The following is a 1,153,433-nucleotide window of genomic DNA, read 5'->3' as shown; positions in this document are numbered from 1 at the left end:
ACCTGGAGCATAGTGGAAACCTAAAAACTGACAACTGTTTTATTGTTGTGTCTCTAATGATATTACTTAAACCTCACCATGGAAGCACAGCTAGAAAGGTAGGAGTTCAGCAATTATTTGTAAAGAAAGTACATTGCAAATTTGCTTACTAATTATATAACAGAATTATCTAACAGATACGTGTGTGCTCTTTAATCTGGCTACAAATAAAATTGTGAAAATGCCTCCTCTTTCCAAAAAGCATACGAATCTAATTAACATGCCACAGTAGTCAATCAACAGTGTAGAATTTAACTGTGGGTGTTTGCATTTATTGCAGTCAGCCATGGATGAGGGAAGCAGCCTGCAAGGTCCAGCAACATAGGGAAGCAATATACTTTCTTTACAGATTCTCTACATGAACCAGGTCAGGTCTTGAAAAATAAATAATTTCAAAACCATTCTAATCAAGCTTTTAGGCTGAAGTTGAAATAATGTTAGTAATGGTGATGATGGTCATAACAATAGTTCATATATAACTGCTAAACTCCAACCTTCCTAGCCATGCGTCCATGGTGAGGTTGCTGCTTTTCAGGTTTCCACAATGCTCCAGGCACTGTGTTAAACTCAACATACACACTGTCACTAATTCTTTTGTTTTCATTTTTATTGGAGCTCCCTGGCAAGTAGGCTGACTGCTGAGGGAGAACGCACTGTGTGATTGAATGCATGGTCCCAGCCTGATCACAGGAAGGATTAAATGTTTGCACTATTTTTCTTGAGATTTAACAAGACAAACTAGAGCTAATTATGATCACTCTTATTAAATTTCTGCCCTGCAAATTCGGAAACTGTGATAATGCAGACTTGGTGTATGTGAAAGACAATTAAGATATATGATTCAGTGCCGTCAAGTGGAAATTCTCTATTAACAGTGCACCGTTGGATGATACAGACCAATCATTTGTGTGTTTATTATTTAGTTGCTAAATTGTATCTGACTCTTTTGCAACCCCATGGACTGTAATCTGACAGGCTCCTCTGCCCACGGGATTTCCCAGGCAAGAATTCTTTACCACTAAGCTACCAGGAAAGCCCCTTATGTGAGTTTATCATCTCTCAATTTTGTGCACTTAGTTTTTAGATTTTCTTTTTTTGGTATGGCTCATTGGTAAAGAATCCATCTGCCAATGCAGGAGACTTGGGTTCAATCCCTGGGTTGGGAAGAACCCCTGGAGAAGAGAACTGCAACCTACTCCAGTACTCTTGGCTGGGAAATTCCATGGACAGAGGAGTCTGGCGGGCTACAGATCAAGGGGTCGCAAGAGTCAGGATACAACTTATCAACTAAAACGGACAACCACCATTTTTGAAGTCTTCATTAGATTTGTTACAACACTGCTTCTGCTTTGTGTTTTGACTTTTTGGCCACGAGACATGTGGGATCTTAGCTCCCTGAACAGGGATCGAGCCTGAACCTCCTGCAGTGGAAGCTGAAGTCTTAACCACTGGACCACCAGGGAAGTCCCTGTGCACTTATTTTTGACTCCTAGTGCCATCTGCTTCAGTGTTATCAAGGTTCACCTCAGGCTGAAGGAATAATACTCATGTGTCACAAAGCATCTGCGTGGTTTTAAGATGGAGAGAGGTTCATGAGCGCACAAGCAAGGATGCAGCAGGGGTGGCTTACAGAAGGGGTGTCAGTCTGTGCTGCACTCATCAGTCTTGGGAAGATGACCAAAATTTCAGAGCAGAGAGCTGAGCTGAAGAGTCCCCCTGTGGGGATGATGTGGAAGCAACTCTCAGAAGCATGGCTCTAGGGTGCATCTGGATGGCCAGGGTTTAAGTATATACACACTACTATGTATAAAATAGAGGGTGGCTCAGCTGGGAAAGAATCTGCCTGCAATGCAGGAGACCCAGGTTCCATCTCTGGGTCAGGAAAATCCCCTGGAGAAGGAAATGGCAATCCACTCCACATCCTTGCCTGGGAAAGCCCATGAACAGAGGAGCCTGGTGGGCTATAGTGCATTGGGTTGCAAGAATTGGACACAACTAAAGTGACTGAACACCATATAAAATAGGTAACAAATGAGATAACTTGCTGTACAGCTCAGGGAACTCTACTCAATGCTCTGTAGTGAACTAAATGTTAAGGAAATTCACAAAAAGGCATATATATATATATACACATACATACACATATACATATATGGGCCTCCCTGGTGGCTCACACAGTAAAGAGTCTGCCTGCAATTCAGGAGACTGAGGTTCGACTCTTGGATTGGGAAGATGCCCTGGAGAAGGAAATGGCAACCCACTCAAGTATTCTTGCCTGGAGAATCACATGAACGAAGGAGCCTGACGTCCATGGGGTCGCAGAGTCAGACACGAATGAGCCACTAACACTTTCACGTATGTATAGGTATAGGTGATTCATTTTGTTGCACAACAGAAACTAGCCCAACACTGTAAAGCAACTGTGCTCCAATAAAAATTAATTTTTAAAACTGTGAAGAAAACAAAAATAAAAACAAAAAACAAAGCACCTGTTGAGCTCACTGGGGCCCTGAGAGTATTGCCTGCCTGTGACCTCGCAGGGCAGTGGTTTTAGTGCAGCATAGAGAAAGCCTCTGTTCCTCCTTGTTGGTTTAACTGTACGATACACAATCCCATAAACAAATTAATTTCCCTGGGGACTTGTGAAAGCATCCTAACTGTATTATCATTTTTCTGCACAAAGGAAGCTTAGCAAGAAAACAATTATGGAATGGACTTGAAATGATCTCCAAATGGCCATCAAATAAGAGATGGCAGTCCACAGACATGCTGGGGAAAAAAAAAGTTTCTCTTGTTAAATCCAATTTGTTTATTCTGAAAGCTTGGTTGACTCTCTCCTGTTCTTTTTTCCCTTTGGGCAGAAATTCTTTGGCACCAGCGTTTAAAAAAATTTAAATGTCTATAGCCTTTGTGCTCTGTCCCCTCACTCCAACCTATTATCAAGGCCAAGGAATTCTCAAATTTGGCCTGTTCTGCAATGAGCTGACCAGGCTGGGGCGGGGAGGATGAGTGGACAAGCCACTGCAGTATTCTTGCCTGGAGAATCCCGTGGACACAGGAGCCTGGTGGGCTACAGTCTATGGGTCTGCAAGGAGTCAGATACTGACTGAGCAACTGAGCACACATACACACACATCAACAAAAATAATGTTAAACCTCAATTAACTAGAACTTTTATTCAAAACAGTGTCTTTGGCAACCCATTCCAGTATTCTTGCCTGTAGAATCTCTTGGACAGAGGAGCCTGGTGGGCCACAGTCCATGGGGTCACAAAGACTCAGACACAACTGAGCAGCAAACACTTTTAGAAAAAAAAGACAAGTAACAAAAAATAAAAGGATAATATTTATTTATTTATAATTCCAGGGGATGTCCCATATCAGTAAACTGTTCCATTTCTTGTCCCTTCTATGACTACTTTCAGTTACAATCGTTCAGTGTAACACATCTGAAGCAACTGAAATACTTCAAGCGTCAAAAAACATTAACTTACCTCTGGCATACTGTATTTTTTAAGGCAGAAGTATTTTCTGCAGTCGTACTTTCCAGCAAAACTAAAGAGTGTTTGCTGGTTAATCTTCAGTTTACCAGACCACACATTTCAGAGTTATTCCAGTTAACTGAGGTTTACAGTCTTAAGATCATATTACCAGAGAGGGAAAAATTTCCCTTTTCCTCTAGCCATTTAAAGAGACCTCTGCCACCAACACACCTCCCTATCTTCATGAAAATATCCAGTGAAATACTACTTTAGATGGAAATTTTTTTATCCTAATTACCATTTAGAAAAAATTCTTTTTAAGTTGATACTAAAGAGAATTGTGATTTCTGCACATCTTCCACAACTATTTGATAGAGCTTAATTATACATACATTTTAAATGAGATAATCATTTTCAAGGGAAAGAAAAAGAAAGTTATTTATATAAAAATTTTGCTTTATAAAAGTGTATAAATATCATCCTGCCAATATACTTTCCATTCCCTCCTAAGGCAGCTGCACCTGTGACAGTGAGGTCGTAAATATTAAATCTTATTTCTTGGATAGAACTGTGTAGGTGTTCAGAAAGTATATTTTCCAGCAGGTGTGATTCTGTTGGATATCAAAGCAGTCGTTAGAGATGTTAGTATTTCATTCCATTTCTTCCTTTATGAGATTATCACCAAATGTTGAATTGATGATGTCTGTTTAGCCAGGCACCACCACCATCACCATCATCACTTCAATTTTGGGAATTCTCAACAGCATGCCTCATTCAGAGAGATGGGTATAGTTTATATATACTATAAACTTTAAGTGATAAAGATTACGTGATAAAGAATCCAGTCTTAAAGTACACCTTTAGATCCTCTGTTCATAACAGATTACTGTGAATTTGTACAAATTCAATTTATCGTTTAAAATTGTACTATGTAATATATTACTAGATTATTATGAAATATTTTTCCTATAAATGCACTCAAAATTTTCTGAGGCATTTGTTAAGCCTATTTCTAGCAATATGCCAAATGCTAACAACCAGATATTTAAAAACTCCAAGGATGAAGTCAGCTTTCTTCATTTTCTGAAAATTAACTTGAGTTAGTAGGAATTCTGTGGAAATACTGACCTACTTCATCTTATGTAACCTTCAAAATAGTTCAAACAGAAACAAACAAAAAACACAAACAAGCTACATAAAACAAGAATCTTTCAATTATAAAACTGTTGAAATATCATGAGTCAGCTGATCTAAGAAATTATACAAGATAAAGCTGAAATAGCTGTTTTTTTAAAAACAATTAAACCCATTCTTTTTTCCCTTAAGGTTACAAGAAAATGGAAATCACCCATTAAATCATGCAGAGATTTAAGTCAACATTTATTTACCTAAGAAACCAAAATGTCTCTTATCTTACAGTTATAAATATTCATAACACGCCAACTCTTTTTTTGTGACCAGTTCTTTATGCCGTTGAGACTAGACTGCATGGTACTGCTTAGCCGGGGTGTATGATAATGCTGAATTAGGTACTGTTCAGCTGGATGTTATAAAGCTGAATTATGTATAAAATATTATTTCTGGTATTTGCCCATCTTCTATTGAAGTGCCATTATTATTGCCAGGAGAACTAAAAAAGAAAAAGACAGTCTTGCTAGCAGTAGGTGTTTCGTGCACCACCTTCTTCAGTCCTTTTGTACCATAGTGGGAATCTGGACCCTAAATGAGAGCAAACGGTTCATTAGTCATTTTCATTTAATAAGCACTCAACTGGACATGGCATTTCAATTAGATTAACGATCTACTTTATTTCTTTATAGCTCTTGTATAACAATTTATGCCAAGTCATTTACTGAAAAATGTAGTTTCTGCTACAAGCTAATTAATGACTAAAAATACTGAACGTAGAGCTCGGGTATTAGAGAACAGTGAAATGGTTTTAAAAAAAAAACAAAACTGTTTTATCTTCTATTAAACTTGCAATCTCCTGATCAAACAAAGGGCTACTAGATTCTTGTGGAGAACTAACAGCTCTCCCGAGCAGAGCTGTGCTGAGAGGCACTGCTTTTCTCAAAGCCGTGGTACAATTTAGCTCCCAGCTTCCTGCCTTCCCTGCTTCCGCCAAGGATTTATTGTGAGTGATTCTCAGCTGCTATTGAAACACGTGCTCTGCAACATGCAGGAGGAAACCCCAGGCCCTGCAGCTCACCAGGTAGAACACTCGGGAAGACTCTTACTTTGAGTGTTGCGCATGCCATGTAGCACAAGTTGGGCAGGATCTCTATGGGTTCTTTGAACATGACCCTGAATGTGTTAGCAGTTCCGTCACAACTGAATCCAGTATCATTCTGTCCCAGTGTTTGTTTTTTTTCATATTCTATGATCTGTAATTTTTAAAAGAAAAGTTAAATTTAAGTTACATCAACTGAAATAAAGTTTCCTAGAAAAGAATATGAAGCCCTTAGGAACAGCACAGCAGGCTTCTACTTTCTGTTGTCATTTTTCTCTGCCATCTCTAACCACCAAAGATGGCTTGAAACACGCTGTCAGAAAACGCATTCACCGGCCTTGGCTGTAGAAGAGGAGCTTCTATAAAGGACACATGGCTTGGGAACTGGTGTTAAAGAACGTGTGGATTTTAGAAACCTGAGGGAAATGAGCCTTTACTCTTTGCTAGCCTCTGTCTTTGGAGAAGGCAATGGCACCCTACTCCAGTACTCTTGCCTGGAAAATCCCATGGATGGAGAAGCCTAGTGGGCTGCAGTCCATGGGGTCGCTAAGAGTTGGGCATGACTGAGCGACTTCACTTTCACTTTTCACTTTCATGCATTGGAGAAGGAAATGGCAACCCAATCCAGTGTTCTTGCCTACAGAATCCCAGGGACGGCGGAGCCTGGTGGGCTGCTGTCTATGGGGTCACACAGAGTTGGACACGACTGAAGCAACTTAGCAGCAGCAGCAGCAGCAGAAGCCTCTGTCTTGTTGATGGGAAATTCCTGTAATATCCTATGTGGATATTTAAAATATGATAATTCTGTCTGTCCCATAACCTGTGCCAGGCACTGAGACACCCTCAAGGAGCTTCTAGTCATGAGAAGACAAGTAAACAGGGACAATTCAGAACAGCACCTGCAGTAGGAGAGTTGTGCTTGAGATGAAGTGGAGGAGGACAGGAAACACTGATTTTATCAGGAAGTGGTGAGGCTCCACAGAAGAGTTTTAAAAGCTCAAGCCAGAGGTCCAGGTTATAAGAGAAAAGTCTTCATGTAAAGACAGTATGTGTGGAAGCCAAGGCTCACAAAACCATCTTTTTGCATATTTCAGATAAAGAGAGTAATAGCAACACAGGCTGAACCAGTACATGCAGTGGAAGATTGGGACAGTGGCTACCTTGCGGGGAGAGACCAGAAAAGATCACGCAGGATGTCTGGGGTGCTGTATTGCACTGTTCCTTCATCAGGCCACTGGTTACACAAGCAAGTCCACAGTAAATGGAAAGGAAGTCACACACTTATAACTATGTGTACTTTTCTGTATATACAATTGGCCCCTGTGGACGTGAAGGGCTTACTGTATGACATCATTTTATATAAGGGGCTTCAGTATCTATGGGTTCTTGTAACCATGTGGGGTCCTGGAACCAACCGCTCAAGGATACGGAGGGACCACACTGTATCACAGCTCAGTAAAAAATTTAAAAGAAACAAAAGACATGCTGGCACCCGGGAATAAAGTAGCTGAGACACAAAATTTGGCTGTGGCAATGCAACCTACAGCAAGCCACTCAGTTTTACCTTTTAATTTGGGAAAAAATTTGTTTGCCTTCCTCCTAAGGCTATTGTGAGAATCAAATTATAAAACTAGAGCAACAATGATAGCAACAGACTCTGTTTCAAACACTTTACAGGCATCGTCTCAACTGGTCCTCAGAACATTATAATGGAGGTACTATGCCTATCAATGGCACCCCACTCCAGTACTCTTGCCTGGAATTCCAAATCCCATGGATGGAGGAGCCTGGAGGGCTGCAGTCCATGGGGTCGCTGAGGGTCAGACACGACTGAGCGACTGCACTTTCACTTTTCACTTTCATGCATTGGAGAAGGAAATGGCAACCCACTCCAGTGTTCTTGCCTGGAGAATCCCAGGGACGGGGAAGCCTGGTGGGCTGCCGTCTATGGGGTCGCACAGAGTCGGACATGACTGAAGCGACTTGGCATAGCATAGCATGCCTATCAAAGTAAACAAGGAAACTGAGGCTTACAGGGGTCACACAATCTGCCCACAGTCACACGGTGGAGATAGCAGAGTTGAAATTCAAACCCAGGGAGATCTATCTGGTAATGTATCTAGAGGGTGCATAAGACCAGTCACTCAGTGGAAGAACATAAAGAGAAGTCCTATTTCTATTCATTTTCTATTTTATCAGCTAAGTACACCTATAACCCTGATGCCCTCCCTCAGTTTGTCAAGGGCTCTGGAGTTTCATGTAACATGTGACGGGCACTGAAGGAAGAGAGGGCTCTTCAGCCATAGAGAATGATCGTCAGGCCCTCGCTCTTCCAGGCCTGCAGATTACACAGCCTGCCTAAGTGGGTTTACGGATCCTATTAGATAGGATCTCAACAATATATAGGAGAAGGCAATGGCACCCCACTCCAGTACTCTTGCCTGGAAAATCCCATGGATGGAGGAGCCTGGTGGGCTGCAGTCCATGGGGTTGCTAAGAGTCGGACTCGACCAAGCGACTTCACTTTCACTTTTCACTTTCATGCATTGGAGAAGGAAATGGCAACCCACTCCACTGTTCTTGCCTGGAGACTCCCAGGGATGGGGGAGCCTGGTGGGCTGCCGTCTATGGGGTTGCAGAGTCGGACACGACTGAAGAGACTTAGCAGTTAGCAGCAACAATATATACAGTAAAACCAGGAGTGATCATGAAAATCTTTATACCCCTCAGAGTTCTGTGATTTTTTTATTTTCTAACCTTTAAAATCTCTCAGATAAACAAATTTCAGTGGCTTTTGAACCTATTTGTTAAAAATATTAAAACTGTAACTTTCTGATTTATAAGAGCAACGAATTAATATGAACAATATAAATTTATAGCTGAATTTCACTAGATTTTAGTGGACAGGATTTTAAAATGAGCATGATTTCATTAGCCCAGCCAATAAAGCAATTCTTCCATTTGGAATGAGGTATCTTTGTGAGGGGGCTTCCCTGATAGCTGAGTTGGTAAAGAATCCGCCTGCAATGCAGAAGACCCCAGATTGATTCCTGGGCGGGGAAGATCCGCTGGAGAAGGGATAAGCTACGCACTCCAGTATTCTTGGGCTTCCCCTGTGGCCCAGCTGGTAAAGAATCTGCCTGCAATGCGGGAGACCTGGGTTTGATCCCTGGGTTGGGAAGATCCCCTGGAGAACAGAAAGGCTACCCATTCCAGTATCCTGGCCTGGAGAATTCCATGGACTGTATAGTCCATAGGCTCACAAAGAGTTGGACATGACTGGGCTACTTTGTGAGTGTTTGTGAAGAAGTGAAGTATCTTTTTTGGGTGTCATCAGACAAGGTCTTTGAATTGTCGTGTGGTCCTAAAGACTAATGATGCATTTTGATCACAAAGTTCACTCACGTTTTCACTATTAAAAATAGAATATTAATAACATTTTAGAGGGCAGTATTTTCTGTTTATGGAAGTCTGAAATATTGTTTACTTCCTTTTTTCCTTTGTGTGTTTATTTATGTATAAAATTAGTATAGTACTGCATAGGTGTATGTGTATAGTAGATAAAAGTACAATGTAGATGTGTTTCAAAAGTAATTTTACTAACTAGGGCATGCAATGGAAAGTGTGGAGAACACTGGTGGACTGGGAGGGAAGGAGAGAAGAGCTTCACTTTCTTCAAGGGTAAATGATCATGCCTTATCGGAAAAAACTGAGGTGGAGCAGACCTAAGAATGGGGCAGGGCACAGACAGACCATCAGAGATCGGAGATGTCACCAGGAGTTATAGGGAATTAGGCAGTTTCAAGCTCTAGAATTCAAGTATCAGGAAGAAAGCAGGTGGGGGTTTGCAGATAGCCAGTGCAGCTAGGAAGGGCTAACAGAAGGGCTTCCCGGACAAAGGAGAGCTCCTTATAGTGAATGCTTCTGTTAAGAGCCCCAGGATCCCAATTTTCTGAAACCACACACTTTAGATCAATTGTAAAAAGGAACCCTCTAGGCTTAAAATGCTACTAGTAGGCTTTCTGATGCCTTTGATGAAACTTGGATTTCATCAAAACAGTACCTTACTGCAAAATTACACTTGTTATATATTTCAGATGGTATAGAGTGGGTGAAAAAAGTGTACCTGTATATTCACTTGATAATCCGTGGGACCATGAATAGAGCCATATAAACCAAATCCAACTATAGAGATTCTTCTGTTAACTGTGAACCTAAGGGAATGAGGCCAAATATCAAATAACATACAAAATTCAATAAGCATTCATGTTCTAAAGGCTTATACATTTTTTAAGTGTTACTCAGCACATCTAACTTTGCTCATAATAAAGAAAACTATTAAAAATTAAACATCCTGAGAAATGTCTTCTGCTTACCCAAAACCTCTAGCTAGAGTAACTTAACAGGAACTTAACTAGAATCTGTTGCCTGTACTGTACACCTTTGAGTCAAGCATTTCAGCCTACATGCCCACTTCTTTTGTCATCATTTTAGTCCACATCTGCCTGTACATCTCCTTCCTGAACACAGATGTGTCAACCAGCAGCATCCCAAACTGACAATTCCTCGGCTGGATGACTACTTCAGTTCAGTTCAATTCAGTCGCTCAGTCGTGTCCAACTCTTTGTGACCCCATGTATCGCAGCATGCCAGGCCTCCCTGTCCATCACCAACTCCCGGAGTTCACTCAAACTCACGTCCATCGAGTCGGTGATGCCATCCAGCCATCTCATCCTCTGTCATCCCCTTCTCCTCCTGCCCCCAATCCCTCCCAGCATCAGAGTCTTTTCCAATGAGTCAACTCTTCACATGAGGTGGCCAAAGTATTGGAGTTTCAGCTTTAGCATCAGTCCTTCCAATGAACACCCAGGACTGATCTCCTTTAGAATGGACTGGTTGGATCTCCTTGCAGTCCAAGGGACTCTCAAGAGTCTTCTCCAACACCACAGTTCAAAAGCATCAATTCTTTGGCGCTCAGCTTTCTTCACAGTCCAACTCTCACATCCATACATGACCACTGGAAAAACCATAGCCTTGACTAGACGAACCTTTGTTGGCAAAGTAACGTCTCTGCTTTTGAATATGCTACCTAGGTTGGTCTACTGAGGGCCTATTAGATGGAGGCACTGCGCCTGGCCCTGTGGAAATAATGGTCAACAAGACAGTCTCTGGCCCTACTGCACTTATGTCGAGGACACTGATTATAGATAAGTAAACAAAGAGTTAATCATTAATTATAAACTGTGTTAAGAACTGTGAAGGAAGCAGGCTGCTGTAACAGAATAGGTGGTGGAGGACTTGGGCATAGGACCTGAGTTACACCAGTGGATCAGAATGGGATTCCACACTAGAACAACGAGCAGGTCCAGTCTGGTTACTATAGTTAAGAAACAGACTCACCTTACTCCATTTATAAACGTATGAAAACTAGCATCAAGCACAAATGGCACAAATAACTGTATAATAATAAAGAATCTATAACATAAAGGAGTTATCCTCAACATTTCATGTTTCAAGAATTGAAGTCACAAGTTTAATTTTACTATTACTACTACCACACCATTACCACTTTATGAGCATTTCCTGTGTTAGGCACTGAGCCCAGTTCTTTATATGAAATATTTCCTTTAGTCATAATAGTTCTATATACTAAGTAACAGTATTATTTTTATCATCCTCAGTTTTTATAGTTGAAGAAACTGAGGTTTAGAGAAATCAATCTGCCTGGATTAAAACTGCATACCTGAGCTGGGACACAACCCCAGGGCTGCATGAATCAAAAGGTCATGCTCTTAAACATCATGCTAAAACTCCCAGTATGAGACTCTCCTTAAAATTTAAAAAATTTATAATGTAGTTTTTATTATAGAAAAGCAATATACTATTTTAAAAAGTTAGAAAATGTAGCTAAACAAATAAGAGGAAAAATTTAAAGCATCTCTAAATATACTATCTAGAGATAACTTCATTTTTAATTTGGTGCATTTCCCTTTCAGACTTTTACTTCTATTTTTAAAGAACAGAAAAATAGACTTTTTTCTGTGAATATACATGCGCTATTTAAAAAACCATGCCAGTATATATTTTTATAACTTCATATAAAAAGGCGAAAGATTACCGATTCATTATATTTAATTCCTATATGTTAGATAATCTAGGTTGTTTGCAATATTTGTTGTTATATAACAATGCCACAATGAACAACCTTATAGCTAACTCATATCACAATGCCTTGACTATTTCCTAGAATAAATTCCTGTAAGGAGATTTTCTGGGGGAAAAAAAAGGTATAGTCTTAAGGTATTAGATGAACTTTATCAAACTGCTCTCTGGGCAGATTATAAAACTTCACACCCAAGAAGGAATGAAAATCACTGCTATCTCACTCTCAACTACAAGTATCATCTTTTTACTGTTGAGAAACTGATGACTGACAAATTCTATTTATATTTGATTATGAATGAGTTTGGGCTTCCCTCTTAGCTCAGTCAGCAGAGAATCTGTCTGCAATGCAGGAGCCTTGGGTTTGGTTCCTGGATCAGGAAGATCCCCTGGAGAAGGAAATGGCTAACCACTCTAGTACTCTTGCCTAGAGAATCCCATGGACAGAGGAACCTGGTAGGCCACAGTCCATGGTGTCCCAACAGTTGGACACGACTTAGTGACTAAACCACCACCACCACCATTAATGAGTCAGCACATTTGCTTATATGCATACTGTCTACTGGATTTTCTCTTTTAATGAAAATCCCACCCATGTTCTTTCCCCTATTTCTCGGCTGAGTGTCTTTTTCATGTGGATTTGAAAGCTCATGCTTTGTCAGTAATATCCATTTCAGAAAGTTTCATTTGTCATTTATCTTTCAATTTTATGGTTTTGGATGTAAACATTTGACTTATTTGTAGTCCAGTTATGACCTATGCCAAGTTTAGAAAGGCCTATCTCATCCTTATAATAAACATTCTGTTCCAACACTTTCTCAGTTTCATTTTTTTAATGTTAAAATTTTAATTTATGCAAATGCTGGAAGATGGCATCAGTAAAGACTGAACTTTATTTTCCCAGTGGTTAATTCTTGCCTCACATTCTGAATGTTCATTTACATTAGATTGGTTTCTGAACTCTTTATATATACTACCTTATTATAGCTTTACAATATTTTTCATATTAATACCACTCTCTTAAAAGAAATATTTATTTTTGCAGATTAATTTTGGAATAGTTTTGCCAACCCACCCCTCCCTACCAAAAACATGCGACCTCTATAAGGAACTGCATAACACAGAGGTTAGTTTGGAAAGATACTGTCTGAATTCAGTCAAAGTTCTCCAGTTCTTTAGGTGGTATACCACACTGTACATTTCCTATAGGATTTAATTCTGCTACTTTGTTACTATTGCAGGTGGGTCTGTTTTTACTATTATAAATGAAAATTCAAACATTAAATTTTTTTTTTTTTGGCTGTGCTGTGTGGCTGGCAGGATCTCAGTTTCCCTGACCGAGGACTGAACTTGGGCCTCTGCAGTGAAAGTGCTAAGTTCTAACCACTGGACTGCCAGGAATTCCCTAAAAATTTTTACTGTGACAAAATATATAACAAAATGTACAATCTTAAGTATTTTAAAGTCTCTAGTTCAGTGGTATTAAGCACATTCAGACTGCTGCTAACCACCAGCACCATCCATCCCTGTAATGGAATTTTAATGACATGAGAACATCACTGGCTTTTGTAAATACATTTTGTAACTGACCACTATTCTTTTTTATTGGTTCTAACAGATTTTTACTGATCCTGAAGCTGTCTGGGTTAAATACTTGTTCTCAAAAGGCTTCCTACCCCTACGAGGTATGCTGTTTCCATGAGGACTACGAAGCACCACTAGCAGGCAGCCAGGGGCACCAGGTTTGCTGCAGTGCTTGGGACAGGCTCCCAAAACAAAGAACCCCTATCAGTTCAAGTGTCCGGTCAGAATTCATGCAGATAAAACACCTGTTTTTAACTATGAGCCTTGAACCTAATCAAGACTTATTTATAGAGCAAAGATTTTTACGGCAATTTTAATATTCACTGACTTTTACAAGAGGTGATTACAATTCAAATCAAGGAAGTAGAATTTTGGTCAATTCTCATTGTTTATGGTAGTTATATTTTATAGTTTTCACAAACACAGAATCAGCAAATACTAAACCACTGTACTGCTCTTGGGGGAATATGTATGCACACCCGAGGCTTCCCTGGAGGCTCCTGCCAATGCAGGAAATGAGGGTTCAATCCCTGGTTGAGAACACCCTCTGGAGAAGGAAATGGCAACCCACTCCAGTATTCTTGTCTGGGAAATCCCATGGACAAAGAAGCATGGAGGGCCACGGTCTATGGGGTCACAAAAGAGTCAGACATGACTTCGCGACTAAACAACAACACACACACCCGACTTATGTGGAGTATAATCTTAAATTCTAAGAATGATTCAGATGTTTCCTGGGAATGACTGAGAACGCGCTACTGGTGTTGATTTGGGGGTCACAAATAAATTCTAGTGAGTAGATGAGTTCTCAAATATGGAAAAATAGGATGGACTGTAATGTGCTTTGCTTGAAAACCTTTAAAGAAAACGACAAAATTGGCAGCAGCACTCCACACCCTGTTCTCTGCACCTGCAGCTGTCTCGGCGTGCTGGTGTGCACAGGTACTATGTCTGATTGCTTCTTGTCTTTTGTTGCTGCCCAAGTGCCTACATGTTGAGGTATGCATTTTATTTTACTATCAGTTACATTTATTTTCCTTTACATTACAACTAAGCCATTATACCACTTAAAAAGAAAGAAACACAGGCTTCCCTGGTGGCTCAGTGATAAAGAATCCGCAGGTGACACACGTTCAATCCCTGATCCAGAAAGATTTCACATGTGCAGAGCAACTAAGGCCGTGCACCACAACTACTAAGCCTGTGCTCTGCAACAAGAGAAGCCACTGCAATAAGCCCAGGCACTGCAACTAGAGAATAGCTCCTGCTCAATGCGACTAGAGAAAAAGCTAAAACTAAATAATTATACAAGAAAAAGTTACTCTTAAAAGAGAAAAAGAAACACATTATAAATTTCACTTCAGGTTACTAAAGGGGGGAATACAAAATATTTATTATAAAAGAGGGAGACCTAGATCTGATGGACTGCAGAACTACTAACATAGATGTTATCTGCAAAAAATGAAAAAGACTCTTCCTTTCCAATATTTATTTATATTGAAGTATACTTGATTTACAGCGCTGTGCTAATTACTATGTTTCTTTATCCTTTATGCCTACATCAATCAGTGTTAAAAGAATACTGCTGAAATCAGCAAGGTTACCAGGCACCCCTATCTTGAGGGTTCAATAGTCTATTGTATTAAAATAAGTATTCCTCTAGACCTAGCCTATTAATAGTTATACCTGGATTGAGGGTGAAATTTTATCAAAAGTTTTTGACATCTCTCCAAATACATTGTTTATTTTTCTTTGATCTGCTACCATGGTGAGTTAAAGTAACACTAGTATTGAGCCATTCTTTCAAACTTCAAACAAACTTTCCCTTTTATCGTTTCTTTGCACTCCTTTTCCATTGATGGACTTTATTAGGAATAGTCCTACAAAACTCACTGTTGGATGGATGCTGCTTTAAAAGATGTTCAATGCATCACTCAGTGTCCTCTTTTTAAGAAACCACAGGAGGAACTTAAGTCTCTGTATCTGAAATGGCCACACTTCTCCTGAGCAATATGTGTGCCTTTCATGTTATAAACACTTCAATTTCTGTAACTTTACAGCTTCAGAACCAAACTTAAGATGTCAGAACTTGGATCTTGCATATTTATCTCCACTGGATGTATTTTTCCAACTCTGATTTATCTTTTTTTAAATTGGAGTATAGTTGATGTACACCTATTTCTGATTTACACCTACTTGCTTTTATAGTATTATCCTTGTGAGGTACTGCCAGACTCAATAAGCTATTTTTGGTAGGATGTCTTTTCTATATCAGTGAGCTTGTTAGATTCCTGTATAAGGGTTAGGCTTCCTTCAATAATTAACCAAGAAGTATTTTCTTCTTTGAATGTTCAAGGAAACAATTTGTTCCCTGAAGGTCTGATCAAACTCACCTGTCAAAACCACCTTGTGAAGGGACAGTTCTTTGATAACTTTTAATTTCTTCCATGGTAACTGGTCTAGTCAGGCTTTCTTCTTCAGTCAATTTTGATTATTTATATTTGCCTATAAAATGATCCATTCCATGAAGATGTTCAATTTATTAGCACAGAGTAAACCCAGAATTAAAATAAAAACGTCCTCAGTATATGATTATATTCCATTATTTGTAGATGTAGTTTATTACCTTTGCTAGAGATTTACTTTATTGGTCTTTTTCAGGAACCAGCTTATGGATTTAGCAATTCTACTATTTTTAATTCATTAATTTCTATTTTTATCTATTTCTTTTCTTTTTTCATATGGTTTTTTGCTGTTCATTTTCTAGCTTCATGGGTGAAATGGTTAAATCATTTATTTCTACTCTATTTAGTAAAAGTAGTTAATTATTGCTAATTCTCTCTGTGATGCTTTGGCCTCATCCCCTAAGTTTTCATATATAGTATTCTCACTGTGTGAATTACTACTAAATAGGCCACAAATGCATTTTTATTTCTATTTTAACCCAATAATTATAGGAGTCCTCTCCCCCTTGGGAGTTCTAGTTTTAAACAAACTTGCTGTTAGTTTCTAGTTTTACACCAAAGTGCTATTAACATTCAATAAGTGAAAAATCCAAAAGGTAGGTTTTATGAAAACAGATACATATCCTATTTTCACATTTAGCCTAAGAAACACGGTAGGGCAAATATAAATTCCAAAAGGGTTATATGCATACATCTTTTAAGATTAAAAAATTTTTTCCCATTCAAAATTGTTATAAATGTATACTGAGGTATTTTCCATGTAACACCTATGCAAAGAAAAAACTTACATTAAACTGAGTTAATGTTCAATGTATTAAACTGTAGCCCTAAGACTGTTAAAACAGTGTTTGGTCAATTAAGGTCTAGACTTCAGCTCCCCACCAGTGACAATCCTTACAAAACTCATAGCCCCATTCAATCCTTCCTTACTTTACCTGTTTCCTGAAAGGTTCCCTCGCTCATAATTCAGTAAGGAGACCAGTAAGCCTCCCTTGTTGCTGTATCAAGTTAGACATGTATTAAACAAAGTATAAAATAAAATGTAGTAAATCATCTCCCAGGATATGAACAGAGAGTCAAAGGCTAACCCCTGTTCTGCCCACTCCTGAGACTCCAATGTGGCAGATACCTGATCCGGTCACTCGTGCCACTGTAGCCCCACCGGCTCTCTACTTGCTGGAACCTATTGATGCAGCACTCCTTTCCTCTGAGGCAGCATCTCGGTCGATCAATGTATTCAACACGGGGTTTAGGATTGACAGTGAAATGAAGAAAGAGATTGACCACCTCCCGATCTGACAGAATTCCAGACTGAGCAGGACCTGTAGAAATAAAAGCATAAACCTCAGTAAAACTAACTTCACTACAATTCCTAACTGTGTAATAGTCCACATAATAAGGTGAATTCAAATGGGAAAGATGTAAAGCAAAAATGAGGTAAAAAAATCTTAGCATATGTTCAGTTCAGTTCTGTTGCTCAGTTGTGCCCAACTCTTTGAGACCCCATGGACTGCAGCACGCCAAGCTTCCCTGTCCATCACCAACTCCAGGAACTTACTCAATATGTAATTTTGTAATTACATATTATAATATGTAATTTTAGCATATATTTAAAACTTTTACTAAATTCATCTGAGGTTAACCTAATATATAAGTGTGCAAATCACTGATAAATCAAAGCTTAGGTGAAACCTTGAGCTCAGAGAAAGATCTCTGGACTTTGCTATCCATTCACCCTCTCTGAGGATTCTGTTTATCAGAAAGGAAAAGTGAAGAAATGCTTACAGTGGTAGACAAGACTTATTCTGACCTTTCCATTCCTCACCTGTCTGAGGCTATAATTGAACAATGGAATATATACAGGTGGAAATAGATGGCACAGTGCTCTTTCACTGTGAGATTTTGAAATTAGCAGAGGGCAGGAGTTAAGACTTGAAGAGTTGGGAAAGCAGCATCTCACATGCTATACTTCTCTCACTCACTGCTTCTGAGAAAACTCCAAACTGCTTAAATTTACCCAGGAATAAATGCTATTCCTCATAAAAGATGCCAGGAGATCTCTTCCAAGGCTGGAAAAACAATTTAAATAAGAGATTGCAATACACTAGAAATTTGGTTTCAGTTCAGTTCAGTTCAGTTGCATCCGACTCTTTGTGACCCCATGAACCGCAGCACGCCAGGCCTCCCTGTCCATCACCAATTCTCGGAGTTTACCCAATCTCATGTGCATCGAGTCGGTGATGCGATCCAGCCGTCTCATCTTCTGTCGTCCCCTTCTCCTCCTGCCCTCAATCCCTCCCAGCATCAGGGTCTTTTCCAATGAATTAACTCTTCACATGAGACGGCCAAAGTATTGGAGTTTCAGCTTCAGCATCAGTCCTTCCAATGAACACCCAGGACTGATCTCCTTTAGAATGGACTGGCTGGATCTCCTTGCAGTCCAAGGGATGCTCAAGAGTCTTCTCCAACACCACAGTTCAAAAGCATCAATTCTTCGGCACTCAGCTTTCTTCACAGTCCAACTCTCACATCCATACATGACTGCTGGAAAGACCATAGCTTTGACCAGACAGACCTTTGTTGGCAAAGTAATGTCTCTGCTTTTGAATATGCTATCTAGGTTGGTCATAACTTTCCTTCCAAGGAGTAAGCGTCTTTTAATTTCATGGCTGCAATCACCATCTGCAGTGAAATTTGGTTTAGGAAGCTATAAATCATATTTTAACAGAAAACACCCTAATTTTTAATAAAATATTTTAAAATATCACACACAAAATATGTGTGTGCCCTATGGTTCATTTGGAATCTCTGGATAGAGAATAGTCTGAATAGAGACTGTAAAGAAGAAAAAATACAATTACAAACTTAAAACATGCATTTTAGAGGGGGAAAAAAACAATAGAACTGGAACTGCATAAGATCAGAAGAGAGATGGAGGTGAAAACTCATGTAACTTTCTGAGAATAACAAGAGGTAAGACAAAAGAATTAAAATGTTAAACGTTATTAAAATGGATGATAAAAAGCAGAGTTCAACATATAGTAACTAGCATTCCTAAGAACTAACAAAAATAGGATGATGCAGTAATTCAAGGTACTGGTACATCTCGCTTTATTATGTTTCGCAGATATATTTTTATTTTTTCCCACAAATTAAAGGTTTGTGGCACCAAACAAGTCTATTGCCGTCATTTTTCCAACAGCGTTTGTTCACTTTGTGCCTCTGTGTCACATTTTGGTAATTCTTACAACAGTTCAAACTTTTCCATTGTATTTGTTATGATGATCTGTGATCAGTTACCTTTGATGTTACTACTGTAATAGTTTTGAACCACACCCATAATAAGACTGTGAACTTGATGGATAAATGTGTGTGTTCTGACTGCTCCATTGATCAGCCATTCCCATCTCCTCCTGAGATACAACAATAATGAAATAAGGCCAATTAACAACCCTACAGTGTCCTCCTGTGTTTCAAAAAAAAGCAACAGTCACACATGTCTCCTTTAAATCAAAAGCTAGAAATGATTAAGCTGAATGAGGAAGGCATGTCAAAAGCTAGATCTCTGGCACCAAACATTAGCCAGGCTATGGATGCAAAGGAAAAATTCCTGAAGAAAATTAGGTGCTTCTCCACTGAACACATAAATAATAAGAAAGCGATATAGCCTTAAAGCTGATGTGGAGGAAGTTTGAGTGGTTTGGACAGATCAAACCAGGCACAACAGTCCCTTAAGCCAGAGTCTAATCCAGAGCAAGGCCTAACTCTCCTCAAGTCTGTGAAGGCTGAGAAGAGTGAGGAGGCTGCAGAAGAAACATCTGAAGCCAGCAGAGGTTAGTTCAGGAGGTGTAAGGAAAGAAGTTGCCCCCTGACATAGAAGGGCAAGGTGAAGTAGCTGATATAGAAGATGAAATGACTTATTTAGAAGATCTAATTAAGATAATTAATGAAGGTGACTACACAAAACAACAGATTTTCAATGTAGACAAACAGCCTTCCATCGGAAGAAGATGTCATCTAGGACTTTGACAGCTAGAGAGGAGAAGTCAATGCCTGCCTTCAAAGGACAGGTTGACTCTCTTGCTAGGGATTAATACAGCTGGTGACATTCAGCTGAACTCAAGGCTCATTCACCAATCTGAAAATCCTAGGGTCCTTAAGAATTATGCTAAATCTGGATCAAAGAGTGTAGAGTTTCAAGCCTTATTATTTAAGAAGTACATTTTGTAAAGCTACAGATTCCTCTGATGCATCTGGGCAAAGTAAACTGAAAATCTGGAAAGGAGTCACCATTTTAAATGCCACTAAGAACATTTATGATTCATGGGAAGAGGTCAAAATATCAAAGCCAAACAAAGTTTAGAGGAAGTAAATTGCACCCCTCATGCGTAACATTGAGAGGTTCAAAGACTTCAGTGGAGAAAGTAACCGCAGATGTGGTACAAACAGGAAGACAACTAGAATTAGAAGTGGAGCCTGAAAATGTGACTAAACTGCTACACTTTCATGGTAAAACTTGAACACATAAGGAGCTGCTTCTACAGATGAGAAAAGAGGTTTCTTGAGACGGAATGTCCTCCTGGTGAATATGCTGTGAGGACTGTTGTCACGACAACAAAGGATTTACAGTATTACATAAACGTGGTTGATAAAGCAATGGCAGAGTGTGAGAGGGTTGTCTCCAATTTTGAAAGAAGTTCTACTGTGGGTAAAATGCTATTCAACAGCATTGCCTACCACAGAGAAATCACTTGTGAAAGGAAACAATTTGTAAAAGGAATCAATGTGGCAGATTTCACTGTTGTCTTATTTCAAGAAATTGCCAAGGCCACCTTGATCTTCAGCAACCACCACCCTGATTAGTAAGCATCCACTAACATCAAGGCAAGATCCTCCACCAGCAAAAAAATTATGACTTGCTAAAGGCTCTAGTGTTCTTTAGCAACAGTCTTTTTAAATGTAGTTATGCACTTTGTTTTTTAAGACATAATACTACTGCACACTTAATAGACAACAATATAGTGTAAATATAACTTTTATATGCACTGGGAAACCAAACAATTTGTGTGACTCACTCTACTGTGATATTCCATTTATTGCGGTGGTCTGGAATCTAACCCACACTATCTCCAAGGAATGCCTGTATAATAAAATTTCCTTAGTTGAAAAAAGAAGTCTTCAGATCATGAAAAACACTTTCAGATACATACCACATACCTGTCTAAAGAAAGTAATCAGGAATACACTCGGGATGAGCACTAAAACCAATACAACCTATAGTTAAGTCTAAGAGAGTTGTATTTTTGCAGCATGTTGTGTGGGTGTACAATCTACCTAAAGTAGTCAAAAGGTGGAAGGATGAAACACCATACTAACATTCATATCTGAAATAGAAAGGCCAATAAATACTGTTTTATTATGAAATGGAGAATTAAGAAAATTGAAAGGGAAAAAATTAAATGCAAATTTATTATTTCCTAATCTCTAGAAGGAAAAAAAAGTGTTAAACACACACAGTAGCAAAAAAGAGAATACAAAGGGAATTCTCCCCAAAACATTTTTGAAAAATATAATACAGAATAATATGCACAACAGAAAACAGCATGCACAACAGCAAAAGAAGAAATGTTATTTGACTACACAAAAATATTAAGAAGTCTGTGGGATGGAACAGCCTACGTTTGAGAACAACTATGGGCTTCCCTGGTGGCTCAGATGGTAAAGAATCCGACTGCAATGCAGGAGACCCAGGTTCGATCCCTGGGTCGGGAAGATCCCCTGGAGAGGGGAATGGCTACCCACTCCGGTATTCTTGCCTGGAGAACCATAGATGAAACAGTACATAAAACAGTTATTTCACATTAACAGTGAACAACTGAGACAGTGTTTCAGAAGCAAAGTGTACTGAGATTAAGCCCTATATTTGTCATCACTTTCCCCTTGGAATACTTGCTGATCTGCTTCACAGAGCTTTAAGGTCACACAGAAACGGGCAATCTAGAAACTGTAGTCCTCACTCAACTGAAGAGACAAAAAGCCACCAAGGCAGCCAGACAATGATCTGGAGGAGAATACTTAATAGACAAACAAGATCAACATCTTGTGCATGACTTCTCCTTGAAGTATTGGTCAATTCCTAAGCTATGCACAAGAAAGAGAAAACCATGACACCAAGAAACCAAGCAGAAAGGAGCTGCTAAGAGATAAACAGTTAAAGAGAAATTTCTGTCTTAATGTTGGGAAGAAAAATGCCCAAATATTTGAAAATTAAGCTATGTATTTATAGCCCTTGGATCAAAAAAAAATTACCATGAAAATAATTTGTATTGAATGGCAATGAAAATACAACATATCAAAATTTCTGGGGGAAAAATGGATGTTTAGACAGAAAACTAGACATGAAAAGAATAAAGTTGAAAGCCACTGTTTTGGGTATATCTCAAAAAGTCATAATGACTAAGTAAATAATCCCCAGCAAATTAAAATTACAGGAAATAATAAAGAAAAAAGCAGAAATCAGTGAAATGGAAAACATATATAAAGAAATTAATAAAGCCAGAACTCAGTTCTTGGAAAAAACTAACAAAATGGATAAACTCCTAGGCAAGGCTGATTAAAGGCACAATAAATCACTATCAGAAATGAAATAGGGGACATAATTTAGATTTCACAGAGATAATAAAAGGATATTATGAAATTCACATTAATAAATTAAAGGTCTAGATGAAACTGTTACAAAAAGAGGAAACCTGAAAAGTCTTACTCTACTCAAGAAATTGTATCTCTAATTAAAATACTTCCACAAAGAAAACACTAGATCCAGATAGCTTCACTGATGAGTTGCCCTAAACATTTAAGGAAAAATAGCACCAATTTTATATAAACTCTTGAATACTGAAAAAAGAAATATTCCTTAGTTTTGTATGAGTCCAGCATAAACTTGATAATCAAAAATCTGATAATTTCATTACAAGAAAGGAAAATTATAGACTAATTTCACTCATGAAGCAGTCCTTAAAATATTTTTTAAATTTGGTAAAGAGGATCTAGTAATATATAAAAAGAATAATGCATGACAACCAAGTCTGGTTTATGTAAGGAATCCAAAGGTTTAACTTGGAAAATCAAACAATTCATATTAAGAAAATTAAAGGGGAAAACTGCATCACTATCTCAACAGAGGAGAAACATTTGATAAAATTCACAATAAAACTCTTAGCAGAGTAGTAATAGAAGGAAACTTTCTTAATCCAATAAAAGCTATCTACAAAAAATTTACAGCAAGCATAAATTCCTCTGTTGGGAAATACTGAAAACTTTCTGCCTAAGATGAAATAATACAAGATATCCACTTATCCATACCTCTTAGCACGCTCAAGCTTCTAAGTCATACAGTAAGGCAAGAAAAAGAAATGTCTTAAGGATTAGAAGGAAAGAACAGAATTATCATTGTTTGCAGATCACCTAACTGTACATGTAGACTATGCACAATGAACTACAAATGAATTATTAGAATTTGTGATTTTAGCAAGGTCACTAGATACAAAGTCAATACAGGAAAACCAACTGCACTTCTACTGGCAAACAATTAATTAGGACATGAAAATTAAAAAAACAATCACTGTAATAACATTTAGCAAGCCAAATATGTACAGAATAAACCTACCAAAAAATATGCAAGACGGCTACCAGAAAACTCAAATATTAATACTACTAAGAGAAATGTTTAAAGACTTAAATCAAAGTTTATGGATTAGAAAATAGAGTATCATAAAAATATCAATTATTCCCACACCAATCAATGGATTCTATGCAATTCCAATCAGAAACCCATGACTTTTTTTTGGGGTGGAAACTAAAAAGCTGCTTAAATTGTTTATATGAAAATACTTAAGACCAAGAATAGCCAAGATAATACAGAAGAACAAAGCTAGAGGATTTTCACTATCAGATTTCAAAATTCACTTTAAAACTACAGAAATGAAAACTCCACAGATTGGTTCAAGTATAAATAATACAACAGCAGAGTCAAATAAATATTACAGAAATAGATTCATTCATATATAGTGAGTTGATTTACAAAAGTTAGCACTGCTGTAGCTCAGTTGCTAAAGAATCCGCCTGCAAGGCAGGAGACCCCGGATTGATTCCTGGGTAGGGAATATCCGCTGGAGAAGGGATAGGCTACCCACTCCAGTATTCTTGGGCTTCCCTTGTGGTTCAGCTGATAAAGAATCCACCTGCAATGCAGGAGACCTGGGTTCGATCTCTGGTTTGGGAAGACCCCCTGAAGAAGGGAAAGGCTGCCCAGTCCAGTATTCTGGCCTGGAGAATTAGTCCATGGGGTCACAAAGAGTCCGACACTGAGCAAGTTTCACTCTCACTATCATTGTCGCTGGCTCAGACAGCAAAGCAGCAGCCTGCAATGTGGGAGTCGTAGGTTCAATCCCTGGGTCATGAAGATCCCCTGGAGGAGGAAATGGCAACCCACTCCAGTATTCTTGCCTGGAAAATTCCATGGACAGAGGAACCTGGAGGGCTTAAAGTCCATGGGGTTGCAAAGAGTCACTTTAGCACTGCTGGGCATGGAGGCAAGGGTAGTTTTTAATACATAGTCGCATGGGGAAAAAATGAATCTTGACCCCTAACCTCACACCACACACGTGTGTGGGGGAAAAAACCACAAAAAACAAAAACCCAATTGGATTACAGACTGAAAAGTTAAATGAAAAACAATAAACTTCCTAGACGAAAACTTAAGAGAATATCTTTTATCACCTTGAGGCAGGTAAAATTTCTTAAGGAAGACAAAAAAAGCCTTCACCTTAAACAAAAAGATTGATAAATTAATTCATTAAAATTAAGATCTTCTATTTATAAAAAGACAGCATTAAGATAATGAAAAGACAATTCACAGACTGGGGGATATTAACTGTATATACACACATTATATATGTGTCTAACATATTCTGGATACAAGTCTTCTGTCAGATTATATACACTGAACAAAGCCAGTGGAGGTAATGGAATTCCAGTTGAGCTATTTCAAATCCTGAAAGATGATGCTGTGAAAGTGCTGCACTCAACATGCCAGCAAATTTGGAAAACTGAGCAGTGGCCACAGGACTGGAAAAGGTCAGTTTTCATTCTAATCCCAAAGAAAGGCAATGCCAAAGAATGCTCAAACTACCACACAATTGCACTCATCTCACACGCTGGTAAAGTAATGCTCAAAATTTTCCAAGCCAGGCTTCAGCAATACGTGAACCGTGAACTTCCAGATGTTCAAGCTGGTTTTAGAAAAGGCAGAGGAACCAGAGATCAAATTGCCAACATCCGCTGGATCGTCGAAAAAGCAAGAGAGTTCCAGAAGAACATCTATTTCTGCTTTATTGACTATGCCAAAGCCTTTGACTGTGTGGATCACAAGAAACTGTGGAAAATTCTTTAAGAGATAGGCATACCAGACCACCTGACTTGCCTCTTGAGAAACCTATATGCAGGTCAGGAAGCAACAGTTAGAACTGGACAGGGAACAACAGACTGGTTCTAGATAGGAAAAGGAGTATGTCAAGGCTGTATATTGTCACCCTGCTTATTTAACTTATATGCAGAGTACATCATGAGAAACGCTGGGTTGGAAGAAGCACGAGCTGGAATCAAGACTGCCGGGAGAAATATCAATAACCTCAGATATGCAGATGACACCACCCTTATGGCAGAAATTGAAGGGGAACTCAAAAGCCTGTTGATGAAAGTGAAAGAGGAGAGTGAAAAAGTTGGCTTAAAGCTCAACATTCAGAAAACTAAGATCATGGCATCCGGTCCCATCACTTCATGGCAAATAGATGGGGAAACAGTGTCAGACTTTAATTTTCTGGGCTCCAAAATCACTGCAGATGGTGACTGCAGCCATGAAATTAAAAGACGCTTACTCCTTGAAAGGAAAGTTATCACCAACCTAGATAGCATATTAAAAAGCAGAGATATTACTTTGCCAACAAAGGTCCATCTAGTCAAGGCTATGGTCTTTCCAGTGGTCATGTATGGATGTGAGAATTGGACTGTGAAGAAAGCTGAGTGCCAAAGAACTGATGCTTTTCAACTGTGGTGCTGGAGAAGGCTCTTGAGAGTCCTTGGACTGCAAGGAGATCCAACTAGTCCATCCTAAAGAAGATCAGTCCTTGGTGTTCACTGGAAGGACTGATACTGAGGCTGAAACTCCAATACTTTGGCCACCTCATGGGAAGAGTTGACTCATTGGAAAACACCCTGATGCTGGGAGGGATTGGGGGCAGGAGGACAAGGGGACAACAGAGGATGAGACGGCTGGATGGCATCACCGACTCGATGCACATGAGTTTGGGTGAACTCTGGGAGTTGGTGATAGACAGGGAGGCCTGGCGTGCTGCGATTCATGGGGTCGCAAAGAGTTGGACACGACTGAGTGACTGAACTGAATGGAGAGGATATGAGGCAACTGGAATGAACACTTGACTAAGTTTGGTATTTGGCTGTGAACTGTTACAACTACTTTGGGCCACTGTTTGGTAGGATCTACCAATGCTAACATATGTACACTCTGCAACTTTGCAATTATACTGCTCCCACTCATAGAAATGTTCACATATAGACACCAAGCCACAGGTATAAGAATGTTCTCAATGGTCCCATATAGAAACAACACAAACGTCCAACAGTAAAGTGGATAAATAAATCATGGTTCATCCATACAGACTATGCAGCAATGAAAAAGTGTGTGGTTGTGCCACACACAGCCACGTAGATGAATCTAACAGACATAATGTCAAGAGAAAGAAGCCACACACAAAAGAATACATGCTGAATGCATGGCTTCCTTTATAATAAGTTTAAAAACAGACAAAACTCATTTATAGAAGCCAGAAAGTAGTCACCTTTGGGAGGGAGATGAAAGACTAGGAGAGACATGCATGAAGGAGACTGGAGGGATATGATAATGTACTATAAAGTGGTATGTGTGGTTACATAGGTGTGTTCACAGTATTTATCCACTTTACTAGGTAGATGTTATAAACAATTTACAGAAAGAAAAAAATGATTCCAACCAGCAACAACAACTTGGGAGAATACTGGAACATAATAAGAAAAATTTGAATACCTCAACAGAATAAAAGTCATGAATGTTAAGAAAAAAATGCAAATGGCCAATAAACATAAAGAAGTATAACTGTAAACAATTATGAGATTTTTTTCTTTTAAATCAATCTGGCCATGACTTAGAAGCAGAATATACCCAGTGTTGATATGGGAAATAAGAACTGGTCATAGAACTAAGAAGCATCAACCCTAAGGGTCAGAAAGATCTGTCACTGTAACTCTGGGTAAGGTGCTTAACCCCTCCCAGGTTCCATTCTTAAACCTATAAGATACCGTATAACTTCTATGTATTCATAATATTTTTAAAAGATATATAACCTACAATATATCTTCAAGGGCTATCAGGAGAACTGGAGGACATTACACACACAAATGTATATACATGAATAGCTTCTTTTTCTCTCTCGCAGAGGGAGACTGACTGCCCATTGCAATAGTTTCAAGTAGATTTTGGACAAGTTACAGCCTTACCTGCCGCAAACTCCTCAATGGTCATCAATGGGAAGCGGATCAAGGCCAGTGCTTTCCCCAGAACTTTCTGCTTGTTTCCAAAGGTCATAGGCAATTGTTGTCTTTGACATTCTGCTTCTGCCCATCGTACAACAGCTCCAAAAAGTCGACATTCTCTAATACTTAGAGTGTCTCTTTCTAGAACTGCACAGAGTGTGTCTACAAGTAATTTACAAAAATAAGTCAAATTAGGAATATTTTGCTATTTAACAAAATACTGACAAATATGCTTATATTAAAATTTCAACTCTCAATAAAAAATAGGTTATTTAAAGCTATAGATTCTACATTTAAAAATATTAAAGAATTAAAGGAACTGCAAAGAATTCTTTAAAAAATTACCAGAAAGTTAATATTGAACTTATTATCATATCTATGTATGTAGATACAGTATCTCCTCATATATTTCATGCCATTTACAAGCATACTTAAATATCCAGGATAAGAATAATAAGTCAGAGTAAAAGGCTCCCAATCAGTAATGAACAAATTCATAGAGTCTACAGATTACAGTTAATTCATTCATTCAGCAAATATTTCTGATTAACCACTCACAATGTGTCAGGTACTATTTTAGACACCAAGGATACATCATTAAACAAAAAGGTTTAAAAATTCTTTCCTTCATGGAGCTTACATTCTAATGGGAGAAACATTAAATACACATAAGTAAGTTATAATGTGTCAAATAAGAAATGTAGGAAAAAATAGCAGGGTAAGTGGAATAATCAGAAATGGAGCTTAAAACAGGATGGTTTGGATTGGCCTCATGTGAGCTAAGATCTGAAGGAGGCTTTGGGTCAGGGTTGGTAGGCCAGATAGACATCTCAAGAGAAGCAGCACTCCAGGACCAGCCAGTGTGAAGGGTCTCTTATGAGGGCGTGCCTGGCGTGTCGGAGGAAGAACCAGGAGGCCAGTGTGGTGGGGAGTGAGCAAGAGGGGAAAGTAGGAGGTGAGGAAGCTAGAACACGGGGGAAGCAGGATGCATTCATAAGGCATCCTGCAGATCATTTGGCTTTTGAGTGAAAAAGGAACCTCTCTGGAGGGTATTGGGCTGTGACATTTTATGCTCTACAAGGACCACTCTGGAAGCTGTGATGAGAAGAGATGGTAACAGAGGCAAAAGTGGAAACACTATCAGTAGGGAGCTTCTTGTGGGGTTCCAGGTGAGAGGTGATGGTGGCTTGGACCAGACAGAAGTGGTGAAAAATGATAGGATTCACGGTATATTCTGAAAGGAGACAGGAGACTTCCTAACAGATTGGATAAAGGGGTGACAGGAAGCCTAAGTCCAGGGTAACTTTCAGGTTGATGGTAAGCAATGGCGGGCTGACAGTGGCACCAACTGAGATGAGAGCAACTATGCAGAAGTAGGGTGGGGAGAGGAAGTGGGGAGAAGCTGAAGTTTAATTTTGGACGTACTAAGTCTGAAGTCCTATTTGACATCTGAGTATAAATGTCATGACCGTAACTCAGGCCCTCACTCAGAATCCTTTCCTCTTATCATGGGCAAAATTAAAATAGGCTGAGTTATTTTTAAGCTACAGTAGACCAGAAGCAGTAAGTTCAGAGAAAAGGGCTTTAGAGGGTAACTCATTAACACGAGATGACATGCTGCAATCTAACAGGGACAAGAAGAGAGGAAAACTCTGAAAAGTAGACAGAAGTACTTGAAAAGGACGGTGTGGAGTCTTCTACACAAAGAGAGAGAGATGTTAAAAGAACTTCAGAGACCTGACGGCTTCAGTTTACAATAACTGATACTGATAATAATGACTACTAATAACCAGAAGAATCTTAAATTATAGTCAATATGTATTGTTTAATAAGGACAAGCAAAGTAAAACATTTTTTAGGTATCTTTCTCAAATGGCCAAAATGAAAGCTTTGTTTCTTTAAAAAAAAAAAAAAAGAGATTGTTCAAGATTTTCTAAAGACCCTCAATACAGTAGGCACTATTACAAAATATCTAACAATTGTATTTTAAGTTTAAATAAAAATGAGGATGCTATATTGTAGAAATCAATGAAAACATTAAAATACAGTTAAATTGCCCAGAAACACACACCTCAGAAAAATTTGTTAAAAACAAAATTTTATTCTGCAGTGGCCTACACATTCATACCAGAACCAAATATAGATTTAATAACAAACACAGGTATCATTCCAGCGAAGACGTCACAGTCCCTAGAACACAGAAGGGGCTCAAGAGTATGTTAAAAATGAAAAGGTTAAACATAACCCTTTGATTTTCATAAACTCAAGCTTTTTTCTTCTCTAACAGCTGAGTAGATGTGTATAAACTAAGGCCCCAGGAAAACCCAGAAAATGAATGTAAATCAGTATACCTCAATAGTTGTAGAATTAGGAAAACATCATTACCATAATATTTAATCATTCAATAGAAAAATAGACAACTTCCAACTTACATTGTATGCTACCTTGTATGCTAGTAACTGCAGAAAAGATAAACACAGAAACTTAAAGACTTAAAAAAATAAAAAGGCACATTATACTGCCCCTGGCATAATGTAAATTGATTCTGTTCTTTCAAAGGATATATTATCTTTTTCCTTTGACAGAATGCTGCAAGAGAAACAGTATCTCACTACTTGTAAAAAGGTAAGCATATCCCTCTAGAGCACATATTCAAACGCCAGAGGAGAAAAAGCACCCCCAGAATGTAAAACAGCTATTGAAAAAAAGCTCCTGAAGCCAGGGCTTGCTTCCTCTCAGCTCCTAGACTGCTCTTTCATTCCCAAGTCTTAACAAGTACACTTCAGACAAACTAGACTATGAGGTGAGAACACACAGGTCTTCTATTGATGGATGTGTTATAATAAGAAATGACAGCTGAGAGCCTAATAAAGATCATGAAAGCACATAAGATTATATTTATATACATAATACAATACTGGGTTTAATATAAACCACTGCCGAGTCAAATTCAATCAACAAATATTTATGGGGTTTTCATCCTGTGCAAGGAGCTACTTCAAGACTTCCAGGACCCAATGGCACGACTAATGTAGAAGCTATTTACAAAACAGCTTCTTGGAGTGAGTCACCCTGATGCCAGCAGCATTATTTCACATGAGTGGACTGAAGTGGAGCACCTGATGCCCCTTCAAAGGAAAGAAACAGGGACTGAGTCATGCTTCCTTGCCAACAGGTGGAGTGTTCAGGGCTCTCAAACATCCAGTAACTCAACAAAAACTCAAGAGCACACAATGTGCAGGTGCTGGGGAGGAACCTAATGTAGTGCCTGCCCTTCAGGATAATGCAGGAAGAGTATAAATCCTTCCCACGATAATACGCAATAGACAGGCAAACCAAGACAGAGATGTTACTGTAAACAGGAATATATTAAATTTCATGGAAGGGGGAGGGTTGCAGCTTTTAAGAAAGGAGTCTCTGCAGAGTTATAATCTGAGCCAAGACATGAAGACTGAGTAAGAACCAGCCAAGATGGGAAGGAAAGGCAACATTCTAGACACAGCCAATCAGTCTAACAAATATTAACTGAACACGTATTGTGTTCTACTGCTTTCAGTGTTGAAGGTATAGTGGTAAACAAGACAAAGGAGTTTAGAGTTTAAGAAGTTTACAATCTAGAAGGGGAAGGTCGACAATCAACATATACATAAACAAAGACCCAGACAAGATATTCAGAGAGTGATACATATTAAGAGAAAAATAAATCTGAATAATGGAACAGGGATTGTTTAGGGGAATGTGGTATCTACTTTAAGTAGGTGTGAGATGGCGCATCTCAGGTCTCCTTTAACCTAAGATCTGAATGATCAGAAAGAGGTAGCCATACAAAGAAGCTCCAATACTTTGGTCATCTGATGCAAAGAGCCAACTCATTGGAAAAGACCCTAAAGCTGGGAAAAATTGTGGGCATGAGGAGAAGGGGGCAACAGAGGATGAGATGGTTGGATGGCATCACTTACTCAGTGGACATGAGTCTGAGCAAACTTTGGGAAATGGTGAAGGACAGGGAGGCCCAGCATGCTGCAGTCCATGGGGTTGCAGAGTAAGACACGACTGAGTGACTGAACAACAATAATACAAAGATTTAGAGTGGGGAAAAGGATTCCAATCAAAAGGAATAACAAATACAAAGGCTCAAAAAATCAAAATAACTGTGGCCAGTGTATATGGAACACAGCGAATGAGGAAAAGAATGGCAGGGGACAGGTGAGAGAGAGAGAGGGTAAGTAATGACTGCCAGCTCTTTACAAAACTTCTGTTTTCTCTTCTTCCTGGGATGTGAATCATGTGCATCTCCTCACCTCCCCTGAAGTGAGGAGAGGTCTGGTGACTGAATTCTGTCCAGTGAAGTAAGAGCCAAAACGAGGGTGCCATTTCAAGGCCAAAGCTCATAAAACATGGGTGTTTTCCCATCTGTCAGCAAGGTACAGATAATAACTCAGCCACAGGAAGTAGCAGAAAGCTAATCACCGGCCAGGGATACTGCCTCGGACTGCTGTGTGAGTGTGAAATCAATTTCTTTGTGTTGGAAACAGTATGCATTTGGGGGGTTTATCTGTGCAAATGTGTTGAGCTTGCATTTTGGGGTATATCTGTTATGAACACCATGCCCAAGCGTGGCCTACCCTAATAAAAGGCCTAATCATGCAGGATCTTGTAAGTTTTGTAAGCGATTTGAATCTTACTCTAATTGCAGTGGGAAGACACTGGAAGCCGAGGTGATATAATTTGCTGCTGTGTAGAGAATGGACAGGATGAAAGCAGGAGTGAGTGGACAAGATGAGAAGACAACCCTCAGGTTGGGAGAAAATAACTGCAAATGAAGCAACAGACAGAGGATTAGTCCCCAAAATTTAAGCAGCTCTTGCAGCTCAATATCAGAAACACAAACAACCCAATCAAAAAATGGGCAGAAGACTTCAACAGACATTTCTCCAAAGAAGACATACAGATGGCCAACACACACACAAAAAGATGCTCAACATTGCTCGCTATTAGACAAATGCAAATCAAAACCACAAAAAGGTATCATCTCATACCAGTCAGAATGACCATCATCAAAAAATCGACAAACAATAAATGCTGGAGAGGGTGTGGAGAAAAGGGAACACTCTTGCATTGTTGGTGGGAATGTAAATTGATACAGCCACTATGGAGAACAGTATGGAGATTCCTTTAAAAACTAGGAATAAAACTACCATATGACCCAGCTGGAGAAGACTCTGTAGTCCCTTGAATAGCAAGGAGATCAAACCAGTCAATCCTAAAGAAAATCAACCCTGCATATTCAACCCTGGAAGAACTGATGCTGAAGCTCCAATACTTTGGCCACTTGATGTGAAGAGCCAACTCACTGGAAAAGACCCTGATGCTGGGAGAGACTGAGGGCAGGAGGAAAAGGGGGTGACAGAGGACGAGATGGTTGGATGGCATCACTGACTCAATGGACATGAGTCTGAGCAAACTCCAAGAGACAGAGAAGGACAGGAAGCCTAGTGTGCTGCAGTTCATGGGGTCACAGTTGGACACAACTGAGCGACGAAACAACTTGACCCAGCAATCCCACTACTGGGCATATACCATAAGAAAACTGTAATTCAGAAATACTCCTGTACCTCAATGTTCACTGCAGCACTATTTATAATAGCCAGGACACGGATGCAACATAGATGTCCACCAACAGATGAATGGATAAAGAAGTTGCAGTACACATATACAATGGAATATTGCTCAGCCATAAAAAGGAAGAAACTTGAGTCAGTTGATCTGAGGTGGATGAACCTAGAGACTGTTATACAGAGTGAAATGCAAGAAAGAGAAAAATAAATATTCATACATTAATGCATATATATGGACTCTAGAAAAATGGTATTGATGAACCTATCTGCAGGGCAGGAATAGACACAGATGTGTCTGTGGGAATTGTGGACACAATAGGGGAAGGAGAGGGTGGGACGGGTTGAAAGAGTAGCACTGAAACATACACCTCATCGTATGCAAACAGATAGCCAGTGGGAAGATGCTGTATCGCACAGGGAGCACAGCTAGGTGCTCTGTGATGACCTAAAGGGGTGGGAGGGAGGCACAAGAGGGAGGGTACACACACACACTGATAGCTAATTCACAATGTCATATGGTAGAAACCAATACAACATTGTAAAGCATTATACTCCAATAAAAAATAAAAATAAAGTAAAAAAAAGAGTGAGTGGCAGCAGGGAGACAACAGGAGAGCACAGAGCTTATCCAGGTGAATGAGAACAGTGACTTAGACCAGGTAGGAGCAACAGACAAAGTAAGACATAGTCAGAACTCAGGATACTATTTTTTAGGGGGTGGGATGTGGGCTGCACCATACAGCTTGTCATATTTTAGTTCTCCGACCAGGGACTGAACCGGGGCCCAGCATTGAAAGCACCAACTCCTAGCCACTGGATCACCAGGAATTTCCTCAGCATACATTTTGACTGGAGAGCAGAGAACATGTGCTGATAAACTGCATGTGGGGTATGAAAGAGAGTAGTTAAAAATAACTTCTAGGTTTTTAGTTATGCATGGTGGTGCCATTAAGGAAGAGTTAAAACAACAACAACAACAACAACACTGGAAAGGAACAGAAAAGACAACAGGGAGTATGGGACAATCAATGGCTTTCTTTTAGCTGTGCTATTGGAAATGCCTATAAAAGCTCCAAATGAAGATGTAAAGTAAATAGTTGGCTACACAAATTTGGAGCCCAGTATAAGATAAAAGATATTTTGAGCTCATTAGATGATGATGATATTTAGAGTTATAGGCTGGATCCGCTCTTTCTGCTACCCTACATGACAAAATTCAAACTCCTGGGCCTGTGACTACATGGCCCCCACACCCTGGATTTCACTTGCCCTGCACTGCCCATCCTCTACACACGCTTACTTCATGTGGTTCTACCTGCCTCTAATGCCCTCCCCTCTTCATTACCCAAATACTATCCATTCCCTAAGGCCCATGTCAGAACTTCCTGTGCCAAGATTCTCCTAACATCCCATTATGAGGAGCTCTCTTCACATTTTGGATTTGCATAGTAATTATTTTCTATGTATCTAGTTCCGAAAAGGAAAAAAGACATTTTGCCATATGTCATCTTTTCTATGTAATGTCTTAATCTTAATTTTCACATATTTCTTCCCTGATTCTCCAAATAGATGAGTTTCCTAAAGAAAAAAAAATAAAAATCTTACCCATCTTTGTATTTCTTATAGGGCCCTGATATAATGCTATGCATATGGTGAGCATGAAAATTTGTTTGATCTGATATCTTTTAAAAGGCAATGAGGTAGTTAAGACTTTTAGGACTATTTCAGAAAAATAAAGAAAGCAAAACTCTTAAAGAGGCTAACTTAAAAATCACTTGGAAAAACCACTGATTTAAAAACAGCTCCTCTGCCAACAAGGCTCACTAGTAACGCATTACTGTACTTAAAAGGTTAACATTTTAATTCACAGTGAACTTACCTATGTCAATATCAGTAAACCCTTCTGCACTTATTGCATCCATTGTGTTTTTGTCTATTGTGTCTAGACAAAGACTAGCAAGCTGAGGTTCATCAAATAAACGAGCCTAAACATATAAAAAGATAGTTATTTTCACAGTTATTCTAACTTCAGACTGTCCATATTCAACGGTAATACTGTAAACAGTTATAACTGCCAATTATATAAAAACTCATACTTAAAAAACAATTATAATATGCTTAAAACTTTCATTTCAAAATCGAAATAAAAGCGAAAAGCACAAATGTCCAAAAGATAACAATTCAATTACCATTAACAACTGTTATTTTTATTTTTATATGTATATATATGCACTTATATATTACATATTTTGATCCTTAGTGAAACACTCTAGGGTAGATAAGGCAGACATCTTCCCATTATACACATGAGAAAAGAGAGGCTCAGAGAGGTGCACTGACTCTAGCCAGCTATGTTCCAAAGTGAAAGTGAAAATCGCTCAGTTGTGCCTGACTCTTTACGACCCATAGACTATACAGTCCATGGAATTCTCCAGGCCAGAATACTGGAGTGGGTAGCCTTTCCCTTCTCCAGGGTATCTTCCCAACCCAGGGATTGAATCCAGGTCGCCTGGATTGCAGGCGGATTCTTAACCAGCTGAGCCACAGGAGAAGCCAGCCCTTAAAGCCCAGTCTTAGGATCTTTTCACTAAATGATAACATCAATTGTCAAGCATACCAGTACAAACAGATTTTTTCCACCATTTCCTGTTTGATTGGGGGGAAGAGAATAAAGTACAAAAATTTTAGAGCATTAAAGTTCTGGGAACCTAAGCAAAAACGAGGCCTAACAAACAGCAAAGCAAATAAGTAAATTCACATGATAGGATATTATACAATGAGAATGAACGATCTACAACTACACACAGCAATAGGAATGAATCCCACAAACTTAATGGTAAGCATAACGAAGTAATGTATATGTTGAGCAAAAGAGTATACAGCTGACCCTTGAACAACTTGCAGGTTGGGGGCACTGATCTCTGTGTAGTTGAAAATCCACACAGAACTTACAGTTGGACCTTTGCATCTGAGGTTCTTCCATATCCGTGAATTCAATCAACCACAAATCATGCACTATTTACTAGTTTTTACCACTTAGTGGTAAAATTTACATGTGTAATTTTTTACCACTAAGTTCAAGGCCATGTTGGTCAAGAGTCAACTGCTATATGATTTCTGCAAAGCTGAGCTTTAAGAAGTCAGAAGTCAAACTTATAATATGTGCTTTACCTGGATGTACATTATAATTCAAAAAAACAAGTTTAAAAGTAAGTAAAATTCTAATGTTGGCAGATATTCTAGCTGGCCAACTCAGTGTTTATAGTTGAGTTAGTATTTATGCAGAAAAATGGATTATTTTACTTTTAGGAAAAATAATTTTTGGTAAAAGTTATTTTATTCAGAGTAGCAATATTTTCAGTCTTTCAATACGATGTCATATTTGCCTGGGAATCTACTGCTGCTACTTTGGAGTAAAACTAGTTTTCTCTAAATTTGAGTGTGGCACTATTTTTAATGACTGTATTGCCCCAGAGTGTATTCCCTATGTAATCCACGCTGGGACAGCACACTGGTTCTTTGTTTTAGAGGGATGCTGGCATAGGTCCTCTCAAGTAAATGAACATGCTCAGTTCAAATGATTCACTTGGCAGGAACAAGACATTCACATGACAATTCATGGGCTAATTCACATGACCCCACCAAAGAAAAATCTGGAGTAATGTTGAGTTCTAAGACCAACAAAGCACTGAAAAGTTCCTTTCTTCCTCAGTGACATATGTTAAGCCTTGCTACTCAAAATGAGGTTCAGAAGCACCAGCATCATCTGAAAGTCTGTTAGAAATGCAGACTTTCAGGCCCATATTGCTGTGTGTAGATCTATAACAACAGGAATGAATCCCAGAAACTTAATGGTAAGCAAAAGAAAGTAAGATACATGTTGAGCAAAAGTATACAGCTGACTTTGGCTTACTGAACTAGAAAGTGGATTTTCATTGTCAAAGTTTAATTTATTGGCTTCTAATTTTTCTTTTTATGGTCACATAGTGTAGCACATGGGATCCTAGTTTCCCAGCCAGGGATCCATCTGACCCAAGCCCTCTGCAGTGGAAGCTCGGAGCCTTAACCACTGGACAGCCAGGAAAGTCCTACTGGTTTCTAAATTTTATGACTGAATTAAAAAAAATGAAAGTAGTTAAGTGACCCTCTTCACACACAATAAAATTCTTCAGACAACAAAGAATCATGATGATCAACTTCTTCATTAGATTTTCATCACAAGTTCAGAAAAGGAAAAAAAAAATGCAAGTGGTAAAGAATCCACCTGCCAATGCAGGAGATGCAAGTGATTCCCCGGTCAGGAAGATGCCCTGGAGAAGGAAATGGCAACCCACTCCAGTATTTTTGCCTGGGAAATCCCACGGACAGAGGAGCCTGGCGGGCTTCATTCCATGGGGTCGGTCGCAAAAGAGTCGGATGAGACTTAGCAACTGAACAACAGATATCACTTGTTAGTTATATAATTTTTATTGAGTTATTTCACCTCTCTGTGCTTCTATATAAAAAGGGGATGATAAGAAAATCTTCACCGAGGATAGCTACAACTCCTAAAGTTATTGTAAACATTAAATGAATTAATGCATACAAAGTATTTAGAATGGGACCTGGCACACACTAAGTCACTCAATACATCTTGTAGTTATTATCAACATCACCATACTCTACTGGTTTAAGGTTGAGACCTTTTACCACTTGCTATCTTACCTTACGTTAGACATTTACCTCTTTAAGCTTCTATTTCATCTTTGAAAGGGGGATAATAATAATAATAAATAACATCACAGCTTAAAGAAGGAGTAAATGTGATAATATATACAAATGGAATAACCTGTGTCTGGTGTACAATACACACAGACATGGAGTTCTGTGATTATGTCCAAGAAGAGGTGACATCAGCATGTTCTTTCTTCTGTAACTATAAATACTCAATGACCAAAGATTTACAAAAAGAAGTATCATCATTTGTGATGTGACAGAATGCATGCACAATGGGAAACAAGTCTGACTCCACCCAGCCTGTTGTGAGACTCTGGGCAGGTAGTTAACTAGTCAGGTTTTAGTTTTTTCATGTGGAAAATGAGAGGGTTAAGTTAAGGAATATCTGTGATTATTTCCACTACTAATATTCAGCAGGATTACATATTATCAACTTAGACATCCCCCCCACCCCCCTCATTTTAACTCTCTCACCTCTGTAAAGACCCTATCTCCAAGTAAGGTCACATTCTGAGGGTCCTGGGGATTAAAATTTCAACATGTGAATTCTGAGGACACAATTCACCACCTGGCACTGAGTTACAGACTAGCTTAGGATTTTTGTAAACAATTCGTAAAAGGGTATCATTACCTTATCTAAGAAAAAAAAAATCGATTTACTTATATCTCAAGTATGAAGCTCAGATTATAGGCATTTAACAAGTGCTAGATAGTGTATGTTGAGGATTGGTTAATGGTTCCATAAATGTGTTCAGTATGTAAATATTCAGACTATACACGTATCATGATGTGTGCACTTTTCTGTATTTAAAGTATACTCGTTGAAAATTTTCATAAGTGTCAAAGAAAGAATATTCTTAAATTTTAACTTCTCCAAAATATCATATGACATCCCTTACATGTAGAATGAAAACAGAAATGATACAAATGAACTTACTTTCAAAACAGAAAGAGACTCACAGAAAGATTTAGAAAATGAACTCATGGTTGCCAGGGGGAAGGTACAGTTGAGGACTCTGGAAAAGTCATGTACACATTGCTATATTAAAAATGGATAACCAACAAAAACCTATTATATAGCACATGGAACTCTGCTCAATGTTTTGTCCCAGTGTGGATGGGAGGGGAGTCTGAGGGAGGATGGATACATGTATATCTATGGCTGAGCCCTTTGCTGTTCAACTGAAAGTATCCCAACATTGTTAATTGGCTATACCCCAATACAAAATGTTTTTGGTGTTCAAAAATAAAAATAAATTCTAAACCCTCCAGAAGTGGGTCACCAAGCTGACAGAATACAGTAAATCTTACAACTGCTCTGGACTTGAAATACTCAATGTTAATTTCAGACCCAACAAAAATAGAGCACTAAGGTCCAGAAAGCTTCATACTCTCCTACTCTCAATCACAGCAGAAACAACACTGGACACTACTCTCAACTCCAACCCTAAACAGCTATGTAACTTTACAGAGATGAAACACCCTATTTACATTAAGGCTTGGCTCAGACGGTAAAGAACCTGCTTGCGATGCCTGCAATGCAGGAAACCTGGGTTTGATCCTTGGGTCAGGAAGATCCCTTGCAGAAGGGAATGGCAACCCACTCCAGTATCCTTGCCTGGAGAATTCCACGGACAGATGAGCCTGATGGGCTACAGTCTGTGGGGTCTCAAAGAGTTGGACACAACTGAGTGACTAACACTTTCTTCAGTTTCTTCACCTATATGATACATTAACTCTTTGTTTTTCTATTCTAAAATCACATGAACCTGATATATTTCCCTCAATGAAATCAGAAGACTTCATATGCTTTAAAAATGATGATCTCAGACTAATTCTCCAGGAAATATTAAACATTCACATACAGTTAAACACAATTTTTAAAGTTAAAAGATACATACCTTAGCTACATCAACTTACCTGCGTAAGTAACATGAAGGCATTATCTGCCCTGAGATGTTTGGTGAGAAATTCCACACAATGAGCTTCCAAGGCTGGGACTGCATACTTCTTAGCCGTATAAAGAGTCGTCATAACTGTTTCTGGGCCAATTTGAACTTCATCTGAATACAGAAATCTGGGAAGCAAGTGGAAATTGCAGAGACAGTCAGGAGGGTTTTAGACAAGCAATCCATTGGAGTTAAGTCTCTGAGGAATATTTGAAAAGATAATGAGCAAAGTGAAAAATAACTTGAAAAGCACATCAGACTTTCCAGGGTTATTTGCACATATATCACCTCATTTTACTCTGACTCAATCCTGAGGGGTAGGCAGTCTCCATTTATAGAGACTAAAGTTAAGTCTTCAAGCCAAATTTTTAAAGGCCTTTTAGCACTCCAGAGCAGCTTTCTCTCTTCTTCATCAAAAAATGTTCACTTAAACAAACTTACAGATAGCTTAAGTTCACATCTCTAAATGTCAAAACATCCATTTATTTCCTGATGATGGTATCTTCTTATTCTGGGCATCTTTTAACCTTTCCTTATTATCCCAGAATTAGTATTATGACCAAAGACTAGAGTACAGGGGTTCAGAAGAATAAAACAGTTTAATGATATCTTAAATAACCCCATACTGCTATGTGCTTTTGGGTATATAAGTCCAATTTTCTCCTGAAATACTACCAAACCAATACCACCTTACCCACCGCCTCAGGAGCTGATTCTACCTGTTACTAGATAAATCAGATTCCTAGAAGTACACATAGAGGATAAGAATCTCAGAGAAGGCCTGGGCAGTTCCTGCTGAATTATACTGAAGCTACTGCATATTCATTTTAGTTCTTCTGCCGTTCCTCAGAGACCCTTGAGCTTACTGCCCAATTCTCAGTTACACTCAGAGCAGCTGAGGGTGCTGGAGAAATAAGGCATTGAGAACAAGTATTTTATTTTAGCAATACGTATTAAGACTTAGAACCATGAATATCTTTCAGAACACTATACAGTAGAGTGAGTGAGGAAAGGAGGTTCTAGTTCATGTCCCTTTTCTTTGCTTTTCAATTTCTCTATTCTGGTGGCCAGAATCACTGCCCAAGATCAAATTCTAGCTGGTTACATCCCCCAACTTCCCACTTTAACCAAATGCTGGCATCCCTCCAATAAGATCATTATCCTTACAACTACTTCCAATGGAAGCTGTTCACTCCCATCCTTCCCTGGTGGTTCAGATGGTAAAGAATCTCCCTGCAATGCAGGAGACCCGGGTTTGATCCCTGGGTAGGGAAGATCCCCTGGAGAAGGGTATGGCTACCCACTCCAGTATTCTTGCCTGGAGAATCCCATGAACAGAGGAGCCTGGCTCACAAAGAGTCGGACACAACTGAGTGACTCCCTTACAACTCAGGTGCAAAAGTAAAGGTTGCTGTTTTTCAAGATTACATTGTTTTCAAACATTTTTCCAAAACCCTTCAAGCCATCCATCTGTACCACCCTCATAATACTCACTTAATGACACATGTCATTTAGTGATGAGTGCACGGAATTAAAAAAAACCTTAAGTCTCTTATAGTTAGGGGTAGGGGGATGAATAAAAAGAGGAGGGAAAATTAGCATTTGTTGAGTCTCTATCATGTGACAGATGCCAATTCATTTAATCCTCTCACAAAGAAGGGAGGTGCTGCTACCTGCATTTTAAAGATGGGTTAACAGGCTGAGGAAACACAAGAGCTGTCTACCATAACACACCATCTCTGGGCTCTGACTGCTTTCAGTGTTAGACTCTCAGGCCAGTCAGGTGGGAGCCCTCTTAATTTGCCTGGACTCAAGAAGAGATTGCTTGAGTTTGAATCTATCACTTCCTAGCTACATGACTTTAAATAAGTTATCACTGTGCTCCTCTCTGTTAAAGAGATTTGTACAACAGTATCTTCTTCATAATGCTCTGGTGAGGATTAGTATCAGTTAAAATACACACAAATACTTAGTAAACATTAGCTATTTATTTTTTATACTGCTTCATTTTTTATCTCTATTTTCCTCTATATTTCACAAGATTTCAAGTGTTCCAGCCCTTCTATTTTTCCCCTAGCAATCATACAGTTAAATTTCTAAGCATTCTTGCCTCTTGAGTACTTTTTTTTAACTCCACAGTACCATGTCTCATTTTTATGGATGTGAAAAATGTTCTCAGTCTCCAAGTTTTAAAAGTTCCTTTCTGTTCCCTGAATTACCTATTTCCTTGAGGACCAGCTGTTCTTGGTCTTTATCATTCATTCATATTCTGATTGTCCTTATACGTCAAAGTTTAATGATTATCTCCAGTGACCATTCCAGTAGCTGGTGTGTTTTCTTTGCTGTTGTGTAAGCAGGACTGCTTTCCAGCTAAAACCTTCTCCAAGATGGAGAGGTGGGTGGGGAGCTGTGTATGTGGGAGGCTCGTCTGACACCTTACCTGAGAGTGGGAAAGCAGCCTTTAGGTCAGATACCACACCTCCTCCACCCCCTTTCAATGCCATCACCCTGAATTCCCTAAGATAAGCCAGCAGCCTCGTTCTCCCCAGGTGGTTTGTCTAGTTTCTGTCAAGAGGAGACTGTCAGCTATTGCGGAGGGGGGCGGGGGCAGGGGCGGGGGTGGGGGTGGCGAGCAATGGTTAGCATACAAGAGCTGGTTGAGGGGATGACCTTCTCATTTCACCTTGCTCACCACCAGCTCTCAACCTAGAGCCATGCTGGGGCTCAGCCAGGAAAGACAGCCCCCACCTCCACCACAGCTCTTCCTTCTCTGGATTCTGGGCTCCAGCCACTCCACTTCATTATCAACACACTTCCAACTGCCTTGTCCCTTTTCTACACTGCCTTCCAACCTCTCTCCCTTTTTGTCTTCACTGTAATGGGTTTATTTCTTTTGTATTTCTCTATATAGTCATTTTAACTGGAACAGACAGAAGGCTAACAACATGCTCAATTCCCTTCTTAAATGAGAAACCGATTAAGTTTTTAAGGGACAGATAGGAAGAAGTCTTCATATTTGTCTTAGTTTGTTTTCAGGCAAAAATTACTAGAGTTATAAACTATAGAGCTGAGATGCAGGGCCTTTATTACCATTGTTTGAATAGATTCAAGCTTAAGGAAACCAGTTCCACAAAACTGAAGTACATGGTTCTGTAACAATCTATAATTGGGGTCCCTGACAAAAAGAGCTGGAAAAGGTTCCCACAAGAACTTCTACTTAAGATCCAAAACATGAAAAGAGGGTAGGAAGAACATTCCAGGAACCAAAGAATTGTGTTTTCAGACTATACTATATGGCCCACAGGGCTTCCCTGGTGGCTCAGTGGTAAAGAACCTGCTTGCAATGCAGGAGATGTGGGTTTGATCCGGAGGTCGGGAAGATTTCCTGGAGAAGGGAATGGCAAGGCACTTCAGTATTCTTGTCTGGAAAATCCAATAGACAGAAGAGCCTGGTGGGCTGCAGTCCACAGGGTCGCACAGAGTCGGACACGACTGAGTCACTAACATATGGCCCACAACTCCATTCAAGTTGCCTTTCATGACCCAGATAACCACAATGGTATGATCACTCGTCTAAAGGCAGACATCCTGGAATGCAAAGTCAAGTGGGCCTTTGGAACCATCACTATGAACAAAGCTAGAGAAGGTGATGGAATTCCAGTTGAGCTACCTCAAATCCTAAAAGATGATGCTGTGAAAGTGCTGCACTCAATATGCCAAATTTGGAAAACTCAGCACTGGCCACAGGACTAGAAAAGGTCTGTTTTCATTCCAATTCCAAAGAAAGGCAATGCCAAAGAATGCTCACATTACTGCACAATTGCACTCATCTCATACGCTAGCAAAGTAATGCTCAATATTCTCCAAGCCAGGCTTCAGCAGTACGTGAACCATGAACTGAACTTCCAGATGTTCAAGCTGGATTTAGAAAAGGCAGAGGAACCAGAGATCAAATTGCCAACATCCACTGGATCATCGAAAAAGCAAGAGAGTTCCAGAAAAGCATCTACTTTTGCTTTATTGACTCTGCCAAAGCCTCTGACTATGTGGATCACAAGGAAGTGTGGAAAATTCTTCAAGAGATGGGAATACCAGACCACCTTACTTGCCTCCTGAGAAATCTTTATGTAGGTCAAGAAGCAACGGTTAGAACTGGACATGGAACAACAGACTGGTTCCAAATCGGGAAAGGAGTATGTCAAGGCTGTATACCGTCACTCTGTTTATTTCACTTATATGCAGAATACATCATGCAAAATGACAGGCTGGATGAAGCACAAGCTGGAATCAAGAATGCCGGGAGAAATATCAATAACCTCAGATAAGCAGATGACACCACCCTTACGGAAGAAAGCAAAAAACTAAAGAGCTTGATGAAAGTGAAAGAGCAGAGTGGAAAAGTTGGCTTAAACTTCAACATTCAGAAAACTAAAATCATGGCATCTGGTCCCATCACTTCATGGGAAATAGGGAAATAGTGAGAGACTTTTATTTTGGGGGGCTTCAAAATCACTGCAGATGGTGACTGCAGGCATGAAATTAAAAGATGCTTGCTCCTTGGAAGAAAAGCTATGACCAACCTAGAGAGAATATTAAAAAGCAGAGACATTACTTTGCTAACAAAGGTCCGTAGAGTCAAAGCCATGGTTTTTCTAGTAGTCATGTATGGATGTGAGAGTTGGACTATAAAGAAAGCTGAGCGCCAAAGAATTGATGCTTTTGAACTGGGGTGTCGGAGAAGACTCTTGAGAGTCCCTTGAACTGCAAGGAGATCCAACCAGTCCATCCTAAAGGAGATCAGTCCTGACTATTCATTGGAAGGACTGATGCTGAAGCTGAAGCTCCAATACTTTGGCCACCTGATGCAAAGAACTGACTCACTGGAAAAGACCTTGATGCTGGGAAAGATTGAGGGCAAGAGGAGAAGGGGACGACAGAGGATGAGATGGTTGGATGGCATCACCGACTCAATGGACATGAGTTTGGGTAAACTCCGGGAGTTGGTGATGGACAGGGAAGCCTCGTGTGCTTCAGTCCATGGGGTCGCAAAGAGTCAGACGTGACTGAGTGACTGAACTGAACTGAAACTATACCTTGGTAATATATCTTTGGCTTGAATATATTTAAGAAACATCTATATTTATATCTAAAGATGTAGGTTAAGGACACTATTCATCTCAGTAATGCCTTCTTTATGATGGGACAGCATCAGGAATTGCGGTGGCCGGGAAGACCAACCCCACGCCGTGGCTGCACGGGCACAGGAGGGCCTAGAGGAGCTATCCCACGTTGAAGGTCAGGAAGGGTGGTGGTGAGGAGATACCCCTTGTCCAAGGTAAGGAGCATTGGCTGCGCTTTGCTGGAGCAGCCGTGAAGAGATACCCCACGCCTGAGGTAAGAGAAACCCAAGTAAGACGGAAGGTGTTGCAGAGGGCATCAGAGGGCAGACACACTGAAACCATACTCACAGAAAACTAGTCAATCTAATCACACTAGGACCACAGCCTTGTCTAACTCAATGAAACTAAGCCATGCCCGTGGGGCAACCCAAGATGGGCGGGTCATGGTGGAGAGATCTGACAGAATGTGGTCCACTGGAGAAGGGAATGGCAAACCACTTCAGTATTCTTGCCTTGAGAACCCCATGAACAGTAGGAAAAGGCAAAATGATAGGATACTGAAAGAGAAACTCCCCAGGTCAGTAGGTGCTCAATATGCTACTGGAGATCAGTGGAGAAATAACTCCAAAAAGAATGAAGGGATGGAGCCAAAGCAAAAACAATACCCAGCTGTGGATGTGACTGGTGATAGAAGCAAGGTCCAATGCTGTAAAGAGCAATACTGCATAGGAACCTGGAATGTCAGGTCCATGAATCAAGGCAAATTGGAAGTGGTCAAACAAGAGATGGCAAGAGTGAATGTCGACATTCTAGGAATCAGCAAACTGAAATGGACTGGAATGGGTGAATTTAACTCAGATGACCATTATATCTACTACTGCAGGCAGGAATCCCTCAGAAGAAAAGGAGTGGCCATCATGGTCAGCAAAAGATTCTGAAATGCAGTACTTGGATGCAATCTCAAAAACAAAAGAATGATCTCTGTTCGTTTCCAAGGCAAACCATTCAATATCACAGTAATCCAAGTTTATGCCCCAACCAGTAACGCTGAAGAACCTGAAGTTGAATGGTTCTATGAAGACCTCCAAGACCTTTTAGAACTAACACCCAAAAAAGATGAATGTTCTTTTCATTATAGGGGACTGGAATGCAAAAGTAGGAAGTCAAGAAACACCTGAAGTAACAGGCAAATTTGGCCTCGGAATACGGAATGAAGCAGGGCAAAGACTAATAGAGTTTTGCCAAGAAAATGCACTGGTCATAACACCCTCTTCCAACAACACAAGAAAAGACTCTACACATGGACATCACCAGATGGTCAACACTGAAATCAGATTGATTATATTCTTTGCAGCCAAAGATGGAGAAGCTCTATACAGTCAGCAAAAACAAGATCAGGAGCTGACTGTGGCTCAGATCATGAACTCCTTATTGCCAAATTCAGACTTAAATTGAACAAAGTAGGGAAAACCACTAGACCATTCAGGTATGACCTAAATCAAATCCCTTATGATTATACAGTGGAAGTGAGAAATAGATTTAAGGGCCTAGATCTGATAGATAGAGTGCCTGATGAGCTATGGAATGAGGTTTGTGACATTGTACAGGAACAGGGATCAAGACCATCCCCATGGAAAAGAAATGCAAAAAGCAAAATGGCTGTCTGGGGAGGCCTTACAAATAGCTGTGAAAAGAAGAGAAGCGAAAAGCAAAGGAGAAAAGGAAAGATACAAACATCTGAATGCAGAGTTCCAAAGAATAGCAAGAAGAGATATGAAAGCCTTCTTCAGCGATCAATGCAAAGAAATAGAGGAAAACAACAGAATGGGAAAGACTAGGGATCTCTTCAAGAAAATCAGAGATACCAAAGAAACATTTCATGCAAAGATGGGCTCGAAAAAGGACAGAAATGGTATGGACCTAACAGAAGCAGAAGATATTAAGAAGAGATGGCAAGAATACACAGAAGTGTACAAAAAAGATCTTCACGACCCAGATAATCACGATGGTGTGATCACTGACCTAGAGCCAGACATCCTGGAATGTGAAGTCAAGTGGGCCTTAGAAAGCATCACTACGAACAAAGCTAGTGGAGGTGATGGAACTCCAGTTGGGCTATTTCAAATCCTGAAAGATGATGCTGTGAAAGTGCTGCACTCGATATGCCAGCACATTTGGAAAACTCAGCAGTGGCCACAGGACTGGAAGAGGTCAGTTTTCATTCCAATCCCAAAGAAAGGCAATGCCAAAGAATGCTCAAACTACCGCACAAATGCACTCATCTCACATGCTAGTAAAGTAATGCTCAAAATTCTCTAAGTCAGGCTTCAGCAACACGTGAACCGTGAACCTCCTGATGTTCAAGCTGGTTTTAGAAAAGGCAGAGGAACCAGAGATCAAATTGCCAACATCCACTGGATCATCGAAAAAGCAAGAGAGTTCCAGAAAAACATCTATTTCTGCTTTATTGACTATGCCAAAGCCTTTGACTGTGTGGATCACAATAAACTGTGGAAAATGCTGAAAGAGATGGGAATACCAGACCACCTGATCTGCCTCTTGAGAAATTTGTATGCAGGTCAGGAAGCAACAGTTAGAACTGGACATGGAACAACAGACTGGTTCCAAATAGGAAAAGGAGTACGTCAAGGCTGTATATTGTCACCCTGTTTATTTAACTTATATGCAGAGTACATCATGAGAAACGCTGGACTGGAAGAAACACAAGCTGGAATCAAGATTGCCGGGAGAAATATCAATAACCTCAGATATGCAGATGACACTACCCTTATGGCAGAAAGTGAAGAGGAACTCAAAAGCCTCTTGATGAAAGTAAAAGTGGAGAGTGAAAAAGTTGGCTTAAAGCTCAACATTCAGAAAACGAAGATCATGGCATCCGGTCCCACCACTTCATGGGAAATAGATGGGGAAACAGTGGAAACAGTGTAGACTTTATTTTTCTGGGCTTCAAAATCACTGCAGATGGTGACTGCAGCCATGAAATTAAAAGACGCTTACTCCTTGGAAGGAAAGTTATGACCAACCTAGATAGCACATTCAAAAGCAGAGACATTACTTTGCCAACAAAGGTTCGTCTAGTCAAGGCTATGGTTTTTCCTGTGGTAATGTATGGATGTGAGAGTTGGACTGTGAAGAAGGCTGAGCGCTGAAGAATTGATGCTTTTGAACTGTGGTGTTGGAGAAGACTCTTGAGAGTCCCTTGGACTGCAAGGAGATCCAACCAGTCCATTCTGATGGAGATCAGCCCTGGGATTTCTTTGGAAGGAATGATGCTAAAGCTGAAACTCCAGTACTTTGGCCATCTCATGCAAAGAGTTGACTCATTGCAAAAGACTCTGATGCTGGGAGGGACTGGGGGCAGGAGAGGGGACGACAGAGGATGAGATGGCTGGATGGCATCACTGACTCGATGGACTTGAGTCTGAGTGAACTCCGGAGTTGGTGATGGACAGGGAGGCCTGGCGTGCTTCGATTCATGGGGTCGCAAAGAGTCGGACATGACTGAGTGACTGATCTGATCTGATCTGATCTATTATCAGATAAAGTTGTGCATCCCTTAAGCAGTTGGCCTGTTTTTAATCTGACAAACACTGTGAACTGTAACTGACTGGCCAGCTTTCCCTTTTCGTAATAGTTGCTAAAATGATCAACATTAAGTCTGTAGAGTGTGTATAGCATGTATTTTTATATTAGCAGCATCTTGACAATTTATTTCTTACCTCTGTGTTTCTTGGTAGACATTTTAAATTGTTTTTGGAGCAATGCAAGTTATAAATAAATACAAGACTATAAACTGTAAGAAAGGGAACTCTGTGTTTCTATATTTTTTCACTTATCTTTCCTACAGCACCAGGCTCAGTTTTGGCACCTGGCAAAGATTTAATAAATACATGTTAGTCAACTACACAGCTCAGTACAAGTTTCTAGCTATTGATAGGGAAATCATTTTCATTTCTAGTAAGAAAAAAGGCTACTTAAAAATCCAAGAATCACCCCGATTCATACTTTACATACATGTTTTTCTTACATCTTATTTAATTACTAACAGTGCTGCAATTAAAAAAAACTCTGTAAGCCAATATTTACAAATTATAACTTAAAATTAAACATAATATTACCACAGTACATTGCATTTTAAAATTAACATTCCTAATACACTACCTCTAAGAACAAGAGCACAGAGAAATAATTACAGGTCATCAAACTATTTCTGGTTTTTTCCTGAAGATGAATGCCTTTCCAAAATTTAAAACTTAGGTTACATTTAATCCAATTTAAAAATTAAACGACTAAGGTACAAACTTCATTGTAAAATAGAAAAATCGTAAGATTATGTACAAGAAACTGTGTCACTACTGATTCATTCATTTTCCTCAAAAGCATTTACTGAGGACTATATAATAATAGACAGGTCCCAGAAATACAAACACAGACAACACTGTGCACAAAAAGCTCATGGTTTGGTAATAAAATGATTAAAAATTAATGTCATAATTATAACAGCATTATACATTAGGCATGATTTGATAAATAATCTCTAAAGATGGCCCCAATTAATCATGCTTTCTATGATCCAGACCTTTACACAGAGCTGTCCCATAATGATTCTGGGCTCGTCCTGATTGATTCCCTTTAATCAACAGAACGTGGCACAAGTAACACTATGCCAGCCTGGGGCCTAAACTCTGAGGATGCAGAAGCTCCTACTTTTGTGCTTTCAGGAGCCATGGCCTGCTGCTCGCCAGGAAGTCAGGCTAACCTTGCAAAGATCAGCTGCAGGAGCCACGGAGAGAGAGAAAGGCTCAGCCAAACCATAATGTGAATCAAACCTCCAGATGACCCTTGCCTCAACAGCTATCAGACTCTGACTGCATGGGAGACCTGAAGAATATGCTAGAAGAACCTCTCACACAGCTGTGAAAGATAATAAGACTATGTTTAAGCCACTAAGTGTTGGAGTGGCTTGTTCTACAGCAACAGATAAAAAACTCAATACAAGACATTACATGAGGCAGAGCGCAAATCTGCCAGCAGCGACGTTTCATAAAGAGATAAAGCCTCAAGTATATCTGAAGGGTAATAATTAAGTGTGTAAACCTTCTAGGCAGACAAAGAAGTACAAAGGCAAGGAGGCATTAGAAGGCAAGTATTAAAATAAGAAAAAGACCATCAGCAGGACTGGGGTACTCAGTAGACGGAGAGGAAGAGATATCAAATCATAAAGGTCTTGCATATCGGCTAAAATGTTTAAATGCATCCCATACGCAAAAAGAAGTCATTAAGAGAGTCAGGGGAGTACTGTGATAATGTCTAGATATCAGAGAGATAACTTTGTTAACAGCGTGAAGAATGAAGTGAGCTGAGTCTAAAGGCAGTGTGATCTGTTTGCTATGGTATGCTATACTATGCTAAGTCACTTCAGTCGTGTCCGACTCTGTGTGACTCCACAGACGGCAGCCTACCAGGCTCCCCTGTCCCTGGGATTCTCCAGGCAAGAACACTGGAGTGGGTTGCCATTTCCTTCTCCAATGCATGAAAGTGAAAAGTGAAAGTGAAGTTGCTCAGTCGTGTCCGACTCTGTGCGACCCCATGGACTGCAGCCTACCAGGCTCCTCCATCCATGGGATTTTCCAGGTAAAAGTACTGGAGCGGAGTGCCATTGCCTTCTCCGTGATCTGTTTGAAGCAATGCCCCCCCAAAAAAATCAAGAGAATTGAGTAGAACCTTCAAGACTGGTCCAGACAGGATGAGAAACAAATGGAACATAATGGAACCAAACTACAACCTGGAGCCAAGCCCACCTGAGACATCCCCAACTGACCCACATAACAAGAATATTCAGAGGAAGAATACACGATTGTTTTTCTAAGCCCTCAATTTCTGGGGTGCTTTATAGCATTATTATGACAAAAGCTGCCTGAGACAGGACATATGAAGTATGCCTGCCTCAAAGACTGTTCTGAAATTTGGGTTCACACAAGGTGCTCAGGAACAACAGTAAGCAGAACATGGCAAGCACTCATTAAGTGTTAAGATATTTTTATTGTTGACAGTCCATCTGCATGTGTACTAAATAGACACTCATTTGTGACTGTCCAGTTGGAAACTCGGTTTGGGTTGAGTAGACGTTTCACAGTACCGCTGGGGTAGTATGTAGCGCCATAGGCTAATGGGAGAAAGGAAGACAACAGCTAAAGACAGAACCTGTGGAACAGCTGTCACCTGCTCCTTTTACTCCTTCCACAGTCTAATCTCCAAACAACTGCTAGGAGTTTTTAAACCAGATCATAGCAACCCCTGATTCCATGGACAGACAAGCCTGGCGGGCTATGCAGTCCTGGTGGGGCCACAAAGAATGGGACACTCCTGGGTGACTAACACTTTCACGTTTCCTATCAACTCCCTGTTCAAAACCTTTCAAAGGATTCCCACCATAGACAGGGGGAATCCAAGTCCTTCCATGGGCTCTGCAGCTGTGCACAGTCCTGGCCAGCCTATCTTGTTGACCTCATCTTCTACCACTTTCCCCCTTATTCTATCTGTTCAGATCACACTGGTTTACTCTTGCAGTTTGTCTAACAGGAGAAATTTTGGGGCTTAAACATGTTTTTCCTTGCAATGAATGGTCCTTCTCCCACAGGTTGATCATCTTTCCTTAAAACACTTTTTTGTACTTGACATTTTGTCTTTGTTTCTCCCTACTAGATGATTAACTCTGAGAGGGCAGGGACTTCCTATTGTTCACTGCTGTATCCACTATCTAAAACAGTACAAGGAAGGCAGTGTTTTTCAAATGAACAACTAAGAACATCACTTAAAGGTCTGGCAGATCAAAATGAGCAGTTACTTAAAGTGCTTCAAACTCAAGTTCAAAAGCCTTTAAGTAATGTTTAATTCAAGCTGTAAACATAAAAGTATGCCCAAGCTAACCTGCTTTTCAACCTCAGTAAGTACCATGAGACATTTTTTTGTCACACAATAATACGTTAAGTACAGCATCTCTGCTTCACAACCAGCCAATAACCTAAGTTTAAAAATTAGTCCAGAGATCACTTTCAGAATAAAACAATGACTAGAGCCTGAAGAAGTATAAGTACCCATGACCACACTGAAACTAGAAAAATTTCAAGGACTCAGATGAATTCACTTATTTTCTATTCGTGGGAAACAACGGACTGATTAACAGTTTCAGTGAAAATACGAAACCAGTATTTTCTCTCTACATTCTTATGGTAGCAATCTCTGTATTTTTTAAAAGAAAAACCTACCCAACGATATTTAGATCAGTGGCTCTCAAACACAGCCAATATCAGATTCAGGGAGAGTATTAAATATGCTCTCAAGGTCCCACTGGCAAACATTACAATATTGTAAGGAGGGAGGAAGCGAATTAAGAATTTAACAGGTGATTACAATGAAGGTGAACCAACAATTCATTAAAAAGTACTTCCAATTTAGAAAATCTAAAGAAGCAGAACCAATGCTCCCAGTCAACTTCAAACCAAATCCCAAAATGATCTAGATATTAGCTTTTGAGCTGTTGTTGTTTTTCCTTTTATAAATGTAACTGAACTAAATTACAAAACATATGAGAAACAAATAAAAAACAAGTCAACACCATCTTGCCACTCCAACACAACTTTGGTTAGCATTTCAGTATAGTTCCTCTCTCCCTTTCTCTAAGCATATCTTTGCTGTTTCTTTTCTCAGTTTTTAATTACTGTGAGCACTGTTTCAAATGCTAATTATACACATTTTTGTCCCTACAATAATCTAGTCTTCTTATTATCTAGTCTTCATGACTATCCTACTTGGTAGATACATTCCTGCTAAGTCACTTCAGTCAACTCTCTGCAACCCTATGGACCACAGCCCGCCAAACTCCTCTGTCCATGGGATTCTCCAGGCAAGAATACTGGTGTGGGTTTCGGTGCTCTGCTTAGCAGCTGCACCACATGCCATCAGATGGACCTACCACTGTTAAAACCATTCCCTCTGCTACACTACTTCCTCACTACTATAAATAGTCCTGCTTAAATATTTTTGTGTGGAACATTTTCAGTACTTGACTACTTCCTACCTGTGGGGAAAATAATCTACAATGCCAAACTGTTTTCCTACCACCTTTGTCGGAAAGGTCTTGCCAGATGTTATCTTCACACACACACACACAAAATAACACAAAAAAACTGGAGGGTTTGTAAGAAGAGGAAAAGTACTGTACTTTTAATTTGCACTTCTTTAATTGTTAATGAGGTTAAACACTGGCTGCTAATTATATTTTTTTCCCTAAATGATCTATCCTGTCCTTTATTCATTTTTTAATGGGATTTTGGTATTACTTTCTACCTGTGTTAACTTTGTATTCCATTTCCTACTGATCTTCCTCAGTGAGCTGTGAGCCTTTGTGGAGAACTTATCTGTTCCCTGACCTATCTGTTATGCCTCAGTACCGTCCAAGCCTGTTGTTTTAACAATACATTCTATTCAGGCAGCTAAAACCATCTCATAATGAAACCCAATGGTCTCTGGTATGGGCTGGCTCTGTTACCTCCGTCAAGTTACTTGACTTCTTTGGGGCTCAGTCTCATTAATAAAACTGTATAAAACAATACTTCAGTTCAGTTCAGTTCAGTTCAGTCGCTCAGTCGTTCAGTTCAGTCGCTCTTTGCGACCCCATGAATCACAGCACGCCAGGCCTCCCTGTCCATCACCAACTCCCGGAGTTCACCCAAACTCACGTCCATCGAGTCGGTGATGCCATCCAGCCATCTCATCCTCTGTCGTCCCCTTTTCTTCCTGCCCCCAATCCCTCCCAGCATTAGGGTCTTTTCCAATGAGTCAACTCTTCGCATAAGGTGGCCAAAGTATTGGAGTTTCAGCTTTAGCATCATTCCTTCCAAGGAACACCCAGGACTGATCTTTAGAATGGACTGGTTGGATCTCCTTGCAGTTCAAGGGACTCTCAAGAGTCTCCTCCAACACCACAGTTCAAAAGCATCAATTCTTCGGCGCTCAGCTTTCTTTACAATACTTACACCTTCCTAAATGGACTTTTGTGAATAACAGCTAATAATGCCAGACTATTAGCTCCCTCCATTAAATAATATTAATCAGAAGTCAATCTTCTATCCTCACATAATCAAAAAGCCAATTCTAACACTGATAGGAAGATTGTGTTTTTTTAGCAAACATAATCTTGTCTGCAGGAATGCAAGCTAGCTAGAACCAAACTTACTTGTTTAGGTGTTCACTTTCCTGGATCATGACAACTAATATTAATGAAAAAGGAGTAAGAATTACAAAAAAATAAAATTAAAACGTCATCGGTCTTCCAAGACTCCGCAACTACCCGTCTCCCCCCAAAACCTAAAACATCGCAAATAGGCCATCAGGGCGACTTGACCCAAACTCTGTTCTCATCACGTCTCTAATTCCCTAAAAACCCCGCTACTGGAAACGGGAAAACGCACGCTCCTGGGCCCCAGACACTAGTATTTACCCTAACGACAAGGCGGGCAGCCGTCCCGGCTAACGATTGTGTTTCGACCTCCCCGAGCATCACCGACGCGGGAGGAAACTGAGGCCGGGGGGTAAGCAGAGCCTCGCCCAAAGTCACGGCTCGGCGGCCGTCCTCACCTCAGCAGCGCCAGAAAGGCGGCGGGCTCCACGTCGGGCAGCTCGATCTCGGCCGACGTCGTGGCCATACCGCCGTTGAACATGGCGTCGAAGACGGCGCTGCCGGCCGCCAGCACGAAGCGGTGGGCCGGGATGCGCTGCGGGCCCCCGGCAGCGCCGCCGCCGCCGCGGCCCTTGCCCAGCACGAAGCGCACATCGCTCAGGAGCTCCGAGTTGAAGAGGAAGGCGAAACGCTCCTTCAGCGACGCCTTGGTCGCCTGCCAGTTGTACAGCGGCTCCCGCTTCAGGGGGAGCAGGGGCCCCAGAGAGGAAGTCGACGGCGGCGGCGGCCCCGCGGCGCCCGGCTCCGCTTCAGCCCCCGGGACCTGCTCGCCCGTAACTGCTGGTCCGAGCGAGGCCATCCTCCAGCGGCGCGGCTCCGCAGGCTAGAGAGAGCGGTGCGGCCGCCCAACCGCCATCGCCGAGGCCGGCGCCGCCTCCCTACCTTCCGGGAAAGGCGCTTCCGGAGGCCGCGCGCCTCCGCCGGCCCCTCCCCGAGCTGTCCGGCGCGCGTCCCCGCCGCAGGGCTGGGAGGCGGAGGCGCGTCCCCGCCGCGGGGCCGCCCCAGCTAGGCCTGGCGGGGGCGGTACCCTTTGCGAGGTGCCCAGCGCTCCCGGAGGTGGGAGTTCTACCGGGGCTAAAAGGCTGGCCCCTTCCTTCCCTTAGGCCCCTCCTCACCAACTGCAGCGCCTCCCACTTGTATCCAGGACGAGTTCCTAGGCTCTCCTTCTGCGAGTTTCACGTCTGGAAGAGGAGGGGGCGGAGGGCATGACCAAGAAAGGTCGTGAGAGGGGAGAAGGTGATTTCACGTGGCCCCCTGCTCTAGGAATCCTCGAAGTCACCTCTCCAGAGGGGCACTGTTCCTGTGGTAATACTGGGAGCAAGCGTGGAGCCCTTCTACATGTAACAGCCTCCCCCTTTCCTCCTCCCTCTTCTGCCTCTATTTTTGGTATCTATATAGATCAGGGATTCTTTTTTCTTTCCTTTTCTTCTTCTTTTTAAAATGTGTTTGAATTACCAAAAATTGACCGTATTCTAAATCTCAAAAAACAAACAAAACCCCTCAAAGGTACCAAAGTAAATTAGGGCAGCCCTGGGATTTCTTTGGAAGGAACGATGCTAAAGCTCAAACTCCAGTACTTTGGCCACCTCATGCGAAGAGTTGACTCATTGGAAAAGACTGATGCTGGGAGGGATTGGGGGCAGGAGGAGAAGGGGACGACAGAGGATGAGATGGCTGGATGGCATCACTGACTCGATGGACGTGAGTCTGGGTGAACTCCGGGAGTTGGTGATGGACAGGGAGGCCTGGCGTGCTGTGATTCATGGGGTCACAAAGAGTCGGACAGGACTGAGCGACTGAACTGAACTGAACTGGTGGCTCGTGGTAAAGAATCTGCAATCCAGAAGACCCAGGTTCCATCCCTGGGTCGGGAAGATCCCTTGAAGAAGGGAATGCAAGTATTCTTGCCTGGGAAATGCCATGGACAGAGGAGTCTGGCAGGGCTACAGTCCACAGGGTCTCAAAGAGTCAGGACTGAGCAACTAACACTTGTATCTGGTAAGGGACAATAAAATCATAATAGAAAAAATGAAGACACTGAATTATCAAAGCCTGTGGAATGTGGTAAAAATTGAGTGCAAAGAATAGCCAAAAAAAAAAAAAAAAAAGCACTTCTTGGCCAAACTGAAAATAAAAATAAGTGAATTCAAGGATTCTGGGAAGATAGCAGAGTTTGGATCACCAGGAGTCTGTCTTCCCACGTAAACAATTTCACTAGCAGAATCTGTTTGCTGTACTTATTTTAGAACTATGGACTCTGTTGAAGGCTGGTAAATTCTAGGGGAAGACTTGGACAGCAAATTGCTGTTGATTTTGATCAACTTCAGCTCTTTGCACAGTAGCAGCTACACGTCTTCCACCACCAGCCACGTGGTAGTACACAGCTCTGTCGCCTACAAATGGCACTTGCCATCTACCTCTGCAAGGATCAAGTTGTGAGCCACTGCAGCTGCTGATGTTCAACACCCCTGAAAGGAGTTCGGGGTGGAGATCAGGAAAGAGGCCCTCTGTGCTCTGGGAGAAACTGGCCGAAAAGGTCTTCAGATAGATATTTTCAGGAGATGATTTTATGAGACCAATCCTTGCCTTTCCTTGTATCTAGAAAACCACTAAAATCCTTCATGGTGACGTCTGCTCTTCGTGACTAACAGTAACCTTCTGCAAGATATATGTCCTTGATTGTGTGTATTCCTCCCTTCACCAAAATCACATCTATATTGACAGTCCCTCCACCGCCCCCCCACCCCCCACCATGCCTCTTTGGAGCAGTTTCTCAAAGCTCTCTGAAATGCTGTCTCCCAGGCTGTAGCCCTCATTTTGCCCCAAATAAAACAACTCACAACTCTCACACTGTGGATTTTTTTTTTCAGTCGACAGCTTGTAGGAGCCAGGGAGGGCAAAAAGGTACCTATCCTCCAAATATTGGGGATCTGTACTCAAGAGGATTTCTGCTTCTGAACACAAAGGCACAGACAAAGAGGGGGAGCTACTGTTGTTGGGGTACCTCTCTCTACTGCTGCAGGATGCTTTAGCTGAAGTGACTTCCAGGGGTTTTAAAGGACCAGCACCCTTCCCTACCCCTCCTTCATTTTCACTTTTTCCCTTTTGTGGAACCAGGTATTAAAGACTAGTGTATTAAAAAGCAACTGTACACATGGGAAAAATTAGAGTGACCATTCATGCCCAGGGAACAGCAGAGAAAATGCCTTAGAAGACCTTAAGTTTACACTTCAGGCAGGTCCTTGGCAAAGAGAGAGATTTTAAAACAATCAATGCAAGAGACACAGGTTTGATCCCTGCTCTGAAAAGATTCCACATGCCGCAGGGAAGTTAGGCCCAGGTGTGACAACTGCTGAAGCCCAAGTATCTAGAGCCCAGGCTCCACAACAATAGAAACCACGGCAATGAGAAGCAAGCCTGCGCACCGCAACTAGAGAGTAGCCCCTACTTGTCTCAGCTAGAGAAAGACTGCTTGCAGCAACAAAGAAAAGACCCAGTGCAGGCAAAAATAAAATCAATCAATCAAATTAATAAAAAGTTACTTTAAAAAATAGAAAACCCTGGGGAAAAGGAGAATCTGATTTCCAAAGTTACCACATTACTAGACTCAAATGTCCAATGTTCAACAACAACAAAATCACAAGTCATACAAAGAAATAAATGTTTGTTTGACCCATGCAAACAAACAAAAAAATAAATTAGTAGAAAGAAACCACTTCTACAGAAGACCTAATGGCAAATATACTGTAATTGTAACTGTAACTGTAAGTCACTTCAGTTACAGTTCGTGTCCGACTCTGTATGACCCCATAGACGGCAGCCCAATAGGCTCCCCCATCCCTGGGATTCTCAAGGCAAGAACACTGGAGTGGGTTGCCATTTCCTTCTCCAATGCATGAAAGTGAAAAGTCAAAGTGAAGTTGCTCAGTCGTATCTGACTCTTAGCGACCCCATGGACTGCAGCCCACTAGGCCCTTCCATCCATGGGATTTTCCAGGCAAAAGTACTGGAGTGGGGTGCCATTGCCTTCTCCAGGCAAATATACTAGACAGACTTTAAAACAACTATTTTAAAGATGGTCAAAGAACTTAAGAAAATATGGATAAAATCAAGAAAATGATGTGTGAACAAAATGGAAGTATCAATAAAGAGATATGAAACCTTAAAAGAAACCAAAAAGAAATTCCAGAGCAGAAAAGTACAACAACTCAAATGAAAAATTCACTAAAAGAATTTAAAGGTACATTTGACCAAGCAGAAAAAAAAAAAATAAATAAAAAATCAGCAAACTTCAAGATAAGACAACAGAAATTATCAAGTAGAGAACAGGAAGCAAAAAGCTTGAAGAAAAGCAGAGAAAAGAAAAGCAAACAGCCTAAGGGAACTAGGGATTTGCCTGGCAGCTCAGATGGTAAAGAATCTGCCTGCAATGCAGGACACCTTGGTTTGATCCCTGGGTTGGGAAGATCCCCTGGAGAAGGAAATGGCAACCCACTCCAGTATCCTTGCCTGGAGAGACCCATGGACAGAGGAGCCTGGAGGGCTACAGTCCATGGGGTCGCAAAAAGTCAGACACCACTGAGCGACTAACACTTTCACTTTAAGAGGATTATGGCCCCTCATCGACTTCCCTGGTGGCTCAGTCGGTAAAGCGTCTGCTACAGTGTGGGAGACCTGGGTTCAATCCCTGGGTTGGGAAGATCCCCTGGAGAAGGAAATGGCAACTGACTCCAGTACTCTTGCCTGGAAAATTCCATGGACTGAGGAGCCTGGTAGGCTACAGTCCATGGGATCACAAAAAGAGTCAGACACCACTGAGCGACTTCACTTTCACTTTCATGGCCCCTTGTTAAACAGACAGTGTTGTAGGAATCCTAAAGGGAGACAAGAGAGCAAAAGGGGCAGAGAGAACACTTGAAGAAATAATGGCTGAAAACTTATGAAGCAAAAACTGACAGAATTGAAGGGAGAAATAGATGGCTTTACAGTAATAGTTGGAGCCATCAATATCCCACTCACAGTAATGGACAGAGCAACCAGACAGAAGATAAGTAAGGAAATAGAGGACTTAACGTAATAAACCAACTAGATCTGACAGACATATACAGAACACTTCATTCAACAACAGCAGCACGCACAATCTTCCCAGGTGCTCGTGGACTGTCTTCTCTGACCACAGACAGATGCAGTTAGAAGTTAAAAACAAAGGGAAAACTGGGAAACTCATAAAATTGTGGAAATTAAGCAACATACTTTTAAAATATTTATTTTTATTTTTTAAATTTACTTGGCTGCACAGGGTCTTAGTTGCAGCATTCGGGATCTAGTTCCCTGACCAGGAATCAAACCCAGGCCCCTTGCATTGGAGTTCAGAGTCTTTGCCACTGGACCACCAGGGAAGTCCCAGACATTCTTATTAAGTTGTTTATAATTTAGAGAATTCTTGCTAAGACTGAGTTTGGCATGTGAAAGACAGGCCTGGGACCACAGCTGAGGCACAGTTGAGAAGAAGGCTCAGAGGAGCCTGACTGAGTTTTGGTCAAGGAGACTTTGTCAGCAGTAAATAATAAATATTGCAGATAAGACTTGAGGGACTAGGGTCCTAAAGAGAAGGGAAGCACATGAGATTTACTCCTGCTTTTTCCCTGAGGGTATTTTCTAATTTATTGCTTGTTTCTTAAGCAGAAACATCTTTCCCAGTGACTCAGACAGTAAAGAATCTGCCTGCAATGTTGGAGACCCAGGTTCAATCCCTGGATCGAAAAGATCTCCTGGAGAAGGAAATGGCAACCCACTCCAGTATTCTTGCCTGCAGAATTCCATGGACAGAGGAGCTTGGAGGGCTGTAGTCCATGGCGTTGCAAAGAGTTAGACACACTGAGCGACTAACACTTTCACTTTCTTAAGCAGAAAGAATTCAAGACAGACTATGAAACTGCCAAGGTTGGAGCTGAGTCCTCAAAAAGAGGGAACTATGAAGATTTTCCCTTCCTAAAAGGAAACCCCAAAATCATCATATAAATTAACTTCATGCTATTGGATAATTTCTAAGTTGTGCATGTACAAAGAGAAACAATAGCAGCTGAGAGAATAGAGATAAGTAGAGACTTCACATGTGCTACAGTATAAAAGAGTCTTAGTAATTAGATTGAGATCTCATAAGGACATGCCCTAGAAGAAAGGGTTACATGCTAGTAAAATGAAAAAAATTAGCTAGTGTAAAACCAGTCTTTTGACAGGGTCAAGGTGATATGTAGGAGCTGCTACAAGGAAATTCAATCCTATTTGAAGAAAGATATACTATCCAGAGACTCAACATTTTTTTTTCTACAGTGTTGTCAGGAAAAAAAAAAGGAAAATTATGAGGCATGTTAAAAAAGAGAGAGAAGGAGAAAGAAGAGACAATAGAAATCAGTTTTATGGATGATTAAGTTCTATGGACAACAGAATCAGTTCTATGGATAAATCCAATCAGTTCTATTGGATTTATCAGACAAGGACTGTGAAATAGCTATGATTAATATGATGAGGAAAAAGGAAGATGGAGAAGAATTTCACCAGAAAGTTAGAATCCATGAAAAAAGAGTCAGAGATTCTTGACTGGAAAAGCACTATAACAAATTGTGTTTAACAGCAAATTAGACACAGCAAAACAGATGACTAGTATAACTAGAAGGCAAGTCAGTAGAAGATGTACAAATTGAAACAGAGAGAAAAAAGGACAGAAAATACAGAAAAGAGTATGTATCTATTAATCATCTGAGACAGAATGAAAAAATGGACTATTACAAGGAGAATGAGAATGAGGCAGAACAGTATTTAGAGAAATTCTGGCTGGAAATTTTCCAGAGGTACTGTCCCAAGAAAACCAGGTGGAGATGCATAATTTTTTTAGACCTAGCCTCAAAAGTCATGCAAATGCAGGGCCATTTCCATTATATTCAGCTGATTACAAATGAGTCACTAAGACCAGTCCTTTATGGAGTAGTATCAAAGAATTCATGGGCATATTTTAAAACCACCACCCTACTAATGGACCTATTTGTAGGGCAGGAATAGTGATGCAAACGTAGGGAATGGACATGTGGACACAGCAGGGGAAGGACAGGGTGGGACAAACTGAGAGACTAGCATTGACATATACCCACAACTATGTGTACTGGGGCTTCCTGGGCAGCTCAATGGCTAACAATCTGTCTGCCAACGCAGGAGACGCAAGAGATGTGAGTCCGATCCCCTGGACCAGGAAGCAGCACCCCAGTCCACTATTCTTGCCTGGAAAATTCCATGGACAAAGGAGCCTGCTGGGGTACAGTCCCTGGAGCTGCAAAGAGTCGGACATGACTGAGCACACTGAGAAGCTGCTGCATAGCACACGGAGCTCAGCTTGGTGCTCTGTGATGACCTAGAGGGGTGGGATGGGGGGATGGGGGAAGGGACTCAAGAGGGAGGGGCTATATGTATACTTACAGCTGATTCACACTGCTGTACAGCAGAAACTATCACCACGTTGTAAAGCAATTACACTTCAATTAAAAAATAAATAAAACCACCACCCTACTAAAACTAAACATACCTATATCCTGTGACTTAGCCATTCCACTCCTAGGTGTATATCCAACAGAAACTAGTACTTATGCCTACCAGAAGAAGTACATGGATATGCATAGACAGCAAAAGAGACACTGATGTATAGAACAGTCTTTTGGACTCTGTGGGAGAGGGAGAGGGTGGGATGATTTGGGAGAATGGCATTGAAACATGTATAATATCATATATGAAACGAGTCGCCAGTCCAGGTTCGATGCACGATACTGGATGCTTGGGGCTGGTGCACTGGGACGACCCAGAGGGATGGTACGGGGAGGGAGGAGGGAGGAGGGTTCAGGATTGGGAACACATGTATACCTGTGGCAGATTCATTTTGATATATGGCAAAACCAATACAATATTGTAAAGTTAAATAAAATAAAATTTAAAAAATAAATAAATGAACAAATGATGACCACTACTAGAATGGATAAATGGTGGTATATTTCTACAATGGATGAAAAAGAACAAACCCAAATACTGAAATAATATGAATTAATTTCATGCTGAACAGAGGAAGCCAGACACAAAGAATATATCATGACTCAATTTATATCAAACTTCATCATAGCAAAACTAACTTGGTGCTACCAGTCAGAATAGCACTTAGCTTTTGGAGGGTTGTTGAATGGAAGGGTGCATGAGGGAGCCTTCTAGGGTAACAGAAATGTTATGTATATAGTGGTAGTTACATGGGTGTTGTTCTGGCTCTTTATTGCTGTGTAACAAACCTGTCCCAAACCTAGTGGCTTAAAACAACAATTATTGGGGTCTTCCCTGGTGACTCAGTGGTAAAGAGTCTACCTGCCAATGCAGGAGACAAGGGTTTGATCCCTTGTCTGGGAAGATCCCATATGCCATGGAGCAACTAAGCCCATGTATCACAACTGTGGAGCCTCTGCTCTAGAGCCTGGAAGCCACAACGACTGAGCCCATATGCTGCAACTACTGAAGCCTGTGTGCCCTAAAGCCCATGCTCTTCAATAAGAGGAGCCACCGCAATGAGAAGCCTGTGTACCTCAACCAGAGAAAAGCCCACGCGGCAATGAAGAGCCAGCACAGCCTCCAAAATTTAAAAACAAATAACATTTTAAAAAAAATGAGTTATGAAGATGAAATAATACAAAATCTAGTAGGCACTATAGTATATAGCAATAAGACAATGTGACAGTGTATTGTCCAACTGTTGGCCTTGACCTCTCTCTACTTTAGTCTCCTTTCAGTTCAGTTCAGTTTAGTTCAGTTGCTCAGTCGTGTCCAACTCTGCAACCCCATGAATCACAGCACCCTAGGCCTCCCTGTCCATCACCAACTCCTGGCGTTTACTCAAACTCATGTCCATTGAGTCGGTGATGCCATCCAGCCATTTCATCCTCTGTCGTCCCTTCTCCTTCTGCTCCCAATCACTCCCAGCATCAGGGACTTTTCCAATGAGTCACTCCTTGCATGAAGTGGCCAAAGTATTGGAGTTTCAGCTTTAGCATCAGTTCTTCCAAAGAACACCCAGGACTGATCTCCTTTAGAATGGACTGGTTGGATCTCCTTGCAGTCCAAGGACTCTCAAGAGTCTTCTCCAACACCACAGTTCAAAAGCATAAATTCTTCAGTGCTCAGCTTTCTTCGCAGTCCAACTCTCACATCCATACTTGACCACTGGAAAACCATAGCCTTGACTAGATGGACCATTGTTGGCAAAGTAATGTTTCTGCTTTTAATTTGCTATCTAGGTTGGTGATAACTTTCCTTCCAAGGAGTAAGTGTCTTTTAATTTCATGACTGCAGTCACCATCTGCAGTGATTTTGGAGCCCCCCAAAATAAAGTCTGACACTGTTTCCACTGTTTCCCCATCTATTTCCCATGAAGTGATGGGACCAGATGCCATGATCTTAGTTTTCTGAATGTTGAGCTTTAAGACAACTTTTTCACTTTTCTCTTTCACCTTCATCAAGAGGCTCTTTAGTTCCTCTTCACTTTCTGCCATAAGGGTGGTGTCATCTGCATATCTGAGGTTATTGATATTTCTCCCGGCAATCTTGATTCCAGCTTGTGGCTTCCTCCAGCCCAGCATTTCTCATGATGTACTGTGCATTTAAGTTAAATAAGCAGGGTGAAAATATACAGCCTTGATGTACTCCTTTTCCTATTTGGAACCAGTCTGTTGTTCCATGTCCAGTTCTAACTGTTGCTTCCTGATCTGCATACAGGTTTCTCAAGAGGCAGGTCAGGTGGTCTGGTACTCCCATCTCTTTCAGAATTTTTCACAGTTTTTTGTGATCCACACAGTGAAAGGCTTTGGCATAGTCAATAAAAGCAGAAATAGATGTTTTTCTGGAACTCTCTTGCTTTTTCCATGATCCAGCGGATGTTAGCAATTTGATCTCTGGTTCCTCTGCCTTTTCTAAAACCAGCTTGAACATCTGGAAGTTCAAGGTTCATGTATTGCTGAAGTCTGGCTTGGAGAATTTTGAGCATTACTTTACTAGCGTGTGAGATGAGTGCATTTGTGCGGTAGTTTGAGCATTCTTTGGCATTGCCTTTCTTTGGGACTGGAATGAAAACTGACCTCTTCCAGTCCTGTGGCCACTGCTGAGTTTTCCAAATGTGCTGGCATATCGAGTGCAGCACTTTCACAGCATCATCTTTCAGGATTTGAAATAGCTCAACTGGAATGCCATCACCTCCACTAACTTTGTTCATGGTGATGCTTCCTAAGGCCCACTTGACTTCACATTCCTGGATGTCTGGCTCTAGGTCAGTGATCATACCATTGTGATTATCTTGGTCGTGAAGACCTTTTTTGTACAGTTCTGTGTAGTCTTGCCACCTCTTCTTAATATCTTCTGCTTCTGTTAGGTCCATACCATTTCTGTCCTTTATTGAGCCCATCTTTGCATGAAATGTTCCCTTGGTATCTCTAATTTTCTTGAAGAGATCTCTAGTCTATCGCATTCTGTTGTTTTCCTCTATTTCTTTGCATTGATCACTGAGGAAGGCTTTCATATCTCTCCTTGCTATTCTTTGGAACTCTTCATTCAGATGCTTATATCTTTCTTTTTCTCCTTTGCTTTTCGCTTCTCTTCTTTTCACAGCTATTTGTAAGGCCTCCTCAGACAGCCATTTTGCTTTTTTGCATTTCTTTTTCTTGGGGATGGTCTGGATCCCTGTCTCCTGTACGATGTCACGAACCTCCGTCCATAGTTCATCAGGCACTCTGTCTATCAGATCTAGTCCCTTAAATCTATTTCCCACTTCCACTGTATAATCATAAGGGATTTGATTTAGGTCATACCTGAATGGTCTAGTAGTTTTCCCCACTTTCTTCAATTTAAGTCTAAATTTGGCAATAAGGAGTTCATGATCTGAGCCACAGTCAGCTCCCAGTCTTGTTTTTGCTGACTGTATAGAGCTTCTCCATCTTTGGCTGCAAAGAATGTAATCAATCTGATTTTGGTGTTAACCATCTGCTGATGTCCATGTGTAGAGTCTTCTCTTGTGTTGTTGGAAGAGGGTGTTTGCTATGACCAGTGCGTTCTCTTGGCAAAACTCTATTAGCCTTTGCCCTGCTTCATTCCGTACTCCAAGTCAAATTTGCCTGTTACTCCAGGTATTTCTTGACTTCCTACTTTTGCATTCCAGTCCCCTATAATGAAAAGAACATTCATCTTTTTTGGGTGTTAGTTCTAAAAGGTCTTGTAGGTCTTCATAGAGCCATTCAACTTCAGTTTCTTCAGCATTACTGGTTGGGGCATAGGCTTGGAATACCGTGATACTGAATGGTTTGCCTTGTAAATGAACAGAGATCATTATGTCGTTTTTGAGATTGCATCCAAGTACTGCATTACGGACTCTTTTGTTGACCATGATGGCTACTCCATTTCTTCTAAGGGATTCCTACCCACAGTAGTAGATATAATGGTCATCTGAGTTAAATTCACCCATTCCAGTCCATTTTAGTTCGCTGATTCCTAGAATGTCAATGTTCACCCTTGCCATCTCTTGTTTGACCACTTCTAATTTGCCTTGATTCATGGACCTAACATTCCAGGTTCCTATGCAATATTGCTCTTTGCAGCATCGGACTTTGCTTCTATCACCAGTCACATCCACAACTGGGTATTGTTTTTCTTTGGCTCCATCCTTTCATTCTTTCTGGAGTTATTTCTCCAATGATCTCCAGTAGCCAGGCCCCCCTGTCCATCACCAATTCCAGGAGTTCACCCAAACCCACGTCCATCAAGTTGGTGATTCCATACAACCATCTCATCCTCTGTCGTCCCCTTCTCCTCCTGCCCTTAATCTTTCCCAGCATCAGGGTCTTTTCAAATGAGTCAGCTCTTCGCATCAGGTGGTCAAAATACTGGAGTTTCAGCTTCAACATTAGTCCTTCCAATGAACACCCAGGACTGATCTCCTTTAAAATAGACTGGTTGGATCTCCTTGCAGTCCAAGGGACTCTCAAGAGTCTTCATCATCACAGTTCAAAAGCATCAATTCTTTGGTGCTCAGCTTTCTTCACAGTCCAACTCTCACATCCATACTTGACCACTGGAAAAACCACAGCCTTGACTAGATGGACCTTTGTTGGCAAAGTAATGTCTCTGCTTTTGAATATGCTATCTAGGTTGATCATAACTTTCCTTCCAAGGAGTAAGCGTCTTTTAATTTCATGACTGCAGTCACCATCTGCAGTGATTTTGGAGCCCAAAAAAATACAGTCAGTCACTTTTTCCACTGTTTCCCCATCTATTTGCCATGAAGTGATGGGACCGGATGCCACGATCTTCGTTTTCTGAATGTTGAGCTTTAAGCCAACTTTTTCACTCTCCTCTTTCACTTTGATCGAGACTTTTTAGTTCCTCTTCACTTTCTGGCATAAGGGTAGTGTCATCTGCATATCTGAGGTTATTGATATTTCTCCCGGCAATCTTGATTCTAGCTTGCGCTTCTGCCAGCCCAGCGTTTCTCTTGATGTGCTCTGCATATAAGTTAAATAAGCAGAGTGACAATATACAGCCTTGACGTAATCCTTTTCCTATTTGGAACCAGTCTGTTGTTTCATGTCCAGTTCTAACTGTTGCTTTCTGACCTGCATACAGGTTTCTCAAGAGGCCTGTTTAGACAAGATTTTGCATTTTCAGAACTTGTTGCTAATAACAAGCCTATTTTAAGCATTATTGTGAAACCTTGGAACCTATCTCTAATGTTTCCCTTCAGTCTGAAGTGTAATAGACATTTACAGTACTGCTAGAGGTCTGTGCCCTGTTGCTGCTGCTGCTGCTAAGTCGCTTCAATGGTTTCTGACTCTGTGCGATCCCATAGACGGCAGCCCACCAGGCTCCCCTGTCCCTGAGATTCTCCAGGCAAGAACACTGGAGTTGGTGAGGTCTGTGCCCAACAAACGGGAATTCTGATAAACTATATTTTGTGTAATTCCTGTCACAAAAGGCTATGATTAACTATCATTGTAACCAATGAATTATCAAGAATATTCCCCCTACCAAAGAGAGGACTTCTTTTTTGACCGGATGTTGATAAAAAGCAAACCTTCCTCCATTTACAATTTTACATTTTGATAGATGGAACAATTTCCCATAGAAATCTGTTGTTATTTATTTTTAACCTTGTTTTTTTCCACTGCCCACATCCCGCTGGGGCTGGGTCCCAGAGGATCCATTTATGTGGTAATAAGAGTGCTGGCTTGTACCTTTGTGTCATGATGCCAGGTAAGTTGCCACAAAGGCAGTAGAAGTATTCCTGGAAGCTGTTCCTACAGGGGGCATCCAGCAAAAGTGACTGATGAGCACATAAGGCTATCCTACTAAACCTAACCAAATGTGTCCCTGACTCAGCTTCTCCTTAAGGCCAGAGGCCATTCCAGTGCCTCCCAGTGACATAGGAAATTGTGATGGAAGATTCATCAGAACCTCTAGTCTTAACCAACCATAATTAAAATACTTTGTTTTGCAAATTTTACAAAAACATAACATAATGTGAATAACTAGGGCCCCTCCCAGACTCTTGGATGAAGTCTGTGCAAGTGAGGGACCCTTAAGCTTAAACTTCATTAGTTTCATGATAATTTTGCTGCTGCATAGAGTTGCTGTAAGGCTTAACTAAATTAATATATGTAAGCATTTAGAATAGCCCCATTAAGTGCTCAATAAATATATTTATTATACATTACTGATATGGAAATAGATAAATACAGCAGACTAGCCAATCTAGAAAGTGACTCAATTACATATACACATTTATTTATTGGAGGTAGATTATATTGCACTCTCCAAAATATATACCTGAAACAATAAATCTATGTAGTAAAGAAGACAATGATAACAAAGGAGAAAAGAAGAACAATAAGAAGACAAAATAACCAAAATAAAGTGCAAGTGAAATGATCTGGTTTTGAGGTGGGGAATTTCTTTCTAAACATAACACTAAGATTAAATCCATAAAATAAAAATACTAGCAGATTTGACTACAAAAAATGTTAACTTCTGTCCATCTACAAATAAAGTATATTAATATTAAAAGTTAAGAGACAGGGACTTCTCTGGTTGTCCAGGGGCGAAAACTCTGTGCTCCCATTTCCGGGGGCCTGGGCTTGATTCCTGGTCAGGGAACTAGATCCTGCGTGCTGCAACTAAAGATCCCACATGCCACAATGAAGACTGCAGTTCCCATGTGTTGCAACTAAGACCTGGTGCAGGCAAATGAATAAGTAAATAAAAATAAATATGTTTTAAAAAGTAAAGAGACAAACTAGAAAAAATGTTTGTGTATCTTTTATGACAAAAGAACAACATCCTTAATATGTAAAGAGCCCTTGTAAATCAGTAAGATAAATACCCACTTACACCCTTTTTACATGGACACAGGACATGAACAGGGAATGCATAGAAGTATAACCTTTCTGATGAGTGACTCAGAAATGTGTGTCCCACAGTTAAAAATGTATGTATCTTTTCTCCCAGCAATTCAACCTATGGTAATTTATCCTGAGAAAAAAAGATCAAAGTATAGAATAAAATCGGAGAAGGAAATCCACTCTAGTATTCTTGCTTGGGAAATCCCATGGACAGAGGAGCCTGCTGGCTAAGGCCATAGGGTTGCAAAGAGTTGGACATGACTGAAGTGATTTAACATGCATAGAATAAAACCACCACCACCACAGATATCAAAGCATGATAATAAGTTTAAAAAATGGAAACAGCCTAGACAGATGATTGGTTAAGTAAATTATGGTACAACCAATCATATGCCAGAACAATAAATACCTACTGAGGAATGTTTATTGGTATAAGAATGTGTTCTCAACTCATAAAGCTGAGTGAAAGAGGAGGCTACAGAACAAAATATAGAGCATACCATTCTTTCCTACGGACTCAAGAGGACACCATTTTGTTTTAAATGTCTATAGTATATGTATAAAAAAGATGAAGTTTATAACCACTGTTGTTAATTTGCTATATTGCAGGATGATGGGATTGTGAGTGATTGCAGTCACTTTATAGTACTCTCGTCATTTGAGGTTAAGAGGTAGGGGACGTCCCTGGTGGTCCAATGGTTAAGACTTACCTTCCAATGCAGGGAGTGCAGGTTAGATCCCTGGTTGGGCAGCTAAGATCCCACATGCATCATAGCCATAATACCAAAACGTAAAAAAAAAGAAGATGAAGAAATATTGTAACAAATTCAATAAAGGCTTTAAAAATGGTCCACATCAAAACAACCTTTTAAAAAATTATATTAAAAAATAAAAAGGTAAAAATATTGTGAGATTTGACTACAACTGACTACAATACAATAATTGAATTGGCTAACTGGTAAGTAAGCAAGGACACCTGCATGTCTGTCACAGGATGTGGTTTATTTCTTTGTCTTCCCCTGAAATGCTGTGAGCTATCACCTCTCATTTCACAAAATACAATTTAATTCAGTTCAACACTCATTTCCTACTCCTAGTGCAAGGCACTGGAGATGACATTACAAAGATGACTAGAACATACTGCTACTGCTGCTGCTGCTGCTAAGCCGCCTCAGTTGCGTCCAACTCTGTGCGACCCCAAAGACGGCAGCCCACCAGGCTCCCCCGTCCCTGGGATTCTCCAGGCAAGAACACTGGAGTGGGTTGCCATTTCCTTCGCCAATGCGTGAAAGTGAAGTCACTCAGTCGTGTCCGACTCTTAGCGATCCCATGGACTGCAGCCTAACAGGCTCCTCCGTCCATGGGATTTTCCAGGCAAGAGTACTGGAGTGGGGTGCCATTGCCTTCTCCGATACTACTTTCCTCAAAGAACCTAATAATTTAGTAGGGGGGGAAACCCGCTGGGACCTGCTTCAGCTAGAAATAAAATTTCTTTTTGGATTAAAAAAAAAAAAACCAGCAGCAAAGGCAATTTGCCATCCTCTAAATTCAGCTTACTTATGGAGCTCTTCTTTCTCTGCTTGTCATCGCTTTCTGGAATTCAGCCTAGGAAAGTAATATATGTCACCATGTGTGCTAGTTTATAATTAGAACAAATGTGAGGATTTATAAGAAAAAGACCTATTGGCAGAAAAAACATCTAGTAAAACTCTAGAAAAGGCAGTCAGGAGAATGAGGAAAACATCTATTTTGGAAATTAATGTTAAAGAAAGAAAAGACATTTGAAAAATATAAAATGCACTTACTATGTCCTTATGATTTATCTCTTTTTTTTTTTTAACTTAATGCAAGTTTGTACTTAGGTTTTTTAAAAAAACAATAAACCTATAATTCATTTGCAGCAAAATTAAACTTTTACAGAAAGACAGTATAACAATACAGTTAAGTTGGGGCAATAGCATCGTGAATTTATCCATAATTTCACCACATTAATAACTTTTATGCTTTCCATTATGATGTTTTCCTGTGTAGTTTAACAAGGTTGTATTTATATTTTGTAATCTATATGCAATTTTTGTATCCTGCTTTTAACATTTAACATTATATACTAAAATTTTTCCAAGGTCACTACACAGTTTTGTAATTGTCATTCTCATGATTGCATTCTCACACTGCATCAAGTGTACAAAACCTTAATGTATTTCTTTGTTGCTGGAAATTTCCACTGCTTCCAGCTTTGGTGATTACAATACTGCTGCAGTGAAGAGCTGACTGCTTCTGTCTTTAGGATTTTTATGTTTCAGGAGCGTGTGATAAAGTAGCTGCTATTGGATTACCCTCTATTTGAAAGGATGAGTATTGTGGGTATAAATAGAAACTAAGGTCAAGAAGCTAAAGGCAGAAAAAGACTCACGTGTCCAGCAGAAACTGATAAGCATGTGAAATAATATCCTTGACTCATAAGGCTGCAATTATGCCTGTGACCTGAGTTTGAGCTCCAGGGAAGAGGTGAGGGGTGAAAGTCAGAATGGCCCAAGATTGCCCTTATAAATCTTTTAAACCACTCCAAGTCTTCACCAGACTTCACTACGATAATATTAATACACAGCAGAGGCTTATTCCTAAGACCTCTGAGCCTATAGAGTAATTTTCTCTCCACACTTCACCTGTTTACAAGTGAGCATAAACACTTTTTGGAAATATGCAGCAGATGTTAGCCCTAAAAACCATCATCTCCTTCCTCTTTAAGGTCAAGAGTTTCTGAGAAGGCTTTCCTAGAGGCATGGCCCCAGGAATTTAAAAGCAAGCAGGTGAAGGGTCACGCTAGTCTGAAGCAGCTTGATTTCCCACCATCTCTCCATCTCCCTACTGACCTCCTTGGTGTCAGAATTCCACTTTCTGCTTTCCTGCTCCAGACAGAACAGCTCAGCTTCCATCCTTCTCTAGTGTTCTGTCAGCTTCCATGACTGCTCAGGCTGTTGTAGGGCATGTTTCCCTGAACATTTCCCCACCTCCTCCTGCCTTGACTGTCCCCTCCCTTTTCTTGGGCTCTTGTCCCAGCTGCCCAAGCTGGACTCGTTCACCAAGGGCCCTACCACTGTGCTCCACTGTGAATGGTTGCCAGGGTCTCTGCTGAGTGGTGGTGGATTACCTGGATGCTCAGTGAATCAGCTGCCTCTTCTTGGTCCTTTTCTGAGAGGTCTCTTCTCTTCACTTGACTCCCATCCCTTGAGGCTCTTCATGAGCAGGGAGACAATCTAGTTTCATCCAATATGCTGCAAATACCATTACTTCATTCTTTTTAATGGCTGAGAAATATTCCACTGTATGTATGTACCACATCTTTTTTATCCATTCCTCTGTCAGTGGACATTTAGGTTGCTTCCATGTCCTGGCTATTGTCAGTACTGCTGCAATAAACACTGGGGTACGTGTATCCTTTTGGGCCATGTCTTACTGAGTGAAGTAAGTCAGACAGAGAAAGAGAAACATCCTATGACATTCTTAATATGCAGAATCTAAAAAGAAATGATATAAATAAGCTTATTTATAAAACAGATACAGACTCACAGACTTAGAGAAGGAACTTATGGTTGCCAGGGGGAAGGATGGTGGAATGGGAGAGTTAGGGAGTTTGGGATGGACAGGTACACACTTCTATATTTAAAATGGATAACCAACAAGGACCTACTGTCTAGCACAGGTAACTCTGCTCAATATTATGTGGCAGGCTGGATGGGAAGGGAGTTTGGGGAAGAATGGATACATGTTTATGTATGGCTGGGTGCTCTGCTGTCCACCTGAAACTACCACAACATTGTTAATTGGCTATACCCCAATAAAAAATAAAAAGTTAAAAAAAAACAAGGGAGAGGATGGCTTTTTATTTTACCAAGTCAGCTCAAACTCTCTAAGTCCCCAGCTCTGAGAGAGATGGACATGCCTCATCTCCATGAGGAATATCTCTCTTCTGGTTTCACCCAGGAGCCATTCTTACTGACTTTAATGAGAATGTAATGGCTGAAACACAATTTTAGTCTGCGACCCACCTGAGGGATGGGGGGACATGTCTACCCATCCCAAAGAGATTCGTGGCATCTTTTTTCTGAGGTGCTGGGACTTGTGCGTGGGAAGAGGAGGTATTTATTGTCTGTGTCCTTTATCTTTAGAGCTCTATTTCTTAAGTTCCCTCAGGCAATAACATTCCTCCTGATCTAGCTTTCTGGGAGATGAATAAGGGAAAGTCGAGGTTTGTAATTTCAAATAGCCCTGGTTTCTTAACCCAAACACTTGTCCACTGGCAGGCCCTGGGGCCCTATGTGTGGTTTATTGCCTTCTCACTATTTTTCTTCCAAATACCAGATACCATAAAATTCTCACGGAGTCCCAGAATCTGTCATCTTCTGTCAAAATTTCACCTCCTGGGGTTTCCCTGTTGGTCCAGTGGCTAAGACCCCACACTCTCAGTACAGGGAACCCAGGTTCTATTCCTGGTCCGCAAACTAGATCCCACATGCTGCAACTAAGACCTAGCTCAGCAAAATAAATAATTTTTAAAATACATCTCCTTTTTCTGATCCCATAAGAGCACATATTATCATGGGCCAGGACAACTGACACATGGGTTTTTAGTTAATTAAATTTACCTAAAGAGGAGTGTGTAGAGAAACTAGACTTGTCAAGCAAGTAGAAGTCAGGGCACTCTGAGGATAGTTTACTCAGATGCCACAACGATACCAATAAGCATGTTATTGTTTTTGGTAATCACTTTTCTCCTTCTTCCCTCCCTCTCCTTCTGACACTGAGATATAGGTCTGCGACATGGGATCTTCTGCTGCAATGTTTGCACCTGGACACACCTCTCCATGAGCAACAAAATATGAAGAAACCGTATGGGACTAAAAATAAGTGTATACATGCAGTAGTTGGGGCAAATTCTGGACCCAAAAGATAAAAAGAGACTCCAAAATCCAACTGCCACTTCTGAAGAGCTTGGAGCAAAAACAGGGGTTTGAGAGACAATTGTGCATGTACCCTGCACACAGCACCACTTAGGGGTGGGCAAACCACCTAAGCCGTCCCTCCAGCCTGACCCCTGGACACATCCGTTCAGTTCAGTTCGGCTGCTCAGTCTTGTCTGACTCTTTGTGACCCCATGGACTGCAGCACGCCAGGCTTCCCTGTCCATCACCAACTCCCAGAGCTTACTGAAACTCATGTCCATTGAGTCGGTGATGCCATTCAACCATCTCATTCTCTGTCAGTCCCTTCTCCTCCCGCCTTCAATCTTTCCCAGCATCAGGGTCTTTTTCAGTGAGTCAGTTCTTTACATCAGGTGGCCAAAGTATTGGAGTTTCAGTTTCAGCATCAGTCCTTTCAATGAATATTCAGGACTGATTTCCTTTAGGATGGACTGGTTGGATCTCCTTGCAATCCAAGGGACTCCCAAGAGTCTTCTCCAACACCACAGTTGAAAAGCATCAATTCTTCAGCACTCAGCTTTCTTTATAGTCCAACGCTCACATCCATACATGACTCCTGGAAAAACCATAGCTTTGACTAGAGATAACTTTGTTGGCAAAGTAATGTCTCTGCACACCCGTAAACCCACCCCAAATAAGGAGCAAGCTTGCCCCCCTTCCCTGGGGAGCAAGTAAGGGAACCTGTTGCTTGTTCTTGCTCCCTGATACTGCAGCAGGGACCCCAATAAAGCCTTGCCCGAATCTCATGTCTGGCCTCTGATCAACTTCTGTTGATTGGGGAAAGCCAAGAATCCTGGTCAGTACACAACACCATCTCATCACTTATTTTTAACAATTTTCTTGTTCAAAAATTCCATTTCTAATTCACCCTGGTTGCACCCAATAATTTGAAGTTGAATAGCACAAAGTATCAGAGAAGGCAATGGCACCCCACTCCAGTACTCTTGCCTGGAAAATCCCATGGATGGAGGAGCCTGGTAGGCTGCAGTCCATGGGATCGCTAAGAGTGGGACACGACTGAGCGTCTTCACTTTCATTTTTCACTTTCATGCATTGGAGAAGGAAATGGCAACCCACTCCAGTGTTCTTGCCTGGAGAATCCCAGGGACAGGGGAGCCTCGTGGGCTGCTGTCTATGGGGTCACACAGAATTGAACACGACTGAAGCGACTTAGCAGCAGCAGCAGCACAAAGTGTCATATGGTAAAGAATCTGCCTGCAGTGTGTGAGACCCAGGTTTGATCCCTGGGTCAGGAAGATCCCCTGGAGAAGGGAATGGCAACCCACTCCAATATTCTTGCCTGGAGAACCCCATGGATGAAGGAGCCTGGGGGGCTACAGTCCATGGGGTCACAAAGAGTCAGACACAACTGAGTGACTGACACTACACTAGCTCAAAGTGTAGAGCACACAGTCTAGAGCCACACTGTCTGGGTTTGAGCTCTGGTTCTGCCCCTCACTGATTGTTCAACCTGTGGTAAGTTGCTTACTGTCTATATACCTCAGTCTCCTTATCTATAAACTGGGGATCATGACACCTACAGCGTTGCCATGAAGATAATGTAATAAAGCCTGACATGATAGAATATTGCCTGACATGTGGTAAGAGCTATATTTAAGTGTTTTAAAATAAATATATGTCTTTGAGCAAATTAGGCACTATAAGCATTTGATTACTAAGATTTTTAAAAGCAGAGATACCACTTTGCTGATGAAGGTCTGTATAGTCAAAGCTATATTTTTTCCAGCAGTCATGCATGGATGCGAGAGTTGGACCATAAAGAAGGCTGAGTGCCAGAGAACTGCTGCTTTTGAACTGTGGTGTTGGAGAGTATTCTTGAGAGCCCCTTGGACTGCACGGAGACCAAACCAGTCACTCCTACCAGAAATCAACCTGAATATTCATTAGAAGGGCTGATGCTGAAGCTCCAATGATTTGGCCACCTGATGTGAAGAGCCAACTCACTGGAAAAGACCTTGATGCTTGGAACAATTGAGGGCAGGAGGAGAAGAGGGAGGTAGAGGATGAGATGGTTGGATGGCATCATTGACTCAATGGACATGAGTTTGAGCAAACTCCAGGAGATGGTGAAAGACAGGGAAGCCTGTTATGCTGCAGTCTATGGGGTCACAAAGAGTTGGGCGCGACTTAGCGACTGAACAATAACAACAACAACAGAAAGTACCCAAGTGTTGATCTTTACCAGATACAGATGTAAATTGTCTCATATTATCACAGTGGAAATCTACACAAAATGAACTGATATAATAGCATAGATGAATCATTCTCCAACCTAATATTGAATAAAAGGAGTCTGACCCAAGAGTATGTGATTCTGCTTATGTAAAGTTCAAAAACAAGAAACCGATCTGTGGTGCCATGTCAAGACGTGGAAATGACAGGAGGCATGCTTCTGGGTGCCGTTAATGTTCTGTTTCTAGATCTGGGTGCTGTAGAAGTGTAGACTGACTTCTGAAAATTCACTGAAGAGATAAGAAAGCCTTCCTCAGCAATCAATGCAAAGAAATAGAGGAAAACAACAGAATGCGAAAGACTAGAGATCTCTTTAAGAAAATTAGAGATACCAAGGGAACATTTCATGCAAAGATGGGCTCAATAAAGGACAGAAATGGTATGGACCTAACAGAAGCAGAAGATATTAAGAAGAGGTGGCAAGAATACACAGAAGAACTGTACAAAAAAGATCTTCACGACCCAGATAATCACGATGGTGTGATCACTGACCTAGAGCCAGACATCCTGGAATGTGAAGTCAAGTGGGCCTTAGGAAGCATCACTATGAACAAAGCTAGTGGAGGTGATGGAATTCCAGTTGGGCTATTTCAAATCCTGAAAGATGGTGCTGTGAAAGTGCTGCACTCGATATGCCAGCAAATTTGGAAAACTCAGCAGTGGCCACAGGACTGGAAGAGGTCAGTTTTCATTCCAATCCCAAAGAAAGGCAATGCCAAAGAAGGCTCAAACTACCGCACAAATGCACTCGTCTCACATGCTAGTAAAGTAATGCTCAAAATTCTCCAAGCCAGGCTTCAGCAATACGTGAACCTTGAACTTCCAGATGTTCAAGCTGGTTTTAGAAAAGGCAGAGGAACCAGAGATCAAATTGCCAACATCCACTGGATCATCGAAAAAGCAAGAGAGTTCCAGAAAAACATCTATTTCTGCTTTATTGACTATGCCAAAGCCTTTCACTGTGTGGATCACAAGAAACTGTGAAAAATTCTGAAAGAGATGGGCATACCAGACCACCTGACCTGCCTCTTGAGAAACCTGTATATAGGTCAGGAAGCAACAGTTAGAACTGGACATGGAAGAACAGACTGGTTCCAAATAGGAAAAGGAGTACGTCAAGGCTGTATATTTTCACCCTGCTTATTTAACTTATATGCAGAATACATCATGAGAAACGCTGGGCTGGAGGAAGCAAAAGCTGGAACCAAGATTGCCGGGAGAAATATCAATAACTTCAGATATGCAGATGACACTACCCTTATGCCAGAAAGTGAAGAAGAACTAAAGAGCCTCTTGATGAAGGTGAAAGAGGAGAGTGAAAAAATTGGCCTAAAGCTCAACATTCAGAAAACTTAGATCATGACATCCGGTCCTATCACTTCATGGTAAATAGATGGGGAAACAGTGGAAACAGTGGCTGACTATTTTTCTGGGCTCCAAAATCACTGCAGATGGTGACTGCAGCCATGAAATTAAAGAATGCTTCCTCCTTGGAAGGAAAGTTATGACCAACCTAGATAGCATATTAAAAAGTAGAGACATTACTTTGCCAACAAAGGTTCGTCTAGTCAAGGCTATGGTTTTTCCAGTGGTCATGTATGGATGTGAGAGTTGAACTATAAAGAAGGCTGAGCGCCGAAGAGTTGATGCTTTTGAACTGTGGTGCTGGAGAAGACTCTTGAGAGTCCCTTGAACTGCAAGGAGATCCAGCCAGTCCATCCTAAAGGAGATCAGTCCTGGGTGTTCATTGGAAGGACTGATGTTGAAGCTGAAAGTCCAATACTTTGGCCATCTGATGCGAAGAACTGACTCATTGGAAAAGACCCTGATGCTGGGAGGGACTGGGGGCAGGAGGAGAAGGGGACAACAGAGAATGAAATGGTTGGATGGCATCACCGACTAAATGGACATGGGTTTGGGTGGACTCTGGGAGTTGGTGATGGACAGGGAGGCCTGGCTTGCTGCGGTTTATGGGGTTGCAAAGAGTCGGACACGACTGAGCGACTGAACTGAACTGAATACTCTTAGGATTTGTGCACCTTTTGGGGTGTGTGTTAAACTTATATTAGAATTGCCAAAAAAAAAAAAAAGAATTGCCAGAAAAATGTTGAAGATTTTTTCTCCAAATTCTTACATTTCTTCTGGATGATTTAGTAGAGAAGTTTTCCTTAAGCTATTACTGCGTTTTTACATCATCATCCTTAGATTACTTTTTGCTTGCTTTAAGTATTGGTAACAATATTTTTGCACACAATAAACAGATGTATTTTATTTCCTTCTTAAGAACTGTTCCTGTGCAGCCTTCCCTAAGACAGGAGGCTTATCTTCCCAGAAGAGGAAAGAGTGAATTTTTGGCCTCCTTCTTAAGGGGATCGGACTAAAATTAGGGTGGCCAGGGAAAAGACGCAGTGTTCATTCCTGAGCCTTTTTTTGCCTCCCCACCCCTCACACACAGTTAATTGCTCAGTTGTGTTCGACTCTTTTTCGACTCCATGGACTGTAGCCCGCCAGGCTCCCCTATCCATAGAATTCTCCAGGCAAGAACACTGGAGTGGGTAGCGGTTCCCTTCTCTAGGCAATCTCCCCAACCTATGGATCAAACCCAGGTTTCCTGCACTGTAGGCAGGTTCTTTACTGTCTGAGCCACCAGAGAAGCCCCCTTTAGCCCCTAGGAGAGTAGAATTGAGAATCATGATCTGCTGGGGGGGAGTGAGGCAAACCCACTGCCTGGACCTCCTGTTCAGGGGCAGATTGACAATGTGGTAGCGATTCAGTGGAGCCCAAGGATCACTGCAAGCTACAGTGAGGACATGCCAGCTGGAGCACAGTCCTCAAGCTCTGACCAAGACAAAACTGGGTTGCAGGTTAGAGCAGCTGCAGGGTCAGCTGTGGACACTAGAAGCCAGGCCAAGACAAGCTGAGTCTCAGTGGTCACCAGCTCCCACAGAGCAGAGGACCAGCATGAGACCAGGGTATCTTGAGGTCACCAGGGTCCCTTTCCTGTACCCAAATGCTTACCTTGTAGATAAGCTGGAGGAAGAAAGTGGAATCGGACAGACTGAGTCGTTTTGCCCCTGCAGCAATCTTACTAAAAGGGACTGGTCTCATTCCTTACTTGGATTAACTGTAATCAAATGGATTAAAATACATTTCCATGTCACTTAATCAGTGGGGCCCAGTAAGGTCAGATTGTGGTGTAGCCCACCAGGCTCCTCCGTCCATGGGATTTTCCAGGCAAGAATACTGGAGTGGGTTAGCATTTCCTTCTCCAGGGATCTTCCCGACTCAGGGATCGAACCCACATCTCCTGCACTGGCAGGGGGATTCTTTACCAACTGAACTATCAGGGGTATGGTGTAACTAACTTCGAAGCTATCTTTCTTTGGTTTATTTTTCCTTGATTTTACCAACTTGTAAACTTTTGTTGCTGAAAACTGTTCATTTTAGGAATTTTTCTGAATAGAAAGCTCCTGGCATCGCTACTGTCCACAATCATCCCTTTATGAGTAAAACAATTTTATAGTTTTATAGTTTCTCTAACTTTTCCATTCTGTTCATCATCCAACCATCTATATACCCACCCAAACAGTAACCATCTCTTTGGAGTCATGTACCAGGAATTGAGCTAGAAGGTTTGATGATAGTCCTTGACACTGAGACTTCCCTGGAAGTCCAGCAGTTAAGACTCTGTGCTTCCAATGCAGAGGGGGGAGAGTTCAATCCCTGGTTGGGATAAAGGATCCCACATGCCATGGGGCATGGTCAAAAAAACTAAGTAAATGAAAAGTTTTGAATACAGACGGTGAACAGATAACCAACACTGTTCTAGCTTCACCTTTCCAAACATCCACAGAGGCTTGCTTTCACTTTTCGCGTCTAGGCATATTAATTGCCAAGTTTTGCTAAGAGTACTGGGTTTCTGAGCCTTACGACCTGATGGCAATAATCCTTAAGAGTTCCCTGCTTTGTAGTATGTCAAGCTGCATGTCTGCTGTCCTAGACCTGGAATTAGCCATTTCTCTAAGGAGCCTCAATTCTCTTTAATAGGAAATACATTTAGAAACCAAAATGTGGCCTCTAACGAAGCTCATTTCTTCTGGCTTGGTCATGATTTCTAGTTCTTTTCAATGGACAGAGATGAGAGAAAGGATATTAGGGGACGAATAGATTTTAGAGGATGAAGGAAGACATGTTTCTCATTTTTCTATTATGAGTTATAGATTAATTTTGACTGTAAATACATAAATCCAAGTACTTTTATTTTTAGTTTTTTTCCCCCCGCTTTTAGGATTTCCCCCCCTTTTTGAATCCGTTCATTTAGGATAAATTACCCTTGTTGGTTTATTACATTAGGACAAGGGCAGGAACACTCAAGCGTCTTTTTTTTTTTTAGAATATATATAGATACAAAATTTTAACTTTGGCTGCACTGGGTCTTCGTTGCCATGTAGTGAGCGAGTGCTACTCTCTAGCTGTGCTCAGGCTTCTCATTGTGGTGGCTTCTGTTGTTGCAGAGCACGGACTCTAGAGTGAGTGGGCTTCACTATTTGCGGTGGGTGGGCTTAGTTGCTCCACGGTAAGTGGGATCTTCCTGGACCAGGGATCAAACGGATGTTCCCTGAGTTGCAAGGCAGATTTCTTAACCAATGGACCACGAGGGAAATCTCACTCAAATGTCTTGATTATTCCCTAAGTCTGTATACAGTCTTAATTATTTCCTGACCAGCTACTTAAAATGAACATGGGGGCTCTGGTTCAAACAGCAGTATACAAATTCCACTAAGATACTAAAATAAAAAACTTTTTTCTTTTTTCACTTTCTCTCCCTCTCTACTCCTCCCCCTCCACCTGTCCTGGTGTTTCTTATTTGCTATTATTAAATAGCAATGTCAAATTCCCCTGGGTACAGAGATGCTGGCAGGCTGAGTGCAGACTCACAGGCCCCTAGGGGTCAGTCCCCTGGTGTCAGGCAAGCACTGGGCTCAATAGCTGCTGGGTTCCCTTCTCTGGCCAGACCAGAGCTGTCCTCCTCCCATAGGCCAGTTGCTCCGACTCACGGGAATGGGTAAACCTCAAAGGTATCACAACCTTTGTGCCAGGACGTGGTAAGTATCTAGATTTGGGGACAGGTGAGAGGTGTGCCCTGAGGTCAGGGTATTTCTACTCTGGAGTGAAATCAGCTGCCTGAGTCACCACCGAACGAATGGTGCTCAACTCTGATCCTTCCCCTGCCCCAGCCAAGGCGCCCACCAGGAATGAGGGTGCCTGTGTGTGCTGGGCAGGAAGGCAGGCCAGGTGGAGGCTCAGGCTACCCTGGGTGGGGTGGGTGGCTTAAGCTGGTCCCTGGGAGGCAGGGAAGCAGCAGAAGTGAGGGCCAGTGCATGAGCCAAGGCTCCAGGCCCTGGGTGCCTGCTCCATTGTCCCACTGGACTTCACTGACAAAGTGAAAGTGTGAAAGTGTTAGTCCCTCAGTAATGTCTGACTCTTTGCAACCCTATGGACTGCCAGGCTCCTCTGTCCATGGGATTCTCTAGGCAAGAATACTGGACTGGGTTGCCTTTCCTTTCTCCAGGGGAATCTTCCCAACCCAGGGATTGAACCCTCGTCTCCTGCATCACAGGCAGATTCTTTACTGTCTAAGCCACCTTACAAAACAATCGTTCAAGTATTAGATTCTTAAGAATTTTAAGATGGGGACTACAGAGCATTAAACCGCAAACGTGAGGCTTGTCAGAGCACAGGGCTCTGTGTGCCTACATGGTCCTGTGTCCACAAAGCTGCCCCTCTCTGTTTTCAGCCACAGTTTTATAAATGTGCCTAGGGCCTCTGGGGTTCTTAGAGACCCTTTCAGGGGGTCTGTGAGGTCAAAACTATTTTCATAATAACAATGAAGACAGTATTTGCCTCTTTCATTCTCTTAGGCGTGTACAGTGATGTTTTTCCCAAGGTTACCCGACAGTGTGATATTGTAACAGGTTTAATTCAGAAGCAGGAAATTCAGCTGTCTTCTAATAAGCCAGATATTAAAAAGATTTTAAAAAAATATAAAACAATACTATTCTTCTATTTACTGTTGTGGAAAATACGGTTATTTTTTAATAAAAATATGTTTTTTTGTCATCATTTTAAATTTTTAATATTTATCTCTCTCTATTTTTTCATGGTTATTTTTAGGTGAATAAAGATAAATTTTTAACACAAGAAATGTTGATAAATAAACCCACATAAACAAAAGTTCTTGGGGTCCTCAGTGCTTTATTTTATGAATAAATTTTAAAAGTTGAGGTAAAATTCATATGACATAAAATTAAATATTTAGGGACTTCCCCAGTGGTCCAGTGCCTAAGACTCTGTGCTTCCTATGTAGGGTGCCCTGGTTCAAACCCTGGTCAGGGAACTAGATCCTACATATTGCAGCTAAGAACCTGAGCATCCAACTAAGACCGGGTGCAGCCAAATAAATAGATAAATATTTTTGAAATTATTAGAAAATAAAGGTTAAAATGTTAATGTATTTGTAAAATATTAAATATTTTAAATCAAAATATTAGCGATATTTAAATTAAAACTTGAAAATGTTTTTAAGCTAAAAATATGAAAATGTTTTAAAATTAAAAATATGAACAAATTTTTAGTAAAATATTGTATTATTTTTTAATTAAATATATTTAGTTTTTTAATTAAAATGTTAAAAAAAGGTAACATTAAAACAGTGTCTGATGTGGAGTACATGATCAATAAATGTTGGCAGCTATTCAAAGGACTGAACCAATTTCAGTGCTCACTGGCAGTCTCTATTTTTCTAAAGTCTACCCCACATAGATTTAATAATTTGACTTTGCTTTTGATCATGAATACCTGGTGCCTCATTTTTCAAATTTACATTTCAGTAACTACTGTGGAAGCTGAATAGTTTTCACATTTTTGTCACAGCTGTGACTTTTCCCTTTTTCAATCTATTTTAAATCTCATTGTACTGATGCAATCATGTATAAAATAAATAACTAAAATTAGTCTAGTTTACACCACATTATCAAGGCTGTTGTCATGCTCATAAAAATAATATTAGGGCTCCAAGGGCATTGAAGAGCTGGAATTATCTGTCCCACATATTTTGAATCTTTGAAATGAGCCACAGAGACCAAGCAGAGCTGCTGTGATTCTGCCGCAGTGATATAAATATGACCTTCCACGAAAAGGCGTGTCATGGCCAGCAGTGAAATTCAAAGCCGCAGGCTGGGTTTCAGAGTCCACATCATTAGGACATGTTGCCCCTCTGGTTACAGCAAAGTAAATATAGACCAGGCTGATTATGTGAACACATTGCATTTAACTTTGCCTGTCTCTATTGATTTCCCACTTCATTTCAACAGCAACTGGATCAACCTGGTGATAAGTACTTCTTCCCATCTGCCTCAGATACTTATTTCCTTTCTTTCCAAGACTAAGTTTTCCACCTTCTATCTTCATTTCATTTCCTTACCATCTTGCTGCTCTGTCTCTTGCTTTTCTTCCTGGTGACTTCAAACTCTCCTTTTTTCCACTGGCATCTTTTCCTGGTATTCACAAATATTCAAGAAGATGTTATGGAAAAACCTGAACAAACTTTTTGACCAACCCAATATGTAACTATTTCCCCTAACAGGAAAACGTTCCTCAACCTTGTGTTAGCCTCTAAGTGTCCCCTTTTTCATCTTCCTTCCTATCACAGTATTCACTCTGCATCCTCATCTCCTGCCAGTCCTCAAGCAATGACAGGATGCCTCTGGCTCGATGAGCACCTCGAAGGCTGCTGGGGGTCTCCTAACCAGCAAAGCTGTTGTTTCATTTTCATTGGGTGTGATGGTTGACTACTTACTCTTTGACTCTATGATTACATTTACTCTCCTTGCCTGGGTTTATGATAAGTTTTTATAATTTTTCAAGGCTTTAACTTTTTTTTTTTTTTTTGGCCAAGTGGCATGTGGAATCTTGGTTCCTCAATCAGAGATTGAGCACAAGCCCCTGCACTGGACAGCACAGAGCCTTAACCACTGGACCACCTGGGAAGCCCCACGTCTCTTACTTTTTGTTTTCCGTTTCCTACACGACAAGCTCCTCGTCTGTTCCCAGCCTTATCCGTTGGTTTACTCAGGATTCCATCCTTGGTGCCCTTGTTTTTTCCCCTTCTATCACGTTTTTCTGTGTGATCTCTTCTATTCCCATGATTTCAGCTAAAGCTGGTGATTCCCAAATCTGTATCTTCATCTCTGATCATTCTTATGAGCATAATACTTGTTTTTACTTTTTTATTTTTATTTATGTATTTATTTTATTTTGGCTGCTCTGGGTTTTCCTTGGTGCATGGGCTCCTTAGTTGTGGCATGTGGGCTTAGTTGACCTGAAATATGTAGGATCTTAATTCCCCAGCCAGGGATTGAACTTGTGTCCCCAGTGTTGGAAGGCAGATTCTTAACCACTGGACCACCAGGGAAGTCCCATGATACTTGCTTTATTAACAGATATTCAAACACCTACAAGCAATCTTCCGGAGCTCCACAAACACATCAAGCTGAGTTGACATCTTTCCTGGAAGCTCCTTCAGCTCCTTATGAGGTAAATTGCTGCTACCTTAAAAAAACCTAGCTGAGATCCTGGCACTCAGATGGAAAGAATGTCTTGCTCTCTGATTTCAGCCTCTGGTTTCAACAGATCACAAAGAGTATGCAACAATCATGTTCAGTCTTCACTAGTTTATAAAAGTTGATTTTATTTGGGCAACCACAAGCACAAGGAAGGAAGCTCTGTCTCCAGAGTTCTGAGAAAAACCACAGTTTGGGGACTTCCCTGGTGGTTCAGAGGCTAAGACTCCGAGCTTCCAATGCAGGGGACCAGGGTTTGTTTCTTGGTCAGAGAACTAGATCCCAACTAAAAGTTCACATGTTGCAGTGAAGACCTGGTGCAGCCAAATAAAGAAATATTAAAATGAAAGATCACAATAGGTTTCCATAAATTTCAGTGTATCTTTGTCCCCTTGGTTCCCTTTCCTTCTCCCCAGAAAGCTGCCACTACTAAGTTCTTCATGCCTCTCACATCCAATTCATCACCAAGATCTGTATATTCTATTCCTAAGTAGCGTCTCCTTTCTACCCTCACTGAAGCTGCCCTGGTGTAAGATGCCTTCATTCTTCTTGCTTGGATTACTGCTCCTCTCAACCTTTTGCCTCCTGTCTCATTCCCTTTCACCTCAAAGTCAGCCCACCTATTAGAATAATCTATAATGGTCAACCTAAAAGTGCCCCTCTCCATTTTAAAAATTTCACTAGTTCCTCTACCCCAGTGTTGGCTGGCAGTTCCCAGACTGTGCTATGGTATTTCTGCTTCCATTTCATTCTGGTGGCTCAGATGGTTAAAGAATCTGCCTGCAATCCAGGAGACCCGGATTTGATCCCTGGTTTGGGAAGATCCCCTGGAGAAAGGAATGGTTACTCACTCCAGTATTCTTGCCTAGAAAATCCTATGAACAGAGGAGCCTGGCAGGGTACAGTCCATGGGGTCACAGAGTTGGACACGACTGAGCAACTAACACTTCATTCCATACGTTGTAGATAACTTCTTTCTGAAATGCCCTCTCTGGGTTAGTCCTTCAGGGGTTACTTCCTCTGAGAAGAGCTGGCTGAATTAATCATTCTCTCCCCTGGGACCTCCCTGATGGTGCAGTGGCTAAGATTTCACTCTTTGAATGTAAGGGGGCACAGGCTCTATCTCTGGTCGGGGAACTAGCTCCCACATGCTGCAACTAAGAATTCAAAAGCCACAACTAAAGATCCTGCATACTTCAGCTAAGACTCAGTGCAGCCAAATAAATAAATATTTAAAAAAACCATTCCCTCCCCATGTACCTTTAATCTGTATGATTATTGTCCTTCTCAAGTACACCTGTCATCTTTGTTTTTACAGATCTGAGTCCGCTGCAGATTGTGAAGGGGTCAGTCACTTTTTCACACTTTCCTTTTTTATAACCACAGTGCCTAGTTGAGCATGTGGCATATTGTGGCACACTCAATAAATAAACGTGTAGTGAATGAATGTTTTAAACGTGATTGTTTAGACAGTGATTCAGTGAGCGCTCCAGCACCCAGAGGCTGGTTATAAAGTATATTGTGTACTGAGTCCTCATTCTGCATCTCCTTCCCACTTCTCCTTTCTGCTTCCTGCCTTTATGCCATTTCCCTTCTGCACCAGACATCTAGCAGGTGCGGAACCACTGAGTGAGGAGTGAATGTAGCAGTTGGGACAGACAGTTTTACCATAAACAAAATTCTTACTGTCTGAATATTTATTAGTCAAGACCCCACAGTTTGGGACTTCCCTGGTGGTCCAGGGGTTAAGATTCCATGCTGCCACCACGCCAGTTTGGTTGGGAAACTAAGATCCTGCATGCCTCACGACAGGGCCAAAAGGTCTCTCTTGGTAAATGTCACACTGCACGTCAAAATACATGGGTTATTTTCAAATATCTTGTGATACTGATTTCTAACACCATTCCACCATGATAAGAGAACAGACTATGTATGATTTCAATATCTTTAGACAATGAAATTTTTGCACCTTGTTTTATTGGTTCACCAGGCTTTTCAGGTCTACTATATATCCTTCTATCTTTCTATTCATTCTATTAATTTTGGAGAGTTTGATATTGAAACTCCAGCTAAAAACCTTAATTTTTCTACTTAAAAAAATTGTAATATATAGTGGAACTAAGTGTGAGCTTCCCAGGTGTCGCTTGTGGTAAAGAACCCATCTGCCAATGCAGCAGATGTTAAGAGAAGCAGGCTCTCTCTCTGGGTCAGGAAGATCCCCTGGAGGAGGGCATGTCAACCCACTCCAGTATTCTTGTCTGGAGAATCCCATGGACAAAGGAGCCTGGCAGGCTATAGTCCATGGGGTCGCAAAGAGTCAGACACAACTGAAGCAACTTAGCACGGCAGACCTATACGTATCTTTGTTCTGTATTATCCAAGTTTCCTATTAATGTTATCATACTTTCATATTTAAAAAAGAAAAAAAATGAAAAAAAGTTCAAAAAAAATCCCATAATTGGAGTTTATGTAAAGTAGCAGAAGTCAACAACCCTCCAACGTGTTCAGTAACAAACCAGTCAGTTACGAAATCCGTCCCCACTGGATCAGCCACAGTTCACCTCTGCAATTGAGCAAATGACATTTTTGGATTAGTCAGTTGGTCTCTTCAGGATTGTGCAATTGCAGAATTTCAACTTGAGGTTAGTTAACCTGATGTTGGAGAATGGCTTATTCAGAAATGAAAATTTGATTATGAAACCAGTTCACAAATGAAGAAGATAAGCAATAGGGATTATAATGTGATAAGTGCTTCAAAGACAGTGGTTTGTACATCAAAGGATTAAGAACTGCCTTTGAAAAACTGACTAATTGCTTGAATGCAAAGACACCTGTCTTGGATCTTGCTGCAAAACTCAAAAATGATACGAATGTTGTGTATTATGCCATCATCCTTATTTTATTAACTTATTTATTTTTGTTCAAGTTATACATCTATTGGAGAAGGCAATGGCACCCCACTCCAGTACTCTTGCTTGGTAAATCCCATGGACGGAGGAGCCCGGTAGGCTACAGTCCGTGGGGATGCGAAGAGTCAGACACGACTTAGCAACTTCACTTTCACTTTTCAATTTCATGCATTGGAGAAGGAAATGACAACCCACTCCAGTGTTCTTGCCTGGAGAATCCCAGGGATGGGGAAGCCTGGTGGGCTGCCGTCTATGGGGTTGCACAGAGTCGGACATGACTGAAGTGACTTAGCAGCAGCAGCATACATCTATTTAATAAAAGTAGATTTCTGTGGCTGAAATAAAAACTAGAATCCTTTGTTCTACTTTTCCCCATCCCTGAATTCTGCCCTGCAAAGAAGTGTCTCCTAATGCCTGCTTTGGTGCCGTATTTCTAAATAACATGTTTATATTGGATTTCTTGATTTTTTTCAGGATGTTATCTATTAACTTTCTACTATAGAAGATGAGGCCATTTGCTTAGTTTTCTATTTCCTCTCACTATTTAGCCTCAGGGTCTCTGGAATTTTTCATATCTTGATACCTTCAAACATACTAGGTAACCTAGCAATTACATCTTTTTCTAGAGACAGTTCTCCTGGGGTTGCCTCTCTCTTGCCCTAAGCTAGATTTCTTGTTCTCCAGACTGGCTCCTGAAAAGCTGTCCCCTTATTCTCCTGGGGGACCTCTCAGTCGTGTTCACAGACTGGAGGTCCTGTTTCCCAAATCCCACATCACCTTCGACATTGTATACTGCCTTGTTTTGGTGGAGCATGTCCTCCAGTAGTTTCCTGAGAAAAGGCTCAAGGGAGGTAGATTTTTTGAGACTGCGCATTTCTGAAAATGCCCTTTTATTTTCACCTCTCACGTAGAGCTTCATTTTTTCGCGTTAAAGTCCTGAAAACCTGGACTAGATAATCTGAAAACTCTACCGCTTCAAACAACTAAATGCTGAGTACAAGATAACAGGATCACTTAAATACATAGCTTAGACTGCAATAAAGTTAAGTGAAATTCCCAGAGGCTAAAACTAAAGACTGGTGCCTGGAGTTTGTGAGCAATGCAGTGCCCACAGCTCCAGGGAGGCTGTTGTTTCAGTAAGTTGGAAACTTGGTTTTTATGTCTACATTAGGCTAGGAGACCTGGCTTTGAGTTCGCTGGATGCAGAACATTGAAACTGACATTCTGCAGACGGTTGGGGCCTTGCAAGGAGACACACACCAGTGATGAAAGGGCAAACTAGCAAAAAAAAAAAAAAAAAAAAAAATTCCCACTGCACAAGGAGCTAAAAACAAAGATCATATGTCATGTTCTGAGCTCAGAGTAGGGGAGGAACTCTCCCTTGTAAAACTGTAGCCTGAAATCTGAATCAGGCTGAATCTGAATCTGAAAACTGTAGCTTGAAATCATTGTCTGAAATGTGAATTTCTGCTACCAGCGTAACCTTCCCCATCTGATTCTTCATAGGATCAACTGCATCTTTTCCTGATGTGTGATATAGGCTTGAAGATTATATCTGTCTCCAGCCATGGATTAGGACCGTGGTTCTCAGAGGGTAGACTGGAGACACCTTTGAGAACTTCTTGATTAAGCCAAGCTAACTGACTCTTGGGAAGGACTCTTTGCTTTTAAAGCTCATCAGGTGAGTGAAGAAACTTGCAGGAAGCTGGCCTGGACTAAACAAATGTAAAGCACCAAACCACGTGCACAACTTGCCTGCTATTCTGTGTTTAGACACTGTCACCTGGAGAACTCTTGTCGTGTGCACAGGAGAGAATTATAGGATGTTCACTACAATGCTATTTATAGAAGTAAAAAGTTAACCAACTCTGAGATCTATTAGTAGAGGAATGAAAAATAAATCGTAGTATGGTCATATGGTAGAATGCTCTAGCAGTGAAAATGAATGAATAAGTGTATAGAAATCAGTGGATTTCAAAAAGTCCATGTTAAGTAAAAAAATATATGAGGATATTATAATTTATGTAAATTTTACAAAATAACTACATATTGTTTCTTGTTGTTGTTGTCCAGTTGCTAAGTCGTGTCCAACTCTTTTTGCAACCCTGTGGACTATAGTCTTCTAGGCTCCTCCATCCATGGGGATTTCCAGGCAAGAATATTAGAGTGGTTGCCATTCCCAGACCAGGGGCTTGTCTCCTGCATTGGCAGGCAAATTCTTTACTGCTGAGTGACTAGGGAAGTCCCATATTTTGTTTATATGTATATAAATGTATATAAATATGGACTGGGTATGCCCCCAGTTTCAAGGTAGTGATTGCTTCTAGAGACAAAGGGAGAGGAATGGGACTGAGTAGGGGATTTCGATTTCAATTTTCTTTGAAAAAAAGAATTTGAAACACTTTCTTCTCTGTCAATACCCCTTAATTTTTGCAGTTATGATCCTTACAGGGTATGTGTTTATAATATTTACATTTTGTTTTGTAACTCTGTTTTCCACATTTTGCCTACAGTTGTCTTGAAAATAGAAAAAAAAAGGGTTTTTTTTCACCGTGCAATTTGGCATGAGGTAACTTAGGTCCCTGACCAGGGACTGAACCCATGCCTTCTGCAATGGAAGAACAGAGTTGTAGTCACTGAACCACCAGAAAAGTCCCTATGTTAACTATTTTTATGTTAATTCTTTAGTCAGAGGATGGCAAGGTATCTTGAGAGGAAAAGTAAATGTCAAGGAAGTCCCTCAATCTTCTTTCCAATTAGCTCTTTCTGACCTACACCCTGACATGTGAGGTCTTCTGTTATACCTGGGAGGCAGTCTGAACAAGGCAGCAATCTTGGGTTTGACTGTCCCATGCTCATCCTTCTCATGAAAAATGTCAAACTACCCTCCATGTGTTTGCCTGTCAAACCATAATGCTCTGTCCTTACTAATCCACTTAGAATGCTTCCTCTCTCGCCAGTCACTATAATTTCAAACTCTCCATTAACTCATTTGTATGAAAATGTTGTTACATGGAATTAATACTCACAGAACATTGCCTGAAGGATAATCATGAATACCATTTGATCAGAGCTGGCAGATTGATTTCAGCTGGCAGGAGAGAAGAAGCCTATTGGTGATGTCCAGTCTCCACAGGAGAGAGTTTCAGTGATCACTGGTGATACCTGCTCGGGGCTTAAACTGGAAGGGACAGTGTGCTTGCCAGGAAGGTATTTCCACTCCTGCTCCCACATACTGTAAAATGTATCACTGAACCAAGCCAAGCCTTCTGAGAGTTGCTTATCTGCAAGGAATGATTTTTGGCTCCTTCGCAGTGAGTGGCTCTTGGCAGTATGCCAGCCACCTGCACTGAAGATGTACTGAGAGACAACTGCGTGGAATTAGATTCTATATTTATTGTAGGAATGCTGCTGAGGGCATACTATTTAACACGCTGTTTCCTTTAAGAGGAGCCATGCGAGAGTTCTTTGGAACAAGTGATCTGTTTTTACCTTATGGACACTGTGAATGTTATAAGGTTTCCTTCTTTGCTTTGGTTGCTAGGAAACTCAGGGCAATGGTGCAGATCTCATCTAGCAGGAGACTTTTGGACAAACATTGTACATACTAACTTTACCTCTCCCTTCAGTTAGTATTTATTCAGCACCTGCTTTACGCCTGTTAGGGCCCCAAAATATCCACGTAGGGACTTCTCTGGTGGTACAGTGGCTTAGACTCTGCACTCCCTATGCAGAGGTCAGGAGGTTTAACCCCTGGTCGGGGAACTAGATCCCACATGCAACTAAGAGTTTCCATGCTGCGCTAAGACCCATGGAGTCAAATAAATAATAAATAAAAAATTTTTTAAATATATCAATGTTAATCACTGTAGCATATTAAAGAAATCATGAGAGCACTTAAGGCTGAAGACAAACACAAGGTTTAAGGTGACTTCAGGGCTTGTTGTTGCTGTTGTTGTTTAGTCACTAAGCCATGTCCAACTCTTTGCGACCCCATGGATGTTCATGGAATCTCTGAGGCAAGAATACTGGAGTGGGTTGCCATTTCCTCTTCCAGGGGATCTTTCTGATCCAGGGATTGAACCCATGTCTCCTGCATTGGCAGGTGGATTCTTTACCAGTGAACCACCTGAGAAGCCCATCCCAACTCAGTGTTGAGGATCATTTTAATGTTTGTTTGAGTGGACTCTCAGGTCATTTTATTCTGTCTCTATATAACCCACAGAGCAATCTGTTTGATTGCCCCTTGCACATTCATCTAGAGTGTTCAGGCTTTCCAAAGATCACAGTCATAACTTTCATCAGAAGGATAAAAAATGAAAAAAAGAAGGATAAAAAATGGAAGAAAAGGGAATAGGAAGAATGGGAGGGACAAATTAGAGGTATGGCATTAATAGATAAAACTACCATATAAAATAGATAAGCAACAAGGGTACACTGTATAGCACAGGGAATTATACCCAGCACCTTGTAATAACCTATAACAGCATATAATCTGCAGAAAGTATTGAATCCCTATGCTGTACACCTGAAAGTAACACGATGTTGTATTTAAATCAAATATACATCAATAAGAAAAAAAAAGAAAAGGAAGAAAGGAGGAAAAAAGTGGAAAACTGAACAAGGGGAAGAGGCGCTGGGACTGGGAGCTAAAGCATGGACACAGGGCTGACTCTTTGCTCCCTCAGTCCCTGGCCAGCAGCTTTCTCCCTCGTTTCTCCTTACGTGACCAAGTCCTCTAATGTGCTGCTCTCACTTTCCTCCATGGCAGAAGCAAGCATGGTCAGGGGCTCTTCAGTGTCATTCCTGATTAGTCAATTATTTTGAATCAACACACACAAAACTGTCTTTCTCATCAGGGAATGGGCAGAGGACAGACCTTAGTGTGTCTATTTTTGCTTGCAGAAAGCTTGGAGTCCAATTTCACGGCTACAATATCAGCCTTCATGGCTTGCAAGATGGATGGTCCTAAAAAACAAACAAACAAACTGAATATCAAAAACTAAACAACTTTATTGTTTGAATGTCTTTTAAGTCATATCCAATCATTTTTCAAGAGAAGGGCTACTTCGTGGTGGTCGAGTGGTTAAGATTCCACCTTCCTAAGCAGAGAGTGTGGGCCTCATACTTGGTTTGGAAACCAAGATCCCACATGCCACAGGGTGCAGCCAACAATTTAAAAATGAAGAAATAAGTTGTTAAAAAAGACATCTGCATGAAAACAATATTGTATTTATTTGTATGATATTTGCTTAATTTTTAAATATTTGCTTTATCTTTAAAATTTTATTTATTTACTTTTGCCTGCACTGGGTCTTTGTTGCTGCTCTCTGGCTTTCTCTAGCTACAGCGAGCAGGTGCTACTCTTCGTTCTTCCTTCTCGTTGCCAACACTTTGGTTCAGATCTTCAGCATCTCTTGCTAGAATAAGCCTCTGAAGTGGACTTCCTGCCTCCTACGTCTCCTCTTTCTAAACCCTGTTCCACATCAGCTGCCAGGCAGAGCTTTAAAGATGTTACTCTGGGAGATTTCCAGGACGTCCAGTGGTTAGGACTCTGTACTTTCACTGTCTTGGCCCCAGGTGGAAAAAAAAGTAAAAGTTATTCTGATGAAGTCAGCCTCTCCTCCTACTCAAATCTTTTTTTTTTTTTAATATTTATTTATCTGGCGGTGTTGGGTCTTTAAATTTTTTTTTTTTTACTTTATTTTTAATTGGAGGATAATTGCTTTACAATTATTGCATTGGTTTCTGCCATATCTCTGTGCTGGGTCCGAGCTGCACATTTTTGGGATGTTTATTGCAGCATTCAGGACCCAGTCATAAATCTTATATGCTCCCTGCCCTTAAGGTTTTCTAAGACTGAACCTCTGATCAGCTCTCCATCTTCACTTCCTACAAGCCCCATCTCATGCACGAGTACCTCCCACCAGAACAAACAGCTTGAAGCTCATCGAGTGACATGGTCTCTCATACATTTCTGCCTTTAACGTCTGTTATTTCCCTTTCCTGGAAAACCCCATTATTCCTCGTCAGATTGGCCAGCTTCTACTTGTTTAGCAAGGCTGGTCTAAAGGAGGTGAGGCTTTAGAGCTTTAGAGGCTTTAGGAGCTCTTCTTAACCCCTCTAGAGAGACTGGTGATGCCTACAGCAATTTGTACATGAATCTTTTGTGTGCTACTTGTTTACATGTGCTTTTCTCACACTAGACTATGGTCTTCTTGGGCAAGATGTATTTATAATTCATCTTTGTGTGACCATTTCTTACAATAATGCTGGAAACATGGTAGACTCTCTGAAGATGCTTGAATAAGTTTATTAGGGATTTAATTTTCATATCTATTCTTTTTTTAATATAAATTTATTTATTTTAATTGGAGGCTAATTACTTTACAATATTGTATTGGTTTTGCCATACATCAACATGAATCTGCCATGGGTATATACGTGTTCCCCATCCTGAACCCCTCCTCCCACCTCCTTTTCATATCTATTCTTAAAGAAACAGAGAGCATAATTGAAGTCAGCTTGATCTGATAGGAGGAACAAGTCTAGAGCTATGAAGTTCAATACAGAAACACTGGCCACATGTGACTATTGAACACCTGAAATGTGACTAGCCTGAAATGAGATATATTCTAAGTACAAAATACATACACAATTTCAAAGACTTAGTATTAAAAAAAGAATGTAGTGGTACCCCATTGGCTAAGAATCCCCCTGCCAATGCAGGGGGCGCAATTTTGGTTCAGTCTCTGGTCTGAGAAGATCCCACATGTGGCAGGGCGACGAAACCTATGCACCACAACTACAGATCCCAAGCTCTAGAGCCTGTGCTCTGCAACCAGAGAAGCCATTGCAATGAGAAGCCCGTGTACTGTAACTAGAGAAAGCCCACAGGCAGCCAAACAAAGATCCAACGCAGCCAAAAATAAATAAATACATAATTTTTAAGTTCTTGTTAAAAAAAAGAAATGTAAAATTTCCCATTGATAGTTTTTACATTGATGACCATTTAAACAATAATTTTTTGGATGTATCATGTTAGATAAAATATGTTATTAGAACTAATTTCACCTCTGTCTTTTACTTTTCTAATGTGGCTATGAGAAAATTTAAAACTACACGTAAAGTTTACATTTGTGGCTTGTGTTATAGTTCTGTCAGAAAATGATGTTCCAGAATGTTCATTCTGTGAACAAATATCTCTTGAGCACCAGCTCCAGACAGCTGTTAGTCCAAGTGATGGGAACAGAATAGTAAAGAAAGTAGATAACGTTCCTGACCACAGGGCGCTTACATCATCATGGAGAGAGGGACACAGAACAGGAGGCAGATGTGTAAACAAGATGGTTTTGGATGGCATAAATAAAGCACTATGAAGAAAGCAAAGAGGGTGGGAGGGCGGTCTTTCAGAGCAGGTGAGGACAGAGGAGGGAGATGAGGCAGGAGGCTGGAACCTGGATGATGGTAGAGACCTGCAATGCGACAGCAATGGCATGTATGCTAAATCACTTCAGTCGTGTCCGACTCTGTGCAACCCCATAGACGGCAGCCCACCAGGCTCCCCCGTCCCTGGGATTCTCCAGGCAAGAACACTGGAGGGTAGGGAGGTGCAAACAGACTTGAGAGATATTTGGAAAGTAACATTAGGAGGACTGTGGTAAGCATGGATATTTGGGATTGGTACTCTTGCCTGGAAACTCCCATGGACGGAGGAGCCTGGTGGGCTGCAATCCATGGGGTCTAGAAGAGTCGGACACGACTTCACTTTCACTTTCACTTTTCACTTTCATGCATTGGAGAAGGAAATGGCAACTCACTCCAGTGTTCTTGCCTGGAGAATCCCAGGGATGGTGGAGCCTGGTGGGCTGCTGTCCATGGGGTCGCACAGAGTCAGGGAGGACTGAAGCAACTTAGCAGCAGCAGCAGCAGCAGAGCAGATGTGGATTCCCAGGATTCTGGATGACCAGGTGAATGGTGGCACCACTGGATGAGATAAGGCTGGAGTGGACTTGAGGCAGATGGGGAATTCCAGTTTGGCCATGTTGAGCATGAGGTGCCTGTGGAAGGCCAGAGGGCAGTGCTGAGGGGAGACGTCAGTGCTAGGAATGATCATTTGGGATCTACTACCACACAGTCGTTAAAACCCAGCACGGATGGGAAAGGAAAGAGAGAAGATGGCGAATGAAGACGACACACAGGTCCAGGTTTTACCGACCAGGGTTCTTCGCCTTGCCTATTCAATAGAAATCGACTAGAGGCCAGACACTCCAGTATTCTTGCCTGGAGAATTCCTTGGACAGAGGAGCCTGACATGCTATAGTCCACAGGGTTGCAAAGAGTCAGACACGACTGAGCGACTAACAACACACCAACAAGAGGCCAAACATTCACTGGGATCTCTCTGCAGCTAGGAGGAGTGGAAACAAACACGGGTTCCCCTTCTTGATCCCTGAGGTGGGGGCTGAGCTTGTTTCTTCTATGGGTAAGGGTAGCAGTATGTCCATGGCTTGGGCCAGAGCTGCGGCTTGGGTGTTTTGCCCACCCCTTAGGTGGTGTATGTGAAAGGGGCATGCATAGTATCCTATTTTGCTCCTGACACCCTGTTTTTGTTCCGGGCACTTCAAAAGTGGCAGATGGGCTTTTCAGACTTTGTATCTTTTGGGTCCAGAATTTGCTCCAACTGCTCATGGTCACAGTTATTTTTAGTCCTATACGGCTTCCCTATATTTTGTTGCTGGAAGAGAGGTGTGTCCAGGTGCAAGCACTGTAGTAGCAGAGGGTCCCAGGTCGTAGCCTGTCACCGAGGGACCACTTTCTAAACTGACTCATACATGAATGCAGGGGGAGGACCCAGGGTAGCTAGAGGGGTTCACGGTACAAGAGAGAAGGCAAGACTGATTCGGCGAGGTTTGGGTAGTGATGGAGGGGCTGGGCTGGCCTGGGAGACTGGCTGGAGGAAAGAAGGGGTCTCGGAGGAGATATTTGGTGTTGGGGAGGAGGAAGGAGGCTAAACAGCTGGTAAAGGAGTTATTGTGGAAGATGGTGATGTCCAGGTCACAGGTAAGGACATCGCTTGGGGAAGCTCTGGATATGTTACAGTTTGGGCCAAGGCTTTATCACGATGACCTCAGAGTTTGAGAAGGCCTCCAAGAAGCAGTGGACGAGGGGATAGGGAGAGCTGGCTTTTGGAAACTTGAGTGGCCCTGGCTCTGAGCCTCTTTGCCACTCTCTTCTCTCCTCTTTAAAGTGAGCCTCTTCCACACACTGCGGTTGTTATAAGGTCACTAAGTACAGGTGCCTCCCTTGGCTGCCTGAGCTGTTCTCTGAAGCACACTTACCTTCCATTTCCCGTAGCAGAGGAATCCAGGCTCCGTCCCAGGGGGTGCTTTCTGAGGCCGTTCCCTAACACAGTCAAGCAGCCAGGGCAGACTAGGCACAAGGTATTCTCTATAGTGGGCGTCTGTGGGGAAGCCAGTTGTGCACGCTGGCTGGTGGTAAGCCGGCTTCCAGGAACGCGACCTGGAATAAAAATAAATAGGCCTTCTAGTCTCTTCAATCATCGTATTCTTCCGAGTCTCAGTTCCAATTTAAAAATGGGCATTGCAGGTGATAGCAGGGGACTGAGAAGTACTGGGCAAGCACTTTGTGTCCATTAACTCCGTGAATCCCACAATCACATTGACGCGGGTGACCTCCGTTTGGTAGAGAAGGGGAAAGACAGAGGTTAAGTTACTTGATCAAGGTCAACAGCCAGCGAGTGCGTAGCCGGGGTTTAAACCTGGATTCAGACTCGGGGTTCAAATGGGACTCGCTGCCGGGTGCCGGTGGAGAGGTTCCAAGGTTTCGGGATCATTTATCCCTTCCTATCCCGGCCCGAGGGTTCCCCGCGTGGACGATCTCGCGGGCTCTTCCCGCTCCGACACCCCCGGGTGTGGCTCCACCCTACGCTGGCCCACAGCTCGGCCCAGAACCGCTCCGGGTCGTCGATGACAAGCTCCCGGCGGCGCCCCGAGCCCGCCTCTCGGGCCGCCACCTTCCCGCGGAGCGCGCGCCTCGGGGGACACCTGTCCCCGGGCAGGGGGCTTTGGCCACTGCTCGGCGCCGCCCCGCGCTCGCGGTGGAGCCCCAGCGCCGCTGGGCGGGAGGACGGCAGGGCGCCTCCCTGGATTGCGCCGCGGCCCTGCGCACCGGGCGGCTGCGGGCGGGCGCGCAGAGGGGGCGCTGCTGAGGGCGCGGCACGGGGGGCGCGCGGGCGGGGCGGGCGCGGCGCGGCGCGGGGCGCCTGGAAGGGCACCCGCGAGGGGCGCGGGCGCAGCCGGAAGCTGGGGCGGGGCGCCCGCGCGGGATGCGGTGAAGGGCGAGCGGCGCGGCAGCGGCGATGAGTGCCTCGGCGGCCACGGGGGTCTTCGTGCTGTCCCTCTCGGCCATCCCAGTCACCTACGTCTTCAACCACCTGGCTGCCCAACACGAGTGAGTGGGCGCGCGCAAGCGGCGGGGGTCGGCGCGGCGGGCGCCCTAGCAACTTTTCGGAGGGGGCTGAACCGCCGGGCAGGGCAGAGGCTCGCCGGCCGCCAGGGCTCCCCGCGGCCGGCCGGAGCAGGGGAGGCTCCCGGAGTCCCGCGGGCTGGGGTCTTCGCTCGGGCTGGCATCTTTGACACTCGGGCGCAGTTCTGGGGTCGAGTGCTGAGTGTCATTCCAGGTATCGCGCTGCTGGTATCCCAGCCAGGTGTCCAGGGTTACAGGGGTCATTAAGGCAATGCCCCTGCCCTTGAAGAGCCCAGGGACAGGGGTGGGGCTGTTCACACACCAACAGCTAGGAGCCCGGCCGCGCCTCGTTCCTTTCGCATTTCACAGGAACGTTTCCATGTATGGACACACACATACTTTTCATTTCATATTAATTTTAGAAACTGTTGTGAATGACTAGCAGAAATAGCGCGGAATGAACAGGCAAAGGCCTGGGTTCTAGGCCTGGCTTTGGCACTAGGCCTGGCCTCAGTTTTCCGGTCTGTCAAATGGCCTGTATTTGCATCCTATTGTCAGGATGCCATAAGGGCGCCTGTGGAGTATAGGATGGGAAGCCGGGCGAGCAGCAGGGCAGTTCCGTGCTAGAGAAATGGGTGGGGCTGAAGGAGGCCGCAGATGGACTTGGTTCAAAGCCCTGTCTCTCCTGTGAGGGCTCTCTGGCCAAGTAGCCGGCAGCCGCCGGCCTGCTCCAGCGGCGGGAAAGGCGCCAGGCCTCTGAGCCTGCCGATGTTCGTGCTGTCAGCCGAGAGGAGGAAGTAACCTGCGCTGTTTCCCATAGCAGCTGGTGCTAAGGAAATTGCATCAGTGTGTGTGCTGCACCCCCTCTCCAGACCTTCAAGCTGCGGAGAAGTGTCTGCCCACGGGGCGGTGACTTCCTCCTCACTCGTTCCGGGGGGCTGAGGGCCTTATCCAGACTGCACCCATCTACGGGGGTGCTCTCTGGGCATGGGGAGTGACTGCCTTTGGTCTGACCCAGTCTTGGGGCACGACTCCTGGAAGAAGCATCTCTGGGCAGGGGATGTCAGATCTGTCAATACAGTGCATGGGGGACTCTGCCCTCCTGAAATGGCATTATGGGCAGCTCAACAAAAATTTATTGAGGACACACTGTATGCTTGGCACAGTCCCAGGTGCTGGGGAACTAGCTATCAAGAAACCACAAGAGATCTGGGAGGTTGTTGTTGAGACAGGAATCAACACATAAAATGGGGCGATTTGAGAGAGTGACTGGGGGACTGGGGATCAGGGAAGCCTTCTTGGAGGAGGTGACATGAGCTGCAGGAGATGGCTCCAGGAAGATCTAGGGACAGAGCCTTCCAGGTAGGGGATCAGGGAGCAGTGTAGGGAGAGGGACGCGGCTTGGGGAGGGGATCTTTGGGAGGGAGGGTCACGCAGCTTATGGAAGGATCATGTGGCATGGAGAGGATCTGAGGGTGACTCTGAGATTTTGATCTCAGCTCCTGGGAAGGGGGTGGTTGCTTTACTGGGCACATCCTGAACTGTGTGCTGCTGTGTGTTGTTGAGCACATTGCTGAGCCCTGTGGGGGTTCTGAAAAACTGGTTCCAGCCATTCTTCCTGTCCTGCAGATTAAAATCCCAGTAGCCTTTGACTCCTCCCTCTTCTTCCTCCACTCCTTCCGTCCCACCCTCCCACTCTCCTTCCCCATCAGTCCTGAGGCTGGGCTACCATCTGTTTCCTCTTTCCTGTTCCCCCCACCCCACCAGCGGTACTGGCCCTCTCTCGCAAAGCCTCCCAGGGAGTTTCCTTCTCCACTGCCCTGTGCATGTCTGCCTCAGTCCTCCAGCCCAGCCCAGTCAGCCGTGCTGGTGCTTCAGCCGCACTGGACTGTTCTGTGCCCCTGCGCTAAGTGCCTTCAGTTGTGTCTGACTCTTTGAGACCCCATGGGCTGTAGCCAGCCAGGGTCCTCTGTCCATGGGATATTCCAGGCAAGAATACTGCAGTGGGTTGCTGTGCCCTCCTCCAGGTGATCTTCCTGACCCAGAGATCAAACTGAGTCTCATTGCATTGACAGGTGGGTTCTTTACCACTAGCGCCACCTGGTTCTGAGCCCCGGATACTCCTTAATCCCCCACCTCCTTGCTGCTGCTCACACTGTTCACTGGGACTGGGACGCCTTCCTTCCGGTTGCTGATGGTTGAAGCCACACCGGGACTTTATAACCTGGAGTAAAATGCCACCTCCACCTCTTCCAGATTCCCCCCCAAGCAAGGGAGTCTCTGTTCCGTCTCTCCCTCCTCTGAACCCCTGTTGGGTTGGTTGTGCTTTTTCCACAAGAGTTACTTCCCTGTGGTCAGAATTTACCTTCTCAGGCCATGGCTCCCCTTAGCATTGTCCTGCCCAGTGCAGGGCGGAGAGGGGTGGGGGTGGGGGGCTTGTGCCTAGCAGGCATCCCATTCAGTTTGCATTAGTTGAATTAGCTGAAGCTTCTTTCCCACCAGACTTTTTACAAAAGCCTGAAGAATAGAAAAAGCCACTTAAGTCGAGGCATCAGGAAAAGACTTGAGTTCTCTCTCTGTATCTCATAGACACACATACATACACAATTCATACTCACCCACACATGATCCCTTTCAGTAGCCATCTATTCATGTAAGGGCATCAGAAACTCTCCCCTTGCTCCCTAGCCTCATCCCCAAACACACACATTGCAATACTAACAGCTTTCCCCCCCTCATATTAGTGGCAGCCCTTACCCCTCCCCCCACCTCCAGGTCCCTGCTGGACCCATTTCTCCCTGTTCTGAGCAGGTCCTGCACTTGGCTGTCACTGGGAGATGCAGATGCTCTGTTGCCCCAGTTACTCTTCATCCTTTGCTCCTCCCCTAGAGGTGGAGAGTGGGAGCAGACACCATGAAGCAGTTTATACTGTTCTCTAGTCCAGAAGAGCACCAGCTGTGTGATGGTGCTGGCTGTGAGCCGGGTCCTTGATGGGAACAGGGATGGGAGCTGTCTCCTGGTCCCTGCCACAGTCAGGCTGTGATGAAAACTTCTGTTAGCCTACACGTGCGTGTGTGCGTGTGTGCTAAGTTGCTTCAGTAGTGTTCGACTCTTTGTGACCCCATGGATTGTAGCCTGTCAGGGCCTCTGTCCAAGGAATTCTCAGGCAAGAATACTGCAATGGGTAGCCATTCCCTTTTCCAGGGGATCTTCCTGACCCTTCAGCCTACACAGCACCTTAACCTCTTCTCTGTTCACAGGATGCTTCTGCCCAGCAGTGTGTTCCTGACTCATATTAGTTCCCTCTTTCATCGTCTCCTCCTTTGGCTTATCCTACAGGAGGAGCCTGGAGCATCCATTGATGTGTGGCACTAGAAACCTCCTATTTCAGTCTCTGAAATAGGAGGACACCGACATAGTCGTCTTCATTTTTATCATAGAACTATGTCCTCCATTCACCATGCATCCTTCTATTCATCTACCCACAATCTATGTATTCACTATCCACTATCCATTATCTAACCATCCATCTGTCATCCATTCATCTATCATTCTTCATCCATCCATTAATTCACCGTCCACCACCAATCATCTATCATGCATGCATCTATCCATCCAAACATCCATTCATTCCTCCACCCATCCATCCATCATTCACCATCCATCCATCCATAATCCATTCATTCATCTTCCACTATCCATTACCTAACCATCCATCTGTCATCCATCCATTCATCCACCATCAATCATCTGTCATCCATCCATCTATCCATCCATCATTCATCATCTATCCATTCATCTGTCCATTCATCCACTATCCAACATGTCATCCATCCATCTATCCATCCAAACATCCATTCATCCATCATCCATGCATTTCTCCTTCCTTTCTTTCTCTCCCTTTCCTTCCCTCCCTCACTTATCTATCAGTTCCTGAAAATCTTAAAAGAGGTCCCCAGGCAGACTTTCTATGCATACTCACCCAGGCATCTTGAAAAAATTAACCTATTCCCATACCCCACACCTGAAGTATTCTGAATCTGTAGGTCTGAGGTGGCATTTGAAAGTCTGGGTGCTGCTGATTCCCAGAAACCACTCCTTGACTCTTAAGTGGGGCCTGGGGCCAGGTGCACAGGATACAGCCTGGGCCACTCTCCTTGGGGTTCATCTGCCTGCACACAGATGGGTCACTGCCTCTCTGACATTAGGAGCAGATTTCTGACTGCTGCCTGCACCCATTCCAACTGTAGAGTGTGGAGTGAACTTCAGCATGAGTTTTTCCTTCAGCTATTAGTAGGTGTTGTTGGGCTGTGAAGGGTACATTCCAGAAGTCCCGGGGACATACAGCAAAGGTTATCCAGACATCCTCTGTGATGGTGTGGAAGGGTCTTGGCTAAGGGGTGGTTCTAGAGCAGTTCTTGAGGATTACGGAGGAGGCCCTAGTGTAAGCAGGCCCTGGGAATGGCTGGGCAGTGCTTCGTCTAGAACTGGATGCCCTGTTGGTGTGGAGGTATGAGAGAGAAAATACCTCTTAGGACTGGAGATGACCTCTGGGTTAGAGAGCTTAGCCCACTGAGATAGGTCCTCCTGTGTAGACAAGGGTCTCTCTATTTCATCCACAGTGACTGGCTTATAGGGATATGCAATGCATTTTTCCTTAATATGTTTTCTTTTAAAGATTTTTTGATGTGGACCATTTTAAAAGACTTTATTGAATTTGTTACAATATTGCTTCTGTTTTATGTTTTGATTGTTTGGCCTCTAGGCATGTGGGAATCTTAGCTCCCCAATCAGGGATTGAACCAACACCCCTTGCATTGGAAAGCGAAGTCCCAACCACTGAACCACCAGGGAAGTCCCTCAGTGTGTCTTAATTAACTAAAAAACAGATGATGCAATGACATGACTTTCCTAAGGCCCACAGGCAGGGGCAGAGTAGGTACCAGCTTCCTGGTCCCTCGACTGCTCACTGCAGCAAGCCTTGTGCCCTTGTTCTGTCCTGTCGAGGAGCAGCTTTGTTCGTTCCCTGTCCCCCTGGGCCATGCCTTTTCCCAGGAGGAAGTCCAGGGCTATGCCCAGCCTAGCTCACCTTGGCTTCCTGGGTGTGGGGGTGCTGGCTTCATTCAGGCCTTGGGCCCAGCCCCAGCTCTTCTCCCCTTGGGTTGGCCTGGTCCTCTGGTCCCTTTGATTATACACACAGCCTGGGGCCCTTCTTCCTTAGAAGGTGATGTAATTGTTGTGACTCCTGCATGCTCCCTGGAGCTCAGTGTGAAGGTTTCCAGCCAGCCCTGTGGAAGGAGGCAGATTCAGTGGTTAGGGCTGTCGGACATCAGGCACGGGGCTTGGAGAAGCAGGTGGACAATGGCAGATGGACAGTGGTAGAGGGCACTCAGACACGTCATTCACCCAGGTGGGTGGGATGACCAGAGAGTGAGGGCCTGGTAGCTCTGGTCCTGGTCCCTGAAAGTCACAGGTGGCCCAGAGGGGCCCAAGCTCCGTGGACAGACTTCGTGAACACCACAGTGCCTGGGCTGTAGGCAGAAGCTGCACTGGGAGAGAATGCATTCAATAGCCAGGAAATTCCATGCACCCGTGTGTTTATATTGATAAGTGACCACCTCCCTGTTCTGGTCATTGCAGTTCCTGGACGATTGTAGGGGCTGCTGCTGTTGTCCTGCTCCTGGTGGCCCTGCTGGCTCGTGTCCTGGTCAAAAGAAAACCCCCTCGGGACCCACTGTTCTATGGTATGTCTCTGTGGGAGGGGGCCCTTTGTGTCCACCTCAGAGCACAACATGTGAGCCTCTGTCTGTTTTCCATTGTGGCTGTGAATACTCTGAGCCAACTGGTAAGGTGATGCGAAGTGCAAGAGTATTTCCATAAGACACAGCCCTGCCTCCCTCTAAGTGAAGGACTCTGACTAGCAGTGGACCCCACCCTGTCCCAGCTGGGACCCAGGCAGGACACCCCTCTGTTCCTCGCCTCTGCCTGGAGCCATGCTCTGACCTCTGACCCCGGCTCCTGTACCAGCTCCTTCGTGGCTTTCAGCCTTCAGCCAGCTATTTGCAGCCCCTTCCATTTGGCTTTGAGCTTAGCTGTCCGGTGCCTCAGTATGCACATTTGTACAATGAGGAAAATAATAGTACTTGCTGTGGAGGGTTGGTACAAACATTACATAAGATACTGTTTGTAAAGTACTTGAACCACTGGCTGGCAAATACACATGTATCTTCAATGAAAACACCACTGATTGAGCACCTGTGGTGTGCCTAGTATGACTCTGAGCACATTAGCAGTATCATTTTAGTTAATCCTCACAACAAACAGGGCTTTCCTAGTGGCTCGTATGGTAAAGAATCTGCCTGCAATGCAGGAGACCTGGGTTTGATCCCTGGATCGGGAAGATCCTCTGGAGAAAGGAATGGCTATCTACTCCAGTATGCTGGCCTGGAGAATTCCATGGACAGAGGAGCCTGGCAGATACAGTCCATGAGATCACAAAGAGTCAGACACTGAGCGACTGACACTTTCACTTTCTTTCTTTCACAACAATATCCTCCCTGCACACATGAAGAATCTGGCTCAGAGGTGCTTAGAAATGGGGTCAAGGTTACAGCCAATGAGACAGCATTGATGACCCAGATTTCTCCCAGTTTGCATATAAAAAATTCTGAAGCTTAGAGAAATGAAACTTACCTAAGCCCTGACAGCCAGTCAGCCGATGAGCTGGGCCTGTCTGAATCCACATCCTCTTTCTGCCTCCAGTCCCCCTGCCGCTGGTCTGGCCTCTGCCCACGTTTGCAGACTGGCCTCCTGCTGCCGGCTTCCTTCCCCTTCCTCCGTGCTCCGTGGAGCCCTCGCTCAGCTGCACTCGTGCTTCTCCAGGCTCCTCAGGGCTGAGTACCCTCCTCTCCCTCAGCCCTCTGTCCTCATGTCAGTCAGTGCAGCCCCGACTGGAGGGCAGGGACTATCCTTGTCATCAGTGACCCAGAGCCTGACCCTGCTGTTGGCATCAGCGATTGTCGGTAGAACAGCCGAATGATCAGTCGCTGAAGGCTTCCTCTTCCGGGAGACACGCAACGGCTGATCACCTAATGGCTCATCACTGTCAGCGAGATCTGGACCAAAGGCCTACACAGAGGCATGGGGAGGCAGGGCACGTGTGGGCCTCCTGCTCTTCCGGGGAAAGTGTAGACACTGCACTCCTGGTTGCCGACTTGGGGCAAGGCCGACTTCCCTGCTCTGTGAGTTAACCTTGCCCACCTTCCTGGGCATTTTCTTGTTTCACACCTGTTTTTATGTTCACCATTAAAGTTTTTTAAAAAAATTTCTTTCTTTTGGGGTGTGCCATGCAGCATGTGGGATCTTAGTTCCTCGACCAGAGATGGAACCCATGGCTCCTGCATTGGGAGCACAGAGTCTTAACCACTGGACCACCAGGGAAGTCCCACCAGCAGATTTTTTTACCATCCATGCCCATCACACAGTTTGATGCTGACTTGTTATGATTTGAACAGAGAGCTTTATTGACAAACCGCCACATGGTAAATTTGATCGCTCACTGTTTAAAAAGTATTATTCCTTAGCTGGCAGTTTTCAGCTGGTAGTTGTTGCTGGTAGTTTTCAGCCCACTGAGGAGCTTCTCACAGCCTTAGTGAGATTCTCTAAGATGCTGTGGCTTTCCCTCTTTAATATTCAATCGTTCCACCTCACATCCAGTTTTCTAAAAATCACTAGCCTTCCTTCCTAAAACAACCGTTACTTTCACATCAGTCACTGTTTGTCTGTAGGATCTCCAGTGTGGGGTAAGGCAAGCACGTTGGATACACTATGAGTCGGGCCACCTGGTAACCATTGATGTGAATGATCTCTTTTGAGTCAATGGTCACCTCTGTGCTTCCTGGGCCACAGGGGAATGGTTTCCTTCCTGCTGCCCAGCTGGAATGCAGATGTGGCCTTGGCAGCCACATGTAGGAAGTGGAGGAGGGGAGTCAGGCAGCCTAGTAGAATCCCCTGGGACCTTGTTATGCGCTCCTCCCAGTGGGTGTCCTGTTGCAGGTTCATGACACTGGCGGGCGGCTCCAGCTATGTGCACGGGAGGTACGTTCTGTGAATCCGTGTTGACAGCATCTATAGAGTCTTCTGGAAAACATGACAAGAAATCATTACTGGGGACTTCCCCAGTGGTCCAGTGGCTAACACTCTGAGTTCCCACTTCAGGGGTCCCGGGGTTCAATCCCTGGCTGGGGAACTAGAATCTCACATGCCTCAGCTAAGACCTAGCACAGCCGAATAAATAAAATTAAAAGTAAAAAAGAAATCATTACTGGTGGACGCCAAGCTCTTAGGCTTTGCCCCATGAGCTGCGGCTTTCTGAACTGTTGCTTTCTCTGCTCTAGTGTACGCTGTGTTCGGATTTACCAGCGTCGTAAACCTCATCATAGGACTGGAACAAGATGGGATCATCGACGGGTTCATGACGCACTACCTGAGAGAGGTACGGGGGCGCTTAGCCATCACGCGCACAGAAGGGTCGGCGACTCAACAGTATTGCTCTAGCTGGAAATCCTTTCGTGTCATGTAAGAAGGCACGACACGTGGTATTTCATTGACTGCCGTGGACGCAGGACACTCAGTTATGTGGAAAGTGAAGCGGAAAGTTAGGACTAGATTGTGGGAGGCAGCTGTCCTCAGTGTTGGGTCTTACAACTCTATCTTCACACCGGACTCACCACCTTCCTCCTCTACTTGTGTTTAAAATAAGTGGGGTACTTTGAGGCTTCTCAGGTGGCGCTAGTGGTAAAAAATCCAGCTGCCAACGCAGAAGATGTAAAAGACGAGGGTTCAATGCCTGAGTGGGGAAGATCCCCTGGCAGAGTAAATGGCAACCCACTCCAGTATTCTTACCTGGAGAATCCCATGGACAGAGAAGCCTACAGTCCATGAGGTTGCAAAGAGTCGGACACAACTGAAGTGACTTAGTACCAGCAGCAGCAGAGGTCTTTAAATGAATTCAGTATCTGCGTATCTGTTGTTATCAATGCATTACTCCTTAAGAAAGCCCAAGTCAGTCAGTCTTAAATGTGTAAACTGCCAAGCACGGAGTCAGTTAATAAAGCCATTTGATTGTGATGATGAATACACGCTCTGCCCCTCATCACAGCATTATCAATCTACCTGGCACTTGGCAGAGCTGGTCCTCTTTCCTTATTTGATGGTGTGATAAATCTAGCCCCAGAGAGGTTAAGTAACATACTCCAGGTCACACAGGAAATAAGGAGCAGTGTAGTCATCATTCATGTGTCAGGTAATGGGGAGCTTTGAATGCAAGCCAAGGGAGTTTGGGTTTTGTCCCTTGTGTGAGGGAAGATGTTAAGTAAGGGGACAATGCAATCAGCTCAGAGAAGGATGGGCTTGAACGGAAGGGTCAATGCTGTGAGCTAGGACACCAGCCAGGAGGTGTCCTGCAGGGCCAGTGAGGGCATGAAGGTGACCCAGATGGAGGCCAAGCATGAACTACCGTAGAGAGGAGGGATGAACTTCAGAGAATTTGAGCGGCTGGAATGAGTAGGTCTCAGGGATGAGCTGGGGGCAATGGGGAAAATAAGGGCTAAGATGTTATCCTGACTCTGGGAGCACTTAAGGGGGCCCTCCGTGATGCTTCCCTAGCTTAAAAAATTTTTTTAATTTAATTTTGGTTGTGCTGGGTCTTCTTTGCTGCACAGGCTTTTCTCTAGTTGCAGAGAGCTGGGGCTGCTCTCTAGTTGTGGCAGCACCTGGGCGTCTCATTACGGGGTCTTCTCTTGTTGTGGAGCATGGCCTCTAGGGCTTCAGTTGTTGCAGCTCCCGGGCTCCAGAGCACAGGCTCAGTAGTTGTGGCGCACAGGCTTAGCTGTCCCTTGGCATGTGGGATCTTCCTGGACCAGGGATGGAACCGTGTCTCCTGCATTGGCAGGTGGCTTTTTTTTTTTTTTTTACTACTGAGCCATGAGGGAAGCCCTGCCCTAGTCTTTTTAAAAAATGGCAATGGCAGTGGATGACACACGTTTTCCAGATAGACTTGGGGGTGGAGAGACTCCAAGGAGAACAGACAGTGTGGGCAGAGGCTTTGAGATGAGAAACAGCACGGGGCTCCCCACTGCCAGGCAGGGATGATGCTGAGTTCATCTGGGGATGTGAGGAGTTTCAGGTGGGTAAAGGACATCCTGGCAGGTGGCCCAGCAGGCAAGGCTTTGTAGGTGTTGAGCTCGGGGAAGAGATACAGGGACCATCTCAGGACAGTTGGCACCTGAAGGTCTGAGAAGAGAGGAGAAGGTAGAGAGGAGGGCCGAGGGTGGAACTTTGGAGACCCTGGCCAGAAGATCAGGAGCCTCTGAAGTGGCGTGGGAGGGGGCAGGCACAAACACAGGAGGGCTTCCCAGGTAGTCCAGTGGTCAAGAATCTGACTACCAATGCAGGGGATGCAGGTTTGATCCCTGGTCTGGAAAGATTCCACATGCCGTGGGGCAACAAAGCCCGTGCGCCACTACTGAGCCCGTGCTCTAGAACCTGCGGGGTATAACTACTGACTCCTTGTGCTCGAACTACTGAGCCTGCATGCCCTAGAACCTGTGCTCCACAGCAAGAGAAGCCACCACAAAGAGAAGGGGTGTGGGGAATCGGCAGGAGAGGAGAAAGGTGGGACGACCATGTAGGAAAGGTCCAGTGAGGGCTGCCGAGGGCTCGAATGAAGCTGTGATGAGAAGGAGTACTGCCTGGGGTTGACATCATAGAGACAGATCAATGGGACCTGCCAGCAGACTGCGTAAGAGAAGGAGGAGTGAACAATGACCCTGTGGTTCTGACCTGGGCAAGCTGAGTGGCGTCTCCATGAACATAAGCCAAGTGGGACTTGGTTGAGGGGAGAAGGTGATGAGTTAAAGGAGGTGAGGTGGGCTTGAAGGGTCCCTGGACCCATCCAGTGGAAGATGCTCAGCAAGCCAACAGGTGAGGCCAGCATGGCTGAGAGAACCAGATGTGTAGGCATGCATGATGAAAACCATGAACTTGGATGGACTTCCCTGGCGGTCCTGTGGCTAAGACTCCATGCTTTCACTGCCAGGGGCCCAGGTTCCATCCCTGGTAGGGGAACTAAGATCCCACTTGCCACGTGGGATGGCCAAAACCCACCCCCCCCCCCCCCCGCCAAAACAACATGACCTTGGATGGTATTATTCAATCAAAGCACGTCAGAGAGAAAAGATGTGGGCTGGGTGTGAGTATTAAAGTCTGACTTGTATGTTGTTTCCTCCCTCCCCCCGCCCCACCCCCTGCCCTGTGATGATCACATGATTTGCGTGAGGCAAGATGACAGGCAGTCCTTGCCCCAGGGAAGCACAGAAAACCCCCTGCTTGGTTGGCTGATTGACGGGCTGGTTGATCTGCACTCTTCCTTGTTGTGGAAAGGTCTTAAGGCATCTTAGGAAGACATCTGAAACAAGGCAGGAGAGCACAGATGTGGGAGAAGGGAAGACAGGAGAGTGGGGAGGAGCCAGAATGACACGAAACACCCAGGCAGGTTCGACAGTGACTTTCTAGTAGTGGCCTGCAAACGTAAAGGACCTGGGACAAGGAAATGTATTAATGGCTCATCGTATAACCTGTGTTTATAAAACAAAAAATTTCTTGGAAGTATATTTCTTCTTCTTTCTGTTGTTTAGTTGCCCAGTCATATCCAACTCTTTTGTGACTCCCATGGACTGTAGCCCACCAGGTTCCTCTGTCCATGAAATTCTCTAGGCAAGACTACTAAAGTGGATTTCCATTCCCTTCTCAGGGAATCTTCCTGACCCAGGGATCTAACCTGTATCTCCTGCATTGGCAGGTGGATTCTTTACCCATGAGGCACCTGGGAAGCCCACAGCTCTTTTTGGTAGTACGGTTTCTTCTAGGAATTAGCCATGTGACCTTAGGCAGGTCAGGTAACCTCTTGGAACCTCTGTTTGCTCATCTAAAAATGGGGTCACTTGTATCTATCCCGTGGTGCTGCTCGGAAGGTTGAATGAGGGGCAGGGTGTGAAGCCCGTCCATGCCTGCATAGGGGATAGTGGCGGGGGAAAGCCCTGCCTTCCTTACACACAGCCCAGCACGCCTCTGGGTCAGCATGAATTTTGAAGGTCAGCCAAGTGACTCTGGTCAGCAGGGTCTCCCCTGGCCACCCTGCCTGGCCAGAGATAAACACCTTTAGTTACAGACTGGACTTGGCCTCAGTGAGTTCACCACAAGGGCAGGACTGCTTGTGATACCATTTGTTTTGCATCACTGTACACACCTGTGTGGGCTTCCCAGATGGCAGTAGAGAATCCACCTGTCAGTGCAGGAGATGTGGGTTCGATCGCTGGGTCAGGAACATCTCCTAGAGAGGGGGATAGCTACTCACTCCAGTATTCTTGCCTGGAGAACCCCATGGACGGAGGAGCCTGGTAGGCTACAGTCCATGGGGTCACAAAGAGTCAGACATGACTTAGTGACTGAACAACAATACACCTATGTAGACAGGCACAGACTCATTCCACCTGCTGTGGCAGACCCTAGTTTCGGCGGCTCCAGGGTACTTGTATATTTTCATGGTTGTTGTTCAGTCACTAAGTCATGTCTGACTCTTTGTGACCCAGTGGACTACAGCCCGCCAGGCTTCCCTGTCCTGTATATTTGTATACATATATATGTATATAAAACATGTATATTTTCATGTTCCTACCAGTTTTGTAATTGTCTCGGATTCCGAATAGTTTCACTTCAGCGGACGAACACGTGAGTTCTGCTGTTTTAGTTTACATGCAATACTGGTCTGGTATTTTGCTTTGAAATGTTTGAGTTTTATTTACAGTGGACTTCTTATGCTTTCCTCAGGGTGAACCGTATCTGAACACGGCCTATGGACATATGATCTGCTACTGGGATGGCTCTGCTCATTATCTGATGTATCTGGTGATGGTGGCAGCCATAGCCTGGGAGTAAGTCAGCTAACCTGGTGGGTGTGCCTGGGTCACCTTAGCAACTGATAGGCAAGTGTGTAAGGAACAGGGATGTACAGAGGCAGATACATAGAGAGAGGCAGATACATAGAGGGGGGCACACAGACATGAGTACAGGCTCTGTGGACCCAAGTGAGACATGGCTGTTTTTCTTTGTATCACTTACTCCCTTTTGAACATACGCCTTTGGACTGCCCCTCTGGCTTCCCTGGTCGCTCAAATGATAAAGGATTTACCTGCAATGCAGGAGACCCATGTTCGATCCCTGGGTCAGGAAGATCCCCTGGAGGAGGGAATAGCTTCCCACTCCAGTATTCTTGCCTGGGACATTCCATGGACAGAGGAGCCTGGTAGGCTACAATCCGTGGGGTTGCAAGGAGTCGGATATGACTGGGTAACTAACACACTTTTTTTTGCCACGGTGGACAGCTCCGCAGACCCCTTAATGTTTTCGTTTCCAGGAATAAAAGCCCATTGTAATTCAAAACTTCAGACTGCTTTCCGTTCAGATCTCTCTCCCTCCAGCTCAGGTTTAACCCTGAGACTGAGCGGTCTGCACTGAGGCTGGGGTACATGGTCAGTCCTTTTATTACTTCTCAGCTCACTCCTCTGGGAGCATGTGTCTGTATGTGGAATTAAGGAAGAGGAGCACAGTCTTACATGACCGGTGCTATTTTCTGGGTATTGGGAACCAGGTGGTATGCTGGCTCTGCCTTGTGTGGTGCATGTGTGGGGTCTTTGGAGACCCCTGCCATAGGAACCGGGCTTCCCAGGTGGCACTAGTGGTAAAGAACCCACCTGCCAATGCAGGAGACATAAGAGACATGGGTTCGATCCCTGGGTTGGGAAGATCCCCTAGAGGAGGGCATGGCAACCCACTCCAGTATTCTTGCCTGGGAAATCTCATGGACAGAGGAGCCTGGTGGGGTACAGTCCATAGGGTTGCAAAGAGTTGGACACGACTGAAGTGACTTAACACACACACACGCACCATAGGTACCTCTGCACTACCCTGATCCCTGACATGAGCAATGCTCTTGTGGACTGAAATTGTGCGACTCTTCTGCCCATGGGGTACACCCACAGCTTCTTTCTGCTGGAACCCCTATAACCCAGAAGGTATACCCTTGGGGTGGAGTCCTTTAAAGATGTCTCAAGTCCACCTACCTTCCCAGGCCTCCCTTTGGCTCCAGGTTAAAGTCTCACATCCTTGCTCCTCACAAGGTTGAAATTCAGCTTGACCAACTGTCCTGTGCCCCTCCCTAGCCCCCAGTTGTCCACTCCAAGACAGTCCCAGCTAATTTTTGGACTTTTCTAGGCTCTCACCCATCTCTTCATGAATGTTCCCAAGCTCCACGGAACACAGCAGGTGTTTCTGAGAATGCTCAGGCTCTGCCTCCTGCCAGGAGTGGGCCAGCATTTCTGTGGTCCTGTTGGGGAAGAAGATTCTGATTTGCCCCCTGTTGACAGTCCCAGTCACTGTGAATGAGCCTCCTAGGATCTGATACATTGGGCTTGGGGGGTAGGGCAGGGCAGAAAGCACACAGTATTCTTCACTTCTCTTTCCCAATAGAGAATCCCTTTTTTAATTTCTCTGAGTCCCTTATGGAGGTGGGCTGTCACTTGTTATTCAGTCGCTAAGTCATGTCCGACTCTGTGACGCCACGGACTGCAGCACTCCAGGCTTCCTTGGCCTTCACCATCTCCCGGAGTTTGCTCAAACTCATATCTATTGAGTCCGTGATGCGATCTAACCATCTTGGGTTGTCAGTTATCGATTGCAGAAACTTTTTGCCAGCATCACCTGCTAAGATTAGAGGTATGTGTCTAGCAGCTCCTTCTGAACATGGGTTATGTGTCACTTATTGTATTTATCTTTGGGACTTTGACTGAAATTCTGTGATACCTGGGAAAGTCCATTTAATAGCATCCTGCTACTCATACTTAAAATGATTTTAAAAATGGATCCAATTTTCTTCTTTGAACCTTCTTTTCCCTGTCATGCTGTGAGTTTCATAAATAATAGTGAAATGCAGGCCTCCTTCAAAAGTGATGACCATAGTGTGGTTGAACAGGAGATTGGTGTAGCAATCATAATTTCCTATGCAAAAGGACATAAAGAGGATTCTATAGCTCATCACATAGGGAAATGCAATTTGATCAATCACCACGGTTCCTTGTACTGGATTTATTACTCTTGATTCAGTATATTTTTGATTCACATACTTTACTGGTTACAACAGAGATCAATTGTGGAGCATCTTATACTAATAGTATTCTAAAACAACTGTGCTAAGTCAGGCTTTTTTTCATTACAGGGAAAGTTATAGAACCATTGGCCTATATTGGGTCGGATCTATTATTATGAGCATTGTTGTTTTTGTGCCAGGAAACATTGTAGGTAAGAAACTTTATCTTAAAATTCACTTTCCTTTTCTGAAACAATGGGAATAATTTTTAAATAGGGAAGCTATTTTGGTTGTGATAGAACCAAGAAATTCCAAGTTTACCAGAGAGCTGTTTTGCAGTTACTTCTTTTCCCTTCCAACTGTCCTTTTAAGAAATGCTGTTGAGCAATTTTCAAAAGTGTACACTGAACAACTAGACTAATATCAGTGATTCATGACTTCTAGAAAGATCTAGTAGGGTAAATATTGGGTTTGTCACTACATTCAGTATGAAAATATTTCTTACATCTCTTTGTATTATATATAACTCAACACACAGTGGACACATGATAAATATACTTGAAAATTAAGATTCTTGAAAGCTGATATATAAAAGTTATTTATGTGTGCCAGAAATCAGGATATTATATTAAGTCTACTTTTAAAGTACTATAAATAAGGCATACCTATTAATAAATACCTAATAGTTTTAAATTAACCTATGCTTCTGGTCTCATTTAAAATACTGTCTGGTCCATATCAGGATTTTCGATGACTTGAGATGGGGAGGGATCCTACATGTTACTTGTATGTGGATATACTTTTGACTTTTTCTTTTTCTTTCTTTTAAATAGGGAAGTATGGAACACGTATTTGCCCTGCTTTTTTCTTAAGCATACCATATACTTGTCTTCCTGTCTGGGCTGGTTTCAGAATCTATAAACAGCCATCAGAAAATTATAATTACCCCTCAAAGGTGATTTTATTAATTTAAATGTAAACCTGTTCTCAAACTCAGAGGTCACTTGTATCCACCAGCTATTGGACTGGACCAGGCCTCCAGGGACTGTAGCCTTTGGTGCAGTCGGTCAGCGTGACTGTGTTGATTCTGCAGCAGTGGTTCACACCTTATTATGGCAGCCAGAATGGTCTGCTTCTGTGTGATTAGATCTGCTTTGATTGGCTGGGCCATGCTTTTTGGAACTTTGGGTGCCACAGGTTACACTGGCTCTTCCCATTAGATTTCGCATTATTGCCCAGCGTGTGAGGTTTATCTGGGGGGTGCTAATGGCCCGGAGTTTGAGCACCTGGGCACCTCTTTCAGAGCAATCTATGCACTACTGCCCCAGAGGGAGGCTGGAGAGACACTGCTGTTCCAGGTAGCACACAGTCAGAGAGTCTGATTACCAGGAGATCCAGGCACATGGAGACTGGCTGCAGGACATCTTCTGAGATACCTCCCTTCCAGTCACAGCCATGGTGGTCAAGGTGAAACAATACTGGCCCAGCAGGTACTCTGTTAAGGTCTTCAGTTCTAAGCTAGTGACATCTTTCTAAGTTCCTCTTCCTTTCATAGGTATTAGATCCTTAAGCAAAAATTGATACATGAAAATATGAGTTACTAGAGATAATCAGAACATGATTCTTCATTTTATAAAAAGACTTAACAATAGAATTCATTAAAATACATTTTAATTTACAAACACTTCATTTGTGAATGTTTGGACACATGCTATGTAAACTCAGCTTGGCACCTTGATAACTGGTGCCCCTTACACCCTTTTGAGGAATGAGGTGGTTGTTAAAAAACAAGCAGACAGTAACCATATCCTTAAGGGCTTCCCCAGTGGCTCAGTGGCAAAGACTCTGCCTACAATGCAGGAGATGTAGGTTTGATTCTTGGGCCGGGGAAATTCCTTGGAGGAGGAAATGGCAACCCACTCCAGTATTCTTGCCTGGAGAATCCCGTGGACAGAGGAGCCTAGTGGGCTACAGTCCATGGGGTCACAAAGAGTCAGACACGACTTAGTGACTAAACAACAACAAACCATAGCCTTCCTCCTTGCTTCACTGACTCTGATGGCTCCAGGCTAGCATATCTGTACTGTTCATGTTGTAAGACACACAATTAATTTTTTTAAAAAAATGTTAAAACACAGTGATGGCCAGGGAGAAATAGGCAGTCATACAGTGCTGATACGAATACAAATTCAGAGTCACTCTGCAAAGCCACGTGGCAATGTTATCAACATTAGGAAATTTAACTTTTTAACCTTAGTAATTTTACTTTGAGGCTTTGAGGGATGTATCCTAAGAAAATCATCAGAGATTCTGTCAAAGATTTATGTACAAAGTTGCTCATCATTGCATTAAGTATAAACAGTGAAAATGCTTAAACATCCAACAATGGCACTACCATATGTTAGTAAATTTTAGAAAAACTTTTAACAATGTGGTTAAGCACTTATAGGTAGTGAGAGGCAAAAAACAAATGCAAAGCTGTTTATACATTAAGTCCTAACTTTGTGAAAAAATAAATGTAGATTATGTATTATACTTACACATGTATTATATATATATATATATATATATATGCATATATATATGCACACACACATAAAACTATGTATTTGTGACTGGAAGTGTTAATAATAGTATGTCGGGTTACTGGTTTAAAGATGAGTATATTTTACACTTATGATCATAAAAATGCTATTTAAAAAAATATGGCCTCATAGAGCCAGAAGGGCCCTTCAAGATCACTAGGCCCCAATCTCCTCATTTCACTGATGAGGAACTGAGACTTGGGGAGAGGAATTATTTTCCTAAATTACCTTTTTAGTGGTTTTGAGTCTTGGAAATTCTCTTATCACGGTATCTTTGTTTCAGTAGATCTCAGATTATTCTTTGGCACCTCATCAGTTACCAACTCTATTTTAGGTCATTCAAGAGGTCCAAGCAAAAGACCTGCTGAGAAGACCTTTTGATTTAATGTTGGTTTTATGTCTCCTTCTGGCGACTGGATTTTGCGTGTTTAGAGGCTTGGTAAGCATAAGGGACCACAATAACAAAAAAAAAAAAACTTTTTAATCAGATTTTCCACGGCACTAACAAAACATACTTCCTATTAGAGCCTAGTGGAGAAGAAAATGACAACCTAGTCCAGTATTCTTGCCTGGGAAATCCCATGGACAGAGGAGCCTGGAGGGCTACAGTCCATGGGGTTGCAAAACTGTCAGACACGACTGAGCAACTAAACAACAAATTAGAGCCTAGAGGCCTGGACCTGCTTCCTGCTACCCTCCTACCCTCACTCCAAACCTCTCCTCCCAAAGGGTGGTCCCTTCTGGGCTGTTTCATGCCATCTTCTTGAGGTCCTCAGATCAAGCTCTCCACCAATTAATCTTTAAGACTCCTGAAAAATTAGCCATTCCTCTCATTCTTTTCATTTGTTTGATGTTTCTGATTGAAATCTGTTAAGGGTGGTGACTTAAGACTCTAATCAAGCTGGCACAGAGCATCCATGTGTTCTCAGGAGCAGGGAGATGGGATTGAGGACAGGGTATCAGAGTAAACTGTCCGACTCCTGGCTGTTTCCTAGCTGTGTGGTCTCGGAAACATCACTTAACCTCTCTGATCCTCAGTTTCTTCCTCTATAAAATAAGAGAACCTACCTTAGAGTATTGTTTGAAGATTAAATGATAAGACACATCAGACACTTGGAGAGGACCTTATACCTACAAAGTACTCAGTAAGTGACTGCTCTAATTTTATTAATCAAGGGTCCTTCAGAGTATCCGTTTCATGGTTTATCCTCAGTAGCAATAAAGTTGAGCAGCCAGAATTATATGGTTAATTATACTCAGCTGCAATGACAATTACTGTTTAAGCCTGATGGCATTGAACAGCAGTTGGGGGGCAGAATGGTAAATGTAAGCTGATGCAGCTGATTCATTGTTTGGGGTCCTTGGGCTGTAAGGGGCCTGTACAACTGGTAGGTCAGGGTGAGTAGTCCTCAGCGCTGTCTCCCTCTGTGGATCGTCAAAAACTTCCTGGAACAGAGTCAGCTGGTAGGAGTGGCCTGGGGAAAGGATGTAAAGGAGGAAGCAGGGCAGAGGCTTTGCTCAGACCAGAGCACTGATACCATATCTGGTTGGTTGCTGTAATTCCTCAAGTCAAAAGAAGAAAAAACAGCAACAATAAAAATGAGCTGCAACTCTCCATGCCCCTGTGCACACGAGAAAAACATGGGTAAAGTGTGTACCCTTGGAAGATGGGGCTTTAAGGTTGGGATCCATTTTAATCAATTCTGCCACTGACGTGTTCACATGTGTTACTTAGGTGGGACAACATTTATGGCTAAGGACACCAGGAGTGGTGCCTCAGGGAGGTAAGTTAGAGAGGACTCAGCATAGTTAAGATGAATCTGGTATAGAAATGTACTATTCTTCCTGCAGGGACTACTTGGCTAGTTATTCCCGGGAAAAGGGAAGCTGATGATTTAAAGCAAGTTGTGCTTTGGTTAGCCAAACCTAGATGTTTAAACTGAACACGAGAAAGATCCCCAGGTACAGAGAATGAGTTTCCATTTCCTTCTCCACTGTTACCCGCTACTTGATCTCTTTAATCTGTATTTATTTTCTCTCCCTTTTACTGATGAGCTTTCTGAAGTAGCTTTTGTTATGTAGAAAGCAGCTTGTGACTAAACTTGGCACATTTAGCCTTATCAGCAAACCTAAGGACCAGATGTGACTGTCTCTTATAATGAACTCATTTTTGTTCTTAGATTGCCTTGGATTGCCCAGCTGAGCTCTGCCGATTATATACGCAATTTCAGGAGCCGTACCTAAAGGATCCTGCTGCTTATCCTAAAATCCAGGTCAGGTGGTTGTGAAGCCTAAGGTTTTTCTAAAACTAATTTTCTTTAAGAATAGGAAAATGTGATACCATGTAGGAAAGAGGAGTTAACATTTTCTCAGCTGAAAGTGTTAATTGTGTGTGTGTGTGTGCTTTTCATTAGGCTAACTGCCATTTACTGATGGCATTATTTCTCTGTTCTGTGCAGATGCTGGCGTATCTGTTCTATTCCGTCCCTTACTTTGTGATTGCACTTTATGGCTTGGTGGTTCCTGGATGCTTCTGGATGCCCGATATAACCCTGATACATGCTGGAGGTCTAGCTCAGGTACTGAGAATATGCTGTTTACTGGAGAGTTGGCTGTCATTGTTGGGCATCTAAAAAAAAATACCTCTGCCCTGTGCGTTAGAGAAGGAAATAGTTATTAGATATGTCGACCTCTTTGCTTGACAGTTCTTTAGAAGATGTTTCTGCATAATTTAAATCTCAAAATTAACTATCTGGTAGGTGCGCCATCCAGTCATACAGATGAGGAAACTGAGCGAGCAGGATTAAATGATTTGTCCAAGGTCACGTACCCAGCAAGTGGCACTGCCATTTTCTACTGCTGTTTCACAGTCTCTGAGCACCACAGTTACTAAAAGAACTGAGAGCTGTTATCTTTAAGATGTCTGTCTGAATTTAAGGTTTCGGAAGTCCACTATTTTATCCTACACAGGACCAGGGAAACTGGTTTTTAACAAAGTTCAGCTCCTGGAAAACAGGGCCTGTCATTCCACTCCTCCCTTCTGCTACTCAGCCAGGCCTCTGGCCTAGAGTAGGTGTTCAGTGAACACTCACTTCATGGAACTGGAAGTGAAATTATTGACGGAAGCATCATACAAAGCATAGTTTTATAAGATAACCTATTAAACCAACTGATGTTAGAAACAAGGAAGAAAATTACTTTTTTTCCTACTATAAATAAAAAAACCAGGCTTCCCAGGTGGCGCTAGTGGTAAGGAACCTGCTTGCCAGTGCAGGAGGTATAGGAGATGCTGGTTTGATCTCTGGATTGGGAATATCCCCTGGAGGAGGGCATGGCAAACCACTCCAGTATTCTTTGCCTGGAGAATCCCATGGACAGAGGAGCCTGGAGGGCTACAGTCCATTGGGTTGCAGAGTTGGACATTACTGAAGGAACTTGGCATGAATGCATAAATAAAAAAACCCCAGATGAACTCATCTTTTAGATTCATTATCTTTGTCTTGCTCTTGTCAAGCAGGCCTAATAATGAGGTTTATCTGGAAGCTCTCAGCATATACGGTTAATGATATCCATGGTATAATAATTCTGCTGGCAAAAAGACACACTGGAATTTACAGAGTTTAAAAATGGTAATGGCATTTATAGGTTAATACATTGGGCTCAATCTTTCCAATCTGATGTGCTCCTTAATTACAGAATTACAGCTTAAATAGGTTGATGCAGTATCCAGTCATGGTTCCTGTCTTTTCCTTGGAGGACACAAGGAAAGAGAACTAGTATTTGCCCTCCTTGCAGACCTCTGAATTACTCTATTTCTCAGGCCTTGGTTTTTGGGTCTTTATTTCCTTATCTTTTAATACGCACTATAAGGTGATGGCTTTCACATTTCTATCTTTAGCTCAGACTGTTTTGATTCCTGTATTTAATTCTTGAGTCTCTGACATCTCAGATTTATGTCTAAGATAGGACTCCTGATCCTGCCCACCACTTTTCTTCCACTTCCCCCATCTCTGTAAATAGTCTTTCGTGGCATCTAGCAGCTCAGGTTAAACACTTGAAGTAATTCTTCACACTTCCCACTCCTTCATCCTCTATCTGTAGCCCATTACTAGGTCTAGTTAGTTCCTCGGAGAAGGCAATGGCACCCCATTCCAGTACTCTTGCCTGGAAAATCCCATGGACGGAGGAGCCTGCTGGGCTGCAGTCCATGGGGTCGCTAAGAGTTGGACATGACTGAGCGACTTCACTTTCACTTCTCACTTTCATGCATTGGAGAAGGAAATGGCAACCCACTCCAGCGTTCTTGCCTGGAGAATCCCAGGGACGGGGGAGCCTGGTGGGCTGCCGTCTATGGGGTCGCACAGAGTCGGACACGACTGAAGTGACTTAGCAACACCAGCAGCAGTTAGTTCCCACTCCAGAGTAATTCTCAAACCCACGTTTTTTCCTTTTGGCCATGCAGCATGTGGGGTCTTAGTTCCCCGATCAGGGATCAAACCTGTGCTCCCTGCATTGGAAGCACAGAGTCTTAACCATAGACTTTGACTTCTAGGGAAGTCTACAAATCTGCCATTTTTTTTTTTTTTTAACAGCTCCCTTGTAGTCTGGGCTCTCATTACCTTGCTTCATTTAAGGCAAGCCACACTAAGTGGTCTACTCACCTACTTGTGCAAAGGCAGGTTGTGTGCTCTGCTGGAGGAGCAACTACTCAAGTTTTATTTATGCTTCTGCAAAGATCAGGTGCGATGTTTTCAAAAGTCAGGCCTGGCATGGACCCAGCTGCAAAAGAAGCTGATAAATGTGGTCTCCCTATGTGCTTCAGAGGAAGAAACTGTGTGCTGAACACAAAGCATTGTCTCGGCAAGTTTTTTTTTTTTTTTAAAGCCTCACTTAAAGATAAGCAAGTGGAACTCAGGCTAGTTGTTTACTTGCCTAAGGTCACAACATTACTAAGTGGCAGAGGAGGAATTCAGAATCCCATGTGGCCCCAGAGCCCATATTCTTCCCCACTGTGCTGTCCCTCTCCTCTTGCAAACAGTGAATTAAGCTCCAGTGTCCTACAGCATAGAGTAGAGCTTTGTACATGGCATGGACGAGGCAGAGGACCTGCTGGGAGTAGAAGGCAGTGACACCTAAGCCCTGGGCTTTGTGGGCTGAATAGATTTGAAAAGACTGACGAAGCCTTTAAATGCTGGAGCGTGCAGCAGTTAGAGGGCACAGAGGGCCTCCCCCAGCTCTTACTGGTCCCTTGATTAGATTGTTCAGGGTGTAGCATCTACTCACTGCCTGTGTGCTTTGCCTGCCCAGGCTGGCTTCCTCTGCATGCTGTGTCCCCTGGTCTGCCCCACACCAGGCCCTGATGCAGGAACACTGAGTGTCACCAGCCAGGAGGCTGGTAGGAGTGAGGCCAAGTCCTGGACCTGGTGAGGTCTCAGGAGACTACCAGAGAACTAGGCAGGAAGCCTCGGCCAAGGCCTAGTCATGCATGGGGTCAGCAGTCAGGAGGCTTAGGATGGACAGAACTTGGGGTGAACAGGTGCTTCAATCTGTAACAGTTAAGACCAGCACCACACTGTACCTGCTAGCTAGGCTGAACTGGCAGACATGCACCTGGGACCCTAGCACGTGGTGGTGGTGGTTTAGTCACTAAGTCATGTCCGAGTCATTGTGAACCCATGGACTATAGCCCACCAGGTTCCTCTGTCCATGGATTTCCCAGGCAAGAATACTGGAGTGGGTTGCCATTCCCTTCTCCAGGGGATCTTCCTGACCCAGGGATCAAACCCAGGTCTCCTGCACTGCAGGCATATTCTTTACCGACTGAGCCACCAGGGAAGCCCAACTCTAGCAGAAGTCCTGGGAAAGGCAGTGTGGAGCACAGAGCAAATGGCAGCAGCAGTGGTGGTTTCAGCCATACACCAGGCCTTGCAGAAATCTTTGGGCTCATCCCTCACCAACGGATTTGTAAAGGTAGCCTGAGGCTGTGGACTGGATCCTGTAGGTGTCAGAAGGATGTTTCTCCCAACCAGCAGAACAGGGGTAGCCTGAGAATCATGTGTCTGACATACCCGTAGCTCCTAGCTGGGCTGTAACATCTACCTGTTCAGAGCATTTGGCCTCAGAAAGAAAGACCTAGAAATCACACTGCAACAAGACAGTGCAGACAACGAGAATGCTGAATTACCATTGTGTGATTTGTTTTCTGCTTGGCAAATACTTGTTTATGAAATGAATTCTCATTGTGAAAGGACATTTGGCACTCTTCATAGAAGCACTCTCCATAGGCTTGACTGGCACCCCTAGCTTGCAAAAACTACCACTCCTGATTTAGAAGCTTTATGGATTCATGATCCCACTGCGTTTATAAACATCTGCTTTTACTGGAAGATCTAGTGAACTCCCAAGAACCTGCGACTTAAGAAAAAAATCTTTGAAAAGCTTCTAGGTCAGTACAAGTCAACAGAAGACATGGCTAGTAGTTATGAGGGCCCTCGTTTCAGACCATTTAGGAATCTGCCAAGCCTGCCGCCTTCAGAAATCAGATAAATCAAGAGTTGAAGTAAAATACAGTAAAACCAGGACACATTTGGCACCAAAGAATCCCACTGGGGACTTATTCATAACCCAAGTCTCTTTCCATGTAAAATTAAAGTTTCAAGTCTAATTTGAAAAGTATTGAGTTGGCCAAAAAGTTCGCTTGGGTTTTCCTTTAAGATATTTTGGAAACCCAATGAACTTTATTACAGGCTGCTTAGATCTACTCATTAGCAATCTCTATCAGTGGAAGAATTTTTTTCTTCTAAAATATCACTGAAAAGATGTAGTTAATATGGTTAAGAACGTGAGCTCTGGAAGCAGACTGGTTCAGCTCTCGGTCTGTCACTGATTAGTTCAGTAACCTTGGTTACTTAACCTCTTTGTTTCCTCTTCTGTTAAGTAATAGTACCTTCCTCATGGAGTTGCTGCAAGGATTACTTACATGAAGTAATCTCTGCAGAGGGTGTAGAGCAGTGCCTAGCACATCAAAAGCTGTGGGCCTCTCTGTTGCATTCATTAATGCTGTTGTTAGAAGATCCCCAGTGAAAGTTTCGAGAAATGCCTTGTGTTTCTCAGAAGATATGTGATCTGTAGCTCTGTATGTTGTGTATAGTTACATAAACATCAGAGAAACTGGAAGCAGCTGTGGGACATATTCACAGTGGGTGTGGCTGGGAGCCTGCCGTGCCATTCAGCAAGCAGGCCGCAGCCATAGAGGCAATGCATGACCCTTCCCACTGGGTTCAGACTCCCTCGCCCCCCATCTATTCAGGTGCCACGTACTGTCTCACAAAAGGGTCTGGAGGCTTATCTGTGGGTAACTTGGTTGTCCAGAGTCGACTAGACTGGGAGGCAAATTCGTGAAGTTTTTTTTCTTTATGGAAACCTTTAAGAAACATCTGAGACTAAAGGTTTAGAAAGAACACGAGTAATTGGCATACTAATTACAAATCTCATTTTAATCATTAGCTTCTGATGTTAATTCACCTCTAAACATCTTCATTTAGTTTTAAAACTAGAGTTTGGGTTTATTGTCTTTATAAGCTTCTTATCCTTTGGTGGAGACACACAGTCTTGGCATTGTCAAAAGACCAGCAAGGGAATCTAAAAACAATGCGCCTGGGTTTTCAACCAAGTAGGGTGCCAGCTCATGAACAAGCGTTTCAGCTGGGTTTTGTGTCTGTCTGTGGAAGAACTCCATGTGCTTGGCACTGTCCTAAGCACCTGACAAGAGATCAAGCCATTGAACCTGTGTAACAATCCTATGAGGCGGGCTCCATTATTACCTTGCTTTTCAGGCAAGGAGCCAGAAGTAGTTACATACCTAACACAAGGTCACACTGTTGGTTTTGGGTGGAATTGGGATTTGAAGCTTTCAGTCTGTTTCCAGATTCAGTGTTCTTAACCCAAGACTATGGTGTTCAGAAAACCCTAAGAAACAGTAACATGGTTCTCGATTAGCTACCGTATCAGCCAAATAGCCTGGCTGTTGTCCCCACGTTCACATTGGTTTTTGCCTACATTTACACAGACACACAAAACTCAGTTCTCTTTTCTGGAACTAAGATTGGGATTTTTATTCAAATTCTTTCCAGGCTGTCTCTGTAAGAAAACAAGAGCTATTAAAATTAAGCACCCCCCCCCCCTTTTTTTTTGCCTTTATTGCCTCATTTTCCATCCCAACCATTCATTCTTTAAAAATCATAATCTCTTAAGGTAAAAAATGATTAGAATGAAGTTTAGGGAAAATGATGAGGTGCTCAAACTCACATCACTGAATTCTGGAGGAATTTCTGGGACCCGTAACTTGTACCTGTGATCCTGGCCATGAGTCAGTTCAGTAGCAATAAGGTCACTGGGTCACCAGATGCTAGCAGGATGCTCGGTTGAGCTCTCCAGGCCCTGTTCTAAGGAGGTCTTGTGTGCTGGTGGGAACATCACCAGGAAGCTCAGTGCAGCCCCTTCTCAGCTGTGTACTTAGAAGGGAACCCTTCTCAAGTGAGACTGAGGGTCTTTTGAAACTTCAGCATCCCGGAAACCAGACACCATATACTTTGGGAGGAAGCTGTGGTTGGGTTGCTCACTCAGATATAGGTGAGGCCACTCTAAATACCCCGTCAGAACTATGAGCAGTACCAGAAACTGCAGAAGACCGGCCTCAGGCCTTCTCTCTCAATTACATACCTGTTTTAACTAGAAATGCAATCATCTTGGGCTTTCCTGGTGGCTTAGACGGTAAAGGATCTGCCTACAGGAGACCTGGGTTCCATCACCTCTGCCCCTTATTCAGTGATTCTGAAGCAAAAGGCTTACTAAAATAGGTATAAAAATAGAGTAATGCCTTATAGAAGCTTTTTGTATTTTGACAGTCACAAGACCATTACTATTGAACATTTATTGAGCTCTAACAATGTGAGAGGTGCCACACAAAAATTCAGACACAGTACCTGCCCGATGGGCTTACAGTCTAAAGGACATGATCATTTTTTAATGTTCCCATGAGTTTGCTGTTTGTGAAAATGAGGTATTAACTGCACTGGTCAGTGCAGGAAAAGAGCCTATGATATTAGACTTTTTAAGCAGGTTCCCTATTCAAGTAGGCATGACTATTCATATTATTCTCTTAAACTGTGGTTTGCATTTCCCCAAATTTTATTTCTGAGACATATGTAAGTCTGAAAAGATAGATACCAAATGCACATTTCTGAAAATCAGGGGTCAAATCTGGAACCTAGTCCAGAAGAAAAGTCTGGTTATATATTCAGAAAAATATTTTTATTCAAAATTGGCCCTGGGGAAAAAAAATAGTGACGGGGGGACCAAGATCCTGTTGGGGGTTCTTAGAATGTCCACAAGAGCAGGTCCTCAGGGCAGCCTCTCAAAGGCCCTTAACTCTTTCGTAAGCATTCGGTGGGTTGTGTTTGGGCATTGGCCCTGGGGGTGGTGTGTTTGAGGATAAAGCCCTCTCAGTGGCTCACAGATCACCGGGCAGATGATTCCTGCCTTGGCACTGCCCTTTGTCCTTGGCAACACACCACTCACGCTAATTTAATGCCTATCTCCAGAGAAGAACAAGACTACCAGACACCCCCAGGATGTATCAGGAATTTTGTAAAAATGTAACCTGTTAAAATGCCCGTTGCTGATACCATCCGTATACATACTGCTTTATAAAAACTTGTCCTTTTCTTGTCATAAAGTCAAGTGCGAAGTAACATTTTTGTTGTGTTAACCACTTAGCAGGATAAACTGATTTTATATGGAAGGAAATGTAAGATAACTTATACGTATTTAAAGCAAGTTATTTCATTTTCATTCTCATGATTTCTGTCATCTTTTGTCTCTTTGCTCTGATCCTGATAAACTAATAAGTCACCACTCACTACATTCAAATTCCCAATCCTTTATTCATGTATATCTTGAGTTTCAGTTATGATATGAAATAGACTCCAGGGCTGCATTTTGTAATGATACAAGGATCCTGAGGAAATACTTTCACAGAAGCCTTTTTCTAATACAATTTTCACCTGTGCTTATGAAAAGTATTGAAAAAGGCCAACTGGCACGTTCTGGAATGTATGTTCTGAGCAGGTATCTAAATACAAGTGGGAAGTGCTTGCCTTTCTGTTTTGTAAATTCAGCTTATGCCGACAAGCTGGACGTCTCAATAATTTGATGTGAAAAAGTTGCCTGTGTGTACATTTGCCATTTTATAAAAGAGCGAACAAATCCATACCCCCACTTTATCTTACAAAACAACCCTTAGTATTTTTTAAGTTGCATGAAAAACAAATATACAAGTAAAAAAACAAGCAAAATGCATAATGAAGGGCTTTGAGCTCTTGCTCCAAGGAGTAGGTGAAAGAATTGATATAAATGAAGCTGAGGTTTTCAGAGCTTCTCTTTAAATAGCTATGCTAAAAATATTTCAGCTGTCTAATCTCTGTACTTGCTTCATTTTTACTAGAACACATTGTGTGAGCCGCAGCTGAGTTCCTATATAGGATATCTCCAGAATGCAAATCAGAACAAGGCAGATTTTATTCAGATTTTTCTTTTGTAAATTGAGCCACTACTGTTGGGTATGGGGTTGGGCCGGGTGGGCACTAGATGAGTTAAAAATCAGTTAGCCTGATAAAGACATGCTAAAGAAGGCTTACTTTATTTGAATGGTTATATCAAGACTGACCCCAAGTTCAATGAGATATTGAGGATTCTGGATTGTTTGAAAATCTGGTTTTGAGGGCACAGGAGCGTGGTCTGAATGGACCATTAGGAATGCATTTGAACACAGAATTTATGCTTACCTCACCACCCTCCCCCCCTTTTTTTTTTAACATGACAGGCTCAGTTTTCTCACATCGGTGCTTCTCTTCATGCTAGAACTGCTTATGTCTACAGAGTCCCTGAAGAAGCGAAAATCATTTTTTTAGCCTTAAACATAGCATATGGAGTTCTTCCCCAGCTCCTGGCCTATCGCTGTATCTACAGACCCGAATTCTTCATAAAAACAAAGGCAGATGAAAAAGTTGAATGAAAACATTGTTTTATGTTCTTTCTCTCCAGATGACTGACTTTTGCTATCTTGGTACCCATATCTGGCCCCATTCCACTCTCTTCTTGCACAGGAACATTTGCGAATACATCAGTTCTTGCTCTATACTCTGTATCGTAGGAATTATGTGGGTAAATCTTTTTTTGAAGGAAAGTTGAAGTTATTCAGAAAGTCTGTTTAAAGAAATACATTTCAGGGTATTTGTGAATAAACAACCACCTATCTCAATATTCTGTTTGTATATATTAAGTATAAGTGTGAAAAATTACAATTTAGCTTCTATAATAATGAACATGAAAAGGAAACTATTCGAAAGTGAAAATGGCCTATGCATATTAAAAATTTCAAACTAGCAAATACAGATTGGAGGAATATTTTTGCATATAAGATGTATATGCTTTATGATCAACCTCAATATAAAGGACAAATTATCAGAACATTTAAAAATGTTGTTTGAAAAGTGTTTTCCCAAGGAAAGTGAACTATTCACTGGGGTTTCAAAAACTGCTTTCACTGAAATTTTTTATTGCGTCTAAACAGTTAAGAAGGGATCTATAACTTTATTATTACCTTTATTTTACTGGTGACTGGAAATATTTCTATTGTGTTTCTGTGTATATTTTTAATAAATTATTTTTGGCCTCTTATGAAGACAAATCTTATTAAATTTGAAACATTTTGTGTATTTTCTTTTTCAAAAAAGTTCTGTGGTCTTTAGCTTTTTTGTTTTAAAAATCTGTCAGTTATACGTTCCAATTTGAAATGTCATCTACATTCTCCTTATGTTTTAGTGTGAGCGATGAAGAGGACTTTTGATGAATTAATTAAATTTCCTTGATTTTAAATTAAAATATTCAAAATTAAAAAGTACCTTGTAAGGACAAAGAACTGGATTGGCATTCCTACTGTCTTTTAAATGAACTGTTCATCATGTGGAAGCGTGAGTCGAGTATAATAGAGGAAAATCAGTATTTGCTAAATTAGAGAAACAAACCCAAAACATAGCCGCCTCCTCAGTGCCCAGGAGTGGTAAGTGGATCTGTACTCTTATGCCCTCAGGTGCCATCATCACCACTCCCATCATCACCAGCATCATCACTAATGGCCCTACGCTTTCAGAGCTACTCACATTTTTTCCTTCATGCTATTTACTAGCTCGTCACCAAAATAAGAAAACCTAAAAGAAAATGGTGTCCAGATCAGTGCATGGATAATGTCCAGTGTGAATTTAGGGGTCCACTGAACTGGTAAGTAACACAGATATGCAAGCAGTCATGTAGCCAGTTCCTCTCCCTACCCCCCAGTGTTTAAAAAAAAAAAAAACAAAAAACACAAGTCCTAAAACCCAGAGTGTTTAAAAAAAGAAAAGAAAAAGCCTCACCTGCACTTGATTCTCTTATCAGCTTGCTGTTAACAATTTTTGCTTTAATATATGAATTACATTAATACCTCACATTACATATATGAAGCCAAATTACACTAACTTAGTTGTTTACAACCTCAACTCTTACTCCCAGTACACATTCCAATAAATTTATTCTGTAAAAACAATACATTTTTTTGTTTTTGATTTTTTTTTTACAGTAAACTTTTCAACTACAAACCTCGAATACGCGAAAGATGTTCCAAGGACAAGCATAACAGGATTGATAAAACCCAAACTGACTAAATGTGTTCTCACAATATAAGTTGGCATAAAAATAAATAAAATTTTCTATTATCACAATTGCAACAATAATGTACACATAATAATGGTTTGTGGATGAGTATTAACTATTCTAATTCTAGTTCCAAAAGAAAACAACAGATCGTTTAAAAGTCTATATTTAAAAGTCAATGCTTTGTCTTACTTCCCATAGGGCTACTGCTGAGTCCAGCTTTAAAATGTAAAGTATCCAGCTTGAGTGATTAGCTCAAATTGTATTGGCATTGGGAGAAAATAAATCATTGCCTTTATCTTGGAGTAACACAAAAGACTCACTTAACTTCACATATAGAAACTGAGTTTGTGTACGTAACAACATGAGTTTTGAGAAGTATAAGTTGTCAACTAGCTATTTCTAATACGGAAAAGGTATATTACAATATGATTCAACTTTACACATGGCCTCAAAACTGAAGGACAATTTTAAGTTCACCTTCAATATGCCAACATTATGTATCTAGGAATTGGTTCCTGGGTTCTGTCACAGAGAAGAAATCCCTTAAGCATTATGTTGAGTGGTCCTTTTAAAAAAAATGCTAATTTATATTTAACTGAGTGTTTGGTGATGGTGGAGTAAAAGGCAGAAGAGTGATGAACATAACTGCCTTGATAAAGGATCCTAGACTTGTATGAGCTTGTGCAAAAATCTTGATAATCCTTAGTGGTTAAGGGCAACTTCATGCAACCAAATAACATGAAATTAAGTCAATAACCTTAAAAAAGGCTAAAATGTCTTTTTTTCCCCCAAACACATCAGAGAGGAATGTGAATAATGTACATACAAACTGGGATTCTGTCAATGACAACAAGGACTATGTGTTGGTTCATATCAAATCCAAGAATATTGGACAACCAAACGTATAACTTTCTTGTGGTTTTCTTAGTATGCAGCATTCATTATGGTAGTTAGGTCTGGAAAAAAACACAAAGAAAACAAGCCTTTAGATGATTTTGGATATTAACAATATAAGCTACCCACATCTTTATACTATATACCTGGATTTTTTGAGATTCCAATCTGCACTGCAGCATTAACAATACTTATCAAGAATAGTCTCTGAGGGTTTGCTTTATACTATCAGTGCAAAAACCTAAAGGAAAAACTAGGGCATTTTAGTGTAAACTTTGTCTATTGTCTGGCAGGACACAGTGAAGAAGCGTGCACTCTGTAAAACTCTAGGATAATGCATTGCTGGGATACATAAAGTTAAGGGGAAAACAGAGATAATCCATCTTTGTGAAGATTCTGGTATCACAAAGAAAGGTAAATTTCTTAAAATTTTAAAAGTATTTGCAGAATTGCAAATTATTCTGTATAATATTTATAATTTAATTACTTGTGACAGTATGGCTCAATGAAATACAAGAGTTAATAATATTAAGTCAAGATATACAAAGAGAAAGGAAGCCTAGATTTTTGTAAAGTTTAGATTGCTTCCATTTGACAAAGATAAAATACTTCCATTTCCTAAAAGGATTGTGTTTTAGTTTGGGTCCCACTTTTAATTGTGTCAGGTTACATTTCCCCACTGGGATGCTATTTTTGTTTTCTTCATCATTAACCCAAATACATTAACCCCCTTAGTACTGCTCTTGTGGTATAAATTAAAGAGGGAATTCAGGCCCCCAATACTTTTTCTGAAAACAGCCTCCTTCAGCTCTACACTTCACTAAGTGAATGAACTTGTTTGTAGGATGCATGTCATCATTCATGGGTATGGTTTTCACTTATGTAGCTGAACTCTACCCTGCACCATATATAATATACAGCTAATTCCAGAACCTTCAAAGAGGAAAGTTTCTAAACCTACTATCCCCTCAAGATAGCAGAAATACATTTCTTAGTCTTCTTTGTTCTTACCAAAATGAGAAAGCCAATCTTAAAAAAAAAAAACATTACATTTAAAATCTATGAACTTGCAAGATACAGTGCCTGGTGACTCCTCGTTATTTATTAACAAAGAAAAGCGCTAGAAATAAGATCATACTCACAGGCTTTAGAGGATTTTCCTCCCTTGTGAAGGAGGAAAACACCCATTAAAACAATGAGAAATTGTTAATCAACCAAAGAAACTTCTTTAACAATGTCTTTTTATTAATATTAATGTGAAAGGCAATACATTCTATGTTTACATCAGTAGAAAACTCATAGTAACAACTACTCAGTCCATGTTGAAGAATATTTTTAAAACACATGGTCTGATGGTAGTCTCAGAGTATTATTAGTGCCCCCAGCAAAGTGAGAGTGGTAGCGGAATGTGACTATAACTTTAAGGACATGCTTTTTGGGTGGAAGTACTATTAAATGGGTGCTTATATTAATAAAGTCAAATTACAAATTAATTTTTAACTTCTCATACCATAATCACTCTATCTGCATATGAAAAAAATACCCTGCTCATTCACACTGGTGGATATTCTGAACAGTGTTCTGCAGATCTACTCCACATAAACAGCTAGAACTTGTGCCTTTATGCACTGGCTGCCATGCTCAGCGCCACACCAGTTTCATACTGCACAATGGCTGGCTAATCCACTGGATTCTCTCTTGAGGCATTTCAATGTGAGGTACACTAACAGGCTGAAGGATACCCGAACACAGTAAGCAGAAGTTACAGGCTGGAGAAGTCATAGGGTCTTTTTATGGAGCACCAATTTTTCTTGGAAGTATGGCAGATAAACTATGGTTACTCAGACTTGGGTATTTGGCATTTTGTCAAAAATAAATGAAACGAGCCTATTACTTCATGGAAAATGACTGATAGTATTCATTGCCAATGATAAAATTTGGGCTTTTGAGTGAAGATTAGGATTCTAGAAAACTTAAATCCTCTCTAAAAAAGCTTCCCAAAATGTAAAGTTGTTTTTTTTTTTTAGGGGACAAGATAGTGATATTTAAAATGTGATTAAAAAGATTTCATAGTGAAATATTTGGAAAACTTAAGTAACTCAGGGAACAAATATTTTCCAAATGTGAAAAGAGATTCATAGTGCCAGATGGTCCAATGGATTTTAACCAGACAGAATATAAGAGGTTCAGATTCGACACTGCAACTAACCTCCAAGAAATGACCACTTACAGAATTGGTGTAATATCAAAGAATACACACAATGACCTGAATAGACGATTAAAATATTCCTATCTCCATCTTCAACTACATGTCTATGGAAGACTACATTTTCTTCTTATATTTCAACCAAAATAACATATCACAACAGTCTGAATACAGAAGCAGATTTGACAATATGGCCTGAGAGTTTCTATTAAAGCAGACATTAAAGATATGCATTTTTTTTTAATGTAAAAAAGTGTATAATTTTTCTCAAGAACTTTTTTTTGGGAAGATATTTATTTTTCACAAAAATGTGTTATTTTGTTAAGTAATGGGTTTACTATTAAAGTAAATAAATATCCTTAAAATTTTATTTTTAATTCTAATTAAGTAAATATCAATAGCTATAACAAAAACTCTTTGTCTAAGAGTAGTAAAGGGGTCCTGAGACCAAAAACCTTGATAAACCACTGGCTTGGCATAAATGAGAGTGAATGGTGAAAAGTGAGGCTAAAGTGAGGCTAAAAAGATAAACTAAGGTGAGAGTGATAAGGCCATTTTATGCAGAAATCAGGAGATGGGCCTGATGTGGAGGGCACCAGCAGCACCAGATTGTAGGAAGAACAACAGGTCCCGAGCCAGAATAAATGTATGAATACTGGTTAGTGGCGACAGTGAACCCTCCGGCTGTCCGCCCCACATTTATTCTGTCCTTTGCTCCTCCCCACAACTATGTGACATCCTTGTGATTTGGGGACTTGACTCCAGTGTCAGGGATGGGCAGAACCTGACTGGTCTAAGCCAGTTATCTCCTTGTTGTCAGTGTTTGGTTCAGGGTAGGGCAGCTTTCTGACATGGATCTCAGTGATACCTGCCTCCTTAAATTCATACCCTTGTGTAACACCCTACCTTTTAGAGTAGGCTAGATCTTGTGACATTTGTCTAATAAACTGAATGAGACAAAAGTGATGGGATATTGTGTCTGAGATCAGAGAACAAAAGGTTCACTTCCATGTTGCTTCCACCCTCTCTCTTGCTAATGAAGCCAGCTGCCATGCTGAAGCCACCTTATGGACTCATGTGGCAGGAAACCAAGGGAGGCCTTTGGCCAACAGTCAGTGAAGCACTGAAGCCCTTGATCTAATAACTATGAGTGATCAAATCCTGCCAACAACTTCCTGAAAGGAAGGTCCTTCCAAAAGGACCAAGCCCCAAGCCAAGCCTCAACTCAAAAATGATTTGAGCTCCTGCTAATACATTAATTGCAGCTTTGGAAAGATGTGGAGATAGAGGTATCAACAAGTTACATCTATTTTGGTTCCTGACCCATAGAAAATGCTATTTTAAGCCACTGAGTCTTAGAGTTATTTGTTCACGACAAGAGGTATTAACACAGCAGGTGTATTATCCGCATGGTGTCCTGGCCACAAAGTCACCTCCACTTCGGTGAGTTAAGAAGGGAGCTCTACGTGCTCTGCAGCCTGCCCCTTTCTGCTCGTGCTTCTGCTAGAGGAGTGAGGATGAAGGCAGAGCACCCAGACATAAAGGGAGTCTTGGAATTCTATGGGCTCCTTGTAAGAACCTCTTCTTCCTTCACCAATATATGTAACTTCCATCCCACCCTATGCCCTGAGACAATAATCCTTTTGGGGGCTCCTCTGGCTCAGACAGTAAAGAATCTGCTTGTAATGCAGGAGACTCAGGTTCAATCCCTGGGTCAGGAAGATCCCCCGGAGAAGGAAATGGCTCCCACTCCAATACCACCCTCTGCCCCGAGCGATCAATCCTTCTTCCTGACGCAAGATGGGCTCCAGAGCATCTATCACATCCTGGACTCTCATCCCTGACACTTTGTTGTGTTCATTTACAACCTCATCTCTTAAATGCCAGCCTCCCCCCTGCTCCCCAATTCCTTAGTCTCTTCCACTGGGTCCCTTGGATATTACAGTCAGTTCAGTTCAGTTGCTCAGCTGTGTCTGATTCTTTATGCTGATGGACTGCAGCATGCCAGGCTTCCCTGTCATCACCCTCTCCCAGAGCTTGCTCAAACTCATGTCCTTTGAGTTGGTGATGCCATCCAACCATCTTATCCTCTGTCATCTCCTTCTTCTCCTGCCTTTAATCTTTCCCAGAATCAGGGTCTTTCCACTCAGTTCTTTGCATCAGGTGGCCAAAGTACTGGAGTTTCAGCTTCAGCATCAGTGCTTCTAGTTAATATTCAGGACTGATTTCCTTTAGGATTGACTGGTTTGCTCTCCTTGCAGTCCAAGCAACTCTCAAGAGTCTTCTCCAACACCACAGTTCAAAAGCATCAATTCTTCAGCGCTCAGCTTTCTTTACAGTCCCAACTCACACATCCATACATGACTACCAGAAAAACCTTAGCTTTGACGAGATGGATCATTTTTGGCAAAGTAATGTCTCTGCTTTTTAATATGCTGTCTAGATTTGCCATAGCTTTTCTTCCAAGGAATGTCTTTTATTTCATGGCTGCAGTCACCATCTGCAGTGATTTTGGAGCCCAGAAAAATAAAAGTCTCTCACTGTTTCCCCATCTATTTGCCATGAAGTGATGGGACCAGATGCCATGATCTTAGTTTTCTGAATGTTGAGTTTTAAACCAGCTTTTTCACTCTCCTCTTTCACTTTCATCAAGAGGCTCTTTACTACTTCTTCGCTTTCTGCCATAAGGGTGCTGTCATCTGCATATCTGAGGTTATTGATATTTCTCCCAGCAATCTTGATTCCAGCTTGTGCTTCATCCAGCCCAGCATTTTTCATGATGTACTCTGCATATAAATTAAATAAGCAGGGTGACAATATATAGCCTTTACGTACTCCTTTCCCTATTTGGAACCAGTCTGTTCTTCCATTTCCAGTTCCAACCGTTGCTTCTGGACCTGCATAATTTCTCAGGAGGCAAGTAAGGTCGTCTAGTATTCTCATCTCTTGAAGAATTTTCCACACTTTGTTGTGATCCACACAGTCAAAGCCTTCGGCACAGTCAATAAACCAGAAGTAGATGCTTTTCTGGAACTCTCTTGCTTTTTTGATGATCCAACGAATGTTGGCAATTTGATCTCTGGTTCCTCTGCCTCTTCTAAAACCAGCTTGAACATCTGGAATCTCACGGTTTATGTACCGTTGAAGCCTGGCTTGGAGAATTTTGAATACTTTGCTAGTGTGTGAGATGAGTGCAATTGTGCAGTAGTTTGAACATTCTTTGGCATTGCCTTCTTTTGGGATTGGAATGAAAATTGACTGTTTCCAGTCCTGTGGCCACTGCTGAGTTTTCCAGATTTGCTGACATATTGAGTGCAGCACTTTCACAGCATCACCTTTTTGGATTTGAAATAGCTCAACTGGAATTCCATCACCTCCACTAGCTTTGTTTGTAATTATGCTTCCTAAGGCCCACTTGACTTTGCATTCCAGGATGTCTGGCTCTAGGTGAGTGAACATACTGTTGTGGTTATCTGGGTCATGAAGATCTTTTTTGTATAGTTCTTTTGTGTATTCTTGCCATCTCTTCTTAATATGTTCTGCTTCTGTTAGTTCCATACCATTTCTGTCCTCTATTGAGCCCATCTTTGCATGAAATGTTCCCTCGGTATCTCTAATTTTCTTGAAGAGATCTCTAGTCTTTTCCATTCTATTGTTTTCCTCTATTTCTTTGCATTGATTACTGAGGAAGGCTTTCTTTTCTCTCTTTGCTATTCTTTGGAACTCTGCATTCAGATGGGTATATCCTTCCTTTTCTCCTTTGCCTTTAGCTTCCCTTGGAAATTAGTCAGCCATCAGCAAACCTTCTTCATTCCCAAGATACTTTATTCATCAATTTGTTCTAACTGCTATCTAGCTTCACCCTGGAGATCCTGCTGCTGCTTTCTCTGCAACCCCCAGGTGGTAACCTCCTCTGCCGCAGCTCTCATACTACAGGCCCTGGAAGTGGGGAAGGTGACCTTGACCTTACTACTATTTCTAGCTATTCTTCCTCTGTGCTTCCCCCCAGGAAAAAAATCCTTCTGGACTTTAGTCTCAATGCTGTAAGATGCCAGCCCTTCCCTACTGCAGTCTTCTCCAAGACTCCCCATCACTATCCCTGACTCCTTGAAGATGTCAGCTGTGGCTCACTGTCATTCAGCATCCTAACTGCTGGATGTCAACATGCACAGAGATTGTCTTTGCAACACTCTAACCTCTTAGTTCCTGGGCTTCCTCTTCCCTAAAAATATTGTCTGCTACCTTACCTTAGCTGCTCATTTCCATGGTTATTTCTTAAACAAGCAATTTTCAACCACTGAGAGCATTTGCAAATACTAGGTCACTGTTTTTTGGGGGGGAATTATGCTTCTCTGATGGCTCAGAGGATAAAGCATCTGCCTGCAATGCAGGAGACCCGGGTTCGATCCCTGGGTTGGGAAGATCCCCTGGAGAAGGAAATGGCAACCCACTCCAGTATTTTTTTTTAAACCCACTCCAGTATTCTTGCCTGGAGAATTCCATGGACAGAGGAACCTGGCAGGCTACAGTCCACAGGGTTGCAAAGAGTTGGACACGACTGAGTGACTTCACTTTCACTTTTCACTTTCATGGGAACATTGTAGGTTGGAGTTTTCAATGGCATTTAATGAGCAGGGGCCAAGGGTACTGCGATGTTCTGCGATGTGAACAGAGCTCACACAATGAAAACCTGTCTTACTGAAGACACCAAAAGCACCTGCCCTGTTGCCTGCTTCCATAATTCCATCTAGACATCTGACTATTTCATTTCTACTTGTCTTTCTAGTCCCTTCCCTTTACCTAGTACTCCAACTCCAAGAACTCTTTGATACTCAAAATCTGTTGATCCTGTCCCTTCCTCACATCCGTGTTTCCCTCTGAACATGTTTTGGATTCCATGTGTCCATCATTATAATTAATCTCTTCCTCACATACGCCCTCAACTCCCTTGCCTCAAACTTCCTTTACTTTGCTCTCTGGGCAAACTCCAATTCTGGATAAGCTCGGTTCTCTACTTTTCTGTGATCGCACAATTGAATACACCTGGAGAAAAACACACAGCCATCTGAATGTTCTTAAATTAATGACCACTAACCTCGAGTGGGCCCTTCCTGCTGTTCCAAAGTCCAGTCACTTTTGTATTCTAACTATTTTATCCCTTTTCCTCCTCTCGAAATTTCAACACTTCTTCCTGCTCTTACTCTCAATTGTTGACCTTCCTTCCTAAGGAGACAGAAGCAATCAGATGAGAACTTTTATAAGCTCTCACTGCAGGTACCCACTTACCTGCCCCCGCACCCAACAGGAGGAAAACAGAGTGTTGAGCGCAGAGGCAGGTAAGTTCCTCGTGTTTCAGTGCATGAACTAAGGCACCCCTCCAGATGTGCAGTGGATTTTATGCCTGTTTGCCTTCTGAAGAGCCCTACTTTGGCAATTCTTTCCTACATTATTATTTTGTGATCACTGCACATTTGAATTATTCTTATCAGTCTGCTGCTGCTGCTGCTGCTAAGTTGCTTCAGTCTGTGCGACCCCATAGATGGCAGCCCACCAGGCTCCCCCGTCCCTGGGGTCCTCCAGGCAAGAACACTGGAGTGGGTTGCCATTTCCTTTTCCAATGCATGCAAGTGAAAATGAAGTCGCTCAGTCATGTCCGACTCTTCACGACCCCACGGGCTGCAGCCTACCAGGCTCCTCCGTCCATGGGATTTTCCAGGCAAGAGTACTGGAGTGGGGTGCCATTGCCTTCTCCGTCTTATCAGCCTATGTGCTGCACATTCTCCCATCAAGAAAAAAAGCCCCTCTTGACCTTCTATCCTAGACTGTGTCTAAAAAATATCTGAGGGAAAAAAATTAGGCTGCCTGTGTGTATGCTCAGTCATGTCCAACTTTTTGCAACATGGAGTGTAGCCCACCAGGCTCCTCTGTCCATGGGATTTCCCAGGCAAGAATACTGGAGTGGGTAGCCATTTCCTTCTCCAGGGGATCTTTCGACCCAGGAATTGAACCTGTCTCTTGTGTCTTCTGCATTGACAGGCAGATTCTTTACTACTGTACCACCTAGAAAACCCCCCAAATTAGGCTACTTGCCCTATAAGATATCAGGACACATTATAAAGCTACTGTAATTAAGAAACTGTAGTACTGACCAAAGGAACAGAATAGAGAACCCAGAGAGACCCATGGCTACATAACAGATGACACTGCATTTCAGAGACGAATAGAGAGACTGTTTAATACATGGTGCTGGTTAAATGGTTATGCTGTGGGGAAAATGCAGTGGGATCCTATCTCGAACCCTATACAAAGATCAATTCTAGATGGATTAAACACTAAAATGTTAAAAACTAAAGTTTACAATTTTAAAATGAAATACAGGAGAATATCTTTCTGACTTTGGGATAGGAATGGATTTCTCAAACAATACAGAAAAATGATAACCATAACAAGAAAATTTTGATGCATCTGACTACAATAAAATGAAGAATGTTTATTCACAACAGGTATCATTAAGAAATTGAACAGAAAAGCCACAAACTTGGAGAAGATGTCTGTAATGCACATGACCACCCATGTTTGTTAGAATCCAGAATATGTAAAGGAGTCCTTTACATATCAGTAGGAAAATAAATTCAATAAGAAAATGGGCAAAATTCGCAAATCAAGCACTGCACAAAAGAGGAAGCACAGGTGGTCAAACAGGTAAAAAGAGGCTCAACTTTATTACTGACCAAAGAATCGCAAATTAAGACTAGAATTTTCACCCACTATATTGGGAAGAATTTTAAAGTCTGACAATGACAAGTGAGTCACAGGGAACTCATACATGGATGGTGGGATATAAGCTGGTCCAACAACTTATAGGGACGTAATTTGGCAGTATCTTATAAACACCATAAAAATAGTTGTGACTCAGCCTGTCCAGTCTGAGTTTACATACCCTTAAAGAAACCCTTGCATGCGTACACTAGGAGACAATATGGAAATATTCACAGCAACACAGTTCCTAACTGCAAAAAGCTGGAAATTACCAAAATGCTTGTCAACAGAAGGCTGGATAAAGAAGTTGTGATGTACTCATAGAATTGAGTATTATAAGGTAATGAGAAATGAGTAAACTACACATAACCCCATGAAGGAATCTTGGAAGCACAGTAGTGAGTATATCATTTTTAAAAAAGCTCAAAAAGGAGCAAAATTTAATGATTGTTTAAGTATATACCTGTATGTTACGCATGGGCTAAGTTTTAAAAATGGAAGGAAATGGTAAATACAACACTAGTGGTTATCTCTGGGTAGGAAGATGGGTTGGAAAAGAACATTGTAAATGGATACAAGTTATTGTTATATTCTACTTTTGGGGTTGAGTGGTAGGGTCTCTGGTATTGCTTACTACTTGATATTATGTATATCCTTTTGTATATAAAATTATATTATTAGACACAGGGTAGAAATAAAAAGATCTTAGGCCCTTGCTTCTACAGGCCCTGATGAGCCGTGTGACCCTGCCCATCCTTTCAGCTTCAGCTTACTCAGCTACAAAGTGCAGAGCACCTGGCACCTGCCTCCTGGGATCTGCGTGAGGACTAAGTGCAGGGACAGCACTGAGCACAGTACAGGTACACAGTGTCAGCCGCTATCGCTGCTGCTCTTGCTACTTCTGGTGGCAACTATCTTCTGAGTGGCTTTCAAGATATTAAAGTAGAGATGGCTTCATTAACAGAAAAATGAATCTACAATGCAAGAGATATAGAATGGGAAGCCATCAGTCATATATGACAGTTGAAGCCATGAGAGTGCCTAAGATGGACAGAGGAGAAACTTTCAGACTAGAAGGGTGCCAAGACAGCCTGGAGGAAAATGCTCTAGAAAGAGACTGAGAAGAAACTGGGAGAAGCAGAAGAGACTAGTGAACTGGAGGCACAGTCAGAAGGAGAAAGTGGTCAATGGTACTAAATGCTGCAGACTGAGACTAAAGCAGACACTGGGTTTGGCAATGGGAGGATCACTAGGGACCTTTACAAGAGCAGTTTCAATGAAATAGCAAAGGAAAAACAAGAGTGTTGGGGGTTAAGTCATGAGTGGGTGAGACAATGGACACTGGGAGGAAAAAACAACTTAAGAAATTAGAGATGAAGAGAAAGGTGGAAAGAGTAGGACATATAGTAGAAGGGAAGTATCTATAATGGTAAAGTGAAAGTGAAAGTTGCTCAGTCCTATTTGACCCTTTGCGATCTAGAATTCTCTAGGCCAGAATATTGGAGTGGGTAGCCTTTCCCTTTTCCAGGGGATCTTCCCAACCCAGTGATTGAACCCACGTCTCCTGCATTGCAGGTGGATTCTTTACCAGCTGACCCACAAGCTGCTGCTAAGTCGCTTCAGTTGTGTCCGAATCTGTGAGACCCCATAGACAGCAGCCCACCAGGCTCCCCCGTCCCTGGGATTCTCCAGGCAAGAACACTGGAGTGGGTTGCCATTTCCTTCTCCAATGCATGAAAGTGAAAAGTGAAAGTGAAGTTGCTCAGTCGTGTCCGACTTTTCGAGACCCCATGGACTGCAGCCTACCAGGCTCCTCTGTCCATGGGATTTTGCAGGCAAGAGTACTGGAGTGGGGCGCCATTGCCTTCTCCGTGACCCACAAGGGAAGCTCCTATAAGGGTAAGGGAGACCTAATACCATTTAGAGGCAGAGAGTAAGGAGCAGTGGGAAAGAAAGGAAAGGCACAGGAGAGGGGGGGACAAGCGATGGGGGTGAGGCGGTAACCTTGGAGAAGGTAGGAGGACATGATATTCTGGACTCTGACGATAGAAAGGTAGAGCTTAGTGCTTCTCAAACTGTCATGTGTGGATGAATAACTTGGGAGTTTAGTTAACATGCAGATTCTGGTTTGGTAGGTCTAGATTTGAGCCTGGATTCTGCATTTCTAACAAGCCTCCAGATGATGTTGATGTTACTGGTCTGCAGGCTGCACATGGAGTAGTAAGGGTGTAGACTGCCGCCTTCTCTGTCACAGGAAGTGCAGCCAGACATGAAGTTGGTGGTAAAGGGGAGACATGTGGTGGGAGTTTTTGCTATATGCATATTAAAGATACCTAGGGTGAAGGTAGCAGGTGAGACAAAAAGAAAACCAAATCTAAGTCAGGTACTCAAGCCTTTGGTGACTGTTAGCAGCTCAGTGTCCCTGGGAGGGCTATGTGTGTAGGTAATGGGAGGGGTCTATTTACTGGAGAGGTTGAGAGAAGGCAGGCAGGCAGAGGACACAGTGAAGCTGCGCTGTGTAAGAGGAACAATGTAGTAGTTAGAATTGTCATAACTTGGGAATAAACATGGGTTACTGGAAGCAGGAGACAGTGGAGAGGTAAACAGCACTGACAAAAGCAGACCAGAAATGAAATCAGAACTAAAGAGTAATAACTTGTTTTATGGATACTGTTTTAAAATGATTTGCTGCTGTCCAGTTAGTCTTCATAAAGATCCATGGAAAATGACCACGGGCAAATCTGCCTTCACTAAAACTTTTACAGATGTTGACTTGCCTGTGACCTTGAAGTTATTGACAGAGGTTAACACTAGTGAACAAGATTCAAAGTGGACAACTTTCCCCCTTGGTTACTTTAAACATTTACATTCACATATAGTTTGAATATTTAAATATTTAAAGTCCCCTAGGTAAATTAAATTACATACTGCTTCTAGGAAAGAAGGAGCAGTATAAAATACCCTATTTTGAACATGCCATTCATTTTATAATAAAAGAATACAACTGTCAAATTCTGAGGTGGCATTTCATCATTTCATACTTCATGCCTAACTTTTCAAAAACTCGCAAGCTGCTGAAGTTAGTTTAAAAGAGAATGAACCTGTTTGAGTTCCAAACTGATGGGCAGGTATAATTCCCACCTGGCTGTCTTTTGTTCTCAGACTGTGAGCAGCTCATCACTAATTCAGGAGCAGAGAATGAATGTATAAGTCCAGCTGAGCACGTTCTCCATCACCAAGGCCACATTTACTAACACTGAGATATGAACCCTGTTCTGAGGCAGAGTGCCTTCCAGGTGAACAGGAAGGCAGGAGACGTTACAGGCATATTCTTACCCCTTCACTGGTTTTTTGCAAGTCTGAAGTTGTGTTTCTTGTGTCATTGCCGGCATCTCCACCCTCAGAGCTGCTTTTATTTTCTTCTTCTTTGCAGTCTTTGTCATCTTCGTCTCCTGGAGATTTCCGGGACTGTTTAGAGGATTTCTAAAGGTTTAGACAAGTTAAAAATTATAGTCAAAAGTAGAGCCCTGATTGCACAAATTTAAGTGAGAAATGTAGGAACAGCTGGCTTATATCCAGTTTGTGTGGCCTGATACAGGATATAGCATGATACAACATGCAGGTACTAAGACTGAGCTAGATAACCCTGGACAAGTCATCTCACCTCCCTGGGCCTCAGTTTAACCAGCTGGAAAGGAAGTAGAGGTGGACTAGATAACCTTTTAGTTCTTCCGGCAGTGTGATATGAAGGGCAGACAATGAAGAGTCACACACCTGGAACACTATCAACGAATAAATACAGTTGATGGAGACCACTCTAGGAAGGCTACAGAGCTATGAGGCACCCTAAAGGTCACCTGTCCTTCCCCATCATTTCACAGCAGAGCGTAAGGTCCAGAGAAGCAAGATCAACACTCGAGGATCATACATGGACACCCACGTCAGAGCACGTATGGATGCTGTCAGGTCAATGGCATATACGGCATGATCTTGGCAAAACTTGTACATCACCATGTGATCTGAATTAACTTTAATTTTTTAAATTATGGAGAATTATTTAAGAACTGAAGGCCATACTGGTGAACTAGCTCCTTTTTTATCATCTTGCTTCTGAAACCAAGATGAACTCTGCAGTGAGGATGAAAATACAATTAGAGTTCACAGCCAGAGCTGCTTTGCAGAACAGCATTAAAATGATCAAAAGCTGGCTCCACTGTGCACTTTTAAGAAAATAAAATGTAGCATTTTACTTACACTTCCTTTCTGAAAAATTTTATGAATCTTTAAGCACATGGCAAATAACAGCTAAGAAAACTCATTAAGCCAAGTCACTTTTGGTCTTAACAAAAATGAAGTTAGCAAATTTGAGCTTCCTCAGACAATCCGTATTTTAAAATGCAACTTTTAAAGAGAAAATACCTTTTAGCTATGTGACAGAATCTATAATTACATTGCTTCTATTTTATTTAACTGAAACGACCAACCAAGCCTCAAATGTCCCTTTAAAATGACTTCATTTTCCTTCATAGAAGGAAAGCAGATTTAATAATCTGAATGTGGAGTGCCTAGAGTTTAAGTTTAAATCAAGTGTGATGATATAAAAGGTGAAATACTTTTGTTCTCCTAGTAAATACAGTATAATAATAAAAATGGAGTAACTGCTTTACATAGTAATCCTCAAATAACAGTTCCTGACTTGGAATTCTTATGGAAAATAAGGCACAGCTCCCTAAAATTTATAGTGCCTACAAAGGATACAGACAAGTAACCCTGTAAGTGATTTTTTAAGTTTTATAGTTTTTCAAGTTTTTATAATTTTTTAAGACTAGAAATAGGGTGTTACTACAGTTTTGCTAATGAGTCATATTCAGTATTCAACTGAGAAATCTGGCTGCCACGCTATATGTTATAACCTTAGGAAGCTCTCACTGGGTGTATGCAGATCCTCACAATCCCTGGAATTTTGGGGAAGGACCCACCCTTCACCAGTTTCATCAACGTGGCCTTAAACTGGTTGTGTATCCACCTGTTGCTGTCTTTGGTTTTTAACTAGGATTGCTAATGGTTTACTATCAGCATCAGTTCAGTCTGTTGTGAGGTTCTCTTGATTAGCCCTCCTTTTTACAGCAAATAACTACTATGCAAAGTATGTTTTGCTAACGATTTTCCAGTATCTGTTATGGCTCCAATATGAATCATACATATACTTACTGCTCAAGTGATTATATATATATATATATCCTCCCTCAAGTGTGCTTCTACTATGGCTTTTTGTTATGATTACTGAACTTTTTTTCCCCACAGAAAAACAGAATTGGGTGAGGTAGAGGGGATGTGGGACTCTTCCCTCAACCTAACTTGGATGCAGTCAGAAAAGTTTGTGAGCCACTTGTTTTCAGTGACAAAGGAAGATCATTCAACTTTAATAAACAGATGTAGGGGGAAAAAAAATCACCACACACAACCAAAAGGAAATATTTGGAAAGCCAAAGAGAGCACTGAGGTTACCCCAGGTATGTGGTTCCCAGACTGGCAACCTCAGCTCACGGATATTTAAGGTCCTACCCTAGACCAACTAATTTGGGGTTGGGGTGGCGCTGGGCAATATATTTTAACAACCCCGTTTCCAGGTGATTCTGGTGCATGTGAAAGTTTGAGAACCATTGTGCTAGCTTATACAGCTGACGCTGAAAATAAATCATGGTTCTCAAATGATCACAAAAGTTGTGTTCTTGAAGGAAGCAAAGGGAATGATTCTTTAATTTAAAAATAGATAAGCCTTAGTAAGTATAGTATGCCTTTCCCTCTTCATTGCTTTACACTGTAAGTCTACCCCAGGCAGAGTTCCATTACTTCTGGTTTTCACAAGAGAAATGAAATAAGAATGTTTAAAAGTCACATATACACACTATTAAATATCTCGGCTACCTTAGAAAGCTTAGGTAATTTAGGGTAGCACAACACATTTCATAGAAGCTCAGCAGACAATCATGAATTAAATAAAATAAATTCAGTTGGGTGTGTAAGTGAAGTCCAAAATGCTAAAAGAAATTCAGCTTAAAAAATAATCCCTAAAAAAAAAAAAAAATCCCTGTGGGAGATCCAGTCTTCCACAGGGGTTATTTTTCTAACTATTTTGCTGTCATTTGCAAACTTTATCCTCATTTAAGGCAGATACCATGTTCTTCATGAGGTGTACAGGAAGTAGTATGTATTCATACAATTGTATCTGTATGGCAGTTGGGTGGGTTTTACAGACTGTAAAATAAAATGCTGACAGTCTAATAAACCCGTGATACTTGTTTTTAAGGAGTTTCCTAAGTATATCCAGTCACTAAATACCACAGTCTAAACAGAAGTAATTTCTCTAAGGATTCATTCACCTTTGTGACAGACCAATTACAGCAAAACTTGTACCAATTTTTATCTTCAAAGATCCATTTATCCTGCTTAAAGTTTCTATAAAGTGAACAAACTTCCACAATATCAGTTTTTTCAACTGCATTTCTGAATTACTGTATGAAAAACCTAAACTTTTGATTTGTAAATCAAGGATCATGTCATGTCTCCAACAAATCATTGTTACATTTGGAATAAAATTCAAACTCCTTAACACATTATTGATCACAGGCAGAAACTATAACTGTGGCCAGTGGTTTGTTATGTATGTGAATACTGAAACGTCTCTGGTCAATACCGTTCAGATAATCAAAGACATATTTAATACATCTCTGGTCAGTAAGCTGTCAGCATGGCATACCAGTCTCCATTGTTTAGCCTTTGCTGGTCTCTCCTTCCTGATCCTGATGCCTGTCTTGTTGCAATTCAGGAACATGTCAAACCCTCCCCACCTTCAGAGTCTGCCACACACAGCTCTTCCTTCCAGATTCTTTCAGGTCTCAGCATAAACTTAGTCTTTTCAGGAAGGCCTGGCCACTCTATCTCAATGGATGTACTCTGTCATTCCCTGCTCCCATTCATTTCCTTCATAGCCCTTCCAGAATTTATATTCATTATTGGTTTTTACTCTGTGTTTCCACCCCCAACCCACTGGATGATAAGTTATAGGAGGGTAGGACTGGAGTTGGATTTGCTCACTAGTATCTACCTAGTACAGTGTCTGACATAGAACAGGTGATCAGGAAATAGGACTGAACAAATAAAGCGACAAAATACAGTCTTTAAAGAAAAAAGACAAGAGTCTGAGTCTATCTCTATGCTTCCATAAACAGTAACAGACATAGTCCTAAATCGTACTGAAGTCTCCTACATTCTTAAATTCTTCAGAGCTCATCTGGGGACAGTTATCAGAGGGATACCTACTCTTACACCCTTGATTGAAGAACACTCCTCCTCCAACTGAGAAGGCGGTATTTCAGGGTCAAATAGCCCTTACGTGAGTCCATAGCAGCTACCCTCACGTCTAAGATTACCTGCCTATTCCCTTCAGATGTATTACTGTCTCTAAAGGAAGAGGCTCAAGAGTTGATATATTTCTATATGTATTAACAAGGGGAAAGGTTTCTTAGTAACCTTTGAAGTGTATGACTTTTTCCTCTTTGAGCCTGCTTTTTCACTCTTTCTTTTGCCTTTTCCATCTTCCTCTACTCTGTCGCCTTCTTCCTCACTGCTTGCATCAGCGGTATTCCCGCCTTCTCCCTCGGTTTCTGAAGAGCTCTGCTGCTGAATTGCCTAAGAAAAAAATAAAATATTAGCTAATTACATTTTGAAAAATAGCAAAGATCGTAGACTGCAAAAACAATCATTCTATTTTAATTAGAAAAAGTTCAGCTTACTCTAGATTTTCAAAATAAAGGGCTATCAACTTCAATTTTCCAGTGACCACTTGACATGAACCCTCTTAGAGTAACAGAATTACAGGCATACCTGGGAGATATTTTAGGTTCAGTTCCAGACCACCACAATAAAGCAAACATCACAAAAAGGCAAGTCACATGAATTTTTTGGTTCCTCAATGCATATAAAAATTAGTAGCATTATGTCTAAAAAAACTATGTATATACCTTAAAGATATTTTACTGCTAAAAAATGCTAATCATCATCTGAGCCTTCAGTGGGTCCTAACCTTTTCGCTGATGGAGGGTCAGTCACGTAGATGGCTACTGACTGATCAGTGTGGTGGTTGAAGGTTGGAGTGGCTCTGGCAACTTAAAGACAACGACATGGCAGTATCAGGTGACTCTGCCTCTTACGAATGAGTTCTCTGTAGCAGGCAACACTGTTTGACAGCATTTTAGCCACCACAGAATTTTTTTCAAAACTGGAGTCAATCCTCTCAAACCTTGTCACTGCTCTATCAACTAAGTTTATGTAATATTCTGAATCCTTTGTTGTCACATCAACAGCCTTCACAACATCTTTACCAGGAATAGCTTTCATCTCAAGAAACGACACTCTGTTCATCTGTAACAAGCAATTCCTTATCCATTCAAGTATTAACAGCAGACTGCAACAGTGAAATTGTATCTCCAGGCTCTGCTTCTAACTCTAATTCTCTTGCCATTTCCACCACATCTGCAGTTACTTCCTCCAGTGAAGTCTTGAAGCCCTCTAAGTCATCCATGAGGGTTGGAATCCACTTCTTTCAGATTCCTCTTAATGTTGATATTCTGACCTCTTCCTTTGAATCATAAATGTTGTTAATGGCATTTAGAATGGTGAATCCTTTCTAGAAGGTTTTCAATCAACTTTTCCCCATATCTGTAAGAGGAGTCACCAACTATGGCCACTATAGCTTTATAAGATGTATTTCTTAGATAATAAGACTTTAAAGTCTAAATTCCTCCTTGATCCATGGACTGCAGATGGATATGGTGTTAGCAGGCAGGAAAACAACACTAATCTCATGGTACATCTCTATCAGAGCTTGTGGGTAGCCTGATGCACTGTCAATAAGCAGGAATATTTTCAAAGGAATCTTTTTTTCTGAGCAGTAGTTCTCAAGAGTGGCCTTAAAAATATTCAGTAAAGCATGTGGTCAGTACATGGTGCTGTCATCTAGGTTTCGGTGTTCCATTTATAAAACACAGGCAGAGTAGATTCAGCACGATCTTTAAAGACTCTAGGATTTCCAGAATGGTCAATGAGCACTGGCTTCAACTTAAAGCCACCAGTTGAATTAGCCTCTAACAAGAGTCAGGCTATCTTTTGAAGCTAAGTCAGCAGAAGAAGTCTCTTCTCTAGCTATGGAAGTCCTAGGGGGCACCTTCCAATAGAAGGCTGTGTCATTTACACCAAAAAATCTGTTGTTTAGTGTAGCCACCTTCATGACGCACCTTAGCCAGAGCTTCTGGATCACCTGCTGCAGCTTCTGTATCAGCTCTTGCTGCTTCACTTTGCACTTTATGTTATAGAAACAGCTTTTTCCTTAAGCCTCTGGCACCAACCTCTACTAGCTTCACACTTTTCATCTACAGCCTCCTCACCCCTCTCAGCCTTCACAGAATTGAAGAGAGTTAGGCCTTGCTCTGGATTAGGCTCTGGCTGAAGGGAATCTTGTGACTGGTTTCATCTTCAATCCAGACCACTCAAACCTTCTCCATAGCAGCAATAAGGATGTTTCACTTTCTTATTATTCATGCATTCACCAGAGTGGTACTCTTAATTTCTTTCAAGAACATTTTCTTTGCATTCACAACTTGGCTAACTGTTTGGCTCCAAGAGGCCTAGCTTTAGGCCCATGCCAGTTTCCCACATGACTTCCTTAGTTTCTAAGGTGAATCATTTCTAGCTTTTGATTAAAAGTGAGAGACTTGACTCTTCCTTTCACCTGAATACTTAGATGCCACTGCAGGGTCATTAACTGGCCTAACTTCAATATTGTGTCTCACAGGGTGGCTGAAGGAGAGGGAGGGAGACAGGGGAACGGCTCATCAGTGGAGCACTCAGAACACACACAACATGAACACATACACATCAGTTAAGTTCATCGTCTTATATGGGTGGGGTTTGTGACATCCCAAAACAATTATAATGGTAATATCAAAGATCATTGGATACTATTAACAAATAGAAGAATAATGAAAAAGTTTGAAATACTGAGAGAATTACCAAAATAAGAAGCCAAGACACAAGGTGAGCAAGGGCTGGTGGAAAAACAAGGTCAACAGACTTGCTCAAAGCAGGGTTGCCACAAACCTTCGATTTGTAAAAAATGCACTATCTGTGAAGTGCAACATAGCAACGTATGCCTGAACATTTAATCCAAAGTGCGACTGGAGCAAGACAGAATTCTGACTTCAGATCGGTGGTGGGTAATTGTTAATACAAAGGACACACAAGAAAGATTGAAAAAAGAGTTAAAATTAAAAAATGAGATACAGCAAGTGATAATGAAGTAAACTGTCACCTGGTATCCAGTAAACTTTACTCCTGGGTTATTTTCTATTTCCCACAATCCTTCATTAAATCCTTTCCGTTTGTTTGATTTTCCAAACTTGTCTTTGTATTCCTTGTAAGGGAAGAGGTCTTTGGGACCTAGAAAAGCACTGCAGAGACACATCAGAAAGAGATTTGACATCTGACCTTCAAATGTAAGGTATTTTTAATATCAACTCAGGTGTCAGAGCATATCTTAGTATATAAATTGTAAGTATGTATAAACTCTCTGAGTTAGGCACATATCACAAGATGTTTTGCACACATAATTCAAGGTAGAAAAAAATGGACAGCTAGGTATACAGGCCAGCAACACTGACTGTGTTGCTTTGATTTTAAATTACTAATTTCTTTTTTGTTTTGAAATTGATTTTTAGTTAAACAAGTAGTTTTAAAGATGTCTACTTTGACCACTTAAATCATCTTACACTAAGACTTATATATGCTAATCTTTCATAGGTAAGGGGTGTAAAAACATAAACAGTGGAGTAAAAAATGATTCTATCTCTATATGCCACATTAGTATATTTATTATTTCTATAAATTAAAAAATCATTAGTGTTTAATGAGGCATTAGACAAGAAAAAAATTAGAAGTGGCAAACTAGATAGAATCATCCAATTTAAACCTAATCTTAAATTAGTTATAATTATGAAAAGAAAATGAGAATAAATCCTGAGGCTGGCCTAGAGATCCAAGCATTTAAACTAAAGTCTTCAGCATTACTGTCTATGACATTAATCTGGCAGATGACACAGTGGGGCCCACAGCCTGGCTGAGATGCATTTCAAACTGAGACTCATTTATTCACATTTTACTGAACATCTCTAAAGTGTCAGCTGTTCTAGAGGCGCTCGGCGTTCTTCAGGGAACAAAAAGATGAACATCTCTGCCCTCATAGAGCATACATTCTAGTAGCAAGGGTAGGAATCTAGACAACAGAAAAGATAAATAAAATATAGTACCATGTGCTAAAAATAAATAAATCTATTGATGACGCAGAAAAAGGGGATAGTAAGGACTGGGGTGGATTTTAACAGTTTTAGAAATACAGATCAAGAGGGAAGGCCTCACTGAAAAGGGAACATCCAAGAACTGAAGAGGGTGAAGAAGGGACCCATGTGGTTATTTGGGGAAGAGGAGAGCAAGTTGAAGGAAGAGCAAGTATAAAAGGCCCTGAGGTGGAAGAATGCCTAATGTATCTGGAGTGAAATGAGTGAAGAGAGAGTTGTGAGACGAGGTCAGAAAGGTACCAGTATGGGCGCACGATCGTGTTGGGGCTTTGAGGCCACTATAAAGGCTTTGAGTCAGATGGGAAGCCATTAACGGTTCTGAGTGTGACAATCTGTGTTTTAAAAGGGTCACTCTGGCTGTGCTGAAAACACACTGAAGGTCTGGGTACTAGGGCAGAAGTGGAGAGACTAATTAGAGGCTACTGAAGTAACAATGGTGACTAGGACCAGGGTGTTGGTGAGAGGTGGCTGGATTCTGAATTCACTCTCCAGAAAGAGCCAAGGTGATTTGCTGATGAGTCGCATATGGCATGTGAGAGGGTGGAACTGAGGCTATCTCCAATGATATGGGCTTCCCAGGTGGCTCAGTGGTAAGAATCCACCTGCCAATGCAGGAGATGCCGGGTCGATCTCTGGGTCGGGAAGATCTCCTGGCGAAGGAAATGGCAACCCAGTCCAGTATTCTTGCCTGGGAAATCTCAGGGACAGAGAAACATGGTGTGCTACAGTCCATGGGCTCAAAGAGTCGGACATGACTGAGCACGCACACACACCTGCCAAGGATACAGACTGAGAAATTAGAAGAATGGACTTAATATACTGAAACGCAAGATTTTTGAGAGAACAAGATTTGAAGGTGACACGTTCAGTTCTGGATGTTAAATCTGAAAACCTAGTTAGATATCCCAGTGAAGATGTCAAGTAGGCAACTGGGCAAGTGATCTGGAATTTAGGGAAAACGTCTGTGCTAGAGGTGTGTATTTAGAATTTATCAGCAGAAGTGATATTGAAAACTTTGAGACAATGGGTTAACAGTTAACTGTTGATTTTATAAATTCCATTTTCTGACTGGATCTTAGTACTGGTCCCTTCCTTACACTGCCCAGCTGATCAAGAATTCAAGTTGATAAAATCACCCAAGCATGCTTTCTGACCCCAATCACCACATCTTCTTTGGTTGTTCAACTTTAACTGTTCAGCATGATTGCATTTCACTGCATCCAGAGATAGTTTATTAGGTTACTGGACATTTTAATCAAACTGAGCATGAGAAGGACATGTGACTTTGGGTCTGGTGATTTCACTTGCAGAGCAATTTGACATGAATTATTAGACTACAGCTTTTGACCTTTCTCCAGTCGTCCTTGACTCTAGGTATAGGAATTAACTGTGGGCTAAGCTGCCTGAGGTTCATGTCAGCTACTGATGCTAACCAGAGCCTGTCTGTACTTTATGCCACAGGAGCCAGGGTTAATGATTCAACTGGCCATGTGAGCTATTGCCAGAAAGAGGGACATTGATTGAATGAGCTATTCTAAAACAAATTCTTATTTTTGATAGATGATCTCGGGTTTTTCTGGTTTACAGATAATTCCACAAATCAAATCTCCTTTCAATTGGTTAACTTTGCTGTATGTTTTATAAATTTTAAAGGGTAGACCAGAAAATAAAATTGTTCAAAGTAATATGCTCTAAGAATGTTATTTTTTTTTCCTGGCAAAGGCTGCCTTAAGAATTATCCAGACTAAAACTACAGGGGTAGAGTTATATGTGGCAGAATAAATTTGGGCTCCAATCTCCTGTCTGTCTGAGCAACAGATTCACAGCCATGTTCCAAGAATTCTGGCTCTGCCTGGGGGGTGCTCCTGCTGATAGTTTTCTTGTTAAATTCCTCGCTTTTCACATACTTTCCCCCCACTGCATTTATTTCATTGAATCAGTTTCAATTCATTCAATGGCTATTTTTGAAAACACCTGCCATAAGCCAGGCACTGTGCACAGCACTGTGTATACAGGGCTTAGCAACATTCACATAATCTCTGCCTTCATAGACAGACTGAGTATTAGGCACTTGCCAGGGCATATAATCTCAGGTTCAAGGACACCCAATACCTAGTAAATGATCAGCTGAAACAATCTTGTAACAATTTTTCTGAAGTTCACTGTCCTCTAGATGTTTTAAAATCTACTCCTGGATGATCAAACCAGCAGAAAATTCACAAATGGACCGTAACACACTGCTCCTTGGTAGAAATTCTTTTACTGAATTGAGACTTGGAATTATGCCACTGACTTATATTAAGGATGCTACAAGAAAGAGCTCCATATAATCCTTCATACTGTTCCCTGGAATGATTCTGTTACATTTATTAGCAATATACCAGGAGGCAAGCTCTTAAAGGGCAATTTTTATTTCAAGTGCCTCAAAGAATACCCAGAAAATATTTACTAAGTGAATGAAAGTCATCACATAATATGAGTAAATGGGTGACTTTGGTGTATATAGTGGGAATGTAACAATCTTGCTTATTAAATTGTCTTGTTCTAGATATACAATCAGATCACTTAGAATTAAGTCCTAAAGGAAAAGCAAAATAATGTATGGACACAAAACAGAGTTAGGAATGAGGGAAATACAAAAATAGGTATCACAAAGCCCTGAGCACTTATTACTTTGGTAAAACATTTATTTCTAAGCCTCTAGCAACCTCTTCAAGGAGAAAAACGTGTTAAGTTGCATTGTCCACAAGTGTCTATTAGATAAAAACAAAACAAAGAAAAGAAAAGAAAACTAACCTCTTGAAAGAAAACATAAATGTTTCTCAGATGAAGACAAGCAAGAACCAGGACTTAAAGGGCCCTCTCCTGGCTAACTCTCTTTCGTAGGAGAATAAGGAAGATGTAAGGGTGCGAGAAACAGCAAAGTAAGGAGAAGTTCACGCCTGGCTCTGCTAGCATTCACATAAACATAGGGACGGCCCTGACTTTGAAGACTTCCAAGATTTCATCATAGTTTTTAGCTTTTGCTCCCATTTGCAACTCCTATTCCATTTGTGTCCTTGTTGTAAACAACCATATGTGTTCTCAGTGTGTCAAGGTTGCCTACTGTTCCCTAGTACCCATGACCATCTTCTTCCTTTTAATGGATTACTCCTCCCAATTTGTTTCCCAACAGGGCTGCCTGGCTAGAGACCATGTTTCCAGCTTCCTTACAGCTTGATATGGCCTGATGACTGACCAAGTTCTTGTCACTGGAATAAACAAAAGTATAAGTGACATATCTGGAAGATGCATGGGGGCTGCTGAGCCAGTTTTTGCTTTTTTGTTCATTTTTCAAAATAAGCAGACAAGACCAATACCCCCATGGAATGGCAGAACAACACAATAGAAGAAACCTGGGTCCCTGGAACAGAGCTGACTACCCACCTTGATGTATCTGCCTCTCTCTGGTTGTTTAAAAAAAAAAAATAGTAAACTCCTATATTATTTGAGACACTGTATTTTCAGTTTCCTTTATTCAACAGTTTAACCTGTACTAAGTGACCAACAGAATTATGAAAACTTACAAAGGTGGTATGTTTCCTTCAGAGACTGACAAACTGTGAAGAGGCCCGAGAGACTGTGAAATATGAATGGAAGACATATGTTTCTAGCAGGGAAACATATACGAGCTACAAGAGAAATGACTGGAAATGCTAAGGAAGCCACCCTAGGACTGAGAAGTATCCTAAAAGAAACTTCTGGGTCATGCCCAACATTTAAGCAGAAACAAATGACATTAAAAAGCAAAATAAATGAAAAATCTTGAGATTAAGAAAAGATAGATTACCTTTGTAATTTTATATAAGTGGTTATAATGATTTTAAAAGCATATAAAATAATATAAAGTGATTGTTAACAACATATGTCATCTAGCAGAATCAAATCAGAACTGTTGAAAATTTATGTTGTTTTGTTGACTTACGTTTCGTGGGTGCCAAAAAAGAAGATAGGGTATTTATTGGCTGGAGGCTTCACAGCTCCCTCTGGGAGTTCATCGATCTGTTAAAAATAAAATCAGGTTAAATAGCATAAACACGAACAAACACTGTCATGATAATTTATTGCTATTTTCAAAATAAAATTACTCTAATAAAAATCCCAGTCATTTTTCTTTTCCCTGAACCTTATTAAAATGATTCTAGAGGTCATATTGACACATCATATGGAGAGTAACTCTGTGAACTGATGGTAACCATTATGGCAACACATAATCAGGAGCCAAAACTACTCACCTCCTTCAGCTCAATAGAATTACACTTGGGAATCTGTCCTGGTGAAGTAATACAAGAGAATAACAAAGAAACAAAAAAGATGCACTTTGGGGGGATAGCAGCAAATTTTTACACATACACACACACTCCCTAGAAACATAAGCATTACAAAATATGATAATTATGGAAAATTAACAAAATATTATATAGTGGCTAAAAGGTATCTCTTGCCTGGACTACTACAAGTAGTAGTAGTCTTGTAGTCTACTACAAGACTCTCCCCACAAGGTGAAGTTGGAACCATGTTTTTAAAAGCATATTCAATTGCGTCAAATCCTTTAACAGCTTCTCAGAGCTGTGCACCTGAAACCTCTGAGACTTTTTAAAGGTAAACATCATCAGTCTTCCCCAGATCCATCAGTTCTTACATAACAGCTGAGTTTGAGAACTTCCAAACTCTTTAGAATGCTACATATAGACCCATTATTTCCTAGAATGTTTCAAGAAGTGGTCCTTGACTTCTAAATCTCCGTCTGCAACCCCCGCCTTTCTTTTGAACTCCAGGCTTGAATTTATAAATACCTTCAAACCATTTTCATTTATAGGTCCTGCAAGCAGCTTAAAATTAAGACAAGGCTATGAATAGGAGAAGAGACATACTTGTAGTTTATAGAGCAAGGAAGTGTCTGGTATCCAGTGTCTTGAAGAAATCTAAGGCCTTCTTAACTAACATATGGCAACAGCCTGATGATTACTAAATATCACAACTTCATCTCTGAACTGAATGAACCATGTGTCACAGAACAGATGTTCTGGCATACTGAGAGAAGATGGACTTTGAGTCTAGAAACGTGTAATTAAGTCTGCCTTCTGACTTAAACTGATATAGAAAACATCACTTAATATTAGACTTTCACATCTGCAAAATGAGATGGTTGTACTAGGTAACCTCTAGGTTTCCTTCAAGTCCTGAGATCCCATGCCTTGTCTAGAACTGAACTAATTTTCTCTGAATTTGTTTTGTTTCCTGTCTCATGGATTGGCACACTCAGTTACCAAGAAAGAAACCTTTATCTTTTTATTATTTCCTCAAGCACTATGTTCAGTTTTTCATCAACTTCTCCAATTTGGCTCCTGAAATGTCTCCAAATTGAATACCATTCCCATCACTAAATTTAGTTCCCTAAAAAAGTTCTCATGATCTTTTGACAAGGCCATAGCAGCCTTTCAAATTATCTCCTTGTCTCTTAGGCTTGCCCGTTACCTACTATACAGTGTTGGTCACTAAACTGTGTCCGACTCTTTGTGACCCTATGGACTGTAGCCCGCCAGGCTCCTCTGTCTATAGAGTTCTCCAGGGAAGAATACTGGAGTAGGTTGCCATTCCCTTCTCCAGGGGATCTGCCTGACCTAGGGGTTGAATCTGGGTCTCCTGCATCACTGGCAGATTCTTTACCATCTGAGCCACTAAGGAAGGAAGCCCACTTACTATACAACTTCTGTGTAAACCTTGTATATGTTACATTTCAATACACTACCCTGTAAGGACAATTTAAAATGAATAATTTCATTCTGAATAAAACTCAATATATTTTCAGTTTTATATATATACACACACATATATTATTGTGGTAAAAAAGACCTAACATAAAATTTTCCATATTACCCATTTTTAAACGTATAGTTCAGTAACGTTAAGACTATTCACACTGCTATGATACAGATCTCCAGAAAGTGAACATATTTTAAAGAACAAAAAACAGAAATATGGAAATGCATATGTTTATGTATGTGGGGGCACTGAATTGCTAGCTGACAAAACAGTATCACATCAGGTTTTTTTTCCACTCCTGTGAGAAAACTGAAAGTGAATCTTTTTAAAAAATCTTTTAAAACTTTTCTTTCACATAAGACATAACTTGTGATTGAACTCTTCCTCTGCTGTAATGTTATGTAACTAACATCTACTGTAGAAGCTACAAACTGATAGCTCTTAGGCCCATGTCCAGCCTGAAGAAATGCTTTGTTTGGCTCATACAGTGTTTTAAAAATACTGAATTAGTTGTCAACAGTTTAATACTGGAAGATTCATTACTAAAATCCAAAGTAATAGCTTCTGTGGAAAAAATACTGAAGACAGGGCTGAGCGACACTAAGCCTGATTCCCACAAGGCAACAATCAGTTGAAGATGATCGAGCTGCCTGCAGACAAGGTCTGCTCTCTCAGGTGTAACCTGTCTACCTTTCTCCAGGTGATCCTTTAGGTGCCTGCTTCCCTTATTTATATGACTTGCTTGGCCTCTGAATATCTGAGTTCATGCCTCCTGTGATAAACAGTGTCAAGACAGAGGCTTTACCATCACTCTGGTTCCCTCAAAAAGGTGTTAAAAGTTGACATGCACTCACTGTATTTTATTGAGAGTCTCTGTTCTGAAAATTACGCATTGACAGTTTTGGAATTATACCGAGCTGTTCAAGTGGATATACCTTCTTGATCTAATTAAAGAGTGCACCTCTGAGGCACTGGTTTTTGTGTTTGTTTTGGCTTCTAGAGTGAATACTTATCTTCAGTTGTTGTTGTTCAGTCACTAAGTTGTGTCTGACTCTTTGCAACCCCACGGACATAGCACGCCAGGCTTCCTTGTCCTTCACCATCTCCTGGAGTTTACTCAAACTCATGTCCATTGAGTCAGTGATGCCATCCACCTGTCTCGTCCTCTGTCGCCCCCTTCTCCTCCTGCCCTCAGTCTTACCCAGCATCAGGGTTTTTCTCAATGAGTTGGCTCTTCACATTAGGTGGCCAAAGTACCGGAGCTTCTGTTTTTCTACTGTTTCTGCTTTCCTGAATTTTATTTTCACTTTTATTTCTGGTTCTTGGCTATGTTCAGTTCTGATTCTGGTTTGCACATAGCCAGTGTTATTCCCCCATAATAGGAGGCTGGGGATCTAGTTTCTTTTTGGTATGACAGGGCAAATAATCTGGTACAACAGTCTTCTGGTTGTAGAAGAATAAGTCCTGCTTTTACTGGAAAGAAGAAAAGCCCTTTGAGATCCAGATCAGTTAAGTGTATGAATTTAGTGCGTCCTTTAACCTGCAGCTGAAGCTGTAGACCTGAAGCTGAGGCCTCTGTGTGTGTCTATACTCGAAAGAGTCTTTACCCTTCCTTGCATGAGTTTGAAAGATTTTCCTTTTTCTAGGAAGGGTATTAACAAATTAGATATAAATTTCTTAAAACGAAAGAGTTTTGTTTTTATTGAGTTATAGATACTAATAAGATTACAAAAATCTAATATAAAGGAACATAACAATCCTCAAGAAATTAAAAAAGTGAACGCAGAGTACTTCTTGTTATTGTTCTTTGTTTGTCTGCTCTGCTCGCTGAAGAGACACTTCGGGGAGGTCAGGCAGAAACTGAGACTGTCCCTTGGGCCCGAGGAGGTGGGGCCTGGAGGGAGGGGCCTCATGTTTCCTAGGAAACTTGTTCTCCGAGTCTCATCTCTGGGCCCTCGCCATCAATACCACCTGAGGACTCAGGAGAAATGTGACTTCTCAGTCCACAACCCAGGCCAACTGACTCAGACACCTTGCGGGTTAGGCCCAAGAATCAGTGTTTTAAGAACCTCCAGCTACGCACACTTGGGTGCATGCGTTCTTTCAGACTACATTTTTCTCTGGAATATATGCCCAAGAGTGGGACTAGGGTCACATGGCAGCTCTATGTTTAGACCTTTAAGGAGCCTTCATACTGTTCTCCAGAGGGGCTGCACCAAATCATATTCCCACCAAAAATGTAGAGGGGCTCCCTAGCTGTTTCAGAGGTTAATGATAAGACATTCCACCCTCCTGCTGGGAGTCCTCAAGATGAGCCACCTTTGTTTCCTATGATTAACTAAGTTTGCTTAAATCTGCAGCAGTTTTGCACTGAGACTGCAAAATTGCATCAGTGCACATTTATTTGCCTAATACTTTAAAAAAAGTATAAAATGTACATAAAATTCTCAATCTTTTAAAGGAGTGCTGCTGCTGCTGCTAAGTCACTTCAGTCATGTCCGACTCTGTGCAACCCCAGAGACGACACCCCACCAGGCTCCCCCGTCCCTGGGATTCTCCAGGCAAGAACACTGGAGTGGGTTGCCATTTCCTTCTCCACTATATTAAATGTGGTGGCCTCTTAAGGGAAAACACCCTTCTCACAAGAATATTTTTATACATGAATCCAAATTTAAGTAATCAAAGTGAATCTTTGAACAAATCAGACTGGTTTACAATTCTGGTTTAAAAACAACTATTTGTCTTTATCTGGATTTAATCATTGCAGAGTGTAACATAAGTAAATAAAAAAATAATAAAATTGGGGTTTCTCATGAAGATACTAATTTACATCTGAACTTAAAAGAGTCTACTGATAAGCTAGTATTACTTCCATATAATGTTTAGGAGTAAGGAAAATGTAAACTTAAATTACAATTCTGACAAACTTTCCTGTATCAACAGTAATTATATTCTGTGGGATGTTAAGATCAAACACAGTTTCCAATGGTAAACTTTAAGACCTCGGACTAATAACTAAATTAATTAAAAGATAATCTCTGCATCTTTGAATAATTCCTAAGATAGAATGCTGAAACGACTGGTCAGCAAGTATGACCAGCAACTGCATGCTCAGTTGCTCAGCCACGTCTGACTTTGTGACCCCATGGGCTGTGGCATACCAGGCTTCTCTGTACATGGGGTTCTCCAATCAAGAATACTGAAGTGGGTTGCCATGCCCTCCTTCAGGGGATCTGCCCAACCCAGGGATCGAACCCATACCTCTTATGTCTCCTGAATTGGCAGGCAGGTTCTAGTGCCACATGGGAAACCTTCAGCAAGTGTAGTTTTAACAAATATATGACTTTTAACTTTTAAATGTACTGGAAAGGATATATGTATTATGTGTATCCATGAGCTTTTCTGGTTTGTTAAAACACTTGTATGTGACAAATTTCTCAGCTTCTCTGTGAAATAGGAGTTACTGTGGTTAAATTATAATATGGAGATTGAGACTATACTAAGAGCAACAGTGACAAGAAGTAGAACCATGTATGCAAAGGTAATGAATGGCATAAGCTCTTGTTTATTAATGGGAAAAGTTAGTCCTGTACTTGAAGTTAAGTGTGAAAGAGGACAAATCTGGATACTGAAAGCTGTAGATTTGTAAAAAGGGAAATTTACTTGCCCTGGACAACAATAACTGCGAATACTAGTCTAAAAATATGCAATGAAATGTTAAAATTTTGCCAAAGCTGGCTCAGTTTTGATGGATTTACTTGTAATATTAAAAAGTGAAAGCTTATAAATCCATTAATGTCAAGTACTTATTAATATAAAACCAGAATTTGGTTCTCTCTGTTAAAATAACAAATTGGTCTTGGAATACTCTGTTTGTAACAAAATATGGCAAAACCTGAATACTCTGCATAGACAGTCATATTTCACTAGAGTAACTTCCTGGACTTTGTGCTCTTTCCTACCCTTAAATTTTGCTTAAAAAAACAAAACAAAACAATAGAAGTTCCTTGCTAAAGAGTTAAAGTTCTTTAAAAAAAAAAAAAAAAGGAGGGTCATAATCTTCAATGCTAATTTATTTAAAACATTATGTTGTTACTATGACTAAGTCATTATTCATTACCCTCAGATATCTAAGCTCCAGTCTTAATCAAGCTATGAAGTTTGATAATTCTGTGATGCTACTGAGTTCATAGCACTCACTGGGAAACAAATAATTTGGTTCAGACTGTGGTATAAGACTGCAAATTCAATACTATGTGCTGCCTCAACATTCTGTAACACTGGGATGGTTCTGAATGGCCTACCCACAACTTCTCTTCCTCATTCTGCTCTGTGGACAAGGTCCCTTGGTCAAAAAATCCTCCTCATCAGAGGGACCAAGCACAGTTTCTTTCTATCCCTAATTAGCAGGTTTTGGTTCCCTTGTAGCCTCCGAATTTTTCAAACAAGACAATCACACCCTCCTGTGGGAACCCCACTCTCTTGATACTACAAAACCTGCCTCCCATTGCCCCAGCTGCTTCTGAGGGAACCTCTAGGACACCTTGCATGGCATGCAGTGTCTTCCTCCTCTGGGAGTGAATTTACGGAATTAATAAATAGTTGGCTATCTTACCTTTCTAGAGTTTTGTGTGAGCCATTACCAAAAACATATGTGGGGAACTGTCTGTCATCAATAGATTGAATAGGAAGTGATCCAAATACAAATAGGCACCAACATCAGGGGAATCTCATCAGAATGCTGGAGTAAGAGGTTCCACACAGTGGTACCTTAGAGGTTTCAGGTACTATAGCAGTCCAGATGGTAGCTGGGGGTGGGGTTGAATGGAAGATGAGAAGTCTTGAGGTCCAGAGGGCTAGGCAAAGACACCAAGGTCCCTCCCTTGGCAGTGTCTCTTCTCTCAGAAAAGCTCATGATCCATTCATAAACTTACTTTGTTCAAATGTCTACTCATGTAGCACTGCATCAGAAGATTTTCCCCTTACAACCCAACTTAAAATAGTACCTCTTACCCTGTCATTCTCTATTCTTTTATTCTGCTTTATTTTTATTTTAAGAATTCCCCTGACATTGAGTATATGTTGTATCTTCACATTAGAATATAATCTCTGTGAGAGGGAAACTTGGTTTTGTTCACCACAATAGCTCTACTGCCTAAAGCAGCACCTGACGCTGGGTGGGAGCATAATAAATATTCCTCGAGGACCAAGGTTTCCTTACTCACTCAGGATCTGAGGAAGCCCTACCTACACTTGCACATAGAGAGAATCAGTAACCCTGGCTGTGAAGGAGAAGAGAACTGTACATCACAGAACACTTTCAATAACATTACTAAGAAAAACTATTTTAAGGTTACAGTATAACTAAGGAATCTCTATGCTTAAGAAAAGAAAATGAGTACAAACATCTTGTCTCTTTGAATATGTCAGTAAGAAGAACTGTGGGGGCCAGCTGACTAAGAATGTGGAGAAATAAAAAGCCCATTTTACCTATCAAAGTTTATGAAGTGAGTTTAAATTACAGAGGGGAAAAAAAGCTTGTGATCTTATTATAAAATGGTTTCAGGTCAAGAGAAGTCTACAAACAAGTCAACAAATTCACTGTAGGGGAAGAAAGCACAGTATGGAAAAAGGAAATGTGTACAAGAGGACAGGAAGAGAATTTTAAAAATTTGAGTATATTTGAATTAACAAACAGGTAATTGATCATCTTAATATCTGAAAATAATACTTTCTTAGAAGGACCCCAAGCATGATAAGGAAATAACTTGCAATATAACAGTTCAAAAAATCTGTTGAAAACCAGTCCCTAATTATCTTCAAGAATATAAAACCATTACTTGTTAGTTGACAGAGTGATCTCACACTAAAAGACAATTTGCTTTTCACTCCATAAAACTTTGAAAAACCTTGCCATTTTCATCTTTTAAAAATTTCAAGTAATTCTGAGAGGTCACAGTATACTTAGAATGCAGTGCTTTTACTGTAGGCTTTATGTAGGGGGCAGGCCAGATGACTTATTGAGGTGCCATGTTGGTATGTGACATTGCGGATTCTGAAGGAGCATACAGGGGGCATTAATACATTTCACAGTGCACCTGCAGAGAGCCAGCTGGACAACTGGAAGAACTCAGGCTGAACAATAAAGAGCGAGGGATGTGGCTTATGATCTTCATATAAGATCTTTATCTGTAGTGCCAGATCCTTTTTAAGAAAAATTATAGCAATCATATTTTAAATGAAATGTCTGGCCCATTTCCCCCAACTTACCCTCAGTTTTTTAAGCAACTGTCCACATAGGTTCAATTTTGAAGAGGTATAAAATACTCTTTTAGGGTTTACTTTCACTTTTATTGGAATAAAATTAATATATAGTGAAATATACTGATTCTAAATGTAAATCTAATGAGATTCTGATACATGCGTATGCCCATATAAGCAGCCCCTAATCAAGTATGGAACATTTAAGTTGTCTCAGAACGTTTTCTCAGCTTCTCTACCAGTTACTTTCTGTCTACCAAGACAACTATTTTCCTGATTTCTGTCATCATAGACCAATTTCGCCTGTTTCTGAACTTATAAGTTTTAAAAAAACAATAGCAAGAAGTCTTTGGTCATTGGCTTCTTTTCTCAATGTCTTTTTGAGATGAATTCATATTATATTAGTAATATCATTCCTACATCATTCTTTTATATTCCCAAGTAGTATTCTACAGCATCTGTTCTCCAATGTAATGATGGACATTTGTACTGTTTCCAGTTCTGACTACTGTGAATGAAACTGCTATAATTATTCTTGTGACTTTTTGAGGGTAATATATGCTTTTCATTTTTCTGGATCCTAGGAGAAGGATTATTGGGCAATAGTACAGGTGTATGTTTAACAACCTAAGAAACTTCCACACTGTTTCCCAAAGTGGTTATACTATTTTATAACCCCTTGAACAATACGTGAGTTCCAGCTGCTCTGCACCCTAACTCACATTTAGTGTGGCCAGTCTTTTTAATTTTAGGCATTCTGATAGATATGAAGTGGTATTTACCTTTTAACACATCAAATGGTCACAGTGCTTTACACATTTACCCAAGAGAAATGAAAGTGAAATGAAAGAGAAAGAGCAATGCAAGTTCACACAAAGATTTGTATAAGGATCTATATGGCAGCTTTACTCAGAATAGTGAAAATCTGGAATAGCGCAGATATCCATCAACATGAGAATGGTTTAACAAACTGTAGTAATATTCTTACAAGCGAATATTATTCTGTAATAAAAAGTACTAATCACATAGTAACATGGATGAAACTCAAAAACATTATGGTAAATGACAGAAATGTACATAAGAGAATAATACTGGAATACAGCATAAATAGAATATTACATGATTCCATTTACATGAATTTTCAGAAAAGAAAAAGCTAGTTTATGATAAAAAAAAAAAAAAACAAAACCCTGAACAGTGATTACCTCTGGGGGAAGGTGGGAGTGGTGTGACTGATGGAAACAGGCATAAGAGAATTTTCTGGGGGGATGGTGTATTTCATATCTTGATAGGGGTTTGGGTTTTACAGGTGTATAAATTTGTCGTAATGCATCAAATGGAACACTTAAGATTTATGCATTTCACTGTAAGTGACTTTTTACCTCAAAAATGTAAATAAACATTAAATCCTACTTAATTATATGCATGCTGAAGTATTTAGGAATAAAACATCATAATGTACACAAATTAATTTAAAATATATAAAAATAAGATAAACGGGTGATGGATGGATAGAAATGTTTTAGAATAAAATAAAATGTTATAAAATAAAATGTTAAATGTAGATTCCAGGTGGTGGGGGTATGATGCCCACTTTTATATCAACTTTCTTTATATTTCAAAAATTTTGTAATAATATTTTGGTAAAAAGAGGCGGAGAGAGGAGAGAGGATAGTGAAGGTATAAGAAGTTGGTTAAAACCTTGTTTTTAAAATATGATCAACTAATATTGTTTGGACAATAAATCAATATGAGACAGGAAACTGCTATACTTTCTTATATGCCAAGGGTTTTAAAACTGTGTACGCACTTTAGCTAAAAACAACTGAATTTAAAGAAGAAGTTTTAATCAAATAATGCCGTTTGCAGCTACATGGATGGACCTAGAGATTATCATACTAAGTGAAATAAGTCAGGCAGAGAAAGATATCACATGGTATCTCTTATATGTGGAATCTATAAAACAAAGATAATTTGAGTTTTTAAAAAAAATTTACAAAACAGAAAAAGACTACAGACATTGAAAACAAATTTATGGTTACCAAAGGGAGAAAGGTAGGGGAGAGAGAAATTAGAATTAGCGATTAACAGATACGCACTACTATATAGAAAATGGATAAATAATAAGGATCTCTGGTATAGCACAGGGAATGATAGTATCCTGTAACCACCTATAATGGAAAAGAATTTGGGAAAGTATATATATCCGAATCATTTTGCTGTATACCTGAAATTAACACAATATCAACTATAATCAACTATATTCCAATTAAAATATTTTTTAAAAGTTTTAAAAACCACCAAATTGTCAATTAGAGATTGCACTTCCACCAATAATGTGTCTCTAAATCCCTGCATCTTTACTAATAATGGAGAAGATCTATTTATCTTATCTAATCTTCCATGTGAAAAATGGGGTTTTAATTTGTACTTTCTTAATTACAGATGATGCTCAGTATCCTTTCATATGCTAAAAGTTATTTGTATTATATTTCTATAAACTCCTTATTCATACCCATTTTTCTACTGGGTTGTTGTCTACTTTTGTTATTGATCATTAAAAGCTCATTTTGTCTATCTATCTGGTAGTCCTTTTCCTACCATTTGTTACATGTATTCTACCCATTTATCATATGTCTTGATTTCATCTGCAACATTTTTTTGCTAGCAGAAATTCTTAATTTTTATATAGTAAAAACTATTAATCATTTCCTTTGTGACTTATGGGTTTGTATTATGCTTAAAAGGTCTTTGCTATTCCATGATTACCCCAAAATTCTCCCATATTTCTTTTGTGACTTCACTCATTGCAAAAGGGTTCCATGATTTTTTTTTGTAAGCTAGAAATGTGCCTAACAATGAGTGTAGGGAAGTGAACACCCACCCCACATAAACAAGTACTAGGACTATAAACTGCTACAAACATTTAAGAAGCTGATATGATTGCATATGTTATAAAATGAAAACATACATACCACACGGCCTAACAATTTCACTTTTAGGAACCAATCTATCCTACAGAAATAAGAACACGAGTGAGTATACAAAGTTAAACAAACCAACATGTTCACTGAGGTTCTCCTGCCAAAGAAGAAATAATTAGCAGGCCATCAATCAGTATGCTGCTGCTGCTGCTGCTAAGTCGCTTCAGTCATGTCCAACTCTGTGCGACCCCATAGATGGCAGCCCACCAGGCTTCCCCGTCCCTGGGATTCTCCTGGCAAGAACACTGGAGTGGGTTGCCATTTCCTTCTCCAATGCATGAAAGTGAAAAGTGAAAGTGAAGTCGCTCAGTCGTGTCCGACTCCTAACGACCCCATGGACTGCAGCCTACCAGGCTCCTCTGTCCATGGGATTTTCCAGGCAAGAGTACTGGAGTGGGGTGCCATTGCCTCCTCTGATCAATCAGTATAGGAATGGTTAAGTCAGTTACGGTGCAGTCAGGCTCTGGCACATCCATAGCCAAGATCATATGTGTTAACATGGAAAGCTAGCAGTATATCAAGGACAAGAGCAAGGAGCATGATGCAGAATAAAAATGGTAACTACATAAACCATGCATGCATGTGAATGTGTATACAAGTGGAGTAAAACATGAGGAAGGGTGCATACCAAACTATCAGTACTAGTTACCTCAATGGAATAGGCATGGTAGTGCTATAAAACTAGATTTCTTCTGTAATTAGAAATAAACAAAAATATTTTTTAAGAGTAATTCAATAAAAATATTGATGCTCAGAGCATGCATGATCAAGTCTGATTTAAAAAAAAAAATTGCAGAATGGAATTTCTATTAGGTAAAGAGCAAATGGACAATTAAACTTCCAGACTCTGCTGAGGACGAGTTTTTCTTTAAACAGTCAGCCTCTCTGGACCAATGATAATCTTGTGTGTGTGTTCAGTCGTGTCAGACTGTTTGTGACCCCATGAACTGTAGCCCACCAGGTTTCTCTGTCCATAGGATTTCCCAGGCAAGAATACTGGGGTGGGTTGCCATTTCCTTCTCCAAGGGATCTTCCTGACCCAGGGATTAAACCCGGGTCTCTTTTGTCTCTGCATTGGCAGGTGGGTTCTTTACTACTAGCACTGCCTGGGAAGCCCCAATGAGAACTTTCTCTCATTAGATACAGAGGCACCCTTTCCCACTGCAAGGGGGGTCTGGAGTGAGTCTCCAGTTTTGAACCTGGTCTGAATTTCAAAGGATACTATAACTGTAGAATTTCAGCCTTTCCTTTCCCATTCCCCTAGAACAGAGTCTTAGCTGGTCTTCCTCTAGCTAAGTTCCCTTAATTATAAGCAAAATTTCCTACAGAACATTTTAATGGGGAGAGAATTCCCTGTTTTACTCATATCCTCCAAACCCTGTCTTCTCCATCAAAAAAATAAAAGAAAATCATTTTAAACTAAATACAGATACCTATGAATCCAATTCACAGTATCTGTACCAATTTGGGCACATCTTTTATTTTTTGTGTCAATTCACTAAGGTTTATGTTGTCAACAAAATGATATATAATATCTGCTTTTCTCCCTTAAATTCTATTTTATATGATACAAATCACTGCCACTTCTTGCTTTATTCAAACATGATATCTTCTCAATTTGGGGCTAATTACTGTCTTCTACTATTTTGTGTTAGACTGGTCTCTTATAAACATTGCATTACTTTATTGATACAAATGGAGACCATTTATGTTTGTAATATAATGTCTGGCTTTTTATGCTTCTGTTTTCTCTCTTCAAGTTTACTTTTATTACATGAATTATAACTCAAATACCTAATTTTTAATTTAAAAAGTACTTCTGATATTTCAAGAACACTATTAAAATAATATTTAACCAATAATATTAAGATGATACTTATCTATTTTAATTTGAAAAAAAAAAAAAAGGTATTTAGTGTTCTCTTGTCTCTTCTTCCCTTTCCCAATCTTTATTAATCTTTCCTCCGTCTTTTCTCTATTATGTTTTACTGTCTGGTCTACTAAATTAGCTGCTAATCACTTTTCTTGTTATAATGACTGTAACTGTCCAAGGCAGACACCTTCAGTGAAGGAGTAGGAAGAAGGCAAATCACATATCAAACAGGATATACGCTACCCGAGTGTCAGTTTCAGTTGAAGATGCAAGACATAGATAATACATTCAAAATGAGGTGAGTAATCACCATGCCAGACTCACAAAGAATGTGGGCAAAGAACCTTGTAAACTTTAGCTTCAGCACAGTAAGAAAACAAAACAAAACAAAGAAAGGCTGGAGAAGTCAAGAGAAGAGGTAGAGATTAGGAGAGGATTTTTGGAAAAAGCTTTTTTACCCCAAGTGCCTTGACCTAGGGAAAGAAGTTTCAACAAGACCCTTGGAGATCTTAAGATAAATCTTCTAGAGCTTGGGTGTCACAGGAGACTGGTGTTTGACTCAAGTTTGAGAAAGCCTGAGGAAGACTATAGAACTTCCTGGCGAGCCCCTCTGATGGCAGAATGAAATGGTTGATGACTGCACTGAGACTGGTGTGCACTCCAAGAGTTCCTTGTGGTAAGAATGCAGGTCTTCCATGGACCATTAGGTAGAGACAGTATGAGAGATGTCTTAAATCCTATCCAAGAGGGCCATCTGGAGGTGAGGGGACCACAGCAGGAAGAAGGTGGAAATGTACTGTGACAAACCCAGGGCGGAGGGACTGGACTAAGTGACTGTTCACAGGAGGTATTAATACATTTGCCTGTATCAAGAGACGTGAAGATGAGATAATCCCAGGATTACTGGTGGTAGGCTGCTTCTTAATCAGTTCCTAGTAATCCCCATTTCCTGGTATTCATAGCCCTGTATAATCCCCTTTTTGATTATGGGCTAGATCTAGTTACTTAGTTCCAATGAATGGAACATGGCACAAGAGATGGGACGTCATTTCCAAGACCGTGTTACAAAAGTCAATCACTTCCAGCTTGCTGACTCTTGCCCTCTTGGTTTCTAGCTCTGAGGAAGCTGGCTGCTGTATCTTGAGTTGCTCTCTGGAGAAGCCCATGTGGCAAGGAATCTAGGGATGGCTCTGGCCAACAGCTCATGAAGAAATAAGGCCAATAACTCCCAAGGAACTGAAGCCTGCCAACAACTACTGGAATGAGCTTGGAAGCACATCCACTCCCTAGACAAGCCTACTGACTGTGATAGATACAAAGGCAGAGGGTCCAGGTAAGTCACACCTAGATTCCTGATCCACAGAAATTTTAATGTTCACTGTTTTAAACCAGTAAGTTTTTGAGTAATTTGTTATGTAGCCAAAGGTAAAACAGAATAGCTCTGAAGAAAGCACAAAAGAATTCATGAACAAAAAGAATCAGCTCTAAAATGTTATCCAGGCCAGAAAGCACCAACACCAGCTCATAATAATAAGAACTGTCCTATCACCTTCTATCCCATTTCAATCCTAGAGGGCTGAAGAATGTTAGATAAGCAGTCAATATACTAGGTAAGGTCAACAAAATTAGTTGACCCCTCCTCTTACTAGAGTACACCAACCTTTAGGAGGCACAAGCTTCTTTGGAAGGAAGAAAATTTGGCTTTTTTTTTTTTTATCTTTAAAAGCCCTGTTAATTTTTTTTTTAATTTTATTTTATTTTTAAACTTTATAATATTGTATTGGTTTTGCCAAATTTGGCTTTAAATAACGTTTGAAGTTTCAAATAATTATACAGAATTGACCACATTAATTCTTGTATTTAGTCTGCTTCTGTACTAGGACTGCTTTGAGAACTTCTCATTAGCAGAGAGTGTCATCTAAAGGGACAGGAGCGATGTGAGTATAACAGAATGGGTATGGACAGAGTAGAGGTAAAACAGTTTCAAAAAAGTGAAATGAGGACCAAAAGAAGAGTAGCTTAATCATAGGGAGAAACAACAAAAGTGGGGGCAGGTCAAGATGAGTAATAAATCTAGAAAAATGGTATAGATGATCTTATCTGCATAGCAAAAAGAGACACAGACATAGAGAACAAACATGGACCAAGCAGGAAAGGGGGGAAGTGAGATGAATCGGGAGAGTGGGATTGACATATACACACTATTATGTATATAACAGATAACTACTGAGAACCTCCTGTATAGCACAGGGAACTCTACTAGTGCTCTGAGGTGACCTAAACGGGAAGGAAATTTAAAAAAGCAGAGATATATGTACATATATAGCTGATTCATTTTGCTGTACAGCAGAAACTGACACAGCAGTGTCAAGCAATTATACTCCAATAAAAATAAAACAATACATTTTAAAAAGAGGAAAAAAAGATGAGAACTAAGTAATGCATGAAGACGAGACAAAAGAAAACCAGCCAGGCCAGAATCCAACATTTTGTAAATGACAGTTTCCAAACCCACAGGTCTCCACAGTGCTCTGAGAAGTTTGCATTACTAATGAGAGTCATGATATCTGCTTCAATTTTAAAAATCAACAGATATAATAATTTAAATACTTTCTGTCTACAACTGAACAGTATAAGAGTCCCTCCATATATACTGAGCGAGTATGTGTAGCAAAAGTAGACAAGAGTGTTCATGATTCAAACATTCAGTTAGGTTTACCCTTCAACTGAACACAGCTAGCTGCTTCTGGATTTGATCACTGACCTGTTCAAATTTTGAGTATCATATTATTTAGTTTATTCCCCAAAAATGGTTGGTTAAGACAGCAAAAGAAATATGGATGTTGAAGCAGAATTTAGTGAACAGCACAAAGTGATAATAATCTTATGTTTATTTCAAAATTATCTTTATTCTATCTGAAAACTGAATTTATCTGATCAATATCAAGGTTCTCCATCTGAACCAGCATCGAAGAGGGAAAAAAAATGATGGCAAGTACATTCTAGTTCAGCATTTTATTTTTTAAAAATAATTACATTTTAGATGATCATTTTGGTGACTATCTTTTCATGTCTTTTATATTCATACACACATATTTTGGGCTCCCCTGGTGGCTCAGATGGTAAAGAATCTGCCTGCAATGCAGGGCAGACCCAGGGTTGATCCTTCGGTCGGGAAGATCCCCTGGAGAAGGGAATGGCTACCCATTCCAGTATTCTTGCCTGGAAAATCCCAGGAGGAGCCTGGCGGGCTACCGTCCATGTGTTCGCAAATAGTTGGACATGACTGAGTGACTAACACTTTCACTTTTCACATATATTTTACATAAATGGGATATGTCACAAAAGCCGTTTTATCATGGAGATCCTTTTTTTCTTTTAAATAGAGATGTGTATGTGTGTGTTAGTTTATTGAGTGGTAGGTAAGAAGAAGTTTACCTCTACAACTACCTCAGATCTATTTATCCCCAGGTCATAATTACAGTTGGAACCTCCATGTCCACGGTTCCTCATCTGCTGATTCAGTCAACCAAGGAATGAAAATTATTTGAGAAAAAAAAAATCCAGAAAATTCCAAAAAGTAAAACCTGAATTTGCAAAATGCTGGTAATTATACAACATTTACATTGTATCAGGTATTGCTAGTAAGCTAGAGATGATTTAAAATGTATGGGAGGGTGTGTGTGGGTTTTATATAAAGGACTTGGGTGTCCACAGATTTTGGTATCTTTGGGTATACTGGAACCAATCCCCCTGAGAGTCTTGAGGCATGGTTACTCATAGCAAAGTATGCCTTTCTCCATGTTCATATACAAATATTTTATACACAGAGAGAAGTTTTTTTTTGGGGGGGGGCCTGCTATGTTTCACATACACATGCACACCAAATGAATATTTTATCAAATTCTCTGCATTATTAAAAGTCCTTGAAGTCAACTGGCATTGATTTGACTCATTTATTTTTAATGACTGCATAATAATCCAGTGATTGGATAACCTATAATTTATCCAACTTTTCCCTGAGGAATGGGTATTTACCTTATTTTTAGTGTTTCTACCCTTAAAAAAAGCTAGAGTAAACATACTTAAGATTTTTATGCACTGGTGCTTCTATTTCCATGAGACAGATTTCCAGAAAAGAGACTGCTGGATCATATAGTAGAGGTATTTTTCATTTTAATAGATATTGCCAGACTGTTTTCAAAGAGGGCTATAATAATTTACATTTCCACCAACATATAAAAACGACCTCCCTTCCAATCTTTGACAGCATTAGGTACTATTGCTCTTTTAAATTTGCATTTCCCTGATTAATGGTAAGGTTAAGCATCTTTTCATAGGTTTACCGGCTATTAGGATTTGCCCTTCAGTGATCTGCCTCTTCATATCATTTTTGCATTTCTCTATAGGGTTCTGTCTTTTTACTATTCATCTGTAATATATTAACCTGATATCTGTAATTTCTACTGCAAATATATTTCTCCATTATAGAACACATTTATTGAAATGTTTTCTTCTCTTCTCAGGACACTACACTCTCCTGGTATTTTTTTCCTCTCTCACCATCCACTTCTTTTCACAGCTCCTCTTCTCTACCTACACTTACTCCCTTGGTGATTTCATCCAATTCCATGAATGCCATTGATACACTGATGAGTCTCATATTTCTAACCCCAAACTCCAGACCTCCCTTTTGAGTGTCAGACTCACATACTCCAGTGTCTCACAGGCATTTCAAATTTAATAGGTCTAAAAACAAACTTTTAATCTTATGGCCCAACCCATTTATCTTTCAGTATGCTCAATGCAAGTAAATGACATCTCTGTTCAACCAGCTGCTCCTATTAGGAAACTGCAAGTCATTATTGATTTACTTCTCTCCCATTCAGATATATCTCATTAAACACTAATTCCTTTCCATTATACCCCCTCAAATATATCACCAAACTTACCATTTCTTCCTGTATTCACTTCTGTCCCCTCTGGTCTACTCTACTATCATCTAATGCCTACACTTCTACACAAGGCTCCTAACTGGGCCCTTTGCATCCACCTCCTACCCCCCACCTCTGCTCCCAACAGTGGATCCTGAATGTAAGTCAGATCATGTTATTCTGCTCAAAACACTCCAATGACTTTCACTATTTTTAAAAATTCTAAACTCATTGCTAAAGCTCTAAGAACCCTGGTATGAATTTTGTCAACCTTCTTGAACTCATCTCCTGCGTTTTTGCCCCTGGTCCTAGCTCATTCCTTATTAGCTCTTCCCTGAACATGCCAAGTGTATTCCAACTTCTACCCCCAGAGAGCTGTACGACTTCCTCCTCTAGAAATTCTGACTCTGCTCAAATGTCACATTTTCAGAAAACCCTTCCTTGATTGTGCAGAAACACACACCCACACGGCAGCACATCATATGCTCTCCTCTTTCCTTGCTTCATCTTTTTCCGTATCTCTTACAGTTACATTAAACTACAGACTGCTGTGCTTGCTTGCTTGTTCGTTGTCTGTTCAGCTCTAAACTAAAACGTAAGTTTTATGAGGACAGAAAACGCATCCATCCTCGTTCACTACTAAATCCCTGGCTCCCAAAACATTGCCTGGCACACAGCAGGAATTCAGTAAAAATTTTTTTCCACAAATGGGTAAATGTTGCTTACCCAAAAAATAAAATTGCTTTATTATTTTTGACACTGATAATTACAAAGCTAGCCTAATTACATTGAAAGGAACCAATATATAGCTATAGTTGATTTATTTTTAATACTTAATATTTTTACATCAATATACCACAATTTAATTTTCCATTCTCTATCAAGGACATCAGGGTTACTTCCAAGTTTTTTTGCTATTATGAATCAGGCTGGTGTGAATATTCTTCTACACATCTTCTAGTATACATATGTGAATTTCTGTAGGGTTACAGATAACTGAGTCAGAAAGTTGCAAGATTCAACTTCACAACATTAAGCTAATTTGTTTTCCAAAGTGATTGATGAATTTATACTCTAGTGGTGTATCAGAATTCCTATTGGGATAAACAAGGTCTTACTGCATAGCACAGGGAACTACATCCAATCTTCTGGGAATAAACCATATGGAAAAGAATTTTTAAAAAGAACATGTATATGTGTATAACAGAGTCACTTTGCTGCACAGCAGAGATTGGACAACTTTGTAAACCAACCATACTTCAAAAAATATATTAAAAAAAAAAGTCATGGAGTCTAAAAAAACACAGATAACGACCAAAAAAAAAAAAAAAAAGAATTCCTGTTGATCCACACTCTCTCCAATATATGATGTTGGAAAATCTCTTTAATTTTTGGCATACATTATTATCTTGCCTAATTAGTAAAAAGGTTGAGCATCTTTTATGATATTTACAAGGCCTTATATATGTATTTCTTTTATGAAATGGCTATTCATGTCTTTTTGCCTATTTTTCTATCCAGCTATTTGTCTTTTTCTTATTGATTCATTCTGTACACTAAAGCTTTTTTGGTTCTCTGTGTAGCAAGCAACTTCCTCCAGGTTGCGGCTTCAAGTTCATTAAAGGATTTTTGAATTGAACAGAAGCAGTTGATTTTAATGTACTAAAATTTATCAATTTTTCCTTCCAAGGCTAGTTTTTTCTATGTTGTCACAGAAAATTCTTCCCTATCCCAGGGATATAAAAACTGTATATTCCTCTCATATACTCTAAAAGCATTTTCACACTTCTATCTATGTGGAAATGATTTTTGTACACAGTGTGAAATAGGGACCCAACTTCACATGGATCCTGTATAATTAACTCATGTGGATAACTAATGTTAGCATTGTTTAAAAATACTCTCCATGTTCCCCCTTCTGCATCTGCAATGCCACCCTTGTCACAGCATGATTCCATATATCTGGACCAGTTTCTGGGTAACCATTCTGTTCTACTAGTCAATACAGCTCTCACTGAGGCAAAAACACTGTCTTAACTTAGTATTAATTACTATTTGAGCAAATCTACAGTTTGATATTTGATAGGACAAGTTCCACCATCTTATTTTTACTGTTCAGAAATGTCTGTCTTGTCAGAAATATCTGCCCTTCCTCATACATTTTAAAGGACAACAAAAAAATGAAAACATAATTTAAAAACAAACACTCATTTACAATAGCAACAAAAAGTGTAAGTTACCTCAGTGAATTATAAAATAATTTTAAAACACTTAAGAAAGCCCAAATAAATGAAGAAATAGACCACATTTATGTATTGCTGCTGCTGCTGCTGCTGCTGCTAAGTCGCTTCAGTCGTGGCCGACTCTGTGCAACCCCAGAGACAGCAGCCCACCAGGCTCTGCCGTCCCTGGGATTCTCCAGGCAAGAACACTGGAGTGGGCTGCCATTTCCTTCTCCAATACATTTATGTATTAGAAACCTTAATATTATAAGATGCAGATTTTTCCCATATTAGACCATAAATACAATTCAAATTCAATAAAGATCCCATCATAGTTTATTGTGTATCATGACAAGCTAATATACTTTTTGCCCCTCACTCCTTGATAGGAAGCATACAGAATTATAAATTTAATAGAAGTTATAAAACTTTTACCCAAAATATGTAGTATAATCTAAAATGCAATCAGCCTTATCTATTTTCAGTGTTAGGTCTTTCTTAATTAAAATCTAGAAATTTTCCTTTATTATACTTTGGATAATTAATTTTGAACTACCTGTCCTGTCTTCTAGGGTTCATGTTGTTGGCAAGCTGATGCTCTCTGAAACATACTTGTGCTTATCATAATCCCTTCCCTTCCATTTGTCTCTAAACACTTATTTTGCATTCTAGATGTGCTCTTCAAAGACTCTCTTCTATTTGACTAATTAATGGATGCTACTTGTTATCTGAGATGTTTATTCTCTACTGTGGTCATTCTTATTTAACACAGTCAATGTTTACATCCTTGTCTTGTCAGGATGTTCTTTACTGAAAAAAAAACGTTTAAAGAACACAGAGGTGTTTTAGCGCCATAAAGAAAATCTTTGGATAATCATAAAGCATAGCATAAAAGGACTTTTAAAAAGCCAGGGAGAAAGGGAAGAAACAGCATAAAGGCTGGAAAAAGGAAATACTCTTTGCATACTTTCAAATTTAGGATAGCAGTAATTATCCCAAATGGCTCTGAAGACAAGGACCTATGCCCCAGACTGCTGATATCAGACAAAAGGTGAACATCACAGAAGCAAAATACAAGTATGATAATCCATGAAGTGCCCCAGAAATTTAACCTATAAGCAGTATTAATAATATTCTAAGGATTTAGAACCATCTGCTAAATGCATCCAATTATAATTCATCTCTTTTTAAGGATAAAGATATGAAATTAGTTCTTTCTGCCAAAAGCATCAATCTACCAAAAAGAAAAACTAAAAACTTGTAATGAGTATGTTCCTGACAGGGTTGCTAAACAAATATTTAATAATATAAAGTAGACACTAGGAAGAAAACACCAAAAATTCCACAGGATAATTTTCTCAGAGATTCCTTCCTTTAGTTTATGTCTCAGGGATGAAATTCATCACTTGAAAATTCGAGTAGTTCTATACATCAAACAAAATTAAATCTTAAATGCTGCCTGTTTTTGACAAATAAAGGTGGGAGCTTAGCCAAACCACCCTGACTGTCTCATCTATGCAAAATATTTAAACATTTAAATAATCAGTCACAGGCATCTTCCCAATACGACATTTCACTTCCTTGTTTTCAGTTACACCCAGCTCCTCATGTAAGGCTTGGCCTGGGCAAACTCGTGCTCTGCCTTCATTCTCACCTTGCCATCTTTCTGATATGATCTCAGGGACCCCAGGACCTCGTATTTCACTGCTCCTGTCCTCCCCAATATGCTGCATACGGATGTCTATAAACATTCACTGTCCCAGGACGATCTGTTCAGAGTCCTTTTCTTTGCTTTATTTTAAATAAATTACACCAAATGCAATGATCAACAGAGTGAAAAGAGAGTCCACATCACGGGAAAAAATATTTGCAAATCATGTATCTGATAAGGAGTTAATAATATTTAGAATATATAAAGAACTCTTACAACTTGATAACAAAAAACCCACAAATAACCCAATTTAAAAATGGGCAAATGACTGTGAGAAATATTTCTCCAAAGATACACAAATTGCCAATAAAGCACAAGAAAATATTCTCAATCTGACTAATCATTTAAAGAAATACAAATTGAAACCACAATGAGATGTCACTTCATATCCATTAGGATGCCTACTTTCAAAAAACAAAAACAAAAAACCCCCCAAACCTAGAAAATAAAGTGTTGGCAAAGATACAGAGAAACTGGAACCCCTGTGCACTGTTGGTGGAAATGTAAAATGATGCATTCCCTATGGAAAACAATATGGTGTTTCCTAAAAACATTTTTAAAAAGGATTATCATATGATCCAACAATTCTACTTTTGAGTATACACCCAAAAGAATTAAAAGCAGGGTCTCCAAAAGATACATGTACCCACATGTTTATAGCAGCATCATTCACGATAGCTAAAAGGTGAAAGCTTTCTAGGTTTTCATTAATGAATGAATGAAGAAACAAAATATACATACAATAAAACATTATTTAGCCTCAAAAAGGAAGAAATTCTAACACATGCTACAACGTGGATGAACTCTAAGGACATTATGCTAAGAGAAATAATCCAGTCACAAAAAAGACATATATTATAGGATTCCACTTGTACGAGGTACACAGAAGTCAAATTCAAAGACAGAAAGTAAAATGGTGGCTGATAAGAGGTGTGGGTGTAGAAGAGAATGGGGAGTTACTGTTTAATGGGTACAGTTTCAGTTTTCCAATATTTAAAAGTTCTGAAGATGGATGATGGTGATGGTTACACAACAGTGTGAATGTACTTAATACCACTGAATTGTACACTTAAAATCAGTAAATTTTGTTATGTGTATTTTAACACAATTAAAAAAGAAGAAACTACAATTAGCACATAAATGGCAACCCACTCCAGTATTCTTGCCTGGAGAATCCCATGGATGGAGGAGCCTGGTAGTTTACAGTCCACAGGGTCACAAAGAGTTGGACACAACTGAGAGACTTCACTTTCACTTTCAGCTCATCCCAAGACTGGTTTAAACCCTTTTCTTACTGGTGTCTTAAATTTTCTAAATCACATAAGGGTTTCTGAATAACTCTCAAAATGCTTAGAGTGAATTCTGTATTTTCTTTCACTTCTCTCTCACATCCTATTTGGGTGAGTAAAGAGGGCAATGAACTGTACTGCAGTTCTTTCTATTAACCTGCTCTGTAACTCTGAGCAAGTCACTTGGTCCAAACTTGAAGGCATTTTAATTTTCTCATCCAATCCCTCAAAATAACAACACTGGAAGTCATCTTAAATTGCACATCTCAGAAGGTACTATCACTTTTCATTAAAGATTTAAAAACTGACTGCAGAGAGGCAGGAAACAGTAACACCAAATGTAAAGGAAGGTCCATCCAACTTGGCCTAGGATTGGGGGTGAGGCAAGATATATTGGAGAGAAGTAAATAAAGTAGAGATCTATTTTAGATAAGGAAGATCCATTCAAGATGCAGTGTTTTCTCGCTCTATAAGAGTTAGACTGTTCTATTCTAAGACTGTTCTAAGTTCTATTGCAAATAATAGGACAATAAATATTTAGAATAAATAAAAACTATTTAGAATAAATAATTCTAAAAACAACATTTCAATGTCCTGTGACAGAAAAAGGGGGCTGAAACCCAGGAAATGTCAACAAAAGTGTCTCCATCCATTCCCTTTTTCATGTTCCTTCTGGGTTGGTCAGTTTTATTACTTGTTCATTTAGTCTAGCTGCCTTGTTGACAGGAAAATCTTCTCATCCCTCTCTACACACATCTCATTCTTTTCCTTTATAAATCTATGGTTCTCTTCCTTAACCCATCTCAAGCCCTTTAAAGGTAAGGTTACATCTGACTCCTTTTCATAAAGCTAAGTCATCAAGTGTGTCAGGGAGACTAACCCAGAGTTAACACCCAGATAAAATCTTGAGGAAGACTGCCAACAAAGAGGAGGAATAAGGGGAAATTCCCCAGGGGTGGTCAAAAAACAGTAAGATACATATATACTGTTTATACAATTTACATCTTAAAGCAGGAAAGAAAAGTTATGAGTTGGATGAAGCCACAACAGCCAGGAACTTCCCTAGTAGTCCAGTTGTTAAGACTGCATTTCCACTCCCACTGCAGGGCGCATGGGTTGTATCTTTGGTTGGGGAACTAAGATCTGTGAAGCGCACGACCTCCCAAAATAAAAAGATACAACAGCCAAATACATACCAAAAATAAAGCAGGTTACAGGTACTATAACTTATGAGGTTAAAAAAAAAAAGTATGAAATAGTAGAGAGTGGATCTTTATGTTTTGAGGAAGGTACACTACCCTGGAGTTATAAGTCATAAACATTTTTGTGCCAAGTGAGGCTCTGAAATTTATTAAATAGTCAAAAATGCTGTGAGAGATATGTAGAAATATAGTAGATATGGTAGCTATACCTCTGCATCTCTAAATATTGGCTCCTACAGAACTCCTCTTTGTAGGAATATGAAGAACATTTTTGAAAAGTTGATCATAAATTAAAAGAAAACTCAAACCAAAAAATAGTTTAAAAGACTACATACTCTGATAACAGGGTAAGTATATTAAACAATTTTAAACATTGTACAAAAACTTGTAACCAATGATAATTTCTAAAATTATCTCCTAAAACATCTCTTAGGTCAAAAAAGAAAGTCATAATTAAAATCTACTCTGAAAATGATTATAAAATACCAATTATCCAAATCTAAATGTTGAAGCCAAAACTGACCTTAGAAAAACTCCTAGCTTTGAAATTTTCATTTTCAAAAAAAATTTCAAAAAAATATAAGAATTTATTTCATTAAATTTGAAAGGAAAATATACTTGGGAAAGGTAGTGAAGATGGAATCAGAAATTCCATCATGAAATTTTTCATGATATAGGGAAAAAAATAGGAAAACTGATTAACCCAAATAAGGAGGGGATAAACACCAAGAGTTCAAGTTCTGGTTAAAAAAAATGACAATAAGGCTGACACATCTTTGACAAATCTAATTAAATACAAACTTTTAAAAATATAAAATTAGTAATGAGATGTAACTAGTGACTGACTTTAAAAATTATAACAGGATGGTGTATGTGAGTATGTGTGTGTATATAGTATGAAAATAGACACTATTCTAGGGAAATAAAAATGGCTAGAATTTACTCAAGAAGAATGGAACATGTGACTAAAGCAACAACCATGAACTTATTTAAAAGATGCCCGAAAAAAATCCTCAAAAAGTCTCCAGCCCTGAAGTAGTTTTAAGATTTTTTAAATCATTGATAACTGCTTGCTAAATAGAAATTATTTTAGAGCATCTAAAAATTGAAGAGCTTACCACACATTTTACCAAATCAGCAAAGCTACAAAAGAAATCAGACAAAAGACTTATTATAACAGAACGGAAAGGAGAATAGAGAATTCAACAATAATAGATGGAGACTTTAAAACTTCGCTTTAAATAATGGATAGAACAATTAAACTCGACAGAAGATTAAAAAGGAAACAGAAGACAGTATAAACCAACTAGACCTAACAGACATCTACAGAACACTCCACTCAATAGCAACAGAATACACATTCTTCTCAAGTGTACATGAATATTCTACAGAATAGAACACACATTAGGTCATAAAACATGCTTCAAAGAACTTAAGAGCACTTAAGTCATAGTGTAATGAAATTGAACATCACTATTTGAATGAAATTTGGAAAATTCACAAATATGTAGAAATTAGACAACATGCTCCTAGATAACCAATTGGCAAAGGAGAGTAAAGTAAAATCAAATCACAAGTAAAATTAAAAATACTTGTAGATAAATGAAAACACAAGCAAAATATACAAAAACTTATGGGACGCACTGAAAGCAATGCTTAGAGAGAAATTAGTAACCGTGTTCAGTTCAGTTCAGTTCAGTTGCTCAGTCGTGTCCGACTCTTTGTGACCCCATGAATCGCAGCACACCAGGCCTTCCTGTCCATCACCAACTCCCGGAGTTCACTCAGACTCATGTCCATCGAGTCGGTGATGCCTTCCAGCCATCTCATCCTCTGTCGTCCCCTTCTCCTCCTGCCCCCAATCCCTCCCAGCATCAGAGTCTTTTCCAATGAGTCAACTCTTCGCATGAGGTGGCCAAAGTACTGGAGTTTCAGCCTTAGCATCATTCCTGCCAAAGAAATCCCAGGGCTGATCTAGATACAAATCAAGAGCCTAATCTTCTACCTTAAGAAACTGGAAAAAGAATAGCATACTAACTCAAAGTAAATAAAAGACCAGAGTGAAAATAAGCAAAATAGACAACAGAAAAATACAGGAAATCAATAAAACCAAAAGTTTATTCTTTGAAAAGATCAATAAAACTGATAAACCTTATACAAGATTGACTAAAAAAAAAAAAAAAGATTCAAATTACTAAAATCAGGAACAAAAAAAGAACATTACTACTGACCTTAAAGAAATAAGGCTTTCCTTGTGGCTCAGACCTGGAGAAGGAAATGGCACCCCACTCCAGTAATTTTGCCTGGAAAATCCCATGGACAGAGGAGCCTGATGGGCTGCAGTCCATAGGGTTGCAAAGAGTTGGACACGACTGAGCAACTTCAGTTTCAGTTTTCAGTTAGAGAAATAAAAAAGACTATTAGGGAATAGTATGGATAACTGTATACCAACAAATCAGATAACCTACATAAAATGAACAAATCCTAGAAAGGCACAAACTACTGAAACTCACTGAAGAAGAAATAGGAAATTTGAGTAGAACTAAATAAGAGATTGAATTAGTAATAAAAACATTACCAGAAGTAATAATAAAAAAGAAAACTACCACAAAGAATCTAAAAAAACCCAACTCACAGACACAAGAGTAGAATGATGGCTGCCAGGGACTGGAGGGGGAGAAATTGGTAGATGTTGGTCAAAGGACACAAACTTCCAGCTGTAAGATAAGCGAGTTCTGGGGATCTAACGTACAGCATGGTGACTATAGTTAACAATACTGTACAGACTTGAAAGTAGCTGAGAGGAAATCTTAAATATTCTCACTACAAAAAGAAATGGTAATTATGTAGGTGACAGAAGGGCTAATCAACACTATTGGGGCAATCACTTAATAATATGTAAGTGAATCAACTCAATACTGTATGCCTTAAATTTACACAGTTTTATGTCAGTAACACCTTAATAAAGCTGTTTTCAAAAAAACACTACCCACAAAGGAAAATTCAAGTCCAGAAAACTTCACTGGTTAAAAACCTACCAACACTGAAAGAATACTAATCCTTCTCAAACTCTTTCAAAGAAGAAGAGGAGGGAACACTCCCCAGTTCATTTTTTAAGGACTGTTAATCGTGATATCAAGATCCCAGAAATAAACATTACAAGAAAATAGAAATATAGTCCAACAGCATGTATGACTATAGATGCAAACTTCTACAACAAAAATAGACCTTTCTCAACTTATGATGGGGTTACATCCCAATAAACCCATCATAAACTGAAATTAGCGTTAAGACAGAACTGCATTTAATACACCTAACGAACATTTCAAATATCATAGCTTAGCCTATCCTCTTTAAATGTGCTCAGAACACTAACATTAGCCTATCGTTGGGCAAAAAGCCTACTTTATAATAAAATGCTGAGTATCATGTAATTTATGGAATACCATTCTGAAAGTGAAATACAACATGGTTGTATGGGTACAGAACGTTTCTAAGTATACTGGTTGGTTACCTTCATGACAGTGTGGCTGCCTGGGAGCTACAGCTCACTGCCACTGCCCAGCATCACGAGAAGTATCTTACTGCCTACCGCAGCCTTAGAAAAGATCAAAATTCAAATCAAGTGTCATTTCTACTGAATATGTATCACTTTTGTACTGTCATGAAGTCAAAAATTGTAAGTTCAATCACTGTGTGTCAGGGCTACTGTTTTGTGTTAGCAAACAGGATCCAGCAACATATAAAAGAGTTATGCACCATGACCAAGAAATTTTATCCCAAGAACGTGAAGTTTAACATAGAGAAATCAATCAATATAATACACTATATCAATAAAACAAAAGATAAAACACATGATTATATCAATAGATGTGGGGAAAGCATTTGTCAAAATCCAACATCCTTCCATGATAAAAACATTCAACAAACTAGGAGTAGAAGGAAATACCCTGAACCTGATAAAGGGCTCTATGAAAAACTCACAGCTAACATCATACTTAATGGTAAGAAACTGAAAGTTGCCTGTGTGAGATCAGGAACAAGATAATGGATGCCCATGTTGACTACTTCCATCAGCATTAGGCTGTATGGAATGTAAAATGGCACAATGGCTGTGAAAACTCTAGAAATTTCACAAAGGGTTAAACCAAGAGTTACCATTCAGTTCAGTTCAGTTCAGTCGCTCAGTCGTGTCCGACTCTTTGCGACCCCATGAATCGCAGCACGCCAGGCCTCCCTGTCCATCACCAACTCCCGGAGTTCACTCAGACTCACGTCCATCGAGTCAGTGATGCCATCCAGCCATCTCATCCTCTGGCGTCCCCTTCTCCTCCTGCCCCCAATCCCTCCCAGCGTCAGAGTCTTTTCCAATGAGTCAGCTCTTCACATGAGGTGGCCAAAGTACTGGAGTTTCAGCTTCAGCATCATTCCCTCCAAAGAAATCCCAGGGCTGATCTCCTTCAGAATGGACTGGTTGGATCTCCTTGCAGTCCAAGGGACTCTCAAGAGTCTTTTCCAACATCACAGCTCAAAAGCATCAATTCTTCGGTGCTCAGCCTTCTTCACAGTCCAACTCTCACATCCATACATGACCAAAGGAAAAACCATAGCCTTGACTAGACGGACCTTTGTTGGCAAAGTAATGTCTCTGCTTTTTAATAGCTATCTAGGTTGGTCATAACTTTCCTTCCAAGGAGGAAGCGTCTTTTAATTTCATGGCTGCAGTCACCATCTGCAGTGATTTTGGAGCCCCCAAAAATAAAGTCTGACACTGTTTCCACTGTTTCCCCATCTATTTCCGATGAAGTGATGGGACCAGATGCCATGATCTTCGTTTTCTGAATGTTGAGCTTTAAGCCATCTTTTTCACTCTCCTCTTTCACTTTCATCAAGAGGCTTTTGAGTTCCTCTTCACTTTCTGCTATAAGGGTGGTGTCATCTGCATATCTGAGGTTATTGATATTTCTCCTGGCAATCTTGATTCCAGCTTGTGTTTCTTCCAGTCCAGCCTTTCTCATGATGTAAGAGTTACCATATGACTTATCAATTCCATTCCTAAAGTATATACTCAAGAGACTGAAAACATTAAATCCACATTAAAAAGCTGTACACATATGTTCATTGCAGCATTATTTATTTATAACAGCCCAAAGTGGAAGTGACCCAAATAACCATTAATTGATGAAGAAATAAACAAAATGTGGGATACCCAAGGAATGTTACTCAGCCATTGAAAGGAACAAAAGTACTGGTAAATGCTATAACACGGATGAACTTTGAAAACATTATGTTAAATTAAAGAAGTCAGATATAATTGGTCATATATTCTATGATATTTTCTAATGAAATATCCAGAATAGGTAAACTCCTAGAGACAGAATAAATTATTGATTGACATGGATTGGGTTAAGCATGAATAAGGACTGACTGCTTAGTGGATATGTGTTTTCTCTGAGGGTGATAAAAATGTTCTAGAATTAGTAATGGTTGCATAACACTGTGAATATAATAAACACTGAATTGTATAATTTAAATGGGTGAATTTTATGTTACCTAAATTATTTCTCAACAAAAAAAGATGTATGTACAGTAGTTCCTCATTATCTGCAGTTTCATTTTCTGTGGTTTTGGTTACCCTGTGGTCAACCAAGATCTAAAAATATTTAATGGAAAATTTCAGAAGTAAACAATTCATAAGTTTTAAACTGCATGCCATTTTGAGTAGCATGATGAAATCTCAAGCTGTCCTCGAATAGGACATAAATCATCCTTTTGTCCAGCATACCCTATCTGTTAACAATTTAGTAGCTGTCTCAGTTATCAGATCAATTGTTGCAGTACTGCAGTGTTTCTTTCAAGTAGTCTATATTTTACCTAATAATGGCCCCAAAACATAAGGGTATTGATGCTGGCAATTTGCATGTGATAAAGGAAAGCAGTGATGTTTCCATTAACTAAGTGAAAAGGTGAAAGTTTTCAATTTAATAAGGAAAGAAAAAACATCATTTGCTGAGATTTGCTGTATGAACGAATTGTCTATCCATGAAATTGTGAAGGAAAAAGAAATGCATGCTACTTTGCTATTGCACTCCAAACTGCAAAAGTTATGGCCACAGTGCATGATAAGTGCTCTGTTAAGACGAAAGGGCATTAATTTATACAAAGGCATTTAAATTTATTACAGTGTATTGAGACAAACTTTTATTTTATTATTAGCCGTTGTTAATATTTTACTGTGCCTAATTTGTAAATGAAACTCTATCATAGGTATGCAGGTATAGGAAAAAACATGGTATATATAGGGCTCAGTATTATTTGCAATTTCAGACATTCACTGGGGGTACTGTAATGTATTCCCTGTGGATAAGGGGAGACTACAGTACTGAGAAAAGGTAAGGAGTTTTTCAGGTATACAAGTACACTGAATAGTTAAAGTATATAACAAAAAGACCAAATGAGAAAACTTACAAGATTATAATCTGACAAAATTTAACTTCTCTTCCCAATAAAAATTCTTAGAAAAACAAGAATTAAAAGAATAGATCAATGGAAAATAGTACAGAATTTAGTTCCTCAAAAAACTAAACAAAGAGTTGGCATATGACCCTGCAATCCCACTCTTGGGCACATATCTGGAGAACACTTTAATTTAAAAAGACAGGTGCACACTGATGTTCATTGCAGCACTATTTATGACAGCCTCGACATGGAAACAACCTAGCTCAGTTCAGTTCAGTCGCTCAGTCGTGTCCGACTCTTTGCGACCCCAGGAATCGCAGCACTTCAGGCCTCCCTGTCCATCACCAACTCCCAGAGTTCACCCAAACTCATGTCCATCAAGTCGGTGATGCCATCCAGCCATCTCATCCTCTGGTGTCCCCTTCTCCTCCTGCCCCCAATCCCTCCCAGCATCAGAGTCTTCCAATGAGTCAACTCTTCGCATGAGGTGGCCAAAGTATTGGAGTTTCAGCTTCACCATCAGTCCTTCCAAAGAAATCCCAGGGCTGATCTCCTTCAGAATGGACTGGTTGGGTCTCCTTGCAGTCCAAGGGACTCTCAAGAGTCTTTTCCAACACCACAGCTCAAAAGCATCAATTCTTCGGCGCTCAGCCTTCTTCACAGTCCAACTCTCACATCCATACATGACCACTGGAAAGACCATAGCCTTAACTAGATGGACCTTTGTTGGCAAAGTAATGTCTCTGCTTTTGAATATGCTGTCTAGGTTGGTCATAACTTTCCTTCCAAGGAGTAAGCGTCTTTTAATTTCATGGCTGCAATCACCATCTGCAGTGATTTTGGAGCCCCAAAAATAAAGTCTGACACTGTTTCCACTGTTTCCCCATCTATTTCCGATGAAGTGATGGGACCAGATGCCATGATCCTAAGTTTTCTGAATGTTGAGCTTTAAGCCAACTTTTTCACTCTCCTGTTTCACTTTAACCAAGAGGCTGTTTAGTTCCTCTTCACTTTCTGCCATAAGGGTGGTGTCATCTGCATATCTGAGGTTATTGATATTTCTCCCGGCAATCTTGATTCCAGCTTGTGTTTCTTCCAGTCCAGCGTTTCTCATGATGTACTCTGCATAAAAGTTAAATAAGCAGGGTGACAATATACAGCCTCGATGTACTCCTTTTCCTATTTGGAACCAGTCTGTTCTTCCATGTCCAGTTTTAACTGTTGCTTCCTGACCTGCGTATAGGTTTCTCAAGAGGCAGGTCAGGTGGTCTGGTATTTCCATCTCTTGAAGAATTTTCCACAGTTTCTTGTGATCCACACAGTCAAAGGCTTTGGCATAGTCAATAAAGTAGAAATAGATGTTTTTCTCTTGCTTTTCCATGATCCAGCGGATGTTGGCAATTTGATCTCTGGTTCCTCTGCCTTTTGTAAAACCAGCTTGAACTTCTGGAAGTTCACGGTTCACATATTGCTGAAGCCTGGCTTGGACAGTTTTGAGCATCACTTTACCAGTATGTGAGATGAGTGCAATTGTGTGGTAGTTTGATCATTTTTTGGCATTGCCTTTCTTTGGGATTGGAATGAAAACTGACCTTTTCCAGTCCTGTGGCCACTGCTGAGTTTTCCAAATTTGCTCATATATTGAGTGCAGCACTTTCACAGCATCATCTTCCAGGATTTGAAATCACTCAACTGGAATTTCATCACCTCCACTAGCTTTGTTCGTGATGCTTCCAAAGGCCCACTTGACTTCACATTCCAGGATGTCTGGCCCAAGGTGAGTGATCACACCTTCGTGATTATCTGGGTTGTGAAGATCTTTTTTGTACAGTTCTTCTGTGTATTCTTGCCACCTCTTCTTAATATCTTCTGCTTCTGTTAGGTCCCTACCTTTTCTGTCCTTTATCGAGCCCATCTTTGCATGAAATGTTCCCTTGGTGTCTCTAATTTTCTTGAAGAGATCTCTAGTCAACCTAAATGCTCATCAAAAGATGAACTGATAAAGATGTGGTACATATAGAATGAAATACTACACACTCATAAAAAAGAATGAAATAATGCCATTTGCAACAACATGCTCCCAGATAGCATTAATGGTAAAGAACCTGCCTGCCAATGCTGGAGATATAAGAAACATGGGTTTGATTCCTGGGTCTGAAAGATCCCCTGGAGGAGGGCATGGCAACCCACTCCAGTATTCTTGCCTGGAGAATCCCATGGACAGAAGAGCCTGGTGGGCTATAGTCCACAGGATCGCAAAGAATCAGACTCGACTGAAGTAACTTAGCATGCATGAACACAGCAACACGGATGGACCTACAGATTATCATACTAAGTCAGAAAGAGAAAGACAAATACCATATGGTATCACTTATATGTGTAATCTAAAATATAACACATATTAACTTATCTATGAAACAGAAACAGACTCAGAGTCCTAGAAAACAGACTTGTGGTTGCCAAGGGGATAGGCAATGGGGAGGGATGGACTGGGAGTTTGGGGTTAGTAGATGCAAACTATCATACATAGAATGGATTAATAACTGGGAACTATATCCAATATCCTGTGATAAACCATAATGGAAAAGCATGTGTATATATACATGTATAAATGAATCACTGCTGTATAACACAACATTGTAAATCAATTATACTTCAATAAATTAAAAAACAGTATGCCAACATGATGTGGATCCTAAACTGTTATCAAATTTCATCATAATGTTCTGAAATGTGTACAAATATAATAGCAGTACTATTATAACGATACACTATAAAACCAAAATACATTTATGTAGTAACTAGAAATAAAATGACACCAAAAAACCCAATTAATAATTTAATGTCATACTGTTTTTCTGAAATTACATCCTGTCTACAACATGAATATGCCTCGGGTTCTTTTGTGTTTAACACTCTTACATTGCCCTGGGCTGTATAATGAATCAAATTTCACACAGTTTTTCTCTATTAGAACTACCACCAGACCTCCATTTGTATAGCCCATCTTGATATCATTAGGTGATCAATAAGATGGAGGCAAACAAAAAGAGCATAATTTGAGGTCTTTATTTTTTAGGATGACTCACTAGATAGTAATCTCTAACTAAAACAGGAATACTTGGGTTGGGAGGGGTGGCTAGATTAGTTTTGATGATGAACTTGTGGTGTGTGTGTGTGTGTGTGTGTGTGTGTGTGTGTGTGTGTGTGTGTGTTAGTCGCTCAGCTCTGTCCGACTCTTTGTGACCCCATGGACTGTAGCCTGCCAGGCTTCTCCGCCCATGGGATTTTCCAGGCAAGAATACTGGAGTGGGTTGCCATCTCCTCTTGGAGTGGGTTGCCATCTCCTCTTCCATGTGGTACCTGAGGGACAGCTAGATGGAGCTGTCTAGTCAGTAAATGGATGTCTGGATTTGACGCTCACAATAGTGAATATGGGCCTGAAATCAAGGTTTAGAAGATAGTAGTCTCAAGAATGCTGGCTTGAAGCCAAAGACAGATCTATAAAAGTATGGTTAGAGAAGCAGAAGAATCTTTCATGAAGAAAAACACATAAGGTAAGCCAAGGGAAGACAGTCTTTTAAAGGCAGTGTTAATTTCCACAGAGGCAACCATCAGGATTAAAGGAGTTCTGTTATTTGGCAGGAGATGGTGACTTTTGGTTGAGGGGTGAGAAAGAGACAGAAAGGACAGTTATTTAAAGAAGCCTGGACCACCAACGAAGGCAGATAGAGAAAGACAGAAGAGATTATTGTTTCTAGTCTGAAAAGAGAGAGTTAGTGGAGGGGAAGAGACTAATGACTTCAAGTCTATGAGAGCAAAACTTTGTTTAGGTCACTTCTCTAATCCCTAGTATCTTTAGGGCACCTGGGACATAGCAGGCATTCAAAACTATTTGCTGAATGTTGAATGAAGAAAGGAAACGAGTGGGGTCAAGCAAAAGGGGAGGGTCATAGTAAACAGGATGGGGAAGAGGTGATGGCGAGAGAGAGAAATATTTTTCGATCATTTGTTAAACTTCAGACTCCTTATGTTCAAAATTCCTGAAATAACCCTCAAAAGTAGGCATTACTGTCTCCATTTTACAGTCCATAGAGGCTAAGAGATTAGGTACCCAAGGTCATTCATCTGTTGATGGACAGAGACAGGAAGCAGACATGGCTTCACCTGTGCGAGAAGCTCCTACTCTTCCACGGCACCTTGAAAATGAACATATAAAATATGAAAATAAAATAATTTGCTGAAAAGAAGGGGGAAAGAAGTTGAGCTGGAAAAGGGCAGCAGAAGTATCTACTACCACCTGAGGAGGATGGACACGGAGCTGACCAGGTCAAGTAAAAGGAATGATGAGCAGAGTTGAGGTCCTAACTGAAATTAACCCTGGAGCAGTACCATCTGCATGTCTTTGTGATTATGTCTAGCTGGTCTTAGTAGGAGTTTGGAGGTTGAGTGCATGAAAATGTGCAAAGGGTGAGAAATAATCACGTAGGAACAATTTTGCTAAGAAAGGGGTGAAGCCAGGAGGTAGTTGTGATACCACAAGGAAATGGAGAGGACAAGGGCTGAGTTTTCAGAGTTTACAATAATACTGAATGAGAAGCAATTCTAGCGGCGTGGAGGCTTCAGTCACCATCATCTCCCCTTCATCAACAAACTTCTCTAACTGTCCACTCTTGCTGAGCTACCCTACTGCTGTAATTTGCTTTTACAACTAAAAAACAAGGGACACATTTGTTCTGGGTTATCTGATCCCTTGTAGTTAAATAAATCTTTGCCCCAGACAAGGAGCTTAGTAAAAATGAACAGTGGAGATCGTCAAATTTCATAACTCCATCAAATGCTTTGTCCTGCCCCTGCGACCCCACATGGCACAAGGCAGGGCCAGTAAACAACAGCAGTGACAAAAGGCTAAGCGGAGAGCCACCAGAGTTCTCAAATACCTGGCTTAACACAAAGATTAACGCAATGTTATCCCTTTTGTTTCCAGATATTTCCACTTAGTATAGCTGGGCTATTTTCCAATAGAAAAGTACTTATTTTCTGAGTCATCAGCCAGATGTGAGATATAAAACTGCTTCCCATAACTTTTTGGAAATTATAATTTTTGGAAATTGAAGAGTGTCTTACTATCATCAGCATGAGATTTCTCTTCTGAGATTGCTGTATGTAATAGTAGCAAATCTCTTTTTGATTGGACAAAAATGATGTAAAGAAAATACAGAATCATTAGAAATGTGTTAGACCCACGACTTTACATATACCTCAGAGGGTACCATAAACCTACCCCACCTATAAATCTTCTGGAGTTAAGAAAAGCCCACCAACCCCAGTCACAGATAGCTTGATACCTCCAACAGTCTAGTCTCACAAACCCAAGAAAACCCCAGATCCTCAATATTATCAGCCAGGGAACACTAGGTGTCAAACAATGTTTATAATTGACTAGTTAGCAAATGTATGAAGCTTATTACCCTCAAGAAGTCACATGTATGAAACTACAATTAGCTTCAACTCAGTTATAGGTATATTTACAGTTCAAAGATTAGAAGGAAAATGAAACTAGAAATATTTGACCTGTATACTTTTGGAGATCAAGGAAAACACTGGCCAGGATGGTTAAATGACCTAACATAAAGTAACTTTCATTTCTTATGTTCATGTGACCTTCATGTCAGACTATGGCTACAGCACAACAGAAAACTCAAGACTACTAACTCATCTCAAAAATTCAACTACTCAGTTCAGTTCAGTTCAGTTGCTCAGTTATGTCCAACTCTTGCAACCCCATGGACTGCAGCACGCCAGGCCTCCTTGTCCATCACCAACTCCTGGATTTCACCCAAACTCATGTCCAGTGAGTTGGTGATGCCATCCAACCATCTCATCCTCTGTCGTTCTTCTCCTCCTGCCTTCAATCTTTCCCAACATCAGGGTCTTTTCAAATGAGTCAGCTCTTCGCATCAGGTGGCCAAAGTACTAGAGTTTAAGCTTCAACATCAGTCCTTCCAATGAATATTCAGAACTGATTTCCTTTAGGACGGACTGGTTTGATCTCCTTGCAGTCCAAGGGACTCTCAAGAGTCTTCTCCAACATCACAGTTCAAAAATATCAATTCTTTGGCACTCAGCTTTCTTTGTAGTCCAACTCTCACATCCATACATGACCAATGGAAAAACCATAGCCTTGACTAGACGGACCTTTGTTGGCAAAGTAATGTCTCTGCTTTTAATACACTGTCTAGGTTGGTCATAACTTTTCTTCCAAGGAGTAAGCATCTTTTAATTTTATGGCTGCAGTCACCATCTGCAGTGATTTTGGAGCCCAGAAAATTAAAGTCTGACACTGTTTCCACTGTTTTCCCATCTATTTGCCAAGAAGTGATGGGACCGGATGCCATGATCTTAGTTTTACGAATGTTGAGCTTTAAGCCAACTTTTTCACTCTCCTCTTTCATTTTCATCAAGAGGCTCTTTAGTTCCTCTTCACTTTCTGCCATAAGGGTGGTGTCATCTGCATATCTGAGGTTATTGATATTTCTCCCAATCTTGACTCCAGCTTGTGCTTCTTCCACCCCAGCATTTCTCATGAGGTACTCTGCATATACGTTAAATAAGCAGGGTGACAATATACAGCCTTGACGTATTCCTTTTCCTATTTGGAACCAGTCTGTTGTTCCATGTCCAGTTCCAACTGTTGCTTCCTGACCTGCATATAGGTTTCTCAAGAGGCAGGTCAGGTGGTCTGGTATTCCCATCTCTTGAAGAATTTTCCAGTTTCTTGTGATCCACATGGTCAAAGGCTTTGGCATAGTCAATAAAGCAGAAATAGATGTTTTTCTGGAACTCTCTTGCTTTTTCCATGATCCAGTGGATGTCGGCAATTTGATCTCTGGTTCCTCTGCCTTTTCTAAAACCACCTTGAACATCTGGAAGTTCACAGCTCATGTACTGTTGAAGGCTGGCTTGTAGAATTTTGAGCATTACTTTACTAGCGTGTGAGATGAGTGCAACTGTCTGTGCGGTAGTTTGAGCATTCTTTGGCACTGCCTTTCTTTGGGATTGGAATGAAAACTGCCTTTTCCAGTCCTGTGGCCACTGCTGAGTTTTCCAAATTTGGCATATTGACTGCAGCACTTTCACAGCATCATTTTTCAGGATTTCAAAAAGCTCAACTGGAATTCCATCACCTCCACTAGCTTTGTTCGTGATGCTTCCAAAGGCCCACTTGACTTCACATTCCAGGATGTCTGGCCCAAGGTGAGTGATCACACCTTCGTGATTATCTGGGTTGTAAAGATCTTGTTTGTACAGTTCTTCCGTGTGTTCTTGCCACCTCTTCTTAATATCTTCTGCTTCTGTTAGTTCCATACCATTTCTGTCTTTTATTGTGCCCATCTTTGCATGAAATGTTCCCTTGGTATCTCTAATTTTTTTGAAGAGATCTCTAGTCTTTCCCATTCTACTGTTTTCCTCTATTTCTTTGCACTGATCACTGAGGAAGGCTTTCTTATCTCTCCTTGCTATTCTTTAGAACTCTGCATTCAAATAGGTATATCTTTCCTTTTTTCCTTTGCTTTTTGCTTTTCTTCTTTTCACAGCCATTTGTAAGCTATTCAACTACTACTGTTCTATATAAATATACCACCCACATAGATTAATTTCCCTTTGGCCTAAGAGACCAGACCAGTGCTTTTTAAGCTGTAGGTAGTGAAACTGATTTTGTGGGTTACAATCTGATTTTAAACAAGATGAAATATAAAAATATCAGGATGCATCCATTTAGTATGATTTGTGAAAAACTTTTTCTAGTGTGTGTGTATGAAATTAATAATTATTAATATTTATTATAAATTAATATTTACTGTCAGTTATAACCAAAAAGTTTGAAAGCCACTAGACTGCTACAGAATCAATCAGCAACAATGACTCATTTCCAAAGTCTAAATACTTTTTCAAAATTATTGACTCAATCCTCATGAAGCAGTCCAGCGAAGGAGATAAGAACAGTTATGCCTGTTTGAAAATAACTGGTCTCATTTGGAAAGTCAAACAGAAGTCTAAAGGGAATTAATTTTCAATCCATTTAACATATGCTAACTTTGAAAAAACTGAACTGAGATTGTATAATACTGCTCCCTCTAAATATGCATTTCCTCCAAAATTAAAGATGTCATTAGAACAAAAGTTCTACTTCAGTTAACAAAAAGGAAAAAAGAGATCTAAAGCTATGAGTTTATTTTTTGACGGTTTTCCCTACATAAAAGTTTTTTGATCTTCTGTGAAACTCATTTATATATTTGCTAACGACTACTGAACCTAACTGAACCTATCACTTACAACAGTTCTCATGTTAATAAACATAGAAGTTACTAGACATTACTAGATAGAAACCAGGAAGTTACTACTGTGTTAGTAAGAATTACCTAGTCCGTTTTGAAATGGTACCTCCACTTTGGGGAAGACTTAGAGACTATAATCAAGCTTAGAGAATCCAGTCAGATCTTGAGTCCCAGTGATCAACTGGGAAGAGTGGCTGATTCATAGACCCTTTTTATCTGCCAGTACAGTCCAGGTTAGTTTGTCCCCAATGTAAACCTGGTGGGCTGCTGTCTCTGGGGCTGCACAGAGTCGGACACGACTGAAGCGACTTAGCAGCAGCAACCTAAAGCTATGCGGAATCTATAGAGATGGCTCATCACACTCAGAAATCTGAAGGAGGGGTAATAATGGGAAGTCCTCACAACTCCCAGAGCCTAGAGCCAACCCACCACGATAAAGTCACAAGGAAATGGCTGAAACACTTGCCAAACCACAAAAGTACTTACTGAGACTTTACTAGGCTCCTATTCTGGTGTTTCTAGGAGGTAATTATTAGGTACTTAATTAGCAAACAGTTCCTTCAAGTATAGTTTCACATTTGATTACTAGGGAAAAGGATGAGAGTAAGAATTAGCACTCTCCCTGTTTTATAAAGAGGTTATAATGAAAAACCTAACAAACCAAGACAGTGGTAGAATGAAGTGCTTATCTTTGAATTCCTGGTCTAGTTGTCTTTCCATACATGGCAGGAAGTCTTAATCAGAAATCTGGAGGATGTCATTCTAAAGGTTTGAGCTCACCCATCTTTGGATTATTTCACTCTTTTTACCTCTATGTGGCTCTCTGTAACCAAACGGATATTACTTACCTGACAACAGCAAATTTTGATCAAGAGAGATAAAAGAAAAACTCAATTCCTACCTCTATTTTAATCAGCTGAAAGGAGATTATGTATACAAACGGCAGGAAATGCACATAGGAAAACACTGGTATGCGGTCTAGGAATGCAGTAAACTGGCAAGAAGCTGCACAAGCTAGTAGTAGTTCTTATGATGTAGTTTTTAGGCTCTACTTAACAGTAACTTTCCGGAGAAGGCGATGGCACGCCACTCCAGTACTCTTGCCTGGAAACTCCCATGGATGGAGGAGCCTGGTAGGCTGCAGTCCATGGGGTCGCTGAGGGTCGGACACGACTGAGCGACTTCACTTTCACTTTTCACTTTCATGCATTGGAGGAGATGGCAACCCACTCCAGACTTCTTGCCTGGAGAATCCCTGCTGTCTATGGGGTCGCACAGAGTCCGACACGACTGAAGTGACTTAGCAGCAGCAGCAGCAACAGTAACTTTCATGACTACCCTACTTGATGGTCAAAGCAGATAGGTTCTCTCACACATAAAGGTTTTGGAAACTACACCAAGTCAACACCATGCTATTCATTCAGAATTGATTTTAATGAGTCTCAGCTTTCTTTAAATGTACAACTAATACTTATTTTTATACTGCCTTGTGTCAAAGGGCTTTCAAAGAGATATGGACTAAAGATAGTATAATAAATGTTATAATAGTAAATCTCTGAAGAGTTCTAGCTTCACAGCAACTCATGAGCCTACAAACACACATGTATCAGTATGTATGGCCATGTTGTTTAGCTGCCAAGTCGTGTCTGACTCTTTTGCCATTTTATGGACTGTAGCCCACCAGGCTCCTCTATCCATGGAGTTTCCCAGGCAAGAATACTAGAAGAGGTTGCCATTTCCTTCTCAAGGGGATCTTTCCAACCCAGGGATCAAACTCGCATCTCCTGCATTGGCAGGCAGATGCTTTACCACTGAGCCACTAGGGAAACCCCCAACATAATGCAAAATGCTTCTTCAGTCCTTAACCCAATTTGGTATCATTTTTCTTATGTTCTGTGGCATTCTTAATAGTCTAGAATTAAGACTTAAGTGTCTTTAGGTGAAAGTCCTTGTTCTCTAATGGGGATATCGATCTCATAGTAGTGTTATATATTCTCATTCTAACTTGATAACAAGATGAGTTCAGTTCAGTCGTTCAGTCGTGTCCGACTCTTTTCGACCCCATGAATCGCAGCATGCCAGGACTCCCTGTCCATCACCAACTCCCGAAGTCCACCCAAACTCATGTCCATCGAGTCAGTGATGCCATCCAGCCATCTCATCCTCTGTTGTCCCCTTCTCCTCCTGCCCCCAATCCCTCCCAGCATCAGGGTCTTGTCCAATGAGTAAACTCCTCGCATGAGGTGGCCAAAGTATTGGAGTTTCAGCTTCAGCATCAGTCCATCCAATGATATACATTATTGATATAAATACATATATTTTGCCTAATAACCAAAATTAATTCAATCAAATATTCGTTAAATTGGGAGACTGGGGAACTGAGAGCTAGCTAGTGGGAACCTGCTGTATAGCACAGGGAGCTCAGCTCAGTGCTCTGTGATGACCTAGAGGGGTGGGATGGGGGTGGGAGGGAGGTTCAAGAGCAAAAGGATATATTTAAACACATAGCTGATTCACTTCATTGTATGGCAAAAACTAATGCAACATGGTAAAGCCATTATATTGCAATAAAAATAATTGTGCTTATTAAATTAACAAAGGCTATCAAAAGTTTGAATCATCTAACTTTTAATGAATATGTGAGAAGACAAGTGTTCTCTTATTCTGGTTGTGGTTAAGACAGTGAAAGTTTATAATACAAAGCTTAAAAATATGCATATGCCCCTAGACTCAGAGAGATAATTTCCAGAGACTTGTCCTAAGGAAATAATTAATGATTTAGCCAAAAGAATGTTTCTCACAGTATTCTTTTATAGTATAAAACTAGTAATAAACTAAAAGTCCTATAATAGGTAGTTAAAATTTATAAAAATAGTCCATGCCATAAATTATCAGATGGCTGTTACAAACAATGTTACAGAAACATATTCACTGCCACTGAAAGTCTTCTAAAGATATAGTGTTTAGTGGGGGAAAAGATGCAAAACTGTATATATTACAAAAATTATGTACCTACAGTTATAGGTACATATTCATGATGCTTACATGTATGTCTAGGGAAATTAATCTTTCTAGGATGAACATTCTAGTGTAATAAAATTTTGTTACACAGGTGGAATTAATATATAACATGAAGGTCAGTCCATTCTCTTTTTAAATAAAGATAGTTTAAGCAGTTTACAGTATGAGCAAAGTGTTTTCGGTGCAAGGAACACTGTTGACTTTTAATGGTAATCTACAGTCAGGACTTCTACTCTGTGGTGAAGGAGCAATTTTTAAAAAAAAATTCTAATTAGTTACAGACATTTTAGTAAAATACATTAAAGATGAATTATTAGAAAAATAAAATAAAAGACATACAAATACAAACCTCATTTTAAAATCAGATTCACAAACAAAAGGTTACTTTATCAAATAGCTAAAAAAGATTCTAAACTCTTGCTCTCAATTTCTGTACCTATCTTGTCACTGATAGGTAGCAATCCACAGACCATGCTTTCAGTAGTACTGCTTGAAATGATTAAGAAGCCTATTCGCAGTGGACTAATAACTGTATTGAGTGGGCTATATTTTGATCAAACATCTGGAGACTCTTCTGCAATAGAAAATCTTTCTCCAACAAATAGGAAGATTTGGGCTCTTCCTTTGTTATGCCTACTATACTTATTAAGTCTGTAATGTTTTTCTAAGGCTAAAAGACATTTTCAACAAAGTCATATATCATTTTAAACCATCATTTTCCAAAAGAATCAAACACGATCTCATATAATGAAGCTAAGAGAATTAATATTTTTCTAATCATGGAGCAACAAGTAGTCATTCAATTCAGTCAGTCAGTTCAGTCACTCAGTCATGTCCAACACTTTGTGACCCCATGAATTGCAGCACGCCAGTACTCTTGTCTGGAAAATCTCATGGACGGAGGAGCCTGGTGCGCTGCAGTCCATGGGGTCGCTAAGAGTTGGACACGACTGAACGACTTCACTTTCACTTTTCACTTTCACGTACTGGAGAAGGAAAGGGCAACCCACGAGAATCCCAGGGACGGGGGAGCCTGGTGGGCTGCATAGTCCAGTCTGTGGGGTCACATTGAGTTGGACACGACTGAAGCGACTTAGCAGCAACAGCAGCAGCAGGCCTCCCTGTAGTCATTAGGGCATTCCAAAGGCGATATGACAGAAACAGATTCACCTGGTTGAAAAGGAAACAATGGAAAACGTTGGTAGTGAGAATTTAAGTTATTGATCTGCTCCCAGGGTTGAACAGAAGAAAATGAGACAGTGTGCCAATTCCTTGGCGATGCGAATACAGTCTCTCAGGGAAAGGCTGCATGAGCCTGTGGCCACTCTACATAAGGAATGAACCAATGATGGACCTCCATGAACTCAGGACAAAAGTAATAAAGATTATAAACACCTTACTTTATGTTGAGATTAAGAATAATTTAAGGCTCAACTGATTCTCTGAAAACATGTAGTCTGGTCTCTAGAAATAAACCTGCTAGGTTCATAACCTAGCAGTCTATTGTCGAAGGAAAAACAAAGAAACCAGCAAAGTGCTGAGTTAGAAACTGAAAATTCCCAACCAGTATGCACATTAATAGAAGTTATGGTACCACTTCCCAGGTGGCACTAGTGGTAAAGAACCCATCTGCCAGCGAAGGAGACCTAAGAGACCTGGGTTCGATCCCTGGGTAGGCAAGATCCCCTGGAGTAGGATACGGCAACCCACTCCAGTCTTCTTGCTTGGAGAATCCCATGGACAGAGGAGCCTGGTAGGCTACAGTCCATAAGGTCACAAAGAGTTGGACATCTGATGGAAGCAACTTGGCATGCATGGTATATCACTTTAATCATTCAATTATAGTATTTTTAAATTGCTGCAAGTTTAACCTGTTGGTATAAAAATGAAAAAATATACCTAGTACAGCGCCTTACATAGAGTAGGTGCTCAAAAAAAGTACAGCTCTTTGAACTGTTGTAGATGGTAAGTCAAATGCTTTATTCTTGTATTCTTGAGTTTTAACAGGTGAGAGGTTGATCACTAGATCAAAAATATGAAGAGGAATTAACTACGAAAGGAACAGAAAGACTCTAGTGCAGTTAAACAAAAGACAGACGAAGAATACAGGACTAAAAAGAAGCCTCAAGAGAAAGTTATGAAGTAATAAATGAAGTTTCTCAAATAGTCAAAAGGGAATAGGAAGATGTAATATTGTAGGACTGAAGCCTTAAAGGAAAACATTTCTTATTGAAAGCTAAGAAGGGCGAAATTTAATCCATGAAAAAGCTTGAAGTATTACATTTTTCTTTTCCTCACCTCATACAAAGTGCATGTTTTCTCTTTTTTAATTGAGACATTATATACGTGAAAGTTGCTGAGTCGTGTCCAATTCTTCGAGACCTCATGGACCATAGAGTCCATGGGATTCTCCAGGCCAGAATACTGGAGTGGGTAGCCATTCCCTTCTCCAAGGGATCTTCCCAACCCAGGGATCGAACCCAGGTCTCCTGCATTGCAGGCAGATTCTTTACCAGCTGAGCTACCAGAGAAGCCCCATTATACATGCAGTAGTGCAAAAACCCCAAATGTGCAAGTTTGATAAATTTTTACATATGTACAAACCCAGATCAAGGTATGGAACATTTCCAGTGCCTTCTCCCAGTCAACAGTGACAGAGGATGAGATGGTTGGATGGCATTACTGACTTAATGGACATTTAAGAGTTTGAGACCCCAGGAGATAGTGAAGGACAGGAAATGGTGTGCTGCAATCCATGGGGTCACAGAGTTGGACACAACTTAGCAACTGAACAACAACAACCAGTCAGTAACCTACCATCACCTCCACCTACCACAGACTGATGACCACTGATCAGTTTTGCCTGTTTTTGAATATCATGGGATCATTCAGAATGTACTCTCTTGTATCTATCTGGCTGTTTTCACTCAATCTTGTATTTTTGAGATTCATCCATATTCTTGTGGGCATTAGTAGTTTGTTCCTCTTTATGGCTGAGTAGTACTTCACTGTACAAATATACTACAAATTTGCTTAACTGTTCTTGTGTTGATGGGCATCTGGGTTGTTTTCAACCTTCTGCTTTTATGGATAAAGCTGCTATTATGAGTATTGCTGTAGAAGTCTTTTGGTGGACATAAACACTCATTTCTCTTGGATATATTCCTACAACAGACTGTTAGGTCACAAGGTTGGCATATGTCACAAGGTTGCCATAGATCAGGGCAGTTTTCTAAAGTGATTGTATCAGTTTACTCTATTAACAATGTTTGAGAATTTTCACATAAAGTTTAATTTTAAAAAGCTCTTTAGTTGAAACACAAGAGCTTTAAGACATTTTTTGGTATTGCTTCTTTTAGGGGAGCAACATAAGCAGATTTCTCACACCTCAGGAAACACACAAGATGATTTTAATAGGTATGAGAAGAAAATAGTACAATTCCTATTCTAGTTTCTTATTCTTTTGCCCCAAAAGTAAACTTTACTAGTATTTAATATATAAATTAACATTAGTGTGTTTATTTAGATGGTTATGTTTACTTATCGTCATTTGTGTGTGCCTGGCTGAGCACAATTATGGGACATCTACTACTAACAGAATTCTCCCTAAATGAACAGGCTAGCTAAAGGAGTCCTGCAAAAGCTCTCAGTCACTCAGTGATATCTGACTCTGCGACACCAGGGACTGCAGCCCACCATGTTCCTCTGTCCATGGGATTCTCCAGGCAAGAATACTGTACGGTGTTGCCATTCCCTTCTCCAGGGGATCATCCCAACTCAGGAATCGAACCTGCGTCTCTTGCATTGTAGGCAGATTCTTTGCCATCTGAGCCACAAGGGAAACCCCTACACTGGTCCTACAAAGATGACATGAATAATATAAGCACAAGCAAGCAAGGAAATGGCCAACCTGACAATTCTTTATTTCTTTAGAAGATTAAAAACTCTGACATTCTAATCAGATTTCATAAGAAGTAGGGAAAAAAATTACAACTTTTAAAAATATAAACTTAATTTAGTACTATTAATGACATTTTGCCAATAAGAATTTTAAAACACAAAATATCCTCTAAATCATGTCATCCCTATTAGTTTCTTTTTGCATTTATTTTACAATGTAGATAATAGTGCAAAGAATATGTATATATAATTTTAAAATAAATGTACACATATTAGAGGTGACCGTGCTCAATTTTTTTTTAACCAATAATGTACATAATCAAAAAGATTCAGAAACTCATTTTAGCACAACTGTTTTTTAGTATTAATTTAGTTTATCTTCAGGCATAAATGAACTTCTAATTTTTAAAGTTATATACGGTGGCTCAGACAGTAAAGAATCTGCCCCCAATGCAGGAGACCCAGATTTGATCCCTGGGTCGGGAAGATACCCTGAAGAAGGAAATGGCAATCCACTCCAATATTCTTGCCTGGAGAATTCCATGGACAGAGGAGCCTGGTGGGCTACAGTCCACAGGGTTGCAGAGTCGGACATGACTGAGCGACTAACATGTTCACTTCACTTTCACAAGTATTCCCATCAGAAACAGCCAGCTGCTATTTAATGTTAAAACAATACATCTGAAAAGGCAGGAGGACAAGAACCGCCTGGGGAAAGGCACGAGGGAACTTTCCTGGGTAGTGGTACTGTTCTGTGCCAGTAGCGGCTTGCCTTCCACCAGTGTACCCATTTGTCAAACTCCCTGAATGGTACATTTACAGTAAGTGTGTTTCAGTCTACATAAATTTTACCTCAAAAGGAAAAAGGGGATCTATTACAAATATTGACCTCTAGTTAAAGACTTGGTGGACATGACTTTGAGCAAGCTTCTGAAGTTGGTGATGGACAGGGAAGCCTGGCATGCCGCAGTCCATGGGGTCGCAAAGAGTTGGACATGACTGAGCGGCTGAACTGACTGTACTGAGTTAACGATACACATGCTCAACTGTGTAGGAGTAAATTCTAATGATGGCTGCAACTTACTGTGAGGTGCATTAAAATAAGATGGACTGCTATACACCTAGAGGGATGGATATATAAACAAATAGAGCAAGTATAGGAAAATGTTAAGTGTGGAAATCTAGGCGGTAAGATATATGGCTGTTCACTGTACGATTTTTTTAAACTTTTCCATAGATTTGAAAATTTTCATGATAAAATGTTGGACAAGAAACAAATTTACCTGGAGAATCCCAGGGACAGGGAGCCTGATGGGCTGCCGTCTATGGGGTCGCACAAAGTCAAACACAACTGAAGCGACTTAGCAGCAGCAGCAGTGATATAGGGGAAAAGTTAGAAATTCAAAAAGGAAAAAAGGAAGGAACATTCAATACCACTGCTTAGTGTTTTTACATACACTATACCTTTGAGGTGAGAATTATCCCTATTTTACAGACTAGTAAACAGAAACTTGGAAAGACTACAAAACACGCCCCAGGACACAGTGTGAAGCCCAGCCAAAAGCTGAAACCAACCCGATCAAATTTACCAGAGGTCTGAATTCTCTTGGCTCACATTCCTCATAAGGGGATTCCTAGAACTAAAACAAATGTCTTCTCTACAGCAGAGGAGTCACTTCTCCATTCCACGTGGATCAGCTCCATTAGAAAGCTCCTCCCCATAGCCTGAAAAAAACTGTTTCCCCCATGTTCTTCCTGTGTTTGATTCCTTGTGGCCATACAGAATTCCAGCAGGGCTGGCCTTCATATCAAGCAACAGTATTGAAATCTGAATAATTAGGATTTTTTCCCTGTAAGTATTTTATAATAACATCATCTACAAAGCTATAGCTAGATGTAAAGTGGGGATACTATCTCCTAGAATTGGGAAGAAAATAAAATGAGAACACTGACACATTCAACTGTAACTAAAGAAGAGCAGACACTCAAATAGCTCCTTCTTCTATTTCTAACCTTTACCTTTATTTGGAAATTACAGCATGCCACTCACCATAAAATATTTTAGAAAATTAGGGAGACTTAGGTCCTTTCCTTGAGGAACTCATTGTTAAATGTGAACAGACACAGGTTTTCCCCCTGTATTTACTGCATCTTATCTAACAATGTAATTGACTTTACTCCCTCATTTTACTTTCCATTTTCCCTTGGTATGGAGTTAAAACTCCTAGGAATTTTATGTACAATTAAATATACAACTAGGACCACTTCTGCAGCACTTGTTTCAAAATCACTACAGGTGGCCAACCTATGCAAGCAACATGTTAATAAAATTTTAAGTCTATTTTCTTTCTGACTCTCAGGAAATCTTTTTCAAAGGTAAGATTAAAGAAAGCCATTGTTACAAGAAAATGACCCACTGGTTATGATAACTTTTAATTTACTTTGACTATGCCCAAACATATATGCCCTTAACTGTTTATTTCTTACTTAAAAGAGTATATTCAAGGGATTCTCCAAAGAACTCCTAAAGTAACAAATCGTGCCCTATATATATATATACATATATATATATGAAAAATAACCTATTATTCTACCATGAACTTTGCCTTATTTAAGGACAACCTACAGTTCAGATACGAATAAAAGTTACTTGCACAGCCTCATAGAATCTGAATGAGACTGTTTTTTTCCCCTTGAAATCCGAGGTTGTTAGTGTTGGAAGAAATCCTAGAGATGATCATTTTATAGTTGCAGAAATGGATATTCAGACAGTTAAGATGATCAGCCCATAACAGAGCCCAGACCAGATGCCAGGGTCCCCCAATTCCTGACCCAGTGTTCTTCCTATTTTACAATCATGAGAAACTTTAAAAAAAAAAAAAAAAAGGATTATGTCCGTCCATTACTTCAACTTCACTAAATTTCAGTCTGGCCACCCATGATATCACTTCTTTTTGTGAATGGGTGTATTTGGGGGTGGGGGGAGGAGTCTTGGGTATCTTCACTTGCATATAATACAAATTTTTAGAGTTTTCATTCATATTTATGCTACCACTATTTTCCATGTCTACTTCTATTCCTCAAGGATACCAATTCAGACTTGAACATGCCTTGACCCTCCTTTCCACTACATTTCTTATATCAAGAAATTAACTACCAACTATTATAAAAGTAAAAGGGATTGATTTTAGAACACAAAGCACACATGCTAGTAAAGGGCCTGGTAAAAAAATTTAATGTTATGTATTACATGTAGATGCTTTCTAGAGAAAGAGCACAGCGACAACCCTGCTTATGAGAATAGAGAGCTATTGTGGACTGAGGTGGGGGGCCAAGGATGAGGTCTGGAATCCGACCTAAAACAAATATGGAGGTGAAAAGGCATGAGGAGCTTCCGGGACCCACTAACCAGTGCCAAGCTGCCAGCTCCCAACTATTCGGTGTCGGTTTAAAAGAAGCAGAGGTACCAGGGATGCTCGTACCCCAGGACAATGATAGAGCAGGCGGGGCACCCAGAATCGCGCTCAGGGAAAACTCAACAAGTCTAGATGGCGAAGGATGCCCTGAGAGATGGATGAACGACTGCCAAGAGGCTGCCGCTGGCTCGGAATGACCACTGCCCCTTTCCAGGATCGACGCCGCGGGCGCCCGCCGGCTCGCGGACAGCCATTTGCACTACGCTCCCCTACGTGCCCCGACGTTCGCCCCGAGACCGCCGAGTCCGCCAACCACCCTGCCCCGGGCGATGCCTCTGCTCCAGGCCCGCTTCCCGGCGAAGGGTTCCCAGTCACTGCCGGCTTTCCGGGAGGAAGGCAGCAGCTGGCCTGCAGGGGCCGGAGCCGCCTTCGAAAGTGGGCGGAAGGATGGCCGCCCTCGCGGGGTGCGGGCGCGGCCCGCGGGAACCCTCGCCTCCGGCGCGGCCGAGTTCTCTCTGCGCAGCGCCGCCCGAGCCCTCAGCCCCGGCCGCAGTCGGCCGCTCGCGGCGGGCTCCGCGCTCCGGGCTGAGGCGATGGGGAAAGGGGGCGGACGCGCCATCATGAAGGGGAAAATGGTGGGCGGGCGGGCCCGCGCGCCGCCGCCGTACTCACCCGGGCGGGCCAGTGCGGGTAGCCCTTCATCTTGGCGAAGACCAGGTCGCCCGCCTTGTACTCGCGGGGCCGCGGACGCGCCATCCCTGCCGCTCCCCTTCCTGGTCGTCCTTGGGCGCCGCGAAGATGCCGGGAGGCCGCCCCCCCGCGGGCCGACGGACTGCGCCGCGCTCCCCGCGGGCCTCGAGCCGGGCGGGCGGGCGGACTAGCGGCCGCTCCGACGAGGGAAAGCGTCGAGGCGGCGGCTGAGGCGAGGGAGTGGGCGGGGGGCTCAGCAGGCCCGGCAAATCACCGCCCGGCAGCGGGGGAGGGGAGCCCCCGGCCGCTCGGCTCTTGCCCGCGCCGAGGTCCCCGCCGCCGCCGCGCGCTGCTCACAGGCGCCGCGTCGCCTGCCTCATGCCGCCGCCGCCGGCCTCCTTCCCGGGCTCCCGGGCTCCCGGGCGCGGCGCGAGCACCGGGCCTCGCGCCTCCTCTGAATTCCTCCTCGGGCAGCGACCGCAAACACGATCTTATTATTGTTCTCGCGCGCGCTCAGCATCCCCCCCCCCCCCACACCCCACTTCCCGCTCCCCACCCCTCCCCTCTAGCGCCGGCCGGTTAATTCCTAGGTACACGGCCGGCTTTCGCGCAGAAACCGAGCGCGCCAGCCCGGCTGCTCGGCGGGCGGGCGGGCGGGTGGAAGGTACGTCCTCCCCCAGCACCGAAGCCCGCGCCGGGCGGGCAGCAGCGCCTACTCCGGAGGCCGCCCGCCGCCCGCTCTCTTTTGTTCTTGGCCGGGAACTGCCAGCCGCAGCCCAGCCAATCACCACCTGGCCGCCCCCCTCCCCACAGGTCCGCGCCACCTCGGGGGCGCTCCCACCAGCCCCCCAGTCCCACGCCCACCTCCCGCTGACAGATCTCCCGCCCAGCTCCCCCGCCCCCCCGCGCGGGCCGCTTCTACGAGTGCACTCGGGTGAGGGGGGCACAAAGGCGCCCCAGGCCGGGGGCCGGCCGCGCGAGGGGACCCGCCGCCCAGAGCATCAGGCTGATGGAAGAAGCACCGGTCTGGGGTCAGCGACCTTGTGGAGGGGCGTCTCACCCTAGGTCTGCCCTTCACAATGCGGTGTGACCCTTCCAGGGCAAGCCATTTAACTGAAGTCACCGAAGGTTTTCTAATTCGCCGAGCCGGACAGTCGGGATTCGAACTCGGATCTCCGTAACTTCAGAGTCCGTCAGCGGTTATGCCTTTCAGTGCGTCCGCCGTCCAGGCCTGGAGTTTTGTGAAAGGGACTTTTGGCAGGTCACTCGTTTCCAATCCTGGCAACATTTTGGACAGAGTTTTTGTTTTTTAATCTGCCCAAAGAACGAATGAACGAATGCTGCTTCTTTCATCATCCTGAAGCTCACCTTTAAGAAGTCGGCTGCCGCGGCTCCTGAGTGTAATGGACTTTGGTCCTCAGCTTCTTGCCTTGCTTGTGTCTGTCCCTCTCCCAGGCTTTCCTACAGTTTCTCCCAGCATCGGCTTTCCTCACTCGCCTTGTAGAACCGTGTGTGTGTGTGTGTGTGTGTGTGTGTGTGTGTGTGTGTGTTTTAACCCCTTTAACCCCTGTTCTTTTATCCAGGGCTCCGGATAATGGGGCGTTAAATTCTCTAGACTTCCTGTGGATTGTTTACTTTAGTAGTGCTTGACTTTATCTGCTAACGGCATTCCCTTACTCCTTGTATCTGGTGATTTTTCCTTTTGAAATATTTACCCTTCCTCAATAGTCCTATATTTTCCTCTTTTCTAGCTGTAGACTAAGTCCTTTTGCCTCTGTTGCCTGTGTCAGTCCCTTAGAGCTGCTATAACAAAGTATCATAATTACTATAGGCTGGGTGACTTTCAAACAAACCTCAGAAATTTATTTCTCACAGTCCTAGAGGCTGGGAGGTCCAAGATCAAGGCATAGCAATTCAGTTGTCTCCCGAGGGCCTGCTTCCTGTTTCACAAAAAATAGTCTTTTCTTCGTGTTACTACATGGGTTGAGGGGTAAAGGGGAGAAGGGTGAAACTCTCTGGGATCTCTTAATCTCATTGATGAGGCCTCCGTCTTCATGGGGATTCCCACTTGGCGGTAGTGGTAAAGAATCTGCCTGCCAATGCAGGTGATGCAAGAGATGCAGGTTTGATCCCTGGATCGGGAAGATCCCCTGGAGTAGGAAATGGATCCCACTCCAGTATTCTTGCCTGGAAAATTCAACGGGCACAGGAGCCTGGTGGGCAGAGGAACCTGGCGGGCTACAGTTCATGAAGCCACAAAAGACTCAGCCACGACTGAGCGCGCGCACGCACACACACACACACACACACACACACACACACAACCATCCTCATGACCTAATCACCTCCCAAAGGTCCCACTTCCAAATACATTGGGCATTAGGTTTTAACATGAATTTTGGGAGGATACATTAAGTCTACAGCAGCCTGCTCATGTGTATCCCACTTGTAGGACTGTCATGTGTAACTGTCATCGTGTCATTATGTCATGCCCTGCCTTTGAACCTGTGAATGGTTCCTATATCGTCTTATGCCAAACTCAAATCCCTCTGACCAGCTGCCAAAGCCCTGACTGTTGGCTGCTATCCCCAAATGGTCCTCCCTCCTTGTGGGCACAGACTGGAACTAAGGCAGAGAAATGAGAGGGGGAAAGGTTGTCAGTTGGAAGCCATGGGAGGACTTTAAATAGGAGAGGGACACGGTCATAGTTTGGGTTTAGACAGATTTCTCTGCTGGCCTGTGTGGAGGTAGATTTGAGGGTGAGAGCCTGGAGGCAGGAGCTAAGTTGAGGGGACCTCTCTCCAAGACAGAGAAGACAAGGGCTGAAACAGGGCTTGCTGACTCACTGGGCGGCCAGTAGCTAGGAAGAAGTAGGAGTCAAAAACTATTTTCTGGTTTCTGGCTTTAGCAATGGGATGATTAATTTTGACATTCACTGAGATGAGGAAATCCATGAAGAATGGGCAGTTTGGGGGATGAGATCATGAGTGGTTTTGTGTGTTGAGATTTCACAGGGCATCCAGAGAGAGATGTTTTAGTGGAGAGATGAATATATAGCTCAGGGGAAGTAGTCAAGGTAGAACACAGAGATGGGAGTCATTTCAATAGGTAGGTTGTGGCTGAAACCATGAGAGGGGTTCTAGAAGACCATGCAGAATGAGAAAAGCAGTGGCAAGGATGGAGCCTGGTAACACCAACATCTAAGGCTCAGGCAGAAAAAGAGGAGATCCTGTGTGGTCCTGTGGTGGAGATGGTAGTTTAGTTGCTGAGTCGTGCGACCCCATGGACTGTAGCCTGCCAGGCTCCTCTGTCTATGGCATTTTCCAGAGAAGAATACTGGAGTGGGTTGCCATATCCTTAGGAACCAAAGAATTAAAGAATTTTCAGAAGGAAGGAGATGTCCAAATATATGCCACAGGGAGGTCAAGATAAGGCGGGAGATGGTGCCGTTTAATCTGATGATTAAGTACTTGGTGTCCTTGTTGGGAACTGTCTCACTGAAATGGTGATAAGAAGAAACCAGAGAGCAGTTGCTTGAGATATGAGTGAAAGGTGAAAATGTGAAGGCAAGAAGTGTAGACAGCTCATTCCCAGCAGTGGAGAAGGAGTAGCTGAAAGTATGGAGAAGAGTTATTCTGTGCGATTGTTTGGCTGGTTTTAAAGATTGGAGAAATTTGAGTTTGTTATTAGAAGAAGCCAGTAGAGTGGTTAAGACAGAATCCAAGAAAAGGAAACTTAATGGAGGGAGTTGGTTAAATCAATAACGTGGAGACTTCTCCCAGTCTAGGCTTTGGTTTTAGGTATTTTTTGTTTTATTTTTTTAACATTAAACAAATACTTTTTAATTGATTTTGAAGATTGACATATAGGCATATACTTATTGCTGTCTTTTTTTGAGACAACAATCAAAATGGCCACTGAATCCAAGGTAGAATTATTACTGCATTTACCTCAATTGATAGACCAGTGCGTTTTCTTATAGAGTGTCTTAAATGTTAAACCACAAAGGATAACATATATATATATTTTTTTAAGTTCAAAAAAGGCAAACAATTTATTTAAACGGATACATACACGTAGGGTAAGACTATTAAAGCACACACACCGGCAGACACATATACAAGTGAGTGTTTAACCCAAAACTCAGAAGAGTGGTTACCTTTGAAAGTGGGGGGAGGGGTATGAAGAGGGAGGGGCACATGAGGCTCTAATGTGTTTTAAGCTGGCTGATAATAGGTACATTGGTGGGTTTTCTTTTGGCGGGGGGTTCCTACCAATTTATTTATTTATTTATTTTTATTTAATTGAGCCTTGGCCTGGCTGCTCAGCACACACTTTTGCCTGCCTCTTGTGCCCTGTGAAGTCAGATTAATGACGTACGCACATGGGATCCCCTATAGGCTCCCTCTGACTGGTCATTGGGAATCTCCTCATGTGCTTGGCTGGGAGCCCGGGTGTTTTGCACCCAGGTTTGAAGCAGACCACCTTGTAAACACAGTTTTGCCAGGAATGAAGCATTGCTGTATGGTTCTCACCGCAGACAGAGCTTTCAGACTGGTTCCTCCGCTTTTCTGCAAAGGATTGTTCCTGTGGCTATTCCAGAACAATGCTCTATTCAAATATTTAACAGATAATAAGTAACCCTTTAGAGATACCACTAAAACCATTAAAAGAGTCTGATATATTTTATTTTACTCAGTGTGGCCTCAAGAGCTGGTCTATTTGCCGTGTCAAAACAGAACATATTAATTTTACTTGAAACTTGGAAAGATCTCTATTCACAGCTTTCTGTGATCTCTTGATTTCAGCATCCTCAAATCCCAATGGGCTCCTGCATCTCCCTGTGCTTAGCTACCTGATCTGTCTTTTGCCACTCCTCTTTTCACTCACCTGGCTTCCCAGGTGGCTCAGTGGTAAAAAATCTACCTGCCAGAGAAGCAGGTTTGATCCCTAGATCAGGAAGATCCCCTGGAGAAGGAAATGGCAACTCTTTCCAGTATTCTTGCCTGGAAAATCCCATGGACAGAGGAGCCTGGCAGGCTACAGTCCATGGGGTTGCAAAGAGTTGGACACTACTGAGCATCTGAGGGTATTATCTGAGCATATCTTCACGCACACCTCCACACATTTTTGTCAACTCCGTCCTGTTTTTACCTTCTTTCATATCTTGGCTCATCTTCCTGATAAAATTCTTTTAACAGTTCCTTCAAATCCTATCCACCAATCCATCCATTCCATGTTGCTTCAATTACCTATAATCTACTCCTCCACCCAAAGTTTTATATGAAATGATATATCTAAAGCAGTTGAAACAGTGCCTGGCACATAGTGAGTACTCATTAAATTTTAGTTTCTATTGTTGTCTTTGTTGTTATTGTTGACATGGTGTGGTGAAAATAACTGTGGAAACCAAGTTGGGAAATTTTTGTGTTACACACACACTCAGTATGTCAGAACTGAGCTCCCTGGACTTTTCATCAGAGTTCGTTTCTACTACTTTTGCCACTAGAGGTATCTCTCCGATGTCCTCTGACCCAATCCCAGAAGAACTACTCTCACATTCTTTGAAAGAGAAAGGGTCGGGATCTCCCTGGTGAGCCAGTGGCTTAGACTCCACGCTCCCAATGCAGGGGGCCTGGGATCCACCCCTGATTGGGGACCTAGATTCTGCATGCCACAACTAAAGATCCTGTGTGCCCCAACTAAGATGCACCCACACAGACAAATTAATTAATTAAATATTTAAAAGAAAAAAGAAAGAAAAAGGGTCATAAGGTGACAGTCGATCATGGAAAAAGCAAGAGAGTTCCAGAAAAACATCTATTTCTGCTTTATTGACTATGCCAAAGCCTTTGACTGTGTGGATCACAAGAAACTGTGGAAAATTCTTCAAGAGATGGGAATACCAGACCACCTGACCTGCCTCTTGAGAAATCTGTATGCAGGTCAGGAAGCAACAGTTGGAACTGGACATGGAACAACAGACTGGTTCCAAACAGGAAAAGGAATACGTCAAGGCTGTACATTGTCACCCTGTTTATTTAACTTATATGCAGAGTACATCATGAGAAACGCTGGACTGAAAGAAACACAAGCTGGAATCAAGACTGCCGGGAGAAATATCAATAACCTCAGATATGCAGATGACACCACCCTTATGGCAGAAAGTGAAGAGGAACTAAAAAGCCTCTTGATGAAGGTGAAAGAGGAGAGTGAAAAAGTTGGCTTAAAGCTCAACATTCAGAAAACTAAGATCATGGCATCCGGTCCCATCACTTCATGGGAAATAGATGGGGAAACAGTGGAAACAGTGTCAGACTTTAATTTTCTGGGCTCCAAAATCACTGCAGATGGTGACTGCAGCCATGAAATTAAAAGATGCTTACTCCTTGGAAGGAAAGTTATGACCAACTTAGATAGCATATTCAAAAGCAGAGACATTACTTTGCCAACAAAGGTCCGTCTAGTCAAGGCTATGGTTTTTCCTTTGGTCATGTATGGATGTGAGAGTTGGACTGTGAAGAAGGGTGAGCGCCGAAGAATTGATGCTTTTGAACTGTGGTGTTGGAGAAGACTCTTGAGAGTCCCTTGGACTGCAAGGAGATCCAACCAGTCCGTTCTGAAGGAGATCAGCCCTGGGATTTCTTTGGAAGGAATGATGCTAAAGCTGAAACTCCATTACTTTGGCCACCTCATGCGAAGAGTTGACTCACTGGAAAAGACTCTGATGCTGGGAGGGATTGGGGGCAGGAGGAGAAGGGGACGCCAGAGGATGAGATGGCTGGATGGCATCACTGACTCGATGGATGTGAGTCTGAGTGAACTCCGGGAGTTGGTGATGGACAGGGAGGCCTGGCGTGCTGCGATTCCTGGGGTCGCAAAGAGTCGGACACGACCGCTCAACTTAACTGAATATGCTATTTGTGGTGAGCACCAGGGAGTTCTAAGTCAGCAGAAGGCACCATAATCAGCATGAGCCAGGATGGGAGAGGGTAGGGGTCAAAGGTTGGGGTCAGTATTGCTGGAGTGAGGGTGGGTAGCAGCAGCAACTGCACTCAGGTCACAAGTACAGAAACACAGAGCTCCCCAATAATGAGCGAAGATACAGGTTAATGGTCTGTGTAGACACACTTGAGTTACCTGGGATCTTAGTTGGGGAAGGAAAGGGATAGTGTTTAGGTCCTGGGAATTTTTCTCTCTAATAATCAGAATTCAAAGACTATTTCTATTAAGACTGTTCTGGAGACTTCCTGGCAGTCTAGTGGTTAAGACTGAGCTTCCAATGCAGGAAGTGGGTTTGATCCCTGGTCATGGAACTGAGATCCCACATGTTTCAAGGTATGGTAAAAATGAATAAATTCTCCTTCCTTCACTGTCCTGTCTCAGGCTGAGAAACAAACTGGAGAATTTCAGTGAGTTACCAGCTATTTGGGAGAGGAGGTGATTCAGTATGTAGAAAGTATTAAAAACAAAGGATTTGCAAATTTAGCTACCACTTTGGCTGCTATTGTTCCTCTATTTGCATATGTGATGCTAAAGAGAGCCTTGGATCAACAGCATCCATTTCTTCATTGATTTATTGGACAACTATCTATTGTGTACTGCTTCGTGTCAGTCATTGTTCTAGGTCTAGGACTCATGGAGAACAAGGAGGATGGTGAGGGAATCAGAAACATGTTGGATGGAGTAGTGTTGCAGGAGTTCTGAGAGTCCATCTGAAGGGCTGCTCTGTGGAGTGAAGGATGTGGGAGAAGTGATGCTTTGCTAGCTCTAGGCCTACCTAGCCATTGAGAGGAGTGGCAGCTTCCATTTTCACCCTCCTGGAGGCCTGACCCCTGGGTCAGTAATTATAAATATCCTGCTGGTATGAAAGGGGAGGGGAAAATGGAGGCCGACAGGCCCTGGAGAATGAAAGACTACACACAGAGAGAGAAACCCAGCCAGCCCCCAACTCCTCTGACCCTTCTAGTTGAGGTGCCACACATGTGAACAAAGCCGTCTTGGGTCCTCCAACCCCAGTAAGCTACCCTCGCCAGACACGGAGACAGGCTGTGTGTAATGAGCCTGGCTCAAGTTGCAGAATCATGGACAAGTAAATGGTGGCAATTGTTTAAAACCACCCAGTTTGGGATGGGTTGTTATGCAGCAACAGATATCTGAATCATGATTTCATAGCAGATTAGATACAGCTAAAGAGAGCTTGTGATCTGGACGATAGGTCAAAAGGAAAAATATTCAGACTTAGGCCCAGAGATATAAATGGAAGGAAAAAACAGAAAAGAATGTAGTCTAGCTACACAAGCTTTCTATTGGTTAGTATTTCTAAGGTATTTTCTATCTGTGAGATAAGGTGAGAAAACCTAATATGAAGTCTCAGTGTTAAGGAAAGAGAGAAAATGGGATAGAAGCAGTATTTGAAGCCATGCTGGCCAAGAATTTTCTAAAGCTGATTAAAGCTATCAAGCTGTGGATTAAAACATACTTTGAATTACTTGGGTTATATGTATGGAGAAATAAAAATAAAATTCACAAAAAGTGAGATGAGGTAAATGGAATGAAAAGGCCCCAGATCCTAAGATAGTATAGAAAGTAGCTAAAGCACTAACATATTACATTTTAATAAGTTAAAGATTCATGTCATGATCTATCAGTTCCTGATAGAAGAAACGAACAAAAAAAGTATGTGATTTAAGTAATGTAAGTAATAAGCCAACAAAGGTCTGTATAGTCAAAGCTATGGTTTTTTCCAGTAGTCCAGTACAGATGTGAGAGCTAGACAATAAAAAAAATTGAATGCCAAAGAATTGATGCCTTCGAACTGTGGTGTTGGAGAAGACTCATGAGAGTCACTTGGACTACAAGGAGACCAAAGCAGTCAATCCTAAAGGAAATCAAACTTGTGTATTCATGGGAAGGACTGATGCTAAAGCTGAAGCTTCAGTACTTTGGCCACCTGATGTGAAGAGCTGACTCACTGGAAAAGACCTTGATTCTGGGAAAGATTGAAGGCAGGAAAAGAAGAGGATGAGATGGTTGGATGGCATCACCAATTCAATGGACATGAATTTGAACAAACGCCAGGAAATAGTGAAGGACAGGAAAGTCTGGCATTCTTCAGTCCATGGGGTCACAAAGAGTCGGACACGACTGAGCTACTGAACAACAACAATTAATAAACACAATCTTATTGGTAGGTTTAGAACACAGTACCAAATATCAATAGAATACACATTATTTTCAAATATATGGAACATTTACCAAAATTGACCATATGCTGATTTTCAGAGTTAATCTCAACAGCTTCCAAAGGATAAAATTAGGCATGGTGTATCTGTGGTGTTGGAGAAGACTCTTGAGTCACTTGGACTGCAAGGAGATCCAACCAGTCCATCCTAAAGGAGATCAGTCCTGGGTGTTCATTGGAAGGACTGATGCTTAAGCTGAAACTCCAATATTTGGGCCACCTGATGCAAAGAACTGACTCATTTGAAAAAACTGTGATGCTGGGAAAGATTGAGGGCAGGAGGAGAAGGGGACGACAGAGGATGAGATGGTTGGATGGCATCACCGACTTGATGGACATGGGTTTGGGTAGACTCTGGGAGTTGGGTAGACTCTGGGAGGCCTGGAGTGCTGCAGTTTATGGGGTCACAAAGAGTCGGACACGACTGAGCGACTGAACTGAACTGATTCTCTGACCATAGTGGAGTTAAGTTCTGAAGTCACTGACGAAAAAGAAACTAGGAAATTCCCAAATATTTGGAGATTAAATAATACTTTTATTGTCTAATTTTTAATATCCATGTGTCAAGAAATTACAGTGGAACTCAAAATACACTTAGAAGTGAATAATATTGGAAACATCATGTATTTAAACTTGTAAGAAGAAGTTAAAACTGTGTAGAGAGTCTTAAATGCATATATTAGGAATAAAAGGATTAAAAGTAGTGATCTCAAGCATTTATATCAAGAACTTAGGAAAAGGGGCTTCCCTGTTGTTCAGTGGTAAAGAATCACCTGCCAATGCAGGAGACGTGGATTCAATTCCTGATCTGGGAAGATCTCACATGCCTCAGAGCAGCTAAGCCCACGAGCCACAACTGTTGAGCCTGGCTCTAGAATCTGGAAGCCACAACTACTGTGCCCATGTGCCACTGCTCCTGAAGCCCACGCACCCTAGAGCCCATGCTCCACTACATGAGAAGCCACTGCAACGAGAAACCTGCGCACTGCAGCTAGAGAGTGGCCCAAACAGCAGCAAGGACGCAGCATAGCCAAAATGAAATAGATAAAATAAATAAAAATATTTTCAAAGAACTTAGGAAAAGAACATAAATTTACACCCAAAAAAGGAGAAGAAAGGAAATAACAAAAAGCAGAAATAAATAAAACCATAAAAAATAGGATAAACAAAGCTGGTTTTCTAAAGGACTAATAAAATTGTCAAGGCTTTCTCTTAATCAAAAGAAATAGAGAAACAACAAATAATATATGAGAAATGAAAAGGGGGGACATCATTTCAAATTCTATAGACATTTAAAATAATAAAAAGGCATTGTGGACAACTTTATGCTGTTATATTTAGAAATTTAGATGAAACTGACAACATTCTAGGAAAACATATCTTACCAAAATTCACACAAGGAGAAACACAGATGTGAATAGTCCTAAATCTACTATAGAAAGAAATTCCATCTGTATGTGAAAAAATGAAAAAATGTTAGTCACTCAGTTCTGAGTTCTTTGCGACCCCATGGACAGTCGTCCCCCAGGTTTCTCTGTCCATGGAATTCTCCAGGCAAGCATACTGGAGTGGGTAGCCATTCCCTTCTCCAGGGGCTCTTCCCCACCCAGGGATCAAACCCAGGTCTCCTGCATTGCAGGAGGATTCTTTACTGTCTGAGCCACCAGGCTGCTGCTGCTGCTAAGTCGCTTCAGTCGTGTCCAACTCTGTGCGACCCCATAGATGGCAGCCCACCAGGCTTCCCCATCCCTGGGATTTTCCAGGCAAGAACAGTGGAGTGGGGTGCCATTGCCTTCTCCAGAGCCACCAGGAAGCCCCAGTAAAGGGAAATCTGCCCCCAAAGAAAATTCCAGGCCCAGATGGGTTCACTGGTATATCACAGCAAATATTTTAGGAAGAAATAGTGCCAACTCACACAAACTCTTTCAGAGAATACAAAAAGAAAGAGGACTGGGAAGTTGTTTTATAAGGCCAGCACAATCTTAATATCAAAACTTGACAAGTATAACACAGAAAAGCAAAACTATATACCAACGGCTTTCATAATAAAACTTAAAAAAAAAAAAAAACTGAACCAAAATATCAACAAACCAAATCCTGGTATACATAGAAAGAATAATATAACACGATAAATTTGAATCTAATCCAGACTGCAGGTTGCTTAACACTAAAAATTAATATCACTCACAATGTTAATATATTAAAGGAGAAAAATCACATGATCATTTTAAGAAACTCAGGAAAAGTTATTTCAGCACATGTATTTTTTTCAGTGCAGTCGCTCAGTCGTGTCCAACTCTTTACGACCCCATGAACCGCAGCATGCCAGGTTCCCTGTCCATCACCAGCTCCTGGAGTTTACTCAAACTCATGTCCATCGAGTCGGTGATGCCATCCAGCCATCTTCATCCTCTGTCGTCCCCTTCTTCTCCTGCCCCCAATCCTTCCCAGCATCAGGGTCTTTTCCAATGAGTCAACTCTTCGCATGAGGTGGCCAAAGTATTGGAGTTTCAGCTTTAGCATCCGTCCTTCCAATGAACACCCAGGACTGATCTCCTTTAGAATGGACTGGTTGGATCTCCTTGCAGTCCAAGGGACTCTCAAGAGTCTTCTCCAACACCACAGTTCAAAAGCATAAATTCTTCGGCACTCAGCTTTCTTCGCAGTCCAACTCTCACATCCATACATGACCACTGGAAAAACCATAGCCTTGACTAGACGGACCTTTGTTGGCAAAGTAATGTCTCTGCTTTTGAATATGCTATCTAGGTTGGTCATAATTTTCCTTCCAAAGAGTATTTTTTTAAGCAATAGCAAACTAGGGATAGGTACTTTCTTAACATAATGAAGGGTATATACAAAAATCTATAACAGATATCATATATAATAGTGAAATACTGAAAATTTTCCCTGTGATTGTGAACAAGGTAAAGATTTCTGCTATAACCATTTATATTCAAGATTATACTAGATTTTTAGCTTATGAATTCAGGTAAAGAAAAAAAAAGTATGAGGACTGGAAAAGAATAAATGTACTGTTACTTGCAGATGACATAATTATGTGTGTACTAAGTCCAAAAATAATCTATTAGAATTAATAAGTGAATTCAACAATCAGTTCAGTTCAGTTCAGTCACTCAGTCGTGTCCGACTCTTTGCGACCCCATGAATCGCAGCACGCCAGGCCTCCCTGTCCATCACAAACTCCCAGACTTCACTCAGACTCATGTCCATCGAGTCAGTGATGCCATCCAGCCATCTCATCCTCTGGCGTCCCCTTCTCCTCCTGCCCCCAATCCCTCCCAGCATCAGAGTCTTTTCCAGTGAGTCAACTCTTCGCATGAGGTGGCCAAAGTACTGGAGTTTCAGCTTTAGCATCATTCCTTCCAAAGAAATCCCAGGGCCGATCTCCTTCAGAATGGACTGGTTGGATCTCCTTGCAGTCCAAGGGACTCTCAAGAGTCTTCTCCAATACCACAGTTCAAACAATATCACCAAACAAAAGGTCAATATAGAAAAACAGTTGCATTTCCATACACCAGCAATAAAGAATTAGAAAATGAAATTTTAGAAATGCTATCATTTGTAATAGCATCAAAAAAATCAACTACTTAGGAATAAATTTAATTAAAGAATCATTAGAACTTTGCACAGGAACTATAAAATATTATTTAGAGAATTTATAGAAGAATTAAATAAATGAAGAGATAGACCATTTTTACGGATTGAAAGACTCAATATAATAAATGTGTTATTCCTTCCCAAACTGATGTCTAGAAACAAATTAAATCAAATTAAAATCCCAACAATTTTTTTGGGGGCAGGATGTGGAAATTGACAGGCTGATTTTAAAATTTGTATAAAATGCAAGGAGGCAACAATAGCCAAGACAGCACTAAAGAAGTGAAGGACTCCCCTGGAGGTCCAGTGGTTAAGACTCTGTGCTTCCACTTCAGGGGGCTTGGGTTCAATCCCTGGTTGGGGAACTAAGATCCTGTATGCGTGTGGCAATGCCAAAAAAAGAAAAAGGGGGAAAATAGGGTACAAAAATGGATAAAAAGACAAACCATAGACTGTAAGAAAATATTTGCAAGACATGTAATCAACAAGGGGCTTGTATTCAGAATATATTAATACCAAAAGAAAAAACCTCCTATAAATCAATAAGTAAAAGCAACAATCCAAAAGCAAGATGGTTAGAAACTTGAACAAGAACTTCACAAAAGATGTTAGGCATGTGAAAAAAAATGAATGAAAAGCTTCTCAAATCATTAGCTATCAGAGAAACGCAAATTAGACTAATAATGAAATACTACTACCTTCCTAAGAGAATGGCTAAAACTAAAAGTACTAACAATCCCATGTGTTGGCAAGAAATGTGGAGTAACTGAAACTCTCAAAGACGGCTGGAAGAAGTGTAAGTTGGTATACCAATTTGGAAAATAATTTATCACTAAACATGTAATAAATACAGATTCATCTAAAAATGTTGAGCAAAAGTAGCCAGGCACATGAAAGAATAAATACTATGAGATTCCATCACAAAAAGTTCAGAAGTTATCTATATAGTATGAGAAGTCCTCGATAGGTGCTGGTGCTCAGTCATGGCTGACTCTTTGTGATCCCATGGACTGTAGCTTGCCAGGCTTCTCTGTCCATGGGATTTCCCAGGCAAGAATACTGGAGTGGGTTGCCTTTTCCTTCTCCAGCAGTCAGGAGAGTGACTATCGTTAGGAAGTAAGATGGAGATAATAATTGTGAATGAGCACAGGGGACTTTTGGGTGCCTGGGGGATGTTTACACAGATGTGTTCACTTTATGATAATCATGTTGTACACGTGCTTTTTTTTTCACATCTTTATAATTGTTATACTTGAATAAAGTTTATTTCAAAATAAAAATAAATGTTGGTGTACCATGGTTTAAAAATTCTGAAATCAACTCCATTTATGTGCTTTTGTGTCTAAATGTTTGGTTTTCTTGACAAATCCCTAAAGGATGAAGGGGATTTCTTACTTTCCAAGTGACTTCAGGAATGGGAGATAATTCTTAGAAAGTACACAGAATCCTTTCTAGATAGTTAAAGACCTCTTACCAAGAAAATTTGAACTTTTCAAGGGGGAGGGATTATTTCATCTACATCTGTATGCCCATCACCTATTCCAAGATCTGACCTACCTCTAGGCCAGGGATGGCAAATAGATTTCACTAACTGTGCCAACTCCAAATTATCAATAATGGCTTTACCTGGAACGCCATATAGGAAAATGCATTTTGAACCTGCATCCAGAACCAGTGGGAAAGATTCTGTGTTCAGTTTGCAATGTCTACCATGCATACTAAATACAAAAGAGTAGCACAGGGATTTCCCTGGTGGGCCAGTGGTTAAGACATCAAACTTCCACTGCAGGGGGCACAGGGTTCAACCCTTGGTCAGGGAACTAAGATCCTGCATGTTGCATAGGGCGGCCAAGAACTAGAAATGAAACAAAACAAAATGATGGCACATACAACACATAACCTGTCCTTTGGGGCTTAAGGATGCCACAACCATGAGATCTTGGCTGGTGATGCAGAGCACTGAATTAAGAGCATTGTTTGCCCAGAAAAGTCAATGATTCAAATGTAGAACTAATTACTGTGAAGGAAGTTTTGATGGAAAGAAAAATAATAGTAAAGGATGATAGCGGTAAGTCAAAGGGAATGGAAGGGGAATCAGAAATAGTACTTACTGAAACACAGCAGGACCCTATGCGCCTTCCCCCCAACCCCCCCACCACCCCATGTCCTCTGCCTGCCTTCTGTCTGTGGAAAACTTTGGTCAAAGAATAAGTTTAATCAGAGAAATGAGACATGCAGAAACAAAGGAAAACAGTCAAATGAGACCAAATAATAATAACGTAGTCATTAAGCATAGTCAAGGACCTTTCTTCTCAAGGGCTATAGATAATATTCTGAGCCATCTCCTGTGAACTGCCTTACAGATACTACGCCAGGCAGAAGAAGTTAACTACATGATGACCAGACTATACTCATTACATAAACTGCTACAATTCTAAGAATTGGCCTCAAAGAAATGGAAACAAATGGACCCTGGAACTGAAGATTAACTGTACCTGAAACAATCAAGATGATGCTGGTCAGATCACCAATGATGGATTTGAAGATGACTGTCAGGGATAACTGTGCTGTTTCTGCGTGTAGCTCCCACAACCCCCAACGTCTGTCTGCAAAAAAGTTCTTGCCCCACTGGTTGTCGGGTGGCAGGAGTTGGCCTTTGGACAGACTTCCACCGCCCCCCTCACCAGCTGCCAGAATCTAAAATAAAGCAAACTTTCCTTTCCTCCAACCTGGACTGTTTATTGGTTTTTTGAACCGCGAGCGGCCGGACTCCACACTTTTTTGGTAACATTATGACCTCTGATGTCTATACATCAACTTTTCCCAAACAAATACTGCTTTTTAGGATATTCATAAGCAGATTTCCTAATACTTGTGAGACCCAGGTCAATGGTATATATTGAAACCATGTATCATACAAGAATGGGCTTCCCTGATGGCTCAGTGGTAAAGAATCTGCCTGCCAATGCAGGAGATGCAGGTTTGATCCCTGGGTGAGGAAGATCCCCAGGAGAAGAAAATGGCAACCCCTCCAGTATTCTTTCCTGGAAAATTTCATGGACATTGGAGCCTGGCAGGCTTTAGTTCACAGGGTTGCAAAGAGTTGGACACGACTTAGTGACTAAACTACAACAACATCATACAAAAGTACTTAAAAGTTATAAATAAGGCTAACATACTGTTAGACAAAATATGTTCTGCTCACTTACTTTGGCAAGTGTTCTTTCAAAATGATAAAACTGAAAAACGTGTAAGCAGCTAGAATCTTTATGTGATTATTATCGTGCATGTCTGCCTTGTTGTGTTGATGGTCCAGTGATATTTGGGTGAGTAATAAATTAAAGGTACACATGGTTAATCAATTGTTTTTATGTGCATCACATAACATTCATTTTCCTGCCCTCATTTCAGCAAAATCAATATTTCTATAACATGCATTTTATTGATAATGATGTCAATTAGACATTAATAATGTCTGTAATATACCACTGTAGTTCTTGGATGATTTAAAAAAAATTTTAATTATTACAATTTGGAAAAATGTTGCTCTCATAGAACAGTAACAACTGTAATTGCTAATATTCTCAAAGTAATACCTACATTCAGAAAGAAACCAAGAATTTTACTTATTTTATTTATCATGGATATCATGATATGCAACAATGGGGTTGAATATATAAAATTATTATTAATACAGAATTATACAAATTTTAAAATTTCATCATAAATCTGTATGCAGGTTAGGAAGCAACAGTTAGAACTGGACATGGAACAACAGACTGGTTCCAAACAGGAAAAGGAGTACGTCAAGGCTGTATATTGTCACCCTGCTTATTTAACTTATATGCAGAGTACATCATGAGAAACGCTGGACTGGAAGAAACACAAGCTGGAATCAAGATTGCCGGGAGAAATATCAATAACCTCAGATATGCAGATGACACCACCCTTATGGCAGAAAGTGAAGAGGAACTAAAAAGCCTCTTGATGAAGGTGAAAGAGGAGAGTGAAAAAGTTGGCTTAAAGCTCAACATTCAGAAAACTAAGATCATGGCATCCGGTCCCATTACTTCATGGGAAATAGACGGGGAAACAGTGGAAACAGTGTCAGACTTTATTTTTTTGGGCTCCAAAATCACTGCAGATGGTGACTGCAGCCATGAAATTAAAAGACGCTTACTCCTTGGAAGGAAAGTTATGACCAACCTAGATAGCATAATCAAAAGCAGAGACGTTACTTTGCCAACAAAGGTCCGTCTAGTCAAGGCTATGGTTTTTCCTGTGGTCATGTATGGATGTGAGAGTTGGACTGTGAAGAAAGCTGAGTGCCGAAGAATTGATGCTTTTGAACTGTGGTGTTGGAGAAGACTCTTGAGAGTCCCTTGGACTGCAAGGAGATCCAACCAGTCCGTTCTGAAGGAGATCAGCCCTGGGATTTCTTTGGAGGGAATGATGCTGAAGCTGAAACTCCAGTAACTTTGGCCACCTCATGTGAAGAGTTGACTCATTGGAAAAGACTCTGACGCTGGGAGGGATTGGGGGCAGGAGGAGAAGGGGACGCCAGAGGATGAGATGGCTGGATGGCATCACTGACTCGATGGACATGAGTCTGAGTGAACTCCGGGAGTTGGTGATGGACAGGGAGGCCTGGCGTGCTGCGATTCACGGGGTCGCAAAGAGTTGGACACGACTGAGCGACTGAACTGAACTGAACTGATGAAATCACATTATTATAAAATATTATATTACAAAATATTTTAATTTCATCATTTAATGTTAATATTTATCATGATTTTTATCATCTTATAAAGGAATATCTGTATACATACAGTATTTATTCAGCTATTTTCAAATTATTTCAGTGTTGAAATATTCTGTAGAAAACCAAAATAGCAGTATCTTTCTTGATTGATGCAAATTTCTCTTTAAACAAGACTACCTCTTGATTTGGGCTTCCCTGGTGACTCAGTGGTAAAGAACTCAGCTGCAATGCGGGAAATGCAAGTTCGATCCTTGGATCAGGCAGATCCCCTGGAGAAGGAAATGGTAACTCACTCCAGTATTCTTGCCTGGGAAATCCCATGGACAGAGGAGACTGGCGGACTACAGTCCATGGGGTCACAAAGAATCAGACATGACTTAGTGACTAAACAACAACCTCTTGATTTAATTTGACCAGAAAAGAGTCTTCATAGAATTAGTTTTAGGATCATTAGTAAATAAGTCTTCTCCTTCAGAATCAAACAAATTATTCTGTTTCCATGTTCTGGTATCCTAATATTTTATTGGACTATCACCTTTGTTGCATATTTCATTTGTAGCTTCTTTAGATTTAGAAAAACATGTTCTCTAAAATTAAAAAAATGAATCGTTTTGAAAGAAGGATTTTTTGAAATTTTGAAAGAATTAAAAAAAATAAAATTCTGCTAATATTCTTAGTAGCAAGCAACAGTTTATATCAAATAATTGCAAATAATGAAAATTCAAGAGTATTTTAATTTTCCAGCAAATACCATGATTCATTTTTCATTTGAGGATTTTCTGTAGTTTCAGTGAACTCTTTCTCGGCATTTCACATCTGTCTAAAATAAATCAAATAGCCTCAACAACATTCAGGTGGACTATAATAAGTGTCTTAGAATGGTTGTTATTTTATATATATTTTCATCAATATTGTTCTATCTTAGGGCAGAACTACAAAAATTGTAGGGGAGGAAAAAACTTTATCTTTTAAAATTCTATGACTGGGGCCTGAGAATTAAACTGACAAAGAGATTAACAAGAGGAAAGGCACACAAATTTTATGTAATGTTAATACAAATTTAAATTTTTACATGCATGGAGGCCTTTATAGAAAAGCAATTAGGACCCCAAACAAACAGTTAGACCTGGGAGCTTGTATACATTTTAACAAAGGACGATCAATATGGAAAAATGACAAGACAAAAAGGAAAAGGGGTTTGGGCTTCTGTTGTTTTGTTGTTGTTCAGTTGTTAAGTCATATCTGACTCTTTGCCACCCCATGGACTGTAGCATGCCAGGCTTCCCTGTCCTTTACTGTCTCCCAGAGTTTGCTCAAATTCATGTCCACTGAGTCGGTGATGCTATCTAAACCGTCTTATCCTCTGTCGTCTCCTTCCTGCTCCTCCTGCCTGCAATCTTTCCTAGCATCAGGGTGTTTTCTAATGCGTCAGTTCTTCGCATCAGGTAGCCAAAGTATTCGATCTTCAGTTTCAGCATCAGTCCTTCCCATGAATATTCGGGGTTGATTTCCTTTAGGATTGACTGGTTTGATCCTGCTGTCCAAGGGACTCTCTAGAGTTTTCTCCAGCACCACAATTTGAAAGCATAAATTCTTTGGCCCTCAGCCTCCTTTACAGTACAGCTTTCACATCTGTATATGACTACTGGAAAAATCATAGCTTTGACTGTACGGATATATGTCGGCAAAGTGATGTCTCTGCTTTTTAATACGTTACCTAGGTTTGTGGTAACTTTCCTTCCAAAGGGCAAGCGTTTTTTAATGTCATGGCCTTAGTCACCCTCTGCAGTGATTTTTGGATTCTAGGGGTGGTAAATTGTGGGAAGGGAAGAAACGAATGGAAGGTAATGGTTATTTTAGTAAGATTTGTTTGTGCAAATCCATCTTGGTGCTGACTTTCTGTCTCCAGTATTAAGAATTGTTTTTGTCCTGGTATAGGAGAGGGAGGGGGAACACTTTCACTAAGGAAAACTTATGACCTGCTTTTGCGGAAAGAGCTTTTTTTTTTTTCATTGGCAGCTTAATTGCCTTCAGCTCAAAATAATCCTTATGCCAAAGAGGCATACTTTCAGGTGGCATATTCTCATCTTCTGATCTCCTACAATATCATATATAACCTCTGAACTATTTCTCTTATCAGAACAGATAAGGCCATATCTTTTAATACTAAATTCAAACAATCTGCTATAGTTGGCACAAAGAATACTTCTACTTCTGGGCCAAGATTCTGGCTTATACACCTTTCTCCTTATTAACTGTTAGTACCCTTGACAGATTTTTTTCCCCCAACTTTATTGAGATATAACATTGTGTATATTTAGGTTCATAATGTGATGATTTAGTATACATGTATATAGTGAAATGGTGTTTCCCTGGTAGCTCAGTGGTAAAGAATCCATCTGCCAATGCAAAAGATCTGGGTTTGGTTCCTGGGTCTGGAAGATCCCCTGGAGAAAGAAATGGCAACCCACTTCAGTATGAATTCCAAGGACAGAGGATCCTGGGGGACTATAGTCCATGGGATAGCAAACAGTTGGAGACGACTGAGTGACTGAGCGCACACACACACACAGTGAAATGATTACCATGATAAGGTTGGTTAACACACCCATCACTCATGGATTACTATTTTTCTGTGTGGTAAGAATTTTTAAGATTTACTCTCTGGATTTTCCTGGCGATCCAGTGGTTAAGACACCAGGCTCCCAGTGCAGGGAGCCACAGGTTCAATTCCTGTTCAAGGAACTAAGATCCTGTATGTTGCTTGGTTCAGCCAAAAAACAAATAAATACAAGAAGTTACAAAATATTTAGTCTCAGCAATTTGCTAGTAGATGATTCAGTATTGTTAATTTTAGTCATCACACTATGCATCAGGTTCCCTAGAATTTACCCATCTTATAACTGGAAATTTGTATCCGTTGATCACCATCATCCATTTCCCATGCTCTGGTGACCACCAATCTACTTTCTGATTTTATAAGTTCTGCTTTTCTAGTTTCCATGTATGAGATCAGACAGCACAATGGACCCTAGAACAATGCAGGAGTTAGAAATGCTGACCTTCCCCTGCATATAACTTATAGCTGGCCCTTTGCATATGCAATTCTTCCATATCTACAGTTATGAATCTGCAGATTCAACCTAACTCAGACTGTGGAGTACCACAGTATTTACTATTGGAAAAAGTCTGAGTATAAATGGACCCATGCTGTTCAAGCTCATGTTTTCACTTAGCATAAAACCTTCATGTTTCATCCATGTTACTGCAAATGCAGAACTTCTTTCTTTTTTATGGCTGAATTATATTCCATACATATATGTATGTAGCCTGCCAGGCTCCTGTGTCCATGGGATTCTCCAGGTAAGAATGCTGGAGTGGGTTGCCATTTCCTTCTCCAGGGGATCTTCCTGACCCAGAGATCGAACCCACATCTCTTAAGTCTCTTGCATTGGAAGGGAGGTTCTTTACCACTAGTGCCACCTGGGAATCCCATGTATATATATATATGGGATATATATATATATATATATATATACACACACACACATATATATATACATATGTATGTATACATATATATATATGTATACAAAAGAAGAGCAGAGAATTCCTTGGCAGTCCAGTGGTTAAGATTCTGCACTTCCATTGCAGGGGGCATCAATTCGATCCTGCAAGCCTCACAGTATGGCCAAAAAAAAAAAAAAAGGAAGAAGAGCAGAATGTTTTGCCCACCATCCAATTTACAAAGATTAACCCACTGTAGTTGCCGACTGGCAGCGCACTCTGTGCTTCAGACGGAGAAATTAAGGTGATAACAGGATGAAGCACCCTGTGGTTCAGACAGAGGAAATTAAAGGTGATAAGAGGATGCTCTCTGCTTTGTGTTGTGGACAACAGGCCCCTTAGATAGTTAGATGTATGTCAGGAAGAATTTTAATGAACCCAGTTTCTTTCATCTTCCCATACCTAGAGAAGCATTAAAATCATTAACTTGTGATATTTGTTCTTTGGGGCTAGTGGCAATTTTCTACAAAGATGCATACTTGACTGAGTATATTCTCCAGCAAAAAAAAAAGTCATATATATATATATATATATATATATATATAAAGTCATATATAAACTAGCCTTCTCCCACCTCTTCAGAACAGTTCCTCAGAATCCTTTTCAGGTCTCCCAGGCTACCGTCCTCAGCAAGCTTAACTCACAGCTCTTGCATTGTGCATTTTTCTTTTGGTCAACTACACACCACACCCCCCCACATTTTCTTTATCCATCCATCCACTGATAGATGGGCTTGGCCGCTGTGAATAATGCTGCAATGAATACATGAGTTCATCTATGAGAGTCACTTTATTTCCTTTAGATATAATACCCAGAAATGGGATTACTGTTCATATGGCAGTTCTAGTTGGAATTCTTGGAGGGAACTTCATGCTGTTTTTCATAGTGGCGGCACAAATTTACATTCCTACCAACAGTGCATAAGGTTTCCTTTTCCCCACATCCTTGCCAACACTTCTTATCTCTTGTCTTTTTGATAATAGCCATTCTCACAGGTATGAGGTGATATCTCACTGTGGTTTTAATTTGCATTTCCTTGATGACTAGTGATATGGAATATTTTTCATATACCTGTTGGCCATCTCTGTATATCTTCTTTGGAAAAATAGCCCTCAACAATTTTTGACACTACTTACATAATTTATATAAAACCAAAATGTTTTAATTTTAACTTTAAACTTTACAAAATATTTTCATGAAAATAAAAAAAAAGCATTTGCCATTTGAGCATAAAATGGATATTTTATGCCAAGGTAAAGAATCAGTATTGTACAATATATGATACATCTATATATATATTTATCTATATAAAATATAAAATATTTATATATATATATGGGCTTCCCTTGTGGCTCAGCTGGTAAAGAATCCATCTGCAATGCGGGAGACATGAGTTTGATCCCTGGGTTGGGAAGATCCCATGGAGAAGGGAAAGGCTACCCACTTCAGTATTCTGGCCTAGCGAATTCCACAGACTGTATAGTCCATGGGGTTGCAAAGAGTTGGACACGACTGAGCAACTTTCACTTTCACTTTCATATATATATGTGTGTGTGTGCGTGCCAAGTCACTTCACTCATATCCAACTCTTTGTGATCCTATGGACTGTAGCCTTCCAGGCTTCTCTGTCCATGGGATTCTCCAGGCAAGATTACTGGAATGGGTTGCCATTTCCTTTTTCAGGGGATTTTCTCAACCCAGGGATAGAACCTGTGTTTCTCACATATCTTGAATTTGCAGGCGGGTTCTTTATCACTAGCACCATCTGAGTAGCCCGTGTGTGTATATATATGTATACACATTTAAAATTAGTTCTAATTGTTTAGTATTGCAACATATTCTCTTCCCTGTGCAGTTGTCCGTTGAAACCAAAATAGTAAATTGAAATACAAAGAAAGGAAAAGAAGGAAACAGTCCTACCTGGAGAAGATGTTTTGTTATGGAAAAATGTATTACATTCATGCTGTCAGAGAAGGATTTGACACATTAATTTTTCTTTGCTCTCACTCAAGAGCTTCTCCCTCTCAGAACTTCTCCAGAGTCCCATCTGGTGTTGATCATTCATGCTGGCAGCAGAGCCACCCACAAGTCTTCGCTGTGTTTTGACCCAGTCACCTTTGGTTTTGAGAAGGAAGGGACAGTAATGCAGAGAAGCTTTTCTGTGGGTCCTGAACAGTGTTTGTAATATGCAGGGCCCAGGACAAGAATTCCTCTTGCCTGGATCTGTGTCTGGTATAGTAATAAGTGTAGGGCAGAAAGAATTATGTAGTCCCATTAGTTAGGCAAATGCTAAGTTAAAGCACAATTAAGCCATCTTTACTATGGGGATTCTTAGAGACTTTAATATGTTGTTTTTTTGTTGCTAAGTCATGTTGGACTCTTTGTGACCCCATAAACTGTAGCCTGCCAGGCTCCTTTGTCCATGGGATTTCCAAAGCAAGAATACTGGTGACAGATACATGATACTTATTTGGCTTTGTTCTGCTCAGCAATTAAACATGATTTAGACATGTGAATGGATGATCTGATGACCTTTATTAGATTATGTAATTGAAGGCATCATTAACACATTGGAACAAAATTAAAAAGAGATTTTAAAATTTAGTTAAAAATATAAAGTAATATCTGTTTGTTACTAATAACACAGAGAGAAATAAGTAAAGATTCCCCCCCGACCCCATTCTACTAGTCTTCACCCAATTTCACTCTCTAGTGACAGCCACTATTATCGTCTACTACTTACAAAAATCCTGAATAGTATTCTCCTAAACATACTGATCTATAACTTGCTTGTTTTATTTAGCAATCAACGGCAGGTATCTTTCCACATCAGGAGATAAAGATATCTTTGGGTTGTTTCCAATTTCTCTCTACTATTTGCAAGGCTGCAGTGAATATCCTTGCATGTATACTTTTCCATAATGGTTGAAGGTGAGAGCTTTCGAACAAAATTTCTAAAAACGAATTCTCTGGGTTGCAGGTATGTGCATTCATCAATGTTGCCTCCAAAAATTTACTAGTGGACATTTACAACTACACACATATATTTTTCAACATGCTTATCAATTATCCTCTTTAAGTCTTTTCCAGGTTTTAAGGTAGTTCAGTTCAGTTCAGTCGCTCAGTTCTGTCTGACTCTTTGCGACCCCATGAACCACAGCACGCCAGGCCTCCCTGTCCATTACCAACTCCCGGAGTCCACCCAAACCCATGTCCATTGAGCCGGTGATGCCATCCAACCATCTCATCCTCTGTCATCCCCTTCTCCTCCTGCCTTCAATCTTTCCCAGTATCAAGGGTCTTTTCAAATGAGTCAGCTCTTCATATCAGGTGGCCAAAGTATTGGAGTTTCAGCTTCAACATCAGTCCTTCCAATGAACACCCAGGACTGATCTCCTTTAGGATGGACTGGTTGGATCTCCTTGCAGTCCAAGGGACTCTCAAGAGTCTTCTCCAACACCACAGTTCAAAAGCATCAATTCTTCGGCGCTCAGCTTTCTTCGAAGTCCAACTCTCACATCCATACATGACCACTGGAAAAACAATAGCCTTGACTAGACGGACCTTTATTGGCAAAGTAATGTCTCTGCTTTTGAATATGCTATCTAGGTTGGTCATAACTTTCCTTCCAAGGAGTAAGCGTCTTTTAATTTCATGGCTGCAGTCACCATCTGCAGTGATTTTGGAGCCCAGAAAAATAACAAGCCTATTGCTTGTGGTAGCCACACCTTGAGATGGCCTCCAATGATCACAGCTCCCTGTTATGTCCACCTCTGAGTTTCGTCTCACACTGAGTCAGAGCTGTCTGTGTGACTGTGAACAGCTACATAATTTTCAAGGCTCACTGAAAAATGAAAATTTGAGACCTCTTGTTAAAAAAAAGCAGGAAAAAGTGCCAATAAAGGTACTATACACAAAGCTTTTCCTTTTCTTTGGCAGTCTACCAACTCATCGTGATGCTTTTTATTTGCTTTTTAATATGTTAACTAAAGAAAAATTGAAATATCAGTACAAACTTTACTGTTCATCTTTATTTGTGCAATGCCAGTTTGCACAATAAATATAAGAGCACTTAACTCATAGGCAGAAATGGCCAAAATCACACAATTCAAATTTCACAGCTAATACATAGTTTTTTTTCTAACCAGAACAGTGGAAGTGACCACAAAATTAACTCTTTATTTCATTTATTTATTTTGGGATTTCGCTAGTGGTCCGGTGGCTAAGACACCAAGCTCCCCATGCAGGGGGCCTGCGTTCCATCCCTAGTCAGGAAACTGGATCCCACATACTACAACTAACAGTTCACATGTCACAGTGATGATTCAAGATCCCAAGTGCTGCAACTAAGATCCAGCACAACCACATAAATAAACATTAAAAGAAAGATACGTGCCCATTCTCCCAATACTCCGAAAACTGGAGGCTTTCAATACATGCTGATGTTTTCCTTGCTTTGGGTCTCATTGACTTCTCACCAGAATTCTGTGTGGTGCTAATTCTACAGGTATAGGGGTGGTGAGGAATAGCAGTGAACACACATGTGGCAACCATCTTCTCTGCTCACCGGTGTACTCCCTGGTTCCTGTTCACGTCACTTATGAAAGTCCAAAGATTAAATGATCAAGAAAATCAATATGGCAACACCAGGACTTTAAACCAAGAGCAGGGCTCTTCCGAATGTAGGGTGCTGTGTGACTGCCCAGATGACATGCCCACAAGGCTGTCCCTGTGTGACCAATGGAGTGTGGTGGAAGTGACATGCATGACTGCCAAGGCTAGGTCACAAGTCACTGTAGCTCCTGCTTCGCTATCTCGGATCACTTGCCCTGTGGAAGTGTCTCAAATAGCACTCAGACAGCGGTGTGGAAATACCTGCTTGGGGAGGATCTGAAGGTTTTGTCAAGAGACAACACAAGTTGGCAAGTTTGCCAGCCATGTGAATAAACCACCTTGGACATGGATCCTCTGGTTCCATTCACACCCTAAGATGACTACAGCCCCAGTGAGCATCTTGACTGTAACCTCATGAAAGAACTCAAGCTAGAATTTCCCAGTTAGGTCCCTTCTGAATTCCCATATGCAATAACTATTAGAGATAATTGATATTTATTGTTTTTAAATTTTTATTTATTTGGTTGCTCCAGCTCTTAGTTGTGGATGTGGGATCTAGTTCCCTGACCAGGGATCAATCCCAGGCCCCCTGCATTGGGAGCCTGGACTCTTAGCCACTGGACCACCAGGGAAATCCATTTATTGCTGTTTTGAGTCACTTATCTTTTTTGGGGGGAGGGATTTGTCCCACAGCAATAGATAACTAAATTGATGCTTTAATTCACATTGTCTTTAATTTAAACAACATATGGCATCTTTTTGTCTGCATAATGGCTTATTTTCTCTTTTCTTTGAATTGCTCTCTTGTTTATTTTTATTGGGTTATTTATCTTGATCTTACTGATATATAGAGGGCTAACCCAGAAAATCAGCGCTTTATTGGTCATATGTATGGCATGTGTTTTTCATTGCTCATAGTTTGTTTTTGGAATATTTTTTCATTACAGAAGTTTTAAATTTCTATTGTGGTTTAACTGACCAATCTTTCCCATTGTGCCTTTTAGATTTTGCTTCAAACTTACTAGTGGTTTTCTCATTCCACAGTTATAAAAGCATTTATCAATGTTGGTTTCAGTTCTTAATGGTTTCATTTACATTGTATGATTGTACATGCTCGGTCGTGTCCAACTCTTTGGGACCTCATGGACTGTAGCCCCCCAGGCTCTTCTGTCCATGGGATTCTTCAGGCAAGAATACTGGAGTGGGTTGCCATGCCCTCCTCCAGGGGATCTTCCTGACCCAGGGATCGAACCTATGTCTCTTCCATCTCCTGCATTGGCAGGCAGATTCTTTACCGCTGTGCGATTTGGGAAGCTCTCATTAACATTGAAATTTTTTATTGTTGCAGAATTTTTTTTGGGGGGTGGTGATAACAGAGAGAAAGTGAGAGAGAATTATAACTCCACAATAGAGAGGTCATTATACAATTTCAGGTGTTAATTCATCCTCTTCACTGATCTAAAATACCATCTTCATCAGATCCCAGATGCCTGCTTATTTTGGGGTTGTACTTCTGTACTCTTGATTCTCTTCTGTTGATTTGTATGCTCCTGTGCCAATGTTACTCTTCTATTTCTGTATATCTTGGATATTTTCTTTTATCTATAATAATTGGGAATCATTTTCAACCTCAAATAATTATCTGAATCAATATCCCTTGGTATTTTTATTGCACCAGATTTATGAAATTGAGCATTTCCATGGAAGAGTAAAGTTTGTCTTTCCATAGGTTCACATCTATTTTCTGTTTTCTTTTTGGTAGACTTTTAAGATTTTCTTCAGTTAGGTCCTATGTGTTTCTTATGAAGTTTATTCCTGGGACTTTAAATAAATTGAGGTTATAACTGGTATGCAGTAAACTGCACATATTTAAGGTGTACAACTGGGTAAGTGTTGACAAAAGTATATAATCAGGAAAGCATCAATTCAGTCAAGACAATGATCATATCCCCAGAAGTTTCCTGGTGACCCTTTGTGATCATCATTTCTTCAAGCTACCACTGATCTGCTTTCTGTCACTATAGATGAGTTTGCTTTTTCTAGAATTTCATGTAAATGCAATCATGCAATCTGTGCTCTTTTTTTTCACAGCTTTCACTGTACTCTTCTTTTTGTTGTGGTTGTTTAGTCACTAAGTTGTGTCTGACTCTTTGCAACCCCAGGGACTGCAGCATGCCAGGCTTCCCTGTCCTTCACTATCTCCCTGAGTTTCCTCAAATTCATGTCCATTGAGTCAATAATGCCATCCTACCATCTCATCCAATGACTCAGCTCTTTGCATCAGGTGGCTGAAGTATTGGAGCTTCAGCTTCAGCATCAGGCCTTCCAATGAATATTCATGGTCGATTTCCTTTAGGATTGATTGGTTTGATCACCTTGTTGTCCAAGGGACTCTCAAGAGTCTTCTCCAGCAATACAGTTTGAAAGCATCAATTCTTCCGTGCTCCGCTTTCTTTATGGTCCAACTCAGGGATGCTCACTTTTCTTTGATTCAGCATAATTATTTTGAGATGCATCCGTGTTGTTCCCTGTATCCATGGTTCAGTTTTTTTCATTTCTGAGTGCCATTCCATTGTATGAATATAAGTTGTTTATCCATCCAGCTGTGGAGGAATAGTGGGTGTTTCCAGAATTTGGCTATTACAAATAAAGCTGCTATGAATACTTATGTACAAGTTTTTATGTAGACATGTGTGTTCTTTTTTTTTTTTTTCCCTTTGGTAAGTACCTAGGAATGAGAAGTTTGGGTCACATGATAGGTGTAAGTTTGACACATTCGGTTCAGTTCAGTCACTCGTGTCCAACTCTTTGCGACCCCATGAATCCCAGCACGCCAGGCCTCCCTGTCCAACACCAACTCCTGGAATTTACTCAAATTCATGTCCATCGAGTCGGTGATGCTGTCCAGCCATCTCATCCTCTGTCGTCCCCTTCTCTTCCTGCCCCCAATCCCTCCCAGCATCAGGGTCTTTTCCAATGGGTCAACTCTTCACATGAGGTGGCCAAAGTATTGGAGTTTCATCTTAAGCATCAGTCCTTCCAGTGAACACCCAGGACTGATCTCCTTTAGGATGGACTGGTTGGATCTCCTTGCAGTCCAAGGGACTCTCAAGAGTCTTCTCCAACACCACAGTTCAAAAGCATCAATTCTTCTGTGCTCAGCTTTCTTCACAGTCCAACTCTCACATCCATACATGACCACTGGAAAAACCATAGCCTTGACTAGATGGACCTTTGACATATTAAGAAACTGCTAAACTATACTGTAACGGGGCTGTACCATTTGACAGTCCCAAGAGTGATGCATGAGAGTGTTTTAGATCCTATTTGTGTTATTAATTTCTGGTTTGGGGACTTCCCTGATGGTCCAATGTTTAGGACTTGCTTTCCAATGCAAGGGGTATATTGGTTTGATCCCTGGATGGGAGGTAAGATCTCACATGCCTCGTGGCCAAAAAACTAAAACATAATATAGAAGCAATATTGTAGCCAATTCAATGAAGACTTTCAAAATGGTCCACATCAAAAAAATTTCTAGGTTTAATGCATTATTAGAACACAATGGAGTCTGATTTTATCCTACTTTTTGGAATTTATGGGGTTTTCTTTTTGGCCTTACAAAAGATTGATTTTTATAAAGGTTGTATTGGTACTTGAGGAGAATGTATTCATCATGCTTGGGTATAGAATCCAATCTTATTGATTATACAATTCAGAGCCTTTATAGGCCTACTTATTTTTTATCTATTGTAACTGTCATGTACTCATAGAAATGAATTACAGTCTTCTAATGCTATTATGTTTTTGCTAATTTCTTATTTTCTGAAGTTTTTGTCTTATGAATTTTATTTATTGCGAAAAGATTCACGACTGCTATAACTTCATTGTGGATTGTTCCCTTTAACATTATAAAGTCTCTCTTTGTTCTGTAAACCACTTTTCCATTTAATTTAACCTTGCTCAATTTTAAATTATTAGCTTGTATAATTCTTTTTGCTGAATCTTCAAAGCTTTTGTTATGGAAATTTTCAAACATGTGCTAAAGTATGAAAAAAAACTCAGTATAATGAACCTACATTGTATCTATTGTCCAGTTCAACAATTATCAACTGATGGCCAATCTTGCTTATACTCTGAACACTATCTCAAACCTGGATTATTTTGAGACAAATATCTGATATTATATAATTTCATCTATAAACATTTCAATGTGTGTCTCTAAAAGTTAAGGACTCCTAAAATTGACAGTAATTCCCTAATATCATCCAATATTATAGTCTGCATTCAAATTTGAAATCAATGGTTTCATAATTTCATTTTTTAATTTTCTTGCCCCAAATATGGAATCAGTACTTTCTCCCAGAAGCCCTGCTTCTTTTTAGTGAGTAAAGGTATTTCTAGATCATAACCTAGATGTTAAGGACTACATTCTTTATGTTTTCATATGGTCTGTGTCTATGCCCATACTTTGATTTTAAGTCTTTCAGAATCATTTTATTTTAGATTCATGAGTTGGGTTTTGTTCATTGGTACATTCTGAGGTTAGCAGAATAAACTGGGTTATTTCCACAGTTCTTGAATGTTTAACTGAAATAGACCTATTCAGCAACTTTAAGAATTCCTACACTGATTTCTTGATCTATTGAATGAGGACTATTGCAATAGGAAGAGTAAAATAGAAGACTTTGAGATGTTTCTCCCCTGCCAGGATATAAATCAGAAGTGTATCTGGAGGGTTTTCAGAGGTCACTGTTACTGTCACAGATTTAAAAGATACAAGGATGTTGATTCTACTGTGTGTCAATTTATCTTCTGTTTGGGCTGCACAGAAGGTGGCTGGAACTTTAAGAATGACATTTGATTATCTTTTTTTTTTTTTTTGGCCATGCTGGGTCTTCACTGCAGCATGTGGGATGTTAATTGTGACATGTGGGATCTAGTTCCCTGACCAGGGATTGAACCTGGGCCCCCTGCATTGGGAGCTCAGAGTCTTAGCCACTGGGCCACCAGGGAAGTCCCGACAGCTCATTATCCTTAATCAGGTGACGATGCCAATTGCAATGGCTTTTGAAGATGTAACATCTTTTCTGGAGCAAATCTTAGTACACAGCTATAGATGCAACAAATGATTTTTTTTTTTCCTATGTCAGTTTTCAGGGTTTCCTGAAGCAGTTTGCTTCCACCTAGCAGCGATAATAATACACTTTCACTTGTCTTAGGGCCATGTCAACTCTCCTGTTCTCTACCAAAATCTATTGGCTGAAACATTGGTTGTCTTGAGATAGAAAATGAAAATAGCTCACTACATTCATGATATAACGATGCTTGGTTCTGATGAGCAGGAAGTGCGTGTGTGCATGCTCAGTTGTGTCTGACTCTCTGTGACCCCATGGACTACTGCCCACCAGACTCCTCCATCCATGGGATTTCCCATGCAAAAATAATGGAGTGGGCTGCCATTACCTTCTCCAGGGAATCTTCCAAACCCAGGGATTGAACCCGTGTCTCTTGCATCTCCTGCATTGGCAGGCGCATTCTTTACCACTTATGCCATCTGGGAAGCCCTGAGCAAGAGGTAGAAGGTATCTTAGATGTCTTATTAAGATACATGTGTGCCAGAAGGTGGGAGATAATAGTCAGAGAGTTTCAGGGGTTTATCTCAAAAAGGTTTTTAGAAGTCCATGGGTCTAAAGCATGCTGGGATATCCCTTCTAAAGGAATTCACACACTATCTTGCATTGCCAACCATTAAAGAGGCGAAGTGCTTGATTTTCCTCTTGGAAGAAGTATAGGCTATATTTGATTGTGTTCCAGCTCATTTATAGGGCACCATGTCAGCTTTGAGAGGGGCTCCAATGAGAAAAGGCTCTGAAGCAGGTCTCTGCTTTGCTGCTTGGTTCCTATGACCCAGATGTACTTGAAAAGACTATAGGACAAAGTGAATGGGCCCCTGGAAAGCCCTATAGGAGAATAACAAGTAAGGTCTCACTTGAGGAGCAAAGTCATGACCCATTCTCCAGCTGAAAACTGGCTCCTACTTGTTTCTGGAAGAGCTAGAATGTTTAACCACGGGATATCAAATGGCTATGTAATTTGAGTTTCTCATCATAAACTAGGAGTTATCTGGCTCGTTAAGCCATAAAGCTGAGCATGCATAGCCGCAATTCATGATTAAATAGACATTGTTTAATAGAGTTCAAAATTAAGCAAATTCTGAAGGCATAAATTAATTACATGAGCAGTTGTCTCAGACTCATATGATGCCTACTACTCCTGCTTAATTTCGTCTTCTCTCCCTTCTATACTTGCACTTTATTGGTGAATTCCTTACTACCAATCAGCTAAGGAAGAAAAAGCTCAGGCCTAATGATACTTCACAAGACCCTGACACCCTCAGGAAGTGACCTACTGTGGGTAGTATTACAACCTTAATTAGAAGCATTCATGAAAGACATTATTGGAGAAAAATTCCCTCTCCTAGCACAACTTCAAGTGGTCCATTTCACTGACAATTCATTCAACATGTAATACCTAGAGATGAGAATCTATGTTTATCTCTTGGAAGAGGTTTATTAATTCATTTATTTTTAAGATATTTCTTTATTTGGCTGCATCAGGTTTTAGTTGCGGCATGAGGGATCTTTAACTGTGGCATGTGAACTCTTGGCTATAGAGCAACATGTGGGATCTAGCTCCCAGACCAGGGGTCAAACCCAGGGCCCCTGCATTGGGAGCTTGGAGCCTTAGTCATAGGACCACCAGGGAAGTCCCTTGGTAGAGGTTTATAAGTTGGCCAGTTGGTCAGGGACTTGGAAGGAACAATATTGTAGTGATAAGGAGATCTATGGGCTTCCCAGTTGGTGCTAATGGTAAACAATCTGCCTGCCAATGCAGGAAAAATAAGACAACTTGAATTCAATCCCTGGGTCAGGAAGATTCCCTGGAGGAGGGCACAGCAACCCACTCCAGTATTCTTGCCTGGAAAATCCCATGGACAGAGGAGCCTGGCAGGGTACAGCCCTCAGGGTTGCAAAAAGTCACACACGACTGAAATGACTTAGTACACACCCAGCAAGGAGATCTAGGGAACAGGTATGAAGATGGACCTCCTTGAAAGGGCACAGAGTATAGGGACATTTATGTGGGTGCTCACCAAAGGGCACCTGCCATCAAATAATAAAGCAGATAAGAAGACACGATCTGAGGAGGTCAATAAGTCTCTTTTCCCATCCACCTTAGTGCTTACTGAATGCTCTGTATTCAAAGTGGCCATGATGGCAGCAATGGGCCCCACATGTAGACCTCCTCATCATCAGGGCTGATGTAGCAGCTGACCCCCTTCTTTGCCTGTTAATTGAGTGGCACATTAAAGTCCAAATTGGCCAATGGTAGTCTCAACTTATAATTCAAGGATGTTAATCAATTAAGATCCCTAGTGGAAACATTCTTCCCTTAGAAACTGAGACCTCTAAACTAGAAGAAACCTGTCACATTTGGAAGCACATGCTTTGTGAGTGGGTTAATAGAAACACTCCAACTTCCACCCCTTGATCCCTAAATCTGAGTATTCTGGTTGTGGAAACCTATTACAGTCCAGTCCAGTACTATATAGCCAATTGTGTTAGCTGGATACCCAGGCTAAATTTGTTGCACTTACAAACAAATTGGACTTACTAAAATCCCATGGACAGAGGAGCCTGGTAGGCTGCAGTCCATGGGGTCGCAAAGAGTCGGACATGACTGAGTGACTTCACTTTGACTTTTCACTTTCATGCATCGGAGAAGAAAATGGCAACCCACTCCAGTGTTTTTGCCTGGAGAACCCCAGGGACAGCAGAGCCTGGTGGGCTGCCGTCTGTGGGGTCACACAGAGTCAGACACGACTGGAGCAACTTAGCAGCAATGTGCTCTTTGAACAGAAGTTGTCCACAGGTAGGAGACTTACTGCAATGAGCAGAGTTCCCTAAGTTATACAGTAGGTCCTTGTTGGTTATCTATTTCAATTAATTTCTTTTTTAAATTAACTTTTTTATTAGAGTATAGTTGATTTACAATGTTGTGTTAGTTTCTGCGGTACAGCAAGGTGAGTCGGTTATACATATATCCACATTTTTAGATTCTATTCCCATATAGCTTCATTACAGAGTATTGCAGTCTGTTCTCTGAGAATGCTTTTCTAAAGGTCCTAGATGTGATAATGCTGTGCTGTGCTTAGTTGCTCAGTTGTGTCTGACTCTTCCACCCCATGGACTGTAAACCGCCAGGCTCCTGTATCCATGGGATTCTCCAGGCAAGAATACTGGAATGGGTTGCCATTCCCTTCTCCAGGGATCTTACTGATCCAGGGATCAAACCCAGGTCTCCTGCACTGCAGGTGGATTCTTTACTGTCTGAGCCACCAGGGAAGCCCAGATATGATTATCAGTTCAGTTCAGTTGCTCAGTTATGTCTGACTCTTTGTGACCCCATGGACCGCAGCATGCCAGGCCTCCCTGTCCATCACCAACTCCCGGAGTTTACTCAAACTCATGTCCATTGAGTCGGTGATGCCATCCAGCCATCTCATCCTCTGTCATCCCCTTATCCTCCTGCCTTCAATCTTTCCCAGTATTAGGGTCTTTTCAAATGAGTCAGCTCTTCACATCAGGTGGCTAAAGTATTGGAGTTTCAGCTTCAACATCAGTCCTTCCAATGAACATTCATTTCCTTTAGGTTTGATTGATTTCCTTTAGGTTGGACTGGTTGGATCTCCTTGCAGTCCAAGGGACTCTCAAGAGTCTTCTCCAACACCACAGTTCAAAAGCATCAATTCTTTGGTGCTCTGCTTTCTTTATAGTCCAACTCTCACATCCATACTTGACTACTAGAAAAACCATAGCCTTGACTAGATTGACCTTTTTGGGCAAAGTAATGTCTCTGCTTTTTAATATGCTGTCTAGGTTGGTCATAACTTTTCTTCCAAGGAGTACTAGTCCTTAAATTCATTCTCATGAAGAAGTTACCTAGGTACTTGTATTTAGTTAGGGTTCTCCAAATAAACAGAATCAATAGGGTGTGTGTGTGTGTGTGTGGGTGGGTGGGTGTATCTGATGGGGTAGACTGGCAGGCTGGAGACTTAGGGAAGAGTTATAATTTGAGTCCAAAGGCAGTTGGCTGGCAGAATTTTCTCTTTCAGGGGAGGCCAGTCTTTGTTCTATAAGTCTTTCAACTGATTGAATAAGGCCCGCCCACGTTATAGGGCTTCCCTCATGGCTCAGACAGTAAAGAATCTGCCTTCAATATAGGAGACCTGGTTCAATCCCAGGGTCAGGAAGATCCCCTTGAGAAGGGAATGGCTATCCACTCCAGTATTCTTGCCTGGAGAATCCCCTGGACAGAGGAGCCTGGTAGGCTATACTCCATTGGATCACAAAGAACTGGACACGACTGAGCGACTAACACTTTTACTTCATTATGAGAGGTTATCTGCTTGACTCAGAGTCCACCAGTTTAAATGTTAATATTATCCAAAATACACCTTCATGGAAATATCCAGAATAATGTTTGACTAAATAATTGGACACCGTGGCCTAGCCAAGTTGACAGAAAATTCAGCATCACAGGACTAGTATTTTTTGAATGGTGATAGCAAGAAAGCAAGAATACTGAAGTGGTTTGCCATTCCTTTCTCCAGTGGACCACATTTTGTCAGAATTCTCCACCATGACCATCTTGGGTGGCCCTACATGGCATGGATCATAATTTCATGGAGTTAGATAAGGCTGTGATCAGACAAGGTCTGTGTGATCAGTTTGATTAGTTTTCTGTGATTGTGGTTTTCATTCTGTCTGCCCTCTGAGAGGATTATGGAAGCTTCCTGATGGGAGAGACTGATTGTGGGGGAAACTGGGTCTTGTTCTGATGGGCAGGGCCACGCTCAGTAAATCTTTAATCCAATTTTCTGTTGGTGGGCGGGGCTGTGTTCCCTCCCTATTGTTTGACCTGAGACCAAACTATGGTTGAGGTAATGAAGATAATGACCTTAAGGTGGCTCCGAGGTTAAACCATCTGCCTGCAATGTGGGAGACCTGAGTTCAATCCCTGGGTCGGGAAGATCCCCTGGAGAAGGAAATGGCAACCTACTCCAGTATTCTTGCCTGGGGAATCCCATGGATGGAGGAGCCTGGTGGGCTACAGTCCACGGGGTCGCAAAGAGTCGGACACGACTGAGCGACTTAACTTTCAACTTTCAATGCTGAAGAAGCTGAAGTTGAAGGGTTCTATGAAGACCTACAAGACCTTCTAGAACTAACACCCAAAAAAGATGTCCTTTTCATTATAGGGGACTGGAATGCAAAAGTAGGAAGTCAAGAGATACTTGGAGTAACAGGCAAATTTGGCTTTGGAGTACAAAATGCAGCAGGGCAAAGGCTAACAGAGTCTTGCCAAGAGAACGCCCTGGTCATAGCAAACACCCTCTTCCAACAACACAAGAGAAGACTCTACACATGGAAATCACCAGATGGCCAATACCGAAATCAGATTGATTATATTCTTTGAAGCTGAAGATGGAGAAAGTCTATACAGTCAACAAAAACAAGACTGGGAGCTGACAGTGGCTCAGATCATGAACTCCTTATTGCCAAATTCAGACTTAAATTGAAGAAAGTAGGGAAAACCACTAAACTATTCAGGTATGACCTAAATCAAATCCCTTATGATTATACAGTGGAAGTGACAAATAGATTTAAGGGATTAGCTCTGATAGACAGAGTGCCTGAAGAACTATGGATGGAGGTTCATGACATAGTACAGGAGGCAGTGATCAAGCCCATCCCCAAGAAAAAGAAATGCAAAAAGGCAAAATGGTTGTCTGAGGAGGCCTTACAAATAGCTGAGGAAAAAGAAAAGCTAAATGCAAAGGTGAAAAGGAAAGATATACCCATTTGAATGCAGAGTTACAAAGAATAGCAAAGACAGAAAAGTAAGAAAGTCTTCCTCAGCAATCAATGCAAAGAAATAGAGGAAAACAATAGAATGGGAAAGACTAGAGATCTCTTCAAGAAAATTAGAGATACCAAGGGACCATTTCATGCAAAGATGGGCTCAATAAAGGACAGAAATGGTATGGAACTAACAGAAGCAGAAGATATTAAGAAGAGGTGGCAAGAATACACAGAAGAACTGTACAAAAAAGATCTTCACGACCAAGATAATCATGATGGTGTGATCATTTACTTAGAGCCAGACATACTGGAATGTGAAGTCAAGGGGCCTTAGGAAGCATCACTATGCACAAAGCTAGCAGAGGTGATGGAATTCCAGTTGAGCTATTTCAAATTCTGAAAGACGATGCTGTGAAAGTGCTGCACTCAATATGCCAGCAAATTTGGAAAACTCAGCAGTGGCCACAGGATTGGAAAAGGTCAGTTTTCATTCCAGTCCCAAAGAAAAGCAATGACGAAGAATGTTCAAACTACTGTACAACTGCACTCATCTCACATGCTAGCAAAGTAATGCTCAAAATTCTCCAAGCCAGGCTTCAGCAGTACATGAACTGTGAACTTCCAGATGGTCAAGCTGGTTTTAGAAAAGGCAGAGGAACCAGAGATCAAATTGTCAACATCCACTGGATCATGGAAAAAGCAAGAGAATTCCAGAAAAACATCTATTTCTGCTTTATGGACTATGCCAAAGCCTTTGGCTGTGTGGATCACAATAAACTGTGGAAAATTCTTCAAGAGATGGGCATACCAGACCACCTGACCTGCCTCTTGAGAAACCTATATGCAGGTCAGGAAGCAACAGTTAGAACTAGATAGGGAAAAACAGACTGGTTACAAACTGGGAAAGGAGTACATCAAGGCTGTATATTGTCACCCTGCTTATTTAACTGATATGCAGAGTACATCATGTGAAATGCCAGGCTGGATGAAGCACAAGCTGGAATCAGGATTGCTGGGAGAAATATCAATAACCTCATATATGCAGATGATACCACCTTTATGGCAGAAAGTGAAGAGGAACTAAAAAGCCTCTTGATGAAAGTGAAAGAGGAGAGTGAAAAAGTTGGCTTAGAACTCAACATTCAGAAAACTAAGATCATGGTATCTGGTCCCTTTACTTCATGGCAAATAGGTGGTGAAACAATGGAAACAGTGACAGACTTTTATTTTCTTGGTCTCCAAAATCACTGCAGATGGTGATTTCAGCCATGAAATTAAAAGATGCTTGCTCCTTGGAAGAAAAGTTATGGCTAACCTAGACAGCATAATAAAAAGCAGAGACATTACTTCGCCAACAAAGGTCTGTCTAGTCAAAGCTAAGGTTTTTCCAGTAGTCATGTATGGATGTGAAAGTTGGACTATAAAGAAAGCTGAGTGCTGAAGTATTGATGCTTTTGAACTGTGGTGTTGGAGAAGACTCTTGAGAGTCCTTTGGACTGCAAGGAGATCCAACCAGTCCATCCTAAAGGAAATCGGTCCTGAATATTGATTGGAAGGACTGATGTTGAATCTGAAACTCCAATACTTTGGCAATCTGATGTGAAGAACTGACTCATTGGAAAAGACCCTGATGCTGGAAAGGACTGAAGGCAGGAGGAGAAGGGATCGACAGAGGACGAGATGATAGGATGGCATCACCAACTCAATGCACATGAGTTTGAGCAAGCTCTGGGAGTTGGTGATGGACAGGGAAGCCTGGCATGCTGCAGTCTATGGGGTTCCAAAGAGGTGGACATGACTGAGTGACTGAATTGAACAGATCAAGAAAGCAGCTGGGTAAACAGAAAAGGACAAATTATCTTCAGACATGTAGAATAGATTTCATCAGCCAGCCAAACATTAGAGAAGCCCAAAGTTTCTGTGGTAAATAGCTATCCTCCTTAATAAAGGGTAGGGACTTCCCTGGTGGTCCAGTGGCTAGGACTCTGTGCTCCCAGTGCAGGGAGCCTGGATTCCATCCCTGGTCAGGGGAATAGATTCTACAAGCCACAACTAAGAGGTCATCTGCCTCAACTAAAGATCCTGCATGCCAGAACTAAGAGCTGGTGCAGCCAAATAAATAATAATTTTTTTTTTAAAGGCTAACCCATTATGTAGCATTTTACTCATTCAAGGAGAAGGCAAAGAAAATTAGAGGTGATGAATCAATAAGCGTAACCACAGCTTTGGGAAGACCAAAATGTCTTCCAGGTTATCAAAGAAAGAAGGTAATTTGCATAAGCTAGTGATGAAAGCATCACGGTCCCTCATACAGACCACAACATATGCCCCAGGTACTACCTATGCTCATCTTCCCCTTTTCCCAACTTCTGTTTGGTTAAGTGCTCCCACCCTTTGGGGCCCAATTCTGTTCATCTCCTGCACCAAAACTCCCCTGTATGATTTAGACTTCTGTCAAAGGCTAATGCCTTTGGTATCTGTACTAGGCATTTATTGATCATTTATCTTACATATCCATCCTTCTGATGCACAAGACTGCACGTTTCTCAAGGAACTGTGTCTTCTCTGGAGTCTAGCACACAGGGTGGGCAGTTAATGAGCTGATGACATCTACTAAAAATGACACTATGTGGACTTCCCTGGTGTTCCAGGGGCTAAGACCCTCAGATCCCAATGCAGGGGTCGCAGGTTCCATCCTTGGTCAGGGAATTAGATCCCACATGCTGCAGCTAAGATCTGAAGAAGCCAAATATATAAATAAATAAATATTAAAAAAAGAATGACACTATGTACTCTTTCTTAACATTGGAATTTACATGGTACTGTACTGTAAAAGTGTGATATCTTTATATAAGATTTCAGGGTTAAATGGTGAGTTGAGTAAAGCAACCTACTCCTTTTATCTTGATCCCAATGGAAATGAACAAGCAAAAAAAAAAAAAAAAACTAGAAAATGTCCTAGCTCTTTTCTACAGAGGAGGACCATCGCATGATAGAAAATTAATTTCTGGAAGTCACAAACATGATCAAGGAGAGTTCTGTGGTTGTTGTTTAGTTGCTCAGTTGTGTCTAACTCTTTGTCAACCCCATAGACTGTAGCCCAGCAGGCTCCTCTGTCCATGGGATTCTCCAGGCAAGAATACTGGAGTGGGTTGCCATTTCCTCCTCCAGGGGATCTTCCCACCTAGGGATCCTACCTGAGTCTCTTAAGTTTCCTGCTTTGGCAGGCTGGTTCTTTACTGCTGAGCCACCTGGGAAACCCTCAAGAATACCAAGTATTAATTTTCAATTCTACTGCCAAGAAGGCAGTTGAACTGGTGGATTCTTAAATCTAAGAATTCCTAGTTTTTTTGTTTTTTGTTTTTTTTAAGATGGGAGGGAACTCTGAGAGTGGCACTCAGCTAGTATCTTTTGGTCTATCAGTGACATGTGAGGGCCTGGTTCTGGCACAGAATCTCTATCAGACATAGAGAAGAAACTATGTACAGACCTTGGGCCCCAACCCTAGCTTCCTCCCTCTTCTCTTTGAGAGGCTTGATCACTGAACTGTAACAAGTTCTTTACCATAGGATATGCTGCAAGAATGCCATCAGCACCTGAGTCATGCATGAGGTGATCTAAGAAGAATGTTGGGGGCAAACGCAAGGCATGGATGGAACTCTGAGCATCCAAATCCGAATAAACGCATGCGTACACAAAGAAGCTCTATTCGGTGACTTGAAAGGTGGCTTGTCAAGTTCTCATGAGTCAGAAGAATATGCATTCAGAGGAGGCATTTTGTTTTGGGTTCTCAAAATTCAGGAGAACTTCCAGGTAGCTCTGATGATGGTGGTCACCTAAATTTGTGACTTTCCACACTTTCTCCAAAGATGATACAGACTGACAGGAAAAACAAGGGAAACCACCACTAACCTGTACCTAGAAGGAACTTCCCTGGTGGTCCAGTGGTTAAGACACTGCACCCTCCATGCAGGGCACACAGGTTCAATGCCTGGTTGGGGGAAGTAAGATCCTGAATGCTGTCTGGTGTGGAAAAAAAGTATTAGAAGACAGAGAACACTACAAAATTCAAATTCATTTGTATATGTAACTTTAGCTCTAAAGCAAAAGAGGGTCAAGGGTGGAAGAATAATATGTTTTGGGGATGACAGAATTAAGTTCATGGATTGTTGTTTAGGCAACAGGTGGCAGTCACTGGATACTTTTCATAATTAACAAACCCAATGTATAAAAATAAATATTTATTGTTAGATTTATATATAAATAAAATATTAAAAATAATTATAAAAGGTCTAAAAATAAGGATAACAGCTAAACAAATATTCTGTGACTTGGCAAACTTCTCTAAATACCAAAAGATAATTTAAAAATTAGAACAAAGAGAATACATCCAATAGAGAAAGAAATACCACTAGGAGTACAAGCAATGGCACCCCACTCCAGTACTCTTGCCTGGAAAATCCCATGGATGGAGGAGCCTGGTAGGCTGCAGTCCATGGGGTCACTAAGAGTTAGACATGACTGAGCGACTTCACTTTCACTTTTCACTTTCATGCATTGGAGAAGGAAATGGTAACCCACTCCAGTGTTCTTGCCTGGAGAATCCCAGGGGCGGGACAGCCCGGTGGGCTAACATCTATGGGGTTGCAGAGAGTCGGACACAACTGAAGTGACTTAGCAGCAGCAGTAGCAGCAGGAGTACAAGACAGATCAAATGGTCACAGTCAGCAGGCATAATGAAGACAAACAACATAACCAATAGGGCAGATTTTATGCATGTGTAAAACTTTTACACCCTGACTGCAGGAAGTACACCTTCTTAAGCACACATAAAATCATTAGGAAAAACTGATCATGTATAAAGTCATAAAGGAAATATTAAATTTCATAAAGTAGAAAATATTACAGTAATACTTTCTGATAACTTAGAATAAAACTAGAAATTACAAAGTATTGTTAATGGTCCACCTAGAAATTTAAAACTCTTCTATTAGGTCTAATTTTTCCAATGTTTATGGAACATCTACAAAAATTGTGTATTAGGCTACACAGAAAACCTCAATTAATTCCTCAAAGCTGAAAATGAATAGGTCACACCACATCTTATTGTGATGCAACAAAACCATAAAGTAATAACCCAAGGTTAAACAAAGAAAGAAAGAGTCTTGTAGTACTTGGAAATAAAAATATGAATTTATTATATCTTGGATCAAAGAAGATATAAAAGTTAAAATTACACTATATAGAAAGTAATAATAATATAATATTTTAAAACCTCCATAATAAGAATTAAATTCTTAGCAGCAAATTCTTATACTAGAGTAAGAATAAATGATTGAGTATTCAACTTATGAAAACAGAAAATAAATGGAAGAAAACCAGGAGTAAGGAATTAATAAGGATAAAAGTAGTATATTCATAAGTAGAAAAGTGAACTAGTGTTATTGATAAACAAATTGAAGGAAAAAGAATAACACAGACTTATGACTGGATTGATTTAGAAAGGAGAAAGAAAATACATGTTTAAATTACCCAAATTGGAAAACTACTATTAAAATTGGCAAAGTAAAGGCATTTCTTTTTCTTCCCCTATTCCCCACCTCAAAGCTCATCAAAAGCAACCATCAAAGAGAATGCATTCTACATTCTGCAATGGCCATAACACTTTCTATGTTTCAAAAGAGAGCCCAGGACTTCCCTGGTGGTCCAGTGGTTAAGAATTCGCCTGCCAACTCGGGAACATGGCTTCGATCCCTAGTCCGGGAAGATCCCATGTGCTACAGGACAGCTAAGCCCGTGTGCCACAACCACTGAAGCTCAAGTGCCTAGAGCACGTGCTCTGCACAGGAGAAACCACTGCAGTGAGAAGCCTGAGCACCACAACCAGCAGGGAGCCCCTGCGCTCTGAAACTAGAAAAAAGCCTGAGCAGCAGCAAAGACCCAGCAAAGTCAAAAAGAAATAAATATTCAGAAAAAAAGAGAAAATCCACTTATTAAAAAAAAAAAAAAGAGAGCGTGCGAAAGAGAGCCTGGGAGGAAGCAGGCACTTTGTGGATTCCTGGCCTTGGGTGCAGTGTGGCAGAATTTCAGGGCATCCAGAACCAGTGACTGAGGTCCCAGCTGGTATGTGGTCTGCAGTGGTAGAAGAGAGGTCTCTGCTGGGTGAGTCACCCGTGTGGATAGGCAAGCATTGCTCCTGGCTGCAGAGCCTCCAAACCTGACTTGCTGTCTGGTTCCCCTAAAGGTTTTGTGAGCCACTTAACATCTTCTGATAAATTCCTTTTCCAGGTACAATAGCTTGAGTGAGTTATGTAGTTAATGACCAAGAACCCTCCTGATCTGAGAAGGATCAGAGACCTCAAAGTTCATTGCAAGGGGCAGTCTTTTCCATTTTTTCTTCTTTTGGCTGCGCTGGGTCTTCGTTTTGGGGAGCTGGCTTTCTCTAGTTGCAGCAAGAAGGGTCTACTCTTCATTCTGGCGCACTGGCTTCCCATTGCAGTGGCTTCTCTTGTTGCGGAGCATAGGCTCTAGGTGCACGAGCTTCAGTAGTTGTGGCATGGGCTTAGTTGCTCCATGGCATGGGGAATCCTCCCTGATCAGGGATTGAACTGGTGTCCCTTGCATTGGCAATGGATTCTTATCCACTGGGCCACCAGGGAAGTCCTTCTCCAAACATTTGTGATGGCGAAACCACTACCAGAATAAAATAGATACACTGCAAACCCAACACATATTTATTACCTGTGATTTATATACAAATATTGGTATGGTCATGAATGATAAAACAGATTAAAGGAGAAAATTTAAATTGATGAGACTTAATTGGACTAAATAATATTTAAAGACAGATCATTTTAATTTTATTTATTAACAGTACGTATTGACTCATATAAGAATCCATGCATCAGATACTTTTTTAAAAAATAAAATTTGGCTTTTTCTTTTTCAGTATATCTGATTAGGTTGTTGTTTTTACTCTGGAATATGGCTGATGAAAAGTTCATTTCTAATAGTAAAAGGGGTGTTATGTTGGCCATTTTTGTATTTTGCCATCTTTTCTCATATTCTTTTCCATTATAGGTTATTATAAAGTACTCAATGTAGTTCCCTGTGCTATACAATAGGTCCTTGTTTATCTCTTTTATGTACAGTGGTGTGTATCTGTTAATTCCAGTTTCTTAATTTATTCCTCCTACCCCCTTTCCATAAGCTTGTTTTCTATCTGTGAGTCTGTTCTTGAAACTACTGCTACTTGACTAACTCCATAGGAAGTTTCAAACTCCTTCTTTGTTGCCACTTCCCCTATATTGTTGTTGTTTAGTTGCTAAGTTGTGTCTGAGACTATTTGCAACCCCATGGACTGTAGCCTGCCAGTCTCCTCTGTTCATAGAATTTCCCAGGCAAGAATACTGGAGTGGGTTGTCATTTCCTTCTCCAGGGGATATTCCCTATCCAGGGATCAAACCCACATCTCCTACATTGGCAGGTGAATTCTTTACTACTGACTATAGAGGAAGTGGAAGTGTTAGGTCGATCAGTTCCGTCCGACTCTTTGTAACCCTATGGACTGTTACCCACCAGGCTCCTCTGTCCGTGGAATTCTCCAGGCAAGGATACTGGAGTGGGTTGCCACTCCCTTCTCCAGGGGATCTTCAAGACCCAGGGATTGAACCTGGGTCTCCAGCATTGCAGGCAGATTCTTTATGAGCCACCAGGGAAGCCTGGCTATAGAAGAAAGGAGAACTAAATATTTGCTTTCCCTGCTTCCCTTGCTGCTAAGTATGGCTATATGACATGGTTCTGGTTAATGATCCATAAGCAGACATCTACCAGGGCCTTCTGGGGAAACTTTTGTTTTTCTTGATGATACAGAAAAACATACTTTGTGTCACTCCTGTACCCCTTCCTCCTACCTTCAGTTCAGGTGTGGAGGCTGGAGCCAGAGCAGCCTCTTTGTCCCTCTGAAGGAACAATGGAGGAAAGGTCAAGAGAATTGCATTGCTGCTGGCTCTGGCCAGGCTAGGCCACTAGAAAACCCCCGGAAGTTACTTAAGCTTGAATTTCTTGATATTTGAAATAAATTGTCTGTTTGACACTGATTTTTTTGAATTTTCTCATGTAGGGTTCAAAGCATTCCTAAGTGCTACAAAGACACCTTGTTATAGATTAACAGTATAGAACATTTCATGCACGCACATAGAGCATGTCTCTCCATTTCCTCCCTCCTCTTAGCCACTCATCCTCACTCTATTCTTTAGCAAGTAACCAGCCCCATTCAAAGGTGAAAAGTCATCAGAAAGAACAGTGCATAGCAATAGCAAAAGCAAAGTGGGAAAGGAACATAGGCAGTTGAAAACCACGCATCCCAAGAAAAATTACTCCTTTGGAACAAGGAGCTCTTAGAAATAAATAAATATAAATATCTATGAGAATATAAACATAATAGCCAGAATAAATGTTACTTAGATAAAAATGAAAAGTAAATGATTAAACAGATATTATTTTTCTTTTAACAAAAGAAAGGAAAAAGATGGAAGAATGTTGGCAGGGTGGGATTTTTTAACTTGTATCTTTTTCTGTGTTTTCATCTACCTTCAGCATCCCGCACCTGATGAGTTTCATTATTTTGCATTCAGAAAAACCCCCAATATTTAAGAAACACTACCACTTTATTATGGGCTTCCCAGGTGGTAGAGTGGTAAAGAAACCACCTGCAGTGCAGGAAATGTGGGTTCGATCCTTGGGTCAGGAAGATCCCGTGGAGAAGGAAATGGCAACCCATTCTAATAGTCTTGCCTTGGAAATCCCATGGACAGAGGAGCCTGGCGAGCTACAGTCCATGGCGTTGCAAAGAATTGGACCCAACTTAGCAACTAAACAACAACAACCACAACAACTACTTTATTATATTCTCATGTCTGTACTCTGGTGGCTTGGATTTTAGGTCTGAGAGACCCCTTTCTTTACAGAAAGGCATGCTGTCCTGATTATGTTTATTTTTTTACCCAAGGATTGTGCAACAGCTTTCCTCTTCTGTCCTTCAGGAAGGTGTGTGGGCACGTCCTACCTTGGATCCTGACCTCAAGCCATCCTTGTCAGCAGCCAGCACAGCCCTCACCTGAGAAGCTCTGGGAGATCCAAGTGGGGTCTGAACTGTGGGCAACAGAGTTAACACCATTCCTATAAAAATTCCAATGACATTTTTTCATAGAAATAGGAAAACAATCCTAAAATTCATATGGAACTATAAAAGACCCAGAATAGCTAAAGTAATCTTGAGCAAGAAGAAAACTAGAGGCATCATATTTCCTCACTTCAAACTGTGTTACAAAGCTATAATCACCAAAACCATATGGTCCTGGCATAAAAATAGACACATAGACCAGTGGAACAGAAAGCCCAGAAATAGACCCATGCATATACAGTCAACTAGTATTTGACAAACACCAATAATATACAGTGGGGGAAAGAACAGTCTCTTCAATAAATGGTGTGGGAAAGCTGGACAACTACATGCAAACGAATAAAACTAGACTCGTACCATAAAAAAAAAAGACTCAGAATGGATTATATTCTTAAAAGTAACACCTGAAATTGTTAAACTCCTAGAAGAAAACAAGGGAGAAGCTCCCTGATGCTAGTCTTGGCAATGATTCTTTGGAATTGATATTAAAAATAGAACTACCATATGATCTAGCAATCCCTGCTCTGGGTGTATGTCCAAAAGAAATAAAATCACTATCTTGAGGCAATATCTGCATTCCTATGTGTGTTGTAGCATTCTTCACAGTAGCCACGACATAGAAACAACCTAAGTGGATTAACAAGATGCATGCGTGTCTGCTAAGTCCCTTCAGTTGTGTTTGACTCTGTAGCCCGCCAGGCTCCTCTGCCCATGGAATTCTCTAGGCAAGAATAGCAGAGTGGGCTGCCGTTCCCTCCTCCAGGGGATCTTCCTGGCCCAGGGATGGAACTCACATCTCTTATGTCTCCTGCATTGGCAGGCAGGTTCTCTACCACTAGTGCAACCTGGGAAGCCCCAAAGAAGGTGTGTGTGTGTGTGTGTGTGTGTGTGTGTGTATGTTGTTGTTTAGCCCAACTCTTCTGCCTGTCTGACTCTTTTGTGACCCCATAGACTGTAGCTGCCAGGTTTCTCGGTCTATGGGATTTCCCAGGCAAGAACACTGGGGTGGGTTGCCATTTCCTTCTCTAGGGGATCTTTCTGACCCAGGGATTAAACCTGTGTCTCCTGCATTGGCAGGAAGATTCTTTACCATGGGGTTGCAAAGAGTCAGACATGACTTAGCAATTGAGTACACAGCACATACTCTCATACACACACCCATATATATGCTTTTTTTTTTTTTTTTTAGCAGAACACAAAACATTAAAATCTAGTATATGAGAACAGAGAGAAGGGGAGTGAACGCTGTGGTCGTTGCCCACCTGGTTACTCCTCATAACCCCTTTGGCTTGTGGGGGCCCCTTGAAGATCCTAGAGCACTCTGAAATACAATATGAAACTGCCATGTGATAGACGGAGAAATGAGGCCCCCAGGCGTGAGAGATGTTTAAGCCCCCACAGTTAGGGAGGGGCAGAGGTAGAAGTTGAAGCCAGGAGCCTGCAGGCCCCAAACGTCATTTCCACCACATCATTCCTCCACATGTAGGCTGACTGGAGAGCAGGTGGGCCTCTGGTTTCACCTTCCTTTTAAAAAAATTTTTTATTTTAAATCATTTATTTATTTGGGTCTTAGTTGCAACATGTGGGATCTAGTTCCCTGACCAGGGATCAAACCTGGGCCCCCTGGATTGAGAGCTCAGAGTCTAAGTCATTTGGTTTTACTTTAGGTTCTAAGGAAGGCATGTTCCAAACTGGGGAGTGACAGAAGGAAGCCTGTGTGAACTTTACCCTGAAACCAGTGCCCTAGGTGGAGGCACTCAACTCTAGGAAGCGGGTTTAAGAACATTCAGGAAGCATGTCTTCTTTTCAGCTGGCCTTGGCATTGGAGGTATGCAGATCAGGAAGCAAGTTAGAATTGGACATGGAACAACAGATAGGTTCCAAATGGGGAAAGAAGTACGTCAAGGCTGTATATTGTCACCCTGATTGTTTAACTTCTATGCGGAGTACATCATGAGAAATGCTGGGCTGGATGAAGCACAAGCTGGAGTCAAGATTGCTGGGAGAAATATCAATAACCTTAGATATGTAGATGACACCACCCTTATGGCAGAAAGCGAAGAAGAACTAAAGAGGCTCTTGTTGAAAGTGAAAGAGGAGAGTGAAAAAGTTGACTTAAAACTCAATATTAAGAAAACTAAGATTATAGCATCTGGTCTTATTACTTCATGGTAAATAGATGGGGAAACAGTGGAAACAGTGGCAGATTTAATTTTTTTAGGCTCCAAAATCACTGCAGATGGTGACTGAAGCCATGAAATTAAAAGGTGCTTGCTCCCTGGAAGAAAAGTTATGACCAACCTAGACAGCATATTAAAAAGCAGAGGTATTACTTTGCCAACAGAGGTCCATCTAGTCGAAGCTAAGGGGTTTTTCCAGTCGTCATGTATGGGTGTGAGAATTGGACCATAAAGAAAGCTGAGCGCTGAAAAATTGATGCTTTTGAACTGTGGTGTTGGAGAAGACTCTTGAGAGTCCCTTGGACTGCAAGGAGATCCAACCAGTCCAACCTAAAGGAAATCAGTCTTGAATATTCACTGGAAGGATTGATGTTGAAGCTGAAACTCCAATACTCTGGCGATCTGATGTGAAGAACTGACTCATTGGAAAAGACCCTGATGCTGGGAAAGATTGAAGGCAGGAGGAGAAGGGAATGAGGAGAAGGACAAAGGATGAGATGGTTGGATGGCATCACCAACTCAATGGATGTGAGTTTGAATAAACTCCAGGAGTTGGTGATGGACAGGGAAGCCTGGCGTGCTGCAGTCCATGGGGTCGCAAAGAGTCGGACATGACTGAGCAACTGAACTGAACTGAACTGGCGTTGGAGGACAAGAGGGGAATTTCCAAACACATTTCCCAGATCAGACAGGACTCCAGTAGCGCACAATGCCAAGTGCAAAACCAAGAAATTCCAGCAGAGGGCACTATTCACCAACAATCTGAAAGGTGGCTGCGCATCAAAGATTGGCAACCCAAACAGCTCTTAAAAAAAAAAAAGTTTGTTTTTTTCTTAGTATTCCCAGACCTCTGCAATACAGACCAATTAAGAATCAATCACAGGTTTCTAGGCTGTAGCTTTAAAAGCCTCAGGTGACCAATAGGCATTCAGTACTTTATACACTTTTTCTGAAGCTACTTTTTTTTTTTTGCAAGCCTACTAGTTTTTATTTATTTTTTATTAATTTATTTTAATGGGAAGCTAATTACTTTACAATATTGTGGTTTTTGCCATACACTGACATGAATCAGCCACAGGTGTACATGTGAAGCCACTTTAAAAGTTTCTTGAAAAATACAGTTTTAATGAATAGCCAAGAGTAGACCTTGCAAAGGAGTTGTGGGTGAGGAGGGAGGGTGACAGGGGCTGGACAGCTTGTCAGGCAGAGATTCAGAGACTTCTTTTTTTTTTTTCCTTTTTAAATTAATTTGGCTGTGTTGGGTCTTAGTTGTGGCTCGCAGGCTCCTCCTGTGTCATGTGAGATCCTTTGCTGCAGTGCACAGGCTCTCTGGTTGAGGCACTTGGGCTTAGCTGCTAGTCGCTCTGGGGCATGGAGGATCCTAGCTCCCTGTCCAGGGATTGAACCCGTGTCCCCTGTTGCAAGGCTGACTCTCAACCACTGGACCAGCAGGGAAGTGCCCAGACATTTCTCTTGCACCCTGGCAAAGCCATTTCCTCATTAGTAAATCAGGGTTCAAAGATGTTGCTCCAGGGCATCTCAGGCTCCTTTGTAGATGCCCCTCCCAGGATCTGAGTGTGTGGGAGGGGAGGCTGAGAGAGGCTGCCTGAGCCAGAGGTCAAGTCTATTCTCCCCAAGAATGGGATGACTCACAGGACTGTCCCTTTTAGGAATGGTCTAGATCAGTGGCTCTCACCTGGGGACTATTTTGTCACCTACTCCCACCAGGGGTCATTTGGCAATACCTGGAGAAATCTTCAGTCATCAAAATTTTGGGGGTGTCACTGGCATCTCGTGGGTAGACACCAGAGAAGCAGGTGAACATCCTGCAGGGCACAGGGCAGCCCCCTACAGATAATAAAGAATTCTCTGGCCCCAAATGTCAAGAGTGCCCAGACTGAGAAACCCTAGTCTGGAGACAAAGGATTCTCAAAGCGTGGTCCCCAGTCCAAGTACGTCAGCATCTCCTACTTAACTGTAGATTCTCTGGCTGTGTCTCAGACCTGTGAGATCAGGAGCTCAGAGAACCACTCATGCTTCATTCAGTGAGCCCTTGAAATGATATAATGCATGTCAGGGGTTTCCCTGGTAGCTCAGTGGTAAAGAATCTGCCTGCAGTGCAGGAGACACGGGTTTGATCCCTGGGTCAGGAAGATCCTCTGGAGAAGGGAATGGTTACCCACTCTAGTATTCTTGCCTGAGAAATCTCTTGGATAGAGGAGGCTGGCGGGCTATAGTTCATGAGGTTGCAGAGTCAGACACGACTGAGCAACTAAACAACAATTCATGTCTCATTTGAGAAACACTTGTCCAAGGGTGATCCTGCTTGAGATTTAGAAGTCTAAGTGTGCTTCTAAGATATGTCTGTGCTTACAATCCCTGTGAAATTGTTGAAGTGCACATTCTGGTTTAGCAGTCTGGGAATTTGCATTTCTTACAAGCTCCAGCTGATGCTGATGTGGCTGGTCGAGCCCCACACTTTGGAAGCAAGGATACGGCTTCCAAAACCTGCCAGGTCATGAGGGAGACCTGAAGTGTGTGTGTCGAAACTTCAGATTCTCAGGCTCCCCCTCAGGCCCACTAATCAAGCCATCTCCAGAGAATGGGCCTGGGAATCAGTATTTTTTAAAGTGTCTCAGAAACTTCTCATGATCAAGCAGGTCTGAAAGCACTGACTTCTGACAGCAGGTTCAGGAGTTATCAGTTAACGATGTCATCTCTGAGTCCTCTTTGTTTATACTGGAAGTTCTCAACCAGGGCTGAGGAGAATCATCTGGGGAGCCTCAGAATCCTCCTAGCAAAGGCCAAAAAGCAGACTGATTACATCAGAACCTCGGAGGATGGGACCTAGGAAGTGGTACTTAAAAAAAAAACAATTATTTTTTAAAATTAATTAATTTATTTTAATTGGAGGCTAATTACTTTACAATATTGTAGTGGTTTTTGCCATACATTGACATGAATCAGCCACGGGTACACATGTGTTCCCAATCCAGAACCCCCTCCCACCTCCCTCCCCATCCCATCCCCCAGGGTCATCCCAGTGCACCAGCCCTGAGCACCCTGTCTCATGCATCGAACCTGGACCAGGAATCTGCTTCACATATGATAATATATATGTTTCAATGCTATCCTCTCAAATCATCCCACCCTTACCTTCTCCCACAGAGTCCAAAAGACTGTTCTTTACATCGTGTCTCTTTTGCTGTCTTGCATATAGGGTCATCGATACCATCTTTCTAAATTCCATATATATGCATTAGTATACTGTATTGATGTTAAAAAATAATTATTTTTAATTGCAGGATAATTGCTTTTCAATGTTGTGTTGGTTTCTGCCATACGAAAATGTGAATCAGCCATAAGTACACGTATGTCCCCTCCCTCTTGAACCTCCATCCCACCCCTCTAGGTTGTCACAGAGCCCTGGTTTGAGTTCCCCGAGTCCACACAGCTAATGCCCACTGGCTATCTGGTATGGTAGTGTATATGTTTCCACGCAACTCTCTCCATTTGCCCCAGCCTCTCCTTCCCCCACGGTGTCTACAAGTCTGTTCTGTGTCTCTAGTCCTGCCCTGCAAATAGGTTCATCTGTACCATTTTTCTAGATTCCATAAATGTGCATTAATATATGATTTTATTTTTCTTATGGGCTTCCCTGGTTGGCTCAGACAGTAAAGAATCTGTCTGTAATGCAGGAGACCCGGGTTCGATCCCTGGGTTGGGAAGATCCCCTGAAGAAGAGAATGGTTACCCACTCCAGTATTCTTGCCTGGGAAATCCCATGGACAGAGGAACTGCTGGGCTACAGTCCATGGAGTCGCAAAGAGTCAGACATGATGGAGTGACTAACATTTTCCCTTTCTGATCTAGGAAGTGGTACTGTTAAAAGATGCCCAGATGATTTCAACATGCAACTACATTTAAGAATCACTGCTAAAAAAAAAAAAAAAAATCACTGCTTTATCTATGGGAATCCCAGGTGACACAGTAGTAATGAATCTGACTGCCAATGCAGGGGACATAGGAGACACAGCTTCGATTTCTGGGTCTGGAAGATTCCCTGGAGGAGGAAATGGCAACTCACTCCAGTATTCTTGTGGGGAAAAATCTCAAGGACAGAGGAACCCGGCGGGCTACAGTTCGTGGGGTTGAAAAAAGAGTCAGACATGGTGGAGCACACACACATGGCCTTATCTATAGCAATTATAATGTTAAAAAAAAGAGAGAAATGGAGAATGAATCTATGACACTTAAGAAACATGCTGCTGAAACTAACACAACATTGTAGATCAACCCTACTCCAATAAAAAAAAAAAATCTCTACACAATCCAAGCAATATGCGTGCATGCTGAGTCGGTCACGAGTCTCACTCTTTGCAACCCCTTGGACTGTAGCCTGCCAGGCTCCCCTGTCCATGGCATTTTCCAGGCAAAAATACTGGAGTGGACTGTCATTTCCTCCAAGAGATCTTACTCACCCAGGGATTGAACCCACATCTGCATTGGCAGGTGGATTCTTTACTGCTGAGCCACCTGGGAAGCCCCTCCAAGGAAAATATTTTGTATTAAAAATGTGGTATTAATTGAAATATGATGAGATATTTAGATAAAAATAAACTTAACCTATTAAGAATTCCCATAGAATTTTAAAATTATCAAAGAAATCCATAAAAACATATATGTGAAATGATATGTATATATAATAAACTACATTTATAAATAAAAATTTTAAAGTCTGAAACACTAAAAAAAAAGAAACACGTTACACAATCACAGTGCACAGCCTCTGCTTAGATCCTAATTCAGTAAACAAAGAGTAGAAATTAAAAAAAGAACCAATGATATTAGAAAATAGTCCCCATAATACCTCAAAAAGTTAAACACATAGTTTTGATATGACCCAACAATTCTACTCCTAGGTACTACCCAAGTGAACTGAAAATGAAAGTTTACACAAAAAGTTGTATATGGATATTCATAGCAGCATTGTTCAGAGTAGCCCCAAAGTGGAAACAGTCCATCTGTGCACCAACTGACGAGTGGAAAAACAAATTAAAATAGTTATGGCATATCCATATAATGGAATATTACCTAGCCGTTAGAAGGAAGGACATGTTACAACATGTATGAACTTTGAAAACATTAGTCAGTGAAAACAGCCAGATGCAAAAGACTATATTTTATGACGATATTGTATGATTCCCTTTATATGACACATCCAGAATGAGCAAATTCATAGAGGTAGAAAGCAGATTAATGGTTTCCAGGGGCTCGTGTGAGGGGTGAAGCAGACTGATTGTTAATGGGTACAGTGTTGTGTTTGGGGGTGATGAAAGTGTTTTGGAACTAGATAGAGGTGGCAGTTGCAAATATTGTAAATATACTAAATGCCACTGAATTGTTCACTTTAAAATAGCTAAAATGGTAAATTTTATGTTATGTGAATTTTATCTCAGTTAAAGAAAAAAAAAAATCAGTGACCTACACAATTTCCTGATAGAGTCGAAGAAGTCCGGAAAATCTGGATGTGAGGGGAATTCGTTCATTCAGAATAAGCTCTAAGATGGGTCATATTTACCCTCGCCATGGTCTAATTTTTGGGGGGGGAGTTCTTTTTTAAATGCAGGACAATTGCTTTACAATGTTGTGTTGGTTTCTGCTGCACAACAATGTGAATCAGCTGTATTACTACTACTACTACTACTACTAAGTCGCTTCAGTCGTGTTCGACTCTGTGCGACCCCATAGACGGCAGTCCATGAGGCTGCCCCGTCCCTGGGATTCTCCAGGCAAGAACACTGGAGTGGGTTGCCATTTCCTTCTCCAATGCATGGAAGTGAAAAGTGAAAGTGAAGTCACTCAGTCGTGTCTGACTCTTAGCGACCCCATGGACTGCAGCCCACTAGGCTCCTCCATCCATGGGATTTTCCAGGCAAGAGTGCTGGAGTGGGGTGCCGTTGCCTTCTCTGTAAGTATACATTTATCCCCTCCCCCTTTCCCACTATCCCACCTGTCTAAACCATCACAGAGCACCGAGATGAGCTCCGTGTGTTATACAGCAGCTTCCCACTAGCTATCTACTTTATACATGGTAGTGTACATATGTCAAAAGCTACTCTCTCAATTCATCCCACCCTTTTCTTCCCCTACTGTGTCCACAAGTCCATTCTCTATGACTCCCAGTGGTCTTTGACCCTCTGCTAGAGGAGAGAGTGAATGGTTTTTGGAAGCTTGATTGCAGGAGTAGATATGATCAGATCCCTATGACCAAGGGCAAAGAAGCTAGTTTTCATCTGTCAGTTGAAGTTGTATTGATTTGAGTTTGCTCGCAGAACGTGGGAAGCTCATGCTGTTTTCACTTTCATGCATTGGAGAAGGAAATGGCAACCCACTCCAGTGTCCTTGCCTGGAGAATCCCAGGGACGGAGGAGCCTGGTGGGCTGCCGTCTATGGGGTCGCACAGAGTCGGACACGACTGAAGTGATGCAGCAGCAGCAGCATGCTGTTTTTACATTCAAAGGCTGATGCAGAAATTGACTGCTGAGAGATGAGTTCTCTTTAAGTGTGGGACTTCTTAAATGTGAATATAAACAGAAGGGTGATCCACACAGCTGCAGGTTTAGGGATGTGCAGCAAATTGACAGTTTGTACACTGATGTAGCCACATGTCCGGGAGAGGAGACAGAGCACCCAACCTCCAGAAGGGGAGGTCACGGGGAGGTCATGACCCCATGCCTTCAGTCAGATGGACCCAGCAGGGAGGGCTGCTAGGGAGAGAAGTCGTACAGAGACCTCTTTTCTGGAAATTCCGCTTGTATAATTTTTTTTTTTTTTTTGGTTTATTGTCTGTCTTCCTTGTTGTTGTTCAGCTAAGTCGTGTCTGACTCTTTGCAACCCCAAGGACTGCAGCATTCCAAGCTTCCTTGTCCTTCACCAACTCCTGGAGTTTGCGCAAACTCGTGTCCACTGAATTGGTGATGATATCCAACCATCTCCTCCTCTGTCGTCCCCTTCTCCTCCTGCCTTCAATCTTTCCCAGCATTAGAGTCTTTTCTAATGAGTCAGCTCTTTGCATCATGTGGCCAAAATATTGGAGTTTCAGCTTCAACATCAGTCCTTCCAATGAACATTCAGGGTTGATTTCCTTTAGGATTGACTGGTTTGATCTCCATGCAGTCCAAGGGACTCTCAAGAGTCTTCTAGTTTAAAAGCATCAATTCTTCAGCGCTCAGCCTTCTTTATGGTCCAACTCTCACATCCATACATGACTACTGGAAAAACCATCGTGACCTTTGTCAGCTCAGTGATGGCTCTGTTTTTTAATACGCTATCTTGGTTTGTCATAGCTTTTCTTCCAAGGAGCAAGCATCTTTTAATTTCAGGGCTCCAGTCACCATCCACAGTGATTTTGGAGCCCAAGAAAAAAAAGTCTGTCATTGTTTCCATTGTTTCCCCATCTACTTGCCATGAAGTGATGGGACCGGATGCCATGATCCTAGTTTTTTGAATGTTGAATTTTAAGCCAGTTTTTTCACTCTCCTCTTTCACCTTCATCAAGATGCTCTTTAATTCCTCTTTGCTTTCTGTCATAAGGGTGGAAAGTGAAAGTGAAATTGCTCAGTTGTGTCGGACTCTTTGCGACCCCATGAACCAGGCTCCTCCGTCCATGGAATTTTTCAGGCAAGAATACTGGAGTGGGTTGCCATTTCCTTCTCCAGGGGATCTTCCCGACCCAGGGATCGAACCTGGGTCTCCCACACTGCAGGCAGATGCTTTACCATCTGAGCCACCACGGAAGCCCATTAGGGTGGTATCATTTGCATACCTGAGGGTACTGATATTTCTCCCAGTAATCTTGATTCCAGCTTGGAATTCACAGCCCAGTATTTCGCATGATATACTCTGCATGTATGTTAAATAAGCAGGGTGAGAATATTCCAGCCTTGATATATTCTTTCCCAATTTTGAACCAGTCTGTTTTTCCATGTATAGTTCTAACTGTAGCTTCTTGACCTGCATACAGGTTTCTCAGGAGACAGGTAAGGTGGTCTGGTATTCCCATCTCTTTAAGAATTTTCCACAGTCTGTCTTCCTTGCTGGGCTTTAAATTCCACAAAAGCAGGGACTATGTCTATTGCATTTGGAGTTCTCTGCTGATTGAGAGCCAGAGGCCACAAATAAAGCCCTTGGTGAGGAGTGAATGTTGACAGCAGAACTGCCCAGTGAGGGTCTGGGGGCAGGGGAAGGCAAGCCAGTGAGTAAACCTACTACCCATGGGTGCCTAGAACCGGCTCTCTTCACTCAACACCAAGAGGGAGGCAGAGGGAGGTTGCCAGGGGCTTCTGAAAGTGATGACACCTGAGCTCAGTCTCCAAGGAGGACCAAGGGTTAGTGGGTCAGAGACTGGAAAGCAGTTTCTGCAAAGAAAGCAGCAGTTGCAGGGCGTTCAGGACCTGACCAGCCCGGGGATGGTGAAGCAACTGCAGGGGTGTCTGCCTGGTTGAAGACAGGCTCCAGGGGAAGCACCTGGAGGGGTCACACCATCAGACCTTGGACTGCTGTCTGGAGGATGGTCTTGAGAGAGAAATAAAAGGAGGAGGCTGCTGAAAGACTCTCAGAGAAGGGAGTGGAGGATCTCTTTGATGAACTGACATTGATGGTGAACAGGAAAAACAGGGAGGATGTGAGAGCGTTTTTTAGAAAAACTTTTGGCCGTGCCAGGTCTCCATGGTGGTGCAAAGGCTCAGTAGTTGAGGTGCGCAGGTTTAGTTTCCCTGAGGCACATGAGACCTTAGTTCCCGCACCAGGGACTGAAACTGTGTCCCCTGCTTTGGAAGGTGGATTCTTTATTTTTTAAATTATATTTATTTTTAATTGGAGGATAATTGCTTTACAATATCCATTGATATGAATCAGTCATAGGTATATGTCCCCTCCCTCTTAAACCTCCCTCCCACCTCCCACGCCATCCCACTCCTTGAGGTTGTCACAGAGCACCGGGTTTGAGCTCCCTGCATTTGCTCCCAGCAAATGCCCACTGCTTTCCTATTTAACATGTGGTCACATCTAGGTCTTCATGCTACTTTCTCCGTTCCTCTCATCCTCTCCTTCCCCCACCACGTCCACAAGTCTGTTCTCTCTGTCTGTGTCTCCACTGCTGCCCTGAAAATACGTTCATTAGTACTATCTGTCTAGATTCCATATATATGCATTAATAATTATTGTTTTTCTCTTTCTTACTTCACTCTGTGTAATAGGCTCTAGGTTCATCCACCTCATTAGAACTGACTTAAATGTGTTCCTTATATGGCTGAGTAGTATTCCACTGTGTATATGTGTACCACAGCTTCTTCATCCATTCATCTGTTGATGGACATTTAGGTTGCCGGAAGGCAGATTCTTAACCACTGGAGCACCAGGGAACATCCATATTGGAATATTGTTGCGTTACCATGTTGCGTTAGTTTCTGCTGTACAGCAAAGGGGATCAGCTATATGTTACATACTTCCCCTCTTTTCTGGATTTCCTCCCCATTTAGTGTAAGTGTTTTTTTAGGTGTATGTGTTGAGATTTGGTGACTGAGTGCTGCTGTTGAGAGCGAGATGTAAAGAAAAGTCTAAAACAGGAATGATGTTATTGATGAAGACAATGCTTACGGCTAACGTTAGATGAGTGTGTACGTGCCAGGCACTGTGCTAAGTGCTTTGTGTGACCATGTCATTTGAGTCTCATCACGAGCCACTGAAGCAGGGATTATTTTTGTACCCATTATACAGATGAGGAAACCGAGACCCAGGGAAGCTGTTACCTGGCCAAGGTCAGTCAGAACTAAAGAGCTATGCTTGTAACCACACTCATGACAGTCCCCAGCATTTTAGTTTGGTTTGGTCAGGCACCACTCCCTCAATTTGAGGAAATTGAAAGAAAATGGTTGGTGGGGAAACAACTGAGTGGAGGACAAGTTGAGCTGGAGATGCTGTGGATTATTCTGGGGTAACCAATAGTCAAGAGAGTAGCTCTAGAGGGATCCTGCTGGGGGTGCTGATTAAAGAGGCATCAGCCTGCAGAGAGCAAGTAGTCTGAGTCATGGAGATAAAGGAGCCAACTAAGCAGGAGAGTGAGGAACAGATCAGGGTACAGCAAGGAACCAGATGTATCCTATAAACATGACCATCTGGGAGTCACTGGCAGCAACAAGTGTGCAGTGACAGGAGAGCAGCAAAATCCACTATTATGGGACTTTCCTGGCAGTCTAGTGGCTAAGATTCCGTGTTCCCAAGCAGAGAGCCCGGGTTCAATCCCTGGTCAGGGAACTAGATCCCTTATGCTGCAACTGAAAGTTTGCAAGCCACAAAGTTTGCATTCTTTGCATGCCTTAAAGAGACCACAGGACACAACAAAGATTGATGACCCCATATGCCACAGCTAAGATCCAGCACAGCCAAAATAAATAAATATTTTAAAAAATCTACTAAAGTTCTTGGCTGCACAAGGAGGAAGAAAGAAGAGTCACCAGAAGGGATTGGGAAGGGGGGACAGAGAGTAATTTTTTCTTTCTTTTAATCATTATGATGAGAGAGATTTGCAAATGTTGCAGGCTAGAGAGACAGAACCCTTAGAAAGATGAATCTGATAATCGATGGGAGAGAGGAGTGACAGAGTGACATCCTTGAGGCAGCTGGAGGGATGAGGTGGGAGCATCCGTCTTCAAAAAGAAAATGAACACTTGAGTTCAGAGAAAAATACAGGTTTGACTCTATCTTGAACAGGCCCTGGGAGCCCAGAAAGGGCTGGCCAAGGGCTCCAGCCACCGGGATCTATGTCCATTGCTGCGCTTCCCATGGGCTGCTTGCAGCCAATGATGAAGCACGACAGGGACCCGATTTTCAGGGAACCCACCTTGGGAGGTAGGAGACTGCTCAGACGGTTCATCTGGGCTCAAGGACTTGCCAAAGGCCTGGCCGAATCTTCCTCAGGTACAAGGCAGGCTCACATATTTTCACCCAACCTTCCCTCCTTCACTTGGGGTCAGACCTGCCTTGTTTGCCAGCTCCTCCAGCTTTTTCCAGCTCCCTTCCTATTTTTCTCTCAAGTGTCTCTTAATATAATCTGTGTGTATCTACTGTGTACATTTAGATCTACTGGCATCTGCTGCTTGGAGGACCCAGACTAACACAGCCACCCACAGGCACACAGGGGTAAAATCAGGAAGGCTGAAGGACTTTCCTGGTGGTCCATTGGTGAAGACTGCGTGCTCCCAAAGCAGGGGCCCCCGGTTTGATCCCTGGTTGGGAAACTAGATCCTGCAGCCCGCAGGTAAGCATTTGTGTGTTCCAACTCAAAGAGTTTGCATGTAGGGACTTCCTTGGCAGTCCAGTGATTAGGACTCTGCCTTCCAGTGCAGGGGGTCAGGATTCGATCCCTAGTCAGGGAGCTGAGATTCAACATGACTTGGGGCCAAGAGCAAACAAACAAAACCCCACCAAAACATGAAAGAGAAGCAATATTGTAATGAATTCAATAAAGGCTTTGAAAATGGTCCACATCAAAAAAAAAAAAAAAAAAAACTTAAAAAAAAGCTTGCATGCTGCAATGAAGATAGAAGATCCCAAGTCCTGCAACTAAAACCCAGCACAGTCAAATAAATAAATAAATAAATAATATTACAAAAAGAATTCCCTCTGATGAGGGGCTTCCCTGGGTGGCTCAGCAGGTGAAGAATCCACCTGCAATGCAGAAGACCTGGGTTCGATCCCTGGGTCAGGAAGATCCCCTGGAGAAGGGAATGGCAACCCACTCCAGTATTCTTGCCTGGGAAATCCCATGAACAGAGGAGCCTAGCGGGCTACAGTCCATGGAGTTGCAAACAGTCAGACATGACTTAGTGACTAAATCACCACCAACATATAATGGAAAGGTAGAAAAAAGACGTGAAGAAGTTGAAAGATAATAAAAACTTCAAAAAACTGAATATTTAAGAAAGAGGCGGCTTAGCTCTAATTGCATTTCATTTTAAGCATTGGCCATAAGGCTTATCTTTGACAGCACAGTATTTTTTAAAATCCCAGTATTTTCCTTGATATTTGATAACCAAGCCCCTCCTCCCAGGGAAGTAACCACTTAATTTCTTTGGAACTCATGAACCGCTGCAGTTCCTGTGTGGATGTGGTGTGCATGTGCATGCTTAGTCACTTCAGTCACAGCAATTACTGATTCCTGTCCACTAGACCTCCCCTGAGTGGTGGGATCTGTCAGATGCACAGTGTGTGTGTATGATGACCACATGCACTCATACGATAGGCAGGATGTGTGACAAAACTGCTCTGACAAATGTTTGCCTTTTTAAACAAAAAGTGTGCCATATATTTTTATTAAATCATAGAAAACTCATTTGTATACAAATTTTTCCATTCTGGGGACACTGGAATATGAAACACCTGTGTAACAAAACATTTCAAAGATACATCTCACTTTAAGCAGAGACAAAGTTTAAGTTGTCACATTTATTTTTTTTTTTAAATGTTGAAATAATCATTAACACATTATTGGCTTTTTTTCACCTTTGGGCCAGAGGAATAGTATCTCTTGACTCCCCAATTCTCATTACTCAAACCAACCATGAGTTTAAAAAGTGATTAACTTGAAAGTTTAATACAAAATCAATTTCTTTTTTGCAACCATGGGCTTTTAGGGCAAATGCCGAATTTCAGGAGATGGTCTCCTTTCACAGGACCTGTGAAGCTTCTTTTCTACAACAGCAAACATGTATAATGGTACAGAATATATTTCAGAATAAGTTAAATATTAAGACATACAGTATGGCAATAATGTCCTACTTTTCTTTCTACCACGTAAATTTGAAAGTTCATCCTAATCTTACACATCTGTAAAAGGGTGAAGACTGAGGGATCCAGTGATACTGAAAATACACAACAACTGTCAGAACCACATTCTCTAAATGCTTTGGCTGATTATATACAAATGGTCCTGCCAGCATCATGCCTGCATTCGTTCCACGGGGGCTCTAAATGAAGATTCCGGAGTTCACCAAGCAAAAACAGGCAGTGATTTGAATTTTAGGCTGTCACTCTCTCTGCTTCGGAGCAGAGACTCAAAGGTCACACTGTGACATGTCTGCACTCATCCCAAATACTCATATAACATAAACACAAATTAAATACTATCAAACTTATTTTAAATTAAATTGAAGACCACTATTTTTAAGTGCATGAAGTACTCCCCGCTAGCTTCCTGAACGTGTGTTATGGAGCAAGAACTAATATCCCAGGGAACATCCATGTTCCTACATGTTAAGAGGCCAACCCTCTTTCTCTGAGAACTCCCTGGAGTAACACGTGAGACCTATAGGGGGAAGAAAGTAATTCTCCAATCTAAATGGAGGGAGTCTCAGTCATTTTCCCAAACTCCAGTTTGGATTTCAGACTCATTAAGGCAGGAACTCAAAAAATGTGATCTTTGGGACTGGCTCCTGGTGTCACCTGTGGTGACAGTCTGTGTCCTCAGGACACTTCATTGACCCTTAATACTACAACCTCCCTTCCAGCTCCCCTCCGGGTCCTGGGCCCCTGTGGTCAAGACACAGACCTGGCACTCTCCCAGGTGATGTGTAAACAAATCTGGGAAAACCGCATTTCTGCAAGTGTTTGCTGTCAGCGAAAAACTTCTTGGGCTGAGAAAGATAACAGGAAACACTGCCCCTATGACAGCTTCTCACAAGGCCTCTCTTCTGCTCATCCTGCTCTTGAAGACTATGAAGTCGACCCACACACTCTTTGCCTTGCTTGCCCCAAATGGTATTAAACAGAGTGAGAAACTTTCCTTTGGACTACCTTATTCCTGAATTCCGACCAGTGCTTATTCAAGCCAAGTGGTCTGCCGTCTTGTTACCGCAGGTGACTAGGAGAGGAGGTGAGGCTTCTGTGCAGGTTGGGGTTCTGGCTGTGTCTGTTCCTACTGCGGACAGATGAGAACATGGTGTTGCAGCCGGGGACCTTGCATTTGTGCAGCTGGCGGAGGTGCACGGTCTTGTAGTGGGCCCGGAAGGTCCCCTTATTGCTGTATGTCTTCTGACAGAGGTGACACGTCAGGGGCAGCCCGGAAGGTAAGCTGGCGAGGCTCTGGTCAGCCTTCCCCATCAGGACGCAGAGTGGGTAGTCCTCCCCAGGCACCAGGCCTGGCCCATCACAGGTCCCGTCGCAGTCCTCCGTGAGCACAGCGCCCTCCTCGCTGGCCCCGTCTGAGTCCCAGGAGGAGTGGCTGCTGCTCTCCGACTTCACGCTCGAGGTAGTGCTCAGATCCAAGACAGTGCCCTCGCTAGGCAGACCAGAGGCATAGCTCTGTAGGCCGGCACTGCGGACCTGGGCTAGTGGGTACACCAGACTGCCCATCCGGCTCATCCCTTTGAAGATGACAGACGTCTGGGAGGCTTGCGGTGTGAAGGCTGCCTCCTGGTACGCCTCCTGGGCTGTATCTTTCAGGAGGTAAGCTGCCCGGAAGGGGTCTTCACCGCTCTCCAGCGCTTCTTGGGGCAATACTTTCTGGTGGAGGTTTAGGTTTGAACTGTGTCTACAAGAGTGAAAAGGTGGTTAGCAATGGGTAGGGCTGTCATCTTTGTTGTTTTAAAGACAGTCTTCGTTCTGAGTAGAGACACTAGGCAGACACCGGGAAAACTTGTGGCGTGAGGGAAGTGATGCTAAGGGGCTCAGGATGCAGGGCCTGTGTGGTAGACACTGCCCGCTGCCGTCCATCGCTTGTCCCAAGTCAGCATCTGACAAGGGGAGTTGACAGAATGGGTAGTTCTCTTCAGCTTGCACAGTTTGACTGACATGTAAGTTCCTGTACCTCATCTTTAGAGAATGGCTCGACTGCTTCAGTTAGGCCCATTCAACTGGTACACTGGAACCAGGAGATCCCAGAAGAAAACTGGTTACAAACAGTAAAGAACTAAGCAGAGGACTTTATTTCAATGAAACCAGGAGACACGCTCTTCTAGAGCTGTACTGTCCCAAATAACGGCTACTCATAAGCAGCTACTGAGCACCTGAAAGGTGGCTAATGTCATATATTGAAATGATAATATTTTGAATAGACTGAATGACAGGAAATACATTACTAAATTTACTTGTTTCTTTTCACTTTTTTAATGTGGCTATCATAAAATATAAGATTTCCTATGTGGCCTGCATTGTGGACTAGAGCATCTGAACGAAACATCACCACACGGACGTTCTACAGGTGAGAGGCTAGAAGTGGTATATATGTGTGTGAGTGTGCGTGTGTGTGAAATTTAGTTCATATTTGCAACATTTCACTATATACCAGACAGGAATTTTGCAAGTGCAGCACTGTGAGCACACTGCCAATCACCCACCCAATGGTTAGTCCTGAAGGGCAGATAATGAGTATCCATTATGACACATGCCTTTTACTCATAATATATCATTTGGATGTAACTTGTCAATCAATGCTGGCCTTGCTCAGAGATCCCCTAACTTCTGACGAGCAAAAATACTCCTTACTATAGGGCATAGTCTCAAAGGTGACTGGAGAATTATTCTGAGCAGGGAACATACCTCCCCCAGTACAGATCAGGATGCGTGCCAGGGTCAAACTGGGGAAAATATCCTCACCAAAATAACAAGAAATCAGATTTTCTCTTCTAAATCTCCAAAGATGTCTTCAGTGGGGGGCGGGGTGGGGGGATGTTACTCAAAGTGCAAGAAATTTGTTACTCAACTTCTTTTTAATCCTTGTACACTTTCTTTTTTGGGGACATAATCAGAATTATACTCCCAGATCACCCACTTTGCAAGCAGCTCTTCTCCACTGCAACTCTGCCCTGTGATTATGTCAGCGTCCTGGGTTGAAGGGGCAGGTATGTCTCGGCAAAAAACCAGACACTGGATTGACATATAGATTCCAGGATATACAAGTGGTCAAAAAAAGGTCAGACAAACACATTTACTGGAACCCCGTATAGATGTAACAGAGGGATGTAACAGAGGGATGTGATGTAACAGAGGGAACCTCTGGGTCCTGTGCTCAACTCCTGAGGATTCTATGAACGCCAAAAGCTAACATGTGGGCAGCACTCTCTCCTTCTTAACCATCCTGAGGGTTAGACGTACTTTCCAAGGTGCCATGTCCCCTAAGGCCAGTGACAACCACATCTGCAAAACCCTGGGACCATGTGCTGGGCTTTCTGCTTCCAGGACTTTGCTAACACTGTGCCTCCTGCCCAGGTCTGCATTTCTTCACTTCAACCTCAACCTCACACTCCAACTCTCCCCTCCCCTGCTCCTGACTATGTAGATTAGCTGATACCAGTGGGTTTCAAAGTGTGATCTGGGTACCCTGAGTGGTCCCTGAGATCTTTTCAGGATGTCCCTCAAGTCAGACTTGTCTCATAACAATACTAAGACATGATTTTCCCTTTCAGCCTCATTCTCTCACTGGCGTGCACGTGTGTGTGCTAAGTCACTTTAGTCAGGTCTGACTCTTTGCAACCCCATGGACTGTAGTCCATCCACCAGGCTCCTCTGTCCATATGATTCTCCAGGCAAGAATACTGGAGTGGGCTGCTGTGCTGCTACTCCAGGGGATCTTTCCCACCCAGGGATCAAACCCCATGACTCTCAAGTCTCCTGCACCGGCAGGCGGGTTCTTTACCACTAGCGCCGCCTGGAGTGCTATTCCAGAGGCCACATGACATGTGATATTTCAACAGACTGAATGCAGAAGCTGACATGAGAATCCAGTCATCTTCTACTAAAGATACTAGCAAAGTGTAAAACAAAGCCACTTCTCACTAAAGTTCTTGATCCAGAAAATGTAATTTTTCATAAAATTGTAATAAACTAATTTATTAAGTGATGTGATGTACATATTAATTTTTTTCAGTTTTAATTTCTAACACAGTAAATATTGATAGATATACACCCAAACAGACATAAGTTCTTGAGGTTTTAAGAATTCATAAAGGGGTTGTGACATGAAAACTTTTCCAAGTGGTTGGTTTAGATGTAATGCCACATAAAGATGGTTTCTAGGAAACCATCCCTAACTTCTCGAAGAATTTGGTGAGATGCCCTTCCAAGTGCCCATTACAGTCTGTATCCCCCCAGTTAAAGCAGCCACCACAGTCAATTGTAATCGCCCGTGTACTACTGCCTCCCCACTGGCCTTTGTGGGCAGGGACTGTGTCCAGAGCACCTAACACAGAAGGTGATTAAACACTTGCGGGCTAAGTACCCACAGTGCTGTGGCAGTCCCCTTGATGGGTCCTAGGAAGTGCTGTGGGCAGTAACCGTGGCTTGAAGACAGGAAGGCAGCTTCCCTCACAGCAACGCAATTCTCATCTCTGACTCAGAAAAATGGTGGTGGACCTGGGACTGCTAGCCAAGTCCTGTTCAAGATGGTATCGTTTTAATCACAGATCCCAGGGAAAACGCAGTGCCAGTTCTAGATTACTAGAATTAGTGGTTTACATTTAGCATGCGAGATGCTTTACTGTGGTGTGGGGAGGAGGCTCGCATCTCAGATCCAAAAACAGGAAAATATTAAATATGTGAAAAATAAATATGAATAGTATCTTAAATTCAATATGCCTTCTAACTTAGCAGGTGATGTGGGTCAGAACAGTATCATAAATAACAAGGATAATCTGACTGACAGGACTATCCCTTCTTTATAACAACAGCTTATTCGTGAACAAATTCTTCTCTCGGAGGCTGGAGGAGGAGGACCAGCTCACTAATTAGGTGTCCTGGAGGTTGGGTGCAACACCCAGCAACGGAAACAGGAATTTGAACAAATATCACTCCTGCCCTATCCTCTCTGCTCGAGACAATGAGTGTGTTCTTAGGAGCCCTGTCCAGGAATGTGTGTGGGAGTCTATACCTTTTCGCCCTGTTAATAAATTAGGGGCTACAATTTGGACTAAGGCAATGGGGGTGTTGAGCTGCTTGAAATAAAGCTTGTTTGGACAAATGTAACATTTTAATGTTCTGTGAACCATTTAGCATCTCTAATGCTGCAGCTGAGGGCTGGTTTCATCAGAGGGCTGGTTCTCTCCCTAAAACCTCCTGGGATCATCTTTCGGTAAGCATCTTCTTCCTTTTACAGGCTGGGGAGGTAGGCGACCTGAAGCATGTTTCTGTGACCCAAGTTCATCAAGAAAAACAAGACAGGAATGCCAGTGCTGTGTGACCACAGTGATGAGGGGTACTCTAACCCCTGGCAGTTGGCAAGCAGTCTGAATGAAAACCCAGCACCGACAGACCTCTCATCTTTCAACTACATGTCACAGACATGGAAATAACCTGTTAATTGCCTTTACTCTTTGATAACTCAGTATTTCAGACATCTTCAATCAGGCAGTTATTATTCTTTTCAGATAGAGCAATTAAGTAGAAATCAGAGAAAATGCTTCATTCTGTGGACTTCAGTTTGAAATGAAAGTAAGACAAGTTTTGGGAAGCTACGATCCTAACGTGAAAAGCTCCCTGCTTCCCTTGCTCCTCTAATGCGTGACCTAGTTCATAGTTCCTGATATCCCAAATCACTGGGACCAGATGTGTTTCTGAATCCAGAATTCCTCAGGCTTTAGAAAGGCAGAGTGATGCATACACTGTGATATCACGGTAATGTCCCCATAAGAAATCCATTAACATTTCTGTACTGAATATATACAAAACCCCACACAAAGGGAGACTCTAAAAGATCAGATGGCCTCATGTAATTTCACGTCAGGTCTTGTGACTAAATAAGTTTAAACACTGAAGCTGAAAACACAGGGACCTGGATCTATAGGACACTCTTCCTCAGACCGTGGCCCCTGGAATAGCTCAGTGTCCCCTGGGAACTTAGCAATGCAAACCCTCACATCTGGTCCCAGACCTGCAGTGACGGAAAGAGTAGGAGTGGGGCTCCGAAGTCTGCTTTAATGACCCTCCCGGTGACTCAAGTGCACATTAAAGGTTAAGACCCACTGCCCTGGAAGCAAAGATCGCCAGCAGGCGTCTTACCTGTCCCTGCTCCTGCGGGACGGGAAGCTGGCCTTGCAGCCCTCCACTGTGCACGTGTGCATCTCCCGGGAGTGCATGTTCTTCTGATGCATCTTCACGCCGCAAGCGTTTTTAAAGGTCTTCTTGCAGATGTCACATTGGAAGCGATTCTCCTCCTTTGACCTCACTGATGCTGGCTGACCCAAGTGCTCCGGCTCTTTGGAATCTTCAAAACAAGGAAAAGCCATTCCTTGGGTGGACAAGGCACCAAAGAGCCCCCCGGCCAGCAGGTGCTGCTGCAGTTTGATATAGTCGGGAAAAGGCATGCAGGGCTCCACCCTGGTTGTGAGGTGAGGTTCACGGCCATCCTCCTCTGCGTCCCGTGGCACGGTGTTCAACACTGACTTCTGCCCAGTCTCCCTCTCTGAGTTGTGCATGGCCTGCTCAGGAGTCTGGCGGATGGCTCCACTGGACTCACCTCCTGGCCCGAGATAGCAGGGCCTCTCTTCCTCAAGGCGAGGCCTCTCGGAGCTTCCTGCTGGCGTGTGCAGCTCCTCTGGGGCTCCGTCTGACCGGGGGCTGCAGGTCTCCAGCTCGTCTTCGCTGACCACCTGCAGGGGCATGTCTTCGTCAGAGCTCAGAGGCTGCCTCTTCTCATCTGCTGTCTCCATGGTCTCCTTCTCTATTTTGATGGGCATACTGGACTTGCGGGATTTCTTCTTGGGCATGGTATCAAACGGCATTTCGTTCGAAGCCAGCTGTTCCGGGATGGATGAGGACAGCAGAGGGAGGGAGGGCAGCATCCCAGGGGTGTTGGCCAGCTCGGCAGGAGTGGCTGGGCTGCGGTAGAAAGGCAGGACTGGCTGGACAGTCTTCAGGTTGGGGAAGAGCACCCCGTTGTGGCTGAGGCTCGGGAAGGTTGGCTGGCTCCGGGAGTCTTCCACTGCCCCAGCGTAGCCAGGGAGAGGCCGGCAGTCTGGAGGAGTCACCCTGAGGCCTGGGCGCTTGGCGCTCTCCGAGGCAGCCAGTGTCAGGCCGCTCCTCAGGTCTTTGTCCCTGTTGTTTCTGTTCATGGGCATGTGCAGCCGGGGGTTGGGGTTGGCGCTGTGGCGGTTGCGGCTCCTCAGGGAGCTGAACACCATGTTGCAGCCTTCGATGGTGCACTTGTGCTTGATCTTCAGATGGACGGCGTTGTAGTGGATCTTCAGCGTGCCCTTGTCGTAGAAGGTCTTCTCACATGCTGTACAGAACACCCGGCCCTTCTTTGCGCCCAGGCTGTTCCTCTCGGGCTTCACTTTGGCCTCTGGGGACAGCTGTGTCCTTTCGAGCTTCGTGACGATGCTGTATGAGCTGGAGTCGCTGAAGTGGGTGCTGTCTTCCTTTTTGGTGACAGCATTGGGACAGTTGAGACACGGATCTTTTTCAACCTGAAATGGGGTAGAACTGGAAGTGAGGAAGCTGCTGTCAGGGAAGGCTCCATGGACTTCCTGTTTGGGGTCCTGGCTTTGGTCTTGACTCTGCTCCAGCACATAGGGGTCGGGCAGTGACCCTATCAGTGCTGGGGGCAAGGGGTTGAAGAACTGGAAAGGCAGCATGAAGGTCATGTTGTTTATGAGGTTCTCGAAGGGGTGCACGCTGCTGGGGTTTCCTTTGTCCACGGGAGTGGGGAGGCTGGCACTCCGATGGCTGCAGCTCTCGATGAAAGCCCTGATGTCAACGTTGGCCGTGGAAGGTGGGATGACAACAGACTGCTCTTCTTTCTCCTGAATTGCCATGAGCTCAACTATGGACTTGGTCTCTCCAAAACGAAGGAACTGCTGTAAGGTGGCCACCTCCTCCTCACTGGTCATGATGCTCCAGTGATCCAGCACTTTTCCCGATGCATCCTAAACCCAAACCAGAATTTAAAAGGACAGTTAATTTACTGTTCCTTACCCTTCCCAGGTGGCTCAGTAGTAAAGAATCTGCCTGCAATGCAGGAGACGTGGGTTTGATCCCTGGGTCAGGAAGATCCCCTGGCATAGGAAATGGCAATCTACTCCAGTATTCTTGCCTGGAAAATCCCATGGACAGAGGAGCCAGGTGGGCTACAGGCCATGGGGTTGCAAAACATTCAGATATGACTGAGCGACTAAACAGGAACCACCACAACCTTTTTCTCTAAGAAAGGAGCCATGCCATGTGGTTAGGGCCTCCACTAGCATCATGGAATACTTTTGTATATATTAGAAAAAGACACCCCTGGGAGTGCTGGGCTTGATGAGTTCAGTCCTCACTCACCCCACTCTCCTAGGAAAGAAACTCTCTGTGGAAAAATAAACTGCACAAATGTGAGTGGTGGTCCAGAAAACAGAAATAAAATTATATCTCCCAAGCCTAAGGGAAGTTTGGTGATTATTTTCCAGCCTATTTCAAACCAATTGGTAGTCATGCATTAGGCATAATAATTTTCTCCCACTAAAATTAAAATATGTATCATTTGAACAACAGTAACTTCTTTATCTAAAGAGTATAGATGGGAAATCAGGCCTAGATATAGCTCAAGTATTTATTTGCTGCAGGTTGAATGATCTTTCCCAAACAACTAACATCAAAATACAAATGAACCTGTATTGATCTATTGCCTGTGTTCACAAAGCAGAGTGGTAATTACACTGGAGTGTTGGAGATTTTTCAAACTCTAGAAAGACCTAACTTTTCCCAAAACTACAATAAATATTTTATCACAGAACATGTATTTGATGGCCTACTGAGATTTTTCACAGTGCATGTAAGAGTTTTGAAGATGATGAGGAATGTAACATCATAAATTTTTCATGCGCTGGAGGTTCAAGGTAATTGATTCCATATTTTTAATCCTAACACTAGAAAGCAAGATTATTAGGATCATTAAATATTGATCTATGTCATAATGTAAGAGCATAATGCTGCTTTACATAAAAGGTGGTTTCTGGCCTGCTAGGGGTCCCGCACTCGAGGTGAGCCAACAGGGTTCCAGAGGAAGCCTGCAGGTGTTGTCAGAGTCAGAGAGAAGTGGGTTCACATTTCCAGTCTGCTGCATGCAAACTGAGGGACTTCAGCAAGATCCAGAAGCATTCAGCCTCTCTTTTCCCACCTGGAAAATGGGGATAATCGACCTACCTTGTGAGATGACTGGAAGAGGGACTAAGTCAGTAAATGGTTGTTTTTTGTGCTTGTTTCAAGTTTATGGCCTAGCTGAGTTAGACTGAATGTATGTGAGTCTTGGAAATACATTCATCTGCCCATCTCATTGAAATTTTTACCAAAGTCAGCTGATATTTTCTAGCATAGTGAAAGGGAAGAAAATGCTGTAGCTGTTTCCTATGTCAGAGAAATCCAGGAAACATGTTCTTTGCCTGTGAAAACACCTCGACAGCCTCTCTGGATAGGAAGCATAAGGTCGACCCCTGGAACACAAAGAGAGGTGAAACCACTCTGCAAAGCAGAGAGATGAGAGAAGGGATGAAAGGCATAGGATGATGGAGTGATGCAGAGGAGAGGCAAGAAGGCTGGAAGAGAACTGGTAGGAGAGACAACGAGTGACAGCACGCCCACAGAACTATCGCAAGTCATCGGGGACTGGGAAGGAAGATCAGCAACTGCGTGGATGGCAGAGGGCTTTAAAGGACAGGAAGGCATGGGATGAAATTGAAACTGTCTGCTATGCCCTTCTGCAACGTTAAGTTCCTCAACCCCACACCCTCAGTAAAACTGGAAACCAATGATGTTGTGTGTCAGTAAATGCTCTGAGGATGATAAAAGAAATGGAGGCAGTGCCAAGGATGGGGCCAACAGCTGACTGTGCGAGTGAGTATGCAATGTTGGCTGTGCAAGCTGGTGAGTGAAACCCAAATCAGAGAACATGTAATGGTCCAACTCCCTGAAGTCTAACAGATACCAGTGCCTGTGTGCTCAGTCATGTCTGACTCTTTGCAACACCACGGACTATAGCCCGCCAGGCTGCTCTGTCCATGAGATTTCCCAGAGAATACTGGAGTGGGTTGCCATGTCCTCCTCCAGGAGATCTTCCCAACCCAGGGATCGAACTCACATCTCCTGCACCGGCAGGCAGGTTCTTTACCACTGTGCCACAAGGAAAGCAATGGATTTCTCCCAGAATGTGAGATAGGGCTGAGGCCAAGATGAATGACGATGAAAGGGAGGGATGACTACTGGAGGCTGGAGCACTGATGGCACTGCGTTACACCTGTCCTGCTCTCGGGGAGTGGCGCCCACATCCCTGTACCTGTAGCACGTATCCTCGGATGTAATCCTGGAGGGTCCAGTCCAAGGCGTGCAGGATCTGGAGGACTTCGTCTTGCTTCAGCACACTGAAGAGCCGGTCCAGAAGGATCTTCAGGCGGACAGGGATGGCCTGGGTCCCATAGAGCATAAGGCTGCTGATGTCGAACACCACGTTGGACTGGACGATCTCCACCTGGCTTGTGGGGTACATGGCGGGGATCCTCAGCTTACTCAGAGCTGAAAAAGGAAATTGAAAAAATGTTGTTTTTCAAGATTCTACCTTTAAGAGAAAAACACCGCTTGGGAAGTGGGCTAAGGGCTAACTCTCAGTTATTTGTGCCAATGGAAAAGCCACAAATATGCAAACAATTAATAATCTTAATGGCTATTTGGCTCCACGTTATTCACAGGAACCTCTAAGATAAAATGGAGCACCCTGAGAGGCCTCTTTTCCCCTTTTCCTGTGGCATGCCTAAGAAGTACAACAGCCACAGGTAAGGACCACACCTGGGAAACTGGTAAAAATGAAGGTGGCAAGTGTGTAATCAAGAGGATGGAAAACCAGGAAGCACAGGGCCTGGGGGAGAACCTGGACTTGGGTTCTCCCCCAACACCTCAGACTGGGGTGGAGCCCCAGTCTGCCACCCTCTTAGCTGTCAGGCTCGGCAATTGAGCCCATGCTGTCCAATGCAACAGTCACCAGTCAAACACAGGTGTTCAAATTTAGATTTACATTAATTAACATTAAATAAAACTAAAAATTCAGCTCGCCCGCTGTGCTAGTCACATTTCAAGGGCTCGTAGCCACATGTGGCTGGTGTAGTGCTGGGTTGTCAGGTTTAGCAAATAAAAACACAGGAAGTTCCTGTTAAACTTGAATATAGATTTCAGATAAACAACAAATAACTGGGATAGAATCTTAAACCAAAAATATTAATTGGGATATACTTAGGCTAAAAAAATTATAGTTTAACTGAAATTCAAATTCAACTGAGCATTCTGATTTTTCATCTAGCAACCCTGGGCTAGAGGCTACTTACTGTATATGCACAGAATATTTCTTTCATTCCAGAACAGCCCTGAAGCACCACTTTCTACATCTTCAGAAGGCAGTGGATAAACACTTTTCAGAGTTAATATCCAAAGAGATAACACATACAGCTCTTAGCCTGTTTCCTGGCACACAGCAGTAACTTCAGATGTTAGCTGTCATTCGTGGATATTAAACCTGTTCCTGAGTAACTGCGTTAGAGGAAACACTACAGGCCAAGGGGGGAAATGGTTACCGTGAGCCACCCATCCATGTCTGCACTGCTCACACTGACGGTGGTTGATCTTCCCTGGTTTGAAGCTTTGGCAGCTGCAGTTCAGAGTACAGCCGATAGCCTACAGGAGAGAACACGGCGACACCTGGCATGTTAGCGATGTGTGGAAGACACACAGCATCTACAGAACAGAACGCGTTCCTCCACTGAGCAGCATTGGCTAAATGACCTGTGCCCACTGCATGCTAGGCCCAGACATGCGTACTGTCCCCTGGAAAGAGGAGCAGCTCACCCTGGCCCTGGAGACAGCAACACACTACACAGATATTCCATATGCAAGGCTGGGTTACAACCCTAGAGCTCTTTATTAGAAAGGATTATAGGCAGGAAGGAGATATCCTGCTTATTATGGAAAGGGCATGGAGAGGGTGAAGAAGAGTCACATTCTCACTAAATCTGTAGGTTGACCAGAACAGCCACCCAGAAAGGGAATACTGGGGCTGCCTTGAAACAAGTAAATAGGAGAATGATCCGAACTGAGAGTAATGCACATGTGTACTTCGTTACTCCCTCCCCCAAACAGGGTAGATGCTGAATATCAAGACAGACCTGGGGACATGCAATGGCTGACCACACCAAGGATCATTCCCTGACTGGACTGTGTGACTGACAGCCAGACGCAGGCTGGACAAGCCCTGCATCAATGCCCAGGTGCAGGTTAAGGTGGTGGGTGTGGCTTGGGGGTGTGGAGTGTGCAAACATACGACTGAAATAGAAGATACAGATGTATGTGTCAACAAAGTTCTAGGATTAAGGACAGAGGTTCACATATATTTTTAAGATGGATTTTTCAAAAGGGGATAAGAGGCCTGAGGAATGTAATCTATTATTAAAGAGAAAAAGCTCTCACTGGAGCTCTGTCAGTGAGATTTCTGGGAGGAGGCGCTGGGCGAAATCGTTATGATTCAAGAGAGCTTGGACAGCTGGGGAGTGTCCTGGTGTTTGCAGGCATGAGAAAGCCCTACGATTGGGGTTTAACCTCCATGTGACAATTAAGGGACTGTGTGGCCTTGTGTGTGGACAGGGAAGGAGAGAATCTGGCTGAGGACACATTAAGGAGCATATTAACTAGTCTTCACTTAAAAATCAGTTGTTGGTAGGAGTGTAAAATGGTGCAGCCACTTTGCAAAATAGTCTGACCGATTCTCACAGTTACCTTACCACCAACTGATTCCACTCCTAGGTTGAAGCTGAAGAGAACTGAAAACCTATGTCCACACAAAACTTGTACCTGAACTTTAAAATCAGCATTATTTACTAGCCTCAAAGTGGAAACAACCCCCGTATATATTGATTGATGAACAGATATACAAAATGTGGTATGTCCATACAATGGATATCACCAGGCAATAGGAAGAATGAAGTACTGATACCTGCTAGAACATGTGTGAACTCTGAAACATTTATGATAATGAAAGAAACCAAGTACAAAAGGTCACAGGCTGAATGATTCCACTTATGTGAAACGTCAAGAACAGGCTAATCCATAGAGACCCGAAGCAGACTAGTGGTTACTGGCGTTGTGGGGAGCAGGTAGGATGAGGAGAGACTGCTAATGGGAAAGGGGGGTGTTTTTTTTGTTTTGTTTTCATTGTTTTTAAAGACAGCTTTAAGTTGAGACTATATTAATAGTTCACATATCATACAACACCCATTTAAAGTAAACAAATGATTTTTAGAATATTCAGAGTTGAACAACCATCATCACAATACAATTTTAGAACATTTCCATCATCCCCAAAAGAAACCCTGTGAACAAGTTTATGACAGACATATGCTTTCATGTCTTTGGGATATATTCTTAGGAGTGGAACTGAGGGATCATATAGTAACTCTATGTTTAACTTTCTGAGAAACCCCCAAACTGTTTTTAAAGGTTTATTTTCCCACCAAGGTATGAGGGTTCTGATTTCTCCACATCCTCGCCAACACTAGTTATGGTTTGTGTTTCTATTGTAGTTATCCTACTGGGAATGAGGTGGTATCTCATTGTGTTTTGATCTACATTTCTCTGATGGCTAATGGTGTTCAGCATCTTTTCAAGTGCTCAGTGGCCATCTGTGTGTCTATTCAGATCTTTTGCCCATTTTTAAATTGGGTTGTATTTTTAGTATTGAGTCATAAGAGTTTTTTATATATGCTAGGTACAAGTCCCTTACCAGATATATGAGTGGCAAATACTTTCTCCAATCCTTGGATTATCCTTTCACTTTCTGCATGATAGCCTTTGAAACACAGATGTTTTCAATTTTGACCAGTTTCTTTTTGAGGTAATGGAATGTTCTAAAGTTCTTAGATAGCAGTGATGTTGCACAACTCAATGAATACAGTGAAACCACTCAGTTGAATTTTATGGTATGTGAATTATATTTTGATAAAAATATAATTTTTAAAAATCAGCCCACTACACTATTAGAATGGTTGAAATCCAGAACACTGACAGTATCAAGTGATTGTGAGGATGTGGAACAACAGAAATCTCATTCATTTTGACAACAATGCAAAACATAAAGTAACTTTGAAACTCAGTTTGGTGGTTTCTTACAAAACTAAACACACTCTTATCACACAATTCAGTAAACTGTATTCCTTGGTATTTAAAAGGAGTTGAAAACTTATCACACAAAAACTGCACATGGATGTTTACAGCTGCTTTATTCATAATTTCTAAGATTTAGAAGCAACCAAGATGTCCTTTAGCAGGCAAATAGGTAAATAAACTGTGGTATGCCCAAACAACAGAATATTATTCAGCATTAAAAGACATGCACTATTAAGCCATGAAAAGACATGGATGAAAAGTAAATGTACATTACTAATTGAAAGAAGCCAATCTGAAAAGACTCCATGCTGCACGATTCCAACTATATAACATTCTGGAAAAGGCAGAACTATGGAGACAGAAAAAGTTGGATTAAAGCTCAGCATTCAGAAAACTAAGATCACGCATTCAGTCCCATCACTTATGGGAAATAGATGGGGAAACAGTGTCAGACTTTATTTTTTTTGGGCTTCAAAACCACTGCAGATGGTGACTATAGCCATGAAATTAAAAGACGCTTACTCCTTGGAAGGAAAGCTATGACCAACTTAGCATATTAAAAAGCAGAGATATTACTTTGCCAACAAAGGTCTGTCTAGTCAAGGCTATGGTTTTTCCAGTGGTCATGTATGGATGTGAGAGTTGGACTATAAAGAAAGCTGAGCACCAAAGAATTGATGCTTTTGAACTGTGGTATTGGAGAAGACTCTTGAGAGTCCCTTGGACTGCAAGGAGATCCAACCAGTCCATCCTAAAGGAGTTCAGTCCTGGGTGTTCACTGGAAGGACTGATGTTAAAGCTGAGACTCCAATACTTTGGCCACCTGATGCGAAGAGCTGACTCATTGGAAAAGACCCTGATGCTGGGAAAGATTGAGGGCAGGAGGAGAAGGGGACGACAGAGGAGGAGATAGTTGGATGGCATCACCGACTCAATGGACATGAGTTTGGGTAAACTCCAGGAGTTGGTGATGGACAGGGAGGCCAGGTGTGCTGCGGTCCATGGGGTCACAAAGAGTTGGACACGACTCAGCGACTGAACTGAACTGATGGAGACAGAAAAAAGACCAGTCGTTGCCAGGGGCTTGACAGGGGTTGGGGAATGAATAGGTAAAACACAAAAGGGCATTGAAAATGCTTTGTACAATGATATAATGATAGATATACAATGTTGTACATGTTTTTCAAACCCGCAGGATGTACAACAACAAGCGAGAACTCTGAGGTTAAACCATGGATTTTGGGTGATTATGATGTGTCAATGCTGGTTCATCAATTGTTATCAACCAATGAGGGATGCTGAAAATAGGGCAGGCTATGTTTATGTGGATGTAGGGGTTATATGGGAAATCTTTGTATTGCGTTGGCCAAAAAATTTGTTTCCATTTTTCGGTAAGAAGTTACCAAAAAACACAAAGTTTTTGGACAGTGCAACACTCTCATTTCAAATCTTCTGTGAATCTAAACGTGTACTAAAAAAAAAAAATAGTCTTTTTTAAAAAAATCAGTGACCTTACTTAAATACAGGTTAAAATTGGCATGATTTGACTGTTATCTATAGTTTCTTTTGGATTACAATGGGCCTGAACAGAAGAACTAGACAGAGATTTTCAGGTGAAGGAATAAGGCTGCTGATAACTGAGGTGTGCAGCAGGTAGCAACAGTGTTACCTAGTCCCTTCAAGAGGCTATGAAAAAACAGGAAATCTAGGGGAAAAGGGCTTCGCTCTGTACTAAGTCATAGACTGTAACACAAAGAACTCCAGATGATCAGAACAGCCTCTCACTCTAATCATGCATACATTCTCATCTGGGGTACACCATCCCCAAAAGGTGAGAACTGGTCTATTCTTTTTATGTATAAAGCACACATACACATACATAAACAGATATATAGTAGATGGTGTGACACTAAAATTTTGTTGGTGAGGCACAGTTAGGAAAAACATTTCCAAAGTCTCCTTAGACGTGTGTGGGGATGAATAATGAAAAAGATTGAGAAATATTGCTCTAATGAAAGACATTATATTACTTTTTCATTATAGAGTTTCTACTTGTATATATATATTGGAGAAGGAAATGGCACCCCACTCCAGTACTCTTGCCTGGAAAATCCCATAGACTGAGAAGCCTGGTAGGCTACCGTCCATGGGGTCGCAAAAGAGTCGGACACGACTGAGTGACTTCACTTTACTTGTATATATACATAGACAAATGTATTACATACATAAACACACACATCTAGACTCATATACACATAATTATATAGTTATCTTGGCTGGAAGTTAAAGGATAAAGATGAGTGATGGTTTAATTTCTATTACACACTGTCAAAATTTAGAAGAGCATCATTAGGTTAGTTTGCAGCATTCCTATGTCGTCCAGCTTCTAAACTTCTGCAACTCTCTGAACATCAGCTCACAGGTGAACCAATCATCTATATTCTTTTTTTTCACAGATCTCAATAGCTACCAGCACACTAAGCACTACACTTCTGAAATATTTCACCACCTACATTCTACAAATATGACTGTCTTCAAGGAAATTTTTAAAAGAAGAAAAGTTCTTATTTTGGATAATGTCCCTCAAGATGCATTCACTTTTTAAAAACAAGGTATTTGAACTATACAAAGTGAATTCACATTTCAAAAAACAGGACCTATCTGAATCAGAGAAAGATGTCCTTGAGCACACACCTCCTCTACTCACTAAAAAGTGCTTGAAAGGCTCACTATTTCGGACCCAGGACAGCAAAACTATAGAAGGAACAATTCCAAACCCATTTCATAGCCTAAGGTTGAAAGTAATTTTTTCTGCATCTCCTGACACCTAACTCTGTGATGCTGATTTCGCCAGCATCACAGACATTCTGAGCTGGGTAATTCTCTGTGATGGGGGCTGTCCTGTGCATTGTAGGATACAGAGAAGCACCCATGGTGTCTATCCACAGTAACACCTCCCCTCTTCCCCAGTTGTGAAAACCAAAAAGTCTCCAGACATTGCCAAATGCCCCCAGCTGAGACTCCGTGATCTAACCTGACTATTCAGATACAGAAGCTTTTAGTTTGGGGCCTGAATTTTAAGCAGCTTTATCTATAATTCCAGTGTATGAATGCTGCTTTATTAAAAAAAAATCATGTAGTTCTATATGAACTTATTTGAATAAGGCTTAATACAGCTCATTAAACATCTATGGAAATACATCTCAGAGGAATTATTTATGAACTAAAAAAAGCTGATTACAGAGTCTAAGAAAACTTCCAATATTAAAATCCTTGGGTTTTTCCACCCATCTCAGAATTCCACGATGTAGTAAAATTATAGCACCATTATCTAAAGACAAATTAAAACTCCTAGAGTGAAATCAAACCAAAAATTCTAATTACAGGACGAAAAGTACTCATGTAAATCAAAATGGAAAACTCTTTAAAACTTACATCCTTTCTTTTAGAATTCTGATACTCGTTCCATTCTTCAGAAACATAAAGCAGATGTTTACCACATTCTGAATTCATCAAGGCATGATTATGCTTTTTACGCACTCATTTTAATCAGACTATTTCTGAATTGTTATTAGTCACTTTGATGCTCTACAAATCAACATTCAGAATTCTGGCTTGCTTTTTTGTCACTGTCATTTGCTCATTCATCCACCCAGAAATTACTGACACACCTAGCAAGGGATGGATGCTTTAGTTATTTGCAGTCTTGGGCTGCAAAGTCTGGAAAGTTATGACCTAGATATTAGGTAGATTTGAGGGCCCTACTTCCTCTCCTGGATACCTGTCATCTACCTTGAGCATGGCTAGATGCTGCCATGGGCCTCCTGTCAGAAAGGCTGACTGCAGTTCCTAGCAGCAGCCGGAATGGGCACATGGTGGGGAGCATGCACAGACATCCACTGCTGGACAGTGTGGGCCTTTGATGGGATTTGAATTATTGAGCTTGAGAATAGAAACTACCCACTTCAAAGCTATTTTCATCTCTAGTACATGCAAACATTTTCATATCACTGAAGATAAATTCAGGGGGATACTCTTGGGGAACCAGATGGAATGCGGCAGGGGGAAAATCACAGGACTTTTGGGGTTTCCAGACTCATGATACTGACCATCTGAGGAGAGTCATTTGTAATCTGGCTCAGGAACAGAACTGAATTGCATACCAGCCAGACAGCTTTGTAGCATCAAGTTAATCTGCCTTAATAGTAGCCACTAGCCACATGTGGCTATTTAAAATTAATTAAAATAAAAATTCAGTTTTTTAGTCACTGTAGTCACATTTCAAGTGTTCAGGAGCCACAGGTGGCCAGTGGCTACTACACAGGACAGCAGAGACAAGAACATTTCCATCATCACACAAAATCCTACTGGACAGTTCTGAGTCCAATGGTGAGAAGAGCTACTCTTCCAGCATCTGTCTGTCCACACGGCGGCATTAGTATGGAATAGGTGATCTCATTCAGTCCACACTGCCTCACTGTGGGGCAGGAATTATTCTCAGGAAACTTAAATTTATAGAAGATCTGTAATTTTCACAAGGTCACATAGTTTGTGATGGTGATTATTTATCATGTGTGAGGGACTGCAGTAAGCAGTACCAATGAGCTATTTCATTTCTTACTACCATCCCATTTTATAGATGAGGAAACTGAAGAACTTATGGGCTACTTGAAAGTGGTCTCAAATTTGGATATTGAGGGCAGGTTGTATCTTGGAATACCAATATTTGGTACTAACTGCATTTGTATTTATGGTTTCATTTAATCTCAATGGCAACTATAAGAACATTAAAGTTTCACATGGTAAAGAAACCCCATTCATTGAATAAATATTTATTGTTTATGAGCCAGGCTTTCTAAACTCTGGAGGCTAAAGTGTTGAATGAGAATGGTAAGTCCTTGCCCTTGAGGAGGAGGGAGACAGAATAAACAAGTAAACAGACAATACCTTTTCAGAATAAGGCAGGTGCTATTAAAGAAACATGCAGAAAACTTTGCTAGCAATTTTCCTGGGTGGCATGGGGAGGTGGGGTAGTGCCTTTCAAACAGGGTCATCATTAAAGGCTTTTGAAGAGAAGACACCTGAACTGAGTTCCAAGGGATGGCAAGGGGCCAGTGAAGAACTGGAGACCGAAGGCAGAGGGCAGAGCAAGTGCAAAGGCTCTGGGGCATGAAAAGAGGCTGGAGGTGTTCAGGGAACAAAAAGGGGCAAGGGCAGCTGGAGCGCAGTTATAAGTTCCATGGTAGAAAATGACGGTCAGAAAGGTGACAGAACCACTCTGCACAGGATCTCATGGGGAAGGCCAAGGAGTATGGATTTTGTCCTGAGTCTAACAGTGAGTCATTGAAAAAAGTATGAAACTATTAATAATATGATTTGCCTGCTAAAGTAACACCTCTGGATGCATAGCTGGGGAAACTGAACTCCTTCCTAAACTCCTTCTCATCATACTGAGCATCTTTCTCTGAGAGACACTGCAATTAATGAGGCACATTAATGAGGATATACAGATAGAGAGTGGAAAAGACCAAAGAGAACAGCAAAACTGCCGTTGCTACCAGGCCTATGACAGATCTTAGGTCCTCTGGGCTCTGGTGATCTGACTCTGCACAGACAGAGCTACCAAAAATACCTATGATAAAAACCTCCCCAAACGTTGTTCCATAATGAATCGTCCCTGAAAGGGGCAACAAGACAAGTGAAACTCCAAACCTTGTGGCTAGCATTGGGTCTGCTATTCCGTAAGCTTTCCAACTGGTATTAAGAGAATAAGGAATAAACCAATGAGAGAGCCGCACCATGCTTATTAATTACAGACACACATCCAATATCCTTTGCCTGATCTGCCTTGGTAAAGAATCTGCCTGTAATGCATGAGACCCAGGTTTGATCCCTGGATGGGGAAGACCCCTGGAGAAGGTAATGGCAACCCACTCCAGTATTCTTGCCTGGACAGAGGACCTGGCAGGCTACAGTCCATGGGGTTGCAAAGTCCAGTTAGTTGCTCATGAACGAGCGACTAATAATTTTGGTGGCCAGATCACTAAGGACTGATGTGTGTAAGTATAAGTTGTTGCATAGAGGTTTACAGAAAGCTCTTTACAAATGGGAGCTGACTCAGCTGGAGGACTTTTTTTTTTGCCATTCTTCCTTCTTCCCTCTTGGAACAAGAGCATGATGCCTGGACCTCATAGGTGCACATGAGCCCAACCTTGAAATCAGGCCCTAAGGATGGCTGAGCAGAAAAGATGGCAACTATTATTTAGGAGCTTTTTCACTAAGCAGCAGCCAAGTGCCATTCCTAATTTACACACTGATCTTCCTATTGACTGTAAAGAGTCCCTTGGACAGCAAGGAGATCAAACTAGTCAATCCTAAAGTCGCTGGAAGGACTGATGCTGAAGCTGCAGATCCAATACTTTGGCCATTTGATGCGAAGAGCTGACTCACTAGAAAAGACTCTGATGGGAAACACTGAGATGGTTGGATGGCATCACCAATTCACATGAACTTGGTCGAACTCCTGGAGATGGTGAGGGACATGGAGGACTGGCATGCTGCAGTCCATGGGGTCACAAAGAATTGGACACGACTTGGTGACTGAACAACAACTTCCTATTGACTGCGGAGAAGGCAGCATAAAAATTATGCAAAAAAACTACTATTAATAGTAGAGATCACCAAGGCCAAGTTTAGAGTTTATGGTCCTCTCTTTGAGTGTGAGATTCTAAGGTTGGGCCAGATTCTCAGTTCTAAGAATCATAATTTCCCAACTTGAAATCAAAGGATCTGGTCTGCTAAATCACAAATCACTTTTTAAAAGTCACCAAGCTTTGGAGGAAAAGTGATTCAGGTTGTTCCAAACTGTATTTTTAAATGTTGAATATAGACAATTGCTTTTCATATGTTTGAGTCCTGGAAATCTACACTGCATATCAAAAACTGCCAATCTATAATACAAAACATCTTCTAAAGTGGCTGGACCACCCTTACTTTTGGGGAGAGGACTTCTTTCTTTTCATTTACAGTGACAATGTATTTCCATTCTCTCCTGGCTGCAGATCTAGCCTTCCTCGTTTGGAAAAATGCTTAATTCAAGGGTGGGAGATCTCTACCCCATTGCTCTTTGCCTCTTACACACATTTTGTACTTCTAACTTCTCTTACTAGAATTGGCTTTGTTGTTGTTGCTGTTGTTCCCTACTTTCCCTCCTGCCATTTTTCTCTAACTTCTTCCACTTTCCATTAAGTTTTTCTAACATATGCAAACCCACAGAGTTACAACTAGGATTCTAAAAGTAGTATCATTGTTTGCCAGGTGTCCCAGGACAACTCGGTGAAGGGAGAAGAAAATCCATGTGGTCCTTTTGTGTGAGGCAGTTTATCCGCTGCTGGCAGCACCATACTGAGGTCCACCTGGAGAACTCTACATGGACCAGAAGTGTATCGTGCCATCGTCTTCCACAGTAGTTTGACAAAATGAAACCAAAATCTTAACGAATTGTTTTTTTGTTGTTGTTGGGGGGGGGTGTCATCATTTGTTTTTAACACATCTACCATGTACAGGTAATAATTAACAGTGGGGAGCCTCGGGGAGACAGGAGGAGGAACTCCTGGTGTCTGCTCTAGGGGAGCAAGCACATGGCTTCACTGGGAAAGGAAAACCATGCATCCTGGTTGACCAAGAATTGCTGAACAGAGAATATGATTTGCTAAAAATTAGTGTGAGCCATTCAGTATTACTAGAACCTAGTAAATTCAAAAGATAGTAAAAACAAATGTAAAACTCACTGGCCACCTTTCGAGGATGCTATGGAACCCAAAAAATGGTTAAAAAAAAATAAAGAATCAAGCACGCATCCTTTTTTATACAAAATGTACTGCAAGGCAAGCAAATGGTTGATGAGGCAAGGACTCTCTTTAGAGTATTCCAGTGAATAAATAAATGAAGAATTAGAATACTAGCATTCTGCAACTCTTAACGAAAAGACAACCACCAGGTTGCTTGCCTCAGCATTGGAGGATACATACTACTACATATGGGTGTTCTCGCCCCAGAAGTTCGAATCTGAATTAGATCAAGCCTTTTGGTATAGGGGATGGAGGAATGCTTAAACTTTCCTCACAAAGATATCACAAGGATTGTATGACATCCTTGTGTGACATCACAAGAAAACAAAACCCCAAATCAGGCCGGGAGTACTCCATAAGACAAATGACCCAGTTTTTTCAATAGGTAAATTGCAAGGAAAAAAGTAAAACATAAATTTGTAGATTAACAGACACAATTTATGGACCTTATTTGAATCCTGATTTGAACAAATCAATGATAATATAAACTTCAAGAGACAATTGAAGGAATCTGAACACTTAGAAATTTAACGACATTCCAAAGTTATTGTTAATTTTTAGGTGCTAAATGGTCAGAATACTACATTTCTTTAAAAAGAGCTTTTTATTTTAGAGCTACATATTAAAATACTTATGAATGAAAAGTTTGAATGTTCAGGATTTGCTTCAAAGGAATTCAGTGTTGATGATGGTGAGGGAAATGGGTAGAAGAAACAGACGAAATGGGATTGGCTCAAAGTTGATCACTGTGGAATCCCCAAGCACGTATCACCAAGCATTCTTAAACTAATCTAATTTTGCTTAAAATTTTGAACAACAAAAAGTGAAAAAAAAAAGATAAATCAAGACTCCACCTCTCCCCGCAATTTTAGTTTTGAGTAAGACAGTGTAGAGGGAGAGAGCAATGTTACGTAGAGGCCAGAGGAGTCTTCATGCTCTCAACAGTGCACACAAGAAACACCACACTCTGTGTGTCAGGCCCAGGAGGCTGATTTCTGTCATGGGCAATGAGAGCTGACTCAGAAAGGCAAAACAGGGTTGGGGTGGGGGTGGGCTGTCCAGATGGGCAGCCACGAGTCTCTCTCTTAGGTTCATGGAATCATTAGGTTCTTAACAATGGGAAGACAAGCGTTTACTGTGAGCCTGGTTGAAAGAGGGATGTGAGAAGCCTCAGAAACCGGGAAGGTGGCATCTGCAATATAAAAATGACACTGAAGGAAAACTGACAGAATCTGGTTTCTTACTGCAAGGATGGGGATGAAAAGAGAGGCTGGTCAAAGAAGACTGAGAGGGTGGAGAGGGGTCTGGCAGAGAAAAGGGCAGGTGGGAGGTAGAACTCAGGGAACAGATGTTGGGCCAGGTCTACCTGTGAGTAGAAAGCATGCGTGACACACGTGGAGTGTTCTCTTGCTGCTCAGTTCAAAGAGGGAGATGGGGAAAATACTTGTTCTTTTGATCTCTATAAATCAAAGTATAAACTCTGTGCCAAACTAATTTAACAGCTGTGCCTTTTTTTCTTAAAATTATTAGTTCTAAAAACAGAAAATATAAAAAGCAGAAAAATATGCAAATAAGACCATAGAAGCCAAACCAAATATTTCTTCTTTAAAAAGCTACAACAACAGCAACAAAAATCTATAGTTATATAAATGATATACATTTTTTTTCTCCTTTATGTGTGAGAGACCTCAGTTGTGATTTTCAGAAACCTTTGATAACAAAAAAATGGAAAAATGTTATTCATGTAGGGAACTTCTGGACACAACTGTCAACCTAGGGAAAAAGAAATAAAAACCAAAACAAAAAAACCCCCAACACATTTACACTTCAGGATAATTCTAACCACACAAACAATGCTAGTTCACCCTTTCTGCTGTTGCAAAATAGTGATGAAATTATGAACATTGCTAAGTAAAATTCTGCAAACCTTTCAGGGACTTAGTGAGAACTAGATTTTAAAGATTAAATATACTAAAAAAAATCCTGAGATTTCCCAAACGAAGTTTTTAAAAAGAAAAGATCAGATTTGCGTATGCCATCCTGATCACAGTCTTAACATTCAGCATGGTGTTATTGTGAAACAGGGTTGTCTGTATAAAAATTTTATCCTCATAAGGAATAATGAAAGAAATAATCAGAGGGCTACAGAAGGAGAACAATGCTTCTGGAAGCTGATGCAGAATTGAAAACAACTTTGATGTTCGCTAGCACCTACTGAAGGATCACACAAAGAATCTGTAAGAGTAGACAAAGTAATATAACTCTGTGAAGAAAGTTAGCAGCCTGGATTAAGTTTACTTGAGACAACCATTTCCTTCCATGTAGGCTGTTTGGACCTGGCCTTCACAACATTTTATTTGTCTGTCTCTCTATTCTCTCACATTAGCTAACTGAAATTATCAGCCCCCACCGGCTAGGCAGAATCCTCCTGTGGTATGTTAGGCTGGTTTATAATCATGAGTCTATGCGTGGACTGGAATAGCGACAGCTGGTTTGCTTATTCATGCAAAGTTTGAGGAGACCCCAAGTTGGACCCTGGCGAACCAGGTCTGCTCTGTTTAGACCCACTCTTTCTGGATAAAATAGGCATGTGTCTGAGTAGAGAAATGGGGCTGCACCGTAATCTTGGAATTTCCAGAATTAGGAAAAAGGGCTTCAAAGAATGACAAGAGCAAATAAGGTTTTTTAGGTGGAAACCAATGTAAAAAAAAAAACCCTTTCCAGATGCCTCTTCTGTGCAGATCCAGTTATCTTTAACATCTCTCAGAAAAGTCATCAAAAATAAAATATCTAAATAAATAAAATTTCAAAATCTATAGACTGCTCAGAATAGTAATTTCGAAAATCTATTGACTCTCTAAATCTCGATCTCAGATTATCAAAAAGATGTGCTGCTCAGCACTGAGATTTCACCTTAGCTGTGATATTTCTCCTTCTTTTAAAACAGGACTGTTTCTGACAAAAGTAACTCATTCTAAATGACATCTGTAGAGGTGAAAATTCACCCTGGGGTAAAGCACTTGCTCCTCCTGCAAGTAATTTACCTCGTGGAACCTTCAGGGCAACTCTTTAATGGCCACTGTCAAAATAACTTCTAAAGCCATACACAAAAGCTAAAAGACACTTATACCCCTCACCCTGTTCACTGTGGTTTAACTGTACTGGCAAACTGAACTTTTCAAATGTCTTCCCATTTATATTTATCCCTAGGCGTTCATAAATTCTAAGTGTATGCTTAAATGACAGTTATGATTTGTTCCACAGGGAAACCAATATGGCTCTTCTCACCCAATAGGTTGGTTCATCCTTCTTCCCAAGCTGAGGTACAGAATGCCAGCATGGGCTCGGGACGCAGGCCTAACTGCTGCATGGGAGAGGTGTGAAAAATTAAAATAATATAAAGGTAACTCTCTGTGCAAACTTTATGCTTCTACTGCAATAACTCCATTTGGGTTAATATGTCTAGTGTGAATTATAACCAAAACAAACAGATCATCATTCCACATTCCTGTAGATATCAACAGCCAAATCACTACTTCAAACTCACTACACTCTCTGATTGAAAAAGAAGCATCCTTACTATTCTGAAGGGAATACAACAATGGACATAGATGATATTCCAAATTAAATTATGCAGATGTCTGAACATGAGTTCCCAAAATATGAGTAGTACTTCTGCTAAGTGAAGATTCCACCACTTCTCAGCATTTAGCTACAACAGAACATGTTCAACCAACTTCCTTGGTGAAATTAAAGTCAGCAAACTTATAAGGTGAGAAATCAAATAATGACACATCTTATTCTTTTAGGTATGCCACAAAGGATAAAGCTATTTATCAAAATTTATTTTAGCAAAAGCGGTGGCTATCTTTCCACACCTATATAAAGCAAAAATCAAATCTTGGACAATCTATAACATTTGAAGTAATGTTCTTTTACGTGATGCACAAAAGTTTTATTTTGACATATTCAATTTAAATGAAATATTGATAAATCAAGAGATTTGGGGACAAAGGAAAAGCCATATTTATCACTGAACAAAACTGTTAACATATAAGCACATACTCGCAACCAAGAGTCTAAGAAATCTTATGAAAAGATGCCATGAAATCCAACAGCAAATTAAAATAATAAGGAACAGGACACCAGAAAAAGAAATGACCTGCTAAATGCTGTTTTTCAATTCACTTACTGTCAAGCCAAAATCTTTGTTGCTTTGATAAGAATATGCTTTTTAAAAAATGGTTGCTAAATCTGCTCTATGAATCCCAAGCTGTAGGAATACATATTTCCCCCTACACACACACACACACACACACACACGCATACACACCCCGACAGGGATTCCCAGGACACCAGCGGGGCCTCTTTTAGGCCCCTTAAGCGTTAACAGCAGAGGCCTGGCTGCGACCAGGCGTCTGGCCCCATTTAAACGCCCTGTCTTCAGAGGGCTGCGGTGAGCACAGCCATAAAACGAGGGGACATTACTGAACCTTAGCGTGTCTGATCCTCCCCCCAACAACACACAACTTTACTCATACAATTAAGGCTGCTAGTTGGCATTCCATTTAACTGTCAAAGTCAGGCCGGTGGCAGCCCCGCCGCCACAAAGAGATGCCTTAAATGAGAAGAACATGTTTCTACACCGCATTTGAGAAAGTTTGGCTCCGAGCTATGCGCTGATTAATATCAGATCTCCTCCTTCACTCGCCGCTCTCGACAATCTTGTCACATCTGGCTGACAAATCCTTAGGAGCTTATGCAAAGCCGGGCGGCCGCTAGGGCTTGGGGTCTGGCCGGAGGAGCAGTGGGGACCACGCAGTGGCCGCCGCCCCCTTCTCCGCCCGCCGGGGGCCCCCGGTCCACCGCCCCGCGGGCCGGGACCCTGCTTCGGAGCGCGGGAGGAGAGCGGTCGCGGCACCTCCAGGCCGGGAAGCCTAGGGCGGCCCGGGATTCGACACCGCCGCCGGCTCCGCAGCCCGGTCCGGCCCGGTCACCCGCAGGAACCCCGTCCCCCGCAAGGGCCAGAGCCCCGTCTGTTAGGCTCGGACGTGGAAACACTTGAGCCCGACCCCGATTCCCGGGGCTGCGGCAACATCTCGTGCTGAACCGTTCCGCGCACCCGGCAGGTCAGCTGGAACGTTTATAAAAACTGACTCTGAACCCTCGACTCTCTGCTGTCCCAGGAAGCCCCCAGACCCGACCGCGTCTCCATTTGTAGTTTTGTACAAAAGACTCCCATCCCCATCCAACCACCCCATCCCAACAGGAGCCCCCGTCACTGCCCCTCGCCCGGCTCCGCAATTCTCTGAGGGACCCGAAGGCACGTTCAGTTCTCCAGAAACAAAATCCAGGTGAAAAATGGTCACTTTAAAATAGCAGCTGTGTAATTAATTCTGCGCTAAGAGCGGCTGAAACAGTCCCAACGTACTGGACCGAACAGTGGAGGTGCTGAGGGGGCGGGAAAACGCGCGAAGGGAGGACGCGGCCGCCCGGTCCCTCCCGACCCCGCACTTTCGACGCTTCGACGCGGCCCCGGGGACGCCGGGGACCCGCCCTCGCCCGCCGACCCCGGTCTCACACCCGGAGCGCGTCGGGCAGCTCCGGGGCGTCGGGCGGAGACGGGTCCGGGCGCCCCCACGGGCCCTCCCCGCTGCGGAGACGCTCCCTCACGCCTGGCCCCGGAGAAGGGCCGCGCCGCCGCCGCCCCTACCGCGCAGGTGGCCTTCAGGGAGGTGGCCCGGGGCGCGCCCCCGAGAACCGAGCGGCCCCGGATCCGAGTGGCGTTCCCGGCCGCCCCACCCCGCGCGCTGAGGGCCCCGCGTCCGCGGAGGGCGCCGTGCTTACCTCGGCCATCCTGCGGCCGCTGCAGTGCCGGGGCTACCGGCGCGTGTCTCCGTCCCGGGTCGCCCCGCGTCCGCCCCAGCTCGGCGGGCGCCGCCTCATCCAAGCTCCGGCCGTCGGGGCCCGCCGCGGCGAAGTGGGCGGCTCCCCGGGCGCCCCGGCCGCGCGGCGCGGTGGCCGCCCCCGCCCGCCGCGCACCGCGTGTGCCCGCACGCCCGCCCCCTGCGCCCCGGGGGGCGCCCCTCCCCCTCTCCCCTCCCCCTCCCGCCGGGCCGCCGAGTCGCCCGCGGCTGAGGCGCTGCTGCTGTGCCGCCGGGAAGCCGCCTCCCGCCGGGGCGGCCCACGAACGCGTTAAATCGATGCAGCTGAGGCGAGGCCGTGGCCCCGGCAGACAGCGGAGACCTCGCCGGCGGCCGGCGCGGAGGTGTCTGCCCCCGCTGGGCTTGAAGGCACTTGTCGGGAAAGACACGGACGTGTCGATGTTTGCCTATCCCGGGGAAGGGCGAAACGCTCTGAAGTTCTCTCTCTGGCTCCCATCGCGGGCGATGATCCTGCAGCCCTGCCCACCCCGGGGCGCACTCGGGGTCCCACCACGGCCAAGAAGAGGGCTGTGCCATCCTCATCACCAAAAACTTTATTACCATAGGAAGTGGTGGGGGTGGGGGACGTATCCCAGGATGTGGAGAAAGGAGGGCGCCAGGAAGGTTTATTACAACCGCTAACGGGGCAGTCCCGCTTCCTTTCTGTAGTGTGAGTTAGTCAGTTCCCGCTTTACCGAGTCCCGAGGACGAGTGACTGCTCTCTAAGCCTCAGTTGCTTCCGTTGTAGAATGCGATTAAGTTTTCACCTACCTTATGGGATGTTAAGGACAAAATGAAATGTCCTGGGAAACCTAGCAGGAACTCAGGCCCCCATGAGGAGAAGGGGAGGCGGCCTGCGGGGGGAGCCTGGCCTTCTGTCCTGGGGACACAGCGTCCTTCACCTCTAGGAGCAGACAGACATGGCCTACGGCTGCTGAAACAGGACCCAGCTTTTCTTCTGCCCCGCGCTGGGGCAGACGCAGACCCTGCAGGAGAGTCTTGCCTTCTCTCCCTTTTCAGGTCCCTAAAAGAATTCTCTGAAGGCTTTCAGGTACCTAAAATAATTCTCTGAAGGCTGGACTTAGTGGGGATCCTGCCTTCATCTCCCCCAGTTTATCCCACCTACTTTGCTGCTAGTGAAGATCTTTGAAGGAGAAAAAGGAAAAAAAAAAACCCCAGAAACCTTGCACATTGTGAAAAAAGATATGAAATGGAAGGGAAAAGAAGGGAGTTGCAGACATTCAGACAGAGGGTCCTGGCTCTGAACCTCACAGACCTCTGAGTGGAAAAGGAGAGAAAGGAGCAGCTGTGGTGTCTGTGGAGGAAAGTAGGAGAATATGGCCTTCATGGAGTAGTCCAGAGAGCTCCTGCTGCCTGTGCCTGGCAGGCTGGACACACACATCTTGCATCCTGGTTGTGCCCTGGGTCTGCAGCGTGGTGCCCTTCCGTGCAGGTATGAGGTTGCCTGACCTCCTGTGATGGTCTCTCTTTGCCCTGCCTTGGCAAGGTGTTGGCAAGATGCATTTTCTCACATGAATGTTTTTATTATGAAGCTTTGCTTTGTGAATTGCAAACCTAAACAGCTTACCTTCCGTTCATATCCTCCTCCTTCCCACTCCCAGCATTTTGACCTTTCTCCTCCTCTCTGCCTGTTGTAATGCAATGCATCCTTCAGGACCTTTCTCAAATGTCACCGCTTCTCAGAGGCCTTCCCTGATCCACCAGCCCTCCACTCCGCCTGCTTTTGTCCTCTTCTGACCCGCAGGCACTTGCAGCTGCATCTCTTATTGTGCTTATTACATTCTCTAGCCTGGTCGTGATGTGTCCTTGTCTTGACTTCTTTGGTCATTACTCATCTTAGTGACTTCTGTGTTACGAGTTGCTGCAGCAGACAAAGCCCAGGTTTTGGAGTTAGAATGGTTTGGGTGTAGCTGGTTCCCACAATTGGAAACTGGTTGAGGAGGACAGCTTTCTTAGTCTCACTGTTCTCATCTTTAAAAGTAGGTATGAAGTCCTGTCCTAGTTAGATAGGTAGAGTTAAATAAGATAGTTTCTGTTCTGTGAACGCTATTCTACTCCCTTTCTGCTGCTTGTAAAACTGATCTTGTAATTAATTTAAATTCATTTCCAGAGAAGTTCTTGGTTTCAGCATTCTTGAATAGCCGTATAGGCTTATAAATACACTGAAATGTCAAAGACCCAGACAGTGGCCCAGCTGTCTCATTGACAATTTTAGTCAGTATCTTTGTGTTGTAAAATTAATTTACAACTTAATTATATTTTAGTAAAACCTTTCACTAGAAGCAAAAATCAGGATCAACCTGTTTAACTCTAGTTACAGACAAGGAGGATTTTTGGCAATACACAATTTGAAAATGTGAAAAAAGCCTGTCTGTTCCAACATGCACCGTTGGGATACACATATGCATGCATGCATGCTCAAGGATGTCCTACTCCTTGTGACCCTATGAACTGTAGCCCGGCAGGCTTCTCTGTCCATGGGATTTCCCAAACAAGAATATTGGACTGGGTTGCCATGCCCTCTTCCAGGGTATCTTCCTGACCCAGGGATCGAACCTGCATCTCCTGCATTGGCAGGCGAATGCTTTAGCACTGTGCCACCTGGACACCTGAGGATGCACGTATACATTTCTCCAAATGTGACAATTTGGACCCATATAGGGAATCAGTTAGGACTAGATGAAAATTGCTGATTTATTTTCTACAGGTTCATCGAGAACCATATACCTACCTGATAAGTGTGACTTCTGACGTCAGCCTTCCTATTTATTCCCAGATTTGATGGACTTCTCTGCCTCTCCTTGGAAACATGTAAGCAGAAACTGGGCCAGAGAAACCACCCCTGAATGAAGAAAAGGATGTGGCACTAGCTGGGTAAGGACCATCCAGACCATGCTTCTCTTCTTCTGGTCAGTAATGGGCATGAGTTTCCTGTCTCCAGGCCTCAGCTTCTTCAGCTGGTGAATGGTGTACCCCGAGGGCCTACCCCGTTCTCACAGTTCTCCCTTTTTGCCTCTGTGTGCTTCTTTGCTTCAGCCTGGCCATTTCTTGTTTGTGTCCAGTTTGTTGTTGTCGTGAGCATAAAAAAACAGTATCTTCACTGATACCAGGGATTAAAAAAAAGCTTTATTAAAAAGAGTAAAAGTCGAGAAGGCGTAAATTAAGAAAAGCCCTGTGACCTGTTCTTAAGGAGGCATAAAGCTGCTCTGTTTTTTTTTTTTTTTTTTTTTAAGTAATTCCTTTTAAAAATATTTTTATTTATTTATGACTGTGCTGGGTCATTGTTGCTGCATGGGCTTTTCTCGAGTTGTGGCGAGTGGGGCTACTCTCTAGTTGCTGTGCCCTTGCCCTTGCTGCTTGTGGTGGTGGTTTCTCTTATTGTGGCACATGGGCTTAGCTGCTCCATGGCATGTGAGATCTTCCTGGATCAGGGATCAAACCCTGTGTCTTCTGCATTGGCAAGCAGATTGTTTACTGTTGAGCCACCAGGGAAGCCCAAAGCTGCTCTTCTTAAGTGAGAGGCTTGGCTGGGTTGCCCTGTCCTTGAATGAGGCCTTTCCTGGGAGGTATGCTATGATGGCCCACCCTGAGAACTGTTGGTGTATCCTGAGAGGCGGGGCAACTTGAGCTGGGGTAGGCAAGACAGGTGGGGGTTGTGTGAACTGAGAGCCAGTGCCTGTGTGAGGTGATCAGTTTTTATTCTGCTTGTCATCAGCTGGGAATGTGGGCTTACTTATGCCAGATTTCCTGAGTTTTCAAGAGAAGCTGGAAATATCCTGATATCTAAAAGTTTGCAACTCATTAAAATTTTTGATAAATACTGTTTGAGTCAAACAAAGTATGTTTTCGGGCTGAATCTGGCCTATGTGCTGTTCATGTGCATGCTCTGCTATATATAGTGATGTCTTCTTTGGGTCCTGGGTTTGTACTATATAGTAGATGTGCAGTAAACATTTGTAGGATGAGTATCACTCCTGATGCAAAATGGCTCAATGCCTACTTTAGCTTTAAATGGAATTCTCAAAAGCCACCTGGAGATTAGTAGCAACCTTTTTGTTCTGGATTCAGAGCTCACTAACGGGCTGATAAACTTTTTTTTTTTTTTTTAAGATTTTTTTTGATGTGACCTATTCCCAAAGTCTTTATTGAATTTGTTACATACTGCCCTTGCTCTGTGTTTCGGCTTTTTGGCCATGAGGCATATGAGATCCCAGCTCCTCAGCCAAGGATCGAACCTGCACACTCCCTCATTGGAAGGCAAATTCCAAACCACTGGAAGTCTCTGGGCTGGTAAACTTTTACAGTGTTTATGCACTGATGAGACTGCCTCTAGTTGATAATAGTTCTATGAAATATAGAATTGCCGCTCACTGAAAAACTAATTCTCACAAGAAGTTTTTCTCCAGTGGGAACGAATGAACTTGAAAAAAAAATTTTTTTTTTAATTAAAAAAGGGTATTTTAAACCATGGGGTCCTCATTATAAAAAGGAAAAAATCTCCAGCTTTAGCTCTGTGGAGTTTTGGGCACCACTGATGGGAACAGCATATTCCAGCATGGTGTGTGGGTGGCTGCCCCCCTCTCTTCTGATCTTACCTGTGGCTGGAGGAGGAACTGCCCTTGGGCGGTTGGCAGGAGGAATGTGAGGCCAGAGGAGCTGGACAGGGAAAGGCTTCTGACATGCGGGGTGGGCAGAGAGCCATGGCTCTGTCAGAAGTCTTCTGAGGTGGCCTCACCTGAGTCCTCCACCTTCCTCAGAGGACGGTGTCGGGAAACACTAGGAGGCAAGAGTCATATTGGCTCGGTCACCTCCCAGCCCAGACACAGACACCTGGTGGCGGCAGGTCTGGGCACATCTGGAGCTCAGCTCAGCAGTGGATCCTGACTAAGCAGCGTTCAGGCCAAACTGCACCCCCCACCCCACCGCCCCCAGCTGCCTGCTGAGGGGCAGGCCGGCCTGCTGCAGGCCTGGCCCAAGTGTTGCAACTCCTTCCCTCCAGCCCCTGGGCTGCTCCCTATGGAGAGGAAGGAGATGAGGCTGTCCCAGAGGTGGCACAGGGTTTTGGTGGCAGAGACCTGTTCGGGTTTCTCCACTTCTCACACAAGGTCAGGGACTAGGGAACCACAATACCCTGAAGGGCCTGCTCCACAGAGGGGAATGCGCTGGGTCTTGTGTTGTGGGTTTGGTAGCCAAGACTGCTAAATCTCAAGGAGGGGATGTCAGAAAAAGAGTGATAAATTCTGTCGTAAATTCCCAGCTGCAAACAAACCCAGGCCTGATTCTCAGCTGCTTCCCTGATCGTGTCTGCCAGTACTGCGGTGTGTGAGCATCACTGGCACTCTCAACAATTGGGAAAGAATATTCATTTCTGACACAGACAGGTCAAATGCTTATGATGGTCTTGCAAGTGTAAGGCTTGGAGAAAATTTTGTGAGTTTGGCTACTACTGTTTTGATATGTTTGGGATATGTGAAGTTAGCTTCTCATTTAATCTGTCCTCCACGGCCTTTAAACAACTGGCGACAGTCATAAGAAGGCCTGCCTTCTGAACAGCTCATTCTCTCTTCACCAAGGCAATGGAAAGAAAATATTAAAAGTGGACCCCTCCCTGTACACTTTTATGTAGTATTACAATTTCAACTCTGAACTCAAGGAGCTCTGTTTCTAAGTAAAGTTTAGAAAAAATACTTAGTTGTTGGAAATCCCTTAGATTGGCCCTTCGCATATCAAGTTGATGGATTTGGAGTGGGTTTTATCAGGAAGGGAAACAAGTGAACATGTGTCAAAAGAAAACTTGTAAGGTTCATTATACCCTGGAATATGGCATCTTCTGCAAATTTAATGACCTATTATTCAAGTCAAAGGAGAAAATATTTGGGTTCCTATAACTGAGAATTCAAGATTAGGTCATATTACTTTTGGAAATTGGGAAAGAAAGGGTTAGGGAAGATGGACCATAGGATGGATTTTAAATCATTCTCAATTACCCACTGATATCAAACTAAAAATATTTCTTCGGGAGTATTCTTAAGGGAAAAGAGAGCTGTTGGAAAAACAAACTTAGAGTTATGCATTTTAAGTTTTTGAAGCAGTAAGAACCATCTTAAAATTTTTCATATCAAATTTAGAGGAAATAGATTCCTTTTTATAGCCCTCATCTCTGATACGGAATAAAGATTAACTAGGGGACTTCCCTGGTGGTCCAGTGTTTAAGACTCCGAGCTCCCAATTCAGGGGGCCCAGGTTCGATCCCTGATTGGGGAACTAGACCCTGCATGCCCCAACGAAGATCCCACGTGCTGCAACTAGCACAGCCAAAAAAAAATTATCATGAGTTTATGCATGAAAAAGGATTGCAACAGATGCTATGATGTGATTGCCTCCTCAATCTCCATTTCATTCCTTCTAAAGCATGTAGCAGCTGTTTATCCTAGGTAGGGACCCAACCTGAACCCCACAGGTGATTGGTTCAGGTGAAAGACAGTAAAAGTGTTAGTTGCCGAGTTGTGTCCGACTTTGTGATTCCATGGAGGGCTCCACTCTCCATGGAATCCTCCCAAAGAATACTGGAGTGGGTTGCCATTCCCTTCTCCACGGGATCTTCTGACACCGAGATCAAACCAAGGTCTCCTGCATTGCAGGCAGATTCTTTACCATATGAGCCACCAGGGAAGCCCCAATCAACACCAAGGTATTTTCCTGGTCAGAGGGATTGGTTCTATCATAGGCCAATCAGCTCAAAGCTCAGGATTTTTGCTTGATGGTTATGGAAAGCCAAATTCTTCTTTCCCCATTGTCATGAAGGAGTCATATAATCTCTGATGTTACCTGTAGCTGAAGCTTTGATCAAACCATGCACGAAGCCTTAAGCCTTTTAGATTTGTGAACAGTTAAACCAGTTTTATCATGTAAGCCAATTTGAGTTTTTCCTCCTTACAGAAATAGAAATAGAAAGCTTCTCTGCTGATGTAGAACTTATATTCAGTTTTACTGGAAGATTATTCTGGGATAAAGGATAAATGAAATACCAAGTGCCCTCTGTTATAACAGTCTTTGTTCAATCTTTCACTCTCAGATGATAAAAGATTAGGAGAATCTCCAAACACAGACCTTAAATCCACAAATCCAGGGCAGGTGAGGAGATCCTTCTAATTAAAGCACATCGATTTTTCTGGTCATGCTTACCTCCTTGATCCTAAGTAAAATATTTTCCAGAAATGCACTGACCACATACTTTAATTTTTGAAGAGATTTTTCTTCTTGGCTTTTGAGATTCAGAAGTTAGGGACTGCTGATTCTTACTGTATCTAGAACAGGGCTCTTCTGGTGCTTCTTAAATAGGGGCTAACCTATAAATGTGTATATGAAGGGATTTAAAAACACATTCTTGACTTGTAGCTTCTTAAAATTACCTTCTTATAAAATGGCATAATTGAAGACTTCTAAAAATGTAATTGCCAACTGCACTTGGGGATCCACTTTGTCAAACTGTGGCCTCTAACACCTTGTCTTGACACCAAATCAGTTTTGATACCGACATTTCTCAGAGGTGTGGCTTGAAATCCTCAAATTACCACACAAGTTTTAACAGGCCAGTTTTGTCTGTCACCAGAAGTTTAGTAATTAACAAAATGCCCTAGCACTAATGGTTTATCCAAAGGCAAGTCAGTAAGAGACATTATACAGGAAACAGACCTGTTGGCTCATGAAGGAACTTACAGAAGGAGCACCCCAGGTACATGTTATGCTCAACTTGGACCCAGTCACTGAAGCTCAGTCTGAGACTTCAAAGGGAGACCAGAAGCAAGCCGTGGGCATAGAGCCTGTATATTAAAATCGAGTGACCTTCGTAACGTCCGTTCTAGGAGTCACACACCTCCGAATCATTTTCACAGCCGTGGGTATTTCGCAACAGCCTTTGTTACACACCTTCTAATCAAAGCTAGTGGTTTTCTTGGGAGTCTGAAACAGAGCACATAACAGCCAGTGAGTAACCTGCCAGTAATGCCGTGGTGACAATTCTGCTTTGTTCTGTGGGAGTGTAAGAAGCCGAGTCAGGACACCCATCACTCTCTGCGAGTGCTGAGAAAGGAAGGTCTGCAGACTCACAGAGGGGAATGCTGTCTTTATCTGAGGTGGCTGCCAAGTCTTAAATACTAAAACATGTAGGTGTACTTGAGTAAAGAGAAGGCACTGACATTTCAAAGATAACACGATAGAAGGGAACCAAAAAAAAAAAAAAGAGAGAGAAACCAGGTTATTGGGCAGAGATGTAAGTTTACCCCTGAAAAGGTGACCTGTCTTAGAACCTCGCCGTCCTCAGATCCTGGCAGAAGGGTCCACACACGTCCTCATGCTCGTGTTTCTGCTGAGCAGGCTTTCTGCCCAGACCTCTTCTCTCACTTTCTCTCTTCAGGACACCCGTAATGGATTGCAGATGTCCCATTTGGTTAGAAGCACGTTTCGGATACATCTGCCCTTCTTGCTTTTATGCAAAACACACCTGCAAATCTTTATCTTTGGTTAGATTTACCACACATTTGAAGCTTTGAAATCTTGGTCCAGTGGGAAGGAGGAGTGTGTCACCACCCTCTTTCTTCAGCTGGATTCCACAGTGGTCAATAGCCTGTGGGGGGATGTTTTCATTTCTATTAATATTTAAATATAAGAGTCAGGAAGACTTTCACAGCCCAGACCTACTCAACTGGAGACCAATTCATTTCTTAAAGCCTATAGAATCTATGGGAAAAAAAATCTATGATGACTGTGGATGGACAGCCATAGTGTGTGTATGTGATTTCCTGATTTTCTGAGTCTTAATGAAGAAGGTAGGACCACAGCACCTGAAGAAGAGAGGACAATAAAATGTTGGCAGACTGGTGAGGATATGGTTACAGGACCAAATGTGCCTTGAAAATGCATGTGATGTATTATTTCCAATAAGTGAGTAAGTCCCTCTAGGCCTCAAGGAAGATTTTCAACCACTCCCTTTATTCATTCAGCTTCAGGATATTCCATCCCAGCACCCAGGGAATGACAAATGCCACTTAAATAGTTCTGAGAGAATAAAATAATAAAATCATGAACTGCCTCTGGGAGGTTGAGAAGGAAATCCATATTTAGTGTGGTTTTGCAAGCAAGTGGTAAGCACTGGTTAGCTGAACACTAGCTTTCGGAGGCTGGGTTTTCTACATGTGTTAAGTGATGGAGGTGGAGTAAAGTCATTTGTTTGTTGCACAAATAATTATTTTAAAAAAATATTTTATTTTATATTGGAGTATAGCTGATTAACAATGTTGTGATAGTTTCAGGTGAACAGTGAAAGGACTCATCCATACATATACATGTATCTGCTGCTGCTGCTAAGTCGCTTCAGTCGTGTCCGACTCTGTGTGACCCCAGAGACGGCAGCCCACCAGGCTCCCCCGTCCCTGGGATTCTCCAGGCAAGAACACTGGAGTGGGTTGCCATTTCCTTCTCCAATGCATGAAAGTGAAAAGTGAAAGTGAAGTCGCTGAGTCATGTCTGATTCCTAGCGACCCCATGGACTGCAGCCCACCAGGCTCCTCCATCCATGGGATTTTCCAGGCAAGAGTACTAGAGTGGGGTGCCATTGCCTTCTCCGATACATGTATCTCTTCTCTCCCAAATTCCCCGCCCATTCAGGCTGCCACATAACATTGAGCAGAGTTCCTTGTGTTATACAGTAGGTCCTTGTAGGTTATCCATTTAAAATATAGCAGTGTGGACATGTCCATCCCAAGCTCCTTAACTATCCCTTCCCCTAGTCCTTCCGCCTGGCAAGCACAAGTTCCTTCTCTAAGTCTGTGAGTCTGTATCTGTTTTGTAAGTTCATTTGTAGTATTTCTTTTTAGATTCCTCATATAAGTGATGTCATGTGCTATTTCTCCTTCTCACAAATAATTTTTGATACTGAGTGCCTTGTGTGTGTTAGACATTGCCAGTACCTGAGGCCGTAAGAGACCAAGTCTCTGTCCTCATGAGCAGCCCCTCCATAGAACTGTCACTTCCTGGTCATGACCTGTCATTCACTGATGACCCTGGGTATTGGCTAGAATTTTCCACCCCACCTGGACCTTCATTAATTCCTGGATTTCAGTGTTCACGTGGTCTGCCTATCCAGTAATCTGGCCCTACGATTCTTGGACCTCCCGGGCTTCAACATCTCTTCCCTTTCTGCCATCTGTGTATTTTGCCATCTGACTCCTCTGTTTTCCCTATTAGTCTCTTCCTTGCCTCTGTCTCTTACCTATGGAGTAAGAACCCCATTTCTATTACTCAGATTATTATCTCCCATAACCCATAATTCCCTGGCACCACTATCCTTCTGCAGCATCCAACAACCAAATTCTAAACCTGGATCAATACCTTAATCAGCCTCCTCAGCTTCAGCATGCAGACTGACTGTTGATGGAGAAGCAGAATGATGGCAGGGGTTGGTGTCTCTATCCCAGTGCCACATTTTCATGGAAAACTCCCCTTTTTATTCCCCTCAGTGATTTAGCCAAAATACATTTAAACACCTGTTTTACTTTTTTATTTTTTAATTATTTCTTCTCTCCCTCTTTTTATCAGGCCATACCACGGAGCATGCAGGATATTAGTTCCCTGACCAGGGATCGAACCCATGTCCCCTGAAGTGGAATTGTGAAGTCCTAACCACTGAGCTGCCAGGGAAGTCCTAAACACCTGTGTTAAATATCTTCTCCAGTCTCAGGGGATGGTGTTCCTCTTCCCTTCCCTACTGAGACCTATTAGTAATACTTTCTCTTTGTTGTATCTTCAGACACTGAATACTAATTGAAAGATACGCTCTTTCAATTAGTTCTGTCGGTCTCAGCCTATAAATATTTTAAACTCTCCCATTTTAGGGGAAGAAAACAGTTAAGTGTTAGAGTGAACTGTTGTATCAATGGACTCCTCCTTCCAAGTCTCCCAGTGTTCACACGTTCCATAGTCCCCTCCCATGTGGACTCTAGGTTTGACCATGTAATTTGCTTTGGGTAAAGTGTCATTGGCAGATGTGATGCAAGTAGAGGCTTGGCAACACTGAGCTTCTCTCTCTTAGTTTACGGTAAGTCCCCTACATACCAACAAGCTCCGTTCTAAGAGTATGTTCATAAGTCCAATTTGTTCATTAAGTCCAATGAAGTTAGCCTAAGTACCCAACTAACACAATCTACTATATAGTACTGTATTATAATAGGTTTATAATGCTTTTCACACAGAAAATATGTAACTAAAAATAAAGAACATTTTTAATCTTACAGCACAGCACCTTGAAAAGTGCAGTAGTACAGAACAACAGCTGGCACTTTTTAGCAGTACCCGCTGCATCACTGTTGCTTTTCTACTTGCTTCTGGAAATCCTGGACTTGAAATAAAGATACTGTGCTGCTGTACAGTAAAGTGCACACAAGCACAGCCACTTGTAGAGCATGCGTGCACGTGACGACGTACGCCAGACATGTGAACTAATGTACGTGATAGGGCAGGTTCTCATCTTTGAAAGTTCACAAGCTGAAAGTTTGTATGTAGGAGACTTAACTGCATTCCCTTTTGGAGCCCAGCCACCATGTTATAAGGAAGCCCAGACTGTTCTGCTAGAGACAGTGGCCATGTGGAAGAGGCCCTGTAGCATGACTGACCAGTTTGGGAGAGAGGATCTGTGATCACATGGACAGAGAAGCCTGGTGTCCCAACTAGCCCAAGTACATGACCCACCAGTTGAGTATAGCCCAAGACTGACCACAGGAGAGCTGACCAGCAGGAGAGCTGCTAGAGCAATTGATAGGATCCTGAGAAATGATATATTTTTAAGTCATAACTTTTAGAATTATATCTGAAACAACCCTGTACAACAAAAAACCCAGAACATTCCTTTGGATCTCACACCTTCTCCACTCTTTCCTCTTCTTCTTGTCCTAGCTTTTCAGGTAGTCTACACTTGTTGCTCACTTCCTTGTTCCCGTCCAACAGGCATTCTTCCCCTGTTCACACTGTCCTCTGCTGTATTAGTCTCCGTGGACCACAACTTCCCTGAGTTCCACAGCATCTTGTGCTCCTGGTTCTCCTCGTTCCTCTCTCACCAGACATTTTCCATGAGCTTCGTGGGTTCTTCTTTCTCCACCTGCACTTTGGATGTTCCTCAGGGTCTGTCCTCAATCATCTGTTGTTTGTACTTCACACTCTGCCTCCTTTGGTTTAGACCCTGCACTTAGAGTATAAACAGTATACACCATCCTAAGCCTGTAGGCCACTATTGTGCACAGAAGTTTTTTTCTAAGCAAGCTTACCTCCATGTCTCTGCTCCTATCTCTCTCTTTTTAAAAAGATACTTATTTATCTGTCTGTGTTGGGCTTGGTTGCAGCACGCAGGCTCTCTAGTTGTGTCATGCAGGCTTGGTTGCCTGGCAGCATATGGGATGTTAGTTCCCTGGGATTGAACCCATGTCCCTGAATGGGAAGGTGGATTCTTAACCACTGAACCACCAGGGAATTCCTTCCACTCCTCTCTCTTTTGCCTGGAATAACTTCACCAGCTGAGGTGGAACATTGCTCCCCCACCTCCCTATTGGCTAATTCCTGCTCTTCCTTTACACTTAGTTTAAACTCATTCAAAAAAATAAATAAATAAATAAACTCATTCATGGTCCTCCAAGAAGTCTTTGCTGAAAGTTCTCTGTTTTCCTTTTCCAGGCTGGGCTAGATGTCCCTATTCCTTGCTATACTCTGAGAATAGGTTTCCTTTGCATGTAACACATTTAAATTGTTCTCTTACATGCCCTCCCCATCTATTAGACTCTGCTCCTTGATGACAAAGGCCATACCTTACTAATTTAGTATCTCCCAGGGTTTAGCATAAAATGCTTGGTGTATCATCTTTGCCCAGTAATAGGTGTTCAATGAATGATTGTTGAGAGATTGAATTGTAGCATCAATATCCTTTGGAATTCTGTTCCATTTTAGGTTTTCATATCTCTATAAGGGAAATTGGCCTGTAATTATGTGTATGTAAGTCAAAGAAATTTGGAGTCCATGGACATATTTGTTTTATAACATCAATTGGTAGCTTCCTATTTTCCCCAATGCTGCTGCTGCTGCTGCTAAGTCACTTCAGTCATGTCCGACTCTGTGCAACCCCATAGACAGCAGCCCACCAGGCTCCCCCGTCCCTGGGATTCTCCAGGCAAGAACACTGGAGTAGATTGCCATTTCCTTCTCCAATGCATGAAAGTGAAAAGTGAAAGTGAAGTCGCTCAGTCGTGTCCGACTCTTTGCGACCCCATGGACTGCAGCCTACCAGGCTCCTCTGTCCATGGGATTTTCCAGGCAAGAGTAATGGAGTGGGGTGCCATCGCCTTCTCCTCCCGAATGCTATGGAAAAGTTATTATTTTTTTTAACATAGAAATTATGTTTCTCTAAGATTTGACAGCATTCAAACCTGCTGGTCAAATAGCTGGCAAATAGATTGGCAAACAGATGGGCAAATAGATGGGGAAACTTCATGGCAAATAGATGGGGAAACAGTGGAAACAGTGGCTGACTTTATTTTTCTGGGCTCCAAAATCACTGCAGATGGTGATTGCAGCCCTGAAATTAAAATACGCTTACTCCTTGGAAGGAAATTATGACCAACCTAGACTGCATATTAAAAAGCAGAGACATTACTTTGTCAACAAAGGTCCATCTAGTCAAGGCTATGGTTTTTCCAGTGGTCATGTATGGATGTGAGAGTTGGACTATAAAGAGAGCTGAGGGCCGAAGAATGGATGCTTTTGAAATGTGGTGTTGGAGAAGATTCTTGAGAGTCCCTTGGACTGCAAGGAGATCCAACCAGTCCATCCTAAAGGAGATCAGTCCTGGGTGTTCATTGGAAGGACTGATGTTGAAGCTGAAACTCCAATACTTTGTCCACCTGATGTGAAGAGCTGGCTCATTGGAAAAGACCCTGATGCTGGGAAAGATTGAAGGCAGGAGGAGAAGGGGACGACAGAGGATGAGATGGCTGGATGGCATCACTGACTCGATGGACATGGGTTTGGATAGACTCCGGGAGTTGGTGATAGACAGGGAGGCCTGGCGTGCTGCAATTCATGGGGTCGCAAAGAGTCAGACGTGACTGAGCGAGTGAACTGAACTGAACTGAAACCTGCTGGTTGGGCTAGAGGGTTTTTTTTAATAGTTTTTTTCTATTCATTTTCCTTTATTACTCTTCAAGTTTTCTGTTTCTTATACCTTATTTTATTTATTTTTAGGCAGAAATGTCCATCTAGTGCTATTTTAAATTAAATCTAATGCTGTTTTAAAATTAAGTAACACATAATTGTGTGCATTATATAATTAAAAATATTATAGTTATTATTATGTGAATTTTCTCAATTCTAATTCTTTCTTTTTTTCCTCTTAATCAGATTTTTCACTATATTGTCTATTTTTAATTTGTTCCTTCATCAGTTTCTTTTATCTTCATTATTTTCCTAATCGAATTTTTCTTAGGATTTCTTTAGTGCTCTATATCTAGAACTTTAAGTTGAATGCTAAATTCTTTTCAAAAAATTTTTGTGCTATGATTTCAACTCTGAATGTATCATTAGCCACATTTGCTATATTTTCTTATGTAATATATCCAGTTATTTTTCTGGATCATCTCTTACTATATTATCAGTATTTTTCATTGAGCCAGGTGTTATTTAAAGCTTTCCACTTCATTAATGCCTTCTGTTTTGTTCTTAAACTGTATGCTTTATTACTTTACTACACTTTGATCAGAGACTATAGCAAATATAATTTGTGTTTGTTTGTGTATATCTTAGGGCTATGTCTTGGGAATCTTGGAAGGCTGTTTGGAAAGTGGTGCTGATTTGTGGATAGCCTAAAATAAAAGGGGTTAAAAATACTAAGGGAGAAAAAGTTACATCAACCAACTTTTCTTATGTCCTATTTTCCTTCACCATTGCACTTACTATCCTGTGTCATAATTGCTTGTTTGTATTTAATGTCAGACTGAGTCAGGCTTATTCATCAGGTATCCCGGTTGGGGCTCAATAAATATATTTCTTTACTAAATAAATAAATATTTTTGAGTTTTCTTTTTTAACCCAACGTGAGATTCCTTGTTTTCTAAAATGGTTCCTGGTCTAATTGCTATACTTGCTCTGACTTAAGGGATTTCATTACATACTTTCTCACTCAGTATTTCTTTGCTATTTTTCATGCTATTTCAACACACAAAGTATGTTCTTTTAACTTTGACTATTTGGAAGCCAACAACCATATTGTTAAACCTAGTAATAATTTTCTTTAAACATTTTATACATTTTTTTTGTTCTGTACTGAATCAAAGCTGGTATTTCTTGACTCCCTTTGGTAAGAAGAAATATGCTCTTCTGCGCTTTCCTCTTCTTTCTCTTCCTCTTCCCATTCTTCTAAAATATAATCAGACAATAGGTATGATACTTATATATTGCTGTGTAACAAATTGTCCCAATATGTAGTGACTTAAAAGAACAGACATTTATTATCTTGTAGAATGTGGCTTAGCTAAGACCTATGGCCCAGGGTCTATAGTACGATTGAGTCAAGGTGTTGGCTGGGGTTGCAGTCATCCCAAGGTTTCTCTGGGGCAGCATTTATCTCTCACTCACCCATGGGGCTGTTGGCACCCTCAAAAGATCTAGTTCCAAGCTCACTCATGTGACTCTTGGCAGGCGCCAGGCCTGGCTGGTTGTTTGCCAGAGTTATCAGTTTCTCGTCACATCTATAGAGCAGCTTACAACAACATGGCAGTACTTCCTTCAGAGAAAGCAGGCTAGAACAAGAAATGGGGAACTAGGTGGAAGCCAGAGTTGTTCTGTAACCTCATCTCGGAAGTGATATCCCGTTCCTTCTGCTGCCCTTTGCCAGAAGAGTGTCCCTAGGTCCAGTTCACACTGGGTAGGAAATTTCACCAGGACCTGAATACTGGGAGGAAGGGCTCTGTGGGAAACCCCTTAGAAACTGTCTCCCACAATATAAAACTTTCTCTTTTTAATCTTTCAAAGTGTTTTTCTTTCTTTTGTTCCAATATCTTTATCAGTTATTATTATTATTTTGTTTTAATTGGAGGCTAATTACTTTACAGTATTGTGGTGGGTTTTGCCATACATTGACATATTATTATTTTTAAGTTGGCTTTGTCAGGTCTTAGTTGTGGCACGTGGGATCTTGGTTGTGTCTTGCGGGAACTTTCATTTCAGCATGAGGATTCTCTTGTTGTGGCCCTTGGGCTCACTAGATACAGCGCTCAGGCTTAGTTGCTCTGAGGCATGTGGGATCTTAGTTCCCTGACCAAGTATCGAACTTGTGTCCCCTGTGTTGCAAGGCAGATTCTTAACTACTGGGCCACCAGGGTTGTCCCTGTATCAGTTATATAGACATCAGTAATATTCTTTTTCTATAGCTTGTAAAAACCTGATGCAGATTTTAATACTTATCTCCAATTTCAATAATGACCCCTGTTTATTTTTAAATTATAGCTTTACGATTAATGATCTCTGGGTCAGGAAGATCCCCTGGAGAAGGAAATGGCAATTCACTCCAGTACTATTGCCTGGAAAATCCCATGGACAGAGGAGCCTGGTAGGCTACAGTCCATGGGGTTGCAAAGAGTTGGACATGACTGAACGACTTCACTTACGATTAATAGTTCTTTTACTAATTTGGACCACAGTGATTTGAATACTCTTGAAGAATCTCTGCTTAAACAGCACTGAGCTTACTAATGTTTTTGAGTCTCTGCAAATCTCAGAATGTTTTTTCTTTTCTTTTTTGTGAAAACTTGTGGCTAGGAATGAAATCCTTGGGTGTCACATCTACATAATAGTGGACTGTATAATGTTTCTCCTTTCGCTCTTTTTTATATTTATTTATTTCGCTGCACCAGGTCTTAGTTCTGGCACATGGGATCCTTTAGTTGTGGCAAGTGGGATTTTTATTAATAGTTGCAGCATGCAAATTCTTGGTTGTGGCACATGAGATCTAGTTCCCTGACCAGGGATTGAACTTGGGCCCCCTGCATTGGGAGAGTGGAGTCTTAGCCACTGGGCCACTGGACCCACCTCTGGTGTGTCCTCTTGATTTCCAGTGTCAAGTTTTTTTCCCTCCAAATTCTGAGAGCTTTGATAATTAATTCTTAACCAGCTGTTCCTTCTTTGTCAGGAATGTTTTATTCACAATTTGGCTGTCAGGTCTGTGTCCTGTTTTTAATATCTGTTGTCTTCTTTTGTTTCGTATAAAATATTTTGTATTGATTTATTCTGTGTTTGGTGTATCATTCTTGATGAATGAGTAGATTCTCTGTATTTTTCATTCTGCTTTTATTACTTTAAATGAAGACCCAATTTCTGCTGTTATGAGTATACTTCTGTTGCATTCTTTTTATACTGACATTGTTCATTGATGGACGTAATAAATTCTTTTATGTTATTGGAAATATTAAGCAGCTTTATCTTCAAGTTTACCTACTTGAGGAAGATTTTCCCTTGGGGTCTTACATATTCTTTAGTGCTGTAGAATTTTTTTACAAGTCCCATGTTCCATTTTCCTTTGAGTTTTTCTAAAAAGTCTTTGCTGTGCTTGTCTAAAAGACTTGAGGAACTGGATTGCTTAAAAAATACCGCATCCCGTGATTCATTTTAACATGGAGAGCCCTCCCTGGGACTAGTGCCAAAGGTTCAATCAAAAGGCTGCCAATGACTCCCTTAGGAAGTTCCTGGATCTGAAAATGAAGGATAGACCAGGAATAGCTGTAGGTTAGCTAACCTAAATCTTTCTTGGAATAAGACTTGTGTGTACATCAATCATTAAATACAGGTCACTCGTTCCTCCTTTGCTGAATGGCTGAACAAAGAGAATCTAGAGCAGACCAAGTTCTTTCTTATGAATGGTGGTGAATTATTTCTTTATTTTGGCTCATGTTTCAACATTTCCTCTTTATCTTATACATCTCAGGTAACTTCTGGCCCAAAGTTACAGTCAGCAGTTAATCTGCCAATTCATTTTTTCCTCTATTTTGGTTGATTTTGTTCATACCACCGTCCATACCTTTGGGTTCACTTTTCTTCTTACTGAAGTAAGCCCTTTGGTAGTCTTTTCAGTGAGCATTGTGAATGGCACATGCTCTTAGACTGTAAATCTGAAAGACTTTATTTTGCTCTGACTCATAAATGGTCATTTAGCTGTGTGAAGAATTCTGAACTGATTCTTTTTTTTTTTTAATTCCATCAGAAGTCTTCTGGCTTCTGATATTGTTGATGTGTGGTTCACTGTTGATCTAACATCATTCTGTAGCAGGAAATCTATCTTGCCGCTTACATAGGTTTAATTTTTTTCTTCCTATCCTTGATTTTTTTCAGTTTCATGAAGATTTGCCAAGGCATGATTTGAGTTATCCTGCTCAATATTTGATGTGTATTTCTATAAGAGGAAAAATTCTCAGTTAGTATATCTTCAACTATTGCTGTCTTCATTTTCTTTGTTCTCTTAATCCAGAATCCTATTAAATATATGTTCAGTTCAGTTCAGTTCAGTTGCTCAGTCGTGTCTGACTCTTTGCGACCCCATGAATCGCAGCACGCCAGGCCTCCCTGTCCATCACTAACTCCCGGAGTTCACCCAACTCACGTCCATAGAGTCAGTGATGCCATCCAGCCATCTCATCCTCTGTCGTCCCCTTCTCCTCCTGCCTCCAATCCCTCCCAACATCAGAGTCTTTTCCAATGAGTCAACTCTTCACATGAGGTGGCCAAAGTACTGGAGTTTCAGCTTTAGCATCATTCCTTCCAAAGAAATCCCAGGGCTGATCTCCTTCAGAATGGACTGGTTCGATCTTGCAGTCCAAGGGACTCTCAAGAGTCTTCTCCAACACCACAGTTCAAAAGCATCAATTCTTCGGCACTCAGCCTTCTTCACAGTCCAACTCACATCCGTACATGACCTTGACTAGATGACCTTTGTTGGCAAAGTAATGTCTCTGCTTTTGAATATGCTATCTAGGTTGGTCATAACTTTCCTTCCAAGGAGTAAGCGTCTTTTAATTTCATGGCTGCAGTCACCATCTGCAGTGATTTTGGAGCCCAGAAAAATAAAGTCTGACACTGTTTCCACTGTTTGCCTATCTGTTTCCCATGAAGTGATGTGACCGGATGCCATGATCTTTGTTTTCTGAATGTTGAACTTTAAGCCAACTTTTTCACTCTCCACTTTCACTTTCATCAAGAGGCTTTTTAGTTCCTCTTCACTTTCTGCCATAAGGGTGGTATCATCTGCATATCTGAGGTTACTGATATTTCTCCCAGCAATCTTGATTCCAGCTTGTGTTTCTTCCAGTCCAACGTTTCTCATGATGTACTCTGCATATAAGTTAAATAAGCAGGGTGACAATATACAGCCTTGACGTACTCCTTTTCCTGTTTGGAACCAGTCTGTTGTTCCATGTCCAATTCTTAACTGTTGCTTTCTGATCTGCGTACAGGTTTCTCAAGAGGCAGGTCAGGTGGTCTGGTATTCCCGTCTCTTTCAGAATTTTCCACAGTTTATTGTGATTCACACAGTCAAAGGCTTTGGCATAGTCAATAAGGCAGAAATAGATGTTTTTCTGGAACTCTCTTGCTTTTTCGATGATCCAGCAGATGTTGGCAGTTTGATCTCTGGTTCCTCTGCCTTTTCTAAATCCAGCTTGAACATCTAGAAGTTCATGGTTCACGTATTGCTGAAGCCTAGCTTGGAGAATTTTGAGCATTACTTTACTGGCGTGTGAGATGAGTGCAATTGTGCGGTAGTTTGAACATTCTTTAGCATTGCCTTTCTTTGGGATTGGAATGAAACCTGACCTTTTCCAGTCCTGTGGCCACTGCTGAGTTTTCCAAATTTGCTGGCATATTGAGTGCAGCACTTTCACAGCAGCATCTTTCAGGATTTGAAATAGCTCAACTTGAATTCCATCACCTCCACTAGCTTTATTTGTAGTGATGCTTCCTAAGGCCCACTTGACTTCACATTCTAGGATGTCTGGCTCTAGGTCAGTGATCACATCATCGTGATTATCTGGGTCGTGAAGATCTTTTCTTGTACAGTTCTTCTGTGTATTCTTGCCACCTCTTCTTAATATCTTCTGCTTCTGTTAGGTCCACATCATTTATGTCCTTTATTGTGCCCATCTTTGCATGAAATGTTCCCTTGGTGTCTCTAATTTTCTTGAAGAGATCTCTAGTCTTTCCCATTCTATTGTTTTCCTCTGTTTCTTTGCATTGATCATTGAAGAAGGCTTTCTTATCTCTCCTTGCTATTCTTTGGAACTCTGCATTCAAATGGGTGTATCTTTCCTTTTCTCCTTTGCTTTTCACTTCTCTTCTTTTCACAGCTATTTGTAATGCCTCCTCAGACAGCCATTTTGCTTTTTTGCATTTCTTTTTCTTGAGGGTGGTCTTGATCCTGTCTCCTGTACGATGTAACGAACCTCCATCCATAGTTCGTCTATTATTTATTCATTGATTTGGCTATGCCAGGTCATAGCTGCAGCACACGGGATCTTTGATCTTCATTGTGGCATGCAGGATCTTTAGTTGTGGCATGTGGGATCTGGTTCCCTGACCAGGGATCAAACCCAGGTCCCTGGCATTAGGAATGTGGGGTCTTAGCCACTGGACCACTGGGAAGCCACCGATCTTTGTTGTTTATCTTTCTATGCTCGCTTTGAGTAAATTTCCTGTATTATCTCTCAATATTATACTTTTCTTTTTATGTTCAATATAGAAGAATATATTTTATATTAATAAATACATTTTTCAATTTTAAGATTTATTATAAGTTGTTTTTCATATTCCCCTGTTCTTGTTTCATTTCTACTTATTTTGTTTAATAATTTTTTATTCTTTATTTTTTTATTCTTTTATGCATGTTACTCATTCATTTACCTCTTTGAAGATCCTGAAACAGTCATCTTAAAATCATTTTCAGGTAGCTTTTTAATTGTCATTTGATCTGGATTGAATTCATCTACTCCTTGTTTATTTGGGCTTCCCAAGTGGTTCTAGTGGTAAAGAACGCATCTGTTAATGCAGGAGACATAAGAAATGCAGGTTTGATCCCTGGGTCTGAAAGATCCCCTGGAGAAGGGCATGGCAACCCACTCCAGTATTCTTGTCTGGAGAATCCCATGGAGAGAGGAGCCTGGTGGGCTACAGTCCATGGAGTCGCAAAGAGTTGGACACAACTAAAGCGACCTCTCATTGTTGATTTAAGAGTGGGGACCAGATATAGTATCTTGGTGTAAAAATGAGATTAAGGTGGGACTCCCTTACTCATTAAAGAAGCCTGTAAAAAACAGACTAAGGCTATCACCTGGACCTGTGGTTCTTAAAGTAGCCACATTCTTAAGGAGATGAGAGAAACTCTACGTAGCATCCAGGACCTGAGAAAAGCCATGTCAATACTCAGTGTTTGGATCTGTGTGGTTCTGCAGTGATCCTGGCTTTGGTTCCCCATTTCCCATGGGGTACTTTTTTATTATTTTTAAAAATAATTTTATATTTGGTTGTGCTGGGTCCTCGTTGCTGTGCAGGCTTTCTCTAGTTGCAGTGAACAGGGGCTGCTCTCTAGTCTTGGTACACTGGCTTCTCATTGCTGTGGCTTCTCTTGTTGCAGAGCATAAGCTCTACGGCACTTGGGCTTCAATCGTTGCGGCTTCTGGGCCCCAGAGCACAGGCTCAATAGTTGTGGTGCATGGGCTTAGTTGTTTCACGGCATGCGGGATCTTCTTGGACCAGGGATCAAACCCATGTCTTTTGCATTGGCAGGTGGATTCTTTACCACTGAGCCACCAGGAAAGCCCCATCATGGGGTACTTTCAAACTCATCAAAAGTACCACTGCTTGCAAGCTTGTATTTCTGATAAATATGTAGCCCATGGAAGTACTTATTTTCTATTTGAGCATCATTATACATTTTTAGTGTTCTGTTTTTTACATTTTATCTTTCACTGTCTTTTGGTTAGAGAGAGGCTTAAAGTGTGAACTTAATTTTGACTAAGCCCTGATTCCAAATGTATAATTTATATTAGAAGTTCAATATCAATTTCATATCTTCAGTGTCTCTACATTTCAATAGGTGTTCTGATTTCCAAGGACAATTTTAAAGTTCAGTTACGAAAAGGAAGTGTTAGATGTGATTCTTTAATTTTGAACTTCTTTTATCTGTATTGAAAGGTTGCATAAGCTTATTATACATTATTCTCCCAACCACAGCTTCTACCTAAACTGAAATGCCTTATGAATCTTTGAACTGTGGGTATATGTGAAGGGATGTGATCATTCTATTCAACTACCAGTGTAAGTTATTTCCAGCTCACAGTTCTTGTTTATACGCATTTGGTTGGTTCTCTCAGGCAGAGATGTTTATTGATGACTTTGCTCCTGGCCCAGTGCAGTCCCCGAGCCTGGGGGCAATCAAGCACACTCAACACAGGTCAGCAGAGGCCACTCCTGCACCCACGAGGCTCTAGACCTCAGTGCACGCTTATGTCATGCTAACTGTGTCCACCAAACATTTGTGTAATGGCCAGAACAAAGTGGCAACTTGAAGGATGGGAGGGTGATGTCCCAATGGCTAGGGAAAGGATTTGAGGTGTTAAGTTACTCACATCCTCTTCCTTCTATCTCATGTCACCAAAGAATATTTGCAACCTCTCTACCTCTCTTCTTTGCTTCCTTGGCCCCAGGGGTGTGTGTGTGTGTGTGTGTGAGCGAGAGCGAGAGCAAGAGCGAGATAACACTTTACAGGAGGCTTGAAAAATACAGAACAAAGTTACATGCAGTTCTATTATATACTCCAATTATTTTTTCAGTAGATAAATTAAGATTTTTTTGATTGGAGTTTAAATATCAAACTCAAAAATTAACAGGATAAATTTACAGAAAAGTAGAAGGACAGACCTGGAAAGCACCAGGAACCAATTCAACATAATTAAGATCTCAAGGTATCATATAAACTTTTAAACAGCTGTCTTAAACCACTATTGACCTACTCTAAAGGAAGGACTGCTGTCTAGGGTTTAATATGAATTGCTGGGAGCAATGAACTGAAGGGCGTTGGGAGAGAAAGGGCTCTTGAACTCCTATTAGAAACTGAATCCATACTTCTGTGGCCAGTAAGCAGGTGACAACATTCCGGTTGTGGGAGCCTCTAGGATCACACGCAGCTGGAAGGACCAGTCCTATTCACCCAGCCTGTGCATGTTCTGGACGGGTAATGCCACAGAGTGGAGAATGCCTGAGGAAATGTGGCCAAGAGAACTGGTACTTCATCACCCATCATGAACTCATTTTGGTGGTTTAAGGTGAGAAGGGTGAGTACCTAAAGTAAGCAGCACCCACCTTAACACTCGCTCAATGTTATTGTTCAGTCACTCAGTCGTGTCTGATTCTTTGTGACCCCACAGACTATAGCACACTAGGCTTCCCTGTCCTTTTGTATTTCCTGGAGTTTGCTCAAATTCATGTCCTTTGAGTTGGTGATTCCATCCAACCATCTCATCCTCTGTGTCCCCTTCTCCTTCTGCCTTCAATCTTTCCCAGCATCAGGGTCTTTTCAAATAAGTCAGCTCTTTGCATCATGTGGCCAAAGTATTGGAGCTTCAACTTCAGCATCAGTCGTTCCAATGTATATTCAGGGTTGATTTCCTTTAGAATTGACTGGTTCAATCTCCTTGCAGTCCAAGGGACTCTCAAGTGTCTTCTCCAGCACCATGGTTTGAAGGCATCAGTTCTTTAGTGCTTAGCCGTTTTTATTGTTCAGTTCTCACATCCATACATGACTACTGGAATAACCATAGCTTTGACTGTATGAACCTCTGTTGCCAAAGTAATGCCTTTGCTTTTTAATATGCTATCTAGGTTTGTCATAGCTTTTCTTCCAAGGAGCAAACATCTTTTAATTTCATGGCTGCAGTCACCATCTGCACTGATTTTGGAGCCCCCCAAAATAGTCTCACCGTTTTCATTGTTTCCCCTTCTATTTGCTGTGAAGTGATCGGACCAGATGCCATGATCTTCGTTTTTTGATTGTTGAGTTTTAAGCCAGATTTTTTACTCTCCTCTTTCACCTTCATCAAGAGGCTCTTTAATTCCTCTTTGCTTTCTGCCATAAGGGTGGTGTCATCTGCCTATCTGAGGTTATTGATATTTCTCCCTGCAATCGTGATTCCAGCCTGTGCTTCATGCAGCCTGGCATTTCACATGATATACTCTGCATAGAAGTTAAATAAGCAGGGGTGACAATATACAGCCTTGACATACTTCTTTCCCAATTTTGAACCAGTCCGTGGTTCCATGTCTGATTCTAACTGTTGCTTCTTGACCTGCATACAGGTTTCGTACTATGTACAAGATAGAGAAGGGATTTGTTTCATGTTACTAACTTCTGGCCACATGATATAAATTTTATTTCCTATGTTGTTAATCTCATATTGGAGTTATTTTTTAAAAACGATTTATTTGGTTGCACCCGGTCTTAGTTGCAGCATGTGGAATCCAATTCCCTGACTAGGGATTGAACCTGGGCCCCCTGCATTGTAAGCATGGAATCTTCACCACTGTACCACCAGGGAAGACCCTATATTGGAGTTCTGATAAGGGACTCTCTGTCTCAATACTTATCCCTGTTACAAGAGTACACTCTGCTACTTTTATTCTGTTCTAGTCTATTCTGTCCGGAGAAAGCAATGGCACCCCACTCCAGTACTCTTGCCTGGAAAATCCCATGGATGGAGGAGCCTGGTAGGCTGCAGTCCATGGGATCACTAAGAGTCGGACATGACTGAGCAACTTCACTTTCACTTTTCATTATCATGCATTGGAGAAGGAAATGGCAACCCACTCCAGTGTTCTTACCTGGAGAATCCCTGGGACGGCGGAGCCTGGTGGGCTGCCATCTATGGGGTTGCACACAGTTGGACATGACTGAAGCAACTTAGCAACAGCAGCAGAAGCAGCAGTCTATTCTATCAGATTCATTGTATTTTTTAAAAAAACTTTGCAAATGTGAATCAATAGATGACTAGATAAACAAATTGTGGTATGTATACAATGGAGTATATTTCACCTTAAAAATGATGGAAATCCTGTTACAGGCTACCAGATGGATGAACCTTGAGGATGTTATGCTAAATAAAATAGCCAGTTACAAAAAGACAAATACTGTACAATTCCACTTGTTATATGAGGTACCTGAGAATGGTCAGATCCCTAGAAACAAAAAGCAGGATGTTGGTTGCCAGGGGAGAAGGAAATGGGGTACTGTTTCATGGGTGCAGAGTTCCTGCTTTGCAAAATAGAAGAGTTCTGGTGATGGATCATGGTGACAGTTGCACAAAAACGTGAATATATGTAACACTACTGTACTGTATGGGCTTCCCTGGTGGCTCAGTGGTAAAGATCTGTCTGCCAGTGCAGGAGATGCAGGTTTAACCCTGGGTTGGGAAGATCCCCTGGAGAAGGAAATGGCAACACACTCCAGTATTCTTGCCTGGGAAATCCCAAGGACAGAGGAGCCTGCCGGGCTACAGTCCATGGGGTCGCAAAGAGTTGGACACGACTTGGAAACTGAAGAGCAACAACAACTGTACTGTATACTTAGAAATGGTTAAGATGGTAAATTTTATGTTATATGTATATTTTTAACACATACACACACACACACACATCACAGTGAAGTAATTATGACAAAGCAAATGGGCTTCTGTGGGAACATACGGCAGAGGGACCCTGCCTAATAGGGAGTTGGTCAGGGAGGTCTCCCTGGAGGAAGTGGTATTTAAGCCAAGACCTAAGGGGTGAATGAAGTCAGCCATGGAAAGGTGTAGAGGGTAGGGCCTGGAGAAGGCTCTAGACTCCTACAATAGATTAAGTAGCCATCTCCCAGCCCTTATCGAATGGTGCATGTGTTTACTATAGTCAACCGGCTTCTTGCTTTCAGTTTATTTCCATGTACACGCTGGTGCCAGATTAATTTTTCTAGGATACCACCTGGATCATGTCACCCTCCCACCTTCCTGGGTAATCCTTCCAGAACTTTTTTCTTTCTGCCTCCTTAATAACCCTCCACCTGGCACTCCTGGCCCTCTCCACCTGGCCCAGCCCTGGCTCTCCAGCCATCCTCTCTCCTCTCCTCTCACTCCCCTGGGTGAACTCTTGCATTCCCATAGTCCTTGGTTATTGTTCCCAGAATGCAGCTTATTAGTTCCTGCCTCAGCACCTTGTCTTAGGTCATTTCTCCCATCAGGACGCCCTGCCTTTCCCCCTCTATGTCTTGGTGCTTTTTGTTCCTGCAAGCACCCTCTCAATTCCTTCCACTCTTTGGGGATCATTCTCTTTCTGGATTCTGTCACATGTTTGCTTTCTTGACCTTTAACCTCCCCCCTCCCTCCCCCCACCTCTGCACACATTACCTGGGGATGGAGTCTTACTCATCATGAGTCCCTAGTGTTTAGTGCCACATCTAAGGGGCTAAAACAACAGTTGTCGGTACATAACAGCCATCATGGCAATGAGTCCTTAGGGTCAGCAACTTATCAGTGGCCAGTGGGAGCTGGCCAGCCCGAGGCTGACGTCCAGCAGGGAAGAAGCCTGTTTACCCTCAGCCCCGGGCCGGGAGCCCACCTCCAGCACCATTCCATCTCATCCTGACATTCTTGAGCTGAACATCCCCTGGCCAGGCCCTCCAGATGCCTAACAGGATTATCTGCCTCACCGCCCAGCCCTCCCAGGCGAGTGGCTTTATCCAGGGAGATGGAGAGGCTGTAACAAGCACAAGGCACATTTCCCTAAAACCCAGAGGACATGTGGTTCGGGGCTGGGACTCTGGTGGTGGGGAGGGCGGAGGAATCAGGTGGAGGCCCTGGTTTAACTCAGGAGAAAAGACACTTTCACGGGCTACAGTTTTGCACAGCAGCTCCTTACCTAGCGATCGCACTGGCAAAGGCAGCCATCTCCGTGGGCCTGAGTGAAGAAGTGGGGGCGGAGAGCAGGGAGGCGCGGGGGTTGAGAAGTCCACCTGGACGCCATCAGTCTTGCCAGAGTAAACAGAGCTGACAGGGAGTGCTTGCCGGCAGCCTGGTACAGGTTAGGGGGGGTCACAGCAGCGGCCTGGTGACCTGCCTGCCTTAAGGTAGAGACGCTCTGCAATCCGTCACAAAGGACAGAGCTGAAAGCTCACTTCTTGCTGAATGAACTCGGTGTCCTGGCATTCCACACGACTGGGAGTGCACACACTTTTAAAATGCTTGAAATGTAAATCCGGGCTGGGATCAAATACACACATTTAAAGCAAAACAAACAAAAAAGATCCCCCCACCAACCTCAAAGTGGGACCTGTATTATAGATGTCACTCGCAATAAAAAATAATATTTTAAAAGCTCTCTCTTGGTTTTCGAAGCTTGAGGGTTTAGGGGAAAAAAATAGCTGGATTTATAAGAAGAACTTACCACTTAATTATCTAGAACTCTCCCATATAACAGCAGAAGCTAACTTGAGCAAAAGACCTTTTATTAAAATCTTTTAATATGGAAGATGGAAATCTCTCTCTTCCTAAAGGACAAAAACCTGCAAACAATTCTTCTTAGTGCAACTGGGAAAACGATAGCAGCATATTTAGCATACTTTACAGGACTCTTCCATATGCTATACAAAGTGGGAGAGAAATTGTAAATTAAAGAGTTGGAGTAGCTAATAAGGAATTTTTGAATTGAAAGCACCAGTGCAACTACCATTTATTTCTCCCTTCAGCAGGCACTGAAGTCCTCTTATGTGCCTTGCGTGTGTCGGAGTGGATGGGGGCCACCCCAACACTGAAAGTCATGGCCATGACCCTCCAGCTCAGAAGACACACAAGTGATTTCTTGCAAGGCTGAAGAGAAACAGTCACTGCCTAAACCTGCCTGTGTTCTCCAAGATGTCCCATTTGTTCTGTGACCTTGGGCAAGTCACTTCACCAGCCCATGTCTTGTTTCTTTACCTATAAAAGGAAGATAGTAAAACCCTGATGCCTTCAGGGCATTCCTGGCACTAATGAAGGCTCATAAAGCGCTTTGAGATCCCTAGGATGAAAGTCTCCCCCGAACAGTAAAGCCTGATTATTATGCTTCGAACATGACATTCCCATGAAAACCCCGGTCAGGCTCGTACCCCCACCTTCCAATGAAGATTTAATAGCAGAGAGTTGTAATAAGTTCTTGAAGACTGGAGACTTCCATTACTGATACAGAATACACTGCCGTGAACTAGTATATTAAGGGCTATTATCATGAATAATTAAGGCCAGGTTCTACTTACTGATTAATGAACCAAGTATATGTTGTGATGCAGTGGATTTTCATTGTGGCTTCCCCTGCCCAGCTAATATCGTGAAATTTATTTATTCTCAGCGGGTCCTCTGGTTTGCATGGATTCGAAGGTTCACTTCACAAACTAGATTGGCAAAGTAAACTTCTGAGGGATATTTGTATTTCTACTGAAAGAAATAAACCCAATTAGAGCTCTCTTTTTAGTACAGACGAAGTGTTCATTAATGATAATGAAGGGCTGAGCTGCAAGAGGCCCCTAAGTTTGTAATTAAACTTGCACAGATCTTCCAGCTTGAAAATATTGAAGAATATCAAAGTCGCGTACATTGCCCTGGGCTAAGATACACGCACGTGAAAAGGAGAATGCCAGCGTATGCGCATTTTGGCTGATCTTGGACAATGCTCTACTTCTGACAATGCGTGCACTTTGGAAGGTGGAACCATAATTAGATCAGATGAGCCTCTGGATAACTCATTAAGTCTGAATATTAAAAATCCATAATTTCTGAATTGAAGAGCATTAAGAAAGTTGTCCAGAGGAGAGGACAAAGTGTGGATTTTTTTAAACGTTTCTTTTTTGATGTGGACCATTTAAAAATCTTAAATGAATTGGTTACAGTATTGGTTCTGTTTTGTATTTTGGTGTTTTGGCCTTGAGGCATTTGGGAATCTAGCTTCCCAATCAGGGATCAAACCCACACCCCCTGCACTGGAAGGTGAATTCTTAACCACTGGACCAACAGGGAAGTCCCCAAAGTGTGGATTTTAAAAGACATGGTTAAGACGAATTACAGACACTAGTGTGTCTGAATTAATTAGTGGAATGACTTAGGTTCTAACTGTCCCAAAGTGATTTTAAGCAAATATTCCAAAGTATTAGTGTCTATGTTGTGTGCTCCTTTCCCCGATTTCTCTCTGTGTGATTTTTATAATAATGCTTCTGTTGGAATTAGCCAACATAAGGTAATTAGCAATGCCAGGGTACCCGTGACTGTATGAGAGAAAAAGAGGTTACCCTGTGCTAGAGATAAGGGTCATGTTCAAATTTCTGGAATGTTATTTGAAAAGGGAAAGGTGCTGGGTAACAGATGAAGAATGTGATTACACCAGTGATTGCTGTCTTTGCAGCTGGAAAAGTCATCTGCAATTCACCTTGATGGGCCAAAATACTGAAAAAATAATTAAGGCCATCCTGAACCATTAGGTTTATAGATAAGCAGGGTAAACTAACTTTCAAGGCAATCTGAAATTCTCTTCCTGACTCAAAGCCAAGTTTTGCAAACATGCTGTGCAGTGGGGCACCTCCATGCCTTTGCTCTGCAAGTACCTCCACCCCTAACCCACTCTCTGTCTGGGAGACTCATACTTATCCTTTAAGTGAGTGAGTGAGTGAAGTCACTCAGTCGTGTCTGACTCTTTGCGACCTCGTGGACTGTAGCCCGCCAGGCTCCTCCGTCCACGGGATTCTCCAGGCAAGAATACTGGAGTGGGTTGCCATTTCCTTCTCCAGGGGATCTTCCCAACCCAGGGATCAAACCTGGGTCTCCTGCATTGGAGGCAGACGCTTTAACCTCTGAGCCACCAGGGAAGCCCTCTATCCTTTAAGACACAGATCTAAATGTCTTTAGTTCTGTGGTGCCTTTGTTGGTATTTCCAATCCCTCCTTTTTTTTTTTTTTTTTTGGCAATGCCCCAAAGCATGTGGGACCTTGGTTCCCTGACCAGGGATTGAACTCCCACCCCCTGCAGTGGAAGCATGCAGTCTCAACCACTGAACTACCAGGGAAGTCCCCATTTTTCCTTCTGAGCCTCTTAGAACACTCAGTTTACACCCTCTTCTATTGTCCAGTATATCCTATTGCAAGTATTTCAGAGTGTCTATGTCTTCCTTGAGGTCTTTAAGCATCAGGGCCATATTTTAATTACCTTTGTTGAGCATTTAGCAACAGGAGTGGTATGACAAAGTATGTGTGTGTGCGTGTCCAGTGCTCTGTCGTGTCTGACTCTGTGACCCCACAGACCGTATCCTGTCAGGCTCCTCTGTCCATGGGATTCCCAAGCAAGAATACTGGAATCAGTTGCCATTTCCTCCTCCAGGGGATCTTCCCAACCCAGGGATCTAACCTGAGTTTCCTGCATTGGCAGGCAGATTATTTACCACTGTGCCACCTGGGAAGCCCTTCTTAAAGGGCTCAATTGGTTCTCAAAGTCCCTGGCACATTAGAATCATCTGGAGATTATCAGAAAGCTGGGGACTGGGGATGTGTGCCAAATGGGTTATGTTGATGAATGCTAAGTAGAATTTTAGGGGTGACCACTTTGTAGATTTTATAGATACCAAATTAAAATGTTATACATATGGAACTTACACAGTGTAATATACCAATTTTACCTTAATAAATTTTTTTTGGTAAATTTTTCAGTTTTTCCTGGTCATAAATGAAAAAAAAAAGAATCTCCTTGGGAGCTTTTAAAACTATTACCCAGGCTGTGCCCCAGGTGAAGTAAATCAGAATCTTTGTGGGTACGACCCAGACATGGGTATTTCATAAGGCTCCCTTGGATTGATTGTTCTAACAGGCAGCCAAGTTTGAGAACCAGAGTCTAGGGCCTGGGGGTCCCAGAGCGAGGCGTCCACAGAGGCTGGGCTGTGGACAAGTCAAAGTCAGACAGTTCACAGTGGCGAGGACAGTGTAAACTGGACAGCACACGTCCTGTTTACAGGTTCTCAGCTTTTACAAGATGAATCCACTGTTCAGGTCTAATGAAACACAGCTGTGAGCCCGATTTCACCCAGGGACTTTGGTTTGGAAGCCCTGCCTGCGCTCCTATCACCTGGGAGGCCCAGGAAGATTCTCAGAGTAGGTCAGCGCCAGGCCTCAGGAAGCTCCTGCGGCCATCAGTGGCGTGCTTCCCAAGGACTTCCCCTGCATTCCAGTCCCTTTCTCCTAAGCGGCATCTCCCCAGATGCTACCGTTAATTGGCTCTTATTTATTTTACATGCTTTTACATTTAAGGTGCCTAGAAAATATATCCTTAAAAAAGCTGCCGCAGCACAGGCGCCTACAAAAGTTGAATTTCATCTCGGCAGAGAGGTTTTTTCACAGTGATTACTGCTGACATGGCTCTTGTTGAAGCAAGCTACTCGGTTCTGCTTAAGGGGGAGGAGGGATGTCGGGTCAGCCACTAGTCTGTTCAGAGAAAAGATTGGATGGTCTTCAGGACAGACTACCTCTCAAGACCATCCTTGCAACATGAGGGTGTTTTTTTTCCTCATAGAGGATTGAAAAAGGTGGACATTAAAAAATCTGAAGCCCCAGGTACGACTTCTGCTGTGTCCCTTTAACGTTCTTCGGGTTCAGAAATCATTGACTAAACTGGGTGTGGCCTGGACAAGGCTGAACGAGTCCTGTCACATTTTGCTTCCAGCTCATCCCCACCCGTTATTAGTAAGTAATTCCTTTACCGAGCTGAGGTCTCACAGTCTTTATCCCCAGGTAGGTCTTGGGTGGGACAGCCACTTGGGTTAGGGTTAAGGCCACTTCCTCTTCCACTACTGCAGGTCCCAGAGTCACAATCAGAGGGTGAATGAACAGCATCTGCTCCCCACCTGAAATGTCTCAATTTCCTTCCAGAAATTTCTCCATTTTGTATTAAATTGCTGTTTCTCTATCAGCATTGCAAATTAATTTTTTTTAAGATTTATCAATTTATTTAAAAAAATTTTCTACAACTTCTTTCTGTATAAAACATCTACTTTTCCAGTCAGTATCATTTATGAATTGCTACTTTCTACCTTTTGTTAGGTCCAACCAGTCCATCCTAAAGGAGATCAGTCCTAGGTGTTCATTGGAAGGACTGATGCTGAACCTGAAACTCCAGTACTGTGGCCACCTCATGCGAAGAGTTGACTCATTGGAAAAGACCCTGATGCTGGGAGGGATTGGGGGCAGGAGGAAAAGGGGACAACAGAGGATGAGATGGCTGGATGGCATCACCGACTCGATGGACATGAGTTTGAGTGAACTCCGGGAGTTGGTGATGGACAGGGAGGTCTGGCGTGCTGCGATTCATGGGGTCACAAAGAGTTGGACACGACTAAGCAACTGAACTGAACTGAACCTTTTGTTAAATAATATTTCGAAATCTGGTTCTTTTCTTTTTTAATTAAAATTTCTTTTTAATGGGAGGATAGAGTCCCTTAGACTGCAAGGAGATCAAATCAGTCAATCCTAAAGGGAATCAATCCTGAATATTCATTGGAAAGACTGATGCTGAAGCTACAATACTTTGGCCACCTGATGTGTAGAGCTGACTCAGAAAAGACCCTGATGCTGGGAAAGATTGAGGGCAGGAGGAGCAGGGGATGACAGAGGACAAGATGATTGGATGGCATCACCAACTCAATGGACATGAGTTTGAGCAAGCTCTGGGTGTTGGTGATGGACAGGGAAGCCTAGCGTGCTGCAGTCCATGGACTCGCAAAGAGTAGGACACGACTGAGCGACTGAACTGAATTCCTTTGCAATGTTATGTTGGTTTCTGCTGTACAACAAGATAAACCAATAAATTATATATACATAACTATATATATATGACATATATATATATATATATATATCTCCTCCCTGTGTTTCCTTTCCACTTCCCCCATCCTACCCCTCTAGGTCTGGAAGCTTGTTCTTGATATGTAATTTGTATTAAGTTAGTGAGTTCTGCAGTGGATAAGAGACTGAAGTCAATCAAAAAAATAATATTCAGAGTATCAGGTTTTCCTTTCATGAATACAATTTCTTTGTCTCTTCCAGGTAACATGGGTTCTAGTCAGCCAAAACTGTACCATGTATGCACTGGCCTTTCAAATAATTTCCATGTACACTTGCTTACTAAGCAGGAACTATTTCTTACAACCACTTCCATCTAATGTATTCTTAATGATTACCTTCGGGTAAATTGAAATCTATCATAAAAACAGGTACATAAACATGTATGAGACACTAATTTTTCTTTTTTGTTTATTAAGTATAATAGAACAAATTAATATCTTTAACAAATGAAATTACTGAGATCAGTGACAATAAAGAAAAACAACACCTAAGCATAATGATGGTGACATAAGCATACACAAGTATATGTGAAATGAATGAACACATGATGCCTCACCCTAGACCATATTTCTCACAGACACATAGCATCTAAGTTTCATGGGGAAAGATGAGGACAGGCTGTGATTCCATTTTTGGTCCCACTAGACATTTTAAGCATCTGCTCTGTGTCAGTCGCTACATCAGAACAAGGGAACAAAGATGAGCAAGTAAGTTGCTGCCCTCAGGGAGCTGCCTGGAGAGTGGGGTGATCTAAGAGTGCTCCTCTGTGCCCAGCACTCCAACAAAACGGGTGTACTTGGTGCTGTGAGAGCACGAGAAGGAAGTGACTAACTCTGCCTTGGGGCACAGAGAACGTGTCAGAGAAGCTGGGATATCAGGGCTGGGTCTCCAGGATACTCCCTTTCCCAGCAGGAGCCTGACTCTAAGTTTGGGGACAACATCTGCCTTCAAGGGAAAAACCAGAGTTGGACCCCATGCCAGGCTTCCCAGCTTCTCTTTCCCAGACACCTTCATGGGGAGAAGAGGCAGACACAGACTTTAAGGCCATCCCTCTCCCTCCCTCCCAAATAAAGCCTCTCATCCAACTCAGCCATCATTCAGGGTACCCAGTGAAGAGAGAGGGTATCCGGGGTGGACAGTCAGCCTCACAAATAAAATGGTAGAATGTAAAGGCCTCCCTGGTGGCTCAGACAGTAAAGAATCTGCCTGCAGTGCAGGAAACCTGGGTTTGATCCCTGGGTCGGGAAGATCCCCTGGAGAAGGGAATGGCAACCCACCCTAGTATTCTTGCCTGGAGAACCCATGGATGGAGGAGCCTGGCAGGCTATAGTCCATGGGGTCACAAAGAATCAGACACACACGCAAGAGAAACCAGGAATTAAAGCTGTGGTGTACCAACCCTCATGGGTGGGGTTGGTGGTAAGTGTCCAGTCCACCAGGTTGGTATTTTTATCACTGATGTTGTTGAGAATTGTTGGTGATGGAGATAAGAGCAGATTGACTTGTACTTAGTTCTGTTGTTGTTTTTAAATTCTCTACAGACAAGGCACCCCTTATTCCCTGCACCTCAGGAGGACTCCTCCCATGCTCCCTGTTCCATTTGTCAAATATAATAACTTCCTGAAAGTTCAGGAAAAAAAAACAAAACACTGAAAATTCAGACTCTTGCCCATGTCTTGGGATTTTGGACAGGTGCTGGCCTTCGATCCAAGGGACCCCACATCACCAGGATTTGGAACAAATGGATATAAGATGATGTAGGACATGCCTCTAGGACCACTCTGACTCTCTCAGAAATAGTCATCATAGCCCAGTGACAAAGTGACAAAGTTTTCCCAAATGATAATGGCAAGATGTTTTTTGGACCCAGAAGTATTGATTTGTTGTTAAAAGAGACTCTAAAAAAGCTAACAGACTACAGCCAGAATCTTGTGAGCTTAGGCAAGTTACTTAACCTCTCTGTGCCTCAGTTTCCCATTCTAAGATGGATATAATAGTAGTACCTATTGGGTTGTGGGAATAAAATGAGTTAATACATGGAAAGTGCTTGGAATGGAGCCTGTCAAAGTAGTAAGTGTTGAGTGAATGTTACCTATTTTTGTTAGTGGAGACAAGCCCCATTAAGCTGCTCTAATTTGATGTCATTACCATCTCCTTTGCTCAGTGATTTGGGGTTTCTGAATTCTACCTGAGATAAGATATTTAGGGAAAAAAATTCTCTAAGAATGCATGGTACTCTTCAAGAAGCATCTTTTCCTTGCATGCTTGCTAAACAAGTGGCTTAAATGGTAAAGAACCTTCCTGCAATGCAGGAGACCTGGGTTCGATCCCTGGGTCTCAAAGATACCCCAAGAAGGGAATGGCTACCCACTCCAGTATTCTTGCCTGGAGAATTCCATGTACAGAGGAGCCTGGAAAGCTACAGTCCATGGGGTTGCAAAGAGCTGGACACAACTGAGCGACTGTCAGTATCACTATCATTGCTAAACAAATGTTTTCAGGAGTGGAGCTCTTTGGTGCTATTACAGTAGGAAAACAGCATACAGAATATTATTGCAGGAATGCAGGGCGAAGGATATTGTAGAAATACAGCAGAAAGATTTCTATAGTAGGAATACAGCTGAAAGAGTTCAGCCTCCAAAGGCCATCCCTATTTTATTCTGGAGTTTCCACATTGTTCCTGGTTTCCATTTCCTATACATCTGAGAGCATCATCTCAGAGAAGGGAGTGCCCCTCTCAGTTTTACAATTCCTTTAAAAAGTGAAAAGTAATTGTTTCCTTATTACAGAAGCACTATATAGTACCTTCAGGAAAAAAATAGCTTAAAAGAAGAAAAATCCATGCTATTCTCCTCACCAGAGACACCCTCTGTAACTGAATCTTTTATATCACATACAGCTTTTAAAACAAAAATTGGTTCACAATGTATATATTATTTTGTAATTTGTATTTTTCATTTGACAATATGTAATGAACATCTTTCAGGAGACTCAGGGTCAATTCCCTAGGTTGGGGAGATTCTCCAGTGTTCTTGCCTGGAGAACCCCATGACAGAGGAGCTTGGCGAGTCACGAAGAGTCAGACACGGACTTAGCAACTAAACAAGTATTTCATTTGCTAGAGGGACCATTTTTTAATATAATCTTCATTGTTTAGCATTTAGCTCCTTTCTGGTTTCCAAAATTTTAAACAAGTTTGCTTGGACAACCACCTGAGGATAGCTGTTTGGACATATTCTTAGCTATTTCTTTAGTATAAATTCATGTAAATGATATTGCAGAGTCTCAAACTTGATAAGTTTTAGAGGTACATTGTCAGATCGTACCCCCCTCCCAGAAGTCTGTACTTTAACCTATGAAAAATTATTTATTTTTAAATTTAATTATTTTTTATTATTTTGCCAGTTGAGTAGGTAAAATACATCTTGGTTTAAGACTCACACACACATATATAAAGTATAGTTTTAGGTGTGCAACATACTGATTTTATATTTTTATAATAAAATAATCACCACTGTGAAGTTTAGTTACCATCTGTCACTGTACAGAGTTATTACAATATTATTATATTATTGATTACACTCCCTGTGCTGTCCATTACATCCTTCCAGCTTTTTTATTTTATAACTGGAAGTTTGTACCTTTGAATCCCCTTCACCTGTTTTGCCCATCCCCCTAACCCCCTTCCCCTCTTGCAACCACTAGTTTGTATCTATGAGTCTTTCTGTTTTGTATGCTTGCTCTTTTCTTTGCTTTTTAGATGCTACATATAAGTGAAATCAATGGTGTTTATCTTGTTTGACTTATTTCACTTAGCATAATACCCTTCTTGGTGCATTCATATCGCAGACGGCCAGAATTCATCACTGTAAAATGTAAAATGCAGTAGTTTGCAGTATATTCTCCAGGTTGTACAACTACAACCACTATCTAATTCCTAAACAATTTCATCACCCCCCAAAGAAATCCCATACCCATTAGCATCACTCCTCATTTCCCCCTTCTCTCAGTCCTTGAAACCACTAATCTGCTTTCTGTCTCTATGGATTTGCATGTTCTAGATATTTCATATAAATGAAATCATGCACTCCATGGCCTTTTGTGTCTGGCTTCTTTCACTTAGCATAATGTTTTCAAGGTTCATCAATGTTGTAGGACAAATCAATATTTTGTTCCTTTTTATAGTTTCCATTGTATGGATATACATTTGGTTTATCCATTCATCAATTGTAATTTTATGATACATTTTCTGTCAGGGAATAGTATACTTCAGTGATTCTTAAAGTGCGGTCAACCTTCTGCATCACCTGGGAACTTGTTCAGAATGCCAATTTTCGGGTCTCACCCGATCTACCGAATTAGAGCCCCTGGGGTGGAGTTTAGCACTCCCTGGCTTCACAGGCTTTCCAGATGATGCTGATGAGTGCTTGTTTGAGAATCACTGCTATACCTTATTGCCCTTCTTTCACACTTTCTTGTTTTTTTTCTATGTATATTAATTCCTCTGGCTGAAGTCTAGTGTTTTGGAACATGTATTTGGTTTCTAATTTTGTGAATTCTTAAGGTCTTCCTAAAGTTTTACTCATGATTCTTTCATTGTGAGACTCAGTAGTTAACTGGTGTTTAAATCTTTCTTTTGGACTTCCCTGGTGGTCCACTGGTTAAGACTGCATGCGTCCAATGCAGGAGTGTGGGTTTGATTCCTGGTTGGGAAACTGAGATCCCATATGCGGCACAGCGTGGCCAAAAGGAAAAAGGAAAAAACTAAACAGTAAACTTCCTCTCCTTTTTTTCTTTCATTTATAAACTCCATCTGGATTATTATTATTTTTCAAGATGTAGATTCTCTTCAAGAAGAAAATGTTCACATTTGCATTTAACTTTACTTCATTTAGAAGTTTCCCTGTTTTAGCTGGGTTTATGTTTCATTTATTTTTTAAAAACCAATTATTTTTCAGTCAGAAATGACACAGATGATAGAATTAGCAAACAATTAAAAAAATTTTTTGCCCACACCCTGCAGCATGTGGGATCTTAATTCCCTGACCATAGATGGAACCCACACATCCTGCATTAGAAGGTGGAGTCTTAACCACTGGGTTTGGTTACTAAGTTGTGTCCGACTCTTGTGACCCCATGGACTGTAGCCCATTAGGCTCCTCTGTCCATGGGATTTTCCAGGCAAGAATACTGGAGTGGGCTGCCATTCCCTTCTCCAGGGGATCTTCCCAACCCAGGGATCAAACCCAGGTCTCTTGCACTGCAGGCAGACTCTTTACCAACTGAGCTACAAGGGAAGCCCCACCACCAGGGAAATCCCTTAGCTGGTTTTAGAGCTTATGATAATTTCCCTCTTCTTGGGCTCTGAAGTACTATAAAGCATAAAAACTACAATTCTCAGTATGCACTTGCCCCTGCGTCCTTTTGTCTCCACTGCCTCCTTTATGGAGACCACATCTTGAGATGTATCTCAGTATGTGTCACCCTTTGCCTGACCTCTTTCTGCCAAGGCTGCCCTTCTCTGTATGGGTCTGTAGAGGTGGTTATACCGGGTGGTGTGGCAGTGGGGCAGGAAGAAGGGGTCTTGTAGTGGAATGCCCAAGAGGTGGGCTGCCTGGTTTTCTGATGATGATGTATAAATATCTTCCTTTCCTTGTCTTCTGTTGACCTCTGTTTTGAGATGTGAAGCCAGATCATTCCATGACCTGAAAACTAAAGGAAGTTTAAAAAAATGTCTGCTTTGTTTGCCTTATGTTTAATATCAGTTCCTCCTAAGATTCTTTTTTTTTTGGTTGGGGGAGGAGGTGTCAGTTTTAAGCAACATGAACTCAAAAAAAAAAAATCCCTCCCCACCCGATTTTCATGGTTATGTTAGTGACAGGCTGAGAGGATGTTTGTTGGGGCAGGGTGGCCACACACTGCCGGGAAGTATGGAGGCACGTTCACGTCAGAGCCCATGTCTCAGGAGAGAGGTTCTTATCTCAGGAACTTGAGCCAGGGTGTTGCCTCCATGGCATTTTGGTTTAAAAAAAAAAAAATCACAATTGGACAGAAAGGGACAGAGAAAGTACAAAATGAAAAGAGGCCTTTGGATTCCCAGAATTCTGTCAGTGAGAAGCAAACAGTCACTTTTCAAGGAAAAGGAAGGAAAACACAGAACTAACAGCCATGAAGATCATTCCTGAGCAGAAACAGGACTGAATCCTAATCAAGGATCTCCCAGCATTTGGCCAGCTGAGTTTCAAATCTGCTACTTACTAGTGACGTTGGTGAAAACTCCTTTTTTACCCCTTTTTGAACAGAAGCATTGATAGTGGTTATCTTATGCCTATTCCGTCATCTTACGTTGAGTGGGTGTTTCTCTGGGTGGTGCAGATAACTTGTATCTTTAGTGCAGATCAAGAGGAACAGCAATCAGGAGCTGCACTTGAGGAGTTTCATCTGCACCCGAGCTTGATTTTAATGATGGGCTGCTGCGTTCTGAGCTGGTACTCATGGGATAAGACTTCTGGTGGCCTTGGAAGGGTGGGTGTCTTCTGCATGTAGGAAGAATGTCAATAATTTTTGGTCAGAGGGTGAACTTCAGTGGTTTCAAAAACATGTCCACAGTTTAAAAATATTATCCCTGCAAGAGGCGGACCTTAATGCTCTCCCTATTGTGTGTAGGGTGGACTAGGTGACTTTTTTCTAATGAACACAACATGGTGTGAAAGCTGTTATGTGACTTCTGAGGATAAATGGTAAAAGACATAATGGCTTGTCCTTGCACTCCTTCTCACTGACTGGGCGGAAGCCAGCTGCCATGTCGCAGGGACACGCAAGCAGCCCTATGGAGGTATCCATGTGGCAAGGAACTGAGGCCTCCTTCCAGTGACCATGTGAATGCGTCCTCTTGGAATTGGATTCTATAGGTCTGGTTAAGCCTTCAGAGGACTGAAGATCCTGCCAACATCTTGATTGAAACCTCCCGTGAGGTTCTAGGCCAGACCTACCCAGCTAAGCTGCTCCTGAGTTCCTGACCCACAGAAGCTCTGAGATAATGTTTGCTCTTTTAAACCACTATGTTTGGGGAGTAATTTATTATATAGCAGTTGTTAATTATTCCACCAATGCACTATTATTCTTGGAGAGCTTGATTCCTGATACCTTTTGATTTTTGACGTCTATCTGGAAAGAGGGATCCAGGTCAAAATCTCTCCAGAGACAGTGCATGTGGCAGAGATCTGCTCAGAGAGAGATACCTGTATCATAGATGTAATCACGGTAGATTGTTACAAGCTGGAAACAGGTGCCATCACATCCAAATCAAGAAACAGTTCACTGAGACTTCCCTGGTGGTCTGGTGGCTAAGATTCCACAATCCCAATACAAGGGGCCCGAGTTCAATCCCTGGTCAGGAAACCAGATCCCCATATGTCACAACTAAGACCCGGCAGAGCCAAATGAATTATTAAACAAACAAAATCAATAGTTTACTCTCAGCACCCTAGAACCTCCCTTGAGTTCCCTTCCAGTCATTACCCCTACAAGGGCAGTTAGCATCTCGAACAGCAAAGATTAGTTTTGCCTGTTGTTGTACTTTGAATTGAGGTGAAGTGAAAGTCGCTCAGTTGTGTCCAACTCTTTGTGACCCCGTGGACTATACAGTTCATGGACTTCTCCAGACCAGAATACTGGAGTGGGTAGCCTTTTCCTTCTCCAGGGGATCTCCCTAATCCAGAGATTGAACCCAGGTCTCCTGCATTGCAGGCAGATTCTTTACCAGCTGAGCCACAAAGGAAGCCCAAGAATACTGGAGTGGGTAGCCTATCCCTTCTCCAGGGGATCTTCCTGACCCAAGAATTGAACTGGGCTCTCCTACATAGCAGGCAGATTCTTTACCAATTGAGCTGCCAGGGAAGCCCTGTTAGCTCATAATTAACATAATTCCTGTTGTACTTTACATAAATGGAATTATACTCTTTTGTGTCTGGCTTTTTCACTCAACATTATGGGATGTACTCAAATTGTTGAATGTAGTCATAAATGGCTCATTGTAATTGTCCTGTGTGTGAAATCTCACAATTTATTATCCATTCTATTAGTGATGGGCATTTGGATGGTTTCCGTTTTTTGACTATAACAAAAAGTCCAGGCTTTCGTGGTAGCTCAGTGGTAAAGGAATTCACCCCAACACAGGAGACAGGGGTTTGATCCCTGGTCGGGAAGATTCCACAGGCTGAGGAGCAACTGAGTCCATGTGCTACAGCTATCGAGCTTGTTCTCTAGAGCCCAGAAGCCACAACTACTGCAGCCCATGCACCCTAGATCCTGTGCTCCACAACAACAGAAGCCTGATTTAGGCTTTAGTCTACACTGAAGCCTGACCACAATGAGTTAAATTCACCCATTCCAGTCCATTTCAGTTCGCTGATTCTTAGAATGTCGACATTCACTCTTGCCATCTCTTGTTTGACCACTTCCAATTTGCCTTGATTCATGGACCTGACATTCAGGTTCCTATGCAATATTGCCCTTTACAGCATTGGAACTTGCTTCTATCACCAGTCACATCCTCAACTGGGTATTGTTTTTGCTTTGGCTCCATCCCTTCATTCTTTCTGGAGTTATTTCTCCACTAATCTCCAGTAGCATATTGGGCACCTCCTGACCTGGGGAATTCCTCTTTCAGTATCCTATCATTTTGCCTTTTCATACTGTTCATGGGGTTCTCAAGGCAAGAATACTGAAGTGGTTTGCCATTCCCTTCTCCAGTAGACCACATTCTGTCAGACCTCTCCACCATGACCCGCCCATCTTGGGTGGCCCCACGGGCATGGCTTAGTTTCATTGAGTTAGACAAGGCTATGGGCCTAGTGTGATTAGATTGACTAGTTTTCCGTGAGTATGGTTTCAGTGTGTCTGCCTTCTGATGCCCTCTTGCAACACCTACCGTCTTACTTGGGTTTCTCTTACCTTGGACGTGGGGTATCTCTTCACGGCTGCTCGAGCAAAGCGCAGCCGCTGCTCCTTACCTTGGACAAGGGGTATCTCCTCACCGCCGCCCCTCCTGACCTTGAAAGTGGAATAGCTCCTCTAGGCCCTCCTGCGCCTGCACAGCCACTGCTCCTTGGACGTGGGGTTGCTCCTCCCGGCCGCCGCCCCTGGCCTCGGGCGTGGGGTAGCTCCTCTCGGCTGCTCCTGCGCTGTCACAGCCTGGCACTCTCGGCAGCCACCCCTGACCTCGGACGCGGGGTAGCTGCTCTTGGCCGCTAGGGCAGGAATCCCTTAGAAGAAACGGAGTAGCCATCATGGTCAACAAAAGAGTCCGAAATGCAGTACTTGGATGCAATCTCAGAAACGACAGAATGATCTCTGTTTGTTTCCAAGGCAGACCATTCAATATCACAGTAATCCAAGTCTATGCCCCAACCAGTAACACTGAAGAAGCTGAAGTTGAACAGTTCTATGAAGACCTACAAGACCTTTTAGAAATAACACCCAAAAAAAGATGTCCTTTTCATTATAGGGGACTGGAATGCAAAAGTAGGAAGTCAAGAAATACCTGGAGTAACAGGCAAATTTGGCCTTGGAATACAGAATGAAGCAGGGCAAAGGCTAATAGAGTTTTGTGAAGAAAATGCACTGGTCATAGCAAACACCCTCTTCCAACAACACAAGAGAAGACTCTACACATGGACATCACCAGATGGTCAGCACTGAAATCAGATTGATTATATTCTTTGCAGCCAAAGGTGGAGAAGCTCTATACAGTCAACAAAAACAAGACCAGGAGCTGACTGTGGCTTGGATCATGAACTCCTTATTGCCAAATTCAGACTGAAATTGAAGAAAGTAGGGAAAACCACTAGACCATTCAGGTATGACCTAAATCAAATCCCTTATGATTATACAGTGGAAGTGACAAATAGATTTAAGGGACTAGATCTGATAGATAGAGTGCCTGATGAACTATGGAATGAGGTTTGTGACATTGTACAGGAGACAGGGATCAAGACCATCCCCATGGAAAAGAAATGCAAAAAGAAAAATGGCTGTCTGGGCAGGCCTTACAAACAGCTGTGAAAAGAAGAGAAGTGAAAAGCAAAGGAGAAAAGGAAAGATATAAGCATCTGAATGCAGAGTTCCAAAGAATAGCAAGAAGAGATAAGAAAGCCTTCCTCAGCGATCAATGCAAAGAAATAGAGGAAAACAACAGAATGGGAAAGAGTAGGGATCTCTTCAAGAAAATCAGAGATACCAAGGGACCATTTCATGCAAAGATGGGCTCGATAAAGGACAGAAATGGTATGGACCTAACAGAAGCAGAAGATATTAAGAAGAGGTGGTAAGAATACACAGAAGAACTGTACAAAACAGATCTTCACGACCCAGGTAATCACAATGGTGTGATCACTGACCTAGAGCCAGACATCCTGGAATGTGAAGTCAAGTGGGCCTGAGGAAGCATCACTACGAACAAAGCTAGTGGAGGTGATGGAATTCCAGTTGAGCTATTTCAAATCCTGGAAGATGATGCTGTGAAAGTGCTGCACTCAATATGCCAGCAAATTTGGAAAACTCAGCAGTGGCCACAGGACTGGAAAAGGTCAGGTTTCATTCCAATCCCAAAGAAAGGCAATGCCAAAGAATGCTCAAACTACCGCACAATTGCACTCATCTCACACGCTAGTAAAGTAATGCTCAAAATTCTCCAAGCCAGGCTTCAGCAATATGTGAACCGTGAACTTCCAGATGTTCAAGCCAGTTTTAGAAAAGGCAGAGGAACCAGAGACCAAATTGCCAACATCCACTGGATCATGGAAAAAGCAAGAGAGTTCCAGAAGAACATCTATTTCTGCCTTATTGACTATGCCAAAGCCTTTGACTGTGTGGATCACAATAAATTGTGGAAAATTTTGAAAGAGATGGGAATACCAGACCACCTGACCTGCCTCTTGAGAAATTTGTATGCAGGTCAGGAAGCAACAGTTAGAACTGGACATGGAACAACAGACTGGTTCCAAATAGGAAAAGGAGTACGTCAAGGCTGTATATTGTCATCCTGCTTATTTAACTTATATGCAGAGTACATCATGAGAAATGCTGGGCTGGAAGAAGCACAAGCTGGAATCAAGATTGCTGGGAGAAATATCAATAACCTCATATTGCATATGCATATGACACCACCCTTATGGCAGAAAGTGAAGAGGAACTCAAAAGCCCCTTGATGAAGGTGAAAGAGGAGAGTGAAAAAGTTGGCTTAAAACTCAACATTCAGAAAACGAAGATCATGGCATCCGGTCCCATCACTTCATGGGAAATAAATGGGGAAACAGTGGAAACAGTGTTAGACTTTATTTTTCTGGGCTCCAAAATCACTGCAGATGGTGACTGCAGCCATGAAATTAAAAGACGCTTACTCCTTGAAAGGAAAGTTATGACCAACGTAGATAGCGTATTCAAAAGCAGAGACATTACTTTGCCAACAAAGGTCCGTCTAGTCAAGGCTATGGTTTTTCCAGTGACCATGTATGGATGTGAGAGTTGGACTGTGAAGAAAGCTGAGCGCCGAAGAATTGATGCTTTTGAACTGTGGTGTTGGAGAAGACTCTTGAGAGTCCCTTGGACTGCAAGGAGATCCAACCAGTCCATTCTGAAGGAGATCAACCCTGGGATTTCTTTGGAAGGAATGATGCTAAAGCTGAAACTCCATTACTTTGGCCACCTCATGTGAAGAGTTGACTCATTGGAAAAGACTCTGATGCTGGGAGGGATTGGGGGCAGGAGGAGAAGGGGACTACAGAGGATGAGATGGCTGGATGACATCACTGACTCTATGGACGTGAGTCTGAGTGAACTCTGGGAGTTGGTGATGGACAGGGAGGCCTGGTGTGCTGTGATTCATGGGGTCACAAAGAGTCGGACACGACTGAGCGACTGAACTGAACTGACCACAGTGAGAAGCCCGGGCACCACAACTAAACTTAGCCCTTGGTTGCTGCAACCAGAGAAAAGCCTGTGTGCAGCAATGAAGACCCAGCACAGCCAAAAATAAATAAATAAAATAAAAATTATTTTACAAAATCCAACCATGAACATGTAAGACATAAATTTTATGATATGTATATCTAAAGATTAATGAGTATGCAAGTTACTTTCCATGGCTTGACTTTCAAACATGGAAAAGAGGAAGCAGAAGACTGTAACAGCTGAAGTCAGTGTTCCCCAGAGCTAATCTGCATCACTTCTGTGACTGAACAAACAGCACAGAGCGACTCCCATTGGAACCATTCATTCCTTCATATTTGTTGACTGCTGTTGAGGGAGAGTGAAGTCCTTTTTTCCAGTAGTTTTCTACATGGCATGGAGTAAGGGAATTGGGCAAAGACCCACATATCTGGAATCAGAGCCAGAGATATGCCTTAATGAAGTTAGTGTGGAGAAATCAAGGAGGGGGGGATCTTGGACACTCAGAGTCGGTTGGGGATGGGGTGAAAAAATAAAGGATGTTTCAGGAGGAGGAAATTAAAGGAGAAAAGTAACACAAATTGGCATTATTTATAGGGCTTCCCTGGTAACTCAATTGGTAAAGAATCTGCCTGCAATGTAAGGAGATCCTGGTTCAATACCTGGGTCCAGAAGATCTGCTGGAGAGAAGGGATAGGCTACCCACTCCAGTATTCTTGGACTTCCCTGGTGGCTTAGCTGGTAAAGAATTCGCCTGCAATGTGGGAGACCTGAGTTTGATCTCTGGGTTGGGAAGATCCCCTAGAGAAGGGAAAGGCTACCCACTCCAGTATTCTGGCCTGGAGATTTCCATGGATTATATAATCCATGGGGTCACAAAGAGTCAGACATGAGTGAGTGACTTTCACTTTCACTTTTCATAAGTAACTCAATTAAAAATTATTTGAAGGATCTCACAAGTGGGAAGAACATACCTTCATTCCAGTGCTTCTCCTACTGACATCCCCATTGTTAAAGAGGATGGCAACTGTTTTCTACAGTAAACACACACACATACCCACAAACCCAGAAAAGACCTTCACTTCAGATACAGCTTTCTGGGATTTCTCTTGTGGCCCAGTGGTTAAGAATCTGCCTTCCAATGCAAGGGGTGAGGGTTTGATCCCTGGTTGGGGAACTAAGATCCCTCATGCCACGGGGCAACTAAGTCCACGCACTGAACCTAGAGAAGCCCACACTCTGGATCTCATGCTCTGCAACGAGAAGCCCACGAGTCACAACTGGAGAAAGCCCTCATGCTGCAACAAAGACTCAGTGTAGTCAAAAAAAAAAAAAAAAAGATACAGCTTTTTTTTGAATCAAACTTTATTTTATTAAAGATTAATATGTCTGCAGTTAGAACACTGGGAAAGATTGAAAGCAAAAGGAAAAGGGGGTGTCAGAGGATGAAATAGTTAGATAGCATCACGGACTCAATGGACATGAGTCTGAGCGAACTCTGGGAGATAATGGAGTACAGAGAAGCCTGCTATGCTGAAGTCCATGGGGTCTCAAAGAGTTGGATATGACTTCGTGACTGAACAGTAACAACAGTGTCTGCAATGGAGACCTGGCTTAAGTTAAAAGATGCCAAGCTTGTTTATCCATCCATTGAACCTATTGTATTAATACATGTAAGTCAACGTCCTGAAACCACTGAGTATTCCTGTGAATGATGGATGGCTCGAGACAAACCAGTTCCTAGGGAACTTACTGCAGCTCACATAGAGTGGTTATGAAATTGTTAAAGAGCAAATTCCTGGGAAAGCTTGCCACAGGAAGTTTGGTAAAGTTGATGGTATCTGCATGGTGGGGGAGACATTTTTAAGTTGTTCTCAGCCTGGAAATAGTTCCCTTCACCAAAAAAAAACTAATAAAAATGTTGTAAAAATTCCTTCATGGCTACAGTTGATGATCAGAGATGCAGACTACTGGCTGGAGAAAGAGTTTTGGGCAAGCGGAGCATGGTCTGAAGATGGAGTACTGCTAGAGCCATGCAGAGGGCATTTTGTATTCTGTGCACCAGAACTCATAGCATGGGCACAGGTCTGTGTAGTAGCCAGTAGGAACAGGTCTACTTAGAGCTGAATGAACTGTTGATGAAGACATGCTTACAGAGCAAACTCTGAGCAACGGTGGGTAAGAGAGAGGCAGGTGATCACTACTGATATAAAAACAATGAACAAGGGAAGAAACCATGCAATCCATGTTGACTATGACATTGCAAAGGCCCCAGAAAAGGACATGGAGGTGAGGTACCTCCAAGACAATGACAGAAGAAGAAGATTCCAGTGGCTTGTAGGACACTTCTCTCTCTCACAAAGGGCTGAGGGTCTCAGTGGTGGAGAAGTGGCTGTGGTCAACAGAACCCCCCATGTTGTAGAGTGTTTGCATCATAGCAACACATACACACATGTATCATTCAAATTATTCTGGAAGCGGAATCTGGCACATATTATATGATGAATTCTATTCTTAGTAATATGAGTTACCTGGAGAAGACCAGCCCAATAGATAAAAAAGACCAAATATAGGGACTTCCCTGGTGGTCCAGTGGCTAAGACTCAGTACTCCTGGTGCACGGGGCCTGGGTTCCATCCCTAGTCAGGGAACTAGATCCCACATGCTGCAACTGAAGATCCTGTATGCCTCAATGAAGACCTGGCATAGACAAATAAATAAATATTTTTTAAAAAGACCATGAGGTGAAAGTGAAAGTTGCTCAGTTGTGTCCTACTCTTTGCTACCCCATGGATTGTATAGTCCATATGGCCTGAATTCTCCAGGCCAGAATACTGGAGTGGATAGCCTTTCCCTTCTCCAGGGGATCTTCCCACCCCAGGAATCGAACTGGGGTCTCCTGCATTGCAGGTGGATTCTTTACCAGCTGAGCTATCAGGGAAGCCCCTCCGCCCCCTCCAATAAAAGACCATGCAAATTATGAAATTTTTTATTCTAGTTCTGTGAAAAAATATCACTGGTTTGATAAGGATTGCACTATCGAGTGTAAGATGGCTGGCTGGTGAGAAGTTGCAGTGTAGCACAGGGAGCTACATGGATGCTCTGTGATGACCTGGAGGGATGAGATGGGGGTCAGGGGAGGAAGGCTAAGGAGGGAAGGGATGTATGTATAATTATGGCTGGTTTGCATTGTTGTATAGCAGAAACCAACACAGCATTATAGAAACTTTTTAAAGTGTAAATAAAATAGACAACCAAAAAGAAAAAAGAAAACCAAAATAAAAATTATCCATGAGGATACAACCTGGAAATAAAAAAAAACACAAGACCAAATGCAGTAATTCTTCATCCTGCCTTTAAAGTTCTAAAAAAGAAACTTATCAGCAGATTTCTGGGCAAGGTGGCCTCCACCCAGAGACCAGAATCCAGTGTTCATTGGAGTGCCCACATGGCCTGCTCTGGTCTGATAGTGAGAGTCTGTGATGGGGCAACAAGGAAAACCCAGGCATGTTCTCTCCCAGGGATGTGTCCTAGTCCTGCTCTCAAAACATGACGAGTCTGTGCAGAGTCACTCTGCTGGCAGTGGGCCTGTGTGGACAGTGAGCTTGGCCACCAAGAAGGAAAAATCCACCCTTTTCATGCATAAACAAGCACATTCTTTCCCTCCTATCTGGGGGTCTTCAAAGTTACCTTCAGAGTTCCCCGCTTGTTCCAGTCTTCCTGTAGCTGCAAGAGGGATTACCATTAGACATACCATTTCCTTGGAGCTCACCTGGAAGGAGTGATTTCTCTAGGACAGCTGGAAAACCTGCTGGTCATCAGTGTGGCTGAACACAAAGGCCCTTGGGGGAATATGAGGGAGTTCAATCCCTTATTTTACAGTTAGAGAAGCTGAAGGAGAGCTTCAAACTTAGTTGGAAACCCACACTGTGGATTTCCCTGGGGGTCCAGCGGTTAAGAATCCACCTGCCAACGCAGAGGACACGGGTTCCATCCCTGGGCTGGGAAGATTCCACATGCTGCATGCGGACCAACTAAGCCCGAGCTTACTAAGCCTGCATGCCTAGAGCCTGTGCTGTGCCATAAGAGAAGCCATTGCAATGAGAAGTATGAGAGCTGAAATTAGAGAGTAGCCTTCAATTGCTGCAAGTAGAGAAAGCCCAATGCAGCAACAAAGACCCAGTGCAGCCAAAAAAGCAAAAACGAACACTGTTAGCTGACACATTCCCAGTAGGCCTCCCTCACCCCCACCCTAGGCAAGACCGCTCCGATTAGTCTCTCTGTACAGTGGCCTGCATTATATAGATGAGGATCTGGGGGCAGAGAGGCTGTGGCCTGTCTGGGTCCTACTTTGAGGGTCAGTGTTGCTGTACTTGGGCTGAAGAAGCCCTGGTTCTAGACCCCTTTTCCAGGCTTCTTCCATTGGCACTGCTGCTTGCCTGGGGTTAGGAACCCCTACCTGCCATCCCTTCCCCTCCTAAACATAAATGAAAATCCTTCCAAGTCCTTGTTTTCAAACCTAAAGGCAGAGAGGCAAAGAGTCTAGGCCTCCAGAAAAGGTGTGTCCAGGAAAGGGGCGTCCATGTTGCTGAGGCCACTCTACCTGTTGACGTCAGGTGCTTGCAGCAACAGGTATTTCTAAGTCAGGGCAGCTTGTCAGCGGAGTGGACAGCTATGGCCACTCAGTCTAAGGACTGCTGCCTCAGAACTTACATACGGGGATATCAGAATACTCAGAGGGTTTAATCCTCTCTCCGGCAGCCTTTGCCCTTGGTATTTCCTGAGGACAGTGTGGGGCCTGCAGCGACTAGCTTTAGGTCTGACTAAGCATTTTTCTCTGGAGAGGAGCAAGCTACAACGAGGACCACATTCCTGGATGGGTGTAAGACCCGGGGGAGAGGCAGAATGAGGTCTGAGAGCCAGGGCTCGTGGCCTCAGGCCTGGCTGTCCCTTCAGAGAGGGGAAGACCTAAAGGCATGTGGCTGTACATTTACATGTGCTGAACTCAACTGCAACCTACGGGTAGGCTTCTGGAACAAGAACAAACCCAGAATTCTCACCAGTAAAGATAAAGACAAGGAGCTTTCCTCTGGGAATCCATTGTTCCTAGTTGTGAAATACCGGGTAGAGGAGGACCCCTACATGCTGTAACATGTTGCTGTTGTTCATTTGCCACGTGTGTCCAACTCTTTGCAACCCCATGGACTACAGCATGCCAGGCCTCCATGAATATTCATTGGAAGGACTGATGCTGAAGCTGAAGCTCCAATACTTTGGCCACCTGATGTGAAGAAATGACTCACTGGAAAAGACCCTGATGCTGGGAAAGATTGAAGGCAGGAGGAAAAGGGGGTGACAGAGGATGTGATGGTTGGATGACATCACCAACTCAAGGGACATGAACTTGGGCAAACTCCAGGGAGGCCTGGTGTGCTGTAATATATGTGTGTTTCAAAATCATTTTTTTGGAAACTTGACCTTGGGTCCTCTCTGAAAGTTTGTGCCAATTTAGAAAATTGCTGTTGTTTGTGTATAGTGTGAGATGTCTATTAACCAGCAGGACCTCCAAAATAAAAATATCCTTTTCACTACTGTGTGGTGATAAAGGCCAGAACAGTGGGGACCTTTGTGGGTGGGCCGTTGACAGGGAGGTGGTACGAGGGAGCTTTCCGGGGAGCTGGAAAGATTCTAAACCTTGCTCTGGGTGGTGGCTGTGTGAGTATGTGTGCATGTAAAAATTTTAAAGTCATCAAGGTGTACACATAAGATGTGTAAGATTTGTGCAATTTTACTCTTAAGTTATGCCTCAATTTAAACAAAAAAAAAGAGAATAATTTAAATGCTGTTTTCATTGCTTTGATAAACTCATAGTTTGGGCAGGACGTTTTCATTTCCAAAGCGCCAACGTAAGTGACTTCCATATTTCAAGCCATCTCTGGGCTCTCACTACAATACCTCTCAGTGCCCAAGCTCTTGCCTCATAAAACATGACTGATTTTTAAGGGTCAAAGACGATTTTCTCCATCTGTCATTCTCATCCACAGCAAATTTGGACATGTCATTCAGAACGTGGTACGGAGGTCCTGATGAAATTGGAAAAGCATTCAGAGATAAAAATCATTCTGGGATGAATCCAGACACTTCCTGCCCATCTCCAGATGTCACAGAGCTGGAAGCCACTCTCCAGGGGGAAGTGATTCAGTCGGCCTCAGCCAGATGTGTAGGAAGCCGCGCTGGCCCCGTGTGCTAACACTGTCCCGATTGTGCAGAGCATATGCTCTCAGTCAAGAGTGAAAAATGCAGGCAGGGGCACATGCCAGGAGTCTTTCAAGCATGGCCCACCCGTCAGCCTACAGCGCGATGCACTGATCCGTCCAGTCAGCAGATGTGTGTCACCACCACACAGGCCGGGGCTGGTTAAACGGTAACAGAGCCCAGTGACCTAATACACACACTCAGCCCTTCCTGAGAACCTCGCGCCGCGGCTGTCAGGCTATAGGATGCATGTCAGCTTGATCCCGAGACCGCCTGCCTGGAACATCTGTACTGGAACCACATGGAGTGGCAGCCACACCCTTGCCAGCACCCAGCAGTGTGTCAGCGACCTTGCCCAGCAGACCAGCAGTCTGCTGGTGCCCAAGTGCAGAGTTTGAGCTCTGTGTCACTGTGAATCATCTTGAACTGCAACCACATGGCAGGCTGTTTGGGAAACACTGTCTAGTCACCGGGTTCTCTTTCAGGATCTGGCTTTCCAGGGGCCTGGGGTGCCTACAGGAGAACCCCTCCCTTCCCCCAGCAAGCCTCTAGCCTGCTCCCTGCCCCTCCTGTTAATAGGAGTGTGGGATGGCCTGAGTGTGGGATTTGCCCCCCTGTTCTAAACTCTGAGACAGACTTTGCAGGAGGCCTGCCTGGTCTGATTAAAGAGGGGGTAAATGTGATTCCCCTGGTGACTCAGTGGTAAAGAATCCACCTGCCAATGCAGGAGACAGGGGTTGGATTCCTGGGTTGAGAAGACCCCCTCGAAAAGGAAAATGGCAACCCAGTGTTCTTGCCTGGAAAATCCCATGGACAGAGGAGCCTGGCGGACTACAGTCCATGGGGTCACAAAAGAGTTGGACACAACTGAGTGATGGAACAACAACAAATGTGCCTGCACGCTCGCTGATAGGCACCAGCACACACTTCTACGGGTGTGAGAGGAAGTAGGCACATACGTACAGTGTCCTTCAGGGAGAGACGGACACGAGATAAGGATAGAGAAACCCCAGACGAAGCCAGGAAGCCCCTGAGTGCACGCAGTCCCTTGGTTGGCCAACAGCAGCTAATACTGCTCTGAGACAGAAGTCATGGCATGTGGTTCTCGTGGGCGAATATACCTGGGCGGAAGTAGAAATATTTCTCAACAGTCATTCCCACTTACAGCGCAGAGACAGGCCTTGGTGAGCTGTGCCTCTCGTGCTTTTATCTGCAGACCTCCCAGCCTCTGTGGCATTCACTGATGGCGCATGAGGACTCTGTTCCCCGGGCGTTGATAGAGCCCGTAGGCTGTCATTTTTGGCAGAGGCACACACCTGTTCTCTTTCCACCCAGACACCAGGAGAGCCAAAACAACTTTAGTCATCACTTCAACTCATCAACACACACACACACACACACAACGAATGCCTTTTTGTCCACACAAGGATCTAACTTTTTAAAAAGTTTTATTTATATTTTTGGCTACACCACAGCATGCGAGGATCTTAGTTCCCCGACCAGGGATGGAACCCACGCCCCCTGCAGCAGAAGTGCAGACTCTTAACCACTGGACCACCAGGGAACCTTGTAATCACGGCTCTGGTTGTTTAAAAGCCAGTGGTCAGTGGTCAGAATGGCAAGACCAGAGGAACTTCCTCATCCACGGTGTGTTCCTGTCCCTTTGGGTGTTGGCAGTACAGGCTTGGGAGATTGTGCACATAGGTCCATCTGCCAGTCACCCTTTCTGTACCAGGCACTAAAAGGAGTTGCTCAAAAATGGGCTGAACCTCACATTTGTGGGATGGATCCCTCCCCTGGCAGAGAGAATCCTCAGGAAAAAGCAGTGGTCATGATAATACACACCTGGGGCTCATCACCAGTCATTTACTTGGCTTTAGTATTTGTTTTTGTGCTTACGTTGGAACATGGATCTGCCTAAGGCTGTGGGAATTCACAGCACTTTAGATAAACTAAATGTTCTTCCCCTTAAAGACCTGACTCAGGCAGAACCGGAGGTGGGTTAGTCTCCTCTACTCTTTTCCCTCCCTGCTCAGAAAAAGCATCAGGAAGCCCTTGGTCTTTCCTGGTGGGGGGGCGGGCAGGGGCGGGTGGGCAAGAGTCTTTGGAGGTCATGGTGTCAAAGGAAGTGGCTGGCCTTGGGGAAGACCCCACTGTCCTCCCACCTGCCTCTGTTCAGCAAAGCTGCCACCTCCCTATGACACCCAGTCTCCTAAAAAGCTTCTTCCTTAACAGCATGGATTTGAGGGGCCACTGAGAGGGCAAAAATGGGGTGCCTGCTGTTTTACACAAGTGTTTATTTTGTAATTGTACCTTGCGTATTTTTGCTTATGTGGTGAAAACTGTCCAGATGGTTCCTTATCTTCAGGGAAGAAGACTAGAGAGGTGAATACAAGGTCGGAAATTATAGCGGAGAGTCAGTACTCCACGAAGAATGCCATCCTTAGAATGTAAGCGTCCCAAGGCCAAGGCCCTTTGTATGTTCTGCTTCTCCAGCACTTGAAGTACAGAACAGCACTTGGTCAACAGGGATGCTCAACAAATATTTGCTGAATGAGTGAGGTGAAATAGTCTGTTTAAAAGGCCTTACCATCTCTAGAAATTCTGGGCTGTCATTTTTCCTTTCTTTCTTTCTTTCTTTAATATTTACTTCTTTCTCAGCTGTGCTGGGTCTTAGCTGTGGCATGTGGGATCTTTCATTATGGACTCATCTTTGTGGCGTGCAGACTTAGTTGCCCCGCAGCGTGTGGGATCTTAGTTCCCTGATCAGGAATTTAACCTGCATCCCTTGCACTGAAAGGCAGATTCTTAACCAGTGGACCACCAGGGAAGTACCTGGGATGTTGCTTTCTTAAAAACAACAAACAAACAAGCACCCTCTCCCCAAATCAAAACCTAGGGGGAAAAACCCCCAAACAAACAAAAACCCTCATTAACTCTTGATTTTGACAGGAAAGGGTAAGGAAGGTCCGCCTGGGTGTATTTGTTCATTCAGTATACATTTCTTACACCCCAGTCCTGTGCCAAGTCCTGGTCCGGAACCCGTGGGACTTAAGCCGATGAAAGAGCACACCCCACCCTCAGAGTAGCTCCCCGGCTGGTGTCAGACAGACCTGGGCTCTGATTATCACTGCACAATGTGAGGAGTGTTCTCTGGTCCTGGAGAGGGGCTCCATGAGCCAGGGAGGGAATGACTAACTTCTGACTTTGCCCCTGGGGCCTTAGGGAAAAAGGCTGGGACTTGAAGCCGTAACAGGAGTTCACATGCCTGGCAAGGGGCAGAGAGAGGGAAAGAGTCCAAATTCTCATCTTGGACCATGGTTCCATCAGATTACACACTTACTAGAGCTGTTGACAAGGAGCCAAACGGACAAGCAAAAAGTTGGCTCTTTTCCCCTTGTCTCTCTTCTCTTGGGAGAGATGCTAATGAACAGCAGTGGCCAAAAAGGCGGGCGAGAGTAAGGAAGATGCTGGGTCATGGGCCAAGTGGATAGCCAGCCCCTTCCGACTCTCGCAGCCTGGGCCATGTTTGGTGTCTGTGATGCAGTTGGATGCCTCATAACCTCATGGCTTCTCCATCAGGCTGGCCCCTCAGCCGACAGAGGCCCCAACCGTGACATCCACTCGTTTTATCACTTTGCAGAGAGCCAGCCTCTGGGGGCTGCTTGATCAGGACAACGTGATAATATGATATGCAGGGATTCTCGAGACAAAGAGTAACTGCTCTTCAGAGAGTGGGTGCTGCTAAAAACTGGTTGCCCGTTAATTGCTGAGAAGTAGAATATGCCAAGGTATCTTAATTCAAATCTTACCTCACCGTCCTAGGGACCTTTTGTTGCTATAAGTAAGGATGGTCCTTGGATCCAAGAAGAAAATTAAAGGCTGCTCCTGAGATGAGCACAGTCATTTGGATGAAAGAAAACACATGGTTGCATTTAGAAATCAGATCTCGACAAGATGAGACACCACCTCCTGCCCAGAGACGATGGGCCACAGGAGGCAACGCTGGAATTTATGTGAGGGTACTTTTTGCCCTTATTACAGTGGGGGAGCCTGACACACGTTTCAGGCGCTAATTAGTTCTTGCATCTATTGCCATCAGTGCACGTCATGCGTGCCCATTTTCCTGATGGGAAGACTGACGAGGAGGAGATGGGTAGAAAAAATGTGCTGGGAGAAAGACATGATGCCTTGTCTGCTTAGCTGTGTTTGCCCAGGCAGAACAATTTTGCTTTTGCCTGAGGGAGTTTGTTTCCTGCTGAGCTCATAGGCTCTGCCCTGCAGGGTTTAGGTCCATAATCCATCCCTGATTTTAGAATAAAAATGGCAAAATATACTACGTTGGACAAAAGGGCATGCTTTTTAAAGTTTTTTAAAATTTATTTTTAATTGAAGGATAATTACAATGTTGTGCTGGTTTCTGCCACACATCCACATGAATCAGCCATAGATATACATATGTCCCCTCCCTCTTGAACCTCGTTCCCACCTCCCTTCGCATCCCACCCCTCTAAGTTGTCACAGAGCACTGATTTTGAGCTCCCTGCATCATGCAGCAAATTCCCAGTGGCTATCTACTTTATATGTGGTAAAGTATATGTTTCCGTGCTGCTCTTGTCAATTCATCCCACCCTCTCCTTCCTCCACTGTGTCCACAAGTCTGTTCTGTATGTCTGCCTCTCCATTTCCGAGGAAGGGCATGCTTTCTGGAATCAGCCTTCTCAGGTTTAAACTCAGGCTATGGCACTTACCAGCTGTGTGACCTTGACAAATTTCTGTTTCTTTTTTTTTTTTTTTTAATATTTATTTGCCTGTGCCAGGTCTTAGCCGACCCGTGTAGGATCTAATTCCCTGATTAGGGATCAAACCTGGTCCCCTACATTGGGAGCGTAGAGCCTTAGTCATCAGACCACCAGGGATGTCCCCCTGGGCTAGTTTCTTGGGTAAGAAATTGTGCCTCAGTTTCTTCAGCTGCAACACGGCCTTGATAATAATTCTTTTTTTGTAAGATCATCATTAGAATTAACTGGTTATTTGTAAAGCTTTTGAATAATACCTGGCCCACAGGAAGAGTTAAGCATTAGATTGATCTTTGTGAAATTACCAATAAGTGACTGCTCTTGACCTACGAAAAGCAACAATTTCATATGACTCATTCTGATTTAGATATAAAAGAGTTTTAATATAAATATTTATAAAATAACATTTATAGTATTTCATGTTTCTATTGTTATTGCTCTAGTTATTGTCACTTAGTTTATAACTTGATTATTATATTTATAATACTGGTTTGTAATATGTCTATTTTTCATTTACTCTTTCAAATATATTTTGAGGGAAATGTGCAAATTCTTTTTTTTTTAATTAGATGTCACAGGATGGTGTGGGTATCATGTGCCTGAATTGGTAACCAAATTCTCCAGCTGAGAAACAAGGAGCCTGCATTCTGGGGTTGGGGAACTGTGGCCGAGGGATGCTGAGGAAACCGCCTCTGCAAAAAGTGTGGGCATCGCCCTGGCAGCCCCAGCCTCTCGACACTGGCTGGAGGAGGAGACCTGGAGGAGGACAGACTTAGCCTGTCGGGGAGAGGAAAGGGCTGTTTCTCTCTTGAAGCCAAGGCATGGATGCCTCAGAGAGATCCCTTGTCAGATTGATAGGATGTGAGTTTGATGTGTCCTGGCTCACCAGGGACAGTGAGCCCTTGACGTAGCCTGATACAGCAGTACCTAGGTGTGGGAGAGGGCCTTGGGGTGAGCTGCAGGGTGGGGGCCGTGGGAGAGAGGGGAAAGGAGCTACCTTCCCATTCCTTGGCCTCTGGCCTTGGAGTTTCAGTCCCAGCCGGAACATACAATCTATTCTGCACAGGTCCGTGGGTTTATTTATTTACTTATTTTTCAAATATTTCTTTGGCTGTGCCTAGACTTCGCTGCAGCAGGTGAGCTCTTCATTGTGGTGTGGGGCCTTCTTTCTAGCTGTGGCTCAAGGGCTTAGTTGCCCTTCAGCATGTGGAATCTTAATTCCCCGACCTGGGATTGAACCTGTGTCCCCTGCATTGGAAGGTGGATTCTTAACCACTGGACCATCAGGGAAGTCCTGGCCCATGGGTTTAATAGTGAAAGCTTGAGGGTTGGTAAGTTTGGGAGCCTGTGACCACTACTGAATGGGGCATCAGAAGTAGGCAGCAGGATGCTGTGAGCTGGGGCAGGAAGACACAATCCAAGAGTCTAAGGGGGTCATTAGTAGCTCTGGTAGGTGCCCAGGAGGGAGCCCTTCTTTGGTGCCCTAATGAAGGCACCACGCACTGTTGTTAAGCCCATGTGTAGTGTATTACTGCTGTGCGAGAAAGAATGTCGCCCCATCTAGGGCATGTGGGATAGTAGTTATCCTTCATTTATTCCTCCAGGCCCCAACACTGGTCCCATTTTGGAAAGATGGAGGGAGGGGAAAGGCTGATGAGACAGACCACAGAACTCAGCAGACAAAGCCCCAGATCTAGCCTTACCTGGAGAAAATGAAGACATCTCTGAGTGGGGTATAATAATAGCAGAACTTACATAGTGTTTATTTTGTGTGCCTGGCACTCCTCTAGTGCTTTCATTTCATCTAACCCTGGCAACAATCCTATGAGGTAGGTACAATCATTATTCCCATTTTACAGATGAGGAAAATGGGGGCACAGAGAAGTGTAGTAACTTGCCAAAGTTCTCAGTTAGTGAGTGTAGAGTTGGGATTCTATACACAGCTGGATCCAGAATCTATAGTCTTTCATGGAACCCAACAAAATATATTTTTAAGTGTGTTTGTTGGGATGGTTCACATTCATCGTTTTAAAAGTCTTTATTAAACTTGTTACAGTATTGCTTCTGTCTTATGTTTTGGTTTTTTGGCCCTAAGGCATGTGATATCTTAGCTCCCTGACCAGGGATAGAACCCACACCCCTGCATTGGAAAGTGAAGTCTTAACCACCGGACCATTAGGGAAGTCCACAAAACTAAATCTTAAGAATCGAAATAAGACTATTTTCAAAGAAACAATAACAAATAAATGGATGAACAAAATGTGGCCAAGAAGTTATAAACCAGAATGAAATGTCATCAAGGGTGCTACTATCCAATAGGAAAGAGGGTCTGACAGAGCATGACTAACACACTTTCAATAAATAAAACAATCTTATTAATCTGCCCAATGGATTGAGATTCCTTGATAAAGTGCTTTCCCAAAGACTTCTCAGCTCCTTCCTGAGAAAGTCTGTGAGGCAGTCGCTATTATCATTCTACTTACACAGATAAGGAAACCAGAGGTTCAGAGGCCTTAAATGAAGTGCCCAAGGTTACCCAGCGACAAGGAGGGTCTTTGAAAGTAGTTCTTACTGGCTTTTGGAGAAGGAAATGGCAACCAACTCCAGTACTGTTGCCTGGAAAATCCTGTGGACAGAGGAGCGTGGTAGCCTACACTCCATGGGGTCGCATAGAGTCGGACACAACTGAGCGACTTCACTTTCACTTTCATTTCACTGGCTTGGAATGCCTTTGGTTCTGTGGAGCTGGCCACATGAAGCTGACATTCAACATGAAGCTAATATGGATTTTTACTAGGCTTCTGGTCTAGTTATATGGACAAAACATGGTGTAGACTGGGTTATGAGGGAGAAAGGTGGGAAGACCAATGAGACGGAGGTACACATTTGACTTTCTTAGTGGGTAGAGGAAAGAGGGGCTCAAAGTCACACTGTACGGGCGTGTGTGCTAAGTTGCTTCAGTTGTGTGCGACTCTTTGCAGCTCTATGGACTGTAGCCCACCAGGCTCCTCTGTCCATTGGGATTCTCTAGACAAGAACACTGGAGTGGGTTGTCATTTCCTCATCCAGGGAATCTTCCCAACCCTGGGATCAAACCTGAGTCTCTTACATCTCTTGCATTGGCAGGCAGATTCTTTACCCCTAAGCCATCTGGGAAGCTGAACTTACCATGTTGTTGTTGTTCAGTCGCTAAGTCCTGTCCAAATCTTAGTGACCCCATGGACTGCAGCATGCCAGGCTTCCCTGTCTTTCGCTATCTCTTGGAGCTTGCTCAAACTCATATCCATTGAGATAGTGATGCCATCCAACCATCTCATCCTCTGTTGCCCCCTTCTCCCCCTGCCCTCAATTTTCCCCAGAATCAGGGTCTTTTCTGAGTCAGCTCTTCACATCAGGTGGCCAAAGTATTAGTTTTAGCTTCAGCATCAGTCCTTACAATGAATATTCAGGACTGCTTTCCTTTAGGATTGACTGGTTTGATTTTGCAGTCCAAGGGGCTCTCAACAGTCTTCTTCAGCACCACAATTCGAAAGCATCAGTTCTTTGGCGCTCAGCCTTCTTTATGATACAACTTTCACATCCAGACATGACTATGGGGAAAAAGCATAGTTTTGACTAAATGGACCTTTGTTGGCAAAGTGATGGCATGATCTTAGTTTTTTGAATGTTGGGTTTTAAGCCAGTTTTTTCACTCTCCTCTTTCACCCTCCTCAAGAGGCTCTTTAGTTCTTTGCTTTCTGCCATTAGAGGAGTATCATCTGCATATCTGGGGTTGATGTTTCTCCCAACACTGCTCACCTATTTCATCTGTTGATCGCTTTCCTGGGAACAAGGCCCCTCCTCTGGAAAACGCAAAACTGAGAAGGGAGCTAGTCCAGCCGTTTGCACTCAAAAGGCAAGTTTTTAAAACATTCTGGGGATGGTGACTGATCTAAAGGGCTTTGCTGTCCCAGCAAGGTAAACATTTAGACTAACAGCATAGTAATAGGTTGTAATTCATAATGTCACACGGTGGTTAATAAAAACTTGGGAACATAATCCATGATGAGTGCTCTTAAAATGGTTATAAATCTAAACATTGTGTTTCCTTCCTTGTGTTCTAATTGCAGAGGTGTTCAAAATTAGTCATATAGCACCATGAAGATTTAATGCCATTTAGGGTCACCAGAAATACATATGAAAAATTAAAAGGCTATACTGACAGTTTAACTGATGGTTGAGGGAGTTCAGGGTTCTACCTTCTCCTCTCAAATATTTTTATATATTTCACCTTAAAGGTGAGGTCTGAGTAAGAGAGTCTCTTGAGCATCTCAGGCTTCTAAGTTGTATAATTCTGGAGATTTTCTATCTTCCCTAACATTTAACTGTGGAAATTCCAGGTTTACCAGATATTCTTTGATTGAGAGAGTTTATATTATTTTATCAAGCCAGGATTAATGAAATAATGAAAATTTATTTGTATGGAATCCCATCTTAAAAATAGGAAAGAAAGCTGGTGGAATCTGCAATTTTAAAGTTGCTATTATAAAATGTTTTGAAATTTGACATTATTATTTTATAGCTTTAGATTGAGAGATTCTCTTCTTGAGAAGTTTTATGCCAGTGAGAACTGTAGTGATGTATCATTTTTATTCCTGTTATTGATTATTTATGCCTTTTTTCTTCTTAATTAACATTGCCAAGGGTTTGACTACTGGAGTGGGTAGCCATTCCCTTCTCCTGGGGATCCTTCTGACCCGGTATTGAGCCTGGGTCTCCTGCATTCCAGGCAGATCCTTCACTGTCTGAGCTACCAGGGAAGCCCCTTCTATCAGTCTATACAGACTCAACTTTTGTTCTGTAGAGCCTCTCAATTGTCCTTTCACTCTTTATTTCATTGGTTTTTGCTCTTACCTTTATTATGTCCCTTATTCTCCCTTATTTGGATTTTCTCAGTTTCCCAAGATAAACACTTAGATAATTGATCTTGTTTTTCTAACATATACATTTAAAGACATAAATTTCCTTCTAAGCCTAGCATTAGCTGTATTCCACACATTGTCATATCATATATTCATTATATTTATTAAAAGTTATTTTTGTTATTGATGTATAGGTAATTGTACTGAAATCTTGGAACATATGCCATATACTTTCAAGACTTTGGAATTTTTAAGACATAATTTTTGACCCTGCATCATATGGTCAATTTTGGTAAATGATCACATGTACACTTAAAAAGAATAGTGTGTTTATTAGGTAAAGTGTATGTGTGTGTGTAATTATATCAACTTTATTCCAATCTTTCCATGTCATTGCTTATCTTCTGTTCACTATTCTATCAGTTACTACTGAGAGAAGCATGTTAATATTCCTTTTGTGTGTGTGTGTGTGTGTGTGTGTCGGACTCTTTGTGACCCCATGGACTGCAGCCCACCAGGCTCCTCTGTCCATGGAATTCTCTAGAGTGGGTTGCCATTTCCTTCTCCAGGGGATCTTTTCGACCCAGGGATCAAAACTGCATCTCCTGCATCTCCTGCATTGCAGGCAGGTTCTTTACCCTCTGAGCCACCAGAGAAACCTGTTAATTCCCTTCAGTTCAGTTCAGTTCAGTAGCTCAGTCATGTCCGACTCTTTGCGACCCCATGTTAATTCCCTTACCATGAGGTAAAGCCGAGCTTTAGTCTTCTTGAGCACCTCTCTCTCTCCGGTTCTCCTTTAATTCCTAGAGCCACAGTCCTTCAGGGCATCCAGAGGAAAGTCTGGTGTGTTTACCTCCTCTTTCATGGTCCTCAAAAGTTCTTTTCACCCCCACTCTTTGAGACCTTTGAAAGCTCTGTTCAACTTCTCAACTGCCCCTTGGCAGCTTTCCACTGGGATCATAGTCTCTCCAGGGCTGCCTTGTAATTGACAAATGCCTCCAGGGGAAAGTGGTGCCTCCTGCTGCTCACCTCTCTGTGCGTCCCTCCTCTCTAGGATCTTGGCCCCTCAGGTCGGCTGCCTGCATAGCTCTTGGATGACTTCAAATACGTTTTATTTTCCTTAGTATTTATCCAGTTTCTCTAGTTGCTTTTTGACAGGAAGTTCAGTTGGCAACAAGCTAGGCTGCCATTGTTGGAAGTAGAAATCCTTTTTCAGAGAATTTTTAGCTCTTAAAAAACATACATGAGTATAAAATTCAAAAAAAAAAAAAAAAGAATTAAGAGGAAACCGACCCCAGGTAAAAAGAAATACTTTCTTTAGGATAATGTGTTTGGTGAGATGGTTCACTTTGTGTCCTTCCTCCCCAATTTTATTAATTATACACCAAAAGTAATAAAGAAAAGCAGTTCATTATCCACAATCTCATTCTTCTGTCACACTGCTTTAAAAAAATCCTATTTTGGGGGATGTACCCTCATGATGTGTCCTTTGTGAATAAATTCTACCTATGGTGTCATAACATATATGTATATATATTTTTTTCATTCAACATTACTTCAAAAAGATATTATGTCAGTCTGTACAGTTCTAATTTTATGTGCTTACTCTGAATTGCCTTGCTTCAACCTACTTGTTTTAAAACTTTTATTTCCTATGCAAATTGCCTGTGTATCCACTTATTTGGCAGAGGTCTTTATTTTTAAAATTAAGGGTACCATAAGTACTTTGAAATGGCTTTCTTTCTAAATCCATGATATTTTATTTTCTAAGCTTTTGTTATTTTTTTTTTCACAGTCAAATGTATCACATATTTCCCATATAATCTCTTTGATTACAGAGAAAGGCCCTTGCATTTGCTGAATGCAAATTAACATTAATGTTAACATTAATGTTTTAAAAAATAACATTAACATTTTAAAAAATATTTATTTACTTGACTGTGCTGGGGTCTTAGTTGCAGCATGCAGGATCTTTTTCTAAAATTTTATGTATTCTTAATTGGAGGATAATTACAATATTGTGTTTGGTTCTGCCATACATCAACATGAATCAGCCACAGGTACATGTATATATTGGCTCTTTGCAGCAGGTGGCCAAAGTATTGGAACTTCACTTTCAGCATCAGTCCTTCCAATGAATGGGTTTGTTGGCATAAAAATAATTTGCTTGCTTCTTTCGTATTGGTACTGCGCTATGTAAACCTCCCTTCCTGTGTCCATGGCAGACATCACTAGTTGATCATGAGGACTTTCCAGTTGAGCCACAATATGGCCTCAGGGGCTTCACAACCTGACTCACAGACATCATAATCAATGGATTATATTTGTTTGTGAGATGAAACCTATATAGCACCCAGCATCATCTCTGTATTACATTCTTCCTCTTTTCTGACATTGGAAATCTTATGCCTTGACCACAGATCTCCAGTTTTGTGATGTTTATATGTTTGTTTTCTTCCCCCACTTGTTGACCACATTTACAGGCTCATGTCCATCCTCACCATTTAACAACGGAAGACTCTCCTAACATCCACCTAACTGAAACATCGATGGCAAAATAGCCATGTTGGGTATTTCTATACCAGCAATGAGTTGCACAGCAGTCTTTCCCAAAACTGAGGAGAATAATTCTAGAAGAGAACTCGAAAACCCAGCCCATTACCCCAAATATTCTGCGGAATTCCCTGAAAGATTTTGAGATATAAATGATGATCAAGACATGGCCCCGAAATGGCCCTAACATCTGGTACAGAAGACTTTTCATTATAAAGTTTCCGTTTGAACTCATATCAGACTATTTACGTTACAAAAGTAGTTCATACTTGTTTATTGTAAAAACAGCCCCAAAATATAAAGTAAAACACAAAAGTCCCCTTACTCCTTTCCAATTGCCTAAAGGTAATTACTTTGAAAGGTCTTTTAAGACAGTCTTCTATGTATATATAAATGCATAACTGTCTCCCTCTATGTGTAGTGAGAATTTTCTTTTTAACAAGCATGACATTATACCAGACATATTATTCTGAAATTTGCTTTATTTCTTCCATATGATTGATACATGTATGTGTGTATAGATTCATATCCTTCCAGGTCAATACTTTACAACTCTACTCCATTTTTTACATAGCTGAATAATTTTTCATGTATGGATATACTCTGGTTATCAAAAGTGGAAGTGAAGTCGCTCAGTAGTGTCTGACTCTTTGTGACCCCATGGACTGGACTGTAGCCTACCAGGCTTCTCAGTCCATGGATCTTTCCAGGCCAGAGTACTGGAGTGGGTTGCCATTTCCTTCTCCAGGGGATCTTCCCGACTCAGGGATTGAACCTGGGTCTCCTGCATTGCAGGCAGACACTTGACCGTCTGAGGCACCAGGGAAGCTAACTATTATCACTTATCAAACTATTCTCTAATTACTGGATTTCTACTCTATTACAAATAGTGCTGTAAAGATTGGCTTTATGAATTGTATGTAAATACTTGTGTACATACATGGTTATTTTTATAGGAGAGATAACCAGTAATGAAATTTCTGGATTGAAGGATGTGTTAGAAGATTCTCTGAGAATACGCCCCTCACCTTTACTAACATTGAATATTATCAATCTTTCTGATTTTTGCCAAAAGAGCAATCTTTTAAAAAAAATGTTTACATTTCTCTGGTCATTAGAAGATTAACCATTTCCTCACATATTTATCAGCTATTTGTATTTCTTCTGTAACTTGCTTGTTTTTATGCTTTGCCCAGTTTTCCAAGGTTTTCTTTTTATTGATTTGAGTGTGTTTGAATGTATTTATTTCAGTTGGATTTTGATTGTGACTGCACATTGAATCACCCAGGGAATGTGTAAATAATAGATCTCAACTTGAGAAATATTCTCTTATATTTTTATTTTTTTATATTGGAGTATAACTGCTTTACAATGTTGTGTTAGCTTCTGCTGTACAACAAAGTGAACCAGTTATATGTATAAATATATCCCCTCCCTATTGAGCCTCCCTCCCACCCCCATCCCCAATCCTACCTCTCTAGGCCATCACAGACTATTCTGATTCTAATGGGCTGTGGTGAAGTCCAGGCTTCCCAAGTGAGTCTGATGTGCAGTCAAGGTTGAGAGTCTCTGGTCCAGGGAGTATGTGGTTTAGGTAGGATGGAGGTCAAGGTTTTAGGAATAAGCAATTAAGGAGCCAAGAGGTCAAGCTATTAGGAGACTACATCTTGTGAGTGTAGCTTCTGTAGTCTGCTTGGACTGTCATAACAAAATACCATAGACTGGGTGGCTTAAAGAACAGAAATTAATTTTCTCACAATTCTGAAGCCTGAGATTTGGACTTCTGGAGGCTGAAGATCTGGCAGGATTTGGCTTCTGGTGAGGGCTCTCTTTCTGGCTTGCAGACAGTCACTTTCTTGTGGAGCCTTCACGTGGCAGCAAGAACATGAGCTTTGGTATCTCTTCTCCTTCTTATTAAGAAAATTAAATATATATTTTTTGGGGGCAGAGTCAGATGAGCAGTCAGGTTTGGGCTGGAGGTAGGTGCACATGCCCTGGAAGCACAGGAAACTCTCTAATCTGATTTTGTAATTTGCTTAAAACTGCCATAGGATGAAGGCAAGGAGGCCAAGAGCGGGAAAGTAGAAGGAAGGGGTGGGATGGGGGACGGGGGAGGGAGGGAGGTTCAAGAGAGAGGGGATATATGTATACATATAGCTGATTCCTGTTGTTGTATGGCAGAAACCAACAACACTGTAAAGCAGCTATGCGTGTGTGCATGCTTAGTTGCTCAATCGTGTCTGCCTCTTTGAGACCCCCATGGGCTGTAGCCCACCAGGCTCCTCTGTCCATGAGATTCTCCAGGCAAGAATACTGGAGTGGATAGCCATTCCCTCCTCCAGGGGATCTTCCCGACCCAGGGATCGAGCTGTGGTCTCCTGCATTGCAAGTGGATTCTTTACCATCTGAGCCACCAGGGAAGCTCCAAAGCAACTATACGCTGATTAAAAAAAAAGCAAAAATCAATGTGGGAAGTGAGGTGCACAGAAAACCAGGAAGACAGTCCTAGACTGGCTCTGCTGCCAACTTTTTTCTGGTCTGACTTTCCCATAGAAGGGGTTGGAGGTATAGCTGAGGTCTCTTCCAGCCCTACAAGTCTTTGGCCAGGAGAACAACACCTACCCTTAATCCTGTATTTGGAATTTAACTGTCCGATGATAAAGGCAACAGTAAAATTTCCATGGTTCTTTTTTAGAATGAAATCCTGCAGTCAGGAGGAAAGAATTAGGACCATTGTGTCTGATGGTGTAGCTGCCACATCTTTACATTTGCCTGAGGTCTGAGCAATGTAATGCCAAACATTAACCACTGTATGTGTGTGTGGGCTTTGCTGCTTCAGTCATGTCTGACTTTTTGCGACCCTATGAATTGTAGCCCACCAGGCTCCTCTGTCCATGTGATTTTTATGGCAAGAATACTGGAGTGGGTTGCCATTTCCTCCTCCAGGGATCTTCCTGACCCAGGGATTGAACCTGCATCTCCTTTGTCTCCTGCATTGCTGGCAGATTCTTTACTGCTGATCCTATTTAATCCTGTAATGATGTTTAAAGTGCAGAGTAGTGGCTTTTAAATATGAATCTTAAAACATTTACAGCATGCACGCATAAGGTACATTTTTAGAAAGCTGAAAGGAAAGGAGAGCTTTGTAGTACCACAATTTATTCCTGAATTGAAGGCAGCTACGCTCACCCTGTACCACCAATGCTGCATTGCTCCTGTATTGCTTGCCTGTCTTCCTTCCACCAATATCAGAGCATCTTCCATGTGCTGGGAGGATGACCAACCATCTCAGGTTTTCCTGGACATTCTTGGTTTTAGCACTAGAAGCCCTGTGTCCCACAAACCCCCTAGTCCTTAAGTAAATGGGGACAGTTGGTCAGGCACTCCACAATGCACTGAGTATTGAGTGGGAAGCAAACAATTATAATAGCTCATAGCATATCCCAGTTATTGGGCTTCCCAGGTGGCGCTACTAGTGGTAAAGAACCTGCCTGCCAATGCAGGGGACATAAGCGACTTGGGTTTGATCCCTGAGTCAGGAAGATTCCCTGGAGGAGAGCATGACAAGCCACTCCAGTATTCTTGCCTGGAGAATCCCATGGACAGAGGAGCCTGGAGGGGCCTGGAGGGCTACAGTCCATGGGGTCACAAAGAGACATGACTGAAGTGACTTAATACACACATATCCCAGTTATTATTTTACAGATAAAATGTACATGAGTGAGAGAACTCATCCTTCTATCATATTTTTTTTTTCATAGATAGCTCCTAAATTTTTCTTCAAATGTAAGTCTCCAGATTACCAAAAGGTGGTTCTGTTGTATTTGACTGTGGTAAAATGAAAACATTGAGAATTATGAAGTATTGATTAACAAAATATGAAGTTGTCTCAGTGAACCGAAGTGACTAGTTTCTTTATAAACTCAACATCTATTCAAGACTGACTTGCAACCAACCTTAAATCATTCTTTCATCTTTTTCACCAGCACATAGTTTAATAGCAGTTGGAAATGTCTGTATGAAGTATTACCTTATAAAGTACTTTTACTGGAGTATGATGGACACACACAGTTATGTCTGTGTGGCTTGGTGACTTGCACACAGTGAACACACTGGGTTAAACCATCTTAAAGCACTGGTACCTTATACCATCTCATTTAACGTTCACAGCCACCCTGGAGGTAGGCAAGACGGATTTTATTTATTTATGTGAACTCTACAGGGTGAGCATTTAAAAAAAATATTTTATGGATTTGGCTGCGTTGAGGTCTTAGTTGTGGCGCGTGGGATCTTGCGTTGCGGCCCTTGGGTTTCTCTAGTTGTGTTCCGGGGGCTTAGTTGCTCCAAGGCATGTGGGATCTTAGTTCCCAGACCAGGGATCCAACTTGTGTCCCCTGCATTGGAAGGCAGATTCTTAACCACTGGACCACCAGGGAAGTCCCAAGACAGGTATTTTTATTTCCAGTTCACAGCTGAGCAAATTGAAGCTGAGGCAAATTAAATAGCTCTTGCAGCATCCCTCAGCTAGTAAGAGGCACAGCCTGGATTTGAACCCTGGTCTTCTGGCTCTCGGTGCCAACCTCCTGGTCTCTGTTATCTCTGGCAGAGCAACATAAAAACCACAGGAAGAATGAGGGAGGAGGGGGTAGGTGGAGATCTCACTAAATCACATTTCTGGGTGGTGGGACGCCAAGGAGGATCACTCTGTTTATTTGCTCTCAGTAAAGAAAAAATTTTGAATGTTCAGCACAACTGGACTTAACATTAAGACCTCTTTCATTAAATTGCACCATTTCCTATAAACAGTAATTTGTCCTCAAACGTTCCCAGGGTAGAATAGACACAGAACAGACACATACTGAGTCCCTCTTCGATGTGAAGACTCTCGGGGACAGTTTACAATGAACAATTCCTGTTAAGAATGCACAGGCTTTCCTTGGAGGACTTTGAAATTTGTAGGCAAGATCATAAACAAACAGCTGCCTTTTAAGAACAGTGAGAGACTAGAAAAGAGGAAGAAGTTCCCTCCAAAGAACACCATTGGGGCAGCCCTCGAGGGGTGGACTAGCGTGTGAGTGGGGCCTGAGAATCATTCAGTCTGAAAAGGTGGGGGAATAGTGGTTCAGGTGACTTGAGGAGAAGAAAGCAAAGGACATTTGTTATGGAACCATGACTGTCAGTGGAGCTGGACTGAAGGAAGACCATGCTTGGGTTCTCCAGCACATCTGACTGCTGTGCCTAGCTTTCGGGCTAGAGCTGTCCCTACACACCCCTTTGTTTATGCAATCTACCTTCTCCCAGGAAGCTACCAGAGGGAATTATATACCTGGCAGTTTGAGAACAAAGGTAAACAAAGGGCAGACACAGCTTGAGGTCACGGAGTGAGCTGGTAATAACATCACAGATTTCTAAAGGGAAGGGTAGTCTGGTTGCAGCTGCGAACACCTGCAGGGAGGAGGTAGGCACTTGCTTGGGTTCCAACATTCTCCCTTTAACATGCTTTTCCTGATGATAGCAGCAGATTCAGTGCACTAGTGAGTCCTTCCACACAACCTGATCTGATTTAATTCTCAGTCAACCCAAACCTACAAGGGGCTGCCTCCCAGGGACCCAAGATCACCTCAAAACAGCCAATGCCATGGACAAACACACTTCCTACCCAGGGTTACTAGGTCCTAAAACCGTTGCTGATTCTGGCTCTCTTTAGAAGATTGAAACATTTCTGGACTCAATTTGAGGGCACTATTACAGATATGAATTTAAAGAACCATGCACGCGCAGGAGGTGACTATGTATGTATCTGCTAGGCAGTGAGCTTTTTAAAAACAAATTATTTATTTATTTTTGGCTGTGCTGGGTCTTTGTTGCTGGACAGGCTTTTCCCTAGCTGTGTTGAGTGGGGGCTCCTCTTCACTGAAGTGTGAGGTCTTCTCATTGCAGTGGCTTCTCTCGCTGCAGAGCACAGGCTCTAGGGCACAGGCTTCAGTAGTTGCAGCGCATGGGCTCAGTAGTTTTGACTCCCAGGCTCTAAAGCACAGGCTCAATAGTTGTGGTGCATGGTCTTGGTTATTGCACAGCATGTGGAATCTTTCTGGCCCAGGGATCAAACCCGTGTCTCCCGCATTGGCAGGCAGATTCTTTACCACTGAGCCATGAGGGGAGTCCTGTATTTTGTTTTTAAAACAGAAACTAATATAGAACTCAGAGTTCAGTAAAGTGGTCTGTGATAAAAAGTTAACAAGTCTACATTTGAACAGAATCAGAAACCAGATGCCAAGAACTTGTGTCTATTCTCCTAATAGAAAATAAGCTTCCTGGAAGCATGGTGGTGTCTATCTGGTTCCCTGCTGACTCTCCAATGCCTACAACAGTTCTGCTTAGTTACTGCTTGAATTACTGAATAAGTCTGGGTAGTAGAAATGACCACATGGCCTCTTTTCCCTTCCTGACTCCTGAGGCTGGCCAGAAGTGTTCAGTTAAAATAGATTGCAACGCATCCCATTATCATCTCTGCTCCTGTTTATGTCAGTGGTTCGTGGGCTTTTCCATGAGAAAACTGGAGTTTTAGCAACATAAAAAAGCATGTACACACACAGATCCTCACTTATTCACTCACTCTCAGAAATGTTGCAGAGACTGGCAACACTCAAGTCACTCTGTTCATAGGTTTACATCAGATTCTAGTGCTCAGCGGGGAAAACCTGGTGGGGATTCCTGTTCACACTGGCTGCAGTGAGAGTGCCTGACTCCCACAGTGACAAAAGCTGACCGAAAACCCAATAGCCAGCAGTTCTGTGCCCAACTCCTGGGCACACAGGCTCTAATTCATGCTTCATGCCAGCCAATTGCTCAAACTGATCTTGCCAGGCCCAAGAATTTCTCTGCTCCCTGTTTAAAAATAGTCCCCCAAATACACTTCTCATTAGATTTATTTTTCTTTCACGTCATTCTGCAATTTGAGCTAGCACACACAGCACGGAATAATTAAATGTGAAGTCAGACCGTGCCTGAAAAGTTAGCCCCGTTGCTCTGAGTCATCACCCCCTCAATTCAGCTAACAGACCTTCCTCAGATGCAGGGTCCTCGGGGAGGGCTGAGGCAGGAAGACAGGACTGGAGAAGTGGGGGTCAGCTTGGAGTTTCCCAATCAAACCTCTTCCCTCCCCCACTGCCCTCTCCTCTTGTTGGGACTCTCTTAAAGCAGTCACGTCTTCTATGAAAGGCAAGGCCTGTCTGGACACGAAGCTGCCACAGAAGGTCCTCCAGGCAAGGCTTCCCATAGACGGTTTGGCCAAATTCATAAATTAAGTTGAAAATTTGATCCTGCTTGCTGCCAAGCGGGGCTAATTAATTTCTGTAGAGACTGATGAACAGGAAGCACACTATTCACATTATTTCATCAACAATTAATTCACTAAGCTCAGATTCATTAGCTTCCTGGCATCCACCATCCCAAACAGTGTTGGAAGGTGTTTGTGGAGGGAACCCGGCTATTTTAAGCCTCCTGGAGAACACCTGAGGCTTAGCTGCCTTCTGGCAGGTGACTTCACCCTCCCCCGGAGAGGACTCATTAGGGATTGTTTTGCAGCCCTGGGAGGCAGGCCTGGGTGGTGCTCCATTCCTCCCTGGGATGTTCTGGAACTTTGTGGCCTCCCTGGCAGGGAAAAGCCATGCTCTGGGCTTCATATTAATCGCTGCTTCACTAATGAGCTTCACAGATGCCCTAGGGTGTTCCCAGGGACCGGAAGCTGGAAGGGAAGGAGCTCCAGCTCAGGCGGGTTCAGGGCTTCAGGTTAGTCTCTTTAACTCCACTTGTCCTTCTCAGATTCTCTCCGGACCTGAAGCACTGTGTTCTAGAGCCAAAGGTCCCCAAGTTAGAGCCCTTCATCAATCAGCAGGCACCGGAGGCAATTATGGATGCAGTTGGGAAAGGCTTCCTGGAGGAAAGAAAGAAAGTGAAAGTCGCTAAGTCGTGTCTGACTCTTGGTGACCCCATGGACTATACAGTCCACAGAATTCTCTAGGCCAGAATACTGGAGTGGGTAGTCTTTTCCTTCTCCAGGGTATCTTCCCAACCCAGGGATAGAACCCAGGTCTCCCGCATTGCAGACAGATTCTTTACCAGCTGATCCACACAAGGGAAGCCCAAAATACTTCACAAGAATCTAAGTTCCACAAGGACAGGGACCCTGTCTGTTTTGTTCCCAAATATACTCAGCTTTATACCCAAATTCTAGCACAGGTCCTGACACATAGTAGCTGCTTAACAATTGTGAGAGACGGGAAGAAAGGAAGGGAAGGTGAGAGGAAAGGAAGAGGGACAGAAAGAAGGAAAGGTAATGATCTAAGCTGAAAACTGAGATGACTATGAGTTACTCACAGTAGGAGAAATGGGTGAGATGGCAGTCAAAGCCACGCTGTACAGTTGTACAGGCTGTGCACTGCACATTTCTGGGCACAGTTCAGATCTGTGTACTCAGATCTAGAATTATGCAGTATGCAGTCTGCATTGCTACAGACGGCAGTCCTAGCAACAGAGGGATAAAGAGAGTGTTTGGGGTCGACAGTGCAACATATGCAAAGACCTGGAAGTAAACAAGGAAGAGGAGGTGTGTTGAGTAACTAAAGAAAGTCAGATGAGCTCGAAATCTCCTTCAGGGTGGACACTGTATTTTCTGCCTCTCAGTGTCCTCCGTAGGGTACCTCACACACAGTGGCAGGTGAGGAGTGGTCCCTGAATTTAAGTAAGCCTCGCCTTTCCTGTCAGTATAGGTAGCGGCACCCAGGACTCCATGCTGACGTCAAGCCCTGTGGCCTTGCCCAGTGCCATAAGCAAGCTGCTCACTCTTTCGGCGCCCCCAGAGGTGAGAGAAGGGTTTGTTTGATATCACTTCCAGGCATTGTGCTATGGCCCTAGCAGGAGACAGAGGCCTTCCAGTGGTTCCAACTGTCCCCATTTCCTCTTAGAACTGGGAAACTTTTAGGTAATCGCTTGAGTTTATTTTCATCGTACTATCTCAGAATGTTAGAGCCATCAAGAACTGTAGAAATTGTTTTGTCCAGTCCCCACTTTACTCTTGAGGAGACTGTGACTGGGAGAGTGAAATAAAACCACGCAGGGCCACCCAGTTACTTGGCAAAGGGGCCAAGGCTTCACCCTTGTCCTCTGGAAGTTCCTGCATGTCAAAAGCCAGCATTCCTCGCCCCCAGTGCCTGCCTGACAGCAGGTGAGGTGTGCTCAGTGGTCCCAGCCAGCTTTGAGTCTAAGCCAAAGTGATGAGCTCAAAGTGATGCTGTGTGGCTCCATCCTTGCCGTGGGGCTCCCTAGAACCTTATCCTGCAAGCCTCTGGACCTCAGAGTGTATGGAATGCCGATTGGCCAGATGGGCATCGTGGGAAAAAATAAAAGATGAAAATGTTTGGGGAGGGCCATTTCCAACACCCTCAGCCCTCCCAAGGAAGCTGCAAGTTGTCTGCACGGGACAGGAACTTTGCCTGCAATCCTGGTTAGGTGACAGTGGGCATCCTCATTCAGGCCGAGGAGGAATCATAAGAAGCCCTGCAAGGACATACTCCCACAAGCCAGCCACGGGCGTGCACACAGGAAGATGGTCAAGTCAGTTCACCCGGCCAGGCTCCACCGTTGTGACAAGGGATGGCTGAGGAGAATCCTGACTAGGAGATTCTGGCGCTCGTTTTTAGCAGTGGTCATATACATGATGGGGCTTCTCAGGTGGCTCAGCGGTAAAGAATCCGCCTGCCAATGCAGGAGACATGGGTTCAATCCCCTGTCCCGGAAGATCCCCTGGAGAAAGAAATGGTAACCCACTCTAGTATTCTTGCCTAGGAAATCTCATGGACAGAGGAGCCTGGTGGGCTATAGTCCATAGGGTTGCAAAAGAGTCGGACGCTACTTAGAGCCTAAACAAAAACAACAACATACACATGACATCCTCTCTGTCCGTGAATTTCCCTTTCAGTCTCTCATAGTACACTTGTGGCTAATCAGGCAGGGGCCCACAGGGCAGGCAAGTCAGAGCACTTAAAGCCACCCTCTTCAGAAGGCCTGACTTGCTGGGACTCTGTGTCCTTGGGAGAAAGCACTCCCATGTCATCCCTGGGGCTCTTTTCCCTGGGACAGTTCTGTGCATCACTACTTCCCCATTCCCCCTGGGTGTGCTTAGAAGCAGGACTTTACTGAGGCTCCAGGACGGGAACATTTTGCAAAAAAAAAAGTTCGCTATTGCCCTCTCACCACTACAAACAGGAACAGAGGTTGTGTTTCGCAGCTGAAATTCTTCACTTAAGGAAGGTTGAATAGGGTTTCCCCAGTGGCGCAGTGGTTGGGAATCCACCTGCCAATGCAGGGGCCATGGGTTTGATCCCTGGTCCAGGAAGATCCCACATGCCGAGGCATGACTAAGCCTGTGTGCCACAACTACTGAAGCCCACACGCTCTAGAGCCTTTGCTTCACAAGAGAAGTCTCTGCGATGAGAAACCTGTGCACCGCAATTAGAGAGTAGCACCCTCCCCTGACATTGCCACAGCTAGAGAAAGCCTGTGTGCCGAAACAGACCCAGCACAGTGAAAAACAAATAAATTAATTTTTAGAAAAAGGTTGAACAAGCAAAAAAATGGGACACTTAGCTTTTAGGGTAACAAGGCCCTTCTTTACAACTCGTAAAAATGGATGAAGTCTGCATTCATGCTAGAAGCTGTGCCAGGGTGCCAAGCAAATGCCAGCAAACTTTAAGAAATTTCTATCTGACTGAGAATAAATGGTACAAGATGAAAGAAAGCTATCACTCAGATGCCCGAGAAAGTAGCAAAACCTTGTGGGAGGAGTAGAAAAGATCCTGGACACCATGAACGTCTTCTAATTGGAAAGGGTAAAAGTTGGAGGGAAGGAGAGGAGACCAGGGCTGGGGCTTGAGGTTTAGAAGCTGCACTAGGCCAGAGGCTTGGAAGAGTGGGAGGAGGTGGGGGGAGGGTACGTTTGAAAGAGCAGATGTCCAGCCAGCAGCCCCTGGAGGCACATCAGGCAAATGTGAAGGCTGCTGTGCTGGAAGGTCCGGTGCAAAGGCTGCGTCATTCAGCCCCGGCCCCTGGTGGCCCAGAGGTCTTCTGGGAGCGGGGCCCAGGGTTGTGGTCCAAGGAGAGGGTTGGCAGGAGAGGAAAGCTGTTTATGCACCAATCCAGGGCCCTGCGTGGAGAATCCAGATGCCAGGATCTCTGCTGTCTCTCCATTTACTTAGGTCCCTGGGCCACTGAATGGTTCCCAGTTACAAGATCAAAGAGAAAACCAAATCAAATAGCAGCATTAAAACCAAGCCAGGCAGGAGGAGGATCGAGAAACTTTGAACGTCCGGTTTTGATTTTTGTCTTGTGGGCGATGAGGAAACAGATCTGAAGAAAAAAAGTCTGGTTGTACAAGGATGAAATACCCAAAGAGGAGGAGATGCCATAAAATAAGGATAATGATATAATAATAGTAGCAGCAGCTAACATTTATTGAACAGTCACTAAATGCCAGATTCAAACTTCTAAATGCTTTAATCCTTACCAAAAAAATCAAGCTTATTATTTTATATATATATACACACACACATAATAATATATATATTATTATTATCACTACCCCCCATTTTAATAAACATGGAAACGGAGGCTCTGAGAGGTTCAGGAACTTACACAAGGTATGAGAGCAAGATCACACTTCTGAGAAATATTTACTGCAAAAAATACATTTTATGCAGTATCCACTTTATGCTCTCTATAAAATTCAGGAATGCTTTCAAGACACAAAACCTGAATTAAGATGAAAGAAAAAAATCGGAAGGAAGCCGGATGACATTATGATAAAATGATGTGAATCTGACATGTTATGGTGGAATTCGAAGCCTTAGAAGCCATAAAGAGCAGAATTTATACTGGAGAAAATGAACGTGGAATCCATTTCTTCATCTGTTGAGGGCATGGAGTGGAGGAGGGGTGACAGGGAACGGTGTTTAGGTTGAGAATCATGAGATGTCCAGGCCCAGGACTCGGTTCTTTCATTGGAAACATTGACGCATTTTCATCCGTCTGGAAAGATCTGGATTTGATCCCACCCAAGGAAAGAGGATCAAACCAGATGACTTCTTTGTTTGCTTTCCAGCTCTTCCATTCTGTGAGTTTTTCTTCTATCGACAAGCATAAATGGGTCCTATCAAAAGTTAGGTTTTTTGATAGTGACTTGGGGTGGGGGTGGTGAAGCTCTTAGATCTGTTTACCTTTCTCCTATTAAAAAAACTCCAGTTTCTTCTGTGGGGCTCACACCTCCCCCACTCTGAGCCTCTGAACTTTGGGTGGGTCTCCTTCCTCGCTTCCAGCTCTTGGGGATGGCACTGGTGGCCTTCTGCTCCCTTTTCACAGTGGGATTTCAAGCTGAGCTTTAGCGGCTGCCTTCTGAGCCCAAGGGGAGATACTGTGTGAGAACAAAATCAACACTCTGGAAGAACAGAGCTGTGTGGAGTACTAATAATATCGGTTGGCCCCTACATTAAGTTGTGCCTGACACTTAGCACTACGCCAGGACTATCCAGTAACATCAGCCAATAAATTCCCTTTTTGTTTAAGCCAACTTGAGCGGGGCTTTCTATCACTTGTAACCAAAAGATTTCCAACTGATTCGACTGGGCAGAATAAATCAATAATAGAGTCTAAAGGCAAGCTTACTTCTCTGAGAAACTGTGGCTGCTGGATGTAGCATTAATATTAACATCTGGCTCATGAAAACATTCTATCTTAAGATACTTTTCAAGAACATTCAACAGAAGGAAAATCAATGAGCTATCCATAAAGGGCATATACATAAACACGACTTCATTCACGTGTGGTTTTAGCATTTTAAGTGCCCTGAGGGCTACCTTCATAACCTTTGACCCTCAGGGTCTCAAAAACCAAACGAAATAAGAAATGGAACAAATTGAAGGTGACATGACTTGTTTCTCTACCCTGATGCCAAGTCTACGCAGTTTGAAGACAAGTCTGTTGTTTTCCAAATCGGTAGAAATGCTCCATCTCCCATTAGAGTCTATGCTTGTGTTAGAGAGAAAGAGGTAGAAAGAAGACAATCTCTTTTGTCTATCTAACACCCTCCCCTGACTCTGTTCCCATGTTCTGGACATATTGCCTCCTTCCATTCTCTTAAATTTGCTATGATTTTTCCTGCTTTTTCCTTCACATATGTTTTCCTATATGACCTACTGCTGTTGGTCATAAAATGCTTCTTGATATTCATTGAATGTCAGATTCTTTCTCAATGTAAGGTCTGCATGGCAGTGGCTGCATAGGTTTTAGCCTCTATACACAGGGCAGCCAAACAAGAAAGCAATACTTTTTGAAAAAGTGAATGACTAAATGTATGAATGACTGCTTGTTGTATTTTTGAGGTTAAAAGAGATGAAGGAGTGAGTTTTTTCATACATTATTTTTGATTGACACTTTTTTCTTTCTCTAAGGCTTTTTCTTTAATATAAGGTTGATATTTTGTCAACCGATTTAGAGCTTTGATTTCATCAGAGGAAGGGAGAGGAGGTGAGGATGCTCAGAACCCAAGGGACGGAGGAAGGTGGGACTTGGTGCTGCCTAGAAACTGGTTCTGTGGGTTGATCTTTCTCTGGATGTAGGAGTGGGCTGTTTAGAGGAGGGAATAAAAGCTATGTTGATTCCACTTCTGGAAGGAATCTAAACAGCTGGTACTAGGAGTCAACACAGGTGGTGGGTGGTTCAAATTCTGATTTAGAGTAAAAGAACATTAATGCATCTATCCTGCTCAGAACTTCCCAGTTTGTCATTATCTGGAGACCTTGGAGAGCTACAAAGGGAGTGGAATGTGAAGCAAACAAACACCAGCTTTCTTTAAAAACAAACAAACAAAAAAAAACGCGAATGATGCCTCATCCAGTGGGGGAGTATTATGTATCCATTAAAATAGTTTATGTGAAACATGATAATGCTATAGCATGAGATCTAAAAACAAAAATAAGAAAAAAGAAAAAGAAGCAGGACTCAGTGTTGTAGCTACAGGATAATAACGACTGGGCTGATAAATACACCCAGCCTGGCAGGGCCTGGCTTGCCTCCCCAGCAGCATCTCTTATCACCCCTCCTCCCCGAGGCCCCTGCCCTCTGCCCTCCAGCTATCCTGAACCCACATTTCACTCATGCCTTCCTCCCATCACCATCCCTCCCCTTGCCTGGACACCTCCCTTTGACTCTCCAGGTCTCAAATGTCTCTTCCTCTAGAAACCCTTTCCTAAACCCAGAGTCTGACTGAGGAAGAGTGCCGAGGTCAAGCCCCTCCAGTGTATACTTCTGGGTCATCATACTCACAGGGTCTCTCTCCGTAGGCTGTGAGTTCTGTGAGGATGAATGGGCCATTCTTGTCCCATGCTTAGCACTCAGCACAGTGCCAGGCACAGGGTCTCAATAACTATTTGTTGACTATAAACTTTAAGGAAATAGGCCAAAATGTTGCCAGTGGTTGTCTCTAAAGTAAGGCAACTCATGCTGATTTGTTTTCTTTCTTTCTACTTTTTTGTTTTGTTTGTGTTTTTTTTTTTTTTTAGTTTTCTATAATAAGCGTGGGGCTTCCCAGATGGCGCTAGTAAAGAACCCCACCTGCCAATGCAGGAGACGCAAGAAACAAGGGTTGGATCCCTGGGTTGGGAAAATCCCCTAGAGGAGGGCATGGCAACCCACTCCAGTATTCTTGCCTGGAGAATCCCATGGACAGAGGAGCCCGGTGGGCTACAGTCCATAAAGTTGCAAAGAGTCGGACACGACTGAAGCTACTTAGTGCACGCACCCACACACATAATAGGCATGGGTTACATTTATGATAGGAAAACAATAGCAGCCTTTTTTGTTGTTGTTGTTGCGTGGCATGTGGGATCTAGTTCCCCAACCAAGGATCTAACCTGGGACCCCTGCACTGGGAGCATTGAGTCTCAACCACTGGACCACCAGGGAAGTCCCAATAGCAGACCTTTAACTGTAAAATATCTCAAGAAGGCATGAACTGCAGCAATACCAACACTTTTCTTTTTTGTTTTCATAGGAGAACGGTGGAACTTCATCTACATTTTTAGGTCTTTATCTAAGGAAAAGCATACAAATCCAGGAGGAGTGTCCTGTGGCCAGCAGTCTGTGCAGGGCTCACGTCTAACATTCTCCCAGCCAAGCTTCCTATCCTGGCCACCTCACCCTGCCTGGGACAGGCTTTTTTGACTCTGTTTCCAGCAACAGAACAGGCATTAGTCTTAGCAAAGCCTTGCTGAATGCCTTGATACCAGTTTTAGGGATAAAATGAACTTTGATTGATGCAAAGTATGATGTGTTTTGTGCCTGTGTTCTAGACATTTGGGTAGGCATGCCAGGGAAAGTTTCCCTCAGCCTTAGAAACAGTAGCACAATTGGTAGGTGTGTGAATGTAAAGTTATACTCTAATCTAGAGGTAAGATTTGAAGCAACCTCAGGACTTCACTGGCAGCCTGATTTAGTGGTTAAGACTTTGTGCTTTCAATACAGGAGACAAAGGTTCGATCTCTGGTCGGGAAACTGAGATCCCACATACTGTGCAGTGCAGCCAAAAGAGAAAAAAAGCAACCTCAATCTTCTAGGCAATGACTAATTAAAAAACAAGCCAAAAAAGAAAAAGGAAAATGATAAAGAGCGTGCTCATTTATACACCCTAGCAAGTTCACAAGGGATAGGCTGTCCAATTCATGCCCTGGAAACCCCAAAGAACATGGCAGAGCCTCCCTCGGGGTCTTTTTTTGGGGACTTTGGATACATTTCTAATGAGCACAGTCTGGGCCTGTCAAGAATCTCAGATCATCATGTCCTAGGGGTGTTTTCCACAGGGGCACACTGCTTGCCACTGCAAAGTCACCCAGGACTTGGCTGTAATAGCACAAAATAAAGGACAAGACACCAGAACTAGAAACAGCCTTTGAAGAGCATCTAGGGACATCCACCCCTCCTTTTACAGAGAGAGAAGCACAATCAGAGAGGTTAACAAGTCTGCCCCAAGTCACACCGCAATGAAAGTAACTCTGTGATATAAAATTAACAAAGAGGATGCTCCCAGCCTCCTGGCTCCCCGAGCAAAGGTAGCTCTAATTTAGGGTCAGCTTGACCAAATGAGATCAAGGCAGGCAGGGGAGTGAGGGGAGTGAGCCTTATATTTCAGGGTGCTTCCTACAAAAATTCTTTTTATAATTTTTAGTTGGTTCTGAAGAGTGATTATCCTCAGTTATCTGAAATACTGATTTCTAGGCTATGTCCCAGTATTGCCAGACAGATAAAGAACTCCTTAAATAGTTACTTACTTTTTTCTCTCTATTGTTGCTAAATGAATTCAGTACCCCCACCCCCACCCCCGCAACACACTGAGATTTCCGAGGGATTCCACTGGCAGACTGGGTACTTTCTGAGGGCAGGGTCCAACTTGCCCGTTTTTGTACAGTGCCTGCAGCTGTGCTTTTTCTGGATGATTGAACAAATGAATGAACGAATGAATATTTGAGATTCAGTAGTCAAGCTGTCCTATTTAACTTTCGATGTAGCACACCCATGTCTTGAGGCCAATTCTTAAAATCCATATTGTAGATGCATTTGGTATGACAGGAAATAATTAAAACACACCATAAGCATTGAGGGAATGCTTGTCAACGTGCATTTCTATAACCAACAAACAATGTGGAAACTGCATTTTCCCCTGTAAACCAGGATGTGCTGACATGTGGGGAAAAAAAAAAAAAAAAAAAAAACTCACCTTCAACACAATATGTAAAACCAAGTTGGGAAGAAAGAAATCACAGAAAGTAGTGACTCTGTATTTTTGATTCAAGATTTACACACATGTAGTTTTGTATTTGGGCTTCCCTGTGGCTCAGATGGTAAAGAATCTGCCTGCCAATGCAGGAGACTGGGGTTTGATCCCTGGGTGGGGAAGATTCCCTGGAAAAAGGAGTTTGGTAGGCTAGGTCCATGGGGTCCCAAAGAGTCAGACATAACTGAGCGACTAAGCACATACACAGTTCTGTATTTTTTTTTTTTTTGCAAACTTACCTTTTCCTCCCTGGATAGCTGTTAAAAACATTTTCCCACTCAGTTCTCTTATTTAACACCTCCTAAAAATAAAAGCTATTATTTATTTTAATGAGCAAAATTTGGGGATCCCCTCCTCCTACTCATCTTCATCTTCTCTGAGACTACAAATTAAATCAGGATGCACCTCAGGTCTAGACTCTCGCAGGTGTCATTTGAATCACAGATTTAAGCTGTTTACATCCCACATCATTTTATTTATCCTTCAACATCAGGGCTCTGTTTAATTAAAAAATTCTCTTTGGTCCTCCTGCCGAGTTTGTGCCATCTCCGTGCGAGGCACAGAGGTGGTTTTGCTCGAAATTCCATCTCTGCCTCTGTCTGCTCTGACAGAACACTTCTGGCCGCCCAAATCCCGAGCTTGCTTTCCTTGAGTATCGGGAGTCTTGAAACCACAGGCGATTGCCAACGACGTCTCCCTTTACAAGCTGTTCTCCAAAGGCTAACGCTGATCTTCCCCAGACGCTAAATCATAACCTTCGTGTTTTTCGTATTTCACATTCTAGCCGCAATTTCAACATCCCATCCCCGTGACATTAGGGAATGATAAATCAGCGGGCGGGACAGCTCCCCTGTACAGACTGGTACGGGCGGACCCGGCTCTGCCAACGCCCTCACTCCGGCCAGATGTCGGAGCCCCGCGGGGTTAACCCTTTCCCACAGCTCAGCTCCGCCTGGCCAACCAGAAATTTCCTCAGGCAGCTGTATTTAACAACGTAACACAGCTTTTATTTCTCCTCTTTTTAAACGTTCCTCCTTTTTGTCTTTTCCCTCCTTTTCTTGCCTTGCCAAACCCAATAGAGGCAAATAAAAATGCTATCGAACCATGGCTGATGTAAATGTTTATTTTTTCTTAAGTCAGTCTGTATTAAAACCATTTTGCTCTGGCCTCTTCAATGATTAGTATTAGAGGAGAATGAGGGTGGAAAGACTTTTTTTTAAGTGAAGAAATACTTAATGCTAATGTTTTGTTGCTGTTATCTTTTAAAAGTAGCTTTATTGAAGCATCATTTACATACCATGGAATTCATCCATTTTGCCAGGACCATGCAGTGGTTGGGTTTCCCCCGTGGCTCAGGGGTAAAAAACCCGCCTGCAGTGCGGGAGAGTGGCAGAAGCCATGGATTTGATCCCTGGGTCGGGAAGATCCCTTGGAGAAGGCAATGGCAACCCACTCCAGTATTCTTGCCTGGAGAATCCCATGGACAGAGGAGCCTGGCGACTAAACAACATGCAGTGCTTTGGGATATATTTATAGAATTGTGCAACTGTACCTGTAATCTAATTTTAGAACATTTCTATTTCATCCCCCCCACCAAAAAAAGCCCATTTGCAGTAACTTCTGTACCCACCCCTGCCAGACCCAGGTAACTGCTAATTTACCTTCTGTCTCTATAGATTGCCTTTCCTAGGCATTTCGTGCATGTGGAATTATACAATAGGTGGTCTTTTATGTCTGGCTTCTTTCACTTCGCCTAATGCTTTTGAAGTTCAGAGCTAATGGCTTTTATAAGTTGGCAAAGCCGTTTGGAATGGTCAAACTGTCCCAGGTACTAGAATCTAATATGCACACGCTAAGTGTGCACTCAGAGTACATGCTGTGTAGACGTGTCCCATGAAATAAGGTGAGAGATTCACTCCTCTGTTTAGTGTCAAGTTCTAAGGTATGGTGGTGGGTGGGGGGCGGGGGGTGGTGCTGTCAGTCATGAGCCACCTGCAAACACAGAGCATTTCAATTAGTAGTTGGTATTGGTTTTGTTTTAGAGAGAGTAAAATCCAAACCATTCAATTCACCAGTTATTTAAATAACAGATCAAGGCCAGATAACTTTATTAAGAACTAGAGCTTTAAAACTCTCCCCTTTTCATATCATCTAATAAGATTAAGAAGAGGGGGCAAGAATACACAGAAGAACTATACAAAAAAGATATTCATGACCCAGATAACCACGATGGTGTGATCACTCACCTAGAGCCAGACATCCTGGAATGCCAAGTCAAGTGGGTCTTAGGAAGCATCACTATGAACAAAGCTAGTGGAGTTGATGGAATTCCAGTCGAGCTATTTCAAATCCTGATGTTAAAATGTTGCACTCTATGCCAGCAAATTTGGAAAACTCAGCAGTGGCCACAGGACTGGAAAAGGTCAATTTTCATTCTGGTCCCAAAGAAAGGCAATGCCAAATGTTCAAACTACTGCACAATTGCACTCATCTCACATGCTAGCAAAGTAATGCTCAAAATCCTCCAACCCGGGCTTCAACAGTACATAAACCATGAACTTCCAGATGTTCAAGTTGGATTTAGAAAAGTCAGAGAAACCAGAGATCAAACTGCCAATATCCGCTGGATCATCAAAAAAGCAAGAGAGTTCCAGAAAAGCATCTACTTCTGCTTTATTGACTATGTCAAAGCCTTTGACTGTGTGGATCACAATAAACTCTGGAAAATTCTTAAAGAGATGGGAATACCAGACCACCTTACCTGCCTCCTGAGAAATCTGGATGCAGGTCAAGAAGCAACAGTTAGAGCTGGACATGGAACAACAGACTGGTTCCAAATCAGGAAAGGAGTACGTCAAGGCTGTATATTGTCACCCTGATTATTTAACTTATATGCAGAGTACATCATGCGAAATGCCAGCCTGGATGAAGCACAAGCTGGAATCAAGATTGCTGGGAGAAATATCAATAACCTCAGATATGCATATGACACCATTCTTATGGCAGAAAGTGAAGAATAGCTAAAGAGCCCCCTGATGAAAGTGAAAGAGAGTGAAAAAGTTGGCTTAAAGCTCAACATTCAGAAAACTAAGATCATGGCATCTGGTCCCATCACTTCATGGCAAATAGATGGGGAAACAGTGACAGACTTTATTTTTCTGGGCTCCAAAATCACTGCAGATGGCGACTGCAACCATGAAATTAAAAGACACTTGCTCCTTGGAAGAAAAGCTATGACCAACTTAGACAGCATATTAAAAAGCAGGACATGACTTTGCTGACAAAGGTCTGTCTAGTCAAAGCTATGGTTTTTCTAGTAGTCATGTATGGATGTGAGAGTTTATAAAGGAAGGTGAGTGCCGAAGAATTGATGCTTTTGAACTGTGGTGTTGGAGAAGACTCTTGAGAGTCCCTTGGACTACAAGGAGATCAAACCCGTCAATTCTAAAGGAAATCAGTCCTGAATATTCATTGGAATGCTGAAGCTGAAACTCCAATACTTTGGCCACCTGATGCGAAGAACAGACTCATTGGAAGAGACCCTGATACTGGGAAAGATTGAAGGTGGGAAGAGAAGGGGATGACAGAGGATGAGATGGTTGGATGGCTTCACTGACTCAATGGACATGTGTCTGAGTAAGCTCCAGGAATTGGTGATGGACATGGAAGTCTGGCATGCCGCAGTCCATGGGATCACAAAGAGCCGGACATGACTAAGTGACTGAATTGAACTGAATAAGATTATATATGTTAAGGCACTTTGCATACTGAAATGATATACTCGCAGGGAAAGTATTTTTTATGCTAACTAATATATATCATTCAAGGAGTAAGAAAGAGGAAGTAACACAGAAGAGGAGGTTGAAGCCGAGCAAAATGAAGAGAGGAGTGAAAAAGAGATTGAGGCTATTTGTGGGGCCATGAAAGGGGGTAACCTGTCTCTACCTGACCCAGTTATATTCTCGACAGTTAGTGATGACTTTGCAGCTTTTTGACTGCTCTTTAAAATTTTCATCATTGAATATTTGCAACAGCTGCCCTGACAAGGAACCCTTTTCCCACCTGAGGGTTATGGCCAGTGTGTTGATTCACAGCCATGGCTGCACATCAGAAGACCCTTTGGAGCTTTTTAAAAATTTTTCGTTTGTTTATTTGGCTGCTCTGTGTCTTTCTCTAGTAGCAGAGCGCTGGGGCTGCTCTCTTGTTGCTGTGTGTGGGCTTTTCATTGGGGCGACTTCTCTTGTTGTGGAGCATGGGCTCTAGGGCACGCAGGCTTCAGTAGTTGCGGTACATGGGCTTAGTTGCTCTGCATGTGGGATCTTCCTGGATCACAGATCCAACCCGTGTCCCTGACATTTGTTGGAAGATCTTTACCACTGGACCAACAGGAAAGTTCCTCTGGGGAGCTTTTAAACTCTACCCATGCCCAGGTTGGATCCTAAATCAATTACATCAACGTCTCTGGAGGTAGGGCCTGGGCATAAGTATTTTTGAAAAGCTTCCCCAGGTGGTTCAGTTTAGGGCCAGGCTAGAGAATCAGTGGGCTACACAGAGCAGTGCCTATCAAATTTATATGCTTATAAATTACATATGATCTTGTTATACTGAAGACTCTGATTCAACGGATCTGAAATGGTGGCTTGAGACCTTTAGAACAAGCTCACAGATAATACTGATGCTGCTGCTCCTCAGCCACACACTGTCAGGTGAAGATCTAGAGAAAAATCCAAGATTTTTTTGCATGCACGGAATGTTCCATCATCTATCTCTGTTCTGGACTAGCAGCGTTAGCATTACCTGAGAACTGGCTGGAAATGCAAATCCTTGGGCCTTACCTTAGATTCATTAAGTCAGAAATTCTGGGGGCAGAACCCAGCAACAAATTGTTTTAATATGCTTTACAAAGGCCTGTATACTCAAAGCTATGGTTTTACCAGTAGTCATGTACAGATGTGAGAGTTGGACCATAAAGAAGGGTGAGTGCCAAAGAGTTAATGGTTTCAAACTGAGGTGCTGGAGAAGACTCTTGAGAATCCCTTGGACAGCAAGGAGATCATGGGAAGGACTGATACTGAAGCTGAAGCTCCAGTATGTTGGCCACCTGATATAAAGAGCTGACTCCTTGGAAAAGACCCTGATGCTGGGAAAGATTGAGGGCAGGAGGAGAAGGGGATAACAGAGGATGAGATGGTTGGATGGCATCACCGACTCAATGGACATGAGTTTGAGTAAGCTCCGGGAGTTGGTGAGGGACAGGGAAGCCGGGGATGCTGCAGTCCATGGGGTCATAAAGAATCAGACACGACTTAGTGACTAAGCAACAGTGATAATTGTTTTATAATGCTGTGTTAGTTTCTGCTATGTAATGAAGGAAATCAACCATTGTGTACATATATCCCCTCCCTCTTGGACCTCTCTCTCATTCTACCCTCTATCCCACCCCTCTAGGTCATCACATACCACTGAGCTGAGCTTCTTGTGCTTTATAGCAGCTTCTCACTAGCTAGCTATTTTACACATGGCAGTGCATATTTGTCTATCCCAGTCTCCCAGGCCTTCCCACTCTCCCGTTCTCCTCACCCCTGCCCCGTGTCCACATGCCCAATTTACCTGCTTCTCTATTCTTGCCTTGGAAATAGGTTCATCTGTACCATTTTTTCTAGATTCAAGAGCATTAATTTTAGATCAAGCATAATAACATGTCCCATCTATATTTTATTTCAGGATTGGGGCCCACAGTAAAGTTAATTATGATGGTCTCTAGTAGAAACCTTGTGAATTAGAGGCACTACTTTGTTTAGTTTCGAAGTATGCACAAATGTGGAAGGCTCCAGGTGGTGGCTCCACGGCGGGAGGAGGGACCTGGGAGCCTGGCAAGTGTCCTGGCTCTGCCACTAACCAGGTTTCAGGGCCCCCTGGGCTTCCCAAGTGGCTCAGTGGTAAAGAACCCACCTGTCAAGCAGGAGACACGGGTTCTATCCCTGGTTCGGGAAGATTCCCCTGGAGGAGGAAATGGCAACCCACTCCAGTATTCTTGCGGAGAATTCCATGCACAGAGGAGCCAGGCGGGCCCCAGTCCATAGGGTCACAAAGAGTCGGACGTGACTGAATGACTAAGCACAGCACTCATAAGCACAGCGCTCACACATAGGGCTACCTGTCACTCATGCTCATCTGCAAAGGAAGATGCAGTGTCAGATTATTAGCTCTAAAGACCTGTTCTAGCTCTAGTTGTTAAATTGTAAGTTAGGACTCCAAATGCTCTTTAAACTGAAGGGAAAGCCTGACTTCAGTGATGTTTTCTCCATTAAAAAAAAAAAAAAGCCTTTCTATTTTACGGAAAGGGTTAAGTATCTAATATGCCCTAAAGCATCAAGGGCTTGTCTCGGCATCCCATCCTCCTTATCCCTGATGAATTGCCTGACACTTCCCTGATCTCGCAGCTCTTTTCTTTAGAAAATAACATTTGGTTCCTGTCATGGCAGAAGCCTGGGCTTTGCTGATTTAAGGCCATAAAGGAATGCGACAGAAAATTTAAATACTCTCATATCTATAAAAGTATGAAATACAAATGTTAATATAAAACACTCCTTATGTACAATAGGGTTATCTCTAATTGTGATCAGTTCAGTTACTATTTGTTCATACCTAATTCTCTTACGGAAGTGCATAACTTGGATGGAGTTACAATTTTCTACACTTTTAGGCCATATTAACTCAACTGTCACCTTGAGATTCAGTTGTTCAGTCACTCCGTCCTGTCCGACTCTTTGTGACCCTGTAGTCTGCAGCACGCCAGGCTCCTCTGTCCTTGGGATTCTCCAGCGTTCTTTTATCAGTAGTTAAATAGGTTTAGCAGGCAATGAACCCACTCCAGTGTTCTTGCCTGGAGAATCCCAGGGACGGGAAGCCTGGTGGGCTGCCGTCTATGGGGTCGCACAGAGTCGGACACGACTAAAGCGACGTAGCAGCAGCGGCAGGCAATGACCAGTGTCCCTGTATGTCTTCAATTGCTTTCTTCGCTAAACTAGGACATTTCACATCTTCCTTCCTTCATGAATTCAGTGAATATTCATGGGATGACTTCTACATGGTAGACTCTGTGCCAGAACCTGGAGTCATTGGCCAGTCCCTGGTCAGGGAACTAGATCCCACAACTAAAGATCCTGCATGCCACAGTGAAGACTGAAGATCTTACAGGCGAAAACTAAGACCCTGCGTAGCCAATAAAATTACAAACAGAAAAAGTGAAAAAAAAAAAAAAAAAGATTTTCAGCCTAGTAACTGAATTTTTGACAGATCCCATTAAGTCTTATACTTTCCCTAGTAGGTTTCTCTCCCATCCCAAAGGCAGCTATTCCAAATGTCTCCCAATTCCTATTCAAACCCCATCCTACTTTCTTATCAGATATTCTCTATCGCCTTCCTAGGGCAAACAGAGGCCACGAATGCTATTCTTTTGGCTTTCCTTTCCTCTGCAGACGTACTCAGTTACCATAACTTCACTCATTCTCATCTAGAGCTACTCATTTATTTTTTCTGCCCTTGTTTAAGCCCCAGCTCAAATGTCACTTCCTGTTTAATACCATAAGAATAATCATAATACCATCACTAACAGGTATGAAAAATCTGGTCCTGGGCTGAGCATTGAACAGGATTTATCTCAATTTCATCCTCACAGAAAACTATGAGGAGGGCATCATGTCCATTTGGTAGACAAGAAATGAAAAATTAGGTTCAGTAACTTGCCTTGCTTTGTGTTCACGCTCAGTCTTGTCCAACTCTTTGCAACACCATGGACTGTAGCCCACTGGCCCAAATTCTGCCCCCGGAATTTTCCCAGCAAGGATACTGGAGTGGGTTGCCATTTCCTACTCCAGGGAATCTTCCCAACCCAGGAATTGAACCTGTGTCTCCTGCATTGGCAGGTGGATTCTTTACTACCGAGCCACCTGGGAAGCCCAGGTTAAGTAATTTACCCAGCATTAGACGAGGGTGGAGATGGGTTTCAAGCCTGGATCTGCCTGGAACTCAGAGTCCTGCTTCGAAGCAGGGGATGCAGTCTCCTGGGGCTCCCCCAGCCCTGTCATTTGTATCCACCCTGTGCACACACATCCTCTCCCCACACCTGCTAATGCCATCTGTCTCCTGTTTTCCCCACCTAACTTGGAGCACCCAGGGGAGAGAGACTCTATCTGATTCATAATATCCTCCCCAACATCTGCCATTCCTGTTGCATGGAGGCCACCAGTGGAGTTTTACTGACCGAGGGGATGAGGTCTGACGCAGCAGAAAGCAGGGCTGTACCAGAGACTGGTCTCCAGCAGAGTGGTTAGTCTGCTATGAGGTGAGCAGTGGCAGGTATGGGGTTTGCTGTGCTGTGCTGTGCTTAGTCGTTCCATCATTTCCAGATCTTTGCGGCCCCATGAGTGGAGTGGGTTGTCATGCCCTCCTCCAGGGAATCTTCCCAACCCAGAGATCAAACCCAGGTCTCCCGCATTGCAGGCAGATTCTTTATCATCTGAGCCAACAGGGAAGCCCGGTATGGGATTTACCTCCCTGCATTATTTACCATTTATTCAACAAATGTTTATTGTGTGTCTTCTGTGTGTCAGGCACTATTTTAGTTGCTGGAAACACAGTGGGTGAGCCAAGCAGACAAAAAAATCCCCACCCTCAGGAAGCTGATATTCTAGTGGTGCAGGCAAATGAGTTCGCCAGGCACTTTGCCCACATTTTCAGTCCCCAGTTCTTTCCCTCTTTTTCCTCAAGGTTGGGGTGCTTATTAGGTGATTCCTTGTCAAACGTTCTCAGATCTTCTAAGAGTTACATCTCCTGTACTTATTGCTCAGGCTAAACAGCTGTGTGTGCTCAGTCGCTCAGTCTTGTCCAACTCTTCGTGACCCCATGGACTGTAGCCCACCAGGCTCCTCTGTCCATGGGATTTCCCAGGCAAGAATACTGGAGTGGGTTGCTATTCCCTTCTCCAGAGGATCTTCTTGACCCAAGGATTGAACCCTTGTTTCCTGTGCCTCCTGCATTGGCAGGCAGATTCTTTACCACTGAGCCACCGCGGAAGCCCAAACAGCTGAAGAACCACAGATAAGAGCAAGTACTGAACAGACAACGTATAGGCTCAGATGTCCCCTCCCTGCAAAACCTCTACAGGTATCGTCCTCCACAGGGTTCTTTTGTAGTCTGGATACGTCATGATCTATTTCCCATTTTTCTGTGACTATTAAATTGTGAGCTGAGTTCCTTGGGAGGGCGAGAAAGAGCACTTTAAAAAAATTTTATTTGTTTGGCTGTGCGGGGTCTTAGTTGCAGCATGCGAGGTCTAGTTCCCTGACCAGAGATTGAACCCCGGCCCCCTGGACTGGGAGCACGAAGTCTTAGCCACTGGACCTCCAGGGAAGTCCCAGCAGTGCTTTTGGAGTCATGTCCTATTGTGTCACGGGGCCTTCGCTCCCCTCTTCTGGGTGGAGAGCACCTTGGGTGCTGGAGCTCACCCATCCCCTCCTCACCCCAAGCCAGGGATGGGAAATTGCTCTTCTCGCCCCAAGCCGTGGATGGAAAATTGCTCTTGACCTCTGGGCCCTTCCAGGACTGAATGAGGTGGGAAACTGCTTCCGGATCTGGTCTAGAGGCAGCTGCTACAGTGATTCCATCAAGCCATCCATCGGTCCCCAGTCTGACTAGGGGTTCTCGCACGCCCACTTCAGAAGAGATCACAGACAAGGCATGAAGCCTACGCAGGGTGTATGCCCCTTTAAGCCCTAGGAGAGAAAGGAAGGCTCTTTGCTCTGCCACACGCCTCAGTGCACCATGCTGCCTGGTGCCCAGGAGCCTCCTCCACTCTGCTGGGGGTGGGGAAGGGAGAGGCTCAAGCGCTGGCCTCTGCCCTTGGGTGCTGATCACCCCTACCTGAGCCACCTGGGGCCTGTAGGGAGAGCAGGAGATGCTACCACCTTTCTCAGGAGCCCACAGCCTCTGCAGGACGATTTCAGAGCCCTGAACCCTGGATCTGCTACTGATGGCATGTTCCAGGCAGAGCCACTTGCCTGAAATGTGCAACCCAGATCTCGGCCCTGGTCCTGCAGTCCTCTCCTTCTCCCTCTGGCCCATCCTTGTCTCCAAAAGGAAGTTTCTATGCTGGGTGTGTCCCGATCGCTGATTCCAGAATTACAGAGAATGACCCATCCGGGGTGAGGGTTGGGAGTGAGTCCTGGTCACAGACACATGACCAGAGTCCTCCAGGTGTCACCAGACAGGCGCCTGCCCTGCCCTCTGGGCTAATAAGGGCCACCTCTGGGTGGAATCTTCTCCCCCTTGCACGTGGTGTCCAGGTTCTCCTAGGCATCTGTGGAAGGGCCCCAAAAATCTAGTACCAAGGGGTGCAGCAAGGCGCTGGTCTAGCAGTGGCCTGACTGTGCCAACTTCAGCCTCTGGAGTCTGTGTTCCCAGTGCCCTCTTCTGAGGACCCCTCAGGCGGGGTGTCTGGGCCAGGACACTGCCTTTCCCAGACTGAGCCTGGGGCAGGCACTCCCCAGCACCGTCAGCATGAGGTCATCCTCCCATTAGGGATTTCCTGTCACTTCAGTACTCCCTGGAGACCGTCACCACCCTTCGCCCAGCCCAGGGCTCCCAACTCACCTTGGGGGCATTCATTACGAGGCAGTGCCAGCCCTGCCCTCCAGGCTTCATCCGCACCGCAGATGGGGGACAGGTCTCACCGCGATGGAGAAAACGAAGCCCTGTGGGTGAGCGTGTTCATTGGTGGGTGTTCTCTGCACCGGACAAGCCTGCTTTCCTGAGCATTGACCCTTCTGTGTCCCATCTGGGGTTCACCCTTTGGTGCTTGGCAGGGGTCTCCGGGGAGACTAAGACCTGTTGGCAACAAGTGCCTTGGGGGCCACAGTAAGCACACAGCTTCCTTGAAGTGAGGAGACTGCACGTAGCAAATGCTGGACAGCGTCAGAAGATGCAATTATCAGGTGAATCTTAGGCTAAGAATGTGGGGATTCACCACTGTCTCTCCCTAGTCAGATGGTGGTGGCACAAACCCCTCCCTGCTAGGATGTGGTTAGGGGGGGAGGGAGAACCTGGGTGTGTGCTCACACTGATTTCCAGCACGCTGTGCACAGAGTAGGAACACAGCAAACCTCTGTCCACTGTTAAAGCTATGGTTTTTCCTAGGGCTTATTTGCTCTATCAGTTCTGGCTAAGGGAGGAAGCAGGGGACTTGAGGTGGTGGGTAGGAAAATGAGGGGGGTGGGATGAATTGAGAGACTGGGATTGACATATATACACTATTAATCCATACTGTGCTCAGCTCTGTCCGTCTCTTTGTGACCCCATGGACTGCAGCCTCCCAGGCTTCTCTGTCCGTGGGATTCTCCAATCAAGAATACTGGAGTAGGAAGCCGTACCCTCCTCCAGGGGATCTTCCCAACCCAGGTATTGAACCTGCATCTCCTGTATCCCCTGAATTGTGGGCAGATTCTTTACCCACTGAACCACCTGGAAAGCCCATACAGTATTGATACTGTATATAAAACAGGTAAATAATGAGAACTTACTGTTATGGCACAGGAAACTCTACTTAATATTCTGTGATGACCTATATGGGAAAAGAATCTAACGAAGAGTGGATATACATATATATATATATATATATATATATATATATATATGTATGTATATAATTGATTCCCTTTGCTGTACAGTAGAAGCTATTAATAACACAACATTGTAAAGCAACTATATGACATTAAAATTTTTTTTTAAAAAGAGTGTAGGGAATATCTAATGGTTACAACATCTTTGATATAGAAAGATTGATAAATTAAAATTTAAAAATTATTTTTTCCAAAAAAAAAAAAGAAACAGCAGGCTCTTATGGGACTGGATCAGGACTCTGAGGGGTACATTAAGGGGAGGGCTGAAGGCAGGAGTAGACGGAGTGTTTTCAAGAGGTCGGGGTGGTTGTGGTGGTGGAGGAGGAGGGATTCTGGGGGATAATTAGGGCCCAAGTTCGCTTCCCTGGTGGCTCAGATGGTAAAGTGTCTGACTGCAACGCCGGAGACCCGGGTTTGATCCCTGGGTCAGGAAGATCCCCTGGAGAAGGAAATGGCAACCCACTCCAGTATTCTTGCCTGGAAAATCCCATGGATTTAGGAGCCTGGTAGGCTACAGTCCATGGGGTCGCAAAGAGTCGGACACGACTGAGCGACTTCACTTTCACTTTCAAAATGTGAACAGAATGGGAGAGGGGGACTTCTCACTCTGACGGGGGCTCAATATGTGGGGATACCAGGCACCTGTGCTGCACTGGGGCTTGCTATATAGAGTTCCAGGCACTAGCGTCCTGGGGTGTGTGTCCTGTCTGGGCTGGCTCCTTTGGTCACAGTGTCACAGTCACAGGCGCCCCCAAGTGGCTTCAGAGCAGCACACCTGAAGGAGGGGATGGAGTTCAAGATGGTACTGAACTGTGGTACCCACCCTCCTCCTCTGAGAAATAACGTGCTGAGGCTTTGAGGGAGCCAGGAAGATGGCTCAAGATGGGTCAAGAGACACTGAAACCAGATGATTTTTTGAGAATGTGTCCCCATTTGTATCTACAGACTTGAGAAATCTGAGAAAGCTGGAATGTTTAAGAATATAATATTTTATTCCCCATATTTCTCGCTTGTCCTCCCCTCAGAGGTAAAGAATCTGTGCAGGAGATCTGGGTTCAACTCCAGGGTCAGGAAGATCCCCTGGAGAAGAGAATGGCAACCCACTCCAGTATTCTTGCCTAGAGAATCCCATGGACAGAGAAGCCATGGGGTTGCAAAAAGTTGTATATGACTGAGGGACTTTCACTTTCAAGATAACATTTACTATCTGTTCTTCTGATTACAAATCAGTATTTGTTTACAAAGAAAATTTGGACAATATTTGGATTTCCCTGGTGATCCAGTGGCGAAGACTCTGCACTTCCAATGCAAGGGGCAAGGTTTCAATCCCTGGTAGGGGAACTAAGATCCTGCATTATGTGAGACATGAGCAGAAAAATAAATAAATAAATAAAATGGTCAGTACTTTAAACAAAAGAAAACTGGACAATAATATAGAGAAACCACAGAAGGAAGATAAAAATGACTCATAAGCTCATCCCCAGAGGTAACTACTGTTTATAATTTTATATTATACATACTGTTTTTAACTTACTTTATCAACTTAAAACTGTATCATGAATCTCTTCGTATCTGTAGGTCTGCTCAAAATTATTTAACCAGTTCTTCTGTTGGACATTGAGGTGGCTTACAACTGTTAGCCATAAAATAAAGCTGTGATGAATAGCGCTATAAGCAAATTTTGTACATATACATATGAGTTTCTTGGATAAATTCCTAGGAAAATAATGACTGGTCGAATAATGGGCACATTTTTAAGGCTTTAATGCACATTGCTAAATTGTCTTTCAGAAAGGTGGTTTCAATTTACACTCCTACCTACAAAGTATTGGAATATCTATTTCCCCACAATCTCACCAAAATATGGTATTATCTTTAAAAATCTTTGTCAACTTGAAATTAGAAAGAGATAATGTTTAGTTGTTTAAATTACCATTTCTTTGATTTTTAATAAGGATAAATAATATATCTTTTCACTTTTTAACTTCCTATGTAAATAGCCTGTTTGTGTCATCTGTTTATTTTATTGAATTTTTATTATGTATCAGATATTGGGGTTTTCTACTTGGTGTGTTCAGCTGTCTCTCGTTAATTTTCAGGAGCTTTTGAAATAGTATTATTAGCCCCTTGCTCATGCTTTGAAGACTTCATTCGTATAGCTTTAAGCTTTTTTTCCCTTATAGTAATTTTAAATATTTAGTTAGTCAAAATTGTCAGCTTTGGTGTTATATCAGGAAAGATTTTCTCCTTATCAACAATATAAAAATATATTGTCTATTCTCATTCATTTTTTATTTTCTGACTACATTTCAATCTTAATTCTTTAATCCCTCTTGTATTTATTCTGGTGTCTGACATAGTTAAAAACCTAACTTATTTTTTTTCAAATGTTTGGCCAATTTTCCCAACATCTTTGATTGTACAGTCTGTCTTTTCCTCAAAGATTTAACACATGATTGTTTTGATTAATCCTTTTTTAATTTTACATATTAACCATATTTATTAACCATTTACATTTCTCTTTTGGTGAATGGTCTGTGCATGTGCTTTGTCTATTTTTCTATTACTGCCTTCATATCTTATGGATTAAAAAGGATATTTTATATATTGAATCACAAATTCCTTTTAGCTACTATGTTGCAAATGTTAATTTTCTGGCATAGAGGCTTTACATTTTCTCTAGTCATATTAATCTTTTAATTTATGGTTTCCGATTTGGTTCTTGGGTTTGGATAAGCCTTTCCCTTGTCAAGATGGCACAAACTGTCACCTGGAGTTTATTTAGCTTTCTTTCTTCTTTCCTTCCTTCCTTCCACCATCCACTCTAATTTATTTGTAGTTTATTTTAATCTGTTATATTGGGCAACAATCTAATTTTGTCTTTTCTCAAAAGAGTTACCTAACAGTCCCACTCTTGTTTATTGAATAGTCTTTTACTCTCTTATTTGAAATGTCACTTTTATCATAAATTTTTGCATGCACCAGGTCTTGCTGCTGCTGCGTCGCTTCAGTCGTGTCCGACTCTGTGCGACCCCATGGACGGCAGCCAACCAGGCTTCCCCTCCCTGGGATTCTCCAGGCAAGAACACTGGAGTGGGTTGCCATTTCCTTCTCCAGTGCATGAAAGTGAAAAGTGAAAGTGAAGTCTCTCAGTCGTGTCCGCTCTAGCGACCCCATGAACCGCAGTCTACCAGGCTCCTCCGTCCATGGGATTTTCTAGTCAAAAGTACTGGAGTGGGGTGTCATTGCCTTCTCCGGCACCAGGTCTTACTCCTTGCTAACATCCTGTCGCTGCCCTGCTTTTAATTCTGAGATTGCCATCCTACAAAACCCTTGTCCTGCATCATTCTAGCCTTCCCCTCTTACTGCTTCTCCTCTCTGGATGCAGAGAGCTGCTGGGGAAATTATTCAGTTCTGCTGGTTGCCATTGCTCTAAATCCACAGTTTTCCATCTTAGCTGGACCCTCAACTTTGCCTTACAGTCACGTCAACTCCCTTACCCAGTCTTGAAATAGCCATTATCAAAGCTCCATCTGCTTTATCCTTTACCCCATCACCAGCAGATAACCTCAGCTTCTATCTGAAAGTGTGTATTAGTGGCTCAGTAGTGTCCGACTCTTTGTGACCCCATGAACTGTAGCCTGCCAGGCTCCTCTGTCCATGGAATTCTCCAAGCAAGAATATTGGAGTGGGTAGCCAGTGGAGTGGGTACTCCTCCAGGGTATCTTCCCAACCCAGGAATTGAACCTGGGTCCGCTGCATTGCAGGCAGATTCTCTACTGTCTGAGCCACCAGGGAAGCCCTCTATATGAAAACACATGTTCTATTGGATCTTTCTCAACTCCGACTCACCCACTAACTTTTCCTCCTTGAGGAACCAATCACTGTTGGTATTTACTGAGTGCTTATTCTGTGCTGGGCACTCTTTTAGCCACTTTACATGTGGTTCATCCTCACAACTGTATGAGGTGGGTCTTCTTATTATCCTCAGATAACAGGAAAAGAAAGATGCCAAGTTATGTAATTTGCTTCAGGTCATGCTACAGTAATGACTGACAAGTAGGATTCAAATCCTAGCTGTGCCTTGATTGTTCAAGCTTTTGACCGTGATCTCTTTTCATCTTCACATGTGTTAATGGATGGGGAGGGTGGATTACCTTGGTTTTTAATCTTCCTTCTCTGGTGTGTTAGTAAAATCATTCGTTTCTTCATTGATTCAACTCTTCCACAAATACTCAAACTCCTTCACTGTGCCAGCCACTCTGCTGAGGATATAGCAGGAGGTAAAACCAGACACAGTCGCCATTCTCTTGAGGCTGACAGTCTATTGGTGCAAAAAGAAATTCACCAAAGCATGACACCCACACTTAAACACACAAATACATCCCAAATAGGTGTTTCAAAGGAAAGGAACATAGTTCTTTGAGAGTGGACAGGAAAGGCTTGAGGAGCAGGGGGTGAGGGTGTTAGGAGAGTGCCTTCCTGAAAAAGTGAACAGTGAGCTAATAAGCTCAGAGCAAAAGATGAAGAGGAGTAGATTATGCAAAGGGCAGGGATGGGCAGGATCCAGGCAGAGGGCGGTACACGTCAAATGGTTCTCTGCATGTTTAGTGAAATGTTGTGAGAGGTTGCTAGGCAGACACTCACAGACACAGGGCCTTGCTAGGCTCTCCACCCAGGCTCAGCCCATGGCTGCCCCAGGCCATGTCCCTGAGTAATGACCTTGGACCTGGAAGGTATGAAAGGAAGGAGGTGAGCTCTCCGTCTAGTTGCTGTGTTGTGACTGCAGCTCTTCTGCCAGTGACTTGTGCCCAGATCTGATGCCAAATAATAGCATTTGTCCACAGACTCTCCTGCCTTTTCACAGTGTTAACACCTCTTATTGAAAGAGCCATTCTGGTTCTCTATGGCAGGCTCGAATGCCGGATGAGCTGAGGTGGAGCTGAAGTAATAATAATAGGAATAAAGTGCACAAGAAATGCAGTGCGCTTGAATCATCCCGAAACCATCCTCCTGCCCCTGGTCCGTGAAATAATTGTCTTCCACGAAACCTGTCCCAGGTGCCAAGAAGGTTGAGGATTCCTGCCATGGGACGAGGGCTATCAGTTTACAAGGCGAACGTGGACGCCCCTTGTTTTCAGGTGCAAGGACTTGTGTCACTGAGGGACACTACTCACCGCTCGTCCCACTCCTTGCTCTCTCCTTGGGAGTGGAGTTAGTTCAGTGTCTGCTGAGTCACTCACAACTCTTTGTGACCCCTGTGACCCCTGCCAGGCTCCTCTGTCCATGACATTTCCCAGACAAGAATCCTGGAGTGGGTTGCCATTTCCTTCTCCAGGGGCTCTTCCTGCCCCGGGATCGAACGCATGTCTCCTGTGTTCCCTGCACTGGCAGGCAGATTCTCAACCACTGGACCACCAAGGAAGTCCCATGAAGTCCTTTTTGTAAGAGAAACAACAAGCCGTGTCTTCTCTGTCCTTGCTGTGGAGGAAACATGACCTGGTGTTTCTGGAACCCTAACAAGCTCACTTAGGTTCAAATTCAGGTTTAGGATTCAGCTCATCCTCTCAGCCAGAGAAGATAAAAGAGCCAAGACAGAGGGGAAATATCCATGTGACAGTCATGTCTTTATTTATTTTAAAAAGAGTTATCTTGGATCCCAGAGATTACATTTTTTTTAATCCATTGTAGGGCTCTGGCATGGACCCTGTTGTATAAAATACACAGGGCGGGGATGTTGCTGGAGAAGTGGAAGTCCTCTGAAGGGATGTAGGGAAAAGGTAGACCATAGGCCTTCTGAGACCTTAATCATCATTAGTGGCTGGGATGCTGACGTGTCAGAAACAGCAGGGCTGCTGCTGCCAAACAAAACCAAGTTTATCAGCAAATGGGGCATTACTATGACAGTTTCAAATACTGGGCACATTAAGTGTACGGTTAAGTACGGAATATCACAGGCCATAGCCAAGCCTCTTCCTCCTTTTATCTGTTCCCCAGATCCCATTCAGTCCGTATGCAATATGTATTTACTTCAAGAGAAGCATTCCTGATTCCCATAGAGTCTAAGTTTCCATTTCAGCTTGAATTTAGAGTTAAACATGTAATTTGTTTGCTCAGCAGTAGTCTTTGATACAGATGTTTATCTTGTCTGGAAAGTGTTTGGAGGTATGAAGCAGCCTCAGAAGTCAGCTGGGCCTGTCTCTCTTCCAGAAGAGGAATCCCCTCTGTATAAGTTAAAGGTCAAGAAAGAGAAAGCCCAACTCAAAATAACTCAAACAGTAAAGGGATTTATTGGTTTTTGTAACTTGTAGAGCAGGAGGGCTGGCTTGACCCAGTAGCTTAGTGAGGAAATTAAGGGTGGTGTTTCTTGCCATCTCTGTGCTCTGACTTCGTCCTCTTGGAAAGCGTTAAGTGTTAGTTGCTTAGTCGTGTCCTACTCTTTGCAACCACTGTAGCCCACCAGGCTCCTCTGTCCATGGAATTTTCCAGGTAAGAATACTGGAACGGGTTGCCATTTCCTTCTCCAGAGGATCTTCCCGACCCAGGGATCGAACCTGTGTCTCCTGCATTGGCAGGCAGGTTCTTTACCAGATGAGCCACCAGGGAAACCCCATCATAAAGGATACCCTACAACTAGTTAGTCCACCTCCAGCTTCCCCGTGCCAACAGCATCCAATCAGGGCACACCTGAAACCTGTTCTTTCCCACCATACAGCTTACTCACTTCTCTGCCTGCCTTTGAGTCTCTGCCAAAATGCATGCGATAGTAGTTGATTCCCTTAGCTGAGCAGATTCAGTAAGTAGCCTTTGCTTTCTTCACTTGTTTGGGCTTCGTTTACTTCCACTGAGTAGATGCTCAGTAATTACTGGCGGGAGGAAGAAAAGAATGAAATATAGTTAGGAAATCTAAGTAGACACAATTTCCCCCCAGATTTATTGAGATATAATCGACACGTCATTGTGTAAGTTTAAGGTGCACAATGTGGTATACGTAAATAGATATAATATTTATTTGCCAATTGCACTTCAATAAAACTGGAAAAAACCCACAGTAAAAGAAGAATGGAGATGCAGATATAGAGAACAGACTGTGGACATAGAGGAGGATGGAGAGGTGGGATGAATTGAGACAGTAGCTTTGATATATATATATACTTCCATGTGTAAAGTCGATAGCTAGTGGGAAGTTGTTATTCAGCACAGGGAGCTCAGCTCAGTGCCTTGTGATGATGAAGAGGGATGGGATGGCGGGTGGTTGGGTGAGAGGAGGGCTCCAAAGGGAGGGGACATAGGTATACATAATATGGCTGATTCACATTGATTCACATTGTTGTATGGCAGAAACCAACGCAACATTGTAAAGCAAGTGTCCTCCAGTTTAAAATAAATAAAAAATAAAATAAAGGGGACAGAAAAGAAATAAAGAAGGAACTAGGTAATCTCTGTTCCTTTGCTTAGAGGGACTACTAGCTTTTAGGCATCTGATACAGTTTTGGCTTTTGTTTCAGGGTAGCCACCTCTTTAAAGTGTTAAGAAGTGCTTTTCATCAATATTTATTTAATTTTTTCCTTGAAATGTAGTTCCTTGACTTCTGTAGAAATTGACAGAGTAAAATAAAAGCACATGGTCTTCCTTTCCCATCTATCATCAAATATCCATGATGATAGGCAAATAGAAAAACAAATCTCCCTCAGCTTCAGGAACGTTGGCTAAAATTAAACATGTGTCAGAATCTAGGAGGAGTAGATACTACATACAGCTCCGTGGGGCTGGATTAACAGCTAATTCCTCCATGCCTTTCACTGTAAAACAATGCCAAGTGAGCCCCAGCCTTGGCTGCTCTCCACACCAACAGCCCCTAACTCATTGCTTTGCCAGCAGGACTCACCTTGGCCTGTCTAGAGGCGTTTTGCCCTCTGGCACATAAATGACTACGCCCACCAGAGACTGGGGAGGCGGGCAGGGAAGACTTTGTCATCAGCAGAGGATGCCAGGGCTGAGAAAAAGGAGACCTCTAAAACCTCTACGTCAGGCTACCTCCCGGCCTCATGCACAGGCAGGACTTAAAATCCAGAATCGTGTTCTGCTTCCCTCTCCGTATCCTCTGAAACAACAGCCAGAGTCACAAGGGGGAGCTTCTTCCGGGCGTGCTGGGTGTGGGCTCTTTGAATTGCCTGGAGAACTGGGATGGAGATCACCTCCCCACCCCTATTCCGATTCAGTGCAGAACAAAGGTCAGGAAACCTGCCCTCAGCCCCAGGTGTGAAAGGGAGATGGCGCCTCCCAGGCACACTGGCCACTGTGCACCTGGAGACACTGTTTGTTAAAGGGCGGAACACCGGAAAACAGAGCTTTGTGTAAAAAAAACAAAAACAAAAAGCAAAAAACCCTCTAGCATTAAAAGACACATGTGACAGTGAAGTCTGAGGAAAAGACAGGCCCTTTTCCATTCACTCTGTCTTAATTAATTATTTTTGCCTGCCCTGGGTCTTCTTTGTGGTGCGCGGGCTTCTCACTGTGGCAGCTTCTCTTGTTTCGGAGCACAGGCTCTAGAGTGCGTGGACTTGAGTAGTTGCGGTGCTCTGGCTGTGTAGCTATGGCACCTCGGCATCGTTGCTCTGAGGCATGTGGGATCTTCCCGGACCAGGGAATGAACACACGTTCCCTGCATTGCCAGGCAGATTCATAACCCCTGGATGATCAGGGAAGTCTCTCCGTTCAACCTTTTATCTTAGCTCGTGGAACTGGGTTTGACACGTAACTCATCACTTCATAAATACATTTTGAAGACTGAGAGTAACACAAAAGCAGTTTACAAAGACCCTGCTCTGTATTTTTAATAAATAACATCCTTTTGTCTTTTAAGACTGATCAGGCCATGAAAAGAAAAGAATGCAGTGTCCAACTCACCTGAAACATGATGTTCTGATTCACTAGGTCTGGGGTGGGGTCTGGGAGTCTGCATTTCTAATAAAGGTCCACAGCAAGCCAGTGCTGCTGGGGTACATCACAGCAGTAAGGACCTAACAAGGACTTCCCCAGTGGTCCAGTGGTTAACAATCTGGATCTTCCAATGCAGGGAATGAAGGTTCAATCCCTGGTCAGGGCATTAAGATGCCATAGGGCTACTGAGCCCGTGTGCCACAGTGAAGAGCCCTTGTGCTGCAACTAAGACCCCATGCAACCAAATTAATTAATTAAAAAAAAAAGAACTTAACATGTCTGGGAAGTAGCTCCACGCAGGAAGCATTAACTCTGTTGCCATCTCTTGGCATCATGATGGACAGCTCACTTCTCATGAGACACAGAAAATGCAAGTGATGGTCCAGTGTAGAGACCAGTTACACTAGAAGTTAGAGAAGATACCAGAAAACAATGTATATTTCCATTCAAATAAAAAGGAAATGATGTTCTTGGGCCAGGCTTGCTATGAAGGAACAAAAGCTTTTCACCACGCTTTGATTAAAGGTAAGGCGCTTCCTTAATCTGGACCCGTGGACTAAACAGCTGGTCAGATCCCAGTTTGGAAAATCATTGCCAAATGTCGCGGACTCTCCCTTACCAGGCTGGTTCTACAGTTTGGTTGGAATTCTATGCTTCGGACAAATGGATGCTGAGGCGATTACTTAGCTTCACTTGACACTGCAGGCCCTGGGACTTGTGCATGATTATGGCTAAAACCACCAGTAATGAACACTTCCAAATTATGACTCATTCCACTGAGCTGACTCTTCACAATGTGTGCTCAGCCTGTTACCATCCTGATCACCCCTCTTGTCATCTGACTTGCAGACGGGTGCCTGATCTCCTTTGATATACTGTACATGACATCCCAACAAACCCTTCTCTTTAATCAAAGGCATCAGACATATGCCACCGTCAGAAGTTGGGTGGGGCGAACACAGAGCAGATGTGTTCCTGCAGGTCAGATGGAATGAGTGGATTTGCAACATACACTTGGCATAATCTTTAAATTAACCCTGGGATCTAATTTTAAAATAAAGCTCCACTTTTTTTTTTTTTTTTTTTTTGCACAAGGCACAGACATTGTAGCCAGCAGCTTTTAACAGCAGCAGGAAAGCAGAAGTCCTGAGATAACTTCATAAATCCCTTTAGGAGGACAGCATCACATATGAAAATTCTTGGGCCACAGAATCTCACCTTTTAAAATATCTAAAGAAAAAACATGCTCATGTTCAAACACCAAAGAGGATATGTATCTGTTAATTTTATTTTTTTATTTAAAAATTAATTAAAAAATTTTTTTTTTGGCCACACCACAAGGCATGTGGGATCTTAGTTCTGCTGCCAGGGATTGAACCCATGTGCCCTGCATTTCTACATTGGAAGAGTGGAGTCTTAACCACTGGACCATCCAGGAAGTGTCTGTATCTGTGAAATTTAAATCAGCCTTGCAAATAAAGACAAATACATTACTGACCATACGTATTAATTTTTAAAATAATGTATATTTATTATTTATTTATTTTTGGTCTTCACTGCTGCATGTGGGCTTTCTCTAGTTGCAGCAAGCAGGGGCTACTCTCTCATTGTGGTGCACGGGCTTCTCACTGCAGTGGCTTCTCTTGCTCTGGAGCACGGGCTCCAGGGTGCTCAGCCTCAGTAGTTATGGTGCATGGGCTTAGTTGCTCCGAGGCATGTGGGATCTTCCTGCCCCAGGGATCAAACCCGAGTCCCCTGCATTGGCAGACTGATTCTTAACAACTGAACCACCAGGGAAGTCCTACACATTAATTTTTAAAAATCATACTGCCAGATGTATGCCCAAAGTGGAATGAAAAGAAGTATTGTTTTTTTCTAACAATTCTGTAGCATTTTTTTTTTTTTTCTTTCAAAAAAGGAACAGGTACTCAGCAAAGGGTCTGTTCTGATGGTCGTGCTCAAGAAGTGCTAGGATGAGATGCAGATAGTGAGCCAGAGGTTGGACTAATTATCTGGCAAGGGCCTTTTTTTTGGGTTGTTTTATTTTGAAGTGTAATTGCTTTACAATATTGTGATAGTTTCTGCTGCACAGCAAAGTGAATCAGCTATATGTACACACTTATCCACTCCCTCTAAAGCCTCCCTCCCACCACCCCCTCCCACTGCCCCACCCTAACCCCTCTAGATCATCACAGATCACAGAGCAGCAAGCTGAGCTCCCTGTGTTATACAACAGCCTCCCACTAGCTATCTTTTTCACACATGGTACTCTGTGTGTCAGTGCTACCCTCCCAATTCGTCTCACCTTCCCCTTCCCCACCGTGTCCACATGCGGCAGGCTCCCTTATAAACCTGTGATGTCTGAGGTTCTGTGTCTGAGATAGCCACCCGTTTCCTTCACTGCAGCTCGAGGCTGCTGCGTGTGGTCAAAGAAGGGCCACACTGGATGTGGCTGTTTGGGTCTGGTTCCCTCCCACCTCACCCCACCCACCCCGTAACCGGCCTGCTCACGATACCCAGCACTGCCTGCTGAACCTGTGCATAGCAGACTCCTCTCCTGCCCTGCACCGCCTCTTCTCCCAGCTCCTCTTCCCTGGCAGATGACACCTGCCCCTCTCAGCCCTTCCCTTTTGGCCATCCGTATCACTTCACAAAGAATCGGACACGACCGAATGACTGAAAAACAACAATAAAAGACAATCACTTCCAATAAGGGAGAGAGCGATCAAACTGCTCTCCAAGAATTTTCTCCTTTACCCACAAATGAGCTCCTTGTTTTCATCATTTTCACTTTGGGGAAACAAGGGAGAAATAGAAAGATATTCTTTGTTTATGTAGATTTGAATCCTAGCTCTGCCACTACTATCGGCTGACTTTAGACACCAGTCTGTGCTTAGCTACAAAGCAGGGAAATGCTGACTATAGTTAGGGGAGTGTTCAATCAAAACTCAGCAAGTCCTAGTACTCAAAGGCAGAGGAGAGGATAGATATCCTCTGCCCAAAAGGTGAACCCAGACCCTGTTGGGAATAAAGCTAACGTAAAATGCGTATCTCAGAGAACTTTGGGGCCTTCCCTGAAGAGCAGAAGGATCAAACCCCCTAGGGTAGGGGCCAGAAGGAAGACTGTTACACTCTTGGAGAATACAGTAAGTCCCCTGCATATGACCCTCCAAGTTGTGAACTTTCAAAGATGTGAATGTGCGCTTGTGTGTAAGTTAGTTCATGTGTGTGCATCCTCTACACGTGGTTGTGCTTGTGTGTGCGCTACTGCACAGGACTATATGGAGGACAGTAGTGCAGTATCTTTATGTCAAGCCCCGGATGTCCAGAAGCATTCTCTTCCCCAAAGGTGAACCCAGCCTGCTGCTGCTTCTGTCCTGTACCAGCATCATGAGATTTTATCCAGTCAGCATTTCCACGGAACCAAAATCACCAGCAAATAAACACAAACTCTTAATGCTCAATTATTTGTTTGTAGACAAGATGACACTCGAAGCCATGGAATAGAGTGGGAGACCCAACCATACTCATGCAAAGGCACCGTACGTTTTCCAGAAGACCATGGTCAATAGTGGGAAATGCCTGCTGGCAGGAAGCTTTTAAATTGCTGAGACTATTATGCACAGCAGACATGATTTGAACAAACATCTCTTAGAGTCAACATATGAATGGATAATGGACTCTATGAAAAGAAGGATCAATGAGGTACTGCAATTTGCAATCAAAGAGAGATGGACAGATGCCTGGGGAGACAGTCGGATGTTGGGATTACATAGCACCCAGGTTTTTATGAAAGCCTGGAATTGGGAGTAAACAGACTGGCTATAAAGTTTAACAGCTGTAAAATGTTTCAATCTTTTGTAAGATTTCAGTTTAAGGTAGTAGTTCTTTTTTTTAATTAATTTTGTTGGACTGTAGTTGCTTTACAATGTTCTGTCAGTTTCTGCTGCACAGCAAAGTGAATAAGCTGTATGTTTACATATATCCCCTCTTTTCTGGATATTCTTCCCATTTAGGTCTTCACAGAGCACTGAGTAGAGTTACTTGTGCTATATAGTAGATTCTCATTCGTTATCTATTTTATACGTAGTATCAGCAGTGTACATATGTCAATTCCAATTTCCCAACTTATCACCCTCCCTTTTCCCCTTTGGTTTCCATATTTGTTCTCTACATCTGTGTCTCTATTTCTGCTTTGCAAATAGGATCATCTATACCATTTTTCTAGATTCCACATATATGTGTTAACATATGGTATTTGTTTTTCTCTTTCTCACTAAGGCAGTGGTTCTTAACCAGAGGCAATTTTGCCCCTGGAAGGATATCTGGTACTATCTAGAGAGATTTTGTCGCCATTGGTGGGAGAAGCTCTGGTCAAAGCCAAGGATGCTGCTAAACTTCCCGTAAAGAAGAGAATCTCTTCCACTCTCCATCACAACAAAGAATTATCCAGTCTAACATGTCAGTGGTGTTAAGGTTGAGAAACCCTGGCATAAGAGACAAACAGCATGAAAGATTTTTAGAAGGGGCAATAATCCACAACTCCTTGAAATAGGTTGTGTATCCTAGAGTGTGAAGTTGGACCTTCCTGAGGAGTAAATAGGATGTGTCCTCTATAGCATACATCCTCAGGAAGACGGAGAGAAGCTGTATTCTTCTTGTAAAACTAGGCTTCAAGACAAAGCAGAAAGAAAAGACACGAGAAGGCAAGCACTCCCTATAATCAGTTACACAGTTTATCTTGGTCGTGCTTTTTGTTGCTAGCTGGCTCTCATAAAATCAATCACTTTTGAGAATCTTGCATACACAGTAATTGAGAAAAAAGTTATTAATGAGACATAAAGAATGTTGTCATCAGCCCATTTGGGCTGCTACAAATCTCTTGGATCCAGGTTCAAAGACAGATGGGAATACTGTAAGAGCTGGGCTACTGCACTATCCAGATTCCAATACAAGTTGCATAGCATCACGATGTTGGAAAGCCTCATTTTCTTTGGTGTTTGGATCAGGAGCCCAGCTTGGACTTGTGACAAGCCCGTATTTCCACCAACAAATGCCAGGGTGTCTGCCCAGTATCACTTCTAGCTTTTTTTACCATACCTTCTGCAGCACATGACAGGAACTCATCTATGTTCATGAGTCATAAAATAAACTAGGATTGGGAACAGGGCAGAATTTTGTCTCATTTCAAACATATCTTAGGTTTTTAGATGTCCATGAATAAACTGATTTACCTGCTTACCATTTAAAAAAATTTTTAATTTTTATGAATTTTTATTGGAGTATAGTTGCTCTACAATGTTATGTTAGTTTCTGCTGTATAGCAAAGTGAATCGGCTATACATGTGTGCTAAGTCACTTCAGTCATGTCTGACTCTTTGAGACTCCATGGACTGTGTGCCTGTCAGGATCCTGTGTCCCTGGGATTCTCCAGGCAAAGATACTGGAGGGGAGTGCCATGCCCTCCTCCAAGGGATCTTCCTGACCCAGGGATTGAACCCGCATCTCCTGCGTCTGCTGCACTGAAGGAGGATTCTTTACCCCTGAGCCAACCGGGAAGCCACCCCCTGCTCCTCTGCCTCTGGCCTCATTTTTGGATTTCCTTCCCATTTAGGTCACCACAGAGCATTGGGTAAAGTTCCCTGTCTTATACAGTTGATTTTCTTTAGTAATCTATTTCATACACAGTGTTCAGTTCAGTTCAGTCACTCAGTCTTCTGACTCTTTGCAACTCCATGGACTACAGCACACCAGGCTTCCCTGTCCATCACCAACTCCCAGAGCTTGCTCAAACTCATGTCCATTGAATCAGTGATGCCATCCAACCATCTCATCCTCTGTCATCCTCTTCTTCTCCCACCTTCAATCTTTCTCAGCATCAGGGTATTTTCCAAGGAGTCAGTTCAGTCACATCAGGTGGCCAAAGTATTGGAGTTTCAGATTCAGCATCAGTCCTTCCAAAGAATATTCAGGACTGATTTCCTTTAGGATGGACTGGTTGGATCTCTTTGCAGTCCAAGGGACTTTCAAGACTCTTTTCCAACACCACAGTTCAAAAGCATCAGTTCTTCGGTGCTCAGCTTTCTTTATAGTCCAACTCTCACATCCATACATGACTACTGGAAAAGCCATAGCTTTGACTAGACAGACCTTTGTCAGAAAAATAATGTCTCTGCTTTTTAATATGCTGTCTAGGTTGGTCAACTTTTCTTTCAAGGAGTAAGTGTCTTTTTATTTCATGGCTGCAGTTACCATCTGCAGTGATTTTGGAGCCCCTTCAAATAAAATCTGTCTGTTTCCATTGTTTCTCCATCTATTTGCCATGAAATGATAGGACCAGATGCCATGATCTTAGTGTTCTGAATGTTGAATTTTAAGCCAACTTTTCCACTCTCCTCTTTCACTTTCATCAAGAGGATCTTTAGTTCTTCTTTGCTTTCTGCCATAAGGGTGGTGTCATCTGCATATCTGAAGTTATTGATATTTCTCCCAGCAATTTTGATTCCAGCTTGTGCTTCATCCAGCTTGCCATTTTGCATGATGTATTCCACATATAAGTTAAATAAGCAGGGTGACAATATACAGCCTTGACGTACTCCTTTCCTGATTTGGAACCAGTCAGTTGTTCCATGTCCAGTTCTAACTGTTGCTTCTTGATCTGCATACAGATTTCTTAGGAGGCAGGTCAGGTGGTCTGGTATTCCCATCTCTTTCAGAATTTTCCTCAGTTTGTTGTGATCCACACGGTTAAAAGCTTTGGCATAGTCAATAAAGCAGAAGTAGATGTTTTTCTGGAACTCTCTTGCTTTCTCAATGAGCCAATGGATGTTGGCAATTTAATCTCTGGTTCCTCTGACTTTTCTAAATCCAGCTTGAACATTTGGAAGTTCATTGTTCATGTACTGTTGAAGCTTGGCTTGGAGAATTTTGAGCATTACTTTGCTAGCGTGTGAGATGAGTGCAATTATGCAGTAGTTTGAGCATTCTTTGGCATTGCCTTTCTTTGGGACCAGAATGAAAATTGACCTTTTCCAGTCCTGTGGCCACTGCTGAGTTTTCCAAATGTGCTGGCACATTGAGTGCAGCACTTTCACAGCATCATCTTTCAGGATTTGAAATAGCTCAACTGGAATTCCATCACCTCCACTAGCTTTGTTTGTAGTGATGCTTCCTAAGGCCCGCTTGACTTCGAATTCCAAGATGTCTGGCTCTAGGTGAGTGATCACACCATCGTGATTATCTGGGTTGTGAAGATCTTTTTTGTACAGTTCTTTTGTGTATTCTTGCCACCTCTTCTTAATATCTTCTGCTTCTGTTAGGTCCACATCATTTCTGTCCTTTATTGTGCCCATCTTTGCATGAAATGTTCCCTGGGTATCTCTAATTTTCTTGAAGAGATCTCTACTCTTTCCCATACTATTGTTTTCCTCTATTTCTTTGCATTGATCGCTGAGGAAGGCTTTCCTATCTCTCCTTGCTATTCTTTAGAACTCTGCATTCAAATGGGTATATCTTTCCTTTCCTCCTTTGCCCTTCATTTCTCTTCTTTTCACAGCTATTTGTAAGGCCTTCTCAGACAGACATTTTCCCTTTTTGCATTTCTTTTTCTTGGGGATGGGCTTGATCACTGCCTCCTGTACAATGTCACAAACCTCCGTCCATAGTTCTTCCGGCACTCTGTCTATCAGATCTAATCCCTTGAATCTATTTGTCATTTTCACTGTATAATCGTAAGGGATTTGATTTTGGTCATACCTGAGTGGTCTAGTAGTTTTCCTTACTTTCTTCAAATTAAGTCTGAATTTGGCAATAAAGAGTTCATGATTTGAGCCACAGTCAGCTCCTGGTCTTGTTTTTGCTGAATGTATAGAGCTTCTCCATTTTTGGCTGCAATGAATATAATCAGTCTGATTTTGGTATTGACCATCTGGTGATGTCCTGTAGTCTTCTCTTGTGTTGTTGGAAGAGGGTGTTTGCTATGACCAGTGCATTCTCTTGGTAAAACTCTATTAGCCTTTGCCCTGCTTCATTCTGTACTCTATGGCCAAATTTGCCTGTCACTCCAGGTGTTTCTTGACTTGCTACTTTTGCATTCCAGTCCCCTATAATGAAAAGGACATCTTTTTTTGGGTGTTAATTCTAGAAGGTCTTGTAGGTCTTCATAGAACCGTTCAGCTTTAGCTTCTTCAGCTTACTGTTTGGGGCATAGACTTGAGTTACCATGATATTGAATGCTTTGCCTTGGAAATGAACAGAGATCATTCTGTCATTTTTGAGATTGCATCCAAGTACTGCATTTCAGACTCTTTTGTTGACTATGATGGCTACTCCATTTCTTCTAAGGGATTCTTGCCCACAGTAGTAGATATAATGGTCATCTGAGTTAAATTCACCCCTTCCAGTCCATTTTAGTTCACTGATTCCTAAAATGTCGACATTCACTCTTGCCATCTCCTGTTTGACCACCTCCAATTTGCCTTGATTCATGGACCTAACATTCCAGGTTCCTATGCAGTATTGCTCTTTACAGCATCAGACTTTGCTTCTATCACCAGTGCCATCCACAACTGGGTGTTGTTTTTGCTTTGGCTCCGTCTTGTCATTCTTTCTCCACTGATCTCCAATAGCATATTGGCACCTACCGACCTGGGGAGTTCATCATTCAGTGTCCTATCTTTTTGCTTTTTCATACTGTTCATGGGGTTCTCAAGGCAAGAATATTGAAGTGGTTTGCCATTCCCTTCTCCAGTGGACCACATTTTGTCAGAACTCTCCACCATGACCCATCCCTTTTGGGTGTTAACAGTGTATATATGTCAATCCCAATGTCCAAATTCATCCCACCCCATTTCCCCCCTTGGCATTCACACATTTATTCTTTCTGTTTTTGTCTTTATTTCTGCTTTGTAAATAATATTATCTATACCAATTTTTTCAGATTCCACATATATGTGTTAATATGCAGTATTTGTTTTCTCTTTCTGACTTACTTCACTCTGTGTGACAGTCTCTAGGTCCATCCACATCTCTACAAATGACCCAATTCATTCCTTTTTATGACTGAGTAACCTTCCATTGTATATATGTATGTGCCACATCTTCTTCATTCATTCCTCTTTTTATGGGCATTTAGGTTGTGTCCATGTCCTGGCCATTGTAAATACTGCTCCAGTGAACACTGGGATGCGTGTATCTTTTGGAATTACGGTTTTCTCTGGGTGTACATCCAGGGGTGGGATTGTTGGGTCATATTTTTAGTTTTTTATGGAACCTCCATACTGTTCTCCTGCTTACTATTTAAAAGGGGATTTATCTTCACTTTCCTGCTAAGTTCTGAAGAAGTGTCTTTGCATCTTTCCAAGTCTATTCTCACACCTGATTTGAATTGGATCGCTCTTGAAGTCTTGTTGTATTAGCTCTCCCTGCTTCTGTAACTTCTGTTGGGTTCCCTCTCCATCCTTGGCTCTCATCCAGTGACTACAGTTTGGGTATTTAATAGGATGTCCCTCGATTTGGGTCAATTTGGTGTTTCCACTGATTAAATTTTTAATGTTTGGCAGACATGCCCCAGGTGTGATGTTGTGTTACTGTCTGTGTATCACCTTAGGAGGAACATAATGTGAGTTTGTCATAATATTGGTGATGTTAACTTTGATCACTTGGTTAAGATGGTGTCCACCAAATTTCTTCTCTGTAAAGTTCTATTTTACCCTTTGTAATTATGGGAGATATTTTGAGATTATGTAAATACCCCTTTATGTATCAAAGTTTCACCCACTAGTTCTAGAATTCACTGATAATTTTAAAACAATTATTCTTCCAATTGTTATTTCTTCTATGCATAAGGAAAAGCTGTCAGCACATATTTATTTATATCAGAGTGGACATGTGGATTCTTTATTTTATTCTGTGGGTTAGAATTCATCCAATTTGATGCTCAAATTGTTTTCTCGTGATTATTTAATTTGATTCCCAAGTTATTTGAGGTTTAGCCAGTGGGGATAAAGGTAGGCTCCTGTGTCCTTTAGATATGTTCCCACCATTAAAAAAGACATATCCATGTTTTCTGGTGGGATGAGATGTTTCATCTCATGGTATGTTGTACCATATATGGTATATTGTACCATACCTTGCTCCATTCCTGTAATCAGCTCTTTCTCCAAGGAGCCATTATCCTATTATAGAAGAATAATATTTAGAAATCACATGTGGGTCCTGGGAGTGTTCATTGCTACTGGAATCATTGCTTCTAGGACCTCCAGCTCTCAGGGCTGGGAAAAATATCAATCTCTAAATCAAAAACTTTATAAGGCATTCATACCGATCTTTTTATTCAGTCCAACACTACAGGGTTTATTCTAGTCTTCCTGTTGCCAGGTCTTTCTTCAGATGGATGTATTGTGATTATTTTTCTCCCACCAGGTGGTTCTCCATTTCATTTACTTGATGATGTCTTTTTAAATTTGTATTTATTTATTAGGCCATACTGGGTCTTAGTTGTGGCACGTGGGATCTGGTTCTCTGGCCTCTGACCAGAGATCGAACTCAGGCCCCCTGCATTGGGAACACGGAGTCCTAGCCACTGGACCACCAGGGAAGTCCCTCAGTTGTGTCTTTTGATAAGCAGAATATTTTTATTTTGATATCATCCAGTTTGTCAAAAATTTCTTTGTGTTGTGTGTCTTTTACAAAAAATATTTGCCTATTCTCCTGGTTTTTTATCCTAGAAAATTTGTAGTCTTAACTTCCATGTTTAAATCAATGATCCATCTCATATTAATTTTTTGTGTGGTGTGATTGAAGTCAAGATTTGTTTTGTTCCACATGTTCATCTGACTGTTTCAGTTCCTACTTACTGAAAAAAATTTCTTTTCCTCCATTGAATTGCCTTGGTGCCTTGGTTGAAAATCAGTTGTCTTTATATGTGTGGGCCTATTTCTGGACTCTATTCTCTGCCAGTAACCTATTTATCTGTTCCTACATTAATACCACATTCTCCTGATTACTGTGGCTTTACAGTGCATTTTTAAGAATAAATGTATTTATTGTTGGGTTCATTGGCTTTTCATTGCTGTGCACGGGCTTTTTCTAGTTGTGGTGTGTGGACTTCTCACTGTGGTAGCTTCTCTTGTTGTGGAGCACGGGCTTCTAGGGCACAGTCTTCAGTAACCCTGCAGCAGGTGGGATCTTCCCCAACCAGGGATCAAACCTGTGTCCCCTGCATTGGCAGGCGGATTCTTAACCACTGGACCACCAGGGAAGTCCTATAGTACATTTTGAAATCAAGTTGTGTGTGTCCTTAAGCTTTGTTATTTCTTTAAGATTCCTTTGACTACTCTAGGTCCTTTGCATTGCCACTTATAATTAACTCATCTATTTCAACAAAAAATGTCCTTTGGAAATTCAATTGGAATTAATCTACAGATTAATTTTGGGGAGAAATAAACTCTTAATGACAATGTGTCCTTTAATGTATGAACTTTGGTTTGGACTTTGACCCTTTGAATTTCTTTCTCACAAAGTCTGTGTGCGTGTATGTATATATATGTATATGTATATATGTTGGTCAACTCTACTCAATAGAAATTTCTTTACTCTTCTTCCACTGAGCTGAAAACTTTAACTGCGAGCACTTACCTTCCTGGCTCAGAAGCAGGGAGATTATGTATTAAAGATAAGTTGATTTTGGGAAGAGTTAGTGGTAAGAATGAATAGGAGGGACATCCCTGGTGGCCCAGTTGTTAAGACTCATGCTCCTAATGCAGGGAGCATGGGTTCGATTCCTGGTCAGGGAATTAATATCTCATATACTGTGGTGTGGCCAAAAACGGGAACAGGAGAGAGAGGCATGGACTCTTCTCTCTGTACTTGTAGGGAGCACAGGCTATGGCTTTCCTGTATGAAGGTCCAGTGTGGGAAAGGGGTGGTTAGAAATGGGAAGGGGAGCATCTAGAGCTAAGATTAGGGAATTCTGAGGGAGAGATCAATTGTATGCATTTGGCTAATAACTGGTATCTGAAGAAGCTGAGAGGAAAAGTAGCCATCTTAGGCAGATACATCCCACGTAAATATATCTTCCCCAAGAGAACATACGTCCCATTCAGGGCTCGGCTGAGTCTTTGGGTCTGAAAGATAAATAGACTTTCACTTCTCAGGTCTGGTCACTGGGGTGAATATCACTGTAGCAGAAAATATGACAACTATAACATAATATAAAAATGGCTATATGGGAGTTTCCTGGTGGTCCAGTGACTAAGACTCCATGCTCCCAATGTGGGGGGAGGAGCAGTTCAATTTCTATCCCTGTTCAGGGAACTAGATGCTATATGTTGCAACTAAGAGTTCACATGCTGCAAATAAAGATCTTGCATGCCTGGCGTGCTCAGTCGCTGTTGTGTCCGACTCTTTGCAACCCCCATGGACTGTAGCCCACCAGGCTCCTCTGTCCGTGGGATTCCCCAGGCAAGAACACTGGAGTGGGTTGTCATTTCCTCTTCCAGGGGATCTTCCTGACTTGCGGATCGAACTGCATCCTTTGCACTGGCAGGTGGATTGTTTACCCGCTGAGCCACCTGGATGCCTCAACAAAGATCAAAGATGCCATGTGCTACAGCTAAGACCAGAGCAGCCAAATAAAAAAAAAAAATAAAAAGCTACTATTTATTGGGCACCTGTTCTGTGCTAGGCCCCATACTGCCATTTTCTATAGGTTTCATTTTCTCAACAACCTCTGGGGATAGATAACAGTTAGTTGTAGCTGACAGATGAAGAAGTTAAGGATTTGAATAGTGAAGTGCACTGCGGCCATGTAGGTAAAAGTAGAAGAGACCTTTCAGTAACTCCCACACCTCCCGGTCTCTGCACATAGCACTGATCTACACTCACGTTAAATCTCACAGCCGTGATGCCCCTGAGACCTCATCACACTGAGGGAAGCCCTGCTGACGTCTAATCTACCTGCTTGGCAACTTCTCTTCTCCATAAATCTAGACAAAGGCCAGGGTGAGCTTCTCTGCCAGATTCTGTCTCCGCTGTGCCTTCATTAGTCCAACGGAGATGGAACACTATGGCCATCAGGCCTGAAAATTAGTCTTGGGAAATCCCCGGTGGTGTTGAGGCCATTATCACTCAGCCCAGGCTGGCTTCTGGGCTTTTAAGTGCATTAGAGCACTCTGCATTGACTCGACGGGCTGCTCCATGCTGGCTGACTTGTCAAATTACCTCTCATTTGTACAGCTCACCTGATGTTGCTGAAACACTTTCCTGGCATCGGGAGCCGGTGGTCCATCCTGAGGGATCTGGGGACTGAGCCTTGTTTTACAGATGGGGAAGCTGAGACCTGGCTGTATCGAGTAAGTACGTATTCAGTCTCCCTCGAATGCTTCATGTTTGCAACTGGAGTGATTGTTTTTTTCATGTGGCTGAATCTCAAGTTTCAATATGATAGTTTAATGAGCCTCCGAGTGAGGCTATGTTTGGGGGGTCAAAGTGAAGCAGAGAGGGGATGATTCTGTCATTACAGCATATGGGTCCTGTTTGTTATTTTTGTTGTTAGTCACTAAGTTGTGTCCAACTCTTTTGTGACCCCATGGACTGTAACCCGCCAGGCTCCTCTGTCCATGGGATTTCTCAGGCAAGAATATTGGACTGGGTCGCCATTTCCTTTTCCAGGGGATCTTCCTGACCCAGGGATCAAACCCAAGTCTCCTGCATCTCTTGCATTGCAGGCAGATTCTTTACCACCAAGCCACTGGGGAAACCCTTAGATGCTTGCTACCTCTCATAACATCTACTACGTGCTAGGTTTGGAATTAGACAGACACTTAGGATGGAGTATGAAGGGGATATACAACCAGGCACAAAGCAGAGTCTCCAGAAATGGTTCAGGCCAAAAGAACCCCAACAGCTAGCAGTTGGGGCCGGACATCAGTCCCCCAAAGTGCTAGGAGAGACACACTAAAGATGGGAGTCCAAGCAGCCCCCTCAGTGAACTGGACCTCATATTGGAGGTGGAGCCAAAGCTGGTGGGAATTCCTTGTGCTGAGCCAGTCTGCCAGGAGCAGTGACCTTATGTTAAGTCCCTATCCACTGGAGGCTTTGCAGGTGGCACAGTGGTTAAGGATCTCACTGCCATTGCAGGAGACACAGGAGATTCGGGTTTGATTGCTGAGTCAAGAAGGTCTCCTGGAGAAGGAAATGGCAACCCACTCCAGTATTCTTGCCTGGGAAAACATATGGACAAGAGGAACCTGGTGGGCTACAGTCCATGGGGTCACAAAAGAGTCAGACACAACTGAACGACTGAACAACAACACCCATTTGGGAAGGGACCCTGACAACTTCCTACCTAAGTCTGTCATTCTGAGATACAGGAGTCAGATCAAGCTTTTCAGTAGGGACAGTAGGAATGAGGAGCTTGGAAGGGCCAAGGTCAGGGGATGAGACCAGGGCTCATGGGTAAAACTTCCTAGGTCTACAAAGTTGGAAAAATGGTTTTTCTGACTGTTGTCTTAGAATCCAAACTACCTTTCCAGCTAGTTGTATCTCTTTACCACTCTCTGAAGGCAGGAATCTCTACTGCAGTGAAGTTGTAAAAATGTAAAAATATAAAAATAATTGTTGGGAGTTCTGCAAAGGCTCTTTCTTCAGTACGGGCCCTTTGGTTGGCCTGGTAGGAGGAGGCAGCTCTGAATGAGGAGTATCTGTAATCTATATTTTGAATAAGTCAACTAGGAGATTCAGAGGCAAATAGAGGATTGAGGCTGGTGGCTCTGACAGTAACGAATCCATCTGCAATGCAGAAGACCTAGGTTCGATCCCTGGGTCGGGAAGATCTCCTGGTGAAGGGAATGGCAACTCCAGTATTCTTGCCTGGAGAATCCCATGGACAGAGAAGCCTGGTGGGCTACAGTCCATGGGGTCACAAAGAGTCAGACCTGACTGAGCGACTAACACTTTCAGGGGATGGTGGAGACAGTTTTACAAACACGAGGAAATCCATTGGCACTCAACCCTGTTCAGGGCCATATGCAGAAGGAAGGAAGTCTCCAGCACATCAGCTTCTGTGTAGGATCCTCAAACAGACTCACTCTAGCCTGTCACCCAAGTCCCTTGCCTAGACATTGGCCCAGTCTTAGGATCCAGATTTTGTGCTCTGAGATTCTGCTCATGGTTCCTCAAATTCTTAGCCCGGGTTCTTTTGGTCCAACTCCCTCCCTACCCCCCAACCCCACCCCTTGCTTCACCATCACATGTCCTATTTGCTCTCCTGGAACTTAACCACCTGCGGTCTGGGTCCATTCCCACCACTCCATCCCAGTGAATGACTATACAACATGAGGTTGGACTGCTGCTTGTTACAAGTAAGACTTTGACATTGAGAAACTTCTAAAAGCCAGTGACCCAGGGAAGACAGGGCTTTTGTACCTAATTTTAAGGTCATCCAGTGGTTTGAATACCACACTTCCACTGCAGGAGGCACAAGTCTGATCCCTGGTTAGGGAACTAATATCTTGCATGCTGTGTATAGCCAAAAAATAGGAAAAAAAAGTTAATTGATGGTGGAACATAGAAGCTGGAATTTTTTGATGTTTCTTTGACTTTCTCTTTTGGAGTGGACAGTGAAATTGTGGTACCTTGAGAGATAAATACTTTCAAAGAACTTGTAGATTTTATTTAATAATCTAGGACACTGGGGGTCCTAGAGATTCAGTTCAGTTCAGTTGCTCAGTCACGTCCGACTCTTTGCGACTCCATGAATCGCAGCACGCCAGGCCTCCCTGTCCATCACCAACTCCCAGAGTTCACTCAGACTCATGTCCATCGAGTCAGTGATGCCATCCAGCCATGAGATTAGGTATCATCTAATGAGAAGTCCACACATGTATGTTGACTCTATATCTCTCATGAAGAGTTCTCAGAACTCAAAGGTAGGGGCTGATCCAGCAAATATTTTAAATTTGTGAAACTTGTTTCTTTCTCCTCACTTCCTTCTCAGAGCTTTCCACAGTGTCTAGGACTGTATTCAAATCATCATACTGGACTAAGGCCCACTAATGATTTCATTATAACTTAATTACCTCTTTAAAGACCCTATCTCTAAATACAGTCACATTTCTTTAAAAAAAAAACAACAACAACATTTATTTGGCTGTGTTGGGTCTTAGTTGTGGCATGTGGGATCTAGTTCCCTGATTAGGGACTGAACCCAGGCCTCCTGCATTGAGTTTTATCCACTGTTCCGTGAGGGAAGTCCCTACAGTCACATTCTGATGTACTTGGGATTAGGACTTCAACATATGAATTTAGGGGACAGATTTTTACCACCTGTTCCCACACCCCAGCCTTTCTCTGGCACCCAAAAAGTTCAGTGGCTTCTACAAATGGTATCTTTTTATATTAGTCTATTCCTACTTGGATGATGTTGGTATGTAGAATTTTTAGGGTCTAGGATCAGGTATTGAAGTTCATTGTTGGTGATATGTTGCAAATATTTCCTATTTGTCTTTTTGTTTTGATCATTTAAAAAACCACATAATTAAAAAATAATTGCTTTTGGATATTGAGTGATAGTTGGAGCTTTCTCTTGTGATAGAGATGAATATAAATAAAATGGCAGAGAATGTTAAGGAGATTGGCATAGCTGGCATCTGAAAATACCAGATAGAGGGCAGACATGGCTGCAGCAGATACCGCCTCTCTGGGGCCTCAATTCCCCCCACCCCTGCCCTGTTATGGGATAAATGCTTCCCCTTCACCCACCTTCCTGTCCTCTGGCCCATGCTAATAATAACCTTTAGAAAAAATAGCCTTAAACTTTCCAGCGCCTTTATTTTTCTCTACTCAGGAGCATAGTATAGGAAATCTGGGGTAAAAACCATGAGCAAGAATATATTTAACTATGGCTTTTCCAGTGGTCATGTATGGATGTGAGAGTTGGACTGTAAAGAAAGCTGAGCACTGAAGAATTGATGCTTTTGAACTGTGGTGTTGGAGAAGACTCTTGAGAGTCCCTTGGACTGCAAGGAGATCCAACCAGTCCATCCTAAAGGAGATTAGTCCTGGGTGTTCATTGGAAGGACTGATGCTGAAGCTGAAACTCCAATACTTTGGCCACCTGATGTGAAGAGTTGACTCATTGGAAAAGACCCTGATGCTGGGAAAGATTGAAGGCAGGAGGAGAAGGGGGTGACAGAGGATGAGATGGTTGGATGGCATCACCGACTTGATGGACATGAGTTTGGGTGGACTCTGGGAGTTGGTGATGGACAGGGAGGCGTGGTGTGCTGCGGTTCATAGGGTCGCAAAGAGTCAGACACAACTGAGCAACTGAACTGAACTGAACTGACATGTCAAATTTTTCTAGTTTTCTATCCAAGAAAGTATGGCCCAGAATACAGATGGTCTGATTTTGGTGGGGAGTGGAGGGGACAAAACTGGAAAATCAGTAGTCGCCCTCCTGCTCCCTACTTGGGACTGTTAGATCTGTGCACAACTGGAGGAGATGCATTATTCTCTGAAGGAGGCTCTTCTTGGGGGGAATATTGATTCTGACCACAGCTATCCCTGTCTCAAGTTGATAAAAGAAGATAAAAATATCTCTACTTGATATGATTTAGTAATCATCATATTCTGTCTTTAAAAAAAATAACTAGCTGGAATTTCTGTGACTTTTGCTGCTTCTAAAATGACCCCTTATGGGAGGGCTCTGGGCATTTATCCCAAGAGGCTGCCTTGTTTCTAAAACTCTTCTTAAGTGCACTGTCCTTTGAATAAAGTCCACACCCTTTGAGGCTAAAGCAGAATTTCAGAAACCACCCCAAAGCCTTTGAAGACAGGTAGGAAGTCAGTTTTGTGAGTCTGTAGTGACAGAAGTTGATTGATGCTCAAGCTAATGAAGCTTGAGTCTCAGAGTCTCTAGCTTGTTGGGGTGCCTTCTCAGGGTCAGCAGGTTCCCCTCCAGGACTAAGTGGAGAAAGCAGCCACCCCAGCCTACCTCTGCTAGGCCGTGATACTTGAGCTGCATGTCCATCCTCTACGTGTGTCCTGTCCCTCCTTCCTTCTGTGCTAGGAAGCCACTCCCCGTGTGCCCCACTCAACACCAGTAACACCCCAGGTCCTCACTGCAAGCTATTGAAGAGGCCAGGAGTGCAACTGGTTGTTATTGTTTAGTCACTAGTGTCTGACTCTTCTGTGACCCTATGGACTCTAGCATGCCAGGTTTCTCTGTCCATGGGATTTCCCAGCAAGAATACTGGAGTGGGTTGCCACGCCCTCCTCCAGGGGATCTTCTAGACCCAGGGATCAAACCCACATTTCTCATATTGGCAGGCAAATTCAGGGGCATTTACAAAAGGCTTTGAAGTTGAAGGCAGCTATTCTGAATTATTAACACTAAAAATACAGATTTCCATCAAGCATTCTAGAAGAAATACTGAATTACTTTTCTAGTCTGTTGATAGAGAACAATGTCACAAAATCAGTGTCATATGAACAAGCACTCAAAGTGTATGAAGCCCAGAAAGGGTAGGAAAAATGTATCATAGGGTTGTGTTAAGCAATTAATGAATGATGGTGATTTAAGTAATTTTCCTGAATTGTGCCAGTTATCACTTTATTGCCTCTCAGTTCCTACCCACCGTCCTTTGCTCTGCTTTGTCATACTAGGGTGGGCCATGTAAACAAAGCTGGGTGACAAAGATGCTTCTCATTTCCTTCTTCTGGATTTTCCTGCCTGTCTTCTTGCTTCTGGGGCTTTTGGCCAAACCCCATGGGGCTTATCCTCATGCAGGTTTCAGGGCCACCCCAGCGGGTGGTTCCAGTGATTTCTGCTAGCACTGCAGCCAGCTTCTGGCAAGTCTCCCAGGCACCCAGCAGGAGGAGTGCCAACAAGCCTCGCTGGTGCCTGATGGGCAACTTTCCAGTGCATTTCCCTGCAGAAGCTTTTCACAAGTTCCACTCACATCCCAGAGGGTAGCTCCTCAGGAAGTATAGTCCACACCCTGGCACATGGTTTATTGCTTGTCAGACCTGGCCTGAGACACCTCAGTGAACTGCTCCACCATCCAATGGGCCACACCCATACACCCTCTCCATCAAGGTCTGAATCTCAGCCCTGGTGGGGGTGGGACAGTGGGGAACTCTTCCAAATATTTTGTCTTTGTTTTTGGTATTAAGTCCCCCCCCCCAAAAAAAAATCATTGCCAAGATTGATATCAAGGATCTTACCCTTGTTTTCTTCTAGTTTTATTGTTTTTGATCTTACGTTCAAGTCTTAAATCCATTTGAGCTGATTTTTGTGTATAGTGTAAGATAGAGAGAGGTCCAATTTCATTCTTTTGCATGTGGATATCCAGTTTTCCCAGAACAATTTATTGAAGAGATTGCCCTTTCTCCATTCTATATTCTTCACTCTTGTTTCATAGATTAATTGATCACAGAGGTGTGGGTTTATTTCTAGCTCTCTATTCTGTTTCATTGATCTGTGTGTCTGTTTTTATCCCCCGATACCATGTGGTTTTGATTATTATAGCTTTGTAATATAGTTTAAAACCAAGAGGTGTGATGCCTCCTGATTTGTTTTTCTTTCTAAAGATTACATTGGCTATTTGTGGTCTTTTGTGGGTTCATACAAATTTCAGATTGTTTTTTCTGTTTCTGTGAAAAATGCCATTGGGATAGTGATTGCACTGAGTCAAGTCTATAGAACATTTGGGCATTTTGGGTTGTATGGACATTTAAACAATATTAATTATCTACACTGAGAATTATAAGATACTGTTGAAAGAATTTGAAAGACAAATAATTGGGAAGATACTCTGTGCTCTTGGATTGGAAGAATTCATAGTGTGTGTGTGTGTGTCTACACACATAAAACTATTGTTTATTTTAAAAAGAAAATTCTGTCATTTGTGACAACATGGATGAACTTAGAGGGCATTTTGCTGAGTGAAATTAGACAGAGAAAGACAAATACTTCATGGCATTACTTGTATGTGGACTCTGGAAAAAAAGTTTAACTCATGGAAATAGAGCAGAAATGTGGTTGCAGAGGATTGGGAGGAATAGGGAGAGGTTTGTAAAAGGGTATAAACTTTCATTTATAAGATGAATAAGGTTTGAAGATTTAATGTATATATGTCCCAATCACTATAGGTGATAATGCTGTATTGTATAAATGAAATTTGCTAAGAAAATAGAACCTAAGTGTTCTCATTAAAAGGGTAAATATGTGAGGTGAAGGATAGATGTGTTAATTAACTCAGGGGAGGGATCCTTTCATAATATATATATATATATATCAAATCATCACATAGTACACGTTAAATATCTTAAAATATCTTATGATGGAATAGGGGAAACAGAGGACAGATGGAGAAATAGAAAACAGATATCAAGATGGCAGCTATAAATGCAACCATATTGATGATTAATTAAATGTAATGGTTTAAACACTCCAATTAAAAGTCAGATTATCACATTGAATTTTAAAAAAACTATATGCTATCTACAGGAAATCTGTTTTAAAATAAAGATATACATGGGTGAAACCTAAAGGATGAAAACTTATCATGCACACATTCATTCAGCACCCCCAAAGCCTGCCTGGTTTCTGTACTAGCACATGTGCAAGACCAGCTCCGTTTTGTCCATAAATTTGCCATTCCTCTAACTGTACCACACAATGAAGCTGTACACTTGTTTTTACACCATCTCCCCTAGCATCTCCTCTGGGAGGCCTGAGTGGGGAAGTGACTTCTATGTTGCAAAATAAGGTATAATCCCAGTCCTCAGCTAGCACATCCATTGCCACACTGGGTGTCCTTCCAGTAGCTCTAATTCAGATATCATTGTTGCTTCTACATAGACGCTTTCCCCGTCCAAGCAGCATTACCATTCATTCTGGGGATATTTTACCCCTGAAAACCACTGTTCAGCTGGCAAGGCAGGAACCTCTTGGCTAAGTTTTATGAAATTCAAATGGGCACAGCAGGCACTGCACCACACTTCCATCATCCCTGACATCTATGGCCTTTCAGCGGGAAGGAAGGACGGAGCCACCAATAAAGCAAGTCAGTCTGACTGGTCAGCTGTCAGAGGCCGTCTTTGTGTTGTGGTCTCTTAAACCCCTCTGTCAGACTCTGAAGAAATCCACACATCTGCTGGTGATTAGGGGAGCAAAGAGGTGGTCTAATCCCCTCTCCATCCAGAGCACACGCACACCTAATTCTAAAGAATGTCCAAAGAATTCCTTTTAAAAATGTAGCTTGATTCTTACTGAAGTGATATGTGCACACAATTTTAGAAGTCAAATAATACCCCACAACTTACAGGAAAGGAAGCGCTCCTTCTCTCCAGCCTGCAGGCACCCTACTTTTTGCCCCCCCATCTCCACCACTCAGAATGCATGCTTTTAAACCATTTAGCCTTCCCTCTCTTTCTCAACATTGCTATTTCTACATAATGTGTATATATTACTAGCTATAATTTTTTTAATTTTAGAAGTCATTTATTGACTTCCTACTACTGAAATACTGTTATGACTCCAATCCCCTGGCCCCTGGCATCTATTGATACCCATGTATTAGGTTGAAAAGTTTGTTTGGGTTTTTCATTGGAATGAATTTTCCGGCCAACCCAATACTTTGTCACTCTATGAATTTGACTATTCTCAGTACCTCATATAAATAGAATCAAATAGTATTTGTCTGCACCTATTGTGTATTGAAATGCATTGTATATATATTTAATATTTATTTGGGTGGGTTGAGTCTTGGTTGCAGCACAAGGATCTTTCGTGAGGTGCATGGACTTAGTTGTTCCATGGCATGTAGGATCTTAGTTCCCTAACCAGGGATTGAACCAGTGTCCCCTGCATTGCAAGACAGATTCTTAACCATTGGACCACTAGGGAAATCCCTGGGTTGCACTTTTAAAGGTTAATTTACTATATGTCCCACAAACATTGCACCTCTGTTTTCCCCCTAAACCACCATATACCCCTTCCCCATCTTCCTAATTTATATAGTGTTTTGGTCAAATTGATATTTTGTATTGTCATTATTTTGATTATGCAAATATTGTTCACAGCTATACCGTGTATTATGATTTTATTTCCCTTATTATATAATTTAAAAGTTGCTTTACTTTTTATTTACTTAGTTTCATAGCAGTTACTTATTGATTCAGCCCCAAACATTCTAAAAGAACCTGAACAATCCTCTTGTGCATGTGTGTTAAGTCACTTCAGGCATATCTGACTCTTTGCGACCCTATGGACTGTAGCCCGCCAGGCTCCTCTGTCCATGGGATTCTCCAGGCAAGAATACTGGAGTGGGTTGGCATGTCCTTCTCCAGGGGATCTTCCCAACCTAGGGATTGAACTTGTTGCTTCTCTTTCATCTTCTGCGTTGGCATGCAGGTTCTTTACCACTAGTGCCATCTAAGAAGCCAAAATAATCCTCTTACAGGGGTCAAACACACCAACTCATCTATCAGTTCCATGCTTTCCCCTTATAGGCAGCCCTCCTGAAGCCCACATGTCAGAACTGAGTGGGGGTGGGGAGGGGGAAGGAGGGCCTTACTGAGTTCACTTCTCCACTCTCACCCAGCGTTTCTCTGGTCCAGCCCTTCTGGAGAATAAGTCTCCTGTCTTCCACAAAGAGAGGCAGGGTCATTCCCATGGCTTTGCAGCCTGCACTTAGAATCTGGGGGCCCAACTCCTCCTTATTAGAGCTTTAAACCAGCTCTCCTTTCTTCCCTGCACTGCCAAACCCACCCTATTCTTTCTCTTTGAAGGTGTCTGTGCCTTGATTTCTGAAACTTTCCAGGCTTCTTTACTGGGAATCATTTTTTTTCTTTTTTTAAACCAGTTTCATTTCCTCTGCAGGCAGTCGGAGTTTTGCTCTCAGAGCTCAGTGAAGGCAGCACCATTTATTCAACTGTTTTCAATTTTCCCAAATTTGGTTGACATCTCTAGTCTGTCATCTCTTCTCTGACTCTCTAATTCTCTTAGTGTCCTTCTGTGGGAATCGGGGAAGAGGTGGAGATAAACATGTGTTATGTCTGCTTTGTTTAGCTGAAAAACCTCCTTCAATCAATTCTTAACTTCTGTTCTAGTGATAGAATCAATCTGTTTGCAGTCAAAAGGTGTGGGAGGGGTGAGTCTACCCAGGTTCATGCCCTGTACCATTTAGGAGTAGTCAGCCATAGAGGTTTTTTTTTTTTTTAATTTTTATTGGGGTATAGTTGCTTTACAATGTTGTACATTTCTGCTGTACATCAAAGTGAATCAGCCATACATATACAGATATGTTTTTGAATTTCCTTCCCATTTAGGTCACCACAGAGCACTGAGTGTTCTCCGTGCCATACAATAGGTTCTCATTAGTTATCTATTTTATACACAGTACTGCATATATGTCAGTCCCAGTCTTAGTAGGCTGTAGAGTTTTAAGGGACCTTTATGGACAATCATGTTTGTCTTCTCAGTATATCTCCCATACTTGACCCCAGTCTGTAATAACTACTCAGTGCATGAGCAAAAATAGTTCCCTTTGGAATGCTTCCTTGCCATCTCCTACTCCCCACTCCCAGTTTTTTTTATTCCTCATATTCTCCCTAAAATGCTTGCTTTTGGTCATGGCCTTGGGTGTGCATTGTCAATCTATGGATCAGTCCTTAGCAGTGAATTTCTCTCTTTTGTTCATTGTTGGAGAGAGGGTGGAGGGAGTCCCACATCCTGCTGGTTGGATGGAAAAAGACCATTATGGTCATCTGGTCTCCAGGTGGATGATCTAAAATACATCAGCTATCCATGCTGTTGGCATATCTCCTGTATTTTATCATTCTGAAGAGTATCTGCCTTCTCCCCAGACTTGGGTTATGTTAGGAGCATCCTTTTGAATTATCTTAGCCTTGCAAGCCATGGGCTCTAGGAAAAGAATGGAGGAGAGAAAACCCACAAATGTATTTTAAATATGTTGGCTGTATTAATTAGTATTTGCAATTTCCCAATCCTTTTATTTATTTATATTAGGTTTTAAAACAAATTGCAATATATTAGCTTTAAAAACAAAGTGCAATGTTAGCTTTGAAAACAAAGTGCAATGGAGCTGAATACACTTGTGTTACAGCTCTTGACTCTTTTCATTCTGTCTGGTCAGGCCTCACTAATTTGGCATAAACCCTCTATATGCTATGTAATTTGATTAAATAATTCCCTACGGTGTACCAAGTTCTGTAAAAATCCATTTTTAAGCAGTAAAGTGGAACTAAGACACTTTAAAGAGATAAACCTGATACCATGGGTAAAGATTCTGGGGATTTGTTAAATATGTACCATAAGCATGAAAATAAAGTATCCTTGGAGTGGTTGAAAATAATTATTGATATGATTAAAAGTAGAGGAAGCAGAAAGATATCAAAAGTTACCTAAAACTTCTCCAAAATAATGGACAGAGGTGCCATGAACAGTTGTGCAGCTTGTGTCTGGAACAAGATGTTCAGCTGAGGAAGTACACCTGCATCCACTGCCCAAGTCAGGTGTCCCTGGGAATGCATGAACGCTGTAGGGTTTATGGGAGCAGAGACTACTTTATCATATGTGAACTAAATGGATCACACAACTATGAACTTTGGGGAAATGTATCATTAAGGGGCTTCCCAGGTGGCGCTAGTGGTAAAGAACCTGCCTGCCCGTGCAGGAGACAAAAGAGAAGGGAGTTCAATCCCTGGGACAGGAAGATCCCCTGGAGGAGAAAATGGCAGCCCACTCCAGTATTCTTGACTGGACAATTTGATGGACAGATGAGCCTCACTTTCACAAAGTGAACAAAGGTTCATAAAGTGTCAGATGTGACTGAAGTGACTTAGCATAGCACACAACATAGCACATCATTATGGGCATGGATGTTTCAGCTTTTAGGAAAATCAGGCTTCTCCAGGGCCCTCCAGCAGGTTGGGACCCAGGTTGTGTGACACCTGGTAAATTCCTTGCTAGACACTTTATCTGTGTCTTGTAGACAGAAGACCAGGCCTGGGCCTCCAGCTCTCTGACAGCACAGCTGAAGCACCCAGTTTAAAGAGTTTAAAAGGTTCTAGGTATTCTGAGAAACTTGAGCATTTCCAGCCATTCAATTAAATCATTTGCAAAAGCCTGAATGTCTAAACTTCCAAAGCCATTTAAAATTAGGCCCTATGTATGCCTGGAAGTCAGGAAATAAGACAAAAGTCAAGGGGTCAAGACTGTGTAAAAGGTGAACTCAGATCTCAAGGGAGGATTCTACCAGCATCCTCAGGGAGTGGGGCAGTGGCTCAGGTTGTTTTCCTGAAACTGAAGACCTTGGAAACGGGCTGGGACCAGGTCTGGAACATCTGGCCTTCTGTCTGTGGGGAGGGGATCTGCACCCCCCGCCCCCTCGCCCCGGGGGTGTGTGTCAGGACTGGACTGGTGGGGTGTGAGCTGCAGAGAGGCCAAGAGGAGATGGGGCTCCTTCTCCTCACTGTCAGAGGGGAGCATGGTGGGAAAACATGGGCTCCCAGGACCACATTCAAGTTGGGGGGAGGGGGCGGGAGGGAGCTATTGCCAGATGGACTCAATTTTCTACATAAAAATCAGGTGAGGTCGTTCCCCCACGCATCAGTGGGGAGAGAGGAAAAGCAGAATGGAAAACAGAGGAGACGGGCCGGTTTTTGAAGTTTTTAGCCTTACAATGCACTGCATGGGGGTGGCCGAGATTAGGTAATTGGGGGTTTGTTTTGTTTTTAAGCCAAAGTGATGGATCTGCAAAAGGGGGGAATTCAGGGCATTTGTTCATTGTCATTGATATAAGCATTATGATTTAATTCCTGTTTTTAAAATGGCTGCTCTTTGTAGTCAAAATCTTTCCAAGTTATGAACTTTAGGTAATTTTTCGGTGCAGCTAGAGGAGTGCATATGTTTTACGGGTACAGCTTACTGTATTTTCGCCAGGGGAGCCCTCTCCTGTACCTTGCACCCAGCCTGAGAAATGGAACATTAGCAGCCCCCAGAAGCCTCACTGGGACCCCTTCCAGTCCTGACTGCCCCTCCCACGGGTCAGTAGGTTCCTGATTTCTAACAGCTTAGGTCAGGTTTGCTTAAAACTAAATGAACTTAAAAGTCCATCCAATTATGACCTGCAGACCCTCAGGTGAGATCTTAAGTCATTCATTTACTTCTCAGATTTTGTGGGGTGATAAAGTTCATTAGGTTTCTTTTTGTTTCTTTTGTTTTTTTTTTTAAACAGGTGTTTTTCTTTCTTTTATTTTTGGAGTGCTAGATCTTCCTTGGGGCTTCCCTGGTAGCTCAGTGGTAAAGAATCTGCCTGCAATGCAGGAGATGTGAGTTTGATCCCTGGCTCAGGAAGATCTTCTGGAGGAGGGCATGGCAACCCACTCTAGTATTCTTGCCTGAAGATTTCCATGACAGAGGAGCCTGGCGGGCTACTGTCCATAGGGGTCGCAAAGAGTTAGACACGACTGAAGTGATTTAGTGGAGAAGGCAATGGCACCCCACTCCAGGACTCTTGCCTGGAAAATCCCATGGACGGAGGAGCCTGGTGGGCTGCAGTCCATGGGGTCGCTAAGAGTTGGACACGACTGAGCGACTTCACTTTCACTTTTCACTTTCACGCATTGGAGGAGGAAATGGCAACCCACTCCAGTGTTCTTGCCTGGAGAATCCCAGGGACGGGGAAGCCTGGTGGGCTGCCGTCTATGGGGTTGCACAGAGTCGGACACGACTGAAGCGACTTAGCAGAAGTGGTTTAGCACTCACACATGCGGGTCTTGCTTGCTGTGCGTGGGCTTTCTCTAGATGCAGCAAGCGGGGCTACTCTCTAGTTGTGGAGCATGGACTCCAGAGTACAGGCTCAGTAGTTGTGGCACACAGACTTAGTTATCCCATGACATGAGGGATCTTCTCGGATTAGGTCTTCTTGAACCTGAGTCCCCTGCACTGGCAGGTAGATTCTTAACCACGGACCCCGAGGGAAGCTCCCTAGTGTACTTTAGAGCAAGGACTGTTCATACACATCAAAGTCCTGATTCTCTCCAAGCCAGTGGGTAGACTTCTGAGGCCAGAGTTTGGGAGGTGGGTCAGTTACCTCTTGCTGGGGCCGCTTCATCTCTCTGAGCGCGGTCTTATCATTGAATCAGGAACTGTACATATCTCCCAGGCTTGCTGTCAGAGTGCACAGTGGCATGTCCCATACACACCATGGCTTCTTTCCCTTTGCATGTCCAGGGGCCTCTGATCATCCAGGTCACAGAAAGTAGCTGCAAGCTGCCAGTTGCATATTTCAGGGGCAAAGACACGTTTTACTGTTTGGACAGATCTGGCAAAATCAGGTTCGGAATCCCACACCCACTGGGGCGAAGGTGATGACAAACAATACCAGCTTCTGATGTTTACCAGAAGAGTAGCTGTGCCACAGGAGAGAAAATGTTGCTCCCATGGGCAAGGGAAAGACAAACCTGGAACTCAGCCCGTCCAGGTCATTTAAACACAAAGAATCCTGTTTATGGTGCATTTCCACTGCTCACAGAACGAGCATGTGTTAAATAAGAAAATCTACATCCTGGGGTTTCTCTAAGACTGTTGAGGACTTGTCACTTACAGCCTTCTACTCAAAGAGTGGTCCCTGGCCCAGCACACTGGCATCACCTGGGGGCTTGTCAGAAATGCGGAATCTTAGCCCTTGGGGAAGACCCAGCGAATCAGAGCCTGCATTCTACCCAGATACCCAGGGGATTTGTGTACACATTAAAGATTGAGTGAGTGAGTGAGAGTCACTCATTGTGTCCAACTCTGCGACCCCACCGACCGTAGCCCACCAGGCTCCTCTCTGTCCATGGAATTCTCCAGGCAAGAATACTGGAGTGGGTAGCCATTCCCTTCTCCAGGGGATCTTCCTGACCCAAGGATCAAACCCAGATCTCCTGCATTATAGGTAGATTCTTTACTGTCTGAGCCACCAGGGAAACCCAGAGATTGAGAAGCACTGCTTTACAGTGCTACAGAATCACGTTTGACCATATTTTAAGTTCTGCTGTTTTGCTTTGAGGTCCCTCGCTACCCGCTATGGACAGTCAACGTAACAGCAACAAACCAACTTTTAAATACACACCAGCACAGACACTGTAAACTTATAGGATTACAAAAGGCACATTCAGAACAAGTGGGAGATTCTTGGTACTGGCACACAGACAGAAATATAGATCAATGGAATGAAATAGAAAGCCCAGAGATAAATCCACACACCTATGGACACCTTTTCTTTGACAAAGGAGGCAAAAATATACAATGGAGAAAAGACAATCTCTTTAACAAGTAGTGCTGGGAAAACTGGTCAATCACATGTAAAAGAATGAAACTAGGATACTTTCTAATACTACATACAAAAATAAACTCAAAATGGATCAAAGATCTAAATGTAAGGCCAGAAAGTATAAAACTCACTCTTAGAGGAAAACATAGGCAGAACACTCTGACATAAATCACAGCAAGATCCTCTGTGACCCACCTCCCAGTGTAAAGGAAATAAAAACAAAAATAAACAAATGAGATCGAATTAAACTTAAAAGCTTTTGCACAATGAAGGAAACTATAAGCAAAGTGAAAAGGCAGCCTTCAGAATGGGAGAAAATACTAGCAAACAAAAAAACTGACAAAGAATTAATCTCCAAAATACACCAGCAGCTCATGCAGTTCAATACCAGAAAAACAACCCAATCAAAAAGTGGGCCAAAGAACTAAGCAGACATTTCTCCAAAGAAGACATACAGATGGCTAATAAACACATGAAAAGGTGCTCAACATCACTCATTATTAGAGAAATGCAAATCAAAACCACAATGAAGTATCATCTCATGCCAGTCAGAATGGCCATTATCAAAAAGTCTACAAACACTAAATACTGGATAGGGTGTGGAGAAAAGGGAATCCTCTTACACTGTTGGTGGGGATGCAAACTGGTATGGCTACTATGGAAAACAGTGTGAAGATTCCTTAAAAAACTGGAAATGGAACTGCCATATGACCCAGCAATCCCACTGCTGGGCATACACGCCGAGGAAACCAGAATTGAAAGAGACACGTGTACCCCAGTGTTCATTGCAGCACTGTTTACAATAGCTAGGACATGGAAGAAACCTAGATATCCATTGGCGGATGAATGGATAAGGAAGTTGCGGTACATATACACTATGGAATATTCAGTTCTCAGTTCAGTCGTTCAGTCATGTCCTACTCTTTGTGACCCCATGGACTGCAGCATGCCAGGCTTCCCTGTCCATTACCAACTCTCGGAGCTTGCTCAAACTCATGTTCATTGAGTCAGTGATGCCATCTAACCATCTCATTCTCTATCATCCCCTTCTCCTCCTGCCCTCAAGTTTTCACAGCATCAGGGTCTCTTCCAAGGAGTCAGTTCTTCGCATCAGGTGGCCAAAGTATTCGGGAGAAGGCAAAGGTGGGATGATTTGAGAGAATAGCATTGAAACATGTATATTACCATATGTGAAATAGCTGACCAGTGCAAGTTCGATGCACGAAGCAGGGCACTCATACCTGGTGCTCTGGGACAACCCAGAGGGATGGGGTAAAGAGGGAGGTGGGTGGGGAGTTCAGGACGGGGGGACACATGTGCACCCGTGGCTGATTCATGTCGATGTATGGCAAAAACCACCACAATATTGTAAAGTAATTATCCTCCAATTAAAATAAATAAATTAAAAAAAAAAGAACCAATGGGAGATTCTTGAAATACCAAATGCTAAGCACCTTTCTGCAACATTTGTAAATGCACCAAATACTACACTTAAAGGAAACCACAATTTTTTCTCACAAAGGCAGTGGAAAGAGAATATGAAGTCAATCTGGGGATTGATTTCTCCTCTGAAATAAGGGGGCTTATAGGAAAATGGGGGCTTTCCAGGTGACTCCGATGTTAAAGAATCTGCCTGCAATGCAGGAAACCAGGGTTCTTTCCCTGGGTCTGGAAGATCCCCTGGAGAAGGGAATGGCAACCCACTGCAGTATGCTTATCTAGAGAATTCCTTGGGCAGAGGAGACTGGTGGGCTACAGCCCACAGAGTTGCAAAGAGTCAGACATGACTGAGCGACTAACACACACACACGTAGGAAAATGGGAGGAAAACACACTTTTTAGCAGCCCGACAAGCATTCTTTTCTTAAAATCGAACGTCTGTGTCTTTGGGGATCTTTTTAGAATGATCCTGTGATCTATAATTCCATAATTATTACCTCTAAGTCCTGAGAATCAGTGTCTTCATGTCCTTCAGTGCTTCATTTAGCAGATATCATAAAAGGAATCTGACATTCCCCCTGGGGGAATGGGGACACACTTAGAGCATTAGTCCCAGTAAGTGCCTGGAGCAGACGGGCAGAGGAGACGTGCAAGCTTGATTGCTGGGGTCCAGGGTCAGACTCTCTGGCCAGGGAGGGTCACAGACTTCTCTGCAACTCCATGAGCAGCGACCAGAAGAGGAAGAAACCATGTGTAGCAATGATACTAATGAGGCTGTCTTGTGCACTTAACAAAGCTCTTCCCCAAGTCCTGTCACACCTGTGAGGTTACTGTTGTCAACCTCATGGTCCACGGAAGGACCTGGGGAACTTGCAGGTTTAAGGACAGGGCCACAGACAGATAGGAGTTCTCTGTCCCCCATGGCAGCACTGCTGTGGGCCTGCCCAGGTGGGCCCATGGGAGAAGGCAGTTTCCTATGCTCCCTCCCTCCGCTGACCCTCCTGGCAGGATTCCTGGCTCTTAGTTCAGTCTCTGACCACAGAACTGATGCCCACAAGACCGTGGGAGTCAGTGCTGGCAGGACCCTTGTTCACATCACCTTGGACATGCAGCACGAACATGACCCCTCACATCTCCTTGGCTTTCTAACTGCATCTGCCTGGACGCAGCTCCTCCCTGATCGCTTCACCTCAACACACAAGTGAAAGTGGTAGACGCTCAGTCCTGTCTGACTCTTTGCAACCCTATGGACTGAAGCCCGCCAGCCTCCTTTGTCCATTGGATTCTCCAGGCAAGAATACTGCAGTGGGTTGCCATCCCCTTCTCCAGGGGATCTTCCTGACCCAGGGCTCAAACCCAAGTCTCCTGCATTGCAGGGAAATTCTTTCCTGTCTGAGCCACCAGGGAAGCCTCAACCACAACTTACTAAAATTGCTTTGACTCTTTATAGTCACGTATTCACTAAATGAATATGTTTATGGAGGGGCTCTAGGTCTCCATATTGTCTTTTGGTGTTGGGAGCATGGCAGGAAATGGAGTAGAATACTGTTACCCTTCTGGGGCTGCTCCATGTAACACAATAGCCACTAGTCACAGGTTGCTATTTAAGTCTTAATTCATTAAAGCCAAAGTAGAAATGGAGAGCCACTGTGGCCACTTAAGTGACTCATAGCCACAGTTGGCTGGTGGTTCTTGGATTTGGACAGCACAGGTAGAGAACATTTCCATCATCATGGAAAGTTCTATTAGAACTTCTGTTCTGTCCTACTGCCACAGAACTTTAAAAATTTTTTTTAATTTAAATAACTCTTTGTAAAATCAAGATTTATTTGGCTCATGGGATCTTTTGTCGTGGCGCATGGACTCTCTAGTTGTGGCGCATGGGCTTATTAGTTGTTCTGAGGCATGTGGGATCTTAGTTCCCGAGGGTTCGAACCCGTGTCACCTGCAGTGCAAGGGCAGATTCTTAATCACTGGACCACAAGGGAAGTCCCTGCTGTAGAACTTTTATTCATTCTGGTGGTGGAGTTGGATAATACAAAATTAAAGATTAGATATTATTCAAGTATCAGGCATCTAGAATAAAGAACTGTGGATGAAAAAATAAAGGGAGGAAAGGGGGATAGAGAGTGATGGAATTGGGATGCTGCAGGCTGCTTAGTAACCACCGGTTCTGCTGACTACTTCCTTTCTTGAAATTCCTCCTTTGATACCATGACCACCATCCTCTATTTATTATTCTGCTTCCTCTCTGGATAATGTCTTAGCGACAGAGCAGCCCTTCTTGAGCTTCTTACACAATAAGAACTGTGAAGCAACCCTTGATTAGCCAAAGTCCCAGAAGTGACCCAGAATCTCAAGGTTTCCAAACTCCAGCAAGATTTTTTTCACTCAGCACCATTCAGATGAGCTGCTGTGACAAGACTAGAGGTGTTAGTGTGCTCTTAAAAAACTGAAATATAAGTAAATGACCTACAACTAACCACCATTAGATAAACTTACAGTTCCTCAATGTTCATCTCTCCCACTTTTCAGAAGTACCACAAGGTGGCAGCAGTAGTTTACAAAAGCCATCAGGGCACGCTCACTAATTGCTCATCTCTGGCATTTATTTCAAAATAAATCTTGTGGGGTAAAATGTGAAAATGAAAACTGCACTATGCAATTAACGAAGACTAATTAGAATTTCACCATGACCTAGAACGAAGCTAGTGGAGGTGATAGAATTCCAGTGGAGCTATTCCAAATCCTGAAAGATGATGCTGTGAAAGTGCTGCACTCAATATGCCAGCAAATTTGGAAAACTCAGCAGTGGCCACAGGACTGGAAAAGGTCAGTTTTCATTCCAATCCCAAAGAAAGGCAATGCCAAAGAATGCTCAAACTACCACACAATTGCACTCATCTCACATGCTAGTGTTCTTGCCTTGGAGAATCCCAGGGACGGCGGAGCCTGGTGGGCTGCCGTCTATGGGGTCGCACAGAGTCGGACACGACTGAAGCGACTTAGCAGCAGCAGCAGCAGCAGCACGTGCTAGTAAAGTAATGCTCAAAATTCTCCAAGCCAGGCTTCAGCAATATGCGAACCGCGAACTTCCTGATGTTCAAGCTGGTTTTAGAAAAGGCAGAGGAACCAGAGATTAAATTGCCAACATCCGCTGGATCATGGAAAAAGCAAGAGAGTTCCAGAAAAACAGCTATTTCTGCTTTATTGACTATGCCAAAGCCTTTGACTGTGTGGATCACAATAAACTGTGGACAATTCTGAAAGAGATAGGAATACCAGACCACCTGATCTGCCTCTTGAGAAATCTGTATGCAGGTCAGGAACCAACAGTTAGAACTGGCCATGGAACAACAGACTGGTTCCAAAAAGGAAAAGGAGTTCGTCAAGGCTGTATATTGTCACCCTGTTTATTTAACTTCTATGCAGAGTACATCAGGAGAAACGCTGGACTGGAAGAAACACAAGCTGGAATCAAGATTGCTGGGAGAAATATCAATAACCTCAGATATGCAGATGACACCACCCTTATGGCAGAAAGTAAAGAGGAATTAAAAAGCCTCTTGATGAAGGTGAAAGAGGAGAGTGAAAAAGTTGGCTTAAAGCTCAACATTCAGAAAACGAAGATCATGGCATCCAGTCCCACCACTTCATGGGAAATAGATAGGGAAACAGTGGAAACAGTGTCAGACTTTATTTTTTGGGGCTCCAAAATCACTGCAGATGGTGACTGCAGCCATGAAATTAAAAGACGCTTACTCCTTGGAAGGAAAGTTATGACCAACCTAGATAGCATATTCAAAAGCAGAGACATTACTTTGCCAACAAAGGTTCGTCTAGTCAAGGCTAAGGTTTTTCCTGTGGTCATGTATGGATGTGAGAGTTGGACTGTGAAGAAGGCTGAGCACCGATGAATTGATGCTTTTGAACTGTGGTGTTGGAGAAGACTCTAGAGAGTCCCTTGGACTGCAAGGAGATCCAACCAGTCCATTCTGAAGGAGATCAGCCCTGGGATTTCTTTGGAAGGACTGATGCTGAAGCTGAAACTCCAGTACTTTGGCCACCTCATGTGAAGAGTTGACTCATTGGAAAAGACTCTAATGCTGGGAGGGATTGGGGGCAGGAGGAGAAGGGGACGACAGAGGATGAGATGGCTGGATGGCATCACTGACTCGATGGACGTGAGTCTGAGTGAACTCCGGGAGTTGGTGATGGACAGGGAGGCCTAGCGTGCTTCGATTCATGGGGTCGCAAAGAGTCGGACACGACTGAGTGACTGATCTGATCTGATGACCTAGAATGCTTAACTGAATGTTTTTAGAGTATAGAATAATGGAGTCATGTATTGTGTATAACCATGAAATGGATTAATTCACCAGTTAATTATATTTACTGTCACTTTGTTGATCGTAGCCCTTCACCCAGTCCTCATTTTGAAACACACAAGAATGCTTCAGTGCTTTTCCTCTCCATTTTAAAATGGAAAGATTTCTCTGGTTTTTTCTTGAACTGATCAATTGATTTTCCATCAGCTTCATGTAAAACAATAAGTGAAGAAAATCTATACATTTGTTCCCAGTTGTGGTCTTGCACAAGCAAATTGCCGTGGTGAACATCTGGGATTCATCATATCTGCTCTGTTACCTCATTGATGGGCACATGTCTTTCCCACATGTGCAGAGTGAAGGCCTACAGAGTTACAAGGAAAGCAAAATCATAGCCATGCTCTCAACTTTCTGCTGCAAGCAGGTATGTGGAGATATTAAACTGGGAGAAGGAATGCCTCTGGGTCAAGTTTAGCTAAATACTTGGCATATTGTACCAATGCATTTCATGGGCCAGAGCTCCACCCTTTTATGCACGAGTAACCCACAGTGCCTCCCCAGAACAGAGTCTGGGTGAAAGCTTTTTTTTTTTTTCAGGGAAGAAAAAAGAGAGTAAAGTTGGAAATTGAGAGGCCATGGTTAAAGTAACACTTTAGGATTATTCAAGACTGATGTGTTTGAACTCAGCTCTCCAAAGACAGCCAAGAACTGCAGTCTGAAGCTTATATCATGCCACAGGATTCACGTCATGGAATTCAAGAAAAATGGTAGACATAGATCTATGTCTCTTTGACACTCCCTGACTTTTTATAATACTGTTCTCTAATGACCATGGGCAGTGGGAGCAATTATAACTATGCTCCAGAAATGGCAATTTGCATTTAGAACTGTTTAAGTCTTTGATGCACTAACTTCACATCTGGGGATCCGTTCTAAGGAACTATTCCTAAATACAGAAAGAAGTTCTAATATGGAAAAAGACGTTTCATGTAGCATTATTTAAGTGATGAAAAATTTGGGGGAAAAGCCTTTAAATGAGTAGTAATGGAAAACGATCAAATATAATTTGACATGTCTACATAATTGGTTATTAAGTTGTCATGAGAATAATGTGTGTGAAGACTAGACAGTGTAGAAATGCTCACATAATTAAGAGAATAAAGAAGAAAATAAAGTAGTATGCATAGTCACGATCCTGCTGTTTAAATTTTGCATAGAAAAAGGCTGTGAAAGAAAAACATGCCAAAATATTAAGAGCAGTTGCTTCAGTGGTGATTCCCAAGGTAAAATTTCCTTCTTTTTTTAAAGATATTTTTTATGTGAACCAATATTAAAGTCTTTACTGAATTAGTTATAATATTGTTTCTGTTTTATGTTTTGGTCTTTTGGCCACAAGGCATGTAGGATCTCAACTCCCCAACTAGGGATCAAACCCACACCCCCTGCACTGGGAGGCGAAATCTTAACCACTGGACTACAAGGGAAGTTCCCTGCCTTTTTACTTTTTGATAGCTTCAAATTGTAGGTGTTACTGTGTCACAGAAAATCTATACTTGTGAAAACTTTTGTTTTGAATTTAAAATAATTTCATTATTCTTTTATCTTAGAATTTCTGTTTAAGTTGTCTTCTTCTCTCCATCTTTCCTCCCTTACTTAAAACTCAACACCCTGCATCCTAGTCTCAAACTGGTTCATTTTCTACTTCAGACAAAGGAAAGTGGACTCAGTCTGGTCTCTGGTGGAAGCTTCTCAGCTGGCTGGGGCTAGAGTGTGAGCTGGTTTAAGTTGACGGAGGTGACGAGATGACCCTAGTCCAGGTGCCCTGGCCACTGCTCATTCTAGTCATGCTATGGCTTCCCTAAATGTTTAATTATTGATGCTGATAGAGAATATAAGGTCAAATATTTTATAGAACAATGGTAACCACTAGTGGGTAAAAATTGAGTATATAGCTTCCAAAAATAAAGAAGAAAAAGCAGAGAAAATCTTTGAAACAAATAGATACTAGTGATAAAAGGAGCTATTTTTTTTTAAGTTATTTATTTGGCTGTGCCAGGTCTTTAGTTGTGGCATGTGGGATCTAGTTCTCTGACCAGAGATTGAACCTGGGCTCTCTGCATTGGGAGTGCAGAGTCCTAGCCACTGGGCCACTAGAGAAGTCCCAAGGGAGCTATTTGAAGGGAGGCAGGGACAGATAACATGCACGATGGAATAATATTTGGAGACGCTAATCTGTAAGCTTCCTTTCCTGTCAATCCCCTGCCCAAGGCTCTTCTGCTCCTGCCCACACAGACAGATGTGTCATTCATGACCCGGCCAGGCATGAGGACTGCCTAATTGACAAGCTGGCCTGACCACAAGACAAGAGAGATGTGAATGCACACCAGCATTGTTCTCTGTGGACCAGGGAAGGGAAAGGGGAAGAGGGAGCCAAGTACTATAAGGAAAGGAACACAGGAGAACACCCAAACCTCTGGCAAAACATGGGCCATCTGTCCAGAGTGCTATGACAGCATGCCTCTTTGTCATGGACCTTGAAGATCATCAAGAGCCCAAATTAGGGTGATGCTTGTTTGTGCCTCAAGACTCTCCCATTGGTTTCATTCCATGCAGACAACCCTGTCAAATAGCCCCAGACATCTGTATTCTCTTCCTCTAAGCAGGTTGAGGAGCTATGGGCCTTTGGGCCCTGGAGGGTTGATGGTGATGTAAAAGGCAAACCGTGAATTGGCCAACATGACTCCAGTTCGTGGGACTTTGACATCTCCCTCTAAACTAGGAACTTCAGTAGAACACATGCTTCCTCTACCCATGAACTTAAAAACTATACCCTAGAAACCGAGAATACACATTATTTCTAACCTCTGTGGTACATTTATAAAAGGTAACATAATAGACTATGTTGAAAGAAAAGAACTTTAAAGACATGTTTGACAATAGTACCACAAGTCTCAAATTTCATACACCATGAATAAGAAAAATCAAACCACCTAGAAAAGGTTTTTAAAAATTTGGATCAAATGGTAATTTCCTCTTTGTAACTGCAATTACAAATTTATTTAGAACACAAGCAGAAGAGCTATATTATATAATGAAAACTGTGAAACCAAAGCCATATGGAGGGGGAAAATTCATAGCTTTACATATGCCGACTATAAAACCAGAAAGTATAACGAATAAATAAAACACATTCAACTGAAGGAATGAAGGGATCCCTAGATAAACATTAGTGGGCATTTGTGTTTTGTTTGTAGGCAACTGTTTTTGGCTGCCTAGCTTCTGAAGCTTCTTCTCCTATCAGGGCAATCCACCATGATGTTGGTCTTCGACCTGGAGAGCTGGGGCAGAACATCTAGACTTAGTTGATCAGATGCTGCTCCTTGGAACTAGAACTTTGAACCTGGAATGAGTGCCTAAAAGAAATAAGCAGCTTAGTGGTCATTCTGGTAGCCGAAGCCTGAACGTGTGGTACAACCAGCACATCACAACAAGCTGGGCATCTGACCACTCAGATTCCTAGTTTCTGCTCATCCCCCCACCTGGTTCCCTACAACCTCTGAACAGCTGGGCTACGTGATATCCTTCTCCAGTACATTCTTCTTCCTGTCTAGGGTCAGTTTCTACTGTGAATAACTTCAATCCCCTGAACAAAACAGAAGGAAGGAATGTTTAATAAAGACATAAATTAACGAGAGAAAAAAAGCCATAGCAATGATGAATAAACTCAAGTTTATATTGGTTGTTTTAAACAACCAATAAAACTGGCAAGTTTCTGAGAATTATCACAGAAAAAATTAAGAAAAGTTGCAAATGCTTATACGAAGGAAAAATGTATATGAATGATTCTGAAGTTAAGAAATGATGAGACTATGATGACAGTTCTACACTTGATAAAATTAAGAGATCAATTACTGAAATTAACTGAACTGGAATGTGCTGTTAACCAAGGGAAAAAGGTTAAAAAGTTTTATTAATAAAATATTCAAACCCCTCCCCCCCCCCTTCCCGAGGGCGGAAGACTTAAGGAGACTTAAGGAGAAAGTAAGGAGAGTGACTTAAGGAGAAATTACTTCAAACCTGTTTTATTTAAATGACTCCTGGACACAGCGCAAGAAGGCGGATGAGCCTCTTCCAGGTGGCCCTGGCCCCTAGTTGCCCTTGCATTATTAGTAGCAGTTCCCCTGGAGCAGAGCCTGCTGTTGAGTGGCGGTCAGCCAGTTGTATGAACAGGTCATCTTGCTATACTCTTGGGACCTAGCTGTTACAGTCCTCACACCTGTCAGTTACCTATCTGTGGCTGGTGTCAGCTGTATGTAGGTCATTCGAGCACTTGCGCAAGTCATGCTAATTAACCTCTGGATGGCTGCCTTTATCTCCTTCACTAGGTTCCTTCATTACCTCCCCTATCCGAGGAAGAATGCTCCTATTCCCACCCTCCAAAGGGAGAGTGAGGGAACTTAGGCACAGGGAGACGTAGATACTAGCCGATCCTCACTAGGATGACCTCAGGAATAAGGGAGTTGGGAGCTAATGTCAAAGGAGAGGCTGTGTGACTTTTATCCTGGAGAAATGCAGATATCAGGAGTGGATGCCAGGGAACAGGTGTAAACCGGGGCTCTGAGAGTCCCTTGGACTGCAAGGAGATCAAACCAGTCCATCCTAAAGGAAATCAGTCCTGAACGTTCATTGGAAGGACTGATGCTGAAGCTGAAACTCCAATACCACTGGCCACCTGATGCGAAGAACTGACTCCTTGGAAAAGACCCTGATGCTGGGAAAGATTGAAGGCAGGAGGAGAAGGGGATGACAGAGGATGAGATGGTTGGATGGCATCACCGACTTCATGGACATGAGTTTGAGCAAGTTCCAGGAGTTGGTGAAGGACAGGGAAGCCTGGTGTGCTGGGGTCGCAAAGAGTCGGACACAACTGAGCAACTGAACTGAACTGAACTGAACTTGTCATTGCAGATGGGATCTGTTGAAGGTGCAGAAGGAGGAGCTTCTTTCTTTTAGGTGCAGACTGGAGGAGGAATATGCTTGTTTCTTTCAGTGTTAGGTTTTGCTAAAAGTGGTTTCTAGGTCTTGGGGGCCCTAGCGACCTTCGGGGGTTTCCCTGGGGGCTCAGATGGTAAAGAATCTGCCTGCAATGTGGGATACCTGGGTTCTATCCCTGGATTGGGAAGATCCCCTGGAGGAGGGCATGACAACCCATTCCAGTATTTTTGCCTGGAGAATTCCCATGGATGGTGGAGCCTGGAGGGCTACAGTCCATGGGGTCACAAAGAGTCAGACATGACTGAGTAACTAATTCAGGGACCTTTGGAGGCCAGCTTCCAGCTCAGATGCTGGCCTGTTGGGTGCAGCTCTGATTTGAAGGTCAATGGGATGCTTCAGATCCCTGGCTAGGCCTCCATGCACATGGGTGCTATGACCTCCATGCAAAAGGGTGCCCTGTAGCTGACATGGCAAGACTTACCGAGGGAGCTGGTCTCCTCCTGGGGTGAGTTCCCCTGGATACAGAGAGCTTCCTTTAAGGCTCCTTGGAGACAGTTGCTCTTAATATAGTTGACAGTGGGTAAGTGCTGTATGGAGGCAGCATCTTATTTAATAAATTACCCAGTAACCCTTGGGCTCCTAGAGTGCCGGATTGCACCCAGAAAAAGCATCCGGTGGGGTTGAGAAGAAACAAGATGTGCCGCCCACAGACCAATTCCTCCTATTACAGATTCTGTGTTCTGTTACCTTTCTCTCCCCTTAAGTTTTTTACTGTTCCTGGGGTTTTAAGGGAAGAATGCTGCAGTGGTTTGCCATTCCCTTCTCCAGTGGACCACTTGGACGGCAAGGAGATCAAACCAGTCAATCCTAAAGGAAATCAATCCTGAATATTCATTGGAAGGACGGATACTTTGGCCGCCTGATAGGAAGAGCACATTAGCAAAGACCCTGATACTGGGAAAGATTGAAGGCAGGAGGAGAAGGGGACGACAGAGGACGAGTTGGTTGGATGACATCACCGATTTAACAGACATGAGTTTGAGCAGGCTCCGGGAGATGGCGAAGGACAGGGAAGCCTGATGTGCTTCAGCCGGACACAACTGAGCGACTGAACAACAAGGCGTATTACGGGGCTCCGGCATTGCAGACAGATTCTTTACCATCTGAGCCACCAGGGAAGCCTGTATTATGAAGGCGTCCGTTTTTAAAAACAGAAACCTACCAAAAATGCCCCTGAGGGCGGCGACATTGTCCAGAAGCATAGAGAGGTGATTCCTCTGTCCCATCCAGGGCAGTCCTATGGCAGATGCATCCGGTCCCACGCCCTGCAGACAGTCCTGTATGGCTCTGCTCTCCGGACCCGGGGACATCCCCACGCAGCCCAGCTTCGCAGGCCCATTTTCTCCGCAGCTCCAGTACTCCCGGGTCTCCACGCAACAATGAAGCGTGGGCGGCCCCAGCGGCCTTATTTGCATATCTCCGCGGCTTGGCCAATGGGCTGCGTAGGGGCTTTGGAACGCAGTGTTGCCATCGGCGTGCGCGCGTGTGTGCGCGTGTGACAGCGGCTGTGGCCGTGGCCGTGGCCGTGGGAGGCCGGCCCGGCGGAGCCCAGCCGCGCGGGGACCGGCCCCGGCGCCCGCTCCTCCAGCGGATCGCGGCCGCGTGGCCCGGCCGAGTCCAGGGACCAGCAGCCTCGGCCGCTGCGCCGTCGCGATGTCGGTGGCGGGGCTGAAAAAGCAGTTCCACAAAGCCAGCCAGGTAGGGACGCACGGAGGAGGGAGGGAGGAGGGCTAGGGGAGCAGCGGTCCCGTCGAGGCTCCGGGGCTTCTGAGGCTCCGGCGCCCTTAGGGGCCTCTTTTAGGGCTCGATTTCTTCCCGCCTAAGCGGGCTCGGGGGTGGAGAGAGGGGCCGCCGGCTCTCCTCCGCTTCTTGGCGCCTCCTTCTTGCCAGTCCCCGGCCCCCCTGCTCCATCCCCAGCCACTGAAATTCCGAGAGGTTCTCGGGAGGGGAGACCGGAGGTGGCGGGTCGCAGGGGCTCGGGCGAGCAGAGACTGGGCGTCCCGAGGCCTGGAGGCTCTGCTCCGTGCCTCTATTCCCGGACCCGCGCCGGGAGGAGGACCACAGAGAGTGCAGGGCCTGCAGGGCCTCCCTCGAGTCCCCCACCTTTTGGTTGGGAGACCCCCCACCCCAGGGCACGTCCTGCCACCCCGGGGCAGGCGCGGGCGTCGGTGGATCCGGGGATGCTGTGTACTTGGCTCTCCCGGCCTGGAGATGGACCCCGCCTGCCTGACTGCCCGCAGCTCCGGGCTGGGCTGTCTACAGCCGTCCTTCCTCCCGCATAGTCTTCCCGGTGTCGGCCCGGGCCTGGGCACCAGGCTCCTGTTCTCTAAGAGCTGTCTGTTTTGTGGGAAGACGCTGAGACAGACACGTAAACATATAGTGTTGGACACACCTCCACGCACAGTGGATGGCAGATAATAAGATGGGGCATCAGGGAGAACTTACCGGAGGAAGAGCCGCGTCATTTGAAAATTAAATATGAGAAGGAATTGTGGTGGAGGGTGTGGGTGGAAAGGATAGGAGTTCTGAACAGAGGAAACAGGAAGACAGGCAAGCTGGCATGTGATTGGTGTGTGTATGTGTGTCTGGATGTCTGTTGACAAGCAAATTTATATTCTAAGATTTCAGTCTCCCAGCCATGGCAGAACTCACATTGTAAAATCAACCCTACACCGGAACTGCTGGGTCTTTTGGACAAATTTCATTCAGAATTCACATTTCTGGTGAGGTCTTATCTTGCCTCTTTCACACAGGGGTCCCTGAAAAGCAGTTGGAATTAGAGGATTCTTTTCTGTCTGTCTCATGTTGAAAAGTGCTGCCTGTTCTCTCACTCACATCCCTTCCATGAAGAAACTGGGTGGTGTGCAGTTTGCAGCTGGGGATGCTGGGAGGTTGGTGGTACTGTTGGGGTAATGAGGAATCCTGGATGAGGGGCCAATTAGGTGACCAGGGAGATGGTGGGGTCATTGCAGGTGGGCTTTGGGCACTTCGAAAAATCCATGAGATACTCAGATGACTCTGGCCTGGGGGCTAGTGGGTGAGATCCAGATTGGAGCTATGGACTTGGGGGGATTTCCAGCCTCAGTCAGATTTAAAAATATAAGTGCAAATGGAAGTCAAAAAATGCACAGTGAGTTATACTCATAGACTGTAGGGAGCACCCACATTTAGGGACAGTGTTTAGGCCGGGACTTGATAAGCAGTGACCACTCAATAAATATTTATTGGATAAGTGAAAGTGTGGGAGTGGAGAAGCACAAGAAGGGAAGAACTAGTAGAATGGAGGAGAGAGGAGTATCATGGAAACCTAAGAAGTGGGTGCATTTAAAGGTGGGAGCAGGGACTTCCCTGGTGGTGTAAGGTTTATGACTCTGCACTTCCAGAGTAGGGGGTGTGGGTTTGATCCCTGGTAGGGGAACTAAGATCCCACATGTGATGCAGCCAGAAGGTAAAAATAAAATAAAAGGTGGGAGCAGTTAGTGAATCTGCCTTGAGCTCAGTACTGAAGGGTGGGCAGCCTGGAGGCTACTGCCTCTGTGTTCAGGGCAGTGTCAGCTTAATCACTAGCTAGCTAGGCTTGCTACAGGAGCTTTCTTAGCTCAGTTGCTCATTCGTGTCTGCCTCTTTGCCACCCCATGGAGTGCAGCTTGCTAGGCTTCCCTGTCCTTCACCACCTCCCAGAGTTTGCTCAAATTCACATCCATTGAGTTGGTGATGCCATTCAACCATCTCATCCTCTGCAGGGTACTAACATCTTTTGAAAGATATTCTTTTATTGAGAATAGACTTCACAGGAGCAAACCTTAGAGATGAACAGGACACAGCCCTAAGAGGATTGAAATTGGTTTCTGACCACTAGCCAGAGTGAATGGTTGAAATCCCAGGAAGTTACTGACATTGGTAAATAATATGCTAAAGATAAGGTCGTTTAGTTAAACTACTCATCAGTCCATTAAAAAAGGAAATGAGCAAAGGGTCTAATTTAGTCTTTTTGCATGAACCGAAATCTTTTTGTGACTTTATCTGAAAAGAAAGACATCATGGATTCTCTCTGGGCTTTGCAAATCACATTTTGTCAAAGTGCTTAATAGATATGGATATGTTTTTATCTGTTCTGAAAGTCTTTCTAAGAAATCTTGCAGTGGGACAGATTTGGTGGAGAAATTAGACCAGGCTTAATATAATAAGAGGGAGCACGATCATAAAAAGTGCCAGATGTTCTTCCCAGGCAACATTTTAACAGCAGGTTTTAATTCACATAGAACTTTCCCAGGGCTGGGGAAAGGGAGGCTGGGATGATGTCAATGGTTTAATAATTCCCAGGGATCCAGGCCTGGCTGTGCCACTGACCAGATCTGTGACCTGGGAAACATGATTTAACCCATCTGTATAGTGAATTAGACGATTTAGAAGCTGTATGCGTGCATGCTCAGTCATGTCTGACTCTCTGCAACCCCTTGGACTGTAGCCCCTTAGGCTCCTCTGTCCATGGGATTTCTCAGGCAAGAATACTGGAGTGGGTTGCCATTTCCTCCTTCAGGGGATCTTCCTGACCCTGGGATGGAACCCAGGTCTCCTGCATTGGCAGGCTGATTTTTTACCGCTGAGCCACCGGGGAAACCCTTAGAAGCTATGTTCCTATTCTAAAATTTCTTGGGATGATCACACAACTCTGTAAATATGCTAAGAAAAACCATTGAATTATAGACTTTAAGTTGTGAATTGTATAGTATATAAATTATATCTCAAGAAAGTATATAACTAACTATATCTCTATCTTTATATCTAATATATCTCAGTTCTGAAATTGTTAAGTAATTCGCTTAAAGTATTTCAGAGAAAGATAAAGATTATAAAGTGTGTCTTTTATAAATTAGGGAACCAAGACCTTGACAAATTGAGATGATTTTTCTTAATGATAGAAAAGGTGAAATAACTTATAACTTCCTGGTTAAGCGCTCTGGCTTTCTTGATACCTTACCTATCTCTGCAGGAAAAAAAAAAAGTCCCCTTACTTTACAGAGAATGAAGAACTCTAAATCCCAGGGATTATGTATCATTTTGGCAGCACATGGAGACTAAAAGGAAAGAGGAAGAAATCAACTAAAATGAGAAGAGTGCAAGTTGAGCTAATAACAAAATTTAATTAATCCTTTCCTTCAACATTTGGGATTATAACCCAAGTGTCCCAAGATCATAATTAAATACTTCTTTCTCTTGAAAAGGTTTTTTTAGTAGAGAGGTTTACTCTTCTACTGGTAGGGATGCAGTTTGAGTTATTAGAGATAAATAAAAATAGCTTGGGCTTCCCTGGTGGCTCAGATGGTAAAAAATCTGCCTGCAATGCAGGAGACCTGGGTTTGATTCCTGGGTGGGGAAGATTCCCTGAGAAGGGAATGGCAACCCACTCTAGTATTCTTGCCTGGAGAATTACATGGACAGAGGAGCCTTGTGGGCTACAGTCCATGGGGTTGCAAAGAGTCGGACTGAGTGACTAACACACATACACAAATAGCTTAGAAAGGTCATGTGGTTTCTTGTTAAGTGGTGTGCCTGACCAATAAAAATGTAACTCATAATAATTATATGTCGCCACTCATTGATTTGTATTAATTATGTTCACTTCATAGTAATTTTCTTGACAGCATTTTATTTTGGTTGCAGGATGCTTAGGCCACATCTGTGCTTACTGTGACATGGACACTGTTCTAATAGCTGTATTTGTTCCCTTTCTGCACTTCTAGGAGCCTGGTTCCCCATCCCATGAAAGCCTGATTTTATTCTTTCCTCTTGTTCTTCTTGCCCCAAACTAACCAACTAGTGAGGACACAAGAGGGGTGATGACCCTTCATGTTAAATTTCCTTGTTTTTACCCTTACGTAGCAGTGTTCTATCACGTGACCCAGAAACACAATAGGGTGTGGGGAGCTCCTAACAAAAGCTTTTTTTTGGTAATTTCCCCCTCTTTCCCTTTTGATGCCTGAATCAGAAAAATGATGAGTGGTCCTAGGGGCCAAGACATTCTCTCTGTAATGACTAAGTGCACAGGCTGGCCATTTATGGGTAAATATAGAGAAGGATATTCTTTGTAAATTATGAGAATCTCTAGGGAGGCGGTGAATGTCTCTTGTTTCATTTTCTCATTAGAGAGAAAGATAAAAATGCACTTTGCAAAGTCCATAATGATTCTTTGTGTTTTATGTAGGTGCATCAGAAAATGTGTTAAGCTGAAACTTGCTTACTCCTTTCCACATAGACTGCTTGATAAATTAATCCTTGGATCTATGTGTTAACCATATATTTTTAACTTGGGATGCTAGAGTAGATGCTGAAACTAAATTGGTTTTAATTTTTTAATCTCTGAAGAACGCAGTATAATTCAAGCATTTCTTACCACTGATGCCTTTTCTCTAAAGTAAATGTAATTTAGGCTATCTCTTAGAATTTCATTAAAAATGCATTTAAAAGCAGAAATTTTTTTTGTGTGTGTATGGATATACTATTTGTTTCAGATTAATTTTTCAACTTTATTAAAAAAATGACTAAATTATATTTCCCCAAATTAAGTGGGGGGTGTGTGTGTGTGTGTATGTTATGTATTTGGAGGTTGCTATTGTTGTCATACTTTACCCAGAAAATGAAACTGCCAATAAACAGAACCAATACACGACTTTATTTAACTAAATAATAGGTGAATGTATTCTGGAGATTCTACATCAGCCAAGTGAGAATACCTAGATTTTGGTCTCCTGTGTTGCAGGCAGATTCTTTACCAACTGAGCTATAAGGGAAGCCCTTACTTTTCGCTAGAAACCTGGGAAAGTGTTAAATTGGGGAAAAGAATCTGGAGGAATCCAGTTGGTATTGGGAAGACATTGCTGCAATTCTGTTTGAGTTCTTCTGTGAGATGCCTTTATTATGAGCTCTTCCCTTGCAATTCCCAGGCTCATCCCCACTTGTTATCACCACAGCACCAGCCGCAGTGACCTTCCTGAGCCCAGTGTCCTCCCTTCTGACTTTGTCACTCATCGGGTGGTAGTGTCTTTCTGCCCGGCATTTGGCTAAGTCTTTCTCAAGTACTGACATCACCAGGTGCTTTGCCAGATCAAATCATCCATCAGTGGTAGAAGCTGCTGCTGTTTCAGGCCGGAGAGCGTGGGTACTCCCTACTGATGCACCTGATATCTGAGTCATACGTCCTCATCTCAATCTGTGTTCCTCCTTGCTCTTGGGCAGAGACTGCCTTGTCTGGGTGTTGTGACCTCCAAGTTGCTGAGTCTGAGGGTCACTTCCCCAGCTGACGCTCCGCAGCTTTTGACCCAGCGTACTGTGCTCTGCTTACAAGCCCTTCTACGCTTCTGTGGTTTTCCTCTGGCTTCAATGGCTGTTGCTTCAAATCTCCTTTAATGGCTCCTTCTCGTCCCCCTTGAGCCCTAAATCCTGGAGTGCCCCAGGGCTCTGGCTTGGAATAGCTCCTCTTTTTCTCAACCTTGAACTCTCCCAAGGTGTTTTATCCAGCCTCACGGATTTATAAACGATCTAAACATTGATTACTCTCTAAATTATGTTTCTGGCCTAGATTCTCCTCCTGATCACAGACGAATAACAGACTTCTAAGTCTAACTGCCTACAGCATCTCACTTGTTGGATGTTTAAAAGGCTGTCAGACTTAAGATGTTCAAACCTGAACTCTTAATTTTCTCTACCCCAACCTGTTTTTCTGTTGGTGGTTCCTATTTAAGTCAGTTGTACCAACATGTGTTCAGCTGCTCAAGCAAAATAAGACAAAACCAAGATTCATCTTTGATTGCTTTCTTCCTCTCATCCCTAATTCATCAGAAAGTGGTAATAACTCTTGGTTTTATTTTCAAAATACATCCTTCTTCCGTTTATCTCTTTCTGGCTCTGCTTCTACTATCCTTCTCTGACTGTCACCTCTTGCCCACATGGTTGCTGGAGCCTCCTCACCAATTTCTAGAACTTTGGAACCTAGCAGCTTCCTACCAGGTACAGTCCATTGACCCACAGTGACCTGAATGCTCTTCTGAAAATGTAGCTCAGACCGTGTCATTCTGTGAATGTAATGGAGACTGCTTACAAGTCTTCAGTGCTTCAGTGACATCCAGCTGTGTTTAGTATAAACCCCAAGCTTCCTCCTCTGGCCTGTGAAGCCTCACATAACCTGGCCTCTCCCTTCCTTCTCCTGCTGCCATTGAGCCACACCGGCCTCTTTGCTCCTTTAATGTGCTAAGGTCTTCTTTGCTTTGGGCCTTTGCCAGAGCTGTTCCCTCAGCCTAGCATGCCTTTCCGCTAGATCTTTGCAAAGTGTTTCCTTATTGTTGTTTAGATCATAGCACAGATTAAAGGCCACTTTGTCAGAAACGTCTTCCTGACCATGCAATTCAAATAGCACATGCCCTCTCTATCACGTTGCGTAACTTTTAAAAAATATTTTTAAAATGATTTATTTATTTATTTTTGGCTGTGCTGGGTCTTTGTTGCTGTGCACGGGCTTTTCTCTAGTTGAGGCGAGCCGGGGCTACTCTCTAGCTGCGATGTATGAGCTTCTCACTGAAGTGGCTTCTCTTGTGGATCACGGGCTCTAGGGTGCTCAGACTTCAGTAGTCGCAGCTCCCAGGCTCTGGAGCACTGACTCAATAGTTGTGGCACAGGGGCTCAGTTGCTCGGAGGCATGTGGGATCCTCCTAGATTAGGGATAGAATCCATGTCTCCTGCGTTGGTAGGCGGATTCTTTACCACTGAGCCACCGGGGAAGCCCACGTTGCTTAACTTAAAACAAAACTGTATCATAAATATTTTGATATTTTGATGACTATATTCAGTACAGATGCTTTCCTTTCTAATCCCATGTATTCTTATTTTAAAAATATATTTAAACTTGGGGGATAATTGCTTTACAATGTTACGTTGGTTTCTGTATGATGTGAATCAGCTAATGGTTTGTCATGGATTTTTTGTTTCTATATGAAATATTGGCCTTTATTTTTTGCACTGTGTCTAATTTCAGTATCAGGTAATACTGCTTTAATAAAATGAATTGGGAAGTGCTCATTCTTCTGTTTTCTGGAAGAAATTACATAAAACTTACGTTAATTCTTTTTTAGACATTTAGTAGAATTTTCCAGTAAAACCATCTGGGCTTGGAGATTTCTCCTTTGAGAACTTCATTAGTTTGTGATTTTTTAAGGAATCAATCCATTTCATTTAGGGTTATCAGATTTATGTGTGGAGAATTATACGTAGTATTCTTCTCTTAATCATTATCAGTTCCCTTATTCTATGTGTATAGAGTTGACTTTTGCTACTGGTAATTCCATACCTTCAGCCTTTTTCTCTATCAGTCTTACTAGAGGTTTGTCAGTTATATTGATCTTTTCAGAGAACCAGGTTGTTATTTCATTTTTTCCGTTGTTTCGCTTTTTCAATTTCATTGATTTCTGCTCTTGTTTTATTATTTCCTTCCTTTTACTTGCTTGGATTTATTTTGTTCTTTTTATAGATTCTTAAGGGAAGCAGATTATTGATTGGAGACCTTTTTTCTAACGTATGCAGTGAGTGCTATGTATTTTCCTCTCAGCACTGGTTTAGTTGCATTTCACTCTTTTTGATGTATTTTATTCATTTGATGTATGAACATATATATATGTATATGTGTGTGTGTTGCATCTTCTTGTTGGATTGATCCTTTTATCATTCTGTTATGCCCTTACTTATCTCCTTTTACAGTCTCTGCTTTAAATCTATTTTGAAGTCCCTTTTCTTTTTTGTGTGTTTGTGTTCATTATAGATTTTGTTATCCTGAGGTTTATATATGTGATGTGAAAATCACTCAGTTGTGTCTGACTCTTTGCAACTCCATGGATTATACAGTCCATGGAATGTAGTCCATGGAATTCTCCAGGCAAGAATACTGGAGTGGGTAGCTGTTCCCTTCTCCAGGGGATCTTCCCAACCCAGGATCGAACCCGGGTCTCCCACATTGCAGGCGGATTCTTTACCAGCTGAAATTTATATATAACAGCGTATATATACATGATTAAGTTGATAACCTCTTAAGCTTGCATGCATTTTAACAATCTTGCATTTCTACTCCCCCTCACTTCGCATTTAATAATTTTGACTTGTATTTATATCTTTTTAACATTTACCTACTTTTTGTGGATATTTTGTCATTGTTCAGTTGTTCAGTCATGTCCAACTCTCTGCAACCCCACGGACTACAGCACACCAGGTTCCCCTGTCCTTCACTATCTCCTGGAGTTTGCTCAAACTCATGTCCATTGAGTTGGCTCTTTGCATCAGGTGGCCAAAGTATTGGAGCTTCAGCTTCAGCATCAGTCCTTCCAATGAATATTCAGGGTTGATTTCCTTTAGGATGGACTGGTTTGATCTCCTTGCAGTCCAAAGGACTCTCTCAAGAGTATTCTCCAGCACCACAGTTCAAAAGCATCAGTTCTTCAGTGCTCAGCCTTCTTTATGGTCCAACTCTCACATATGTACATGACTACTAGAAAAATCATAGCTTTGACTATATGGACCTTAGTTGGCAATATGAAATCTTTGCTTTCTAATATGCAGAGTACATCATGAGAAACGCTGGGCTGGAAGAAGCACAAGTTGGAATCAAGATTGCCGGGAGAAATATCAATAACCTCAGATATGCAGATGACACCACCCTTATGGCAGAAAGTGAAGAGGAACTAAAAAGCCTCTTGATGAAGGTGAAAGAGGAGAGTGAAAAAGTTGGCTTAAAACTCAACATTCAGAAAACTAAGATCATGGCATCCAGTCTCATCACTTCATGGCAAATAGATGGGTAAACAGTGGAAACAGTGTCAGACTTTATTTTTTGGGGCTCCAGAATCACTGCACATGGTGACTGCAGCCATGAAATTAAAAGATGCTTACTTCTTGGAAGAAAAATTATGACCAACCTAGATAGCATATTCAAAAGCAGAGACATTACTTTGCCAACAAAGGTCCGTCTAGTCAAGGCTATGGTTTTTCCAGTGGTCAGGTATGGATGTGAGAGTTGGACTGTGAAGAAACCTGAGCGCCAAAGAATTGATGCTTTTGAACTGTGGTGTTGGAGAAGACTCCTGAGAGTCCCCTGGACTGCAAGGAGATCCTGGGTGTTCTTTGGAAGGAATGGTGCTAAAGCTGAAACTCCAGTACTTTGGCCACCTCATGCGAAGAGTTGACTCATTGGAAAAGACTCTGATGCTGGGAGGGATTGGGGGCAGGAGGAGAAGGGGACGCCAGAGGATGAGATGGCTGGATGGCATCACCGACTCGATGGATGTGAGTCTGAGTGAACTCCGGGAGTTGGTGATGGACAGGGAGGCCTGGCGTGCTGCGATTCATGGGGTTGCAAAGAGTCGGACATGACTGAGCGACTGAACTGAACTGAACTGAGGTTCATCATAGCTTTTCTTCCAAGGAGCAAGTATCTTTTAATTTCATGGCAGAAGTCACCATTTGTAGTGATTTTGGGGCCTAAGAAAACAAAGTCTGTCACTGTTTCCATTACTCCTAGGGTAGAATCTCTGCAATTGTAATTATCCTCCCATTTGTGGATGTCTAGCTGGGGATATGATCTTGACTACACCATGTCTCTGCCCCTTCTACTTCTCCCACCGTGGTTCCTTCTTTACATCTTTTCTTGTGGAAAACTTTTTGCTAGTCTTTGGGTCATTCTTATCCACGGTTGCTCTGTAAATAGTTATAATTTTGGTGTACCCACGGTAGGTGGGCTCAGGGTCATCCTACTCCACCATCTTGGCCATACCTTCATGATGGCAGAATTTTTTAAATAGAACCTCAGGCCTTTCAGTATTATTTTATGAGACTCTAGATCTTATTTAAATTGTCTGTTTTTATTTGTTTTCTTTTCTGCTGCTCTGGCAGGGGAAGGTGGTGGCATTGCTTTTTTACTTCCAAGTAGGGGTTAGTGTCCAGGCTTCTCACTTAGACTATTGGCATTTGGGGTTCGTGCCTCCTTACTGCTGTGTGGGAGTGGCCTTTCTGGTACCTCATTAAGCTTCTGCTGATACCCCTCTGGCTGAGATGGAAACAGCCTTGTTGCTGTTTCCCACGTGGCCTGAAGTCACACCCATGGGAGGGGTGGCCTCATTACTGCTGGGTGGTAGTAGAAGTCCTGACTTCCTACAAGGCCTTCTCTGGCCTCCTCACCCAGAAGAAGGGTGAGTGGGCTCCTTAGTACTGCTGTGGAAGTGGAGGTCCAGGCTCCCCGACATGGTCTCAACTGACACTGAAGGGGTGGGAGGAGCCGGGTGGAACTTGTTATCGCCTGGCAGGGACTCCCTACTTGGCTTTCTCTGGCACCACCCAGGGAAAGAGAGAATTGGGGGGTGCTGGGTCATCTTGTAATAATGTGGCAAAGATGCAAGTTCCTGCATTCCACTCATGCTTTACGGTGCCAGTGGGGATGGGGTCACAGTTCTTTCTATGGTGTTTGGAGTTAAGCTGGAGTGGAGTGTGTGCATGCTCAGTTGCTCAGTCATGTCCAACTCTTTGTGCCCCTTTGGACTGTAGCCTTCCAGGCTCCTCTGTCCATGGGATTTCCCGGGCAAGAATACTGGAGTGGGTTTTTATTTCTTTCTCCAGAGCATCTTCCCAACCCAGGGATCAAATCCGTGTCTCCTGTATTGCAGGAGGATTCTCTAACTGCTGAGCCACCGGGGATGTGGGTATTATCTAGTAATTTCTAATAGTTTAGATATTGTTTAATAATTTCTGTGTTGCTAGACTGCCCCTTGCCTGGTCCCTTGACTAGAGACAGGAGGCCTTTATTGAGTTTATTTGTCTGTTTTCCTGTGTCTGTCTGTATTTCTAGACTGCCGCTTCTTCAGCTCCAAGTCTTGGATTATGAGGGAAAGAGAAAACGGAAGCTCACTACTGTGTCATCTCTTGGGCCCTGGGGTGCCTACTCAGTGTATCTCCTTTTCTCCACCTGCTTGGGCCTTCCTGGGTTTGTGTTATATATAATGCCAAGCATTTTGGTTGTAATTAGTGAGAGGAATAGAGGAAGTGTATCTATTCCATCTTCCCTGAAGCAGAAGTCCTTTGAGTTACCCAAAGCAAATCCCTTAGAGGGTCTGACTGTCTGTCGTTTCTTGCCCAGTTTGTCCCTTGTGGAATCCTGTCTTTTGAACACTACTGGAACCATCTGCTAATATTGGATGAACATGCAGCAGGTTTTGAGGATTGGAACCTGGATAACCTGCTTCTGTTGAACTCCAACCTATTGTTGGCCTGGATGCTCTTGATCTTGGGGGAAGGGGGAGAAATGTTCAAAATCCAGATTTTTAAAAAAGGAAATTTCCTACTTTTGAAATATTGGCAATTCATTTAAATTTTAAAAGAGCTGTGCGGGGCCAGAAGAAGCGTGTGTGATGAATTAACGTGGTGCACCACCAAACAGTCAACTGGCACACATGGTTTATCTGCAGGTTAACTTCTCCTCAAGCTTGAATAGTAGAAGGATAATTCCCGGTCACTTGTGGTGTGGCCAGGAACTTGCTTAGGAGATGAATATGGTCTCTGTAGAGACAGCTCTTGGCTTTTTGTCCTGGACGTTTCCTGGAAACCTTGTTGGAAGGCAGATTGGATGGAACCAAGCTGACTGTTTGTCCATGTGCTATTGTGTTAGACTCTTTGATGGAACTTGGCTGGCTTGATGTGGGAACTGTGGAATGATCAGGCGTGAGGGCAGAGAGCTGTCGAGTCCTGATACGAATTCGTCAGTGCTGAGCAGACAGAGCAGCAGAAGGCAGGCTATGAAGTGAGTGGGCAGCCTCATATGACTGTGAGAACGCTGGCAAGAAACAAGGGGGAGCAAGCGCTTTGCTTTTAGTGACCTACCTGAGACTAATCTGTGAAGAGGATGTAAGAATAGATGGTTTCTAGAATACTCTAAGGCAGATAGGATCCCTTCCCTGATGTTCTCATTGAAACTTGGCATCTCATAAGTCAAAGTTATGTATCTTAAGATTTTGATTAATTTTATGTATTGGGTTAGCCAAAAAATTCATTTGAGTTTTTCTGTATGATGTCCCTGAACAAAGTTTTTGGCCAACCTAATAACTTGTTAAATTTGTTTAACAAAATTAACCAATATCCTTGAATTTTATTTATCTTGGATCCCTGCTATTCAAATTGACATCTTAGATCAAGCACTTTTTCCAAGAAAAGACAAGAGTTTTTGTCTAAACCTTGTGGTCATATCTAGGGCTGAGTTCTCAGTATGATGGAATGATATTCAGGACTAGGTGCAATGTTGGCAGTTAGCATGTAATGTAGAAACTTCAGAGTGAAACAACTTATACAGTGCCCTAATTTGGCCATAAATAGCAAAGACTTGGGGCTTCCCTGGTGGCTCAGCAGTAAAGAATCTGCTTGCAATGTGGAAGACCCGGGTTCGATCCCTGGGTTGGGAAGATCCCCTGGAAAAGGAAATGACAACCCACTCCAGTATCCTTGCCTAGAGAATCCCATGGACAGAGGAGCCTGGTGGGCTATAGTCCATGGGGTCGCACAGAGTCAAACCCGACTAAAGAGACTGAGCAGCAACAGCAGTGAAGACTTAGACACTTGAAAGCTCAAGGCCAGCAATTCACTTTTATTTCTTTTGATTTTCAGCAGTGGATTTCTTTCCTGGGAAACAGTGAATGGAGGCTCAGATTTATTTTGAAGGAGTAGCAGTGGGTATGGTGCTTCCCTGGTGGCACAGATGGTAAACAATCTGCCTGCAGTGCAGGAGTTGCAGGAGGCACAGGAGACTCAGGTTCGATCCCTGGGTGGGGAAGATCTCCCGGAGGAGGATATAGCAATCCACTCCAGTATTCTTTTTATATATATATATATATATATATATATATATATATATTTGAAAAGTGTCCTGAGAAGGCAATGGCAACCCACTCCTGTACTCTTGCCTGGAAAATCCCATGGATGGAGGAGCCTGGTAGGCTGCAGTCCATGGGGTCACGAAGAGTTGGACACGACTGAAGCGACTTAGCAGCAGTAGCAGTTGATAAGTGTCTTTATTTTTATTTATTTATTTCTAATGGAAGGATAATTGCTTTACACTATTGCATTGGTTTCTACCATACATCAACATGAATCAGCCATAGGTATACATATAGCCTCCACTTTTTTTTTAATTAATTAATTTATTTTCAGTATTCTTGCCTGAAAAATTCCATGGACAGAGGAGCCTGGTGGACTGCAATCCAGGGGTTCACAAAGAGGCAGACATGAGTGAGCATACACACACAGGATGCACATATGTGGCAAAATTCTGATGTGGACGCCAGCATGGATCCTCCAAACCGAACTGCCTGTCACTGCGTTTTGGGTGTAATGATTTGTGTATCGATAAATTTTGGCTTCAGTCTGTCACTCTCAGTTCCTCCCTTAATTTCAGCCTGGCATCTGTGGTTCTTTTCAAATCTATTTGCAAGTGATGTGCAAAGTCCTTGAATACGGTTGAACCTCCAGAGAGGACAGTCTTCTTGTAGAGAAGACGTCTGACATCAGTAGGACAATTGTCAATGCCTTCATCTACAACTTCTGAGATAAGTTGAGTAAAGCCTGAATTAGCACACTCTAGATGAAAAGAAAATTTAGGTCCTAAGACTCCCTCAGTAACCAACACCTGGACTTCTCTAGTGGTCAAGTGGTTAAGAATCTGCCTACCAATGCAGGGGACATGGGTTTGATCCCTGGTCCGGGAAGATTCCATAAGCTGTGAGGCAGCTAAGCCTGAGTGCCACAATTACTGAAGCCCATTCACCTGGAGCCCATGCTCCGCAACAAGAGAAGCCACCATAATGAGAAACCTGCACACCACAGCTAGAGTGTAGCCCCTGCTCTCTGCAACTAGAGAAAAGAACCTGTTCAGCAATGAAGACCCAGTGTAGCCAATAAATAAATAAAATACAAATTAAAAAATTGCTGTGTAATGAGATATCCAAAAGGTTAAACAAAACAAAAGCAACACCAATGGAAAATTCTTTCTTTGAGATAGCATTGATTCTAGTATACTGTTTAAATTACTTTGATCCATCTGTTCATACTTATTAAGTTCTTTTACTAAATCTGGGCAGGTGTAGCTATAGTGTTCTTTGAAGTTTCCCAGGATTGCTCTGAGGGATTCCTCTGTCTCCATCTCCCAGCAATTGCTGAATAACATATGTTCTATTTCATCTTGTGTTTGGAATGTGTGCTTAATATAGCTGACAATCACATGCCCTTCAGTCACAGGGATGACCTGAGTGATACTGATTCCACTGTCTGGTATTGTACCAATAGACAGACCGTTCTCCTGCTTGTCTTGAGGTCTAGTATGCAGATTAGGCGAGAATGGCCTGCCCAGAAATGTACAAGCCTAGAACATTATTTCAGCAGTGTATTCCCTGTTGTCTGGAGTATTCAGTGGAGATTCAATCCAAAAAAAATGGTCTTCAGGTTCTGCTCTTAAAGATCATTTGATCCATAAAGCTTTCCATCAAGTACCAGTCTTTAACTATGCCGTGGCAGATTGGCCATTTTTTAAATATTTATTTTTACGTATTTATTTACTTGGCCATACCAGGTCTTAGTTGCGGCACTTGAGATCTTTAGTTGTGGCCTGTGGGATTTTTTTTAGTTGCAGCATGTGGGGTCTAGTTCCCTGACCAGGGATCGAACTTGGGCCCCCTGTGTTGGGAGCACAGAGTCTTAGCTACCGTACCACCAGGGAAGTCCTGATTGGCCACCTTTTTTTTTTTTTTTTTTTTTTTAACATATGAAGGTTTTCCTGTTGCTTCATCAGCAACAAAGAAGTCTGGGCCACAAACATTTCATCTGCCGCCTTTGAGCTTGCTCATCCATTTTTGCTGACTTCTTAATAGCAATGCCTTGTCCACAATCTTCCTTGTCACCTGCTGCTGCCACTGCCACTGTCTGTTTGGTGCTGGTCGGGGCTAGGGCTGGGCAGGGGAAGATAGAAGCTATCTGACCATCCACAGCTGGCCACTATCTTTGTCATGAAGTAAGGGTTAGAGACAGGAAGCAGAAGTGGAGGCAGGCTTGGTCAGTGGCTACCTCTTATACAACCAGGCAGGCAGGCTCTCATGGAAGTCTTTAGAAATGCCTGTTGAGACTGAATGACTGTTGATGCTTGCATTCTTTTCTCATGAATTCAGGCTCACAACTTTTGTAGAAAATGGAGACTCCTAAGTGGTACAGTGGTAAAGGATCCACCTGCCAATGCAGGAGATGCAAGTTAGACCCCTGAGTCTGCAAGATCCTCGGAGGAGGAAATAGCAACCCACTCCAGTATTCTTGCCTGAGAAATCCCATGGACAGAGGAGCCTGGCGGGCTACAGTCCATGGGGTCACAAAGAGTCAAACACAACTGAACAACTTCACTTTGACTTTTCACTTTCATGCACTGGAGAAGGAAATGGCAACCCACTCTAGTGTTCTTGCCTGGAGAATCCCAGGGACTGAACACAGGCTCCCAGTAGGTGAATAACTGGGATGTCGCACCAAATTAAAATATTCTGTTTTTGTATTTTATGTTCGTCTCTGATCTACCTTATTTTGAGCTTTGACTTCCATAAATTAGGAGTCTGAACTTCTTCTCATCCAGGAAATGTTGTCTTCATATCCAGGAAGAATGTTTTGCAGTCAATCAACTCATCATTCCATGAGTATAATAATAATGCTAATTAGCTTTTTTTTTTTTAGTAGAGGTGCTGAGTACTGTGCAAAGTATTTTTAGAGGCAGCATCTCATTTCATCTCCTTGATAACCTCTATCAAGAAGGTACTAGCCTATAATGGAAAAGAATCTAAAAAAGAATGTATATATATATATAGACACACACACACACTCATACACATATATCTGAATACCTTTGCTGTACACCTGAAGCTAACACATGGTAAATGAACTATATTTCAATTAAAAAATGATTATTGAAAAAAAGAAAGTACTCATCATATTCCTCCTTTTACAAGGGAGGGAATTAGGCTTGGCAAGGTTAAGTGAAACTTGCTCAAGGTCACACAGCTGGCAAGTGGTCTTGTAAGGACTTAAGGACAGGCCTCTGTGATTCCAAGACAAATGCAGTCTAGTATTTGCCACCATTGCATGAGATAAACCTGTTCCTGCCCTCCACTCTCTTCCTCAGGATTTTCAATCTTTGCATAAATTCAGGGTGTCTTTATCGTTCATTTGAACCATGTGTCACTTGTTTAGCCTCTATTGAATAGAAATTCTCAGTCAGAAGTTGGTAAATTGGCCCATGAGTCAAAGACAGCCCATCGTCTATTTTTTTGTATAACCTGTGAGCTAAGAATGATTTTCACATTTTTAATGACACGTGATAATGACATATGATTAAAATTTCAGTGTCTGTAAATAAAGTTTTATTGACATACACACCCCAGCTCATTTCCATGCTCATACGTCTATGGCACAAAGCAGAATCAAATAGTAGTGACAGGGACAACACAGAGCTCAAAGCCTGAAATATTACTCTCTGGTCCTTCACAGAAAATGTTTGCCAACCTCTATTCTGAGCTGTACGTCTAGGGAATTTACATATGCTGGTGTGAGCATTCCTGAAGCCCTGGACAGAATGCTGAAAACGTTTTGTCTGCATCTGCAATTGGCTTGTGTGTTTTTGGAGGCTTTCCAGTCACTTAACAAGTCTGATTCATTCTGGTGACCTGCGTAGAGTCCTGGGCTGGAATACATTCTTACTTTGTAATTCAGGAGATCAAGTACCCCAAGGTCACCGGCTGTCACACACCTATGGACTCCTCTATCCAGAGTTTACACTGCTGACAAGGAATGACCTAGATGTTTTTACTAGGATGGGGTACAGGTTGTTAGGTGTTTTGCCATGCGTCTCACTGTGATTCCTCACCAGGGGAACAGTACCGATTCCCCTCACTGGGTTCCCTCCTCTCCATGATTGCTCCCTTCTTGTTTTAATTATTCCAACTTCATTTTGCCTTCTTCTTTGCTTCATTTTGAAAGAGTCCCAACTGCTTTTCTTGCCAGTTCTCTACTTACTTTTCCCAGGGCTCAAAAATGATCCTTGAGGATGATGTCATGTCCATGTTTATCTTTCCTCTCTAGCATGACATTGATTAAATAAGTATATTTTAATTGGTGAGCCGCCTTCTCAGGGTGTTGATCATTGTAAGGACCATGGCCAGTTTCAGCCTCAGTTAACCTGAGTCGATTTGTACAATAGCCATGGAATGTTTTGGCTTCTACTGCAGCAGGAGTGGCTCATATAAGTTGTATAGGCTTTTCAGAAACTGCATAATTTCATGCAGAAATTATGCGAACCAGATGGTACCCTTTTGAGTTGCCAGACACGCATATTTTAAAGAAATATGGTGTATCTATTCTCCTTGGTACGTTTAGGTGGAGGTTCTTTGGGAATGGAAATCAGCTGAAATTGCCATAATTGAAAAATTCTTGGAAGCTTGTCATCAAAATAAGGACTGTAATTTCAGAAGACTGGCATAGATTGTTAAAGAATGAATATTATTGGATTTATTTAATTTACTTCTCCAAGGACAAAAAGCACTATGGACAGCATGACATGTTCTTTTTTTGATAAGGCTATTGATTTGCTCACTGAGGTCTCTTGAGGGTATTTGGGGCAGTGAGAAAAGGTGGGTGTGAGGCAGGGGGAATGCATGGGTCCGTAGGAGGAACAGAGAAGGAGGGCCAAGCCATTTAACCGGAAGCTATTGGGATGGGGTCATGTCTCTCTGAGAAGGCAAGACCCAGGACAATTTGTAGGTTAAGGAAGGGGTAGAGCCTTGGGTGAAGGCACGCTTGGTGGCTCAGAAGGTAAAGAATCTGCCTGCAGTGTAGGAGACACAGGTTCGATCCCTGGGTCAGAAAGATCCCCCGGAGAAGGGAATGGCTATCCACTCCAATATTCTTGCCTGGAGAATTCCATGGATGAAAGAGCCTAGCAGGCTAGAGTCCATGGGGTCACAAACAGTCAGACATGTCTGAGCGTGCATGCACGTGGGGTTAACTACTGTTACCTCCGTGTCTCCCTCCCTTTCTCCACTTTCATCTGGTTTGCGTTTCCAGGGTATTTCCTGCTTCTTGTGTTGGGGGTGAACTTCTCCCTAGTCCCCAGTAGTAGCTGACAGCCTAGGTACAACTTGATGTGTTTGCAAACAGTATCTTTCTTCCTATTTAACTAGAAACACAAGCGTCCTTTCATACTGAATGGTCCAATAACCCTGGGGTACAGCAGTTTTAGACTTCAATCTGCCTCTGCTTTGTGATCTTGGGAGAATCACTGAACCCATCTGGGCCTCCACTTTGATGGAAAATGAAGAGGCTGAACCAGTGCGTCCTTTCCAGGTTAAATCAAGAAGGGGAATTAAGCCTATTGAGCAGTTTGTACCTGTTGTCATAGGGGCTTCCCAGGTGGCACAGTGGTAAAGAATTTCCCTGCCGACACAGGAGACGTTGAGTTTGATCCCTGGGTCTGAAAGATCTCCTGGAGAAGGAAATGACAACCCATTCCAGTATTCTTGTCTGGGAAATCCCATGGACAGAGGAGCCTGGCAGGCTACAGTCCATGGTATCACAAAGAACTGGACTCAGTTAAGCACAATCTTTTGATGTTCTGACTACCTGCTCTTTGTTGCCAAACTTTTATTTAATCTGGCTCCTCCCCTCGCCTCCTTTGAGCAGTTCTCTTAGGCTTATTTGAGATGCTGCCTCTCAGGCTTAAGTCCTAAAAATTCCCACTGAATGAAACATAACTCTTCACTTTTAGGTTGTAAATATTTTTTAAGTCCACAGTAGCCAAGTCAGACAGAAGTGTGGGTAACCTGGAGACTCCATACTTGTGCCTGGTATCTGAAGTCTGGGCAGTCTTGTGGGATGGAGTCTTGAAACCTGTGGAGTCTGATGCCAGCTTTGGGTAATCAGTGTCAGAACTGAATTGTAAGACACTCAGTTGGTATTGGAGAATTAGGGAATTGGTTGTTGGGTGGAAAGAAAAACCCATACATCTGATGTCAGGGTGTTTTGAGTATAAATGGATCCTTGTCTCTGATACTTGTGTAAGAAGATACACAGGCTGGAACATTGTGAATCTGGGTTGACGTTGAAAGAATTGGCATCACAGGGGAGAGAAAGAGAACTCCTTCCCAGGAAGCTTGGTGCCCTTCCTGAGCTCACAGGGTCAGGTCATATGTTTTTTTTATTGAGTGAATTGACGACAGGGACTCTGATCTGGAGAAAGTTTGATGGAGGCAAGTGGAAGTGACCTTGGATAATTGAACGGCAATGAGCTTCTTTACCAAACATCAATGGCTGAAGATTTTCAACTTGTCAGTACTGTGTGAAGCATTTCTTTGGGCTAGAACCTTCTCTGGATTTAATTTTAGCATTTCTTCAAGAGTCTTAACCTGTTTCTTGAGCATGCATTCTTGCAATAGGGCAGACTTTTGTGAAGTGGTGTGGGTAAGATTTACAGGATCTGAACATCTCTTCGCTTTGGAATGTGTTGAAGCTTAAAGTGTAAGCGAATTCAGAGCCAGAGAGATACATGTGGTACATGCACTGTTGTGGTATGGAAGTTGGTTTCAAAAGGAGGTTGGTATTTGAAATGTGCTCTGAAGAGTGGGAGAATAAATGACATTTTAGGGTGTATACTCTGAGTCACAAGCAAACCCTGCTTGAAAATTTCGAGCAAGACCTTTGGATGACACAGAGCTTGGCTTGTCTACTTCATATTTGCTGAGCTTCCATAATGTTTGGAAGAAGTTAGCCTGCTTGGGAATATGTTGAATTAAGGAATATTAGCCAACCAATGAAAGAGGAGAAAAGCTGGCTTAAAGCTAGACAAATCTTCCATTATTAGAGCCCCTTACTTCCTGATGTGATGCATTGGAAGGTCATGGCATCACCCATAGGGCTTCCCAAGTGGCTCAGTGGTAAAAATCTGCCTGCCAATGCATTGACACTGGTTTGATCCCTGGGTTGGGAAGATCCCTTGGAGGAGGCAATGGCAACTTATTCCAGTATTCTTGCCTGGGAAATCCCATGGACAGAGGAGCCTGGCAGGTTAAAGCCCATTGGTTCGCAAAGAGTCGGACAAGATTTAGCACGCATGACTGAGTGCACATGCATGGCATCACCTATAGGTGAAATCTTGTAGATTCATTTGTAAATCTAGTAATATTGGTGTTAAAAATGAAAAGCACTCATTTCACTTGCTCTTTGAATAGTTTTATAAATTTAACCAATGAAATCTCACAAACAATACCATTTATACATTCTGTTAATTTCTCTTAAATACTTCACAGTTACAGGTTCAATATATATGATTCTCATAAGGCTTAAAAAGTAGATGAAGTATATGCATATAGAAATGCCTGTAAAGTTATTACTGTCATTATACCTTATTACAATAATTATATTCAATACAGGGGCTTATTTCTTTATCCCATACCCCAAATAAGGGACTGTGGCCACCTGTAGTCCCCTGCAAAACATTGATAACCAAAATGTAGTCAAGCTCCATGGAACTGGTTAGAGTTTGGGACCTGGACTCAGAATGTGGGTCCTTCCTCCAGAATCATGCAATGTGAGCTTGCATCTGTTCCGAGGCCCCCTCGATGGTATCAAGTGGTCAACAGGACTTCCCTACTTATTCCTTTCAGTGGGATCCTGTCCAATTTATAGGTCAGTTTTTCAGCAGACTGGCACCTTTTCCTGAAAGAACACATCCTGCAGAATATCAAGGACTTGCTAGGCTCCTGGATTCTGTTTCCATTTTCCAGGACTTTATCCAGATCTCCTCATTTGGTCCCCAGGCCCTGTTGTTTTGTATTTGTTCTTTTTCAGTCCCTCAGTCATGTCCGACTCTTTGCGACCCCATGGACTGCAGCATGCCAGGCTTCCCTGCCTTCATCATCTCCCAGGTTTGCTCAAACTCGTGTCCATTGAGTCGATGATGCCATCCAACCATCTCATCCTCTGTTGTCCCCTTGTCCTCCTGCTTTCATTCTTTCCCAGCATCAGGGTCTTTTCCAGTGGGTTGGTTTTTCGCATCAGGTGGCCAAAGTATTGGAGCTTCATAATGGTTTTTTATTTGTTTGCTTCTTAAAACCCTATATAGTGATGGGATTTCATATACCTGACTCAGGTCCCAGTACAACTAGTTAAAACACTAGTAATCATTTACTCAAGCTTCCCTGGTGGCTCATTGGTAAAGAACTCACCAGCCAATGCAGGAGACACGGGGTTCAATTCCTGGGTTGGGAAGATCCCCTGGAGAAGGAAATGGCAACCCACTCCAGTATTCTTGCCTGGAGAATCCCATGAACAGAGGAGGCTGGGGGTCAGTCCATGGGGTTACAAAGAGTCAGACATGACTGAACTTGAGTGCAGTCATTTACTTGGGGTTATAATCAGTACAGTTCTCACTGTTTACCATTCTGTGGTCATTTTATTGACTATTAATCATGGAGTCTCCAGGCCAGAAGGAGAGTCTAGCACTCCAGCTAGGCACTCAGTAAATGTTTGTTTAGTGAGTGACGCATGTTTCCTTGAGTAGATTTGGATCTCTGTGAGGACTGGAATTGTCTTACTGTTTTGCTGGGACTTAGCACAGAGGGGGAACAGGATCCTGGTAGTCACTCATTACATATGTATGAATGAATGAATGGGGCAGACATTGCTGATTGTGATCACGGAGTACCTTAAAGCAATTGCACAGAGCTTTAATTCTTGAAAGGTTCTATACTGAACCCAAACATGGAGCATCTCATGAGATTCTCTCCCTGCTTCTTCCGTTTGAGTCTCTCCACCAGCAAAAAGATAATGACTTGCTGAAGGCTTGGATGTAGAGCACTTTTTATCAAGAAGCTTTTTAAAAATTGTTATGTAACTGTTTTTTTAGACATAACGTTATTGCATACTTAGAAGACTACAGTACAGTCTAAACATAAGGAAAAATCTTTCAGTTTTAGATTTGTAAAGAACATCATAAAAGTACTTTTTGCTCCAATATTTTTGTCTCCTGTTGACTTACACATTTTTTAAAAAAAATTCACTTTGCTTATCATGGTCCTGTTTAATGGGAAGGAAAAGGTAGAATTCAGACTGGGGTTATTGATATCACAAGGAGAACAGACATTTAAAGGTCGATTTATTATTTTCTTGTTAGGATGTAAGATCTTAGTTAAATATGAGAACCTATCTTGCATTTAAGACTTATTAGCCTCTTTTCAGACAGTTTGTAGGAAAGGAAAGAAATTTGATGATTCATTAGAAATAGGTACTTTATAAATCATGTTAACTGCAGTAGTTTCATTTTCAGACAAGTTATATAGAGATGAGATTAATCTCCAGGAATAATACAAACTTCTGATCTGAAGAATGACTTATAGGCATCTGAAGATGTGGCTTTGGTTTTAGACTGTGATAACTGCATGTCTAAATTACAGCCTTCTCTCTGAGGGTCTAGTTTTGTTGTTGTTGTTTAGCTGCTCAGTTGTGTCTGACACTTTTGTGATCCCATGGACTGTAGCCCACCAGGCTTCTCTGTCCATGGGATTTCCAGACAAGAATACTGGGTGGGTTGCCATTTCCTCCTATAGGGGATCTTCCTGACCCAGGAATTGAACCCTAGTCTCCTGCTTGGCAGACAGATTCTTTATTGCTGAGCCACCAGGGAAGCCCCAAGGGTCTAGTTGCTGCTGCTGCTGCTAAGTCGCTTCAGTTGTGTCTGAAGCGTCCCATAGACGGCAGCCCACCAGGCTCCCCCATCCCTGGGATCCTCCAGGCAAGAACACTGGAGTGGGTTGCCATTGCCTTCTCCAATGCATGAAAGTGAAAAGTCAAAGTGAAGTCGCCCAGTTGTGTCCAACTATTAGCAACCACATGGACTGCAGCCTACCAGGCTCCTCCGTCCATGGGATTTTCTAGGCAAGAGTACTGGAGTGGGGTGCCATTGCCGTCTCTGAAGGGTCTAGTTAGTGTTCAGGAATTACCTTCTCCCCGGGAGGATGCATTTTCTTCACAGGTGTGGTAGATAAAGAGATCAAAGGTGTGAATCATTCACAGGGCTTGGTAATCACAATAGAAGCTTTTTGCACCTTTCTTGGGCTGCCTCAGAGCTCCAGCAGTTCTGGTACACAGTGTAAGTGATATCTGTAGCAATTGTCACGTTTCACGGTTGCTGCACTTAACTGCGGCTACTTCCAGATTCAGTTTCGTATTGCGCCCAGTTCTCAGCACACCTGTCTCCCATTACTATTCAGGAATAGGGCTTCGCATCTTACGTGGTGTTTGTGTTTTACTGATTTCTAAGAACCTCTTCATACAGTTTACATCCTCACCAACACTTGGTATTGCCAATACTTTGGTATGTATGTAGGGATAACACATTGGTGTTTTACTTTATGTTTTCTTGGAGACCAAGAGGCTGAACATTTTTATTTATTCATTGGCCATTTGAATTTCCCTTTTAGTAACGTGCCTGTTCAGGTACTTTGTCCATTTAAAAGGAGGCAGTGAGAAGGCATCTCTCTACACCCAACTGTGAGCTTCTGGAACACTGCCTCTTGTTCACTGTTATAGTCCCACATTCAACAAGGCCACACTCAGCTGTGATGCTCAATACATATTTGTGGAAGGATAGAAGGGAGGACCTCAAGAAAGAGGGAGGAAGAGAAAAGAGAAAGCCAACTGTGTATCTTCTTTGAGCCCAGGAGTGGGACTTCAAGGAATCAGACTTGGTAACCCCTAAATCTTGGACTTCTAGACTCCAGAACTGTGAGAAAATAAATTTCTGTTGTTTAAAAAAAATAAATAAATAAAGTAGTTTTCTTTTTCTTATTTCTGGCGGTTTTAAGATACATTCTGAGTACTGGCTTTTGCTGTTACACATTGTGCACGTGTATTCTCCTACTCTCTGGCTTGTCTTTTCACTCTCTGATGACTGAATGGTATCTTTGGACAAAACGAAATTGTTTGCTTTAATGTAATAAAATTTACTTATTTACTTACGATAGTGAGTTTTTATTAGTCCTTCTTATCATAGCTTCTGATTTGAAATCATACTTAGAAAGGCTTCCAACTGAGATTACACCAATGTTCACCTACCTATGGTGGCTTTATTTATACGGTTTCATTTTTAAAATATTTATCTATTTATTTGGCTGTGCCAGGTCTTGATTGTGGCATGTAGGATCTAGTTCCCTGACCAGGGATCAAACACAGGCCCCCTGCACTGGCAACAGGGAGTCTTAGCCACTGGACCATGAAGAAAGGCCCCCATTTTTAAAATATTTGAACTGTGAATTCACCAGAAAAATTTTTTTGAAGCTATAAAGAATTTGCCTGCAATGTGAGAGACGTGGGTTCGATCCCTCCAGTATTGGCAATGTGCTCCAGTATTCTTGCCTGGAGAATCCTCACGGACAGAGGAGCCTGGCAGGCTACATTCCATGGGATCTCAAAGAGTCGGACACAACTGAGCAATTAAGCATGACACAGCACATAGTTATAGCAATGCTTTTTCCCCCTCAATGTCATTAATATGGTTAACTGTTGCTGTTTAGTTGCTCAGTCGTGCTCAACTCTTTGTGACCCTATAGACTGTAGCCTGCCAGACTCCTCTGTCCATGGGATTTCCCAGGCAAGAATACTGGAGTGGGTTGCCATTTCCTCATCCATAATGTGGTTAGTGAGTTTACTAAATAATTTGGCCTCTTCCTATTGATCTTAAATGCCACCTGCCATCTGTACAAATCAGATCCTACATATTTGGCTCTATTTCTAAACCTTTTATTCTGATGGTTGCTCTTTCTATAGATTTGGGCACTTTCTGTTTTTTTCTTTTTGCATTTTTATTTCCAAGACGAGTTTTAGGATCTATTTATCAGTTTTATCAAAATATTGCCGTTAAGAATTGTTGGGAGTGTGTTATATAATTACCTGTGGAAAAACAGCTTGTTTGGGATTTTTGAATCCTCCCACTTAAAAATTTACCATGTCTTGCCATTTTACTTTTGAATTCTTTTATGTCCCTCAGTAACAATTTTGTAGGTTTTATTTCAATATAGGTCTAACAAATTCTTCTTAAGTACTCGAAGTACTTAATGTTTTTTGTTGCTGGCATGAATTGGCTCTTTTCTTCTGTGTGTTTTTTAGTGTGTGACTTTTCAAACCCCTTCTCCTTCAGAGATCAAAGGCTTCTAGGAGTGGCTGAGAAGCTGGGGGGCATCACAGCTCTGTCTTCCTTGTTTACTGTCATAGGTTCTATTTATATAAACCATTCTTCTGCTTAAAAATATGTAATTTTCCTAGCTGGTTATTATCAAGATTTGAAAATTCATTTTTGTGTGTACTTATTTTTAGCTAATGACCTTTACTGATATCTTTCGTTGGTTTTAATTTATTTGCAGTGATTCATCTTGGATCTTTCCAAGAAATCATTTGTTCATTTGAAACATATTTATCGAGTACATACTATGTACCAGACACTTTTCTAGGTGCTTGGGATGTGTTTGTATAAAAAACCAACAAGTATATTACGTGGTAGGTTCAAAAGTCATAAGGCCTTGGGAGAAAAAGAAAATGTAGAACAAAGGGAAGATGGATTGGGACTTCCCTGATGGTCCAGTGGTTAAGAATCTGCCTTGCAATGCAGAGGACCTGGGTTTGATCCCTAGTCAGAGAACTAAGATCCCATATACTGGGGAGTACCTACTGAGCTCAAGTGCCCCAACTGGAGAGTCTGTGCATCTAAACCAAAGATCCTGCATGACCCAGTGAAGATCCTGCCATCAAAACTAAGACCCAATGTGGCTAAATAAATAAATAACTTTTTAAAGAAGGGAGGATGGGTTGGGGCAATACAGGTAGGCATGGGGGCAGTTGCAGTTTTAAATAGGATGGTCTATGTATATCTCATTGAGAAGGTGACATTTAAGCAAATATTGGAGGTAAAGAAGGTGGCTGTGCAGATATCTGCTAGAAACGTGTGCTCGGCAGAGGGGACAGCCTGTGCAAAGGCCCAGGGGCAGGAACCTGTCTGAGTACCAGGGCAGGAGACTGGTTGGAGCAGAATGAGCAACGGAGAGAGGGATGGTCAGGGAGGATGAGAGACTGTTCCTATGCGGCCTTGCTGCAAAGACTTTGGCATTTATGTTGAGTGGAAAGAGAAGCCATTGCAGGGTTCTGGAATATTGAGGGGCTGAGGTGGACTTAAATTTTAACAAGATCATTCTGGTTGTTCCTTTGAGAATAAGACCTAAGAGGGGCAGAGGTGGGAACAGGAGACAGGCTGTCACAAAGTCGCCTCCCCTAGGATCTTACTGGGAATTAAACACTTGGTGAGGATTTATGGGTGTGTCCTAGGTGGCTCAGATGGTAGAGAATCCACCTGCCAAGAAGGAGCCGTGGGTTCAATCCCTGGGTCAGGGAGGTCCCCTGGAGCAGGAAATGGCAACCCACTCCAGTGTTCTTGCCTGGACAATTCCATAAGGAAGCGTGTCAGGCTACAGTCCTTGGGATTGCAGAGTCACACACAACTTAGAATGCACACATGAGCCTTTATGGAATTAATATTTTAAAATATACATTGAGTAGTTTTACATTGCAGTTTTAAATAGGATGGTCAGTGTACATCTCATTGTGAAGATGACATTAAGCAAATACTTGGAGGTGAGGAAGGTGGCTGTGCAGATATCTGCTGGAAACATGTGCTCGGCAGAGGGGACAGCCTGTGCAAAGGCCCAGGGGTAGGAGCCTGTCTGAGTACCAGGGCAAGAGAGTATGATTTTTAAAAGAACCACACATTTAAGAAATTTTTCTTGGAAAAGGATGAGACTTAAAGGTGAGGCAGTGGAGCTGTCTATGGAGCAGGCCATTTTGCTCAAGCCTTGTCTTAGGTGAAGAATACAGGATAACATAGGTTGGCCTGCTTTGGAGTTGAAGATTGGGGTGGCACGCCCTGCATCTACTAAGATCAGAACCCAAGGATATTGTTGTTGGAATAAAGTCCCTCCCATGCACACTGCCGAAGGCTGGGGAACAGCAAGGACTATCATGATGATATTCATGTTTTGCTTCCACATGATCATTGTGGATTCTAGTTTTATTTTTTTTTTAATATTTATTTATTTTTGGCCACAGTGCATCTTCATTGCTACCAGAGGGCTTTCTCTAGTTACTGCGAGCCAGGGCTTCTCTTGTTGTGGAACGTGGGCTCTAGAGCATGGGCGTGGTAGTTTTGGTGCATGGGCTTAGTTGGTCCATGGCATATGGGATCTTCCTGGGCCAGGTATCCAACCCGTGTCTCCTGCACTGGCAGGCGGATTATTACCTATTGTACCACCAGGGAAGTCTGGATTCTAGTTTTAAATTAGTTTATATTTTCTGCTGTCTCATTTCTTCCTAGCTATTCACCCAGGAGATCAGGACTTCTCGGTAATTTGTTGCTCAAATGTGGGAGAAATGAATTTTGCTTTTAAGACTTCATGTTTCAAATCCAGTTTTATTGCTGTGATAAGTGTCAGTTCCTGTTAATAGGTTGGTCAGGGTTGGATCTTCTTTAACTTAAGAACTATACTTACACTCTTTTTTAAAAAAAGGATTTCTTGATGTGGACCATTTTTAAAGTCTTTATTGAATTTGTTATAGTATTGCTTCTGTTTTATGTTTTGGCTTTTGGCTGCAAAGCATGTAGAATCTTAGCTCCCTGACTAGGGATTGAAACCCCAACCCCTGCATTGGAAGGTGGAATCTTAATCACTGGACTGCCAGGGAAGTCCCTCTATTTACAGTCTTAAGAAGACAGTTTAAACTTTTGGAGACTAAAGAGCAAAGTTCGTTAAAGAATATGCTATTTTTATAATGCTTCTGTAATTATCCTGAAGTATGAAGAATTCAGGGATTTAACCCTAGAATAAGTAGAAACTATCTTTTGAGAATTGATGCTTTCAAACTGTGGCACTGGAGAAGACTCTTGAGAGTCCCTTGGACTGCAAGGAGATCAAACCAGTCAATCCTAAAGGAAATCAACCCTGAATATTCATTGGAAGGACTGTTGCTGAAGCTGAAACTCCAATACTTTGGCCACCATCTGATGTGAAGAGACAAGTCACTGGAAAAGCCCCTGATGCTGGGAAAGATTGAGTGCAGGAAGAGAAGAGGGTGACAGGATGAGATGGTTGGATGGCATCACTGACTCAATAGACCTGAGTTTGAACAAACTCTGACAGAGAGTGAAGAACAGGAAAGCCTAATGTGCTATAGTCCATGGGGTTGCAAAGAGTCGGATATGACTTAGTGACTGAACAGCAACAATCCTTTGCTGTCTCAGTGAGTTTGCAATCATTTGCTGGGAGATTCTTCCCTGGGCCCCACCTCCAACCCCCAGCCTCGCAAAACCTATTTAAAATTATACCCTTGGAAAAAATTTAACCAACAGCTGTTCAAAAATAGTTGGTGTGGAGGTTCATGTTTCTTTTATTTGGTCCTTTCACTCTGGGCCCACACACCTTCGCCACCCTTGTGGAGCACGTCCAGTGCTAGGTTAGCAGTGAACGCATTAATGTATGGTTTGCTCATCAACACTTGTGTTGCAGGAGAAATAGAAGAGAGTGTCGTGGAGGGCTTAAGTATTTTTTTTCTTATTTGGTAATACAAAGTGCTTTTTGTTATTAATGCATGTGCAATCAGACAACCTCATCCAGAATGCACAGTGGTTCTGTAATATGGCTCTGCCTGGTGCAAAATACCTCATTTTGTATAGAAATGCAGAGTTGCTTCATGTAGATAGAACAGAAAGAATCTTTGCTTTATTCACATATGAATAAAACGTCTTTGTTCACGGAAAAGAAAAGTGCCTCTTATTGTTTAGAAGCTGTGTGCATTTTAAATTAAGCTGATAACGCACTATATTATATCTTTCAGGGAAAAAACATCGCTTTGCTTTAGACAAATCTGGGCCCTGATGCCTTATCTGCCTTATCTGGTGGCCTAAGTGATTTTTTGCAGTTTGGTTATTATGTAAAAGACATCATGTCTGCCTCAGTCGTCTGTGAATTGCTTTCACAAATTTTTATAATTTTAACCTAAACATTTTTTTTCTTGGCATATAGTATTTATATTCTCTTGTACCACATAGGGTTTGAAACAGTTTACAAGAAATTTTAGAAGTAAAATGTGAAAAAGAATAATTGTGACCAGGGAAAATATAAATACATTGTTGTAAAGTCAAAGCTTGTGAAGGTCTGTGGGAATATGCATGTATGCTAAGTTGCTTCAGTCGTGTCCAACTCTTTGTGACTCTATGAACTATAGTGCGCCAGGCTCCTCTGTCCATGGGGGTTCTTCAGGCAAGAATACTGGAGTGGGTGGGTTGCTATGCCCTCCTCCAGGGGATCTTCCTAACCCAGGGATCAAACCCAAGTCTTTTATGTCTCCTGCACTGGCAGGTAGGTTCTTACCGTCAGCTGGGAAGCCCCCTATGGTAATATACGTTCATGTAAATACACATGTGAGAAGGTCCATGGAGTTGCTATTATTGGTCCTCACATTTGTTGTTGAGCTTCCTGGCAGCCAAAGTGAAAAGAGGGGAGCAGCCAGTTAATGCTTTCTCTGGGGCTCTGGGAAGGGTCACTTAGAGCATGTTCACCAGAAAGCAGGAGTATGGGAGTGAGGCTTGCCCTCTGTCTCCCTGATGCTTTCCTGGTGACTCAGATGGTACAGAATCTGCCCACAGTGCGGGAGACCCAGGTTTGATTCCTGGGTTGGGAAGATCCCTTGGAGATGGGAGTGGCTACTGACTCCAGTATTTTTGCTGGTGAATTCCATGGATTGAGGAGCCTGGTGGGCTACAGTCCATGGGGTCACAAAGAGTCAGACACGACTGAGCCACTTTCACTTTCTTTCAAAAGAAAATTGGCCAATCAGAAGAGCAGATTGAATGAGGGCATGCTGTGGGCCCTGGCATCCCAGTGTCTGAGCCTTAGGCCTTGCTCTTTATGGAAAGCATGTGCTCTGCAGAGCCACCTGCGGGACAAGTAGAAACAGGTCTGGCAGAAGTGTCTGCTGTCCAGTCCCTCTGACTCTCCAGCTCCACATGTGAACTTCTGGCCTCCTTTGAAGTGGTCACTGGTCCTTAGCAAAGTGAGAAAAATATAAGGACAAATAAGGGAACAAAGCGAATTTCTAGCAAATCTGAATTTACCTGATTTCAAAGATTATATTCTTCCTAGGGAGCTCAGCTCAGTGCTCTGTGATGACCTAGAGGGGTGGGATGAGGGTGAGGGGAGGGAGGTTCAAGAAGCGGGGGACATATATATAGATGTAGCTGATTCACTTTGTTGTACAGCAGAAACTAATGCAACATTATAAAGCAACTCTACCCCAATTTAAAAAAATGTTTAGACATGTAAATATATAATTTTAGTATTGAAAGGACCTTATTCAAATGAAACAGCAATAAAAAAGAAGTGTACTTTCCTAATAAAATGAAAACTTAAAAACATTTTGTTATATGGTAACAATAATAAATTAATAATATCACTATTATATTTAATATAACAAACACTAATTTATTGCATTTAATGATACTAGGATTATTATTACGTATCTATTGTTTTGGTTTAATATAAAGTATTTTATAATATGGTTGGATAATGAAAAGTGTGTGTGTGCTCAGTTGTGTCTGACTGTTTGTGACCCTAAGGACTGGAGGAGCCAGGCCTCTCCATCCCACAGGATTTTCTTGGCAAGAAAACTGGAGTGGGTAGCCATTTCCAATTAATGATAAAAATTATGTTTTACATTTTTATTATTATTACTACTACTGCCATTATTGGTATTTACTGCTGTAAAATCCCGAAGTCCAGAGAGACTCCTCTTCTCTTGGCCTGTGAGCATCCCCACCAGCTGGGGGGGGTCTTACTCTCCAGGGTCCCAGTGAAACATGCCAGTTTGCTCCCCCAGTGTTCTGAGAGTGTGCCCTTCCCCCGCCCAACTCACCTCGGCTTCTGAGAAGCCACGTCCGACCGTCCCCATCCTTTCTGGGTCTCCTCCTAGCACCCCACCCCACAGGGTGGTAGGCTATCTTGGTGCCCCAGTGGTGGACAGCTGCGAGCTCACAGGGGTCTAGACTCAGAGGGGAGTTGGGGAAAATGCTGGACCTAAGGGAGCCAGGCCCTTGGATGCCTAGTCCCTCAGCATGAGGGACTTACCACAGTGTCGGTAAGACAGACTCACTGTGGTGAGGTTCCCCATGGGGAAGCACGTGGTACAGGGGCCCAAAGACCTGGGTTCCACGGAGAGGTGTGGGATGGCTCTGACGGGTCCTCTCAAGGGGGATAAACATCACAGGTCTCTTCAGGGCACTTGGCCCATCCTTGCTTCTCTCCATTAATGAGGATCAGAGAAAACCTCTTCAGGAGCTCTTATTGCCAGCATCTTGGTGGGACTGTGGGTGAGGTAACTTTTCTGTACCCCAGATACATTCACACTAGCTACGTAACATAAGAGGTAGAGATACATAGTTCAGTTGATTAAAAATACACCTCCAGTAAAATATGTTTAATAATCTTCATCTTCTTAAACTCTACCTTTATTTAGTATTAATCTAATCCTTGGCTTCTCTGAGGTCCTAATAATTTCATTTCAAATTGAGAGAGTAGCACTGACATATACACACTTCAGGAATAAAATGGAGAGCTAGTGGGAAGCCCTGTGTAGCACAGGAAGCTTAGCTCGGTGCTCTGTGATTATCTAGAGGGGTGGGATGGGGTGGCGTGAGAGGGAGACTCAGGAAAGAGGGGATCTATATATCCCTATGGCTGGTTCACTTCATTGTACAACGGAAACTTAACATTGTAAAGCAATTATACTCCAATTAAAAATTTAAAAAGACTGCTGCTAGAGTCAGAAGTATCTAGAGGTACTTATGTTCCGAAGAATTTGCTTTTGAGCAGCAGCCACAGTGTGGAGGAATGAGCTCTGCCTATACCAGCATCTGAAGAGCTGGTCCTGCTTCTATGGAAAATGCTCACCTAAGACTTTTCCTCCAGCTCAGTCTTAGAAAGCTCTCCTGTCTTTCTGCGAAACCAAAGGTGGCAAACAGTGTAGTCAGACACCAGCATCATCTCCTGGCCCTCACCCCTGTTCCTCTCTTTCTTCCTCCCCTTCCTCCCCTCTCTCCTTCCATCAGTCCATCCCCCGTCTTTCTCTCTCTCTCTCTCACACACACAATGTGACCAGCACTTTGTTCCCCTCCTTGGCCTGGCTATCACCTCACTCCTTCTCTCCCCTCATCGGCTCCCTCCAGATAAGGTGTTACTCTGAAGAGAACCCTCAGAGAATCCTCATTAACTCGATAAAGGAGCAACCAGCAACATTTTTCCTGCTTCTCATGTATTAAAAGGTGGTGCCAGTGGTAGAGAATCTGCCTGCCAATACAAGATATATGCAAGAGATGCGAATTCAATCCCTGGTGGGGAAGATCCCCTAGAGTAGGAAATGGCAACTCACTCAAGTGTTCTTGCCTGGAGAATCCCATGGAGAGAGGAGCCTGGCGGGCTACGGTCCACAGGGTCACAAAGAGTCGGACACGACTGAAGTGACTTAGCACACACAGGAAAAGGATAGCTTTATTGCTTTGCCAGGCAAACGGGGACACAGCAGGATCCTGCCTTGAAAAACTACGTGTCCACTTGGAGAGGATAGTGAGAAGTTTTTTAGTAATTTTTCAAAGAGGATGTCGTCAGCTTGTGGACATTCTTCTGATGGGTGGATCATCCTCAATCTTCAGGTCCAGCTGGTCTGGGGTCTACCTGCTTGTGGGCAGTATCCCATCATTAATCATTAACTTCTCCCATCTGCAGGGGGTTTCAGTATCTGCAGAACACCTCAAAGATACTGCTGTGTGTATCCCTTGATGGGGAACCAGGACCTTGCACCACGGCTGCTTGTTTCTCCCTGGTCTCACATCCCCTTCCTTCTCTTGTGAACAAATACTCGAATCTGCCCATTGAAACTCATGGAAGCTCACGGAGGCTGAATGAAGGTTGTTTCCTGTAATCAAAGAAATGGGGGACACGGAAAGGCTTTTGCCCAGGAGTCCCACAGGCCCTGCTTGGTATCAATTAAGTTAAGGATCTTGAGATGGGGGCATTACCTTGAATTTCCTGGTTGGGTCTGATGTAATCACAGAGTCCTTAATAAGACAGAGGCAGGACAGAGGAGAAGGCAAAGTGAAGGTGGAAGTAAGAGATTGGAGGGTTGCGAGGAAGGGGTCAGGGGCGAAGGATGCAGGTGAATATGACCTCTAAAAGCCCAAAGAGGCAAAGAAGTGGTCTCTCCCCCAAGCCTCTGAAAGAAACCAGCCATGCTGGCAATTTGATATTAGCCTGGAAACACCAATTGTAGACTTCTGTGTTTTATTTTTTCAATATATTTTTTTCCCCCGATGTGGGCCATTTTTAAAGTCTTTATTGAATTTGTTGCAATATTGCTTCTGTTTTACGTTTTTTTGGTCAAGAGACTTGTGGGATCTTAGATCTGTGATCAGAGATCGAACTCTCACTCCCTGCCTTGGAACACAAAGTTTTAAGCACTGGACCACCAGGAAAGTCTCAATCTGTGTTGTTTTAAACCCCTAAGGTTGGTAATTTTTTACAGCAGCAGTAGGCAAGAAAAGCACTGGGTGAGGCTTTCTACTCTTGAGTTCATAAGGAAGCAGCTGCAATGCCAAAGTTTGAGCTATGGGTAATTGTCATTAGCATTTAAAAGATTTGTCACCCGGCCCAAATAAACTGTTTTCACACTTCCCTTAGTTACTTGTGCCTGATTTTGGTCCCCAGCTTTGATCACCTATATGACAAATGGAATTGGAATGAATTCCAAAGCTGACATGCAGAATGCCTGACATACTTCACGGAGATGACATGGGTGGTTTGGAAAGCATTTTGCTTAAATGTTCCCGGCTGTAAAAAGCAAGTTGTGGTTTTGTCTTGGGGTAAAGGTGGAGTAGGGTGTAGGCAGGAGAGTGAGATGGAAGAATTGTGCGTGGAGGGGCGGGGGCAATTCCTAGGCAGGGTTTCTCAAATCTGTGTGAACACCGGACCCCTTTTTATAAGGGACTCCATGTGTCGAGTTAAATTTAGTTTATTATATTGTTACTTAAATATGGATGAACTTGAAACTGTTAACTTATGCTTATAGCTTTAAGCATGAACTCCAAACTTACTTCAACTTAAATGCAAATAAAACTACTAATCTGGTAAAATTCAAATGGATACCACTGAGTTAATGTCATAGATAAAGTTCTTTTGCTTAATTTCAGTTGGTGTTCTCATGAATCCACACATAGCCTTTCCCTTCTCCAGGGCATCTTCCCAACCCAGGGATCAAACCCTGGCCTCCTGCATTGCAGATGGATTCTTTACCAGCTGAGCCACAAGAGAAGCCCATGGATACTGGAGTGGTAGCTTATCCCTTCTGCAGGGTATCTTCCCGACCCAAGAATTGAACCACGGTCTCCTGTATTGCAGGTGGATTCTTTACCAACTAAGCTATCAGGGAATCCCGTGGATAAGGTTCTCTTGCTTAATTTCGGTTTCTGTTCTCATGAATCCACACACACTTGTAAAGTTCCGTTTCAACTGAACTGTTTAATTCATTACAAAAATATTATGTTCAAAGAATCATTTGCGAGGGTAAAGCGTCTGCCTGCAATGCAGGAGACCTGGGTTCGATCCCTGGGTTGGGAAGATCCCCTGGAGAAGGAAGTGGTAACCCACTCCAGTACTCTTGCCTGGAAAATCCCATGGACAGAGAAGCCTGGTGGGCTACAGTCCATGCGATCGCAAAGAGTCGGACACGACTGAGCAGCTTCAAAAGTTTAAAAAAAAAAAAAAAAGAAGCATTTGCATCACAGGAGTGAGTTGATTTATCAAGGATACTTTTCAGACTCAAATGCAAATATTTTATTAATTTTGTTTAGGGAAAAATCAAAAGCAGACCGAGGTAAACCATAGTATTTGATAATGTATGCTTGAGGGTAAAAGTCAAAAGTGAGAGTGAAAGAGTTGGTCACTCAGTCATGTCCGACTCTTTGCAACCCCATGGACTGTAGCCCTCCAGGCTTCTCCATCCATGGAATTCTCCAAGCAAGAATCCTGGAGTGGATTGCCATTTCCTTCTGCAGGGCATCTTCCCGACCCAGGGATCAAACATAGGTCTGCCGCAATGCAGCCAGATTCTTTACTGTCTGAGCCACCAGGGAAGCCCAAAGGTCAGATGGTGATAACCTATGAGGCAGGGGAGAGGGTTGAGTTGGAAAGGGCTATGTGTGAGCTTCTGGTTTACGGGCTGAGTTCAATTTCATGACCTGGATATCGTTTCCTCAGTCTTTTTGGTATATATTTACTAATTTTTAAGAGTTGGACTGTGCAGAAAGCTGAGCACTGATGAATTGATGCTTTTGAACTGTGGTGTTGGAGAAGACTCTTGAGAGTCCCTTGGACTGCAAGGAGATCCAACCAGTCCATTCTAAAGGAGATCAGCCCTGGGTATTGTTTGGAAGGAATGATGCTAAAGCTGAAACTCCAGTACTTTGGCCACCTCATGCGAAGAGTTGACTCATTGGAAAAGACTCTGATGCTGGGAGGGATTGGGGGCAGGAGAAGGGGATGACAGAGGATGAGATGGCTGGATGGCATCACTGACTCTATGGACGTGAGTTTGAGTGAACTCCGGAAGATGATGATGGACAGGGAGGCCTGGCATGGTGCGATTCGTGGGGTTACAAAGAGTCGGACACGACTGAGCGACTGAACTGAACTGAAGGGTATAAAACATAAGTATACAGATTGTTGGTTTATTTGTAGACTGAATACTGGTGTAATCCCATCAAGGACAAGACAGTACATCCCAGACACCACCTGTCCCCATGTAGCTTCTCAGAGTTATATACCCCTTCTCTCCCTAAAAGCAATTACTATCCTGCCTTTTTTAGCCCATTGCACATTGCTTTTATTTATAATTGTACAACCTAAACATCCCTAAGTACAATGGGTTATTTTTGCCTGTTTTTTTTAACTTATAAATACAAGGTGTGATATATATTCCCTTCTGTGTTTGACTTCTTTTCAACTCAACATTTATTTTGTAAGAGCCATCCATGTTATTTTATGTAGCTGTAGTTCATTCATTTTTATTGGGGGTATAAAATACCTGATTTATTTATCCATTTCCCTGTTGATGGGCTTCTGAGTTATTTTCAGTTTGGGGCTAGTACTGATAATGCTGCTAGGAATGGCTGGGTCCTGTGGTGCCCATCATTAGATAATGGCAAACTGTTTTCCCAAATGATTTTCCATGGTGCTTTAATTTTTATTTCGTTGATTTTGAATGAGGCTATGCACCTTTTTCTGTTTACTGGCCCTTGGATTTCCTTTTTTGTGAAGGTTGTACTCAACTATTTTGCCAATTTTTCTATCAGATTTTCTGTATTTTTCTTACTGATTTACAGGATATTGTATTTTTATTACTGATTTACAGGATATATGTTCGTTCTGCATTTACCTTTGTCAGTTGTACATCAATATAATTTTTTTATTATTGTGAACATCTTCTCCACTGCCCTAATAGTGTCCATTGGTGAATGGAATTTCTTAATTTTAGTGAAATCACATTTATCTATTTTTTCCCTCTTTGATATTCCTTTTATGTATTTTGTTTAAGACATTTTCCCCAGTTTCCAAATTATGAAGCACTTCTTTACTTCATCCTCCAAAGCGTGATAGTTTTTGTTTCCACATTAGCTGACGTGTGCTAAAAACTGTGGAGGGTCTGAAGCTTTCCTCTCCTTGCAAGCTAATAAGCTAGCTTGTTCCGTTTCATGAATGCTGCAAAAGATACAAGGATTCTGGGTCAGAGACAAATGACTTTGCATGTATGTGCGCTAAGTCACTAAGTCGTGTACGACTTTTTGTGACCTATGGACTGTAGCCCGCCAGGGATTCTCCATGGGATTCCCTGGGCATGAATACTAGAGTGGGTTGCCATGCCTTTTCCAGGGGATCTTCCTGACCCAGGGATTGACTCAAGTTTCTCAGTCTCCTGCGTTGGCAGGCAGGTCAGGTCCTTTAATGACTAGTGCCCTCTGGGAAGCCCTGACAAATGAGTTTATTACTCACAAAAATAGTAGTAGCCAGACTAGCAGAATTTTCTAGTGCTAGTTTCCGAGACCAAATTCCCATAAGACAGATGTGAAGAGGCGTCACGTAACTCCTGTACACAAAGTAGATTGTGTTGTGGGAGAGGAATCCTGACTCTAGGGAACCTGAACCTTTTGTTGTGGGCAGTTAGCCTGCCTTACCTTTGCTCCAAAGGGAGACACTCTCTTTTATTTCTGTCTTACAGGCAGAGGCTTTGCTCCCTTTTCCCAGACTGTCTTTTCAAGGATGTTTGCACAGCGACCAGTCTTGGAAGATATGATTTTAGTGTTTCTTTCCAGGAAAAAAGATGGGTTTATTTGCGTGCCTATGTGCCAAGTTGCTTCATGTGTGCACACAAAACATCTGTCCTTTTCCCTGGAGAGAAACACCATATCTTCTAAGACTGGTCGCTGTGTGGGCATCCTTGAAAAGATAGCCTGGGACAAAGGGAGCAAAGCCTCTGCTTGCAAGACATGCAGAGACATGAGAGATCTGGCGAGAATTATCTCACGCCGGTGTAACCTACCTGGTATTAATTTGTCTGTGAAGGGAGGTCAGCTTTGTCATATTCCATGCTAACGATTAATTCCATGCATCATGTCCTGGACAAGTGCAAGACTGTCCAGGGTCAGGTCCTGGTGAGTTAGACGGGGGTTCCTGCAGCTTGAGCCTGAATGGACAGAACTACATAGGATGGTGGCTTGTTGGGAGAGGGGCCACAAGAGGGAGAGGGATCAGAAAAAGATTCTTTTTCATCAGATCTTAGGATGTATTTGTGTCCACAGAGAGAAAAACCCAAACATTTAAAATAGGCCTACACTTCTCTTAACCTATTAACTATTCAGTACAAAATTGAATTTAGAATCTGCGAGTTGAGTTATGTGGATCGCGGGCTCAGAATATATCTGCAGGTCCAGCCAGCCTCCTTCATGAGGTTTCAGTTTCCTCTGACTGATGTGTACTCTTCCATTTCCACGCTGGAGAGCAGTCTCCTTGGCAGAACAAATGGTAACCAAAGGTAGAGACTTCAGCCATGGGAAGTGATATTTTGTGAGCAGAGAATGTAAAATCTATAACAAGAGAAAACAAACCACAGAGCAAAAGAAATTTTGTATCATAACTCAGGGTCCATTTAGGTTACAGAAACCACAGGAAGTATTTCAATTAAGGGGGATTTCTGCCACGTCCTAGCTATTGTAAATAGTGTGGCAGGGTACATGTCTTTTTCAATTATGGTTTCCTCAAGGTATATATGGAATCTAGAAAGATGGACCTGATGAACCTCTTTGCAGGGCAGCAGTGGAGATGCAGACATAGACAACAGACTTGTGAACACAGAGGGGAAGGAGCGGGCGGGAAGAATTGAGAGAATAACAGGGAAGCATATACACTACCACATGTAAAATTAGATAGCCGGGGGGATTTCCTGTATGATGCAGGGAGCTCAAATCCGATGCTCTGTGATAACCTAGAGAGGTGGAATGGGGTAGGAGGTGGGAGGAGGCTCAAGAGGGAGGGGACATATATATGTACCTATGGCGGATTCATGTTCTTATATGGCAGAACCAACACAATATTGTAAAGCAATTATCCTTCAATTAAAATAAGTAATTATTAACAACAAAAAAGAGGGATTTCTGACTGTACCAGGTTTGGAAGATTGAAAGAACACAAGTGGATTCTGAAGTCATCCAGACATGAGTAACTTCAGGAAGTGGAAGCGGCTGCTACATCTAGATGCGGGGACAAAAGGAAGAGCTGTGATCTCAAAACCTAGGGGGTCAGAGGAGGGCTGCCATGGCTGGGCTCTGCCCTGAGGGAGTGATGAGAGCTGGGACTTGAATCCCCTGGGGGACACCCCAGAGCTGGTACTCAAGAGCCAAGACTAGGAAATGGAGCTGATGCTGCTGCTCGGTGGATGCTAACGGAGGCTGAAAGCAGAAACAGAGCCTTTTCCCCCTTCCTCCCTCGTTCCACCATCATAGAAGCCAGCGGCATGCAAGCCTGACGAATGTAGATTGCAGACTCCCAGCCTTGGCATCACCTAGTATATGCAGGAGGGTGGGGCTGGGGCTGAGGGTCAGTAGGCAAATAACCAGCGCAGACTCCCAGCAGCAAACTGTTCAGATTTCTCCAACAGTTCAAGAACTATAGTGCTCATTTTATTGCCAGTCCTGGGTCAATGTGGAGTGGTGGTCAGCTCTCTGGTCTTTCTCTCTGATGTCCCGGCCCCTCAGCAGGGGCTGTGTCCAAGCTGAGGCTAGTGGAGGCCAGTGTTGCTGACTATGGAAGGAGGCTCTGGGGCTGTGTTTGCTCTTTGTTATGCATCTGATTATTTTCCTAAGTCAAGTTGGATTAGTTTGGGATGTATATGCACTTCCGAGGTCAAAGCCGAAAGTCGCAACATTGGAGATTTTGACGTGGTCTCCTCTCTTATCACCTGGAAAGTTGGTGCTGTCTGGGCAAGTAGGCAAGGGAGGAGGGAAAGGATGAGCTCATTGTGGGGCAGGATTTGAATGGAGACGTTAAGGAGGCGGCTGGATATGTGAATCTGGATCTCAGGGGAGTGATTTGGGGCTAAAGATAATAATCTGGGTGCTTGATGGTAAGTGAAGATTTTGAGAGTGTACGTAATTTCCCAGCAGAGAATGCATGAGTTGAGGGGAGAGTTGAAACCCGACCTTGTAGGACTCTCAGCATTTTCAAAGTGAGAGGAGTCTGTGGAGACGAGAGACCATCTTGATAGAAAACTCTTCTTCTTCTTTTTTTTTTTTTTGATGTGGACCAATTTTTAAGTCTTTATTGAATTTGTTACAATATTGCTTCTGTTTTAAGAACAATATTGCTTCTGTTTTGGTTTTGGGGCTGCAATGTGTGTAGGCTCTTAGCTCCCCGACCACAGATGGAACCCCCATTGCCTGCATCGGAAGGTGGAGTCTTAACCACTAGACTGCCAGGGAAGTCTCAGAAAGCCCTTCTTTTGACCTGATTATTTGCTTGCACCTTTCATCCTGGGTGTTACTTATTTGCTCTGTAATAGAACAAAGGTCCGTCTAGTCAAGGCTATGGTTTTTCCAGTAGTATGGATGTTAAGAGTTGGATTGTGAAGAAAGCTGAGCACCCATGAATTGATGCTTTTGAACTGTGGTGTTGGAGAAGACTTTTGAGAGTCCCTTGGACTGCAAGGAGATCCAACCAATCCATCCTAAAGGAGATCAGTCCTGGGTGTTCTTTGGAAGGAATGATGCTAAAGCTGAAACTCCAGTACTTTGGCCACCTCATGCGAAGAGTTGACTCATTGGAAAAGACTCTGATGCTGGGAGGGATTTGGGGCAGGAGGAGAAAGGGACGACAGAGGATGAGGTGGTTGGATGGCATCACTGACTCGATGGACGTGAGTTTGAGTGAACTCTGGGAGTTGGTGATGGACAGGGAGGCCTGGTGAGCTGCAATTCATGGGGTCACAAAGAGTCAGACACGACTGAGCGACTGAACTGAATTGAACTGAACTGAGATGATACGTTTAACAACCGTGATGTCGGTTGGAAGCTCTGATCCCAAAGTGTTGATTTTTGGAGATAGTCTCCTCTAATGATGTCTTCTACAAACATGATGTGGGCAGACAGTCCACACTCCTGTCCCTTTGCTGCCAGACTAGCCTTTTCTGTCCACATTTCTGCAAGTTTCTGGTACCTGCCTTGGGAATTGCATAAGCTTTGTGGTTACACCAATGTTGCTGCCTTAAAATTGGCTCTGGAATTGAGTTTGATCCATTGACTTTTTTTTCTGCTTTGTCATTATAGCTGCTTTTTAAAAAGAAAAATTACTAAATTTTCTGAGTCAGTAGTTTCAGTTTGGCAAAGAAGAGGCAAAATGCATGCAGGCTCTGAAATCTGCATTGAGATCACAGAAAGGTCTTTTCCTGATTAAAGTGTCCAGTGAAACCTCCTGTGTGAAACTGTAGGAAAAAGCCTATATGGGTAAGAGCAAGTAGAACTGAAAACAATATTCCTACTCTGGATAAAATAAATAAGCTTCAAAGGTATATTGTACAGTACAGGGAATATAGCCACTTATTTTACAATAACATTAAATGGAGTATAAATCTTATAAAAATTTTGAATTACTGTGTCATGCACAAAGATTTGTACTAGTTGTTGTTAAATCAAGGCTGTGTGAATCTCTCAGTCATGTCCAACTCTTTGTGAATCTCTGGACTGTAGCCCCCCAGGCTCCTCTGTCCATGGAATTCTCCAGGCAAGAATACTAGAGTGGGTTGCCATGACCTCCTCTAGGGGAAATCTTCCCACCCCAGGGGTCAAACTCGTTTCTCCTGTGTCTCCTGCATTGCAGGCAGATTCTTTACTTGCTGAGCCACCCAGAATTTAAATCAACTATATCTCAATTTAAAAAATAAACAAAAGAACAAGAAAGAAAAAAAAATTTTTTAAAGCTCAAATAGTTATCATCCCCCCCTCCACAAATAGAGATGGTCCACATTTTGAGAATAGAAGATGTACCCAAATCTGAATTTGTATGACCAATAGATATAAGGGTGATCTTTACATCATTAGCATCGTTTTATTTTACTAAAGGATTCTTTGATGATGCCTTTAAGTAAACAAGCTGCTAAAGTGAGTTAAAAGCACGTTTTGAATTACGAAAAAACAGATTTACACATTTTTTCAGGGACACACGCCAGAAAGGAAGTATTGTTGTAAAGTGTAGAGCAAGGTCATGAAAGCTTTCATGGGAAGGAAAAGAATGTAACATTCCTTTTTACCTCTTCTTTCCCCCTTATCAGCATCTCAAAATAGACCAACTGTACATTGTACTGTTACAGTTTCATGGCTGCAATATCAGTGACGTCTCACTTGGTTTGAGTCCTTTAGCCTTGAGCTCAAATGACCCTGTGGAAACAAGCAAGTACTTTAAAAATGTCCTCAGAAGAGCTTGGAAGGGCAGGGCTGTGTGGGAGGGTTTATGGAGGAAGCACGGGGTGGGTGCCCTGGAGGAGAATGGAGGCTCTTCGGAGAAGAGACAGAGGAGGTCCAGAATTGCATCTCCCAGGAACCTGCCGAGACTGGCTTTTCTTACATGAGGCTGCCATGTTGAAGGGGACATGGGTGGTGCACCCAAGCCATTCCAAGCAGCACTGAGGCTTTCTTACAAGTTTTCAATTGTGTTTGAGGTCATCTTGTGAGCTTCTCAGGTGGCCCAGTGGTAAAGAATCTCTCTGCAATGCAGGAGACATGGGAGACGTGGGTTCAATCCCTGAGTCTGGAAGATCCCCTGGAGGAGGAAATGGCAACCCACTCCAGTATTCTTTCCTGGAGAATCCCATGGACAGAGGAGCCCTGTGGGCTGCAGTCCATGAGTCTCAAAGAGTCAGACACGACTGAGTGCACATGCAGGATTTGCAGTAGTTCATGTTAGTGGTTTCTTTGCTCCCTGGCGCCAAGCTTGGGGAGCTTTTATGACATCTGGCCCTCAGCTCCAGATACAGACCCAAGTTTAACTTAAGCATCTGGTGTGGCCTCAAGTACTTGTGGGGTTATTTTGTTTAGTTTTGATTTTGCTGTTATCTTTCGTATCTCTCGGTGGTATCACATTTCTGATACCAACTGAATGTGAAATTAGTGAGGATTCTCCTCCCTGAGGCCCATGTGTTGGCAAAAACATCAACTATCCCAGTGGTCACCAAAACCTTCTAGTGAATGGAGAAGGTCATATTTGGTGTACAGGATGTTAAATTTAACCCAACAGCTAGGGCCAGAGGATATGACAGAGGCCGTAGAAAGGGATTAAACTATGTAAGGTGATTTCTTCTCCCCCTGTTTTGAATTTTCAAATAAGTCTGGCTTTTGTTTTTTTTCCTTCTGAACTGCAAGACTGTGGGTTCTTAGTTCCCTGACCAGGGATTGAACCCCGGGCCCTTGACAGTGAAATCACTGAGTCCTAACCATTGGACTACCAGGGAATTCTCTAGTCTGGCTCCTCTTGGAGTACTGGGGAGTGGGTGAGGTCAGCATGAGAGGAAGTGGCAGTGGAGTGTGTGCACAGTTAGGGAGATCTGAGCCTAAGCCTTTGTGGTCTTGGAGAGTTCTTTTTTTTTGCAAGATGGTGTTGGTGAAACAGCATTTTCTTCTGAAAGCTTCAATACTTACAAGTTGCTGCTCTATTGGCTTAAAAAGAATCTAGATACTATATTCTTTGTTGTTTTCTCATGAACAATGTGTCTTCCAGTTTCCAAAGAGAAGTCATATAGGTTCATGCCTTTCACTTGTAACTCTGTGGGAGGAATTTTTTTTTCTAAGTTTCTGAGATTACATTCCACATAGCTCTTGTAAAGTGACCCAGGCAAAATCAGAAGTTACATTTTTTTCTTATCTTGAAGTTACTAAAGCAACAGGTTTGCTTTCCTTCAATTAATCATCATGCTTTGCTTTTCTGTTATTGTCATGTAGCAACTGTATGATGAGAATTATTTTTAACCTTCTTAATTTCACTGACTGGGATCTTCTTATCTTCATTGGCGACCACATGGTTAGACATAGTATAGTTATTTCCTTGCTATCATTCAGGGTCAAATTTTCCTGGACTTTTACTGGAGAAAAGTGTCATTAATAGGAAGGGCTTCCCATGTGGTACTGGTGGTAAAGAACCCACCTGCCAATGCAGGAGATGTAAGAGACACGAGAGTTCAATCCCTGGGTTGGGAAGATCCTCTGGAGGAGGAAATGGCAACCCACTCCATTATTCTTGCCTGGGAAATCCCATGGACAGAGGAGCCTGGCAGGCTACAGTCTATGGGGTCGCAAAGAGTCAGACACAGCTGAGCAACTGAGCAGAGCAGAGAGTCACTAATAGAATTTCGAACACTATTCTTAACGTTTCCATGGATTGCCTCAGTGCCCTTCGGTGCATTGACGGGGAGTGGGAGGGGGAGCAGTTACTGGCCAGGAGGCCTACTGTGTGACATGTACTCTTCTAGTGTTACGGATCCTGCTCTCAGGGATCTCACAGGCTACTGCATGCGACTGGCTGACAGGCACTGCATGTGGCTGGCTGACAGTGCAGTGGGATAAGTGCGGTGTTAACACTTACTGTGTGAAGGGGACCACAGGAGAGGCACCCAGCTAGGTCATCCTTGTGACACTTACTGAGCCTTAAAGCCTCGTTAGGGGTTAGCTAGATGGGAAAAGCCTTCCGAGGCATTGGGAATAGCATGTGCAAAGGCTGGAAAGGGCAGGATACTCCAAGGGACTCAGGATTAGAAAGGAAGTTGTGTGCAGTGTTGATCAAGAGTGGTGGGAAAGTGACTGGAGCAGTCAGATCATGAAGGGCGTGGTCTACTATGTTAAGGAGATGGGTTTTTTTAAAAAAAAATTTTGTTAAGAGCTTTATTTTTTTTTTTATTCTTTTAAAAAATAATTTTATTTATTTATTTTTGACTGTGCTGGGTCTTTGTTGCATGGGCTTTTTTCTTTTTCTTTAATTGCCGCCAACAGGGTCTGCTCTCTATTGCGGTGTGCGGGCTTCTCATTGTGGTGGCTTCTCTTGTGTAGCTCAGGTTCAAGGGCTCAGGCTTTGGCACACTGGCTCAGTAACTGCAGCTCCTGAGGCTCTAGAGCTCAGGCTCAGTAGTTGTGACGCATGGGCTCGGTTGCTCCGTGTCATGTGGGATCTTCCTGTGTCAGGGATCGAACCTGTGTCTCCTGCATTGGCAGGCAGATTTTTTACCGCTGAGCCACCAGGGAAGCTGAGGTGGGTTTTATTTTAAAGGCATGAGGAAGCCACTGAATCGGTGTGGGGAATGACATTATTCAGTTGCCATTTCGGAGAGCTGACTGGCAGCAGTGTGGAGGAGGGGCTGAAAGAGCCCAGCTGGGAGGTTCTCAGAGTAGTGGCCTGAACAGAGGATGTGTTTGTGGAAGCAGAGAGAAGGCAATGGAATCAAGAGATGTTTGGGATGTGGGATAGGACTTAGTGGCTGATGAATTGCGGGTAGGAAGGGGAGGAGTGTGTGTAGGATGAGAAAAAAAAATAACTTCAGTGGTAATAAAGGAGTATCCAGGGATGAAAGAGAAGAGACTTAGGTTCCACAGGCCAAGAAAAGAGGAACTCTGAGGAAGAGGTTGGTCAATAGAGTCAGAATACCCAGAGAGCCCATGTTAGTGAAGAGTGAAAATTTATTTTGGGAGTTTAGAAACTATAAGGTCATTGGTGAGAGCAGGTTGAATAGAGCCATTCAAGGTGTATCAATACTAAGGTCTATCAAGTAGGAATGAGTTTGGCTGCAAGTTATTATAGCTGTGGCTTCCCCAATGGCACAGTGGTAAAGATTCTGCCTGCCAGTGCAGGAGATGCAGAAGACGTGGGTTTGATTCCTGGGTTGGGCAGATCCCCTGGAGGAGGGCATGGCAACCCACTCCGGTATTCTTGCCTGGAAAATCCCATGGACAGAGGAGCCTGGGAGGGTACAGTCTGTAGGGTTGCAGAGTCAGACACAACTGAAATGACTTAGCACACATGCACCCATGTATATTGATTATATAATATATATATTACATATATTCACATATATAATGTTGACTATATATATATAATAACACTTATGTCTCTACATTTTGCAGATAAGGAATTGGAGGCACAGAGAGCTTCCATAATTTGCCCAGTTATTCTCTAATCAGCAGTATGTCAGAGGTTTGAACCAAAAATGGAGTAACTGCAGACCCTGCCCTCGGGTACAGATGTGGGAATGGGGACAGGCTAGACAGTTTTCGTTGATCCTTGTAGCTTTCTATATGGTTCTTTTATCAAGTCTCTGGATGAGTTCTTGGGAGCCCACTCTGTTCTATCTGTGCTCATTTTATTCCGACTTGGAATTTCTCTGTATTAATTTTTGTCTTGGGAGTGGTTTTCTGCCGTGTCTATATTGGTCCGTTTCCTCAGCTTGCTGATCCCATCTGCTTTCTGTCTTCTAGGAATTTCTCACCATTTCTGATCTGCTGCTAGCACACTTTTTGTTTTTCAGTACTGTTATGTATGTGTCATATGCCTCTCTTTTTATATATATATAAAGTTTATTTAAAGGTATTGTACAGTGAAGAGGAAGATGTGTGTGTTCAAGCCACCATCTTGATTCAATGTCTGCAACATTTGCTGTAGGTATTTTATCTATCTCCTTTCTCTTGTTGACATTTGTTAATTTCTTTATCCTGCTGCTGTACCAATTAAACTGAAAGCAGCATTTAGGGCACAGTGGATGCAATACCATGTAATAGCCTACAGGCTTTTTGTTCTTTTGAATCTAGGTGATTCGATTCTGTATGGTTTAGTCACAGTTCTAAGAAGCAGACCCTTCCAGATGTAAATAGTCAGACAATGAACTTTATTTCTATTATTGAGACAAGGGAGGAAGAAGTGGACCAGTATTGTTTATTAAGCTTCCTTGTGGATAAATAAATCATGAAAATATGATAATTGCAAATATTGAAAGCATTGAATGCAGGGCTCATGGGAGAGTGAGTTAAGAATTTTTTTAAATTGAAATAAAATATACATACAGGGAAGTGACAGCTCACACACATGTAGCTTGATGTATTTGAACAACGTGAACACGTCCACAAAACCAATTCACAATGTAGAACGTGACCAGCTCCTTGAAATGCTCCCTGGTAACCCTGAATTAAAGATAACCATTACATTTATTTCTATCATCATGGGTTAGTTTTTTCTGTTTTTAAATTTTATGTGAATTGAATAAAACTATCCCTTTCCCCCATCCTTCCTGCCAACAATGGTCAGTTCATTCTCTACGTCTGCAACAGACTTTTTTATATTGATATTATATCCTGCAGCTTTACTGTATTTATTGTCTCTATAGTTTTTAAGTGAAATCTTCAGGGTTTTCAATATACAAAATCACATCATCTGAAAATTGTGACAGTTTTACTTCTTACTTTCCAATATGGATGCCTTTTATTTCTTCTCTTTGCCTAACTAGAGGCCTTCCAATACCATGTTGAATAAGAGTAGTGAGAGTGAACATCCTTGTCTCGTTTCTAATTTTAGAAGGATAGCTTTATTTTTTCCACAACTGAGTATGATATTAGCTGTGGGTTTGCCAGTCATAATTATCTTAAAGATAATTTTTGATGTCAGTATTGGGATTGCCTATTGGATTATTGTTTTTCCCTTAATTTTCACTTGTTTGGTTCAGTCTCTTGGCATGATAAATGATTTTTTTTAATTTTAATGGTAGATGCTGTATATGAAGATTTCCTCCAGAGAGGAAGTTTGATTCTGCCACATAATGAGATTAAAGGTCAATAACCTTGATGCAAACAGGGACTGAACAAAGTCAAGTTTGCATATCAGGCTCTGTGAGGGCCCATCTCTTTCGACCTTGCAGTTAGTCTTAGGCCTTTAGGCCTTCAGGATTTGAACCAAAAACCCAGGGTGTTTACTGAGGTTCCTTCTTTTTGGGCATCTTGAACTCTCTAATTTTGTCTCTTGATCACTGTGACAATGCAGAAATCTCCACTTAGATCTTTAGCCTTCTAGCAGCCACTTTTTGCTGGTAGCCAAGCATCTTGCCTTGTGCATATGCAGCTTAAGAATTGTCAAAAGCCTTTAGAGAAAATTGCACACAGCCTATTGGGTTTACTTCTTTTATGTCCTTTTTTCTTTCCCTGGAATTTTGGCCTCTTCTAGCCTGATTTCCTAGGTTACAGTGCACTTCAGTTTCCCTCTTCCCAGCCCAGGAAGGCTGCGGCAGGTTCTAGGCTGAGGCTTTCTGTTTAGCTTTTATATCACGTGTTGCAGGAATTTCCCCCAAGGGAAAAGGCAGCTGTGAATGTATTGCTCTTCTCAGAGCGTTTCCCTTCTTCATGATTTTGGGCCTCTGAGATCCTGATTGCCTTGGTTGCTCTCTGCTGCCTTCAGAGATTTTTAAAAATCATCTTGTATTTTGAAATATTTTTAGACTTACAGAAAAGTTGCAAAACTAGCACAGAGAACTCACAAGTGCCCTGTGCTCGTCTCCTAATGTTAACAACTTACAAATAACCTTCATGATTTAGATTTATACTTGAGTATTGTCTTGTTTTCCAAGCTGATAACAGCAGGACATGACTACTGACTTGTTGAATGAGAAAAAAAAAAAAAAAAAAAAAGGAGCCAGTAGAGAACGTGAGATTTTTGGTTCAGGGCTTCTCAAAGCACATACTATTCAGCTGAGACCTCTCCCATGACCAGAGATGGGTGGGAAATGCTCTATCTTACATGCACCCCCTTGGAAATCAACAGTGCTCATTTCCACTTTAAAGTCTCTGAAAAGTCTCTTTGAGTAGAGGTCTGCTTAATTTTGTTTATCGCCACGTTTCCAAGGACATGATGAAGGAGCTGTTCTTTTGTACGACTCTTCCTTGTATCCCGTGCAGCAGGTGTTTTGTGGCACATGTGTTGGCAAATATGGTTCCAAAGCACATTCTGGCATCCTGCGGTATAAAATCTGCTTCTTTACGTTTTCTCCTAGGTTCTGGCTTTCTTGCTGTCTAATTTCTTGCTTCATAAAAGGGAAGAAGTTGGAGAAGCCAAGAGTTCTTTGAAAACAGATATTTTTTCTTTTTTTTGCACAAGCAGAAGTCCAAGGCTGTGTTAACATTTACCACTAAAACCCCAACACATCTAGATGAAAAGCAAAAACTTCATGTCTCCCAAATAAATGTCTTTTGCATCACTGCTCTGTTGTAGTCTTTGAAAACGGTTTTTATTTTCCCATTATTGATTAAATTGGAGCCCACCAAGAAGTAGATGGTGAATGAAGATTGTCATCTCTGATTATAGCAACAGGCCATCCTGCTGCTAAGTCACTTCAGTTGTGTCCGATTCTGTGCAACCCCATAGACGACAGCCCACCAGGCTCCCCCGTCTCTGGGATTCTCCAGGCAAGAACACTGGAGTGGGTTGCCATTTCCTTCTCCAATGCATGAAAGTGAAAAGTGAAAGTGAAGTCGCTCAGTCATGTCCGACTCCTAGCGACCCCATGGACCGCAGCCCACCAGGCTCCTCTGTCCATGGGATTTTCCAGGCAAGAGTACTGGAGTGGGGTGCCATCCTGGGACAGGTTTAATTGGCAACATGATCCTTTTTCTTACAAGGGGAAGATAACAGGAGACACATTTCCTTAGCTATGTGTATCTTAGATTCTTTACTTCCATCTTGCAAGCCCAGGTCAGATGCAGTGTTTGTGATGGAGAAGCTGGATCGATGAGGGCTTACTAGTGTTTAAGGCTGAAGAGGGTAGATAGAGTTTTAGACTAAAATTTGGACACTTTTCCACTGTCTGCCTCTTCACTGTGTGTGTGTCCCTTATCTCCTAATGAATCTCCTTGTCCCCCTTCTGGTCAGTTCGGGGAATTTCTTGGCACCTTCTCATCCATTTAATTTGCTTTCCTCCGTCTGGGTTTGAAGAACAAATTGTGCTTCTCTCTATTCTGCATCTCATTGTGTTACGGCCATTTACTTCTGCTTCTCAGTATAAGTGGTTGCAATGTATTTAAGGAAGTTTATTTATTTTTGGCTATACTGGGTCTTCGTTGCTGCACGGGCTTTTCTCTAATTGTGGTGAGCAGGGGCTACCCTCTAGTTGCAGCGCTCAGGCTTCTCACTGTGGTGGCTTCTCTTGTTACAGAGCACAGGCTTCAGTAGTTCAGCATGTGGGCTCAGCAGTTATGGTTCCCGGGCTCTGGAGCACAGGCTCAGTAGTTGTGGCGCATGAGATTAGTTGCTCTTCGGTATATGGGATCTTCCTGGACCAGGGATTGAATCCATGTCCCCTGCATTGGCAGGCAGATTCTTTACCACTGAGCCACCAGCTGCTGCTGCTAGGGAAGCCCTGAAATGTATTTAGATTGATTGATCTTTGTACGTTTAGCATATTGACCTAGTTGGTAGACTTTCAGATGTTTGTTTAATTAGATTGAATGACATGTATCCGTTTGAAACATGGAGATGTTTTTTTTTTTTTAATGAATTTAAAGTAACACATTGATTTCAAAACACTGATTTTGCTGCATCTCACAGGTTTTGATATATCTTCATTATTAATTTTTTTTTGATAACTCCTCTTGGGACTTCCTTTTAAACTCGTTGTTATTTAGTACTGAATTCTAAAACTTTATACCTGCGTATTTATTTATATTGGATTGATTTCTAATTTAATTGAATTGTGGTTTAAAATGTGTTCTGTATGGTATTGACTGATTTGTGACCTAGTAAATGATCACTGTTTCTAATGTTCTATCTGTACTTGCAAAGACTATATATTATCTGTTTATTAGTTGGAGGGATATATATATTTGTGCATATTTTATCAAGGATATTAATTTGATCATTAAAACTATATGTATCTCTTCCAAGTTATTTTCTTTTAATCATGTTTGATCTGCCAGTTTTCTGAGAGAGTTGTGCTAAAAATCTCCTTAATGATTGTGGATTTGTTATTTCAATTATTTCTCTCAGTTTTTGCTTTATTTTTTTTCTAAGTTATGCTGTTAGGTAGATTATATTATACCAGAATTTTGGTGAATTGCTCCATTTATTATTAGATCAGGTCTCTCCTTATTAATTTTGTTGTCATTCTTCAGTTGCTAAGTTGTGTCTGACTCTCTGAGACCCCATGGACTATAGCAGGCCAGGCTCCCCTGTCCTTCCCTATCTCCGGGAGTTTGCTCAGATTTATGTCCATTGAGTTGATGATGCTATTTAACCATCTCATCCTCTGTTTCCCCTTTTCCTCCTGCCCTCAATCTTTCCCAGCATCAGGGTCTTTTCCAATGAGTTGGCTCTTCACATCAGGTGGCCAAAGCATTGGAGCTTCAGCTTCAGCATCAGTCCTTCCCGTGAATATTCAGGATTGATTTCCTTTAGGATTGACTAGTTTGATCTCCTTGCAGTCCAAGGGACTCTCAAGTTTTCTCTAGCACCACAATTTGAAAGCATCAATTCTTTAGCGCTCAGCCTTCTTTATGGTCCAACTCTCACATCCATACATGACTACTGGAAAAACCACAGCTTAGACTATATGGACCTTTGTCGGCAAAGGGATGTCTTTGTTTTTTAATACGCTCTCTAGGTTTGTCATCGCTTTTCTTCCAAGGAGCAAGTGTCTTTTAATTTCATGGCTGCAGACGCTAAAGAATCTGCCTGCAATACAGGAGATCTGGGTTCAATCCCTGGGTTGGGAAGATCCCCTGGAGAAGGAAATGCAACCCACTCTAGTATCCTTGCCTGGAAAATCCCATGGACAGAGAAGCCTGTCGGGCTACAAAGAGTCAGACATGACCTGGCAACTAAACAACAAGATAATTTGTCTATTAATATTTTCACTCTCCTGTGTGTTGCATTCTAGGTATGTCTCTTAAAAGCTCTATATAGCTGGATTTTAAAAATCGACTCCATTAATTATCCTTTCATGTGTTGAACTTATTTGCATGGATAATGATTACTGACCTTCTTGGACTTGTGATTACTATCTTAATTTTGTAGTTTCCACTTATCACCTTTTATGTTCTCCTGAATATCCTTTATCTTTGTTTTCTTTTGGATAGGAAAACATTGACTTTCCACTGATGTGCTGGTATGGATATTATGTTATAACTCATAGTACTATATGTATATTAGTTGTTTTGTGCTTTTAATAGTTACCATTAATTACATAAAGCAGATACTTCTCATACCTTATTAAATCAGTTACGCCATTCATTCTCCATCTCCTCCTTAACACAAATGAACCTTAGTGTGTTCAAAATAACGTGGTCCAGTGATTAAGACTCCACACTCCCAATGCAGGGGGCCTGGGTCGATCCCTGGTCAGGGAACTAGATCTCACATGCCACAAGTAAAGATCCCACTTGCCGCAACAAAGATAAAAGATCTTATTTATGTTTCTACTAGAGAAACTGCCTTGTGTTTACATATGCTGCTGCTGCTAAGTCGCTTTAGTCGTGTCCGACTCTTTGCGACCCCATGGACTGCAGCCCACCAGGCTCTTCCATCCATGGGATTTTCCAGGCAAGAGTACTGGAGTGGGTTGCCATTGCCTTCTCTGGTGTTTTACATATAGTAGGTGCATAATAGGTGTCTGTTGAAAGAGTGAGGAGTGTGTATTTTCCCATATTCTTAACTATGGTTATCCCCTCCAATGATTTTCTTAAAGGACTTCGTCCAAAAAATCCAACAATTTGGAATTGAACATTTTTTTTTGGTAATAATTTGAGTCAAATACTGTGATAACGAATGATTGTACAAACAATTACTTGTGTTTATTTCTACAGCTGTTTAGTGAAAAAATAAGTGGTGTTGAAGGAACAAAACTAGATGACGAATTTCTGGATATGGAAAGGGTAAGAGAACATTTTAATGTGAATTATCTCGTAAATTTGACTTTTACTGTGATATGAGATATACTGGTATCGTAAAGGATATTAGAGTGGGGGTCTAGGAGGTATGAATTAAAGTGTAGATTATGGAATCCAAAAGGCAGTTCTTTCATTACTTCCAAGTTCAAATAAAGATGCTGGCTGGCCCTTGAGAGATGGGCTATGGCTAACTGGTGCCCTCTACTGGACAAAGTCAGAATGCTCAAAAGGTGGCCCATCTTGGTGAACAGTTTCAGCCGAAGTAATTGTGATTAAGTATCTTGGAGAGTCAAAATGTATTAGTGGGAGAAGACTCTTCAAATACTGTAAACATTGATCTAATGTGTGGAGGACTCTGTTTCCATGTGTTACAGCAGCTGCATAACAATTTTTATCTTGGTTCTGCCACTGGAACCAGCTGCCTCTACTTGGATAAACTGTTTCAAACTTTCGTGACCTGTGAAACAAGGATGATAATGTGTGCTCTGCTTGCCTCACATGGATGTTTTAAGAACTATGCAAAAAAAAATTATATGTGTGAAAGCATTTAAAAAATCCCGTGAGTGTACTATAGAAATGATTGTTATCACATTCCAAAGGAAGACTATGGCCTCCGTGTCTCTGAACAAGCTTCCAGGTCACCTGTGTGAAGTCCTTCTCTGTTGTTGTTTAGTCAAAGTCATTTCTAACTCTTTTGCAACCCCATGGGCTATATCCTGCCAGGCCTCTCTGTCCATGGGATTTCCCAGGCAAGAGTAACGGAGCGGGTGCCATTTCCTTCTCCAGGGGACCTTCCTGACCCAGGAATGGAACCTGTGTCTCCTGCATTGGCAGGCATGTTCTTTATCACTAAGTTACAAGGGAAGCCCATGAATAGTTTAGGTGGAGGCAGAAGTGGGACCATCACTACTTATCAATCTCCTCAGTTCCCTTCCCTTTTGTTTTGGGACCTTTAAACATAACCCTGTGTTAATAACCAGACTCCCCCAATGAGAGAGGGCTGAGAGAAATCAGAGCTTTCTCTGCTTTCCAAGGAAAGGCTTCCTTGGGTGTAACATGGAGGATACAGGCTGTAGCAGGTAGCAGGGCTTTCAGCAGATGCTGGGGAAGGGAGTCCAGCCCCAGAACTGTGCCATGGGGTGTGTGTGTGGGGTTATCCTCTACAGGATGCCCTGGACCTGGCCTCCCTGTCTTCCGGGGAGTTTCTTGTTTCTGGGTGAGCACAGTTAATTTTCTAGAAATGTTAATGCCTTGACAGAAAGCTTATTTTGTTTTGGTTTTAGAAACAGTTTTGGAAGAATGAGAAATACAGAACATTTAAACATCACTGGCATACCTAAAATTACTTTAAAATTTCTTGATAAATAAAGATATTTTATGCAACTTTATTACTAACAAAGTGATTCAGTTGAAAGGTTAAATTTAAAAGCACATTTCAGGAATTTTAGTTTCAGTTGATGGACTGAAACCTCTCTTGATTACTTCTGTTTCCTCGCAGAACCCAAGTGAGTGACAGAACAAATATAAAAATAAAATTATTATCTGTTTTATTACAGCATCAAAAAGCGTGGAAATATCTAATAGGTGACAAGAAGCTTTAAGGACTTTCTACAACAGGTGAATTAGATGATATTAGACTCACCTGAAACATAACATAGACATGACAAAGTTAATGTTGGTTCAGTGGTAAAGAACCCGCCTGCCAATGCAGGAGACGTGAGAAATGTGGGTTCGATCCCTGGGTTAGAAAAATTCCCTGGAGGAGGGCATGGCAACCCACTCCAGTATTCTTGCCTAGAGAATCCCGTGGACAGAGGAGCCTGGCCTGGTGTAGTCCATGGGGTTACAAAGAGTCGGATACGACTTAGCGATGGAACAACAACAACAAATGAAGATATTCCATGACAAGTGCTAACCATATGCAACAGAGGAATAAAAGTGATGTCAAAGTAAAATCTGAGGCTAAAAGAATACTAACTGGAAAAAGATTTTAAAACATAGGAAGATGTATCATGCGGTCTATCAGAATACTATGACATCATATAACACTATGCATCATATAACATGGCATCTAAATATAGAGGGCAAAAGAATCAGAAAAATATAGAGAACTGACAAAATGCATAGCTTTCCCATAAAATAACAGATTAAATTGACAATAATAAATAGGATCATAGGGGATTTGCATAAAATATGACTAATAAATTTGATTGTAAGTAAATATAGTCTTCATTTCTCAAATTGAGAATTTATATTCACTTCAAATTCCTTCAAAACCGTTTCAGTAATCAATTATTTACTGGACTGTAGAAAAAAAAAACAAATTTCCTAAGTAAAATCGTAGAACACAAGAATTACAAGGAGGGTATACTTTCCAAATTCTGGATGTTTGGAAATGGAAGAACGTGCAAAAGGAAATGGAAAGTAAAATTAAAGATCACTTAGTCATGAGAACTCTGTGTCAAAACCTGTGATATATAGCTGTCTTAAATGCATTTAATAGAAAATAAATGTTGGAAGAGAATGAATAAATCGTTCAAACCAAAAAGTAGGAAAATAACAGCAAAACAAATCACTCTAGGTGAAAGGAAGAAATCAATACAGATAAATGAGAGATTAATCAAATACACAATAATAACAGCAAAAAGGTAGAATCAATCAATAAAACCAAGAATTATCTTTTTTTGAAAGACCACTTCTAGTAAGCGTGAGCAAGAGAGGGAGAAGGGAAAACACAGATAAACTACATAGGGGATAAGAAAGATACAAAGACAGATGTGGATTCTTTAAATAATTTTTTAAAAAAAGAATATTGTATGTAAACCAGGACTGCCAGCAGCTCTGTAAGGACTGAGGTCTGGGAGTGTCAAGAACCTAGACTTTGGGGCACCTCAGAGGTAGGTACCAACACACATGGAAATTCTAGGGTTAATTAGCCACCAAAGATGCCCAGGGAGGCATTACAAAAATAATTGTCACCTCTCTGCTTTCTCCCATATGTCCTGGTGGTTTGCTGAGATATGTACATTACATTTTCTTCCTTTTTTTTAAAAAGATTTTTCTTTTTTTTTTTTTGATGTAGACCATTTAAAAGTCTTTATCAAATTTGTTACAGTATTGCTTCTGTTTTATGCTTTGGATTTTTTGGCTGCGAGGCATGTGGAATTTTAGCTCCCTGACCAGGGTTTGAACCCACACCCCTTACATTGGAGGGTGAAGTCTTAACTACTGGACCATCAGGGAAACCCCTTCATTGCATTTCCTTAATCTGAACACATATACCCACCCTGCTGCTGCTGCTAAGTTGCTTCAGTCATGTCTGACTCTGTGCGACCCCATAGATGGCAGCCCACCAGGCTCCCCGGTCCCTGGGATTCTCCAGGCAAGAACACTGGAGTGGGTTGCCATTTCCTTCTCCAATGCATGAAAGTGAAAAGTGAAAGTGAAGTCATTCAGTCGTATCCGACTCCTAGCGACCCCATGGACTGCAGCCTACCAGGCTCCTCCATCCATGGGATTTTCCAGGCAAGAGTACTGGAGTGGGGTGCCATTGCCTTCTCCAATACCCACCCTACCCCCAGGATTTCCACTTATTCTAGAAGCAAGGTTTTGTTTTTAATTTTTTTTTGTTTTTATGCAATGAGTTATTTTTTCAGTGTTTATCTTGATTGACCACATTTGCCAACATGGTTAGTGGCATCCTCTCTCATTTGTAAAGGATTCGTTCCCTGTGTTGATTCCTGGGCTGTCTTGGAAGCACTGCCAGTATGTGCAGAGTTTTGGGCCATTTGTTTCTTGGCGTTTTTCCCCCAAAGAAATAGAAGAGTCTAAGTAAAAAAAAATTCTCGCCTCTACCTCCTTTCACCCTCACCCTTCAGAGGTGATTCTTAGATACCTGGTGACTTTTCATGTCCCAAGAGAATTGTGTACATGGAATGACCATTCCAAGTTGTGCTTTAATTAATATTGAATTTATACAAAGTTATAAATCTCAAACCCAGGTCTTAAGCCTTAAACTAAACATATGGATCTTATTCATATATTTATTAATTTCAGTATTGGGTTTTCCTTGTTGCTCAGTGGTAAAGAATCTGTCAGCCATTGTAGGAGACATGGGTTTGATCCCTGGGTCGGGAAGATCCCCTGGAGGAGGAAATGGCAACCCACTCCAGTATTCTTGCCTGGGAAATCCCATGGACAGAGGAGCCTGGCAGGCTACGGTCCATGGGATTACAAAGAGTTGGACATGACTTAGCGACTAAACAAGAACAACTTCAGTATAGAAAAATGGCAATCATTTTTAGTGAACTTCACTTTAGGTTCCATTTAGTCATACACTTAACAGATGAAATGCTTACACATTTATCACCGACTCATTATATAATTAGGCAAATTCCCTTAGAGTTTTCAAACTACAATACAAATGCATTGCTTAGGATTCCCTCAAACTTATTAGGCAAATTCCCAAATTGCGTAGGATTCCCTCAAACTTAACATCAAACCTAAAACAAATATTTATTTTCATTATTTTGATGATTTTTAAATTGTTCTCATGAGTGGAATATCCTTTTACTTTAAAACATTCTCTTTTTGACCATTGATGGTATAAAATAAAGCTATTGAAATGTGCATAATTAACTTTACTCTATGTGCTCACATTTATCTTCTGGTTAACCAACAGCCAGAGGGTCCAGAATTGGTTGGCTTGGTTTTGAGAGACCTTCAAGTATATCCAATAATCTAGTGGAGCATAATAACTTTTCCAAGTTTCCTAAATATTACATTAATATTCATTTTAATGCTGAAAAAGAAGTTAGTGTTCTCCACTGTCATTGGGAGGAGCAATTATTGAAAGGATGTCCCAGAATCTAAAAGTTAAGAAAATATCCCCTCTACCCAAAATGTTGAATTTAAAATCATTATAACAGTGTTGTTATAAATACTAACTTAATGAAATTTATTCTTCTGTTTGTTTTTCTGTTGAATTTGTTTGTCATTTATTAATATTTTTATGTTTCTTTCTTTTTTTTAAAGAAAATAGACATTACCAATAAAGCTGTTGCAGAAATTCTTTCAAAAGCCACAGAATATCTTCAGCCAAATCCAGGTAAAGTTAGAAAATGTCTTGAAATATTCAGTTGTTCGTTCACAGATTCTAATAACCGAGTTTTACTGAGCATCACAGATTCTAACAACCAATATTTACTGAGCGTACGGTTGACATGATCTAGAAACAATGTCCTCTATGTCCAAATAATGAAATTAAGTAGTTTAAAGTTGAGTGACTAAAGGTAGTTGCAGTGTTTCTTAGCTGATGACAAGCAGGGCAGAGACTTCTGTGAACTATAGAGACATTATTTGGATGGAGTCTTGATCTCAGAGCAAGAGACTTCTGCATGCATGCGTGTGTGCTCTGTCATGTCCAATCCTTTGCAATCCCATGAACTGTGACCCACCAGGCTCCTCTGTGCATGGGATTTCCCAGGCAAGAATACTGGAGTGGGTTGCCATTTCCTTCTCCAGGGGATCTTCCCCACCCAAGGATTGAACATGCATCTCCTGAATTGGCAGATGGATTCTTTACGACTAGTGCCACCTTGGAAGCTCTAAGACACTTTTCTAAGCAAAGAGATGCTTTGGAAACCCACTGAATATTTTGTCAATACTTTCTTATTCAGTTGTTTCTTCTGTTTTTTTTTTTTTTAATTCTGCCATCCTGTTCTAATGGTGTCAATGACTTTGAAACTGCTTTCACTTCGTGGCTCAAATGCTGATGAAGTGAATCGGATAAACCTGAGAAACACGAGAAGCTCCACTGTTACTGCAGCTTCTTGACAGGAGGTCTTTCCTAGGCACTGAAGCAGGATTCCCTTGATGAAGTTTTCCCAAGTTCTAAATTATAGAGACCAACAGAGGGCGTCCAAGCTTCGAATTCTGTGGATTTCCAAATCTGCTTTTACTTTGTATGAATTTATTATTTGTATATAATTACTATGATTCCCTTGGCTCTAGGAATCAGCACACATCCAAACATCTGAAAATCTAGGAAATAAATCTAAAAACATACATTGGATAAAATATTCTACATTTTAACAGGATCCTTGGGTGTTTTGTAGGCACATTAGTTTGGGAAGCACTCGCCTAGAATACATGAAAATAAATACGTAATTATTAAAATCAGAGAAAATAAAAATCTATCCCATTAGTGCTTAAAATTATCTCAAAGATCATCTAGCCTGCAGAATAAAATCCCAGATCCTTAGCTTGGAGTTCAGTTCATAGTACCATTTTCCCCTAAGTATTTCCTGATTTGTTCTATGTTAATTTCTTCTTCAGTCAAAGCAGCCTACCCTTTATCTGTTGGTTATAAACCATAAGCATTCCATCTTACACTATTTCTGAACTTTTGAGATGGGGGCATCTTTCCATCTTTATTCGGCATATTGTTATATTTTCTTTTCTGTATACCACATAAGACTTTATTTGTATAATGACATCTTGGAGTTTTTGCCTTCCAAGAACTATGTGTGAACTCCCTGAGGGCAGAGCATGTCTTAAGTGTCTCTTTTTTAAAATTATTATTTGACCACCTTGAATGGCATGGGGGATCTTAGTTCCCTGATCAGGGATTGAACCCATGCCTCCTGCAGTGGAAGCTCAGAGTCTTAACCACTGGTTCACCAGGGCGTCTCTGTCTTAGGTCTCTCTAAGGTCCTAGTAGTTAGCATGGTGTGTCACACAGAGCTGGGATTAGTCAACCCTCATGGCCTAGGTCAGAGAAAGGATTTAGTGGCCACCCACCATTTTCCTTGGGCCCAGAAGTGGAGCTGCACCCAAGGGACCATCAACACAGACTCCTGTTCACCATGGGAGTGTTTGTCTCCTACTGGTTCTGCTTCCTAAAATAGGAGTGTGCTGCGCAGTGCCCTGGTACCATGAAATTGAAGATCATCAGTCTGGATACACTCTTGGGGGGCGGGGTGTTAACCACCAATTGGTTTGAAACACCCACCTCAGCCATTCTATTCTTAGTTTGCAGTCAATCCCTGGGAAAATGTCTTCCCCAGTGTCAGCGTCTTGACTCAGTGAGTTAGCCATGGGTAGGGTAATGATAGCCTGGTTACTATAGTATTATTTGGGAGTCAACATAATTTCTTTTTCTCATCATGGCCCTTAGCACCTATCCTAGTTAATAATCTAGGAAGCCATGTGAGAAACTGGGTCGCCCAGGGCCCTTCCTGTCTCAGGTCTCTGACATTGAGTCCAGGGCGACCTTGATTTCGCAGCCGCATTTGTTAAATGCTATGTACCTGTCACTCTGCCGTGCCACTTTAAGGAATTACAAATGGTAATGTTTTTAAGCATACAGAGCTAAGCTAGGAATGCTGAACACTATGTCGAAGATCCGAGGCCAGGTGAAAACTACGGGGTACCCGCAGACAGAGGGCCTGCTGGGCGACTGCATGCTGAAATACGGCAAGGAGCTCGGGGAAGGCTCCACTTTTGGTGAGTATCACCACGCCACTGGGAGAGCTGAGCATGCAGCCTTCGTCGAGTTTTGGTAATGCACAAAATCTTCATTTTAACAACCCTTATTAATTTTTCCTGTTATCAAGAAATGCATGTTCAGGGCTTCCCTGGCAGTCTAGTGGTTAAGACTCTGCACTTCCAATGCAGGGGCGAGGTTCTATCCCTAGTCAGGGAACTAAGATCCTGTATGCCACGTGGCATGGTCAAAAATTAAATTAATTAAAATTTAAAAAATAATACATGTCCATCGTAGGACATTTAGAAAACATAGGCAAGTGAAATAAAAGAAGGTGCAGCATTACCCATAGTTACCCCCCCAGTGACGGGCCCGGTCACGCTCTTTGTTGTTTGTTGTTCTTTATATTAATACCTTTGGTTTATTCTTGTATTTATTCATATACAGTTTTAAAAATATTAAAGTGGGGTTATAGTATATATACCCTAATTCCCTTTTGTAATCTGCTTATTCCCACTGATTATAACACGGTCCATGTTGTTAAACAATCTTCCACAGTACTTTCCACTGTTTTTTGGGGGGGGATAGTTGCTTTACAGTGTTACGTTAGTTTCTGTCATACAACAGCGTGTCGCAGCCATGTGTATACACGTATCCCCTCCCCGCCCTCCCCCTCCCCCCACCCCACCCCTCTAGGGCGTCACAGAGCACCAGGCCGAGCTCCCTGTGCTGTGCGGCAGCTTCCCACCAGCTGTCAGTTTTACGTGGGCTCGAGTGTCCGTGTCAGTGCTGCTCTCCCGATTCACCCCACTCTCCCCTCCTCACCACACGTGCCCACATGTCCATTCTCTACGTCTGCATCTCTACTCCTGCCCTGCAGGAATGGGTCATCTGGACCATTTTTCTAGATTCCACATATGTGGAATATATATGATATTTGTTTTTCTCTTTCTGATTTACTTTACTCTGTATGACAGACTCTTAGCCCATCCACATCACTAAAAATGACTCAGTTTCATTCCTTTTCATGGCTGAGTAATATTGCACACAGGCCTTTTTAAAGACTGCATAATATTCCATATATCCATAGTTTGTTCAATGGATCCCATTTACTGGATATTTAGATTTTTTAATGTGAAAAAAAATTACACAGCATTTATGATAGCCACTTTCCTAGATAAAGCTTTGGAAATATCCAAGACTATGTTCTTAGATGAAATTCCTAGTAATTAAGTTGCTGAGTCAAGAGGATGCTTAGTTTTCAGGTTTTTGAAGCATAATTTCAAATGACCCTCCAGAAGGGTTATACCATATTGACACTCCTGCCAGGAGGGTATGAGAATGTTTCCCAGCACAGTTATACTAACTCTGAGAGTTATCCTGTTAGTTTCCTTTTAAATAACTGGTCATGTGATTTCTAGCAAATAGAACTGGTATCTGGGCACTGTTGTAACTTCGTTTTTTGGATTGTGTGTGAGGCAGGTTTTTTAGTCATGTTTGTCATCATCTTTGTGAGTTTTATATTTGTGTCTTTTGCTTATTTTTATGTTGAGGTGTTCATTTTTTTTCTTACTGTTCCGTGAACTTTTTCTTCTCTGTAAATATTTATCTGGGTGCACCGGCTCTTGGTTTCAGCATGTAGGATCTTCCATCTCTGTTGTGGCATGTGGACCCCTTAGTTGTGGCTTGTGGGATCTAGTTCCCTGACCAGGGACCGAACCCCGGGCCCCCTGCACTAGGAGCACAGAGTCTTAGCCAGTACACCACCAGGGAAATCCCTATGAGCCTTGTTCAGTGGTCAGAATATTTACTCTTTGTCTGTCCAATATGTTGGATGAAGTTTTGCCCCAGGTATGCATGTACCTTCTGCTGTTGTAGATAGAGATCATTTTAATGGAAAAAGATTTTTGCTTTTTGTTTAGTGGGGCTCATTGATCTTCCTTTGTGGTTTATGGCTTTGGTATCATGTTTAGAAAAACATTTCCACCTCTCCCCCTCCACTAGGAAACTGTGCAAATGTTTATTTATACTTCATTTTCATACATATGTTTTCTTTCCTTACCTTTAAATTTCCAAGCTCTTGAGTTCAATGGACAAATACTGTATAATAGGGTTTTAATTTTCTGTTCTCACAAATACATAGCTAGTTGCCCTAATACTTTATTGAAAAGTTCAACCTTTCTCAGCTATAGCTTTTCTGTTATAAAAATTTATATATAATATTTTAAATTTGTTTCTGATCTTTCTCTTCTGTTTTCTGGATCTGTACTCTGCTTTGATCAAGTACCATGTTGTTTTAAATATCATCATTTAAAAATATATTTAACTAAAATTTCCCCTAGATATTATAAAAATTTCACAGACATACTCACCTATTTTATTTTTCCAGATGAAATTTAGCGTCCTTTTAAGTTCCCTCTACCAAAAACAAAAAAATATTAATTTAATTTTATTTTTTGCCACGTTGTGTAGCTTGCAGGATCCCCAACCAGGGATTGAACCTGAGGCCCATGGTCATGAAGGCACCAAGTCCTAACTGCTGGACCACTAGGGAATTCCACAAAAAAGCGTATTAAATTTGATTGAGATTACTTTAAATTGATAAATTGTGGGTGAATTGAATTGTTAAGTCTTCCCGGAGAATTTGGCATGTTTGCTCCTCTTGTAGTGGTAACAAGGCAAGAGATGGCAATTGAGAATTCAGATATTAGGCCATAGTAATTCATTTAGGAAACTGGGGGGAAAGTCTTTTGAAAACTTATAAAAAAAACCACCCTCAAATGTTAATTAGTCTCAGAGGGTATCAGTGTCCTTTGGAGCAATATAATGTGAATTTTATTTTATTTCCTGGGTGATTGGGACCAAGATGGCCTATCCCTTGTTCTGAAGGCTGACCAGTGAAGGGAATAGGAGAGGCTGCCGGGCAGGCCCTGACATCCATGGACAGTCCTGCAGTGCATCCGGTCAGGTGACAGGGCAGGGGCTTCAATGCAAAGATAGTTTGGTCAGCTTGGTCACTACAACCCTCCTTGTGCTCAGCTTCCAGAATGTGTGCGTGCATGCTCAATCGCTTCAGTCTTGTCTGACTCTGTGTGACCCTATAGACTGCAGCCCGCCAGGCTCCTCTATCCATGGGATTTCCCAGACAAGAATACTGGAGTGGGTTGCCATTTCCTCCTCCAGGGGATCTTCCCCACCCAGGGATCAAACCCGAGTCTCCTGCATCTCCTTCATTGCCAAAAGATTCTTTACCATGAGCCACCTAGAATCACTGCCTCCCCACCCCCGCCCTGAGTGCCTACTTGCGTCTATTGTAGGTTAGCTGGTGCCAAATATCAGGGTTCCATCCAGCTAAAGCTGCCTGTGGCTGCTCAAGCCCGGTGGGACTGGCCTGCACCTCACTGCAGGAGCAGATCCTGCCCACCCTGTGTGTGTGACACTGCCAGGCTTTCTTTCATCAGAAAGGGCCGGGAGCCTTAGAACCGTCTCAAGAATACAAGGAGTATTCAATACAAGGCCTCAAGAAGACCTAGAAGCCAGAAGCTGACATGAGGATTTGTTCCCTTATTTCTATTGTCATCTTTATTGGTTAATACTTAGCCTCCATGAATGAATCCTTTTCATTGTTTACAAAGAGGGATTTTGTTCTAGTTTCTAAGGAACCTTTGGTGCCAGTTCACAAAACCACCAGTTTAAAATCAAGGAGCTTTAACCCCCTCTAGTGGCAGATATGGCAAGTGCCTCAGTCTGTCGGAGCTTTGGTGTTTTTTTTTTTTTTTTTTTTTTAAACTTTACATAATTGTATTAGTTTTGCCAAATTGGTTTTAATTCTCAGCAGTGGAAAGTGCAGAAGCAGTGAGGAAAATGTGTAAAATGGAGACTTTTTCGTTTTAACATTTTCTTTTCTCAGGGTCAAGATTCAGAGGTCCCAGACTGAGGACCTTGTTTCACATCATTGATCATCACAAACTTTGGGGAAGGAGTTAAATAAATATCACTGTTAACTTAGATTTGAAGTCTGCTAAAGAACCTTTTTTGTTTGTATTCTCTGTTGAAGGCAGTGCATTGATAGAAGTTGGTGAATCCATGAAGCTAATGGCTGAGGTGAAAGACTCTCTTGATATTAATGTAAAGCAAACTTTTATTGATCCACTTCAGTTACTACAAGACAAAGATTTAAAAGAGATTGGGGTAAGTTTTCTAGGCTGTAAATCTGCCTGTTGCTACTTAATATGATGTTTACACTGTTTAAAATCATTAGAACATTTCCATAGCGACTCAGTGAAAGCATCATCTTACTGTGGGTGGTAAAATAATAACTCAGTTATGGTAACCTGGCTTACCAGGAAAGAGTCCTAGGACAGTTAGACCTTTAATCTGTGTCTTATTGAAGCCAGCTAGAAGCCAAGCTCAAGATACCTATTTCTACAGTCGTTTTTCACATAACAAAATGATTCCAGAACTTTGTACTGGTTTTTTGATCATCAAAATCATGCAATACTCGTTGCATCTTTCTTTTTTTTAATGCCACCATCTATTACTTATTTATTGTTTTAACTTTTATGTTATATTAGAGGATAATTGCAATATTGTGATGGTTTCTTCTGTCCATCAGCATGAACCGGCCACAGGTATACACATGTCCCCTCCCTCTTGAACCTCCGTCCCACCTCCCTCCCCATCTACCCCTCTAGGTTATCACAAAGCACTGGCTGGCTTTGGGTTCCCTATGTCATACAGCAAATTCCCACTGGTTATCTGTTTTACATATGGTAATGTATGTGTTTCAGTGTTACTCTCACAAATCTTTTTTATTTTAGCTTTAAAACATGTTTTATTTTATATAGAAGTATAGCCAATGTTGTGGTAGTTTCAAGTAGACAGCAAAGGGACTCTGCCGTACGTATGCATGTATCTGTTCTCACCCAAACTCCCCTCCCATCCAGGCTGCGTCTTTCCATTCATTGCACTAGTGATCATTATTTTCCATTACTTCTCATGGAAATCAGTATCTAGGAATCAGCATTTTGTGTTTAGTGTTGGTGTGATTCTCTTAGTTGTATCTGACTCTTTGCGACCCCAAGGACTGTAACCCTCCAGGCTCCTCTGTCCATGGGATTCTCCAGGCAAGAATACTGGGGTGGGTTCCCATTCCCTTCTCCAGAGGATGTTCCCGACCCAGGGACTGAACCCGAGTCTTCTACACTGCAGGCAGATTCTTTACCGTCTGAGCCACCAGGGAAGCCCAATTTTGTGTTTTGAATATGTTAAAAATGGCCCTCCAGAGCATATCTAGGAGCTTTCAGGGACCCGTAAATAATCACACACCACTTGTTTCGTGGTGTTTTGGCAGATGCGCAAAAGCAGCCTTGAGACTTCCACCCCACCAGGGACTTATATTCTGGAGGGACAGCCTGCACTGAGACCTTCTTTGGGCACCCTCTTGAGAAGCTGCCCAGAAGACCTAACTCCTGGGGCCTTGAGGAGTGATCTGAGTGCAGCTGGGGAACAGCTTGGAAGTCATCTGAACTTTGGGGAGATCCCCCTTTTTCTTTTTCAGGCCCAGTGATTCTCCTGGTGTGGCAATAGCATCATCATCTCATGTTAGAAATGCAGATTCCTGGGCTGTATCCCAGAGCTTCCCAGGGGAGAGTCCTGGGTGCCCATGTAGACGTTTAGAATTCACACTGAAACCAAGGGCTATGGAGGAAAGGAGGTTGAACTCAGGGAGGTTGAACGAAAAATGAAAGCATCCATTCAGGAACTCCCAGAACTTTCTGCTACCCCATGCCCAGCACCTCGCTCAGCAGCTTACTCCCACTGTCCTCCTTTTTCTCTTCCACATCAGGGCAATTGGTGTCTGTTCTGCTCCCTCAGCCCAGTCCTCCACTGGGCCCCAGAGTCCTTCATCCTCACCTCCTCAGGGCCTTTGCCACATCCTTCATCCTCTCTCCAGAACCTCCCTTCTTCCCCTTTCTCTCTATTGACTTCTGGTTAATGTTTAAACACATCAGCACGGCAGCCCTTGACTCCCAGCCTCACAGCTCGGCCCCTGCAGTCCACTCTCCACATTGCAACCAGAGCGGTCTTCCTAAGGGACAAGCCCCCCAGGAGCTGCCCACTGGGAGTAAAGATCCAGCACCTTAGTCCCTAATTCCCAGTCCCTCCTTCTCTCTGTTGATTGACTGATTGGGATTGATAGCTCGCCCCTTCCCACTTGAACTCTTCACCCAGCCTCATTGAATTATGTACAGTCCCCGTGGCACTGGGCTCTCTCTCTATTCTTTGTCGTTCTCCTTTTCTCCCTTCTCCTGGCTAAGCCATCTCACCTCACAGGTCTCAGCTCAGATGTTCTGTCCTTGGGGAAGCTCTTGTTCTCTGCTGGACTTAATCAGGTGCTCCTTGTGCTTCTCTGTTTCTGTTGTTTGGGATAAAGTGCTTTGGAGTAAGGAGTCAGGTTTTGTTCACTTTTGTAGTCACGATGACTAGCACAGCCTTTGTGCTCACAGATTATTATTGAACAGATGATCCTAGAGAAGAGGTATTATGAGCTGTGGGGACACCAAGGTATCTTTCCCAAATGCAGAACCTTTAAACCAAACACCTCCTTTGTGGAAAGACATAATATACCATTTCTTCTTATGCTGTTGTCCTTGAAGAAAGATAGGAACTTCACCAGATGACATTACTCTTCCACTTGACCTGGTTCAGTAGGGTGGCTGGATATGAATGTGGATCCTTAATAGAAAGTGGGGTAAATGTTCAAAATACACATAGCCTTAAATGTTTTCCCTATGCAAAAGATAATTTTTAAGTGGTACCTCTTGTTACTCAGCTCTGGTTTGATGGAGAAACTGTATACATTCAAACCTAATACTATAGACGATCAAGACTTGTGTCCAATATTCAGTAGGCTTTTCATAGTCTCAACTATGCTTGGACCTCCTGAGTGGAAAGCCCATTCATTTAACATATGCCTGACATATCTATAAAAGGTCTTGTTGGATTCAAAGAGCTTTTACAGACATTTCATCACCCATAAGTAGCCAGGTTAAGCCCACCTGTCCCCATTTACACCATAGTTGTGGAGGTCTGGAGGGGTTTAGAGACTTGCCCAGAGTCACGGAACATGTAAGAGAGGTGGTTCTGACTTTTTGTCTCGTATTTTTTTCACCCACCCATTGTGGACGTTAGAACCAGTGCTTCCCACTAAAAAGAATAGTCAAGCTACCCACATGCTTCAGTGGGAGAGTCTGTTTTGACTTCCACTTTCAATATCAAATATCTGTTTCCCAGGGGTTATAATCATAAACTCCCTTGACCTGTATAGTGATCCCTTCTATAGTATTTCTGACATGAGAGCCCTCAGCTTAAACACAGACTGTAATGGGAAACTTACTACCACAGAAGGCACTGTGTTCCACGAATGGACACCTCTAATATTAGTAATTGTTTTACTTTGTTAAAGAGATCATACTTTCAGTCCTTTGTGTGTATTACATTCATCAATAGTGTTTATTTAACTTATTTTGTAATTATGTGGGAAATTTATGGAAGATCCCTAAGTATTCAAGAGGATACTAGAAATTTGTGCTTTATAATCTACTTCTTAGTGAGGAGTTGCCAAAAGAAACATACATTTTTGGGAGTATAGTTAATTTGGTTGGAAATTACTTGGAAATTAATGGAACTTAACTGAAGGGTTCTATAGAGAACCTTGGAAAATTAATCTAAAAACTGATACTGCATCTTTATGTTCCATATAGACACTCATTCAGTTTATCTTCCATCCATCCATCCATCTACCCATTCAGTCATTCCACAAATATTCCTGGTTGACCAGCAGTGAAAGGAGCTGCTAATAGATGCTGAGTGCATGCAGAAGAAGTGTAAGGTGGGGTCCTGCCCCCTAGAATTTATGCTGAGAAAAAGCAGTGACTATTTTAATAGAAATGCCAACAGTCTGTGTTGTGTTTGAGTGGAACAGTTCTTTGAAGGACTCCTTTGTCTCTTAGCACCACCTGAAAAAGCTGGAAGGCCGCCGCCTGGATTACGATTATAAAAAGAAGCGAGTAGGTAAGATACCAGATGAAGAAGTCAGACAAGCAGTAGAAAAATTTGAAGAGTCAAAGGAGTTGGCTGAAAGAAGCATGTTTAATTTTTTAGAAAATGATGTAAGTATTTACACCAAACAGGAGACTTTAATGTGAATGAAAACGTTGACTGTATGACGAGGGTCAGCATGCTGAGGAACTCGGGGGCCTTAGTTGTTACATATTTCTGGAATTTTCCATAACCATTATCTCCTGCCTCAGAAATAGCTTCAGACATCTAGCAAGTCCTGACTCAAATCTCAGATCTGGAGAGGGTCCTGTTTATCCTGGGATTACCTCAGAGATGTGCTCAGGTCAGCCCTGGGGAGGTGGGATTGTCTTGGGTGAAGTGCGAGGTAGACCTGCCGTTGTGATATTTGAGGCTATGCTATTGGTGGTTTTGCAGGTGAATGGAAAGCCCAAGAATATGGTAATTTGAAGTCTTGCTAAAACTGAAATGTGCTCTGTGAGGCAGATGTTTGAGGAGGAGCAGCTTCCTTGGCTCATGGGAAGCCTCACTCATCATCCAGCTCTCCGAGCCTTTGCTTGTCACAGTGAAGCTTCAGGATATAAAAGCATGGCCTGAGTTTTCCAGCTGTGCCCTCGTAGTACCTGTGAACTTGGGGATTGTGAAGGTCTTGACACAGATCCCTCAGAAATGCTAACATTCCCTTGTACCATGGTTCTTGCCACCGGCTCTCATTTTATTTGTACAAGTAAAGTTAGATTTTGTGTGCACGCTCAGTCGCTCAGTCGTTGGCAGCTCTTTGCCGCCCATGGACCGTAGCCCACCAGGCTCTCCATCCACGGGATTTCCCGGGCAAGGATACTGGAGTGGGTGGCCATTCCCTTCTCCAAGGGATCTTCCTGACTCTGAGATCGAACCCGCGTCTCCTGTGTCTCCTGCATTGCAGGCACATACTTTTCCACCTGGGAAGCCCAGGTGGAAATGAAACTAAACAGATGGTAACCCCCAAGTGGACACCATGAAGGTTGAAAGCCACTCTTCTTTGCCTTGGCAATGAGAGGTCATTTGGCATTTTTCAAGAACACTTGGCCACCTGCCTCCCTCTGGAGTTCCTGCCCTAAGCCTGGCCTTGGTGAGGCCATGAGCCACCTCAGCCCAGCATTACTTTGGACCTATTTGTTGAACACTCCAACCTGTTGGAACAAGTCAGAGGATTTATATATCTGCAAAACTATGTTCTACTTACAATAATTTATTAAAAGGTACATTGAAGTCTTGCATCTTTTGAGTCAAGTCAAGCCAGGTGTCCTGAGCACCTTTTATGTGCCATGGTGATGTCAAGGGAAGATTATGTTCAGTGTTGACAAGACATTAATCCTGGAGGAAACAATTTGAAATTCCCATGTCCATTAGACCCCAGTGCCGAGAAGCACATTCTATTATGTTTCTCCTTTTAAATATTTTATCAGATTTGTTTTCTTTTTACACTTTATGAAAAATGAGAAGAGGTATAACAGTTTTCCCTTGTTTGCTTTCCCTTAAAAATACAAATTTCCTTGAAATTATCCTTGAACCATAGGCCATTTGGTTTAGTTTTGTCTTGGGTTGCCATTTTGATTCAAAAATGAAGTATTTAGAGAGTGTTTTGAGAGGCATCAGATGCATGTATTCCTTATTGGGCTGCAGTAAAGCCCCTCCAGCCCTGTGCCCTTTAGAGATGGATTTAAACTCTGAGGCAAACATGCTGTCTAGCCCACGTGCTTTGTCATGATCTTCATTCACGATCTTTGATAAGCTATCGCAAAGTACGCCATTAGGGAGGCCTGAATCAGTTTCTCTACCCTTGGTGGTTGACCCAAGAGACCTGTTTTCCTTCTAGTATCAATCAAAATCAGAAATAATCCCTTCCTTATAAAAGCTCAGTCATTCGTCCATTTGTTGACAGGGACACTATTCTGCTTGTCTCAAATGAGTTAACCCATTTCCATGCTCCCCTGGGAGAAGGCTAGTTTGTAACTCAGGCCTCACAGAGGCATGAATTTCAGGGTTCCCCCTAAAGTTTCCTTTAGCAGGTAAAGGTGGGGTGGTTTCTTTCAGCTCTGAGGAGCATGGTCTGCTCCCTCGTTTCAGGACCTGGGTCTACATCTCCATGGAAATCGACCATTGAGATGGGAAGAGATCAAAATAAGGAAAGGGTGAAGGCCTTTGCAGGCTTCCTTGGTACTAGATTCCTTCTCTTTCTCTTCCCACCTTTCCTTGTGCTGTTTTTAGCCACAGTGGTCCTTACCCATCTGTGCTGCGGTTGCTGATTCTCGAGATAATGACAGTGCTAAGGACCTGATGGTGGTGGTGAAGATGACAGTGACAAGAGCTGCCATTTACGAAGTGACTCATGAGAGGGAGGCTGCTCTTAACTTTGCCTCTCCCAGGTTTAGAGTCGAGAAGACTCACAAGTTATTGTGGAAGCTCCGGAAGACTGCCTTCATCCTCTTCTTGTGGTAACCGCAGTTAGACCCAGAAAAGGACAGCCTTGTCTTTTTCCACGACAGTGTCTGGCTACCTCCAGGTGGTCTGGCAGTCTTGTTGAGGAGGAAAGGTCTGGAAAATGTTCTCCAGTTCCCCTTGATTCTCTGGCCAACGGGCCATTTGTAGGGGTTTCCAGGTGAGGTTGCTTATCTGTCTTCTCCATCTACATTCTCCCCACTGAGAGGCAGGGGGGCAGGCATACAAGGACGACAAACCAGCCCCCTGCCTGGAGGACAGGACCGTCTGGAAAATCATGTGGGCAGCTTGGGCCTGTGCCCACGTGGGGCTCCAGCTGCCTCCCCCAGGCCTGGTCTAGCCTGTAGAGCCACCCTCGGGGAGTGGGTGGGCCGAGCAGAAAAGCCGCTTCACAGACCCACTCTCTTCAAGAAAACAGACCTCCCGGGCCAAGACCCTCTTATCTTTCCAGTGCAGGGTCCGTTCGCCCTGATCTCATCAATCAAACAGACCTCCTCCTCCTCCTTCTCCTCTGGTGTGGAAGGAAGGAAGGGGTGGTGAGAAGGACCTGAGTGGTTCACACTAACACTCCTAAGGGAAAGTGGCATCTGTTTTCCTGCCTATTGGGGGCAGAGTTGGGAATGCGAGAATCAGAGAAGAGTCCCCTTTGGCCCCCCACTGTTGTCCCTGGGGGACTTGTCAGTAAGAGTGGGGCTGGAGGCCTCAAGCATTACTTCACCTCTGGCTGGGGGCTGAGCAGCTTCCTTATTCTACACGCAGGTGCAAGCAGGAGGCGTTTGGGGCCCCGAGCTTTCCCAGGAGCCCAGAGGGGCAGGTTTAGGATGGTTCCTTTGCTGGGTCAGGCTGGGACTGCCAGTGCCCTCGGAGGCACCCAGAGCAATGCCCCCTAGGAGAGGGGCCCTTGTACCCCTGGCAGTGAGCTCTGAGGTGGGGGTACAGGGTATTCAGAAGTTGGTTCCCAGTCTCCACTGCCACTTTTTTTCAATTATTTTTACGTATTTGGCTGTGCCGGGTCTTAGTTATGGTGCTCAGAATGTTTAGTGGAGGCATGTGAACTCTTAGTTGTGGCACTTGGGATCTAGTTCCCTGACCAGGGATTGAACCCAGGCCCCTGCATTGGGAGTGGGGAGTCTTAGCCACTGGACCACCAGGGAAGTCCCCCCACTGCCGTTTTCTTGGGAATGCTGAATCACCGCAAGACCTGTTAACATGCTCCTCTTCTGTCTTTGCAGAGAGGTTTATTCCTCATGACTTGACATAATGGAATGTAGGTCTTTGACTTTGGCAAGAGCCAGAAATACCACACAGAAGATGCCATTTCCCCAGCTCCATGAAGGCAGGCATCTGCAGTATTCTCTATGCTCTCTTGATACAAACGCCCAGCCTGGGAACCTTCCCTCTGTCCATGGGCTCCTATGACAAGTGGACTGACTAGATTCCAGATTCCTGGGTGCTTTTCATTGGTCTAGAGTGGAGTTTCCCAAAATTTATTCCACAGGATGTAGTTTGTGTTTTGTCAATAATGTCTCCACGGTCAAATAAGTTTGGGAAACCCTGGGTTAACCAAAACTAGACAGGTTTTCTTTATCACAAGGCTTTTCGGATTATATGAATATATGAAAAATTAATCTCTAAGAGAGTCCTAAGAGAGAATACACAAGGCAGTTTCTCAGTTATTTGATCATAGAACTCTTCCACACCACTGTCATTACTATTGAATGAATGAGTGTGTGCTCAGCCGTGTCCGACTTTTTGCAACCCTATGGACTGTAGCCTGCCAGGCTCCTCTATCCATGGGATTTTCCAGGCAAGAATACTGAAGTGGGTTGCCATTTCCTCCTCCAGGGGATCTTCCTGACCCAGGAATCGAACCTGAGTCCCTTGAGTCTCCTGTGTCTCCTGTATGGCAGGCAGTTTCTTTACCTGCTAAGCCATTAGGGAATTTATAACTGTTATTTTATTGACATATCAAGAGACCTGTGATATATGGAAGAAGACATCTAGGAAGTATTGCACTAGTAGAAAGAAAGCACATTCAACAAAGAGTGAACGACCTGTTCTATGGTTTTGGTTTTGCTTCTGCTTAGTCACATGCCCCTAGAAAGTGACTTTTGGGACTTCCCTGGTGGTCCAATGGTTAAGACTTTAGCTTCCAATGCAGATGGTGCGGGTTCAATCCCTGGTCAGGGAACTAGGATCCTACATGCCTTGTGGCTACAAAAAAAAAACACCAAAAAACAAAAAACAAAAAAAAACACCATAAAACAGAAGCAATATTTTAACAAATTCAATAAAGATTTTAAACATGGTTCACATTAAAAAAAATACACTCTCTTAAAAAAAAAGTTGGGCTTCTCTGGTGGCTCAGTGGTAAAGAATCCACCTGTCAATGCAGGGTTCAACCCCTGATCCGTGAAGATCTCACATGTTGTGGAGCAACTGAGCCCATGCTCCACAACCAGAAAAGCCACCACAATGAGAAGGCTATGTACCCCAACTAGAGAGTAGCCCTTACTTGCCACAGCTAGAGAAGAGCCTGTGCAGCAATGAAGACCCAGCACCGCCAAAAGTAAATAAATAAAATTATTTTTAAAATATGTATGTATATATATAAATTAATCTTACTAAAGACAGAGGAGTGTGGTGCAGTTGTTAACCAGCCACAGCTCTTGCACTGTAAGGAATCTGAAGCAGATTCTGCTGTGATCCTGTTAGACCATGGTTCTGGACTTGTTTAAAAGTGTGTGTAAAAGCCAAAGAGGTGAAACTTAAATCCTTAGAATTTTGCAGGGGCCAGGCTGTCTTTGTTTTGTTTATTGAGTTTTTGGAAATTTCAGGCTTAGGCTTGTTGCTTTTCCAGCCACAGAATGTGGTTATGTAAATGTGATATGATGGGATTTCATTGTGCAGACGCGGATCACAAAATGACCCAAGCGGAAGTCCATGTAGATCTTACGTGAACAGGGAGCCTGTGTTTAAAATGGCGTGCGTGGGCAAGGAGAATTAAAGTGTAGACAGATAAAGCACAGTCAATAATAGAAAATGAAAATAGCTTAGGTCTTTGAAGGCAAAGGAGCCCATGATTGGTTTTGCAGGGTGAATGTGTAGGAGGGACTAAGAAGGCAGACTTTCCCCTAAGTTACTTAGAAATGAAGTAGGGAGATGAGGTATACACTTTGGGGAAGTTTAGGAAAGAGGGGGATTGATTTCGGTTTGTGCTTTGTCTGGTTCTGGAGTTCATGGCATTCACTCTTGGAACCCCTTGCCTCCCCATCACCTCCACCCAGTGGTCCCTCCTCTGAGGCTTGTGGAAATCAGCTCCATTCATCCCTCCTTTCTGTTGCAGCCCCCCAGACATATAGAAAGCTGGGGGCAGAGCTCTGATACCCCACAGGAGATGTCTCTTCTTCAAATTTTGCATCCCCAGGTCTTCGGGGCTCTCTATATAACATAACTTTTTGATTTTATTTTCTTTCATCCACTGTAATTTGGTCTCAAATTTCATGAATGCCTTGGTTCATGGGAAAGAGACATGCCAGAGTCTTCCTGGTTCATTCCTTTGGGTTGGTTATTTCAGGGAAATTATTTTGTGCTGATGGCAATAAATATATACAGGGGGCTGGCATATCTTTGCCCTGGGACACGATCTGCTCCCTGGCTTCTTTTCTTATCTGAAAACAGCTTGCGTGCTGCTCAGTTGCTTGTCGTGTCTGACTCTTTGCGACCCCATGGACTATAGCCCACCAGACTCCTCTGTCCATGGGGATTCTCCAGGCAAGAATACTGGAGTGGGTTGCCATTTCCTCCTCCAGAGGATCTTCCTAACCCAGGGATTGAACCTGCATCTCCTGTGTCTTCTGCATTGACAGGCGGATTCTTTACCACTGTGCCACCTGGGAAGCCTGAAAACAGCTTAATTTACTTACTTTCTTGATGTGACTTAGCTCAAAATTGCCCGTAGAGACACTTCACTAAGAAAGCAAATTCATTTACTAAATATTGGCTTGAGTTGTCATTGGAAAAGTTTTATCTCTCTTTTTTCAGATTCATGAGCTTTATAGCATACACATCTCCCAAGAATATCATCTAATTGGAAAAACAGACTTTTTTTTATTGAGCTAAAGCAGCTTCATAATCAAAACTAGATTTGAACATGTTTCTCCAGCATGTCTAGCTCTCTACTATGACCTGTGTGATTATTACTTTGTGATGAAATGAAATGAAATCGACCAGAGCCCAGGCAGACAGGGTTGTTGGTGGTGGTGGGGTGGGGGTCTGCCCTGAAAAGCTGGGTCTGGGTCGCCAGTCTCTCCTCTATCTGAACATGACCCAGGCGCTGGCCTCCATGGAGTCATTTTCCACTTGTGCCGCAGGTAGAACAAGTCAGCCAGCTGGCCGTGTTTGTCGAGGCCGCTTTAGATTATCACAGACAGTCCACAGAGATTCTGCAGGAGCTGCAGAGCAAGCTACAGATGAGGTAAGTGCCTCCCCATTGACTACCAGACAAGGGCTGCAGAGTTGAAGTCAGTAGAAATCCATCTCTGTCTCTCTCTTCAGTTCCCCCTTCCCACTGCCTCTTTCTGTGTTGAATTTTCTTCCACTGGCTTTCATGGTTGGGTGCAGATTGTGCTGAGATAATAACCGTATGACTTTGTCCAATAGGACAGAACCTGGAAAGGAGGTCTGGCAGCTTTTCTCCTTTCTCGTTTTGCTCAAGTCCCTTATTCTATGACCTGTGTTTAGGGCAACCCAGGTTGCACACTTGCCTTGGAGTTCAGCCCTTTCAGAGAGGTCCTGTCTTCCTTGCTGACATGATGAGAGTTTAGCTGAAGGTGGGATGGCATAGGGCCACTCCCCAACATCTAGGGATGTGGGGAGGAGTGAGATGGTCTTCAGACAGTGTGTATTAATAGTTTCAGGTGTATAGCAAAGTGAATCAGTTATACATATACATACATCCCTTGGTTGGGAAGATCCCCTGGAGAAGGGAATGGCTACCCACTCCAGTATTCTTGCCTGGAGAATCCCACGGACAGAGGAGCCTGGTGGGCTACAGTCCATGGGGTTGCAAAGAGCTGGGTACTTTTCACTCGTTTTTAAGATTATTTTCTTGTATAGGCCATGACAGAGTATTGAGTAGAGTTCCCTGTGCTATACAGTAGGTTCTTGTGTGTGTGTGCTCAGTCACTCAGTCATATCTGATTCTTTGTGACCCCATGGAGTGTAGCCTGCCAGGCTCCTCTGTCCGTGGGATTTTCTCAGCAAGAATACTGGAGTTGGTTGCCATTTCCTACTCCAAGGGATCTTCCTGACCTAGGGGTCAAACTGCATCTCCTGCATTGGCAGGCGGATTCTTTACCACTGAGCCACTGGGGAAGCCCACCACATAGTATGTAATTATCTCGAACAAGATGTATTTTTACTTTCCCAGGACAAATATCAGGGCATGTTTATAACATTGACTCTGATACTGAAAGAGCCAAAAACGCCCCTGAGTGGTCAAAGAAAGATTGCTGTGTTCCTCGTGACTTTACTGATGAGCGTACTGTTGACTTTTCTGAAAATCAGTGATATAGGTATCATGCATTGCAACCCTGTTAACTGAAACACTGGGTTGAAATACTACTCTATCTTTTGACCAAATGTGAGAACAGATAATTGTTTTACATGGGATTATCATAATGAGTAAATTTGGAGGGATTTTGGCTTAAATCAATGCAATAATTATAAAAGGAAGACACAAGATGTGTCCAGTCTCTGAATCATCCACTTTCTAAGGCAGGTAGTTCATCTCCTCCTCACATGTGTGTCTTTTCATAATTCTACCTTTATAAGAGGAAAAAGAGAAGGAAGTGATCATTGCTGAGTGCCCAGTTCATCCCTGGTACTTGCTAGATGCCTCAGAGACTTTATGAGAGAAAATACTTTAAAAATACAGACATACCTTGGAGATACTGAGAATTTGGTTCCAGACTACCACAATAAATTGAATATTGCAGTAAAGTGAGTCACATGAATATTTGGGCTTTCCAGTGCATATAAAAGTTATGTTTATGCTAAACTGTAGTCTTTTAAGTGTGAAATAGCATTATGTCTAAGAAAAAAACAAAACAAAACAAAAAAACACCAACCCAAATGTTGGGTTGGCCCAAATGTTTGTTTTGGGGTTTTTCTGTAACACTTTATGGAAAAAACCCAAATGAATGTTTTGGTTAGCCCAATATATGCTCTAATTTAAAAATATTTATTGTTAAAAATGCTAACCATCACCTGAGTCTTCAGCAAGTCCTAATCTTTTTTGCTGGTGAAGCATCTTGCCTTAATGTTGATGTCTGTTCAATAATCAGGGTGGTTGTTGCTGAAGGTTGGGGCAGCTGTGACAATTTCATAAAGTAAGACAATGAAGTTTGCAGCATCAGTTGACTCTGCCTTTTACAGACGAGTTCTCTGTAGCAGGTAGTGCTGTTGGATAGCATTTTACCCACAGTAGAACCTCTTTCATAATTGAAGTCAACCCTCTCAAACTCAGCTGCTGCTTTATCAACTAAGTCATGTCATATTCTGGATCTCTGTTGCCATTCCAACAGTCTTCACAGCATCTTCACCAGGAATAGATGCCATCTCAAGAAGCCACTTTCTTTCCTCATCTATAGGAAGCATCTCCTCATTCATTCAAGTTTTATCAGAGGATTGCAGCAATTCAGTCACATCTTCAGGCTCCACTTCTAGTTCTCTCACTCTTTCTACCACATCTGCAGTGACCTCCTTCACTGAAGTCTTGAACCCCCCAAAGTCATCCATTAGCTATATCCAGACCCCTACAACTCTCCCCATAGCAGCAATAAAGCTGTTTGGCTTTCTTATCATTTGTGTGTTCACTGGAGAAGCATTTTTCATTTCCTTCAAGAATTTTTCCTTTGCATCCACAACTTGGCTGTGTGGTACAAGAAGCTTAGGTTTTGACTTCTCGTGGCTTTTAATGTGCCTTCCTTACTAAGCTTAATAATTTCTAGCTTTTGATTTAAAGTGAGTGATATGAGACTTTCACTTGAAGACTTAGAGGCCATTATAGGGTTATCAGTTGGCCTAATTTCAATATTGTTGTGTCTCAGGGAATAGGGAGGCCCGAGGAGAAGGAGAGAGATGGGGGAACAGCTGGAGGTGGTAGGTAGAATAGTCAGAACACACATTTATCAATTAAGCTTGCCAGCTCACATGCCACTGTTTCTGGGGCCCATATTAATTACAACAGTAAACATCAAAGATCTCTAATCACAGATCACCACAACAGATAGAATAACTAAGAAAAAAGTTTGAAATATTTGGGGAATTATCAAATGGGATACAGAGATGCAAAGTGAGAAAATGCTCTTGGAAAAATGGCACCCAGAGACTTGCTGTACAAAGAGTTGCCACAAACCTTCAGTTGTTTCTTTTTTTTTTTTTTTAAAGCAGATATCTGCAAAGTGCAATAAAATGAGGTATGCCTGCATATAGCCAAAAAACTACATTTGGCATATCAAAGCCATCACTTTGGGCTACTCAAGGGTCAATGTGTAAAAATCACCCCCTTCATGACCATCACCTTAGGACCTAAATGTGTAGGTCCACAAGGCAGAACAAATGTAGGTTTGGAGGCTTTGAATTTTTCATCAAATGTCTGACTGATCTTAAAATGTGTATCACAGGATATCGGCTGCATCCAACGTCCCCAAGCGAGAATACAAGCCACGACCCATAAAAAGGAGCCCCAGCGAGCTCAATGGGGTGTCCACCGCCTCCTCAGCAAAGACAACAGGTGAGCTGACCGTTCTGTGGGTACCGCATGCCCTTCTGCAAGGCTCTCCTGTAAGTGCTTGCTCACTGCTCATTGCTGTATTCTGTGTGGCTACACTGAGATCCTGAATTTCTCTCTTAGGTTATTTGGTAAATTCCCTTTCCCCCTTAGTAATGCACCCTTTCCTGCTTCCTTGTATTGAGTACTTACATCAAGGATGAATTCCACACCGTTCAGTTCAGTTCAGTTGCTCAGTCATGTCCGACTCCATGAACCGCAGCACGCCAGGCCTCTCTGTCCCTCACCATCTCCCAGAGTCCACCCAAACCCATGTCCATTGAGTCGGTGATGCCATCCAACCATCTCATCCTCTGTTGACCCCCTCTCCTCCTGCCCTCAATCTTTCCCGGTCTTTTCAAATGACTCAGCTCTTTGCATCAGGTGGCCAAAGTATTGGAGTTTCAGCTTCAACATCAGTCCTTCCAATGAACACTCAGGACTCATCTCCTTTAGGATGAACTGGTTGGATCTCCTTGCAGTCCAAGGGACTCTCAAGAGTCTTCTCCAACACCACAGTTCAAAAGCATCAATTCTTCAACACTCAGCTTTCTTTATAGTCCAACTCTCATATCCATACATGACCACTGGAAAAACCATAGCCTTGATGAGACAGACCTTTGTTGACAAAGTAATGTCTCTGCTTTTTATTTATTTATTTTTTCTTCCAATTTTATTTTATTTTTAAACTTTACATAATTGTATTAGTTTTGCCAAATATCAAATGAATCCGCCACAGGTATACATGTGTTCCCATCCCGAACTCCTCCCAGTGCACCAGCCCCAAGCAACTAGCATCATGCATCGAACCTGACTGGCAACTCGTTTCCTACATGATATTTTACATGTTTCATTGCCATTCTCCCACATCTTCCCACCCTCTCCCTCTCCCACAGAGTCCATAAGACTGTTCTATACATCAGTGTCTCTTTTGCTGTCTCGTACACAGGGTTATTGTTACCATCTTTCTAAATTCCATATATATGCGTTAGTATACTGTATTTATGTTTTCCTTCTGGCTTACTTCACTCTGTATAATAGGCTCCAGTTTCATCCACCTCATTAGAACCGATTCAAATGTATTCTTTTTAATGGCTGAGTAATACTCCATTGTGTATATGTACCACAGCTTTCTTATCCATTCATCTGCTGATGGACATCTAGGTTGCTTCCACGTCTTGGCTATTATAAACAGTGCTGCGATGAACATTGGGGTACACGTGTCTCTTTCCCTTCTGGTTTCCTCAGTGTGTATGCCCAGCAGTGGGATTGCTGGATCATAAGGCAGTTCTATTTCCAGTTTTTTAAGGAATCTCCACACTGTTCTCCATAGTGGCTGTACTAGTTTGCATTCCCACCAACAGTGTAAGAAGGTTCCCTTTTCTCCACACCCTCTCCAGCATTTATTATTTGTAGACTTTTGATCGCAGCCATTCTGACTGGTGTGAAATGGTACCTCATAGTGGTTTTGATTTGCATTTCTCTGATAATGAGTGATGTTGAGCATCTTTTCATGTGTTTGTTAGCCATCTGTATGTCTTTTTTGGAGAAATGTCTATTTAGTTCTTTGCCCATTTTTTGATTGGGTCGTTTATTTTCTGGAGTTGAGCTGTAGGAGTTGCTTGTATATTTTGAGATTAGTTGTTTGTCGGTTGCTTCATTTGCTATTATTTTCTCCCATTCTGAAGGCTGTCTTTTCACCTTGCTAATAGTTTCCTTTGATGTGCAGAAGCTTTTAAGGTTAATTAGGTCCCATTTGTTTATTTTTGCTTTTATTTCCAATATTCTGGGAGTGGGTCATAGAGGATCCTGCTGTGATGTATGTCGGAGAGTGTTTTGCCTATGTTCTCCTCTAGGAGTTTTATAGTTCTGGTCTTACGTTTAGATCTTTAATCCATTTTGAGTTTATTTTTGTATGGTGTTAGAAAGTGGTCCAGTTTCATTCTTTTACAAGTGGTTGACCAGATTTCCCAGCACCACTTGTTAAAGAGATTGTCTTTAATCCATTGTATATTCTTGCCTCCTTTGTCGAAGATAAGGTGTCCATATGTGCGTGGATTTATCTCTGGGCTTTCTATTTTATTCCATTGATCAATATTTCTGTCTTTGTGCCAGTACCATACTGTCTTGATAACTGTGGCTTTGTAGTAGGCCTGAAGTCAGGTAGGTTGATTCCTCCAGTTCCATTCTTCTTTCTCAAGATCGCTTTGGCTATTCGAGGTTTTTTGTATTTCCATACAAATTGTGAAATTATTTGTTCTAGCTCTGTGAAGAATACTGTTGGTAGCTTGATAGGGATTGCGTTGAATCTATAAATTGCTTTGGGTAGTATACCATTTTCACTATATTGATTCTTCCAATCCATGAACATGGTATATTTCTCCATCTATTAGTGTCCTCTTTGATTTCTATCACCAGTGTTTTATAGTTTTCTATATATAGGTCTTTAGTTTCTTTAGGTAGACATATTCCTAAGTATTTTATTCTTTCTGTTGCAATGGTGAATGGAATTGTTTCCTTAATTTCTCTTTCTGTTTTCTCATTATTAGTGTATAGGAATGCAAGGGATTTCTGTGTGTTGATTTTATATCCTGCAACTTTACTGTAGTCATTGATTATTTCTAGTAATTTTCTGGTGGACTCTTTAGGGTTTTCTATGTAGAGGATCATGTCATCTGCAAATAGTGAGAGTTTTACTTCTTCTTTTCCAATTTGGATTCCTTTTATTTCTTTTTCTGCTCTGATTGCTGTGGCCAAAACTTCCAAAACTATGTTGAATAGTAATGGTGAAAGTGGGCACCCTTGTCTTGTTCCTGACTTTAGAGGAAATGCTTTCAATTTTTCACCATTGAGGATAATGTTTGCAGTGGGTTTGTCATATATAGCTTTTATTATGTTGAGGTATGTTCCTTCTATTCCTGCTTTCTGAGAGTTTTTATCATAAATGGATGTTGAATTTTGTCAAAGGCTTTTCTGCATCTATTGAGATAATCATATGGTTTTTATTTTCAATTTGTTAATGTGGTGTATTACATTGATTGATTTGCGGATATTGAAGAATCCTTGCATCCCTGGGATAAAGCCCACTTGATCATGGTGTATGATCTTTTTAATGTGTTGTTGGATTCTGATTGCTAGAATTTTGTTAAGGATTTTTGCATCTATGTTCATCAGTGATATTGGCCTGTAGTTTTCTTTTTCTGTGGGATCTTTGTCAGGTTTTGGTATTAGGGTGATGGTGGCCTCATAGAATGAGTTTGGAAGTTTACCTTCCTCTGCAATTTTCTGGAAGAGTTTGAGCAGGATAGGTGTTAGCTCTTCTCTAAATTTTGGTAGAATTCAGCTGTGAAGCCGTCTGGACCGGGGCTTTTGTTTGCTGGAAGATTTTTGATTACAGTTTCAATTTCCATGCTTGTGATGGTCTGTTAAGATTTTCTATTTCTTCCTGGTCAGTTTTGGAAAGTTGTACTTTTCTAAGAATTTGTCCATTTCTTCCACGTTGTCCATTTATTGGCATATAATTGTTGATAGTAGTCTCTTATGATCCTTTGTATTTCTGTGTTGTCTGTTGTGATCTCTCCATTTTCGTTTCTAATTTTGTTGATTTGATTTTTCTCCCTTTGTTTCTTGATGAGTCTGGCTAATGGTTTGTCAATTTTATTTATCCTTTCAAAGAACCAGCTTTTGGTTTTGTTGATTTTTGCTATGGTCTCTTTTGTTTCTTTTGCATTTATTTCTGCTCTAATTTTAAGATTTCTTTCCTTCTACTAACCCTGGGTTCTTCATTTCTTCCTTTTCTAGTTGCTTTAGGTGTAGAGTTAGGTTATTTATTTGACTTTTTTCTTGTTTCTTGAGGTGTGCCTGTATTGCTATGAACTTTCCCTTAGGACTGCTTTTACCGTGTCCCACAGGTTTTGGGTTGTTGTGTTTTCATTTTCATTCGTTTCTATGCAAATTTTGATTTCTTTTTTGATTTCTTCTGTGATTTGTTGGTTATTCAGCAGCGTGTTGTTCAGCCTCCATATGTTGGAATTTTTAATAGTTTTCTCCTGTAATTGAGATCTAATCTTACTGCATTGTGGTCAGAAAAAATGCTTGGAATGATTTCTATTTTTTTGAATTTACCAAGGCTAGCTTTATGACCCAGGATGTGATCTATCCTGGAGAAGGTTCCATGTGCGCTTGAGAAAAGGTGAAATTCATTGTTTTGGGATGAAATGACCTATAGATATCAATTAGGTCTAACTGGTCTATTGTATCGTTTAAAGTTTGTGTTTCCTTGTTAATTTTCTGTTTAGTTGATCTATCCATAGGTGTGAGTGGGGTATTAAAGTCTCCCACTATTATTGTGTTATTGTTAATTTCTCCTTTCATACTTGTTAGCATTTGTCTTACGTACTGTGGTGCTCCCGTGTTGGGTGCATATATGTTTATAATTGTTATATCTTCTTCTTGGATTGATCCTTTGATCATTATGTTAGAAAATCTTAACAGACCCATCACAAGCATGGAAATTGAAACTGTAATCAAAAATCTTCCAGCAAACAAAAGCCCCGGTCCAGACGGCTTCACAGCTGAATTCTACCAAAATTTAGAGAAGAGCTAACACCTATCCATAGATGCAAAAATCCTTAACAAAATTCTAGCAATCAGAATCCAACAACACATTAAAAAGATCATACACCATGATCAAGTGGGCTTTATCCCAGGGATGCAAGGATTCTTCAATATCCGCAAATCAATCAATGTAATACACCACATTAACAAATTGAAAATAAAAACCATATGATTATCTCAATAGATGCAGAGAAAGCCTTTGACAAAATTCAACATCCATTTATGATAAAAACTCTCCAGAAAGCAGGAATAGAAGGAACATACCTCAACATAATAAAAGCTATATATGACAAACCCACTGCAAACATTATCCTCAATGGTGAAAAATTGAAAGCATTTCCTCTAAAGTCAGGAACAAGACAAGGGTGCCCACTTTCACCATTACTATTCAACATAGTTTTGGAAGTTTTGGCCACAGCAATCAGGCAGAAAAAGAAATAAAAGGAATCAAATTGGAAAAGAAGAAGTAAAACTCTCACTGTTTGCAGATGACATGATCCTCTACATAGAAAACCCTAAAGAGTCCACCAGAAAATTACTAGAAATAATCAATGACTACAGTAAAGTTGCAGGATATAAAATCAACACACAGAAATCCTTGCATTCCTATACACTAATAATGAGAAACAGAAAGAGAAATTAAGGAAACAATTCCATTCACCATTGCAACGGAAAGAATAAAATACTTAGGAATATATCTACCTAAAGAAACTAAAGACCTATATATAGAAAACTATAAAACACTGGTGAAAGAAATCAAAGAGGACACTAATAGATGGAGAAATATACCATGTTCATGGATTGGAAGAATCAATATAGTGTCTCTGCTTTTTAAAATGCTGTCTAAGTTGGTCATAACTTTCCTTACAAGGAGTAAGCGTTTTTTAATTTCATGGCTGCAATCACCATCTGCAGTGATTTTGGAGCCCCCAAAAATAAAGTCTGACACTGTTTCCACTGTTTCCCCATCTATTTGCCATGAAGTGATGGGACTAGATGCCATGATCTTAGTTTTCTGAATGTTGAGCTTTAAGCCAACTTTTTCACTCTCCTCTTTCACTTTCATCAAGAGGCTCTTTAGTTCTTCTTCACTTTCTGCCATAAGGGTGGTGTCATCTGCATATCTGAAGTTATTGATATTTCTCCCAGCAATCTTGATTCCAGTTTGTGCTTCTTCCAGCCCAGCATTTCTCATGATGTACTCTGCATATAAGTTAAATAAGCAGGGTGACAATATACAGCCTTGACATACTCCTTTTCCTATTTGGAACCAGTCTGTCTGTTGTTCCATGTCCAGTTCTAACTATTGCTTCCTGACCTGCATACAGGTTTCTCAAGAGGCAGATCAGGTAGTCTGGTATTCCCATCTCTTGAAGAATTTTCCACAGTTTATTGTGATCCACACAGTCAAAGGCTTTGGCATACTCAGTAAAGCAGAAATAGATGTTTTTCTGGAACTCTCTTGCTTTTTCGATGATCAGCGGATGTTGGCAATTTGATCTCTGGTTCCTCTGCCTTTTCTAAAACCAGCTTGAACATCAGGAAGTTCACGGTTCACGTATTGCTGAAGCCTGGCTTGGAGAATTTTGAGCATTACTTTACTAGCGTGTGAAATGACTGCAATTGTGTGGTCGTTTGAGCATTCTTTGGCATTGCCTTTCTTTGGGATTGGAATGAAAACTAACCTTTTCCAGTCCTGTGGCCACTGCTGAGTTTTCCAAATTTGCTGGCATATTGAGTGCAGCACTTTCACGGCATCATCTTTTAGGATTTGAAATAGCTCAACTGGAATTCCATCACCTCCCCTAGCTTTGTTCGTAGTGTTGCTTCCTAAGGCCCACTTGACTTCACATTCCAGGATGTCTGGCCCAAGGTGAGTGATCACACAATCATGATTATCTGGGTCGTGAAGATCTGTTTTATATAGTTCTTGTGTGTATTCTTGCCACCTCTTCTTAATATCTTCTGCTTCTGTTAGGTCCATACCATTTCTGTCCTTTATTAAGTCCATTTTTGCATGAAATGTTCCCTTGGTATCTCTAATTTTCTTGAAGAGATCTCTAGCCTTTCCCATTCTATTGTTTTCCTCTATTTCTTTGCATTGATCGCTAAGGAAGGCTTTCTTTTCTCTCCTTGCTATTCTTTGGAACTCTGCATTCAAATGGGTATATCTTTCCTTTTCTCCTTTGCTTTTCACTTCTCCTCTGTTCACAGCTATTTGTAAGGGCTTCTCAGACAGCCATTTTGGTTTTTTTTTTCTTTTTCTTGGGGATGGTCTTGATCTCTGTCTTCTGTACAATGTCATGAACCTCTATCCATAGTTCATCAGGCACTGTCTATCAGATCTATACTTACGGCCTTCTCGTGTGTCAAACCTTGGCCATAGAAACATCATGCTGCATTATCCTCTACATTTAAATTTTTAACTTTTGTAAAATATTTTCCTAATTAAAAAAAAAAATTTGAATCAGCATTGGCTGAGCATCTGCTATGTGGTAGGCACCATCATAAGTGTTGCACCATTATTTTTTAATTAGACAAATGGCACAAATATATGCCTAAAGAAAATGGTTGAACTGAGAAAAATAACATTCAAGTGGTGTAAGTCATACTTTAGTTTGTTGTGATCACCCACTCTACCCCAGGCCCCTTCCTAGATGTTGCCAGTGTTAAAAATTTGGTATGAACACTGTCATATCTATTTATGTGCATAGATATACTGTATACTTACTGCTTTAAACCCTTCACTAGTTTTCAAATACAAGATCTTGTACTAGCGGTATTGTGCTACGCTTAGGTTTTGTAAATGTACCATTGTTTCTTGGCGTTATTCCCACATCATGCATATGGATCTATCCCACTATTTTTTTTTTAATTTTATTGCAGTATAGTTGATTTAAAATGTGTTAGTTTTAGGTGTACAGCAAAGTGAATCAGTTATACATATGCATGCATTCACTCTTTTTTTAGATTCTTTTCCCATATGGGTCATTACAGATTGTTGAGTAGAGATCCCTGTGCTATACAATAGGTCCTTATTAGTTATCTATTTTATATATCAGTTCAGTTCAGTTCAGTCGCTCAGTCGTGTCCGACTCTTTGCGACCCCATGAATCGCAGCACGCCAGGCCTCCCTGTCCATCACCAACTCCCAGAGTTCACTCAGACTCATGTCCATCAAGTCGGTGATGCCAACCAGCCATCTCATCCTCTGTCGTCCCCTTCTCCTCCTGCCCCCAATCCCTCCCAGCATCAGAGTCTTTTCCAATGAGTCAACACTTCGCATGAGGTGGCCAAAGTACTGGAGTTTCAGCTTTAGCATCATTCCTTCCAAAGAAATCCCAGGGCTGATCTCCTTCAGAATGGACTGGATGGATCTCCTTGCAGTCCAAGGGACTCTCAAGAATCTTCTCCAACACCACAGTTCAAAAGCATCAATTCTTCGGCGCTCAGCTTTCTTCACAGTCCAACTCTCACATCCATACATGACCACAGGAAAAACCATAGCCTTGACTAGATGGACCTTTGTTGACAAAGTAATGTCTGTGCTTTTGAATGTGCTATCTAGGTTGGACATAACTTTCCTTCCAAGGAGTAAGTGTCTTTTAATTTCATGGCTGCAGTCACCATCTGCAGTGATTTTGGAGCCCCCAAAAATAAAGTCTTAACACTGTTTCCACTGTTTCCCCATCTATTTCCCATGAAGTGATGGGACCAGATGCCATGATCTTCGTTTTCTGAATGTTGAGCTTTAAGCCAACTTTTTCACTCTCCACTTTCACTTTCATCAAGAGGGTTTTTTGTTCTTCTTCACTTTTTGCCATAAGGGTGGTGTCATCTGCATATGAGGTTATTGATATTTCTCCTGGCAATCTTGATTCCAGCTTGTGTTTCTTCCAGTCCAGCGTTTCTCATGATGTACTCTGTGTATAAGTTAAATAAGCAGGGTGACAATATACAGCCTTGACGTACTCCTTTTCCTATCTGGAACCAGTCTGTTGTTCCATGTCCAGTTCTAACTGTTGCTTCCTGACCTGCATACAGATTTCTCAAGAGGCAGGTCAGGTGGTCTGGGATTCCCATGTCTTTCAGCATTTTCCACAGTTTGTTGTGAGCCACATAGTAGTGTGTATATGTCAATGCCAATCTCCCAGTTAAGCCCTCCTTCCCCTTCTTCCCTGGTAACCACAAGTTTGTTTTCTATGTCTGTGATTCTACTTCTATTTTGTAAATAAGTTCATTTCTACCATATTTCTAGAATCCACATGTAAGTGATATTACTTATATCACACACACATATATATATGTCTGACTTTGTCTTTCTCTGTCTGACTTACTTCACTGAATATGACAATCTAGGTCCATCCATGTTGCTGCAAATGCCATTATTTTGTTCTTTTTATGGCTGAGTAATATTCCATTTTATTTATTTTTTTAATTTAATTTTATTTTTAAACTTTACATAATTGTATTAGTTTTGCCAAATATCAAAATGAATCTGCCACAGGTATACATGTGTTCCACATGCTGAACCCTCCTCCCTCCCCATACCATCCCTCTGGGTCGTCCCAGTGCACTAGCCCCAAGCATCCAGTATCGTGCATCGAACCTGGACTGGCAACTCGTTTCTTACGTGATATTTTACATGTTTCAATGCCATTCTCCCAAATCTTCCCACCCTCTCCCTCTCCCACAGAGTCCATAAGACTGTTCTATACATCAGTGTCTCTTCTGCTGTCTCGTACACAGGGTTATTGTTACCATCTTTCTAAATTCCATATATATGCGTTAGTGTACTGTATTGGTGTTTTTCCTTCTGGCTTACTTCACTCTGTATAACAGGCTCCAGTTTCATCCACCTCATTAGAACTGATTCAAATGTATTCTTTTTAATGGCTGAGTAATACTCCATTGTGTATATGTACCATAGCTTTCTTATCTATTCATCTGCTGATGGACATCTAGGTTGCTTCCATGTCCTGGCTATTATAAACAGTGCTGTGATGAACATTGGGGTACACGTGTCTTTTTCCCTTCTGGTTTCCTTGGTGTGTATGCCCAGCAGTGGGATTGCTGGATCATAAGGCAGTTCTATTTCCAGTTTTTTAAGGAATCTCCACACTGTTCTCCATAGTGGCTGTACTAAGTTTTATGGCTGAGTAATATTCCATTTTATATGTGTTATCCTATTATTTTTTAATGGATTCATAGTTTTCCATTATATATACCATTTCCCCTATTAATAGACATTAAAGTTGCTTCCAGTTATTTTCTAAAAGGAATGTCCTTTATCTGCCTCTACATGCTGATGGGCAAGTCCTTCTTGGAAATGAAATTGCTGAGTTAGAGTGAATGCATTTAAGAGACCATTGATACTGCCAAATTACCTGCTAAAACAGGTACACTACTATTAATATAGCAATACCTGCTTCCCCTTGCCTGTGTCATTAGACTTCAATTTTTGCCAAGTACTAATGGATAAAAAACAATTCTTTGCTCTGTGTGCAACTTCTCATTTGAGATTCCATGTCAATTTGCCTGTGGTGCTGTGTCTGTTACTGCTGCCCACTTCCCGTGGTTCTGAGGGATTACGGATGCTTTGCTGAGTGAGGTGCAGTGGTTTCTAGTTTTCTGGCTGGCTGCCTCCCTCACGGCACCATTTCAGGTCCCTGCGCTCAGTACTCCTCCTGGAGGCAGACGCCTGGTCTCCTGGGTACTTGGTACAAGGCCAGGGTGGGAGGAGTCATCAGGCCGCTCTTTGCCCAGAATGCCAACTAGTCTTCCAGCTCCCAGAACTATTTACTCTGAGTTTGGGGCACCCTCCAAACCCACTTTTGTTGCATCTCTCTTTGGGGACCATTTTGAGCTTCATTTTCTCCAGCTGCTTGATTTCCATCTTTCAGATATTCCTTATAGTTTTCGTAATTTATGGTCCTTCTTGTTTTCCAACATTATTTGGAATTAAAGACACACCTATTTTATTTTCTAATTTTTAAAATTGATTTTACTGAAGTATAGTTGCTTTGCAATGTTGTGTTAGTTTCTACGGTACAGCAAAGTGAATCAGCCATACATATACATACATCCCCTCCCTTTTGAACTTTCTTCCCATTCAGGTCGCCACAGTGAATTAGAGTTCCCTTTGCTATAGGGTATGTTCTTATTAGTTATCTATTTTATACATAGTATCAATAGTGTATATGTATCAATCCCTATCTCCTAATTCTTTCCATCCTGCTTCTTCCCCCTTGGAAGACATACCTATTTTATAATCTTTAGTGATTGGCTGGGATTCCCTGGTGGCTCAGTGGTAAAGAACCACCTGCTAATGCAGGAGACGTGGGTTTGATCCCTGGCTTTGGAAGATCCCCTGGAGAAGGAAATGACAACCCACTCCAGTATTCTTGCCTGGAGAATCCCCATGGACTGAAGAGCCTGGAGGGCTACAGTCCATGGGGTCACAAAGAGTCGGACATGACTTAGTGACTGAGCATGCACACACTTGTCCAAAGAAATGATGGATTCTGCAGGACCCGCTATTGAGTCAATGAGAGAAGATTAGACCCTGGTTCTACTCCCTGGAAGGTGAGAAGCCTAGCTCTTGTCCTTTATCCTGCAGGTCCCTAGATTTATCTTCTCAGATGTCTTTCATAGCTTCCACATCTTCATATCTGAAGTGGCCTTTGGAAAGCCGCTTCTTCTGACAATTGTGCTTACTGCTGCTTAGGTGTCTTGAGGGTTCTTCAAGGTTCAATAGATGCAGATGTTTTCAGGTTAGACCAGCACTTCCTTTTCCCAATTCAAGGCCTCCAAAAATGTAATAGCTTCTGATCTGTGTCTCCCAAGCACTCCCATGTGCCAGTAATCACATCCAAGTTTCTTTCTTAGATATAGCTCTTAAGAGACCGCCTTACTTCTTTCCTTTCTTGCCTAACCTTTCCTTTCCTTTTCTAAATATTTCTATATTTGGCTCTCTTGGGTCTTAGCTGTGGCATGTAGAATCTTCTTTGCATCATGCAGGCTCTTCATTGTGGCCCATAGACTCTCTAGTTGAGGTGTGTGGGCTTAGTTGTCCTGCAGCACGTGGGATCTTAGTTCCCTGACCAGGGAGCGAACCTGTGTCCTCTGTGTTGCAAGGCAGATTCTTAACCGTTGGACCACCAGGGAAGTCCCAGCTAACCTTTCTTAACTTATGGAGGCTACCTTGAGGCCATCTGGAATAGCAGATAAGTGGGAAAGCAATACCTTTAGATAAATCTTTGCTGTGGAATGAGGTCCATTCATTCAGTTTACAGAAGTCTCTGAGAATGACTTGGAGCACAGCCTGCCCATCGTCTGTTCTTTGGTGGTACAGAAGCTTATCTAATGCTCTGGGACCCAATCTCTGATTCTCGTCTCTTCCCTTTTTGCTTGCAAACCGGGCAATTCTTTCCTTTCTTACAATAAGTAGCTAGATGTACCAAGGAGCAGTTACCATCCAGTCACATTCTGTTTTCCCCAATTTCTTCCTTTAGGCTCCTGATATGCGGGATGCTTTGAAAGTTACCACAGGCAAAAGTTTTACCAAGTGTTTTTCCACACCCTAATTAGGATCGCCGACTTTCATGCCAGTTATATCTGTTTCTTCTTCATCACGGCTTGGCCACTAAGTTTAGCTCTTATCATGACAACATCCCACTTCTGGTACCAGTTTTTGCATGAGTTAGGGTAAGAATAGTTACTGTTGTACAGAGACTCAAGAAAGCAATGGTTCAAATGAGATAGAAATTAAGACTGGAAGTCCAGGTCTGGAGGTTGCCTTTTAGGGAAGTAAACCAAAGGTGGTTGATGTTACTTCCACTCCCACCCCCCTGGGATGGACCTAGTCACAGGGCCACAACTAGCTGCAGAGGCTGGGGGAGTGGGTTTAGCTGGAGAGCCACATCCCACCACTATACCACCGTGAAGAGGAGCGAGAGAGTGTTGGTGGCCAGCTTGCAGTTTCTACCACACACATCTATCTCCTACACATATGTTGTGGAAGAACACATCAGGCCCCACACAATTCATTTCCATTAGAACGTGGTACCTCATGCAGGATGGTATGGGAACGTACATTAAGGATAACCTAGGAGTCGGCAGGCTTTTTTTGTAGAGGGACAGGTCATAAAAAGTTTACACTTTGTCAGTTATTTGGTCTTGGTTGCAACCTCTCAACTCTGTTCTGATGTGAAGGCAGCCACAGACAGTATGGAAATGGATGAGCATGGCTGTATTCCATTCAGATGTTACTTGGCCCACAGGCCAGAGTTTGCCAACCCTGGGGTGACTCATTGGGAAATCAACTCAACAATATCCATCAAAATTAATAAAAATGTTTGCATACTCTCAGTGGCTTCATTCCTGGAAATGTATCCTAAAGAAATAATGTAAGCAAAAGCATATTCCTGTACCTATTACAGCACTATACAGAGGAAGAACAAGTTATAAATGGGAACAGTCTAATGACCAATATTTATTTATATATATTTGTCAACATTAGGATAATGGTTAAGTAGATGATGGTATATCAAATGGGATATTGTGCAGCTTTTCAAACTCACTGACATGGAAATTATGTTGAAACATTCGAATGTTTGTGGTTTGATATGAAGTTGAAAAGAAAGACACAGAGTTATCAGTGTTCTGTGATTACAACCTTGTAAATCAATTTGTGCGTGTAGGCCAGGCTAAATGGTAGGATTCTGGGCAATATTTTCCTTTTTAAAAAGATATTCTTTAAATTGTGTTTCAATAAGTGTATTTGAATAAACAAGCATGTATTTAATAATGGAAAAGTTGTGACTTTTGAAGAATAGGTATACTTCGTTCTTTAAAGAAAACTGTGTACCCACTGTATTCCCTGTTCTCCCCACCCCCAGGAAGCTTAGTGCCAGATGCAAAGTTCAAGCACAGCAATCATTATAAAATGGCCAGAGCTGGTCCATGTGCACATCCTCCCCTTTGATGAGGGTGACCATGCATCCTAGTTTGCTTGGGACAGTCCCAGCGTATGTCTGTTGCTCCAGTATAATTTTTGAAAAAATGTCTTTATTTAGTTTTGGCTTCACTGGGTCTTTGTTGCTATGCGCAGGCTTTCTCTAGTTGCAGTCGGGGGCTACTCTCTAGTTGTGGTGTGCAGGCTCCTCATTGCAGCGGCGTCTCTTATTGCAGAGCACAGACTCCAGGCACATGGACTTTGGCAGTTGTGTGTGCAGGCTTAGTTACCTAGCAGCGTGTAAGATCTTCAGGACCAGGGATGGAACCTGTGTCCCCTGCATTGGCGGGTGGATTCTTAACCACTGGACCAACAGGGAAGTCCCTCTGATACCATTTTTAGTAGTCCGCTCCCTCCTTTACTCACAAGTTCTATTGTTTGTATGAAAATACATTGTTTCCTTACTTTTTATGGCTTTACTTTTCTCTTTCTGGTCTGTGAAACCTCTCTTCTGAATACATATGTTATTGTGAGCCATTTCAAAATTTCTGTTAGAAAGAAGCTGGTTATAAATATAACTAAATACGTTGAAAGCAAGTCCAACCCCAGCCTGCCTTCCTCCCTGTATTATATCTGAATGAATTGGAATCAGCAGACCCTAGGACCCCAGAAGGGCTTCCCAGATGGCTCAGTGGTAAAGAATTCATCTATCAATGCAGGAGACACTGGAGATGCAGGTTCGATCCCTGGGTCAGGAAGATCCCCTGGAGAAGGGAATAGCAACCCACTCCAGTATTCTTGCCTGGGAAATCCCATGGACAGAGGCTACAGTCTATGGGGTCACAAAGAGTTGGACACAACTGAGTAGAGTTGTTTTTACAATGTTGTGTTAGTTTCTGTTGTACAGCAAAGTGGATCAACCACACGTTTACAAATGTCTTCCCTCTACCTTTTTTTAGATTTCCTTCCCATTTAGGTCACCACAGAATATTAAGTAGAGTTCCCAGTGCCATACAGTATGTTCTCATTAATTATCTATTTTATACATGCTGCTAAGCTGCTAAGTCCCATCAGTCGTGTCCGACTCTGTGCGACCCCATAGACGGCAGCCCACCAGGCTCCCCGTCCCCCTGGGATTCTCCAGGCAAGAACACTGGAGTGGGTTGCCATTTCCTTCTCCAGTGCATGAAAGTGAAAAGTGAAAGTGAAGTTGCTCAGTCGTGTCCGACTCTTAGCGACCCCATGGACTGCAGCCCACCAGGCTCCTCCGTCCATGGGATTTTCCAGGCAAGAGTACTGAGTGGGGTGCCATTGCATAGTAGTGTGTATACCCAATTCATCCCACTCCTGCCTTCCTCCCTTGGTGTCTGTACATTGTTCTCTATGTGTCTCTATTTCTGCTTTGCAAATAGGTTCATCTCTAACATTTTTCTAAATTCCACATATATGCATTAATATACAATATCTGTTCTTCTCTTTTTCTGACTTACTTCACTCTGTATGACATTCGCTGGGTCCATCCGTGTCTCTGCAAATGGCACAGTTTCGTTCCTTTTTATGGCCAAGTGATATTCCATTGTCTATACATACTCCAACTTCTTTATCTATTCATCTGTTCATGGACATCCAGGTTGCTTCCATGTCCTGGCTATTGTAAATAGTGCTTCAGTGAACACTGGGGTGCATGTGTCTTTTGGGATTATGGTTCTTTCTGGGTATATGCCCATGAGTGTGGTTGCTGAGTCATATGGTAGTTCTATATCTTACAGATTTTTCATTTTATCTTGTTAAGAAATAATACTGGGGAATGTCAGCAAACGTTCAAGAGCATCAGGAAAGATTTCTTTCCAAGATTCTTGATCGGAGGGAATCGGGCCAGCAAGTGGTTGCAAAGGGAGTCTGTTGTACGCATCTGACTTGGAAGAAGAAAGCGGTGATAGGACAGTCCGTTCCTTGGCCTCCTCATCCAGACTGTGTGTGTAGTACTCTGTCCCCTCCTTCTTGGCCAGTAGCTCAGTCCCCAGGCAGATTAAGTTGTTAGCTGGGTGATGGTCAGCCAGAGATCACAGATGTGTAGAAGATGGCTTTCAGGAAGGCTCAGTATCCACAACTGGATTCTCCATTATAGCACACTGCATGCCATGCCACCGTGTAACATCTGCCTCTACTTTAGTCCCCATCCCCAGCCCTGGGCTTCCTCGTTGATTCGTGGGTAGAATTTGCGAGTGTGATGGCGTCCCGTACTGTTTGTTTCTAAGGCACAGTTTCAAAAGAAAATGGCATTTTATAGCCGGCATTAATGGGAAATTACTTTCCATTAGGATTCTGAATGATTTGCACATAATGTTTATAAAGTAAAGGAAAAATGTCAAGCATTTCACTAACAATTTAAAGCAAAGCTCCTAGGACTCTGCCAGAAATGAATTCCAAGAACATTTTCTTCATCATTTCTTCTTTCTAAAGAAAAAAAAAAACAGAGGTGGGGGAAGATGAAAGGACGTAGATCAATTAGGCTGAATCCATGGTGGGACTAAGATGGAATCTTTGATAATATGGTTTCTAGGTACTTAAGAGAATGAATAAAGTGAGCCAAAAAAGGGAGAGGGGGGTGGTGGTGGAAATCACATCTTGAAATGATGGATTGCAGACAAAATCCAAGTTTAGGCTCTGGCGAGGAGAAACCACTGCCTGTCCAAGCCCCTGAGTGTGGGGTCATGAGGCTTCATCGGAGTATGCTGCCTCTTTGTCCCCAAAGAGAAAGGGAGGCCAAGAAAAGTCTTCGCGCTAAAATGTGTGCCTGGGTCGTTCCCAGAAAACCCTTGGTTTTCAGGAAAATAGTAAAGGAACTTGCGACCTATGCTTAGGCATCTTCCCTACCTTGGGTAAGTCGTCACTTGCTGAATTCTAAATGTAAAGACTAGAGAACAGAGGCCATTGTACATTTTTTAATCAACTCACTTATTTATGAAGGCCTTCTCTTTTCTAATTTTATTTATGTTTTTATTTTTGGCTGTGCTGGATCTTCATTGCTGCAAGCGGGCTTTCTTTAGTTGCGGCACGTGGACTTTTCATTGCGATGGCTTCTCTTGTTGCGGAGCATGGGCGCTAGGTGTGAGGGCTTCAGTAGTTGCGGCTCCTGGGCTCTAGAGCACAGGCTCAGTAGGCGTGGTGCATGGGCTTAGTTGCCCGGCAGGCATGTGGGATCTTCCTGGATCAGGGATTGAACCTGTGTCCCCTGCACTGGCAGGTGGGTTCTTATCCACTGTGCCACCAGGGAAGTCCCTACGGAGGTTTTCTTTTGCACTGCGGTTCTTAAAGAGGGCGCCACTTTGTCTAATCACAACTGAGGGTTAATATGGACCAAACTGAGACTGACGTTAATGTGGAAGGCAAAGATGAGTGAACAAGTGTGGGTTTCAAACATGTGCTCCAGGCATTTCAGAGCGAGGTGAAATAAATCTCTCAAATGATGTATATTAAGACATTCTAACTCCCTTTGGGTATAAAGAGACTTTTTATAAATTCCTTGACACTTCTTAGGGGGCTCGGATGTAATGTCTAGGGCTTAAGTCCTTCCCCTCATTGGAGTGAAATCTCTAGGATTACATTAGAAAATAAACATTTATTCAGAAGTAAAGTGTGAAGTGTGAAACTTAAAGAAGACGAGCACTCTGCAAATAGAAATGGATGTATTTTTAACCCGAATTTCCAAAGAGGAAATTAAAATTTCACACAGCAGTGACAACGGTGATTGCTTGGTCAGCAGGTCCTTTTTTACTCTTTCTCTCTTGTCCTTCCCACTCTTTCCTTGGTCTTTTTTTCCCTTGCCATCAGCCTGTCTGCAGTCTCCATGTCTGTATATTATCAGTAATAGTTCAGAGTCAGAGTTATAGACAGAGATATAAGCAAAAAATGGGAGTCTCTTGTTGGAATTCAGAATTCTGGCACTTATTTGCTGTGTGACTTTGGGAGAGTTTCTTAACATCTCTGGACTGATTTATACTTGTTCCTAAATGAAGTGATTGGACTCAATACATTCCAGGTTTATTTTCCAGCTCTAAATTCTGTGGCTTCAAAATTTATCTTTTATGAGTACTCAGCATTCTTACAAATTTGCAAAGTGCACAGACTGAACATTTTTATATTTTCTGTATTTTAAAAAATACTATTAAAAATTAAAGTGTGAGCTCTGATTATTATTCTTGATCAATAGGCATTGATGTGAGAAAGGGGGAAGGGTCCTTTTTTTATTCTTTATCTCAAGAAAGCTTCAGAGGGAAAAGTTTTCTTGCTGCAGGGGATGGTTTCCTGTAACTGTGCTAAATAGTCTGTAAAAAGAGTTTTTGAAAAGCCTGTTGGACATAATTTCCAATTTAGTTGTCAAAATTTTAATCCTCCTTGGCTGAAATGGTTCTATTATCTCAGATGCATATTTTAAAATCTTAGCGTATATTCTACAATGATATGCTTGGTCTTTAAGCTAAAACTTAAAATAATGTTATCTAAATATTCATTTATGTACTTATGTTTTAAAAAAAATAGTCAAGTGAAGTCAGTCTCCAAGGATTGCAAACAGAGCGGCCATGGAGCACAGTTCCAGTGGACCTTGTGTTGGAATCCACGTGGGTGACACCCCCTCTGGAGTTGCTGAGTGGGTGTGGCCTCAGGTGCAAATCCTGATGCCAGATTGTGGGAAAGTCTTCCCAGGTCGCTCAGTGGTAAAGGATTTGCCTGCCAACAACAGGAGACATGGGTTCGATCCCTGGGTCAGGAAGATCCTCTGGAGAAGGGAATGGCAACCCACTCCAGTATTCTTGCCTGGGAAAAAGAGGAGCCTGGTGGGCTACAGTCCATGGGGTCACAAAGAGTCAGATGCCACTAAGCAACTAAACAACAACAACAACGAGAAAACAGCGAGGCCAGTGATGTCTGACTGCAGACCTCCAAGTCAGGAGCACCGCAGGCAGAGGAGTCTGTAGCGGATAGAGTAAATGCTCACCCTGTCCAAACTGCAGCCGCTTGTTGCCCGAGAATGTGGACCAAGGATAGCCAGCCCTTAGGATTTTTCCAAGAGAAGCCAGAAATCACATATTTATGTGCAATCTCCTGATTTTTAAATACTGGCAACTAATCCACACTGTACAAAGCAAGGAGCCGGCCAAGCAAAACACCGTCTGCAAACTGATCCCCCTGCCAGTGGCCAGGAAGCCACCTCTGATTAAGGCCGCTGTTCGTCTTCTCCTTTCCCTTAACTCAGAGTGGCAAAGGCAACCCACACGCCCTGGACCCGGTTGTAGCAGAGGGCTCACCTCCCAGGAAACTTGGCTAAATAATGGGCCACAGCTTCCGAGAAGTCTGTGCAAGTCATCTTGGTACACAAGGGAAAGCTTTGTTAGTGAATGGAGGAGGGCACAAACATCACTAATTAAATCCATCTCCTGTAATCTGTGAGTGGTAGAGGATTGGTATTAAGGTAAAAACAAATTACAGGTGCTTATTTTTATAGATTATAATAATTAAGCTTGAGTTCCACTGACAAGTTATTTTAACAAATCACATCTCCTATGGATAAATACAGAGTTCTTATTTCTAGATTATTCATAAACCTTTACTAGACCATACTCACTAGTTTATGACTTAACTGTCTTAGCTCAAGCTGCTATAACAAATACTAGATCAAGTGGCTTAAAACAACCAACATTTATTTCTCACAGTTTCAGAGTCTGGGAAGTTCAAGATCAAGGTGCCGGCAGACTCGTTGTCGGGTGAGGGACCCCTTCCTGGTTTGCAGATGGCTGTCTTCTCGTCGTCTGTCCCTGGTGGCACTAATGCCATTTTCGAGGGCTCTACCCTCATGACCTTGTCATCCCCCAACATCCCCACCTGCTAATACCACCACTTTGGGGATTAGGACTTCAACATCTGAATATTGGGGGCACACAGACATTCTGTCCATGGCATTAGCCATAGATCTATACGTAAAATTCGCAGGTAAGGAAACCAGGGTCCAGAGGTGACCTCACCCAGAGCTAGAACCCAGGGATCCAAACTGTCTGTCTCATATGGTCTTACCAAATGAACAAAAATAGTCCTTTACAGATGTTGAACAAAAATGGGTTCTGTAGTATTCATCAGAGTTATATACCAATGCTGTATCTGGGTCAGCTCAAGCAAAAGTGTTAGCTTCAAAAAAATGTTTGCTGCCAGAGCTTGAGATTTTTGATCAATAAAAAAATGACAACTTTTGAAGGGAGCTTGAACCAGATATGCTGGTTCTAATTCAAGAGAGATGGTGCCTGGCCCAGGGTACACACTCAGTGTTTGAGTCTGAAGCAGAAATAGACTTGAAAGTTCCAAGTCCCTTTTGGGCCCAACCCGTTAAGAGATGAACTCTCTAGTTAGATGGTATGGGTGTAGTGAGTCTCTGGGTGGCTGACCATACTCCTCCTAACTGGCTGCCCATTCCACCTGCTGTCAGGTACCTTCCTTTCTCCCCATGGGTAGCAGAAGTCATATGCAGACACCTCTGCATTCCTGACTTGAGACCAGGAAGTGAGCAGAAAACAGGCTTACCCAGCCAGGACAGGTGTCACCTGCCTTTCAGAGGAAGGCCCAAGTCCTGGCTTTCGCTCCATCCCTCTCAGTCAGAATTCTGTCATCAAAAGAATAGGAATTCTCACCTTACCTGCAGAGGGTTATTCTGAGGATTATATCAGATCCTGTAAATAAGAGGTACTGGGCACACACGGTACTTGCAACATAGTGTAAGCGCCCAGGACACAGCAGTTGTTAACGTTTCATAACTGGTTATCTGATTTCCCAGCCTACAGCAGACTGGAAGGAGCAGATTAGAAAGGCATGGGGGACTGCTCCGGGAAGGCCCACTGTCGGCAGGAAAAAGTGACAGGTCGCAGCCTGATGACAAGGGAGGCAAGAGAAACACTATAAAGAGCAGGAACAAAATCTCTAAAAGGCACAGCAGTTTGGGGCATTTACTAAAAGACAAAGAACCCTCCTCAGGTCAGTAGCTTCTGTAGACTCTGTACCTTGTACGTTGATAGGCATGCATGTTGACAGCAGGTGTATGAATTTTACTTCTCTCTCCATCCGCTTCCCCGCTCACCACAAAGTAGGAGTGGGGGTTGTCGCTTGCCTTTCGATTGTGATGCTCTGACCAGATGCTTCCAGGTAATGAAATCCCTGAAGTCAGGGCCACCAGAGGAGACAAGAGTGCAGTGGGTTCCTTGGGTGATCTGAAAATACGGCAAGTTCAAGGACATCAAAAGAGCTGTGACTTTTAGTGTCATGGAGAGAAGGATTTCCCTGCCCCTCTTACCACTTCTGCTCCCTCCTTGATCTTCTTCAAAGTCAGGGCGAGAAATATATTTTCGACAACAGGCTCCCAGGTCCTGGCTGGTGGCAGAGAGAGAGGGAGGGAGCACATGAGGTGGCCGGGCTGCAGAGACACCAGCACACCAGCTCTACGCTGGGGTCTAACCCACCACCCAGAATAGATGTCCATTTTTTTTTGCTTGTTACACTAAGTCTGATATATATGAACCTTCAAGTTGGGAACTTTCCAAGATGTGAATGTTCACATTTCCATTCAGAGCTATCACAAGTTACTTCTCATGTCTGGCATACACTGTCGCGTGCATGCATCCTCCACAAGGAGCTGTGCTTGTGTGCACTTTACCGTACAGTCCTGTGTAGAGGACAGTAGTGCAGTGTCTTTATTTCAAGCCCGAATGTCCAGAAGCAAGTGTAAAAGCAGCAGTATATAGCTGATTAGTTAGTTGGTTAGCTAGGCTAACTTTGTTGGACTTACGAACAGACTGGGCTTACAAATGCACTCTCGGAATGGAACTCATTCGTATGTATAGGGACTTAATGGTATTTTTGAAGCCTGAGCTGCTCACTTTGAAGCTGCACAGCGAGTAAGGCCCAGAAGGGCATCCCTCCAGTGACTGGCAGGGTGGGTGGGATGTGGGCAGACCTTCTAGGATCAGAGAAGGATTAAGGTGGAGAGCACTCGAAGAGCATTCCAGGCCTGGGAGCTCCAGGAGCCTGCCCTGCTGAGGACCCATGGCTCTTTCCAACCCAGCTGATGGACCACCCCGTTGACTGCAGTTGGCTCAGAAACCTAGTGGGCATAAACTCAGCATCCAACGATGTTCAGAGTGGGTGCATGCCACGGTGATCAAGAGCTCAGACTCTGGACCTAGATGGAGGTCAGATCTCAGCACTGATGCTTAAGTGCTTGGAACCCCAATTTCTCTCTACATCACATTGGGGGAAATAATAGTACCTCAGGCTTCCCAGGTGATTCAGCAGTAAAGAATCCGCCTGCCATTGTGGGAGATGCAGGTTCGACCCCTGGGTTGGGAAGATCCCCTGGAGGAGGAAATGGCAACCCACTCCAGTATTCTTGCCTGGGAAATCCATAGAAGAACCTGGTGGGCTACAGTCCATAGGGTCACAAAGAGTCAGACACGACTGAGTTACCAAACAACAATAATGACAAATGGTACCTCATCAAAGGGTTCCTCTGAGAATTAAGTTTGCTTATAGGCACTTAGAATGTTTTCCTGGCACATGGTAAATACTGAAAACTGAGGGTTAGTCTTCTATCTCTCCAGCTGACCAGGACTGTGGTATTCATTGTGGGACTGTGGCTACCAGAATAATATGTGCCTGGCAGTTCTGTTCACGTGAGTAGCCCTTTGCAGCAGGGACTTGAAGAGATAAAAGCTGGAGTCAGAGAAGAGTCTCCAGAGAATCTTCCTTCTGTTAAAACAAGAGGGGACCAAATGTTGTCAGAAGCCGGTCCACATTATTGCCCAGAAGGGAGTGAAATTTCTTTTAGAGAGAACACGATTTCCCGACCTGTTGCATGTTGCCGATGCAGTACTGACTGACCGACCACCTTCCTTAAAATTCTTGTGGTTGGGTCTCTTTTTTTACTCCCTAATGGTGTGGAACAGAGCTTGAATAATAAATATTCAATAGGGACACTCCCTTCTCTCTGTTAAAATAATCTTTGTTTCAGTGCCTTAACAAGGAAGAGACTGTGTTTTCCCCACCTCTGCTCTCACATTACGTGAAGCCAGGCCTCAGGAGTGAGAGAAAATAAACACAGGCTCCCCGGCCAGGGCAGGAGGAGGCAGCCTCCTCACTGGATGGCCCGGGGCTGGGGCTTCAGCTGCCAGGAGCTCACGTGCACAGATTCTCAGCGGGTTCAGGTGCCAAGTACCGTGCACAAGAAAGCTTGTACATGGAGGTGGTGGTGGAAGGTCCCAGGGGAAAGGGGAGTGGGTGTTCAGCAAAGATGCGGTGCTGGGTGGGACCCCTCCTTTCTTCGGGGAAGATCTGGGTAGAGGTGCAGCTTATCCTCGGGCGCTGGGCGCTCAGGCTCCTTGCACAGGTCTGCGCCAAGCACGGCCAGTTTGAAAAGATCCCACTGAGAACATGTCACCTCTTCTGCCTTCACTTCCAGCGTCCCATCTGTGGTGACACTGCCCTGTCTTTTGTGCAGAGGGAAAGTTCACACACTGTCACGGAGCGAGCACAAACTCGATTCCTCTTTAACCAAACTTGCTCGTGAGCCTCCCTTCAGACCGATGGCGGAAACAACTTAATCTTTTTTCCATTTCTACTGTTGGCCAAAAGAAAAAAAAAATTAATCTTTTTTCCATTTCTTCTAATGGTGGAAAAAAACGTAATCTGGCCATTTCAAGGTAACTCAGTCTCTTCCAATAGAAAGTGCAGACTGTCCATTTATTGCTTGCTTGATTCAGGATTTAAACCTGGTCAGTTCAGCTAAAATTTCCTGCCAGGGCTATTGGTTTTTCCTCCAAGGCTCTCTCCTACCTCCTTCTGTACCCTCAAGATGTTGCCTGGGTACAGGGGGTGTTTAGGGAACATCATGGTGATGGGTGGGGAAGCTTGTCAGGGTTTTAACTGCTTCCACAGAGGAGACTTATCACACCAGGTCTGGGCCTGGGTCAGGGGCCCAAGGCTTTGCCCTTGGGTTACTGGACCTCTGCACTGGGAGCCTGTGCACCCACGCCCAGGCCATCTCTGGTCCAGATGCCCCCTCAACACTTCCTCACTTCCTGCCTGGTCTTGAGAAGATGTGTTCACAGTGCATGGGGCCCAGGTGACCCCCTCAGGCACCCTCTCTATTTAATTACATGTGAGGGTGCTCAGTGGCTTCACTTGTGTCCGACTCTTTGCGACCCTGTTGACTGTATCCTTCCAGGCTCCTCTGTCCATGGGGATTCTCCAGGCAAGAATACTGGAGTGGGTTGCCATGCCCTCCTCTATTGTATCCTTCCAGGCTCCTCTGTCCATGGGGATTCTCCAGGCAAGAATACTGGAGTGGGTTGCCATGCCCTCCTCTAAGGGATCTTCTGGACTCAGGGATCGAACCTGCGTCTCCTGCATTGCAGGCAGATTCTTTACCACTGAGTCACAGGGGAAGCGCCTGTTTAATTACACAACCCACCATTTCCACTGTGCTCAGCACCCCCAAGTCTAGAGCTCTTTGAAGCCTACCTTCTCCTACAGTTCCAGTGGGAAGTGGGGCCAAGACCCCCACCCCAGGGTGGGATCAGGAAGCATCTCAGCCTTTTCAAACTGCTGTCTTCTTCCACCTCTTCCCCGATTCCAGGAGGTGCTCTTGTCTCTTTTCTGGTGGCAAGAAACAGTCCCTCCCTCCCCACGCTTGTAAGACAAATCTCTGTGCTCCGAGTTCTTCAACCTCTGGTTCCTTGGAACCCAGAAGTCTCTCCCCACCCCAGCTTCAAATCTCATAAAAGGCTCAGGCATGAAAGCCCGAAAGCCTCAGCGTCCACACCATCTCACAACTGAAATGGCATTATTTTGGAACTTACCAGTTAAACATCGCTCCCTCATGTGTGGGTTCCACTCTCTCCCTAAAGTACAGAAGGCCATGGCTTTCTGGGTTGGGGGCCCCAGACGGCCAAGACGACCCAGCATGACGAAGGCATCAGATGATACTTCCCAATATCATCTTGCTGCATGTACAGTTCAGAACAGTGGGCCGAGCTCTGCTGGGGGTGGACCTACCTGGTGCCTGCACTGTTGTTAAGAACTGTGTTCAGTGGGTGGATGTTGGGGGTGGGGGGACAGTGGAGAGGCTGGGAAGAGCCCAGCACTCACACCTCACTGGAGTTGGGGAACTCTTGCCCAGGGGCTCTCCACTCCTGGGTCTTGGGACAGACGCCACGTTTGGGGTTGCTTTGCTGATGGAGTGTGATGTGAGTGCTGGTCGAGGTCCAGCTCTTAGGAGACAGAAGTGGGAAGTGTGGCAGTGGTCCCTCACCTGGAGTAAATGAAGCGAGACGGGAGGGATGTGTCTCTCCCTCCACTGGTTCAGAGCGTGTGTGCAGCGAGGGCACACGTCTGCATGCATAGGCGGGGGCTGGGATAAGTGCATGTCTGCCATTTAGTATTTATTTCAGTCATCACAGGTAGCTTACAAAGTGAATGGAAGGAAAAATAGAGTGGCCAAAAAGTTCATTCGGGTCTTCCCATGCGATGTTATGGAAAAACCAAAACTAATTTTTTGGCCAACCTAACATATGTATACACACACACACACACACACACACACACAGCCCTGTAGTCAGTGTGATAGCCTATGAAGTTTCTTGGCAAGACTTAGCGGCATAGAGCATGTAGGAGGTGACATCAGGAGAGGCGGTCACAGGCGGAGCCCTGGTATCTTTCTGGCTTTGCCATTAGCTCTGGGGCCAGGCTGTTGTGACCTCTGAGGGGCACGTACTGCCTCTTCTTCAAAAAGAAAGCTTGTGGAAGACCACGAAAGACCCTTTTAGCACGGGCGTTTTGTGTTCCAGAAAATGCCTCCCAAAACCATCATGGGGCTTGGCAGTTGACTCCCTCTGTGTCAAAAACTGGTAGTGGAAGAAATGACAGAAGAATACTGATCATTTTAATAGACCACTCTGGAACAGTTATTCACTAGTAGAATTGACTTGGACTCAGCAGGTTGACTTGCTACAGGATTTCAGTGACCAGCTCCCATAGCCCCCCAGCCCACCTAGATCTGAGCTGTATTTCTAAAGGAAAATGGAAAGTCTGGCCTGGAAACACACAATTCCCTAATGCTTTGAAATCAGTGAAGGTTATTCTGTTAACATTCAAGATCATGAACCAGGCCCCCTATTTAAATCCTCCTGCTTCCTGGTGGCTCAGTGGTAAAGAATTCACTTGCCAATGCAAGAGGGACAGGATTGATCTCTGGTCCAGGGAGATCCCTTAGAGAAGGAAATGGCAACTTGCTCCAGTATTCTTGCCTGGGAAATCCTATAGACAGGAAACTGGTGGGCTACAGTTCATGGGGTGGCCAAGAGTTGGACATTACTGAGCGACTAAACAATCCCCAATTCCTGTCATTACGACAAAAGGAATATACAAACTTGGGGTGGGATAGGGTTCTGTCATTGGAAGGAGCCGTCTACATGCTGGAAGCATCAGGAAGATTCTAGAAATAATGAGGCAGGGGGCCCAGATTTTAAAATGCTGACCTACCTGGAAGTCACACCTGGGAAGGAGCTTCCCACCTGAAGAGGAAGAACAGCCTCCCCTCCCCAGCCATGACTCCCCACCCCTCTTCCCCCGCTAGCTTCCAGAGGCTCCCAGCCTCTTGCCAAAGGACTTGGAGCAAAAGAGGGCCATGGGGCTGGTGGTTCACAACCTCTCTTGGAAATTGGAAACACCTGAGAAATTTTGTTAACTCCAGTGTCTGGGTCCCATTGCCAGAGCTTCTGATTTAATTGGTCTGGGGTCAGCCCAGGCAGAGGGTGTTTATCCTGCCTCCAGATTGAGAACCACTGCAGCAGGAAGGCAAGAGGGGACCATCTCAGTCCAACTGGGGAACTTCACTGACAGATGCTCCCTAAGCGAGGTGCCGGGGTGGGGCTTGGCTCTCACTCTCACGTGGGGTGGAAGGTTAGCAGTGGGGGTGGTACTGAGGGTGGCACTGAGGGAGGCCCGCCCCCAGAGAATAGGTGCTGCTGGCTGAATTTTCTGCCACTTCCTGGCCCCTCCCCTGGACAAAGCAGCTTCTCATTTGACCAGCCCCAAATTTATCTTCTTCTTTACTTGGCTGGGAAAGACTTGTTGAGGAAAGAACAGTCTCTAGCAGAACTTGTTTCAACTCGTACTTAAAGTCTGAATGGGTAGAGGAATAAGAACGTTTCATAATAATAGAAAGAGGAAATTGAAATGGAAAACGCAGGATGGCAGAGGAACTCTTGTTTCAGAGCACAGACTGTAGAGCACAGGCTCACTGGTTGTGGTACACAGGCCTAGTTGCTCTGCTATGTGTGGGATCTTCTGGGACCAGGGATTCAACCCACGTTCCCTGCATTGGCAGGTCGATTTTTAACCACTGCAAGGTCAAGTAGCACGTGCTGAGGTAGAAGCTGTAGCAAGTGATGTAGAAGCTGCAGCAAGTTATCAGGAAGATCTAGCTAAGATAATTCATGAAGGTGGCTACGCTAAAGAAGAGATCTTCAGTGTAAATGAAACAGCTTTCTATTGGCAGAAGGTGCCATCTAGGACTTTGATAGCTAGAGAAGAAAAGTCAGTGCCTGGCTTCAAAGTTTGAAAGGTCAGAGTATCTCTCTTATTAGGGGCTATTGCAGCAGGTGACTTTAAGTAGAAGCCAATGCTTATTTACCATTCTGAAGATCTTAAGGCATTTAAGAATTATGCTAAATCTACTCTGCCTACGTGAGGCTTCCCTGGTGCCTCAGTGGTAAAGAATCTGCCTGCCAATGCAGGAGACACGGGTTTGATCCCTGGGTCGGGAAGATCCCCTGGAGAAGGAAATGGGGACCCACTTAAGTATTCTTAGCCTGGAGAATTCCATGAACAGAGGTGCCTGGCGGGCTGCAGTCCATGGAGTTGCAGAGTCAGACACGACTGAGCGACTGAACAACAACATAGCTACCACATACAGTGATCCATCTAATGCATCTGGGCAAAGTAAATGGAAAACCTTCTGGAAGGGATTCTGCTTGCCATTAGGAATGTTTGTGATTCATGGGGAGAGGTCAAAATATCAACATCATCAGAAGTGGCTTTCATTCCCCACGCATGACTTTGCGGGGTTCAAGACTCCAGTGGAAGAAATAACTGCAGATGTAGTGGAAAGAGCAAGAGAATGAATAGAATTCAAAGTGGAGCCTGGAGATGTGACTGAACTGCTGCAACCTCATGACAAAACTTGAACAGATGAGGAGCTGCTTCTGATAAATGAGCAAAGAAAGAGGTTTCTTGAGATGGAATCTACTGATGATGCTGTGAAGACTGTTGAAATGACAACAAAGGATTTACAGTATTACATAAACCTAGTTGATAAAGCAACAGCAGGGTTCGAGAGGACTGACTCTAATTTTGAAAGAAGTTCTACTGTGGGTAAAATGCTATCTAACAGCATTGCCTGCTACAGAGAAATTGTTTGTGAAAGGATGAGTCAATCCATGAGGCAGACTTCACTGTTGTCTTACTTTAAGAAGTTGCCACAGCCACCCAACCTTCGGCAACCACCACCCTCATAAGTCAGCAGCCATCAACACCAAGGCAAGACTCTCCACCCCCAGAAATGATTGACTTGTTGAAGGCTCAAATTATGGTTAGCATTTTTCAGCAATTAAGTATTTTAAAATTAAGGTGTATACATTGTTTTTTTAGATACAATGCTATTTACAGGATGGTGTAAACAGCTTTTATATGTATTGGGAAACCAAAAAAATGTGTGTGACTTGCTTTATTGAGATGTTTGCTTTATTGCAATGGTCTGGAACCAAATCTGCAATATCTCTAAGGGATGCCCGGTAGAAGAGTAATAGAGAGGAACTTGCTTTACTAATTACTTTTACTTTGTGTTGTTGTTGCTAAGTCGTATCAGACTCTTTGTAATCCCATGGTCTGTAGCATGCCAGGCTCCCCTGTCCTCCACTATCTCCCAGAGTTTGCTCAAATTTATGTCCAGTGAGTCAGTGATGCTATCTAACCATCTCATCTGCTGCCCGTTCTTTTGCCTTCAATCTTTCCCAGCATCAAGGTCTTTTCCAGTGAGTCAGTTCTTTGCATCAGGTGGCCAAAGTATTGGAGTTTCAGCTTCACCATCAGTCCTTCCAATGAATATTCAGGGTGGATTTCCTTTAGGATTGACTGGTTTGATCTCCTTGCAGTCTAAGGGACATTTACTTTAAAGCTAGACTATTTAAAATGGTGTGGTACAGTTACTGAAATACATCAGTGGGGAAAGTAGAAAATGCTAAAATAGATCCAAGTGCACATAAGACAAAAGTAGGATTGAAATCAGTTGAGAATAATGGATTATTACTATTTAATAAATTGCATTCAGATAGCTGCTTAAACATTATTAAAAATATATAATATCTTTATTTGCAAAAATCTAAATGGATTTAAGGAGAGCATCTTCACATTAAAAATTAATCTTAAAAAATTACTGGGATAAATTTAGTTGAATATTTATATATAACTGTGGAAGGGAAACCATGAATGGAAAGTTTCATCACTTTGCTTATGTGGTTTAAAATTTCTGCATGGATGGCAAAATAAAACAGAAACCCCCATCCCTGCCCCACCCCCAGTACACACTCCAAAAACAAAATGAAAGGGAAAAAATACAGATAATAAGCTGGAAACAGTGTATATATCAAACATGACAGATACGAGGTTAATATTTATAGTATGAAAGTCCATAAATATTAGGGGCACCTAATACTTTTAAGACAAAGAAAATAGAAAAATATACTGTAGTAAATTTTAAAAGTCTTAGAAAAAGTTATGTCTATGAAGAGCTAATTTCCTTCTAGAAGTTTACCCTCAGGAATTAAATGTACATATTTATAAATACACATATATTACGATATTTTTCAAAGAGTTACCAATGAATGCCAAGAGGAAACAAATGGGAAAATGAAAAGGAAGGAATATAGAAGGGAAGAGAGAGAGAAAGAGGAAGGAAGGAAAGGAAGACCTTTAAATATCCTACAAGAGGGTATCAGTTAAAGAAATTATGTTAGGGACTTCCCTGTGGTCCAGTGGTTAAGACTCTGAGCTCCCAATTCAGGGAACAGGGGTTTGATCCTTGGTCAGGGAATTAATATCCCATGTGCCACACCACGCGACCAAAACAACAATAAAGAAATTATGTTATCCTGATATAGTTGACAGCTGTTCAGTAATTAAAAGTAACCTGGAAAATGTTCATCGTAATATAATAGGAATATTCTTTTATGAAAATAATTATATGTTAAATACATACACAAATATATTCATAAAGTTATCTGGAAACTTCTATGCCATCACGTTAATTTAACACTGGTGACCTCTTCATTGGGGCTTCCCAGGTGGCACTAGTGGTAAAGAACCTGCCTGTCAATGCAGGAGTTGTAAGAGATGTGGGTTTGATTCCTGGGTCCAGAAGATCCCCTGGAGGTGGGCATGGCAACCCACTCCAGTATTCTTGCCTGGAGAATCCCGTGGTCAGAGGAACCTGGAGGGCTACAGTCCATGGGGTCACACAGAGTCAGACAGGACTGAAATGACTTAGCACACACACATGCACCTCTTCATTAGCATGTATTTATTCTCTCAATTTTGCATGTATTTACTGTCTCTTTTTGTCTTTCTCTTTTTACCGTGTTTAGTTTTGGTTTTGAAATGAAAAAATAATTACGTTAAAAATGTTGTCCTGAGAACTACCGGCTTGGTACAACAATCCCAAGGCTGCAGGCTGGTCTGTAGAGATTCTGCTCTTGTCTGTCTAGTCTCACACCCTGCCATGTTCCACCCCCTGGTTACCAGCTCTAGGAATACGGCCCTGACCATCCAGGCCTTTTCTGCTTCCTTCTTCTCTGAGTTATAGGTGATACACTACCTCGTCTTTGTTGTTTTGTTGTTGTTGTTGTTTTAGCCTTGGTTTCTTATCAATTTATTTTATTTTTTGGCCACACTGTGTGGCACACGGGGATCTTAGTTCCCTGATCCGGGATTGAACCCGCGTCCCCTGCGTTGGAAGCATGGAGTCTGAACCGCTGGACCACCAGGGAAGTCCCTCATCTTTGTTCTTCAGATGTTTCTCATGTGTTGTCCACTCTCCAGAAAGGAACTATGAGCTCCCTGAGGGCAGGGGTTAGGCCTTGTAAAATTCTGCACCTCCCTTGGGCTTCAGGCAGAGCTGAACAGCTACTTAAAGAACAGGGGCTGGGCCTGAATTTTTCTGGCTAGGAGAACTGATGAGAAAAGCCATGCGCTCAGGAGGTCAGCTAGGGGAGGAGGGAGAGCTGAGGAGGGCAGAGGCCACAAGTGCAGGGCCCACAGTGGGTGCCGAGCCAGCCTTGTCCTGGAAAGGCAGGCAGGGGCCTGCTGTTCCTGGTCTCTGCAGCACCCACGGATGCTCCGTCACGTTAACCATTTGCTTTTTGTCTCCACACGATGCGGACAGGTTCTAACGTTCCCATGGACCAGCCCTGCTGTCGTGGTCTCTATGACTTTGAGCCTGAAAACCAAGGAGAACTAGGATTTAAAGAAGGGGACATCATTACATTAACCAATCAAATAGATGAAAACTGGTATGAAGGAATTCTGCATGGGGAATCTGGCTTCTTCCCCATTAACTATGTGGAAGTGATTGTGCCTTTACCTCAGTAAATGTGATAACTCACACTCTCTCGGACATAAGTTTCATAACCGAAATGAATTCACACCAGTATTCTCAGCGTGGTTGTTCTGTGGCATTCTTGCTCTTTGACCAACTTAATGAGTTTTGTATGTGTGGTTCTCTTTATAATGTATTTTGTATCAGTTTAATTTGTATAAATGATTTTCTTGTCTTGGCTCCATGGAAATACAGTTTTCTTCTTTTGCTGATTGTCCTAAAAGTCACTGGTTAAATAAATGTATGTGCTTCTTGTTGCTAAAAATAAACAGCACCCGCTACTGCTCTGTCAGGGACTGGCCCATCTTCCTCAAGCTGTGATGGAAGACAACACTTGAAGCTAAGAATTGCTAAATAGTTTGTTTCCTGACATGACTGATGGCCTCCGGTCTTTCCCCTTCGTGTGTTTTCCTGACCTGTGAATCACCCAATAAACATGACGCACTGTGTTGGCAAAAGGCCTTGGTCATTCTTAATGTTGAATCGATTCCGAAATGCAGTCGTACAGCTGTGAATTCCTCCTGTGACCACCCTGACCTGGGGTGCAGGCTGGTGACTTGTTTGGCCTGTGGGATGGTAGCAGGCTGGATACCAATGGGGACTTGAAAAATACTCAAGTCTTTCCACCTGTACTCTGCACCTGTGCATCTCCATCACGAGAACATGCCCAAGCTAGCTGACTGCAGGGAGATGCATGGGCCAGAACTGAGTGACTCTAGCCAACCTCCAGACCTGTGCACGAAGGTAAGGAAGCAGACACTAACCCACCACAACTCTAAATATAAATAGCTACTAGATATTCTTTTGTTGTTGTTGTTTGCTTTCTTAATTTTTTAAAAATCTGGACCATTTTTAAAGTCCGTATTGAATTTGTTACTATTGCTTCCATTTTGTTTTGATTCTTTGGCTGCAAGGCATGTGGGTTCTTAGCTTCCTGACCTGGAATTGAACCTGCACTCCCCTATACCGTGTAAAAGCTGCGGTGATGTAGCTGGCACTACTGTACTTTTCAAGGTACTGTACTGTAAGAATAAAAATGTTTATTTTTTGTTTTTTTTTTTAATGTAATATTTGTGTGAAAAGTATTATAAACCTATGACACTGCAGTACTATATAGCCTATTGTGTTAGTTGGGTACCCAGGCTAACTTTGTTGGATTGATGAGCAAACTGGACTTACGGACGCAGTCTTGGAATGGATCTCATTTGTATGTAGGGGACTTGGTGTAGAAAGCCTCTTATTTAATTTACAGTCCTGTAATTCTGAGCCCCTTTGGGCCTCCCATGGACCAATCTCGGATGATGAGTGATGATGTGGAGCATCTTTTCATATGCTCATTGGGCATATGTGTAGCTTTCGTGAGTGCCTCTTCAAATCTTTTGACCATTTTCAATTGTTTATTATTGACCTGTGAGAATTCTTTCTACGTTCTGTCTGTGTCTACATTTATATTAGTATGTTATTATTAGAGTGCCTTAATGTCGTTTGGTCTCAGTCTTAGAACCTCTGATAAGCTATGTTGGACAACTTCTTGGGCATCCTTTCGAGTGGGACACAGAATGTAGGGTAATCTTTAGTATTGGTGGCTGGAGTGGGTTGATTAACGGCCTCCAAAAAGAAATGTCTGAGTCATCATCTCCAGTATCTGAAAATGTGAGTTCAGAAATAAGGTCTTTGCAGATGGAGTCAAGTTAAAGGTCTTAAGGTGAGATCATCCTGGATTTAGGGTGGGCCCTGAATCCAATGGGGCTTCCCCAATGGCTCAACGAGTAAGGAAGCCACCTGCAATGCAGGAGACACAGGAGATACGGGCTCAATCCCTGGGTCGGAAAGATCTCCTGGAAGAGGAAATGGCAACCCATTCTAGTATTCTCGCCTGGAAAATCCCATGGACAGAGGAGCCTGGTGGGCTGTAGTCCTTGGGGTCGAAAGAGTCAGACATGACTGAGTGACCAAACACATGCGCTGAACCCAGTGACTGGTATCCAAAGAGAAAGGAGAGGGGGATTTGTCACAGAACCAGACATAGGGGAGCAGGCCACAGGCGGAGCATGTGAAGACAAAGATTGGAGTGGTGCTCCCAGAAGCCAAGGAAGAGGCGAGAAAGGATTCTCCTCAGAACCTTCAGGTGCTGCACGGACTTGCTGACACATTGACTTTGGACATCTGGCCTCCAGAAGAGTGGGCTAATTAGTTTCTGTTGTTTTGAGTCACATAGCCACAGTCATTTGTTAGGACAGCCCTAGGAAACTGATGCAGCATTGTGTCAGTCACTCAGTCGTGTCCAGCTCTTTGTGACCTCATGGACTATAGCGTGCCAGGCTCCTCTGTTCATGGGATTCTCCAGGCAAGAAAACTGGAGTGGGCTGTGATGCTGTCCTGCATTGGCAGGTGGGTTCTTTACTGCTAGTGCCACCTGGGAAGCCTATTCAATCCTTATGTACATATTAATAACTGTCCATGTGATGCCACAGGCATGGTAATAACTGAGCACCCATAACGGGAGGACACGAGGCTATGTTGCTCTCAGCTGTCACCACCTCTGCCTCTTGACTCTCCCAGTGCATCTAGATGCAACTCAGAAGATGATTGCTCTTCAAAGGCTCCTGTAACTCTTGAGATTTCAAGGATGGAAGGGCTGCTGCTCCTCAGAACCTTCACCAGCAGGGTGACACACTTTGGTCACCTTAAACTGATCATTGTGAAAACCACGGTCTGTGGTTTGCATACACTCCAGGAGGCAGCCCAGGGGCATACCACACAGGGAGATGCCCCTCTGAGGGACCATCCCTGTGAGCTCACAGGCCAGAATCAGGTGATGTTGGGACTAACCCTGGCGGTCCTGTGGTTGGGAATCCATGCTTCCATTGTAGGGGCGTGGGTGTGATCCCTGGTCGGGGAACTAAGATCCTGCATGCTGTGCGGCACAGTCAAAAATAAATAAATAAAAATAAATTAGAAAAGAACAGGTGATGTTGACTCTCCCACAGGATAACCATAGTTGCCTTAGCTTCCTGGCAGTGTCATAAGATGACATTCACAGCGCACAGCTCTCTTCCTCTGTCACAAGGGCCACTGTCATCAGAGCAATGGCTACTGGTGTATCGCATCAACCCTGTGAGTCGCAGTTATGGGGGCAATTCCCTTCCTCAGCTTCCAGCACTCATAGAGAATTTGATATAGTATCCATTTAGTGGTTTCAGTGGGGAATGGGTAGTTTGAATACAACATTTGAGTTCAAATCATCTTTGATCTGAAGTCTCTACCTGATCTGACAGTTCATAGCAATATCAGGGTTTTTTAAAAAATTATTTATTTTTAATTGAAGGATAACTGCGTTATAATATTGCTTTGTTTTCTGCTGTACATCAACATGAATTAGCCGTAGGTACACCTAGGGACTTCCTTTTTTAAAGAAAAAATTCTTTTCCATTTTTCTTGTTTATGCTTGTAGAACACTAGTCATTTTGTTCTCAATCTTCCTGACACCATACATGAATTTGGGGATACTTGTTTCACAGTGTTTTTTGGTTCTTTCTTGGTTTTTAAAAAACAATAAGAAAAATATACTTCTCTGGCACACATTTAATGAAACAGCGTTTAGCAATTTCTTGGGAAAGGCTGAATAAGACCCACTCACGCTTTGATGGTAAACCAGAGCCCCAGGCTAGGATTGAATGTCAGACTTCGCCGTGGAGGATTCAGGGGTGGGTGTGTCTTTCAGATTGAAGTTCACAATAAAAGAGCAAAAGAACAGAGCTGAGGAAACATCCTTTTGGCCAGAGCCACTCAACCCTATGAGCAAGTGGTGAAGACAGAAATCAAAAGTGCCTCACGATGATGGCTCCTCAGTGGTGGGTTTTTTTTTTTTTTTTTGAGAAAAAGAAACGTGTGATATTTTCACTGTTTAGGAGAAATTATACATATAGGGACTTCCCTGGTGGCTCAGACAGTAAAGTGTCTGCATATAATGTGGGAGACCTGGGTTTGATTCCTGGGTCAGAAGATCCTCTGGAGAAGGAAATGGCAACCCACTCCAGTACTCTTGCCTGGAAAATCCCATGGACAGAGGAGCCTGATGGGCTGCAGTCCATGGGGTCGCAAAGAGTCGGACACAACTGAGAGACTAAACTTTCAAACTTTCACACGTATACTGCATGCACACTGGAGAATACACAGAAATTCCTTTTCTGATGAATGGATGTATGGATAGATGGTGGATGAGCTGGCTGTTTTCATCCACACTGTCTACTTCCATGGCTTCAAGTATCAACCACATGCTGATGAGTCATGAAGCTAAATCTCCAGCTCAGGTTGTCATCCTGATTCTAGACCCAGAGGGATTTCCAGCTCAGAATGTTCCAAGTTAAGTCATCATCTCTCCCTCTCTCTCTTTCCACCCAATACACTCCTCTTCCTCTTACACTTCCAACTCCACAAATGACACTGCCATCACCCATGGCCCATGCAGGAATCAGGGTATCAACCTTGACTGTCTCTCTCTACTCTTTTAAGTAATTCACCAAGTCTTAAAAATTCTTTAACAACTGTCTCAAATCTTTCTATTTTCTTCTGTTTTCACTACCACTTGTACCAGCTTAGGCCATCATGAGCTCTTGCTTGAATTATTAAAAATACAGCCAGACAAAACATTCTTTGACATAAATCATACCAATATCAGTCTCCCAAGGCAACAGAAATAAAAACAAAAGTAAACAAATGGGACCTAATCAAACTTAGAAGCTCTTGCACAGCAAAGAAAACCATAAACAAAGAGAAAAGACAATCTACAGACTAGGAGAAAACATTTACAAGTGATGGGACCGACAAGGACTTAATTTCCAAAATAAACAAACAGCTCACACAAATCAACAACAAAAAACCAAACAATCCTATGGAAAAATGGGCAGAAGATCTAAATAGACATTTCTCTACAGAAGACACACAGATGGCCAACAGGCACATGAAAAGATGCTCAACATTGCTAATTATCAGAGAAATGCAAACCGAAACTACAATGAGGTACCACCTCACACCAGGCAGAATGAAAGTTTGAAAGCGTTAATCACTTAATCGTGTCCGACTCTGAGATCCCATGGACTATAGCCCACCAGATTCCTCAGTCCATGGGATATCCCAGGCAGGAATACTGGGGTGGATAGCCATTTCCTTCTTCAGGGGATTTTTCTGATCCAGGGATTAAACCCTGTTCTGCATTGTAGGCAGATTCTTTTCCATCTGAGCCACCTCTACAAATAACAAATGCTGGACAGGGTGTGGGGAAAAAAAAGAAACCCTCCTGTATTGTTGGTGGGAATGTAAGCTGGTGCAACCACTATAGAAAACAGTATGGAGATTCTTAAAAAAAAAAAAAAGCAAGTTTAGTTCATAGCTGAAATATCACTTCTCCTACGACATCTTTAAAAGCCCCATGATTGAATTAGTTGCCATCCTATGCAAAACTTTTCTAGCTCCTTGTGCTTATATCTCTGAAATCATTTATCACACTGTATCTCATTTACTCCTCCAGGCAGGGCTGTATCTTATCATGCCATTGTATTCCCAGGATCTAGACATACCTGGCAAAAATTTAATATATATTGCAAAAAATATAAATATTGCATTTTGCTACATTGAACTGAATTGTTCTTTAAGCCTAAAACTGACCAGATGTGAATGGTTGCATCTGAAGGAATTTAGTTCTTCATACTCATCCATAGAAGATTTTTGCCCAAGCCGTGGTAAAGAAGGGATAAAAATGCTTAATTGGCTATCTAAACTCTCCTGAAGTTAAGTGTGTTTTGCAAAATGTAATACATAGAAATGTTTTTATTGAACTTATATTTGAAAAAAGACTTTTCAAGTATTTCTTTGTGGTGTTTCCAACCCAAATATTGCCAAGCGGACAGAGTAAGGAACATGTAAGGAAGCAGACTGAACAGGCGGGTCTCATTCTGCAGTGCGGGGTGAGATGTGCAGTGCAGCATGGGAGAAAATGCTTTGGGGCACAACTCTTCTTGACAACTTGTAAGAAAACTGGTATCACATTTTTAAACAGTTAAGTGTACAGAGTACTTTGTACTCTGTTCTTTTTGCTCAAATGAATCAATTCTGGAAAAAAAGCCTGGTCTCCTGGAATTGTCAGAGATGATGTGCTAGGTGTGAACTTTTTTTATTGAAGGATAATTGCTTTACAGTGTTGTCATGGTCTCTGCCATACATCAATGTGAATCAGTTATATATAGATATATATATACACACTTAGCCTGGAAAATTTCATGGACAGAGGAGCCTGGTGGGCTGCAGTCCATGGGGTTGCAAAGAGTCGGACACGACTGAAGCAACTTAGCATGCATATATATATACACACACATATTTATATATGTATATATATGTAAGTAAGAAAGTGTTAGTCGTTGAGTCGTGTCCGACTCTTTGCGACCCTGTGGACTGTTGCCTGCCAGGCTCCTCTGTCCATGGAATTCTCTAGGCAAGAATACTGGAGTGGGTTGCCACGCGCCTGCCTCCAGGGAATCTTCCCGACCTAGGGGTAGAACCCATGTCTCCTGTGTGTCCTGCATAGGCAGGCGGGTTTTTGTTGTTATTGTTGTTGTTTTTACCACTAGCGCCACCTTGGGGTGATGATATATATATATATACATGCTGCTGCTAAGTTGCTTCAGTCGTATCAGACTCTGTGCGACCCCGTAGACGGCAGCCCACCAGGCTCTCTGTCCCTGGGATTCTCCAGGCAAGAACACTGGAGTGGGTTGCCATTTCCTTCTCCAATGCAGGAAAGTGAAAAGTGAAAGTGAAGTCGCTCAGTCGTGTCCGACTCTTAGCGACCCCATGGACTGCAGCCTACCAGGCCCCTCCGTCCGTGGGATTTTCCAGGCAAGAGTACTGGAGTGGGTTGCCCTCCCTCTTGAGCCTCCCACCCTCTAAGGTGAAGCGTTACAGAGCGCCAGGCTGGGCTCCCTGTGCTATATAGCAGCTTCCTGCTGCCCCACCCACTAGTTATCTATTTTACACATGTTATGTAAATCGCTACAGCCACTATGTAGAACAGTTCGAAGATTCCTTAACAAACTAGGAATAAAAGTACCATCAGTTCAGTTCAGTTCAGTTGCTCAGTCATGTCCAACTCTTTGTGACCCCATGAACCACAGTACGCCAGGCCTCCCTGTCCATCACCAACTCCAGGAGTCCACCCAAACCCATGTGCATGGAGTTGGTGATGCCATCCAACCATCTCATCCTCTGTCGTCCCCTTCTACTCCTGCCCTCAATCTTTCCCAGCATCAGGGTCTTTTCAAATGAGTCAGCTCTTTGCATCAGGTGGCTAAAGTATTGGAGTTTCAGCTTCAACATCAGTCCTTCCAATGAATATTCAGGACTGATTTCCTTTAGGATGGATTGGTTTGATCTCCTTGCAGTCCCAAGGACTCTCAAGAGTCTTCTCCAACACCACAGTTCAAAAGCATCAATTCTTCGGCGCTCAGCTTTCTTTATAGCCCAACTCTCACATGCATACATGACCACTGGAAAAACCATAGCCTTGACTAGATGGACCTTTGTTACAGTCCCACTACTGGACATACACTCTGAGAGAACCATAATCGAAAAAGACACATGTACCCCAATGTTCACTACAGGACTGTTCACAACAGGTGTGAACTTTTCAGGAAGTTAAAGGTGACTTGTTAAAGGAATAGTTGGTGCCTGCCTTTGTTTTCTTTTTCTTACAGTTTAGCCCTTTGATGAGTGACTATTTTTCTGAAATGTAGCCTGTACTTCCATACATCATAAACTTAATGTGATGAACAAGTGCATTTGTAGATAACCTGGGTTCACGAGCATGAACAAAGCCCTTGCAGTGACCCTGTGATCCTCTCAGGCCCTACCAGTGTGAACAAAACTGTACCAGACTTATGGTGTCTTTTACTTCTTTTGCCTTTTACAGTTTTTCTGTAGCACCTTTAGGCTGCCAGTATCCCTTTTCTGAGTAGGGATTCTGTCCTTTTCTAACTCAGAGCCTCTAATTTAGTCTTGAAAACTAGATGAACAAACCTGTTAGAATTATGTGCAAAGAAAGAAGCCATAGTCTTGAATGAGGCCTAAGTATTTGCTTGTATGCAATAAGGGTGGCTCAGATGGTAAAGCGTCTGTCTACAATGTGAGAGACCTGGGTTCAATCCCTGGATTGGGAAGATTCCCTGGAGAAGGAAATGGCAACCCACTCCAGTACTCTTGCCTTGAAAATCCCATGGACGGAGGAGCTTGGTGCAGGCTACTATCCATGGGGTCTCAAAGAGTCGGGCACGACTTCACTTTCACTTTCAATAAGCTTATGGGCTTTTCCCTGGCTCAGTGGTAAAGAATCCACCTGCAATTCAGGAGAGGAGGGTTTGATCCCTGGGTCAGGAAGATCCCCTGGAGAAGGAAATGGCAACCTACTCCAGTGTTCCTGCCTGGGAAACCCCATGGACAGAGGAGCCTGGTGGGCTATAGTTCATGGGGTCGTGAAGACTTGGACATGACTGAGCATCAAACACACACTTACACACACAATCAGAGTATGAGATGCAGGTAAAACAGTCAGGTCAACCCCTTCCTAGCCTAGAGGCCACATGAAGTTAGCTTTGGGTCTGGGGCCTGGAGAGTTTGCTGGCCCTGAGACGGGTCACCAAAATCCAACTCCATTCCTTTGCAACACTTTGGGGAACTAAAGCTCTCCCCTGCCCAACCCCAAAGGTTTGGAGCTTTCTAGAAAGTCTGTCCAACACCACCTCACTCTCCTGACAGAGATTCTGACTGGCTCAGACCTCCAGTGCTATAGCAGTAGGAAAGCTCAAGCCTCCTGCCTTGACACGATGGATCTAGTACCTCTAAGAAGTCCTGAAATCATGGATCTCTAGGTGCAGGACAAGAGCAGAAACCAAGAACGAGGGTGTGCCAGTGCGCACAGAGCCCCTCGCCAAGGAGAACCTTCACTCTTGTCACACCTCTTCCCAAGGGCTTTTTTTTTTTTTTCCTGCTTATGAGGCAGGAGACTTGAACACTTTTTATGAAGCAAATGTGTGTTCCAAAGACGGGCTCTGGACATACAGGAAACTACCACCTCTAGCTGAGCTTGTTTTCCATGTGGGGTGGGGAACACCTGAGAAGCCAGGTGTGCTAGATGCTGTTGGGGCAGATGCTCTGTCCAAACCCTCGTCATGGGAACATACACCCATCTCGCATTTATGTGAGTGTGGCAGTCAGGGGCTTAAAGCCAGGACCTTCTCTGAAGCATCCTCTTTAGCTTATGAGAGTGAGGCAGGAGAGAGATGGGCCCTAGGCTGAGCTGCTGGAGTTCCTCCCTGGTGGACAGATGCCCCAGAATAGCAGGAGGGAGAGAGGAGCTTGAGTCCTGCCCAGATAAGAGATAAAAGACCACATATTCCTCATTCTCAAGGTCTAGGAAATCTTCCCAACTACACATGTGCAGAAAGGCTGCTCAAAGGTGAAAAAGGGAGGGGGCACCACCCCATAGCAGCTGATGTCAACCCACCCATAGGCCTCTTCACTAGAATCCATCTTGGTTAAGAGAGTGGGTCAACCTGGGAGGGTCCTGAGATGTACTATATACAGACTTAGAACCAGGCAAAGCAAGACGACTGGCCAAAGGAAACCCAGAAGAACTGCTCCATAAGTGACTCAAACTACCATGAGGGCATGACTCTCAGTCTATGAGCCTGTCTGTGTGTCTATCCACACGTACCCTTGTGCACAGGTTGTCTCTGCTCTCCACCCACCCCTATTTGTGTCCCTTGCTCCCTTCCAGGTCTTTCCTGTGAAAGCACTCCCCGGGCAATCTCACACCTGGAAGACACCATGCTCACCTAATGTTTCCCCATTGGATCCTCCGTGCCTTCTGCAGTCAACTATAACTTCTCTAGGATTTATCTCCAAGGGCTCCTGTTCACCAAGCCTCCAACACAGTCTTGAGCATGCTTCCCAAGCCCATCTACAAGACCCGCAACCAGAAACAGTAATTCTGTTATCAGGAACAAATTCAGGCCAAAGCCCTGACGTGATGTCACTTCTCAGGGTGAAATCCACACATACCCCAAGAGCAGCATCACTGGTAGGAACTTCCTGGTCCTCTCTGTATGTTGTTGTTGTTTAGCCACTAAGTCGTGACCGACTCTTTGTGACCCCATGGACTGTAGCCCACCAGGCTCCTCTGTCCATGGGATTTCCCAGACAGGAATACAGGAGTGGGTTTCCATTTCTTTCTCTACCTCTCTATATATCTCTGATACAAATGTTGCATTGTTGTGTTTGTCTGGTTGTGGTCAGTAGGCGATGCTGGGAGCATGGTTAGGAAACTAGACGGATAAGGGAGACTGGGAATGCAAGAGAATGGATTTTAGGGAGGAAACAGAATTTGGTTTCTTAGACTTCTCTAAATTGAAAGGCATTGCCTTTGTCCCCAGGTGGTGGGGGTTCTCATGAGGGGAGAGTCCAGGAGCTAGGCAGTGAGGGGTCTGAATCCCACCCACCCCACCTCCCCTCCCCCACCCACCAGAGAGAGATTGGTTCTGCAGTCCCACCCTGTAGCCTGATCAGACAGATATAGCTTTTAGGGGGTTCATTCCCTTCTGTTCTTACCATTCCCCAATCTTCCCCACCTCCATGTCTTTGGCAATGTCTTGTTTAAACACTGTGGCAGGTTTCAGGGGAGAGGGGAGTGGGTGGCAGGGGGGAGTAGGTACAGAGACTGAAGGATGGCTCTGTATTTATACTTGGGTAGAGTGATGGAAGGGAGAAGGCAATGGCAACCCACTCCAGTATTCTTGCCTGGAGAATCCCAGGGATGGTGGAGCCTGGTGGGCTGCCATCTACGGGGTCACACAGAGTCAGACACGACTGAAGTGACTTAGCAGCAGCAGCAGCAGCAGAGTGATGGAGGAGAGCTCTCTGGGGGTGATTAGATGGTGAATCTGGGGACAGGACCTGTGAGGTTCAGCCCACCCTCCCAGACTTGGGCAGTTTGCTATCCTAATGTAACAGGAAAGAGCATGCCTGACTCCATGTTGGATCTATTTCTTTTAAGCTTTGCTTCCTGTTGCTTTTGGTACTCTCATCACTAAAAGGATGCTGTCTGTGGCTGTAAGCACACATAATGGCCTGCCTCAGGGAACCCTGCCCCTCTGCCTGATGTTAAACTGAAGTACGTTTGTTCAGCTCCCAGGGAGACACCCTGACCCCTGAAGAAATTAATACATCTTCTCCTAGCTCCCCAGCGCTGGCCAAGCCAGGAGATATTCTGCAAGACCCATGGCCTTTTTACTTTACTTCCTCACCTCTTCCCTCTCTCTGTTCTATAAAAGAGACTGGCGTCCAGACCCCATAAGATGGTACTCTAGAACTTTAGTCCTCCATCTTCTCAGATGCCTGGCTTTCTGAATAAAGTCACTATTCCTTGCCTCAACACCTGGTCTCCTGATCATTGGCCTGCTGTGCGGCGAGCAGACAGAGCTTGGATGGGTAACACTAACTGACAGTGCCTTAACGGCACTCACAGGTCTGACGACTCAATCCACCAGGGTGAGCAGGAAGGGGAACTTCCATTAGGGAACTGGTGATGCTTTGCCTTCTGCTTTTCACCAGTTCCCTGATGTTCTCCCAACTGTTCCTTGAGGGGGCTCATCTGATGTTCCCTGGCACTTGTGGGAGAGAAAGGCTCATCTCGGGCCTCCTCCTTGGTGTGAGCAGTCCCTGGAGGCTGACTCCAGAGTCAAGAGTGTGACAAGAGACATGAGACAGGAAGTCCCTGCTGAGCCATTAATACCTGAGAGCCCAGCAGCTCAAATGCTTCCAACAACCCCACCCGCCTCCACTGCAGGAGCCTTCTTGGTGCCTTCCTGAGTCAGAGCGAGTGACCGGCTGCCACTGCACAAGCATAATCTCTCTTTGAATTCTCCATTTCATTTGGAATATTCATGTGATTTTTGCTTTATTTTGGAGTGTGAATGACGTGAGATGCGGTATTGTCTAGTTGCTAAGAACATGTGGTGTCTAAACCTTTCTCTACATCAGTCTCCTAGTTTGTGAAGTGGAATAAACATGATACCCCATAGGCTGGTGTGAAAGTGAAAGTCACTCAGTCTTTTACTCAGTCTTTGTGACCCCATGGACTATATAGTCCATGGAATTCTCTAGGCCAGAATACTGGAGTGGGTAGCCATTCCCTTCTCCAGGGGATCTTCCCAACCCAGGGATTAAACCCAGGTCTCCCACATTGCAGGCGGATTCTTTACCAGCTGAACTACCAGGGAAGTCCAAGAATACTGGGGTGGGTACCCTATCCCTTCTCCAGCAGATCTTCCTGACCCAGGAATTGAACCCGGAGCTTCTGCATTGCAGGTGGATTTTTTACCAGTTGAGCTACCAGGGGCTGGTGTAAGGACAGAATTAATACCAGTGAAGTACCTGGAACAGAGTCTGATATATTGTGTTTGGAATCATTATTCCTCGACCATACCTTGACGGGCATCCCAGGTGGCTCAGTGGTAAAGAATCCGCCTACCATGCAGGAGACACGGGTTTGATCCTAGGTTATGGAAGATTCCTTGGAGAAGAAAATGGCAACCCACTCCAGTATTCTTGCCTGGAGAATCCCCATGGACAGAGGAGCCTGGCAGGCTACAGTCCATGGGGTCGCAAAGAGTCGGACCTGACTGAGCAATTGATCATGCAGGCATGTTATGCTCAGCTCAGGCTTTGAGTTTACACCTTGACAGGAGAAGCACACACAGTCAATCCTCATTATTTGCAGATTCCATATCTGCGAACTTGCCTACTTGCTAAAATGTATTTGCAGTCCCCCAAATCAAGATTTGCAGCACATTCATGGTTCTTTCGGAGAAGGCAATGGCAACCCACTCCAGTAATCTTGCCTGGAAAATCCCATGGGTGGAGGAGCCTGATAGGCTTCAGTCCATGGGGTCACTAAGAGTCGGACACGACTGAGCGACTTCACTTTCACTTTTCACTTTCATGCATTGGAGGAGGAAATGGCAACCCACTCCAGTATTCTTGCCTGGAGAATCCCAGGGACAGAGGAGCCTGGTGGGCTGCCGTCTATGGGGTTGCAAAGAGTCAGACACAACTGAAGCGACTTAGCAGCAGCATGGTTCTCTGATGAGGGGTGAAATTTTGAGTTGCCCGATACACATGTTCCTAGCTCAAGTTCATCCAGGCCCCATGTTCCACCTTGTTTCAGCTCTCATACTGTAAACAAGCATTCTCTGATGGCCTATTCAGTGCCACTTTTACTCTTTTTTTTTTTCCCCCTTGGTGATTCTGTTGTTTAAAATGGCTCTCAAGAGCAGTGCTGATTTGCTGTCTCATGCTCCTAAGCAGAGGAACCCTGTGATGTGCCCTGTGGAGAAAACCCTTGTGTTAGAGATACCTGTGAGATAAACTTATTTGGGCACAAGTTGTGGGTTCAGGGTTAATGAATGAATAATATATGTTAAGTAAGAAGTCTTTAGAGCTTCCCTGGTGGCTCCAGTGGTAAAGAATCCTCCTGCGGTGCAGGAGATGTGGGTTTCATCCCTGGGTGAGGAAGATCCCCTGGAGAAGGGAATGGCTACCCACTCCAGTATTCTTGCCTGGAGAATCCCATGGACAGAGGAGCCTGGTGGGCTACAGTCCATGGGGACACAGAAGAGTCGGACATGACTTAGGGATTAAACAACAAGAATAACAACAAATATGTCTTTAAGGGGAAACACACATAAATTAATGTTATGTATTGATTAGTTGACAAAAACGTAGCTCAGAGGCTCAGTCGTGTCTGACTCTTGGTGGCCCCATGGACTGTAGCCCACCAGGCTCCTCCATCCATGGAATTTCCCAGGCAAGAATACTGGAGTGGGTTGCCATTTCCTTCTCCAGGGGCTCTTCCTGCCCCAGGGATCGAACCCAGGTCTCCTGCATTGCAAGTGGACGTGTTACCGTCTAAACCACCAGGTAGCTTTTTAGCTCAGAGGCTGGCAGGAGTTGAATCCTGTGCTTTCCCCAGGAGCAATGGTTTGGTATTCCCAAATTCATTTTAAAGTTCCTTTGACTTTATGAGAACAAAACTGACATGGCAAATAAGGAGAATCAACTGTACATGGCTGCATTCTTTCTGGTTTAGCCCAGCCTCCCCTGCACTTAGTGACCATCTCTCTGCCCCCTTCACACTGAACGTCCGCTGCTCACTTCCCGAAAGATTCCAGTCATTTTACCTGGAGTGGAGGGACAGAGGTCCTCCTCTGGGCCAGAGGAATTCCCACAGTAAGGAAGGGAAGATGAGGGAGGTAGACAGGCAGCACCAGCTCCTCTGGGTAAAGCTCTGCCACCACCTGTAAGGTACCAACCACAGAACAGGCAGGAGACAACCTTCAGGACTGAACAGTGGAGCCTTTAGAGAAAGGAGATGCGGGCTCCAGCCCTGACTTTGCAACTCACTGCCTACACATTATGTGTCCCTTGGGTCTCAGCTTCCCCATCCATGAAATGGGAAGAATGCTACTAACACCACGGGGCCCTTGTGAAGACGAGCTGCACATGAAGAGCTTGGCATGTGGCTGGCACACACTAGGCACCCAAGGAAATGGGGACTGTGAAGACTTAGCCCCAGGCATAATGAGACTTTTCAAGCCATCCCGAGGCCCTTGGATTCATACCTCTGAGATTAGGTCAAGGCTAGGGACAAGCAGTCCACCTACTTCTCACCACCTCCAAGAGGAAATTCACCCCACTCCAGGTCCCTGACACCGCCACCCCAAATCTCAGACCTGGGTACCCCAGGGTTTGGGCAGCTACGCAGCTCTGTTACCCAAGCTCGGCTCATAGCAAGAGGCTCCAGGTCGCTGGTGGTCCCTGGTAGCCAAGGGTCCGAGTGAGGAGCGAGCTCACCGGAGTCCACTGGCCCAGGCCCAGAGTGCGCTCTGGGCGCCGCTGGAGGTGAAGGCGGGCAGGCCGGGAGGGGCCACTGGTCTCTGACTTTGGTCATGCCTGGCCGGGAGCGCCGGAGGCTCGCAGGCACGAGCCAGCGGTTCCGGGCAAACCTCCGTGTGGCCGCTGGGCCTGACTTAGCAGAGTCGGCGCCCGGGCCCGGGCGGGGCGGGCGGAGGCTCGGGGAGGTTGGGGGTGGGGGGTGGCGATGGCATCCCCGCTCCCGGCTCCGGCTGAGGCGGGGCGTCCCGGCTGGCTCGCAGCTCAGCGGCCGCCTTTCCCTGCGCGCCTGCCGGCGGCGGCGGTGGCGGCGTCGGCAGTCCCGGCTCTTGGCACCACGCCTGGCGGCCGGCCCAGGGCGAGGAGTGGCTTCCAGGAAGCGGGCGGAGGAGCGTTCCAGCGGAGTCTCGCCGTCACCGCAGCCCCGCGCGCTCCGAGCCGCCCGGCTCCCGCCTCTCACACGCTCCCTTCGAGCCCGCGGCGTCCCCGGCACGGGCGGAGGGCGCGGGGTCGACACGAGGGCGGGCGGGCGCCCGGGCGCGCCGTGCACTTGCCGGGCGGTGCAGGTGGCGGCGCGCGCCCTCCGCTTCTGGGCCGGGGCCAGCGCCGCGCTCCGCACGCCCGGAGGGGGCGGTAGAGGCGGGGCGGCCCCCGTCCCAGCCCCATTTAACTTCTCGGCGGCGGCGGCGGCGGCGACTGCGGCGCCGCGGGCTGGAGGCCGGCGTCGGGGAAGGTACGGGTCCCGGATCCCGCACGAGGTGTGGACCGGGCTGCTCCCGTCCGCCTCTCCACAGCGCGCGCCGAGCCCGCACCGCCCGGCTGCACGTCCCGGACGCTTCTGTGGCGCCAGGTGGGTGCTCTGAGCTTGTCGCCCGGGGGGCGGGAAGGCTCTTCCACCGCGGGTGTGTTGGGGAGCAAGACGGCGCAGTGGGGTTGAGGGGCTCCGAGCGGCAGGGCACGACTCGGTTCCCGGGAACTTCAGGACCCGGGCGCTCGGCGAGGCTCGGAGACCTCTGGCCGGGCAGGCTCCGTGGGGTCCAGTGGTTTAGGGGAGAGACATTCGGGGACGCTTGAGCGTGAGGGAACTCCACCGACTTGGGGAATCTTCGGATTGGGGGCTTTCTAGGTAGAAAACGGGCTGACAGCAGCTAGTGGGCTCGGGCGTCGGAAGGTCCGGCCGCTTGGCAAGCGGGTTGCGAGCGTCTAGAGCGCCAAGGGCTGCGCGACGCGCCCGCCGCGGCCAGTGGGCGTGCGGGACGGGGACGCAGCGGGGGTGCGGGGACCGCCAGGCGGCGGATACTCGGAGGAGGAGTGCGCGCTGGGCACGGCTGGTGCGAGCGAGCGAGGTGGGCGCGCAGTCCCAGGACCCCGCACTGGCCGCCTCCCTTCGGCCCAGAGTCGCCGCCTCAGGTCGGAAACAGCAGCACATTTGCGGATCGCATTAGGCCAGGCCCTTAATGCTTTCTCCAGATGGAGAGAAGCCACCGACCCGCCCCCGGACACCAGCTCGCCAAGGCGCCCGCGAGGCGAAGCGAGAGGCGAGGGTGACCTCGGCTTTTCGGCTTTTCCAGGCTCGACCCATCCTGATTTCCCTGCAAACCGTCAGGAGGACTCTGAGGAAAGCCCCCGCTGCCCTCCAGCCTCCCGCTGGTTTGCCCTCACCTACTTTTAGGAGATTGTGCTCTTTGGCTTCTCCAAGGCTGTACCCTCTGAACCCCTCCTCACTCAGCTCTTTGGCTGCAGGGCGGGGGCTCCGAGGACGATGAAAGGTGTCTTCTGGTGGGGAAAGCCTCGAACTAGCAGAAGACCTGCATACCAGTCCTAGAATGGTCACTGTCTTGCGGTGTGATCTTAGGCAGGTTCCTTCCCCTCTCTGGGTTGGCTTAGTAGGGCTTAGACTTATTTGTGCCTGAAGTAGCAGAAGCTGGCAGGTGCCCTAACCCTTGGCTCCACGCTGGCTTCCCTGAGTCGGATGCCAACAGCCACACCCTGCTGCTGACAAATGGGCTGGGAAGTGGTTGGTGCAGAGATGGCTTGGCTTTTGGAGGGCTGGAGGTATGGGCTGCACCGTGCAGGCGGGTCTAGCTGCCCTCCTGACTTTGATATGGACTCCTCCTAAAGAGAGCCCCAGACAGCCTGTACTCTACTGTAGGTACCTCCATCCAGGGCCAACACAAAGCTTTCCAAGACAGTATGTGGGGCTCAGGGTTACTCCCTCTGTTGATCTGGTAAGTCATGAATGTTGCCACTGCTGGGTCTGGAGCTGAATGGAAACCAAATCTTTTCTCCTCTTTAGGCTACAAGTGAGACACCCCCAGGAGACCAGACTCCATGGCTTCCCGGAAGAGCCCCTGGTGGCTGCTAATGTGGCTGGTCTTCATGCACTCTGCCCTCCTGCAGGTAATAAGATGGGGAAGAGGAATGGTGGGCTACTCAGTTTACTTAGGAGTATTATTCTAAATCACCTAAGTTGTAGTCTGACTGATGTTAATCGCATACCAAAGAGAATCTAATTTTGTTTCTTACCTCCAGCAAATGGTATTTCTCATTGCCTTAGCTGTAAGAATAATTCAATCCCTTGCGTCCTCTCTGAGTCCTAATACCACAGTGGATACTATATACAAGGGGTGACTTGGGGCTGCGATGGATCCTTTCTGTTTCAGTCTGGAATGGCTGTCTGCATGTGCCCTGGAGAGGCACACGGCTGCTGGAGGCCAGGGCATGATGAATGGGCAGAGCCCAGGTTCTGGCCTTGGTTCAGCCACTAAATAAGTATTCTGTGTGTACGTCCATCACCACATACTGTTTTGTAGTTCTTTTTGCTCTTTCTTTCTCCCTGTCTTCCTTTTTTCCCCTTTCCCTCCCTCTTTCTTTCTTTATACACACAAATACTCTTTCTAATAACTGAGTCACCCAGAGTCACGGCACATAGCCTGAGCCCCTGGCAGCACTGGTGGCCTCACCCTTTCAGCTTCCACTGGCACAACACTGCTTTTCTAAAATAAAGTCTGTAGTGAGCTGGCAGCGGGTCCCAGCCCCCGAAGGCCTCTGCCTACTCGGGCTGTGCATAGTCTCAGCTGTAGCATCTCTTGGTGCTGGTTACAAAGTGGAATACTTCTTGAGAGGCAAGGTCAGGAGTTGGGATGCTGCCTCTTCCTCTCCCGTGCAAAGCTGGACCAGGGTGGTGGAGACTGGTTTTCCTCCTCATCCTCCCAAATGTGCTTTAGAATAGCTGTCTTGCCTGCTCCACTGGCCACGAAGATGACAGTTCTAGCTGTGTTCAGCAGGGAAGTGTGAGTGTCCCGTGCTGCTGAGGTGGCTGGGGGAATCGCCAATGGGGGTGATTCCTGATCATGCAAGAGACTGGGGTCTGGGAAGGGTGAGCAGAGGGCTGCCATTGGGATCTACACCCAGAATCAACAGATTGAAAACTGGAATGGAATCCCTTAGGAAGGCCAGTCTCAGCTTCTTGGCGCAGTTCTCAGCCGCCGCCTCCACAGGCAGCTTGGGGTCAGTGGTGACCACTTGGCTGGTGGGGCTGGGCGGCATGGCGAGCAGGTGGGTCCTGTAGAGGCCATCTGGGTTTTCAGATTGCTGGAGGGGAAGGGCACGAGGTGCTCGTTGGGGAAGCCCAGTGTCCAGTGAGGAGGTTGGTGCACCTGGTGGGCGGGGCAGCAGTGGCCCATGGCTCACAGCCCCCACATCCAGATGAGGATGCCAGCAACAGGCCAAGTGCAAAGCTGCCCACTGTACCACTGGTTGTGTCAGCAACCGGCCCGGCCCAGCTCCTGCGGGCTCCGGAAGATGGAGTGGAGGCCACCAGTATGCCTGCCTTATGCAGCCTTTCTTTAGTCTCTTGTCTTTCCCACCAGTCTGGGGGGGACAGCTCTAGCACTGTATCATCATATACTTTCTGGGCAGACGCCAACAAAGGAAGGAAGCTTGCCTTGCCTGAGAGGCAATTGGGAATAGCTAAGACTGTGGCAAAGTTGATGGTACCTTCTCCATCTCTTAAGGGCAGCCTCTACTCAACTCCAGCCTTCATTGCCAAATGAGAGTGCAAACTCAGGATTGCTGGATCACATTGTTGCTCAAGATAGCTGGTTATCCAGACCTCCTATGCGATCTCCCAGTTTTTAAAGGGTTGAAAGCCAGACAAGTATATTTGTAGACTGGATTCAGCCAAGCAGTTTGTTGATGATTTAGGCGCTAACTCGTGTCCGACTCTTTGCGACTCCATGGACTGTAGCCCGTCAGGCTCCTTTGTTCATGGGATTTCTCAGGCAAGAATACTGGAGTGGGTTGTCATTCCCTTCTCCAGGGGATCGTCCCAGCCCAGGCATCGAACCCGAGTCTCCTGCATTGCAGGCAGTCTGCTGCATTGCATGTGGATTGTATGTGGATTCTTTACTGATTGAGCCACCAGGGAAGATGCAGAGCAAGATTTCCTGGCTGTCCAGTGGTTGGGACTTCGCCTTCCAATGCAGGGGGTGTGGGTCTGATCTCTGGTAGGGGAGCTAGGATCCCACATGCCCTGTGACTGAAAGACCGAAACATAAAACAGAAGCAGTTTTGTAACAAATTCAATGATGACTTTAAAAATGGTCCACGTCAATAAAACCTTTAAAAAGTAATGAAGTGCAGAGCACATCTAAGTATTTTGTCCTGAGAACTGCTGCGAACCCATACTGCATCCTGTGTGAATTAGAACATGCTGGTCCATTCAGTATCTAGTGTGAATTAGAACAAGGCAGCCCCTCCCTGATCATGTAACTTGTCATCACATGGCTTAGTGGCCTCTGTACTCGCAGGGTCTGGCAAAGGACCTGATGCTTAATAAGGCTCTAACATCTCTTAGATGTATTTGTGCACGTAAATAAAGAGATACACCCTGAGAGAGATTAATCAGACCTCTCTGCTTCGCATTTTACTCTTGGATTTAGTGTTTCTAAGGCCCCTTTCAGCTCCAGTGTCCCATGATTTCTGTGACTCATACAGAACTGGTTAGTGAGGTACAGCTTCTCCCCCATTATTCACTTTATTGATGCTACCCCATCCACATTTTAATAGATTGCTTTTATTAGAACAGATGTAAATCTTATCAGGGTAATCTTAGGATTTCTGTGGTCAGCGAGGTGTAGGGTTGGGGCATGGTGGGTGGAGACTTTCTTTTCCATCTCATCAGATCTGAAACAGAGATTTGTTCCTGGTCAAATGGGGCTGAGGCTTCATGGCACAGGGTTTCGTTTTGTTTTCTTCCACCCTATAAAATTAAAATGAGCTTTGAGGCAGTCTGTTGACCTTTGGCCAAAGGCAGTGTCTTCCCAGCTTGAATCACTCACTGAACTCTTTTGGATTTTTCCATATCTGTGTGGCTTGGCAGTGTTGATTCCATGTATGGGGCAGTGTGTGCACACGAGTGTAAATGGAGATTTCAGGCTAGTTGTCTTTATCATTTGCAGCATCGGCTGTTGGAATCCCAGCTGCACCACTTCAAGGCCTGTTATACAAACATCTCTGCATCTCAGTGTCCACATTTGTAGAGAGGGGGTGCCTACCTCACAGACTTTTCTAGAGGAGTTAATCCATTGTGAACGGAAAAAAAATTTGTCTGGCATGACTTCCCAGGTGGCTCAAAGGTAAAGAATCCGCCTGCCAATATAGGAGATGTGGGTCTGATCCCTGGGTCAGGAAGATCCCCTGGAGAAGGAGATGGCAACCCACTCCAGTATTCTTGCCTGGAGAATCCCATGGACAGAGAAGCCTGGCGGACTACAGTCCATGGGGTCACAAAGAGTCAGACATGACTGACTGAGTGACTAAACAACAACATGTAGTAAATACCCTTGATATATTAACCTTTTAAAACAAATGTTGTTGTCGTTCAGTCGCTGAGTCATGTCTGACTCTGTGACCCCATGGAGTGCAGCATGCTAGGCTTCCCTGTCCTTCACTGTCTCCCAGAGTTTGCTCAAACTTGTGTCCATTGAGTTGGTGATGCCATCCAACCATCTTATCCTCTGTCGTCCCCTTCTCCTCCTGCCCTCAATCTTTCCCAGCATCAGGGTCTTTTCCGATGAGTTGGCTCTTCGCCTCAAGTGACCAAAGTATTGGAGCTTCAGCTTCAGCTTCCAGTGGATATTCAGGGTTGATTTCCTTTAGGATCGACTGATTTGATGTCCTTCAAACAAGCGAAGTGCCTGTAATTTCTGTTGGGGAACTGTAGGGGGCACCCAAGAGGCATCAGCTGAGAAGGGAGAATGCTGCAGAGGCATGGAGGTGGGACTTGACCTTCTCAGGGAAGGTTCCTGCAGCTGTGGGTGGTCCCATCACAGGGCCTGGGTGAATGTTACAGTGAAGGCTAGATCAGTTTCTGCTCCTGTGGGAGGGTTGGATACTTGGTTATCTCTGTAGTATCAGCCTGGATTTGTTTCAAAGCTGCCTCTCCTCTGAGGATTTGGTTGTTTGGGAGACCCTTGGAGTCTTCTTTTAAAAATAAAAAAAAAATTTTGGGGGGGCCACACCACATGGTATGTAAGATCTTAGTTCCTTGACCAGGGATTGGACCCATGCTGCCTGCATTGGAAGCACAGAGTCTTAATTAATCACTGGACAGCCAGGAAAGTCCCCTTGGGGCCGTCTTTAGTCTCTCTCAGACAGTAAAAGCGTCTGCCTACAATGCGGGATACCTGGGTTCGATCCCTGGGTTGGGAAGATCCCCTGGAGGAAGAAATGGCAACCCACTCCAGTACTCTTGCATGGACAATCTCATGGAGGGAGGAGCCTGGTAGGCTACAGTCCATGGGGTTGCAAAGAGTCAGCAGACACGACTGAGCGACTTCACTTTCACTCTTCCTTATAAGTGCTGCCACCACCATGCTGAAACTGAAGCTCCAGTACTTTGGCCACTTGATATGAACTGCTGACTCACTGGAAAACACCCCGATGCTGGGAAAGACTGAGGGTGGGAGGAGAAGGGTAGAACAGAGGATGAGATGGTTGGATGGCATCACAGACTCAACAGACATGAATCTGAGCAAATTCCAGGAGATAGTGAAGAACAGGGAAGCCTGGCGTGCTGCAGCTTATGGGGTAGCAAAGAGTCAGACACGACTGAGCGACTGAACTGAACTGAATGAATCATTCTGGGTTTTTTTTTTTTTTTTGGCTGCATTGGGTCTTCTTTGCTGCACGTGGGCTTTGCTGCAGTTGGCTGATGGAGAGTTAACAGCCCTGTGAGGCTGAGATGCAAGGAGGAAGGGATGTGCCAATTCACTTAATAAAAACTAGATTATCTTTATTGAATCAGCTAAAACTGAAGCCTTTATAATCACTGACCACAATAATCGTGATAGATTGCAGAGCAAGCCATGAGGTCCGCAGCCTTGTGTTTTCCTAACTCGCTCTTGACCATTTCTGGAGGAGCTCGCTGTTCCCTTCAGTCAGGCAGCTGGAGAGGCCTCCCCTCTTCCTGTCATGCCCTGGCCCTGGATGCTTCCTGTTGCTCTGGGCCTTCTCCTCAGGGACCCAGATCTTCCCTGAGAAGACAGCTGCTGCTGTTCCAACCCGCTTTCAGCCTTCTTCATTGAGAAGTCTCAGCTCAGGCAGTTATAAACACAAAGCCAGTCATGGGCTTCAGCTATGCTTGGCCAAATCCAATCTGTTTCCATGCCTCTGTGCACTCTTGGGTAAATTCACTTGCATTTATTTTTTTTTAATTTTTATTTATTTATTTTTTAGTTTTTTGGCTGTGCTGGGTCTCTGTTGCTGTACACAGGCTATTCTCTAGTTGTGGTGTGCGGGCTTCTCATTGCAATGGCTTCTCTTGTGGAGCACAGGCTTTAGGGTCCATGGGCTTCAGTTGTTGCTGCTCCCAGGCTCTAGAGAATAGACTCAGTAGTTGTGGCACACGGATTTAGTTGCTCTACAGCATGTGGGATCTTCCTGGACTGGGGATTGAACTTGTGTCCCCTGCATTGGCAGGGGGATTCTCAACCACTGGATCACCAGAGAAACCCTGCATTTATTAAAAGTCCAGTCCAATTTAAAATTTCAATTCCCCACGTTATTTAAATCTCATCTCCCTTCTGTCTAGTCTAGCCTTAACACAGGGCTCTAGGTAACTGAAGTGGGGTTGTACTGGGATCCATTCTCCTCTCACCTCAACCAGTGGTGAGGACTGGTTTGGAGATCTTTCTTCCTTTTAGTTATTCTGGGTCCAACTTTCCTGAAGTTGGAAGCAAGGAGAGGGGATGGGGAGAAGGGCAAACAGCTCTTAACTTGATGCCACTGTGTGGTCCTTGTCATCATCTGTCCGGCTCTCATTGACTCTCTGCCCCTTCTGGGTGGCACATGTGAGTTCTTCAGAGGGTTCTGCAGCGCCTGCCTTTTCTGAAGCAGGAGGCCCAGCTCTGGCTTGTCTCATACTGCTGGGATCCTCTTCCAGGCAGCCCAGTTGAGTGGATGCTGGCAGAATGGTTTGAATCCAGATCCTTTGGTGTTGACCACTTGATCCATGGGCTTCCCTGGTGGTTCAGTGGTAAAGTATCTGCCTGCCAATGCAGGAGACACAGGAGACTCAGGTTTGGGAAGATCCTCCGAAGAATGAAATGGGAACCCATTCCAGTATTCTTGCCTGGAGAATTCCATGACAGATATGCCTGGGGGGCTACAGTGTTCGCATCCGTTCTGTGCAGATGCTGGGGGTAGGGGCTGCTCCAGCGCTGCCTCCTCCCTGTCTGGCGAGCTCCCTTCAGTTCTCCAGTCTGTCTCTGCCAGGACAGATCAGTGGATCCAGTCTAAGCTGATGCCCACCTGGGGAGTGGATTGACAGTCCCTCCTTGCAGGGATCCCCGATCTCTATGAGTGATTCTTTTTTTTTCTTCAGTGCATCTCAGTTCTCCGTCTTAGAGGGGAAGGAGTAGGGTGGTGGCTGGTGTCCTTCTTAAGGAACTCTAAGGGTGAGATCCACCTTATGTTGGTAGGTCTCTTTATTTTTTCTTATACTTTTTTTAAAAGATTTTTTTTTGATGTGGACCATTTTTTAAAAAGTCTTTATTGAATTTGTTATAATATTGCTTCTGTTTTATGTTTTGGTTTTTTGGCCACAAGGCATGTGGGCCCTTAGCTTCCTGATGAGGGATTGACCCTGCGCCCCCTGCAGTGGAAGGCAAATCTTAACCACTGGACCCCCAGGGAAAGCCTGGTAGTTCCCTGTAGAATGTGGATACTTAGATCCTCTTTGTCATCTGCTCTGCCTCCTAAGTTCCAGTGTTTCGGCATTGAGAAAGGTCCCTGTGACTATTTTGATAGATACCAATTTTAATTGATAGAACCGATTTTAATTGGTTCTAGTCCTAGGGCTGGGGCTTCCCAGGTGCTGCAGTGGCAAAGAATCTGCCTGCCAATGCAAGAGACACAGGTTCGATCCCTGGGTCGTCGGGAAGATACCCTGGAGGAGAGCATGGCAACCCACTCCAGTATTCTTGCCTGGAGAATTCCGTGGACAGAGGAGCCTTGCAAGCTACAGCCCATGGGGTAACAAAGAGTCAGACACGACTTGGCAACTAAACAATAGCAACAGCAAGTGAACATTTTTGATCACTTATTTGAATGCATGGATTTCTGATTCTTTGCAACCATATGGACTATAGCCCACCAGGCTCCTCTGTCCGTGGGATTTCCCAGGCAAGAATACTGGAGTGGGTTGCTATTCCCTCCTCCAGGCGATATTCCTGACTCGAGGACTGAACCAGCGTCTCCTGCACTGGCAGGCGGATTCTTTACCATCTGAGTCATCGTTTTGTTTCTGACTCTTTCTAAAAGCTACTTAGTTCCAGAGTTCTGCTGTTTGCCCTGTTCTCTGTCTGTCCACATGCTCTCCCTGGGCAGCCTCAATCACTGCTGGTTTTTCTCTCCAGAGGCTCCTGCCTGGGATTATCATCTGAGGAGCCAGGTCTCATAGTGATTCAGGCTTTCAAAGATAGGCTTTTAATATTCTCTTCAAATAGGATTATATATACATCAAAAAGATAAAAAAGTGTGTATTTTTACATCAACTGTTAAATGTAAACATTGGAAATAAAACACAATTTTGATAACTTCCTTTCCCCTCTCCTCCCTCCCTCCTTTTCTCTCCCTTCCTTCCTTCTTCCTTTCTCTTTCTTCCTCTCTCTCTTGTTCTCTCTCTCTTCCTTCCTTCCTCCTTTACTCCATCCCTCCCTCATTTTTTTTATCTCTCTCCCTTTCTTTCTTCCTCCCTCCCTCCCTTCTTCTCTCTCTTTCTTTCTTCCTTTCTTCTTGGTGACCTCACTAAAATGGAAGAGGCCCAGTATCTCTGAGAGGTTTCCGCCTGCCTCTTCCATGAGCTGCAGATTAATATATCCATGAACTGATGCATGCTTCCACCAGGATATCCCTTGGAGGCCTCAGATAAGATCAAATCAGTCACTCAGTTGTGTCTGACTCTTTGCGACCCCATGAATCACAGCATTCCAGGCCTCCCTGTCCATCACCAACTCCCGGAGTTCACTCAGACTCACGTCCATCGAGTCAGTGATGCCATCCAGCTATCTCATCCTCTGTCGTCCCCTTCTCCTCTTGCCCCCAATCCCTCCCAGCATCAGAGTCTTTTCCAATGAGTCAACTCTTCGCATGAGGTGACCAAAGTACTGGAGTTTCAGCTTTAGCATCATTCCTTCCAAAGAAATCCCAGGATTGATCTCCTTTAGGATGGACTGGTTGGATCTCCTTGCAGTCCAAGGGACTCTCAAGAGTCTTCTCCAACTCCACAGTTCAAAAGCATCAATTCTTTGGTGCTCAGTCTTCTTCATAGTCCAACTCTCACATCCATACATGACCACAGGAAAAACCATAGCCTTGACTAGGTGAAAATACTTCCTAAACAGAAGTCTTCCCCACCCACCCAGCTCTGTCTCAGTGCCCAGATTCTCCGTGTTCTGCTCATTTGACCCAGACTCCCAGGATCTCTCTGGAGACCTTCTTCTCTGTTGCCCCTGACCCATACCCCTCAACTTCCCTTTTTCCATCTCAGAAATGGTTCTTCATTCGGTTTTGTCCTCTTGGTTTCCACTGACACTAAATTTGAAGAGTAAGATATTTGACAGCATGGAGTATGAAGTAGGATGTTAGTCTGTGGTTAACTGGAGAGGACCTTGCCGAGCATGCTAAATAAATAAATGATAAAGAGGGCTTGGCTCAATGGGCAGTACCGAAGCCTTGGGTGTTGATCAGGAGGTGATGGGAAAGACGCTATTAAGACTCTGTTGGAGGGACTTCCCTGCTGGTTCAGTGGCTAAGACTCCACACTCCCAATGCAGGGGGTCCGGATTCAATCCGTGGTTGGGGAACTGGACCTCGCATACCACGACAAAGAGTTTGCATGCTGCAACTAAATATCCCAGATCCCATGTGCTGCAACTAAGACCTGGCACAGCCAAAGAACTAAATAAATAAATATTTTAAAAATTTTAGAATGACTCCATTGGACCACTAGGAGCACATTCAAGTCAGAGATACTTGGGATGTTGCTGGTACCAGTGCAGGTTGGTAATGATGAGAACTTTAACTGTTCACAAGAGTACATGGGGTGGGAGGTGGGACTTAAGTGGGGAGAGGGGTGGGGGAGTTAGTCGTTGACCAGAGGGTGTGATTCTGGGCACCATTTTAGAGCCTGAAGGGATAGAATTTGGCTAGTGATTATGTGGGATTGAGAGAGAACAAAGGAAGTATGGAAGATTCCTTTAGGTTTGGAGCTTGCTTTAGGAACACAGCGGGGTGAAAATTCACCCCAATCTTCGGAAATTGTCAGTTATGTTTGAAGGAGTCGTTTTGGGGCAAGCTGTAAATTGCAAAAGGTGAGGCACTGAATAAAGAAAATAGGTAATACTCTTTGAGAAAGGAACAGGATCATTAGAAAGGTTTTAAGGAGCAAAATGAATACTTCAGTCCATATGCATTCCAAAGGGAAGCAGTCAGGAGAAAGGGAGGGATTAAGGATCCAAGAGGAAAAAACCAATTATATGCAACAGTTTCATAACAGGAAAAAAAAAAAAAAAGCAGGCAGTGTTTCCCTTCCACATTGCTAATGGGTCTTAAAGCAGCAAAGCTAACATCTTATGGAAACCACATTTCAAGGTCTATGATTGTGATTGCTCTCAGTTTATTTTTACAAAGATGCTAATTTCCATAAATAGCATGGAAGCATAAAGCAATTTCCTCTCCAAATATTTTATGCAATTACTTTCTGGAATTTGTCAGCACTGAACAGCTCCAGCCAATGTATGCTATAAATTATTGTGGTCAAATACTCAGAAATGCGTTTGTTCCCTAAGCCTTCATTTATAAATATAATAGCATGTTATGTTGAAAAAAACGATTTTAAAAAGGAAGAATAAGTATTTTATTAATAAAAACTCATTAGTATTAAAGGACTCTGAATTCCCTTCACTCTCTCTTTTGAAATTTCCATTTTTTTCTCCTGATTTAAAAGCACGAAACATACTCATAAAAAAAATGTGGAAAATACAGGAAAGGACAAAGATGAATAAAATCACCTTTCATTCTGATAGCTGTTAGGATTTTGTTGTATATATTTCCAATATTCTTAGTAGTAGCATATATATGTATCTTTTAAAAAGTGATTACACTGTATTTGGATAACTTTGTAAAGATTTAACAATATAAGACATATTTCTATGTATTCGATATTTTTATATTTATTATCACATTATAATAATATTTAATGTCTTCATAATGTTGCATCATTTGGTGTGCTATATTTTATTAATGAATTCTTTACTGCTGAACATTTAACTTCATTAGTTTTTTTGAAGTTGCAAATAATGCTGCTATGAAAATATGTTTGCAGATCCTCTTTGCTCATATTTGTGATTATTTTCTTTGAATACATTTCTAGGAAAATGTGTTTGTTGAAGCAAAATCTTGGGGTCAAAAACCAGGTGCAGTTGTAAGACCTTTGATTTATGCTATCAAATTGCTTTTCATGGGACTTCCCTGGTGGTTCAGTGGCTAAGACTGTAAGCTCCCAGTGCAGGGGTCCATGTTTGATCCCTGGTCGGGGACATAGATCCCAAATGCCACAACTAAATATACTGCGTGTCACAATGAAGACTGGAGACAGCTTGTGTCACAACCAAGACTCAGCACAGCCAAATGAATAAATAATTTTTTTAAATTGCCTTTTAGAAAGCATCTATAAAAATGTCATCTTCGCAGTGATTCAAGGAAATCTTAGTAGTGAGAGATTCTTAAAAATATTTTAGGGCCATTTGTATTACTGCTTTTGTGTAGGGTCTCTGAGGCATTAGAAATAGAATAAAAGATTTTATTTTCATATTTTTGCCCATTTTTCAACTAAGAATTTCTCATTAACCTGTGTGTGCCTTTTATAGATAAAGAATATTAGTCTTTTGTCCCTAATATATTGCAAATGATTTCTCTGTTGTATCATTAATATTTTCATTTTATTTATGTTTTTTTTGATGAACTGACATTTAAAATTTTCAAGTTACCTACTCTAGAAGTCTCTTTCTGTTTTTAAAATATTTATTTATTTATTTGGCTGCATTGAGACAGCTGTGGCACACAGGTTCTTCCTTGCTGCTCATTGCCTCAAGTCATGTGGGGTCTTAGTTCCCCGACCCAAGGATCAAACCTGTGTCCCCTTCATGGCAAGGCCAATTCTTAACCACTGGACTACCAAGGAAGTCCCAGGGGGTTTCTTGAGAATCTCACAACTGTTGAATGTTGAAAATAAAAGGAAGATGTGACTCTAGAGAAAAGGAAAGAGCATCTTTAATAAGAGACAGAGTCGGGCAACAATGCGGTATGGAAGCTGTTGACTAGTCTGGTTCATTCCCCGTCTCACACCTCATGTCCTTCTGCTGTTCTTCAGCAAACAGTCGATCCTAGGACAGAAATAAGTGAATGCAGTGCAATAAGCAACTGGGGACATGCTTTGGGTACAGAATGAGTACTCTCGGAGATGAACTAGAAAACACACACGATTAAAAATAAATGGTAACAAAGGACATCTAACAAACGTATAGTTAATATTTCTCAATAAGAACAGAAAAAATTCAACAACATAATCAAATAAAACTTTTCTTACTTTTTCTTCAGGTCTTTGTAAATCTTGCTGCTGCACTTTTGGGCACTGATTAGAGTTTTACTGAAGAGAACTTGGGGCCAATCTGATTTTTAACCTTTGTTTGTGTCTCACTTTTCTGCCATGATATGTACATGATTTCGTCCTTATCCTGAGGTCCATATTTTCATCTGGACATGATATAGATAATTTTTAACCTTCATAAGCATGTACATGTGTTTCCAGAAAGGTTTTTTTATTTTAGTGTGCTCTTCAAATCTGTAATGTTTTTATTTTTGCCATTTTTTTGCTAAACTCACTTCTTCTTTCATCTTAAAATGTTTACTTGTATTTATTTTTTAAAATCAGAGTATAATTGCTTTACAATGTTGCAATAGAAAAAAAAATTTTTTTAACTCTTGTATTACTTCTTGAACTTTTTAAAAGCAAGATCAGATTCTTTATAATTTCTTTGGAGTAATTTATCTAGTGATACATGTTCGTTGATTGCATTTTTCTTATATTTGTTTCTATTTTTAAAACTTTGTATGCATCAGTCTTGTGAGGGTTCTGTTCCAACAGGGATTCTCTTTTAATGAGGCTCTGCCCTACATGTCTGCCATCTTTCTCATCAGACTAGCAGGCTAAGAAGAGCATGTTCTTTTCCTGGTGATGAAAGAGACACATGAAACCAAGTCCAAGAGTACAAGGGTTTTCCTTATGCATTCTACTTACGTCATTTCTGTAAAATCCCACTGGCCAAAGCAACTCATGTAGAAGACTGTCAGAGTGAAGGACAGAGCAGGTTATATGGCCAAGCCCAAAATTATTGGAGTGGGCTAGATAAAGAAGATTGGTATATGTATATATATACAATGGAATACAATGGAATATTACTCAGCCACAAGAAGGATGACGTAGTGCCATTTTGAGAAATGTGGGTAGACCTAGAGAGTTTCATACAGAGTGAAGTAGGTCAGAAAGAGAAAAACAAATATTGTATAATACTGCTTATACGTGAAATCTAGAAAAATGGTACAGATGAACTTATTTGCAAAGCATAAATAGAGACACAGACATAGAGAACACACAGAATAGACAGCAGAGAGTATGTATGGACACCAGAAGGGGAGCTGGGGGCGGGTTGAATGGGGAGGTTGGGGTTGACATATATACACTACTATGTATAAAGTAGATAACTGATGACTACCTACTGTATACCACTGGAAACTCTACTTAATGCTCTGTGGTGACCTAAATGGAAAAGAAATCCAAAAAAGAGGGGATATATGTATATGTATAGCTGATTCACTTTGCTGTGCATCAGGAACAACTTTGTAAAACAACTATATGCCAATAAAAATTAATTTAGAAAGATAAAGCTGCCTAAATTATAAGCCTTCCCCCCAAAAAATCCCAACAAAATTATTAGAGTGGAAAAGTATGCTCCTCCCTTAGAGATTGTCTGTATGTGTGGGGTAAGGGTGGGAGTGAATATTTTTGAGTAGTCTATCCTAATCTGGTAAAGCCAGGTTTTGCCTTGAGATAAGATAGTGCCAGAGAGTAAGCTTCAGTAGCTACACTGACACCACCATCACAAACTAATATTCCTGAATTGGGAAGAGTCTCAGTAATGAGGAACTGTAGCCAGGTCTCACCTCATGACGTGAAGCTAGTGGCTTCACGTCATGAGGTAGGTGTGCCTATTAGAGTGGGAGGTTATGACACCTTCCCCCCTGTCTTGTCATTGTTGTTTAGTTGCTAAGTCGTGTCTGACTTTTTGAGCCCCTGTGGACCACAGCACGCCAGGCTCCTCTGGTGTGCTGGAGCTTGCTCAGATTCATGTCTGTTAAGTCGGTGATGCTATCTAGTCATTTCATGCTCTGTCGTCCCCTTCTCCTCCTGCCTTCAGTGTTTCCCAGCATCAGGGTCTTTTCCAGTGAGTCAGCTCTTCGCATCAGGTGGCCAGAGTATTGGAGCTTCAGCATCAGTCCTTCCAATGAGTATTCAGGACTGATTTCCTTTAGGGTTGACTAGTTTGATCTCCTTGCAATCCAAGGGACTCTCAAGAGTCTTCTCCAGCACCACAGTTCGAAAGCATCAATTCTTCAGTGCTCAGCCTTCTCTGTCTCACTCATAATTTTAACTCTAGCCCTAAACTTTAGTCTGTAGCAAGTAGAAATTTAAAAATTGATTCCTCTTAATCCCCTAGTTCAGTGTTACTTCAGCTTTTTAATTGTAGCCCACAGGAGGAAGTGCATTTTATTTAAAAAAAACTTTTTATTTTTGAAAGTTTTTTTTTTAATTGGAATATAGTTGCTTTACAGTGTTGTATTGGTTTCTACTATACAGCAAAGTGAATCAGCCATATGTATACATATATCTCCTCTTTTTTTGGATTTCCTTCCCATTTAGGTCACCACAGAGCACTGAGTAGAGTTCCCTTTTCTGTACAGTAGTTCTCATTAGTTATTTATTTTATATATAGTAGTGTATGTCAGTCCCAGTCTCCCACTCCATCCCGCCTCCTCTTCCTCCTTGGTGTCCATACATTTGTTCTCTATGTCTGTCAAAGTGCATTTAACATCATGACTCAATTGATGTATATATCTATGCATTCATATTTCTGGAACAAAAGTTTCAGAAAACCATGCTAATTCTTTCCATGAGTGGTTCACTATGGTATTTATCTTTTATATCCATTCCATTCCAAGTGATTCTATGAAAAAATGGCTGGCTAAGACCCAGTGAATTTCACCGCCGATTAATGCACTGTGTTTACAGTTTGAAAGAAACAAACAGTGCCTTAGTTCAGAGTCCCCATTCGAGGGTTACTTTTGTGCATGTTGGTCTCCTCCTCTGATATTTGGCTGGAAGGAGGGAGTTGAAAAATGAGGCTCCTAGCACAGCTTTTAAATTCTGGTTGGCCGTCACCTAGTGTAGCCTGCTTTCCTGGGGTGCTATGTCCCCTCACTGAACCAACTATTGCCAGTGGTTTTCATTTAAAGCTACAATTTCCAACACAATTGGTTATTAAGGTTCTTCAGAGCTATCTAGATGATCATATTCTTCTCCTCCTCTGACCTTCTACCATGATGAATCATATTAATAGGTTTTCTAATACTGAATCCTCCTTGTGTTCCCGGCATTAACTGTACTTGGCCATGACATACTGCCTTTTTAATATTCAGCTGGATTTGGTTTGCAAATATTTTGTTGAAAAGTACTACATCTGTGTTCATAAGTAATGTTGGTTGGTGCTATATTTCCCAGGTTTTTAATATCAAAATTTTTGTTAACTTTGTAAAGTGGATTGGAACATTTTCCATCATTTTTTCCTTTTCTGGATCAGTTTATATAGCACAGGAATAACCTATTCTTGGAAGGTTTGAAAGCAAAATAAATGGTAGTTTTACCTTGATAGTAAATGCGACCCAAGACCTTTTGGTGGAAGTAGTTCTTTGACAACTTTTTAAACATTTTTCTGTGATTATTGGATTATTCAGGTTTTCTCCTGCTTCTTTAATCAATTTTGGTAATTTACCTTTTCCTGGAAGCCTTCCATATAAACAAAAGTCAAAATTTTTTTGGACTTCCCTGATGGTCCAGGGGCTAAGACTTTGTGCTTTCAATGAAAGGGGCTTGGGTTCAATCCCTGGTCCTTTATGCCATAGCTAAAATTTGGCATGGAACTACGGAACTAGGTCCTTTATGCCATAGCTAAAATTTGGCATGCTGCAACTAAAAATCCTACATGCTGCAAGCTAAGACCTAGCACAGCCAAATAAATATATATATATATATATATATATATATATTTTTTTTTTAAGTTAGAAATTTTATAGGACAGAGGAAAAGGAAGTATTTTGTCATTTTTCAAACAAATTTGTAAATTATTTTGCTTTAATTTCTGGTCTTTTTTCCCCCCAGAGTATGCAGCCTGTAAAGTTTTAAGTTTTTAAATGCTCAGTTTCGAAGTGCTCCATTTTATGAATGTGGCAAGCATATTTAACAATTCATTTTTTCTAAACTTCTGTGAATACTGGACAGTGAATTTTATTCTCTGCATTAAGTAGTGTTGTTCTCCTGTATCCCTTTTCTTTCTTCATCGATTCTTTCTGTCTCCTCACTCCCCACACTAATTCCTGTTTAGTTCTAGAGGAGAATGGTCTGTGTCTTTATTTCCCCCCTTTGCTTTTACTGATCTTTGTCTTCAGGAACTCACCAACTCCTTGTCTAGCTGTTTTTGTTCACAGAGCTCATTCTTTCCTGAAGAGGAATAATGGGTCCAGGTGTCAGCTAAGATTGAACCCTGCTTCCCTATTTTGTGATCTTGCCTCTTGGTTGCTTTTTAGTTTTTTAGGGTAAATAATAAAATCTTCAACATGTTTATTCACAAATTACCAAGTTGTGCCTGTTCACACTCCCACTTGTGACTTAGGAGAGTGCCCTTCTCACTGTGTGTGTGTGTGTGTGTGTTCGTCTGACTCTTTGCAACTCCATGGGCTGTAGCCCATCAGGCTCCTCTGTCCATGGGATTTCCCAGGCAAGACTAATGGAATGGATTGCCATTCCCTTCTTCAGGGGATCTTCCCTATCCAGGGATCGAACCCAAGTCTCCTGCATTGCAGGTGTATAATCTTTAATACCTGAGCTACCAAAGAAGCCCCTCTCACTGTATAGCCACCAGCATTTGATATTCCTAAAAAATGTTGTCAGTTTAGTAGCAGTCCAGACATTTTAAACTCTGTCACCATTAACATATATACTCTGCTGCTGCTAAGTCGCATCAGTTGTGTCCGACTCTGTGTGACCCCATAGACTGCAGCCCACCAGGCTCCTCTGTCGCTGGGATTCTCCAGGCAAGAACACTGGAGTGGGTTGCCATTTCCTTCTCCAGTGCGTGAAAGTGAAACTACCATGTGTAAAATAGATAGCTAGTGGGAAGCTGCTGGATAGCACAGGGAACTCAGCTGGATGCTCTATGTTAATAACCTAGAGGGGTGGGGTGGGGGGGGGTGGGAAGGAGGTCCAAGACAGAGGTGATGTGTGTGTACCTATAGCTGATTCACTTCATTGTACAGCAGAAACTAACTCAACATCGTAAAGCAATTATGCTCCAATAAAATAAAGAACTGTCACCCTTAAATCTAGATGGAAATGGCCACCTTGGTTATGAGAGCAGGGAATTCTGAGTGGTGGTGTGCTCATTTAAAGGTACGTGTTAGCTATGTTATAAAGTGAATAAGAAATTAGTCTATAAGGAGGTCAAACCAGTCAATCCTAAAGGAAATCAACCCTGAGTAGTCATTGGAAGAACTATTGCTGAAGGTGAAGCTCCAATACTTTGGCCACCTGTTTCGAAGAGCTGACTCATTAGAAAAGACCCTGATGCTGGGAAAGATTGAGGGCAGGAGGAGAAGAGGGTGGCAGAGGATGAGATGGTTAGATAGCATCATCGACTCAATGGACATGAATTTGAGCAAACTCCAGGAGATAGTGCAGGACAGAGGAGCCTGGTGTGCTGCAGTCCATGGGGTCACAAAGAGTCGAACACGACTTAAGGACTGAACAACAACTATAAATTATGAAAAGAGAGACCCATACATATTACAGTCCCCCAAATAAGGTGCCAGTCAGGGAGGAAGATAAAACTATAAGCAAGACTTGGTGCTCAGTGAAATCTAGGGGGCAAGACTCTAGGACAGTTTGGAAAGGAGAAAGTCCTGGGATACAGGCAGGGACTGTGAAAACCCTCTTCCTGCTTGGTTTGGTTCTCTGTGGATGCCTAGGGGATGACTGTCCCCTTGCTGGGATGGAAGGTGGAAGCCAGCGGTGGGGAGGAGCCAGACTGGATGCATGCGGGCATGACCACCCTTCTGGAAAAAGGGTTGTTCATTTGCTGGCGATTATTGTAGTCACCCTTCACTGATGCTGAAACGGAAGAGAAACAGGAATTGCTGGAATGGGCAGAGGGAAGCGGGTCCAATGCCCTGAAGCTGTTAAAGTGAAATTCCTTTCAGTGCAAACACTTCATACTGAGAACGCAGAGCTTTCTTTCCATGCAGTGGTGGTTGGTAGGACACCAGCGTACATATGGAATATGCTTACTTCCTACCTCTGTGGCTCTCTGAGGGCGGCAGGCCCTCCCAGGACCCCAGCCAGTCCTTTGCCTCCCTCCTCAGGACAGGCTTGGTGGCCTGACATCTTGGAGGGAGCCTAGGGGCTCTGGACTGACCTGCAGGCCCTCCACCCGGTCCCGGGGAGGTCCAGCATGTGGCAGGCATCTGCGGTCACAGCTCTGGGAGGAGGGGCATCGGGCTGCTCACTCTGTAAACACTTTCTGGGATGTGTTAGCAGCTCCCCTCATCAGAGCCAGGAAAGCATTTGGTGCACGGAGCAGGGAAGGAATGCATGGAGTGGCCGGGGGCTGTGCTCTGACAGGCTCTGTGCAGCCCCTGATGCAGGGAGGCCATTTGTCTGGGTGATGCGCACTCTGCATCTGGCTGATTCCTTGTGGATCCTTCGGAGGTTCTTAGCAACCAGACACTTTAAAAATATTTTTTTTTAATTTTTGGGGGCTGCACTTTTCGGCATTTGGGCTCTTATTTCCCCAACCAGGGATCGAACTCCCCTACAGTGGAAGCTCCAAGTCTTAACCACTTGACCTCCAGGGAATTTCCCCAGACACTTTTTAATTTTTTGCTGCTGGTTTTCTAGTTTGTTTTTATTTATGAAAATTTTTATTGGAATATAGTTTCTTTGCAATGTTGTGTTAGTGTCTGCTGTACAGCAAAATGAATCATGATACGTTTACCTATATCCACTTTGGTTTTTTTTTTTTAGATTTCCTTTACACTTAGGTCACCACAGAGTGTTGAGTAGAGGTCCCTGTGCTGTACTGCAGGTTCTCATTAATTATCTATTTTATACATAGTAGTGTATATATATGTCAATCCCAATCTCCCAGTTCATCCCCCTTGATATCCATAAGTTTGTTCTCTATATTTGTGACTCTATTTCTGCTTTGCAAATAAGGTCATTTGTACCGTTTTTCTAGATTCCACGTATATGCATTAATATACAATATTTGTTTTTCTCTTTCTGACTTACTTCACTCTGTATGACAGGCTCTAGGTCCATCCACATCCCTGCAAATGGCACTATGTCGTTCCTTTTTATGGCTGAATAATATTCCATTGCATATAGGTACCACATCTGCTGTACCCATTCCTTTGTTGATGGACATTTAGGAGCAACCAGACACTCTGAAAGACAACTGAAAGATTGGGGACGAGGGTTGGGAAACACCCCAATTCATGCTAGGGAGTGAACTAGCCTCACTTTATTTTGTAGTTAATTGATTAAAATGTCTAATAGGTAGGCACATACACATATATGTACACAGACAAAACAATATATTATATGCTGATATAACCCTTCATCTTTCTACAGTGGGACTTTGGTGAATTCCTCAAGTGTGACAGGCCACATGTCTCTGTCTTTTTTGGCTTCACTGATGATTTGTTCCTGTATTGTCAGTGGATCTTCTTTGATGCCCACCCCAGGACACAAGGTGTATCAAGGGAGCTTTGGCTCCCAAGGTTCATCCTTGCCAGCACAGACAGATGTTGAGTTTTTTTCCACTTCAGATCAGTCGCTTAGTCGTGTCTGACTCTTTGAGACCCCATGAATCGCAGCACGCCAGGCCTCCCTGTCCATCACCAACTCCCAGAGTTCACTCAGACTCACGTCCATCGAGTCAGTGATGCCATCCAGCCATCTCATCCTCTGTCGTCCCCTTCTCCTCTTGCCCCCAATCCCTCCCAGCATCAGAGTCTTTTCCGATGAGTCAACTCTTCGCATGAGGTGGCCAAAGAACTGGAGTTTCAGCTTTAGCATCATTCCTTCCAAAGAAATCCCAGGGCTGATCTCCTTCAGAATGGACTGGTTGGATCTCCTTGCAGTCCAAGGGACTCTCAAGAGTCTTCTCCAACACCACAGTTCAAAAGCATCAATTCTTCTTCGGCACTCAGCCTTCTTCACAGTCCAACTCTCACATCCATACATGACCACAGGAAAAACCATAGCCTTGACTAGACGAACCTTTGTTGGCAAAGTAATGTCTCTGCTTTTCAATATGCTATCTAGGTTGGTCATAACTTTCCTTCCAAGGAGCAAGCGTCTTTTAATTTCATGGCTGCAGTCACCGTCTATAGTGATTTTGGAGACCCCCAAAATAAAGTCTGACACTGTTTCCACTGTTTCCCCATCTATTTCCCATGAAGTGGTGGGACCGGATGCCATGATCTTCGTTTTCTGAATGTTGAGCTTTAAGCCAACTTTTTCATTTTCCTCTTTCACTTTCATCAAGAGGCTTTTTAGTTCCTCTTTGATTTCTGCCATAAGGGTGGTGTCATCTGCATATCTGAGGTTATTGATATTTCTCCTGGCAATCTTGATTCCAGCTTGTGCTTCTTCCAGTCCAGCATTTCTCTTGATGTACTCTACATATAAGTTAAATAAACAGGGTGACAATATACAGCCTTGATGTACTCCTTTTCCTATTTGGAACCAGTCTGTTGTTCCATGTCCAGTTCTAACTGTTGCTTCCTGTCCTGCATGCAGATTTCTCAAGAGGCAGATCAGGTGGTCTGGTATTCCCATCTCTTTCAGAATTTTCCAGTTTGTTGTGATCCACACAGTCAAAGGCTTTGGCATAGTCAATAAAGCAGAAATAGATGTTTTTCTGGAACTCTCTTGCTTTTTCTATGATCCAGCAGATGTTGGCAATTTGATGTCTGGTTCCTCTGCCTTTTCTAAAACCAGCTTGAACATCAGGAAGTTCACGGTTCACATATTGCTGAAGCCTGGCTTGGAGAATTTTGAGCATTACTTTACTAGCGTGTGAGATGAGTGCAATTGTGCGGTAGTTTGAGCATTCTTTGGCATTGCCTTTCTTTGGGATTGGAATGAAAACTGACCTTTTCCAGTCCTGTGGCCACTGCTGAGTTTTCCAAATTTCCTGGCAGATTGAGTGCAGCACTTTCACAGCATCATCTTTTAGGATTTGGAATAGCTCATCACCTCCACTAGCTTTGTTCGTAGTGATGCTTTCTAAGGCCCACTTGACTTCACATTCCAGGATGTCTAGCAGTTAGCAAAGGAAGCTTGTCTTTCAAAAGACACATGGAGGAACCTCCCTGGTGGTCCAGTGGCTAAAACTGGACCCTAAAACGGCTAACCCTAACCCACTGCAGGGGGCCTGGATTTGATCCCTGGTCATGGAACTAGATCCTGCATGTCACAACTAAAGATCCTGCAAGCTGCAACTAAGACCCAGCACAGCCATATAAATAAATAAATGTTAAAAAACAGATGCATGGTACACAGGACATGTGCCCATGCTAAGTTGATTCAATCATGTACAACTATTTGTAACCCCATAGTCCACAGCCCGCTAGGTTCCTCTGTCCATGAAATTTTCTAGGCAAGAATACTGGAGTGCATTGCTGTGCCCTCCTCCAGGGGATCTCTCCGACCCAGGGGTCCAACCCACGTCTCCTGCATTGGCAGGTAGGTTCTCTACCACTAGTGCCACCTGGGAAGCTTTTTAAAATTGTCATGTGGAAATACTTACTGAGCTCAGAGCTTTGTTTGTAATTTAAGATTGTGAGATTAGCACATAATTCTGAGATTCAATGAATGAATCCATTGACTGACAATCCCTGAGGTCAAGAGAGAAAGTCATCTTAATGAAAAACTAGTATAAGACTCGGAGAAGGCAATGGCACCCCACTCCAGTACTCTTGCCTGGCAAATCCCATGGACAGAGGAGCCTGGTGGGCTGCAGTCCATGGGGTCGATAGGAGTCAGACACGACTGAGTGACTTCACTTTCACTTTTCACTTTCATGCATTGGAGAGGGAAATGGCAACCCACTCCAGTGCTCTTGCCTGGAGGATCCCAGGGATGGGGGATCCTGGTGGGCTGTCGTCTATGGGGTCGCACAGAGTCAGACACGACTGAAGCGTCTTAGCAGCAGCATCAGTATAGGACTAGAGTTGACAGTGAAAGTGCAAATGGAGCCCTCATATGTGTTCAATATTTATAATTCATAGATTCTTTCTTCTTTATTCGTTGATAGTAAGGTGAATTTTGCTTCCCAGGTGGCGCTAGTGGTAAAGAACACACCTGCTGATGCAAGAGACAAAAGAGACATGGGTTCAATCCCTGGGTCGGGAATATCCCCTGGAGGAGGGCACAGCAACCCACTCCAGTATTCTTGCCTGGAGAATCCCAAGGACAGAGGAGCCTGGTGAGCTATGATCCATAGGGTCACAAACATCAGGACACTACTGAAGTGACTTAGCATACACAAACGCAAGGTGAATTTATGTAAAGGAGTTTTACTTCATTTCAGTTCAGTTCAGTCGCTCATTTGTGTCCGACTCTTTCTGACCCCATGAATGACAGCATGCCAGGCCTCCCTGTCCATCACAAACTCCCAGAGTCTACCCAAACCTGTGTCCGTTGACTTGGTGATGCCATCCAGCCATCTCATCCTCTGTCGTCCCCTTCTCCTCCTGCACCCAATCCCTCCCAGCATTAGGGTCTTTTCCAATGAGTCAAGTCTTCGTATGAGGTGGCCAAAGTATTGGAGTTTCAGCTTTAGCATTATTCCTTCCAAAGAAATCCCAGGGCTGATCTCCTTCAGAATGGACTGGTTGGATCTCCTTGTAGTCCAAGGGACTCTCAAGAGTCTTCTCCAACACCACAGTTCAAAAGCATCAATTCTTCAATGCTCAGCCTTCTTCACAGTCCAACTCTCACATCCATACATGACCACTGGTAAAACCATAGCCTTGACTAGACGGACCTTTGTTGGCAAAGTAATGTCTCTGCTTTTGAATATGCTATCTAGGCTGGTCATAGCTTTCCTTCCAAGGAGTAAGTGTCTTTTAATTTCATGGCTGCAATCACTATCTGCAATGATTTTGGAGCCCAGAAAAATAAAGTCTGACATTGTTTCCACTGTTTCCCCATCTATTTGCCATGAAGTGATGGGACCATATGCCATGATCTTCGTTTTCTGAATGTTGAGCTTTAAGCCAACTTTTTCATTTTCCTCTTTCACTTTCATCAAGAGGCTTTTTAGTTCCTCTTTGATTTCTGCCATAAGGGTGGTGTCATCTGCATATCTGAGGTTATTGATATTTCTCCCGGCGATCTTGATTCCAGCTTGTGCTTCTTCCAGCCCAGTGTTTCTCATGATGTACTCTGCATATAAGTTAAATAAACAGGGTGACAATATATAGCCTTGATGTACTCCTTTTCCTATTTGGAACTAGTCTGTTGTTCCATGTCCAATTCTAACTGTTGCTTCCTGACCTGCATACAGGTATTGCTGAAGCCTGGCTTGGAGAATATTGAGCATTACTTTACTAGCGTGTGAGATGAGGGCAATTGTGCGGTAGTTCAAGCATTCTTTGGCATTGCCTTTCTTTGGGATTGGAATGAAAACAGACCCTTTCCAGTCCTGTGGCCACTGCTGAGTTTTCCAAATTTGCTGTCCTATTGAATGTAGCACTTTCAGAGTATCATCTTTCAGGATTTGAAGTAGCTCAACTGGAATTCCATCACCTCCACTAGCTTTGTTTGTAGTGATGCTTTCTAAGGCCTACTTGACTTCACATTCCAGGATGTCTGGCTCTACATGAGTGATCACACCATTGTGATTATCTGTGTTGTGAAGATCTTTTTTGTACAGGTCTTCTGTGTATTCTTGCCACCTCTTCTTAATAGGTGCTTCTGTTAGGTCCATACCGTTTCTGTCCTTTATTGAGCCCATCTTTGCATGAAATGTTCCCTTGGTATCTCTAATTTTCTTGAAGAGATCTCTAGTCTTTCCCATTCTGTTGTTTTCCTCTATTTCTTTGCATTGATCGATGAGGAAGGCTTTCTTATCTCTCTTTGCTGTTCTTTGGAACTCTGCATTCAGATGGGAATATCTTTCCTTTTCTCCTTTGCTTTTTGCTTCTCTTCTTTTCACAGCTATTTGTAAGGCCTCCTCAGACAGCCATTTTGCCTTTTTTGCATTTCTTTTCCATGGGGATGGTCTTAATCCCTGTCTCCTGTACAATGTCACGAACCTCTGTCCATAGTTCATCAGGCACTCAATCTATCAGATCTAGTCCCTTAAATCTATTTCCCACTTCCACTGTATAATCATAAGGGATTTGATTTAGGTCGAACCTGAATGGTCTAGTGGTTTTCCCTGCTTTCTTCAATTTTGGTATGTTAGAATTACTTTTATGGGCTATGTGTTTCACCAATGCTTTTCTTCTGGTCTATAGCTTGATTTTTTTTTTTTTTTTTGGCTGTACTGGGTCTTTGTTGCGGTTCATGGTGTTCCCTGGTTATGGTCTGAGGGCTCCGGAGCCCAATGGCTCAGTAGTTGCTGCTTGCAGGCATATGGGATCTTAGTTCCCTCACCAGGGATCAAACCCACATCCCTTACATTACAAGGAGGATTTGTAACCACTGGACCACCAGGGTAGTCCCTAGGTTTTTTAACCCCTTCTTATAGTCTTTTGCAGAACGGAAGTTTTAAATTTTGATAAAGCCCAGCTTATCATTTTTTTCATTTGTGGATGTTGGTGTTGGGTGTCATGGCTAAGAACTCTATGCTAGGTCCTGAAAATTTCCTCCTATATTTTCTTCTGAAAGTTTTATAGTTTTACAGTTAAGTTTTTGATCCATTTTGAATTGTTTTTTTGTATAAGGTGAAAGGTTAAGGTCAAGGCTCACTTTTGCCTGTGGATGTCCAGTTGTTTCAGGATTAGTGTGAGACTGTCCTTCTTTCACTGAATTACTTTTGTTCCTTTGTCAAAAATTCACTGGGAGTATTTCTGTGGGTCTATTTCTAGAATCTATTATTTAAGGACAAAATGTAAGATATTGTATTTATTTTGCTGCCCCGGATCTTCACTGTGGCCCACAGGTTTTCTCTAGTTGCGGCAAGCAGGGGCTACTCTCTAGTTGCCGTGTGTGGGCTTCTCATAGTGCTGGCTTCTCTTGTTGTGGAGCATGGGCTCTAGGTGGATCGGTTCAGTAGTTGTGACTCACGTGCTTTAGCGCAAGGGCTCAGAGTTGTCTTATATGGGTTTAGTTGCCCCTTGGCATGTTAGTCTAGGATCTTAGTTCCTGGACCAAGTATTGAACCTATATCCCCTGCATTCAGTTCAATCACTCAGTTGTGTCCAACTCCTTGCGACACCATGGACTGCACCATGCCAGGTTTCCCTGTCCATCACCAACTCCTGGAGCTTGCTCAAACTCATGTCCATCCAGTCGGTGATGCTATCCAACCATTTCATCCTCTGTCCTTCTCTTCATCCCCTTCTCCTCCTGCCCTCAGTCTTTCCTAGCATCAGGGTATTTTCCAATGAGTCAGTTCTTCAGATCAGGTGGCCAAAGTACTGGAGTTTCAGTGTCAGCTTCAGTCCTTCCAGTGAATATTCAGGACTGACTTCCTTTAGGATTGACTGGTTTGATCTCCTTGCAGTCCAAGGGGCTCTCAAGAGTCTTCTCCAACACCACAGTTCAAAAGCATCAATTCTTCAACACTCAGCTTTCTTTATAGTCCAACACTCATATTCATACATGACTACTGGGAAAACTACTGGGAAAACCATAGTTTTTACTAGATGGACCTTTGTTGGCAAAGTAATGTCTTTGCTTTTTAATATGCTGTCTAGGTCGGTCATAGCTTTCCTTCCAAGGAGCAAGTGTCTTTTAATTTCATGGCTGAAGTCATCATCTGCAATGACTTTGGAGCCCAAGAAAATAAAGTCTGTCACTGTTTCCATTGTTTCCCCATCTATTTGCCATGAAGTGATGGGACTAGATGCCATGATCTTAGTTTTCAGAATGTTGAGTTTTAAGCCAACTTTTTCATTTTCCTCTTTCACTTTCATCAAGAGACTCTTTAGTTCTTCTTCACTTTCTGCCATAAGGGTGGTGTCATCTGTGTATCTGAGGTTATTGATATTTTTCCAGGCAATCATGGTTCCAGCTTGTGCTTCAATCTGCCTGGCATTTCATATGACATACTCTGCATATAAGTTAAATAAGCAGGGTGACAGTATATAGCCTTGACGTACTCCTTTCTCTGTTTGGAACCAGTCTGTTGTTCCATGCCCAGTTCCAACTGTTACTTCTTGATCTGCATACACATTTCTCAGGAGGCAGGTCAGGTGGTCTGGTAATCCCATCTCTTTCAGAATTTTCCTCAGTTTGTTGTGATCCACACAGTCAAAGGCTTTGGCACAGTCAATAAAGCAGAAATAGATGTTTTTTCTGGAATTCTCTTGCTTTTTCGATGATCCAATGGATGTTGGCAATTTGATTTCTGGTTCCTCTGCCTTTTCTAAATCCAGCTTGGACATCTGGAATTTCATGATTCAGGTCCCGTTGAAGCTGGGCTTGGAGGATTTTGAGCACTACTTTACTAGCGTGTGAGATGAGAGCAACTGTGCGGTAGTTTGAGCATTCTTTGGCATTGCCTTTCTTTGGGATTGGAATGAAAACTGACCTTTTCCAGTCCTGTGGCCACTGCTGAATTTTCCAAATTTGCTGGCATGTTGAGTACAGCACTTTCACAGCATCATCTTTTAGAATTTGAAATAGCTCAACTGGAGTTCCATCACCTCCACTAGCTTTGTTCATAGTGATGGTTCCTAAGGCCCTCTTGACTTCACACTCCAGGATGTCTGGTTCTAGGTGGGTGATCACACCATCATGGTTATTTGGGTCATGAAGATCTTTTTTGTACAGTTCTTCTGTGTATTCTTGCCACCTCTTCTTAATATCTTCTGTTTATGTTAGGTGCATACCATTTCTGTCCTTTACTGAGCCCATCTTTGCATGAAATGTTCCCTTGGTAGCTCTAATTCCCGTGCATTGGCAGGCAGCCTTTGACCATTGGGCCATCAGGGAAGTTACGAGACTCTTTATTTTGTTCTATTGATTTATGTGTTTATTGCTCCTCCAGTACCATGCCATCTTTATTATTTTATCTATATGGTAAGTATTAAAATTGTATATAATCATTCCTCTCACTTTACTCTTCTTTATCAAAATTATTTTTGCTATTTTTTTGCATTTTCATATAAACTATTGAATAAGCTTGACTATATTATACAGAAAATCTTGCTGGAACCTTGATAGGAATTGTGTTAAACCTATTGGTTGGTTTGGGGAGGATTAACATCTTTACTAAGCTGAGTCTTCCAATGAACATGAACACAGTCTGTTTCTTTAGTATTTAGATCTATTGGCTTCTTTCATAAGCGTTTTGTAAAATTCTGAACAATGTATTTTGTATGTGTATCTAAATATTTCATTTTTTGGAGTGATTGTAAATGGTGTTGGGCTTTTCATTTTATTATCCACATGTTATTTGCTAAAACACAGAAATACAGTAGAACTCTGGGTGTTGCTTTGGGCTTCCGTGACAGTTCGGTTTGGTACAGAATCTGCCTGCAATGCAGGAGACCGAGGTTTGATTCCTGGTTCAGGAAGATCAGCTGGAGAAGGGATAGACTACCCACTCCAGTATTCTTGGGCTTCCCTTGTGGCTCAGCTGGTAAAGAATCTGGCTGCAGTGCAGGGGACCTGGGTTCCATTCCTGGGTTGGGAAGAGCCCCTTGAGAAGGGAAAGGCTACCCACTCCAGCATTCTGGACTAGGAATTCCATGGACTGTATAGTCCACCAGGTTGCAAAGAGTCAGACACAACTGAGCAACTTTCAGTTTCTTTTACTTTGTAACCTGCAGCCATTCTAAAGTGAAAGTGGAAGTCTCTCAGTCATGTCCGACTTTGTGACCCTATGGACTATACAGTCCATGGAATTCTCCAGGCCAGAATACTGGCATGGGTAGCCGTTCCCTTCTCCAGGGGATCTTCCCAACCCGGAGATCAAACCCAGGTCTCCCACATTGCAGACGGATTATTTACCAGCTGAGCCACAATATTAGTTTTAGGAGTTTTTTGGTAGGTTCCTTGGGATTTTCAATGTAGACAAAGTGGCCTAAAATTAAGGCCCAGTATTATGTGCTGCCTTGATATCTGGTGAACCCACGAGGGCCTTGAGTACACACTTTGACGGTTCCCTTCCTCACTCTGTTCCCATGGATATGGTCTCCTAGGCATACAACCTTCCTTATCTAAGTATCAAGGCAAAGTTCCTGCTTATAACAGAGTAGTGGGTTTCTGTTCCCTGCAGCCTGCAGAATTACTCAAACAAGCCAGTCATATCCTCCTGAGAGAGCCAGCGGTCACCTCACACTCTGGATACTACAAAGCCTGTCCCTTGTCCCTGCTTGTTTACTTTGTCCTGAGTGAGACCACGATGGGGTCCTGTATGGCATGTGGTGATCTTCCCAGGTGGTACTAGTGATAAAGAACCTGCCTGCCAGAGCAGGAGCTGTAAGAGACAGGGGTTAGATCCCTGAGTAGGGAAGATCACCTGGAGGAGGGCATGGCAACCCGCTGCAATATTTCTTGCCTGGAGAATTCCATGGACAGAGGAGCCTGGTGGGTTATAGTCCATAGTGTAGCAAAGAGTCAGACACAACTGAAGTGACTTAGCATGCAAGCACGCAGGCATGGGATGTTGTATCTGCTCTTCCCTTGGACTTTGAGTATATGTGATTAATAAACTGTTGTCTGTCTCATCTGTCTAATGTCATGTGTCATGTATTTGGCCATTCCTTTAACAATAAGGTGGGAATCCCTTCATCATGAATAAGGTGACTGCTGCTGCTGCTGCTGCCAAGTTGCTTCAGTCATGTCTGACTCTGTGCGACCCCATAGACGGCAGCCCACCAGGCTCTGCCGTCCTTGGGATTCTCCAGGCAAGAACACTGGAGTGGGTTGCCATTTCCTTCTCCAATGCATGAAAGTGAAAAGTGAAAGTGAAGTCACTGAGTCGTGTCCAACTCTCAGCGACCCCATAGACAGCAGCCTACCAGCCTCCTCCATCCACGGGATTTTCTAGGCAAGAGTACTGGAGTGGGGTGCCATTGCCTTCTCCGAAACAGACAATCACATCATCTATAAGTAAGGTTTTATTTCTTCCATTTCAATCTGTATGCCTTTGTTTTCTTTTCTTGCCTTATTACACTGGCTATCATTTCCAGTTCTATGAATAAGAGTGCTGAGTGTGGACATTCTACCTTATTCCTGATATCAGGGAGAAAACATTTAGTCTTTCATCAGTAAGTATGACATTGCCTGTAGATTATTGCTCTTTATTAAGCTGAGGAAGTTCTCTATTTCTGGTTTACTAAGAATTTTTATCATGAATAAGTGCTTAATTTTGTCAAATGCCTTTTTCTTTATCAGTTGATAAGATCTTGTGACTCATCTTTTTTACCCTCTTGATTTGATACATTATACTGTTTGATTTTCAAATAAAAACAGCATTGCATTCTTAGAATAAACCACAGTTGGTCATGGTGTATCATTTGTTGTATACTGCTGAATTTTATTTGTTCATATTTTGTTTGAGGATTTTTGCATCTAACTTCATGAGAGTTAGTCACCTGTACTTTCTTTTTTTTGTACCGTTTTTATCTGATTTTGATATCAAGGTAATGCGGTCTTCATAAAATGAGTTGTGGAGTGTTTCTTCCTCTTCTCTTTTCTGGAACAGATTGTGTAGGATTGGTGTTAATTCTTTAAATGTGTGGTACAATTCTCCAGTGAACGAAACCATGTGATCCTGGAGCTTTTGTATTGGACAAGGTTTAAACTATGAATTCAATTTCCTTAGTAGTTATAGCACTCTTTAGATTATCTTTTTTATGTTGGGTGAATTTTGGTTGTTTCTGTTTCTCAAGAAATTGGCCTATTTCATCAAAATTGTTGAATTTATGCATGTGGAGTTGTTTGTTGTTTTCCCTAATTATCCTTCTAATAACTGTGGTATCTGTAGTGATACCCTGTTTCATTCCTGATATTGGTAGTTTGTTCAGTTCAGTTCAGTTCAGTCACTCAGGCGTGTCCAACTCTTTGCGACCCCATGGATCGTAGCACGCCAGGCCTCCCTGTCCATCACCAACTCCCAGAGTTCATTCAAACTCAACATCCATCAAGTCGGTGATGCCATCCAGCCATCTCATTCCTTCTGCCCCCAATCCCTCCCAGCATCAGAGTCCTTTCCAATGAGTCAACTCTTCCCATGAGGTGGCCAAAGTACTGGAGTTTCAGCTTTAGCATCATTCCTTCCAAAGAAATCCCAGGATTGATCTCCTTTAGGATGGACTGGTTGGATCTCCTTGCAGTCCAAGGGACTCTCAAGAGTCTTCTCCAACACCACAGTTCAAAAGCATCAATTCTTCAATGCTCAGCCTTCTTCACAGTCCAACTCTCACATCCATACATGACCACAGGAAAAACCATAGCCTTGACTAGATGGACCTTTGTTGGCAAAGTAATGTCTCTGCTTTTGAATATGCTATCTAGGTTGGTCATAACTTTCCTTCCAAGGAGTAAGCATCTTTTCATTTCATGGCTGCAGTCACCATCTGCAGTGATTTTGGAGCCCCAAAATAAAGTCTGACATTGTTTCCACTGTTTCCCCATCTATTTGCCATGAAGTGGGACCAGATGCCATCCATGATCTTCATTTTCTGAATGTTGAGCTTTAAGCCAACTTTTTCATTCTCCTCTTTCACTTTCATCAAGAGGCTTTTTAGTTCCTCTTTGATTTCTGCCATAAGGGTGGTGTCATCTGCATATCTGAGGTTATTGATATTTCTCCTGGCAATCTTGATTCCAGCTTGTGCTTCCTCCAGCCCAGCGTTTCTCATGATGTACTCTGCATAGAAGTTAAATAAGCAGGGTGACAATATACAGCCTTGATGTACTCCTTTTCCTATTTGGAACCAATCTGTTGTTCCATGTCCAGTTCTAACTGTTGCTTCCTGACCTGCATATAGGTTTCTCAAGAGGCAGGTCAGGTGGCCTGGTATTCCCATCTCATTCAGAATTTTCCACTGTTTATTGTGATCCACACAGTCAAAGGCACTAAAAGGTGACTAGAAGGATCAGGAAGATCCCCTTCTCTAGGAGATCTTCCTGAACCAGGGATCGAACCCAGGTCTCCTGCATTGCAAGGCAGATGCTTTACCAGCTGAGCCACAAGGGAAGCCCATTGGTCGTTTGTATCATCTCTTTATTCTTAATCGGTCTTGATTATTTTCTTTGTCTATTTATTGTTTTGTTGATGCATACTGTTGACCTTTTCAAATTGTCAGGTTTTTCTTTCACTGATTTCTTCTGCTGCTTTTCTGTTTTCTGTTTCCGTGGTTTGTGCTCTTTATTATTTTCTTTCTTCTGGTTGCCTTGGATTTTTTCCTCTTTGTTTTTTATTTTCTTGGAGTGGAATTAGATCATTAATTTGAGATCTTTTCTTTTTTTTTAAGTAAGCATTTAGTGCTATAAATTTTTCTTTCTGTAACTTGTTTTGCCATGTTCCACAAAATTTGATATGTTTTAATTTAATTCATTTTTTGAATTTTTCTGTTTCCTTTGAGCAGTTCTCTCTGACCCATGAATTATTTAGAAATATGTTATTTAGTTTCTATTTGGAGAATTTCCTGTTACCTTTTTGTTACTGATTTCTAGCTCAATTCCATTATGGCCAGAGAACACACTGTATGATTCCAATTATTTTAAATTTGTTGAGGTTTGTTTCATGTCCAAAAATATGGTCTATTTTAGTGAATGTTCCATGGGCACTTGAAAAGAATGTATATTCTGCTATTGTTGGGTAAAGTGTTCTTTAAAGGTCGATTAAATTTTGCTGATTGACAGTGTGTCTAGTTCTTTGGTAGCGTTGTTGCCTTTCTATCTAGTTATCAATCAATTGCTGACATGGGGTGTTCCAACTCTAATTGTAGATTTGCATATTTTTCCTTTCAATTTTATCAGTGTTTGCTTTAAGTATTTTAGAGCTCTATTGTTGGGTGCATACACATTTAGTGTGCCTATATTTCCTTGCTGGAATGTTCCTCTGTGGAAATTTTCTTTGCTCTGAAGTTTATCTCTTTTAATGTAGCCACTCCTTTAAAGAAATAACTATTAAATATGCTATTAGCATAATATATTTTTCTTTTACTTTAATATTTTTTTGTGTTCAACCTGTCTATATGATTATATCTGCAGTGATTTCTTATAGCAAGCATATAATTGAGTTGTGTGTACTTTTTTTAATCCACTCAGCCAGTCTCTATCTAGTATGCAGTGTATTTCAACCATTTAAAATAACTATTGATATGTTTTAACTATAGGTTATATAAATATATATTATTGCTGTTATAACTGTTTGTTATATTTATAGGGTTTATTTATTTTTTATTTAAAAATGTTTATTTATTTATTTTATTGAACCAGGTATTAGTTGCAGCATGTGGGATCTTTGTGTGTGTGTGTGTGTGTGTGTGTGTGTGTGTGGCATGCAGGATCTTTAGTTGTGGCATGTGGACTCTTAGTTGTGACCTGTGGGATATAGTTTCCTGACCAGGGATCAAACCCAGGCCCCTACATTGGGAGTGCCAAGTCTTAGCTACTGGACCACCAGGGAAGTCCCTATTTTAGCGTTTTAGCTTGCCATTTTATGTTTTGTTTCTCTGTCTCTTATTCCTGTGGTTCCCTTTTATTGCCTTCCTGTGGTCTTCTTGAGAATTTTTTTAGAATTACATGTTGATTTAGCTGTAAAGGTTTTGAATCTTTCTCTTTCCCCTAACCCTCTTATGGTGGTGCTGTCTTATCACAGACATTGTGTGAGGTGTCGAAACTTTACCTTAATTTAGGTTTTACCTCTTCCTGCTTTTAATATGGTAATTATCTTAATTGTGTTCTTTTCATACATTGAGCACCACATCAGATGATATAATTTTTTGTTTCAACTATCAAACGTAGTTTTTAATAAAGCTGATGAAGGACTTTCGTGGTGGTTCAGTGGTTACGAGTTTGCCTGCCAGTGCAGGGGTCATGGGTTTGATCTCTGGTGTGGGAAGATCCCACAAGCCCCAGGGCAACTAGGCCCCTGTGCCATAGTTACTGAGCCTGCGCTCTAGAGCCTGTGCTCCACAATGAGAAGCCTGCTCACTGCAACGAAGAGTAGTCTCTGCTGTCTGCAAGTAGAGAAAGCTTGTGCACAGCAGTGAAGACCCAGTGCAGCCAAAAATAATAAATAGAAAATTTTTTTTATAAGTTCATGAAGACAAAGGCATTCTACAATATTTACCCTTTTTTACCCATTACATTGTTCTTTCTTTCTTCTTGGAGTTTCAGATCTTCTGTTATAACTTACCTTCTTTCAAATATCTTTTAAAAAATAATTTAATTAATTTAAAAATTAATTTAATTTAAATTTAAAAGAATAATTTAAAAGGGAATATAATAAAAATAATTTTGGCTACACTGGGTCTTCATTGTTGATCATGGACTTTCTCTAATTGTGACGAACAGGGCCACTCTTTGTTATGGCACGTGGACTTCTCATTGCGGTAGCTTCTCTTGTTGCAGAGCACAGGCTCTAGGGTGCTTCAGTGGTTGCAGCACATGGGCTCAGTAGTTGTGATGCATGGCATATGGGTTCTAGAGTGCAGGCTCAGTAGTTGTGATGCACGGGCTTAGATGCTGCATGGCATATGGGATGTTCCTGGACCAGGGATCGAACCTGTGTTCCCTGCATTGGCAGGTGGATTCTTATCCACTGTACCACCAAAGAAGTCTTGCCTTTTTTTTAGAGTACTTCTTTTATCATTTCTTTAAAGGTAGGTCTTCTGGTGACAATTCTTAGTCTTCCTTCCTCTGAGAATGTCTGGATTTCCCCTTTATTCCTGAAGGGTATTTTTGCTGGGCATAGAGTTCTGGTCCAAATGTTATTATTATTTTTCTAATTTCAGCACTTGAAACATGTGCTACTTCTTTCTGGCTTCTTTGGTTTAAGATGAGAAATCCACTATCCGTTTTAATTGCTGTTCCCCTATAGGCAGTGTTTATTTGTCCGTGATTTCAGATGTTTGATTATGGTATTTTGTGTGTGTGTGTTTCTTTGATGTTATTCTTTTTAAGGATTCAGCCTCCTGAATCTTTAGTTTTATGGTTTTCCCTGAATTGGGAGAATTTCAGCCACTATTTCTTCAAATATATTTTTTAACCCTATGCTATTTCTTTTTTCCTTTTTATACTCTGATAACATAAATTTTATATCTTTTGTTATTATACGATAGGTCCTTGATGCTCTGTTAATTTTATCTTCAAAATATTTTCTCTCTGTTGTTTAGATTAAATAGTTTCTCTTGCTCTTTTTCACTTTTACTGATCTCTCACCTTAGTATTCTAAAAAACTACATCCAGTTTATTTTCTGTAATTTCTGTTCTTTACTCCTTTTAATGCATTAAGATTGTTTCCTTGTTTTTTTATTAATGCCAGCTTCCCTTTCATTTAAAACTACTGGAAGGATAGTTATGACCAACCTAGATAGCATATTCAAAAGCAGAGACATTACTTTGCCAACAAAGGTTCGTATAGTCAAGGCTATGGCTTTTCCTGTGGTCATGTATGGATGTGAGAGTTGGACTGTGAAGAAGGCTGAGCACCGAAGAATTGATGCTTTTGAACTGTGGTGTTGGAGAAGACTCTTGAGAGTCCCTTGGACTGCAAGGAGATCCAACCAGTCCATTCTGAAGGAGATCAGCCCTGGGATTTCTTTGGAAGGAATGATGCTAAAGCTGAAACTCCAGTACTTTGGCCACCTCATGGGAAGAGTTGACTCATTGGAAAAGACTCTGATGCTGGGAGGGATTGGGGGCAAGAGGAGAAGGGGATGACAGAGGATGAGATGGCTGGATGGCATCACTGACTCGATGGACATGAGTCTGAGTGAACTCCGGGGGTTGCTGATGGACAGGAAGGCCTGGCGTGCTGCGGTTCATGGGGTCGCAAAGAGTTGGACACGACTGAGCGACTGATCTGATCTGATCTGATTGTCTTATCAACTCATCTTTTATATCTTGTTTCTAAAAGTCCAAGATCACTTTTGTTTTATATTTCATAGCAAATGCTACCTAAAGTTTAGATTCCTAGATAAAACTTTGTTTCCAAAATATTACCTCTTGCATGTTCTGTTACTGTTGTTTAATGCTGCAGATGCTTGTAGTTTCCAAGTTGGTTTTAATCTGTTCACATGTCCTTGAATGGGTGTTTGCAATGGCCCCATCACCTGTTGATTATTCCCAAAACTAGTGGGCAGATTTTTCCTGGCATCAGTCAGGATAGGCTAGATCTTCTGCAGTAACCTTCAAAAAAATCTCAGCAGCATAATACACAGAGGGCTTTTTCTCACTCATTTGTACATCTATCACATTTCTTCTCAGTGCTGTTGCCATCTAAAACATTGCTGATTGCCATTTCTGTGGAGAATTGGAAATGTGACAAGTTTAGCGCTGGTTCTCTAAATTTTCTGCATAGAAGTGACACATACCACTCACATTTTGTTCCGTGTTTGTTGCTTTGTTAGCCAAAGCAAGTGACATGGCCATGCCTGACTTCAAAGGCTTGGGGTCATGCACTCGTACCATGGGCCCAAGAGGAGAACTGGAAACATGTAGTGAACAGCAGTAATGGCTACCACAGGCTCCTTGATGGTTAGTTTGTATGCCCTAGAAATCTGTCTTTAAGATGATCAGGAATGGATCTGGGATTAGTTAAGCAAGTACCTACCAGCCATACCTACCTACCTGGCCAAATCAGTAATTATGGTTACCATCTGGTTGGTTGGTGCCTGTGCTTTAACAATCATTAAATACTTCAGATATAATTCTTGGGACTTGCCTGGTGGTCCAGTGGTTTCAATGGAGAAGACTTCACCTTCCAATGCAGTGGGTGTTAGTTGAGGAGCTAAGATCCCACATGCCTTGCAGCAGCAAAACAAAACAGAAACAATATTGTAACAAATTCAATAAAGACTTTAAAAATGGTCAACATCAAAAGAATCTTAAAAAATATCATTTTTGATCATACAGTTTTTTTTAATTGCAACTTGATTCATCTAGCATCCTAAAAGACTAATTGTGGGAGCTGGGGTCATAGCTCTGTCTGCATACTTATTTTAATGTGGCTCCTCTCCCAACCGCCTTTGACTGCTCTTGGTCCCTGGTAAGAGAGTGGCTTCAAGTGAAGCTCTTTCTGTGCTTTGTCATGGTCTCCAGCTGTACCAGTTTCTTAAGAATGAATATTTAAAAATCTGCCCTTGTTGACTTGTTCTTTATTGGATCCTGCCTATACTTGACCTAACACCAAAAAAAAAAAAAAAATCCTTAAGGGACTTCCTTGGTGGTCCAGGGGCTAAAGATCCACCTTGCAATGCAGGGGATGTGGGTTTGGTCCCTGGTCTGGGAACTAAGATCTCACATGCCATAGAGCAACTAAGATTGCATGCCACAACTACTGAGCCAACACCCCACAACTACAGAGTCTGTGTGCCACAACCAAAGATCCACATGATGCAACCAAGCTCTCACACGCCACCACTAAGACCTGATGCAGCCAAATAAATAAAGAAATACTGTATTTTAAAAATCCTTAAAATTTTTATCATATGGTTGACATTATTTCAAAATAGTTATTCAAAACTATTGATATTCCTGTGTTCTGTTTTCCTATGGTCATCTGGGACAGTTTCTGGGTAGGGGGACTTGGTTACCATAGTTACATGAATGCTGACATCTTGACTGTGTCACTTTGTAGGTGGACTCCTTGTAGCAGGCTTCTCCGTATCCTCTGTGGCATGGTATGTGGTAGACCAGTTGTATCTGAAAACTCAAGGACAGGATGAAAAGTACCTCAGAGATCATGGATCGCCAAACAGACTTAACCAAGGTTCAGAACCAGTGAGAGTCAGAGCTAAGATAAACTCATTTCTCTAATTCACTCAATGTCTTTCTCAATGTATAGCATCAATGCAAGTGGCTAGTGACTGAGTTGAGGGACTCTACCTGTCACAGTCTTAGGCACTTCTTCCTTTACTAATTTTACTTCTTTTCTCACTCTTTCTTCCCTTCCATCCCTTTTCACCCTTCTTTCCTAATATATGTTAGGTCAGCCAAAGGAGCCTACCAGTAATGTTCATCCTTGCTGTTGGCACTGAGTGCTGAATGGATTACTCACTATTGGAAGAAGGAAGCATTTAGTGTCTAGTTGGAGAACATTGGTGTTAAAGGGTAGAGAGATTCGTAGGGGAAAGGGTAGGTGATTGTTTATTGTACAAGGAAGTGTAATAGTGATGTAGTCTAAATAATACTAATTGGTCTTTCCCTTGGCTTGGCCTGGATCATGCTGTTTTCTGTAAATTTTCCATCAGAGAGCAGATGTCATCTAGTGACTTTCCTACAAGTGTTTGCTTGCTTAGAAGTGAGCTCTGTTTATTTCTCTGGTTACAAAAATGTGTTGTTTATAACTTGTAAAGAAATGTGAATCTATTCTGATTTGCTTCCCAAGCACATTTCATTACCCAGCCCAATGTCAACTGGAACAAACTGCCTTTATTATAATACTGGTTGAGGAAGACATCCCAGGCAGGCTTCCTAAGCTTGCACAGTCTTTATCAGAGGTATAGAAGTTTATGAGAATTCACTTCGAAATATTTGAATTTTGGCCACAAATTCAGGTTAAGGTATTGGCTCAATAAAACAGGTCATTCCTTTGAGTCAAGATGTAACTAGCATTAGTGGGGAGAATGAAAGGAAGTAGGTGCATCATCACTTGTTGTCTGTAGGGAAATTGGTTCCAGAACTTTCTGCAGATACCAAAAATCCAAGGATGCTCAAGTATGTTCATGTAATTTAAGCACATCCTCTGTAGACTTTAAATCATCTCTAGATTACTTATACTACTTGCTGCTGCTGCTGCTAAGTTGCTTCAGTCGTGTCCAACTCTGTGCGACCCCATAGACGGCAGCCCACCAGGCTCTGCCGTCCCTGGGATTCTCCAGGCAAGAATACTGGAGTGGGTTGCCATTTCCTTCTCCAATGCATGAAAAGTGAAAAGTGAAAGTGAAGTCCCTCAGTCATGTCCGACTCTTATCGACCCCATGGACTGCAGCCTACCAGGCTCCTCCATCCATGAGATTTTCTAGGCAAGAGTACTGGAGTGGGGTGCCATTGCCTTCTCTGACTTATACTACTTAATACAATGTAAATGCTCTGGAAATAGCTATCAATACAATGTAAATGCTGTGGAAGTAGTCGATGGTGCGTGACAAATTCAAGTTTTGTTTTGGAACCTCTGGGAAAAATTTGTCCTAAATATTTTCTTTTCTTTTTAAAAAACATTTTAAATTTGAAGTATAGTTGATTTATAATGTTGTGTTTGCTTATTTGCTTTTTGAAATTTTCAGCTGCAACCTGCAGTATGCAGGATACTAGTTCTCTGACTCGGAATTGAACCCACGCCCCCTGCATTGGAAGGCAGAGTGTTAACCACTGAACCACCAGGGAAATCCCGTCCTGAATATTTTCTGTCCGCAGATGTGGAATCTGTGGATGCAGAGGGCAAACTTCACTTGGTCAGAATTTCTTGGTGACTGAGACAGGCATCACTGAGTTCTTACTCTGCTCTTGGATGTGGTTACTGTTTCCTTCAAATGGTGGTGTGTTTGGTTGTGTCTCCATGCTGTAGTCATATAGAACTGTTGTTGCCTCTTGCTTTCCTCTGCTTATTCTCCCCTCCTCTCGAGCCTTTCTCCACTTGCCCCTCTGTTCCTAGTCCTATCTCTGTCAAGATTCAAGATGTTGGCAAGGTCTTTCCCAGTCCTCTCCCCACCGTTCGTCTCCCCTCTCATCGCGTTTGACTTTGAGTTCATTCTCTACATGTCTTTCTCCTCCGTTGGACTTCACCTTTGACCCTGCTGTCTCACTCCTTGAGGTCTTTGTCTGCTTTACCTTTGGGCCCCTCCCAGTGTAGCACAGATGCCTGGACATGTGAGAACTCATTTGACCACCTCCTCTCTGCCTTGGAAGAAGTTCATACTGAGTTGGGGAGGCCAGTATTGGGTTGACCAAATGGTCATTTGGCTTTTTCCATAGGACGTGATGGACAAACCTGAATGAACTTTTTGGCCAACCCAGTAGACAGCATGAGAAACACAGAATGGTTCCTGTTGTAGCTTTGCTGGGTCTCTGATCCAGACATGCCCCGAATCCTTCTAGTAATGAGCCCTCTGCTCTTCCCATACCCTCAGTTTCAAAGTTCAGGAGTGCCCCATTCCCCAGACCATTCTGGGTCTTTCCCACACTTGCCCATGATTTAAAAACCTGGGCCTCTTGTACTTTACAGCCTTTGCCCTGAGATATCTCCAAGGTAGCCTTTGACAACCTGACACCATTAATCTGACTTTTTGTCTTTGTTTTCTCATTGTGCTTTTAGGAAAAGCTGTTAAGACGTCTCCTTCGCTGTTTTCAGTACTTTATGTCCCTGGCTGTGCATTTTGTGCTGATTCTCTAAGTTAGGGTTTCCTGGTAGATTCGAAACCCAAAGCAAAGATTAGCTGTTTACAACTTACAGAGAACAGCATTAATTTATATTTGAGGAGTCCTTGCTTATTTCTCATAAGCAAGGTCTATTTTTATAGATTTATACTTAGTTTGCTAAATTTATTGTTATGTAATCATTAAGAGTTAGATCAGATTTAATAGTAATATAGGGCTTCCCAGGTGGTGCTAATAGTAAAGAATCCACCTGCCAATGCAGGAGACGTGAGAGACCTGGGTTCGATCCCTGGGTTGGGAAGATCTGCTGGAGTAGGAAATGACACCCTACTCCAGTATTCTTGCTTGGAGAATTCCATGGACAGAGGGGCCTGGTGGGTTACAGTCCATGGGTCACAAAGAGTCAGACATTACTGAGCACACACACACAAATAGTAATACAGTACCTTTCATGTACATCCTCCCAGCTTAAGCAATGAAACACTATCAGTACAAACAAGTAGGTACATTTTCCTCTTTTCCAGATGTAATAACCACTCTGAATTTAGAGTTTAAAATTCCCTTACTTTTCTTTATACTTTCACTGCATATTCCTAAACAAAATATGTAGTGTTGTTTTATTTACTTTTATTTTTTAAATATTTATTTTATTTATTTGGCTGTGCAAGGCCTTAGCTGAGGCACAATCTTCCATCTTCATCATGGCATGTTGAGTCTTTCAGTTGCAGCGTGTGAGATCCTTAGTTGTGATGTGAGAACTCTTAGTTGCGGCATGTAGGACCTAGTTCCCTGACCAGGGATCAAACTTAGGCCCTCTGCACTGAGAGTGCAGGATTTTAGCCACTGGCCCCCAGGGAAGTTCCTGTACTGTGGTTTTCTACTTTTAAAACTTTATGTAAATGAAATTATACTGTGAACAGTCTGCAACTTCATATTGTTTTTGCTCAACGTTATGTTAGTGAGATTCATCCATGTTGTTAAGTGTAGCTTTCACTCATTTATTTTTGCTGCTGAGTAATGGTCCATTGTATGAAGACATCAGAACACATATTTTTTTACCCTCCTGTTGCACATCTCATTACAGTGTTTCCAATTTTGTTTTTATGGACAATTTTATTACATGTTCTTTTATATGTTAATTTCTTTAGGGTCTGTGCCTAGGGAAGAAATTGCTGAGAGAAATAATACACCCTCTTCAACTCTACTAGCTATTATTGCACAAATTATTATCTGAGGTCATGGAAACCAATTTATAGTCTAATCAAAAATCTAGGAATCCTTCTTGTACCATATCATCTCCAATGATATTCAGTATTTTCCAGCTTTTTCATTTTTGCCAGTTTTGTATATGTTACATGTATCTCTTTGATGTTTATAATTTGTATTTTCCTGATGGCTAGTTAAATACCCATTTTTTTATGTTTACTGGCCTGTGGGTTTTTACTTCTGTAAACTGCTTGTCATATCTTTTGCCCATGAGTTTCTTTTTTGTCTTCTCACTTATAGACATCGTTTATATATGCTGGATACTAATCCCCTGTTGGTAGAGATTTTGGTCTTTTTTTTCAATGATGGATCCCAAGTTCCTCAAGCAGTCTCTGGTAGATGGTCAAGAGTATTTATTGAATGAATGGATAGCTGTTTTTTCATCTTATCATTTATAGTTGGCCTTGTATGTCTTTTTAAAGAAATCCCTTCTTACCTTGACACCACACAGATATCTTCTTATATTTTCTTCTAAATGTTTAACCTCATATATATTTTTTGCCCAAGGAAGTTATTTTATATCCTGTATGGCTCTGTGAAGAAGAAATAAATGAGTTTCCAACAGGCTTTACCATTCACTAACTATGATACTCAACAGCTCTCTCTACCTCAAGAACCTCAATTCTGAGACTTTGCTCGTGGTCCAGTGGTTAAGACTCTACGGGCTCGGGTTTAATCCTTGGTCAGGGAACTAGATCCTGCATGCTAAAACTAAGACCCAGTGCAGCCAAAAAAAAAAAAAAAGGGCAAAGGAATTTCAATATATCCCCTTATTTAAAGAAGTGGTGGTGATATGAACTGCCTTGCAGGGTTGATGTGAGATTAATTTAGATAAACTGTCAAGCATGTAATACATGCCTGGCACATAATAAGCCATTCAATACTGTGGCTGTTTCTTCCTTCTCTTGTCTCCTAACTGAGGGTGGCAAAGTTCTAGGAATATGAAACCGCCTCCCCATGCGAGCGACTTCCCCGTGGACAAGGAGAAACCCATGATGGGCCCTTTCCAGCTTCTTTCTGGCAGCTAGCTCATCCTCCCTCTGCCTTCCTCCTGGTCTGGCCTCATCTCCACAGCCTGGGTTTCTGCACTACGCCAAGTAGCAAACGCCTTTCTTTTATAGCCTGTCACAAATCCCTGAGTAGATGCAGGAAAGCCTTTGAGCCGCTACACCATTTTTTCTTCTGAACGCTTAAAGACACTTTTCATCAGAACAGAACTGCTTTTCAAACAAGAATATAGGCTGCCTTCCTCACAAGGAAGGTTTGTGATCCATTTGCATTTCAGTTATTCCTAAATACAGCCAACGACATCAGTCCGTTCTTTACTGTTGGCATTGACTTGCTGTGGAGGGGGGACCAGCAGATTTGTAGTAATGGTCAGCCATCAACTAAATATAAGTATTAGATGTAGTCACACTGAATTATTATCATTTTTTAAATTTATTTTTAAAAAATTATTTATTCATTTATTTATTATCTTTGGCTGCACTGGTCTTTGTTGCTGCACACAGGCTGCTGTAGTTGTGGTGAGCTGGGGCTGCTCTTTGCTGTGGTGAGTGGGCGTCTGATTGTGGTGGCTTCTCTGCTTGGCAGCTCATGGGCTCTAGAGCTCCATTCAGCCGCCCAGTGGCTTATGGAATCTTCCTGAACCAGAAATCGAACCTGTGTCCCCTCTATTGGCAGGTAGATTCTTTACCACTGGAACACCAGAGAGGGCTTCCCAGTTGGCGCTAGTGGTAAAGAAATCTCCTGGCACTGCAGGAGACACGAGCTTGAGCCTTGGGTCAGGCAGATCCCCTGGAGGACGGCATGGTGACCCACTCCAGTATTCTTGCCTGGAGAACACCATGGATAGAGGAGGCTGGTGGGATATAATCCATAGCAAAGAGTCAGACATGACTGAAGTGATTTAGCATGCACCAGGGAAGTTCTATTATTTTTGGAATGTTTATTTTTGTTTATTTACTTGGCAGTGCCAGGTCTTAGTTGTGGCACTCGGGATCATTAATTGCGGCATGTGGGCTCTGGTTCCCTGACCAGGGATTGAACCAGGCCCCCTGCATTGGGAGCACAGAGTCTTAGCTACTGGACCACCAGGGAAGTCCCTGGAGTTGAATCTTTACAAAGGCTGGAGTAAGTGAAGCTCTGTCTTTCTTCCCTTTACTGTACTGATAAGCTACTTATGATTTAAATGTGTTTTGAGTAATGTTTCAACATGTCCCTCAATATTAGTTTTTAGATTGGGAGGTTAAGCAATCATATAATTAGCATATTTTAAAATTAGCAAAATTTGCCTGAAATGTTCTCATAATAGTTTCTTTAGAATTTAAACTCCTTGAGGGTAGAACTACATCTGTCTCCGTTACCACTGTCATCCTTAGTACTGTGACCTGGCATGGAGCAGGTGCTCAAAAATACAGAATGAATGAGTGAATGAATGTGCTAAGACCAGGAGTGCTTCATAACCATATTATGATTTTAGCTGTCTAAGCTTTTAAACACAAATTTGTTCTGAGATTTTATTTGGAGTGTAGCAATTTTTGTGTACATTTAGAAAGTTAAGATTGCGGTTTGTTCTTCATTTGCATTTAAACATTTGAAAGTCCAACTTGCTGATATGTGTTTCAAACCTGATCCTTGCTGGCCGTGAGTAGTATATTCTTTAAAATCTTTGCCAGTCTGGTAAATGCTTTAACTTTTTTTCTTATTGCTACTGATATCATACCTTTCTTGGTTGTTGGCCTTTCTTCTTTTGTGAGTTTCCTATTCATGTCGTTTGCCCATTTTTAAAATTAATCTGTTCCTCATCTTCTTATTTGTTTTTAAGGGCTGTTTTTATATGTTGGCATTAACAATCTTTTTTTATGTGTGTTTCAAGTATTTTCATGTTTGATTTTTCACTTTTCAAATTTAATATTAGCTGTATAAATATTTGTATGGTTTCTGCCTTTGGTGTTGCACTTCTAAAGATTTTCCCCACATCAAGATCTGATATGCATATAAATATATTTCATTCTGTAGTTGCTTTATCAGAGTAATTCAGGATCATGTAATCTTGTAGTCATCTGATGCCAGCTGCCCCTCTGGCCATGGGTAGGTTCTGGGGCTATCAGGCAGGCTGGTCCTAATGCAGGCTAAATGGTGGCTCTGAGCTTTTCTCCCTCTGGGAAGAGAACAGGGCTTGGGGGCAGAGACGTTTTCTCTCTCTCTTTTTTTTTTTCTTTTGAAATTTTTTTTTTATGTGGATCATTTAAAAAGTCTTTATTGAATTTGCTACCATAATGCTTCTTTTATGTTTTGGTGTTTTGACTGTAAGGCATATGGCACTTCGCTCCCAGACCAGGGATTGAACCCGCACCTCCTGCATTGGAGGGTGAGGTCTTAACCACTGGACCGCCGGGGAAGTCCCCAGAGAGTTTTTCTGTTGGTGTCTTGATAGGAGACTGCTACCTGGCCAGCTGGTTCTCTGAGGTCCCTCAGGGACATTGACTGTGCCTCCTCCCTGGCATGGTGGGAGGGTAGCCACATTGTTCTACTATAGCCGAGCACCAATATTTATACACAAAAGAGTTTAAAAGCTGCAGCATTGAAGGGGATTCAGCACCCAGAAAAAGGAATACCAACAGCCCACTCAGAACAGGCATCTCTATTACAGAGCTCTTATATGGAGTTTTTCTTTTGTATAGAAATAGAACTGCCCTGGAGGAAACAGAAAGAAACTGGAAAACCACAAACTAAGAGTATGTAAGGAGATTCCACTACAGCCCCAAATGGTTTTCCCCAACAAAAAACAAATGAAATTTTCAAAGTAAAAAATCCAAAGGATGAGTTGAAGGACGTCCAAGTGAAGGAAATACCATCTACAACAGTGGAAAACCACAGAGTGTAAATCATGAGGGAAAAGCTGAGGGACTTGGAGAACAGATTTCTGGAGACCTGATATTCAAACCATGGAAGCAGCAGAAGGAGGAAAAGCCGTGGATGGAAGACAGACTACAGTGAAACTACTATTGGCAGAATGTTTCCTTGAATGAAGAGAAGGGAAAGAAGAAAAGACTTGAGTCTGAAAGGACTCGCTGGACCGTCAGGACTGATATAAAAAGACGCAAAGAAAAATATGCACATATTCTGGTAAAATTTATGACTTCGAAGGGTGATGGTTAAAAGTTGCCACCTTATATTATTTAAAATGTCCAGTTTTCAATAAAAATTTGACACACAAAGAAACAGGAAAGCGTGGCTCACACACAGGGAAAGAACACAGTTAGTAGAAATGTTTTAGGAAGCCAGTTGTTAAACTTTTTTCTTTTTCTTTTTTTTGACCATGTTTCATGGCTTGTGGGATCTTAGTTCCCCTGCCAAGGACTGAACCTGGGTCCTCAGCCATGAAAGTGCAGAGTCCTAACCAATATGCCACCAGGGAATTCCCTAGAATTCTTAAACTATTTTTTTTTCTTTTTGGATGGTTAAATTTTATGTTTGCTTCCCATTTTATTAATATATAATTAACGTGTATGTGTGTGTGTGTATGTGCTCAATAGCTCAGTCATGTCCAACTCCCTGTGACCCTATGGACCATAGCCCACAAGGCTCCTCTGTGCATGGGATTTCCCAGGCAAGAATACTGGGGTAGGTTGCCATTTCCTTCTCCAGGGGATCTTTCCAACCCAGAGATCCAACCCTCATCACCAGCGTCTCCTGCATTGCAGGTGGATTCTTTACCACTTGAGTCACATGGAAAGTCCCATAATTAACATACAATGCTGTATACATTTAAGGTGTATGGCATAAAGATTTGACTTACGTGTTAAGTTGGCCAAAAAGCTTATTCGGGGTTTTCCATAAGATGTAATGGAAAACCCCAAATGAACTTTTTGGTCAACCCAATATATCATAAAATGATTATCACAATAGGTTTAGTGAATATCAGTCATCTCCTATAGATACAACATTAAAGAAATAGAAAAATTTTTTTCCCTTGTGATGAGAACTTCTAGGATTTACTCTCTTAACTTTCATATGTAATGTACAGCAGTGTTAATTGTATTTAACATCTTGTATATTACATCCCTAGTAATTTATCTTATAGCTGAAAATTTTAACTGTCTCATCCAATGCTCCCACATCTCTGACCTCTTTTTCTTTGAGTTTGTTCGTTTCTTAGTTTTCCAAGTATAATTGACCTATGGTACCATATTAGTTCCTAGTGTACAACATAATATTTAAATATTTCTAAACATTTCAAGGTGATCACCATGATTAAGTCTAGTTGTTGTCTGTCACTACAAATACTTTAAATTAGAAATATTGTAATTATAACATTTATAATTATACTGTAATTATATTATAAATATGTTCAAAACTTTCAGATGAAAGATAAAGTAACTTACAATGGGTAAACAATCAGACAGATATCAGACTTTTTTTTTTTCACAGTTCTTGATCTTGCAAAATTCCACCACTTTCTGGAATATATTGAGTGTGTATATTCACACACATTCAGGCACACACAAACACATATATTAACATTTACATTTTTATCCATATGAAATTGATTTTGATGCATTGATTGAAGAAGGGATCTGAGTTTGCCCATTTTCCTCCTAATTTACCTATTGTCTCAAAGAACTTATTGACTAATCTACCACTTTCCCATTGATATAAAAGGGTATGTTTAAAAAATAAATAAAGGCTATGTTCATTTCATGTTAAGTATAAACATTCATATACTTACAGGTTTGACTTAAAGCTTATCTTCTTAATATATTACTATTAATTTATTATAAATCATTTGATTATTTTGCATATATATTTTAATTTTTATAACATTTATTTTGATGATTATTTTGCATACACAGATAATGTTCCTTATGTAACACGGTGCTTAAGGGGAGATGGCCACGTACTGAGTGTAATACCCAGCTTGCACAGCTGTACATGAGGAGGCAGCCATGACAGTGTAATGAACACCTGCGTACCCACCGTGGCGCTTATGAAATGCGTGCTATCAATCCCCCTGCAGCCTCTTGTGTGTTCCTTCCCTTCTGCATCCTCCTCTCTGCTCAGACATCACTACAACAAGGTGAATTTTATTTTAGCCACTTGAGTGCCTATCCCCAAATAATGCACTAAGGGAGGTTAGCCTTTTCTGAGTTTTATATGAATGAAATCATACTGTTGTCTATTCTGCTCAGTGTTATGGTTTAAAATGTCATCTCTCTCGATATATGGAGCTGAGATCATTCATTTTCATTGCTCCATTGTGTCCCAGGGTGTAAACAGACCAAAATTTATTGATGTATTCTGCTGTTGATGGTCTCTTTTTATATGACGGTAGATTTATTTTGCTTATATCTACTTGAGGAGTTTTATATTCATTTCATGAGTGAGATTGATATGTAATTTTTTTCTTGTTTGGTTTTTGTTATCAAGTGTATAATCTCATAAAAATGAATTATTGGATGTTCCTTGTTTTCTGTTCTTTGAAAGAGATTTTTTTTTAATTGGAATTCTTTACACTTTGAATGTTTTGTAGAGCTCACCTTAAAACCATTTGGATCTTTTGTTTTATTCATGGGAAGAATATTAAATACTGATTCTGTTTCTGTAATAGTTAAAGGACCATTGAGGTTTTTCTGTTTTATTTATTTTTATTTATTATTTTATTTAATTATTTTATTTTATTTATTTATTTTATTTTTCTGTTTTCTTTATTTTTAGCTGCACTGCATATGTGATCATAGTTCCCTAAACAGGGATTGAACCCGCATCCCCTGTGGTGGAAGTGCAGAGTCTTAACCACTGGACAACCAGGGGAGTCCCTTTCTGTTTGGTTTTATTTTAGTCAGTTTTGCTTATTTAGAATTTTTTTCTAAAGCTTTAAAATTTTGAATATACCAGTATTTCAAATATACTGGCATAATTGTTTTCTTTTTTTAAATTCATTTATTTTAATTGGAAGATAATTACTTTACAATACTGTGGTGATTTTTGCCATAGTAGGTTCTCATAGGCTTCCCTGGTGGCTCAGACGGTAAAGCGTCTGCCTACAATGCAGGAGACCCAGGTTTGATCCCTGGGTCGGGAAGATCATCTGGAGAAGGAAGCGGCAACCCACTCCAGTACTCTTGCCTGGAAAATCCCATGGACGGAGGAGCCTGGTAGGCTACAGTCTATGGGGTCGCAAAGGGTCGGATACGACTGAGCGACTTCACTTTCACTTTCAGGTTTTTGCCCATACATTGACATGAATCAGCCACAGGTGCACGTGTCCCCCTAAGTTCTGAGATACATTAATTTGTTATGGCTCATATTCTTCTCTGTGTCTTATCGTTCTTGTCTTCTTCCTCCTGGAGTATTACAGGAGCTTACCTTCTGTCTCACTCCCCTCCAATTCATTCTCCATTAGAATAGTTTCACTTTTCTACATAATATCCCTTGGATGCTTCCTAGGAATAGACACTGACTTTTCGACCTGCCTCACCAGACCCACGTCGAGATCCAGCCTGAGTCTGCCCCTCTACCTCTCTCCTCTCCGCTCTCACTCCACGTGCACACACTGCTCATCCAGCTTGCTCTGTTGTTCATTATGCCCATTACCTCTGCTGCCTCGGCCATGTCCCTCTCATGTGCCCCTGCAGCATCCTGTCCCTTGCTCTCCTGGATGACCCTCTCACCTGACTTTGAATGATCTACTTGCTGATCTCATCTCAGTTCACTCCCAGCCCTAGACAGTGAGCTCCCTGAGAACATGGACTGTCTCCTGTTCGGTCTCTGATGACTAGCTCAACACTCCCATTGAGATGATACTCAATACATTCTTATATTACTGCTGACATCAAAAACTTGTTTGGGGAACTTTTTTTTTTTTTTGTCAAAGAAAATTCATGTTTGTTAGAAGAAGTTTAAGAAATCATTTGAAATATAGAGGGATTGTAACAGATATTGTGCAAGTTAAATTAAAATGGAAAGTTACACTGAGAAATTTCGATAGTCATCAATGGATTTTATACTTCTTTTTTTAAATTAATTTTTAAATTGGAGTATAGTTTATTTACAATGTTGCATTAATTTCTGCTGTATGGCAAAGTGAATCAGCCATACATATACACATATCCACTGTTGTGGGAACTTTGTAATGACATGAATCATCGTGGCATTCATTGGTACAGCTTCTTACAAATTAAGTGATTAATTGAGTAATTGCAATTACATTACCAGTCTTCCCTGGTGGCTCAGCAGTAAAGAATTCACCTGCAATGCAGGAGATGTGGGTTTGATCCCTGGGTTGGGAAGACCCCCTGGAGAAGGAAATGGCAACCCACTCCAGTATTCTTGCCTGGGAAATCCCATGGACAGAGGAGCCTGGTGAACTACAGTCCATGGGGTCGAAAAGAGTTGGACTTGACTTAGTGACTAAACAACAAACAACAAGAACAAAACAATAAGAACTAGAGATGTGAAAGAACATGGCAGGGCCCATGGAGTTTATGGGGAGGTAGGCTGGACCCCTGGATTCCCCACCGCAAATCTGGACCCCTTTCTAGATGTGAATATCCATCACCACTTTTAACAGGTGTCCAGCATCTCCAAGTTTGGCTTAGGAGTGTGATTTTCCATGTGTCTGGTACTGTTCATAAAACTAATCCTATGTTTATTCAGGATTTAAACCTCAGTGACATTTTCATGTCAAACAAATGTGGAACGATGGGGTTGTGTTTTTAAGCCTGCAAAAGAAAATTACTATCATTCCATACATCATTAAAAAATTAAAACTATACCTTAAAAATATACCAACTTAAATCCCCAAACCTTTGTCTCACTCGATGTCCTGCTTGGAACAAACACTGTAGTTTGCCTTTCTCCTTTTAAAAAAGAACAGAAGATAATCTGTTTGTTACAATTTCTTCTGATTTATGCCTCCAGTATAGCTTTGTTAACCATTGAATTGTTGGGATTAATGTTAGCATCTTAATTCTATAAAAGCATCACTTTGGGTTTTCAAGAAATCTTTACCATTTGATGCTAAACCCCTAGTATTTTTGGATAGTTTATGGGAATTTGAGTGATGCCATTTTCTATGCAGGGAGCAGAGACATCCTGACTATAAATCACCATTTTCCTATCGCCTTGCTTGTTTAAGAATTCTGAAGGGCAGGAGCATCCAAAAGGCAAATCTGGCAGCTCTGCTGACGTGTTAGCACTGAAGACTTCCTGCCCTGCTGAGCTTAGAAAAACAAACTGGCTTAGGATGAATATAAATGTTTTTGGGAGTATATGCAAACAGCACATTTCTGTCTTTTTCTTCTCTTGGAAGCCTGCATTTTGAAAGCCTGTAGGATTTCAGCCGCATAGACGAGCTGTTTCCTGAAAGAAAGAAAGCCGTGAGGGTGAGAAAGACCTTGAATAAACATGCCTGTGTCCCCGATGTGTTTCTGGACTCTGTCAGGTTGGGTGATGTCTCGTTGCCAAATGGGGAAGTGCTGGTAACATTTTTCCCTTTCCTCCTTTTCTTTCTCTTTCCTCCTTTTTTTTTTCTTCCTTCTTTCTTTCTCTCTTCATCCCTCTCTTCCTTCCTCCTCTCTCTCTTTCTTCCCTCCCTCCCTCCCTCCCTCCTTGTCTTTCTCCTTCTCTCTCCCTTCCTCCGTCCTTCCTTCCATTTTTCTTTCTCCCTCCCTTCCTCTCTCCCTCCTTCCCTGTCTCTTGCTCTCTCTTTTCCACTTCCTCCCTCTTTTCCTTCCTTCCTTCTGTTCTTTCCTTTCTCTCCCTCTCTCTCCCCCCTCCCTCCCTCCCCTCCTTCCTTTTCCTCTCTCACTGATAGGCTTATACAAGTTCATGTATTGGGATATACACTGATTTGCATTATGCTTAGTGTTGGACTCTGACATTGGCAACAAAGACACTGTGCCCATGTAATCAATCTGTTGTCCAGTAACGGTGTTTTCTGCCTATTTAGGCTTGCACTTGTGCTCTTGGGGCCTGGGTGGGGTGGGCTGTGGCTCACTGGGAGCAGGAGACATTGGAACAGCCAGAGAGGGGGGCTGGGGCCCGGCCTGGCTGGAGTCGGAGAGCTGTGGAGGCAGACAGGCACTTGGGGCCAAGGAGCAAAGCGTCACAGCGCTGCTGTAGGTAGAAGCAAATGACTCCAGAGCCTGGCAGATCCCAGCCAGGTTCCTAGAGAGAGTCAACGCTGTGATGCCTGCAAGGAAAAGGGCAGGCTCCAACTCTTGTGTTTGGAAAAGTGGAAAATAAGAAGTTTTTCCCTAAGAAACCCTCCCCTATCTTGCCCCCCCTTATCCTGACCACTCTATTTAAAACTGCAGGGACTTCCCTGGTGGTCCAGTGGGCCCAGTGGTTGAGACTTTGCCTTTAAATGCAGGGGAGGGCGGGTTCGATCCCTAACTGGGGGGCTAAGATCCCATGTGCCCTGCCACCATAGAGCCAAAACATAAAAAACAGAAGCAATACTGTATTAATAACAAATCAATCCAATAAAAACTTTAAAATGATCCACATGGAAAAAAAACCTTAAATAAAACAAAAAGCCATTGCAATTTATACCCCCCCAGCACTTCCAACTTCTTTTTCTTGTATGACATTATGCCATGCCATGCCATGCCATGCGTGTGTGGTCAGTCACGTCCAACTCTTGGTGACCCCATGGACTGTAGCCCACCAGGTTTTTCTGTCCATGGGATTTCCCAGGCAAGAATACTGGAGTAGCTTGCCCTTTTCTTCTCCAGGGGCTCTTCCCGACTGAAGGATCAAACCCACATCTCTTGTATCTCCTGCATTGGCAGGTGGATTCCTTACCACTATGCCACCTGGGAAGCCATGTGACATTATACAACTTATATATTATGTTCATTTTCTGTTTCCCCTAGTTAGAATATGAACTTCTTGAGAAAAGTGATTTCTGTCTGTTTTGTTGACTGATGAATTCTCTGTGTCTAAAGCAGCCTCAGTGCCTAGTAGGTGCTCAACAAACAGTATGTTGACCCTGGACATACCATCAAGAAGTATCTGGACAGCAATCTTTTGGGGAGTCCCCTCCTCCTGCCATTTGGGGTAAAGTAAAATAGTGATTTGTACTCTGTTTAAAAAGTAAAGATGCCTTTTCTCTGCCAGGGAGGTAATCATGAGTGTCAATGGGGAAGGGGCTGTGGGAAAAATACATATTTCATTTTGAGATCAAAAGGTAGATTCCACTTCCCAGACTGGATCCCCCCGAGACTGGTCCTCCCTTAGCGTTGCACCCCTGATAGGGTGGACATGATGATGCTGGGGAGGGAGCTACAGAGATTGTCCCAGGAAGCACCTTCCTTCTCCATGGCACTTTTCCCTTCTGGATCATTCTCACATGTAGCACTTCTCAGCAACCACAGTTTTGCTCACTTTCCCCAAATAAATGATCGCTTCCTTCTCTATGCTGATGATCACCAGTATGACTGGACCAGGAAGAGGGGAGGGAATGGGAGAAGCAAAGAGTTGGGCAGGAAGTTTACAACTGATGAAGATTTGTGATGATCATCCATCTAGCTTTTTTCTTTACCTGTGGAGTGCTGTTCAAGGAATACAATTTTCCACTTCTTTCCCCTGAGGTGTTTTAGAATTATTTCCACGTGACATTTTGGTGATTGAGGCTCTTTCCAATGGGTGAGCTTACTTCAAGTCCTTGAAAAACGGGCTCTTAAGTACAGTTTTGTGGGAGGGGTGGGCTCCAGGGTAAGAGGATCTATATTGTGTATATTGGCACAGGCAGGCTTTCTTTCCTCTGCCCGTTTAGAGTAATAGTCTAGTTTTTAAATAACCCCTTGTGAAGTGCCAGCGTGGTCTTCAGCCAGAGCATTCTAGTCTTTCTGTGGCAGAAAGAATATTCAAACATCAGTCATGCCGGGCTCTCCGTGGGGGTGGAAGGGCAATCTATGTTGGTTTTTCTAGGAAAGACAATTAATTATTGACTTTCTCGTATGCACCAAGCCTATTGCCAAGGACTGAAGAGGGTTCACATATATAAAGAAGTATTGTGATTGCATATTCAGGTTTTCTCCTTTCAAGGAACTATTAATACAAGGTGAAGTCTGTTCCAGCAAGATCTTTTCACAGATTACTTTTGGCCCTGCTTGCCAGGGCTGATTAAAGGGGTGTGTGTGTGTGTGTGTGTGTGTGTGTGTAGGGGAAGGAGATGGAAGGAGAGAGAAAGAGAGAGAAATTTGAGAGAGACTATGTGTTTAGTGGGGCTTCCTTGGTGGCTCAGTGGTAAAGAATCTGCCTGCCAATGCAGGAATCCGAAAGATCCCCTGGAGAAGGGGATGGCAACCCACTCCAGTATCCTTGCCTGGAAAATCCCATGGACAGAGGAGCCTGGTGAGCTACAGTCCATGGGGTTGCAAAAGAGTGGGACACAACTCAGCAACTAAACACCACTACATCGTGTGTTTAAGGGGCAGGTGGAAGAGTGGTGCTGTGAATGACACTGATAAGAGCCACATTCCAGTTTGCGAAAGAGAGTCTTAATAGGATAAATTTAAACTCAAGGAAAGACCTTCTCCACGGAACAGTTCATTCCGATTATGCACACCGATGAGGCATCACCCTCCTTTCAGCACTAGGAGGGACCCAGAAGGGTCGCCACTCATGTTTCTTTGGAAAATGTGACTCAGAGTGAAGGTGAAGTTTGCAATGACTTGGTGTTGGTGTTTCTGTAACATGGTATGGAAAGCCTTGAACAAACTTTTTGACCAACCCAATATTTTAGCTGAAATGTACTCAAACTCAGGCATTTATTCAAGTGATAGACCTTTCAAACCAGTAAGATAGAGAGAATGTATTTGCTCAGTCATATCTGACTTTTTACGACCCTGTGGACTGTAGGCTTCCAGGCTCCTCTGTCCATGGGATTTCCCAGTCAAGAGTACTGGAGTGGATTGCCATTTTCCTCCTCCAAGGGATCTTCCTGAACGAGGGATTGAACGTGCATCTGTTGTGCCTTCTGCATTGCAAGTGGCTTCTTCACCCACTGAGTCATCAGGGAAGCCCAATGTATTCATTTGTTGATGGTAAATAGAGAAGAGAAACCTTAAATTTCTAGTATCATTTTTTTAAAGACTCAAATAATTGTGAAAACTCATTTTCTTTCAGCTGATCCTGTCAACCTTGGCAAAGTAAATATATTTCATATTTACTTATGAAGTAAAACATCTTGGGATGATGACATCCTACTTGAAAAACTAAAATGATCCAGAAAGTTTCTGGATCCTTCATTTCAGGTTCAGGTAACAAAATGCACATCATGCATCTTGGAACAAAAAATGCACTTGGTATTCTGAATTTAAATAATGTTGGTTAACTTGATTATTCCCTCATGAACCTTGGAAGGTAGAAACCGTAAAATCCTGTGTGTAATCCAGGATGCGAGGAATAACACCCAGAGACCCTCCAGGGAATGTATTCCTTGCAGGCTGACCCAGACTCTGGGGATTCTGTCTAAAACATACACTTTAAGACTCAACAAATATTATCATTTAAGAGGACTCATTGGAAAAGACCCTGATGCTGGGAAGGATTGAAGGCAGGAGGAGAAGGGGACGGCAGAGGATGAGATGGTTGGATGGCATCACTTACTTGATGGACATGAGTTTGAGCAAGCTCCAGAAGTTGGTGATGGACAGGGAAGCCTGGCGTGCTGCAGTCCATGGAGTTGCAAAGAATGGGACATGACTGAGCTGAACGGAGCTGAACTCCCTTCCCTGGCTGTCCAGTGGTTAAGACTCTGTGCTCTGGATTCAGGGGGTAGAAGTTCAATCCCTGGTCAGGGAACTAAGATTCAACATGCCACACAGCGCAGCCAAAAAAAGGAAAAAAATATAAAGGGACCTTTCACCTGTAGGAGTGGTCTGCACCTTCCATCCTGGAGCTGAACTCTCCCCTGTAGACCTTAGCTGCTGTTAATTGAGACTGACTTCTTATGCATTCAAATTCCTGATGGTGACTTTAATTGGCCTCTATTAAACCCTGGTTTCACAGGGAATTGTAGTGCTGTAGTAGCTTAGGGGACTTCCCTGGCGGTCCAGTGATTAAGTCTTCATCTTTTAATGCAGAGGGGGTATGGGTTCAATGGGGAGCTATGCTCCCGCATGCCTCATGACAAAAACCAAAAACAAAAAACCCCAATAAAACAGAAACAATAATGTAACAAATTCAACAAAGACTTTAAAAATGGTTAACATAAAAAAAAAATCTAAAAAATAGTGACTCAGGGTTATGCCTTCGTATCCTTTGGCTTTTGTCCTGACCTATAAAGCCCAGCTGGAGTCTCAGTTCTTGGAACTAGTGTCTTACTTCCATGAGTTGTCTGTGTCGCTACAGAATCTGACAGTCTGTTTGTTGACTCTCTAGTGACCAAAGTGGGGATTCTGAAATGAGGAGACTCAAAGCTGGTGAAGTCCCTGTCGGCCTGGAGAAGAGCCTCATTCTCAGTCTTGTCCCGGCAAAGTGTTTGTGGCTGAAACAAGGAGGCAGAGGGCATGCTCAAATTCGGGCTGACATGAAGTGGGGAGAGAGCGATGCAAACCTTGATAAATGGAGTCAGGATCCAAAAAGAGCCTTGGCAGGCTGGGGTGATGGGTCAGATCCAAAGAGAGCCTGGATGATCAGGGATAGTACAGTCCAGCTCTCCAGTACAGACATGACTTCACAGTGACAGGTAGGAAAAAGCCTTGAAAGGTGAAAGTGAAAAGTCAGTGTTATGTCATCAGTCATGTCCGACTCTTTGCAGCCCCATGGACTGTAGCCTGCCAGACTTCTCTGTCCATGGGATTCTCCAGGGAAGAATATTGGAGTGGGTATCCATTCCCTTCTCCGGGGGATCTTCACAACCCAAGAGTCAAACCTGGGTCTCCTGCATTGCAGGCAGATTCTTTACTGTCTGAGCCACCAGGGAAGCCCAGGAAAGAACCTTACTGACCTTTATTGACCACAGTTCTGTAGAGGTCAGTGGTGTGGTGCTTGGCTGTGTTCATGCTCTGAAGAGAGGTGGACATCCACCTGTAGTGCTCAGACCAAGCTTGGGAGAAGAGTTTAAACTGACTTGTTGAAATTCAGCAGAAATCCCACTGTATAATGTCAATGGTGACCACTTGACTTTTGAGGCATATTGGGTTCCCATTCTTTTGTGTAGAAACACCCACTTCTCCTCCACTTGTCTTTCCTTCCATCACATCAGTCAAACATTTTGCCAAGTCTTGAGAGACATTCTCTATCCTATCCAGGGTGTTGATAGAGGCTTGTTGTTGTTGTTCAGTAGCTCAATTATGTCCAACTCTTTGCGACTGCATGGACTGCAGCACACCAGGCTTCCTGCTCCTTGGCCATCTCCCAGAGTTTGCTCAAACTGATGTCCATTGAGTCGATGATGCCATCTAGCCATCTTATCCTCTGTCACCCCCTTCTCCTCCTGCCCTCAATCTTTCCCAACATCGGGATTGTTTACAATGAGCTGGCTCTTCGCATCAGGTGGCCAAAGTTATTGGAGCTTCAGCTTCAGTGTCAGTCCTTCCAAGGAATATTCAGGATTGATTTCCTTTAGGATTGACTGGTTTGATCTCCTTGCTGTTCAAGGGACTCTCAAGGGTCTTATCCAACACTCAGGATCCAATAAGGATCTCAGAAGGATCTCAGCCTTCTTTATGGTCCAACTCTCACAACCATACATGACTACTGGAAAAACCATAGATTTGATTATATGGATGGAGTCTAGGACACGCAAATTTTGTCCTTGAATCGCCATCCCATACTTACTCTCTCCTGCCAAAGTCAAAGCCTTCGGCTGGAGGGGGAGGTGAGTAAGCTGCATTCTTGGGTCCCTGAAGGGGCTGTCTGGATTCCTCCTGACCCCCAGTCTGGTGACTCAGCAGCTGTGGACAGTGGCTGGTGGGATGATGCATTTTGGCAGCTTCTCTCCTTGGTTCTGGATCTGTGTCATGGGAAGCTTGCACATATCCTGGTCCAGCCTCCCTTCCCCCACCCCACGTCCCCGTCCTCCCTTCAATTGTTGCTGCCTAAGGGGCCTGACCTCCTCATTCACCCTGTCCTGTGAGGCGTCACCTGCCACCAAGTCTCCCCAACATGTAGGAAGTTGGGTCCCTATCCGGTGAGAATGTCAGTGTGTGTTCGTTGCTGCCCAGGCTGCTTGCTTTCTGAAGTCATAAGAGAACTTAGCCATTTCTCCTTAAGGAAAAGTCTGGTTTTCCTAAGAATGTCCCCATGGAGGGAGCTGGGGGGATGGGATGGGGGTGAACTTTTGCTTGGAAGCTGGGCTACAGTCCATGGGGTTGCAAAGAGTTGGACATAACTTAGTGGCTGCACAGCAGCTTAGTGGCTGCACAACAACAACAGCAAAAGTTTCTTCCAATCATATAGATCTGTGACTCAAATGTTAGTCCCTGCCTAGATTCTGCTGTGTTTATACTTTAGAATTCAACTTAGTATATGTGCATTTGCTAGAGGGGAAGGGAAGACGGGAAGGCTGTAGGGGAGGATGACAGAAAGTGGAAAGGTACCTCATTCCACCCTTGGGGAGCAATGGGCCACTTCAGAATAGTTTGCGAGATTTCTTTTATTTTTTGTTTTAACGTATACCTCCTCTTCCATGGATGTCCTTCCCATTCAGTGCTCACCGCAGAGCACTGAGTGGAGTTTCCTGAGCTGTACTGTAGGTTCTCATTAGTTACCTAGTATATGTGCATTTTGCATGCTCAGTTGCTTCAGTTGTGTCTGACTCTGTGTGACCCCATGGACTGTAGCCGACCAGGCTCCTCTGCCAATGGCATTCTGCAGGCAAGAATACTGGACTAGTGGGTTGCCATTTCCTTCTCCAGGGGATCTTCCCGACCCAGGGGTCAAACCTGCATCTTCTGCATCATAGGCAGATTCTTTACTGCTGAGCCACCAGGGAAGCTGTATCAATCCCAGTCTCACAGTTTCTCCCAACCCTAGTTTGCTAGATTCTGACATACCCCTGTTGCCTTCAGAGGGAGTGAGCTCCTTGTCATAAAGGTATTCACTTAGAGGCTGCAGGCCATTGGGCAGGATTGCTGAGGGGGACAGGCTTGATTGGATGACTGAGAAGGACCCTTCCAGCACTGAGCTTTCATTATCCTGGGATGCTACAGGTCAGCACTTCAGACTTCACACAAGCATGGTGGCCCACGCTGACCACCACAGATGGAGAGGACTTGGACTGCACCAGGCTGCAGCATCAACTCCCACAGTATTGAAAACTGATGCAGGAGGAAGGATTTTGATCAAGAGAGGTGAATGTAAAATCAGTTTATCAGTGACACGGGGTGTGATGTGAGCCTAGAGAGAATCTGGTCTAGCTCAGGGACTGAAAAGAAAAAGTGAAAGTGTTAGTTACTCAGTCATGTCTGACTCTTTAAGACCTCATGGACTGTAGCCTGCCAGGCTCCTCTGTCCATGGGATTCTCCAGGCAAGAATACTGGAGTGGGTAGCCATTCCCTTCTTCAAGGGATCTTCTCGACCCGGAGATCAAACACAGGTCTCCGTCACTGCAGGCAGATTCTTTACTGTCTGAGCCGTCAGGGAAGCCCTAGTCCAGGACCTGGTAGCCTTTAATTCCCATAGAATGGGTTTGGCGGGAAATTTCTCCCCCTACTGCATGGCTCAGGTAGTGTAGCCATCAGTCTTAGACTCTCACTGAATCACACCAGACATCTCCATGGGGAACGCAGACATGATGGAGACACAGCCCTCAGCCTTCTGGAACTGCCTCCACAATGCTGCACTGAGATGCCTTTGGGGAGAGGCAGAAGCCTGGAATAGGAATACAGTGAACAAAATGTAAGGCAAAAACGTCATTTTACCGAATCGAATGTCAGCAGCCAAAAAAAAAAAAAAAAAAAGGCTCATTGGGGCTTAAGAAATGTTTGTAGTTGTTGTTAATAGCATAGAAGAAGCACAGCAGACAAATACTCTGATCACAGAGGCTTAGGACAGTCCTCCTTGCTGCAAAAAGCAGCTACTTGGGAGTAAATGTGGCAGCATGTTTTTTTCAGTGGTGGGACAGCTTCAGAGGAGCCCGGGAAGGAGAGTCAGCTTGGAGCTGAGACAGCTGAAGGGAACTGGGGTGGGGACGGTCTGAGAAGATGATGGGGATAAACGGATGATGATCTTGGAACCAGGCATCCCTGGGACCTAGTATGTACGTGTGTGTTAAGTCACTTTTGTCGTGTCCAACTCTTTACGACCCCATGGACTGTAGTACACCAGGCTTCCCTGTCCTTCACTATCTCCTGGAGTTTATTCAAACTTACGTCCAGTGAGTTGGTGATGCCATCCAACCATCTCATCCTCTGTCTCCTCCTTTCTTCTTTGGCCTTCAGTCTTTCCCAGCACCAGGGTCTTTTTGCAGTGAGTCGGGTCTTTGCATCAGGTGGCCAAAGTTGGAGCTTCAGCTTCAGCATCAGTCCTTCTAATGAATATTCAGGTTTGGTTTCCTTTAAGATCGACTGGTTTGATCTCCTTGCCAGCCAAGAGACTCTCAAAAGCCTTCTCTAACACCCCACTTCTTATATAAACTTAAACAACCCTCTCCCAACTTTATTCACATACCCCTCTGTTTATTTACTTTATAGCACTTAGAGGTTTAATTTTCATATTTAGAAATTTGTTTGCTTTTTAAAAAATCTATCTCTTCCAGTAGAGTATAACCTCCATGGAAAGAGATACCTTATCTTTCTTGTATGCCATTGTATCCAAAGCACTCAGAACAGTTTCAGGCATATAGTAGGTGCTCAATAAATATGTGTTGGATGTATGGACAACTAAAGATAAGCATCATACAGGAGTGTAGCTTTTTAGTTGCTAAATTATGTCCAACTCTTTTGCGACCCCATGGACCGTAGCCCGCCAGGCTCCTCTGTCCTTAGGATTGTCCCTCCTCTTGTCCCAGGCAAGAATACTGGAGGGGGTTGCCATTTCCTTCTCCAGGAGATATCCTCAACCCAGGGATCCAACCCACGTTTCCTTCATCCTCGCACTTCAGGGGGATTCTGTACTGCTGAGGCATCTGAGAAGCCCGTTACACAGGGAGGCTTTGTGTATTGAGGGAGCTAGTTTTGGGTGGTGATCTTAGGCTGCTCCAGGCCCCAGCCTTTGGTGAAATGACCTAACTGCCTTTGCACATGATTGCTAACAGGTTTCACCACTGGCTCCTGCTCTGTGCTGTTTGGCAAGCATCTTAACTCTCAGAGCCTTAGTTCACTCATTTCTAAATTTAGGAGTTCGACCTAGATGACTTCTTAAGGCCTCTTCAGGCATTTACAACTATGATTCTATGATCTCTGAAGCCAATAGAGGCAGGTAACATTTATTGTTTTTTGCTGAGCATTTTGGTTATCAGCTTCCGTGAATTATCTTAAGATAGAATCCATTATTTTCTAGTAGTTATATAAACTTTGGCTCTGAGGTTTACCTAGATGTGTTTTTATTTTGGTGAGAAAAACAATACTTTTATATGTACTCAAGCTTCCTAGGAAATACAGAAATAAATTTTACTGTCAAATTCACCTTTGATTTTCATGTGCAAGATTTTACTCCCATCTCAGTTTTTATTTTTTTTATTATTTTTTCCAGATATTATCCAGAAATCTATATGCTTATTTCTTCAGTGAATTATTAACCAGATGAATGTCAGTATTTGGAAATTACTACACAGGTTGTTGGAGATTGGAGGGGAACAAAAGGAGAAAAATATATTTCTTTGAGTGTATACACTATAAGGAACATAAGCTAGATGAGAAATTTACTCCTAGTAATTCATCTAGTCCTCAAAGTGATTTTTTAAAGATTTAATTTTAATTGGGGGTTAGTTGTTTTACAATATAGTGCTTATACTATACAGTACAGTGAATCAGCTATGTGTGTGTTAGTGGCTCAGTTGTGTCTGACTCGCTGCGACCCCATGGACTATAGCCCTCCAGGCACCTCTGTCCATGGACTTCTCCAGGCAAGAATACTGGAGTGGGTTGCCATTCTCTCTCCAAGGGATCTTTCTGACCCAGGGATTGAACCTGGGTCTCCTGCATTTCAGGAAGACTCATTTGAGTGGCTCATTACCATTTGAGCCACTAGGGAAGCTCAAATCAGCTATACATACATACATACATACATATATATATATATATATATATCTCCTCTCCTTTTTGCATTTCCTTCCCATTTAGGTTACCAAAGAGCATTGAGTAGAATTCCCTGTGCTATGCAGTAGGTTTTCATTAATTATCTATTTTATGCATGGTATCAATAATGTGTATATGTCAACCCCAATCTCCAATTCATCCCACCCTCCTTTCCCTGCTTGGTGTCCAAAAGTTTGTTCTCTGTGTCTGTGTCTCTATTTCTGTTTTACAAATAAGGTCATCTATACCATTTTTCTAGATTCCATAAATATGCATTAATGTACTGTATTTGTTTTTCTCTTTCTGAGTTCAGTCTGTAGGACTGTCTCTAGGTCCATCCACGTCTCTGGATGGCACAATTTTGTTCCTTTTTATGGCTGAGTAATACTCCATTGTGTATATGTACCACATCTTCTTTATCCATTCCTCTGTCAATGGACATCTAGGTTGCTTCCTTGTCCTGGCTATTGTAAATAGTGCTGCCATGAACATTTGGGAGCATGTATCTTTTTGCATTATGGTTTTCTCTGAGTATATGCCAAGGAGTGGGGTTGCTGGGTTATGTGGAAGATTTATCCCTAGGTTTTAAGGAATCTCCATAATGGACGTGTCAGTTTACATTCCCACCAACAGTGCAAGAAGGTTCCCTTTTCTCCATACCCTCTCCAGCTTTTATTTGTAGAAGTCTAATAAATACAATTTAAAGTCAGAACAGTGGCTCGCAAAGCAGAAGGTAATCAGCTATAGTTTAGCCATAAGTGTCTTCTATTTTTTTCCCACACTAATGAATACTGAGGGATGACAAGCTTTAATACCAGGAAGATTTTTTACTTTTTCTGATATTTCACATAGAGCTCCATGGAACACTGCTAACACGTGTTGGGGTCTTCTTTTCTTTGTAGGGGCTGTGGCTTTAGCGTTCCTTTCACTTCCTCCCAGGGTCACTTTAGGAACAATGTCCAGCAGACATATTCTGTGCCCTAAACAGGTAACTAATGAGAAGCTGCTGTATAGCTCAGGGAATTCTGCTCAGTGCTCTGTAGTGATCTAAATAAGGAGGAACTCCAAAAAAGAGAGGATATATGCACTTCTGTTACAGGATGGAAAAAATAAGTATATTTCTTACTCCTTCACCAAACAATCACAACAGAAAGTAGGTTGTTTCCATGTCTTGGCTATTGTAAATAGGCACTTCCCTGTTCTTGGTGAAGCCTTTTGTGGTTGGATTCTTTTGGACTCACCCTTTTCGGAGACTCCCTACTGGGGGTCCTTTGTTGTTGTTGTGTAATTGCTAAGTTGTCTCTGACCCTTTTGCAACCCCATAGACTATAGACTGCCAGGCTCCTCTGTCTATGGGATTTTCCAGGCAGGAATAATGGAGTTGGTTGCCATTTCCTTCTCTAAGGAATTTTCCTGAGCCAGGGATCTAACCCGCATCTCCTGCATTGGCAGGCAGATTCTTTACCTGAGTCACCAGGGAAGCCCACTGGGGGTCCTTCAGTTCAGTTCAGTTCAGTCGCTCAGTCCTGTCCGACTCTTTGCAACCCCATGAACTGCAGCACGCCAGGCCTCCCTCTCCATCACCAACTCCCAGAGTTCACTCAGACTCATGTCTATCGAGTCGGTGATGCCATCCAGCCATCTAATCCTCTGTTGTCCCCTTCTCCTCCTGCCCCCAATCCCTCCCAGCATCAGGGTCTTTTCCAATGAGTCAGCTCTTCCTATGAGGTGGCCAAAGTACTGGAGTTTCAGCTTTAGCATCATTCCTTCCAAAGAAATCCCAGGGCTGATCTCCTTTAGAATGGACTGGTTGGATCTCCTTGCAGTCCAAGGGACTCTCAAGAGTCTTCTCCAACACCACAGTTCAAAAGCATCAATTCTTCGGTGCTCAGCTTTCTTCACAGTCCAACTCTCACATCCATACATGACCACTGGGAAAACCATAGCCTTGACTAGATGGACCTTTGTTGGCAAAGTAATGTCTCTGCTTTTGAATATGCTGTCTAGGTTGGTCATAACTTTCCTTCCAAGGAGTAAGTGTCTTTTAATTTCATGGCTGCAGTCACCATCTGCAGTGATTTTGGAGCCCAAAAGTCCTTCTGAGGCCTTATTTTTAACCCAGCAATCTTGTCTTTCAGACCACAGCAGAGAAGTCTCCTGGGGCCTACTTCCTTCCTGAGTTTGCACTTTCCCCTCAGGGGAGTTTTCTGGAGGACACGACCGGGGAGCAGTTCCTCACGTATCGCTATGACGACCAGGTAAGAACCTCACTGGAGAGCCTATTTTTGGCTCTGCCATTTGCCAGTTGCAGGAAACAGTTTCTCAAAAATAGCTTCAAAATCTTTCTATTTCCTTCTCGGCACAACTAGTACAATAGACCGGTGACATCAGGAAGGACCCTGAAACCCCGGGCTGCCCACGCTTGCATGCAGCTTCCTGCACAGCGTATGGCTCCTGCTCTGGTTGTGGCATTGGCTTGAGAGACACGGTCTCTGATTTTCATTGGAAATATTTAAATATGAAAATAAATATTTAAATTTGTTCATTTTAGCTATTGCCAAATTCATCATGTAATTCTGAAATTATCTAAAAGTTCTGTTTTCTGATTAAGCTTTGCTTTCATTGCTCTCTGAGCTCTTATTTAATTTTTTTGACCAGTACCAAAACTTACCTTTTTCAAGCCCATTTTCCAGAAAGTAAAACAGATGCCTGTTTCTGTGTGAGTGTGCTTGTGTGCACATGGGTGTGTGTTTAAATCACTGCACAAAATCCCACTGGAGAGCAAGACTTGAGCTTGGCTGGAATGCAGAGAGCAAAACTGCGCCCTTGGTACTATGCCTTCTCATTCTTGATTTACACTGATGTCTTGTTGTTGTTATTTAGTTGCTAAGTCATGTCCGACTCTTTTGTGGCCATTCGGACTGTAGCCCCTCAGGCTCCTCTGTCCATGGGGATTTCCTAGGCAAGAACGCTGGAGTGGGTTGCCATTTCCTTCTCCAGGGCATCTTTCTGACCCAGGGATTGAACCCGCGTCTCCCGCATTGGCAGGTGGATTATTTACCACTGATCCACCTGGGAAGTCATTTTCATAATATACACCTCAGTTAACGCTTTGGGCCTGGTTGCTAAGAGGGGCTAAACCATCAAGTTGCTTTCTGCCCTTTCTCCTGGATGGATTTTTAGAGACTCTATGATTTGTTGTTGTTCAGTCACTAAATCGTGACTTACTCTTTGCAACCCCATGGACTGCAGCACACCAGGCTTCCCTGTCTTTCACTGTCTCCTGGAGTTTGCTGAAACTTATGTCCACTGAGTCAGTGATGCCATCCAACCATCTCATCCTCTGTCGCCCCTTCTTCTCCTGTCCTCAGTCTTTCCCAGCATCAGGGTCTTTCCCAGTGAGTCAGCTCTTCATGTCGGATAGCCAAAGTGTTGGAGCTTCAGCTATGATTTATGTCTCCTTTTAATCGAGGAATTAATTATTTAATAGGTTTTCATAGGAAAGCTTCAGAGAAACTAATTGAGGAGCCAGTAAAGGCTAGAAGAGGATGTCTGGAAAATCACGAGCTTTGTGTTTTTTAATTAAAGAGTGGTTAATGCCTTCTCCAGCTCCTACAGATAAATTATATTTAATATCATAACAATATAAAAGCTATCTGAAGAGGAAAGTAAGCCCCTTCAGTCTTTCCAAAAAGCCTAAGGCAGACCTTAAAAGCATGTGGCACGCGGTGGAAATTCTGTCCTAGGACACACTGTTCTGGAGGGCCCAGTGGATAGCCTGTGAAAACATTCTGTGTTGCTGCCACTGTGTTTCTTTTCACTGAAGGAACAAAGTCAAACTATAACAAGCCAATAATAGCACCTACCCTCTGCTTTTAAAGGCAAAAAAAAAAAAAAAAAAAAGAGGCATTTGTACTAAACGAGGTGTATCTGTTGAATGAATCTCAAGAATGTAATCAACTAGAGAATTGTTAACCTATCAGCCCAAGCCTGGATCCTCTTTCCTCTTCATACTGAGTGTGCAAACTGCACTGTAATATCAGAGAAAAGTTAGATAAAATATTCCTCAGTTTGAAAACGTCCCCCTTCCTGCAACATACCATCAAATGTGACAAAAAGTTAAAAACATAGACTCAGGAGTCAGACTGCTTTGGGTTTGAATTTCAGTTCTGATATTTTACTTGCTGTGTGACTTTGGACAAGTTACTTCACTTCTCTGTGCCTTAGTTTTGTCATCTGTGAGATATATGATGGTATTGGTCAACCTCACGGAAATGTTTTAAGAATTAAAGGAGATAATTCAGGTAATTCCTATGTCTGTCTGCACAGGTTCTGAAGCATAAAAGTGCTTCATGTAGCTATTGTTATTGCTAGTAATATTATTTGTGAAGATTCAATTCGGAGAATCTCAGATACTCTTATGGAAAAGAAAAGGAAGAAGCATACTCTCCATTCATATCAAGGGTCTGCACACAATATGTTAAATTCACTGTTTATTAAAAGTATAACATACATATAGTAAATGACACCCATATCTGAAGTGTAGAAGTTGACCAGTTTTTAAATATCTTTATGCCTGTGTAACTATCACCCAGATCCAGCAATTAAACATTCCCCCACCCTAGGAAGCTCCATGGACCCCTGGGGTCAATATCTGTCACCCAGAAAGTAATCACTAGTCTGACTTCTATCACTGTTATAGATTCATTTTGGTTTTTATTTTATTTTTTCTGTTTTTTTTTTGAATTGGGATGTAATTGCCTTACAATGTTGTGTTAGTTTACACTGTACAGAAAAGTGAATCAGTCATATGTACACACGTGCGTGCATGCTCAGTTGCGTCAGTCATGTCCGACTCTTTGCAACCCCATGGACAGTAGCCCACCAGACTCCTCTGTCCATGGCATTCTCCAGGCAAGAATACCGGAGTGGGTTGCCATGCCCTCCTCCAGGGGAGCTTCCTGACCCAGGGATTGAACCTGAGTCTCCTGTGTCTCCGGCATTGCAGGTGGATTCTTGGCCGCTGAGCCACCAGGGAAGCGCTACATATACGTATACTCCCTCTTTTTTGGATTTCCTTCCCATTTAGGTCACTACAGAGCACTGAGTACAGTTCCCTGTGCTAAACAGTAGGTTCTCATTAGTTATCTATTTTATATGTAGTATCAACAGTATATGTATGTCAATCCCAATCTACCAATTTATTTCACACTCCTCTTTTCCCACTTGATGTCCATTTGTTTGTTTTCCATGTCTCTGTCTCTATTCTTGCCCTGCAATGAGGTTTATCCATCCCATTTTTCTAGATGTATATGTTAATATACAATATTTGTCTTTCTCTTTCTGACTTATAACTTGACTCTGTATGATAGACTCTAGGTCCATCCATGTCTCTACAAATGACCCAGCTTTGATGGGATCATACAGCACGCACTCATCTGTGTTCAACTTCTTTCCCACATTATGATATATGAGAGATACAACCAGGTTGCTGGATCCGATGTAGTTCAGGTTTTAATGTCTTACCTTGTGCTATCTGCAACCAACTGTCTCATCTCGGAGCAGGTGGCAGCATATTGCGTGGCAGGCAGCATCGCTCCTACACAGAAATCCCCAGGTCGTCTCTCAGAGGTTTTCAGGGCAGCCATCCCACTGTCCCAGCAGCCTGAAGCCAGAGTGACAAAGTGCTTATGCTGTGGAGGCTGCTGTTTGCTTCCTGAAGTTGCGGGTCAGGACTGGGTTCACCAGGAGCTTCCGCCTGTCGAATACTCATTTGATCAAATGGGAAGTGGGCAGACAGTGTGCAGATACTTGCTGTCTTCGATGACCCTGTAGGACTTTTTAAAGTACTTGATTCTGGTGTATTTTCATGACGACCTTCAGGTCACTCTTCCAACGTTCCCTGGATTAGATGTCTGGAAAACTAAGAGCCCCGAGGCCAGTAAAGCCCAGCTGTGATGTAGGGTGTGTTTAATGAGTCACATAAAAAGCGCACTATGGGTTATAAGGGGCCTGGGGCAGCTTCTAGTGAAGTATGCCATCCTGAAGCCAACTGGTAGCCATGCATTTTGGTGCAGGCAGGACTAGTCAGGCAGCCTTTGTCTTGCTTCTGCCACTGATTGGCTTCTAATTTAACAAAGTCATTCAGCATCTTTGGACCTCAGAGCCCTCATTTTTTTTAAAAAGGAATATTTTTGGCTGTGCTGGGTATTTGTTGGTGTGCGGGCTTTTCTTTAGTTGCCATGAGCAGGGGCTGCTCTCTAGGTGCGGTACCCAGCCTTCTCATTGCGGTGGCTTCTTGTTGCAGAGCACTGGGCTCTGGCTCAGCAGTTGTGGTGCATGGGCTTAGTTGCCCCGTGGCATGTGGGATCTTCCTGAACCAGGGATGGAACCCATGTCTCCTGCATTGGCAGGCGGATTCTTTACTATTGAGCCACCAGGGAAGCCCCCTCATTTGTTTTGAAAAACAAAGTGACTGTATTTCATGTTCCAAACTCCTTCCTGTCCTAAATAGTCTACTTTTCAAAACTACAGAAATATTCTGCGTTGCAGAGTGTTAATTGGATCATGCTGATGATCAAGGCAGTCATGCCAGCGATGCAGTAAACTATTACTTAGAGAATCATAGGATTTTATAGCTGGTGGAGCCTTTTCTCAAATGCCGCATTTCAAGAGTCAAGGAAACAGACACTCTGAACATGCAAATGACTTACTCAAGGACACCCAGATGGTTATGTGAAAAAACTGAAACTTACATTCTAAACTTTAGGCTGTCCCACTCTGAGATACACCCAGCTGCTTCTCTTGGAAGAATCATGTCAAAAATTATCTCTTTTCCTAAAAATCCCAATTCGACTGTTATAGTGGGCTTCCCTGGTGGCTCAATCAGTAAAGAATTCACCTGCAATGCAGAAGACCTGAGTTTGATCCCTGGGTTGGGAAGATCCCCTGGAGAAGAAAATGACAACCTACTGCAGTATTCTTGCCTGGGAAATCCCATGGACAGAGGAGCCTGGTGGTCTACAGTCCATGGAGTTGTAAGAGTTGGACACCACTCAGCAGCTAAATCACCACCACTATTACAGTGAATAGGGCTTTGGAGACCTTAGCAGATCCAAGGGAATAATTTCAAATTCATGAGCTGCTTCATGAGCTCATTCTTAACTCCTTGAGAATTTGGAATTAACTATTGTTGTTCAGTTGCTGAGTCGTGTCTGACTCTTTGTAACCTCATGGACTGCAGCACGTCAGGCTTCCCTGTCCTTCACTGTCTCCTGGAGTTTGCTCAGACTGATGTCCATCAAGTTGGTGATGCCACCTCACCATCTCATCCTCTCTTGTCCCCTTCTCCTCCTGCCCTCAATTTTCCCCAGAACCAGGGTCTTTTCCACCTGATGCTCTTGGCATCAGGTGGCCAAAGTATTGGAGCTTAATTAACCTAGAGTAAGTTTTAATGTGAGCTTATGGACATTTGGGAGAGAACCACCTGGATTTTGTGTTGCAGAGGCCCTTTATATTTTGTTGGTTTTGTGGCTTCAAGGCATGTGGGATCTTAGCTTCCCCACCAGGGACAGAACCTGAACCCCCTGCATTGGAAGCATGGAGTCCTAACCACTGGGCAGCCAGAGAAGTCCCCTGCAGAGATCCTTTTATGCTTTTTATACCCAACGTCTCTTCTTTCCTGTCACCATCTGTCACTGACCGATCTGGTATTTATTTTCTCTCTTTCTGCCCACATTTAAGTGGATTCAAGATTTTTTTTTTCAAGTTAAAATCACTGCCACCTATGCTCTCATCTGCCATTGCTTTCAGTGACTACTTGATTTCCAAATTCTGCTTTTCTCCTGCTGCTTTTTCCTCCTCCTTTTAGCTCTTAAAGTCTGACTTCTAGCATCTCCTTCCTCCATACTCCCTCTCACCTTAGATAGCATTATTTTCAAGAATTTCTTTTTCTTTCCTGAAGTCAAATTCAGAGTTTGATCATTCTACATCTGTAAAACTCTAGGATTGTAAAATTCTCTGTTTGTCAAAAATCAGAATAACGTCATCATTAAGTTAACTCTTTGCCTACTTGTATGATTTCTTGTCGCAAAATGCTACTTCAGTTTGTATTTTCTTTACTATTTCCATCAGCAGAGAGGATGTGTGGCCCTGGGATTATAGAATGACAGAGTTGGAAGGAAGTTTAGGGATTCTGTTTTTTCAGGTGAGGAAGTGGAGCTCCAGAGAGGAACAGTGTCTTACCCAAGATCACACAGCCAAGAAGTAGCAAAGCCAAGTGTCTGTTTTTTGCCCTGCAGCTCAGTTAAGACATTTTTTACATCTAATCTGCGGGAAGGAAAAGTATGAGAGCAATGTTTGAATGAATTTTTAATATGCATCGTAACAATAACATGTTAATAATGAACTCTTTGTGGAGTCTTCTTTATAAACTTCTAAATGTCTTTTTTCTTCAATGATTATGAACAAACTGAATTTTCATTTTGCTTGTTTGAGTATTGATTTATGTATTCTTCCTAAGGACAAGAAATCTGTTTGCTGCGAGTCCATCTTTCTCAAAGTAACTTCTTCTGAACTTTTCATGAATATCTTGGCCGGGAGCTTCACTGTGGTTAAACTGTTGGCAGGCCTCAGAAATATCACTTGATGTTCCCAAGTTATTCATATAATAGTTTTTAACTTGGGAAGTATATACCAGCTTCTGAAGTTTCTCATGAAGGGAAATGGACATGACCCTTGAACCTATAGGACATTGCCAGTGTCTCTGGGGATCTAAATGGGCAGCTCACATGTTCTCTGCATAAGAGAGTTTTCTTTGTTGTTTCTGGCCTGTGTGTATAATGTTTTTAAGCAGCGAGCCATTTGAGTTTGAATAGTTCATTCCTTTGTTAGTGAGTAATCTTGGTCAAATGTAGTTAGGCTCCTTCAGTATTCCAAAGAGTTAGACCACGAGCTTGCTTTCTCTTTAGATCGATGCTAGAAGACAGGAACACATTAATTGGAATGACTTGTACTTGATTCCTAATTCAGGCACATTGCAGGTACATGAATACTGCACACGTAGTCGTATGTGCTGCTCTGATTCACTTTGGTATACGTGCACTCTGAATTTCGTTATCATGGAGTTTTTTTGCACATCAGCTCATTCTCAAGCATTAAAGAAAAAGATTGGTTAATGGAGAGTCAGTTGAGCTTTTGAACCGTGCAGACATTTTCCTCTTCTAATGCTGTCTTCTTTGACTCATTTTTGGGGTACTGGGTAATTTTTCAAATTATGTTCATCAGGTGAGTTAAATGGTAGATACGAGCTGTTGAAGTTCCAAACAGTTCCCAGTGCAGCCCTTGCTGCTTGTGCCCAGATTTCTCCTCTCTCTGAGGTCTGACCTGTTCCTGCCCAGGATGTACTAGGTCTTCAAGCACTTTGAGACTAGGTTACTTCTAATCGCTCTACTGTGTCACCCTCAATCCTTGGATGTCCACTGCCTCTTGGACTACCAAAAGATCATAAGTAGCCTTATAAGATTAATAATAAAACAAGGTAGTGTGTGATGAATGCAAAAGAAATTATAAAGGCAACAACATAGCAGAATGGAAAAACACATTGGAAGTCAGGAGATCTGAATTCTATCCAAATTCTGATATTCATCAGACCTATGACCTTGAATAAGTCACTTAAATCAGTAGCCTACAAAGTACTGCCTACAGGTCAAAACCTGCCCCACTCTTGAAAGGGAAGTCACTTAGTCGTGTCCGACTCTTAGCGACCCCATGGATGGTAGCCTACCAGGCTCCGTGATCCATGGGATTTTCCAGGCAAGAATACTGGAGTGGGCTGCCATTTCCTTCTCCAGGGGATCTTCCCAACCCAGGGATCGAACCCGGGTCTCCTGCGTTGCAGACAGACGCTTTACCATCTGAGCCTTAAGTTTTTGCAAATAAAACTTTATTGGGACACACACACACACACACACACACACACGAAAGCCATTGGGCCCCTCTTCTCTGCTACAAAATACAAGTTTCTTTTAAATGAATGTCAGGGTTCACAATCTACTGTGGTCTCTTCCACCTCAGGCAAAGCAATGTGAGTGGATTTTAGTGGTGTCTGCTGTCTTGGACCAAGGCAGGGCTAGGGCCAGGAAGCTAGCCTTTCGGGCTTGCTATGAGGATGGGGACTAAGTGGCAGGTAGAAGACTGGATGGAAGCATATTATTTCTTTCTCTTGTCAGGGAGGAAGAACAGAGATGGAGAGAGCTATAAGACAAAGGTGAGTGGATTTGCTGGCTGGGTGAGAGAGCCATGTCAGGCCAGAAAAGACTTTGCTGACTCTGCAAGCTGAAGTTGAAAGGGCTAGATGTCCAGGCAATAGTGGAATTTATACCCTATCATGAGGGATTTTAAGCATTATGTTTTGATTGGCTGATTTGGAGTTTGGAAATGTTGTTTTTGGTTGGGCAAGTCCTGGCCTACAGCACAAAAGTACAGGCATGGCTTGCAAAGAGGTTCTTGAGGGGCTAACGCTCTGGGAGGTTTGGGTCATTCCATGGATGCTTTTGACTGCTCGTGCTTGAGGCTGTGTCACTCTGGACAGTATTTCTTGGATGTGCACTTTGGGCAGCAGAGGTCTCTTGAGGGCTGTTCAGGTGGTAGGCGGGTGGTTCTGGCACGTGGATGCCCGAGACCAGTTGGAAAAGTACCTTGAAAGTGTCCACAGAGACTTCCCTGGTGGTCCAGTGGCTAAGACTCCATGTTGTCAATCGCTGGTTAGGGAACTAAGATCCCACATGCCACAACTAAGACCCAGCACAGCCAAATAAAGAAATCATAAATATCTTTAAAATTGTCTCTAGTGCTATTTTCTATCTAACCTTTAATGATACTTTTAATATAAGTCTCATGCCCACTTTTGTAGGGTGACCAACTGTCCCAGTTTTCTTGGGACTGAAATCATCCAGGCAAACTGGGATAGGTGGTCACTCAGCTTTCCAACCTGGACATTTCTGTGCACTGTTGGGCTGGAGTTGAGATCAGTGGACCTGAGCTTGAGGTGCTGCTGGCTACTGTGCTTGGTGGGTCATTCTAAGAGCCAGTGGGGAACAAGAGTGTAGCTCTTAGGGTGTCCCATCTGGACATTCTCTTGGCATTGTCTTGCAATAAATTTCCAGGCCTGGGTTTTTCGAGAGAGTAACATGGAAGCATATACCATGTGTAAAATAGATAACCATTGGGAATTCACTGTATGACTCAGGGAACTCAAACCAGGGTTCTATAACCACCTATACGGGTGGGAAGGGGTGGGAAGTGGGAGGGAAGTTAAAGGTGGAAGGGACACATGTATACCTATGGCTGACTCATGTTGATATATGGCAGAGGCCAGTGAAGCAATTTTCCTTTGATTAAAAATAAATAAGTTTGGGAAAAAAAGCCAAAACTTAAAAAAAAATTATTTATTTGTTTGGCTGTGTCAAGTCTTAGTTATATCTCTCAGGCTCAGTAGTTGCTGCGCATGGGCTTGGTTGCCCTGTGGCAGGTGGGATCTTAGCTCCTTGACTAGGGATCGACCGTCCTCTGCATTGGCAGGTGGATTCTTAACCCCTGGACCACCAGGGAAGTCTAAGTCTGGTTAAATGAAGCTTTTGTGTGTCCATTCATGTGGCTCTTCTCCATCTGTGTCTTTACACAAATTGTCACAGTTGCTTAGAACATCCTCCTCTGCTTCCTCCCCTCTCCCCAAATCCTTGTTCATCGATGCCAATTTGATCTCTGGGTTGGGAAGATCTCCTGGAGTAGGAAATGGCACCCATTCCAGTATTCTTGCCTGGAGAATCCCATGGACAGAGGAGCGTGGCAGGCTACAGTCCATGGGGCCGCAAAGAGTGGGTGAGCAAACACACACATGCAGTTTCAAAGAAATCAAGATGTAGTCAGTATTAAGCATTCTGGTTTCACAGAAAATCAAATTATGAAAATAAATTTCAGAAACTTAGTAACAGAGGAAAAGGACAGGGTAATAAAATTGATAAGAAGAAGATGGTAGCTATGTTATACAGATCTCAGAGAGCTAACTTATTAATATGTACTCACAAATGACAGAAGAGATTGAGTGGAAGAGAAGAAGAAATTAAATAAATGCTATAAGTCACTTTTGATTTACTAAAAGATTTTGTGAAGAAAATCCACAAATATCGCTAATATATGTGTTAATTATATTGCGTTCTGATCTTTTAAAAAAGTGAGAAGCAGCATCTTAGAATTTAGGAAATGCAAATGTAGAAAAAGTAGCATATGGAGGTGAATGTAGCCCAAGTTCTCGGAATCTAAATAATCCAAATAAACATTAGGACAAGATGTTTTTAAGACAAAAAGTATAAACTCTTGGACATTTAAAAATATTCTCCTAAAGCAATTATTGGCCAAAGAGGACATGAGAAATATAATTACACACTTTGTAGGAAATAACCAAAAAGAGAATACTGTATCAAAAAATCATAATTAACTACAATCTATACTGAGAGGTAAACTTATAGTCTCAAATACTTTCAGTAAATGTACACATTTACTGTATTCAACATGTGGTATAGAACAGTCGGTTAACTATTTAGAGAAAGTTAATTTAAAGTCTTTTCCATATGCCAAAATAAATTCCATATGGATTGAAGAGTTAAATAAAAATTAAACCATAAAAATATAATAAGACTGTAAAAGTAAATGTTTCTCAAATTTCTAATGGAGAAACTTAGAATGAATGGAAAATAGAGTGTATTGGTAGGTTTGACTATTAGGAAGGCTTAAAAATGTATATTTACTGAAAATCATTCAAATGAAAAGTTAAAGGAAAATAAAATATACAAATTATGTTAAAATGCTGTGTAAAATACTTTGTAAGAAAAAGTAAAGAAAATAGTAAAGGAAAATAATTTATTCTTCTAAAAGGAAAGCAAAAAACCTGTTAACTCATGTGGAAAAACCCCATTTTACTTGTAATCAATAAAATGTAAATCCAAGCAATGACCAAATAACATCCCCCTCAACTTTACTTTAAAAAAGGAAAACTATGAAAACCTTGTGCTGGCAACTGTGACACAAAAGGTTAGGCTGTGATGCTGTTGAATAATAACGCGTGCAATGCTTTTTGATAAGCAGTTTTGTAATCTTTATTCGGAGCCTTAAAAATATGTTTACTTTTAGCCAACTTATGTCTTTTCTGGGAATTAGTCAAGGGAATATTTTAAGTTTTTTTTTTAAGTTTTATGCAAAATACATTGATCTCATCATTATTCATAATATGTGACAACCAGGAACAATTTAAATATTAAACCATAAGGAAATGGTTGAATAAATTATGGGATTTCTAACATGGACCATTACAAAATTTTTATTATATGTGCACTTTCAAAATAGCATGGGAAACATTAACATCATATCCATAGATTGTAAGATTGGGTCACAAAATCATAGAAGTCTCCAGTTTTTTTCATATGTGGACAGAAAGAAAAACACCAAGAAATACCCCAAGCTGTTAACAGTGGTTATCTTTGGACTGCAGAATTATGGATGTTTAAAATTTTCTTTTAAGTATATTCTCTAGGCTTTCTACAGATGACTGTACAATACTTTGATCATTAAAACATGATAAATATTCTTTCTAAATAGTGAGGAAGGGTCACTCAGGGGGCTAGCAATACTGGAATACTGTGAAGGGTGGGGGCAGTTTTAATAAATGGAAAAGATTAGAGAATGAATATATTCAAGACTCACACTGAATAAGCGACCACCAAGTTCTATGCCTTGTGGGTCATTTCTTTTCTTGTCTTTCTTTAAAGAACTTCACTAATAAGGCAGAAGACCTCACCTTTACTTTTGTCTTTTATGGAGAAACTTTATTTTCCTATGGAAACCTTTTCCTTTTTTCCACTTTACAGAGCACAGATGTCTGCAGGATTCAGCCTTGGGAGATGTTTATGTGCACGTGTTCAATTTCCCTTACATAAACCCACACGCATTGATTCCTTTCACCCTACATTTGGGTGAAATTCATACTGTAATGTGAACACGAATATCTATCTATTGATACAAATGCTAATCAATAAAGTGTTAGTTTGAAGCAGTAATTTGCAATACTCATTAAAGTTGTTCATGTTAAATCATTTAATAGGATAATTTTGTGATGAAAAGCTTATTAAAAATTGATGCTGGACATGTTTGACCTTGGGAAGAGGACCTTCTGGAAATGTTCCCTTGCAGTAATGCTCAAAACCTGAGAACTTGCAGTCTGGTTTGGGAAAGATTTCCTTGAAAGTAAAACCCATCACTTTGGGTGATCCATCAACTTGAAAACAATCAGCAACATAAATATAAAAGGGAACAGGGGCACCATTTGGCTGTCAGATGCCCCCCCCCCGCGCCCCTGCCATCCCTCAGCTGAGCCATAACATGCTTAGATTAATTTTTCAGATTATGTCAGCAATGGAAACTCAGCATAAAAAATTCAAAAATAGTGTACTTCTCTGGATCTCAAATTGAAAAAGACCACCCAGGACTAGGCTTTTTGCATTAATTTCAGAGGGACAGAATTGTCAAAGAGCAGGTAATCTAGAGATGTGTTAGCTGACCTGTAGGTCCTAACTTTTTTCTTTACAAGATGGATAACACCATGGATATTCAATTGGCCAAAAAGTTTGTTCGGATTTTTCTGTAACATTTTGTGGAAAAACCTGAATGAACTCTTTGGCCAACCCAATAAAACTGACATTAAAAATCTGATGTTTAAAAATGATATGGAACATTTTAGAAGGTGCTAGGTCACTTATGGGTACTAATTACCCAGAGAAGGCACTAGTGATAAGACCTGGTCACCTCTCTTGTCTTAAATGTGCTGTGTTCAGTCGCTCAGTTGTGTCTGACTCTTTGCAACCCTATGGACTATAGCCCGCCAGGCTCCTCTGTCCATGGGATTCTCCAGGCAAGAATACTGGAGTGGGTTGGCATTTCCTTCTCCAGAGGATCTTCCCAACCCAGAAATAGAACCTGCATCTCTTGCATCTCCTGCGTTGGCAGGTAGATTCTTTACGACTGAGTCACCTGGGAAGGAGGTTCCAAACTGATGAATTGTCCAGGTGGGAACTCCAGGAATAAAGCCTGCAGAGCTGAATCTGAAATGCCATCCATAGCCTGGAGTGTTGAACAGAGGACTGAGGCTGGAGAATCCTCCTTGGAGTGGTGCTGGGTCACTCTGTGTGGCAAAGGGGCAAGAATTGGGGCAGCATGTAGGGTGGAGATTGGGGTTTGAGAGACCATAGCTCAGTTTCACAACAAAGCCAAAACCATCCTTGAGGACTCAAAAGCTTAGTGCTTGGGAGCAGTTAGCTTTTTATTTATTTATTTAAAAAATTTTATTATTGGAGTATAAATGTTTTACAATGTTGTGTTAGTTTTTGCTGTACAACAAAGTGAAATCAGCGATGTTTATACATATATTCCCTTTCTATTGAGCCTGCCTCCCACCTCCCATCCCACCCTTCTAGGTTATCACAAAACATGGAGCTGAGCTCCCTGTGTTATGCAGCAGGTTCCCATAGCTATTTATTTTACACATGGTAGTGTATCTATGTCATGTTCTCTGAAATGATGCTGAGCATCAAGAAGTTGTCAAGTTTATTTTCTAGGTCCCTAATTGAAAGACTTCAATGTATGCTTTCCATTTTAAAAGAGTTAAGCTAAAAATGCTACTCTGGAGGGCATCCTTCTTTATCTGGAAAATTACTCATTTCCCTAACGGTGTCAGATAATGAGTCATCTCTGTATATTTCATCCATCTAACAGATGCTTCCTTTATCAGATCAGAACATATGTATAAAAGTGGAAATTAAAGGGACGTGTTGGGATCCATGTTCTTCCTTAAAAATGGATTTTCTAAGAAAACTCTATTCCGTTTGAATAATGGGCAATAATATATACCAAGGTTGTAGCTTTTATCCTTAATAGTAAGTATAAATTACAGGAAATGCTGTAGAACTATATTAGAAGCTATGTAAACAATGTTCAGCTCTGTTTTAACCAGTTGATCATATTCCATAAAGCTGTTATTTTTTTTCCATTGGCATTTCATGGAATTTATTGAATTTTCCTCATTTGTGTTATGTTATCTTTCTACTTCTTAAATCAGATTGGATTTTCATCAGATCATCATGCATTCCTGTTTATCTTTCTTTGTGTGAAAGGGGTATGTTTCTTTAGAAACAGCCAGCTTAGGATACAGCGTTTCTCTGGATGCAATTGCTGTCAAACTGCAGTGAGCACAGGTAATGGATATTGTCATACACGATATTTGGTTCATTAGAGTCTGTCAAAATGAGTTGGGTAAGTTATGGCCCTTGGAAAGAGCACAATACTGCATTGTATTAGAGAAACACACTTTTAAGGCATTCCTGAACTGGCATTTATTATGACCTGCCACAGTATTTCCATTTTCAGCATTTCATTAAATTTGACCGTCTGGGTGTAATCACAAGAATGTAATGGGAAAGGTAATGTGAAATGTCTCCTTAAACCCTCCTAAACAAAAATGAACTAGATCTTTTATTCAATCCAACAAATTGATCACCTATGATACAGCAGCTCTTGGTGATAAAGCTAGTAACAAGACAGTTTCTGTTTTCAACTAGCTCGCAGCCCAGCAGGACAGACGAATGGTCAAAACTGATCCTAATGTGATGCTAGGCTGAAGGTGTTGATGGAAAGCAGAGAATTAGAGAGGAACGTTTTCTTCCTGGGGGTGAGGAACTTGGGTGTCTACACATTAGGTACTGACCTTGATGGGGAGAAACTGTGAGTCACAGCTTCTCAGCGTGATTGGAATTCTGAGCTGGTGCTAAGTTCATTGTCCTTTGGTGTTTTTGTGGGCTGCACACATATGCGTGGAATTTAATGTCATTTTAACTCACAGAGAAAGTTTGTGGGTCTAGGGGTTTGGAAAATAACTTGCTCTGCAATAAGCTACATTTTAGCTCAAATCTTTCAAATGATTATGCCATACTCTCTCTGCTTTGTCTGAAGGAAGCTGTCTCCCTGTCTGGAGACAATGGTGTTGAGTAAATTTACAGGGGGATGACTTTATTTAAAAAAAATCTCCTCTAGTTTGTTGACAGCACTCATGCTTCATAAAACAGGGTGCATGATCCTGAATTTCATATGAATAAAATTTATTAATTTTGATGTCTACTTTGAACGCTTTAGATCATTTATTTGGCTTACTGCCCAGTAAAAGCAGGAAAGTGACTCGGACATCAACCACAAGACGGCCCAGGGACCCCTTCTCACTGGATAGACATCTGGAATGGTATATGAGGAATAGACATTGCAGACATACATTTAATTAAAGGTTGGTGTTCAGACCGGAGGAAAGTGTGGTGAGCCTCCTAGCATAAAGGGAATAGTGAGTCTCTGAGACAAACATTGTTAATATTTTTTGTTTTATAATAATGCTTTACAGCTTAAAAGAGTGTAACTATAAAATATAGACTATGAACTCAAAACAATATTAAGTCCAAATAGTAATTTTTAATGGCAGCAATTTATGATGCATCTGTGTGGGTTTTTTCAAGCGGAAAAAGTCTTCAACACATATTTTACAGTTTTCAGGAAAAAAAAAAAAGAATTCTCTTTTGAGTTTTTGTGATCTGATTGTTTATAGCAATTGTAAGGATTTACTGGGGCTTCCCAGGTGGCTCAGTGATAAAGAACACCAATGTAGGAGACGCAGGTTCGATCCCTGGGTCGGGAAGATCTCCTGGAGGAGAAAATGATTGGTAACCCACTCCAATATTCTTGCCTGGGAAATTTCATGGACAGAGGAGCCTGATGGGCTGCCGTTCACAGGGTTCCAAAGAGTTGGACGTGACTTAGCGACTGAACAGGAGCACACAAGGAATTATTGAGTCACCTATTATGCTAATTTGGATTTGTAGACATTATTCTGTAATTAATGACATTGGCAAGAATCATAACCTAAAAAACAGCATTCTGTTAATTAAATTATTTTTCATCCTCAAGCTGTCTCTAAGTTGGTGTGGGCAAAACAAGATCAGAGCTAGGAAAGCTGGGGATGGGAGTCCAGGTTCCCTGGGCTTGCAGATGCTCATATAGTAGCTCCTTGATCAAATTGCTACAACTCTTCAGTGTCACAACACCTGTGTACCTGTTTTGTGGCAAGTTGCCTCTGCTCACTTATATGTGCCAGCTCAGGGATAGGTGTAGCCATTTCTGGGAGGAAGAGATGCTCAGTAAATAGATTCATGATTTATAGATATGAACACACCAAGGTACAAAGGAGTTAGAACATTTCTCTTCCAAACTGTGTAAGCACAAATCATTGTTGGAGCTAAGGAGAAAAGATTCTCCTTTTCAGATCCCAGAAAGCATCATGGGCAGCCTGGATAATTCTTATCTCACCTAGTGAATGATGGCTGCACGTGGTAGAAGTATCTTTTCTCCAACTTCTCCTCTGCTGGTAGGGAGGGAAGAGATGCCACGTTTGATAATGCAACTCTGATATGAAGTCCTCCAGCTTTTCTTTGAATGTCTCCAGAAAGTGGGGAACCTTTACTCCCTGCACTAGTTTTCTGATGTGTATTTTCTGAGCTTCACCCATAATTCTGTATATCTAGTGGAGAGTAATGGAGAAGGCAATGGCAATCCCAAGGACGGAGGAGCCTGGTAGGCTACAGTCCATGGTGTCGCTAAGAGTCGGACACGACTGAGCGACTTCACTTTCACTTTTCACTTTCATGCATTGGAGAAAGAAATGGCAACCCACTCCAGTGTTCTTGCCTGGAGAATCCCAGGGATGGGGGAGCCTGGTGGGCTGCTGTCTATGGGGTCGCACAGAGTCGGACACAACTGGCGTGACTTAGCAGTAGCAGTGGAGGGTAAAGGAGAAGGCAATGGCAATCCCGTGAACAGAGGAGCCTGGTGGGCTGCAGTCCATGGGGTCGCTAAGAGTCGGACACAACTGAGCGACTTCACTTTCACTTTTCACTTTTATGCATTGGAGAAGGAAATGGCACTCCACTGTTCTTGCCTGGAGAATCCCAGGGACGGGGGAGCCTGGTGGGCTGCTGTCTATGGGGTTGCACAGAGTCCCACACGACTGGTTCGACTTAGCAGCAGCAGCAGCAGCAGCAGTGGACAGTAAAACTGTATCAGGCAGCCTCACTATGCAAATATTGCAGAATAAGAGTTTTTATTTTTTAAAAAATTATATCTAGTTTTAAACAAGGCAGCCTATAAAGAGATACAAAATCTAATATGAAATAACCCAGCAGTAGGTGACAAAGAAAAGACAAGAATAGGGGCATATGTTATAGCCAAAAAAAGGCTAAAATAAAATATGTTATAGCCAGGAATAAGACTAAAATAGAAATGCACACTAGAGAGGTCTACATGCATACTACAGGATAGGAGGGGGTACATATTTAAATCTGAGCTTTCTAGAAACCAATTTGGAGGCATAAACCCAGCCAACTTAGAAGGATTAAACCCAATCAATTACCTAATTTGTGGGGACCATAAGATAATATCCTAAGTGTTTCTCAGAAGCAAAAATATATTCCTTACTTTAAGATGGAAAAATCTACTGATTTTATTTTAAAAAGCAGGCTTTAGTCCACAAAGATGGAGATGTTTGATTTTGAAAATGAAACATTCCAATGTTGGGATTCTTTAACCTGCTTACCAGATTCATATGAATGATCATGTTCCAGAAGCTTCTCCCATTAAAAATCTTTTTATAAAATTTATAAAGACACTTCTGGGGTAAATGAAAAATTTTTCATAAACTAAAACATATGTATGATTTTTGCATCTCAGTACCTTAAATGCTTGTTTGTTTGTATTTTGCTATTGAGCAATGTCTGTCAAAGTGAAAAGTGTGAGTCCCTCAGTCATGTCTGACTCTTTGAGACCTTATAGACTGTAGCCCATAAGGCTCCTCTGTCCATGTGATTTCCTAGGCAAAAGTACTGGAGTGGGTTGCCATTTCCTTCTCCAGGGGATCTTCCCAACCTAGGGATTGAACCTGGATCTTCTGCATCACAGGCAGATTCTTTACAGTCTGAGCCACCAGGAAGTCCAGCATTTGTCAAACCAGCTACCAAAGAACTCTCAGTAAATTAACTGAGTTTGAGATATTCACAATCTGCTGGCAACAAGAAGGAATCCTCACCTTTAAGACATACAGTAGAATTTGAAGGAGTCTTTGCCTAGACAGAGGTTTACCAATAAGGTTTGCAAGTGCCTCAGTTTCTTTGGGGCATGCTCAGTCACTAAGTCATGTCTGACTTTTTGTGACCCCATGGACTGTAGCCCACCAGATTCTTCTGTCCATGGGATTATCCAGAGAAGAGTACTGGAGTGGGTTGGCATTTCCTTCTCCAGGGGATCTTCCCGACCCACGGGTCAAACCCTTGTCTCCTGCTTGGCAGGTGGATTCTTTATCACTGTGCCATCTGGAAAGCCCTCAGTCTCTTTTACTTTGATCTAATTACTTGGCAGAAGGGATATGGGGAAGCTATGCATATTGTGTGAACAAGGGAGAAATATTCCCTTTTGACTTGATCTACAATAGGCATCATAAGGACAGGAAGAAAAAAATTGACTACCTTTTATACTGCTAAGGCACAAATGAGCAGTATTCTCAAAAATTTCCCTCAGGTTTATCTGACATATCATCTTGTGTAATAATCTAGAGTCCACAATAGGGGAAAGCAGTCCTTCCATTCTTTAGCAATCCTGCTGGGATTATATTGGATTAGTCCTGGCATTGAGGTCCTCCCAGTGATTAGCTGTACCATGAAAGATGTAGAATAGCTAATGATCAGATAGACAGTTATATTTTAAAAATTAGACCCCATATAAAAGCAGTACTGAAAGAAAGGTTTTGGTCTCAAAAGCAGGGAAGATTTAAAATAAAAATAACACATGCTCAACTCCAAAAGTGTAAAAGGTGATGTCAAGGTAACACAAAGGAAGTAAAGATAAGAACAAAAAAATGATAAAATAGAAGAGTAACATCCAAAAAACAATATACTTCATCAATATAGCTAAAAACGCTTCCTTTAAGAAAACCAGTTGAATACACTGACTTTTGAGAAGTCTGATTAAGCAAACACCCTCTTCCAACAACACAAGAGAAGATTCTACACATGGACATCACCAGATGGTCAACACCAAAATAAGATTGATTATATTCTTTGCAGCCAAAGATGGAGAAGCTCAATACAGTCAGCAAAAACAAGACCAGGAGCTGACTGTGGCTCAGATCATGAACTCCTTATTGCCAAATTCAGACTGAAATTGAAGAAAGTGGAGAAAACCACTAGACCATTCAGGTATGACTTAAATCAAATCCCTTATGACTATACAGTGGAAGTGAGAAATAGATTTAAGGGCCTAGATCTGATAGACAAGAGTGCCTGATGAACTATGGATGAAGGTTCATGACATTGTACAGGAGACAGGAATCAAGACCATCCCCAAGAAAAAGAAATGCAAAAAGCAAAATGGCTATCTGAGGAGGCCTTACAAATAGCTGTGAAAAGACGGGAAGCAAAAAGCAAAGGAGAAAAGGAAAGATATACCCATTTGAATGCAGAGTTCCAAAGAAGAGGAAGGAGAGATAAGAAAGCCTTCCTCAGCGATCAATGCAAAGAAATAGAGGAAAACAACAGAATGGGAAAGACTAGAGATCTCTTCAAGAAAATTAGAGATACCAAGGGAACATTTCATGCAAAGATGGGCTCAATAAAGGACAGAAATGGTATGAACCTAACAGAAGCAGAAGATATTAGGAAGAGGTGGCAAGAATACACAGAAGAACTGTACAAAAAAGATCTTCATGACCCAGATAATCACGATGGCGTGATCACTGACCTAGAGCCAGACATCCTGGAATGTGAAGTCAAGTGGGCCTTAGGAAGCATCACTATGAACGAAGCTAGTGGAGGTGATGGATTCCAGTTGAGTGATTTCAAATCCTGAAAGATGACGCTGTGAAAGTGCTACACTCAATATGACAGCAAATATGGAAAACTCAGCAGTGGCCATAGGACTGGAAAAGCTCAGTTTTCATTCCAATCCCAAAGAAAGGCAATGCCAAAGAATGCTCAAACTACCGCACAGTTGCTCTCATCTCACACACTAGTAAAGTAATGCTCAAAATCCTCCAAGCCCAGCTTCAACGGAACCTGAATCATGAAATTCCAGATGTCCAAGCTGGATTTAGAAAAGGCAGAGGAACCAGAGATCAAATTGCCAACATCTGCTGGATCATGGAAAAAGCAAGAGAGTTCCAGAAAAGCATCTATTTCTGCTTTATTGACTGTGCCAAAGCCTTTGACTGTGTGGATCACAATAAACTGTGGAAAATTCTGAAAGAGATGGGAATACCAGACCACCTGACCTGTCTTGAGAAACCTGTATGCAGGTCAGGAAGCAACAGTTAGAACTGGACGTGGAACAACAGATTGGTTCCAAATCAGGAAACGAGTACATCAAGGCTGTATTTGTCACCCTGCTTATTTAACTTCTATGCAGAGTACATCATGAGAAATGCTGGGCTAGATGAAGCACAAGTTGGAATCAAGATTGCCAGAAGAAAGATCAATAACCTCAGATATGCAGATGATACCACCCTTATGGCAGAAAGTGAAGAAGAACTAAAGTATCTCTTGATGAAAGTGAAAGAGGAGAGTGGAAAAGTTGGCTTAAAGCTCAACATTCAGAAAACTAAGATCATGTCATCCAGTCCCATCACTTCATGGCAGATAGGTGGGGAAGCAGTGGAAACAGTGGCTGACTTTATTTTTCTGGGCTCCAAAATCACTGCAGATGGTGATTGCAGCCATGAAATTAAAAAACACTTACTCCTTGGAAGGAAAGTTGTGACCAACCTAGACAGCATATTAAAAAGCAGAGACATTACTTTGTCAACAAAGGTCCATCTAGTTAAGGCTATGGTTTTTCCAGTGGTCATGTATGGATGTGAGAGTTGGACTATAAAGAAATCTGAGCTCCGAAGAACTGACCCTTTTGAACTGTGGTGTTGGAGAAGACTCTCGAGAGTCCCTTGGACTACAAGGAGATCCAACCAGTCCATCCTTTAGGAGATCAGTCCTGGGGTGTTCATTGGAAGGACTGATGTTGAAACTGAAACTCCAATACTTTGGCCACCTAATGTGAAGAGCTGACTCATTGGAAAAGACCCTGATGCTGGCAAAGATTGAAGGCAGGAGGAGAAGGGGATAACAGAGGATGAGATGGTTGGATGGCATCATCGACTCAACGGACATGGGTTTGGGTGGACTCCGGGAGTTGGTGATGGACAGGGAGGCCTGGCGTGCTGTGGTTCATGGGGTTGCAAAGAGTCGGACGTGACTGAGCGACTGAACTGTACTGATGAAGGAATAAATAAGCCATAAATAATCAGAAACAGAGTGACAGCTATAGAAAGGATTATGAATTATGAGCAGTTACAATGTGTAATTTTATAACAAAATGGAAAAATTGAATACAGTGGATAGTTGTAAAATAAAACTTAAACTCCTAAAATAAAAAAGAAAGCATAAATAGAGCAGTAACCATTGGAAAAGTTGAAAAAACAGCCAGTTTCTGTTAATTAGAAAGCCATCAATGTATTATTCTATATGAATTCTAAGAATCATTTAAGGGAACATGTATTTCCTATGTAATACAAACTATTGTATAGTGTAGAAAGAGATGGAAAGCTTTCTAAAAGACTAGTATAATATTGACATATCAAAGAAAGCACAGAGAATGAAATTATACTTCAATTTCATGAACCAAAGTCTAAAATCCTAAATATTATTCAATGAAATCCAGGAAGTTTTTTTTAAAGGTTAATACATCATGACCAAATGTGGTTTTCCTAGGGATGAAAAAATAGTTTATACTTGTCATTATTAGATGAAAAATGTAGTCATTAAAAAAAACTTTAGAATTGTCTCAAAAGTTGTCATGAAGGCATGTGGTATATTTAACTTGTGTGTTTATTCTATCAGTCCAACTCTCCACAACCCCATGGACGGTAACCTGCCAGGCTCCTCTGTTCATGGGATTTCCCAGGCAAGAATACTGGAGTGGGTTACCATTCTTTTCTCCAGGGGATCTTCCTGACCCAGGGATCAAACCTGGGACTCCTGCATTGCAGGTAGAATCTTTACCCTCTGAACCACCAGGGAAGCTCTATTTAACATGGAATCAGTCAGTTCAGTTCAGTCGCTCAGTCATGTCCAACTCTTTGCAGCCCCATGGACTGCCACATGCCAGGCCTCCCTGTCCATCACCAACTCCCAGAGTTTACTCAAACTCATGTCCATTGAGTCGGTGATGCCATCCAACCATCTCATCCTCTGTTATCCCCTTCTCCTCCTGCCTTCAATCTTTGTCAGCATCAGGGTCTTTTCCAGTGAGTCAGTTCTTTGCAACAGGTGGCCAAAGTATTGGAGTTTCAGCTTCAACATCAGTCCTTCCAATGAATATTCAGGACTGATTTACTTTAGGATGGACTGTTTGGATCTCCTTGTGGTCCCAGGGACTCTCAAGAGTCTTCTCCAACACCACAGTTCAAAAGCATCAATTCTTCCATGCTCAGCTTTCTTTATAGTCCGACTCTCATCTATACATGATGACTGGAAAAACCATAGCTTTAACTAGATGGACCTTTGTTGACAAAGTAATGTCTCTGCTTTTTAATATGCTGTCTAGGTTGGTCATAGCTTTTCTTCCAAAGAGCTAGCGTCTTTTAATTTCATGGCTTCAGTCACCATCTGCACTGGTTTTGGAGCCCCCCAAAATGAAGTCTTTCACTGTTTCCCCGTATATTTGCCGTGAAGTGATGGGACCAGATACCATGATCTTAGTTTTCTGAATGTTGAGTTTTAAGCCAACTTTTTCACTCTCCTCTTTCACTTTCATCAAGAGATACTTTAGTTGTTCTTTGATTTCTGCGATAAGGGTGGTGTCATCTGCATATCTGAGGTTATTGATATTTCTCCTGGCAATCTTGATTCCAGCTGTGCTTCATCCAGTCCAGCATTTCTCATGACATACTCTGCATATAAGTTAAATAATCAGGGTGACAGTATACAGCCTTGATGTACTCCTTTCCCTGTTTGGAACCAGTCTGTTGTTCCATGTCCAGTTCTAAGTGTTGCCTCCTGACCTGCGTAAAGATTTCTAAAGAGTCAGGTAGGTGGCCTGGTATTCCCATCTCTAAGAATTTTCCACAGTTTGTTGTGATCCACACAGTCAAAGGCTTTGGCATAGTCAACAAAGCAGAGATAGATGTTTTTCTGGAACTCTCTTGCTTTTTCAATGATCCATCAGATGTTGGCAATTTGGTCTCTGGTTCCTCTGCCTTTTCTAACACCAGCTTGAACATCTGTAAATTCACAGTTTGTGTACGGTTGAAGCCTGGCTTGGAGAGTTTTGAGCATTACTTTACTAGCATGTGAGATGAGTGCAATTGTGTGGTAGTTTGGCATTGCCTTTCTTTGGGATTGGAATGAAAACTGACCTTTTCCAGTCCTGTGACCACTGCTGAATTTTCCAAATTTGCTGGTATGTTGACTGCAGCACTTTCAGAGCATCATCTTTTAGGATTTGAAATAGCTCAACTGGAATTCCATCACCTCCACTAGCTTTGTTCATAGTGATGCTTCCTAAGGCCTACTTGACTTCACATTCCAGGATGTCTGGCTCTAGGTGAGTGATCACACCATCGTGATTATCTGGGTCATGAAGATCTTTTTTGTACAGTTCTTCTGTGTATTCTTGCCACCTCTTCCTAATATCTTCTGCTTCTGTTAGGTCCCTACCATTTCTGTCCTTTATTGAGCCCATCTTTGCATGAAATGTTCCCTTGGTATCTCTAATTTTCTTGAAGAGATTTCTAGTCTTTCCCATTCTGTTGTTTTCGTCTATTTCTTTGCATTGATCACTGATGAAGGCTTTCTTATTTCTCCTTGATATTTTTTGGAACTCTGCATGCAAATGGGTATATCTTTCCTTTCCTCCTTTGCCTTTTGCTCCTTTTCTTTTCACAGCTATTTGTAAGGCCTCCTCAGACAACCATTTTGCGTTTTCACATTTCTTTTTCTTGGGGATGGTCTTGATCACCTCCTCTTGTATAATGTCACGAACCTCCATCCATAGTTCTTCAGACACTCTATCAGATCTAGTTGCTTAAATCTATTTCTCACTTTCACTGTATAATCATAAGGGATTTGATTTAGGTCATACCTGAATTGTCTAGTGGTTTTCTGTACTTTCTTCAATTTCAGTCTGAATTTGGCAATAAGGAGCTCATGATCTGAGCCACAGTCAGCTCCTGGTCTTGTTTTTGCTGACTGTATAGAGCTTCTCCATCTTTGGCTGCAAAGAATATAATCAGTCTTATTTTGGTGTTGACCATCTGGTGATGTCCATGTGTAGAGTCTTCTCTTGTGTTGTTGGAAGAGGCTATTTGCTATGACCAGTGCGTTTCTTGACAAAACTCTATTAGCCTTTGCCTTGCTTAATTCTGTACTCCAAGACCAAATTTGCCTGTTACTCTGGGTGTTTCTTGACTTTCTACTTTTGCATTCCAGCCCCCTATAATGAAAAGGACATCTATTTTAGGTGTTAGTTCTAGAAATCTTGTAGGTCTTCATAGAACCGTTCAGCTTCAGCTTCTTCAGCATTACTGGTCGGGGCATAGACTTGAATTCCTGTGATATGAATGGTTTCCCTTGGAAATGAACAGAGATCATTCTGTCCTTTTTGAGATTACATTCAACTACTGCATTTTGGACTCTTTTGTTGACTATGATGGCTACTCCATTTCTTCTAAGGGATTCCTGCCCACAGTAGTAGATATAATGGTCATCTGAGTTAAATTCACCCATTCCAGTCCATTTTAGTTCGCTGATTCCTAAAATGTCGATGTTCACTGTTGCCATCTCCTGTTTGCCCACTTCCAATTTGCCTTGATTCATGGACCTAACATTCCAGGTTCCTATGCAGTATTGCTCTTTACAGCTTACAGCATTGGACTTTTCTTCTATCACCAGTCACATCCACAACTTTGTGTTGTTTTTGCTTAGGGTCTGTCTCTTCATTCTTTCTGGAGTTATTTCTCCACTGATCTCCAGTAACATATTGGGCATCTACCTACCTGGGGAGTTCATCTTTCATTGTCCTATCTTTTTGCCTTTTCATACTGTTCATGGGTTTCTCAAGGCAAGAATATTGAAGTGGTTTGCCATTCCCTTCTCTAGTGGACCACGTTTTGTCAGAACTCTCCACCATGACCCATCCATCTTGGGAGCCCTACCTGGCATGGCTTATAGTTTCATTGAGTTAGACAAGGCGTCTTGCTGGGTCTCCTCCTTTGCCCTTGAACGTGGGGTATCTCCTCACAGCCACTCCAGTGCCAGAATACCAGTCAATTTTTTTCAGTTCAGTAATACCATAAGGAAAATTTCTTTGTGAATATTGTTAGTTAGTATCCTATTAGTGTTAAAACATCTTATTGAAATAATGGAGGAATAATAGAACCATATAAAAATTCTATGTATTAAATGAGAATACATAGCTAATGCCATAAGAAAAGTGTTTGAAAGACTGTAAAGGATGAGACAAAACTGTAATTATTTGAAGAAATTATAATCTAAACATTTAAGAAAATCAACTCAAGAACTATTGAAAGTGAAAGATTGTTGGGGGCCAGCGCGAGGCACTCCGCCCATGGCAAAGGTCATGAGGAAGGAGGCTCGATATACGCAAAGGTGGGATCGAGCCTTAGGAGTCCCCCTGGAAATCCTCGAGCATATACCCCCATAACCAGAGCTTGCCTACTTTACTACTTTGTGCTCTCACCTACACCTCTGACTTTACGGGGGGCTGTCCCCCACCACCTCTTTCAGAGAAGGAGTTAACTTAGAGCTCCAGTTAATAAAAACTCCTGGGCGTGACAAGAGTGTTTTAACCTACAAACTCCTCTGAAGGTTCTCTAGCCTGCCTGACAGGCTTGTCCGGCCACATGTGATTGCTCACAGCCTCCCAACCGTGAGAGGCACGAGATGCTTTAAACCTTCTAAAAACAGGTTCCTTAGAAAAGTTAGAAAACCATTAGTATAAGTATAGTAGGCTGATTAGAAATTGTATTGGTGAAGGGTTTTTCATTTGTTGAGCCAATGTTTGTTGCTAAGTCTCCACATCCCCTGCCCTTACACACATTAATGAATATATAGAAGAAATAAGTATTAACCTTTGATATTAATCACGTTAGACCTTAGGCTAAGTAAATTCTTTCCTTAATTAAAACCCACTACACCCTTACCCTATAGGAATGTAACTTTATCTGGTACCTTCGGAAGGTGGAGTCTTTTTAAGAATAATCACCCCTGGATAAATAAGTGTCCTGGTTGACTCACCGCTGTCACAAGGAGAAGGTCATAAATTGTCAGCAGGCCCCCTGGCTAGAAGATGATGTAACACCCCTAAGACCTCTGTATACATTTGTATGAAGCACCTGACTTTGATAAAAGTCAGGACTGCTGACCCCGTGTGACTTTTGCATAAAATCTCAGTGTATAAAAGTAGACCATGGAAAATAAAGAATTGGGATCAGTTTCTCGAAATACTGGTCTCCCCATGTCGCTCTCTCTCTCAAACTCTGGCTGAGTCTCCATCTGGAGTGCGGAACCCACCAAGCTTACTAATTATGCCTGGGCTTCTAAGATCCAACCAGGGAGGCCTCAGTGTCTCCTCTCCTTCGGGAGAATGGAAGGACGCCTGCAGCCTACGTAAGTGGTGCAAACTTCTTGTCTTGAAGTTTTATTGGTTTCCTGCATAAACCAAGCTACTCAGCCTCTTTTCTCCACTGAATTTTCCTGCTGAGCTATCCTCATTCTATTACTCTTTATATCTCTAATTAGCATCTAATTAAAGCCAGTGTATTCGCCAATGCCGTCTCCCCTTCGAACTCCCTGGATCAGCCAGGGATGGTCCCTGGCAAAAGATGAAATCAGTAAGTTATATAAATTGAGATATATTGAATATAGTTACCCTAATAGATGTATATTCAACCATACGCTTTCCAAACAGAAAGCATATCTTAAAAAGAAGAAACCCAGGCATAAGTCAAAAATATTTCCATATACTAGCTCACAAAGAAAAGTCAGTAAATCACCCATATTAGAATGCATACTACATTTTTATCACAATGCAATAAAATGGAATATGTAAAAAAAGCAGAAATGAAATAATTCCAGTCATAAGCAAAATGAAAGAGCCCTCTTTGCTAAGCCAATAATTACCGGATCTAAGGTGAAATAAAATCCATGATTGTGGGTTATATGTTAAATAATGAAAATGAAAAATAAAAAGAATGCCTTATGTTAAAATATACAGCCTAACCTATAATTAAAGGAAATTTCATAAGGAAGCACGAGTAGAAAGGAACTGGACAAACATTCAACTCCTGACAATAGGAAAGCAAAATATACCTAAGGAATTTAGAAAAAAAAGTTAATCTAAGTGAAAGCAGAATTTTGTTCATTGAATAGTTAAAAGCACTTGAAAGGCTAAATTTAAGCATAGTTATTTGGAAAAAAGCAGCAATAACATGAATAAAACTCTGATAAGTCTTAGCAAAAGAAAAAAATAAACAAAGGAGAAATAACACAAAATTAAGAAAAACAAAATGGATAGCATAAAAATAATAAAGTCATTCTTGGCTAGAAGGATTTTCCTTAGTTTGTAATCGTGTATGTTTCTCCTGTCTAGAGGCTGGTAGGATTAGTTCTAAATCTTTGTACTTCAGATAATTGGTCTGGATGTGTTTATGTGTGTGGTTCTTTTCCATGATTTTGCCTGAAATGAACCCCTGCAATCTTTGTGTGGCAATCTGTCTTCATCTCAGAAAAGTTTCCTTCTATACAGTTAAAAACACAAGCCATGTATTAGAACATTAGTCTTTGATCTCCACATGTATTATTTACTCTCTTCTTGTTTGAATTTCCTTATCCTTTTCATCAGCATTCTGGGAGATGCCTTAATATTTGCCTGCTGATTATGGGATTTTTATTTATATATTTTCTGTTCTGTTTGTTGCTGTTTGTACTTAGTTTTTAACTCTCCTGTGGTATTATAACAGTCCTCACATTCTAACTACCTATATCATCTCCCTTTGGGTAAGAGTTGGTTCCCTCATCATTCCATTTTTATCTCTTCTATGCTTGTGTCCATTTGCCTTCAATTTAAATGAGTGAAATCAGGAATCTAACATCATCCTCTTTTGATTTTAGTACCTTTTTAAAAAAGTGTGCTTTCCTTTGCCTTTTGAATGATATATTCATTTGTTTCCCTAAAGAAAAGCATATACATTTGTAATGAGTTTGATGTTTACAACTATCTAATTTCTCTGCCTATTATGGTTGGGGCAGGGGAAACTAATTAAAACATAGATATGAGTTACTAGAGTCTAATTGCTGCTGCTAAGTCACTTCAGTCATGTCCGACTCTGTGCGACCCCATAGACAGCAGCCCACCAGGCTCCCCTGTCCCTGGGATTCTCCAGGCAAGAACACTGGAGTGGGTTGCCATGTCCCTCTCCAATGCATGAAAGTGAAAAGTGAAAGTGAAGTTGTTCAGTCATGTTCGACTCTTAGCGACTCCATGGACTGAAGCCTACCAGGCTCCTCCATCCATGGGATTTTCCCAGGCAAGAGTACTGGAGTGGGGTGCCATTGCCTTCTCCGAGAGTCTAATTAACACTAGTCTAAAAACATAACACACAATTTTATAATCATTGTGTGAGGAGATTATTAGAAGGTTATTAAAAGTGCTGTATTTCAGTCGTGTAATAATTAATGTATATAATAATAATAGATTTGGGGCTTCCCTGGTGGTCCAGTGGTTAAGAATCTACCTTCCAATGCAGGGGACATGGGTTCAATCCCTGGCTGGGGAGCTAAGATCCCATATACCTTGGGGCCAAAAAAAATTTTTTTAAGAGAAAAAATATGGTAACAAATTCAATAAAGACTTTAAAAATGGTCCACATCAAATAATCTTTTCTCAAAAAGGAGGAAGAGATGGATATTGGGGGTGAGTCTTAGTGTCTTGACACAAGTCCTGTATTATTTATACTCATGGGAAAGTTTAGATTGAGATTGGATAAGTAATTAGACCAAAGCCAAAGGCTCTTGGGTGACAGTACATCAACTAAAGTCTATTTGACTTTTAAGCCCTTGCTTCTGACTATTATCTAGTAACCAGGGTCATTTTATGAAGGGCATTGTGTAATGTGGATGATATTTACAAGGGTGTTTACATGAAGCTAGTACACTTCAGATTTAAAGTAGTTTATCATTTTTCTAATAAGTGAAGTAAAATAGGAATTTTCTTTACTTAACATCCAACAGAATAAATAATTTTCAATAATGTCAAACAGAGCTCTGTTATGGAATTTTCTGAGTGATAATTAAAGGGCTGGAATTTTCTCATACTTTGTCTGTGTTTGGACACCAAGAAAATGTCCAAAGCTTGCAGAAGTGACAGTCTAGATTGGGTTTCAAAGGATGCTGCCCAGATAATATGGTCCTGGTGTCATTTGGAAGTGAAGTTCTTTAAGGAAGTATTGGGCTGCCCTCTTGCTGCAAACATCTGAAACTCTTGTCTGCTAAGAGCTGCTTCTGGTCATTCTGTTTCCCTGATTCTCCCCTTGCATCCTTTTCCTGTTTTGCTTTCCTCTGCTGTTCATCTTTCGCTTCCTCTTCCCTCGTTTGGAAAGAGTGTTGAAACAACATTTCATTATTTGGCACTTCAAACCAGTAGTAGTGTCCCCACGTTGGACTCTTTCTGCCCTGGCAGGAGAAATGGTCTCAGTAACTTTTTCCATTTCCCACGCGTTATATTTCCTGTCAGGTACCCAGCCAGATCTGTCCTCACGTGGAAGGGAAGGCTGGATGCTGTGAAAGAAGGCTTTTCCCTTCCCAGAGCAGTAGTGGCAGTGACCTTGGCAGGAGGACTTTCTCCAGTGTTAGCTTTTAAGATTTCTCCTGGTGAATAAGAAGATTCCTCCTTCCTTTTCAGAACATGCTCATATATCACAAAATTCAAGCCTTGGCTCCAACTGCTCAAAATGGGCTTTTGTTTATTTTTTGTCTACTTCCTAAGGATTATTATGATCCTGTTTTGTTTTAAGGCAAACCCATGGCTCCCAAACATCCATTGTTCTCCGTGAGAAGGAAACAAAAGGGATAGTTTTGCTTGGCTGTTTCAAGGATGGAGAAGTGGCTCCTGTTTCAGACTCTGGGTCACCCTAGATGGATAAGGGCAGCTTGCGGTGGGGTGGTCATCAGATCTGGTGGACGCAGACTCCCTGGCACCAGACTGGTTCGATCTCTGGGTGGGGAAGATCCCTTGGAGGAGGGCATGGCAACCCACTCCAGTATTCTTTCCTGGAGAATCTTATGGACAGAGAGGAGTCTTCAGAGGATCCCATGACTGGCGGGCTACAGTCCATGGGGTCATAAAGAGTAGGACATGACTGAAGCAACTTAGCAAGCATGCATCGGTGTGTCACCATAAGGGGAATGGCATAAGCAAATGTGTGCATAGCTGGTGTGATGATGAGTGATAACCAGAAAAATTGGCCTGTGGTGGCTGGTACATATAGAGAAAGGTGATGCGGGAATGCTGGTAGGAGGGTAGAAGGTGGAGGGTCTTGATGGACAAGCTGAAGACTTTGGATTTTGTCTTGTGGCTAGTAGGAGTATACTAAATAGTTGAGCAGTAAGTGGGTGTGACAGATGTGAAATGATATTTTTAATTCTTTTTTTATTGGTGTATAATGGCTTTATGATGTGTTAATTTCTGCTGTACGGTGAAGTGAATCACCTATATGTATACATACATCCCCTCCCTCTTAGACCTCCCCCTACGCCTCAAGTCATCACAGAACACCGAGCTGAGTTCCCTATGCTATAGAGAAGCTTCCCACTAGCTCTCTGTTTTACACATGGTGGTGTGTATGTGTTAATCCTGCTGTCCCAACTCATCCCCCTTCCTCTTCCCCTATTGTGTCCACAAGTCCATTCTCTTTATCTGATCCCTATTCCTGCCCTGCAAATAGGTTCATCAGTACCATTTTTCTTGATTCCGCATATATTCACTAATGTGTAATACAACTACCATATGACCCAGCAATCCCACTACTGGTATATACCCTGTGGGATGTGTGTGTGTGTGTGTGTGTGTGTGAGAGAGAGAGAGAGAGAGAGAGAGTGTGTGTGTGTGTGTGTGTGTGTTCAGTCACTCAGTCGTGTCTGACTCTTTGTGACCTCAGGGACTGTAGCCCACTAGGCTCTTCTGTCCATGGAATTTCCCAGGCAAGAATACTGGAGTTGGCTACCATTTCCTACTCCAGGGGATCTTCCCAATCTAGGGATCAAACATGCATCTCTTGTATATCCTACATTAGCAGGCAGATCCTTTACCACTGCACCATACCCTGAGAGAACCATAATTCAAAAATACACATGCACCCAAATGTTCAGTTCAGTTCAGACGCTCAGTCGCCTCCCACTCTTTGTGAGCCCATGGACTGCAGCACACCAGGCTTCCCTGGGGATCACCAACTCCTAGAGTTGCTCAAACGCATGTGCATTGAGTTGGTGATGCCATCCAACCACCTCATCCTCTGTCATCCCCTTCTCCTGCCTTCAATCAATGAATCAGTTCTTCACATCAGGTGGCCAAAGTATTGAAGCTTCAACATCAGTCCTTCCAGTGAATATTCAGGACTGATTTCCTTTAGGATGGGCTCGTTTGATCTCCTTGCAGTCCAAGGGACTCTCAAGAGTCTTCTCCAACACCATAGTTCAAAAGCATCAATTGTTCGGTGCTCAGCTTTATGGTCCAACTCTCATATCCATACATGACTACTGGGAAAACCATAGCTTTGATTAGATGGATCTTGGTTGGCAAAGTAATGTCTCTACTTTTTAAAATGCTGTCTAGGTTTGTCATAGCTTTTATTCCAGGAAGCAAGCATCTGTTAATTTCATGGCTGCAGTTACCATCTGCAATGATTTTGCAGCCCAAGAAAATAAAGTGTCACTGTTTCCATTGTTTCCCCATCTATTTGCCATGAAGTAATGGGACAGGATGCCATGATCTTCGTTTTTTGAATGTTGAGTTTTAAGCCAGCTTTTTCACTCTCCTCTTTCATCAAGAGGCTCTTCAGTTCCTCTTCGTTTTCTACCATAAGGGTGGTGTCATCTGCATATCTGAGGTTATTGATATTTCTCCTTGCAATCCAGCTTGTACTTCATCCAGCCCAGAATTTTGCATCATGTACTCTGCATATAAGTTAAATAAGTAGGGTAACAGTATACGACCTCTACGCACTCCTTTCCCAGTTTTGTACCATTCTGTTGTTCCCCAGTGTTCATTGCAGCACAATTTACAATAGCCAGGACATGGAAACAACCTAAATGTCCACTGACAGAGAAATGGATAAAGAATGGGTAAAGAAGACATATACAATGGAATATTGCTCAGCCATAAAAAGAAATGAAATTGGATATTTCTTGAAACGTGGTTGGACCTAGAGTCTGCCACATAGAGTGAAGTAAGTCAGAAAATAAGTCAGAAAGTGAAATGATGTTTTAAAGGGACATATCTGGCTTAGCTGTTTAGAATGAATAGTGGAGAAGGGAAAAGATGGGAAGATGGCAGTTGACTAACCATTCATGAAAGTGGGCTTTGTGCTTAGTGAGGAAGAGTCCTGAGTTGCAAGCAGAGATTCTCACCCAAGACCTCTGTCACTAGATTGACTGTGTAGTTTTTCCTCTTGGTCCTTTGTTTTACCATCTGTAAACATGATAAGTCTGAGGGGCCCTTTCCAGCTCTAACAGTTTGTGATTCCACATTAAAGTTATCCCTATTCATGTTCCTTCATTGTGTCCTTGGGAAAGATGTGGAAGGCTTGTTTAATGTAAAACCAGACTTCTGGAGGCTTCAGTTTGGATGTTCAGATATTAATTGGGTCTTCCACTTTCATGACCTTCCAAATCCCCATATTTTCACACAATTTTTGAAGCCAGTGGATTATGGATTCAAGCTGAACCAGCATCAGGTATCAGCTATTACAAGCCTGAGGGTTTTGGTTCTTTATCAATTACAACATAGTCACTAACTCAACCCAGCTCCACAGAAGACAGAATTAGTTTTCCTTAAGCTTCTGCTTTGGAGAAGGAAATGGCAACCCACTCCAGTGTTCTTGCCTAGAGAATCCCAGGGATGGGGGAGCCTGGTGGGCTGCCGTCTATGGGGTCGCACAGAGTCGGACACGACTGAAGCGACTTAGCAGCAGCAGCAAGCTTCTGCTTAAATAGTAATGAAAAGAGGATTAACAGTGGCAAAAATGAGCCAGTTTGGGCCCACACTTGCTAAGAACTTGGGTAGTATATGGTTGTTTTTTTTTTTTTCCTCTCTCGTGCGTTCTGTGGAATAGCTTGGTGTCATGACCAGAATCAACAGCTATTTTATTGTTGTTCAGTTGCTAAGTTGTGTCTGACTCTTTGCAACTCCATGGACTGTGGTGTGCCATCTCCTCTGTCTGCCACTATCTCCCAGTGTGTGTGTGTGTGTGTGTGTGTGTGTGTGTGTGTGTGTGTTTGTGCACGTGCATGCGCACACATGCGCTCTCAGTTATTCAGTCTCCTGGAGTTTGCTCAAACTCATGTCCATTGAGTTAGGGGTGCCATCCAACCATCCCATCCTCTGTCACCCGCCTCTCGTCCTGCCCTCAATCTTTTCCAGCATCAGGGTCTTTTCCGATGAGCTGGTTCTTCACATCAGGTGGCCAAAGTATTGTAGCTTCAGTATTAGTCCTTCCAATGAATATTCAGTGTTGATTTTCTTTAGGATTGACTAGTTTGATCTCCTTGCAGTCTGAGAGACTCTTAAGAGTCTTCTCTGCTCCACAATTCAAAAGCTTCAATTCTTTGGCTACTTTAGGGAAGAACAAATTTCAGTCAATAAACAAAAGAGATAAATTCACTGCTCAGGGCTCTGGCCCACTTCTCTTTCAAAATTGTTCCTAGAGAAATTTTTCTGTACTACAGAAATTTTAATTCCTTGATTTATTATCTTAAAACATGACTTTCCCCCCAAATACATTAGATTGAAAGTATCATCTCTATGCATTTATTAAATAAATTATTGATTCATGCATTCATTTAGTAAACACTTTCATTAAGTTCCTCTTGTATGTCAGGTACTGTGCTAAGTGCTGGAGATGCACTGGCAGATGAAACTAGATCAAAGCCAAATTTTATGGAGCTTACAGTCTAGTTGATGAGACAGACATTAATCAGCGAATCACATGATTTGCTCTATAATTATAGACTGAAGTCAGGTAATGTTCCTCTGAGAAAGTGACAATTGAGCTGCAAACTGAAGGGCTCAGTTAATTAGAGGACTTCCCAGGTGGTGCTAGTGGTAAAAGAATCTACCTACCAGTCCAGGAGACCCAAGAGATGCAGGTTCAATCCCTGGGTTGGACAATCCTCTGAAGGAGATGGCAATCCACCCCAGTATTCTTGCCTGGAGAATCCCATGGACAGAGGAGCCTGGCAGTCTACCATTCACAGGGTCTCAAAGAGTCAGACATGACTGAAGTGACTTGGCACTCATGCAAGTTAACTTGGACTGTAGCTTTGAATTACTGATGAATGTAATTTCAAGATCTTTGAGGATTTTGGCATTTTATATTATTATGGGGAAAAAGGAAAGACATATACTGACTTAACTAAATGCTGGGGGTCATCCAGTAGGTTAGAAGCAGAGTCAAATTTAAAGTGGCCTTGAAATTATGTCTCAGATAGATGACAGGGAGATGGACGTGATTGCTCCTGGAACCTTGCTGGCTGTCGTGAGTTAATACTTGGAAGCTCCTGGTCCAGGAATATCAAGCTCAAAAGGAACCAGATGAAACAAAAACCTGTGGGTATTTGTGCCTTTTTCTGAAATGGGTTTTCCCCAGCATGTTTGGGTCCTTTCTAAGAAGATGAGCAACTGTGCTGGGAAGTTCACTTGATGTGGTGTGGAGACTGGTATGGACAGGAAACAACATCTGGAAACATCATTCTTTGATGCAGTGTCTCTAGTGAATGTAGAGGAGACACTACGGAGCTGACATTCTCTCTTTGGGATTACTTTTAGTTTTAAACATTTTTTTATTATTTTATGTATTATTTTATTATTGGAGTATAATTGCTTTACAAGGTTGTGTTAGTGTCTGTTCTACAACAAAGTGAATCAACTTAAGTATACATATATCCCCTCTATCTTGAGTCTCCCTCCAACCCCCTCCCTTCCACTTTTAATCTTGATTCACTACCTATTCCTCATTCATCACCTAAGCCTAGATGTAAGAAATTTGCCTGTAGTGTCCAGGTAAGAAATGAGAATCTGTCCACTCAGCAAGAATCTACCCCATAACTTTGTGGGACAATCACCAGCCTATGAGAGATTTCTCCCTGTACAATGAGTAAAAGTCAACAATAATAACATAAGAAATATAAAAAAACTCTGCCTCAGAACACAAAATTATATTCCAAAGCAGGAATATTTAGAAGGTAATTTATTGCAGGAAACAAATACAGTTTAAATAACATTTGCTTAAGCTGTTGATAAAATTGAAGAAAACACTTGAGTGTATGGAAACACAAAATGAGATGAAAAGGGAGCTTCAGAGTTAAGGAAAGAATATAAACAGATGATGCAATAACAGGATTTAGGTAGCATGAGAAGCAACAAAGAGCAAAACTGACATTGTGGAAAACGAAACCAATTATATAGAATATAAAGAAATTAAAATGCTGAAAACCAAGTGCCCAATTTTATTAATACTTACTCTCATTTCTGTTACTTTTGGTTTACGTTTTTTATCATGTTCATATTTTTTGGGACAGCCAAAATTTGGGATTTGTTTCTTTATTCTTGGTACTTTGCTTTACAGATCATATTTTACTTGAGTTCATCATCTTTGATGACTTTGAAAGTTGAAGTTCTATTATTAAAAATTTCCACTGGATATTTTTAAAGTTAATTAAACTCATGATCAAATAAAATATTTAGCATAAGATTTATAAGATTTATTTAACATAAGATTGTATTTTAAATCCATATGTGTGTGTATACATACACACACATGAAACTTTCTTTTCCAAAAAAGTTTTTGGTTTTGCTTTCAATTCTGTGACCATATTTTCAACAATTATTTACACCACTGATATCTAATAGAACTTCTTGTAATGACAAATTTTCTATATATGCATTGTCTAATGTGATGGCCAGTAGCCACATGTGTATTTAGCAAGCACTTGAAATGAGGCTAGTGTAAACATAAGGTCATATTAAAGAAGTAGATAAAAATCAACTGAGATGATAACAGGTCTCTCAGTTCAGTTCAATCGCTCAGTTGTGTCCGACTCTTTGCGGCCCCATGAACCGCGGCACCCCAGGCCTCCCTGTCCATCACCAACTCCCGGAGTTCACCCAAACTCATGTCCATGAGCCGGTGATGCCATCCAACCATCTCATCCTGTGTCATCCCCTTCTCCTCCTGCCCTCAATCTTCCCCAGCATCAGGGTCTTTTCAAATGAGTCAGTTCCTCACATCAAGTGGCCAAAGTATTGGAGTCTCAGCTTCAACATCAGTCCTACCAATGAACACCCAGGACTGATCTCCTTTAGGATGGACTGTTTGGATCTCCTTCCAGTCCAAGGGACTCTCAAGAGTCTTCTCCAACACCACAGTTCAAAAGCATCAATTCTTCAGCCCTCAGCTTTCTTCACAGTCCAACTCTCACATCCATACATGACTACTGGAAAAACCATAGCCTTGACTAGATGGGCACCTACTGACCTGGGGAATTCCTCTTTCAGTATCCTATCATTTTGCCTTTTCATACTGTTCATGGGGTTATCAAGGAAAGAATACTGAAGTGGTTTGCCATTCCCTTCTCCAGTGGACCACATTCTGTCAGATCTCTCCACCATGACCCGCCCATCTTGGGTTGCCCCATGGGCATGGCTTAGTTTCATTGAGTTAGACAAGGCTGTGGTCCTAGTGTGATTAGATTGACTAGTTTTCTGTGATTATTGTTTCAGTGTGTCTGCCCTCTGATGCCCTCTTGCAACACCTACTGTCTTACTTGGGTTTCTCTTACCTTGGGCGTGGGGTATCTCCTCATGGCCACCCCAGCAAAGCACAGCCGCTGCTCCTTACCTTGGACAAGGGGTATCTCCTCACCACCACCCTTCCTGACCTTCAACGTGGGGTAGCTCCTCTAGGCCCTCCTGTGCCTGTGCAGCCAGGGCTCCTTGGACGTGGGGTTAAATGATAGGATACTGAAAGAGGAATTCCCCAGGTCAGTAGGTGCCCAATATGCTACTGGAGATCAGTAGAGAAATAACTCCAGAAAGAATGAAGGGTTGGAGCCAGCTGTGGATGTGACTGGTGATAGAAGCAAGGTCCGATGCTGTAAAGAGCAATATTGCATAGGAACCTGGAATGTCAGGTCTATGAATCAAGGCAAATTGGAAGTAGTCAAACAAGAGATGGCAAGAGTGAATGTCGACATTCTAGGAATCAGCGAACTAAAATGGACTGGAATGGGTGAATTTAACTCAGATGACCATTATATCTACTACTGCGGGGAGGAATCCCTTAGAAGAAATGGAGTAGCCATCATGGTCAACAAAAGAGTCCAAAATGCGGTACTTGGATGCAATCTCAAAAACGACAGAATGATCTCTGTTCATTTCCAAGGCAAACCATTGAATATCACAGTAATCCAAGTCTATGCCCCAACCAGTAACGCTGAAGAAGCTGAAGTTGAACGGTTATATGAAGACCTACAAGACATTATAGAACAAACACCCATAAAAGATGTCCTTTTCATTATAGGGGACTGGAATGCAAAAGTAGGAAGTCAAGAAACACCTGGAGTAACAGGCAAATTTGGCCTTGGAATATGGAATGAAGCAGGGCAAAGACTAATAGAGTTTTGTCAAGAAGATGCACTGATCATAACAAACACACTCTTCCAACAACACAAGAGAGGACTCTACACATGGACATCACCAGATGGTCAACACCGAAATCAGATTGATTATATTCTTTGCAGCCAAAGATGGAGAAGCTCTATACAGTCAGCAAAAACAAGACCAGGAGCTGACTGTGGCTCAATCACGAGCTCCTTATTGCCAAATTCAGACTTAAATTGAAGAAAGTAGGGAAAACCACTAGACCATACAGGTATGACCTAAATCAAATCCCTTATGATTATACAGTGGAAGTGAGAAATACATTTAAGGGCCTAGATCTGATAGATAGAGTGCCTGATGAGCTATGGAATGAGGTTTGTGACATTGTACAGGAGACAGGGATCAAGACCATCCCCATGGAAAAGAAATGCAAAAAAGCAAAATGGCTGTCTGGGGAGGCCTTACAAATACCTGTGAAAAGAAGAGAAGTGAAAAGCAAAGGAGAAAAAGAAAGATATAAACATCTGAATGCAGAGTTCCAAAGAATAGCAAGAAGAGATAAGAAAGGCTTCTTCAGTGATCAATGCAAAGAAATACAGGAAAACAACAGAATGGGAAACACTAGGGATCTCTTCAAGAAAATCAGAGATACCAAGGGAACATTTCATGCAAAGATGGGCACAATAAAGGACAGAAATGGTATGGACTTAACAGAAGCAGAAGATATTAAGAAGAGATGGCAAGAATACACTGAAGAACTGTACAAAAAGATCTTCACGACCCAGATAATCACGATGGTGTGATCACTGACCTAGAGCCAGACATCCTGGAATGTGAAGTCAAGTGGGCCTTAGGAAGCATCACTATGAACAAAGCTCGTGGAGGTGATGGAATTCCAGTTGAGCTATTTCAAATCCTGAAAGATGATGCTGTGAAAGTGCTGCACTCAATATGACAGCACATTTGGAAAACTCAGCAGTGGCCACAGGACTGGAAAAGGTCAGTTTTCATTCCAATCCCAAAGAAAGGCAATGCCAAAGAATGCTCAAACTACCGTACAATTACACTCATCTCACATGCTAGTAAAGTAATGCTCAAAATTCTCCAAGCCAGACTTCAGCAATATGTGAACCGTGAACTTCCTGATGTTCAAGCTGGTTTTAGAAAAGGCAGAGGAACCAGAGATCAAATTGCCAACATCCGCTGGATCATGGAAAAAGCAAAAGAGTTCCAGAAAAACATCTATTTCTGCTTTATTGACTATGCCAAAGTCTTTGACTGTGTGGATCACAAGAAACTGTGGAAAATTCTTCAAGAGATGGGAATACCAGACCAGCTGATCTGCCTCTTGAGAAATTTGTATGCAGGTCAGGAAGCAACAGTTAGAACTGGACGTGGAACAACAGACTGGTTCCAAATAGGAAAAGGAGTTCATCAAGGCTGTATATTGTCACCCTGCTTATTTAACTTCTATGCAGAGTACATCATGAGAAATGCTGGACTGAAAGAAACATAAGCTAGAATCAAGGTTGCCGGGAGAAATATCAATAACCTCAGATATGCAGATGACACCACCCTTATGGCAGAAAGTGAAGAGGAACTCAAAAGCCTCTTGATGAAAGTGAAAGTGGAGAGTGAAAAAGTTGGCTTAAAGCTCAACATTCAGAAAACAAAGATGATGGCATCCGGTCCCACCACTTCATGGGAAATAGATGGGGAAACAGTGGAAAGAGTGTCAGACTTTAATTTTCTGGGCTCCAAAATCACTGCAGATGGTGACTGCAGCCATGAAATTAAAAGACACTTACTCCTTGGAAGGAAAGTTATGACCAACCTAGATAGCATATTCAAAAGCAGACATTACTTTGCCAACAAAGGTCCGTCTAGTCAAGGCTATGGTTTTTCCTGTGGTCATGTATGGATGTGAGAGTTGGACTGTGAAGAAAGCTGAGCGCCGAAGAATTGATGCTTTTGAACTGTGGTGTTGGAGAAGACTCTTGAGAGTCCCTTGGACTGCAAGGAGATGCAACCAGTCCATTCTGAAGGAGATCAGCCCTGGGATTTCTTTGGAAGGAATGATGCTAAAGCTGAAACTCCAGTACTTTGGCCACCTCATATGAAGTGTTGACTCATTGGAAAAGACTCTGATGCTGGGAGGGATTGGGGGCAGGAGGAGAAGGGGATGACAGAGGATGAGATGGCTGGATGGCATCACTGACTCGATGGACGTGAGTCTGGGTGAACTCCGGGAGTTTGTGACGGACAGGGAAGCCTGGAATGCTGTGATTCATGGGGTTGCAAAGAGTCAGACAGGACTGAGCGACTGAACTGAACTGAACTGACTAGATGGACCTTTGTTGACAAAGTAATGTCTCTGCTTTTTACTGTGCTGTCTAGGTTGGTCATAACTTTCCTTCCAAGGAGTAAGTGTCTTTTAATTTCATGGCTGCAATCACCATCTGCAGTGATTTTGGAGCCCCCCAAAATAAAGTCATCTAGATGTTACCATATTCCTTTGATAACTCTGCATACAATCATCTAGAATTTATGCAAATATTTCCTCCTTTCTCCACAAGTTTGATCCCTGGGTTGAGAAGGTCCTCTGGCATAAGAAATGGCAACAGACTCCAGTATTCTTGCCTGGAGAATTCTGTGGACAGAAGATCCTGGTGGGCTACAGTTCATGGGATCACAAAGAGTTGGACATGACAGCACAGCACAGCAGCAACAGCAGTTCACTCTTTAGGCTTCCTAAATTCCTGCACACCATAAAGATTCAGGTCAAGTGATACCTCCCCAGCAAACACTCCTGGCCTCCCAGGCTGAGGAGTAGTTATCCCTCCTTGTTCTTTTTTTTTTTTTTTTAAATCAATTTACTTAACAGTGCCGTCTCTTGGTTGCGACATGTGGGATCTAGTTCCCTGACCAGGGATTGAACCCGGCCCCTGGCATTGGGGTCATGGGGGCTTAACCACTAGACCACCAGGGAAGTTCCCAATCCTTCCTTTTACAATTTTTATTTATTTGTTTATTTACTTTTGACTGTGCTGGATCTTTGTTGCCGCTAGGAGTTTTCTCTAGTTGTGGCGAGCAGGGGCTGCTCTCTATTTGCAGTGCACAGTCTTATCTTTGTGGTACTTTCTGTTGTTGTGGAGCATGGGCTTCATTGGTCCACAACATGTGGGATCTTCCCGGCCCAGGTATTGAGCCTGTGGATTTTTTACCATTGGACCACCAGAGACCACAAGTTCTAGTGAAGGAATTGGGATTTTGCTGTTATCTCTTCCAGTCTCAGAGTCTCCAGTCTCAGATATGCACAATGTCTCAGTTTTCTTTCTTTACCTGGGGTAACCGTGGTGGCCCAGAGCATGCAAATATTCAGCTGATCCCAGAAGGAGAGGCATGAGATAAAAACAATATGCTGGTTTCTTTCATTACTTACTTTCATGGCTCTCAAATAATATTTCTTGTGGGAGTTTATTTCAAGCCTGTGCCCCTCCAATGTGGTCTGGGTAATATTCTTGATGAGTTGTTGGCACAAAACCTGTGTTTTTCTATGTGCAATGGCTAACCATGGATGGAAGTAAATCACTGAGAGAAGTCAAAAAGGAATTTTTTAAAAACTCGATATCATTAAACATGAAAGTCTATGCTTATTTTTTTCCTTGGAAAGAAAAGTCTACTGTGGATTGTCAAATTTGAAGGCTTTGAATATGGTTTGAGGTATGTTGAAATTAAGAGCTTCTTACGATGATTCTGAGGTTCTTAATGTAGGGCAAGAGAGTATATAATCTTCATGAACCTGCTTTAAAATAGTGAGAAGTGTTTTACATATGCAGGGTATTATTTTGTTCCAGTGTGGGGAGTGAAAGTAAGCATTTTGCATTGTTAAGACTTAGCTGAAGGTTGAGGGTATTAATGATGCTTGCTTGTTAAGTTTGTTTAGAAAATAATTTTTTTTCACTTTAACCAACATGTCATTATCAGAGTAAAGCATCTGGGTCATATGGACATGCATCCTTCTTGAATGGGTTTCTCATTCTTGCCACTGTTGACATTTTGGGTCAGATAACTCTTTGCTGGGAGCAGGGGAGATGGCGCTGTCCTGTACAGTGGAGGGTGTTTAGCAGCATCCCTGGCCTTTGTCCATTAGATGCTAGTCGAAACCTTCTTGTTCTAGTTGCAACAACCAAAAATGTCTCCATTGCCAAATGCCCCAGGGGACAAAACTACCCAATTGAGAAGTATCCTTCTGATACCAACCGATATTGACCAGGGTTCTTGGACTTCTCCAATCAATAGAAATTGACTAGAAACCAGAAAAGAAATTCAAGCAAGACTTTGTTGGGGCTCCTGTAGCTGTAGGAAATAGCAAAAACAATTAACAATTTTGCTCCCTTCCCCAAAAGCTGGTTCCTTTTATGGAGTGAGGGTAGGGGTATGTCCACGGTTGGGCTGGAGGGGTGGCTTAGGAGATCTGCCCACCCCTTAGGTGATGCTGTGTGCAGGGGGCATGCGCAGTACCCAGCTTTTGCTCCAGGCTCTTCAGAAATGGCAGCAGGGGTTTTTTGGTCATTTTTGCATCTTGTGGTCCTTAATTTGCCACAGCTGTGCATACACCCAGTTATTTTTAGTCTATTATAGTTTCTTTGCATTTTGTTACTTGAAGAGACATTCGCTCAGGTACAAGCACTGCAGCACTGCCGCAAAAGGGTCACAGGTCCCAGCCTGTCTCATTTCTAGAATATATGTTGAGATGTTTGAGGCTGGAAGCCTTGGACTGTATGCCTTGTTCACGCAGCCTCTAGATGCCCTGAGGCAGTTTCCATAAATATTGCTCACAGGAATGCCAGCCTCCAATGAAGGCTTCTTGGCAAGCATTCCCTAGGGAGATCCTGAATTGCCTTGGGTTTTGAAGCCACAGTGGAATGACTTCTTTGAATGCAGGTTGGATTTGTTTATCAGAATAATTAACACTAAAATTATATTTTGTTATTTTAAACTCTGGCAGTACAGAAAACTACAAATCACCCTATATTCCACTTTCTAGAAATAACTAGTGCTCATACTTTGTAAATAATATTTCTAGACATTTTCAAACACATGTATAAATAGGAGTTTGAATAGGATAAATAACTCTACATGATTCTATAACAGTGCCATCACATGATGCATGTCATTTTATATTAAAATTATTTAATTTTGTGAATTTAATAGATGATAGGTCAGATCAGATCAGATCAGTCACTCAGTCGTGTCTGACTCTTTACGACCCCATGAATCACAGCATTCCAGGCCTCCCTGTCCATCATCAACTCCCGAAGTTCACTCAGACTCACGTCCATTGAGTCAGTGATGCCATCCAGCCATCTCTTCCTCTGTCGTTCTCCTCCTGCCCCCAGTCCCTCCCAGCATCAGAGTCTTTTCCAATGAGTCAACTCTTCGCATGAGGTGGCCAAAGTACTGGAGTTTCAGCTTTAGCATCATTCCTTCCAAAGAAATCCCAGGGCTGATCTCCTTCAGGATGGACTGGTTGCATCTCCTTGCAGTCCAAGGGACTCTCAAGAGTCTTCTCCAACACCACAGTTCAAAAGCATCAATTCTTCGGTGCTCAGCCTTCTTCACAGTCCAACTCTCACATCCATACATGACCACAGGAAAAACCATAGCCTTGACTAGACGAACCTTTGTTGGCAAAGTAATGTCTGCTTTTGAATATGCTATCTAGGTTGGTCATAACTTTCCTTCCAAGGAGTAAGCGTCTTTTAATTTCATGGCTGCAGTCACCATCTGCAGTGATTTTGGAGCCCAGAAAAATAAAGTCTGACACTCTTTCCACTGTTTCCCCATCTATTTCCCATGAAGTGGTGGGACCGGATGCCATCATCTTTGTTTTCTGAATGTTGAGCTTTAAGCCAACTTTTTCACTCTCCACTTTCACTTTCATCAAGAGGCTTTTGAGTTCCTCTTCACTTTCTGCCATAAGGGTGGTGTCATCTGCATATCTGAGGTTATTGATATTTCTCCCAGCAATCTTGATTCCAGCTTGTGTTTATTCCAGTCCAGCATTTCTCATGATGTACTCTGCATAGAAGTTAAATAAGCAGGGTGACAATATACAGCCTTGATGAACTCCTTTTCCTATTTGGAACCAGTCTGTTGTTCCATGTCCAGTTCTAACTGTTGCTTCCTGACCTGCATACAAATTTCTCAAGAGGCAGATCAGCTGGTCTGGTATTCCCATCTCTTGAAGAATTTTCCACAGTTTCTTGTGATCCACACAGTCAAAGACTTTGGCATAGTCAATAAAGCAGAAATAGATGTTTTTCTGGAACTCTTGCTTTTTCCATGATCCAGCGGATGTTGGCAATTTGATCTCTGGTTCCTCTGCCTTTTCTAAAACCAGCTTGAACATCAGGAAGTTCATGGTTCACATATTGCTGAAGTCTGGCTTGGAGAATTTTGAGCATTACTTTACTAGTGTGTGAGATGAGTGCAATTGTGCAGTAGTTTGAGCATTCTTTGGCATTGCCTTTCTTTGGGATTGGAATGAAAACTGACCTTTTCCAGTCCTGTGGCCACTGCTGAGTTTTCCAAATGTGCTGTCATATTGAGTGCAGCACTTTCACAGCATCATCTTTCAGGATTTGGAATAGCTCAACTGGAATTCCATCACCTCCACTAGCTTTGTTTGTAGTGATGCTTCCTAAGGCCCACTTGACTTCACATTCCAGGATGTCTGGCTCTAAGTGAGTGATCATATCATCGTGATTATCTGGATCATGAAGATCCCTTTTATACAGTTCCTCTGTGTATTCTTGCCACCTCTTAATATCTTCTGCTTCTGTTAGGTTCATACCATTTCTGTCCTTTATTGAGCCCATCTTTGCATGAAATGTTCCCTTGGTATCTCTAATTTTCTTGAAGAGATCTCTAGTCTTTCCCATTCTATTGTTTTCCTCTTTTTCTTTGCATTGATCGCTGAAGAAGGCTTTCTTATCTCTTCTTGCTATTCTTTGGAACTCTGCATTCAGATGTTTATATCTTTCCTTTTCTCCTTTGCTTTTCGCTTCTCTTCTTTTCACAGCTATTTGTAAAGCCTCCCCAAGGAAATGTGAAATTGAAGGATTTGCCAGACTTGGGATGAAAGTTCCTTCACAGAATAATAATAAGTTATTTCCTCAAAGATATCTCTTAGAATATGACAAAAGATTATGAAAAACATTGGGAGGGTGGAGTTACTATGTTTTAAAATTTCATGTTTAGTTTTTAGTCAATATTATTTGACTTCCTTGCAAGTCTCCTCTACTCGCTTTCCAATCTTTATTGTATATATACTAATTTATACCAGTCAATCCTAAAGGGAATCAACCCTGAATGTTCATTGGAAGGATTGATGCTGAAGCTGAAGCTCCAATACTTTGGCCACCTGATGCTAAGAGCTGACTCACTGGAAAAGACCCTGATGCTGGGAAAGATTGAGGACAAGAGGAGAAGGGGATAACAGAGGATGAGATGTTTGGATGGCATCACTGACTCAATGGACTTGAGTTTGAGCAAACTCAGGGAGATAGTGAGGGACAGAGAAGCCTGGTGTGCTGTAGTTCATGGGGTCACAAAGAATCGGACATAACTGGGCGACTGAACAACAACAACACTCCTAACTTCTGTATATATATAAGTGTGCATCTGCTAATCCCAAACTTCCAGTCCTTCCCTCCCCCACATCTCCCCCCATGGCAACCATGAGTCTGTTCGCTATGTCTGTGAGTCTGTTTCTGTACATAGATGGGTTCATTTGTGCCATAGTTTGGATTCCATATGTAACTGATACCATATGTTATTTGTCTTCTTCTGACTTCACTTAGTATGTTAATCTCTAGTTGCGTCTGTGTTGCTGCAGATGGCATTATTTCATTCTTTTTTGTGGCCAAGTAATATTCCATTGTATATATGTACCACATCTTTTTTATCCTTTCATCTGTCAATGGACATCTAGATTGTTTCTATGTTTTGGCTGTTGTGAAGAGTGCTGCTATGAACATATGGGGGCATGTATCTTTTTAAATTATAGTTTTGTGCGAGTATATGCCTGGGAGTAGGATTGCTGGATCAAATGGTAATTCTACATTTGGGAAAGCATGTATTCTTGATTCATCAAAGTCAAGTATTAATTAGCCCCTTTATCCACTTCCTAGGTAATACAAGGGTCTTAGGATACTTTAATGTCGTTTATCATGCTTCTGATTTATATGACATTGTTAACAGATATGTTAATGCCATAGAGATATTTTAAATGCCATAAACCACAATAATTGCTGTTTTATATAGTTGCTCTTTATTTAGAATGACCCACATTCTTCTTTACCATTTTAATTTTTGCTATACATTTCTTTCCATATCTGCAAGTTTCCTTTAATCCTAAAAACACCTTTAAAATGTATTTATTGATGTCTGCATCGGATCTCGGTTGCGGTGTGTGGGATCTTCGTTGTGGGCTTCTCTGTAGTTGTGGCTGGCAGGCTCAGCAGTTGCAGTGCAAGGGCTTAGTGGCCCCTCAGCATGTAGGATCTTAGTTCCTCTACCAGGGATCAATCCTGCATCCCCGGCTTGAAAGGCGGAATCTTAACTGCCAGGGAAGTCCTCTAAAAACACCTTTTCATATTTCCTTCAGGACTGGTCTGCCAGTGGTGAATTCTGTTTTTGTTTGTCTGAAAATGTCTTGATTTCATTTATGGAGGATATTTTTGCTTTTCTAGTTGTTCTCAGTGGGATAGTTGGTCACCTAGTGCACCATTACCCTCCATCAGACTTTTATATTTGGCAACGTTTGGTTTTCCTCTCTGTTCAGTCTTACCTGTTGTGCTGTATGTGCTTCAGGTTGATTAACCAAAATACTATCTATTTATTCCCCTTCCAGAATCTTTTTTTAAAATTTTATTTCTATTTATTTGTTTTTAACACCAGAAACATTTTGTATTAGGGTGTAGCCAATTAACAATATTGTGACAGTTTCAGGTGAACAGCAAAGGGACTCAGCCATACATAGACATGTATCCACTCTCCCCCAGCTTACCAAAGTATTACCAATAATATATATCAAATATTTCTTCATATAAAGTAGCTTTGTATTTAGGAATTTCTTTTTAACCAAAAATACAGTCAAAACTAAACCAAACCCTATTTATGGGGTCACTTATATTTATGTCTCTTGCTACAGTTGGAGGTTATGATTGTTTTCTAACTTGTGTAGTAGCCAGGAACATTGCACTCATGGAAAAAATAGCCTAGATGTTCTCATCCTTAATATGGGATTGTGTAGGGGTGTTGTGGAGAGGTGGTCTGTGTAATTCCTTGTATGGACTCTCTGGGGACCATGATGTCCTGTGTTAGTGATAACACAGGTGAATTCCAGAATGTGATTTGTGTGTTCAGTTCAGTTCAGTTCAGTCGCTCAGTTGTGTCTGACTTTTTGTGACCCCATGAATTGCAGCACACCAGGCCTCCCTGTCCATCACCAACTCCCGGAGTTCACTAGAACTCATGTCCATTGAGTTGGTGATGCCATCCAGCCATCTCATCTTCTGTCGTCCCCTTCTCCTCCTGCCCCTAATCCCTCCCAGCATCAGAGTCTTTTCCAGTGAGTCAACTCTTCACATGAGGTGGCCAAAGTACTGGAGTTTCAGCTTTAGCATCATTCCTTCCAAAGAAATCCCAGGACTGATCTCTCAGAATGGACTGGTTGGATCTCCTTGCAGTCCAAGGGACTCTCAAGAGTTTTCTCCACAACCACAGCTCAAAAGCATCAATTCTTTGGCACTCAGCTTTCTTTACAGTCCAACTCTCACATCCATACATGACTACTGGAAAAACCTTTGGGAATTTTTATTTGAGCTTCTTAAATACACTAATACATTACATTAGTGAAATACCCCAGAGACAAAGCCTAGGGATTTAAGGAGAGTAGAGTTTAGACATTAAGCACCATGTAATAACTTCTTAAACTCTACTTCTGTGAGCACATTGCTGGACTCAGTCTCCAGTGAAGACAACAAAGCATTCTTTTGTTTTAAGTTGTGCTCAGTCATGTCCGACTCTTTGAGGTCCCATGACTGTGGCCCACCAGACTCCTCTATCGATGGGATTTTCCAGGCAAGAATACTGGAGTGGGTTGCCATTTCCATCTCCAAGGGGACATTCCTAACAGGGGATTGAACCTGTGTCTCCTGTGTCTTCTGCATTGGCAGGTGGATTCTTTACCACTAGCGCCACCTGGGAAGCCCATTTTTAAGCTATTTGTGTGTATATTTTTTACTCACTAAAACATGTTCTGTAGCAAGACTGAAGAATCTGACATCAGTTACACACATGTCAACTGATTACCTTCACACTGACAGTCATTCATTACTGGCAAACTCCCAGTTGCAACCCTGGGGACAAGGCACATAGCGTGAACCCTCATAGTGGCTGAATGGGGACAAATTAGAGGGCACATGCCCCTTCCAAACTCTGTGGCCATGCTTTGTTTGAATTATTACCATGTTGGGATGTGAGTCCTGTACTGATTTTCTCTTTTCTTTTCCTGAGAAGTCAGAAATCTAGATTTTTATGTGAAATCTCCATATTTTTAAACATTATAAATAATTCCTTTTTTGGTGGTAAGCTACATAATTATAGATAGATGAATCAGACCCACAGGCCAGATTCCTCCTGGGACCCCAATTTGCTCCCTTTATCTTAGCTGTAATCTAGGCACTGCTCGAATTCAGTACCCAAGGCCACTGAGCATCTCACCTCAGGGATGGCATTGACGATGCTTTTGAAGCTGAATGAGATGAGTATCTCCCACAAGTCATTTCATCTGGAAGCCCAAGAGTCATCTTAGGGTCCCCTTTCTCCCTGCGTCTGGTCAACTACCAGGTCCTGTTGGTTCTAGTTCTTTATATCTGTAAGAAACTTCATGTCTATAAGAACAGATCTTAAAAGTTTTCCTGGACTTCCCTGATGGTCCAGTGGTTAAGAATCTGCCTGCCAATGCAGGAGACACAGGTTTGATCCCCTTTACCGTTCTAGCTCCCTAAAACTTCATGTCTGAAAGAATAGATCTTAAAAGTATTCCTGGACTTCTCTGGTCCAGTGGTTAAGAATCCACCTGCCAATGCAGGGGACATGGGTTCGATTCCTGGTCTAGGAAGATTTCAGGTGCAGTGGCGCAGCTAAACCCATGTGCCACAAGTACTGGAGCTCATGTTCCCTGGAGCCTGTGCTCTACAAGAGAGAAGCCTGTACACCGAAATGAAGAGTAATGCCTTCTCTCTGCAACTAGAGAAAGCCCACATGCAGCAGTGAAGACCCAGTGGAGCCCAAAATAACTAAACCAATTAAATTAAGAAAAAAGTTTTTCTCACAAGAAAAAAATTATAACTATGTATGGTTATGGATGTTAACTAGACTTATTATGGTGATCATTTCTCAATGAGTGCAAATAATGAATCATTGGAAAGATTGGAGGTAGGAGGAGAAGAGGACTACAGAGGATGAGATGGTTAAATGGCATCACGGACTTGATGGACATGAGTTTGGGTAAACCCCGGGAGCTGGTGATGGACAAGGAGGCCTGGTGTGCTGCGGTTCATGGGGTCACAAAGAGTTGGACATGACTGAGTGACTGAACGAACTGAACTGATGTTGTACTATGCTAAATTTGAAGCTCCAATACTTTGTCTGCCTAATACAAAGAGCCAACTCATTGGAAAGACTGAAGGCAAAAGGAGACGGGGCGGCAGAGTGTGAGATGGTTAGATGGCATCACTGACTCAGTGAACGTGAACTCAAGCAAGCTGCAGCAAGCAAGTGGAGGACAGGGAAGCCTGGCATGCTGCAGTCCATGGGATCACAGAGTCAGACACAACTGAGCAACTGAACAATGACAACAGTGTTGTACACCTGAAACTCATGTAATGTTAACACTCAATTCTGTCTCAATGAAAAAAACGGAACAAACAGCAACAAAGCCCCTCACATCTATGCCCTCCTCTTTCAGACACTGGCGGTGTCTAGCCTGGGCTCTTGTTTCCTGTCTGCTCTATGCAGTGGCCCTTCCAGCTCTGCACTTAAGTGAGGCTCTCCTCCTTCAGTCCTTCCCCACACTCCTGCCAGAGTAATTTTTCCAAAATACAATTTACCGAAGTCATTCCTCTGCTTAAAAATATTCCAGTGAGTCAATAAATTACTGGGCTGGAAAGCTTCCCTTTGTCCTCCAGATCCACTCTTCACTGCTCCCCACCCTGTGCTGCATACCCCGCCCACCCTGGGAGGCTGACCTGTGCGGACCGCATCAGTGGTCTCCCCAGGCCCTCTGGCTCCTGGGTGGGTTTGGCCAGTAGCGAGCACTGCAGAGGAGTGGCTCGAGGGAGGAGAGAAGTGTATTTGTTTGCCCAGCTCTCACTTTATGAGGTTGCTGTGGGCTATAATTCTTTTTTTGTTTCAAGATTTTTTTTTTTTTTTATGATGAGGACCATTTTTAAAGCCTTTATTGAATTTGTTACAGTATTGCTTCTGTTTTATGTTTTGACTTTTGGGCCGTGAGGCATGTAGGATCTTAGTTCCCTCACCGGGAATTGAACCTGCATCCCCCTGCATGGGAAGGTGAAGTCTCAACCACTGGACTGCCAGGGAAGTCCTCTGTAATTCTTGAGCAAAGGCCTTAGTTTCTATCCACCAGCCCTTTACACGTAGCCCTTGCCTGCCTTTACCCCATCTTGCAAGCATGGCCCAGGCAGATAATGTGGACTGTCGGGCGCTGTACCAGCCCTGAGGTTTCCCTGTACCTTGTCTCATCTGAGTAGAGTGTGTGTAAGCTTTTCTTTTATTGATTGGAGTACAGCTGATATATAATGTTGTGTTAATTTATGCTGTATGCAAAGTGTGTTTTTAAAATGCTCCTCAAGGGACTTCCCTGGAGGTCCACTGGCTAAAACTCCATGTTGCCGATGCAGGGGACCCAGGTTTAATTCCTGGTCATGCAGGAGACACGGGTTCGATCCTTGGGTCGGGAAGATCCCCTGGAGAAGGGAATGGCAACCTACTCTAGTATTCTTGCCTGGGAAATCCCATGGACAGAGGATCCTGGCAGGCTACAGTCTATGGGGTCACAAAGAGTTGGACACAGCTTAGCAACTGAACAACAAAACATCAGGGAACTAGATCCCACATGCTGCAACTAAGACCAGGCAGCCAAATAAATCGGTTTAAAAAATAAAGTATGTATAAAAAATAAATCACTCCTCAGATTATCCCCATCTGAATCGACCCTTTTTCCCGCTGGCACCTAGTTCTCCCACCTAACATGCTGGACTAAGTTGCTGTATATGAAAGGCCTGCCTCACTCTCAGAAGTCTGGAAGTGTTTAGTTGGTTTTCCTTTATCCTGACAGAGAGAAGCTATGGTTGCAATGATTTGGGACCTCTTCATGGCATTTGTTGGAGGTTTTTTTCTTTTACTAGAATAATTGTTGTTGTTCATTATTTCCGTCATGTCCTACTCTTTGCGACCCCATGGACTACAACATGCCAGGCTTCCCTGTCCTTAACTGTCTCAAGAGTTTGCTCAAACTCATGTCCATTGAGTTAATGATGCCATCCAACCTTCTCATCCTCTGTCGCCCACTTCTCTTGCCCTCCATCTCTCCCAGCATCAGGGTCTTTTCCAGTGAGTCAGCTCTTTGCATCAGGTGGCCAAAGTGTTGGAGCTTCAGCTTCAGCATAGTTCCTTCCAATGAATATTCAGGGTTGATTTCCTTTAGGATTGACTGGTGCAGTAGGCTGCATCAACCTCTATACCAGGAAGTTGAGAGTGACGGTGACTGGAGTACATAACCAGGTCGGGCTATGCCTGGCTAACTAGGGAAGGAGACTCAGTGAGGTGAGGAATCCCAGAGCTGGGGCCAGCCTCCTAGGTAGTGATGGGATGGCAGGAAAAATCCAGACGCAAGAGGCTTGCTCAGAAGCTCTCCCAAACTATACTCATCTCAGCTTTAGGGAAAGAGGGCTGGTTGGTCCTAGATCTTCACTCAGCGGTCACCTGCAAATAGAGCTGCTCCAAGAGGAGCGTCTTGGTATTTTTTGGGGGGGTTTGCAAAAGTGAGCAGGACTTGTCGAATGTGTTTGGGCAATCATGGGAAATACGGTGTGCTTGGAATATGGGATGTGGTATGAGTCTGATCTGCAGGAACTAGAGCTGAAGGATGAGAAAGAGCAGGTCATAGACAGTCTGGAGGTACAGAACAAGTGTTCCGGGGAATCAGTGAAGGGTTTTCAGTTTTCAGAAGGTAGGTGGGCTTCCCTGGTGGCGCAGTGGTAAAGAATCCACCTACCAATGCAGGAGACATGAGTTTGATCCGTGAATTGGGAAGATCCCCTGGAGAAGGAGATGGCAACCCATTCCAGTATTCTTGCCTGGGAAATTCCATGGACAGAGGAGCCTAGAGAGCTAGTCTATGGGGTAGCAAAGAGTCGGACACAACTTGGCAACCAAAGAACAACAACAAAATAATAGGTAACACATTGGTTAGGAAAGGGGGGACCAAATCCTAGTGGTCAGTGACCATCATGGTAATGACCTGTGGATATATGTACCTCCCAGTGGAGTGCAGAATGAACCAAGAAAACAGAGGCATATGCCTAGCACACAGCTTTCCATATGTTGGTATTTTAGGTATTCTAGCTGAACTGAATTATTGGATCACTGTGACAGCTTGAGTGACATTATATGTCATTTACCCAATTCATATTAAGAAATTGTTGTTAAAGATCTTAAGGTAGTATTGACCTAGAAGACTGTATTTACTGTTAACAAAAATCTGAGCCGTTTGCCATCTCCTAAAATAACCTTTGTGGTAACACTGGAATGAACATTTACTTGATGCCTGGGCAGTTGTATCCCAGTGGAACCTATTTTGAGTTGTTTTTAATATGGAGTTGTTAATGTAGCATTTGCAATAAGTGACCTTATACGTGAAATCTGTGTTTAATTACGAACGTTTTTGTAAGACTAGTTGAACTGTACTATTCATTATAAGTCACAGATTTAAGAACTTGTCAGGGAAATATTTTATGATTTGATTTATGCATGGGGATGCAAGGAAGGCAAGAAGTCCTCAAGCCTTTATGAGATTGTAAGCACACTTATTCCTACAATATTCTTGGCTTTAACTGGTCCTATTATATAATGAGTAAACAATATATTTAAAAAATTTTTTCTTCCAGAATATTCCCTAGGTAAAACTTTACTTAGGAAAATAGGATTTCCTAAAAGATCTTGAAGCTTGATAGTTTTAACCAAACAGCACAACATGTTGCATCTCTGGATATGTTTTCACAGGTTGCCCTTTAGTGTTTTTATTCCCCCTTAAGAAAAATAACTTTTATTGGGTGTTTTATTGCATAAAGTATACATGTTCATTGTATTAAACTGGGAGATATAAATGAGCAAAAGGAAGAAAATAGAGTGTTGTAATTCCGTTACAATTAGAAAACAGATTTGAGTCAAAAATAAGAACACACTTGCAATCCCACTACATGGGAGAAGTTGATGTGGACATTCGAGGGTTAGCCCAGTGCTCCCAGCATTCCCTGGAGAAGGAAATGGCAACCCACTGCAGTATTCTTGCCTGGGAAATTCCATGGACAGAGGAGCCTGGCAGGATACATTCCATGGGGCTGCAAAGACTCAGACACAACTGAGTGACTGAACAACAAACTGGAAAGTAACCGAGGTGGAAACTGTTTCTGTTTCAGCATCTACTTGCTCTGGTCCCTTATGTCTATGGCTCTCAGTGACTGAGGGCTGATTCTGATCCTTTAGGTTCTCTCACCTGCTATTCACTGTCTTGAGGACCTGATTCTCATCCTCACTGAACCTTGAACATTGCAAGCCCTTTGTATATGTTCGTATGCGAGAATTAACCAATGCATCTTGGCTGTGAACATTGGTCAAGAATATTCCTAAGAAATGCTACAAATGAACTTTAAAACAGAAAGAGACTCACAGAGAACAAACTTATGGTTGCCGGGGGGAGGAACGGGGGGAAAAGATCGTTAGGGCATTTGGGATGGACATGTACACACTGCTGTATTTAAAATGGATAACCAGCAAGGCCCTACTCTATAGCACAGGGAACTCTGCTCAGTGTTACGTGGCAGCCTGGATGGGAGGGGAGTTCAGGGGAGAATGGATACATGTATATGTATAGCTGAGTCCCTTCGCTGTCCACCTTAAACTATCACAACATTGTTAATCAGCTATACTCAGCTATATAAAAAGTTAAAGAAGGCAGGCTTTCCTCCTGGAATAATTTCGATAAAATCAAATATTTTGGAAAAACGTAAGTGGGGCTCTGCTTGCAACATGTTGTTGTTGTTCAGTCGCTAAGTTGTGTCTGACTCCTTGTGACCCCGTGGACTGCAGCACACCAGGATTCCCTGTCCTTCACTATCTCCTGCAGTTTGCTCAGATTCATGTCCATCAAGTCAGTGATGCCATCTAACCATCTCATCCTCTGTCACCCTCTTCTTTTGCTTTCAATTTTTCCCAGCATCAGGACCTTTTCCAGTGAGTCAGTTCTTCGCATCAGGTGGCCGAAGTATTGGAACTTCAGCTTCAGCATCAGTCCTTCCAATGAATATTCAGGGTTGATTTCCTTTAGGTTGGCTGGTCTGATCTTCTTGCAGTCCAAGGGACTCTCAAGAGTCTTCTCCAGCACCACAATTTGAAAGCATCAATTCTTTGACACTCAGCCTTTTTTATGGTCCAACTCTCACATCCGTACAGGACTACTAGAAAAACCATAGCTTTGACTATATGGACCTTTGTCTGCAAAGTGATGTCTCTGTTTTTTTAATAGGCTTACAGCATAGAGAGGGGGAGGAAAGCAAAAAGACTTCATTGAGATATGGAAGGAATGTTGTGGTCAAGTGAATTGCAGCAGCAGGTCTGTTTGATCCAAGATGTGAAATGCTGACTGGGAGTGGTGATAAGTTGCTGCTGCTTTTGATTGGATTCCTGGTCCAGAAGGGCAGGCAAGGAGCATCTGGGAACAGAAGCAGGCTTCATCTGGGTCAGGCAGGAAGGAGTTCTGCATGGGCTCCCCCACATTTTGAGCATATGGTTCTGGAAGCTGCAGTTGTACATCTATAAAATGAGGATTGGTAATATCCACCTCAAGGGTTTGTTGAGACTGTTAGAAGCAATATAGGAAAAGTATTGGCAAGGATGGACCTCCCTGGTGACTCGGTGGTAAAGAATCCACCTGCAAATGTGGGAGACATGGGTTCAGTTCCTGACCTGGGAAGATCCCCTGGAAAAGAAAATGGCAACCCACCCTACTATTCTTGCCTGTAGAATCCCATGGACAGAGGAGCCTGGCGTGCTACAGTCCATGGGGTTGCAAAGAGGTAGACACAACTTAGTAATTAAAATGGCAACACCAACTATGACAAGGATGCTCACTCTGTACAAACATGGTAGCTGCTTTGTGCAGGACCAGATTCTTCAGCTTTTTCTTGGTGCACTTTTCAGAGTCTGGCCCAGAACAGGGTCGCTGAGTGACATGATGTTGGTTGACTCAGACTTAGGGGTAAAGTCTATGGATAGGGTTCATGTGTGGATATGAGAGTTGGTCCATAAAGAGGCTGAGTGCCAAAGAATTGATATTTCAGATTCTGTTGCTGGAGAAGAAGACTCTTGAGAGACCCTTGGACAGCGAAGAGATCAAACCAATCAATCCTAAAGAAAATCAACCCTGAATATTCATTGGAAGGACTGATGCTGAAACTGAAACTCCAATACTTTGGCCATCTGATGCAAAGAGCTGACTCATTTGAAAAGACCCTGATGCTGGGAAAGATTGTAGGCAAGAGGAGAAAAGGGTGGCAGAGGATGAGATGGTTAGCATATGGCATCATTGGCTCAATGGACATGAACTTGAGCAAGCTCTGGGAGACAGTGAAAGACAGGGAAGCCTGGCATACTGCATTCCATGGGATCTCAAAGAGTCAGACACAACTTAGTGACTGAACAACAACAACAAAGGATTCAGATAACAACTTACCTTATAAAATGTTAATAACAAGGAATTTAATTAATCACTTTTCAGACAGCTCATGGGGATGTCTGAGAAGAAGGAATGGGGAATAGTGGTACCCAACTTACAATCAGAAGTTGCCTCTTCAGGGTGACTCTCAGGTCAAATATGGAACTAATATCAGTCAAACCTACTTTATTGTCACTAGATTTCAGAGCTGGAGCTGACCAAAGTGTGGCTGCTAAATATCTCTTCTCTCAGGAGACTCACCACCAACATGCAGCCCAAGAATACAGACCCCACCCCAGCATCTCTGATTCAATTCCTCTTGACGGCTGGCTTTTTCCCTCCCCACCAATCTTTCTGCCTCCTAATGCTTGATGATGGTGATTGGTTTTTGTTTCATATTTTTATTGTAATGTTAAACTGTGTTCACAGATTCCAAGTCTGATTAGTTGGCTGCTTACTTGGCATTAGGGTCTGCTTACTATTGTAAAAAAGCAGAAATGTGCATGTGGAATTCTGTAAGATGAGGGAGCTGTGTCTAGCATGTTTATCAGAGACTTGGGTGGAGCATGGAAACTGCAAAGCTGAGCAAAGTGACTTGTCGATGGGGTGACAGGATCAGGGTTCAAACAGATCTCAGCAGGCTGGTATTCTGGGCCAAAACCAACAGAGGAAATTCAGTAGCGATTAAAGTTAAGTCTTGCCTAAGTTAAGATGGGAGAGAGCTGGCTCTCCTGTCATTGTTTGGAGGAAAAAAGACATTATTTTGAAGAACAATAGCTAGCTTATACTTATTGAGACATTCTGGCTTCCCTGGTGGTTCAGACAGTAAAGAATCTGTCTGCAATGCGGGAGACCCAAGTTTGATCCCTGGGTCCGGAAGATCCCCTGGAAAAGGGAATGGCTACCCACTCCATTATTGCCTGGAGAATCCCATGGACAGAGGAGCCTGGTGGACTACAGTCCTTGGGGTCACAAAGAATAGGACACAACTGAGTGACATTGAGTGAGAGAGATATTGAGACAGTCACTTATTACCTTTACTGAGATGCTGTGTGATACAATCTATATAGATGATATTTATTTAAATACTGTTGGAGTAAAGTTATCTCTATTTTTCAATGAGTTTCAGAAAGGCTAAGAAGGCTATGACTCTTAACCAGAGTCATACAACTTTTAACCATTATGCAATACTGCCTCCATAATGAGATCCAATAAATGATGTGACTGGAAAAGGTAGGAAGAAAGGGGAAAGAAAGGAAGGGAGGGAAGGAGGAAGGAAGGGAGGAAGGGAAAGGGAGGGAATAAAGGGAGATGGAAACTTAGATTTCATCAAAAGAAACCTGGAGAATAGGGACACTGTGTGGTCTGTATTGTTCTCAGATAGCAATGTTATATTCTGGATGCTACATTTTAAAATAAAAAATGTGGAGACAGCAGAGTGCACAGAGAGGAAACATTCCCGAGACAGCTGGGACAATTGAGGATACCAGCTGGTTTGAGAAATCTCAAGAAGAGTTCTTCTGTAGCAGAGGATGGAGACTCACCATCCACTGCTTTAGAAGGCTAAAAGTTCCAGGGAAGCAAGTTCTCTTTCACTATAAGAAAGAATACACACAAATGTAAATGTTCAGAAATGACCCTGTGGCACTTTGTTCAGCCCCTAAAGAGGTTTTGTTTTTCTAAATGTTTGTGTTATCATCATTATCATCATGCTGTTGGCACCAAATGGAAGAGATGAAAAGTAGGTATAAAATGGGGATGTCATTGCTACTCTTGGGAAAAGAAGATAGATGAGATGGGCAGGAAGATTGGCTGGTAGGAAATAGCAGTGGCATTTCAAAGCAAAATCTAACTGTCTTCATGGCCAGAGAGAGGAGAAAAACTCTAGGACCCCTTTGAGATGTCATTTTCTGTTTTCTCCTAAGAAAAAAAAAAGTCTTATTGATTCAATCAGAGAAACCAAAGACCTGCCTTTATAACTTGCCTACTTTAGTTATTTTAGAATCAAGATACTTTTTTTTTTGGTAAGTATAGGTGGAGAAGTTATGGAAAGAAACTCTAAACTGAACAGATGGGACAGTGGGAATAAAAACAAATTAAAACAATATTGCAATGAGCTCTCAACTTTCACTTTAAAATATATATGATGATGTTTTTCAACTTTTCACATTCAACCTATCAGTATATCAAGTGACAAAATGAAAAATCAATTTCAGCTGTGTATATTTTAAATGTTTACCTAAAATGATTTGAACTCACCAACCTAAAAGCCCAGATGAATGTATTAAACTGCTTATTGTATTTTTTATGAATTAAAACTTTATTTTATATTACATTATAGACAGGACACAGTTCTGTGTGGTGACATTTGGTGTAGAAAATTGAACTGAACAGTGGTCTAATTAGAGCCGTAAATAATATGGGTTTAATTAGCCCTTATCCCCGATGACAGACTTGATCAGTTGCCAGATATTTATTCTTTCCTTTCACTTGACTTTTGCTGAAATATTGCCTCTACTAGGGCTGCTTACTGTGCTATAAATAGGTGACTTGGTAAGAAGCCAGGAAACCGACTGACCAGTGAGATGTGGGTAAAAATTATTGGAAAACCTCCTCCTTGCTAGGAGTCATTATTTCTTCATTTCACATTTGAAGGTCCTTTCTGCAGATCCCGCTCTTAATTTTTTATTTATTTTTTGGTTGGATGAGGTAACTTGGCCTAAAGGCTTAAGGAAATCTGTGTAATATCTAGTGGAGTCTCTTGCTACAGTTTATTAGATGTCAGGGTTTCCTGCATAAACTCTCCTGGCCTCTAACATAGGACTCACCTATGAAGTCCTGGCTGACTTCAGCTTTTCTGTATGTCAACAGGATGTGGTTTTGTTTGTTTGCTTGCTTGTTTTCAATTAAAATATTAAAGTGTTGGCTTTACAAAAGAACTTTACAAAATGCAGAGACACAAATAAAAAAGAAGTAAAATTGCTCAGCATCCTTCCACCTAGAGGTAGCGGCTGCTAACATTTTAATTAATCTCTGACTCTTTTCTCTGGGCACCCCTCCCATAAAAGATCTGACACAAACATGACAAAACATTCAATTTGATGAAGCCAGGTGGTACTAGAATGGGTGTTTGTTTTCTCCAAACTTCTATGGATGTTCAGTATGATTGCCTTTTAACCCCCAATTTTTAAAAAGAAATGTCAAATCCACAGAAGTTCAGAGAAAACTAACATCCATTCTAGTACCACCTGGCTTCATCAAATTGAATGTTTTGTCATGTTTGTGTCAGATCTTTTATGGGGAGAGGGAGGAGAATAAAATGTTCCATTGGTATTCCTTTTGTGTGTTTCCCCAACAGCCTTCACTCCTCGTCTTGTTCTCTCCCTCCTTAAAGGCATCTTGGTGGTTTTCTTCCAGCCCATATGCTTGTGTTTTTATTGCTGCATTTTTGTGTGGATATTCACATTTGTTGGTGTTTAGTCACTAAGTCATGTCTGACTCTTTGCAACTGCATGGACTGTAGCCTGCCAGGCTCTGTCTGTGGGATTTGCCAGGCAAGACTGTTAGAGTGAGTTGCCATTTCCTACTCCAGGGGATATTTCTAAGCCAGGGATTGAACCTGCGTCTCTTATGTCTCCTGGATTCGAAGGCGAATTCTTCACCACTGAGCCACCTAGAAAACCTGGATATTCACGTACTTATCCCTTTATCTATAGGTGGGATAGAAAATGCTATGTGTGTTTCCATTTTAACATAATTAAATCTGTTAGTCTTTTCCTTTAGGATTTCTACCTTGGTTGATGTATCTAGGACAATCTTTGTTACATCAAGTCTGTGTGACTTTTAGTCTATAACTTTTTTACTATTTTATGGTTTCCACATTTAAAATATTGATTCCTGGAATATATCTGAATTAATTTTGGTGTATCTTGTGAAGAAGTTATCTATGGTTTTCTTTTAAACCATTCATCACACTGACTTGTGGTTCTATACTATGTTCTTATACTTGGGTCTGTTTCTGGGCTTTTTAAGAAAACTTAATAGATATGAATGCTTATTGCTATGCCAGTTCTATACTCTTTTAATTGAGGCAATATCCTTCTTATTTCCCATCTTTTACAGTTTTTTCTTGGCTCTTGTAGACATTTACTCCACTGGTTGAACTTTAGAATCATTTGTTAAGGTCCAGAAAACCCCCTTTTGAGATTTTGATTGGAGTTGTTATAAATTTATAGATGAATTTGGAGAGAATTGACATTTTGCAGTATTGAGTCCAGCTATTTAGAACTATGGTATGTTTCTCCATTTCTTTGAGTCTGCGTTAGTCCTCTTTGTAAAGTTTCGTAATTTTATTTAAGTAATACACATCATTTCTTTTCATTTCTGTGTGTATGTATGCTCAGTCACTCAGTTGTATCTGACTCTTTGCAACCCCATGGGCTGTAGCCCACCTGGTGCCCGTGTCCATGGGATTTCCCAGGCAAGAATACTGGAGTGGGTTGCTGTTTCCTTCTCCAGGGTATCTTCCTGACCAAGGGATTGAACCCATGTCTCTTACATCTTTTGCATTGGCAGATGGATTGCTTACCATTGAGCCTATATCCATCTATATATTTAAAATTTTTTAAACTCTCCCAGTTCTCTTTTCTCTAATGTATCTTGATATAAGGGCTTCCCTGGTGGCTCAGATAGTAAAGAATCTGCCTGAATGCAGAAGACCTAGGTTCGATCCCTGGGTCAGAGAGATCCCCTAGAGGAGGAAATGGCAACTCATTCCAGTATTCTTGCCTGGAGAATCCCATGGACAAAGGAGCCTGGAGGGCTACAGTCCATGGGGTTGTAAAGAGTTGGACATGACTGAGCAACTAACACACACACACACACACACACACACACACACACTATATTGATATAAATCAATGGTGGCAAATCCAGAAAACAAATTAAACCAACTGTATTCATAATATAACTTTCTCTATTTTCTTGGACCCTGAAGCTTTATCTATTTTGTCTTCTTGGGGTGGAGCCTCTCTCAGGAGGTTCCACAAATCCCCATGCACAAAGGTTTCCTTGAAGTTTGCACCAGTCTATATGACAGATAGAGGTGAGAATGCCTTAGTTACAAGGTAGGACCCTGCTATGTAAGTTATAAAACAAATTAATAACAATAAATATTATTTTTAATATTTAGCCAATGTATTTAAATGTTGAAATGATAAAATATCACATTTAAAACTGAGCTAGGAAGCCATCTGGATAAAACCCTCATAAGTGGAAAGGTATTCATGTGCCTCTAGTTTCCATATAAAACTATCTTATGTGTGGGACTCCCCTGGTGGCCCAGTGGCTAAGACTCTGTGCTCCCAATGCAGTGAACCCCAGTTCAATCCCCAGTCAGGGAACTAGGTCCTGCATGCCACAACTAAGAGTCCACATGCCCCAGTGAAGATCGAAGATGCCGTGTACCAGCAGTTAAGACCCAGTGCAGCCAAGTAAATAAATAAATATTTTTTTAAAACCCTAACTATTGTGTGTGTTTGATGTAACCATTCTGAAGCAAACACTTTCAGGCAACTTTAGTGCTTGTGAACAATTAGACTAAGAGTCTGCAAAAACTAGGAAAGCCTTTGGGTATCTCTAGCATTTTGTCTATAATTTATTGTGCTTTCCATTTTCCAGACCTCAAGAAACACTCGTTCAGATGAAGAGAAAGATAGCAACTGGGACGCCTGGGGAGACTGGAGTGACTGCTCGAGGACTTGCGGGGGAGGAGCCTCATATTCTCTGCGGAGATGTTTGACTGGCAGGTAAGTGGCAGCTTCATTTGCTCTTCTCTGTGGGACGTCAGCCCCTTTGGATGGGTGGTGTTGGGAAGACAACTTGGCTTCATGGCTTTAGGAAGTACTGTGCTGGTGGTATAACATCTTCAATGTCTAAATATTTAGTGGCTTCCCTGGTGGCTCAGACGGTAAAGAATCTGCCTGCAATGCAGGAGACCTGGGTTCGATCCCTGGGTCAGGAAGATGCCCTGGAATAGGAAATGGCAACCCGCTCCAGTACTCCTGCCTGAAGAATTCCATGGACAGAGGAGCCTGGCAGGCTACTGTCTGTGGGGTCCCAAAGAATTGGAAGTGACTGACACTTTCACTTTCAGATAGGAAAAGAGTGGGGTTTATTTGTGTTTGTCTTTTACTTTTTAAAAGTGGTGTGTACCTCCCCAATCACCAAAAACTGAATATAAAAGCCAAACCCCATATATTAGAGCATTTTATATTTCCTTGGCATCATCCCTCATGCCCTGCCCTCATAAAAAATATATCCTGTGATAAATGCCAAGGCAATAATTAGGAAGAATAAAGGGGATGAGACTACTTAACCTCAAAATTTTGATCAAGGTTCCATTTGAATCACTGGTATAAATGGTCCTTATTCAAATCAAGGATCAGTTAAACACCATAAATTCCACTTATCCACTGGCAAAAGAGATAAAGGCAAAATTAGAAAATAAAAATAGTATGTACTTGTATTTGTTCAAAAGAATTAGAGGAATATATTAAGGACCATGAATGGGCATTTTCATCTTGTTGTCATACAACCAAAATGCTTCCATGCTTATTACTGTATTTAAAAAGTGCTTTGATTTTGCCTAGAATATGATTTTTTCCAAGTGGTCTATCTCAGTGTAAATTTGTGTCTTCTCTCTCCTAACTGTAGTTGGCTGCTACTGGAAGGGCTTCAAGTTAGGAAGGGCAACTCTTCAGCTTTTTCTGCCTTCTCTGTACATACTCAGAAAAAGAGATTTTGGCAAGAGTAGAGGAGAAGGAGAAGGAGTAGAGTGCTGCCATGACCTTGTGTGTGTGTGCACTCAGTTGCTTGGTTGTGTCTGACTCTGCGACCCCATGGACTGTAGCCCGACAGGCTCCTCTGTCCTGGGATTTCCCAGGCAAGAATACTGGAGTGGGTTGCCATTCCCTTCAGGGCATCTTCCCAGCCCAATTATTAACCCTCATCTCCTGCACTGGCAGAAAGATTCTTTACCACTGAGTCACCTGGGAAGCTCCTGCCATTAATTTAGGGAGCAGGTATTGATGCTATCTGGTTAGGAGGTATTTAAAGCTACTTTTTATCTATTGTGAGCACTTTGATGGATTTCTCTGAGACATTATCTCCTCCTCCCCCCAACCCCCACCCAATCCCTTGGGATTCTTTGCGTGCAGTTCACTTGAGATGTGGTATTCGCAATCCTCTAACTTGGTAATGCTGCTCTTTCCTATTCTAGGACACCTAGACATGTCCCAGCCTCTCCCTATTTATATATACTCACCCCTCAGCAGCTGTCTTGGTATGTTTGTTCCTAAGACAACTCACACTGACTGTCTTGCATGCAGCCCACATCTGGTTCATTGGAAACCCTCCTGTCAACTTTACTAAAGACACTTCCCAGTTCTAGGAGCCAATACAGCAACACTTTCTCTGCTTACACAGTCCACTGCAGCTGAGCTCTCAGCCCTTATGTATCTCAAGTGTGGATTAGATACCAACCAACTGCAAGGGACACCTATTGAACTCTTCAGCTGGCATTCCCAAAATTTCTTCCTCTTGACTGGGGGTTAGCAGATCGAAGCCCTTGTTTCTTCTCTTTCTGTTACAGCAGACTGAGGATTAGGCTCCCAGCATAGATTTCTCAAAGAAATCTTCAGAAATCCTTATACTACCCAAGTCTCCAGCTCCAAAATGTTTTTTATACCTTGGTGTGGGCAAGCAGTTTAACAATTGTGAATTAAACTAACACAGAGGGACTTCCCTGGTGGTCTAGTGGTTGAGTCCATCTTGCAGTGTGGGGGATGTGGGTTCAATCCCTGGTCGGAGAACTAAGATCCCACATGCCATGGAGCAACTAAGTCTGCATGCCACAACTACTGGGTCTCTCTCCGGAAAGCCAGTTCCACAACTAGAGAGTCTGTGCATTGCAACAAAAGATCCCGCATGGCGCAATGAAGATCCTGTAGGCCACAACTAAGACCCAACACAGCTAAATGAATAAGTTAAAAAAATAAACTAGCACAGAACTTGCCCTCATGGTTCTTATAATCTAGAGAGACAAACAATAGACAAGTATGTAATCAAATTATGTGAAATTAACATTTTGTCAAGGGGGTAGGTAATGCCAACACAGGGAAGTCCTCTGTACTGAGAGTCTCTTTTTGAGACCCGACTGCTTAGAGGAAGTGAATTATATGAGGGTGGAGGGTTCAGTTCAGTTCAGTCGCTCAGTCGTGTCTGACTCTTTGCAACCCCATGAATCGCTGCACGCCAGACCTCCCTGTCCATCACCAACTCCCGAAGTTCATTCAAACTCACGTCCATCAAGTCAGTGATGCCATCCAGCCATCTCATCCTCTGTCGTCCCCTTCTTCTCCTGCCCTCAATCCCTCCCAGCATCAGAGTCTTTTCCAATGAGTCAACTCTTCGCATGAGGTGGCCAAAGTACTGGAGTTTCAGCTTTAGCATCATTCCTTCCAAAGAAATCCCAGGGCTGATCTCCTTCAGAATGGACTGGTTGCATCTCCTTGCAGTCCAAGGGACTCTCAAGAGTCTTCTCCAACACCACAGTTCAAAAGCATCAATTCTTCGGCGCTCAGCCTTCTTCACAGTCCAACTCTCACATCCATACATGACCACAGGAAAAACCATAGCCTTGACTAGATGGACCTTTGTTGACAAAGTAATGTCTCTGCTTTTGAATGTGCTATTTAGTTGGTCATAACTGCTGCTACTGCTGCTGCTGCTAAGTCGCTTCAGTCGTGTCCAACTCTGTGCAACCCCATAGATGGCAGCCCATCAGGCTCCCCCGTCCCTGGGATTCTCCAGGCAAGAACACTGGAGTGGGTTGCCATTTCCTTCTCCATGGTCATAACTAATGGGCCATAAAATCCAGATACTGGAGCCAGCATATGTAAAGTTGCTGGAGCAGGAAATGAAAAGAGGCTTTTATTCCTGAAAAACAGTAGATAAGGGAGAAAGCAGAAAGGGCCAGTGTTGAAGAAGGAGGTAGATTAGTAGACTGTGGAAAAGAATCTCAGATTTTTGGGTTTCAAACACTAGGAAACTGTCCAAAAAGAAAAAGCATATTTGGAACTGAAACAGGTTGTCAATATTTTATTTGGTCAAATAAAGGCAAAAATAAAAACAAAGCAAAAATTCAACTATGGTCCACCATCACAGGCTTTTCAAGAAAGAATTACAATCAGAATTTTTGCATTTAAGCATTAAAAAGTAGACATAATCTTAGATTAAAAGACTTGCCTTTAAATTGAATTCATGTAGGTTTATAAAAATCTACTTTTTTGTCCTTATTTGTCTCACTTCGCTTTGGACCATGCTTTGGATGTAATAAACTATCACAGATATTAGCAGTCGAATGATGGGTAATTGGGAACCAGAAGTGAAAGTTGCTCAGTCGTGTTCAGCTCTTTGCAACTCTATGGACTACAGTTCATGAAATACTCCAGGCAAGAATACTGGAGTGGGTAGCCTTTCCCTTCTCTGGGGGATCTTTCCAACCCAGGGATCAAACCCAGGTCTCTGGCATTGCAGGTAGATTCTTAACCAGCTGAGCCACCAGGGGAGCCTGGAAACCAGAAACTGAGAAGTAAAAAAATAATCATGGACTTAGAACTTGAGACTGCCAGATCCCTGAAGGCAGTGATATGCAGAAAATGACTTTATCTGAGTCATATTTTTTATCCAGGCATTTACCAGTTTTTAAGCAGTCAGAGGCAGAGAAGTCAAGCAGAAACCAGCTTCTAAGAAGCTGAGAAACTGATCAGATTTACTGGCAGTTTCATAGTCCTAGAACATAAAAATTGGAGTTCAAAGCTATGGTAAACACCTCAGGTGATAGTTTATATCCTTGAAGGGCTATACCCTAGGAGAAAGGGAAATCTAATCCTAAATAGACTAGATATTACAAAGACTGAAACCCAGTCTTAATTAATTCAACCCTAACTTGAATAATGAAATTTTTTGCTGTTTCAGCTGCCTCCAAGAAGCTTAAAAATACGTCCTAGAGGAAGATGACACCAACCAGAGAGTATACAAATTTTTATAGATTATGCCAATAATTCAATAAAACATTACCAGTCTTACCATGAGACAAGAACAAGAGGAAAATCAGATGATAGAAATAGGTACTAGAGTTAGAAATAGGTCCTAGGACCTGTGTATTAAAAAACAAAACCCCTGTAATAAGTATTTACAAAAATATATGGCAGGATATAGGATTTCACCAAAGAACTGGAATCCATAAAATGGAATTATATGGGAATTTGAGAGTAGAAGCAAATGATAACTAAAATCATGAACTAAATAGATGGCCATAATAGCAGATTAGAAACAGCAGAAGAGAGTATAGATTTGTAGAAATATCCATGCTAAATTACACAGGGAAAATGAATGAACATAGAATAAGGATGAAAAGGTATGGATATAAGATGAAAAGGTCTAAACCATGTATAATTGGAGTCCTAAAAGGAAAAGTGAGATAGAGAATAGGGTGTAAGCACTGTTTGAAGAGATATGTGTGTGTGTGTGTGTGTGTGTGTGTATATGTACACGTGTGCACACGCACTTGTGTGCACATGCTCAGTCATTCAGTCTTGTCTGACTCATTGTGACCCCATGACTCTGGACTGTAGGCTTCTCTGTCTATGGGATTTTCCAGGCAAGAATACTGGAGTGAGTTGCAATTTCCTCCTCCAGGGGATCTTCTGACCCTGGGATCCAACCTGCATCTCCTGCAAGCTTCTCTTTTGTGTAAGTGAATAGTATATTCGTGTACCATCCTTTAATTCAGTCTTATTCATACGTATATTGAAATTTCTGGCTTGTGTATAGCCTCTATGAATTTTTAGCTCTGATGTAGAGATGTTAACCTATTAATATGCTTTGTTGGTTATTTCACTAGGTATTTATGAGAGGGAGAGAGTTCAATATATGTGCTTGGATGACCTTCTCTATTTAAAATCTTTCATTCTTTCATTTTGCTGAACTGTACCTCTGGTAATTTCAAAATTTTATATATATATATATACACACACACACACACACACGCTTAGTTTCTCAGTCGTGTCTGATTCTTTGTGACACATTGGATTGTAGCCCACCAGGCTCCTCTGTCCATAGGATTTTTCAAGCAAGTATACTTGAGTGAGGTGCCATTTCATTCTCCAGGGGATCTTCCTGACCCAGAGATTGAACCCAAGTCTCTTGTGTCTCCTGCATTGCAGGCAGATTCTTTACTTGCTGAGCCATTTTATTTTTATATTTCTGATGATTAAATTTAAGATGTTTGAAAATCATACTTTAATAATTGCTTTATAGTTATCAATGCCAGTAATAAAATACTAGTCTCTTCTTATTTGTAAGTCAATGCATGTTCTCTGCTTTTCTTCTTCATTTCCACCCAGTGGGATTTTGTTATTATAACTTGGGATCTTATACTCAATTTATTGGCAGCATTTATCCCCTTTTTATCTTTTCTTTCATAATCATATTTCAAACCATCATCGAAACTTGAGTTTGTGTACATATATTATTTCAATGTTCATTGTCAGTACTTTCAGTTCTTCTTTCTGAATCATCACTTCGTTGGCAAGGATATGTTTTGAGTTGTGCTTCTGGAATTTTAATGCACATATGAATCACCTAGGGATCTTGTTAAAATATAAACTTTGATTCAGTAGGTCTGGAGTGGGGCCCAGGAGTTTTCATTTCTAATGAATTCCCAGGTGATGTCAGTGCTGCTTGTCTGTGGACCACACTTCAGGCAGTAAGACTTTATAGCTTTCTTAATTTCAGGAAAAAGTTGTGGGTCTTATACTTTATGAATCCTTCTGTATCTGAAAATGTTTCTCTCTTGACTTCACACATAAACAGTGAATGGCTTATTTGGGTATGAAATTCCTGAGACACGAATTTTCCCTCTCAAGCCTCACAAGTTTTTTATCCACAAAGTTTGGCATACAGTGTTGCCCATAGACCTCTCAGGCTGGCTTTTTTTTTTGGCTCTTCTTTGGTAGATAACGTGTTTGTTCTGCCTGGCTGCCTATGGAAGGCTTTATTTTTTCTCTCAAGAGTTTTACAATGTTGTTTCTATATATCCGTCTCTTATTTTTTCTTGGCACATGGTAACCATTTTTATTGTACAGATTTAGATCCTTTTTCATTATAGGAAAAATTTTCTTCTACTATATCATTTACTGTTGGTTTTTGCCTTTTTGTTCTGTCCTCTTTTTCATGAATGCTAGTTATTTCTGTTCATCTACTTTTACTCTGGCCACTTTCATCTATTTATTTTCCTGTGTGGTTGAGAATGATTTTCAAGATCCTTGCTACTTGAATTTTTTTCTAATTTATTTTCTAATGATGTTTGAAAATACTGCTATGGTGTATTTGTTACCTTACATTCTTTCCTTCATTTTAAACCTGGTCCTTCTTTGTGTATCTATTGTCTTAATCATCTACATCTTGTCATGTATTCTTTTGTGTCTCTTAGTGTGTTGTCTGGCTAATTCTTACTTATTCTTCATGGTCATCTTCATTTAGGAAATCTATCTTGACATCTGAGTCTAACTTTGATGTTCCTCTCTTATGTTTCTCATTATTGGTAGGTAAGACTCCTTTTAGGGAAGGGACATTGACTTTACCACTCTAAGGTCTAACATCTAACATGTGATTAGGACTCAAATACTGTTACTTGAATGGGTAAGCAGTGGTTGCGTGCTCACCTATCACTTCTTTTGTCAATGCTCTTCTTTCTGCCTGAAGCATCCTTTTTCTCCTTTTGGTTGTTAACACATAGTTGACCTTGGAAACTCCTTTCAATCTCCATTTCTTCCTTAAAGCATTTGTTGGCAGTTTCTACCATTTTCTAGGTTAGATGCAGTACTTCTGTGCTTCTATAGGATCTTGTGAATATAGTTTTATCAGAGTGTCTATTTTATTGTGTTTTAAAAGATTTTTTTAATAATTGAAACAAAATTTTAGGTGGTATAGATATATTTTTCCTCTCTGTACTGTGCCCCACATTACCACTGGCATGTAGTGGAAATTTAGTATATTTTATTCCATTAATGAATAGATGAATGAATTAATAAATCCTGGACTGATTTTAAAAAGCCTTCTTGACTATAGTATGGCTCTAGGGGATAGGTAAGAATGGGTAATTTTGTGAAGAATATTGGAAACTATGTTAGAGATTATACAATTTTAACAAAAAGATATTTTTAAGTTTTAGTTTTTATTTATAATTTTTGAGAAGTTGTATATGTATTATTCAGATATTAGACTAACTGTTTTTCTCTTTGTCCATTGGAGATTTACCTGAACTTACATTCCAATTCTCTAGGTAGTTTCATTTTTCCTCTTTCTCTTTTTTTTTTTCTGAGATATTTTTTCTTCCTTAATTTATTATTTTTTAAAGCAGTCTGTCCCTGGTTTTCAGATGCAACATCTTCTATCTCTCAGCATATAAATAGAGTTTGGCAGGGGGGGTGGTTTTCTTTCCCTTGCATTGTCTCAATTCTTTTTGAATTACTGTTTTCTGTCTTGTTTATGTCATGATATTTCATAATAAAGACTTTTCTAAGATTTCTGGTGATCCTTGTTGGCTCTTGTTCATATTTAAGGAAAAGAGGTGTGAGCTTAATTTTAAGGAGATATGGCTGGTCTATCTCATTGCCTGACGATGTTTTTTAGGTATTTTTATTTGTGCTGCTCTGATTTCTCACTCAAGGATCCTCTGATTTCAATATTCTAGGAGACAAGTAGGGCATAAAGCTGGGCCCAAATTGATTTATAGATTTATTTCACTCAAAATTCTTACAAAGTTTTATTTTTGTAAATTAAATAAGATTATTCTAAAACTTATATCAAAAGGTATAAGCCACAGAATACTTAAAACAATTTTGAAAAAAAATAGAGTAAAAGGAATCAGTCCACCTGATACAAGACTTACAAAGCCAAAACTGTAGTATTAGTACCTAGATCAATGGGAGAAAATATTTACAAACCATGTAGCTGATAAAGGACCAGGATTTATATTAAGAACAAAACAGTCAACAATTAAAAAAAAAAGAATCCAATTAGAAAAAAAACAAAAGAGCTGAACAGATATTTCACTAAAGAGGATCAGTTCAGTTCAGTCGCTCAGTCGTGTTTGACTCTTTGCAACCCCATGAATCGCAGCACGCCAGGCCTCCCTGTCCATCACCAACTCCCGGAGTTCATTCAGACTCACGTCCATTGAGTCAGTGATGCCATCCAGCCATCTCATCCTCTGTCGTCCCCTTCTCCTCCTGCCCCCAATCCCCGCCAGCATCAGAGTCTTTTCCAATGAGTCAACTCTTTGCATGAGGTGGCCAAAGTACTGGAGTTTCAGCTTTAGCATCAGTCCTTCCAAAGAACACCCAGGGCTGATCTCCTTCAGAATGGACTGGTTGGATCTCCTTTCAGTCCAAGGGACTCTCAAGAGTCTTCTCCAACACCACAGTTCAAAAACATCAGTTCTTCAGTGCTCAGCCTTCTTCACAGTCCAACTCTCACATCCATACATGACCACAGGAAAGAGGATACACACGTGGTAAATAGGTACATGAAAATGGCCTTAATATCTCTAGCGTTAGGGAAACACAAATTAAAGTCACAATCAGACATTATTACATATGTATCAGAATAGCTTTTTTAAAAAAATAAAAAATTTGACAAAATGAAATACTGGTAAGAATTCAGATAAACTGGATCACTCCTATACTAGGAGTGAGAATGTAAAACAGAATGGCCACAGGCAGTTTCTTAAAAAATTAAACATGTAACTACTGTACAACCCAGCAGTTGTACACCTAGGCATTTATCCCAGAGAAATGAAGACTTGTTTTCACATGGAAACCTGAATGTTTTTAGCAACTTTTACTCATAATATCCAAAAAAAAAAAAAAAATGGAAACAACCCACATGCCCTTCAGTGGGTGAATAGGTAAACAAACTATAGTATATCAATACCATGGAATACTACACAGCAGTAAAAAGAATTGAACCACTGATAGATGCAATGACCTGGATGACCATACAGTTATGTATTGTGTTTTTCACACATCATGAATATTTACCATTTCAAAGTCCCAAGGCTATGAGTATTTTGATAATTAAGAATATACTATACCAACTCAATCTGGAAGGTAAAAAGTGTAATCCTGACTTTCTTAGCAACAAAAATTTCAGAAAGTACAAGAATGGCAACAGGTCTCTAGATAAAGATATTGGCAAAATTATGATTAAAACACTGCAGTATTAACTAAAATGCATAAAGAGAATAATGGTAATATAGTCTGAACTTGTCTGAACCCTTCTCTCTGTACTTCCTTCCCTGCCCCTGCTTCCCCACCACCCAATGAACTTACTTTTCTTGGAGAGTTTACTCAAGTTTAACAATTCCACTCCCCAAATACAACCATTCCTATGAATTAACAGAAAAAATACTTAAAAGGTGTTACTTTAACTCTACTTTCAACATAGGTTGTATACTTTTATACATCTAGAAAACCTAGATGTTTCAAATAAGGATTTGTTTGTCCATGTCTACACAGTAGTATTGAATAAACTACACATGTGTAACAATGGTTATATCTGAAAGTGTCTTCTATGAAGGAATATTCTAGCCTAGAACCCTCATTTCTCCCAGTTCCTCCTATTTGCCATCTATCCAACAGTGGGTGGAGTACACTCACGTGTTTCACTTAGATGTGATTTACAATTTTCTTTTCAGAAGACAGCCTTTCAGTGAATTATAACACAAAGTATACAAAACATATTAATTTATTAACTCCACTTTAATCATACATTGGGCTTCCCTTGTGGCTCAGCTGGTAAAGAATCCTCCTGCAGTGTGGGAGACCTGAGTTTGATCCCTGGGTTGGGAAGATCCCCTGGAGAAGGAAAATGCTACCCACTCCAGTATTCCGGCCTGGAGAATTCCATGGATAGTCCATGGGGTCACAAAGAGTCGGACATGACTAAGAAACTCCACTTTATCATATATTGGCAACCTCTTTAATATCTAGAGACTAGCTATTGTAAAATTGGGACCCATCTGTCCAGTGCATACATAATATATAAAGTAAAGGTAAATGAGATACATGTAACACATAGAGCAATGGATAAGTTGAAAGGTTTCTAGTACACACTGGCAAAACATCTTTGCAATCTTCCCTCCTACCTTCTTCAACCCAATGGACAAGCACAGAGTGTACTGTTTAGAGAGGAGGTTTAACAATCCCATTTTCAAAGACAGTATTTCCCATCAGTTTTTAAAAGCTATTTATAAGAAGCATTATTCTACTACTACTACTTTTAAACACATTAAACACTTCTAAATATCTAAAAGACTAGATATTGTCTTTTATTAGATACTTGTAAAAGTAGACTAGATACTTGTCCACTGTGTACACAGCACTGCTAAATAAACTTTCACCCATCTAAGTCTTGAACAAGACAAGAAATAATAATTATCTGGGGGCTTCCCCAGTAGTTCATCAGGTAAGGAACCCACCTGCAATCTAGGAGACATAGGAGATGTGGGTTTGATCCCTGGGTCAGGAAGAACCTCTGGAGGGAACCCACTCCAGTTTTCTTGCCTGAAAAATCCCATGGACAGAGGAGCCTGGCTATAGTCCAAAGTTGTCACGAAGAGTTGGACACGACTGAGCATAAGCACAAGAGAAGACATGAAACAGTGCTTATCATCTAGGGTATCTTCTAAATATGACCAGTTTGGCTTGAACGATTCCCTCCCTCACTTCCTCTCTCCACCACCAATCAAGTGGCCAAGTACAGGCATGTGTAATGCTTAGAGGCGACTGAACAAATTCATATCCAAAAGTCATTTACAGAAGACAAGCTGGCCTATGAATTTCCACACAATGTGTACAGAATGTGCTAATTTTACTTAAAATGTGTTAACTTTTTTCCTGACTACTTTGGCATTCACCGGCAACCTCATTCACCCCCAGCCTTCAGCCAGTACACAAATACAATGCAGTGTTCAAAGAGGTGGTCTGGCCACCCCCCTCAAACAACAGTATTTCACAGGAATTTTAATAAAAAGATGTTTTCAAAAGCGGCTTTGTTATTGTTTAGTTGCCCAGTAGTGTCTGACTCTTTGTGACCCCATAGACTGCAGCATGCCAGGCTTCCCTGTCCTTCACCACCTCCTGGAGTGTGCTCAAACTCATGTCCATTTAGTCAGTGATGCCATCCAACCATCTCATCCTCTGTCATCCCCTTCTCCTCCTGCCTTCAATCTGGAAACTAGATGTTGCAAAATTAGGACTCATTTGTCCATTATATCACACCAAACAAAATGCATATAACATACAGAAAATGGTTTGGTCTGAATATGTTCAAGTACGAACACACTAGCATATTACCTTTTGCAGTTCTTTCTCTCCCACTTCCTCCAAACCACAGAACAAATACAGACAACAGTATACTTGCTCATGGAGGTGGTTTAACATTTCAACACTTCCAAAGACAATAGTTCCTATGAATTTGAGCAAAAAGATATTTACAAAATGATATTTTATGACTTCTACACTTAACCTATGTCAGGCACTTCTAAACATCTAGATGGACTAGATGTTTCAAATAAGAACTTCATTTGTCCACTATATACAGGGCAGTCTTGAATAAACTGCACACATGAAACAGTTATAATCTGAAAATATCTTCAAAGTACAGGCATTCTGGCCTAAGACCAACCCCCTTCCCATCTCTCCCTGCTCCACCAACCCAGAGGGCAATAAAGCTCAATTTTTCAGAAGACAATCTTTCCTGGAAATTTTCACACAAAATGTACAAAATGTATTAATTTACTACCTCTATTTCTGTCCTAGACTAGCAATCTCTTTAACATCTAGAAAGACTAAATGTTGTAAATTAGGACTCACTTGTCCCTTATATACACTATATACACAGCAAAATGAAATCAAATGCACAAACATAAAAAACACAGTGCTTAGTCTTGCCCCAGTAACACCACTCAGGCACAGAGCTCTTTGCATTTCCTTCTTCCCCTGCCACCAGCAACCTTCAACTAGTGCGTAGATACAATTCAATGTTCAAAGAGTTGCTTTGGCCACAATGACCCCCCACCAACAGTATTTCAAAGGAATTTTAACATAAAGATGTTTACAAAATGTCCTTTTACTACTTCTGGTTTTAACATATATCAGGACTTCAGAACATTTAGAAAGACTAGATATTGCCAAAAAGTACTTATTGTCAACCATATTTATACAGTAGTGGAATAAAACGCACACACACAAAAATGGTTATAATATGGAAATGTCTTCTAAGGACGGCCAATCTGCCCTAGAACCTGCTTTACTTTCTCAATGTCATCCATTCCATGTCCTCTAACCCACTGAACAAATGTGGGCCTTGGGGTCACTTCTGCTGCTGCTGCTCTTCTAGAGGTGGTCAAACAACTCCATTTAGAAAAGTCATTTCCAGAAGACATGTCTTTTCTATGTTTTTTTTTTTAAGGGCATTTACAAGATAGGTGATTTTCTAATTTGACTTTATCTTACTTCAGCAACCTCTTTGCATCTAGAAGGCCTAGATTCAGTTTTCTTTTGAAAGGTTGAGGGGGAAGTTGAGAGCAGCTTTTTCATATTATACACACAGGCTTTCTATAAATGGACAGTAAATCTTCCCAAAGGGCGATGGGCAGTAACTATTGGCTGCATGGGGTAAGTTATTCCATCATTTCTGTTAGTATCTTTCGATGTCAAGGTCTTGGTAGAATCACCAACTGCAGAACTGTTAATTTCTACCCGTCACCCACCGCGGCTCCACCCACCTTCAGGGTCGTTAAAGCCTTTGTCAGCCCCCACGCGGTGAGCGGTCACCTCAGGTACCCGATCCGTGCGGGTGCCTGGCAGCGGCTTGGCCTAAGCCCTGCAGCCTTGGGCCAAGAAACCCAGTGGTTGCTCAGCGAGATCCGGGCCCTGAGCGGCCGCCGCTCAATGAGGGTGAGGTTTGCTGCGGCTTCCAGTGGGTGGCGGTGGTGAGAGCCCTGGGGCCCCGCAAGACACAGCCCAAGCTGTCCCAGTGAGTGCGCCCCCAGTTCACCTACCCACCGGGGTTCGCGGCCCAGGGGCTCCCGGTTCGCCCGCCCTTAGGAGGTTCCGGCCTGCGGGCCCCTAATTCACCTGCCCACCGGAGGCCAGAGGACCTGGAGGGCGCAGGGTTGAAGGCCGCCATCCGCTTCTCACCGTGCTCCCTGCCGGAACTGTATGTAATATTCTTGAAATGCAAAGATTATAGACATGTAGAGCACATCCGTAACTGCCTGGTATTAAAGAAGAGGTGGGGTGGGTGGAAAGAAGGTACAGACTATAGAAGACAATTTGAGGGATCCTTGTGATCCCTCAATACAAGAAGTGTTCTGTGTTGACTGAATTAATGTCAACCATGCTGCTGCTAAGTCACTTCAGTCGTGTCCGACTCTGTGCGACCCCATAGACGGCAGCCTACGAGGCTCCCCCGTCCCTGGGATTCTCCAGGCAAGAACACTGGAGTGCGTTGCCCTTTCCTTCTCCAATGCATGAAAGTGAAAAGTGAAAGTGAAGTCGCTCAGTCGTTGTCCGACCCTCAGCGATCCCATGGACTCCAGCCTTCTAGGCTCCTCCATCCATGGGATTCTCCAGGCAAGAGTACTGGAGTGGGGTGCCATTGCCTTCTCCGAATATCAGCCATACGGCAATTTAAAAATTGGTGGAGAAAGGATGAATTTTCCATACGTGGGGTTCAAATATGATTATTAATATCCAAAGGGAAAATATTGGAAAATTTCAATCCATTAAACAATAAATTCCAGGTAGATTAAAATCTGCTTATGAAAAGCGAATCTTGAAAACATTTAGAAGAAGAATATATAGAATATCTGTATGATCTCTGGGTGAGCTTTGTGTCCTTAACAAAGACACAGAGGGCATAAGTTATAAAGGAAAATATTTATAAATTCAAGCAGACTAAGAAAACACCTTTGTATCATAAAAATATATACTATAGGGACTTTGGTGGTCCAGTGGTTAAGACACTGCACTTCCGCTGCAGGGGGATGGGTTTGATCCTTGGTGAGGGAACTAGGATCCTGCATGCATGCCCTGTGTTGTGGCCAAAAAAAGACAAAAGAAAGAAAAGCATAGAGTGGAAGAAAATCTTGATAATGAATATAACCAGTAAGGAATTAGTGTATGAGATATTGAAATACAATAAAACAAAAGCCAACTAGAAGAATGGGAAAAGGATATGAACAGGAAATTCTCAGAAGGGGAACTTGCATAGTCTAAAACATGAAAATATTAACCTCACTAACAACAAAAATGCAAAAACTACAAAGTGAGATATTCCATATTCTTCAGACTGGGAAACTTTTCAGTTTAAAAATGCCAAGTATTGGCCTTGATATGTAAAAACAAGAATTTTCTGTACTGCTAATGGGAATGAAAATTGGTATTCCCACTTTAAAGGACAGTGTGTCATTATCTGGTACTAGTGAAGCTGTAAATGCCCACAATGGAACAGTCCCACTAGAGTATGTATCCTAAGAAACTAGTGCAAATGTACACTTTGTTGTTGCTCAGTCACTCAGTTGTATCCGACTCGTTGTAACTCTTTGGACTGTAGCCTGCCAGGCTCCTCTGTCCGTGGGATTTCCCAGGCAAGAGTACTGGACTGGGTTTCCATTTCCTTTGGGGATCTTCCTGACCTAGGGATAGAACCCATGTCTCCTGTATTGCAGGTGTATTCTTTACTGCTGAGCCACCAGGGAAGCCTGCAAATGTAGTACCCTAGGTGACAGTATAAGAGGGGTCATTGCAGAACCAACATAAACCTTTATAGACTTTTAAGAAAATCAATCAATAAATAAAAAGGATTGATGAATTTGAGCTATATTTATAAATTAGATTACAGTCATAAAAATGGATGGGTTAGAATTGCATCTATCAACATGGATATTTTCAGAAACATAGTGTTCAGACAAATCAAGCTGTGGAAGGTTATGTAAACTATGATGCCATTTACTTGGTTACTTCTCACCAAGGGGTGGGAGGCAGGGGAATTGGATTGAGGAGGTTTGGCAGGGGGCTTCCACCAAATTTGTAATGACACGTTTCTTAAATCTGAAGAAAAGTTTTAAGAAATGATGAAGCTTACTGTTGTAGACATGAGTTTGCATCCTTCTGAAATTTTTTTGGACCTAAAATATTTCACAAATAATTGTAGAGACCCCAAAACAGTTCTATCCTAAATATTGCTATTGTATTTCAAGTCACCATTCTTGAATTAGTTTTTTTTTTTTTTTTTAGGACTTGTGCAGTATTTTTTAGTCTGTTTATGTACACATCTTAACCTATATTTTAAATTTTACATTTGGTCCTGAGATTCTCCAAATTTTTTCTTGCTCCCTGAAGAGTCGGACACTGAGCGACTGAACTGAACTGAACTAAGCTCATCCAATTTGAATACATATTTGAAAGTAGGGAAGATTCTTTACCAAATATAAGAAAAAAATAGTTAAATGAGAGTGTAGTGTGTTCTGGGATGTTTACAGGAAGACAAGTGTGTGATGAGGGGATCTATGTTCTCAGCTTAGCTCCTGATACAAGGCCAGGCCTGTGATATACTCACTCTTTCCGTGACTCTGATAAAAAAAAAGGGGGGCAGTAACATTATTTCTTTCCATAAAAATGAAATTAGATTATTTCAGAGGAAAGGCAGCAGGGTCATGAATAATTCTGTCATTCCTGCTCCGCACCTTTTAGGCAGCCCCAAACCTTATGTACCCACTCCCATATTGAGACGTTTCACTGTAATTTTGGAAGTACGCTGAGATTATTAAGAAAGAAATCTACTTCCCCTGGAAAGCTTATCAGGTCTCCTTATCCTTGAACAGCCTTAGAGACTCATTAAATCTTCATAAATATTGAGCTTTTGTGGTCAACTTTTCTTGGAAGAGGTATGCAGAGGTGGTTACATAAAAACCAACAGAAAGCTATCCCAAAGTTTTAGAAAGCATTTCAGTGCCTTCTCTTTTTGTCAGTGTCCTTTAAATTCATGATTTAGGAAAGGACATGAGCGTGGCTATTTTGCTTATGTATTTCTTTGTGGATAAAGTTATTTCAGAATTTGATTACATTTAAATACACATAGTTCTTTTGCACTGTGGACCATATGCCAGCCAGAATGTCTCTTTTGCTTGCAGAAATTTGCAATTTGATATTCTAGTCAAGTGCCAACCATGGGAAAGACAGGTTTAAGTTAACTACTGTTTTAAAAAATTAATATATTTCTATTCTTCAAAACACATGCTTGTTAGTTTTTAAGACACTAGTATTTGAGTCAATATATCAGCAAATGAATGCAATAAATTATAGTGCTATAAACTCCAGGGAAATTTTATTAATGTTTTTACTGTATCCTCATGTGGAATCAACATATGTTTTTTATATATTCATAAAATTTATGGCTTCAAAAATCTTCAGTTTCAGGGTGTTATGAATGTTGTAATGGATAGAAAATACATAATTGTGAAATGATGTTCTTGAATTTTTATATACTCCTGATAACCATTAGCTCTTACAAATAATAATTAGAATGAAATTAAAAACTTGGAAGTCATATTTCTGCAGCTCAGCTGCTTTGAGCCAAAAGAATTATTTCCAGAATAAGCTGGCAGGTTCCTGCTTGGGGAATTAGAACTTCAGTGTCCTTAGCTTTAAAATAACTTGGATTTTACTTTATTCCTCTTCATAAAGTAGCCATTCATTTTCACGCTAAATTGTAACCAAAGCATGCCACATCGATAGAGGCCAGTCAGTGTGGGTTCACTGTGTGTTCAGTTGGACAAAGTGAAGTAGGATGTGAAAAATGTCCACCAGATGCTTGAGTTTAAAAACCTTTACTACTGACTTATTATGGGAACCAAGAGATAACCTTCCTGTATCCTTATATCCACATCCTAGTACATGATAGGTTCACCATAAAAAGTCACTGGAGAAGGAATGTGTCTAAAATGGTACTTTATATTTTGAGAATTCATGAAATAAAATGCTCTTTTTTCATATCACTTTGCTGCAGTTGTAGTGGGATTTTTAGTAGAGATACACTTACATTTTAGGTTTAGATTTTCAGGCCCAACATTCAAGATTCCAGTTAGTGCCTCACAATTAGGATATAGCAGATGGCATTGGGGTATAGACCCGAACCATATGGTCATAACCAGTAGTTATGAGATATAACCATAGCTGCCACCAGCAAATAAGTGCTTTCCTTTCAGTGTTAAGTTTTTCAAATTTAGTTTTGTTTTTCATTTAAATCACTAAAATGAAACAATTACTAAAAATGCATCTGAAAAATTATTTCTGAAGTTCTAATACACTTAAAAAAAAATGTCACTGTTTGTAAGTTTCCACAGTTTTTCTGTTCCCGTATTAAAATCATTTCAAATACAATCTTAAACCATGGTTTATAATTTCCCTCCCTAATTTTGAAATTAGAATTAAAAGCATTCTTGGGTTATAAGTCAGCATGATACAAGAAGATTTTGGTTATCACTTTACAAATAGTTGTGAAAAGAAGAGAGGCGAAAAGCAAAGGAGAAAAGGAAAGATATACCCATTTGAATGCAGAATTCCAAAGAATAGCAAGGAGAGATAAGAAAGCCTTCCTCAGCCATCAATGCAAAGAAATAGAGGAAAACAACAGAATGGGAAAGAATAGAGATCTCTTCAAGAAAATTAGAGATACCAAGGGAACATTTCATGCAAAGATGGGCACAATAAAAGACAGAAATGGTATGGACCTAACACAAGCAGAAGATATTAAGAGGTGGCAAGAATACACAGAAGAACTACACAAAAAAGATCTTCATGACCCAGATAATCATGATGGTGTGATCACTCACCTAGAGCCAGACATTCTTGAATGTAAAGTCAAGTGGGCCTTAGGAAGCATGACTACGAAAAAAGCTAGTGGAGGTGATGGAATTCTAGTTGAGCTGTTTCAAATCCTAAAAGATGATACTGTGAAAGTGCTACACTCAATATGCCAGCAAATTTGGAAAACTCAGCAGTGGCCACAGGACTGGAAAAGGTCAGTTTTCATTCCAATCCCAAAGAAAGGCAATACCAAAAAATGCTCAAACTGCTGCACAATTGCACTCATCTCACACGCTAGTAAAGTAATACTCAAAATTCTCCAAGCCAGGCTTCAGGAATACATGAACCATGAACTTCCAGATGTTCAAGCTGGTTTTAGAAAAGGCAGAGGAACCAGAGATCAAATTGCTAACATCTACTGGATCATTGAAAAAGCAAGTGAGTTCCAGAAGAACATCTTTTTCTGCTTTATTGACTATACCAAAGCCTTTGACTGTGTGGATCACAAGAAACTGATCTAAATAAACTGTGAGTGTATGGAAAATTCTGAAAGAGATGGGCATACCAGACCACCTGACCTGCCTCTTGAGAAACCTGTATGCAGGTCAGGAAGCAACAGTTAGAACTGGACATGGAACAACAGACTGGTTTCAAATAGGAAAAGGAGTACGTCAAAGCTGTATATTGTCATCCTGCTTATTTAACTTATATGCAGAGTACATCGTGAGAAATGCTGGGCTGGATGAAGCACAAGCTGGAATCAAGATTGCCAGAAGAAATATCAATAACCTCAGATATGCAGATGACACCACCCTTATGGCAGAAAGTGAAGAAGAACTAAAGAGCCTCTTGATGAAAGTGAAAGAGGAGAGTGAAAATGGCTTAAAGCTCAATGTTCAGAAAACTAAGATCATGACATCTGGTCCCATCACTTCATGGCAAATAGATGGGGAAACAGTGGAAACAGTGTCAGACTTTATTTTTTGGGGCTCCAAAATCGCTGCAGATGGTGATTGCAGCCATTAAATTAAAAGACGCTTACTCCTTAGAAGGAAAGTTATGACCAACCTAGACAGCATATTAAAAAGCAGAGATAATACTTTGTCAACAAAAGTCCATCTAGTCAAGGCTATGGTTTTTCCAGTAGTCACATGTGGATGTGAGAGCTGGACTACAAAGAAAGCTGAGCGCTGAAGAATTGATGCTTTTGAGCTGTGGTGTTGGAGAAGACTCTTGAGAGTCCCTTGGACTGCAAGGAGATCCAACCAGTCCATCCTTTAGGAGATCAGTCCTGGGTGTTCATTGGAAGGACTGATGTTGAAACTGAAACTCCAATACTTTGGCCACCTGATGTGAAGAGCTGACTCATTTGAAAAGAGCCTGATGTTGGGAAAGATTGAAGGCAGGAGGAGAAGGGGACGACAGAGGATGAGATTTAGATGACATCACTGACTCAATGGACATGAGTTTGGGTAGACTCTGGGAGTTGGTGATGGACAGGGAGGCCTGGCGTGCTGCAGTTCATGGGGTTGTAAAGAGTCAGGCACAACTGAGTGACTGAACTGAACTCCCTAATCTGTTAGCTCTTTCCTCAGTTGGGGCCTTTCCAAAAAAAACGAGTAGTTCAAATTACCCTTTCACTTTTTTCTATAATTTAGTTTCTCCCTTTATCCACACATAATAAACACAATGAAATGAGTCATGTAAGTAGATGACCTTGTCCACTGGCCTGTCTGTTGTTTCCCAGAAGAATGGAGCTGTATCCTTTTGACCAAGAAAGAGAGTTCTCCACCCTCATAAATTTTCCCTGCCAGACCCCTAGTTTGGTGCTTCTGGAATGTTTAAAATTTAATGTATCCTGGTTGGGAGTTTAATAAATTTTAATTTATACCTTTGATGACTCACAAAGATGGAAATATACAGTGTTAGAAAATACTAAGACTGGATCAACCTATTGTGATAATATAGAAAGACGTTCTCAGTGAACAGTCAAGAGAACTATATACCTGGATTCTTGTTTATAGGTCCCATGTATAGCTTATTATTAAACTCATCACATCAATTTAGAGCTGTATCTTTACTTTTTAGCTCAATAACAATTTGCATTCATTTCTGTATCACCAGTACTCAGCCCTATGCCTAATACATATATTGTACTCAAATAGTTTTGATTAAATGAATGAATTCACCTCCCAGAATATTGGAAATAAAAATAAAAATAAACAAATGGGACCTAATTAACCTTAAAAGCTTCTGCACATCAAAGGAACCTATTAGCAAGGTGAAAAGACAGCCTTCAGAATGGGAGAAAATAATAGCAAATGAAGCAACCGACAAACAACTAATCTCAAAGATATATAAGCAACTCCTACAGCTCAACTCCAGAAAAATAAATGACCCAATCAAAAAATGGGCCAAAGATCTAAATAGACATTTCTCCAAAGAAGACATACAGATGGCTAACAAACACATGAAAAGATGCTCAACATCACTCATTATCAGAGAAATGCAAATCAAAACCACTATGAGGTACCATTTCACACCAGTCAGAATGGCTGTGATCCAAAAGTCTACAAATAATAAATGCTGGAGAGGGTGTGGAGAAAAGGGAACCCTCTTACACTGTTGGTGGGAATGCAAACTAGTACAGCCACTATGGAGAATAGTGTGGAGATTCATTAAAAAACTGGAAATAGAACTGCCTTATGATCCAGCAATCCCACTGCTGGGCATACACACTGAGGAAACCAGAAGGGAAAGAGACACGTGTACCCCAATGTTCATCGCAGCACTGTTTATAATAGCCAGGACATGGAAGCAACCTAGATGTCCATCAGCAGATGAATGGATAAGAAAGCTGTGGTACGTATACACAATGGAGTATTACTCAGCCATTAAAAAGAATACATTTGAATCAGTTCTAATGAGGTGGATGAAACTGGAGCCTATTATACAGAGTGAAGTAAGCCAGAAGGAAAAACACCAATACAGTATACTAACGCATATATATGGAATTTAGAAAGATGGTAACGATAACCCTGTATACGAGACAGCAAAAGAGACACTGATGTATAGAACAGTCTTATGGACTCTGTGGGAGAGGGAGAGGGTGGGAAGATTTGGGAAAAAAATAAAAATAAAAATGACTGGGACAATTAGAAGTAGATAATAAAAGAACTTAAGTCTTAAAAAAAAATAAAAATAAAAAATAAATGAATGAATGTATAACTGATAAAATATAACCTAATTCATTGTTTGAAAATTGGAACAGACATTATAACTCTTAAGAGTGCCACTCAGCAAAAGGCTGAGTTAGTTTGATTTGTTGCCTCCATATACTTCAGTTCAGTTCAGTTCAGTCTCTCAGTTGTGTCCGACTCTTTGTGACCCCATGAACCACAGCACACCAGGCCTTCCTGTCCATCACCAACTCCCAGAGTCTACCCAAACTCATGTCTGTTGAGTCAGTGATGCCATCTAACCATCTCACCCTCTGCCGTCCCCTTCTCCTCCTGCGATCAATCTTTCCCGACATCAGGCTCTTTTCAAATGAGTCAGCTCTTCACATCAGGTGGCCAAAATACTGGAGTTTCAGTTTCAACATCAGTCCTTCCAATGAACATCCAGGACTGATCTCCTAAAGGATGGACTGGTTGGATCTCCTTGCAGTCCAAGGGACTCTCAAGAGTCTTCTCCAACACCACAGTTCAAAAGCATCAATTCTTTAGCGCTCAGCTTTCTTTATAGTCCAGCTCTCACATTCACACGTGACTACTGGAAAAACCATAGCCTTGACTAGACAGATCCTTGTTGATAAAGTAATGTCTCTGCTTTTTTAATATGCTGTCTAAGTTGGTCATAACTTTTCTTTCAAGGAGTAAGCGTCTTTTAATTTAATGGCTGCAATCACCATCTGCAATGATTTTGGAGCCCCCCAAAATAAAATCAGCCACTGTTTCCACTGTTTCCCCATCTATTTGCCATAAAGTGATGGGACTGGATGCCATGATCTTAGTTTGCTGAATGTTGAGCTTTAAGCAGACTTTTTACTCTCCTCTTTCACTTTCATCAAGAGGCTCTTTAGTTCTTCTTCACTTTCTGCCATAAGGGTGGTGTCATCTGCATATCTGAGGTTATTGATATTTCTTCTGGCAATCTTGATTCCAACTTGTGCTTCATCTAGCCCAGCATTTCTCATGATGTACTCTGCATATAAGTTAAATAAGCAGGGTGACAATAAACAGCCTTGATGTACTCCTTTCCCAATTTGAACCCAGTCTGTTGTTCCATGTCCAGTTCTAGCTGTTGCTTCCTGACCTGCATACAGGTTTCTCAAGAGGCAAGTCAGGTGGTCTGGTATGCCCATCTCTTTCAGAATTTTCCACAGTTTCTTGTGATCCACACAGTCAAAGGCTTTGGCATAGTCAGTAAAGCAGAAATAGATGTTTTTCTGGAACTCTCTTGCTTTTTTGATGATCCAGCAGATGTTGGCAATTTGATCTCTGGTTCCTCTGCCTTTTCTAAAACCAGCATACACCTCTGGGACAACTGAATCTTATCATTATTGAATTCTGCTCTTTTGATCTTAGTTTGGTAATTCTCAACAAGTATGAGGTCTGTAACTCTAATGCTATGGGTTTAGTTTTATAACGTTTGTCTTCAAAATGTGTAAGGGAATGTACACATGTATACATTTTTAAATATAATAAATTAAGACCAAAAAAAAATAGAGGTAGCCAAATGAAAATTGGGTACCTGGTCTGTATTTCAGTTCAGAAATGTAACTATCATTTAGGTAATGCTTTTGGAGGCAGCTGTAGTGCTCTTCATTTCACTCCAAAATGTCTTTCTCCTGTATGTTTTCTAACTCCCATTAGGGATTGCATCTTCCAGAAAACAGATATGAAGAGACTAGAATACAAGCTGCAGTTGAAACAGAAAGTAAGGTGAGGATGGTTTGAGATGTAGATGGAGAAGGGTGAGTTCATGAAGGATTGCAAAGAAAGAAAAAGTGTATCAGAGTTGTTCCCTGGTGACCTTGTGGTTAGGATTCCAGTCTTTCATGTTCACTGCTGTGGCCCAGGTTCAATCCCTGCTCGGGGAACTGAGATCCCACAAGTTGCACAGCACTTAAGAATTACAAATATTCTTGGAACAAGAGAGTAATCAAAATTATATTCTGAGAATAATATACAACACTGAAAATAAAGACCTTGAATATTCCAGTCAAAAAGGCCAAACATTTTTAGTCAAAATAGATGAAAATAAGCACATGACTATTAATAGGTAGGTCCATGTAGTCAAGGCTGTGGTTTTTCCAGTGGTCATGTATGGATGTGAGAGTTGGACTGTGAAGAAGGCTGAGCACTGAAGAATTGATGCTTTTGAACTGTGGTGTTGGAGAAGACTCTTGAGAGTCCCTTGGACTGCAAGGAGATCCAACCGGTCCATTCTAAAGGAGATCAGCCCTGGGTGTTCTTTGGAAGGAATGGTGCTAAAGCTGAAACTCCAGTACTTTGGCCACCTCATGTGAAGAGTTGACTCATTGGAAAAGACTCTGATGCTCGGAGGGATAGGGGGCAGGAGGAGAAGGGGACGACAGAGGATGAGATGGCTGGATGGCATCACTGACTCGATGGATGTGAGTCTGAGTCAACTCTGGGAGTTGGTGATGGACAGGGAGGCCTGGTGTGCTGCGATTCATGGGGTCGCAAAGAGTCGGACATGACTGAGCGACTGAACTGAACTGAACTGAACTGAACTGTAGTTTTTGCTTAAAATGCTAATGAAACAAAACACTATATGCTTCCACAAAAAAATAAAATACATGTACAATAGAATAAAACTCAGACTTGTCTTCTGCAAGTCTAAATGTCAAAGGTCAATAAAGCATGTCTACAGTTTTAAGGGGAAAGGATCATGAAAAAAGTAATAGATCTTGCAGCATTACCTTTCCTTTGTGAAATACAAAGTTCAGTAATGTGAGAGACATTTACCCTTCTTGAAGAGACAACCAAGTCAAATAATACTTAGCCAACAAGAGTTAAAAATGCATGCATGAAAGAGTCATAAGGTGAAACAACTGGTATTTGTTACCCATTTCTAGATATGTATCCTAAATTTGAACAAAAATGGAAGCATAAAAATATTTAACAGAAAATTATTATATAAAATAAGGAGACTCAGCAATCTTGCTTATGAGTATTTACCCAAGAGAACTGAACTTGTGTTCACACAAAACTTGTGTGTGAATGTTTACAGCATTTGTGTTTATAATTGCTAAAAGCTGGAAACAACTCAAATATCCAGCTGGTGAATAGGTAAATTGTGTGATACACACAATGGAATACTGTTCAGCAGTTAAGGAGTGAAGTACAGGTACACACATCAACATGGATGGATATAGTCAAAAGACTATATACTGTGTGCTTCCATTAACAGGATAAGGTAAAGTTAATGGGGGCAGAAAACAAGTCAGTGGCTGCCAGGAGCTGAGGGTGGAGAGAAGTTGGCTACAGGCGGGCAACCTGAGGGCATTTATGGGATGAAGGATCTGTTCCACATGTTGATTGTGGCAGTGCTTACACAACTGTATGGATCTGTTAAATCTCATGGAATTGTGAACCCTCCCCAAAAGTGAATTTTACTATACATAAATTTTATTTTATTTATTTATTTTTTTCTTCTTTATCCATTTATTTGTCAATGAACATTTAGGTTGCTTCCATGTCTTGGCTATTTTGGGAAAAACAAGAGACGGCGCAAGTGCCTACAAAAGTTAATGTGTGTGTGTGTTGTGTGTGTGTTAGTTGCTCAGTCATGCCTGACTCTCTGTGATCTCATGTACTGTAGCCCGCCAGGGTCCTCTGTCCATGGGATTCTCCATGGACAAGAATACTTGCGTGAGTTGCCGTTTCCTACTCCAAGGGATCTTCCCCACCCAGGGATGGAACCTGGGTCTCCTACATTGCAGGCAGCTTCTTTACTGTCTGAGCCATCAGGGAAGCCCAGTGTCTGTACAACAGTGTGAATATACTTACAGTCTTGCATAGTATATTTAAAATTGGTTAGGATTGTAAATTTTATGTGATGTGTATTTTACCACAATTTTTAAAAATTCAAATGCAAAACTACAAGACAAGTAATGTATTTATAATGGTTTACTATGTAGTCATTAAACAATTTTTCCAGGGAATTATTAATAAAATAGGAATATGGTTATAATATTAAATTAAACTGAATACACAGTTGAATTGGCTATAAATGAATCTGTAAATAAATTATGGCAGAAACACTGGAAGATGAAATGCTAAAATATTAAGGGTAAAGGTCTTGATGATGGGATTTTTTTAATGATATATTTTCCTCCTTTATACTTCTTGGCACATTATTAGTTTTCACTTATTCTTTTTATAGTTGATAAAAATAGAATCATCAGAAAGGGTATGCAGTGAGTTATATATTGCTGACATAGACTGGTTCAGCCATTTCATATAGGCTCATATTTAAATCACATCAGCAAAGAAAAAAAAAATCATCTCTTTGGATTCAATTTGTAGCAGTTCTATTCTTCCCAGATTATTCTAAAACAAATGACATAGTGACAGTTGACTTTTAATTCAAGATTGTGAGTTAAGCCTGTGTTTAGCATTTCTGGCTCCATATTTGCCATTGAATGGACCAAGGAAACATAGAGGGTAAACACATAATTCCATGGAAAAGTTGGAAAAGTTTACAGGTGAGTTATCTTAAGGAGTTAATGTATATAGAAAATATAGAGCAGCAAGCCCTACACTGAGGAGAGGACCTGCCAGATGGAATTCCAGACGTCCAGAAGGAAAGTCTGCCTGAAAGATGAGTGCAGGGTCCCAGAGCAAGTGGCTGGAAGGGGGAGGGGGAGTGTGTGTGGTGGTCATCCTGGATTCTCAAACCTATATGTATACGGGGATATGACTTCAGACCCTACAGTATCGGTAGTCTAAAAAGTTGCCCCAATACTATTTTGTAGTGTTTGTTTAGTAAGACCAGTGGCTGAAGTAAAGTATAAGCATTGCCACAAGCTAATTCCTGGCACAGACAGTTGTATTTCTTTAGACTATTTTAACAGTTAATGTGAATGTAGTAACATATGAAAATATGATTAAATATACCTGTTCAATGCATTAGGAAATTTTTTGTTTTTTAGGAATTATGCTTTTAAAAATTTTTTGCTTTTTAAACTTTATTGAGGTATAGTTGATTTACAGTGTAACTTCTGCCCTTCAGCATGGTGACTCAGTTATGCATATTTAATTCTTTTTTATATTCTTTTCCATATGGTTTATCATAGATATTGAATATAATTCCCTGTGCTGTATAGTCTGACCTTGTTCTTTATCCATCCTATATATACTAGTTCACATCTGCTAATCCCAAGCTCCCAGTCCACTCTTCCCAACTGCCCTACCTTGGCAAACATTAAGTCCATTCTCCTTGTCTGTGAGTCAGTTTCTGTTTCATAGATATGTTCATTTGTGTCGTATTTTAGATTTCACATATATGTGAGATGGTTGTTTTGATTAGAGAGGGAGGTTATAGAGGGCCCAGTTAACTTGGCGACCTCAGCAAGTACAGAAGAGAAATTCATCCACAGAGGGGTGCTACACAAAATGCTTCTGCCAGTACCTTTCCTTTCCTTTTCATAGGGGAAAAAAAACATATATGCACACATTATACACATACACACACACTATACACAATACTATAATACTATTAATTTCAGTGGTTATACGAACCCTAGGGTTAAAACTGTGCGTAAGTAATACTATTACATGAATTCAGCTAAAGAATTCACTATTGTGACAGTTCTATGAGACTTTTTGGCCTCCTGATTCCTAAAAGTTATTTCTTAGAATTTAAACTTTGAATCTTTGAGTCAGTGTTCATGAATAAAAGTTTTACAAGTGCCTTGGTTTTCCTTTGTTTTTTCCCCTGCTTGCAACTTCCATGAAGTCCATATTTTCTTTTCCCCTGCAGGAATTGCGAAGGGCAGAATATTCGATACAAGACATGCAGCAATCATGTAAGTTTGTCATAAAAATATATAATCCCATAAAATATGTTCATGTCTTAAGTAATAATATTATGTATTGTAAAGCTAATGGCCTCTTGGTACTCCTTGTGGAAAATTTGAATATTTGTTTAATTGATGACAGGTTTTGTGTATCTCATACCTTCCATTTATACTACCTGTTTTAGGTCACTTTATGGTCTTATTTGGTAAGCATTTAATAATTTCTGATTTCATAGAAACAATACATAATACTTATAAATGCCTTCCAAGTTCAAAGTGCTCTATGTGTGGGATTTCACCTAACCCTCACAACCATCTCTGAGATGCTGGCATATGAGGTGTGGTTAGTTTTTTCAAATGAGGAGCCTAGGGTTGAGGGAGGTGAAATTGTTTTCCAGAGACCATGTGGGAAGAGTACAGACTTGAACTTCTCTAGTGCTGTTTCTCATGCTCCAAAACACCTGTCCTGCCCCCTGCAAAATGTAATAAGGAGTACTGAAGGTCATGACTCAAGAAAATCACACCTGGGAAGGGTTTATAAACCTTACTCTCATCCTACAGTGATCAAAATGAACAAAAAATAAAATTCCAACACAAATGTGCAATGCAAAATAAATGTCAGAAAACACAAATCCTATTTTATACCCAAATTGAAATGACAGGAGTTCAAAGGAAATTCTGAAACCCTGGAGATCTAAATCCGTTTATTCTAAATATTTCACTTACTGGGGAACTGTCCTCTCTCCTCCTCCTCTGTCCTGGGCCAGTGTGAGACTGCAGTCCTGAGTAAGCATTTCTGTTCTACTGACTAGAACTTCTCTTCCATGGGCAGCTCTGGACTTGGGGAGTGGAAAACACACAGTGTTAGCAAGACCTTTTGTCTGTGGAACTCAAGCCATGTTTTCAGTCTGTTTTAATAAGTGATGAAGCAGAAATGTTTCTCTCTCAAACATGGGTGGGAAAAATACTTATTTATTGGGCAGAGGATGAGATGGTTGGACAGCATCACTGACTCAATGGACATGAGTTTAAGCAAACTCCAGGAGATATTGAAGGACAGAGGAGACTGGTGTGCTATAGTCCATGGGGTCGCAGAGAGTGAGACATGACTTAGCAACAGAATGACAGCAACAAATTTTTAGGGCACTCAAAATACAATGACACCCAGCCCTCAGGTAGATATATTTGTGTCCACTATGTCCTAAAAGGGATTTGGGGAGACAAAGCAAATAGGTTTCGTGTGTCCTTAAGACAAACTGAGCTTGGAGAATCGAGCAACACACGTGTGCTTAGGTACACAATTACGTGAGCTGGAATCCAGGAGGGGATGAAGGAGGGAGATAAGTTGACCTGAGCATAGACACAGGCTGGAATTTACATATAAGCAGAGTCTAGCATGTGGATGCATGAGCAGCCTGGGGGACTTACACACACGACTTTTAGATCTGCCTTTTGCCTGGGTACATTATATTTTTTTAATTGCTGCTGTAATGCATTACAACACACTTGCTTACAGCAACACAAATTTATCTTATTGGGCTAAAATTAATATGTGTTGGCAGGTCTGCATTCCTTCTGGAGTCTCCAGGGAAGGATCTATTTTCTTTGTCTTTTCCAACTTCTAGAGGCTGCCCTCATTCCTTGGCTTGTGGACCCCTTTTCCATCTTCAAAGCCAGCAACACTACATCTCTCTGTCTACATTTTTATGTAGTCACATTGGCCTTTGATGACAACTGAACAAGTTTCACATACCCAGATAATCTAGGATAATCTCCCCACCTCAGGGTCCTTAACCGTAGTCAAAGGATGCTTTGGGCAAAGCCCCTTTTGCCATATAAGGTAGCCTAATCACAGGTCCTAGGGATTATGTTTTGACCATCTTTGGGGAAGGTGCATTATTCTGATGAACACCATGGAACAGCTTGTCTTCTCAGACAAAGTGGTATGGCAAATTCCTTGCAGTCATTTCAGAATAAATTTCACAACAGTACTGTCAAGCAGTACTCTCTGAAGCTATCTGGGGGATTCATTTTAAATGCCCAGATCAAGATATTTCATTCTGAGATTTCATTCTAGGGTGTGTGTGTGTGAGAGACTCTGTTCTAGCTAATTCCAAAAGACTGCTCTTTTCAGCACAAGAGATAAAGGTGATAAAGGTCTAGGATTATTGGGCCATACAACATAGAGATAAAACATAATCTCTAATATTGGTGCATATTGGTTGCAATGGTCAAACTCAACTTTGGTTTGAGTGAAGGTCTGATGCCTTTGAGGCTCTGAGGGTCTTGAGAGTACCTTGGTCTCTAACTGATGCCCCCCCTCAGAGGAATCTGCAGAAATCTTCACCACCTCTAGGCTGGTAAGAAGGAGATGCTTAGGAGGTGGGAGCTAGTGGAGAGGACAGCCATGTAAATGTCACCCTCTTCTGTTTCTCAGAGTTGGAGTCCTACGAGGGTTGTTAGAGAGATTTAATTAGAATAGGACATTAATTTCTGCACTTGCCATTACAAATGCAGAGTTTCCAACAACATTCTTTACAGGGAAGAAGGGCACCCTGTGGCAGATCTCTCATATCAGTAGTGTTCAGGGTACCCCTCCCTCTCCATGTGCCAATCTGCAGCCATGATACTCAAGTCCTGCTGCAGACCACATGGATAAAGGCAGCCCTAGCTGCAGGGTTGATGATCTGTAGAAGATCTGCTCCTTTTCAGAAGTGATTATAGAAATCTTGCAAGGGTGTCCAATGCCATAAGTCTATGTGCATACATGCATGCTGAGTTGCTTCAGTCATGTCCAACTCTTTTCTGACCCCTTGGACTGTAGCCCTCCAGGCTCCTCTGTCCATGGGATTCTCCAGGCAAGAATACTGGAGTGGGTTACCATGCCCTCCTCCAGGGGATCTTCCTGACCCAGGGATCAAACCCATGTCTCTCATGTCTCCTGCTTGGGCAGGTGGGTTCTTTACCACTAGAACCACCTTGGGAAGCCCCATAAGTGGATTTAACCAGAATGAACTCAGGGTACGAATATGGTCACATCTTGGTTTCTTTTTTTACATGTAATTACTTGAGATGCTTCCTGTTTCATTAATTAGGAATTTAGAATAACCTTTTTGAAATCTCCAAGGAGTCCAGAGAGCAGGAGTGGGGACTGTTCTGCAGCCCTCATCAAGTGGAAGGAGAACTGAGTTATGAGTCCTGCTGTTGCTTCTCAGTGCTTCCAATGTCCTCACTGAAATAGGCCACACTAGTTCAATAGTCAGTGGCTCCCCTGTCCCTGGGGATGGGGCATGTCGCCCACTCCTCTGAAGGAAGCTGCCTTCAGTGGTTCCCAGGTCAGGCACTCTTTTATAAGGGAAACTTGCTTCGTGATCCAAAGATGCCTGCACCTACAGTGCTGGGGACCTGAGAGCCCTATGTGATGGGACTGCAAGACCTCCCATTCCATCCAAGGGATGTCATTTAGTGGCCACGGAGGGGAGTGTGCTATATTGAGAAGCAGAAGCCACTGCCGGTGAGCCCTGGAGACCTGACATTCAGTCCTGTTCCCAAGGTTGCTAATACTTTTCTGTTCCTGGTTATTTGAAGGCTCAGGCTCTCAGCTTTAGGACCATGTAATTTTTCACTTGTATCAGCTTTCTAACTCCTAACCAAAATCAATAATAACAGCAACAACAATGGCTCAGACTCATTAAGTACTACTAAAAATCCTAGGCATTGTTCTGAGTGCCTTTTCATGAATATGTAAATTTAATTCTCATACTCCCTACAAAGTTGAAAGTGATTAGGGGAGATGAGACTTTGGGCTGGAAGGCCTGTGAGGTGAAGGGAACAGAGCATACCTGTGTGCAGTCCTATGGCTTCAGGTAATGGCTGTCCTCAGACATGATCCTCCGATCAGCACTCAGCATGGACTCTTGCAGCCAGGGCTGGGCCACTGAGGCCTTAGGGAAGAATTATCCTTATCAGGGGTATATGGAGAAGTGGAGAAGTTCCAAGAGCAGTCGTGCATGTCAGCAAGGAGGCCTTACACCTGAATTCACTCACTCATATGTTTTTATACCAGGCTTTATGGGATTAAAGGTAAAGCTAGAAGAGAGCAAAGGGAACATATTTTTTAAAATGAGTTTATCATCATTTGGAAAGAGTGTTTTTGTAGCCTAAACACATTTTTACACGAACACAGACTGAGGTGTGCATAATTCTGCACAGTGGGTTCCCTGGGCTCCCTGACAATTTTCCAGAAGAGGTAACATTTGATGTACCCCTGAAAGATTCTTTATACTCAGGATCCTATATTCATTTTTTCTAATTTCTGATTTCTAATTTTTCTAATTTCTAATTTCTGACAGTTTTTTCTTAGAGCTGTTTTTTTTTCCCCCCATTGTTCCTGCTTTAGGCAAGGACCTCTTCCTCTCATATCTGTCTCCAGAACTCCAGCCCATCTTGCTATCATCCTGGCCCTCCTAAAATGCCATGTATTGTGTCCCTTTTCTGTGTCACTCCCCACTGTAGGTCTTTATTGCTTTCAGTTCCCCTCACTTGCATTTCAGGCCCTCCAGCAGTTGGTGAGATTTATATCTTATTCACCCTGGCTGGACAAGGCTGTGCCTCATGGATATTGAACTTATTTCTACTGTTTGCCTTTTGCTTATGTTGTCTCTCGTATCTTGTCCTATACACATCATATCACCCTTTAGGTCCTTTCTGAGCTGTTACTTCTTCATGATGCATCATTTGCTTATTCTAGCTGATAATGGTCACCTATGGTAATTTATTTTTATGCTGGGAAATTTGGCATTTGCTATGTAAGAGGATCATGAAATTTAGCTCATACTATAATATGGATAGGAAGATAAGACAAAATGTTCATATTTGCTTATACAAAAATTGTATTTCTCCTGAGTCCCTACTCATTGGTTATCTAGGGGAATATATCTAATCCAAATTAAAGTTTGGTCCAATCTCATTATATAAATCATCTCTTAGGAAATGGTCTCTCTCGCATAAAAAGGGAGACCTCTGTCTTTAGAATGGTCCTTGAATGGGTGCTGTTTGTTTTCTGCTGTATCTCATTCCCTCTCCACCTCCCTCTCCATCTTCCCTTCCCCCCATCTTTTCCCCTCCTTATCTTCCTCTTCATCTCTCTCCTCCTCCTTCTCCTTTTCCATTTCTGTGCCTCCCAGGCTGGCTACTCCTTCCTGACTGAGTCAAGTCTTCCTGATTAGGATCTATTCTCTCCTTATCAGATTGATTCTTTCCTAATCAACTCTGTTTATTCAATTTTAAATTTAATTTTTGGATAACAATTTTATTTCTTTCATTGCAAAATCCTGCTATAAGTCTACAAACAGCAATAGATAACCTACTGTTTCAATGAATTCCATGTACATAGATTCTACATCATCAATAAGATAACAAGCTAACTAGGTAGCTTATGGATGATATTTTTCTTTTGTGTTCCTCACAGCATGTCACCTGGGCAAAACCCATAAATATATTTAATAAATAAGTGTTGTCTTGAACTTAACTGATGTGAAAAAACACTTCTCAGGGAAAGGGAAGCAGAAGGATGTTTGGCATCCAAGCTTCCTAAACATCAACTAAACTTTAGACACAAGGATCCCTAGATTGTCTCGAGCCAGGGCATGGGACCCAGTTGAAACAGACTAGACAGGCTTAGTGTTGACATTGGAAGAGCACCATGTGAATGAAAGCATTAATATAAGTAGTCACTGTCCCCCAGAATGACTAGAAAGCAGTATCATGGAATGGAATGCTCATTACTTTGGGCCTCAGTCTTGGCTCTGTCATATTCTAGTTGTCTGTCTTTGGGCTAGCAACTGAAGACCTTCTGGATCTGTTTCCTCCCTTTATGAAAACGAGGCTAATGATAATCCTGACCTACCCCACGTGAAGGGTGGTTATGACGAGAGAATGTCAGTGATATTTCCTGGTAAACAAGAAAACACTGTCCAGATATATGGCTGTCTTAATCAGGGGTCATCATTTGTAAGGAATAGAGAAGCCCAGTAAGATTAGCCTGGAGAAGGCAATGGCACCCCACTCCAGTACTCTTGCCTGGAAAATCCCATGGACGGAGGAGCCTGGTAGGCTGCAGTCCATGGGGTCGCTAGGAGTCGGATACGACTGAGTGACTTCACTTTCACTTTTACTTTCATGCACTGGAGAAGGAAATGGCAACCCACTCCAGTGTTCTCGCCTGGAGAATCCCAGGGACGGGGGAGCCTGGTGGGCTGCCATCTCTGGGGTCGCACAGAGTCAGACACGACTGAAGCGACTTAGCAGCAGCAGCCAGCAGCAAGATTGGCTTAAAGAAATGGAATTCACTGAATGGGTGGGTGGATGTTTAGTGGAATTTAGGCATAAGCACATCTCGAGGACCCAGGAATCAGAAAGTGAAGCCCGGGTTACTTACTCCTTCAATTGAAACCCATGGTTTGTGATCTGACCTTCTTTCATGTCTAATTATTTCTTCCTTGCTGTGGGAAGTGGCTCACTTTCCTTCAACATGCATCACATAAAAAAATGACTAGCCTAGCCCAGACTAATGTGAATTCTCAGCTTCAACTTTTCTGTTGCAATTCCAAATTCCTGGGAAAGGTTGACCCGGCATGAACTAGTTGTTTGCCTCTGACAGTCAGCCTTGGCAAAGGAGACTGGGTCACACAGACCAACCTGGCCACCCCTTCAGCAAGGGCTCAGCTTCGGCTAGCTTCCTAGCTGTTTTCAGTTAATTAGTTGATTTTGTAAAGCTTCATTGGTTTGGGGGGTTTAAGACATTCAAGAGTCAGCTAGCACTTGCAGTTCCTGGAGCACGTTTAGAATGGTAAGTGGGTATGATGCCGGGGAAGTTATTTTTACCTTGCTCTCTTAAATTCTCTGGTTTGGATTTCAAAGAGTCAGATATAGAGAAAATAGGCCATGGTTGAGGAAAGAGGAGTTGAGATAATTTTATTACTGATGATCTTCTCTATGGCTAGATGGAAGATAAAGCCCTTATTCCAAGAGAAAAATGTCATCTGGTCTTAATCTTCTTCAACTTGATTTTTTCATATGTGTGACCTTGGTTAAGGGTTAATCTTGCTAAAACAAAGAAAAATGTGGACACAATATAAGATTTTAGATTAATTCACGACAAAGTAATACAGGTAATTCCAGGGGAAAGTTTATTAATTATATTTTATATATTCCCTACCTATATTCAAAAAAGGCTTCCCTGATAGCTCGGTTGGTAAAGAATCTGCCTGCAATGCAGGAGACCCTGGTTCGATCCCTGGGTTGGGAAGCTCCACTGGAGGAGGAAAAAGCTACCCAATCCAGTATTCTGGCCTGGAGAATTCCATGGACAGTACTATATTCAAAGGATTTGAGGCATTTTATAAAGGTCTAAAGCATAAACACAGTAAAATATAAAAATCAAGTAGTGAAAAGAGGATAAATAGAAGAAATTATATTTTAAAATTCTGGCTGATAATCTGTTAATAACTATTTGCAGAAAAATAAAGTTAGAGTTCTACCTTACCCCATAGATCAAAATAAATTCCAAATGCAATAAAGAGTTAAGCATAGTTGCTAAACTATAAAAGAACTAGAAAAATACATTTAAGTGTTTATCTTTTTTCATGGCAGGGTGGGAAAAGCATATCTCATTAGTAAAGAAAGAAACCTTGAAAGGAAATATGAATATGACTACATAAAAATTCAAAACTTCTTGACTTCACAAAGCACCAGAAACAAAATTAAATGAAAAAATATTTTCAATGCAAACAACAAAGAGTTGATAACTTCACTATGAAATTTAATAGCTTTATCTGTTAAAATAATAAAAACACAAACATTCCATAGATAAATGAAGGACAAAAACCAAATTTTAGAAGAATTAATGCAAGAGGCAAATACACATGAAAAGATACTAAACCTAAATAATGAAAAGAAATGCAAATTAAAACATTGAAATTTAAAAAATATTGAAATTCTATTTAACACTTATGATTAGAAAAAATTTTGGAAAATTATATCCAAACTGAGAAGAGATACTGAGAAAAGGGAACTTATGTATCCCGATGATAATAAGACCTTTCTGGAGGGCAATGAGGCAATATTTTGAAATGCTCATGAAATATACCCTTTTTCTCAGAAATTTTATTTCCATAAGTTTGTCTTTGGGAAATAATAAAATTTGGTCAAAGATTTATGTATAAGAATCTTTGTTATTCTTTTTTTGAATAGAAACTATTCCCAGAGTTTTTACAATGAACATTTATTTCTTTTGCAATATGAAAAAAAATCACCTCTCTGAATCTATTTTATTTAATTAAAAAGTAAATTCATTCCCATTAATTGGGAAGTCTGTTCTCAGTTTTGAAGAGTAAAGTAGCGTTTTTGTCATTCAGCATCTTGCTTTGGAAATGTCTGATGAGATCGGTTAGTAATTAATAAGATCCTTGAGTCATCAAAACTTGTACAGACACTTTTTACCTTTAGTATGACAGCTCCTTGGGGCTTCCCTGATAGCTCAGTTGGTAAAGAATCTGCCTGCAATGCAGGAGACCCCAGTTCGATTCCTGGGTCTGGAAGATCTGCTGGAGAAGGGATAGGCTCCCCACTCCAGTATTCTTGGGCTTCCCTTGTGGCTCAGCTGGTAAAGAATCTGGCTACAATGCAGGAGACCAGAGTTTGATCCCTGGGTTGGGAAGATCCCCTGGAGAAGGGAGAGGCTACCCACTCCAGCATTCTGGCCTAGAGAATTCCATAGACTAGGGTCGCAAACAGGCCACGACTTTCACATGTGAGCTCCTTGGGGCTGCTTATTTGCTTTTTGTTGTAGACAAGACTTGAAAAAGCTATGTTGTCTCTTTCCATTCTAGAGCCAGTCAAAGGCAGGCACTGGGTACCAGTAAAGTGATGGCTGGGGGCCTGAGAGAAAGAGAGGAAAGGCTATGAACTAGATGACAAAAATAGTGAAACAAACGCAAATTCCCACATTAGTGCAGCAATTTGGGGCCAGTTAAAATAATGGCTAATAATCATTTACGTTGAAATGGCTCCTGAAGGCATGGATGATGATTAATATTTCCTATGGAAGACCTTAGGTCACTGGGAAAACTCCAAAAACATTCCATTTCCCTTGTTTGAAAAACAAAGAGGTTATGTAATATGTTTGAAAATTTATATTCAGTATGCTTAAAATAGAGCAGAATTTGGCATTTACATAGGGTAAGCTTTAATTATCTGAAAAAAACTACCTGAGTGGAAAAACAATCAGAATAAATTAGGTGATTCCCTCCGTGATCAGAAAATTCCACAGTAGAACTCCACACTGAAGATTCTGAAGTTTGTTTTTTTTTTTTTAACATTAAAAAAATTTTTTTTTACTTTACAATATTGTATTGGTTTTGCCATACATTAACGTGAATCCACCACGGGTGTACACGTGTTCCCAATCCTGAACCCCCTCCCACCACTCTCCCGATAGGAATGAAGTGACTTCCGGAGAGAAGGAAGTGGGGGTGTGCTCTCATGGGACTCTTGCTCAGCCTTATGCTGGCCCACCTCACCTTGTGATGTGCCTGTGACCCTTTTTCTATACTTTAGGACTGCCCTCCAGACGCAGAGGACTTCCGAGCCCAGCAGTGTTCAGCCTACAATGATGTTCAGTACCAGGGACGTTATTATGAATGGCTTCCACAGTACAACGACCCTGCCGCCCCCTGTGCACTCAGGTGTCAGGCCCGGGGACAAAACTTGGTGGTGGAGCTGGCACCCAAAGTCCTGGATGGGACTCGGTGCACTGCTGACTCCTTGGACATGTGTATCAGTGGCATCTGCCAGGTAAGCCACACCTGCTTCCCGGGCCCCTGTCTCCAGCCGGTGCCATGACCACTGTCAGTAAAGATAACCTTTCTCTTCTGTACTTCTGTTCATGCAGACAAAATATTGCCTTTAAGGATTTTAATGTAAAACGTATTTTAAGGAGTGTTATTCACCTGTAGATTATATTTTACTTATTCAAAATAGTGTAAATTTTGCCCTTATAGAGTCAAAAGACTATAATATATGACTTGTGGATTTTTCTAGATTAGTGGTTCTCCAACTTGAAAGTACATCAGAATCACCTGAGGGACTTGTTAAAACACAGTATTCTGAACCCCATTCCAGACCTTTTGACCCAAAAGATCTAGGGTAAGGCTTCAAAATTTGCTTTCTAACAAGTTCCCAGGAGGTGCTGATGCTGCTAGCCCAGAAACCCCACTTTGAGAACTACTGATTTATTGGTATTGATAGGTTCTCTGAATTTTCTTGTTAAAAGTAATTCATTGTTTGAGACCTGTGGGAGCAGTGACTTATTTACTAAGTAGTTAGCATGAGTGTACTTTTTAGAGTGATCTTTGCAAAGCTGTGATGAATGTGACTGAAGTATAACCCGCCATGGCTTGTAATAGGGGTGAGGACTCAGAGGACTATGACAGGTTGCTGAGACAGTGTGGGGATTGTTGGGAAGGGATAGAATTCTACTCCATTCCTTTGATCACTGGAAAAAACTGTAAACATAGGGAATGCTTACTATTCCATCTACCCTATTATGTTCATAACAAATACAGCAGTAATAGTAGCAAATGTCCCTAACCATCTACTAAGTGTCAGGCCCTGCCAGGTATCTCTGACTTCTTATGCTTGGAGGAACCTTGGTCTTGCTTATGAGATGAGCTTCTCCTTCCTACATCCCTCCATCTGGAAAACAATCTCCAGTTGCTCACCACAACACCTTGGAGTCATCCTTTTCTTAAAAAAATTTTGTTGGCGTACAGTTGTTTACAGTGTTGTGTTGCTCTCTAGACATTAGGTTCCACAAATTCCTCCAATACACCATGGGAATTCCTCCAGTCCCCACCCCTTCTCAAATGAACTAGTATTGTTCTTCCCAGATCCACTAGTTATTCAAACTGCTATCTATTCATTTCTGTTTATGACACCACAATTCTCAGTGTCACCTTCCTGAATTCACGCTGTGGTCAACAAGTGTATTTGCTTTTGTCTCCTCTATCCTGATGCTTCTATCAAATTTCTCACGTTTCACTTTTTTTCCCTCTCTACTTTCACCTTTTTACTTCAAAACTGGACTAGCCAGTCTTCCTTGGTGGCCTCACCAATCTCTCTTCCTTTCTCTTCTACTCATAAACCATCTTATTTGATGTTTACTGTTGACTAATTTTCCCAAAGGTCAGAGTTTATGACTTTATTCTTTTGTTATATATGCTGTCAGTAGGGGTCTCTGCCCTTGAATGTCTCAGAGACCCAGACTGAAGGAGCCTTTATTTGCACACGCATTTTGCATAATAACTACAGTAGTGAGGAGAGGAACATGTGACTCATGTGCTGACCCTTGAAGCTTCTAATCAAAGTGATGCAGACACTTAGACTCATATTTCATTGGCCAAAGACAGTCAGTGACCACACTTATTTCTAAGGGAGTGGGGAAGTGCAGTCCTCCATGGGCTGAAGGGAGAAACTAATTATTTATGAATATTCCTAATGACTGTGGAAAATTCTGAAAGATTTGGGAATACCAGACCACGTGACCTGCCTCTTGCGAAATTTGTATGCAGATCAGGAAGCAACAGTTAGAACTGGACATGGAACAACAGACTGGTTCCAAATAGGAAAAGGAGTACGTCAAGGCTGTATATTGTCACCCTGCTTATTTAACTTATATGCAGAGTACATCAAGAGAAACGCTGGGCTGGAAGAAGCACAAGCTGGAATCAAGATTGCCGGGAGAAATATCAGTAACCTCAGATATGCAGATGACACCACCCTTATGGCAGAAAGTTAAGAGGAACTCAAAAGCCTCTTGATGAAAGTGAAGACAGTCAGAAAACAAAGATCATGGCATCTGGTCCCATCACTTCATGGGAAATAGATGGGGAAACAGTGGAAAGAGTGTCAGAGTTTATTTTTCTGTGCTCCAAAATCACTGCCAATGGTGACTGCAGCCATGAAATTAAAAGACGCTTACTCCTTGAAAGGAAAGTTATGACCAACCTAGATAGCATATAGAAAAGCAGAGACATTACTTTGCCAACAAAGGTCTGTCCAGTCAAGGCTATGGTTTTTCCAGTGGTCATGTATGGATGTGAGAGTTGGACTGTGAAGAAGGCTGAGCATCAAAGAATTGACGCTTTTGAACTGTGGTGTTGGAGAAGACTCTTGAGAGTCCCTTGGACTGAAAGGAGATCCAACCAGTCCATCCTAAAGGAGATCAGTCCTGGGTGTTCATTGGAGGGACTGATGCTGAAGCTGAAACTCCAATACTTTGGCCACCTCATGCAAAGAGTTGACTCATTGGAAAAGACTCTGATGCTGGGAGGGATTGGGGGCAGGAGGAGAAGGGGACGACAGAGAATGAGATGGCTGGATGGCATCACTGACTCGATGGACATGAGCCTGAGTGAACTCCGGGAGTTAGTGATGGACAGGGAGGCCTTGCGTGCTGCGATTCATGGGGTTGCAAAGAGTCGGACACGACTGAGCGACTGAACTGAACTTAATGACTGCCATAGCTCCATATACTCTGATTTTTTAGGCAGAAATGTTAGAATTTTTGTAATGTAGAATTCAATTTTCAGAGATCTCAAACAGGAGTTGACTCAAAAAATTATTTGCTTCTTGAAGGATTAAATTTGACTGATCTGGGAAATTCATACTTTGCTCCATCTGGAGTAAAGACCCTTATTTAAACACTGACTTCTATGAACAGTGTAAGAAATCATAGGCTGGAACTATGAAATAATCCTTTGCTGAAGTGACGATTTATATATGAGTATTTATTCCCCAAAGCACTGCTCATATATCTTAAATTTTTATTTATATTATCCCCTGTCTTGTGTAACTTGTCTTATCAACTGTACTGCAAAATAGGAATCACATCTTATTAATTTAGACTCTGTAATGCCTGGCTCTATACAAATTGGCTGTGTGGGTATTAATACATTTTATTGATATGTTTATCAATTAGTGATTTTTAAATCATTACAACTAGAGATCTTGACTTCAGGAGAAGTCACTGAACTTGAAAATGCTTCAGGAAATTCTTTAAAAGTTGCTCATTGTTGATTATGATGAGATCTGAGAGCCAATATTCAGTAGTCCCTCAATTTCAAGGGCAGTTTTGGCTTATCTCTTATGAATCACAAGGCAATCAGATCTTTTCAGATATTATTTTTCTGTGATGTTTTCACATGCTTTTTTTGGCTGCAAGATTTGGATGAACTATAGCTTTAAAAATTATGAAATAAATATCAGTGCTCAGGGAGGTATTTGATTGCCCAAGATCTTGCAAAGCTCTAAACACTCTTCAAAATAAGCCCATCCTAGCTCCTAAACCCACACCCTTCCTGGATGACCAGATAAAGAGCGATTCTCATTCTCATGAAATGTGAAGTGCTCAGGGACTCACATGTGTGAGGACAGAGCTTGGCCCAGGAACAGTATTTCTATAATTTAATGGTAGAATTACTCCCCTTGGAGAAAGTTGCTTGAACACAAGTTACTCATTGATTGAATCTTAAAAACGCAAGTATGGTTCCAAAATCAATCACTCTTAAGTTATTCCACATGTACTTAGTAAATATTAATATTATAGCCTGTATAACTGGGTTTGTTGTTGTCCATCTGCTGATACTAAAGGTGAGGAAAGTAGAGCATAGTGATAAGATTCTAGTGTTAGAGGACCTGGATATTCAAACAATATACTAGTTGTGTAATGTTGGAAAGTCATGTAACCTCAGAAACAGTCAGATTTGTAAAATAGAGATAAAAGATATCAAAAGGTGGCCATGAAAATTAAATGGAATAATGTGTATTACATGCTTGGCATAGCACCAGCATTCAATAAAAATCAACTATTATTATTACTATTTCACTATAATCTTTATAAAAATTCATATAATCAGAATGAAAGGGGTCTCAGAGGATTCAGCTGCTCATCAAATAATTTAATCCCCTCTCCAGTTTTCCTGTCCCAAAGTCTCCTACCTAGCCTGTGATTGAATATTTATTGTTGGATAACTCTGACTCTAAATACGTTCTCATATTGAACTAAATTACACGTAAACCCGTAGCTTTCACCATTTGAAAATACACAAAACAAATGTAAAACCTTTCTTCACGACATCCCTCTGTGAATTTGAAAATATCTCTAATCATAGGCTTTTCCTCAAACTTCCTTGGAACTTTTCCCACCTCCCCTTGAAACTTTCATTTGATCTTGTTCCTTCCCTTCAGCAGCAGCACTTCGGAAAGAATAGTCTATAGATGTGGTTTTGACTTCCTCCAGTTTTATATTCCCGTCAACACCTTGGATACAGACTCTGATCCAGCAGTTCCCCCAAGCCGAAGCGTAGGGGCTCAACCCGGGAGTCCAGGCAAAATGAAAAACAGAGAGAGGTGATTCAGGGGGCTCTCTTTTGTTGAGCCCTTCGAGTATTCTAATCACTGTACGAGGAGTTTTACATGTATTTTCTCATTTCGTTCCTAGTATAGACCCTGTGTGAAGCATGTCTAAGTGTCCCTATTTTACTCTTGAGGAAAATGAGTCTCCTGGAGTAGTTTGCATTGTTTTACATCCTGCGTCTTGAGAAGGGTGGTAGGGCTGGGTAGTTGTTGTAATTGGGCTGTTTGCCTCCAAGGTCTCTGTACTTAACCACCAAGCATATAAATACAAATAACACTGAATGTGTGCAGAGAGTTAGAAATAAACAAGCTCATTAGTTAGTGTTAATATTACTGGGCATATGTCATGTAAAAGTCATATTAATAAAATAAAAAGAAATATAAGACGTAGCCCTTTTTCTCATATAAGGAAGCTCACAGTTCAGCAGATACACACACAGTACTCACAAAAGCTTCCCTCATAGCTCAGTGGGTAAAGAATCCACCTGCGATGCAGGAGACCCTGGTTCAATTCCTGGGTTGGGAGATCTGCTGGAGAAGGGATAGGCTACCCACTCCAGTATTCTGGCCTGGAGAATTCCATGGACTAATAATAATAAGCCCATGGGGTCGCAAAGAGTTGGACACGACTGAGCGACTTTCACTTCACTTCACTTCACTCACAAAAAGTAATAATTCACAAGAGACTGAAGGATGTCAGTATAAATGTATTCTGAGATATATCTCTTGTTAACTCCTTATATTTTAAAAATTATTTATAAAAGTTTTTATAAGAATAATATATACACATATATATACATATACAAGTAAAGATATATAGGTATAAATATAGATAATGATACAGAAAGAGATATAAAGATCCAGATACAAGATATTGAGAGAGATGGATTTATCACTATGAATAAGATATAGGTATGTGTGTTAGTCACTTAGTTGTGTCTGACTCTTTGCGACCCCATGGATTATAGCCCACCAGGCTCCTCTGTCCATGGGATTCTCCAGGCAAGAATCTTGGAGTAGATTGCCATTCTTTTCTCCAGGGGATCTTCCCAACCCAGGGATTGAACCCAGGTCTCCTGCATTGCAGGCAGATTCTTTATGATCTGAAGACCAGGGATGTAGGTATAGATTGAGATTAAAACAGAAAAAAATTAAACTATGGACCAGAAGGATATATATCAACCTCAAAATAGTGGTCATCTGGGGGAAGAAATGAGAGAACAGGACTAGGGTAAGGATAAAAAGAGAGGGAAGGGGTTGGGGGAAGAGGAGAGAGGCAGTATTTGTAATGTTCCTTTCATTTTATGTACATAAAATAGCTGAATTAGAAGTATAAATAAAAAAGCTAAGGGTGAGAGTGTCAAGGGGCAGCCTCCATTCATCTTTAATTCTTTGGTCTTTGGATAAGAATCTTATATATAAATGACACGGTCCTGTAAAGCTGTATATGTTATTATTTTTAAGATTTTTTTTGATTTGACCATTTTCAAATTCTTTATTGAATTTGTTACAATATTGCTTCTGTTTTATGTTTTGGGATTTTTTTTTTTTTTTTTGGCCATGAGCCATGTGGGAACTTAGCTCCCTAACCAGGAATCAAACTCACACATCCTGGGCATTGGGAGGTAAATCCAGAGGTCCTAACCCCAGGATCCTCAGGGAAGTCCCTTTATTTATTATTATATATTTTAAAATCTATGTTCTCATCAAAGAGAGCCAACTCATACATTTAAGAAGGACAACACCATCAGTATGATTTCTGAAATACATAAGGTTTGATATGCCCATATCTCTATCCACTCCTGACCGCCATCTTCTGTCTGCAGGCAGTGGGCTGCGACCGGCAACTGGGGAGCAACGCCAAGGAGGACAACTGTGGTGTCTGTGCTGGTGACGGCGCCACCTGCAGGCTGGTGCGGGGACAGTCAAAGTCACACGTGTCTCCTGAAAAAAGTAGGTTTTAAACCCAATACATTACCATACAACAGCATGTGCTTTAGACCCTCTGATAGTAAAATAACGTTTTCCCATTGCTAAGGTTTTTAGGTAGTAAGAACTTTTGACTGGTGTTCTATAAGATACATTTCTCCCCAAAAGTGTAATAGATCAAATTTTAATTCCCATTACCTCTTCTTAGATTACCTATTTCTTTGAACTTTTGCCAATACAGAGTACAACTATTTTTTTTTATTTGCTGATTTTTTAAGGTAAACTAGGAGTCATTATTTCTTTGCCCCCTTTTGATTGCTAACAAGGTAGAAAATATCATCCTATATTTATTGAAATATTGTCCTGCATTTATTGTCCACTTATGCTTTTTTATCTTTCAATCAACTGCTGAAGTCATTTACTCTTTTCCCTATTTGGATGGTGATCTTTTCCTCACTTGTATCATGAATATGTACTATTTGTTGTAACTGTTTTTACTATTCTCAGTTTGTCATTTGACTTTCAGTATTGTTTGTAGAATCAGTAGTTTCTAAATTATAGATACACAGAATTCTCCACCTTTTAAATCTGGTAATATCTGCTTTTTTTTAAATTATGGGTCAGTCAACTTTTTCTGTAAAGGGGTAGAGAGGAAATATTTAAGGGCTTTTTAGCCTATATAGTTTCTGTCTTAGCTACTCAGCACTGCTGCTGCAGGTGAAAAGCAGCCACAGGCAACCAGTGAACCAATGGGAAGAGCTGTGTTCCAATAAAGTTTTATTTACAAAACTAGCCTGCAGGCTAAATTTGACCCTCAGGGTATAGTTTGCCTACCCCCTGCCTTAAAGAGAAAAAAATTATACGTGTATGCCTTCTGCCAGTGCTGTTTTATATGTGTGTTCCTACTTTAAAATCTTATTCCTTTGAGTTTATTTGGATTTAACTTATGAAACAGAAACTGAAAGTGAAAGTCGCTCAGTCCTGTCTGACTCTGCAACCCCATGAATTGGTCCATGGGATTCTCCAGGCCAGAATACTGGAGTTGGTAGCTCTTCCCTTCTCCAGGGGATCTTCCCAACCCAGGAATCAAACCAGGGTCTCCTGCATTGCAGAGAGATTCTTTACCAACTGAGCTATCAGGGAAGCCAAAAGTTTATTTATTTTTTTGGCCACACTGATTGGCTTGTGGGATCATAGTTTCCCACCAGGGATTGAACCTGTGCCCCTTGCATTGGGAGCACAGAGTCCTAACCATTGGACTGCTAGGGAAATCTATGCAACGGGATTTTACTCATTCTCCCAAAATGGGGAGAACCTTAGAGGAGGAGTGGAGGGTGGAGAGGGTTTTCCAGGCAGAGGAAGCACAAAGTTCATTGCGTGACATTAGAGTGAAGCCTGGACTTTCTTAAGTAACCTAGGATTGCACATTGGTTAGGGTGGGAGGAAAGAAACAGTGGCATTCAGAGGGAATCATAAAGGCCTTCATTGTTGTGAGTCACGTTTCAGGTTCAGTGAAGTCATTACAGCAATTTAGGCAGTGGAGGGACTTGATTAGATTTGCATTTTAATGAAGTGATTCTGGCAACTTGTGGAGGTGAGCCTGGAAGCAAGGAGTCCAACTAGGATGCCACATTTATCTTCGTCGGGGTTGTAGCGAGGTAGGAGAGGTAAAGGAGCAGAGAGGGCAGAGAGATTTAGGAGAGAGAGTCAGCAGAGTTTGCTAATTCATAGAGTGAAAACTGTAAGAGAGAAGAGGAAGCTATTCTCAGGATGCAGATTTCCCAGCCTGAACAGCTGGGTGGATTTCTTTTCTGTCCATCTGGGGAAGGAATGTATGGAGAGGAAATGCATACCAAAAATAAGGGTTCACCTCCTTGGGTTTTCTTCTTTCCAGAAATGTGGCCCCATAAGTATTCAGTGCTTTGTTACTTTTCTGATACCTTCAAACAGATGTTAATTATATTTTGTTTGGGGTGAAAGAGTTGATCTGAAATGTGACAGTCCATTGTTGTTAATGGTCTTTAGTTATGCATTTTTAATACATATATTTTTTAGGTAATTAACTTTTTATGGCTGCATCGGGTCTTAGTTGCAGCTCATGGGATCTTCCATCTTCATTGTGACACATGGGATCTTTAGCTGCGGCATTCGAACTCTTAGTTGCAGCACGTGGAATCTAGTTCTCTGACCAGGGATCAAACCTTGGCCCCCTGCATTGGGAAGGTGGAATCTTAGCCACTGGACCACCAGGGAATTCCCTTTAGTTATAAATTAACTGAGTTTATCCAAAGAGAGTAAATACAATATATTAGGAAGGCATGAGAATTTAGCGAGGGAAAAAGTGTGAGGGGATTCAAGTGAAAAGATAATGAGAAGAGTAGGTAAACTCAGAACTCAGCAGAAGCAGTATGGGAGCTGAAGGAATAAGTAATTCCAAAAAAGGAGGTAATAGTCGACCATGTGAAATGCTGTTTCGAGGTCAACTGGAATAAAAGTCCAAAATTTTCTCATTGGCAATTTGAAGCCAAATCTGTGACCTTAGCAAGAGTGGTTTCAATGATTTCTGGCTAAAACCAAAGCATGATTGCAGTGGGTTTAGAAGTAAATAGAAGATGAGAGAATGAATGGAGGGAAGGATTTTCCCAGGACTAAAGGAGTGGGTACACAATCACACCATGTTAAGAACTGAGTGACTCTAGGTGCCCTTGGAGAACATGGTGAGAAATTAACTGTGTTCCAGAACAGTTTTTTCTTCTTCTTTTTACACTCTGTTCATTAGGAGGTAGAATCAGCTGCTTGAGAGAAGACTCTCAAACAGATTCACCCATGGGGATAATAATTATACTCAGTCAGCTCTTAGGGTCATTGTGAGGATCAAATTAAACTATGTAGGAAAAAGTGTCTGACATGTAGTTAACATTGGCTGAAGGATAAAGGGAGATGACCCTACTCTCCAGCCATCCTTTTCTTCATTGGAAGCTATGATCTCTACATCACTTCCTTCTTCTTTAGGGCAAAGCATTGGCAAAGGGATTAACAGTAGAAAAAACAATTTCAGTACAACAAAATATCCGTGCAAGCTTTAGGAATAATTGTGGCAGAAGGGTGCTTAGTGACTAGAGAAAAAGGTTTAAAACATTTAATACTTTTGAATAATTTCTGCAAAGGAAGAGCAGCTGGATCTCAGAGACAGATCTCTAAAGGGAGCTAGTAGAGCTGGGGGCATGCTGCTGGCAAGTCCAAGCTCTGTCTGCCTGCTCTAGGGCTGAGGCTAAAGTTAGCAAAGATGCCTGCCTGCCTGTGTGAAAACCTGGTGCTTCTCATCCTTGCTTTTCATTATGGCCCCTTCATGTCTGTTACTGCTCTGAATCTGGCCAACTGAAGCTGTTTTTGGCTGAGATTTTCCATGGGCCATATGGAAGCACTTCCCTATAATGATGCTTTGTGTAAAAAAAATGTGGGAAATGAAGCCACGTCTCTCCCTGAGTGTGCATCCCCAGGCCTGCAGAGTCCACCAGGCTCCTTGGGCCTCACCTTGCCAAGCCGTCATTCCTATCTTCCCCAAGTCTCACGCTGAAGGAGGCCAGGGCAGGGAGATGCTGTTGGCACAGTCCTGCTAGCAAGAAAGTGCATGAGGCTGCTCTTGGGCCCTGTTTCCATCCTGCAGGGAGGCAGATTCAAGGTGGAAGAGCCTGGAGCCAAAACCTTCGCTGTGAGAAATATCAGAAATTAATCCACATACAACATGCACATTTCCTGTTCGGAGGGAGGAGAGAGGCTGAACTCACAACTGGCATCCATAGCTTTGGCTGTTGGAACAGAGAGCTGGAGGCCACTCAGCTTTTTAAGGAGAGAAGAGTCTAAAAACAGCAACAAAAAAGCATACACCCCTGATTGGAGCATTTGGATTTGGTACTGGGGGACTCGTATTTCCAGATTTTGCCATTGTTTTGACCTTGTCCATAGAAGGACCATGCACCCCTGAGACAAATAAACAAATAAGCTCACCTTGTCTGATCTGTTTGTAGAGTTGACCCTTGAACAACACAGGTTTGAACTGCATGGTTTTCCATTTTCTTCAGCAGTAAATACTACATGAATAAATGACCTGTAGTTGGTTGGACCCACCCACGTGGAACCACAGATAACAGAGAAAGTGTATATAGAGAGCTGACTATCAGTTATACTCAGATTTTGTGGGGTTTTTTTGGCTGCGATGCCTGGCATTTGGGATCTTAGTTCCCCAACCAGGGATTGACCCAGCCCCCTGAGTTGAGAGTGCAGTCTTAACCACTCTGAAAAGTCTCTATGCTATGCTTGGATTGTTGACTGGAGGGGGTTGTTGCTCCTAACTGCCGCCATCCCTACCCCCTGCATTGTCCAAGGATCAACTGTACATTTTTCCTTGGTGACAGCTAAGCTTATTGATGCAGTGACACCTGAGGCTGACCTGGAACCCCACACCTTCTTACCAACCATCCTCGGGTCTCCTAGAAAATACAGAATCCTGGGCTAGGTGGACTGTGGGGCTGCCTCACAGGGCAGTTCTTATAATGTTTTCTCTTCATACACTTTTTTTTTTCTCTTCATATGCTCTTTGTTTCTGTTTTGACTGTTATTTCCAAAAACCATCTGTACACTTAACTTATTCCATGACAGAGAAGACTGTTATTGACTATAACAGGCTTGCTGAGGTGGTAAACAGATTGCTCTCCCTTCCTCCTGCCTTTTTATCTCATCTCTTTCTGCCTCCCTGTCTTCATCTTTGTAGGGTGAGATTCTGATTGATAGTGCTGTATGCCAGAACTGTGTCTGGCAAAAGAATATTCAAACCAAGCACCCTGTTCATTTAATTTTTTACATTAAAAAAATATTCTTGGCCCCACTGCACAGCTTGTGGGGATCTTAGTTCCCCAACCAGGAATAGAATCCTTGCCCCCTGCATTGGCAGGCAGATTCTTAATCACTGGACCACCAGGGAATTCCCAGACTCCATTCATTTTCATGGGATATTTAATTCACAAGAGAGAGCATGGCATGGAAGGAGATCCCAAGATTGAAAATGTAGGGCCCTTGCTTTCACCCTCGCCTTGCTCTTCCACATGTTTTTTTGTGCATCTTCTATCTCCTCTGCAAAGAAAAACAAGAGGACAATGACATGTAGGTTCTGTTAAGAAGGAATGTTATGGAGTCTGTTTTTCACAGAGTAGCCACACTGGCCAGGAATTCCTGGCTTAATACCTCTTTGTAAATTGCCTTTTATTTACACTTATTTTAAAATCCATACCACTTCTCATGACTTTCAAAGTCTTATGTATTTGGCTTTTATGTCATGTCATGTGTGCTGTCTTGCCTTCATTCACTAGTCTGTAGTAATCTCGATTTTCTGGAAGATTTTTGACTTCCCAGGGACCTTTTCCTCCATAGCTTTTGTACTGACCAATCCCTGAGCCTAGAACACACTTCTCCTAGCTCTTAACTTGGCTGTCTCTTTCTCAACCTTGAGCTTAAGCATCACCTCCTCAGAGATATTTTCCTTGACCAATCTGCCTAAAGTCAGCCCTTCTGTTTTCTATTTCCTTCTTAGCCTTTATTGCAAGAGGTAATTATTTGATTTACAGTTGACTCTTAAGTAACATGGGTTTGAACTGCACAGGTTCACTTATATGCAAATTTTTGTCAATAGTACATACTACAGTACCGACATGATCCTCAGCTGGGTGAATCCCCGGATGTGGAAACTTAGATACAGATACAGAGAGATAACTATAAATTATACCCAGATTTTCAACTGCATGTAGGGTCAGGGCCATTTACCCCTGTGTTGTTCAAGAGAGAGCTGTATTTGTTTGCTTAATTCATCTCTCCTGCTGGTCATATGTTGCAAAAGTGGACTCTGTGTCTATCATTTTCATCATTTTATTCCTGGAGCTTGTAGGGTACCGGGCACATCAGAGGAGCTCAATAAATGTTGCATGAATGAATACAGGTTCTTCACTGGAAATAGCTCTGCTTCCCGTTATGTTTTCGGTGAGACTAAATATAGTGCAACAGAATTTTGGGACTAGAATTTTTGGACTAGGGTAATAACCTCTTCTTGGCCACTGTCTGTGATCTTAGGCAAGATCACAGGAACTTGGACCTTTTCATCTGTGTCCTGAATGTGTTAGCACAAATCATGTCTAAGACATCTTTTAGTTCTGAAAATCTATTAAATATATTTGTACTTTATTCCTTATTTTAAAAAGCACAGACCTTGAGGTGGAATGCAGGTCAGAGAAGTTAGTCCTAGGATCTCATAGGAAGAAGTTTCCAAAGCTCTAATGAAAAGTTTCCACAGAGATGGCTTGTCTTCCTAAAGAGCTCAGGAAATTTTACATGTTTATATTGGTTTACATGGGCTTCTCAACTCGAAATTCCCTGTCTTTGGTGATAAGGATGCCTTCTACCCTCAGTACAGGGAGGTACCTTCCCCTGGAAGCTTTATCTCCTGCTTTCATCCAGTGGAGGGACACAGTGTCCTTGCACTGGATGTTTCTTAGTACCTTTAATTCAAAATAATCAGTTCAGTTGAGTTCAGTTACTCAGTCGTGTCTGACTCTCTGCGACCCCATGGACTGCAGCATGCCAGGCCTCCCTGTCCATCACTAACTCATCTCCATTGAGTCTGTGATGCTATCCAACCATCTCATCCTCTGTCATCCCTTTCTTCTCCCTCCATCAATCTTTCTCAGCATCAGGGTCTTTTCCAACGAGTCAGTTCTTCACATCAGGTGGCCAAAGTATTGGAGTTTCAGCTTCGACATCAGTCCTTCCAATGAACACTCAGGACTGATCTCCTTTAGGATGGACTGGTTGGATCTCGTTGCAGTCCAAGGGACTCTCAAGAGTCTTCTCCAACAACACAGTTCAAAAACATCAATTCTTCAGTGCTCAGCTTTCTTTATAGTCCAACTCTCACATCCATACGTGACTACTGGAAAAACCATAGCCTTAACTAGACAGACCTTTGTTGGCAAAGTAATGTCTCTGCTTTTTAATATGCTGTCTAGGCTGGTCATAACTTTCCTTCCAGGGAGCAGGCATCTTTTAATTTCATGGCTTCAGTCACCATCTGCAGTGATTTTGGAGCCCCCCATAATAAAGTCTGCCACTGTTTCACTGTTTCTCCATCTATTTGCCATGAAGTGATGGGACTGGATGACACGATCTTAGTTTTCTGAATGTTGAGCTTTAAGCCAATTTTTTCACTCTCTCTTTTCACTTTCATCAAGAGGCTCTTTAGTTCTTCTTCACTTTCTGCCATAAGGGTGGTGTCATCTGCATATCTGAGGTTATTGATATTTCTCCTGGTTGGCAATCTTGATTCCAGCTTGTGCTTCATCCAGCCCAGCATTTCTCATGATGTACTCTGCATATAAGTTAAATAAGCAGGGTGACAATATGACATACTCCTTTTCCTATCTGGAACCAGTCTGTTGTTCTATGTCCATTTCTAGCTGTTACTTCCTGATCTGCATACAGATTTCTCAGGAGGCAGGTCAGGTGGTCTGGTATTCCTATTTCTTTCAGAATTTTCCAGTTTTTTTGTGATCCACACAGTCAAAGGCTTTGGCATAGTCAATAAAGCAGAAATAGATGTTTTTCTGGAACTCTCTTGCTTTTTTGATGATCCAGCAGATGTTGGCAATTTGATCTCTGCTTCCTCTGTCTTTTCTAAAACCAACTTGAACATCTGGAAGTTCACGGTTCATGTATTGCTAAAGCCTGGCTTGGAGAATTTTGAGCATTACTAGTGTGTGAAATGAGTGCAATTGTGTGGTAGTTTGAGCATTCTTTGGCCTTGCCTTTCTTTGGGATTGGAATGAAAAGTGACCTTTTCCAGTCCTGTGACCACTGCTGAGTTTTCCAAATTTGCTGACATATTGAGTGTAGCACTTTCACAGCATCATCTTTTAGGATTTGAAATAGCTCAACTGGAATTCCATCACCTCCACTAGCTTTGTTTGTAGTGATGCTTCCTAAGGCCCACTTGACTTCACATTCCAGGATGTCTGGCTCTAAGTGAGTGATCATATCATCGTGATTATCTGGATCATGAAGATCCCTTTTATACAGTTCCTCTGTGTATTCTTGCCACCTCTTAATATCTTCTGCTTCTGTTAGGTTCATACCATTTCTGTCCTTTATTGAGCCCATCTTTGCATGAAATGTTCCCTTGGTATCTCTAATTTTCTTGAAGAGATCTCTAGTCTTTCCCATTCTATTGTTTTCCTCTGTTTCTTTGCATTGATTGCTGAGGAAGGCTTTCTTATCTCTCCTTGCTATTCTTTGGAACTCTGCGTTCGAAGGGGAATATCTTTCCTTTTCTTCTTTGCTTTTCACTTCTCTTTTCACAGCTATTTGTAAGGCCTCCTCAGATAGCCATTTTGCTTTTTTGCATTTCATTTTCTTGGGGATGGTCTTGATCCTTGTCTCCTGTACAATGTCATGAACCTCCGTCCATAGTTCATCAGGCACTCTGTCTATCAGATCTAGTCCCTTAAATCTATTTCTCACTTCCACTGTATAATCATAAGGGATTTGATTTAGGTCATACCTGAATTGTCTAGTGGTTTTCCCTACTTTCATTAAGTCTGAATTTGGCAATAAGGAGTTCATGATCTGAGCCACAGTCAGCTCCCCATCTGTATACAGAAGCTGACTGTATACAGCTTCTCCATCTTTGGCTGCAAAGAATATAATCAATCTGATTTCAGTGTTGGCCATCTGGTGATGGCCATGTGTAGAGTCTTCTCTTGTGTTGTTGGAAGATGGTGTTTGCTATGACCAGTGCTTTCTCTTGGCAAAACTCTATTAGCCTTTGCCTTGCTTCAGTCTGTACTCCAAGGCCAAATTTAACTGTTATTCTGGGTGTTTCTTGACTTCCTACTTTTGCATTCCAGGCCCCTATGATGAAAAGGACATCTTTTTTGGGAGTTAGTTCTAAAAGGTCTTGTAGGTCTTCATAGAACTGTTCAACTTCAGTTTCTTCAGCATTCTTCAGCAGCCTGGTCAGGGCATTACAGCTTCTTCAGCATTACTAGTCAGGGCAATCACAGGACTTGGATTCCTGTGATTTTGAATGGTTTGCCTTGGAAACAAACAGAAATCATTCTGTCGTTTTTGAGTTTGCATCAAGGTACTGAATTTTGGACTCTTTTGTTGACTATGATGGCTACTCCATTCCTTCTAAGGGATTCTTGTCCACCGTAGTAAATATAATGGTCATCTGAGTTAAATTCACCCATTCCAGTCCGTTTTAGTTCGCTGATTCCTAGAATGTCAACATTCACTCTTGCCATCTCCTGTTTGCCCACTTCCAACTTGCCTTGATTCGTGGACCTAATAATCCAGGTTTCTATGCAATATTGCTCTTTATACCATCAGACCTTGCTTCCATCACCAGTCCCATCCACAACTGGGTGTTGTTTTTGCTTTGGCTCTGTCTCTTCATTCTTTCTGGAGTTATTTCTCCACTGGTCTCCAGTAGCATATTGGACATCTACCTACCTGGGGAGTTCATCTTTAAGTGTCCTATCTTTTTGCCTTTTCATACTGTTCATGGGGTTCTCAAGGCAAGAATACTGAAGTGGTTTGCCATTCCCTTCTCCAGTGGACCATGTTTTGTCAGAACTCTCCACCATGACCCACCTGTCTTGGGTGGCCCTACATGGCATGGCTCATAGTTTCATTGAGCTAGACAAGGCTGTGGTCCATGTGATTAGATTGGTTAGTTTTCTGTGATTGCGGTTTTCAGCCTGTCTGCCCTCTGATGGAGAAGAATAAGAGGCTTATGGAAGCTTCCTGATGGGACAGACTGACTGAGAGGGAAAGGGTTTTGTTCTGATGGGCGGGGCCATGCTCAGTAAATCTGTAATCCAATTTTTCTTGATGGGTGGAGCTGTGTTCCCTCCCTGCTGTTTACCTGGGCCAAACTATGGTGGAGGTAATGAAGATAATGGTGACCTCCTTCAGAAGGTCCCATGCATGTACTGCTACACTCAGTGCCCCCAACCCTGCAGCAGGCTACCACCAACTCACGCCTCCGATGGAGACTTCTTGTGCACTCACAGGCAAGTCTGGGTCAGTCTCTCGTGGGGTCACTGCTCCCTTCTCCTGGGTCTGGGTGCACAAGGTACTGTTTGAGCCCTCCAAGAGTCTTTTTTAATTCCTGTGTAAGTCCTCGCAGCTCTGTGGTGGGGTTAAAGGCGACCTCCTCCAAGAGGGTTTATGCCATACCCAAGTCTGCTGCACCTAGAGCCCCTGTCCCTGTGGCAGTCCACTGCTGACCTGTACCTCCATGGAAGATGCTCAGACACAGTTCTATCTCAGTCTCTGTGGAGTCCCCGGGTCCTGGTGCGCACAAGGTTTGTTTGAGCCCTCTTAGCATCTCTGGCGGGAATGGGATTTGATTCTAAACATGAATTTGCCTCTCCTACCATCTTGCTGGGACTTCTCCTTTGTCCTTAGATGTGGGGTATCTCCTCACAGTTGCTCCAGCGCCTACCATCTTACTGGGGTTTCTCCTCAAGGCTGGTCCAGCGAAGCACAGCTGCCGCCAGCTGTATGCCAATAACTGGTATACCAAAATGGCATATTTGGGGGTATCCCATTACAGAGTCAGAGGCAAGTTGACTATTTAGTCCTTACCAGGCTCTGGATTTCTTAGCTGCAGAGTAAAGGGCAGAGAAGAAGGGTTATACTCTGATTCTGGGAAACATCGGACAGAACAATGTTGTCAGGTGCTGTATGTAAAGTAGAACCCTCTCTTGTTTAGTAGCTAAGTTGTGTTTGACTCTTTTGAGACCCCATGGACTGTAGCCCACCAGGCTCCTCTGTCCATGGGATTTTCCAGGCAAGGATACTGGAGTGGGTTGCCATTTCCTCCTCCAGAGGATCTTCCCAACCCAGGGATCAAACCCGTGTCTCCTGCATTGGCAGGCAGGTTCTTTACTGCTGAGCCACCAGGGAAGGCCACAGCTCCCTCTGGCACTTGCTATTCAAAACTAGTCCTGGAAACCAGCACAGTAACATGTACTGTTAAACACTCTGCCTGTTACATATTCTTCTGGGGTAAAGGCATTTTAAGCCATTAAAGATCTATACCTCCAGATTGGGAGCAGATGTTTCTACATAGATACCAAGGCTGATAGCTAAGGACACTCATTTGCAGATGCAGCAATAAACACCATAAATGATGTAGCACATGAGCAGCTCAGGGCAGGGGTGTAATTACAGCAGAGGTGTAGAAATTGGGTTTCAGCTTGCAGCAGTTTCTCTCACCGAATCCAATCCCTGCCGAGTCCCCTGTCTGCTTTTAAAGGATGGTTGTTAATTTCTGATTTTTATTTTGCCCAACTTTGTTCCTTGGCACATGTCATTTGTCCCACCTCTGTGTCAAAAGGAAGTGTACGATCAGCCTTGCATTTTCAGAATCCATGTAGCCACACGCTGGCTTTCTCTTCGAAAGAGTCCTAGTCTCCCAGTCCTCCAGCACACCAACAAAGGCACAGACAAATTAAATCAAACTTGACTATCCACGGACTTCCCTGGTAGTCCAGTGGTTAGGACTCTGCTTCTGATGCAGGAAGTGCAGGTTCTATCCCTGGTCAGGAGACGAAGATCCCACATACCATGGTGCAAGACCAAGAAGTAAAAACGAGACAGAACAAAACTTGACTACCCTAATTTGGAAAGCTGTCAACCCCTGTTCTATACAATGTTGTTTTAGGTTAAATGATGCCAAGTGGTTATATGTGTGTAAAAGTATTAATAAATACCATTTTTGTGTTTGTTTCTCAATTTACAAAATGCTTTCACACTCGTTATCTCATTTTAAAGGAAGATAAGTATTATTTTCAGTTTTTTCATAGAATTATTAATAGCATTAACATTTATTTGATACTTTTCTTCTTTAAAAGCTTTAAAAAAAAGCTCCTCTATTCTTTGGGAATGGAGAGAAGATGGAGGGTGGTGTGTGTGTGTGTGTGTGTGTGTGTGTGTGTGTTTGAGCCTGAAAGAGCAGAATAATTAAAAATGCAAGGTCAAAAAATAACATGAAATATACATGACCGAAAGTTTTGTTCAGCAAAATACCCAACCAAATTTAAAAAAAAATAAAAAACCAGAAATGGTAAAGTGGAAATGAGATTGTCAAAGTGAGGGTAATAGAAGAGTTCATCTCTTTTCTTGTGTTATGTTGGAATGTATATATTTAGGTGGGTGCAGTTCTAATTTGACTTTATAGTGCAAATAAATGATCTGGTATAAATTGCAGTCCTTCTGGGCTGAAACTGATGTTTATTGATTAGTTAATATTGTGTGGACAGTTTATTTCCTATACATTTTGCTACTTAGCAAAGCGGTGATCTCTGCGGCAGGAAATGAGACATAGAAAAAATATGATGGAACAGCTGGATTTGAGCGTTTATGTGTAGGAGGGAAGTCAGTGGAAGCAAACTTAATAGATCCTTGGGTCAGCCCAGTGATTGCAAAATCAAAGAAGTGAAGCCTGTAAAATCAAAGTGTAATGAATGTACTTGTGATGGGAGAGTGGGAGTTTATACAGTGACAACTGGGTCTCAACAGTAGAAGGGTTAAGAGTGCAGTATTTGGTTCTGACCCCAGCCCTGCTGCTTGGGAAGTCTGTGATCTTGGACAAGTCACTTAAACTTACAAAAGTTCAGTTTTCTTAATTGTAGGAATGGCTTTTTATTAGAACAAAGGAGGCAGTTTTGTCAAGTTACTCAGGATCGTGCCTGGGGGCATCGTATGTGTTCAGCCTGGTTTTAATAACTTGCGCTTACCCAGCCCGACTGCTGGTTAAGTTTTCTTCTACATCCTTTGGATGTATTATGTTATCAAATCCTCTCAACAACTCCTTGAAACAAGTATTATTATCCTCATTTTACACATGTAACTGAGGCACAGAGAAGGTAGGAAACTTGCCCAAAGTCACACAGTGGTTGTAAGAGGTGAAGCTGGCATTCCAGCCCAGGTTGCCTGACTCTGTGGTCTGTGATCTTAGCCATGATTCCATATTTCCTCTCCCAGTAGTTTGTAGAATAAAAAAAAAAAAAAAAAATGCAGAGTGTGTTGAGAAGAAGCCCTGGAAGATGACATAGTGAGTAGCAGTATCAAGGATCTCTTACCGCAAATTTCAATGGAAATGTTTTGAAGTAGTTCCAAACAATGAAGGTGTTCAACAGGAACCAGTTCCCAACACCACCACCAAATCTAGATTTCCCAGTCGTGGACCTACTGTTATGAACATTGTTTATATGGGGTAGAGAAGAAACCTTCTGCCGTCTGCTATGTTCTCAACCATTGGATTCTATACCATTAGAGAGTATAATATTTTAAAGAGGCCCCAAAATAAGACCTGATTGGTGGCCTCATAAGCAAACTTGTGAGAGGAGGTTTTAAGTGGTGTCTACTTCACCTGTCCTGAAACACAAGATACAGCTTACTCCTGTTAGCTCCAACCTGAGGGGGATTTACCTGGAGGCCATTTGTCTGGGGTTTAAGTATCCCAGTGTAACAAGGGAGACGAGAAAGCATGTTAGCAGTGTTAATATCAAAGCTAGTAGAATCTTGCATGCATGCATGCTCAGTCACTAAGATCTGACTCTTTTGTGACCCCATGGACTGTAGCTCACCAGGCTTCTCTGTCCATGGGATTTGCCAGGCAAGAATACTGGAGTGGGTAGGTGTTTCCTTCTCTAGGGTATCTTCCCAACCCACGGATGGAACCCATGTCTCCTGCTTGGCAGATATTTTCTTTACCACCAGCACCACCTGGAAAGCCCCAAAAATAAATATTAAAAAATGTACAAAGAAAACAATAGCCCTATAGGTCTGTAAGAAGAAATTGAAGCAAATAAAACTGTTATGAAGACTTGAACACTCTTAATAGGAACTAAGTCATGTTACATTAACAGGTATTATTGAGCATTGCATTTTGAGGGAACATACTGTCTTTTCAAACATTTATGGACCATTTACAAAAACTGATTCTGTGCTAGACTCCAAAGAAGATTGTAAAAAAACCCCAAACTCGGTAAAACAGAAACCGTTAGTAGAGACCTCACCCTGCAGCTGCGCCCGTCCATTCTTTGGTCCCTCCCATTACAGAGGAACAAGTGTCCGGCTTCCTTTCCAAGGCTAATTAATCCCTCCATCTGCGTCCTGGATCCCAGCCCCCTCTGCTTCCTCAGAGATTTCACCCCACCTATTGTCTGTCTCCTTTATCCTCTTTCTCTGTCTCCTTTTCCCATCAGGGTTAAATGTGACCAGATCTCTTCCATCTTAAATGGAAATATAATTTGCAAATTATATGTGTGTGTGTATATGTGTGTGTATATATATGTGTGTATGGATAAGATATATATATCTTCCCTGGTGGCTCAACAGTAAAGAATCCATCTGCCAATGCAGGAGATGCAGGTACAACTCCTAGGTTGGGAAAATCCCCTGGGAAAGGAAATGGCAACCCACTCCAGTATTCTTGCCTGGGAAATCCCATGGACAGAGGAGCCTGACAGGCTACAGCCCATGGGGTGGTAAAAGAGTTGGACATGACTTAGCAACTCAACAACATATGTATTTTACATAATTATATATGTAATATATGTGTATGTGTATATAGATCTTTTAAACTCTCCACATCTCCAGCTGCCACCCTAATCTTTCACTTAGCTTTATTGACAACTTTTGGAAAAACTGTTTACATTTCCTGTGTCTCCTTTTTTGTCAATTTATTCCTCAGGTGGCAGCCTCCTGTGCTTACTGCCCAGTTGATACTGTCTTTATGAATCCCATTAGCAAGGTTTTTACTGCTTCATCCAAAAGGCACTTGAAGCCCCCAGTGGAAGCGCATTTAGTGCTGCTGGCCCCTCCCTCTTTAAAATTCTCTTCCTCATCAGGGTTCTCTCTCTATTTCTGGTCAGAGCTAGAATTGTGCTTTTCTGCAGAATGGTGGAGAAATCCTGAAAAGTTGTGACTGTAGAACCACCCTGCGTCCTGTCCTAAAGCCCTGGAGTTTTCCCTCACTCTACCCTGGTTCACTGCTGTCGGAAACACAGCTCACAGATGCTCCATAGCAGCATCACACAGAGGCTGCTGGATGGACACATTTTTGGGCTCCACCGTAAGCTGGTGGGACAGGATTTCTGTGGGAGGAACAGGAATCTGTGTTTTAATAAGTTCTCAAGGTAATTCTGGGAGGTGCTGCTCTGTAAAAGTACCACAAGGACATGAGATGTATCAAATATTAATATACTATGGAAAGCTACAGAAACAGACGGGAATTGCAGTTTAGGAGAGATGGCATTTAAAACTGTACAGTGGAGATAAGTTTTCTGTAATCTAAGGATGTTAAATCCTTAGGTGAGGACTCTTACAGATTGCTGCCTTCCCAGCCTTGCCCAGCTGCCCTGCAATGTGCGTTTCCCGACAAGGTAGTATTGTAAGCAACTGGGGGTTCACTTCCCTCTACACAGCCATGTATTTCCCCCAAGTGTGAACCATCTGACTGAAATAAAGTGCCAGGGTTTCTAGTCTGAGAGGTTTCACTTGAGTGTTTAATGGTCAATGAATGGCAGTTGGAATGTGTACACACACACACACACACATACATATACAGGATAAATGCTCTTCAAAGACACCACAGTCTAAGTTCACAAAGATTTTCTAAGAGAGTTACTTAGCCCAGTTGATCTCCCCGAAGAGGATTTCTTAGCAAAGATTTCTTATTTATTATTTTCAAAACAATTTTCGTTACATAGATGTCTCTCTTGATGTTGTTATTGTTTAGTCACTCAGTCATGTTTGACTCTTTACAACCCCATGGACTATAGCCTGCCAGGCTCTTCTGGCTATGGGATTTTCTCAAAGAAGAGTACTGGAGTGGGTTGACATTTCCTTCTCCAGGGGTTCTTCCTGACCCAGAGATCAAACCCGGGCCTTCTGCATTGGCAGGTGGATTCTTTACTGCTGAGCCACCAAGGAAGCCCTGGCCAGTGTAGCTATTCTGTTAAAAAGCCTCCATAACATTCCTTCTCAACAGATGTGTCTCTTATTTAGACCATTTATTTTTTCATAATATTGACTTTGTAAAGTGTTCATCCCGTTTGTCTTATAGAATTTCCCATCTTCTGGGTTTATCTGATTGCCACTTTATTTGTGGATCTCTCTCAATATTTCCTATAAACAGAGCAGTGAGGTCCAAGGCTTGATTGGAACTGGACTGAACATCTGTTCAGGTAGGAGCACATCAACGATGGTACAAAGTGCTTTATGTTGCATCACATCAGGAAGTCTGTGACATAGCAGTGTTGAGTTTGATCAGTGGTCTAAGGTGGGGAAACAGATCACTATCTTATGCAGATCCATGTTTCCTTGTAAGAAACCTACAGAATGTTATCTCAAGGTGTTAAATATTCTGTTTTGCAACAGTTTCTCACATGGGGTTTAGCATCTATTGTTGACCCTTGCTTGAAATAGTGCTTATTCTGGGGTTTGGTTGCACATGGCAATTTTCTAATTCTTTCCTTACCTCTGTATTTACTTTCTGATATTCTTCTGTAAAGAAGCTCCCCAGTCTTTTTTGTTTTTCCTTTCTCACTCTGAATTCAGAGATTTTTTGTTTTTAAATGTTTTGTCATATTATAGACACTATTCATCTGGGCTGCATATTGTCCAAAATGTGGCCAGTGGGAGCAGTTCAAGCTGAACCCTTTTGACATAATTCCTTTGGACTTTAAACACTGCTTTGCGTTCTGAAATAACAACAGGGTGTTCTAGGCTCACTTTGAATTTTTTTTCCTTCTCCAGACCTAGAATTGCCTGTTGTGTTTTTTTTTTTTTTTTTTTCCATGAAGTCTTGATTCTTTTTATTGGGGAATGGTATTTCGAGCCCAAGACATAGGCAATACTTACTGTCACTGGGGAATCTTTGCTTCCAAGCCCTTTTCATTGCAAAGAACTTTGAAAGTATAGAAGAAAGAAAAATGAAGACCATGTATCTGTGGACCTATTTAGAGCTTATTTTATGATTTCCTTATTTTTATCATTTTAAAATAGAGATATTTCTCACGGAAGTCAGCAAATAAAAAATTAAATTGTCTGTACTGTGTATTCATCAACAAAATATTATTGACTCTTTTACCTTAAATAATGACACAATGAAGTATACAGGTTTTTGGTTATTGTCCTTTGGATTTTGGCCAGCCTCAGCTTATTTTTTTTTAATATAAATTTATTTATTTTAATTGGAGGTTAGTTACTTTACAATATTGTTATGGTTTTGCCATACATCATCATGAATCCACCACAGGTATACACATGTTCCCCATCTTGAACCACCCCCCCTCCCTCCCCATACCATCAGCAAAAGAGACACAGATGTATAGAACAGTCTTTTGGACTATGTGGGAGAGGGAGAGGCTGGGATGATTTGGGAGAATGGCATTGAAACATGTATAATATCATATATGAAACCAGCCTCAGCTTATTAAGAATTGTTATTCTTCTGACTCCATTTGGAGATCCTTGTCACTCTCTATTACTGGAGATGCCATCATAAAATCTGAAGGCACTGGAAAATTTCCTAAATAATTAAAAAAAAATAACATTGTAAGAAAAAATACATTTTTATTATATAAAATTGGAAAATACAGAACAAAGCATAAAAAGCACATTATGTATGATGTTGGCTGTGGGTATGTCATATACACACTTTGTTATTTTGAGATATGTTCTTTCTATGCCTAATTTGTTGAGTTCTTATTCTTATCATTATTGAATTTTGTCAAATGGTTTTTCTGTATTGAGATGATAATAGGATTTTTCTTTTATTCTATTAACGTGATGTATTATATTGATTGATTCATATTTGATGAACTGTCCCATCTCCTTACATCCCAGGAGTAAAGCCCACTTGATCATGGTGTATGATCATTTTAAAGTGCTGCTGAAGTTGGTTTGCCAGTATTTTATTGAGACTTGTTGCATCTATATTCATTAGGAATGTTGGTCTCTAGTAACTTTTTTCTTCTTGAATTTTAAGTAGTTATATTATCTACAACCAAGGTTTTAATTTTTTTTATTTCCAATATATATTCCTCTAATTTATTTTCTACTTACACTGACAAAGATAAGAGTGTAGGGGGAAAATGATAATAATTTTTGTTGTGTTCCTAACCATGGTGGAAATAATTCTAATATTTCACCATTAAATCTGCTCATGGCTTCTGATTCTTTATTAAACTGAGGGTGTTTCTTTCTGTCCTTGGTTTTAAAAGGAATCTTATTGTAATGCATGCTGAATTTCATCAGATACCTTTTTATATTCATTAAAATGTTCATAATATTTAACTCACTTGATTTGTTAATATAGCTAATTATATTAGTACTTTTTCTGATGTTGAATCGATCATTCATTTTTATAATATACTGTATTTAGTCATAATGTGTGATCCTTAGGATAGAGTTCTGAAATTTGCCTTGTTGTATTTATTATTTTTACATCCATAGTGATAATTAAGTTTTAATTTACATATTTATTTATGTGATCTCTGTGTTTGGTTTGGGTATCAGTTATTTTAGCTGGTATTCACCAACTGGGAAGCTTTCAGTTTCCTATTATCTGCAACCTGCTTGTTTGCTTAAGGTTTTGCAAAACTTATCCAGCAAAATATTTTGGCCCTGGTCCTTTATTTTCTTTTTTTCCTCTGTAAATAATATTTTTAGCTTTTAAAAAAATTAATTTTAAAAGTAACTCATTGGTGTATTTTTATTACAGAAAACAAAAAATATAGAACTACGTTTCCATTCAGGCACTCCCAGAATTCTTTTCTTTCCTGAGAGGAAACCACTGTCAATGGTTTGATGAGAGAGAATGGAGAGTTATTATTTGGTGGGCTCAGACTTTCAGTTTTGCAAAATGAGAAAAGTTCTAGAGATAGATTGTGATAATATGTCTTACCCCATCCCCTGCCAAAAACCATCCTACTTTCTGTCTCTATGAACTTAACATACCTCATATAAATGGAATCATACATATCCTTTTGTGACTGGCGTATTTCACTTAGCATAGCATCTTTGTGGTTTATCTGTGTGTCATAGCATGTGTCAGAATTGTCTTACTTTTTAAAAAAATACTTAAAAAAATTTTTTTTTCATTTTGGCCACCCCAGACCTTTGTTGCAGCATGCGGGCTTTCTCTAGTTGCAGTATGTGGTATGTGGGTTTCTCTTGTAGCACACCAACCTTAGAGCACATGGACTCGGTAGTTGCAGTGTGCTGACTTAGTTGACTTGAGGCATGTGGAATCTTAGTTCCCCCAACAGGGACTGAATCTGCGTCCCCTGCATTGTAAGGCAGATTCTTAACCACTGGACCACCAGAGAAGTCCTAGAATTGCCTTACTTTTTAAGGCTGAAAAATATCCCATTGTATATATTTACCACGTGATAGCTTTCCACTCATCAGTGAATGGACACTTAGGTTGATTTCATCTTTGGCTGAAATAATGCTGCTGTGAATGGCATGTGCAAATATCTGTATGAGTCCCTGATTTCAGTTCTTTGGGGTGTACCCAGAAGTGGAATTGCTGAATCATGTTGTAACTCTATATTTAATGTTTTGAGTAACTGTTTTCCATAGTGATTGAAAAATTATTTTATATTTCCATCAGCTGTTCACAAGGGTTCTAATATCTTCACATCCTGACCAACACTTGTTATTTTTTCTGTTTGTTTGTTTTAATAATGGCCATCCTAGTGAGTGTGACAGAGAAGGCAATGGCACCCCACTCCAGTACTCTTGCCTGGAAAATCCCATGGACGGAGGAGCCTGGTAGGCTGCAGTCCATGGGGTCGCAAAGAGTCAAACAAGACTGAGCGACTTCACTTTCATGCATTGGAGAAGGAAATGGCAACCCACTCCAGTGTTCTCACCTGGAGTATCCCAGGGACAGGGGATCCTGGTGGGCTGCCGTCTACGGGGTCCCACAGAGTCGGACACAACTGAAGCGACTTAGCAGCAGCAGTGAGTGTGAAGTGATATCTCTTTGTGGGTTTGATTTGCATTTCCCTAATGATTAGTGACATTGAGCCTGTTTCTTTGTGCTTATTGACATTTGCATATCCTTTTTGGAAAAATGTCTATTCAAGTCCTTTGCCCACTTTTTGAATTGGGGTGATTTTTGTTGTCATTGTTGTTGGGTTGTAGAAACTCTGTATCTGTTCTGAATATTAACCCCTTATTTGGTACATGATTTACAGATATTTTCTCCCACTGCATGCCTTGCCTTTTCACTCTATTGATAGTACCCTTTGACGTGGAAAAGTTTAATTTTGATGGAGTCCAGTTTATGTTTTTCATCTGTTACCTATGGTTTTGACATCATAATCAAGAAATAGTTGGCCATGTAGTTATTTTTTAACTTGTTTTTTTCTTTTCTTTTTTTTTTTCCTGGAAAAGGAGATTCAAAGATGTTTAATTTAACTATTATGTTGTGTACAGTTGTGAAAGTGAATGAAGGACAGTTAGGCTCACCAACATGACTTGATTTCAAATAAACAGCATTGTTCAAAGAAAAGCAAATTACATAAGAATATACACATACGTATGTAGTTTCTTTCTATTTTAACCAAGGTCCCAAACAAGCAAAATTAAGCAATTTGCTGCTTGAGGATACATTCACAAGTGATCCAACTACCAGGAAAACAAAGGATTGTACTTATCTAACACTGGGTAAAAACATATATTAACTTGTTTTTTTCATCAATCAGTATATATGTTAGCAGTCTTTCCACATCAAGTAATGTGGCCTCCTAGTGTTTTTTATCAGTTGTAGAGTATTCCTTCAGGGCTTCCTAGGTGATGCTAATGGTAAAGAATGCACCTCCATATGTTGGAATTTTTAATAGTTTTTCTCCTGTAATTGAGATCTAATCTTACTGCATTGTGGTCAGAAAAAATGCTTGGAATGATTTCTATCTTTTTGAATTTACCAAGGCTAGCTTTATGGCCCAGCATGTGATCTATCCTGGAGAAGGTTCCATGTGCGCTTGAGAAAAAGGTGAAATTCATTGTTTTGGGATGAAATGACCTATAGATATCAATTAGGTCTAACTGGTCTATTGTATCGTTTAAAGTTTGTGTTTCCTTGTTAATTTTCTGTTTAGTTGATCTATCCATAGGTGTAAGTGGGGTATTAAAGTCTCCCACTATTATTGTGTTATTGTTAATTTCTCCTTTCATACTTGTTAGCATTTGTCTTACGTACTGTGGTGCTCCCGTGTTGGGTGCATATATATTTATAATTGTTATATCTTCTTCTTGGATTGATCCTTTGATCATTATGTTAGAAAATCTTAACAGACCCATCACAAGCATGGAAATTGAAACTGTAATCAAAAATCTTCCAGCAAACAAAAGCCCCGGTCCAGACGGCTTCACAGCTGAATTCTACCAAAAATTTAGAGAAGAGCTAACACCTATCCTGCTCAAACTCTTCCAGAAAATTGCAGAGGAAGGTAAACTTCCAAACTCATTCTATGAGGCCACCATCACCCTAATACCAAAACCTGACAAAGATCCCACAAAAAAAGAAAACTACAGGCCAATATCACTGATGAACATAGATGCAAAAATCCTTAACAAAATTCTAGCAATCAGAATCCAACAACACATTAAAAAGATCATACACCATGATCAAGTGGGCTTTATCCCAGGGATGCAAGGATTCTTCAATATCCGCAAATCAATCAATGTAATACACCACATTAACAAATTGAAAAATAAAAACCATATGATTATCTCAATAGATGCAGAGAAAGCCTTTGACAAAATTCAACATCCATTTATGATAAAAACTCTCCAGAAAGCAGGAATAGAAGGAACATACCTCAACATAATAAAAGCTATATATGACAAACCCACTGCAAACATTATCCTCAATGGTGAAAAATTGAAAGCATTTCCTCTAAAGTCAGGAACAAGACAAGGGTGCCCACTTTCACCATTACTATTCAACATAGTTTTGGAAGTTTTGGCCACAGCAATCAGAGCAGAAAAAGAAATAAAAGGAATCCAAATTGGAAAAGAAGAAGTAAAACTCTCACTGTTTGCAGATGACATGATCCTCTACATAGAAAACCCTAAAGAGTCCACCAGAAAATTACTAGAAATAATCAATGACTACAGTAAAGTTGCAGGATATAAAATCAACACACAGAAATCCCTTGCATTCCTATACACTAATAATGAGAAAACAGAAAGAGAAATTAAGGAAACAATTCCATTCACCATTGCAACAGAAAGAATAAAATACTTAGGAATATATCTACCTAAAGAAACTAAAGACCTATATATAGAAAACTATAAAACACTGGTGAAAGAAATCAAAGAGGACACTAATAGATGGAGAAATATACCATGTTCATGGATTGGAAGAATCAATATAGTGAAAATGAGTATACTACCCAAAGCAATTTATAGATTCAATGCAATCCCTATCAAGCTACCAACAGTATTCTTCACAGAGCTAGAACAAATAATTTCACAATTTGTATGGAAATACAAAAAACCTCGAATAGCCAAAGCGATCTTGAGAAAGAAGAATGGAACTGGAGGAATCAACCTACCTGACTTCAGGCTCTACTACAAAGCCACAGTTATCAAGACAGTATGGTACTGGCACAAAGACAGAAATATTGATCAATGGAATAAAATAGAAAGCCCAGAGATAAATCCACGCACATATGGACACCTTATCTTCAACAAAGGAGGCAAGAATATACAATGGATTAAAGACAATCTCTTTAACAAGTGGTGCTGGGAAATCTGGTCAACCACTTGTAAAAGAATGAAACTGGACCACTTTCTAACACCATACACAAAAATAAACTCAAAATGGATTAAAGATCTAAACGTAAGACCAGAAACTATAAAACTCCTAGAGGAGAACATAGGCAAAACACTCTCCGACATACATCACAGCAGGATCCTCTATGACCCACCTCCCAGAATATTGGAAATAAAAGCAAAAATAAACAAATGGGACCTAATTAACCTTAAAAGCTTCTGCACATCAAAGGAAACTATTAGCAAGGTGAAAAGACAGCCTTCAGAATGGGAGAAAATAATAGCAAATGAAGCAACCGACAAACAACTAATCTCAAAAATATACAAGCAACTCCTACAGCTGAACTCCAGAAAAATAAACGACCCAATCAAAAAATGGGCCAAAGAACTAAATAGACATTTCTCCAAAAAAGACATACAGATGGCTAACAAACACATGAAAAGATGCTCAACATCACTCATTATCAGAGAAATGCAAATCAAAACCACTATGAGGTACCATTTCACACCAGTCAGAATGGCTGCGATCCAAAAGTCTACAAATAATAAATGCTGGAGAGGGTGTGGAGAAAAGGGAACCCTCTTACACTGTTGGTGGGAATGCAAACTAGTACAGCCACTATGGAGAACAGTGTGGAGATTCCTTAAAAAACTGGAAATAGAACTGCCTTATGATCCAGCAACCCCACTGCTGGGCATACACACTGAGGAAACCAGAAGGGAAAGAGACACGTGTACCCCAATGTTCATCGCAGCACTGTTTATAATAGCCAGGACATGGAAGCAACCTAGATGTCCATCAGCAGATGAATGGATAAGAAAGCTGTGGTACATATACACAATGGAGTATTACTCAGCCATTAAAAAGAATACATTTGAATCAGTTCTAATGAGGTGGATGAAACTGGAGCCTATTATACAGAGTGAAGTAAGCCAGAAGGAAAAACATAAATACAGTATTCTAACGCATATATATGGAATTTAGAAAGATGGTAACAATAACCCTGTGTACGAGACAGCAAAAGAGACACTGATGTATAGAACAGTCTTATGGACTCTGTGGGAGAGGGAGAGGGTGGGAAGATTTGGGAGAATGACATTGTAACATGTAAAATATCATGTAAGAAACGAGTTGCCAGTCCAGGTTCGATGCACGATACTGGATGCTTGGGGCTAGTGCACTGGGACGACCCAGAGGGATGGTATGGGGAGGGAGGAGGGAGGAGGGTTCAGGATGGGGAACACATGTATACCTGTGGTGGATTCATTTTGATGTTTGGCAAAACTAATACAATTATGTAAAGTTTAAAAATAAAATAAAATTTAAAAAAAAAAAAAAGAAAAAAAAAAAAAAAGAATGCACCTGTCAATGCAGGAGATGTAAAAGACACAGGCTCAATCCCTGGGTTGGAAAGATCCTTAGCCTGGACGTGTCACTGTTTATCTAACTCCTCCCCAAATAGTGAGCATTTAAATAGTGTTCATTTTTTTACATGTATGTGTGTCAAAAACAAACAAATATAAAATCAGGAAAGGATATTTATCACAGTGCTAGAAGTGATCTCTGGGCAGTTGGATTGGAAATAGCTTTGTTTTGTCTGGAATGCTTTTTGAATTTTCTAATTTTAATAGTAAATAAGTATTTTTATTTGATAAAACTTATAAACAAGTCAATAAACATAGTGACATCCTTTGATTCAACAACTTCACCCAGAGGCTATCAAAAACTCTTCTCTGTAAGTTAAACAAACAAAACACAACATCTGCTTGAAGTAATTCATATTGTTGATGATGTACTAATATCATTAATCATAGATTTGATGATCAAATAGGAGACTGGGGGATAGAAGTTCATATACCCCTGGATTATTATGTGGTCATGAAAATTAATTTCAGAATGTGTAACAGCATGAAAAAAAAATCTGTTTTTTTTTTTTCAGGGGCCAGGGGCCCCTGATTTCCATTAAATAATTATCTTGGCCAGGTACTATCAAAACTTTTTGGCAGAGAACCATGTAGTAAGTATATTACTCTCTGTGAGCCGTATTGTCTTTGTTACAGTTACTCACCTCTGCCTGTGTAGGGCACTGCTGCTGCTACTGCTAAGTCGCTTCAGTCGTGTCCGACTCTGTGCGATCCCATAGACGGCAGCCCACCAGGCTCCCCCGACCCTGGGATTCTCCAGGCAAGCACATTGGAGTGGGTTGCCCTTTCCTTCTCCAATGCATGAAAGTGAAAAGTGAAAGTGAAGTCGCTCAGTCGTGTCTGACTCTTAGCGACCCCATGGACTGCAGCCCACTAGGCTCCTCCATCCATGGGATTTTCCAGGCAAGAGTACTGGAGTGGGGTGCCATTGCCTTCTCCATTGTAGGGCACAAGCAACCTCAAATGAATGAGTATGACCTTAGGGCCATAGTTTGTGGCCTCACTCAAGTTGATCAGTACATTTATTTAAATTTTTCTTTAATATTTTAAAAAAATAGATTGGTCAAAGAATTCCGTCAGTTTTTTTAAAGTAAAAGAAACATTTCTCATTTTCACCAGGAAGTTTATTGAATAATGTATTCACCATTTTGTTCCACTACTTTCTTCCATTTTTCAGGCAACTTCATAATACCATATTCTCGAAACTTTTAGTCTTTTTGGGCAGAGAACTGTTCTAGGTGCTTTTTATAGTCTTCCAGGGAATTGAAAATTTTTCCTTGAAGCTAATATCGTAAAGACCAAATTGAAGGGACATCCGAAGCAGCAGTGTCTGGTGAATATGGCAGATGAGTCAGAACTTCCCAGCCAAGATGTAACAGTTTTTGCCTTAGTCATCAAAGAAACATGCACTCTTACATTATCCTGATGGAAGATTATGGGTTTTCTGTTGACTAATTCAGTACACTTTTCATCGAGTGTTGTCTTCAATTGGTCTAATGGGAGCATTACTTGTTGAAATTAATCATTTGGTTTTTTGAAAGAAGCTCATTATAGAGGACACCCTTCCCATTCCACCGTATCACCCAGTATCACCTTGTTTGGATGAAGATCGGCCTTTGGTGTTGTTGATGGGTTCTTTTCCCTTGCCCCATGATCTCTTCTGTTCCACGTTATTGTACAGCATCCCCTATTTATTGCCTGTCACAATTTGTTTTTAAAAATGGGACTTTTTGTTACATTTAAGAAGAGAATCACATGCAGAGTCAAGAAGATTATTTCTGCTTAACTTATGTGGAACCCAAACATCAAAATGATTAACATAAATAAGCTGGTGCAAATGATTTTCAGCACTTGATTTGGATATTTGGGTATGTTGGTTATCTCTTCGTGGTATAATGTAGATTGTTCTCAATAACTCTATTTGATTGCTATCAACTTTAACTGATCTACTGGATCATGGAACATTGTCCAGCTAGAAATTTGAGCATGAAACTTCACAAACCACTTTTGACACATTCAATTAATCACAGCACCTTCTCCATACGCTGCACAAATCTTTATTTGCTTCTCAGTTGTGTTTTTATCTTTCTTGAAATAATAAAATATATAAAGCATGATATGCTGAAAATGTTGCTTTTTTTCTTCCATCTTTATTATTAACATGGCTACACAAAAATTCACCAGTTTTGTAAGTTATTTTTTTAAATGACAGCTGTCTTAATACAGTCTAAAGAAATTGTTTCTAATGAAGTTAAAGACAACTAAGCACTACTAGAGCCATCTTACAGAAAAAAATGAATGTTTTGGCCAACCCAATATTTAAATGAAATTATGTGCATATATTAATATGCCTTAGACACAATAGCTGTTTTCTGAAGATTTCCTGACTGAAGATGGAAATGAAATACAATTAAGAACACTTTATACATGCCCTTAGTTTTGATTGAGTTGCTTATTTCAATGGGCCTTTAGTGCAGAAGTTTTATTACATTTGTCTTGTGTTCTTTCCTAGGGGAAGAAAATGTAATTGCTGTTCCTCTGGGAAGTCGAAGTGTGAGAATTACAGTGAAAGGACCTGCACATCTCTGTAAGCAAGATTTAATCTTAACACTTTTCTTCTTTTCTGAAAGCTTATTTAGTAAAGAAAATGTATGTATGTATATATATATATACACACTTCTTTGTATTAATGAAGAGGTCAACATCTTAATGGTTTTGCTTATCACCTTGAATAGTCTAGGTCTTCCCAGGTGGATCAGTGGTAAAGAATCCGCCTGCCAATGCAGGAGCCTCAGGAGATGTGGGTTTGATCCTTGGGTTAGGAATATCCTCTGGAGAAGGGAATGGCAATCCACTCCCTAGTCCACTAGTATTCTTGCCAGAGAAATCCCATGGACAGAGGAGCCTGGTGGGCTACAGTCCATGGGGTCGCAAAAGAGTCAGACACAACTGAGCACGCCCAGTGAAATAGTCTGTATCTCTAGGGAATGATCTATGACCCTGAGTTTTTGGTTCTCATGTCCTACTGGGAAGTATACCAGTTTGGGATTAATCCCCTCACAGGAGAGGAAATCAAGTTATATGTGAAATGAACTATTTTTTATGTGGAGGGTGAACTTAGATTCAAGAGTCTTCTGGAGATCTCAACAGTTTGGAATTAAAAAATAGCAAAACAAAATTTAAAACGCAGAGCTGCATCAGTGAATACAGCTGACAAGTACAAGCTCTGTGGACAACACATTACAGCCTAGATCTAGGGGGCACTGAAAGTAAACACTGGTTTCCCAGAATCCTAAGAGTTTGAAACAATAAAGGGTTGGGATTTATGTTTCTTTGGTCAAAGTCACACGGCATCTCCTCTGTCTTAGCTTTTCTGGTCTCTCGGTGGTGGTTTAGTTGATAAGTTGTGTCCAACTCTTGCAACCCCATGGACTGTAGCCCACCAGGCTCCTCTGTCCATGGGATTCTCCAGGCAGGAATACTGGAGTGGGTTGCCATTTCCTTCTCCAGGGGATCTTCCCAACCCAGGAATCAAACCTGTGTCTCCTGCATTGCAGGCAGATGATTTACCAATTGAGCTACAAGGGGAGCCCTTTCTGGTCTCTTAGGACCCAAAGAAACTGGGAATACCGAAGTTTGTATAGTTCCCTCCCAGGGTTTCCTGTGGCCATGCGAAGGACTTTCTTAGTCTTTTTCTGGGGAAGTTGAGTCTCTGCCAAGACTGGGTCCCTGGCCTTGAAGAAGCTCACTGTGTTCAGCTCTATCTTTCTGTAAAAAGTACAAAACACTAAGTAGTTATAAATATAGCTATTTTAAAACCTCACAAATCAAGGTCCACGGGATTAAAATGCTGCATAGTTTGCCCTTTTGTTTCTCCTGAGCCACCATCTTAGATTTTCAAGTTGTAAGAATTTCTCAGGGCCACAGCGTTGTACATTTTCTGTAGCTTTCAAGTGTGTATGTGCATGTGTGTGTATATGTTTGTATACTTTAGATTCAATACTGATGTTCTAACCAGCAATGTCCTTTGAGGAATGTTTATATCAAAATGTGTTTGTCACCAAGGATATAGATTAAAAATTAAAAAAAAAGAAAAAAGAAATTCCATAGTACATTATGGCCTAAATAGGGAAGGAAGAGAATATGTTTAGGACAGTGAGAGTGAGCCATTATTGGAAAGTCTTTTTTTAACCCTACTTTATTGTATGAATTATGACTAAAAAAGTGTGACTGATCTATTTAAAATATTAAAATGTTTAAAACCATATAATGATCAGTTCACTCAAGGCTTTCTCTAGAATGATGCATCAAAACATCTTTTAAGACTTCTTCTGAAAATGGCTTAAAGCCCACCAGAGCTCTTTCTTTTTTAAAGTTTATTTGGCTGTGCTAGGTCTTAGTTGTGGCACGTAGGATCTTCAATTGTGGCATGTGGGATCTAGTTCCCTGAACAGGGATGGAACCCGCACCCCTGCATTGGGAGCACAGAGTCTTAGCCACTGGGCCACCAGGGGAGTCCCAGCCCACAACTCAATGAGAATAAATCTTCATCCTTGTAAACGCCAACTTGATGTTTGAAAACAGGGGAAAATCATTTAGATCCAAATTCTGTGAATGATTTGAATGATCACGTTGTAAAATAACATTTTGGTTCAAAACTATTAAGTACTAAATATTCAGTTCAGTTCAGTCGCTCAGTCGTGTCCGACTCTTTGCGACCCCATGAATTGCAGCACGCCGGGCCTCCCTGTCCATCACCAACTCCCAGAGTTTACCCAAATTCATGTCCATCGAGTCAGTGATGCCATCCAGCCATCTCATCCTCTGTCGTCCCCTTCTCCTCCTGCCCCCAATCCCTCCCAGCATCAGAGTCTTTTCCAATGAGTCAACTCTTCGCATGAGGTGGCCAAAGTACTGGAGTTTCAGCTTTAGCATCAGTCCTTCCAAAGAAATCCCAGGGCTGATCTCCTTCAGAATGGACTGGTTGGATCTCCTTGCAGTCCAAGGGACTCTCAAGAGTCTTCTCCAACACCACAGTTCAAAAGCATCAATTCTTCAGTGCTCAGCCTTCTTCACAGTCCAACTCTCACATCCATACATGACCACAGGAAAAACCAGAGCCTTGACTAGATGGACCTTTGTTGGCAAAGTAATGTCTCTGCTTTTGAATATGCTATCTAGATTGGTCATAACTTTCCTTCCAAGGAGTAAGCGTCTTTTAATTTCATGGCTGCAGTCACCATCTGCAGTGATTTTGGAGCCCAGAAAAAATAAAGTCTGACACTGTTTCCACTGTTTCCCCATCTATTTCCCATGAAGTGGTGGGACCGGATGCCATGGTCTTAGTTTTTTGAATGTTGAGCTTTAAGCCAACTTTTTCACTCTCCTCTTGCACTTTTATCAAGAGGTTTTTTAGTTCCTCTTCACTTTCTGCCATAAGGGTGGTGTCATCTGCATATCTGAGGTTATTGATATTTCTCCTGGCAATCTTGATTCCAGCTTGTGCTTCTTCCAGACCAGCATTTCTCATGATGTACTCTGCATAGAAGTTAAATAAGCAGGGTGACAATATACAGCCTTGACATACTCCTTTTCCTATTTGGAACTAGTCTGTTGTTCCATGTCCAGTTCTAACTGTTGCTTCCTGACCTGTATATAGGTTTCTCAAGAGGCAGGTCAGATGGTCTGGTATTCCCATCTCTTTCAGAATTTTCCACAGTTTATTGTGATTCACACAGTCAAAGGCTTTGGCATAGTCAATAAAGCAGAAATAGATGTTTTTCTGGAACTCTCTTGCTTTTTCGATGATCCAGCGGATGTTGGCAATTTGATCTCTGCTTCCTCTGCCTTTTCTAAAACCAGCTTGAACATCTGGAAGTTCACGGTTCACGTATTGCTGAAGCCTAGCTTGGATATTCATAGCAGTATAATTCATAATAGCCAAGATGTGAAAACAGCCCAGATATCCATTAACAGATGAATGGGTAAATAAAATGTGGCGTATGTAGAATATTATTTGACTATAACAAAGAATGAAGTCCCTGACATGTGCTACAATAGATGTTTCTGTGCTCAGTCATGTTCGAGTCTTTGTGACCCTGTGGACTGTAGCCTACCAGGCTCCTCTGTGCATGGGATTCTCCAGGCAAGAATACTGGAGTGGGCTACCATTTCCTACTCCAGAGGAACTTCCCTACTTAAAAATGGAACCCAAGTCTCTTATATCTCCTGCATTGGCAGGCAAGTTCTTTATGACTAACGCCACGGGAAGCCTGCTACAATAGATACGATATTTGAAAACATTGTGCTAAGTGAAAGAAGTCAGTCACAAAAAGGCCACGTATTATTACTATATGATTGTCTTTATATAAAGTGTCCAGTGTAAGCAAATCTAAGGAGACAAAAAGTTGGTTGGCACTTGCGTAGGGCGAGGGTGAGTTGGGTTGGTGGCAGGTCTGGGGACTGTTAATGGATATGGGGTTTCTTTGGAGAACTGGTGTCAAAAATGTTCTAAACTTAGATTGTGGTGATGGTTTCACAGTTCTGTGAATATGCTGAAACCACAAAACTATATTTTAAATGAGTGAATTTTATGGCATGTGAATTTTACAGCATATCAATAAGATATTTTAGAAAATAAAAATATGCAAAGCCTGGGCCTGATTTTCTCATGATACTAAAGACAGTTCTTTAAAATTCATCTCTAAAGAGAGCTTAATAAGCTCAAAAAACAGAATAAGTAGGCAGTAAACAGGTTTAGTAAAGATAAATACTTTGAGGTAAAATACTCATTTATATACATACCTGTTCTGGCATATTAAATATAACTTTAATACTCAAGACTGGCACTGTCCCAAGAACAGAGCTCAAAAATATTCCCATTTCTCCAAAGGTGGTAAGATCTCTTGCTTGGAGTATTTCTCCGTCTGAATATTCTCAAAACTGGCTCAGAAGTGTTTCTGAAAGTTGCCTTTCTCTGCCAGTGAAGAGAATGAACTGGCTTCATCTACAAAGGAATTAGTTAGCATTTCTTAACATCTTAATGTAGATGTGGCTTTATTTTCTTGATTTGTACAAGTGTTTTCTTAATTTTATTCCAAAGATATAGTCCTGAAATCAAGCTGACTTTGCAGTAATAAATCATTCTTTTTAAGATCTGTATTAAGTGCCACCCTCCAAAAGGCTACATCATTAAAAACTGAGGACACTCAGTAACATGTTAATCTCTTTGCTGTGGAATTTAATTACAGAATATCCATCTTACATATTGCCTCAAGGTGATTAGAGCCTGAATTTCCAGTCCTTTTGCAAGCTTGGCCTCAGTATTATATCAAGCACACAGCTCCAGATTTCCCTAAAATTTCAAAAATGGAAATAATAAGAGGGTTATTGCAAAAGGGATTTTATTGAATCAAAACCTCAACATGAAATATGTTGACTGGCAATAAACTGGAGAAGGCAAGATGCCATAAACTGAAAACCTCCATTATTGATTATAAAAATTATTATTTTTTTTTTTGGTCCTCTAAATGCTGTCTGATGACCATATACAGTAAGTTCCTTTCATACAAACAAGGTCCATCCTAAGAGTGTTTTGTAAGTCCAACAAAGTTACCCTAGGTACGCAACTAACACAATTGACTACACTGTACCAGCTACATCACTGCTATTTTATGCTTGCTTCTGGACATCCTGGGCTTGAAATAAAGATGCTGTACTGCTCTACTTGCACACAGCATGATCACTTGTAGAGGATGCACACATGTGACGATGTACGCCAGACATGTGAACTAACTTATTGATTGGACATGTGAACACACATTCTGATCTCTGAAAGTTTGCAACTTGAAGGTTTATATTTAGGGGACTCACTGTATAGAGATGTATAAATATAAGCATGAGCATAATGACTCATCAAAGGAACTGGATGCTGAGTAAAGTGTGCATACACTATAAAATACAACTCGAAGCATAAGTTTGATGTATTTATAACCAAGGCAGCCATGCTAAATGCTCATTACATGTTTACCTAACAATACTTTGTGGTCTTCTTAGAATTTGAGACCTCTTGGGATAATTAGCATGACCCTGTCTCTTTCAAAAGAAGCCTGGACTGATACTTCTCAGGGCAGGCCTTTCAGCTAGAAGCAGTTAGGAGCATTCATCATCTTTCTAGTCATTTCTTTTAAAAATAACTAATATGGATCAAAATATGTAAAGGTACTATTATAGACTTGAGTTGTGAAGATTTGGGGATAAAAGAGCATCTTGGTTTCTGATCCTCTTTTTTTTCTTCCTGGTATGTAATTTTATTTATTCTTACGACAACACAACTTCATTCTTCAGATTAAGCAGCAGAGGATAAGGGGATTTCCAATATATGTCTTTGTTAAGCCAGCTAACAAATGCCAAAGCTTGTTTGTATCTTTCTTTAAGATTTCATGTAAGCGATATCATAGGATATTTCTCTTTCATCTATTTGACTATGCATAGCATCTCTTCCTTGACTCTTGTCTGCAACCCCAGTCATTTAAGCCTGAAGAGGAGAAAGAAGGCAGCAGTGGCAGCAGGAAAAGAGGCTGTTATCCTCTGCCTTTCTCAGTGTGGGAGCGTTTATACATCTCCTGGGGTCTTTACCCAGCACTAGCTGTCCTACTATAGGAATGCAGAGGGTCCTTGAGAGCTCTGAGGATTGAAGGGCTGTGAGTGCAGTTCTCATGAGCTGTGGATTGCACATCACAGTGTAAGCCTGCAGCACATTCACCAGGTGTTGGACCTTAATTTGAAAAAATAGCACTGAAACCTGTACAGTGCCACATGTAGAATGGATGACAAATGTGGGTTTGATACGTGAAGCAGGGCACCCAGGGCACTCTGGGACAGCCTGGAGGGATGGGGTGGGGAGGAGGTGGGGGGCGGTGATTCAGGATGGGGGGCACATATTTACTTACGGCTGATTCATGTTGATATATGGCAAAAACCATCACAAGATTGTAATTATCCTCCAATTTAAATAAATAAATAATTAATTTAAAAAAACAACTTAAAAAACATATCCATAAATCAACACATTGTCTGAATTGTTGATTTTCAAAAACCCCTTTTCTGCCAATTACTTTTAAGAGGCATAGGCACTAAGGAGAAGCAAGTTTATCCCCCATAAAAATGATGACTTCTGAAGAACAACACTGGCCTCTGCTTCACTGTGAATTCATCACAGTGGCCTTGTTAATCCGAAGTGTCAGCAGTGTTGGGATCCACAAACCGTCAAAAGGTGGCTTCATCAGAGTGCTTCCCTTAGCTTTATTGACCACCCATTTCTGAATCAAGTCATGCAGTTGATGTCAGGGCACCTGCTTTTGACCTCCTGTGTATGCAGCCAGGGTTTGTGACCCAGAGAGTGGGAAACCTTTTGAAATAATTGGAATAAAGATATTTTATGAGAAGTGGAGGAGAGGAGTAGTTTGGGTAATTCATATGCACTTGAAAACTGGTTTTGCACCTTGTATTCTCACATCTTCATCACTAAAGATCTTGGACACCATTGAAGTTAATAGAATGGACTCAGAATCAAAAACCAAAACCTCAAGGACTTCCCTGGTGGTCTGGTGGTTAAGACTCAGCATTACCAATGCAGGGACCATGGGTTCAGTCCCTGGTTGGGGAACTAAGGTCCCATATGCTGTATGGCATGGCCTAAAAATAAATGAAAACAAAAGAACAACAAAATGTCATGAAAAAAAAAATTAAAGGAGGCAGAAAATGCAGTAGATACTTGCATGTGTGTGTGCTAAGTCACTTCAGTTGTGTCCAACTCTGTGACCCTATGCTCATCTGTCCATCAGATTCTCCAGACAAGAATACTGGAGTGGGTTGCCATGCTCTCCTCTAGGGGATCTTCCCAACCCAAGGATCAGATCGAACGCAAGTCTCTTTTATCTCCTGCATTGGCAAGCGGGTTCTTTACCACTAGCACCACATGGGAAGCCCAAGTAGATAATTAAATAAACATTAAAAACAATGAAAACCAAATGAAGAAATGGTTCAAAAGATAGATGTCATGTTGGTCTTCCCTTCCCCCTAGATCGCCTTTCCAGATTCTGACCCCCACCCCCCTCCCCGCCACCGCCGCAGCCATAACTCTGCAACCAGATGGAGCTTGGCAAGCTGTGATGCAGAAGGTCAGCTCAGTGGTAAAACAATCACTGCCCCAACACAGCCGCCGAATCCATCGGACACTACTTGAATTTAATCAAGTCCCTTCAGGCTCAATTTCCATCTAGAAACTTGGTGTTTTGTATGCCTTCTTCTTTGTAGTGATGGATTTTGCCCAACTTTATATCATGTTTTGATATTACCTGAATGCTCATGATTTTTTCCTCCTTTAATTTCAAGGTCTAATTCATCCAGTGTAGGGCCCTCTTACCATCTCTAGTTTCCCCATCTCATTTTTACTGACAACTCGCTTTATAGCATTCAGTTTTATATCTTCATTGGAACTAGGAAATGAATTTAATCTCACACTTTCCAAAAATCTATTGCAGTCACGGAGATCAGGGCCAAAGTGGTTGGGGTTTTGTGTGCCTGAGAGTAGCCAGAATTATTCTTTGACCGCTAATGACTCCTGCAGATCAAGGAGCCTGTGTCCAGTCTTTGAATTTTCCCAGAAAAGTTCCCAGCCTGCCTGTCAGGGATAATCAGGGATGTCTCCTAATGCCTGTTACACAGTCTGTCCAGGGCACTTGAATTCCTGCAGCTATTCCAGTGGCAGAGAGAAATCAGCAAAAAAAAAAAAAAAAAAAAAACTGCCAAAGCACAGCAGAATGTGGGTTGCAGCCTCTTAAAACCAGATCATTTTGTTGCTTTTTATTAGATTGAACGGAGTTGTAGTTCTGTTGTGTCCTTTGTTCGAGATGGTTAAAGAACCACAGGATACCAGTGAGTCAAGTATAGATTTCAGAGAAGAGGATCTGGGAGATTGTCTGCTCTGACTCCTCATTTTAGAAATAGGCCATAAAAAGCCAAGGCAGTGAGTTAGGAGTAGAGCTGGAGCCAGAAGTGCAGGTGAATCAGCTCCACTAAGTATGGGAACATTTATAAAATAAAAAAAAAAAAAAAAAGGAAAGGGAAAGAAAGAAATCATTTAAATAAAGTAGTGTTATTTTGGTTAAACCATCAGCAGTGTTGTTTTAGAGATCCGAAAGAACTAGTATTCATTTAAAAGCCAATGGGAGGGACGTCCTTGATGATCCAGTGGTTGAGATTCTGTGTTTCCACTGCAGGGAGCATGGGTTCCGTCCCTGGTCGTGGAACTAAGATACTGCATGCCTTGTGACGGGGAAAAAATAAATAAATTTTGAAAAAAAAGCCACTGTGACTAAAGAGGTGACACATGAGAGAGATCTTTGTGCTGATATCATAGTTCTGTGTTTTGGTTGTAGTGATGTGTGACAAAATCGCACAGGACTATAGGCACACATTGTACTGATGTCTGTTTCCTAGTTTTTATATTGTATTATCATTGGATAAGATGTAACCATTCCATTGGGTAAAACTGAAAGGTATACAGGACCTCTTCACTACTTTTGCAACTTCCTGTGAATCTATAATTATTTCAAAATAAAAAAATCTCAAAGCAAATCCAAATTTTATTGTAGTTTAGTAAAGTCTAGGCATATGATCTGAAGGGGTGAGAAAATTAGTAACATACCTTTAAGTAATAACTACATCATGAAAAAATATAGAGAGAAGTAAATATAGAGAGAAGTTTTCTTCTTGCCTTTATGACTTCAAAGAGTTGAGTAGACCTTACTGGAGCTAGCAATCTTGTTTGCTCCTTTTTATAGACAGCTAAAAAGATCCCCTGGAGGAGGGCATGGCAACCAACTTCAGTATTCTTGCCTGGAGAATCCCATGGACAGAGGAGCCTGGTGGACTACAGTCCATAGAGCTGCACAGAGTCAGACACTACTAAAGCAACTTAGCATGCACACACAAAAAGCTTCTATATTTATTTCACCAATTTGAATCAGTGTTTGTAAACCAAGTGGATATACTGATGTTGTGTTGATATCAGATGCAATTACATGTACTAAAATTAAAATATCTTTTGAAATGAAATGCTTTTAAGATACTTTCATTAAAACTTTATTTTTAAATTTTAGTTATTGAATCAAAAACACTTCAAGGAAGCAAAGGAGAGCACAGCTTTAACAGCCCTGGAGTTTTTGTTGTAGAAAACACAACAGTGGAATTTCAGAAGGGCTCAGAGAGGCAAACCTTTAAGATTCCAGGACCTCTGATGGCTGATTTCATCTTCAAGGTAGGACGAGTCTCTTCATAAAATGTCATGCATCAGGGGCCCAGCATATCTTGAATTTGAAAAAGAACAAGTTTGTTTGGTTGGCAACGAGGGCATGTGTCATTAATATTTTCACCTTGACAGTCAGTTCTTAAAAATCATTCAACTCTCTCAAGGTTCTGTTCCTCAACCCTAATAGTTAAGAAACAAACTTCATTTTTATAGGGAATGATTGTTCTGAATTTGTAGTCTCTGGTTGCTGTGTTCAGTTTAAAACCTCTCGATGGAGTTCAGTGAGAATGGTCCGTGGTTAAATGCTCCATGTCTTAAACCATGACTCTTCTGTTGCTCTCCTTGCAAAGCAGAGCAGAGAAGACAGAGGCCCCTCCCTTACCTTCCTTTCCTGTTTCCTCAGTAATGTCTCATCATGAGCACTTGTCTGGACTCCTGTCACGAGGTCCCCTCACAAGAACTCTTCTTTCCTGTGACCAGGGCTCTGTGTCCCCTCTCTCGGGTAAATCGGGGGCATCTTCTTTCACTCAGAGGACGTGAAATGCAGTGGCCAATGTATTTCCAAGGTGACACAATCTGAAATTCTTCTGATACAACCAAAAATACCTAAGACATGCAGAAAGGGGTGTTTCAGTGGATGGTTTTGTCCTATCTATCCCTTTAGGGAAACTCATTCAAAATGGAAAGGGAAGAAAGACAAGAGCTCCAATTGCCAGGAATATATTTATCTGTGAGAAGACCCAGTGCCTTCTAAAGAACTGTTCTATGTTAAATTGTCAAAGTTTCATCAAAGCATTGGTTGTACCAGCAGAGAAAAATGTTTGGAGTTGGAGTAGAGTTGCAAACTGCTGTCCTGTTTGCAAAGTCAGCCTCCAGTGTGACCAGCCAAGTGTCAGTCTGGGTGGATTTGTTGTTTTGAAACTTTGGGTTTTAAATTGTCAACCTTTAAAAAAAATCAAGAGATTTTAACATTATAATACCAGTGTTCTTTTTTTCCCTGCTTTACTTTAAAAATGGGAAGGTCTGACCACCAGCTTGCGTTCCACCGTGGTGATAATTGGCTGCAGCTGGGTAACAGCTGCCTTCTCCTCAGGGCACACGTCCTCACTTGCCATGGTCCACACTGGGCCCTTGTGTGATCCTGACGTTGAAGGTATAGACATATAATAGACGTTTAAGTTGCCACTCCTGGACATCACTTGCCATTTCTAGACATTGAAGTGACTTTTGTGTCAGACCCTTGAAGCGTCAACCCAACGTCGTTCCTTGACAGCAGCATTGGGAAAGTCTTCTGGGGAAGCCCTAACTGTCATCTCTCTTTCCTTCTATTCTCTCTCACCCATTGTTGTTCATAAATTCTGGACTTGGGTTGCTTCTCTTAAGGTTTTCCCATTAGATGCTAAAGTAGTAAAACCCACACACACAAACACAAACATACCCTCTTAAAAAATTCTCTTTTCATTCCTACTCAGAAGATCTATATTCCTCTAAAGTCAATTTAGAGACCTCTGACCAAGTAGGAAACATTAGTACAGTGATGGGATGAGAAAAATAGCCACAAAGGTTAAAATTTTACAGTACTGTTTGGTGAAGGTATTAACATGGAAAATGTGTTGTTTATTGACCTCATGCATAAACACACATACACACCTAAACTATTTACTTTGAGTGTGTCTGTATACACACACATGTACATATATGAAAATGTGTATGTCTGTGTGTATATACATTTTTTTAAGATTTGAGAGGATATATTCCAAACTGAAAACACTGAGGAAATAGTGGCTATTTTAGAGGGTATCAGTGTTTGGGGGAGTGATTTTAGTTTTACTTATAATATTCTAAAATTTAATACTTAGAAATACAGTCATATGTTATATGTGTAGTTAAAATTGGGCTTCCCCTGGTCGCCTAAGTGTTTAAAAAAAAAAAAAATCCACCTGCCAATGCAGGAGACATGGGTTCGATCCCTGGGTTGGGAAGATCTCCTGGAGAAGGAAATGGCAACCCTTTCCAGTATTCTTGCCTGGGAAATCCCATGGACAGAGGGGCCTGGAGAGCATGGGATCACAAAAATGTCAGACACAACTTAGCAATGGAAAAACAACACTCAAAAATTACTTTACACCTTTATGTCCAAATTATGTATTCACCTCTTAATAGAATGCATTTTAGCAGCATGTTGCCACTGTTTGAACTTGTACTCAGTCTTCTATTTTCCTGTCTCTTGAGTTCTAGTTTTCTCAGATTTAATAAACAATTCTGGGTTTTAACTTCAATTTCTGGAAAGCTTTTGATCTCTCTTGACTACAGAGGTTTTTTTAAAAATATATATTATTCATCAAAGAGGGTGTTACACACAACTGTCTGACTCATGCATAAATAAAGCCTCACTTCCATGCCAAAACCATTTTCTTTCATGAATGTGGTATACTTAGTGGGACAGAATTTGGCAAATCAGAGATGCTGTGATGAAGCAAGAATAATTCTGATGGTTTTCCCTGACTTACAAGGTTGTCCAAATTCTGTGGGTTTCTAGGAAATATCCTTTTCCATGGGTTACTTTTTTTTTTTTTGGTCAGAGCACTGTAGTACTACCCAGCCTGTGTTGTTACTAAGATTGGGAACTCTGTTTCCATTCATCTCTCCTTGGCCTATGAGGCAATCAAGTAATGGCTCTCCTTTGAGTTGGAGGTTAAGAATGTGTGTGAGGTCCCTGATGATGATCAACCTTGTATTTCATTGTGTCTCTTTCCATTCCAATCAACTAAGAACAACAGCTGATCTTTAAAAAAAATAGGAAGAACTGGCTTCAACTGAGAGAATGTGAAAACCAGCCTACCCCACAGTTCAGTTCAGTTCACATCAGTTGCTCGATCACGTCTGAATCTTTGCGACCACATGGACTGCCGCACACCAGGCTTCCCTGTCCCTCACCAACTCCCCAGAGTCTGCTCAAACTCATGTCCATCGAGTCGATGATGCCATCCAACCACCTCAGCTTCTGTCATCCGGTTCTCCTCCTGCCTTCAGTCTTTCCCAGCATCAGGATCTTTTCCAATGAGTCCATTCTTTGCATCAGTGGCCAACGTATTGGAGTTTCAGCTTCAGCATCAAGTCCTTCCAGTGAATATTCAGGACTGATTTCCTTTAGGATTGACTGGTTTGATCTTGCAGTCCAAGGGGCTCTCAAGAGTCTTCTCCAACACCACAGTTCAAAAGCATCAATTCTTCAGCACTCAGCTTTCTTCATGGTCCAGCTCTCACATCCATACATGCATAATGGATAAATCATGGATGCATGGACCTTTCTTGGCAAAGTAATGTCTCTGCTTTTTATATGCTGTCTAGGTTGGTCATAGCTTTTCTTCCAAGGAGCAATCATCTTTTAATTTCATGGCTGCAGTTACCATCTGCAGTGATTTTAGAGCTGAAGGAAAAGTTTGTCACTGTTTCCACTGTTTCTCCATCTATTTGCCATGAAGTGAAGGGACTAGATGCCATGATCTTAGTTTTTTGAATGTTGAGTTTTAAGCCAACTTTTTCACTCTCCTCTTTCACTTTCATCAAGAAACTCTTCAGTTCCTCTTCACTTTCTGCCATAAAGGTGATGTCATCTTCATATCTGAGGTTATTGATATTTCTCCTGGCAATCTTGATTCCAGCTTGTGCTTCATCCAGCCCAGCATTTCGCATGATGTACTTTGCATGTAAGTTGAATAAACAGGGTGACAATATACAGCCTTGATGTACCCCTTTCCCAATTGGGAACCAGTCTGTTGTTCCATGTCTGGTTCTAACTGTTGCTTCTTGACCTGCATGCAGATTTCTCAGGAGGCAGGTAAGGTGGTCTGGTAGTCCCATCTCTTTCAGAATTTTCCACAGTTTGTTGTGATCCACACAGTCAAAGACTTTGGTGTAGTCAATAAAGCAGATGTTTTCTGGAACTCTGTTGCTTTTTTCCTATGATCCAACGGATGTTGGCAATTTGATCTCTGATTCTTCTGCCTTTTCTAATCCAGCTTGAACATCTGGAAGTTCTTGGTCCACATACTGGTTCTCCAAGCCTGGCTTGGAGAATTTTGAGTATTACTTTGCTAGCATGTGAAATGAGTGCAATTGTGTGGTAGTTTGAACATTCTTTGGCATTGCCTTTCTTTGGGATTAGAATGAAAACTGACCTTTTCCAGTCCTGTGGCCACTGCTGAGTTTTCCAAATTTGCTGGCATATTGAGTGTAGCACTTTCACTGCATCATCTTTTTGGATTTGAAAGAGCTTAGCTAGAATTCCATCACCTCCATCACCTCTACCCTACAGAGTGCTGTTAATAATTTTGCTCAGTCCTGGGTGCACTGAAATACAAAGGCACACTTTGCATACAGTTCCTAGATTAGGCCTCATTTCATGGACGTCTCCGCTATCTCCAGGAGATAGTGAAGGACAGGGAAGCCTGTTGCACTGCTTCCATGGGGTCGCAAAGTGTCGGACTCACTTTAGCAACTGAACAACAGCAACAACAACATGGACTTTTAATAAATGGAAGGTTGAAGACAACTATATTCTGATGTGATGAGTAAAATATGAAGGCATCCATGGCCTGCTGGATTCTTTTGTGGCTATTGTGCCGATTCTGAAATCTGGCAACTCACTGCACCAATTAGATGGAATTTCTTTTTTACTACTTTTTCAGAAGCTGTATTTTCTTGATTGGACCTTTCTTGAAAAAGTGCACTTTTTCTTCTTCCCAGTGGATTTCTCACTAAGCAACCTTATTTTCCTGAATGATCTATCTCTAGTGGATGACTCTTGTCACTCTGTTACTGAGTCACAGTATTTTGCATGTGAGCCCCTGAGATATTCTTATTTTGCTTCTGCAATATGTGTATGTGGCCACCATGTAGCAGTAGAGAGTCTCAAGCCTGTAGTTGATGCTGTGTGCTTTATTGGTTGGACCCTGAGGCGCTATCCTTTCAGTAAGAATTTACTGAGTATCTGTAAGGAGATGTTTGTGAATATCTGCTTTCAGTATATGTGTATGAGAATAATCTAGTTTCCATGGTTAACTATTTTAATAAAGATTGCTGGTGGCTTTTCCCCTCTTTAAAAAGTATGTGCCTCTTCAAGGAAAAAAAAAGTTTTCCTCATAGTCTGAAATCTTCCTTTTTATGTTAGTTGTCTATCTTTTTTTTTCTATTTGGATATTTTGTATTTCTGTAGAAAAATATTTTCTCATTTCTTTTTTTTAGTGTTTTTTATTGTGGTAAAATGAAAAATGTTTTTATTTCACCATATTTCACTGTACAGCTCAGTGGCACTAAGTACATTCGTGTTGGTTTTCAGCTGGGCAAGCCTTTGGCTCTGGTTTCCTCCAACCACAGCTCTGGATACTGTGTATGTTTTCTACTTACAAGGTCTGTCTTTTCTTTCTGGGGAGCTATGGCAGCTCATCTAACTTACCCAAGGATGAGAGGGTTTGATGTTTTCCTCTCTCTCAAAGAGAAGATTTTAGCCTTGCAGTGTGGTGCAGATGGTGGCTAAATCCCCATGTCCACATGTATTTCAAAACACAGCAGAACAGTTTTCAGAGTCAGTGCATGCATTCACTTCCTGAACCTAAAGTAACAAAGCACAGTAAACTGGGTGGCTTAAACAATAGCTGTTTATTGATCTCACAGTTTTGGAGGCTAGAAGTCCAAAATCAAGACGTGGGCAGGACTGGTTCCTTGAAAGGGATATGAAAGAGAATATGTTTATGCCTCTCTCCTCACTTCTTGAATCCTCAGCTTTTCTACCTTTTCTTTACATCACTTTGCTTCTGTGCATGTCCACATCTGTGCCCAAATGTCTCACTTTATATAATGTGAGACAGGCTGGGACCTGGAACCTTTCAGTGCAATGATTGCACGCCTCTCATGTGACAAAATACAAATAAATTATATGGGGCTAAAAATAACTGTGCATGCACAGTTGGGGCAGATTCTGGACAAAAGATCCAAAGAGACCGAAAAGCCCAACTGCCGCTTTTGAAGAGCCTGGAGCAAAACTGGGTGTCAGGAGCAAAACTGGGTGTCAGGAACAAAGGCAGAGTACTGAGCATGCCCCCTGCACACATCACTACCTAAGGGGTGGGCAAACCACCTAAGTCACCCCTCCAGTCTGACCCCCTGGACACACCCCTACCCTCACCCCATTTAAAGGATTGCGTCTTGCCCCCTCAGGGAGCTGGGGAATCTGTTGTTTGTTCTCTCTCCCACTGCTGCAGAAGGAGCTGCAATAAAGTCTTGCCTAAATTTTTTATATTGCCTCTGATCAATTTCTATTGATCAAGGAGGCCAAGAACCCTGGTCGGTAACATAAGGACACCAGTCACACTGGGTTGGGCCCATCCTAATGACCTCATCTTGGCTTTACTAGACCTGCAAAAACCCTATTTCCAAATAAGATCATTTCTGAGGTTCTGTGAGTTTGAACTTCAACGTAACTTTTTGTGGGGGATACAGTTCAGTGTCTAACAGAAAATAAAAGTTACCTATCTCATCACTCCTCTCGGTCAGAATTCCATCTCATTTTAAGTGTGTGCCGTGAATCACAGAGGTAGAAACGTTTGCAATTTATTATTTTCTTGAAAAGTGTCCAGTTCATCTAATTTTTCTAATTTAACTTTTGAAATGTAATCATAGCCTTCCTTTATCACTAAACAAAACAGCAACAAAAAACAAACTCACCTGTACCTATGTCTTTTTCATTCCTAAACATGTTCTCTGGTTCCTTGTCTAATTTTTGTTTTTTCAAACCATTCAAAGGCTTGTCTCTGAGGTATCTAAGAACTAGATTTTAGTCTTATTAACTCTCAGAGTTTATAAAGAATTCTATTCATGTAAATTTTAGTTTTTGTTTCTTTTCTCTTTACATGGGTTTTATCTTGGTATTATATGTTTAATTTCTAGAGTTAAATTCTTAATTCATTTTCAACTTTTGTTCTCCATTAAATGTATTTATGGCTACCAGTCCCCATACAGAAGTTCTTAATTTTGTTGTGCTATAGGTTGTTAATTTTAAACTTTATGTGTAAGCTATTTGTATCCTGGCTAGAAAATCTTTGCTTTATTCTGGATCATAAAAATATTATTGTATATTTTTGTCTAGAAACATTACTATTTTACCTTTCACACTGAGAGCTATATACTAGAATTGATACTTGTATATGAAGTAGAATCAGTATCTTTTTCCCCATGACTATCCAGTTGAGCCAAAACCATTAGGTGGAAAAGACAATCCTTTCCCCATCTATCTTAAATTCCAAACTATATATGTGTGGCCCTATTTTTACACTCTCTTCTGAACTATTCATCTATATGCAGCAATACCATTGTGATTTAATTACTGTAACATTAGAACAAGTCAATATCTGGCAGTGTAATTTCTTCAGCTTTGTTCTTGAAGACTATCTTTGATATTCTTGCCTTCTTCCCTTTCCATGTCAACTTTGAAATATGCTTCTAAACTTTTATTCTGCTGATTTTGATTTGAATTGCTTTGAAATCTGTAGGTCAATTTGGAGAAAATTCACCTTCCAATATTGTCTTCCAGTCCATAAATATGGTATATTCATCCGTTTATTTAGTTCTTTTGAAATTCTTCTCAATAATGGTTATAGTTTTCAGTGTGTGTGTTTTGCATATCTTTTATTAATTTCCAAATATTTGATTATTATTTTGATGCTATTGTAAATGTTTTAAATTTTTTTCTATTTGTTTTCTGCTGGAGAATGAAAATCTAATTGGTTTTTATATACTGACATTATATTCTCACTGCATTCACATGTTAATACTAATAGTTTGTGAATTCTTTTGGATTATGTACATACACAATTATGACACCCACAAATAATGAGTTTGGTTTCTTCTTTTCCAATTGTTGTATACTTTAAAGAAATTTTCTTGGATTGTTGTTATTGTTCACTCACTAAGTCATGTCCTAGTCTTTGAGACCCCATGACTGCATGCAGCATGCCAGGCTTCCCTGTCCTTCCCTATTTCCTGGAGTTTGCTGAGATTCATGTTCACTGAGTCAGTGATGCTATCTAACCATCTTATCCTCTGCCAACCTCTTTTCCTCTTGCCCTCAGTTTTTCCCAGCATCAGGTTCTTTTCCAAAGATTTGGCTCTTTGCATCAGGTGGCAAGTATTGGAGCTTTCTTGCATTACTTAGGACATTTGTACAATGTGCAATAGAAGTAGTGATTATGTTTTTTTCTTTCTTTCCTTTTAATATAGTGAACTACATTGATTTGGGGATGTTAAACTGATCTTACCTTCCTGTAATAAACTATAAAATACATTGAGAAATACTTCCTCTGTTCTGTAACAGTTTGTGCAAGTTTGCTGTTATCTAATTAGTCAGATGTTTGATTTCCTTATGTGTCAGTTTTGTTTCAAGGAACCTGTCTATTTCAACTAGCTTTTTGAAAGTTATTGACATAGTTTTTTTTTTTTTTTATAGTATTGTCTTATTTCTTCCATTATGTAGAGAATCTGTGGTGAGTCTCATTCCTAACATTGATTATTTGTCCCTACTCTTTTTTTTTAATCATTCATGTTGGAGGGCTTTCAATTTTATTAAACTTTTCAGAGAAACACTGTTCGGGTTTATAAGCCACTAATATGCAATTTAATCCTCATATCATTAATGTCTGCTTTTGTCTTTATTATTACCATCTCTGTACTTTATCTGGATCCAATATGCTTTTCTTTTTCTAATTTTTTAAATGGATGGTTAGATCAGTGATTTTTCATCCAATTTTTCCATAACATACAATTTTAACTCTATAAATTTCCCTCAAAGCATGCCTTAAAGTTCATTCCACAAAGCTTAATATGAAATCTTTCCCTTCATCATTCAGTTAAATTGTATTATAATTTTCATAGTGATATATTATTTGACTTATAGTATATTTACAAGTGTAGTGTCCAAATATGTCAGAATTTTCAAGAAATCACATCATTTTATACCTTAATTCTACTGTAGTCAGAGAACATTATATCATTTCAATGTTTCGAAATTTGTGAAAACAATTTGTGGCAAATTTTGGAAGAGTATGCTATGTAGTCTTCTGTTGTTGGGCACAGTGTTCTACATATACCAATTAGGTCATGTTTATTAATGGTTTTATTCAAAAGTATAGCCTTACTGAATTTTATCTCCGTATTCTGTTGCCACAAGAGACCTGATAAAACTACCACTGTGACTGTGGAGGTGTCTGTATTGTTTCTATTCTTGTCAACTTGTGAATTACATATTTTGAAGCTTGGTGGTTAGGTACGCTAACTTTTAGAATCATTAGCTCTTGTAGTGACTTGACCTCTTTGTCATTGTGAACCTCTTTCTTGAAGATACCTCTCCACTGTCTTCTGGCTTCCATTTATTCTGTTGAGACATCAGCTGTCAGACTTATTTTTGTCCCTTAGAAGGTAATGTATCTTATTTGTCTGTTTTCAACCATTTTCTCTTGGTTTTTCATCAATTTGACTATGATGTAATTAGTAACTTTCTTCTGCTTGAGCTTCATGGTGCTTCGTGAATCTAAAAGACTCTTAACTTCTTAGACTCCTTAGAAGTCTTTTCTGACTCTGTAACCTCATCCCATCCCTGTAACTCTCCCTTCTTCCACACACATCTCCTGTCCGGAATTTTTCATTTGATAATTTTACAACTTCTTTACTGTTTTATAAGTAAGTACATCAAACTTTTCTTTTTCAGTCCGTTCTTATTTATATTTACTAATAAGCTTTACTGATCATTTCATCATTACTGCTTCCTGCATCTCATTACTTTCTTATGCATTTATATTAGTTCTTTTTCAGTATACCCTTAAGTAGTTTCTTTTTCTAGTCTTTGAGTGGTCAAGTTTCTGTCATTTTGTCTCTGAGTAAAACTTTAGTTCACCGATTACTGATTGTTAATTTGATCTTAGATTGTTCATAAGTTGACAACTGATCATTGATTGGTAGTGAATAATTTGGTTGTAGAATTCTAGATTAAAAACTATTGTCCCTCATCGTCTTAAAGGTGTTCGTTTTCTTGTATCCATTATTGCCTATGAGAAATCTGATGCCATTCTGATTCTCACTCCTTTGTAGGGAATCGTCTTTTTTCTGATGACTTTTAGAATTTCTCTTTGTCTTTGTTGTTGCATTTTTTTATGATGTCTGCTCAGAACTTTATGAATATTTTAGACTGAGTACGTCTGTCTTTCCCACATTGCACAGCTCATGGGCTCTTAGTTCCCGGACCTGGGATCAAACCTGCACCCCTCACAGTGGAAGCACAGAGTCTTAACCACTAGACTACCAGGGAAGTCCCTCTGTTCTTTCTCTTTAACTCCATGTAATACTGGCATTTCTGGTTCTGTTCCCCATAAGCTTAATCTTTGTTTTCCCTCTATTTTTCTCTTTGTATTGCATTCCAGGACTTTTCCTCAATTCACTCATTTGTTCAATCAGTAGAGAAGAAAAGAAAGAAGAAGGGAGAGGACTTGCTGAAATAAAATAATCTGAGAGTAAACTTATCTTTGTAACTGCCTTCTTATGCTCAGCGATGCACCTTCTCTCTGTTAACTAGACGCAGCAAGGCTCATATGCAAACACTGTGGATTTGTGTACATTTTGAGTTTCTGTAATTGTGCTTTCAGAAGGCTCTGCTAAAAGATGCTTAGGGATGTTGTTATTAAAAATGTAAGATTCCTAAAATGTTCCATGTTGTAAGCAAACCCAGATTACATCTCAGTTCCTGTTCTCATAGAAATTAAAATCATATGTATCAGGAAGAAAAAATGTTAAACTAAAAACTCTGAAAAAAAATTGGTACAGATGAACTTATTTGCGAAGAAGGAATACATGAACGTAGAGAACAAACTTATAGATACCAAGCAGGGAAGAGGAGGTGGAATGAATTGGAAGACTGGGATTGACATATATACACTGCTAAGTCACTTCAGTCGTGTCCAACTCTGTGTGACCCCATAGACGGCAGCCCACGAGGCTCCTGGAGTGGGTTGCCATTTCCTTCTCCAACATATATACACTACTATGTATAAAATAGATAACAAATAGGAACTTACTATATATAGCACAGGGAAAATGCTCTGTGATGACCTAAATGGGAAAGAAATCCAAAACAGGGGGTGTAAGTATACAAATGGCTGATTCACTTTGCTGTACAGTAGAAACTAATGGCATTATAAAGCAACTATATGCCAATAAATTTTAAGTCTGCCTACATTTTTGTGAACTCATTCACAAGCATGGAATTACCTGGGAAAATGACTCCAGGGAGAATGGTTGAAGATCTTCTGAAATTCCGTTTATGACAAATTTAATTGACATGCTATCACATCTTAACATTCTGGGAATCTTCGTGTACGAGAGTGTGTTGTGATAGACACGTTTATCTACCTAGGTGAATTGTATTCACCTCATGTTGAAAGATGTGGAAGGAGCTGTTTCGTTGCATGCAGATATGTTATCACAGTTCTCTCTGTCCAGACCAGGTACACTGTGGCTAAGGACAGTGTGGTCCAGTTCTTCTTCTACCAGCCGATCAGCCATCAGTGGAGACAAACTGACTTCTTTCCCTGCACTGTGACATGTGGAGGAGGTGAGGCACAGGCTTTGTTCCTAAATATTTAGAGCTCAGAGTTAAAAATGACATGTTTGTGTTTTTGAAGCTGACTTTAAAGTTAGTGTGCTAATTAGAGATGTGTAATCATGCAGCATCTTACTCCACGGCCTGGGACCCAGTGGGGTTAATGAACATGCATCTGCCTTATTCTTGAAAACAGGTGAAAACTGGATTTAGAGAACACCCTTTCCTTTGAGCAAAGAACTGGAAACATGTTTGCATGTCTCTCATGGACCCCAAAATAAGAGCAAAGAGATAGGGAGGCTTTCAAATTCTATGTCTTTTAAAATTCTAATCCTAAAGAATTCTTTTTGATTCTAATTATCCAGGAGAAAAACAACAAATATCTCTTTAGTTTTAATTTATTTTCTAGCTTTCACACACAGTTAAATATGTGTTTTCATTTGGACACCAAAGTTAAAAGAGATGCTTTCCATTCTGGGAGGGACATGTACAGTGGGACTCAGCTTAGTTCAGTTGGCTCAGTTCTTGGGAGTAGAATGGGTTTTCTCGTATCTGGATGCCCAAGGAAAGCCACAATCAGCCCTGCTGGTCAGGATTCCAACCTTCATGGGAATCGCCTGGCTGTGAGTCCATCACCAAAGATGGCGTTGTCTGTGAGGACAGAAGGAACATGTTAGGCTCCTTTTGGAGTTTCCCCCAACATCCTGCCATTTTCTGTATACGGGCAGAATTTTAGTACATTTGTTCTTAATTTTTTTTTTAATTTAAATTTATTTATTTTAATTAGAGGCTAATTACTTTACAATATTGTATTGGTTTTGCCATACATCAACATGAATCCGCCATGGGTGTACTCGTGTTCCCAATCCTGAACCCCCCCAAAGCAGTCTGTCTTATTTCTTTCTCTTTTAGTTATCTGTGTACTGTGACAAAATTAAGGAGGAAAATTAATTGTCTCTCCCCCCAAATTATAAACACCTGTATGCTCTTTGTCTCCTTCTAGAAATATGTTTCCATTTAGAACAAAGAAATTTTTCTTCGACTCGAAGAGCTATAATTTCATTCTGTTATTATTTTGGGGAAAATACACATACATAAAACCCACAAGGAAAGCATTACCAAAATCTAATTATATTAGTAATTGAATCTACATGATTTATGTAAATGGCATTTCAGAGTTTGGGATAATGAGGAAGACTAGTATGCTGGTCTCCAAGTACTTGGGTGGACTTCCCTGGTCTTGCCTGCAGTCATCTGTGTGGGACACGTGAGGTTAGTTCAGGGAAAGTACCCGGACTGGCATTGCCATCTGATGTTGCAGACTTTCTGGCAGATATTGGCGCCCAAGTCATTTTTTATTGACGCCATTTGGATTTTCGTTCCTGTGGTTTTTGACCTTGCTTTTTATAATGCATACCAGTCTGTCCTTTTACACTCAGCTTACATTTAAGCCACAACTTGTAGGAAGCTGTCTAGTGTTTTATAAAATCAGATTGCTCTCAGCCATTGGGCCTTTAAATGTATTTTTGGAACTTTATACCAGTTGACTAAGGCTGAGAACTTACTTTTGGACTTTTTTTTTTCTTCTGAAGAGCTCATTCTGGTTTTGAAAAATTACCTTTTTAAAAAACTTAACATGACACTTACATAGTGACAGAAACCTTGGAATCAGATCTTTCAGGAAATAGAAACATCATTTTGTGAGTTGTTTTTTGAATTTACAGCTCTCATAGATATGGAATGTTCACTTTCCTCAGAGACTGTACAAACTGAATAGAATCAGGAATAAATCTTCATTCCTTCTTCTTTGAAGGCTTATGAGGCAGGGGGAGATGCAGATGGGAGGGTTTTGTTCCCCTGTATAGAAAATGCTATTTCCCCAGTTAGAAAGTTCGTTGTTGTCAGAGGTAACCTAGGTACCCCAGGGCAGGAAATGAGTAAAGTGTACTGCTGCTGCTGCTGCTACTGCTGCTAAGTCGCTTCAGTCATGTCCGACTCTGTGCGACCCCATAGACGGCGGCCCACCAGGCTCCCCCGTCCCTGGGATTCTCCAGGCAAGAACACTGGAGTGGGTTGTCATTTCCTTCTCCAATGGATGAAAGGGAAAAGTGAAAGTGAAGTCGCTCAGTCGTGTCCGACTCTTCTCGACCCCATGGTCTGCAGCCTACCAGGCTCCTCCGTCCATGGGATTTTCCAGGCAAGTGTACTAGCAATGGAATATTATACAGAAGAACGAAACAAAGCTCAGTACAAGGGTACTTCTCAGAAATGTAACGTTGAGTGGGAAAAGTAGAAAACAGAAGATGATTTAAGACTCAGTATCATTTAGTCAAAGCAGATACACATGAAACATTACAAAAGACAGATGTATATTTAACACATTAACAATAAATAGATGTCTCTGGGGGATTGTAATGGAAGGAGGGGAAATATAAGGAAACAAGAGCCTTGCACAATGCCATGACAACAGTAAAGAGATATGACACTGAATAACTAACCTTCTGTACATGAGCTCCAAAAATTTTCAAAGGAGTCTATTATAACTTTCTAATCATAAGTGCTAAAAACAGGGACTTCCCTGGTGGTCCAGTGGTCTTTGCCTTCCAATTCAGGAGTTGCAGGTTTGATCCCTGGTTGAGGAACTAAGATCCCACATGCCTTGTGGTGAAAAAGAAAACAAAAACATAAAACAGAAACACTACTATAGCAAATTCAATTAAGACTTTAAAAATAAAATGGCCCATATCAAAACAAAAATCTTAAAAAGTAAGTGCCAAGTATAACACAAATCAGTTATAATGCGAGTTATAATGCAAGTAGTCATTCTCAATCTTGGTCAAACATTTCAGTCATCTTAGAAGAACCCGAGAGTCTTTTTTAAAAAGTCTTTTTTTTGTTGTTGTTGTTGCTGCTCAGTTCAGTTCAGTTCAGTTCAATCGCTCAGTCATGTCTGACTCTTTTGTTTGCAACTCCATGGACTGCAGCACACCAGGCCTCCCTGTCCATCACCAACTCCCAGAGTTTACTCAGACTCAAGTCCATTGAGTCAATGATGCCATCCAAGCATCTCATCCTCTGTCGTCCCCTTCTCCTCCTGCCTTCAATCTTTCCCAGCATCAGGGTCTTTTCAAATGAGTCAGTTCTTTGCATCAGGTGGCCAAAACATTGGAGTTTTCAGCTTCAGCATCGGTCCTTCCAATGAGTATTCAGGACTTATTTCCTTTCGGATTGACTGGTTGGATATCCTTTCTGTCTCCTTTCTGACTCTCAAGGGTCTTCTCCAGCACCACAGTTCAAAAGTATCAATTCTTTGGTGCTCAGCTTGCTCTATAGTCCAACTCTCACATCCATACATGACTACTGGAAAAACGATAGCTTTGACTAGACAGACCTTTGTTGGCAAAGTAATGTCTTTGCTTTTTAATATGCTGCCTAGGTTGGTCATAACTTTTCTGCTGCTGCTGTACCATATCCCCCAGCCATTGTTTAAAGATTTACATTTTTAACAAAGCTTTGACACTCTTGCTCTTATTCGCTCCCCACAGTAACTGTAAACCTAAAGGAGCTTGGGAAACTGCAATCAGCGTTCAGTCCAATTGCTAGCTCTCCATAAGTGCTTTTCCTAAAGCACCTTACACCCTCTTCCAATTAAGCAGTGGGCATCTGCTGCTTCTACCTTCTAGGTAGCCTGGGAATAAAGGAACAGCCGTATTTCTTCAGTTACAATGTGACCATGGGAACAGATAGGACCCACTCCTCCCACTTTGACCTGTGGGAATGCTGATTTCTTGACTGTAATGCTTCTGATTTCATTGGACCAGGAGGGGACCTGGGTGCTGGTATGTGTTAAAGGCTCCCACATGGTTCTGTTTGTTATACAACCAGGGTTGAGAACCACTGAGTTGAGTTTCCTAAAGAAGAAAGAAAAAAATGTGTGGCAAGCAATCACATTGCCAAGGAAATCCCAAATGAATGCAATACTCAGACACTCCTGTTCTGCTGCTTTAGGGTATCAGCTCAATTCTGCTGAATGTGTGGATATCCGCTTGAAGAGGGTGGTTCCTGACCATTATTGCCATTACTATCCTGAAAATGTGAAACCAAAACCCAAACTGAAGGAATGCAGCATGGATCCTTGCCCATCAAGGTTTGTATCACTGCCCTTTGGTACATGTATACAATGGAATATTACTCTGCTAGGAAAAGTAATGCAGTTGAGTCTGTTCCAATGAGGTGTATGAACCTGGAGCCTGTTATACAGACTGAAGTAAGTCAGAAGAAAGACAGATATCATATATTAACACATATATATGAAATCTAGAAAGATGTACTGATGAACCTATTTGCGGGGCAACAATGGAGACACAGACATAGAGAACAGACTTGTAGATGCAATGAGGAAAGGAAAGGGTGGGATGAGTTGAGAGAGTGACATGAAAACATACATTACCATATGTAAAACAGACAGCTGGCGGGAATTTGCTGTATGACACAGGCTGATTCATGTTGATGGATGGCAGAAACCATCACAATTTTGTAAAGCAATTATTCTCCAATTAAAAATTAAAAAAAAGAAATCAACAGCAGCTGGGACTGATCCATCCTTATCAAGCAACACAGTTCCATTGCATGATCTTGAACGTACCCTGGTGGCAGGTACCTGCGAACCCATTTATAACCGTGGTCAGGAGGCATTAGGTTCATCTGCTCACTCATCTGGTTCGTGCTTGTGGGCTCTGTGTCCATGAGCTGTGACCTTTCACTTTTTGTCATGAATCTCTCTGAGCACGTCTTGTGTATACAACATGAAAAGTCTCTTCATTTAAGTACATCTAGTCCACCTACCAGCTGTGAATATCGATAATTCACCATTTTAGCTTTTTAAACTGAGTTACCGATGACCACATTTAGACTTTTGAAGTGTTCACCTTAAACTCAGTATAAATAATACATAGTGCAGGAAGTGCAGAGTTTGACTGCCAGAGTAGAAAAGCTGTGCATAAACCATCCTGCTGCATAATTTAGTACCTGGTGACTTGGATTGCCAGAAGTTGGCAATCCAGCTTCTGGATTGGGGAAGTTGGATTGGGTAAGTTTCTTGGCTTTGCTACAGGATCCTAAAATAACAGCACACTATCAAGTCCCAGAATCCCCCAGCTCTCTGCCAGCTGGCTGAGGCAGTGTGCAAGTGGAAAGGGAAGCGTTCTCAGTGGATTTCATTTCCCATCACGAAGCTGTGCATTTCCTGTAATCCCATGTGTACACAATCACAAATAGAGGCCTTTTCAAAAGATAGAATCTGTTAAACAAAGTGATTTTCTAAAGATCCTGCTAATTAGACTGTGTTAATATCATGAATATATTTTATCACAATAATTTAAGAGGATAAAAGGGAATAAATAGATTTATCTAAATTAAGAGATGATGAACATATACTACTTTAATGAGTATATACTGCTAGCTTCACTTTCATATAGAATTGGGTAAGTTGTATATCAGAGATGTTCCTAAAAATTAAGGAGACGGTAGCAGAAGTGTGCAAGTGGAAAGGGAATTTGGGGGGAAATGGTTCAGAAAAGTTGGCATATTAAGTGTCAATATAATTTGAAAGAGCTCTGTATTTTGTCATATGACATCTGTACTAGTCAAATGAGTAAATGTATTGAGTAGTAATTATATTCTCACGACTTCATTTCTAGCGATGGATTTAAAGAGATCATGCCCTATGACCACTTCCAGCCTCTCCCTCGGTGAGTTAAGTATTTCCTTTTCCTTTCTGTAATATGCTCTAATCAGTTTTCAAGGAGCTTTAGTATCTGTGAAAGGTGAAAGTGAAGTCACTCAGTCGTGTCCAACTCTTTGCAACACCATGGGCTGTAGCCTACCAGGCTCCTCAGTCCATGGGATTTTCCAGGCAAGAATACTGGAGTGCGTTGCTATTTCCTTCTCCAGGGGATCTTCCCAACCCAGGGATGGAACCTGGGTCTCCCACACTGCAAGTAGACTCTTTACTGTCTGAGCCACAGGCGAAGCCCATAGTATCTGTGGCAGTAGTCTTAAATGTATGAGACTAGACCCTTTACAGAGAGCTAAGGGAACAAAGACTTTAATTACATAATAATATTTTTCTAAGAATTAGATGGAATAGGCTGCCTCAAAGGTAATATTTGAAATGTCACTGGAGATGTCACTGGAGATGTCAAGCATGAATTTATATCTAGGTATTGTAGAGGGGAACTTCCCTGGTGGCTCAGTGAGTAAAGAATCTGCCTGCAATGTGGAAGACCTGGGTTTGATCCCTGGGTTGGGAAGATCCCCTGGAGGAGGGCATGGCAACCCACTCCAGTATTCTTGCCTGGAGACTCCCCATGGACAGAGGAGCCTGGCAGGCTACAGTCCATGGTGTTGCAAAGAGTCACACATGACTGAGTGACTAAGCACAGCACATTGCAGAGGAAGCTAACACATTCCAGTTGATTAGATATTTGCATTCCCTTTTATACCTAGACATGTTAGGATGATTCTTTCTGACTCGGAGTGTGTATGATTCCCTGGTAATACTCTCCATTGGTGCTTTATACTTTAGAGTCAGATTGAAGATGCTTTCACACAACGGCCCTGTTGTTATAATACACTGGGGCAGGTGTGTTACTCCCATTTGACAATAACCTTTAGGACCAAGGAGTTAAGACAATACAGTGTGTGTAGTAGTTAAGATTAAAGTCTATGGCTGTACTTGTTGCAATCAACTTTGCAAACTTGAAGCAAGCAACAAATGAATAATGTGTTTTCACTTCTTTGCTTTTGAGCTGGGAACATAACCCTTGGACTGCATGTTCAGTGTCCTGTGGAGGCGGGATTCAGAGACGGACCTTTGTGTGTGTGGAGGAGTCCATGCATGGAGAGATACTTCAAGTGGAAGAATGGAAGTGCATGTATGCACCCAAACCCAAGGTGATGCAAACCTGCAATCTGTTTGACTGTCCCAAGTGGATTGCCATGGAGTGGTCTCAGGTAAGATTTGAGAACATGCCACCTTTAATTCAGTCTCAGACTTTAATGATTATTTGCTTTGTGGCCAGTACTGTACTGGGCAACACGGCAGATGCAGAAGTTGTATGTGAACATGGTTCCTACTCCTGAAGAGCTGAGAAGACAGTTGAAGGATGCTGTGAGGGAGAATGTTGGAGGCATCAGAGCAGGTAAGAATGATTGAGAACCAATCTGAAAGGAACAGGGATTGAAACAGTTATTTGGAAAGTCTTTGTTGCCCTTGTGGTGCTTAACCCATATTTCAGATCCGCAGACTTTAACCATGCAGGAGCCTAGAGAAGGCATCAATGTGTGGTATGGCTAAGCCAGGATGGTGGAGTAAAGCAGAAATCTGACACAGAATGACTGGAGGTTGAAAAGGCCCTAATTCATCTGGGTTAAGACAGAACTCATGTTATTAAGAATTGGAAGATTAAGACAGAGATGCTAAAACTGACACTAGAAGTGTGTTCTTTTTAAAAATATTTGTTTATTTTATTTGGCTACACCAGATCTTACTTGAGGCATGTGGGATCTTCCATCTTTCCTGTGGCATGCAGGCTCTTTTTAGTTGTGTCATGAGGAATCTTTAGTTGTGGCATATGGGATCTTGTTCCCTGACCAGGGATTGAAACTAGGCCTCCTGCATTGGGAGGGCTGAGTTCTAGCCGCTGGACCACCAAGGGAGTCCCTGGAAGTGTATTCTTGATCCGGTGGTTACTATGAAGCTTCACTGTTTTTGTTGAAGAGAGTAAACGTTTTATATTTTAAGTAAATGAGGTCAGATAGACTGATGCTGGGAAAGCCCAGAGGCAGGCAGCCTATTTGGAAACCACTGAGATACCGTTGTTCAGTCACTAAGTTGTGTCTGACTCTTTGGCGCCCTGTGCACTGCAGCATCCCAGGCTCCCCTGTCCTTCACTATCTCCCGGTGTTTACTCAGACTCAAGTCCATTGAGTTGGTGATGCTGTCTAACCATTTCATCCCCTGTCGTCCCCTTCTCTTCTTGCCTTCAGTCTTTCCCAGCATCAGCATCTTTTCCAATGAATCAATTCTTTTACTCGGGTGGCCAAGAGCTTCAGCTTCAACATAAGTCCTTCAAATGAATATTCAGGGTTGATTTCCTTTAGGATTGACTTGGCTTGATATCCTTGCTGTCCAGGGGACTCTCAAGAGTCTTCTCTAGCACCACTGTTCGAAAGCATCAGTTCCTTGGTGCCCAGCCTAACTCTCACATCCATACATGACTACTAGAAAAACCATAGCTTTGACTAGATGGACCTTTGTCAGCAAAGTAATGTTTCTGCTTTCTAATACAATATCTAGGTTTGTTAAAGCTTTCCTTCCAAGGAGCAAGCATCTTTTAATTTCATGGCTGCTGTCATCATCCGTGGTGATTTTGAAGCCCAAGAATATAAAATTTCTCACTACTCCCACTTTTCCCCCTTCTATTTGCCATGAAGTGATGGGACTGGATGCCATGATCTTAGTTTTTTGAATGTTGAGTTCCAAGCCAACTTCTTAACTCTCCTTTTTCATCCTTGTCAAGAGGCTTTTTAGTTCCTCCTCACTTTATGTCATTAGGGTGGTATCATCTGTGTGTCTGAGGTTGTTGATATTTCTTCTGGCAATCTTGATTCCAGCTTGTGATTCATACAGCCCCTGCATTTGAAATGATATACTCTGCATAGAAGTTAAGGAAGCAGGGTGACAATATACTCCTGTATATTGATGTACTCCTTTCCCAATTTTGAACCAGTCCATTGTTCCATGTCTAGTTCTAACTGTTGCTTTTTGACCTACATACAGGTTTCTTAGGAGGCAGGTAAGGTGGTCTGGTATTCCCATCTCTTTAAGAATTTCTTGAAGATGGGTCTATGCTGCAAAAGGCCTCCATATCTTCTGAAACTCTTCTCTGACATTTTAAGAAACATCTATGGACTTAGGAAAAAATCTTCAAGCTTTATGAAGCAGTGGTGAAGTCATTATTTTGACAGCAGGAGGCTCTGGGATGGAATTCCACTTGGCCTCTTAGGAACTACTTGACTTTGAGGAAGGTCCTTAGTTGGCGGGTTGTTGATTGGCTCATCTGTTAAATAGGAATGAAGCTGTTGACCTGCCAATGTATCAGAACCCTTGGTGAGATCACGTCTGCAGAGCACTGTCTGTTCTGTGGCACGTGCCCAAGGCCTCTTGACTTCTCCCAGGGGTGGATCCAGGATTGGTGGGGCCTGAAGTTTAAACAATATGGAGGTGACTTTTTAAAAATTTTATTTTGTTCAAGTGTAGTTGACTTACAATGTTGTGTTAATTTCTGCTGCACAACAAAGTGATCAAGTTATACATTTATATACATTCTTTTTCATATTCTTTTCCAGGATGCTTTATCACAGGACGTTGAATATAGTTTCCTGTGCTATACAGCAGGACCTTGTTGATCCATCCTATATGCAACAGTTTACATCTGCTAATCTCAGGCTTACAGTCCATCCCTCCCCTACCAAGGAGGTGACTTTTTAAGAAAAAAGAATACAAAACACAAATATTGAGTATCTAAATAAATGTTTATTTAGAATAATGAAATTGTAAGAAATTACGTGTTTTAAAGCTGACGACCCTAATGTGACTCTGGACTTGAGTTAAGAATAATGTATCAGTATTGGTTTATCAGTTGTAACAAAGGTACCACAATAATGCAAGATATTAATATTGGGGGATGGCAACCCACTCCAGTACTCTTGCTTGGAGAATCCCATGGGGGGAGGAGCCTGGTAGACTACAGCCCATGGGGTTGCTAAGAGTCGGACACGACTGAGCGACTTCACTTTCACTTTCACTGTGTGTAAGGGAGAGGGGGCATATGGGAACTCTTATACTAACTGCTCAGTTTTTCTCTTTTTTAATTATCTTATTTTATTGCACTATAATCGCTGCTCAATTTTTCTGTAAACCTTAAGTAGTCCTAAAAACTAGTCTTGATTAAAAAAGACAAACACGCATACATACATATATACTTACCAACATAATGTACATATACTGCAAAGATATCCTGGATATTCATGACTTGAGAAAATTCCGTTCATAGGCAAAAAAAAGTACCTTCTAAATCATAAACAAATTATTCAAGAAAAGAAATGCTGGCAACACAAAATTCACAAAATTTAGAGAAAATAACATAATGTTTTCATTCATTTTAACTGCCTTATTACACCTGTAGTATTTTTTCCTACATTTTTGGCTGAATACTCTTAGAGAGCCTTTTCATATGATATTTTTGCAAGATAAGTTTCTATACACAGAATAGAAAGGTAATCCTGTAGCATGGTTGAGCAAAATTTGATATCTTTTTAATTAACTATTTCAAAAGGTTTCTTTTGTCTTTACAGATTGTTTTGGATGATGTGTAAATTTTTAATCAAGTTTGAGAAAAACCTATATTAAGTTTCTTTCATATTTGTATAGAAAGATTTTAGGGCATTTCAATAGTTCTTGTGCTGTGACATCACCTGAAATACTTTTCAAAGTGAGAATTGGAAGTAATCTTGCAAGGGAGGGGCCCTGAAGCATAAAGAATCATGGGAAATTAGCCTCCACCCCGTTCCTTATGTAATGTTTATCTGATGACCTTTTGTGTTTAATATTCATGTAGAATTTCATTGGCTTCTCTTTTTGTCTCTGAAGTGCACAGTGACTTGTGGCCGAGGGTTACGTTATCGAGTTGTGCTGTGTATCAACCACCGTGGGCAGCATGTTGGCGGCTGTAACCCACAACTGAAGTTACACATCAAAGAAGAATGTATCATTCCCATCCCCTGTTATAAACCAAAAGGTAAATTTGTGGTGCATTTTAAAGTGAAATCAGGTGGTGCTTTCCAGGTCTCTTACTAATACTGCAGCATTTGCATTTAAACATACTAACTTTCTTGCAAAAACTGTTCACTGACAGATTGACATGTCCACCTAGATAAAGAAGTTAAACCTATGTCATTAATTGATCTTGAAGAGAAACTTAGATCTTGTTGATTCAGTGCAGTAAGTCCCCTACATACGAACGAGTTCCATTCTGAGAGCTGGTTCATAAATCCAATTTGTTTGTAAGTCCAACAAAGTTAGCCTAGGTACCCAACTAACACAATTAGTTATATAGTAGTGTACTGTAATAGGTTTATCATGCTTTTCACACAAACAATACATTTTTTAAAAATAAATAAAGGAAACACTTTTTTTTTAATTGGAGGCTAATTACTTTAGAATATTGTATTGGTTTTGCCATACATTGACATGAATCTGCACGGGTGTACATGTGTTCCCCATCCTGAACCCCCCTCCTACGTCTCTCCCCATCCCATCCAGTCATCAAGATAGTATGGTACTGGCACAAAGGAAACACTTTTAATCTTACAGTAAGTACCTTAAGAAGTACAGTAGTATAGAACATGGGCTGGCATCAACTGAACAGGCAAGAAGAGTTACTGACTGGAGGAGGGAGGGGGGTGGGAGATGGTCGAGCTGAAGGGTTGTTGGCAATAGGATGCGGAAGACAGGCTGCAGTGTCACTCATGCCTGATGTTTATGGCACAAGTTCTGGTTCCATGCTAAACCAGCTGCACATTCACATCTTTGGAAGTTCACATCTTGAAGGGTCGTATGTAGGAGACTTACTGTATAGGTACAGTGGCTCCTGTCTGTGTAGGCTTATATTAACCTTTCTTAGTGGACATAACACATGGACCACAGCCTTGTCTAACTCAATGAAACTATGAACCACAATGGTGGAGAGTTCTGACAAAGCGTGGTCCACTGGAGAAGGGAATGACAAACCACTTCAGTATTCTTGGCTTGAGAACCCCATGAACAGTATGAAAAGGCGAAAAGATAGGACACTGAAAGATGAACTCCCCAGGTCAGTAGGTGCCCAATATGCTACTGGAGATCAGATAAGAAATACCTCCAGAAAGAAGTGGATATAAAATCACGTGATGCAGTGCCTGCTTTGAAGAAAAAGGAGGAGGAAGATGAAGAGAGAGAGGAATAGGAAGATTCCTACGTGCTTTCCACCAGAGTGGAAGGAACAGTGTCCTCTTCATCATACGTCCTATCGTCTACCATGAACAAAGAAGACTTTCTAGACTGAAAGTCTAGACTTACAGACTAAATCTCCAGTCTAGATGTATAGATGCACTCAGAAATTTTTGTGTGGTTCCATTTGTTCCACATGAATTAGCAGACATGGGTAGCATCCATGGGTGAACAAACCTTGGCACCACCTCTTGGGTATGTATGTGTTCCCCTCTTGACAGGATTATTTCCATACACGCACTTTAGTAAGGTATTACCAATCCTTGTGACAAGTATTTCCTTTTGGAAATGGAAAAAGAATTACTTCCAAGTGTCAGTGCCAAGGAACCGTCCTTATTAGCCCATTAGAGAGGATGGTAAGATTCTTCTTCATGATTTCTGGGTGCATTCTTCATACAAATAGCCTCATAAGCAACTAATTCTTCATTTCTTTCATGATGTCTGTCTTCTGGAAAAATCACTGGTTTCCATGCAAGGTACAAATACTGATTATATAACTTCTTCAAGGAAGTCTTTTCTCCTTTTCTGCAGTCAGTGGTACTTTTATAGCCACTTTCTTAGCGTCTGTGATTTCTCCAAAGCAGTCCAAAATTATTTCCATTCTCACTTCATAATTAGATGCTTTCTTCACATCTTAGGAAGCTTCAAAGGGCAGAGAAGGGCACCAGCTTGCTCCTGCAGGCCAATTGTAATTGGTAATCATCTCTCTTAACATCTACAACATTTTAAAGTTTGAGTAAACCATAGTACAGACTTTCCTCCTCACAATTTTCTAAGCCTTCTATGTTATTTGCTTGTCTCTATTAATTTCTTCACTCAGTGGCAAAAACTGTGTGGCAAAAGAAAGCAAACTGATCTGGTTGAAATCAGAGCTTTATGCAAACAACAGAGACTGGTACTGATACAAGGTGTTTTTATGCTAACTTGGAGAATGTATTCAACTGTGTCATGAGATTGTTTGGTTGCATTCTGATAATGTGTTAATTTAAAAAATACATGACAGAAATTTTTGCTTCTGTCCAGAAGCCACTTCATGCACTGTTCATTTGAAAAAAAAAAATTAATGAAATCTCCAATAAATAACAATCACATGTCCAACTCTTGAATGATTAAGAGTAATTAAGCTTGTTGTTTATGTTCCTTTTTCCTTAGAAAAAAGCCCAGTGGAAGCTAAATTACCTTGGCTGAAACAAGCTCAAGAACTAGAAGAGACCAGAATAGCAACAGAAGAACCAACGTGAGTCCAGGACCTTTTATGGGAGTATTCAGGGCCTAGCCAGTTAACATGATATATGTCATTTTTGTACTCATTGGAGTACAATGATATGTTTCAAATCCAAATGACCTGGATTTGCAGACTCTAGAGAGCCTGAACTGGCTAGAATTCTCCTCTATTGCACAATTCAGCAGTCTTACTTTGGCAGCATCTACGAGAAGCACAGAAAAGAACAGTGCCTTTTAACTCAAAGCAGACTCAGTATTCTGTTATAGTTACCAGATTGGGGGTAATATCTAGATCTAGATTAACGCGTATGATTTGACCAAAGACCATCACAGTGTTAACCAAATAAAGTGATCATTCCATGGATAAGACATGGCCACTGTTTATCAAACTAGTTAAGCTGAAATGTAACATGATGGCCCGAGTGATTATCAGGAGAACTCCCAGAGCTGCTGTGGTATGGGGCGTGGAAGAACATGGCGCCAGGAGTCTTGGAGCCTAGAACCACCACTTGTAACCATGTGACCGTAAATAAGTCTTTCATTTTTCTGTGTCTTATTTTCCTTACTTATAAAATGAGAAGGCCAGGCTTAATCTCCAGAGAGATAAAAAATCCAGTGACTTCTGTCCACATGGGATTTGGCAAGTTTGGGCTGTCATGGTATCCATGGAGATATAGTATCAAGAGCATGTCAAGAAACATTCTGGACGTGAAGGTATGGGGACCTAAAGAGAGCAAGGAATCAAAGACGTTGACTCTTACCCAGGAATCTAGAAGCAAAACAGCATCAGTGATAGACTTGAGGAATTGGACAGGACAGCTGATTCCACATCAGATATGTGAGGCCTGCCGTGCTGACAGGCTGTCACAGGGAGAACAATTCACAGAGGGTCAGAGGAAAGCGGATCTCAGAGGCTGGGTGGCCAGTCTCTCTCTTCAACACCTTCGGCAAGGGCACAGTTCACTGCATTGAGAGCTCTTTTTGGATTGAACAACCTGAGTTATTTGCAGTATTTTTTTCCTTTTGAGCCAAAATATAACCTCCTTCCAATTTCTGCTTTCTGAAAAAAAAAAAAACACACACACACACACACATCTATGCCTCATCCCACGTGACAAGTTTTCACAAATTTGCAGAAAACTGAATCCCTAGAGTACTATCTTTCCCAGGTTCATCATTCTTAGCCTTTTCAGCAGTTTTTGTGTATTGTTTTTAAGTCCCTTACCAACCCTGTTGCTCCTCTCAGAACAGGCTCTCATCCGTCAATATCCCTTTTCACTGTGGTGCATCCCAGCAGTGAGCCCCTTGGGCACATGGATTCCTTTTCTTTGAGAAGGCACCTTGCTTCCAGTGACCAAGGGGGCCAAGAGAACTGCCACATCACACTTATGACATGTGCAGAACATCTGGATGTGAACCCAGAAGACATTGTGAACACCATGAGGTGAATGACCCCAGAGTAACCGACTGAAGAGAGGAGTGTTTGGCTCATGATGGAAGTGTGGAGGTTTAGAGGAAAAAGTGGAGTCAAAAGTCAATCTTGGGAACTGCCCTAGTGGTCCAGTGACTAAGACTCCAAGCTCCCAATGCAGGAGGCCGAGGTTTGATTCCTGGACGGGGAACTAGATCCCACATACCACAACTGAGAGTTTGCATGCTGACACTAAAAAGATCCTACATGTCACAAGTAAGATTGAAGATGAAGATTGAAGATTCCCCCATGCTGCAATAAAGAGCCAGTGCAGCAAAATCAATAAACATTTTTTTAAAAGTGGATCATGTGTTCAAAAAAAAAGTGGATCATGAAAGAGTAGGAGTCGTCAACAGAGGAAGGAATAAATCCAAGGAAGGCTCACTGTTAGAAAGAGCAAGGAAGCAAAGCCTTAAAGAAGAGGTGCAGCAGGTAGTATTCAGACTTCACAGGAAACCAAGGAACAGCTTCAGGGACTGAGGAAAAGCTGTTTTGTTTGACAAAGTCTTCCTCAGTTAATTTAATTTTCTTTTTTAAATTAATTAATTTATTTATTTTACTTTACAATATTGTATTGGTTTTTCCATACATTGACTTGAATCTGCCGTGGGTGTACATATGTTCCCCATCCTGAACTCCTCTCCCACCTCCTCCCCATCCCATCCCTCTGGGTTATCCCAGTGCACCAGCCCCGAGCACCCGAGCACCCTGTATCATGTGTTGAACCTGGACTGGCGATTCATTTCACATATGACAATTTACATGTTTCAATGCCATTCTCCCATATCATCCTGCCCTCGCCCTCTCCCGTAGAATCCAAAAGACTGTTCTATATGTCTGTGTCTCTTTTTTTTTTTTTAACTTTACAATATTGTATTGATTTTGACATGTATCAAAATGAATCCACCACAGGTATACATGTGTTCGCCATCCTGAACCTTCCTCCCTCCTCCCTCCCAATACCATCCCTCTGGGTCGTCCCAGTGCACCAGCCCCAAGCATCCAGTATCATGCATGGAACTTGGACTGGCGACTCGTTTCATACATGATATTATAGATGTTTCAATGCCATTCTCCCAAATCATCACACCCTCTACCTCTCCCAGAGTCCAAAAGACTGTTCTATACATCAGTGTCTCTTTTGCTGTCTCGTATACAGGGTTATTGTTACCATATTTCTAAATTCCATATATATGTGTTAGTATACTGTATTGGTGTTTTTCTTTCTGGCTTACTTTACTCTGTATGATAGGCTCCAGTTTCATCCACCTCATTAGAACTGATTCAAATGTATTCTTTTTAATGGCTGACTAATACTCCATTGTGTGTATGTACCACAGCTTTCTTATCCATTCATCTGCTGATGGATATCTAGGTTGCTTCCATGTCCTGGCTATTATAAACAGTGTGGCGATGAACATTGGGGTACACGTGTCTCTTTCCCTTCTGGTTTCCTCAGTGTGTATGCCCAGCAGTGGGATTGCTGGATCATAAGGCAGTTCTATTTCCAGTTTTTTAAGGAATCTCCACACTGTTCTCCATAGTGGCTGTACTAGTCTGCATCCCCACCAACAGTGTAAGAGGGTTCCCTTTTCTCCACACCCTCTCCAGCATTTATTGCTTGTAGACTTTTGGATCACAGCCATTCTGACTGGCGTGAAATGGTACCTCATTGTGGTTTTGATTTGCATTTCTCTGATAATCAGTGATTTTGAGCATCTTTTCATGTGTTTGTTAGCCATCTGTATGTCTTCTTTGGAGAATTATCTATTTAGTTCTTTGGCCCATTTTTTGATTGGGTCATTTATTTTTCTGTAATTGAGCTGTAGGAGTTGCTTGTATATTTTTGAGATTAGTTGTTTGTCAGTTGCTTCATTTGCTATTGTTTTCTCCCATTCTGAAGGCTGTCTTTTCACCTTGCTTATAGTTTCTTTTGTTGTGCAGAAGCTTTTAAGTTTAATTAGGTCCCGTTTGTTTATTTTTGCTTTTATTTCCAATATTCTGGGAGGTGGGTCATAGAGGATCCTGCTGTGATGTATGTTGGAGAGTGTTTTGCCTATGTTCTCCTCTAGGAGTTTTATAGTTTCTGGTCTTACATTTAGATCTTTAATCCATTTTGAGTTTATTTTTGTGTATGGTGTTAGAAAGTGTTCTAGTTTCATTCTTTTACAAGTGGTTGACCAGTTTTCCCAGCACCACTTGTTAAAGAGATTGTCTTTAATCCATTGTATATTCTTGCCTCCTTTGTCAAAGATAAGGTGTCCATATGTGCGTGGATTTATCTCTGGGCTTTCTATTTTGTTCCATTGATCTATATTTCTGTCTTTGTGCCAGTACCATACTGTCTTGATGACTGTGGCTTTGTAGTAGAGCCTGAAGTCAGGCAGGTTGATTCCTCCAGTTCCATTTTTCTTTCTCAAGATAGCTTTGGCTATTCGAGGTTTTTTGTATTTCCATACAAATTGTGAAATTATTTGTTCTAGCTCTGTGAAGAATACCATTGGTAGCTTGATAGGGATTGCATTGAATCTATAAATTGCTTTGGGTAGTATACTCATTTTCACTATATTGATTCTTCCAATCCATGAACATGGTATATTTCTCCATCTATTAAGTGTCCTCTTTGATTTCTTTCACCAGTGTTTTATAGTTTTCTATATATAGGTCTTTAGTCTTTAGGTAGATATATTCTTAAGTATTTTATTCTTTTCGTTGCAATGGTGAATGAAATTGTTTCCTTAATTTCTCTATTTTCTCATTATTAGTGTATAGGAATGCAAGGGATTTCTGTGTGTTGATTTTATATCCTGCAACTTTACTATATTCATTGATTAGTTCTAGTAATTTTCTGGTGGAGTCTTTAGGGTTTTCTATGTAGAGGACCATGTCATCTGCAAACAGTGAGAGTTTTACTTCTTCTTTTCCAATTTGGATTCCTTTTATTTCTTTTTCTGCTCTGATTGCTGTGGCCAAAACTTCCAAAACTATGTTGAATAGTAATGGTGAAAGTGGGCACCCTTGTCTTGTTCCTGACTTTAGAGGAAATGCTTTCAATTTTTCACCATTGAGGATAATGTTTGCTGTGGGTTTGTCATATATAGCTTTTATTATGTTGAGGTATGTTCCTTCTATTCCTGATTTCTGGAGAGTTATCATAAATGGATGTTGAATTTTGTCAAAGGCTTTCTCTGTATCTATTGAGATAATCATATGGTTTTTATTTTTCAATTTGTTAATGTGGTGTATTACATTGATTGATTTGCAGATATTGAAGAATCCTTGCATCCGTGGGATAAAGCCCACTTGGTCATGGTGTATGATCTTTTTAATGTGTTGTTGGATTCTGATTGCTAGAATTTTGTTAAGAATTTTTGCATCTATGCTCATCAGTGATATTGGCCTGTAGTTTTCTTTTTTTGTGGCATCTTTGTCAGGTTTTGGTATTAGGGTGATGGTGGCCTTATAGAATGAGTTTGGAAGTTTACCTTCCTCTGCGATTTTCTGGAAGAGTTTGAGTAGGATAGGTGTTAGCTCTTCTCTAAATTTTTGGTAGAATTCAGCTGTGAAGCCATCTGGACCTGAGCTTTTGTTTGCTGGAAGATTTCTGATTACAGTTTCAATTTCCATGCTTGTGATGGGTCTGTTAAGATTTTCTATTTCTTCCTGGTCCAGTTTTGGAAAGTTGTACTTTGCTAAGAATTTGTTCATTTCTTCCACGTTGTCCATTTTATTGGCATATAATTGCTGATAGTAGTCTCTTATGATCCTTTGTATTTGTGTGTTGTCTGTTGTGATCTTTCCATTTTCGTTTCTAATTTTATTGATTTGATTTTTCTCCCTTTGTTTCTTGATGAGTCTGGCCAATGGTTTGTCAATTATATTTATCCTTTGAAAGAACCAGCTTTTGGCTTTGTTGATTTTTGCTATGGTCTCTTTTGTTTCTTTTGCATTTATTTCTGCCCTAATTTTTAAGATTTCTTTCCTTCTACTAACCCTGGGGTTCTTCATTTCTTCCTTTTCTAGTTGCTTTAGGTGTAGAGTTAGGTTATTTATTTGACTTTTTCTTGTTTCTTGAGGTATGCCTGTATTGCTATGAACTTTCCCCTTCAGATCAGATCAGATCAGTCGCTCAATCGTGTCTGACTCTTTGCGACCCCATGAATCGCAGCATGCCAGGCCTCCCTGTCCATCACCAACTCCCAGAGTTCACTCAGACTCAACGTCCATCGAGTCAGTGATATCATCCAGCTATCTCATCCTCTGTCATCCCCTTCTCCTCCTGCACCCAATCCCTCCCAGCATCAGAGTCTTTTCCAATGAGTCAACTCTTCGCATGAGTTGGCCAAAGTACTAGAGTTTTAGCTTTAGCATCATTCCTTCCAAAGAAATCCCAGGGCTGATCTCCTGCAGAATGGACTGGTTGGATCTCCTTGCAGTCCAAGGGACTCTCAAGAGTCTTCTCCAACACCACAGTTCAAAAGCATCAATTCTTCGGTGCTCAGCCTTCTTCACAGTCCAACTCTCACATCCATACATGACCACTGGAAAAACCATAGCCTTGACTAGACGAACCTTTGTTGGCAAAGTAATGTCTCTGCTTTTGAATATGCTATCTACGTTGGTCATAACTTTCCTTCCAAGGAGTAAGCGTCTTTTAATTTCATGGCTGCAGTCACCATCTGCAGTGATTTTGGAGCCCAGAAAAATAAAGTCTGACACTGTTTCCACTGTTTCCCCATCTATTTCCCATGAAGTGATGGGATCGGATGCCATGATCTTAGTTTTCTGAATGCTGAGCTTTAAGCCAACTTTTCACTCTATGATGGGATCGGATGCCATGATCTTAGTTTTCTGAATGCTGAGCTTTAAGCCAACTTTTCACTCTACGCTTTCACTTTCATCAAGAGGCTTTTTAGTTCCTCTTCACTTTCTGCCATAAGGGTGGTGTCATCTGCGTATCTGAGGTTATTGATATTTCTCCCGGCAATCTTGATTCCAGCTTGTGTTTCTTCCAGTCCAGCGTTTCTCCTGATGTACTCTGCATAGAAGTTAAATAAACAGGGTGACAATATACAGCCTTGACAAACTCCTTTTCCTATTTGGAACCAATCTGTTGTTCCATGTCCAGTTCTAACTGTTGCTTCCTGCCCTGCATACAAATTTCTCAAGAGGCAGATCAGGTGGTCTGGTATTCCCATCTCTTTCAGAATTTTCCACAGATTATTGTGATCCACACAGTCAAAGGCTTTGGCATAGTCAATAAAGCAGAAATAGATGTTTTTCTGGAACTCACTTGCTTTTTCCATGATCCAGCAGATGTTGGCAATTTGGTCTCTGGTTCCTCTGCCTTTTCTAAAACCAGCTTGAACATCCGGAAGTTCGCGGTTCACATATTGCTGAAGCCTGGCTTGGAGAATTTTGAGCATTACTTTACTAGCATGTGAGATTAGTGCAATTGTGTGGTAGTTTGAGCATTCTTTGGCATTGCCTTTCTTTGGGATTGGAATGAAAACTGACCTTTTCCAGTGTTGTGGCCACTGCTGCTTTTACAGTGTCCCACAGGTTTTGGGTTGTTGTGTTTTCATTTTCATTCGTTTCTATGCAAATTTTGATTTCTTTTTTGATTTCTTCTGTGATTTGTTGGTTATTCAGCAGCGTGTTGTTCAGCCTCCATATGTTGGAATTTTTAATAGTATTTCTCCTGTAATTGAGATCTAATCTTACTGCATTGTGGTCATAAAAGATGTTTGGAATGATTTCAATTTTTTTGAATTTACCAGGGCTAGATTTATGGCCCAGGATGTGATCTATCCTGGAGAAGGTTCCGTGTGCGCTTGAGAAAAAGGTGAAAGTCATTGTTTTGGGATGAAATGTCCTATAGATATCAATTAGGTCTAACTGGTCTATTGTATCATTTAAAGTTTGTGTTTCCTTGTTAATTTTCTGTTTAGTTGATCTATCCATAGGTGTGAGTTGGGTATTAAAGTCTCCCACTATTATTGTGTTATTGTTAATTTCTCCTTTCATACTTGTTAGCATTTGTCTTACATATTGCGGTGCTCCTATGTTGGGTGCATATATATTTATAATTGTTATATCTTCTTGGATTGATCCTTTGATCATTATGTAGTGACCTTCTTTGTCTCTTTTCACAGCCTTTCTTTTAAAGTCTATTTTATCTGATATGAGTATTGCTACTCCTGCTTTCTTTTGGTCTCTATTTGCATGGGAAATCTTTTTCCAGCCCTTCACTTTCAGTCTGTATGTGTCCTCTGTTTTGAGGTGGGTGTCTTGTAGACAACATATGTAGGGGTCTTGTTTTTGTATCCATTCAGCCAGTCTTTGTCTTTTGGTTGGGGCATTCAACCCATTTACATTTAAGGTAATTATTGATAAGTATGATCCTGTTGCCATTTACTCTATTGTTTTGGGTTCGAATTTATACACCCTTTTTGTGTTTCCTGTCTAGAGAATATCCTTTAGTATTTGTTGGAGAGCTGGTTTGGTGGTGCTGAATTCTCTCAGCTTTTGCTTGTCTGTAAAGCTTTTGATTTCTCCTTCATATTTGAATGAGATCCTTGCTGGGTACAGTAATCTGGGCTGTAGGTTATTTTCTTTCATGACTTTAAGTATGTCTTGCCATTCCCTCCTTGCTTGAAGAGTTTCTACTGAAAGATCAGCTGTTATCCTTATGGGAATTCCCTTGTGTGTTATTTGTTGTTTTTCTCTTGCTGCTTTTAATATTTGTTCTTTGTGTTTGATCTTTGTTGATTTGATTAATATGTGTCTTGGGGTGTTTCGCCTTGGGTTTATCCTGTTTGGGACTCTCTGGGTTTCTTGGACTTGAGTGATTATTTCCTTCCCCATTTTAGGGAAGTTTTCAACTATTATCTCCTCAAGTATTTTCTCATGGTCTTTCTTTTTGTCTTCTTCTTCTGGGACTCCTATGATTCGAATGTTGTAGCATTTGATATTGTCCTGGAGGTCTCTGAGATTGTCCTCATTTCTTTTAATTCGTTTTTCTTTTTTCCTCTCTGATTCATTTATTTCTACCATTCTGTCTTTTAATTTACTAATCCTATCTTCTGTTATTCTACTATTTGTTGCCTCCAGAGTGTTTTTGATCTCATTTATTGCATTATTCATTATATATTGACTCTTTTTTATTTCTTCTAGGTCCTTGTTAAACCTTTCTTGCGTCTTCTCAATCCTTGTCTCCAGGCTATTTATCTGTGATTCCATTTTGATTTCAAGATTTTGGATCAACTTCACTATCATTATTCGGAATTCTTTATCAGGTAGAGTCCCTATCTCTTCCTCTTTTGTTTGGTTTTGTGGGCATTTATCCTGTTCCTTTACCTGCTGGGTATTCCTCTGTCTCTTCATCTTGTTTATATTGCTGAGTTTGGGGTGTCCATTCTGTATTCTGGCAATTTGTGGAGTTCTCTTAATTGTCGAGTTTCCTCGCTGTGTGTGGGTTTGTACAGGTGGCTTGTCAAGGTTTCTTGGTTAGGGAAGCTTGTGTCGGTGTTCTGGTGGGAGGAGCTGGATTTCTTCTCTCTGGAGTGCAATGAAATGTCCAGTAATGAGTTATGAGATGTTTATGGTTTTGTAGTAACTTTGGGAAGCCTGTATATTGGAGCTAAGGGCTGTGTTCCTGTGTTACTGGAGAATTTGCTTGGTATGTCTTGCCCTGGAACTTGTTGGCCCTTGTGTGGTGCTTGGTTTCAGTGTAGGTATGGAGGCGTTTGATGAGCTCCTGTCAATTAATGTTCCCTGGAGTCAGGAGTTCCCTGGAGTAAGGGTTTTGACTTAAGCCTCCTGCTTCCAATTATAGGTCTTATTTTTACAGTAGTCTCAAAACAGAAGCATCGATAAAACATCTAGGTTAAAGATGAAAAGTTTCTCCACCGTGAGGGTCACCCAGAGAGGTTCACAGCGTTACATAGAGAAGAGGAAGGAGGGAGTTAGAGGTGACCCGAATGAGATGAGGTGGAATCAGTAGAGGAGAAAGTGAGCTAGCCAGTAATTACTTCCTTATGTGCACTCCACAGCTGGACTGCTCAGAGATGTTCACGGAGTTATACAGAGAAGAGAAGAGGAAGGAAGGAGACAGAGGTGGCCAGGAGAATAAAAGGGGGAATGAAAAGGAGAGAGACAGATACAGCCAGTAATCAGTTCCCTAAGTGTTCTCCACCATCTGAAACACACAGAAATTCACAGAATTGGGTAGAGTAGAGAGGGGTTAGGGAGGAGACACAGGCGACCTGGTGGAGAAAAAGGAGAGTCCAAAGGGAGAGAGAGCAGTCAAGCCAGTAATCTCGCTCCCAAGTAAAAAATGGGTACTGAACATTGGGTTCTTAAAGGTACAAAATTGGTAACAAATACCTAAAAGCAAAAATTAAAAATCTGGAGTAGAGTTTGGAATTACAAAAATACAATGTTAAAGAAAGGAAGAAGGAAAAGAAAGAGAGAAAAAGAAAAACAAAGTCACAAAAATTATAAAGAAAATATAGGTACAAAATTGATAACAAATACCAAAAAGCAAAAGTTAAAAATCTAGAGTAGAGTTTGGAATTTCAAAATACAATGTTAAAGAAAAGAATGAGAAAAAGAAAGAGAAAAAACAAAAAAACAAAAACAAAGTCACAAAAATTATAAAGAAAATATAGGTACAAAATTGATAACAAATACCAAAAAGCATACATTAAAAATCTAGAGTAGAGTTTGGAATTTCAGAAATACAATGTTAAAGAAAAGAAGAAGAGAAAGAAAGAGAGAAAAAAAAAAAGTCACAAAAATTATATAAAAAAAATATAGGTACAAAATTGATAACAAATACCAAAAAGCTAAAATTAAAAATCTAGAGTAGAGTTTGGAATTTCAAAAATACAATGTTAAAGAAAAGAAGAAAAAAAAAAGAAAAAGAAAAAAAACAAGATTACAAAAATTATAAAGTACATATGAAGTTTGCTTTAAAAAAATAGGGTCTTTTTTTTTTTTTTTTTTGCAAAGTAATAGTAGGTTATGAAAGTGAAAATTAAAGGAGTAATAGAGGACTTAAAATTTTTTTTAATTAAAAAAAAAGAAAGAATGATCGTTAAAAATAGTAAAAATATATCTAGGACTTTATCTGGTGTTGTGGGTATTGTGGGGTCAGTTCATTTTCGGCTAGTTCCTTGGTCCGACTTATATTTCTCAAGATCTACAGGTCTCTTCCTATGTAGTCGGTACTAAAGACAGGGTTTTAATCTATTGCCTGTCGCTTCCAAGGCGGTTCCCTCTGTTATAGCGTCTTCTGTTTGCTGGTCTCTTCAGTGTCTGATTTCCACCCTGATACAAAGGGGGCAGTGGTGGACACTTTTTTTTTTTTTTTAGGCTCACTTGTTCAGTTGCGCTGTGGGGAGGGAGGGACGCTGCAAACAAATAACACTGGCGTGTGCTCGCAGTGCCTCAGCCACACTGGGCCTGCCTCTGCTCATGGCGTGTAGCCTCCCTGCCCACACTGCTCAGGCTCTAGGTTGCTCCGCCGGGAACCATCCGAGGCCGGCCCTGGGCTGCTTGCACCTCCCAGGTCTAAGCCGCTCAGGCTCAGGCACTCGGGTAGTCCTCAGAGGTGCAGACTCGGTTGGGCCTGTGTTTTGTGCCCTTCCCAGGTCCAAGCAACTCAGTTGATGAGGTGTTTGGTGAGTGCAGTTGCTGCGACTTATCGCTTCCCTGCCGCTCGGTTTTCTGGGTGTACAACCGGCGCACCTTTTCTGGCAGATGTTGACTGTCCAGAACCCCAAGAAGTCTTAGTTAGCAAAGAAGCCTGCTTACAGTTTTGTAGATAATGTCTCTCTGGGGCTGCGATTGCCCACTTCCGGCTCTGGCTGCCTGTCACCGGAGGGGGATGTTCTGCAGCCGGCTATCTCTGTTCAGTCCTTTGTTCCGTGCGCAGGCCTGGCAGTGTCTTAGGTTAAAGCTGGCTTTTGGCGTGGTAGTTATCCCACAGTCTGGTTTGGTAGCCCAAATTAGTTCGCTCAGATAGCACTCGGGGCATTTAGGCCAGATCCTTACTCTAAGCGACGTAGTCTGTGCCTCCCTGCCCAGCCCCCACTTGCTAGTGGCGGGTGCAGGTGTCTTCGCTGCTTCTCCGCTGGGGGAGTTACTGTTGGGCTCGTAATCTGTGGGTTTTAATTGTTTATTTTTCCTCCCTGTTATGTTGCCCTCTGTGCTTCCAAGGCTCCACACAGACTCGGCAGTGAGAGTGTTTCCTGGTGCTTGGAAACTTCTCTCTTTTTAAGACTCCCTTCCTGGCATGGAGCTCCATCCCTCCCTCTTTTGTCTCTTTTTTTGTCTTTTATATTTTTTCCTACCTCCTTTCGAAGACACTGGGTTGCTTTTCTGGGTGCCTGATGTCCTCTGCCAGCATTCAGAAGTTGTTTTGTGGAATTTACTTGGCTTTTAAATGTTCTTTTGATGAATTTGTGGGGGAGAAAGTGGTCTCCCCATCCTATTCCTCCACCATCTTTTGTCTGTGTCTCTTTTGCTGTCTCACATACAGGGTTATTGTTACCATCTTTCTAAATTCCAAATATATGTATTAGTATGCTGTATTGGTGTTTTTCTTTCTGGATTACTGTATAATAGGCTCCAGTTTCATCCACCTCATTAGAACTGATTCAAATGTATTCTTTTTAATGGCTGAGTAATACTCCATTGTGTGTATGTACCACAGCTTTCTTATCCATTCATCCGCTGATGGACATCTAGGTTGCTTCCATGTCCTGGCTATTATAAACAGTGCTGCAATGAACATCGGGGTACATGTATCTCTTTAAATTCTGGTTTCCTCAGTGTATATGCCCAGCAGTGGGATTGTTGGGTCATAATGGCAGTTCTATTTCCAGTTTTTAAAGAAATCTCCACACTGTTCTCCATAGTGGCTGTACTAGTCTGCATTCCCACCAACAGTGTAAGAGGGTTCCCTTTTCTCCACACCCTCTCCAGCATTTATTGCTTGTAGACTTTTGGATCACAGCCATTCTGACTGGCGTGAAATGGTACCTCATTGTGGTTTTGATTTGCATTTCTCCGACAATGAGTGATTTTGAGCATCTTTTCATGTGTTTGTTAACCATCTGTATGTCTTCTTTGGAGAAATGTCTGTTTAGTTCTTTGGCCCACTTTTTGATTGGGTCATTTATTTTTCTGGAATTGAGCTGCAGGAGTTGCTTATATATTTTTGAGATTAATTCTTTGTCCATTGCTTCGTTTGCTATTATTTTCTCCCATTCTGAAGGCTGTCTTTTCACCTTGCTTATAACCAGGACCCGCATCAGACAGTTCCTGGCAGAGCAAACTCAGTTAATTTTAGGGCAGTAGCTTTCAAAGTGTAGAGAAGTAAAACGCTGCAGATCTTTAAGGAATGAATTCTGAATTACAACGAAATGGGACAATAGGTATTTGACTACTCAAGAAGAAAGCCTGGTAGTCAAGTTGATGAAAAGGAAGGGTTATACATATGTATTTGATTTTTGTTGTTGCTTTTCATTTGAAGTTAGGGCAACCTTAAACATATTAAAAAAGTCATAAGGATTTTAGACAGTTACCATCTCTAGACTTCTCAGTTGTACAAGGAGGGTGTTAGGCTAAATGCTACTGGAAGCTTCTCCCAGCTCTGATCTCCTATGGTTCTGTAAGGGATGGAATCTAGAGAAGAAAAGGAACTTGGACACCTGCAAGGGAGTCTGTAGCTGTCACACAAGGATGGTCAGGGAGTTCTTAGTCTTGAATGATACATCTTGCCAGGGTCTCTTCTCAGAACACAGTTAGATGTTATCTAGTATTTGTTCTCTACATCTGTGTCTCTATTTCTAAATAAGATCACCTATACCATTTCCTAGCTTCCACATGTATGTGTTAATAGATGATATTTATTTTTCTCTTTCTGACTTCACTCTTTATGACATTCTCTAGGTCCATATTCCCCATGCCTCTACAGATGATCCAATATTGTTCCTTTTTATGGCTGAGTAATATTCCATGGGGCTTCCCTGGTGGCTCAGATGGTAAAGAATCCACCTACAAAGCAGGAGATCTGGGTTCAATCCCTGGGTTGGGAAGATCCCCTGGAAAAAGCAGTGGCAATCCACTCCAGTATTCTTGCCTGGAATACTGGACAGAGGAGCCTACTGGGCTACAGTCTATGGGTTCACCAAGAGTCGGACATGGATGAGCAACCAAACACAGCACAGTAATATTCCATGTGTGGCTCATTCACTTTGCTATACAGTAGACACTAACACAACATTGTAAAGCAACCATACTCCAATAAAAATTAATTTAAAATAAACACAATTAGATCACCATTGCTAATCCTTCTGCATGTCCTCTCTTGGTTAAAGGCTTTGCTGTCAGTTCCCTAGACTGGAAGCTTGCAGTCATTCTTGCCTCTTGCTCATGTTTCCCCAGTCTATAATTAACTAGGGTTGTGAAGTCATATCTACTAAAATCTCCATTGCAGCTCTCCTTCTCTCCATCCCTACTACCACCTTTGTTCAGGTCTCAAAGTCACTTACCAGGACACCTACAACAGCCTTCTGATTTGCCCACAACTTGATGATCTCAGGTGGTAAAGAATCTGCCTGCAATGGGATTCAGACTCCCAATGCCTGCAAGTGGGAGACCTGGGTTCGATCCCTGGGTTGGGAAAATCCCCTGGAGAAGGGAACAGCTACCCACTCCAGTATTCTTGCCTGGAGAATTCCTTGCCTGTACAGACCATGGGGTCGCCAAGAGTCAGACATCACTGAGTGACTTTCACTTTCACTTTTGATCTCCTCGGATCCACCCAGTCTGGCTAAGGCAGAAGTCTAATCTTTTCTTACAATGTTCATCATATCCCAGTGTTTCCCCATTTCCCGAAGACTTATGCTTGTTCACCAGCCAACAAGTCACAGTGGGGTAGGTATCACCCTTCCTGACTACCAGCTTCATCTCTGACCACAAACCCCCTACCCCCAGCTTAGACTGGAATGGGGTGCTCCAACATTCGCTGCTGTTGGCTGTTCCTTGCCTGTAACAAGCTGCCTCCTTCACTTTAACTATGTTCTCTGTTCTGTTGGGAATGGCACCCACCTGGATTTTGAAAAAGCTTTTTTTTTTTGGTTGTTATAGAAAATGTCAAGCCTGTATGGAAGACGAGAGAACAGTATGACAACCCCACCCATGAGTCTGTCTCTCAACTGCAACAGTTATCAACTCAGGGCCACTCTTGTTTCATCCACACCACTGCCTCCACCCACAGTGGGGCATTTTTGAAGCACACCCAGACAGCATGTCGTTTCATTCATAAATACTTAAGTGTGTATCTTTAAAAGAGAAAGATCTGTTTTTGATCATCAGAATAGCACTGTAAAAAAATTTTTTTGGCCATGCCACATGGCATGTGGGATCTTAGTTCTCTGACCAGGGATGGAACCTGTGCCCTCTGTATTGGAAGCTTGGAGTCTTAACCACTGGACCACCAAAGAACTTCCCACAATACCACTTTTTAAAGTGCGGTCCTCAGATTGCTTCTTTTAGAAGCACATGTGATGCTATTTAAAATGCAGATTTCTGGACCTCACCAAGTCAGGCATTCTGGGAGCATATTTTTTTTCTTTTGGCTCTGCTAGTTCTTTTTAAGGAGAAGGCAATGGCAACCCACTCCAGTACTCTTGCCTGGAAAATCCCATGGGTGGACGAGCCTGGTAGGCTGCAGTCCATGGGGTCGCTAAGAGTCAGACACGACTGAGTGACTTCACTTTCACTTTTTCACTTTCATGCATTGGAGAAGGAAATGGCAACCCACTCCAGCGTTCTTGCCTGGAGAATCCCAGGGATGGGGGAGCCTGGTGGGCTGCCGTCTCTGGGGTTGCACAGAGTCGGACACAACTGAAGCGACTTAGCAGTAGCAGCAGCATCAGTTCTTTTTAAAATTGTGGTAAAATGGACATAACCTAAAATGGAGCATCTTAACCCTTTTTAAGTGTTCAGTTCACTGGTATTAAGTACATTGACACCATTGTGTAACTCTCACCACCATCCATCTCCAGGAGTTTTCATCATCCCCACCACAAATTCTGTATCCAGGAATCACTGACTCCCCATCCCCTGTCCCTTTCCTTGCAGCCTGTGGTCATCTCTGTTCTACTTCCAGCTCTATGGATTTGTCAGCAGCATGTTTTAGCAAACACCCTGGGTGACTGGCAAGGGGGGCGGTGCCTCCAAATTTGGAAACTATCGGATCAGATAATCTCTAGGGTGCCTCTTGGTGGTGGTGGTTTTAGTTGCTCAGTCATATCCGACTATTTGTGGTCCTATGCACCATTGCCTGCCAGGCTCCTCTGTCAATGGGATTTCCCAGGCAAGAATACTGAGTGGGTAGCCATTCCCTTCTCCAGGGGATCTTCCCGACCCAGGGATTGAACTCATGTCTCCTGCATTGCAGGTTCTTTACCGACTGAGCCACCAGGGAAACCAGGATCTTTCTTAAGTTTTACCTAACTGGAAAAGGGCCGTATCGTGTTCGCTGCAGCAGGGTCTGGCCCCATGTTCATCCTCAAGCCTGCATGTGCTGTCAGCTGCACCTGGCTTTGGTGATGACTCTTCCTGTTCACATTCACTGAGCAAAGCTGATCCGCCCTCTCCTTCTGTGGGACTGCTTCTTCCTCCCCAGCACCTGTTCCTGGGCCTGAATGGCTGCCTCCCCGCACCATCCCTCTCCCTCTCTCTGTGGTCTCTCTGCAATTTTCCTTTATAATTCACGCTGCCTGGCAGTTTCTGCCCTGTTCCCGCTGTCTAGTGTGAAGTTTATGGTTTCCTCCCACCACTCTGACTCTAGTCATTCCCTTGATTTCCAAACAAAACCACAACATATCTCAGCTTCCAGTTCATCCTTTTATTCCCCCCGTTTTTGTGGCTTGGGGATACTTGCCTGTTGACAGTGAACGAGAAGATGAACATAGCTGTATTTTGGATCCCTGAAGAATGCCTGCCAAAGCCGCCTGGAGAAGATAAATATTTCTGTCTCTGTGGTTTACCGTGGCTCAAGCTCTGACTTTACATAGAGAACGGATGTTCAAAAGGCTTTTATTTTTAATTAGGAAAATAAAAATTACAGCTTATAAAGCAAAGCCAGGGGAACTGCAGTTTTAACCGTGTTAGCTTTCAGCTGTGGAATGTGTTGACAGTTGATATGGTTCATCATTGCTTTAAAAGTTCTTCCCCGGAGCCTTCCTAGTTTCTATGGGATTCACAGAGCTTCCTTAGTCATGCTGCCCTCCCTCTCGTTTAGCATGTATGAGAACCAAGGAAATGAGACAGATTCAGAACACTTTGTGTATTTTCCACTGCCATTTTAGCCTCTCCATTTGTGTTTGCTCAAATTCAATCAGGTTATATTTTAGACATTCTGTTTTTCTCACAACAGTAGTAACAACTAATATTGAGGACTTTGTGCCAGACTGTGTCCTCAGTGTTGTATGGATTAATTCTGATCCAATTCTCACAATGATCCCATGAGGAGGCATTATTATTAGCTTCATTTTAGGGATGAAGAAACAAACATTTAGATTAAGGAATTGTCTCCAACATTTCAGGTCTACTAAGTGGTGGATGGTGATGCTCTGGCCTGTGATTTGAGGAAGGGCTCCAATTTTGTGTTAGGAGAACTGAATTCAAGGCTCTCCCATCCTTGGGTTGGTCTCATAGGGCAGACAGAGAAGTTAGCGATTAGATTGCTGCGTTGTGAGGCTTAAAGCTGAGGGATGGCTTCCTGGGAGAGCTGGTACACGAAGTGATGTCTTAAGATGTACATGGGTGTTAGAATAGCATGTCAGGCATTGAGGTTGTATGTAGGCCAACTGATCCATGGGGGCCACCACACCTGGGCACTGAGGTACTGAGTGAGGAGAGGGGGCTGGAGGCTAAGGAGGTGGTAATGACAGCCTGGAAAGTGGGCAAGTCTTGGAGGCCTTTCATGGCTCATAAAGGATTTGGACTTCATCTGGAGGCAGTGAGAGTCATTTAGGGATTTTTAACAAGTGATGTAATCACAACGATTACATTTTTAGAAAGATCTTTCTGGCCTTCTGAAATTTGTATCTAATTATTCACTATAATAAATAAAACTGTAGCAAATCTCAAATTGCCCCTCTCTACATCTCTAATTGTCTCCTTAGGACACATTTGCTGGGGTGGAATTAGGAGGCCAGAAGATGGACACATTGAAGGCATTTAATTCCTACCATCAAATTTCCTCTTTAAAATTTAAACAAAAGATACTGCAGTGTTCAGGCAGTGCTGAATCTTATTTCTGTTTTTCTCCCATGGTAATTTTAAAAATTAAATTCTCATTAAATGGGAGTGTATCTTTGTGCATTTTTTTTTCTGGGAGATTATATAGATGGCATAAATCTTTCAGACCCTCTGCATTTGAGAGTCCCTTTCTTATACCCTCAAATGAGCAAATGTATGAACTCTTGTTTAATAACTATCTTCTTTATGCCTAAGCTGTCCTTTATACTTGTGTTGTGAACCTTTTTTTTTTTTTTAAACGTAAGATTTTTCTCCATATACTTAAAATGAGAGGATTTTTAAAGAATCAGTCCAGGTATTACTTTCTTTTCAAATTTTGGTAAACAGAAGTTTGGGGACATGGATTGAAATCTTTCTTGGGTGCATGAAAGTTTTCTTCTGTTGTATTTGTGCCTCTTTTCTATTGTTTTTCTTATTTATTCTAAAGGTTCATCACCTCTGTGTATTGAATCTCTTCTCTGTTTTTAACATGTGATACCTCCTGCACTTTTTGTGTTTCTCCTCTATGTTTTGGATGCACATCTGCCCTTCAAACAACCATTTGCTGTCCTTACCATGAATGTATTTCCTACTATTCATTTTTCTTCTGTCATAGAGCAAACTTTGCATTATTTTTGTATTTTTTCAGTCTTTTCTCAACCAAGCCAGAGATTTTTTCCAGCCATGTTCTGAGTGTTCTGCTTACTTTTTTCCTGCCTTGGTCCTTGTTGCTGCGTGCTCTGTTTTTCTAGTTGCAGTGCGCAGGCTTCTCCTTGTGGTGGCTTCTCTAGTTGCAGGGCTTGGGCTCTAGGGTGCAGGCTTCAGTGGTTGTGGCACGCGGGCTTAGTTGCTCTATAGCATGTGGTTTCTTCCCAAACCAGAAATCGAACCCTAGTCCCCTACATTGGCACATGGATTCTTTTTTTTTTTTTTTTTAATTGGGAGCGCGCGCCGCCGCGCAGCGACCTCTACCGCCCGCGGGGCGCAGCGCCCGGGCGCCTGGACCCGCCCCCGTCCGGCCCCCGGGCTTGGAGGAGGGGGCTGCGCTGCTCCTGGGCCGGGATCCCCTGCAGCTGGCACATGGATTCTTAACCACTGGACCGCCAGGGAAGTTCATGTTTTGACTTTCTTAATCTCTTCATTTATCTTTTGTTTTATAGAACATTTCCTTGAATTTTATTGTCATTAACTTTTAAGGAGATGCTGTAGCATTTCCTTCTGTTTCTGATAATATTTTTTCCCAAAATATGCTTTCCTTTCACAGATATATGTTACATTCTTCTTCTTTAACAGCAAAAAAATTATTTTAACAAGTGGATATTGGTGTCTGTTTATTCATTTTTGAAATAGAAAAATAAATGCCCCAAAATAGTATTGTCAGATTTTCCTGGGCTCCTTTCATTGTCATCTTGGATGATCTTAAATTGCATTTCTCACCTGTGATCCTGCTGAGGCAGGGTAAAATAATGCCAGTAGCTACTATGTTATCTTTGATAAATTATCTTCAGTTTCCTCATCTGTACAATGGGAATAATAATAATACCTCCTGATGAGGTTGTTGCTATGAGTAAATGATAAAACATATGTGAAGTACATGGAACAGTGTCTCACACAAATAACAATGTAATGAATGTTAGTTGTTGTCATTTTTGTTGTAATTATTGAACTTTTCACTCTGACATCTCATTTAATCCCAACCTAACCCCATTAGGTTGGTACTATTACTGTTGCTATATGACAGGAAATTATTGCCTTTGTATTTGAATAACAGTTTGACTGGACATAATATTCTTGGGACCTCAACTCTCTCTCTCAAATCTCTTGTTCATCTTTTTCTGGTTTTGAATGTTGCTGAGTCTGAAATCCACCTGACTTTTTTATTCTTATAAGGGACTTGATTTTTGTACCTAGATGCTTATGGAATTCTATTTTTCATCCTCAAAGTCTTATTTTTTAAGTATATTCGTTTACATAAACTTAGTGCTTTAAGACTGGAGAAGGCAATGGCAACCCACTCTAGTACTCTTGCCTGGGAAATCCCATGGACAGAGGAACCTGGTAGGCTGCAGTCCATGGGGTCACAGAGTCGGACATGACTGAGAGACATCACTTTCACTTTTCACTTTCATGCACTGGAGAAGGAAACGGCAACCCACTCCAGTATTCTTGCCTGGAGAATCCCAGGGATGGGAGCCTGGTGGGCTGCTGTCTATGGGGTCGCACAGAATTGGACACGACTGACGTGACTTAGCAGCAGCAGCAGCAGTGCTTTAAGATAGCACAAATGTATTATCTCACAGTTCGGTGGGTCAGAAACCAAATAGATTTAGCTGATTTCTATAGATCCCATTAGGCTAAAATCATGACGTCTGTCAGCTTGATCTCTTCTCTGGAGGCCCAGGGTGGAATCCACTTCCAGATTCATTCAGGCAGTTGGCAGAGTGCAGATCCATGCAGTTGCAGAGCTGAAATCTCCATTTCCTTGCTGGCTCTTGGCCGGGAGCTGTTCCCACTTCTGGAGGCCTCTTGCATTCCTTGGCTCCTGGCCCCTTCCATCCTGGAGCCAGCCACAGCGGGTTGAGTACCTCTCATGCTCTCACTCTTGCCTCTTGTTCTGCTGCATCTAACTCCAGCCAGAGAATTCTTTCTGTTTTTAGGGACTTGTGTGATTAGGCCCACTGGGATAATTGCCCTATCTTGAGGTCCATAACCTTAATCACATCTGCAGAATCGCTTTTGCCATGTAACAGCATATTCATATATTCTAAGGATTAGGGTGTGGGTATCTTTAGGGAGGGCATTCTGCTGAAAGCTCTAGGTTTTTACGTTAATCATTTTGTATCACTTTTTCCTGGAAGACACTGTAACCTTTCCAGGCTGTATTTTAGGCACATTTTTCACATATTTTATTTATGAACTTTTTTTTTTCTGTTTCATGTGTTGAAACCTCTACTTAAAGAATCCAACTATCTTCAATATTGGATTCTCTCTCATTTTATCTCTAAAAACTGCATTAAAAATCAATTTTAGAGAGATATAATTTACATACAAAATCTGTATGTAATGAGTGATGAGTTTTAACAGGTGGACACAAAACACAGAACCCCAGCCCCATTCTTGATACAGGACATCTCCATCACCCAGAAGCTTCCTTTGCACCCCAGCCCTCCATTCACCCCTCTTTTTGCTTTAAAACTTTTCTTTCTCTCTCTAAACACTGCATTCACTTCCAAGTCTTGCTTCTATGTTTTTAATTTGACCTTCAGCCATGTTTCTTCTATTTTTTTCTCTTGGTTCTGAATTGTTAGTTTCTAATGATGTTATGTTTCACAGTTTTGTTTCTTCAGCTCTGTAGTTTTCCATTTTATTCTGTGGTTTTATCATCTCCTGCCTAGGCTCTCTTATAAGTGAATTGTTCTTTTTTTTATGTTTTGGGTTTTTGGCCTCAAGGCACGTGGCATTCCCTGACCAGGGATTGATCTCTGCTCCCTTTCATTGGAAGACTAAGTCTTTTAATCCCTGGACCATCAGAGAAGTCCCTTGAATTGCTCTTTTTAAAAAAAATCTTTTCTGTTGTGGAGTTGGACACAACTGAGCACACATGCATGCACTGTGCAAAGACACAGGGAACATGCTCTGTTTCTCTGGTTGTTTTGCCCAGACATCACTCTTCAAATGCTTGTGTGCAGCTGTGGGACTTTCTTTTCTTTAAAGAAAAAATTACTGTGTGTGTGTGTGTGTGTGTGTGTGTGTGTGTGTATGTAGGGGGGAGCAAAGACAAAGCAAGATTCAGAACTGCATGAACATAATAATGTCCTTTGTTTAAATAAAAAATAATGCGTAGAAAAAAAATCATGTGGGATCATGCATACATTTTTGAGTTACCATGATTCCCCATCTCGCCTCCCCCAAATCACTCATGGATAATTTGGACAGCTCTGATATTTGTTACTCCATGGAAGGAAAGTTATGACCAACCTAGATAGCATATTCAAAAGCAGAGACATTACTTTGCCAACAAAGGTCCGTCTAGTCAAGGCTATGGTTTTTCCAGTGGTCATGTATGGATGTGAGAGTTGGACTGTGAAGAAGGCTGAGCGCCAAAGAATTGATGCTTTTGAACTGTGGTGTTGGAGAAGACTCTTGAGAGTCCCTTGGACTGCAAGGAAGTCCAACCAGTCCATTCTGAAGGAGATCAGCCCTGGGATTTCTTTGGAAAGAATGATGCTAAAGCTGAAACTCCAATACTTTGGCCACCTCATGTGAAGAGTTGACTCATTGGAAAAGACTCTGATGCTGAGAGGGATTGGGACAGGAGGAGAAGGGGACAACAAAGGATGAGATGGCTGGATGGCATCACTGACTCGGACGTGAGTCTGAGTGAACTCTGGGAGTTGGTGATGGACAGGGAGGCCTGGCGTGCTGCGATTCATGGGGTCACAAAGAGTTGGACACAACTGAGCGACTGAACTGAACTGAACTGATATTTGTTTTTTAAGAGGACACTTACAAGGATCTTTGAAAACCAACTTGATAGAATTCCCTGGTGGTCCAGTGGGTAGAACTCCAGACTTCCACTGTTCAATCCCTGGTTGGGGAACTAAGATCCCACAAACTAAGAAAAAAAATGATAACGAACTTGAAACATCCAGGAGACCTGAAAAACATCAAGTGTAACCATCATTTGCCCCGTTGGGAATTAAGATGTGCCTTCTCACTTACTCCACCTTCTCTCAGGATTCTGAATCTATGAGATGTAAGAGTCCAATCTGAATGAAAAAAAATCTACCTCCCATTAAAACATAATCCCCAGTTTTAGTTTTTATTGTGAAGGAGAAAAGAGAAAAAATTAATGACCATAGAGGTATAGTATGTATATGGTTAGAAAGTTCAAGCCTTTAAAAGGTGCAAAATGGAAATGAACAAAGACAAATATCAGACATTAACACATACATATGGAGTCTATAAAATGGTATAGATGATCCTATTTGCAAAAGAGAAATAGAGACACAGACGTAGAGAACAACCGTACGGACACCAAAGCAGAAAGAACGGGGTGGGATGAATTGGGAGATTGGGATTGATGTATATACACTATTGATACTATATATAAAATAGAAAAGTCATGAGAGCCTACTGTATAGCACAGGGAACTCTACTCAGTGCTCTGTGGTGACCTACCTGGGAAGGAAATAAAAAAAAAAAAATGAGGGGATACATGTATACGTATAGCTGGTTCACTGTGCTATACAGTAGAAACTAAGACAAAATTGTAAAGCAACTATCCTCCACTAAAAATTAATTTAAAAAAACAGCAACAAAATATAGTAAAAGCCTCCTTCTATAAACTCCAGTTCCTGGCTCTTGCAATTACTTCCTGAAAAGAGACATTATATATAAATCAGCATAGATAACATAGAGGCTATAAATATATACCATTAGAACCAGATGTGAAACAACAAAGTGGTTCAAAATTGGGAAAGGAGTACGTCAAGGCTGTATATTGTCACCCTGCTTATTTAACTTATATGCAGAGTACATCATGAGAAATGCAGGGCTGGATGAATCATGAGCTGGAATCAAGAGTGCAGGGAGAAATATTAACAACCTCAGATATGCAGATGATACTACTCTAATAACAGAAAGCAAAGAGGAATTATAGAGCCTCTTGATGAAAGAGGAGAGTAAAAAAGCTGGCTTAAAATTCAACATTCAAAAAACTAAGATCATGGCATCCAATCCCATTACTTCATGGCAAATAGATGGGGAAAAAGTGGAAAAACTGATAGATTTTATTTTCTTGAGCTCCAAAATCACTGTGGACGGTAACTACAGCCATGAAATTAAAAGACACTTGCTCCTTGAAAGAAAAACTATGACAGACATTGTGTTAAAAAGCAGAGATCACTTTGCCAACAAAGGTCTGTATAGTCAAAACTATGGTTTTTCAAGTAGTCATGTACGGATGTGAGAGTTGGACCATAAAGAAGGCTGAGCATTGAAGAATTCATGCTTCTGAACTGTGGTGCTGGAGAGGAGTCTTGAAAGTCCCTTGGATTGCAAGGAGATCAAACCGGTTAATCCTAAAGGAAATCAACCTTGAATATTCATTGGAAGAACTGATGCTGAAGCTCCAATACTTTGGTTACCTGATGCGAAGAGCCAACTCATTGGAAAAGATCCTGATGCTGGGAAAGATTGAGGGAAAAAGGAGAAGGGGGTGACAGAGGATAAGATGATTGGATGACATCACTGACTCCATGGAAATGAGTTTGAGCGAAGTCAGGGAGTTAGTGAAGGACAGGGAAGCCTGGCATACTGGAGTTCACAGGGTTGCAAAGAGTGGGACATGACTTAGCGACTAAACAACAATGTGTAATATGTACACTATATAGGCATGTCTGTGTCCTTTTGTATAGTTAGACAAAAGATCATAGCATGTGATCCTTATTTCATAAGACCACATACTTATTTCATTTAACAGCCTCCAAAAGGAGAATATTCCTTATCAATTCACATAGATTCACCTTCTTTTCAGTGACCTCATCCTATTATTGAATACATTGTATGGATGTGTCTTCTTAAATTTAATCAGTCTCCTTTCCAGTTTACCCATGGGAAAGCAGCAAGCACAGAAAAGAGTAAAGATGCAAATATTGCTCCAGTACTACTCCATCCTAAGGAGCTGAGTCATGGAAAATAAAGATTAGAAAATAGTTTCCCAGTAACAATTTCCAACAAAACAAAATGAAAAAAGGAAGGTGTTATTGATATTTCTTTATTGCTCATGGAGAGCAATAATGTTTCGATTCTGCTGTGCTCTTGTGTACAACTGTGGTGAAGCCTCATGTAGAGAGAGATGCTTAGGTGATTCTGAGAGATCTTTATAACCAGCTTATTCTGAGATTTTAAACATTAAGCCTTGGAACTGTATTTGAAGCAAACAGCTCAGCAGCATTTTTTCTGAAGTTATTTAGTACAACATTTTCCCATGAATAGAGGTCTATATTCACTTAAATTTAGGAAATCATGCACGTCATATCCACCCCCCTTGAGTATGTATGGTATGTGTTCATATATCATAGTCTGGGGAGAAATTTTTCAGTAAATAAACCTATTGAACATTATTGAAAACAGTGTTTTCCAGACTTACTCAATCACTGCTCTCTTTCCAGCCTATCACTTATTAATATCTCATGATGCAAGTGTTGCTTCAGATTGTCTTAAAAATATGTGTCCTGATGGAGTCTATGTCTTAAATTCAGTGCAGGAATCAGTAAACATTTTCTATAAAGAGCCAAATAATAAATATCTTAGGTTTTGCCAGCCAAACAGTCTATATTACAAATCCTCAGCCCTGGCACGTAACACAAAAGCAGCCATAAACAAGGCTGAACAAGTGACCATGACTGTATTCCAATAAGTCTTTAGTTATGGACACACATTGAATTGTATGTCATTTTTACATGACACAAAATATTATCCTTCTTTTTTCTCCCCATCTATTTAAAACTATGAGAATCATTCTTAGCAGGTAGGCTGTGCAGAAATAGGTGGACGGGATTTGACCTGTAGGCCAAAGGAGGACACCCTGTGATTTAGTGGATAAAGATTCAGGATAAGAAATACATGCTTTATTCAGTCAGATTGGGCAACAGCTGTGATAGTTTCAAGAAAATTCAGAAGTTTTGTGTGTTGTTATATATTAAAATGTTGATGTTGTTTAGTTGCTCAGTCGTGTCCAACTCTTTGGGACCCCATAAACTGTAGCCCTCCATGCTCATCTGTTCATGGAATTCTCTAAGCAAGAATACTGGAGTGGGTTGCCATTTCCTTCTCCAGGGGCTCTTCCTGGACCAGGAATCAAACCTGTGTCTCCCTCAATGGCAGGCAGATTCTTTACCACTGAGCCACCAGGGAAGCCCATATATTAAATAAAAAAGAATATTAAAGCTTCATCTACTCTGCAGAAGGAGAAGGAAATGGCAACCCACTCCAGAATTGTTGCCTGGAGAACCCCATGGACAGAGGAGCCTGGTGGTCTACAGTTCATAGGGTTGCAAGAGTTGGACACAACTTAGTGACTAAACCACCACCACCGCTCTGCAGAAAGCATGCTGTCCTACAGTTTTGCTCCTAATATCAAGATATTTTAATAAAACTCTGCCTGTTAAGACAGGGTAAGCACCAAAATGATTTCTTGAATAAATACTGGTGAACATCTCCATGTTATAAAAGAACTCAGAGTAGAAATTATCTCTACACGATTTATTATGACCAAATCCTACAGAAAACCTTTTAACGATGATATGCAAAGGTCAGAGCACAGAATTTGAATTAAATAAAATAGGTGCAAAAGTTTAGTGGATTTCTGGTAAAAGCTTCTTTCTGTTGCTGATGAGGTTGGAATGTTTGTCCATGACACATTTTCAGGCACCAACAAAAGGACAGCCTCCGAAACATTGAATCCCCTCTGAATGAAGTTACATTTTTCCTTCATGTGTCACTCCCCCTTTGTGGTCTCTTTGGACTGACTGCCCGTGTCCTCCCCTGCTCCGACCCCTGGGGCTCCCCGGTTGCCTGCAGGTTCGTTCCGGAGCCGTGGTCCGCCTGCAGTGCCACATGTGGGCCAGGTGTTCAGGTGCGAGAGGTGAAGTGCCGCGTGCTCCTGACCTTCACGCAGACTGAGACCGAGCTGCCAGAGGAAGAGTGTGAGGGCCCCCGGCTGCCCACAGAGCGGCCCTGCCTCCTGCAGCCCTGTGATGAGAGCCCCGCCGTCCGAGAGCTGGCCGCCTCCCTGCAGGAGCAGGACAGTGAGACGACCTACGACTGGGAATACGCTGGCTTCACCCCCTGCACCGCCACCTGTTTGGGAGGTATTTGATCTTTTACTTAAGGGACAGCTGTGTCTGGCATTGCTGTGGTTTGAGAAATAGTAATACTAAATCGGTAAAGCCTCATCTAAAAACTAGCAGAAGTCCAAAGGAGGAGAAGTCATTTGAATAATTGAAAACTGTGCCTTTTTTTTCTTTCAGTTTTCATCATCATTATTTTAGAAAGATAAGGGACAGTGGGACTAGATCCTGTGTTCCTAAGCATTTGCCTAACTGAGATGGTTACAGAGGTCACCGATTGATAGAGAATAAATAGGAAAATGCAAGAAATTATTAGTTGAGGTAGTGTTGTGCATAAGTCAGAATTACAGAATGAAGCAGCCTGGGACTGGCTTATCTGATGCTCTCTTGGTCAGAAGTTATTCTCAGAAAATAATTTAGGTTCATACCTGCACATTGAACCAGAAACCAGTATGGAGCAAACTGATCACCATGATTTATGTGTGTGTACATGTGTGTACACATAGCCAGGGACCCTGATAGGACTAGGAAGTGATCATATTGCCAGGTGGCCCCCTTGGGGTGGAAATTAGCCCCAAGGTGCTTCAAGCATTCCAGGATCCAAAAGGGAGTGAATGAGCCCAGAGAAGTCCAGATAGTCATTCTCTCTCTGCTGGAAGTAAAAGGACAGAAATAATCAGTGGGAAACCATGATCCTCTAGCGACATGAAGGGGACTCCTGTCTCAGGAATTCAGGCCCTGACATCCTCTCACTCACTCCTGACTGTGCCTTCCAGCCAGCTGTCGTGGCTGAAGCTGGGGGCTAGAAATGCTCTAACCAGACTTCCCTGGTGGTCCAGTTGTTAAGACCATGCACTTCCACTGCAAGGGGCATGGGTTTGATCCCAGGTCAGGGAACTATGATCCTACATGCCGTGTGGCATGGTCAAAGAAAAAAAGGGAAAAAAAAAAGGAAGAAATGCTCTGACTTCAGTGCCAGCCAGTGGTGCAAAAGCTAAGGAAGCTGCTGCCTTAGGGGGAAGTTGGCTTAACAGCCTGCTCCACTCCTCCTGGCAGCCCTGCACCCTTTACTAGGCATTCCCCATCAGGTCTTAAGAGCTCATGTGCCAGTCATTGTGCCCTGGCCTCTTCCCTGGGCAGGTGGAGTGCATTCTCTGTTCTTGCCATCCAGTCGCTGTGACTTGAGGTATTTGTCTTTCTCTTTCCTATGTAGTTCAACCTATAAATCCACCTATCCTGAACACCAGCCCATCAGTAAACCCAGGTGAACTGGCATGTGCTTTACCCCTAGGCCTCAGTTAAGCTACTGTCTTTCATATGGTGGTACCCCTGTGCAATTAGGAAAAGAACTCTCCTCTGCCTCCAGATTCTCTCTCTCTCTTGCTTGCTTCTCTCTGCTTCCTAGAAGCCCACCTCAGCTAGCCAGGAGTTTAGCCTGCTTCAGCCAACACTAAATGTCTACTGTGTCTCTTCCCTCCCAGGAATTGAAGTCTCACTTTCCTCCTCACTTTCATGTCTGCTTTGGCCCAAACCTCTGGGTTCAGGGTCCTGGACATGTCTTCTGTTATATCTTGGAAGCCTTAAGACTGATATGCCCTTCATAATCTGGGAACTGGTACTTTCCTGATGAGTCGGGGGAAGCCCTCCAGAGATAGTCATGCATGCTTGCATGCCTGCTCAGTCAATTGTGTCTGACTCTGTGACCACATGAACTGTAGCCTGCCAGGTTCCTCTGTCTATGGGATTCCCCAGATAAGAATACTGGAGTGGGTTGCCATGCCCTTCTCCAGGGGATCTTTCAGACCAAGGGATCGAACCTGAGTCTCTTATGTCTCCTGCATTGGCAGGCAGGGAAATGGCAGTCCACTTCAGTATTTTTGCCTAAAGAATTCCATGGACAGAGGAGCCAGGTGGGGTGCTGTTAATGGGATCTCAAAGAGTCAGACACGATTGAGTGACTACACTTTCTTTACCACTAGCACCACCTGGAAGCCCCCGGCTATTGCTTGCATACCTCCAAATCTATTGTATTAATCTCAGACTTTTGAATACTGCCATTGATAGAATTAGTCTTACATCTAGTACTCTGTCATCCTTGACTTCAGTTTTTTCCTGACCGAGAAGGCCATCCAGATGAGAAAGCATGGCATGTTGGGTCCTTGGAACTTAACAGACCACATAGAGTTGCCCAAGGAAAATTGACCAGCTGAATTCTGATTCAGTTGAGAGAGTCTATTTGACCTCATTTTTGGAACCTGATGCCAAAATGTTCAGATCTGCTACGTTCCCAGTGCCCACCAAGACGGCCAGGAGGCCTGGACCCCCTGGCATGATTTTCTGTTTTTTTGGTAACAACTTAATTAAGATATAATTCACATACCATACAATTTATATATCTGAAGTATACAGCGTGGTGTTTTTTGGTATATTCACAAAGTTGTGTACCCATCGTCACAATCTTCTTTTAACACTGATATATTTGGCTGCATTGGGTCTTAGTTGTGCCATGTGTGATCTTTCATGCAGCACACAGACTCTTCTAATTGCAGCACACAGGCTTAGTTGCCCAATTGGGGGTCGAACTCGTGTCCCTTGCAATGCAAGATGGATTCTTAACCACTGAACCACCAGGGAAGACCCCATAAAAACAATTTTAGAACACTTTGACCCCAAAAGAACCCTGTAGCCTTAAGAAATCACCACCCCATTTCCTCTCAAACCCCCATTTTCCTGCTACCAGCAGCCTCTCACAACTACTAATCTACTTTTTATTTCTTCTGGACGTTTCATATAAGTGGAATCACACAATGAGCAATCTTTGTGACCACCTTCTTTCATTTAGTGTGCTCTCAAGTTTCATCCATGTTGTAACATAAGTCAGCACTTCATCTCTTTTTAGGTTTGAATACTATTCATTGTATTGATATACCCATATTTATCCATTCATCAATTAGATTTTGGTTTATTTGCATGCCTTGGATACTATGCCTAAAACTGCTCTAAACATTCACGTACACATTATTGTGTGGCTATACATCTTCATTTCTCTTGGGTATATAGTTAGGAGTAGTAAAATGATCTCTGCATCTGTTTAAGGCATACAAGTTTTCTGAGACTTGTCCAGTTCAGTTTATCCTTATTGGCACTGTGGGCCTTTGGCCAGCTGTGAGGAGAGAAAGGCCTTGCACATGTTAGAAGTGCATTTCAGCACTCACACGGTGGATGGGATGGTGTCCATTTGTTTCTGACATCCTCTTATGTAACTGGAACACATTTTGCAAATTTTAACAGGGCTCAGCTTGCTAATCTTTCAACTCTCAGTTAAACAGAACTTAGCCTTGTGAGGCTATCCTGTGTTGTGTAATTCAGGATAACATCATTAGATGAACCTTGCATGCCCATGAACCCAAATGGTATGACTAGGGAAGCTGAGAGAGTGTATGACACAGTCCAAAATAGAGAGTGGACAACTTCTTTATTGAGGGGTTGATCTGTAAGTGCTTATAGTAAGATTTTTCACTTTGCAAAAAGCAATGGTTTAATTTCTTGGGTTCAGGCTTAAATTTTCTTAATGTTTTTAATTTCTTGAGTTCAAGCTTAAAATTTCATTTTAAATGTGTAACTCAATTCTGTTGAATACTTGGAATGCTTTGAGGGTTATAAAATCCTCTAAATGCAGGAAACTGAACACCTGCTCTGTGCTAGACTCTATGCTCTCCACTCGGTTCCAGGCTCAGTACCACGATACAGAATGAAGGCGCGGTCCTTGTCCTGAGGGAGCACAGCTGTCGGTGATGTTGGCTTTACTGTCCCTACTGCATTACGTAGAGGCAGTGACACTTGCCTCTCTGTAATCCATTTTAATGTGGTTTTAGAGGCTCAGCCTCTGCAAGCCCACTTATGTGTGGTTTTGAATGTGGATTTTAACCCTCATCCTGAATAACAGGGAGGGTGAGTCTGCAATGACTGGAAACCACAGGAAAATAAAATTTCCACAGGCATGCAGTTATTTCTTCAGCATTCCTGTTTCTGATAGAAAAATAAGATAGGCAAGTGATATATTTTCAAAAAGATAAACCTCTGATTCCCATCCCGATATTATATATTTGTATAGTCTTAACTTGCCTTCACATCATACAGGAAATAAAAGTAAATCAATTTGTTGTAATCATTGATGTTTAAGAATCTTTTACAAGTCTGCTTTCATACTGGAGTGGCAACAATTCTTTCTCAATTCCTAAAAGTATAAAGAATGCAGACATACTCAATTTCCAGTCTCCAGAGTGTATGTAAGTATATGGTGTACAGCATTATGTTATATGTGTATGTACATCCTGAAAGTTATGCTTACCTTTTAAATACCCACGGATAAAGTTTTGTAATTTACTACACTATCAACATGGGCTTCTCAGGTGACACTAGTGGTAAAGAATCCACCTGCAATGCAGGAGACATGAGAGATGCAGGTTGGATCCCTTGGTGGGGAAGATCCCCTGGAGGAGGAAATGGCAACCCACTCTAGTAAGCTTGCCTGGAGAGTCCCGTGGACAGAGGAGCCTGGAAGGCTACAGTCCATGGGGTCGCAAAGAGTTGAATACGACTTAATGACTGAACACACACACATGCACACGATAAACATTCCTCACTAACATTTTCTCTTGTGTCTTATATTATTTGTTGCACTTACGACCTTTCATTTCTCCCTTTGTGTTTTCTAAAACCACTGGCTAGTAGCGTAGGCGTGAACTTTGGCCTCATTTTGGACCATAGTTCTGCCCCTTCCTTTGGGCTAGTTGTTTAAATTTGCAGAGATTTATTTTTATAAAATGAGAAGAGCCACACCTACATTATTAGGATTAATGAAAGGATTAAATGTGATTCTTAAGCAAGGTTATGTTGGAGAAGTGTTTAATCACTGTACGTGACACATGTGTGTTATAAATGTTGGTGGGATAATATAAGAGTTTATAATATAGTTTAATATATAAGAAGTTATTCATCTTAGAATATTGTTTTTTCCTTTTAAAAGAAAACAGACTAAATTGCTGAACCCCTTAATGCATCTAACTTTGCCAACCAAGTGCATTCTTTGAATTCCTCAAGTAAATCATCATCTGCAATTAATGATGATTTTCTCTTTCCAATAGTTGTTTATCCTGTTTATGTTTTCTCTCTTATTGCATTGTCCAGAATTGCAAGAACAATAGTAAATAAGGTAGATGATGCCAACTTTGCCTTGGTCTTGACAGTAGCAGGAATCTCTCTTATTGTTTCATTTGAAAATAACATCCTACAAATATTTATTGTGTGTTTTTTTGTGCAAGGTGCTGACCTAGGTAATAGAGACAAATAGTTCCCACCTCTGCAACTCAGATCTAGAGGGGGAAATGTGTTCATCGCATAATCACACACACATATGTTTAAACTTACAGCTGGTTATTGCAGCTACAAAAAAGTATATGGTTGGGACTTGCCTGGCGGTCCAGTGGTTATGAATCTGCACTTCCATCACAGGGGGCAGAGGTTCAATCACTGGTCGAGGAACTAAGATCCCACATGCTGTGTGGTGTGACCAAAAAATAACTAGAAACAAATTTTAAAAAGAAGCATATGATGCCATGAAAGCACATAATAGGAGGAATTTGACCTAATTTGGGAGGTCAGGGAAAGATTCCCTAAGAACAATTACATTTGAACTTTAAGTCTGAAAGATGAGAAATTAATTAAGCAAAAGTTTGAGACAGTGGTACAAAGAGAATTTCTGGCAGGAAAAGAATCATGTGGAAGGGCGCTAGGTGGCAAGAGGGCACATGGGAAATTCTAGGAGCTGAAGTTGGGCACAGCTAGTGTACTGAGAAAGATGGGGTTTAATGTGAGATGATGCTGTAAAGGAAATCAGGGGCCGGACAGTGAAGGTCTTACGGGCCATGTTCATTTGGGTCTTTATCCTAAGAACAATGAGAAGCCATCCAAGTCATTAAAATGGAAATTAATGATCAAATGTTTATTTCAAAAAGGTTAGTCCAGTTGTATTGTAAAAAAAAGGATTAAAAAGGATAACAAGAGATGTCACGAGGCCCACAGAGAGGAAGATGGCTAGAAGGCATGGTTTGTTAGGGGAGGGCTGTGTGTGTGCTGTCAGTTCATGACAGAGTCCAGGTGCATTTAAAAGGCAGTGAGAGGGGACTTCCCTGGAGGTCCAGTGGCTGACTCCACACTTCCAGTGTAGGGAGCCCTGGTCAGGGAGCTAGTTCCTGCATGCTGCAACTAAAGATCTTGCAAAGACCCAGCACAGCCAAATCAATAATTTTCTTAAAAAAAAAAAAAAAAAGGCAATGAGAAAGTTCCAGAATGAAAGGGAAAGGCAAAGTGTCAACAAACTTCTTATGACAGAAGGGAGTGAAATCTAAAGCCTACTTGTGGAGTTCAATCTTAACTAGTTAGAGGTGCATCTCCTAATGGAAACTGGCAAGGGAAGGGCCTGGGTGGATGGATTTATCTGCTGGCTGGGCCGGTGGGTTTATCTGCTGGATCATAGGAAGTTCCTATCTGTTTGTTTCTGGTTGAGCATGTGTGAATATTTGTGTGTGAATGATTTGATTGGTGAATGCCCAGGGTTTGAAGTCACAACGTAGTATTTTTTTATTATACTCTTGACTTGACTCTAGTGTGCTACTATTGGGTTGGCCAAAAGGTTCATTCAGATTTTTCTGTAAGATGTTATGGAAAAAACTCAAATGAACTTTTTTGCTAACCCCATATTTAATTTAGGATTTTGCATTTAGATATGAATGATACTGATGCAAGTTGGTAGCCTCCACTGAGCATGGTGGAGTACAAGAATACCTTCCTGCAAATGGGAAAGGGATCTGAAAGCTGAATTGGCCCACCATGGGCTCATTTGGGCATACTCCCCATGGAGATGTGTTTCCGACATGGTACATTAGCAGTCACCATTTTGTTCTCTTCAAATCCCTTCAAATTTTAACAGGCCTTGAGCTGGAGTTTCTTTCAGCTACTCTTGATATAATTGATCACTTCCTCTCAGGCTCCACTGATGTTTATGATGCCCTTCATGAGGCCAAATGGCTTTTAACAATCCTTAATTTTTACCAGCTGTCTCCTCAACTGGCCCCTAAAAAGAACTCACCTATTTGGAGTACTGTAAAACTTGCATTTTAACACCAAAATGGCATTCCTCTGGGTCCATATGATATTATGCTTCTCCTTTTTTTCATTACCTGGGAGTTTATAGTAGTATTTATTCTATCATACTGGTTAATCAGCAGAGAGGAAAACATAACTATCCTTTTCAATATGGCCCTAGGCTTTCATCTGTCATGTAAAATTGTGTAAGGCAACAGTATATTAAGTAGATCTGTTCTTTTCTCTTTTATAGATTTTTGTCATCAGGTTTATACTAGTTTTTTTTTTTTTTAATGAATTGAAGTATTCCATACATTTCAATAATCTTAAATAGTTCCTATCATAGATGACATCTCTTAAAAAGTCTGAAAGAATTTGTTTCTACAACTATATAAATTCAGTTCTTATTTTTCCCTTTAGGGGCAGGATTGGGAGGGGAATTGTTGCTGGATCTGTAAGATCATTTTCAAGTCCCCTCCCCACTTACTGTCATATACAAACTCTTAAAGTGATTTAGGTCATACCTGAATGGTCTAGTGGTTTTCCCTACTTTCTTCAATTTAAATCTGAATTTGGCAATAAGGAGTTCATGATCTGAGCCACAGTCAGCTCCCCATCTTGTTTTTGCTGACCGTATAGAGCTTCTCCATCTTTGGCTGCAAAGAATATAATCAGTCTGATTTGGGTGTTGGCCATCTGGTCGTGTCTATGTGTAGAGACTTCTCTTTTGTTGTTGGAAGGCAATGTTTGCTATGACCAGTGTGTTCACTTTGCAAAACTCTATTAGCCTTTGCCCTGCTTCATTCTGTACTCCAAGGCCAAATTTGCCTGTTACTCCAGGTGTTTCTTGACTTCCTACTTTTGCATTCCAGGCCCCTATAATGAAAAGGACATCTTTTTTGGGAGTTAGTTCTTAAAGGTCTTGTAGGTCTTCATAGAATCGATCAACTTAGGCTTCTTCAGCATTACTGGTTGGGGCATAGACTTGGATTACCATGATATTGAATGGTTTGCCTTGGAAACGAACAGAGATCATTCTGTCATTTTTGAGATTGCATCCAAGTACTGCATTTTGGACTCTTTTGTTGACTATGATGGCTACTCCATTCCTTCTAAGGGATTCTTGTCCACAGTAGTAAATATAATGGTCATCTGAGTTAAATTCACACATTCCAGTCCATTTTAGTTCGCTGATTCCTAAAATGTCGATGTACACTCTTGCCATCTCCTGTTTGCCTTGATTCATGGATCTAGCATTCCAGGTTCCTATGCAATATTGCTCTTTACAGCATCAGACCTTGCTTCCATCACCAGTCACACCGACAACTGGGTGTTGTTTTTGCTTTGACTCTGTCTCTTCATTCTTTCTGGAGTTATTTCTCCACTGATCTCTAGTAGCGTATTGGGCACCTACTGGCCTGGGGAGTTCATCTTCCAGTGTCCTATCTTTTTGCCTTTTCATACTGTTCATGGGGTTCTCAAGGTAAATATACTGAAGTGATTTGCCATTCCCTTCTCCAATGGACCACATTTTGTCAGAACTCTCCACCAAGACCTGTCCGTCTTGGGTGGTCCTACATGGCATGGCTTAGTTTCATTGAGTTAGACAAAATTATGTTCCATGTGATTAGATTGGTTAGTTTTCTCTGATTGTGGTTTCAGTCTGTCTGCCCTCTGATTCCCTCTCTCAGCACCTACCGTCTTACTGGGGTTTCTCTTACCTTGGATGTGGGGTATCTCTTCACAGCTGCTCCAGCAAAGTATAGCCACTGCTCCTTACCTTGCACGTGGGGTATCTCCTCAGGGCCACCGCTACTGACCTTGGATGTAGAGTATCTCCTCTCAGCCGCTTGCCTCTCCAGTGCCGCGCAGCCACATACAGTGGAAGTAAGAAATAGATTTAAGGGACTAGATCTGATAGAGTGCCTGATGAACTATGGGCAGAGGTTCATGACATTCTACAGGAGACAGGGATCTAGACCATCCCCAAGAAAAAGAAATGCAAAACAGCAAAATGGCTGTCTGAGGAGGCCTTATGAATAGTTGTGAAAAGAAGAGAAATGAGAAGCAAAGGAGAAAAAGCAAGAGATACCCATTTGAATGCAGAATTCCAAAGAATGGCAATGAGAGATAAAAAAGCCTTCCTCAGTGATCAGTGCAAAGAAAGAGAGGAAAACAATAGAATGGTAAAGACGAGATCTCTTTAAGAAAATTAGAGATACCAAGGGAACATTTCATGCAAAGATGGGCTCAATAAGGGACAGAAATGGTATGGACCTAACAGAAGCAGAAGGTATTAAGAAGAGGTGGCAAGAATACATAGAAGAACTGTACAAAAAAGATCTTCATGATCCAGATAATCACAGTGGTGTGATCACTCACCTAGAACCAGACATCCTGGAATGTGAAATCAAGTGGGCCTTAGGAAGCATCACTACAAATAAAACTAGTAGAGGTGATGGAATTCCAGTTGAGCTATTTCAAATCCTAAAAGATGATGCTGTGAAAGTGCTACACTCAATATGTCAGCAAATTTGGAAAACTCAGCAGTGGCCACGGGACTGGAAAAGGTCAGTTTTCATTCCAATCCCAAAGAAAGGCAATGCCAAAGAATGCTCAACCAACCGCACAATTGCACTCGTCTCACATGCTAGTAAAGTAATGCTGAAAATTCTCCAAGCCAGGCTTCAGCAATACATGAAATGTGAACCCAGATGTTCAAGCTGGTTTTAGAAAAGGAACCAGAGATCAAATTGCCAACATCCGCTGGATCATCGAAAAAGCAAGAGAGTTCCAGATAAACATCTATTGCTGTTTTATTGACTGTGCCAAATCCTTTGACTGTGTGGATCACAATAAACTGTGGCAAAGTCTGAAAGAGATGGGAATACCAGACTACCTTATCTGCCACTTGAGAAACCTGTATGCAGGTCAGGAAGCAACAGTTAGAACTGGACATGGAACAACAGACTGGTTCCAAATAGGAACAGGAGTATGTCAAGGCTGTATATTGTCACCCTGCTTATTTAACTTATATGCAGAGTACATCATGAGAAATGCTGGGCTGGATGAAGCACAAGCTGGAATCAATATTGCCAACCAGGAGAAATATCAATAACCTCAGCTATGCAGATGACACCACCTTTATGGCAGAAAGTGAAGAAGACCTAAAGAGCCTCTTGATGAAAGTGAAAGAGGAGAGTGAAAAAGTTGGTTTAAACCTCAACGTTCAGGAAACTAAGATCATGTCATCTGGTCCCATCACTTCATGGGAAATAGATGGGGAAACAGTGGAAACAGGGTCAGACTTTATTTTGGGGGGCTCCAAAAATCACTGCAGATGGTGATTGCAGCCATGAAATTAAAAGACGCTTACTCCTTGGAAGGAAAGTTATGACCAACCTAGACAGCATATTAGAAAGCAGAGACATTTCTTTGCCAACAAAGTTTTGTCTCGTCAAGGCTATGGTTTTTCCAGTAGTCATGTATGGATATGAGGGTTGGACTATAAAGAAAGCCGAGTGCCGAAGAATTAATGCTTTTGAAATGTGGTGTTGGAGAAGGCTCTTGAGAGTCCCTTGGACCGCAAGGAGATCCATCCAGTCCATCCTAAAGGAGATCAGTCCTGAATATTCACTGGACGGACTGATGTTAAAGCTGAAACTCCAGTACTTTGGCCACCTGATGTGAAGATCTGACTCATTTGAAAAGACCCTGATTCTGGGAAAGGTTGAAGGCAGAAGGAGAAGGGGACGACAGAGGATGAGATGGTTGGATGGCATCACCGACTCAATGAAGATGAATTTGAGCAGACTCTGGGAGTTGGTGATAGACAGGGAGGCCTGGAATGCTGTGGTCCATGGGGTTGCGCAGAGTTGGACATGACTGAGTGACTGAACTGAACTGAACTGAATTTTAAAGTGAGTTTCATAATTTAGATTTTCTTGGGAAAAAGTCATCCATTTCATGATGATATTAATAGCATCAAGCGTTGTTCATCTAATATCCAGTTGCTTTAAGCCTTCCTCTGCTCCTTTTTCTTGTCAAATAATGTGTAACTTAATTACTGTTTTTAAGCTAAGAGTTTTGTGTGTATGTGCTCAGTCACTCAGTCATGTCTGATTCTTTGTGGCCCCATGGACTGCAGCCCACCATTCTTCTCTGTCCATGGGGTTCTCCAGGCAAGAATACTGGAGCAGGTTGCCCTTTCCTTCTCCAGGTGCTCTTTCCCACCCAGGGGTGAACCCACCTCTCTTGCATCTCCTGCATTGGCAGGTGGATTCTTTACCACTAGTGCCACTTATCGGAAATGATTATTTTTAAATTCTGATGTTCGGATTGGGGGTTTTAATTGTTTATTTTTCATTTATAGTTGGACTCTATTATGGTCAAGAAATATTGCCTACATAATTTCTAGGTTATGGAATTTAATACAGTTTTCTTTATAGACTAATGTAAGATCAATTTTTGTTAATGTTCCTCTGCTTAGAAAAGCATATTGCATCTATTTCTGAGGGCCAAGGCCATTTGGTTATTATATAAACATAATTTTCTTATTCAAATCATTTTCCAACTTTTAAAAAGTAATTTATTATATTAAATATTGGTAAGAATCCCAGGGACGGGGAGCCTGGTGGGCTGCTGTCTATGGGGTCGCACAGAGTCGGACACGACTGAAGCGACTTAGCAGCAGCAGCAGCAACACCTTAAAGGTTCTGACTGTAGATTTTTTTGTTGTTGTTGCTCTGAGCATTTCTTACTCTGTGTGTGTGTGTGTGTGTGTGTGTGATATGTTACTTGGCATGTTGAATTAGTCAAGATTTATTTGCAAGAAACCCAACTTGAACTAACCTTAAACCAACAAAAGAGAATGTATTAGCTCATTTATTGGCTCTGCTTCCCCTCTTAGCGTCTGTGTTTTTACCCTTTAATTATTAATTCATTTCTTGATGTAGGCTTTAGATATTTTTTGCCAAAAAATAAAATAACCCTCGTATTATGACATTGCAGAAGTCAACTGTGAAGTGAAGAATGTTGCCTCATGCTACCAAAGGATTTATTAGAGAAATTGAATTGAAATTTCAACACTTGATTTATCTTGTATCTTCTAAATGCATATTTGTGATTACTGTCCAAATTTTGTTAAAAATGAGATGAAGTAAACTTATCTTTATAACTTTTTTCTTTTGAGGATAAAGGTTTGCTCAAACCTCTTGAAGTGGAAAGTGGTGAAGTCATGTCATAGGTTCAGTGTGAGAGACGGGAGATAGTCTCATGGCCATCTTTGGAAAATACATTCCACCTCAATAAGTATCCTTAATCTCTCATTAAACTTTTATATTCTTTTGAGTAAACTTGCTTTAATTTGTCACAACTATTGTGAAATTCCATAAAAATGGTTAAAATGAGGTAACTTTGGTGCTTTCAGATCCACCCACTCATGTTCCAAAATAGTCTCCACGTGTATTTTGTAAATAATTCTGGTTATAAATTAGAATATATGTGAAAGATAACTGCATTTTTCTCAGATTAAAAAGAAATGAAACTTGCTAGAAAATGAACATCTGTGTCCCTGTAAAATCACTGAGTTCAACATTTGTAGGGAGGAACCTGAGTTATAATTGTAACAGTGTTATAGTTGTAGCAGTGTCTGTTCATGTTTCAGGTTAGTGTTTATTAAAAAAAAATTCATTGGAAGATGCATGGAGATTTAAGACTGCATCCTACTATGCCCAGGAGCATAAGCTTACAACTGAAGAAAGCAAAGAAAATTTAGGGAAAAGAACTCAACATCTCAAATATATATTTTATATATACTTTTGGTCCATACTGTATTCTGCGAAATATTGTAAAATGGTTGAATTGAAACATGGCATTTGGAAAAAGAACCACAATGTGGAACACACATTCTTGCATGAAACTGAATACATTTGCATATTTCAAACAGCATAGTTGGTTGCTATTACAATTTTTATTTGATTTTTTCCATCAAAATTTGATTTATATTTTGCTCAGTTCTGATTTCCCAATAATCTTTTTTTTTTTTTTAATTTGTCTCAACAAACAAAATAATGATTGAGACTGGGCCTTGGAGTCAGACAGACCTGTCTAGCCTCAAAGGAAAAATGTGCCTGTGAAAGTTTGTATTTTAACAGGGAAGCTGGTTGGCTGTATTGCATTTTGGAACCCTTTGGGTACAAAAGGGGCTTCCCAGGTGGCATTAGTGGTAAAGAATCTGCCTGCTAATGCAGGAAATGTAGGAGATAAGGGTTCGATCCCTGGGTCAGTAAGATCCCTTGGAGGAGGAAATGGCAACCCACTTCAGTATTCTTGCCTGGGAAATGCCATGGACAGAGGAGCCTGGCAGGTTACAGTCCATGGGATCACAGAGTCAGACACGACTGAGCACAAACTGAAATTCTGTCCCCATTTAACACTTACTCACCCCCATCTTGCCCCTGACATCTACCAAAGTACTGTCTGACCCTATGAATTTTACCATGCTATAAGTTAACCTTAAAAATGCATCCCAATATACATTTGTTGTTCAGTCTCTCTGTTATGTCTGACTCTCTGCAACCCCATGGACTGCAGCACACCAGGCTTCCCTGTCCTTCACCATCTCCTGGAGCTTGCTCAAACTCATGTCCATTGAGTCAGTGATGCCATCCAACCATCTTGTCCTCTGTCGTCTCCTTCTCCTGCCTTCAATCTTTCCCAGCATCAGGGTCTTTTCTAATGAGTTGGCTCTTCATATCAGGTGGCCAAAGCATTGGAGCTTCAGCTTCAACATCAGTCCTTCCAATGAATGTTCAACATCAGTCCTTCAACTTTTGGCTTTAAATGTATCACAGAAGAGGGGTCATATATACAGGTAAAGGATATAAAGGTTGATTTCCTCTAGGACTGACTGGTTTGATATCCTTGCAGTCCAATATACATTAGGCGCAGACAAATGCTGTTTGATTCCATTCATGTGAGAAAGTGTTATTCTTTAGGACCTGATATGAAAATTCCTCTTAGGGAAATTATTGTATATGTTTGGAAGGAGCATGTGGATGATTCATTTGCAGGAACTCCTGGCCTTGAGTGTGTTTGAAACGCAGATCAGTGTGACAGTGGATGGGGTCTCAGGGGTGGTCCTTGACGTCTCAAAGTGACCATTTGGGAATTTACAAAGTGACTGAGGAAATAATAGAGCCTGGGAGACTTTGGGAAAGGCACAGTCATTTGCTCCATGTGGACCCCGCAATGCTTCCTGCAGGCAAGCAATACAGTCAAAAGGGCAGTGGCTTAAGAATGAGGGGTTCAAAGACCCTGTTTTCTTTTTTCCCCACAATGAGTCATTCTAAGTCATTTGCGTATTTTCTTTTCTCTTTCCAACCTCCAGGCCATCAAGAAGCCATTGCAGTGTGCTTACACCTGCAGACCCAGCAGACGGTCAATGACACCTTGTGTGATATGGTCCACCGCCCTCCGGCGATGAGCCAGGCTTGTAACACAGAGCCCTGCCCACCCAGGTACGTGCGGTCTTCTGCTCTCTGCAGAGAATCATGCATGTGTATTGAGGCTGAGGGGGGAGTCACCCAAGGAGAACAGAGTTCTCCCTTCTCTGTTCAAGCTATGTGCCAGCCAGATTCTCACTAAGATACACGAATACTGCCAGGTTAAGTGGGAATCCCCTTTACCCGGCCTTTTGTTTGCATCATACATGAGTGAATGTGAACTGGCTGCTGCTGGCAACACCATGAGCTCAGCAGTTTTGTTGTCTCATGTCTGTCCCTTCAGGGTTACTTCTTTGCCTGAAGCCACATCAGGGAACACAGGCTCTGAGGTCAAGTTAGCACAGGTTCACAGAAGGTGCTCAGTCCATATTTGTGGACTAACTGAGTGATCTCCTACTTGTTATCTAGAAATCACACCAGTGTGTTCTCACCCTTCCCACTGACCTGCCAGAGATCTCAGATTATGGGGTGTACTGTTAAGAGTCCCCAAAGAGTGGGCAATGTTGGCTTATTTTTGGTCTCCTTGGCCTGAAAGGTTGACCTTAAAAATTAATCTGCTTCCTCTCTTAAGTCCTTATAAGATGCTGAGGATTTTTATCAGAAGGAAGTGTAGATTTCCCTCATATTTTTCTGTCCCTGGCTATTGTTAGCTCCAGAAGATTATAACTCAGCATCACTAGTTTCTCACAAGACATTCCAAAATCCAGCCCCCAGTTTTTTCTCTTTTCTATCCTTTACCTGTATAATCTTGACCCCTCTTCTGTGATATATTTAAAGCCAAAAGTTGAAAGCTCATTCCCAGTCACCTCCTCTCTTCCTCATTGCCAGATTCTCTTTCTGCCTCTTAGTAATTATATCACCCATTTAATTAGGTACCTGCATTCACTAAAGGTAAGTTTAATTATGTCTGGGATTCTAAGCAACTGAGGACATTTATTATGTATGTTTCATCCAGGGGTAAAGATAGATTTTTATGGTTATTCAGGAAATAATTTGTGCTTCTGGAAGTCTCTTGATCTTTCTGATTTTGATTCCATGAGATGTTTTGGCTGTGAGGAAGAAAGTCCTGTCTTGGTGGTCTCAGGGTGCTGGTGGTGAGGATCCAGTGAGTGAGGGCATCCTGGAGATCCATACTTCTCTGTCCTGCACATGGGTCCTTTCTTTGTGGGTCTTGGTCTCTAACCTGCTCAGTCTTGGAGGAGGCCAGCTTCATCCTTGGGGAGACCACATCTACAGGGAACCAGGCATAGCATTTTATATCCATTACTATATTTCTGACTTAGATTGTCAGCTAAGGAAATATGGGAAACTCCTTTTTAAAAAAAAAAAATATATATATATATATCTTTATTTGGTTGTGTAGAGTCTTAGTTGCAGCACATGGGATCTTTCACTGTGGCACATGGACTCTTTAGTTGCGGTGCAAGGGCCCAGTGGTTGCTGTGTGGGCTTAGTTGCTTGAGGCATGTGAAACCTTAGTTCTCTGACCAGGGATCAAACCTGCATCCCCTGCATTGCAAGGAGGATTCTTAACCACTGGACCACTAGGGAAGTCCCCAGGGAACTTCTTGACTTACGTTAGAGCCATTGTGCTGTACTCAACTGAGACGAGGCAGTAAAGACCTACACAGTTACTTTGGTGAGCAAGGCCCAGAAACAGCATAAGGAAATCTTCTTCCCTAGACCTCCTACTTCTGCCCCCAGGTTTACTGAATTCCAGAGTCATCCACACCAGAATACTAGTAGGAAATAGCAGAAGACACAACACAGTAGGAGTGTTAGAAGGTTTCATCTAACTGGGAGTCAGGATGCCCACTGTATCAGCAAGTCTATCCAGAGAGCTCCAAGAACATCAAGTATATGGGAGGTGATGCTGAGATTCTGTCCATTTGGAACATCCCCTTTATCTCAGGGGAAATAGCACTCATGTTAAGTATTGAAAACCTTAGGAATCCAAATTACTCATCTTATGTTTCTCAGTTTTTTCTTAATCTAATATCAGAAGCAATAATTTAGATATTTTTAGAGAAGCTAGTTTCTGTTCTCCTCCCCCCACCCCCACCACATCCCTCCAGTGAGGCTCTGTGAGATGGAAACTACCCGTCTGACCAGGGTGAAGGACAAGGGGAAATGCAGGAGGTGAGAAGCATAGTTTAATATCTCAACCTGTTGTCCCAAGAAATTGGAATCGTGCTCTACAAGGTTTTTACTTTGGTTCCTTCAACTTGAGTCTTGGGATGGGGTAAGAGGAAGAGTTAAACATAAGTAAGTATATTACTTAAATTATAATACATGCTATAAAGAAACAGAAAAAGTCTCAAGAACAAGAGTTGCATAAGGACCTAATGTAGATTGGTTTGGACTGAGGATTGGGTGCAGGCATTCAGAGGAGGCCTCCCTGAGGGTTCTATGTAAGCTGATATGTAAAAGAGGAGTGAAAGTTGGCCAGGGGAAGCATAGAGGAAGGAGTGTTCTAGGCAGAAGGAACAGTATATACAAAGGTCCCAAGGAAAGGAAGAAATTGGTGTGTTCAAGAAACTGGACAGAAAGGAAGTCAGGAGATGACCAGAGACGAGACCAGACATGGTAGGACCATGCCAGGCATTTGGACTTGATCCAGAGAGTTGCTGGGAAGCCATTGGAGCATTTGATAAATCAAATTTACATTTAGGGACTTCCCTGGTGGTGCAGTGATTAGGACTCTGAGCTGCCAATGCAGGGGATGTGTGTTTGATCCCTGGTTGGGGAACCAAGATTCCCAACATGCTGCACTGCATGGCCAAAAAAAAAAAGGAAAAAAATGTACACTTAAAAGAGACTGTTCAAACCCTGGGATGGGGAGAACAAAGGTAGAGATATTGAAATCAATTATAAATTTTTAATTAATTACCTTAACCAAAATAGCTAGCCTGCCATAATTCATCTGAGTGTCACCCATTTAAAGCCTGCCTGCATGTGAATCTGAAAGCGTCCTTGGATTGAGTCCAAATTAGATATGTCCCTGACCATTTATCATAAAATTTGAGTCCTGCCTCTAGTGTTTCCTACTCTGATCCATATGTACACGTATGACTGTGAAACTGTCTTCTAAATTGGAGAATGGCCGTGTAAACTCCCACAAAAAACCCTCCAGTGACTTCCTTTCCCTGTGGAAAAGCCACAGTCTGTACTTCGCCGTATGTATGAGTTCCCTTGGGCTTCCATAACAAAGTTCCATAAGCTGAGTGGCTTAAACAAAGTTCACTGTCTCACATATGGGGAGTCTAGAAACCCCTAGTCAAGGTTGGTTCCTTCTGACAGCTCTGAGGGAAAACCTGTTCTATGCGCCTCTCCTAACTTCTGGTAGCTTGATCGTCCTTAGCTTGTGGATGGGAGAAGGCAATGGCAACCCACTCCAGTACTCTTGCCTGGAAAATCCCATGGACATGGATGGAGGAGCCTGGTAGGCTACAGTCCCTGGGGTCACAAAGAGTTGGATGTGACTGAGCAACTTCACTCTCATTTTCACTTTCATGCACTGGAGAAGGAAATGGCAACCCACTCCAGTGTTCTTTCCTGGAGAATCCCAGGGACAGAGGAGCCTGGTGGGCTGCCATCTATGGGGTCACACAGAGTCGGACACGACTGACGTGACTTAGCAGCAGCAGCAGCAGCTTGCGGATGGCATTCCCTGTGTGTTTTCTTTTTATAATATTTAGGTATTTATTTGGCTGTACCAGGTCTTAGTTGTGGCATGTGGGATCTAGTTCCTTGACGAGGTATGCAACCCGGGCCCTCTGCACTGGGAGTGTGGAGCCTTAGCCACACTCCTGGACCACCAGGGAAATCCCCCGGGGGTTTTCATAGCATCTTCCTTCTGTAGGTCTCTGCATTGAAATTTCCCCTTTTATAAGGTCACTGCTCCTATTGAATTAGAGCCCAACATCTGATGACCTCAGCCTAACTCTATCATCTGCAAAGATGCTATTTCCAAATAAGTTCACATTTATGAGTTCTCGTGGTTAGGACTTCAGCTTCATTTTGAAGAAAGCAGTTCAACCCATGAGAGCAGATAAAGTCCTTGGTGACCCTGGTTTTAGGTTCTTGAACCACATTTCCTGTCATGACTTCTCTCATCTTACCACAGCGCGTGTACGCGTGCGCACACACACACACATGCTCATTCACACACACCCAGAGGAACTTGAACTTGCCCAGCAGCCACACTGAATTATTCACTTTGACCCATGCTCCTGCTCATTCATGCCTTCTGGGTCTTGGCCCTCTGCCTGGAGCCCTTATCCATGAAATAAGCTAATACTCTCCCATAAAAGTGATCAGCGGCTCTCTGCTCCTTGGTATATGAAGTCAACAGTGAAATGGGATCCTAACCTTGGACACATGATAGGGATGTGTCTTAACAGTGCAGAGAGAAGTGGGAATGGATCTGGAACATGGAGTAGAGGCCAGTTCTGCCTCGATCAGGACACTTCAGACATGTCCCTTGGCTCTTAGGGCCCAGTTTCTTCATCTGAATGTTGATGAAAGGTGTTAGACTTTATCATCACCAAGGTCCTTTTCAGCTCTAGTCTTTCATTGTTGAGTCATGCTTCAGGTTGCGTTTTTCACTCACATCTGCAGGACTCTACCTAGTATTTTTGCAATTATCCTCATGTCTACTCCTGAGTCCTTTGAAATGCTTAGGGTTTGTTTTAGTTATAAGACTACCAGCCTCTGCTTGACCTGCCTAGGAGGCCAAGGCAGGGCTGAGCTTGGTTTGCAGTGCCATCCTTCCTTTGCTCACCAAATTGGAGCAACATCTGACTACAGATCTAGAAACTGTCCCTTTATGCTACTGAAGGGAGCATGCGGGTTTATTCATGCACTAGCCCACAAGCAGGTTCCTCATCTCTCAGCCTCAGCCAGGGGTCTTGCACATAATCTGCCTCGGCAGTCCTGCCCACAGAGCTTTCAAGCTGGGACTAATACAGCACACAATATATCTTGGCCACTTTGCAAAATTAAGGGTCTGTTTTTATGTGAAGAGAAATACTATTCCTCATTTCAAAGTTGCAAGTTTAATAAAGTTTTTGAAGGTTGAGAGTTATTTTGGAAAAAAACCAGCAGAGACAAAGGGTTGATGCCAAAATAAAGGTAAGTTTACAAAAATGTTTTAGGTGCTAGAAACCAGTGGTGTAGGAATAACAGGAACAGGGTGTTGCACAATACTTTCCATACAAATATTTACTGACTCCAAGGGCAATAGCAGTGAAATATCACCCCAGGGTGAAACTTACCAGTGAGATTGGGTTGGACAGTCAGTAGATCTTTATTTACCCAGAGGCAAATGTGTTTGATGTATTAGCCTGAACTCTCCAAGGTGGGGCGTTGTATGTTTATTTGCTCTTCTAGGGTTACTCCCTTTGGTCTGTCCTTTAACTGCTGAGTGTCTGCTATTTATGGAGTTTGCTTTTTCCAGGAGAGAGAAATGGGCAGGGTTACATAATGGTTCCACTAGTCCAAGAAGAGCCTTCTTATTCTGTGACAGGACTCAACATGGCTAGACAGGGAAGTTGGGAGACAAAAGCCAAGAGTAAAATGTTTCTGTACCAACTTGTTACCCAGGTCTTGAATTAAAACAAAAAATGCTGTATGCATTGTCTCTTAATAAGAAATTGTTGCCTGTTTCTTGAATAAGAATGGTTCCCCTTCCAGTCCCTTATGTCACCGATCAATTCTAGTAGTTATATACTTTCTTGAAAGACTGACCATCCCAAAGTTGCTCCTAATAACTTACATAGTTAAGCTGAGTTGTTTCAATAGTGCAACAAAACCTTCTAATTTTTAGCTGTGTGGTCTGATTGTCGTCAGAGTATCTATTCTTGGTGATTTTCCTCACCCCTAAAGCTACTGGAACTTTATATACTAGCAGTCTAATTAATAGGTTAACGAATATACTTCCAATTCAGATCATGTTTTATTTTCACATTCTGCTCCAAATACAGATCAGTGATAGCTACAGTATAAAAAAGGGAAACATCACACCCAGGAAACGGTGAAAATAACTACATAGGCTGGGAAAGGAACAGAAGAGGGAAGTGGTCAGTGGAACTGGACCTATGGTTCTTCTGGGCTTTAGCCCCACAGCATTTGGGGTCACTGAGAGTTCAGATCCTCTGGGTAACAGAGACTGGACATCTTTCTTTTAATTCATGGAAAAGGACCCATATTCCTTACTTTTTTGTGAAGAAAAGCTGCTGCTGACCACAACCTGAAGCTGCTCACCTGTGAAGATGAAGGACAGACACAATAGAGCCCTGGGAGCAGATCCAGCCCTGGCTTACCTGTTGGCTCAGTGGTTGGGTCGTCAGTTCTTCATAGTGCTTCTATGCCACATTATCCACGTGGACCTGGTTCTAGCCTGGATACCCCCGAGGGCTCGGTGGAGGCAAACCAAACTGTAGACAGAAAGGGTTAAGAGACAGAGAAAAGGATTAAAGGAGGTGGAGGGAGAGAAAACCCCTTCCAGTTGAGCCTGCAAAATGACATTCCAAAGCATATGAAAAAAATCTAATGCTAATGAAGATAGTTCACAGATTCGCCAAACGAAAGATGAATTTATTACAGAAGACGTTAAAATATAAGAACAATTTGGAAAATAATACAAGTATTCTTGGAATCTTTGGAGTTTGGAGAAGGATACAAATGTTCAGTTCACAGTGTGTGTTGCTCTTGTTGTTCAGTCACTAAGTCGTGTCTGACTCTTTGCGATCCCATAGACTGCAGCACCCCAGGCTCCCTTGTCCTTCACTATCTCCCGGAGATTGCTCAAATTCATGTCCATTGAGTTGGTGATACTATCTAATAATTTCATCCTCTGTCACCCTCTTCTTCTTTGCCTTCAATCTTTCCCAGCATCAGGGTCTTTTCCAATAAGTAGACTCTTCACATCAAGTGATCAAAGTATTGGAGCCTCAGCTTCGACATCAGTCCTTCCAAATGAATGTTCATACTGTGTATTATTTTAATCCTTTGATTAATATGCTTGTTACTTAGAATTTCTATTTCTCTCTTTTTAAAATTAAAAATATATAATCATAGATTATAATCAAAAGTTTTCTTTACGTTCTAATCCTCTTTTTTACCTTGGAACATTTTAAGTAACATAAGAATTCATTTGTTTCTTAGAAACTTGTAGGAACTTAATCACAAAATTAGCACAATCTAGTCCTTTTCTTCAAAAGAACTTTTTGTAGTTGCCTAATAGCTTATCTATTTCATCAAATTTTCAAATATATTATTAAATTCTCTATATTCTTGTTAAAGTTTGTCTTTTTGATAAGCCAGGAGCTTAGAAAAATATTTTACAGCTGGGGTAAGATTCATGGTTACTAATAATTAAATATCTACACGTTTTAAAATAATCATTGTATACAATTTTTCACCCATCAGATGGGCAGAGCCTTTTTCAAATGATACGGTCCAGTGGTCGTATGGCTGTAGAAGCCAGGCTCTCTCTACTTCTGGCGAAAGCGTGAATTGAGAGAATCATTTTTGAAGGCAACTTGGAAATATGTACCCAAAGAAACTGCCCTGGTTTTTCATTTTTGCAGATGTTTCATGAGAAAACCTGATTTTTCCGAGATCTTATTGGAAAGGAATCACATTATGTATATATATGTGCTGTAAATCCAATCCTAACATAAAAGAATTTTCTTAGGGATATTCCAAATAATGAATCCAGGTGCCCTAAAAATTTTCTGAAGTGTGCTTTTAAGCATTTAAAATTTCTTTTGACACCTTATATAAATCATCCTTGCTTTGGGGCTCTATTCAAAACAAAACCAAGATTTTATTAATGATATATGGTGGTAGGCTAGGATGGAGAGAAATCTGCTTCTCTTTCACTCCAGATTTTCCTAGACAGGTGAAATCTTTAAGCATTTTTCTGACATGTCTTGCCTTTAAACATTGTATTTCTGCACTCTAATTGCGTTTATTGATGCTATGGATATGGAGGGTGGAGGCTGGAAGTCCAGAGAGCAGCGTGCAGTTGTCCGTGCTCTGGGTGTCCCACTGAGTCCACTGGACAGTGAATTTTGCCCACTTGTTGTTTTGGTACAGGTGGCACATGGGCTCTTGGGGACCCTGCTCAGCTACCTGTGGTGTTGGCATCCAGACTCGAGAAGTGTACTGCCTGCACCCTGGGGAGTCCCCCTCCCCACCTGAGGAATGCAGAGATGAGAAACCCCATGCCTTACAAGCATGCAACCAGTTTGACTGCCCTCCTAGCTGGCATATTGAAGAGTGGCAGCAGGTATGGCTGCCAGGCTTATGATCGTAAGAGCCCTATGTTTCACTAAACCGAAGAGGGCTGAGCCCGTGGACTCACTTCCTTGTGTCCTCCCAGTGTTCCAGGACCTGTGGAGGGGGAACGCAGAATCGCAGGGTCACCTGTCGGCAGCTCTTAACGGATGGCAGCTTCTTGAATCTCTCTGAGGAACTGTGCCAAGGACCCAAGGCCTCATCCCGTAAGTCCTGTGCCAGGACAGACTGTCCTCCACACTGGACTGTGGGAGACTGGTCCAAGGTAAGGGCCGTCCCAAATTTACAGCCCCTTCTTTTCTGCTCCTCCTCCCTTTCAGCCTTTCAGTATGTCCTCCCTCAGATGAGAGCTGGGGCTCCTTTGATGTGAGTGGAATGTCCAGGACACAGAATTTCAGGACACATTTACTCTCCGGGTTGTGTGAGTGCCCTGCTCCAGACCCACCCATAATGATTCATTTTCTGTGTTTACTCAATATTACTTAATCTGTACTCATCATATTTCTCCTACACCAAGTCCCATGACTTCTGTCTTTTGAGAAAACCAAAGTCATTGTATCCCAGGATTAACTCAAAATCAGTTTTGTTCTTCTCTGCCTTATGTCTCCTTATATAGAATTTTATTAAACCCTGTCATTTCAACTTTCTGAAAATGTTTCATACCTTTACTTCCTCTGTATTCCATTGATACCACTGCTGAATTTACTCTTTATCATCTCAAGCTCACATTAATTGCAGTAAGCAGAATTCCAAACTAACATTTTAGTGCATATTTAGGACTTAATATAGTCTAGTAGCAATACCCATTTTTCAAGAGGGAGAAATCAAACACAAATAGCTAAAATAGGCTGTGAAGTAGGAATAGAATCCTTGCCTTTTGGCCTTATTGCAAGGGTCCTCTTTTATGTATTACACTGCCCACCTGATTCCCTGTCTCTGTACCATCTTCCCCCTCTCCAAACTATCTTAACACCTCATAGTACTCCCACCACTTCATCTATCAAGTCAACTCCTAAAGGTCTTGTTGCCTGAAAAATCAACTTTCAGTTCCTTGTGGGGCTTTCCTTGAACGGATGGGACTCACATCCCAGCCCCCTTTCTTCTTATTCCAGCTTTTCCAGTCTTGCTTATTCTTTTTAAAATTTTTATTGGAGTATAGTTGCTTTACAATGTTGTGTTGGTTTCTGCTATACCACAATGTGAATCAGCCATATGTGTACACATATCCCCTCTGTTGTTTTGGTTTTCCTTCCCATGTAGGTCACCACAGAGCACTGAGTAGAGTTCCCTATGCTATGCAGTAAGTTCTCATTAGTTGTCTGTTTCATACATAATAGTGTGTATATGCCAACCCCCTCACAGGGATCTCTTTGGAAGCTGGAATCTTGTAAGAGATGATGATCTCAAGTCCCACACAGACCTAAGAAATCAGAATCTGCGTTTGAATGAGACTCCCCAGGTGCTGTCAGGCACAGTACCCTTTGGGAAGCATTTCCTCACCTGCCCCTTCTCCTTGGGAGAGTTCTTGAATCCTTCAGTGTGTCCACAGTAGGGATTGTTCTGGGCAGTAATGTCTTTGGGCACATGCTGCCCTAACTCAAGAGGAAGAGGCAGGAAAAAGGAAAGATGAGGTATGAGCAGTGGTGGCATGGAAAGCAGGCCCCTGTATCTAGATGTGCCCTCCTCATCTCTTCTTTTCTCCGAGAAAGCAGAGGCCTTCACAGTTCCATCTCATTTACTGGAACAAACTCTTCCCACTGGCCTTTTAGAAAGGAGAGACAGGGGGTGACACCTTCACTTTCCTCTACTGTTCCTTCTCTCTGTGAATGATGGAATTTGCAGTCGCTGGTTATCTTTCACTAAATGAACATCCATCACTCCGTCAACTCAGGCTTGCCTTGTGTCTTTGCTCTTGTTGATACCCTCAAACCCCCAGACCCAGCTCTGAGCTTCCCTCCTCTCTGACGTCTTCTAGTCTCTAAAATCATACACCATTTCTCAGCTCTAACTCATAATGACCCAACTTTTTTTTATTGCATTTTAATGGGAAGCTACTTCCTGAGCACCCATATGGTGTTCTCATCTGGCTGATAGTGTCCTTGCAGTCAGTGGCCATGAGATCGCTGACAGGTCTTTGGGCCCTGCAGACCTCTGAGCAGGTAAACATTCTTCCTCAAGTGTCTTTGCAAAGACAGGAGACATGTTAAAGTGTGTTGGAGTCATGATCTGTAGAAAAACTCAGGCTAGCTAAAAGGACAGGAAAAATCATTCACTGGGAGGGATTTTGTTGGGAGGAAGAAAAGGAGACAAAGGAGGTTATCCATCTGAGCTGGGTTGGACCAGAGGCAGATCAGTTTCCTAGGTGGCCATTGTGGAGGCAAGAACAAGCTTGTGCACACTCCAAGAGGTAAGCTTAAGCCCAGTCAAGACATCTGCCTGCACCCAGTCAAGGCCACATATCCAGGAAACCTGCATCTGGAGGAGGAGCAGGTGTGCCCATGTCACAGCTGGGCAGAGCTGGTGTTCAGACTTGGGTCCAGTCAGGCACATGTGTTGCCCTGCAGTTTGTATTTTCCTGTATGGTTCAGCTTTTCTGTTGATATTTAATATTTTCTCTCATTTCTGAGTTACCTTGTTTTGGCAGAGATCCTGATGCCAAATTGCCACCCTCCCTAAAGCTTTCTGCCAGACTTGTCCCTCTGCCATGGGATGGCTCATTCCAGGGCAGTCATCCATTTCATGGTTCTGGATGTGTCCCTTCCCCGTTGGAACCGGCCACTACCCCTGGTCCCAGAAAGACCAAAAAGCCACGCCAGAATTTCCATTTTTCACCATGCCAAGCCTCTCAGGCTGCAGCTGTAATTCACTCACTCTGTTCATGGCATGTTTGGGCTTTGTTCATTCATTGTATCATTCCTTTTCCCTGATTTGCTTAGATCTGAACCAAGTTTTATGTGGAAAGGAGCCCCAACTCTTATGCTGCTTTTGTAGCTACAAGAAAGGAGAGTTGACTCTTCTATGGGGCAGTCATTCCAAAAGTTGTCTCGTGGTCCCTCCCGCTGCCTGAAATCCAGTAGCCTTTCCTCATTCTTTGTTCTCTGTGCTTCAAAGGAGCATTTGGCCATTTCATCCACTTTCATCATTCTCCTTCAGGATATTCCTTGGTGTTTTTTATTTTTCCTGTTTACATGACTGCATGTTTTGTATTGGTGTGTCTTCTTGCAAATCTTCAAAATGCTCAGTGTTTGACCCTTTGATTTTTATCACTATATTTACCCTCCAGAGATGATTCTGTGATGTGACTTCTTCTCTGACTTCTATAGGTGATTTTCTGTTTCTGGGCACAGTTTCTGATTTTCTCTTTGATACCTTATCCTTAGCTCTTCAAGTAGGATAGATCCTCAAGCAAAGGGACACCCTCATCCCATCCAGCTTCCCCACCTACTTCCTGTCTCTGTCCATGTAGCACTGTCTTTCCAACACCTGTGATCATCTCTGAGTTCACCTCCTGTGTTCAACTACCTATTCCTGCCAACTCTTTCAATTCTTGAAATCTGTCCGTATGCTAAATAAAAAGGAAATGATCTCTATACATGAGACATTTTACAAAGTACAGCTCAAGATATGCCCAGGATACGTGAATTTCCAAACATGGCTTTCCAGTTTTCAATAGATGTTTTATTTATGACTTATGAAGGGAGTACTCCAACACGTGTTAGAGCCAGTTTGTACTGGCTTTTGAGAACCAATTGTGATCTCATCCTTCTGTGTAGTCAGTGATATTCCAATAACGGCTTGACATCAGCCATGATGGGAGTATTTACACCACAGAAATTGGCAAATGTTACAATCAGGGCCCTTTTCTCCATGAACCCTGTTGTAAAATATGTACTAGCACACAATTGCATAAAAGTGTTTTCCAGACACACACACACACACACACACACACACATACACGTATACTATCTTATCGATAAGACAGTTTCAGCTTACTGATAAGCAGGTATATAGGATGGAAATGCCCTTATTTGTGGACTTAAATAGAGAGACTTGTAGAAGCTTCTTCTGACTTGAATATGCCTGTTGCCACAGCCCTGCATCCTCACAGTCATTTACTTAGCACTGCTATGATTGATTACGGGCTTCCCTGATAGCTCAGTTGGTAAAGAATCCACCTGGAATGCAGGAGACCCCGGTTTGATTCCTTGGTCAGAAAGATCCGCTGGAGAAGGGATAGGCTACCCACTCCAGTATTCTTGGGCTTCCCTGTGGCTCAGCTGGTAAAGAATCTGCCTACAATGTGGGAGACCTGGGTTTGATCCCTGGGTTGAGAAGATCCTCTGGAGAAGGGAATGGCTACCCACTCCAGTATTCTGGCCTGGAGAATTCCATGGACTATATAATCCCATGGGGTCGCAAAGAGTCGGACTCAACTGAGCAACTTTCACTTTCATGATTGAATGCCCCAGGTACCAGGAATCTGAGACAACCAAGAATATAGGCTTCAAAGGCAGATGGATGAAAAAGGTATGTAAGATGAATAAAGATATCCCATCTACAGAACTATGTGAAAATCTAAGTTTCCCTGAGTCCCAGGAAAGTGTTGTAGAAGATGTAGATTAAGAGTTGGGTGTTAAATGAGTGCCAGACGTGTGGAAATGAGACAGCAGGATGTGCTGGGCAGAGACAAGAGTATATACACAGGTATAGGCTGTGAGCTTATCAGTCTTATGTGGCTTAAGATAGAATGAGTTAAAGAAATGGAGGAAGGTGAGAGGTGAAAGAGAGGTGGCAGCCAGATTGTGAAGGACTTTGGATTTATCCCTAACAGTCACTGAGGGCATTGTAGGAGGTGTCTGAATGGAGGGAAAAAAAGGCAGAGTTTTTAGACAGTAGTTCTGAACAATGTGTTAGAAGAAGAAGGAACCTAGAGTTTGAGGGACCTTGTCTGATGAAAATGGAAATAAAAAGAATGAGAGATAATGAGCAGTTGGGATCAATAATCATGGGTGGTTTTGAGTGAGATTTAGCAGAACTAACTGGCAAATTTGGTAATTGAATTGATAAAAATGAGCAAAAAAAAAAAAAGAGGAGTGTCCTAGATTTCTATCTTGGGTAATTAATGGACAAAGATGATATTAACAATTAGAGAAGGAAATACATGCTTGGAAGATGACTTGAAAGGGACAGAAAATGAGTTGATTTTTTAAATGGGTGTAGTTTGAGGATCTGTAAAGGTATCAATAAAGAATTGTAGCTCATGCAAGATCTACAGTAAAGTTATAGTTTTGGGAATCATTAGCGTTTAAGTGGAGAAGGCAATGGCAACCCACGCCAGTACTCTTGCCTGGAAAATCCCATGGGCGGAGGATCCTGGTAGGCTGCAGTCCATGGGGTCCCTAGGAGCTGGACACGACTGAGCGACTTCACTTTCATGCATTGGAGAAGGAAATGGCAACCCACTCCAGTATTCTTGCCTGGAGGAATCCCAGGGACGGAGGAGCCTGGTGGGCTGCCATCTACGGGGTCGCACAGAGTCGGACACGACTGAAGCAACTTAGCAGCAGCAGCAGCAGCATTTAAGTGGTAATTGAACATGGAAAAATGAATGCCTTGATATCAAAGAATATATTGTTAATAGCAGTTCCTTTAAAAATGCTTAGGAGGCTTCCAGTGAAGCAAAATCATGATAGCAGCATAGTTGTTTAATATTCCAAAATCTCTCATTAAAAAAAAAAAAAAACAGAAAACAGGGCAATTAGAATTGCCAAAAGAAAGGAAAAGATAACAGATAGTAATTTTAATGGAAGTGATATAAGGGGTGGAGGGGCAAACCATATGTAATAGCAAGTGTAGCAAAATTAGAGTTTTTTTTTTTTTAAATAGAGAAGAAACAAGGATAAGAGCCATGGAACAGAGAAATATCACCACAATAAAGTAGTCCAATTCCAGAATAGAAGAACCTTTAGCATGTTGGTCTGAGATAATCAGTGAAACTGAGTGAAGACTCAAGGCTCCTATGTGTGGTTTAGAGCAAGAAAAATCATGCAAACTCATTCAGGGCCTTAAGAAGATTGGAGAGCATTGGTGGAATTCATATCCTTAAGACTGTAGAAATGCACAACAAAACTTGCCAGAATGTTAAGCCAAGCTGAAAAGGAACAAAGGAGTAAAGGAAAGATGTTCAGTTCCTTCAGCTTCTTGGGAGTAGAAGAGTCTGCTGCTGCTGCTGCTGCTAAGTCGCTTCAGTCGTGTCCGACTCTGTGCGACCCCATGGACTGCAGCCTACCAGGCTTCACCATCCATGGGATTCTCCAGGCAAGAACACTGGAGTGGGTTGCCATTTCCTTCTCCAATGCATGAAAGTGGAAAGTGAAAGTGAAGTCACTCAGTCATGTCCGACTCTTAGTGACCCCATGGACTGCAGCCTACCAGGCTCCTCCATCCATGGGATTTTCTGGGCAACAGTACTGGAGTGGGGTGCCATTGCCAAAAGTCCATTTCAAAACTGTGGCCAAACCCTTGAATACTTTATTTTAGCACCAGAGGAGGGAGTCCTTTACAGTGAAATAACTCCCTTGAACACCCCTTTAAGCTATTTCAAAAGTACAGAGAAAAATCTGTTTCGTTTAAACAAGACCAACACCAAACCCCATAGAAGGATACCCCAAGAAAAAAGTATCAATAACATAGCAACATAATGAAAATTTGACTTTTAGGCAGATGAAAATATAACTTACTATTATAAAATCAGCTAAAAGAAGCTAAGACATCTATAGAAACAAATCAAAAATAGAAAAATTCTGAAATGAGGTGAATAACAGGGGGATGTGAAAAATTAGCTGACAGGGTTCAGGAAAGAATTAGAAAACTAAGGGGGGAAAAGTCAGAAACATAGACTAAACTAGAAGGAACACAAGAATGACCAGATGCAGAATGTGTAATAAGAGAAACAAAAGAAAGGAGAGAATTGAAAATAACTGAAGAAAAACAGAATTTAAGCAAAAATGATGGCTGTGAAAAACAGAGAAAGAAAATCATGTATCTATTATTAGAGTCCTGAGAAAGGAAAACCAAAACAACAGAACAAAACTATAAACAGAAAATTCAAATCACTATATTGAAAGAGCATACCACATACATGGAAAAATCAACCCAGAATGGTCCATATCGAGACATACTCTACTAAAACCACTGGACTTTAATGGTAAAGAATAATGTGTAAGTGTATCTCAGCAAAAGGACAAAGTCACTTATTAGGGAAAGAAAATCAGGTTAGCATCAGACTTCTCAACAATGCCACATCACAGTAGAAAACAGTGGAGCAATATATTTAAAAAAAGAAAATGTAGGCCAAGGATTTTATATCCTGCCCAACAGACCTTCCATTTTGAAGTTCACAGACAAATAGTTACAAAGTTGCATGTGCTCTTCCAGAGGAGTCTACCATATTGCTTTTGATTAATCACAAAGCTTTGGCATAAAGTTGCTATTTTGTAACTTATAATTAATGCCACTGATTCTGTCATCTCCACTCTCTCCACTGTGGACATGTGCAAGTGGCATGCTAACCTTGAACTTAGCAGACACAAGATCATGTAAGATCTCTATCAAGAAAAGGGGTTTGCAACTGATCCTCCCATTCATAGTGGGGATAAAAAGTCAAATATTGATCATTAGAAATGGCTTGTGAATGGTGATTGGCAATTATTTGACTACTGTTTTTATATTATATGGAAAACTCCTAGATGATGGTTTGACTTGTTTTTGAAAAATACAGTAAATCCCCTACATACACACCTTCAAGTTGCAAACTTTAAAGGATGAGAATGTGTATTTGCATGTCCAATCATGTAAGTTAGTTCATGGATTTGAGGTACATTGTCGCATGCATGCCTCCTCTACAACTGGTTGTGCTTGTGTGTAGAGTCCTGTACGGTCCTGTGTAGAATACAGTTGTACAGTGTCTTTATTTCAAGCCCAGGATGTCTGGAAACAAGCGTAAAAAGCAGCAATGATGTAGGTGGTACTACTGAGCTTTTTCAAGGTACTGTACTGTAAGATTAAAAATGTTTATTTTTTAATGTATTATTTGTGTGAAAAGTATTATAAACCTGTTGCTATTACAGACAGTACTATATAGCCAATTGTGTTAGTTGGGTACCTAGGTTAACCTTGTTGGACTTAGGAACAAATTGGACTTGTGAATATGCTCTTGGAACCGAACCCTTTCCTATGTAAGGGATTTAATGTACATCATAAGTTGCTAAATGGTAATTTTTATCTTGTTCAAAAGCTTACAAAAAGCTTCCCTTGGCATTGAAAAAATATTAATAATTAGGGCTTTCTGTTAAAGAGAACAATAAAAGCATTTTAAAAATTCCATTCCCCTTCTTTGAAACCCAACAAAAAACCCCACAAAGATAAAGAGAGAGAACACTCTGTCTTCAATGAACAATGAAACAGCCACAAGCCCAAACTATAAATTATGAAACACACATGCCAAAGACTATAAAATCTGAACCAAAATGAAAGAGAGAAGGCTGAGGGCTGACAAATATTTCTTCAGGCACGAGCAGGAGGTAGATTTCCCGAGGAGTAAATGTGAGAGTCCTAAAAGGCCTGCTCAGCGGTTCTTGATTATAGACACTAGATGGGGGACCATGTGCTGCCCCTGAAAATACCATGAATGTCCCTCCAGAGCTGTGGGGCAGATGGAGCTGCAGGAGAGACCATGTGTGGAGGCCCTGTAGCCCAGGAAGGCTGCAGAGATGGAGTGGCATGAAGGATGCTTGCTGGGTGATTACAGTTACTTAAGAGACTGTTCCCTGAGTCACCCTAGCCCTTCAAATGCCAAAGTTTGAAGAGACATGTGGGCAGAGGAAATAAAAATTTGATGACAGACTGTGGAAGACAAGAAACTGATGGAAACGCCCAAGCTCATCCCCTGACCCATGCTATTCACATAGGTGAATGGCCAGCTACATTTAAAGCTCCAGCATAAAAACTAAGCATCAAAACTTAAAGGGGGGAAGTGAAGGATCAGAAGAAGTCAGGGCATGGGGAAAGGAACAGGGAGCAAGAGTCACATGAACAATAGCATCACAATGGCATTAGCCAGAGAAAAGTGTCAAAAAATAGTCTGTGTACTCCCAAGAAAATTATAGTCATGATATCTTGGTCCAGGGTTAGGGGGTGGAGGGGGGGTGGAGGGAGTGGAGGGAAGAGTGGCTCTAAAATGAGATTTGAGTTCAAAAAGAGGTTATAAGTCAACAGAAGGAGATGAAAAGACAACTTGGAATAGTCAGGGGAAAAAACTGAAAAGAAAAATTTTATATAGCAGACATAAAAGTTATTTTACAAGCAACAAAAAATTAAACAACTGAAAACAGAGAGCTATGGTATATAAGCTCATTTTGATATGGAAAAGAGTTAAGATGTAAAATTGGTTTTTAGAGGCAGTGATGGATATGGAAGGCAGAGGAGATTAAACATGAGTATAATGGGTATTTGTGAGAAGAAGAAAACAAGTGGAACAAAAAATATTCAAAGATAATAAGGATTAAACATGAGTGTAATGGGTATTTGTGAGAAGAACATGTGGAACAAAAAATATTCAGAGATAATAAGGAGAATTAACTTCCTCTAATAAGAGCTTTAACCTTCAAATCAAAATGGCATACTACGTGCCAAGAAAATATGACCCACTAATACACAGCCAGCAAATAAGGTGCTGAACTTCGTGGGTTAAAAAAAAAAAACAACAAGAGCAAAAGGCCTCTGAGCATAAAAGTCAAACAAACAACAAAAATCTCCTGCCTGGCCTCACACATCTTCTTGGTAGCCTTAGATGCCAGCAGACAGTGAAACTTGCCACAGTTCAAAAGGGAAGGAAAGGGACTTCCCTGGCCATCCAATGGTTAAGACTCTGTGCTTCCAATGCAGGGGACACTGATTTGATCCTTGGTCAGGGAACTAAGGTCCCCGCATGCTGCGTGGCCAAAAGATTAAATAAATACATTTTTTTAAGAAAGGAACTATGACCCAAGTATTTTCCTTTTCATTTTGTTTTTTTCTCCATGTGGAAAGGCAACAGAGAGGCAGTCAGATGATCCATGCATAAGTCTGTCTTATGGTATGGGATCAAGACTTTCAGGGTCAAGAAGACACACCAAGATGCCAAGATAACTCCCAGTAAAAAATCCAGAAAGACACAGATCCTGGTGGAAAAAAAAAAAAAACAGAAGATGCATCATAAATTCATGTAAGGGCAGAATTAAGGCTAATCAGCCAGCATTGGCATCTCAGAACAGAACATACATGTCAGAAAATCTTGACATTAGCTAAATAGTTTAACAAAAGCAAATGGAATGTTTGGAGAGAAGAGATGTGGAAATGTGAATGTGCCTGTCCCTCTTCTTAGCAGTGAGTCAATAAATATTCTCAGATGTCAGAATATATCAGTATCAATATCAGGCTGATCAGAAAGTTCATTTGGGTCATTCCAGTACACCAGCCCCATGCATCCTGTATCCTGCATCAAACCTGGACTGGCGATTCGTTTCTTATATGATATTATACATATTTCAATGCCATTCTCCCAAGTCATCCCCCGCCTCCCTCTCCCACAGAGTCCAAAAGACTGTTCTATACATCTGTGTCTCTTTTGCTGTCTCGCATACAGGGTTATCATTACCATCTTTCTAAATTCCATATATATGCGTTAGTATACTGTATTGGTGTTTTTCTTTCTGGCTTACTTCACTCTGTATAATTGGCTCCAGTTTCATCCACCTCATTAGAACTGATTCAAATGTATTCTTTTTAATGGCTGAGAAATAGAGGGATGGTATAGGGAGGGAGGTGGGAGGGGGTTCAGGATTGGGAACACATGTACACCCGTGATGGATTCATGTAGATGTATGGCAAAAACAATACAATATTGTAATTAGTCTCTAATTAAAATAAATAAATTAAAATAAAAAAGAACATACAGTGAGAAATATCAACTAGAAAAAAAATAGAGATTGTCTTTTCTCCATTGTAAAAAAAAAATAATAATAAAGTTCATTTGGGCCAATCCAATAACCACCTGAATCTCTTATTGGTTTCTTTCATCTTCCTTAACTGCAGAGAGTTCTTTGGGGAATTAGTTACTTGAACTCTTTTCATCTTATTTCATTTTTTCCTAATATGCCTAATAAAATTGTAGTAAAATGTTAAATTAAAATTACATGTACACATGTAATTATGATTATCAGCTATCATTTTTATACACACAATGATTATCACATATCAATGTTATTTTATATATAGCAGCTTGGGTGTTTTTTAAAAAGACCTTTCCTTTTATGTTTTTCTAGTTTTTCAATTCTTGGTCACGGGTATATGCCATTTTTAATATTAAAGTTTTTATTGAACTATAATTTGCATTTCCATTTCAGGTGTACAACATGGAAATTCAATGTTTGTATCCATTACAAAAGGATCACCACAATAAGTCTAGTCCCCATACAAAATTGATACCACGTTGTCTGTATTATGTCATTTTTTAAAAAGCAAAGTCATGTTAATAAATAGATAAAAAAACAAATGAGACATCAACTACAAGGCCCCAGAATCATATGGCAATTAACTACTAAAAATTAGTTACTATCTCAGAAAGAAGAAAGGAAGTAATCGAAATGTCCATCAACAGATGAATGGATAAACAAAATGTGGTATATACATATATCATTCCACCATAAAAAAGGAATGAAATTCTGATACCTGCTATGACATGGATGAGCCTCGAAGAATTATGCCAAGTGATAGAAGCCAGACATAAAAGGCCATGTAGTGTATGGTGGTTTCTGCCTTTCGGCTGTTGTAAATGATGCTACTGTGAACATTGGTATACAAACATCTGAGTTTCTGCTTTCGATTATTTTTGGATATTTTTCTAGAAGTGGAATTATTGGATCATATGGTAATTCTTTGTGTAACTTTTTGAGGGCCTGACAAACTTTTCCATAGAGGCTGTACCATTTTATATTCGCATCAGCAGTGCATCAACATTCGAGTTTATCCACATCTATTTTTTTTAATAATAGCCATCTTAATGAGTTTGAAATGGGAAATGGTATCTCATTGGGGTTTTAGTATTTATTTAAAACATACATGTTATCCTGTCTCTGAAATTTTTTTGCTTCATGTTATAACAAAACTATGTCAGTTATAAACATTCATTTAAAATATTCAGTCACAAGATTAAAAACCTTGTAACTATGTGAGATTCTGGCTGTTAACTTATTGTAGTAATCATTTTGCAATATATATGTATATAAATCATTATGTTGTATACCTTAAACTAATACAATATTATATATCGATTATATCTCAGTAAAATTGGAAAAAAAAACAGGGCCTCATACCTTACAAAATAGCTGAGGCACAAGCCCAAGAATACTGGAGTGGGTAGCCTATACCTTCTCCAGTGGATCTTCCCGACCCAGAAGTTGAACCGGCATCTCCTGCATTGCAGGTGGATTCTTTACCAACTGAGCTATCAGGGGATCCCACCTTACAAATAGATTTTTTTAAAAAAAGAAGGAAGGAAGGGAAGGAGGGAAAAGAGAAAAGGCGGAGGGGAGGGCAGGGGAATGGTGGGTAGAGAGAAAGTCTCCGTATTCTGAAAGATGTTCAGGCCTGGGAACTGCCTACTTATTGGCACACCTCTACATCCTGTTTCACTGTGGGAGACATGGCTATTGCTGGGGACGTGTGTCTGCTCTCGCTCCGCTTGACTCTGTCACCACTGTTCTCATTACAGTGTTCTGTCAGTTGTGGTGTTGGAACCCAGCGGAGACAGCAGATGTGCCAGAAGCTGACGGCCAAAGGCCGTCGGGTCCCCCTCAGTGAGACTCTGTGCCGGCATCTTTCTGGACCCCCTCTGGTGAGATCTTGCCAGATGCCTGTGTGCGGGAGTAAGTATGGAAAGTCCACACTTCGTGGAATCTGCTCATTCTATTTTCCTCCTCCAGTGGTTTCATTTTCCATAGAGCAACTCATTTCTAATCTGTAAGTACAGCAAATCAAGCGAACTCAGCGTTGTTATCAGTGGCAAACAGTATAATATTGATGACCAAGGTACAACTCTAAGAAAAGTCAGCTTGAAGAAATGTCCACCCTCTTAACAAATGCACCCCCAGGCTTCCTCACTTGGGTTTACACCTCGTTGTGTTCTCCGCTTCATCATGATTTCCCCCACTTACAACTCAGGAGTGTTCCTAGTAGAAGTTAAGCTGAAATACTATTTTGTATTGGTGTATAGCTGATTAACAATGTTGTGATAGTTTCAGATGGACAGCAAAGGGACTCAGCCATACATACATATACATGTATCCATTCTCCCCCAAACTCCCCTCCCATCCAGGCTGCCACATAACATTGAGCAGAGTTCCCTGTGCTATACAGTAGGTCCTTGTTGGTTATCCACTTTAAATATAGCAATGTGTTCCTGTCTATCCCAAACTCCCTAACTACTCCATCCTTCCCCCTGGCAACCATAAGTGAAGTACTTTCTGATTCACTTTGCTAATGATATGTGGGGATTCATCCTATTCAAAGTAGATGAGCTAAGTATTTTTAAATATTCAAGTATCTCTTTTGGATACTCTAATAATCTAAAACCAGCAAGGATGAAAATGTGAAATAGCTTTGGGTTTTAAAGGTGACTGTTTAGATACTTCTTCAGTTTATTATAAATAATAAGCTGAGTATAAAGAGTTAATATTATGGTTTCATTATATCCAAAAGCTAAAATGCATGTAGCAGTCATCTCTATCTTCAGTGTACATGAATTAGTATAGGTACATGTACATATGCATGTTTCATGTAGGAGGGTGATAAAAAATGAGCGGAGGGCTGCCCCCATGGTAGCTGAAATTGGGCAGCAGTGTGGTCATGAGAAATGGGGTAGGGCAGCAGTCCCCAGCCTTTTTGGCAACAAGGACCAGTTTCGTGGAAGATAGTTTTTCCGTGGCTGATGAGGAATGATGGTTGGGGATGATTTAAGCCCATTACATTTGTTGAGCACTTTATTTCTATTATTACTACCTTGTAATATATAATGAAATAATTATACAGCTCACCATAATGCAGACTCAGTGGGAGCCCAGAACTTGTTTTCTTGCAGCTAGATGATCCCATCTGGGGGTGATGAGAGAGTGATGGGAAGCAGCTGAAGTACACATGGAGCTTTGCTCACTCACCTGTGTGACCCAGTTCCTAACAGGCCACCGACTGGTACTGCTCTGTGTCCTGGGTGTTGGGGACCCCGGGATAGGGTCCCTTTCCTGATTGTTTCTCACTGTCTTTAAGTATTCACATAAAAAGGAACACTAACTGCCTCAGGTACCCTCCTGAACTTATGGTAAGAAAAGAAATCAGAAGGTAGTATTATTTTTAATGTTTCTTAGGAAAAGAAATATATGTATACACACACACACACACACACACTACTAAGTTTACCAGAAATGTTCCTGAAGAAACTTACAAAACAAAGTAACAATAGTGACTTTTTTTTTAAAGTCATAGCCTTATAGCATTTACTGAGAAATTGCCGGGAGAAATATCAATAACCTCAGATACACAGATGACACCACCCTTATGGCAGAAAGTGAAGAGGAACTAAAAAGCCTCTTGATGAAAGTGAAAGTAGAGCGTGAAAAAGTTGGCTTAAAGCTCAACATTCAGAAAACGAAGATCATGGCATCCGGTCCCATCACTTCATGGGAAATAGATAGGGAAACAGTGGAAACAGTGTCAGACTTTTATTTTTCTGGGCTCCAAAATCACTGCAGATGGTGACTGCAGCCATGAAATTAAAAGACACTTACTCTGTGGAAGGAAAGTTATGACCAACTTAGATAGCATATTCAAAAACAGAGACATTACTTTGCCAACAAAGGTTCATCTAGTCAAGGCTATGGTTTTTCCTGTGGTCATGTATGGATGTGAGAGTTGGACTATGAAGAAGGCTGAGCACCGAAGAATTGATGCTTTTGAGCTCTGGTGTTGGAGAAGACTCTTGAGAGTCCCTTGGACTGCAAGGAGATCCAACCAGTCCATTCTGAAGGAGATCAGCCCTGGGATTTCTTTGGAAGGAATGATGCTGATGCTGAAACTCCAATACTTCGACCACCTCATGCGAAGTGTTGACTCATTGGAAAAGACTCTGATGCTGGGAGGGATTGGAGGCAAGAGGAGAAGGGGACGACAGAGGATGAGATGGCTGGATGGCTTCACTGATTCGATGGAAGTGAGTCTCAGTGAACTCCGGGAGCTGATGATAGACAGGGAGGCCTGGCGTGCTGCGGTTCGTGGGGTCGCAAAGAGTCGGACACGACTGAGCGACTGATCTGATCTACTCTGTGAACCTCCCTGCAGGCATTATTGCGTCATCATATTTAGTTCCCAGCAATTCTGTGAGACAGGTGTCATCCCCGTTGAGAGATGAGGAACTCAAAACGAAGAGAAGGTCCAAGATTTGACCAAGTACCTATGGCTGTCAGTTGGGCGTCTTGGTCTCCTTGATCATGAGTCCATCTGATTCCTGTGCCCATGCTTTAAGCCACCTCTGTGTGGGGATTCCTGGACAACATTCATTTTCCTTCCCCTGGGAATTCTTTAAGACTGAATCTTCAAAATTTTGAGATTCCATAACTTTGAGATCCCAAGTTTTATAGTGTCCTGGATTTTAAGAATGTCTGTGGTATATGGTGCAGTGTCATGGTATAGGCTGCTTATCTGTCTGATTTTTATTAATTGTGGATGGTTGCATAGCAATGCGGCTGGACCATAAACTACCTTAGAGGAGAGTGAAATTAAATTCTGGCAGCTTTCTCTAAAATAATAGCAGAGTAACATGTGGGAACACATCGTGGTTATTAGGGCATGTGGTGTGGTATGAGATGCAATTATAAACTATTTTGACATGCAGTAGAAAGCAGAGCAAATGTATAAGTTTTAGGGATATAAAATAAAGGACTCCATACTGTTGTCTAGCTTGCCAACGTGTAGGTCATGGAAGCAGACAGGAGACAGGAATTTGTGTTCCCAGCACAGCCAAGTCACCCCAAGCTGGGCCCCCACTTCAGCTGTAGGCTGGCCTCATGCCATCCCCAGGAATCAGTGGCCCTGGCTTGCAAAAACAATGGCATCCTCTTCTCCCCACCACCAGGAATGAGCCAGGGATGAGCTTGGCACTCACATCCTCCCCCTGCTGCCTCTGCACCATATTCTCTCTGTCATCTCATACCAAGCACATGGCCCTCACCTTCAGAGGCTTTGACCCACAGGATCGTTTCTACCTTTCTCTAGGACCACTACAGGTCCATTCTTTCTTTCTGACATTTGCCAACATCCAGGACAAACTGCACCCATACTGATGACTTTCTCATACCCTAATGTCCCTAATCCCCAACCTGATCAATTTCCCTAACCACCATCACACCTTGGCATAGGGACACCATGGTATTGGGGTATGGCTTATTAACAATGTTGTGATAGTTTCAAGTAGACAGCATAGGGACTCAGTCATACATATACATGTATCCATTCTCCCCCAAACTCCCGTCCCATCTAGGCCACTGCATAACATTGAGCAGAGTTCCCTTTGCTCTAAGTAGGTTCTTGTTGGTTATCCACTTTAAATACAGCAGAATGTACATGTCCATCACAAACACCCTAACTCCCCCCATCCTCATTCCTCATTGCTTGGTACTCAAATAGCTTTCTGGTCTTCCTCCTGCCCCCATCTCACCGTCTGCTTATTTAGTTAATGCTTCATTGTGACCTTCCTGCACTGCTGTCCTGAGACTTCCTGCTCTTGCACTAGAAACCACTCCTCTTGACTGGCATGTCGTCATCACGCACTTAACCAATGCTGTAGTCAGATCTCTATGCCCTTCCTTAACCCACTGCCTCAACAACCCTACTCATTCAACCCTGATGGGTGATCACCTACTTTTAGGTGGTTTTTGTTGGCTTGTTTTTTTAGTTCCCTGACCTGAGCTACTGGGATTTGCTAAAGAAAATAATGTCACCATCCTGGTTAGACATACTTCATATTCATGCTATCTGATTTACCTGGGAAATAATATGTGGATTTTTTTCCTGTTCCTAAGAATTCCCAAGAAATTCATCGTAGCAGTTATTTCCTAATCACTGTACTGACTCCCAAGTTCTCATGTCTCCATGGATGAACTCATTTTTATTCCACTAAAAATGTCAAGGCTTGTGGCATGGCATAGCATAATGACCTTCTAACTGTCCCTTCTCCACGTCACATCCACCTGCTTTGCTCACCATACTGGAAATCTATGGTCTTCTTTTTATGCCTGATCCCTCAGTGATGGAAGGGGTGTGAAGACAAGAAACATCAAGCCTGACTATGCTGTGATCTTTATTCCCTTTCAAGGCTCCATTTTTAGAAATGTGTCCTAATCAGTGCCTTGAGTTTAAGTGAAAACTATCCTCTTTGGAAGAGTGAGTCTTCTTGCTCTTCATTTTGACCCTTTGATGTGCAGTGGTGTGAAGACTGAGGGGTGGGGGTGGGCAAGATGTTTTGAGCGCTCCCTGGAGGCCAGTGGTGTCCCATACAGTCCTTCCAGTTAGAGGCCCCTTCCTGCTTCTCCCCAGACCTTCCCTGCATTTTCCCACCTCCAACTTTTCCTCCCATAAATTCTTCCCTTCACCATATCTAGTAACTGTCACTCTTCCTATTCTTGAAGGACCAGAACAAATCCTACCTCCCTCTATAATATTTCTAAATTTCTTTAACCTCCAAAAGGTATTATGACATTGTGGTTAAGCCAACTAGAGTCTAATCTCATTTCTTTCAGTATCTCGTCATGTGACGTCAACACAGACTCAATCTCTGTGAGGCTCGTCACAGAGCCCTTTTCATCAATAAATGGGAATGGTAATTATACCTACCCTATAGAATTTTTCTGAGAATTAATACCTAGAAAGTGTTTAGAAGCAGTGCCAGGAGCATACTGTAGGCTCAAAAATATTAGTTATTTTTAATGTCATTAACACCTTCCTTTAATTCCTGTCATGGCTTTAAGATGGGGTAAAATGTAACAGTAACTAATATTGTGTCTTCTGGATCATTAGGATATGAGTTTATATGGGGTAGTTAGGCAATAGCTCTGGACATTTTTTTCATATATAGGCCCCCAAAGCATGTATAATGAGTTGTACTCAAAGACATGTTTTTCAAATGTGTCAAGCTTAGATCAGCCTCAGATTGTTATTAAAAGTCTCAGATTGCTGCTGCTGCTGCTGCTACTAAGTCGATTCAGTCGTGTCCGACTCTGTGCGACCCCGTAGACGGGGGCCCACCAGGCTCCCCTGTCTCTGAGATTCTCCAGGCAAGAACACTGGAGTGGGTTGCCATTTCCTTCTCCAATGCATGAAAGCTAAAAGTGAAAGTCAAGTCACTCAGTTGTGTCTGACTCTTAGCGACCCCATGGACTGCAGCCTACCAGCTCCTCCGTCCATGGGATTCTCCAGGCAAGATTACTGGAGTGGGGTGCCATTGATTAAATGTCTATCTGTCTTGGCTTTCAATCAGGCATCTGAAGAAAATAATATTTGAGTTTAGATTTTTTTTTTCAGTGATGGCTCCTGGTTTAAGGATTCCTGAATTTTGGTAAAGAATTCTTATTTTTAATCCAAGTATTGACATCAAAATGGTTGAGGGTGGGGAGGCACCCAGACATGTCCTGTATGATTGAAATGTCTAGAACAAACAAACAAATAAATAAACAAACAAACGTGTTGCCACTCAGTCATGTCCGACTCTTTGTGACCCCATGGACTGTAGCCTACCAGGCTCCTCTGTCCATGATATTTTTCCAGGCAAGAGTACTGGAGTGGGTTGCCATTTCCTTCTCCAGGGGATCTTCCCGACCCAGGATCGAACCCGGGTCTCCTGCATTGCAGGCAGATGCTTTACCCTCTAAGCCATCAGGGAAGCCCCAAAATGTCAAGAAAAATTGCCTTATCCCCTTCCCAGGTTAAGTTGAATCCTCTCACTTCTCTCCAGCTCCTGGTGGTCCTCCTTGTACCAGCCTCTTCAGCTTTCAGACTCTCATCTTCCCTTCTTCTGCTCTTCCTCTAAGCCTTCTCAGCTTCCAGAAACACCCAGCCCCGCCTGCCTGACAGAGCTGCAGCCCTTGGAAACCCAGCCAGCCCCTAGGCTGCCTCACCAGCACCTTTCTTGGGCTGGTTTTTAACCTCCTGCAGCATCCAACAGCATACATTTATTTTATCTTTTGCTTGTCATTTATTTGTTATTCATTCAATAAACAGTAAGAGTTTACTATGTACCAGGCACTATGCAGTGCCCTAAGGACAGAGATGATCTCTCTGCCTGGGCATATATTGTTTTCAGTGTCAGATGGTAGTATTTCATTATCAGTGCTTTCAATAACCATTCTTCAGATGCTACTGTGTTTTAGATGTTATGATACAAAATGAAAATAATCCATTGTCTGGTCTCTAAGAACTCATAATCCAGTAGAAGAGAGACATACATAAACAAAGAAGAAGAATAAAGTGCCAGTGATGTCATCATGGGATGTAGAAGTGCTTGATCCCTCTAGGGGATGTGAAGGAGAGTTTCATAAAGGAGGACGCTTTGAGTGGAATTCTGCAAGATGTGTCCCATCGTTAGACCCACATGGGATACAGGACAGTCTGAAAAAAAAGACAGCAGTGTCGACAAAGGTGGGGGATGTCAAATGGAGTGGGACATTTCTGGAAACTGCACACAAACCACTACCCTGTGACCTTTTCTTCCCTTTTAATATGCTGTGGGCTGTAGAACAGAGACTTGGGCATGACGAGCATGATGTCTTCATGGCCTCATCCAAGGAGTGCCTCTTTCTGAACAGGGAAATGATTTAAGATTGGATATGGTCTCCTTTGAATATCAGGTGCTGGGACTTAGGGCATGAAAAATAGTTAACCTCCCTTCTCATCCCCTGCCACAAGCAAATATCCCTTTATTTATCAGAGTTCTTATCCTGCCCCTTCCCCAAGAGCTACCAATACCCTGTTTGTTTTAGAAGCCTCATACGCACAAATTTCAAGACTCAGAAGGTTCTACTGCTTTTTCTTTTTAAGAAAGAATTAAAAATACACTCTTGCTGTGCCCTGCTTCCTCCCTTATAACTCCTGCTTGTTTTTATGTGAATCCCTGATCCCTAGATGAAATGGATAATACTGTATGTAGACCGCTGTGTAACTGTCATGATGCAGACTCCAAGTTGTTCTGTATAAAATGCGAAGCAAATGTTTTTATTGACAAACAAATTCAGTAGAATTAGAACAGAGGCTGAAAATGGGTAATGGTGAAACAGAGTGCTTGAGAATGGGCTGGAGAGCATCTTGAAACCCATGCTGAGGAGTTTTGATTTTATTAAAGAAGGAAATGACATAGTCAGATTTTATTTTATTTACTTGGATGGCTATATAGATATATTTTTCAATTAATTTTTATTGGAGTATAGTTGCTTTACCATGTTGTGTTAGTTTCAGCAAAGTGAATCACCCATTCATATACATATATACCCCTCTTTTTTTAATTTCCTTCCCATTTAGGTCACCACAGAGTATTAACTAGAGTTCCTTGTGCTATATACACTAAGTTCTCATTAGTTATCTATTTTATATATGGTAGTGTGTGCATGTCAGTTCCAATCTCCCAATTCATCCCAACCACCCCCTTCCCCCTTGGTGTCTGTACATTTGTTCTCTACCTTTGTGTCTATTCCTGCTTTACAAATAAGTTCATCTGTGTCATTTTTCTAGATTCCACATATAAGTGATTTATATGATTTTTGTTTTTCTCTTTCTGGTTTATTTCACTCTGTATGAGTCTCTAGGTCCATCTACATCTCTGCAAATGGCACAGTTTCATTCCTTTTTATGGCAGAGTAATATTCCACTGTGTATATGTACCACATCTTCTTTATTCATTCCTCTGTTGGACATTTAGATTGCTTCCATGTCCTGGCTATTGTGAATAGTGGCGTACACATAGATATATTTGGAAAATATGAATGTGCAAGTAGAGTCTAGTCAAAGGGATATGACAATATTTAGGTGAGAAAATGTAAGGGCAGAAGTGGTGAGGATGAATTCTAACATTTCAGGTGTCCCATCTAAGTATCCGTTGCCTCGCTAGAACTGGGAGCTCAAAGGAGAAGGGTATGTTTGTGTTTAACAAGCAACTCTGGGACCAGGTGTGGTGAGGAGGGAGAGGGAGCTATTGTTTGTTAACTTTGCTGATTTTTGTGGTATAGATTCTCCCATCATGTGGCTTCCTGCTACCAATGTGACGTCACTACCTGCAGAGTTGGGAATGGACACTAACAATCCCATGGACCTGTGAGTCAATGAAAGGAAGGGCCAGCAGACCAATGGACAGGGAGGATTCGAGGCGACTCCAGTTTCTGCCTTAAAGAATTGCAGGCTGGACTCTGAGGGCCAGGACTCCAGGGAATAAGACAACTTAGAGGCTGCTTTGCAGCCAAAACCCATCTGGGAGTAGCAGGAGTCAAGTGCTGGTGAGACAAGTGTAAACACCCAGCACAGATGGCTCGGGGCAGAAACCTGGTGTGGCGCCAAGGCTTAGAGTCATGGCAGGGATACAACTGGAATCATGGCAGGACACGAGCATGTAAACAGCCTTGGGCACTGGGCAGGGAAGGCTGGCACAGAAGCCAGAAAGAGTACCTTCAGAAGGAAGAGCTTTTCATTTTCTAGAAAAGCTGAATGATGTGGTGTTTCTCATGTCCGGTGCATGGGAGAGATGCAGGGATGGCTTGGTGTCCCCATACTGCCTACAGCCCCCCAGTAGGATGCCATGGGTTCCTGTCCACACTGTCTCCTCAGGCTTGTCTGGTTCGGCAGTTTGGGGCACATACAAATGCAGAGGGAGGCAGTCACCCCACACCAGACAGATTCCTACCCAAGAGCTGTGTCAGAGGATGCCAGGCTCCAGGCACTGCTCCGAAGGAACTGACAGGAGTCACAGAGAGAAACTGGCCCAAGTCCTAGCAGATCCTGGGTCCCAGAGCACTGCTCAGGCACACCTGGTCACTGAACTGCTCTATACCTGGTGTGAGAAGTGGCTAACCAGGCCTGGTTGGGAATGGGTCTGCCTTCCAGCAGATGGACATGCAGCCAGAGGGAGCGGCTGGGCTATTTGTGTGGCTCACCCAGCCATGGGCCAGTCCTTTACCAAGGCTAAACACCACCTGTCACCTGCAGACTCCCCAGCCTGCTTTTGAAGGCATCATGGCCCCATCTGTTAAGACTTTAAGCCCCAAGCTTAGCTGGGGACATCTGGCTATCAGTTCTAAAGGTACTTAGAACCCATCTCCATGGTAACTAGAACCCATCTTCACACAGGATGCTGTGTGGGATCATACCAGCCTCAGATCATCTCCAGCCTGAACCCTGAGGTAGGCATGTGCTTCCTTCCCTGTGTGGGTTTCGACCCCTTCCCAGTAAAAGCAGGAATATTCAAGCTATGGTCTCATCTGTAGCAGCCCTAAGAGAGTCTCTCTCCACCCCTCCCTCAGTTGCACAAGTTCAAAACTCTGACATTGACCCAGCTTAAACTCTGATTTAAACAGTGAATTTCAAAGCCATCCACGTTCACCATCTGTCTTTCCCATAATTCATCGGGATTATGGGAAACAATGACCAGACAGGGTGTTCAACTGAATTCTTTTAAATAGTAATAAAAAGATGCCTGTATAGGTATCAGTATATATAAACACATGTATGTAGGTATTATGGCTAGGTATGTGTATACACATACATTACACACCCTGCATTGTGACAATAGGCCACTTTTAAATATTCATAAAAAGCAACCAGCTAATTAAAATTAATGAGTGTTAGTCACTCAGTTGTGTCTGACTCTTTGTGACCCCATGGACTGTAGCCCGCCAGGCTCTTCTGTCCATGGGATTCTCAGGCAAGAATACTGGAGCGGTTTGCCATTCCCTTCTTCAGGGGATCCTCCTGACCCAGGGATCAAAACCAGGCTTTCTGCATTGCAGGCAGATTCTTTCCCCTCTGAATTGCCCATGCTAATAAAAAAGGAAATAAGCAAGACTAATATAGAATTATGTCTTGAATTTTACATTTCCATCATATGCAGGCACAAATTTAGCTCTAAACTTGATAACATAAGTGCTGTCTTGGAAAAGGCAACCTGGTCCTTGACACAGTTCAGGGTTCATTGGGTAGGAAATGAATGAATTACTCGGAGGAAATACAAGGATTCCTGATGGTAAGACCACAAAGCATCCTCCTGCTTCCTCCTACAGAGGACACTGCATGTTGTAAAGATTTTGGCAGAGTTCTCACAGAAAACACAGTGGCTGTTTCTTATTTTCCCTTCCCTGTTCACCAGTAGCAGCCCATCAAATTATCTTTGAGTTAACCCAGTGAGACTCTCTGGGGTGGTGGTTCTCAATCTTTGCTCTACATTTCAGTCTCCTGGGGAGGTTTTACAAATTTTGATGCCCAGGCTTCTGTTCCCCATAGAACATGGAGAGTGGGACCCAGGGTAGTAAAATTAAAAAATAATAACAACAGGTGCTCCTAATTGGCAGCAAAGTTTGAGAACCACTGCCTCTAGTCAGAGTTGATACTGAAACTCTACACACCAGTATGTGTTATTGTTGTTCAGTTGCTAAGTCCTGTCTGACTCTTTGCGAGTCTATATGATTTGGGAAAGTAGAGAAATACTTCCAGGTGGTTAGTCAATAGCCTTGGCCTGAACCCCAGGACTGTCTCCCAGCTGCTTGGACTCTTCTGCTGGGAGTGGTCCAACTTCCTCATAATGTACACTGTCGGGAGAGGAGACACTCAGAGCAGCAGTGTTACAACAAGACCTGGTACAGGGCTATTGCCGCCATCTGTTGCAATGGATCGAGCCCTTGTTGTGCAGACTGCTATTATGAGTGGCATCTCTGGGACTTCCCTGGTGTTCTAGTGGCTAAGACCCCATGCTCCCAATGCAGAGGGCCTGGGTTCCATCCCTGCTCATGGCACTAGATCCCACATGCCACAACTGAAGATCCCACATGCGTCAGCTAAGACCCAGTGCAGCCAAATAAATAAATGTTTAGTTGCCAAATCGTGTCCTACTCTTTGCGACCCAATGGATTGTAGCCCACCAGGCTCCTCTGTTCGTGGGATTTCCCAGGCAAGAATACTGAAGTCGGTTGCCATGTCCTTCTCCAGGGGATCTTTCCAACCCCAGGATCTCCTACAAGGATCAACCCATGTCTCCTGCATTGCACGCAGATTCTTTACCACTAGAGCCATGGGCAAAGCCCAGTGTTTGCAAGTCAAAGTGTTAGTACCTCAGTCATGTCCAAATTCTTTGTGACCAAGGGGCTTGCTAAAAAAAAAAAAAAAAAAAAAAGATGGCATCTCTGCCTATAATAATGGGTAAACCACAAATTTAGCAGGAATCCTCCTCCTGCTTTTGACCACTATTGAACAGCAATAAGTTTAAAATTCTGTGTTGCCAACCTAAAAAGAAATCTCTATGTCTTAACTGACTGAGGAGATCCTGATGTCCTCTGTGAAGCATCTCTATCCCAACAGGTGAACACATACACACGACAGGCCATCTGGCTCCACTTCAAGCTGATCCGAGGGGGAGGGAGAGTTCCCTGGCAGAACCTCGGACAAGGGGCCTGGCCTAGAAATGGCATCTCAGTGGAATTTGTGTGCAGACTTATTACGCCTGTCCCTCATTTAGAACACACTCTACTGCAGAAGTTGGGCATCTACCCCTGCTGTTTTTCTGAACCTACTGCCACCCCACACCAAAGCAGGCAGCAACCAGACCCTAATGGGATCATGAACCACCCAAGAGAAGTCAAGAGTTATTCCAACAAGCACAATCTGGGTAGTGTCCAGGGCCTGAGAAGTCTGTCTTAAGTGGACTTCCCTCTGGTGATCTAGCGATTAAGACTCCACACTTCCATTGCAGGGGGTGCAGGTTTGATCCCTGGTCAGGGAACTAAGATCCCACATGCTGTGTGGCAAGGCCAAAAAGTTTCAAAGACAAAAACAGAAATGGAGTTTCAATCTAGTTCTTCTCCCAACATACCCCTACCAGTGTTACAGCCGTAACCATTGCAAGAACCATAACTGGTTCCTCTGAGGCTCTTAGGCCCCTGTCTCATGACCTTAATTCCACAGTATCATTGATGTGAGTCCAGTCTCTCTTCTGTCACTCCCTGGTGCTTCCTGCCCTCTAGCCCATGGACCTACATACATCTTCAAAGAGGAATCAGACTCCCACCCACATCACATGCCCCTACCTACTCACTTCAGTATCACCCCAGAATGCATTGAGACCTTCCTTCCTGCAAGTGAGTGGTGGTGCGGGGGGTGGGGGTGGGGCGGCAGAGGGCAAGTGGGGGAGGGAGAAGAGCTGCTTCTTTTGGGGGATGGGATCTGGGGAGCATCTTCTCTGGCCTCCGCCCAGGAACAAGGAAGAGTCAGCCCACCTGTGATGCCTCGCTGCTTGCCCTGTTGATGCTGGCTGGACCCGCCTTTGTCAGCTGACTAATAATGTCTGAGAGCTCATACATCCCACTACTGTGCCCTTGATAAAAATGCTCTGACTTCTCATATTCCTCCAGTGAAGGTGTTAATATCACCTGAGAAAACTGAGGCTCAGAGAGAGTAGATCACTTATTCAGATGGTAGTGCTGAGATTCACTTTCACCGTTCAGCTGGCTTTCAGGTGCCAGTTTGAGCTTTTCTTCTTCCATCACTGGCTTATTCAGGCCCCCATGCTAGTTTCACTGACCTGCTTGGGTGATCTGCTGTGGTTCCCAGCTGCATCCTCCTTTTCAGATCCTTCAAATACATTCACTCACCTCCCCATGCTCACTGCCTCCTTCAGATTTTGGGTACCCTTGGCTGAGCCATACAAGATCCTCAAGAGCCTCCCAAATGGTGGAGGCCCCACACATCAGACGTCCCCTTATTGATGGAAACATTTAACCATTTAACCTCATGCCTCCCCAAACCAAAGGCTCCTTTATAAAATAATTGACATGATTTCATGCAATTCATTCAATCTTGCATTCTTTGCTGCTAAAGTGATATTTGTGAAATTTGTCCCAATCTATGGATATGTATATATATACATACATATATAGCATAAATAACGATATATATATATATTTTTTTTTTTTCAGTTCTCAAATGTTTTAGAAGAGAAAAGAATTTGCTGATTTCTGTCAGCCTTGGAAGAGTATGGACAAATGTCATTATAAAGATATTTGTGTTTTTCTTTCTTTATTTTTCCAACAGAAATGAAACCAGAGATGAAGGCCAGAGTCAGGGAGCAGGGTCCTCAGATCCTTGGTGTCCAGAGAGTGTACATCCAGACAAGGGAAGAGAAGCGCATTAACCTGACCGTCGGGAGCAGAGCCTACCTGCTGCCCAACACATCTGTGATTATTAAGTGCCCAGTGCGACGATTCCAGAAATCTCGGATACAGTGGGAGAAGGACGGCCGTTGTCTGCAGAACTCCAAGCGGCTTGGCTTCACAAAGTCAGGTTCGCTGAAGATTCACAGCCTTGCGGCCCTCGACATTGGTGAGTACCGGTGCATCGCAGGCCCCGCACAGGAGACTGTGGTGCTTAAGCTCATTGGCACCGACAACCGGCTCATTGCACCCCCAGCCCTTGGTGGGCACACCAGGGAATATCCTGGGATGGACAACAACGAGGCCAATAATTTGGGAGCCACGTGGCATAAGATGAGGCTGATGTGGAACAACAAAAACGAGCTTTATCTGCACAATGGCCAAATTAACAATCAGTCTCTCTTGAGAGCTCTGTTGGGCCACTGCAGCCCTTCTGCAGGAAACGCCAACTCCTGGGAGTTTGAAAACAAGCAGTTTGAAGCAGCAGTTAAACAGGGAGCCTATAGCATGGAGACCGCCCAGTTTGATGAGTTGATCAGGAACATGAGCCAGCTCATGGAAACGGGGGAGATCAGCGATGACCTGGCATCCCAGGTGATATATCAGCTGGTGGCCGAGTTAACCAAGGTGCAGCCTGCACATGCGCACTGGAGGGGCATCCCTGGAGAGGCACCTCCCACGGCTCAGCTAAGGGGGGAGACTGGAAGTGTGCCCCAAAGCTCGAACTCCAAAAACTCAGGCAAGCTGACATTCAAGCCGAAGGGACCTGTCCTCTTGAGGCAGAGCCAACCCACCTTGATTTCCTTTAATAAAACAGTAAATTCAAGGATTGGAAATACAGTCTACATTACAAGAAGGACGGAGGTCATCAACATACTGTGTGAGCTTGTCAGCCCCAGTGAGGCCACCTATACGTGGACCAAGGATGGAGCACTGTTACAACCCTCAGAAAAGTAAGTACAATCAGAGTACAGTGTTTACTCTGAGATGCCTTCTAAATGGATCTTCCAGCTTTCCTTAAAATATTGTCAAATTCCTTCTCCTAAGAATGTGCTTCCAACAGGATCCTTTGGAAAAGAAACTCCAAAATGTTAGGGCATGGCATTCACATACTCATTGGAATTCTAAAAATGAAATTGTACCATCACAGTCACTACCATGAAGGTGTAGTGCCAAACTGGATACCATAAGATTAAATGTAAGCGTCTACAGACTCTCGCTTTTCAGGTCACTTAATACTTAAAAATAAGATCAGGGACTTCCCTGGTGGTCCAGTGGTTCAGACTCTGTGCTTCCAATGCAGGGGGCACAGATTTGATCCCTGGTCGGGGAACTAAAATCCCACATGCTACGTGGTGCAGCCAAAAAATTAAAAAATTATCCCTCCAAAAAAGTGAAATCAATCAGGCCATTAAAAAAACATACTTGCAGTTCTCTTAGAATATGCAGGAACTGCAAGAATCTTCTATATCTGGGAGATGTGGTGTCTCGTTTGAACTCACACCAGCCCTATGAGTCTGGCAGGGCAGGAGTTGATACTTTCTCAATGAGATCATTGAGGAACAGAATCTCATGACTAATTCATGGCCAGTCAGAAGCAGGGGCCACGTCATCTGGACCCCGCCAGGGGTGTTAGAGGGTCACACAAATAATAGCTTTGGTAGAAAGATTACCTGAAGTCATTTTCTAATATCAGGCAATGATTTATGTCACAAAACCGAAAAGTAATGATAAGGATCAAAGTTTTTTGAGATGTTTGAAGCAGTATTCAGTCACTTTATTTTATTGTAATAACTATCCATGTCAGTGAGAAAATGTCGCATTTCATTCATTTTACATAAAATAATGGAATAATAGAAACATTCACTCATTTTGTCTTCTCTACTGTCTCCAAATCTTGCTGTTAACACACACAGGGCTGTAGACATCTTGCTTTCTTTCAATTTGCATTCAACAGCTCCTTATCCACCTCCAGGGATTTTTCAGAGACAAAGATGTTAAATTGTTTTGCAAACCATAAGGTACTTTAAAAATGCAAGTTTTATTTTTATCATCCTTTTTTTTTCTGCATCACCTAATGTGTGAAGCATTAAAAGAAATCTAGGTAAAATTCAATTTTTATATCACTGGACTGTCTTAGAATGGAAAGATAGAACAAATCTAATTTTAAATTCTTTTGCCTAAAACTCTGAACATTAGAGTATAATGTAGTTTTTGAAGTGGAATAAACCTTCCAGATCAACTAACTTAGCAGTTCTCAAATCTTTTGGTTTTAGGACTCCTTCAAACTTAAAAAAATGATGAGAAGCCAAAGAACTTTTGTTAATATGAATTAACTTTATGTTAATATGTTAACATATCTCATGATGTTTACGCTGTTAGAAATTAAAACCATGAAACATTTTAAATAGCTGTTTGTTAATCCATTTAGAAGTAACAGAAGTAAGCCCAATTCATGTTTATGTAAATAACATAATTTTTGAAAAGCAGTATTTTAAAGATTAATGATAATGACATTGTTTCACATCTCTGCCAATCTCTTTAATGTCTGGCTTAATGAAACATAGCTGGGCTTTCTCCTCAATGCTTCTACATTCAGTCTGTTGCCATATGTTGTTTTAATTGAAGTTTATGGAGAAAATTGTGCTTCATACATATATAAACAGGTTAGTTGGGAGGATAAGGAATACATTCATAATCTTTTAAGGTAATTATGGCTATTCTTCTTTAATGCTACACTAAAAATAGACAAGCAGTAGTTTCTTAAAGGTTAGGTGGGATGTGGAATCTAAAACCATGTTAAAGAGATTTTGGTAGTCTGTTACAATGAAATCTGTTGCTTTATCTTGTTCTTTGAATGGATCTTTTAACTAGACTAGATTTTATAACATCATACATTGGTCATTTGGAAAGTGTTGGCTGACTGAGTTATACACATCTTCCAAATGTTAACACGTTCCATCATACAATACCAAAAATACGCGTATTCTTTAATATTACTATCCCAACTTTTCAGAAAAGTCTTTGAGCTTTGGGAAGCAGTCAGACTCACAGTGAGCATGACGGATTTTCTGAAATTCTAATTTTCCCTCGGAAGCTTGAATTTTATCATCGGCAACAATTACTGTCAGTTGTTTTCCTTGCATTGGCCAGCTCATTTTTGTTCATTAAAAAAATATATCTTCCAAATACCTAAATCCAAATAACCCTGGCTTATCTGTCAGTCATTATTTCAAGTAAAGTAGTATGCCATGAAAAAGGAGCTAGTTCAGCTAGCAATTCAAACAGTCACACCCACAGACTTTGGCAGACAGCAGAGGTATGGTGTGTATTTCCTGTTTTGTTGTACACAATGTTAGAAAACTTACACTCGGGGGTAGAGATTTAGTGAAATAATAAGTTCTACTGCTTCATTAAGGATATTCTTATGGGAAATTGGCATTTTGTTTTTACTGCAAGTGTGTGGTAGCCAGAATACAGTAGCTACTGGTACAGTTTGCTGCCACAGCTTTGATTCCATTCTGGTGCCAAGTTTTATCCACAACTGCTTTTACTATCAGTGCAAATATCAACACTCACAGTGAAAAAGGCAAATAACGGTATAGTGTCAATATTTACTATTATGAAAATAGTTTTGACCTCACGGATCCCTGGGATTCAAGGACCACCCTTTCAGGATTGCTCAACAATTTCACTTTAGAAATTATAAGGAACATAAGCCAAACCCAAATTGAGGAACATTCTATTTTTTATCAGTAGTCCTCAAAACTGTCAAAGTCATCAAAAAAAATGGAGGGGGTGGGGGAAAGGCAGAAAAATTGTCACAGACCAGAAGAGACTAAGGAGACACAATGTCTAAATACAATATGATGTCCTGAATGGGAGATTGTGCAACAGGATAGCAACGTTAGTGGGAAAACTAATGAAATCTACATAAAGACTGAAGTTTTGTTAACAACAGTGATGGACCGATGCTGGTGCTTTAGTTTTGATGAAAGTGTCACGTGCTGAAGATGTTCACGTCAGGGAAAACCAAGAAAGAAGGAGATAAGAACCCTCTGTACTGTCCTGGTTGCTTTTCTGTAATGCCAACATCATTCCAAAATAAAGTTTATTAAAAAAAAAAAAAAGAAAGAAACTATAAGGAAACAGAGGCTGAGAAAGCTGATCAGCTGATTTGTGGCCATAAAGTACTGGAGGGATGTGGTGGAAGACCGTGGTTAGTTCAAGTCAGTGTTTGTTGAACTGAGTTGATTTGTGATCGTCTGACTTGCTCAAGTGGAATTTGCATTAGTTTCTGTGGCTGAGGCTCCTGAAGATCCCATAAAGATTCTGCCATCCTAAATCAGACCTGTTTCTGCATACTTTAAGAACCAGCCCTTTGACACTGAAGCAGTTCTACTTGGCTAGTAAGAGTTTTTGGTTTTAATATTTTAAAGGAATTTTTAAAAGATTTATTTTTATTTCCATGTTTTCTCTAATATACCTAATTAATTTTTTCAACTTACGTTTAAATTTCTTTATGCAAGAAAAGTTCTCCGGTTTAGATATATTTTTCTGACTCTGACAAATCTTTTCAACTGAAGTCATGCAGAAATGGAATGATGTTTGCAAGCGCCCCTCTCCAATAGGAGGCAACAGTGTAGGCGTGGAGTGCATTTAGACACCAGCTGAGTAAGAGATCACAGCTAGGAAGCAAAGGCTGTGGGTGGATTCCCTAGGGGTGACGTCTGTGAAGAGGTCAACTTCATTATCACTTCAAGTAAAGAATAAGATTTTGTGGTGGAGGTCAAGATCAGATTCCTTAAAGAACTCTACCTTTTGGTTCTCCAGCCCAGGGACTGGTCCAGCCTGGATCCTGGGTGACATCACCTGTCAGAAAGGTTCATGTGTGCTCAGCTATTTCTCAGTGACTTTTTGCTGTACTGTAAAACTGAGGCCCTAAAAGGAATCCTTTGAGAATTGCTAAATCATACAAACATACATATGAAATAATTTAAGAAAAGATTTTCATGTATAAACATTTGTCACGTAGAGTTGTTAGTTTTACTTTTTTTACTTTTTTTCTTAATCAACTGTTCCTTAACAGGGATTTGACAGTGAGAGCCTGGCCCTGGTCATAGCTACCTCTGCCTTATTCCTGTTTTTGTTCTGGGCAATTCAGCTGTTTTGGTTTCTTCCCACCTTTGTATACTTCATTTGTGGGTTGCATGGGAACTTGCATTCTCTAGTACATTCATTCTCTACCATTATTCAGTTCTACTGTAGTCATTCATACACTGAGTCATTAAATGTTTTTGAAAACTTGCTATATAAAAGGTACTGTGCTAGGCATTGAAAATGCACAGCTGTGAATAAGATCTGGTCCCTGCTTTTGAAAAGATCACAATCTTATGAGAATAAAAAGATATTTCATCAAATAAATATATGAACCAAACCAGAAGGAGCCCAGAGGGAGAAGAAGATAACTCTAGGAGTATTGGGGAAAGCTTTACAAGGGAAATTACATTTGCTCCAGGACTCAGTGGGTAAGTCAGAGTTGCCAGAAGTGGGGAAGGGCATTCCAAATAGAGTGAACAACATATGCAAAAGCTCAGGGTGATGAAAGACCATGGAATGTTCTGGAAACTGTTAGAGGTTCTTTATGGCTACAGCAGAGGGTAAGCAAGCAATGTAAAGTGACAGGAAATGAAGTGGCCCAGTTCAGTTCATGAAGAAACATAGAGTATTTAGCAGTTGATCAAAACAGTCAGTCATGCTTAAAATCTTGCATGTTAGACTTCAGCATTAGGCAAACCAAGAACTTCCAGATGTCCAAGCTGGGTTTAGAAAAGGAAGAGGAACTAGAGATAAAAATTTCCAAGATTTGCTGGATTATAGAGAAAACAAGGGAATTTCAGAAAAACATCTATCTCTGTATCATTGACTACAATAAAGCCTTTGACTGTATAGATCATGACAAACTGTGGAAAACAGAATACCAGACCATCTTCCCTGTCTCCTGAGAAACCTGTATGAGGATCAAGAAGCAACAGTTAAAACCCTGTGTGGAACTGATTGGTTCAAGATCAAGAAAGGAGTACGAAAGCGCTGTCTGCTGTCACCCTGTTGGTTTAACCTATACACCGATCACATCATGAGAAATGCTGGGCTGGATGAGTTACAAGCTGGAAGGTGGGAGAAATATCAACAATCCCAGATATGAGGATGATACCACTCTAATGGCAGAAAGTGAAGAGGAACTAGAGAGCCTCTTGATGAGGGTGAAGGAGCAGAATGAAAGAGCCGGCTTTAGACTAGATAGTAAAAAATCTAAGATCATGGCTTCTGGCCCCATTACTGCATGGCAAATAGAAAGGAAAAGGTGGAAGTAGTGACAGATTTCCTCTTCTCGGGCTCCAAAATCACTGCAGACGGTGACTGCAGCCATGAAATCAGAAGACGATTGCTTTTTGGCAGGAAAGTGATGACAAAACTAGACAGTGTTTTGAAAAGCAGAGGCATTATTACTCTGCTGACAAAGGTCTGTATAGTCAAGGCTTTGGTCTTCCCTGTGGTCACATACGGTTGTGAAAGCTGGACTGTAAAGAAGGCAGAAGTAAAGAAGGCAGAACACCAAAGAATTGATGCCTTTGAACTGTGGTGCTGGAGAAGACTTCTGAAAGTCCCTTGAATAGCAAAGAGATCAATCAGTCAATCTTAAGGGATAACAACCTGAATATTCACTGGAAAGACTGATGCTGGAAAAGATGTAGGGCAGAAAGAGAAGAGGGCATTAGAGGATGAGATGGCTGGATGGGGATCACCAATGCAATGAACATGAACTTGGGCAATCTCTGGGAGATGGTGAGGGACAGGGAGGCCTGGCGTGCTGTAGTCCGTGGGGTCACAAAGAGTTGGACACAACTGGGCACTGAACAGTAACAACAACAGAACAGTCCATAGTGCTAAGATCTGTAAAGTGGGAAGAAGGCAGGTAAAAAAAATAGTATATGGACTGCTGATCCAGATAATCTATTAGCAACTTCAAATCAATAAGAAAAAATTAAAATTAAAGGGAAACAAGTATTCTTTCCCATCCCCTCAATCAGTATCTCACCTGTGAGGATACTCTTGACCAGCTCTGATTTTCTAGGTGGTATTTACATGCAGGTGTTTGTGAATATCAATAATTGGGAAACCATAAAGGGTTCACACAGTATAGCCCTGATTCTTAACAGCATGCTCAAAACCCAATATAATGCAGCAGTAGCTTTGTTACTTCCACTGAACTTTTCCTACCATGAGAAAATAACCATTGCCAGGGAGCAGTAACTAAAGGTCCACTCACTTCCAGCGTGAAAATCTGAACTGAAAAAATCACATCTGTAGTCTGTTAGAAAGGCTCAGGGCAGAAAATGAGGGCTTAACCTCCAGCAAACTAACACTTACTAGTTTGTCTTTTTTTAAACGTGGTAAATTAAGCATTGAGTCCATCCAGAAGAGTCTGTTCTCATGCAGAGTGAGATAGAAGTCTGGATCTCTGAGCATAGTCCAGCTCTACCATCTCAGTGAGTTTCAACCAAGAAGAGTGACTTTTCCACACTCCAGTCTATATGTTGCTGTTTAGTCGCTAAGTTGTATCTGACTCTTTGCGACCCCACAGACTGTAGCCTGCCACGTTCCTCTGTCTATAGGGTTTCCCAGGCAAGAATACTGGAGTGGGTTGCCATTCCCTCCTCCAGCTCCAGTCTACATAGTGGTCTGCTTATAGGCAGGAAGCTCAACAAGATTATCTTCTGGATCCTTGCCAGCCTAAAGTCAATGTCTTCATTCTCTGTGGGTCGCTGTGATTCTCAAGTAGTTCAGTGTGTCACATGAACACATCCTCTTTCTAACTGTTCTACAGAGTCATTTTGGATGGAATGGGGAAAATGCAGATACGGAAACCTACAAAGAAAGACCAAGGAATATATGGATGTGCTGTAGCTAATCATCTCGGTTCAGATGTGGAAAGTTCTTCTGTGCTGTATGCAGGTAATGCCCGTTATGCAGCCTGGAGTGCCTGGGTGTGGTTTGGTTTTTTAACATTAAACTCTGGAGCAGCAGTTTCCATGCTTCACACAGCAGAATCACCAGGGAAGGGGATGTTAAAACAGAGATCTCCAGACCCCATTCCCAGGGGTTCTGACACAGCAGGCTTAGAGTGGAGTCTGAGTTTGTGCACTTTTTTTGGCCTTGAGGCAAGTGGAATCTTAGTTCCCCAACCTAGGATCAAACCCATGACCCCTGCACTGGAAGCGAGGCGTCTTAACCACTGGAACACCAGGGAAGTCCCAGAATGTGCCTTTTTAACATGTTCCCAGGTTATGCCAACACTGCTGGCCTAAGGACCACGCTTTGAAAACAGCTGCTCTAGAGTTCACTTTCTAAGAATTGGAAATTAACAAGATGGAGTTTAATTGGTGGTGTTAATAGTGCTGACTTTTTGTTTTTAAAATGCCACCATCCAACAAAAGAGATAATTATCCTTTAAAGGTTGACGTATACCTCCCAATGGCACTCCTCTGCTCAATCCTTAAAAACACTTTCAGGAAATTGTCATTGTAAATTAGTGTAAATTGTCCCAGGAGGTAGACAAACTCATTTTAATATTAAAGTGTGCTTTTTGATGAAGGAACATTTTTAGCTGGCAAAGTTGTAAGCAATGCTTCCTTGTGGCAGGCTCATGTTCTGGGATCAAAAATCAAATAAGAAAGTTACCCTCCAACTCTCTGCTCTGTGGTTTCTGGTATCTATGGCTCAAATAATTAAGATAAGATGAGGAGAAAGACAATTATCTGGGATTGGAACCCAGCATTTAGACAGCCAAGCATTGATGTAGGCAGTCCATCACATCTATAATCTGAGGAGGTGGGACCGATTGATTTTCAAAGCTCCTTGAATCTGCATGGCTTGGTGCCCCATCCCTCTCCTGGCTGCATTCCCATGGTAGGGCCTTCACACCTTGATTTCCTGCGCCTTGATCCTCCTGGATGATTCTCCTCTGCGAGCATCTGCTCCTTTCCAGAAAACCTCAGTTTTGAGGTTCTGGATTGTTGGGAGGAACAGAAGGCTCTCTTGCAGCTCGCAAGTTTCCTCGTAAGTCCATCCCAGGATAGCCCAGATTCATGGGAGAGCTGGTGCAAGGCCATAAGGGCCAGAGGACACAAGACAACGACAGTCCTTTCTCAGCCCAAGAGCCCCTGTATTTTTAACTCTGAGCATACCGTTTCAGTGCCCCAGGCGCTCCAGGAACAAATGGAACATTTGGTCACCTGAACATGATCATTCCCAAATTCTCTTCTGCAGAAGACATGGTTACCAAACAGCTAAATGTTGTTACTCTTTCACTTGCTATGCATTAGTGATAAAAATAAAAAAGTAAAGAAATATGTGAGAACTTCCCTGGTGGCCCATCGGTTAAGAATCTGCCTTCCAATGCAGGGGATGTGGGTTGAATCCCTGGTTGGGGAACCAAGATCTCACATGCTTCTGGGAAACTAAGCCCACGCACTGCAACCACTGAGCCTGTGTGCCACAGAGAAGCCTGTGTGCTGCAGTGCAGACCCAGCACAGCCCCCTCAACCAAAAGACATATGACATGGCCTCTCCCTCCAAGCACTTACATGCTAAGGTGGAGGAGGGAAACCAGCCATGGCAGTAGCTCTGTGGTAGAGGACTGTGGCCTTCCCTGACCCCCACATGCTCCTGAGAGGCCCCTGGGTAACCAGCGCATTTCTGTACCTCATCACCCATTACCCTGTAATTGGTAGACCCCTACATACTCCTGAGAGACCCATGGGCAACTAGCACCTTTCTCTACCTCATCACCCATTACCCTGTAATGGTAGTGGTGTCTCCCACCAGTCTCTGAATTGATTGAGGACAGGAATGTTTGTGTTCCAACTTGGTATTTCCATTGTCCAGCCCAGGCACAGAGTATATTTCCTGAATGACTTCATAAATGAATCTGGTAAAAGTACATGGTTCTTAAAATCCAGGAAAGTAAAAGTCTGTGAATGAGTTCCTGATTCTTTATGACCTTGTTTTTATTATTTTTTTTCCATGCAAGTTTGGTGCAGGTTTCATTCACATTTTCCTTCCAGAAAGAGAGTCAGATGGTCCCAGGACCTGGTGTGTTTTGGTCCTGCCTTTACTCATCCAAGGATGCATCATAGAGATGTCACTCCTGCCCTGCCATGCCTTTCTCCAAATGAATTTCTGACTTCCTTCTTTTTCAAATGATCAAAGAGGATTTAATCCTCTAATTTATCACCTAATTTTATCCTTTAATTTATCCCCAGTTTTGGTTATAAAGCCAAAATATCCTCACAGTCTGTACATGGTGGTTGCAATGCCTCTTTGTAGATATCTCTTTGTAGATATCTCTTTGTAGATATCTCAGCTGTGCGTCTGTCCATTGAGCACCTCCAGCCTGTGAGTGTGCAAGTCCCCGTGGGGCACCACGGGGGATGCGGACCGAGCCAGGAGTCTGCACCTGTTCTCCAGGAGCTTGGCAGAGCTTACCAAATGCAGTGCGGTCACTCAGAGCAAAAGCCTGAACCTAACAGAGTTTCCTGCTCCCTTTGAATTAAGAGGCCCCTGTCATCTTGTCTGTTGGAAGAAACATCACCAGACCAGAGCGTGGCCATCTCTCCATTGTGATTGGCAGCTTTGTGGAGGCACCCCTGCAAGCAAATGTGACCATACAGTGTCCTGTAAAAGGTGAGTGTGGCCATTTATAGTGCAAGGGCACAGGCCAGCCCAGGGTGGCCAGGAGGCGCCAGCTAGCATTTTGGTAGCTCAGACAGTCCTGTGGGCTTAAAAATCTGATTTTTCAGTACCCTGACAGAAGATCTGTCTCACAAGAGCGAGCATACACCAGGTCATAAGGCTCGTGTGTAAGATAGAGTACAGTTTACTCATTCTCAGTGAGGGCTAGGAGGATGTGAACACAACTTCCCTGTAGCCAGCATGTTCATACTGGCCAGACCACAGCTCTCCGTCCCTGTGGCACGTCTGCACAAAAGGCCAACTTCTAGCAGGTAATTGCCTAGAGAGTACAGAGTCAGAGCGAGGAGCTGTGTGGGAAATCATTAGCTGTGTCCTCCAGCTTGACCAAGGCTGTGCTGGAGAAGGCCAAGTCAGCAAGGGGGACTGTCAGGGTCCTCTGGCCTAGTCTGTCTGTCCTGGACTGTCCTTGGCTGAGCATCACCATTCTATTCCTCGGTGGCTCTTTCTGCTCTGTTTGCAACAGCCGATAAACCTTCGTTCTAACTGATTCATCTTTTCTTTAAGAGAAACTACATTTTCATCCGATCTCATCTTAATCTAGGGCCATTCTATCTCTTTAAACCACTGATTCTTAAGACTTAAACTGAGCCTGTGCATCCCCAAACTGAGATCAATATCATAAACTCCTCAAAATGAAGATCTACTGTTTTAAGGTGACCTTGCATATGCCTATTTTCGACTGTGCATTGATTAAATTCTTTGTGCTAAGTTGCTTCAGTCATGTCCAACTCTGTGCGACCCCATAGACGGCAGCCCACCGGGCTCCCCTGTCCCTGGGATTCCCCAGGCAAGAACCCTGGAGTGGGTTGCCATTTCCTTCTCCAATGCATGAAAGTGAAAAGTGAAAGTGAAGTCGTTCAGTCGTGTCCGACTCCTAGCAACCCCATGGACTGCAGCCTACCAGGCTCCTCCGTCCATGGGATTTTCCAGGCAAGAGTACTGGAGTGGGGTGCCATCGCCTTCTCCGAAATTCTCTGTAGAGAACTGTATTTGCCTGGTTTCCACATTCTTTTGGGATACCTGTAGTTGCAGCCACTTAAGATGAGTCTCGCCAAGGCCAGAGAGCCCAGGGTAACCTGAGGAGCCCTTACTGCTGGTCCGGGTACCACAGAAAAGGTACATGTGATGGCAGGATTCTAGAGCACAGCCTTGCAGCTCTGAGGCTCTGCCTCCCTGTGATGGGCACTTAACTGTCATGTTTCTGGAACTGCACCTCCGGCTTCACCAACAGTGGAAATTTGCTCACCCCCAAGGTATTATTTTTCACCCTTTGTAAGTCCCTGCAGTGTTTGAAGTCCCTACCCGGACTTTTGAAAAATCCCTCCAGCCTCCAAACTGACTCCACCCGCAAATATGTGAGTTTTCTGGCGAAACACCCACCATTATAGAAGGGCCAGCATTCTCTGGCCGCAGGAAGGAGAAAAGCAGAATGGAACTGTGCAGTTTGCCAAGCCACAAATGTCTAGAATTTCTATGGCCCTACACCTGCAGAGGATTCTGCAAAATAGATCTGACTTCTATTAAGAGAAACCTCAACTTTTAACATTATTTCTAAACTTTTTATTTCCCCATAATAGTTCACAATTAGGCTTGGAGGTGGGGAGGGGGCGGGGGTTGGTGGGGGATGAACCTTTGGAAGGAGTGGGATGTGTTATTTGCAGTCATAGGTCAGGGACTGGATTCAGCGGAAACTCTTCAGGAGGGAAGCCTGCAGCTAACACCATTAAACTTGTCGCGGTTTACTCTCCAGCCAGGCCCCAACAGTGTGTGGGCCGACTCTGACCACTCCAGACTCCTGCAGCCTCTTGGACCCTGTACAGTTCACACTCCCTCGGGCCTCTTCTGCCTCCTCCCTCCCACCTCCCCCGCCCCTGCCCCACTTTCAGCTCTTCCTAGGAATGGGCCCATTTGGTCTCTCTTTACCTGGCAGCCACCCCTACAGACCAGACCCCAGGAACTCGTCAGGAGTCCTTTCCTTTTCAAAATAAACACCTCATTGTGAGTTGTGTGCCATTTTAAATAAGCCTGAAGTGAACTTACTGTGTTTTCTTATGGACAGAAGCCATAACTAACGTAGCTGTTCATGGAGACTCATATTTTTAGATATAGATGGTGACCCTAGTGTATGACGACAGGTGAGTCACGTGTCTGTCCTACTTGCCTCTCTAAAATGGGAAATAGACTGTATTGGTGGAAGAAGGGACCTTGGCTATTATCTAATTCAGTCTCTGATTTGATAGATGAGGGCATCATAACATTGACAAACTTGAATACTGCTTTCTGAAACTACATTTTCTTTCATGTTGCAAATTGTAATTATTCCTGTCAATCTGTGGTACGTATACATTTTTATTTTTCAGTTGCCCTTAAAATGCTTATACTAATTAGAGTGGGTTTATCTATTCATAAGGAGAAGGCAATGGCACCCCACTCCAGTACTCTTGCCTGGAGAATCCCATGGGTGGAGGAGCCTGGAAGGCTGCAGTCCATGGGGTCACTGAGGGTCAGACACGACTGAGCGACTTCACTTTCACTTTTCACTTTCATGCATTGGAGAAGGAAATGGCAACCCACTCCAGTGTTCTTGCCTGGAGAATCCCAGGGACAGGGCAGCCTGGTGGGCTGCCGTCTATGGGGTCGCACAGAGTCGGACACGACTGAAGTGACTTAGCAGTAGCAGCATCTATTCATAACTTTTAGACAGATTTATTGGTTCTTTCTTATAGCTTATGTTTTATTTAACCCATGTGGTATAGATATCAATAGTGATTCTCCCTAGTCACACTTGCATGATTTTCTAATAAATGATAGTAAATAATAGGACCTGAGAATCTGTATTTCTAAGGTTAAAAGCTGTAAGTTGCAAGTGTTATTTGTCTTATTTTTATTTTTTAAATTGATTTTTTATTGGGGGTAGTTGCTTTACAATGTTATGTTAGTTTCTACTGACAGCAAAGTGAATCAGTATACATATGTATATTTTCCCCTCTTTTTTTGAATTTCCTTCCCATTTAGGTCACCACAGAGCACTGAATGGGGTTCCCTGAGCTATAGTAGGTTTTCATTAGTTAGCTATGTCATATAGAGTGAAATAAGTCAGAAAGAGAAAAACAAGTGTTATATATTATTGCATATAAGTGGAATCTAGAAAAATGGTATCGATTATCTTATTTGCAAAACAGAAATAGAGGCACAGACATAGAGAACAAATGTATGGACACCAAGTGGGGAAGGGGAGGTGGGATGAATTGGGAGATTGTGATTGTTTTATTCTTTAAAAAAAGAAAAAGAAAGTTTCCTGTAAAAATGAGGGAAGTGGGAGTTTAAACTGCACCCTCTCTGCCACCTTCTGGTAAGAAAGGGAAGCTCATCTGAGGACAATGCCCAGTAAATATCAATAGCTACATATTTTTTCATCTGTTAATGCTTAGTAAGAACATCATTTATCCTATAATTTTCTGTGATGTCTGTGTTGGGTTGCTTGTTATTCTTATCCCTTAAACTCATTAGCAGTGCGGCTGATCCGAGCCTCTGCTCTAAACTATTCTTGTGTGTTGGGCTCCTCTTCAGTCTCTAAGAAACTATTGGTCCACAGATTTGGAATGGGGTTAAGCTAGGAAGACGCTTTGGAAAACAGTCTGGCAGTTTCCAGAAAAGTTAAGCATATGACCTAACACTTCCACTCCTAAGTATCTACCCAAGACAAATGAAAACACATGTTCACACAAAAACTCATACCCAAATGCTCATAGCAACTTTCTTTTTAATAGTCAAACAGTCAAAGAAACTTAAGTATCTATCAACTAATGAATAGGTAGACAAAATGTAGTATATCCATACAATGAGATTTTATTTGGTCATAAAAAGGAATGAAATATTGACATGTGGTAAGACACGGATGAATCTTTAAAAATCAGGGTTAAGTGAAAGAAGCCAGACATGAAAGATCATGTATTATATGATTACATTTCCATGAAATGTCTAGAGTGGGCAAGTCCATAGAGACAGATTGGAGGCTGCCAGTGGCCAAAAGGAGAGGAAAATGCAGGAGAGTGGAGAGTAATGACTAATAGGCATGGGTGTCTCTTTGGGGGTGGTGAAAATGTTCTGAAATGATGTAGGACTGGTGGTTTCACAACTTTATGAATATACTAAGAAAACACTGAATTGTAGATTTTGAGAGGGTGAATTTTATAGTATTTCAATTATATATTATTAAAGTCATAATCATAATACTCACAATATAATAGCATGTTAAGTTTTAAAACCCATGGCACAATCATATATTTTATTTGTGAGCATATGAGAATATGGCAAAAATATACAAACTTTCATGGAAAGGACATGTATGTACCAATGTCAGGATTGTTGGTACTGCTAGAAGAGAAAAGAAGGAAAAAAGTTTGGGAACAGAACTTTAGCTGTAATGCTTTGTTGTTTAAAGAAAAACTAACAAAATACGGCAAACTGCCTTCTAAAAAATATAAGCTTTAGCGTGGTATAGATTTAAGCCCTACATCCCTGTCGTTTTTCAGCTCCCTACTGATAGGAGGGGTTGTGGGAGATAAGTGGGTTCAGTTCAGTTCAGCCGCTCAGTTGTGTCCGACCCTTTGTGACCCCATGAACCGCAGCCCGCCAGGCCTCCCTGTCCATCACCAACTCCTGGAGTCCACCCAGACCCATGTCCATTGAGTTGATGATGCCATCCAACCATCTCATCCTCTGGCTTCCCCTTCTCCTCCTTCCCTCAACCTTTCCCAGCATCAGGATCTTTTCAAATGATAAGTGGGTAGAAGGTACAAAATTGAGTGCACACAGCATGTGTACAGCAGATGGTAGAGGCAGCGTTCTAACCAGGTAACATCGGGGCGGGGTACTCCATGAGTTGAGCAGAGAGAAGGAAAGCCTTTCATATATAAGAGATGGAAATCCATTTCAGAAGAAATATAATTTTAAAGGTACTCTCTTAATTGGGGTTTTTTTTAGAGTTAGAATGCTGTGAAATATACCTAGAGTTTTGTTGATGTGTAACTGAATTATTAGCTTTTCTTTACTGGCTTTAATAATGCCAGGGGAGGATTTTGAGAACAGTTTTTGCTGTGCAGCAAGATGGTATGCTTGAATTCCTGAGCACAGCCTCATCTCTCTGACAGTTATTTTCCCCCATCAAGTGTTGGTTTATACTGTATGGTGTGGAACCCAATGGCGGTGATTTAACATCTTTAGGTCACAAATCCCTTTGGCTGCCCCCCTGCTCCCCACCCCCCAACAAACACACAAAAGACTCTCTTTCCAGAAAAATACACTTACCCACAACATTTTGCATATAACTTTCAGAATACGTAGCCCTTAACCTAACCCTAACTTGAGTCCCTAACATGTGTCAGCTTGAACAGGCTGTGAGATGAATATCATGGCTATCTTTGTATCGCTAATGAGTAAACATGCTCAGATGCGTGAGCTGAGATTTAGTCCCAAGTCTGTGTGACTCTTGAGGAACTGGAGGGAGGACGAGGCTCTGGACTTGAGGCAGCAAAATGGAGATCCAGGTGATCTAACCAGAGAGGAGAGTGTCAAGGCTGAGGTCTGAGGCAGGCCTGAGGAGGCGCTGCAGCTTGGGGACAAGGTGTCAGGGCCTCAGGCATGGGCAAAACCAGGGCCCAACCTCACTGGAGGACCGTCTGGTGTGGGAGGGCTAGGTTCCAGGCAGAGTCCACCAAGAGGCTGGCCTGCAGGGTGCCAGCCAGCACCAGGCCAGAGGTCTGACCAGGTCTGCCCCACCCCGTCCCCAGGAGGATGGAGGTTCCCACTTGTCTGCAGTAGGAGGAAAGGAACATGGCAAGCCGGTCTGGTAATGACTCTCCACTGCCTCACCTAAGGCTGATACACTTGGGTTATTGGTCTATTGGATGAAAAAGCTCACTTTAAACCAATTATCTATTCTTTGAGGATCTGCTAAAGCTCTATCCTGAATGCTCCTTGAAACATGATTTTCTTCTCATCTTTGATCTATCTCAGTTCCCCATTTGGAGGAAACATGAGTCTCTATACGATCAAGAAGTAGAAAGAAATGCTGGAGGACTGCTTGGTGGTCCAGTGGCTAAGACCCTGTGCTCCCAATGCAGGGAGGCCAGGTTCAAGCGCTGTTCAGGGAACCAGATCTCACAGGCCACAACTAAGAGTTCCCATGTGACTAAAGACCGGTGTGCTGCAGCAGAGACCCAGTGCAGCCAAATAAATTTAAAAAAAGAAATGCTGGAATACGGTATTAAGAGCTAGATGTGCAGAATGAAAAACAGAAAGGGCTGTTTAAGCACCTGGCAAATTTCATTCTTACTGCAAAAGAGCCGTGTGCTTGGGCTTCTGTATCTGCAGAGTCCTGCCATCTCTTAAAATCCCAGGGATGGAGGAGCCTGGTGGGCTGCCGTCTATGGGGTCGCACAGAGTCGGACACGACTGAAGCGACTTAGCAGCAGCAGCAGCAGCCATCTCTTAAAGCATTCAGACTGCAGCTCTTGTGGGCCAGTCCTGTCATCAGGAACACTGCTTTCATCCCCAGATATCTGCACCTGCTCTTGTCTTCGGTCTCACCAATATGTGTCTGTCCTGAAAACTTCAGACATCCAGCCCCATGGTAACCTTTAGCCCTTTACATGGTGAAAACAGCTGACCCACAGGCCTTTGAGCTTGTCATTTCACATTGTACCTGTTTATTCTCTTCCCTGCAAATAACTACCTACCTCTCTTCTATGTACCATCAGCAGACCAGTGGATAAACCAACTTTCTCCCCCAACATAACAGTCTAACTAAAAGACTGCCACATTTTTTCAGTTTTGTGAATTGGACTTCCTTCAGTTCAGTTCAGTCACTCAGTCGTGTCCGAATCTTTGCGACCCCATGAATCGCAGCATGCCAGGCCTCCCTGTCCATCACCACCTCCCAGAGTTCACTGAGACTCACGTCCATCGAGTCAGTGATGCCATCCAGCCATCTCATCCTCTGTCGTCCCCTTCTCCTCCTGCCCCCAATCCCTCCCAGCATCAGAGTCTTTTCCAATGAGTCAACTCTTCGCATGAGGTGGCCAAAGTACTGAAGTTTCAGCTTTAGCATCATTCCTTCCAAAGAAATCCTAGGGTTGATCTCCTTCAGAATGGACTGGTTGGATCTCAATTTAGGAGCCCCTTTAATTTTTCTTATTTTTCATTCATTTATTTCCCCTAGTTCTGTATTTGATAATTCAACACCCATGTGCTTATTTTCATGACTGGCAAGTAATATACAAAAGTCATTTTATTATCATAAATAATGTCAGTTTGAGGCTTCCCTGATGGTTCAGACAATAAAAAATCTTCGTGCAATGCAGGGGACCTGGGTTTTATCCCTGGGTCTGGAAAGATTCCCTGGAGGAGGCAATGGCTACCCACTCCAGTATTCTTTTCTGGAGAATCCCATGGACAGAGGAGCCTGATGGGCTACAGTCCATGGGGTCACAAAAAAGTCAGATGTGACTGAGCAACTGACACATACAGTGTCAGTTCAGGCCTGGACGTCACCTCCCACCCCATCCCCCTCTGCCCTGAGAGAGTTTGATTTAATTTCTCTGCCATATGGCCTGAGAATGGGGTTTTTTAAGGCTCCCAAGACGATTCTGATATGCAGCCAAGGTTAAGAACCAGTGCTTTAGCCAGTAAATGGGGCCAAAAAGTCTTCTGGAACTTACCTCAAATGTTCTCAAAATGAGAGCCTCTCCCCCAGGGAACAGTGGGGAACAAGGAGTGAACTGGAGGCTGGGGTTAAAGGGCAGGGCGGGATCCATGCTCTGGGCTTGTTCTGGAGGTGGAATCAGGCATGTCAACACGTTCACAGTTCTGCAAAGGAGAACTCAGCTTCAGGGCCAGAGAGGGTCATGAAGAGCAGCCTTAAGAGAGAGCTTTAAGAATTAGTAGAAATTTTCCAAGTGATAAGAGGGGGGGAAGACACACAGAAAATCTTAGCATTACACACAGTTACATGAAAACAGTGAGGTTCTCCGGGCTGGAGAAGGAGTTGCTGTGAGCAGCGGTACCTGCACGTTGAAGGGCTTTTGTCTTTTCTCCTCCAAGAAGAGTCAAAGCTATGGAGCTGGGGAAACTTAATCTTACTCCCCATCATTCCTAAGGAGAAGGGAACCACTTCACAGAGGAAGTGGAGCAGCTCAGAGACACAAGAGAAGAGTTGATGCCTTGAGGGAGGAGGAAAGGGAACCTTGCGGAGTCAACCGAGCCTTGAGGTTTCACCCCGGGAGCTCCATTGACACCACCCACATGAGGTTCTGTGGGATTTGGTGGGGGCAGGAGGAAGATCAACTTGTAGGTCATGGTACATGACTGCCAAACAAGCCGTACAATTAATGTAGGGACATAATCAAAGCTTTTTGTTTATGTCCCTTTTAAGGGACATATCAAAGCTACTTGTTCATTTACGTCCCAGTGTTATACTGATGGATTACCAAAATTGGAGTATACCAGGAAGGACCTCCAGTGTCCCAAGATTGTCCCCGTTTGAGCTGTTGAGGGATTCCCTGTGTCAGAGTCAGTGGTTTTCACCACTGCTTAACTCCAGTGTGTTATCACTATGCTTGATTTGCACCAGCTTTGACTTTGACTCTTATTCTTCAGGGAACACTGGAGGGGTTTTGGTTTTGAGATAATAGTATGACTCTCACAGGCCCTTTCCAGACTATAAATGGGACCCTGGCAGACACTGTCCAGCAGTGAACTGAGATATGTCTGTCATGAACTAAGATGTGACTGTCGGAACTAAAGAGAACTGCTTGGTCCCATGCAGAGTGGGCGTTCAGGGCTGTTGAGAGGTCAAGGATGAGCACACTAGGAAGAGGACTTGCTGGCACCCTTCCTCTGTGGCAGAAAAAGCTCATTTGTAGTATTTACTTATTTGGCTGCATTGGCTTTCAGTTGCAGCACCCGGGATCTTTCCTTGTGGCGCCTGGATTGTCTGGTTGTGGCACCCGGGCTTCAGAGCAAGTGGGCTCAGTAGTTGTGGTACTCAGACTTGTTGCCTCGAGGCTCGTGGGATCTTAGTTCCCCACCCACGGACCAAACCCAAGTCCCCTGCACTGCAAGGTGGATTCTTAACCACTGGACCACCAGGGAAGTCCCAAGAATCACCTTTTCAAAACCTTTGAGGATATGACAGAAAGCAGCACAATGTTGTAAAGCAATTATCTTCCAAAAAAATTTTTTAAAGAAAAAAAAACATCAAGCTGGGGTGAAAAAATAAACACAATTTAAAAAAGAAACCTTTGAGGAAGGACTCTTGATGATGAAACTGGGGGTTGATCTGATGACCCAGGTTGTCTCTAAGGTCCTCAGATCAAATTACTTGGGAACCTGATTACACCAGTCTGTTGACATCATTTTACTAGAAAAGAGGAAGTACTTCCTCTATTTGAGAGAATTCTTTGAATAGTAAAAGCCATAGCCTTGTATGTGGAGGAAGTTCTGGATATGGCTTCCCAGGTGGCTCAGTGGTAAAGAATCCACCTGCCAATGCAGGAGACACAGGAGATGCAAGTTCGATCCCTGGGTCAGAAAGATCCTCTGGAGGAGGGTGTGGCAACCCACTCCAGTATTCCTGCCTGGAGAATCCCATGGACAGAGAAGCCTGGTGGGCTGCAGCCGATGGGGTCACAAAGAGTCAGACACGACTGAGTGCACACACACACTCTGGATATGGCGTCATCGATGGATGGTCCTTTAGAACCAAAACCCATAGTTTTACTGTATTTACTGCCAAAAGAACAAAAGGGTCTACAACTAACTCAGAAGAAGAAAATGCTTTGCAGAATGTCCTACACTGTGGAGGCCCCACAGTGGAGAAGGGTGTCTACCCTTTGTGCTAGTAGCTTTGAGATATTCTCTTTGACAGTGAAACTGTGGACTCTTGTTTATTTGTCTTCTTTATTAGTAATGACTCCCTTTGTGCCTTGCCTACACTGTATTCGATTCACCTCTAATCTTATAAACCAGCACCATCATTTCTTCACATCCCCTGGAGGAGAGTAATGGTAGCCTAAACTTTCAATTTGCATATGTGGGAAAAAAATACAGAATATTTTCTGAGTGTTGAGTAGCTGGAGGAAACAAACCAATGAACAAAACATACAAGTATAATGTATGTGATCCATTGACAGAAAAATCTAGCATTTTAGAGCAGTCTGAAGAGGCCAAAGGATTTTATAGTGTAGAATATTTCAAGGCCTTTCAAGGATGAAGGAAATGTGTTTTTAAACAGTGACTATTTTAAAGGCACCCCAGAGGTGCAGACATTTTACAACACGTGTTTCATAGCCCCTCCAGATCTGAACTTTTTTCCCCCATAACATTTGCCTTCCAAAAATGATTTCAGCATTGTGGAAAGAGAACATTGAATATTTCAGAGCTGTAAGTCTTGAGGGAAATAGCCTGTCTTTGAGGTTAGATAAATAAGTTTAAACTATTTCTGATATTTTATAGCTTTTTCAACAGAGCAAACACTTGTAGGTTTGAAAAACCATAAAGAATTCTGCCCGAGTTTCTCCCAGCCTCTGCAGTTCCTGGAAAACATCCCCATGTGTGGTGGTGATGCTCTAGGTATTGAGATGCTCCTTCCCTCAATGCTAGAGACCTTTCTCTCCCCTTCGACATCTACAAACTTGCCAACTCTGGCTTTATTTTCTGAAATCCCTTATCTGTGTAGAACATCACAATCTGTGTAAACTCAGTGTCCTATATACCCCTTGCCACGCTGAGTTTTAGGTTTAAAGTGGAATTATCTCTATGTGTGGACACGGGGGGAGAGGAAGGAGAGGGTTAATGGAGAGAGTAGCATGGAAACATATACAGTACCGTATGTAAAACAGATAGCCAGTGGGAATTTGCCATGTGACTCAGGGAACTCAAACCAGGGCTCTGTGACAACCTAGAGGGGCGGGATGGAGGTTCAAGAGGGAGGAGACACAGACCTGTGGCTGATCCGTGTTGATGTATGGCGGAAACCAAGACACTGTTGTAAAGCAATTATCCTTCAGTGAACAACAAATGAAGTGGAATTATCTATGATCCCTATAATTTGTAGGGTTTGGAGATTCCAAAGCCTTCTGGAACTGACTTCCGATCATTCTTGGGGAGCTTGCACTGCCCTGAACCCTCTGCTTCTCATTCACTCTGACACAGACCTGTTGTGGTCTCTCTTTTGCCCTCCATCAGCCAAGAATGCACAACTCACTTCCTTGACAAGTTCCTGTTCATAGTAAGACATCCATGAATACCAAGCATTTGGCAAATATTTCAAGAAAAGCCAAAGATTCAGGGGTCATGACAAAGGCATGTTACCTCTCTCAGCCCTACTCCTCCCTTTTCTTGCTCACCCACAGCCTTCCTGCCCTCACCCCTAACCTCCTGGGATTGCCGTGGGAACTTGAAGTTCTCTCCGTCTTATACAGCCCCTGCGTACACACGCATGCAGCTAAACCTTCCAAGGTGTTCTAAAGGAAAAGCATCACCCTCTTTAGAAGACAGCCAGAGTTATATACTCAGAGAAGAACAATTTCTTTTTTTTTTTCTTAGAGTGTAGTTGCTTTACAATGTTGTGTTAGTTTCTGCTGTAGACCAAAATGAATCAGCCGTATATGCACATATATCCCCTCCCTCTTGGACTGCCCTTCTTACATCTAAAGGGAGTCTCTTGTAGACAGCATGTGGATGGCTCTTCATTTTTCATCCATTCAACCACTCTGTGTCTCTGTGTTGGCTTCTGTACAGTAGCTGAAGCAACCACATGTCCCAGTTTTGAAGGAGCAGCCTCATGCAGATGAATTTGTCATTCAGCTCAGCTCCCGATTGTCTCTCTAACATTTGTGCTTGTCAAAGCAGCCTACAGTATTTAAAAAAAAAAAACAAAAAAAACTTTTAATTTTGTATTGGAGTATAGCCAATTAACAATGTTGTGATAGTTTTGGGTTAACAGTGAAGGGACTTAGCCATGCATATACGTGTGTCTTTTCTCCCCAAAACTCCCCTCCCCTCCTCAGCCTGCTGTATTTTTAACACCTTTTCATAACTAAGGACGTGCCAAGACCTGTCTGTGTCCCACAGGGAGACTCTCATCACCTAGATTCAGGCAAGCTGGAAGCGAGACCCTCAGGATCAGGTTTTTGCTACATACCCAGACATACACAGTCCTGTGGGACTGGAAATGTGGACTCTGATGGCCACCAGGGTCAGAAAATTTGGAGGTGTCCCCTGAGTGGCAGTTGCAGAAATTAGGGCTCCAAATGAGCATGTCAGCTGCTTTTCTGGGTGATGCTGGTGAGATGGAGTGAGTCGGAGGGCAAGTGCCAAGAGGCCACTACAGCTGACAGCCTACCTTCCCTAAAAGCAGCTACACAGGCCACTAAATGTGAGCCAGGCCTGAAGCCAGCCCTCGGACCAAAGCTCCAGGACAAGCAAAGAGACCTCCTCCTTAGAAAGGCTGGGGGTGTGTTTCAGTGCACTGCCTGGGCAGTGCTCAGGAGGTGGTAGCCTGCCAAGAACCATCTCTCTGATTGGCACAGTCCCATGGGACCTAGGAATGCAATCCCCCCACCCCCTACACCTCCCTATCCTCCCACTGCTTCATCCCAGCCCTGTTCCTGCTCCCCCCCATCCCGGGCCACCAGAGCCACCAGATCAAGGTGCATCCCCTGGGTGGCAGCTACAAAAACCATGGTACAAGATACAGATGAAGACAAAAATACACTCATGGACTAAGAGAACCTTTGGTTACCAAAAGGGTATGGTGGAGGGGGATAGACTGGGAGTTGGGGATCAACATATATACAGTGCTGTGTTTAAGATAGATAACCAACAAGGACCTCCTGTACAGCACAGGGAACTCTGCTCAGTATTCTGTAACAACCTAAATGGGAAAAGAATTTGAAAAAGAATAGATACATGTACATGTATAACTGAATCACTTTGCTGTACACCTGAAACTAACACAACATTGTTAATCAACTGTACTCCAGTATAATATATATATATATATGTATATATATACACCAGGGTACCAACAGTAACGTCTTCCCTGGTGGCTCAGTTGGTAAAGAGTCTGCCTGCAATACGGGAGACCCAGGTTCAATCCCTGGGTCAGGAAGATCCCCTGGAGAAGAAAATGGCAACCCACTCCAGTATTCTTGCCTGGAGAATTCCGTGGACAGAGAGCCTGGTGAGCTACAGTCCATGGGGTCACAAAGAGTCGGACACGACTGAGTAACAAACACTTTCACTTCCACCCACAGTAAAGCTTGCTTCCAGGGAGCACTGACACCACGGAGCATGGCAGAGGGTGAGCTTGAAGACAGCTCCCAGCCTTAGTAGTCTTTGGAAGGGATTTTTTGTCAGAAACCTGTTCCATAGACATAGTCAGGATGCTTAGCTAATAGGCTTCCTTCAAGGAAAAAGGAGCACCTGGGTCTCTGGCCTCTCGCTGTGCCCTGGGGGAGTTTAAGAACTGTTTCTCCACTCTTCAGAATCCTCTGGGACCCACAAATATAAGCCCCATTAGCCACCAGAGCCACGTGATGTGGAGGTGTCCCCTGACCACAGTCACAGAAATCAGGGTGCCAGATACGAGTATAAGCTCTCTTCCAGGTGACTCCATTTATTACAGGTTCCCCTGTCCTCCAGAGTCAGGTGATCCAGAGGTGTCCTCTAGATGACACCCGCAAAGTCAGGGCCAACTTGACTATAAGCTTTCTCCTGGGAGATTCTGGACCTCCGGAGCACGGCAAAGGGAGAGTATGACGGTGTCACCCGCCGGGCCTTGTCCCTGGAGTGTTCCAGCAGGCTCCTACAAATGTGTCTTAAATTAGATGCCTGCCCCTCAGGCCTCAAAATGTTTACAGCAACTTATCATATTATCTATTCCTGCCTTCAAAATAGATTCATCTGTACCATTTTCCTAGATTCCACATATATATGTTAATATATGATATTTGATATTTATTTTTCTTTTTCTGACTTACTTTACTCTGTATGACAGACTCTAGATTCATCCACTACAAATGACCCAATTTCATTCCTTTTTATGACTGACATATAAACATGGGGTAGGGAGAATGGAAAAGTGGGATAAACTGGGAGATTAGGATTGACATACATACACTACTATGCGTAAAATAGACAGCTAGTGGGAAATTGCTATATAACACAGGGAGCTCAGCTCAGTGCTTCATGATGACCTAGAGGAATGGGATGAGGGGTGGGATGGGGGCGCGGGTTGGGAGGGAGGGGATGTATGTATACATGAAGCTGATTCACTTTGCTATACAGCAGAAACTAACACAACATTGTAAAGCAGTGTACCCCAATTAAAAAATAATAATAAAATGCAGTTATTTTAAAAGAAAACGTTTATTGAATTCTCTATGCAGGTCTGCTCTTCCTCTTATTTTCCCTGTTTCAGTTAATGGTACCACCCGCTATCTGCATGTCCTCCTTAAATCCTTTTTCTCCTTCACTCCCCTGTATCAAATCAGTCACCAAGTCCTATTGGTTTTTCTTCTTCTTCTTTTTTTTTTTTATGGTTTTTCTTCTTGAGCATTTACCAAGTTGATCTATTCTCTCTAGTCCCCCTACTCCCACCCTTTTGTGTCTCACCTCAGTTGGTTCAGTGACCACCTAACTGGTCCTGCTGACCCTTGCCTGACTCTTCCCCATTTGCATCACATCCAGGGCAATGTTTCTAAAGCACCAATCTGATATTTTACCACTGCTTCAAATAATTAAGCCATTTTCTATTTCCTTCAGGATAAATTCCACCAAACTCCTTACTATGGATAATAATAAATTTTCATTTTATGGGCACCTGCTTACCTATTTAGTCATCTCTCCTTACTCCCACTCCATGTACTTTAAACTTCAGTCATAAAAAAACTCAATTTATGATTCTCCCAATGCATTATATTTTCCTTCATGTCTATGCCTTTTTGTACACCATTCCCTCTATGTAAAACAATTTTCCCCCAATTCCCACCCCCTTGTCCTCATGTATTAGCTTAGCTATTCCTGCATGTTAAAATCTTAGCCCTCTCTCCAGTCTGCATTAAATACAGTTTTTATGTGCCAGTGACATCAGTGTTTATCAGAACCCTTATGTCATGTTATTGCAATCACCTGTTCCCCCGCAAAGCCCCCTTCTAAAATTGAGTTTCATGAGGAAACCTAGTGCACATCATATTCTTAGTTCCAGCACAGGGTCTCACACAGAGTAGGATTTTGTAAACATTTTTGAATGAATGAAATAATGGTAATGATTTATTTCATTTCAAAGTATAAGATATATAGTCAAAGCTGTACTCAAAAGAAAATAGGTTTAAATATTTTAAGTTTTTTAAAAGCCAATTCTCTGATGCCTCAGTCAGTAAAGGATCCACCTGCAATGCAGGAGACCTGAGTTCCATTCCTGGGTTGGGAAGATCCCCTGGAGAAGGGAATGGCAACCCACTCTAGTATTCTTGCCTGGAGAATTCCATAGACAGAGGAGCCTGGCGGGCTACAGACCATGGGGTCGCAAAGAGTCAGACAGACACAACTTAGTGACTAACACTTTCCCTGTTTCACAAATACTAACTCAAAGTTTTAGAAATTTCCATGTGAGTTAGAGTTACAAGGAAATTTCTTTGATTTGACAACTATCAGAAAACAAAAGCAAACCACCTGCTTAAGGATAAAACAGTAATGTTCCCTTTAGAGTTGGAAGCGAGAGAAATGTGCCTGCTCTAACTTATTATTCAGCATTGTTCTAGAGACTTTAGTTAATACAATGCAATAGTTAATAGAAAAATACATAGGGCTTCCCTGGTGGCTTAGATGGTAAAGAATCTGCCTGCAACGCAGGAGACATGGGTTCGATCCCTGGGTCTAGAAGATCCCCTGGAGAAGGGAATGGCTACCCACTCCAGTATTCTTGCCTAGAGAATTCTGTGGACAGAGGAGCGTGGCAGGCTACAGTCTATGAGGTTGCAAAGAATCAGACATGACTGAGTGAGTAACACTTTCACTTTCATAGATATAAATATAGGAAAAAATGATAAAATTGTCATTACATAGAGGTGATATGATTGTTTACTATTAAAAATGAAGAAAATTACTTGAAAACTATTCAAAATAATCACTTTAGTAAGATGATTAGATACCAGATAAATATGCCAGTGTTTATTGCTTTCCTAATTGTGAACAATAAACAACTATAAAATATATTTTAAAAGAGCCTGCTTACTATGGAAGTAAAAAATATAAGATGCCTAATAATCTATCAAGAAATACACAGGACCTACCTACACTCTGGTTAAGAAGTAAGTTCTGGAGGAAAGTGCATGGGTGTGAATTTCAGATCCAAGGTGTGCTAGCTGGTGTCCTTAGGGAATTTTAACCTCTCCTTGTGTTTATATTTGAAAAGAAACACCAACAAAAGATAAGTACACCTGTGATTAGCACTTCTCTGGAAATTTAGGTTCTGGGCTGGTTTTGCCTTGACCAGCTTCCTTAGCTGTAAGACAAAGCTAACAATGGCTGCTTCCCCAGAGTTGGAAAAAGACTGTGAGAATCTAAGGGTTCATGAAGCATGTGTTTTGCCTTTTGTGAGATGCATAGCAGATTTCATAATTAGAGCAGTGACATCTCTTTTTTGTCAGAAAGCCTTGCGGTGTCTGCCAGTCTCTCTAGGCAGAGCACTGCAGGAAGATGAGACATCCTCAAAACCAATAACCTTGCTGGATCTCAGACATCATCCAAGGTCACCCAGCTCTTAAGAATCAAATGAGGGACTTCCAAGGTGGTCCAGTGGTTAGGACTCTGTGCTTCCAATGCAGGGGGCCAGGGCTCAATCCCTGGTCAGAGAACTAAGATCCCACATGCCACACAGTGCGACCAAAAAATAAATAAATAAATAAAAGACACCAATTTAGAAAAATGCAAATGGACGTATTTTTTAAAAAAGGAACCTAATGCGATTCCTCTGAGCTTCACACCCCAAAGCCCAGCAAACTGCTGAGACTTCGAGACTTCTCAAGATGTAAGGGAAGAAATTCTTTCAATCCCTCATGTTCCTCCCTGTGTCCCGAGATGTCACGTACAGTCTGTTCACCCCACACTGACCCAAATGTAAAACGCAACCCTTCTTTGTGTTCCCTGATATTATCCTCTTTCACAAAAGTGGGGATGAGCAAAATCTATTTCCTAAAGATTTTGTATTCTTCCTGAAGGAGGAATGTCACATTGCATGTGCATAGTGGGCCACTTAATGATCCATATTTGATATTTTTGTTTCCGAAAACCTTCTTTGCGACAACCCACTGCTAGGAATTTCTGTTTCTCTGCCTCCACATTGATCTGGCTTCATCAGCTCCTCTTTTCCAACCAGTCTTGCATTACCTTTACTCAACTTCAGCCTACTCTCACTTTCCAGTGCAGAGCAAGCCCACCCTCTTTGGCTCCTGCTCTTTGACTCCTAGATGTAAACTACCCCCATCTTCAGCTGACCCAAGTCCTTTGCTTCAGCAGCATCCCTCGCCTGCCATAGAGGAGGGGTAGGAATAGAAAGAGCCGTGTTTCCTATTACGTGCGATGAAACCCATTTGCTGGCTTGTGGCCAGAATGCTAAATGGTATTTGTCATGTGATTCTGTGTCTCTGTTCCTAAAGGAATTTGCCTTTGTCGTATCTGTTTTTATTCCAAAGGTGTCCCTCAGCCTAATGTAACTTGGTTGAAGAAAGGAGGATCTCTGAGTGACAATATTTCCTTGCTTTTCAATGGATCCCTGTTGTTGCAGAACCTTTCCCTTGAAAATGAAGGAACCTATGTCTGCACAGCCACCAATGCTCTTGGAAAGGCAATGGCAACATCTGTCCTCCACTTGCTGGGTAAGCACCAAGTCCTTGTTTTCAAGTGCTTCCTATAATATGTGCGAAGTAGGACCCGGTTTTGTGGATTCTGAAGTCAAGGAGTAAACAAGTGGACGTTATATGGTTTTAACTATTGCTGTCACTGTCTACTTACAAACAGGCGCTAAATCTAATACTCTATCTTACCTGTTCTTCTCTCAGAAGGCTGTGACTGCCTTGCTGCTGCTTCTCTGCCTAAGAACCTACAATGAGATATAAACTTTCTGCCCAGAATCAAGATCCTTCATATGCTGCCTCTATGTGTGTGCTTGTGTGCCAAGTTGCTTCAGTCCTGTCTGACTCTTTGTGACCCCATGGACTGTAGCCCACCAGGCTCCTCTGACTGTAGGATTCTCCAGGCAAGCATACTGAAGTATGTTGTCATGTCCTCCTCCAGGGGGATCTTCCCAACCCAGGGATCAAACCCACATCTCGTTCATCCCCTGCATTGGCCGGCAGGTTCTTTACCGCTAGCACCACCTGGGAAGCCCATTCTGGCTCTGCTGCGTTGCTTTAGTCGTGTTCGACTCTGTGCAACCCCATAGATGGCAGCCCACCAGGCTTCCTGTCCCTGGGATTCTCCAGGCAAGAACACTGGAGTGGGTTGCCATTTCCTTCTCCAAGGCATGAAAGTGAAAAGTGAAAGTGAAGTCGCTCAGTCGTGTCCGACTATAGCAACCCCATGGACTGCAGCCTACCAGGCTCTTCCGTCCATGGGATTTTCTAGGCAAAAGTACTGGAGTGGGGTGCCATTGCCTTCTCTGATTCTGGCTCTACATGTCCTTAATTTATAACCCTGGCCTCTGTTCTAAGCTAGCACTAAACTCTGTTCTAGGCAATGCACTTTCCCGCACTGTGATCCAACACCACACACACACCATGCAGCTTACTCTGGAAATCTGGCTTCCATTCATACTGCTCTCCCAGGAAGAAGTGGCCTAGCTTACGGTGAAGAGTGCCGGATTCATGATCTCCAAAGGAGAGAATTTTGCTTCGGGACCAAAGACACAGTTTCAGTCACTCAGAACTTCATATGGCCAAAGTTTTATTACAGTGAAAAAGGGACAGAGAAAGCTTCTGACATAGACATCAGAAGGGGGCGGAGAGTGCCCCCACTCACCAGTTCAGGTGTAGCTTTATATACTTTTTCAATTGATTACTAGCAATAGATTAAAAGAATATCTCAAGGTTTTAAAGGTCTTTCTAGACCCACTCCCACAACATACATCTTAAAATAACAGGAATAGTCAGAAGGTTTTTCTTAAGAAGGAGAAACATGTCCTCAAGCAAGATACATTGTTGTTATATAATCATTAGTTCAGTTCAGTCACTCACCGCTCGGACTCTTTGCCACCCCATGAACTGCAGCACGCCAGGCCTCCCTGTCCATCACCAACTCCTGGAGTCCACCCAAACCCATATCCATCGAGTTGATGATGCCATCCAACCATCTCATCCTCTGTCGTCTCCTTCTCCTCCTGCCTTCAATCATTCCCAGCATCAGGGTCTTTTCCAATGAGTCAGCTCTTCACATCAGGTGGCCAGAGTTTCAGCTTCAACATCAGTCCTTCCAATGAACATCCAGGACTGATCTCCTTTAGGATGGACTGGTTGGATCTCCTTGTAGTCCAAGGAACTCTCAAGAGTCTTCTCCAACACCACAGTTCAAAAGCATCAATTCTTTGGTGCTCAGATTTCTTTATAGTCCAATTCTCACATCCATACATGGAAAAACCATAGCCTTGACTAGACGGACCTTTGTTGGCAAAGTAATGTTAGCTCTGGGCTTAAAGAAAGTTAGTCTTAGGGGAAATAGATTGTTGTAGCAACTCAGAGCTTAAGAAAAAATGTCTTAAGTGACTAAGACAAGGAATGTAGAAAAAGTTTGTCCCTTTCTCCTCCTTGAGGGTCCTGGTCTTCTTATTGATCTACCTAAGAATTAGCTCTTTCACCGTCCTTTAAGCTACCTGAATTCTCATCTCCTATGTGAATCCTTCTCTGATTGTTTTGGACCTCTCCTTTCTCACTGCTTAGTCCCTGACTGAATCCTGACACACATTAGTCTCCAGTTGTTTCCTCCACTAAATTGTGGGTCCCTTCATGCTAGAGACCATGTCTAATGTTTCTTTTGTGCCCTAAGAATATAATATAGTATGAGGCACCCAGCAGGTGCTCAATAATTACTAATCGGTGGAGTCAGTATTATAGTTTGGGAAAGGTCATTGCAGTGAGCCCCTGGCACAGGATGGCATTTGGATGCTTCTGCTGCTGTCTTTAGGGATAATATCTGGAGCTCAGCAAACTCTTGACATCAGAATGAGCTTCAAGTTGCGATGGTTTAAGACTCAATAAATAATGCTCCTCTTTCCCCCCAGAGTTTGGAAGCGATTAAGAGTTAATCACAGAAGTCAGCTAGACCGACATGAGCTATCATTCATTACTTCCCCTTTGTATCTCCAGCACCTCAGATAGGTGTAAGTATTAAATATGTGTCTCATAAATGGATAATATTGGATCAATGGCAGAACTGGTATGAGATTATAGAACGCACTGCTGAACTAAGGGGATGATGGAAGGAGCTTTCTCCATGGCTTTTCTTGTTGGCAGTTAGAGGAACCCAGAGACATAAATGGGTTTCCCTGATGGTTCAGCAGTAAAAAATCCACCTGCAATTCAGGAGACCCAGTTTCAATCCGTGGATCAGAAAGATCCCCTGGAGGAGGAAATGGCAACCCGCTCCAGTGTTGTCACCTGGGAATCCTGTGGACAGAGCAGTCTGGCCGGCTACCATCCATAAGGTTGCAAAGAGTCAGACACAGCTGAGCACACATGCAGGCACAGAGACACAAATAGATGGGGAGTTGGAATAGTCACGTGTGAAGCACTTTCATGTTCATTACCTCTTTTGATGTTTACAATAGCACAGTGTTGGGGGCAGTAATCTTTTATCCAGTTGTATAAATGAGGAAACCTGAGACTCATAAAAGTGTGTGCTAGAGCCCAAATATATAGTTGTCTCTTTCAGTGTTCCTCATATCACCCTCCTGGACTCTTAGTGCTGGCCAGAAAGACCCTGGTATGCCTCTTGTTGCTGTTGTTCAGTCTCTAAGTCATGTCTGACTCATGTGACCCCATGGACTGCAGCATGCCAGGCCCAAAGACCTCTGTGGTCCTCTAGGATCTTAATATGGAAGATTTTCAACAGATAGGGTAGGCTTAGCCTGTCTAATGCTAGTGCCTTCCCTCAGGTCCCTGAGAAGTCAGTTCCGGCCTTACCCCTTCCTTCCCCCCTCCACTCAGGGGTCTGCATGGTGTCTCAGTTCTGCACCACACATCTCTTCTCTTCACACATCTCTGCAGTCAGGCAGCTCTTGACTCTAGTCACGTGACTGAGGAATCAAGAATGACGTCACACAGTATACAGCATTCCCCACCATCGTCTGCTCTTACACTTAATGCTGCACAACCTTCCTAAAAGTGTGCACCTGTCACCATGTGATGTCCCCTATAAAGCATCACCCCTTGCCCTGTTCCCAGAGCTGTCTGGAGGGGAGGAGCCTGTCAGCCCCAGCTGCTTCCTCCAGTCCCTTCTGGAATTTCAGTGAATATATTTTTTCCTACCTTGTTAGTTAGGCTGTAAACCCTGAATACATGTAGAGATGCTATATGTTAGTGTGGCTAAGAACCTGTTAAACTTGTCCTTCCATATGCAAGCTTTAAAAAAAAAATCCACTCCTGAGGAAGCCCAGGGAGCTCATATCCCAAATGTGCATCATTATTTGTGGTAACACAGGTATTGGTTTTCGAGTTGCAAAATGATCACTAACTTGGTAAATGTTTATAGAGGAGAGATTTGCTAAGGATTGTTGAATCAATTCTTTCATTGGTCTTCTTTCACAAGTATGTTTTCCCACACATATTAACTTTGTTATGTATCAGTGCTTAGTCACAAGAACCTAATCGACGTATGTCTTGCAAAACTCTTTAAGAGGCCAAGAGATAGGGACAGAGTTAAGAAAATCAAAATATTTATGAGAATGAGGTTTAACTCTGGGCCTGAGGATTTGCAAAGCATGAAGATAATGGGACACTTTATTCTCAAAATAGTGACATATTATCTACAGCTACAGATTCATTCTAAAGGAGATCAGTCCTGGGTGTTCTTTGGAAGGAATCATGCTAAAGCTGAAACTCCAGTACTTTGGCCACCTCATGCGAAGAGTTGACTCATTGGAAAAGAGTCTGATGCTGGGAGGGATTGGGGGCAGGAGGAGAAGGGGACGACAGAGGATGAGATGACTGGATGGCATCACTGACTCGATGGACGTGAGTCTGAGTGAACTCCGGGAGTTGGTGATGGACAGGGAGGTCTGGCGTGCTGCGATTCATGGGGTCGCAAAGAGTCGGACACGACTGAGTGACTGAATGGAACTGAACAGATTCTTTATTGAGAATAAAGATCCTTGGTACTTAGGATAAAAAAGAAAATCAGAAATGCCTGAATCACAGGGAACCCATACTGCTGATCTCAGCTCCTTGTAGCTGAAAATGAGTGAATTGCAGAAGGATACACAGAAGTTGCTGTCTGACCTCATGTTTAACTATGTCTACTCTATAGGAACAGTAAAGGCTACATCATTTCAATCTTTTAAATCTTTAGCTAGTGTCTTTGATTTTCAGGTTATGTCATATAGAATGTAACTCTGCAAATAGAGATTCTAGAGATGTGGATGCAGGGAGAGCATAGAAGGAGAAAATCATGTTGAGTTGCCATTCAACAAGCCAGCTCATGTTATTTATGAGATCATTATCTAGGGGTATTTACGTGATACCATTTTCTCTTCTTTTCGACACAATGCTACCATCCTTACAAGCACCTTCGTCCATTCATTCAACATTCATCTTAGTCTGTTTGCACTACCATAACAACGTAGCACAGACCAGCATGGAGGGGGTGGCTTATAAACAACAGACATTTATTTCTTGCAGTTCTGGAGGCAGGGACATCCAAGATCAAGGTAGGGCCAGATCCGATGTCTGAGGAGGGCCAGCTTCCTGGTTCACAGACAGTCATCTTTTTGCTGTGTCCTCTTATGGCCAAAGGGATAAAGGGGCTCCCTGGGGCTTCTTTCATTAGAGCACTAATCTCATTCATGAGGGCTCCGCCTATGTGACCTAATTACTTCCCAATGCCCCCACCTCCTGCATGTTAGGATGTGACACATAAATTTTAGAGAGACGCAAACATTCAGACACAAACATAGCCATGTTCAACAAATATTTGCCCAGTGCTTGCTTGCTTTTGCCAGAGCTGGGAATATGTAGATGACCTAGCCCTTGAGAAGCCCATAGTCTAGAGAAGGAGATGCTCATGTGAACAGATATTTGAAGCAGAGTGACAAGCGCTGTAATGGTTGTTTGTTGTTCAGCCGCTAAGTCATGTCTGACACTTTGCGACCCTGTGGACTGCAGCATGCCACACTTCCCTGTCCTTCACTATCTCCTGGAGTTTGCTCAAATTCATGTCCATTGAGTCGGTGATGCTATCTAACCATCTCATCCCTCATCCTCTGCCACCTCCTTTGCCTTTTGCCTTCAATCTTTCCCAGCATCAGGCTGTTTTTCAGTGAGTCAGCTCCAAAGGACACAGTAGCTCTGAGGAGGGGTCCCTAATGCTCTCTGGAGAAGGCAACCAGGTTTCCACATAAGTCAGGATGTTGCTCTGGGAGGAGGAAGAAGAATGTTCCAGGCAGAGAAATCAGGATGTGCAAAGGCAGAGAGAAGTTCCATGTGGGATGGAACATGGAAATCAAATGAATGCCTTCAAATCAGTTAATTAAAAGATTGGATACTCATGAGGCTGAAATTGCTGGTAAAGGTGACATCTTTGGAATATTTAAAACTTTGATTTATTGAAACTACCTACATTGTTCTACCACCTCCTGCACACACACACATGCACCACACACACATACGCACCACTCACACACACATGTGTACATTGTGGAATGTGCCAAGCCTTCAGTGGCTAGCATTTCAAAGAAATTCATTTGTCACCTTAACAAATACTGGCTGAGCACCTAAGTATATAATGTGTCTAGTCTCAAGGATTTGGCATTCCAGTCAGAGAGATGGATAATAAACCAGTAAACAAATAAGTGTACAGGATATTTCTCTGTGGAAAGTGCTATGAAGAAAAGGAAGTAGGATGGTGAGCCCAATGGTGATTGTGCATCATTTAGCCCTCTGAGGAGGTGATACTTGACTCCAGACCTAAAGGATAGGGTGGAGACTTCCATCCCAAGAGGTGAGGAAAGAGCATTTCTGGCAGAGGGAGCAGTAAGTGCGAGGACTCTAAAGTGAGCACAGGCTGTGCGTGGTCAAGGAACAGAAAGAAGATTCGTTTGGTGAGGGTTCAGTGGGGTAGAAGGAGAGGTGTGTGAGATGAAGCTGGAGAGTTTCTGAGGACCAAATTGTTCAAGCCTCTGAAGGTCAAGGTAAAGACTGGAGTTTTATTCCCAAAATATGAGAAGCCACTGAGGAGTTCTGTATGGGAGGAAATAATGATCTACTTTTTCAATTCATTTGTGTCAAAAATCATTCATCATAAAACAAAAAAAAATCAAATTGGATCTCATCAAGAATGTGCTAATCAAAGACACTATTAAGAATATGACCACACAAGCCTTAGACTGGGAGAAAGATTGGCAGTCCTATGTCTGATTAAGAACTTATGTCCAGAATATGTGAGGAACTATTACAGTTTAACAATGAATTCTCCCCTCCCCGAGAAAGACAATGGCAAGAGACTTGAAGTTCACAAAAAAGACTGACAGATGGAATCAGGAAAATGAAAATTGAAAGCACAATGAGATACAGTATCACACCTACCAGAAGAGTGAAAACCAACTGATGATGGAAACTTTTTGGCATCAAAAGAAATTCCCAATGCACTGCAGATAGATGGATAAAATGGGGCAACCACATTGGAAAACTATGTGGCAGTTTCTAATAAACTTAAGCACATACCTACCCTTGACCCAACAATTCCATTCACAGGTATTTACCCGAGAAAAATGAAAACATGTTCACACACACAAAAAAATACAAGCATGTTCTTTTCAGTCTTTACTTCATAATGACCATTAATAGGAGAATAGATAAACTATGGTATATTCATACAATGGAGTAGTATTCAGCAATAAAAAAGAATGAGTTCCTGATATACACAACTATATGGGTGAATCTCAAAAACATTATGTTAAGCAAAAGAAGCCAGACAGAAAAGAGTACATATTGTATGAAGTCCAAGAACAGATACTACTGATGTATGTTGACAGAAATAAAGAAGTAGTTGCCTTGGAGGAGGGGCAGTGCAGTTCAGTTCAGTTGTTCAGTTGCATCCAGCTCTTTGTGACCCCATGGACCGCACCACACCAGGCTTCAACGTCCATCACCAACTCCCAGAGTTTACTCAAACTCATGTCCATCAAGTTGGTGATGCCATCAAACCATCTCATCCTCTGTTGTCCTCTTCTCTTTCTGCCATCAGTCATTCACAGCATCAGGGTCTTTTCCAATGAATCAGTTCTTCGCATCAGGAGGCCAAAGTATTAGAGTTTCAGCTTCAACATCAGTCCTTCCAATGAACACCCAGGACTGATCTCCTAGTCCTTCCAATGAACACCCAGGACTGATCTCCTTTAGGATGGACTGGTTGGATCTCCTTGAAGTCCAAGGGACTCTCAAGAGTCTTCTCCAACATCACAGTTCAAAAGCATCAATTCTTTGGTGCTCAGCTTTCTTTATGGTCCAACTCTCACATCCGTACATGACTACTGGAAAAACCATAGTGTTGACTTAGATGGACCTTTGTTGGCAAAGTAATGTCTCTCCTTTTTAATATGCTGTCTAGGTTGGTTATAGCTTTTCTTCCAAGGAGCAAGCATCTTTTAATTTCATGGCTATAGTCACCATCTGCAGTGATTTTGAAGCCCCCCAAAATAAAGTCTCTCACTGTTTCCATTGTTTCACCATCTATTTGCCATGAAGTGACGGGACCGGATGCTATGATCTTAGTTTTCTAAATGTTGAGTTTTAAGCCACCTTTTTCACTCTCCTCTTTCACTTTCATCAAGAGGCTCTTTAGTTGTTCTTCGTTTACTGCCATAAGGGTGGTGTCATCTGCATATCTGAGGTTATTGATATTTCTCCCAACAATCTTGATTCCAGCTTGTGCTTCATCCAGCCCAGCGTTTGGCATGATGTGCTCTGCATATAAGTTAAATAAGCAGGGTGACATTATACAGCCTTGATGTACTCTTTTCCTGATTTGGAACCAGTCTGTTGTTCCATGTCCAGTTCTAATTGTTGCTTCTTGACCTGCATACAGATTTCTCAGGAGGCAGGTAAGGTTGTCTGGTATACCCCCATGTCTTGAAGAATTTTCCACAGTTTATTGTGATCCACACAGCCAAAGGCTTTGGCGTAGTCAATAAGCAGAAGTAGGTGGTTTTCTGGAACACTGTAGCTTTTTTGATGATCCAATGGATGTTGGCAATTTGATCTCTGCTTCCTCTGCCTTTTCTAAATCCAGCTTGAACATCTGGAAGTTCACGGTTCATGCACTGTTGAAGCATGGCTTGGAGAATTTTGAGCCTTACTTTGCTAGAGAGTGAGATGAGTACAATTGTGCAGTAGTTGGAACAATCTTTGGCATTGCCTTTCTTTGGGATTGGAATGAAAACTGACCTTTTCCAGTCCTGTGGCCACTGCTGAGTTTTCCGAATTTCCTTGTATATTGAGTGCAGCACTTTCACAGCATTATCTTTTAGGATTTGAAATAACTCAACTGGAATTCCATCACCTCCACTAGCTTTGTTCATAGTGATGCTTCCTAAGGCCCACTTGACTTCACATTCCAGGATGTCTGGCTCTAGGTGAGTGATCACATCATTATGGTAGTCTGGGTCATGATGATCTTTTTTGTATAGTTCTTCTGTGTATGCTTGCCACCTCTTCTTGATATCTTCTGCCTCTGTTAGGTCCATACCATTTTGGTCTTTTATTGTGCCCATCTTTGCATGAAATGTTCCCTTGGTATCTCTAAATTTCCTTGAAGAGACCTCTAGTCTTTTCTACCCTATTATTTTCCTCTATTTCTTTGCATTGGTCACTGAAGAAGGCTTTCTTCTCTCTCCTTGCTATTCTTTGGAACTCTGCACTCAGATGGGTATATCTTTCCTTTTCTCCTTTGTGTTTAGCTTCTCTTCTTTTCTCAGCTATTTGTAAGGCCTCCTCAGACAACCATTTTGCATTTTTGCATTTCTTTTTCTTGGGGATGGTCTTGCTCACTGTCTCTTGTACAATGTCACAGACCTCAGTCCATAGTTCTTCAGGCACTCTGTCTATCAGATCTAATCCCTTGAATCTATTTGTCATTTCCACTGTATAATCATAAGGGATTTGATTTAGGCCGTACCTGAATGGTCTTCCATTCAGGTGTGGTCTTCCATTCAGAAAGTAGTGGTTTTCCCTGCCTTCTTCAATTTAAGTCTGAATTTGTCAATAATGAGTTCAAGATCTGAGCCACAGTCAGCTCCCAGTCTTGTTTTTGCTGACTGTATAGAGCTTCTCCATCTTTGGCTGCAAAGAATGTAATCATTCTGATTTCGGTATTGACCATCTGGTTGTGTTGTTGGAAGATGGTGTTTGCTATGACCAATGTGTTCTCTTGGCAGAACTCTGTTAGCCTTTAACCTGCTTCATAGATGAGAGGATGCTTTATGAGTGATGGAATGTATATACCTTGCTCTGGATCATGGTTACCTAAGTACATACAATTGTGAAAACTCATAGAACTGCATGTTTGACATATAAGCATTTTTTCTTATATGAATTATACCTCAGTAAAAAGAGGTGTATTTTTTTAAAGAAATGCATGTATGTCTTGCCTTGAACTGTCTTGCCTTTATGAAATATGACATAGAGTTAGGTATGGCATCAGACACACTGGGTTCCAGTCCAGCTGCAGGACCTTGGAAAAGTCACATAGCTTCTTTCCATTTCTATCTCTGCAAGTAAAAATAATCTAAATCAAAAGATGGCCATGAGAATTCAATGGAAAATTGATGTTAAAGTGTTTAACTCAGTACCTATTACCTGGAAACTTCTCAATAAACTAAGCTATTTCTAAAAATGTTTTAAATAAGCTGTAGGGCACCTAAAAATGTGTACTGTTCTGCTTTGCAAATGATATGCAAGTTAGGACAAAATTCCAAAATCAGAAGGAAGCACTGGAAAACAGTTAAGCTAAAGGCATAGGTGTACTCAGTGGAGCACCCTGTGGACACAGCTGGTAGCTATTACTTACTTGTGATTATTACAAGAAAATCTGGTACTTTCTGTGATCATACACAAATCTGTCATCGTCATGTCCTACTTCATCTTTTTATCCAGTGTCAAAAGGGAAAGGAAAGGCTACTTGGAACGAGGACTAAAAGGAAAACAAACCATGATTATTCGAAGTGGTCAGCTTCAGCTTTTTTAAAGGAAACTCCCATTTTCATCTTTCCAGAAGGCTCTATGGCAAATTATTTATTCAGCTTCAGGTCTCATCTGAAGTTTAGATTAAGAATTAGTAGAGAAGTAAGAATGGAATTGAAATGTATCTTGAACCTGTCTGCTTAATCCCTGCTCCCCGCTAAATCATCTTTCATCTCTCTCAGTCTGATCCACTTTTGAGAAAGAGAATCCATTAGGGCATCCCCCGGAGAGACCCTCCTCTCTTGGCTCTGCTTGGAGAGTCTTGAGAAGCCGGCCCACTGCACAGAGTTTCTCCTCCTTCTCTGGGATTTTTCTGGCAGATCTAGCTGGCCTGAGACAACCCCTTTCCCAGGCTGTATGTCTTGCTTGAACTGTCAAGGGGCCTTTGTGAAATGTGAGGTAGTATTTTGAAAGAGTTAGAGTTGGCATCAGACGCACTGGGTTCCAGTCCAGCTGCAGGACCAAGGGCTCCATCCTGGCTGGAATAACCCCCCGCAGTTATGACAACGAGCTAGGCAAGGGAAAATGAGATTTAAAGGACCCCTTTACTCCACCTGATGGCAGATTCTCTGTGTGCTGCTCAGAGAGCCCGACGGGCAGCTAACCAGAAAGCAGCTCATAGCTGTCTTTGGCCGGGTCGTCTCCAGCCCATCATCCCTTCTCCTCCAGTGGCCATCTGTGACATTCCTTTTCTTTCTGCAGAGACTTTCTGGGAGCTTGGCAACTGGACTCATTGTTCTGCCACATGCGGCCACTTGGGAGCCCAAGTTCAGAGACCCCAGTGCCTGATGGCCAACGGGCAGGAAGTGAGCGAGGCCTTCTGTGACCAGCTCCGCAAGCCACAGGCTGCGTTCCAGCCCTGTAACATTCAGGACTGCCCCCCAAGGTGTGTGCAGTCACTCTTCTCTCCTTGCTACCAGTGTTTGACTTGTTTGAAAATGCATAGTAATGTGGAATGAATAACTCAACCACTAAGATTTGTTTTATGTGGACTATACTAGGTGCTCAGCTAAGTAGTTTATGTGGATCACTTCACAGTCACCTATCAAGTCAATATCATTCATTTTCTTTTTTAAAAATTTATTTTATTTTTTTGTTATGCTACACCACATAACCAACCAGGGATTGAACCCGAGTCCCCTGCACCAGAAGCTCAGAGTCTTAGCCGCTGGACCTCCAGGGATGTCTCCAGTGTTGTTCATCCTCTATTATATAGTTGGAAAAACTCCCCTAGGCCACACAGTTATGAGGGCCAGAATTCAAACCGGGTTAGTCTGATTTCAGACCTTCTGGAGTTAATTGCCACTCTCACCTGCTCCCTGCACTCACAATGTACCTTATGAGCACGGGGAAGCTGACTTCATGGGTTCACCTCAGAGATATGTCAGTAGACCAGCATCACAAGAGAGACTTGTGAAAAGCACCATTCCTTAGATTCTACCCCCACGGGTGGTGTTGTTATTCAGTTGCCTGTCATGTCTGACTCTTTGTGACCCCCTAGACTACAGCACGCAGGCCTCCCTGCCCCTCACCATCTCTCAGAGGTTTCCCAAGTTCATGATCATTGCATTGGTGATGCCGTCTAGCCATCTCATCCTCTAATGCCCTCTTCTCCTTCTGCCCTACATCTTTCCCAGCATCAGGGACTTTTCCAATGAGTCATCTGTTCTCTTCAGGTGACCAAAATGTTGGAGCTTCAGCTTCAGCATTAGTCCTTCCAGTGAATATTCAGGTTGATCTCCCTTAAGATTGACTGGTTTGATATCCTCGCTGTCCAAAGGACTTTCAGGAGTCTTCTCCAGCACCACAGTTCAAAGGCATCATCACTTCTTTGGTGTTCTGCCTTCTTTGTGGTCCAGCTCTCACAGCTGTACATGCCCACTGGGAAGACCACAGTCTTGACAATACGGACCTTTGTTGGCAGAGTAATAATGTCTCTGCTTTGCAACACACTGTCTAGGTTTCTCATCGCTTTCCTGGCAAGAAGCAATCGTCTTCTGATTTCATGGCTACAGTCACCATCCACAGTGATTTTGGAGCCCAAGAAGAGGAAATCTGTCTCTACTTCCACCGTTTCCCCTTCTATTTGCCATGCAGTAATGCAGCCGGATGCCATGATCTTAGTTTTTTTTTTTTTGCTATGTAGTCTTAAGCTGGCTCTTTCACTCTGCTCCTTCACCCTCATCAAGAGGCTCTTTAGTTCCTCTTCACTTTCTGCCATTAGAGTGGTATCATCTGCATCCCCAGGGGTAAAGCCATTAATAACCTTTCAATATCATAGATGACACAAATCAATAGTTTTAAAAATATCCAAAATCAAACTCATAATCTCCACCAAATCTGATCTGCCCCAGTTCGTGTTCCAGATCACAATGACCACATTCAGAGCTACCCAGCCCCCTTTCCACTCACTTCCATCCGTTCCTGTCAGTTTCCTACTGTTCCCAATGTCTTTGTCATTCCTCACAAGGGCCACATCAGGAGCCTCCTGAGTTTTGTCTCCTCTCTAGAGTGCCTTGTCCACTCTATAAGCAGAAACATCTTTTATTTATTTTTTATTGGAGGATAGTTGCTTTACGATGTGTTTCTACCATACAGCAAAGTTAATCAGTCACATGTATACATACATCCCCTCTTTTTGGATTTCCTTCCCATTTAGGTCACACAGAACGATAAGTAGAGTTCCCTGTGTGATACAGTAGGTTTTCATTAGTTATCTGTATTATACAGAGTAGTGTATATATGTCAACCCCAGTCTCCCAGTTCATCTTCCCAGATGGCACTAGTGGTAAAGAATCTGCCTGCCAGTGCAGGAGCTGCAGGAGACAGGTTCGATCCCTGAGTTGGGAAGATCCTCTGGGGGAGGAGATAGCAACCTCTCCAGTATTCTTGCTTGGAAAATCCCATGGTCAGAGGAGCCTGGTGCTACAGCCCATGGAGTCGCAAGAATCAGACAAGTCTGAGTGACCAAACAGGTGCTACCTCCTTTTTTCTTCCCTTTGGTTTCCATGAGTTGAAAATCACGTTTCCAAAATTTCCAACTAATTTTGCCCTAGCTCTGCTCTCTGAGGCCACACAGCTGATGGCTCTTACATCTCTGAGGACTATTTTATCCCGCCCCGATGCTATCGTCTCTACATGGTGATTCTGTTGCTTCTTAGTGAAAGGATATCTGAGAGTACAGCTGGGAGTTATTGTGCTGCTGCCCACTCCCAGAGATATGTGTCAGCCTTGAAACAGTCATACTGCTAGGATGGGCTTTCTCTTTGGAAGACAGTCCCCATAGGGTCTGACCTACTAAGCTCCTGTAGTTTTTGTTCTTAGGTGGCTCACAGGCGCGTGGTCAGAGTGCTCTGTGTCTTGTGGTGAAGGATTCCGCAGTCGGCAAGTGACATGTAAGCGCACAAGAGCCAACGGAACGGTGCAGGCGTTGCCACCAAGAGTGTGCATCCTCAGAGACAGGCCTCTGGGGAGAAGACCCTGTTCCAGTCACCCCTGTGTTCAAGGGCTCTTTGAACAAGGGAACCAGGTAATGCTGACAAATCTAGTGTTTAAAAATCATCCAGTCCCTGTGGTCAAACCCACATATCCAAAAAGGGACTTCCCCTGGCAGTCCAGTGTTAGGACTTTGCCTTCCAATGCAAGGGATGTGGGTTCCATCTCTGGTCGGGGAACTAAGATCCCATATGCCATGAGGCCAAAACATAAAACAAGCAATACTGTAACAAAACCCCACCCATCAGGGCCCTTCCCCACAGGGGAGAGGAGAGCGCAGACTCCTGCAGGACATTCAGGAAACTCATCTGCACAGGGAGCTGACCACACCACACACCAGCTGGTTCTATTCTATCCTAGACCTCCCGGTCAATATTAACACAGGCTGCAGAGATCAAAAGTTCCCCTCAGCCCTTCAGAAAATGTTCAGTATTGTCAGTGTGGGAGAATAATACACTCTTTCTGCATTTCTGCCCTGCAGTGCAGCAGTTGTTGCTCTTGAGAATGATTGTGCTAATTCTTAGGTCATTAACTCCAAGTCCTACATGACTACACACTTCTCTAACTGGAGAGGATGCAAAACAGAGGGAGATACATCTTTCTGGAGAAATAAAGTTAATTAAAACCATGAAGAACCAAGGAGTTGGCAAAAACTATCCCCTCCACCACTAACATGGAAGGGGGGAGTGTGGGGGAGGGGGACATGCCCCGGGGGACAGTCCAGTCTGTGAAGTTTCACGCAGTGGCAGAGGAGGGGCAGCTGGGTCAGGGTGGCGCCTCTTCTGGTCCCCCAGGCCGCTCCAGGCCATTCTCTAAGCTGGCCAGGGCTCCTGATGGCTGTGGAGGTGCTGGATTTGAATCCCAAAGTCCATTTGACTGGGTCTCAGGGAGCCCGGCAGGGCTGCTTTTGTCTTGGTCAGTCATCCATGGGTTGTTCTGGGCCTACTTTACTTGTGCGGGTATTGCTGGGCAGCCCACAACAGCAATGTTATATTATAAACCTCCATATTCTCCCAGCCACGCCCCTCTTTTTCTTGCTGAGGCCAGAGGGAGTGGCTGGGGAGTGGGACTGCCCAGCTTGGTAGGAGCGTCCGGTGGTGTTGGCCACACTCAGGGGGTAGTGGGTTCCCTCTGGGGCTTTGCTGCTAATGTCACAGGTACCATGGGTGTCTTGGGTGCCACTGGTATCTCGGGTGCCGCTGGTGTCTAGGTGCCACTCTTGTCCTGGGTGCTGCTAGTGTCTCAGGTGCCACTCTTGTCCTGGGTGCTGTTGGTGTCTCGGGTGCTGCTCTTGTCCTGGTGCCACTCGTGTCATGGGTGCCACTGGTATCTCAGGTGCCGCTGCTGTTGCAGGTGCCGCTGGTGTCTCGGGTGCCGCTCTTGTCTGGGTGCTGCTCTTGTCCTGGGTGCCGCTGGTCTCTCGGGTGTCACAGGTGCCACTGATGTCATGGGTGCCACTGGTGTCTCGGGTGCCGCTCTTGTGGTGGGTGCTGCTCTTGCCGTGGGTGTCATGAGTGCTGCTGGTGTCTCGGGTGCCGCTGGTGGCTCAGGTGTCACGGGTACTGCTGGTGTCACAGGTGGTGCTCTTTGTTGCGGGTATCACTGGTATCTGGGATGCTGCTGTGTCTCGGGTGCCACTGATGTCTTGGGTGCTGCTCTTGCGTGGGTGTCACGGGTGCTGCTGGTGTCTCGGGTATCATGGCTGCCACTGGTGTCACAGGTGTCGCTCTTGTCATGGGTATCACTGGTGTCTCGGATTCTGCTGATGTCTCGAATACCGCTGGTGTGTTGGGTGCCACCTGTGCCGCAGATATCGCTGGTGCTCCGGGTGTCAGGCATGCGGCGGGTGTGGCGGGTGTCGGGGGTGCCGTGGATGAAGGGAGTGGCCCCATGGTCACACCAGGAAGATGGGGTAGGTGGGGGAGTGGTAGGGTCAGTGATCTCATCTGAATCGTGGGTTGTCTCTGGTATCCGAATGGTCTCCCTCAGGAATAGCCAGGCTGGTATGACGGTAGAAATCTGAGGGCTTTGAGGCTGAGGTTTTTGGATTGTGAAGTCCTTCATGGCAAGGGAGGACTTCACAAGGATGGACTGGGGCCCCACCCTGGGTGTATTCAAGCTCAGGCTTTCTGAGTTCTGGCTTTCTAAGGAGCCCAGAAGCTTCTGCACTGTCACCTCCGAGTCCTCTTCACAGAGTGGCTGAAGTGGCTCCTTATCCACTTGACCCATGGATGATACCAAAGACGGGTAAAGTAGCTCTGGTTGTCGGGTCGAGGGTCAGCATGCTTGCTATTAATGTTCTTATTTTATCGGCGAAGGCAATGGCAACCTACTCCAGTACTCTTGCCTGGAAAATCTCATGGACAGAGGAGCCTGGTAGGCTGCAGTCCATGGGGTCACGAACAGTCAGACACGACTGAGCGACTTCACTTTCATGCATTGGAGAAGGAAATGGCAACCCACTCCAGTGTTCTTGCCTGGAGAATCCCAGGGATGGAGGAGCCTGGTGGGTTGCCATCTATGGGGTCGCACAGTTGGACTTCACTGAAGCGACTTAGCAGCAGCAGCAGCAGGAGGCTAGAAGTTCAAAATCAAGGTGTTCTTAGGGTTGGTTTTAGTTACTGGCTTGTAGACAACCACCTTCTGACACTATTATTCTTGTGTCGCTAAGTCATGTCCGACTCTTTTGCAACCCCATGGACAGGACTGTAGCCTGGCAGGCTCCTCTGTCTCTGTCCTCACATAACCTCTTCTCTCAGCACACACGGAAAAGAGAGTTCTGAGTGTCTCTTCTACTTCTTACAAGGCCACTTCCTATCAGACTAAGGCTCCACCCTTTGGCCTCATTTAACCTCTAACCTCCTTAGGACCCTATCTCTAAATATGGTCACATTGGTGGTTAGGACCTCACTGTATAAATTTTGAGGGATACAGTTTGGTCCATAACATTCTGCATTTTCCCCCAAATTTAGGTCCTTCTCATGTGCACAATACACTCACCCCATCTCAACATCCCCAGAATTCTTTTTAAAAAATTAATTTATTTTTTAATTGAAGGATAATTGCTTTCAGAATTTTGTTATTTTCTGTCAAACCTCAACATGAATCAGCCATAGGTATACATATGTCCCCTCCATCTTAAACCTCTGTCCCATCTCCCTCTCCATCCCACCCCTCTAGGTTGATACAGAGCCCCTGTTTGCGTTCCCAGAGACATACACTAAATTCCCATTGGCCATCTATTTTACATATGGTAATGTAAGTTTCCATGTTACTCTCTCCATGCATCTCAGCCTCTCCTCCCCTTTCCCCATGTCCATAAGTCTGTTCTCTATGTTTTTTTCTCCATTGCTGTGCTGCAAATAAATTCTTCAGTACCATTTTCCTAGATTCCATATATATGCTTAAGAATATGATATTTATCTTTCTCTTTCTGACTTACTTCATTCTGTATAATAGGCTCTAGGTTTATCCACCTCATTAGGGCAGATGCAAATGTGTTCCTTTTAGGGCTGAGTAGCTGTTTTTCCAATAGTCATGTATGGATGTGAGAGTTGGACTGTGAAGAAGGCTGAGCACCGAAGAATTGATGCTTTTGAACTGTGGTGTTGGAGAAGACTCTTGAGAGTCCCTTGGACTGCAAGGAGATCCAACCAGTTCATCCTAAAGGAGATCAGTCCTGGGTGTTCTTTGGAAGGAATGATGCTAAAGCTGAAACTCCAGTACTTTGGCCACCTCATGCAGAGAATTGACTCATTGGAAAAGACTCTGATGCTGGGAAGGATTGGGGGAAGGAGGGGAAGGGGACAACAGAGGATGAGATGGCTGGATGGCATCACCGACTCAATGGACATGAGTTTGAGTGAACTCTGAGAGTTGGTGATGGACAGGGAGGCCTGGCGTGCTGCAATTCATGGGGTCCCAAAGAGTAGGACATGACTGAGCGACTGAACTAAACTGAACTGAATATTCCATTGTGTATATGTACCACAACTTCTTTAGCCATTCTACTGTTGATGGACATCTAGGTTGCTTCAGTGTTCTAGCTATTGTAAATAGCGCTGCAGTGAACACTGGGAAACATGTGTCTTTTTCAGTTTTGGTTTCCTCAGGGTATATGCCTAGAAGTGGGATTGCTGGGTCATATGGTGGTTTTATTCCTAGTTTGTAAGGAACTTCCATACCATCTTCCATAGTGGCTGTATCAATTTACATTCCCACCAACAGTGCAAGAGGATTCCCTTTTCTCCACACCCTCTTCAGCATTTGTTGTTTGCATACTTTTTGATAATGGTCATTCTGACTGGTGTGAGGTGATAGTCTCACCAGTTTTGATTTGCATTTCTCTAATAATAATCAATATCGAGCCTCTTTTCACATGTTTGTTAGCCATCTGCATGTCTTCTTTAGAGAAATGTCTTGTGTAGGTCTTTTGCCCCACTTTTTGATTTGGTTGTTTGTTTTTCTGGTAGTGAGTTGTATGAGCTGCTTGTATATTTTGGAAATTAATCGTTTTTCAGTTGTTTCATCTGCTATTATTTTCTCCCATTCTGAGGGTTGTCTTTTCACCTTGCTTATAGTTTCCTTTGCTGTGCAAAACCTTTTAAGTTTAATCAGATCCCACTTGTTTATTTTTTTTTTTAATCTCCATTACTCTAGGAGGTGGGTCATAGAGGTTGTTGCTTTGATTTATGTCATCGAGTGTTCTGCCTATGCTTTCCTCTAAGAGTTTTATAGTTTCTGACCTTACATTTAGGTCTTGAATCCATTTTGAGTTTATCTTTGTATATAGTGTTAGGAAATGTTCTAATTTGGTTCTTTAACATCAACATCCTCAGAATTCTTAAACCATTCAAACAACAGTTCCAAGTTCAAAACCTCATTAAACTATCACTTCGTCAGGTATGGATGAGAAGTGACACATAAAATTAATCCTTGCCTGACCCATAAAGAAAAATACAACATATTGTTGAAACACATAACAGAAAATTTGGATAAGTAAAGGTACTCTGAGTGCTATAAAGGAGCCCATTCCCTTAAATGAATCAGAACACGTACTTCCAATTCAAATTACTGTAGAATTCTTTTCTCAGACCTCATATGATTTTGACATTCACATGGGAGAGTGAGTGAGGACAAGAGATTTTTAGAAAAACAAATCGATAGGAGGATAGAAAGAGTTTCCTAACCTGATGTCGGAGTGTCCTGCAAAACTGCTGTAAGTAAAACAGTGCAGCATCAGTGCAGAACACACTGAAGTCATGCAGTGTAAGAAAAGTGCAGAAACACACCCATTCAAAATGAGTTTAAACCCAAAAGCAGTTAGTCATAGAGGGAAGAAGAGTTTTTAAAAAATGAACACTATAAAACTACAGTAACTTTTTTTAAGGACATTAAAGAATGTGTTCATTGCTTCATTGTGTCCAACACTTTGTGACCCCATAGACTGTAGCCCTCTAGGCTCCTGTACGCCTCTAGGCTCCTGTACCCATGGCATCCTCCAGGCATGAATACTGGAGTGGGTAGCCATTCTCTTCTCCAGGGAATCTTCCTGACCTGAGCATCGAACCCAGGTCTTCTGCACGGTAGGTAGATTCTTTACCGTCTGAGCCACCAGGGAAGCCTAAGGACTGTTAAAGAAGACCTAAATAAATGAAAAGACGTTGTATATTTATGGATCAAAAAACATAATATTATACACATGACAGTAAATTGATCTACAGATTCAACATAATCCCCATCAAAACCCCAGCTTCTTTGCAGAAATTGGCAAGCTGATCCTAAAATTTATATGGAAATATAAACGACCCAAGATAGCCAAAGCAATCTAGAGAAAGAACAAAGTTAGAGGGCTCAGACATGTCAATTTCAAAACTTACTACAATAATAAGACAGTGCAGTACTAACATGGGCTTCCTTGGTGGCTCAGCACTAAAGGACCCACCTGCTAATGCAGGAGACGCAGGTTTGATCCCTGCATCAAATAGTCACTCCAGTATTCTTGCCTGGGAAATCTCACAGACAGAGGTATCTGGCAGGCTGCAGTGCACACTGTCCATGGGATTGCAAAGAGTCGGATGTGACTTACTGACTGAACAGCAACATGGTGCTAACCTAGCATAGACACATAGATTGATGAAATTGAATTTGAAGTCTAGAGACAAATCCATGTATCTATGTCAGGTGATTTTCTACAAGAGTGACAATACCAATTCAATGAGAGAAGAACAATTGCTTCCTCATTGGCGAAGAACAACTGAATATGCAAATGCAAAAGAATGAACTTGGACTCCTAGCATATAAGGTATTCAGATCAGATCAGATCAGATCAGTCGCTCAGTCGTGTCTGACTCTTTTCGATCCCATGAATTGCAGCATGCCAGGCCTCCCTGTCCATCACCAACTCCCGGAGTTCACTCAGACTCACGTCCATCGAGTCAGTGATGCCATCCGGCCATCTCATCCTCTGTCATCCCCTTCTCCTCCTGCCCCCAATCCCTCCCAGTATCAGAGTCTTTTCCAATGAGTCAACTCTTCGCATGAGGTGGCCAAAGTACTGAAGTTTCAGCTTTAGCATCATTCCCTCCAAAGAAATCCCAGGGCTGATCTCCTTCACAATGGACTGGTTGGATCTTCTTGCAGTCCAAGGGACTCTCAAGAGTCTTCTCCAACACCACAGTTCAAAAGCATCAATTCTTCGGTGCTCAGCCTTCTTCACAGTCCAACTCTCACATCCATACATGACCACAGGAAAAACCATAGCCTTGACTAGACGAACCTTTGTTGGCAAAGTAATGTCTCTGCTTTTGAATATGCTATCTAGATTGGTCATAACTTTCCTTCCAAGGAGTAAGCGTCTTTTATTTTCATGGCTGCAGTCACCATCTGTAGTGATTTTGGAGCCCAGAAAAATAAAGTCTGACACTCTTTCCACTGTTTCCCCATCTATTTCCCATGAAGTGGTATTACAAAGCATTAACTCAAAATTTATCAGAGACCTAAATTTAAGAGCTAGAGCAATAAAGCCTTTGAAAGGAACTCTGTAGCCATACATCTTCATGCTTTGGATTAGGAGATGGTTTCTTAGATATGACATGAAAAACAACAAAAATAGATGAATGGGACTACATGAAAACTTAAAGTTTTGTTGCTACAAGGGATGTGACCAAGAAAGTGGACAGCCCACAGAATGGGAAAAAATATTTTAAAAGCATATACGTGAAAAGGAACTTGTTTCTAGGCCTGTTTGTAAGTCCAACAAAGTTAGCCTAGTTACCCAACAAACACAATTGGCTATAGAGTTCTGCACTGTAATAGGTTTATGATACTTTCCACACAAATAATGCATAAAAAGCAAACACAGAATAAAACATTCTTCATCTTACATTACAGGACCTTGAAAAACTACAGTAGTACAGTTACAATAGCTGACATACAGGGGCACACTCGCATCTTTGAAAGTTCTCAACTTGAAGGTTCATATGTAAGGGACTTACTGCAAACTGTATACACTGAACAGTGACTTTTAGGCTACGTGAATTGTATCTCAATAATGTTGTTGGAAAATTATAAAAAACAATTGTATAAGACAGAAAGTGGTCAACTAATTAAAGAGGAATAAATAAAATGAGAGCCCAAACTCACCGCATACAACAGAATAAATTCTGCCTGGATTAAAGTGCTTCAGTGTAGTCATTAAATTGGAATAGAACTACCAGGATGGGAAAGACCTTTTCAAGCATAAAACAAATGACAAGAAAAAATTGATATGTGTTATTAGTACAGAAAAGTTTAAGAGCCGAATGTTAATTTTTTTCCTGTAATTCAGCTCACCCCTACACACAAGCCTCCATTTTTGCTCTAAGCAGGAAAACCCAAACTTGGCTGTAGCTTATGCTTTTACGCACAGTGATTTCTGAACCTTAACCTGCTCAATTAGGGGTTGGCCCTGTGCTTTTCACTCCTTCTCCCCAGGGGTGGTCTCAGTTTCTGAGGAGGAAAAGAGGATGAAAGGAAACTTAGGAAGCTGTCTGGCTCTGAAGGAGGGCAATCTGATCCTTACAGCTGGGCTTCCCTCCTCCCTACCTTCTCTGAATATTCGCTGGAAGGACTGATGCTGAGGCTGAAGCTCCAATTCATTGGCCACTAATGGAGAGAGCCGATTCATTGGAAAAGACACTGATACTGGAAAACACTGAGGGCAGGAGGAGAAGAACGGTGCAACATAGGATGAGATGATTGGATGGTATCACCAACTCAATGGACAAGAGTTTGAGCAAACTCTGGGAGATGGTGAAGTACAGGGAAGTCTGGCCTGCTGCAGTTCATGGGGTCACAAAGAATCGGAAACAATTGAGCAACTGAACAGCAACTTTCCTTTGGCCAGCTCACCCCTGTAGCTGGTCTCTGGCAATGCCGCCATAGCACGCATGAGCTCACAAGATTGTTTTATTTTAATTTTTTAGTATCAGTCTTTATTTATTTTTGCCATGCTTCACCGCATGCGGGATCTTAGTTCCCCACCCAGGGATCGAACCTGTGCCCCCTGCATTGGGAGCACAGAGTCTTAACCAGTAGACCGACAGGGAAGTTTACACAAGGTTGTTTATACTGCACTGTGCTTTCGTTTCAGTGTCCTGGACGTTGCCTGGGTCGCATTGTGAGGATGCAGCAGCATCACATAATTTGTCAGCACCCCAACAGTTCTGAGTCCGGCTGTGATGACAAAAAGAGGTACTGGCCCCACCCTAGGGCAGCACACAACCTCTCCCACCTCAGATAAGCACTATGATGTCTGGGAATGGCTCATCCCTCCCATACACCACCTCTCATAATGCACAGTTCATACTCAATTATAACTTCTTACAGTGCCATTCTCAGTAGTGTATGTTATGCTGTTGCTGTTCCATCACTAAGGCGTGTCTGACTCTTTGCAACCCCATGGACTGCAGCATGCAGTCTGTAGGGAAACCCTGTCCTTCAGCATCTCCCAAAGTTTGCTCAAATTTATGTCCATTGAGTCGGTGATTCTTTCTAACCATCTCATCACCTTGATTTCCTTTAGGATTGATTGGTTTGATCTCCTTGCTATCCAAGGGACTCAAAAGAGTCTTCTCTTGAATATATCGCAATTAGAAAGCATCAGTTCTTCGGTGCTCAGCCTGCTTTATGGTCCAGTTCTCACATCGGTACATGACTACTGGAAAAAACATAGCTTTGACTGTACAGACTTTTGTTGGCAAGATGATGTTTCCACTTCTTAATATGCTGTCTAGGTTTGTCATAGCTTTCCTTCAAAGAAGAAAGCATCTTTAAATTTCATGGCTGCAGTCATCATCCACAGTGGTTTGGAAGCCTGAGAAAAGAAAATCTGTCACTGCTTCCCCTTTATCCCCTTCTTTTGGCATGAAGAGACTGGACGCCATGATCTTATTAGGCTTTTGAATGTTGAGTTTCAAGCCAGCTTTTTCACTCTGCTCTCTCATCCTTATCAGGAGGCTTTTCAGTCTCTCTTCACTTTCTGCCATTAGAGTGGAGTGGTATCATCTGCATATCTGAGGTTGTTGATGTGTCTCCCAGCAATGTTGATTCCCGCTTGTACTTCATCCAGCCCGGCATTTTGGATGATGGACTCCATGTAAAAGTTAAAGAAGCAGGGTGACATATACATCCTTGACATCCTCCTTTCCCAATTTGGAACCAGTCCGTTGTTCCATGTCCTGTTCTGTTACTTCTTGACTCGCATACAGGCTTCTCAGGAGACAGGTAAGGTGGTATGGTATTCCCTTCTCTTCTTGGAATTTCCCACAAGTTTTTGTGATCCACACAATCAAAGGCTTTAGCATAGTTGATAAAGCAAAGAAGAAGTAGAAGTGTTAGTCACTCGGTCATGTGCAACTCTTTGCAACCCCCATGGCCTGTAGCTTGCCAGGCTTCTCTGCCTGTGGGGTTTTCCAGGCAAGAATACTGGAGTGGGTTGCCATTCCCTTCTCCAGGATCTTCCTGACCCAGGGATCGAAGTCATGTCTCTTGCATTGCAGGAAGATTCTTTACTGTCTGAGCTATCAGGGAAGCAAAAGTAGAAGTTTTTCTGGAATTCCCTTGGTTTCTGTATGTTCCAGCAAATGTTGGCAATTTGATCTCTGGTCCTCTGCCTTTTTGAAACCCAGCCTGTACATCTGGAAGTTCTCAGTTCACAGACTGCTAAAGACTAGCTTGAAGGATTTTGAGCATAACCTTCCTAGCATGTGAAATGAACACAATTGTACAATAGTTTAAACATTCTTTGGCATTGCCCTTCTTTGGGATTGGGTTGAAAACTGACCTTTTCCAGTCCCATGGCCACGCTGAGTTTTCAAAATTCATCAGTTCCCTTTAATTTACAGATTAAATCTGGATCCTAGTGTTTTCAATTATTCTAAATTTATTCCTCTGTTTAGAAACTGTTTGATTAGGACGTTGGGACAGTGGGTTGGCAGAGAATAAAGTAAACGTTTATCTTGTTGAGGGGCTTACACAAGAAGAATGCTTCTGTCTTGTATAAAAGTCTGAACTGGTAGATGGTTTAGAGGGTAGAAGAGCTCTGCTCCCTGAGATCACTCGGAGACATAGATGCCTTCCTTCTGGCGGCTCCACCACCCTAGAGAAACGTGCTGCAGCCAGAGGAAGTGAGGAGAGAGCCGAGAGGGCCACCAGTGGAATCTGGAGTTCTGCCACCCTCCTCTTGGTGTAACTTTGAACTTTCTGAGCTCCTGATCTTCAGACTGGGGTATTACTGTCCGTGTCAAATTATGGTTGGGAAGTTGTTTTTTAATTGAAGTGTAGTTGATTGACACAAGTGTGTGTTAATTTCTGCTCTACAGCCAAGTGATTTAGTTATACATATTTACATCTTCTTTTTTAATATTCTTCTCCATTATAGTTTATCGTAGGATATTGAATGTAGTTCTGTGCTACACATTAGGAATTTGTTTATCCATCCTATATATAGAAGCTTACGTCTGCTAATATCAGCCTCCCACTCAGTCCCTCCCTAACCCCCCTCCCTTGGCAACCACCAGTCTGTTCTGTCAGTGATTCTGTTTCTGCTTCATAGGTAGGTTCATTTGTGTCATTGCTTAGATCCCACTCATAAGTGATACCACATGGTATTTGTCTTTCTTTTCTGATTTCACTGAGTATGATAATGTCTAGTTGCATCCATGTATTCCATCCTTTTTGTGGCCGAGTAGTATTCCAAATGTATGTCTACTAGATTCATCCATTCCTCTGCTGATGGACACGGGTTGTTTCCATGTCTGGCTGTGTGAATAGTGATGCTATGAACATCGGGGTGCTTGTGTCCTTTTTATTTTTAGTTTGTCCAGTATATACCCCGAAGTGGGATTGCTGGATCATATGGTAACTCTTGTCAGTTTTCTGAGGAACCTCCATACTGTTTTCCACAGTGGCTGCACCAACGTACATTCCCACTAGCAGGGCAGGGGGCTCCCTTTTCCCCACACCCTCTCTAGCATTTGTTTTAAGACTCTTTAATGATGTTCATTCTGACTGGTGTGAGGTAGTTCCTCACTGTAATTTTGATTTGCATTTCTCTAGTAATTAGGGATGTTGAGTACCTTTTCCTGTGTTTATTGGCCATCTGTATTTCTTTTTTGGAGAAATGTCTATTTAGGTCTTCTACCTATTTTTGGATAGGTTTTTTTATGTTGTTGTTGAGTTGTATGAGTTCTTTGTACATCTTGAAAGTTAAGCCCTTACTGGTTGCATTGTTTGCAAATATTTTCTCCCATTCTGTAGATTGTCTTGTGTCTGGGAGGTTTTGATTAACTGGTTTAGTGTGAAGCACTTAGCAGCCTGAGTCATAGCAAATGCCCACTCTGTGGCTCTTCCTTCCTCCTCTACATCGTGAGTTACTGGGGAAAATGAGATGACCCTGACCATTGGCTCAGTTTCCATTTTGAGCCTTCACTAAGTTTTGTCAATGTAGTGTCAGCTGCATTTCCTATTCCCAACACAATTCCAGCCAGAACCATTCTCCTCGAATGGAAAATGTTCAGAACAGCCACCTTGATTCTCAACAGAAAACCTAGTTTCCAATTTTGTTCAGAAGATAGAGCCCACACACTGATTGATATGTATCATCCCAGATGTTTTACTATGCATGCTCAAAGATATATTTATTTTACAAACACACGAGGTTTGTGCTTTCTTTATAATAAACAAGACATATTTTGTATGAAACTTGTTTTTTTTCCTACTTATCAATATGTTATTGACTTTTCCCCCATCTGAGTACATAAGGGTCACTTCATTCTTTTGAATTGTTGTATTTACTATTACCTCATTCTTGTCCATTGCTGATGGACATTTAATTGTTTCCATTTTTGGCTATTGCAAACAAATGCTACAGTAAACATCCTGGAATATATATCTTTATGCATAAAGGGTAATACTCTTACAGGATAGATTTTAGATATGGACTTAAATCGACAGACATGCTCATCTGGATACTGCTAAATTACCATCAAACTGTCTCTACCAACAATATATGAGAGTCCCCCTTTTTACCAACTTTACATAGATTTCCAACGTTTTAAAAATTTTACCAATCTGATGGATGAAAATTTATATCTTAATGTAATTTGTACTTTTCTGTTTTGTATGACTTTTGGCTCTTTGTGTTTTTTCTCTAACCGATCCACTTCTTTCCTTCTTTACCACCAATCTGTTTGGCCAAGCCATCCTACTAATCTCCCTCCATCCACCCATGATCCTTCTAACCCAGGCTCCATACTGCAGCCACAGTAATCGATTTCAAAATGCAAATCTGATCCTACCATCACCACACCCATCTCCCTGCTAGATTAACAACACTTTAGAGGCTTCACTTGCTCTTAGGACAAAGGTTGACCAAAATTGACTATGTGGCCTATAAAATATTGCACAGTCAAGTCCCACCTCCCTACACAGCCTCATCCGGGACCTCACTCTGTCTCACTCTTTGTGTTCCAGTCACACTGTCCTTTCAGTTGCTTGAGTATGCCATTCACTTTCCAACTACTTTTTGGCAGCCAAAACAGGAAGCAAAAAAATATTCATGATAATAGAGAGGACAACAAGGCATGGAAAGATCTACCAAGAGGGTATCCGATTAAGTAGGGTTTTGGAGAAAGAGATATGCAAAAGAACTTAAAAGGGAGACATTTTTAAAAGAAATAATAGAAGAAAAATTCCTTGACCCAAGGAGGGAAAAAAAAGAGTCAAATTGCCTTTTATTTTCTCTATTGTTTCTGCTTCATCCAAGGTTGGCCATTCAGCTTTAATCCTAGTGCTTTTCTTTCATGCTGTTACTTTTCCCCAAATATCTGGTGGTTTATGGAAGCAAGACTAGGTTAGTTTAGAGAGCTTCTGTGGGTGGGTTTCTTTTGAAGTTTACTGGCCTCACTGTCCCCCACAGACCTCTTCTGCTGAGTGGGTGGGCTCGCTGAAGGTAGGTGAGGCATTAAATCTCACTTTACAATGCAGTGGGTAGGCGGGAGACACCCACTTGCCATAGTAGGGCCTCAGTAGATATTAGAGGGTGTTTAATCTGGTAGACTGCAGTCCATGGGGTCCCTAAGAGTCAGACATGACTGAGTGACTTCACTTTCACTTTTCACTTTCATGTATTGGAGAGGGAAATGGCAACCCACTCCAGTGTTCTTGCCTGGAAAATCCCAGGGACGGGGAGCCTGGTGGGCTACCATCTATGGGGTCGCACAGAGTCGGACACGACTGAAGTGACTTAGCAGCAGCAGCAATAGGGAGTAACGTTATTTGTGGCCATGGGTAGAGAATCAGTGGTGAGTGGGGTGTCTACTAGCCTCTTTTATTGACTCTGGGAAGAGTTTGGGAGGTGTGGCTTCCATTGTGGAAAAAGTTTTAAAGGGAGTGAGAATTATCAGGGTAGAACTAGCTCACATATAGGAAGACAACACGGGGATCTGAGGAAATGCTTGAGGACTGAGAGAGTTTGTTCCCCAGAGCAGTAATTCCTAACCTCAGCCACAAGTCAGAATTCCCTGGGAAGTTTCTTTAAAATAAAGATTCTTGGGCTCTCATTGGGACTTAATGAATTAGAATCTTTGGAAGGGAATGGAAGCTGGCAATCTACATCTCTTTTGTCTTTTTTTTTTTTTTTAATTCTTTCTGAATCTACATCTTTTTTAAGCTGCCCACATACTTCTGATAATAAGGCAGATTTGAAATCTGTTGCCCTATAGAATCAGTAAGTTCCATCTGGCTGATGATGAAAGGGGTTATTTGAGGCAGGAGCAGAGCTGGACTGAAGAGGAATGAGAAATTGAGAAAGACTAGAAACAGGGTTACTTTGTGATTTCTGCTGCCATTTCTACTTTCATGTTTTACATAGAAAAACATATGAGCTCCACTTGTGTGCTCATTGTTGGTATACAGACTATGAGCCCCCAGCTCGGGCATCACCATCTGCAGTCCCATCCCTGGCCATGAGGAAGTGATGCTCTCTGTTGGAGCAATCTTGCATTCTTTTACTGAGTTCTCAAGTGACCAGGCTCTTGGGTTTCAGCATCTTCACTGGTGTCCAGCTCCATGTTCCTGTATCATCTTGTATATTTAGGAAGCTGAATAGTTTCTTCTGACTTCCCACTGACCCTATCTTCTATTGAAGCAGAAAAAGTAGCTGTATTAAGGTCCTGTGGGCTGGAAACAACAAAAGTCAACTTGGAATGGTTTATACAAAGATAGTGGGAGAGTTCTTAAGATAGGACAGCCATTCTTAGATACAACAATTTGGTATCTTTTAAAATGTATTCTCTGAATATTCTTGGAATGTTGGTTCAACTCTTTTTAGTAGAAACTTTGGTCTATCTCTGTCCTGTTGTCTAAAGGAACCCAACTTTTGGCCCCATAAGTTTCATCCCCACTGGGGAAAATAAAAACCCTCCAGTTAACAGGAAACCCTTATCCCTCTTCCTCTTATAAATCTTATAATCAGTTTGATGTGACAATATTGCTTAAGGAAACCCTTTGATGGAGTCTTCCCCCTACCTGCTAATCAAAGTATTGCTTCCAACTATGTGTAATACTCTTGCAATTTAGCAGGCACACACACTCTGTTTGAGAAGTTCAGGTTATCAGAATTTTCTCCATCTTATCGTATTTCCAGTGGTGTTTCTCACTCCTTATAGATTATGTGCTTGGATAAGCAGGCTTTTATAGGAACACAAAAACATTCCAATCCAAAGGGATGATTCTGTGAAACCTCAGGAGGGACTATTACTACGAAATGAATAGTCATTAGGGTTGTTTCTCTTCTCATCTCTGCAGAATGTTATTTTTTCTATTTCCCTGGCCCTTATGGCAGAGTACGGCCACTGCTACTCCAGCCTTCATGTTTATATGTCTTGCTCCAGCAACTTCCAAATTCCTGGGAGAAAGACAGTGACAACTAGCTCAGGTTAGGGCCCTCTTCCAGTCATCTTTGGGGATGGGGAGATAGTCTTATGTGATACAAATACATTAGTTCCAGGAGCTCTGCCCTAGAGAACAACAGATATCCCAAAATGGGTCCTCTGAGGTGGCTCACTCTCTAGGGTAAATATCTTTTCAGTAATCAGAGGGCATTCAGCAGGCACATGAAAAGATGCTGAACATCACTAATCCTCAGAGAAATGTATATCAAACCCACTATGAGACATCACCTCACACCTGTCAGAAGGTCTATTGTCAAAAAGACACCAAATAATAAATGTTGGTGAGGATGAGAAAAAAAGGACCCCTTGTACACTATTAGTGGGGTTGTAAATTAGCACAGCCACTATGGAGAACAATATGGAGATTCCTTAAAAACAACTGCCAGATGATCCAGAAATTCCAGCGCTGAGTATAAACCTGAAGAAAATGAAAACACTAATTCAAAAAGATGATGTGCTACTGTATCACACAGGGAACTCTGCTCAGTGTTATGTGGCAGCCTGGATTGGAGAGGAGTTTGGGGTGAATGGATATACGTGTATGTATGGCTGAGTCCCTTTACTGTTCACCTGAAACCATCACAACATTGTTAATTGACTATACTCCAATAAAAAATTCAAAATTTAAAGAAAAAATATATGCACCCCAATTTTCATAGCAGCATTATTTGTAATAGCCAGGATGTGGAAACAACCTAAGTAGCTATCAACAAGTGAATGAATAAAGAGAAGTTGTGGTGTGTGTTTGTGTGTGTATATGAATGGTATACAATGAAATGGTATTCTACCATAAAAAAAGAAATTTTGCCATTTGCAACATCTTGGATAGACCTGGAGTGTACGTATGCTTAGTAAAGCAAGTCAGACAGAGAAAGAGAGATACCATATAATATCACTTATATGTGGAATCTAAGAAATGAAACACATGAATGTCTAAAACAGAAACAGTCTCATAGACACAGAAACAAGCTAGTGGTTACCAAACAGGGAAAGAGGTGAAGGAAGGGCAAGATAGGAGTAGGAGGTTTAAGAGGTGTCAGCTACTAGGTATAAAATAAACAAGATATGAGAGTGTGATATACAGCACAGGGTATATGCTGTGCTGTGCTGTGCTTAGTCACTCAGTTGTGTCCAACTCTGCAACCCTATGGACTGTAGCCTGCCAGACTCCTCTGTCCATGGGATTCTCCAGGCAAGAATACTGAAGTGAGTTGCAATTCCCTTCTCCAGGGGATCTTCCCAACCCAGGGCTCAAACCCAGGTCTCCTGCTTTGCAGGCAGATTCTTTACTATGTGAATCACCAGGGAAGCCCTTGTTGTACATTTGAAACTGACATAATATTGCAAATCACTGATACTTCATTTAAAAAAATTAAGTACCTACTATGTAGGGTAGTTGTGAAGAATAAATGGGTCAGTCTGTGGGAAAGTATTTGGAAAGTTCTCTGGCACATGGTTATACACATAAATATACACACACAGTGGACCCTTTCTGACAACAACAAAGGCAGAGGTCCATTAACTTTCTGATCTGCTTTAAAGGGCAAAGCAACTAAAGGCAGATCCTTCTTCCCAAAAGGTCTCACTACCAAAGTGGAATCATATATGTCTTCTTCTCGAGAGCAGACCCATAGCTTTGGTAAGTGTTCCCTGGGGTCCATGGTGCCCACAGAGCGAGCGCTGCTGTCAGCACAAGAGGAGCAGGTGGCCTCCCAGACTGTGACGTTCCCCGAGGGCAGCAAGAAGCCACCGGCCCAGCTAAGAAGTGAGCTGGTCCAGCGTCCGAGTGATGGTGTGTCCTCAGTGGAAGCACAGGCACTTCCCATAATGGGCACGAGGGCTCACCTACAGGTTCATACTCATACCAGAATATATTTCAAGTGCTTATACAGACAGAACTTAGTTTGTTAACAAATGTATCACTGTCCTCTTCCTCACCTGAACCGACTGCTCCAACTCCTCCAGAGAGTGGGGTTTTTTCCCTCCCAAAGTCATTTTTTTTATTTATATTTTTATTGAAGGATAATTGCTTTACAGAATTTTGTTATTTTCTGTCAAACGTCAACCATAAGTATACATATATCCCCTCCCTTTTGAACCTCCCTCCCATCTCCTGCCTTATCTCATCACTCTAGGTTGATACAGAGCCCCTGTTTGAGTTTCCTGAGCCATAAGGCAAATTCCTCTTGGCTATCTATTTTACATATGGTAATGTAAGTTTCCATGTTACTCTCTCCATACGTCTCACCCTCTCCTTCCCTTTCCCCATGTCCATAAGTCTGTTCTCTGTCTGTTTCTGCATTGCTACCCTGTAAATAAGTTCTTCAGTACCATTTTTCTAGATTCCGTATATATGCATTAGAATATGATATTTACCTTTCTCTTTCTGACTTACTTCACTCTGTATTATAGGTTCTAGATTTATCCACCTCATCAGAACTGACTCAAATGCATTCTTTTTATGGCTGAGTAATATTCCATTGTGTATATGCACCAGAACTTCTTTATCCATTCTTCTGTTGATGGACATCTAGGTTGCTTCCGTGTTCTAGCTATTGTAAATAGTGCTGCAATGAACAATGGGATACATGTGTCTTTTTCAATTTTGGTTTCCTCAGGGTATATGCCAAGAAGTGGGATTGCTGGGTCATATGGTAGTTTTATTCCTAGTTTTTTAAGGAATCTCCATACTGTCTTCCATAGTGGCTGTATCAATTTACATTCCCACCAACAGTGCAAGAAGGTTCCCTTTTCTCCACACCCTCTTCAGCATTTATTGTTTGCAGACTTTTTGATAGTGGCCATTCTGACTGATGAGAAGTGATGTCTCATTGTAGCTTTGCTTTGCATTTCTCTAATAATGAGCGATGTTGAGCATCTTTTCATGTGTTTGTTAGCCATATGTATGTCTTCTTTGGAGAAATGTCTTGTTTAGGTCTTTTTCCCACTTTTTGATTGGATTGTTTGTTTTTCTGGCATTGAGTGTATGAGCTGCTTGTATATTTTGGAAATTAATCCTTTGTCAGTTGTTTCATTTGCTATTATTTTCTCCCATTCTGAGGGATGTCTTTTCACCTTGCTTATAGTTTCCTTTGCTATGCAAAAGCTTTTAAGTTTAATCAGGTTCCACTTGTTTACTTTTGTTTTTATTTTTGTTACTCTAGGAGGTGGGTCATAGAGGATGTTGCTTTGATTTATGTCATTGAGTGTTCTGCCTATGTTTCCCTCTAAGCGTTTTATAGTTTCTGGCCTTATATTTAGGTCTTTAATCCATTTTGAGTTTATCTTGTGTATGGTGTTAAGAATTGTTCTAATTTCATTATTTTACATGTAGCTGTCCAGTTTTCCCAGCACCATTTATTGAAGAGGCTGTCTTTGCCCCATTGTATATTCTTGCCTCCTTTGTCAAAAATAAGGTACCCATAGGTGCATGGGTTTATTTCTGCGCTTTCTATCTTGTTCCATTGGTCTATAATTCTGTTTTTGTGCCAGTACCATACTGTCTTGATGACTGTAGCTTTGTAGTATAATCTGAAGTCAAAAAGGTTGATTCCTCCAGCTCAATTCTTCTTTCTCAAGACTGCTTTGGCTATTTAGGGTCCTTTGTGTTTCCATATGAACTGTGAAATTTTTTGTTCTAGTTCTGTGAAAATTGCCATTGGTAATTTGATAAGGATCACATTGAATCTGTAGATTGTATTTGGTAGTATAGTCATTTTCACAATATTGATCCTTACTACCCAGGAACATGGAATATCTCTCCATCTATTTATGTCATCTTTTATTTCTTTCATTGGTGTCTTATAATTTTCTGTGTACAGTTCTTTTGTCTCCTTAGGTAAGTTTATTCCTAGATATTTTATTTTTTTTGTTGCAATGGTGAATGGGATTGATTCCTTAATTTCTCTTTCTGATTCTTCATTGTTAGTGTATAGAAATGCAAGTGATTTCTGTGTATTGATTTTGTATCCTGCAACTTTGCTAAATTCACTGATTAGCTCTAATAATTTTCTGATACTATCTTTAGGGTTTTCTATGTACAGTGTCATGTCACCTGCAAACATTGAGAGCTTTACTTCTTCTTTTCTAATCTAGATTTGTTTTATTTCTTTTTCTTCTCTGATTTCTGTAGCTAGGACTTCCAGAACTATGTTGAATAATAGTAGTGAAAGTGGACATCCTTGTCTTGCTCCTAATGTCAGGGGAAATGCTTTCAGGTTTTCACCATTGAGAATAATGTTTGCTGTAGGCTTATCATATATGGCCTTTACTATGTTAAGGTAAGTTCCTTCTATGCCCATTTTTTGAAGAGTTTTAGTCATAAATTGGTGCTGAATTTGGTCAAAGGCTTTTTCTGCATCTATTGAGATGATATGGTTTTATCTTTCAATTTGTAATATGGTGTATCACATTGATTGATCTGCTTATATTGAAGAATCCTTCCATTACTGGAATAAAACTAACTTGATCATGGTGCATGAGCTTTTTGATGTATTGCTGAATTCTGTTTGCTAAAATTTTGTTGAGGATTTTTGCATCTATGATCATCAGTGATATTGGCCTGTAGTTTTCTTTTTTTCTGTTGTCTTTGTCTGGGTTTGGTATCAGGGTGATGGTGGCCTCATAGAAAGAGTTTGGAAGTGTTCCTTCCTCTGCAATTTTTTGAAAGAGTTTTAGACAGTTAGGCATTATCTCTTCTCTAATCCAACAACACATTAAAAAGATCATACACCATGACCAAGTGGGCTTTATCCCAGGGATGCAAGGATTCTTCAATATCTGCAAATCAATCAATGTAATACACCACATTAACAAATTGAAAAATAAAAGCCATATGATTATCTCAATAGATGTAGAGAAAGCCTTTGACAAAATTCAACATCCATTTATGATAAAAACTTTCCGGAAAGCAGGAATAGAAGGAACATACCTCAACATAATAAATGCTATATATGAAAACCCACAGCAAACATTATCCTCAATGGTGAAAAATTGAAAGCATTTCCCCTAAAGTCAGGAACAAGACAAAGATGCCCGGTTTCACCACTACTATTCAACATAGTTTTGGAAGTTTTGGCCACAGCAATCAGAGCAGAAAAAGAAATAAAAGGAATTCAAATTGGAAAAGAAGAAGTAAAACTCTCACTGTTTGCAGATGACATGATCCTCTACATAGAAAACCCTAAAGACTCCACCAGAAAATTACTAGAGCTAATCAATGAATATAGTAAAGTTGCAGGACATAAAATCAACACACAGAAACCCCTTGCATTCCTATACACTAATAATGAGAAAATAGAAAGAGAAATTAAGGAAACAATTCCATTCACCACTGCAACGAAAATAACAAAATACTTAGGAATATATCTACCTAAAGAAACTAAAGACCTATATACAGAAAACTATAAAACTCTGGTGAAAGAAATCAGAGAGGACACTAATAGATGGAGAAATGTACCATATTCATGAATCAGAAGAATAAATATAGTGAAAATGAGTATACTACCCAAAGCAATCTATAGATTCAATGCAATCCCTATCAAGTTACCAATGGTATTCTTCACAGAGCTGGAACAAATAATTTCACAATTTGTATGGAAATACAAAAAACCTCGAATAGCCCAAGCAATCTTGAGAAAGAAGAATGGAACTGGAGGAATCAACCTGCCTGACTTCAGGCTCTACTACAAAGCCACAGTCATCAAGACAGTATGGTACTAGCACAAGACAGAAATATAGATCAATGGAACAAAATAGAAAGCCCAGAGATAAATCCACACACCTATGGACACCTTATCTTTGACAAAGGAGGCAAGAATATACAATGGAGAAAAGACAATCTCTTTAACAAGTGGTGCTGGGAAAACTGGGCAACCACTTGTAAAAGAATGAAACTAGAACACTTTCTAACACCATACACAAAAATAAACTCAAAATGGATTAAAGATCTAAACGTAAGACCAGAAACTATAAAACTCCGAGAGGAGAACATAGGCAAAACACTCTCTGACATAAATCACAGCAGGATCCTCTATGACCCACCTCCCAGAATATTGGAAATAAAAGCAAAAATAAATAGGACCTAATTAAACTTAAAAGCTTCTGCACAACAAAGGAAACTATAAGCAAGGTGAAAAGACAGCCTTCAGAATGGGAGAAAATAATAGCAAATGAAGCAACTGACAAACAACTAATCTCAAAAATATACAAGCAACTCCTGCAGCTCAGTTCCAGAAAAATAAATGACCCAATCAAAAAATGGGCCAAAGAACTAAATAGACAATTCTCCAAAGAAGACATACAGATGGCTAACAAACACATGAAAAGATGCTCAACATCACTCATTATCAGAGAAATGCAAATCAAAACCACAATGAGGTACCATTTCACGCCAGTCAGAGTGGCTGCGATCCAAAAGTCTACAAGCAATAAATGCTGGAGAGGGTGTAGAGAAAAGGGAACCCTCTTACACTGTTGGTGGGAATGCAAACTAGTACAGCCACTATGGGGAACAGTGTGGAGATTCCTTAAAAAACTACCATATGACCCAGCAATCCCAGTGCTGGGCATACACACCGAGGAAACCAGAATTGAAAGAGACATGTGTACCCCAATGTTCATTATAGCACTGTTTATAATAGCCAGGACATGGAAGCAACCTAGATGTCCATCAGCAGATGAATGGATAAGAAAGCACTGGTACATATACACAATGGAGTATTACTCAGCCATTAAAAAGAATACATTTGAATCAGTTCTAATGAGATGGATGAAACTGGAGCCTATTATACAGACTGAAGTAAGCCAGAAAGAAAAACACCAATACAGTATACTAATGCATACATATGGAATTTAGAAAGATGGTAACGATAACCCTGTATACGAGACAGCAAAAGAGACACAGATGTATAGAACAGTCTTTTGGACTCTGTGGGAGAGGGAGGGGGTGGGATGGTTTGGGAGAATGGCATTGAAACATGTATAAGATCATATATGAAACAAATCGCCAGCCCAAGTTTGATGCATGATACTGGCTGCTTGGGGCTGGTGCACAGGGACGACCCAGAGGGATGGTATGGGGAGGGAGGAGGGAGGGGGGTTCGGGATGGGGAATGCGTGTATACCTGTGGCGGATTCATGTTGATGTACAGCAAAACCAATACAATATTGTAAAGTAATTAACCTCCAATTAAAATAAATTTATATTTAAAAAAAATAAAAAATAAAAGAACTCCAAGGGGAAAAAAAATAATAAATGTTTGATAGAATTCTCCTGTGAATCTATCTGGTCCTGGACTTTTGTTTTTTGGGAGGTTTTTGATCATATCTTCAATTTCAGTGCTTGTAATTGGGTTGTTCATAATTTTTGTTTCTTCCTGGTTCAGTCTTAGAAGATTGAACTTTTCTAAGAATCTGTCCATTTCTTCCAGGTTATCTATTTTATTGCCATATAGTTGTTCATAATAGTCTCTTATAATCCTTTGTATTTTTGCATTGTCTGTTGTAACCTCTCCTTTTTCATTTCTAGTTTTGTTGATTTGATTCTCCTCTCTTTTTTCTTGATGAATCTGGGTAAAGGCTTGTCAATTTTATCTTCTCAAAGAACCATCTTTTAGTTTTATTAATCTTTACTATTGTTTCTTTTATTTCTTTTTCATTTATTTCTGCTCAGATCTTTATGATTTCTTTCCTTCTACTAATTTTGGGGGTTTTTTGTTCTTCTTTTTCAGTTTCTTTTAGGTATAAATTTAGGTTGTATATTTGATGTTTCTCTTGTTTCTTGAGGTAGGATTTTATTGGTATAAACTTCCCTCTTAGAACTACTTTTGCTGTATCCCATAGGTTTTGAGTTGTCATGTTTTCACTGTCATTTGTTTCTAGAAATTTTTTGATTTCCCTTTTGATTTCATCAGTAACCTGTTGGGTTTTTAGAAACGTGTTGTTTAATCTCCATGTGTTTGTGTTTCTTACAAAATGTTTTCTTGTAATTGATATCTAGTCTCATAGCATTGTGGTTGGAGAAGATGCTTGATACAATTTCAGTTTTCTTAAATTTACTGAGGTTTGATTTGTGACCCAAAATGTGTCTATCCTGGAGAATATTCCATGTGCACTTGAGAGGAAGGTGTATCCTTCTGCATTTGGATGGAATGTCTGAAGTTATCAATGAGATCCATCTCATCTAATGTATCATTTAAGACTTGTGTTTCCTTATTAATTTTCTGTTTTGATGATCTATCCTTTGGTGTGAATGGGGTGTTAAAGTTTCCTACTATTATTATGTTACTGTCAATTTCTTCTTTGTGTCCGTTAGTGTTTGTCTTATGTACTGAGGTGCTCCTATGTTGGGTGCATAGATATTTACAATTGTTACATCTTCCTCTTGGATTGATCCCTTGATCATTATGTAGTGTCCTTCCTTATCTCTTGTAATCTTCTTTATTTTAAGGTCTATTTTGTCCAATATGAAGATTGCTACTCCAGCTTTCTTGTGCTTGCCATTTGCATGGAATATATTTTTCCATCCTCTCACTTTCAGTCTATATGTGTCTTTAGGTCTGAAGTTTCTTGTAGACAGCATATATATGGGTCTTGTTTTTGTATCCATTCAGCCAGTCTGTGTCTTTTGGTTGGAGCATTTAATCTGTTTACGTTTAAAGTAATTATTGATATATATGTTCCCATTGCCATTTTCTTAATTGTTTGGGGTTGATTTTGTAGATCTTTTTTTCTTCTCTTGTATTTCTTGACTATATAAGCCCCTTTAACGTTTGTTGTAAAGATGGTTTGGTGGTACTGAATTCTCTTAACTTTTGCTTGTCTGAAAAGCATTTTATTTCTCCATTAATTTTGAATGAGATCCTTGTCAGGTACAGTAATCTTGGCTGTAGATTTTTTCCGTTCAGTACTTTAAATATATCCTGCCATTCCCTTCTGGCCTGCAGAGTTTCTGCTGAAAGATCAGCTGTTAAGTGTATGGCGTTTCCCTTGTATGTTACTTGTTGCTTCTCCCTTGCTGCTTTTAATATTCTTTCTTTGTGTTTAGTCTTTGTTAGTTTGATTAGTATGTGTCTAGGCGTGTTTCTCCTTGGGTTTATCCTGTATGGGACTCTTTGTGCCTCTTGGACTTGATTGACTATTTCCTTTTCCATTTTGGGGACGTTTTCAACTATAATCTCTTCAAAAATCTTCTTATACCCTTTCTTTTTCTCTTCTTCTTCTGGGACCCCTATAATTCTAATGGTGTGTTTGATATTGTCCCAGAGGTCTCTGAAACTATCCTCAGTTCTTTTCATTTTTACTTTATTCTGCTCTTCAGAAGTTATTTCCACCATTTTATCTTCTAGCTCACTGATTTGTTCTGCTTCAGAAATCTATTGATTCCGTCTAGAGTATTTTTAATTTCAGTAATTGTGTTGTTTGTCTCTGTATGTTTATTCTTTAATTCTTCTAGATCTTTGTTAATTGATTCTTGCATTTTCTCCATTCTACTTTCAAGGTTTTTGATCATCTTTACTATCATTATTTTTAAATTATTTTTCAGGTAGTTTACCTATTTCATCTTCATTTATTTGGACTTCTGTGTTTCTAGTTTGTTCCTTCATTTATGTAGTATTTCTCTGCCTTTTCATTATTTTTTTAACTTATTATGTTTGAGGCCTCCTTTTCCCACACTTCAAAGTTGAATTGTTTCTTCCTTTTTGTGTCTGCCCTCCTAAGGTGGGTCCAGTGGTTTGTGTAAGCTTCCTATAGGGTGAGATTTGTGCTGAGTTATTTGTTTGTTTTTCCTCTGATGGGCAAGGCAAGCAAGTGAGGTGGTAATCCTGTCTGCTGATGACTGGATTTGTATTTTTGTTTTGTTTGTTGTTTAGATGAGGTGAACAACCTCATCTGGTGGTTGGGTGATGCCAGGTCTTGTATTCAAATGGTTTCCTTTGTGTGAGTTCTCACCGTTTGATACCCCCTAGGTTTAGTTCTCTGTTAGTCTAGAGTCTTGGAGTTAGTGCTCCCACTCCAAAGGCTCAGGGCTTGATCTCTGGTCAGGAATGAAGATTCCACAAGTGGTTTGTTATGGCATTAAGTGAAATTAAAACAAATATCCAAAAATGAGAAACCAAAGATGTATCCCGGACAAACTGCAGTTACAAAATCAGGCAAATAATAATGAAAATAATGGAATATACACATATACATATACACCCATGACCAAAATCAAAACCGTCCAACAAAAATAAAGTACAATAGATTGATCTGGCAAACAAAGGAAACCAAAATTTATATCTACAAGTTAAGAACAAAACTAACTAAAGCACAAACTGGAAAACTAAACTAAAGCAAGGTGCCAACTGGAGAATAAAGCAATGAAAATAAAGCTAACAAAATGTTGAGAGGAAAGGAAAGAAAGAAAAGAAAGAAAGAATAGATTTGCAAAGTTAAATAGAGGTAGATGTAGAAGATTTATATACATTAAAGATTAACTGCAAGGGGCAAAGAACAGTAGGAAAAGCAAATGAATAAATGTAGAAAAATAATAATAGGTTTAAAAAATTAAAATTAAAAAAGAGAAAAGACGCAAAAGAAAAAAAAAAAAAAAGGAAAGCTCCACAGAACTGCAAAAGCCCAACATAGAGGCAGAGGTTTATAACAGCTATAAAATATGTGACTGAGAAAAAAAAAAAAAAACCCTCGAAAGCTTAATTAGATTTCATAGTGCCAATAAAATCGACAACTACAACAGAGGGGGGGGGGAATGAAAAGAGAAAAAATCCAAAAGAATTGACAGAAAAAGTCAAAACATGAGTTTTTCTTGAGTCCCTGCTGTCAGAGTCCTTTCCTGCACTGGGAGTCACAGTCCGCCTCACCTCCCTAGGATGCCTTCCAACATTGTGCCGATCTCTGGACCTGCTGTGAGGGCAGCTCAGATTCTAATCTGGTCCTTCTCCTATGTGTTCTTGCCTCCAGTGTCCACAGCTGTCAAAACTAGTGCGTTTTCTTTTGTAGGAGCTCTCAGTGATCTTTTATATATTCCATAGACACAGAATCTGCCTAGTTGTGTGGATTTAATCTGCAACTTGTACAGCTGGTGGGAAGGCTTTGAGTCTTCTCCCTTAGCCACACTGCCCCTGGGTTTCAATGGTAGTTTTATTGCCACCTCTGCATGTGGGTCGTCCACTGGGGTTTGCTCCTGAGGCTGCTGTGGAGGAGTTGGGTCTGCCCCAGTGAGGGCCAGAGGTGTGGAGGTGGTGCAGCTGCTTGGGTTGCAGGGGTTCTGACAGCACCAGGTACTCAAGGGAGTTGGCAGCTAGGGCAGCAGGAAATATAGTGCTCTAGAAGGGTATTGCAACCAGTATTGGCCAGTACGCTCTAGATTCTTGCCTGGAGAACCCCGCCTCCCTGACAGAGTAGCCTGGCAGGCCACAGTTCACAGGGTCGCAAAGAGTTGGACACGACCGAAGCGATCCTGTGTGCATAGACACAAGAGTTTTTCTGCCTGTGGCAGCTCTGTCCCAGTGAGAGTTGAGCGTGAAGGTGGTGCAGCAACTTGGCTTGTGGGGACCCTGGTGGTGCCAGGTGTGCAGGGACACGGACTGCCTCTGCCACAGGAGATATGGCCCTATCAGAATCTTTTTTCAAGCCTCTTGTAGCTGGCAATCAGAAGGGCTCTTTGGCCAGTCTTTCTCTGTGCTCTGCTTGTTCAGGCACTTAGATGGCTCCCTTGCCCGGGGTGCTTCTCTGTTGTTCAACAGGTCAGGCACATAGAGGAACCCCCCTAGCTGGGGTCCTACTGTGTAGATTGGCACACCAGACACTTAAAGGGGCACCCTGGCTGGGGTCCTACACTGTAGTTCAGCGTGTCAGGCATTTGACAGGCCAGTCTCTCTATTATTCAGCTGCTGATGCTGGTGTGTGGGGAGAGAGAGGCTATGGTGATGGTTCCATCCTCTGTGCATGACTCAGCAGTATCGCCTTGCTTCCATGGCTGCCTGGCTTTCCTCCACAGCCATTTCCCACCACAATCTCCTCCCTCACCTCCCCTCACTCCATGTCTCCACAATCAACAGCAGCCCTCGCCCTGGGATTGCTCCACAATCCCTAAACTCCAGCTTCCAGCCTCTGCGTCTTCTAGGGGACCTGCATCCCTGTCTGGGGTATGTATGGCTGTGGCAAGGACTGTCTGATTCTCATTCCATTTAGGCTGCCACAGATCAGCTGTTTCACTCACAACCTTAAACGTTTCTCCTCTGACTCAAACAGTTGCCCCGATGTGGGGCTGGGACCCCTGCCCCCTGCTTCATTTCCCCCACCTGCTAAGGGCAGGTAAGGGTAGGTCCAGTCTTACTAACTGTAAGGTCCGGAGTTAGAGTAGGCGAGGTTCAGAAAAAGAACGAGACTGGCACTCTACGGGAACAGATCACCTTTAATGAGGCCAGAAGGGGCAGCAGTCAGATTAGCGAGCTGCTGCCACTCCAGTACTCTCGCCTGGAAAATCCCATGGATGGAGGAGCCTGGTAGGCTGCAGTCCATGAGGTCGCTAAGAGTCGGACATGACTGAGCGACTTCACTTTCACTTTTCACTTTCATGCCTTGGAGAAGGAAATGGCAACCCACTCCAGTGTTCTTGCCTGGAAAATCCCAGGGACAGAGGAGCCTGGTAGGAGGCCGTCTGTGGGGTCGCACAGAGTTGGACACGACTGAAGCGACTTAGCAGCAGCAGCATAGAACTTGTGGAGAAGGAGTTGGCAACCCACTCCAGTATTCTTGCCTAGAGAATCCCAGCGACAGAGGAGCCTGGTGGGCTGCCGTCTGTGGGGTCGCACAGAGTCAGACACGACTGAAGCGACTTAGCGTGCATGAATGCACTTATCTAAGAAAAGAGTAAGTATATATAGGCATGTATGTAGAAAGCTACTGTCTTAAGGGGGCCTGTTCTTCTCCAAGGTTGCTGGGAGTAGTTATCTCTTAAACAGCTGGGGCAAGGAGTTCTGGAGATCGGCCAGAGGCTGGGCCAGCTTGGAGCTGGGTGTAATCAACCTAATGTCTATTTTTCATTTGGGTAAGAGAGTTCTTTGTTTTGCCTAGAATGGTGGGGAGGACCTGCAGGGGAGTTTTAACTCCAGGCTACCTTGAGCCATGCAACTTTCCTTCACTAACACTCCAGTTTTTTCCCCCTAGTTTCTTCATCTTACTGAGTTTTGCATGGTTCTAAAATTTGTATGCAGGTCAGGAAGCAACAGTTAAAACTGGACATGAAACAACAGACTGGTTCCAAATAGGAAAAGGAGTACATCAAGGCTGTATATTGTCACCCTGTTTATTTAACTTATATGCAGAATTTAACTTATCATGCGAAATGCTGGGCTGGAAGAAGCACAAGCTGGAATCAAGATTGCCGGGAGAAATATCAATAACCTCAGATATGCAGATGACACCACCCTTATGGCAGAAAGTGAAGAGGAACTAAAAGCCTCTTGATGAAGGTGAAAGAGGAGAGTGAAAAAGTTGGCTTAAAACTCAACATTCAGAAAACAAAGATCATGGCATCTGGTCCCATCAGTTCATGGGAAATAGATGGGGGAACAGTGGAAACAGTGTCAGACTTTATTTTTTTGGGCTCCAAAATCACTGCAGATGGTGACTGCAGCCATGAAATTAAAAGACACTTACTCCTCAGAAGAAAAGTTATGAACAACCTAGATAGCATATTGAAAAGCAGAGACATTACTTTGCTAACAAAGGTCCGTCTAGTCAAGGCTATGGTTTTTCCAGTGGTCATGTATTGATATGAGAGTTGGACTCTGAAGAAGGCTGAGTGCCAAAGAATTGATGCTTTTGAACTGTGGTGTTGGAGAAGACTTTTGAGAGTCCCTTGGACTGCAAGGAGATCCAACCAGTCCATTCTGAAGGAGATCAGCCCTGGGTGTTCTTTGGAAGGAATGATGCTAAAGCTGAAACTCCAGTACTTTGGCCACCTCATGTGAAGAGTTGACTCATTGGAAAAGACTCTGATGCTGGGAGGGATTGGGGGCAGGAGGAGAAGGGGATGACAGAGGATGAGATGGCTGGATGGCATCACTGACTCAATGGACGTGAGTCTAAGTGAACTCTGGGAGTTGGTGATGGACAGGGAGGCCTGGCGTGCTGCGATTCATGGGGTCTCAAAGAGTCGGACACGCCTGAGCGACTGAACTGAACTCAGCTGATATATTCTTTTCCTCTTGTCAGGTACTCCTGTCCACTCTCAGCTGGTGTTCTGAAGGCACTTTTGTGTCTGAAGGTGTATTCCTGATGTATCCATGGAGATGTACTCCATGCCCACCTATTCCTCTGCCATTTTGTTCTCTCTGGAGAGTGATCTTTTGGGGCGCAGGCCTTGAGTGGGTGTTGGAGGCTCACGGAAACATGTGCTTTGATTGCCTTCATTAAGGTCCGGATTCCTCCACCTCTTTGCTTAGTCCGCCAGGAACAGTGCCAATCAGTGAATAAGGTCCTAACTGTCAGACCTTTCATACACTGAAAAGATGGTACAGTGAAAGAGTTGATCCCAGGCTTCTCCCATTTTCCATTGTTTTGTTTGTTTGTTTGTTTTCATCACAGACCCATCGTTCAGAAGAACTGCTTGCTGGGAGCTTGTGATGCGTGTTGGCGTGCAGGCCCTTGGAAGCCCTGCACCACAGCCTGTGGCCGAGGCTTCCAGTCTCGGAAAGTTGACTGTGTCCACCCAGGGAGCTGCAAGCCGGTGACTAAGACACGCTGTGCACCTGGGAAGAAACCTGCTTCCTGGCAGCACTGCCTGGGGCCTTCCTGTGACAGTACGTACCCCTCACAGGTATCACAGCTGCCCCCAAACCTTGTCCTAACCTGACCTCAGGGAGCCAGGCTTGTCAGGGTATCGTCCACAGGGCCATTCTGAATGGGTGTGGGATCTTGGGATGTTGGGGGAATATCTGCTTTGATGTGGGTGTGGCTCGGTGTTCTTTAGAGAAAAACCAGTTGAGGGAGTAGGGTGGCCACACCGATCACCTCTCCACAGAATCCCTCCTGCCTGGAGACTCAGCCCCTCTGCCAGGGCTTCCCTGGATGGGGTTGGGCAGGCATGCCAGTGTCCTGAAGTTCTATGTGAAATGGAATCATGTACGTATTTTTCTAGAAAGCAGGTCCATAGCTTTCCCAGGGTCCATGATGCCCCCAAAGCTAGTGAGAGGAGCAGGTGGCCTGAGGAATCTGAAGTCCCCACAGGGCAGCGAGAAGCCACCTGGCCCAGCTAAGAAGTGGGTCCAGGGCCCTTTTTAAAAAAAATGTTATTTATCTATTATTTTTGGCTGCACTGGGTCTTCGTTGCTGCACAGGCTTTTTCTCTGTAGCTGTGATGAGTTGGACCTACTCTCCAGTTGCAGTGCACAGACTTCTCATTGAAATATCTTCTCTTGTTTCGGAGCATGGGCTCTAGGGTGTGGGGGCTCAGTGGTTGTCGCTCCCATCACTAGAGCATAGACCCATGTGGTTCACAGGCTTAGTTACCCCATGGCATGTGGGATCTTCCCAGACCAGGGATTGAACCCTGTATCTCCTGCATTGTCAGGCAGATTCTCATCCACTGAGCCACCAGGGAAGCCCTCAGGGCACTTCTGACTCTAGTGCAGAGCAATGACCCTAACCCAAGCCTAGTTACTTTGCTTCACTCTGATCTCGGTTTCTACTTTTCATAAAACTCTAGGTCTCTAATGAGCTCCATGTTAAATGGATATGTATATATATATATATTTTTCAGGAGACTGCACAGACACAACTCACTACTGTACGTTTGTAAAGCATCTTCATTTGTGTTCGCTAGACCACTACAAACGAAGGTGCTGTCAGTCGTGTCAAGAAGGATAAAACTTTGTGGGGGTCATTATGCTGCTGTGAAGGTAAAACAAAAATGTAAAACTCTTTTTTCCCCCATGTAGCTTGATCCAAAACATGTGTAATACTTCTCTAAAAGTCTCTTGATTCTACGATCAAACCAAAGTCGATGCAAAATCACCACTGTTAACATTGGATGCTGTCATGTCCCCATGACTGGTTTTTAATTCCAACTCTTTTAAGTGATATATTCCAGGACTAACATAAAATCCCGTAAGTAGCAGGCACGCCTTTGCACTTGAGACCTCGGGAGACCCCCAAGGTCACCAGTGCACTGTCACTGGCTGCCTCTTCCTGTTGTTTGTAGACAAGCACAGAGTGGGACATCCTGAAGACTTGGCAAACACAGCAGCTGGTGGCTTCTCTCAGTTCTAGGGTTGCAGCAGGTTGATAAGGCATCTACGTTTTAGAAGCTCTGGCCACTAGTCGTTAAGATGTTGGCTCTGATGGCATTTCTATGGATTATAACGTGTCATCTGTGAGAGAGAGTCACTCTGGACAGGCTTGTAACCCTGACTGACCCAGAGGTCCTGGGGGGAATGGCACCTTGTCCTCGCTCTTAAGAGAACCTGTGGAAGGAAACACAGAGTAAACGTGGCTGCCGTTTCACAACTGTGGAAGGAAATGTGTGAGCAAATGAGGGATCTTAGAATTCAAAGGAGAGGGGAAGTCCACCTTGTCTACTGATTTTGAAGTATATTCAAAGCGTCCTTTTAAGAGCTGTGAATGAGACTTTTCTAAGCACTATTCTCTTGCACACAAACAGAAAATCAAAGTCTTATAAGACCTAATTTATGCAGAAAGTAATATTCCTAAGGATTTTTATTTTGGAAAAATTGTAAGAAAGTAATGTAACTACGAAACATGATAGCTGACCAGAGTCATTTATAGTAAATAACTGTTTTAGTTTGAACTGATTTTTCGGTGAATCCAAAGTGAATTAGGGTTGAGCTGTAATGTACAGTTAGGATGAGGGGTTAGAGTTGGGGTTTGGTGAGTAAGTTTAGGGTTGGTTTTAGTTTCAGGGTTGGGTTAGTTGAGAGTGGAAGTTAAGTTGGGGTTGAGGCTGGAGTTGACTTTATGGATTAGGGTTAGGTCAGAGTTGGTGTGGGTTTGGGTTTGGGGTCAGTGATGGTGTCAGGGTGAAGATGAAGTTTGGAGTGAATGTTATTATGTTCTAAAGCTGGGGCTCTTTCCTTCCATCTTACCAGTTACGGCATTAGTTGGCACCCAGCCCCAAATAAGTGGTCATACGTCTTTCTTTGGGGTTACAGCTGCCTGCAGCCTGTGGCAGCAGAGTCTGCTGAGGCAGGTGTGCTGGCCCTAGTCCCTGGTCACACGTAAGTGAACAGTGGGCTCTGGCTTTGGGTGTGTCTAGACAAGCGTGCTGAGTCCCTGCCGTATCCTGAGCACTGCAGCTCTTGTCGTCACTGCAGCCTCACTGACACCAGGATGAGAGCTACTATACTGGAGGGTGTGGCAGTGGGAGTGGGTACAGGGAGGTGACGAGGACACGCCAGCCCCTGAGTTGTTCATCACCAATCACACTTGATTGCTGGAGGTTTTGAGTTAAAAGAGCATTTGTACAATACTCTTTGTATATATTTTTATATGACTTATAGGTGCAATATTTTATTTTGTACAGTATGTAATAAAGATATGGGACATATATTTTTCTTAGCAACAAAATTTCCTATTAAATTTCTTCATCTTTGTAGTTAAAGTGACTATTTTTCATGTGCTGGTGTACCATTTGTCTTTGATATCATTCAAATGACATTGCTGTGTACTGTATTTTACTACTGTTTCTATCACATAAGAGTTCTGTCATGATTCTGACTAGTAATTCAAAAATAAATGTACTTTGATTATTCAGTGGCATGGCCTGGGGTAATGTCACCTTGGCGGCATTTCTGTGGGTCCAGGTGGGCTGGACCCTGGTGGGCTTAGTGCTCTGGGCTGAACTTGGGAGCGTGGGTTACAGGACTCAGAAAAGAACACACAGAGATCCACTCTCACTCCCTTGTCCTGGACGCTTACTTCCTGTGAATCACAGCTGAGAGAATGTCAAGGGGGGAAAGAAGCTCCAAGTGTGCGACCTGGAGCAGGAATGGAGGTGGGTGGTAGGTGGTAAAGCAGCAGCACAGAACTAACACCCATTTGGTTTTGGTGAGTAACCGCTCCCAATACCATCCAGCTCTTATACAGTTGATGGGTTTGAACTGCTTGGGTCCCCTTACACACAGATTTCAATGACTGGTAAATACTACACTATACAGGGCCAGATAAAAAAACTCATGGATGCGGAACGGTGAACACAGAGGAACTGAGCGTACCAGAGGGTCAACTGCAGGTTATACATGGATTTTCCGTGGCAGGGAAGGCTGGTGCCTCAACCCCCCACCACCCAACCCCAAACCATTGTTTAAGGCTCAACTGTATAGCGCTTCAAGATTAGCAGTGAGTCTTTCTACAGGAAATTCATGTTGTGGGAATTGAAATTCCCCCTGGAGTTTCCAAGGTCACATGAGATAAGCAATGGAGCATGGCAGGTGTTTCAACAGTGTACTGATATTTCCTTTTCTTTTTTTTTCCTTCATTCCTTCCCTCCTTCCATCCCTTCTTCCTTCTACTTTCCATCCTTCCATATATATACATATAGATATAGGTATTGTGCACACATATCTCCTGTATCTATGAATTCACACTGAATTAAGTCTTGGATACCAGTCCAGCACCATAAGGGTCATGATTATAGTAAAGGTATAGTATGATTATACCTTTTTTTCTCTCTCTCTCTCTCTTTTTTTTTTTTTTTTTTTTGCCAATTTCTTTCTCTGACAGGGAGGGAACCTGGCTCTGATTATCAGCAGTGGATTTTCTTGGTGACTCTAGTATACACATCAAGTAGTCCCAGAACTGATGATGCATACACCCTGCAAAAGGAAAAAATATGCCCAGTGTGGGTACAGCGTTCTTTCTGTCTGTTTCCTTAGTGCCTTCAGTCAGAACCCTCTTCCAGGGTGACTCAGCTCACCCTCTTTCTTCTTGGCCCCTTCAGTGCGGTTACGGCATTCATCTGCTGTACAGTTATACTCTTGTCACAGCTTACGTGCCTTCTTGGGTTCTCCCCACCTCCTGGGTGATGGTTATCATTTGACATGCAGTCAAGTTGGCTCTGTGGTTTACACTTCTCGGGTGTGTGTGTGTGCGTGTGTGTGTGCGTGCATGTGCACTCTTTAGTGTCTGACTCTTTACAGACCCAATGGATAGTAACCCACCAAGCTCCTCTGTCCATGGAATTCTCCAGGCAAGAATACTGGAGTGGGTAGCCATTTCCTTCTCCAGGATCTTCCCAGCCCAGGGATTGAAACTTCATCTCATAAATCTCCTGCCTTGGCAGGTGGATTCTTGAGCACTGGCACCACCTGGGAAGCCCCTATAGTTCTTATAGTTTTAACAAATACAGTGGTTTTCAGCCACCACCACGTTTTCTCACCTAACAGCTCCATTACCCCCCAGATTCCTTTATCTTCCTTTTTGGTAATCAGTAATTTCTCCATCCCAACCAGCCCCCTGGCAATTACTGATATATTTTCTGTCCCTACAATTTTACCTTTTCCAGAACTTCATGCAAGTGTGATCATACATTATGTGGCCTTTGAGGCCCAGCTTCTTTCACTGACCAAAACACCTTTAAGATTCATGCATAATATTGGGCAAATCAACAATTTGTTCCTTGAATTGAGTCCATCTGAGTATACTAGAGATGTGTGTCATTTTTCCATATGACAGATGGGAAAAATGACACACATCTCTAGTATGACACACATCTCTTGTATGCTCAAGCAGACGCAGCTTGAGACTCAATTGTACAAATGTTATACGATTATATGAGTAAAGTTTATAAATGTGTAAACTTTTGTGTAAAACAAGTTTTCATTCTTCTTTGATAAACACCTGGGAGTGGATTTGCTGGCTATATGATACGTGCATGTTTAGAAGAAACTGTCAAACTGTTTTCCACCAGTGACATACAGATGTTCCAGCTGCTCACATCCTCATCAGTACTGGAAACTGTCATGTGTCTGTATTGTATATGCGTTGGCTTCCCCAGATGGCACCAGTGGTAAAGAAGCTGCCTGCCAATGTAGGAGACATAAGAGATGCAGGTTCATTGCCTGGGTTGGGAAGATCCCCTGGAGGAGGGTATGGCAACCCACTCCAGTATTCTTGCCTGGAAAACCCCATGGGCAGAGGAGCCTGGCAGGCCATAGTCCATGGGGTCACAAAGACTTGGACATGACTGAGTGACTAAGAATGCATGCAGTCCAATGGTTACAACTTTGCAGTACGAGTTTGATCCCTGGTCAGAGAACTAAGATCCCACATGCCATGAGGCCAAAACACCAAAACATAAAACAAATATTGTAACAAATCAAACCCCATCCATCAGGTCCCTCCCCACAGGAGACAGGAGAGAGCCCAACTCCTGCAGGACATTCAGGAAACTTATCTGCACAGGGACCTGACCACACTGAACACTGGCTAGTTCAGGGCACTTACTATTCTATCCTAAGCTTCCAGGTCATGATTACAGGGACCAAAAGTTCTTCTTGGCCCTTCTGTAAATGTGCAGTATCGTCAGTGCAAGAGGATAATACCCTCTTTTTGCACTTCTGCCCTGCAGTGCAGCAATTCTTGCTCTTCAGAATGATCGCGCTAATTCTTCAGTCATTAACTCCAACTGCTACATGGTACACACTTCTCTAACTGGAGAAGATGCAAAACAGGATGCAAAACAGAGGGCAATACATCTTTCTGGAGAAATAAAGTTAATGAAAACTATGAAGAACCAGAGTTGGCAAAAACTATCCCCTCCAGCACTAACATGGAAGGGGAGAGTGTGGGGGGAGGGGGACATGCCCCGGGGGACAGTCCAGTCTGTGAAGTTTCACCCAGTGGCAGAGGAGGGGCAGCTGAGTCAGGGCGGCGTCTCTTCTGGTCCCCAGGCCGCTCCAGACCATCCTCTCAGCTGGCCAGGGCTCCTGAAGGCCGTGGAGGTGCTGGACTTGAATCCCATAGTCCACTTGACTGGGTCCCAGGGGGCTTGGCAGGGCTCTTTTTGTCTTGGTCAGTCATCATGGGTTGTTTCTGGGCCTACTTTACTTGTGCGGGTTTTGCTGGGCAGCCCACAACAACGTTCTTATAAACCTCCATATTCTCCCAGCCACGCCCCTCTTTTTCTTGCTGAGGCCAGAGGGAGTGGCTGGGGAGTGGGACTGCCCAGCTTGGTAGGAGCGTCCGGTGGTGTTGGCCACACTCAGGGGGTAGTGGGTTCCCTCTGGGGCTTTGCTGCTGGTGTCACAGGTGTTGCTGGTATCATGGGTGTCACTGGTGTTGGGGGTGCTGCAGGTGCCACGACGCCCATGGGTGCGGTGGGTGTCGGGGTGCCATGACTGTCGCTGGTGCCTCGGATGCCATAGATGCCTCTGTTGGAGAGTGAGGCCCCAGAGTCACACGAGGAAGATGGGATGGGTAGGGGAGTGGTAGGATTGGTGATCTTGTCTTTTGAATTGTCGGTTGTATCCAGCATCCCAATGGTCTCCTCTGGAAATAGCCAGGCTGGTATGAAGGTGGACACCTCAGGGCTTGGAGGCTGGAGTTTTGGGTGCTGGAGTTCTTCATAGCAAGGTAGGGGTTCACAAGGATGGTACAGGACCCCACCCTGCGTCTATTCAAGCTTAGGCTTTCTGAGCTCTGGCTCTTGGCCCACCTCGAGCCCAGAGACATCCACACCGACACCAACAAGTCCTCTTCACAGAGTAGCTGGAGTGGCTCCTCCTGGCCTATCTTGACCCATGGATGCTGCCAAAGATGAGGTCAACTAGCTCTGTTTGTCGGATTGAGGGTCAGCATGCTTGCTATTAATGTTCTTATTTCATATGATAGGTAGTCGGGCACATGATAATGCCCTGTGAGCACACTCTGCCTCAGCTTCCGGAAATTTTGTCCTTGGAACAGATGGGACCTGGTCACCATGACATACAGGATGACACCAAGGCTCCACACATCTATCTACAGCTACAGATTCAATATCAGACTTGAGAATAAAGATCCTTGGTACTTAGGATAAAAAGGAAAATCAGAAGTGCATGAATCACAGGGAACTAGTACTGCTGATATCTGCTCCTTGTAGCTTAAAATGAATGAATTGCAGAAGGACACACAGAAGTTGCTGACTGACCTCATGTTTTATTATATCTACTCTAAATGGCAACCCACTCCAGTGTTATTGCCTGGAGAATCCCAGGGACAGGGGAGCCTGGTGGGCTGCCGTCTATGGGGTCACACAGAGTCAGACACAACTAAAGTGACTTAGCAGCAGCAGCAGCAGCAGCATAGGAACAGTAAAGGCTACATCACTTCAATCTTTTAAATCTTTAGCTAGTGTCTTTGATTTTCAGGTTATGTCATGTAGAATGTAACTCTGCAAATAGAGATTCTAGAGATGTGGATGCAGGGAGAGCATAGAAGGAGAAAATCATGTTGAGTCACCATTCAACAAGCCAGCTCATGTTATTTATGAGATAATTACCTAGGGGTATTTAAGTGATACTGTTTTCTCTTCTTTTCGACACAATGCTACCATCCTTACAAGCACCTTCGTCCATTCATTCAACATTCATCTTAGTCTGTTTGCACTACCATAACAACGTAGCACAGACCAGCATGGAGGGGGTGGCTTATAAACAACAGACATTTATTTCTTGCAGTTCTGGAGGCAGGGACATCCAAGATCAAGGTAGGGCCAGATCCGATGTCTGAGGAGGGCCAGCTTCCTGGTTCACAGACAGTCGTCTTTTTGCTGTGTCCTCTTATGGCCAAAGGGATAAAGGGGCTCCCTGGGGCTTCTTTCATTAGGGCACTAATCTCATTCATGAGGGCTCCGCCTATGTGACCTAATTACTTCCCAATGCCCCCACCTCCTGCATGTTAGGATGTGACACATAAATTTTAGAGAGACGCAAACATTCAGACACAAACATAGCCATGTTCAACAAATATTTGCCCAGTGCTTGCTTGCTTTTGCCAGAGCTGGGAATACATAGATGACCTAGCCCTTGAGAAGCCCATAGTCTAGAGAAGGAGATGCTCATGTGAACAGATATTTGAAACAGAGTGACAAGCGCTGTAACGGTTGTTTGTTGTTCAGCCGCTAAGTCATGTCTGACACTTTGCGACCCTGTGGACTGCAGCATGCCACACTTCCCTGTCCTTCACTATCTCCTGGAGTTTGCTCAAATTCATGTCCATTAAGTCAGTGATGCTATCTAACCATCTCATCCCTCATCCTCTGCCACCTCCTTTGCCTTTTGCCTTCAATCTTTCCCAGCATCAGGCTCTTTTTCAGTGAGTCAGCTCCAAAGGACACAGTAGCTCTGAGGAGGGGTCCCTAATGCTCTCTGGAGAAGCCAACCAGGTTTTCACATAAGTCAGGATGTTGCTCTGGGAGGAGGAAGAAGAATGTTCCAGGCAGAGAAATCAGGATGTGCAAAGGCAGAGAGAAGTTCCATGTGGGATGGAACATGGAAATCAAATGAATGCCTTCAAATCAATTAAAAGATTGGATACTCATGAGGCTGAAATTGCTGGTAAAGGTGACATCTTTGAAATATTTAAAACTGATTTATTGAAACTGCCTACATTGTTCTACCACCTCCTGCACACACACACATGCACCACACACACACACACACGCACCACACACACACACGCGCGCACCACACACACACACGTGTACATTGTGGAATATGCCAAGCCTTCAGTGGCTAGCATTTCAAAGAAATTCATTTGTCACCTTAACAAATACTGGCTGAGCACCTAAGTATATAATGTGTCTAGTCTCAAGGATTTGGCATTCCAGTCAGAGAGATGGATAATAGGAAGTAGGATGGTGAGCCCAGTGGTGATTGCGCATCACTACTTTAGCCTTCTGAGGAGGTGATACGTGAGTCCAGACCTAAAGGATGAGGTGGAGCCATCCATCCCAAGAGGTAAGGAAAGAGCATTTCTGGCAGCGGGAACAGTAAGTGCAAGGACTCTAAAGTGAGCACAGGCTTTGCGTGGTCAAGGAACAGAAAGAAGATTCGTGTGGTGAGGGTTCAGTGGGGTAGAAGGAGAAGGTGTGTGAGATGAAGCTGGAGAGCTTCTGAGGACCAAATCATTCAAGCCTTGAAGGTCAAGGTAAAGACTGGAGTTTTATTCCCAAAATATGAGAAGCCATTGAGGAGTTCTGTATGGGAGGAAATAATGATCTACTTTTTCAATTCATTTGTGTCAAAAATCATTCATCATAAAATGAAAAAAAATCAAATTGGACCTCATCAAAAATGTGCTAATCAAAGGCACTATTAAGAATATGACCACACAAGCCTTAGACTGGGAGAAAGATTGGCAGTCCTGTGTCTGATAAAGAACTTATGTCCAGAATATATGAGGAACTATTACAGTTTAACAATGAACTCTCCCCTTCCTGAGAAAAACAATGGCAAAAGACCTGAAGTTCACACAAAAAAAGACTGACAGATGAAATCAGGAAAATGAAAACTGAAAGCACGATGAGATGCAGTATCACACCTACCAGAAGAGTAAAAACCAACTGATAACATAAACTTTTTGGCATCAAAAGAAATTCCCAATGCACTGCAGATAGATGGATAAAATGGGACAACCACATTGGAAAACTATGTGGCAGTTTCTAATAAACTTAAGCACATACCTACCCTTGACCCAACAATTCCATTCACAGGTATTTACCCGAGAAAAATGAAAACATGTTCACACACACATACACACACACACAAATACAAGCATGTTCTTTGCAGTCTTTACTCCATAATGACCATCAATAGGAGAACAGATAAACAAACCATGGTATATTCATACAACGGAGTAGTATTCAGCAATAAAAAAGAATGAATTACTGATATACATAACAATATGGGTGAATCTCAAAAACATTATGTTAGAGATCAGGGGGGCAGTCCTAAGATGGCAGAGGAATACGACGCGGAGACCACTTTCTCCCCGACAAATTCATGGTAAGAACATGTGAACGCTGAGTAAATTCCACAAAACAACTTCTGAATGCTGGCAGAGGACATCAGGCACCCAGAAAGGCAGCCCATTTTCTTCGAAAGGAGGTAGGACAAAATATAAAAGATAAAAAGAGAGACAAAAGAAGTAGGGATGAAGATCCCCCCAGAAAGGGAGTCTTTAAAAAGAAGTTTCCAAAGACCAGGAAACACTCTCACTGGCGCGTCTGTGGCAAGCCTTGGAATCTCAGAGGGCAACATAACCGGGAGGAAAAATAAATAAATAAATAATTAAAACCCACAGATTACATGCTTAACGGCAACTCCCAGCAGCCCAGATGCTTGCATCTGCCACTAGCAGGGCTGGACAGGGAGGCGCATGCTGCATTGCTTAGGGTAAGGACTGGGCCTGAATGCTCTGAGGGCAATCTGAGGGAACTAACTTGAGATAGCAATCCACACTGTAGGATAGCTATCCTGCGAAAAGCCCTAACCTAAGATGCTGCCAGGCCCGCTCACAGAACAAAGGACTGAGCAGACCTAGCTGGCTGCAGATCGGCCCATCCCCTGCCAGAGACAGGCAGGCGAGGGCAGCCAGAGCCGGAAGGGGGCAATCGCAGCCCCAGAGAGGCATCCTCTACCAAACTGCAAGCAGGCTTTGTTGCTAACCAAGACTTCTAGGGATTCTGGATGGTCGACGTCCACCGGGAGGGTCACAGCCAGAGATCAGCTCCCCAGAAGAGAGACATGGCACACCTGAGAAGGTATGCCTGTTGTACACCCAGAAAACCAAGTGGCAGGTACGGGGGAGGCGATAAGTCACAGCCACTACCTGGGGGCGACAGCGCTCGCCAAGCACCTGGTCACCTGAGCTACTCGGACCTGGGAAGGGCACAAAACGCAGGCCCAACCAAGTCTGTGCCTCTGTGGAGTACCCGAGAACTGAACCTGAGCGGCTTAGACCTGGGAAGTGCATGCAACCCAGGGCCCGCCTCAGATAGTTCCCGGCAGAGCAACCTAGAGCCTGAGCAGTGTAGACAGGGAAAGCACATACGCCATGAACGGGGGCAAACCTAGTGTGGCCGAGTTACTACGAGCACTCCCCACACACGCCAGTGATATTTGTTTGCAGTGTTCGTCCCTCCCCACAGCATGACTGAACAAGTGAGCCTAAAAAGTGACCACCACTGCCCCCTTGTGGTAGGGCAGAAATTGGATACTGAAGGGACCAGCAAACAAGAAGCTAAAATAAACAGAGGGAACCGCTTTGGAAGTGACAGGTGCAATAGATTAAAACCCTGTAGTTAGCACCAACTACACAGGAAGGGGCCTGTAGATCTTGAGAAGTATAAGCTGGATCAAGGAAATATCTGAAAATGAACTGACCCCACACTGTCTGCAACGGCTCCAGAGAAAGTCCTATATATATATTTTTACTATTATCATTTTTTAAATTAAAAAAAAATTTTTTTAATTTTGAGTCCTCTATTACTCCTTTAATTTTCATTTTTATAACCTACTATTACCTTGCAAAAAAAAGACCCTATTTTTAAAGCAAACTTCATATATATATATATATTTTATAATTTTTGTGACTTTGTTTTTTTAATATTGTATTTTTGAGAATCTAACCTCTACTCTAGATTTTTAATCTTTGCTTTTTGGTATTTGTTATCAATTTTGTACCGTTAAGAACGCAATCTTCAGTACCCATTTTTACTTGGGACTGAGATTACTGGCTTGATTGCTCTCTCCCTCTTTTGACTTTCCTTTTTCTCCACCAGGCCTCCTCTATCTCTTCCCTCCCCCTTCTCTTCTCTACCCAACTCTGTGAATCTCTTTGTGTGTTCCAGGCTGTGGAGAACACTAGGGAACTGATTACTGGCTGGATCTGTCTCTCTCCTTTTGATTCCCTCTTTTATCCTCCTGGCCACCTCTGTCTCCTTCCTCCCTCTTCTCTTCTCTGTGTGACTCTTTGAACATCTCTGAGGGATCCAGATTGTGGAGAGCACATAGGGAAGTGATTACTGGCTAGCTTGCTGTCTCCCTTTTTGATTCCCCCTCTTCTCCTGGCCACCTCTATCTCCCTCCTCCCTCTTCTCTTCTCCATGTAACTCTGTGAACCTCTCTGGGTGTCCCTCACTGTGGAGAAACTTTTAATCATTAACCTAGATGTTTTATCATCAGTGCTGTATAGATGAAGAAGTCTTGAAGCTACTGTAAGAATAAGACTGAAAACCAGAGGCAGGAGGGTTAAGTCCAAATCCTGAGAACTCCTGACTCCAGGGAACATTAATTGATAGGAGCTCATCAAAAGCCTCCATACCTACACTGAAACCAAGCACCACCCAAGGGCCAACAAGTTACAGAGCAAGACATACCACACAAATTATCCAGCAACACAGGAACATAGCCCTGAGCTTCAACATACAGGCCACCCAAAGTCACAACAAACCCACTGACATCTCAAAACTCACTACTGGACACTTAATGGCACTCCAGAGAGAAGAAATCCAGCTCCACCCACCAGAACACCGACACAAGCTTCCCTAACCAGGAAACCTTGACAAGCCACCCGTCTAACCCCACCCACAGCAAGGAACCTCCACAATAAAGAGGAACCACAAACTGCCAGAATACGGAAAGGCCACCCCAAATACAGCAATATAAACAATATGAAAAGGCAGAGAAATACTCAGCAGGTAAAGGAACAGGATAAATGCCCACCAAACCAAACAAAAGAGGAAGAGATAGGGAATCTACCTGATAAAGAATTCTGAATAATGATAGTGAAAATGATCCAAAATCTTGAAAACAAAATGGAGTTACAGATAAATAGCCTGGAGACAAGGATTGAGAGGATGCCAAAAATGTTTAACAAGGACCTAGAAGAAATAAAAAAGAGTCAATATATAATGAATAATGCAATAAATGAGATAAAAAACACCCTGGAGGGAACCAACAGTAGAATAACAGAGGCAGAAGATAGGATAAGTGAGGTATAAGATAGAATGGTAGAAATAAATGAAGCAGAGAGGAAAAAAGAAAAAAGAATTAAAAGAAATGAGGACAACCTCAGAGACCTCTGGGACAATGTTAAATGCCCCAACATTTGGATAACAGGAATCCCAGAAGAAGAAGACAAAAAGAAAGACCATGAGAAAATACATGAGATAATAGTTGAAAACTTCCCCAAAATGGGGAAGGAAATAGTCACCCAAGTCCAAGAAACCCAGAGAGTCCCAAACAGGATAAACCCAAGGTGAAACACCCCAAGAAACATTAATCAAATTAACAAAGGTCAAACACAAACAACAAATATTGAAAGCAGCAAGGGAAAAACAACAAATGACACACAAGGGGATTCCCGTAAGTATAACAGCTGATCTTTCAATAGAAATCCTTCAGGCCAGAAGGGAACAGCAGGACATACTTAAAATGATGAAACAGAAAAACTTACAGCCCAGATTACTGTACCCAGCAAGGATCTCATTCAGATATGAAGGAGAAATCAGAAGCTTTACAGACAAGCAAAAGCTGAGAGAATTCAGCACCACCAAACCAGCTCTCCATCAAATGCTAAAGGATCTTCTCTAGACAGGAAACACAGAAAGGGTGTATAAACTCAAATCCAAAACAACAAAATAAATGGCAACAGGATCATACTTATCAATAATTACCTTAAATGTAAATGGGTTGAATACCCCAACCAAAAGACAAAGACTGCCTGAATGGATAAAAAAACAAGATCCCTATGTATGTTGTCTACAAGAGACCCACCTCGAAACAAGGGACACATACAGACTGAAAGTGAAGGGCTGGAAAAAGATTTTCCATGCAAATAGAGACCAAAAGAAAGCAGGAGTAGCAATACTCATATCAGATAAAATAGATTTTAAAATAAAGGCTGTGAAAAGAGACAAAGAAGGACATTACATAATGATCAAAGGATCAATCCAAGAAGAAGATATAACAATTATAAATATATATGCACCCAACATAGGAGCACCGCACTATGTAAGACAAATGCTAACAAGTATGAAAGGGGAAATTAACAATAACACAATACTAGTGGGAGAATTTAATACCCAACTCACACCTATGGATAGATCAACTAAACAGAAAATTAACAGGGAAACACAAATTTTAAATGATACAATAGACCAGTTAGACCTAATTGATATCTATATGACATTTCACCCTAAAACAATTAATTTGACCTTTTTCTCAAGTGCACATGGAACCTTCTCAAGGATAGATCACATCCTGGGCCATAAATCTAACCTTAATAAATTCAAAAAAATTGAAGTAATTCCAAGCATCTTTTCTGACCACAATGCAGTAAGATTAGATCTCAATTACAGGAGCAAAACTATTAAAAATTCCAACATATGGAGGCTGAACAACATGCTACTGAATAACCAACAAATCACAGAAGAAATCAAAAAAGAAATCAAAATATAAATAGAAACGAATGAAAATGAAAACACAACAACCCAAAACCTATGGGACACTGTAAAAGCAGTACTAAGGGGAAGATTCATAGCAATACAGGCTTACCTCAAGAAACAAGAAAAAAGTCAAATAAAGAACCTAACTCTACACCTAAATCAACTAGAAAAGGAAGAAATGAAGAACCCCAGGGTTAGTAGAAGGAAAGAACTCTTAAAAATTAGGGCAGAAATAAATGCAAAAGAAACAAAAGAGACCATAGCAAAAATCAACAAAGCCAAAAGCTGGTTCTTTGAGAAGATAAATAAAATTGACAAACCATTAGCCAGACTCATCAAGAAACAAAGGGAGAAGGGTCAAATCAACAAACTTGGAAATGAAAATGGAGAGATCACAACAGACAAAACAGAAATACAAAGGATCATAAGAGACTACTATCAGCAACTATATGCCAATAAAATGGACAACTTGGAAGAAATGGACAAATTCATAGAAAAGTACAACTTTCCAAAACTGAACCAGGAAGAAATAGAAAATCTTAACAGACCCATCACAAACACGGAAATTCAGAAATCTTCCAGCAAACAAAAGCCCAGGTCCAGATGTCTTCACAGCTGAATTCTACCAAAAATTTAGAGAAGAGCTAACACCTATCCTACTCAAACTCTTTCAGAAAATCGCAGAGGAAAGTAAACTTCCAAACTCATTCTATGAGGCCACCATCACCCTAATACCAAAACCAGACAAAGATGCCACAAAAAAAGAAAACTACAGGCCAATATCACTGATGAGCATAGATGCAAAAATCCTTAACAAAATTCTAGCAAACAGAATCTAATAACATACTAAAAATATCATACATCATGACCAAGTGGGCTTTATCCCAGGGATGCAAGGATTCTTCAATATCTGCAAATCAATCAATATAATACACCACATTAACAAATTGAAAGATAAAAGCCATATGATTATCTCAATAAATGCAGAGAAAGCCTTTGACAAAATTCAACATCCATTTATGATAAAAACCCTCCAGAAAGCAGGAATAGAAGGAACATACCTCAACATAATAAAAGCTATATACGACAAACCCACAGCAAACATTAGCCTCAATGGTGAAAAATTGAAAGCATTTCCCCTAAAGTCAGGAACAAGACAAGGGTGCCCACTCTCACCACTACTATTCAACATAGTTTTGGAAGTTTGGGCCACAGCAATCAGAGAAGAAAAAGAAATAAAAGGAATCCAGATTGGAAAAGAAGAAGTAAAACTCTCACTGTTTGCAGATGACATGATCCTCTACACAGAAAACCCTAAAGACTCCACCAGAAAATTACTAAAGCTAATCAATGAATATAGTAAAGTTGCAGGATATAATATCAACACACAGAAATCCCTTGCATTCCTATACACTCAATTCAGTTCAGTTCAGTTGCTCAGTCGTGTCTGACTCTGCACTAACAATGAGAAAACAGAGAAATTAAGGAAACAATTCCATTCACCATTGCAACGAAAATAACAAAATACTTAGGAATATATTTACCTAAAGAAATAAAAGACCTATATATAGAAAACTATAAAACACTGGTGAAAGAAATCAAAGAGGACACAAATAGATGGAGAAATATACCATGTTCATGGATTGGAAGAATCAATATAGTGAAAATGAGTATACTACCCAAAGCAATTTATAGATTCAATGCAATCCCTATCAAGCTACCAATGGTATTTTTCACAGAACTAGAACAAATAATCTCACAATTAGTATGGAAATACAAAAAGCCTCAAATAGCCAAAGCAATCTTGATAAAGCAGAATGGAACTGGAGGAATCAACCTGCCTGACTTCAGGCTCTACTACAAAGCCACAGTCATCAAGACAGTACTGGCACAAAGACAGAAATATAGATCATGGAATCAAAATAGAAAGCCCAGAGATAAATCCACACACCTATGGACTCCTTATCTTTGACAAAGGAGGCAAGAATATACAATAGAGGAAAGACAATCTCTTTAACAAGTGGTGCTGGGAAAACTGGTCAACCACTTGTAAACGAATGAAACTAGAACACTTTCTAACACCATACACAAAAATAAACCCAAAATGGATTAAAGATCTAAACATAAGACCAGAAACTATAAAACTCCTAGAGGAGAACATAGGCAAAACACACTCTGACATAAATCACAGCAGGATCTTCTATGACCCACCTCCCAGAATATTGGATATAAAAGCAAAAATAAACAAATGGGACCTAATTAAACTTAAAAGCTTTTACACAACAAAGGAAACTATAAGCAAGGTTTAAGACAGCCTTCAGAATGGGAGAAAATAATAGCAAACAAAGCAACTGACAATCTCAAAAATATATAAGCAACTCCTGCAGCTCAATTCCAGAAAAACAAACGACAGAATAAAAAAATGAGCCCAGACATTAACTAACCAGACATTTCTCCAAAGAAGACATACAGATGGTTAACAAACACATGAAAAGATGCTCAACATCACTCATTATCAGAGAAATGCAAATCAAAACCACAATGAGGTATCATTTCATGCCAGTCAGAATGGCTGCTATCCAAAAGTCTACAAGCAATAAATTCTGGAGAGGGTGTGGAGAAAAGGGAACCCTCTTACACCGTTGGTGGGAATGCAGACTAGTACAGCCACTATGGAGAACAGTGTGGAGATTCCTTAAAAAAAACTGCAAATAGAACTGCCATATGACCCAGCAATCCCACTACTGGGCATACACACCGAGGAAACCAGAATTGAAAGAGACATGTGTACCCCAATGTTCATTGCAGCACTGTTTATAATAGCCAGGACATGGAAGCAACCTAGATGTCCATCAGCAGATGAGTGGATAAGAAAGCACTGGTACATATACACAATGGAATATTACTCAGCCATTAAAAAGAATACATTTGAATCACTTCTAATGAGGTAGATGAAACTGGAGCCTATTATACAGAGTGAAGTAAGCCAGAAAGAAAAACACCAATACAGTATACTAACGTGTATATATGGAATTTAGAAAGACAATAACGATAACCCTATATGTCAGACAGCAAAAGAGACACAGATGTATAGAACAGTCTTTTGGACTCTGTGGGAGAGGGCAAGGGTGGGATGATTTGGGAGAATGGCATTGAAACATGTATATTATCATACGTGAAATGAATCATCAGTCCAGGTTCGATGCATGAGACAGGGTGCTCGGGGCTGGTGCACTGGGATGACCCAGAGGGATGGGATGGGGAGGGAGTTAGGAGGGGGGTTCAGGATGGGGAACACATGTACACCCATGGCAGATTCATGTCAATGAATGGGAAAACCACTATAATATTGTAAAGTAATTAGCCTCCAATTAAAATAAATAAATTCATAATAAAAAATAATAGTAATTTTAAAACCTAGATCAGAAAAAAAAAACATTATATTAAGCAAAAGAAGGCAGACAGAAAAGAGTACATATTGTATGAAGTCTAAGAACAGATACGACTGATGTATGTTGACAGAAATAAAGTAGTTGCCTGGGATGAAGGGCAGTGCAGTTCAGTTCAGTTGCTCAGTTGTGTCCAAATCTTTGTGCCCCCATGGACCACAGCATGCCAGGCTTCCCTGTCCATCACTAACTTCCAGAGTTTACTCAAACTCATGTCCATCGAGTCAGTGATGCCATCCAACCATCTCCTCCTCTGTCGTCCCCTTCTTCTCCCACCTTCAATCTTTCCCAGCATCAGGGTCTTTTCAGATGAGTCAGTTCTTCGCATCAGGTGGCCAAAGTATTGGAGTTTCAGCTTCAGCATCAGTCCTTCCAATGAATATTCAGGACTGATTTCCTTTAGGATTGACTGGTTGGATCTCCTTGCAGTCTAACTCTCAAGAGTCTTCTCCAACACCACAGTTCAAAAGCATCAGTTCTTTGGTATTCGGCTTTCTTTATGGCCCAACTCTCACATGTGTACATGACTACTGGAAAAACCATAGCCTTGACTTAGACGGACCTTTGTTGGCAGAGTAATGTCTCTGCTTTTGAATATGCTGTCTAGGTTGCTCATAGCTTTTCTTCCAAGGAGAAAGCATCTTTTAATTTCATGGCTACAGTCACCATCTGCAGTGATTTTTAAGCCCCAAAAAATAAAGTCTCTCACTGTTTCTATTGTTTCACCATCTATTTGCCATGAAGGGATGGAACTGGATGCCATGATCTTAGTTTTCTGAATGTTGAGTTTTAAGCCAACTTTTTCACTCTCCTCTTTCACTTTCATCAAGAGGCTCTTTAGTTGTTCTTCATTTTCTGCCATAAGGGTGGTGTCATTTGCATATCTGAGGTTATTGATATTTCTCCCAACAATCTTGATTACAGCCTGTGCTTCATCCAGCCCAGCATTTCACATGATGTGCTCTGCATATAAGTTAAATAAGCAGGGTGACAATATACAGCCTTGATGTACTCCTTTTCCTATTTGGAGCCAGTCTGTTGTTCCATGTATGGTTCTAACTGTTGCTTCTTGACCTTCATACAGATTTCTCATGAGGCAGGTCAAGTGGTCTGGTATTCCCCTCTCTTGAAGAATTTTCCAGAATTTGTTGTGATCCACACAGCCAAAGGCTTTGGTGTAGTCAATAGGCAGAAGTAGATGGTTCTTTGGAACTCTCTTGCTTTTTTGATGATCCAATGGATATTGGCAATTTGATCTCTGCTTCCTCTGCCTTTTCTAAATCCAGCTTGAACATCTGGAAGTTCACAGTTCACATACTGTTGAAGCATGGTTTGGAGAATTTTGAGCACTACTTTGCTAGCGAGTGAGATGAGTACAATTGTGCAGTAGTCAGAACAATCTTTGGCATTGCCTTCCTTTGAGATTGGAATGAAAATTACTTTTTCCAATCCTATGGCCACTGCTGAGTTTTCCAACTGTGCTGGCATATTGAGTGCAGCGCTTTCACAGCATCATCTTTTAGGATTTGAAATAACTCAACTGGAATTCCATCACCTCCACCAGCTTTGTTCATAGTGATGCTTCCTAAGGCCCACTTGACTTCACATTCCAGGATGTCTGGCTCTAGGTGTGTCACATCATTGTGGTAATCTGGGTCATGATGATCTTTTTTGTACAGTTCTTCTGTGTATTCTTGCCACCTCTTCTTAATATCTTCTGCTTCTGTTGGTTCCATACCATTTCTGTCCCTTATTGTGCCCATCTTTGCATGAAATATTCCCTTGGTATCTCCAATTTTCTTGAAGAGATCTCTAGTCTTTCACACTCTATTTTCCTCTATTTCTTTGCATTGGTCACTGAGGAAGGCTTTCTTCTCTCTCCTTACTATCCTTTGGAACTCTGCACTCAGATGGGTATATCTTTCCTTTTCTCCTTTGTGTTTAGCTTCTCTTCTTTTCTCAGCTATTTATAAGGCCTCCTCAGACAACCATTTTGTGTTTTTGCATTTCTTTTTCTTGGGGATGGTCTTGCTCACTGCCTGCATAGTTCTTCCAGCACTCTATAAGATCTAATCCCTTGAACCTATTTGTCACTCCACTGTATAATCATAAGGGACTTGATATAGGTCATACCTGAATGGTCTTCCATTCAGATATGGTCTGCCATTCACAAGGGATTGGTTTTCCCTGCTTTCTTCAATTTAAGTCTTGATTTGGCCATAAGGAGTTCATGATCTGAGCCACAGTCAGCTCCCATTCTTGTTTTTGCTGACTGTATGAGGCTTCTCCAACTTTGGCTGCAAAGAAGGTAATTACTCTGATTTTGGTATTGACCATCTGGTGATGTCCATGTGTAGAGTCTTCTCTTGTGTTGTTGGAAGAGGGTGCTTGCTATGACCAGTGTGTTCTCTTGGCAAAACTCTGTTATCCTTTAACCTGCTTTCATAGATGAGAGGAAGCTTTGTGAGTGATTAAATGTATATACCTTGCTCTGGATCATGGTTACCTAAGTATATACAATTGTGAAAACTCATAGAACTGCTTGTTTGACCTATCAGCATTTTTTCTTATATGAATTATACCTCAGTAAAAACAGGTGTATTTTTTTAAAGAAATGCATGTATGTCTTGCCTTAAACTGTCTTGTGTTTATGAAATCTGACATAGAGTTAGCTATGGCGTCAGACACACTGGATTCCAGTCCAGCTGCAGGACCTTGGAGAAGTCACATAGCTTCTTTCCATTTCTACCTCTGCAAGCAAAAATAATCTAAATCACAAGATGGCTATGAGAATTAAATGGAAAATTGATGTTAAAGTGTTTAACTCAGTACCTATCACCTGCAAAATTCTTAATAAACTTAGCTATTTCTAAAAAATGTTTTAAATAAACTGTGGGCAGGAATCCTTAGAAGAAATGGAGTGGCCATCATGGTCAACAAAAGAGTCCAAAATGCAGTACTTGGATGCAATCTCAAAAACGACAGAATGATCTCTGTTTGTTTCCAAGGCAAACCATTCAATATCATGGTATTCCAAGCCTATGTCCCAACCAGTAACGCTGAAGAAGCTGAAGTTGAACAGTTACATGAAGACCTACAAGACCTTTTAGAACTGACACCCAAAAAAGATGTCCTTGTCATTATAGGGGACTGGAATGCAAAAGTAGGAAATCAAGAAACACCTGGGGTAACAGGCAAATTTGGACTTGGAATATGGTATGAAGCAGGGCAAAGGCTAATAGAGTTTTGCCAAGAGAATGCACTGGTCATAGCAAACATCCTCTTCCAACAACACAAGAGAAGACTCTACACATGGGCATCACCAGATGGTCAACACCAAAATCAGATTGATTATATTCTTTGCAGGCAAAGATGGAGAAGCTCTATACAGTCAGAAAAAACAAGCCTGGGAGCTGACTGTGGCTCAGATCATGAACTGCTTATTGCCAAATTCAGGCTGAAATTGAAGGAAGTAAGGAAAACCACTAGACCATTCAGGTCTAAATGATCTAAATGATCTAAATCAAATTCCTTATGATTATACAGTGGAAGTGAGAAATAGATTTAAGGGACTAGATCTGATAGACAGAGTGCCTGATGAACTATGGAATGAGGTTCATGACATTGTATAGGAGACAGGGATCAAGACCATCCCCATGGAAAAGAAATGCAAAAAAGCAAAATGGCTGTCTGGGGAGGTCTTACAAATAGCTGTGAAAAGAAGAGAAGTGAGAAGCAAAGGAGAAAAGGAAAGATATAGGCATCTGAATGCAGAGTTCCCAAGAACAGCAAGGAGAAGTAAGAAAGCCTTCCTCAGTGATCAATGCAAAGAAATAGAGGAAAACAACAGAATGGGAAAGACTAGAGATCTCTTCAAGAAAATTAGAGATACCAACGGAACATTTCATGCAAAGATGGGCACAATAAAGGACAGAAATGGTATGGACCTAAGAGAAGTAGAAGATATTAAGAAGAGGTGGCAAGAATACACAGAAGAACTGTGCAAAAAAGATCTCCACGACCAAGATAATCACGATGCTATGATCTTCCCCCCCCACCCCCCGCCCCGGCGGTCAACTTTCTTTTTTTTAATTTTTATTATTTAAATTTCTTTTTTTTTATTTTTTATTTTATTTTTTCTAATTTTATGATGCTATGATCTTTCACCTAGAGCCAGACATCCTGGGATGTGAAGTCAAGTGGGCCTTAGAAAGCATCACTACAAACAAAGCTAGTGGAGGTGATGGAATTCCAGTTGAGCTATTTCAAATCCTGGAAGATGATGCTGTGAAAGTGCTGCACTCAATATGCCAGCAAATTTGGAAAACTCAGCAGTGGCCACAGGACTGGAAAAGGTCAGTTTTCATTCCAATCCCAAAGAAAGGCAAAGAACGCTCAAACTACCACACAATTGTACTCATCTCACATACTAGTAAAGTAATGCTCAAAATTCTCCAAGCCAGGCGTCAGCAATATGTGAACCGTGAACTTCCAGATGTTCAAGCTGGTTTTAGAAAAGGCAGAGGAACCAGAGATCAAATTGCCAACATCTGCTGGATCATGGATAAAGCAAGAGAGTTCCAGAAAAACATCTATTTCTGTTTTATTGACTATACCAAAGCCTTTGACTGTGTGGATCACAATAAACTGTGGAAAATTCTGAAAGAGATGGGAATACCAGACCACCTGACCTGCCTCTTGAGAAACCTATATGCAGGTCAGGAAGCAGCAGTTAGAACTGGACATGGAACAACAGACTGGTTCCAAATAGGAAAAGGAGTACGTCAAGGTTGTATACTGTCACCCTGATTATTTAACTTCTATGCAGAGTACATCATGAGAAATGCTGGGCTGGATGAAGCACAAGCTGGAATCAAAATTGCCGGGAGAAACGTCAATAACCTTAGATATGCAGATGACACCACCCTTATGGCAGAAAGTGAAGAGGAACTAAAAAGCTTCTTGATGAAAGTGAAAAAGGAGAGTGAAAAAGTTGGCTTAAAGTTCAACATTCAGAAAACTAAGATCATGGCATCTGGTCCCATCACTTCATGGCAAATAGATGGGGAAACAGTAGAAACACTGTCAGACTTTATTTTGGGGGGCTCCAAAATCACTGCAGATGGTGATTGCAGCCATGAAATTAAAAGACCCTTACTCCCTGGAAGGAAAGTTATGACCAACCTAGATAGCATATTGAAAAGCAGAGACATTAGTTTGCCAAAAAAGGTCCATCTAGTCAAAGCTATGGTTTTTCCAGTAGTCACATATAGATGTGAGAGTTGGACTACAAAGAAAGCTGAGTGCTGAAGAATTGATACTTTTGAACTGTGGTGTTGGAGAAGACTCCTGAGAGTCCCTTGGTCTGCAAGGAGATCCAACCAGTCCATTCTAAAGATCAGTCCTGGATGTTCTTTGGAAGGACTGATAATAAAGCTGAAACCCCAATACTTTGGCCACCTCATGTGAAGAGTTGACTCATTGGAAAAGACTCTGATGCTGGGAAGGATTGAGGGCAGGAGAAGAAGGGGACAACAGAGGATGAGATGGCTGGATGTCATCACTGACTCGAAGGATGTGAGTTTGAGTGAACTCCAGGAGTTGGTGATGGACAGGGAGGCCTGGCGTGCTGCAATTCATGGGGTCACAGAGATTTGGACATGACTGAGCGTCTGAACTGAACTGAACTGTAGGACAGCTGAAAATGTGTATTGTTCTGCTTTGGAAATGATATGCAACTTACGACAAAATTTCAACATCAAAAGGAAGCACCAGAAAACAGTTAAGCTAAAGGCATAGGTGTTCTCAGTGGAGCAGTCTGTGGACACAGCTGGTAGCTATTTCTTACTTGTGATTATTACAAGAAAATCTGGTATTTTCTGTGATCATACACAAATCTGTCATCATAATGTCCTACTTCATCTTTTTATCCCGTGTTAAAAGGGAAAGGAAAGGCTACTTGGAACGAGGACTAAAAGGAAAAAAACCATGATTATTCGAAATGGTCAGCTTCAGCTTTTTTAAAGGCAACTCCCATTTTCACCTTTCCAGAGGGCTCTATGGCAAATTACTTATTCAGCTTCAGGACTCATCTGAAGTTTAGATTAAGAATTAGTAGAGAAGTAAGAATGGAATTGAAATGTATCTTGAACCTGTCTGCTTAATCCCTGCTGCTGCTGCTGCTAAGTCTCTTCAGTCGAGTCCGACTATGTGCGACCCCATAGATGGCAGCCCACCAGGCCCCGTGGTCCCTGGGAGTCTCCAGGCAAGAACACTGGAGTGGGTTGCCATTTCCTCCTCCAATGCATGAAAGTGAAAAGTGAAAGTGAAGTCACTCAGTCGTGTCCGACTCTTAGCAACCCCATGGACTGCAGCCTACTAGGCTCCTCCGTTCATGGGATTTTCCAGGCAAGAGTACTGGAGTGGGGTGCCATTGCCTTCTCCCAGCTCCCCGCTAAATCATCTTTCATCTCTCTCAGTCTGATCCACTTTTGAGAAAGAGAATCCATTAGGGCATCCCCCGGAGAGACCCTCCTCTCTTGTCCTCTTGGCTCTGCTTGGAGAGTCTTGAGAAGCCGGCCCACTGCACAGTTTCTCCTCCTTCGGTGGGACTTTTCTGGAAGATCTAGCTGGCCTGAGACAACCCCTTTCCCAGGCTGTATGTCTTGCTTGAACTGTCAAGGGGCCTTTGTGAAATGTGAGGTAGAGTTTAAAAGAGTTAGATCTGGCATCAGACGCACTGGGTTCCAGTCCAGCTGCAGGACCAAGGGCTCCATCCTGGATTGAATAACCCCCCGCAGTTATGACAACGAGCTAGGCAAGGGAAAATGAGATTTAAAGGACCCCTTTACTCCACCTGATGGCAGATTCTCTGTGTGCTGCTCAGAGAGCCCGACGGGCAGCTAACCAGAAAGCAGCTCATAGCTGTCTTCGGCCGGGTCGTCTCCAGCCCATCATCCCTTCTCCAGTGGCCATCTGTGACATTCCTTTTCTTTCTGCAGAGACTTTCTGGGAGCTTGGCAACTGGACTCATTGTTCTGCCACATGCGGCCACTTGGGAGCCCAGGTTCAGAGACCCCAGTGCCTGATGGCCAACGGGCAGGAAGTGAGCGAGGCCTTCTGTGACCAGCTCCACAAGCCACAGGCTGCGTTCCAGCCCTGTAACATTCAGGACTGCCCCCCAAGGTGTGTGCAGTCACTCTTCTCTCCTTGCTACCAGTGTTTGACTTGTTTGAAAATGCATAGTAATGTGGAATGAATAACTCAACCACTAAGATTTGTTTTATGTGGCCTATACTAGGTGCTCAGCTAAGTAGTTTATGTGGATCACTTCACAGTCACCTATCAAGTCAATATCGTTCATTTTCTTTTTTTAAAAATTTATTTTATTTTTTTGTTATGCTACACCACATAACCAACCAGGGATTGAACAAAGTCCCCTGCACCAGAAGCTCAGAGTCTTAATCGCTGGACCTCCAGGGATGTCTCCAGTGTTGTTCATACTCTATTATACAGTTGGAAAAACTCCCCTAGGCCACACAGTTATGAGGGCCAAATTCAAATCGGGTTCGTCTTCAGAGCTTCTGGTGTTAATTGCCACTCTCACCTGCTCCCTGCAGTCACAGTATACCTTAGGAGCACAGGGAAGTTGACTTCATAGGTTCACCTCAGAGATATGGCAGTAGGCCAGCATCACAAGAGGCACTCATGAAAAGCACCATTCCTTGGACTCTACCCCCACGGGTGATGATGTTATTCAGTTGCCTGTCATGTCTGACTCTTTATGACCCCATAGACTGCAGCACGCCAGGCCTCCCTGCCCCTCACCATCTCTCGGAGTTTGCCCAAGTTCATATTCATTGCATTGGTGATGATGTCTAGCCATCTCATCCTCTAATGCCCTCTTCTCCTTCTGCCCTACATCTTTCCCAGCATCAGGGACTTTCCCAATGAGTCATCTGTTCTCTTCAAGTGACCAAAATGCTGGAGCTTCAGCTTCAGCATTAGTCCCTCCAGTGAACAGTCAGGTTGATCTCCCTTAAGATTGATTGGTTTGATATCCTTGCTGTCCAAAGGACTTTCAGGAGTCTTCTCCAGCACCACAGTTCAAAGGCATCATCACTTCTTTGGTGTTCTGCCTTCTTTGTGGTCCAGCTCACACAGCTGAACATGCCCACTGGGAAGACCACAGTCTTGACTATACGGACCTTTGTTGGCAGAGTAATAATGTCTGTGCTTTGCAACATACTGTCTAGGTTTCTCATCGCTTTCCTGGCAAGAAGCAATCGTCTTCTGATTTCATGGCTACAGTCACCATCCACAGTGATTTTGAAGCCCAAGAAGAGGAAATCTGTCTCTACTTCCACCTTTTCCCCTTCTATTTGCTATGCAGTAATGCAGCCGGATGCCATGATCTTAGTTTTTTTTGCTATGTAGTCTTAAGCTGGTTCTTTCACTCTGCTCCTTCACCCTCATCAAGAGGCTCTTTAGTTCCTCTTCACTTTCTGCCATTAGAGTGGTATCATCTGCATCCCCAGGGGTAAAGCCATTAATAACCTTTCAATATCATAAATGACACAAGTCAATAGTTTTAAAAGTATCCAAAATCAAACTCATAATCTCCACCAAATCTGATCTGCCCCTAGTTCGTGTTCCAGATCACAATGACTACATCCAAAGCTACCCACCCGTTTCCTCTCACTTCCATCCGTTCCTGTCAGTTTCCCACTATTCCCAATGTCTTTGTCATTCCTCACAAGGGCCACATCAGGAGCCTCCTGAGTTTTGTCTCCTCTCTAGAGTGCCTTGTCCTTTCTATAAGCAGAAACGTCTTTTACTTATTTTTTATTGGAGGATTGTTGCTTTAGGATGTGTTTCTATTGTACAGCAAAGTTAATCAGTCACATGTATACATACATCCCCTCTTTTTGGATTTCCTTCCCATTTAGGTCACACAGAACGATAAGTAGAGTTCCCTGTGTGATACAGCAGGTTTTCATTAGTTATCTCTTTTAACAAGTTCAGTTCAGTTCAGTCGCTCAGTCGTGTCCGACTCTTTGCCACCCCGTGAATTGCAGCACGCCAGGCCTCCCTGTCCATCACCAACTCACGCAGTTCACTCAGACTCACGTCCATCGAGTCCGTGATGCCATCCAGCCATCTCATCCTCTGTCATCCCCTTCTCCTCCTGCCCCCAATCCCTCGCAGCATCAGAGTCTTTTCCAATGAGTCAACTCTTCACACGAAGTGGACAAAGTACTGGAGTTTCAGCTTTAGCATCATTCCTTCCAAAGAAATACCAGGGCTGATCTCCTTCAGAATGGACTGGTTGGGTCTCCTTGCAGTCCAAGGGACTCTCAAGAGTCTTCTCCAACACCACAGTTCAAAAGCATCAATTCTTCGGCGCTCAGCTTTCTTCACAGTCCAAGTCTCACATCCATATGTGACCACTGGAAAAACCATAGCCTTGACTAGACGGACTTTTGTTGGCAAGGTAATGTCTCTGCTTTTCAATATGCTATCTAGGTTGGTCATAACTTTCCTTCCAAGGAGTAAGTGTCTTTTAATTTCATGGCTGCAGTCACCATCTGCAGTGATTTTGGAGCCCCCCAAAATAAAGTCTGACACTGTTTCCACTGTTTCCCCATCTATTTCCCATGAAGTGGTGGGACCAGATGCCATGATCTTCATTTTCTGAATGTTGAGCTTTAAGCCAACTTTTTCACTCTCCACTTTCACTTTCATCAAGAGGCTTTTTAGTTCCTCTTCACTTTCTGCCATGAGAGTGGTGTCATGTGCATATCTGAGGTTATTGATGTTTCTCCCGGCAATATTGATTCCAGCTTGTGCTTCATCCAGCCCAGAGTTTCTCATGATGTACTCTGCACAGAAATTAAATAAGCAGGGTGACAATATACAGCCTTGACATACTCCTTTTCCTATTTGGAACCAGTCTGTTGTTCCATGTCCATATGGTGGTTTTATTCCTAGTTTTTTAAGGAACTTCCATACCATCTTCCATAGTGGCTGTATCAGTTTACATTCCCACCAACAGTGCAAGAGGATTCCCTTTTCTCCACACCCTCTTCAGCATTTGTTGTTTGCATACTTTTTGATAATGGCCATTCTGACTGGTGTGAGGTGATAGTCTCACCAGTTTTGATTTGCATTTCTCTAATAATAATCAATATTGAGCATCTTTTGGTGTGTTTGTTAGCCATCTGTATGTCTTCTTTAGAGAAATGTCTTGTGTAGGTCTTTTGCCCCACTTTTTGATTTGGTTGTTTGTTTTTCTGGTAGTGAGTTGTATGAGCTGCTTGTATATTTCGGAAATTAACCGTTTTTCAGTTGTTTTATCTGCTATTATTTTCTCCCATTCTGAGGGTTGTCTTTTCACCTTGCTTATAGTTTCCTTTGCTGTGCAAAACCTTTTAAGTTTAATCAGATCCCACTTGTTTATTTTTTTTTTATTTCCATTACTCTAGGAGGTGGGTCATAGAGGTTGTTGCTTTGATTTATGTCATCGAGTGTTCTGCCTATGCTTTCCTCTAAGAATTTTATAGTCTCTGACTTTACATTTAGGTCTTGAATCCATTTTGAGTTTATCTTTGTATATGGTGTTAGGAAATGTTCTAATTTGGTTCTTTTACATCAACATCCTTAGAATTCTTAAACCATTCAAACATCAATTCCAAGTCCAAACCTCATTAAAATGTCACTTCATCAGGTACAGACAAGTGACACATAAAATTAATCCTCATCAAACGCATAAAGAAAAATACAACATATTGTTGAAACACATAACAGAAAATTTGGATAAGTAAAGGTACTCTGAGTGCTATAAAGGAGCGCATTCCCTTAAATGAATCAGAACACGTACTTCCAATTCAAATTGCCGTAGAATTCTTTTCTCGGAACCTGATACGATTTTGACATTCATATGGAAGAGTGAGTGAGGACAAGAGATTTTTAGACAAACAAATCGATAGGAGGATAGGAAGACTTTCCTAACCTGATGTCGGAGTGTCCTGCAAAACTGCTGTAAGTAAAACAGTGCAGCATCAGTGTAGAACACACAAGTTGTGCAGTGTAAGAAACGTGCAGAAACACACCCATTCAAAATGAGTTTAAACCCAAAAGCAGTTAGTCATAGAGGGAAGAAGAGTTTTTAAAAAATGAACACTATAAAACTACAGTAACTTTTTTTAAGGACATTAAAGAATGTGTTCATTGCTTCGTTGTGTCTGACACTTTGTGACCCCATAGACTGTAGCCCACTAGGCTTCTGTACCCATGGCAACCTCCAGGCATGAATACTAGAGTGGGTAGCCATTCTCTTCTCCAGGGAATCTTCCCGACCTGAGCACTGAACCCAGGTCTTCTGCATTGCAGGTAGATTCTTACCATCTGAATCACCAGGGAAGCCCAAGGACTGTTAAAGAAGATCTAAATAAAGGCATTTATTTATGGAAAAGGCATTGTATATTTATGGGTCATAAAACTTAATATTATTCAAGTGACAGTAAATTGATCTACACATTCAACACAGTCCCCATCAAAACCCCAGCTTCTTTGCAGAAATTGGCAAGCGGATCCTAAAATTCATATGGAAACATAAAGGACCCAGGTTAGCCAAAGCAGTCTAGAGAAAGAACAAAGTTAGAGGGCTCAGACATGTCAATCAAAACTTAATACAAGACAATCAAGACAGTGCAGTACTAAACTGGGCTTCCTTGGTGGCTCAGCAGTAAAGAACCCACCTGCTAATGCAGGAGACGCAGGTTTGATCCCTGGATCTACTCACTCCAGTATTCTTGCCTGGGAAATCTCACGGACAGAGGAGTCTGGCAGGCTGCAGTCCACACTGTCCATGGGATTGCAAAGAGTCGGATGTGACTTACTGACTGAACAGCAACATGGTGCTAACCTAGCACAGACACATAGATTGATGAAATTGAATTGAAAGTCTAGAGGCAAATCCATGTATCTATGTCAGGTGATTTTCTACAAGAGTGACAATACCAATTCAATGAGGGAAGAACAATTTCTTCCTCATTGGTGAAGAACAACTGAATATGCAAATGCAAAAGAATGAACTTGGACTTCTAGCATATATGATATACAAAGCATTAACTCAAAATTTATCAGAGACCTAAATTTAAGAGCTAGAGCAATAAAGCCCTTGGAAGGAACTCTGTAGCCACACATCTTCATGCTTTGGATTAGGAGATGGTTTCTTAGATATGACATGAAAAGCAAGCTACAACAAGAACAAAAATAGATAAATGGGACTACATGAAAATTTAAAGCTTTGTTGCTACAAGTGATGTGACCAAGAAAGTGAACAGCCCACAGAATGGGAGAAAATATTTAAAAATCATATACATGAAGGGGAAATTGTTTCTAGGCCTGTTTCTAAGTCCAACAAAGTTAGCCTAGGTACCCAACAAACACAATTGGCTATAGAGTACTGCACTGTAATAGGTTTATGATACTTTCCACACAAATAATGCATAAAAAGCAAACACAGAATAAAACATTCTTCATCTTACATTACAGGACCTTGAAAAACTGCAGTAGTACAGTTACAATAGCTGACATACAGGGGCACACTCGCATCTTTGAAAGTTCTCAACTTGAAGGTTCATATGTAGGGGACTTACTGCAAACTGTATACACTGAACAGTGACTTTTAGGCTATGTGAATTGTATCTCAATAATGTTGTTGAAAAATTATAAAAAACAATTGTATAAGACAGAAAGTGGTCAACTAATTAAAGAGGAATAAATAAAATGAGAGCCCAAACCCACCGCATACAACAGAATAAATTCTGCCTGGATTAAAGTGCCTCAGTGTAGTCATTAAACTGGAATAGAACTACCAGGATGGGAAAGACCTTTTCAAGCATAAAACAAATGACAAGAAAAAATTGATACAGGTTACTAGTACAGAAAAAATTAAGAGCTGAATGTTAATTTTTTTCCTGTAATTCAGCTCACCCCTACACACAAGCCTCCATTTTTGCTCTAAGCAGGAAAACCCAAACTTGGCTGTAGCTTATGCTTTTATGCACAGTGATTTCTGAACCTTAACCTGCTCAATTAGGGGTTGGCCCTGTGCTTTTCACTCCTTCTCCCCAGGGGTGGTCTCAGTTTCTGAGGAGGAAAAGAGGATGAAAGGAAACTTAGGAAGCTGTCTGGCTCTGAAGGAGGGCAATCTGATCCTTACAGCTGGGCTTCTCTCCTCCCTACCTTCTCTGAATATTCGCTGGAAGGACTGATGCTGAAGCTGAAGCTCCAATACATTGGCCACTAATGGAAAGAGCCGATTCATTGGAAAAGACACTGATACTGGAAAACACTGAGAGCAGGAGGAGAAGGGGGCAACAGAGGATGAGATGGTTGGATGGCATCACCAACTCAATGGACAAGAGTTTGAGCAAACTGTGGGACATGGTGAAGTACAGGGAAGTCTGGCCTACTGCAGTTCATGGGGTCACAAAGAATTGGAAACAATTGAGCAACTGAACAGCAACTTTCCTTCAGCCAACTCACCCCTGTAGCTGGTCTCTGGCAATGCTGCCACTGCACGTGGTATTGGTACCCCCAGCACGCATGTGCTCACAAGGTTGTTTTCTTTTAATTTTTTAAGATCAGTCTTTATTTATTTTCGCCATGCTTCACCACATGTGGGATCTTAGTTCCCCATCCAGGGATTGAACCCGAGCTCCCTGCATTGGGAGCACAGAGTCTTAACCAGTAGACCGACAGGGAAGTTTACACAAGGTTGTTTATACTGCACTGTGCTTTCGTTTCAGTGTCCTGGACATTGCCTGGGTTGCATTGTGAGGATGCAGCAGCATCACATAATTTGTCAGCACCCCAACAGTTCTGAGTCCGGCTGTGATGACAAAAAGAGGTACTGGCCCCACCCTAGGGTAGCACACAACCTCTCCCACCTCAGATAAGCACTATGATGTCCGGAAATGGCATCATCCCTCCCGTACACCACCTCTCATAATGCACAGTTCATACACAATTATGATTTTTTATGGCACCATCCTCAGTGGTGTATGTTATGCTGTTGCTGTTCCATCACTGAGGCGTGTCTGACTCTTTGCAACCCCATGGACTGCAGCATGCAGTCTGTAGGGAAACCCTGTCCCTTCAGCATCTCCCAGGGTTTGCTCAAATTCATGTCCATTGAGTCGGTGATTCTTTCTAACCATCTTAACACCTTGATTTCCTTTAGGATTGATTGGTTTGATCTCCTTGCTATCCAAGGGACTCGAAAGAGTCTTCTCTTGAAAGTATCACTATTTGAAAGCATCAGTTCTTCGGTGCTCAGCCTGCTTTATGGTCCAGTTCTCACATCGGTACATGACTACTGGAAAAAACATAGCTTTGACTGTACAGACTTTTGTTGGCAAGATGATGTTTCCACTTCTTAATATGCTGTCTAGGTTTGTCATAGCTTTCCTTCAAAGGAGCAAGCATCTTTTAATTTCATGGCTGCAGTCATCATCCACAGTGGTTTGGAAGCCTGAGAAAAGAAAATCTGTCACTGCTTCCCCTTTTTCCCCTTCTTTTGGCATGAAGAGACTGGACGCCATGATCTTATTAGGCTTTTGAATGTTGAGTTTCAAGCCAGCTTTTTCACTCTGCTCTCTCATCCTTATCAGGAGGCTCTTCAGTCTCTCTTCACTTTCTGCCATTAGAGTGGAGTGGTATCATCTGCATATCTGAGGTTGTTGATATGTCTCCCAGCAATGTTGATTCCTGCTTATACTTCATCCAGCCCGGCATTTTGGATGATGGACTCCATGTAAAAGTTAAAGAAGCAGGGTGACATATACATCCTTGACATCCTCCTTTCCCAATTTGGAACCAGTCCATTGTTCCATGTCCTGTTCTGTTACTTCTTGACTCGCATACAGGCTTCTCAGGAGACAGGTAAGGTGGTCTGGTATTCCCTTCTTTTTGGAATTTCCCACAGGTTGTTGTGATCCACACAATCAAAGGCTTTAGCATAGTCAATGAAGCAAAGAAGTAGAAGTGTTAGTCACTCAGTCACGTGCAACTCTTTGCGACCCCATGGCCTGTAGCTTGCCAGGCTCCTCTACCTGTGGGGTTTTCCAAACAAGAATACTGGAGTGGGTTGCTATTCCCTTCTCGAGAGGATCTTCCTAACCAAGAGATAGAAGCTGGGTCTCTTGCATTGCAGGCAGATTCTTTACCGTCTGAGCTACCAGGGAAGCAAAAGTAGAAGGTTTTCTGGAATTCCCTTGGCTTCTCTATGATCCAGCGAATGTTGGCATTTCAATCTCTGGTTCCTCTGCCTCTTCGAAACCCAGCCTGTACATCTGGAAGTTCTCAATTCACAGACTGCTAAAGACTAGCTTGAAGGATTTTGAGCATAACCTTCCTAGCATGTGAAATGAACACAATTGTACAATAGTTTAAACATTCTTTGGCATTGCCTTTCTTTGGGATTGGAATGAAAACTGACCTTTTCCAGTCCCGTGGCCACTGCTGAGTTTTCCAAATTCATCAGTTATCTTTAATTTACAGATTAAATTTGGATCCTAGTGTTTTCAATTATTCTAAATTTATTCCTCTCTTTAGAAACTGTTTGATTAGGACGTTGGGACAGTGGGTTGGCAGAGAATAAAGTAAACTTGTATCTTGTTGAGGGGCTTACACAAGAAGAATGCCTCTGTCTGATGTAAAAGTCTGAACTGGTAGATGGCTTAGAGGGTAGAAGAGCTCTGCTCCCTGAGATCACTCCGAGACATAGATGCCTTCCATCTGGCGGCTCCACCACCCTAGAGGAACGTGCTTCAGCCAGAGACAGTGAGGAGAGAGCTGAGAGGGCCACCAATGGAATCTGGAGTTCTGCCACCCTCTTCTTGGTGTAACTTTGAACTTTCTGAGCTCCTGATCTTCAGATTGGGGTCTTACTGTTCATGTCAAATTATGGTTGGGGAGTTGTTTTTTAATTGAAGTGTAGTTGATTGACACAAGTGTGTTAATTTCTGCTCTACAGCCAAGTGATTTAGTTATACATACTTACATCTTCTTTTTTAATATTCTTCTCCATTATAGTTTATCATAGGATACTGAATATAGTTCTCTGTGCTACATATTAGGAACTTGTTTATCCATCCTATATATAAAAGCTTACATCTGCTAACACCAGCCTCCCACTCAGTCCCTCCCCCAACCCCCCTCCCTTGGCAACCACCAGTCTGTTCTGTCAGTGATTCTGTTTCTGTTTCATGCTGCTGCTGCTGCTGCTGCTAAGTCACTTCAGTCGTGTCCAACTCTGTGCGACCCCATAGACAGCAGCCCACCAGGCTCCCCCATCCCTGGGATTCTCCAGGCAAGAACACTAGAGTGGGTTGCCATTTCCTCCTCCAATGCATGAAAGTGAAAAGGGAAAGTGAAGTCGCTCAGTCGTGTCCAACTCTTAGCGACCCCATGGACTGCAGCCCACCAAGCTCCTCCGTCCATGGGATTTTCCAGGCCAGAGTACTGGAGTGGGTGCCATCGCCTTCTCCGTTCTGTTTCATAGGTAGGTTCATTTGTGTCATTGCTTAGATTCCACTCATAAATGACATCACATGGTGTTTGTCTTTCTTCTTCTGACATTTCACTTAGTATGATAATATCTAGCTGCATCCACATTGCTGCAGATGGCATTATTCCATCCTTTTTTGTGTCTGAGTAGTATTCCGTTGTATATATGTACTACATCTTCATCCATTCCTCTGTCAATGGACACTTAGATCGATTCCATGTCTGGCTGTGTGAATAGTGATGCTATGAACATCGGGGTGCTTGTATCCTTTTTATTTTTAGTTTGTCCAGTATATACCCTGGAGTGGGATTGCTGGATCATATGGTAACTCTTGTCAGTTTTCTGAGGAACCTCCATACTGTTTTCCACAGTGGCTGCACCAATGTACATTCCCACTAGCAGGGCAGGGGGCTCCCTTTTCCCCACACCCTCTCTAGCATTTATTTGAAGACTCTTTAATGATGATCATTCTGACTGGTGTGAGGTAGTTCCTCACTGTAATTTTGATTTGCATTTCTCTAGTAATTAGGGATGTTGAGTACCTTTTCCTGTGTTTATTGGCCATCTGTATTTCTTTTTTTGGAGAAATGTGTATTTAGGTCTTCTGCCTATTTTTGAATAGGTTTTTTTATGTTGTTGTTGAGTTGTATGAGTTCTTTGTCTATCTTGGAAATTAAGCCCTTATTGGTTGCATCATTTGCAAATATTTTCTCCCATTCTGTAGATTGTCTTGTGTCTGGGAGGTTTTGATTAACTGGTTTAGTGTGAAGCACTTAGCAGCCTGAGTCATAGCAGATGCTCACTCTGTGGCTCTTCCTTCCTCCTCCACATCGTGAGTTGCTGGGGGAAATGAGATGACCCTGACCATTGGCTCAGTTTCCATTTTGAGCCTTCACTAAGTTTTGTCAATGTAGTGTCAGCTGCATTTCCTATTCCCAACACAATTCCAGCCAGAACCATTCTCCTTGAATGGAAAATGTTCAGAACAGCCACCCTGATTCTCAACAGAAAACCTAGTTTCCAATTTTGTTCAGAAGATAGAGCCCACACACTGATTGATATGTATCATCCCAGATGTTTTACTATGCACGCTCAAAGATATATTTATATTACAAACACACAAGGTTTGTGCTTTCTTTATAATAAACAAGACATATTTTGTATGAAACTTGTTTTTTTTTTCCTACTGATCAATATGTTATTGACTTTTCCCCCATCTGAGTACATAAGGGTCACTTCATTCTTTTGAATTGTATTTACTATTACCTCATTCTTGTCCATTGCTGATGGACATTTAATTGTTTCTGTTTTTTGCTATCACAAACAAATGCTGCAGTAAACATCCTGGAACATATATCTTTATGCCTAAAGGGTAATACTCTTATAGGATAGATTTTAGATGGACTTAAATTGACAGACGGAGAAGGCAATGGTACCCCACTCCAGTACTCTTGCCTGGAGAATCCCATGGATGGAGCCTGGTAGGCTGCAGTCCATGGGGTCACTAAAAGTCGAACACAACTGAGCAACTTCACTTTCCCTTTTCACTTGCATGCATTGGAGAAGGAAATGGCAACCCACTCCAGTGTTCTTGCCTGGAGAATCCCAGGGACGGGGGAGCCTGGTAGGCTGCCGTCTATTGGGCTGCACAGAGTCGGCCAAAAGTGACTTAGCAGCAGCAGCAGCAAATTGACAGACATGCCTATCTGGATACTGCTAAATTACCATCAAAATGTCTCTACCAACGGTATATGAGAGTTCCCCTTTTTACCAACTTTATATAGGTTTTCAGTGTTTTAAAAATTTTGCCAATCTGATGGATGAAAATTTATATCTTAATGTAATTTGTACTTTTCTGTTTGGTATGTCTTTTGGCTGTTTGTGTTTTTTCTCTAACCCATCTTTCCTTCTTTACTGCCAACCCACTCGACCTTCCTCTTTCCCCTCCTCCCTCCATTCCTTCCTCCTTCCTTCTTTCCTTCCTTCCATACATATATGTATAAATGGGCTGAAATCCAACACTGTCATTATTTTGTTGCTCAAATCATTTTATCTTTGGCCATTGGGAGAGTTAAAAGACTGACTGCATATAAACTAGTGCATGAAGGCATGCATACACACACATGCACATGCATGCATGTGCACACACATACACACAAGTGCACACATGCACACACAACTACTTTTCTTCCATATGTATGAATTTACACTGAAATCCTGGATGCCAATCCAGCACCATAAAGGTCATGATTATAGTAAAAGTATAATATGATTATACCTTTTTCTTTTTTTGGCAACTTCTTTCTCTCAGAGGGACAAGCCCGGGGTGCATTATCAGCAATGTATTTTTCTGGTTTGACTTTCATATACACATCAAGTAGTCTCAGAATTGATTTTGCATACTCCCTGTGAAAAGAAAAAATATGACCAATGAGAATGTAGAGTGGTTACATCATTCTTTCTGTCTGTTGCCTTAGAGCTCCCAAGCAGAACCCTCTTCCAGTGTAACTCAGGTCACTCCCTTTTTTCCCGCCCCCTTCCGTGTGGTTATAGCGTTCATCTGGTGCAGTTATTCTCCTTTGTCACAGTCTACGTGCCTTCTTGGGTTCTCCCCACCTCCTGGGTGATGGTTTTTATCATTTGATATGCAGTCAAGTTGACTCCGTGGTTTACGGTTCTCGTGTGTGTGTGTGTGTGTGTGTGCATGCATGTGCACTCTGTTGTGTCTGACTCTTCGCAGACTCCATGCAGAGTAGCCTTCAGGCCCCTCTGTCAGGGCCTGTGGAATGAGGATGTGTCAAATTGTATAAACATTAATGTACAGACTTTTGTGTAAAACTTAGGTTTTCATTCTTCTTTGATAAATACCTAGAAGTGGATTTCTGGCTCATATGATAGGTGCATGTTTAGAAGAAACTGTCAAACTGTTTTCCAAAATTTATGTTCCCACTAACAACATACAGGTGTCAGCTGCTCAAATCCTCGTCGGTACTGAAGATTGTTATGTTTGTGTCTGTACGTGTATATGTGTGGGCTTTCCCAGATGGTGCCAGTGGTAAGGAACCTGCCTGCCAAAGTAGAAGACATAAGAGATGCAGGTTCATTCCCTGGGTCAGGAAAATTCCCAGAGGAGGGCATGATAACCCACTGCAGTATTCTTGCCTGGAGAATCCCATGGGCAGAGGAGCCTGGCAGGCCACAGTCCATGGGGTGGCAAAGAGTCAGACATGACTGAGCGACTGGGCATCCATGCATGTGTGTATGTGTATTTTGTAGCCATTCTAATAGATGCATAGTGGTGTCTGACTGGGCTTCCCTGGTGGCTCAGATGGTAAAGAGTCCACCTGCAGTGTGGGACACCTGGGTAATAGGTGTCTCATCGTTTTCCTCTGAATCTCCCTATTGACTAGTGATGTCCATTTGTCAGGTTTGTGTGTCTGTGTGTATTGTAGCTATTCTAATAGGAATATAGTGGTATGTCATTGTAGTTTTAATTTGCATTTCCCTGTTGGCTAATGATGTTGAGTATGTTTTCATATACTTCTCTGTCATCTTTTATGGATTGAACTTTGTCCATTCCTCCTCCCCCCCCCCCAAAAAAAATGTCTAACTCCTAGAATGTGACCTTATTTGGAATTAGGGTCTTTGCAAATGATCAGGGAGCAATGAGACCATTAGGGTGTGTAACATTAAGGTGGGTAAAAGACCTGAGTCTGGGAACATCAATATGACTGGTATTTTTTTTGGTGGGGGATGTGGACCATTATTTAAAATCTTTATTGAATCTGTAACAATATTGCTCGTTTTATGTTCTGGTTTTTCGGCCATGAGGCATGTGAGATCTTAGTTCCCTGACCAGGCATGGAACCTACACCCCTGCATTGGAAGACAAAATCTTAACCACTGGACCACCTGGGAAGTCCCATGACTGATAGTCTTATAAAAATGGGGAATTTGGACCCTGGTGCCTACACATAGGGAGAAGATGAAGGCAGAGATTGCTAAGCCAAGAAACACTGAAGGTTGCCAGCAAAGCTCCAGAAGCAAGGGGAAGAACAGAACAGATTCTCCCTTGCAGCCCTCAGGAGGAACCCGCTCTACCAACATCTTGCCCTTGGACTTGTAGCCTCCAGAACAGTGAGAAAGTAAAATGGTTATGCCACCTGCTTTGTGAATCTTTGTTACAGCAACTTTAGCAACTAATACACCATCTGTGTATAATCTTTAGTGAAGTAGCTGTTTAGATCTTTTATCCATTTTCCCTCTTAGAGTTTTAAAAAGTCTTTTTTAAAAATTTAATTTATTTTAATTGGAGGTTAATTACTTTACAATATTGTATTGGTTTTGCCCTACATCAAATATTCTGGATACACAGCCGTTGAAGTCTGTGTTGGAGATGAAGAAACAGGGTTCAGACAAGGAAGGCACTGTATACCAGGTCACACGCGTTAGTCTGTCTGTGGAAGAAACTAGCGTCTTCACCCCTCTTCTGGCTCCCATCTTCCAAGGCTTGCTGACTGTCAGCATTTCCTGGCCATGCTTCCTTGCTAACCACTGTAACTCCCTAATGGATTCAAGTAAAGAAGTCTTGTTGGGGATACTGGAGGTGATGGAGACACAGACCTGTTTACCCTAGAGAGCAGCTGGCAACCTGTGTGTGCTGTTGAAGGGGATGGGGATGGTGACATTGGTGAAAATCCTAAGTCTGTGACACAAGATGAAAATCTGCATGGCCGTGTAAAACAGCACTGAGTGGAGAGAGAAGACTAGGTGAAAGTTTCTTGTTGTTGTATTGGATACTGTGACCTTCGAAAAGTATATTATCAGCACTCTTTTTAAACAGCTTTTTTTGAAGTTTGCTAATTTAGGATTACCAGGTTCATCTTCCCTCTCTTTGATGAATGTTCAGAGGTCTCCTCGTCCCCTCACATTACCAGGCTACGCTCACACAGAGACTCTCAGGGAGGGCCTTGTTTGTGTCAGTCGTGTCTGACTCTACAACCCCATGGACTGTAGCCCACCTGGCTCTGTCCATGGGATTTCCCAGGCAAGGATACTGGAGAGCGTTGCTGTTTCCTCCTCCAGGGGATCTTCCCGACACAGGGATGGAACCTGCATCTCTTGTGTCTCCTGCATTGGCAGGAGGATTCTTTACCAGCTGAACCACCAGGGAAGCCCCAGAGAGGGCCTTGGGTAGTTTTGTACAAAAGTCTATATAAATCAGATGTTTTACGGGGCTGGGGAATGGGGATCCCCAGCCTCTGACTGCTGAACACCACTCTCCATTCTTCCTGCCGCCTAGTTTTTGTTTTTTTTCTTTAATCATTTTATTGTTTTAGAACAGTTTTAGGTTCACAACAAAATTGAGTGGAAAGAACAGAGAGTTACCCTGTGCCTCCTGCCCCCACACTTGCACAGCCTCCTGACCTTGAGTAACCTGTGCCAAGGGTGTGGGTGTCAGAATGGGAGGCTTGACCTTGACACAGCATAATCACCCAAAGTCCATGGTGCACGTTAGTGTTCACTCTTGGCGTTGTTGTCCCTCCAGGTCTTATGAATGACAGAGCCTTTCTTTCTAATTCTGTGGTCTTATTTTCCACAACAAGGATATGCAGGGAGACAGGGTAGAGACGGGATGGGGTGGGGGTGAAATTTCCTACTGCTTTTTGTCTCCCAATGTTCCCCATTCTTCATCAGATTCATCCAAGTTTGGCTTAGTGGAAACTCATTCTAAATCTGGCAGATGGTTAAATAATATGACTAGTTTCCAGTGCTTTTAAAATGTGTGACTGTGTGTGTGTGAATTATGTATACCTTAACCTAGAAAATACTTTCTAAACAAGGTCTCCCAGAGAAAATTGGTTGTAGAAATGATTTCATGAAAATTAATTTAGTGATACTTTATTACTAGATACATATAATTCAACATAATTTCCCCTAATAAATACAAAAGTAAGTAAAAACAAATTACTGCCACATAATGAAAAATACTTTAACCAAATGTTGACAGACTTATTCTCAGTTATGGATATATATTTTGAAACAATTCTAAAACTACAAGACTAAACTTTTAAGATAAAATAAATCATATTACCCCAAAAAACACCCAATAAGAATTTATTCATGGGACTCCCCTGCCAATCCAGTGGTTGGAACACCACGCTTCTGATGCAGGAGGCGTGGGTTCGATCCCTGGTCTGGGAACTAAGATCCCACGTGCGGCATGGCATGGCTGGGGTTGGGGGAGAGAGTTGCATTCATTAGGGAATGTTCAGCATTTATATACACAGTCTGTTCTGTCTACTTCACTCGGTGCCACCATTTCTGCCCTCCCTCCCTTCTTGGAATTGCTCTTCACACTGGAGGAGGAGGACCTAACTGTGCTCATCCTGAGCCTGGTTCTTCTTCTGTACTGTGATTCTGGGAATGGCAATTAGGTGCATAATTGCCTGTGGTTACCCTAAACATTTTCTTCAGAGCTGCTGGTCATTCTCTAAACTTCTGCAAATGCTTTTTCCTTTTTGGAAATAGTGTATTCAAACCACATTATTCCCCTACCCACACTCTCCATTCTCTGTAACAACTTCTAGGGTGCTTGTGAAGCTTTAGAGGTGCTCCTCTCAGAAATCATACTCCTCATCAGCTAGAAACAGGCTAGGTTATTCTACAATCCTTGCTACAGGCCAGAAAGGGAGTACTGAGTAGGGAATTCTCCTAATATGAAAATGGAGGAACAGGTACAAAAAGAGATTAGGTGACTTGTGAACAACCCCTGATTCTTGGTTTGCACTCTTACTTTGTGGATTTCAAGGCATCACAGGACCTGATGCTCAGAGCACAGTTTCTGTGAGATAGGCAGAGCAGACATTCTTTTGCAAATGAAGACACTGAGACTCGAAGACAAGAGTCACTTGCCTAGGGTAACACAAATAGAAATTAACATCATTGGAACTGTGAACTCAGGTGCTTCCATTTCCAACCCACGCAGCCTTAGATTTCCACCTTAGGGTGCCTCTTACTAACTTGAACCCTGTGAGGAGCAGTGCAGCATCTTAACAGCCACCAATGAAAACCTGACTCAGGGAATACCTCACAGATGCTTGAAGTCTAAAGAGAAAAATACTGTTGTCTTGAAAGAAGAATCCGTGTGTCATTTTCCGTGGTGCTCTAGAAAAGTCCTAAGGCACTTGATGAATGATAACACCTATGTGAATAACCATATACTTGACGTAAGTATAAACACAAGTATAAATTATAATAGATTGAAACAAGTTACCAAACAGTATGTTGGGATTAAAAATAGTTCTGATGGGAATGTACATAATTTAAGTCTCAGAAAAGCATACTAAAGAACAATCTTGGTTAAAATATTAATTCGAAATGGATTTAAAAATCCTGATTTCCTCTGACAGATTTTCTAAATTTCTTGTTTAAAAATTTTAAAAATGGTTAGTTTTCACTTAAAAAAAATTTTTTTTCCTACTATAGAAAATTGATTTTGTCCTTGAGAACCCAACATGATGTGAGTTCGCTTCCTTTTAAACATGATTTGAGAATTAGAAGGCCTTCACCGCGGGAGCGATCTTGCGGAAGAATTTATGACCTTGGGAATTTGTAGTTTCAAACAGGTAGCCAGGAGGGGAAGGGTAGCTAGCCGGGCAGGTCTCCAGTTTCTTGGGCATATACTCCAGAGAGTACGTGGTGATGTCGTCAAACGGAAGCGACCTCTTCAAGGGAGCGTCCGCAGGTTTGCAGCTCTCGGTGGCAATTAGTTCATGGGGCACGTAATGAGACCTAAAAGTGCTCAGGCCATCGAATTTTCCGGATGGGCTGGGGATCTGCGGCTCCTGCTTAATGGGTCCCTGACGGCAGCTTTCCCATGCTGGGAAATCTTGCTTCGTGGTGCTCTTTCCTTGGAAAGGAAAGTTATGATTTCTCCTACGAGAAGCAGGCCTGATGGGAAGCACACGCGTGGCCTGATGCGGGACATAGTCGAGGTGGCTGGTGCTCTGCAGCTGCATGGTGCCTGCGGGAGGGACATACTCCAGCGCTTTCTGTACTTGCGGTGCTGGGAGTGCCCACGCTTGAAAGCTGTCCCGGAACTCGGTGCTTCCTTCAAATGGAGCGTCCTGGGCCACTCTGGTATGTGCAGGTCTGCAGATCTTTGCCGTTTCACCGACGAGACCCTGAAAGTCGCATCGGTGAGTTGTGAGGTCCTCCAAGGGTTGGTCGGGTGGCTTGTAGCTGTCTTTTGGCCTTGCCAAATTGAATTCTGGTCGATGAGGCACATAATCAAGGCGATGACTTGTGTTACAGCTAAAGGGGATGGTAGAGCGTTCGACCGCTGGACTGGGTTTACAGCTTTGTCTAGGCTTTATCTCCCGAGGGACATAGTCATCCTGAAACGTTGTTGAATTTCCAAATCTCACAGTAGGGGGATAGTAAGTTTGTTGTGGCTTGTAGAGTTCACTTTTCTGAATGTCCCAAGCTCTATAATCATCTTAAAAATTTAAAAGAGAGAGAAAGCATTTTTAAATACTGAAGACCACCACCACCTTCTAAAAATCATGACTGATTTCTCTCATTGCCGTCCTTGCATTTCCTTTAGGTATCTCAACACCAATTAAGTAGGCAGTTCCACTGATTTCCCCTCAGATTTATTCCTTTTTTCCTTCACTTCTACTTTGCTCTTCCTATCTCCCCACTTTAATACACACAACTTTCCACTTTCAGATTCTTCTGATATAACATGGGAATGGAACATCTGAGCCTGACTGTTAATTGTTTTTGAAAACCGATAAGGTTGTGTTTTGGGTGAAGACAGAATTTAGGAGATTAGGGTTGTGTTCCCAGGAACTGGTTGGGATTTTTGTTATAACATGCTGAAGTGAAGCATAAAAGCTAGGGATTAACATAAAACCAAGGGCCCTGCTGTGTGCACAAGAGTGATGTGGATATTACTCCTTACTTTGGGGGGACTCCTCAAAGTAGAGAAAACTTCAGCTCCACTGTACCCCTGGAAGCCTACAGGACTCCCTGAGCAAATATTCAGGGTCCAGGGTAACTTGTACTATCCCGGGAGGAGCACTGGCTTCAATTTTCCTCCTTGGGAAATGGGCTTCATCTGGAGGTGAGGGGACCAGACTGAATGCTCTCTAAAGTGTGAGAGACTAAGTATGGAATTTAGAAATGAACATCAGGGCTGAACCTGGGATTTCGTGTTAAATACCTAAATTCTTCTTCTTGCAGCTCACCTAGACCATGGATGGAAAACTGAAGTGCTTATATTTCAACTGAGGTTTATTTAGGCTTTCTGTTTCTAGATGAGAAAGGGAGAAAGCTGAGAAATACTATGGAATTGACTTCACCCCAAAATACGTATCTCTAAATACCAAAAATCAATTTCTAAGAGACAGAAGATATACATGATAAAGAATTAGAGTCTAGGCTAAAGGCCATGCAGTATTTATTCGAAAGGCAAAAGTTCAAATGCTTCTTCTGTGGATACTTCTTTTGAAGAGAAAAACTTCTCAGTCACGGGCATTTCTGCCAAAATAGCCATGTTTTTGACCAAATAATGATTACTCCCACCACCTTCAAGCTATTGATGTTTGAATGAGAATGAATAACCTAAGAGCAGGCAACCTTTTGGATAGTAGAGACCTGGTAAGAAAAGATGATCTGGGTCATGCACATTCTTGGTCTTGTGAACTTACATTTGAAAACAAATTCAGATACATGTGGGAGAAGAATGTGAAAGGTGCCATAGAGCAGAATTGGAGAGCTATGGTGGGCTGAAGACTTTGCAACAGACTGATAAGGAAACAGTGACATGATACATAGGCAGAGAAGGCGAGACCTTGAGGGCGATCAGAGAAGATGTGTCCAGGGGAGTGAGGATGCTGTGAGAAAAGCCAGCTAGCTCATGGCGGTGGTGGGCTGGGCAAGGGGTAGTTCTCCTTCAAGCTTCCTCTGCAAGCGATAGTTTTCCAATTCCACGTCACATGAAGCTTTACCACAAACTCTCTTTTTCTTGAGTCACCATGAAGGAATCTCTGTTGTTTGCTACAAGTATAAAATTATAGCACTATTTTTCAGTAACTAAAAGGAAACCAGAGGATGTTAATGGAAGGTCTATGGTTCAATATAAACATACAGGGAGACCCTTTGTTGCCAAAATGTCTACAAAAAAGATGTTAATTTCATGAGAGAAACTAAACAGAAGAGAATATTCTCCCTTACCAAAAAAGTTTGGTTTTCAAAAAGGAAGCAAAAATTCAGAGAGACGAGGTTTGATAGCAATGTATTAATTCCAGAGATCTGCATAAAATTGGTTTGCCTCTTTTAAATATCCCTATGTTCATATACCTGGAAATTTATTATTTTCCTATAATATTTATTAATAACATTCTAGCAATACCTTTAAAACATCATGGTCTTTATTAATGTCATTGGTTCTTAGTATCTTATGACACTTATGGAAAAAAATCAAACATAATGCTGCCTACATCTAACAATGCATCTGGTCATTTGGCAACTCCAGTACTGCACTTGTTAGATAAGGGCCATTCAGTTTAGTGTGGAGCTCGCTTTCTTCTAAACAGCTTTAAGCCCATGAGGTGCTTGCATGTGTTTGCTCATCATGAACATCCAGATGCAGAGCTCCAACTCCATCCTTACACAGTGAGCTGTTCTGGGTTCCTCTTTGAGGACAAAAGTCCTCAGTGGCACATGCAGTTTCTTTCTCTTGGTAGTTGGGGCTCTGTTCTCTGTGTTGTCTTATGGCACCAAGAATGTGGGACCAGTTTTCATAAAGTCAGGGGGCTCCATCCTTTCTTTCTCAATCCACACATCATCAAACTTGTCTCACAGTTTTAATCCTACCTGTAAGTTGATGACTCCCAAACTTGAATCTCTACTCCAGACTTCCCTTGAAATCCAAACCAACATACCTATCTTCCTCCTAGACAATCTCTATTCAAATGTCCAAGAGGTAAATTGAAACTTAGTTTCCCCCAACTGAGTTCACCATCTTGCTCAGACTCATTTTCCCTAAATAACACAACAATAAAACACTATTTTGAATTTGGCATCTCATGTAAAGATTTCACCCAGTTAATTTTCTCTCCCTCAGTCCCTTCTCTCTGTTTCAAGTCATTTTCAAATCCTGTTTATTTTACTATCTAAATTATAAGTTTTTCCATCTGAGGCAATCATGCAATGAGTAGCAACCTGATGAAATCATCAAAAATAAGAATAAGGAAATAGAAGAAAAAATATTGTAAAATAAGGTTCTAATAGGGTTTACAGCAAGATCCTTATTTCATTCTTGATATTTGTAGTTAGTGTCTTCTTATTTTTCTCCTTGGTCATTGTGGTTAGGGTTATTCAACTTTGTTATCTTTTAACAGAATCAGCATTTCATTTCATCAATTTTCTCTACTGTTTTTCTCTTTACAGACTCATTGATTGCTGCTCTTCATGCTTCTCTCTGGAATCATTTTCCTTCAACCTGAAGAACTTCCTTTAATTACTTTTGTAGTATGTATCTGCTACTAACAGATGTTCTCCTTTTTTTTCCTTCCCTAAAAACCTCTTTATTTTACATTATTTTGAAGGATATTTTCACTACATATAAAGTTCTAGGGTTCACTGGGTTTGAAATTCTCAATTTCTTTTTCCTTTTAACATTAAAGATGTCATTCATTGTCTTCAGGCTTCTATAGTTTCTGGTGACGTTAAGTACATTTCTAACTTTTCTTTTGTAGATAATGTGTAGTTTTGCTCTTACTACTTCTAAGAAGTTATCTTTACTTGGTTTTCAGAAGTTTGATGACAGTTGCCAGACATGGCTTTGTGTTTATTTTGCGGTTTGATAAGCTGCTTGAATCTGTGACCTGAATTCCTTCACCAATTTTGGAAATTCTTTGACCATTATCTTTTCACTTTCTGATTCTTCATAGGTCTTATAAGTTTTTATTATTTGCTGCAAGTTATGCATAAGAAAATCATAGAAACTAAAATCAGTGTTACTTTCAACAGAAGACAGCTTGCTCTTCCCTCTGTTGAGCAGATAGGATGTGGGGCAGACCACCTTGATCCAATCAGGAACTGAGCGAGACTGGTGTTCAGTGACATCTTCAGTTAGACAAAGTCTTCCTCTAATCACGAATTTCTTCGGACAAGACCTGTGATGTGTTTGTAGCTTTGCCTTCATTCTAGTGGGGCTTTGTCTTCCAAGCACCTGTTCCCAAGAGAGACTGTGGGACATTTCTGTGACCTCTTTCCAGCCCAGTCTTCTAGCCCACCATGCCCCCTCAACACTTAGCAAACACCCCACAAGAAAACCAGCCCCGCATCTGGGGTACTTATAGATTCTAATCTGTCATACCTGCCTATGTGTGAGGTTCTCCACTGATTTCCCTTTCCCCTAGAAGAGTCCCCTGCTTATGCCACCCCAATCTCCAGCCTCGCCTAGACTTGACAGATGCTTCCAGAGGAGTGAACAGTTGGCCACCTCAGCTCATCTAGGAAGGACTACTCCATCTCTGTAAATTTAATTCTTTGCTTCTATTTAAAAAAATATTTTTAAAGATTTATGTATGTTTTTAGCTGTTTCAGTGGAGGTTATGGCTTTCTGCCATCTACTATATCCTATCTGGTAGCAGAACTCAAAAAAATTTTAGTGGCTACTAGAAAAATGTTAAGCTCCTCAGTCTGACAACCAAAACGTCACAATCATAACCTATGTTTTTGGAATTAGACACCAATCACTCAGATCCTGAAATTCTCTGGTCCACACCATGTTCACTGAATACCCTTTTATTTTTCTGGCTTTATGACTTTTTTGCTCATCTCACCCTAGTTTTTAGGATGTCCCTCCTCTTTCCATACATCAATACTTACTAGTCTCTGATGCATTCTCAGACTAGCCTGCAGTGATATCTTTTTCAGTCTACATTTTTGAAGCACTAATTTTTTCATAAATTTTCTAGTGAATCATTCCCCCCTCCTTGTGATATTTCATTTACTTCTTGTATGACTATTTAATTTTTCATGCTATATTGCTCTTTTTTTCCTCAACTGTAAAGTTTCTAAATGTCAACAACCCTGCTTCATTCAGATCTCTATTCCTTGTAGTGCCTGGCACACAGAGGAGTAATCCCTAAAAAGTATTTATCAAATCAGATACTGACCTATTTTCTTTATGTGCACTTTAGTCTGAATAAGTTTCTAAACCAAGGCTGCTGGGGGCAGATAGATTTCTGTCTAAGAGTCACCAGTTCCATAGAGCCACATCTCCAGAATCTAGATGACACCCTTCTCACCATCTTGTAGTTTTTGTTTTTAATCATATCCCATTTCCATCTGCCCTCTGTTCTCTAACTGTTAGGTTATAGTGAGAGGCTCTTCCCATTGTGATTCCTCTTCAGCTACAGATCTGTCCTTATGGAGGGATCTACAGAGCCTGTAGTGTGGTCATCACACAGGATGGTAACATGTCCCCTTGGCCCATAGGTTTTCTTGTCTCATGCTCTCAACCCGGAAATACAAGGATAACTTTTCCTCACTAGGAAAGACCAGGAGAGAGGAGGCCAGAAGGAACCCAGGAATCCTCAACATTGGATTATGGGAATAGAAGTACATGAATCTATAGGAAGCCCAGGTAATGAGACGCCAGAACTAGTATTGGATGTTTGAGTGTGTGTGCGTGTGCGTATGTTACATGTAAATAGTCAAGGCATCCAGGATTATCAATATTATTGTATTTTAAGTGAACTTTATGGAGAAAAAAAGAAGAAAATCTTACTATGGTTGTTTAAAAGACCCAGTACAAACATTTCACCAGTTTTATGTCAAATTATTACATAATACATTATCTCCTATGCATACCAATTAATATATATCTTAGCAATTACTATATGCTGTATTAGATTATAAAAATATATTTGTTCACTGTATGTGAAAATCTTTGTGAAAGTTGCTCAGTCGTGTCCAACTCTTTGCGACCCTATAGTCCATGGAATTCTCTAGGCCAGAATACTGGAGTGAGTAGCCTTTCTCTTTTCCAGGGGATCTTTCCAAAACAGGTCTCCCACATTGCAGGTGGATTCTTTACCAGCTGAAGGACAAGGGAAACCCAAGAATACCAGAGTGGATAGCCTATCCCTTCTCCAGCAGATCTTCCTGACCCAGGAATCAAACTGGGGTCTCCTGCATTGCAGGCGGATTCTTTACCAACTGAGCTATCAGGGAAGCCCTGATATGTTCACTGTATGTGTTGTCTTAAAAATTTGTTCTTTGTATGGTGTCTTATATGCTCACAGCTTAAAAAAAAACCAACAAAACAAAGAACATTGTTTGTGATGTCCCTACTGAGCTGACATAGATCATAATATACTAATTCTATATACTTTGGAATGTTGTTTGGTCATTCAGTCAAAAAGAGTGACTCTTTTGTGACCCATGGACTGTAGCCCACCAAGCTCCTCTGTCCATGGGATTTCCCAGGCGAGAATACTGGAGTGGGTTGCCATTTCCTTTTCCAGGGAACATACACTTTACATACCCATTAAACTGCTAAGAGTGGTGTTTAAAGAATAAGTGTGTATTCAGTTATTATCTATTTAAAATATAAATCATTACTGTTATTGTGGATGGCATCACTTTTATAAAAAGGTTTCATATTAGGACATAGCCATTCAGTTATATCACATACGAGTGAAAAGACTGTAAGCCTAAATATGCAATTATGTTATTAACAAAAAATATAGAAATAGTATGAACTAACCAGATAGCCTATTTTTGGAAAATAAAGAACTGCTCAAAGCAACAGTGTTGTAAGACCAGATTTATTTTTGGAAAGAAACTGATCATACATCTTCCAGCCCCTTTCTCCCTGCAGTTGGTTGCCAGCAGGCAGAAGATATTCCATGCTGGAAGACCTAGAGGATCAGGTGGCCTGTGGGGAGCCAACATTGTCTCACTGGGTGAACACGCCTGTTTTATTCTGAAGTTCAGTATCAGGGACCATCTGCTAATAGAGGTAAGTGTCATCCTCTATCCCAGCCTTTATCAGTATAAAAGGCAATATTTTGGTTCTCTCCCTGCTAACTCTTTTGGTAGGTTCAGAACTTGAATGGTGAAGAGGGTTGCTATTTATCTGACTTTCTCAAAGGCTGCAGTACGCTCCGTAGTTCCATACTGGGAGGAAAGGAGAAGTACCAACTCAAAATGGCATAATGTGACAAATAGGACATAGTGCTTGTTCAGTAGTATCCTTTGTTTTCATGGTTTAAGATAAAGAAAACTAAATGGCTGAATTTAGACAGGAACCCAGGTCTCTTAACTCTCAACCAAGCAAATGGTGTTTTTTCCTCACTATACAATATTATTTGGACAAAAGAGAAAGAAGTTTTCTCCTAAGCCTTAGGGATTTAAGTTTGGCAATCTGCCAGAATTGCGATTTGATGTTGGATGTCAAAGCTGAAGGTTAAGTTTTTGTTTTTTGGCGTTTTAATTTTGGAAATGGCAAGTTACCTTTATAGGTTGGGACAGTGTCCAGCTTTCCTTTTTTAACTTGTTGTCTCTCCAGAGGCCGAATTATCACCACAGGCTGCACTTTGTAAGAATTAAAATCCCGTTTGTAGGTGGTGCCAAGATCAATCACCCCCTGTTTTGGTTTATATTCTTCTGGTGCATGGCGAGGCTGTTTGTCTATTTCATAAGGACGATAATCTGACCTGAAATATATAAGTTTGAAACATAGCCTCACAGGTTCTTTTGTTTTTAACTCTTTCAATTTAGTAGAAAAGTTTTCAATACTTTCACTAGAAAAGTCTAGAAGATATTAAAATGGTGATGGTTGGTAAACTCCTTGAAAGAGATTATTTAATTCCTTTATGTCCTACCCAGTGACTAAATATCTTAAGAAAAATAAATACTAAAAAAAAAAAATTCCCAGTTTTCCAAACATCTTTACAATGGATCATTGGTTAACTGGATCTTACAGAAATAAAATAAAATCTTCCAAGAATTGAATTTTTGGTCTAATCTGGAAGGAAATCACAGGTTAAAGGTTTAAATGAATCTGAAGAAAATTTAACTATATCCCCTGGGTCCACTTTGTCAAAACACTTATTCATCCTATTAAAGACTCTAATGAACTGTTTGGGTGTGCTGTCTTTTTGTTGAGTCATGCTGTCTTCCCACTCATCATTAAATAATCAGTTAAAGGAGTCAAGTACATCTGACTCTGGCCTTTAGACATCAGTCATATTCATAGCATGGATGTAAGTCTTACTTAACTTCTGATCCCCCAGCAGCTCTTGCCAGGGATGGGGGTCATAGGGTACACTGGCCACCCTGGGCATTTGATAAACATTATGTTATTGCAGACACTGAGGCCGTCTGTTGAATTGGACCATTCCAAGACCACAGACTTGGAATGTTAAGACCAGCTGGGCCCAAATCCTGGCTCTGTCATTCGCTACATGTATTATATTGGATAACTTCACCTGTCTGTTCCAGTTTCCTTATATATAAAACAGAACCATAATGTCATCTACCTCATACAGGGTTCTTTTAAGGACTGACACATATATGCATGTACAGCATACACATGACTGTTTTGTACACATAAAGAATGATTATTTTGATTACTACTACTATTACTAAAAGTCTTCCAAATTGCTTTCTTTTCTTTGGCATTGACTTCCTATTGACGTGTCTATTGGCATTTCTTTTCTATTGGCTGTGGTCACTTATTTTATGATTTATTCAAACCATTTTTTTACTAATCAGTATTTTCTGTATGCAGTCATAACCTCCCAAAAACAAAACTCACTGAATCCCTTCTCTGTTCACAATGTAACTTCTTAGACTTGTCAACTCACCCCTGTCAATCCACTTCAACCCACCTTGACCCACTTCAACCTGGTTTTTCAGCACAGCCCTCTCTAGTACAGTTTCAAGGTCCACAGTGACTTCCATATAGTGAAATGCATCAGACAGTCTTAGTCCTCATCTTACCAGAGCTCTCCAGTAGTAACTTTCATTATTGACCATTCTTTCTATTTCTGGAAATCTCTTTCTCCCTGTCTTCCTCACTATTTCTTCCCAGTCTCCTATGTCGCTTCACCCTCTTAGACTCAGTCATGAAGTGCTAGAGTTCCTCAGCACTTGGGTCTGCACACTCTCCTCTGCTCATCGCATGTTCCCTCCTGAGCACAGCTCCCCCACCCCCACAGCTGCCATCACTAACTAGATGGAAATGCCTCTCAAACTTACATCTCTGCTTAGACCACTTCTCTTAGATCCAGACCAGTTTTCACAAGGCCTCTCAGATAGTCAACAGCATCTCAAAATGTACTATACCCCTAATCAAAATATTTCTCCCCAACAAATCTGGCCCCATTTGCTTGTTCCTTATCTTAGTGAATGGCACCACCACTTCTTCAGCTGCACAGTCAGGAACCTAGACTGACCCTTCATGCTTCACAGGACTGAATCCGTCATCTTGTATGTCTTCTGCAATGGCAGGCAGGTTCCTTTATCACTGGTGCCACCTGGGAAGCCCCTTCATGCCTCACCTTCCTCTTAGTTTATCACCACCTCCTATCAGCTTTTTCTCCTAAATCTCTCTTAAATCTAACTGATTTTCTCTGTCTCACCCACCACCCTGATATTCTAAGCTTTTGTAATAGCTCACCCACATCAGTTCAGTAGCTTCCTAAACTCACTCACTAGAGAGAGAACTAGTTTCTTTTCATACCCCCTGCAACACACACACACACACACACACACCCCAAAAAGAAACCCTCAGTGGCTTCTTACTGCTCTAAGGCTATAGGAGAAACAGCATGGTCCCTTCCAGTAGCTCCAACTCACCTCGTGCTTCCTCTGCCCCTGCTGGCCTTCTCCTTCCTGCTTCATGCTGCTCTCTGCCTGGAAAGCACTTTCTTACATTCTTAATCCAGTTAAGTGCTTCACAGCCTTCAGATTTTAGATCATTCTTCTCATTTCCCTGATAAAGTCAAGCCTCTTATTCTGGCTCTCAAGTTACCTGGTGCCTACCCTTCCTAGATTTGATCACTGTTGCAATTTTATACTCATTCTGAATGATGTTTGTCACTGCCACCTCCACTAGACTGCAGCGTCTGTAAGCACAGAGATCAGGACTGTTTCCGCTCATCACGTATCTCAGGCACCAAGCATAGCGCCTGACACTTAACAAAGGCTTGAGAAATACTATTTAGAAAATGAACAACAGTAGACATCACATACCTCTCCTTCTCAAGATATCTGAGTTGTTCTTTGCCCTTCCCAAATACCAGCTAGAGAGGAACAGGCTAAAATGCAATCAGGAAGTGGAAGAATCAGGGAGAGGACAGAGGAAGCTTAGAAGTCTTAATTTCTCTTGTTAAATTAGTTATATGTTAGAAAGTGTACCTCCAAACCCAAAGCAACTTTCTATGGAGACATAGTGAAGGGTAAATGCACTCTTACTCATCTGATATATCCTAAAACACTGGACATGTCTGGACTCAGACTTTCAGGGCAGCCTTCCTGTCAACTCTGGCAGTCATTGATTGTGCTACAACTGTAATCCTATAAAGGACCAAAAGTCCTGAACAAGTCCAGACATCTGCTCTTTACAGTCTCTTCCTACAGTACAGAAAAGTATAGAACAGAATGACACATTAGTTTTTAATTGTGCAGATGAATCAGCTGCTATCTGCTGCCTAGTCAACATCGTCAACATGAGGGAGTCAAGCAAGAGTTCCAAATCCCTTGAATGAGGTCCTTGGAAATACTTCTGTTCTTAGTTGCTAAGTTGTGCCCAACTTTTATGCGACCCATGAACTGCAGCCTGTCAGGCTCCTCTGTCCATGGGATTTCCCAGGCAAGAATACTGGATTGGGTTGCCATTTCCTTCTCCAGGGGATCTTCCCAACCCAGGGATGGAACCCGAGTCTCCTACAGGCAGATTCTTTACCATCTGAGCCACAATACTGCTAATTCCCTAGTCAAAATACAAAGAAAAGATCTAGTGTTTTACTAAGTGGAAAGAAGATTTAAGAAATGGAAGGTTTCGTTTTGTTGGTATATTTGAATCTGTATTTAGTTTTATTTTATTTTTACTATTAAGGCTACTTGAACAAGGCAATGGAGAAAACCCAGAATTGAAAAGCAATTGACTTTTTAAAAGAAACATGTGGCAGATTAAACTTTCTTCATTTTTTAGAGTTGGTTACATGCAAAATCTTTATTCAACAAATATGAATATTGTGAACTTTATTTCAAATCTCCATTATGAATCACTAAGGCATCAAGGAAGAAAGGAGTAGAGGTGGAGAAAAAAGGAGTAGCTTTTCCCCTTGGCTCTATCTCAGCCAGCTGCTTAGTTCCTTCATCTCACTGACTATGATCTGGGATCGTCTTGTTTGTCTGATTTTTGTTTGGGGGCCGTTTATAGTCACAAGACTATAAACAGTGGTAGGGAAGCCCTTCTTTCCATTCCACATCAGACCCAGTGGACAGTCCAGGACCTGCCCACTGCATTGAGTCTGTAGCAACAGAATCACCAGTGATGCTGGTTAAAAATGCATATTCCTGGAATCCACTCCATTAGCTACTGACTGTTTTAGGTGGTGGTCTGGAACCTATAACTATAACCTTTCTTGATGATTCCAAATCACACAAAAGTCTGAGGACTATGGAAGATCTTCACATTTCTGGAAGAGCCACACACCTACAGAGGGAACCACAAGAGTTGCCTGAAATGTTAAAAGGTATAAGTATTGGACTAAAAGTTTGAAGGTCTCCACCTTTGCCATGTAAGTAAAATGATCTTTCTTTGAAATGAAAATGGATAATACTAAAAGTTAACATTGTTCGAGAGCATTTTAAAAACCCTAAATTATAGAAATCTGATGTACGAGTTCTTTGAAAGCAAGAACCTATGTTTATTGATATTTTTTGACGCCTTAGATTGTGCCTTGAATATAGTGTGCACATCAACAGGATAAAGAAAAGAACTGAATTGACAGAGATACAAAGGGATCAAAAGTGCAGAGCCAAGTGAAAAGTTGAGGCTTAAAAGAACTTTTCTGTCTTTCACACACTGAATAAATATTGAGCACCTACTATGAGCTAGTAGGCATGTAATAGGTTTCTGGAAATAGAATGCTGAGAGAAGAAGACACACAGTTCCTGCTTTCACTGAGACTAATCTAATGATAAATAACAGGCAGATACTTTCAGAACTTATATAGGGGACTTTTACCTCACCAAAAACTGGGTGTCAGAGAAGGCTTTTCAGAGTAATGATTGAGTTGAGATCCATAGGTTGAACCAACATAAACTAGGATAAGATGCAGGAAGAATTTCAGGCAGGTAAAATAGTATCTTGGAAGGCTATGTGACAAGGGAAATTTAGTACATTCAAGAAATGAAAAACATCCTATGGGATATAACCAGAAGAGTGCAAAGGGCATTACAGTGAAAATAAATCAGAGAAGAAAGTGGGGACTAAGCAATGAAGGGATTTGATCATATATTAAATATAATGGGAAAATACAAGAGCAGTTTTAGCAGGGAGGTGATAGGATTGGATCTGCATTTTAAAAAGGTCATCTTGCTCAACATCACTAATTATTGGAGAAACTCAAATCAAAACTACAATGAGGTACCACTTCACATTAGTCAGAATGGTCATCATTTAAAAGTCTGTAAATAACAAATGCTGGAGAGGATGGGGAGAAAAGGGAACTCTCCTCTACTGTTAGTAGGGATGTAAGTTGGTACAGCCACTATGGAAAATAGTATGGAGGTTTCTCAAAAAACTAAAAATAGAACTACCATATTATTCAGCAGTCCCTCTCCCAGGCATATATCCAACAAAACTTTAATTCAAAAAGATACATGCACCATCCCTATGTTCACAGAAGCACTATTCACAACAGCCAAGACATGGAAACATGTCCAGCGACAGATGAACAGATAAAGGTGATGTGGTACATGTATACAATGGAATGCTACTCAGCCATCAAAAGGAATGAAATAATGTCATTTGCAGCAACATGAGTGCAACTAAAGATTATCATAAGTAAGTGAAGTAAGTCAGAAAGAAAAAGACTAGTACCATATAACTTGTATGTGGAACCTAAAATATGGCAAAAATGAACCTATCTATAAAGCAAAAACAGACTCACAGACAGAGTACAGACTGGTGGTTGCCAAGGGCGTGGGGGAGGGGAAACTGGGAGTTTCGGATTAGCAGGTTGTAACCTATTACATTAATCTATTGGATGGATAAACAACAAGGTCCTACTGTATAGCACAGGGAGTATATTCAATATCCTGTGACGGAAAAGAATGTTAAAAAAGCAATGTCTGTAAGTGTATAACCAAGTCACTTTGCTGTACAGCAGAGATTGGGACAACATTGTAAATCAACTATACTTCAGTGAAAAATAAAATTAAAAAAAGAAAAAGGTCATCTTGGTCACCTAAAGTTAGAAAACAGATCAGAGATGCAAAAGCTGGAGTAGAAACAAACATAACCCTTAGGAAGTTATTGCATTCTGGTCACATTGGAAAGCAGACAAACACAGAGATTTTAGGAGGTTAAAAAAGAAATCAACAGAACTTTTTATGTTTCCCTTCTACATTCTCATTTTTGTCATTCTAGCTTAGTTGTCATCTTTCTGTTTTTCTCAAGTTGTGACTCAACCAGTTTCTTGCTTTTTAGATTGACTCAACTTAAATCAACTAAATAGTTTAAAGAGTTCAACTAAATAGTTTAAAGAAAACTTTATTAAAACCAGGAGAGTGGTGAAAAAATAAGTAAAGCAAATTGTTTCTTGATATTTACTTAAATGTTGTTATTCCTTCCATCTTGCCACGATATGCTCGAAATTCTTCCTTGGGCTTCAGACTCTGAGGTGGAAGAACACTGCCGTATGAAGGATATTTTTCCAAATATTCAGTTGTGGCACAAGACTCGCCAGAATTTTCATAAATCCTTGAGGTTCCATGTGGGCAATGATGTCGCCTATGCAAACATAAAAAACTCATCACAGTTTAACTCACATGAGCAATTGTATGTGCACACTGCAGAGGTAAATATGATAGATGGCAGTGTTGACTGATAAAGTGAAAGAAATAGACATTTGGAAATTTTTAGTTACATAGTACGAAAAAAAAAAGATTAAAATAGCAAGATGAAAAAGTAACAGACACAGGTCAAAACTTCCCAAAGGGGCCCAACAATCTTGATCCTGATAGACAGAGACAATGTATTAAAACATCAATGAGTTTGTTCTCTTAGAAGAGCAGGGATCTTTGCCCCACTCTATCACAGTAGCATATTCAAACGCAGAGACATTACTTTGCCAACAAAGGTCCGTCTAGTCAAGGCTATGGTTTTTCCTGTGGTCATGTATGGATGTGAGAGTTGGACTGTGAAGAAGGCTGAGCGCCAAAGAATTGATGCTTTTGAACTGTGGTGTTGGAGAAGATTCTTGAGAGTCCCTTGGACTGCAAGGAGATCCAACCAGTCCATTGTGAAGGAGATCAGCCCTGGGATTTCTTTGGAAGGAATGATGCTAAAACTGAAACTCCAGTACTTTGGCCACCTCATGCGAAGAGTTGACTCATTGGAAAAGACTCTGATGCTGGGAGGGATTGAGGGTGGGAGGAGAAGGGGACGACAGAGGATGAGATGGCTGGCTGGCATCACTGACTCGATGGACGTGAGTCTGAGGGAACTGCATGAGTTGGTGATGGACAGGGAGGCCTGGCGTGCTTCGATTCATGGGGTTGCAAAGAGTCGGACACGACTGAGCAACTGATCTGATCTGATCTGATCTGATCACAGTTGCAGGTGGTGGCCAGATCTCAAGAATTGGTTAAGTGAACCTTTCAATAGTGGCTCCCAGCTTTGCCAAGATTCTTATACCTCAAACATACAATTGAAAGTAGGAGTGGCACCACTGCTGAGGGGATTCTTAGAACTTCAGCAAGAGACATGTCAGTGGGAAGCATTACCAATGTTTAAAGCTCAGAGAAGATTCCTCTTGCTTTGGCAATGCCTCAGTTCTCTGGATCATTTAACTGCCTGAAGAAAAGGGAGCCTCCAACATCATGAAGACTGAAAATTCCTGACAGCTGGATGGGAAAGGAACTTGGGTTGGATAGAAATGAAAGATTAGAAATAATAATTAATTTTCGTGCACTTCAGCATTTTCAAATATGAATCAAATCCTCAAATGTTGATTTATCTTTTAATCCACATTGGATTATTAATTATAAACATTTACCATGAAACTAAGGGGAAAACTGCTTTCATCAACAGTCCAAGTGTCTTTCCTTTGGAGGAGATTACAATACCACAGGGCTGACATATTCATAATATTCATTGAGCAAACAGTGATCTAATCCCTGGGTCAACAGGGAAGTTGAGGAGGAGAAGACTATTTCTTAGGTGATGGGAGGTTGTCAGGCAGGACTCACTGACCAATTCTAGGTTTCAGAAAATCAGATTCCAAAGGAGCGCAGGCTGGATGGGCTTGGGAAAGAAAATACCGGTCAGGCAGGGGTAGGGAAAAAAAGCAAGGGATAAAAGAAAGCGTAACATGGGTCGAAAACTCATCGACTTGCACTCCGTTCTATTCTTCTGTTTCCTTTCATTAATTTTTAAAATAGTGTGGGGCATACACTCTCCCAGTCGAATCAGATCTCCCCTACTTACCAGCTTGACCTCCGCTGCTGCACAGGCATATAAATCCCCACTCTGGATGGCACTGGAGTTTGCGCCCCTGGATAGGAGCCCATGGAGAAGGCAATGGCACCTTACTCTGGTACTCTTGCCTGGAAAATCCCATGGACGGAGGAGCCTGGTAGGCTCCAGTCCATGGGGTCGCTAAGAGTCGGGCACGACTGAGAGACTTCACTTTCACTTTCATGCATTGGAGAAGGAAATGGTAACCCACTCCAGTATTCTTGCCTGGAGAATCCCAGGGACAGAGGAGCCTAGTATGCTGCCGTCTATGGGGTCGCACAGAGTCGGACACGACTGAAGCTACTTAGCAGCAGCATAGGAGCCCACAAATGCGTGCGTGCGTGCAAAGTCGTTTCAATCGTGTTTGCGACCCTGTGGACTGTAGCCCGCCAGGCTCCTCTGTCCGTGGGATTCTCCAGGCAAGAATACTGGAGTAGGTTGCTGTGCCCTCCTCCAGGAGATCTTCATAAACTAGGGATGGAACCTTGTCTCCTGGGTCTCCTAAGTTGGCAGGCGGGTTCTTTATCAAGTGCCAGGAGCCCACAAAGCAGAATTGCTTAACCCGAGATAGCTGGCGGGGTGTGCGGCCAGCATTCGGGGACCCGGGAATAAGTGAGGACGTCGCTGCGCCCGGGTACCCGCACCCCCGCGGGGCGGCCACTCTGAGGGCTTCGTCCCCGCAGCGGCCCTAGCTCACTTCCGAGCCCGGCCGCCGCCACGCCGGCCGTTCCTTACCCGCAAGTACAAATCTGACACAGACACCAGGTCTTCATGCTCCCGGTTCCTCAGCTCCTCCAAACTCCCAGCTTCCGCCGTTCCACCGCGCCCTCCGTAGTCAAGGCAACCGCAGGAGCCCTGGAGACCGACGCGGCGCCGGCTTCCGGCGGCGACAGAGACGCGCGCGGGTCAAAGGTCGTGCGTCGCTAGCCCCGCCCTCGGCGCGCGGGCCTTCGGGAGATAGCTAGTTGTGGGTGCCTGCGAGGTGCGTGGTGTAGTCTGCGTCGGGGTCCGAGCGGGACTGGTTGGGCGGCGGGAGCCGGTGAGTGCGGGCCCGCAGGGCGCTGGGCTTCCTCCTCTGGCCTCCTCTGGCAGCTCCAGGTGGTGGGGGGACCCGGGGCGCCGCGGCGGCGGAGCGAGGCCGGGGGCGAACCCGGGCTGGGAGCGGCTGCCGTTCGAGCTTAAGTGTCAGCTCGCGCCCGACTGCTTTTCAGTGTGGACCCGGAGTCCTCAAAGAAGAAGGGATGATGAAGAAGGGAAGGTGGAGATGAGGGTTTATTTTTTCTTTTCCCCAATGTGGGAAGGAATGAAAGACATTCATTGCACCTGCTCAGCAAATAAGCACGTGACCCAAAACTTTATTCGGGCTCCATAGCAGTCATCAAGCTGAATGTTTCCCCTCCAGTGAAAGCAAGCGGAGTTATAGGAGGAGGGACTTGGAAAAAGATCGAGGAGCGGAAGGAGAGATATCAGCATCTTCTCTCCTGCCTACGACCCTTGCGATACGTCATCACTGACCTGGAGAAATTCACCCCCGTACAGAGTACAGGGCAGAGTTCCTGGTGTCACTGGGCACCCAGCCCTAAGGAGCTCTGATTCATCGCAGATCCGGAACGATGAGTAAAATCCACAGTCGTAGTACAGTAGTTGCTGAAGTGCTCAAATTGGACTTAGGTCTGGGTGTGTATCTGCCTTTAATAACGGTTTTTACTTGAAGGAACTTGAGAAATCTTGTCAGTTCCCAGTATTAAAAGCCCTTATTTATTGTCCCGATCTTTAGTCATTTGTAATACGTCTTTAATTTTTAGTCACAGGAAGTAAGTGACCATGGTGCTCAATAGTTTGGATAAGATGATTCAACTCCAGAAGAACACTGCTAACATTCGGAATATCTGCGTTTTGGCTCACGTAGACCATGGTAAGAGCCCTTTCTAAATAGCTTGTTTTCAGTAATTAAGGGGGTGTGTCTCCACACGTGTCATTGGAGTGATGCTAAGTTGAAAGTCTTATTTCTTTTAAAAGTTTGATGTGGTAGAACACAGCCAACTAGGGATTGGTGTTCTTCTAGATAGTTGGTTTTTAAATGAGAAGTTGAGTTTTTGTTAAACTATCAAGTATTTTTGAAATGGCTTTCTAATATAACAAGTCTGTAGTCTTAACATAATATTCTCAGAACCTGTGTTCTAAGTTCAAGGTACTTTGCCCTCTATGTCAAATGGTAGAAATTTATGAACAGGGCACCCTCTCAGCTGTAGAGGTGATTTGGGGGTTGAGGCAACACAAAGTGAGACATGCAAAAAGTAGATAATAAGGATAGAGAGAGCTGGAGAGTCAGGAAGCTAGGAATGCATTAAGAAAAGGCTTTATAGCATAATTAGTATTAGAGATGAACCCTGAAGGGTGATTCAAGATGGCAGATGGGGACACTTATTTCAAGTGGGAATAGTGTCAGAAGAGGAGAAAGAAATGTATGTGACCAGAGGCTGGGACACAAGAGGGCAAGGTGGGCTGATCCATGGTGCTTAGCTCCCGACAAACATTGCTTTCACGCCACAGCATCGCCTCCTGCTAAGCCTGCTCTTGGTTTCAAACTGCTTTTTGTTCACCCAGTCACAGCAAGGTGATAAGAGGTGGGAGTGTGAAATAAAACCTATATCAGATCAGATCAGTCGCTCAATCGTGTCCAACTGTTTTCGACCCCATGAATTGCAGCACGCCAGACCTCCCTGTCCATCACCAACTCCCGAAGTTCACTCAGACTCGCGTCCATCGAGTCAGTGATGCCAGCCAGCCATCTCATCCTCTGTCGTCCCCTTCTCCTCTTGCCCCCAATCCCTCCCAGCATCAGAGTCTTTTCCAATGAGTCAACTCTTCACATGAGGTGGCCAAAGTACTGGAGTTTCAGCTTTAGCATCATTCCTTCCAAAGAAATCCCAGGGCTGATCTCCTTCAGAATGGACTGGTTGGATCTCCTTGCAGTCCAAGGGACTCTCAAGAGTCTTCTCCAACACCACAGTTCAAAAGCATCAATTCTTTGGCGCTCAGCCTTCTTCACAGTCCAACTCTCACATCCATACATGACCACAGGAAAAACCAGAGCCTTGACTAGACGAACCTATATACCATCCTGAAAGTGAGGGAGGAGGAGATAAAAGTGAAGAGATAGGCTATGCTGTATCTTGAAGACCCCTTCCTGCCAGCGAGGCACTAGGATAAGGGTTGTTGTTTAGTTGCTCAGTCGTATCTGACGTTGCAACCCCTGGACTATAGCCCACCAGGCTCCTCTGTTCTTGGGATTCTCCAGGCAGTAATACTGAAGTGGATTGCCATTTCCTTCTCCAGAGGATCTTCCCCACCCCCCAGGGATTGAACTCACATCTTGCATTGGCAGGTAGAGTCTTTACCACTGAACCACCAGGGAAGCCCCTGTGTAAAGTATGCCTCAATAAAAAAAAGTTATTGGACAGCTTTTAAAGTTGGAGATACAGATTATAGCACTGTGGAGTGCTAGAATCTTTGCCCTTCCAGACAGTGCACTGTTCAAAAGTCTAGTTAAAATGCTCATTGTGTCTTCTTTCACTTACTGTAGGTAAATAGGAAATACTTGGTAAAGCAGTTCTTATGGTTAAACGTTAAATATGTAGATGCACTTTACCTACCCTCCCCTTTAAGAAAAGTATTTAAATTAATATTGTTACTTTAACAGGAAAAACTACTCTGGCTGACTGTCTTATATCTAGCAATGGAATCATCTCCAGCCGCCTGGCAGGCAAGGTATGTTATTATATTTGATATATACATGCATTTCAGTAAATATTAGCAAATCTACAATGCGATGAAGCATTTGTTGTGTTCATAAAGACCTCAAAAGTATAGAGCATAGTTCATGCATCTAAGAGACTGGCAGTCCATTTAGCAAGATAAAATAGATTGTTGAGAAAAAATTATTTCTGTATTGCTTTTATTTTAGTTTATATTAATATTTTATAAGTGCAAGAATGAGTTTTTTCAGTAAGTCAGATGATAACCTGGCACGATTGTGGAAGATTTCACAGGTGGAATACATGCTTCACAGCAGGAAATAATGTGGATAAAATGGATAAAGGCTAATTTGTAGGTTTTAAGTGGAACATTTGCCTAGCAATTACTGAGAAAGGAAAATGTGCTAGTACAAAAAAATGTATCAGATTATGATGATCTTGAAGTAACTGAGTACTAGTTCTAACCTAAGTACCAAAAGAAGGCTTCTGAAGTATGAGGGTCGTGAGGAAAATCCTGTTTTAGGAAATGAAAGAGATCTTTGTTTCTAGCTGTGAATTGAAAGGACTTGGAATGATTTATTTGTAGTAGAAAAGTAAAGATATCCCTTCCTTCAGTGAATTTAAGATATAGTCAGCAGGATTTATCCAGTGATTGGTAATACAGAGAAGAGGAGATGGAGAAGCAAAACTGAATTTGAAAAGTAGACCTGAGATACTAAAGGAAGAATGGGGCCTTTGAGGCAGGTCGAGTCCCCAGGAAATTGGCCCAAGATACTGTCTAGAGGAGGCTTAAAAAACTGGGTGGAATAAAGTAATAAAGTGCTTTTATTTTTCCTATTTGAGAAGTTAGAACAAGTACAATAACTCTACTGTAAGTAGATGAAATAATAAAGCATAAATTAATGAAGTAGAAAAGATCAAAGCCAAATTTGTTCTTCAAAAGATTCATACAACTAACATATGATACAGTAATGATGGACATGTCATTATACATTTAAAGAGTGAATCCTAATGTAAACCATAGACCTTAATTGATAGTAACGTGTTGATATTGGTTCATTGATGGTAACATGTATCACACTGCACACAATGTAAGATGTAAATAACAGGGAGGGAACTGTGTGTAGAAGTACTTAGGAACCTCTTTACTTTCCAGTTATTCTAGAAACTTTAAATTGCTCTAAAAAGAAAGCCTGTTAATTTAAAAAGAACTACTAGCAATGTAGACATTGTGTGATTATCTTGCATTACAACTGATAAATATCTAAAAACTGATCAAGGAAAAAGGAAAGGAGAAAGAAATACATGATACTAGGCAAGAAAAGAAGGCAATGGCACCTCACTCCAGTGCTCTTGCCTGGAGAATCCCAGGGACGGGGGAGCCTGCTGGGCTGCCGTCTATGAGGTCGCACAGAGTCAGACGTGACTGAAGCAACTTAGCAGCAGCAGGCAAGAAAAATGCTGCAGAGATTTAAAAGGTAATAATAGTGGGACCTAGTGAACAACTTCACAGCAATAATAAGCCTAAAAATTTAAATATTTAAAACAAAAGTCCACATCAGTCCGTTTTAACGTTAAGGTTGCATTTTTACAGTTGAGGTACATGGACAGCAGAGAAGATGAACAGGTCCGAGGGATCACTATGAAATCCAGTGCCATCTCACTGCATTATGCGGAAGGTAAGTCAGTCTGCATTTTACAGAACAGTGGTTTCGTATCTTTTGTGTCTTCCTTTCTCTTTCCAAATCAGTTTCACCCCTCAGGTTTTTTTGCTTTACCTTCCACAAACTTCATTCTGGCCTTTCCAGATGATCAATTTTCAGATCAGAGTCAGGCTGTCCAGACTTGGGTACAGATGGGGACCTCTGACTGGCTTGAGGGCAGAAGCACTGGCAGTTCACACCTGCCCCCGTCTACCCAGGTGCTTGTGGAGATATCTTCTCTGGGAAGGTCTGGAGTCATAGGACCTTGCTGGCTCAGTCTTATCATCCCGTTTCCTCGCTGGGTCCTCGTTCTGTCCTCTGGCCTGCCTGTTAGATCTAGAGTCTTATTTACTTGGCTCTGTGTTGCCATGGTCACTGTAGCTTTTATCCATTGATCAGAATGCCACTCTGACAGTAATACTTTTAGGGATTTGTCCGACAGACATAGTCATACGAGCATGCGAGATGTATGTTCATTGATATTCACCCTAATGTCTGTATCAATGAAAAGAATGCCTTAGTATCTGTCTTTGGAAAACAGTTAAGTAGAATGATACATCCATGATGTGAAGTGCTCTGCAGCTGTTCCAACAATTGTGTGATTATATAGAAAAGATAAAGTCGGAGACAAAAAGCAAGTTGCAGGGTAAATACTTACAAGACACGAATGTGTTTTGATGATAAGAATATATTAAGTATGTATATGAAGATGCCTGGAAGGCTGTATACCAAAACCTTAACCATAATTATCAGGGACTGGATTATGTGAAAACTCAGTTTTCAAGATATTTATTTTGTACTGTTCGGAAATTTTACACAACATGTGAGTTTTGATCAGTAGAAGACAGTAGTAAAGATGTATTTCATTTCCCTAATGGACACAGTGTCATGTCCCTGACACTAACACCAAGGGTTGTGCTGTGTGGGGTGTGACTCTTCTCTTTGAGGTCAGTCTTCAAAAACGGTTTTGAACTAAACCAGTTTTGAAGCTCTTAGGTACATGAATTCCCAATGTATTTAAAGTAATGCCTTAATTTTTAAAAAACTACTTCTCACATTTTAAAGAGTATGTCCTAATTCTGTGATTCAGCAAATGGTTCAGTGGTCAGTTTTTTTCCTATCTCTCCTTATTTTTATGAACTTGAAGAGTTTAAAGGTTCATGGACTGTTCTTTAAATAGTCTCAAAAGGCCTATTGTCATTTCTACTCTGTAGCCATTCTTTATACCTGTGAACAAATAATTGCTGTCACAGAACTTCTAAAATGAAGTTTTCATTCTGATTCATCTTTTTAAAAATTTTTTAAAAATTTGCAAGTTTTATATGTGTTGTAGAAAATTTACAGTAAAACATAAGATTGAAATAATAATTGCCCTAGTTTTACCCCCAGTTATTTTATGTTCTTGCATTTAATCCTGTCATAAGTGTGCATGTGTATGTGTGTGCTTGCAAGCTGTGAGGTAGGTATCCAACTTAAATCCCTCCCCCCACACCCGCAAAGAGTTAACTACTTATTGCAACACCAGTCTCATTTGATTATTAAGTACTGTGTCATTAGTCCTTGGTGTGGTGCTGGTGTCAGCACCTCTACATGAATGAGGCAGTCAGGTGGGACTGCTGTGAGCCAGAGAACAGACTCGGTCCACCCATGAAACACCCCTCCACCTGGGTGGGGACTGGTGCTTTTTACCTCCAACTGACAGATGCCCTGTGTTTTTCTGTTTTGTTTTGTTTGTTTGTTTTTTCAAGAAAAGGCATCAAGATTTTTGGTAAACTCATCCAGTTTAAAAAAAAAAAAACTGGCAATTATTAAAAAATGATAAAGTGCAGTATAGAGCAAATTGTAGTGGGCTTTCACTAATAGGCTTTCAGTCTGTACTTCAGGCATATGTGCTAGCTGACAGCCTGGTTCAGGGGGACGCTCAGTATTTACCCAAGAGGCAGCCATACTGTAGCTTAGATGTGCTCCAAATGTGGAGACCAAGGATGTGGAGGCGTCTGCAGACAGATCCACTTGTAAGTTCGCCCCTCTGTAAGCACCTCCAGAAAGTGAAAGTGTTAGTCACTAAGTCGTGTCTGACTCCTTGTGACCCCATGGACTGTAGCTTGCCAGCCCCCTCTGTTCATGGGAATTCTGCAGGCAAGAATACTGGAGTGGGTTGCCATTTCTTCCTCTAGGGGATCTTCCTGACCTGGGGATCAAACCTGGGTCTCCCACACTGTAGGCAGATTCTTTACCATCTGAGCCACCAGGCGAACACCTCCGTAGGGGTCTGTGCTTATGGGCTAGTAGAGGGTTTCAGCTCTGTGACCCTCTGGTCTTAATCTCTAAGACTGGGCCCTGGGGACACTGACTTGTGCCATCCAGATGCACACGAGGCCAGCAAGTATTAGTAGCTACTGTCATTTCCAGACACGTCAACATTCACTTGTGTTTCTGATCACTGTCCTTTTCCTTTGGGACCAGGTTTGGAGGATGGGGTTCCACTGTGCCTAGTTTGGCTAAAGGTCAGGTTTTTTTCCTCTAAAGATAATGAACACTTTACCTTGTGAAGCATTCAGATGATGTAAGATCTAAGAAGATGGGTACACCATGGTTTGATTCTGAGCTGCATGTCTCATCTGCGTGATTTTGTTTAACCCTTATGGTGATCCTGGGAAATGGAGATTCTCCTCATTTTACATGTGTGCAAAATGGAGTTCAGAGAGATTAAGAGACCGTCCCAGAGACAGAGTAGTTAGCATGTGGCAGTAGTCCTGCATAATGAATGTGTGACTCTCTGTGACCCCATGGACTGTAATACTCCAGGCTCCTCTGTCCATGGGATTTTCCAGGAAAGAATAATGGAGTGGGTAGCCATTTCCTACTTCAGGGGTCCTGGGAACCAAGGAATCATTAATATATTTCCAGCCTGTTTATTTGGACCAGGAGTCTCTCAAAAGTCATTCAGTCCAGGCCACCACTGATTCCCCCTTCAGTGAAATTCTCTGCTGTCCACAAGAGGTTGCTCTGGCTCCTTAAGGGTGTCTTTTGTGGCATCACCCCCATCTCTGTTGTCTTTGGTCACTGCCCCAAATGGAGGTCACGTGGTCTGGCCTCTAAGTCGTCTTGTCCCCATGTTTCTCACACCTGCCCTCAACCCCTCACTATTCCCTTCCCGCCCACACTTTTCTCTAAAAACTTTTCCAAGATAAACCTGTGTCCCTCCATCGTCAGTGTCTTTTGTCAGTTTTCCCTCCTCCCCCTGCCTGGCTGTTTTCTAGTCACTGCTCTCTCGTCCTTCTTTTGAGTGAGTGCTGTTTATTCTGTCATACTCTGTCCTGGGTAAGAACATGGGATCACCCTACTCCTTGTTCCCTGGTTCTGGCTCAGAGTTCAGTTCTCCACCATTGATTTAAAACTCCGTCTCCTTCGAGACTCTTACCATCTATCCAGTTATTCTCCACCCCTTCTCACCACCTCAGCTTCTGGTTACAGTCCCTGGTCGCCATTCATTAGTGACTTTGGCACCTGGTTCATCATTTTCCTTTTTACCCAAATCCACCAAGGTAGCTTTTCCTGTGTCTGAAAAATGACCTCTTTCAACAGCTTGAGCTTGGCTTCTCAACAGCAGTGATGTGTACGCCTCTGCTTCACCCACCCCTAGTATGGCTGCTTTCTGCATTTTAATATCACTCCTTACTGGTCCTCTGATATTTTCCATTTAAATACTCCCTTCTGCACAGTCTTTACTTTTCCAGCTCTCTCACCTGTGTAGCAAGGGACCCGCTTGACTTCAGGAAGCCCTTCAGTCTCCTGTGCCCCATCGGCATCCTTCATTTCATCTCTGCCTCCTCCTGTCCAGACTTGTCTTTTTCTGACAGTCTCGCTGAGGCCCTCAGTGTATCTGCTGTCTTGGCCTCCTGTCCTCCCAGTGAAACTTTAACCCTTGGTAGAGCTGACTCTACACGTTTTCCTCCTACCCTTGGGCTGGGCTCTCGGCTGGTCGTTGGGCCACTGGCAGACTTCCATGTGTCCTCTGTCAGACCTTGGGCATTCTCTCCCACTGGAGCTCTCTTAAACCCTCTTGTCTCTTCGAGTCCACCTCTCAGTCCCTCTCCCACAGTCTCAGCAGACATTTGTCCGTTCTATTTTACAGAGAAAAGGAAAATTCTCAGCTATTTGCCACTACCCCTCAAAGTGTAATACAGCTAGTATCTTTGTTTGCCTGCTGTCACTGTGAAAGGCTTGTGCTCTGGACTTACCTCCTGTGTCCTGGTGCTGTCAACTTTTCAGCATGTTCAAGCCTCTCATCTTAAATTGTGTGTGTTTGTGTGTAAGACTTAGACAAAAGTGTACCGCTCTTACTCTTTCAGTGGCTCTGACAGCAGGCCCTGTGCTTTATGATAATGGCACATGTTAGCAGTGTGAAATTGGGTGAAACATAGTTGGTCCTTGATCTCTGACTTTCTGTCTAGGGTCATATGAACATAGAGAATTTCCAAGTAGATTGCAGAGGCTTAGGACATTTACATGGGTGCCAGGCAGTGAACATCAGTCTTCTCTCACTCCAGGGTTTCTTAATTCTGATTCTGAGCCAGATGAACAGACAAGTGTTCTTTCCCCAGTTGCAAAGCCTAGGGGCACCTGTGACCTTTACAGGAAGTGACTAAGCTGATAGATAGGCCTGGGTATGTTTCTGACTTGTGACTGCTTTTGTGACCTTGGGTAAATCTCTTCCCTTTTGGGAGCTTTAGCATGAAAGCTAAAATGAAATGAAGGGTTGGGCTATGAAAATGATGAATGGTTTAGAGAACCTCACAGCTTCTGTTTTATGTGACAGGGCTTTTCTTCAGTCATTTCTTAGAAGCTCTCCTGCTCTCAATTGCCTGAGGAGGAGGGTTGCATACCTGCACTGCTCAATATGTGTATTCAAATCTCATTTCAGGCGACGAGGAGTACCTGATTAACCTAATAGACTCTCCAGGCCACGTGGACTTCTCCTCAGAAGTGTCCACGGCTGTTCGCATCTGTGACGGGTGCATCATCGTGGTGGACGCTGTGGAAGGGGTCTGCCCGCAGGTAGTGGATGGTCGCCTGGAAATGTTTAACTAGACAAGGCAGGGGGAGAGGAGGCCCTGGCCATCAATGACGATGTGGCACTTTAGACTCTCTGTGACACCAGAAAGCTAGTTTCCATTTCACATTCCATAGTGTTCCAGCCTGTGGTGGAGTTAAGTCACCCAGGTTCTGAAGGGATATTAGAGAGAATGACTTTAAGGTCCTTTGACATGCCTGTGGTATTCTCTGGGAGAGGGACTCAGTGGACATGAGAGACGCATGTAGGGGGCTCTGGGGGCTTTCCTCCAGTGAAGGAGTCTCTCAGCAGTGAGGGGTTGTTGACAGTGAAATTCTGAGCTGCTTCTCCCCTACATGGGCAAGTCTCTTCTGTTGGTTTCTCACTCTGCAGGCACACGCACACATGCGCGTGCACACACACACACGCACACACACACACTCTCTCTCTCTCTCTCTCTCTCTCCCCCCCCCTTCCTCTTCTCTCTTCCTCTTCCAGATTCTTAATCTGTACTTTCTCAGTTTTTAAAATAATTTTTCTGTGAAACCTTATGTTTTTTCTTTAAAAATGTTGTCACCTTTGTGTCCTACTTCTTGTACCATCGTTTGTTTTAATGATTTTTTAAAAGAAGAGTAAAAAGCTTACGTTACAGGCATACCTCGGAGATATTTCAGGTTTGGTGCTGAGCCACTGCAGTAAAGTGAATATTGCAGTAAAGCAGGTCACGTGACTTTTTTTGGTTCCCCAGTGTATATTCAGGTTATGTCTATACTATACTGAAGTCTCTTAAGTATGCAATAGCATCATGTCTAAAAAAAGGTACATATCTTGATTAAAACAATACTTTATTGCTAAAAAATACTTAACCATTTCTGACCCTTCATTGAGTTGTAATAGTAACATCAAAGATCACTGATGGCAGATCACAACAACTATATTAATTATGAAAAATGTAAAGTACGATGGGAATTATGGAAATCACAGAACAACAGGAAGTGAACAAATGTTATTGGAACGCCGGTAGACTTGCTTGATGCAGAGTTGCACACATCTTCAGTTTGTTAAAAGAAAAAAAGCAACATCTGTGATACATAGTAAAGCAGAGCACAATGAAATGAGGTTTTCTTGTAGAAATGGAGAAAATCTGATCATTCCAGGAAGATGTACGTGTTCTGTAACTTCTCTAATTTCCTGTAAGTGCACAGGCCCTGCATCTAGAGAAGCAAAACCTTAGTCTATGTGGTGTGCTGGGTGTCCTGACAAGTTAAGTTAAATTAACAGACGTGACTTCAAAGCAGCTGAATAGTGGTTAATGCTAAGAAGTGGTTTCTGATCAGGAAAGTGTACACAGGGAGCGTCTGGGAACATACTCTGTTTTTCCACCTGTGTGTTATAGCATGAGTGTTTTTTTTACTGTGTGTATTCTCGTATGTGTGTAATTTCACAAAACTCTCACTATCTTGTACACAATTTTTATTTATCCTTCTTAAATAAATTGTCAGTTCCATAAAGGCAAGAACAATTTCCTGCCTGCAGTTCTTTGCTTCTGTGTTATATATTTTTGACTGTGTCTGACTGGCATGGTCTGAGTTGTATGTGATAGAGGAGTACGAAAATAAGCTACTTATTAATCAGGATTTTCTAATGTGCTTTAATTTAAATCATGAGCTTTACATTTTCTTTTCTGTTTTAATCAGACACAGGCAGTTCTGCGGCAAGCCTGGCTCGAAAACATCCGTCCGGTTTTAGTGATCAATAAGATAGATCGCTTGATAGTGGAACTGAAATTCACCCCACAGGAGGCCTACTCTCACCTCAAAAATATATTAGAACAGGTATTTTATCCTTTATTTCAGTACTTTAAAAACTGTGGCTCAAAGGAGAGTTGTAAGGAAGTTGCTAGGTTGGGTATGAGGCTTTGCTGCAGAAAATCCACTTCAATGTGTTGGAGTCATCATACCGCGGCAGAGGCAGTAGAGCTAGCATCATCTCAGGAGTCGCCTCCATCTCCTGGGAGCATCCTGGAATAGAAAACTTGGACAGTAGGTCTTAATGTTCTCTTGTTTAAAGTCTTGTGGTTGGGTTTTTAAGTGAAGCCAGTATTAGGAAACTCTTTGGCTTTTTTTATTACCTGTATTTGGGTGAAATTTTACCAAAGCTTTCATTCATTGATTTATTCAGCAGACATTACCATAACTGTATGTTGAATAAATGAGTTCTTGAAGGTTTACTTCATGCTAAGGATTGTGAATATAAAGACAGACAGGTCAGAGTCCCTATCTTCAAAGATCTCACAGTGGGTTAGGGGAGAAAAACACGTAAAAGATGTTTGGAGAACAATGAGACAAACCCTAAATATGATTTGAGAACATAAATGAGGCCTGCCTCACCCAGAATGGGTCAATAGCAAGGGGAGAGTAGGGAGAGTCTTATAATAGGAGTCTTGAGATGGAAGAAAGGTAATGTGTGCCAGGGGAGAATTATAGCAGAGGCCTTCAAGAGAGAAGAAATAAGATATACAGAGTCATATAAAGAAAAGAAAAAACATGGTGCAAGTTTCATTCAAAGAATGTAAATTATTGGTTACAATTGAAGAACTAGATCAAGTGCAGTCGTGATAAGAGATGGGAGTAGAATACAGCTTTGATTCTGGTGAACCCTGTATGCCATGTGTGGAGGTTTGAAGTGTCTTTTTCAAGACATTGGGGCACCATTGATGAGGCCACGTTGAGAATGTTTGTTTGCTACAGGAAGGAAATGATAAAGGCAGAGCAGTGAGAAAGTCTGGGTCAGTGGATCCAGTTCCCTGCAGAGACAGTCAGGCACGGAACAGGTGGAATGCTCCTGCCCTGCTGTGGAAGGAGGAGAACCAGCAGTGTTTGTAGAGATGGACTTACAAGTTGGATGATGGGGAGCCTGCAGGATCCTTGAACAGTAGACTTTGTTTTCTCTCTGAGGTAGGAAATAAGATTGGTCACCTAGGAGTGAGAATCTTTGGAGCTTAGAGGTCAGGAAGAGGACCTGAAGAGAGGGGTGAACAGTTCAAACATCTGACATGAGAAACAGAGAGGGAGTTGACAAAAGTCATAAACTCAGACTGTGGGGCTTGGAAACCAGGAGTTCTAGTGACACCTGGCCCTCATACTGAAAAACAAATTGAAGATACGATAGATCAGTGTTTGCACTAAAAAAAGAAATGACCTTCCAAAAGCCTGACGATTTAGTCTTACTGGGTATTGAAATAAGCGGCTGATAACATGTAAGTTAATGATTGCTGTAAACATCAGTTCCATCCTCATGGGCTTCATAGAAGTTCAGACTGTGACGTAGGAGTCTAGACTTGAGGAGGGTTAGACAGTGTGTCTCCTGTCATGGGCGTGCCATGCATCCGAATGACCTTCTGCCATTTTGCCATCTCTCCTAGATTAATGCACTCACAGGAACTCTTTTTACTTCTAAAGTGCTAGAAGAAAGAGCGGAGAGAGAGGCTGAATCCCAGGTGAACCCGAATTCTGAACAAGGAGAGCAGGTGTATGACTGGAGCACCGGCTTGGAGGACACGGATGACTCGCACCTGTACTTCTCACCTGACCAGGGGAATGTGGTGTTTACAAGTGCAATAGATGGGTGGGGCTTTGGGTAAGTTTTTGACTCTAATGAAATCTCTCTGTGGATTCTGTATACAACTGGTGCTTTAATTAAACTTTTTATCTTGAGGTATCATAGATTCACGTACAGTCGTAAGAAAGAATACAGGAGCATTCTCTTCTTTCCCCAGTGTCCCTCCAGAGGTACTATCATGCAGAACTGTGATGTAACATCGCAGCTGGGCTATTAACATGGATATAATCCATCGCCACAGAGCACCTTTGCGTTGCACTAACGTAGCAACGCCTACTTCCATCCCACTCCCAGCTGCTCCTTAACGACTAGCTGTCCTGCATTTCTATAACTTGTCACTTCAAGAATGTTATAGAAACGCACTTGAACCACATAGAATGTTTTCTAGATTGGATTTTTTTCAGCATCGTTTTCTGGAGACTTCTCTAAATTATTGCGTGCATCACTGGTGGTTCCTTTTCATTGTCTCGTCCTATTCCATGGTATTGGTTGTACCACAGTTTGTTTAAATATTTACCCATTGAAGGACGTCTGGGTTTTTTCTGGTTTGGGGCTACTGTGAGTCAAGCTGCTATAAGCATTCATGTGTAGGTGTTGATGTGAACAGGAAGTTTTCATTTCTCTGGGATGAATGCCTGGAAGTGCGTTTGCTGAGTCCTGGTGTGGTTATATGTTTGATTTTTAAAGAAACTATCAAATTGTTCCAGAGTAGGTATACCATATTCCTGCCAGCAAGGTGTGGTGATCCATTTCTCCGCATCTTAACCCTCATTTGGTATCATCACTGTTTCTGTCTTTTCTTTTTTTAGCCATTCTGCTAGATATATACTGATGTGCTGTTACGGTTTTAGTTTGCATTTTCCTAACAGCTTCTGGAGAAGGCATTGGCACCCCACTCCAGTGCTTTTGCCTGGAAAATCCCATGGGTGGCGGAGCCTGGTAGGCTGCAGTCCATGGGGTCGCTAAGAGTCAGACACGACTGAGCAACTTCACTTTCCCTTTTCACTTTCATGCATTGGAGAAGGAAATGGCAACCCACTCCAGTGTTCTTGCCTGGAGAATTCCAGGGACAGAGGAGTCTGCTGGGCTGCCGTCTGTGGGGTCGCACAGAGTCGGACATGACTGAAGTGACCTAGCAGCAGTGGCAGCAACAGCTTCTGAGGTTGAACCTTTTCATGAGCTGATCTGTCATCTATATATCCTCTTGGGTGAGATGTCTTTTCATGTTCTTTGCCCACTTTGTGTTTTTGTTCAGGTATAATTGACATATACCGTTATATTGATTTCAAGTATACAGTGTAATCTATCTGAGTACATATTGTGTAAATATTTGTTTATATTTGTATATAGATGATATATTTGTATATAGATGATCACTACAGTAAGTCTAATTTTCGTCACACTACATAGTTAGAAAATTTATGTGTGTGTGTGATGAGGATTTTTAGCTTTGACTCTTAACTCTCTGTTACACAATGCAATGTTACTAACTTTACTTACCATGCTATATACATTGCATCCTATGACTTGTTTTATAACTGCAAGTTTGTACCTTTTGCCCCTTCAACCATTTTGCCAACCCTCTACTCCTTGCCTCTAGCAACCACCAATCTGTTCTCTGTATCTGTAAGATGCTTGATTTTTTGGTTTTGTTTTTTAAAGCTTCTACATGTGTAAGTGACATCATGCAGTATTTGTTCTTGTCTTTCTCCATCTGACATATCTCCTAACGCTCTCGAGGTCTATCCATGACAAGTTTGCATTCTTTTTTATGGCTGAATACTATTCGTGTGTGTGTGTGTGTGCGTGTGTGTGTGCACGTGCACACCACATTATCCTTTCATCTGTGAATGGACACTTAACGTGGTTTCCATACCTTGGCTATTGTCAATAATGCTACAGTGAAGATGATGTGATGATGTCTTAAACATCACCCAGCCACTGAGTGGCAGAGCTGTTGTTAAGTTTAAAGACTGCCTGGCAGTGAAATTCATGCTTTCTTACCATGGTACTTCTGTGGGATCTTCACTGTGGAGTATTGGGACCCTTGTTTCCTCTCATTGCCCTTCTGGATATGTACATGCTCAGGCCAAGTAGTAGTGATAGCAGTTTTGAATGTGCTAGGTAATTGATTACAGTTCTAACCACAACCATTGCTTACTCATAGAATCAGAAAATTCAGAGGATTTTTTACCTTGAGAAAAAATGTCTTCAACTTGGATAAACAGTTGTGGGATATAATGAAATTTACTTTAGTTGTGGGCTTAACCTTTCATACAGTTTGTGGGGATAGTAGAACCAGGAATAAGGGACCAGGTGAAACCAACCTTGGTTATTTCTCATCTCCCTTTTTACAGGAACTTGCTCTTCAACGTCATTTTGACTGAACACATTGCCTGGGGCAGCATAATAAATTATAATACTGTAATTTTTTTGTGTTAGTTTGTAATAAATTATAGATTCCTTGGTTTACTATAAAGATCATATCAGACTTAAATACATTCAGATAATGGATTATAGTGAAAATGGAAGTTAACAAACCTGAACATTTGTAGTTTTCACATGTAGTTGATGACTTACCTTTATCAACTTTCTGGTCCTCAGTTTCTTCATTTGAAAAATAATAATGTAGGTCTAAGATAATGTCTAAGAGTTTCTTTGAGCTAAAAAGTTCAGTGATTCATTCAGTTATAGAAGAGAGTCAGACCTATTGATTTCTTAATTGGTAAGCATTTTGTTAGTGAGCCACAAGGTGGGGGGCTTGTCCTTTTCTAGTACTTATTTTCATAATAATAATTGAATGTTTTATGTGAATTTTAGTCTAAATCTCATGAACTAGGGGGAGTTGATCATGGAAGAAGGAATGGGGAGAGATTTGAATGAATGAAATCAGGGGAACTTGAGTATCCCTCATAACTTTGGATGTTTTTAACTTACTTTCAGTCAATAGATCAATTCCCCTGTATTAGACAATGTCATCTTTGGAGATCTGCTAGTGCCTGTTCTCAGCCAGTTGACATGTTAACTTATGGGAAAACGGTGTTGGAAATGAAAGCACTGGAGACCCTTTCCTTCCAATTTTCCTCTAAAATGTCAGTGACTAGGGAACTCCACGTGTCACAAAACGTGAGAAATGAGCACATGTCAGAATTTAGAAAATGTTTCTATGAACTCTCACGTAGTGGGACAGGATTAAGAAGTATGACTAGTGGCTGTATGGCCTGAATTTGTCCTGTTAATAGTTGTTACTCCAGGAGAATCTGCTCTGAAAAAGCAGCAACACAGTGGCTTGGGTAGGTGGCAACAACGATCTGTTAATAGTTTCTGGTTAAGGTAAACAGAGCTGAGGCCCAACCCTATTCAACAGGGACAGGAAAGAGAAGATGGTGAAAAGCCCTTCCTAGTAGTTCTTCACGCCACAGCATCTTAGAATCCTGTAATTAATATTAGCCCATTGGGTACCTCGAACTCATAAGCATATGTGGCCCAGTAATTTCATGTGGCCGCACCCTCATTCAGGAGGATTGGCCAAAGATTGATGAGTCAGTAAACTCCTGGAAAACATGTTCTGCAGATCTTTTCTGAGAATCCTGTTTGAAGTTGCTCAGTAGAGGAAGTGAATTAAAATAGAACTCAAGAATGGAGAAGTCCTGCTAGAAGCTGTCATTGTAACTAATGACAGATAAAGGAATAAAAGCACCGAGCAATAGTGGAGAAAGGTTTGATGTTGATAAGCAACTTTTGTGGTAACCAGGGGATGAAAAAGAAGGTAAAGGATGAAGAACAAGATTTTCAAAGATTTATAAGTGTCTGTATGTGTAGGTATGTGTATAGAAATGACAGAGTAGAAAAGGGTGGAAGACTGACCTATAAGCAGATGGGCAAGTGTCTTACTTTAATTTATGATTCTATAGCAGTATTAGTTTTTGCGAAAGTGCTTACCACTTTGTGAGTTAAAAATAGGACATATATCTGACATGTTGTAAAGGATAACAGAAAATATAAGTCTGGGAAGCACACAAATCAACGTTAAAAAGAAAATCCTAGAAGCATGAATAGAATGTGCCTGATCAGAACAGTAAGTGACAGTAAGTATTTGTACCCCTTGTTGAGGAGATACTGTTTTTTAAAAAGAAGGAAATTTCATTAGAAAAAAAAAAAAAATTCATGAGTGAGCAAGCAACAACATACATAAATAAATTATATATAAATTATGTATTGTTATATACATGAGTTGTGCCCTCGTATCTGACTCTTTGCTACCCCATGGACTGTAGCCCGCCAGGCTCCTCTGTCCAAGAGATTCTCCAGGCAAGAATAGTGGAGTGGGTTGCCATTCCCTTCTCCAGAGGATCTTTCCAACCTAAGGATCGAATCTGTGTCTCCTGCATTGCAGGCGGATTCTTTACCATCTTAGCCACCAGGGAAGCCCCGTTATATACATGTTGTGTATACTTATATAAAAAGTTTTGTATGAAACAGTATAACATGTAAATGTATAGACTTATTTACATATAGCATAATAATATAGTTTATATTTTAATATCACTATAAACATATAAAGTATATAAAAGTTGACATATAAAAGTTATAAATAATGTAATATAATAGAAACTAAACTTTTAGAAAAAATTTTTAAGACCTCTACTAAGTTAATATCTTTTGGATCAAATGGGAAATAAAGCTTTAAACAGGGAATTACTTTGCATGGGAAGGACCCTTGAGGCCAGCTCTTTGAGAACGTTGATGGGCTTAAAACCATGTGATATGAATTCTGCTTCCTGACTGGGTATTTTTCTCTCCCGTGACTCAGTGAGAGGGGGCACTGGGTTTTTATCTTCAGTAGTTTCTGTAGTGTCTCTTTTTGCTTCTAAGTTGCTGCCTGATGCTCTTCATATTTCTGGTTCCAACCATAATTATCAGCTTCCACTCCTCCAGCTTCTTACTGCTCCCACCAGGCTTTCGTCATCATAAGAGAATGTCGGCCAGTTGGACTTGGTTGTAGTTAACCCCTGGATGCTTTGGAAAATACAGCAGCTGTCTTGTAAGTTGCTGGTACTTTGAGAGTTGGACTCAAAGCTTAGATTGTGTAGGAACATACTATTCCCTGCAAAAAGTTTTTTTTTGGGGGGGTCCTTTATCCAGACACTGCATATGGTGTAATATACAGCATCCTTATTTGTCCGGTGACTGCTCCCATTTGGCTGGGGTTTGCAGTAGAGCAGACCTGCTGCTAACTGGTTTCTCTAAGGGCTAGAGAGAGCTAAGTAAGTGTATATGTATTTCCTGTTTAATCTCAGATGCTACAGAGCCTTTTTTGGCCGGTTCGGCTGTAGGGTTTATTTACTTCATGAGCAATAGGAACTTACAGTGAAGGGCTGAAGCAGAGTTTATTGTTGGCACAGTTGCAGTGGACAGCTGGAGCCTGTTTCCTTGGCCAGTGTTCCTCTTGTTTTACGCTTGCAGAATTAAGAAAGGGATTGATAGCATGAGTTCTCATTCATATGAATGTAGGGAAAGTTGGACAGGAACACCGGCGAGACTGCTTGGCTTTGAATCCCAGCTTTACTTGTTACCTGTGTGATATCTCGTGCTTCATTATGCTTTTCCGTGAAAGGGGGGAGATAATTAGTACCTGCCTTGTAAGAGAGTTGAAATGAATTCAGAGCACATTGAACAGTACCTGGCACAGAAACACCCAAATGCTAGCTAGACTCGTACTTATTTCTGTTATTAATAACGTGAACACTTGCTTTTCTTTCAGAATTGAGCACTTTGCCAAAATCTACAGTCAAAAAACTGGCATCAGAAAGGAAGTTCTTTTGAAAACATTGTGGGGAGATTATTATATAAATACGAAGGCTAAGAAGATTATGAAGGTGGATCAGGTAACGTGGTCTCTTGTGCCTATTGATCGGTGGTCACATTCTTGCCCTGTGAAAGCCTGCACTGTAACACACTTGTAATCTGCCTCAGTTTATGTGAGTCAGTTTAGGGGAGATTTTCTACTGTATATATTTGGCTAAAGATCATGTGTCTTATGGAGAAGGCAATGGCAACCCACTCCAGTACTCTTGCCTGGAAAATCCCATGGACGGAGGAGCCTGGTGGGCTGCAGTCCATGGGGTCCCTAGGAGTTGGACACGACTGAGCGACTTCACTTTCACTTTCCTGCACTGGAGAAGGAAATGGCAACCCACTCCAGTATTCTTGCCTGGAGAATCCCAGGGACGGAGGAGCCTGGTGGGCTGCCGTCAATGGGGTTACATAGAGTCGGACATGACTGAAGCGACTTAGCAGCAGCAGCATGTGTCTTATGTCCAAGTATGGCTTAAATAGAGTTCCTTATCAGGATCAGAGGACTGCGTGTTGTTGCTGTTGTTTTTCCTATTTAAGAGGAGCAGAAATCCCAGATCCTGGGCCAGTGAACTTGAAGACACATATTTGCGTCATGCATTTGTGTGTCCCCTTCCTAAAGAGACGTCTCTTGTAGACGTCACTGTGTGGCCTGTATTCCTAGCCTCAGCCGAGGCCTCCTCATTGAACACTGGTCACCATGCATTGCTGATGGGTGAGGCAGGTGCTCCTTGGAGCATTCTGTCGGTGGAGGTCTTGTAGGGCTGCTGAGTCACCTAGCCTCAAAGGAAGGATGCTTTCTTGAAGACTTTTTTTTTTTAATATAAAATTAAGGATTTTATAAATGTATTCTCATTGAAGAGCATGTATGTTCCTTTTAGAAGGTATTCCTTAGTATAAAGCTACAGGAAAGAAAAAAATACCAGAGGCCAACACTGCTAATGGTATGGTTTTCATTTCTTTCATTCTTTCTGTTTAGATAACATATATTCCTCGATTGAGATAATGCTGTTTATACAATGTAGCCGCTTTTCCTCTTGACATTCTATTGTGACCATCTTCCCTTGTCACTGAAAGTTCTTTATAAACAGTACAGTGTGTAGATTCCTTAAAAACTAGGAACAGATCTACCATATGACCCGGCAACCCCACTCCTGGGCATATACCCTGAGAAAACCATAAATGAAAAAGACAACAGACACCCCAGTGTTCACAGCAGCACTATTTACAATAGCCCTGGCGTGGAAGCAGCCTAGAAGTTCATTAACAGAGGGATGGATAAAGATGTGGCACATTTATACAATGGAATATTTGTCATAAAAAAGAACAAATTTGAGTCCTAGTGAGGTTTATGAACCTAGAGCCTATTAATACAGAGTGAAGTAAGAAAGAGAAAAATTATAGTATATTAATACATATATATGGAATCTAGAAAAACAGTATTGATGAACCTATTTGTAGGGAAGGAATGGAGACACAGATGTAGAGAATGGACTTTTGGACACAGGGACGCGGAGAGGGGACGAATGGAGAAAGTAGCATTGACACAACATTGTAAAAATTAAAAAAATAATAATAAGAGGAGCCAGTGGAGTGAAGTAGCAAAGAGCATAGTTTGAGATTCTCTTTGCCTCTCAGCTCTACCACTTTCTAGTTCTGTGACACTTGTCTGTTTCTTTCCTCTGCAAATTGAAGATAGTAATATTTATCTCATGGAGTGATTATATGAAATATCCAAGAAAAGTCTTAAGAGCTATTCCTGTCATGTAATAAACACCCTCTTACATCATTATCACTCATGTAATCATTCTCCTAAGATTGAACATAGTTTTTATTTCTGTTTCTCAAATATTTTGATATTTTAAGTAAAGCTGTGATAGGCATCTTGATGCATACATTTTTAGGCCTTTACAATTTTTTTTTAACCAGTCCTTCAAAGGTAATGACTTAATTTCCCAGTACCTTGCCAGTAGCTCTTGAGAAAGAGGGTTTCAGTTTATATTCCATCTCTTGTACCTATGAGAGTATCCGTCTCAAAGTGCTCATGCTGTCATTTTTGTATAGTTTGATAAGAGAAATAGGGGTTTTGTTTTTTTTAATATCTTCTTCCTTGAAGTTGAATAGCGTTCATATTTTAAGAACCTCCTTTAGAACGAAGTCCATGGACGTTTTAGAGTGGAGCTTTAGCTCTCAGCTTGGGTACCGTGTGTTCTTTTGATGGCAGTGGGAGGGCAGCTGCAGTGATGTATCCACCCCCCCCACCCCGCACCCCAAGTGGTTTCGTGTGTGGTGTCCACAGTTCGGAAAGAGAAGAGTGAGTTGTAACTGTGGATTATTGGCTGTTTAAAGCATTCATATAGCTACTTTCCTCCGCTTTGTTGTTGAATAAGTATTTTCTAGTAGAAATGAAGCATCGATAGTAAAGCACATCAAGAATGAATACGTTAGATATTGATGAAATATTCAGAAATTTTAAACCCATGCATCCTTTTTTTTTTTTTCAGGCAAAAGGAAAGAAACCTTTATTTGTACAGTTGATCCTGGAAAATATATGGAGTTTGTATGATGCTGTCTTGAAAAAGTAAGACTGTTATAAATTGTTTATCTCTAGGCAGTATAATTTGCAGTTTGACGAGTTACCCTTCCGAAAACTAGGTAGACTGGGAAAGTGAAGAAAGCCTTTACAGAGGCTTTGATTACCAAGCTTGGAAACCATTTAAAGGAGTATGTATAACCCAATTACAGGATGACGGGAGGGACAGAACAGAAATATTTTATAGAGTGCTGAGGCAAAGAGATAAAAGGATGGGAAGAACCATCAGACTTTCATTTTTACAAACTCAGTTTAAAGTAAAATAGTAAATGTAGTAGAAATGCTGCTTGATACTGAGGATCACTCATGGAGTCACTTAGGGAAAAAACCTTGCCCGATACAAGTGGAAAAGAAAGTTGGCTTTAGTAAATTTCCAAGTTGTTCCAGTGGTGGAATAATGATTTTGGTTTTAGTATTTATTTATAAAATCGTTTTACCAGTTGACATAGCATGTTTAAGACAATTGTGGAATGGTACTTCATGGGACATTTTCAAGAGAAGTTCATTTGGAAGTGGAAAGTAGAGGTTGAGCAGTTTACTCCTATGGCAGGAGCCCCCCTCCAGCATTTTTGTTTTTTTATAGTCAAGCAGTGCCTCAGGAATAAATGTGTCCTGTGATGTTGTTTCTCTTCCTCACTCCCCTTTGTATCTTACTTAATTTTTCTCCTCACCTCCCATCCACCCATCTCTTGTTTACTATAGGGACAAAGAAAAAACTGATAAAATCGTGACTTCTTTAGGATTAAAAATTGGAGCCCGAGAGGCACGGCATTCAGATCCTAAAGTTCAGATCAATGCTATCTGCAGTCAGTGGCTACCCATATCTCAAGCTGTTCTTGGTATCCTTTATATTAATGGTTGTTAATGAAATCATAGTTTTGACAGAACAAGAAAAAAGAGTGTGTTATTGGCCATCAGGAGGTCCTCTGAAAATAACGCATGCCAATTCAGAGTAAGTTTTTTTCTGGGGTTATTTAATATTTTACCATGAAACTGTATTAAATACTTCAGAAATGAATATATTAATATTAATTAAGATTAATACGAATCTGAATGTTCTTAAAAAACATTTAAAATTTTTGTTTCTTAATCCATAAAATCAAAACTCTTAGACTAAGATTTGCATAGAAGTAGATACTTTAGATGTTTGTGTTAGGATCACTGGTTCATTTTAACCCATATTTTCTTTACCTTGTTGATACTTCCTCTCAAATTTGTGATTCCAAAAGGACTTGATTTTAAGCGGCTTACCTTAACTAAAGTCATTTTGTAGGTGAATTTAGACTATCTTCTTTGTTTTTTTTAAAAAGACTTTTGTTATATGGACCAATTTTAGTGTCTTTATTGAATTTTTTACAGCGTTGCTTTTGTTCTGTTTTATGTTTTGGTTCTTTGGCCGAGAGGCATGTGGGATCTTAGCTCCCCAACCAGGGATCGAACCCACACCCCCTGTATTGGAAGGTATAACCATTGGACCTTCAGGGAAGTCTCAACCAAAGTAATTTTATAGAGGAATTTAGACTATTTTTACCTTCTTGTCATTGATCTGTGTGTACTTAGCGGTACCCGTGGGGTGGGCTGAGGGTGCAGTGTCTGGGGAGTGGGCCAACAGTGGACCACGGGGCTGCAATAAACACAGACCCCTACGGTGACCTCGCTCTGTTGGAGGACCTGCTTGTATCGCAGCTAGCGGCTGATGGTGGTTTTATGCCAGTTGAGAGAGACTGAAACTGTATGAAAGATTTTGAGGACTGGGTCACAGGCAGCCAAACTCCCTAAGCTCTGTGGTCCTTCCTCATTTGTTCCACAGGATGTCAGTGTTAGAGTATATGCCATGAGCACCCTTTCTGGGCTCTAGAGCGTCCACAAACTCCCTGAGATTGTATCCACGTTTCGAGATGTGACTTACGGAGTATTGCCTTACAGCCCAGGCATCGTGTACACATATGTTGTTACTTCAGTATTTCGTGCACAGTCTGAGTCTCTGCCAGGGTGAAGAGCACTTGCTCAGGCTTTTGAGTCCTTAACAGCAGACTTCAGCTATGGTGTGTCAGAAGCTTCCTAGTCCCCTCGACATTACAGCTGAGAGAGTGGAGAAACTGATGTGTGCAGGATCACAGACTTTTGATTCTCTCCCACCAGAAACCCAGGCTCTGAAAGCAGGTGAGGTAAAGACGAACACACCAGTCAATGTATTTTTGGTCATCCAAAGTCAAGACTACTCTAGACCAATTTTCTGAATGCTAGCTTGCTAAATGGCCAAATGGCCAACTCCCCCGGTAAACAATTGCACAAACATTTCTCCAATGCTTTTTGTTCTCTAACATTTCAGTTTCGCCAGAGCCATTTTGCTCTGCCAGTGGAGTGAGGAGACTAGAGACCTCTCCCTTTTGCCAGATCGCAGTTCATAATCTTATCATCATGCTCTATTCCATCCTCTCAGGTAGCCAGGAATGCATTCCTGAGGTGACTGTGTTTCCAGGGCCTGTGGAACAGTGACCTCAGGGTCTGTATTCCCTCTAGAAGCCCCACACATGTTCGCTCCATGAGAGGGAGCCTCATTTGCTCCCGGCCTCATATGGCTCCATGAAATTCATCTGTGCGCACCACTCTGTCCTGCTCTTTTTCTCCCATTCTGTTGGATTTGCAGCCTCTGCCCTCAGATCACTGCTGTTCTCAGACCCATGGTTGACTCTCCTTTGTTAAATCTCTCGGCCAGTTCCCAGTCCTCCTGACTAGATCTGTCACTACCATTTGACACAGTCAATCCCTCCTTCCTCCTTGAGACCCCTTTTTCTTTGACTTCTGGGCTTCCACCTGTTTCTCCTTGTCTCCCTGTCTCCCGGGCTTTTTATCCCCCCACCCCCCACCCTGGTTTTTTTTATTAAAACAGGAGAAAAATCAAACAGAAGTTAATAACGTGTACAAGGGAGAGACCTGGGAAAACAGAATAACTTGCTAAAATATCTGAAACCCTCACCTTAAATACTGTCAGTGGTTTAGAACTTCAAAGGGGAGAAAGGCATTTGCCATGGAAAATGAAAAAGTAAAAGTCTGGTTACAAAGAGTGTTTGCTGGACCACAGAGTGGGCTCTGATCGCTGGGCCCTGCCGATTTCCCCACCACACCAGCCCCTTCTCTTTGCAGATATTTCTGGTGATAGTTGTATTCCAGGAACAGGCCCTTTATCTCAATTCGTTAGACAACTAAGGGGACAGAAAAAGAACAACTTCCAAAGTTCTCTGCTCCTTAAAAACAATCAGCCTAAATTAACCCTCCTCAAGAAACACCTTGTGGAGTGGTGAAGTTTGCTCTTCTGCAGTTCTGCCCTTAAACCTTCTTCGTGGAGTTTCACAGTCCAGAAGCCAAGTTGGTAGATTGTGTCTCATTAAGCCAGTCTCTTAGTCCTGACAGTAGGTTTAACTGCTGCTGCTGCTAAGTTGCTTCAGTTGTGTCCGACTCTGTGCAACCCATAGACGGCAGCCAACCAGGCTCCCCCGTCCCTGGGATTCTCCAGGCAAGAACACTGGAGTGGGTTGCCATTTCCTTCTCCAGTGTATGAAAGTGAAAAGTGAAAGTGAAGTCGCTCAGTCATGTCCGACTCTTCGCGACCCCATGGACTGCAGCCTACCAGGCTTCTCCATCCATGGAATTTTCTAGGCAAGAGTACTGGAGTGGGGTGCCATTGCCTTCTCTGGTAGGTTTAACTAGACATCTTTAAATCCATTTCTGCAAGCGGTAATGCAGGTGGGCTCTCAAAGTTAGGCTTCTAAGGTGCAAGCATTCCAGTATTTCTAAGAGGCATTTCTGTGAAGACAAAAAGGCTCATGGTTGGAGCAAATCATAAACCAGCTTCTGAACCTAGGGAACAACCAGTCCAGATTTCTAGATGTTAGAGTCAAGTATCATTTGCAATTTGAAATGTCTTTAAATGTCTTTGATGATGTCCTCCAATGTTCAGGTAAACTTCCTGAGTGGCTTACGGTGGGCCAGAATATTGCCTCCAAATGGGCTATTGTGTGGTGGTCTCTCTTAAATTTATCTCAAGTTTCAGGACTTCAGGAAAGGAGCACCTTTGGTTCTCGGTGTTTCCACATCAAAAGTGGGAGGAAAAAGTGGCAATGTTAGTTTGGAAAGTTATAGCCTAATATTTGAGGAAACCTGGAGAATTCAGGATCCAGCCCAGATCTGGATTTACAGATAGTAAATCACAACCTCAAAGATGGTAACAGAACTAGAATCTAATATTCCCAAGTGTGTGTTATAGTTTCTGTTGAAACATAATTTTTTTTCTCTCTAAAGTCACTCATTTCTACCCAGTATAGCCAAATTAAGACTCATTTGTTTGCAGAATAAGTTTAGTTTCATTAAACTTGGCCTGATTGTTTTTATAGGTTCAGCATGAATAGCAGTTCACCATGTAGGCTCCTTTAAATCTCTTTTGCTGGAACTCTACATAAGGAATCTCCAGATTGAACTTCTAATAGCCTCTTGAGGCTAAGAAACCAAGCCACATCTTTGCCGTCAGAGCTGGCTGTTTAGTCTTGATCTTTTTCCCGATTCTTCTCCATCCCCTTGACTTTTTAACTGTGGGATGCCCCAGGCAAGGCTTGGTATTTGGATCTCATCTGTTTTCTACCTGCAGTCACTCTCCTGCTCATCTTGTCCAATCTCTAGGCTTCCCATGACAATGGCGTGCTCTTAATTTTCCCATTGGTTTCATGCCCCTATTTCCAGTCCATCTTTAAATCCTGTTTACTCTTCCTTTGACATGTATCCAGAATTAACTACTTTTCAACATTTCCGTTTCTGCCTTCCTGGGGCAAGCAACCGTGCGTGATCTGTCACCTGGGTATTATAGTAGCCTTCCAGCTGGTATCCCTGAGTCTGTTCTTGATTGCCTGCAGCCAGGGTGAGCCTGTTAAAATCGGAGTCAAGGTGTGTTGCTTTGTTCCTCAAAGCCTTTCAAAGTTTTCCCTGGCAAGACTTCTGATAGATACTTAATTCTTACTTCCTTCTTTTCTTATTTGAATTTTACTCTTGAATTCTTTATGTGCAAATTATTTTGATGTAGGGTGATTTTAAAAAATTACTCACCAGTGGTGGGTTTTTTTTTTTTCCTTAACCAATATTTTTTTTAATGTAATTTAAGAAAAATGTCCATATGCTGATTAGGAAATTATGTTAAAATTTATAGATTTAGGGAAAATCAATACCTTTATAGTATTGCATCTTAATCTTCATTTCTAAGTTTTTTTTTGTTATCATATTTTTGTCTTTATTTTCTAACTTCTCTTAGGGGTTGGAAAGACTACTATTATGTATTTTATTAATAAGCTACCTTGTTGACTATTGCCCTTTGGTAAAATTCCTCAGTTCTATCCCTCTCCACTGGAAACGGTTATGAGGGCTTCTGGAGGGTAGTGAAGCCCATCTCCTACCTGGACTTCCTCCTGCTCTTCTTCACCCTGTCAGTTTTGCTTTTCTTTTCCCCTTTCTGGTTCTCTCGCTCTCACTCTACTATTTTTCTAGCAATCTTATTTTTTTCTAAATGGAATTTTTCTTATAGTTGTGAAAGATTATAGGTTGCTTATGTATTTAGATGATGCCATGTTCTAAACTTCTTGTTTTCAGAAAAGCCTGGATTATTAAAGTAACATTTTTCTTTCCTGTCTGTTTAGCTTTTATGAAATGTGGAAGTGAAGATACCGCTCCAGTTATTATCTTTGTTTCCAAAATGTTTGCAGTTGATGCTAAGGCTTTGCCTCAGAATAAGCCAAGGTAAGGATCATAGGGAAGCCAGGTGGGGCCAGGGAGGTGGGGTTCAGGGAGGGTGTGCGGTGGGGAAGGTGCAGTTCTGTCCTCAGCCCGGAACTCATGTGGAGCAGCCCCTGTGGGAACGTAAATTTCACTGAGTACTTGATCTTTTTGTGATCCCTCTGGAGGAAACAGTTGTTGAAATCAGCTCTGGGACTGTTAATTCAAATTCATGTTTAAAAAAAAAAAGTTTGTTTTTTTTTTTTTTCGGCTTCATCAGGTCTTTTTTGCAGCATGCAGGCTTCTCTGGTTGCAGCAGACAGGCTTAGATGTGCCATGGCCTCTGGGATCTTAGTTCCCCAACCAGGGGTCGAACCCGTATCCCCTGCACTGGAAGGTGAACTCTGAACCTCTGCACCAACAGAGAAGTCCCTGAATTCGCATAAAGTTGAATAAGAGTAGTTAGAGTAGTGGTAGCCACGGTTAACAATTGTTGAACGTCAGACAAGTTCTCATCTCAGCCTGTCTGTCTGCTTCACTGGAGATTTTTGAATGTGTGAGTACCTCGCCGATCTTTGTGCATATTGTGTGTGTGTGTGGAGAGAGAGAAGGGTGGAGTTCAACCGTGGGAGACGGATCCTTTCTCAAGTTTCTGAAGTCTTGGAGAATCTCTTCTACATCGTATGAACTGACATGGGTCCTCCTCCCCCACTAGTATAAGTGATTAGATCCCGGTCGTTCCTTGTGGGGATCATGGCATTAGCCTCCTAGCTGGCTCTGCTGTCCCAGTGTCTAACTTGGCCGGTCCACTTGCCATTCTCCCTTCAGGATCTTGGTGTCTGGAGTGAAAAGATTCACTCTACCCAGGAGTTGGAAGGCTCTTCTTCTTTACTATCCACATCTATTCTGGGACCTTTCTGTGTGGGAATCTTTCAAATAACCTGAGAAAAAGAATATAAATCAATAGTACTTCTTAAGGGCCTGGTGCTCAGGCAGCATCTCAAATCTTGCTCTTTTAGGTTCTAAATAATAATGGTAACAGCACTAATAATTGGCTGCAGTTTATCAAGCTTATAATATTGATTTATAAAAAAAATCAACTGCCTCACTGTTGATTATGCCGTCTAAATCTAACAGTAGTTCTGCAGTGCGAGTATTTACTGTTTCAGTCTAACCTGGGGAAGTTAAGAGGCCTTAAAAAGATGAAGTAGTAATGGATTTTCCAGTAATCATGTATGGGTGTGAGAGTTGAACTATAAAGAAAGCTGAGCGCCAAAGAATTGATGCTTTTGAACTGTGGTGTTGGAGAAAACTCTTGAGAGTCCCTTGGACTGCCAGGAGATCCAGGCAGTCCATCCTAAAGGAAATCAGTCCTGAATATTCATCAGAAGGACTGATGCTGAAGCTGAAACTCCAATATTTTGGCCACCTGATGCGAAAAGCTGACTCATTTGAAAAGACCATGACGCTGATTGAAGATTGAAGGCAGGAGGAGAAGGGGATGACAGAGGATGAGATGGTTGGATGGCATCACCGACTTAATGGGCATGGGTTTGGGTACACTCTGGGAGTTGGTGATGGACAGGGAGGCCTGGAGTGCTGCAGTCCATGGGGTCACAAAGAGACAGACACGACGGGGTGGCTGAACTGAACTGAGTGTGCTCAAGGTCACATAGCTAGAAGAAGGCCAGAAGAGTATGTGAATCCACATCTGTTCAGCTGGACAGCCTATGGGTGTCCACTTCACCAGTGGGATCTGGCCTCCATCATCTGTGCAGCTTGTTAATCTCCACCGCTAGATCTCGACAACAGCCTTCCAGCCTGCCTGCCCTTTTTAGATTCTGGGCCTTTGCTCTGACCATTCTCAACCACCGTCTTCTCCAGTACTCTGTCAGAAATTCTTACCGAATGCTTAAGTGCCTGTTAAGTAAGATCCTGCTAGGAGGTTTTCAGGCAGTTCCTCTCCCCCCAAATCCCTAAGTCTGCTGCTTTGGGTTCCTTCTTAAGAACCAGTTTCTTGTAGTAACAAGATGTGATGTTCAGACAGAAACTGCACTCCTTGCTCCCTTAGTTCCCGTCATCTCCGCTCCCTGGCGCTGTGGTTACTGGTAGCACCGGCTGCAGCCTGCTCCTCAGCCCTCTCTCTGTCCCTCCCCCAGCCCACCCCTGCAGCCAGCTCCACAGAGGCCAGGGCGTGGATATTCAGCTTGGAATCCTGAGGGTGGGTGGTTTAGTGTTGTCGCCTCTTTCCTTTCTTCTCCAGCCTCACCTCCCCAGTCTGCATCCTCACCTCTGGTCACCTTCACCTCTACTGTTGGTCACTGCTGTCCCCTCAGCACTGTCATCCACAGTTAGCTCCACTTCAGCCTCAATAAGTCAGCACCCACAGACGTTCCTTGACTAGCAGAGCTCGGTTCTCTTGCAAGTGAATTCCTGTTTATTCTCAGTAAATACTAGTTGACACAATGGGTTCTTCAAATAAAACCTTGCTACCTTCTCTTCTGTCTGCTCTGTTTACCTGTGTCACCACTCCCAGCACTCACAGCAGTGCCTGACCCATAGCAAGTGTCAACTGGGTGGATGGATAGATACGTTGATGGACAGCAAGACTTTACATTTGATGTTAACTTCATGAATGTAAATGTTGTTACGAGCTCTGACAAAATGAGGATTTAATATACTTGAACAGATATGCTTCTTTCTTAACCAAAGCTACAATAAAACCACATTTACTTAATGTGATGATTTTATCATTTCTGATTCCTTCTGAATTGGGGGGGGTATAGCCACAGATGATGAGCATGGAATTTGGAGTCAGATCTGGCTCTGAATTACGGCTCCTCTGTTTATTGTCCATGTGACTCTGGGTCGAGTTGTGTAGTTCTCCTAAGGCTCCAGTTCTTATTTGTAAAACAGGAGTAAGAATCCCTGTGTCATATAATTGTTTGGATAAGTATATTTCGATAATATGTGCAGAGTGGTTAACACAATATCTGTGCCGTAGTTGTGAAAGTAGTTTATTTTCTTGGGCTCCAGAATCATTGCAGATGGTAACTGTGGCCATGAAATTAAGACGCTCATTGGAAGAAAAGCTGTGACCAACCTAGACAGCATATTAAAAGCAGAGATATTACTTTGCCAACAAAAGCCTGTCTAGTTAAAGCTATGGTTTTTCCAGTAGTCACGTATGGATAATGAGAGTTGGACCATAAAGAAATCTGAGCACTGAAGAATTAATGCTTTTGAACTGTGGTGTTGGAGAAGATTCTTGAGAGTCCCTTGGATTGCAAGGAGATCAAACCAGTCCATCCTAAAGGAAATCAGTCCTGAATATTTATTGGAAGGACTGGTGTTGAAGCTGAAGCTCCAATCCTTTGGCCACCTGATGCAAAGGGCTAACTCATTGGAAAAGACCCTGATGCTGAGAAAGATTGAAGGCAGGAGGAGAAGGGGACGACAGTGGATGAGATAGTTGAATGGCATCACTGACTCAATGGACATGAGTTTGAGCAAGCTCTAGGAGTTGGTGATGGACAGGGAAGCCTGGTGTGCTGCAGTCCTTGGGGTCGAAAAGAGTCAGACAGGACTCACTGACTGAACTCAGCTGAACTGATAAGCCCATTGGAAGAGACCATTTCTCTCTGCGCTAACCAGTGCATCAGGTTTTTTTTTTTTTTTTTTTTTAACCTCCCTGTTTATAGTGATAATAAGATATTCCATGTTTATATATTTTTTTAAATTTGTAGTTGAAGGATAATTGCTTTACAGAATTTTGTGGTTTTCTGTCATGTATCAACAAGAATCAGCCATAGGTTAATTCATACTTTTCAGATACTCTTATAAAAAGTCTAGAAGCAAGATAAGTTATGTAAGGGTTGATTGACAGGGCAGCTAGAGTGTGTAGCCTGAAGAAGAGAAGGGCGAGGGGAAGGGTGTGAGGACAGATGATTGAAAGGTGAGGAGAGGGGAGTATGTTTGTTGGGTGTTGCTCCAGAAGACAGAACAAGAGCCTAGAAATTTCATCCTGTGTGTGAAAGACCTTTAATACTGAGAGCTTACAGTGGAGAGGAGCTTATGCCAGCAGATGTGACTTCCCGACAGCCCTGAGCAAGCCATCATCAAAGGTCGCTCCCTTTTCATTTTTGTATCTGATGGCACAGCCCTGCCTCCTACATTGGGGTGGGTCTGACTAGAAGGGGCCGACTCCTAGAACCAAATTCATCCATTTCAGGGGGCAGGTGCTAAGGGAATAGAAGTGATGTCCAGTCCTGGAGGGAGGTCTTGTCGAGCAGGTGGGTGTCTGAAGAGGACAGCAGTGGACAGCTGGTGACTCAGGTGTGGGGCAGCCCATGTAATGTAGGAAGGGGATTGGGGCACCTGACGTTAGGACCTCTAGGAGCACGTGGCATGTAGCACGCATGGGACTAGTGCACTCTCGGTACGGCCATCTGAGTGGCTTCCAGGAGAGAGAAGGGGAAGGGGAATGGCGGGATGGGAGACGAGGTCGTCAGCCAGAGACGGAGGCGTGAAGCAGGAGTCATAGTACCAAAGTTGGGGGGCGGTAGAGGAGGCGGGCACAACGTGACAGGATCAAGCAAGGTGGCCCACCCCCTAGGCGAGCCCCCAGCAGACACACACGTGTGCACTCACACCCTTCCTCTGGTGGAACTCGGGTCTGACACCGTGACTGATAATCACCGTTGGACCTCCTGTCCGGCCTGAATTGCCAGCATTCGGCCTGGCCCTTCCTCTTGGACCCTAGTTCCCCATGGAGGTGTATTTTCCTACTTTCATGGAGAAAAGCTCGGTTTCTTACTGAGGTCATCTGCTTCTCTCTCTGTTAGAGTGTTCCGAGCTGTGGTATCTTACTGATTCCCTTTCTTTTCCGGCTGTTTGCCCTACAGAGGAGGAGCATGGGTGCCTGAGAAAGGTTCCGTGCTGTTGTGTGTGACTGTGGGGACACGGGCTCTTGCATGTCATTTCATAAGCTCACAGTAGCCGGGGACCCAGCGTTCCCAGCGGAGGAGGAAATGACAACCCACTCCAGTATTCTTGGCCGGGAAATCCTTGGATAGAGGAGTCTGGCAGGCTTCAGTCCATGGGGTCATAAAGAGTCCAACCGACTGAGTGACTAAGCAGCAGCAGCGGTGTTCCCAGAGAAAGCGTGATAGGCCTTCTCTTCTCTTGCTGCAGTGAATGAGAGAACTCGGAGAAACTTTCCACCAGGAAGGGACTGGGGACCAACCACCGTCTTCTCCAGCCACGTTGTTGTTCAGTCACTAAGTCGCGTCCAACTCTTGGCAACCCTGTGGACTGCAGCATGCCAGGCTTCTCTGTCCTTCACTGTCTCCCAGAGTTTGCTCAAACTCATGTCCTTTGACTCAGTGATGCCACCCAACCGTCTTATCCTGTCGTCCCCTTCTCTTCCGGCCCTCTATCTTTCTCAGCATCAGGGTCTTTTCCAACGAGTTGGCTGTTTGCATCAGGTGGCCAGAATACTGGAGCTTCAGCATCAGTCCTTCCAGTGAATATTCAGGGTTGTTTCCTTTAAGATTGACTGGTTTGATCTTCTTCCTGTCCATGTTAACACTAGCTGTTTCTTGGCTGGAACAGACTGAGATCTTTGCTGTGGCCAGGTGTTAACATGTCTGTGGTGTCCTGTAGACCTCTCACTCAGGAGGAGATTGCTGAGAGGCGAGAGCGTGCAAAACGAAGGCATGCGGAGAAGTTGGCAGCGGCGCAGGGCCAGGCACCCGTGGAGCCCACCCAAGATGCAGGCGCCCTTGAAATGAGTCCACAGGGAGAAGAGCCAAAAGGTACAGCTTTTCTCAGTAGTTTCCCCATCCTCAGTGATACGGATGGGGTTTTTGCCAAACTTGGAACACTCATCCTTCTGGTCTTGGGCTTTTAGCTTTGAAGGTAGCTTTCATCAATATACTTCTATCCTTGGTGTTTCTTTGCTCAGTCTCAGCTAACAACAGTGTCTTCCTTGTCCCCTCTCTGTTTCTCAGCAGCTCCTGGATGCAGAGAGCATCTGGGCACTCATGGTCCTTCTGTTTCTGGCAGGTGATGAGCAGGGGGTGGAAAGTGAGACCCCCAAACCCGTGCCCCCGGAAGGAAGCGAGCAGGAGTCTTTTATTGCCTTCGCTCGAGTGTTCAGTGGAGTGGCGCGAAAAGGAAAGAGAATTTTTGTCCTTGGACCCAAATACAGTCCTCTTGAGTTTTTGCAGCAGGTAAGAACAGGAAGTAAAACATTCGTATATTGTTTCATGGTTCTGCTTTCTTGTTAGATAAGTGATTACCTTATTGGTAGATGCGTTTGATCTCTAGGGAGGCGCATTTGGGTGAATCTGTATACTTCCTCTTGTGTCACTTTGGTACCATTTGATAAACCTGTCTCAAGTAATAGCATTTAGGAAATTAGGCTAGTACAAGAATCAAGTTTTCAAACCTTATTTAGTTAATTTATAAGGCTTTTGTAGAAATTCAAGGCTAGAGGAAAGAACTGAGAAGAACAGATGTCATGGTGGAGCCAGGACGATGCCAGGTGTTCAAGACATAAAGATCCAAAACCCAGGTGGCATGAGCCAAAGGCATGGGTGGTGAGCAGGTGATAGGCAGCGGTTTCTTGGCAGGCAGATCCCAGACACTGATCAGGAGGGTCTGAAAGTTAGTGAACAGCCAGCATCTAAGTATGTCTGGACCAAAGGGGAAATAAAGCACAAGCTAGAGCTGTCTCAGAACATTTTTGGACATACAGAAGGTGCATATGTGGTAATCAAATGATAAAGGTCAGAGGATGAATGCCAGAGGTCCACGGAGCCAGGCAGCGTCAGCGAGAAGCTGTGAGTGGGGCCTTCCAAGATGATCGTGCTCCTCTGGGCGCAGGTAAGCCAGGGACGCTGCTGTGCTTGGCTGTGATGAGAGGTGGAGGAGGTGGCAGAAGAAAGTCTGTGCCATCAACTTCTCCTGCCTTGAATGCTTATTCCATCAGTGTGAGCAGCAGGTGAATCCTTGGACAGGTCCTTGGACTTGTTGCCATGCTGAGTGGTGACTGAGCAGTTTGTGCTAGTCTGTGACATGTTCAGATTCGCAGGGAGGAGTATAGCAGTTGGTGTGTTTGGAGTTACTTTTGAGGGGAGGGTAAAAATGTTGTAATAAGGGATATAAAAATCTACTTGTGATCTTCTTACCATCTTGGTTACCATCTATCCATAAATGTATTAGGTATAGTTCTCCATTTATTTAGGTCATTTAAAGTGTTATCATTTTCTCCATAAAAATCTTTAATCACTTTTGTTATTTATTCCTAACTCTCTTATATTTTGTTAGTATTCTGGAAGTTACTGTTTTAAATATATATGTATGTACTTTTTTTCTACTGCTAATCTATAGACATACAGTTAGTTAACTTTTGTATGTTGGTCTGTGTATGACTTTCTTGCTAAATTGTCTTACTAATTATAATTTTTCTGTCAGTTCAGTCTCAGTCGTTTCCAACTCTTTGCGACCCCATGAATCACAGCACGCCAGGCCTCCCTGTCCATCACCAACTCCCAGAGTTCACTCAGACTCACGTCAATCGAGTCAGTGATGCCATCCAGCCATCTCATCCTCTGTCATCCCCTTCTCCTCCTGCCCCCAATCCCTCCCAGCATCTGAGTCTTTTCCAGTGAGTCAGCTCTTCTCATGAGGTGGCCAAAGTACTGGAGTTTCAGTTTTAGCATCATTCCTTCCAAAGAAATCCCAGGACTGATCTCCTTCAGAATGGACTGGTTGGATCTCCTTACAGTCCAAGGGACTCTCAAGAGTCTTCTCCAACACCACAGTTCAAAAGCATCAATTCTTTAGTGCTCAGCTTTCTTCACAGTCCAACTCTCACATCCATACATGACCACAGGAAAAACCATAGCCTTGACTAGACGAACCTTTGTTGGCAAAGTAATGTCTCTGCTTTTCAATATGCTATCTAGGTTGGTCATAACTTTTCTTCCAAGGAGTAATTTTTCTGTAGTTTGTTTTAAATGAATGGTCCCACTGTCTGTGGATAATTCTGTTTCTTCCAATTTGATCCTTATATTTTAAATTTCTTCCAGCCTATGTCTTGAGCTCCCCTATAGAGTTGTCAGTGAGTCAGAACACACGCATGTACATGTAGCCTGTGCCTCAGAGGCCATCATTTTCATGAAGTTTCCAAGTCTGCCCTAACACAGTAGCTTCTCTCTCCTCTTGAGATTTTATGCATTTACTTACCTGTGCTTCCTTTTTTGCCACTCACTCTATGTTTCCAGCAATAATTATCTTTTTGTATGTGATGTCTTGGACATTTTTTCCTCTTCACAGCACGAGCACAATGCCTTGGGTACCAAAGATAAGTCGGTTCCTTCGTTGGCATGCCTTTGGGGCACTTGCATGTATATGAAAATCGTTGAATAATTCAAGACATCTTGAATAATATCTTGAATAATATCTTGAATAATTTGAGACAGAATCTCCATGAGAGTACATGTGATGTAGAAAGAGTTAGATGTAGAGCATCTTTGCTGTGAGAGTGTCGTGTGTCTTCTCGTCAGAGTCTCCGATGTGTCACAGCACGCTCTCTCCCACGTTAACAGCCCAGCCTAAAATAGTGGCTGTTTGGCCCTTACATGGCATTTTTATGACATCTAACTACTCCTCAAAGTTACTTATTTTCCTGTGTTACTCACCAGTAGCACTAGCCCTTGTCAGATGCTTAAAGGACATTATAAGATTGTAATTGACATGACAATATAATAATGTTAAAGCTATTTTAAGTGATAATAGTAACAATGAGTATTGAAATAATAGCACAGTGGTTCTGGTGTCCAATGGTGTCTGACACAGTTCATATAAATACTGGCGAAGGGTATGAGGATTTTTGTGTGTTAATATCGTGCTACCAGGGCATCCCTGGTGGCTGAGACGGTAAAGCGTCTGCCTGCGGTGCGGGAGACCCAGGTTCGATCCCTGGGTTGGGAAGACCCCTGGAGAAGGAAATGGCAACCCACTCCAGTACTCTTGCCTGGAAAATTCCATGGACTGAGGAGCCTGGTAGGCTGCAGTCCTTGGGGTCGCAAAGAGTCGGACATGCCTGAGCAACTTCACTTTCACTTTTACCAGGTCACAGCAGAATTTATATTAGCCATAAAGTTTATGATTATGTGTAATTCTTGACAGGCTTTATGTATATGAGAAGTCTCTCTAGTTCAGAATTTACTCATAAACTGAGACTTCTTTTTATATCACACCATTTCAGATCTGAATGTTTCGGGTTTACATGAAACACTGTGACTGCACTATATCTTACTTATGAATCAAAGTAACTTTGTAGGTATTAACCCAAACCTGTTTTCCTTTGACGTCTCCTAACTTAGCTTCTGTTGTTTTTCTTTTCTGCCCAGGTGCCATTAGGCTTCTCAGCTCCATTAGAGGACCTTCCCCCAGTCCCCCACATGGCGTGCTGTACGTTGGAAAACCTGTACCTTCTGATGGGAAGGGAACTGGAAGACCTCGAGGAGGTGCCTCCAGGAAATGTGCTAGGTAGGGTGGTGCTGTGTGTCACATCTGTGCTCCGTTCCGAGACGTGGCCTGACATGTCACCCGAACCACGTGAGATCTCTGAGGGAAATGACTTGGATCTCATTCTTTTTTTTTTTATTTATTTATTTTGGGTCGTGTCCTTTGGTTTTAACTTAGTGCATTTCAGTAATTAGCATGTACAGTAGTGCTGTGCTGTGCTTAGTCTCTCAGTCATGTCCGACTCTTTGTGACCCCTTGGACTGGAGCCCACCATGCTCCACTATCCATGGGGATTCTCTAGGCAAGAGTACTGGAGTGGGTTGCCATACCCTCCTCCAGGGATTCTTCCTAACCCAGGGATCGAACCCAGGTCTCCCGCATTGCAGGAGGATTCTTTACTGTCTAAGCCAGCAGAGAAGCCCAAGAATACTGGACTATGCAGCCTGTCCCTTCTCCAGGGCATCTTCCCAACTCAGGAATTGAACTGGGGTCTCCTGCATTGCAGGCAGATTTTTTTACCAGCTGAGCTACCAGGGAAGCCCATGTACAGCAGTAACTTGCTGTAAATTACGGTAGGAAATAAAAAGTAACTGCTTAAGAAATCTGTGAATAAGCTGAGGTTCCATTCATTTGGGGATGAGAAAGAATTTCTGCTGACAGTAAAGTCAGTTCAGATGAATAAGACACTTCTGGTTCTAAAGTATCAGAAACTATTCTGATTTAAGGGTCTATCTGCTTCCAGGCTCTTTTAATCCATTGAATGTTTTATATTATCAATTCATAAATACTGTTCTTCATCTCCATAATGTTCATTACTTCTTTGTGGAGTTCACTTTTAAAGGTCCTCAGTGCAGCCTTGAAGACTCAGCTGAAGGAATTTTCCTTGGATCATCATAGGCACTCTGAGTGTGAAATGGAATGCTGGGTCCCGTTCTGAACCCTTGGAGTCCTTGTCAGGTGTAGAGCTATTTATGGGGGGACTCCTTGGGCTCCAGCTTCTTTTTATGTTTTAGAGAAATGGTCTAGACTGCTGGTCTGGAGCTGCTGGATTTTGTCCACTTTAGTGCAAGAAATTTGCGTTTTGATACTCCCTTGCAGAAATACGTAATTAAAAATTTTTTTTTCATTACTTTTTTTGGGGCATGAATTTCTAGCCTCTCCTCAGTGTTACCCATTCTTTTCATCCTCTTTGGAAAATGCTGTTGAACAATTTACATGACTTATGAGCTTCCATAACCAGCAAAACATTTTTTATCAGGAAGGACATGGGAAGATGAATAGAAAGCACTCTGTTTTTGTTTATAAACCTTCCTTGTGATTCCTGTATTCCTCACACTCAATTAATTTTGTTTCTTAAATGGAAGGTGAGGTGGAAGATCTCTAACACAACGTTCAAGTGAAAAGAGAAGTACTGAAGAAGGCTTCAGAGCATGGTTTCTGTCGTATCCCCTCCAGTTAAGGGTCGTTGTTTGTGCTCTCTCCCCAGCAGAGGTCAGGAACATGATGTGCAGTCGTTCTGGTTGCCTTCTGTCTATTTCTAGATTGCCGTGTGTTGCTCAGCCCTGCGGCCAGCTGTGTTATGAGCAGGGAGACCATCTCTCTCTCATCTGCCTCCTAAGGCAGCCGTAACCCTGCTATCTGCAGGAGACCGGCCACAGATTAAAGCATTCTTCATCTTGGGGAAGAGAGAAATACCTCATTCTCTTTTACTGATCTTTTGAAGTTACTTGGGAGCAGTGGTAGGAGCTAGGGTGTTGGTAAAGGTGCCTGTTGGTTAAACATTTGTTTACCAAATTAAGTTGTTAAAAAATAAGATGGACACACACCTTTGGGACAAAATGAATTAAACAGAAAAGTGAGATATATTTTGTAGAAGCATTAGGATTGTGTTTAACTGCCAGTGATCAAAAAACGAACTGCACAGTCTTCAGTTTCCCTCAGTGGGAAGATTAGGGTAGAGGATAGACAGCTGAGGACTGGTGCCGTGGCTGTCTTATGTCATCAGGGAGCAGGTTCCCTCTCTTCGCCTGTTCACAGTCCTTAGCATGGGGCTTTGTCCCCATGGGACCAAGATGGCATCTGCACTGACATTCCTGGCTGGAAGAGGGCACACGGGCCAAAGGCCTTCTCACAGCACTGATGTTTCATTTATTTTTGTGGTCATTAGTTTATTTGTTTTGGATGATTTGGTTGATGTTATTTTAAAACCTTTGGCAGTGACCGCCCCATATATGGTCTATTAGATATCTAAAATATCTCTTACTAAGAAGTGCTCATAAACAGAGGCTTTATACGTCTCTTCTAAATATCAGTTTGTCATGTGTGTTCTGATTATTCCATTATGCCAGCTTTCACCTCTCTCAGTAGGGGATTAGAAACTAAGATATGTTTGGGATGAAAAGGTCTGGTTTGCTCTGTGGAGTGATGAGGAAGTTCAGTGGTTTGGATGTGGGAATTGTGGGCAGGTGTGAAGCGGAGCTGGTATTCAGCCAGCACACACTCGTGCCAGTCTTAACGTGTGGAAACACCACAATCTGAGGTTGGAATAAGCAGGCGCTGCTCCCCGACCCCCACTGCCTGGCACCTTTTTTCCCCCTGGACTTCCCCATAATCCAGGGCTAAAGGGTTAAGTCTGGCACACCTGGGGTCCCTGTGGAGCAAGCACTGGTGTTTTTATTTGGGAAGAAATGCCCTGTTAGTGACCAGTGTATTATATATCCTCGCTTCTTTGTGATTTTTGTCATGTGGTCACCTCTAGCTGCAGTGAAAGCCAAAGATTGAGTCTCTTACAGTCTCTACAAGTAAGGCAGGGGATATGGGATGGTGAATGGTTTTTGAAGAGCCTGTCCACACTCTCAACCATATTTCCTCCACATTTGCCTGGTGTTGCCTGAAGCCCCTTCATTATGGTTCTGTTTCTTTATATTAGGGAGGAAGATAGTCTGCCAGAGTGATTATAAATGTAACATTGAAGGGATTGGAACCCAGCCAGCCACTTCAGCTTACCTTCTAAATTGAAGCATACCGGAATTATTTTCTCTCTATTAACCTAGATCTGTTTGAGCCCTGTGCTTGACTGTAAAGCATGAGTATTCCAAAATTCTTCTCCTAGGTCTGCCACTAACTAGCATATGGCCTCAGGCCAGTTGCATAACCTTTCTGGTCCCCAGCTTTCCAAAATAATTTGGACTAGAGTAATTTTTACTAACAATCTTATTGTAAAAATAGAACAGCTACTTTGATTGTTTTTCTAAGACTGTTACGGACTTTCAGAGCTGCTTCTATTATGTTTATCATATATCCTAAGTTTTAAGGACAGAACGTTAAACAGCATTGTATGGATGCACTTTTATTACGGTAGCTATAACATATAAACAAAATTTTATGTACATCATATTTGTAAGATACATACAAACTAAAGTAAAAATAAAATACAAACAAAATTCAAGTTTATAATTGCCATTATGGCAATTGACATTGCCATATTATGACAGGTTGACATTTCAGTGAGGATAGAGTGAGATAAAAATGCTTAGTACTTTCGTCATAAAAATTGTCCCTGGATTATGTCAGTATGCCACTGATTGAAAAAAAGTCCTAGGCTAGATCATCTCCAAGGTCGCTCCTAGCTTTAACTTTTCAGGCTTGTGTTTTTTAAAGAAAAACCTTATGTCAGTTATTAGGACATTTCTCTTCCTAGTATTCGTTAGAGGAACAGTAAATTTTTGATATGGTTACTAGGTTGGGTTGAGAATCCATTTCAGTGGCTCCATCAGAACATCTTGAACTAGTTACCAGTTTGTAAGGCAAATTTCACTTGTTCGTTGATTTAAAAACTGGAGCATATGTAGCAGTAGCAGCAGTTTCATAAGCCAGGTGTTTAATACAACCTTTCGGAGTGAGGAGTAATAAGGCAGGACAGGGGTGTGTTGAGAGGTGAGAGAGAAATCAGCACAAGAGAAAGCTGATTGCCAGCAAGGGTGATAAATGCTGGGGTTTAGCTGTGGTTTCTAGAGTGAGCTGACTGAGACCAGGCATGCCAGCATCGTTGTTGTTTACTAAAGAGTTTTCCTGTCATAGGGGATGAGCAGGGAGGGGAGGGAGAGAGTGGGATGGGGTGGGGTGTGGATGAAAAGAATAAACTGAATGGCCGAACGTGGTTGAATTAGTCTACGTGTTCTAGTTATCTGTTACTGCAAAACAAACCACCCAAAGCCCTAGTGCCTTAAATCAAAGGCAGTCTTAAATTTTTCATGAACCTGCGATTCAGGCAGGTTTGGTGGGACAGCTTGTTTCCATGCCACACAGTGTCGGTTGAAGTGCTCAGAGCCTGGGCGCTGGAATCCTGTGAAGGTGCTTTTCACTCCCGTGTCTGCTGACTGATGCTATCTGTTGGCTGGGACCGTGTGTGGATGTGGCACTAGGGCTGGAACGTGTGACCTTTGCACGTGGTTACTTGGCTTCCTTGCAGCACACTGATAGGGTCCTGCAGCTGAGCATCCCAGGAGGAAACTGCATCAGCCTCTGAGGCCTAGCCCGTAACTCCTTCAGCCTCATTTTTGCCACCTTTTCTTCATTAAGAGGTCAAGAGTCACTAAGCCTGGCCCAGACTCACAGGGACGGAACTAGCTCCACCTTCAATGGGAGATACGTCAGAGAATTCGAGGACATGTTTTAAGATGACCACACCATGGATCAAAGATGATTTCTTCTTTCTTTTTATATTGTAGCGGGCCTGTGGCTGGACACATACTACAAATTGAGACAGCAGTGTGTATAGTGATCAGGCATGCCTGTTAACTTCATCTTTTTTATTCTTGTTAACTTAGAGAAAAAGATGCAGTTCTTATTTTAATAAGAAAATCGTAGAGTGGTATGACTGATACCCATATGCTTTTCATCCAAAGTGATACCGAGTCAGATTTATCAGCTGCAGATGAAAATTTTTGTTGGTAAGGAAATGAAAACATTATATGGCATTCTTGAGCAAGTCAGTGTATAGAGTCAAAGTCTAAAGTAAAGTTCTTTTACTAGCACTTGAAAAATGCAGATTTCACATTCATTCTCAGCTATAACTCACTTGGAATACTTACACCGTCTGATAAGTGTGGTTAGATTTTATGGTCTGGAAATAGTCAATTGAAAGTTGAAAATCATTTAACTCCAACCTGATGTTTGAAAAGTTGGTAGAGATGGGACCGCAGAGACCTTACCAGGTTGAACACACAATAGTCTTTTGTTCAGTTCTCTGCTGAGAGTATCTCTAAAAATAAATGTTTGCTCCAGGCTCCTATTTAAATGTGAGGGGAAATTGAATTAGGATTCCAAATCTTTAGCTTTCTCTCATACACTTTTAGATCTCTTCCATATGGTTAACTCTTTAACAATTCAGGGGCATATTCCAAGAAGAAACACGATAGTTCTCTTTTTTCAACATAAAGAAAATAAATATCAATTAGCCTTTTTCTGAAATAGTTTTAGTTTTGCCATGGTTGTTTGCTGGGTTGGTAGGAAGTCAGTGTGCACTGAATGGGGAGAGAGTATTTGTGTGTATCCTTACTCATGTGGGGTGACTGAAGAGTCAGAAACCTTTGAAGAGTTTTACTAGCAGATTTGATTTGATTGTTTCAAGGGAAAGCTCAACATTTTGTGACTCTTAAGCCTTTGTAGTACTTTTGTAATACTTTAAATTCACTTACTAGTGGATTTCTTTCAAATATACTTATTATCAGCATTTCCACTTGGAAAGAATAACCAGGAGCCTTACTATTCATTTCTTAGTATTAATAGTTTCAGCTGATTTTTAATAACTTTCGTTTTATAGATGATAATTTATTCTCCAATTTTGTAATAGTTGTCTTATTTTCTTTTTATTTTTATATTGCCTGTAAAGGTATGATAAATAATAATAGTTATAGCTGCTCATCTGTCTTGTTCCTCTTGACTTTAATGGAAATATTCCTAGTATGTTAGTTACAGGTTTGCTGATGCCCGAAGATTTGTATTTTTTAATCATGCTAGGAAAGTTCTGAGATTTTTGAAAATCAGGAATAAATACTTAAATCTTACTGATGCATTCTCAGCATCTGAAGACAGGGTTATAGAGCTTTTCTCCTTGCTATAGTTGATGTCATGAATTATATTTAGTTATTTCCTGATTATTAAGATGTCCTTGTGTTTCTGGAAGAAAATAATACTTGAGCATTGCATATTTTCTTCATACACTGTTATATTCAATTTTTCAGTATTTCATCCAGACTTTTCTTGTATGATTAATAAAATTGTCATTATTTTCTTTGTGTCATGGTGATCCAAAATGGGAAAGTTCCATCTTTTCTACCTTCTAGAACTATACTGTTCAGTTGTTAGCCGTTTGCCATATGCCATTAAAGATCAGAATCAGATAACATTAAAAAAACTTACTTCATCAGATGCACCAGTCACATTTCAAGAACTCAGTAACCACATGTTACTAATGGCTACCATTTTGGACAGTGTCATTCTGGAGGAATTTCTATAGAATGTGATAATCATTTTTAAAAGTTTTCAGCATAATGTGGGTCACAATAGAGATCTATTTGAGAAGTGCAGAGACGCCAAGTAAGAATTCTCTCTTACATAGGGATAGCCACCAGTCTTTTTTAAAATCTCTACATGTGTATACTTAGGTTTTAAATTGTGATGAAAATGCAGTTACACAAAATTCACCTTCTTGATGATTTTTAAATGTAAATTGGTAATTTGTTGTTGTTGTTGTGCTGCACAGAGTGAAGGATCTTAGTTTCCTGGTGAGGGATCGAATCTGTGCCCCCCAGCTGTGGAAATGCACATTCTTAACCACTGGACCACAAGGGAAATCCCTGTAGTATATTTTTAATACAAAAAAATCATACTTTCTGTACAGTTTTATGGCCTGTTTATTTTTCTCTTTGAGATAATCTCTTCTCAGAACATTTACAGCTTTTTCCCTTTTGTTTCAGTGCATTTTCTGTAACTCTTAGAACAGTGTTGAAGAGTAGTGTCTTATTTCTTTTAAGGTAGAGGAATTCCTGTAAACATTTTAGTGTTTCCATGAGATTGGATTTGGTTAGTCTATATTATGAAAATAAAGTATCCTCTTGTTTCTGCTTACTAGATTAATTTTTTAAATGTGGGTTGATGTTGAGATTTATCAAGCGGTGTTTTCCACATCATTCAGGTGATATTTCTCTCTCTTGATCCACTTATATTGTGAATTACTTTAATATGTTTTCTAATATCAAACCAGCTTTATATTCCTGGGATAAACTATTTGATGAGTGTATTTCAATATGTTAATAGAACAGTGAATTCAATTTTTTGGTAGTTTTTTCTATAAAATGTTTATAGTATTTGTAAGTTTGCCCAATCTATAGTTTTTTGAATATTTTATATTTGTGTAGTTTAAATATCAGCTTTATACTAAGCTATATGCAGGAATAACAAATTAGGGGATATTTTCATTGTTTCTTGTTTTGCAGAACAGTTTTATCAACACAAGAATTTTTTGGCTCTTAAATTTGATTAAACCTCCTGAAAGCAGCTTATACCTGCTTTGGCACAGATTCAGTTCCTCACCAGGAAACTAAGATCCTGCATTCTGTGCAGCACAGCAAAAAAAAAAAAAATTACCAGTTTACATTTAAAAGAAATTTATACCTGGTTGGTTGTCAGGTTGTGATTCAATAATGTTATCAATTGTTACTGTCTCTTTCTTTTTTATTTAGAAGAGTTGGTTCATCTTTTTTTCTTTTTTTTTCCCAAGTGAAAGTATTCATAGCCTGAATCTTACTGATAACTTTGGCTGGATTTCTTTAGTTTTATATGCAGCATTTTTTTATTATTACATTTTTACATGTCTTCTAATTCAGTACTTTTCAACCCGTGTACTGCAGTTGCACTTAACAAATGTGACAAGCTGTTGCTCCTTTTAGCCTCGAGGCAGCTGAGCAGGTTATGGGATGGCTGGAGCCCTCTTGTCTGTTACCTCGGATAGAATTGTTACCATATGGTTTAGTAAAATGCTCATTTTCAGATGTGTCTGTTGAATCCACGTTTTTACTCACTGGAGCAACTGGCTAAAACTGCATAACATCTTTTGAATAGGTTGATGAATACAATTTCATAACCTAAAAATTGACTGTTAATTAGCCTGCTGCCACTCTAGACATTATATGAGAACAAATGGGTATGTGAAGGGTATCCGTCTCCAAATACTATGTTTCCCTTTTACATGGCAGTTACAGAGACTAGCTTGTCAGAGGAAATAAAGGAACAGATAATTGAGATGAGTTTTGCTGAAGTTTTTCAGTAAAGAAAGGCAAGCTGTGGGTTAGTAGTCTGAAGGGGTGGTTGGGTGAAAGCAGAGGGGGAGAAAGAGCGAGAGAGTGTATGTGTGTGTGAGTGAGAGAGATACAGTTCGATGATAGTTGTTTTTCAGAGTGAAAAAGAGGCCGTGAAAGGGGAAAGCTGAAGGATGCAGTGACATGCTCCAGTGGTGAGTGGTATGTAGAGTATAACCTCTCCAACTCAACAGTGTGGAAGACCTGGTTGACTGTAAGAGGAAGGAAGACTTGGAAAATTTCAAAGCATGTGGTAACTTATGGAGAAACCACAGTGAACTTTTGCTAGCTGTTAGATCATAGGATTGTACCCTCTCCAGTCTTCTTGCCTGGAGAATCCCATGGACAGAGGAGTCTGGCAGGCTACAGTCCATGGGGTCTCAAAGAGTCAGACACGACTGAGTGAGTGACTGAGCAACCACAACATAGGATTATACCTTGACTAGATGGGACTGCTAGGTGGTTTGGGCAGAAGTGGAGATGGGATGTTTAGTGAGGATTGCTCAGACGTGGCAATAAAAGTTTGCTCTGAGTCTAGTACCCATCAGGGAGGGACTGTAGGCTATTCTTAGACATTTTGGAGCTGTCTCAGGTGTAAACCTGGAGGAAGTACCACTGAGACCTAGTTGGCAGGGACGGGGCGAGCTCACCTATCACTGAGCCACCTCGACAGACTCAGCTCATCAGCTTGTTGCGGTTTCCTCATTTCTATTTGATTTTGGCCCTACCTGCCAAGCCTGTTTCAGATACAGTAATTGAAAAAGTGAACAGTTGTATTTAGAACTTACACATAATAGTCAGTGTACTGCAGGTCATAGTCCACTTCAGATGATATTGGAAACATACTTGTGAGCTGAATCTGCATAATCTTCATGCCAACCCTGGGGAGGCCAGGGAAGTCAGAGCCTGGAAGTTAGCTAAGCCCCTAAGATACTAACAAACCAAATGTCAGATCCAGGAAGTAGGAAAGAGTAGGTGGCAATGGATGAAGCAAAGGTCACGTTCAAACAGCTGGCGGTGAGGCACTGGGCCTCTTAGTGTTTTAACGCCTGCCAGATGGGGACATAATTTGACTTCTGTAAATGGCTCATGCAGTTTAGGAAGATATCTGTGATGAGTCCCACAGTAGTCTGGTTGACAAGGCCAAATTCAGTTTTGTCCAGCTGACAGCTGACTGTCAGATATACTCATATACCCCTGAATTGATACCCTCCATTGGAGGACCACTTGGCATATGTATCAAGAGTTGTAAAGATAATTACACCTTGGAAAATCATCATATCCTTTGACCCAAAAGTGCTACCTTTATGAATTGATTCAGAGGGAAAGTATTAATATTGTGCACAAAGATTTGGCTATGAAGGTATTTATTATAGTCTTGGGAGAGAGGGTAAATGGTTCAATAGAATTTTTAAAAATTTTTCCAAAAAGGAAGTATTTGTAAAGACTCTTGAAATTGTTTGAAGTGATTTTGGGTGATAACAGTCACTGTGGATTTTGAGTGGTGGCAGTAATTATAAAGGCTCAACATCTCTTGATTTTTTCAGAAAAGACAAACTATGTGGTTGAGAGGAAGGTGTGATGTTTGAGGGAGAAATATGTTTCTAGTATGACTAAACTGTGGCAGACTCATTAGATGTGAATGTAATCAAGGAAATGCATGTATTTTTCAATCATGATAGCTGTTCGCATGGTGAAATTCTTAAAATCTGGCAATGTCCTATGTTGTAGGGATGAGGCTTAGAAACTTCTATAACCTTTTAATGTAATTTGTACATTGGTACAACCACTTTGAAGAACAGGTGACAGCAAGACACCTGTTTTATTTTTCTTTTTACCTTTTTTATACCTAAAACATCATCTAATTTGATTTTTTTTTTTTAAAGATCAGAAGAGACAACAGTGTTAATATCTTTCTTTGACACCATTGGTGTAATTTTATAGAATTTATGCTATTGAGTGGAGAAATATGAAGTATAGAAATAGGATCCTCTGGGTTAAAACTCCAGCTGAGCAACTTTTCAGCTCTGTAGCCTTGGGGAGGGTCCTTAACCCCTCTGATCCTTCATTTCATCTTGCAGATGAAGATAATGGAAAGCAGCAGGAGGATGCCCTTTATTTTGTTACAAAAAAATATCAAAAGGCAAAATGTTAATTAAGTAACATGGTTATTTACCATTGATTTCCATGGGAAACATTATCATTAGCTAATTGACTGCCAATAGTCACACATATTAAGAAAATAAATCATAAGTGAAGCATATAATTATGAAGATTAAAGAACACTTTTCTAATTTAGCATGTTGCTTATTTATTAATAAATGCAGCTCTTTTGATCTAATTGAAAAAATTCAGTCTTGCCACCATAAACATTCTGTTGTTCTTGTGAAGGCTGTTTGAAAAAATCCTCCAAAAAAATGTGTGTAGAAAAGAAGTCAGATGCTTTGGCTTCTGTGGTGGTTTAGGTCGCTCAGTCCTGTCTGACTCTGCAGCCCCATAAACTGTAGCCTGCCAGGCTCCTGTGTTCATGGGATTTTCCGGGGAAGAATACTAGAGTCGGTTGCCATTTCCTTCTCCAGGGGATCTTCCCAACCTAGGGATCGATCCCTGGCCTCCTGCATTGCAGGCAGATTCTTTACTGACTGAGCCACCAGGGAAGCTTTGGTTCCTACTGAAACTATTTCTCTGACTCTCCCTCTCATCCTTCATTATTCAGAGTTAACAGAGAATCAGAACTTTCAGTAACTTCCTCAAGAGAGAGCTTGAAGTAGAGATGGCAGAGGGAATTAGTTTCCCGGAGAAGCAAGGCAGAAAGGGTAAATCCTTGAAACTTCAGAATTACCACCATTGATGTCAAGAACGCCATTGCATTTGGGTAAGAGCCTGACTCCAGAAGTGTTTTAGAGGAGGAGGAGTGGCTGAGGCAGAGGCGCTGGCTTGCAAGTTGGGGTAGGTAGAGAAGTTCTCCTGAGAAACACGTGTGCCAGCTTGAACACAGAGTGAAGTGGTATCATCCCATATTCTTCCCTGAAAGGCCACGTCATGTGTCTCAACAAAGCCATGAGCTGTTTGGGGTAGATTCAGAGTTCACATTTAATTTTTTCTTTCCCCCACAAGAAGGAAGGTCTTTGTGTGTGTGTGTACACACTCAGTCATGTCCAACTCTTTTATAGGCCCATGGACTATAACCCGCCAGGCTCCTCTGTCCATGAGATTTCCTAGCAAGAATGCTGAACCAAATTGCCATTCGCTTCTCCAGGGTATCTTCCCGACCCAGTGATTGAACCCACATCTCCTGCATTGGCAGGTGGATTCTTTACCTCTGAGCCACTTGGGGAGCCCTTTTCAAGAAGGTATTAACTATAAATTGGGTATATATTCTTCTGAAGTTATTTTGAAAATAATAGTGATTACTAAATATAAAGCACTTCACAAAAAAGGCAGAATAGTTTGTTTTCTTAAAAGGAAATATATTAATTTTCTTAAACTGTCATTTGTAAGGTACATCCTTAGCTGGATCTCTAGAATAGTATTAAGAGCAGTAGGGGCTGAAAGCAGCTATGTTCTGCCCTTGAATAAAATATATTGTGATCTTTTCAAAAGTACTTGTCCTTTTTCCAGTTCTCTAGCATGGGAAGGAAGGTCAGTTCACCTTTTCCTAGGGAAGTAAGCCCTTTTCTCCGTCATTGGTGGACACTTAGCTTATACTATCCTAATACCTCACACAAGCTCTAATTTGGGCATAAGGCACTGACTGCAGATACCTTACCGACTGGGCCTCATAAGTCTCTGCACTGCATTCAGTGAATATTGGTTGGATGACTCAGTTGATCAGATAGGAAGATCACTGAGCTTAGCTGCAAGAACACATGAGCAGCCAGAGCTACTTAGTGTTGATCACTTATTTCTCCAGAGTTTAAAACGTTCTCAAGTACAAAAGCAAGAGTGTGGAAAACTCTCCTTTAGAAGTGAACACATTTGCTTTTCATCATAAATACTCTGTGATTTCATAGATGAGAGCAGACTCCTTGCTTGGTCTGGCCGTTTCTCATTTAAAAGTGTATCAGGAGAGTGATGTTTTAACGTGATAAGGCGGTCCGGGGCCCCAGTGCCGGGTGTTGTTATCACTGGAGATTCTTCCTTTGGCTCATGTAGACACTGAAATGAATTGCTTCTTCCTCCATTCTGTGTATCCCAGGTGTTCTGGGAGATTCACAGGGTAAATTCTGGGCTACAAGAGGCTTTTTGGTGTTGGAGAAGCAGAGATAGCTGAGTCTTTCTTGGTTTTCTGTGTGCCTTGGTCCAGGCAAGAGAAGAACATTGTCCTGGCCTTTGTAAAGGCCAAAATTGCCCCCCCAGGAGCTTTCGAGGCCCCTTTCCAGTGCCCTAAGAGGGCTCCCGTGATGAGGCAGAACCCAGGCCCCGCAGCTGGGAACTGGTTTGTCCCCACGTGCTGCATCGCCTTCCCAGATGTGTGGTGTTCAGGGACCACATGTGGTACTTTCCTCTTTTCTTTTTGTTTAATTCTCTTCTCCTGTTCACATACTTTTGGCAGTTATACTCTTTCTTATATTGTTCTTGGACTGTTTCATGTCACATAGCCTCTGTGTGCCCACCTAAGCTCTGGCATGGACCAGATTACCCACTGGCCAAATACTCCAGCTTTCCCCCCCCCCCCCCAGCAGCACAGCTGTTCTGCCCTCAGTTTCTCAAATAAACCTTACCCCCAAACCCGAGTTTCACTACCACTTCTGTCACTGTTAAATTTCTACAAATGCTGGACTTGTCTGATTCCAGGCTCTTGTTTTCTATCCTCAGTCTGTATTGTTTGGTTTTGATGGTTTTAGTCAATTCTTTCTTAATCTGGTTTTATCAATTTTTGTTTTAATACTTTTTTTCCCTGGCTCTTCTTGAACATTTATTTTTCCATATGAACTTGAAATCAGTTTATTTCATCCCAGCAAATTAAATATCTATATTGAGACATTTGATTTATTTACGGAAGTAAATTGTGATCACCTGCTTTTACTGTAAAGCTCAGTAAATATTGAAAAAACTAGGTGAATTACTGTCCTAGGGGTAATTACTGTAGGTGTTTAGAATATACAATATAATGTGTATTTTTCCAAACTTCTGTCCATGCATAAGTTTTTTTCCTACATACATATGTCTTATAGTAAGAAATAATTTTATATGTGTGAATTGATATATTTGGGAAGAGATGACATCCTTAACATGTTAAGCCATTTCTAGTGATGGGGAGTTTAGGAACGGGCTGTGACTTAAACCCAGCTCTGTGTTGTTCCGGCCTCCTAACTTAATTATGACCAAATCATTTTAAACCGTTAAATTGTACCAGTACCAGTCTGTTGGGGGAGAAGTTCTTCCTATTTTCAAATAAGTGCCTCTGCTGTGGGCCCCGGGTCTGGCTGTCTCAAACGAAGTCCACTGGCCAGCATCCAGAATGGCTGATTGTGCCCCAGCCAGGGTCTTGCCTGGAATGAAGACGCCTGCCCAGGGCTTTATTACTGTAGGTGTTTATGAGGCCCAGAATCTCTTATTTTCAACTGTGGAGAGACCAGTTCCTCCCTGAGTGGCATATATTAATTCTAGGATGCCTGGGTGACCTTTAATGTAGCTCCATTTTTCACACTTTTCTGGCATTTGGATGAAACCTTTTCCTGAGTTGACATAGCCTTTCCCTAATTTTTGCCTTTCGACATTTCACTTGAGATTTGGAGGTTTAGGGATTCAGGGAAGAGAGGATGGGCTATTAGTATCTCTGATAAGCCTTCTTTCTTAGGAACCCAAGTCTCTTAAAAGAAAAAAAAATAAGATGGAGTTTGTTTTTTTTTAAAACATGTAGTGAACTGTCATTTGCTCTGAAGAGACAAATCTTTATTTTCTTAATTTTATAGGCTTGTCATTCTCTCACATACGTGGATTTCATACACACTGTATTTTGGTTCTATTAACATATTATCCAGTAGGTTAGATTTCTCATGCTGAGTGCTTACATTTAATCTTCCAAATTATTTCTAAGCCCTTCACAGCTTTGATCCCAAACTAGCCAATAAGGTAGCCTCTTACATGAGAAAAGGCACTCAGTAATGCCAGCTGAGACCTCTGGCAAGTTGACCACTTTTGTGGGAACTTCCAGACCTGAAGGCACATCCATAGAAAATAACCTTGGGTCAGATGATCTCTTACGATAAGCCTTTCCTTCTCTCTTACTGGTTTTCCAGGAACTTCTGAATTGCCCCTAAATTGGGCTTTCCTACCTCTTTTAGTTGCTTTGCTGTTCTCAGTACCCTCTCTGCCCCGACTCCCACCCATCTGTGGATTTCTCTGGATGACATTCAGAAAACCAGAGTTCCAGAGGCCACTTGACAGATAGGAACTCCCTCCCTCTAAACATCTTCTCTAACTACCAGGAGCTTTCAAAAAGCGGTTCTCATCCTGATTGTATATACAAGGATTGTATATATAAGGTGCATGTGCCTTAATCAAGGTGCAGAATGGTTTTCTTGGACTTGAACCAACTCAGCAGCGTTGCCAGTTTCACTGAAAGCGCAGGGGAAGATCATCCTTTATACCAGCCTAGATTTCTGGGCAGGGGCGAAGTGGACTAAGTCTGCTCTCTGAAGCCATCCTAGGATGGTGGAGGGCCATGTGATCAGCTATCCAGTTATTCCTCCTCCTGAAGGGTGGCGCTTCACCTAGGTGACCACCAGGGGGCAGCCTTTCCCACGGATTTTCACCACATCAGCGAACAGAGGAACAAAGACTGAGGTTTCTGTGTGTTGAACGTGTGAGTGAGCCTGTGCACCACACCAGACCCCCCATGTAAAATCTGTAGCCTCTACGTCTGTATAAAGAGTGTGAAGCAGTCAGGTGAAGGGCATCTGAGTGCTGAGTAGGTTCTGTGCTTTGCTAGACTGAGTTTGTCAATACAAATAGGATTCTATGCAGGCGCTGTGAACTGCCCTGTCTTGCCCAGGTCAGAGTCTTATAGACATGAAGGCAGGCATTTTTTTTTTTATTATCAGAGGTTGAGATGTCTGAATCATTAAGATAAGGAAATTGAACTCAGTTTAGCTCCTTGTGTGAACCCAAAGACTGATTTCCAAGCAGTCATTTAAATTTATTTTGGCCCTTTCTTTCTTTCTCCTGCCACTCCCCACTCTCTTCCAAATACTAAAGGGATTGTTTCGGTTGCATGTTTTTTTTTTCCCTTCGGTCTCCTCTTCACCTTGGAAACTGAGTTATGACTCTTTGGGTTGTTTCTAGTTGAAAAAAACATTATTATGAAAATCTATGCCGGTCAGTGGACAGTGAAGCAGCATATAAAATAGCACTAATATCCTGATCTCCCTTCTTCTACTGTGCAATTAGAAGCACATTGTCACCAGTTTTGCTTTATGTTTCCCAGATGACTGTTTGTTAATTTACAGCAGTTCAGCATGTAATTGCATTGATGATCATATTTCAAAGGGTTTGGGTCTATTGGTTCAAGTGCAGAATTGAAGTAAGAGTTATTATTCCTTCACTGCTATATCTAAATCCATCTTATTTGACTCTGTGATGGCTGGAAGAAATCAGATATGCTTTGAAAATCAAAGGCAAAGCCCCTGTCCCCCGGGGGTGGAAGTAGGGTAATGAGTGGGACCTTTTCTTTTAGTTCTTTACAGAAGTGGCAGTGAGATTTCTTGTATAATGGTTGTTTTTCTTCAGTACCACAAGCCTTCAATTTTTCTAAAATGAGAATTGTGACATTTTGTTTTCTAAATAGTCTACTTAATCATTGTCATTATGTTTGCGTATCTTTTGTTAACTGCTACTCATAGAGATGTCACTTACAGAAGTGTACTTGAAAGGTAATATATCAAACTAAATTTCACCAACATTGACTTCGCACCTATTGCATGCCAGGTGTCCAGTGACTCAGTTTCATATAAGTTTCTCGCTTAAGTCTCACAGCAAGCTCGAGTGGTAAATGTATTATCTTCAGTTTGCACATGAGAAGACCGAGAGTGCGGTGGCTTTTTTACACCATCCCAGCCGTCCTTTATAGGAGGCGGATGCTGTGTTCTAGACACAGGCAGGGTAGCTGAGATTGTTCAGAATACTTCTGTTACAGGGTCTCCTCACTTCCTGTGAGTGTTAAAACGAAAACATGCTATAATGATTTTGGGCATTCGGCTCACGGTGTCCTTGAATTTCATGGTTCGTGTAGTCCGGTCCCTTCTTCCTGTAAAAAGGGAAACAGGGAGCTCGAGATTCAGGGCAAGATTGGGTCTTCAGTAAGCTTGTGAAGGGAGAGTTAAAACTAGAATTCAGGTCTCACCTTATTTTATAAGGAGGAAGAAAACTGTTGGGAAGGAGAGGAGGAGAAGTAGCTCGGCTCCTCTCAGAAGCGGGGAGAGAGAAGCTGAGCAGTGAGACTGGCGGTTGCGCCCAGTTTGGAAAAGAGAGACCACACAGGTGAAGTGGTGAGACCCCCCTTCCCCTCCTCAAGGAGAATCGTTTCCTCTTGTTCCTCTTCACTGCTGCTGTCACACGCCTGGGAGCCTAGCCTTGCTCTGTGTCCATGCCTCATGGACCCTTCCCTGTCTGCTTCCCCCACCTCAACCCTGGGCTTTAGTTCTCACCACTCCTGAGTCCATCAGAACTTTAAAAATTTTTCTTTTCAGATGCAGTTGACATTGAACAGTGTTTGTATTGCAGGTGTACAAAGCACATGGATTTGATACATTTGTATACTGCAGTATGATTGCCACAGTAGTGTTAGCTCACCCCCCATCATGTCACACGATTACTGTCTTTTTTGTTGTTGTCGTTGTGTTAAGTTGCTTCAGTCATGTCCGACTCTTTGTGACCCTATGGACTGTACCCCGCCAGGTTCCTCTGTCCATGGGATTCTCCAGGCAAGAATATGGGAGTGGGTTGCCATGCCCTTCTCCAGGGGGTCTTCCCGACCCAGGGATAGAACCCGCATCTTTTGTCTCCTGCGTTCACACGGGGGTTCTTTTCTGTGTATCTTTTTTGTGGTGGGAACAATTAAGATCTAGTCTCTTGGTAACTTTGAAGTGTATTATGCCGTCCTGCTGTCTGTAATCACCATGCTGTGGTTTAGATCCCAGGACTGACTACCTGCTGCTTGCAAGTTTGTACCTTTAAATACCACCTTCGCAGTTTCCCCTGCTTACCATTCTGTTCTCTGTTTCTCTGAGTTTGGCTTTTTATATTCCATGTATTTGTGATATCATACCGTGTTTGTCTTCCTCTGGTTTATCTAACTGTAATACTCTTTAAGGTTCATTCATATTACTGCAAAAGGCAAGATTTCCTCCTTCTCATGGCTGAATAATGTGTGTGTGTGTGTGTGTGTGTGTGTGTGGGTGCACGCGCGGCAACTTCTCTATCCATTCATCTGTTGACAGACACTTAGATTGTTTCCATATCTTGGCTGCTGTGAATAATGCTGCCATAAACATGGGAGTGCAGGCTTCTCTTCAATAGCCTGTTTTCATTTCTTTTGGATGTGTACCCAGAAGTGGGAATTTCTGGGTCATACATACATACATGCTATTTTTAACTTTTTGAGGAGCATCCATACTGTTTTTCATAGTGGCTACACCAGTTACATTCCCACCAACAGTGAATAGATCAGGATTTTTATCACCCTGTGTTTCAGCACCTGCTGTTTCTTCTCCTCACATGTTCCTTTTCCCTTTATTACCTGATCAACTTGGAATCTAGACCCGGCTCACTGGCACCTTCCCTGAAGCCTCCCCAGCTGCTCCAGGCAGAGACATCTGGCTCCTCGCTTCCAGTTCCTTACACCTCTTTTAATATGTTAAACGTTAAAGCATTTCTTCCATTCCACCATTTGTGTTTTCAGATGGTGTTTCTGAGCTTCTGGGCCAAGGATCACCCTTCTTTGGGCGTCTGTGGTGTTGAGCCCAGTCCTGTTGCACACTGAGTGCTCTTCACTGGGACACTTGTAAGTGAAAGTGAATAGACAGGTGGCTGTGTGCTCCCCTCCCAGTTGGACCTTCTGAGCACAGAGATGAAATAGAATTTTGAGCAGGAGGAAAGGAAAGTCTGTGGAAGTTCTAGGAGATATTATTACAGTTATTCACCAGGATGTTGGCATTTTGGCTTTTAGATTACATATGGGAAATTGTGGGACTACAGATCAGGAATGGGGAATGGAAGACCAGAGTACTGAGAACTTGAACTTCTAGCCCATGGCCACATCATGGGCTCCTGGGCTGCTGCTTTGTTGTTCCTGATGGTCAGTGTGCTCACCAGGAATTACTTTCTCCCAAGGACCTGCATTAATTTACAGGTGTAGATCTTGGAGCAGACATCTAGGCTGGGTGTCGTGACATAAGTGTGGCCGTCTGTCTTACGTGTGCAGGTATATTAATCTGCCAGATGCGAGATACCTTAGGGCTGTTCACGCCTGAGATCTCATGGCTATAGGATCTCATTGTGAGTAATGTAACATCAGTCTTCTCAGGACTTTCAAAAGATCTTCATATTTTGAGTACCTTTGAGTGTTTCCTGGATTTGTTTGGCCCATAAAAGTCTTAATTTTCTACATAAATCTAATATATTCAAAGATCTTTTTCATAATAAATTTGGAAGGATTTCCCTTTATGAGGTTAGACAAGTTTATAACTGAACCCAGTATGTTAAACCTATGTTAAAATACGGAGTTGTCTTTAAAAAATAAAAAGCCTGAACAAGCAGAGGGTGTTAGCTTGCTGATATAGATGATTTGGATATACTGACTTTAAATAATATAAAAATATTTCCCAAACTCACAGTATTATGACCAAATTTAAATTTATTTTAAAATGTAACAAGTCTGGAGGTTTGTTCTTTGCAAAAATTATAGAAAGAATATTTTTTGTGTATCTGATTTTGTTTTCCATTTTTTTCAGTATGCCTCATTGGTTTTCAGATTCTGAAAGGAAGATGATCATTTGAACCAATTAACTCCATTTTCCTTTCTAGTAAGGCAGCTTTTTTTGTAAGTAGCGAAACCTCACTGCCTGGCTTGCTCAGACAGACATCCTGGCTTATGCCTGTTGTCTTGGAGATGTTACTAATAGCACCCCCTTTCACTTTTGAAAATGCTAGCTTGGGTAACGAATTCTGTTGTCACTCTAGTTATGACTGATATGCTTTGTCCTTGATTGTTTTGTTTTATGCTTGATTTTAATGATTCTGTAGTGTGTATTTCATTACAGTTTCCTGTTTTTAGATCCTCTAATGTTTTAGAAGGCATTTCCTATTATATTTTTAATTCTGTTAATGGCTGGCCTCTATGTTTTTCAAAGCACTCTTTGAATTTAAGAGTCAACACTGAAATATTATGTGTCCCACCACATAAATAAGACTTAGACTGTAAACTCTTTCAGGATGGCCCCTGGTCCTTGAGTCTCTGACAGTACCCAGGAGTATGCTTTGAACTGAGTAAGTGCTCAAGAAATACTTGTGGAATGAGTCTTAGGAGACCCTTTGGCCTGACAGAGGAAGGATGAGTTTTAGTCTTGTCTGGGAATAGCGTCCTTCAGGTAAGGGCTGGGGCTGAGGATCCAGTCAGTCCCACAGTACCACTGCCCACACTCAGTTGTCGAAGAGATCCCATTTGTCTTGTTCTATTTCCTGGAGACTCTCAAGGAAGTTTTCAGTAAACTTTTTAAAGTCCTTTCTGGAAGATTACAGGGCTTCCCTCATGGCTCAGATGATAAAGAATCCACCTGTAATGCAGGAAACCCAGGTTCCATCCCTGGATCAGGAAAATCCCCTGGAGAAGGAAATGGCAACCCACTCCAGTATTCTTGCCTGGGAAATCCCAGCCTTGCGGGCTGCAGTCCGTAGGGTCGCAAAGAGTCGGACACCACTGAGCAACTAATACTTTCACTTTCTTCCTAGAAGGTTACACTCCTGCTAACTGCAAAGGCAGAGGAGTTTTTCAGGGTCAAGACAGAGAGCGGCTTGGTTCAGCCACTGTGGCCCCAGCAGTGTCGGCGACAGCACTATGTGTAGGGTTAGGAGGTGACAGGGTCGGGGTGGGGATGCGGGAACCAGGTTAGATGGGAGAGACCAAGTGGGATGGGAGTTGGGGAGCCGTGCAGGTTCACAAAAGAGATTTTTGTGAGCATATCCCATTGGTCAAACCACATGTATTTCTAAGGAATAAGTTTGGCTTCTTGATTTGAAAGCTAGGTGTGTTTAGTAACAGTTAATCACATATGAGCCAGAAGAGGGAAGAATGCCCTTTTTTAGAATTTGAGTTGCAAAATATGCCTTGTACTTTATCATAATAGGCAGTTTACAACACTAGGAAAAAATTAGCCTTTTTAAAGGCTTTGCCAAATTTTACTCTAGCTAAGTGCCTGCCTCCAAATTTAGGAAGAATGTAGACAGCTTAACTGAGCTTACATGTAATAATGCTGTAGAGTTCGTGACTAAAAGCTTGATATTTAGAAAGTATAGCAGTCTTTGAATTTATATTCAGGGTGTGAGGGTTGCTCATCTGCAAAGCTGGAAGTGATCTAACTGGGTATAAATAAGGAAGGCTCTGGGTAAATTGAGTGCAAATTGAGTTCTCTGAGTCCTAAGTTGGTAGGTAGCTGCTTAGCATATGATGGTTAATGCACAATAAATACGGGTGAATCTGTGTGTTTTCCCTCTAGCAAGTATATTTGATTATGAAGTTCACTATTCAGTTCTTAAGTTCCAATAATTTCACAAACCATAGCATAATCCTAGGGTATGTTTATTTAAAAATATATACACACACACACAGACACACGATTTGTTTTCTGTCTTCAGAATTACACCCTTTCTTTGTTGGCAAATTTAGCTGGTACGTTTTATTTTGATTTCATTCATTTGGGTTTCAAAAGTAATACATGTCTATAAAAAATCCAGGCAGAATAGAAATGTCAAAAATTAGTAGTTTCCTCTCTGCAGCCTCTTCTCTGATATAATTGTTGAAAACAAACCAGCATGTGTCCTTCCGAAGGTTTTCTTTACACAGTGCACAGGCACGCATGTGATTTTGCATCTTTCATCTGTCTTATAAAATTGTTAGTGAACATTTTATTAGTTTAGTGCAGTTCAGCACTTGTGCATTGGGCACTCGCTCACAGTGCTAAGAGGCACTGCACTATGAGTGCATAGTCTGCTTTGACACATTTCAAGTTCATTACCATTGTTAACCCCCTGACAGTTCACGTGGGGGCTTCCTCACTATGCTGTTGGGAAACCCTAATAAGGTAATGTTTATTAAAGCACTTGGTTAAACATGAAGCACTTTGTTTAGTCAGCACCATGGTTGCTAATAATCATTTATGAATAATTCTAGAAGGACCAAATGGTACATTTGTTTATATTTGAATTATTTCACTAGGTCCTGTACATTCCTGCACCTGATCTTTCTTACCGTATTTGTTACTTTAAGATGCAGTGTGCCTAACTTTCTTTGCCTTTTCAGATGTTGTTAAAAAAAAAAATCCCATTAGTTGAATCTTGAGCAGTCCTTTTCTTCCACGTTCTTGACTGTATCTTGGCCATATATTTCTGGTTGGATGAGAGTGGCACCGTAAATTTTATTCAATTAGCATGCGTGTGTTAAAAGTCTGAGGTTTTTTAGGTTTTGTATCTCCTGTCCACTGTCATCATGATTATTTTCTCACCAGCTACTTAGTTACAGCCAGAGATGTTAATTTGACCACGAGTATAAAGCTCTTCTTTGTCAGAACAACCACACACAGTTCTTGAAAAGTTACTTTCAGATTTGATCGCAAAATTTCCAGACGTCCCCCAATAAAGTGAGCATGATGGCTTTGAGTGAAAAACCATGGCACTGGACCAAAACCTCTCAGTTTGTTTCTAATCCTGGCGGGTAGAGTGTAATTTGATTAGAGTTGACCGGCTTGAAATGATCCCAGGGAGATGCAGAACTGGGTCTGGATTAGTCTCACGATTTTCTGCCTTTGTTCCAAGATTTAAGGCAATCACTGAAATGAATGAGTTTGGGGTTTCATGTTCAAATCCATTTTTAATACCACCACCTTACATTTTTATAGCACTGTATGCATTTCACAATGCTTTTATCTACAGTATTTGATCTGTCCAGTCAGCTTTCAGCTTCTATATTTCAAAGGCCAGTAATGGTAAGGTTGGAAGTAGTATCTATTAGAATAGTGACTTTGAAAACTTTGAAATTATTTCCAGGTGTTCCAGATAGGCTACATTTGAACAATGAAACTTTAAACTTTCTTTTCTGTAAAAGAAAACGTTATTGCTTGGAGTAATCTTAGAAATTAGCAGCTCAGTTCTTCTGTTGTTATTCTTCTTTTTTATAACAAATATATATAATTTACTGAGATGTAGATAATAAGTCATATGCTTAGGGAAAGCTGTGGATGCAGCCAAGGAGAAAAGAGGGGCAAAGAAAACTGTCACTTTTCCTTAAGTACTTAAGGTGAAGGGAATTCAGTTTTAATAATTTTCATGGTATATAATCCTTCTTTTTTTTAATCACATGAGCATGTAAACTAGGATGGAAAAAGTCATGAAAGATCAGAGCCTAAAATAATAGCTGTACAGAATATATTGTGAGGACTTCAGTGAGGTTTCAGTTTTGACATAGAGTCTGTTTTTAAAATGTTCCACAGACATTAAAGGTAATTTGTGCATGCTCGCACACACACATACATATCCTGTATACCCCTGTTAAATCAGTATTATTGCTTATTTTACTCGAGGCATGAGAATGACACTATTTGAGACAGAAGTAAACCCTCTTCCCTGATTCTGCTTGCTGGCCCTTTGTTACACCATAGAGATGATCTCGTCACCAAGATGGCAAAGAAATTTCCAATAACTCTAAACTCTTCCCTCCTCATTTTGTGAAGACTGTAGATTAGGAGAAAACGTGTGCTATCTATTACAGTCCATCACTCAGAAAACTAACATGGTCACTTCCTCTCTTGGAGTGAATGTAGAAGATGCCAATGGATATAGAGAAATAGAAGACAATTCAAAAGAAAAAGACCAGTTTGACCGTCAGGAGTGGATAGGACTGTTTGACCAAGAAAACACTTAGAAAAATGAACTATCCAAGTAAGATTAGCAAACTACTACATTGATAAAACTAGAGCCAGCAGTCACCAAAAATAAAGGATCTGAGACAAGGAAAAAATTACTGGAAATTAAAAACATGGCTGTAGAATTTTAAAACAAAGCAATGAGGAGCAGATTCAATACTAAAGAAACCTGAATCAGTGAATGAGAAGAAAGCTAAAAAAATTCTAGTAGAACCAAAAAGTAAAAAGGTTAAAATCCTCAATGAAAAGATTGAAAACGTGGAAAATAAACACAATTCAGTGTAAATAGTGTATACTAATGTGTATATGTGTCTGTGCTCGAAAGAAATAATACAAAGTTTTCTGTGGACTTGAGTCCTTGTAGTGAAAAGACACCCTTAGTAATAGGCATGGTTGTGGGAAAAAGAAGACTCCTAGAACTATGTCAGACAAAAATCTGAATTTCAAGAATAAAGAAAATATTACAGAAAATCCAGGTAGCTTAAAGCAGAACACCCACTTAAAAAATAAAGAGAAGAAAATGAAGTTAGCATCAAGCTTCTCTTTTTGTTTCCAGAACTCTGAGAGGGAGGAAAATGTGATTCATGACTTCTGGAACCTTCTGGGCTCATCTGTTTCCCCCATTAGAATGTAAAGTGGATTGACTAGGTATACATGAAACATTGTGTTCTATGTAGAAATCAAATTTTAAAATTAGATTCTAGGTCACAAGTAAATCTTAATGCTGTGTATGTTAAGTCGCTTCAGTCATGTCAGACTCTTTGAGACCCCGTGGACTGTAACCTACCGGGCTCCTCTGTCCATGGGAATTCTCCAGGCAAGAATACTGGAGTGAGTGGGTTGCCATTCCCTTCTCCAGGGGATCTTCCCAAACCAGAAATCAAACCCTTGTCTCTTAAGTCTCCTGCTTTGGCAGGAAGATTCTTTACCACTAGTGCCACCTGGGAAGCCCAAAATTTTAGTGAAGCCCTCCTAATAGAAACTGCACAGGCTGCTATAAAATAAACTAAAACTTGAAATTAGTAGTAAAAAGTTACTCAAAAAGTTCTCACCAACAGGAAACTTGAGGCTGGTGCACTGGGATGACCCAGAGGGATAGTATGGGGAGGGAGGTGAGAGGGGGCTTCAGGATGGGGAACACGTGTACACCCATGGTGGATGCATGTTGATGTATGGCAAAACCAATACAATACTGTAAAGTAAAAAAAAAAATTTTTTTTTAATAATAAATTCACAAAATAAATAAATACATAAATAACATATAATTTAAGTCACTTTTGGAACAAAGTAGAAATTAAATTTGCAACTATAGGATATAGGTAATCCCTTGATTTAAAACATTTGCATTTTGTCTTATCCAAATAGCCTTAGTGGAAATGATACCCATTTTACAATATTTTTTCTCACTATTAAAAAAACTAAACTTGAACTCCAAATGCATGTCACAGCATTTGTTCCTTTGCTTACGTGTACATGCCGCCTCTGTAGAAGAGCACTACAGTAGCTCCGGTCCTTATCATCCCCCTGCTAACTTTCTTTGAAAGGTGACGTATAATAGCGAACATGTATGATGTCACTCTTAAAAATAGGTCAAAAATAGCTTATGTAAGAAGGTGAAATAGAACATCCAAAGTGGTATGGTGATCTCTGTTTCAAGTTCAGGGAAATGACAATCAGTGTAGCTCTAGACATTAACTAAAGTCACTCGAGGCTATGGTTTCAGTGAGGCCGCGGGGGTGGTGCTGGAAAGACTACCTAAGCAAGCGCCTGCGTTACTGGCATTGGTGCGCGTCATCCTTAGCAGTCGGTTCAGGGGAGACTTGCAAGTAAGAGCAGAGTGAGCCTTAGTCATCAAAGATTCAAGGACCCTGAGGGTTACAGATGGTTTCTACAGGAACTCATGCAAACTGGAAGCTCCGAAAAGTCATTTCTAGAAAGTTCAGGTTTAGAAAATCTAGGGTAAGCCCTGTAGGACACAGAAAAGGCAAACAGCTTACAAGAGCTAGTTGTTAAATTTGCAGGAGTTTTGCTAACTGATTGTTGTATCCAAGCATCATTAAAAATTAAATTATATATTTTTAGTTCATTTCTTCTCTTTTTATTTAGGGGGCTAAGCAATATAGTGAATTAAGCAAAGCAGTGCCACATAGAGAAAAGTTGATAGTCTTGCCCTTTCTCCTGATAAAACACCCCATTTTTGTATAGTATGTATTGCATATGCAAGCAAAAAAATGCATGCATATATTAAACCCATCTGGGTTGTTATGTTGGCTTACCTGTGGAGTAGAGGTGTAATTTTAATTTTTATCATTGAAAATAGGTGACCTAATGTTCTAATTCAGAGTGGTGGGGAAGGGTGTGTACACACACACACACACACACCCCATCACACACACACTCACACCCCATTACTGAGAACTCCATGTCTTCTCCATGTCTTCTGCTTGGCAGCCAGATAGATTCGTTACCACTCACTGAGCCACCTGGGAAACCCGTTCCTGTGGGTACCAGGAGTATTTACCGTTGAGAATCCTGGATGTCTCAGCTGCGGGTCTTGGCATAGTAGTGTAGCAGTCAGTGCTTTCTGAGATGTCTGTGATGATGACTTCCCTAACAGTGTCAAAGACGAAACATTTCGATTAAAAGTAATGATGAGCACCGATTATAATGATAGCTGTTAAAAGAGTGTATCGCTTTGCTGAGCACCTGTTCTAGCTGCCTCACATCTCTCTTCACCTCTGAGGTCCTGGAGTGCCCCCACCCCCCCCCTCCCAGAAAGGTGAGCCCTTCAGTAATAATAAGTAACTGTTCGGTCTTAGACTCCTAAGATAAGCTGACAGTGTTCTGGGCGACTTCCCACTGCTCTGCACTTTTTAGGGAATTCTGTTGCTGTCGCCTTCAGAAGCGCCCAGAGAAATGCAGCCAGCCAGCTACCAGCTGACCCGGCTCACAAACAGAGAACACAAGGGCTTGTTGTAAACCCAGCAGTAATATTCAGAATGGCTAAAAATTCAGTGCTTCAGAGCCGCAGAATGCATTTTGCTGGCCCATCCTTTGAACCTTTGTCATTCCATTTCTTTCAGCTCCTTCCATTAGGTTTGGGCCGGGTGGGTGCAATTTGTTGCCAATCCTGTTCTCCCTGGCTGGCTTCTGCTGTGGTCAGTGGAGCAGTGGAGTCACACACCCAGGCGGGCAGGCACAGCAGGGCCAGGACCGGGGTGAGGAATAGTGGAAGGTGCCCTGAGTGCTGCTGTGATACCACATCCGGAGCAGTCAGGTATTCCCCGCCTCCCCTGCCAAAATGGGCTTCCCTGGTGGCTCAGCAGGGAAAGAATCTGCCTGCAATGCAGGAGACCCAGGTTCAGTCCCTGGGTTGGGAAGATTCCCCTGGAGAAGGGCATGGCAACCCACTCCAGTATTCTTGCCTGGAGAATCCCATGGACAGAGGAGCCTGGCGGGCTACAGTCCATTGGGTCACAAAGAGTCGGACACAGCTGAGCGACTAACACTTTTCACTTTCACTCCCCTCATCCCTACCCGCTACAAAATAAAGAGATGAACTTAACCAAAGCAGCAAGGGAGAGAGCTGCCTGCTTAAAAAAAAAAAAAAAAAGACTTCACTGCCATATTTATTTTTATCCCATGTGCTTGAAGAATTAGGCAGATATACCCTGGCATATGTAAAGCACTATAAGAGTTACTAAAGAAAACAAAGTTTAGCTCTTCAGGGCAAAATTATTATATGATTATCCACTTTTCTTTCTCCCGCTTTGAAGAAATCGATCATTTGAATACTTAACATACAGCCAAAGGGCGTCTGTAGTACAATTCCCTGGACAAGCCCTCACTTGGCTTTGCCATCTCCCCTACAAACCTGCGGCCCAGCGACTGTCAACACCGTTTCCCCTTTCCTGCCGGCTGACCCTTTTACCTGCAGCCTCCTCGCTGTCTCCCCATCCCATGCCCTTGACAGATGGCCCCATGCCAGAGAGGCTCTGGCCCCGATGGAAGGGGGGTGCCCAGGTTTTCCCCCCACTTGCTGGTCTGCTGCTGCCTCCACAGGCCGACTGCTCTGGTGACTAAGCCAGACTTCAGACCGTATTCTGGCTCCTCATGACTATAGAACGTGGTTCACAGACATCCTCTCTTGCCATTTCTGGTGGACTCCGGTTTGTCCTTCACATACAGGTGACTGTCGCTGGCACCTTTTACTTTATGAACTGGTTCCCAGGCTTCATGAAGGAAACCTAAGGCTGAACTCGCAGCTACCTCAGACTGTTAGCTTGTAGGAAACCTGTTGTCAACCACACACTGTAGACCTTTTTCACACAAATGACTGCCTGAAATTGCACCAGTGTGGGCAGCTTATTTTTTGACCTAAATGTAGTACTTTGTTAAATTTATATATGGAGCACAGAGGGAATAGAAGTTTTTAGAGGGGACTTCCTGGTGGCACAGTGGATAAGAATCTGCCTGCCAGCACAGGGGACACGTGTTTGATCCTTGGTCCAGGAAGATCCCACATGCCACGGAGCATCCAAGCCCATGCACCGCTACTACGGAGCCCGCATGCCTAGAGCCTGTGGGCCGAAACTGCCGAAGACTAGGTGCCTAGAGCCTATGCTCGGCAACAAGAGAAGCCACAACAGTGAGAAGCCTGTGAACCACAACTGGAGAGTAGACACACACTTGCTGAAACTAGAGAAAGCCTGTGCACAGCAACCAAGATCCAAGTGCTGCCAAAAATAAATTTAAAAAAAAATTTAAGAAGCTTTCTGGAAACAGAAGTGTTGCGGGAAATGTGATAGCTAGCTTTCAAAAGTATTTAAAGGCTTGTTTTATTCCAAAGAGCACAACTGGAGGCAATGATGTTGTATTAATAACAAGGAATACAATTTTAAATTATTTATTTTTAGATCTTTTGGCTGTGTCACTCAGCATCCTGGGATCTTAGTTCCCCGACCAAGGATGGAGCCTGTGCCCCCAGCAGTGCGAGTGCAGGGGCTCAGGTACCGGAGTCCTCAGGAATTGCACCTCGTCCACTCCACCCTGCTGCACGGTACTCCTACCCCCTGCTGCAACCAGCTCTACGGGACAGAGTGATCCGTCGCCTCTCTGTCCCCACTGGTTCTTCCTCCTCCTCTCTTCTTCTTTACCAGATTCATCATTTTTACTTCTCCTTCACTGAAGTATAGGCAATCTGAATGAGATTTCAGGGATTTTGGAAAGGATCAGAAATATCATGGTTGTTCATTGGTGCTGGAAAAATTCAATTCATCTTCTGTGCAATCCACTGATGAAGCGTGGCATAGAGGAAAAGTCCTGTCCTGGGAGTCAGGAAAACTGGACTCTTTGGAACTGCCAGAAACTGATGTGAGATCAGTCTCTCCCCTCTGTACCCTTCAGATTCCCCACCTCTGAAAGGAAGGAGCTCTAGGGAGTGCTCAGGTGTGCGTGCTCAGACACTCAGTCATGTCTGACTGTTTGCAACCCCGTGGACTGTAGTCTGCCTGGTCCTCTGTCCATGGGATTCTCCCAGCAAAAATACTGGACTGGGTTCTCATTCCCTTCTCCAGGGGATCTTCCTGACTCAGGAATTGAACCTGCATCTCCTGCATTGGCAGGCAGGTTCTTTACCACTGTGCCACCTGGGAAGCCCAAAAACTTGCTGAAGTAGAAATCTGATGTTTCTGTCTTTAATTTAGGGACAGTGATGTTTTACAAGCAAGCTGTAAAAGTTGTGTGCAAACGTTAGATGCTTCTAGAGTAGATTTTCCCCTCCAAGAAGCAGTGACCTACTTGATACATGGTACTCAATCTGGGAAGCTGGCTGCTTTCCCATCTCCCTGAGGGCTTTCCCCACAGCCTGGGGTGTTCAGTGACCGTACTGTCACTGCTCACTTCTCTTCTGCTCCTGAGCCAAATACCACAAGTCATTTTCTTCCTGTAGAATAGTAACTCAAATAGCTGAAGTACCAAGGATCAGCTTCAGCATGGGCTGCTTCGCCTTCCAGGATTCAGATGAGGGGCATATGAAGGTATTAGTGGAAAGGGCCCTTGAAAATGACTGAGACCTCCTGGAAGGAAACTGCTCCTAAGGAACGAGAAACCAGACATGACAGGATAGTCCAGTAGCTGAGGCGTGACACCTATCACCGGATTTGCCTTGTGGCGCCCATGACGGAGACCTTCGAAGGTAGGAGTAAAGCCCGGAAGAGTTGACTCTAAGACATTGGGTCACTAGCATTGTCTGCCCTCTAAAGGCGTATGGCATTCAAAGGAAACATTGCCCCTACATCAGAGACTCCTCAGAGTTTCTGTACCGGGAGAACACAGCGCCGGAGTATCTGTGGCAGGTGTGGGCTCACGAGCCCATGAGGACCAGCCCCTGGAATTCCCAGAGACGGTGATGGTCAGGAAGGTGAAGATCCTGTGTGAACTGGTGGGGACCAGGGCACCAGTGGGATTTGGTTATTGGTCATCCAGTTCCACCTGGTCGGCACAGCCTGGGAAGTCTTGAGTCAGTGGTTCCCATTAGTCTCTATTGTGAAAGCTGCTTTATAGATGCTGAGTTGGCATTTCTGCCTTTTTTGTCATGGCAGAATTCTTTCGTTTGCCACAGGTTTCACTGGAGACAGAGCTCATTCATAAATCAGAAGGACACCTGTGGCTGTTTGAGAAAACAGAGCCAAGTGCCTTGGTAGAGTCAAGGAGGGCCGCCTGGTGTACCCTTATTGTGGGACTCCTATTTGGGGTTAATTAGAAATGATCATCTTACCTCACAGTGTTGCTGGGATATTTGCTGAAGAGACCAATATACACAAGGCCGCCATGGATCATATTATGGAAATAGTCAACTGGAAACAACTTTCACATTACTTTGCTGACCTACTTTTCATAGCACTTACTCTGTTTTTCTTAGAGTCCAAGGAACATTTCTGATGATGGGACCTGAGATTATTTTACTCTAATGGTCCTTAGTTTTCAGCAGTGGTAGCTGGTAAAAATGGAATGAGACACTTGGAAATTCTTGGGTATTGTGTTGAATGTTTTTTATATATAAATGCAGTCTTAGAGAATTATGTGGTGTTTGCTGGAGATTGATAACCGCCCCCCGCCGCCGCCCCTTGCCCCCAGTGAAACTTGTACAGATGTGAGAGCTGAACCATAAAGAAGACCGGGCTCTGAAGAACTGATGCTTTCAAAGTGTGGTGCTGGAGAAGGCTCTTAAAATTCCCTTGGACATTAAGGAAATCAAACCAGTCAATCCTAAAGGAAATCAACCCTGAATGTTCACTGGTAGGACTGATGGTGATGCTGAAGCTCCAGTACTCTGGCTACCTGATGCAAAGAGCCGAGTCATTTGGGAAAGACCCTGATGCTGGGAAAGATTGAGGACAGGAGGTGAAGGGGGCAACAGAGGATGAGATGGTTGGATGGCATCATCAACTCAACAGACGTGAATTTGAGCAAACTCTGAGAGAGAGTGGAGTACAGGGAAGCCTGGTGTGCTGCAGTCCATGGGGTAGCAAAGAGTTGGACACAACTTAAGAGTCTGAACAAGAACAAATGAAACAGACCAAAACCCAAAGAATAGTTTTCTAAACCATTTATGTTATCTTCCAGTGGATGTTTTAAAAGGACCAACCTCTGAGTGAAGAATCAGAGTGTGAACGACAGAGGGTAGCCAGTCTCCTCCTGGATGCACTTGCTTGAATAAAGAAGTGGTTTGCTCAAGGGCAGACATGTTCAGAAGAATCTATGTAAGGACATTGAAGTGAATGATACCTTTCATTAGTCCTCGGATGATGTGCAGAGAAAGGACACAGTAAACATGACAAACCATCCGCTCTCTCTTCCTGCCAATTCTTTTTGAAACGCTCTAAAAAAGGTTTTATTAGCTGCAGCTAATGGCATCTCTGAAAGACTCAGAAGCACCTTAAATACCCATGTAATTTGTGCCAAATTACACCCTTAAGTAACTTTATTAATGCATAATAGCCATATAGAAAAGAATGCAAATCTTAAAGCACAGGTTGATGGGTTTTCATAAACTGAACATAGGCCAGCGTTGGTAGCATCCAACCCCGGAAATAGAACACTGCCCGAGTGCAGAAGCCACATGCATTTCCAGTCACTGTTACCTGCACCCTCCGCCCCAAAGAGCAGCAAGTGTCCTGGCTTCAACGTAGGTTAATTTTACATGTTTTTAAGCTTTGTACAAGCTGAGTTATAGAGAATGCGTTTGGGTTGGGCTTTTTGTATTCATTCACTCCAAATGTGAGATTCATCTGTGTCATTGCACGCGGTTGTAATCTGTTCGTTCTAGTAGCTGTATTGTGTGACTGCCCCCATTTTTCTGCTCTTGTGTTGGCGGACATTGTAGTTTATTTCCGGTATTGGTCTGTTAGGACTATTGTTGCTTTGAATATTCATGTGCATGTTTTTTGCTGAACATTTGTACACGTCTGTTGGAAGATAAGTTGCTGTGATAAGGCAGGTTTACGCTGAGGCCTGGTGAGTGTACAAATTTATGCTCCACCAGGAGCGCCTGCAAGTTTCAGTTGCTCCATCTCTCTGCCAACACTTGTTTTTGTTCTTGTTTGAGCCACTTTGATGTCTCTGGAGTAGTAGTTGGTTTCCCTGATAACCAGGGATGTTAAACTCGTTTTTATTTATTAACTATTGATTCTTGCTCATTTGTGAATTGTCATTAAGTCTTTACCTACATTTTTTTTTTAAGATTGTCTGCCTTTTTGTAGTGATTTGTAGGCATTCTTTATATCTTCTGAGTAAAATCCTGCTTTAATTATTTTCACTTGTTTTTCTGAGTCTACACTAATCCAGCTCTTACTAGATTCCTTTGTTCTTTATAGAGCATTTTGATTTCTTTACAATACCAGTAGGTTCATCCGTGTTGCTGATGGGATTATTTTGGCTGAGTAATATTCCATTGTGTGTATGTACCACATCTTCTCTATTCAGTCCTCTGTCGGTGGACATCTAGGTTGCTTCCGTGTCTTGGCTATTGTAAATAGTGCTGCAGTGAACGTTGGAGTGCATGTGTATTCTTCAAATTATGATTTTCTCTGGGTATATGCCCAGGACTAGGATTGCTGGGTCATATGGTAGTTCTATTTTAGTTTTTTAGGGAATCTCCATACTGTACCAGTTTACATACTCACCAACAGTGTAGGAGGGTTCCCTTTTCCCCACACCTCGCTAGCATTTATTGTTTGTAGACTTTTTGATGATAGCCATTCTGATTGGTGTTAAGTAATACCTCATTGTAGTTTTGATTTGCATTCTCTAATAATTAGTGATGTTGAGGATCTTTTCATGTGCTTTTTGGCCATCTGTATGTCTTCTTTGAAGAAATGTCTAGATCTCCTGGACATTTTTTCATGGGGTTATTTGGGTGTTCTGATATTGAGCTGCATGAGCTGTTTGTATGTGTTGGAGATTAATCCCTCATCAGTTGCTTCATTGCACGTCTTTTCTCCCATTCTGAAGGTTGTCTTTTTATTATGTTTATGGTTTCCTTTGCTGTGCAAAAGCTTTCAAGTTTAATTAGGTCCCTTTTATTTATTTTTGTTTTTATTTTCACTACTCTAGGAGGTGGATCAAAAAAGATCTTGCTGCAATTTATGTCAAAGAGTGTTCTGCCTATGTTTTCCTCTAAGAGTTTTTTAGTGCCCGGCCTTACCTTTAGGTCTTTAATTCAATTTCGAGTTTTTGTGTATGGTGTTGGAGAAGGAAATGGCAACCCACTCCCATATCCTTGCCTGGAGAATCCCATGGACAGAGGAGCCTGGCAGGCTACAGTCCGTAGGGTCGCAAAGAGTCAGACACAACTAAAGTGACTTAACACATGGTGTTAGGGAATATTCTAACTTCGTTCTTTTACGTGTAGTTGTCTTGTTTTCCTACCACTAACTTATAGAAGAGACTGTTGTTTCTCCATTGTGTAGTCTTACCTCCTTTGTCATAGGTTAAGGACCATAGGTGCGTGGTTTATCTCTGGGCTTTCTGTCTTGTTCCATTGAGCTATGTTATGGTTTTGTGCCAGTACCATCCTGTTTCTTTTCATTATTATTTTTATTATGTTTTTATTGGACTGTAGTTGTATTACAATGTTGTATTTGTCAGTACCATACTGTTTTGATTACTGTAGCTTTGTTGTACTATTAACATTTTTAAAAATTCAATCAAAAATTCTTACTTCACTGATTTTTGACGTGATCAGGCCACAATAACAGAACCCATTGAAAGCTGCTGCTTACAGAGAAGTAGTGGATTCACTGGCAAAAGTATTGGCTTGGATTAAAATAACCTGTATTTGCTTAAAATTTTATTAGCATTCTAGCATTGTTATCTTTTCACCTTAGGAATTAATTTCTTCAGTGAGTTCTGATATCAAGTAAGTTGTACGTTTGCCATGCCACAGTAACTGTGCTGTGTCAAGACTTAGACACGGTAGCAGTGGTCACAAAATTCTCCAGCTCCAAGGTTCAGGGATTGGAATAAATTATCAGCAATAATGTGACTGAGTTTTAAAAATGTTTTAGGAGTGCTTATAATATTAAATGAGGGAAATCTATGGGATCTTGGTTGGCTTCATCTCTGCCGCCTCCGTGGTGCTCAACACAGACCTATAAATGTAGAAATTTGTTGACATAAATCTTAACAAGCTCAGGAATTCTGTGACATATTCCTTTGCTAACTCTTTTGAGCCCTACTCTCAGATTAATAATGACATCAGGGCTTCTCTGGTGGCTCAGCAGTAAAGAACCCTCCTGCCAATGCAGGGGACGTGGGTTCAATCCCTGGGTTGGAAAGATCCTCTGGAGAAGGAAATGGCAACCCACTCCAGTATTCTTGCCTGGAGAATCCCAGGGACGGAGGAGCCTGGCGTGCTGCAGCCTAAGGGGTCGCAAAAGAGTCAGACACGACTGAGCAACTAACAACAACAGTGTAGGGTTCAGTAGGCCCCACTAAATTCCGTAATTCCTGAATTGACCTTGAGGAAAATGTTCACCACTGAAAAAGTGATCATTATAGATGATAAAGGGCACAGAGGTGGCATTAGGTGACACAGGCTCACTTCTCATGCCAAGGCAGCCTGTGGGTGGACCTGGAGATTAGGGGCTTCCCGTGGAACGGAGGGTGAGCAGGGCCTTGAGTCTGAGGCTGCCGTATGCCCCGCTCTCAGGACCTTGATTAACCTCAAGAAACATTCCAGCTCCCTATCGGGTAGGAATCCAAGACTCCCTCCGCGCACACCAGCCTCCAGGGAAGTCCATGGCTGGCAGTCTAGAGGTGAGAGCCGTTTCGGTTTCTAGGGCCTAAATTGGCTAATGCAAATGTAATGTGTTTACGACATAATCCCAGGGTTTATGGCTGTGTGATAATTCAAACAATGCAAGTATTCAAGGTGCTGAAGCCTCAGAAAGGTTGTTTTCTTACTGTTTAAGAAAATTTTTTTGTTGTTTTACTATAAAGTAACCTGCTCAGCTGGTAAAGAATCCACCTGCATTGCAGGAGACCTGGGTTTGATCCCTGGGTTGGGAAGATCCCCTGGAGATGGGAAAAGCTGCCCACTCCAGTATTCTGGCCTGGAGAATTCCATGGACTGTATAGTCCGTGGGGTCGCAAAGTGTCAGACTTGACTGAGCAACTTTCACTTTGACCCTGCAGTGGTAAACGTTCCAGTCTGACTACACTAGACGACAGACCGAGTTAGATACATGCTTGTAGTCACCGTGCGTGTGGTGGCCGTGGCCGCAGCGTCGTGCTCACGTACCGTGCTGATGCCTCGGCGCCAGAAGTGGCTGCTGCTAAAACAGTGACTGGCTCATCTTCATGGTGAATAGAATAAAACTCCTGAAAATGCAGCACGTGTTCATTTGTGCCAGAAGTACCTTGTTTTTTAAATGGAGTTAAATTTAAACTCAGATCATTATAAACAGGCTTATCTAGAATACTCAGAAGCCACGCAGCTTAGGAAAATTCTTTGTGCGGGATGTTTGCACATGCTCCAAGGCCCTCATCTTTGGCCCTGCCCACGAGTGCCGGCAGTCGGCCCCAGCCAGAAATGCCCCCGCCACTTACCAAATCACCCAGGGTTGTACCATTGTTTGTGGTGTGTTCCTGGTACACTAGTGAGCCTTCTGCTCACACTGATTTGGGAAATAAAGCAGAAATCAAACCAGTGAGTAGCACATCTACCGTATTTGGCGGAATATCACAAATGTGTTCTCTCACTTGATTCATATGATTGTAGCAATTTTTGTTCCCATTTCCAGTTCATAAGACCTATGATTTCTGCACATACTTGCCAGCATGTGGATTCTTCAGGTTTATACCAGTTGTACCGGTGTCAAATAGTATCTCACGGTTTTCATTTACATTAACTTACTATTAATGAGATTAAGTTTTTTGGTATGTTTTTTGAGTGTTTTGAGCTTCCTTTTTTTCTGGTCTCTTTTCTTAAAGCTGTTTATATTCTTTGCCTACATTCCTGTTGGTTGCCTTCCTTTTCATGGATTTGTACTAGTTCTTTATATGTTGTGCCTGCTGATCCTTTGTCTTGTTTTGACATTGAAATCATCTGTTTTATAACTTTTTACTTTGTTTATGGTATTTTTGTTTTATAGATTTTATAATATAGTAAGACTTTGCAGTCTCATGATGTCATCCTGACTTGTGCTTTCAAGTCCACATGAAATTTATTGTTCTAGATGGCATATGGTATAGATACAGCTGTATTATTTTTTTCCATTTCATTAACTTTTTCACTTTCACACATACGTGTTTCTGGGCTCTTCATTCATTTCTGTTGATCTGTTATCAAATAGACCACCACTGGTACATTGTGTATACAATCTTTTTTTTTAAGTTGTGTTGATTTCTCAAGAACAGAGTTATGAACTGACACTTGCTATTTTTCTTTAATTTGCTCTACAGTTAACAGAAATGGCTCACAGTTTGAAGTGGCCTCTACAGTTTCAGTGGTCATTCAGTTCTTCTTTTGTTTTCTTCCTTAGGTCATTTCAGTTAGAATCTTTTGTGTACTTGTGATGAAGTTGCCATTTCATCCAGAAGTGTCTCTGTCTCCTGTTTTTAATTGGAAATATTTTTAGTTTAAAGCTAGAAGAAATCCAGTTACAGTTTCCCAGTTGTACAAAGTCATCTCTCTCTTTTTTTAAAATCTTGAAACAAATTTCTGTTATTGTTTAAAATTGTACTAGGCGTTTTATTTTCCTTACATTCTAAACATCCTACATTTCCTCCATTTTATTGAAATCTTTGAATTGGAATCACATCTTTGAGGGAGCATCACTTAAAACCATGTGTTACTATACAAAATATAAATTTAGGTCAGTGGGATGGGATTCAAAGCTTATAAATGGATATGATTATAAGCTTGTGCCTTTCAAGAAGTTGTTACAACCTTCATTACAGTTAACTAACTAATGGTATATATAAAAAATTAAATATGCTCTTCATACATACACCAGAAAACCCTAATTAACAAAACTGTTACTAAGACAGCTGCTGATACTACCATGACCATTATAGCCACTACCTCCATTTATGAGTGCTGACTCTGTGCCAGGGACTCTCTTATTCTTTTAACTTACTTGAGGCTCATGGTAACCCTACGAAAGTATCATGTGCCATAAGTATATATGGAAACTAAAACTAGAGAGGGATCAGGTCACTGGCATAAGGTTAGAGCTTTAATTAAATTCAGATCCCTCTGATTCCAAATCGAACATAACAAGAATGCGTGTTGCCTAAAGAAAAAAATTGATAACAGTTGCACGATCTCGGAGAAACGGGCACGAACGGGGTGCCGATGTCTCTTCATTCCTGCTTTCTGATCCTCACTGCAGCTGTAGGTAATGACTTTGGATTCTCACCTGGGCCTCCACTGTTGCCTTTTCCCCCACTCAGCACTCAGAGTTATCTCAGATACTCCTGAGTGTCAGCTTCCCTGGGAAGTCTGTAACTTCTCAATTTCTCTCCCCACATAAACACACCTTGTATTGTTCCTGTTGTGACACTTACTACATTACATTGTAATTGCTTGTTCATCTGCCTTTGTCCCCCTTCAGATTTTTCCCCCCTATTTTTTGACCGCACATGGCATGGGGATCTTAGTTCCCTGACCAGGGATCATGCCCCCTGCAGTGGAAGCTCAGAGTCTTAAGCACTGGACCACCTGGGAAGTCCCCCAGGTTTACCTGTTCATTGAAGAAACTTTATGAAGTGCCCAGTTGTGCCCCTGCCCTTAAAACTAAGTTATTAGAAAAGTAACTGAATATTGAATCAATTTCAGTTCTTTGAAAGCACAACTTTATAAGCTCTGGAGTTTAGATGCCAAATAGAAAAAGCTCAAAAAGATACTAAAAAGAAAAAATAGAAGCAAAATAAATGGGGAAATTGTAGCCTGAAGGAAAAAATGTGGTGGGTTAAAGTGTTTATTACATAAAGAACTAGTAAAAATGGTAGGAAAAAATTATGAACCTTAAGAGTTGAGAAATGCTTTGACTAAGTAATCATTTGCTTAGTTTTCCAAGTTAGAAATCTGGATTGCATCCTCGTTTCTCCTTGTCCCTTCTTTCCAATTCCTAAGTAACCACCAAGACGTGACAGCTTACCCTCGCTTCTCTAGTTCATCTATGGTCTTCCACATCCACACCCTTCAGAGTAAAGTCTAAACTCAGGTTGATATGCACATCTCTTGACAATCTGTCTCTGCTTTCGTTCAGCCTCCTGTTTCACTAGCCCCCCAACTGTGTTCTGTGCACCAGGTATTCTGAAACTACTTTGGGTTCCCATCGCATCCCAGCACTTTTGTATTAATATATGCTGGGTTCCTTCCCCATAGTCCTTTACGTATATTTCCATTCTAATGGAAAATGTCGTTTTCAAATATTTTAATTATGTGCATCATCCTTTCTCCCGGGTTAGCATCAGTAGATTCTTTATCATGACATCACATGCCAAGAGACAACCAGAAGACTGTTTTATACTGACTGCCCTTTCATTCACCCTGAGATACACCATTCGGCACCATTCAGGTACTCTGTGTTGCCTCCAGGTCCAAGATGAAATTTCTTCCCCTGTTGAATCCTAGACCCTTCCAACCATGTTAATTCCCTTGGTGACGGCCAGCTCTACCAAGTGATACTGTTTCACAGGAATGGTGGTTGGGGGCATAAATGAAAGTGGTCCTGATGCACAAATTGAAGCTCCACAGTGAACCCTAATTATAGCTCCCTTAACCTGGTTCAGGACCCTGACGCCAAGTTTCCACCTGTTCTCAAGTATAGACAAAGACAGCAAGCCTACACAGTGCTTTAAATAAAAACAAAAAAAAGGTTTTGGTTCTTAAGGTGTTACATTTTCCATTTATTGTAGTCTCTATGTTGAGAAAAAGGCCCCAGATTCTGATGAAACTTTCTTAAAAACTGTTATTAGCTGGTTATGAGCTCCATCTGTCCCTAGGAGAAGGAAAAAAAATCCTGACACAGTGATGTCATTTTGCGAGAGTTTTCCCTTGGGCCTCCTATAACACCAAGAAGCTAAAGGGCAGTTGATTTAAGAAACGTGTTTAGCATAATGGACAGACTTGATAATCCTCTGAAAACGTTAGCTATACTGGTCTGTGCTGGAGATGCTAGGCAAGCAGGCTTGGAAAAGGCCCATTTCTTATTTATTCTATCATAGCTGCCTGCCTGCTGCCTCCATGACAAGGGTTATAAAGCGCATGGACCCCCTGATAGCCTTTGACTCTCAGAGAGTAGAATCCGAGTTTGATGGGAAAGGTGCAGAATAAAGACACGAATGAGAGGCAGAGGATGTGGGCTTCCTTGGTGTTCAAAGACAGAAGGACCAGAACAAGAGTTTTCTGGGTTCTCAACAACTGCTCGGCGAACCTGTACTTTAGAAAAGACATTTTTTGTGTGTGATAGTTGTCTAACCCTCATGTGTCTTCTAAAGCAGTGTTTATTCCTGTCACAGGCCTGAGGCTCTATAGATGTCCACGGTACATACCTTGGATTTACTGTGAAGATTTAAAGGAATCCATTAACTTGGGCTTATTAAACAATTTAAGAGAAACAGGCTGGTGGTTCTGGGTGAAGTGATGTTAAAGTTGGCCTGAAATAAAACTTTGGAGATTAGGTGACCATATTCTGTCTAGAGCCCTAACATGTTTTACCACAAAGTTTTTTTTTTTTTTCGATTCCAATAATATTTTTATACCGGCAATGAAAGAGCACTTTACACATCTAAACTTTGCTAAAGATAGTAATGCCGTCCTCTGTCCAGACAGCTCACAGTCTCGTCCCCACGAAGCGGCGTTAGAACTCAGTAGTGACTTCACCATGTTCCTGCTGCCAGTGTGACCTCATTTTCGACTGATTCAACCTGTGCAGCAGGGGGTCGTTAAAGGAAAACAGTTGTCGACAAAAGGCCCACCGGTCTCTCCAGCCCCACGCAGTATTTTCAGTCTCACATCATAAAAGCTGTGCCCCTTTATGTTGCTTGTTTATGGAATACTTTTTAAACAATTTGTATACAGATATTAAAGGTTACTTTCCATTTACAGGTGTTATAACATATTGACGCTACTCCCCCTATGGTATAATACATCCTATGCCTATTGTACACGCAGTACTTTTGTGCCTGTCCTCCCCCTCCTCTGCATTGCCCTCGTCCCTCCCCACTGGGAGCCACTAGTTTGTTCTCCATATCTGGGAGTCTGCTTCTTTGTTGTCCTTTTTAGATTCCAAGAATAAGTGATATCATACAGTATTTGTCTTTCTCTGACTTATTTCAGTTAGCATAATGCCCTCCGAGTGCTTCCTTGTTGCTGCAAATGGCAATATTTTCATTCTTTTTATGGCTTAGTAGTATTCCATTATATACATACAGTCTTTATCCATTCATAGCCAAGATATGCTTCCAAATCTTGGCTACTGTAAATAACACATTTACTTTTTATTTGAAATATCTTTTTGCGTATCATCATATGCGAATGATATGACCAATAAGGGGTTAATATCGAACATATATAAACAGCTAGTATAACTCAACATAAAAATCAATGTGACTAAAAACATGGGCCAAAGAATTAAATAGATATTTTTCCAAAGGGGAAACAGATGGCCAACAGACCCTTGAAAAGATGCTCAGCATCACTAATTATCAGAGAAGCGCAAATCAGAAGCATGATGAGACACCAGCTCACACCTGTCAGAATGGCCATCATCAAAAACAACACAGATAACAAATGTTGGTGAGGATGTGGAGAAAAGGGAACCCTTCTACACTGTTGGTGTGAACGGGAATTGGTACAGCCACTGGACAGCAGTGTAGGAGTTTCTCAAAAACTAAAAATGGAATCATTTGTAACAGGAAACAGAGACAGTCTGGAAAAAAATTTTGGTCTGACGGTGTTTGCAAAAATGCTGATTTTTGATTAAGAAGCATTTGAAGGGTATGGTATGCACTCTTGTAAGGGCCAGTGTGCCCAGTGGGAGAACTCGGTGTTGACTCGGGTGCCACCCCAGTCTGTGAGCTAGAGTTTATGAGTGCATGCTCAGTCGTGTCTGATTCTTTACGATCCCATGGACTGTAACCCGATTGGCTCCTCTGTCCATAGGCTTTCCCAGACAAGAGTACTGGATTGGGTTACCACTTCCTCATCCAGGGGATCTTCCCAACCCAGGGATTGAACTGGTGTCTCTTGCATCTCCTGCATTGGCAAGCGGATTGTTTACCACTGAGCTACCTGGGAGGCCCAAGCTAGAGTTCACTCTCCCAAAATAGCTAATATTCCTTGTTATCTAGAGAAGAATTGGGACCAGCAAGGACTCGGATCCTTCATCTACAGTCAGACAAAAGTTACTGGCGTTTGTATGAAAACAAGCTAGAATTCTTGCTGTTCAGTAAATTCTGTTTGCTCCGTATTCCTCAGCCTGTTTTTTTTTTCTTTTCTTTAAATCATACGCTTTTTTAGAAATATGCATGGAAAAAACTTTGCATCCTCTTTAATCCTTGAAACAAATTCATGCAGTGCTAATTTTACATATTTTTTTTCTGGCCTATCACTTCTCCTGTTTCAAAAATTCTAAAATAATTCCCTGAAGGGAACATGTCCTTCAGCCCTGATCTCAGTTGAAAAATGCTTGAGCAGGTGTACTGTATGTGAAGGAATCATTCCTCCTTAACTGATTCAGTTGTGATTTAAACAAGTGAAGTGAAAATTCCATGATTTAAATAGGGAAAAAAAAAAAGGCAGAGAATTATATGGAAATGTTGTTGTTGTTCAGTCACTAAGTCATGTCCAACTCTTTGTGACCCCATGAACTACAGCATGTCAGGCATCCCAGAGTTCGCTCAAATTCATGTCCATTGAGTCAGTGATGCTATATGGAGATTATAACAGTGTAAATTATGTGTGCCAATAGAGGAAGGACTAAAAAGGGAAATATATCAAATGAATATAGTGACAATATTAGAAAGGTATTACATGGGGATATGGTGGTTTGTTTTATTTTTTTCAATTTTTGTTTATTTATTTGGCTGCACTGGGTCTTCGTTGTGGCATGTGCGATCTTTAGTTTTGTCATGCAAATTCTTAGTTGCAGCTTGTGGGATCTAGTTCCCTGACCAGGTATCGAACCCCAACTCCCTGCAATGAGAGCAAAGAGTATTAGGCACTGGACCACCAGGGATGTTCCGGTGTGGTTTTTTTTTTTTTTTTTTTTGTATCTGAATTTGTATGCAGGTCAAGAAGCAACAGTTAGAACTGGACATGGAACAACAGACTGGTTCCAAATAGGAAAAGGAGTTCGTCAAGGCTGTATATTGTCACCCTGTTTATTTAACTTATATGCAGAGTATATCATGAGAAACGCTGGACTGGAAGAAACACAAGCTGGAATCAAGATTGCTGGGAGAAATATCAATAACCTCAGATACGCAGATGACACCACCCTTATGGCAGAAAGTGAAGAGGAACTCAAAAGCCTCTTGATGAAAGTGAAAGTGGAGAGTGAAAAAGTTGGCTTAAAGCTCAACATTCAGAAAACGAAGATCATGGCACCCAGTTCCACCACTTCATGGGAAATAGATGGGGAAACAGTGGAAACAGTGTCAGACTTTATTTTTCTGGGCTCCAAAATCACTGCAGATGGTGACTGCAGCCATGAAATTAAAAGACGCTTACTCCTTGGAAGGAAAGTTATGACCAACCTAGATAGCATATTCAGAAGCAGAGACATTACTTTGCTAACAAAGGTTCGTCTAGTCAAGGCTATGGTTTTTCCAGTGGTCATGTATGGATGTGAGAGTTGGACTGTGAAGAAGGCTGAGCACCGAAGAATTGATGCTTTTGAACTGTGGTGTTGGAGAAGACTCTTGAGAGTCCCTTGGACTGCAAGGAGGTCCAACCAGTCCATTCTGAAGGAGATCAGCCCTGGGATTTCTTTGGAAGGAATGATGCTAAAGCTGAAACTCCAGTACCTTGGCTACCTCATGCGAAGAGTTGACTCATTGGAAAAGACTCTGATGCTGGGAGGGATTGGGGGCAGGAGGAGAAAGGGACAACAGAGGATGAGATGGCTGGATGGCATCGCTGACTCGATGGATGTGAATCTGAGTGAACTCCAGGAGGTGGTGATGGACAGGGAGGCCTGGCGTGCTGCGATTCACGGGGTCGCAAAGAGTCGGACACGACTGAGCGACTGATCTGATCTGATCTGATCTGACATCATTTTTAAAACAGAAAGCTTGTTTTAAAATGTGTTTTGTATAAATATAAAGTTCTATACTTAATAATTATCTGACAGTGCAACAAGAAATTCTCAAAGTGATTTTTAAATCATTTTATTGTGATTCACCGAAATAACTCCAATGACTGTCATTGGAGCATAATCTTTTCCTTAAAATCTTAATCTTGACTAGGAATAATGACTTTTTGTTTTTCTGTTTCTAGGGGAGTTGCAATCATGTTCACAAATCTGGGCCTATCTAAGTAACAAGAACAGCAAAAATGTAAACCAGAAGGTTTTAAAGAGACAGTGTTCAGAATATAGTGACCATCTGCAGCCTGCTTCCCTGGTGACACAGAGGAGAGACCAGCATTTATCTTTTCCTTGAAACCATGTGCTATCTGAGCAGGAAGGAAGTGCCTGCTCGCCAGAGGTCAGAGCAGGATGGATGAGGTTTGAGGGGGAGTATTTACTGTAAGGTTGTCCTCACCCCCTGTATTCATGGCAGATGTTGTTATTTCTAGTAGACTTGATGGAAACTTGGGCAGGCCCAGGTCTGCCGTGGTACGTAAGGGACATTAACAGTAAGCCATGGCCAGGCATAGATGTCTCTGTGTGCTGGGCCAGGACACACAGCAGTAAGAAGTGTAGACCTTGACCAAGGAAATGAACCGGCGGCACCTTGGAGACATAAGTCTGAAGAGGGTCCCCTGCACAGGAAAGTTCTAGCGGTCATGTCATGAGTTAAAGTCAGAGGACCTAATGAGGTTTAGTGTGAGACAGAAAGGGATTAAAAGGGCCTGACAGATGCCTCTGAAACCCAAAGGGTAGTTGGTAAAAGTGGAAGAAGCACGTTTTCTGTGGACCTTTGAGGAATGGAACTCAGGACAGTGTGTAGAGATGGGGGAGACATGTTCCAGCCCAGTGTGAAGAAGGTGTTCCTATAGCTGGAGTGACCCTGTAGTGTAGTGGGGAGAGTGATGCCTGGAGACTTTCAGGAGGGGCAGCTGGAGGGGGCTTTTCACCCGGTGTGATCAGACTCAGAGAGACCTCTGCCACCTTCTGGGCTTGTGTGTCGGAAAGCTCTGCTTCAGTTCCCTCCTCCAGGATGGGTGGTCCATGGTGCGGCACCACAGCACCCTGTACCTTTACATCCATTTGTCAGCCGACAGCAGCAGAGTTGTTTCCTTTCCATACTTGTCTCTAAGCTGGAGATGGAGAAGCAGAACGCTGCTTGAATATCCCTGCCCCTTTCACCTGTCACTTTCTCCTAAAACAGGTGGCCTCTCCTTCCATGCCCTCTTTAACGTTTACCTTATGGACAGGGAGGCCTGGCGTGCTGCGATTCATGGGGTCACAAAGAGTCGGACACGACTGAGCGACTGAACTGAACTGAACTGAAACCAAAAGCATAAAAGTGGCCCTTCTGTGTGTTTCTTAAAGTGAAAGTGAAATTTGTTCAGTCGTGTCTGACTCTTTGCTACCCTATGGATTATACAGTCCATGGAATTCTACAGGCAAGAATGCTGGAGTGGGTAGCCTTTCCTTTCTCCAGGGGATCGTCCCAACCCAGGGATCGAACCCAGGTCTCCCACATTGCAGGTGGATTCTTTACCAGCTGAGCCAACAAAGGAAGCCCAAGAATACTGGAGTGGGTAGCCTATCCCTTCTCCAGCAGATCTTCCGAGTTGCAGGTAGATTCTCTACCAGCTGAGCTATCAGGGCAGCCCATGTGTTTCTTAATTTGTTCTAAAGTGTTGTCGGCTCTTACTCTGGATGTGAGGTTCAGTATGATCCCTTCATCTCACTTTTGGAGGCATTCTCTCTGTTCCTGTCTGTTCAAAGACAAATATGTATCCTTTAGAGCAGGGGTCCCCAACCTTTTTGGCACCAGGGACCAGTGTCATGGAAGACAGTGATGATTCAAGTACATTATATTTATTGTGCACTTTATTTCTAGTCTGCTGCCAGCAGCCGATCTGACAGGAGATCCCAGTATGCAGCCCAGAGCATGGAAACCCCTTCTCTAGAAGCTTATGCAACTCCCATCTGGGAGCCTGAAGTGGATCAGAGCAGGAGAGGGATGAGGTGTGGGGTAGCTGATACTCTGGTCTGAAAGTCTCTAAAATTCTGTTTACCCGCATGCAAGTCGATTTGGCAAAAGAGATTATTTCAGTAGAGACTCATCTTCATCAAATTAATGTATTTAAAAATTTTAGAGTTCCAATTTAAAAAGTAATTGATGTCTTCAGACATACGTATCTGGACAGGATCACTGCTGTGGTCACGTTTTAGCCTGATTTCTTAAGTGTTTTTTATCTGTGACATATATACTGGGTTGACATTATTTTTCTAACATAAATTCAGAATTTGTCTTCTTTTGTTGACTCCATGGGTCTTTTCCTCCCCGCAGGAATTGGAGGCCTTCAGGACTTCGTGCTGAAGTCGGCCACACTGTGTACCTCACCATCCTGCCCGCCATTCATACCTCTCAACTTCGAAGCCACCCCTATTGTGAGGGTTGCTATTGAACCGAAACACCCAAGTAAGATGGCCTCGTTTGTAAAAGCATGTGATGTTCATTACATTTTTTAAATACATGCATTTAATGCTTGGTTTCTCCTGGTTTGTTTCAGTAGTAGACTGTCAATTTTCCTGGAGGTACATAACAGGGGTATATAACTCACAGAGCCATAAGACCATATAGACCACCACCATTTCCAGGGGAATCTAACCTCTCTCTTAGGAATCTGGCATCTTTAGGCACCTTTGCTATCCAGGGAGACTTTATCTTCTTTTTTATGGCAGAAACGGGGTCATCTCTGCATCCCCCAGAACCCTGGCACAGGGTCATGTCTCAGCAGAGCTCATGTTTTATGTGACTGGTTCTTTAGAATCTTATGCAAGACTGCTTGATTGAGAATTCACATCTGCTCCCCCGTGGGTGTGCTAGATCATCTGGCATTCCCTTTGTGTTTGGAAAGCACTCCCTGCCCCTTTCTGTCTGGCTGTGTGATAGCCACACACACCAGGCCCTATAGGATTAATAACTAATACTTAGTCTTCGGTTCCTACCATGTGCCTGGCCGATCCTCACTGACTCTTGTACTTTACTTCCTGTGAGTGTCACTCACCCCCTGTTCCCCGTGACTCTGCTGCCAGCGTTCAGGGGTAGCCAGTGAAGTGTCTTCCAGACTGCTCTAGGGGAACCAGAGAGCAAACGTGTGATTTGCTCACAAACACAGATTTCTGTTGACGTGTGTAGTAGCTCACTGCCCCTGTATCTGTATATCCCCTCTCTCCTCAGAGCTGGGCCCTCAGAAAGCTTGTCTCTGCCCCAGGTTCTGAGACATATCCTAGCTACTGAGGATCCCAGAGACCCTTAACAGATAAGTATGATGGTACAGGGAAACCCAAATGAACTTTTTGGCCAGCCCAATCACTTGTGATTGTGGTTTATAATTCTGTTAGTTACCTAGGACTGCCTAACATGTTACTCCAAAATTTGGTGACTTGAGAGAACAGTAGCTACTCCTATTATTCTTGGCGATTCTTCTGGTCAAGAGTTCTGGAAGGGTTCAGTTAGGGGGCCTTATGCAGTTGTAGTTGTGTGTAACCACAGGCCGCAGCCATCTGAAGGTGTACCTGGACTTGCAAGGTGGTTCACTCACAGGGTCTCACAAGTCGGTGCTCACTGGGGACCTGGGTTCCTCCACAGGGACCTCTCCTCACAGCTGCTTGGTGATCCTGGAGTGCAGTGTGGTGACTGGCTTTCACCAGGAGTCCAGGACACTAAAGCAGAAGCCTTCTGTGATCTGCCTTAGGAGTCACATTCCAGTCTGCAGTGTTGTGTGGATCCGACGGGCCAGCCCGGTTCCCTGTGGGAGAGGACTGCGCTGGGTGTGACTAGCAGAAGACGAGGGTGACTTGGGGCCATCTTAGAGTCTGCCTTCCACAATGAGGCTTCATTATTTTTTAAAACCTTACCATAACACTTTGTAAGATAGCTGCACAGATCTGTTTCTAGGCTCCATTTATTGTAGCCCTTAATATTAGTGACTGTTATTACTGAAAAATGCACCTCACAAAGTTACACACAGTCCAATGGAAGACATGCGTTATTGGCTTTACTAAGTCATGATATCAGTTTTTACAGGGCCACTTACCAGTTACACAGATTTTGATGAAATGAAGATGGTGATTTTTTTTTCTGACCTCAGTTTTTCTCATACTAATTAGAATACTGATTTTATAGTTTTATAGGTACTATATGGAAAGAGTTCTGTTACATTTCTACGTATATATACATTTGTAATATATTTTGGTGATTTACAAGTAATAATGGTAATTTATATCTGCTGAGAGTTTGAAGAAGTGGTATGGATCAGCTTTGGGAGCCTTGATGATAAGTTTGTGACATGTGTCTCATGTTAGCTGTCTGTACAAATAAATTATTAGAAGATAGTTTTCTTCACATTGCTGTATTATTTGGGAAAACAGAGTAAACCATTGTTGTAAAAGTTCATCACATTATGCTTTTCCCTTCAGAATTTGTCATGAGTTTTCCCATGGATGCTGTCTTTAGATTATGTCAGTCCTTACCTTGTATTTAATCAGTATTTCATTTTGTTAATCTAGGTGAAATGCCTCAACTCGTCAAAGGAATGAAGCTGTTAAACCAAGCTGATCCTTGTGTCCAGGTTTTCATTCAGGAAACAGGAGAGCACGTTTTAGTCACAGCAGGGGAAGTCCACCTTCAGCGCTGCCTGGATGACTTGAAAGAAAGGTTAGGTGGCGACCGAGATGGAGCCCCAATCGGTGGGGTGTCTTAGTGTTTGCTAAGCCCCTTGAACGTATACTGTTGTTTGCTGTTGGAGAAAAATTGAGTGCTCTCAACTTAAACATGAATTGTTATTGTGTTATTGGACCATAGATATACTTTTACTAATAGTATTCACTGCTCTGCTTGCATGATTTTGCATTTTTAGTGTAAGTCATAAAATATTTTCATAAATACGTATTTAAGCATATACACACACAGCATGTCGGGGCAACAAAACAAAATCATATTTTGTGAACTTAGACTGTAGTTAGGATAGACTTCCTTATTGATGTCATCTCTGCAGTAGAGACCTTCAGTAAATCTGCATATTTTTCTATCATAGTGATATGTAAGTGTCATAAAATAGGCATAACTATTCCCAAATAACTTTTTGTGAGTTGTGTTTTTCCTCTTTATTCCAAAGGTAATATATGTTTATTACAGCAATTAGGAAAATACAGAAGAATAAAAAGAATCATTCAGTTACCATGCAGAGATAATTATGACCATTACATTTGGGTTGATAAATCCCTAGTCTGTTCTATGCATACTCAAATATCTACAGATATCTATATATACAGCTCTGATTATTTGGTTCAGATAAACTGCTAACTGCTAACAACTGCTAACTGCTAACAACTGCTAACTCAGAAGGTAGCATATTATATTGCTGGCATATTTTTTAGGCTTATAATCCATATTATCCTTAAAGTCTGTACCAATTTACACTGTAACTAGCAAAATGTACTTGGAAGTGTTCCTTTTCCCAAACTTTTGGCAGCCCTGTATATCATAATTTTTTATATTTTCATCAGTCTGGAAGACAAATGTTTGTTCATTGTTAATATACACTTTCTGTGCTTAGTTACGATACTGAAACATTTTTTAATGTATTTATTGATCATTTGTTTTTCTTTGATGAATGGCCCTGTAGTGGCCTTCTTTGCTTTTGTTTTTCAATTTTCTGGGACTTTAATAACCATGATCATTATAGTTAAATAATAATTGTAAGTAATCAACATAATTACCTACTAAATATTACATACCAGTCACTGTTAAAGTCTGCATGTCTCATTTAATTCTTAAAGCAACCTAGTAAAATTGGTGGTGGTGGTACTAGTAGTAGTAGTAGTAGTAGTAGGTACTATTGTAGTTCTGCTTTAATACTACTAATAATACAGCAGAATAAGAAGAGCTGCTTCTGCAGCACCACCTACTTGGGGTTTATATTCTGTATCTCTCTCTCTCTCTCTCTCTCTCTATATATGTGTGTGTGTGTGATTTTATTTATATACTTAGTTTTGGCTGTGCTGGGTCTTCTTTGCTGTGCCCGGGCTTTCTCTAGTTGTGGCATCAGGGGCTCCTCTCTAGTTACGGCGCTCGGGTTTCTCATTGCCGTAGCTTCTCTTGTTGCAGAGCACAGGCTGTAGGTTGCCTGGGCTCAGTAGTTGTGGCGGACGGGCTTAGTTGCCGCAGGGGTTTAGTTCCCCAACCAGGGATCAAACCAGTGTCCCCTGCATTAGCAGGTAGATTCTTAACCACTGAACCACCAGGAAAGTCCTGCAGAGGGTTTATTTTATTCTATTTTTTAAATAATATTAAAATGTTATTTTTTGGAGTTTTTGAACTATTTTCTTTCTTTTTGCTACCAAATTAAAACCCAGTGTTAAGTAACCTTACATTTCTCAGGTCATTAACTTGCCTTTAAAAATAACACTTTTTGGTAATTAGAATTCTACTTCAAGTCAGCAATTACTTGGTGTTATCTCCTGAGGTAGAAGATAGTTATTTCCCATAGCTTGGCAGATCCACTCTCGTTTCTATTCTATCTATATGTAACACACAGTGGACAGATGTATCAAGAATATTCATAGCTTGATGTATGGCAGAAATGAAACCAATATTGTAAAGCAATTATCCTTCAATTAAAAAATAAATAAATTTTTGAAAGAATATTCATAGCAATAAAAATTTTAATAGACAAAAGCTGAAAAAAACTTGAAATGGAGTTTTTTTGGAAAAAAAATTATGGAATTTTATATAATAATCTCAAGCTAACTATGCAGACATGGATGAATCTCATAGCATAATGTTGAGCAGAAGACAATTGAAAAAAATAAGTTTGATTCTATTTACATGAAGTCCAAGAAGCAGGCCAAACGGAACGTATGTAGTATAGGGGTTACATGTTTAGGTGATAAAAAATAATTTAAATGGATTACAGTGAAAATCAAGATAGTGGTCACATTTGTGGGGTTGGGAGAACACATGAGGGGGCCTTCTGCGGGTTAGTAATGTTTCTAACTTGAGTAGTGGTTTACATGAGTGTTCACATTGTGACAAGTCATAGATCAGTGGAGTTAGTTTTGCTCTGTGTACTATTCGATATGACTGTTAAAGTTTGCAGTTATACTTAGAATAAGAACGTATAGAAAATTCTAAAGGTTGTTTTTTTTAAGACAGAACCTGCCTTCTAATATATAAGTCCTTTTGACTTTGACACACATGTTCAGGAATGCATTAGTACAGGTGTGGGAGACAAGGGGGCTACCTGTGGTCTTTTGGCCAGCAAAACTGTCAGAGTTCTCGCCATCCACCTCTCAAGGCAGTAATGCTCAGATATGGCAGGAAGCCATGGAAGATTACTAATGTAGTCTCAGCCTCTGGCACTTGTTTTGAAACATTCACATGCTCTGCACTGCCAGGGTTTAAAGAACCTTTAGCTCTGAGACACTTTGTAGGTATGACAACCATACACACACCAACCTTTCCATGATGTGGAGTGATTCTAATTAATCTTACAAGTGATGACTGTGGGAGAATTCTTGGAAACCTTAGAAATTAGAAGGACTAATGAGACTTTTAGCCCTTTGGACCTTATAATACAAGGGAAATGGGAGTGTCATAGATGGACTCACTCACAGTTTCAGTAGCTGTGCAATCTGTTTTCTTGAGTGTTCTCAGTATATGAACTTATTTTCTCTAAATAATGATAATTTTAAAAACATTTTCCTATTTCTAAAATTTCTGAGTGCTTTTCTTTTTGAAAAACAAGGAATGGATATTAAATTTTACTGAATGCCATTTAGCATTTGTAAAGATGGTTGAATAGATTATTAGATCCTTTTAATGTGATATTTTTGCAGATGTCCTAATACAAATCAATTTGTATAACCTATAATAAAAACTACTTAGTATTGTAGTGAATTACTCCTTTAGTATGCTGTTTAATTGGATTTTTCGGGATAGCATAATGGCTAAACACATTGATTCTGAGGTCAGAACTAGACTTGAAACCCAGCTTACTTGTTCTGTAACTTTGGAGAAATTATTTGATCTTTCTTACTTGGTTTTCTCCTCTACAAAATGAGTATAGTAATACACCTACTAAGTAACACATGTAAACCATGTACCACAGCGCCTCGTACATAATAAGTGATTAGTGGGAAGAACACACACACACACACATATATATACACATCTTTTTTCATTGTTATTTTATCTTAAATTTTACATCTCAGGCTACAGGTTCTTTAAACCCTGGCAGCGCAGAGCTTGTGAATGTTTCAAAACAAGTGCCGGTTCTTAGGTAAGATTGTGTCTGCCACCTTCATCCAGTGTCAGAGTAGTAATAAAGTGTCAGGTAGATACCCATCTTGTTATATATTCTGCAACAATATATATAGCATTGGAATAAACTAATCCTTGAAAGTAAACATACTGGCAACAAAATCTTCCTTGAAGGGAATATTTTTTCAGAACATTTTAATTTTCTTCCACATTTTATGATCTCTTTGGGTTCTGTATTCTAAAACCACTTGTGGTAACATGATTTTTAGAAAACCATTTATTGAATTTTCAAATTTATCAAAAAGTATAAAATGAGATAAACCAAATACCTGTCCTGTACCCACAAAATGTAGAAAGCAAAAACAAACCTAGAATCAAAAGTAAGCATTTTAAAACGTTTTACTTTCAGTGTTTAATTTCCTTATTGAATCACAGTTCCCAGGGAAAAAGCGTTATTCCAGAATCCAGAGGTATCTTATAGTATATATGTGTACATACATATGCACTTATGCATGTACATATATATGTACATTTATACATATATCCATCCACATTGCCAATGGTAGACCAGACCAAAGCCTTAGTATTACCTGGGAATGAGGTAGACAGAAAATAAGAGAAAAAGAAAGGTTGCCTGGTTTTATCGTCATCAGACTCAAACCGTGCCAGTTTCCAGAATCTGCCCTTGGTGAACTTACAGCTCATCTGAAAGAAAGTGCAGTGTGAAACTAAACTTGATGGCATGTGAGAAAAGCGGCTTTCTGAACCTGATGCCACACTGAGGGTCAAGACTTCTGTGGTCCAATACAGTGGCCAGATATTAAAGTTGGATAAGATTGAAAATTCAGTCCCTCCGTCACACTAGCCACATTTCAGATGTTCAGCAGCCATGTGTGGCTATTTAAATGTAATTAAAATGAAATAAAAATAAAACTTGATTTCCCTAGTTATACTAGCTGCGTTTCAAGGGCTCGGTAATCACAGTACAGGTATGGAACATTCGCATCATTGCAGAAGCTCTTTAGGAGAGAGCCGCTCTGAACAAGCTCCTTGACCTTTTTGGCCTCACCATGAGCCTCATCAAAGCCAAGTACACTGTCAGGATTGGAGAGGATATCCTGATGTTCTGTGAATTTTTTTTTCCTCTCTATTATTAAGTTTTCATCATTGAGCTTTCCTTATCCAGATTCTTCAACTGGAAAATATTATTTTAAAGAATTAATATGTCAATCTTATTAAAACATTTATTCTCCACTCAAAACAGTTTTATCTAAATACATGATTTATTTGTTTTGAGAATGAGTGAACAAAGCAGTGAGATTCTGGTATATGCAAGGAACTCCCTGAAGATTTCTTCCCACTACAGGTAGTCTTTTCAATCTGAAATGAAAGCGGTTTTTGAATTCTGATAGATTGTAAATCACCAATATTTCCTAGTGAAATAATTTTTATATATCTACATTTTTGCAGAATATTCATTATGTAATGTTGCTCCATGGAAGTTCTGATGCCATTTTGATGATAACCTTGTGTTATTCCTCTCAACTTTGTAGGTTTGCAAAGATTGAAATCAGTGTATCTGAACCCATCATTCCATTCAGAGAAACAATCACAAAACCCCCGAAAGTTGACATGGTCAATGAAGAAATCGGCAAACAACAGAAAGTTGCGGTCATCCACCAAACAAAGGAGGATCAGAGCAAAATCCCTGAAGGAATCCAGGTTGACTCCGATGGGCTCATCACCATGACGACTCCCAACAAACTTGCCACACTCAGCGTCCGAGCCCTGCCGCTCCCAGAGGAGGTGACTCAGATTCTAGAAGAAAGCAGTGACCTGATTCGTTCTATGGAGCAGTTAACGTCCTCTCTAAACGAGGGCAAAAATAATCCTCAGATGATCCATCAGAAGACCCAAGAGAAAATCTGGGAATTCAAAGGAAAGCTCGAGCACCACCTCACCGGGAGGAAGTGGAGGAACACGGTGGACCAAATCTGGTCATTTGGCCCAAGAAAATGTGGGCCCAACATACTAGTAAATAAAAGTGAGGATTTTCATAATTCAGTGTGGACAGGCCTCGATGGCAAAGCTTCAAAAGAAGCCAGTCGGTACCGAGACCTGGGCAACAGCATTGTGAGCGGCTTCCAGCTAGCCACCCTCTCTGGCCCCATGTGCGAGGAGCCACTCATGGGTGTGTGTTTTGTCCTGGAAAAATGGGACCTGAGCAAGTTTGAAGAACAGACAGCAAGTAATAAACAGAATCAAGAACCGGGTGATCTGGCGAAGGAGAGACAGGGGGAAGGTGACACCCGCTCAGGTGGAGATGAACAGCAGGAGCTGCAAGACTATGGCTCTGAGCCCTTTGAGAAGAGGGCTTCCCAGAGAGGAGAGTCTCCACTCACTGACTGCTACGGGCCCTTTTCAGGACAGCTCATAGCCACCATGAAGGAAGCCTGTCGCTACGCACTGCAAGTGAAGCCACAGCGACTGATGGCAGCGATGTACACATGCGATATCATGGCCACCAGCGATGTTCTCGGTAAGGCGGGAGAGGGAAAGACAGATGCCCTGAGTAGTAGTGACCTCTTGTAGATTAGAAAACCAAACGCATTTAATATGTTTTCACAGAAGCTACATTGTTATCTGATTTATCAAGGAACTAAGATCTTAGCCACCTCCTGTGGGCCATCCTGCATGCATTAGCACACAGCCCCAAACTCAGGCTCTTAGTCCCTCGAGGTAGGCCACGATGGGGTGAGGCAAGAAGGACCCTGGAGAGAATATTGGAGACTCTGCGAGCCAAAGGAAAGGGTAGCTCGCAATTGAGGGGCCCAAGAGGAGCCAATACCATCCTTGTCACAGCTACTGTGTTCTCAGTTTTATCAAGGTGTGGGGCTCCAGCCACGTAGGATTCCTGCATCTTTTACCAACAGGAAAGCCAATTGGACTAGGAAATGGCAACCCACTCCAGCATTCTTGCCTGGAAAATTCTATGTACAGAGGAGCCTGGTGGGCTATAGTGCCTGGGGTCACAAAAAGTCAGACATAACTGAGTGACTGAGCACATGGCACAAGATCTTAGAAGAGGATTTCCCAGGTGGCTCAGTGATAAAGAATCCTCTTGTCAATGCAGGAGATGCAGGTTTGATCCCTGGCTTGGGAAGATGCTCTAGAGAAGGAAACAGCATCCTACTCCAGTATTCTTAACCTGGAGAATCCCAGGGACAAAGGAGCCTAGCAGGCTACAGTCCATGGATTCACAAAGATACAGACATGCCCAAGCGACTAGACAACAGCAAGATCTTGGAAAGCCAGAGGCCTTAAATGTAAAATAAAAATCTTGGGGGCAAGGAAGTGGAAGTTGAACGACTAAGGATATTTTATTCTGCAAAAGTAGAAAGACTCATTTCTGTAATGAAAGATCTGGTAAATGAGGTTTAAACTGCTCATATACCATTACCATTCAAACCTGTGCAGTAGTTTTGCACAAGGGAATCGCCATATCAGTCTGGGTAAGCGAAGTTGTGACAGCTATCAAAGAGTCAGACAACACTCTTGTGCCCCTAACACAAAGGGCCTCTGTGAATTCTGGGTTTCTCCTGAGGAGACTTGAGGACTTTATCCACTACTAACATTATACCAAATGCTGCTCCTGATTTTTCTCTTTGGGAGAAGAATGTTTAAGATCTCTTCAGGAGATGTTGAGCCTAGGACTCAGTATCTATTTTGACTTTTGAAAGATTTGACTTCACTGAGACATATTTTTTTCACCTCTGAAAAAGGAAGGTAATATAACTCATTGGAAGTTGTGGAGAGTAACATGAGAACACAGATACGGGCCCCAGAACCAGGCCTGGCACCCAGTAATTCTCTTACCCCCTGAGATCATGGAGCTGCTTTGCAGTGAGGAGGGCAGACGGAGGATCCTGCACTGGTTGAGCGAGTGGACCAAACTGCTGGATTTTCTCTAGCTTTGAGGTCCTTTGAGTCAGTATGTGCCTACTCTGCATTCCTTTTAGTTTGATTCTTTTGCTAATTAATTGCTAAAAGCATAAATCTAAGTTGTTGCGGTTTTTCTCCTCCCCCAAAAGAAATTTAGACTTGGATCACAGTAAAGTTCCTGTGAAAGGAATTGAGCACCCATAGCAGCATTTCAAAAACGGTTGAGCTAAACAAAGGCACAGAGATTTGGTTACCCTTGGATGGCTTAAAGTCGGTACGTGCCAGGTGTCAGATCTCAATATGGCCTGGAACATGCAGTGTTTCTCAGCCTACCTTGAGTATGGCATCCTGTTAATATCTCACGGTACCCATCGTTGAGTTCAGCGAACACTGGTCTAGACCATTCCCAGATTTTCTTCACATTTCCATTGTTATTGTTGTTCAGTCGATAAGTCATGTCCAGCTCTTTGCGTCCCCATGGACTGCAGCACACCAGGCTCCTCTGTCCTTCGCTGTCTCCTGGAGTTTGCTTAAACTCCTGAGAATCCCAGGGACGGGGAGCCTGGTGGGCTGCCGTCTGTGGGGAACAGAGTCAGCCACAACTGAAGCGACTTAGCAGCAGCAGAAGCAGCATGTCCATTGAGTCAGTGATGCTGTTTAACCATCTCATCTTCTGCTGCCCTCTTCTTTCGCCTTCAGTCTTTACCAGCATCAGGATCTTTTGCAAGGAGCTGACTCTTGACATCAGGTGGCCGCAGTTTTGGAGCTTCAACATCTGTCCTTCCAGTGAATGTTCAGGGTTAATTTCCTTTGGGATTGACTGGTTTGATCTCCTTTCTGTCCAAGGGACTCTCAAGAGTCTTCTCCAGCACCACAGTTCAGAAGCATCAATTCTTTCGCACTCAGCCTTCTTTCAGATCCAACTCTCGCATCCATACATGACTGCTGGAAAAACCATAGCTTTGACTATATGGACTTTGATTGGCAAAGTGATATCTCTGCTTTTTAATATGCTTTCTAGGTTTGTCATTGCTTTTCTTCCAAGGAGCAAGTGTCTTTTAATTTCATGGCTGCAGTCCTTGTCTGCAGTGGTTTTGGAACCCAAGAAAAGAAAATCTGTCACTATTTCCACTTTCTCTCCTTCTATTTGCCATGAAATGATGGGGCCAGATGCCATGATCTTATTTTGTTTTTTTTTTAATGTTGAGTTTTAAGCCAGCTTAATCGTCTTAATTTAAAAGGTAAAGGTAGAATTAGAACCAGATGGTCTTGATTCCTTCAGATCCTTGAAGAAGACTTCAGAGGCCTCCTCCTCTCTCTCCTACCCTGACAGGTACTCTGAATACTTCTGTGGATGAGTAGCTCACAGCCAGTTCTGAGATTAAACAGTTTCTTTCTCATTTTGAGCAAAAAGTCTTGTTTCCTGCCAGCGTCTCGCCTTTCATCCCACCATTGGTCCCTCTCACATGCATAGCACTTCATATGTTTGAGGGGAGCATTTATTTTCTAGTTTTACATCCAGGGGAAAACTCTCCCTATCCTTCAGCTGGTTTTCAGGATATGATTTTTTTTTTTTTAATCCTTTCATCAATCCAGTTGCTGTCCTTTAGACATACTTTATTTGGTCAGCCTCCCTCTTAAATTAAGCAACCTAAGATACTATCTGACCGGGACCAAACACAGACATGCTGTTACCTCCCACAGGTGGCACAGCGTTCTTTTAATGCAGTCTCAGCAGTTGCATCTTGTCATTAACTTGTGAGGAGTTAGGATCAACTTCATTTCTTTTTTTAATTTTTTGTTGTTGTTGTTCTTCCTATTTTGTTTCCCAAAAAGCTTCATTTAAATTTCAGTAACTGAAGTGATGTAGTCCTGCTGCTTCTGCTGCTGCTGCTGCTGCTGCAAAGTTGCTTCAGTCGTGTCCAACTCTGTGCGATCCCATAGATGGACGCAAACCAGGCTCCCCCGTCCCTGGGATTCTCCAGGCAAGAACGCTGGAGTGGGTTTCCATTTCCTTCTCCAATGCATGAAAGTGAAAAGTGAAAGGGAAGTTGCTCAGTCGTGTCCGACTCTTAGCGACCCCATGGACTACAGCCTACCAGGCTCCGCCGCCCATGGGATTTTCCAGGCAATAGTACTGGAGTGGGGTGCCATTGCTCTTTTCGGTAGTCCCACTAGAACCCTTGTATTTACATATGAGTAAACTGTGAAGAAGGCTGAGCGCCGAAGAATTGATGCTTTTGAACTGTGGTGTTGGAGAAGACTCTTGAGAGTCCCTTGGACTGCAAGGAGATCCAACCAGTCCATTCTGAAGGAGATCAGCCCTGGGATTTCTTGGAAGGAATGATGCTAAAGCTGCAACTCCAGTATTTTGGCCACCTCATGTGAAGAGTTGACTCATTGGAAAAGACTCTGATGCTGGGAGGGATTGGGGGCAGGAGGAGAAGGGGATGACAGAGGATGAGATGGCTGGATGGCATCACTGACTCATGGACGTGAGTCTGAGTGAACTCCGGGAGTTGGTGATGGACAGGGAGGCCTGGCGTGCGTGCTGCAATTCATGGGGTCGCAAAGAGTTGGACACGACTGAACAACTGATCTGATCTGATCTGAAACTGGGTCTATGTAATGTTTTTTTCTTAGATTTTGTGTGTGTGTGTGTAAAATAGTAACAGACATTACAACAATAATGAAGGAAGCTTGGCAGTTTTTAAGGCCAAGAAAATTCTCAATTTCTTAACCATAATCTTAACACATTGATTCGTTTTTCAATTTTTTTTTTTTAAGCGTCCTGGTGAGAAAGGACGGTCACTAGGCATTGAATCAGGGACTTCCCTGGCACTCCAGGAATTAGGACTCCACACTTGCACTGCAGGGGGGCGCAAGTTCAATCCCTGGTCAGGCACCTAAGATCCTGCATGCCCCATGATGCAAAACAAGAGAAGTGGTCAATCAGATGTTTTGATGAAGTGAGGTCCTTTCTGTATATAGCATTCCCCTCATTACCGACTTACGAGCCATGTTAGCAGAAGAAATAAGCTTAGATTGATAACAACTTTGTGTTAGAAAGTCCATGTCTTCATTTAACTCATGCTTGTATAAATATATACAAATCTTTATAATGTTTTCTTAAAATTTTGTAAGAAATTAGCATATGATTTTCTAGTCTGTAGTTGATGGAATCCAGTGCCTTTATCCTTAAAAACTTGTTACTTAGTGTGTAGTTTGGCAGCTACCCTGCTATGTATAAGTTCTGAAAAGGACAGATTTCTTGAAGACCACAGGATACATTTCTGGTCTTGGAGACTTGAACTTGTTTGAGAAGGTTCAAGAAGGTTTAAGAAGTTGCTTGTCAACTTCTCAGCTGTCTTGAACTTCAGCATTTCCTCTATGAGGTTTGTTCTACTTGTTCTGGCTTCTTCTCCAGTCTCCTTGTTGGGGAAAATGGAGTTAACGTAGGTACGGAGAACCAGCCTCTGCTACCCCACTGTCCTCTGTTAACATTACACTAGCCTCTCCACGTTGTCAGTGTGTCTCGGCCTTGTTTTGAAAGTCATGGAAAAGACCCTTTTGTTGCTTATAACTGTAATTTTGGTCAGCTCGCCTTATTCTAGTTTTCACCATCTGGGACATACTGTGTCCCTCTCCCCAAGTCTTAGTTGCTGTCTTCCTCTTCTTCTCCCATCTCCTGTGTGTGTCCTCTTAAAACAGGAGTCAGAGGCACAGCAGGTACCTCCTGTGACCTGACAGCTTTATTTTGGATGGGGAGGATTTTTCCTCCTTTTTTTCTCATTGGGATCATTCATGATTGATATTTTCAGACTCCCATTCCTCCCAAAAAGGAGTTTCATCTTAGGGTTTGTTATCCTGAAAACTGTTGTCGTTTTTTTTCTTTTCCTTTGTGTGTTTGAAATGATCTTTCCTGAAGTCCAGGGTCCACGTAGGTCTGTGCCTGCCTGTCTCTCCACTGCACTTCCAGGGTAACGGGAAAACATGTCTCTTCCCCAGATTGCCATCTCTCCTTGCATTATCCATTCGGAGCAGCATTTGACCTTTCTGAGAAGACAGCTTTTTCAGCACAGCAAATGAAGCCAGGCTCAGCTGTTGGCATTTACCAGAAGTCCCCGGCAGACTGTTGAGTCCCTTTGTGGAGTTGGTGCTCTGTGCCCATGTGTTCGTTTGTGTTAGGAGATCACCACCAGGCCCTTGCACGTGCCCCACAGTCCTTGGAGCATCTCTTGTCATCCTGCTCTTTGATCTTCACCTGGCACTTTCCACTTGGCCAGCAGAGTCAGTTCTGACATTTTCTAGGAAGAGATGCTTATCTTAGCCTCAGGGTTTTTTGCCATCTTCTCCCTTAAAAGCAGAACATGTCTTTGCCTTGCCTTATCCAGGTAAAAATCTCAACTGTGAACATGGAGAAGGGTTAGTACAGTTGACCCTTGAACAGCACGGGGGTTATGGGCACTGACTGACCATGCAGCGGAACATCCGTATGTTACTTTAGAGTTGGCCTTCCTATGTGTGGATTCAGATGCGGGTTGTGTAGTACTGTAGGATGTGCTTGGGCTTCCCAGGTGGCTCAGTGGTAAAGAATCTGCCTGCCAAAGCAGGAGACGTAAGAGACACGGGTTCGATCCCTGGATTGGGAAGATCCTGGAGAAGGAAATGGCACCCACTCCAGTGTTCTTGCCTGGAGAATCCCATGGACAGAGGAGCCTGGCAGGCTACAGCCCATGGGGTCATAAAGAGTTGGACAGAACTGAGCGACTAAACAGCAACAGCGTAGTATGTACTTAGAAAAACCCATGGATAAGTGGATGTATAAGTGGACCCACACAGTTCAGACCTATGTTGTTCAAGGGTCCACTGTACACCATTTGTACCACTGTCCCTGGTTGGCCTTCATAACACATTTCTCAGAGACCGACCGACTGTCCTATCCACTGCCTTAAAAAAAGCTGTGTTTAGATTTGATCTGGAATTTGCTTTTTTTTTTTTTTAATTGGTTTGAAGCCTTCTTAAACTAGAGAATTACCTCCTAAACCTGTTTTCTCTTGTTTGGGGGAATACTTTGGTTGTGATAACCGGTTTTTAGTATCAGAGGTATGTCAGGGTAGTCAGCTCTTGTGTTCTCTTACGTTTTACTTTTTCTTTCTAAATCACCACCTATGACTGGAGAAAGAAATGAGGAGATCTCTATATTCCTGAGACTTTTTGCTTCCTACCTGGATGGTCAGCGATCTTCCAGGAAGACTTCGGCCTGGAGACTGAATCCTCATCTCCCGCACTGCAGGCAGATTCTTTACCCCTGAGCCACCAGGGAAGCCTGCCAGTTGCTTTAACTCTCCAAGAATTAGAAAAAATTGACGAAAGGATGAGTTCGGGCCTTTTTATTTAGTAAGATGAGTTAGTCTCTTAAAACTTTTTTCTACACAGATTGCTGAAATTAGAAATCCTTTTATAAATGTGTAGAATTGCTTATGGTCAAAATGGGAAATATTACAGAAAAAATAATCATCTTATAATTGTTTTGTCTGGGGAAATAATACCAAGAAAATGACTTTCTTTGCTTGCAAAATCTACTTTCCTAGCAGTATAGTTTTATTAGGATTTTTTTAACCCGTGAAAATTTTTTTAATGGGCTTGAATAGACATCAGAATTGGTTTGTGTTTTTAATTGATCATCATGTAACTAGTAAATTGTCTCTCTTCATATTTCTTCTTCCAGCTGTTTACATCTGTCATTCATGCTTTCATTGTTTTCTATCTTTGGGTGAGAACTTCACATATAAAAGATGACTTTTCTGTTAGATACTATTAGTTTTAGTCACATCTACAGTTATTGTAGTTCTGTCTTATTTTAGGGACAGATGCTTATACTGTTACAAATATATGTATTTTAATGTATCAGAAGCCTACTTAGTACTACTGTTTACTTTTATAACCTATTTTTATTTCATAGTTGTAATTCTTTTTATATTTCACCAGCATCTCATAATTCAGTGCAACAAAAATTCATTGAGCTGTATATGCCAATGCTGTGTTAAGCATGGTTCCTGCTTTGAGAGATGAGTTAAGGTGACAAGAGCTTGATTTTGTAAAACAAAAAAAAAATTAGTAAAATATAATTAGTAAAAATTAGTAAAATACAATTGAATTTAGTGAATAAGTACAAATTTTTGGCAAAATTTTATGAGACATTTGGATAGCAAAATTCAAAACCAAGTAAGTCTTTTGAAAGTGACTGAACTTTGAAATAAGCTTTGACGGATGGAGTAATTTTGTGTTTATCAACTAGATGTTAAATTGTCTGCAGCACCAGAAACTTCTGTTGAACTTAAATGCCTTTCTAGTTGGTTTTCTAGGAACTGCTCTGCAGCATTAATGGGCTTCCTGGGTGGTAAAGAATTTGCCTGTCACTGCAGGAGATGCAGGTTCTATCCCTGGTCTGGAAAGACACCCTAGAAACGGAAATGGCAACTCACTCCAGTATTCTTCCCTGGAGAATCCCATGGACAGAGGAGCTTGGTGGGCTTCAGTCCGTGGGGTCATAAAGAGCTGGACACAGCTGAACGGACTAACCACCAACAATAGCAAGTGCAGCCCTATATTTCTAATCCTGGCCACTGGGTGACTGAACCCAACAGTAAAACCTTGCGTTTACCCACATTGTGTCTTGTTAATTTGGGTTCTTAGATAGTGATCCTAATCCTGTCGAAATATGTTTTACCTTTGCCAACTTCATGTCAACTTGGGATTTGATCCCATGCCTTCTGGGTTTTTAAGTAGCTGATTATCATAGTAAGGACAGAGCTGTGAACAGAGCACTGATCCTTCTAAACTCAGGACATCCATCCTGGGTGGGAGTGAGGGTTAACATCCATTTCCTGTAGACTTGTGGCTGAATCCATCTATCTTATAGCCACCAGCCCACACTCCCCATTGTGTCCACAGCACACTTTATCTCATGTTTGGTTAAAGACCATCTGCATCCTGTCAACCGCACTGGCTTGATTTAGCAGTCTAGATGTTCTGTGACAAAAGGAAGAGAAGTTAGTGTAGTAGGAATAAGAAGTGCCCACCGATTTCTGTGTGTGTGTGTGTTTAGTTGAAGTTAAACCACAAGTGTCACCAAGAGTAACAGAAACCATAAGATGAAAGAAAAATCTTCCTTCTTGGAAATCAACCCATCATTTTTCATTTTCTTGTACAATCTTTGTCCACAGTAGTACATTTTGCATAGCTGTTTTTATATTAAGCTAGAGGCTGATAGGTGTTTTGCTTTTTACATTTGTTATTTACTTTATAAACACACTTCCATTTGGCTACTTAGTAGTCATAATTTGCATTTTAACCTCTGCATAATATCCTGTCAATCTGATATGCTGTAGTTTATTTCTCATCATCCCCACATTGGAAATTCACATTGTTTCCTATTTGTTTCCTATTAGTTTCCTATTAGAGAAAACATTGCTATGAACCACTGCCTCCTTTGCTAATTCAGAAGAAAAGAAAAAAAAATGTCAACTTTAATTGCCAAACTTTAGCTCTAAAGATTGTAGAATCTGCAGACCAATCTTACTGCCTAGCCTGGAAGAAGAAAATATGTATTGATACATAAGAATCTATAATGCCACAAAAGAACAGGTGAGGCCCAAATGGTGAAGAGATTATTTTGATCTTAGGATCTCACAGACTGCTTCATGGAGCAAGTTGTTTTTGAATGGGCTTTAAACAATGGAAAGGATTTGACTGTAAAGTTGGGCTGAGTGTGCTCTGAGTTGGAGAAACTGAGCTCAGAGTGGAAAAACCTCAAACGTGTCCTGTGGGCTGTGCACGGTTTATCTTGGCTAAGAGCGTAGGGTCTGTGCACTAGGGTCTGGCCGTTTCAAGAGCTGGGGTGTTGGGTTCCTGCCAGGTCATAAAGGGCCTGGAGTACAGGCTGAGACATTTATAGTGTAGTCATTAAAACCAGAGCCCTGATCACAACCAGTCCAGGCCATTAACCTTTCTGTTGCTGTTGTCCATCCTGGAGGATGCCTCTCCCCTGCTGCCTTGCATACAGTTGGGTGCACAGTGAGTTTCCTTGGAGTGAGTGAACCAACGACTCGGGGTGATGGAGCAGATGCCCAGTCAAGAAGGCATCAGAATATGCCCAGTCAGGGGCCACAGGCTCACGAATCTTCATTGATGCGGCTGCTTTTGTGTCCCAGCCGAGCAGCGGCTGTAGAGGGGGTCCCTGAGTGCTCTCAAGCATTAGACACACCAGTCATGAGCACCTAGTGTATCTGGAAGGTTTTTTTCTTTTTTTGTGTGGCTGTTTCCCTTTGTTCAGTGATCTATCACTGTGTCCCAGTTTTTTTAGTTTTAGCAGAATTAAGATGGAATGGGCCAAATTTACATGATCAATTACATTCAGTTTCAGTTACAATTATTGATCCCATGAAGGAAGGGGAGGGGCTTCTAACCTGCAGTGGGATGGAGTCAGGCGGCTCATCCCCACTGGCCCACCTCTTCATGGTGCGTTTGCCCCAGTTCACTCATTCTTTCTCCCGCCCTACCCCCTTGTTTGGGCTATACTTCCATAAACCACCTTAAAACTCCCCTTAGAATGAGGTGGCAGAGTAAATAAAGATGATTAGTTCACCCGCTGGCTAATTCCAATGAATTTTTTTCCCTCATACGAATTTCAGGCAGATCTTGCACAGCCCAGAGGGGAATCTCTAATAAAGACACTAATTGAAAAAAAAAAAAAAGACACTAATTGTTCTGCTTTTTTCAAGAGCTTTTCACACTGTATCTAAAATATTGCTTTCATTTCTAGATACTGTGTTCTAAAAGCTATGTAAATAAGTTGTATTAATAGTAGTTCAAACAGGAGAGTGGTCAGGATGCAAGAGGAAGGTCATGTCAGAGAAAGCCTGGAGGAGAGAAGGCTGATGCTGTCTTCAAGCGGCTTAAAGGCCCATGGGGTTGTGGGACAGGACCGGAGTGACTTAGCACACCCTCCACCATGGAGATTCCCTGAGGGCCAGTGTCTCAGTAAATGTGGGATCAGAGGTCAAGTGAGAGGCCTGGCTAAGAAATAGTCCCAGGCATCCCAGACATAAAGTTAATCATTTAAACCACACCAATGAGAAATGAAGGGGCTCTCTGAAGGGAAAGTTGGTTTGGAGAAGAGCTTGGAGCCTCAAAGAATACTCTTAGGAAGAAATCATACCCTTAAGAATTAGTAGAACGATGGTCAGAGGGCCAGGGGTCAGAGGAAAGTAGCCCTAAGATTGTTGAGATGTGTCAGAGTGTTGATCAGTAGTTGCAGAAACTGCAGAGAAGTCACAGAGTGAGGATTGAGGAAAAGACACTTAGGTTGATGAAGAGGTGTATGTGTTAGTTGCTCAGTCATGTCCAACTCTCTGCAACCTCACGGACTACAGCCTGCCAGGCTCCTCTCTCCAGTGGATTTCCCAGGAAAGAATACTGGAGTGGGTTGCCATTTCCTTCTCCAGGGGATCTTCCCAACCCAGGGGTCAAACACATGTCTTCCTGTGATGGCAGGGGGTTCTTTACCACTGTGCCACCTGGGGCAATATGAAAATGGCTGAAATTTGAAAAGAAGCAGTTTTAATAGAGCTCAGGGCAGCTGGTTGAGTCCGGGTGCTGAAGACAGAGCACATAGTGAAGAAGCCAGTGTCAGCTCCTTTGGGCACATGGGGAGGGCGGTGCCGGGGCTGGGGGACGGCGTTCCACAGGTTAGAAAAGAGGACAGGTGTCCCTGTCATCACTGTGGGCGTTTTTAATTTGTTTTTCTGCTAAGCCTGGAGATGGGAAGGCCCATCAGAGTTTTTAAGCTTTTGTTTGTCTTTTTAAGCCTGTGACACAATGGGTTTCCTGCTATTGGTTTTCCTTTCTCCTTCCTCATCACCACCACCAGGGGGAAATCTGAGTCAGAGAGAAAAGTTTGCCAGTTCAGACAGTTTTGCTCTACACTCAGTTTCTAGTCTAAAAAGTAAATGGTAAGTCAGGGTGGGCGACCTCCACACCAGCTCCCTGCCCAGTTGTTGAGGAGGACAGAGTCCAGGACTCCATGTGGTAGTCCCAGGAGACTGGTACTCTGCTTCACTGCAGTGTCAATTCTCCAGGATAACGCGTTTGTAGACTACTGTGGCCTTAGAAGCATTTTGTCTGAGTGGCAGCTGAAGGTATCCCCGCACTCCAGCAAGTTCCTCGCCACATGGACTGTAGTACTCAGTCATGTCTGACTCTGTGACCCCGTGGACTGTAGCCCGCCAGGCTTCTCTGTCCATGGGATTCTTGAGGCAAGAATACTGGAGTAGGTTGCCATTTCCTCCTCCAGGGGAGCTTCCTGACCCAGGGATTGAACACAGGTCTCCTGCCATAGCAGGGGGGTTCTTCACCACTGAGCCATTGCAAAGCCCAGAAGCCAAAAATTCTTACCAGATGTTAAAGATTCCAAACACACAGTTCTCGGGAAATAAAACCCATATTCTTGTAACACTGAAATATCAGCTTAAATATGAGCGAGCATTTATATATGGCTTTAATTTTTAGTATAAAAATGTCATTGTGCCAGTTGCTTGCTTACTAGACCCAAATAGCTTGTCATCATTATAATTATCATCATCACATTAATAATGTCTTGTAACTGTGAAAATACTTTGAACATTTATAAAGCCCAGTCACACTAACTCATTGGAATTCATACTCAAAGACAGCCGCTAGTGACAGTGTACCCAGGGTCCTTTTAAAGGTCTCCCTCTTTCCATGCTGTGTGGAGGGGATTGTCTTGGGTAATGCACTTTGGGGTGATTTCACCTTTTGTTACTTGTTTCTAATTTTTCTGTGATTGTCACGCTTATCCTTTTAAATAAATGCTTGGATATTTCCCATGCCTTGGTAAGCCAGAATTACTGGGATCAAAGTTAATCATTAGTAGAGTGTTAAGAGGGTGTAGGAACAGTCGCATCTCGGTGCAGCTCAAGACAGGTAACCGGTCAGTGAATTTAAAAGATGTGCGGCTTTGCAGGTCGGGTCTACGCGGTCCTGTCAAAGAGAGAAGGACGAGTACTGCAGGAGGAGATGAAAGAGGGGACAGACATGTTCATCATCAAGGCTGTGCTGCCCGTGGCTGAGAGCTTCGGCTTTGCCGATGAGATCCGGAAGAGGACCAGTGGCCTGGCTAGCCCACAGCTGGTATTCAGCCACTGGGAGGTAAGAAGCCAAATCCGAGTTCTTCCTTGTCATCTCAGGCTGTGCTTCCCCACAGGGGGCGCCCCCAGGAGCCAACCACTTCCCAGGCGGGTTGGTCTTACCTGGTCCTGCGTGGTCAAAGCTGATGGCATTTTTTCATCCAGACTGGAAGACCTGAGATTATATGTGCTTTGTAATACACACACACACGTACTCATTTTTTTTTTTTTCATTTGATGTAAAATTTAAGAACATTTAATCCTTTTTTCCCCTTCCAAAGATATATTGTAGGTAAGAAAACCACAGGTATTTTGAAAATGGAACTTTAATGTTTCTTCTGGGGAAAAAGCACTTCTAACATTTAAAGGCAAACAGTTATGCTTCTTACAAGAGAGAACTTTGAATGATTCCGTGTTTCACGTTCCTCAGTCCCCATTATGGAGACTCAGGGCTCCTGTGGGCTTCAGGTGTTGTGGCACAAAATGACTCATCAAAACACATACATTTGGAGAACAGACTTATGGTTACCGGAGGGGAAGGGGTAGTCAGGGAGTTTGAGATGGACATGTATGCCCTGCTGTATTTCAAATGGATAGCCAACAAGGACCTACTGTATTTCATCTAAATCTGTTGCTAGTCCAAAACACTCAGTTGTGTCTGCTTCTCCTTAAAAAAAGTTACATTTTTTGTGCTTGATAGAACTAAAGTTAATATTGTTCCAATTTAGGTTACCTTTTTTGGTTGTTGGTACAAGCTACATTTTAACAGTGATTTCCTATGAAATTTTTTTTGCATTTTTGTCTCGAAACTAAATGATGTTTCTATGGCTCTATTGGCTTATGTCTGAGTAGATACCATTGCTGGACTTCATTATGTAGAAAACAGTAGCACAAAATATGTAAGTTATTTGTTAATCCCCATGCTTATGGGTAATAATTTCCCACTTATCTGGACTTCTAGCTTTATGGTTTTGGTTTTTGGCACTCAACTTTTACATAAGAGCACAAACCAGTGAAAAATAGAAGGGATGGATTCATAAAGGCAGCTTCTGAAGAACTATGTCTATGAAGAAGTGTAAGTGTTAGTCAGTCGAGTCTGACTCTTTGCAACCCCATGGACTGAAGTCCACGAGGTTCCTGTCCATGGGATTCTCCAGGCAAGCATACTGGAGCAGGATAAATGTACTACTGACATTCCTAATGAAAAACAGCATTGTCTCACACACGTTCTAGCAACCAGATGTGTGATTATAGGACAGTGCAGCAAAGTGATACTTAGAACAGAAGACTTACTCCACTTCAAAGTAATGACCTTGAGAAATGCAACACTTTCTTCACTTGAGCTACCACTGCTGAAAACAGCCTTCAGAACTTAGAGCTCGTGCTTCTGAATGTCTTAAGAGATGACGAGTACATCTCATTAAGAAGACCTAGATCAACCCTGGTGCAAAAAACTGGGTGACAGGATGTTTGGTCAGAACAGAGTGTAGGTTGAGTGATCAGTGGGATTCTCTGTAGATGCAGATGGAAGACACATATTCAGAGCTCTTGAAATGACATCATCATTGAACGAATTCTGTATTGGAATTCGCTTATTCTATTGTTTGTTTAAAATACTTCATCACCTTATAGTCATTCTTATCCTTGAACATGATTCTATAATGCACATTTTTTTTAAAAAAAAATCTATAAAACTTCTCATCCTTTCCCAACTGGCAAATACATTGTGTATGAAACTGATAAGTCTGCTCTGTGGAAAGAATCCCAAAGCAGAGTGGCTCAGATAAAGCAGAAGGTTCTCTCTTGAGTCCAGGGCTGCCTCTCTCAGCACTGTGCGTCCACTGGTGGTCTGGAGGGGACGTTCCACCTCCTCCCATCACCCCTGCATTCCCGCCAGTAAGATCCAGGAACAGGCAGAGGGCGCACTCCACCCCTTTAAGAGGATGCTGCCCAAGTCACTCCCCTTCATCCCACTGCCCAGAACTCATCCAGCATGTCAAGCAAGGCTCCACCTGACAAGGAGGCTGGCAGTGTGGTCTTACCTGGGTCATACTGAGTCTGACTGTACGCAACACCATGGACTGTTGCCCACCAAGCTCCTCTGTCCATGAGATTCTCCAGGCAAGAATACTGGAGTGGGTTGCCATTTCCTCCTCCAGGGGATCTTCCCCAAACAGGGATCGAACCCACATCTTTTGCGTCTCCTGCCTTGGCAGGTGGTTTCTTTGCCACTAGCACCAGGAGTCAGCACTGACCCATTACTTGTTTTGGTAAATAAAGTATAACCACACCCCTTAATTTGCATATCTTACATGGCTGCTTTCAAGGGGACTCTTGAGACCATGAGGCCCACAGTCTATTTTACCTACTGTCTTGGGCTTTATAGAAAAGGTGTGACTATCTACCCCTCTTCCCAGAACCTCGGTCGTCTGTATGCCCACCCAAAATACCCATTACCAAAGAAAAAGAGGAGAATAGGTATTTAGGAACAGTTAATATAAAACAGCAAATTTTGACCAAATAACGCAGTTTTTGTCGGTACGAAAATCATGATGGTTTCTTCAGTCTTCGTTCTCTCTCAAAATGTGAAAAAAGAGGTGGGGGGTTGAAAGTTAATCTTATATACTTAATAGTAATTTTTAAAAAATACTAGTTTGGGGCTTAGTTATAGCTTGTTATTACAAATCGATCCTTCAATAAACAACTGTAGGGGAAGTGTAGTCAAGAAAAGTTAGTTGCAGTTTTGTACCATCCCTCTGTCATCCCCTTGCCACCTGCCATGGTCCCATTCCCCAAAGCTTCAAATCTTTGAAAGTCTTGAAAATCCATTACACTTAAATGTCACTGATCTGATGTTTTCTGGCTGTCTCAGTCCCCCCACCCCCACCCCCCGCCATAGTTAGGTTCAGAAATAACACAGTTGTCAAGATCTGGCTTCTCACTCCAAGGCACTGTTTTTCATTTGTATTCTACCACACCATATAATTTACAATCAAGAGCTTTTGAGAGAAAGTGCTTCAGAAAAATAGAGAAAATAAAATTACAGGCATTTTCCACGAGGAAACCTTTGAAGTCAGCAGTCTCATAATTTCTCTTTCTATGTTTTACCCTTCTGCAAAAAAAGGAAGAAAAGGAGCTAATAAGGGACACAGAAAGAAATATTACCAGTCAGTGCTGTTCTACGTGTATGTCAGCATAACCTCGAGTCTCACTGTTTAATACTGAGATTCCCCCGGGGGTGCGCTAAAGGCCGTGCAGGGTAAGGAAGAAGTGATTGCAGTAGCACCGAAGACATGTAATTTGGACATGGTATTTCCCACCTGCCAGCTATAATCATAGGGAGAGTTGGGCAAAGTATTGAAATAGAGCTCCCAAAGCTTTTTTTTTTCCTAGTTTTGTTGTTGTTGTTTTTTAATGCTCAGGGCAACAACTAGCACTTGGGTGCCTTCTTCCTGTGAGTTAGAAGATGAAGTGCTCTTTAGATTCTGAAGGTGCAAAAAATATCCTCCCCGAAGGCACATGAATTCTGGGTGATCCTGTTAGAAGAAAGCACCTTTTCTTCAAAACTGATAGCGAGCTCTGCTCTCCTGCCTCGGGGATGCTTTTCTGTGAGCATCACCTGTACTGTCTTTGGGGTCACCTTGTCATCGCCCACAAAGAAAATTCATCATGACCCTAATGCAGTCAGATGGGGCTGAACCAGGCTAGCCTCTTCCTGACAAAGAGTACTCCATCTCCCCTCTGCTGACAGTTTGTTCAACATGTTAAGGCAAGAACCTAGATACAGGAGGGGTGCAGGTGAAGACAGCAGCTGCCCGTGCAGGACAGAGGAAGTGCAGGCAACTGGGCCTGTGTCAGGCGAGTCCCTGGGCAGCAGGAGATGAACACAGACAGAGGCCCCAGAGTCTCGGGAAGCAAACTGAGCAAACTTCAGAAATATGTGCCGACGGAAAACGGACCCTTCTGAAGCTCCTGGGTCCTACATTCTTGAAAAAAGGACTCTCTGGTCTTAAACTGGCCAGTCTGAGTCTGCTGTCTCCCAACCAGCCCCTCACTTACTGCTAGAAAAGATTGAGGGCAGGAAGAGAAGGGAGTGGCAGAGGATGAGATGGATGGCATCACCGACTCAATGGACATGAATTTGAGCAAACTCCAGGAGATAGTGAAGGACAGGGGAGCCTGGTGTGCCACAGTACATGGGGTCGAAAAGAATTGGACACGACTTAGCAACTGAACAACAAAAATGTATTCACTGCTACCACTGAGACCTGCTAAGAACATGTGGCTTCTTTATATTCCACGATGCATTTATCATCCAACTAGTTAGAGGGAGACACTAATGACTGGCTTAGAACTAGTCTTCTACAAGTACAGTGTTTGTGGATGACCACCCAGGTACATGGTCCATTTCCTGACCTTCTTCCCCTTCCGCTCTCTGACAAAGAGAGGGCCTTCTGTGGGGAGAAGGTGGGGACCTCAGCTCCCGCACGGTGCCCTCTAGAGCCTCAGTGGCCTTGTCCAGCAAGCAGCTTGCCTGGTCTGGTCCCATCTAGCTGCTAGAGCCAGTATGGTGGCACCAAACAGTCTCAGGAATCTTTCCAACAGCCACTGATCTCTGGAAGTCCACACCTGCAGCTGCCTTTGTCCTGCGCCCAGGCTGCTACCAGCCTCTTGACACTCCACGCCCTCTCACATGTGGGGGACTTCCAGATCAGCAGCATCACCCCTCGCACTGCTCTGCTGCCTTGTCAGATGAGACCTGGAGTGGGCAGGACCCCAGCAACTTGCTGGTCCTAAAAGAAAGTCAACCTTGAGTATTCATTGGAAGGACTGATGCTAATGCTGAAGCTCCAGCACTCTGGCCACCTGATGTGAAGAGGCCACTCATTGGAAAAGACCCTGATGTGGAGAAAGATTGAAGGCAGGAGGAGAAGGGGGCAGTGGAGGATGAGATGGCTGGATGGCATCATCAACTAAATGGACATAAATTTGAGCAAACTCTGGGAGATAGTGGAGGACAGAGGAGCCTGGCGTGCTGCAGTCCATGGGGTCACATAGAGTTGGACACGACTTAGTGACTGACTGAACAATAACAGCCGCCTGCCAGTCCTTTGCTAATGGCACCCTTGGAGATGTTGCTGATGCTCTGTGGACATATACCTTGAGGACACCTTAGTCCTCATGTCTAGTACTTCAGCCTAAGGGCACTCACTGTTCTGTGCTTTTACACACTTACGAGACTGTGATGTGTGGTCTAGTTCTTTTTCACAACTGCCTACTGTTTTATAACTGCTGTTCCCCACCCCCATCTCCTTTATTTCTTGGGGGATTTTTACAAGAATTCTCTAGAACTTTGTCTTCAGATTAGCTGTTCTCTCTCTCTCTCACTGTTCGTTCTCCTTTTGTTGAGTCTGGCACCTGTCTTTCGTGGTGCTGGATTTCCTCTTGTCCTCAGAGAGTCACACTGGCAGGGTCACTTGCAGTGGGGCTTCTCTCCTCCTCTGCCCTCCTGAGGGCCGCAGCTCAGGTCAGTGCCTTCCCCAGTGTAGATGTGCAGGACCACAGACTCTGCACGGGCCGAGCCTCATCTTCAGAAGGTGATGGCTTTTCTCTCGTGACCTACTAGTCACTTCTAGCCACAGCCCCAGGCAGACAGTTACTCCACCTCTCAAGAAGACGGGGGGGGGTTCTGTCCCCACATGCCTGGGGTATGTGGCTTTGGGCCCGTCTATCCTCAGTGGGCAGTAAGAGTCTGGCCCTCATGACCCTTCCTGTCTTGGCTCCCTATGGGAAGTGGATAGGGCTTGTACCTCCGTTTATCACTGTGGGCTCTCTTCTCTCCCTTCCTAGTCCATAGAAATTTCCTACTGTTGTATTGAAGAGTGATTATTATAAAATAAATTCTTCTTTCATTTCTGTGTCTTAAACCGAAGAGTATTGGGATTTGAGACCACTTGAGACATACTACCTCTTTCTGCCCAGTTGGAAAATAAGAAAAAAAGAACAAGACATATGAAAGTCAGAATCTCACTGTCCTTATTTGTAAAGCCTATTTTGTAGAATGTGGTCAGCATGTTGGCAATACTGACCTCCTCATACTGCACTGAATTTTGGAGCAAAAACTCAGAATAGTCAAGAACAGACCCATGTGTTGATCTGTGCTGAGGACAAAGGCTAAATTAATGAAATAACACCTCTGCCCAGGGGTATCGTACTGTAGGGGAGAGTCTTTCCTATTATATTGTTCAAAAGTAATAGTTTTCTTACTTCCTTAGTGTTCTATAAAAAGGCTCTAAGAGTAAAGACTAATGTGTATATTACAGGTTTCATTGAATCTGCCTCCATTTGTTCATGGTTGTTTATTACCATTTCTAGCAAGCTTACCTCTTCATTGCTTAGCGTTCATTTCTTAAGCTAAGACTGTATGAATTAGCATTGGAAATAAAAGTATAGTTGTCTAATCTAGCACATTTTGTCACCTTCCTTTACAAGATCATCCCCAGCGACCCCTTCTGGGTACCAACCACCGAGGAGGAGTACCTGCACTTTGGGGAAAAGGCTGATTCCGAGAACCAGGCCCGGAAGTACATGAACGCAGTGCGGAAGCGGAAGGGTCTCTATGTGGAAGAGAAGATTGTGGAGCACGCAGAAAAGCAGAGAACCCTCAGCAAGAATAAGTAACCACCCCTGCTGGCTGATCCTTCCCTTTGTAATAAATGAGGAAAGGTCACCCAGGCTTTGATACTGGGAAAATTTCTTTATGCTGCATCATCGCTGTGCATTCACTTTCAATAAAGTTGATCCGTATAATATTTTACATAGAGCATTCCAGAATTTTTTTGTAATTGATTCTGCTACAAAGCAAGATGTTGTTATAAGCATTGCAGTGGCCCCTTCTCCCTTTGTGTGTGCTTCAGTCGTGTCCGACTCTTTGCGACCCTATGGACCATAGCTTACCAGGCTCCTCTGTGCGTGGTATTCTCCAGGCAAGAATCCTGGAGTGGGTTGCCCTCCTTCTCCCTACCCTGTGTGTAACTGCCCCCAGCAGTAAGACTCAGGCTATGATGAGGGCAGTCTGCTGAGTGCTGAGGGCAGGGTGTGCAGACCCTGCTGTGGGGGCTGCATCCTCAACACTGAGCAGCCCACCTCTGCCTGTTGTCAGCGTCACACTTCCAACTACATCCTCCACTTAAACATTTTTATATGTAATCTTTGGTTAACAGCATTTAACATCCTTTGAAGAGACCACAAACTTGCAAGGCGAGCTACCTTTAGATTAGTTAAACCAAGTCACTTTTACAGCTGATTCATCTTAAGGTTTATTTGTCCATCCAAACAATGTTTTGATGTAATGTTCAATTATTGGCCTTTAAACCTTCTGTTTTCACATTCCTTCATATATTGCATCACTCATATTTAAATAAATGTTAATTAATTAACAGACTGGTTCCAAATCAGGAAAGGAGTACGACAAGGCTATATATTGTCACCCTGCTTATTTAACTTATATGCAGAGTACATCATGAGAAATGCTGGGCTGGATGAAGCACAAGCTGGAATCAAGATTGCCAGGAGAAATATCAATCACCTCAGATATGCAGATGACACCACCCTTATGGCAGAAAGTGAAGAAGAGCTAAAGAGCCTCTTGATGGAAGTGAAAGAGGAGAGTGAAAAAGTTGGCTTAAAACTCAACATTCAGAGAACTAAGATCATGGCATCTGGTCCCATCACTTCATGACAAATAGATGGGGAAGCAATGGAAACTGACAAACTTTTTTGGGGGCTCCAAAATCACTACAGATGGTGACTGCAGCCATAAAATTAAAAGACACTTGTTCCTTGGAAGAAAAGTTGTGACCAACCTAGACAGCATATTAAAACCAGAGACATTACTTTGCCAACAAAGGTTCATCTAGTCAAAGCTATGGTTTTTCCAGTAGTCACGTATGGATGTGAGAGTTGGACTATAAAGAAAGCTGAGCACCAAAGAACTGATGCTTTTGAACTGTGGTGTTGGAGAAGACTCTTGAGAGTCCCTTGGACTGCAAGGAGATCCAACCAGTCCATCCTAAAGGAAATCAGTCCTGAATATTCATTGGAAAGGCTGATGCTGAAGCTGAAACTCCAATCCTTTGGCCACCTGATGGAAAGAACTGACTCATTGGAAAAGACCCTGATGCTGGGAAGGATTGAAGGCAGGAGAGGGGACAACAGAGGATGAGATGGTTGGATGTTATTACTGACTCGATGGACATGAGTTTGAGTAAACTCCGGGATTTGGTGATGGACAGGGAGTCCTGGCGTGCTGCAGTCCATGGGGTTGCAAAGAGTCAGACATGACTGAGTGACTGAACTGAACTTTTTCTTTAAAAAAAAAAAAAAGTAAATTTCTGTAATTCTCTTGGCTGTTTCCTCAGCCTTACTGAAGGGTATTATCTTTTATGATGAGATTATTGCCTTTATATAAATGTCTTCCCTAAATCTCCTCAGTTGCCTCATTCAGGGAAATCCCCATATAAGGGACAAATGAATCCAGTCAAAAATAGATTTTATAATTTTTGATGTTTCCCTAATACCTTTTATAGCCACTTAAAAGAAGGATTCTTTTTCAAAATGCATAAAATTATAAGACCAGACTCGAAATGCTTTTAATGGTTTTTTTGTTTGTTTAGGGTTTTTTGTTTTGTTTTGTTTTAATACACCAGGTCACTCTTAACACTAGAGCCCTGGCAAATCTGGTCAAGTCTGATTGACCCTGCCTTTGGGGAGAGTGTAGCTAGATATTTCACTGTCTGTCCAAGCTGAACAGATACTGATAATCTGAATTAATTGAGAATTCCACCACATACTGGTTTATCTAAAAAGTTGGATAACACAGGAAGAGCTAACACATCGATTTATAGCATTTGTGAATAACATCATTCAAACTGCCAGATGTACCATATAAAGTATTCTTAGACTCTCCACTTTATCAGCAAATGCTGCATTTAATAGAAAAGAGGCGCAGCCCCAAGAGAGCTGGAGCGCTCACTGCGCTCTGCGGCCCTGCCAGATGGGCTGGTGTGGGGGGAGGCCGTCAGCTTGATAGATGGCTGCTCCGCCTCCTCCCTGCTTGGGGAGGCAGCAACGAGCAGGGAGGTGACCGCGGGCCACAGGCTGCAGCCAGTCCGTCACGTGCGTCATCTGCCGTGCTGTGTAACACGAAGGGGCTCCAGCCGGGGGTGCCCATCATGTATGACAGCTCAGTGAGGTGTGTGTCTGCTTCGTGTCCCTGGGCCACGCTCAGACCCTCACCTGCACGTATGAAATGCAGTGAAAGTGAACCTAGAAGCTGTGATGCTCAGTCATGCACAACTCTGGTGATACCCCATGGACTGTAGCCCGCCAGGCTCCTCTGTCCATGGCATTTCCCAGGCAAGAATACTGGAGTGGGTGGCCATTTCCTCCACCAGGGGATCTCCCCACCCAGGGATCGAACCTGTGTCTCCTGCATTTGCTGGTGAATTCTTTACCACTGGGCTGCCTGAGAAGCCTGAACCAAGTATTTAACCTGTCCCAAAGTGGGATGGAGGTGTTGCTATTCTTACATTGGGCTTAGTCTCTGGCAGTCATTTATAGACAGGGGGGCAATGAGGGTGCCACAACACCAAGACCCTCACTCCTGGAGGGTCCTTGGCATTGAGGTGCTGAGATCTCAGAGGACAGACGTAGGCACCATCAATCTCTTGGCTTTTCTAAGACAGCCCCAGGGCACAGGTGGGCAAGGGCGGCAAGTCTGGGTGGGTGAGACTTTTCAGTGTGCTCCATTGTGTCTGTCTGACTTTTTGCAACCCCATGGGCTAAAGCCTGCAGGCTCCTCTGTCCATGGGATTTTCCAGGCAGGAACACTGGAGTGGGTTGCCATTTCCTTCTCCAGGGGATCTTCCTGACCCAGGCATCAAGCCCACATCTCCTGGGTTGGCAGGCGGATTCTTTACCACCCAGCACAACTTGGCTTGAGGAGAAATATCTATCTGTTATGACCCCAGGTGTATGGGGGTGTGTGTTGGGGTGCGAGGGGACAGAGGGAGAGAGATCCCCATTGGATCCTCACATGTGCTGTATGATAAGAGGACCTGGAAGACGTCGCATGGCCCAGGTCCCATTTCTCATGCAGCTGCACCTCCTGCTCTGAGTACATCACAAAAGAATTCCAGGGACTGTGGTCTGATTAGTGTCAGGGTCAGAGAACTCATCCACAGAAGCCTCATCTTCACTGTAACAGAGGACAAGAGGAAGGTCTTCATATTTACGATATTTTTATCCTGTGCCTCAAACTTAGGTAAACCTACCAGTGTCCAACGTTCAAAAATCATTACCTATATTGCTCAGATTTATTGCCAGTGAGTTTAGAGAAATAATTGATTTCAGATCTTAGGTTAACCCATGCCGTTAAAACTGGATAAGAAATATTCCTTCCCTCGAAATGGTTGGATGACATCACTGACTCAATGGACATGAGTTTGAGCAAACTCCAGGAGATGATGAAGGACAAGGAAGCCTGGCGTGCGGCAGTCCATGTGGTCGCAAAGAGTCAGACACGACTGAGCAACTGAACCTGTCTTACAACAATTAAGGCCCAGAGCTCTCCAGCTGAACAGACAAATCCAAGAATAAGAAGGTGTGTCCTCATGAAGCAATCCAAGTAATCCTTTTTAAGGCAAAAAGCACTTGAGACTTCTGAAACTAGGGGGAAAAATATAAAAATAATAAAAGCCAAGCATTTAGATCAGATTCTAAAAACAGAGGATTATGAATGTCAACCTAAACACGCAAACTGGACCATGGAAGTTGAGACTTTCCTTTGATCCTCTTCCACAGACAGAGCCTGTGGCACAGACAGCATCTTCTGTCAACTCAGGAATGAGCCGTGGGGAGGCCTGTCTGCCCTGCAGTTCACGAGAGAGTCACATGCCATGGACTCCAAGAAAGGAAGGGGGCAGGACATACAGAAGGGCTCCCTGCAAGGGCAGAAGTGAAGGGACCAAGACCCTCCCAAGCTGGCCAATCCTGGCCCAGGGCTGGAGAGCCAGAGACTTGATCTTGAGTCATGAGGATGACTGAAGACAGTCCCTGTCCTTCACCATCTCCTGGAGTTTACTAATTGGTTATCCCATCCAACCATCTCATCCTCTATTGCTCACTTCCCCTCCTGCCCTCAATCTTTCCCAGCATCAGGGTCTTTTCCAGTGAGTCCGCTTTTTGCATCATGTGGCCAAAGGATTAGAGCTTCAGCATCAGTCCTCCCCATGAATATTCAGGGTCGATTGCCTTTAGTATTGATTGGTTTGATCTCCTTACAGTCCGAGGGACTCTCAAGAGTCTTCTCCAACACCACAAGTTGAAAGCATCAATTCTTCGGCGCTCAGCCTTCTTTATGATCCAACTCTCATATCCATACATGATTGGGGAAAAATCACAGCTTTGAGTAGATGGACCTTTGTCAGCAAAGTGATGTCTCTGCTTTTTAATATGCTGTCTAGGTTTGTCATAGCTTGTGGGACATGCAAAGTCTCGACCCCCATCTAAGACTTTCTTTGTCAAACTGAGGTGAACTCAGTATGCTGTTTTAACAAGGCCTCCAAGTGATTCAGATGCATACTTAAGTTTGAAAGCAACTGCCATAGAGATTTTAATTACCAGTTATTTAAAATTATACTTTCAAGACTTCCCTAGTGGTCCAGTTGTTCTGCACTCTCAATGCAGGGTGCCCCAGTTTGATCCCTGGTCAGGGAAGTAGATCCCACGTGCCTCAACTAAAAATCCCCTGCGCTGCATCGAAAACCCAGCACAGATAAATAAATTAAAAAGTAATAATAAAGAAAATAAAGCTATACTTTGCACTTTGTGAAAATTTTCTTAACTGCTTCGTGATGTGCAAGCAAAAATGCACGCTGTACCTCTTAGGTCTAATTTTAAGTAACATTTGCAAGGCTTCATTTGGGTAATTAACTTTCTTCCACCCCATGGTAGATATGGAAACTCTTAAGTCTTTTCAAATGTGTACACTGTTATTTTAGGATTGGGAGGCTAAAGGTCAAAGGAGAGAACTAACCAAAAATAATTCAGTTTGAAAAAGAGCATCCATATGGTGTTCATTCTGGACAGAACATTGATGGAGGAAGAAGTTATTTGCCTTTCAAACCTGGTAGGAGCAAAGAAAGGGAGGAACAGGCTCAAAGATTTGGGGCACTTATAAAATGTACTCTTAAGGCGAGAAAAACGGATCAAACTGAAAGGTTGTTTGAACATCAGATTTAGATGTTTCTTTTTTTATGTGCCCTAATTCAAAACAGAAAAAAAAAGTGACCTTATGAGATGTCTAGTTATGAATGTTTACTCCCCTTCTTTTATCTTTCTTTTTAAGAGCGGCTAGAAAAATCAGAGCTAGGGGAATTTTTCTGTCCAGCAAAGCACATGAGATCATTGAAAATGCACACTTTTAATTTTACAGCCTATCCTTTCCAAATATATTTTCCTTTATTAAAACAACTGCACTTTTGAGAATGTCAATGAGAGGTGAATTCATTTGGCTGTTGTCAGAGGCTTTGAAACATTTTAAAATTGCCACCACCACCACACCTTCAACCCTTCAGAATAAATAGAATTTAGCCTTTGAGATGGAATTTGATATAGAAAAAGCGGTGCTTCCTGGTCAAATATTTCTCCAAAGAAGGCAAAAATACCCTCAAATCTGAGATTTTGCCCGGGCTTCTCTCTTGCAGTGATAACTCCCTTCCCTGGAAAGGTTAATATTTAAAAAAAAATTGTTTCTAACTGGAGGATATCTGCTTTACAATATTGTGTTGGTTTCTGCCATGCAGCAACATGAATCAGCCATAGGTATACGTGTGTCCCCTCCCACGTGAACCTCCCTCCCACCGCCACTCCCATCCCACCCTTCTAGATTGTCACGGAGCACCGGCTCTGAACTCCCTGCGTCACACAGCAAATTCCCACTGGCTGTCTATTTTACATAAGTATGTATGTTTCAGTGCTGCTCTCTCCACTCGCCCACCCTCTTCTCCCCTCTATGTCTGCCTCTCCATTGCTGCCCAGCAAGGAGGCTCAGTAGTACCATCTTTCTAGATTCCATATGTATGCGGTGCTGTGCTGTGCTTAGTCACTCAGTCATGTCCGACTCTTTGCAACCCCATGAACTGTGGCCCATACATGCGTTAATATATGACATTTGTTTTTCTCTTTCTGACTCACTTCACTTTGCATAACAGGCTCTAGGTTCATCCACCTTATTAGAACTGAGTCAAATGCGTCCCTTTTTATGGCTGAGTAACAGTCCATAGGGTTGCCAGAGTCAGACACGACTTAGCGGCTAAACCACCAACCAGCACCAATATTCCATGGTGTATATGTACCACAACTTCCTTATCCATTCATCTTCCATGACCTGGCTATTGTAAATAGTGCTATGATGAACATTGTGGTGCATGTCGTCTTTTTCAATTATGATTTAGGAAAGGTTAATATTTCTTAAGTGATGTGCTGCCTTCATCCAGGCAGGACGGATTACTGTGCTGAGTGCCCTCTTCCTTTTGGTGGTGTTGTATCTGAAAGGCCTCAAAGAGGTGGGCCCTGGTGTCCTGGGGAGAAGACAGTGGCACCCCACTCCAGTACTCTTGCCTGGAAAATCCCATGGATGGAGGAGCCTGGTGGGCTGCAGTCCATGGGGTCGTGAAGAGTCGGACACGACTGAGCGACTTCCCTTTCACTTTTCACTTTCATGCGTTGAAGCAAATGGCAACCCACTCCAGTGTTATTGCCTGGAGAATCCCAGGGACGGGGAGCCTGGTGGGCTGCCGTCTATGGGGTCACACAAAGTCGGACACGACTGAAGCGACTTAGCAGAAGCAGCAGCTGGTGTCCTGGGGTTTATGGAGTTTTGAGTGAATGGGATCCTGGGCACCTTGTTCTCCAGAGGACCAGACAGGTGCTCCCAAGCTGTAGCTTGGGATGCACTTAGATGGCTGTCACTAGCTCTCCTCAGGGCTTTCTTGGTGGCTCAGACAGTAAAGAATCCGCCTGCCAATGTGGGAGAGCCAGGTTCGATCCCTGCGTCGGGAAGATCCCCTGGAGAAGGCAATGGCATCCCACTCCAGTATTCTTGACTGGAGAATTCCATGGACAGAGGAGCCTGGTGGGCTACAGTCCATAGAATCTCAAAGAGTCAGACACAACTGAAGCAACTTAGCACAAGGAAAGAAGACAGGAGCAACTCTGAATTCACCGAGGATCTGCATTTCAGATTTGTCCCCCTGAACCCACTGCAGCCTTTAAGTGAACACTGGAAAAGCTGCTTTGCTAAATCTCTGAGCCCCCAGAGAAATAAGACTGCACAATTTCCTTCCTCCTGGCCCAAAAGGCAGCTGAGGAGAGAGCAAAGACACCTCTCCCACTAACGCCCGTGACACAGCTTAGTCTCAACACCCAGAGGGCTCGTGGGAGCACAGCTCTGTGTTCACAGCTCAAGGGCCCACCTCAGAGATACTCTCAGGGAACTTCAAGAAAAAACTAGGGGCCTCCTTTGTAAGAGCTACAGGTCATATAATGGCAGGTGGGTGAGAGCCAGAGGGGTGGGATTGCATCTGTTTTCCTGTGATGGTGGTCCGAAGAAGCTCCGCTTTGCTGTTAATGGTATATTTTGCAAATCTTATGGGCTCTGGGAAAACTTGCGCACACAGTGATCACTCATTCTTTTATTAAATGGAGTGAACTTTCATCACCCTCCCTCTGGGTCTTAGCATTATTTACATACAAAAATTAAGGTCTTAGAAAGCAGATGCCCTCGGGACTTCCCTGGTGGTCCAGTGGCTGAGACTCCAAGCTCCCAGTGCAAGGGGCCCAGGGTTCGATCCTTGGTCGGGGAGCTATGCTCCACTGCCCCAACTACAACAGATCCCAGATAGTGCTATTAAAGATCCTGTGTGCTGAACCAACACCTGGTGCAGCCAATGAAAAAATACATAAAAGTTTAAAAAAGAATGTAGACCTCATATTCCCAAACCCTGCCTCCCAACTGACTCAGGTACATGTTAGTTATTTCTCCATTGACAGATGTTGATCTAAAGTGCCTTGAACTTGGATAAATCCCCAAAGGTCACACAGCTAATAACTGGTTGCAACAGCGCCTCAGACTCAGCCCTTCCAGTTCCTGGGCCTTGGCTCTCAACATGGCCCCCCGGGGTGTTGGCACACAGTTCCCCTGATGGAAATGAAAGCCAGAAAATGCCAGAAAGTGCACAGCTAGCAAGGCGCAGTCTGGCAGACCAGGAAGAAGCTGCTGAGAAACATTCAACTTCATCTCTTTCGTAAGAAGCACATTGTTTCCAAGAAATTCACCCAGTCTACTGTTGAGTGGAAAGACTCAAGCCGTTCTGAAAGGCTTTTGATAACAGCCGTGGAATCCACACCCTGTGTTCTCGTGGTCGGCTCAGAGCGGCTGTGGAGGCACAAATGCCCACTTCTGACGTGCGAGCTTGGCTGGGCATGGGGTGAAGGGAATGGCGGTGAAAAGAGTTCACCTCTAGGAGACCCTTTGATGTGAGGTGTGGGTAGAGAGGGAGGAGAGAGAGAGATCAGGACACGGTCCGCTGAGAATGAAAGACTGGAGGTGAGATTCGTCCAAAAAGCAACACTTACTGAGTCCCAAACACGTGCCAAAGGCTGAGCCAGGCGCTCTGGACGTATTGGTGGTCCTAGTTGGGGGGCAGGGGGCGTGACATTCCAGTTCTCTAGGGTAGGTGTCTTGGAAGGAAGGGATGTAAGCCAAAGCAAGCTGACCTCCTGGGGGGCCAGAAAAAAGCTTCTATTGAGAAAGTGACCTTGGAACACATCTTGGCCATGAAATTAAGACTCTTGCTCCTTGGAAGGAAAGTTATTAAAAACAGAGATGTCACTTTGCTGACAAAGGCCTATGTAGTCAAAACTATGATTTTTCCAGTAGTTATGTATGGATGTGAGAGTTGGACCATAAAGAAGGCTGACTACCAAAGAATTGATGCTTTCGAATTGTGGTGTTGGAGAAGACTCTTGAGAGTCCCTTGGACAGCAAGATCAAACTAGTCCATCCTAAAGGAAATAAACCCTGAATATTCCTTGGAAGGACTGATGCTGAAGCTCCAGTCCTTTGGCCACCTGATGTGACGAGGCAACTCATTGCAACAGCCCCTGATGGTGGGAAAGATTGAGGGCAGGAGGAGATATGGGCAACAGAGGATGAGATGGTTGGATGGCATCACTGATTCAGTGGACATGAGTTTGAGCAAACTCCAGGAGATGGTGAAGGATAGAGCAAGCTGGCGTGCTGCAGGCCATGGGGTCACAAAGAGTCAGACCGGACTGAGCACCTGAAGGACAGCAACAAGGCCAGGATGGGTGAGGAAATCATGTTCCAGATCCAACAGTGTTCAAAGGCCCTGTGGCAGGGGGAATATTTGTAGGTCTGAAGACTTTAGACGAAGCATCATGGCCAGAGCAGAGAGAGCTTGGAGGGAAGTGATGCCAGACCCAAAAGTCCATTTGACGAATTTCATCTTTTCCCTAGGGGCAATCAAAATCTCAGAGGATTCTAGACGGGGTGACAAGAGCTGACTCACATTTGGTTTCACAAGTGGTCACTCTGGCAGCTCTGTGGAAGTCAGATGGGAAGGACTGTGGTGCCTCGGGCAGAAGTTGACAGTGGTCTAACCTGGGTGGCAACTGTGACTATGGAGAGCAGGTCATATCTGAAACAGAGCAAGTCCCCTGATGGCCTTTGCTTCATCTGGTTTTGCTCTTTAGTGAAAGAGGAAGGAAGATCCTCCTGAAAAGTGCGTCTGGAGATGACTCTGGTGTCCTGCGAGCACCAGTGAGGATGGGGTCATGGAAGACGGAAGAGGAGCTGGGGCAGACTGGCAGCTACTCGGAGAGCTTGGTGACTGGAAGGGCTCGGTGACCTTTACAGCAGCGTCAATCGGCAAATTGCCAGGCGGATGAGGCAGGCAGAGGACATGGCTGAGGTGAGTGGGGCAGGCTCGAGGACTCAGATGAGGCGCCACAAGGACAGGTGAGTTTGGGCTCCTTGGAGATGGTCAGAGAAAGGACTGAAGCCCGAAGGGGCCTGAGAGACGGAGACCCAGAGGCCCAGGCCCCTCAGTGAGGTGGGGAGGTGGGTTTGGTGGCAGAAGGGACCGGGCCAGGCAGGAGGACCAGCAGCGAAGGGTCGCCTGGATCCTGAGGATGCTGACCTCTAGAGGATCCTCAGCGGAAGTAACAGTAAACAACCACACACTCACGGGTGAGCCTAGCACCACAGCGGAAGGACGAGGGGAATGTGGTTGACGTGCCGACAGGTCAAGACCGTCAAGCCCCTGCAGAGGATGGCAGACGGGATAAAATGGCCAGCGGAGTCGTACAGTCCAGCCTTTACATCAGAGTCCATGAGGGGGCACCGGGGCTGCACGTGGCCCCTTGGCCCCATCCCAGGGGCTCGTCCTCCGCCAGGCGCTCACATGGTCCTCCGCCCTCCTCTCTCAGGGTCACCCAGCAGGGGCTGCCAGAGTATCCACGTCCCCCTGACCTCCTGTGTCTTTTCCCTGGCCGCCTCAGACCCCTCATCCTTTTACTCCCGCCCTTCTTCTCCTGAGTTGGCTGTCAGACCTCGGCTGCATCCAGACCCTCCATCTACCCGCTTCTCACCAGCCCAGGCCAGATGAAGAGGGAAGCGGGAGGGAGACAAGCTTCCTTCTGGACACATTAGAGCTCCCAGGTTTGCCAGGCACCATGCTCAGGAGTTTCCCCCATCACCAGAGTTCCCGTGTTGACCTGGTGTGCACAGTTCTGGAAACTTCCTGGCTTTTTAAACAAGTCTCTGTTTAGGACCTAAACCAGGGATTTTCCACCGAGGATGGTTTAGGCCCCCAGAAGACATTGGGCAATGTCTGGAAGTGCTCCTGGCCTCTCATGGGTAGAGGCCGGGCCTCTGCTGAACACCCTCCATCTCCCAGCACAGCCCTTGCCTCAGAGAAGCATCTGCACCGATGGGGCAGGAGGGGACAGTGAGCCAGGAGTCTCTTCCATCCTTTTTTGTTTGTTTTTTAAATTTTATTGGAGTGTAGACACTTTTCGTTTCCCAGGTTGTGCTAGTGGTAAAGAACTTTCCTGCCAATGCAGGAGACCTGAGAGACTCAGGTTCGATCCCAGGGTAGGGAAGATCTTCTGGAGGAGAGCATGACAACCCACTCCAGTATTCTTGCCTGGAGAATCCCATGAACAGAGGAGCCTGGTGGGCTATAGTCCATGGGGCCGCAAAGAGTCGGACACGACTGAGTGACTGAGCACACACACATATCCCCTCATGTAGAGGCAAGGAATCCAAGTGTAGGGAGCAGGGCAAGCTGGACTCCCAAAACCCCCAAAGGAACAAAGTGTAAGCTGGAGACCTAAGAGAGTCATCTGCAGGACACTTCAGATGCCTTATCCCAAGGCAATGTGAAAACCACAAAATTCCCATCAACATGGAAAAAAAAAAAATCTCACTGGCACAGCCAAGTCCTGTGTCCACCCCCCAGCTCAACTCCCAGGCATTCTGGTGACACGCCTGTCTGCAGCCCCTCTGGCCGACCTCAGTCCGACTTTGCTGGGGCCAGGAGCCAGAGAAAGTGCCTTGTCTCTTAAGTGGGTGACTTTGCAAAGGTGGACCTCACCACCGCCCCACCTAGAATTTGCCTGGGGGCAGCACCTTCCTTCAGAAGAGGGTGGCAAGATTTCCCGGGAGGGTTTGGCAAGCTTGGAAAAAGAAAATACTTTCCATCTGGCTCATCTCTCTGCTCCTCTGACTTGCATGATGCTTCTCCTGGGGTTGGGGGGAGCACTGTGGGTCTCTCCCCCCAGGGATCTGGGCTCTGTGGCGATTCCTCCCTGGACTTGCAAGGCTGCCCAGGAATGGATGAGAAGGAAGAAGGACCGAGGATGCCGGTGTGTAAATGGAAGACATCTGGTTCCACGCTGGTCAGCATATGGTCTGAATTAAGACAACTGAGATGGTTTTCAAAACATGCTGCTCTGGGCAAGAACTTCATTTGGCTCTAGGAAAACCAAGTGTAGAAGATATTTTGGAGCCCAGTGGGGGAAATCTGAACAAGGCCCGAGTGTGAGATGATAGTAAGAAACTGATGATCATCCTATTATGGATCAACCCAATCCATATTTGGGTTATGCAGGGAAGTGTCCTTCTCTTTTAAAATTCATTTACTTATTTTTAAATGAAACAAAGGTGAATATTTTTAAAGACGAAAGGTACAATTCACAAAGAAGATAGATGTCATAAACCACTAGACCCCTAACAACAGACACAAAAATACATAAGTAAAGCAAAGATGAAAATTGAAGTCTTGACAGAAAATTGTCATGATAGCTGTAATTTGCTTTATTTTTCTAAATATCATTTTGTTCCTGTTGTCCTGTCATAAACTTGTCTAGGGAGCTGCACCTCACAGCATGTGGGATCTTAGTTTCTCGACCAAGTTTCGAACCCATGGCCCCTGCAGCGGAAGAGCGGAGTCTTAAACACTGGACCGCCACGGAAGTGCCCGTAATTTACTTGAAAATATTTCTTCTCCAATGGATATTATACTGTCCTTCTCACTTTTCTCATCTGCTGAAAATTTCATAAGGAGAAGTAAATGCAAAACCGAAGTGAAAGGTCTCTCAGTCGTGTCTGACTCTTTGTAACTCCATGGACTGTAGCCCGCCAGGCTCCTCTGTCCAGGGGGTCCTCCAGGCAAGAATACTGGAGTGGGTAGCCATTCCTTTCTCCAAAAGACCCTGCAAATTTACTTCTGACTGAGGGTGAAGGAAAAGCTGGCGTGATGTGGGAACAGGCCTGCTTCTCCCAGGAGGGCAGGATCTGCCCCGCTTCTGACCCGTCTCCCCCACCTTCTGTGAGGACATAGCTCCTGATGACCTCTGTCCCTTCTTCCAAAAGTGGAAATGGAGTTGTTGCCACATGTTCACTCGTTCAGCTGTGTGTCTAGTCATCCAGCAAAGGTTGACGGCGGGTGTGTCATTTGCCAGTGTCTGTGTTGGGTGCTGGGCACACAGTGATGGGAGAAAATAAACATGGTCCCCGCCCGCAGGGAACTTAACCGTCTTGTGGGGGAGGCAGGTGTTAATCCAAGACAGAGGCAGAACTGGGGTGGATGAACCTAGAGACTGCCGTACAGAGTGAAGTAAGTCAGAATGAGAAAAAGCAGTATTGTATATTACTGCATATATATGCAATCTAGAAAAACAGTACCAATAAACCTATTTGCAGGGCAGGAATAGAAAGATGTAGAAAACAGACTTGTGGACACAGAGACAGGGGAAGGAGAGGGCGGGACAAATTGAGAGAGTAGCATTGAGACATATACATTAGCATATATAAAATAGAGTGGGAAGCTGCTGTATAGCACAGGGAGCTCAGCCTGGTGCTCTGTGAAGACCTAGGGAGGTGGGATGGGGGTTGGGGGGGGGAAGTCCAAGAAGGAGGGGACAAACGTGTACTCATAGCTGATTCACTTTGTTGTACAGCAGAAATGAATACAACATTGTAAAGCAGCTATGCTCCAATTAAAAATAAATTTTAAAAAAAGATAGAGGCAAAATTACAAATCAATAAAATGACAAGTGTTGTCATAAAGGAAGGCATGGAGAAGAAGATGACCGAGCCAGGAGGCTGAGTTTGGAGGGAGGACAGTGGGGGTGTGCAAAGGTCCTGAGGCTGGTGACAGCCTGCCAGCCCTGAACCCTGAGAACACTGGTGTGGCTGCTGTGAAGGCAGACACAGAGGCAGGGGTGGCCACCCTCCCCGTGGGCTACTTCTCCCTGGGTATGGACATTAACTCGAAGCCTGTGTTCTTATTGCAGTTGAAATCTGGTTTTTCTCCCTGGCCAACTGTTCTCAGTACTGCAGAGCCTTCTGACACACCCTCCACCTGACCCCTGCTAAACTGTGGATTCTGTAACCTTTATGGTGGGTCCCTCCCTCCATTTTTGGCTTTTCCCTCAGCTTAACATCCAGCCCTACCACATCTTGTGAGCTGGGCTGCAGCAGGGAGCCCATGACGCACGTGTCTGCTCCACTGTGTCTCCTCCTCTGTCTTCCTTCTGTGGTGCAATGGAGAGGAGAGATCAGGATTTCCAAGTCTTCCTCTTACACAATACCTCCTCTGTCCCCAGGTCCTGAAGCCTGTGACTGCTGGGCTGTCTTCTCTATGCTCCAGAAGAATCTCTATGACCTGAGCATACTGGGTTTGACATTAGACATGACCACAGATAAAATAAATATTGGTTGGACTTCCCTGGCGGTCCAGTGGTTAAGATTCTGTGCTCCCAATGCAGGGGGCACCGGTTTGATCCCTGGTGAGGGGAACTAAGACCCACATGCTGCAGCCTAAATATAGTCCAGAAGAAACCCTCTCAGATAGGGGAGTAATAGTAATAAGAGATGCTATTAATCAAATGTGCTGATATAGTAAGGATATTATTGGGGGGATCTTAAACTTCTATATATTTTTATAATATAAATATAATAATATATAATACATATATTATATATTTTAAAATATAAAGCACATGGCTTTATAGGCACATATTTATAGTATACATAATATAGTTTGTATATTCATATTTATAAATATATTAATATGCTTATATTTTATAAGTATAATAGAAGTTTATAGAACTACTTCCTCTTTAACCTAAGAGTCATGCTGGGCTCACCTCACCTAGGTCTGCGCCTCTAGAGTTTTCAGTTTGGTGACACAGCTCATTCTCCCTAAATCTTCAGCCCCTAGTGACAGAGCCTGGGAGGGTCTCCAGCGCTTCTGCAGCCTCGTGTGTCGCCCTGCTCCTGAGGTCACCTGTGCAGACCCTGCCTGGTGGAGCCCGGCTCTCGGTTGCCCCCTGGTGGAGCCCTGTTGTACTGCCCTGCCTGCCCCTGGTTGATTTACCAGGCGGGATTCGCGGTCCAACCCTTTCACCCTGTAAGAAAAAATGAGAGGGAGGGGAAAGCCCCACACGAGCTGGGCCTTATCATATAAAATGAAGACACTCCGAGGTGTTTTCATCTGTCATCTGTTGAAGGGGTGAAAATAAAGAAAAAGGGAAAGTGAATATTTATTCATTGCCTGTTGCATGCCAAGCCCTTACAAAACAGTGTATTTTGTTTCAGGACAGACTTGTGAGGCAGGTAATAGCGCTGATGGAGCAGGGGAACGAGACTTTAAGTGCGTGAGCAGCAGTGCTGGGATGCTCAGTCTGCTGCTGCCACTAAAATATAGGGGGGGGCGGGGTTTGTTGTTGTTTATGTGGCTAAGTAGTGTCTGACTCTTTGCAACCCCATGGACTGAAGCCCACCCGGCCCTTCTAGTCCTAGAATTCTCCAGGATAGAATACTGGAGTGGGTAGCCATTCCCTTCTCCAGGGGATCTTGCCGAGCCAGGGATCAAACCCGTGTCTCTTGCACTGGCAGGTGGATTTTTCACCACCAAGCCACTAGGAAAACCCGAAATATAGACCAGGTAAAGAGATGACTGAAGGAAATAGAAAATTCCTGCTTCGTTTCCAGAAGAAATCAGGATGGGGATGTCAGAAAGCCCCTTGCAGTTCCCAGAGTTCACAGCAGGGGCACAGGGAGACAGCTGTCCTCCAGTTCAGAAAAGGATGGTATGTTCTAGCTAGGAACCTCCTGGCTCCACCTGCTCAATATCTGGACATCAACATGGGGCACCCCTAAGAGCAGCTATAGCCAGGTGAGTGAGCATCTGGCTTGGGAGCAAACAGTCTTCTGGGAAAGGATACAACTCGGAACATAGCTGTGCCCATCTGTCTGGGTCCTAGTGCCTGGGTTACCCCACCTAGGGCTTTAGGAGGACCATATCCTGTCCCTCGTCCAGCCCAGTCAGCTGACCAATGCCACACTCCACCTCTCCCCAATCCTTTGGGGGAAGCTGCTCCTAGGTGGGGCTGGGTCATACACATAAGAGCACAGTGGCTCGCATATCTGAAGACGCTTGTCTTTCTCCTGCCCAAAGAGTGCAAAGCCGAGACCCAGACAGCACATCCTTGCCCCTCATTACAGAATGCTGTTCCAACAGCACAGTGAACCAGCCTTCTGATCACAGAAGAAACACTGTGAATGTGGTTTTAATTTCTGATGGGTTCTGCTGTGTTGCTTCCCCAAAGTGTATATCCATCCATGGTGTCACCAGCTCTGTGGGTACACCTTTTACTAGTGCCTGATCCGCAGTGGAACAGAATAATAGTTTTTTAAAAGTGTTAACTAATTTAGTAGGTGTAAATGGCACTCAGACAGTCACTGAATTGAATTTGTACAGTGATTACAGTCTTGGCGTTTAGCTGTCTATTTTCTAGTGAGAATTGGATTTAATTAGGCAAATCTGGATTTAAATTCCAACTGTGCCTTTTTACCAGCTATGAGAACCAGGATAACTTACTTATCCTCTCAGTACTTCAGTTTCAACATCTGTGAAAAATGAAAATCACAATGTTTCAGAGCTCAAATGCCAGTTGTGAGGATTCAATGAGATAAAATACATAAACACTTTGTATAGTTCCCAGCACATATTAAGTGCTCAATAAATGCTCACCAGTTGTGCGAGAATATAAGACCACTTCTTTCTTAAGCTCAAGTTGTTTTTTTAATGTATTTACAAGAAATTAATCCATTTGATTTTATTTTCTTGGGCTCCAAAATCACTGCAGACAGTGACAGCAGCCACGAAATTAAAAGACACTTGCTCCTTGAAAGAAAAGCGATGGCAAGCTTAAATAGCATATTAAAAAGCAGAGACATCACTTAACTGACAAAGGTCCCTATAGTCAAAGTTATGTTTTTTCCAGTAGTCATGTATGGGTGTGAGAGTTGGACCATAAAGAAGGCTGAGCACTGAAGAACTGAGGCTTTTGAACTGTGGTATTGGAGGAGACTCTTGAGAGTCCCTTGGACTGCAAGGAGATCCAACCAGTCCATCCTAAAGGAGATCAGTCCTGAAAATTCATTGGAAGGACTGATGCTGAAGCTGAAGCCACCTGATATGAAGAACTGACTGATTGGAAAAGATCCTGATGCTGGGAAAGATTGGGGGCAGGAGAAGAAGGGACAATAGAAGATGAGATGGTTGGATGGAATCACTGTCAATGGACATGAGTTTGAGGAAACTCCAGGAGATAGTGAAGGACAGGCAAACCTGGTGTGCTGCAGTCCGTGGAGTCACAGTCAGACATGGCTTAGTGACTGAACAACAACAATAATACGTTTGAACTCATGATCACTTCTAATGCAAATATACTTTGCAGATAATTTTCTCCCTTTAATTTTAGTTTGGTTATATTTCACTTTTAATAGACTAGTTTCTCTGTTGTCGATTCCATTCTTGTCTGTTTTCTTTGATGACTTGAAATCTGAGAAAACATTCCTCCACGAGCCTGATACATCACTATTTTATATTCTTTGCTTTGAAAGATAAAGTGATATAAGCAAGAAATTGGTGGACAGGGCTGGGAAATATGATTAGCTGGTTTTCCCAGCCACGTCATGGGGGCCTCAGCTGGCAGGTTTCTCTCTGGAGTTATGAACATTCTTAGAATATTCTGAGAAACTTCGAGTGACCAAATTCCATGAGATGTCTGAAAATTAATCACTGGACATACTGACCAGCTAATGATGAAAGATTCACTCACCAAATATTTATTAATAACCCACTCCATTATGCAAAGTCCCAGGCTTGTCATGGGTCCTGGGGGGCAATTCTGATATGGATGCTATACTCTAGGATTTCACAGAAGGGAAAGAAGCCATGTGCTGCAGATTCTCTCTTTGCCACCCCACCCCCGGCCCACTCTCTAACCTTCTCCACCTGCTCTGGGCCCCCTGGAGGCTGACCTCTATGGGCTGGATCAACACTTTACCTTGTCTCTGTTTTCTTATTGGGTTCAGCCAGTGGGATTCCCTGGTGGCTCAGACAGTAAAGAATCTGCCTGCTATGTGGGAGACAGGGTTCAATCCCTGGTCAAGAAGATCCCCTGGATAAAGGAATGGCAACCCACTCCAGTATTCTTGCCTGGGAAATCCCATGGACAGAGGAACCTGGTGGGCTACGGTCCATAGGATCGAAAAGTCAGACTCAGCTGAGCGAACTTTCAGCCAGTGGGTGGCACTAGTGGGACAGCAGAGGGCGCTGGAGAGAAAGGTGGGGCATTTATTCCCCAGATGCCCTGCCTGCCAGGCTGCTCTCTAGCCATGTCTGTGCTCCTCTTCCCAAGCCCGGGGCTCCTCTCAGGTGACCCTCCCCCGACTCCAGGAACCATCCCCCCACCTTGTCCTTCACAGTGGTCATGGCTTCCAGCAATGGCCAGCCTTAGGGTGCCTCAGCATACTTGTTAGTTTCCCTTCAACCTGACAGTGTCTATCTAAATAGTCCCTTTGACTAAATAAACTCTCTCCAGGGGACTTCCTGGTGGCCCAGTGGTTAAGACTTCGCCTTCCACTGCAAGTTCGATCCCTGGTGGCATTTGAGCTGGACTGTGAGGACAGAACTTGGGTGGGTCAAGGGACCCATCCAAGAAAGCATGAGCATTCTGGACAGAAGCAGAGGCTGGGGGCCAGGACAAGAGGCAAAGAGGAGTTGGTGGAGGGTGGAGGTTCTCTGAGTGTGGGCCCAGCCCAGCTGCAGCAGCAGTCTCATCTAGAATAGATGCAAACCCTGCAGCCCACTATCCAGACCAACTGAATCAAAACCTCTAACCCCAGTAACCACAGTTTTAACAAGTCCTCCAGGAGATTCTGGTGCAGAATCACCAGGGTAAGGACTTTAGTCCAGAGACTGGAGAGAGATGAGGACACAAAAATGAAAAGACGAGTGTGTACTAAATCACTTCAGTCGTGTCTTACTCTCTGCGACCCCATGAGACTGTAGCTGCCAGGCTCCTCTGTCCATGGGATTCTCCAGGCAAGAATACTGGAGTGGGTTGCCAAGTCCTCCTCCAGGGGATCCTTCCAACTCAGGGATCAAACGTGCATCTCTTAGATCTTGTGCACTGGCAATCGGGTTCTTTACAACTAGCACCACCTAGAAAGTCTGGAAAGATAAGTAACTGAGCCCTAAGTGTGCAGGGCTTAAACAGTTGTCAGAGTTTGGACTGTGGGTGATGAGTGCTGTGAACAGTGTGTGTGTGTGTGTGTGCGCGTGTGTGCGTGTGTACACTTGTGGCATGAACAAAGCTGCTTCTAAGGAGTGATTGAGTTCTGTATTACGTGTCTGAATTTTTGTGTGTGCAATAAATGTTTGAATTAAGCCTTCTTAGAAAATAAAATAAAATAAGCTTCTAAGAATGAGTGGATGGACTTCCCTGGTGGTCCAGTGGTTAAGAATCCTCCTTCCAATGCAGGGGGCAGGAGTTCCATCCCTGGTCAGGGAACTAAGATCCTCCACACCTCCGGGCAATTAAACCCTCATGCCACAACTACAGAGAAGCGGAATCACTGCGACAAAGATCCCATGTGCCAGAACTAAGACCTCAGGCAGCCAAATAATTTAAAATAAATAAATATTGAAAAACAAAAAAGAATGAGATTGGAGGTAGAGAGGCCGTTAAGAAGGTGACTGATCACCAGGGAGAGGAAGCCTCAAACAGGGCTTTTCTACCTCAGTATGATGGGCATTTGGGGCCAGGTCACTTGGTTGTGGGGTGTCTGTCCTGTGCATTGAAGGATGTCTAGCACCATCCACGTTTCTATCTCCACTAGAGGCCGTTAGATCATTCAGTTGTGCCGACCAGAAACGTCCCAGATATCATCAAACGTCTCCTGGATGGTGAAGCTGCCCCAGTTAGGAACCCCTGGCCTAGGTGTAACAGTAGGACGGAACACGCTGTAGGGAACAGCAGTGGGGTAACACGCTGTAAAGTCAGCCACACCTGGCCGCTGGCTGGAGCACAAAGCCTGCCGTGGCGACAGCGGTCAAACTGAGAATCTAATTGAAAGCTGCTCATTAGAAATTAAATATTGATCTGTTTGGGCAAACTGCTTTCAGGAATTTTCCCCAGCAGTTTGTTCAGGTAACACTGTTCCTAAATACAGGCTCTTGGGGGAGCTCAAAACAGTGAGTGCGGACTTCCCTGGTGGTCCAGTGGCTAAGACTCCACGCTGCCAGTGCAGGCCGCACGGATTTGATTCCTGATCAGGGAACTAGATCCCACATGCCACAGCTGAAAGATCCTGCCTGCCACAACAAAGACCCTGAACAGCCATATAAGTAAATATTTAAGAAACAAACAAAAAGCAAGTCAGTGAGTGAACTGGACAAGGGCAGGCTGCTTCGGTGGGAAGTGATCACTTAAAACAGGTCCCACCTTCTGCCTGCTCTCTCCGCCTTTCTCACCATCTGGTTTCAACCACTTCCCCTAATATCTTTTCAGTGTAGTCCTAACAATCTCCATTTTATCTTAAATAGCAATCACTAAACAGATGCCCCTTTTGGAAAATGAGCCCCCTGCTTCTCCCCTCCATCAACATCACCTCCTTTGGAGGCTGTGGGGGCCGCAGGACCACAGCCTGTTGCTGAGACTTGCCTGACCGCCAGGTCCCATGCTAGATGGGAAGAAGAGGGAAAAGTCATAAACTATTGCTTTTGAGGAGTCCAGTGTTCCAGAAAAATCCACATCTTGAGGGATACAAATTCTTTTTTTAAAAAATATAAATTTATTTATTTTAATTAGAGGTTAATTACTTTACAATATTGTATTGGTTTTGCCATACATCAACATGAATCTGCCACGGGTGTACATGTGTTCCCCATCCTGAACCCCCCTCCCACCTCCCTCCCTGTACAAATTCTTAAACTTGACCCTGACTCAACATCACCTGTGCTTGCAAGCTAAGTCACTTCAGTTGTGCAAGCCCATGAACTGTAGCCCACCAGGCTCCTCTATCCATGGGATTCTCCAGTCAAGAATACTGGAGTGGGTTGCCATTTCCTCCCCCGGGGAATCTTCTCAACCCAGGGATCCAACCCACATCTCGTATGTCTCCTGCGTTTACCACTAGCGTCACCTAGGAAGCCTCACAATCTCCTGTAGGACTTGCTAAACACAGAGTTCTGGGACCCACAGTCAGAGTTGCTGAGTTAGTGGGTCAGGGGCCAGGGGATCTGTGTTTCTAATATGTCCCCCAGGGGCCATCCCCGCTCCCTGAGAACCTCCTGGCTTAGACTAATGAAGTTAAGAACAGCCACGTGACACCCTAAGCAAAGTTTAGGATCTGGCCCAGGACACCCAATCCAACTCTGCCCTTCATGTGCTGCAAAGTCTTGGGAGAGGTTTCAGGGTTCCCATTGATTAAATGATGGGTATAGCGACAGGCTGGTCTTCCCAGGTGGCTCAGTGGTAAAGAATCCGCCTGCCAATGCAGGAGACTCAGGTTTCAGTCTTCAGGTCAGAAAGATCCCCTGGAGAAGAAAATGGCAGCCTACTCTAGTATTCTTGCCTAGGAAATCCCATGGACAGAGCCTGGCGGGCTACAGTCCATGGGGTTGTAAAGAGTCAGACATGACTTGGCGACTAAACAACAGCAGTGTCCTTTCATGCCAGACTCTCTGTGCTGACGCTTCTGATAAATTCTTGAGGTGGGGTATGAGTCACGCTCTAAAAATCTTAGGATTGAAGCTCCAGTCCGCTACTGTTGCAGTCTGGTAAGACAGGAGAACTTCACTGATCTCATGGCCACAGGTGACATTCAGAAGAGCTAAAGGATGCGTCAGAGCTTCAGAGTGCACAGTGAAGGAGCACTGGGAGCCCAGATCAAAAATGCCCCTGGTGGATGAGCTGTGATTTGGTTTATCACTGAGTAAAGGTTGTTGTTTGATCTCCCTGACCCCAATTCCTCCCACTCCAACACATATGTCTGAGAAAGGACATGGAAGAGAGTTAAGAGGTTTCGAGGAGGTAATTGCTGCTGATACTCCTGCAAAAGGGGCAGAGGAGGAAGTGGGGACCACCATCAGCTTCTGGGGGTTTATCTGAGGAGTATTGACTGGGGCCGCCTGGGCCGAGGGCCAGCTGTGGGCTCAGCAGTCGTCTCGGCTGAAGGCTTTTCTCCTGGCCCCTTTGGTGTGCCTGGGACTAGAGGAGAACTCTGTTATTTCCTTTCTTTGCCATCAAAATACAGGATTGTGGCCGGATAATTAGAAACTTTGTTGTTTTTCTTTTCCCTCCGCTGGACCACAGGATGGCTGTGCATCAGCCAGATTGCTCCCTTTCTGAGCGTGGATCGCTCCCAAGTTCTGAAATGTTACATATTTGTCTTTGCCATGATACCATTTGCGGTGGTGAGGGTGCAGCTCTCTGTGAAGGTCTCACATGATTTTCTTGAAATTTCCATCGTGAGGCTGGAAAGAATTCCACCCTCCCTACCAACAACTGCATAGCTGGGGTCTGACAAGTAGTGAGTTAGTGGAGCCACCATAGGAAACCTGGCTTTTGAGGGGAACCAGCAACTAGGAGCTTCTACGGAGGCACTTAGCACCTGGCAAGCAGGCCAGATGATAAGAGGCTAAGCGGATGGAGGTCCTTTTGAACACCCTTGGGCATTCCTTCTTTGAGCAATTGGCATCCTTCACTTTATATTTTGATTTCTATGTGTAAATATCGCAAAGGTGTGAGCTTCCAGGAAAAAGCAGTTCTATCAAATCTTTTATGATAAAATCATAGAATATTAGAGTTGAAAGACCCCTTTGAAACCATGTTGTTCCCAAACCATGATTCATAGAGTAGCAAAGAGAAGTTCAGAGGGTAGTGTACCTGACCTGCCCAGTATCGTGCAGCAGGTAATGAGAAGGACCAGACTGCGACCACGTTGCTGGTTCATGCTTTTACCCATCATCTGCTGTGTCCGTGAGGAATGGGGAGAGAGGGAGTTGGGGAAAGGGAAGCAGGTTGCCTTAGATGAGCCCCTACTATGTACCAGGCACTGGGCTCCGTGTTTTCCAAGTTCATTCGTCACTTAAGGGTTCCTAAGTATTAAAAAGCAGAGACATCACTTTGCCAACAAAGGTCTGTAGAGTCAAACCTGTGGTTTTTCCAGTAGTCATGTACAGATGTGAGAGTTGGACCATAAAGAAGGCTGAGCGCTGAAGAACTGATGCTTTCGAATTGTGGTGTTGGAGAAGACTCTTTAGAATTCCTTGGACAGCAAGGAGATCAAACCAGTCCATCCTAAAGTACATCAGTCCTGAATATTCATGGGAAGGACTGATGCTGAAGCTGGAGCTCCAATCATTTGGCCACCTGAGGCGAAGAGCCAACTCACTGGAAAGGAGTCTGATGCTGAAGGAGACGGAAGGAGAAGAGCAACAACAGCAAAGTGCTCCTGACTGAGGCTGAAACTCCAAGTCAGCAGCCTGCAGCTGTACACATACCCAGGGACCTTAAATAGCTGTTGAAAGTCACCAAGGGACAGACAGGCGTCCACACAGCACAGAAAAGTAAACCCATCCAAATGACAGCCCCTTAGAGTTGGAGAGTTTGAGGTAGACAGGTACACTCTGCTATATTTAAAATGGATAACCAACAGGGAACTGTACAGCACAGGGAACTCTGCTCAGTGTTATGCGGCAGCCTGGATGGGAGGCGAGTTTGGGGGAGAATGGATACAACCCCTTTGCTGTCCACCTGAAACTATCACTGTGTTGTTAATTCGCTATACTCCAATATAAAATTAAAAGTTAAAAAAATACTTAAAGAAAAACAATGACAACCCCTTAACCACTCAAAGGGCTTCCCTGGTGGCTCAGATGGTGAATAATCTGCCTGCTAATGCAGGAGATCCCTGGGTCAGGAAGATCCCCTGGAGAAGGGAATGGCAACCCACTCCGATATTCTTGCCTGGGAAATCCCATGGACAGAGGAGCCTGGCGGGCTACAGTCTATGGGGTCACAAAGAGTAGGACACGACTCAAGGACTAACACTTCAACGCTTTTTCTAACCTCTCAGACTCCTTAACTTTGAGCCTGGAAAGGGTCGGTAAAGCAGATCAGTGCAGGATGTTGCATAACAAGGACCCAGCCCCACCGAGAATGTCTCCGAAAGCCTCTCTTCTTGTCCTTTGCTGCTCCTTTTTGGACTCTGTCTGCTCTTCTCATCTCCTTTACACACTTCCTGGTGAATCAGAATCTCTTTGAATGCAGTCCTCAGTAGACTGGGTTACAATAACAAAGCAACCATTACAACCAACATTTACTGAGTGCCCAGTAGCAGGCGTTTTACACACAATAATTCATTTAATCTTCACCACGACCCTATTATTATCTCCTAGTTTACAGCTGAGAAAATTGAGACCCACTGTGACTGACCCACCCAGAGTCACCCAGCAGAGCCAGGACTCAACATCAGGTCAGCCTGACCCCAGAGCCTGTGCTCTTCACCACCAAGCTTCTACGTCAGGTCATGTTCTTTCTTTTTTTTGGCTGTGTTGGGTCTCAGTTGTATGAGGGATCTTTCATTGCCCACCCCCACCAGGGATTAAACCCACATTCCCTGAATTGGAAGGAGGATTCTTAACCACTGGACCACTAGGGAAGTCCCTTGGCTGTGCTCTTTAACTGAAGACCTAACTCCACAAATTAATTACCAGTGGAACAATTATTTACAACTACATTTACAAGTGTGTGAAACGATGACAACTTAAGTGCGTGTTCAGTCGCTCAATTGTGTCCTACTCTTTGCCACCCCATGGACTGTGGCCCTCCAGGCTCCTCTGTCCATGGCATTCTGCAGGCAAGAATACTGGAATGGGTTGCCATTTCCTTCTCCAGGGGATCTTCCCAACCCAGGGATCGAACCCAGGTCCCGTGCATTACAGGTATTCTTCAGTGTCTGAGCCACTAGGAAAGCCCAAAATTATTCATAATCTTTGTCAACTCCAATTCTAGGGATTTACTCTCAGGAAGTATCTTTGATATAGAAAAGAATTATTTATAAAAATATTCAGCATTGCATTGCTCATGGTAGGAGATATTTGGCAAAACATTAAAATTTAGCAAAATAATAGGAGTTGTAGTAAGTAAATATGATATGACAGTGGAAAACGATGCATCTATTAGAATGATTCTGTATAAGAATATTTAAAGTATGCCAAACATTTGTAATCAACTGTTAAGTGAAAAAGCAGTTTATAAAACAGTGTCCTCCAGTGCAACCCAATTTCCTTAATATCTGACCATCACTGGGTGAGAACGTTAACATCACTGACAGCGAGGTAAGTCCATTTCACGTGCACCGTGATAAGACACAGTGAAGACTCATTACTTCCGGGGCATTTGTAACCAAAAAAAGTGTATAACCTGAATGGGTTGTACATGAGGAAACATCAGGCTACCTTCAACTGAGGGGCTTCCTATAAATTAACTGGCCTGTATTTTAAAATATCAAGGTCATGGAAGGTGAAGACTGAGGGACCCTTATAGATTAAGGGAGACTAAAGAGACAAGAAAATTAAATGGATTGTGACATTCTGGGTTGGTTGCTGATCCGGGGGGCGGGGAACTACTATAAAGAAGATTATTAGGGGACTTCCCTGGTAGTCCAGTGGTTAGGAATCCACCTTCCAATGCAGAGAACTTGGGTTTGATCCCTGGTCGGGAAACTAAGATCCCATGTGCCTCAGGGCACTCAGCCTGCATGCCACACTTAGAGAAAATCCCGTGCCACAGTGAAAAACCAATATAGCGAAAATAAAATAAACCTAAAAAGAAGATGATTAGGACAACTGATATCACTTGAATACAGACTGTGGATTACATAATAGCATTAATACTAAATTTCCTGATTTTGATACTGGCACTGTGGGTCTGAAAGAGCCTTATTCTTAGGAAATAGTCACTAAAGTATTTAGGGATAAAGGGCTTGGTATCTCTAATTTCATCTCAAACGGTTCAGAAATTGTCTGTCTAAATTACATGAGTACATTGCTAAAAGTTATTATTTTTTAATAGTCACAATAACTTTTAATATATTTATGAAGATATTAGAATGTACTTAGCATATTATAAAAATAATTGAATATATCAATACACACTACACACACACACATATATATATATCTCCAGGGAGAAAGAGGAAAAAGGAAGAATAAAGGGAGAAAAATCAAGCCAATGAGGCAAAATGTGAACAACTGGTGAATCTGGGTGGAGAGTACAGGGGAATACCTTTGTAACTCTCTTACAGCATTTCTGCAAGTCTGACATTACATCAAAATAAGAAGTTACAAAGGAACTGCATCAAAACTGTAATGTTATTCACAAAAAAGTGAATATTTTTCTTTCCTTATCTAGCTGATTTTTATGTCCATCTTTCTCCAGACAAATGTTTTCTAAACTTGCCCGCATGAACATCTATACCTATATAACTGGTTTATCAAACAGTCTGAACTCAAGGGGGTTTAGACATGGAACAGTCAAAAAAAAATCCCAACTTCAGCTGTGCAGTTCATTTTTTTTTTTAATGTCATCCCAGAAAGATATAAACTTCCTAGTCACATGTAAGTATTACAAAGTCTGGTCCACATAGGGAATGCACATGTGGACACAGAAGGGAAAGGGGAGGGGGACAAACTGAGAGAATAGCACAGACATACACACAGCACCATGTGTAAAATACAAAGCTCGTGGGAACCTGCTGTGTAGCACAGGGAGCTCAGCTCGGGGCTCTGATGACCTAGAGGGGTGGGATGGAGTGGGGGAGATGCTCAACAGGAAGGGGATATGTGTATACATACAGCTGATTCATTTTATTGTGCAACAGAAACCAGCACAACATTGTGAAGCAATCATATTCCAATTAAGAAAATAAAAATAAGAATTCTGGTCCAGATGAAAATCTCTCACATCCAACCACAAGCTCATCCTCCTGTGTCCAGCATCAGAAGTGATGTTCTAAAGCTTATCCTTTGCCAGAACCCAAGGGCTTTCCAGGTGGCTCAGACAGTAAAGAACCCATTGCAATACAGGAGAGCCGGGTTCGATCCCTGGGTCAGGAAGATCCCCTGGAGAAGGGAATGGCAACCCACTCCAGTATTCTTGCCTGCAGAATCCCGTGGACAGAGGAGCCCAGTGGGCTCCAGTCTGTGGGGTCACAAAGAGTCAGACATGACTGAGCGACTAACACACTATCCCCTTCACTCTACCACCAGAGACGGATGCTCATCCCCCACCATCCCAACCCTTCAGTGGCTCCCGACAACAGTAACAACCACAGCCAACCACAGCCACCACTTACTGAAAGCCTAACCCACGCCAGTTATTCTGTGCCAGGCAGCAAGCTGCGGCTGGTCGGGGAGATTTTAAATAGAGTCACTCTTGGCGCCTGCCTGCTGTCCCACCCTGCACCCCGCCAACACACACACACACACACACACACACACACACACACACGGACAGTTTAGATCCTCAGTGATTTCTATTTCCAAATGCCAACCAGAAAGAAGAAAAACAGATGTTTTCTGGGGGTGTTAATTAGTGAATGGTGTGTTCGTCATTATCTACCAGAGATGATTGTCAGCAACGAAGCAAACACACACCCGGATGGAAGGAGCGGCGCTGAACTGTGCTCTTGTGATGCAATCAGGCTGCTGTGTTCTTTAAGCAAAGCTTCACTGGAAAAGGAAGCAGGTGTGCAGGGTTAGCACGCCTACGAGGTGCAGGGCTCCGCGGTGTGAGCTGAGTTTGCAAGTCCTGAGTGCCTGTCTTCCCTAGGAAGGGCCCCAGGCACACTTTCTCGGACGTATGAACCCAGCCATTCTGTCCACATGGACCTGGTCACCGTGGCAAGTCCTCCAACACTGAGAAAGTACTGCAGAGAGCCCAGTTGTCAGCAGGCATCTCCCAGCCCATGGAGGTCCAGGAGATCCTGGCTGACACCTTGTTCCAGGTAGCCCCTCCCCAAAGGATGCAAGGAAGGCTCAACTCTCCCCAAGATGCCTGGGGTTCCCTGGGGCCTCCATCCCCACAGCCACCTCCATACCCAGTGTTGCACATCTACTGAATTATCTGACGCTCTGTTCCCTGCACTTTCCTCTATATCTCCACCCAAGTGATGACCCATGGAAACTCTCTACCTTCTTTCTCTTCCAGGAAATCAACTGGGGATGTTCCAGGGCATTGCTTTTGGAGCACCTATGGATGAGCTGTGGGTCACCAAGGAAGTTCATGTGGTGGATTTGAGTGCAAGCAACTTAAAACAGCATGCTTGACACTCCTGTTATAAACGTCCTTCTGACCGACCTACGTACGGGAGGGCTTCTCACTGGCCATTTCACCCTGCAGAGCCCTCGGCCTTCTGCCACTTTGCTGGTTCTTCTCCATCTCTTCTCTTCCTCCCTCTGCCTTTCATCCCCTTCCAGAGTCAGCTCCAGGCGGGTCTGCATTCATAGAGGTGCTTGGCAGAACAAAAGAGTCTTTGTGGGCCAGAGCACCCCTTCCTTAGAGGGCTATTGTGGTTATAAATAGCAAAGACATTTTCCTCCTTTACAGAATCAAGTTTCAAGAACCAGAAATTCCCCACCTTGGGTGTTCCTACTGCCTTGCAGGCACGCAGACAGCCCTGGACTCAGGTCCCTGATGCCAGTTCCTCCCCCTGTCTCACCTTGGAGGTTTGTCCATCTCCCTGAAACTTTGGGGGGTATGAGGATACCCCACTTTCCCCTCTTCTGAGTCACCCTCACCTCCTCTGCCGACCATACCCTCTCTCAGTCAGCTCTTTATGGAGGCATGTACTAAAAATTATCTTCCCTCCTGTCCTCCTCCTCCTTCTTTACATTAATAGACTCTACTTTTTAAGCATAGAAGAGTTTTAGACTTATAGAAACATTGAGTAGATTGTACCAACTGTTCTCCTACACACCCCCCGTCCCCCGACAAAGTGTCTCCTATTATAGTCACCTTACCTACCAGCATGGCACACTTGTGAGAATTGATGGAACAACAGTGGTCCAGTATTATTTATTTTTATTGGAGTATAATAGCTTTACAATGTTGTGTTAGTTTCTGCTGTACAACAAAGTGAATCAGATATATATATGTATGTGTGTATATATATATATATCCCGTCTTTTTTTTAAATTTCCTTCCCATTTGGGCTTCCCTGGTAGCTCAGACAGTCAAGTGTCTGCCTGCAGTGCAGGAGACCCTGGTTCAACCCCTGGGTTGGGAAGATCCCCTGGAGAAGGAAATGGCAACCCACTCCAGTACTCTTGCCTGGAAAATCCCATGGACTGAGGAGCCTGGTGGGATACAGTCCACAGGGTCGCAAAGAGTCGGACACGACTGAGCGACTTCCCTTTCACTTCCTTTTACTAGGTCACCACAGAGCATCAGGTAGGGGTTCCCTGTGCTAGGCAGTGGTTTCTCATCATTCATCTATTTTACACATAGTATCAACAGTGTATACATGTCAATCCCTATTTCCCAACCCGTCCTACCCTGCTCTTTCCACTTGGTGTCCATATATTTGTTCTCTATACCTGTATCTCTATTTCTGCTTGCAAATGGGTTCGTCTGTACCAGTTTCCTAGATTTCACATATATGCATTAAATATACAATATTTGTTCTCCTCTTTCTGACTTCCTTCACTCTGTATGACATTCTCTGGGTCCATCCACATCTCTACAAATGGCACAATTTTGTTCTTTTTCATGGCTGAATAATATTCCACTGTGTATGTCATCTTTATCCATTCTTCTGTCCATGAGCATTTAGGTTGCTTCCATGTCCTGGCTATCATAAATAGTGATGCCATGAACATTGGGGTGCATGCAGCTTTTTGATTTATGGTTTTCTCTGGATATATGCCCAGTGGTCCCTTATTGTTAATTAAAGTCCACTGTCTGTTTGGATTCTCTTGGCTTTTCCCTATGTCCTCTCTCTGTTCCAGAATCCCACTGAGGACAGCACATTACATTTAGTCTTTGCATCTCCTTAGGTTCCTCTTGGCTGACAATTTATGAAACTTTCCTTGTTTTTGGTGGCCTAGACAGTTTTCAGGAATTCTGGTCAGGTATTTTGTAGGATGTCCCTCTTTTGGAATAGATCTGATGAGTTACTCACGATTAGACTGGGGTTATGGGTTTTTGCAAGAAAGATAGTATGACACCAACATCAATAGTACGTACTCTCAATGTGAAATACGGCTGCCCACACTGGCCTTGATCACCCGGGAGACACGGTGTTTGTCGGCTTCTGCACCATGAAGCTACTCTATTTCTTTTTTTGTTTTTTTTTAAGTCTTTTTTGATATAGGTCATTTTTAAAGTCTTTACTGAATTTGTAACAATATTGCTTCTGTTTTATGTTTTGATTTTTGGGCCCTGAGGCACGTGGGATCTTAGCTTCCCCAGAGATGGAGCCAGCACCCCCTACATAGGAAGGTGAAGTCCTAACCACTGGACCGCCAGGGAAGTCCCAAAGCTACTCTTTTTGCCCCTTCCCCCGCTTTTCCATCCTCTGGTCTTTTGAAGGAAGCCAGGACACATGGCCCACACATAAGGGATGGGGAGTTATGCCCAACTCCTGAAGGGTCAGCGTAAACAGGAATGATTTGGGATTCTTCTGCATGGGGCACTGGTCTCTTCTCTCTCCATTATTCAATCTTTTATTTCTATCAGTATGAGGCAGGGGTATTTATTTTATGTTGTTGTGTAGTCACTCTGTGGTTTCCCGCTCTTTTGCTACCCCGTGGACTATAGCTCACCCAGCTCCTCTGTCCATGGGGATTCTCCAGGCAAAAATACTGGAGTGGGTTGCCATGCCCTCCTCCAGGGGATCTTCCCCACCCAGGGATTGAACTTACATCTCCTGCGTCTCCTGCATTGCAGACAGATTCTTTATCACTGTGCCACCAGGGAAGCCCATTTATTTTATACTTTGGTTTATAATCCAATGTCCCTTAATTGTGTTGCTCAGATCGGTCCAGCTTTGGCTATAGTGGGGGCTCTTTCATCCTCCCTGTGGTCCTTTGACAAACTCCCATACATACCTGTGCCTGGGTGTTCAATCACTTTTTACTTTCGGGCACTACAAGATGCTCTCTTCTTTCTTGTCATCCCCACTCTTGGCTATTCTTGGTCTTGTTCTCAATTCTTTTTTCTCCTGAAATAAAATAAATGCTTCGACTGCCAGAGCACCAAACAAGCCCAGCCCTCTCCCGTGGGTGACCCAGGGACTGCCCACATCTCTTCCTGGCTGAGCAGGCATGTTTTCAGTTAGTCACCTCAGCACACCTCTGCATCGGCACCATCCAGCTCATCTTAGAGTGAGTCAGGGACATGAAGGAATTGGGCCGGAACCATGCAGGGGACCTGAACCTGAGGCTTCTCTTACACAACGCAGTGGCCTTGACTTGGAGGAAATGTTCCCTTAGCTTCTTCTTGGAGCAAGCGCAGTCCTAGCACTTCTTTGAGGGGGACACGGACCTCCAAGTCTTCCCCACTTTTCCTTCCTTTGAAACATTCCTTGTGGACCCTTCAACACCATCCCTTTCAGGCCATGCCCATCCCTCATCTCTGCTTGGGGGTCTGGAAACACACCTCCATGCAAGGTAATGGAAATGGGTGACTGGATGACTGTTTAATCAACAAATCATGCCTCTGTAAACAGCTTGAAGATCCATTCCCTGGATTAACAGTTGTCTCTGGCGGCTTCCCTGGTGTCCAATAGCTAAGACTCTGTAATGCCAATGCAAAGGGGGTGGGTTCCATCCCTGGTCTGGGAACTAAGATCCCATGTGGCCAAATGAATAAAACGGCTAATAATAAATAATGCTTAAAAAAATTGTCTCCATCAGTGGGGGAGGGGCATGACCCACTGATTCTACTCCCCACAAGATGGCTTTTGGTGGATTTTAAATGACACTTAACACATGAAGGGAAAAAATAAGCATAAACCGAAACCACTCTATTTTTATGAGAGGGTATGCATATTTATACATCAATCTCATATTTAAATGTTCCAGTTTGGGCTATGGTTTTTCCGAAAAAGTACTTTTTTTTTCCTTTTTATAGAAACACAGTTCACTTTGAATTGTGGCAGATTTTTTGAAAAGAAAAGACTACATTTGAACTTTAGAACTCAAAGAGTGGTCCGTAGCAACCACAGGAACAAGATTTCACGAAATCCTCAGGGGCCCTACCAGGAATGGGACAGCGGGGACGTCCGCTGGCTCGCTCATGGTTAAGTGCCATCGTCACTGGGGCCTGTGGTCCCAACCGCGAGCATGTGACGAGGGGCTCTGGATGAAGCAGCTGGGCTGAGTCAGACCTTCTGCTTGCCTTGGCACCCGCTCGGCGGAAGGCGGTTCCCAAACAGATGCTTCCCCCGGCCCTCCCTGGGCCCGCCCTCGCCCGCCCTGGCCACGCCCCTGCCTGAGGCCCTGGCTCTCCGCACTGCTGCCAGGGCAGCCTCACTCCTGGGCCTCGCTCCGCCCGGCCGGCTGCGAGAGGGGAGGACCGCGCAGGAAGGGAGGATCAAGAGGGGCTGGGAAGTGTGGACCGAGTCGCTGAGCCCAGTGGGTCCAGAGAGGAGCCTGGCTGTGTTCACCAGGCGAGGGGTGTTGTCTGCTGTCTCTGGCCAAGTCAGGCTCACCAGGAGGGTGGGTTTTAAATTCCCCTTCGAATCCCAGCTGGGGGCCAGACTCTGGTCTGCATGAAGCTTTGGAGGGAGGATGAACTCAACTTTTTTGATCCAGAGAAATTCATATTCCTTTGACCAGCTCCCTCTGTCGTAAGGGCAGGGTCTACTCTAGTCTCCTCATTTTTTTTTTTTAATGCAGATCTTTTTAAAAAGTCTTTAATTTGTTACAATATGGCTTCTGTTTTATGTGTTTTTTGGCCTTGAATCATGTGGGATTTTAGCTCCCTGACCAGGGATCAAACCTTCTCCCCCTTCACTGGAAGGCAAAGTCTAAGCACTACACCACCAGGGACGTCCCATTAGACCCTTTATTAAGTCACGGTGGCAATTTTGCAGCTCTAGCATCAGGTCCAGTGTGAAGTGTGTTACAGGTGTGCCTTATCTCAGTCTTGTCCTACAGCATCCCTGTGAGAAGATAGAATCCTTATCCTCAAGTTGCAAATGACTAAGAGGCTCAGAGATGTGAGCAGGTAGGAGAGTATGAAGTCAAACCCAACTCCAAAGTCCATGGACAGACCACTGGGTGAAACTCCCTGCCTGGATCTGACCCAAGTATCAAAAGACCTGGAACCTGATGTTTGTTTGTCCCTAATCAGCTGGGTCACCTTGAGTAAGTCACTCTCCCGTCTCCGATCCCAGGTTCATTATGAGTCAAATGGAGCTCATTCTAGGACTCACCTATCAAGGTGTTCTGAAGAAATGTGTTTCCTGTAGCAAGTGACAAAGAGTCTGCACATAAATTCCCCTCTCCCTCCACCCCTGCTGAGTTCTGAGGCATCTGCTTCATTCTCATAGCACCTTATGCTCACATTGTTGTTCTTCAGTTGCTCGGTCATGTGTGACTCTTTGCCACCGCATGAATTGCAGCCTGCCAGGCTCCTCTGTCCAGGAGATTCTCCAGGCAAGAATACTGGAGTGGGTTGTCATTTCCTCCTCCAAGGAACCTTCCAGTCCCAGGGATCAAACGCGAGTCTCCTGCATTGGCAGGTGGATTCTGTATCACTGAGTCACCAGAGAAGCCCTTCTTTTGTCTTTAGACCTATGGGGCAGCAGAAGAGAGGAAATAGTCTCCCCAGAACCCAAATCTGACTGAGGGTTCTCCGTGATGACCACGAAACCCCTCACTCGCAGAGACTCTTTGGACTCATCTTTCCCCTGCACAGAATGGGAGGCTGGGACAGAGTCGCTCAGTTCCAAACCAGGTCTTCCTCCAGGCTCCTGATATGCATCACTCACCAGTGGTTATTGGTTTATCCCTTTGGCAGCTTGTCTACCTGCCCCCTCATCTCTAGTGTCTTGATGAGTCTAAGTTCAGGCTGTACTTCTGAGGTTGTTGCCTGACTGCTGAGTGGTCCCGCTCTAAAGCTGTGCTCTACCTAGCCAGTCACACAGATCTTTGGCCCTTCCTCGCTTAAAAAAAATGAGGCTTCCTAGGTGGCTAAGTGGTAAAGAATCTGCCTGCCAATGCAGGAGACTCAGGAGACATGGGTTTGTTTCCTGGGTCAGGAAGATCCCTTGGAGGAGGAAATGGTAACCCACTCCAGTATTCTGGCTTGGAAAATCCCATGGACAGAGGAGTCTGGCAGTCTATAGTCCATGGAATCTCAAGAGTCTGACACAACTAAGCAACGAATACTTTCTCTATTCTTAGCTCTGGGGGAAATCCTCACCCCTGGCCAGGATAGAAATAGAAGAAACCAGCTTTAAAAAAAAAAAAAAAAAGCACTCTTTTCCCTTGGGGGCAGAAAACCACCAGAGCCCACCACATTGACTTTGTCTAAAAACAAGGGATCTGCTTAAAACAAAATAGAGAGAAAAGTGCGTCTCTCCTTTGTCTGGAGTTGGAGCTACATATTGCACAGACAGAGGGTTTTGCACCCCTCCTACAGGAATCCCTCTCTTAATAAAGCCGCAGCGCCCACAACCTGAGTACGACTGGGGTTAACCTAAGGGAGGGGAGGGGACAGACAGGACTGCAACGCCTTCTGCATCTACCTGTCATTTGTCTCAGGGAAATCGGTCCAGAAATTCTGTGGACATTTGCTATCAGCAAATAATTCTCCCATTTCCTACCGCAGAGTTATATGCAATATAAATATAAATGCTGGTGGGTAGGAGCAGGCCCAAGCGACTTCATAGACAGAAATGCAATTCTTAGTGAATGAAAGCATACAAACAAACTCAGCAAAATTCTCTATGGTCTAGAATCTTCTGGGATGGTGCTGTCCTAAATTACAGAGTCTCTTTCTTGAGATGAAACTGTATGCCTCAAGATGTAATTATTCTTTTAACCATTTTGGAAGGAAATTATTCTCCCTGAAGGTTGAGCTCCTTGAAGGCAGAGCTGTGTGTTAATCTCTGCATCACCCATGGTGCCCAGCTGTGAGAAATATCTTCCCAGCATCTCTTTTTCTTTCCTCCCTCTGTATTGTATCAAGCTATAGTAAAAATCTACATTTCCCATTCTCCTTGCACCTAGAGATGGCCAATGAAATACAAATAAAATTGGGTAACGTTTCCATTAAAGCTGTTTTGAAAGAGGTTGATTCAGATGGAAAATATGCCTTTACTGCCATTTCCCTGTCCTCTTCCCTGCTGACTGGAATTTAGCTGTGATGACTGGAATTGCAGCAGTCATATTGTGATCATTAGGCAACTTTTAGACTGTAAACCAGAATGGTGAAAAAAAGGGAAAGCAGAAATATAGAATGTTATTAATGAAATAGGATGCCACCATACAAGCCTTAGACTCCCTACTTCTGGGATTTCTGTTATGCGAAAGAAAAATACCCACTATAGCTTGTTTGGCTCCCTATAACTAGCAGCCAGAAACAATAGCTAACTAATATACTAGAAGAGGCCTTGGCATATAGTAAGGGTCTTGGTGAAAGACTGAATGAATGCATGGTATGGTCTTGTAATAAGTCCTCAAAGTCTTGATGTGTGCATGCTTGCTTCAGTTGTGTCTGACTCTTTGCAACCCTATGGACTGTAGCCCACCAGGCTCCTCTGTCCATGGGATTTCCCAGGCAAGAATGCTAAGTTGGTTGCCATTTCTTTCTCCAGGGTATCTTCCTGACCCAGAAATTGAACCTGCATCTTCTGCATTGGCATGCAGGTTCTTTACCCCTGAGCCACCAGGGAAGCCCTTCCATGTGGATACATATTTATTTAACTCATTCCTTTTTATTAGCTCCATCATATTACATTGTATGATGTTTTGATAATTTGCCAAGTAATTCTTTGGCAAAAAACATTTTTTGGAATCTTTTCCAGTGTTCCACTATTGCCAAAAAAATTTAAAAAGTGCTGAACTGAACAACAGGCATTCTTTTAAGATGAAGTCCTAGAGTGGAGTTGCAGGGTCAGAAAGTATCTCATCTCTAATTGATCATCAGGTAGTGTCCAAATTCCCTCCTCAAAGTTTCTGGGCTCTTTTTCTAATAAATAAACTTAATGAATACCAAGCATGTGTGCCTAAGTCACATGTATGCCAGATGCCAATCTCCTCACCTCTGCTCATTATTAGCTGACAGCTTGACCTTTGTGGGGGCTTCCTGGGTTGTGCAAGTGGTAAAGAACTCACCTGCCAACGGGGGAGTTGAAAGATACATGGGTTCAATCCCTGGGTCAGGAAGATCCCCTGGAGAAGGAAATGGCAACCCACTCCAGTATTCTTGCCTGGAAAATCCCACGGGCAGAGGAACTTATTGACCTTTGTGATTAACACCCCAAGTCACCCCATACTTGTTGGCATCTCCAAACAGTGCAGGGCCACCACTATGGGTGGCATTCCACACTCTCTATTTCAATGTGATTTTGTGTGGAAAGCCCTTGCCATGCTGTCTGCCCTCAAACTCCTCCAGAACAGTGGCCGAGACATCTCAACAGGTCCTCACTCTTCTGCCTTTGCACTCCTTTACATCACTTTGTGCATGAGTGCTAAGTCACTTCAGTAGTATCTGACTCTCTGCAACCCCATGAACTATAGCCCAGCAAGCTCCTCTGTCCATGAGATTCTCCAGGCAAGAATACTGGAGTGAGTTGCCATTTCCCTCTCCAAGGGATCTTCCCCACTCAGGGATTGAACCTGTGTCTCTTATGTCTCCTGCGTTGGCAGGTGGGTCCTTTACCACCGAGCCACCAGGGAAGCCCTTGCATCACTTCACAATACCTAAAATTATTTGTTAGCATATCTTTTTTTCTCCCAATGGATGGGGAATACTTACATGTCAGAGACTGAGTACTAGCTAATTATGCAAAGAATGTGCTCTTTGACAATCAAATGATGATTTCTGAGCATCTTTTGTTCCCATTGGTTGCTTTCTGATAACTTGCTCTCCCCGCTCCCCCTGAGCCTGGTAGATGTTCAAGCAGTGCTGATTGCTGTGTTTGGTCATAGTCCAGAACTTTATGTACCTACCAGTGATAAAGCTGCCCTAAGGGATAAAATGGGGCAATGGAAACTGACAAGCTAAGGAGGTAATAACTGGGACTTGCCAACAGGGAGTGATGAAGATTGAAACTTTGTGAGTGTGTGGGTTCTGTGGAGGGCACAGGAGGAAAGATCCTAGGGAATGGATGAAGAGAGAGAGAAGCAGCCCTAGACAAAAGGTGCACCTGAGAGAGAGAGAGGTCAGAGGTCAAGGGGATAGACTTCCTGCATAGTTGTGTATGTGTGTGTGCGCGCGAGCAAGTGCGCTTAGCTGCTCAGTCATGTCCAACTCTGCGTCCCCATGGTAGCCAGTCAGACTTCTCTGTCCATGGGATTCTCCAGGCAAGAATACTAGAGTGGGTAACCATTCCCTTCTCCAGGCAATCTTCCAGATCCAGGGATTAATCTGGGTCTCCTGCTTTGCAGGTGGATTCTTTACCATCTGAGCCACCAGAGAAACCCTCCTGTATAGTTAGGGGGAACATAATCAGGGGAGACTTCCTGGAGGAAGGGGACTCCCAGGTGCAGGTTTGAGTCCTAGCTTTGCCACTTACAAACTTGTGACCTTGAGCTTGATAATTCATAAGCATCTTTCTCATGTGTCAAGTGAGAATAATAAGACTGATCTGCTGGAGTTATCCTAAGGACTAAATGAAGTCATGCCTCTAGCATGGTTCCCCTAGCATCTCATTTCTCTGCTCAGTGACTCGTTCAGAACAATGAACCACATAGGCAAAACACCTATCAAATCTCTCCCCTATGAGGTGACCTTCAGTGGATCTGTGGAGATCCATCAGTACCACCAATACTTTTTCTCCAGACTCAATGCTCCTAGCCCATGACATCCTGATCATGCTGCTCTGAACCCCTTTCCTAAGAAAGCACTTGGAGGTGAATGCTGGTGTTCAGCATTGGGGGCACTCTTAGCCACCCCCCTCAGTCCATATCATTCATGAGCATTTACATTTTTATTTTTAATATCCCAATTATTGTGTTGCCTTATAATGAGCTTGTGGTTATCTGGAACTCTTAGGCATTTACTTTTACAAATTAATTTTTGCCACCAAGTAAACTCTTTTGTTGCCAGAGTTTATCCTTATTTGTCGAGATCTACCTCATCACAATGTCAGCCTGACGGCATATTTTGAAACCTCATCCTTCTGTCCAGAGAAATGTCAGCCAATATGTTTTCTAGTAGCCAAAGGCAATGGTTGTGCGTGTGTGTGTGTGTGTGTGTGTACACTCAGTCGTGTCCAAGTCTTTGGGACCCCATGGACTATAGTCCACAGGCTCCTCGGTCCATGGGATTCTCCAGACAAGAACACTGGCATGGGTTGCCATTTCCTCCTCCAGGGGACCTTCCCAACCCAGGGATCAAACTCATGTCTCCTGTGTCTCCTGCATTGGCAGGTGGATTCTTTACCATTCAGCCACCTAGGAAGGCAATGCTTCTTCATCGTCTTTGCCACTTTCATCAGGACGTGTGCTCTAGACAATTCCCCAGTGTGTTGCCCCGAGTTCTGGACTGATGTGTGCTTCCCAGGGCCAAACAGAGTGGGATACTTACTTTCTTTTTTAATGATATATTCTTTTTTTTTTTTTTTTTGCCATGCCCCTTGTGGCATGCAAAACTTCCCTGACCAGCAATAGAACTTGTGCCCCCAGCATCGGGAGCGAGGAGTCTTAACCACTGGAGTACCTGGGAAGTCCGAAACTTTCTTGATATAAAGGTTCCTTTCTGTATGTCCAGCCTAAGATGGTGACAATCTGCTCTACGTGGCATTTGTTGTTCAGTAGCATTCTGAGATCCCTTTCATGTAAAAAATCTTCCATTCATAGAAGCTGCTGCCTGGAAGATTGTGGGCAGTTTTGAATTTTTATTAAGAATCCAGTGATCGCCCCAGGGATTTCCCTGTCGCACACAGTAACCATTGCTTATTGTTTCCAAAAAGGGAATGAGGGAGTTTGGCAGTGTCTGAGCACAGCCCTAAGTGGCTGAAGGGGGCTGTCATCCCCGTGGCCAGGCATCTCTCCCGAAGCAGTGGACCTTCAGAAGGTGAAGGATGAGCAGAGCTTAAGATCAAGCCCCAGGGACAAACACACAGCACACTTGAAAATGCCCCAGCAAGCATTGCTCAACAAAGAGTGTTTTGGAATCTGCAGGGAACGCGTGCACTCCACGAGGGCCTTCAGGGCAGGCATTTGTGGTTACAGCGTACCGTTCGCTGACGGTTTGCTTTTTGGCCTCTTCCCAGCCTGAAATAAATAAAGATGATTTATCATGTGAGACATGGGAGTTTCCCTTTATAAATCGAAAGTATAGAGTAATGGGAATATCATGGAAGGCTTGTTATCTGGGAAAGGAATAAATTCCCATCTAACGTCATGGCAGTTGGGTGTCTCCTTACACTTTGACCTCTAAGAGGGTTTGAAGTAGGGAGTGGAAGGCACGCCCTTTTATTTCCTCTACAGCCTCTTCTTCCTTCCATCAAAAGCAGGGAGCCATACGTATCTGGTAGTGATTCAACTAAATCTCTTGGAGTGGGATGACCCTCCTCATAACTCCACTGGAGAGTCCCTGTAATCCCATGGGGTGTGTGTATGTGTGTATACACAGACACATATGTTTCTGGACCAGCGCCAAAAGCACTTTCTGCCATAATGGAAATTTTCTACAATCTGTGATGTCTGATACCGTAGTCACCAGCCACATGTGGCTATTGAGCACTTGAGATGTGGCCAGTGTGGTGGAGAAACTGAGTGTTTATTGCATTTCATCATAATGAAGTTTAAGTAGCCACATGTGGCTATAGCATAGGTCTATACCCCAGAGCTGTAGGTTCAAGTCCACCTACTCACTCTCTGTCTCACTTATTTATTCAGCAGAAGTTCTCCTAGCATCTTCTACCTGCCACGTGCTAAGCTGAAGGCCGATAGTCTTAGAGAGGTCATAAGCCACAGCCCCACACTACAGAGAACTTACTGTCTCATGGGGACAGAGAGCAGGTGAAAAGACAATTCAGGTGCAATGTGGAAAGTACGGGAACAGAGGTGTCTACAAAGTAGCATTCAGGAAGGCATGGGAAGTTCTGTGTCTGAAGGACGTTTGGAAAATGTTTGCAAAAGAAATAATGTTGAACAATGTGTTCAGATAATTGTTTCTAAAGTCCTGGACTTGGCACTTGTTTTCAGAAGGAATTTAGAAGTTCCATCTCTAGCCCAGCCTCAATTTTACCCCCTAACATGGTTTTTCAGCAACTCCTGGCAACAACACCCTTGGAAACACATTTCTCTGTTTTGGTATCTCAACAAATCTGTTAATCAACCAATGAATACTACTAGGAAATGTGGTTTCGACATAGATCAACAGTCCCACAAGTTCATGACAGTCCTCTGGTCCAAAGACTTTTCAATCAGAGAAGCAATGCTCAGAAAGGAGAGCAATTTAGGTGAGAGCGAAGATGAGGTACTGCTGGGGGGCTGATGGAAAAGGTGGGGCTTCAAAACAGGATATTCCTTCTTGAAGACAACTTTTTGTCTATCATTCTTAATTTAGAAATTAATCCAAAGCATGAGAACCTATAAAAAACAAACATTCTGTTTCAGATTTTTTTCTTTTATTTTTTAAACTTTTTATATTATATTGGGTTATACCTAATTAACAATTTTGTGATAGTTTCAGGTTGAAACTATCCACCTGAAAGGAACTATCCATAGCAAAGGATAGTTAACAAAAAGGATAGTTTTGCTACCCATAACAAAGGAACTCAGCCAAACATATACCTGTATCCATTCTCCCCCAAACTCCCCTCTCATCCAGGCTGTCACATAACACTGAGCAGAGTTCCCTGTGCTGTACAGTAGGGCCCTGTTGGTTATCCTTTTAAATATAGCAGTGTGTACATCCCAAACTTCCTAACTGTCCCATCCCCCAGGCAACTATAAGTTCATTCTCTAACTCTCTCTTTCTGAAAAAGCAAACATTTTTGGCTATCAGGGTTAAAGAACATTTAGTACAAAAATGAAACTTAGAATCATATTTGTGTACTGCCCAATGCTCTGATTCCTAAGAAAGGCTAATGTTTTCATCAAAACTGAATGTGAACTTAACCTAATGTCTATATCAGTTAAAGTGGAAGAAATCTTTTCTATCAATTCCCTGGCTTCCAGCTGGCACCACTCCTCCTTTCCACCACCATCAGTGAAGGATCTCATGGAAAGTCAACTGCCTTTGTACTTCTGAGTAAGCTTGGATCACACACTCATCAGAACTCTGATTTTTTGTTACAATGTCTGACAGATGAAGGA

General features: G+C 42.3%; 8 protein-coding genes, 4 long non-coding RNA genes, 2 other non-coding genes and 1 pseudogene across 41 annotated transcripts; 7 read left to right on the top strand and 8 right to left on the bottom strand.

Annotated features, from left to right (window-relative positions):
- Positions 1–3,371: 3,371 nt before the first annotated feature.
- On the bottom strand, positions 3,372–55,319 carry BTBD1 (BTB domain containing 1). Of its 4 annotated transcripts, none has more exons than XM_061394545.1 (9): positions 54,671–55,182; positions 39,862–40,018; positions 38,416–38,460; positions 35,105–35,210; positions 27,572–27,769; positions 17,091–17,283; positions 9,877–9,964; positions 5,730–5,904; positions 3,372–5,239 (listed from the first exon to the last, which is right to left on the bottom strand). In XM_061394545.1, exons 1-9 carry the CDS (start codon positions 55,069–55,071, stop codon positions 5,175–5,177), a joined length of 1,428 nt encoding a protein of 475 aa, XP_061250529.1. In that variant the 5' UTR covers positions 55,072–55,182; the 3' UTR covers positions 3,372–5,174. The 4 variants fall into 4 exon arrangements, with proteins under 4 accessions (XP_061250529.1, XP_061250527.1, XP_061250528.1 ...); XM_061394543.1 differs by having other exon boundaries at positions 5,758–5,904; positions 54,671–55,179; XM_061394544.1 differs by lacking the exon at positions 38,416–38,460 and having other exon boundaries at positions 5,758–5,904; positions 54,671–55,319.
- Positions 55,320–71,635: 16,316 nt separating this feature from the next.
- LOC133234234 (uncharacterized) lies at positions 71,636–97,778 on the bottom strand. Of its 3 annotated transcripts, none has more exons than XR_009732068.1 (4): positions 96,838–97,778; positions 95,317–95,556; positions 83,450–92,464; positions 71,636–74,269 (listed from the first exon to the last, which is right to left on the bottom strand). It is a non-coding gene; the product is annotated as an uncharacterized LOC133234234 (long non-coding RNA). The 3 variants fall into 3 exon arrangements; XR_009732067.1 differs by lacking the exon at positions 71,636–74,269 and having other exon boundaries at positions 82,664–87,150; positions 92,376–92,464; XR_009732066.1 differs by having other exon boundaries at positions 71,636–92,464.
- On the top strand, positions 97,754–153,765 carry TM6SF1 (transmembrane 6 superfamily member 1). 3 transcript variants are annotated; one of them, XM_061394537.1, is made up of 10 exons: positions 97,754–97,969; positions 103,625–103,728; positions 106,381–106,478; positions 110,873–110,976; positions 113,316–113,398; positions 114,020–114,141; positions 116,106–116,210; positions 117,952–118,044; positions 118,231–118,350; positions 126,654–127,751. In XM_061394537.1, exons 1-10 carry the CDS (start codon positions 97,878–97,880, stop codon positions 126,843–126,845), a joined length of 1,113 nt encoding a protein of 370 aa, XP_061250521.1. In that variant the 5' UTR covers positions 97,754–97,877; the 3' UTR covers positions 126,846–127,751. The 3 variants fall into 3 exon arrangements, with proteins under 3 accessions (XP_061250521.1, XP_061250522.1, XP_061250523.1); XM_061394538.1 differs by lacking the exon at positions 126,654–127,751 and adding an exon at positions 152,970–153,765 and having other exon boundaries at positions 97,803–97,969; XM_061394539.1 differs by lacking the exons at positions 110,873–110,976; positions 113,316–113,398; positions 114,020–114,141; positions 116,106–116,210 and having other exon boundaries at positions 97,807–97,969; positions 126,654–127,510.
- HDGFL3 (HDGF like 3) lies at positions 124,689–204,388 on the bottom strand. 2 transcript variants are annotated; one of them, XM_061394541.1, is made up of 6 exons: positions 203,883–204,388; positions 153,759–153,835; positions 148,753–148,891; positions 145,917–146,075; positions 141,720–141,866; positions 124,689–129,480 (listed from the first exon to the last, which is right to left on the bottom strand). In XM_061394541.1, exons 1-6 carry the CDS (start codon positions 203,964–203,966, stop codon positions 129,475–129,477), a joined length of 612 nt encoding a protein of 203 aa, XP_061250525.1. In that variant the 5' UTR covers positions 203,967–204,388; the 3' UTR covers positions 124,689–129,474. The 2 variants fall into 2 exon arrangements, with proteins under 2 accessions (XP_061250525.1, XP_061250524.1); XM_061394540.1 differs by lacking the exon at positions 124,689–129,480 and adding an exon at positions 136,714–136,847 and having other exon boundaries at positions 203,883–204,146.
- A 59,946-nt stretch (positions 204,389–264,334) lies between these two features.
- On the bottom strand, positions 264,335–293,017 carry BNC1 (basonuclin zinc finger protein 1). Of its 2 annotated transcripts, none has more exons than XM_061394534.1 (5): positions 292,857–293,017; positions 276,579–276,678; positions 275,294–275,529; positions 271,048–272,912; positions 264,335–266,587 (listed from the first exon to the last, which is right to left on the bottom strand). In XM_061394534.1, exons 1-5 carry the CDS (start codon positions 292,863–292,865, stop codon positions 265,906–265,908), a joined length of 2,892 nt encoding a protein of 963 aa, XP_061250518.1. In that variant the 5' UTR covers positions 292,866–293,017; the 3' UTR covers positions 264,335–265,905. The 2 variants fall into 2 exon arrangements, with proteins under 2 accessions (XP_061250518.1, XP_061250520.1); XM_061394536.1 differs by lacking the exon at positions 292,857–293,017 and adding an exon at positions 291,583–291,946.
- LOC133234236 (uncharacterized) lies at positions 291,961–371,753 on the top strand. The gene is made up of 3 exons (XR_009732070.1): positions 291,961–292,363; positions 295,731–295,828; positions 371,519–371,753. It is a non-coding gene; the product is annotated as an uncharacterized LOC133234236 (long non-coding RNA).
- LOC133234235 (uncharacterized) lies at positions 312,441–325,926 on the top strand. Its single transcript, XR_009732069.1, has 3 exons — positions 312,441–315,343; positions 315,916–316,359; positions 325,158–325,926. It is a non-coding gene; the product is annotated as an uncharacterized LOC133234235 (long non-coding RNA).
- TRNAW-CCA (transfer RNA tryptophan (anticodon CCA)) lies at positions 322,869–322,940 on the bottom strand. The gene has a single exon. It is a non-coding gene; the product is annotated as a tRNA-Trp (tRNA).
- Positions 371,754–426,853: 55,100 nt separating the features above from the next.
- Positions 426,854–556,495, top strand: SH3GL3 (SH3 domain containing GRB2 like 3, endophilin A3). 9 transcript variants are annotated; one of them, XM_061394529.1, is made up of 10 exons: positions 434,264–434,785; positions 487,731–487,799; positions 492,849–492,921; positions 495,177–495,320; positions 499,358–499,491; positions 503,316–503,474; positions 510,237–510,340; positions 513,552–513,661; positions 532,985–533,035; positions 544,804–545,474. In XM_061394529.1, exons 1-10 carry the CDS (start codon positions 434,741–434,743, stop codon positions 545,007–545,009), a joined length of 1,095 nt encoding a protein of 364 aa, XP_061250513.1. In that variant the 5' UTR covers positions 434,264–434,740; the 3' UTR covers positions 545,010–545,474. The 9 variants fall into 9 exon arrangements, with proteins under 9 accessions (XP_061250508.1, XP_061250511.1, XP_061250515.1 ...); XM_061394524.1 differs by lacking the exons at positions 434,264–434,785; positions 495,177–495,320 and adding an exon at positions 426,854–427,279; XM_061394531.1 differs by lacking the exon at positions 495,177–495,320 and having other exon boundaries at positions 434,257–434,785.
- ADAMTSL3 (ADAMTS like 3) lies at positions 534,202–944,710 on the top strand. 8 transcript variants are annotated; one of them, XM_061394521.1, is made up of 30 exons: positions 560,775–560,863; positions 562,310–562,413; positions 625,312–625,431; positions 687,069–687,196; positions 714,407–714,452; positions 724,062–724,298; positions 730,745–730,871; positions 757,699–757,773; positions 767,351–767,508; positions 779,044–779,155; positions 783,152–783,290; positions 784,843–784,893; positions 785,953–786,157; positions 789,858–790,005; positions 792,408–792,492; positions 818,860–819,149; positions 833,665–833,794; positions 841,883–842,075; positions 842,169–842,348; positions 854,895–855,048; positions 868,502–868,789; positions 869,438–869,573; positions 876,509–876,636; positions 879,238–879,366; positions 897,195–897,377; positions 908,646–908,829; positions 911,268–911,472; positions 920,071–920,171; positions 941,528–941,742; positions 942,702–944,710. In XM_061394521.1, the coding sequence occupies exons 2-30, from the start codon at positions 562,345–562,347 to the stop codon at positions 942,806–942,808; spliced, it is 4,323 nt and encodes a 1,440-aa protein (XP_061250505.1). In that variant the 5' UTR covers positions 560,775–560,863; positions 562,310–562,344; the 3' UTR covers positions 942,809–944,710. The 8 variants fall into 8 exon arrangements, with proteins under 8 accessions (XP_061250500.1, XP_061250501.1, XP_061250505.1 ...); XM_061394516.1 differs by lacking the exon at positions 560,775–560,863 and adding an exon at positions 534,202–534,290 and having other exon boundaries at positions 868,502–869,573; XM_061394517.1 differs by lacking the exon at positions 560,775–560,863 and adding an exon at positions 535,926–535,981 and having other exon boundaries at positions 868,502–869,573.
- LOC133234229 (6-phosphogluconolactonase-like) lies at positions 563,080–563,730 on the bottom strand (annotated as a pseudogene).
- On the bottom strand, positions 695,595–700,477 carry LOC133234230 (uncharacterized). The gene is made up of 3 exons (XR_009732065.1): positions 698,873–700,477; positions 697,992–698,753; positions 695,595–696,063 (listed from the first exon to the last, which is right to left on the bottom strand). It is a non-coding gene; the product is annotated as an uncharacterized LOC133234230 (long non-coding RNA).
- Positions 944,711–979,644: 34,934 nt separating the features above from the next.
- On the bottom strand, positions 979,645–1,001,111 carry SAXO2 (stabilizer of axonemal microtubules 2). 2 transcript variants are annotated; one of them, XM_061394514.1, is made up of 5 exons: positions 1,000,933–1,001,111; positions 1,000,168–1,000,234; positions 998,290–998,469; positions 991,953–992,155; positions 979,645–984,912 (listed from the first exon to the last, which is right to left on the bottom strand). In XM_061394514.1, the coding sequence occupies exons 2-5, from the start codon at positions 1,000,194–1,000,196 to the stop codon at positions 983,969–983,971; spliced, it is 1,356 nt and encodes a 451-aa protein (XP_061250498.1). In that variant the 5' UTR covers positions 1,000,197–1,000,234; positions 1,000,933–1,001,111; the 3' UTR covers positions 979,645–983,968. The 2 variants fall into 2 exon arrangements, with proteins under 2 accessions (XP_061250498.1, XP_061250497.1); XM_061394513.1 differs by lacking the exon at positions 1,000,168–1,000,234 and having other exon boundaries at positions 979,648–984,912; positions 1,000,933–1,001,109.
- Positions 1,001,112–1,001,115: 4 nt separating this feature from the next.
- EFL1 (elongation factor like GTPase 1) lies at positions 1,001,116–1,111,729 on the top strand. 3 transcript variants are annotated; one of them, XM_061394511.1, is made up of 20 exons: positions 1,001,116–1,001,179; positions 1,002,003–1,002,112; positions 1,003,901–1,003,968; positions 1,005,550–1,005,634; positions 1,010,586–1,010,719; positions 1,012,412–1,012,549; positions 1,014,139–1,014,353; positions 1,020,100–1,020,223; positions 1,022,696–1,022,772; positions 1,023,487–1,023,623; positions 1,024,825–1,024,947; positions 1,028,466–1,028,565; positions 1,034,206–1,034,357; positions 1,034,608–1,034,774; positions 1,037,964–1,038,102; positions 1,083,782–1,083,913; positions 1,086,007–1,086,154; positions 1,091,314–1,092,299; positions 1,104,750–1,104,934; positions 1,111,405–1,111,729. In XM_061394511.1, the coding sequence occupies exons 2-20, from the start codon at positions 1,002,022–1,002,024 to the stop codon at positions 1,111,591–1,111,593; spliced, it is 3,390 nt and encodes a 1,129-aa protein (XP_061250495.1). In that variant the 5' UTR covers positions 1,001,116–1,001,179; positions 1,002,003–1,002,021; the 3' UTR covers positions 1,111,594–1,111,729. The 3 variants fall into 3 exon arrangements, with proteins under 3 accessions (XP_061250495.1, XP_061250493.1, XP_061250494.1); XM_061394509.1 differs by having other exon boundaries at positions 1,001,137–1,001,236; XM_061394510.1 differs by lacking the exon at positions 1,001,116–1,001,179 and adding an exon at positions 1,001,432–1,001,874.
- TRNAR-GCG (transfer RNA arginine (anticodon GCG)) lies at positions 1,037,470–1,037,541 on the top strand. Its single transcript has one exon. It is a non-coding gene; the product is annotated as a tRNA-Arg (tRNA).
- Positions 1,111,730–1,153,433: the final 41,704 nt, after the last annotated feature.

This window comes from Bos javanicus, chromosome 21 (genome assembly GCF_032452875.1).
Source record: "Bos javanicus breed banteng chromosome 21, ARS-OSU_banteng_1.0, whole genome shotgun sequence".
NCBI lineage: Eukaryota > Metazoa > Chordata > Mammalia > Artiodactyla > Bovidae > Bos > Bos javanicus.
Note: the sequence above shows the minus strand (reverse complement) of the source record. Positions and strands in the feature narration are given on the sequence as shown.

Bases quoted from the DNA above. Each gene is read 5' to 3' on its own strand.
- BNC1 (XM_061394536.1), bottom strand. From the start codon at position 291,660: ATGCGGTGTAGAAACATGTTCTTCTCATTTAAGGCATCTCTTTGTGGC. The intron at 272,913-275,293 runs GTACAGGGATGT...GTTTGGGTTTAG, and splicing joins TCCGAGGATACGTGCTACAG to GATGCATCGGGAAAAGTGCT. The intron at 266,588-271,047 runs GTAAGACGCCTG...TCACTCTTGTAG, and splicing joins TCCCGCAGGAGCAGGGACAG to ACACAGTTCAAACCTAAACC.
- BTBD1 (XM_061394543.1), bottom strand. From the start codon at position 55,071: ATGGCCTCGCTCGGACCAGCAGTTACGGGCGAGCAGGTCCCGGGGGCT. The intron at 40,019-54,670 runs GTGAGGACGGCC...CTTGCTTCCCAG, and splicing joins GCCTTTCTGGCGCTGCTGAG to ATTTCTGTATTCAGATGAAG. The intron at 17,284-27,571 runs GTAAGGCTGTAA...TTATTTCTACAG, and splicing joins CATTGAGGAGTTTGCGGCAG to GTCCTGCTCAGTCTGGAATT.
- EFL1 (XM_061394511.1), top strand. From the start codon at position 1,002,022: ATGGTGCTCAATAGTTTGGATAAGATGATTCAACTCCAGAAGAACACT. The intron at 1,005,635-1,010,585 runs GTAAGTCAGTCT...ATCTCATTTCAG, and splicing joins CTCACTGCATTATGCGGAAG to GCGACGAGGAGTACCTGATT. The intron at 1,034,358-1,034,607 runs GTACAGCTTTTC...TGTTTCTGGCAG, and splicing joins ACAGGGAGAAGAGCCAAAAG to GTGATGAGCAGGGGGTGGAA.
- ADAMTSL3 (XM_061394516.1), top strand. From the start codon at position 562,345: ATGGCTTCCCGGAAGAGCCCCTGGTGGCTGCTAATGTGGCTGGTCTTC. The intron at 855,049-868,501 runs GTAAGTATGGAA...TTTTTCCAACAG, and splicing joins CCAGATGCCTGTGTGCGGGA to AAATGAAACCAGAGATGAAG. The intron at 876,637-879,237 runs GTAATGCCCGTT...CTTTGAATTAAG, and splicing joins TTCTTCTGTGCTGTATGCAG to AGGCCCCTGTCATCTTGTCT.
- TM6SF1 (XM_061394537.1), top strand. From the start codon at position 97,878: ATGAGTGCCTCGGCGGCCACGGGGGTCTTCGTGCTGTCCCTCTCGGCC. The intron at 114,142-116,105 runs GTGATTTTATTA...ACTCTATTTTAG, and splicing joins ATTATAATTACCCCTCAAAG to GTCATTCAAGAGGTCCAAGC. The intron at 116,211-117,951 runs GTAAGCATAAGG...TTTTGTTCTTAG, and splicing joins TTTGCGTGTTTAGAGGCTTG to ATTGCCTTGGATTGCCCAGC.
- HDGFL3 (XM_061394540.1), bottom strand. From the start codon at position 203,966: ATGGCGCGTCCGCGGCCCCGCGAGTACAAGGCGGGCGACCTGGTCTTC. The intron at 146,076-148,752 runs GTGACAGTTTAC...TTTTTTTCTTAG, and splicing joins TAAAGTTTACTGGATACCAG to GCAATTCAGCAGCAGAGCTC. The intron at 141,867-145,916 runs GTTACTAAGAAA...CTAAACCTTTAG, and splicing joins AAAAGTCATACACTTCAAAG to AAATCCTCTAAACAGTCCCG.
- SH3GL3 (XM_061394524.1), top strand. From the start codon at position 426,869: ATGGAAAAAGCAAGAGAGTTCCAGAAAAACAGCTATTTCTGCTTTATT. The intron at 427,280-487,730 runs GTGAAAGAGGAG...TTATTTCTACAG, and splicing joins TAAAAAGCCTCTTGATGAAG to CTGTTTAGTGAAAAAATAAG. The intron at 487,800-492,848 runs GTAAGAGAACAT...TTTTTTTTAAAG, and splicing joins AATTTCTGGATATGGAAAGG to AAAATAGACATTACCAATAA.
- SAXO2 (XM_061394513.1), bottom strand. From the start codon at position 1,000,970: ATGAAGACCTGGTGTCTGTGTCAGATTTGTACTTGCGG. The intron at 998,470-1,000,932 runs GTAAGGAACGGC...ATGTTTGCATAG, and splicing joins TGTCAGATTTGTACTTGCGG to GCGACATCATTGCCCACATG. The intron at 984,913-991,952 runs GTAACTTGCCAT...TAAATTTTTAAG, and splicing joins CACTGTCCCAACCTATAAAG to ATGATTATAGAGCTTGGGAC.